Raw genomic sequence first — 850,817 nt, 5'->3', positions numbered from 1 at the left:
TCAGAATATACATAAGCATTTGGTTAAAATTTGCGAGGAGAGAAATTATAGTAAGTGTTTTTCAGATATGGCAAATGCTTTATGGAGAATGCAGTGACTAAATCTAGTTTTATCAAGAAAAATGTATACAGGTACTAATAGAATAAACGAAGGAGAAATACAGTGATACCAAATTGTCTTTACAAGGAAACATAGTACCGAAGGACACAAAAACTAAGCGTAAAAGGTAAATATGCTCTCTAATCATCAGGCCTTCAGGGGATACAACTACAAACAAGCCTGGAACTCTAACACATAGATGGCGTGGAAAAGATTTCAATATAAATATAATGAAACACAACCCTACCCTACATCTTCAAACTATTATAACCACTTACTTGTCATTTTAAGATCTTCGATAATGCATATATTTATTATCAGGTTTACTATTATATAGTAATTATTATAATTATTATATTTATTAAATGTTAAAATAGATTATATTTGTTAACAGTATTTTTGTCTAATTATTTTATTTAGATTATAATTTTATTGTATGTTAAAGCCAAACTAAACTAAAACTCAGAGTTGATGCAGTAACATTGCGACGATTTGACGTCACAAATTTAGATGACGTATAGTTAATTACTTATGTGATATTTACCAGTACCAGACAGTACCACCGTACTACGGTCATAAAAAAGTCACATTTAAAAAGGCTCGGTTGTTTTAAATCACAATCCTCCTTGTTTGAAGGCAGTTTGATGTCAGTGGCTTTTTTTCTTGAAAAGGGTATCACTGGAAAACATTAGAGTATTTGGTCAGGTTCAAAGCAAAAACGACCGTTTTTGGCGAAGAAAAATATGTTGTTCCATAAAGGCAATGCACGTGTATAGTGTCCATTGCAAAAATCCATAAATTGGACTAAGCACTGCTATCCCATCCAGCATTTTTTTCGGATTTAGCCCCCTGCGATTATTTTCTGTTTCTAAACCTGAAGAAAATGGCTGGGTGGTAAGAGACTATTATTTTTATTTCATACTTTTAAGGAATATTCGACCTCTAACACATCAAAGTAATAAATCATCATCATCCTCTAACTTGAAATAAAACAATTGGAAATCATTTCAAAAAAGTTGTTTCTCATAATTTGATACGTTTACCCTCATTTAAATAACCATTCATTCACAAGTTTTACACTATTGTTCATACAAAATTTGTAAGATTTGCAAGCATGTATGCAAATATTACCATTGTTGTCAATATAATGAGATCTTATATATAATATAGTTATTGATATGATACTGTAATATATAGTAATCACTGCCATCTATGCAGTAATAAAATAACTATAAATTTCACTGGTTAATGCTATTTATATTTATTGAACAGATAATTTTAATAACGCTTTCATACTTATTTGTCATGTAAATATATAAATTGGATTTATTCTAATAGTATATAAATAAAAACTATACACTGTATATCGATTAGGGGCCACTAAAAAATAAACAAGTCCTAAACCACCAGGTTTCTGTATCATTTTATTATCGATTTATTTACAAAATAATATAGGCGTTATTTACATGTTATAGAGAAAACAACATCACAATTATCTAAAAATTTAAAGTTTTTACATAGATATCAATGATCGAACTAGAATATAAAATATATAAAATCAATAGAGAGCTGTCGCTCGCCGATATGATAACGTAACTATACTATCTATTATTATTTATAATAGCGTTGCGAATAAACAGTCAGTCGGTAAGTAAAATTAGATACTTTATTATCACTAGAACAATGTTCATACTGATGTACTGTTAAAGATCTTATGAAAGAAGTTATTACCGTTTTATTAAAGACATAAGATATAATGAAATAAATAAAACTTCAAACATACCTAATATATATAAAATTATTTTTATATTTGTATGAAACAGAAGACAGTTGATAAAACATTTGACAAATTAACATGGACGTTTTTATAATTGGTTTAAATCAGAATATAATAAATATATCCAACTAAGTTAGCACTTTCAGAAGAATGAAGAAATAGATTTACAAATCCAATTTTGGATCAATATAGGAGATTTATACTTGTTTTTATACCTTTGGTAGTAAATATAAATTAAAGTAATTAATTATTTCCTATGTGAAATATGATATTCTTTTATGCTTATAGATCATTTTAAAGCATAGTTTAAATTAAACATTATATGATTTAGGTTTCCTCAGTAATATGTTTTTCATCATAATTTAAGGGTATATGAAACCCCTTTGTTTGAAGTTATCTAAAATTTGAATGAATATATATATATATATATATATATATATATATATATATATATATATATATATATTTCATTATATAAAGAAATATAATCATAAATAATTTTTAAATCTATAAAAATAAAAATTCATCAATGTTTTAGATTCTAAAATCTATCTATATCTATTTGAAATATATCAAGTAAATATTTTTATAGTAATATTATAGTAATAACTTAAATTTTATTCTCATCTTTAACAGTACTCAATTCACATGGAAAATTAATTAATGTGTAGATATAATTCGAAGTCTCCCTTTGATAGCTATACAAAATTCAGTTCACTTCATTATTTCGTAACTATTGGTTCTATAAACTGTAATAAAATTAGTCAGTATACCACTGTACTCGAATGTCAAATAGAAATAAACTATAAGCTTCTTATCCAGTGCCTTATGTCTTACCTTCGAACGGTTTTAAGACCTTTACATTGTCTAATTGCTACCTGACTTTGAAATCAATATATAAAATTAATGTCCACCTACGTCTATATAATTTTTTTACATACGGGATTCCTAAAGGTTACTCTAGAGATAAAAACGTACATTATATTTTGATTATCTACGTTATATGGAAAATGTTGTTTATAAAAAGATAGTTACAATTATGTTTACGCAGTTTTACAGCTTTAAATATTGTGTTTAGTATGTTACATAGTTAATACAGCTAATTGGCATTAAATTAATCCGAATGAAAGAAAATATATAGTGTCATTAAATTCGTTGAACCTCTTTTGTTATTACTGTTTATAATACGGTGGTATTATATTCTGAAAATAATTAGTTATTTTGAAATGGCAGTGATGTTTTGTGTGATTTTTTGGAGAAATAAGTTAACAGTTTAGTGAAAAGCTAAAATTATAATGCAAGTTTATTAACTTGGTTTTTTAATTTGTCGCATATGAAAGAAAATTTAGTTCTCAATATATAGTTTTAATGAAATGATTATTGATAAGAATACTTTATCTTCTACTTATAATGAGCATTTTACTTTTCTCTTAAGTGGATTGGCGTTTCGGTAATTTAGGCTCCAACAATTCTCTCTTCTCTTTATCTAAGTTCATTACTCTTTTATGTCACTTCCGTTTGTTTGATCAGTTAGTTCAGAAATAGATATGTTTACAATTTATATGTCAAATTTATTACACTGAATGTTAACTTTTATGTTTCTTTTAACATATCCCTAAAATATTGATTTTCCCATTACATAGTAGGGTTTTGTTTTTTGTTTCTTGAGCTGTGCTGTAGTGGAAATGTGGAGGTACACTCAAAATTATATGTTAAGATTATTTTGTATATATTTTCAATCCGAAATCCCTAGGCAGATCCTTTCTAATAGTCATTCTGACCATGTATTTTGTTTTATTTATATTTTATATTTATTTCCACCTGACAAGCCTGACATAATTAATTGTAATTACTATAATAAATGTAATTACAAACAGTGCTATTGTCAATTCTTTTGTTTGTATTTGTACAATGCACAACATTAGGCAACATCAAACCATATGGTCCATACATAATAATCTTGTTTTTATCGATTTTCTTTTATTGATACCTTCCTAATGGATATGTTTAAATGTCGTAGATATGGTTCCATGCTACGATATATGCTGAGGATTATGCAAAATATCTTTTTGCGTGAATTTGACCGTCAAAGTGTTGCATTTGAATATAAAATCACCAGTATTTGTTAATAAAATAGTACATCATTACTATTTCCTCGGAATCATAAGTACTTTTGACATTTTTGATAATATTTCATCACTTAAACTATATTTTTTAATTCTTGTACTCTTCATAAGTTATATACATGTCATTTAAAGGGGTGGTGAGTTTTTCGTTATCTGACGCTTATATCAAAACAAATTATTTACGTCAACCTTAACGTATTCCTCATTTTATGATTTATATCAATATTGATGTTACGCCTTAACGTCGGTTTCCTGTAATTCGGAAACATCAAGCGGAAAAAGAGAAAAAATATAACCAATTTCCTCTTTTTTTATCAATTCCAATCAAAGCCGCTTTTTTTTGCCCTGTCGATTGAAATGAAAGAAATTTCAATTAGTGTTTGATTTTTTCTCTACGTTCTTTTTTCTGCGGCAGTTTTTTACTGCGTGTACGGAATTAGTTTTGGAATATCCCCGGAATTTATTTTAGTTTTTAGTTTTTGGATTAATGTCTCATGTATAGTTTTGATAAATTTACTGACAGGTAATGGTCGACGAATTTAATGACGTTATTTGTTTTGACATCAACATTCAACAATAAAAACATGCATATTCAGTTTTAGTTATTCATATATGAATATTGTAATCGGATAATTTAGTTTTCCTGGAGCATTTCTTGATCTTTTACGATTTATTTTAAATTTAACTTAATTCTTAATTTGGAAGAATATGAGATATTAATCATTTTCAGTTATCGAAATATTAACTGTTTTTATTTTTGTTGTAATCGAGAAACAACAAAAGCAAGTTTTTTTAAACAAAATGTTGATTTCATCAGTTAATACTTGTTCCTATATCACTAGGTTTGATACTACATCGATCTACATTTTATACACATGAAATTTAATTAAAACATTTATACATATTTATAAGAAAATTGTCGTTTAAAAAAGTTTTAAAGATCATCGGTATAATTTCGTGGTTAAAGCTGGACGAAACTGAAGTTTTATAGCTTTTTCGGTGGATAATTCGGCCATACTTGGCAGTATTAAGTTATATACAAATAACAATTATTGGTATTCGTTTTATTAGTTAGAGTGATAGAAGAAACTTTAAACCAAAATAGACATTATTTATACTTAAAAAACAGCTACTGGTATTATTAAAAAATGAATCTTGTTATTGTGTCAGTTACTCCATGATAACTTGTCGATATTTATTGATTGATTGATATATATTATTGGTTTAGATAGTCAATACAATGATGCAAAATTTATTAGTAGTTATAATGCTTAAAACTTAAAAATAATTAAATAAATCAATAATCAAATTTATGCAATAAATATCATAAAAAATTAATATCTAGGCAAATAAACAAATAGTAAGATTGTGTAAAGATAAAAGTCATATTAAACTGAACCTTTGTACATTTAGATTTTAAAATAAAAACAGATTTCCCATCCCTGAATGAATGAATATTTAGGAGACTGACATTAGTTCCTCACAATTGGAATACCGTCTCTCTGTTTGATGCCTTAAGAGGGAATGGGTAAATAGGCAGTGACCATCAGCAGTCCGTTAGTTTTAATTGTAAATATATCATTTTTGAAGAGATAAATGAGAAAATAAGTGCCTGTTAATGAGCCAAAGCTCGTTTTCTCTATCCCACCATGGCTGCACTACATAATCATACTATATAATCCAAGAATTGGCACCCCTAGTGTATGTAAGAAGTATATATAGTCTATCCAAAGTAGCAGTGAACTCACACCATCTCAATTTAAGATGCCAAAATGTTACGTCGCAATGTTGCCGCATTTAATTTTACTTATATTTTATTTGAGCTTTTACATATTACAATATTCTAACGCAAATAAAATAGTAAAACAAAAATATCATAAAATATTATATATTTTAATATTATGGTTCACTGTTCACTGCTACTCTGGATAGACTATATTATTAATAGATTGCAGTTGGTTCAACGAGCCAGAGCATGTAAGTCAGGTTTTACCATGGCTATTGAGTGAGATTCTAAGGTTCGGATCTCTTTAATTGTGTACCTTTCAGCTTAACAATAGTAGAAAGTAGTTCACTGCCTATTCCTATAGAGGACTTACCTATAGAGGCTACTCCTATAGAGGAGGAGGAGTAATATAAATCAACAACCTCACAATTTAGGTACTCTGATAATGAATGTCCAATTTATATTGTAATGGGCAAAGTCCATGGCGACTCAGATGCGAAATATGTTGAACACAAGATACATGTATTTTAGTTGAAGGATTTTAAAATAAGGTGGTTTCAAGTGATAGTTAATACTGTAGAAGCTTCTATCACTCCAAGAAACACTTTATAATATGTGTACATATTATTTAAGTAATAATAATGACAGTGTAGCTAAATTAGTCTGATATTTTTTTTATATACAAATGATTCTAGACTTAATTAGTGAAAAACTTGACGAATCTGCAATATTTACCCTCAATATCTTTCCCGTCGTTTCCCTATCGGACACAAAAATAATTTTTGATTATTCCCGTCTCACTCCATCACTACAACGATGACACTGTCCTCCTTGGCGTCTGTTTGTTATAACTGCACGCTCACTAGGTCGCACTGGTCCAACGAGACTACGTCTGCATCCGGGGTGACGTCCGGCTTGGACGGTTTGGTCGCGCTGTCAAAGTAACAAGACCTGTCGAACTTGATGTGACGGCCCTTGTCAGTCTGGCAGGTCGACTCGTCCTTATGCTATACGGATATCTCCTGGATTTGGACGCGTTTCTTTACGGTGCCCGTGCCCGTGGGATTGCTGGAGGTGCGGATCGGAGGCGGTGGCTTTTCTTTTTTGAGCGTGTTGCTGGCCGAGGCGGGTCCGGCAGATTGGAAGTCGTGCTGGTGCTGGGTCCTGGGCAACTGAAAAAGTGAACATCAATTTTCGTATTTAAATTTATAATTTAATTATAAACTAATTAATTTATAATTTCATTTTTTTTTCGTATTATTTGAATAAAATTTAAAGGTATAATTAGGAAATATAGATATGCTTTAACCAAATAAATAATCTCTAAGAGAAGATGTATTTCTAAGGTCTCATGTTAATGCTTTAACGACAGTAAATCTGTGCATGTGCAGTTCATCTACAATCAGACCGTAGAAGCACCAATAACATTAAATAATATTATCATTCCATGTAGCAACAACGTTAAATATCTCGGAATGAATCTTGATGCAAAACTTCGCTGGAAGGAACATATAAAGTAGAAATAAAAAGAACTGTAAGTGAAATATAGGAAAATATACTGACTAATTGGAAGAAAATCACAATTATCAGTACATAATAAATTGCTATTATATAAGCAAATACTGAAACCTATATGGACATACGGAGTTCAATTATGGGGATGTTCTGCAAAGAGTAACATAAACAAAATGCAAATTTTGCAGAACAAAGTCCCTAGGGACATCGTGCGACTGATTACCTACATCGAGAACTTCAGATACTCACAGTAAGTTAAGAAACCAAGATAATTTTAATGGGGTATGAGGAAAGACTCCATTCTCATGAGAATATTGATGTATTGCAGCTGTTGATTTGCGAACAGGACACAGACTCAAAAGAATCAAACCATCTGATATATAGTGTTGTATAGTGAGGTATATTTAAAAAAAATATAGCAGCGACATGAATAAACATTATTTCACCAGAGACTGAGATAGGGCCTATAGGTTCTCCTAGTTATATACCTAGATTTAAATTATCATAAAGACAAATTGTAGATTAGTTGGAAAAGATTAGTAACATTGTCATAATTAAATAATAAATATAATAAAAACGTTAATGCTAATCTGAGAACTTTGAAAATGAAGAATGGAAATGCCGTGTTTATTATTTTCGATTTTTTTAAACACATTTTTCTAGACAAAAATAATGTTAATATAAATACATTCGATTTGGGTTGGTGTTTTCTGTTGGTGGGGCTATTGGGTTTCTGTGGCTATGGGGCCAAATAACTGCAAAAATATTCAAAAATATTAGAGTTTATAGACTGGCAACGCTGTAAATCAAAAATCAAATTTGATGCGGCAACATTGCGACTTGCTGGCGTCGTAAGACTTGATGATGTACAACTGGCTGTTTTATTGGACGGCTTATAGTTTAGGATACGCATACGCGCAATTGCGATATAATTCTTTTTATTTTCTTATACATAAATTTAGTTTTCTCAAGCAAAATATAGACAGATAATAACAGAAGAAACTAAGGAGAAATACAGTAATAACAGAATGATTTCACAAGAAAACACTGTTCTTTAATGAAAATAAAATATATTTTTGTGGTATATAATTATTAATTAGGTCGATTGAACCTCCAGGGGATACCAAAAGTGTTTTAGAAAAGAGTTCGATGTAAACATAACGTATAAACTATCGTGTCTGTTTAATTAACGGTAGGTAATATATGCACAAAATGTGCTACAATGTGAAAATAAATGATATTTTATAAGAATTTTGTTTCACCATTTTATTGATATTAGAATATTCTTATATATCAATATTGCTACATTTTCCCGTCATAGATTGAGATGGCGTAAGTTGAGTGTAGCTTTGGATAGACTAAACATTTTGGTAAATAACAGATGGGGCAAAAGTTTCGCCACCACTTTGATTACGCGCCATCTTGGTTATGTGACGGTTAGCTCAGTTTCGCTTTAACCATTGTGTTGTGTAGAAGCCCAAATTTTATTACAGATAGATATAAGTCACAAGGACGAAGAGAAAATGATAATATTTATTATATATAATTGTTCCATTATTGCCACTCAGCGAAAATAGCGTCAAAAATATTCTAATCGTCCAGTACTCCACAACACCACAATTTATCATTTACATGTGAATTTTCGATATTACGGTACGACAGCAGATAGGCCTCTCATTCTGGAAGACCACAGACGTCTCGTAATGCTGAAAGTGTGGCTCTGGTGCTTGATAGTGTAGCAGAGTCTCCAGAAACATCAATTCGGAGACGTGGTTCCCAGTTACACATTTCTGCATGCAGTTTAAAGCGAATTTTGAAAACTGTTTTGAAAATGTTCCGGTACAAAATTCAATTAGTGCAAGAATTGCTATCGAGAGATCCTGATCAACGAGTTGAGTACAGTTATGTAATCCTAAGGTCTCCGGTGAGATTCAAGATTTTTCGTCTAAATTGATATGGAGCAATGAAGACCATTTTCTTTTCCGTAGCCATGTCAATAAACAGAACAGTCGGTTTTGGGGAACACAGAATCCTCAATTAATTCATGAGACATCTTTATATCCACTGCAAACATCGGCATGGTGTGGCATTCGTGCTGGAAACATCATTGGTCCTTATTTTATTTAAAATGGTCAAGGTGTTTCAGCTACTGCTACTACTGAACGGTACCAAGACATGATTCGAAATTATCTTGTGCCTGAAATGGAAGAGCCAGGACTAGAGAACATGTGGTTTCAGCAAGATGGGGTCATAGCATACACAGTTCGTTCAACAATTCAATTATTGAATGATGTTTCTCCACAAAGACTAATTTGGCGAAGTGGCGATTTAGCATGGCCAGCCACATCTCAAGATTTAACAGCACCAGACATTTTCTTATGGGGTTATTTAAAATCAAAAGTTTATGTGAATAAGCCACAAACGATTCAAAATCTCAAAGACAATATTCGTCACAAAACTGAAAAAAACCAGCTTGAGATGTTGCAGGATGTAATAAAAAATGGCTTAAAAAGATTCGAAAGATGCATAGCGTGTTACCAATTAGCCCATATAATTTTTCAATCATAACGAAAAAAAAAATGTAAAGACCAAATAAACTTCTTATGAAAACCAACCTTACTTATCTTTTCTTTGAGCAGAGTTATAGGCAATCAAAATGGTAGAGTGATTTTGCCCCACCTTGTAAATGAAAACTAAATGTTTTATTTAATAACTCCGGATACCTCCGCGACAGAACACGCCCCAGAAACGGGAAATAAAGATTTACCTGATTGTTCGTGTACTTACTGTATTGTAACAAGGCGGTATTTCCATCAGTTCGGGTTCCCTTCGTCCCAACAAAGGCGATTGTCTGGCGCTACTGCCGGGCGTACTAGGTCTTTGAGACATCGGAATTGTTTCTTCCGTTGATGGCGTCGAATTAGTGCTGTGCCGGTTTGAATGGTGGCCTCTGTTTTGACGCCGCCTATCTCGATCCCTCTGAAATATTAATGCATAACTGTTGACGTTCGATTCGGGATATTATAATTGGGATGCTATTGAATTATGTATATCATTGGATTTGTAACAAACAAATATATTGTACGATGTACCAGGTGTACCGGAAAGCCTAAGTATAGGATATTATGACTTGACACATATGACATTTTATTCTACAGCATAGAAAAAATAGAAAGAAATCATTTTATAGTAGAGGAATTATATATTTAAATTTGATTGCCTTGTTAAGGAAATATTTGTTATGGTGGCATCAATTAAAAATTTAATCGCTACTTTTAGGGGATTTATTACCTTAAAGAAATCTATTTTGTCTAAATTTACAAATAACTACATCTGTTTAACAAATCTTAACCAAGATTGCTTAAAGAATTTTGTTGGATCTATTAGAGGTCATGGAGGTAGAAACAGCATCCTTCCCCTAGTATGTTCGAGAAATTTTTAAAAGGTCTCATCACTTCAATTTTTTCACATCATTCGCCCGGCGAAAATTGTGAAGAAGATGAACATGTTAGATAATTTATATTCTTTTTTAACGGGAGATCTAGTACCACTTGAGGTTGTTAAATCATCAGTTGAGTCTATATTTTCAGTTCCAGAGAATTTTGCACTGAGGAAAACAAGAGTATAATATTGTATTTTAGTCTTATTTCAGGCTATTTAACAAAACTTCTGAAAAAGAGACAACATGCAATATTTGTCTATATTCTATATTAAGTAGTTCCACAGATTAAATACTCTAAAATCTAAATATCTTTAAAAAACATACATTTTTAGTGTTTCAACTGTCCAATCCATAATGATTTTTAAGACCAAATTTTAAGTTATTATGAGGTGTGATTTTATTTTTGGTTTAATTTTTACTTTAAGTTTACCTTCAATATATCAAGATAAGTTAGAACTCTAATAGATCCCATAAAATTGATGGCACTAAACATATATGGGAAGGCGTTATGGAAGAATTATAGATATTTTAATATTGCCTAGAATAGAGTTCATAATTGTTTTTTTTGCTTTTTGTTTATATATATTTATATTATTTACACTTATGTATATTTGTATAGGATTTTATTTTAATAAATTAATTTTAAAAATTAAATTTGATTTTCATTTAAATACTATTGGCCAATAAATGTGACGTCACAAAATAATCAGGGGAAATGGCAGACCAATCAAAGCAAAGTATTTTCCTTACAGATTTCTACATAACTATTTTAAACTAACCAAGCAAATTCGCGTTGTCAGCGCGGCCAATGATTGGAATAAGCGAAACTTTGCCCCACTACTTACCATTGCAGTTGCACACCCCTGTTCTACAGACGTCAAGCTTCAAAACTATCTATCAGAGTATATATAGAGGTTTCACTTAAATAGGCGAAACCGAGGATTTGTTTTGCGTGGTCCATTCAATGCTCTCTCTCTGAGACCACTTTTTTGAATGGTTCATTTGAACTGGCCTACAAAGGCATTTGATTGGCTCATTTCTATAATGCGATTGTTTGTTTAAGTCGCCATTTGTATCGGACAAAATACAATTAACACTTTTGTATCTTAAATATAATCACTATTATTTGATTATAATGTGTCTTCATCATCAAAAGTGTTGTGCATCCAGTGAATGTGCGGAAATAAAATCTAGAACTAGTTTTCTTTTAAAGAAACACCCCAAGTTATCTAGATTAAGGATGTGAGTGTGACTTAGCATTGTTATTACCTGGTACGTATCAATTATTTATATAAAGCGTTTGTGTTGATATATATTAATATATACAGGAATACAACAGAAGAAATCATGAAAATATTGCCCACAGTTTGATATGAAGGTAAATGTGATTATACAACATGAAAAGGTTTTGTTATCCTTTGAAAAGTTATTTGTAAAGTGCCATTAATTAAAAACCTAATTATTATAAAGGGGTTAATTTACTTGACACAAAAATATATTGGTCAAGATACTGATAATTAATATTTTGGCTTAAGGCTCCTTAATCTAGATAACCTTTTCAACAAGAATGTTAATAAAATACATTAACACAAAATGATATAATACAATTTGTAGAGCAACAAAATAAGCTTGATTTTATAGACAAGATATTATCATGGCTCTTTTATTATATTGTTAATAATAGATGCTTAAGATGTCGTTGGAACTCTTCGATTTTACCATCATAAGAGCACAACAATCCTTTTGATATATATCATACATTTTAATTTTTTCTTGCTAGGTCTGCTTTTTGGTATGGTTTCTCCATTTTGACGTATATTGATTGAACTGTTTTAATTATCAATTTTCACAATAACATTGTAGTAATAATTATATCATGTCTCAATACATTTTGTGTTGAACGAGTAAGTAAAATATTAACAGACACAGACTTTCAGCTGTGCTGTTCTGTTTTCAGTATGAGGCAACAAAAAGATTGAAACTTCAATTCATCTTATTTGAATTGATAGCACTAAAGAAATATGAAATATGGAAAAAGTTAATAAAAAAGGTATGAAAATAACATGTGTTTCTGGAATGATATCAAAGTTTTTTTTATAATGGAGTATATAGGTCATGAATACAACTTTTAACTTTTTTAAACAATATTTCTGAAGGCCAATGGATCAACAATATAATTTAATTAAGAATGGATTTTATCAAACTTGGCAACTTTTGAATTATATTCAGGCGAACATTATTTAAATTCTAGCAAATCCATACTCTCTGGATATTTACGGCTTATCTTCTTGCGACAGACGAGCTTGTTGAAATTTCCCGACATTGAGGGACATTTTAAATATGAACGTCTGTCCCACTAAAAAATGAAAGTGGGTTATATTTTCAGGTATAAAGGTTTAGCGATGTCTGCTAAAAATAATATTGTTTAAATTGCTATTTAGAATATGTGATATGATGTTGAGAAGGTCCGGCTACAATTATTTATGACATAAATGGAGAACAGATACAATTCCGGAAAATTTCTATTACATCCATTCTCTTTTTCCAATGCGTTCGACTGATTTAACCTTTTACAAGCATTAACAAAAATTTGTTGGTAAAATCGAGCCTTTTTTGTTGGCCCTCTTATGAAATTCACTTGTCCCCTAATAATTTTTTTCTCCAAAGCGTAACAACGGTTGAACCAAGATCGGATTCAGGTTTTTTCGCGTACAACTGAGTTCTAGTTTTGTTAAAATTCCTTACGCCAACTTATAAACTATATTTAATGATGATTCGAGATAGTCAAAGATTTATTTAACTATAATCGTGCTAGTATACGTTACGTTTATGTTATTTGTCTATCTGTACTCCCTGCTATATAGTAAATAATCGTTATATTCTTATTTATATCAGTCGTAGCCTAAACTTCGTATTATACATTTAAGAAATATTTTTCAACAATATTATTACTGATTAAGAGATATTTGGTGAATAATAATTACCTGATAATATATTCCAGCAAAAATAAGCATATTGAGAACCAGAAGTAAGCAACCAACACCAACAGTAACTCCTAGAGCTGCTGTGTAACTGTAATAATGCCTAGTTGCCAAACGCTCTAGAAGTTCTTCACTTTCTTCATCGTCATCTAAAAAAATGAAACAGATTAATTCGACTATTCTTTAATAGTAATCGTTGATATAATAAGAATTAAGGTTTATCAGTTATCAACTATTGTAACTTGGTTCTTTGAATCCATTCCACGACTGGCTATTTGACGACTACTATTGGCTATTAAATTTTCATTGGATAAATTTCATTTCATTTTATTTCATTTCATCATTACATTTCATTTCATGTACTTCTGTGATGGATAATGCCTATTGATATAATTTGGATTTATAATTGCTATTGAAATGCATTGCATACGATACACACTCAACATTCACCAACTAATGAAAGCCTTATATACAATGTACACCTGAATATCTCCAGAGGTCCTTTACTCTAGAATGGAAGAGCTAGAGTATCGTTGCTATTTATTATAGTATATTTTTCGAATATCTTAATTCCTTCTTTGATTATTCATTGAATTGAAATAGAATTTTTTCAATTGATTGAAAATATATTTCGTTTGATGTATTGTCTTGGATCTGCAGTGCTTCTCAGAATTTCTGAGTAAGTAGAACTTCTAGAATAAGTATAAAAACTCTGCTCAGCTTTATTCTTGGACGTAGTTTAATTCTTCGGGAAGATATGGAAGGGGGTATTTAAGAACAAACTGTAGAAAATGTTATCGACGCTTAAACTCTTAAACTCTTACGTCAACTCTTCAACTTGAACCTTTAGTGTCAAACAAAAAAAGCCGGACCAATAATGAAAATTGAGTGTTGCAAACAATTGAGTAGTTCTGTTTAGTCAGTGAAATGTTATATTGAGTTTACTTTAAAAAAATGTTGAAGTGAGTCATTAAATAATATAAAATAGTTATTCTTCCTCTGTTGAGGTCCCTCTGTTGACTGTTTAATTAGCTAGAATGGATGCTATCGACTAATTCGAAACAATTTTCAGATAGAGACAGGCTTAAAACCTAACGAGGGCTTCACAAAATGCGTGTATTGTTATCTCCCTATATCTCTGTCGCAGAAAAAACACATCCTATTTGTCTGCGACATTATATAACGCCAGTCGCAGCATGCCGCCGCTCTTCATAATTCAAAGATGAGACAATGTCGACTTTTGTTTCGAAATACTTCTGGCTGAACTAACGGGGATGCTCGAATGGGGCCCATTGTTATCGTTCGTATAGATTTATTTTTGCCTCAACGACGAAACAAAATTAACTGCTCAACTGTTTTTAATCGTAAAATCTAACCTCTGTTCGATTCCAGCTGTCGTTACTCTTCCGTATCTGCGTTTTTCACTCGAAATGTACTCAAAATTGTTGAAAAAAGAACAGTAAATTTTCGTTCACTTATTGAAATGTATTAGGTAGTCGAATGAATATTCATCAGCGAAAAAAAAAAGCGAAATATTAACAAGCTTAATTAAAAAAAATATTTTAAAGTCTCCTTTTTACCAATGAGAGTTTTTCTGCATTAGGAGTACCGACTGGCCAGTGACCAGAAACATATTGCTTGCGACTGTAATCAGTTACTTCAAACAGGAACCAGATAATGGAGCCCCCTTCTTACCAGCAAATTGCGTTAGAAAGATATGCATTTATGCTGTTAAAAATGAATTTTATTGACAATATTTTTAGCGTCTTGCAGCTGCACTAAACTAACTCAAAAAATAGAAAGAAATATAACCTTGGATTCACCAAAAAGAAACCCTCTTCACACGAAGCGTGTGATGAAGTGATTAAACCTTGATGTTAGCTCTATTAGATATCAAATATATGAAAGGTATAAAAACAGTGAATAGTTTTTTCAAGATTAATTTAATTTAATACAATTATTTCACACGAAACTGCTCGTTTGGAAAGTATCTATAGAAAACTTAGAGATATGCAGTCCTTTTAGAGATGTACTCCTGAGTCTCTCTATATACTCTTGAGTAATATAGGATTTAAATACTGTAAATATAACCCACGAAGAGGTCTAATGGAACTTGTAGACATTGCTTTTAAAGTAATACAATTTTGAAAGCATATAATAAAATCACCTTTAATAAATCGCATTTAAAAAATAAACCAACATATGTCTCAGCCTGTAGATGTTCTTAAATTCATCTGAAATTTATAATATTTTTGATATAAAACACATAAAATATGGTGGGTCGAAATTTGTCTCGGACATAACCGTAAAATAAAAAATAACAGTATCAATATGTTTTATGTTATGGTATTATATCCTATTCTGCTTATGGTGGCAGATACATGGCAAGGAGTTCATAATAAATTTACAATAAATATCCCTATAAAAATATATGTATGTCTATTTTTTACAAAATAAGCAGAACATTTCGTTTGAAGTGGTTCTGTATCTTTTATATTACGGGATTATATTAAACTGGCGTTTCTTTGTGACAACTGATGTTTCTATTGTAAAATTTGAGATATTTGATCTTATACATCCGAAATATAAGGTATGTAATCTAATAATCTAAATAATATAGATCAAAATCCTAGAAATGTGAGGAGATTTGTGAGAAGATGGATATGAGATCTAGATTGGAGATAGCTTGCAGATGATTTTTCAATCAGCAATTTACTAATCCTTGTGAATGTCTCATACTTTTTCCTATAATAGGAAAGTTTAAGTTCTACTAAAACGAGAAAGTAGAATCTGTATTTTTATTAGTTTAGCGAAAACATATAAGCAGCTGTCGTTTCCCGGTCAACATTGTAAACCTGTTAAGGATACCTTCCTGCGTCGAGCCTTTATCAAACTTACCCGCGTCAACGTCGTCTCCGATGTCTGAGCCCTCGTCAGTGGTGGTTTGCGGGACGCATTCCGTGTTGACTGATCCGCCGCCGATAATTTGCGAGTCGGTCATTGATGCCGGGTGCATTACGGGCGGCAGCCTGGTGAAGGACTCGGCCCTGACCGCACCTGAAACACGACATCTGATGAGACGATTTGATCGGCACGGATTCGAGGGAAATACTCGAATTCGTTTGTTACGTTTGGCCATTTACCCAGTTTAGCGAGTAACGTTCTGTTAATATGATGATCTGTTAATGTAAATGGTGAATATTTAATCACATTTTTAATTCTATAGTCCATTGAAAGTTTTTTTAGTAATGCGTCATGGATATTTGTGACGTCGAAACATAGCAATATTTCCACATCAACTCTGAATTTTAGCAAAAGTTTGGCTTTGACTTACAAGAAAATTCTAATCTAAATAAAATAATTGAACAAAAATGTTATTATAGTACATCTAATACATATATTATCGAAGGACTTAAAACTACAATTAAGAAGACAGGTATAATAGTTTGTATGTTAGATTTGTTTTGTTTACATTTAACTGTTTTCCATGTCACCCATGAAGTAGAGTTTCTATATATATATATATATATATATATATATATATATATATATATATATAAAATCACTTCATAAAATATTCTCCTGTGTGAAATATTACCTTAAGTAGTTAAATCTATACCAAATGTTATTATAAAAGTCCATATATATCCAATAACTCTACTCTATATAAAGTAGTAGTGAACTTACATCATCAAGATGTATAATGTATTGCATATTGCAGTTAATAACAGACAATATTGTCCTTCTGGGTTAAAAAGAGATACACAGTAGTTCAGATGTCTGAATAATTTGGCCATAGATGGATCTACATCTTCCTGCCTATTACTGCATGTTAAAACAAATTCAAATTGTTATTGGATATGACAGAGAAGAACAGACTTATAGTGTGTGGAAATATAGATATATTTTATAGATATGTGGAAAGGATTGTTTTCGGTTTGGATGAACTCGATAGAAGAAGAAATTGGTGAAATTGTGAACTAATGTTATATTGGAAATTAACACAGTGGCTCAGAATATCACAGTCAGCGAATGAAACTTTCTGGATGTAGGATTATAATCCAATGCTGAAAATACCAAGACAGGGTAATGAGAGTGGAAACAACTAATGGTGATTATGTAATTATTATAGCTAACTGTAACTCCGTACTTCAGTATCACATCGCATATTTAGTTGATTAGCGAGCACATTGAGGTATACTAACGCTCTTTGAAATTGCTTATCACGGATATTTTGTGTTGCAAAATGTATTCTAGAGTGATACCACGTTGTATCACTTTAATAGAGACATAATACGGAGCATCGACAAGGGCACGCAACAGTTTGTTTTGAAACTAAAACACAAAAAAGGTTTAAATTATAATTTATACATTTGATGATGGATGTTTGATTTTCATAGACTCTTAAGAGCTCAGTTTTGTATCAAATTACTTAGAATATTTGCACGTGCAAGTCACCAAATACCTCAATAAGACTATGTGATAACATTTGGGTTGATTGTCTGTACGTAAGTAACAGGACGATTGAAATGTCCCCGGCCTGACACATAGATGGCTCTACTACAATTAAATACATACGTTTTTTAGTTAGTCCTAACCCTCAAAAGATGCGTGTATAAATTTGACAGCTGTCCTGCTGTGTACAGCTGTGTTAGTTTGTAAATTATAGCATTTTAAGTAAAGCAACTTCTGTTGATAAACTATTGCTTTTTGAAGGGAAAAAATACAGTTGATTGACAAAAACTTGGCTTGATGTCGAGTTTCCAGACACTGCCTCATAAAAATCAACCATCAAGGTACAATCATTAGTATGTAGTGGACGCCCAAAAGAGGTTGTTACCGCCGAAAACATTAAAAAAATTGACAAAATGGTTTTGAATGACCGTAAATTGACAGATAGACAAGATATCAATTGAACATGTACATCATATCATTCACAAATATTTGGGTATGAGAATGCTCTGTGCAAACTGGGTGCCGCGCGAGCTTACTTTTGATGAAAAAAAACGGCGAGTTGATGATTCGGAGCAGTGTTTGAAGATGATCGAGCGTAATAAACCCGTGTTTTTGCGTCGATATGTGACAATGGATGAAATATGACTGCAGCATTTCCCTCCGAAGTCCAATCGACAGTCATCCGAGTGGACTGTACTGTCTGTATTTTGGGATGCGTATGGGATAATTTTTATTGATTACCTTGAAAAAGAAAGGACCATCAACAGTGACTATTATATAGCGTTATTGGATCGTTTGAAGGACGAAATCGCCGTAAAACGGCAGCATTTGAAGTCAATAAAAACGATGGCAAAAATCCACGAATTGGGCTTCGAATTGCTTCCTCATCCAGCGTATGCCCCAGATCTGGCCCTCAGCGACTATTTCTTGTTCTCAGATCTCAAAAGAATGCTCGCTGGGCCTATTTTGAAGCAAAGGACAAATCGTACTACCAAAATGGTATCGAAAAGCTGGAGGGCCGCTATAATCAGTGTATCACCTGTACGACCTTTGAAAAGAATTATGTTGAAAAAAATAATAATTCTGCCAAAAAAATGTTTTACTATGTTTAGTGTAGTGTTTGACTTTTCAATTGACCTGTTATTGTTCGAAATATTTGAAACTTCATATTAATATAATTGACACATACCAGGCTGTAAAAACTTGATAAAATCACACCTTTCAATCAAATATGTTACCCTTAACCTGGTGAGGTATTACTAATCGAAATATTTGATGTAGTAGAATATTGTATAGTAGTTGTATGATATAAATATAGTATAGTATGAAATATATTTGATATTGGCTTTTTGTAATCTAACCGTGATAGTTTTTGAGTGACGATTGTTAATAATTAATACTTGTTAAACGCTTAATCAATATTTTTCTTTGCATCTTGAGAATATATGTTCATTCAGTAGTGAAAGGTAGTGAATATTCAGTGAGTTCAGTTCAGGAGTTTATTTTCTTCCACCCGGTTAGCATTCGAATCTCAAAAAATTAATGGTAGATCAACATATTTTTTATAAATACTTATTATGTGTGTGTCAGGTGTTCATATTATTTTATATATCCCCTGTAGATCATCAATCTCGTTCGAAATATAAAAATAGATACTACATGATTATCGATTGCTGTCGTTTTCTTTCCAATAAATGAATTATTCCCGGTTAGACTCTCTATATGAGTAATATTTCGTAAAAAACACACGAATACATCTTAATTTAAACTGGGTTACCATCCGATGACACGAACCCCTCGCATATTAACGTCGTTGCCGCCTCTCACGTGCTAATTCTTTTCTAATATCGCTAATCGTACATCATCTAATACCCCGGGCAAATGCACTCTAGCTAATTGCCAACTTGTAAATTCTCCTGATTCCCCGTAAAGCACCAAACGCGCTGCCGAAACTTCCATTTCCGATGTTCCCGCTCTGTCGAATAAATCAAGAACCGGTGGATAATTAAGCCGGTACGTTTTAATTTGACTCGATCCAATGCCCAAATATTTATCCGTTTCATTGTAGATACTTCGATATAACGTCTTATTGGCAAAGTTCGGCTCCATATCAGGAGACGTTAAATATCCGGAAGAAAAGTCGTCGCCGAAGTTTGTTTCGGTAAATTTAGTCAATTCCGGAATATTGAGTACAAATACCCTTTGTATTACGAGTTTTAACCGTAAATATAGACAGGGAATGGCCTAAATACTATGAATACATCACATAGCCGATGTCATTACCGGTTTAATTCAGAAAAAACACATAATTTTCAAGAAAATGGAAAAATTTAATTATCTACAGCATTGGCCATTTGATTCTATACATATTGTCCATCTTTCAGGCAATTTATGGATGCCGTCCCAAAAAAACTGGTTTTCCTTTGAGCAAAACCATTCATCAAGCCATTTTGTAATTTCTTCGAAATTGGCGAAGTGCTTCTTTGCAAGCGCGCGTCCCATTTATGCGAAAAGTTGATAGTCGGACGGGGCAAGGTCTAGAGAATAAGGCGGGTGCAGTAATATGTCCCATCCAAGTGCTTTCGTGGCGCTTTATTGTACTGTAAAATCACTTTGCCGTGATTTTCGATCTTTTTGGACGTGTTTTAGTTAACGGATGCTTCAAATTGATCATTTGTTATCAGTAGTAATCACTATTAACTGTGTAATATACCATGGTCCCGCCAAACACAAACCATTTTCTTACGATCAAAATGACTTGGCCTTGGAGTCGATAGGCGGGCTTCACCATGATATTTTGCGCTTAATTTTTATCACTAGCTCTAGTCTATGCAGAAATGGCATTCCACCATACCTTTGTAGCAGCATGTCACAGATATCATTTGAATTTTCCTGATCCTGGAAGTTTTAATTGTTTTTTGGACCACATTTAACATTTCTGTCAATTGTGTTTTTTGTTTTGGTTCTGTCTTTATCTAATAATTCTTGCGATTTCACACCTTAAAACATTTTCGGTCTATTATTATAACGTTCTTGGTCTTGCATATCATAGCATATGTCGATCCCCTGTATTTACTTGTTTTTGAACTGATTTTGTAAAAAGTGACTATTGATGAATGGCTCTAATCTGTGTTATTCCTAAAGATATCTGTCCATAACATATTTATTATAGCAATAATCTTATATTGCACCAAACCATATACCACAATACAGCAATAAAGGTTTCTCAAACGTAATTATATATCTCTTTACATCATATATACGTATGTTGGGAATAAAAATCATCATGGGAATGATTAAAAAACTCTTGTTTATAACGATCAATTTCTTGCTGGAAAAATAGCAATTTGTAACTGCTACACATCAGATTTCAGTCAAATAAGATAATTATAGATTATAAACTTAATTTATGTGCTTGTGACTGTTGTGTTTGAATTTAACCTTATTTAAGTATACATCTCTAATGAGCACGTCTGTCTATAGCATTGTGTACCCTGGACTGATCTCTTACAATTACAATTGCAATTGGGTCTACCTTCAGTGACGCATTACTCATCAGTACTCGGTTAACTTCGCCAGTTTTCGTCTCATTGTGCAATGTTGCCATTTTACAAGAGACTAGCTGAGCGCCACCATTTTTGTTTAATACTCAGTTTGTCGCTACTATACGTATAGAGTTATATATAATATCTGATTTATTTAACATTGATACTTTTTTTTGTACCGTCCGGATTTTAGTTTTATTTAGTAGGCAAGAATGATTGTAAATTGGATTCAACTCTATGACCGATGGTCTTTCGCGAAGAAATTTGGAAATATACTATTGAAACAAAAGGGTTATGGTTTCCCATGTTGGGAAAAATTGAAGTACATAGGCTTTTTGCTTGCCATTAGGTAGATTCTTATAAAATAATATCAAATTATATAACATAAAAAACACTTAAAGCTCCTCACTAATGCCTCTTATATAAAATTTTGATTTTATTATTGCCGTTTTTACATATTGAAAAATAAATTATCTGTTATCCAATATTTTGTTTTCTTATGTTATTTATATTACTTTTGGCTAAGTGTTTGGCTAAGTTTTAATTAGGATTTCTTTTAATTATAAAATGTTTAAAAGCTTTGTTTTTTTGACTATGATTTTTACGTTTTTAAACATAAACTTGTTATTTCACGAATGGTACTTAAGGCCAATTTATATATAAAGCATTTAATTAGTGTTAAACAAAAATAAAAATCAAACTTGACTCGAACTCCTAAAGTTGGCAAAAACTATAAACAACGAAATTTTGTTTACATTTATCTGAAAATATCTAATTAGACGTTGTAAATGACAATGTAACAAAAATAAACAAAGAATGAACGTTGCAAATAATCCACTGAGCATTCGAAAAATAAAACACTATAAATTCATGTTTGTTTCGCTCTGAACAACTTTTGAGGTATATATAAGAATTAATGATGGTTCCACGAGCTGTATCACATCAATAGTGATGGCGATAGTGATAGGCGAATAGTGACGTTAATTTGTCAGTGACACATTAGGCTTATAAAAAACAAAATAGATGATTTAATCTAATCATAGATGATGATGATGATATGAAAGAAGAAGTTTAATACATATTTTCGAATAAGTGCATTTTTTTAATATTTTTTTTTATGAGCAGCATTAACAATACTTAAGTTTATATAATCATTTTTCATCACTTCTTACAATTTATTCCTCTCTTCCATACATAAGGTAACCAACATATTACTATACCCATATATTCTCGGTTATTGAAATACCCAGTCCTTTCTATACGAAGAAAGTTTGTCGCCATTTAGTTTAGTTTATAATTAATATTGAGACACCTTTAAATTATGTATTACTATGGAAATGTCAAATTTCAATGTAAATAGACACGGTAGTTTCTAATCAGTCTAGCCTGCACAATGTCTTATTGTGTGCTATACATCTCTACAGAATGCCTGATTGTAATTTTAATCAAGTTACGAACTTTCGGTATCTAAATGAATTTGATACTAATTATAAGGCAAGCAAAACAGTTATGTTTCGTGGGTTCAGTAAAACAGTTTGGGGTTTAGCTATAAATACATTTTCGAGATAAATGTAACTTGTCTTTTAATTATCTGAATTGTATAAAATTTCCTTTAATAAGTTTTTAAACAATACTGGAAATTATAGCACTGCAGACTGTCAAAAAATGAAAAAAGTGCGGACAAATCAATAAATATACATACTACATACATACTACAACCATAGTCTATCCAAAATAGCAGTGAACTAGTATTCAAGATGTATAAACAAATGTTAAAAACAGTAGGTATTTTTTAATATAGACATCAAGCAACCCTTCATAAACTGTTAGAGAACATAAGATTTAAATGGTGTAAAGGTAACCCATGAAGAAGTCTAATGGATCTTCCAGGTATTTCAATTTGTGTATATACATAGATATTTCGTTGAGCACTAGCTCATCCTTGGCAAGAAAATATTGTAAAGACAACAAAACTTGAAGGAAAAAGCTAGAATTTAGAATAATTTTTGATTAGCCTTTGTTAATAATTGCAATACTTTACAATAATTCCTTGCAGATATTTATTCATGGTGGAAACAAGAATGGTTTTATCCCTGGTGCAGAATTAGTGTTTTCCTCTAGGTCCAAGAGCAACTCCCAGGGAAATATGAACCATGTGTTATTGCTCTGATTTGAAGATCAGCTTCTAATGAACTAGAAGGAAGCATCAGTTATAATTATGGATAATGCACCATACCGTAACACGCTGGTGGAAAAGTTCCCAACCAGGTTTTGAAAATACTATGTTAAAGAGTGAAATATTTCAAATTGTTACTTGGTAGATATAAATGACACCTTTAAGTGCATTTTATGTTATTTATCAGCTAGCTGAAAAATATGGCTAGCGAGTGTAACATCTTCCTCTCTAATGTGATAAAGAATTACTGCAATAGGCATGTGGAAAAGAGGGTTGTCTACAATAACACCTTTCGTTTGACTTGAAAATGACAAATGATGGAATTGTGAACTAGTGTTCGATTGGAAATTAACAGTATAGTTATTGCTGAGAGATGATTCAGAAAGTGATAGTGACTGAATGAAACTTTCTTGGTGTGGTATTATAAGTCAATGCTGACAATTACCAAGACAGGGTTATGAGGGTGTAAACAACTAAAGATGAGTATATAATTAATATAGGATAAGATAACAGGCCAATTGAACACCCGGCCTGACACATCACTAAAAATCTAGTTAGCCCTAACTCTCAAAAGATTCGTGTATAAATTTGACAGCTGTCGGATCATTAGTTTGTGAATTATAGCATTTTGAGTGAAGTAACTTTTATTATTGTGAAAAAAATGGATAAAAAGGAATTTCGCGTGTTGATAAAATATCGCTTTTTGAAGGGAAAAAATACAATTGAATCAAAAACTTGGCTTTATGTCGAGTTTCTGGACACTGCCCCAGGAAAATCAACCATCAACGATTGGTATGCTAAGTTTAGACGTGGTGAAATGAGCACCGAAGACGGTGAACGCAGTGGACGCCCAAAAGAGGTTGTTACCAATGAAAACATTTAAAAAATCCACAAAATGATTTTTTATGACCGTAAATTGAAATTGAATGAAATAGCAGAAACTCTAAAGATATCAACTGAACATGTACTGATGTATGATATATGGTATGATACCATTGACGAATATTTGGGTATGAGAAAACTCTGTGCAAAGCGGGTGTCGCGCGAGTTCACTTTTGACCAAAAACAACGATGATTCGGAGCAGTGTTTGAAGATGATCAAGCGTAATAAACCTGAGTTTTTGCATCGATATGTGACAATGTATGAAACATGGCTCCATCGTTTCATTCCGAAGTCCAATCGATAGTCATCCGAGTGGACTGCACATGATGAACCCGCTCCAAAGCGTGGGAAAATGCAACAGTCGGCTGGCAAGGTTAAGGCGTCTGTATTTTGGGATGCGCATGGACTAGTTTTCATTGACTACCTTGAAAAAGCAAGTACCATCAACAGCGACTATTACGTAGCATTATTGGACTTGTTCAGACAGCTTCTATTCAATATGACCTTTACAATTGAGCTTAGCATTCAGTGTCAGACCATAGTATCACTCGTAATTATGTAAATAAGTTTAAATCATATTTTCTGAACGACATGCTGAACAATACTTGCACGTTTTCGATTAAAATCGAGTTAATATAAAATTGAATGTATTTTTAAAAGTAATTTCTAGATTGCAAATAGAATATGACCGTCTGGAAATAAGAAAAATGCAGAAGCTGGGAATCTCCTTGTTAAGGAACTCTAGTTTTAATTAAGCTTCGCTTTATCTCGAGGAAATTGAGACTTCTTAAGCGCGCCGTGGAGTTAATTACGATTTATGCATTACACGCCATGCTTTATCAATATTTTCCTTTCCAACTGGAGGATAATTGTTAATTATATTATGATTTTTTAATTAAATTTTCCGGAACGGTCCTTTTTAATAATATAATAGAATGGGGAGTTTAATAACACGGCGTAATATAATATATAATTAGTTGAAAATTCCACGGTTCGTCTGGTAGGTTAGGTTAAGTGGCGAAACAGTTTAAAAAATGATTGTTTTTTCTTTTTCTTTGTCGTTTTTACGGGTGTCGTCATTTCGCGACTATACAATAATACGGTATTGATATAAAGGGGATGGGGACAGAGATAAGGTGTGTGTGTGTGTGTGTGTTAGCATATAAATAGTGTATATACAATTTAAAAATGGACACAATTATAAGACTACAAGTACAACCACAACGAAGTAGAGGTTCTGTCCAGACATCGCACATCAGCAACCATACCGAACTAGTAATGGTTCTTTGGTCAGTGACATTTAGCATAGGCTAGATTCTATGGAGAAAATCGATTTCTCCTAGAAATCAGATGAGTGTATCTGTATTTTTTCCTGTTAAAGCATCTCTAAGATTTTGCAGCCCATACATAGCTCTAATCTGGGTGTGTGTGGTACATGGGGGGTATACTGAAATAAGGGCATGGTGACAAAACTCATAGTGAACAGGCGGGATCAAAATCATCAAGTGACCCTGCGAGAAACGGCAATGGCCCAATCTCAGTCAATTCGGAACTACGGCATGGCGACGAAGGGAGGGATGCGAGAAAGAAGGAGAGAGGAGAAACAATCAGCTTTAATCTCAAATAGCTTGTTGTGGTTCGCCTCCTGAGCCCAACGATGTTGTGCCTCGTTCTTGGTGAACCAAGAAACGAATGGAATAAGGTCAGTATGGATAATATTTTCTATTGTTAATTTTTCATATATTTGATAAATTGGATAATAATAAAATTTATTTGTATACATTAAGACGTGTATTCATTTTAATAAGGATAATATGTGTTAATTCAAACGAAGAGAATATAAACAGAAATAAATACGCATAAATATATTTAGTTTTAAACTGTTCAAAAGAGTTAATGCATATTTATTATATATACCGCTTTTCAGTTGAGCTCTGTTGTGTATATCTAGAGGGAGTTAAAAGATAATGAGAAGTAGGGGAGGAGGAATCGAACATACACTTTTTGGTACTTCTACATTAAATTGTATTAAATTATTTTCTCGATTAAAAAATCGGTATATTAAACAAGAAATATATAAAGTTTCGATCACCATCGTGAAAACCTATCAGTATTTTATAGCAGTTTTTGTAATAATACATTTTATACTATAATATTATTTGAAAATAGAATAATATTCTTAGAGCTTCAGATCCAAAAACTGCCTTAGCATTCGAATAGAACAGTTGTAACTTTGAAACATTTAAAATAAGGAAGAAATTATTGCAACATTAATCTTATTCAGGTGATTTTACTTTTTTTTGCGCCTTATAAATTATATAAATATGTTATATAGATGTAGAACATATAGAAGATGACCAAAAAATCAACGAGAGTTTAAGGAAGCTATATTGAGAAGTAAAATGATTTGTAATGTTATGGGTTAAGGAAAGGATCATTTTGTTTTTTTTAAATTTTTATTTGACGTTCTTTTGCTTTTATGATAAAAACTGTTAATATTTGGAGATTTCTGGGCAAAAAATTGAACTAAATTACTTTAACAAGCTTTCTTGAGATCTTTATGGGAGTTCTGCAGAGATAAGATACTAAGAAATTATAGAGGAGAGCGGCAAGTTTTGGACTATAGGGTGGGTTAATCAAAACCTCATAGACTATCTCAACATATGCGAGTTCAAAGTTGTCTATTAGGAAGAATTTTTAATATAGTGTAGAAGATGGCTGGAACAAGTCGATATTAATACAGGAAAATTATAGAAAAATATAATGGTAATAAAAAATGAAATCAAAAACCTTTAAAATTCTCGGACTAAGACGGTTTAAGTTTTATCATATTATAATATTAATGGAAGATATATTATAGAAATCTTCAACAGATCAGGACTAGATATAAGGTATAAAGTAGAACAAAAAAAGAAATGTCGATGACAATAACAACTGATAAGCTAGAACACTTACAGAACCTCTTAAACAGATATAATATGATACTAAGACAGTATGGAATGATAATAAATAAAAGCAAAATGAGAGTCATGGTTACGGAAGAGTTAGAAGTATAAATAGGAATTTGCTATAAATAGCAAATTCATCAAAAACATGGAAATATCGAGCAAAACTAGAATGCAACTGTAGAAAGCAATTCCCAAACTCAGTCCAAACTTAACATTCGGTTGCGAGACGTGAATATGGTTAAAAATAGATAAATATAAAACGCAATCAGCAGAAATAAAACAACTGAGAAGAGCTGGGGGTCTACCAGTGATGGACAAGATGAAATGTAGATAAATAAGAAACTACCTCAATATTAAATCACACCATACAGTTATGTGGTTAAAGGTAGATAAGTTAAAATATGCGAAAGTGTTTAGAAAACCAAAAATTATTAATTTGCTTGAAAATATGAAAAATTTTATTAAAATTAATTAATAATAAAGTTTATTAAATTAATTAATATGAAAATATTATTTTGTTTAACGGAAGAAGAGGCGACTTCTGCGGGTAAAAATAGACCAACTATTTACTCGATCATCATTCAGTTCATCTTTACATATTTTATGAATAATCTTTATATTTAGTTTTATCTTTTACATCTATTTTTTAGTAATTTTACTTTCATTTTGATAATTTTATACATAAGGTAAGTAGTATGAATTGGTAAAAATATATGTCGGAACACTGCAGAGTTGTAGATTCAGGAAACTCTTGTATCTTAATGATAAATAAGCGCGGATAAGTTTGTTCTGCAACAACTTTTTAACAAGACCGACGAGGCAAGAACGAGAACATCTCGGAAAAGAAACTTGCCCGTAAAATCTGATTACTTTATAATTTCATTTTCTCGCGTGTACTTTTAGTTTTTTCCCGATATTTCATTGTGCAAGTTACGCCCTAGCCTATCAAAATATTTACGAAACTGCGCCCGAGTATCGCGTTTAGATGTTTTTTTAATCCGAAAACTCTTATTACGTTTATTATCGTAATTTGTACTCACTTCCTGGAGGAAGGGGCTCATTTATTATCTGGATAAACTTGAAAGAAACGAGAGAGAAACAAGGAAACTGAGCAGTGTTTTAAGTTTTTAATATATAAGCTCGGGATTGGTACTATATTTAATCTAATAAAGTTTCTTCATTTTTGTTTAGTATAACAACAATCTTCTTCGGAATACGTAGTAAAATTTAGAAACGAAGTTCTTTATACTTTTTTTGTACTATCTAATAATATTTTTTTTTATTCCATTTTTTTAATTAAATTTATACAACGTGGGGCAAAAGTCCTGCTATCGTTTGATTGCCTATAACGTTGCTCAAAGAAAAAAATAAGTTTGGTTTTCGTAAAAAGTTTATTTGGTCTTTAAGTTTATTTTTCGTTATGATTGAAAAATTATACTGTGTCATAACATGCTCATATTTAATGTTTGATTTGCCAAAAACAGTCAGTTCTTTTTGGCAAATCTTTAGCTTTATAGTGGATTTCGGTGTCTCCACTATCCCACAAACACAGAAAACAACAATATTTCGTGAAACTTCACTGTAATCCAAGCAATATGGCAACAAATTTTAAAATAACACACATTTTCCAGGTATATTCTTTGTATTTGATGAAGTCTAATATTAGTTGAATGTTTTCATACACTAAATAGTATTCACACTATTACTAAGGAACGTAACGTGTTGGACAACCATATCAACAGACCATGTTTTTAGTAATGGAATAAGGAATTCGAAACACGTAATATTATTTATGTTAGAAACATTATGTCACATAGTGTTATTAGTGACAATTATTTTGTTTTTCTTGATAAGAGAGAATTGCGTTTTTATTTAAATACTACTCACCTGAGGTTCAAATACTGAACTTAGATTTTAGATCTAGATTTAGATTTAGATTTTGGCAAATCTTTAGCTTTATAGTGGATTTAGGTGTCTCTACTATCCCACAAACACAGAAAACGACAATATTTCGTGAAACTTGGCTGTAATCCAAGCAATATAGCAACACATTTTAAAACAACACAAATTTTCCAGGTATATTCTTTGTATTTGATGAAGTCTAATATTAGTTGAATGTTTTCATACACTAAATAGTATTCACACTATTACTAAGGAACGTAACGTGTTGGACAACCAACAGACCATGTTTTTAGTAATGGAATAAGGAATTCAAAACACGTAATATTATTTATGTTAGAAACATTATGTCACATAGTGTTATTAGTGACAATTATTCTGTTTTTCTTGATAAGAGAGAATTGCGTTTTTATTAAATACTACTCACCTGAGGTTCAAATACTGAACTTAGATGTTAGATATAAAACTATTTGTATTCCATGGTTAACTAGATAATTTCTATATTATAGTTGTAGCATGACCCGGATAAATTTTACGAATCTGTTGGGTTTGTAATTAAATTTGTTGCTAGTCTTCGTAATGGATCTTCAAATAAAGGTGTCGATGATTCGAGCGCGCCATTGTTCGAGAACGGACCTTAAAATGACAAGTGACAACGATTGTCCGTATCAATCAATTTACACTTCAAACTTTGATTGAGATATTCGTGTTTCGGACGTTAATGCATTGGATATGATTATATCACTTTCAGAAAATTACTTTCCGAATGCCAATAATTGCTAACCGGGCACAGACGTAATTTGTTATATATGTGTCATAATGGGTACAGATAATTGATATCTAAATTTAATATGGTGATATTTATGGGGTGGATTTGTGAGTTCGCTGGCACTTTACCACCCCATTGGTGGCATATTTCGATCTCAGAATTATTTGTTATTACAGTGATGTAATTGAGCTATACCTCAACTACTCTTTATAATAAAGCAATATTTAAGTATTTATGTTACTTATTTTAGCGTTGGGAACTCTCGGCTGTTTAACAGTTTACTTTTTAAAAAGCAACTACTTTTCTATCGATCGTTTCAGTCGCTATTTTCGGTCCGACTGATTGTACTACTTTTTATTATCGACTGTTTCAACCGTGGACCTTCAGTTACTATTTTCGGACATACTAGTTTCATTGGACTGATTTTTAACGTTCAAGTTTTTCAATCATAGCCACGACCTTGAAAATAATGTGCCAAATTTATGCTTACATAGATTTATATGTAATATATATTGTTTTAAATGTTTTTTGTAGTACGATTTTAATAATAACATATTGTACATTAATACAGCAGCAGTTTGAAACTCTATTTTTCAAGATATTTAATAAGATTATGTAATAAGTAAAAAAGAACAACAATTTGATTGATAAATAGAAAAATATTTTTTATTGTATTTCTGTGATCTTGATTCTTTTTCGTTTTTCTAAGTTTTTCGATGTTTGTTCAAGCCTTTTGAATGTTAAAACTTCTTTCATTCAAGTTAATAATTCAAGGCAAATAGTAATCTTAAAGCATTTTTTCAAATTAAATAGGTATCATGTAAAAATAATTTTCAGGATATCAAGAAACTAATGCCCTAAAGTATCCTATGATATTATGATATTAGGTACTCGATTTTATTTGTACCTTCTCATATAAAATATAATTTAAATTTAAATTTATAATATATATATATATATATATATATATATATATATATATATATATATATATATATATATATATATATATATATATATATATATATATATATATATATATATATAAGCGCAGTCGCAATAATTTTCTCACTCACTATGAATCACCAAAAGATTCGAGGTAAAATCGAGTGTTGTTTTATTTCTATTTTAGTGTATAATTCTAAGGAAATTTGTTGTTATGATGCCATTTTTATAACACTAGAGGTAAATATGATTTGTTCAAAAGCAAAAACAGAACACTATCGATTTACTGAATGGGACGGTTGAAATAGAATGAATAGAGGAAGGTTTGCTCTTTGCATTTCAGTCCAAGATGAAACTGTTTATTGTCATTTAACTAGTATGTCATTCACTAAAGTCCGTATCAAAAATTTAATTCAAATAACATACATAATATTTGTATATTCATCGATCCTTTGCCTTAATCTATCGAAAAGAAAAATATTACTATTGCAATCAGCGGTTATTCAGCCGACATTAGAATATTAAAAGAAAAGTAGATACAAATATTATTTCTGAAAACTGAAAACTCTAACATATGTTTATCAACATTATTTCGAAACCAAAAATATAATATCAAAAATACTAGGAATTTAAATTTTAAGGAAGTTAAATTTATTTGTATATGTGGCAATATTGTAAGCAAGACAGAAAGTTATGTTATGTTATCTAAATATTATTTAACAATCTAGTTAGGAATACATTTTAATTCGTTTGTTAATAATGCTATATCTTGAATTTTTATTAACTACCAAAATAACGCATTATGCTTAATTTTATTAAAACGCTTAATCATATTTAATGTCAGTAAATACTAATGTATTTAAAATGTAATTTGTAGGGCCATTTTAGATATATTTTCATATTAGATATGCATTAAAAAAATTCTCATTAATGATGGAAATTAAAGTGATAAGTTTAAATATATTATATTTAATATTTTAACGAATAAAGATTTCACTATATTACTATTAAAATTTGTATTATTGCTTTATTTTGTTGTTTATTAAATATAATATTTGGCAGATTATACAATGTTTTTATTTGTGTTTCGAAAATATTTCTTTAAACTTTTACCTAATATTTAACAGGCCAATTGAAAATTCTTCGGTCTATCATAGTAAAACACATATTTTTGGCAATTTTTCTTATTTTATTCAACATAATTCTTCAACTTCAATTGATTATCGCGACCATCCAACTATTTTATATTACAATTTTTTATACCACTTTTGTAGTCATTTGCTTCAAAATAGGCCTCAGTTTCGGCGATCACCTCTTAATTAGATAAAAATTTCTTCCCACCGACCATTCTTTTGATATTTAAGAATAGGAAGTAGTCGCTGGGGGCCAGATTTGGAGAATACGGTGAATGAGGAAGCAATTCGAAGCTCAGTTCATGGATTATTGCTATCGTTTTCACTGACTTCTGACACGGTGCATTGTATTGGTGAAGTAGCACTTTCTTTTTTTTTATTGCGGTCGTTTTTCGGCGTTTTCGTCCTTCAAACGGCCCTATAACGCTATGAAATAGCCGCTGCTGATGGTCCTTCCTTTTTCAAGGTGGTCAATGAAAATTATTCTATGCGAATCCCAAAATGCAGACGCCATAATCTTTTCAGCCGACTATTGCGTTTTCCCACGGTTTGATGCGGGTTCATCGTGTGCAGTCTACTCGGGCGTCTGTCGATTGGACTTCGGAGTGAAACGATGCAGCCATGTTTCATCCATTGTTACATATCGACGCAAAAACTCTGGTTTATTACGCTCGATTATCTTCAGACACTGCTCTGCATCATCTACTCGTCGTTGCTTTTGGTTAAAAGTGAGCTCGTGTGGCGCCCACTTTACACAGAACTTTCTCATACCCAAATATTCGTGAATGATATGATGTATACGTTCAGTTGATATCTTTAGAGTGTCTAATATTTCATTCAATTTCAATTTACGGTAATTTAAAATCATTTTGTGGATTTTTTTAATGTTTTCGTCGGTAACAACCTCTGTTGGGAATCCACTGCGTTCACCGCCTTCGGTGCCCATTACACCACGTCTAAACTTAGTATACCAATCCTTGATGGTTGATTTTCCTGGGGCAGTGTCCGGAAACTCGGCATCAAGTCAAGATTTTGCTTCAACTGTATTTTTCCCTTAAAAAATCGATTTTTTATTAACACGCGAAATTCCTTTTTATCCATTTTTTTCACAATAACAAAAGTTGCTTCACTCACGATGCTGTAATTCACAAACTAATGATCCGACAGATGTCAAATTTATACAGGCATCTTTTGAGGGTTAGGGCTAACTAAAAAATATATGTATTTAATTCTAGTAGCGCCATCTATGCGTCAGGCCGGGGACTTTTTAATTGACCTGTTAAATAAAATATTTTATTAAAATACTATTTTGTAACTTCTGGCTGCAATTATTGCAGTTGTTACAATTGCAGCTTTATATATGGCATATTGTATTTTATTCGTATGTCTCTTTGTTTTGTAGTACAGACATTCAAGCAAGTTCTTTCCGTTTCCGTTTAAATGAAATAGTTTTCAAATAAATTAAAAGCTTTGTTTTGACTCTTATACGTTTCATAATTAGTTGCTTGTAAAAAATATAATAATGGAATGTATATGATAAAAAGTTATGACATAAAAACATCCGAGGGACGCAATATATATTAAAATTAAACCTATCCCGGAGGACTGTATTGAAATTCCCCGTTATTTATACTAAAACACCGCTTTATAAGAATAGAGTTAGCGAGAACATTATTCTTTAAATATGAAAATTTGGAGTTTAGGATAAACCATCTAATCCGTGATTTCGCATTTTTCACTCCCTTTTCCATAAGCGCGAGTTTTTTCTCCTGTAATAAAATTATGCCGACTGGTCGTTTATAAATTCACCAGATCATTTTTAAACTAATATCGTCAGGGTTTTGATATTTTATCACGAAAACGCTGTTATATTAAGTTTTCGTTTTGGGCTAAATTGAATTCGCTTTATGACCCGAAACAATTTTCGATTAATGGGATATAAATTTTATTATACATTCTTCCTAATATAATTTTGAAACATAACGTTATTATGGAATTCGACGCGAATTATTTCAACATAAATTTGAAAACTCCCGTAATTATTTTGTACAATGCTACTCTAATAATTACTGTTATAATTCAATATGTTTCTTTTTATCAGGGTTTCTAATATTAGGTGTGCAAAATTAACGAATGAATGGATGAATAATTGACTTTCTGAATGCCTTGGCGAGAATTAGTCTACTTTCCGTTTAGTTTAGATTTGATTGTTTGATAACTTTTATTTTCTAGCTCTTCACATCCTATGTTATTTCTTTCATTCTTTTCTGCATTTTTTCTCTGACTTTCAACTTATATTTCAGGTGTTTATTGTGATTATTTTGTCCTCCTTTTATAATTTTTATGTTTGTAATTATTGTTATCATGTATTATAGTTTTTTTAAGTTCATTCTTGTATCTTTTTTTGGTTTCTGTTAAAAATATATTGTTCCTTTACTATTACAGTTTTCTTGATTCTTCCTTCATTTACTTTATCTTGTGCATTAGTTGGTATTATGAAGATAGAATGATATATAGAAAGGCACGATAAGCTATATTCTTAGATGTAGCACAAGCCTTCGATTTCTGATGGGTTCTACTAGATATATACCTAGATTTAAGCTATAGTGAAGACAAATTGTAGGTTAGTCGGCAATGACTAGTAATAATGTAGTAAATATATAAATCAAAATTTCTTAATTTTCTATGCTTTTGTCGTAGTTTTCTGCCCTTTTTCTGTATTTTCTTCTTCCTCTATCTTCCTCTGATTGTTTTATTTTTTGGAGATCTTGTTCTTATTAGATATTTTCTTTCCTTTATGTCTTTCTTTCTTATCTTCTCTTATCTTTTTGTCTTTGCGCTACTTCCTTTTTCTATTCTATTTTATTCCTTTATTTTCCAGTTGAGGCTTTATGCTATCTGTTTTTTGTTGTTGGTGTGTTCTGTTTTCTTATTATGCTGAATGTTGTTCATATTCTAAATGAGGTAAAAATATTTGAAAATAATGAAATGATAAATTCTACTCCATTCGCAGTATTCATAGAAAAAGCGAAGAGTTAATAAATATGTTTGTTACACAATAAATATTCCTGAAGATACAAGAAATAATAATGATGTAAAACTTGCTTTTTCACCTGATATTCGTTTATTTATTGAAATTTGGACCTTTCCACAATATGTTAACCGTTCTTCACATGGTTGTGAATATTACAATATTAATCTAAAGGCATAATGTCTCCCAAATACGGTGTGTATTGTTTATCACTTTGGTTTTTTAATTACACATTGAACCAGCTGAGTAATGTTTAGTCTGGTATGGTTGCATACAATTTTACAAGCCGAGCTTGTTTTTTCTATGATATTTTTATAGTTTTGTCATTTTATTTTCGGCATTATTATTTCTTTGATATATTGGAGGTCTGATTTGTCTGTTAACTACTTACATGATTTTGTTTCATTTATTTAGGACAATTCTATATTATCAGCTTATATTATATCTTGATAATTGCAGGCTTGTTTAAACATTTTTATGGCCTACTGATTGGTCTGCGCTAATGTTACCTTTTTAAAATAAGTTTTTTAATAAAGCAACAAACAATTTCTTGATTAAGAACGCTTGAGGAACTAAAGTTTGATTATTTAACACACAATGTTCGGTATATTAATTACTAATGAAATGTTGTGTGGAATTCACCTAAACATACTTTTTTATATAGAAAGTTGAACTAGTTGTAGAAATAGTCATAAAATATTATAAATTGGTTTCGTCTAGTTCTATTTTTAACTCACCAGCATAGTAGTGAGGTTCTCTCTCGTAAAAATGATGATGTCGCATGTTGACGTCCTCATCGCCTGGCTGATGGAGTTGCGGAATCAGATTTAACCAAACAGCCATCTTGTGGCCTCGGTAGTGGCTTTTCATTTTTGGTTTTAGAGCTGAAATTAAAATAAATAGATATAAATATATATACATAATAGTACAAATAAAAGTTGTAATTGTATATATTATACAGATAACGTTCAGGGTCAGTAGTATAAAGCGTTTGAAGTAGAAAATGAATGTCAAATCTTTATGTTCTGGAAGAAACAATAAACAAACTTTAAATTAAAGTAATTATATATATATATATATGTATAGCTTTATTAAAATATGTTGTTTACCATCAAAAACCAGAGAACTGGTATGGTATAACTCTAGTGAAGATAATGGATTTACTGGAAGTTGTTTGTTAGTTTCACTCATTGCAAAACAGAGAAAGAACTACCCTTATATATATATATATATATATATATATATATATATATATATATATATATACTTCAGCGTCTGTAATGGATATTTCTCAGCTAGTATAGAATAGTTTCACTATGAAAATATCTTTAGTGAATAAATTTAGAAAAAAATACTCTCTCTATAATTGTGGAGACAATACATTAATGTGTCTGCTTTATCGGGGCTAGTTTCATACAGCTGTGAAAGAAAAACCCGATATATGTAAAAATGTCATCTAAACATAGATTATATATATATCATATCATACTTTTCATACTTTGTGAGGGATATATTCCATCAAGAATAGAATAGTATCACTTTGAAAACATTTTTAGTAAATAAACTCAGAAAAATGTATTCTCTCTGTAGTCGTTTTATGTGACGTACGTAACTGAAATGCAATTTCGCGTGTAGATCTTCCGCGGCAATAAAGTGCAACTCGATTTTGATCTGGCCGAAGCTTTCGCAATTTACAATTTCGTTTCCCATTCTCTCTCTGTCTCTCTCTCCCTCCCCGCTCGGTTCGATCACGTATGAAGTTACCGCAGGACTTCAAAAGCAGTTATGTAACAATATAAGAATTGAGATAGATCAAATTTCATTGAAAACTTTCGCCCCGGTATGAACTAATTTGTTCGAATTTGTTCGTATTTCAAAGCCGACTTTCTGACAGCGGCGTGAGTAAAAAAAAAAGAAAAAGTCGGAGTTTCATAACACCCGCGTAGGCATTATATATAAATTGGAAAAATGTTTTTTTCTACTCTATAATGATACAGCTTGATTTTTTTTAGTTCATAAATTTTAGAATTTATAAATATATGTATGTTAGGATTTAAATCCAATATCCAATCCCTGTACAACAATCAGATACTAAGACAGCATAACTAAGCGATGTCAACACCATCGAATGGTTCCAGAACAGTTTCTCTTGGATTGACATTGACACACGACCTTGTCTTGCCTATCGGAAGAATAAACCAGTATTTTTGTCGAATAGAGGCATTTATTTAAACAAATAAGGCTTTTATTTGTAATTGCTAACATGTTTGCGACCTCTAATAATTACCAGTAATGTTTTAAAGAATTTTGTAGACATTTGACAATAGTGTCGACCAATACCAACACAAATCAAATTTTATCGACTGATTCACCCACTGATGTCACCGATGACGTGCACTGACTGTTTTATTAGAAAGACTATATGTCGTTGAGTTGACCTTATATGCAAATATGTATTAATTAATGTATCTATCTTGTAATTTCTCATTTTCTATGTGTGTTATTAGTCCTAATGTGGGAAATGAGACAAAGTAGGAAGAAGTAGATTTAAAAAAGTCATAGATTGGTGAGATTCCAGAATATTACATAAAATCATAGCTAACATAAAATAAATTAAGTTTTTATCAAATAAGCCTGTTTTTTTTTTAATTTATTGTCTTTCAGTATATATTTTAGGTGATAAATAGGTAGAAAAGATAAAAAATAATATTAATATTAATATATATGAAAATATACAGATAAAGTGAAAATACCTACATAATTTGCCTAGACGGAACACGTAGGATAAATGGAAGAAAGGAAAAGATTTTTAACAGTAATTTGGTAAATATTTTAATCAGCTGATAAATATTAAGATGTTTAACGATTAATGTAATAAAATATGTATATGACAATTTATTTTTTGAATCTTTTACCAATTATTTTAATTATTCACTTTATAGGCATTTAAGTTTTGAGAAGTCAGTAGTTTATTTAATGATTATAAATATATTACTTTAATATAATTTCTATATTGTAAAAAACGAAATGTGTTGGTTGTTTATTTAACTAATATTCCAATATGTATCACTTCATTTAATATTATATATTTATGGTTAATGAGTACTTATATCTGATGCGCTGAATTTATTGCAGTTCTGAAAATACACTTGTTCAAGATACTTTTGTTATAACATTCAGTGATGAATGAATGTTATAATAAAAGGTTGTGAAGTAAAATCTAATTATATACCATTTAAAAAAGGTTAGTGTGTGTTAGTACTTGCGATATATTTTAATATACAGACATTTGTGACAGTAATTAATGTTATATATCAAATTTATTTCTGATCTCATATTGAAAATATTGTCAATACAAGTTTTTGTAATATTAACGCATTGTTTTTAAGTTATTCTCTTTACTATATTACGAGAGAAACATTTTTTTTTATTACTCTTCGTGAGTCCACAATCTGCCCTATTGGCAATAAGTATTTCTTCTGTTTATATTATATATACATGGCATGTAGAAAATCACTTCATTAAGCAATCTTCTGTATAAAATATTATCTTAATTAATTATGTCCAGTAATCAGATCAGGTGGTGTTAAACGTTTTAGTCTACGCACTTCACTATCACGTCGCATATTTAGTTGATTAGCGAGTACATTGGGATGCACTGACACTCTTTCGAAGTACTTCACACAAACACGTTGGATTACACTCGTTATAGGTTCTAGAGGAATATCGCGTTGTATCACTTTATTTGAAATATAGTACGGAGCATCAACAATGGCACGCAACACCTTATTTTGGAACCGTTGAATGATGGATATATTAGATTTGCTAGCGGTAACCCATAGTTGAATCCCATATGTCCAAATGGGCTTGAGTATAGACTCATACAGCAATACCTTGTTATCTAATGATAACTTGGATTTGCGCCCAATGAGCCAATACATTTGATATAATTTTAGTCCTAGTTGTCTCCGTTTAGAGAGTATGTGCTTCTTCCAGGTTAGGCGTCGATCTAAATGCATACCAAGGTATTTAACATGCTCTGCTTGGAGGAGTTGACGATGATTGATGTTCACTGGAGGACATGTTCTTCTACGCAGGGTAAACGTTATATGCGTGGATTTTGATTCATTGGCTTTAATGCGCCATGTCTTCAACCATAATTGTATTTGCTCCAGGTGGGTTTGTAGGTTTATTGATGCTGTGACTGGATCTTCATGGGATGCTAAGATTGCTGTATCATCTGCATATGTTGCCACAGTAGTTATTTTTGTGGTGGACAGATCAGCCGTATACAGAAGATACAGTACTGGACCCAGTACACTACCTTGCGGAACTCCTGAATATATGGGATTTAATTCGGTATGTTCATCGCCTTGATTTACAATAAAATGTCTGTCAGTGAGATAGAGAAACATAATTAACTTTATAAATTGTGGTCAAATTTCTACTACAAGGATATCACTAGTACTTAAAAATTGTCTATATCTACGTTTAAATGTTCCCCAGCATTGAATAGGACAATTTTAAGTTTTTTTTGTTAGTTAATGATTACATTGCTACTAGTTGTTTAGGATTAAACAACAATTTGTCTTTATGATAATTTAAATCTAGATATATAACTAGGAGGACTGAAATGATATATATATATATATATATATATATATATATATATATATATATATATATATATATATATATATATATATATATATATATCTCACTGCACTACACAAGATCAGATGGTTTGATTGTTTTGAGTCAGTGTCCTGCTCTGGTGTTATCCATAAGTTGCAATACTTCAATATTCTCATAAGAATGGAGTATTTCCTCATGCCTCCTTGCAATTCTTTTCATTTCTTGACTGACTGTGGGTATGTGAAGGTCTGGATATAGGTAGCCAGTCCTGTACCATTTGGGTGAGCCCACAATACTTCTCAGGACTTTGTTATGAAAATTTGTATTTTGTTTACATTACTCTTTGCAGAACATTCCCATTCAGTATTAGGTTATATAATAGCAATTTATTATGTATTGATAATCGTGATTTTCTTTCAATTAGCCAATACATTTTCATTTGAATTCCAGATCTTTTTTTTTCTTTATATGTTCCTTCCAGCGAAGTTATTTCATTTAATGAAGATATTTCGTGTTGTTACTATATGGAATGATAACATTATTTAATGTTATTGGTGTTTGTAAGGTCTGATTGTAGGCGAACGGCACATGTACAGGTTTACTTTCGTTAAACCAATGTTAACTGAAAATGATGCTACACCTTCACAGAATATCTCTGGGCCTCATGAAACTCGAACGCAAAGAAAAACGGTGACGTGTTTCCGTGGCGTGTCGGTCCGGTGCCAACCATCTTTAATTGAATTAAGATGGAGTACGTGCCCCTCTGCCAGACTAACAAAATGACGTCGCTTGCTATTCGGGTCTCGCTCCTGTTTCATTTAGTAACTTATTGCACCCGTTCTTTTTCTAATTTAATTGTTCGATCGTTGTTGCTTTTTATTTAAATAGATGTCGCGCTAGATTAGAAATAAGATGCGACCGGACTGTAAACCGTTTCATTCCGGACGAAATAAGTTCCGCTGCAGTGTTTATAATGAATAAAATAAATTCGGCAAAGCTGGGGCATTGCTTTAATTGGTGAAGCAATTGTACTAAGACTAGGAGTTCATTTTGAGGTATTTCTGAAAGTTTCTCTGGAGTTTACAGAAAGTAGGAAGTTTACAGTTTTATTTGGCCTTTTCGTTGGGGTATATATAAACTACTAATTTGTTCAATAAGCTCGTGGAGCACAAAATATTCGAATAATACCTATTAAAGAAGAGTCAAGTGTTTGTGCTCTAGAAGAAACAAATTGTCTATAAATACAACTAATTATTACAGCGTATAGCTTAAAGTATTAACACAAAACTATACTCAATGATTTAAGTAGAGTGTGAACCAATTTATTTCTATTTAAACTCTATTTGTAATTTTTGGGATGTTATTTCATCCAACAAGATCAGAACGTTAAAACAATTGTACGAGGTTATTGGTTTTCCAGCAGTATATTTCAAGAATACTAATGCTAATATTATTTTGGGTGGATATAACTGCATATTCGAATATGAAGTAAATTTTACAAAGGATTTTATTTTGGAAAGTATTCATACATTTTAGTCACAGAATAACTGTAATTTTGAATAAATATTATTAGATATAAGAAATATGGTGAAGAAATATTTCAATATGTGAAGTATCAAGTCATTATACAAAGACCATCAGTTAACTTTGAGATATATCTGAAAGTTTCTCTGAAGTTTACAGAAAGTAGGAAGTTTACAGTTTTATTTTTCGTAAACTGTTAGAGGTGGCCCTTTCGTTGGGGTTTATATAAACTACTAATTTGTTCAATAAGCTCGTGGAGCACAAAATATTCGACAATAAGAATATCTAATAAAGAAGGGTCAAGGGTTTGTGCTCTAGAAGAAATGAATTGTCTATAAATATAACTAATTATATCAGCGTATAGTTTAAAGTATTAGCACAAAACTATACTCAATGAGTTAAGTAGAGTGTGAAACAATTTGTTTCTATTTTAAGTCTATTTGTAATTTTTGGATGTTATTTCATCCAACCAGATCAGAACGTTAAAACAATTGTACGAGGTTATTGATTTTCCGACATTATATTCCAAGAATATTAATGCTGACATTATTTTGGGTGGATATAACTGCATATTCGTATATGAAGTAAATTTTACAAACGATTTTTTTTTTGGAAAGTATTCATATATTTTAGTCACAGAATAACCGTAATTTTGAATAAATATTATTAGATAGAAGAAATATGGTGAAGAAATATTTCAATATGTGAAGTGTGAAGTCATTATATAAAGACCATTAGTTAACTTTGAGATATATCTGAAATATTTTCTGGAAGTTACAGAAAGTGAGAAGTTCGTAGTTTTGTTTTTTACAAATTTCACAAACTGTTAGAGGTGGTCCTACTGATGCTGGGGCTTAAATAAATTACTGGGTTATTTAATAATTTAGTAGGATACAGTCTATTAAATAGCAGTAGCCCTAACAATTAGGCATTATTTTAATACGAAGTTGTTTCATGAAAACTTAACGAACATTTAAGAAGTAAATTTAAGTTAAAATTTTTAAAGGCATAGTAAGTTGTCTGCGCATTGCAAATACTCTGAAAATATGCAAGCAGACGTATGTCATGGAAGTAAGATAATCACATTAGGGTAAGAACTTCCTATCGCAAAAATATTAATGAATCAGACTGTATAAAGCACTGTTTAGTATTTCTGAATGACCATAAATAACTTAAGAGAAGAGAGATAGGGACAAAAACAATATATCTGTTTTACCAAATACAGACTTTTATACAAATAATAGTCAAACATGATTTGTAATTAATGTAATGTAATTAATAAAATTCTTGTTAACAATCGTCATACAATAGAGTGCAAAGTTTTCGTCTTTTGTGTAAACCTTGTTTATAATCGCTATGAAAGGAAGCTTCACAAATGGAAACACAGATTTATTTTAAAACAAATTTTAAATAAATAATCTATATATTACAGTTACATACTTCGGAGAAGTAAACAATAAAGAACATTAAATTATACGTCGCAATAAATAGGATAAAAATATACTTGAGTGCTACTTTAAAAATTATTAAAAGGATTTTTGGCTTCATTTGAAGAAAAAAGAAGCAATTAAGAAAACATCTCAAATTTACCTTACTAGAAATCGATATACTTTACAGAAATGTTCTTTCTAGGCAGATACTCATTTCATGAATATTTTTATATATGACTCCATATTACTCAGGAGTGAAAATGACCAGAATTATTATATGAGCATTTTAATAAGCAACAGTTTAAACAAGCGATCAGTGAAATGTCTGATCTCCCAGATTTTTTTTTAGCTTTTCACGAGAGACCGAATCCACAGCAACAGTACTGTAGCGATATTAAAAGAACTGTAGCGAGACAACATAGAACTGCCACGGTAAACACAATTTAGAACCGATTTAATGTAAGAACTCTAATAATGTAAAAGGACCATACTATCCGATCTGCTTGCTACTTATAGCCGGGTATAGGGAAATTTCTTTATGATTTGGCTGGTAATATCATTGTATTCTGCTGATCCTCTCATTCACATCATTGGCCGAATTACTGCGAATGGATATCTTGACTAGCACATTGTTGGTGAACATTGCCATTTGCCAAGAAGATAATGCACCGACATACACAGCCAAAAACTTAGTCTTGGATTGAGGAACATCAGAATATTATCAAATATTTTTTAACATAATTGAACTGTTTTTGGCGAATGTTTTTGATACAAGAATGGGACAACAGTTCGTTGGAAATTAGTTAAGTACTATATGAATATATTTCGTGAAAAACTACAGCTGCTGCACCAAACTTATTTTGTTCATATCTTTTTAATAATTACCTGTCAAATAAATGTTTTGTAATTGTACTCAGCATAGATGATATTTGGTCTAGTATCATTCAAAGATTAAAACTGAAAAGTTGTCATAATGTATCCAATTATGATAACCACGTTCGACATAATTTTTTTTATCACGAAATAACTTAAATTTTCATTAAAACTATGAGTAATTTTAATGTTGTTTTTGTTAAAATAAATGTTTTTAAGTGGTTCTCAGCATAGATAATACTTAGTCTAGTAACATTTCAGTTTGTTGGAAACTAGTCAGTCACTCAATGAATATATTTCATGAGAAACTGCAGCTGTTTAAAAGGAAATATTGGCACAATAAATAAATATTGTGTATATGGAAAATGTTCATCTTATTTTGTCCATCCCCTGTATATACTTTATTCCACTTCTCAACGCTACTATCCGAAATAGCTTGACAAATTCCTTCCAAGTTCGCTTACGCACTTTTTCATATTAGTCGACGACACGAAACAAAAAAAAGAGATAAAACACTTTTTGTTTCCTTCAAGATAGATAATGAAAGACGAAACTTTCCTTAAACCTCGAATCTCGAATCTGGCGGATTTTCCAAACATAACACTATCTCACAAGAGAATAATTCGGTATGCATGGGGGGCAACGGAACTGTTCGAGCGATACCCACCCCAGTGTATAATTTATTATTGTGTGTCGGAAACAAATTTACGTACGTTAATTAAAGTTAAAGCTGAAGCTTTTCTGCCGGATAAAAGATTATATCTCGAGCCTGCGTGGACCTTTAATTTATTATTGTTAGAAGATTTATTTAAATATTATCATTACACGTATGAACAATGTGTCGTAAATGTACGTATATTTGATTTGTCCCTTGTCTCAGATGACTTATAATATGGAATTTGAAATGAGCCATGGAAATGTTTAAATATTTATCATAGAAATAGAAGAATTTTAATTAAAAATGTTTTTAGAAAGGCGAATCATCTTGGTTAAAATTTTGTAGTCTATGTTTCTCTGATTAAGTTATGCAGTTGTGGATAACGGTCAGATAATTATATACTGTATGTATATGTTATATGTTATATATGTAATACTGCATTAGACTATATTATAAATAGTAATTTTAATACAAATGACTAAAGTATATTTTCGAATTATCGAAAAAATATCTAAAAATGAATATACACATTTGAAGCTTTATAAAAAGAATTATAAAATTTTATAATTTATTAATTATTTCCAGTCGACGTTTGATTTTTACAGAATAAAACGTGTCGGGAAAGACGAATGAAGCGAAACAAAAAGTACAACATCTATGTCACAAATGCGGCGTTAAAAAAACTCTAACGATAAGACTTTAAAGGCTGTTTTTAAAATAAAAAATGAAAGTGCGATCGGGAAAAAGGTCAGTACAGTAGAAAATAAATGCAAAATGCCATATAACGTTAAGGGTGTATATAGCAGCAACGCTAAATATCTCGGAATGAATCTTGATACAAAATTTCGCTGGAAGGAACATATAAAGAAGAATAGAAAATGAATTAAATTGAAATATAGGAAAATGTATTGGCTAGTTGGAAGAAAATCACAATTATCAGTACATAATAAATTGTTATTATATAAGCAAATACTGAAACCTACATGGACATATGGATGTTCTGCAAAGAGTAACATAAACAAAATACAAATTTTTCAGAACAAAGTCCTAAGAAGTATTGTGGGCGCACCTAAATACCACAGGACTGACTACCTATTTCGAGACCTTCAGATACTCACAGTCAGTCAAGAAATCAAGGGAATTGCAAGGGGGCATAAGGAGAGGCTCCATTCTCATGAGAATATTGAAGTATTGCAACTTTTGGATACCACCAGAGCAGGACACAGCCTTAAAATAATAAAACCATCTGATCTAAATTATATCTAAAATTAAAATTAAATAAAATTATATTTTTCCAACCATTGAACAACCGTTGCATTTAATCACCTTAGAGTATAATATATTTAATTATATCATTAGCCCGCCATTTAAATTTCTCAAAATTTATCGAATTACGATAACCGTATTCTGCGCAATTTTACTATAAAATTCAAATCTTTATTAGATAATTTTTATTTTGTGGTACAACATTGTTTAATATATCACAAGTTCCAATTTAATAAAATGTACTAATATCATTGATTTATATAATTTATAGGGCTGCCGTAGAATAAAATTTTCTAATCGTTTGAATAATGAACGGATATATGGTGCCGTATCAGTCCATATCGTAGCATTGGCACAGCACACCATTCCGATATTTCAGCCGTTATATTTAAGAGATTTCGATGGATAATCCCTAATAGACCGGGCAGCCTACCGCAGCCAAATTCCCCCACTTTGTCTATCGCCCCGAAAGCGGTTTCACGACCTTTTCACATCGCCATCGGCACCGTCCAAGTCCGTCCCACTGACGGAACGACATTTTTGCGCCCGAAGTAAGAAATTAATTGCTCCAGGTCGGGAGATGAGAAATAGTTTCGGAGATGCGGCGCGGTCAGACTAGGAAAACCTACATTAGGGAATGAAATAGGGCGTGGAATAACCCTTTCGACTATATCACGCGGCTTAATTTCGGACCACGGTTTATCAATGTTCCGAGCGAACGGTTTGTCTTAAGAGGATTGAGAAATTTACTATAATTTGATTTATACGATCCGTATTATACGCCGACGTAGTCGCTCTAATTTGATTTAACCTGTTCCAGATCTTCTAATCGCGGGATCTGCCCAAGAGTGCTAACTTGTAATCCAAGAACCTTCGGGGATTTCTGAAGTTGCCGAATCGCTACACTCAATTACCATTCTTGTTGACTTAAATACTTCGCCTAATCGATTCTTAAATTCGACCACTGTTAATTGCGAGGACCGATTTGTCCGTGTAGCTTCATCAAAATATCGCTTCGGCAGGATTCTCGACTACTAGTATTATGACTGGACCTTTAACTGGTTACAAATTGATTATGAAGTCTCTTGACACATTTTCTATCATCAGAATTTAACAAAAAGTCTTCAGGTCAATATAATAATCATTTTCACTGGCAACGATTTCTTGTAACATCGCTAGTTACACGTTACTATATTCGGCAAGTATGGCCGCAAGTTAACTATTAAATAGAAACAGTACCCATAATAGATACGTAGTCTAGTACTCCTTCACGATATACACTAAAAATGTGTCATAATTTATCCTGTTATGATGAAAAGTGCTATTCAATTTTTTTGTGTTATTGCAAAAGTCAAATCTTGAGTTCTAATAAATAAATGAGTAAGTTTAATTATCATTTGTTATGTTAAATATGTGAAATAGTACTCAGCGTAAATTATACTTACTCTATTATCATTCAACATTTGAAAATTAAAATTTGGCATAATTTATCCAATTAGGATAACCATGTTCTATGGAAATTTTCATATGATATAAAACCTCAAATTTTCATTAAATATGTTCTGATTATGTAAATTAATTTTTTTTCTGTAAAATAAATGTTTTGAAATAGTACCTAGCTTATAAATTTAATCTAGTTCCATCCAACCATTAAATCTGAATATTTGTCATAATTTATTCAGTTATGATAACCATATTCTATGTACTTTTTTATGATGGTAAAACTAAAATCTTCATTAAATAGAATCTGAATAAGTAATTTTGATTGAGTTTTCATTGAGATCATTTTCTAATACGTATGCTTGTAATTTCTAATATGTGTAACTGTGTGCAATAACATTAGCATATATTTTGATACTAGCACAATCACACATAACATAAAGGAGGAAAAGAAAAACTCCTCTGTCAATTTTAGTGTTATATCAAAGTCAGAATAAGTAAAGTTTTCTAATGTAAGAATTGTAAGTTTTATATCTATCTTAGTTTTAGTGAAATAGAGATATGAATGAAATTATTAATAAATACAACAAATAATTTAAATATGAAAATTCAATGATGAACAACCACAAATAATTAAAAATGAAGCCCTAATTACAATTTTCCCACGTTTATTTTTTTATTATCAACGATTTAGATATATTTGTAGTAATAATCCTCTCAAAAATCGAATAAAATGCCCACTCAAGATCTCGCGAGCTGTTTAAAACGTTTTTAAATGGAAGCCAAGCGTGTTGCGGTCCAGCTTATGACAACACATCGACCCAACCGGTCTATATTTTAGTTGTGCACAATATAGGTAGTACATCTGTGGCGCGACCTGCAACCAACACGTCATATATTGCAATAATCGCTTTTAATGAGACCAGTTCCGACGTGTTTGTCCGTTTTATATACCCGTTTCCGTTTACTGCGTTTGACGTAGTTTGTTTGCTTTAGACGAGACCGTTGTTGGATCAAGAGAATGCGGTAATAAGACCGGCGAACAGTTTTGTGTAATTTGAGTCCGTTTGCCTCGGTACTATTTACGTATGATATCAAATATATAGCGTCGAATCGTATTGGTTTTTTTTTATTGGCTGGGTATGTCAACTTTTATAATGCAGTTTGTTTTTTGGTATCTAATTCTACACTAAAACTGGTCTCTTAGACAAACCGTTTAAAATTAATGCTAGAAATTCTCAAAATTTGTTCATCCAGCAACTATTTTTAGTTCGGTTTTGCAATGTACAGTTTAAATTCCGAAGCTTAAGTCTGGTAGTAGTAGTATGTAGTAGCTTTAGAGGCTTTGGATTTGTAAGCTGTATTCGCGTTTCCTGAAGAATCTTTGAGTTTCTTGGTATGAATAACTTGCTTACAAACTTTTGAAGATTATTACTGCTTAGAAATAGGTTAAGGAAAATTTAAGAGGTGAAATATTTGAATCCAGATATTGAACAGATGACAAGTAAACAGAGTGTTCATTTTGGAAAGCCATTATAAATTCCACAAGCTTAACTCCACCAGTCATCACAAAAAGCTGAAGCCATCAATCAACTAGAACAAACCTTTTTCAACATATTTTATTGATCAGTAATAGTGAAAATCTTAGGATCAAATTTGTTACAGCAAGAGTCTCCAAAATTATAGGAAGTGATATTAATAAAAAAAAAACTAGGCTATGAATTAACCGAATAAGTTCTGAAAAATCTACCAATAAATACAATTTTAATACTCACTAACTTTTAACGCAGCTTTACAATTAAAACATCTCCCAGATGTTTATAAAACGACTGAAGTTATTGGCTCAAATAATAACAGACATTATTGAGAAAGCATATGAAGAGAAAAAAGTTGGCTCAGATACACTCCTGGACATAACGCAAGCCTTCAATAAAGTTTGGCATAAGGTACTCATATATAAACACCATAAAAAACCGAAGCAATACGTTGAACCCTTATACCATCTCCGAGACCGAATTTTGAAAGTTAAGCAAGATGAAGCTTACCTAACAATGAAAGAAGCAAAAGCAAAGAAAAGCAACCTCTGCAAGATAGTCTTTTGTGTCCTTGACTTACCCTATACATGTGATATAATAAAAATAGAAAATGTTAATAGGGCTACAATTGTTGTTGACACTGCAATACGTTTTATTGGATACTATATCAAAGAAGCAACGTGAAAACTGGAATGCGCCAGTAATAATATAAATAAGTAGACGCAGAGGAAGGAGAATAAATGTCAACGAGTGTAACACATTGCATATTGATGCTATCAATGATATGATAAGTTAATGCTATCTGGTCTAATTACGTAGTATTAAATTCAATAGAAGTATGTAAGAAGGCTATCTAATTTTTGGCTAAATTTTCTGATATTCATAAATTCTGATTTATCATTAAATGGTAAAAACTGAAAAATTTATTATAATATATTGAACTATGATAGCCACGTTATATTATATGTACTTTTTGTTTGATAGCTAAACTTTATTCATAGCTTAGGAGCCTTATATACTATTTTTAAGTATTGGCCATCGATGATCGATGCCTTTCTTGTACCCCTTGGAATTTAAATTCAAACAATGTGTCTTTTAAGGCTAACTAATTTTTTGGTAATTTTTTGATATACATGAATTCTGAAATACTTTTAAAACGATGGAAATTACAAACTTTTATTATAATATATCCAATTATGATAACCATATTTTGTTCTGTGTACATTTTTCTATGATAACAAAACTCATATGTTTAATATATATATTTTGAGTGAGTAATTTAATTTAGAATTGTTGTGTACACTTTGTAGGTGTTGGGTGTCGGTGTTCAGAATTTTTTTGAATGTGTTCTTTAATTTGGTTATATAAATTTGAAATGTTTAAACTTTTTCAATCTGCAAACAGTCCCACATGTATTGATAAAAGGTACATTAAGTTGATTAAAAAAAAATCTGCTTTATAATATAAGTACCACGACTAATCTATATGTGAAATCATATATATAGTTTCATTTCTTTTATTTCAGAGATCTAGTGTACCTTTAAACTAATTTAACTTCTGCAGCAAGCTGAGGTATTTGATCGATATGGAATAAGACCCGGTGGAAACGAGGACACCACTGATGAATTTTGACAAACTTATAGAAGTTTATAACGGGCCGCAGCTAAAATAGATGCCTTAAGGGCACAAAGACGATAATTATAATTTTCAATCAAGCCGGGATCTGATAAAAGCAAGTTTTGAGTGATTAAGCAGGCTACCGAAGTTTTACGAATAATAGTTCGGATCCAATTTTCACACCTGCCTGTTACACGACCCAGGCCCGGCGAAGATCTTAATTTATTGTTTTTGTTCTCCGAGGGAATTCTTCAAGTCTCTCTCTCTTTTAATTCGTGCTTACCACGATTACCATGTAACCGGAGCATGGAAACTTTTAATTATCTGATTGAAGAGTTTTTATTCTGGTGTTGTATGTTTCGCAATCATTAGATATAGCATCTTCAGGGAGGGAGCTATGATACTGAAGTTCTCCAATGTTATATATATTTGTAATATATTATTTTAGCTATATTGAGATAATTTTGTGGATTCTCATCTGAATCGTTTTCTCAGAAAAAACTGTAATTTTGACACAATGTCTCGACCGAATCTCATCTGGCCTGTTTTGTTTTTTCTATTTCTGCTTTTCGTTCTAATAGCTAAGCGGTAATTTTTTCCACTTTTAGTTAACGTTAACAATTTAAAGTGTTGTTTTCCAAAATTAAGTATTCCATGCAAACGTTGATTTTATTTATTGTTATTGATCATTTGGTTGCATGTATATATTAATGTACCAGGTGTTTTTATTTTTATTTTCTAAAAAATCTTTAAAGGAATAGTTTTATTCCTCGAGCCATTTTCTAACATTTTCGAAACTGACGAGGTGTTGCTCTACGAGTGCGCGTCCAATTGATGCGAAAAGTTGATAGATGGATGGACAATGGTCTGGAGACTATGACAGGGTGATAATATGTCCCATCCAAGTGCTTTACAATGGCGCAATGTCATGATGTAAAATCACAGTGTCTTCGGGCATATACTGGACGTTTTTCGATCAATGCAATTTAGAAACCATTGATCATTTGTTGTCGGTAGGGATCACCATTAAGTATTTCGTCAGATTTTCGTCAGAAACAGTTTATACTATATCAGGCCATTCCGGTTCCATTTTCCATGCATTTCTTATAACCAGTTACTATTCGATGGAGGTATGGCTTCCAATTCTACTTTTGAAATACTATTTTTCGATAAGATTCTTCGAAATTACATTTGCCTGTCACTTAGTTGATGGGGCACTCATCTTCTCGTTTTTCAAAATCAGTAGAAGTATGTCCAGGTGGTTGGGTTGGACCAGTTGCTCTAGTGACATTGGCATCCCGAAGCTGCTATCTTAGTATTTCAAGTTTTTTACAGACCAGAAAGATGTACATGACGCTCTGTTATATTTGATATTGATCACATAGTGGAGACTCTCTCATTTTTAAGAAATGCTCATGGGTTAGTCTGCTATGTCCTATTCGCAGCAGAGCAAATATGCTCATTTTGAAAGTTATTAATATTGGGAGATTGATGGAAGACCATTTTGATCTCCCACAACTTGTTATTTTCCATAAAGAGATTCCAATTTAGTTGATCCATATTTTTGTATAGAGTCTTTATGTGTGTTTTAGCCTCCACCTTGCTAAATAGCACGTTTAGTTTAATTGAATCTTCATTTCTGCTCGCCAGATAGTTAGCTGTTTCGCTACCAGATATTCCTCTATGAGAGGGAATCCATAAATCATTTAACCTTACTCCCCTCCACCCTAGAGCTGTATGTAGTTCTCTGATTAACTAGAGGGTGGACTGTCTTTAGTTAAATCAGACTCTCCAAAGAACTGATTGCGTCTAATATTATAAGTATTGGCCCCCCTATTAATGACCTATCCAGGACAGAAATGGCCATAAGCTCCGCAGAAAAAATGCTGATAATAGTAGGAAGCCAAAAGTGCTCATCTAGTAGACTTGATCTGTATGCAGCACCCACGAAATCTTCCTGGTTAGAACCATCCGTATAAATGGTGAGGTGATTCGGGAAATTCTCCTCAAGTGTCTGGGCAAAGAGTTGTTTTCCTATGGAGAGGCTAATATAGTATTTATTTAGTAGCTTCATGGACAGGTCTATGGATATATTAGAGTACTGCCATAAATAATGATGAGGGACTCGTATGCTTTATTACTGTAGCATTGTTGTCTAAGTTGTTAGAGAAGAAATAGATGAATTGGCTCAGCTCTGAATGAAATTGGAGGGGGCTTCCATAATTCATGAGAAGGAGATCTCGCCTTGATCCAAGTGATGGAATATCTGCCGCACATTGAAGGGTGTTATGCTACCAGTATAATTCTCAAGGCAGCATTCTGGACTGGGTTACGTCTCCTCACATAGGAGGGAGCTGCAGTGATGTAGCATTGATTTCAATAATCCAGCTTACTTCCAATTAGTGTCTTATATATATATATATATATATATATATATATATATATATATATATATATATATATATATATATATATATATGTGGAATTACTAAAGCTGATAGAGAAATTGATGTAGGAAAATGAGGCAAAATTCACTAAATACTAAACGAATTAAGGTAGACGAGGCGTAGCTCGATGGACAAAACGGAGAAAAAATACCTCCGCTCGCATTTAACACTCTTCAGGCATTTCGTTTAATGTCAGCGTTCTAAAGAATTCGCCTCTTTTGTGTTCACCCTTTTGAGTGTACCGTCAAAAATATTTGCGTCACCCTCTGCGAACTTATTTACATAAAAACCTTCTATAAGTCTTTTTAACGGTGCCGACAAAGAAATATAATGTTTTTAGCAACGGTTAATACTACCGGGCGGAAAAATTTGCGGAGATGCATAAAACGCCACCGAGGATTTTCATTCTCCCGGAAATTTATAAGAAAATCTTGTAATCACAATTCCAAAAAGGCGAAAATAACGTTTTTAATAAAAATTTCCTGTTCAAAAATCAACAAATCACTTTTAGATGGAACGCCTCGAATATTTTCAGTTGTTACTCGTGATGCTGCAATCAGAAGGGCGATTTTCCAGATTGTATTTTGCAATTAAATTGTTCTGCCGACTCTTGCGATAATAAGCCTTTATTTATTTTGTGAATATTTCATAAATTTTCTGATTTCCGTACGATTGCTTTTTTAGCTTATTATATATTATTCTAGAGGACCCAACAGATGTTGTCCTATCTGAATATTGGCTTTTGACGAATAAATAAAATCACTACAAATTTGACTAATTTCATTGAGGTGTCCCTCGTTCTGAATCTATTAGCCACCCTCCACTTTAATTTATAGTTGCGTTTGCAAACTGATCTCTTAAATTCAGGTTATCCATTCAATATTCTTGTGTTGTTCAATTTATCCGATAGTTTCGGACTATTTCTTCATTATATGTATGTTGGTCAATATTAACAGGAATGTAGACGAAATTTCCCTAACATTGTTATAGGTATTAAGGACTCTTTAGTAATTAATTACTTCTTACTATTGACTGTTTCAGTCGTGTACTTTTAGTTACTATTTTTGGTTCTATTAGTTTCATTCGATTGATTTTTAACGTACTGGTCGTCCTAGACATTGACAAAAATGTACCCAATTTATTCTTACATAGATTTACATGTAATATATATAGATTTACGATTTTTTTGTGGTAGTTTGCTTGTAAATAACAATATATTTTATATTAATATAGCAGCATTTTGGAATGACATTTAAAGTTGTTAATGTAATAGGGTAAAAATATTAAAATTGTGAATGATAAATAGTAAAATACCTGTGACTGCTTTAGTGGCAATAATAGGTAATATTTCGATTACTCTCTCGATTTTTTAAAAAAATATTTCCATTCGATAATAAATAAAGCATTTACATTATTTAAAAAGCTCTAGTAGTTATTGTGGGATCATTTTTAATTATGTCATGAAGTATGTTAGTTTTTTTTTTCTATGATTAGATATATATTTAAGTTCTGTTGTATTGTCTATATTTATAATAATATATTACATAAAAATATTCGTTTTTACAGATCTACAGAACATTTAAATATAAAAGTTCAAATATCAAATATAAAATACTTAAAATGAAATTATTAATTGCATGTTAATAGTATTCAGTACTTTTTTTCCTTTTCTTTTCTAAAGTTAGTACGTGAAGGAATATGTACACTTCCATCTCGCTTATACTACCGTTGGAAAATATAACCACATATAAAATTAACTGATCCAACCAATTATCTCCGTCCTTTCCTCTCTTACAATTTATATAGGAAAGGCTTTGTACATCTTCGTCTGACATCACGAATTGAACAAAACAGTCGAACCGTGCATTTAACTGAAAATAGTAATTACAATTTTCAGTCGCTAGTTTTCTATCCACTGTTTTGCGACCATCGACTGTTTCGACTGTTTTCAGTCGATAGTTCTCAACGCTACTATATAGCTTACCTAATTTACGCTTTAGTAATTCCGATATAGATGATTCGATGCTCGAGTGTTCGGATTCGATGGTTTATGGGGAGGGGTGGAAACGAGTGTGGCTAGCAGCTGTTCTCGGTTCTTTCTGCGGCACAGCCATAACTGAGGGCGAGTTACCTTCTTCTATTGCACAACGCATCATCATAAGGTTTTTAATCAATAAAGGCGTTAATTCATGGGAAATTTTCACTCGTTTGAATACAATGTTTGGGGATGCTACACTGCTTCAAAATCCAGTGTTTATGTGGGTCAGATAATTCAGAGATGGGCGAGAACAAGTCGAACAAGTTATTGAAGGTGATCGCCAGTTAAGGATATAAAAATCTCACCAGAGTCGGATGTCAGATTTGGAAGTGTTCAATTCATGATCACTAATCAATTTGGCTTTAGAAAAATTAGTGTTCTTTGGGTTCCAAGATGTTGACCAAAAATCAAAAACAGGTCAGGTCGGAGATCACTGAAAGATATTTGAATCGATTTTGACAAGAAGGGCAAGTTTTTGGGGTGTATTGTCACTCGTAATAAGACGTGGGTTCATCATTACCCTCCCGAATCATAAATGGCGAGTAAGGAATAGCGAAGGAAGGATGTAGGCTACCCAGTGAAAACCTAAAACCGTTCCTCAGTCGAAAAAGTGCACTAAATTGTTTTCTTTGACTCAAGGGCGTTTTACTAACTGATTTTATTCAAAAGGAATTAATCGATTTTGACAAGTAAGGGAAGTTTTTGGGGTGTATTGTCACTTGTAATAAGACGTGGGTTCATCATTACCCTTCCGAATCATAAATGGCGAGTAAGGAATAGCGAAGGAAGGATGTAGGCTACCCAGTGAAAACCTAAAACCGTTCCTCAGTCGAAAAAGTGCACTAAATTGTTTTCTTTGACTCAAGGGCGTTTTACTAACTGATTTTATTCAAAAGGAATTAATCGATTTTGACAAGTAAGGGAAGTTTTTGGGGTGTATTGTCACTTGTAATAAGACGTGGGTTCATCATTACCCTCCCGAATCATAAATGGCGAGTAAGGAATAGCGAAGGAAGGATGTAGGCTACCCAGTGAAAACCTAAAACCGTTCCTCAGTCGAAAAAGTGCACTAAATTGTTTTCTTTGACTCAAGGGCGTTTTACTAACTGATTTTATTCAAAAGGAATTAATCGATTTTGACAAGTAAGGGAAGTTTTTGGGGTGTATTGTCACTTGTAATAAGACGTGGGTTCATCATTACCCTTCCGAATCATAAATGGCGAGTAAGGAATAGCGAAGGAAGGATATAGGCTACCCAGTCAAAACCTAAATCTGTTCCTCAGTCGAAAAAGTGCTTTCAACTGTTTTCTTTGACTCAAGGGGTTTTACTAACTGATTTTCTTCAAAAAGAATGAATCGATTTTGACAAGTAGGGGAAGTTTTTGGGGTGTATTGTCACTTGTAATAAGACGTGGGTTCATCATTACCCTCCCGAATCATAAATGGCGAGTAAGGAATAGCGAAGGAAGGATGTAGGCTACCCAGTCAAAACCTAAAACCATTCCTCAGTCGAAAAAGTGCTTTAAACTGTTTTTTTTTCTGACAAAATCGCGTGTAAAAGTAAACGTCTATTCCAATTCCGACGGTATGTCCATTCGAGACATCATCATCCTTCCTGACAGCGCTAGGCTGCACAACGTAGTTTTGAAAAGGAATACATTGGAAGAGATGCACTGGTAAACCCTCGAATATCCTCCTTATAGCCCTGTCTTATCACTTGGCGATTATTTTTTGTTTGTGTCATTGAAAGGATCACTCGGAGGTGAAAGATTTGAAAACAATGAAGAAGTAAAATGAGCGCTATTGGCTGACAACTTGCCCTCAAACTTTTTCTGAAGATGGAATATTCAAGCTTCCAGATGGGTGGCAAAAGTGTGTAGAGCGCGCAGGTGATTACATTGAAAAATGTAAAGTGTTTAGTTTATGTATACTTTTATCAGTACATTTATTTTACAGAATTATCGTTTATATTTGGTTCCCAATCAACCTCTTCAACATTGGTTCGTCGCAAATGTACCTTATGAGACTTAATATACAATAACACTTAACACAATTATCTTTGTTAGTAATTTATAATAAGAATACACTAATACTACATTTTTTCGATACTGCTGCCTTAGAATGTGATAGATTGAATTATTTTATGATTGTTTAACATTAAATTACTAAAAAATATTGGAAAAATATTCTCAAATCTGATTTGTGAAATCATTTGGGTAACATTCCAGTTGTTGGAGAAGTCATCGCTCATTATTAAGTTGTTAATTTAATTAATTAAAGTAGTAATTTAATAAACCCATTAAATCAACGCAGCAACATTAAGCGAACGTCGTCTAATTCACATTATTCAACAACAGCTCTCCGTTTCGAACTAAATAAGGAATTAAATATATAACACGAGTCGTTTAAATGGGGGCATTTTAAAACGAACCCTCGCGAAACTCGAATAACCATAAAACTTGTGTTTTTTAATCGCCAGGGGCGGCCCTTATATAATTAATAAAAATGCCGCTTACCTTTTTCGGTTTTGTGGATTTTTTTTATAAAACGGACCCGAACAGCCGATTCTCAGACCTACTGAACATGCATAAAAATTTCCTAAGAATCGGTCAAGTCGTTAAATAAATATAAATATATATATATATATATATATATATATATATATATATATATATATATATATAATAGTAATAATATTGAAATAGTACTGCGTCAAACTATTACTTAAAAGTATACATACTTGCCTCTCTAAAGCATTTTACTCGTCAGAGGAGGCCCCCATTACATCGTTCCTGTTCTGTTCCAAGTAAGTAGTAACTAAATAGTCACCAAAATACAACCGGAAATAAATAAATATATATATATATATATATATATATATATATATATATATGTATATATATATATTATATATATTAGAGAAGGTCTTCAAGTACGGCTTGTTCTAAAAAAACCTACACTAGAATTTTATGCTGATGGAATAATACGTCAATCCGCAAAATGACAAAAGCTAATCTATCAAAACACTTCATGGCGAACTCTATATTGAGCTTTAGAAAAATCCGTATTGGTCATTGTTCACTATACCTTTAAATATTTATTGACTAATTGTAAAATGGAAATAAAATATTTATATTTCCAGATATTCGACCAATTCAGTTTGGTTTTATTTTAGTGAAATATTATTGTAGCATTTCGTTTTATATATTTTAGCATATTTTTAATGGAACACATAAAAAGGAGCAATATATTTTTATTACCTCCGAATATTTTAATATTGACTTTTAATAATTTAGCAAATATGAACATGTGAGAAATATAAAAAACGATGATCTATATTATTATTTAATATATATATAGCAACTATTGAAAGAAGAATTCAAATACTGAAATGGTTGTTTATACAATGAGGTTGTTCATGTATTGGCTGAAAAGTTCCCAGATTAACTAATAAGAAGGATTGGTTGAGAATTTGTTTGCGCTTTTGGATGGGTAATATTTTTTATTAACTCAGAATAGTCTAATATTGACTTTTAATAATTTGGGGCTAGTTATGATACAGCGTATGCGTAGAAAGTATAAAGAACGATGATATACATTCTTCATTAAATATAAAAATATAGTAACAATTCCAAGAACTTTTAATTTACTATTATTTGTTATTATTATTTTGTTATATCCTATTGTCTTCAATTTCATGGATGTGGAAATATTAATCTAGTTTTAGTAAATTAATAAAAATAGTAATAATTTTGAAATAGTAATTATTCAATATTCACAATCTGTTCTGAGTTAGCTGTTGTTGTCTGCAGATTAAAATGTGATGACTTTAGATCTCAATGTGTTTCATACTGCATTATCTATCAAAATGGATTTAGGGTACGTTCAACTGACGAAGGATCAAATTAATTTTTAGTATATTAATTAAATATTACTTGACATAACTACATTCTTCAGATTCAGAACTGCTATAACTTAAAATATACTTGTTAAAAATATTTCCATAAATCTTATACATATCATCTAAAGATAAAACACATATGAAATAAAATTGTACTTGGAAGTGTTTCTCAAAAGTTAGTTTTATGACATAATTAAATACATTTTGCAGAGATTTTAAATAATAACTAATACTAAAATAAAATAATTACGTATCTAATCGACAGAATATTGGAACAGGGAACACTTAAATTGTCAATAAGTTACCATTAGAAATTACTTACCGTACATTTCCATCTGGATTATATTGATTTTAATATTCAATGTTTATTTTCATCCTCTACCTTGTTCAATTTTTCTCCATATTATTTATATTCCTCCTTTATTTTCTTTCTATTCAATAATGGCAAAGAGCACATAGCATCAAGCAATCGATATTTTTTCGTTTTCGTTTAGCAGCCTTTATAAACTCCTCTACATTTTCTTTTTACCTTTATCATTCAATTTTCGCTTGAATATCGCGGTTTTTCTATTATATCATTTATTTAGATACTCAGAATCAAAATTACAGCTTGTTGCTGATACGCAGTTATTCCATAATCTTGAAATTGAAAGAGAAATGTTGAAATTTGATTGTATTGAATATTTCGAGATTTGGAAAATTAATAATGAAAAACTAGGAAATGCCCCGTCTATCTAAGATAGCGATAGTTATGTTTATTAAAAAACTGTATGTCTAGATTTGGATGTCATCGATTAGTTAATTATTATATAAATGGTGAAAACCATTCAAAATTACAACTTGCTGTTAAAAACCTAACATAATTGGAAAGATAATAAAGGGAAATTAGTTAGACAAGGTTTTATCAGATAGAAATGTGATTGCATATATATTAGCAGTTAAAAGAAGATGAAGTTAGAGTTAATATAGACAGTAGTTATTTGGAAAAAATTAGATTTATCAAGTTAAGTAATATTGGTTTAACCAAAATTAAAAAAATACATTTAAATCTTATATCATCAAAATACTATAATCCTTGTATTGAGTGAATGAAGATATAAACATTTATATCAATATTGTTAAATTTTCTCACACTTTCTTCGATTTTTTATGGAAAATATTAAAATCACAGAACCTAGTAAGAGCGCTAATTTAATAGAATCAGTGGTAAACGCAAAATCTTCAGAGCGACTAAGCTTTAAAATTAGGCAAAATATTCACAAATTCAACTTCAATACAACTAAATGAAAATATGGTAGAGGGAAGCACATTAATACATCGAATTCCAACTTGACAATTGGATATGAATAGGAAAATAATTTTGATTAAATTTTTCGATTCAAATGAGCGTTTAAGAAGTTGTTTGAAGTCGTCTGAAGCATATATGACTGAAAGTGAGGATATATTAAGTTTAATGTAATATACCTATAATATTTATAAATGTTTTATATAGTATTTGGATTATAAAGTGCCGTAATAATATATAGTGGATATCGTAGATTTAATCCTAAACTGTTGGTAGAAGGTAAACACAGTGAATGCTTAATACGCAGGATAGTGTAAACAAAACCACAGCGGCTGTTAAAATGCTTGTATGCTTTTATGCTGCCTCTCGTTGGAAAGTTGGGTTTGTAGCGGCGATTGTGAAAAACGACCGCCTAAAACTCGAACTGTAATTTGTCTCTGTTCCAATAATCTGTCGACTAGATACGTAATTGTTCTGTATTTGTTGGTACGAGGTAGGCGACCCGACAACTTTCAAATAACAGAGGGCGTTATTTTTCGCTGTTGGGTCCAGCTTGGCTTCAATCGAGACAATGTGTTATTTAAAATCTTTGCAAAATGTATTTAATTATGTCTTAAAACTAAATTTTAAAAAGTATTCCAAGGACAAGTTTAATTAATAAGTGTTTTATCTGTAGACGATATGTATAAGATTGGTGGAAATTTTTTTAACCAGTATATTTTATGTTACAGCAGTTTTTGAGTCAAAAATTATATTAACATCAACTGTAGTGCATAAAAATCAATCATTAGTGATTTATTTACGTTGAGTTCTGAATCTGAAGAATGTAGTTATGTCAAGTAATATTTAAGAAATATACTAAAAACTAATTTGATCCTTCGTCAGTTGAAGGTACCCTAAATCATTTTTGATAGATAATGCAGTATGAAACACATTGAGATCTAAAGTCATCACATTTTAATCTGCAGACAACAACAGCTAACTCAGAACAGATTGTGAATATTGAATAATTACTATTTCAAAATTATTACTATTTTTATTAATTTACTAAAACTAGATTAATATTTCCACATCCATGAAATTGAAGACAATAGGATATAACAAAATAATAATAACAAATAATAGTAAGTAATTAAAAGTTCTTGGAACTGTTACTATATTTTTATATTTAATGAACAATGTATATCATCGTTCTTTATATTTTCTACACATACGCTGTATCATAACTAGCCCTAAATAATTAAAAGTCAATATTAAACTATTCTGAGGTTAAAAAAATATTACCCATCCAAAAGCGCAAAGAAATTCTCAAACAATCCTTCTTATTAGTTAAACTGGGAACTTTTCAGCCAATACATGAACAACCTCATTATATAAACAACTATTTCAGTATTTGAATTCTTCTTTCAATAGTTGCTATACATCTGTATTAAATAATAATATAGATCATCGTTTTTTATAATTCCCACATGTTCACATTCGCTAAATTATTAAAAGTCAATATTAAAGTATTCGGAGGTAATAAAAATATATTGCTCCTTTTTACGTGTTCCATTAAAAATATGCTAAAATATATAAAACGAAATACTACAATAATATTTCACTAAAATAAAACCAAACTGAATAGGTCGAATATTTGGAAATATAAATATTTTATTTCCATTTTACAATTAGTCAATAAATATTTAAAGGTATAGTGAACAATGACCAACACGGATTTTTCTGAAGCTCAATATAGAGTTCGCCATGAAGTGTTTTGATAGATTAGCTTTTGTTATTTTGCGGATTGACGTATTATTCTATCAGTATAAAATTCTGGTGTAGGTTTTTTTAGAACAAGGAATACTTGAAGACCTTCTCTAATATATTTATATATTTATTATGAGAGAGCTCTATGCCGCGCGAGCTCACTTTTGACCAAAAACAACGACGAGTTGATGATGTGGAGCAGTGTTTGAAGATGATCAGGCATAATAAATCCGACTTTTTGCGTCAATCACCGAAAAACGGCCGCATTTGAAGAAAAAGAAAGTGCTGCTTGACCAAGACAATGCACCGTGTCATGAATCCATGAATTTAGCTTCAAATTGCTTCCTCATCCATCGTATTCTCTAGATCTGGCCTCCAGTGGCTATTTCCTGTTCTCAGATCTCAAAAGAATGCTCACTGGGAAGACATTTTCGTCGAATGAGGAGATTATTTTGAAGCAAAGGACAAATCGCACTACAAAAATGGTATCGAATAGTTGGAAGGTCGCTATAATCAGTGTAACACCCTTGAAGGGAATTATGTTGAAAGAAAAAACCAATTTTGCCAAAAAAATATGTTTTATTCTGGGAGACCGGGGAATTTTCAATTGACCTGTTACTATAATAGTTTTAGAATACTGTAGAGAAAAATGTTGAGTTAGTCAGCAACGGCTAATAGTAATATATTAATAAATTTAGAAACAAAGTGTATATCGATGATAAATTATGTAAAAAAATATTGATAGCCTATTAAATTTATCACGTAATATCGGGGCCGATAAAATTTGATTGAAGGTCGATAAATAAAGCGAAACCCGATGTATACTTACTGATGCTCAAGTAATATTGCGTCCCTATTTCGTATGGATCCCACGTCAATCCGCGGTACCTGGTTTTCTCTCTCGGCGTGCCGTAGTCGGGAACCTCCTTGTGGATGCCCGGCACATTCGGATCGCCCGTCTTCGCAAAGTTACTCACGAAATTCAGCAGCGCCTCCGACACACCCATATCTTGCCTCGAATAGTTTTGGGGAAAAAACGGCAGGCCGCCGACCAGGGGCTGGCCGAGGATGTACGTCAAGTCTTCGCCTCTCACGCTACCCAGTCTCTATAAAAGAAAAAAGAAACAGCAATTAATTTAACCAATTAATATTAATCGACTGTTTGAGTTTTTTATTAACTATTATCATATTGTGCTTGGATATATATTTTTATGGAAAGTGTTTTTATTATTTATTCATCTATTTAAAGTTGCTTCAACATATATAGTCAATTCAAAGTTTATTTGTATACGTGGCATCAAGATGTTTAATCTATTGCCTGTCGCAGTTTATAAATTCGTTTTAGAATAGGATATTTTACTTCTCATTTTATTCTTGTTAAAAAGAGACACAATGCTGTTTGATTAGTTCGAACATGTAAACGAATGAACCTGTCAAAGTCGTCCATTTGTCAGACGTATGCAAAATTCTTGAAAGCAATAGTAGTAAGAGGTTGTAACACTAACCTATAAATTATTGTGGATATATACTGGAACTGTAGTTCTTAGATATACTATGATGTTAAAATAAATTATATTTGATACCATTTTTGTTCAATTATTTTATTTAGATTAGCATTTTGTTGTATGTCATAGCCAAACTGAACTAAAACTCAGAGTTGATGCGGCAACGTCACACATTTCGATGACATATACAAATAAACTTTGAATATACTATATACCTTTTTATATATTTTTTAATCTCCTTTTGGTTAACTAAAGTTTACCTGAACTGGACCTACTGTTTAACGTGGGCTCCGAACCACGGTCGCATCCCAGAAGGCATCCGATCTCACCCACCCATTATATCATTTCCCTTTTCGGATTTTACATTATTATCCATGGACAATCACAAATGTTGAACAATTACAGACCTACATTTATATGATATTGCCCCGGTAAGATTGGAACCCGCGATTATGTTAACAGCAGGACCGTTTTGGCGTCCTTACCACTACGCCAACCAAGCCAGCTTGACATATAGTCTATTAAAAATAATAGTGAACTCATGTCATCAAGATCTTTAATGTATTGCCTGCCACAATTTGCAAAATCGGTTTAGAACAAAAGGTGATGGAAAAGAATGAATGTTGTAATAAGAATTGGTTAAGTTTTACTAGTCATAACAATTATTAATAATTCATTGCAGATATACGAGAGTCACTATTTATGTTTCGGGAATAAGAAGAAAAACAAATAGTTAAGCTGCGAATATATTTTTATTGTTTTTTAAAGTACTCTCCACGATGATCGATATACTTTTGCATATGTTTAAATCAATTTCCAAAGCATTTATTCCATTCTGAATGAGATATCTTCAAAACGCGATTTTTGAACGCTTCAATAGCTTTTGCGGGAGATCAAAATCGTTGACCACGAAGTTTATTCTTGAGAGATAGGAACAAAAATAAGTCATTGGGTGCCAAATCAGGGCTGTACGGCGGATGACCCATCAATTCGATGTTTTGAGTGCTCAAATAATCCCTTGTTTGACAGCTCGCATTCTCATGATGAAGAACAATCCGGTGTCTCTTGTTTATTTTCCTTATTTCACTGAAGACTTCTGGCAAACAAATGGTTGTGTACCAATCAGACTTTACTGTTCTACAATCCTCTAGCGGCACTGCTGCAATGTGACCAGTTTTTCCGAAGAAACAGGCCACTATTTTCGTTGAAGCGGTTCGTTTGTTAACAACTTTTGTTGGATTTGGTTCATCTTAGAACACCCATACTGTCGACTGCTGCTTACTTTCGGGCTCATACGAATGTATCCATGATTAGTCATCTGTCACGATTTTATAAACGTCTTTCGAAGTACCGCGACTGAATTTTTTGTGCATTTCTTTGCACCAATCGACACGAATCTTTTTTTGAGCGATTGTCAAATTGTGTGGGATCTAACGCGAACATAACTTTCGCACAGCTAAGTGTTCATGTAAAATCGTATATATGCTGGTGGAACTAATGCTTAGGGATGCCCCAATCTTACACTAAGTGACATGATGATCTTTCTTAATCATTTCGCACACTGCTTCGATGTTTTCTGGTACAACAGGCGATTTTGGACGACCTTCAAGAAACTCGTCGGGCAGCGAACTAGGACCCCGATTAAATTTTACTAAACCAGCGATACAAAGTGGTTTTTGATGGAGCTTCATCACCAAAAGTCAAATTACGTTGATTGATGCACTCTTGTGATAATCCACGTCGAACATCGTAAAAAATCATCGCACGAAAATGTTCGCGATTCAGTTCTATTTTTTGCCGAGACGAAACTTTCAACTAAATATAAAATAAACAAATAGCGTCCGTGCGACAAAATGTTCCGAGTATGTATATCGTTAAAAATGTCAAACTTTAGGACGAAACCATCAGATGGACTCACATGACAACAGTGTTGCTCATTCCAGATATATAGTGACCCTCGTATTGTTTATGATGGAAACAGGAGTGGTTAATAAAACCTTTTGTTGAAAACTAATCAATTCAAACTAATTCAAGTTTCTAACTTGAACTTGACGAAGTCATACAAGCGCGTGTATCATTGATGAAAAAGGTTTATAATCAAATGGGGCAAGGTCTAGAGAACGACGCGTAAACGCGGTAACACGTCCCATCCAATTGCTTTCAACACTTTTTTGTGAACCTGTTTGGTTTATGTAAAATTTTGTTTCCGTGTCTTCGGGCTTACTTTATATGTTTCTCGTTTAATGTATGGTTCAAATTCATCATTTGTTGTCGGTAGCGATTACTATTACCTGTTTCACACCGGATTTTAAGAGTACGTAATACATCGCGTCACTTTGATATCACTTTTGATGAGTCGATCGGCCGACTTCGTGAGGTGATAATCTTGTTTTTTTGCACTCTGTGTTTTTTAAAATAAATCCGATTATCACCCGTTAGTATTCGATACAGAAATGTCTTCCGTCATAATTTTGAAGCCGCATTTCATAGACGATTTTTCATTTGCTTATCTTCAAGTGACATGTTCACCATTGAACGTAATTAATCGCTAGTGGATTCTTAGGCCACATGTAAGGTTTCTTCCAATTGTTTTGAGTTTAGGGTGGATCTTCATCCAATAACTCTTATAGTTTTTCGGTCTACCACAACGTTATTTGTCTTGCACATCGACATCACTAGTTTTGAATTTTCGAAAACACTCCTCGCATGTTTTTAAACGAAGACTTCCTGTGGATTTTTTATTGATGAAATAAGAAAAGTAATGTGTTGCGCAAATGCACGTTTCCAAGCACGAAACTTGATATTTTCAAATAGGTATATATTTAAGACCACCGTCTTCTACATCTATGTCTACATTCGTGACATATAACATATTTGGCTTTGGAGCTTGATGTTAGTTGCATATTTAAGCATAGCGACATCTGTTAGAAAAACCGATAATAACATTTCGGTCATCTGGTGTATCATCATTTCATCTGGTGTGTCAGGTGTTCATATTATTTTGGTCATGCCCTGTATATGTTAGATTGGAGAGGTATTATATCTATTATGGAAAGAGTAAATGATATAACTTAACTAAGCATTTAAAGAATATTATAAGAAACTGAACCTTTCGTGATAAAACCGAAAATGTTGATTTTAATTTGGAACACGTTACCTGTGGATAATCGCTTTCTTTTGTCTGGTAGCCGAAATGAAAAAAGTAAGTCTTCGCGCCGCGCCTCGCGTGCAAATACGCGACCCGAACCAGCGGCGCCACCGTATGCCCGTCACTTAACGCCTCCATCGTCGAGTCCCGGATATTAATCGGGTGCGGGATGGGTTTGTCCCAGTCCGTGTACTCGTTCCTGACGGCACTGAATATCTCGTTCAAGTGATACACGTAAGTGTTCCTAATGTAAGTCCTTAATATGCGGTTGCGTTGGTCCTCCTCGAATCCGTACTGGATATCGTTGGCGTTGAAGTCCCCGTAGCTCTCCGTGGTGGTTATTCCCAGCATCACCTCGCAGGTGATGAAGTTCTCGCTGGCGTGCTCCATGGCGTAGGTCGGGTCCGTGGATTCTCCGTCGATTGGCAGTGATGGCGCGATCCGAGGCATGAATCGGACGCTTTCCAGGTTGACATCCAGTAGTGCTTGCAACGGCCTGGAACATAGATACACGATTCAAGATAAAAACTATTAGGTATATATTAGCATTGGGAACTATCGACTGAAAACGACTGTCGACTGTTTAGTATATTTTAAATTAATTACATCTTATATTAGATATGCTTGGTCAATCTTAATTTACAAATTAATTTATTATAATAGTTCTGATGTACTTGCATTAACATACAGGCAAGGCGAGTAAGGGTTTAATACATTATGTATTTCAGTATGTATTTCAAAAAATATTAAATACAAATACACTAAGTTAGTGTGGTATAGTTCGCTTCAATCTTCTGATTTCTTGCGTGTTGTCCCGTAGCTGTATTCTCTTCAACATTGTTGTGATTTAGCAACATTATTTCATGTCTTAGGCCGAAATTTTGGATCAGCTCGCACATACATTTGATTTCGAACTCATCGTGTGGATATAAGTATTGGTAATCAATCGTAGAACTTTGTTTTACATGCGTTAGATTACTAGTTGGTTTGATGTTCTAGTGCGACTCCATATTTGCACCTCTCCAGGTCCAAATTTGCTGTATAATTGACTGATGAATGAATCTCTTTGAGTATAGGTCAAGGTGTAAATATCTTTCGTGTGAATTATTCCTATTTATCCTTTTCTAATAACGGGTACAATTGTTTGGCTTTGCGTGTAATCTGCTCTGGTTTTTGTCATGATATTTCCAGTTTAACCTACCATCAATGTATTTGGCTCATTCTGCTTGAGAATTTGGACATCTGTCAAGAGATAAAATTAGATATTACCTATTAAGCAGTATTTTTCAGTCTCTAGTACATTTGTAGATTTTGTCGACCGCTACCTCTCCTTTTTCTATAGTCTTAGAGAGAAATACATCTTTTGCCGTAGCGGTGTCGTCGGAAATTATTAAAGGTACTATTTCTTTCGCTGTAGGGATATCAGCAGTATAGCGCAGATACAGGAGAGGTTCCAGGCTACTACCCAGTGGATGTTTGGTAAATTACTAGTTATTACAACCTGTTTGAGTCGCTATTTTTAGTCCGACTGATGTGACTAATTCCTACTATAGATTATTTCCCTGTCGGACCTATTTGTTTCATTTAATTGATTTATATATATTATATATATATATATATATATATATATATATATATATATATATATATATATATATATATATATATATATATATATATAGTTATTGAAATCGTTATTTTCTAAACTCCTAAATTGTTTTGAAAAATTTATAAAAAAAACTTCAAAACTAATTTGTAAATTTTACTTTTATTTTTTATTATATATATTTTTAATGTTACTAAAATTAAAATCTAGACAGGACGTTCTTCAATAAGTATTCAACATTCTTCCGTCCTAAATTACTGCAAATTTAAAAAAAAAGCAGATTTTCTCACTACCTGAGCTCAAAACGTTGATCATCTTGAGTTCTTGTCCTAGATCTGCATTGTAAACAGATTGAGTTATCTCGACAGTGATATAACAAAGAAGTCTTTTGTTATGGGCTTAAGGATTTGTTTGTATAGGAGTACTTTTGTTTGTGTGACAGGGTTTTCAAAGTTTCGTATCTATAGTCAGTCAAAAATTACAGTAAATTCACGGCATTAAAATGTATGTTTGTTCCTTATTGGCATTTTCAATCAGAGTAATCTCAAATATCAAGTAGCAATTTGATAAGGGGTTATTCAGTTACATAGTCGAATGCATGAGTCAGTACTTTATCCCTTATTATCTACATATTAGAAGGAAAATGTACGGTCTGATCTTAAAACGAATTTATAAATTGTAATTGGCAACAAATTCGAGGTTATTCGTTTTTATTTACCTAAGCATTCTGATGTATCATTTCCAAGTATTTTGCTGGCATTTGGTTATTATTTTTTCAATAGGGATATATGGATTTCTTTTATCTGTTCAAGTTATAGTTATAGTCGAGTACACGTTAATATTAGAGCAAAATAGGTTTATGGACCTTAAGACAAATTAATAACATGTCAATTGAACAGTCTCCGCCCTACCATATTAAAACATATGTTTTTGGCAAAATTAGTTTTTTTTTATTCAACATAAGTCCCTTCGAGTGTGATACACTGATTATAGCGACCCTCCAACTTTTTGATACCATTTTTGTAGTACGATTGGTCCTTTGCTTCAAAATAGGCCTCAGATTCGGCGATCAATTTTTCATTCGAGGAAAATTTCTTCCCAGCGAGCATTCTTTTGAGATCCGAGAACAGAAAATAGTCGCTGGGGGCCAGATCTAGAGAATACGGTGGATGAGGAAGAAATTCGAAGCCCAATTCATGGATTTTTGCCATCGTTTTCACTGATTTGTGACTCGGTGCGTTGTCTTGGTGAAGCAGTACTTTCCTTTTCTATAAATGCGACCATTTTTCCGTGATTTCGTCCTTCAAACGGTTCAAAAACGCTAATTAATAGTGGCTGTTGATGGTCGTTCCTTTTACAAGGTAGTCAATGAAAATTATTCTATTAATCCGAATAATCAACCCGTCGTAATTTTTGGTTAAAAGTGATCTCGCGCGGCACCGACTTTATACAGAGCTTTCTCATACCCAAATATTCGTGAATGATATGATATAGACATTTACTTGATATCTTTAGAGTGTCCGCTATTTCATTAAATTTCAATTTACGGCCTTTCAATATCATTTTGTGGATTTTTTAAATGTTTTCGTCGATAATAACCTGTTTTGGGCTCAACATGCGAAATTCCTTTTTATCCATTTTTTCACAATAACAAATGTTCCTTCACTCAAAATATCATAATTCACAAACTAATGATTCGACAGCTGTCAAATTTATACCGGCGTCTTTAAGGGTTAGGGCTAACTAAAAATATATGGATATAGTTCTAGTAGCCCCATCTATGTGTCAGACAGGGGACTTTTCAATTGATCTGTTACGTAAAGGTTTATTTTTTGTAAGCAATTTAGGATTGTATAATATTGATTGTTAAACAAGTATTGTCCTAATTATATTATTTAAGTAATATTATTGAAACATTATTTAATAATAACCGAGTTGCGTAAACAAAAGGCTCACCGTACCTACGCATACATAATCCATTTCAGTTTGTAACAAAAACAATTTTAAACGTAAAAATAAATAACATTTAAACGGGACTTAAATTTTAATCAATGCGTCGATATCAAATCAAGTTAAGACACCGGATTACCATACACACGGAATTTCAGATTATCGAGCAATTTCGACTCCCCAATAACTGGACGGAACCCCTTTTTTCCCTTGCGGTCATGTCATGGCGACCCCGTCGGATAATGCCTTAACAAGCGAAACCCTTCCAGTTTAATTATTCCAGACAATACAAATAAAAAAGTGCAAATTAAATTAAACCACTACGCAAATGTCTATCTGGTGCCGGTCCATTTAAAAAGGATGGAAATCCTTTTTATTCTCCACAGTCTCTATTTATCTGATAAATACTGGTTCCACGTTAGAATGCAAAACTAAACCGGACTTTTTGTTGCGCGTTTCGTTTAAAAGCAATTCTGCTCTAAATAATTTTTTCGAATTTGTAGTTGGGAACAAACGAATGAACTAAAAATGTCGTGTTTTTTTTCTCGTTAGTAGGGCGATTGGGTTTGTGAAAATTGTACGTGGAAATTTCCGCTTTATACTATTAAAAAGTTTATGCAATTAATTCTGGATTTTAATTTAAAAATTTTGAGTGAAAACATAATTCAGTTATTACGTAATTGTTTTAGCCTTTCGGGCACATTTGTTTTTATTAATATATTATCACGTGTTATCAATACCAAATATGTCTAAGCCATAGCAATTTTAGTTTCAGGATCTGACCTCCAACTATGCTATGCTTGTCGCATTTTAATTGAATAGTCTCGTTAGTAATCTCGTTAGCTCTACAAAATAAGCGTAAGTTGTATTGATAAACCAGCCTTGCAATTATTGCCTCTTATCCACACACGCCATCTTAGAGAACGAAAACTTATGTAGCACAACCCATTCGGCTTATTACTTCGGCCGCAGTTGCCATTGCCTGTTCTAATTGGGTTGTATGGAAGACGAATGTCATGAAGAATTCCAAAAGCCTAAATATCCGTCATCAGTGAACATAAGATCAGTCAAGCAATTTACAGCATCATTCCATATTCCATCCACTACTTGAAAAGCAGTGGAGAAACATCATCTTCTTGGCCAACATCAACTCAAATTTCCAATGAGCTCAACAAATCCTTTGACCTCTCGCACAGATTAATGAAAACATCGACTGAAGAGGCCTGAAGAAGTTTAATACTTTTTGGTCGGACACATTCAGCTTCTAAAACTACTCTAAATAAGAAACAAATCTCTTATCTAATTTGAATAATTGTCATAAAAATATTTTTAATAATTTAAACTAGAATTGTCAACTGGTAGATATTACAATAGAAAATAAGTATATAAGAGGAAGAAAATATACAGAAAAAAATATAAGGCTTGGCTACAAATGCTAATCCAATTATTATTTGTCACTAATAATGGATTGATGTTGAATAACCTAGATGATCTAGACAATGCCAAAAAATTGATAAATTTTAGATTTTTTGATATTTTGATAGACAAGTGGATACTATAGCGAGATTATTGAATCGAAATAGTATGGAATTTTGTCGCAATTTATAGAACTTCCAAAAAAAATTTCGAAGTGAACATTACTGATGTAGGTATATCAATAATCTAAATATGCCTTATTGGTTTTTGCTGTAAAAAATATTTTTTTTGTATAGAGTCGTTGCAATATATTTCATGTAGTCTAAATATGTCTCTTTTGTACAATTTTTTTATCGATTAAGTCATAGGAATTAAGAGGTAAAACTGAAGAGTATTTTTTCTTAATTACCTATAAGATATTAGACAAAAAAATTCTTTTCTGTGGTAACTAAAATATTGAATAAGAGTCGGCTTGAAGAAATTTTTCATTTTCTTAAATAAGTCAAAAAAACAATTGATAATTTCTAAATATCGTTACTGTTGTTTTATACTTTAAGCTATATATATATATATATATATATATATATATATATATATATATATATATATATATATATATAAATATATATAAATATAAATATATAAATATAAATATAGAAATATATATAATATATATATATATATATATATATATATATATATATATATATATATAATATTTTTATATTTACTATTGAAAACTTTTGTTATACTAAGTTATTCATTATATGTGGCCACAAAATATTTTGCATTAGTAAGGATAATATAGAACTAATATAGAACTCAATTTAATTACTATAAACATTATAAATACTGCTCTTTCGTTAAACTGTTGTGAGTAAATGTAGTACCAAAAAGAAACTAGCTAGTAATATAAATTTAGTTCAGGTATTTATGGAAATGACAGAAGTTAATTGGGGAGCTCATACCTTTTCAATACTTTTCGCTATTTTTTCATAATATTAAATCAAGTTTGTATCCGAAAATTATATTTTTAAACAAAAATATATATTATCCATTATTGTTTTTTGGTTGTTTTTCGTTACAAATGCTGTCCTAATTTTTTTTGTATTTAGGCATCTAAATTAAGATTCTTCTTATATATTTCTTTTGTAATTCAATAGTATTTTTCTAAATGTAACTTTATATAGTACCGTAACTTTGTTTCCATGTAAAATGCTGCAGAAAACTTTTGAAATTATTTTCTTATCATAATGATGTATCTAAACGCTGTTGTTTGTTTGTAGGTTATATAAATTCACCAAGTAATCTCGTATACCCTAGTCTCTTCGAACAATTTATTGTCGGATATATTCAAGGGATTATTTTGCGGTTAATCCTGATCTTCAATTTAAGACAGAAACATTAGCTATTAATGGATGCTGTTCGAATACTTTGAAGTTATTAAAAGTGCGAATATATCTTGAAAGAATTGGAAAATAATTTACTAAAAAACGTACTCTATTTGAAAATAAATAATAAAAAATGTGCAATACATTACAATAAAGGATGTTTTATCATAAATAGGCAGTATATATTTTAATTATGATCTTTCCAATAAAACAGTTAATGCATAAAATCTCTTTAGAGTGGGAGTAAAATAACTCTAACCTATAACAATTGCGGATGTTTAACTAACTGTTGTTTACTCCTTCAATAACATAATATATAATATATAAATCGATGACCCTAAACGCAAATAAGAATATTATTTAACGAACTTTACGTTACATGCATTTATTTATTTACTAATTTATATATTGCTACTTTTTAAACTTCAGTTACTAAGTTTATGCGTGGTGAAAAGAGGTTGTTAACGACGAAAACATTTAAAAAATCCAAAAAATGATTTTGAATGACCGTAAATTGTAATTGAATGATATAGCAGACACTCTAAAGATATCAACTGAACGTGTACATCATGTCATTCATGAATATTTGGGTATGAGAAACTTCTGTGCAAAGTGGGTGCTGTGCCAGCTCACTTTTGACCAAAAACAACGACGAGTTGATGATTCGGAGCCGTGTTTGAAGATGATCAATCGTAGTAAGACCGAGTTTTTGCGTCGATATATGACAATGTGTGAAATATAGCTCCATCATTTGACTCCGAAGTCCAATCGACAATTATCCGAGTAGACTGCACACTATAAACCCGCCCCAAAGCGTGGGAAAACGCAACAGTCGGCTGGCAAGGTTATGGCGTCTGTATTTTGGGATGCGCATAGAATAACTTTCATTGACTCCCTTGAAAAAACAAGGACCATTAACAGCGATTATTACATAGCATTATTGAACCGTTTAAGGGAGGAAAACGCCTGAAACCGACCGCATTTGAAGAAAAAAAAGTGACGCTTCACCAAGACAACGCACCGACTCACAAATCAGTGAAAATGATGGGAAAAATCCATGAATTGGGCTTCGAATTGCTTCCTCATTCACGGTACTCTCCAGATCTGGCGCCAGCGACTATTTCCTGTTCTCAGATCTCATAAGAATGCTCGCTGGGAAAAAATTATATATATATATATATATATATATATATATATATATATATATATATATATATATAGTTTACGTACATGTAACATATACTAACAGAAGTATCTAGTTCATCCAACAAATTACATTCACGTCGTTTATCTGCATGTCTTACGAAACTCGTATCGTTCTCGCGAACCCGAGGCCTCAACCTACTTTTCCTGCAAGATATTCATGGAGCAGATGCATGTGCACATCAAGTTCCACGACGGAGTTGTGTGTTTCGCAGCGGGGAAAATTGCTTCCTTGTAGTTGATTATAATAGCTGTTAAAACCGCGCATTTACCGAAATTCCAGCGGAGCTTTTCAGGCGGCTCCCGATAGATCGCTGATTATATATTCGGAACTGGGATAATGAGAATTTCCATGTCTGATTATCGATTTTGCTCTGATGTGGGTAGATCAGTGCTAAAATGTAAGATTGTAATGATTTATTATCCTCATTAATTACGATTGTAATTATGCAGACGACTTTTGTTGGTTATATTAGGCAAGAAGTTAGTGCAAGATTTTAAATTTAACGTGAAATATTACTGCCATAGAAATAGAAATAGTTTAACTGGTCGTTTATTGAATTACTCTTCTGGAATTGTCTTATTGCCTTGAATTTTATTAGAATTTTATTGATATAATTTATAATATTAATATAGTTTATCTAATATATCCATCTATCTCCTAGTAAATTAACACTAGTAGCTAGTTGCTTCTATCTTAATTTGCAATGGTTTTTAACTCAAAGAGTACTTATTCTATGATAGATACTGTGGCCTTACTTAAAATATCACAAAATAAAATCAAATGGTTTCATTCTTTTTAATTTTCTAACCAAGCCATCATTATCTAGAAGTCGAGGGAAACCTTAGTATTTATGTTATATCTTTACGCATAGTCCTTGATAAGGTTATCGACAGTTTCTATTTTTAGGCCCTTATACAGATTGTTATTATGAATGTATCATGGAGCATCAACAATGTCTTCTTTTGAAATATTTGTATGATATTCATTCGCTTCTATTTTCTAAAAGTTGTATTTATAATTGCTATTATTTTTTTACCTGTCGTATATATAAATTGCGAAAAGTGTAAGGTTTAGCACGAAACCTTTAATATGCTTAATACTATACAAAATATGTTATGAAATGTTCATTCTGAAAAAAATTCCATTCCAACATTTTCACCACCACCACACTAGATTCCTTGATGGGGATCCTTTTAAGTCCTCCTCATTAATCTTCAAAAAATGTCTAAGTAACATTGACATTTTTGGAATTTTATATATATATATATATATATATATATATATATCTATATATAAGATTAGAATAGTAAGATTCCAAGATATTCTGAGATTAGAATAGCCTTTTAAACTTGAAGATATGTAGCTACAATAGTCGAGGTAATACGAAAATTCGGTGGAAATGGTTTACAAAAAATGACCAAAAAAGATGTTATACTACTGTGATATGATATACGCAAAAAATAATATATTGTGGGCGCTTCCAGATATAAGCTTACAATATAAAGCTAACATGTATTGCAGCAGGTAATAACCATTGAAATCTTAATAATATAAATCCATTTCACCAAATTAATCACAATTTTGTATATTTTTTAAAAATATTTATTCTAGCAACAACATTATTTTCTCTTGCTCTAGTTTTTATACTAGAATATTAGCTACATTTTAATCAGACATAAAATAGTTAAAATTCACTTGTTCACTTATATGGATATAATATATTGATATTTTGATTCCTTTTTCTTATTACACTGTAATATTTTTTAATACTCACGATATAAAATATAGGTAGTACTACATGGATCACGTTTTCTTTCAACGATAATAAAAATGCAATTATGATAAGTTATGTCACACTTGTAGTAAATGAAATATAGTTTTGTAATTATTTGAAGACTTAAATAAATAAGATATTTTCTAATCTATATGTTTATATATAATATACACTTTTTTTAAATGAATAATCATAAAAATGTAACACTGTAGCGGTATTTTATATCTATATTTCTTTGGCTATATGCAAATAGAGATACGTTTATTTTGTAGAGTATAGTTTTAGGAAATAAGAAGGTATATTCTTCACATTCCAGACAAGATGATTATGGATCCAAAAGAGCATTCATTAACTAAGATGCAATTCCTAATTTGAATTTCAATAGTTCTCTAATAGGTCAATAATTCTAATAGTTCTCTCAATAGTTCTCTTCAATAGTAGTCTTTCGTTAAAACTACATCAATTTGAAATCGTAAATATATCTATATTCGCAGATCTCTTGCCTCAACTTATAGAAAAGGACAACTTCAACATTGGAAAAGCAGTTGTTCATCCCAACAAATATAAATTGTTTTCAAACAAACTAAAGCGGGATTTATGAAAATTATAACGTGTGTTTCTCTGCAGATAGTTTAACAGATTTAGCAGATAGAAGGACAGAGGTTTTATAAATAAAAATACGAATATTTAATACATTTTAATATGTATTTTCAAATATATTTTGGACATATTGCTTTTTTTTAATATTTGTATTTATAGAAGTAATCTTTATTGTATTGTGTTATATTTTTTAAAGCAATGACAATTTATAATTAGAAAATAGGTTATCAGCTGTTAGATCCGATAGTTGTTATATGTATTTTATAAATATTCTTTTGACTCAGATGCTTGAAACTTGGTTATAACTTTATTATCCCATTCTATATCTTTTTTGTTTTGATGATCTTTACATAACAATCACAACAAGAATACTGTAGTTAGCACAAGTTAATGAGATATTTCATTCTTTCCATTTCATTTTATTTTGTTAAAGATTTCATAAAATAAGTTGTCAGTTTTTAAATTCGATAGTATTTTTACATATATACGTATTTAAAACAATATTTCATTAAAATATTATTATATTTATTTCCCCCCCATGGCAAATATTCTAAATTGGAGCGTCCTATGGTTATTCAGACGTCCGAAACTTGCCTCTTTATTTTATGATATATAAAAATTTAGTGATAACAAGTTAGTGAAAGATTTCTGCATAATAATATTATATTGTTCTCTATTTGTGAATATATTAGTTTACAAAAGGAATTGTTATACAAAAATGGCATCAGGTTTCTACGACCAATTTAATCCCAACTAATAAAAGACCCGGATATACATTCAGAATTCTTCTATAATTTAAATAAAGTATCATTAATTAAACTAGAACGTTCATGGCTACCCTTGTCATGGCTCATTAGTTCGAATGGTCCTAGTTGTTAATTACTGGTATCGTTCGTTGATTAATGGTTTATATAAAATGCGAATCGTCGCCAGGCGCAAATATAATACATTACTGGTACGCTAACCTTGATCTTAGACAACTGGCTATATCTTCGCGGTCGTCTCCTTTGGAGTCCTGCGGTAAACAACCCATTTGTTTCCCGACGCTCAACCGAAGGCTGTCGGCGTTATGGATAGTGGCCCAGGGACTGAGGGCCGTCCCACTAAGAAGAATTATTCTTCTAAAGAGACCTGCAAAAAGAAAACAAATCAACATAACGATACAAGATTATATAAATGTTTTATAAATTCCGCTGTCATATTTTACATTTTGGGTTATTGTTTTTGTCTCAAAAATAATAAAAATATACGTCCCATATCTGGATGGGGTTATAATCGCTCATTCAAGTAATTTGATTGGTCAGTTTAGATCTCCATTATGAGCACCTGTAATTTATAAAATATGAGCGGGTTTAATAATCAAAAATTATTAATTTACTTTTAATTTAACATAAAGACGGGGTTACTGCCATATATTCTCAAACACACAAAGAAAAATATTAACAAAAATCTAACTTTCAACAAGTGTCAATATCAAATCTCATCATGGTTAGAGTACAAATACATCAAATATATGGTTTCTTGTAAATATAAATAGTTCGGTGGCCTACATTTCACTAAGTTACAGTTATAGTGGGTAACAGGTTAATTGAAAAGTCCCCTGCCTGACAGATAGATGGCGCTACTAGAATTAAATTCATATGTCTTTTTAGTTAGCCCTAACTCTCCAAAGATGCGTGTATAAATTTAACAGCTGTCAGATAAATAGTTTGCCAATTATAGCATTTTGAGTGAAGCAACTTTTGTTATAGTGAAAAAATGGATAAAAATAATTTCGCGTGTTGATAAAATATTGCTTTTTGAAGGGATAAAACACAGTTGAAGCAAAAACTTGGCTTAATGCCGAGTGTCTGGATACTGCCACAAGAAAATTATATTAAAATACATTAGAATTTTTTTTATTAATTATTGGAAATATCTTAATAATCAATCATCAACGAGTAAGTTAGCAATCATTGTTTGTCATTTACTAGTGAATGAATAGAGCTTTTAAAAGATCGTAGTAACTATTTTCAATGTATGATTCAGGATTAACTACCCGTTTTTCTACTTTTGAAACATACAGTGCAATTTTATACTAAATTATAAATACAATTATTTAAATATATTGTAAACAACGAGGAAAAAGTTCTGTAAATTCAGTAATTGAGTAAGTTTGTATATGTTATTGTGTAAATAACTCTATATTTTTGAAATCAAACATTAATTACATATAAAAATTATTAATTGTTTTGTGCTATAACTTTAATTGATTAAATGATAATTTTAAATAATTAAATTTCAAGATGATGTTCCTACTAGTTGAGCTAATTAAAGGAAAACACAGTTCAAGGAAATAGTAATTCAGGCTTTATGGCTTGAAACTAATTACCTATGTTTATTATGAACACAATTTTAGTGCTATAACTTTTCTACTTATATATACGTTTCTATTTATAGCTGTTGTTTCAAGAAATACTGTCAAATATTATTGTTGTTCATTATGTTGAAATGCTGTTAATCATGTTTATTAGTTTTGTGAACAACATGTTGTTTTTAAAGCATATATTCTTATTATTCCTCCCGCATATAATTCTGATCTTTTGGAGGCTATATCATTAATATAGAAAAATTTGCAGCCATTATATTTCCTGAAATATTGTTGTTAAGTAATACAAAATAATAAATATATATATATATATATATATATATATATATATATATATATATATATGTATATATATATATATATATATATATATATATATATGTATATATATATATATATATATATATATATATATATATATATGTATATATATATATATATATATATATATATATATATATATATATATATATTCATAAAAAGTACGAATCTGATATCGAACATTTAACTTATTAAACAACATGTTACTAATATCTCGCCTTAACATACTCAAATATAATCAATTTATATTACGTTCTCATTTATTTATTTTATTATAGAATATATTTAAATTAATCGTCTATATTAAGGCTATTATGTCTCGTAAATTGTTACGTTATATTATTTAATAATGGCTTTTCTAGATTTTTCCTTGCCGTCTGAATAAATAGCAAAACTTTTGTAAAACTAATTTTCTCGTTTAAATGCAAGCGTCTAATACTTGACTAAGCTCTGCATAAACAAAGAATAATGAAACTTAAAATGATTCCTTTGTGTAACAGATCTTTCAGTTATATAGTTCTTTATCTATAAGATGTTTGCCTAATATAAACGTTACATTGATGGAATTCTTTGTAATATAAAATTATCGTATAATGTAGTGAATAGAAATGATTTTACGTAAATGCATTTGCGACATTAATTATTTTTATTGTTTGGCTTGAAAACTGTCTGAAACTGGTCAAAATATTCTAGAAAATTATTATGATGTTGCTATATTATATACCAATTTTTTGTTTCATTCATTGGTTGACAGAGAAAGGTCTGGAGGACCAAAAAGGTTCGAAAACAAGGAATTGCAGGACTTATTGGACGAAATCTAGCCCAGGCCTCTCAGACAGTTTGTTAGTTTCATGAATAAGAGATACGAATGTTTTCTGAGGTTCATACGCGTTGAGAGAGAAAGAAACTGTCATACCAATGGCTTTAAAATTATATTACATGCTACATTCTGTGTCATTTAAATTGCTTATTTAGTTGTATCTTGTTATGTTTGATGTATATCTAGTAAAAATATTAAAAGATTTTTAAGGAATATTCAATTTAGTAAAACATCAACTAATCTTTTGTATTTCTTTTATTTATTAGCTTTATTTAAACTATATAATATAGATAGCGTATATTTTAAATAGTGGAATTTATTGGGGAATATTTGAATTATCAAGAAAACAACTTTTAAATTGGATGGTTTTGTCATTTTTTGAAGCTCATTAAATGCTGCTAAAAACTTATGGTTATATTGCTCCATCATCTTCCAATGACGGTTTAAATGTCAACCATTCAGGAGCAATGATTTTAACATCAGTAATAAAACATTTTGCTGCACTGAACAGTTTTGAAGATAAAGGTTTACAAGACTTATTGAACGAAAATGCAGCGCAAAGTCTCAAAAAGACCTTCATATATATTAGTTGGTTATGAATTTACAATTCCCATGTGCTAACATGCTGTACTGTAGATCTGAAAGGACGGAAAATGGCTACAATATAATTTACTGAAAATTCAATTCAACAAATGAAAATTCAACATAGCGTTATTCATTGCTTGTCTGACAAAAAAGAAAAACTTTCGGTGGCGTATTACCATTGACAAAGAAAATTGTATCTACAGAAGAAATACTCATGGGTATAAAGTTTTGCTGTACATATTGTGGGATCAACAAAACATAGTTATATAACGAGCTGCTAAAATCGAACGAAAATTGAAAAAAAAACACGTCAATTTAATTGAATTGAAACATTCGATTGGTACTAAAATGACCAATGTGTTGCTGTTTCTGCTGAACGGTACCAAGATATGATTGGAAAAGTCTTTGTGCCTGAAATGGAAGAGCAAGGACTAGTGACAGGACTAGTGACAGACATTCAACAATTCAAAAATTGAATGATGCTTTTCCACGAAGACAAATTTCGCGAAGTGGCGATTTAGCATGGCCAGCCAGATCTTCGGATTTAACAGCACCAGACTTTTGTTATAAGTCTTCTTAAAATAAAAAGTTCATATGAATAAGTCCGAACAATCTTAAAGGAAATATTCGTCATGAAATTGAAGAAATTCAGCCTCAGATGTTGCAGGATGTCATGAAAAATTCCTTAAAATGAGCCGAAAGATGCATAGCGAATCGCTGTCACCATTTAGCTGACATAATTTTTCATAACAATTCATCATAACGAGGAAAAAACGTAAAGACTACATAATCTTGTTATGAAACCAAACTTACTTATCCTTTCTTTCAGCAAAGTTTTATGCAATCAAAATGGTAGCCGGACTTTTACCCCACATTGTACAAGAACCTAACATTTAATAAATTATAGGTCTATTAATTTATAGATTTGCCAATATTTGCTCAAAAGTCAATGTCGTCCCAACATTTTTAATATCCCGCAATTTAATATTTGCAATTGAATATCTTGTTTGTCAGAACGGAAAAAGCAATTTCTATTAATTTTCCGGGGCATTAGTCTTCAATCCGCCAAATTATTTCCTGAAAGTTTCTTGGGAAACTTTTATTTTGTTAACAGGAATCGGACGGATTTATATGTGCACTTATCTAACTCAGTGTGACGAAAGGACAATCTTGTTTACTTTACCAGTAGTTCGCCGCTGACAGTCGGAGATACCGTTCAGCTGATTAATTATTGGTCAGAAACATTTATTACTAGAATGGAGCTTCGATACGCGACTGAGATGGATATATAATTAATTGTGGTTAAAAACTTCGACTGGCGATATTAGATGAAACACACAGTACTCATCCTAATTAGATATAAAATTTAGAATATTGTGGTTCCAGCATTTTTTAGTAAGTACGTTTTTAGTGAAGTGCATTAATTTTGTCTGTATAAAATGTGAATGAAGCAGTTTCTTAAATATAGTTTAGAGTCTTTTTTTAACCAACTAGGGTTCATTTGGAACTAGGGCATTAAGTTTCGTTGGCCAGTGATCAACTCGAGGATCATCCCAGAAAACATCTGGTTTTTCCCAGCCTGGTTACTGGCATGATTGGGATCATTTTCCTTGTTTTAAACATTCACAAATATAAATTTACTATCGCAACAGTACGAGGACTGTCTTATGATCTTTACCATTATTCCAACTAAGTCGGTGAAGCATTTTTTGTTATAGTTGTTGGTCAATCCGAACTCAGAAGAAAAAAGCATTTAACAAATAATCCAATGAACTCAAAAACCATGTCCAGGCAAATTTATTGATTATTTGGGTGAAATTCTGAGTTATCAATTGGCAACAAGCTTATTTTTTTATAAGTACGGGAATAAAACAACTAGTAAAGGTCAGTACGTTCTATTTTGAGTAATATATTGTTGCAGTTCTTTTGCCGACTGATCTATTTTGTTGTCAGATAATATTGAGTTTCTATAAAGTGTTTATTTTCAATGCATCTTTCCTTTCATTCATAACAATATTAAACAATGCTGGTGGTTGACATTTTTCACACAAAACAAGACAAAAACACTAGATTTTTCATATTAAACTTTAGTTATATATTGAAATTATTAGTCGTTATGTGTTATATTATTATATATTAATTTAATAAATGAATTATAAATTTTAAGATTATTATTCCTACTAGTGGAACTATATACCTCCGGAACCGAACACAATAACAACTAGAATTCAAAATTGGTGAACATCAAGCTGGTTTCAGGACTGACGGTTCTTGACCAGAACAAATATTAGTTTGAAAAGGGACAGAAAGTAGAGCAAAAAATAGGAAAAGAAAATAAATTCTTGAATATTAGTACGCGAACTTGATAGTAATGGAATCAAAACAAAAAGGCCATTCCTTCTTCCTGAATGTTTATACCTTCACAAGACCATTACGTTAGTTATTTTGAAACATGCATTTTCCAAAATGTTACCTTGCTGCAGTTCCAAATTATCCATTTTAATTGAGTGTGAGGATTTATCTCAAACTTCCTCAGTTGCAAACAAAGGATTAAATGTATTTCGTATCAGTTGTTGTTTGGAAGTTATATTCCGGGCCCCAATCTTAAGTAAATAGAGCTTTTACGTCTGGCGGAATTCAATCTATTTGTAATTAGATATTTTACCTTGTAAGGACAAAATTAATTACTTATATACTGGCGGAGGATTACAATATAAGACAAAAATAAATTCGATTTAATAGTTTAGCGATATACAAGCAACAAAATATTTGTTAGTATGATTGATGCATCTAAGATACCCTATATTCAGATCGGGGCCGGAGATCATAGTCTTCTTCTTAACCATTTCCAAAGACTTCATTTAGAATTTCTACCTACTAGTTTATAGAATAAGATTAAAATGCTTCTCGATTCCTCTCCGTCAATATTTAAACACTTTAAAGTCATTCATACGACCGATACTTCAGAGTCAAAGAAGATTCTTATTCAGATGTTAGAAAAATCTAAACAGGTGTGCCACAGGGAAGTATCTTCGGACCAGTCCTTTATCTGCTGTACATTCAGAACTTTCCTACATTCTATGAAAATGTTGTTGCTACGTTTGCAGATAATACTGTAATCGTAGCCATTGAAGATAACAATACATAATCAACCAAAAAGCTACAAATAGCTATTAGCGAAATATAATGGTGGACAGAAAAAGGGCGCATTAAATTTGCAAAAAAATAGATATCAACAAAAGGATCAAGCATAAACCGTCAGTTTATAATAAGCTTTTGCTTTACTCACAAGCTTTGAAGCCAATGTGGACTTAAGATATATTTAACTCTGGGGTTGTACTAGCCACATCAATATAAATATCGTATAAAGAATTCCAAATCAAGATAATGCGATGTATTGTTGATGATTCATGGTACATTCGCAATAGCAATATGGATAATGATTTTAACTGGTAGAAACTCTCGATAATTTTATCAAGGACTATGTTCAAAGTCATGATAGAGGCTCAATGATTACATCAGTTGTTGAGGTTCTTCAGTTCCTCGATAATGATGCAATTTGATCCAGTTCAGAGAAGTTATAAGTAAAACGCAAAAACAGTGACATAGATGTTAAGCCGAAAATCTGTCGTATTTATACAAACATTTAGTCACTCTTGAAGATTATTTGCAATTCTGACTTCAGATACTGTTTGCATCATTTTTTAAATTGGACTATATGGTTTACCAACTACGCTTCATAGAAATGCATGCATGCATGCATCTTTCCTCGATCGAAAAATTAATTTCGATACAGACATCTGCCGATACAAGAATCTGACGATTTTAATCGACGGCTGTGGGTTTGTTCCTCACCTATTCATTGATTGTCACATCTTGACCGAATAACTTTATTTTTAATATGAGCTCAGAGAGAAATATGTAGACTTTCTCTTAAGCATCATGTCTGAAATACATTAAGCTTATAGGGACACTAACATACAGAGGGGCCATTGAAGAAACCTGCAAGATAATTCCATATACAGAGGAAATATCAAAAACAGATCAGCCAAATTAAAACAAATCCATTAATATTCCGAGAAAAACCTGTTCCATCCATATGTTATATATAAACTATTGGTATATACAAAAATATGACCAAGTTACATTACTCACCTGATACGACTAAGTAAACTCAGATTGTTAATTTGACATAAGCCTCAATATAAAATTAGTTAGATTATAAAATGATATGATAATATTATAAAAATGAAATTTAAACATTTCAAAAAACATTGTACATCGAAGCATAGCTGATTCTTAATGGTTAAACTAATAGTGACTTGCCCAGCCACACAATTATTCCAGCGCCGCTCTAACATTTCAATACAAATTTTTAGAACGATTTATCTTTTGTTTCAAAATAGGTCTGTCACCAGTTGCTTTCGATAGATCCATGTTTCATTCGTTGTCACATATCGAGGCAAAAATTACGATTTGTTATGTTTAAAAATGGACAAACATTGCTCAGAATCATCAACACGTTCTTGTTTTTGGTTAACAGTGAGCACAGTAGTCAAATGCTCATGCAATATAAAACCAACACGTTCTTTTAATATGTTTACGATATTAGCTAACTCACGCAACTTCAGTTCTCAATCATTTAAAACGATTTTGTATACTTTTTGGTGTTTTCTGGTGTTACCATCTCATTTGGAAGTCCACTGCGTTCTGCATCATCGGTATCTCTACGACCGCGTTTAAAGTCAGCAAACCAACGTTTCATTGTTATTGCTAATGGTGCCATTGTTTCACTTGAACGGTATTTTTTTTAATCAACAAACAGTGTAAAACTATAACACGAAATTGTTTTAAATCCATTGCCTTGAAGATAACAAATGTAGTAGCACTCTTAGAACAACAATTCACACACTTATCAGTACATTATTTTGAAGTTTTAACAGCTTTCTTTTGGAGGTTAACCTAGCGCCATCTATATATTAGGCCCGGCACTTTCAGCCCATGTGTTATCAGGTCCTAATTTAAAATAAATTAATTAAAAAATATAATTAACAGGTAATGAGTTCTAAAGAATTGTAATAGGTCCAACTTATAATAATGAATTCCCTTCTAATATTAATGCCTATTAAAATTACCTTTTGATGTAGGAGACAGGAACAAGTAATTGGCTATAGCTGCACCATTGTCGTGGCCAATTAACGTAACTCTTGTAGGATCGCCTCCAAAAGCCCCTATATTAACTTTAACCCAACGTAGTGCAGCCGCAACGTCTTTGATACCCAAATTTCCACTGTCGACACTGCTCGGGTCAGCACTAGATTTTGTCCTTAGGAAACCTGAAAATGTATGGAAATATATAATTATTTAATATAAATATTTAAAAATATAATAATTTATATAACGAGACATAGGTTATTGTAATGTTTTTGTTAGTAGTAATAACTTGAAATATTGAAACACTTAATACAATTTTTTATTAAAGCCCTCAACATTTTAATTTGAATTAATATAACTTATATTGTGTGATGGAAATTGCAGTATTCTGAAGGCACACCTGCCATCTGAGCTTCTCCTTCAATTCCCTGGCACAATCCTCAAACTGCGATCTGCAATATATATATATATATATATATATATATATATATATATATATATATATATATATATATATATATATATATATATATGCACCCACAAAATGGTCTCTAGATATAACAGCTGCAACTATGCCCTATCAAAGCATAACTTAAATATAAATTATAAATAAAATGACTCTAAATGAATAATTATTTTGATATTTTTATAAACATCAATCATACAAACAAAATTAAATTGTGTTGGGTTATTTTTTAAGTTATATTTTATACGTTGATTTTATTAATAACTAAAACTGAAATTATGATATTATTTATAATCGAAATAAAAATGGCATTAGTTATAAATATCAGTAATGTGAAACGGAAATATATCTTCTTTAATGACGTCGTTGTAATTTAGCAAATTGGCTTTATGATTTAATAGGATATATTAATTAGTTCTAGTTACATTTTATTCAAGGTGTTGTTGAGTATATAGCAGCAAATGTAAATATTATAAGATAATTTTGATTACTTAATTTTTCAATATATATATATATATATATATATATATATATATATATATATATATATATATATATATATATATCACTACATAGTATAAAACAAAGTCGCCTTTTCTGTCCCTATATCCCTATGTGCGCTTAAATCTTTAAAACTACGCAACGGATTTTGATGCGGTTTTTTTCAATAGATAGAGTGATTCAAGAGGAAGGTTTGTATGTATAATACATGCATAATATACTAAGGCAACATTGCTAATTTTAGAGGTTTCTAACGTGATGTCGTAAATTAACCTATTTTTTTAGGCTTATTTAGAAATTAGCAAAAACGCTGCCTAACCCTACGAGTTAGATCAAATTAATGTACTACAGTATTGTACACCATAAAAAGGTCTACAAAAAAGTCTGCGATGGTATATGTTTATCTTTTAGGGATAACCCACATTAACCATTTTTATTGTTTACTTTTTACGTGAGAAAATGGCTTATTTACGAAGCTATTTTAAGCAATACGGCATTAATCCTTATCGAATTAAGTACCTTAAATACAGTGTGCAATTAATATAGATCAATATGGTTCCTTACACCATGTAAATTAAACAAATATTTTCGGAGATATTGCAAATTTAAAATTTGCGTTTAAAAATGTGTAATGTAATAAAAATTGTACGAATTTAGATATTCTAAAGATAGCAGGAAATCTTCATAGTAAGTATAGGGGAAGAGGAATTGTTTTACTCCAAATTTAATGCGTGCAGACCAAGGGCAGTAATGAATGAACCAAAAATACTGGATCGATTTTAATCATGTTTTCATTGAGTGACATAGGCATATATATTTTATGCCCGTGCAAAGTCGGAGCGGGCCGCTATGTTTTTATATACAACGTTCATATTTTTTCTGTAGTGTATTTAATTTAGTATCAGCATTGCACCCGTGCGAAGCCGGAAAACTTATTATAACATGATAAACCCTATAGCAGTGCCACCAACCGGGCCCGTTTGTGAATTTATACCATTCCCGAATCCACATAAGCACACCGATACAAACTCATGAATATCGTATTATCAATTATATATGTAAAAGTACTGGAATTCAAAAGTGTGCCAATAAAAGGTGAATTACAACATTTCTTCGAAGTTCTTCAATAAATTCGCATTTTCGTAAATAGTTGTCTCTGACAGTCAGTTATATTCTAATCGGTTTGAGACTGGACTACGTTCCGGAACGTCTTAAGGTTGCTCGAATAATTATGATTAAAAGACCTCACAAACAGGCAGAACATGTTGGATCTTACAGGTCTATTTCGCTGCTAACTGAGATATCAAAATCATTTAAGAAATTGCTGTTAAAATGCATTAAACCGTTTATATAAATACCAAATTTCCAGCTTGAATTTCGGAATCACCATCCGACAATCGACCAAGTGCACAGAGTAACAGCGGTTGTTGAAAGGGTATTCGAAGAAAAGAAATACTGTCCTACAATATTCGCGGATCTCTTACAAGCTTTTGACCGTGTATGACATTTGGGATTAATCTACAAAATTAGTAAATTGTTACCGCGGAATTACTGTCGACTGCTTGAATCATATATTTTAGAAATTTAAAATTTGGTATGAAGGGGCATTCTCAACACTTAAATCTATTTCGGCTGGAATTCCACAAGGTAATGTCTTGGGACTACTTCTATATCTGATCTATACTCCTGATATTGCAACAACAAAAGAAACAGTACTTGGAATATATGAATAGCAAAAATCTCTGTCCAAGGCTACAGAACAAGTACAAGTAGCGGTCAACAAGATCTACAAATGGACTAGAAACTGGAAAATACAGCTTAATATTAATGGGGTTGCACTAAAACATCAAAATAAATTAGTAAAGATTATCTTGTTTAGAAAAAATGACTACCATGTCATGGCATTCTTTTCACATATACATTTCTTTCCGTAATTCTATAATTCTATTATTACCTAAATAATTATTGCAGTACTTCCTTAATATAATTTTCGGGAGTAAACTTTGTCGAGATAAATCGGACACAGCAATAATTATTTCTTGTCAGCCTTCCTTTCCTTGGGCTTTCTCTGCTCCACGGACAAAAACTGCGTACCGTACAAGTATATCTGTAACATTTTTTCATTATACGGACGTGTGAAAGGCGAACCCGAAAGAAAGGAAAGTGTTTTTTCGTGTTTCTAATTTAGGGCCTGATCACAAAGAGATATAAAAACCTAAACGTTCCTGATTTTACTGGTTTAATATATATATATATATATATATATATATATATATATATATATATATATATATATATATATATATATATATAGTTATATATATATATATATATATATATATATATATATATATATATATATATATATATATATATATATATATATAGCGACACGTGTTGATTGGTTTTTTAAAAGTATTTTAATTAAAAATAATCATTTTGTTACTATTGTCTTGCTTACATTTTTAAATTCAAAATTTTCTAGTTATGTTTAATAAATCGAGATAAAATTTGCTTTGCAATATCTTGTTGTGATATAATATTATTTTATTTATAATGTTAAATTTATTTTTTTTGTAATTCTTTCTAAATATGTTTATAGATGGAGACAGTTCAATTTATGACTTTAATTATACAATCTTTAAAGGATTTATTAAGTGTGAAACGAAAATATATCTTCTTTAATCACGTCGTTGTGATTTAGCAAATTGGCTTTATGATTGACTGATAAACCAATCGATTTGATTTAAGGTCTAGTTGAGAGTATCTCCCGACTAATCAGTAGAATTTCTCACCTTTGGTTCTAATCTGCTTTTTGTCTAGCATGATTTTTCCAATTTAACCTATGATCGACATATTTTCCGAGGTATTTAGCTGATTCTGATTGAGGAATCAGGAATGTGTCAAATGATATAATTAGGATTTTGTCAGCCCGCTGCAACGTAAAATGGTCATGAACAGATTTGGAGCTACTTAGCTGTACTTTCGAGCCCCTAGCCCATTTGTAGATCTTGTTGACCACCACTTGTACTTTCTCTAAAGCCTTAGTCAGAGATACATATTTTCCCATGATAACTGTGTCGTCGGCAAATGTTTCAAGTGATTTTTCTTTTATTGTTGGTATATCAGCAGTATAAAGCGAATACACTAATGGTCCCAAGACACTATCATGTGGAACTCCAGTCAAAATAGGTTAGAGTGTTGAGAATGTGAGATCTTCGAAAATATCTAAGTGTCCGGTAACAATTTGCTCATTTTGTAGAGTAATCCCAAATACCATACCCGGTCAAAAGTTTGTGAGACGTCTATAGATATTGCGGGGCAGTTTTTTTCTTCTAATGCTTTTTCAACAACCCCTGTTACTCTGTGCACTTCGATTGTGTGGTCGATTGTCGAGCGGTGATTTAGAAATCCACATTGGAAATTTGGTATTTGTATAGATTCTTTAATATGTTTTAACAGCAGTAAAAGAATATTTTAAATAATTTTGATATTTCACGTAGGTCAGGTTTTGTCAGGTTTTTAAGCATAATTATTGCAGTAAACTTAAAACACTCCGGAATGTAGTTCAGTCTCAAACTGGTGGCAGCTCTTTCAATAACCCCTATGTAATATCATCAATTCCAGAAGTTTTTTTAGGATTGTGGTTGTTTTCAATCTCTGTGGCAACTTTTATCGGAGAAATCAGATTTATAACTACATCGGCCGATTAATAGGATTTTTATCTACTATAAATTCTATGTCATTCGGTTGAAATACGTAGGTTAGATGTGCTGCGAATAAATCAGTTCTTTCGTCGTTGCGTCGAACCTATTCTATTAGTTAAATTCGTCTAATAGAAAAACAATGATCTATATAATAGGTCTAATATATATGCATTCAGGTAAATTTATAGGCATTGTTTTTTGCGTCCTGTGTCAAACAAGTTATCCTGAAATTGTTCCCTGTCAACGTCGAGTTCCTAAATAACTTTTAAAATGTCCAAATAACAGCTGACATGTTTTTAAAGTTAGAGTATACTCATCGTAAGTATGCTACAAGCCAGCTATTATATTCAGGGGTTTGTTTCATTTGATTAAGTAAGAAAAGTAAATGTGTGTCGCAAATGCAAGTTTTCATGCACAAAACTTGACTTTTTAAGAGGTATAATCACAAAGCAAAGAAATATAGAATGGGAGCTTAAATGAGCACACCCGTAACCATGTTCTCAGTGAACCGCCACACTGCCAGAGTGCCGTCGATAAAAAGATTACATATTTCGTTCTTTGAATTGAATTTGATTTGAATTATAAATGTCATAAAATATAACATGCACGTTTGTTATGTGAAGGTTCTAACCACAAAATATGAAGACTCGATTTCAATGTTTTAATTCTTATGTCAATGTTTTCATATTTCAATGTTTTGTGGTTCTAACAGAATGCATCCTTTTCTCAAGAGTTTTGCTGTAAGCCAGAAATGGCTTGATAAGGTAAACAATGATAAACTTAAGGGGCTCTCTCAGCAGTATTTAGACATGCCTATAAATGTTTGCTCTTTGCATTTTACAGCAGAATATTATATACCCAAATGTGGGTTAAACTACTGTTTAACAAAGATGCAGTTGCCAGTTGCAACTTAAATAGTCTTATTTCTGTGGCAACTTCTATTGTAGAAATCAGATTTATAACTATATCGGCCGATTAATAGGATTTTTATCTACTATAAATTCTATGTCATTCGGTCGAAATACGTAAGTTAGATGTGCTGCGAATAATTCAGTTCTTTCGTCGTTGCGTCGAACCTATTCTATTAATTAAATTCGTCTAATAGAAAAATAATGGTCTATATAATAGGTCTATTATATAGTTTTTTGTTTTTTGCATCCTGTGTCAAAAAAGATCCTAAAATCCTTCCCTGTCAAAGTCGAGTTCCTAAATAAATATTAATAAATGGGAACCCTCTCAATACGAAGCGGGTTCCCTCTAATTTCGTTTCGACAACGTACGTTGCCATCCGCACAAAGCGAAACACAACAGTTTGCGTAGAATTATATTTAAATAAAAGCGAAGGATAATAAAAAAATGGCCAAAAAGGAAATTTAGCATTCGTTGTGTACGTGCCAATTTAAATTTAAAAAAAAGGGAGAAAAAACCAAGTCTCGGCTAAAACGTTTTTTGTTTCTCTTGCCTCTCTATTTTTTCCGAATAAAATTTAATTTAATGACTCGGAGGTTTCCTTTCCGGGGACTGTGCGCTATAATTTTTAAGAGATACTCGAGAGAAGTTCAAAGTTGTACAAGGAACGGCCGGGAATTGAATATAAAGGATTGAAATGATATATTGGGTTGCGCTTTGCATGATGTACAAGGGACGACCTTACCAACAGTATAGTGCTTTATAATTTGGTATAAAATATATTGGGTCGGTGTACAATTCATTATTCGTAAATTCTTCGTTAAAGAGAACAAATTCTTTGAAAGAATAATCCACATTTTTCAAATTACATATAATTTTAACATAATTCAATAAAATATGATTGTCATCTTATTTTTTATCGCAGGAATCGCTTTTTTAAAGTTTTAAAATTAATATTCATTTATAATAAAAATGAAGCGCCATATCCTCAATAAAAGTAATCCACATTTTCCATTTTATATATAATTTCAACATAATTCAATAAAGTATGATTGTCATTTTCTCTATAATTTTTATCTATTTAATGAAAATGAAGCACCATATATTAGTTGTGTGTAGTAGTAGTAATAGTGTTTATAGACAGAGTTTATACAATCTAAATATGTACTGGCCCGTCAGGCGTTATCATAAAGTAGAGAAAGTTTAGGAAAATTGGTTGGTTGGTTGAAAAGTTAACTCAGAAATTTATATTTTACAATAGTTTCAAGTCAAATTGTGTTTTTTTTACGAGAAGACAAGAATTCGAATAGAAAATTCGAAATAATAAATTAGCAGATTGCAATGTTATAGTACTAAAACTTTCGTGTTCATTAAAATGTATTAAAATATATTTTAGAGTGTTCTTTCACAATATGTCTTTATTTCCATTTGATGTATTTTTTTAATTTGTTCTTCAAGATAAGATCCAATCTAAGCCTACTGAAGACATTAGGATTTTTCCATCTTCATGACAAGCATAAATTAGATGATCTTTAAATAGTCGTGCACGAGCAGAATATGAATTTGGAATTATTTCCTCAGTAAACAAAAATATACTTTTCGATACTTTGCTCTAAACTAACTGACTTGATACTCAACACCAAGAAAATGGCCTTTAAGAAACTTAGATTGCTGCTTGAATATTACAATAATTATATAAAAATTAATGGATATTTAAAAGTTGCAAAAATCGTGCCTTTTTTTAACTAATTAAAACTTAATTGAAATATTATTATGTTAGAAGAAACTCGATTCCAAATTGGCAATTCTAAACGATCTAAACAGCAACTTCGAGCAACATAAAAATGTTTTATTTTATTTACAATATTAACTCTCGCGAATTAGGAGAACTCAATAAAAGCGAAAATAAAGTTGGACGAGGCATCGTAGATTAAGTTAGACCGTGCTCAATGAAAATTCATCCCATAAATTATAAGCCAAATTAAACAACTCCGTTGTTTCAATTTTCACTTTATTTAAAATAGAAAGTTAAACGGTGTAGTTGTATAATTTGACTTGTATATTTTGTTTCGTAAAATAATTCCCCTATTCGTTCGAAAATTAGGAACAGTATTGCGAAGATAAACATTTGTTGGTCGGATCAACTTTTTATTCTTGTTGATTGTACTTTGGTGTTTTGCTGGCTTGTAATTCAATCTAATTAATTTTGCCTTGTTATTGAGATTATGAGTCAAATTAGAAGCATTAATAATATACATTATGAATATTAAATTTTGCTAACAAGAATTTCTTTTGTTACATAAATATGTACGGAAATTTGTTGAATTTTTAATAGCAAGCAAATTGATATATTTACCAATAGATTCTTTAATTTACATTAAATATATTACCAACAACTCCCAATAAATATATCAGTTTTACAAATATTAATTGTACTTTTTGATCATTTTGAAATATACTTTACTGGTTTTTCCGGAAAAAAATACATAATTTTCAGGAATATTGAAAATTTTATTTATTTAAAACATCGGCTATTTCAGTACATACATCTTGTTAATCTTTTATGCAATTTATGTATGCCACCAAAACTGTTTGTCCTTTGAGCAGAAGCTCTTATCGATCCATTTTGCCTCACTGCAAGAGACTGTCTCATTGATGCGAAAAGGCGACAGTGGGACGGTCAAGAGTATGGCGAGTGCGATAATATGTTGCATACAAGTGCTTCGACCTTTCCTTCTCTTCAGGCCCATTCTGGAATTTTTTTCGATCAATGCATGGTTTATGTTTATCATTTAAATATTTACATAATTGTTTCTTCAAATAGTGATCCAATAACTCTTGCAGTTTCACATCTTCAAACTTATTCGGTCTACCAGAATGTTCTTTGTCTTGCACATCAAAATCACCACTTTTAAAATGTCGAAATAACAGCTGACATGTTTTTAAAGTTAGAGCACAATCATCTTAAGTTTGCTACAAACAAGCGATTATTTCCAGCGGTTTTTCTCATTTGATTAAATAAGAAAAGTAAATGTGTGTCGCAAATGCACGTTTTCACGCACAAAACTTGACTTTTTTAAGAGGTATAATCACAAAACATAGAAATATAGAATAGGAGCTTAAACGGGCTTAAACGGGCACACCCGTAACCATGTTCTCAGTGTACTGCCACACCGCCAGAGGGCCGCCGATAAAAAGACTAGATATTTCGTTCTTTCGATTTGAATTATAAATGCCATAAAATATAACGCGAGCGTTTGGCATGTGAAGGTTCTAACCACAAAATATAAAGACTCGATTTCAATGTTTTAATCTTTATGTAAATGTTTTAATATTTCAATGCTTTGTGGTTCCAACAGAATGCATCCTTTTCCCAAGAGTTTTGCTGTAAGCCAGAAATAGCTTGACAAGGTAAACAATGATAAACTTAAGGGGCTCTCTCAGCGGTATTTATATATGCCTATAACTGTTTGCTCTTTGCATTTTACAGCAGAATATTATAGACCCAAATGTGTGAGACCACTGTTCAACAAAGATACAGTTGCCAGTTGCAACTTAAATAGTGTTAAAAGTAAGTACAATTTTTTTCGAAATTCGAAATACACTTAAAATTATATTATGTCTCTATACAGATCATATAGAAATAGATAAACATGTGTTTTTAACTACAAGTCTCTGTCAAGAGCCAGACCATACAATACCAGAAAGTATAAGTAAGGGTGTGTAATATATTTTTATTATATTGTTGATTTTTATAATTCTTATTTTATAGGATCTAGAGGTCTGATACTGTTAATGCTACTCGATGACTTATCTTAACACACTTATGTTACATAGTACTACAGAAGAGAAAATTCCTAATGATTAGGCTGTTTCAGCAGGATTTCATTTTAGTATTATTTCAGCAGTTTGGAATATTTTTGGAAATATTAGAAACTATGGGCTTAGAGAAGTTTCCCCGATACCTGGTCATCGAGAAAGCGATACAGACACATAATTTATTAAATCTCGCCAGTATGACAAATATTATATTACGGTACCAGGAAATTATTTCAATTCATATGTTTTTGAAGCCATCTCTAGATTTTTTATGTATTGCCCAAAGTATGTGCCAAAGCAAATGTAAAGGAAATCCTTGATAAAATATTATGCCAGCAAATGTCACTATTTTTTAAAACCATTACTTGTTTTCAACATTTAGAGGAGGGAAATTTAATAAGAAAAGTAATAATTTGGTGTTGCTTGTTGTGGGGTATGAAAAAAGTAAACAGGAGAGTAAAACAAAAAAATGAAAAATTTTGCATGGCTATACATATCTTGTAGATAGAGCTCAACTTAGCACCTATAAAAAATACATAAAAGAGAAGAGAAGGTTTCGTAATCAAAATTGTAACATGAACTACTATATATTTTTTATTTTATACATATTTATGTTATAATAATTTACAATAATAATTAATGTACAATTACGAACAGTTGTCATATTATATGTTATTTTTTATGTATTTATAAAATATATTAAACAAATGTTAACTAGTATTTCAATAAAATATTTTATTAAAATTATAGTTTTTAATTTCCCTCTGTAATGCAAATAAATTATATTCTTATTTCTTAATCCCTCCCGTATTAAATAAACCAGCTTTGCCCGACCTCTGTTGGCGTGGCAGAGCATAATTTGGTCACAGTCTTATACAGGGAAGATCGCATTCTGTATATTTTGTGTATATAATCCATGACGGTATTACTTTCGCAAAATATAACATGTATAGCTTTGAATGTCAAATAATAACATTGTATACTTTACCCAGCAACATCTATTAGGAAAAACGGTAGTGGCTTTCTAGCACACCTGGTATATACATTAATTATGCTATAACAAATCTATGAAATACTTTATTAATATTTAAAATACAGCTATATATAAAACATCGCAAGACTTATAGAAATAGATAAATACATATCCATGAAAATCTTAGATAAAAAGAAATATTGCAAGTATTTCAAAAGGATCTGTATGCAATAGCATCAAACGGATACAAAACCAATTTCAACTTTTTAAATTCACCTTGTGAAGTACCCGGGAAGGCTATAATGTTTAAGTGAAGCAGGGACGTAGGAGTAATAACTTTTCGTAATCTGTTCCAAAAATATCCAGTAAAGATATAGAAAATCTTCTAATATAAATTATTTTCCATGTACACAAATTACATTACATTACTTATAGATCATTCATTTAATAAAATTTTTAAAATATATATTAAAAATATTTTAATTTTCTACGTTGTACTCTCCAATAGCACTATTGTCGACAATGTCAAAATCATTTTTAAACATCTATTGAAAATGATAAAGTCAATAATTAAGGAAATGCATCTTATTCTGCATCATCAATTTAATTTCAGAAAACAACACTCTATGATCGATCATGTTCACAGAATCACTAATGTCACAGAAAAATCAGTAGAAGGGAATAAAGTTTGTTATGCAATATTTATACGTTACTAAGGCTTTCGATAAAGTGGCATGAAATTTTAACCAGTAACATTAAAATGCTTCAGAGACAGACGAGAATATACTTATTCCTACCGATTCTAATGATGGCTTAGTCAGAAGATTAAAAATAGTAAAAGTATTTGATCCAATTCATTGAAGATATAAGTAAAACTCTGTGCACATTAAAAACATTGACTCAGATGTTAAGCCCAAAGTGTCTTTCGTAGAATAGGTAATTTGTAATTTTAAAATTGTCAAACATCAAAATAAAAATAAATAACTTGTTAGTGTTAATCTATTAGATAATCAAAATAAAAGTAATGAAAAAATAACTATGTGGAAATTTTTCCTGTCTTTCTGGCAACATGTCAATACTGTGTTGAACTGAATGTTACTACTAGTGCTCATAATATACGCTTTGCTGATACCTCAGAAATGCCTTATGGTGAATGTTCTACTTCATTGTCAATACAAATGACTCTCTTAGACTAATACAACTAGGGATCGTCGTAGTACACCCAGTTTTCATCGCTGGTTACCCGACTCCAGAGAAAAATCCTTCATGAATGAATGTTTTACCCTTCAAGTGATAAACTAGATCAACCGTTTTTCTCTATTGGTTAATATAGAGTCGAGTAAATCAACTATTGGTGTTTTCTTTGATATCGAGTCTTCTACAAATGTCGAACCATATGAAATTGTTGTAGTCGATGTTTATTTCCGTATCAATGTCTGAAGGTGAGACATAAGTAAGCTGATGATACTATTTTCTTATCTACAATGTTGTATCGATTATTACTCTTCAAACAATCTATATTATAACTTCATTGAACCAGACTTTGTTCTTGACCGAGACACGTAACTTTAAAGTCTATATGTTTATGAAAATTGAATTTTCTTTCTTTTAACCCTACATTCTGAATAATTTCCTTTCTAGCCATGAATATTATAATATGTTACTTGGAAAGCCCTATATTAATGCAGAAATAAGTTGACACAGGAAAGAATGAAAATATGAACATTGAATTTAAATATTGAATTTAAGTCACTCTTTACGTTGCTATTTATCATACTAATAAATATATAGACGTACTGATGCATTTTAATTTAAATATATCTGTAATTGACCATTAATGCACAGAAATAACAACAATTTTGTATGTTTTTGATGGCTGATTAATAGTATTTGATAAATAGGTGTCACATTATGGCTAGTCTAATGACTGCTGGTCTCTGAAAGGTATCTTCTAACTATGTACTAGACGCTCAGATATGTAGGAGAATCGTTAGATGGAAAACATTTCTCATCCAGGCCCGCTGACCATACTTAAATGTTGAGAAAATCCCTATGACAGTTAAGTCCTACGTGATTGAATTACTTTCGAATTTATAGTAAAACATCATGAGAAAATTAACACAAGACATATAACTATCTATTATCTGAACATACAATTACTAATCATATAGATATATAATTTTGATATTACCTCTGGTAATGAAATAGAAACGCTGGAGAATGTCAACAACAGTCTAGGCTTCATTTCCTGCCAACTAAATATCCATTAAATTATTGCGATTATGAATTATTTTGTTGCGTATTATAAGAGATAGCTTAGACAATTGTGTCGAGCATGATTTACGAGACTTACATGTTTTCTATCTATTAAAGTTAAAAAAATCTTTTTTTGTCAAATTACGGCCACAAATCCTTTTATAAATTTTTTTTTGACATTTCCGATTTTTTTAAATAGTAATAATCTAATTACAGTTATAGTTTTACCTTGATACAATGGAAGAATGTAGAGAGAAGATTCACATTTAATTTCAAATAAGCTGGTTTAGTAGAACTACGGATTATATCATGTCCCAAAAAAGTAGTTTCTACAAAAATGCCTTATTTCCGAAAATAATCTATATTTTGAAAAACGCTAAACAATTACAATCCAGCGCGTTATATGTGCGGTTGTCTTTCTAAGCCTTGCACCTAGTTCGACATAAGCAGTGTGTCCGTATAGTTATATGGGCAGTTTCTGAAAACTATAGGTGAGTCATTTACATGCTAGGTTTCGGTCTTTCCTTTTTGATTCATATTTATTACAAAATTGCGTTTGGTGGGAGAAATATCGATATGTCAGGGCCTTCACGTCCTAAAAGTGGAAAAATAGATATGTAACGTACCCTAACTTTACAACAAATATACAGGCAATCGTATTCCAATTTACGACTTCCATTTCTCTATCATAAAAAAGTTACTATGGGCTCCACCCAAACTTACTTCCAGAGCGGTTATCAGCGAATATATTTTGACAATACGAGAACAGAATAAAGCAGGAAAGGTAATGAGAAAGCAATTTAAAAATTGTTATTTACAAAAGAAAAAGACTCTATTTATGTATACAGTATATGTTCTGGATATACTGGTTATGGTTTAGATTGCGTAGTCATGAGTGACCTCTTATGATTTATCTGAATAGGATTTTTATTTATTTTATGAGTTTTAGTGAAAATTTATATGGGCTTGTGGTCGTTCATTTATTTCTTGGCTTCTCAATTTACTTGAATCGATATTTTGTTTGTTTTTAATAACATTTACTTAGTAATTTTTTTCTCCTTTCCTGCCGAATATTTTTTTATCTTATTTGAGTAGTTCTTTCATTCCCATTATATATATAATTTTGTTATGGTATATTAAATTATATCTTCTTATCAACAATATATTTTCCTATCCATCTGTCTATTTAAAGTCGCCACGTGCTCGCGCCATCGGCAATAAATTTTGACACAAAAATGTTTTTTGTTAAAAAACCTAGACCGGATGCACGATTAAAAGATACAGAGTTATTAGGGATATTTTATTGTTGTAATCAGAGAACAGGTAGTCGGCTTCTAGGGTAAGTATTTTATCCCAGATCGGTATTGAAAGTGTTAAGCGTATATTTTGAAATGACCAAGCCTTAAAAATAAGAAAAATAACGATGTTCTCAAATTCCTAGAATGTACATACCCCTTCAAACGTAAAATATTTTTACAGCACAACTATCCTAAGCTTGGAAAATTATGGGTTAAACCCAGAGTACTACCAACATCGACTGTAAATCCTATCTGAATTAATTCCCACCCTCAAGATGTGTATAATAAATGGATCAGTTCGAAGCAGGATACTGCACGCCACTGTTCCCGGCTCGTCCAGACGCTCGCATTCCCGAATTCGCAAAATAAAATATCTCTTTGTTTATGGAAGGGTATTATAAATTGGAAATCGTTCAGGAATAAAACTCGCTACGGATCGATGGATCCGAATTCCATTTTGCATTCTTATATTTTACACATCCCGTTCCTCCTCCGGGGTCGCTTCCCTTTATGGAGAGAGCGAGGAATATATTCGGTGAGCGTGCAAAATTTGCGATGGACGCCCGGTTCGGATTGAACATTTTTTCTCCCTCTCGAGCACCGAATAGTAGTTGAAAGGTAGCTGCCGTTCGGACGAATCGAAAGGAAATATCTCGAAAATGTATATCAATAGAAACTTTGTTCCGTATAAACATCCGGTCGTCGTTAGGAAGAACACAAACAAACATTTTTGGAGCGAAGTTTAATTTTATGGAAAGAGCGGGATTATTCTCGGGCCATTTATGTAAAATACTAAGAAGCGCATTTTCTGAGAAAGTGGGGGAAATATTTGAGTATTTTGCGTTTGTTGAAAATATATGTAATCCATGAAATGCAAATATTTTTATCATCAGAATTATTCATCTCCTCTATCTGAATAGTTACTTTACAGTCTAGTCTATCCAAAATAACAGTGAACTCACCTCATCAATGTGTATAATGTATTGCCTATTGCAGTAGTACCTTAATCGAATTTATTTGGGTTGTGACTAATCATTACTCGAGAATGACTTACAAGCAAGAACTCTTATATAAATATGTGGATAGAAGCATTGTCTTCATTAACACGTTCAGTCTGGATGACCTTCATCAGACACACAAAAGAAGAAATTGGCAAATGGTGGAATCGTGAATAAGTACTAGATTGGAAATTAACAGTTTCGTTATTGGTATAATAATCTTAGAAAGTAACAGTGTTGATTTGAGTCATATTTGTATTTGACAGTGTTGATTATGTGGCTTAAGCCTACAACTATACTTAAATAAGTATCAGTGTTTTATTGGATATACTATGCGTTTAATAATCTCCTCAATAAAACTGTTTTTTGCTCAAATTTCGATGATTTAGCCTAATGACTAACTGAACTATTCCAATCTCTATTTAGTAGTCATACATCTTGAATTGTAACTTGAGTTTGCCTTGGGGGTCTTAAAGCCTTATCAACGATATTTGCACCAAAAATCGACGATCTAGGAATATTTTGTATCTTAACTTACATACAGCACTGTTGTACAGCACGAGATTAGTGAATATTTCAAAATATGAGTGCAATAGAAAGAGGTCACAAAGATATATTGTTATAGAATTTGCTGTTTGGGAAGATGTATCTAAATAATATTTGGTTAAATTTGTATCTTAGGTTTATGGTGATTGGAACTTAAACTGGTCTTCAGAATTCTATATTAATCTCATTATATATATATATTTCCATTCAGACAGTTCATCATATAATCTAAAGAAGCAATTTAAAAGAAATTAGTTTGAAATTGATCCTGAAATCAGAATAGGATTAATTTTAGTACATGTAAATAAAGAAATATAAAAAAAATGCTCCTACTAGACGGTTCTAAATAAAACGGTTTAATATAAATTCTTCGAAGGGATTAAAGTTGCAGGTCATCAATGCACAGAGAGCGAAAAGTGGTAAACAGTGTTCGAAAAACTTCGCGAAAGAATATTAATTGAAAAACAATGGCTAATTAAAACTTCAAAATTAAATATAGGGCTTGCAAAGTTTTAATCTGTTAAAAAAATTTCGAACAGCAAATCAAGCCGTAAATCGAGCTTTTGTTCGTTTAATTTAATTTTTTTATAGTGCGTCCTTTTTGTCCGTCAATAGGGACTCTTTTTTATCATTTTAAAAGCAAGACACTTTGCCTATAGCTTTTAATTAGGTATGAATCAAAGTATAAACTGATGACGTAATATTAGTCATAAGAATTGTTAACTATTACTCAAATTATTAGGGACAATATTGAGAATATTTAATTTCTTAGTTTAATTGAATTTCTATAAATTATGAATTATATGGATAATGAATGTTTATTTGTATCTGTAATGTATTGCGTTCATAAAACCAATAAAAATAAATAGAAAAAATAAAATTAGATTAAATATAATTTCATCAAGAAAAATGTACATAGGTAGTAGCAGAAGAAACTAAAAAGAAATACAGTGATATCAGAACGTTTTGACGAGAATACACAGCAAGAATAAAGGAAATAACTAAAAATAAAATGGTAAATAATCTAATGAACATAATATACATAACTTGGATGTACTATCATTTGTTATGTGGATTAAGCCTCCAGGAGATGCTTTAGGCAGTTTAGAAAGAGTTCAATGTAAATACAGTAAAGTAATTAGAACCTACAAACTATTGTGGCTGTTTCATTAACTGTTGTTTAAGTCATTCGATAATATATGCATTAGATGTACTATAATTTTAAATTAAAATATAGTGTGTACATTTTTTATTGCATTATTTCATGTATATTAGTATGTTGTTATATACTGAAGCTAAAATAAACTTAAATTTGTAACATTGCACCGATTTGACGCCATAAATTAATGTGAGTTTCTTGCTATTTTGCACTTGAGTGAATTACGGTTGCATTTGGGCCGGTGCCTGATTACCAGTAATATTAAAAAATTATTTAAGCTCAGAACAAAATAATTATTTAAGATGATCCACTACTTCAATTAATCCAAAAAACAAAAAAAGGAAAGAAATGAAGAAACAGAGCTCTCTGTGGATTTCCGTACAGTGTTCGCGAAAATGAAGGAGCCGAAAGATGGAGTGTTAACGTCATTTTCTAAAAATAACCACTTTTCACGCCATAATGTAGCCCGTGAGAGAAATTCCTGCCGCGAACGGTCTCCGCCGTGCTCCAAATTTCACAGGCCGCGTCGGATTATGTAAAACAGGCCGGGAAAGGAGCATCTTGAATTGTTAAGGCTCCCTGACTCACTAAAGCTTTTCGCCGAACGGCGAATTATTTGAACGTTCCAGGTATCGGCAACACTTATTTCATTATAACAGTATTCTTGGTTGCATATCAATTAGCTAACTACACATATTAAGCTATTTTGTTTTAAATGATTTATACTAAATTGTATTAGACGGGCTTAAGTCATGCGTAGACTGATCAAAAATGACATTCTGTATTTATGGAAACTATAAACACGTTTTTCGCTCGACGATCTGTTTTAACAAATTACAGCAAGCCATGTCTCAGTGTTTTAGTTCAAGAGAAAATAAGAATAAGTATTTCTAATATGAATTCTATAACACGTATATTGGAAAATACAACGCAGAGACATATAAGTTCATGGCATATTTACTACAGTCTAAACACGATACCTAAATAAGAACTAAAGAGAGATTAATATCGGTATTAAAAGAAGAATTGGAGATGATACCTGAGGTTAGATATAATTAATTTAATTTTTAGAAATAAATGATATTTTCTACACAAACTACTTATACAGTGGACATTCTATAATTCAGAGCTAGTCTGTTTATCTGAATTTTATTTTTGCTAGTAAAATATTATTAGGACATTTTATGGGAAATAAGAATAATTTAATAAATCATTTAATAATAATTTTAAAATGAGATAACTTTAAAAAAAATCATTAATTAATACAATAAAATATATGATAATATAACTTATTGTTTCAGTTTTTTATTTGACAATCATAATTATTGTGAATTTAACGGTTCACAATTTATTCATTCATAATTTTCATTGGTATGATTCGCACTTATTAATAAATTCGTGATTATTGTGATTCAATACAACTTTAAGTAGTAAAAGCTATTTTTTATATAAAAGAAACTCTTTATATATTGAACATTATATACAAAGCTATCTATTTATCTAAATTTAATGTTTGATACAAAAGGATTATAAGATGGAACTATTCAATAAATCATTTGATAATTAATTTAAAAATAGATGACTTTAAAAAATTTATTTATTAAAGCAATTATGTATATCAATTTTTTCATCTGTTCGTTTAAGATTGTATTAATTGTTCAACATACGTTAATTGTTATGAATTTAGTGGTATTCATAATTTTTATTTGTATGGTTCCCACTTATTTATATTTTCATGATAACTGGGATTTTATAGACCTTCTTATATATAAAACTATTTAACTCAATTTTATTCTTACTATGAAAATATTATAATATGGAAGGAAATTATGCAAATCGAAAATGACTGCCGTTACCAGAAGCGACTTCCACTACCGACAAAACGGACAAAAGTTGTTAGGGTACATTGAAATTCCGAGACATTATTACAAGAAACAATTCCCATCGATGGCAGTTGATCATTTTCCTCGAATGCCGTCCGCATAAAACTACTTCTATTTTGTGAATAAAATCACCGAAACCAGGGGATAAAAGCTCGGTAAAATCTACACGTTCCTGAAAAGTAGCTCTGGAGCGTTTGCTATTTGCGTTTAAATTGATTCCCAACCGGAGAGTTAAGGCAATTCCTTTCTCGTATTCCAATTGTGTCATCGGTTCGCGCCGTGAAACAGTTGCTTTTATTTATACTGATTTGGGATCGATTTTCGGGTGAAAATAATATACTTAATAGTATTTTTTTTATGAATTACCCTACATAGACACATAATATAATAGTTATAACTATATCTAACTATATAAAGGTATTCCGTGTGAATACAAGCGAATTTCTGATTTACAATTATTACAAAGGTGTTTCTAATGAATGAATGATAGAAAGCATAATGTTGGCAACCTGATTAAATTATTTAATATGATGGCTTCAACATTTGTTTACATAATATTATGGTATTATTGAATTATTTAATGTATTTAAACCTAATTTGTTCTTTGATCCGAAGAATTCTGCTGCCGAGGCACATTAAACACTTAAAATATGTATAATGATGATGCTCCATCATATCCCAGTTGCTGGTTTTGATTACGATGACGATGAACAATAGTGCTTTTGATGTCTATGACAAAAAACCGCTTGAATGATAAAAAAAATAAAGACAATGAATTGCAAGACTTATTTGATGAAAACTCAGCTTAAACTCGCAAAGAACTTTCAGAAAGCCATATATATTGACTCGAAGCAAATATTCGTGGCAATAAAGTCGCGCTTCCTTAAAGCTTAGCTGAAGTGAGTCGAGAACAAGGCAAAAACAAAATGCAGGGTATATTTTTCAGTTACGATACATTTCACGTATTTTAACAGGAGAAGAAAAGCGAATCTATTACGACAATCCCAAGAAGAAAAAAATGATGGCTTAGCCCAATACACATTGACACCGAAGCAGAATGACATGATAATAAAGTCTGTGCATATGATGGCATTACCAGTTGTTGAAACCGAAGCAAACTAATAGAGCAGATGTCTCCTGATGCCTACTGAACAAATTGAATTAGGTCTTGTTACCGAATAAACCAACTATAAGGTGTAATAGGCGAAAAGTCATTCACTTACATAATAATGCATCAATCATACAAGATTTGTGCAGGATATATAGAAAGTTATACCACACTCAATAAACTCACCAAACATACTGCTGATCATTGTTTGTTCAGAGAGATGCAGCATGATTGGAAAACATGGTTCTTTTGATACGATATAAGCCTGTTTCCAGGAAGATGGGAAAAATGAGGGAATATATTATACTTATTATAACAGGTTAATGGAAAAGTCCCCGGCCTGACACATAGATGGCGCTACTAGAATTAAATCCATATGGTTTATGGTGGTGTATATATTTGACAGCTGTCGGATCATTAGCTTGTGAATTATAGTGAAGCAACTTTTGTTATTGTGAAAACCATGGTTAAAAAGGAATTTCGCGTGTTGACAAAATATTGTTTTTTGAAAGGAAAAAATACAGTTAAAGCAAAAAGTTGGCTTGATGCCGAATTTCCGGTCACTTCCCCAGGAAAACTAAGGATTTGTATGTTAAGTTTAGGCATGGTGAAATGAGCACCGAAGACGGTGAACGCAGTGGACACCCAAAAGAGGTTGTTATCGACGAAAACATTAAAAAATCCACAAAATGATATTGAATGACCGTAGATTGAAATTGAATGAAAGAGCAGACACTCTAATGATATCAACTGACTTTTGATCAAAAACAACAACGAGTTGATGATTTGGAGCAGTGCTTGGAGATGATCAAGAGCAATAAACCCGAGTTTTTGCGTCGATATTGGGCAATGGGGGAAACATGACTTCACTATTGCACTCCGAAGTCCAATCGGTAGTTATACGAGTGGACTGCACACGATGAATCCGCTCCAAAGCGTGCGAAAACGCAACAGTCGGTTGGCAAGGTTATGGCGTCTGTATTTTGGGATGCACATGGAATAATTTTTATTGACCATCTTAAAAATGGAAGGACCATCAAGAGCGACTATTACATAGGGTTATGGAACCGTTTGAAAGACGAAATCGCCGAAAAACGGCCGCATTTGAAGAAAAAGAGTGTGCTGCTTCACCAAGACAATGCACCGTGTCAAAAATCCATGAATTGGGCTTCGAATTGCTTCTTCGTCTACCATAATCTCCAAGTTTGACCCTTAGCAACTATTTCCTGCTCTCAGATCTCAAAAAAATGCTCGCTGGGAAGAAATTTTCGTCGAATGAAGAGGTGGTCGACGAAACCGAGGCCTATTATGACGCAAAGGACAAATTGTACTACAAAAATGGTATCGAAAAGTTGGATGGTCGCTATAATCAGTGTATCACCCTTGAAGGGAATTATATTGAATAAAAAAAAATTGCCAAAAATAATGTGTGTTACTATGGTAGGTAGTGGACAGGACAGGACTTTCAGTTGCCTGGTTATTACAATTTCCATAAACTTGAAACCTTTGAAACCTGAAACCTCCTAAAAATTAATTAGCACCACATTTTTAAGTAGCATTCAATCTACATATAATTTTATAGATCTTGTTGCGCTAATATGAAAGCCAACTACAAAAGTCTTGGTAACATGATGAGCTCTATTGTTCTCAGTTCTTGTTAATTCATAGGGAATTTTTTCCTTAAAATTTACCTGCAGTGAGAACAAGACAAAATCTGTATTATCACAGCATCAGGAGAAGCAGATACAAAAAAGTATATTTTTGCAAATTGCAATAAATTTACACAACTAATCTTTAAAATTATATCAGCACTTATATAGTATATGAAACTCTGTCGCAGGTTTTTTTTAAAGCATTTTATCCGAATATAACTCTGTTGATGTTCTTTACCATCACAATTTCTCACTATATATTCGAGCACATTATAAAACGCTCTAGATTCCCAAATAAATATCCCGTATTAACATAATAATCATACGGAAAATGTGAGGTTATAAATTGCGGGGTCCCGGAATAATTCGGTATATGAAGGAGAGAATATGCGTCAGTGGAAGTGACTTAAAAAATTCAAAACGCCTTTTTCAGCGCCGCCTGTTTTGCATAATCCGTCGAGGGCTGAGAACTCTGGAGTGCGATCGAGGTCGGCCGAGTCGAGGATTCGTCTTCGCGCCCTTTATTACGACCTGGCCGTGGAGAAAAAAAGTTATTTAAAAAAACAGCCGCCTCCTTTTTTATTCCTCCGTTTTAATTTTCGCGAATAAAATAAATTCATGGATTTTCATTTCGATTCGGCGACGAAAAGTTACGGGAATGTAATTACGAAGTTACCTAACCTAATAACGCTCCTTTTCCGTTGATTTATTGGAGCGTTGAATGCTAAAATCGCCGAAAAAACGTCACAGATACTATTTCTCGATAGATTACGTTCAACGAAATATTTCATATACGTATTAGTTATCCTTGCGAGTAAAAATAATAATCTCACACTACAACAGAATATAAAGCTCGTAGTAGGATTCATTATCTTCTACAGTCTGTTAAAAATTATTTTCATAGAAAAAATAGAAATTTCACGGTATAGGCGACCTTGGGGAAATGTTTTGTCTAGTTCAATCAACTGTAGCGCTGCGATCGCAAATTGTGATTGGCAGTTTAAATTCCAGGTGCCGCCACTAACATGAAATGTGATTGGTCGATCAAATTGTGTGAAATCAGCATTTTCTATGGGCGTCCATTTTTATGTTTGTTATTTGTAGGTTATGGTTTTTGTTTAGATCACGAAATTTTCGTTTTACGTTGTGCATATTTTATGTTTTACATTAATTATTATGGGGTAATAATATAAAAATTGATGACAATACGTCAGTGTAGTAAAAGATGTAGTGTACCGGGGTAAAATTCTACTACGGAAATTAGACATCGTTTCCCAAAGAATGATCTCGCTGCTTTCCAAAAATGGGTTGATCAAGTAAATAGTAGTATGTAAACAATGCAAATATATCAACGTCATGGTGTTTGTTATGGACATATTAGTGAAAAATTTAGAATTATCCTTCCTTCACGAACAGGTATTTGGGTAAATGCATATCCATAATCTACCAAGTTGTGCGTATGTTGTCAGTGTGATGTCTCTACATAAAGAAGTCTTACAAGAAGGTAATAATTAATATAACTGGATAATTAGTAGTAATAAATACTACTTTTAATTGTAAAATATCCCTAAAATATTTGCAATACTTTAACTTTTTAGAACAATCAGTGTTCAATCATTTTATAGTAGAGGAATTATATATTTAAATTTGATTGCCTTGTTAAGAAAATATTTGTTATGGTGCCATCAATTAAAAATTTAATTGCTACTTTTAGGGGATTTATTAACTTAAAGAAATCTATTTTGTCTAATTTTACAAATAACTACATTTGTTTAACAAATCTTAACCAAGATTGCTTAAAGATTTTTGTTGGATCTATTAGAGGTCATAGAGGTAGAAACAGCATCCTTCCCCTAGTATGTTCGAGAAATTTTTAAAAGGGCTCATTTCAATTTTTTCACATCATTCTCCCGGAGAAAATTGTGAAGAAGATGAACATGTTAGATAACTTATATTCTTTTTTAACGGGAGGTCTAGTACCATTTGAGGTTGTTAAATCACCAGTTGAGTGTATATTTTCAGTTCCAGAGAACTTTGCTCTGAGAAAAACAAGAGTATAATATTGTATTTTAGTCTTATTTCAGGCTATTTAACAAAACTTCTGAAAAAGAGACAACATGCAATATTTGTCTATATTCTATATTAAGTAGTTCCACAGATTAGATACTCTAAAATCTAAATATTTTTAAAAAACACATAAATTTTTAGTGTTTTGACTGTCCAATCCGTAATGATTTTCAAGACAAAATTTTAAGTTATTCTGAGGTTTGATTGTATTTTTGGTTTAATGAAGTTAATGTAATATCAACAGGAAAGGATTTAAAGTTTACCTTCAATATATCAAGATAAGTTAGAACTCTAACAGATCCCATAAAATTAATGGCACTAAACATATATGGGAAGGCCTTATAGAAGAATTATAGATATTTTAATATTGCCTAGAATAGAGTTCATAATTGTTTTTTTTTAAATGTTTGTTTATATTATTTGCGCTTATGTATATTTGTATAGGATTTTATTTTAATAAATTAATTTTAAAATTTAAATTTGATTTTTATTTAAATACTATTGGCCAATAAATGTGACGTCACAAAATAATCAGGGGAAATGGCAGACCAATCAAAGCAAAGTATTTTCCTTACAGGTTTCTACATAACTATTTTAAACTAACCGATCAAATTCGCGTTGTCAGCGCCGCCAATGATTGGACTAAGCGAAACTTTGCCCCACTACTTACCATTGCAGTTGCACACCCCTGATTATTTTGTACATACGTCGTTTAAATTTGTAACGTAAAAAGGTCACAATGTTGCCGCATCAATTCTGAGATTTAGTTCAGTTTGGCTTTAACATACAACAAAATTCTAATCTATATAAAATAATTGAGGAAAAATGTTACCAAATATAATTTATTTTAACATTATAGAACACCTTAAAATTACAATTAATTATACAGCTTCAATAGTTTATAGTTTAGAGTTATAACCTCTTGTCGTTATAGCTTTCAAGAATTTGGCATACGTCTGACAACCGGATGACTTTGACAGGCTCATTCGTTTACATGTTCGAACTAATCAGACAGTGTCTCTTTTTAACTAGAACAAAATGGGAAGGAAAATATTGTCTGATTCAAAAACGAATTTAAAAATTGCGGTAGGCAATACATTAAACTCTAAAATTATATGTTGCAAAAGCAATTTTTAATCGGTGTAGTGGAAGTCCTTAAGTTTTCTATTTGAATCGATATTAACATGGTGAGTTAAGATATTACTGAATGAATTTATTTAATTTTAATTTCAGTTGTTTAATAATTTTCGTTTGCACTACCTGTGGTTATTCATGCATTTTTAAAACTATTAAAGAGTTATAGTAGTTACGATTTAACGGTTAAACGTTCATATAAAGTTACATTTTACATTATTTCTATGTACAACAAATGAATGTCTTCATTTTATCGAAAGATATAATCAGCTGTGAAAGAAAAACACAATAACATATAAATTAATAAACATATACTTTTATAATATTTCAGAATAACAAAAATCGTCTATGATTTGTTTAAAAGTTATTTAGATTTTAGTAAGCAGCTTCTTCAGATTCATAATGATAATCAGATTCATTCATTCTTAATGTATTCATGAATAAATTTATTTTTAATTTTATGAATTTAAATTGATTTGATATCAGGTGATCTCAGAAGATCTCAGAAAAATTGTCCTTGTTTAAGAACTGTTAGCAATGGATAAGATTCTGGAGACATAGCATATCATTTTATTAGAAGTAATTGTAAAATTTAATAAGATTTCTGACTTGTTAATGAGTTTTTAGTCCTCGAGTGGAACACACATGAAATTAATAAATTTATTGGCAGGCAAGAATTTGATAGCTACTCTTATAAAGATTGTGTAGTGAAATAACTAACTATGGTTCTTTATAATGCAATTCTATTTAAAGTGTATGTAAATTAATTATTATTTTATCAAATAAGCGTGTTTTAGTCAATATATATTTTTGGTGAGAAATATGTACAAAATATAAAAATCATATTACCACACAAACCAAGTAATGAAAATATGTAGATAAAGTAAAACTAACTACATAATTTGTTTCACTTGATGATAAATATGAATAGGTTTAACGATTAAAACAATAAAATATTTAAGCAAATTATAATTTATTCTTTAGAATGTCTTATCAGTTATTTTATTTATATACTTTAGAGACGTCTTCAGAAGTCACTTAATGGTTATAAATACGTTACACTGTAAAAAACAAAGTGCTTAATTGTGTCCGTTATTATTTAAATTAATATACAGATATGTAGTACTTCATTTAATATTTCATGTTTATGACTATAATATAAAAGTAAATAAAAATAATATTTACTTATATTTGATGCTCTGAAGTTGTTGCAGTTGTGAAATTAATCTTAATCTTGATACTGTTGTTATAGTGTCTAGTGATGTAGTAAACTAAAATTATTAATAATTTGTTCAACTCAACCATCAGAATTTTTGCGTTATCGTAATATCGAATTTAGACTATATCAGACCTCGTATGTTCATCGTATGTAGCTACATACTTTTCTGTTCTTGCCATGCTACACCAAATTACGAGGTTAACGAGGTTACGGTTTTGTTATTGAATTGGTCACATAATTCAAGATATCGTTGGCTATTGATGGCAATTTGGAAAATATAAATAAAAATAATAACATAAACGATGTTATTAATATAATATAATCCTTCAATCCAATTTTCGAAATCATATCTTTACATAATTTCATCAACACTCGGACGCAGTTTACCAGACGACTCTAAAAGTAAACATTAGGACAGACAAAAAAGTTTAATTTTCATAAATTGGAGAAGTTCGAACTTTCAGTAACCGAATTATCGTATTCCTTAAAACTTGGCACCGGGAGAGGAAGAAGAAGAAGCGATGCTTTTAGAGCCGTCTCCGTCGTAGTTTTATTTATCTGCGTTCGTATTTTCGGAAATAAACGAGCAGACGGCTGGCTATATCGACAGTTCGGCAGCAAAAATATTCTGTAATTTGATTTGTATGCTATGCAGCAATTTGCTACTAGAAAGGTGCGGAAAATGCAGAGCAGATGAAAAACAATACGCTATATAACATAGGAAATATTTTATAAGTTTAAAATTAAATGAGCGAACAGTGTGAGATATTAGATATTGTGTAAATCTATGACTCATAACTATACATAATACTATGTCCCACTTTTTTTAATATAATATGTTTTGTTAGATACTACTAGAACAGTATTAATTATAATTACTTCATTTATTACTAATTCTCAATTGTATTATGCAAAGTACATGGATTATTATTTATATTTAGAGTCAAGTAAAGGAAAGAAAGCTTTATTGTTTTTCGAGGTATTATTCATGATGATCACTTTTGCATGTGATTAAACCAATCGTTGTAACACTTTTTCCACTTTGATTGATGTACCTTCAATAAGAATAAGAAGAAGCCATTGATACACTAAAAAAATTGTGTATCTTATTGTAGGTGCCTCATTCAAAGTGAAAATAGTGTTACAAAGAACGGTTCAAACGTATGCGATAGTATATATATATATATACATATATATATATATATATATATATATATATATATATATATATATATATATATATATATATATATATATATATATATATAAATTAAATGAGCGAACAGTGTGAGATATTAGATATTGTGTAAATCTATGACTCATAACTATACATAATACTATGTCCCACTTTTTTTAATATAATATGCTTTATTAGATACTGCTAGAACACTATTAATTATAAGTACTTCATTTATTACTAATTATCAATTGAATTATGCAAAGTACATAGATTATTATTTATATTTAGAGTCAAGTAAAGGAAAGAAAGCTTTATTGTTTTTCGAGGTATTATTCATGATGATCAATATACTTTTGCATGTGATTAAACCAATCATTCTAACACTTTTTCCACTTTGATTGATGTACCTCCAATAAGAATAAGAAGAAGCCATTGATACACTAAAAAAATTGGGTATCTTATTGTAGGTGCCTCATTCAGAGTGGAAATAGTGTTACAAAGAATGGTTCAAGAGTATGCGATAGTGTATTGATATATATTGAAATAATAATACCATTTTCGTTAATAAATTGCTGTTGTTTCATTATTAGGCTCGCAATATAAATAATAACCTTATTAGATATACTATATATTAGAAAAATAATGTTGGTTAGAATAGTACATATATTGTAAAAAAGAGCCTTGTATTTAGACATACACAGACGACATTATATCAAATACATGTTTAATTAAGTTTTCAGTTATAATCACAATGTCTATAGGACTAGGGTCAAGGGCTCTTGCAAAGGGGGAGTCAACAGTCAACATAAACTGCGTGGAGTTATGTTATGCACTCGCTGTGTCAAAAGGCTTTGGCGATCTAGGGGCGGGATAACCCGATAGAACGGATATCAGGACTAAATCCTCGGTACCGGATGCCAGGAAGGGTCCTATCTTCAGTACGGCCTCACCGAAATCTCGAAGAACCAAATTAAAGGGAACGGTCACTTTAAAAGGGTTTTTTTTATTTAATAGTGGATGAAAATGGAGGACGTAAATAATAAATTGTGGAAATAGAATTAGTTGAAATAAAATTTTTAGGATACAAATGGGCTGAAGAAGTCGAGGTGTGAGATAAGGGCAGCTACCACATGCGATCGCATGCGAGGACTAAACCTCGGGTCCAGTAATCTGGAAACAAGCTAGCTTGCTAGCTCGACAAAAAAATCTGTCCGTGAGCGGTGATCAGTGCAAGTAGTAGATGATGAGGAACACCTCGTTGACATTCAAGGTGGTTAAAAGAGATTTGGGGAGTGTCCTTAGGCACTTGGCCGAACATATGCTAGGGTAGTTAGTTGGAAGACACGAGGGTATGACGAAGAGGGAGCTTATCTAGTTTTATTAATGTGGTAAAATTTAGGGATAAGGTAAGCTAAAGTGAACACAAATATGTAAGACCAATATGTAAGTAAAAACTATTTTCTAGAGTAAAAATAGTTTAAAATAAAATGAGACTCATATAAATTATTTTGAAAGTCAAATAGATATTTGTTTATAATAAATATATAATAAGTATATTTATTTTTAAACTCAATAGTGACCAATAATTCCTTCGGTATGATAGGGTACATTAGATGAGGTTTAGTAGTAAAGTTTTTTAAAATTTGAGAATTCTGTTTGTATACAGAAACTTTTAAACAAAAATAACAGAAAAATAAAGATAAAATTTAAAACACGCTTAACATTCACTATTCAGAGCATTCCAAACTTTTAAATTATATAGTGATGAAAATGTACGTATTTGTTATACTAAATATAAAGTTATGACCTTTATATTTAAGAAAAATGATCAGATGAGTCTCATTTTTAAAGGCAATAATAACCGATGACAATATTGAAGAATCATATTAATAGGTAGGAGCGTCCTCACCAAACACTCCTTGTTTCCCTTTCCTGTTTCTTTTATTCGCATTTGCCAATTGCACGATCACGCGACGGCTTATATCGACGTTGAAAACATTTGTTTAATTTGATTTACGTAACTGCAATTTATTATTACAGAGACAAGTGTAATGTGCAGAGAAATAGCACGCCAACTAAGACGGAAAACGTTCTAAAATCCATAAATTTATGCTTTAAATTGCCTGGGCATTGAATCAAAGTAAAGTTTCGTGGAAATATTTATAGTTTTCTATTATACTCTAAACAAAAACTGCATGATTTTACTGTACTTTAAAAGTAATTTAGTTGTTGGTGCATTAATACAATATAAATGATTAATATGCCTTGGAAATATATGTCTAAGTTAAGAAAATATCCTAATTAAATCATCAACTATATTAGTTGAAGAATATGTTAGAGTGGATGATTTCGACATGCTTCTATTTTATACAATGGCGATTGTTAATATTTAGCGCCATTGAGTTATTCAGCGTATACAGATTTTAATAGTGGAACGCTCAATATTATATTTTCTACCAAAAAGTATTTCTTCCTGTCTGTAAAATGGCAGGGGAAATATTTTTTGTCCAGGGAAGATGTAGAAACGTCAGACTAAGAACTTTTAAGATCAACATGTCAATAATCCTCGTGTAATTTCGTCAATATACATTTTTAATTTTTAAATTATCTCGCACAGTTAACTAGAGTATAATACATCTTTTACAGAATATGACAGTAGGAAAAAGAAATGAAAAGTGAAGAACGCCTAGGAAAAAAAACGCGCAGAAGAAATATTAAAAAGAAATTGTTATAATTGTGAACTAGAAATACACTTTATGTAGATACCCCAATACCATATCTGTATTCAAGAAGACGAATGGGAACGATTACGTAAACTAAAGAATCATTATATAAACTACAATTTGCTAAACACAGCAAACAACAAAGCAAGGAGCAAATATATAAGCTTCCCAGCACGCAAATATTCTCCAAACAATTGAGAAATATAATTTCGGAACAGTAGCAAAATCGTCACATGTTAGAATATTAAATTTACTCCCGAGCCCATTTACAGCAAGAAATATTACCATATCTTTACCGAATTAAACCCCTCGTAAATGGTATTAGTGTCTTAATATATGGAGATAACTTAAAGTAGTTACATTTGACATATAACCCTTAAGACACCACATAGTCGATGCCATTATTACTGAGGTTAATTGGCTGAAGTAATCCGATACGAAGAACTATTAATTTTAAGAGAAAAATTATATATGGAGTTGACTTTTCTGTGACGTGCGTTTGGAAAGTACAGGGATTGACTTTTATATTTAGGAATTATTCTAAATTAGTCTTTAAATTGTTTGTTAATCCATGTTTTGAACATTATTTAGCTTGCAAATTATAGTAGTGTTGCGAATAATGTTGGTTACTTGGAAGATACGCTTCCGTGTGGATTAACGAGGAAACACCACCGAAGATTACTCCACGTCGCTGGTCCATTAACTGCAATCGAAGTTTTATAACACACTTTGTGACAGTCAGGAATACGTTTGGAATATACGAAGGTTGTCTTTTATATTTCGCGATTTTTTCATACTAGTGTATAAATCAAGTAACAACCCATAGTTGGTCAACTTCATTTGTAGTTTAATGACCAACTTTCTGACAGACAGGAGTGTATTTGGAAAGTACGAGGGTTGTCTTTTATATTTCGGGATTTGAGTAAATATTATTCTAGTCAAAAGTTTTCCTGGCTCCTCAATTTTGTATAACAAAGTGTTCAGATATGTTAGCATTCAAAGCATAGCCTTCAAATATAACTCACAGATATATAATGCAATATATAACGTTAGCTAAATAAGACATGGTATAAAACAATTTTAATTAAAATTTATGTCGAGACTTTACTGAATTTGCTTTTATAATATTTTCGCGCGATTTTCTCATTAGTGTGAAAATGCGTACAGAATTTTAAGAAACAGATATTGTTTCCCCCACCAGTCTCCTTCCTGTTTAATTCCTTAAATTTCCCATTTATTTAGGAGGAGTTTTTAAGGAGACAGTGTCTTTATCCGGATTTTGCTTAATTGCTACATTTACATCAGCTATATGATGTGCCAGTTCCTATATCAATCTGACCTGGGCTGAATTTTCTCGTGAAATATTTTCTTTTGTAAGGGGGACTAATAGAAGAGATGAAAAAATTATTATTGAAAATTATTTCATTATCTGGGAAAACCGTCAGTATCTTGATGGTTCCAGAGCAGCATACCAGAGGAAACAATAAATAATAGTTTCTGCAAACGGTGTAACAATAATAATGAAATCGAATAAGGGATTGGAGAATAAATACTGTAAAAGGAAAAAAAAGAAGAAAATAACTGCAGATTACACATCAAATAAAGAAAAATATTTAGTTCTGAAGCAACACACGAAAGAAGATCCAAAAGAAGACTACTTGGTTTCGAAGTTTCGAAGAATCGAAGTGGATATGGAAACATAGTTCAATACTCAATTCAATACAGGATGATACAAGATTCAAGAATATTCATTAAAATATCAGAGTACAGATATACCTGTAGTAAATATGTTGTTAATAGACGATTATTTTGACTATTGCAGATCTCGGTGCGAGATACTGGACAACACCTTTATAAAATAGACCTCAATGGAAAACAAAAACAACAAAGTTTAAATTACAATAAATACTTAAATAAACAATCATAAAATATCTATATATTTATATATTAGAATTCCTCGTGTCCGTTTATATGTCACTGAACTACTCCTAAATGGTTGGACAGATTTCGAAGACATTTTTTGTGAGTATTTATGTAGATTCGAGAATAGTTTAGATTCACAACTTGTGATTTGTGATTGTTAGGGGGCACTGCGATAGGGCTCCAGAATTTTTTATATCTCAGATATTTTTTACTTACTAATTGGATGTTATAATGATCATCTTATTCATTCCAAATCAAAAGCCAATATTCGAACTACGTTTGTTGTCTCAATTAGTATTCCATGATATTTATGTAAAAAAATAGTTTTTGTTATATCCATATATATTTTCAGGTTGCAAATAAAATATTTTTGTAGAAATAAACAAACACATTTGAGCAAAATATTTTTCAACTGTACAAAGCCAAACCATTCAAAAATATGTTAGGTAAAATGAACAAATATGAAGGCGACACACTAGGGAAAAGGCATGCAATATTGTGGCTTTGGTAGAATTGTAGGCTTTATATCTTCATTGAATTTATATTGCAATGACATGATTGTTCAGCTGAAATAAACATTTTAGGTGAAAAATACATTCATAAAAATATTACACATTTGTTGATAATTTTTAATATTCATTTTAACTCATTTTTCCAAAAAAACTCATTTCGTCTTCTATTTTCATCATAATGTATAGTTCTAAATTGACAATATGGGCTGCAATACCTAGTAGAAGAGCTATCAGGTAGACAGAGTTCGAACAATCAAGAATAATGATTTCAAACATGTTTCTAACAAAATGTAGCTATTGAATGTAGCCTATATAACCATTTTGAGATAAATAATCACTGAAAAACTCAAAAAGATGGGGCAGTTGAAGTACTTGTTACTTGACAATATGAAGAAAATCAGCTTAAAACGTATATATCTATTAAAATTATAGCAACTACCATAATAATTTAGACTATATAATTTTTGTACATTATTATGAGCAGCAGTTAATAGATTTATAGCATTAGGTTGCATCTTTCTTCTGTATTATACAGAAATATAGTTCGGACAAAAATTAATAAGTAGAAATGGTGATTGATTGTTTTATTAGACATTGCTACTAATGCTTACAAGAATATTTTATGTTGTTTTGACGTGTTTCTTATATTCTATAAACCTTTTATAACGAAAAAAGTTTTTGCTTTAGTACTTTAACCATTTACCATTTTTGCTAAAACTTACTATATGTTGGTCGAAGCTTAATGTGAAGAAATTTGGATAATTTCAATTTCATATCAATATTCAAGGAACGAAGTAAGTGACTATTTCAATATGGAGGATATATTTAGCAAATAATGATGACTTTATTTATTGTAAATGACTATAATTTACCCAAAAATTAGTGAATTTATTTATAAAACAAGTGTATTTTTAGCAAATTTAGTTTAAATGCTTTAAAATTGATACTAATCAGATTCAGAATAAATCTAAAGTATTAATTGAATTTTATCCTGTAATAGTTTTCCCTCAAAAACAAACACAGAGAGTCAGAACATTTGTCATTATTTTGCCATTGAAATTCGTTTGATATTAGAAAAATATCAGTAAAACCTATGAACAGTAATGTGTACTAGTTTGGTATGTTTTATAGTTTTAATAGCATGGATTTTCTATTTATAGGTAACAACTATTATCAACAGAGATATATAAAATGAAAAATCTATATATAAATAAAAAATTAATTGTAAATACTTTTCAACTTGTTTCGAAATACTTTTATTTATAGCAAATATTTGTCCCACTCTCATTTAAAAATTCATATAAAAAACCAAATAATTAAGCCGAAACAAGAACAGCGATTTATAAAATTGTTTTAATATTGATGGAACCTTTTACGCCAAATGTTTCAAGCCCTTTTGGCTACGAAATAAATAGCCGGCGTACGACTGCTGCAACATGGAAAAAATTGGAACCCCCACACACAAAGGGAATATTTAACCATAAATGAAAAATGAAAGTCATTTTGGGGCAGATGTCCATTAAGCCAATATATGTCAAATAAACCTGCTACCCTGAGTATTGGACAATGTATTTGTGTTACTGCAGAGCTATATTGAATAGAGACATTTCATGGTCAAACAAAAAATGTACATACATCGAACTAATGTAATTTTTTTGTTATTTTTATTTGATATGAATTTCTGGTTACTTTTTGATTACGAGTTGATTAATAACATTTTATTATTTATCTTAAGTTAACAAGCGTCATAAGAATTATTAATTTTTAGTTAAAAAGCACACGGCGCGCATATTGTTACTACTTCTTAAAGTAGTGGCTATTTCTGGAAAATCCTAATTCGTATTAGGTACTCTTCCGTAGTATCCGCTAGATTTTGTTACGTTGCCTTCTAGTAGTAATCGAGAGATAGACTTCAACGAAGTACAACAGCTGTTTTGGATTTCATTCTAGAAAAGAGCTTTGTCAATTTTGTACTGTTTATATTTTAATTATAAATGGTAGGCAGTAAAAGTAAAGCTATTATAACACTTCTAGTCTGAACAGACATATGACGAACAGACATACGATAGTTGAAACACATTCCATCCAGGTGCTAATCCATTCAATTTTTATTTTAATATTGCAGACTGGATTCAATGTGATACCAGGTTCATTATATTTTAGGGATAGTTGACCCGGCGAAAGTAAAAGTACAGATAAATATGACTAGATATCCTTTATATGAATATATCTTATCAAAATCACGGCACGTGAACTTTATAGTCAATTTTGCAGCATTTAAACTGAACAAGCAACATTGCCGTTTGGCACGTTTAAAGACATTCAAGTTTGGGATTTCTTATTTTGATAAAATTACCGCTTCTAAATTTGAGCGTAATCGATCAGGAATTTATAAGTGTGAATCATTAAAAGTGAGTTATGTAAAAGTGAGTGAGCGAGTTGTTAAAATCAGATAAAAATATAATTGCAGTTAAACAAACTGCTAAAATTTTATGGATGCTCTATTGGATGAAACCTGTGCTAATTTAAATAGTGGCAATTTGAATATATATATATATATATATATATATATATATATATATATATTATATCAAAAATCACAAAATAAATAATAATTTCTCAATAAATTAACATATAAAAATCTTACAATCTTAATTATTTTGAATATAGCATTTTATTTTAAATATTGAATAGAATTCTGTTTAGTACATGGCTGGGTGACTACATCTCCGTTTCAGTCGTTCGATTTGGTCGGTATTAAATCCCCAGAAGAGATCGGTCGCATAATCGAGCTGCATTATAAGCAGATACGCGGTTCCACATGACGAAGCCGCGTTACAAATCTCCAACCTATCCGGCGAACAATTGCGCCAAATTGCTTTCTCTTCGTATGCCAGATCCGTGTGCCGTCGAACAGTGACGATACAAAGATCCCAGAGATATTTTTATTTACACCACTTCACCGATATCTCGACCATACGTAGACACGCTTGATAATATATTAACTGCATACTGATTGTTTACATTAAACCAATAAACTGCAATTTTTTTAAAATACTTTATAGCCGAAGAATAAACAAGAAACTCAAAAATAATCGGAACGTGCTTTGGTTTGAGGTGAAGACCAAACAGAACTCAATAAATTGGCAAAACTTTAGAATAATTGCTACAAATTATCAAATAAATTAGTTATAGCTTATTATGCTTGCCATATTTTACCGCCAGCACTGATATCTGAGATAATTTTTTACTAATAATTCTTTATATAAAAATCACTCAAATCAAATCACCATCCCTATACATTCCTTTATGCATGTAAAGGGATGTACAATTTATATACAGAAAGATCTGTGAATCTTTTCGATGAATATCCTTGTTGGATACCTCCATGAAACTGTATAATCGCCTAATAAAACAACCAATAATCAACAGTATCATAATAAGTCAGTAGCAACAGAGATTTCGTCCGTCAACGGTCGACTCAGTGCTTGTTGTCAAGCAAGTTATGGAGAAGGAAATAGAATACAGCAAGCCAACATACATCTGGTTTCTAGACTTAACGACAGAATTCGACAGAGTACGTCTAATGCTGCGCACAGGCCGGTCCCAGGAAAGACAACGAATGGGTTTGTTAGGATATTTTAAGTTCTGTTTGGACGGTTTGACGACGACCAACGAAGGTTTGTTGGCATTCCCTTGCAATCCGTAGAGTGTCGGTAACATCTAAAGTAATGTTCGGTATCCAATGCTGAATTTCATTCCTTGCCCTTCGTTGGCCCGGTCTGTATGTAGCATAACAGACGCTGTAAACGAAGTAACACGGAAAATGTAAGGCAGCGCTGTAGCTTTAGTCCACTACTCTTTAAAATCATGATGGATACTAGAACAAATGTGTAAAGACCACGGATATGGGATGAGAAACCACCTCCAAATCATTTATTATACTGATGAAACAATATTATTCGCAGGGACAGGAGACGGATTACTATAGGTTTTTAAAAAGGCGCTGAAAGTGTCCGTTTGGATAACACTAACAATTTGGACAAAAAAATACATGTCAACGGCAATCAATGTACGAAATTATGTTATAAGGCCACGTGAAGACGTAAGGTACATTAAGACATATCGAAACCGTATCTATGGTAAACCTGAAAATGTTACATACTACTAGGTTAATTTTTCATAGATGATGGTAACACAAAAGAGTTTCATTACCGTAAACTTTTAGCACATATATCCAAAGAAAAAGAAAAATCTAGTATTGTGCTAACATACCTTATAATATTTGTGTAAATAAAATGCAGAAATCGCAATTTTCGTAACAATCGTAAGTTTATTGAATAATAGCCCTGTGAATTTATAAGTGTAGCGAATTGAGGCATGTCGAATTTTACATCGTGGAATAACGGTCTACAAAATACCCAGAAATATAATCCCAGATGTTGAACACGGGCGGGGTGCCAATTGGAACCCGACACCGAATAGCTGGCGGCAACCCCGAGACGTTTATCTGGGATATTACTGAAGGGTATTTCGGTCATTCAGTGCTCAACCCTCGTTCGGTTAAGACGTGCCACCATCGACTGCCCAAGCCTCGTCAACAGGTAACTCCGCTGCCATTCGTTTTATTTATTTGTATTTTCACATTTTTTTTATATTGCCAATAAATAACGATCACATTATGTAAACACCACTGTTTTATTTCGATTTACCTCCATTCACCGAGCCACATCATTTTACCCTATCGTGGTGACCCCGACGTGATCTTTCGCAAAATTGGGTTTGGACTCGTGAATGGAGGGTACGTAGAAAATGGTGTATTTTACGTGACCGTTATATTTTTTTTTGTTTCAAAATATTAAATATTTTTTAATTCGATTCCTTTTCAATTGTACCTTCAAGATTCATTTTCATTTTATTCCGATTAATTTCATTATTTCCAATTCATTTTTTTTAAATTTTTTTTTGTCAAAATTTTTATTTCACAATCTTTTGGAATATTTTTACATCACTGCTTAATCATCAGCGTCTCGGCTAAACATTTCTTTCGGCGCTATGTTTAAATCATAATGTCTTCCTTCGCTCGCCGTCTCCGTCATAATGGCAGATATTTTGATTTAAAAGGCTTTGGGCAGCTTCGGTCGGATACCGTCGTTATTTGTTTTTTCTGAATTAACCTAACGTATGTGACTACAAATTAGTCACAGAGCAGCTCCAGAAGCTAGGTACCGATTGCAGTCACCGTAGACTCGTTATGTCTTCGCCGAAGTACCAGAATTGCTAACGTCTCGTCGTCGAAGAAAATAAGCTACCACGTCGTCGAACAGTCGATCCTCCCACAGCGTCGATTACGGGAGCCCTGTCTGAAGAATAGCTTGTTTTCAACGTCGTCGATGGACCACATTCAAGTGCCAAAGCGACGATGATGCAACGGTATCTGTAGGACCGGAAGATATCAACAGCCGTACCAGATCGCAACCGTACCAACCACAACCGTTTCGAACTATCATATTTTTTCAAAGCCCATTTTACACAGCACATTTTGTTTGGTATATGTTTTTTTTTGTATTTGATATTTTTTGCAAACATTTTTGTATTTTTGTTGAAGTAATTTTATGTAAAATTCTGGCAGGGGAGTATTGTAGCGAATTGAGGCATGTCGAATTTTACATCGTGGAATAACGGTCTACAAAATACCCAGAAATATAATCCCAGATGTTGAACATGGGCGGGGTGCCAATTGGAACCCGACACCGAATAGCTGGCGGCAACCCCGAGACGTTTATCTGGGATATTACTGAAGGGTATTTCGGTCATTCAGTGCTCAACCCTCGTTCGGTTAAGACGTGCCACCATCGACTGCCCAAGCCTCGTCAACAGGTAACTCCGCTGCCATCCGTTTTATTTATTTGTATTTTCACATTTTTTATATTGCCAATAAATAACGGTCACATCATGTAAACACCACTGTTTCATTTCGATTTACCTCCATTCACCGAGCCACATCATTTTACCCTAAATAAGAATATGTACAAGAACATATACTAGCAAATACAATACATTATCAAGCACTATTACAAAATATGTCTTTTGATATACTTTAATATACTGTAGCGACCTTGAGGCATGTCGAATTTTACATCGTGGAATAAGGGTCTACAAAATACCCAGAAATATAATCCCAGATGTTGAACACGGGCGGGGTGCCAGCAGCGTAAACTAGAACCCGATAACGAATAGCGGGCGGCAACCCCGAGACGTTTATCTGGGATGTTATTGAAGGCTATCTCGATTCATTCAGTACTCGACTATCGTTTGGTTTAAACGTGTCACCATCGACTGCCCAAGCCTCGTCTCCAGGTAACACCGCTGCCATCCGTTTTATCTAATTCTATTTTTCTCATTTTTCTCTAAAGCCAATAAATAACTGTCACATAATGTAAACACCACTGTTTCATTTCGTTTTACCTCCATTCACCGAGCCACATCATTTACCCTAAAATACAAAATTGTCTTAGTGTCCATGTAACATAATGGTAACATTTTAAAGTATAGTTTGATTATATTCACATGGCATTATCTTTTACGATATGTAAACCATATTACTTCTTTTGATCCATGAACTATGAATAGTGGTGTGTTTTATTTTAGTACCAATGATAGATAAGTCTATATAGTTACTGAAAACCAATTTAACGCAATTGTTCGCTAAATTGCTCCGAGATCTGTACCGCGATAATATCGTCAGATGTAATTACATGTCTGCCATAATGATTTTCGCTTTTGCGATATAAACCGAGATAATTTAATGTCAAATCAGACGTGTAACAAGTAATCTAGAGTAAGATTTGAGGTTACGTCTAGTAGCGAAAATAAGTTAATTTCTTTTATGCTTTTTTATAATTCTTGTTATCTCACATCTCTCTCATATCATCTGACCTGTCGCCTGTACTCTTTGTTTAGAAGATCTTTAGACTTTCGGAATCAGATTCTGATTTCGAATGATGTCTGATGAACAGAGAACAGCTATGAAAAATATTTTTGTTTAAAGACTGATAGTAATGGATATGGTTCTGAAGTATATGAGACGATACAGATGGTATATCGTTGAACTGGACTTAATATTAAAGGTTATTAAAATACTTATGTCAATTTTAATGTTATTTACTTTCAGGTTACATGTGTAGAAGTATTTCTTAACAGATCATTAACCGAATATTGCAGTTAATAAATTTTTACATCAATGTTGCAGAGAATTTCAATAATTATCAAATGGTTCCACAGAATTTTAATTCGTCATTTGTTGGTGAGTTGTTGGCTCCCACGTGGGACATAAAAGGATTAATTATACCGTGATAGGGAGGAAGACGTAATACTCTGTGGCCATAACGTTCAGCAATCTGATCTACTATGTATCATTTATCTTTTTTATATCTTTCCTCAGGCTTATTTATAAAAAAAGTAAATTACATAAAATGAAATTAAATACTTCATTTATATCTTCCGAGTAACAATTTGAAATAGTTTATTCTTTATAATTGTTTCTCCAAAATTTATTTTATGTACTTTAAACCATTAATTAATTGCAAACTTTGTTGGTGCACTTGTTGGAATCTTCTCCACCTAGTTACTATGATATAGTGAATTGTCTATAACAATAACCGATGGTTCCTCATGATGAAGTTCTTTAAAAGTTATGGTTCATTTCTGCATGGTAGTCACCCTTGGACTGGAGGAAAACAGTAGTCCTGCACCAGGAATAAAGCCATTCCTGTTTCCAGCATGAAGAACTATATGTCTGCAATGAATTCTTAATAGATTAATACAATGAATTATTAATTTAAACTGACAAAACTTAATCGATAGTTATTCCAACATTTATCGTCATCCATCAACTATTGTTGTCTTTAAACGATATTTATTATAATCTTGCCATGAGTGATCCATTGTACCATTCTGAAATTTCTATATCTCATCTAAATATACAAAGTGATATAATAGTTCTTCCTTGATTTTGTTATATGTTTTTAAAAATTATAATGCCTGAAAACTCCATTAAACCTCTTTGTGGGCTACACCACTTGAATACTATATTATCCAATTTTCTCGGAAAGAATTGTACTAAATTATGTTTCGATGAAAAACCTACTTACTGTTTTTATACGTTTCGTATATTTGATGTGTGATCAAAACTGATCTTTATTCGTCACCCGTTTCACATAAAGACGGTTTCTTTTTGGTGAACTTAAGATTATATTTTTTAATTTTTGGGATATTCTACTGACCGTGCCGGTACTAATATTCAGTGCGACTGCAAAACACTAAAAAATATTTCCACCAAAATCCGCGGCGGTTTGCAATTGATTAAAACAAAGCGTTAAAACCACATTTGCCGGTTTATAACCCGTAATTATAATATTTTGAAGAATTTTGCAGACGTTCGACAAACGAACAACTTTTGCCGGCTCATTCGGTTACATATTCGCATCTCTTTTTAAATAAAACATTATGAGATGAAAAATATTGTCTGACCGCAAAACGAATTATTTTGTAATGTAATATTATTATTTGTAATTGTACAATTGATGACGTGAGTTCACTGCTGTTTTGAATTGACTATATATTTGATTCTTTGAAATTGTTGCAGTTCTGAAAATAATATCACTTATCATACTTTGTTACAATGTTGAGAGGTGTAGTAATTTAAATTTATCAATACTTTGTCTAGTTAAATGCCATTTAAAAAATGTTAGTCAGCGATAGTCCTTGAAATGGTCTGCTTAAATTTTAATATATTTTAATATACAGTTTATTGTTCTAAACAATGTTATATATCAAACACATTTCTGATGTTATGCTGAAAACTATAATAAATTGAAAATTGCAGTATTTTATTAGCCTATGATGATGAGCGAGACCCTTAAATTTACAGCGGTGGATGCGACGTTTCACTGCATTCGATATAGATGCGTTATTTTGTTATGAAGGTAAGACAATTGGTTCAAAGATATCACTTTTCCGTTTTAAAACATTCCCAATAATATTTAGATCCGAGATAGGTCTCGCGACATCAACATCTATTAAAACGGCGGTACCTTCCGTCACGAAACGCAGAGAAAATCGTTCTCGGCGAACGCGGTTTAATATGACGACGAAATCGCGTTACAAATCTTGGAGCAATCTAGCAGACAATCGGGCCAAATTGGGTTTTTTCTCGCGGCAGATCCACCCACTGCCCAACAAAAACGGGCAATCCCGCGCCACGATACCTTTATCCACATAATGTGATGTTAGTCGAAGTTTTTGCGGCGAAATTCAATTAAATCGAAAATATAGTTTATTTTTTGTCCGACCTAAACTTTAATCTATTTTATTATGATACGGAGTTTGATGGATTACACGACGATCTATAGAGGTACAAGTGAAATAGAATTTAACTTTATATTCAGCATACAAGAGGTAATTCGTAGTGACAGAACTTTGAATATGATTAACCATCATCATAGAGAAATAGAGTGTTAACTTTATAGGAAATTTTTGGGAAATGTGTCGCGATGTCCAATATGTAGGTGTCACTACTTTTAACTTATTACTTGTTTTAATCTACTAAGGAGCAGTGCAGATTTCTATAAAGTTTACAGATTAAAATATTAATCCGTTAGTGTTTGTATAACTGTAATATAATAAGTAAAGTGAATTCTCGATCTAGAAACTCTTGTCTACACCGATGCATAGATAATAAAGAAATCTACAATTGATTTACTTCCAGGGAGTATTTAACTGTCTTTTAACAATGTTTGATAACGTTGAAAGTCCCATACTAAATGTATTAACCATCAAAGAAATTTATAATCGTTACAGCGTGTTTTGTTGCAAATTGATGTACGTTTATTTATTAATAATCGTATTAAATATCAAATATTTATTTTATAATTTTAGAAATCAATCCCGTTATTTCTGAAAGAATCTACACAAACCGCCATATACTTTTATTCTTGGATCAATTATTTGATAGTTGAAACTCAACTAAACTAATAGCTTTTGAATGTAAATATTTTAAGAGACGATTAATCTAAGTTCAATAAACCAGTAATTTTGGTACTAAGCGATTAAGGTTTTAAATAGTGCTTAAATTTTTTTGCCCAAGTAAGAACAAATTTACATTACAGTTACATTTACATTACAGTACATCCAAAAACTACAGTTAATTATACAGCCATAATAGTTTATAGGTCAGAGTTATAACCTCTTATCACCATTGCTTTTGGAAATTTTGCATACGTCAACTGGACAACTTTGACAGGCTCATTCGTTTAGGTTTTCGAACTAGTCAGACAACATTGTGTCTCCTTTTAACCAGAATAATAGGAGAGGGAAAATATTATATATATATATATATATATATATATATATATATAGTAATAAAAGTAATAAGTACTTTATATTTGTATAAATGAAAGCTATCGCCAAGTTCTGTTCTGTTAAGTTTTTTACAGTTTAAAGATATTTAGCCAAATTTTTATAAATTTCAGGATTTTAAATTTTCTTCGAGTTTTAAAAAAAGTCCATATTTTTTTTATCTGCGAATGATACAATAAATAAAATGATTAATAGACATTTGGTTGGAAACTCCAAACGGTCAGTCAACTACGAAAACGTTTGAAAGATAAAATAATAATTTTAGTAAGGATTTTTGGGTTAAGAATGGCCACTAAATATGAGAAAGTATGTCGTTCGCGGCTTTTAGTAATTTACAGGAAACACTACCATCAGATATAGACCAACCTAATTTCAGTTTATATCGGACAGGAAGACCTCGGTTTCTTTTCGAAGAGGCTTCGATTAAAACAAAAAAAAAACAGCAGACTTAGGGGACCTTAGATGTCTTTTCAAGAACACAGAACACCAAGAAAATCATTTGTGCGACCTTCCGGCTGCTGAACCCTTTAGCGAACATTAAACAAACTGCAAATAATTTCCAGGTTTTTCTTTTGGCCGATTTAGATATATTAACTTCTTTCTGGATAATTTAGAACTAATATATTCTTTTAAATATGACCGCTTCATATCATTACTCGGGCACCTTGAATATTAAGTAAAAAATACTAAATATATTGTAGTATATTGTTAGATCGTGCTTAGTAGTTATAAAAAATCGTTAAAATCTTGTGCTTTAATTTTTAAAATATTAAATTTCGTCTTTATACCGTACAACACATTGTGCACGTCACAGTGTTTCGAATATATATTTTTAAATATATTTTAAAGTCTCCTTTTTACCAACGAGAGTTTATCTGGTCCTCGACGTTAAGCCTACCGACTAGCGAGCAACTTAGAAATCATCTCAGAAGACATCCGGTCTTACCCAGCCTGGTTACTGGCGTGACTGGGGTCCTTTTCCTTGTCGGATTTTACACAGAAATTCCAGAAGGATTCCTTCCCACGACTATCTCAACAGTAGGTGGACCGTCCTGTCACCTATACCACTGCGCCAACCAAGCCGGCCCGTTTTGAATGTTATTTTATGAATTACACTAAGATATTCAACAATATATCCCATATACCTAATATTGAATGGATGTAGAAGGACTCTATCGAAGATATTTCATTAAAAATCCAGTTATGTCAACCATAGGTATATCTAGCTTTTGCAAACATTTTAGGACAAATTAATCGGTATCAAATTGATAAGAGTTTTGCCGAAAATGTGTAGCACCGCGGCATCGTCACGCGAAACCACATCTCTGCTTATAATGCCTTCCAGTTTGTGTTCGTCGAGATATTTTCTGGTAATTTAACCCCGGCTAAATCGAACGTCTCGAGCCGAGAGATATAGTCATATGGTTCTGTTCTAATGGAAATCGATCGAGAACTTCCGAGGACTCAAACAACGGTTAATAGAAAATGAAACGGAATAGGTCTGTGTTGCAACGAGCGCGGGAATTCTTCTAGAGAAATCCAGCGATAAATCAAATATTTGTATTTCGTATTGGTGGTGGGGAATAGACGATATTTCTTTCGCTTGTTACAAGTATTAAAATGAGACGTAAATTTATATCCAGCAAGGAATGAGAGACAGTTGCTTTAATTCATCGAATAGAATCGACGCCAAGTTTTTCTTGAGTTTTCTTTGTTAACTGCATAGAAAAAAATCGTATCGTTTAATGGAATATCTCTTAACACTCGATTACAATTGACAAGATTTTTCTTTGATGCTATATCAAGTGTTTAGGTAATTACTTACCGGTTTAGCAACATATTTCACTAGTCATAAGTATGCAATTTTATGATTTGTCAAATCAATAACAACGTTGTGAACTTTTCTTTTTTCAACAAAATAAAAAAGCCTCTAAAAGTGTTCATGTTCAGGTAGATTTACGGTGGAAATACTCCTACTATAAGAACATGTTTCACATGGTGTCGACAATTTAAATGTGGTAATTTTAACGTTAAAGACAAATAATGTCGTGATAATCTAAACACACCTTTGAAGTCATTGGATGACGACCGAAACAAAATCAAAGAAAAAATAGGTAGAAAGTTTAAATGTGGAAAAGATTGAAAACATGTGTATATAAGATACGAGATTAGAAATTTGTTTCATGTTCAAAATTTTAGTGGAGGTATGTGTTGGGTGCCTATAGCTTATTTGATAAACAAATGGAATTGAATGGAAATAAACGAAATGTGACTTACAAAGTTTCACGATCATCTTTGACAAATAAACTGAATATATTCAAAAAATAAATAATTAATACTATGCTAGGAAACAAAACAATGAATTTTACAATTAAAATCTTTGATTATCAAGTACTTTACTTTTCATCAAGTTGTTAAATCATTAGAGATTATATAAGACTGTTGTAGTGAAACTAGTGCTGCTTACTAACAACGTGTATCTACCATAATATCGGGATACTTCTCCATGTATTATATCTTATTTTTATCTAGCTTGTTGGTGAGTAAAGTACATTTCGGCACCGAAGAGATTAGGATTAATATTGCTTTTCATATTTCCTGATTGTTGATATCTCCTTCTGGTTATATGGATTGTTATTATTTTATTATAAAGGTTGACAAAGTGTTTCTATAATGAAGTTAGAGTACACAGTAATGTCAGGTAGAGATTTACTATATATACTCCTACTAGAAGAACATGTTTCACATGGTTTCAACAATTCAAATGTAGTTAGTTTGAAGTTAATGACAAATAAGGTCGTGATAACCTAAAAACCTTAGAAGATGTGGAATAGCAGAAGTTATCGGATGAAGACCCAACCAAAATAAAAAAAAATATTAGATAAGTTGAATGTGGGAAAGATTCAAAACATGGGATTATGGAAGAAAAAACGGTTATCTGTCAAATGCTTGTATCAGACACAAGGTTGATGTCGTATATTACGAAGCATTGAAACCTAAAAAAAATGTTAACATATACCACTACCGACAACAAACCATCAATTTGTACTCTGCATAGGTCGAGAAACACGAACAATTCATCTTTATCATAACATTAAACTCAAATCACATGTAATTACACAAATATAACTTTTTTTGTCACTTTGATGAATATTGTCATTTCGTGACTATATAAAAGTACGGTGTTGATACAAAGACAAAGAGACCATAAAGACAGACATCAAGAGTATATATAAAAAATAGATTAATAAATAAATAAATAAAAGCGGGCTCAAAGACATTAAGTGACCGTGCAAGAAATGACAGTGGCCCAATATCAGTCGATTCAGAGCTACGGCATGGTGACGAAGGAAAGGAACAAGCCTATTTTGGTTGGCCTTCTAGACCCAACAACGTTGTATTTCGTTCTTTGTGAAACGAGAAACGAATGGGATAAGGTCAGTATGTTACAAATATTTGTTGGGAAGGGAAGAGGAGACTGCCTATTTAGCTGCACTATCCGCGCGCTCTTTTCCCGGTATACCAACGTAAGAAGTGATCCACAGTAAACTTGTCCTGATCCCATTTAGATAGAGGGTACAAATTATTGACAGTAAGTTGGTGACCAAGGGATGGTTGAACTTCTGTTGCAAGAAACATTCCAGAGTATTTCCGGAGTTGGTGAGGATTAGCCGTTCTTTGAAGGATTATGTTGTGATATAGGATAAAGTTTTGAATATCGCGAAGAATTCAGGCAACTTGAAATGGAATCCGCCAAAGGAAGGCTGTAATCGCCAAACCCGCTGCCAAAAGTTATTGTTTTCTTGTTTTATAGTGATATTTGGATAAAGAATTGTAAGTTATAAAATAAAATGTTATTTCGCAGACTAACATCAAGAATAGATTAATTGATTTTTTAGTTTTTATGAATAAAACTGTACTTGCTTCTGATCACATTTAAAGCTTAAAATATAATATGTCGAAATCACTTCTCTATATATCATCTTATTGGCTCACTGCAATTTGTTCCTTTGTATAATCTATAATAAACATATACATATACAAAATTATAAACATATATTATTTGCTATGTTTATTCCTTCGATAAGATTCTTTTATGAGATCAGAATTCAGTAAATTTGTTTTCGTTAGTGTGAATATGTTAAAATTTTGTGATCTAATGATTCAATTGGTTGCATATATAGGAACTATAAAATTTAGAAAAACGAAGCACGTATCGAAGTAAATCAACCATTCGTCTTCTACGTTTAACGAGGTTTGTCTATATTTCTTTCCTATGTACATGCTTACTCTTAGCGATGTACTCTTGGTGAAGTTTTTGCGTCATCTTGGATTTCTGTAGCTCTATTTTCTCATATTAATGATTATACTCGAACAATACATGAAATGAGAGATGAAGTGAGATAACCTAACGGTTTCTACACCATAACATCTGGTGTAAGTTGTATAATTTTTGCATATTTTATCTGTTGAATAGCAGATCAAACTCTGTATTCTAATTTTTTCAATGTTAAATGCCTTTTAAAATAATCTGTCATAATGACATATAACTTAATAAAGGAAAGGGTTTTTAATTAGGGATAGGGAGTTAATAGGAATAGCAATCTAATCTCTAAAAACTAAAAAATGATTAACTGGATTATTGCATCATTTAATTTTTATAACATTTTAAGAGATTAACAAGATAATCAGCCTCATTTTCATGACAAAAGCTCGTTGGTGACATAGGACTGTATTAGTATTCTTACAGCGTTCCATAACTGAGTGTTGTTTTACATCATCGCGATATCATATAGTGATCTCCTATAGATATCGGTAATTATCGACCGAAATCTATTATTCCAGTCACAGCAAATATTTATTGGAAAAAATGAAGACAAGCTTATACAACCCTTAACAAGAGTTCTTTGATGTCTATTTAATTAAAAATACCTTTTACTGTTTGTGTGATAATCGATAAAATTAATAAAAAAATTCGTTAGATTTCTTTGTTTTTTATTAATTGCTTAAACATGATATTATGCTCTTTTAGATCTTTGTTTGTCATCCTTTTTAGAAGCATTTTATGTTTTGTTCTTAGTAACACTTTTGCTTCCTTGGATAAAATCGAAAGACCATTTAAAAAGCGTTAAATATACAGAAAAAAAAACGTCTGAATTCTCGTCTTTCGTGTTTATTCTTGTATATACCTCAATACAATATATATAGCATAACCAATTGGATTTTGTTTTATGAATGTAGATATAGTTATATAATATGATGAAACGAAACTAACTGGATACAGAATTGAATATTAGAGACATATATTTTTACCATTAATATTAATTAATATTTCTCTAAAGAATTAGCAGTAGCATAATATAATGGGTTATGCAATACTACAAATGGAAGACAATGGAATATTATACTTGGAGCAAGAATTAACAATTGAAGCTCGGTTTCACGAGAACATTCGTGATTTGGAATGAGACGATCTCATTGATATTGTGTAGGACTGACTGTCTGTGTTTGTGTAGGGCTTCTCTCTATTATTCTAATTACCAGCACATAGAATATGTAATTTAAAGGTACGTGTAATAAGTTTCAACTCAATAAAAGTGTATACGAATATTAGATTCGTGTTTAGAATATTAGTTTTATGGTCGAAATCTTAGTTAGTGAAAGTATGTGTTAGTTGCCTATAGTTTATCTGATGAACAAATAAAATTGAATTGAAATAAACGAAATGTCACTTACAAAGTTTCATGATCATTTTTGACAAATAAATAATAATAAATAATTTTACAATTCTAATATATTTGATTATCAAGTATTTTACCTTCCACCAAGTTCTTAAATCATTAGAGAGTATATAAGGTTGTTGTAGTGAAATTAGTGCTGCTTACTAAAAATTTCTATTTATCATAAGGTCCCGATACTTTTCCATGTGATTATATCTTATTTTTATCTAGCTCGTTGGCGAGTAAAGTGAATTTCGCCACCGAAGAGATAAAGATTAATATTACTTTGATTGCTAATATCTCTTTCTGGTTCTATGGGGTGTTATTATTTTGGTATAAGCGTTGATAAAGTGTTACTATAATGAAGGTTGAGGACATAGTAATTTCTGTGTTCCTAAACACGCGGATCTAAAGCCGCATATCTGTAATAATTCTTACACAATGAGGTCGTATTACTTCATTTGAAAGATAGCGTTGCTTAGAATATGTTAAGTATAAATTATCTGTCAAAAAAGTTAATAAATAATTAAACAAAATGTTCTATTATTTAATCCGTAGCTACTTCGTTTAGAAAATGGATTGTATAAAGTAATTTACATCGTAATCCGCTCTTCCACTTTCGAAAAGAGCAGAAGAGTGTTTAAGGCTGTGCTCTAGCTTAGAAATTTGAAACAATCTATATCTTTAAGAATATGCCCTTAAGAGGATTTTAGAACTTTTTGAGTTTCAGTGTTGCGGCATGTAAAACATTTTAACGCTCATTTCTAGAAACCACTGTTTGTAGTAACGTATATATTAAGTTGTACTGAATCACTGACATAATTTGATACAATTATTTCAGAGGAAATCGTTAATATGTCAAGTAATCTCTCCGGACTATCAGCTACTAAAATCGTATCTCACTGACAGACATTTTATTGTAAATCAAGGCGATGAACATACCGAATTAAATCCCTTATATTCAGGAGTTCCGCAAGGTAGTGTACTGGGTCCAGTACTGTATCTTCTGTATACGACTGATCTGCCCACCACAAAAATAACTACTGTGGCAACATATGCAGACGATACAGCAATCTTAGCATCCCATAAAGATCCAGTCACAGCATCAATAAACCTAAAAACCCACCTGGAGCAAATACAATTATGGTTGAAGACATGGCGTATTAAAGCCAATGAATCAAAATCCACGCATATAACGTTTACTCTGCGTAGAAGAACATGTCCACCAGTGAACATCAATCATCGTCAACTCCCCCAAGCAGAGCATGTTAAATATCTTGGTATGCATTTAGATCGACGCCTAACCTGGAAGAAGCACATACTCTCTAAACGGAAACAACTGGGACTAAAATTATATCAAATGTATTGGCTCATTGGGCGCAAATCCAAGTTATCATTAGATAACAAGGTATTGCTGTATGAGTCTATACTCAAGCCCATTTGGACATATGGAATTCAACTATGGGGTACCGCTAGCAAATCTAATATATCCATCATTCAACGGTTCCAAAATAAGATGTTGCGTGCCATTATTGATGCTCCGTACTATATTTCAAATAAAGTGATACAACGCGATATTCCTCTAGAACCTATAACGAGTGTAATTCAACGTGTTTGTGTGAAGTACTTCGAAAGAGTGTCAGTGCATCCCAATGTACTCGCTAACCAGCTAAATATGCGACCTGATAGTGAAGTGCGTAGACTAAAACGTTTAACACCACTTGATCTGATTACTGGATATATGTAGACTTTAGAATAAGCATTAGAATAAGACTAATTAATTAAGATAATATTTTATACAGAAGATTACTTAATGAAGTGATTTTCTACATGCCCTGTATATATAATATAGACAGAAGAAATACTTATTGCCAATAGGGCAGATTGTGGACTCACCAAGAGCAATAAAAAAAAAGTAATCTCAGAGAAGTCAGGAACATACCGCTCATGATGCCAGTAATTCTAATAGTGAAAAAATTACAGTGACTGAATCAAACTTCTCTGATGAGGGTTGTGGCTTAATGATGACAATTGCCAAGAGAGTGTAAAAAACAGAAAATATTAAAGATGAATACATAATTAATATAAGATAATTGTAGGGTGTGTATTATGTATAAGATTGTGTGTAATAGTTCAGAATATACATGGCAATTTGGTTGGAATGTAATATAGAATGCATTCTAATTGTTTTACAGATTATATAGCAAATTAATTAGGGCGAATGTAGGAATTAAACCAGAAAATGTGGAAGAAATCGGTAGAAGTTTGTTAGAAAAATGTACATAGATACTAAAAGAAGAAAATAAGGAAAAATATACTCATATCGAAATTATTTGATACGAAAATAGGAGACGGAAACAGAGCAAAGCGATAAAAATAAAATACATTACTTGGATATACAATTGTTAATTAGATGGATGTACATAAAAATGAGCTTAGAAATCATTATTTCTTAATAGGTGGCGTGAAACTAATGTTATTCTAGAGATTATTATACATTACTATATGAGTCTTTTAATCAGTTCGTATGTTAGTTTACGTTTGAGCCTTTGCACTTCATTTTCAGAATATGTCACACACTTTGAATCACAATCGTTATGGGATCTAATGTGATATCGCGCTGAATAAGTTTGTTGGGCATGAAATATGGGCCATCGACGATGACTCCCAACATATTATTCCGGAACTTCTGGAGGATATCTATTTTAGATTTGCAAGTAGTACCCCACAGTTCAATACCATAGGTCCTAATCAAATGGGCCTAAGTACTGACTAATACAGCAAAATCTTATCTAAGGATAATTTAGATTTACACATCAGCCAATGCATTTTATTTAGTTTAAGCCCAAGCTGTTTGCGTTTTGCTACTATATGCTTTTTCCATGTTAAACATCGATCAAAATGCATTCCCAGATATTTAAATTTGTCTGCTTGCGGGAGTTTATAATTATTTATTTTTACCAAGGGAAAAGTTCTTCTACAAAGGGTGAATGTCACATGGGTAGATTTTGTTTTATTTGCTCTGATACGCCATGTTTTCAACCACTTTTTTCAGATGAAGTTGGAGGTTTATTGTGGCTGATATTGGATCCTTGTGTGATAATAAAAGTGCTGTATCGTCTGTCGCTGTATGGTTGTATAATTCATTGTAGTTAGATGCTAAAATAAATCATATTTGATAAGATTACTTTTGTTTCATTATTTTATTTGCATTAGGCTTTTGTTATATGCCAAAGCCAAAATAAATTAAAAGTCAAACTATGTTGTGACGTCATAAATGTTGATAATGTGACTTCAGTGTGATTTTAGAGGGACAATATACTATTGTTTAGTAGTCGAAAAATATATGAATGAATTCAGATTAACAAAACACCAAAAAAAAATAGAAATTAATAGTCACCAGAAAATTTCGTGATTCGTATTTTAAAAAAGAATATTTTATACATTCTAAAAGCTTAACAGTGGAAAGACGATGGCTACGTAATACGTAATGAACCTTAATTAAAAAAATCTCCAGGACGACGCTACTCTTCATCCGAAAAAGTCGTTTTAAATAATTCCACAAAGAAAGAAACAAGTTTGCAGTGTAACGAATAAAGCAAAACAATAAAGGGCCGGATGTTTTCGCAGGGAAAAAAGTTTTAATGACTTTTGTGGCGAAAAAAAAAAACACGAGAGAGAGAGAAAGAAACGACAACCCGGCCAAGAAATGTGTAATTCCACAACCGGCATATTTAAAGTCTATTAAGCAAATCGGGTGATTTTTTCTTTTTAGGAAGTAAGTTTAATGACAAAATAAAAATTCGGAGACCGGAATACGCTGCAGCAATTATTCGGCAGGTTCTTCTTGGGGATTTAATGATACTTTTGTTTGGTGGTTCGTGTATATTGTTTTCTCGAATTAGAAGGAAAATTCATGGGACTAAAGTGTTTATTCCAATAGCGAGGTTTCTGCGAGTTTCACAGATAATATAATTGGTTTGATTTGTCTTATCTTTAATACTAGACTTATTAGTATTGACTATTATCTATTTGTAGATCACATAAGAGAGTTTCTATTTATATTTGGTATCTAACAATGAAAAATCAGTTATTTATTAACGAAAATATATAAAAAATAAGCCAATATTCGCAATACCTTTGCAACTGTGACTAGTACCCCCGAAACGTGCTATTTGGATGCGTTAATAGCTTCTTCAGGCGCACAAAAGCGTTGACCACTCTTATTCATGATATTCAGGAGTAAAAAAGTCACACATCAATTCTTATTTTTGGTCAGTGAAACAGATTATTATTTCAGCCGATGTGAGAGAGCTTGCCTTCTCTCGATAATGAATGATACTTTATTGGTCATTATTTTTTTGATATTTTACGAAACACTTCTGCTTAACAAATAGTTGTGTATGATTTAGAATTAGTGGTCCCATGTTGTTGTAAAGTCACATGGCGATCTTCGAAGCCAACAGTCGAAATATGATCAATACATTTTTGTCTAGATAATCCACAAAAACCAGTTAAGTGTTAACCAATTAATCCCATTTTTTGTTGCGTTCAAATGACTAAACGGATTCAAGTTGGACACCTCAGATAGTATCTAACAATACTTAGTATTGCCAAGGCTCAAGAAATGAATAGCACACCTCATATAATTTACAATCCTGAGGTTATTTCAATTTCTCCGGATAGATGACTTTAAAATCCCGCATATCCAGTAATATTTATTTAATGAAGTTCATACTGGATAACGATTCGGTAGAAAGGTAAGGAAGGGTAAGGCGGCGTCAGTCAGATACTTCCGAGACTTTTTACTTTCTAGAAGAGAAAAAACCACTGAAGGTGCAACCAAAGCTCTGCTTAATAGTATGCCAGTGTCAGAATTAATTTTGTTTTTGTTTCCTTTTTTATATTAGCTGCTGTTCAGGTAATCAGCAAAATGTTTAACTCTTAATTTTTCAATATGAACAGTAGTTGTATAAAATACATATGGATGATCTCCTTTTACCAACTGTGGGTTTATCTGGACTGGAATCACGATCCTCAGCATTAAGTCTATCGACTGGCTAAAGACCAACTTTAGGCGTGGCTGGGATAATTTTCCTTGTAGGATTTTGTATTCTTGCCTAGAACATTCACAAATTTTAAACAATCACAAACATAAATTTACGACCATGTCCCAGCAGGATTCGAACCCGCGGCTATCGCAATAGTAGGGGGACCGTCCCATCGCCTTTACCACCAAGCCGGCAATATTTAAGTTAGGATGTTTAATATATGTTTGCATTGACACTTTTCAATTTCACCATTAGATATCGTTGATCAAAATACATACAAGTACCTAATAATATTGTGTATGAATTACAGAGTTCATTACAGTATGGTAGTAATACATAAACAACAGTAGTGTACGTTAAGAATTTGAAAGTCTCCATTGATATTAATGGCAATAAAGACTTCTAAACATGGAGTGATGACAAAAAGAGCTATACCAAAACCTTCAAAATTATTTATGCCGAATATAAACCTCCGTTTTATTGTGAACGGCTCTCGAAAACTTCGGACGGCGGAAAAAAAGGAAGGAAATTTCATTAAAACGACAAAAACTTTAATCCTTTCGCAATCTCTCAACAAACAAAATTAAAATTAAAGATTTAAAGGATTACTCGACACAGTCTACGGGATAAAGTAGATTGTTTAGTCCGTTTCAGGTTTTAATAAATCTTTATGTTTTCGGAAAGACCTCATTTTAATAATGTATTTTTTGCTTCCCGAGAACTTTCTTTTTCTGCTCGGAAAGCCAACTGAAAAGGGAATAAACAATGCTGATATTTTCGAATATTTTCCGCTTATCATTGTCCCGATTTGTTTCGTCGAGTTTTGTTAAAGCCAAAGAGCGAGAAGAGTTTCAGTTGGAACATAAAATCATTCTAAAAACAATATAAAAAATCATAAAAAATTAGGACTAATAACACAAGCATAAACGGTTTGTATCTGGTCAACCAGATATCCAAATCCAAATCTACAGCCTGTTGTTTAAGTTGGTTAAAAAGCAGTGGAATGAGTCGAATCAAAAATAGCAACGGAAAGTAATTGACTGAAACAGTCGATGGTTAAAAAGTAGTGAAATCAGTCGATAGTAAAAAGTAGTCAATTATTTTACAGTCGATAGTTCCCAATCCTAGAACATCTCTTAATTTTTGGAACCTAAATTATGTAATAATAAATAAAGGCAAGCTTGTTAGTGAGTTATATAAACACTTGTAAAATATGAAGACCGGTGCTTGCAATCTTGATGGATTTTACATATTTACAAAATGTTACGAAAAAAGAAAAAATAAATATTTGAGCCTTTTTCGATAGGCGTGTTTTTCATCAAGTATTGTTAGGAATATGGATAAAATCAGTCGACACTGTACTTAATAATATAACTCGTATTTAAATATAATTACCGTACGTTTTTTCCGTATTACTCCAAGCCAAAATATAGGGTGACACCATTACTCTTATTAACATTCGAATAACGTGAGAGTAAATTTGAAATATTTCACGACGTCAAACTCGACATGTTCAACTTTTGACAATTCGGATATCTGCGCCGCGAGACAAAGCAACCTAACTTGGCTGGATTTATCATACGTGATTCCTGTGTATCTGCGTATCTAAACATGCACATTTCCACATCCGAAACAGGGGGAGGCCGAGCGTTCGGGGACCTGAAGTTGAGATCTGAATCATAAATTACTTGGCAGTTTAGAAGTACAACTCGCCGAGATAAGTTGCAGAAGCTCGAGGGCACACATAACTTGCATTAATAACTGCTGCCGCTTGTTCCTTCCAATGTACCAGTAGTTTTTAAGCCCCCAACTATTCGACGGGCCGTATTTACTTGAAAAAGTAAGGCGTGGGTTTAAAATGAGTTTCAAACACGTTTAATATTTATAATTAGTGTTGGGAACTATCGACTGAAATAGACTATCGACTGTTTAGTAACTGACTACTTTTTACTATCGATTGTTTCAGTCGCTATTTTGGTTCGACTGATTTTACTACCTTTTACCAGTGACTGTTTTCAGTCGCTATTTTGGGTCCGACTGATTTTGTTACTATTTACTATCGACTATTTGTGGTTCTGCTAGTTTCATTCGACCGATTTTTAATGTTCTGGCTCTGTCGTCCTAGCCGAGAGCTTGACAAAAATGTACCCGATTAATATATAATATATATAGTTTAATAATTTATATATAATAACGAATTTATATATAATATATATAGTTTAATGACTCTTTTGGTAGTTTGCTTGTAAATAGTAATATAGTATATATTAATATAGCAGCATTTTGGAACGATATTTTTCGAGATTGTTAATGTAATAAGGTAGAAAGATTAAAATTGTGAATGATAAATACTAGATACTTTTGACTGCTTTTATGACAATAATAGGTAATATTTCGATTACTCTCTCGATTTCTGTTAAAAATATTTATAATAAATGAAACAGTTACTTTATTTATAAAAGCTCTAGTAGTTATTGTGCGATTATTTTTAATAATGTCTTGAATTAGTTTTTTTCTATGATTAGGTATATGTTTAATTTTTGTTTAGTATTTATGATTATCGTACATATTGAGTTTTTAGGTTTTGTTTAAGTTCTATTGTATTGTCTATATTTATTATAGTATATTATACGAAACTTCCATTCCTTTTCACACATCCACTTAACTTTCGAATATAAAAGTAATTCTACTTCGTTTAAAATGAAATTATTAATTGCATGTTAATAGTATTCAGTACATCTCCGTATAGTTTAATCCGTTGGAAAATATAAGCACCGTGCATTTAACGAAAATAATAATTACTATTTTCAGTAGCTAGTTTTTTGGCTATCGACTGTTATACGACTATCGACTGTTTCGATTGTTTTCAGTCGATAGTTCCCAACGTTACTTATAATATAAATAGTGCATAAACGTAAACACCAATACAGCGATATCTATTGGCGAAAGTGTGAGGTATCAATATCAGTTGGTTCTATTTAATTATCTAGCCAAGTTTTAAAATTTCTCTCTACAAAAAATGGTTTAACATTTAGTATTATTGAGTAATTATGTGTATATATCTATAAACAGAAATGCAAAGTATCAATGTCAGTTTTTAGATTAAATATTCTGGCTTAATTGTTAAAGCACATGCTGTTGGTATTTCTCCGTATAAAGTAATAGTTTTACATTTAGTATTGAGTTGCCATATTCTGCGTAAAATCTATTGACGAAGAAGGGAAATATCGGGGGCTGTAATTTAAATTAAACAAATTAGCCAAAGTGTTAAAATCGACGATTTAAACATTTCTCTGCATAAAAAAAGGTAGTAAATGTAAATGAAATGTAAATGTAATTGAAGATTATAAATACGCCCGAAAAAAGATATATATTAGATCAGATGGCTTAACAATATAGTCACATATTATTATGACTTCGTCCATATCACTGCATATTCAACCAAATCGAGTTAATATGGGAGGTAGCAACTACTTATTATAATAGACATGGTCTTTGAGAAAGATATTATATAAAGAACTGTTTGAATATGTGGAAGGAGTCATTGTTGACCATAACATCTTCGGTTTGGATGAACTCGATAAAAGATTCAGAGGAAGTAATTGATGGTAGAATAGTAAACATATTTTAGACAGATTGGAAAATAACAGATTAGTGATTGAAGTAGACAGTGACACGGAATGTGAAAGTGACAAAAAGAAACTTTCAGGACATGTGATAATGCTATGCAATGCTGGAAATCCCTGAGACAGAGTGATGAGAGTAGAAACAACTAAAATTATGGCCATAATCAATTTAATATAACTGTATAAAGTGGTATTGTAGGGCATGAAAGATTTGTGTATACAGATATGATTGTAATTGTTGAAGAAGAATGCACACTAACTGTTTTGTAGATATGGTAAATACATTCGGCACAATTCATTGATTAATTTAATAAAAAATGGTGTACACAGGTAGTAGCCGAAGAAAAGACGTAAAGTAAAATACATTACTTTGATATATAATTGTTATTTAGGTCGATTATGCCTTCAAAAGGATATCACTACATAAAAAAGGTGTCTAGAACTCTACCTCATGGGTGATGTGTAAAAGAGTTCAATGTAAATGTAATACAAGTAGTAGTAGTAGTAGTAGTAGTAGTAGTTCAATGTAAAACAACTCCAACCTACAAATCTATTATACCTGTGTTCTTAATTGTAGTTTTAAGTCGATAATATATGCATTAGATGTTCTATAATGTTAAAATAAACTAAATATGTTTGATAATATTTTTGCAATTATTTTATTTAGATTTAGAATTTTGTTGTATATCAAAGCCATACTGAACTAAAACTCAGAGTGCGGCAATAATGCGGCGTTTTGACGTCACAAATTTCGATGACGTATATACATATAAATATATACATATATATATATATATATATATATGTATATATAGACATATACCTATATATATATATATATATATATATATATATATATATATATATACATATATATATATATATATATATATATATATATATATATATATATATATATATATATATATAATCACATTCCATCGGACCGCAAAAATATCTCGTACCAAAGACTCTTTTAATACGACCGCGCTACACTTTCGAAAAAGGTCTAACGTAGCGTAAACTTCAGTATGATTCACGAGGAATATTAAGATGTTGCGGCTTCGCGTTCTGTCGTTGCCACGGAATATATTCCAGTGGTTTATTTTGTATTTTCCAGGCAGAAAATAAAAGGGGAGACGTGCGAAAGTCCGAGTGTTTTGAGGCGATCTATCTCAACTGCAGCTACGCCGTTGTTTCTGAATATAATAGGTGTACAAGCATGCTTCCGCCAATTTCCTATAAATTATTTTAGTGATTGAGATAAATATATTATAGATATGTAATTAACCGACTTCAGACATACAGATTCTATGTTCCATTGTATATTTTTTAAGTATATTCACCGATTTTTCCGTCAATTTTTAACCGATTTTCGAAATTCTGTTTTTTTTTTATTCGAAAGAGTGCACTTCCGAAGGGTTCTATTGGAAACAAGGCGGATTTTGATGGTGGAATCCGGGGAAATCCATGGAAACCGTCAAATTTCATAGTCACGTGGGATATTTCTATAAAAATTATGGGGACGTACTACCAACTAATTCTGTACTTTGAATATATTATATTTAAATAAGCTGATGATGAAAGCAGCGACCGGACTTCTATACATTTCGGGGATTTTGCGGAGTTTTTAGAAAGGGTCTGCTTAACTGTTCTTAATTATACCTAAAACACTTTATAATCATAATATCGAGGTAAATAACACTGCTGAATAATTTGAGGTTGGACTTCATTTGTTAGTACTTTTGTTCTTTTTGCAGTTGCCAAATAATATCGACTCGAATATTTGTTGTTCGTAGAAAATTCGACTACCAACCAGACCGAATAACATGAGCTCCTAACTAACCTCATTAAACATTTACTACTGTTCACTACTAAGCGACTATATATATCCTCCAAATACATATAAAATGTATCAATCAAAAATATCCATTCAAACACTGTCAGTCAGTCAAATCCCATCATCACAAAATCTAAGTGGCAAAAGTGCCGCTACCATTTTGATTGCATGTCATCTTGGTTATGTGGCTTTTTGCTCAGTTTCGCTTTAACAGTTGTGTTGTGTAGACGTTCAGATTTTTTTATGGATCATTATGGTATCAATATGGCCACAGGAACAAGCAGAAACAGTAAAAATGTTTATTGAAAATATTCGTTCTATTATTGCAATTCAGCGGAAATTGCGTCAGTGGTAGCGGGACTCCAAGACTAGCCATTCGTTGTACAATGAGCTATAATTCATAAGTGAAACATATTTTATTGAACAATGTTATTTTATCAAGTTTTTACAGCCTGATATGTGCGTGCTATGACAGACAGAAGTGTCAAACATTTCGTGCAATACCTCAATGGTGATAAGAGGCACGATTTTAGCATATACATCTTTCGTTGCTATGCTATTTCCTTTTTTTCATTTTTTAACATTCTTATATTCAACGTACTTGCTCCCTATTTTGTTATTCATGTTTCAATTCATCTTGGTATTTGTCTTAGGTGTCCGTTATAATATTTACTGTAGACTCTTTACTCTTCACTATTCTTATGTTATTATCTCTATTCCTTTCTGTTTTATTTATATTTTCTTACATCTTTCAACATATGCTTCTTGCACACGGTTTTAGTCACTTAAGAGGCAAAAAGGTATATTTTTATAAGCTGTACTGTGAATGCCGATGAAAAGTGACTTTACTACTACAATTTCAAGTGTAAGAAGATTAAGAAGTTCTATTAACTATTTTTATTAAACAACAGTGTTTTGCTTAACACTTCTTCGTGAAAATTCAGCAAGGTTCGACTAGCAAACGGTTTCCAAATACTGAAGAAGTGAAGAAATGGATTAATAATTGGAGCACTGTTAAACCATCATCAATCTTTGAACAGGATATTATCGCGATGTTACCAAAAATATAGGCTAAAAGCTGCAATGAAACTTGGAAAATATTTCGATGTATATATACAGCATCATTTTTGCAAAATAATCACAATACATGTAATTAACACAAAAAACTAAATACACACCTAATAGAACCAATCATAATATTCCAACTTTATTAGAAATCTGTATATTTGGTTTAAAAAAAATTGAGTAACTCTTTCACTCAATATTAAGGGACGACGCCCCCCGATACGCTTTCAAAGAAATTTCAAAGGCCGAAACTTTTCGGGCGACTTAATGGAATTTTATTTATAAAATTGTCGCGACGCCCTCTGAGGTTACGGTCGGGGGGAGAAAGGGTTTCGGATTAAAATAAAAAATTGCGATCATGTCGTGCCTAAATTATAATTTGGGAAATTAAAGGAGGCGGTTACCCTTTAATGTTTGTCTCGTCGGAAAAGAATTTACGAAGGAAATATCAGCGGGAATTTAGATTTGCTATCAAGTTCTTGTTATAAATGAATATACATTTATTTCGATTTGAGGGGTGACATATTTTCTAAAGTTTACTTAAACATCATTCTTTTTATTACCAAAGTACTTTGGTTGACTATCTAGTAAAAAAAGTAACGTTATGACAAAGTCGAATGTATTGCCTATTATACTTTCTAAATTATTTTTAAAATCAGACCGTAATATATTCCCATTTTATTCTAATTAAAAGGTAATACAATGCTGTCTGGTGTTTCCGAACATTTAACCGAATCAGCCCATCAAAGTCGTCCGGTTGTCGAACTTTTGCAAAATTCTACAAAACATTAATGACAAGAATTGGAGGTGGTAAACCGAATTGTCGTTCGAGATTTGCTTGTTATGATCAAATACATATCGCTGTTTAATATTTATGATTGCTTTGGTTGAAAATGCAGTAGCTAATAAATAGTAAGCACAGGCAGAAACAGATGGCGTCTCTAGTCAGTTGCTGTAGAAATGTTCGTCTGGTCGGTCGGTCAGAATGTGAGGCTGTCGATGCGATTGTTTGTCCGAAAATTCACTACTGTTTGTGGAAGGAATTTGCACGAGAACTGAAAACTGAACTGAATTTAAAGAAATACTTGTTTATTTCGATTTAAATTGATACATGTGTTCGTCGGGATAATGGACAATTATTAGGTTAGGTAAAGTAAGTACGGCAGCATTGTGGAAGTGGTACTGTTACAAGGGGGTAGAGAAAAGAAAACAGAGCGAGACGTCGTCGTGGTGGTCTTTTATATCCGGGAACCGCATGGTATCAATCCGCCAGCGTTACCAACCTTTGAACTTATAGCAGTCGCTACATTACTTCGAACAGGGATGAGATAATGGCAGGCTCTTGCCAATGAAATGATTGCTGGAAGGATAAGGATTCATAATATTCAATATTAAGCTGTGACAGTTGTACAGGAATTATTTTTAACGTGATGCAGCTGCACTGAAAACTTTTCAAGAAATTAAGAGTAATATAATATTAGAATCACCGAAAAGAAACCATGTGACGAATCTAGATCACTTTGATGTTAGCGCTATTTCAGCTCAAAGTCGTGAAATGTTTAAATACAAGCAGTAGTTAACATAACTTAATACAATTATTTCAGAGACAATCGTTCAGTTTGAAATTTCCTTCATACATTCAAACGATTTAAACGGCGCAAAGATAGAACATTGGGCAACTTTTAGTGCAATGTCAATAAAAAGACTGTAAAGACAACGATAGTTGGCAGAAAAATAGTATTGTTAGGCATAATATTTTTAATATTTTAATTTAGATATATGTTCTTCATGCTGGAAATAGGAATGGTTTTATTCTTGGAGAAGAGCTACCGCTTCCCTCCAAGTTCAAGGACAACTACCATGGAGAAATAAACCACAACATGTTTTTGTCCAGGCCCGAAAACCAGTTATTAAAGGATTCCGATAAATTTTCAATCATTGTTATGGATAATTTATCAGACAATAGTACCTAGTAGAACAGAGTCCAACAAGCGTATGGACAAAGTCTGTAATTAAGGAATGACTTGCAAAAAAATATAGGTTTTGAAAAGAGCTAATGTTAAAGACTGAATTATTTCAAATTGTTACTCGATAAATATAAATAAAATGTTTAATTATATTTTATGTAATTTACTTTTTTTAAAACAAGCCTAAAAAAGATCTACTGTAGATCAAAGGGCTAATTTTTCACTTTGGATTTGATTTTTCCTTTAAAATAAGGAGAAAGGAATATGCACCAAAGTAACACTATAATTATACATTTTTGATAGAAAAATTGCATATTACCGTTAGCGGATATATTAATATCCCTATTAGTAAATAATGTAAACGTCTAAAATAATGTAAACAGCCAAAGAAATATTTCTTAAGATCACTGGTCCGAAAGTGTTAAGTCTTCCTTCTTATCACTACATATTTATTTCAATTGAATGGGTATGGTGCATGGCAAATAAATGCTAAAATGAACATTCAAGGAGAATGATAATCAAATAAGAATTTTTCATATATGTGGAAAGAAAAACTATTTACAATAATATCTTTAGTTTGGATGAACTCCGTCAGATATAGAGAAAATGGCAGTGACTGAATGAAACGTTCGTGATGTTGGATTGTGCTGATAATTACTGAGATAAAAACTAATAGAATCTCTTAACGGATATCTTTGTCACATATGCCCTATTCGCAGGAAACCTTTCCGTGTGACGAATGATTATTTTGACCCTTATAGGTTGGCTGAGCCATATCTGGTGACTAAATTTGATATCAAAAACAGTTTGTCTTTTTTCAAGTCACATTTTGATCACGTTTTATCAAATGTCATGTAATTAATATTAATATTAATAGATCATAGCGTGAAGTTCAGCAAGCTGCAGTATTCAGTTTGTTTTACAATGCCATTGATCACAGACTTGTAACAAAAATTGACAGAAATGACTTTCGTACGCTGACTGAGTATTATTTCTATACAAAACAGATTTGCTATTGATTTTAAGCAAAAACAGCAGCATTTTCAACCGTATCAAGAGCTTTCAAATTGATTTAAAGGCAAAACAATCACATTTGACGAAGAAATACGTGTAGTTTCATCAAGAAAAAGTGCGAGTTTATACGTGCGCAGTCATCATAGGAAAAATCCATAAATCGACTCAGGAAATGTTACCCCATCCAACATAATCCGCAGATTTAGCCCCCTGTGACTATTTCCTGTTTCGAAACCTGAGGAAATAGCTAAGTGGTACGGGATTTTGGTTGAATAAAAAGTCATCACTGAAAAAAAGTTGATAAATCCTATTATTTGAAAGGAACATAAAAATTTTAATCAAAAGATTATGTGGAGAAATAAAACAAAATGTGACAATCATATTTCCGATAGCACAAACGTTATTTTCTCGAGGAATCCATGAGAACCGGAACAATTTTTAACTTCCTGCAAGTTCCAGAATTTTGTTCAAATATTGGCGGCGGTTAGTTGCCGTTTAAGTAGTTATTCGGCGAAGGATCCGCGAGTCAACTTATCGCGCCGGATTCATTTGTTTGCCTTAACTAAACTAATCGGGTTTAAATTTATTTTAATTTGAATTTTTAATGAACTCCGAGCCGAGACGAATTGTGGGAAGTTGTTGAAGGAGTTTCGGGAATTATGCCTAAATGCTTGGCAACGAGGAGATTGTTTTAATTTGTGTGGATTATAAATTAGGCGGGTGGCGCGTAAGGAGACTGGCCGCGTCTCTTCGTTTTTAATATACATTGCCGCCGTCCTAATTAATTATATTTCTGGTAATTTATGGCGTTTTTCGGCAACTTTTTAATTAATGGCCTCCGAGAAAACTCCCACCGTCGTCATGACAAGTTACTCGAAAGGAACGTCATCATGTACTGAAGCTAATTCATGATATTCAGTCTGCTCACGAATCACTATGTAGATTGCTCGATGCACGATGCACTCCCGATACTGGAGACAAGAGTGAGGCGAACAGAGGATGCAAGGTCAGGAAGGCCGTCTCGACCTGGCGAGCGATAAAATGGAACTCATTTCTCGCAAACCTGGCTTTATGGTTCCCATTCTTTCAGGCGTGTCTCCAAATACCTCGTAGGGAAGAAGCACAATGGCATAGCCTCCTGAAGCCAGCGGATACAGGAAATTTCAGAGTTACTAACCAAAAAAAGCTGAGCTACCCCAGAGACCTACGAGACCCGGGTAAAATGCCTCCTTCCCACAGAAAATACCAAACCTAAACACAACGACACTGTCATTAGTGTCATCAACGAATCCAACTCCATTAAAAGGCCAGGAACCCCACTCTTTCTTCTCAACCATCTCGTGTCTCCAAAGGCTCTACAGACTATGATCGGCAAACTTCAAACCAAAAACTTCCAGGTTTCGACGGAACATCGATTACCCAGTTAAAAAAGCGCCCGCATAAGCAGCTCGCCCAACTAGAAAACATCATTAATTATTTCATGAGACTGCAATATTTCCCGGCGTTTTGAAAACACGCACACATAGTAGTTATTCCTAAGAAAGGAGGAAAAGTTATCTCCATCTGATTACAAGCCTATAAGCCTTCTCAGTGTCATTTTGAAGCTTTCTGAGAGAGCATTACTTTACGCTCTCAACTCTTTCACAAAGCAAAACAACATCATTCTTGACGAACAATTCGGCTTTCGCGCTCACCATTCATACATCCATCAAGCTACCCGTCTACCCGTAACGTAGAAAGCTTGGAACGGTCCTCCTGGACCTAACCAAAGCTTTCGATAAGGTCTGACATGACCGTTTGATGGAAAAATTCATGCGGTTAAGCCTTCCCGTAGACCTAACCTCTCTTATCAAGTGCTACCTATCGGACAGATCTTTCCAAGTCAAGATCAGGAAAACACTTTGCAGTCGAAAAAAATCGACGCTCGCGTACCTCAAGGTTCCCCGCTGACCCCAGCCTTATTCACCTTTTTATTTCAGATCTGCCGAGAAAAGAGCACATTGACACTGCTTTCTTCACGGACTCCAGATTCTATGTTACAATTCAAGAAGTTTTATAGAGGAAGCTCGATTATGCGGTCAAGTCATTCATATTCTGGAAGTTGCAAACCAACCTCCTGAAAAGCCCGGCCATCATTACCCATAAGAAGTGTTACGCACTGCGCGTCTTGCTACTTAAGATCGATATCGCAAGAATTCTAGGGCTGGATAACGTCACGTGTCCAGGTCTCCACTTCGACGGATGGTTTGAAATTCCCAAATCCAGAAAGCAATCCAGAAACTTTCAGAGGATAGCAAACTTTCCATCTTCGCTGATCTGCCATTCTAGCAGACTTCCAATCTTCATCAAATGCTTATTTTACAAGATGTTAGCTTGGTCCGTACTCCTCTACGGATCTAATGTCTACTTCAAGTTTGTTACAGCCAAGCAGGTGAAACGGCTTCAAGTTATCCAAAATAAGCTCCTCAGGAAAATTTTAAACGCCCCATGGTTTGTCAGAAAAAAATCAAATTCATAGGGAAACTGACACTCCAGAAATCAAGCACTTCATATCTCAATCATTCCATAAACAACAACTGAGCTCAAGTTCTTCTGAAAACGCGCTTGTTCGCGAACTTGTCGACATATTGGGAGCTTAGTACCGCGTCACCATTAAGCTCCCGCCCCTTTTTTTCCAGGCTGAAACGAACTCATCTATCGCTACAGTCATAACTTTTCCCCCCATACAACAGTATCCAGTTGTGCGTTAACTCAGGTTCGCGAATCAATAGAATCGCCGGGTCCTCGTGCTCAATAACGGTTGCCTGATCAGCAGGTACCATATCGCTAAATTTAATGCAGCAGCAGTAGCGATCCACAGGGGTCAACTGTGAGACGGTTTCGGTTTAATGTATTGGTAAGCTCGAAGGCAGTCCCACATAACCCGGTCCAACTTGTCACTCCAGGGCAAGTCTCCGCGACCAGGTGTGCGTCATGCATTCCACCGCCTGGTTTTAGGCCAGAACAAAAAATGTCATCATGTGTTGGGTTACTACTCGAATTATTGTTGGATTATCCATCTTTGTGTTTCTAATTGGATATATGCTGTTTTCGCTACCGGAGACATTATTTTGATTCAACAATAACATAAATTTATGTGTTCTTGAAAATAGTTTCCATCAGAAGCTTAAATACTGCCAAGAATGATACCTGAGCATACATAACACTGGATGGCTAACACGGGCTCTAGAAGCTCTAACTATACAAACTGTTAAGCATAATGGTGGAAGTGTGATGGTTTGAGGATGATTTGGTAATAATAACCTCGAATACTTGATTAAAACTAATGAAAAACTGAATGAAGAAGATGGCCAACGTATTCTTATGATCGTTTCCATCGTTCTCCAACCTTCATATCAGGCTCAGGTCCCAAAAATATCAGTTTGATTTGATCACATCGCATATCTATATAAAAATAGTTATCGAATAAGCCTGTGGTTCAAATTCGACAACAATTTGTTAAGTTAATCGTGTTTCTCTGAAACATATTAAAAGAAATCTTTTAAATATGATTTATTACTAACACTCGTTTTCATATTTCAATAAATTATCAAAAATGTATTTGATATATAACATTAATTAATATAACAAATATCTATATGATAAGATAATTATCTCAAGGACTCACTCTCACTAGCTATTTTTAAATGCCATTTAATAAAATTTAGTTTCCATTAAGTTTGAATCATCACCAGAGTATTGCTAAGTTTAAGTTACTATATCACTGAATATTATAACAAAATAACATAAGTGAGATTAATTTCAGAGGTGTAATAACTTCAGAGTATCAAATATAAGTATTACGCGGTTTTTAATTACTTTTATGTTAAGAAAATAAATATGCAATTGTAAACGAAACAGTACATGTTTGTATAGTGAAACAGAGAATATATGAATAAAATAACTTTGAAATTTATTTTTGACTTTAGCATATATATAAAAATAACAACGAACACAAGGTAAGTATATTATTTGAAAATAAAAACAAAGGATAAAACATTTGTGGGGTATTATTCCATTCCATAGAAAAATTCGATTCCTTTTTACAGACCCACAGAATATTCAAATATAAAGTCAATTCTACTTCGTTTAAAATTAATTTATCAATTGCATGTTAAAAGTATTCAGTAATTCTTTTTTTTTCTTTTCTTTTTTAAAGTTAGTACGTGTAGGGATACGTACATCTACGTCTCGCTTATACTACCGTTGGAAAATAGAAGCACATATAAAATTAACTGCTTCAAGCAATTATCTCCGTCCTTTCCCCTCTCCAATTTATACAGGAAAGTATTCGTACATCTTCGTCTGACATCACGAATTAAACAAAACAGTCGAACCGTGCAAATTACTATGTTGAGTCGTTAGTTTTTTGTTATATATTGATTGTTTCAACTGTTTTGCGACTATCGACTGTTTCGACTGTTTTCAGTCGATAGTTCCCAATGCTACTTGAAGAAATACATGCATCTAATGACAGGAAAAAATACAGCTAATGATCTGGAATAAGATGCATTTCCTCGATGACTAATATTATCATTTTCAATAAAAGTTTTTGAAATAATTTCTACATTATAGGCAATAGTGATCTGGTTTAGAAATCATAAATCCTTCTACTATTGTGGCTTCATCCACTGTATGAAATTGAAACCTTATCTGAAGTTGCTCTGTAAATCTTCAAGCCTTCTCCTGATTACCTTTGGCCCATTCTCATTTTTCATCGGATACAAGATATATTTAAATAAATAGAGAAAACATATTTTACATATATTCATATATTTTCATAGAAACAATTATGTTTTACAATAAAGTTATTACTTCTAATTTAATCAACACAATATTTAAAACTAATTCGAAATTGTTAAATTGTTAGTTATATTCAGGTGCCAATGATAAAAAACCCTCACTGCTAGTATAATTATTAGTAAATTACTGCAAACTGAGCACCGAAATCGAATAGAATCATTTCCCAAGGCATATTCGCAATATTGCCGCCAGCCAACAATGCATTAGGTATAAAACGAGGCTTCCATCACCCTTTCAAAAACCATCAAATATCCATCGACAGCATAATGGAATGGTCTAAGTGACAAGCCGATTTTTTTTTGGGGCGTGAAAGCGTAACATCTTCGTCCGAAAAAAGAGGGAGATGAGCGTGCAGAAATAAAAGCCATAATAATGACGAAAATGAACACAATAACGACGAAGGAAGTCTGTCTCATGCCATCTTAAAGTATGCAAAATCGCATCACAGGATTTTTTATTGTTGATACCGTAGATATTTTATATATTTCATATATTACATATTTGTATGACGATCTTGGTCCGTTACTTTCTGGTAAATATTTTGGTAAATTTGATGTCAGTAAGAAAGTAGGGCCAAGAAAGATCTAAAAAAATTAGCAGTAAGATTTATTGGATGAAAACCTAGCTCAAACTCTCAGAGAACTTCCAAGCAGCTTAATCAACCGCTACATGTGATGGATAAGAACCAAAAGAAGAAAAAAAGGGAAAATACGAATTGACTACAAATGAATTTCAAAGATTTTCAGCATCGTTATTTTATTGCTTTCAAGGCAAAAAAAGCTTTCTATGGTGTACTATGACTGGTGATGTAAAAACAATGTATAAGGTGGGGTAAAAGTCCCGCTACCGTTTCGCTTTAACCACTGTGTTGTGTAGACGTCCAAATTTTATTATGTATAAATATACGCTACAAGAACCAGCAGAATTAGTGACAATATTTATTGAAAATAATCGTTCTACTATTATTACTCAGTCGAAATTGCGTTGATGGTAGCGGGGCTTTTGCCTCACGTTGCTTGCTAATTCCAAGTGCAAAAGGTCATAAGTTAGGCCAGAGAGCCATGCACATCGACATCAACGTATTCGTATTACTGTTAGAATAGGGGATAGGAAGCTTTACCATATCCATAATGCATTTAGTTCATTATACGAGATCTTAAAACCCAAATTAATATTTTCTCTATTACAAACGTCCAAGTTTAATGTAGCAGAGTTAGATTTACTTTTTTAACTTTTACAAAGTTGGAAAAACTATGTCTGCTCATAGCCAGGGCACTAAATTAGTAAATGTAATATACCATTTAACCAACGGGACAAAATTAATATAGTTGTCAATTATATTGTTTGTTATAACTGCCAATATCCGCCAACCTTATCACAGGATAAATATTGAATAATTTATTCCAGATCCTAAACATACAATTTTAGTAATGTATATCAAAATGCATTAACCTGTTACTCGACCAGCTGATAACAGTAACATATACATTTCAAATAATTATCAAAAACCACCTACCTACACGTTTTGGAAATATAGTATAAATAATGATGTAAAAGTATAGTAAAGATTTAACTGTTGCTAGTAAATTCAATTTCAAATATTACCTATAAAAAACTAAAATTTATAGAGAAATTTTGTAGAAAGACAATGCTCTACGCGTCCACTAAATTACTAGATTTTTTGACTTATAGGTACTAGAAGTGAGATCAACACGACATTGTTATTGTATTGTTATGATCCATTTAATAGGTCAATTGAAAAGTCACCGGCTTGACACATAGATAGCGCTACTAGAATTAAATCCATATATTTTTTAGTTAGCACTAACCCTCAAAAGATGTGTATATAAATTTGACAGCTGTCGGATCATTAGTTTGCGAATTATAATATTTTGAGTGAAACAACTTTTTTTATTGTGAAAAAAATGGATAAAAAGGAATATCGCATGTTGATAAAATATTGCTTTTTGAAGGGAAAAAATACAGTTGAAGCAAAAACTTGGCTTGATGCCGAGTTTCCAAACACTGCCCAGGAAAATCAACCATCAGGGATTGGTACGCTAAGTTTAGAAGTGGTGAAATGAGCACCGAAGACGGTGAACGCAGTGGACGCCCAAAAAAGGTTGTTACTGACGAAAACATTTCAAAAATCCACAAAATGATTTTGAATGACCGTAAATTGAAATTGAATGAAATAGCAGACACTCTAAAGATATCAACTGAACGTGTACATCTTATCATTCACGAATATTTGGATATGAGAAAGCTCTGTGTAAAGCAGATGCCGCGCGAGCTCACTTTTGACCAAAAACAATGACGAGTTGATGATTCGAAGTAGTGCCTGAAGATGATCAAGCGTAATAAACCCGAGTTTTTGGGTCGAGATGTGACACGGAATGAAACATGGCTCTACCATTTCACTCCGAAGTCCAATCGACAGTCATCCGAGTGGACTGCACACGATAAACCCGCTCCAGATCGTGGAAAAACGCAACAGTCGGCTGGCAAGGTTATGGATGGCGTATGCATTTTGTGATGCGCGTGGGAAATTCGAAGACTGTGAATTACAAGACTTATTGAACGAAAATTCAGCCTAAAGCTTCAATGAATGTTTACTCTACTTAATACTTGATTAGTCAACTATTTTGAAACATTTAGGTGCCATGAAAAAGATTTAAGAGGAGGGAAACTGTTACAAAATCCCTTGCCAGATAAAAAAGTCTTCACTAGTGTATTAGAACTAGCGATGAAAAGAGGTTCTACTACAAGAATTTTAAGTGCACGATGCCCTGGGTGAGGGTATCGTGCACGTGAAGTGGATAGTTCCCTTGGATATACCCATTGAGTATTATTTTCAAAATCCCACTATTTTTTAATGAAATTTTAACTGGAGAAGCAATTAAATGACTGGATGGATTAAATGTTGAACTGAAGATAATATATTGACCATAAAATTACTAATTTAAGTTAATTACTAAGGTCAAATCTGAATATCGTCATACCTGAAAATTTCCTATAAATGTCGAAACCTCATTAATAACATTTAACTAAAAAATGTTTGTATTCGAAGTTTTGTGCAATATCCCATGCTGATATAAATAATTAATTACTAAGTTAAATAAAAAAATGTTTGAAATATGCCAGTTAAACGTACAACAATTAAACACTATTGAAAAATCACTTTGATGCCATGACGACGAAAAATATTTAATGCAATTTATGAGCCCAAACAAAAGCTCTAATTACTACAATAAATTCGAAGTAATTAGACACGTCTGCTGTAAAATATTACCCGAAATTTTACAATTATATTTAAATTATCTGAGCACTTTTTTATGTATATATCACTGCCGTTTTAAATGTATTTCCCCTAATGATCAAAGTAATTTTATGTAAATAACACGAAGTTTGAAAATTAATTAAAATTATTTTATAATTTCGTGTTGAGAACAGTTACAAGCAATTACCCTAAAAAACAATCAATGCGTGAATATATAACGTTAGCACTAAACTATATATTGAAGCATGTTGTTATTACATTGTTGTTGTTATACCTAAAGATTTTTTAAATATTTTCATCGGTAACAACCTCTTTTGGGCGTCCACTGCGTTCACCTGCTTCAGTGCTCATTTCACCACGTCTAAACTTAGCATACCAATCATTGATAGTTGATTTTCCTGGGGCTGTGTCCAGAAACTCGGCATCAAGCCAAGTTTTTGCTTCAACTGTATTTCTTTCCTTCAAAAAGTAATATTTTATCAATACGCCAAATTCCTTTTTATCCATTTTTTTCACAATAACAAAAGTTGCTTCACTGAAAATGCTATAATTCACAAACTAATGATCCGATAGCTGTCAAAATTATAAACGCCCCTTTTGAGGGTCAGGGCTAACTAAAAAACATATGGATTTAATTCTAGTAGCGCCATCTATTTGTCAAGTTTGGGACCTGTTTTCAATTGACCTGTTATGATGTTGATAGTTACAGCTGACCTTATCTATAAAACGCTTTTAAATTAAGAGGTTTTACATTATATGTATATAGTTCAAATTTTTTTTATAATTAAAGAAATCATGATATTCTTAATATTTTTATATTCACCATTTCCAGATAAAAAGGCAGCCACTATGGGTAGTTATTTATGTCTTAAATAATATGATTAACACTGTTACTTTTAGCAGATCAACAAAAACAATTAATAGGAATTCCGAAAAATTAACTTAATAACCTTAATATATAATATAAAATATGTTAAATTTAGTAATTAAATGTTATAATATAATTAGTCGATTATGGCTTATAAATTGACGTACAATATCAATTATGAAGGGAATTTTTTGCGGTGTTGAAATTATATAATGTAGTGATAAAATATAAATAATATATTTTTTATATTGTATACGATTATAATTGCCATAACAAAATTGGGTAAAATATTTTACTCAATCAATGCGTTCCTTATAACTGGGACTTAAAGAACACTAAGTATAGTCTATTCAAAGTTTTCTTGTACATACTTCATCAATATGCTTAATGTATTGCCTGTCGCAGTTTGTAAATTCGTTTTAGAATCGGACAATATTTTCCTTCTCATACTACTCGTATTCTCGTTAAAAAGAGACACAATGCTGTCTGGTTAGTTCGAACACGTAAACCAAGAAGCCTGTCAAATTCATCCAGTTGTCAGACGTATGCAAAATTCTTGTAAGCAATAGTGATAAGGGGTTATAGCCCTAACCTATAAACTATTGTGGCTGTATAATCAACTGTAGTTTTTAGATGAACTTTAATGTTAAAATAAATTATATTTGATAACATTTTCGTACAACTGATGTACAGAGTTGATGCAGCAACATTGCGACGTTTTGATGTCACAAACTTCGATGGTGCATATACATATAAACTTTGAATTTGTATTATTTATGTCGTGATGTAAATTAATCATTGGTTGTTAATTAGTTATAAATATAGAGCGTAGAAGAAATCAAATATAGTATTTTCGATTTCGGTACTTTTTTTAACGGTCTTTAGTTGTGGGGGTCAAAATATTTTGCAACAAGATATCGATATTTTTTTCCGATATATCGATGTATCGATATTTTTCTCGCTGGCCAACACCCCTGAATCAAAGGTTAAAAGCACTATGTTCTACATTTACTTACCCAGCACTCCTAATCTGAAGTTCAACGTTACGACAATCACATGGCCGTAAGAAGCCAGCACACTACCGTCATATGGATGACCTGCTCCCCACTCGAAGCTCTCCCCGTGAACAAACACGAGCACGGCGTAGGGTGCCTCCAAGCCTCGATTACCTGAAAATAGAAGTGGAATATTTAATTCAAGACTTGATTAATGCTACTGATTGAGTTTTTGTTGGTACACGTTCGATGTTCGGAAACAACGCACGTAAATTTCGCATCGCCAAATTATATTACGGGACGTAAATAATTAAAATCCGGGGTTTTATGATAAAGCGCGCAACCAGAGATTGTTTCATAATAAAAATTCCCGTAAACAGAAGGCATTGTCTGAAATATTTTTTTGAAAATACGAAAATAATTTTTATTTTTAATATATTTCAGGTTGTTCAGTATGTTTTGATTTAAAAACCTATTCAAAACAGAAGTGAAGCTACGTCATCTGAATTGATGACTCAATGTTGCCGCATCAACTCTGCGTTATCTCAATATAACAATTAAACAAAAACATTAAAATCAATGTTTTAAAATCCTATTAAACCCCTTCGTGGATTATCTTCACATGACTCAGATCCAAAATTACCCAACAGTGTAGGTAGGGTTGTTCTACATCCCTGAAATAGCTGCAAATCTTTCAACTTTTTATGGATACCGTCAAGACCAACAATTCTCTCTAAAATAATTGTGTTAAATTATGTTTCGATTGAAAAATTTCATATATCTGAGCTTTGATACAACTAATATCAAGCTGATTTTGATTCGTCACCTGTTTCGCATAAAGACGGTTTATTTTTGGTGAAATTTTGGTGAAAGTTATATTGTTTTTTATTTTTTGAGATATTTTAGTAACTCTTCTAGTATTAATATTTAGTGGAGCTGCAATACATTAAAATTCTTTCAATAAAAACCTAGTTAAAAGCTAATAAAATAAAAACTCCATTATCTCCTTCCTGTTCGAAATAATTTATTACGGACGCAATCAGTTTTTGTCTCTTGACTGTGTAACGGCTTCGGCATTTTAAACCAGAGTAATAATAAGCGAGGATTTGACATTTATTAAAACAAAGTGTTCAAAAACTGTTTATTACTGTCAATTATAATACTTCGAAGAATTTTGCAGACGTTTGACAAACGGACGACTTCTGCTGGCTCATTCGGTTATATGTTTGAACTTGTCAAACACCATGATATCACTTTTTAAATAGAATAAAATGAGAAGGAAGATATTGTCCGAATGTAAAACGAATTTAAAACTTTCGACAGCCACTTATTGATGGCGTACCTCACTATTGATTTTTATAGACTGTAGCTACCCGCATACTACATACAGTCTTTCCAATTAAACAGCCAATGCACGTCATCGATGTCGTCGGAGGTACCGTCAAATTCAGTTGAATGCTTCCTTCTAATTTTTTTTATAATAATTAATTAGCATGATGTTTGATGCGTTCGAACATGTGACTGAATCGATCTATAAAACTAATTTTATGTTGGTGCTAGTCGACATTCAAAACATCAGTGATAATAACCAAAGGTTATAAACTAGTAAACATTCCTTTTGCGATTGTTTTGATACATCTCTAAATGTTTCTTAACATTTGTGATAATTGTGACTGAAAGCACCAAAGACATTAAATAGCCAGAGTCAGCAACTGATTGCATGTCTAATGAATTACTTCGAATCCAAATGAGATAATATAATATTGAGTCGCTACAGCTTTATTGCTTTCTCAACGTGTTGTAGCAACACTTAATATTAGTATAAGCACTATGGATAAAATTTAGCAACAAATAAAAGACACTTTAACGCTGGACTTACTGAAAAGAAAGCGTCCACATGTGTAACAGGTGTCAAATCAAAGTTACCTGGATCTCTATTAGAGATCAAATTTGCGAAATGTTAGAAACAGTGAGTACAATAGTTGATAGTTTTTCAATAAAAAATAAAAACATAAGTTAATACAATTATTTCGGAGAAAACTGTTAGCCTGGGAGGTACCATAAAAGCTTTCTGTATAGTATACGCAGCTTTTTGGGGATGACACTAATCTCTTCATACAGTGCTCAGAGATATCGGACTTAAATGACATTTAAAAGACCCCCTACGTAGAAGACTTAAAATAATGTTTAATGCATATTTCAAGTTCAAATATTTAAACGTTTTTTTTTAAGTATATGATCAAATTATGGAAGATTCTTTGTATAATGTCTTATTAATTGATGCAGCAGTGCCACTAGTGGTAAAAAAGAACAACAAAAGTTGATGGAAAAAGATAAAAGTTACGATGATGTTTGATTAGGTGTTGTTAGTCACAATATTATTTAATAATTAATTACGGATATATTGTCCTTGATACAGTAAATGGGAATGATTTTATTCATAGAAAAATTAGTGATTTCTCCAAATCTAAGAGCGACTACAATAGAGAAATAAAAAATATCATGTCTTGCTCAGGATCTAAAATCATCTATTAGAGAACTTTGAGTATGTTCATTCTTCGAGACGTGAGATGTATTACATATTTCTGTGAGATGTATTGATCTAATGAAAAATTATTTTTTCTCTTGCAATTACACCTAATTTCGCACCAAAATGTTTATATCCAGCTGTTCTAAAAAAATTAAAATATAATCTACAATATACAATGTACAATGAAAAAGGTGTTTTCAAGAGATGAGTTAATTTATGTTTATGCCTACATATCTAAAATATAATCCAAAAGAATTTAACATTACATAACATAACATTTAACATAACATATATATATATATATATATATATATATATATATATATATATATATATATATATATATATATATATATATGAAAATTTTTCCATTTTTCTGTTCCAGAATAAAGTGTTGCGAGTCATAGTCGTTGCCCCATATTACGTGTGTATTAAACTGATTCATCGCGATATCCCCATAGAATTCATAAGCAGTGTGATTCGGAATGTTAGTGCGAAATACTCTGAAAGACTATTCGTGCATCCCAATGCACTCGCCAAACAGTTAAATGTGCGCGATAACAGTGAAGTGAGTAGGTTTAAACGCAAACTACCATACCAACTGATTAATAGACAAATATAGTGAGGTTTAATAATCTCTAGAATAAGCTAGAATACTATTAAGAATAATTTAGGATAGACTTCAAAATAAGTTAGAATAGTGTTTGGAATAAGATTTAGATTATAAGTTGCAGTACAGTAGATCACTAACTGAAGTGATTTTCTACATGACAGGATAGTTGTATTATATAACTGAAATCATATAATAATACTTAGTGCCTATGAGAAGATTGACGTTCTAGGAGATTAATTAAAAAGAAATTGTTGTCCACCAAAATCCTCAACTAAAGCTAACATGGCTAAAATAATATAAATGGTGATTGAAAAGCAAAATTATCGAATAAGACTTAATTGCTGGACAGAAAGCTTTTGGATTTTGCATTCTCGTAGTGCATCATTATATACGGAACGACTTTCTGAACAAAAAAACATCATCGAACAACCATCTGTTCATGTTTTGTCTTTGTGGATCTCGAATTGTGGCTTAAAGGCAATGTTTTCAGTCGTTGTAAAAGGTGTTTTTGCAATTGGATTAATAGTTTGCACAGTGTGTTATTTTGAAACACTCTTACTTAGACCGAATATAAACAAATAACAAACATTTTATATTTTCTTGAACAATATTCAGTGCCTTCTTGACAATATCAAATGATATCAAGTTCATAGTAGTTGTTCCATATAAGTAGTCATAGATAACTGGTACTGCATAATAGAACATCATCATTAGCATCTATCAATTATCCGAATTGGTTATTATCCCAAAAAAAGAGACACAATAAAGAGATTTGTCACCGAATAGGAAACTGCCATAATTTCAGCGATTCAACCAGCAGGACCGGTCGCGTTTTGCAGCCAATAACAAAAGAACACAAAATCTGAACTCGTAATGGCCTTTCCAGTCGCAATCAATAATGGCGTTCCGGCGGGCAAAGCGTCGCTTGTTAATGGGCGCGAAATAATTAATATCTGCTATTTTTGAAATGGAATTGCGTCCGCGCCACACTGAAATGTGATAACTCAGCCTGTGTGGGCCGCCGCCAATTCATCCTTATTATTCTGGCTTGTCAAAGGGACTAAGAAAACGGCGCGATAAGGATCAGGAAGGACCCCGAATAATTTTGTATCAACCGCTAAAAGACAATACGTGTTTTGTTGGATATATATTTTGCTGCGACGATAAGTCAGCTAACGATAATAAATAGTTACTAAATGCGCCATATTAGAAGAAATTAAGCAGGATTTTGCTAAGATGCAAGACTAGTGTAATAAATAGTTGCTAAATGTGCCATATTAGAAGGAATTAGACAGGATTTTGCTAGGATGCAAGAACTGTGAAATAAATAGTTATTAAATGCACCATATTAGAAGGAATTAGACAGGATTTTGCTAAGATGCAAGACTAGTGTAATAAATAGTTGCTAAATGTGCCATATTAGAAGGAATTAGACAGGATTTTGCTAAGATGCAAGACTAGTGTAATAAATAGTTGCTAAATGTGCCATATTAGAAGGAATTAGACAGGATTTTGCTAAGATGCAAGAACTGTGAAATAAATAGTTATTAAATGCACCATATTAGAATAAATTAGACAGGATTTTGCTAGGATGCAAGAACTGTGAAATAAATAGTTACTAAATGCACCATATTAGAAGAAATTAGACAGGATTTTGCTAGGATACAAGAACTGTGAAATAAATAGTTATTAAATGCACCATATTAGAATAAATTAGACAGGATTTTGCTAGTATGCAAGACTAGTGTAATAAATAGTTGCTAAATGTGCCATATTAGAAGAAATTAGACAGGATTTTGCTATGATGCAAGAACTGTGATACAAGAAACTGAACAAAGTATGGTGTGAAACTATGATATAATTAAATTTGCTAACAAAAGTAGAGCTAGATAAAAAAAAACGAAATATGAAACTGTCAGCGACACCCTTATAATCTAATGACAAGGAAAATATAATGCATTATTACCGTTTTAGGCTGATAAATGTATTTATTAGTAATTATGTTATATGTATGTAATTATGAAATTATGTGTCATGTAAATTTTAACCGAAAGCTCGTGATAGTCTATTCATTAATGGGGTTGTGGATCAAATTCAAATTATCATGATGTCCGTCTATGGAATGGTTTTCCAAGCTTTGGTGACTCCACATTCCTATAAGCTACGGCTAAGAAACTGAGTTACTACAATCCGCCTCTGGTAGCCGATGCAAGTGTCGATAATCCAGAGACTAGGGGTGTTTTTCGAAGTTGAATGTTTCTTACTTGGAATAGTTTATAGCTAGGGGTCTTTGAGTATCTTCAGTAAAGCTATTGCGGCCTAACAGCTTCAGCTGCGATACTTTTGCCCGAACTCCACTGAACTACATCAAGAAATGCTTCGAGTAAATGCAGAACGATTGCCAAGCCAACGTCAACCTGCCTTTTTATCTTGATAATAATATTGATCTCCACGGAAGCCTATCGACTGTTATAAGTTATAAAATGTGAAATGGGTTTAACTAAAAAAATATTAGTTTACAAAAATATGGTTTTATTTTACGTTGAGAGGAGACCGACTTGTTGTACGGCGATACAAAGCAAAACTGAGTGTTGTTATTTATTAGAAAACAGACCAACCTCTCTCAGTCGTTCACTATTGAAGTAATTTTTCGAACAAATAAACATTAAACAATATACCAGTGTATTTTTTAAAAATATTATTTTATTTTCTTACCAAGATGAATCGGAAAAGCAAAGTAGGAACAATATTCTTAAACTTTTAAAATAAGTTCTTTAAAATGTATTTTTCCTATAATTTCCGGACGACATTACAAATATCCGGTAACACCAAATCGACAGAAAGCCGATTGATGTAATTTGTTTTCTTCAAATCTAATTTGAATTTAATATTGAAAATAAAAAAAACAAACCGAGAGATGTCAGACGGTGGATTTATTACAAAGCCGTGATTAATGAAATTCAAAGAAATTAGAGGAGTTTTCCAAAACAAGGTTCAGCGTTCTATGGGGGGAGGGATTGCAATCAAAATGTGTATTGTACGAAATTTAATAAGAAGAAACAGAAACGAAATATATTTGTAATTTTTCATTTAGAATCTTGTATAAAAATAAATAACACCAAGTGTCAAAATGGTAAAAGTAATAAAGATCTTGATTCGAATGCTGAAATAAAAGAAACACTCGAAGTAATTATACTGTGCTATAGAAGGTTAATAGTGATATTATTTGTGAATCTATGGAGAGGAACTGTATTCCCACTGCTTTGATAGTTGTATTTTCGAATTCTTGAGCATCGAAGCCCGCATATGTTTGCGATTGTTTATAATTGTGATTGTTCCATAAGGTAACAGGTCATTTGAAGAGTCCCCGGCCTACCATAGTAAAACACATTTTTTTGGTAAAATTATTTTTTTTATTCATCATAATTCCTTTCAAGGGTAATACACTGATTATAGCTACCCTTCAAATTTTTCGATATAATTTCTGTAGTACGATTTGTCCTTTGCTTCAAAATAGGCGTCAGTTTCGGCGATCGCTGAAAACAGGAAATAGTCGCTAGACAGATTTCGAGAATGCGGTGGATGAGGAAGTAATTCGAGGCTTAATTCATGGATTTTTGACACGGTGCATTGTCTTGGTGAAGCAGCACTTTCTTTTTCTTCAAATGCGGCCGTTTTTGGACGATTTCGTCTTTCAAACAGCCCAATACCGCTATGTAATAGTCGCTGTTAATGGTTCTTCCTTTTTCAAGCTAGTCAATGAAAATTATTACATGCGCATCCCAAATATAGTCGCCATAACCTTGCTAGCTGACTGTTGCGTTTTCACACGCTTTGGAGCGGGTTCATCGTTTGCAGTCCACTCGGATGTCGATTGGACTTCGGAGTGAAATGATAGTGCCATGTTTCATCCATTATTGCATATCGACGCAAAAAATCGGGTTTATTAAGCTTGATCATCTTCAAACACAGCTCCGAATCATCAACTCGTCGTTGCTTTTGGTCAAAAGTGAACTCGAAACCCACTTTGCACAGAGCTTTCTCATACCCAAATATTCGTGAATGATATGAAGTACACGTTCAGCTGATATCCTTAGAGTGTCTGCTATTTCATTCAATTTCAATTTACGGTTATTCAAAATCATTTTGCGGATTTTTTAAATGTTTTCGTCGGTAATAACCTCTTTTGGCCGTCTACTGCGTTCACCGTCTTCGGTGCTCATTTCACCAGGTGTAAACTTAGCATACCAATCCTTGATGGTTAATTTTCCTGGGCAGTCTCGGGAAACTCGGCATCAAGCCAAGTTTTTACTTCAACTGTAGTTTTTCCCTTCAAACTGCAATATTTTATCAACACGCGATATTCCTCTTTATCCATTTTCTTCACAATAACAAAAGTTGCTTCACTCAAAATGCTATAATTCACAAACAAATGATCCGAAAGATGTCAAATCCATACACGCATCTTTTTAGGTTTAGGACTAACTAAAAAACATATGGATTTAATTATAATAGCGTCATCTATGCTATGCGTCAGGCCGGGGACTTTTCAATTCACCTGTTAAACCAGAAAACATCTTCTGGAACATTTTGTGCATGGAAAAATTATAAAAATTGATATTTCTGTTATATTGTGTCATTAATAAAGACAACCACTGTTAAAACTGGACAATTTTTATGTTAAAATTAACATTTACATCAAAAATCAAATTAGCTAGTGAATTTTTAATAACTACTTCTTTATAATTTTCAAATCAAATTCCGAATTTTCTTAGAATTTCCCATAGCAATTGCACATATTTGAAATATTCATTAGTCTCATCATTCGAATCAAACATTTGAAAAGAGAATATATTTTATGAAGATGTTTTTGTAAACTTGTGAACACTTACAAGATAAACACAGTTCTCAAAAAGTGCAAAAGAGAAACATTACTCAATATAATAGTTTTGCTAGTTCAATGAGATTATAATTTACAATATCATAGAACAAAATGAGGTTGAGGTTGATCTTTCAATCTTAGAAACTAAATGAGCAATGCTACCATTCTAATTACCATGACTGGGTATCCACATTGTTGGGAATCGTTTCTTTATATTTCAATTTTACTTATCCTTTGCTATCTTTTTTTTTGAGAATGGAGAAGCTTACAAATGATATCCAAATCTTTTATTCTTATTTAGATGTATGATGATTATATGATGCCTGATTCAGACTATCGTAGCCACCTGTTTTCAAACTATCTGAAAAGTGAAAGAGTAAGACGGTTTGGTCTGTTTTCTAATAGATAAGAATCCTCAGTGTGACTTTTTATCGCTGTTGAACAAGTTGTCTCTTCTTTGCGAAACATAAAACAGTTTTTAAGTAAAATAATAGTTCTTTTTGTTTAAAACCCTAAATCCCTAAATATTATTAGTTATATTTTATAGGCCAGAACTTTATAAATAAAAAAACTGAATAGTTTGGGGAATTCAGTTCCTTTATTACTTCATTAAAAAATCACTTTATTCCAAATCGAACGCCTTCGATATAAAATCCCTTACACGTCCAAAAAGAACCTATTTTAAATCTTCGCGAACATCAAATATGGTTTTTCCTTCGAGACCTAAAGTGTACGAAAACCGACTATATACATGCCCTTTGATGCTCCGCAGGATACAAGGTGGCCATTAAGTTAAAAGGTTTGTAGTTCAAATAACATTATCGGAGCCATTTTTTAAAAAGACGTTCGTTATTCACTTTTCTTTTTCTTTTTTCGGAGGAGAGGTGAGATATCGACCAAAGTGCTGTATAATATTTAAAATATACCACGTTCAAATAAAAATATACATTAAAAAATATTCTACCTACTTTATTGTGTTTATAGAAATTGAATCACCTTAAAAGTATTCAGAAAGACAAAAGATATATTAAAAAAATGTGATGGGAACTATTGACTTGAAAGTAAAAAAACTAACAACTGAAAATAGTCTTTACTGTTCAGTCAAATGTACACTTCGACTTTTTTCTATTCATAATAACAGTCGGAGATTTACGAATCCCTTTCAGTGCTAATGTTGAGAGAGAAAAGGACGGAGATGACAATATAATAATGAGAACGTAATAAAGGTAATTGGTTTATTTATATTTCTAATTAGTGCTTTTTCTTAACCGTTCTATAAGTGAGAGAGGGATAATTGTTGTGCCTTATTATATTCAAAATAAAGAGAAATGAATAATGACCACTAAATACTTGTCTCGTATTTTCTCAGTCAATCTTTATCAACTATTTAAAAATCACACTCTTTTAAATATAATGATTTTACCTATCGTTAATAGGGAATATTATTCGGAATATTATTATTCATTGGTACTTGAATGAAGGTGAAGTTTTAACATTCCAAAGGCTTGAACTGACATTGAGAGACTTCGGAAAAGGCAATAAAAAGAACCAATAGTTGCCAAGATAACATAAATGCAGTCAAAATTATTTTTATATGCATCAAACACAATGTTTGTTGTTAATTGAGTTCCAAAATTCTGCTATACTAATGTACAATGCATTATAGTTTACAATCATATTACAAACAAAACAATAAATTCGTCCATTATATTCAAGGTTGCGGCTAGGACACGACAGAGCCAGAAGGTTAATAATCAGTCCGAAAATAATAACTGAAAGTACTCCAGTGAAATAGTCGATATTAAAAAATAGTTAATAGCGACTGAAACAGTCGATAGTTCTCGATAGTTCCCAACGCTAATAGTAAATATAATTCGAGGACAATTTAATAAGTCAGTGATTTGTTGAATAAAGATTTCTCTTTCGGCAAAAAGTTATAATTACAGCGTTATTTAATTTTTTTATTCCTTACAAGTAATAAGTTCCCTCAAGGCACTCAAAATATGTTTTTCTTTTGGGGAAACCTTCTTCATTCAACCCTAATATTTTACCACCCATCCATTGCTTTACGGTTAGAAACTGTCGCAGGAAGCTAAATCAGGAGGTTATGTGGGATGGGGTAGTAGTCAACAAAATAAACTCTAGAAAACACTTAATATATATAGGATAACTGTAGAAAGTCATATTATAGAGTGTAAAATATTTATGTTTTACGAGAAAATACATTTATGTTTGTGATTGTTTAATATCTGTGAATGTCCTAGGCAAGAGTGCAAAATCTGACAAGGTAAATTAAAGGTTTAAGGCCGAGGACCGTGGTTCGGAGCACACGTTAAACAGTAGGTCTAGATAAACCCATAGTCAGACAATATTTTCCTTCCCATTTTATTCTATTTAAAAAGATCTAGAATGAAATTAGAGAAGTTCGAACAAGTAACAGAAAGAAGTTGCAAAAGTTGTTCGCTTGTCAAACGTCTGCAAAATTCTCTAAAATATTATAATTACGAGTTCCTGCTGTAGAATTAGTGTTTTCCTCTAATTCACGGCTGACTTCCTTGGAGAAATGAACCATGATTTGTTTTTGCACTAGTTTAAAAATCAGCTTTTAAAGAACTTCGAGAAACTATGAGTTATGTACGATGCAGCATATCTACCATATGCATAATACACTGGTAGAGAAAATCCCAACAAATGCATCAACAAAGGTTAAGGAATGGCATAAAGTACATAAAATCGAGGAAACCATGTTAAAGAATGAACTATGTCAAATTGTTAGTCGGTAAATATAAATGAAATATTTAATTGCATTTTATGTAATTTACTTTTTTAGAAATAAGCCTAAGGAAAAATACATGGTAGGTCAGATTACTGAACGTTATAGCCACAGAATATTACGTCTTCCTCTCTATCACATTTTATATATTCTATAATGTTATGCCGGCTTGGTTGGAGCAGTGGTAAAGGCGACAGGACGGTCCACCTACTGTTGCGATAGTCGCGGGTTCGAATCCTGCTGGGACATGGTCGTAAATTTATGTTTGTGATTGTTTAATATCTGTGAATGTCCTAGGCAAGAATGCAAAATCTGACAAGGTAAATTAAAGGTTTAAGGCCGAGGACCGTGGTTCGGAGCACACGTTAAACAGTAGGTCTAGATAAACCCATAGTTGGTTGTTTTATTTATAGTAGTATTTTGTTATATATATATATATATATATATATATATATATATATATATATATATATATATATATATAATTTTCATCATCACAGTAATATTGGAATTGCTTCTTTTTTAATATTAGAACAACTATTGCCTTTTTTCATGCTAATGGTAGTCATGCCCTCTCTAATCAGCAAAATTGCCTAATGGCAGATATTATGGAAAATACATACCGCCGCATACTGAAATAATCCTTAAATTAAATAGTTATTAATTAGTGTACAACGTTGCAACGATATAATCCATAAATCTATTCAAATTAGAGGGGATTTCGAATTAAAATCCTAATTTCTATGTACCGAATAATATTTTATCTAGTTTATAACGCCACAACAAAAGGTCGTTTTAATGAGTCTGCTCTTTCAATGCCGCCGATTTAATTAATGACCGTAAAGACCAAAACAATTAATTATTTTCTAGGCAATTTGTTTATAAATAATTATCGGTCATTATTTATTTCTGTCGAATTTCTATTATAGCCCTAATGAACTGCTCATTCGTAAGTGTTCGCTAATAAATTATAAACGTAAAAAATTAATGTGGTTGTGGTCGGGCTAGTCATTTTAATTAGTGCAGTGTAGGGTTCCTAGCAAAAAGTGAAACAACTTCGAACTGATTGGTTCAATATTTCTAGTATTTTTTATAATTCTAATTAAACAAACGAGGAAGTAGTAATGACAATGCAAATGTCAGTAAACAAAATTAACTGTTAACATACAACAAAAAATGCTTTATGGACTAAGCCTTATTAACCGACTTCAAAATACGAGGAGGTTATATGTTGTATGTTCTATGTTGTTCTATTTAATGTATGTTCACCGATTTCTCCGACAATTATGGATGGACATTCAAAATTCTTTTTTCTATTCGAAATAGGTTTAGGTAGGTGTTAAGCTAATTAAGTGTTTATATAGTAGGATATAAAGTACGTAGCTGTAGAATATACTGCAGTTGCTATATGGAATAATAGTATTACTTAATGTTATTGGTGTTTGTACGGTCTGATCGTAGGTGAACTGCACCTGCACAGATTTACTTTCGTTAATTTTTATTTTCCAACTTTGTGTCCAATTGTTTATATTGTCACTTGCCTGTTGTAATTTTCGGCTTCTTCACACTTGCCTCCGACAGCTATAATCGCAGTATCATCAGCAAATATAACCATCGTAATATTCTCCATTCCATTTGTGATATATCACAAGTATAGACTAGATAAAGCATTTGCCAAAGTACACTTCCTTGTGGTACACCTGCTTTAGCTTCTTTTAATGTAGAGTAAGAAGCTCTCTTGTTTAACTCTAAATATTCTGACTGTAATGTACAATTTTATATGTTCGGTGTGTTGTTTTGGCAATATTTTCTCTAGTTTATGAATAAGGCCAAACTTTATCGAATGCTTACATCTAAGAATATAGCTGAACATACTTTTTTACCTTCGTAGGCTTTTTAAATAACGTCTGTTATTCTGTGGACCTTGTCAGTTGTTGAACGGTTGTTAATAAATCCAAACTGGTGTGTTGGTATAAGTTTTTTCTCTCTATGATGGATTTTTATTGTTTTCAACAGGAGTTTTTCATATACCTTGGATATTACTGGCATCAGTGATATAGGTCTATAGGCTTTTATTTCGTTTGGTGACTCTCCAGGTTTTGTGATCATTATAATTTCCGCCATCTTCCAAATGCCTGGGATATGTTTTACACTAAATCCTGTATTGTTTAAGTTGGTGAGATTTATAATTCACTTTCTCGATAGTTTTGCAGTAATTCTTCTTTATTAAATCATAGCCTGGTGATTTCCCGGGATTAATGTTAGTTATAATAACTTTCGTTAGCTTTTTCGGCGTGACTATTTCAATCATCGAATTTTCAGCGTCCGGTAAATTATATTCAATATTAATTTTGTCTGGTTTGAAAGTTTTTTCTAGATATTCAGCAAATTCTTCTGCTTTTTGGTTTATAGGTAGACTATGTAGATATGAGCGTTTTAGATATTTCGTGTTAAAAAAGAGTATAATGAAAATAAGCAACAGATACATATTCGTCTGTAGCATAATGTCGAGAGACTGTACTGATTGAGGAAAACATTACAAACCGAGCAAATAAATATAAAATACAAAATTTATTTATCCAAATAATGTTGGTAATACAAAAACATAAAAACGACACCAGGCAAGGTTACATGATTGTTAACAAAAAGCGTTGAGGGCATCGCACATAGATAACTGATGAAACTAAAGGAAAATTTCAATGAACAAGAATATAGTACATGATTTTTATACTAACAATAACGTACCTACATCACATACTAGCACAAAAGGCTTTTTCCTGTATTATATTTTAAAATAATATTATTTGATTAATAATTTAATAATATTAATATCAATAAAATATTTCTCTAGAAAACTAATAAAATGATCACACAAGCGACAGATAATGCATTTCATAATATTTAAAGGTCCATATACATGAAGCGTGAATTGTCTTAGGGTACGATATTCGTGTTAATATCGTGAAATTGTTAGCTGGCAGTTGACGGCAGATTAATTGGGCTACCGTCAGTTATTTGAACAAGATAATTAGTTACTTCGTCGTCAGTAGATACAATTAATTCCGAAGAATTTATACTAAACAGCATGTTATCGAGTATATCGTATTAATAGATTTAGGCCATTCTCCTCATTTGATTGCATTTCAAGTTTGACAATAGCACTTAAATTACAGAATTATGTTAGTGCCTTTAGTCCTTCTAGTTTTTTAAGTGTATTTTTGTAGATGGAAGAGTATTGATAAACAAAAATATATTTGCTATTATAAGTTCGTTTTCCATTTTTTTTGCTGAATATTCCTCTTTCATATCCACACATTTATTAAACACCTTAGTATACTGTAGCATATTTTATGTAGGAGTCATTTAATTCTATATAAATAAGAAAAGGAAAAAAACTCCCGCCAAGTACTCAGTTTATTTCAAAGACACGAACGAATTAATAATAAAACTTTCCGTTTAATCATGTTGTAATAAAACTTCCTTTTAAGTTCGTTATACCGAATTTAATATTTCCTCAAGCAAATTTCTATGCCGAAATATAGTATTTCAACGTCCGGAACATCGCCCGCCTAATTAAGAAACAAAAGTTTGTCGAATATCCGTTTGAAGTTTTTAAATTTAATATTGTTATGCCGAACGTGAAACAAAATGTGATTCGCTTCCTTCCATAATACATAATTATAACCGACATGTTATAGAAAAGAAAACAGAATAAACGGTTATTGTTAATTTAGTCGATCTACTACCTTGAATAACTACAACTTTCACAGAACTAAGTCGGGGGAATAGGGCGGCTGCGGATTGACGAGCTGAATTTGTGCTGAAAACGGCGTGAAGAGCCAATGCTGTGCCAATGCCAAGCCATTCATGCTATTAGAACCAACATACAAAGAACCAAATTATATTATATATACGAGGGTGGTTCACATATGTATGTTTTAAAGGACGTGACTTAAGTGTGTGATAGCTGAGTTCCTTATGAACACTGTGGCATATTTTTCGTGCTATGCCCATGAGTGGAAGTTAATTGCAGACCGCCGTAGCGCAACGTATTATCATTTGTTTTTCAGTGTGGGAAGGCGTTAAAACGACGGAAATTTTTCTGCATATACGAAATCAGTTCGGTAGTGAGTGCCTGACTAGGGCTGCCGTGTTTAAATAGGCTAAAGCATTCAAGGAGTCGAGTTTGAGCCGCATGATCGTCGACCGCGAACCAGCATCACACCAGACAACATTCGCCGCGTAGAACAACATTTGGAGGACCGTAGGATGAACGTTCGATACATTTCAGCTGAACTCAGCATCAGTATTGGTAGTGTGGAGTCATTCACCACGTCATCATCCACGAACATCTTTAATATCGTAAAATAAAGACGCTATGGGTTCCCAAACTCTTGAACATCGAGCAAAAATTTACACGGTTGACTACAGATGAGTTTTGTTCACTAGAGACGAGACATGGGTACACCATTACACTCCCACACATTTCACAGCAATATGTCGTCTAAAAAAAATGTATATATATATATATATATATATATATATATATAAGCTGATTTCACGTATGTTTTCCGAAGGTTAGTTATATAGAACTTTACCTACGGACCTGGTCGTCTTTCCTTTGACTGATATATATATATATATATATATATATATATATATATATATATATATATTCTACAAAAATACACTTAAAAAACTAGAAGGACTAAAGGTACTAACATAATAGTGTAATTTAAGTGCTATTGTCAAACTTGAAATGCAATCAAATGAGGAGAATGGCCTAAATCTATTAATACGATATACTCGATAACATGCTGTTTAGTATAAATTCTTCGAAATTAATTGTATCTACTGACGACGAAGTAACTAATTATCTTGTTAAGTTTTATTATTAATTCATTCGTGTCTTTGAAATAAACTGAGTACTTGGTGGGAGTTTTTTTTCCTTTTCTTATTTATATAGAATTAAATGACTCCTACATAAAATATGCTACAGTATACTAAGCTGTTTAATAAATGTGTGGATATGAAAGAGGAATATTCAGCAAAAAAAATGGAAAACGAACTTATAATAGCAAATATATTTTTGTTTATCAATACTCTTCCATCTACAAAAATACACTTAAAAAACTAGAAGGCCTAAAGGTACTAATATAACAGTGTAATTAGAGTGCTATTGTCAAACTTGAAATGCAATCAAATGAAGAGAATGGCCTAAATCTATTAATACGATATACTCGATAACATGCTGTTTAGTATAAATTCTTCGAAATTAATTGTATCTACTGACGACGAAGTAACTAATTATCTTGTTCAAATAACTGACGGTAGCCCAATTAATCTGCCGTCAACTGCCAGCTAACAATTTTACGATATTAACACGAAAATCGTACCCTAAGACAATTCACGCTTCATGTATATGGACCTTTAAATATTATGAAATGCATTACCTGTCGCTTGTGTGATCATTTTATTAGTTTTCTAGAGAAATAAGTTATTGATATTAATATTCAAATGCACATATCTGCAAATAATATTATTTTACAATATAATATAGGAAAAAGCCTTTTGTGCCAGTATGTAATGTAGGTACGTTATTGTTAGTATAAAAATCATGTACTATATTCATGTTCATTGAGATTTTCCTATAGTCTCATCAGTTATCTATGTGTGATGCCCTAAACACTTTTTGTTAACAATCGTGTGACCTTGCCTGGAAATTTTTCTGCATATACGAAATCAGTTCGGTAGTGAGTGCCTGACTAGGGCTGCCGTGTTTAAATAGGCTAAAGCATTCAAGGAGTCGACAATGAGCCGCATGATCGTCGACCGCGAACCAGCATCACACCAGACAACATTCGCCGCGTAGAACAACATTTGGAGGATCGTAGGATGCATGTTCGATACATTTCAGTTGAACTCAGCATCAGTATTGGTAGTATGGAGTCATGCACCACGTCATCATCCACGAACATCTTCAATATCGCAAAATAAAGGCGCGATGGGTTCCCAAACTCTTGAACTTCGAGCAAAAATTTACACGGTTGACTACAGATGAGTTTTGTTCACTAGAGACGAGACATGGGTACACCATTACACTCCCACACATTACACAGCAATATGTCGTCTAAAAAGTGGTGGAAGAAGGAGGAAGGGACGCCAGTCAAAGGAAAGACGACCAGGTCCGTAGGTAAGGTTCTATATAACTAGCCTTCGGAAAACATACGTGAAATCAGCTTATATATATATATATATATATATATATATATATATATATATATATATATATATATATATATATATATATATATATATAGCACCTTACATATTTAGATGTACAATAATTTAAGTACGGTAAATTAAACATTTTTTTATATTCGTAAAATAACCATTTCTCATCTATGTCAAGACGTTAATCATAGAACGCTCAAAATGACATTTTCAATATTCACTGCATTTAATTTGTTTAAACAACAATAAAGAGGTGATTATAAGGGACTTGAGTTGATTAAACGACAGTGAAATGCAAGGCTTATTGAATGATAACCCAACTTAAACTCACATAAATTTTCTCGTAATGGTAGAGATTTAAAATGACGAAAAATGGCTACTATAAAAATTATTTTAAGACGTCATTTGCAAATGTTTTAACCTAGCTGTCTTATTGCTTTCCAAGTAAGAAAACTGCTATGGCATATTCTGTCGGGTGATGAATAGTAGATATACTATATCAACCTAAGGGCAAAATGTAATTAATTAATTGAAAAGGTATCCAACTAGTATGCTAGAAGGATGGAAAAGTTATATGCAGAAAATGTAAAAGAAATAAACAACGAAATATAATTAAAAAATAAATACTGTGAATAAAAAAAACTGTGAATAATTTTCAGGCAGAATTACTACAAAGTTACTTTTAACAAAAATATCCCAAAAATAATTGCCATATCTAACGTATTCTCATATAAATATATTATTGTTTGAAACGTGTAAAAATGAATAATACAGTTTACTATGGCAAATTTTTCACATTCATTCGCTTCCAAGCAATGTTATAAATATTTATGAAAACGCAGTTTGTTTTCGTATAATTAAATAAAACCCGTTATTCTAAAATAAATACAAAAAGTACAAAACATTTTATGAATATTAAAATTCACCAAAAAATATCTAAAAGAATATTATGGAATTGGATTTATTTATTATTCAAGTATGCGTTTACTGTTTGTTTGAATTAATTTTAATTTTTAAATTCGCGAAAACGGCACGAAAAATTAATTTTATATGATGATCTAACGGTGAAATCGTCCAGTTACAATGTTTATTTATTCTTTATTATAAAAAATACAAAAATTAAAGAACAATAATGCATGTTTTCAAGAGGAAATCAGATAAATTTACATAATCTTAATCCTTATTTTTTTTTGCAAATAACACTACGTTATATCAGCACGCAGAAATTTTCTGGAGATGACCTAACAAGGTTCTTATTATTCAGTTCAAAGCAGATGAAAAAAATACCCCAGAAATATCAAAGAAAGCACAAAGCCCTTCAAGTTGTTTGGCAAACAAGCAATTAGAGTTCTATTTACAGAATAAGTGCGGATTGTCTGAAAAATGGAACGAACTGGACCGTTTCATCTAACTTTTAAGTTAGGAAGTATCTGGATTATATGCCAGCGGACTTCAAATTAAGTTTATGATGCTTGTACAATTACTATGAAGCAGTAATAACAGTTTCTATACTCATTTTGTTATAATATTATGGATATTTTTATTTGAATCAAAACGACGGCTTTAATTATTCTCAACGTTAGTTGTTAGGCTGACTTGTCTTGTTTTTGTTTTGAAATATTTACAGAAGTGAGCAGAAGAAACTTCTCAGAAAATAGTGATTGTAATCAAACATTGTGGCAAAAATGCTGTCAATTAGGGAGGTTCCCATTTTTCCCTATGGTGTACTTGACAAATCAACTTCAGTTTTCTTATAATGTATTAGACTAGTTCATTATTACTTTTTATACGTCTTCCGAAGAAATTCGCCAGTAGAAGATATAAGATAATAATGTACTAATACTTAATGTATTTTTTTCTGGATATTTCAGTTGATATAGGATAAACTATAACATATATTCTATTCAGAACACACGTGATCAATATGTGTCTGTCGAAAATTGTAAATTCATTTTACAATTAGACAATATTTTCCTTCCTATTTTATTCTTTCTAAAAAGATCTAAAATGAAGTTAGAGAAGTTCAAACAAATAATAGAAAGAGCCTGCAAAAGTCGTTCGCTTGTCAAACGTCTGCAAAATTCTTTAAAATATTATAATTATGAGTTCCTGCTGTAGAATTAGTGTTTTCCTCTAATTCAAGGCTGACTTCCATGGAGAAATGAACCGTGATTTGTTTTTGCCCTAGTTTAAAAATCAGGTTTTAAAGAACTTCGAGAAACTATGAGTTATGTACGATGCAGCATATCTACCATATGCATAGTACACTGGTGGAGAAAATCTCAACAAGTGCATCAACAAAGGTTAAGAAAGGGCATAAAGTACATAAAATAAGTTTCGAGGAAACCATGTTAAATAATGAACTATTTCAAATTGTTACTCGGTAAACAATATTAGGTCCTTACATCATATTTAGATGTTCGATAATTTAAGTACGGTAAATTAAACATTTTTTTATATTCTTAAAACAACCATTTCTCATCTATGTCAAGACGTTAAACATAGAACTCTCAAAACGACATTTTCAATATTCACTGCATTTAATTCGTTTAAACAACAATAGAGAGGTGATTATAAGTGACTTGAGTTGAATAATTAATTCAACGACAGTGAAATGCAAGACTTATTGAATGATAACCCAACTTAAACTCACATAAATTTTCTCGCAATGGTAGAGATTTAAAGAGTAGTGTCGGGTGATGAATAGTAAATATACTAAATCAACCTAAGTGTAAACCTAAATAAACCAAAATGTAATTAATTAATTGAAAAGGTATCAATAGTTGTATGCTAGAAGGATGGAAAAGTTATATGTATAAAATGTAAAAGAAATTAATAATAAAATATAATTAAAAAATAAATACTGTGAATAACGAAACTGTGAATAATTTTCAGGGGGAATAAGTACAAAGTTACTTTTAACAAAAATATTCTAAAAATAATTGCCATATCTAACGTATTCTCGTATAAACATATTATTGTTTGAAACGTGTAAAAATGAATAATACAGTTTACTATGGCAAATTTTTCACATTCATTGCTTGGAAGCCAATGTTATAAATATTTATGAAAACGCAGTTTGTTTTCGTATAATTAAATAAAACCCGTTATTCTAAAATAAATACAAAAAGTACAAAACATTTTATGAATATTAAAATTCACCAAAAATATCTAAAAGAATATTATGGAATTGGATTTATTTATTATTCAAGTGTGCGTTTACTGTTTGTTTGAATTAATTTTAATTTTTAAATTCGCGAAAACAGCACGAAAAATTAATTTTATATGATGATCTAACGGTGAAATCATCCAGTTACAATGTTTATTTATTCTTTATTATAAAAAATACAAAAATTAAAGAACAATAATGCATATTTTCATGAGGAAATCAGATAAATTTACATAATCTTAATACTGATTTTTTTTTTGCAAATAACACTACGTTATATCAGCACGCAGACATTTTCTGGAAATGACCTAACAAGGTTCTTATTATTCAGTTCAAAGCAGATAAAAAAAATACCCCAGAAATATCAAAGAAAGCACAAAGCCCTTCAAGTTGTTTGGCAAACAAGCAATTTGAGTTCTATTTACAGAATAAGTGCGGATTGTCTGAAAAATGGAACGAACTGGACCGTTTCATCTAACTTTTAAGTTAGGAAGTATCTGGATTATATGCCAGAGGACTTCAAATTAAGTTTATGATGCTTGTACAATTACTATGAAGCAGTAATAACAGTTTCTATACTCATTTTGTTATAATATTATGGATATTTTTATTTGAATCAAAACGACGGCTTTAATTATTCTCAACGTTAGTTGTTAGGCTGACTTGTCTTGTTTTTGTTTTGAAATATTTACAGAAGTGAGCAGAAGAAACTTCTCAGAAAATAGTGATTGTAATCAAACATTGTGGCAAAAATGCTGTCAATTAGGAAGGTTCCCATTTTTCCCTGTGGTGTACTTGACAAATCAACTTCAGTTTTCTTATAATGTATTAGACTAGTTCATTATAACCTTTTATACGTCTTCCGAACAAATTGGCCAGTGTAGGAAATAAGATAATAATGTAATAATACTTAATGTTTTTTTTCCTGAATATTTCAGTTGATATAGGATAAACTATAACATATATTCTATTCAGAACACACGTGATCAATATGTGTCTGTCGAAAATTGTAAATTCATTTTACAATTAGACAATATTTTCCTTCCTATTTTATTCTTTCTAAAAAGATCTAAAATGAAGTTAGAGAAGTTCAAACAAATAATAGAAAGAGCCTGCAAAAGTCGTTCGCTTGTCAAACGTCTGCAAAATTCTTTAAAATATTATAATTACGAGTTCCTGCTGTAGAATTAGTGTTTTCCTCTAATTCACGGCTGACTTCCATGGAGAAATGTACCGTGATTTGTTTTTGCCCTAGTTTAAAAATCAGGTTTTAAAGAACTTCGAGGAACTATGAGTTATGTACGATGCAGTATATCTACCATATGCATAGTACACTGGTGGAGAAAATCTCAACAAGTGCATCAACAAAGGTTAAGAAAGGGCATAAAGTACATAAAATAAGTTTCGAGGAAACCATGTTAAATAATGAACTATTTCAAATTGTTACTCGGTAAATATAAATGAAATATTTAATTGCATTTTATGTAATTTACTTTTTTAGAAATAAGCCTAAGAAAAGATACATGATAGGTCAGATTACTGAACGTTATAGCCACAGAATTTTACGTAACAGTTTATTTAATCCAATTCAGTTGATATGGACTACAGCAAAGAAATATTACAATAAACATTCAGGTCGAGGAGGATATTCAAACCAGAACTGTCTGGATTTATGGAAAGAGGCATTGTCGAAAATATCAGCTTCGGTTTGTGCGAGCTCGATGAGGCCCATTGAAGAAGAAATTGACAAATGGTAGAATCTTGAGTAAGTTTTTGATATATTGGAAATAAACAGTTTAGTTATTAACATGATTAGTGTTTCTGAAAGTAACAGTGATTGAATAAAACTTTTGAATGTTGGTTTATGATTCAGTCAGTATATGTTAGAATTAATATACTTTAATTGCAGGGATATGTATTATAGAGATTATAGGAGAGAAATAATAGTAACATTTTGCAGATATATCAAATGGATTAAGGAGACTGCCGTGAATAAATGTAGATTAATCAAGAAATATGTATACAGGTAGTAACAGGCCAAACTAAGGAGATGACTTTACAAGCAAATAGATATATAATTATTAGTTAGGTGGGTTAGGCCTTTGGGGAATACCACAATATATAAAAACGTGCCTGGAACTCTACCTATACTAGTGTGGAAAAAAGGTAAATGTATATATTATAAAACTACTCTAACCTATAGTTTATTGTGGCTGTATAATTAATTGTAGTTTTAACTTCTTCGATAATATATGCATGTACTATAGTGTTAAAGTAAATATTAACACATAATACTTTTTTTCATTATTTTGTTTAGATTAGAATTTTGTTATATGTCAGAGCCAAAATGTATTAAAACTCCGACTTGCTGTGGCAAAATTGCGACGTTTTGACAGGTCACGTGTGTCACTACTGTCTCGAATAGGCTATAAAAATATAATATTAATACAGAATATAAGATCAACACTACGAAATCTGTGCTGCTATTTTAAATGTTAGCAACATAATGACACAATATAAACGAAGTATATTTTCACATGGCCTGTTGGAGAGGAGACTTTCGTCTATCGTCGTATCTCTAATTTTTCCTCAAGGCAAAACTTTAATTAAATTTGTATAAATCTAATAAATTTGCAAGACAATGTAAATGCGTGACGCAAATTCTATGTTCTCGGCTTATATTAAACCAATATATTATCCTCGTTTTAAAACAAAGCCTTTCTGATTCCCGTTAAAGAGCCATTCTCCCCTCTTCGGTTCGTTTATATTAAGAGGCAACAATGTTAAATATTAAACGTCTTATTATAAAACTTCCGCCAAAGAATATCGGACCATTGCTAATTAACCTTCCGAAAATTGATTGAAGGCAGCGGGCTCAAACTCAGCACAGTGTTTCTCCGGAAATATTTTTTTATTATTTATAATAATATTAATTACTTATAACGAAGTTGTCTCGAAGAAATTATATGTTGACATTTACCGAATCTTGTTAAATTAGTTACTTATTACATTGTTAGCAGTCGTTGTTACTTGTGACACTTAAAACATTAAAATTCCAGAATGTCCTTTCGGTCATATTTTGTCTTTTGTTTCCAAAAAGTAAATATAAAAAGAAAATGCATAAACATATTGATATTTCTGGTGGTTTTATGCTGATTTGTTTGTAAAATTTTCACTAGATTGTGCGTAGAGAATGAGCTGTATTTTGTTAAAGATTGGAAAGTCCCCACAAATTGGCAACACTGCATATGATAATCATGCAACATTTATTTAGATCAACTCCGATCTTACTGCTCTCCTATCTATGTATGTATCTAAAAAAATAAAAAATAAAAATAGAAATAAAAATTTGAACCGACTTCAAAAAGTAAACAAGGAATTCACTATAAATTAAAAAATAATCAAACTTTGATTTTTAACACAAAAATATCGTTTTAAAATAAACTATGTACATAATAATCTTTGTAATAACTAAATAAATATAATCAAAAACCTTATTTAACCTATCTACCACACGTATTTTATATTCTACTATATACACACACTTTAGCTTAATACCCACCTAAATCTATTTATTCACAATATTTTTGAAGTATGTGCCGAAATGTGAAAGCTTGAAGGGAAGTGAAACGTGAAGTCGTGGGAAAATCTCCTTATCCATCAAGATCTGCTTTCAAAACATTTTATCTCTACGATTTCTTTTTTAAACTCCACGTTTTGAAGCCAGAAGTAACACTATATTTATGTTTCGTCCAGCTAAATAGGCACCAGCCATGTTACATATAGTCAGTATACTGAAATTTTAAATTTATCTGGACCACTACACAAAATTGGATCATTATTTTATGTGGTGTTCGATATTATCTGGACAATGTTCTCTCGTAATATTAAAATATATAGGGATATGACGAGAGTGACTCAGAAGACAATTGACAAATCATTGAATTTTTTTTTAATTCGTTTAAAACAAAATAGTTACGATTATATGCGACTAAATTATTATATTCAGTCTAGAGCGAAAAAAGTAAGAAAATATTTACCAGTTCAATTAGGTATGATCAATTAAAACAAGGTATACCATATAGAGTAATCATGAAGTACATAGAGAAGCCCCCGGAAACTATAGTTAAAATAGTCTTGATCTACATAGACAATTTATTGGTTAGATTAAAATAGAAGGACTGGTGGTTTTATGCTGATTTGTTTGTAAAATTTTCACTAGCTTGTGCGTAGAGAATGAGCTGTATTTTGTTAAAGATTGGAAAGTCCCCACAAATTGGCAACACTGCATATGCTAATCATGCAACACTTCTTTAGATCAGCTCCGATCTTACTGCTCTTCTATCTATGTATGTATCTAAAAAAATAAAAAATAAAAATAGAAATAAAAATGTGAACCGACTTCAAAAAGTAAACAAGGAAATCACTAAAAATTAAAAAATAATCAAAATTTGATTTTTAACACAAAAATATCGTTTTAAAATAAACTATGTACATAATAATCTTTGTAATATCTAAATAAATATAATCAAAAACCTTATTTAACCTATCTACCACACGTATTTTATATTCTACTATATACACACACTTTAGCTTAATACCCACCTAAATCTATTTATTCACAATATTTTTGAAGTATGTGCCGAAATGTGAAAGCTTGAAGTGAAGTGAAACGTGAAGTCGTGGGAAAACGCAATAGTCGACTGGCAAGGTTATGGCCTCTGAATTTTGTGATGCGCATGGAATAATTTTCATTGACTACCTTCAAAAAGGGAGGACCATCGACAGCGAGTATTACATAGCATTATTGGACCGTTTGAAGGACTAAATCCCCGAAAACAGCTGTATTTGTAGAAAAAGAAAGTGCTGCTACACCAAGACAATGCACCGTGTCATATGTCAGTGAAAACGATGGCAAAAATCCATGAATGGGGCTTCGAATTGCTTTCTCTTCCACCGTGTTCTGCAGATCTGGCCTCCAGCGACTATTACCTGTTCTCAGATCTCAAAGAATGCGCGCTGGGAAGAAATTTTCGTTGAATAAAGAGGTGATCGCCGAAACTGAGGCTTATTTTGAAGCAAGGGACAAATCGTACTACAAAAATGGTATCGAAAAGTTGCAGGTTCGCTATAATCAGTGTATCACCCTTTAAAGGAATTATGTTGATTAAAAAAACTAATTTTGCCAACAAATGTGGTTTACTATGATAGGCCGGGGACTTTTCAATTGACCTGTTAGAACCTCCTCCTTTTTCGAAGTCGGTTAAAAACACTATAGTGTCGCTGTGTTGATATCGAAACATTGAGCAGTACAGAAACGGTCGTCAATGAATTAGCATCCGAATAATCACTCGAAACATAATAGTTTAAATTTAAATGAGCAACCCACCGACGCGTATTTACATACATATCCTCGTTTGCATTCAGAACGAGTCTCAAATTGAGGCCCCTCCTCCGTTGATCTACGGGTCTTAAGAACTTGACTCGACGTTTTAGAACGTTAAGATTTCGGTCATTATTATATTAAGATGTCGGGGAGCCGTTACGAGGCTACTTTAACAGCCAGTGTCGTTTAAAATACGATAATAAACATATTTGGTATATTAATATATATATATATATATATATATATATATATATAACTTGTCATTATATATAATCATGTATATTAAAGTCCTAAAATTGAAGCTCCAACATAGTTTACCAATATTAGTTAAACAACTAGACCATTTCTGGTTTGCAAAATATTCTGTTTGTCATTCATGTATCCATTATATATGATAAAATCTTGTGAACAAAAGTAAATTATTTTCTTAATAACAGCTCAATTTAAAAGTCCCCGGCCTACCATAGTAAAGCACATTTTTTTGGCAAAATTATTTTTTTATTTAACCTAATTTCCTTCAAGGGTGATACACTGATAATAGAGACCCTCCAACTTTTCGATACCATTTTTGTAGTACGATTTGTCTTTTGCTTCCAAATGGGCCTCAGTTTCGGCGATCGCCTCTTTATTCGACGAGAATTTCTTCCCAGCCAGCACTTTTTGAGAACTGAGCACAGGAAGTAGTCGCTGAGGGGCCAGATCTGGGGAATACGATGGATGAGGAAGCAATTCAAAGGCCAGTTCATGGATTTTTGGAATCGTTTTCACTGACCTGTGACACGGTGCATTGTTTTTCGGCGATTTCGTCCTTCAAACGGTCCAATAACGCTATGTAATAATCGCTGTTGATAGTCCTTCCGTTTTCAAAGTAATCAATGGAAATTATTCCATGTGCATCCCAAAATATAGACGCCATAACCCTGCCAGCCGACTGTTGCGTTTTCCCAGACTTTGGAGAGGGTTCATCGTGTGCAGACCACTCGGATGACTGTCTATTGGGCTTCGGAGTGAAATGATGGAGCCACGTTTCATCCATTGTCACATATCGACGCAAAAACTGGGGTTTATTACGCTTGATCATCTTCAACACTGTACCTGTCCTATATAATATATAGAGATATGAAGAGAGTAACTCAGAAGACAGTTGACAAGTCATTGATTTTTTGAACTATAATTAAAATTATCAAATTAGTTACGTCTTATTATCATCTATAAAATTATCAGTCCAGAGAAAAAAGAATCAAAATATTTACCAGTTATTGTGGTGTTCGTTATTAGCTGGACAATGTTCTCTCGTAATATCAAAATATATAGAGATATGAAGAGAGTGACTCAGAATACAGTTGACAAATCATTGAATTTTTTAAAAATTCGTTTAAATCAAAATAGTTACGATTATGTGCGACTAAATTAATATATTCAGTCTAGAGCAAAAAAAGTATGAAAATATTTACCAGTTCAATTAGGTATGATCAATTAAAACAAGGTATACCATAAAGAGTCATCATGAAGTACATAGAGAAGCCCCCAGAAACTATAGTTAAAATAGTTTTGATTTACATAGACAAATTATTGGTTAACTTAAAATAGAAGGACTAACATTTATAAATGTGCTATCCTGGCGGTTAAGCTTCTATTTTTGAGCCATATTCTGAACCTTTAACTTATCTCCTTATCCATCAAGATCTGCTTTCAAAACATTTTCTCTCTATGATTTATTTTTTAAACTCCACGTTTTGAAGCCAGAAGTAACACTATATTTATGTTTCGTCCAGCTAAATAGCCACCAGCCATGTTACATATAGTCAGTATACTGAAATTTTAAATTTATCTGGACCACTACACAAAATTGGATCATTCTTTTTTGTGGTGTTCGTTATTATCTCGACAATGTTCTCTCGTAATATTAAAATATATAGAGACATGACGAGAGTGACTCTTAAGACAGTTGACAAATCATTGAATTTTTTTTTTAATTCGTTTAAATCAAAATAGTTAAGATTATGTGCGACTAAATTAATATATTCAGTCTAGAGCGAAAAAAGTAAGAAATATTTACCAGTTCAATTAGGTATGATCAATTAAAACAAGGTATACCATATAGAGTCATCATGAAGTACATAGAGAAGCCCCCAGAAACTATAGTTAAAATAGTTTTAATCTACATAGACAAATTATTGGTTAGCTTAAAATAGAAGGACTAACCTTTATAAATGTGCTATCCTGGCGGTTAAGCTTCTATTATTGAGCCATATTCTGAACCTTTAAGTTATCTCCTTATCCATCAAGATCTGCTTTCAAAACATTTTCTCTCTACGATTTCTTTTTTAAACTCCACGCTTTGAACTCAGAAGTAACATTATATTTATGTTTCGTCCAGCTAAATAGGCACCAGCCATGTTACATATAGTCAGTATATTGAAATTTTAAATTTATCTGGACCACTACACAAAATTGGATAATTCTTTTTTGAGGTGTTCGTTATTAGCTGGACAATGTTCTCTCGTAATATCAAAATATATAGGGATATGACGAGAGTGACTCAGAAGACAGTTGACAAATCATTGAATTTTTTTTTAATTCGTTTAAATCAAAATAGTTACGATTATGTGCGACTAAATTAATATATTCAGTCTAGAGCGAAAAAAGTAAGAAAATATTTACCAGTTCAATTAGGTATGATCAATTAAAACAAGGTATACCATATAGAGTCATCATGAAGTACATAGAGAAGCTTCCGGAAACTATAGTTAAAATAGTCTTGATCTACATAGACAAATTATTGGTTAGCTTCAAATAGAAGAATTAACATTTATAAATGTACTATCCTGGCGGTTAAGCTTCTATTATTGAGCCATATTCTGAACCTTTAAGTTATCTCCTTATCCATCAAGATCTGCTTTCAAAACATTTTCTCTCTACGATTTATATTTTAAACTCCACGCTTTGAACTCAGAAGTAACATTATATTTATGTTTCATCCAGCTAAATAGGCACCAGCCATGTTACATATAGTCAGTATATTGAAATTTTAATTTTCTCTTAATTATTGTTTTGAAACTAAGGATTTTGTTTATATTTTACAAATAGATTCTATAATCAACCTACGAATGGTAATTTGTAATAAGATAAAAACTACAGTTTACATAAATGTTTAATGTCTTTGAAGTTTCCCTGAGTGAAATCCAACTTATTTTTATTAAAATGTCGTACGTCGTAACTCTAGCGTACAATTAACAATTTTAAAACCTTTCTGCTGGTTAATTGCTAGCGAGAATAAAATTGCTTTGGCGTAATTAACAACTCGACTGACCCAGTTAAAAAAGTTGTAGGAAATGCAATTATACTATTGCGGTGCAATTTTAGAAAATGGTTTATTAATAGGCAGTATATCACTTAAAATGGGCGTCTCCTCGCGTGGGGGCGACCGCTAGAAATATTATTTATGGCGTGGGGACTTTTTATTCTTGAACTTCCTACGATTAGTATTTCTTTGGAATGGGACTTTTTACATGTAAATGACGCCGTTTGGTATTTACCTATTATGGTTATTAAAAATAATTGGTGCGATTTATATAAAGCACAAGGCAGACATAATAAATCATTCAAAATAAATTTCATATAGTAAAGAACTTAGTTTTTTATTATCGCTCTCTCTCTAATGCAGTAAATTTAATAGAGTAACAGTGGGCCAGATTTGCTGACGATATTGCACTACTGGTAATAAGCAAAATATTAATGCAACTACATAGAGAACTAAATAGACAACAGTTAAATTATAATAATAGTACTAGGTGGACAAAAGTTTTACATATAATCCGTTCAATAAAATGGTCAAAACATCGCTTCATTGACTCTGAGTTTAGTTCATTTTAGCTCTGATATAACAAAATTCTAATCTCAATAAAATAATGAAACATTTTTTTTAATATAATTTTAACATTATAATATATCCAATGTATATATAATCCAACGACTTAAACTACAATTCATTCTAAAATCATAATAGTTTGTAGGTTAGAGTTGTGTTTTCGAAGTAATATGTTTTACTTTCCTTAGAGAGCATATTCACTTTTTACGTTTAGTTCTTGTTTCCTTCAGTATACTGTTTCCTTGTGAAGTCATTTTGAACTCACTGCATTTCTTTTTAGTTTGTTTTGTTATCACCTGTATACATCTTTATTGATAAAACTAGATTTACTCACAGCATTCTCTATAATGTATTGCAATATCTCCAAAATACTTATTATTATTTCTCTTCTCATCACTACATAGTATAAAACAAAGTCGCCTTTTCTGTCCCTATATCCCTATGTGCGCTTAAATCTTTAAAACTACGCAACGGATTTTGATGCGGTTTTTTTCAATAGATAGAGTAATTCAAGAGGAAGGTTTATATATATAATACATGCATAATATACTAAGGCAACATTGCTAATTTTAGAGGTTTCTAACGTGATGTCGTAAATTAACCTATTTTTTTAGGCTTATTTAGCAATTAGCAAAAACGCTGCCTAACCCTACGAGTTAGATCAAATTAATGTACTACAGTATTGTACACCATAAAAAGGTCTACAAAAAAGTCCGCGATGGTATATGTTTATCTTTTAGGGATAACCCACATTAACCATTTTTATTGTTTACTTTTTACGTGAGAAAATGGCTTATTTATGAAACTATTTTAAGCAATACGGCATTAATCCTTATCGAATTAAGTACCTTAAATACAGTGTGCAATTAATATAGATCAATATGGTTCCTTACAGCATGTAAATTAAACAAATATTTTCAAATGTTTAAAAATGTGTAATGTAATAAAAATTGTATGAATTTAGATATTCCAAAGATAGCAGGAAATCTTCATAGTAAGTATAGGGGAAGAGGAATTGTTTTACTCCAAATTTAATGCGTGCAGGCCAAGGGCAGTAATGAATGAACCAAAAATACTGGATCGATTTTAATCATGTTTTCATTGAGTGACATAGGCATATATATTTTATGCCGGTGCAAAGTCGGAGCGGGCCGCTATGTTTTTATATACAACGTTCATATTTTTTTTATAGTGTATTTAATTTAGTATCAGCATTGCACCCGTGCGAAGCCGGGGCGGGTCGCTAGTATATCATAAACAAACAAAAGCTCACGTATATGAAGTAGCCACTCTCATTGTAGCGGTAGATTCTCATTCATCAACAGTTCAACAGTCATTAAATCATTCACAATGATAATCTTCACCTGTATTTCATATTATCTAAAATCTAGTGTAATTAACTTATTAAGTTATTTAATATTATATATAGACCTATAAATTGGTTTTGAATTAAATATTTATTGTGAAAAATCGAAAATATTGCCACTTTTACCCATCTTTCAGGCAATTTACGGATTTCATCTCGAAAGAACGATTTACCTTTTAAGGGTATCCACAATCGACCCATTTTTTGATACCTTCATAACAAGTGAAGCGCTGCTCAGATGGTAAGGATTAATATGTCGGATTAAGTAGTAATCAGAAGGGTAGAGGTCTGGAGAATACGGATGATGGGGTACCACTTCTCATTTTAATGTTTGCATGATGTTTTAACTGGTTATTGCAATATGTGGTCGTGCATTGTCATACTGAGTAATAATATTGCTGTATCTTTGGTCGTGCTGTGGTTGCAATTCGCGCAGTGCTCAGCATAAACGCATTAATTATAATCGAGAGCGATCCCCATTGATGGGGATTGTCTTTTAATCCTCGTTTTCTTACTTCCTCTAAATTCCCTGTAAATGTCTTCGGATGTACAGGATCTTTTTTTGCTTGGTGTCAAAAATCTACTTTTAATACGTCGACATCAGTACTCACATGTTGAAATCGATAGAGCTTGGTTGCCGTAAACTTTACACATCATTCTACTACCTTTAGTCGCCTTTTTTTTAACTGAGGTAAAAAAACTGATATTTTTAATGCAATAAGAAAAAATTATTCACTCTTCGACGAAATGACACAAAATGAAAGGTGAGACTTGAACATAAAGTTGGTTACAAATGTACCATCGTAAATTCGTTAAAGTTAATTTATCCGCCTGATAACTTCATTTAAGTTGTTCTCTAAATAAATGTTTAAACAATTTACCCCTTTGCGGATTAATTTTTGTAAGGAAAATACAAACACACTTGCGTATTTTAATAAATTGCATATTCCTCTCCTATTGTTCTATAGCTGGTTTATACCCTTATTTAGGCAGATCTAATGTGTGATGCTGATAGCAAAAGCGCTAATAATATAATTTCTACACTGTTAAAGCCTTCGTTTGTTGAATAAAGAGATTTATTCACACGCCTGCTTTACACTACTTTGAGATTCGTTTGTGATGTTCAACACAATCCTCAAACCCTGACCAAAACAAACGAATTACTTCCTCCCGCTAGGTGGCACGATGGAAAAAAACCCGAATCCACCAAACAAAAAGCCTCGCCACCGTTTCGCATTATTTACGAAGGTGTTTGCCACGATTTGCATTTTAATTTTCAATTTTATGTCCGACTTACGAGAGAGAGAGAAAGAGTACAAGAGAGAAAGAGAGAGAGATAGCGTCGCACAAAAGGGATGACCGTCGTCCCGCCACCGACAAACAAACGCAACTCCGACGGGTAGCTTTTTCTGACAAATCGTCGGCTTGTGTAATTAAATTACGTCACTGTTTATTGCAGGCCGCATTGTTCCATGCAATTACGCTTCTGGGGAACGAATCGTCCGCCCGCGACGACTCACGATGCAGCAGCAGCAACGCTACAGGAAAATAATTTCGTTAACCGTCGGATTGATTGTCCACCGGGTCACTTACCGATGCTCTAACGGCTGATACGGCTCCGGAGTTGTACGTATTAAATCGACTTGAGGTCAGTTTTTGCGTAAACTGATCTACATTTGCTGAAATATAAAAGTCCATGTGGAAAAAATAAAATTTATTCGGAGAAATCGATTTGGAGCCATTTTTGAAAAGAATGATTGCGAGCAATGATAAATGGACAACATACAACAATGTTTTATAGTCAATTTATTTATTAAAAGTAGATATTAATGATATCGGATGGTTTAGTGACATTATGCACACGTAGAAGTCCGGACGCTTCCGTGTTGATGTGGTTTTGGAGTCTTCTTTGACGAAAAACAGCAAATCTTCTGTACCATGACGGTTTCTAATACCATACCAGGGTATTCACATTATATTTCGAACCTTTGAATCACTGGAATAGTGCAGCTCCATAGCCGAATTACATAGCACCTCACTGGTGTTAATATTTGTTTATATAAAAGCTTCTTCTAAATTTGCCCAAGCAATCAATACATTTTCCAGAACTTAACGTTGGGTTCGTCGCGTTTCTTTTTATATCATCTTTCCATCTTAGCTTGGCATCCCGAGTCATGCCAAGGTATTTTGTCTTAGGATATGAAATTTGAATGCTGTTTATAAAGATACGTTGTGGCGTTATCCTTTTATTTGTGACATTGACAATTTTTAAGCTCAGATAAACACATTAATCTGTTAGAACTTCAACTACCTGCCCGTGGGCTATAATTATTTTTATATGATTTCCGTTATATAATATAACTATCCTGTCATGTAGAAGATCGTTTCACTAAGTGATTTGCTGTACAAACTTATAATCGCAGTTTTATTCTTCATACTATTCTAAGTTAATCTAAAGTCTGTGCTAACTTATTCTAAAGAATATTCTAATTTATTCTAGAAAGTATTATATCTCACTCTATGTGTCTATTAATCAGTTCTTCGTATAGTACTTTGCGTTTGAGCCTATGCACTTCACTCACATCGCGCACATTAAACTGTTTGGCGAGTACATTGTGATGCACTAACAGTCTTTCAGAGTACTTTGCACTAAGACATCGAATCACACTCGTTTTAAGGGGATATCGCGCTGAAATAGTTTGTAGGAGAGGTAATATGTGGCATCGACGATGACTCCCAATACTTTATTCTGGAACCTCTGAAGAATAGCAATAACCATAGATCCTAATGGGCCTTACATTAACAACTATTGACTTATACAACAAAACCTTGTTATCTAAGGATAATTTTAATCAGCCAATATATCTGGTTTAGTGTAAGCCCAAGCTGTTTACGGTTTGTTATTATATGCTTTTTCCATGTTAAATGTGAATCAGAATTCATTCCCAGATATTAAACGTTGCCTGTTTGCGGGAGTTCATAATTATTTATTTTTACGAGGGGCAAGTTCTTCTACAAAGGGGAATGTCACATGGGTAGATTTTGTCTCATTTGCTTTGATACGCCATGTTTTCAACCATAATTCGATTTTGTTAAGATGAAGAGGAGGTTTCTTAACTGATATTGGATCCCCGTGTGACGACAAAATCGCTGTATCGTCAGCGTATGTTCAGCTAAAGCATAGTGACGAAGGGAGGAGAAAATCAGCTTTAACCTAAAGAGCCTGTAATGATTGGCCTCGATTGATCGGCCAAATATTATTTCTTTGTCGAGCAAGAAACGAATAGGATGAGGTCAGAATAGATACAACTATTTGTGATGGGGGTGGGAATCCAAGGGAGAAAATTGGGATAGTGAACAAAGAAGGGACGCAACAAGCCAACTTCAGTCTTGAAAAGAAGACCAGCAATCATATGAGAGGTACAAGTGGAGTAGTTAGGGATAAGACGGTCCGTGACGTGGTAGGGCAAGATATCTCACAGTGAACTTCAGTGAAAACAAATGCTTACGATAACAGGTGGGGTGGATGTAAGACTGCACAAGTTAAGTGCAGGGGATGATCGAAAGACACCCAGCGATTTTTTTAAATGTGTTATTCACATTATACAGATCTTTATTTCCCTTGCTGATTTTGTCAAGCTCTTCCTTATATTCTCTCTGTTGCTCTATAACTCCTTTCATGCATGATGATGTTCCTTTTTAAAACATTCAATGATGACAGCGAATATATCGAATCACTTTTAAACTGTTTTTAGTTTTGAACTGTTCTTAAGTGCGTTCTCGCATTCACTAGTTGACTTTCCAACAAAGCTGGAACTTAGCACCAACCTCATTCCTTTAAACTTCTCTTTTACTATTTCCTCTAATATAATATCAGACAAAAACCCTATTGAGTGATATGTTATAAATCTTAATTTACACTATGACTCGTTAAAGTGAAATATTTTTATTACATCCATTCATCTTCATACTCGATCGATATTTATTTATGGCATTCCGTTTTTTTCCTACGAAATATCCACGGGTCTTCGACACGGTAGAGAAAAACGTTATAAACGACGGGGTCATTTTTCAGAATGTATCGGCCGAAACGCGTTACACATTTTCCACCGCCATTATTCAAAACCAGGAACATCGCCCGACCCGAACACGTCGGGGGGGCACGAGCAAAAACGTCTCCCCCATGCGACAACCTCGGGAACAGCTGTTCCTTGGTTTATTATCTAAACTACGGTCAGCGAAATTATCTGAGGAGAACGCCGGTGCTTTTGTTTTGCGCGAGCTTGCGGTTATATTTAATCCGGTATCTGGGCTCTAGTAAACAATTTACGGAAAATCTAACGGAGAATTAATTGCTATTTGTAGATTAAAATATTTATTGCTTTGCTGTGAACTCACGTCATCAAGATGTATAATGTATTGCCTATTGCAGTTTGTAAATTCTATTTAATTTATATATATATATATATATATATATATATATATATATATATATATATATATTTACGTATATATATATATATATATATATATATATATATATATATATATATATATATATGTACATTTATTGAAAATTTCAATAATAATTGCAGAAATAACCATCGATTAACTGTTTATGTTACTGCGAAAGCTACAAGAAATTTAAACTGTGATAAATATGTCAACAATTTTCATAATCAAACACATATTGCAAGTTGCCTGACTGGCATCATATGGCTTTTATCTGTTAATTAGTTTAGTTGCCATCGTCATTAAAAATGGAAAACAATGTAGTTTATTTTATGCAATATAAAACACTTAATATGTTTTATTTTTTATTTTGTAAATAATATATCAATATAATATAATAGTAATATCTTATATCTTATAATATAATATTAGATATCCTACAATACATCCTGAAATCATACCTATATATCTAAGACGTTTATCCAAAATAGCAGTAAACTCTAGTCATCTAAATTTATGACGTCAAAACGTCGCAATGTTGACGCCTTTAACTTTGAGTATTAATTATGCAGCTGCAATAGTTTTTAAGTTCGAGTTGTTTTATTATATTTCATTAAACTCTTTTTCAAATCACTTATAGTACCACTGGACTCCTATTATAAAGATGTGAAAAAGTAGCGACTTATATTATATATATATATATATATATATATATATATATATATATATATATATATATATATATATATATATATATATATATATATATATCGCGGGTTTAACCAACGGGTTTATCTGGACTGGATTTACAGTTTAACGTGGGTTCCGAACCATGGTACTCGTGACCGTCTGGTGAGTGACCAACTTAGAAATAATCCCAGAAAACCTTCGGTCTTAGCCAGCCTGGTTATTGGCGTGAATCATTTTCCTTGTCGGATTTTGCACTCTTGTCTAAAGACTATCACAGATGTTAAACAATCACAAACATAAATTAACCTCAGTCGAATCCGCGACTATCGAAACAGTATAAGGACCGTCCTGTCGCCTTTACTACTGCGCCGACCAAGCCGGCATGGTTTAAGATTTAAATTTAAATAGATATTAATTGTTTTTATAAATAATAGTATAATTAAAAAATTATATTATGTCGATATATTATCTATAATATTAAAACTTAAACGAACTATATTGTCCTACTATTCTAAAGACGATAGGTTTTTTTTCGAATTTAACGAACACAATCTAGAATATTTAGATTTTGTGCCACATTACTAGGAATTATATAGGAAAAATAAATTAAATTAGGAATACAATTTTTGTGTTATTTTTGTTAGTTTTACATACATTGGATTTAAAATATGAAAGAACAGAGAGTGCAGAATGTAAAGTAATATCCTTAAAAGTTATAAAAAGCAAAACAGTATCAATTTTGTTTATAGTGGGAATGTTAGGTACCAAATCTATAACAAAACATTCTTAACATGTTGCATTCATGTTGGTCTAAAACACAAAAACTATTAATTTACTTTAAAAACTGTGTTACTTAAGAAAATAAAAGGTGATTTATGGAACGGCGATACAACACGACACTCATCACTTGTTGTACAACGTAGCAAAAGTCCCGTCACATTTGGATTGGTTCTATTTTTGCTCAAAGAAAAGATCAGTAAGTTTGGTTTTCTTAAAATATTTATTTGGTCTTTTTGGTATGATTGAAACATTCGGCTCTTTTTAAGGCATTTTTCATGACATCATTTCAGTCATTTCAGCAACATTTGAGGCTGCATTTCTTCAATTTCATGACGATTATTCTCTTTAAGATGTTAAAACCTTTGGGGCTTATTCAAATAAAGTTTTGATTTTAAAAAATTCCGTACGAAAAAGGGTGGTGCTGTAAAATCCGAAGATCTGGCTGGCTATGCTATATCGCCACTTCGAGAAATTAGTCTTCGTGGAGAAACGTCATTCAATGATAGAATAGTTAAAGAAGCTGTGTGTGTAGTGATGTTTCATGAGGTTTCAGTGGGGTTTCATTATTGAGGATTCTGTGTTCCCCAAAACCGACCGATCTATTAATGTGGACACTGAGAAGAAAATAAGCTTCACCGCTCGTTATCAATTTGGACGAAAAATCTTCAATTTCACCAGACAACTTTAGGATTGCAGTACTGCACTCAACTCGTTGATCAGGATCTCACGGTAGCAATTTTTGGACTAATTGAATTTTATACGGGAACATTTTCAAACCAGTTTTCAAAATTCACCTTAAGCTTGTGAGTAAATGTGTAACTGGGAACCACGTCACCGAATTGATGTTTCTGAAGACTCTGCAACACTATCGCGCACCAGAGCCACATTTTCAGCATTCACGAGACGTTCGTTGTCTTCCGGTACGAGGCCTGTCTGCTGTCGTACCGTACTGTCGGAAATTTACATGTAAATGATAAATTGTGGTTTTGCGAGCCACTGGACGATTAGGATATTTTTGATGCAGTATCGGCTGGGTGGCTGTAATGGAACGATTATTTTCAATAAATATTATCATTATCTCTGCTCGTTCTTGTGGCATATATTTACCCATTTAATAAATATTTACCATTTTTAATAAAATGTGGACGGCCACACAACACAATGTTTGAAGCAAGTCTGAGCTAGACGTCAAATAACTAAGATAGCTCGCAATCCAAATGGTTGCATTACCGGTTACATTACGAAGGAGATATAAAAAAAACCTTTCGTCTATTTTTAAATAGCTTACTCTCTCATACACACACACACACACACACACACACACACACATATATATATATATATATATATATATATATATATATATATATACATAGAAAGTTATTAATCATATTAAACAATTAAAACAACTTATTTGAAGATATTCTCGAGAAAGAATCTTATTAAGAGCAAAATTCGTAAATATATTGTTAAAGTTCTCCTGCTGTGAAATCCTACTTTTGCAATTTTATAACTTTGCGAAACTGATTTTAATTCTCGAAACGCCATGAAAAGTTTGATCCCGAAGAAAAAAAAATAGTTGGCAAAGTATTTAAGTGGCTTTTGCGTTTCCCCATCACTTAGTCGAAATTTCTTATCAAATTTTCAGGAATAATTTACTATTCGTTATCTTTTTCGTTGGATGGAAGACCCTGGAGCGGGTTCGTGATTTAAATATTCCATAAATTGAATTAACAGTGTCGAAGTTATTTAATATAAACACGTTATTAAGTAATTCATTCCGATGCGTTGATTTTATTGTTGTATTAGGAGTATAAATTAGTTTTAAATTATTTATTTTAATTGCAAGCTTTAGAGTGAACAATTTAATATATTTTATTCAAAATATTCTCCAGAGAAAGTCGCTACTTTTTCACATCTTTGTATTAGAAGTACAGTGGTACTATAAGTGGTTTGGAAAAGAGTTTAATGAAATATAATAAAACAACTCGAACTTAAAAACTATTGCAGCTGCATAATTAATACTCAAAGTTAAAGGCGTCAACATTGCGACGTTTTGACGTCATAAATTTAGATGACTAGAGTTTACTGCTATTTTGGATAAACATCCTAGATATATAGGTATGGTTTCAGGATGTATTGTAGGATATCTAATATTATATTATAAGATAAAAGATATTACTATTATATTATATTGATATATTATTTACAAAATAAAAAATAAAACATATTAAGTGTTTTATATTGCATAAAATAAACTACATTGTTTTCCATTTTTGATGACAATGGAAACTAAACTAATTAACAGATAAAAGCCATATGATGCCAGTCAGGCAAACTTGCAATATGTGTTTGATTATGAAAATTGTTGACATATTTATCACAGTTTAAATTTCTTGTAGCTTTCGCAGTAACATAAACAGTTAGTCGATGGTTATTTCTGGAATTGTTATTGAAATTTTCAATAAATGTATTATTTATATACTATTAATTTTATGCATTTCATACTATAATGCTTTATATTTATTTTAGGAGGTAAAAAATTGGTATATTAATTTCAGATAATTTTATCAAAAGAAGTTACTATATATCCATTTTTTATATGTAAATTATTATTATTAATTAATATACAGTGGGTATCCAGATTATTACGGACAGTACTCGTACTGTAGTTTATAGTTTAATATATTTGGTTGAATAAATCATGTTGTTATAAAGAGGGTTGTAAAGATTATGTCATTTTAAATATGTACTAAAATCATTACAAATAGTTTTTCTGAAGTGTTTCTGTTGTATTGTGTAGATATTATAATTTCTTTACTTATAACCGACCTTCGTTTCTATAGCAATTAAAAAGTAAGTAGTCCTTCGTATAGTAACACATTTCTTATGTATTGTCTACGAATTTACATTTTATTAATGGTTCGACACGATTACCAAAAATTCTCCACTTTTTAGATCCAAGAAAATGCAGGAGGGCGCAAATGTTGTTACTGCACTCTAACATCAAAATAAGATTGCTTCCTGTCAAATAAGTATAATTTTAGTACAATAGAGTTGGTCATTCATCACAATAGTTCACAATTTATGCTATTAATTTGCAGGTGTGCTTTTCCAATGAATCAATCTCCCAAATTTTAACTAATAGAAGTTCTTTTGTAAGACGACGCCCTGGTGAACAATTCCACGCCTATTGCCCTGTAGCGAGGGTTAAACGCCCGGTTAGTACCATGGAGTGGTCTGATGAAGGACAATGAAACTAGACCAATACAAGCGAGTACCAGAAATCAGGTTACTACCGCAGAACAATAAATAGTACCCTGGCGACGACAACTACTTTTTTATGATACAGAACCATGTCATGAATTCAGAAGTGTTACTGCATATTTGTTGGAAAGAATCATTGCTTTGCATCCGCCAGCGAATTCACAAGACATGAATCTCATTGAAAACATGTGGGAACTTATCAAACGGTGATTAAAAAAGAAGTGATTACGACCAAGCAGCTGTTAATTGAAACTCTCATGACAGAATGGCATCACAACTCGAGGAAGAAGCTCGAGGAAGATGCGAAAACATGTATTGAGAGCATTTACCGACACATAGAAGCTTTTGGCATCACTAAATATTAAAATTATACAAATAGGTACCCTTCAATAATATCCCAGATATACGTCTCGGGGTTGCTATTCGTTATCGTGCTCCTGTTGGCGCTGCTGACACCCCGCCCTTGTTCAACATCTGGGATTATATTTCTGGGTATTTTGCAGACAGTTATTCCAAGATTTAAAATTCGACATGCCTCAAGATCGCTACACAAGTAAAAAATATATAAGAGAACCCAAATAAGTTGTTAGAGAAATCCAATTAAACTAAAAAATTAAATAATCTTAATATTGTCCGTAATAATGTATACACACACCGTATATATTAAGTAAAAATGCTGATAAAATAAACTTACCACTTCCTGGTACGTAGATATTTAAAAACAGGCAATCTTCCGACTGATTTACCAATAGCGGTATCAACTTCTTCAAGTACTGGAAACGGCCCTTGGGCATAAATTGCAGTGCCGCCGTTCTGTTGCCTATATCCGGATATTTTTGCGGACACACGGCTCCGAACGTATCAGCAAGCCTTGTACCGGGCCAAGAAAGCGGAGCTTGCGGCGGCTGGAATCTTAATGGCCCCACTGGTGGAGCAGCGTAAGGTACACCACGGAAAACCTAATATAATTTAAAAATGTATACATATTAGTATAAAAACCTATATATATTCCTGTCTATAGTACAGGAATTATGTGTACTAAGCAATGATGTATGAGATTAGTTATTTCAAAATTCATACCATCAGTTTTTGTTAAATTCATGTGAGAAGCGTGAGAAGAAGTAGCGATGTTTTTTAGTATGAATAATATCGGATAAATATTGAGACGAATATACTAGTCAGAAATATCTTTTAGCAAAATATGCTTTTTGTAGTGCGCCACCGTGTTATACATACACACACATATATATATATATATATATATATATATATATATATATATATATATATATATATATATATATATATATATATGTGTAAGAAATATGAGTACTAAAGTATGATGTATGAGGGAAGTTACATCAAAATTCATATCATCTGTTTTTAGTTAAATTCATGTTAGATGATATTGTAAGGATAGACAAATACAATGATACCGGAGAAATATTTAGACTAATATAATAGTTAGAAGTATCAATTAATAAAACACAACTTATAAATGCATGGATTACTTTTTCTATAATTTTAAGGAAGCCAAACTGCTATATATTCCCTAATTATTTCAAGAGTACGACACAGCTATAGATAGCCTAATTATTTTAAACTTAAAATTGTTTTATTACAAACTCTATTACCTCGACTGGTTCCAAATGTCTCGAATTCAATTCCAATATGATGCCTCTAATTGCTCCCGTTTGGATTTCCACTATCCGGGAACTGTACCTCGGCGGTCCGGCTCTTGTCTCCTGTCCGGCGGTCAGTATGATCAAGAGAAACACTATCGGCACGATCTGGCAACGGTGCACCGACTGGCAGATATTACGATGGCTGCCTGTGGCGGCGCATCGAGGAAGCATGGTCTGGGACGCGGAGGAGGAAGCCCGGCATCACTAAGGCTCAACGCGCCCGCCAGTAGTCCAGGCGCGAAGTGAGAAGGCTGCAAAGCAAAGAAAACCGAACGTTCAATGGGGTTTAAATCGATTCCATTCAATTAAGAGGTGTACTAGAAAGTTATTGCCAGTTTTTCTATAACAGACGTAGCCACCTTCTTAAGTAAAAAATGTTATGATCTGATACATCATTTTATTCCACTACCATCAAGCTTCAAACCTATACATAGTTTACCCAAAATAGTAGTGAAACACATGACCTGTCAAAATGTCGCAATATTGTCGCAGGAACTCTGAGTTTTAGTACATTTTGGCTTTGACATTTAACAAAAGTTTAGTATACATGAAATAATGAAACAAAAATGTTATGTATTATAATTTATTTTAACGTTATAGTACATCTAACACATATATTATCGAAAAACTTTTTTAGTTAGCCCTAACCCTCAAAAGATGCGTGTATAAATTTGACAGCCGTCGGATCATTAGTTTGTGAATTATAGCATTTTGAGTGAAGCAACTTTGTTATTGTGGAAAAAATGGATAAAAAGGAATTTCGCGTGTTGATAAAATATTGCTTTTTGAAAGGAAAAAAAAATTGAAGCAAAAACATGACTTGATGCCGAGTTTCCGGACACCGCGCCAAGAAAATCAACCATCAACGATTGGTATGCTAAGTTTAGAGGTGGTGAAATAAGCACCGAAATTGGCGAACGCTGTGGGCGCCCAAAAGTTGTTACCGCCGACAATACTAAGAAAATCCACAAAATAATTTTGAATGTCCGTAAATATAAATTGAATGAAATAGCAGACACCACAAAGATATCAACTGAACGTGTACATCATATCATTCACAAATATTTGGGCATGAGAAAGCTCTGTGCAAAGAGGATGCCGCGCGAGCTCACTTTTGACTAAACGACGAGTTGGTTCTTCGGAGCAGTGTTTGAAGATGATCAAGCATAATACGCCCGAGTTTTTGCGTCGATATGTGACAATGGATGAAACATGGCTCCATCAATTCACTCCGAATTCCAATCTACAGTCATCCGAGTGGACTGTACACGATGAACCTACTCCAAAGCGTGGTAAAACGCAACAGCCGGCTGGCAAGGTTATGGTGTCTGTATTTTAGGATGCGCATGAAATAATTTTCATTGACTACCTTGAAAAGGGAAACACCATCAACAGCGACTGTTTCATAGCGTTATTGAACCGTTTGAAGGACGAAATCACCCAAAAACAGCCGCTTTTGAAGAAAAAGAACGCACTGCTTCACCAAGACAGTGCACCTTGTCATAAGTCAGTGGAAACGGTGGCAACAATCCATGAATTGGTCTTTTATTGCTTCCTCGTCCACCGTATTCTCCAGATGTGGCCACCAGCGACTATTTCCTGTTCTCAGATCGCAAAAGAATGCTCGATGGGAAGAAATTTTCGTCGAATGAAGAGTTGATCGCCAAAACTGAGTTATATTTTGACGCAAATGAGAAACCGTACTACAAAAATGGGATCGAAGTTGGAGGGTCGCTATAATCAGTATGTGACCCCTGAAGGGAATTATTTTGAATAAAAAAACTAATTTTGCCAAAAAAATGTGTTTTACTATGGTAAGCCGGGGACTTTTCAATTGACCTCTTATATCTTTGAAAATATTTCAGATTAGAAAAGACCTTTTTAAGGACATATTCTTAGAAGATTAAACTTTGAAAATTTAAAAACGGTTTTTCAAATTTCTCGGCTAGAATACCGTCTCTTAAGTTTAAAGAACCAATTGATGATGATTTGGGTGAGTCCAAACTAACGGCACGGACAGGTTTTTTAATAATAAAGCCCTGAATCGAAGCAGATTGTAGCAAAAAGATAACCGTTTTTTTAATTATCCTACGAAACTAGATCAGTATCAAAGAAACCAATACAGTTAAGGATAGAAACTTAATTGAAATTTACCGGCATGTTATTAAATTACCAATTACGGCAGAAACAGATAAAATTGATCAAAGGAAGTCGGGATGGAGGAAATTGAATCTTGAAAAACGTCCCCGTTGACAGTTGAAACTTACGTCGGAAACAAAGGCGAAAATAAACGCAATTTTTCTCTAGAGCTTTCCGACTCTCGCGCGAGACTGTTTCCTTCTGAGAAACCTTCGGATATTTTATTGCAAATTTAATGGTTGCACTATATGGTTTTACGATGTTATAGTTAGAAAGCAGTAACGGTTATTAATAAATGTTTAAAGCATTTTATTTATTGTTATTTAGTCTTAATTTTTGAAGTGGTCGAGAAAGGCCACCATTGTATTTCATTTCTTCATAAGGCTAACGCGTTGATTACTTATCCAAATGATTAATTTTAGTTCAAACAAATGGTAGTAGATAGAAAGTAATGTCGGAAAAGTAGACAAAGAGGTCTTACCCCTTTGTCTGCTTTCTCCATATTTTTGTTTCTTCATCTATGAGTTGTTATGATGCCACAGAGGTCTATAATAAGTCAAAATTATGCTTATTTTTGTTGTACAGTAGACTTTCTCTTATTTGCCACTAAATATTTTTACTGTAACGTAGGATTTCAATAGTTCAACTTGTTTATATATTTTTAATACATGTAACGTAAAAATAAATCGTCCAATTTTAGAAAAAATATAATTTTCATTCTATAACTTAAAATCTAAATTTTTTACCTTACAATCCTGGTAGTTTCCATAGACCTGCTGATATTTTAACAACAATTAAAGCATAAATATTGAAAATAACAAACATCAGAAAATTTGACGAATTAAATTTTATAGAGTTCTCAAAATGTGTGCAATGGCGAAATAGAAGAGAATCATAATTAAACTGATTTAGAACATGTACTTGTTCAAATATGTGACGTTAATAAGAAAACCTTAGAATCTGTTTAATGTTCCTTACCCTTCAGTTATTCGAAAGAATTTTTTTAATAACATCTTTATTAGATACGCTTAGTATAATCTTAATTTATATTTTATTTATTACTAGTCTTCCTATGTACTTGGATTAATTCACAAGCAAGAAGAGAAAGTACATCAATATGTATTCCTCAATTATAAAATTATAACAACTTATAGCTATAGTTTACACTAAAGGTATACACTTTCGTTCGTATGGTTTTGTTCGCTTCAATCTCCTGACATCCTGCGCGCTGTCCAGTAGTTGTATTGCTTCCACGTTAGTATAATTTAGTAATCATCTTTCGTGTTTCAAGGCGAAATCTTGGGTCACTTTGCAAATCCATTTGATTACTAGGTCACCGTGCAGTTGATCGTCGTTCGTTGGTTGCGTAGCGATAGGCATTAGTAATCCATCGAAGAACCTTCTTTTGACAGCGTTGTAGGTCTAGTTGATTTGAATTTTTAGTGCAACCCCATATTTCCACCCCATAGGTAATTCGAACGCAAATGACAGCAAAAATATAAAAAAGCTAAAATTCGTCAACTCCTATGACTATATGGAAAAAGTGATAAGTTTCTTTACCTTATTGACAAAATATATGTATTTGGGTAAAATAAACGATACGAAAACAAAGCCTATGTTAAACTGCTTTAGAATGAATTATTTTGAAGATATAGAAAAAATTACTAATTTTGTGAAAAAAACTTTTCATTGTACATCTTAGAAACAAAAATCACTTTTTAATTCAGCGTACTAGTTAAGTTAAATATAACTATTATATTATCATGTATAAAACATGGTAAAAAAACACAATTTTTGATGGAAAATCATGGATTTGCATGACTATATATATGGAAAATCTGGCTGAGTCTCAGGTTACACTAAAGGAAAATATCTCTAACGCATTTAGGGATGAAGTAAACATGAAAATACGTTAGATCGCTCTAAAATTGATAATTTTCAAGATATGTGATGCGATTTTCTGAGCATATACTTTTCATAATAAAATTCAGAGTTTAAATTAAACTATTATACTACCTGCTCTTAGTAAAAACGTGGAAAATTACTAAATATCACCAATATATATAAGTATATTATAATTACCTCAAAATATATAATTTTTAAGACAGAAGAAATCAACGAAATTTTTGTAAATACATTTCATTTCCTAATTCGAAAATCGAATATTGTCTAATTTTTATTAACTTTCTATTATATGAACAAAAAAGACAGCAATAAAATTGATAATGGATAAAAATCGTCAATGATATACATAGAATATTAATATACACTTCATATCCCTCGGATAAAAACGAAGCTTTCCAGAAGTAGTTTGTGGCAAAAGAAACGAAAATATGTATTAAAATTCCTTAAAACTTTGAGATAAGATATCTATGTATATTTAAAACATGCACTTCATTGTTCATTGAAATGAATACTGTTACAATATAATTCTCTCTGGTATTTCCAATTCTAGGATGGTAATAATATAGAATATTCTATTTTAATAGTTATATAAACATTGGCACCTGCTGTATATACAGGATAGGTCCAAGATTTTTTAACCAATGCCATACGTATATGTAAGGTAACACAGTTAAACTATCATTGACGATTCTTCCTGAAAACCTAAGATAAATACTTTAGCTTTAAATTTCTTAACTTATTCAAGTTTAAATTTCTGTTTCGAACTTTCCGGATTCGTTTCCATTGCTTTTGTTCATATCGTGATAGTCGAGCCGAGTTTGTATCGGTGAAATCCAACACGTACAAAACTTGATATAAAGTTTCGTTATATCCTTGACAGATTCGCCAATAAATATGGCTCTGAGCTGGTTAATATCTATAAATGTTACAGCGGAAAGTATAGGAGAACTAAAAGTTGAATCTCTTATTATATGGATATACACAATATATTTCGTTACTAACATATTATAGAAATATATTAAAAATCAAGTCATATAACCATCAGGGCTTGTTATTAGAAAGCGAAATTTAATGATTTGCGAATATTGTTTGACCGTGTGAACTTTCTTTTCTTAGCGGACTAACAAATTTTACCATTAGTTTCAAATTTTGGTGCCTCATCTTCTAGATTTTTGTGGAAATTAATGAAATATAAACGTATATAGAACCTCTGTGCTAAGAGAAATAATGAAATAACAAACAGAATATGTTAAAAAACAAAATACAAAAATGTAACAAACATAAATCATTGCATGAACATATCAATATACGAAAATAAAATAAGCAGAAAGTGTTTGCATGTAATAGCTAAAGTAGTTGATCGACATATTTCTGCTAATTTCAGAATGAGATGGCACACTAGTGATGACTGGAGAGTGTTTGGAAACTTAGAGAATGAAGCAGACGTCTAGAGTTTAGAAGGTGAAGAGATTCAAATGCATTTACTTTATCTTAGTGGTCTATATTCTGAAAGAAAATGAAAGGAGATAAAATTTGGTGGTAAAATTCTTACTTTTAACATATCACTCTACCTCACAGACAGACATTTTATTTCCAAATAGGGTAACAAATACACTGACCCAATATATTCGGGTGTTCTGCAGGGCAGTGTTCTTGGCCCATTGTTATATATTGTATGCAGCTGATCTACCGACCTCAAGAAACACTACGGTTGCAACATATGCTGACGATACAGCGGTTTTATCATCTTAACAAAGACGAATTGTGGTTGAAAACGTTACGTATTAAAGCAAATGAGATAAAATCTACCCATGTGACATTCACCCTTTGTAGAAAAACGTGTGACTCAGTAAAATTGAATAATCATGAACTTCCGCAAGCAGACAACGATACATATCTGGAAAAAATGTATTGGCTGATAGGGCGTACATCTAAATTATCATTAGATAACAAGGTTTTACTGTATAAGTCAATACTCAGGCCCATCTGGACCTATGGTATTGAACTATGGGGTCCTACCAGCAAAACATAGATATCCTCGAGAGATTCCAGAATAAATTGTTGCGAGTCATCGTCAATGCCTCATATTACGTGTCCAACAAAATAATTCAGCGCGATATCCTTATAGAACCCATAAAGAGTGTTAGTGTGAAGTACCCTGAAAGACTATTAGTGCATTCCAATGCATTCGCCGAACAGTTAAATGTGCGCGATTACAGTGAATTGCGTAGGCTCAAACGTAAACTGCCATACGAACTGATTAATAGACACATAGAGTGAGATGTAATAATCTCTAGAATAAGCTAGAATAGTATTCAGAATAAGATTTAGAATATAAGTTATACAGTAAAACACTTACTGAAGTAATCTTCGACATGTCAGGATTGTTATATTATATAACTGAAATCATATAATAATACTTATTACGCACGAGCAGATTCTTGACGTTCTAGGAGATTAATCAACAAAAAAAACATATCACTCAACAATTCTGAGGTTTGACATTTACCTATTTCTAGATCCAAACAATCTTTTAGCAGAGTAGAATTTAGAATAAAAATCTCATAAGATTTTACCCTCTAGTGTCTGTTCGCAGAGATCAAAACAATGTTTCAAGGTTTTAGCTCAAATGAGTAGAGAATTTCGAATGAGAATTACCATAATCAACAATAATTATAATGAGCTCTAAATTAGGTATAAGGTATAAGGCCGTTATATATTTTAGTAAAGTTACTTAAAACATATTTTGATTCATACTCTTTGTAAATTAAACAAACGAAATATTTTAAAATATATTCTAAGACTGTCTCAAGTGTCCTGATATTATCCCTGGCGGACCTTGTTAATTTTAATTCAAATTAATATATGCATAGGTAAAATTTCTAAACTCAGTTGCCGGGAAATTTGTATTCTAGCATATGCAAACAGCCACAAGAAGAACTTGTGGCAAGTTCTATTTAAAGAACAAATTTACATTTCGTTTGCATTTGCACTTTCGCACAGCACATTCAGTTTTATTAAATTCCTCTTAATCTGCTCGTGTAAATGATATTTACGGCATGAAATAGAAAAGGCAAATATTTAAAACACTTTCTGTATTTTGAGAAAATATACACTCAAACCATTATTGGAATAGTTTAATGTTAAATATTACCAGTTTGTTGCCGCGGAAAACCATTATTTGTTGTATTAATCACCATTATTTTTGGTATTTATTACAAGTTAAAAGTTAAAAGCTATAAAAAATAGTAATAGTAGCATGCAGGTCTTTTACATAAGCGGAAGCCATAGAAGGCAAATTAAAGATAAGCTATATAAAACGATTGGATTGAACAGTGAAAATAAATAAGCAAAGAAAGATGCAAACTTTAGTTAAAGAAATTCTTTTTGATAAAGTTTTAAAATAGCCCTTTTACCCTATTCCAATAGAATCATGGTTAATTTAATAAGATATCCCTTCATACACTGTTGGGTAATATAGGATTTAAGTGGTGTAAAGATAACCTACGAAAGCACTATACTTTAGTGGAACTTCCAGCGATTGCCTTTAAAATAATACAATTTTTGAAAACATATAACAAAATCAAGGAGGAATTATTATATCAATTTATATATTTAAATGAGACATAAATATTTCAGAATGGTACAAAGGGTCGCTTATGGCAAGATGATAATAAATATAGGGTAAGATAACAAAAGTTGATTGAAAAAGGTATACATTGAAATAACTATCGATTAGGTTTTGTTAGTCATAACATTTATTAATAATTCATTGCAGACATAGTACTTCATACTGGAGACAGGAATATTTTTATTCCTGGTGCAGAATTAGTCCAAAGGTGACAACCATGGAGAAATGAACCATAACTTGTTTTTGCAGTAGTTTGAAAATCAGCTTTTAAAGTACTTGGAGTAACCATCAGTTATTGTTATGTACAATGCACCATATCTACCATATATACAGTATACTGATATAAATATATTACACTAACGAATGTTCGTTTATGATCCAATGCTAAATATTACAAATAATCACCATGTCTTTCTCCCCACCATCTCTTTCATCAGAAAGAGGAAACAACTAAAGGTCAGCTGTATACTGTATTAATATACTTTAATTGTTGGAATAGGGCGTGAAAATTATATTTAGAGCATGTGTGTTATTGTTCCAAATATACATAAACATTTGGTTAATATAAGAAAAATAATAACTCTTCTGGCAAATGCATTAAGGAGAATGCAGTGATTAAGAAAGATATGTCTAGGTATACACCTAGTGTACACACTGTATGTAATGAATTTACAAGGATTCATTGCATCGAAAGCAACATGACCTAACCGTAAAACATAAATATGTCTCTAATGAAAGTAAAATACATTACTCAGATATAAAGAATTGTTAATTAGGTGGAATAGGCCTTTTGGGGTTACCTGAAAAAACGCGTCTGGAGCCCTACCTATACTATTATGGAAAAAGTTTAATGTATATATAATGAAACATAAATTATTGCGACTGTATAAGTAATTGCAGTTTTAAGTTCTTCGATAATATATGCATTAGATGTACTATAATATTAGATATATTATATTTGCTAATATTTTTGTTTCATTATTTTATTTGTATTATAATTTTGTTATATGTGCAACATTGCGACGTTTTGACAGGTCTCCGGTGTCACTGCTGTTTTGAATAGACTATAAATTGTTGCAGATCTGTGTATTTTTTTTTTAATAAAATTAAAAAAAAAAGATATACCCACGCTGGCGTCCAACTGAAACTTACCTTTTAAAAGATTGTCCTTCGATACCCATTAGTCCTTGCGGATGGCTTATTTATCAGCGATCGTGTTCTACCTCCAGCATTTTTCTCTGGACATATCGCGAAGCCAATGTCCCCTTGCGGTCCAATATTTTCCATTCTGACGTTTCTCCTACCTTTCCCCCAGGGCGGGCCAGTATTTTATAGGAGGTAGTTAGTCGGTTTGCCAAGAATTAAATTCGGTCTCGGTTTCATAACTCATGGGGTTTGTTTAATCAGGTGGGTTTGCCCCGAACGCCTGGAAATATATGGAAAAAGAGGCGAGTTAGTGAAAGCGGTCAAGAAAAATGGCAAAAAGGTTCTTAGTAAAATTGTTTTCGACTGCGTTAACCTAGTAAAATGGTTTGTTTATTAGCTCTAGTAACCCGGTAAGTAAAATTTAATCTACTGTAATCATACTATTGTATACTATGGATTAACTCGTTGTTTTTTCAGATTCAAGAAAAGGCCATTGAATGCTGTACATTCAATGTACAAAAACAGATTTGAGTACAAAGATTTATAGGCATTACTCTATCGATGGGGCTCTTGATCAACGGACAATACTTTGAATAAAATACATTATAACAAGTCAATTGAAAAATAATCGGGCTAGCATAGTAAAACATATTTTTTTAACAAAAATTAGTTTTTTTTATTCGAGATAATTCCCTTCAAGCGTATGTATATACTATATGACTTAATTTATGTAGAAGATGAGAAGCACGAGAAGAAGGAGATAGAGAGAAACCAGTTATTCGGAATGAAAACGCAAATACTCGATATACAAAGACACTGTGAAATTCCCCGTTACAAGAATGTTATCACGGTTTATAGTCTTTGTTAATTTATTTAATTAGAACTAGTATATAACTAACAATAAAATACAATTTGATTTAACCTGCTAACACACATCTAAAACTAAGAAATTCCGAGGAATCATTTAGTGCTCTAACACTTGCAAAATCAGGTTTCTTTAATTTGCTGGGTCTCGATAGAGGTCACAAAGGCTTATATTACCAAGGTGCATCCACAATACAGTAAACCACCTTATCTTAGACCCTCTGGATCATTAGGATATTCAAATCACTGACTGAATTCTCTGATTTCCATAAATTTACACTGGTCTCAGTATCTGATGATATAATATAAGTTTGTTGTAAGTTGATATATATGGGAGTTTCGTCCAAGCAACCAAAATTTTTTTCTTAATCTGATTTTTAGTTCATTGCGTTTCTTTTTTATATGCTCGTTCCATCTGAGCTTTGCATCCAGGGTCATGCCATTAACAAAGGTATGTTGTGGCGTGACCTCCTTATTTGTAAATTCAATATGTATAGATTTTGCTTCATTTAATTTGATTCGTCATTTCATAGTTCAGCTAGCGACTTTAACAAGAGATTAATGGATTTTCCGGGTTGAAATCTTCACAGTATACATATTTTACTATTTAGACATAAGTTGCTTTATTTTATATGCAAGGCCATCATGCCGTACTCTTTCAAAAGCCTGTGCAACGTCATAAAGGACAGCAAAGCGCATACCGTTATTTTCTAGAGATATTTCAGCCACATCTCTGATTCGATGCACTTGGTCACATATTGAATGAGCATTCCTGAAACCAAGCTGGTGAGATGATATCAGCTTTATTTGCCCGAGAAAGTCAGTTACCCAAAGAGGCATAATCGGAAATCAAGAAGTCGGGTGCTACGACTTAACTTGGCTTAGATTTTTACAAGGTTTTGGTATCACTATGACTTCAGCAGTTTTCTATGCATCTGGTACATATATATATATTTGCTTATTTATATGTTATAGCCCAGAGCCTTCCGGACTATTTAGGGTCTCTTTACAGATGTCCAGTATACAACAAATTTACATCAGTTAAAGTAAGTACAATGTTATTATAAGTATAGAATGCTAAGAACATTAAATATACAAAAAATGTAAACGACCATGCATGATATTACATAGTTGCATACTATTATATATCTTGTAGTGGTGCTATTACGGTTATAAAAATAATCAGCTTGTCTAGCTTCTCGAGCCAATCGTCTCCCCCAAGTTGACCAACCCCCTCTGCGAATCGTATATTCGGTATTTAGTTAGTATGTGATTAATAGAGCGAGGAACCGCATTTGACGCATAGTGGTGGACTTCCTATCTTAATGAGAAACCCATGGGTTAGTTTGCGGTTACCAACTCCGAGACAAGAGGATAAGGTTAAGTTGATGGTGCTGCTGATGTTGGTGGTGTTAAGGCCCTGATAATACTATTATTTCACCTGCCAAATCTTACTGTTTTCTGTTAGATCCCATCTACGTTGGTCTAGTTGTCTAAAGATCCTAGTATATACATCATATCTCTACTCCAGAAGAGGACGTTCTCCGTAAGTGACCCTGCCCATTTTTTGGCTAAGTAATCCGCTCTTTCATTTTCAATGATCCCATAATGAGAAGGAAGCCACATAAAAGTGATGGTTTTACCACTTCTTTCCAATTTAGAAGTTAGTTCACCGATAAGCAATCCTAGCGGATGTAGAGGTAGATATCGTTGGAGGCACTTTAAGGAGCTCATTGAGATTGCTCTTGGAACCGTGCGAGAATATGAAAAGGTGTTCAGAATACATCTCAGTTTTATTTTGATTGAATTGTGGGTACTGATATTACTAGAGTCAGAATTATCCCTTGGTAAAATTCTCACGGGGAGATCGACAGACTCCTGCGACAGTCGTCATGGAGGCAATCTATTCTCGTAGGTATATATCGGTGGGAAAACCAGCCATAAGCGACTACAAACTGCATGAGATCAATATCAAGAGCCCCTGTATTGCTCTCTAGATAGGTTGAGTTTAGTGCTCGATAGGAAGAAAAATGTGGAACGCTTGCGCCCTTGCGCAGGAGCCATACTAATCTTCTCTGTATTGTTCCAATTTTGGTATGTAATGAAGCCCTGAAGGTTAGAGTCTTTTAGGAGTATCTCCCGTAACAAGCTCATAGCCTGGCGCTTTTTTCAAAATAAACTAGTGTTTATATATCTTCCGAAAGTTCCCTAGGAATCCTTTCAGAACAGTTATTGGGATTGAGACATGGTAGAACAATTTCCCCTTGGCTTGTATGGAATATTTCTTCCAGATGTTCTGCAAATATATTTGCTTTTATAATAAAAAATATAAAATGTCAATATATCTCCACAACAATAGATAATGGGAAGTTTTATGGGATTTATTTTAATTTACCGGATGATAGTACATTGAAATAAACTATTTTCGATTACGAATCAACGAGCAGTCTAATCTACTTAATTTTAAAATAAACAACGACATAAAAACACGCCAAATCCATTTGCGTCCGCGTACAGTTATATCATAACGCTACTTTATCCGATCCGAGCGAACAAAGGTGGGATATTACTTCTGGGGACGTTGTTAACTATCGATTTCTACTTAGAGCCACATAACAATGTTCCTGCATCTAATTGAATTGAAAAGGGCCGTGGACCCGTTCACTTACAACCCCAATTAATTGGGCCATAGTTGCGACTCGAAATCGTCTTATCGGCCATCCTATTAGCAATTTGCTTCAACACAAGCCCAGTGGCAGTCCGGAAAAACGAGACAAGATTACGACCGCCAAAGATCGTTATTAACGGGCCACTCGGAGGCCGAGTTAAATTCCGAAATTAGATAAAGTGATTGTAAATACAGATTAGAGTTAATAATAAAATCTGGATGGTATGTTTAACCTCGAACTTTGCTTTATGATGGTTTTATGTCGGCATAAATTTTTGTTGGTTTATTACGATAATGATGGATAATATCAAACTATTATGTTGTGAGATGGTCTTTAACAAAGGGATATTAAATGATTATCGCCCACTTAACTGTGTATTTCGTAAAATAATATATTCAGTTGTCGACATAGCTAATAAATACTCGCTATCTCCAAGACTTTTTACGACCTGACGCAATCTAACCGATCAACTGAAATGTCCCCGGCCTGACACATAGATGACGCTACTATAATTAAATCCATACATTTTTTAGTTAGCCTTAGCCCTCAAAAGATGCGTGTATAAATTTGACAGCTGTGGGATCAGTAGTTTGTGAATTATAGCATTTTGAGTGAAGTAACTTTTGTTATTGTGAAAAAAAGGATAAAAAGGAATTATTAATACAGTTGAAGCAAACACTTGGCTTGATTCGAGTTTCAGATACTGCCCCAAGAAAATCAATCATCAGGGATTGGTATGCCAAGTTTAGACGTGGTGAAATAAGCACCGAAGACGGTGAACACAGTGGACGCCCAAAAAGGGTCGTTACCGACAAAAACATTCAAAAAATTCACAAAATGATTTTGAATGATCGTAAATTGAAATAATATAGCGGACACTCTAAGAATATCAACTGAACGTATACATCATATCATTCAGGAATATTTGGGTATGAGAAAACTCTGTGCAAAGTGGGTGCCGCGCGAACTCACTTTTGATCAAAAACAACGACGAGTTGGTAATTCGGTGCAGCGCTGCAGTGTTGGCAAGGTTATGGCGTCTGTATTTTGAGATGCGCATGGAATAATTTTCATTGACTACTTTGAGAAATGAAGGACCATCAACAGCGATTATTACATAGAGTTATTGGACCGTTAGAAGCATGAAATCGCCGAAAAACTGCCGCATTTGAAGAAAAAGAAAGTGCTGCTTCACCAAGATAATGCATCATGTCACAAGTCAGTAAAAACGATGGCAAAAATCCATGAATTAGGTTTCGAATTGCTCCCTGATCCACCGTATTCTCCAGATCTGGCCCCAGCGACTATTTTCTGTTCTCAGATCTCAAAAGAATGCTCGCTGGTAGGTAATTTTCGTCGAATGAAGAGGTGATCGCAGAAACTGAGGCCTATTTTTTAGCAAAGGAAAAATCTTACTACAGAAATGGTATCGAATAATTGGAGGGTCACTATAATCAGTTGATACACTGAAGGGAATTATGTTGAATAGAAAAGGACTAATTCTGCAAAAAAATATTTTTTACTATGGTAGGCCGGGGATTTTTCAATTGACCTATTACCCTGCTCATTCCTGGATCACAGAAGAACTGCGTCGGCGTAATTGTTATATGAAATGATTTTAAATCACTTACTGTGACTGTAATCACTGTCTATTACTTACTTAATTGCATTTGTTTCTCTTTACACTTTCTTGGAGACTTGCCCAAACCCTTATCCGTCTTGAAAACTTCAAAATTTGAGGTAATCGCGTCAAACCATTAATAAAATGTAAAATCGTAAATGAAATGTAGCAAAAGTATTATTATACAAAGTATTATTTACGGACACAAAAGTCGCTTAAAAAAGTAGTAAAATTATAATATTTGGGCAATATAACAACAATTCTTCAAATCGCACGTTTGGAGGTCAATGATGGAATTATAAGAAACGTCACACAATTGACAAATGACGCGTGTATAATGCGTTGTCACTTCACAAAAACCATAATAATGATACCAGTACCTATGTGAATTAAAATTACCTAAATTACATGAATACGGGCACCGTCTTTCATAATTTGACCACCTGTTGATGCTTGTATCAAAAAAATATCCATATTTTTATGAAATACAAATCATGGAAAATATTAGAAAAGTCAGTGTCGCGAAATTATCCTCAATGTTCAATTTATTAGAGATAAATTAAATCTTTAAGAGATTATAATATGTTAAGGCACATCTAATGGATGAAAATATAGCAACTGTATATGCGAACTAATTCTGTAAGATTCTAATAATAAAATAAAACCATCAAATTACAATTTATGCAATTTATTTGCATAAATATTACAAGATATTTTAGTACAAAATTGGATATATATTTCTCTTACCCACCCCTACTAAAAGTTTAAGAAAACCAAATATACATCATCATATAAATATCATTTTTATTTTTTTAAATTGTATACATTCTGTAAAATCTCAAAAATATAACCGCTCTATATTTTGCCAGGTCTGTCATCAAAAATACTATTTTAATACGTCTTAGCACTTGTGAGATACTCGATTTCAACAACACTATTTTTATATTTCCAATTTGGTGATTTTACTATTACTGAGTACCATTTAGACAGTATCACATTGAGAAAGAACTTGGTAGAACTTTGTAGAATAGAGTAGTAGAATTTTGGTACTAAAGAAGTAGTAAATATTTGAGCAAAAGTTGGCAAAGTAACATTAAAGGAAATATAAAAATAAACAACGAAAAAAACAGTAATAAAAAATAATTAAAAAAATGGATTAACAAGCAACAATTTGAGAGAAAAATGATCTTAAAAAAACAAAAAATAAAGAGTGAAGGAGAAGAAGTCGAAAGATATGTAATGAAAAAATATGGAACATAAAACATTAGACTGAAACTGAAAATTCATATAAAATAAATATGTTAAGATATGTTTAGTTTGATAGTTTCTTCATAAAAAAGTAAACAGTGTTGATGAAGAAATACATTAATGTAACCTAATACAAAATGGTTTTTGTTTATATCAATATATCTAGTGAATATAGGGATTTTTTTCGATTATGTATACCTTTGTAATTTTCCTAATATTTAATCTATTAATCTAAAAATCAATCTCGTTTCTATTACATGGATGAAAACTAAATTTAGTCGACAAATTTACTATATTACTGGCCTATTTCACAGACACATACACGCATTTTCCCAATTCCATTAAACTATAAATACTAGACCCAACAAATTGAATTTATAGTTTTGATAAAACAAAGAACGGGCCCAGATATATTCCGCTAAATTGAAGTGTTGAGATTTATGTCAAATAGGGGATTTCCTTTGGTCTATAAGGGTAGAGAACATGCCAGAGATATATCGATACAAGCGGTAACATGGCGGCACCAATTGATGCGAGTGTAGAGTTTGCATATCGAGAAAATTTATCACTCATTTGCGTTTTATCTTTTGCGGTTGTTCGGTTTGGGTAAAGGAAATTTATATTTTCTTTTTTTTTTCTTATAGTACTACAATTATTTTATATACTCAAGATATTTGTAATGGACTTCCATTTCGGAGTTAGCATTATTTAAAATTATTGATATTTTCTCTGAAATTCAACTAGAATAAAGGAACTATATATAGCTATCTAGCTGTAAAAAATGCAAGTAAATATTAATAACTGTTTCAATAATGTCTAGAATATTTAGTTTAATCGTTGTTTCATAATAATGCTTGGAAGGTCATTACTATTCAACATTTTTAGGCACAAAATACAGTTCCAAACGCAATTACAACATAAATATTTGACAACCAAGCAAAACGTTGATCTCGTATGACAGTGACACTTCTTATAAAGAAACAAAACTGTCCATTTTACTATATTCCTTACAATTATTCCATATTTTCTCACCATACCAACCTTCCCTGTACATCCACAAATATATCAACACCAAAATCAGCCATATAGGTCCAGATGTACTAGAGATTTAGCGAGATTAACGAACATTAATTCATTTTTTATATATAAAGCTGAGAAGGATGGATAACAATATTTAGTTCTCAACGTAGTTCATTCATGAGTTAACGTTGTTAAAAAATGGTGCTAAAATTATTGATATTTTCGCTGATATTCAACTAGTACAATTGAGCTATATATAGCTCCCCTGGTTTTTCAAAGAAGTTTGATTAAGTCTTGATTTATTTCAGAATATACATGAACATTTGGTTAACATGTATGAGGAGAGAAATATTATTAACTGTTTTGCAGATATGACAAATGCATTAAAGAGAATACATTGTTAAATGTAGTTTTATCAAGAAAGATGTATAGAGGTAGTAACAGGACAAACTAAAGAGAAATATAGTAACAATAACTAAGCGTAAAACATAAATAACCTCTCTAATGAAAGTAAAATACACTACTAAGATATACAATTGTTAATTATGTGGATTAGGTCTTCGGGGATACCACTACAAGAAAAAACGCGCCTAGAACCGTACCTATACTAGTGTGGAAAGAAGTTCAATATATATATAATAAAACTACTCTAACCTATAAATTATTGTGACTGTGTAATTAATTGTAGTTTTGACTTCTTCGATAATATATGCACTGAATGTACTATAATGTTAAAATAAATTATAATACATAACATTTTTGTTTCATAATTTTATTTATATAAAAACTTTGTTATATGTGAGAGCCAAAATTTGCTGCGGCAACATTGCGAAGTTTTGACAGGTCGCCCGTGTCACTACTGTTTTGAATATACTATATATAGAGCAAGAATAAAGACGTGATTTTTTTCAAGAAATCAGTAAGTACGTCTAGTAAAAGTAAATAAAAGTAAACTACAAGAAACACTCGATGAAGGAACAGCAGCGAAAAAATCGAAAACCTCCGGCATCGAGTTTATTCTTTTTTCTCTTAGCCGACACTTAACGGGCCCTCAACCGTTATTTTTACAAGGTTGCGTTTACGCCGTCTCAAGTAGGATGAGGTCGTCCGGAACCAGATTGTCAATTTCCAGAGACTTTGTAATCTCCAGCGGGAGGCGTACCTGCTCGCTCGGCCTCGGTCCTAGATAAATAATTGAGTCCCGGGACATAACTCGTATTACCGCAACCCGATTGCAAGAACAAAATGGCCCCGTAATCAGCTTAACGAGTGAACTGTTGTGTGGCCCACGCGCAGCGCCAAGCATTAATTTCAAGATTATGCCAGAAAGTTTCAACGATGGATCATATTAATAATTAGAGGGGCTTAGGGCAATCGATAATGCTTATCGCGAAAATCTACACGTGGACAAAATGTAGCACATAATAACACCGAGTATGTATCATGTTAAACTAAATTTTATAGAGGCGATTCTTTGATATTCCATAAATATGTTTAAAAAAAAGTAAATTCCATTTTTAGAGGGATAATAAAGAAATTACTAGCATAATTAACAAGAATTGATATATTGAGTAATTAAATAAACCAAGAGATAGTATGTAACACACATTGATTGAAAAGTCCCGGCCAAACCGCATAGACGGCGCTAGATTTATTGCATTCACCGGTTTTTCAGTTAGTACTAACCTTCAAAAGAAATCTGCTAAAATTTAATGATATTCTACTCAGAAGTTTGAGATTTTTTGTTTTTGTGCTAAAAGGGACACTAATTTTGTTATTTCCAAAACAATGGATTAGAAATAATTTCGTGCTCTACTTTTACACAGCTTCTTGATTGACGTCTTGCTACCATCCTAGTTACATATTGCCTTGGTTGCCATAAAGAATCACAATAGATGAGAAGAAAATAATTCAAAATATTACAGTCTATGCCTTACAGACAAAAAATGATGCCTGGGAGTAACAATAGTAGCATTAGTAGCAAAGAATATGACGGGTTTAGTGTTTTTGCGAACAGAGACAGTAATAAACCACTGCGAAAAAAATTGATTTAGGGTTAGAGTTTAGAGTGTCCTAAACAGCAAAAAAAATCCTACAATTCTTGAAGTAAATTGGATTGAAAATATTATATACATGTGGGGATTGAAGGTGGGTAAGTGGCATCTGTAATAAAACTAAATAAATGATTAATGATTTATTATAATGAGTGATGTTAATTGATTATTGACATGGATCAGAAGCTTCCCTAATATATATACATATATATATATATATATATATATATATATATTTTCGTTTGAAGGATCATAATGGTTTGAGGCTAAGTTTAGATTTAGTTCTGATAAAAGGTTTAAGCTCATATATCAATAATTAGAGGGCACTTACAGCAATCAACAATGCTTATCGCGAAAATCTACAGGTGTACAAAATGTAGTACATAATAATACCGATTATTTATCATGTTAAATCAAAAAAACTAAATTTTATAGAAGCGATTTCTTGAAATTCCATAAATATTTCAAAAAAAAGTAAGTTCCATTTTTAGAGTGATAATAAATAGATTACTAGCATAATTAACAAAAATTGACATATTGACATAATTAAATAAATCAGAAATAGTATGTAACCTATTGGCTGAAAATTTCCGGGCCAAACCACATAGATGGCGTTAGTTTTATTGCATTCACTGCTTTTTCAGCTAGTATTAACCTTCAAAAGAAAGCTGTTAAAATTTCATGATATTCTACTCATAAATTTGCGATTTATTGTGCTAAAAGTGACACTACTTTTGTTATTTTCAAAACAAAGGATTAGACACAGTTTTGTGTTCTAATCTTACATGCTTCCTGATGGAAAATATATGCATATATACAAATATATATGATTTTATATATATATATATATATATATATATATATATTTCTTTCCAAGTGGAATGGCCACCATTAAATATGTAAATCTGAGTTGGCAACACTGCACCTGCAAGTGTCAATATTAACGTCGTGCTACCACCCTAGGTACATAATGCGTTTTTGCCAGAAAGGATCACAACAGATGAGAAGAAAGTAATTCAAAATCTTACAATTCGTGCCTTAGAGACAAAAACATAATTAATGAAATGAAATAATGCCTGCGAAATAATTTCATACAATATAACAATACAAGCACGTTGTCCTAACATGTAAAAAGATGGTTTTGTTCAGCAAGTTTTATTCATTTCAAAGTAACAGGCTGTTTGATTTAATTACTCAATATTTTGAAAAATAATTTTGACTGACATTTGCGTTATCTTGGCGAAATTTTGTTTTTGTTTTATTAACTTTTTCGATTTTTTAAGGATTTTTGAATGTTAAAACTCTTTTTATTCAAGTTTAAGTGAATAATATCTGAAAATATCGCTTATTAACGATAAATAAAATTTGTGTTGTCGTTAAATAGGCGGCGATGTTTAATTAGTTGATAAAGATTAATCGTGAAAATACGATAGAAATATATGGTGGTCATTACTCCATTCCTCTTTACAATCAAGTTATATGTGTGAAATATAAAAAAAATTACATCATTCTAAATGAAGCTGTTGTTTGAATGATAATAATAATTCAAAACAGTTATCTCTCTCCTTTTCTATCCCGTAGATGATTCTAATAGGAATATGTATCTCCGCCACACTTATGTCACCCTTAAAAAAAATAAGTAAGCACATTTTGAAATGAAATAGAATTTTTTTATAATATCTTTATTAGATACGCTTAGTACAATCTTAATTTACATTTAATTTATTACTACTCTTCCTATGTACTTGGATTAATTAACAAGCAAATACATCAGTATGTATTCCTCAATTATAAAATTATAATTATTTATTAATTATTAACTTATAGCTTTAGTTTACACTAAATGTATACACTTTATATAAGTTCGTATGGTTTTGTTCGTTTCAATCTCCTGACATCCTGTGCGCTGTCCAGCAGTTGTATTGCTTCCACGTTAGAATGATTTAGTAATCTTCTTTCGTGTTTCAAGCCGAAATTTAGGATAACTTCGCAAATCCATTTGATTTACAAGTCATCGTGCAGTCCTTCATTAGTTACATAGCGATAGGCATTGGTAATCGAAGAAACTTGTTTTGAAAGCGTTTTATGACTAGTTGACTTGAATTTTTAGTGCAACCCCATATTTGCACCCCATAGGTCCAAATTGGCTTTATAATTTGATTAACAACCTCTTTGATTTTAGGTCAAGTTTAACCGGTGTAGTTGTTTTATCTTGGTTCTAATGTGTTTTGCTTTTTGTCTAACGTGTTGCTTCCATAAGATAGAAATAAACCAATTACTTTTTATATTATGTCATTGTGTTTTCCCGAATATTAAAATACGATTTAATATATTTGGGATCATTATTCCATTGCTTAGTTCACACTGCCATTTCTAAATTAGTACAGCAAGGAATTCGTACATCTTTGTCTGTTATCACGAATAGAAAAATAGTCGAAGCCTGCATTTAACTAAATTAATATTCACTATTTTCAGTCGCTAGTTTGTTTATTATTGACTAGATCAACTGGTTTCCTGTCGCTATTCACTAATGTGATACGTCCATCTCTGATAAATTTGAACGACAACAAACTAAAACAATATTATCAACCCAAAAAAAAGCCAGAATTTTTAAATGTGTTTAACTTAAAGCACTGTGGAATTTGAGAAAAATTAAATTTACTTCTAAATAACAAAATACGTGTTCCCGTTATTATTGTAATTCAAGAAAGTACCCTACAAATTAGAGATAATATAATTTCGAAATAATTGTTATACGTTTTCCCGGCTTATTATCTTGTTATTTCAAAGTTAATTGGTTCGAAAGGTTTTACTGTTATTACAACAATTACAAATAATACGGGGCCTGATATTTCGGCCCACTGACGAAACGATAAACTCGAAAGTAATTTGTTTGTATAACATATAACTTTACGGCTACGACGGCCTCGTCATTTTCAACCGTGGAGGGTAACGGTTTCGGCAATCTCTCTTGTAGGAAGCCGATTTTCAATTGTAAATGTCGTCGGAAGGCTCTCTCGAAAGTTCTCCTCTCCTGATCCGGCGTCCGTGGCACTTTTTGGTTGTTGGCCTCGACGATGTGCGTCAAAACAAATGGCACGAGGCCCAAAAACCGCGCATAATTCCGACTAGTAATGGGGCCGGCCTTTCGAGAACTGGAAATTAAAGCAACCCCAGCTTTTTTGCGGCTTGGGGTTCGCGAGTGATTAAGCTCGAGGTGAATTAGGGCAGATGCTGTCGAATGGGAGTTTTTGTGTATCGTATCCCATAGAGATATTGGCCAAGAATAAAATGTAAAGTAAAATATTGTATAATCAACAAATATAAGCAAAAACGTTATTTAGAAACATCAAAAGCGTGAACTAATTTTGACAAAATTAAAGCAAAATTGGATTTCTCTGTAAATTCATATATAGTATGTCCAAAATAACAATGAATTCAAGTCATGGTAGAGTTATAATGCATTGCCTATTTCATGGATTTTTGCTATCGTTTTCACTGACCTGAGACACGGTGCATTGTTTTGGTGAAGCAGCACCTTCTTTTTCTTCAAATGCGGTCGTTTTGGGCGATTTCCTCCTTCAAATGGTCCAATAACGCTATGTAATAGTCGCTGTTAATGGTCCTTCCGTTTTCAAGGTAGTCAATGATAGTTATTGTATGCGCATACCAAAATACAGAAGCCATAACCTTGCCAGCCGACTGTTGCGTTTTCACACACTTTGGAGCTAGTTCATTATGTGCAATCCACTCGGATAACTGTCGATTGTTTGTTGTTTCATCCACTGTCACATACTGATGCAAAAACTCGAGTTTATTACGCTTGTTCATCTTCAAATACTGTTCCAAATCATTAACTCGTCGTTGTTTTTGGTCAAAAGTGAGCTCGCGCGATGGTATGATTTGCACGTTCAGTTGTTATCTTTAGTGTCTGCTATTTCATTCAATTTCAATTTACGATCATTCAAAATCATTTTGTGTATTTGTTAAATGTTTTCGTCCGCAACAACCGATTTTGGCCGTCCACTACATCCTCAGTTCGTTCACCACGTTTAAACTCAGCAATAACCTCTTGATGGTTGATTTTCCTAGGGCACTGTCCAGAAACTCGGCGTCAAGCAAAGTTTTTGCTTTAACTGTATTTTGTCCCTTCGAAAAATAATATTTTGTGAAGACGCGAAACTCCTTTTTATCCATTTTTTCACAATAACAAAAGTTGCTTCACCCAAAATGCTATAATTCACAAACTAATAATCCGACAGCTGGCAAATTTATAGACGCATCCTTTGAGGGTTAGGGCTAACTCAAAAACTTATGTATTTAATTCTAGTAGCGCCATCTATGAGTCAGGCCGGGGACTTTTCAATTGATCTGTTATATTAAAAGTCAAAGTTTTGACATCATAAATCGAGATGACCTGAGTTCATTACTAATGTAAATGCGGTTATATTATAAAACGAAGCAAATACTTTCCAAGCGCCTTCATAAATGTTTCTGAAAGACGTTTGTTAGTAATTTTTGGATAATGTAAATATTTGCTATCGAACACATAATGTTAAAAATTTTAGCACTTATTTGTACTGGGCATACTGTAGCAAAAACTCATCAAATAAATATTATCTAGAGATTTGCTATTCTCTATGTAATACAAGAGACGTTAGAATTTAGTGAATATCTCTGTTATAACTAATCTGGCGTTTCTCTAAATTGTACAGCCGTTACAAGACGAGGAAATGTGATCTTCAAGACTCCTTGAAATTAGAAAAATCCCCGCATCTTTATAAATAAAACACGCAATACCTTTACGCGTGGCGAACAATTTCATTCTATTTTATTAGCTGTATCTACTTGTTAAGGCCCGTCGGCTCTACGATGCCCCCGTCCTTCCTCGCCGCGCGGGCTCTAAAACCGTCCGAAACGAGTGGGACGGCGAAAAAATTAGAACGAAACAAAAACCGGCGGCTTTAATCCCGTTTATGGCGGAGGCGAAAGGCCTCCCTACATATCTGATCGGGGTAATTCGATCCGAGAGGAAATTGCCCCCATTTCTGTGTCTTTGGATTTCCGCAGAGGTGCGCCCCGGATGAGCTCCGATTTTTCGGCTTTATTAAATTCCAAACGCAACGCTGTTTTCGGGTGCCATTAATTTCGGCGCGTTCAAAATTTAATTTGTTTTAAGTTGCCTACCGTGACGCGTTAGGTTCTGTTCATTTTTTTGCTCTACATTTTCGCATTGGTACTATTTAATCGGAATGATAAAATAAATATGACGAGAATCAGCTTATACACATTTTATGTCAATTACCAATCTGAAATAATTCTAATTTCTAACCGATGTTTCAATGTGTATTTTTTTAATGTATGTTCACCGATATCTCCATCAATTGTGAACAGATTCCCATAATTATTTGTTATTCGAAAGAGTGCACTTCCGATGTGGTCCTATTGAAAACAAGTCGAGATCTGACGGTGGAATTCGGAGAAATCGAGGAAAACACTCAAATATCAAAGGCACCTACAATGTTTTCACGTATTTTTTATCATCTAAAATAATCAGATATTTGGGTGTAGTATTACTGCTGAGCTGATGTGACGGAAGACACAACTCCTCAACGGTTAGGAGCTAGAGGATATTTCTGCAAATATATTAGGGGGACGTACAGAAAACTAATTGTATACCTTGAAGTTATTTAGGCAAGCCGGTGATGAAATTCAGGAGTTTTTGATGGTTTTTTAGTAAGGGTTTGATTACCAAAGTCTTTCAATGCAAGATCCATTCAGTTTGCTTTTTAAGCACCAACTCTACCATATGAGAAGCCGTAGAAACATTGCAGACAACACCTCCATGATGTATCGGTTAAATAATTCACCTCGGACGTGGGGTCGCGGGTTCGATTCCCGGCGGGGTCAAAGACTTTTTGTTATTGTTCTAGTTCTGTTAGAGCATTCGTCAAATCAACTAGGCTAGGTGGCGGACCACGGGCCCTGAAGCGTTCCTTATTTTCAATCAATCTTCCTTTACACCCATTGTAATACTTAATAAAATAACTGCGTAATTTAATGAGTAAATATCTAACATTAAAATAAGAAAAATAAAACATTTAAAAAAATTTAACGGTCTTCAAATGATAATTAAGGAACTCATTAAAAAGTAAAAATTAACAAAAACTAAGAGACATCGAAGCGGAATATTCATTGCAGTAGTCCAGCGGCCCTAACTGTAACTTTAATAATAAATTAGTACAAGAAAAAACCAGCCATAATGAGTAAGAGACGTAAATTCGTCTTATTGCATAACAACGTTTTGCCCCACGGTGCAAGGGTTATGAAGGGTACTTTGTTACACCAGACATAACGCCTTCCGACTATTACTTATTGAGGTGAACGTACATACCATGGTTTGGAATATGGCAAATAGTGGAAAATATGAAATTTTCTCAATAGATGCCCTTTTTAACGTAAAAAAATGACTAAAGTACATGCGAATATCTAATAACACTTAATATATAACTCCATAAAGATCCTTTGATATCTCACGGATAATCGATATCAATAAGATAATATAATAATCGATTTTGCTGTTTCAATATAATATTAATAAACCTGAAACATACTTTTAAAGGTAATCTCACTGAATTATTAAAACTAGTAATGTACATATTACTGAGAATATATTATTACGCTATTTGCATATTATTGCCAATTCAAAATATCAAATACATCGTAGACTGGACGTATTATACCTAAAAGCCCCTATACAGAAATAATTAAATAGTGACTATTTTCAGGTAATGTGACCATTAAACTCAAGTGATAACGACGTATGTTTTGTTTTATGTGATAAATATCATCAATTTATAATTTTTTCTGTTTAACCCCAAGAATTACAACCTGCAGTGTATTAATATACGTAATAAATGTACAAAGAGAATTAGTGACGTTATATATATATATATATATATATATATATATATATATATATATATATATATATATGTATATTTGTAACGTTATGTATGTTATATATTGGAAGGAATAATGTTCCTATACTGTTTTGAGGTTGTTGAGGAAGTTAGGTTTCGTAGCTATATCACGAGATGAAAAATCTCAATTTACCTTGAGGTGCTTAGAATTTCTTGAACCTCTTCGATCACGATCATCGTTATGCTCAGCATGTTTAATGAGTCTGTGCTGCATGTTCCACTTTTTGAAGGAGAAAACAAGATATATTGAAAATAACTTCGATTCTTCATTTTCGAAGGTATGAAAGTGAAATACTGACACGCTAAGTATAAAGAATATATAGCCTATTCAAAGTTTTCTTAGTAGTGCGTCATGAATATTAGTGACGTCGAAATATTGCAATGTTGCCGCACCTCTGAGTTTTAGTTCAGTGTGTCTTTGACATACCAGAAAATTCTAATCTAATAAAAATATTATTAAATATAATTTATTTTAATATTATAGTACATCTAATACATATATTATCGAAGGACTTAAAACTACAATTAAGAACACAGGTATAATAGTTTGTAGGTTAGATTTGTTTTGTTTACATTGAACTCTTTTCCACACCATCCATGGGGTAGAGATTCTAGGCGCGTTTTTTATGTTGTGGTATCCCCCTGGAGTCCTGATACGCCAAATTAACTATTGTATATCTGGGAAACGTATATTACTTTCATTCGAGAGCATACTTACCTTTTAACGTTTAGTTCTTGTTGCCTTCGATGGTGTGTTTACTTGGCAAGTAATCTTGGTATCACTGTATATTTTATTTCTTCTGCTACTATCTGTGTACACCATTCTTCATAAAAATAATCGCTGAATTCCGTCTAATGCATTTACCATTTCTACAAACAGTTAGTTTTGTATTCATTCTCTCCTCATGCGTTGTAACCTAATGCTCATGTTTAATTTTGAACAATTAACAATCATATCTATGCACACAAATATTTAACACCTTACAATACCATTTCATAGAGTTATAATCAATTAATTATGTGCATAGTTGTTTCCACGCACATCACTCTGTCTCAGGAATTTCCAGCACTGCACATCATTATCACATATCCTGTGAATTTCCTTCCGTCACTTTCACTTTCCGACTCACTGTCCAATTAAATCACTAGAGTGTTAATTTCTAATCTGTCTAAAACATGTTTACGATTCCACCATTTATCAATGACTTTCTGTATGTCTTATCGAGTTCATCCAAACCGAAGGTGTTATGGTTGACAATGCTTCCTTCCACATATCCAACCATTATAACCTGCACTAATTATAGGTAATATTTTGAATAAATTAGCGTACATATGACAACCGTACGGCGACCAGCTATCAGTGTACGTATGTAAAATTCTTGAAAGCAATAGTGATAAGAAGTTTTAACTGTAATGCTAAAATAAACATTGTTTAATTATTTTATTTAGATAAGAATTTTCTTGTATGTCAAAGCCAAATTGAACTAAAACTCAGAGTTGATGCGGCAACATTGTAATGTTTCGACGTCACAAATACTCATGACGCATTACGAAAAAATTTTTTAATAGACTACATGGTGTTGCTGAAGACTTGCGGCCGTAAAGCTGTCTAAAACTTTTTCATCCATGTAAAATAAAGAAGTGTTTACGTACACATTCTGTAATATAAAATATTTGGTACGGTAGCTCCAAGATCCTAAAATGAGCGTCCAAATAAGCAAACCTTAAAACATCATACCGATAATCCTTGAACCTTCAATTTCGTCCTTTTTCCGTGAAGCTATATTGAAACATTAAGCTGCACGTGCTTTTTTGTTTTCATTTATCCGAAGGTTTAGTCGCGTACCAATAAACAGGGAACAAAACGGGGTTTCCTCTATGCTAATTTAATAAAAACTCACTTAAATTGGTTTCTGTCGTGACAAACAAAGCAGACTTTAAATAGGCAATTTTCGGAGCGGAATTTTCAAAGGCCATTCGGTGAGAGGGCAGGGCGGTAAACGTGCCAGTCACGGGACAAAAAATAACATCGGAAACGTTTTAAGAACAATTTTGCTTAATTGAAAGCCGATCGGTAGCGACTCAATTTAAATGAAAAAATAATGTCGAACGGTTCCGGCATTTTTTCTGCCTCGGTCTACGGGTTTCGTTCGATAACTTAATATACATGTTTCGTTCGCTTTTAATTAAAATGTTGCCCCGGAAAATATTAATTAAGAGTTGAGAAACTCCAAGAGGTATTAAATGCTTGCACATATATATATATATATATATATATATATATATATATATATATATATATGTGTGTGTGTGTGTGTGTGTGTGTGTGTGTGTGCAAATCATGTAAGTAACGTGGACTAGAGGAATAACCCACCGTCAGTACGAAACCGACTCAGGCTATCGTCATTATTTATCTGGGCCACACCTCCATCAACCACTCGGGCGGTACTCCGCCATCCCCGTGTCCTTCAACATACCGTCTAAAACAAGGGCAGAGTGGAGATTTGCTGCATTTAGTCAGGACCGTATGGATTGGTTATCTGTATCGGAATTTTACGCGACTTTCGGCCAGTTATATATATATATATATATATATATATATATATATATATATATATATATATATCCCGGCCGATAGTCCCCGGCCTACCATAGTAAAACACATTCAACATAATTACCTTCAAGGATGATACATTGATTATAGCGACGCTTCAGCTTTTCGATACCATTTTTGTAGTACGATTTGTCCTTTGCTTCAAAATAGGCTTCAGTTTCGGCGATCACCTCCTCATTCGACGAAACTTTTTTCCTAGCGAGCATTCTTTTGAGATCTGTGAATAGGAAATAGTCGCTGGGGGCCAGATATGGAGAATACGCTGGATGAGGAAGCAATTCGAAGCCCAATTCATGGATTTTTGCCATCGTTTTCACAGACTTGTGACACGGTGCATTGTTTTGGTGAAACAGCGATTTCGTCCTTCAAACGTCCAATAACACTATGTAATAGTCGCTGTTGATGGTCTTTCCTTTTTCAAGGTAGTCAATGAAAATTATTTCATGCGCATCCCAAAATACATACGCCATTACCTTGCCGACTATTGCGTTTTCCCACGCTTTGGAGTGGGTTCATGGTATGCAGTCCACTCGGATTATTGTCGATTGCTCTTCATGTTGCATATCGATGCAAGAACTCGAGTTTATTGATCATCTTCAAATACAGCTCCAAATCATCAACTCGTCACCAAGCTTTCTCATACTCAAATATTCGTGTATGATAGGATGTACACATTCAGTTGATATCTTTAGAGTGTCCGCTACTTCATTCAATTTCATTTTACGGTCATTTTACGGATTTTTTAAATGTTTTCCTCGTTAACAACCTCTTTTTGGCGTCCACTGCGTTCACCGTCTTCGGTGCTCATTTCACCACGTCTAAACTTAGCCTACCAATCTTTGATGGTTGATTTTTCTGGGACAGTGTCCAAAAACTCGGCATCAGGCCAAGTTTTTGCTTCAACTGTATTTTTCCCTTCAAATAGCAATATTTTATCAACACGCGAAATTCCTTTTCATCCATTTTTTTCACAATAACCGAAGTTGCTTCAGTTAAAATGCTATAATTCACAAACTAATGATCCGATACCTGTCAAATTTATACACGCATCTTTTGACGGTTAGGGCTAACTAATAAACGGGTGAATTTATTTTAGTAGCGTCAACAATGTATCAGGCCCGGGACTTTTCAATGAACCTGTTAGTTGCCTGTACGTCCCCATAACACTTAAGGAAATCTCTCTCTAACTCCTAATCGCTGAAGATCTTTGTCTTTCATTACGTCAGCTCAGCAATAACTTTATACACAACTATCTGATTATTTTAGATAAAAAATAGATGAAAACATTATACGTGCTTTTGAAATTTGAGGTTTTCCCTTAATATCACCGGATGTCACCATCAGGTCCTGATTTGGTTCCAATGGTACCATCTCGGAAGTGCACCCTTTCGAATAAAAGAAGAACTTTGAAAATCTGTCCACAATAGATCGATATATCGGTTTTGATCATATATAAAAAAGTATATACGAACATAGAACCTCCCCCCTTTTTGAAATCGATGAAGAATAAGATATTAAGCATTCAAACTTAAAAAAATTAGTACGAACTTAAGACTTTAATCCATAAAAATGTAGGAAGCGTATAAATAATAAATTAAGTTCGTTAACCCTAGTTTTCGACGGCCGTATAAAAAATATGATTTACATTTCCAATATGTTTTAAAAGTTTTCGTGTATATAATTCAATCTAAAGTATTTTTATTTACTTAAATTATTTTGTTATTTATTTTATTTTTAATTTATTTTGTACAGCATTTATATTCAAAGCCGTTGAGTGTAAAACTTGAAAAATATTATATAAAACATGCCACTTACAACCGCCATATCCCTGCATATAATTTTTCAATTTTCTATAAGATTGATTGGATTTCTGCCGACAGACTGGAAAAACCATTTCAAACTTTGGTTAAATAATGACAGGAACCTCGTTTTCCTTCATGATAGAAAGACGCGCTTTCAACTTTCATATCCGTATTTTTCTTAACGGAATGAATCAGCAGGAAGGAAGTGAATGCTTTAATTTTTTTCTCAGTAAAGAATGATGGATTCTGTCGATACATAATACAAGGATTTATTATTATTTTTCAGTTTTTTTTTCTTTTCGTATATACATTTACAATTTTGCTTGTACAGTCTCAAATATATCAAAATAAATATACAAAGAACAAAACCAAATGAACAATTTTCAACATTCTTGGTAATTAAATATTTTTTCCTTGAAACTTGAAGTTTCCCGACGATAATTAGTTGAAAAGTTTGATATTAAAATGTTAAACTACTATCAACTTTCATATTTGTCAGCGTTAAAGTGACTCTGGAAAATGTTAAGTAATAATCGACATTTTTTAATTTGAACAAACTTCCACCTCGTGAGTTGTTTTGAAAGCTTCGAAAGTAGAAACCATTGTGTTAAAAAGAAAATATACATAAGGAAGTCCGAGAAGACAGACAATAAATTAGAAGCACAATCTGAAGAAAATTATCACGAGTTTTCTCTATAAAAACAATTAAACTTATAGTATTGATATAGTCGTCATTAAAGGTCTCAAATTGTTTTACAAGAAGAAAACTTTGAATTCTACATAATAAGATCACGGAAAATTAATATGAAAATACGTATGATTAGTGTAATAAAGTTTTATAAAAGCTATACTCAGTCTATCGTCATACTATATCTTTATAAAATGTAATTAAATATAAACAATTTGGAAAATCAACTAAAGAAAAACGTGCTTTGTAAAAATAAACACATTATAGTTATAGATAGATTTTCCTTACTAATACACAAGTACATATAACAAAACACAAGTAACTGTAAAACTATTATATAACGCTCAAAAATCTAAAGGAACAATGATTTACTTATTTTATAGCAGTAAACTCTCGAAAGAACCATGAGAAACCTCTGATGACTACCCTTCTTCTCAGTTCCTGTAATAATGCAGCATCTCGTTATTTGGTTGAGTGATTGAAAAGAGATATGGGATCCAGTAAAATGCTATAATATACCAAATCATCTGATATTGGCCGATAATAGTGCATTATTCGCTGATAAAGTTTTTGAAAAATGAAATTGAAAAATGATGGAATTGTGATCAAATATTAGACAGATTAGAAATTAACAGCTTAGTTACTCATTTGAATGAAATTTTCTCAATATGATATAATATGGCAGCATTGAGTATATTTCTAAGACAGGTGTGATGAGAGGGGAAATAAATAAAGGTGGGTATACTATTAATATATGATACTGTAGAGTGTAACAGATTTATGTGCACAAATATGTGTGTAGTTGTTCAGAATATACATAAGCATTTGATTAAAATGTGTCAGAAGACAAAGAATAGTAACTGTTTTGCACATGTGGAAAATACATTAAGGAGAATGCTGTAATTAAATATAGTCAAGAAATATATATACACGTATTAACAGAATAAACAAAGGAGAAATGCGGTGATTTCAGAATGTTTTTACAAGGAAACACTGTACCGAAGGGCACAAGAACTAAGCATAAATGGTAAGTATGCTCTCTAATAAGAATAAGACATACAATTGTTAATTAGGTGCATTAGGCCTCGAGGGAATATAAACGCACCTAGAACTTCAACTCATAGGCACAATCCTAACCTACAAACTACTATAATATTTACTTAATTGCAGTTTTAAATCCATAGAAAATATATGCATTAGATTTACTATAATGTTAAAGTATATTATATTTGATAACAGTATTTTCGTTTAATTATTTTATTTAGATTAGAATTTTGTTTGATGTCAAAGCCAAACTGAAGTAAAATTCAGAGTTTATACGACAACATTGCCACGTTTTGACGTCACAAATTTAGATGAGGTATGTATAAAACTTCTTTGGATGTACTGTACATATATTATCAATTCTAAGCAAATGAATTTGATGATAGAAACTGACCTTAACAAATTATACAATTTCAAGAACGTGAATAATTGAATTTGTCTTTCTAATATAGCAGATTTAAGATGATATGGGAATTGAAACCGAAATTCTAAAGTATTATTCCTCATCTATTACCAGACATCTTTTTTATATTATTCGGACCTGTTACGCCGCCATCCCTATAAATCATTCTTCATTTTTCGCCCTTTTTTTTTCTCCATCTCCCGGCCCCAAGGCCAGACTAAATAACGCCAACTTGTTCATCCTACTTTAAAAATGAAAAACCATTTCAACTGAGCAGGGTCGGATCGCACAATCTACAAATACTATTCTAATAATCTCTTCGATACTTTCAATTTTCAGTAATAAAAAAATGGTACTGTTGGATTATGTGCCAGAGAGAAATTATTCAAATAGTTTTCCATATTTCGTATAAAGGGTGGTTTACGTGCTCTGTTCTTGACCTGGATGGATATCTGAATGATCTAAAGACTCTGAAAGGAATGATTAAAGTTACGGTTATAAACTTGCAACTTGCAACACTGTTGTTTATCGAAGTATGTAGTAGTAAATTAATTTAAGATCGATCAATGCGTATTTTCATCTTGCTTATATAACATCAATGGTGCCTACTTCTCTCCAGAGGCATGTCATTGATTTTGTGTACTATATTATTGAAAATTCTTGATCGACTTACATTGAGGTCCTATCATATTTTAACCATCCAAAATCACTTCTTCAATATATTAGTGATAATTAAAGAAAAAATAATTTATCTATCACAAAATTTCCTTGTTGACTAAAATAGCAAATTTATTTAAGAATATTTCTGGATAGTAAATCTAGATGAAAAATAAATGAAAGATATAATAAAATACCATATAAAATATAGATACAAAAATTCAGATGTATTTCGATGGCTCATTGAAGTTGTTTCATGGATAATTAAAAGAATATTATATGGAAAAGAAATAGTACAGTTATCAATGACAGCAAATATTGTATAATCAAAATATCAAAGAAAATATTTTCTACAGTTCACTGATAAAAACAAAAATTAATCATATCCGATTGCATAACGGTTAATAATGCTGTTGAGTACCATACTGGGTACCTTCAATGACATATTCTGCCTTGTTTTATTAATTGATTAATTTAAAGATGCAATTCTCAGTTTGCATTCCTAACTTATCTATTGTTTTAAAAATAACAGGTCATAGTTGCTAAGCCTTTGGATGTAAAAAGTCTCTATATTTTGTTTGTTATGTTAGACGTGAATTTACAATTTTTTATTTCGCTAGAAAGGCTTGCAAACTAAATTTTAGTCTCAACATACCTGATGATGATTGTCTTTGGAGTAGAAGAACTAGATTATCAAGATTATGTAATCTCTTGTTGCTGTTAAAAATCTTGGTGATAAACTCAAGCCCGTTCATAATAGTGAAACAACGAAAGAGTTTTTGCAGATTAAATACTTATAACAACTTCTGGACCAGATTATCTACTGCGAGAGCATTTCAAATGATAAATGAGATATGATAATCAGAACTAGAATAAATAAATATTCGACTTGAAAATCTAAAAGAAGAACAAGTAAATGCCTTTAAACATAGATATAGAAATCGAAGGTGTTGAAAACCAAATAAAGAACATGAATACCAAAATACAGGGAAGACAAGGAATTTGTATTTCGATATAAACAGATAGTAACTTTATTAAGAAAACATAAAACAAAAATGGAAGTATACAAAATAATATTTAAATGTGTTCTATATTCGGTTTCGAAAGAAAGATATTATCGAATATTGATAAAATAAAGTTACAAGCAATAGAAATAAGATATAAGGATAAAAGAAGACTCCAGTTTTTAATCAAATTAAGAGTATGTGAAAGGAGACAAATCAGTTGGATGAGGGTGACCTAAGAGAACTTGATGTATATATCAGGTAGATATCAAAATAATTCAGGCAAAAGGGAGAAGAAATCCCGGTCGCAGCAGGAAGATTGACCAGAGACACCAGAAAATGTACGGAACTTGTATATGTAGCAAGAAACAATTTTCTTATGAAAGATATAGTAATAAAATGTCGAAATGCCGTTTATTATTGTCGAATAGAAGATGATCAATAAGATAATGAACTGAGTAGTTAATTTTTAACTAATCTAAATAGTTTAATCCTTTAAAATTATGCATCTTAACGTGACTTAACATATATAAATCAAGTTGAAGGCTTGGAGTAATAACTGCGAACAAATAACTTTATTTTAATGCAAAATATATGGTAAATACGCAGGATTCTTCAATTTTTTAAATAAAATATAAAATTAAAATGTGGAATATTTTTTACTATAGGGAAATATATGATGTTCCACAAGATAATGAATGAATGAACTTACACACATTTGAATTGAGTCGTGCACTTGGAATAACAACAGGAAAGAAATAATTTCACCTTAACACCACATCGAAGAGGGATACACAAGATTTGTCCAAATTTTCTTATAAAAAATGAAATATCAAAACGTCGAGATTTCGTTTTATTATTGGCGACAAGATAATGAACAATATATTTAAATTTTAGAGATCCTTTAAAATTAAGGATTTTGGGTGACCTACACATATTTAAATCAAGTCGAAGACTTAGACTAACGTCGGAGAAAAAAATATGTTAAAAAGTACCCTATTACGTCTCTGTAAATTTGACTCTACAAGCTCTCATATGGCAGCGCCGAAAAAAAAGGCAGGCAAAAGAGGAATTCGCAAGGGTCCCCGGGGTGTCTTAGTGAATATGAGTGACCACTTATGCTAAGGCCCGAGGCGGGGTAATGTTTTTTCTATTTATAAAGCCCCGACCTAAAAGAAAAATATTAGCATTCTTATTTGGTTTGGATTGAAAATAGAGAAAAGAGATCCGGACGGAATTCTTGATTGGCACGAAAATATTTGCACATGAATTATTTTGATATAATTTGGGAAAAATCGGGGAAGGAAGTTGATTTATAGTTTATACTTTTTCTTCGAAGTGTTTGTTTAACAAAGTATCTTTATACAATATCCATATTTTGTCCAGAGAGGTAAAATATAGAAATAATGTCGATACACATTGGTTTTTGCCACGTCAACCTATTCTATTTCTTTTTTTAATTTATTATTATATTATCACTAGTCGTTGATAAATAACTTACAATTACAACAACTAAATAGGAAGATCCATTGTTCACTGCATAATATCTAGTACAATAAAATAAAAGATAGTAACACTTTTTGGTATTTTATCATTTAAATCACGTTTCAGCACAATTACACAAGATCTCAATGCTTATTACTCTTGAATCAGCGTCTTAGCTCAGTGTTGTCTAAGAGTTGCAGAACTTCAGTATTTATATAGTTTTTCTTCTTATCCTGTTGAGAATCATTATTTTCCTCTGTGACAGTTGGAATCCTAAGATCTAGGTGTTAGAAACTATTCCTGTAGTATCTGTTGTAGATTTTATTTTGAAATTATGTTACCTCTCGCAGAATAACCTCCATAACTATATCTGGATCTGGAAAACTTACTATAAGAGTCCATATATTCTTAAAATACAAAGAAAATATTAATTAAATTGAAGCCTCCAACAAGTGTTAATCAAATCCCATCATGGTTAGATTACAAAAAGCCAGTGTTAAATATCTGTTTTCTTGTATAGTAATAGCTCGATTGGTTATACTTTACCAGGTTAAGGGTAACATAGATATTTTCCAAACGAGGGTTTATCTGGACTGGATCTACTGTTTAACATGTGGAGCCCACGGTCCTCGGTATTAAGACTGGCGAGCGACCAACTTAGAAATCATCCCGAAAACCAGCTGGTCTTCTCTAGCCCGGATAGTGGTGGGATTGAGGATTACACTCTTGTCTAGGAAAATCGCAAATATTAAACAATCACAATGCCACAGCAGCATTCGAACCCGCAGCTATCGCAACAGTACATGGACCGTCCGGTCCCCTTTAACACTACGCCAACCAAATCGGCAAATGATGGATATTTTATCGAACAATGTGATTCTATTTCTATTCAACTATTTCGAGGAAATGTTTGTTATTACATAGTTACATAATCCTGTAAAATTGCTGCGAGAACTTTCGGAATATTAATAAAAGTATGCGGAAATACGAAATAAATACTGTTCAAATATTATAGTAACTGAGCATTATTTAGTAACAAGATCATCCGCTAGACGACACCTGTAATTGGTCTTTTAAAGGACGGACAGTTACCCTCTGAAATACGACAATAAAGTGCTTATTCCTTGTTCACTCTCCCGGCAAAAACTCTTTAGAACGCAACAGCTCAGGCGTACCTTTTTTTCATTATTCGTTCTTCCTTCGTGTTTTTAGCACCTCAAAGTCTTAACGCGGGCCCCGGAGGCGCCGAAAAATATTTCGCCCCTCTTGTTCGGACCTTCGTCGAAGCACATTTCGCTTTTGATAAAACGACCGGGTCGGTATTTCTAGGGTTGGCTACAAAATATAAAGGGGCTATCGATATAGGGCGATCTTGTAAAAATAGATTTACAAGATCCCGGGATGGGGTCTAATTTTTTTTGTCGTTTAAGCTCTTGTTTCAAAATATCGTTTCTGAACAGATTTCAATCTTGTGCCAATGTGGTTAAATGTTTTGTATTACTAATAAAATGTTATGTATTAGAAATTCGGTCGAATTAAAATTTCCTTGACTATTTTGCTAAATAGTCAAGGAATACTATTTTGCATAATTTTTATTTTATTGAGTATAAATGCTAGAGTGTTTCTGGTGAGATGATATCGTTATAGTGAATTGTGACATAATAGCTCGTAAAAGTTATTTGGCCTGGTTATTTAGATAACAATAGTTGGAAATGATAAAATTCTATTTCGAAATTTAGTATAATCGTATATCAATATAATGTAATAGGAATGACATGCTTATCACTTTAAGAATTATATTTATATAGAATTTAAGAGTAATATTTCGTTGCTTTTCTGTTTTTTGCTTTAGTTTGAATGGTAAACTTTTAGTGACATGCATTTACATTATAATAATAGCGATTCAACAGCTGACAAAAATGTTTAGCTTCGATATTTCTGGCTCATCTTGAAATTATGGTTGAGAGTTAAACGCTGAAGTCGCAACAATTGTTAAAAATTATATAAATCCATTTGGAAAATTAGTACCCTATTTGGAAAAATATAGGCGTATTGCTGTTATATTGCAATATTTCAATAATTTACACTCAAAACGATATCCAGAAAGATCTCTAATTCGGATGTGGATTAAAAATCGTAGAAACGTGCGATCATTTGTTCAAAATTAAAGTTGACTACTAGAATCTTGTTCCTTTAACAGTATTTTTTTATTATTTAATATATATATTGGTACCAGTCATTTCCGTCTAACCTACAATTTGTCTTTATGCTAATTTAAATCTAGGTATGTAACTAGGAGAACCCATCGGTCCTAACTCAGTCTATGGTGAAATAATGTTTATACAACACTACACAAAATCAGATGGTTTGATTCTTTTGAGTGTGTGTCGTGTTCTGGTCTTATTCTGGTCTTATCCAATAGCTGTAATATGTCAATATTAGTATGAGAATGGAGTCTTTCCTCATGCCCCCTTGCAATTCTCTTGATTTCTTGACTGACTGTGGCTATCTGAAGGTCTCGATGTAGGTAATCAGTCCTATAGTATTTGGGTGTACCCACAATACCTCTCAGGACTTCTGCAAAATTTGTATTTTATTAATGTTACTCTTTGCAGAACATCCCCATAATTGAACTCCGTATGTCCATAGAGGTTTCAATATTTGCTTATATAATAGCAATTTATTATGTACTGATAATTGTGATTTTCTTCCAATTAGCCAGTACATTTTCCTATATTTCAATTCCAGTTGTTTTCTTTTCTTCTTTATATGTTTCTTCCAGCGAAGTTTTGCATCAAGATTCATTCCGAGATATTTAGCATTGTTGCTATATGGAATGATGGTGTTATTGAATGTAATTGGTGCTTGTACGGTGTGTTTATAGGTGAACTGCACATGTACAGATTTACTTTCATTAATTCTTATTTTCCAAGCTTGTGTCCAATTATTTATATTGTCACTTACCTGTTGTAATTTTCGTGAGGCTTCTTCACTATTGTCTCCGACAGCTTTAATCGTAGTATCATCAGCAAATGTAGCCATCGTGATATTTTCCATTTGTGGTATATCACAAGTGTAAAGTAGATAAAGCATTGGTCCCAGTACACTTCCTTGTAGTACACCTGCTTTAGCTTCTTTTATTGTAGAGTAAGCTTCTTCTTGCTTGACTCTAAACATTTTGGTTGTAATGTATGATTTTAATAGTGCGGTGTATTGTTTTGGTAGTATTTTCTGTAATTTATGAACAAGGCCTTCATGCCAAACCTTATCGAAGGCTTGTGCTACATCTAAAAATATAGTCGAGCATACTTTTTAACTTTCGTAGGTATATAATATCTGTTATTTTGTAAGCCTGGTCAATTGTTGAGTGTTTGTTAATAAACCCAAACTGGTGTGTTAGTATTAGGTTTTTTCTCTCTATGATCGGTTTTATTCTTTTTAACAGAAGTTTTTCAGAAATCTTAGATATTACTGGTACCAGTGATATAGGTCTATAGGATTTTATTTCGTTTGGTGACTTCCCAGGTTTTAGGATCATTAAAATTTCTGCCATCTTCCAAATGTCTGGGACATATTTTAATCTAAATGCTGTATTGATCAAGTTTCGGCGTAACTAATTCAATCATCGAATTTTCAGCTTCTATTCAGCAAATGCTTCTGCTTTTTGGCGATTGTCACATGCCCAATTCCCACATAGGTCTCTTATAGGTGGACTGTGTATACAGATATTTATTTAGATATTTTGTGGCTTTCCAGAGTGAGTAATCAGTTTCTTTATCATCTGTTAAATTTCTGAGATAGTCATTTATGGTTTTGTTTTTTATTTCCAGTACTTCTCAGTCTTCGGGTTATATTGTTTAAACTATTTTTATTTTCAGGTGTTCTGTTTTGTTGCCATCTTTTTCGTAATTTACGTTTTTCAGCTACCATTTCCTTCACTTCTTTTATATAATGAATTCCTTTAGTTTTACTCTTAATTTCTCGAGTATTATTCCAAGCAGCTTGTTGAACATCTACTACGAAATTTTCTGCTTCAAGATTTAATTGTTCAGTTGTCTTGAGGGGTACATTTAGTTGAATTCGTTTGTTCAATTCTTCAGCAAATCCTTCCCAGTCTGTTCTCTTGTTTGTTTACGTTGGGTTTCTTTCTTTTCTTATTTTATTTTCGCTCAACGTTAGAATCACTGGCGTATGATCTGAACTTAGCTCAAAATTTTCTTCCATATTATATAGTTGGATCTTTTATATAGTTGGATGTCATGTTTCTTACTATGAAGAAATCTAACAGGTCTGGGGTTTTCTCTTGAACAGTCGGCCAATAAGTTGGTTTTCCAGTTGACATGTAACTACATCTTAGTTCGGCAGCTGCTTTATGCAGTTCGTTGCCTTTAGTTGTTGTCATTCTGGATCTCCATTTAGAATTTTTTGCATTGAAATCACCTGCAATTATAAATTTTTCTCCCAGGTTGCTTAAGACATTCAAATAATTTTCCTTTTTTGATTGTATCTTGGAGGACAATAAATTGCGGCTATTGTAACCTTGTATCTGCTTGATTTAATAGTTACTGCGGTTACCTGATTTTCTGTTTTCCTGAACCCGAATTCTTGATGATGGGAAAAATTCTTTTTTATTATTATTGCACTTCCTACTCTTGTGGCCTTTAACAGTCATGACATACATATTCCTTAAAAAAATTCAACATATAAATCATATAATATTTTATTTTCAAGGAAGAACAAGATATTTGACTTGAAATTATATAAGTTTTATTTTAGTTAATACTAGGAAAATAGTCCTGAAAATTTTACAATTTGGTTCGCCATTTATTTTTAAATAATCGGTACTACAGAGGCCAAGATTTCACAGTAGGATATATTTTATACAAATATTAATTTTACAGTTAAACAAAGAAATGACTACTTTTAAAAAAGTAATAAATCTATGTATATTAGAAACATTATAAAACATTTTATGCTCAATGGAATTATAATACAACAATTTTCATAAAAGATCTAATTAAAAAGTTATGAATATGATATTCTAAAATTAATCAGAATTAACCCGTTGATATTTAGTAACATACAGAGTTAGTTTTCAGTCAGTCAGTCAGTTTTATAGATTATATTTATTTCATTCATTGAATTTTATTTAATAAATTTATTTCAGAAATTAAATTGTTTTTATTTACATTTTATTGGTCAATTAAACGTGATGTCAGTGCAGTCACATACCAAGCTTTATAAAAAAGCCTTTTTTTCCTTACAGGTGCCTATAATGGAGATTAAATTGACCAATCACGTTACTTGAATGGCCTATTTAGCCCCATCTGGATGTGGGGCAAAGCAAAACTTCTCTCCAGAATCTCCTATTGAGTGGTCTTTCTATTACTCTATGGATATAGCTAATATTGACATTTCCATTAAAATAATATTCACCTGAATTTGTTTTGCATAGCAAACTAGATCGATCTTGATTTATTTAGTGTTATTACATGCGATTCAAATTTATTTATTTATGCAATATAATAATAGTTTCCGGCTATCTAGTTTAAATGCCTAATATTGATGCAAAATCAGAATTCAATAGCTAAATGCATCGAACTAAGTAGATCGGTAATTATTATAAGCTTATTGAGCTCCAAATCGTGTTAAACATAATAAGATTAATTCAGCTTAAGACCAGTTTAGCGAAGTTACGGTTTCGATTTTAAGCAACCGCATACCAATTAGTTTCGGTAAATGCATTAAGGATGTCCTACGGAATAAAAATGCTACGTAACATGATTGATGCTTGATAACTCGAAGTTAATTGCTGAACGTATTATATAGATGATATACAGACAGATGTCAGCTTTCCTAGTAACAGGTCAATTGAAAGTCCCCGGCCTGACACATAGATGGCGCTACTAGAATTAAATATATATGTTTTTAGTTAGCCCTAACCATAAAAAAATGCGTATATAAACTTGACAGCTGCCGGATCATTAGTTTGTGTATTATGGCCTTGTGGGTGAAACAACTTTTGTTATTGTGAAAAAAAAATGGATAAAAGGTAATTTAGCATGTTGATAAAATATTGCCTTTTGAAGGGAATATATTTAAATATAGTTGAAGCAAAAACTTGGCTTGACGCCGAGTTTCTGGACACTGCTCTAGGCAAATCAACCATCAAGTATTGATATGCTAAGTTTGGACGTGGTGAAATAAGCTCCGAAAGCGATGAACGCACTGGATATCCAAAAGAGGTTTTTATCGACAAAAACATAAAAAAATCCGTAAAATGATTTTGAATGACAGTAAACTGACACTGAATGAAATAGCAGACACTCCCAAGATATTAACTGAACATGTGTATCATATCATTCGTGAATATTTCGGTATGAGAAAGATCTGTGCAAAGTGGGTGCCGCTCGATCTCACTTTTGACCAAAAACAACGACGAGTTGATGATTCGGAGCAGTCTTTGAAGATGATCAAGCGCCATAAACCCGAATTTTTGCGTCGATAAGTGACAATGGATGAAACACGGCTCCATTATTTCACTATGAAGTCCAATCGACAGTCATCCGGGTGGACTGCACATGATGAACCCGCTCCAAAGCGTGGGAAAACGCAACAGTCGGCGGGCAAGAATAATTTTCATTGACTACCTTGAAAAACGGAGGTCAATCAATAACAACTATTACATAGCGTTATTGGACCGAGCGAAAAAGAGCCGCATTTGAAGAAAAAGGAAGTGCGGCTTCACCAAGACAGTGCACCGTGTCACAAGTCAGTGAAAACGATGGTAAAAATAGTTTCAGGAGGTAAATAAAAATGGTACAATTTTGGAGATAACACATTTTATTCAGAAATATATTGAATAAAATGAAATAATATAAATATAATTAACATGCGTCCAGCGATTCTATCTATATATTTTGTTTATTTGACCAAGGTCTACTTTTGTTAGCCAACTTAATTATTTCATAGTATCACTGTACACTGTTTCTATATCAAATGCTGTTTAATTTCTTCTTCTCTGAATTTCATATTCTTCGACTTTCACTCTTAACAAATTATAGCTATATCTTGTCTATAAAATAATACTTAAATCGTTACTAAAATTTATTATGTCGAAAATAAATGACTAATTATTACCAGTTACTAAAATGTTTGCTACTATTCTTGATGGATAAACCTCATTACTGACTTGACTACTTCGAACACAACAAGAATCATTTTCTTCTGTGTTCTTCACAAATTCAACACGCGAAATTCCTTTTTATCCATTTTTTCACAATAACAAAAGTTACTTCATTTAAAATGCTATAACACACAAACTAATGATTCGACAGCTGTCAAATCTATACACGCATATTTTGAGGGTTAGGGCTAACTAAAAAACATATGGATTTAATTCTAGTAGCGACATCTATGTGTAAGTCCGGGGCTCTTCAATTGACCTGTTATTCTAGTATTATATTCCAGAAATTAAAACTAATAAACTATTTATTTTATCGTAATTTATTACGAATTTGAAACTACAGAGTACCTATTGTAATGGGTTTAACATCTACATCACTTAGTAGTATAATATATCTATTATGGCGACCGCCACAACCCTTTAGGCCACTACGAATTCACCAACAAGAAGTACAAAGGTTGTCAACGTCAGTGAATGGGCACTATGCAGTTCCAGGCTATAAAAGACCATCACGACGACGTCTCGTTCTTTTTTCTTTTCTCCATCCCCTGGTAACAGTACCACTTCCACAGCGCTACCGTACTTCCTCTACCTAACCTAACATCCTGTCAATTCTCCCATCGAACACATGTATAATTTAGTATTAAAATAAACAATATTTCCTCCACCAGTGTTTTCTGTTCTCGTGCAAATTCCTTCTAAAAATATTAGTGAGTGTTCGGACAAATAATCGCAGCGGCAGCCACACATTTCGACCGACTGACCGACCCGACGAACATTCCTACACTATTATTTTAGCTAGTATAATGACAAAAGTCCACAATTATTTTAAGACTTGTTGATAAACAAAGCTTATGATGCATATAATTAAACATAACAATAATACTAATATAACAATATTTATAAAGAGGTTCTAACTAGGGGTTCTATTAATGGGCGCCAGATATTACTGGCGGATATCAAACGACCATCGAGCTTAAGGCCATTCTCAGTCTCAAGACGTCTGAGGAAATGTTATCGGGGAAGTAGTTACTAATTAACCATTTTAACTGTACCACTAGGCCGACACCGATCGCACCCAACGTCCCCATAAGAGGGTATCTCTCATTTTCTACTTATCTTGACCCCCATAATTGATACCATTAGTTCAGTCGGATAGAATTGCCTATAAAGAACAGAAAGGTCATCTTAAGGGTCGAATGGTCATTGGGAGAAATTTCGATTTAATACAATTTAACGTTATATCGGGATCTGCGTAATCATCTAAATTGTTTAATTAATTAAGCAATTAAGAAATGGGTATGTGGTAACTGTAATAATTTTTATATATTTGTACTTCAATTTTCCTTAAGAAATCTAGTAATTATAATGGTAGTAAAGTAATTTTGAGAATCTTTCTAGTAAAGGGTTTTTGTGTAAAATATTTGGTATACTACTGAGGTATTTCATTTTATCAGCTACGTCAAATCAGCACAATGAAGTAGAAAGAACAAAATTTGTTAAATACGACGAGACAATAGGACTTTCAATTATAGCATTTATTATTATATTTTCATGGATTTTGCATGGTATAACCGAATTTGCCATATTGAAAACTGCATTATTACTTCAGTAGTAACAAATTGATATAGAGTGTGCCAAATAATTACTACAATGAACTCAGTTACTGAAAATGATAGTGACTGAATGAGATATGAATGAGAATGAGAATGAGACATTATGATATATTATATTTGGATATACTATATATATATATATATATATATATATATATATATATATATATATATATATATATATATATATATATATATATATATATATATATATATATATATATATATATATATATATATATATTAGAATTTTGTTATATGTCAAAGCCAAAATAATCTAAAAATCAAACTTGATGCGACAACATTGCGGCATTGTGACGTCATACATTTTGATGATGCGAGTTCATTTTTATTTTCTACCACATATAGTATAAACATAACCAGTCATAGCTTAGACTGCATATAGCTTAGATTAGTTCATCCACTGAATATATCTCAGAGTGAATTCACAATCCCAACATAATTAAAAATAAATATCGTCAGTACAGTTTTTTGAAAAATAGGAAGGACAAATCAGATGTTATTATTAGTAATGAGTATTGTTGAACATCTATAAGCTTGTTTTAATATCATTATTCATTTAGCTTTTTTAATTTTTGAAAGAAAGTTAGTTCTATATAAATAATTACTACCAGCTAAGCTAAACCGGCCATAGGAAAAGTAGTATCTAGACCCATTTGCATCATTTAGGTGAAAATTTATATCCAGCAAATTGTAAAAGCAGCTAAATCAATCTGTAGCAAGTCAATTGAAAAGTCCCCGGCCTACCACAGTAAAACACATTTTTTTAGTAAAACCCTCCAACTTTTCGATACCATTTTGTAGTACGATTTGCCCTTTGTTTCAAAATAGGCCTCAGTTTCGGCGATTACCCCTTCATTCGACGAACATTTCTTCCCAGCGAGCATTCTTTTGAGACCTGAGAACCGAATAGAGTCGCTGGAGGCAGATCTGGAGAATACGATGGATGAAGAAGCAATTCGAAGCCCAATTCATAGATTTTTGCCATCGTTTTCACTAACTTGTGACAACGTGCGTTGTTTTGGTGAAGCAGCACTTTCTTTTTCTTCAAAAACGGCCGTTTTTCGGCAATTACCTCCTTCAAACGGTCCAATAATGCTATGTAATACTCACTGTTGATGGTCTTTCCCTTCTCAAGGTAGTCAATGAAAATTATTCCATGCGCATCCCAAAATACAGACGTCATAACCTTGCTAGCCGACTGTTGCGTTTTCTCACGCTTTGGTTTACGCTTGATCATCTTCAGACACTGGTCCGAATCGTCAACTCGTCGTTGTTTTTGGTCAAAAGTGAGCTCGAGCGGCATCTACTTTTCACAGAGCTTTCTCATTTCCAATTATTCGTGAATGATATGATATACGCGTTCAGTTGATATATTTAGAGTGTCTACTATTTCACTCAATTTCAGTTTACGCCCATTCAAAATCATTTGGTGGATTTTTAATGTTTTTATCAGCAACAACCTCATTCGGACGCCCACTGTGCTCACCGTCTTTGGTGCTCATTTCACTAGGTCTAAACTTAGCATACCAATCCTATGGTTGATTTTCCTGGGGCTATGTCAGGAAACTCGACATCAAGCCAAGTTTTTACTTCAACTGTATTTTTCCCTTCAGAAATCAATAACTTGTCAACACGCGAAATTCCTTTGTTAAAAAGGAACTTTTTGTTTTTTCATAATAACAAAAGTTGCTTCACTCAAAATGCTATAATTCAGAAACTAATGATCCGACAGCTGTCAAATATATACACGCATCTTTTTAGGCTTATGGCTAACTAAAAACGTATGGATTTAATTGTAGTAGCGCCATCTATGTGTAAGGCCAGGAACTTTTAATTAAGTTATTACATTGGGGCAATATAATTTGTTTAAAACAGTTTGCGATTCCAAATTGATACGTAAACTGACTAGTAGTTTTTATTTATTTACGTTTACAAAATAGATACATATACTGAAAAGCCTTGCTAATTTAGATCTTATTCAGCTACATTAAACATTATTTGTTTTTGAAAGGACACTGTATTTGAGAATTTTGTATATAAACTAGAACTAGTAATATTTTATAGCTTCTTCAAGGTGTTGTTTTGAACCATATACTTTTCAGGTAGAAGGATACAAAGTAAGTGTTTCACCATAATTATATTTCTTCAATAACAGCAAAAAAACAAAGTAATTATATATTTTAAAAACGACGAATATCCCAACCTAATTTAACAAAAACCCGGATCAAATTTATAAAAAAACCGTAAAAAAATGTGGATGGGAAACCAGATAATAAATCAGCGGAAACCCGAGCGAAGCAAAAGGATTTACTCTTTGGCAAAAGGAAAGTTTTTGTAATAAACTAAAGTATCAAATATTTAGGCGGTTGTTTTTAAAGTACCCTAAATGGTTTCTTCCTAAAATAATTTTTTATTTATATATTTTATAAATTAATACCCTTTAATTAAAAGTCTTTTTAACATTTTCTTAAACAGATTAGATGTTTATATTTTGGGATGATATTAAACTAATGTAGCTCCAGTTAAATATCACAATTTTGTTTAGCTATACAAAAACTAAGTTGGTAAAGTTATAATAGAATTAACAACACGAGTGAGTTGACTTGTGCTACTTGTTTAAAGCAGTAAGAAACATAATGATGTAAAAAATTTCCTTAATTTATCTTTAAACATTTTACATCATCTCTACTTAATTCCTTTAGCAACATATATATGTATATAAAAAACAGTAAATTAACTAACCGTTCTTCAGATTACCTTGAGACCAACAACCGCATAAATTGTAAAGTAAAAGTAACTGAGTATACGTCGTCGTCATCTTTAATTAATCCGAACGCAGAAAGGGGTCGTGAAAGGGCAAAGAAAAAAATGACCGAAAAACTAGGATATAAATCAGTGGAAGACGGGCGTAAAGAAAATGGATGTATGCCTTAATAAAAAAGAAAAGGAAATTCCTACTAATAAAATAGAGCTTTAACTAAGCACGTGTTTGTTCCGGAAGAAATGCCTCAGATGACTCCGACAAAAACGTTTTTTCCCTCTAAACAGTAAGACCCTTGAAATAAAACTGTAACAAAATTTTTCATCAGTGTTTCTACTTTCAATAATTATAGCCAGGTTAGAACCTCGAGGTGTTATGAGTTAGAACGGAACGGAACTGAACAGTTATTGACCTGAAATAATTCCATATAAACTCAGAACTCTGTTCTCAGAGCTATCTCCTTGTGTATTAAGTTGATCCTACAGACAATTAGCAGAATACTTACAATCCATGAAAGATAAATTTTTTAGCTATTATTTTAAATAGAAGTTGCCATAGCTAGTGCTTCGATGTAGTGTCTGCTTCACAAGCAATACACTCAAAAGCTATCTAAAATGTGAGTCTATGTTGAATCTAGAGCGAGAATGATCAATAATATCTCCATCAGATTTTGATGCCTGCTCTTCCCAGCTATTCTCCTTGCGGTCTCCTTCTTATTATCTTCAGAAACTACTTCTAAGCAATCTGATGGTACACTCTCCGAATGCCAAATCTGTGCGAGCAGCACATGAATCCATTGGGACATCTTTTCTCAACATGCCTTGATCTTTTCTATCGTAACTTGGTTGATTTCAGAGGTTCCACCACACTGTTGGCTAGTCACCATGAAATAACGTTGCTGGAATGTAAATTATTGGCAGGGTTGCTAAACCCTCTATCTAAATAATTTTAGTTTCTATGATGTGATCGTCAAGTAGAACCAACTTCAGGAAAAATACTATATTGTTCTACTGTAGAAGTTTTCAACCTAATACTTTTACAAATAATTTAATGAACAACACGAGTCAGGAATACAGATACAAAAATTAAGACGTTAAAATCATAATGTTATTCTTTACAAATTCTAGATTATATATGATTTTATGAATTAGGCGAAATAAATTTGCGAAGAAAAACCTGTTAGTATTTTATATTAGGAGCCTTAGTATTTTTTGACCAAGGCAGTATAAGATGAGTGTTGATTTTAATGTCATATACTCTATTCGAAATAACAGTTAACATGTAACCCAAGCAACCTACAAAAATAGTCTAGTTGTTAAAGATCTTCAGGATTATTTAAAATTATGATAATTACTTGCAAAAATTGAAACCGATGTTTTCGTGCATTGCTTTTTTCGATTAATATATCGTTGCTTATTATTACTCTGATTGATATTCCTGAAACCATTAGGGGGTCTCTAATCAGTAGTTTTTCAGACATGGAACTTGCATTGGGGATAATGCAGTAATTAAATTTAATTTATCAAGAAAAATGTATACAGGTAGTAACAGAAGAAACTAATGAGAATCAATGGAGGAAACAAGAACATAACATAAAAAGATTAACTATGAAGAATAGAAAGTCAATATGCTTTCTAATGAAAGTAAAATATATTATTTGGATATCCATTATGTATATTAGATAACATTAGATATAATTTATAAATTAGTTTCAGAAGATAAATAAATATATGCGGAATGTACGGCAGATTAACAATTCATTTTAAAATCAGACAGTAACTTCTCTCTCATTCTATTCTAGTTAAAAAGAGGTACAACGTAGGCAAGAGACCCCCTACCATTTTGATAAAAAGTTAGTTATAAAGTTAGTTCTAAATAATTACTATCGGCTAGGCTAAACCTCTCTCTAAGGCTCTAGACAGATTAACAGCATTTAGATAGAAATTTATATTCAGCAAATTGTAAAGAGCTGCTAAATCAATCTGTAGCATGTCAATTGAAAAGTCCTCGGCCTACCATAGTAAAACACATTTTTTGGCGTAATTGTTTTTTTATTCAACACAATTTCCTTCAAGGGTGATACACTGATTATAGCAACCCTCCAACTTTTTGATACCACTTTTGTGGTACGATTTGCCTTTAGCTTCAAAATAGTTCTCAGTTTAGACGAACATTTCTTCCCAGCGAGCATTCTTTTGAGGCCTGAGACCAGGAAATAGTCGCTGAGGACAGATCTGGAGAATACGGTGGATGAAGAAGCAATTCGAAGCCCAATTAATGGATTTTTGCCATAGTCTTTACTAACTTGTGATACGATGCAATGTTTTGATGAAGTAGCACTTTCTTTTCCTTCAAATGCGGCTGTTTTTCGTCGGTCGAATAACGCTATGTAACAGTCGCTGTTGATGGTGGTTGATGATTGGACTTCGGAGTGAAACGATGAAGCCATGTCTCATCCATTGTCACATATCTTTGACATATATTTGCACAGAGCTTTCTCATAGCCAAATATTTCTGAATGACATGATGTACACGTTCAGTTGATGTATTTAGAGTGTTATTTGGATATCAATTATGTACATTAGATAACATAATGTTTATTTTAGGACCACCATGACGACGTCTCTCCCTCTTTTCTTTTTTTTCCTACCCCTTGTAACAGTATCAGTTCCATAGCGCTTCCGTACTTCCTTTACCTAACCTAATATCCTGTCCATCCACCCGTCGAACATATGTAGTATTTAACACATTAAAAAAACAAGTTTTTATTCAACCAGTATCTATTCCGATGCGAATTTCTTCCTCAGAAATAGTAGTGAGTGCTCCAATAAACCATCATGTCGACAGCCATACATTACAACTTTAGGTATAAATCAAGAGTTCTCTCATAATTTCTCCATGTATGATACTCCATTGTTATCACGCCCAGCCACTGTATAAAAATAACCGATAAAACCGTGAACCCTTTATTCGAAAATGCGTTATCGAAGCCATAGTTGAAAAGTTTTACAGCATCTTGGCGGCATGATCTAATAAAGATAACTCGTCGACGACTCGACGAAGATTACGAAAAGTTTAAACTGTAATAAAGGTATCTTACCTTTTGGATTTACGGTTATTGCAACCCGGGGAGGGGCCCCGGGCACTAAAGTCGCCTAATATATTGCATTCTCTTTGAGGGTGACGGCTACAGAGGCGTGGGAGCCGTAGTCTATATCGAGAAACTACCCCCGTTTTATGTGTACTCCACCTCGCTCAAGATGCAATTTTCGAAAAGTTAATTTTCTGATATTACCTTGTAAGTAACAGTCCTCAGTAAGCAATAATGTAGATCAAAAGCTTTCCATAGTTTCGAGCTAAATTATTAAAGAGTTTCAGAAAATAAATATATAATCGTAAAAAGAACACGGTAAATATATTACAGGAGAATGTACGGCAGATTCACAATTCATCATGAAATCAGACAGTAACTTCCCTCTCATTCTATTCTAGTTAAAAAGAGGTACAACGTAGGGCCGGAGACCCACTACCATTTTGATTGATGATAACTTTGCTCAAAAAAAAGATGAGCAAGTTTGGTTTTTCGTAAAAAGTGTATTTGGCCTTTACGTTTTTCTTGTTAGGATTCTAAAATTAGATCGGCTAAACGCTATTCGCTATACAACTTTCGGCTCTTTTTAAAGCATTTTTCATGACATCCCGCAAGATCTAAGGCTAAATTTCTTCAATTTCGTGACAAATATTGTCTTTAAGACGTTCCATCGTTTGTGGCTTATTCACATTAACTTTTAGTTAAAAAAAAACCCATAAGAAAAAGGCTGGTGTTGTTAAATCCGGAGATCTGGCTTTGCGGAAAAACGTCATTCAATAATTTAAATATTGAACGAGTTCTGTGTGCTGTGGCCCCATCATACTGAAACCACATGTCCTCTAGTCTTTGTTCTTCTCTTTCGGGCACAAAAAATTCGAATCATGTCTTGGTACCACTTGGTTATGTTTATTGATATGGCCAATGAGAAGAAAATGGGTTCATCGCTCATAATTAATTTAGACGAAAAATCTTCAATTTCACCAGACAGACTTACGATTGCACAACTGTACCCAACTCGTTGATTGGTTCTCTGGGAACATTTTCTAATCAGTTTTCAAAATTCGCCTTAAACTGCATGCAGAAATGTGTAACTCGCAACCACGTCTCCGAATTGATGTTTCTGGAGACTCTGCAACACTATCGCGCACCAGAGCCACATTTTCAGTATTATGAGACGTCCGTTATCTTCCAATTTAATTTTGTGTATATATCATGAAATTATATTGTTATTTTTGTATTGTTTAGTCTTGCCACCGACATAAAACTTCTTTGTAAAGGGTTTCCCTTGATTTCCCCCTCTTCCCTCCAAGAGATGCTAATTTGGTTCCAATCAGACCACCTCGGATGTACAGTTTTTCGAATGAAAAAGGAATTTTGAAAATCGGTCCATAATTGATGGAGAAATGGGCGAACATACATTAAAAAATACATATATATAACCGAACATAGAACCTCCTCCTTTTTCGAAATCAGTTTAAAATATATCTATCGTTTTTGACCTTATCAATTCACTGTTTAAATTGGTCTTGAGTGAAACAACAATAATTTTTTCTCTATGTTTTCTTCTCTCCATCTGTCTTTCCATTGTAAAATATAAATATTCAAATATAAATTGATGTCTCGTAATTTTTTAAAACAAATATGAGTGTCTCTGGATAGTCATTCTGCAGTAGAGGAGTCCGCAAAACTGAGAAAATTGAGATGGAGAGATTACAGTATGGTCTCATAAATATTTCAAATATTGGCTACCCTGTATAAGGAATAATTTGTAGACAATTATAAACGTTTTATTCTCTAAACCTTGACTATCATATTCTTCTGTATTAGCAAACCTAAAAGAATAAAATTCACAGACGCGACTGTACATTTTCAATGAAAACAAAGCGGGCGTATCGAAAATAAACACGGAGAATTTTTCACTTAAATTGAGCTTATTAATGATCTCTCTGAAACACTATACACACGGCGAAAATAATGACCTCACCCGTGAGAAACGCAGGTATATTTATCTTTTGAACCAACATCTGATATCTATATAAATCACACGAAACATGGATTTAATGAATGTGGACGGTGATAAATCTATATCGAAAAAATGGCGGCCAATTTTCTCCCGCCTAATCGGAAAATTCTTTGAATTATTGGATCCATTAGGAATTAAGCTTTTCTCGGTTTTATTGCAATTGGATAGAGTTTTATTTTTTTATGTGTTTGAAATATAGCGGCCGATACGATAGGAAAGGAAACTAAAGTTAATCGATACGGGACGTCTAGCTTTGATCGAATAAATCTAAATTATGGGTTTTGTAAAAATATAGTTATTATATAGCAGAAGTAATTAACACTTTCTAAAAATGGGTTGAAAAAAAATGAATTTCAGTTTTTTCATGTTTTTGGAACCAACCAAAGATATATATATATATATATATATATATATATATATATATATATATATATATATATATATATATATATATATATATATATATATAAGGATGGACAAAATAATAGATATTTTTAAATTTAATATAATTAATAATTAATATAATTTTAAATTTTATATTTTTTAATTTAAAGTTTGGTAATTTGCGTTTGAGCCTATACACTACACTGTCATCGCATACAATTTGACTGTTTAGCGAGTGCATTAGGATGCACTAATAGTCTTTCAGAGTACTTCGCACCAAATCACACTCGTTATGGGTTCTAAGGAGTTATCGCGCTGAATCAGTTTGTTGAGCTTAAGTATTGATTTATACAGCAAAAGCTTGTTACCTAATGATATATTAGATTTACGCCCTAACTGCTATTATATTTGGTTTAGTTTAACACCAAGCTGTTTGCGTTTTGTCACTATATGTTTCTTCAATGTCAAACGTCGATCGAAATGCATTCCCAGATATTTAACGTTGTCTGATGAATTTTATTTTACATTGTATCCTACAAAAAACCAAGTTTATGTAAAGAGAATCCCAAAAAAGTTCGTTAGTTCGTATGGTAGCTTGGTTTGACCCATTGCTATATCTATTGTATACAGTTAACCTACCAGTTAATTCAAAACAGTAGTACCACGTGTGTCAATATGTGTCTGTCTAAAGTTGTAAAATCGTTTTACAGTCAGACAATATTATCCTTCTCATTTTATTCTGTTTAAAAAGAGACAGAATGCTGTTAGAAATGTTCGATTATGTAACCGAAAGAGCCTGTAAAAGTTGTCCCTTTGTAAAATTCCTCAAAATATTACAATTACGGGTTATAAACCGACAAACTTTGTTTTAACGCTTTTTTTAATAAATTGTAAATCGCCGGTGTTTTTATTGAAAATAACTTTACGCGTTGCAACTGCACTAAATATTAGAACGGGCGCGGACACCAAAAATATCTCAAAAAATAAAAAACAATATAACTTTAAATTCACTAAAAGAAACCGTGTGTATGAGAAACAGCTGACGAATCAAGATCAGCTTGTTGTTAGCTGTTTCAGAGATCAAATATACGAAATGTAAAAAACAGTAATTAGTTTTTTCAATAGAAACATAATTTAATACAATTATTTCAGAGAAAATTGTTAGTCTGGAAAGTATCCATAAAATGAGAAAACATATACAGCTATTTGAGGGATGTAGAACATCCCTTCAAACACTCTTAGGTAATATAGGATCTAAGTGGTGTAAAGGTAAAAAAGAATACAATTTTTTAAAATATATGACAAAATCAAGGAAGAATTATTATATCAATTTATATATTTAAATAATATATACATATTTTAGAATGGTACATTGGGTTGCTTATGGTAAGATGATAATAAATATGGTGTAAAGACAACAAAAGTAGATGGAAAAAGGTAAATATTGGAATAACTATCGATTAGGTTTTGTTAGTCATAACTTATATTAATAATTCATTGCAGATTATAGTTTTTCATGCTGTAAACAGGAATGCTTTTATTCCTGATGAGAAATTAGTGTTTTCTTCTAAGTCCAAGGGTGACTACCATGGAGATATTAGCCATAATTTGTTTTTGCAGTAGTCTGGAAATCAGCGTTTAAAGAATTTGAAGGAGCCATCTGTTATTCTTATGTACAATGCACCATATCTACCATATATATATATATAGTACACTGGTGGGGAAAATCCCAACAAGTGCATCAATAAGAGGTGCAATTAAGGAATGGCTTAAAGTACATAAAATAAGTTTCGAAGAAATCATGTCAATGAATGAACTAATTCAAATTGTTACTCAGTAAATATATATGAAATTTTGAATTGGATTATGTAATTTACTTTTTTAGAAATAAGGCTAAGAAAAGAAACATGGTAGATCAGATTACTGAATGCTACGGCTACAGAGTATTATGCCTTCCTCCCCGTCATAGCATATTTAATCCAACTGAGTTGGGGTATTGCAGTATTGCAATAGATATTCAGGTCGAGAAGGATATTCAAACCAGAAGTGTCTGGATTTATAAAAAGAGGTATTATCGAAAATAACACCTTCGATTTATGTGAGTTCGATCAGACACATTGAAGAAGTAATTGAAAAATGGTAGAATATTGAACAAATTTTTGATAGATTAGAAATAAACAGCTTAGTTATTAATTTAACTAGTGTTTTTGAAAATGACAGTGATTGAACAAATGTTTATGAATGTTAGTTTATGACTCAATGCTGACAATTACCAAGACAAGGTAATGAAAGAGGAATCAACTAAAGGGCAGTATACGATTAATATACTTTAATTGTACGAAATTGTATTATAGAGTGTGAAAGATTAATGAGCATGTGTGTTATTGTTCAAAATATACATGAGCGTTTGGTTAAAATGTATGAGGAGAGAAATAACACTAACTGTTTCACAGATATGGCAAATGCATTAAAGAGATTAAATGCAGTGATTAAATGTAGTTTTATCAAGAAAGGTGTATATAGGTAGTAACATAACAAAATAAAAGAAAATATAAGCGTAAAACATAAATATATTCTCTAGTGAAAGTAAAATGTATTACTCAGATATACAATTGTTAATTAGGTGCATTAGGCCTTCAGGGATACCACTACATAATAAAACGCGTCTAGAACCCTACCTATACTAGTGTGGAAAAAAGTTCAATGTATATATAATAAAACAATTCTAACCTATAAATTATTGTGGCTGTATAAGTAATTGTAGTTTTTAGTTCTTCGTTAATATATCCATTAGATGTACTATAATGTTAAAATAAATTATAATACATAACATTTTTGTTTCATTATTTTATTTATATTAAAATGTTGTTATATATCACAGCCAAAATGTACTAAAACTCAGAGTTACAGTGGCAGCATTGCGTTGTTTTGACAAGTCATCCATGTCTCTACTGTTATGAATTGACCATACTTCCTACTATTAACTATTCAGGTTTTATGATCGTTACACAATTTCTTTCTCAGGCTAGCGCTTTCTTCTATTATAGCGGTTTTACAAATAGCAACCCTTCCATAAATATTAGCATTGTGGAACTCCCGTGTTACTCAAGTGAGGGCTGAATTCTGCTGTCATTTTTTTGCCACAATAGTTTTCTCTTGTCGCATCACAATCCCTTTAAGTGTTCGTCGGTCTTTGTCGGTTAACATTTATAGCGTTTCTCTCACCATCTTCTTCAGTATATGTGATCATCGATGATTTGTCCTCAACATATGTTGTAATATTTCCAATATCCTAAAACTGATGCTTCTACTTGTTATCTTATTTATTTGATTTAAGAAAATAAAGTTCAACTGTCAAAAATAAATATTACAATATAATTTTTTTCCTGGCCGCCCTGTATCTTGTCAGAAATATATTAATTCAGATATAGTGAACCTGTTAACCATGTCCATCCATTAACAAACGAATCCATCATTTAATGAACGAAGGTATCCAAAACTGGGAAATTTAAGAGTGGGTGAGATCCAAATATGGATTTAAAAGTATTACACTGTTGATTTAACTACCAAATTTAATTTTCTCTAAAAATTCCATCGATTGTGTTTATCTTCGATAGCGCGATATTTTCAAGCGATTAATAATGAAGCCTTCCCCGGAGATCAGGCTTGTCACGGAGCCAGGCATTTATCTTAATAAAACGCGAATATTTTAAATGTCGAATTTATTGTTTCAGTTTTGCGGCAACATTTTTTACGTTACAAACGAACTGAATAATAAATAGCATCGAGAGCAGAATGCAACATTAAAATTCACTGTAGATATTTTTTGTTTTTGAGAAGAAAAGTGGGGATTTATGGGAACGCTTTTAAAATTTATATTGGCTGATTTTTGGAGTTACTTTCCTGATGTAGAGAGTACGAAGTTGCTGTTAAAGTATAGTAAGTGCACTAGTATTTTGTAGGATCTATTTTTCTCTATGCTGTGTGATAAGAGAACTTATAGTTATTAAGAAAACAAAAAATTGAATGTATGCACAAATGATTTTAAAACAAATCTCGCTAAATGTTATTTGTCATCAGATATTGTATAAGTTATAATTCAGTTTTAAGTGCTTTAGAGATATCAGAATTATTAGAGCGAAATTTAGTTCTATATTAAAAGTGACTTTTAAGAGCAATTGTTAATATCTTTATATGAATTTTAAATTAGTTCTAATTCACTACAGGCTATCAAAAGATGTATTGTAGTTTTGTTCTCTCAATATACACCGTTTCCAATTGTCATAATAAAATTAAATTATAGTTTGGAGTATCGACTTTTTGGATTTTCTTCCAACTTCTTTTGTTCTATATTTTATTTCAGCTTATATTTAGTTTAACACGGTCCATCCATTTCCCAAGAGATATTATTGCTTATTTTTTGGTATTATTATATTTTCGTATGATATAGTATCACTTAGATTCAAGACAGGTGTTTCCCAGGTTCTTGTAAATAAATGTATCTGATTAAAATATACTTGGTCTCAGCTTTGTTTACTATCATTTGATAGAGTATATTATTTTATCACTATTTGAAGTATATTAATGATTTTTTCTTGACTCTAGTTACCTCTAAAAGTGCTGTGTCCATATTTACTGATATAAAAGCAGTAAACTAATGTTCTTGTTTAATTCTGAGGATTTTGTTGAAGATAATAATGATTAATGTTTACCTGCTAATCTGTTTTCAGAACCATATGATTCCAATTTGAAGAAACTAGCTTTCTATTAACCATAGTTAAACATTTCAGTCTGTATCTACGCACCATGTAATATATGAACGTAAAATTTCCTTTTAATTTTTGTATATTTTCATCATTTGTGAAAGTGGGCCAGTTCGTTGAAAATTAACTTTAATTTTCAATGAACAATTTTTCAATTAAATATTTAATATTATTTAAAATTCAACAAGAAGGTATGTTATTCTATATTCGCAAACTGTATTTATTCAGTGTTAATAGATGCAGCTATAACTATTTGTATAAAATACTCTTTAGGTAGAAAGACCCTGAAGATTCATTAAAAAGCCAGTATATTTTTTAGAAAAATTGTATGTCTTATTAACTGCATCTCTCCTTATGAACCCCTGTTTTGAAGAACCTTAACGCTGCTATTTTGTGATTGTATCATATGGTTAAAAAAACACAAATGCATGGAAATTTTCTACATTAGGCGTCATAATGTCATTAGGAAACCATATTATCTAGATATATTAAAATAAATTTGGCTCTCTCAACTTCTTGAACAGCCTTATTAGTTTTATATGAAAAAGTGGGAAGGAAGCAAGGGAATGAGTGTTTCTCGAATGGAACAGAAGTTTTCACCAAACAGTTTGTATAAGTAACCGTGAATAAACTCTACATTATATAAAAGTACACATTATATAAAACAATATTCTACAAGTTTTTACAGCATTTCCCCCATTTTATAGAAATTCGTATTAAATAATAAAACCAATATGCATAGTAGTAGTACTAAAATATTAGTAGGAATAGTAGGGAAGCTGATGTATCATGTAAGATTAAATATTTGGAATACATTTTTGAGTTGCAGCATTATTGGTACCTATACAAATACCGTCACAATAATTGGAGTGTATAATATATATATATATATATATATATATATATATATATATATATATATATATATATATATATCAATAGAAGAGTACAAAGAAATGAAACTACTTAGTTGATGGGGACACTTACAGCGTGTGGAGAAGAAGTAATGACAGAAAGGGTAAAACAGCCACAGGGTGACCAGGGATGAATGTACTACTGCCGAAGAGTGAAATAATCCTCACCGAAGCAGAGAGAAAATAATAATGAAGGAATTTATAACACTTATTGGAACAAAAAGGTGTTTTTTGATATATATATATATATATATATATATATATATATATATATATATATATATATATATATATATATATATATATAACGAAAATTATATGAATAGAATATGTAAATGTTATTCCATTCAGAGTAAAATTAATTAATGGGCACGACGAAAGTTTAATTAATTTCCCGATAGTATTCCTGCGCGATATTATTCGCATTCAATCGCAACTTTTTAACAATGAGCGTCCGGTTTCGAGCGAAAAAGTTGGTGCACATTGTGTGTAACTTTTACGAGTCGGCAAAAATTCCAGCAATTCCGTCATTCTCGCCAGTCGTAAGTGCAGGACAGCACAACAGCGAAAATGTAACATTTCCCTCATTTTACTGTCGAGCAGAGAAAATGTTTTTAAGCCACGCTGAATGGGCAATAACCTACTTTTTTAAAAAGCACCAGAGGGAAAATTTAATTTAGCAAAATGAGTCTGTTTCTCTTCAGCGTTTCAGACGTAATACTTTTAATATATAACGATGAATCTCGGAGAACCATCTGTTAATCTCTCTTTGGCTTGTCCCTTTTTCATCATTTTTATAATATTATTCGATATAGTTTTTAATTAACAGAGTTGACATTATATGTTTTACGAGACTACACACAAATGCATTAGATTAACAAAATATAGAGTAGTAATGCAAGGTTGTTGTGTTACATGGTAAAGTTAAAACTACTTTATTTACGATTAAATTTACTAATCACAAAGATTAGAAGGGTATAAACGATTTGAGAATATGATATGCAGAAGGAAATCGGCTATTTTGCTCTCTATTTTTGCACGTACAGTATATATAATCGAACATTTTAAAATTTAAGAATACCCTGTGACCATAATGTTCACTAATCTGATCTACCATGTATGTTTTCTCAGGCTTATTTCTAAAAAAGTAAATTACATAACATACAATGAAATATTTCACATGTATTTACCGAGTAGCAATTTAAAATAGTTCATTCTTTAACATGATTTCCTCTAAACTTATTTTATGTGCTTTATGCTACTCTTTAAATGCAGCCTTTGTTGATGCACATTTTGGGATTTTTCCCACGAGTGTACTATATATATCGTAGATATGGTGCATTGTATATAACAATAATATTTTCATGTTCTTTCAAAGCTGATTTTCAAACAACTGCAAAAATAAGTTATGGCACATTTCTCCATGGTAGTCATATTTGGACTTAGAGAAAAACACTAATTATGCACCAGATAAAAAAGAATTCCTGTTTCTGTATGTCTATAAATAAGAACTATATGTCTGAAATGAATTATTAATAACTATTATTACTAAAAAAACCTAAACAAAAACCTAAAAAGATAGTAATTCCAAAGTTTACATTTTTCGATCAACATTTGTTGTCTTTAGATTATATTTATTATTATCTTGTCATGAACGACCCAATGTACCATTCTGAAATATTTATGTCTCATTTAAATATATAAATTGATGTAATGATTCTTCCTTGATATTGTTATATGTTTTTAAAAATTGTTTTCTTTTGAAAGCAATCTCTGGAAGTTCCATTAAACATCTTCGTGGGTTTTCTATACATCATTTAACTCCTCTATTACCCAAAAGTTTATGAAGGAATGTTTTACATCCCTCAAATAGCTGTATAAGTTTAGGCTTTTTATGGATACTAACAATTTTCTTTGAAATAACTGTATTAAATTATATTTCGATTGAAAAAACTAGTTACTGTTTTTTACATTTCGCATATTTGATCTCCGATACAGCTAACAACAAGCTGATCTTGATTCATCACCTGTTTCGCATAAAGACGGTTTCTTTCTGGTGAATTTAAGGTTATATTGTATGTTATTTTTTGAGATATTTTAGTGAACACGATTTTCAATTCATTAAAACAAGGCGTTAAAAAACAATGTTGTATATATATATATATATATATATATATATATATATATATATATATATATATATATATATATATATATATATATATATATATATATATATATAAGCCATGCTGTTAGTAACAAAGACAATTTCTAACATGTAAGTTACATTTTATCCGAAATATTTCTTAATAAAATAATAAAGAAGCTGTTACAACCCGGGCGATTCTCAAAAAAATAATATCTCTCGCCCTGGCTTCACACACGCACACACACATAGCGAAATAATAGATCAGATATTGGGCGAAATCAAATATGGTCTGCGGAAATATGGGCGCCGATTTATAAAATCGTCTTCGGCAATCAGTTCGACCAACTGTTTCCTCGAATGAATACGTCTAGCGACCCGAAAGAAAACCGGCCGAGAAGGGGGTGAATGGTGGGGAATTGGTGGTGGTCCATCCGTTAGAGCCGATATCGGGTGCAGCTCGTGGCCCGCCCCGCCGGCCAGTGATGGACGCCCTTTATGTTACGTTCCGACTGAAAACATGTCATTTGTTAACTGAGCAATGGCCCTGCGAATGAAGGATAAAGAGATGAGCGCTGATGAATGGACGGTGCTGTAGGCCATATTTTCGACGCGATTTAATAACGGACTATTAGATCGGATGCAGGAAATTTCAGCCGCGCGGTAGTACGTACTGGCGTTTAAATATCGAGCTTCGTTTTCGATTCATTAATGAATCGCTTTTTGATGTCAATACATGGCTTCTAATGTACTTGTCTTTACTGAGTTTTAGACGTAAACTTACAATATACCTTCGATAAAACTACCTCCTATATGACCAATGTTCACTAAGTTCTGGCAAAAATGTATTACGACAAAAATGATGAATTTAATGACATTTATTGAATATTTTTGCTAGCTAAATTTAGATATCTTTCAGGGGCTTATAGATGTACTGGTGGATAAATATTTATCTTCGTTTCTGATTCATTAATGAATCGCTTTCGATGTCAGTATATCGCTTCTAATTTACTTGCCTTTACTGAGTTTTATAGTGACATAAACTTACAATAAACCTTCAATAAAACTACCTCCTATATGACCAATGTTCACTAAGTTCTGGCAAAAATGTATTACGACAAAAATAATGAATTTAATGACATTTATTGAATATTTTTGCTAGCTAAATTTAGATATCTCTCAGGGGCTTATAGATGTACTGGTGGATAAATATTTATCTTCGTTTCTGATTCATTAATGAATCGCTTTCGATGTCAGTATATCGCTTCTAATTTACTTGCCTTTACTGAGTTTTATAGTGACATAAACTTACAATAAACCTTCAATAAAACTACCTCCTATATGACCAATCTTTACTAAGTTCTGGCAAAAATGTATTACGACAAAAATAATGAATTTAATGACATTTATTGAATATTTTTGCTAGCTAAATTTAGATATCTCTCAGGGGCTTATAGATGTACTGGTGGATAAATATTTAGCTTCGTTTTTGATTCATTAATGAGTCGCTTTTGATGCCAATACATCGCTTCTAATGTACTTGCCTTTACTGAGTTTTATAGTGACGTAAACTTACAATATACCTTCGATAAAACTACCTCCTATATGACCAATGTTCACTAAGTTCTGGCAAAAATGTATTACGACAAAAATAATGAATTTGATGATATTTATTGAATAATTTTGCTAGCTAAATTTAGATATCTCTCAGGGGCTTATAGATATACTGGTGGATAAATATTTAGCTTCGTTTCTGATTCATTAATGAGTCGCTTTCGATGTCAGTATATCGCTTCTAATTTACTTGTCTTTACTGAGTTTTAGAGTGACGTAAACTTACAATATACCTTCGATAAAACTACCTCCTATATGACCAATGTTCACTAAGTTCTGGCAAAAATGTATTACGACAAAAATAATGAATTTAATGACATTTATTGAATATTTTTGCTAGCTAAATTTAGATATCTCTCAGGGGCTTATAGATGTACTGGTGGATAAATATTTAGCTTCGTTTCTGATTCATTAATGAGTCGCTTTCGATGTCAGTATATCGCTTCTAATTTACTTGCCTTTACTGAGTTTTATAGTGACATAAACTTACAATAAACCTTCGATAAAACTACCTCCTATATGACCAATCTTTACTAAGTTCTGGCAAAAATGTATTACGACAAAAATAATGAATTTGATGACATTTATTGAATATTTTTGCTAGCTAAATTTAGATATCTCTCAGGGGCTTATAGATGTACTGGTGGATAAATATTTAGCTTGGTTTCTGATTCATTAATGAGTCGCTTTCGATGTCAGTATATCGCTTCTAATTTACTTGCCTTTACTGAATTTTATAGTGACGTAAACTTACTATGAACCTTCGATAAACATAATAAGCACCACAAAACACACAATAGGTAAGCAGCACCAACCAGATCACGATAACGAATATATGGCAACCCCGAGACGTTTATCCAGGAGATTATTGAAGGGTACTTTCGATCATTCACGTACTTTTTTATATAACCTCAATAAATAATGGTCACATAATGTAAACAACCATTGTTTCATTTCGTTTTCACACACCGAGCCATTTAATAAACTCTAAAATCTTATTAGAAAAAATAATGTAAAGATTATATTGAGAGAAGATTCAATAGGGCTTTATTTTATGATGAATGTTCAGTGATGGCCATCCTGCTAATTATAGGGGATACCTGGTCGGTAAAGAGTTGCCAAAAGAGCCTATACCGTCTATTTACATAATGCACCAATAAAACATCTTCAGATGTTTTATCTTAAAATATTCTTAAAATCTATCTTAAAATATTCTCATATGAACAAAATATTGACAGTATGATGGTATCCGAAACACATTACGCAAAGGGTACTGTCCAAAAAATGAGTGAATTTCTGTGTATGCCATATATCTTGAAATATATAAATCGTAAAGCAATTTAACATAAATTTTAATTTTTTGTTCATCTGCAAGTTTTATCATTATCCAAAAGGTAAATAATTTTGACACTTTTCTCATATAAATAGTCATATAAACATTTGGGATTCTTGGGCATTTTAAAATAATTTCTTGTTATTTTTACTAAAATAGTCATAGATTACTGGAGTATTCAGAATCTTATGTTGAATCTAACGTTAGTATAATAATTTTTGAACAGCTTTAGTTTTGAAGTTATATAATGAAAAGTGTCATTTCTAAAAATATAATGGATTTCTCTTTGTCACAATAAAAGTGAGACTAACAGAGTTTTTTAAAAAAGATTTTCGTCCTTTCATCCCCAAAATATTTTGAAAGCTTTATCTTAATCTGAGGGGTAAACTAGGGGATATATATATATATATATATATATATATATATATATATATATATATATATATATATATATATATGATCTTGAATAGGAATATTCATATTTTGTGCTAAAAATTTTTTTATGAGACGCAGTAACAGAATTTAAAATGATTTTAATAAAATGATGGTATAACAATTTGTATACAATGCTTGTTTTTTAAATTATACAATAAAAAGTATAGTTTGAAATAGAATAAATTCTTAATTAATTAAATATTATTAAAATCAAAATCAATTTACAGCAATGCAATTTACCTTTGGCCTTGGCCTCTAGTACATAACTTCTTAAAATACTTAAATATATACATATACTTTAATTGAAAATAAAGTTATACCAGTTCTTGTTCGAATCGTACTGTATATTATTCAGCTGTTTAAATTGCGAACATACAGTGTAGACAAATAATCATCAAACATCCCATATTTCGAAACAGGATCAAAATAACCAACCCCTTTCAAAGAATTCAAGGCATTCGAGCGATTCATTTTTCTTTTTTTGTAAATGAAATTTATGTACCTTATTTTTATACAATAAAAAGTATAGTTTGAAATAGAATAAATTCTCAATTAATTAAATATTATTAAAATCAAAACCAATTTACAGCAATGCAATTTACCCTTGGCCTTGGCCTCTAGTACATAACTTCTTAAAATACTTAAATATATACATATACTTTAATTGAAAATAAAGTTATACCAGTTCTTGTTCGAATCGTACTGTATATTATTCAGCTGTTTAAATTGCGAACATACAGTGTAGACAAATAATCATCAAACATCCCATATTTCGAAACAGGATCAAAATAACCAACCCCTTTCAAAGAATTCAAGGCATTCGAGCGATTCATTTTTCTTTTTTTGTAAATGAAATTTATGTACCTTATTTTTATACAATAAAAAGTATAGTTTGAAATAGAATAAATTCTCAATTAATTAAATATTATTAAAATCAAAACCAATTTACAGCAATGCAATTTACCCTTGGCCTTGGCCTCTAGTACATAACTTCTTAAAATACTTAAATATATACATATACTTTAATTGAAAATAAAGTTATACCAGTTCTTGTTCGAATCGTACTGTATATTATTCAGCTGTTTAAATTGCGAACATACAGTGTAGACAAATAATCATCAAACATCCCATATTTCGAAACAGGATCAAAATAACCAACCCCTTTCAAAGAATTCAAGGCATTCGAGCGATTCATTTTTCTTTTTTTGTAAATGAAATTTATGTACCTTATTTTTATACAATAAAAAGTATAGTTTGAAATAGAATAAATTCTCAATTAATTAAATATTATTAAAATCAAAACCAATTTACAGCAATGCAATTTACCTTTGGCCTTGGCCTCTAGTACATAACTTCTTAAAATACTTAAATATATACATATACTTTAATTGAAAATAAAGTTATACCAGTTCTTGTTCGAATCGTACTGTATATTATTCAGCTGTTTAAATTGCGAACATACAGTGTAGACAAATAATCATCAAACATCCCATATTTCGAAACAGGATCAAAATAACCAACCCCTTTCAAAGAATTCAAGGCATTCGAGCGATTCATTTTTCTTTTTTTGTAAATGAAATTTATGTACCTTATTTTTATACAATAAAAAGTATAGTTTGAAATAGAATAAATTCTCAATTAATTAAATATTATTAAAATCAAAACCAATTTACAGCAATGCAATTTACCTTTGGCCTTGGCCTCTAGTACATAACTTCTTAAAATACTTAAATATATACATATACTTTAATTGAAAATAAAGTTATACCAGTTCTTGTTCGAATCGTACTGTATATTATTCAGCTGTTTAAATTGCGAACATACAGTGTAGACAAATAATCATCAAACATCCCATATTTCGAAACAGGATCAAAATAACAAACCCCTTTCAAAGAATTCAAGGCATTCGAGCGATTCATTTTTCTTTTTTTGTAAATGAAATTTATGTACCTTATTTTTATACAATAAAAAGTATAGTTTGAAATAGAATAAATTCTCAATTAATTAAATATTATTAAAATCAAAACCAATTTACAGCAATGCAATTTACCTTTGGCCTTGGCCTCTAGTACATAACTTCTTAAAATACTTAAATATATACATATACTTTAATTGAAAATAAAGTTATACCAGTTCTTGTTCGAATCGTACTGTATATTATTCAGCTGTTTAAATTGCGAACATACAGTGTAGACAAATAATCATCAAACATCCCATATTTCGAAACAGGATCAAAATAACCAACCCCTTTCAAAGAATTCAAGGCATTCGAGCGATTCATTTTTCTCTTTTTGTAAATGAAATTTATGTACCTTATTTTTATACAATAAAAAGTATAGTTTGAAATAGAATAAATTCTCAATTAATTAAATATTATTAAAATCAAAACCAATTTACAGCAATGCAATTTACCTTTGGCCTTGGCCTCTAGTACATAACTTCTTAAAATACTTAAATATATACATATACTTTAATTGAAAATAAAGTTATACCAGTTCTTGTTCGAATCGTACTGTATATTATTCAGCTGTTTAAATTGCGAACATACAGTGTAGACAAATAATCATCAAACATCCCATATTTCGAAACAGGATCAAAATAACAAACCCCTTTCAAAGAATTCAAGGCATTCGAGCGATTCATTTTTCTTTTTTTGTAAATGAAATTTATGTACCTTATTTTTATACAATAAAAAGTATAGTTTGAAATAGAATAAATTCTCAATTAATTAAATATTATTAAAATCAAAACCAATTTACAGCAATGCAATTTACCTTTGGCCTTGGCCTCTAGTACATAACTTCTTAAAATACTTAAATATATACATATACTTTAATTGAAAATAAAGTTATACCAGTTCTTGTTCGAATCGTACTGTATATTATTCAGCTGTTTAAATTGCGAACATACAGTGTAGACAAATAATCATCAAACATCCCATATTTCGAAACAGGATCAAAATAACCAACCCCTTTCAAAGAATTCAAGGCATTCGAGCGATTCATTTTTCTCTTTTTGTAAATGAAATTTATGTACCTTATTTTTATACAATAAAAAGTATAGTTTGAAATAGAATAAATTCTCAATTAATTAAATAGTATTAAAATCAAAACCAATTTACAGCAATGCAATTTACCTTTGGCCTTGGCCTCTAGTACATAACTTCTTAAAATACTTAAATATATACATATACTTTAATTGAAAATAAAGTTATACCAGTTCTTGTTCGAATCGTACTGTATATTATTCAGCTGTTTAAATTGCGAACATAAAGTGTAGACATATAATCATCAAACATCCCATATTTCGAAACAGGATCAAAATAACAAACCCCTTTCAAAGAATTCAAGGCATTCGAGCGATTCATTTTTCTTTTTTTGTAAATGAAATTTATGTACCTTAGTTAAGGAGGGAATTTATTAAATTAAAGGCAATTTTTATGGAATTTTTCTCGAGCGTAACTCGAACCAGGGTTATTAATTTTAATGATCATAATTTATGTTGGGCTTAACGGGATCAACTTCCAAGATACATCACTTATTTATATCCTTTTGCTAGTATATATTATATATCTTTATAGTACAATTAAATTGCTATACATATATATATATATATATATATATATATATATATATATATATATATTTAAAAATAATTTTTAAAAATTTATTTAATAATTTTCTGGATTTATTTCATAATTGTTCTTTAATTACTTACCTTCACCATTTCCTCTAATCTCATATTTTCCTATTATTTCAATTCATTATTGGTTTTGTTTGCATGCCGTTATATATTACATTTTGACTTATTTGTTGTTATTCATAGTGAACAACCATATAAGTACTCTATTTTTATAATAAAATTATATACAAAATAATAAGTCACAGTAGTGTTACTGTTATTGAAATGAGAACACTCATCTGCACACGTGCAACTTACATATACGTGTATTTGTACAGACACATCATTCCAGCCTGGCATGTCGTTGTTTCACTATTTCGCTTAGCACCAATACGAGCTATTTTGTATGTTGTGTAAGTATACTCTGATATTTTATATTTTATGCTATGCTGACTTACTTACCTGCTTCACTGTTCTCATATTGAGATCTAGATACTACTCTGGATTCTGTTTAATACTTCAACGTTGCTGTTACTTACTATACTTCACATTTTAATGTCGTATTTACAAATTAGCTTTATGATGGCTTTGTATACTGTCATTTTACTCTGGTTGGGTACGTGAAAGTGGCGACCTATTAACTAATGAGCACTTGGGGCTCCCTGTCGGGTTGTTTATGCATTGTTCAGATCTATGAAGTTAATTTAGGATCCAAATAAAGCCTCAAGTATTTTTCATGTTCTTCTTGTGGGATGTTTTTATTAAATAATATTACTAACGAATAGGTTGCTCTCCTCGGTGTGTTATTTATGCGAGTGGATTTTGTTTGCCTTTAGTCTCTGGTTAAACCATTCCTCTATTACATCTAGATGGTATTGAAGTTGGAATGACGCCATTGGGGTATCATTCATAATTTATTAATCCATTATATATATATATATATATATATATATATATATATATATATATATATAATGGCCAAGTTTAAATACCTGTTGTTAGATCACAAAGAAGAACTTTAGCAATTTTTATTTTTCAACGAAATACGGATACGTATATAATGAAAGTATAAAACATAATAAAATCAAATTGAACTATCATTTATTTTATTTAAGTTACTTGCGATCAACTAGCCAATCATATGCTACATCTTGTTTTAAAAGGTATTAAAAAAAAACTAATATGGCTCTGCATTATTCCAGGACGTCTCACGAGCTTTTTGATAGGCTATGGCAATTGGGACTAAGATATAAACTGAACAAATTGTTACCGCGGAATACTGTCAACTATTGGAGAAACAAATCAAATTTCATGAAGTCTCGCATTAATTAAGAAGAATTTTCAACGATTAAATCAATTAGAATTCCCCAGGGTAGTGTCTTTAGATCACTCCTGTATCTGGTCTACATTTTCAATGGCCCTACTGCAATAGGAAAGTATTTAGAATATTTCCCGATGACACAGTTATCATTGCAAACCACGTATCGCTCCCTAAATCTGTAGAAAAAGTACAAATGGCAGTCAACAAGATCTACAAATGGGTTAGAGTCTGGAGAATATAGCTAACAGAACCAATTATGACCATGTTAATTTTAGGTTGAAGCTAATTGATAGAAACCCAATCATATCACTTGACGATACACCCAATTTCTCAAGCAAAATCAGTTAAATACGTCAGCATCATTCTCGATCGAAACATCATATTTGATCATGACAAAAAGTAGAGCAGATCAGATTCAAAATCAAATAACTCTAATGGTTAGTAAGAAGATAGCCTCAACAAGATCTAGGGATTGGTTTATCAGTGAACGAGAATGATAATGTTGACGTGTAGGGGTGCAATTACAAGGTTGCTCTAAAATATCAAACCAACTAATAATTAAAAGCTGAAACTTCACAGGCCTCGTTCTGGAAGACAAATGACGTCTCGTAACTCTGAAAATGTGACTCTGGTGTGCGATACTGTTGCAGAGTCTTCACTTGAATTCGGAAACGTTGTTCCCAGTTACACATATTTGCAAGCAGTTTAAGGCGAATTTTGAAAACTGATTTTAAAATGTTCCCGTACTAAATTCAATTATTTAAAAATAGCTACCGAGATATCCTGATCATTCAATTAGTGATTGACGTTTTTCCCTGAAGGCCAATTTCGCAAAGTGGCGGTTTAGCATGGCCAGCCAGATCTCCGGATTTAACAGTATCAGATTTTTTCATATGCGTTTTTTTTAAAATCGAAAGTTTATATGAATAAGCCCAAAACGAGTCAACATCTTAAAGACAACATTTGTCACGAAACTGAAGAAATGCAGTCTCGGATGTTGCAGAATGTCGTTAAAAATGTCTTAAGAAGAGTCTAAAGTTGCATAGCGAATCGCGGTCACCATTTGGTCGTTACAACTTTTCACAGTTCACAGCGTAAAAGGATGTAAAGACCCAATAAAATTTTTATGAAAATCAAACTTACTTATCTTTTCTTTGAGCAATATTAGAGGCAATCAAAATGGTAGCGTCCTTTTTCCGGACGTTATCTATTAATTAATGTACAAGCATATCAACAAGCATATAAAGATTGTACTAAGCATATCTAATATAAAATGTAATAAATAAAAATTCAGTTATCACTGGATATTTTTGATTTAACAGAAAGTACGTTTATCATATCAGTTATCACTAAACCAATACGTCAATATTTAAAAATATGTCAAATTCGTAATATTTCAACAGCTTATCACAATGTAATTTTTCATTTCCGCACAATAGTATAAGTTTAACCGTAATATATACTTCTCGCTACCAAATTACACGTTGATATGTAGCATTTATCCCAACTAATTTGCCTAATTTATTTACAAAACCAAAATTTGTCGGATACGTCGTAATTTCTCCAACTTATGAACTGCGTCACAACTATAAATGATAATTTTACTCTCAATTACCCGTGCATTGAACGTGTAGAGCCTAAAAGCGAATTCATCAGATGTCGTGATTAATTGACGGTCCATATTTTGAATCTCCTAGTTTCGAGCGGATTTCTCCCGCGCTCCGTAGGGTAGTAAATATTCGTCTAATGATTAATTTCGTTTTAATTTATTCGCGGGCCGTAGTTTGGCGCCGCCCGACATTCAATTGAATTGAAATTCATCTCATTAACAATTTAATAATCGACGGCGGTGAAATGTTATTGTGCCGGTTCTGGATGGCTTTGGCTCGAACGCGAATTGTTTATTTTTCGAAAAATATACCATTCAAACTGCAGGACGACGCATAAATCGCAGAATGTTCACTCCTAAATATTAAATATGCAGGACTACATTTAAACCACTTTTATTTGTTAATATTTTCTCAATATATTTTTCCCTTAAAACACAAAGACGTGTACCATTCAAGGGAATCATAAATCGTTCCTAATATCTATGGCACTCAGAGTAGTCCATCTGGTAGTTCGATATTATAGACCTTTCAATTTTGGGTCGTTTATGTATTTTTAAAAAAGTTCGAACGATCAAGTAAAGAAACTAGGCTGGATTGAAACTTCTTTTTGATTGTGGAACTTATTGCCCTTGCAAATACTTAGCAACAGAAATAAGGATGAATTGCAACATTGTTGATGTTTCTTGGGTAGTTGAATTTTCCAGATGTAATATCTTAACATCTACAAGTGAGAATTTCATAAAAATTAATTTGTCACTTTCCAGTCGAAAACAAACCGACGCTGGAGTACTTCTAGGTTCCTCGCTCTTTATTTCAGATCTGCCGATAAAAAAGCACATTGACGTCGCATTCTGCTTTCTTTACGGCCTCCAGACTCTATGTTACCATTCAAGAACCTTTACAGAAGCAGCTCAATCATGCGGTCAAGTGGTTCAAATTTTGGAGGTTGGAAATCAACCCACTGCAAACTCAGGCCATCATTTTCCCTAAGAAGCGTTACGCACTGCGCCTTTGGCAACTAAATATTTAGACCGCAACAATTCCTTGGCTGGATAACGTCCCATACCTAGGTCTCCACTTCGACCCACTGTTCGGTTGGCATTCCCAAGTCCAGAAAGCAATCCAGAGATATTCGGGGATAGCAAACCTGCTATCTAATTTGATCTACCCTTCTAGCAGACTTCCTATCTCCATCAAATGCTTATTTTGCAACTTGTTAATTCCGTCCGTACTCTCCTACGGAGCTAATGTCTACTTAGAGGAGAATCTTAAGCGCTCAATGGTTTTTAATACAATATTATCATTTTATAAACCAAAAACTAACGCCAAAGTGACCAAAGTTACTGATATGTAGTCATAATCTATGGATAACTTGAAGCAAACTTAAACGCCACTTAAAATTGTTTCTGCTATCTCTTGATGACAGCGTCTCTAGTGTGATACTTTTGGCCTTTTTCCTTGTAACCATTGCAAGTTCGTCATAGCTGAAGCTGACGAACTGAGTCCACAATAGCAACAGAGTATTACTTATTTATTTGTTTGAGTTTTTATCTTAATTCTAGCGAGTATTACTAGCCCTAATGGCAGGATATTGCATTTATGGTTCCGTTGATTTCTTTGCACGTTTATTAGTATTAGCATTAGCATATAAGCTGGTACGTTATGATTTATTTTCCCTTCACGTGAATTATAAGAACAAACAATTACGAAGGATAAAAAAAATCGAAGATACTGAATTGAAAAATATATAAGACCACAGTCCACACGTGATGTGAATGTTCCAAAAGGAAGTGTGAAATGGCTACTATACCAATTAGTCGAAAATTACTTGGATTTATTTCAGTGTCGTATTTTCAGTACATTGCATGCGAAAAGTAGACTTCTGTTGTCTATTGTGCATGTCGATGTCGGTCAGTCCAGTAGAACTATTTATGCGGAAACTGAAACTTGCTATGGATATGGTGGGTAATAATCCCCAGGTATAGAGGATTTAGAATTGCTAAAACCGAACTAAACTGCTACTTCAGGTATTTACCGGAGTAAACTGAATAAATCTAGTAACGTATTGTTGCAAAACAATCCATTAATGATGAGTAATAGACATAAAGTTATATCAGCTGCTATTAGTTTAGCACCGAAGGTATCCATCAGACGCAACAATTTTTAAAAATAATTTCCATAGAACGATGCAGCTTGGCTTTCCTGGTATACGGTTATAATGAAATAATTGTGAAAATGGATCAGAAAAACAGGAAAAGGTTGCAGAGAGGGATGGAAACTTATAGAAATGCATACATTTCAACAAGCAAGATGGTCTTGATAGGAAAATATTTTGACACCGAATAATTCTGTTACAGGCCGTTAATTTGGATCCAATTTTCAACAATAACATTACAGCAGTATAAGTAATTCCTGAGGTTACACCCTAAATACGTAGATAAACTTATTATATCTCCATATTCCACGTATATATCCATTAAACATAATACATAACAACCCAAAATATTTTCGAAAGTTTTAACCGGAATATAATGCGATAGAAATGAGCCCTAAATAGACTACCCAAATTCTATAGTAATAATCAGATCCCCGTAGCACTATGCCCGTAAATTCCTTTAAAATAGGCCAGGAGGGGGCCCTCCCTTTTCCTGGATACCGTTGGGTAGGTGTATTTTCCACGGAACGCACCTGGATATTACAGACATCCGCATATTTAACCCTAATACTTAATCTAATAAATGCCCTAAGTAAATAGTTAAAGGCAGGCCATTAATGATGACCCTGGACTAAAGTAATATCCAAAATTTATTGTTGTTGGACTTCCATCACATAGTTGTATTTTAAGTTTGCTTTTTTTGTTCTCTGATTGGTGTGAAAATTGAAAATGAACTGAATCCGGCGAACATTCGTGATGAACAGGTTTCAAAATTGGTTCGAAGTCGTAGTGCGCATGCACTTTGATTAGTTCCAGTGTTCGCCACAATGACTTTCAGTGTCTGTCCTGTGTGGATCTGTCAAATAAATTTGAGCGAACGTGGGAAGGATTAGCAGGAATATGAATGACATATGTTTTAGTTTCGAAAAAATAACCCTGTTTTTCCTTGTAATTTAATTGTTAATACAAAAATGTCTTTGAACGATAAATATGTGTTTTATGTCTATTAATGATTAATAATAATACATATAATTATATAAAAATCTCACTAAAAACACACAAAATATGTTTAATAATAATCCCATATAAAATAATTATTAACAAAATGGAAATATTAAGTTTGTCCACTAATTTTTTTTAATCCATAGAATAATTCCAACATTTTAAAATGTGACGTACATATTAACATGTAAATATAACCACCCATTAAACGCACTACACTCAACAATCACTTCTTAGCTTCTTTAAAAATAACTACCATATCTTCAAGCTAAAATATAAAGTAAAATTTATTAAACACAGTAGTTTTAGAGAAAAGAGTCAGTTATCTATGTTATTCTTTACACAGCAGATATATCACTAGTTTCAAGGTGTCACTCCTTCATTTTATCCCAAGATATGTCTCAAATATGCTTGTTGGCAAGTTTATTTTTTACTTCATAATTTGAAAAGATACTAGCTTAATATCCTCTTAACATAAGGACTGTGGCTCTTTCAACCAAATCATCTTGCGCTTGTCAGCCTTTATTTTTACATTTCATACTTTTACATCACCTTCAAAATAGTAATAGAATATATTCAAAATACATCATGCAGTAAATACAAATTCATACCTGTTTATATAATTTCTGCCTCTGTTATTGACGGATGAATTGCCTGATACTCTATTTACAAATTTTGTGCCAACAAAGGACGGTAATATTTTTAATTTAAGGTTTTATTATGCCTACCTCATAGTGAAATTGACACATATGCATTCTTTTCTTTTGGGACTGGATATATCTTTTGGTGATTTTGGATCATTTCGTAATTGATACAGAAATGTAAATGTTTAAAATCTCTTCGTGAATCTATAACTAGAATACTAAAGCCGTATAAAATAAGAGTTATGTGTTATATTTTTACCATAAACTTCAAAAGAGTTCAGTTCCAATATTATTCGTATTTTCTTCCTTATTATAACTTTGTTTATTATGTTACCAGCCACACTTACAATAATTTGATACTGTTTTAAAAAACAGTTAGACGGTACGTATTATTTTAGCAATAAACATTGATTTTTAGGAAAATAATACTTCACGTACCATCGAAAAATGATTCACAAGACATTTTATTTTGGCATGCCATTGTGAAAAGTATGGTTATAATCATAAGAATACAGGTTTCCAAACCAAACGATAAAACTGTTAAATGATTTTTGGAGACCGAAACTTTTCGAGAAAAACCGAACGCCCCATGAATTGATTTCGATCACCCCGAACGGAAAGATTTTCGCCGAATCCATGCCGAATCCATCTTCATCAACCACTTAGATACTGAAATCAAAAATAGAGTCCCTAAATGTTCCTATAATAATGGGCAATTGCTATTTACAATCATATTACAAACAAGATATAAAACCAATAAACTAGTCGGTATAAAAATAATCATAAACGTTTGAATGAAGTAATCACGACTGGAAATAGTAACGAATGCAACATTTGATTATTGAGATGAATAGCAAAATGTTTCTCTCATAATAGAATATTTTTTACAAACCTGCAGAACAAGTCGAATCTTACAGGACTATTTCGCTGATACCTGCAATATCAAAACTATTTGAGAAACTAATATTTAAACGTGTTAAAAAGTTTGTAATAATTCCAGATTTCCAGTTTGGTTTTCGATATCGGCATTCAACAATCGATCAAGTGCACAGCATGTGAGGAAAAGAAATACTGCCCTGAAATATTCCTGGATGTCTCACAAGCTTTAGATCAAGTTTGGCATTTGGAATTAGTCTGTAAGATAAGCAAATGGTTACCGCCTAACTATTATCAATTGCTGGAGTCATATCTTCTCGGAAGAAAATGTAGAGTATGGCGTTCTCAACATTAAAAACTATTTCGGCTGGAGTTCCACAAGGTAGCGTCTTAGGACCTCTCCTATATCTGCTCTACACTGCTGACATTCCAACAACAAAAGAAAGACTACTTGGAACCTTTGCTGACGACACAATTATTATGGCAAACGACATATCTCTGCCTAGGGCAGTAGAAAAAGTACAAGTGGCAGTCAACAAAATCTACAAATGGACGAAAGATTAGAAAATTCAACGTAATAGCTCCAAATCTGACCAAGTTAATTTTGCATTGCGGCGAAATAATAAAAACTTAATTGTATCACTCAATGGATGCCCGATTTCTCAAGCAGAATCAGTTTAATACCTCGGAATACATCTCGACGGTAGATGAAATTGGAAACATCACGTTAGACAAAAAGCAAAATACATTAGAACCAAAAAAAGAACAACTATACTGGTTAGTCGGAAGATACTCTCAAGTTAATCCAAAATCAAATAGGTTGATTTATAAGACAATTATAAAGCCAATTATCAAAACAATTTGAACCATGGAGTGCAAATATGAGTGTTGCACTAAAATTTCAAATCAACAAGTCATCCAACGCTGTCAAAACAAGGTTCTTCGATTGATCAATGCCTATGGCTATGTAACCAACGAAGAACTACACGATGACCTGGAAACCAAATGGATTTGTGAAGTTATCCAAGATTTCGCCTTGAAACACGAAAGAAGATTACTAAATCATACTAACGTGGATTTCAGAAAATTGAAGCGAACCAAACCATACGAACTTATATAAAGTCTCCTTTATGTAAACTATAGCTGTAACTTATTCTAATTTTGCAATTGACGAATACATACTGATGTATTTTCTCGCAGTCGTCTTGCTTGTGAATTAATCCAAGTACAAATGAAATGTAGTAATAAATTAATTTATAATTAAGATTTTATTAATCATATCTAATAAAGATGTTATAAAGACACATAATACAATATAAAGTATAACCTAAAAATGATACATAACTAAAACTTGAATAAAAATAAAAATACATATTGAAATGAATATGAAAAATTCATTTCAATATGTATTTTTATTTTCTATTTAAACCTATTAAAATATATGCAAGCTATCTTAAGAACTAACAATCGTAGTACACCAATTATTGAAATATTACATAAATAAATTAAAACATACTGTACAAGAATTCAATTCAACTTTCGATCACGTAACGTAATCTGTCTCCTTCCCTAAACAACTTAAATGTTGTCAAATACATCGAGATATTAACATAGGGAACGTCTGGCAAGTTTGACCAATAACATGTTTTGAAATTCCCGTTATGCAATTCCCGCTAGATTTATTACAACTTCGATAGTAATATCCCTCTATCACTACGGTTCTGTTTGGGATCTGCCAATAGATAGTTGTTGTTCAGTTAACTCGGAAGTAGTTACGATATAATATATGCATGAAAAGCCACCGATTTATTTAAATTATTCTTGTAACAAATCTAGATTCTATTTTTATTTCGTATTTTTACTAAATTTAGTTCAGAAGAGAGTGGAGAAATTGCTACAATATTTTCTATGAATTAATTATATCTTACATTATATATGCTTAGTACACTCGCATTTTACAATAATATATTACTACTGTTCTATTATTTTACGGGTTTAATACATGAGTTATGTGTTTCCTAAACTAAAATAAAACTGATCTACTAAAACTACTTAAGCTAAAGTTAAAAATACACTTATACACTAAACAAGCTAGTGTGGTTTGATTCGCTTCAATCTTCTGATTTCCTGCGTGTTTTCCAGCAGCTCTATTGCATCAACGTTGCTCTGATTTAGCAATCTTATTTCATGTTTAAAGGCCAAATATTGAACCACTTCGTGTATCTATTTCATTTTGAAGTCATTCATCGGTGACTACTTAGGGATAAACTTTGGTAATTAATCATAGGCTACAATATATATGAATAAACATATTCTTCCTATCAACATGACGATACAGAGGCGAAAGAACGATGTTGGTACGTCAGCAGTCTAATAGTAGATTCATTTTCGCATTTCTTCAGCAATACGAAACCGTGTACCAACCAAAGGATTGTTGTATACAAGTAGAAATTAAAAGTTATTGCAACGTGTTCCACGGCATTGTTATGTATTTTTAGTCTTTTTTCATCAGAACTAGAACTAGAATATTTATTCACTAGAACCCGATGATCATTCCTATTCATCGTTGGTGCGAATGGAAAGTGTACTAACTTGTATAAAATATGAATATAGGACTATATAATACATCTATGGTCCAAGGTTACGAAGTTCTTCGAAATACTAACTGTAGAGCAATTATTAATAAAATGAAACGCCGCGCCTGATTTTATTATTTTTAAAATAGAATGAAATAAATTCGGAAATAAAAAACATAGCGAAAAAAACCAAATGAGTACGACGATATAAAATCAGAAGAACAAAACTACATCAACCATCCATGTGTACCGTAACTGATCAATTGTTAATTAAATAAAGGCATTTTTACAAGTTTAAGACACTAATCAATGATAGACATGTCGTTTCCTTTAATGATTTTTTACATCTTTTGCCATTCTAGTAGAGTCTCAATTATATCACTATAGAATTCATGAAACTGAAACCCTGACCCAGTAATCTTCACAAGTTTGTTAGGAAGCCTGCTTTACGCCACTAGAGAGCTTGGTAGAAAATTGTGGCCAAAGAGAGCAAGTTTCAGTCTACAAGACGAGTGCTTTACAGCATCCTAGACAATTTGTCATAATTTTCGCTTACTTACTAAATTTGTGTGTAGTCCAGCATTGCAATGATGCAAGACCTATGAAGGGTTAATAGTTGAGAGAGGAAACAGTAATTTGGTTAATGACTTGATTAACTGGTCCTTTCAAATTTCACTAAATACCTAGATTCATTTGCAACATCGAAATTTGGGAACTGATAATAAGTAAACCAATTCTGATACCAGCGTTCATCCTTTTCAGAAGTAAATTTTAATCAGAAGTAAATGTTTTTTTTTATTAATATTAGTCTATATGTTATATCTCCAATAATCAGACCCGATGGTGTTATGCGTTTTTGTATACGCACTTCACTGTCACTTCGCATAATTATCTGATTAGCTGACACATTGGGATGCACTGACACTCTTTCGAAGTACTTCACACAAACACATGGAATTACACCCGTTATTGGTTCTAAAAGAAAATCGCGTTGTATCACTTCATTTGAAACATAGTACGGAGCATCGACAATGGCACGCAACATTTTATTTTGGAACTGTTTTATGATGGATATATTAGAATTTCTAGCGGTCCCCCATAGTTGGATTCGATATGACCAATTAGGCTTGAGTGTTGCTTTCTACAGTAATACTTTGTTATGATATGATAACTTGGATTTATACCCCATAAGTCAATACATTTGGTAAAGTTTAAGTCCAAGTTGTTTCCGTTTGATGATGAATAAATAAGCGACGCTACTTTTAAATCTAGATTGTTATATAGACTTTAACCTTTCACACGCACATTAATATGGCATTATTGAGAATATACTATAACAGATGCAACTTTAATACTTCCTCATCTCTATAAATGACATAATTTTACAGTAAAGCTGAAAATTCCTGAAGAACCAATTACAAAATCTTACTGGATCAATTAACGCACTGTTCTTATGTACAACAGCACTCAATAATAATCAGGATTTGATAAACACCTTGACAAACCCATAATAGCGTCGTGGAAACTTGCAAACAACTAAATCGAACTATTGAAATGTTAAATGCATTTTGATCCGAGCCAGAGCCGATCCAATTAAGGTTATTCGCGATAATAATTATCGAAAACTGCAGGACAATGAAGCACAAATGGATGCTGAAATTCTAATTCCGATTTCAGGGTAATCCTTCAAGCCTCCTTCCTAGTCCACTTGAGCAATATTAATCTTGAAAATGGTAAATTTCCAACTATAACCAGAGCGAGTTGATATATATTTATTGGATCAGTTAAATTCGTTAGTCACAATTTTGAAATATGGCAAGTATTTTTACGAAATGGTTATTTTAATGATTTCAAGTTTTTCAATATCAATTTGTTCATCAATATAAATTTTAAACAAATACAAGATTCGTTGTTAGTATAAAGTAGAAATTATATCTCTTTTATAAACCAGAACAACTGTTTTGAGTTTCCTGCTGACTCTTGTTGACAACGTGTTTCATTAAATATACATGGCATGTTAAAAATCTCTTCATTGTGTAACCTCCTATATAAAATACTATTTTAATTAATTTGTCTTATTCTAGAGCTTATTCTAAAGTCTATATATGTCCAATAATCAGACCCGATGGTGTTATGAGTATTACTCTACGTACTTCACTGTCACTTCGTATATTTAGCTGATTAGCAAGTACATTAGGATGCACTGACACTCTTTCGGTGTACTTCAAACAAACACGTTGAACTATATTCTCTATTGGTTCTAGAGGGATATCTCGTTGTATCACTTCATTTGAAACATAGTACGGAGCTTCGACAATGGAACGAAATACTTTTTTCTCGAACCATTTTATAATGAATATATTTTTTATATTATTTAGCATCCTCTACTTGCGGGGGTTGTCAATTATTGATATAGATTGCTGGACATGTTCTTCTGCGGAGAAAGTTTTATTACAAATGTTTTAATTCAGAATCAGAATTCGAATCGAACATTGTTTGAACTACCAGAAATCGAAATAAAGTAATTTTGATTTTTTGCAGCTCTTACCCTACGTTATTATCCTAAAAATGACGTTGAACCTCTGGTTACTTGTTTTATGTCTAATGATTCCCCACGGATCTGTACCGACATCTATTTTTTATCACTCGACTGGGAACGGTCCTATGAAAATAACATCAACTATTGCAATAAAGGTCTCGTTTAATTCCACAGTGAGATAAAATAAAATGGGGATTGCTGGTTGTATAATCTTGCAATTTGAAAGGTCTCAAATTCCCCGAAGATATGTCCGTTGTTATGGTGGTACGTAGCCGGTGATTATTTGCGCTCCCTTTATTAGATACTCGGTATTATTGACTTGTATTTTTTTCGTTAAAAGTAAGCTATATTGGCTACAATTTTAGGTGCTTGCATGTATTCTTATAAGCGATATCTATTAGCGAAAATGTGGACTATCAATATCGAGTTATTTAGTGTATACAGACGTATAGATAGAGAATCATGGGAGGCTAAAACTGACAATTTCAATATTAACTATTTTTATTGCTTCAATTGAAGAAATCTGTTGCCCAAGCCCATCAAATATTTTATTTGCAGTTAATATTTCACTTTATTACTAGTTTAGCTTCTCTGATAGTCATTTTCTCATGAGGTATGCCCATTTAAAATAGGAAATTTAGGAAATTGATAACTTTATTACCTTCATCTTTAGATGGTGCAGGTGGGAAGGGCTTAAATACATTTTTAGGTGAATAGGAAAAATCTCACACCTTCAAACAGACCTACCCTCAAATACTTTGTTGTTTTTGTCATGAATTCACTCATTTAATCGTCTTATCGCTTAATTGCATTTCCTTTGGTATTTTTCAGTTTTTAGTTGTTGCAAGTTCCTTCGTGGCTTCCTTTTTTCCACTGAATTATACATGATATGTAGTTTTCTCTTAGCCATGCCCCTTCTAACCTCTCCCTTGATACTTCTTCGAAATTTTCTACTATGTTTATTGCTGCTCTTTCAACTGTATCCTTATTAAGAAGATTACTAAATATTTATCCGATGACTGTAATTACATCTGTATTATTTAGTAAAAATAAATTATGCGAAAGGCCCTTTTTAAATTATCTGATTAAATGAAGTTAGCTATATATATCTAGCAAAATGAAATAGTAAACTACGAAGGGTTGATGCAATTATATATTTTCAACAAATTCTTCATATTCACAGATGTGTCCAGTTCTCTTGACACAAATTGATTGGTATTAAACGTTCCCTATAAGATGAAAATATAGCTATATAACTATAGTCGATTCAAAGTTATTTCGCAGGCACGTCATCTAAATTTCCAACGTCAAAATGTCGCAATGTTGCCGCATCAACTCTGAGTTTTAGTTCACTTTGGCTTTGAGATACAAAAAAATCCTAATCTAAATAAAATATTTGAACAAAGATGTTATCAAATATAATTTATTTTAACATTAGAGTATATCTAAAAACTACAGTTAATTTTACAGGCACAATACTCTATAGAATAGAGTTATAACCTCTTATCATTGTTGCTTTCAAGAATATTGCATACGTCTGACAACCGGACGAATTTGACAGGCTCATTCGTTTACGCGTTTGAACATCGGACAATATTCTGTCTCTTTTTAAGTAGAATAAAATAAGAAGGAAAATATTGTCTGACTCTAAAGCGAATTTAGAAATTTTGACAGGCAATATATTAAATATTTTCATGAGGTGTGTACAAAAATCTTTGAACAGATTAAATATATTCCGTCATATTCGTTATATTTATTTCAGTTGTAACTTGGGCCTCCGTCAGACTATTTGCAGAGAGTTATTATTTTGTAATTGCATCGTTATTGCTTTCTATTTTTATATTAATTTATTGAAACGATTCTGGCCGATATATTATAAATAGTTAACAAGATCTAATAATTAAAATTATGTAATATTACTTAAATTTATGGCTAATGTATCCAACCTAAATTTGCAGTGCCCTTGCAATATAATTAAACAAATTCAAAAGTACTTTTTGTCTCAAACTTCTGAGTAATTTAACTGTTATCGAATAATTGTAACACCTCAATATTTTTATGTTAACACCATGTTACTTAGAGTTTCTTTGCAAACCATCTAATTTCGGCGCTCATAGGTCTTTGTAGATGTCCTCCTTTCTAACTTATCATAAAGCGTTGACAATATTCCAATGGATCTTCTTTGAACATAATAATACATAGTAGTCATATTTTTCTTGATTAACTATTGCTTCAATAAGTATATTAAAGGCTGGTAAACTTAAGCCTCCAAAACAATTAAAGAAATTATTCATTCAGCTATACAATACACTCTATAATGCACAAAAAGATTAAAGATATACGTACCTAAAGTACTTTCCTTGAAGTGAAACAGGTTCCTGAAACAAAGAAAATTTCATTAATTAATATTCATGCTTTCGAATATATTATAAAAAACTTATTATATTATTATAAACTATTATATAAATGTATTATATAAATGTATTATTATAAGCGTATTTATATATCTATGGCAATTCAACGTATTGAAGCATTTTAAACAAAACGTTTCTATCGATGTGCTACATTTATTTGAAAGCATGCAATATATAAAACAGGTAAAACAGTAGATAACACTGACAGTGCATTACCACAACGCTCTTACATTTTCTTAGTTCCAAGATGTCGTCAACTGTTGAACACGGAACATTTGAAATTTAGATATTCGCTTTTATTTCTTTTCGATAGACAATTTCCATACAAGACTACGTTCCGGGGCCATTTCTTATTACATTTTTGCTTCTACGGAAAAGTATTTTCGAAGTTCTTAAAGTAATTGGCCCAGTGTTGTGAAGTAAAACTATAAAACATTATTTTTAATGTACAAGTAATTGATATTCATTTTTTGTGACTTCTTAAACTCCGTGCCTCTTATATTTCAGATTTTTATGGAACCTTTAATGAGTGAAGAATAATTTGGTAAAATATTAAGATCTAAAAAAGCTTATTCAATATGGGTGGTACAATACTCAGTCATTGCTCACTGCTCCTTACTTCATCTCTAATAAAACAAAATAAAGATTAGTAGCACTTTCCGGTGTTTCATTTGGTGAGTTTCTCTTGAGTCTCCATGCCAGCACAGTGTTGTCCAATAATTGAAGCACTTAGGTGATTACATGGGAGTGAAATCTTTCCTCATATCTTGTTACAAATCTCCTAATTTTATTTATGTAGATCTTCCCAATAATCAATATATTCAGTTTGAATCTTAGTTCTTTTATTTATGATATACGCCTTCCAAAAAAGTTTTGCTCCAGGATTGTTCCCCAGATTGTTAGCAGGCTTTTTCTTGTTTAAATCTCGATATTCTGGGTATGATGTAAGACATAGAAGTTACACAGAATAGATATAGAAGGGTTTAATGTATTACTTCGGAGTATATGGACATTATATTTTACATTTTATGCAGTTTAAACGTGAGTAATTATGCCAGTCAGACGCCTTTGGTCTAAGAATATGGCATAGAAGAGAAACCTTTTCGTGAGCTCTTTCCTGCGATTTTATGTATCTGTTCGATTGTTGATTGTTTCTTCATAAAACCAAACCGATATACAGGTTTTAGACGTTATTTATTTATGTATTTATATATTATGGCTTGAAATGTAAATATAAAGCTATTCATTGCCTGTGTAAAGTCGAAGGCAAAGAAAATTTTCAATTTCCTAACTCATTCCTTTATAATTTGTGGCGGTTCTGAAAATATTACTAAAAATATACGTAATTGTCCATCAGTAAAAAACCATTGTATATATATATATATATATATATATATATATATATATATATATATATATATATATATATATATATATATATATATATATATATATTGATTTTCCACCAAGTTCATTTTTTTCTCTGTGAAAAAAACCTGATATAATGTTGACAATTGTTTAAGGTTATTGCCCTGTTGAAAAACGGAACTTTGGCCATTTAGATCCACTTCGGAAGAAATTAGATATACCCGAAATATTTTCAGCTTTCCTTATTCAGTGTTTCATCAGTTTTAATCCTATGACCGAGATTATTATTAATAAAACATCCTCAATGCTATCACCACAATGCTTAACAGTCTCCACAGCGCATGCTTCTGAAACCCTCTCACCTTTTGGCCTACTATACTTTATTTATCTTATAAGTACTCGTACTAGTTAGTTTCAGTTTTTTGACTGCAACACATCCTCTCAGTTCAACAAACATATCTTTGCTGTTGTAGATGTAATTGTCTTTTCTTGTATTTTATTTAAATTCGCGGCAATTTAACGTCAATTTTGTTTCGATAACACTACAGTAATCTTATCTTCCAGCTTTGTTGCAGATTTGAAACCCCAGTACCTCGTCTTGTTGTAAGAGTATATTGTATATATTTACATGAAACTCCAACCTCTTCTGCAATTAAGCGTATAGTATATCCTTTCTAACTCAAAGTACACTTGGCACTCATCTATTAAAGAGAAATCTGTTTCCTTTTGGATTTATTTCTAATCATAATCAGTTAATCTTTTAAAAATGGATAATAGAGCAGCTAAACCGAATTTACTAAAAGATAAACACATTATAAATTTCGAACAAATGATCGACGTAACGAAACCACCTTCGTGCAAAGTTTTAACCAGTCCGACCCCCATCCCCGTTCCCCGCGGGATGAATATTGAACAAGGTTTAGAAAGAAAATTTTTAGCCTATTGATTTTATGGAGGAGGTTCCTAACTGAAAGGGCCCTTTATGTATTGTTGAAGTGGCTTTTGTCTTCAGATATCGGATCTTGCTACTTGTAAAATCCTTTATTGTTTTCGTAATACTACTTCAAAGACGAGGGGTAGGTACGAAAGCGTACTCTCGTAGCGTCTTTTTTCTTTCGTGCGCCCATGGCGGAGTGGAGCTTTTATTAACTTAACAAGAATTTCGGCGAGTTTATTAGATGTGTGTTCGATCGTTTGGCGTTGTAATTTTCTTTGGTTATCGGGGAGGTTTACTCACTTTATTATTGTATTTTATTTTAATAGCGGTAAAGCTTCCTAATAATTATTTTTGTGGTTTTTAAAGTCATTAGGGGCTCCAATTAAAGTATATCTCTCTTAATAAAAGTCGACATATAATAAAATATTGAAAGTTGTTTGTTGAGACGTAATTACATATATTTATATTTAAGAATATTGTTTAATTTTAATGGTAAAGGCGATGGGACGGTCCTCCTACTGTTGCGATAGCCGCGGGTTCGAATCCTGCTGGGGAATGGTCGTAAATTTATGTTTGTAATTGTTTAAAATTTGTGAATATTCTAAGCAAGAGCGTAAAATTCGACAAGGAAAATGATCCCAGTCACGCCAGTAATCAGACTGGGTAAGACCAGATGTCGGTAGTCTTAATGCTGAAGACCGTGGTTCGAAGCCCACGTTAAACTTTAGGCCCAGTCCAGATAAACCCATGGTTGGTAAAAGGAGACTTTAAAATATATCAAAAAAATTTTTCAAAATTTATGCTTTTTCTTTGTATAGTTTAGAGGTCTAGTTTATCAGATCAAGTGATTCAACAATCAACTGCTTCTTGTAATACTTGTGACATGGGGAAGGAATTATGACTTGAGATAAGATAAGGAAGGTAACGAGCAAACAGAAAACACGTTACTATTAAAAAGCAAGTCTCATCGGCTCGTTTTTTTGTACAGAAGATCACCTAATGAAGTGATTTTCTACATGCCATGTATGTATGATATAAACATAACAAATATTTATTGCCCTTTGGGCAGATTGAGTCACTAAGACTAATAATTTAAAAAATCGGCTAGTTGTTGAGCATTCCCGATAATACGAGTTCAGGTACCGAGGCTAGACGAAGTATGTAAGAAATTGGACCTGGTAAAGGGCCCCTTATGGTAGAATTTTTGAGTATTACTTAGAAGACCGTAATGCACGTGTTCTATCGGCTCAGGAAGTTCCTAGCTAGATAAGTCTTTCCCCGAAATTCTGAACGAATCCGGATACAGAAAAAGGTTTCTATCTTGCTACTCTATCTCTCTGTCTCTTATCCCTCTCTGCTACCACCAGGAACCCGACGGAGGGGCTTCAGCAATAAAACATGATGTATCAAGAATGATAATAACAGAATTTGCCAAAGAATTAAAGAACTACAGATGTAAGAAAAGAACAAGGATTAACAATAGTCGGAACAGAATTACAGAATGAGTCAGAATGGCCAAGTGTCGAGTGTGAGAACAAAAACAAAGAAGCAAGAAAGAGACAACAATAATACACTAGCTAAACCAGAACATAAACTAAACCATTTAGTAAGCCATTTCTTAATGCCTAATTCTTTTCACCATTACGTGTCTATGTACATCTTCCGTTATCATATATATATATATATATATATATATATATATATATATATATATATATATATATATATATATATATATATATATATATATATATATCTATATATATATATCTATATATATATCTATATATATATATATATATATATATATATATATATATATATATATATATATATCTATATATATATATCTATATATATATCTATATATATATATATATATATATATATATATATATATATATATATATATATATATATATGTTCTTACCTTAAACCTTACTTACAGCCTCTTACCTTACGTACAGTCTACCGGTTCATCAGTGACCAACAGAAACAATCTCAGAAGAGATCTGGTCTTACTCAGGTTGATTTTAAACTGTTACCTAGAGATATTTTGTAAATATATTAAGAAACATAAAGTACGTTAATTTAACAATTATATTGGATTGCTAATAGTTGTTTAAATGTATACTTCTAATTTCCACCACTGATCAAATGCTTCAGAGGTATGATTTGAAGTCATTGCTCTATCGAATATCGACGGCTGATCAAAAGCGGAGATATTTTGAAAACCCTAAACGCAAAAAATCATAGTTACAACCTGCCGAAGCCGGCCGATCGACTCCAAGGCCAAATCGTTTTTGGTTGCCAGACAATGTTCTGTGTTTGGGGGGACCAGAGTGGCTACCGACAATAAGTGATCAATTTGAAACATGCATTGATCTAAATACGTCCAGAATGAGCCCAAAGAGACAGTAAAGTGACTGTACAGCAAGATAACGGGTAGTCTCACAGAGCAAAACCGGTCAAGGAAGCGTTGAAAGCATTTGAATGGGATATAGTATCGCACCCGTCCTACTCTCCTGACCTTGCCTCGTCCGACTACCGACTCTTCGCAGCAATGAGACATACGCTTGTAGACCAGCACTTCGCTAATTCCGAAGAAGTTAGAAAATTGTTAGATACATGGTTTTGTTCAAGGATAAATAGTTTTTATGGGGTGGCATCCATAAACTTCCTGGAAAATGGACAAGATGTATAGAATTAAATGACCAATACTTAGAGTAAATAAATTTTTCCATATGCTTGAAAATTATGTAGTTTTAGTTTTGGAAAAAAGCCTGTAATTTTCCGGTACACCTGGAATTGCCAATGTCATCTATTGTAGATCCATCAAAATTAATCTAGGTGTCTATTTGTTGATAATATATTGGCTGCTTCCTATCAGTATGATTCCTATAATTTTGATTTTAAGTTAATAACAATGCTAATATTAAAAAATAACCTCAATAGCCTCACAAAACTTCAGTTTCGGAATAAGATACAAAAAGTTTCTTGTAGAGAATCTCTCGAAATACCAGCGCAATATGCCTCTTTTATGCAGTGACTAATGAAATGTTAAATGGAGACCCAAAACGACGATACAGACAAAGATGGAAAATTAAAGACTATTTGGTAAAGCCTCAGCGATTAGTCGAATAATAGAGGTTTCGAAGGACGAGAAAGTCGACATTGTAATGGAGAGTTCGGGCTAAATGATATCGAGTATTCGTCTCTGTAAAAACTTAAAAGTATTTAAACGGTTGCTTGTATATAAAAGGAAAATTGGCGCTATATAAAAGAATCGGCATAAAATATAATAAATTTAAAACTGATGGGGAGCTGTTAAAACAGATGTAATTTGTTATACCAAGTGGTGTGTAATCAAGCTTATCAACGAAAGGTAAATGATAATTCACGCTAAAATCTAGGTTTATGGGTACTAATAGGTCAATTGAAAAGTACCTGGTCTAACACATAGACGGCACTACTAGAATTAAATCCAAATTTTTTTGAGTTAGCTCTAACTCTCAAATGATGCGTATATAAATTTTACAACTGTCAGATCATTAGTTTGAGTGAAACAGCTTTTATTATTGTGAAAAAATGGATAAAAAGGAATTTCGCGTGGTAATAAAATATTGCTTTTTGAAGAAAAATAATACAGTTGAAGCAAAAACTTGAGTTCATGTCGAGTTTCCAGACGCTGCCTCAGGAAAATCTACCAATCCTTGGTGTGCTAAGTTTAGACGTGGTGAAATGAGCACCGAAGACGGTGAATGCAGTGGGCGCCCAAAAGAGGTTTGTTACCGACGAAAACATCTAAAAAATTCAAAAAATTATTTTTACTGTAAATTGAAATAAAATGAAATAAGGACATGAGAAAGCTCTGTGCAAAGTGGTTGCCGCGGGAGCTCACTTTTGACCAAAACAACGACGAGTTGTTGATTCGGAGCAGTGCTTGAAGATGGTCAAGCGTAATAAACCCGTGTTTTTGCATCGATATATGACAACGGATGAAACATGGCTCTATCATTTCACTCCGAAGTCCAATCGACAGTCATCCGAGTGGACTGCACACGATGAACCCCCTCCAAAGCGTGGGAAAATGAAACAGTCGCCTGGCAAGGTTATGGCGTCTGTATTTTGGAATGCACATTGAATAATTTTACCTCGAAAAGGAAGGGCCATCAAGAGCAACTATTACATAGCATTTGATACTTGAAATCGCCGAAAAATGGCCGCATTTAAACAAAAAGTGCTGCTTCACCAAGATAATGCACCGAGTCACAAATCGGTAAAATCAATGGCAATTTTCGTCGAATGAAGAGGTGATCGCCGAAACTGAGGCCTATTTTGAAGAAAAGGACAAATCGTAGTACAAAAATGATACCGAAAAGTTGGAGGGTCGCTATAATCGGTGTATCACCCTTAAAGGGAATTATGTTGAATAAAAAATCTAATTTTGGCAAAAAAATTTGTTCTACTCTGGTAGACCAGCGACTTTTCAATTGACCTGTTATTCATCATCCACTATGATATTCGCATGATACATAAGGGCATAAAGAATAATGGATATTGCTAAAGCACTGCAAATATTACATCATGAAACCTCATAAATTCAATTCCTCCTTTTCATTGCAATTTTCATTTTCATTTCATTTCAATGTTAATTCTGGTGCGTAAATTATCTATCACTAAAAAGCATTTTTCTCCTATTCTTATTAGCAAAGAAAATTCTTAGTTATCTGCAAATTAATAGCAACAAAATAGTGACGACAAAGCCTCTTAAATTAAAACACTTATCAATTATGAAAACGAACATTTAACACTGTACGCCATTTTACCGAACTCAGTAAATATTCATATACAGTTGGCCACATTTACAACTCAACTTCAAATAAAACACAAAATATTTAAGCTCAGAAACGACTCCCTCGGAATTCCAAGAGAATATGTCCCTTTTATGGTGGGAATAATGGAAATCCAGGCCCAGTGGAGGCCTGAAAACGAAAAAGACAAAGATGCCACACTAAAGGGTGTTTCGTGGCAACGGCGCCTATTCGTCAAATAATGGGGATTTCCTGGACTAAAACCACTTCTAATGGACCATTCCAACGAAATGGTACTGAATCATTCATTATTCCCTTCCATTATCATTTCCATCACAATAAAGAACAGCCAATCAGAAAGTTTAAGATCAATATACAAAAGTAATGGTTATAAAGTTTATAACAACTGAAACCAGAATGTTTGCTTTATTTTACTTGGTGTCGTTATAATGTTCAATTAGTTATTTGTACGTTACTTTAATAAATTTATGTTATAGTTAGGCATTCTATATGTTGCAATGGTGTGAGCCTTAGTAATGAACTTATACATTAGTAAAAACTGCAAAGAGGTTGTATATTTTCGTTTCAAGGCAGAAAAGGTCTGTTGTGATGTCTAGTCACTTTAAATATGTAGACATAATATTACTCTATATATTTATATATTAGTAGTAGGTAAAAAAGAGGTAAATAACAATGTTGATAAACTTTCATGTAAGGCCACAATTGTCTTTTTTTATTGTATATATGAGCCACTAATAAATTTATTCTTTTTTCAGTTACCTAATAATATGGCAGACTATTTTTATATAACGTGATGGGTTCAGTTCTACAAGTGGATATGAGGTCTGCATATATATCTGAAAGGTTTTAATACCAACCAGATAGAAGAAAATGGGCGCCTAGCGACCATGTATTTTGAAAAACATAAATAAAAATATTAACTAAATACAAGTCTTCAACAAGCATCAATCCAGTCCCATTATTGTTAGATAACAAAAAGTTAATAACAATTATCTGCTTTCTAAATCAAGTAGTAATATGAACTACACTTCATCGAGCTAAGGGTAACTGATGCATATTTAATTGTAATTTTAACTAATTTTTACAACTTGTTATGTGGGTGTTAGAGCAAACAAAAGTATTAATCATTTCAATATATGAATCCACATGTTTTTACTGAGATCAAGTAAAGTAAAAGAAATTACGTAGAGCTCTACCTTAGAAATTCATAGGAAAATATAGTACCGAAACATTTCTAAACATATATGTTGCAAAGTATTTGGTGTCGTATTGTGGTTATATGTGCTTATATAAATTTATAAGGCTATTATTAGAATAAACCTAAAAGTTACAACAACATGTCATACAACTTGTACATTTCATTTACCCGAATATTACAAGATAATTTCATAGACCAACTATCAAGGATACATAATTTAAACATGTTTAAAATTATCAACACAAAAGTTTTCAATGGATTTACCACCGATAAAATGTATCTTCTGGAGAGCTTGATTTCAATTATATTATTACCACGGTTCTCAAGTAGTGATTGTGCTAATATTGGACACTCTTTAGAATTCTTATCTGCACTTATTAATCGCCTTACCAACTCTTATACTGAAAATATGTTTAGTTTAATGGCATTTCATTGCTAGTGAATACTCACTTATTTTAACTCTATGAAAGTTACAGTATTCTTTTAAAACTGTTTTTCAGTCATACAGTATAATTACAATTGATCTGAATTTGGAGATAATTATTTTATTTACCATGGCTTTTTCATTTGTCTTTTCTTTCCGTTGGTTGCTTGAAACAATTTTTTTTAACTATCAAACTGGCAAATATTTCTGACATTGGAATGAGGAAATTATGATTATACCATCTCATTTTATCGTAATAGTTTTTTTTTAAGATTCTGCTTTTATTTTACTAAAAATCTTAATAATCAAAATTATCAATACACGTTCTCAAAGTAGTTCTTACTAAATCGAAATACCTCTGTAACTTTTTACGACTAGGTACAAGATATCTTTGTCTAAAGTAATTCGCAGCCCCGAGTCGAATATACTTGTTCACCAACTTGTACAGAAATTATTGGTGGGGAAGTTATTTCTACAAGTATGCGACCATTGCAGCACACGTTCATATCGAATCGATATCGATGCCCTCCAGACGCAGATTAACACGGTTGGCAATTAGAAACGATGTCGGTTAAGATGGTAATGGGCGGGTAACAAATAGGACAACATATCAGGAGGCCGCTATGTAAATTTGTTTATTCAGAAGCCGACACAAATTAGATTTACGTCTGCGAGCGTAAATAGGTTCGAACATGTTCCCCATTTACAATGATAATCTGAGACAGGCCTATCGGTTGTCTGTCTCTCGAAAAGTTATAAATTCACTTCCGCATTTTTCGTCATTAATAACAGTCGACAATAGCAATTACTATTTTTAAAAAGTCGAATTTTATATTTGAATGTTCTGTGGATTTGTGAAAAGCAATAGAATTTTACTACGGAATGGAAAAATACCCCACAAATGTTTTATCGTATTTTAATATGTTAATTGCTAATATTGATCCAAAATACTACTATATTAATATAAAATATATTGTTGTTTACAAGCAAACTACCAAAAAAAATCATAAATCTATATATATCACTACATAGTATAAAACAAAGTCGCCTTTTCTGTCCCTATATCCCTATGTGCGCTTAAATCTTTAAAACTACGCAACGGATTTTGATGCGGTTTTTTTCAATAGATAGAGTGATTCAAGAGGAAGGTTCATATGTATAATACATGCATAATATACTAAGGCAACATTGCTAATTTTAGAGGTTTCTAACGTGATGTCGTAAATTAACCTATTTTTTTAGGCTTATTTAGCAATTAGCAAAAACGCTGCCTAACCCTACGAGTTAGATCAAATTAATGTACTACAGTATTGTACACCATAAAAAGGTCTACAAAAAAGTCCGCCATGGTATATGTTTATCTTTTAGGGATAACCCACATTAACCATTTTTATTGTTTACTTTTTACGTGAGAAAATGGCTTATTTACTAAGCTATTTTAAGCAATACGGCATTAATCCTTATCGAATTAAGTACCTTAAATACAGTGTGCAATTAATATAGATCAATATGGTTCCTTACAGCATGTAAATTAAACAAATATTTTCGGAGATATTACAAATTTAAAATTTGCGTTTAAAAATGTGTAATGTAATAAAAATTGTATGAATTTAGATATTCCAAAGATAGCAGGAAATCTTCATAGTAAGTATAGGGGAAGAGGAATTGTTTTACTCCAAATTTAATGCGTATCTTTATATAAGCTTTGGGAAGTAGTGACTTGAAACAGGCGACAATAGTAATTACTATTTTTAAAAAGTCGAATTTTATATTTGAATGTTGTGTGGATCTGTGAAAAGGAATAGAATTTTACTATGAAATGGAAAAATACCCCACAAATGTTTTATCGTATTTTAGTATGTTAATTGCTATTTTCAAATATTATACTATAATAAATATAGATAATACAATATAACTTAAACAAAACCTAAAAACTAAAGATACTACAATAACCATAAATACTAAATAAATATTAAACAAATACTAAAGATTCTTTTCAATAAAGTAAACATTTTTTTGATTACTGAACGGAAATATTTTTTAACAAAAATAGAGAATAAACGAAATATTAACTATTATTGCCATAAAAACAGTCAAAATTGTTTTACTATTTATCATTTACAATTTTAATCTTTTTACATGTAGTAGCATTAACAATCTTAAAAAACATTGTTCCAAAATACTACTATATTAATATACAATATATTGTTATTTACAAGCAAACTACCAAAAAAATCATAAATCTATATATATTACATATAAATTTATGTAAGCATAAATTGGGTACATTCTTGTCAAGGTCGCGGCTAGGACAACAGAGTCAGAACTTTAAAAATCAATCAAACGAAACTAGTAGAGCCAAAAATAGTAACTAAAAGTACACGACTGAAACAATCAATAGTAAATAGCAACAAAATCAGTCAGACCAAAAATAGCAACTGAAACTGGTCGATAGTAAAAAGTAGTCAATTACCAAATAGTCGATAGTTTCTGTCGATAGTTCGCAGCGCTACTTTTTAACTTGTCAATGATTTCAACTGGCTCTGTCAATAATAGCAATAAAACCGCTATGTTGAACGTTTCGGCATGCTATTTGTGGTCATTTGCTGTAACAGACATTTTCCCTCCGTTGAATCATTTCCATCAAATGTAAACAACTGTGACAAAGCTATCTGTAATTTTTTTTTGCAAGGTTGAGCTGTATTTTCGAACTTCTTGTCACTTTCAGACAGTTGTTTATCAATGACATCAAAATAACCACATCTAAATCGTTGAAACCTAAACCAAAAAATGGAACATGATAGAACAGCTTCACTTTCAAAGTTATTTCATACGCTCGGCAACAGATATCGTTAAGTTAAGCAACAAAACTAATGAATGCCACTATTTAGATGTGTATTCCAGCAGACACAGGCTTTTTTTTTGTACGACAATGCTCGATTATAAATTGCAAGAGTTGCGAACGATTATATGTGACAACTTTCAAGGAAAGTTTCCTCACCAAATTTCTGATCGCTACTGGTTCAGATAACTCTAGGCTCTCTGATGAGGCTTCAAGCCCACTTTTTGCATAAATACAATTTTTTTTTACCCAGTGATGATATGATTGAGAAGTATGGCGATTGGTGTCTTACACATAAAAGTACATAAAACAGGTAGAGAAGGAATAATAATTTTTCAAAAAAAGTGAACATTGGATCGTCGATTAACTTGGCTGAAGCACATTTGATTAGCCGTAAACAACTTAACAGCGGACTCCGTAGTGTGAGTTGGTTACCACGTTACTACACCTATTTAAGCAATGGCAAGCAAGATAATGGTAACCAAATACTTCATCAAGCCAATCTGGATATATGACAATCAATTATGAGGCACAGCTAGCATTAGATAAATATTGAAAAGGTTCCAGGGCAACTTTAGGAACAGCTTTTAGGAACATGCTCAATATTCCTCTTAGCATGAGCAGCAAATATGTGGTTCCGAATGTTGGTGTGTGAACAGTATATCAATAAATAATATATTATAGCATAAAGTACGAGACAGGCGTTGCGCAACATACAAATGAGCTATCATTGGTTCTGAGTGGTACAGGACGCCAACACCACGTGAGCTTCAAGAGATACGACATCCCCAGTCTCAGCAACATATTCATGCAGAAGAATATGGTCTGCGTCTCTCTTTGAAAGTTCCTTATCAAAAAAAATAACACCAAACAATTTAAAAGATGGACAACATATGGTCTATTCAAACTTTATTTATATATGCGTCATCGAAATTAGTGACGTCCGGTTGTCAGATGTACGCAAAATTATTCAAAACATTAATTATAATTACTATAGGTTATAAACCGGTAAACGTTATTTTAGCCCTTTGATTATTTTCATAAATTTTAAGTCGCTCGGTAATATATCATATCACTTTGTTTGAAAATGCCGAAAACAATAGATATTCAGGGTCACAAATTGATTGCGGTTTTGATAAGTAATTTCGAAAAGAAACGATATAATTAAGGCCCCTTTTAATCTGTATTTTCTATTAGAGAGCTAATTATTGATGATAGTAAATAATATAAGTTGCTACAAATTTATTGAAAATGTTTTTGTTACTGAGCTGAGAGTGATTTGTGTAGATACTGTAAATAACATCGCTTACAAAATGAAGAACAATACGTCAGATTCAACCAAGAAAACATGACCATCTTGATATTGGCTCTATTCGAGATCAAATATACGAAATGTATTATAACAGTGAGTACCCAAACTATTTTATCGATATAAGAATAATTTAATAAGAGTAAGAATGGTGCACACAGATAGTAGGAGAAGAAATAAAACATACAGGAATATCAAGATGACTTGACAAGTAAACACAGCATCGAAGGAAACAAGAACTAAAAGTAAAAAGCTCTGGAATTAAAGTAAAATATATTTACTTTGATATATAGTTGTTAATCAGCAGAATTAGGCCTCCAGGGGGATACCACTACTTAAAAATGTATGCCTAAAAGTCTACGTCATGGATGGTGTGGAAAAGAGTTTAATATAAATATAATAAAACAACTCTAATCTACAAACTATTATACATGGGTTCTTAATTGTAGTTTCGATATTATATACAATACATGTATTATAAAATTTGAAAATAGTATTTTTGTTTAATTATTTTATTTATATTAGAACTTTGTTGTATGTCAAAGCCAAACTGAACTAAAATTCTGAGTTGATTTCGGCAACATTGCGACGTTTTTAATATATAAATAAACTTTCAATGGACTATAATACGCTAATTGTTGAATATTAATATTTTATGGTAAGAAAATATTGAAAAATCATTACCCTGGAGCTTTTAAGTTACAAATTTACGATACTTTTTCCACAAAACGAATTACTAACCAATTGAAAACGTAAACGTTATTTAGATGAAATTTTCCATTAGAATTGCGACTTTCCCCATTTCGGGGGGATCCCTATTATTTGACTAATCGACATCGTTTCCACTAAGCACGTTTTGGTTTCGCATCTTTGTCGTTTTCCACTTCGGTCTCTATTGAGCGTGGGGTTTCCAGCCAGCCAGCCAGCCAGAGCACTTCGACCATAAAAGGGACAAATTCGACCGAAATATCAGAGGGCGATTTCGTTCGGCTAAAATATTTTGTGTTTTATTTTGCGTCGGGTGTAAATGCCGGGGGAGTAATATGAAAATTCGCTGATTTAACGTTAAGAATGCACGGTATTATGTTGTTATTTTTAGGCCGGCGCGCTGTTTTGTTTTTTAGCTTTCGGTGAGAGACCGGTAACATGTTTATTCGCATTTTTTTCGAAAATGTTTTAATGTAGGGGGAATGGCGTTACGAAAATATTCCTGTGATCTTGTAAATTAAAACAAAATAAAGAGAATTAGTATGAAACCGTTGGAAGTGTGTTTAACAAACAAATAGCAGGAATATAACACTTTTCTTGAACCGTCCGATATTTTCTTCAGTATGTTGGCAGCATCGCAATATAATCGTTCTATTTATTAACTATATTACTCCAAAAGCCGACAGAACAACAAAGGTCTGCAAATATTAGAAGATCTGTTTAGGACTTAATATATATTTTAGGCACTCATATAACCTTTATCTTTTATCCACACTTCTATCCTAAAATATGTATTGCCAAAACAATTAATACGCCAGACTATAGCTTTCGTTTATCTACTGCTTTCTACTTTGTCTTATTTCGTAAATAGGAACCAACAAATCACTAAGAAATTTGGAATTAAAATTCTATGACTTTATTTTAAAATTATTAATATTCTGTGAATCATTCATTTCAACTCTTTGTTAGCTTTGTTATGAAATGCATTTGCTAAAGAAACCTGAAATGAATCAGAAGTTAATATCACCAAAATATAGAGAATAATCTTAATAACCGTTAAAACTACCTCTCGTAATATGATATGCTATGTCTCTAGATTCATATCAATTACTATTAGTCCTTAAGGTAGAACAATTTTTCCTAGCTGTTCTCTATTTACCAGAAACCAAATTAAGTCAATAGGTCATTTCGAAATTATAAATATCTTGTAAAGAAAGAGGACAGAAACTTCTTGTTATTCTCGATGTTTATTTATCTATGTTGGGATACCTTCCGATAAACCGGGCAGAATAATGTGTTGTTTCGTTTGTTATTATTTGGTTCTTAATCCTTTTTCATCCAAACTTGCCACCACTCTTTAATAGCTCCAACCATAATGAAATAAACGAAAATAACACAAACTCTTAAATAACACTAGTTGAAACTAAATCACGCCTTTTAAAAATATTTTGACACATTCATTTTCCCTTTCAATATCGTTACAGATACTTAATGCCAGTGTCCTCGGCATTAAGCCATTAGCGTCTGGCGAGCGACCAACTTAGAAATAATCCCAGAAGACATCCGGTCTTACCCAGCCTGGTTACTAGCGTGACTGGGATCATTTTGCTTGTCAGATTTTACACACTTGCCTAATGACAATCACAAATATTAAACAATCACAAACATAAATTTTCGACCAAGTCACAGCAGGATTCAAACCCGCAACTATCACAACAGTAGTTGTGACGTCCTGTCCCCTTTACCACTGCACCAACCAAGCCGTCGGCCAGAAGTTAAAATATTCTTGATATATCTTGTGTCGCCCATCCACAGCTGATTCCTGTTCGCTTAATTTGGACGTATTTCTTTTTATTGGTATTTATTTATTTGTAGCGCATATTACACTAAAATTTTGAGCTTAAAAACTCACTTTAACCGTGCCAAATTTCACGTCTCCACTTGCCACCATTTTCCTCAAAAAGAGAGACAACATTTTGCATAAACCGATTACTATATAGACAGTTCGTATTTTATCGCAATTAGAGTTATCGAAAATAAAAATGTTATTATTAATTTTATAAACATTTATCACACAATACGCGAAAACGCCATAAAACGACAATCACATTTTTAACGCCAATTTTCATCAGAACCGAACACATAACATCGAATGATGAGCGGCTTGTTGCTTGAGCAATAACAACTCGTAATTTAATGATCTAATTTAACCAGTGTTAAAGTCGATGTGAGTCTAAACGACATTGTTTAGTTTCCGGCTTCGTTCGAAGGAAGTATAGTTATAAAATTTTAAGCGCAACATAAGAGATCATAAAAAGGAAATTGGTTTTGAGAGTTGATACTTTAAATAATTGAACAAGCGCCGGCTACGCCAGCTCTGACGTCCTGGAGAAAACAAGACGGGGTAATATTGATTTTTTAATTAATAAATTATGGATCCTTTATTTTCGAGATAGTCAGTTTGTTTAATGTTAAAGCACTCTGCTATATATAATATAAAAACAGAGTTATAAAAAATAATTATCAGTATTTCCAATAAAAAGGGAAAAATATATTTATTCAAAGTACTGACCATTTCTATGTATCTTGTCTCTCTTTCAGGCAATTTATGGATATGGCCTTAAGAGGATTTTTCAAAATTTAAATTATTTTCAGAGATATAACTGTTTCAGTGTTGCGGCAATTAATCCGGTACGTATTTTAATACTTTCTCTAAGTCTTCTAGTAGTCTTTCTTTCTTTCATGATTTTAAAGCTTCGGCTTTCAAGAATATACCCTTAAGAAAGTGTTTTAAAAATGCAATGATTTTCGGAGATAATCATTTTAATGACGGATCTAAAAACGAAACTTCAAACGAGACGGTGGACATGATTTCTCAAGATATACAAAACTGATTTACTTGAAATTTGTTTTGAGACTTCATTATACGTTCTTCTAAAAGTGCAAGTTAAGATTGTGACTTGATAAGCGTTAGCACCTGACTATAGAGCGTGTAAAATAGCCAAGGAGTTATAATATTCAACTTTTAACTCAATATGAGACAGAGGGAATGGAAAAATAGAACATTCATCAAAATGAATGTACAAAAAACTAAAAATAATAATCAGCTGACATATTAGCTGTTATTTTAAATTAGAATCAATATATCGCTACTTCAATATCGACACAATTTTTTATGATTTATGATAAATTATTTTTCCCAAATACAATCCCAACAAATCAAAAATATATAAGCTTTATTTATTAATATCTGGCTCAATTGTAATAAGAAAGTAATAAAAATAATGAATATAAATAAAATTTCTAGCATACATTGAAAAGCGCCCTCATTTTTCAAATTTTAAAGTATTGCTACCGAAAAACTACTGTAAATGTTATACCTAATATTTAAAACAGAGTTGTCATATTATCATTTAATCTAAAAGTCACAATAGGAACCATGCCTATTAAGTAATTGACAGAAGGGTGTATGTCTATCTTTTTCCAGGCATGTCTTTCCCTCCTTGTTATTTGGATGTATGCGTACAGTATTATATATACGTATGTGAATACATTTTTGTTTTAATAAATTGCATATTAATCTTGGAGTGGAAACTAGTAAGTTGCTTCTCAGTGGTAATCATCTTGGGTTTAATACCTAAAGATGTATAAACCAGAACTTCAATAAAGATAATTAAATAAAACTATATAATTAAATAACTTCCATTAGAATATAACGAATGAAATGGGTTTGGACTGTTTACTAATAGATCTTCTTTCATTGCCCTTTTTCTTTAAATAAAACAGTTTCTTAAGTAAGCGTAAGTTGTAAGCTATCACTTACATAACAGGTGGGGCAAAAGTCCCGCTACTATTTTGATTGCGTGCCATCTGAGTTATGTGAGGTTCTGCTCAGTTTCGCTTTAACCATTGTATTGTGTAGATGCCTAAATTTTATGGATATAATACGCCACAAGAACGAGCAGAAATAGTGACAATATTTATTTAAAATAAATTTCGTAAAAAAAAAACTAATCGTCCAATGTCTCACAAAACCGCAATTTATCGTTCACATGCGGATTTCGGACATTAATGTACGACAGTAGACAGGCGTCGTTCTGGAAGACCACAGACATCTCGTAACGTAGAAAATGTAACTTTGGTGCGCGATAGTATATCAGGGTCTCCACAAACATCAATTCGGAGACGTGGTTCGCAGTTACAAAATTCTGTTAGTCCAAAAATTGCTACAGAGAAATCCTAATCAACGAGTTGAGTACAGTATTGCAATCTTAAGGATGTCTGGTGAAATTGAAGATTTTCGGTCTAAATTGTCGTCGCGAAAATAATTATTGTCGTAAATATTCGTCACGAAATTTAGCCTCAGATGTTGCAGGATATCATGAAAAATGCCTTAAAAAGAGCTAAAATTTGCATAACGAATCGCGGTCATAATTTAGCCGATATAATTTTTCAACCATAACGAAAAAAAAGTGAAGACCGAAATGGTAGCGGTACTTTTGCCCCACGTTGTACATATTCCTATTATTCATCTACCCCGTTCATATATAGATTTGCTTCTATTATCACCTTTTATGTTGACTGACCCCTATAATGACTTTATGATACGTCAAATGGCGATAGACCGAATTCTAGTTGAAATTAGCTCTCGTTCCATCACATCTACTTATCAACTCCATATAAATTACTACCTTTTAGCCGTCGTCCGATTTAAACAATTTCGCTCGTAAAATGGAAGGTGATCAAAAGACTATCTATCTGGTAAATGCACCAAATGCAGTAAATACACGTTAACTTCCTGTCAGAGCAGACCAGATTACTTTGATTTATCGCGGTTTAATGGCCAAAGTTTTACTCTATTGTCAGCGTCGTCAGCAAATCGGTAAGGCGGTGACGTTTTTGACTAATGAGCCGAAAACCTTTGAATGACCATTTATTCGTCCTCCGAACAGTTTTAATTTATTGGCCACTTATTTCTCATTTTTTGCGGCTTCTATATACGAAATTTGCGAATCTGTTCAGAAGAATTGCTGTTTTCGACCTAGGTTAGTATAAATATTATATTAGTTTACATGTAGAGTGGATTCTTCCTTTAGTGAAAGATATCAATGTCTATTAAAGTGCTAATCCGGTGTGGCTACAGTCATTCTCAGATCTAAATGTAATTATGGGTTATTGATTTAAAAATCATTTTATTCTTTGCTTTTTGCTACCGATCGCTAATAGTACTTAGTTACTAATTAAATTTAATTAAATTGCTAAACTAATTTAATAAGCAATACATGAAATACATATTTTATTACATTATTATATAATATGAAAAACAGTGACTAGATTCTAATATATAGTATATTTTGAACAGCAGTGAAACCACGTGATCTAAATTGATGGCATCAAAATGTTACAATGTTGACGCTGAGTCAACTCTGAGTTTTAGTGAGACTTTGACATATAACAAAATCCTAATCTAAATAAAATAATGAAACAAAAATATTAACCAATATAATATATCTAACATTATAATACATCTAATGCATATATTAACGATGAACTTAAAACAATAATTAATTACACAGCGGCTATAATTTATGGGTTAAATTTGTTTTATTATATTTACATTAAAGTTTTTCCACATTAGTATAGATAGAGCTTTACGAGCATTCTTTTATGTATTGTTATCCCCTAAAGGCCTAAGCCACCTAATTGACCATTGTATATTTGAGTAATGCATTTTATTTTCATTGCAAAGCATATCTACCTTTTGGGCTGAGTTATTGTTTCCTTCAATGCAATGTTTCCTCGTAAAGTCATTCTGATATTACTGCCTTTCTCGTTAGTTTGTTCTGTCACTACCTGTTTACATCTTTCTTGATAAAGCTACATTTAATCACCACATTATCCTTAACGCACTTACCAAATCTGCGAAACAGCAAGCATTATTTCTCTCCTCATACATTTTAAACAAACGTTCATGTATATATTATAAAACTAGTTCACGATTCCATTATTTGTCAATTTCTTTTTCAATGAGTCTGATTGAGCTCATCCAAACCGAAGATGTTATTGTTGACAGTGCTTCTTTCCATAAATCCAGGCAGTTCTGGTTTTAATATCCTTCTCGACCTGAATGTTTATTGTAATAATTATTTGCAATACCCCATATCAACTCAATTGAATTAAAAATACAGCGATAAGGAGGAAGACAATATGGAGGAAGATATGGTTTAGCAATCTGATCAACTATGTATATTTGCACTTATTGGGATCTTTTCCACCAGTGTACTATCATATGCTAAATTGCTAATTACAATAAGTGACGGTTTATCCAAGTTCTTTAAAAGCTGATTTTCAAACCGCTGCAAAAAGAAATTATAGTTCGTTTCTTCATTGTAGTCACCCCCCTGAGACTTAGAGGAAAACACTGATTCTGCACCAGGAATAAAACTATTGCTGTTTCCAGCCTGAAGAACTCTATGTCTGCGATGAATTATTATTAAATGTTATAACTAAAAGAACCTACTCCATAGCTATTCCAACGCTAACCTTTTTCCAGAAACTTTTGTTGTCTTTACACTATATTTATTATGATCTTGCCACGAGTGACCCACCCAATGTACCATTCTGAAATATCCGTGTTTCATCTAACTGTACCATTTAATATAATAATTCATATAATTCAGCTGTGCCCGTTCTAGACCCCAATACAACAGAGAAAACAATCGTCAGAACACAACCAAATTGAATCGTTATGAGGAGTTTTAGAATAAACAGTGAGGAGTAGATTTCCATCTGCAGCATCAATGAAGCAATTTATCATGGTTTATGATTTGGTGCAAGAATGAGAGAACATTCGGTTGGAAACTAAATGTTTTATAAGCAAATGGTGGCTTATTAATAAATACATTTTGTGTATATGCCATGTGTTCATAATATTTTATCAGTACCCTGTATATTATATTTATATTTGTAAACATTATAAAATAACCGATATCTTTGACAGGAAACATCTGATTCATCAATCAGATTGCAAAATTATAAGCAATTTTTAAATAAAACAATATAATTCCTAATAAACTTACTAGTTTACTTTATTCAATCGATTCCACATTTCCAGCAATAATTTACATAGAAATGCTAAATATACAGTATTTCTTTTACCTATTTCCTGAATATAAATCATTTCTGAGAACCCTTTTCACAATATCCGCTAGAAACCTAGCGCCAATCAGGCCGCGCGAATAAAAACGCACCATAAAATCTCGTTCTCATTAGAAAACTTAATAAAAAATTTAAAATTCAATACACGAATTCCGGCAGCAGATTGAATGAAGTCAAGCAAAAATTATTTAGTCGCGAAATTTGATTACCGCAAAAAATCGGGAGGAAATTCTGTTTTGCTGCAGTTTTATTAGCGCAGAAACGTTATTTGTATATTAAAATTTTTCATGGTCTTCGTATAACACGGAAGGAAAATAGACAGATATTGATTTACGATAAAATTGCTATATGGAGAAATTATTCCTAATATAACTTCTTTTTATTGAACTAAAATCGATATAATTATTTTAATATCTGCTAAACACAGCACATAGCTTGCTTAGCAATGGTAATATTTAATCCCGGTCTTCTATATATTCGAACAAATAGGACAACATGAGGTTTTAATCATTTTCTGATCCAACCAAAACATAACAGATTTGAGAGAAAAATATGTCGTTTCATAGCAATAAAACTGTCTGAAATAGCACAATATAAATTGTATGTATACAGCATCTATAGGCATGATGACTGAAAGAAATATTCACAAAACTATTAAATATATTTATAATATTTATATATCATAGACATATTCTAAAAAAAAGTTTATTTTTAAATTACAAGTGGAATTACTAAGATTTTAATAAAAATAAATCGCCGTATATTAAAAAATTCAAGTCAAATGCCAGTCTGAAGAGCTATCAAACAATGACGTTAGTTGCAACCAAGGCGAATAAATGATAAACGATTTGCTAAGCATTTGATAAACGAAATTTGTACTCGAACTTGTCAAGGAAAATAATCTGAAATTGGCCAGAAACGTCCGTCTATAATGGCTATATGGTGTGAATTTAATTGAAATAATATTTTTAAAAAGAATACTAAAACTAGAACTTTTAGAGAATTCAGGTGAGTTAGTATTTCAAACACAGTAACCATGAAATCATACAGAATACTGAAGAATATTAAGTAAAAGTAGTATCAGGCGGCGGGTAGTTAAGGCGACAGGACTTAACTTGGGTAATTGTAAATGTCCTCATAGGCAATAGTCAAAAATCCAACAAGGAATAGTCATCCCAGTCATGTCAGGATATCTTCTGGGATGGTCTCTAAATTGGTCACTAGGTAGGCTTAATGCCGAGGACCGTGGTTTGAACACTATATTAAGTAGTAGGTCCAATCCAGATAAACCCCCGTTGATAAAAAGGAGACTTTAATATATTTTTAGAATATAGTGTCAGTATAACATTTGGCAAGAAAATTAATAATAGCAGATAATAAATCTAAAGAGTACCCAATAATATTATAATCACATAGCGAGAACTGAAAGAAGAATATTAATTAAATTAAGTGCCCTATATTGGCTAAGACAAATCAAAATTATATCGACAACAAATCTACTGGAATATACTATGATGATAATATTAAGATACAAATGTAAAGGTGTTTGACAAGGCTACCAAAATATTCATTTTACAGAGTTGCTAGTAACTACAACACAAGAAAAAGTTTGGATTTATATACATTTGATAATCGTTTGTACCTAAATGTTGTTCGAAATATTTGAAATTTCTTTACCACAACACAGATATACCGGGTTAAAAAACTTGATAAAATCACATTGTTCAATCAAATATTTATCAGCTACCCTTAACTAACTTAACCTTAACTACCTCTAATAAATGAAATATCAGACATTGGCTTTTTGTAATCTAACATTGATGGGACTAACAAACTTTTATTGGCACTTATATACGGCACACACATATTGTTCTTTGTGTTTTGCCAATATTTGTTATATATATATATATATATATATATATATATATATATATATATATATATATATCCGTCCTTTCCTCTCTCACAATTTATACAGGAAAGGGTTCATACATCCTTGTCTGACATCACGAATTAAACAGTCGAACCGTTCATTTGACTGAAAATAGTAATTCCCAATAATTACATTATATGAAACTTGAATTTTTTTTATATCCATTTTTAAAAAAAAATAATTTTTATCCCGAGCGAACTAAATAGGTAGAATTGTCATAAAGTAAGTTTTCATATTCAGTCATCTAGCCTATTGCGAATCCTTTAAAATTAATTAAAAGTCCAGGTATATACTTATAAACAAATATTTAATATACCCCCCCGCCTTGCTAATTTTTTTTCATCCTACCCAAATAACTTTTTGCTTTTTTTGCAATTTTTTCATGCCGATACTTTATTTACCTTTATGTTCTGATGGAATGATAGCGATATAAAATGTCAAACCCAAATAAGGTTAATTAAAATAAATACCTATATAGAAATATACCATCTTACATTATGAAGCGAAAAAAAATGTTAATAGCATTACGTCCTGTTCGTTATATGGAACCTTTTTAGGGACCGCTTTATAATAAAATTTTCATAATCAGAACCGAAGCCTACTGACGTGAGGGTAGGACTAAACTTAAGTGCCTTAAGTTTGAAAAGCCAAAAAAAAATCATTAAATATGTACTATCTTTATGCTTTCTTCAAATATGTTTCGAGATCACGTTCATGAGCTTCGTTAATTGGCAACGATTTTGATGACAAGTTTTATTATTATCAACATCTTTTGATTGAATAATGTAATGAATATATATGTAAATTTCGTCTCTTAAAATAATGCATTAACGGAAACGTTGCAATGAAGATTAAGATATCTTTTCTCGCTCTTCTGGCCGTTCATTTTTTCATTTTCTATCGGCATTAGTAATCAGAAACACCGATATGGATACAAGTTCAATGTGGCATGAGTAAGTCCTTGTATCTACTTTAATAAGACAGAAATCCGTAAAAAGAACAAGAAGTGAAAGTGAGAAGAAGAACGTGAAGTTGCACAACAACAAACATGTTTTTAAATACAGCTTCTTTCGAAACACTCCAGATAGTTTAACATCAGTGACAAGGGTTAATGAATTTATTTAAATTCACCACTATGACAGTAGCCAGACAAATATGGGTACATATTTTAATTTATTAGTGCATGAAGTAATATGTTTTTATGATAATGAAGATAATTAACATATTTTGAAAATAGAAATTGTAAGATTAGACGGTTTTTGAATTTTTCTTTCCTGCTTAGTTAAGTTATTAATATGCCAATATACTAAATCTCATTAAAAAAAATTCTATAAGTTCCCAATTAAAAGGATTTATGGTTGTAACGAACAATTTTGTAAATCTATATCGTATATCAATTTGTTGATATACATGAGTTTTTGTGAAATACATGGGCGAAAATACATGTATTTTTTAAAATATTTATTTTGAATTTTAATCACTCTTAAATAATATATATTTTATTACTTTTTTTTTAAATAATTTTTTCAATTATCTGGTGTTAATATTTGACGACTACGGTACTCTATATTTTATAATTCTGATGATAAACATATTGTCATCTGTCACTGTCATGTCAATGTTATATTTCATATGAATCTGCCAATCGCTGATTCCACAAAATGTCAAAGCTTCCAACTAATTTTTCATTTAATGATAAAAAAGAACAAACGGTGAAGATAAGGGTTAATGAAGAGTTCTCTTTAACAACTGTGTTGGCAGGTATTACAATACATCATTTAACAAAAATTAACAGCCCCATTACAAAACAGATTTTCAGCAACAGTGGGCTTGACTATATTGGTCATTTGCTGCTGCTGTTCTGGAACTAGGAGAAGAGATTAAAGATATCTAACCCGAATGTGATTTATGGTATCTAATTAAATACGACGTTAGTTTTATATTACTTTATTTAATGAGAAAATGCAGAAGTTTAGAAAAGTATATTATTTTCATAGAAAGAAATTACAAGTTATTCAGAGTGGTTTGATAGATATTTTAAACCGTTAATATATTTCAAGGTGTTTAATGCTTAACACAATAAAATATATAACTACAAAATTTTCTATTTATTGAATTGTTCATCAATTATTTTCTGTACTTTATAGGCCTAAGTATTGAGAAGTCAAGAGTTCATATAATTATTCCAAAAGAACCAAACACAAGCCGGTATATATATATATATATATATATATATATATATATATATATATATATATATATATATATATATATATATATAGCAAAAATGTTTAACTACTACGCTTGATGCATAAACACTAATAATAGCCTAAAACTATAGAGGGAGTGAGAGAATGCTTATTGTTTGAGAGAAATGGGAGACCATCTTCGTTGTCATCTCTACTCCGTGCTGTTTACTGGGTGAGAAGCGACACCGGTAGACACATGGAGAGGATAACTTACCAAGTGATAATAATTGATGTTATCGAGAGGGATAAAAAATTATGAAATTATTAAAATAACTATTAAAAAGCAGGGGTTGGTGATAGAAAACTGAAAATTTAGGGTTTTATGTATTTTAATGCCACATAATAAAAAAACAATAAAAAAAATTATCCAAAAAACATTTTTTTGGGGTGGGGATAAGGGTTTTTTTTTCAAACCCCTTATCAATTAGGGGTTTGAAAAAGAGATAGTAGCCGATTCTCAGACCTACTGAATATGTATAATAAGTTTCATAAGAATCAGTCGAGCCATTTCGGAGCAGTATAGGAGCGAACATTATGGCATGAGAATTTTATATATAAAATTAGCAGACTTTGAAACCTGTTCAATTTTCTGGTTTACAAAATAAAATATTATTTGTTCTTGTATGTTGAAGTCCTTTTTCCTTCCTTACACCTTCTTAATGAATGCAGTTTTAGGTTTTTGTTTTGAATTCTCAGGAGCGAGGCTACCAATTAATACACCTTCACGTCTTTTGAATTTGATGCGTTCGCATATTCATGCAAATGTGTTTTAAAACATAACAGTTGCAGTTCAGCAACATGCATTTTCTCACAAAGTCTCCACATTAGTGTGAAGGTGGTTGACATTTTAATATTATCGCAATTGGACGTGTAATACCATATTAATGCGGTCAAATCGAATAAATCGCATGTGGTTCGCTTCGTAGGAAGAAAATGCGGCCGCAAGAGACGATGAGAATTCCGTGAAAATCGCAGTTTCCGCAGATTGTCGAACGGTCTCGTCGAGTCCGTGGGGATGGCATAAGGTTCTCCGGTCGCGGAGCTACGGAACGGCTCGCAGGTCTCCTGCGGCCGCTTTCCGTTCGATACGTGGCGAACGCGGCGGCTGGCAATCCGGAATCCCTGAAAAATTTAACAAGGCAGCGCTTCATGTTTATTTTAGTTTCCTGTTCGATAAAATTCATAACGGGGGTGTTTTAAAAGATTATGGTTACAACATCGGTTTATTTCACTATAGCCTTTCCAATAAAACAGACAATGCACATTATATATGGAATCGAATAGGCTACTAGTCTCAGATTTGCTGATCTAACATCTGATCACACTCCAGTATTGTTAACACTGGGCGCGACAATCCTAAGAAAAACAAAAAGCCTAATCTTACCAACAAATATACTGACTGGGATAAATTCAGTTTAATACTGCAGGACCAAATCAGTTTAAAAGTAAGACTTAAAAATATAGATGATCTTGCGGCCAGCTGCAAAATATACTACCCCAATAACAAGAGATAAATCAGAATATGAAGTAATTTACCCCCTCGAAATCAGAGAAATGAAAAGAGAAGGCGAAAAGCTAGAAGACCATGGCACAGAACTAGACATTCTTTAGACATAACTACCTTTAATAGAACTAGTAATCAGACGAATCAAAATATCAAAGAATATAAACATAAACAGAAATAATTTGCATGCTCAAAAAACATGACAAATTCTCTGCTACCTACGATATCAAGACTATTTGAGAAACTAACAATCGATCAAGTGCACAGAGTAACTTCGGCTATTGAAAAGGCGTTTGAGAAAAAAAATACTACCCTGCAATATTCCTGGATATCTCACAATCCATTGATCGGGTTTGGCATTTGGGATTAATCTGTAAGATGAGCAAATTGTTACCGTGTAACTCTTGTCAATTGCTGGAGTCATATCTTTTCGGAAGAAAATTTAGAGTATCGCACGAAATGGCGTTCTCGACATTTAAAACTATTTCGGCTGGAGTTCCGCAAGGTAGCGTCTTAAGACCTCTCCTGTGTCTGCTCTACAATTCCGATATCCCAACAACTAAAGGAATACTACTAGGAACCTTTGCTGACGATACAATTATTATAGCAAATAACTAGCCTAGAGCAGTAGAGAAAGTACAAGTGGCAGTCAACAAAATCTACAAATGGACGAAAGAATGGAAAATTTAAATTATTAGGTCCAAATCTGTTTATGTTAATTTTGCATTGCGGTCAAATAATAAAGAGATACTTATGATACTCAGGCAGTATTAACTAATTACCTCGGCATCCTTCTTGACTATAGATTAAATTGCAAACACCATGTTAGACAAAAAGCAAAACACATTAGAACCAAAACAAAACAACTATACTGGTTAGTCGTAAGATACTCTCGACTTGATCTAAATTCAAAGAGGTTGATCTATAATGCCTATCGCTACGTAACCAACGAAGAAATGCATGATGACCTGGAAATCAAATGGATTTACTATAAAGTTATCAAAGATTTGCCTAAAAACACAAAAGAAGTTTACTAAATCATACTAACGTGGAAGCAATACAACTATTGGACAACGCCCAGGATATCCGAAGATTGAAGCGAACCAAACCATACGAACTTATATAAAGTGTATACCTTTAGTGTAAACTATAGCTTAAGTCATTATAATGTTATAATTGAGGAATACATATTGATGTATTTATCTCGCACTCATCTTGCTCGTGAACTAATCCAAGTACAAATGAAATGTAGTAATAAATGAATGTATAATTAAGATTGTACTGTCTACAAAATTATTCAAAACATGAAAACTATAACAATTGGTTGTTATAGACTTCAAACCTAGTCGTTGAGAGACGGATAATACAGAACACAGTGGACGTCTTCATGAAAACCTCATTGTCGACCATAACACTTTCGGTTTGGATGAACTCGATAAGACATGCAGAAGAAGTAATTGATAAATGGTGGATCGTGAACATGTTTTAGACAGATTGAAAATTAACAGTTTAGTGATTCACTTGGAGAGTGACTCTGAAAGTGAAGGTGACTAAAGGAAACATTCATTATATGTGATAATGCTGGAAATTACTGAGACATAGTGATGAGAGTGGAAACAACTAAAGGTATGCACATAATTAATAGAATATAACTGTAGAAAATGGAATTGTAGGGCGTGAAATATTTGTGTGCACAGATATGATTGTAATTATTCAGTGTGGAATAGTTCAATCTAAATATAATCAAACACAAACCTAACCTACATACAAATTATAATATTTGTGTGCTTGATTGCAGTCCTTCGATAATATATGCATTAGATGTACTACAATGTTAAAATAAATTATATGATTCGGCAACATTGCGACGTTTTGACATCACAAATTTCGACGTCGCATCACTACATAGTATAAAACAAAGTCGCCTTTTCTGTCCCTATATCCCTATGTGCGCTTAAATCTTTAAAACTACGCAACGGATTTTGATGCGGTTTTTTTCAATAGATAGAGTGATTCAAGAGGAAGGTTTATATGTATAATACATGCATAATATACTAAGGCAACATTGCTAATTTTAGAGGTTTCTAACGTGATGTCGTAAATTAACATATTTTTTTAGGCTTATTTAGCAATTAGCAAAAACGCTGCCTAACCCTACGAGTTAGATCAAATTAATGTACTACAGTATTGTACACCATAAAAAGGTCTACAAAAAAGTCCGCGATGGTATATATTTATCTTTTAGGGATAACCCACATTAACCATTTTTATTGTTTACTTTTTACGTGAGAAAACGTGCAATACGGCATTAATCCTTATCGAATTAAGTACCTTAAATACAGTGTGCAATTGATATAGATCAATATGGTTCCTTACAGCATGTAAATTAAACAAATATTTTCGGAGACATTACAAATTTAAAATTTGCGTTTAAAAATGTGTAATGTAATAAAAATTTTATGAATTTAGATATTCCAAAGATAGCAGGAAATCTTCATAGTAAGCATAGGGGAAGAGGAATTGTTTTACTCCAAATTTAATGCGTGCAGGCCAAGGGCAGTAATGAATGAACCAGAAATACTGGGTCGATTTTAATCATGTTTTCATTGAGTGACATAGGCATATATGGCGATGGTATATGTTTATCTTTTAGGGATAACCCACATTAACCATTTTTATTGTTTACTTTTTACGTGAGAAAACGTGCAATACGGCATTAATCCTTATCGAATTAAGTACCTTAAATACAGTGTGCAATTGATATAGATCAATATGGTTCCTTACAGCATGTAAATTAAACAGATATTTTCGGAGACATTACAAATTTAAAATTTGCGTTTAAAAATGTGTAATGTAATAAAAATTGTATGAATTTAGATATTCCAAAGATAGCAGGAAATCTTCATAGTAAGCATAGGAGGAGAGGAATTGTTTTACTCCAAATTTAATGCGTGCAGGCCAAGGGCAGTAATGAATGAACCAGAAATACTGGGTCGATTTTAATCATGTTTTCATTGAGTGACATAGGCATATATATTTTATGCCCGTGCAAAGTCGGAGCGGACCGCTATGTTTTTATATACAACGTTCATATTTTTTCTGTAGTGTATTTAATTTAGTATCAGCATTGCACCCGTGCGAAGCCGGGGCGGGTCGCTAGTATATAAATAAACTTGGGATAGACTATATATAGGGAAACCCCGATTCTTTCCTCTTAATTTACTCTCATTAATATGATTCATTTAAGAATCCTAATATATCAACAAGTTCCTTTAAAATCTAATATAAATTCAGCGAAGACTTCCGCCTTTGTAACGTAAAATCATCAATTCAGAACGGCGACAGATTTGGTTACGGCCCGTCCGAAAAGTTCGCATTAAAAGAAAATCCGATAACCGGCTAATTTTAAATTATCGACCGCCGCGCCCTCTCACCGCCGTCGACTTTTCTCTGTTTTTAAATTAGATTTACACTTTTATTATTCACGTCTCTCTCGTCTCGATGGCTCAACTGAAATGATAATAGAATTATGGCCGCTGTTATTTCTGACGGTACGCGCGCTCACTTCTGGCGACGGGGACACATTTTGTAATTCCAAACAGGTTAGTACAGAGTCGCTGCGTTCAAAAATATCTTACGTTCGAATTAGGAACGTCGACAGCAAATAAAAATATAACATAATTTTCACGACAATGGAAACATTTATTTATTCTAAGTAGTGACCAGATCATTCTGTAAGATATACAGAGTACAAGTTCATCTTTCAGGCAATTTATGGATGTCTTCCCAAGAAACTGTTTGTCCTTTAAACTAAACCATTCATCGGCCATTTTCTAACTTCTTCGAAAAGGACGAAGTGCTACCAGGTGAAATCCAAGTGTTTTCAACATTTCCCGTGCACTTGTCGTGCTGTAAAATCACTTTACCATGTCTTGGGGTCCATTCTGGATGTTTTTCAATTAATGCATGGTTTTAATTAATTATTTGTTGTCGGTAACGATCACTGTTAACTGTTTCATCAGGTTTTAACAACTTGTAATTCACCACGTCACTCTCGTGCCATCAAACACAGAGTATTGTCTTGCGACCGAAACGATTTGGGCTTGGAATCGATCGGCCGGCTTCGTGTGATGATAACCGTGATTTTTTGGGCTTAGGTTCAAAATAAATCCACTTTTCATCACCCGTCACTATTCGATGCAGAAATGACTTCCAATCATACCTTTTAGCAGCATTTCACAGACTATTTTTTCTATTTTCCATTTGCGTCATTAAACTGATGTGACACCGATCTTCCCATATTTTGGATTCTCCCGTTGTCAGTAGTCGGTCACTAATTCTTTCTTGGGCTTCACATTTTACGCCTCTGCCAATCGTATTTGAGTTTGGGTTTTGTCTTCACTCTATAACTCTGGCAGTATGGCATCTTCAAAATGTGTTGGTCTACCAGTAATTTCTTTACCTTGCATATCGAAATTGCCACTTTTGATTTTTTATAAAACCTCATTAGTTTTTATGGCTAGAGTATGCTCATCGTAAGATTCAAGCAGCAAACGATGACTTTCAGTCAGTCAAAGAGTTAGAAGTTTGAAGAGACATAAATCTATGACAGTGTTACTTTTACAAAATATAACATATGTAGCGTTGAAGCTTGATGTCAGTAGAATAAAATGCAATCTCTATCCTGGTCACATGTGTTAGAAAAACCGGTACATGACTTTCCGGTACATCTGGACTTATCCAAATATTATGCTGTAGTACAGCGATGGTTTTTTAAAATCAGTAAGAATGATAAGTTTTAGGAAGCCTCTTATGATATCCTACATCAAGCTTCCAAACAGGAAGCTTTATTTTTTTGCATTGCAAACCAACCAGACGATTATGCCCCCGAAAGTGATATATCACTACTTAACATAACCAAGATGCAATTGCTAGTTTTTACTGTACAATCAGAAAATACGTTATTAGATATAAAATTAGATTTTATGTATTTTGAAAATATTTTATACAGATGTTATCGAGTCAAATTTAGATTTCAAATATAGAATTTCCTGCTGTTACATAAATAAAATATTTAAACCTGTTTGGATACAAAACTAAAAATCCCGATTACAACTTTATGTATGGGATCGCATTATAAATCGATCTATTATGTGCGTCAAAGAGGTATTAGACCAAATAATCAAATTTATAATAAGGGAAAGAGTTTAGAACACAAAAAATATCTTTAAAACTGTTTTATTCAAGGAACGGTCGGTAACAGGTATGTAAGTGGCCATTGTCCCATCTGGACAGTTTATAATAGAAGTAAAATTGTTTTTGAACATCGTCTGTACCTTCTATTGCCAGTTTGCCGCTGAAGATTTTTGAAATGGCACTATTGTACCCAAATTTCCACGGTTTCCGTCTATGGAATGGTTTTCCAAGTCTTACTGGCTCCAGATTCTAATAGTCTATAGCTATATTATATACTATATAATGAATGTAGGACTACTCCCAATACCTGTGACACACTTGCTTGTATTTTACTAAAGTCAAAATTGGCATCTACTAGTTTGACTTTTGTTGTATCTATTAGGTAAATATGACTCTAAGATTTTTTGAATATTGGTGAGGGACAAGCATCTTAATCTTATGCTATAAATACTTATGCCAAACTTCATCGAGAGCTTGAGCAACATTTAAAAATACTGGAGAACAAATTTTATTTTCTTCTAGTGATTTTTGATTGATGTGATTCAATGAACCTGATCATTTGCAGAATATTGTTTCCTCAAACCAAATTGCTGAACTCGAATAAGATGCTTTTCTTCAATGGTTGGTTTTATTCTTTTTCAATAAAATTTTGTTAAATAGTAGTGCTTAGAGTAACTGTGGAACTATTTCTAATCCAACGTCAACCTGTTTTCTTTTCTTGATAATTTGTTAATTTGAATCCATTCAATTGAATTAATTCAAAGGATAACAGTCTTATTATCCTTCAGAATCTACAAATATACAAGAAAAACTGGTACGTTCAGAGGTCTCATTCTATTCACAACTATTCAGTTATATAAGCCGCAATAAACTGCTGCATGATGTAACATATGTAGCTCCTCTCTATTCTCTTTAACATAAGCTCGTCAAGAAAACCTGACATCTGGAGCTAGATCAAGACAAAACAAACCGGTAGATTAAAATTAGTCTTTTTCTAAATGAAAATTTCTTCTCCCTTCTTAACAGGCAGTGTTAAAATTAAAACCAAACGTTCAATAACAAATTTTAAACCATTGTAACCTATCGTTGTTCCAGTTTAACATATTCACCATGCTGTTTATAGATATTTTGCGTTCTCCAGTGAATCCTCGAATCTCCTTAGGAACTGCATCGATATATAACACGATTTAATCCAGTGTATATAACCTTCGCGATGATTGAACAGATCGTACTTGATAATTCGTGGAAACTGCTGTTTCCACTAAATTTCATTTGTGGTCAGAATTCCGATTTATATCTGCAAAGGGGAGAATATGCGCGCTACCCGCATGCTCCGTTTGACCTGAATAATAATTATATCGGGGGCCTCTCCAGCCTTTGACAGTATGAATGGGTTTCTTAACTGGACTGGAGGAATCGTCGTTTATCACCTGTAAGATATCGGCTTCATTTAAATTGCGTTACGCCTAATTAACTTGAAATTTAATTATAGTGCATTGTTATATTGGTTGAATTGCCACATATAGTTACAAAAATATCATTTTAATAAATAAAATTAAATAATAAGTTTTAATAATAATAAAAAAATTAACGTAAATCGAATTTAAAAAAAAATTAGAAATTTTTTAACGATTCAGCGCTTAGTTATACTTCATTATTTGTTTAATTTTATAAAATAATATACTCTACATGACTTCTGCAGTTGATTTGCCGCCACGTTTTTATTGTAATAACTACCGTTGGGAACTATCGACTGAAAACAGTCGAAACAGTACATAGTCAAAAAACTAGCAACTGAAATCTTTCTAAAACCACTGAAATAGTAATTACGGTTCGACTGTATTTTCCAATTCGTGATGTCAGACGAAGATGTACGAATCCTTTCCTGTATAAATTGCGAGAGAGAAAAGGACAGAGATAATTGCTTGGGGTAGTTAATTTTGTATGTGGTTATATTTTCCAACGGTAGTATAAACTAGACGGAGATGTATAAATTCCTTCACAAACTTTAAAAAATAAAAGGAAAAAAATAATTACTGATATAATAATAATAATACATAACATGCAATTTATAATTTAATTTTAAATGCAGTAGAATTACTTTTATATTTGAATGTTCAACGGTTCCAAAATAAGGTGTTGCGTGCCATTGTTGATGCTCCGTACTATATTTCTAATAAAGTGATACAACGCGATATTCCTCTAGAACCTATAACGAGTGTAATTCAACGTGTTTGTGTGAACTACTTCGAAAGAGTGTCAGTGCATCCCAATGTACTCGCTAATCAGCTAAATATGCGACGTGATAGTGAAGTGCGTAGACTAAAACGTTTAACACCATCTGATCTGATTACTGGACATATGTAGACTTTAGAATAAGCTTTAGAATAAGACTAATTAATTAAGATAATATTTTATACAGAAGATTGCTTAATGAAGTGATTTTCTACATGCCATGTATATATAATATAGACAGAAGAAATACTTATTGCCAATTGGGCAGATTGTGGACTCACGAAGAGTAATAAAAAAAATATATATTTGAATGTTCTGTGTATCTGTAAAAAGGAATGGTATTTTTCTATGTAATGGAATTTATATCCCACAAATGTTTTATTGTATTTTAGTATGTTAACTGCTGTTTTTAAATAGTATACTATAATAAATATAAACGATACAATAGAACTTAAACAAAACCTAAAAACTAAAGATAAACATAGAAAAAAAACTAATCCATGGCATAATTAAATATAACCTGAATGAAATGATGAAAATGCTTTAATTATTATTGAAAAGTCGAGGGAGTAATCGAAATATTACCTATTATTGATATAAAAACAGTCAAAAATCATAAAACTACATATATTACATATAAATCTACGTAAGCTTAAATTGGATACATTTTTATCAAGGTCGCAGCTATGACGACAGAGCCAGGACGTTCATCAGTTGAATGAAACAATATTCATGTGGTGATGGAGCCTCTGTTCATGTCTTTGGGCATAGTCTGATAACGTTATCGATAGTTTCTAACTTCAGGTCTTTATGCAAATTGTTGTTACAAATATATCATAGAGCATCAACAATACCTCGCAGTAACTTGTTTTGAAATCTTTGTATGATATTTACATTGCCTTGGCTGGTACAACACCAGAGTTGAACTTCTGAGTCCACACTGGTTGCAAGATTTATTGGTAGAGCAAAAGCTTATTATATATTGAGAGTCCTGAATATCTACCCAATAAGCCGTACATTTTTTGTACCTCAGCTTGAGTCCTTCACACCTTTTCCTTACATGTGGTTTCCAGTTGAGTTTAACTCCAAGTTAATTATTTTGCTTTTGAAATCATTGTGGATAAACTTGTTTTTATTCCTATTGATGCTATTTTTCTATCCAGCATTGTATTTCGGAAAAAGCTGTGTGTAAATTTTTGGCTGTTTTAGTGTTGTGATATACGACAACGTTGTTGAAAACGTAGTAAAAATATTTTTATTGAATGTAGGACTGGTCCCAATACCTGTGACACACTTGCTTGTATTGTACTAAAGTCAAAATTGGCATCTACTAGTTTGACTTTTGTTGTATCTGTTAGGTAAATATGATTCTAAGGTTTTTTGAATATTAGTGAGGGAGAAGCATCTTAATCTTATGCTATAAATACTCATGCCAAACTTTATTGAGAGCTTAAGCAACATTTAAAATTATTGGACAACAAATTTTATTTTCTTCCAGTGATTTTTCTGTGACTCTATGATTGATGTGATTCAATCATAGAGTCAAAATATCTTTCGCAATCCCATAGTTGCACACTATAGATTCACATTGGCTAATGTTTCATTTCTCCTTATCCGTACTCATTGAGTAATAACAAAATACCAACCACCAGTAACACCATTGTTGAATAGTGTAATTCAGTAAGTAATATTAAGAACGCTGGCTCAAGTCAATAAGCAAGTCGTTCTTAAAGATGTCAGTGACTCACGAAATTCGGGTTCGGGGTAGAGAAGTGTTTTGCAAGCAACAGAGACCCTGTGGTACGATTGGGATAGTCGTAGTCATCTACCGGGGTTTGTGGATGGGTAGGGATTTTATCAAGTTGTTATCGTGTTCTAAGGCACCTGGAGAGAACCTTACACTGAACGTGAGAACACGCCATTGCCTTTGCAGATGGAGTGCTCCATTTGGGCTGACCATTGCAACTTGCAGTCGAACTGGAGACCGAGGTATACTACTTTCTGGAACCAGGGTATAGGACTTTATTGATTTGGAGGCGATAAGCGTGGAACTCGTGGGCGCTGGCTAGTGGAACATCTTGCGGAAATCTGTTTACGAGAGGAGACTGCGTCACCGATCCTCAGTTGGAAGAACCTACCGTTCAAGTATGAATCACTCAGGGAGATTAGGTGATTCAGTAGACCAAGTTGGTTCGCTTTGAAGATCAGACCGTTGTACCATACTTGATCGAAAGCTTTGGAAACATTTAAAAGATATCTACAGCTATGTGACCTTTCCTTAATGCCTGGTGGATGGTTGCTGCTACGCGATCAGCTTGATGAAGGCTTAACTATTTGGCACGGAAACTGAATTGTTCATGTCGTGTTTAACCTCAGGATGGATTTGCTAAAGTTGACACGCTCTCAAAGTTGCTTGCTGGTGAGGTTTTTCAGATGGTTTACTGTGATACCATCTGGACCTGAAGCATTTTTCGAAGACAGACGTTTTATTGACAGCTGAAGGTATCTGGGAGAGGCTATGCTCTTCGGAAGATGCACTGATTGGAAGTTCTTCCTCTTCAGGGAGGGGATAGTGTCGTTTATGTTGGATAAAGTCTGTTGAAGTGGACCAGGAAGTCATTTGGTTCTCAAATGAATTAGCGAGGAGCTCGGCTTTTTCCAGATTTGTTAGATCGAAGTCCGTGGAGGAACCGACCTTTAGAGAGGGGATTGGGTTCGAAGTTTTCCGCATGATGCTTTGGTAGCACGCCAGAGGTCATAAACAGAAGTGGGGTTGCCTAGATTTTTAAGAAATGATTCCGTTTTCCTCTCGTTCCAGGGCAGGGGAACATCTGTACTGTATCTGATGATCAGCTTTTCTTGGAACCAATAATCTACCTATAAGAGTTTCTTCCATTTCCAAATAAACTATAGCTTAGACAGCTGCAATAAATATGTCAGAGAGGCCAAAAATATCCGCATAAATCTGTAACAAGGCAGATATTTTAAAAATGGTATTTCGGGAAACAAATATAAGATATTAATAACTATATTTAATAAATGTACTAATTTATCTCACCACCATCCCGAACAGTCATATTCTAGAAATCACCCACTATATTTAATCTTCTAAACTTAAAAATTTTTGACTCCGGTCCATTATTAATTATATTGATGCCGTACCAGACCGACACTAATTAATTTAAAACGTAACAAAAACCTTTTAAAATTCCGCAGGTCGATCGGCTTCCAAAGGACGTAACCGCTTCTGGCGGATTTATTCGAGCGACAGGGTCTCCTCGCCCGTGTATTTTCCTGCGAGAGAATTACCGTCTAGCTTTAGATACTTAATATTGTGCTGAGCTGATCTGGGCCTGCGACGGACGGTCTTTGCCCTATAGATCGGACCCTCCACACCTGGTAACAACGTTATAAATTTGAATCGTTCCCAAATTGTAATGCTTTTTGCTTAATAGAGAACGAAATTTCCCACTAAAATAATATAATAAGTCCGGCGAGCTAAAGGTTTGCTCAAGGGCATTTAGCAAATACCTATTGACAGGTTATTCAGGTGGTTAGGAGCTTCAAACCCTTCAAAAATACTTATGTATAGATAAGGAATGATGTCACTGAAGTCATGTGATATAAAATGTTAATGGTGAATGATGAAGGTAAATTTAATATGTTAAAACATGACAAACAGATTTTGTAAAGTGCTTGACGAAGTATTGCAGTTTTATGTGCGTATAAGTTTTTTTTTGTTTCATATACCTAATTATCACAAAGAAATTCAGTGCGAAGCTGAATACATTTTTTCGCTCTACACAGATTCTAAAAGTAGAAAATCAAAAATTCGTCATCAAAATATATATATAATTTATAGCTTTTATCCTATACTTACTCTGCACTATATAAAATTTAGTAGCCATACCAAATACATCTGATCGATGTATAATTTTCAATAAGGTTTTGATGTGTTTTACGAAATATGGGACACCTGATTGCAATTGTTCCATTATCACACTTCCGAACCCTGGTGAGTTGATACACTAATTTTGACGACCCTCCCACTTTTCCCCATCATTTTTGTAGTACGATTTGTCCTTTGCTTCAAATAGTTTTTTTAAGGATACAGAAATAACAAAATAATACGTAGCTATTCATTTTAGTTTAAAAAGTCTCTATATCAACGATAAAACGTGTTAAATTATATCAGTGGTAAAATGTATTTTTTTTGTTTCATATCAAATCATCGTTAATAGAACCATACAAGTTAGAAATTACAGCACCCAAATATTTAATTAAACTATTCATTACGTTGTTAATTATAAACAATGTTCTGTATAGGAACATATATATACGGATAATATTCATATTAATATTTTAAACTAACTGATATAATCATACAATAATATTTTTTGCATAATTGATAACAATTGAAAACTGGTTGCAATACCACGAAAATTATCCTTTATATTAATAATTAAATATTGAGCCGGCTTGGTTGGCGCAGTGGTTAAGGCAACAGGATGTTCCTCCTACTGTTACGGTAGATGGGGTTTCGATCTCTGCTGCAGTTTATGGAGTTGATGCAGTTTTATTGGATATATTTTAATATAAACATTAAGAGTAGGTGAATACAAAGAATAGCACTAAACAAACCAGGTGACGAATCAAGATCACCTTGACGTCTATTCGAGGAATAATCCTTATTCACTGTTAGGAAATATAGAATTTAAGTAATGTAAATATAACCCACGTATAGGTCTAATGGTGCTTGTGCAAGACAATGCTATCAATGAATACAACAAATGTATTCAGATAGAATAATCTCAAGTGTTTAAAAGTTTTAAAAAACTTTATTAAAAACGATACTTTATAGTAAAGAGACTTATTTCAAGTAAGATTCCTTAGGGATGCGCAGTTTATCCATAAGTATAAATAATAATTTAGAATACTACACAAACATGATTCCCCCCTCTCGGTTCCCGATGTCCCGAATGGCGTAAAACATTGTCATTGCCACTGCGTAATCGTCGCGAAAACGACAAGAATAATAAAAAGCGAAAGCCCAATTCCGGTGCCCCGGGAACATGGGGAACGGGGGAGGGAGAGGCTCGTCGCCCAGTCGTCGATAATTTAAAATTATCCGGTTATCAGATTTTCTTTTAATGCAAAGTAATCGGACACCGAGTAATAAAATCCTTCGCCGTTCCAATTTTGGCGAATTCGACTGCGGTCTGGCTATAAAGAAATTTCGCATTACAAAAGGACGATCGCTTTCCCTGAATTTTTATTAAAACTTTTTTTATCGGGTTTCATATTCTAGAAAATTGGCGGCGTATAATATAAAATATCGGTTCTTCTCGTAAATTTTCATCATGCGAAAGTAATCCAATAATATATAAATATATATATATATATATATATATATATATATATATATATATATATATATATATATATATATATATATATATATATATATATATATATATATATATATATATATATATATATATATATATATATATATATTATTTATTGAAACGTATGCTGAATACTGTCGAAACGATGGTAGTTTAACAGTAGTTTGTAAAGAAAAGTTTTGGTGTTTTTAAAATCGTCCTGAAGTTTAAACCAGGAAATGCAAACTGCACACTGCATCCAAGAAGAGAACTGAAAACGCAAGAGCTGGGTCATCGAGGCGAATTCCGACAATAAATTGTCTGGGTAAAGCAGAGCCATTTGTAAACTCGGTCTAAATTGTTTAAAAGGCGAGGCAGATAGTACCGGATACAAGAGAAATCGCCTAGATTCTTTTTCCCTCGAAAGTTGTTGATGATTTAGAAAAAAAACTGGTAGCTAAATATATTCGATATTGAATTTGTATTGATAAATACAGAGTTTACAGGCTCATAAAAATGAGAAACAATAATAGAAATATATTTTTCTTACTAGTAACAGCGATCTGAACCGTAAATAATCCATGGCATTCGGGAAAATGTATATCAATTTTGTGAATGCAGAATTATATGCATTTAACTACAAAATTATATTGAAAAACCAATGCAATAATTTCAAATATTTTATATTGGGTCAAAATAATCGGTTGAAACAACAAATTTGGTCTATAATTACTAATATATTTCCGCATTAGCTCAATGTTAATTAACGATTAGTATTTATAGGCAAATTAAAATTTCAATAAACAAATATGGCAGAATTTATATATTAGTTGTTGATAAATCTGGTTGATTTTATTTTATATTTATATTTTATATTTACTTTTGTGGTTTAATATTAATGATAACTATCAAGTAAATATTTTCATTATATTATTGATAAACGAAGTTATGATAAGAATAACTTTAAAATTTTAGCAGAAGAAAGAAAAAAAGTTTCGTAGGCCCCGGCGAGATTCGAACTCACGATCTCCTGTTTACTAGACAGGCGCTTTAACCAACTAAGCCACGGCGCCTTCGGTCTCAAAATTTTCATTACTGTAAATTAACCGGATGATTAAAATATTGCTTTTATTTAAACTTTTAATAGTTTGTTGTAATTTTTAATATATACATAAATATAAATAATACAAGTGGTCCAAACAATGTTATATTATTATCTATTATTATTATTAAAATAATTTACATTACATTCATTTAATATCGTGCAGTCTGTTAGGGCTGAACAATGTTGTAAACTGCTAACAGATGGGTTTATGTTTTTACCAGTAAATGTGCTTGAAATGGCCTTGAAGTATAGTATTCAGTTTTTACTTAACTAAATCGTTTATTTATTTAAATATGTGCTATTTAAGAATCGGTGTTATGGATCAAAAACAATTAGGAATACGATAACGATTATTTTCACATACTTTTAAACAGAAAACAGTGCGAATATAACAAAATTCGAGAATAAAAATAATCGGATTGATAACTTATCGGCTTAAGGACTGATAATAATTCATATGATATCTAAATGTTATTAAGATTTTTCTGCAAAAGTTGTATTAACTTTTAACTCATTTCAGATTTTGTAAGTAAATGAATTTCTTAAGAAACTACGAACCGAATATTATAAGAGTTAAGAGTTAAAGTCAAGAGTTAAAATGTTGTTAGGAATGTTCAAAATTATAAAATAGCTTTATAGAATTTTAATTCTTTATTGGTTGGTGAGTTGTTCGTTCCCACTTGGGGCATCAGTCATAGAAAACAAATTAAATTTGAGTTATCTGCAAGGGTGAAATCGAAGTGTGTAGTAAATAAGCAAAAAACGACGCAATTCTATTTAAAAATGTAAATGTTTTTATTGTTTTTGCAATATATATTTTAGATGAGAAATGCGGACCAAATATGTGGACTATACGAATGCGTAATTGAAGTAATGAAAATATGTAGTAGTTGCAATGAAACCAACTACATAATTTGCATGAATGGAACGTGCCGAACCAATAGAAGAAGTTATTAATTACTACTAGTAAATTTGTAAACATTTTCAAGCATTTAAAAACATGAAGATGTTTAACGAGTAATGTTATAAGATATATGACAATGTTGACTGATTTATTGTTTAAATTTTGTACCATTTATCTAATCAATAGTTAACTTAATAATTCTAAATAGATTTCTTTAACATACACTTCTAAATTGATTTTTTACAACCTAATTGGGTTCGTTATTATTTTAATGTACTAAAATATAATAAATACCAATTTCAAAATTGTTTTACTTATACATTCTCTTTCTTGATTATTGAAATTGAATGAAAATTAGATTTAGTTAAATGCCATTTAAAACAGATTGGTGAGTGTTAGGTTTGGACAAAAGGGGTTACTTGAAAAGTCCCCGGCCTGGCACATAGATGGCGCTACTAGAATTAAATCCATATATTTTTTAGTTAGCCCTAACCCTCAAAAGATGCATGTATAAATTTGACAGTTATCGGACCATTAGTTTGTGAATTATGGCATTTTTAGTGAAGCACCTTTTTTTGCGTGTGATGATAAAATATTACTTTTTGAAGGGAAAAATACAGTTGAAACAAAAACTTGGCTTGATGCCGAGTTTCCGGACACTGCCACAGGAAAATCAACCATCAAGGATTGGTATGCTAAGTTTAGTATACAAAAATGGTATCGAAAAGTTGGAGGGTCGCTATAATCAGTGTATCACTCTTGAAGCGAATTATGTTGAATAAAAAAAACTAATTTCGAAAAAGAAATTGTGTTTTACTATGGTAGGCAGGGGACTTTTCAATTGACCTGTTAGTTATTTCAATCTGTGCAACATTTATTAATTTAATTAATGTTAATACATCAAATACATTTCTGATCTTATATTTAAAATGCTGCGGAAACAAGTTTTAGTAACATATAATTTTTAAATTATTTTCTTTCTGTAATTTTGACCAAAGTATGGTCACTAGTACCAATATATAACGTTTAACTTTTGTGTCGGCCGTCAAATATACCTGTCACCCTCGTTACAGACCTGTCGCGTTATCGATTGTTCGTTATCGGAATTTTTACCTAGAAAGGCAAAAAATGGGAGCCGAAAATCCGAAACACCTTATCGCAGGTCGTGCCCGACCTAGGGTTCGGCTTAATTGACGCGAAACGGAGAATAGAGACAGTTATTCTTGACAAGTCATAAATGGAAAAGGCTTTTAATGCGAAAATTTACCTGTTTTCGCCCTTAGAATTCCTCGGAAGGGGCTAAATGTATTTTGCTTGTACCTATATTACGAGCTTCTCTTCAACAGTTCTGAACAGTATTCTCCAGAACTTCGAAGTGTTGTTCGTTACCATAACGTTCAAAATGTAAGTCTATTTTATTATTCATTTTCGTTAAATATTTAACTACCCGCCTTAACGTTAACTACACTTTGGTTGGCGGATTTCTTGCAGGCATTTACCTCGATTTCTTAATTTTTTTGTAAGTTATATTTTTTACTCTATTCTGTTTTCTTAGGAACTAAGAAATTATAATCAGAAAGATTAAATCCTTTCAGAGGAATTATTAATTATTCCCATTTTTTTTAAATTTAGGATTTGTCAATTTTTAATTAACAGTAATTATTTTAAATATTTCCATCTGTTTCGAGTCATTTTAATATTTGCAAAATATCTTCAAACTTATTCATAAATTTGTTTGTACACTTTGATTATGTTATATTATATATTATGTTATATTTCTAACTGCAGTATTTTTGTTAAGAATTTTAAAAATAACCAAAACATTTAAATAGTCTCAAGAAAATTATTAATTATTCCTAATGTTTTTTTTATTAGGATTTGTTTTCTCATTAAGAATAATATAATAATAATTTTAAATATATTCAGTTGATATATTCATAAAATATCTTCAAGCTTCCTTACAAATTTGTTAAATATTTAAACATTCACTTTAAAATTATCTATACTTGGTTTTTGGAATTGTTTTAGATATTTATATCAATTATTTTTGATCCCTACATTATTCTAACATATTCAACTAGAAAGGTTAAATATTTTTAAGTTATATTTTTTACTCTATTCAGTTTTCTTAACAATTAAGAAATTATAACCAGAAAGATTAAATCCTTTCAGAGGAATTATTAATTATTCCCATTTTTTTAATTTAGGATTTGTCAATTTTTAATTAACAGTAATTATTTTAAATATTTCCATCTGTTTCGAGTCATTTTAATATTTGCAAAATATCTTCAAACTTATTCATAAATTTGTTTGTACACTTTGATTATGTTATATTATATATTATGTTATATTTCTAACTGCAGTATTTTTGTTAAGAATTTTAAAAATAACCAAAACATTTAAATAGTCTCAAGAAAATTATTAATTATTCCTAATGTTTTTTTTATTAGGATTTGTTTTCTCATTAAGAATAATATAATAATAATTTTAAATATATTCAGTTGATATATTCATAAAATATCTTCAAGCTTCCTTACAAATTTGTTAAATATTTAAACATTCACTTTAAAATTATCTATACTTGGTTTTTGGAATTGTTTTAGATATTTATATCAATTATTTTTGATCCCTACATTATTCTAACATATTCAACTAGAAAGGTTAAATATTTTTAAGTTATATTTTTTACTCTATTCAGTTTTCTTAACAATTAAGAAATTATAACCAGAAAGATTAAATCCTTTCAGAGGAATTATTAATTATTCCCATTTTTTTTTAATTTAGGATTTGTCAATTTTTAATTAACAGTAATTATTTTAAATATTTCCATCTGTTTCGAGTCATTTTAATATTTGCAAAATATCTTCAAACTTATTCATAAATTTGTTTGTACACTTTGATTATGTTATATTATATATTATGTTATATTTCTAACTGCAGTATTTTTGTTAAGAATTTTAAAAATAACCAAAACATTTAAATAGTCTCAAGAAAATTATTAATTATTCCTAATTTTTTTTTTTATTAGGATTTGTTTTCTCATTAAGAATAATATAATAATAATTTTAAATATATTCAGTTGATATATTCATAAAATATCTTCAAGCTTCCTTACAAATTTGTTAAATATCTAAACATTCACTTTAAAATTATCTATACTTGGTTTTTGAAATTGTTTTAGATATTTATATGAATTATTTTCAATATCTACATTATTCTAACATATTCAGCTAGAAAAGTTAAATATTTTTAAGTTATATTTTTTACTCTATTCTGTTTTCTTAACAATTAAGAAATTATAACCAGAAAGATTAAATCCTTTCAGAGGAATTATTAATTATTCCCATTTTTTTTTAATTTAGGATTTGTCAATTTTTAATTAACAGTAATTATTTTAAATATTTCCATCTGTTTCGAGTCATTTTAATATTTGCAAAATATCTTCAAACTTATTCATAAATTTGTTTGTACACTTTGATTATGTTATATTATATATTATGTTATATTTCTAACTGCAGTATTTTTGTTAAGAATTTTAAAAATAACCAAAACATTTAAATAGTCTCAAGAAAATTATTAATTATTCCTAATGTTTTTTTTATTAGGATTTGTTTTCTCATTAAGAATAATATAATAATAATTTTAAATATATTCAGTTGATATATTCATAAAATATCTTCAAGCTTCCTTACAAATTTGTTAAATATTTAAACATTCACTTTAAAATTATCTATACTTGGTTTTTGGAATTGTTTTAGATATTTATATCAATTATTTTTGATCCCTACATTATTCTAACATATTCAACTAGAAAGGTTAAATATTTTTAAGTTATATTTTTTACTCTATTCTGTTTTCTTAACAATTAAGAAATTATAACCAGAAAGATTAAATCCTTTCAGAGGAATTATTAATTATTCCCATTTTTTTTTAAATTTAGGATTTGTAAATTTTCTAATTAGCAGTGGTTATTTTAAATATTTCCTGCTGTTTCGAGTCATTCTAATATTTGTAAAATCTCTTCAAACTTATTCATAAATTTGTTAAATATTGGCCTTGGAGTTAATTATACTTTGGTTATATTATATTATATATTATGTTATATTTCTAACTGCAGTATTTTTGTTAAGAATTTTAAAAATAACCAAAGCATTTAAATAGTCTCAAGAAAATATTAATTATTCCTAATGTTTTTTATTAGGATTTGTTTTCTCATTAAGAATAATATAATAATAATTTTAAATATATTCAGTTGATATATTCATAAAATATCTTCAAGCTTCCTTACAAATTTGTTAAATATTTAAACATTCACTTTAAAATTATCTATACTTGGTTTTTGGAATTGTTTTAGATATTTATATGAATTATTTTCAATATCTACATTATTCTAACATATTCAGCTAGAAAAGTTAAATATTTTTAAGTTATATTTTTTACTCTATTCTGTTTTCTTAACAATTAAGAAATTATAACCAGAAAGATTAAATCCTTTCAGAGGAATTATTAATTATTCCCATTTTTTTAAACTTAGGAATTATAAATTTTCTAATTAGCAGTGGTTATTTTAAATATTTCCTGCTGTTTCGAGTCATTCTAATATTTGTAAAATCTCTTCAAACTTATTCGTAAATTTGTCAAATATTGGCCTTGGAGTTAATTATACTTTGGTTATGTTACATTATATATTATATTATTTTTCTAACTGAAGTATTTTTCGTCAAGAATTTTAAAAATAACCAAAACATTTAAATAGTCTCAAGAAAATTATTAATTATTCCTAATGTTTTTTTATTAGGATTTGTTTTTTTATTAAGAATAATATAATTATAATTTTAAATATGTTCAGTTGATATATTTACAAAATATCTTCAAGCTTCCTCATAAATTTGCTAAATATTTAAACATTCACTTTAAAATTATCTATACTTGGTTTTTGGAATTGTTTTAGATATTTATATCAATTATTTTTAATCCCTTCATTATTCTAACATATTCAACTAGAAAGGTTAAATATTTTTAAGTTATATTTTTTACTCTATTCTGTTTTCTTAACAATTAAGAAATTATAACCAGAAAGATTAAATTCTTTCAGAGGAATTTTTAATTATTCCCATTTTTTTTTTAAATTTAGGATTCGTAAATTTTCTAATTAGCAGTGGTTATTTTAAATATTTCCTGCTGTTTCGAATCATTCTAATATTTGTAAAATCTCTTCAAACTTATTCGTAAATTTGTTAAATATTGGCCTTGGAGTTAATTATACTTTGATTATGTTATATTATATATTATCTTATATTTCTAACTGCAGTATTTTTGTTAAGAATTTTAAAAATAACCAAAACATTTAAATAGTCTCAAGAAAATTATTAATTATTCCTAATGTTTTTTTATTAGGATTTGTTTTTTTATTAAGAATAATATAATTATAATTTTAAATATGTTCAATTGATATATTTACAAAATATCTTCAAGCTTCCTCATAAATTTGCTAAATATTTAAACATTCACTTTAAAATTATCTATACTTGGTTTTTGGAATTGTTTTAGATATTTATATCAATTATTTTTAATCCCTTCATTATTCTAACATATTCAACTAGAAAGGTTAAATATTTTTAAGTTATATTTTTTACTCTATTCTGTTTTCTTAACAATTAAGAAATTATAACCAGAAAGATTAAATCCTTTCAGAGGAATTATTAATTATTCCCATTTTTTTAAACTTAGGAATTATAAATTTTCTAATTAGCAGTGGTTATTTTAAATATTTCCTGCTGTTTCGAGTCATTCTAATATTTGTAAAATCTCTTCAAACTTATTCATAAATTTGTTAAATATTGGCCTTGGAGTTAATTATACTTTGGTTATGTTACATTATATATTATATTATTTTTCTAACTGAAGTATTTTTCGTCAAGAATTTTAAAAATAACCAAAACATTTAAATAGTCTCAAGAAAATTATTAATTATTCCTAATTTTTTTTTTTATTAGGATTTGTTTTCTCATTAAGAATAATATAATAATAATTTTAAATATATTCAGTTGATATATTCATAAAATATCTTCAAGCTTCCTTACAAATTTGTTAAATATCTAAACATTCACTTTAAAATTATCTATACTTGGTTTTTGAAATTGTTTTAGATATTTATATGAATTATTTTCAATATCTACATTATTCTAACATATTCAGCTAGAAAAGTTAAATATTTTTAAGTTATATTTTTTACTCTATTCTGTTTTCTTAACAATTAAGAAATTATAACCAGAAAGATTAAATCCTTTCAGAGGAATTATTAATTATTCCCATTTTTTTAAACTTAGGAATTATAAATTTTCTAATTAGCAGTGGTTATTTTAAATATTTCCTGCTGTTTCGAGTCATTCTAATATTTGTAAAATCTCTTCAAACTTATTCATAAATTTGTTAAATATTGGCCTTGGAGTTAATTATACTTTGGTTATGTTACATTATATATTATATTATTTTTCTAACTGAAGTATTTTTCGTCAAGAATTTTAAAAATAACCAAAACATTTAAATAGTCTCAAGAAAATTATTAATTATTCCTAATGTTTTTTTATTAGGATTTGTTTTTTTATTAAGAATAATATAATTATATTTTTAAATATGTTCAGTTGATATATTTACAAAATATCTTCAAGCTTCCTTACAAATTTCTTAAATATTTAAACATTCACTTCAAAATTATCTATACTTGGTTTTTGGAATTGTTTTAGATATTTATATCAATTATTTTTGATCCCTACATTATTCTAACATATTCAACTAGAAAGGTTAAATATTTTTAAGTTATATTTTTTACTCTATTCAGTTTTCTTAACAATTGAGAAATTATAACCAGAAAGATTAAATTCTTTCAGAGGAATTATTAGTTATTCCCATTTTTTAAATTTAGGATTTGTAAATTTTCTAATTAGCAGTGGTTATTTTAAATATTTCCTGCTGTTTCGAATCATTCTAATATTTGTAAAATCTCTTCAAACTTATTCGTAAATTTGTTAAATATTGGCCTTGGAGTTAATTATACTTTGATTATGTTATATTATATATTATGTTATATTTCTAACTGCAGTATTTTTGTTAAGAATTTTAAAAATAACCAAAGCATTTAAATAGTCTCAAGAAAATATTAATTATTCCTAATGTTTTTTATTAGGATTTATTTTCTTATTAAGAATAATATAATGATAATTTTAAATATATTCAGTTGATATATTCATAAAATATCTTCAAGCTTCCTCATAAATTTGTTAAATATTTAAACATTCACTCTAAAATTATCTATATTTTGGTTTTTGGAATTGTTTTAGATATTTATATCAATTATTTTTAATCCCTTCATTATTCTAACATATTCAACTAGAAAGGTTAAATATTTTTAAGTTATATTTTTTACTCTATTCTGTTTTCTTAACAATTAAGAAATTATAACCAGAAAGATTAAATTCTTTCAGAGGAATTATTAATTATTCCCATTTTTTTTTAAATTTAGGATTTGTAAATTTTCTAATTAGCAGTGGTTATTTTAAATATTTCCTGCTGTTTCGAGTCATTCTAATATTTGTAAGATCTCTTCAAACTTATTCATAAATTTGTTAAATATTGGCCTTGGAGTTAATTATAAGAATTATTATTAAGAATTTTAAAAATAACCAATACATTTAAATAGTCTCAAGAAAATTATTAATTATTCCTAATGTTTTTTTATTAGGATTTGTTTTCTCATTAAGAATAATATAATTATAAATTTAAATATGTTCAGTTGATACATTTACAAAATATCTTCAAGCTTCCTCATAAATTTGCTAAATATTAAACATTCACTCTAAAGTTATCTATATTTTGGTTTTTGGAATTGTTTTAGTTATTTATATCAATTATTTTTAATCTCTACATTATTCTAACATATTGAACTAGAAAGGTTAAATATTTTTAAGAAGATTGTTAATTATTCCCAAGGATATTATTCAAACATTTATTTTAAAAGTTTTTCTGTTCTAATTTATTTAAGTGTTCCTAAAATCTCTTCAATATTTTTCATAAATTCGTTAAATATTCAAACATTTGCCTTAAAGTTAGCTACACTTTAGTTACAGTTTTGTTTTAGAATTTTTCGCAATTTATTAGTGATTTACGTTATATTTTTTCTTAATTCTGATGTTAAATACTGTATGTGGATATATTAATTTTCTTATTTACATCATTGCAGTGAATCATTTTTATATTTTCTACAATTCTAATGTATCTGAAATATTAAAAAATACAAAACTTGTATATCATCCATTTTTTTAAGTTCGATTCGCTTCTTTCACTATTATTTTATTGTCTACATTTGATAATTATTAATGAGTTTAGAGAGTTATTTGTTTGAATTACTAAAAGGTTTAATGATAGTTTTATTAAAAGAGCAGTATGTCAATTAATTTAACTCATAATAATGACTGTTTAATTTTCTGTCACACATCTATGATCGCCATCGTTAGGACCAAATCAAGTTGACATCCAGTGAAGTAGAATGTAATCTGAATGCTCCCAAAGATTCTTTAATCGCATTTTCAATATATTGACGATTTTATTCAAAGAATTTTTACTTCAGTTCTTGACTGAATGGTTATATGGTAATAGTTTATCACTAGACATTCGTATTTACTAGAAAAAAGTACCGATTTCATCACAATATGCAAAATATCGTGAACCTTGACAAGTTTTTCCATTTGATCTGTACGTATTCTTGTTTAACAATCCTTCAGATTCCGTACGTGTGCTCGCCCATTATCCTAATGGAATTTTCATGTAGAGATATTCTCTATTTTCTCCGGTTTTTTTTATCTTGCTCTGGAAACTTTGCTTTCGGCCGCACGTTGCTAACGCCGTTATTTATTTTTGTTCTTCACCGGGTCCCAATGTTCCTCTATACGCGTCTAATATGGAACTGAGAAAGTATAAAACATATAACATAAGTCGGATTCCTGATGTTTGTATTGTTGTTTCATCCGCAGGCACTTCGGAGAAATATGTAACGGCGACATAACAATTATGTTTAGTGTTTGTTAGAAAATACTTTTTATGTATTGCCTTTTCTCGACTATTCTTTTTCGATAATTTTCTACAGTGATATTACGTTGATGCTTATTAGCTTAGTTGTATAGTATGTTGATGTTCGATTTTTTGAACTATTCATAAATGTTGTGAGAGATTTGTTCAAAACTTTTTGGTTCTAGCTCATTCAATACAATACAGTGATAGTTTGACTATATTTTTTTGCCAGTTTGGGGATATTTATACATAAGAAAAACTATTACTACTCTTTTAGTTAGTAGTAAAATAAATATAATCAAATTAGTACCATTTTTTGTACCAGATAGAGGTTTGCTTTATAAAATTCTAACTCTAATGGTTTAAATAATTGACCCCATAAAAACGAACGACTCGATCTCTCCTCCTTTTGGTCTCCATAATAAAAGCAATCGAAGAAGAAGTTCACCCACCAAAATCGTATCCGGGAAATTGTCCGGTTATTGGCTATGAAATACATTCACGAGATTGGGGTCATCCTAATACATAAACAATGACAAATGGACTTTTCCTGTGGGGAAAAAAGGAGGATTAGCAAAAATGGGACCGGTATTCGTATATGTTGTTTGTTCTAGATAAAGCGACGCTCTAAACTTAATGGAGATTATCGGGTTTTGATTTTTCCGCCATTAATAATCATTCAAACATTTTATCTGTGGTTGGGTCGTCATATATTAGGTGCCGGTATGTACTTTGATCATTTTTTAAATCTAAAAAGGCATTTATTTATTGTTGACAACGATTTGTGTTAATCATGTTTCTCAAATAATAGAGGAAACAGAATATTTATAAAATAATATGTTTTGCTACTAAAACTAGTTTTGACAATATTTTAAATATAAGATCTGAAGTATATTCCATATATAATATTAATTAAAACAATTTTTTAAATTGTATTTAATTAAATCTAATTTCCATTATGTTTCAATAACCAAGAAAGTATTGACAAGTTTAAATAACTACGCCACTAAACTTTATAACAAAGTATCATAGATATTTAGTGTAATTTATAGAAGTAAGTAAGAATATTATCAGAACTATAACAACTTCAGAGCTTCAAAGATATAGTATTCTGAGTTTTAGGACATTTAGGCTCTCACATATAACAAAATTTTAATACAATTGTTAAACATCTTAGTACTTGTCAAAACTTTAAAATGTTTACAAAATTACTGTGAATAATTCATAATTTCTTCTATTTGTCCTATGTGTTCCATCTTTGTAAATTATATTGTTAGTTTAATTTTGTCAACGGTTCGAAATGCACATCCAGTCAGCTTGTGTGGTAGGCATTTGTCCTCGTTTTGGATTATTAATAACGCACGTAAATATCTGGAAATAGTTTATTCATAAAATTAAGCACAGCTTTCGTCCCATAACTCTTGCCAATCTTTTTTTTTTCGATTTTTTGGCGGTCTAGATCGTTCTTTGTCATTACCATCAGAACCACCGCTTTTGTATCATTGGATTAAATGGTATATGATGAATCAACAATTTTAAACGTGTTCAGTGGGTTTTGGTAGCAGATTTCCTCAAATTAAACAACAAAAATGTCGAAATATCAATATTGAGTGTCCGAATAACTCAATTGTACTAATTGGAAAAATGTTGTTTTATGTAAGAAAATAAGAAAATCGTCAGATTTAACAATTAGGTTAGGTTGTTTGAAAATTGTAGGCATTTATATTTTGTATTTTTAACAATAAATATCACCAAACAAAGTAAATAGTTTGACACGTGCCCAAATTATTTGTCTTGTTAGTTACCATATATGCTAACTTCATAATGTGAATGTAATTCCTAAGTTGAAACAACTGTCTTTTCTTAGGAATTTTGTTAAAATTAAAATTTAAAATTATATTACAATATTGTAAAAGATTTCTCAATTCAATTAGTTATCATCACAATTTAACGATTGGATATTTTAATGGGAACACATTGGGGAACTCATTTATCATAAATTAAACCCTGATATCGGCTTAGATAGAGGTAAGTTTAAAAATCTATTATGTATTTAGAACAATCAATTAGCAATCAATTTAAATTTTATTGAAGAAATAAGTATATAACATTATAAACTAAATCTAACTACAATAACAACCACTGAAAACTTACAGAGAAATAGTTTCCAATGTCTCCAACAAATCTCATTAAAAGAAAATAATTTTTAAAAGTATCGAGACAACTAACGTATAAAATATAATTTTGGTAAAACATATTTTAGAATCTGGATCGTAAATTCTCTTATAAAGTCCAATAAATCATATAAAAGGCATGTTGCTATGTCAGCGGTGGCTTTTTAAAAGAAACAATTCCTTTAAAGTTTAAAAGCACTGGAAAAAGTTCCCAGCTGCAGAATCTGCGGGGTATAGTTTTTCGAAATATACGTATTTGATTGTGTTCTAATTTCGTATTATTTTGCTAGTCGATTACTTTACAGCACTGAGTACAATTCGGAAAATTAATATTTGTTCTTATTAATTACATATTACTTTAGACATGCTTAATACAAACTTAATTTACAAATTAATATATTACTACTGTTCCCTTGTCCTTCCATTAATACACAAGCAAGGCGAGTAATTAAAAGAAAACTACACTATTTAAGCTAAATTTAAGTATATACCTATAGATTATATAAGTTCGTGTGGTTTGGTTTGCTTCAATCTTCTACGTTGCTGTGATTGAGCAACCTTTTTATATGTTTGAAGGCGAAATCTTGGATAAATTCGTAAATGATTTCGAGGTAAATTTGTTTTGGCTACGATGAATTACAAGTTGGTAGGATGTTTTAGTGCAACCCCATATTTGCACGCCATAGGTCCAAAGTGGCTTTATGATTGACTGATAAACTAATTTTATTGATATTGGGTCAGGTTATGAGTACCTTTAGACTAACCGGAAAAGTTGAGTTTGCGTCTAATCTGTCTCTAGTCTAGTTGTATATCATGTTGACTGATATTTGTACATTTCTACAGATTCAGGTACGAATTTTTCTTTTGCCATGATAACGGTATCGTCGGCAAATGCTTCAACTACTGTGCCTTTTGTTGTTGTGATATCAACAGTATTGCGCAGATTACAAAAGTGGTATCAAGACACTATCCTCCAGCCGAAATAGATTTCGGTGTTGAGAATGCCCCTTTATGCGAATCTCTAAATTTTCTTTTGAATATATATGATTCCAACAGTCAACAATAATTCCGCGGTAGCAATTTGCTCATTAAGTAGATCAATCCTAAATGCCATAGCCGATCAAATACTGGTAAAGCGTCCAGGAATATTGCAAGGAAGTATTTCCTTTCTTCGAAAGATTTCCCAACAACCGCTGTTACTCTGTAAACTTGGTCGATTTTCGAGTGGCGATTTGGAATAATACTAATGATATTATTTTTTGTGTATTCCAGGTGCAACAAAATGTTTGTCTACTTTATGTTGATCATTATCTCTATGTCGGAAGCTTTACCGGCAAGTACTGAAGAAGTAGATGGTAAGATGGAAGAAAAGGCATTGTCCACAGGATTTCAATGGGCAAGCTATAAAGTTGCGGCAATAAGTACAGGTAAAATATTATTTCAATCTTACAGTGTTTTTATCATATACATAGATATTTAAATATAAAACAGAAGTTCCTGGAATCACAAACTTACATGAATAGTTAGAGTCTGTCAAATCTCGGAGACATTTTGAATGTTACACATGCTACACTTTTTACTACACACCGTTTTCGAAAAGTTCACGTAATGTTTAATTTAATTTAATTGTAAAATTTAAGAAGAACAAGTTTGCTGGTCTCTATGGTTGGACCTTTGATAAAGTTTAGTATATTACACCCATAAACTCCATAACATTTCTTTCGATTAATATATCCAACCCTTAAACATTTCAGCCAACTTTGCTATTGTAAACAATAGTAAAGAACCATCCAGAAAACTGCAACACGCATGTAACAATATAAATAAGTATATCCAGAGATGGACAATAAAAGTCAACGAAAGTAAAACCGTACAAATTGAATTTACATACAACCAAAATGTTTATATAGAGATAAATACGAATAACGCTATTATCCCATACAGTAACAACTCTAAGTACTTTGAGATTAATTTTGACTTCATTGAAAGAGCATAGCAAATAGAAAAGAAAATCACAAATTGTAAGTTGCTATTGACTAGCAATAATATATAATTTTAAAGATTATGAAATTATCCCTAGATAGTGGGTTGGCCATCATAACAAAAACATCAATTGAAATATTTCCACCAACAAATTTATTTCGAAAGTAACAAATTCCATACATAAACTGACACATATTTATACAGCGTTCTATTTGTTTCCCCAGCAATTATAGTGGTCGGGGCGAGTTTGGCTACCCTAACGGCTTTGTTTTTCCCAATATTTGCTTACAAAATCTGCTACGCCCTGGGCGGATGCCAGAACATGCTGGACAGTTATGTCGACCGTTTTATCGGCGTGGAGGGACAGACGAGGAGGATCAAGAGAGATCTGAAGGAATCGGACGACCTGAAGTTGTTATTCAACATATTACAAATGGCCACTCGCGAATACAAGAACATAGGTGATTCGAACGAAATATCACAGGTAAATGCATATTTTTTAAAATTAAAATATTTTCTATAAATATTATTTACATTCATTATTTTAGTTATATATATATATAAATATAAATATTGGGCATTCGGCCCATATTGCTTTCGTTGTTTCGGAATAGGCACTGTTTCGTTCATCTGACCACTTGGTTTCAGGGGTTCCTTGGGTTTCTCCGTCTAGTCCAGCACCTAGTCGCAAACTTTCCTTCTAAAGAATTTCTATCTTGTATATCTTATTGTGCTATTTTGGCTTCCTAATTGCAGTGGTTTACTTTGCAGCATCGTAATATTTTTTATAGTTTTTCTTTCTTTCTTCTAGATTTTTGCAATTAATTTCTGTCTGTTAAGATAAAAGCATCTATATAAATATACATATAGTAATGCTGGAGATAGATTTATTTTATATTCCAATTATATCGAAAATATCCTTAAAAACAGGTATATATATACAGATGAATAAAACTATATAGGATGAAAAAAATTGCCTTTAGAATGTATTCAATTTTAGTTAAGTTTTAACAAATACACTAGACCTTATACAAAGACCTTATATATTAAATTTCTCTATTTAGTTTTAAATTTGCTAAGCGTTTTTGATGTTCACTAGTGGAATAATTGAAATAAAGAGAGTAAATTAGCTTTCAATACATGTTTTTAATATTTGGTTTATAAATAATTATTAATAATAATATTTGACTAAAATTTCTTCAATAAGCTTTAAACTTGAAGCGACAAAAATAAAGCAAAAGTAAATAATTAAACTATGAGCTATAAAATTAAATATCAAAAAAATTAAATTTTAAGCTACAAAAGTGTTTCTTAAATGTCAATGTCACTTGTTTAGAAACTTGCGTGAAGAAGTAGGAAGTGTTAGTGAAAACACAGTAAATTAACATGATTTTGAGTCTTATCATAATTATAAATTAATAGAGATGAATATTTATGGACCATGAATAGCACTTAACAAATATTGAATTTGAATTTTGACATCTGAAAGAGATCGAAGACTCACTTATGACTTTTATTATTGTATAATGGGCTAAAGAAGAAGATCCTAGTATTTGGTTGTAAATATTAAAAGAACAGCAACATTTTAAAACCAGAAATTTTCTTTTTTTTGTGTCCCTATTTATATACTACGCGTTTTTTAACATTAGAAGACTTCAGACTTTGTTATTGTGTTATCGGACTCTTATTAGTATATTCTCCTTAAACATTTAAAAATTAAATTTACATTAACAATAGCAAAATTCAAATACGCAAGGTATTTTTTTAGGAACTTATTATATCTTAGAGTGTTTTCTTTTTAAATAAAAATGTATGAGATTCTAAAAGCAAGCTGCTTAACAATGACGCAAAACAATTGATACAATCGAATAACTATGTTTTTCTTCCCCCAGACCGAGACAACCTCAACCACCACCGTCAAACCGGCGGACCATCAAATTGAAAAACGATCTCCCATCGATTACATCGAACCTATACTGTCGCTGGCCTCGAAAGCCTACAACGAATACATGGATCCCGGGCTAAAAAAAAACTTCGAGAAACCGCCCTCCATAAGATAGCGACACTGTTACAAATAATCCCGATATTCCTCGGCACGGTAAAGAAAATGTTCCATCTCTACGAGGTGATTGTTGATCTGATGGGGACCATCTGGAAATTCCACACTATGTGGAGCGAGTTTTATCTGTGACATAGTTTATTCGACGTTATGAGAATGTTTATCACGTAGATTTATTTTTACATGGTTTATAGTTTGGGTTAGTATTGTAATTATTATTAGAATACGAATGTAATTTTGATCAATAAATATACATTACCATTTACGTTAAATTTTACATTATTTATTGTTGTGCTGTCTTGTTTGGATTAATATTGCAATTATTATTGGTATACGTAAGTAATTTTGGTTAATAAATGTGTATTTTCCCCATGTTTAAATGTGTTTTGTTTAGTAAATACAGTCCTTCCAATAAAATAGCCAAGGCACCGCTTGAAAATTTATGATGCAAAGTTGCCGGACAAAATTTCAGTTTAGGTTTATTTTGACTCTGACATAACAGGTCAATTGAGAAGTCCCCGGCCTACCATAGTAAAATATATTTTTTAGGCAAAATTAGTTTTTTTTATTCAACATAATTCCTTTGTTTGGTGAAGCAGCACATTTTTTCTTCAGTTTCGGTGAAAACGGTCCAATAACTCTATGTAATAGTCGCTGTTGATGGTCCTTCCTTTTTTTTTGTAGTGAATGAAAATTATTCGATGCGCATCCAAAAATACAGACGTCATAACCTTGCCAGCCGACTGTTGCGTTTTCCCACGATTTGGAGCGGGTTCATCGTGTGTAGTCCACTCGGATGACTGTCGATTCATCTTCAAACACTGTTCCGAGTCATCAACTCATCGGTGTTTTTGGTCAAAAATGAGCTCGCGCGGCACCCACTTTGCACAGAGTTTTCTTATACCCAAATATTATATAGGTATGACATGATGTACACGTTCAGTTCTCTGCTATTTCATTCAATTTCAATCTACGGTTATTCAAAATCATTTTGTGGATTTTTAAATGTTTTCTTCGGTAACAATCACTTTTGGGCGTCCACTGTGTTCACCGTCTTCGGTACTCATTTCCCCACGTCTAAACTTAGCATTCCTGGGGCAGTGTCCGCAAACTCGGCATCAAGCCACGGTTTTGCTTCAGCTGGAATTTTTTTTTCTTCAAAAATCAATATTTTATCAACACGCAAAAATCCTTTTTATCAAATTTTTTTCACAATAACAAAAGTTGCTTCACTCAAAATCCTATAATTCCGATTCTAAATGCTATAACTAATGATTTGAAAAAACATTTTGTGAATTTTTTAAATGTTTTAATCGGTAACAACCTCTTTTGGGCGTCCACTGCATTCACCGTCTTCGATGCTCATTTCACCACGTCTAAACTTAGCATACTAATCCTTGATGGTTGATTTTCCTGGGGCAGTGTCCAGAAACTCGGCATTAAGCCAAGTTTTTTGCTTCAACTGTTTTTTTCCCGTCAAAAAGCAATATTTTATCAACACGCGAAATTCCTTTTTATCCATTTTTTCACAATTACAAAAGTCGCTTCACTCAAAATGCTATAAATCACAAATTAATGATCCGACAGCTGTCAAATTTATACACGCATATTTTGAGGGTCTGGGCTAACTAAAAATTATATGGGTTTAATTCTAGTGGTGCGATCAATGTGTTAGGCTGGGGACTTTTCAATAGACCTATTAACATAACATTTTAACATAGTAGTACAGTTGTAGTTTAATGCATATTTATTGAAGGACTTAAACTACAGTTAATTGACTAGCCACAATAGTTTTTAGGTTGTGTATATGTTTTAATATATTTGCATTTAATTATTTTTCCAGGGCATCAATGAGGTAGCATTCTAGGTACATTTTTTATCTAGTGGTATTTCCTGTAGGTCTAATCAACCTAAGTAAAAATTGTATAAACAAGTAAAGTATGTTATTTTCATTGGAGAGCATATTAACCTTCTCATGCTTAATTCTTGTATATTTCGTTCTTGCGTTTCATTGTTAAATCATTTTGATATCACCGAAGTTTCTTCTGTTACTTCTTGTGTACATTTTCCTTTACAAAATTAGAATTAATCACTGCATTCTAAATTAGTATTAAATATCCCCCTAATCTAATGCTTATGTATGTTCTAAACACTTACTCAAATATTTTTGTATATGTAAATTATATACTCGTCTTTAGTTTTTTTGCTTTTATCACTCTGTGTTGAAAATCACTTTTTAATAATTTCAAAATCTATTGCTGTATGTCTAATGGAGCTAAAGTGAAAGTGTTGATGTAGACAATGTTTCTTTATACAGTGTGTTCAGGCGTATTTCTAAAAAAATATATTACATAAAACCCAAACCTCTAGTTTATATTAGAAATAACAAAACCTATGTTATTCTAACTTTTTCCATCGAATTTTGTTGCCTTTACACTCTCTATTAGCATATTGTCAAGATTGGCCTAATACTCCATTTTGAATTATCCATTCCTCATTTTCATACATAACTGGAAATAAATATTTCTTAATTTTATTATGTGCTTTTAAAAATGATATTATTTTAAAAACAATATCTCCAACAAGCTATATTAGCCCTCTGTATCAACTCCATAAACTGCAGCAGGATTCGAAAACCCATCTATCGTAACAGTAGGAGGAACATCCTCTTGCCTTAACCACAGCTTATATGGTTTTATTTACGATTATTTGATATGGAACAAAAAATAATACATTCTACAACTTATATAATTTTGCACGTTTTATCTTTGTTATAGAGGCTTTTTAAACTGAAATAAATAGCTTAGCTACCTACAATTTAGTTATTTTAGAATTTATTCAATAAAAAAGAATTTTGTTTATTGATCCGTTTACATTTTTGATTCTGTTTTTTTAAACTTAATACATTATTGTAAAAAAATTGAATAAATAATTATAGCTCGAATCTTTCTCCTATTTTCAGGTAGCATTTCAATCACATGCTTATAAACGACACCTATTGACATTAGTGATAATTAGAAAGAGAAATATTTGATAGATATTGAAAGTATTAAATAATGGTTATTAAATAAATATTAATTAAATACTTGATGAGGTTGAATCCCTTCAAACAAGTAGTTATATGTTGTCAAGTGTTGTTATAATGCAAAAGTTTGTTCATTTCTATTACCACAAAGAACCTACATATTTTTATTTTTATTTTAGCTGCATGAGTTGCTATCTATAACGATGTTCCATATTTTGTTATCACTCTCACTTTGTTTACGCTCTCTATTAGCGTCTCAACTAGAATGGCCTAAAGTTCCATTTTGAATTATCCATGCCTCATTTATATACATAACTGGAAATAAATATTCCTTAATTTTATTATATGCTTTTAAAAATGATATTATTTTAAAAACATTGTCTCCAACAAGCACCATTAGACCTATTCGTGGGTTATATTTACATTACTTAAATTCTATATTTCCTAACAGTGAATGAAGGAATAATCTATATGGCTCATAGAGCTGCATATCCGTAGGTTTTCTATGGATTCTTCCTCGAATAGACATCAAGGTGATCTTGATTCCTCACCTGCTTTGGTTAGTGCTATTCTTTGTATTCACCTACTCTTAATGCTTATATTAATATTAAGTACCGCTGCAATATGAAAAAAAATCCAATATAACTGCACCAACTCCACAAACTGCAGCAGAGATCGAAACCCTATCTACCGTAACAGTAGGAGGAACATCCTGTTGCCTTAGCCACAGCGCCAACCAAGCCGGCACAATATGTAATTATTAATATGAATGATAATTTTCGTGGTATTGCAACCAGTTTTCAATTGCTATCAATTATGCAAAAAATATTATTGTATGATTATATCAGTTAGTTTAAAATATTAATATTAATGTACGGATAGTCCTATACGGATTATTGTTTATAATTAACAACGTAGTGGATAGGTTAATTAAATATTTGGATGCTGTAATTTCTAGCTGATACGGTTTTATTACCGAATATTTGAAACGGAACAAAAAATAATATATTCTACAACTGATATAATTTTGCACGTTTTATCGTTGATATAGAGATTTTTTAAACTAAAATGAGTAGCTACGTATTATTTAGTTATTTCAGATTTTTTTTAATAAAGGATAATTTTGTTTATTGATCAGTTTACACTTTTGATTCTGCTGTTTTTTCAAACTTGATACGTTATTGTGAAAAAATTGACTAAATAATTATAGTTCGAAACTGTCTCCTATTTTCAGGTAGCATTTCAATCACATGCTTATAAATGACACCAATTGACATTAGTGATAATTAGAAAGAGAAATATTTGATAAATACTGAAAGTATTAAATAATGGTTATTAAATAAATATTAATTAAATACTTGATGAGGTTGAATCCCTTCAAACAAGTAGTTATATGTTGTCAAGTGTTGTTATAATGCAAAAGTTTGTTCATTTTTATTACCACAAAGAACCCACATATTTTTATTTTTATTTTAGCTGCATGAGTTGCTATCTATAAGGATATCACATGTTTTGCTTGATTTTAATTTGAGCCCATATTCCTTGTATTATTGATTCCCTGATTTCTTCCATATTCCACTTGGACTTCAACGTCCTTCAAACTACTAATATTTAGGAACATGAAAATAGCCAGGTTTCTTCATATGAGTTCGAATATTAAAACCAAAAAAATGTTCTTATAGAAAAACCTTCGTAAATATGCGACGCAATGTGACTCATATGGAACTGAGCAATATTTAAATTAATGATAATCCAAACACAGGACCATATCATATTTTCCATGTTTTACAGTATGATTGATGACACAGAATAAACAATTTTGGTGAATATAAAAGCACGTCAGAGACCAGGAAAAAAGCGGAAATTCGCCGAAACTGATATTGTATTTTGGTTCATTAAAAATAAAACTCCATCAAAACATATGAACAGGTTTTAAGAATATAATACAGTTTCATTTCATGGACTGGTTGTTTTTTATTTTATTTTAACATTTAAAAATGTTCATCAAACTGTAATTGTCAGTTTTGAAACCAATATGGGAACATTGAAATAAAAAATATTCGTTGTATTATGTAACACAATAAGCAATTAATAAAAAAAGTATTCTTTAGAGATAATAAATAAACAAATAATTTGAATTGGTAGGAAACTAATTTAATAAAGTTTAATTTAGTAAGGTTTTTGTTCATTTTCATGTAGTTATTACGATTATTACGTACATATCTTATTTCAAAACGTTCTTGTTTTGTCTCAAAAATCTCTGTTTGATTAGTTTTTAATTTTAGTGAGTTACTTATTCATTTTTTTGAAGTCGGTTCAATTTTGTTGTTAAAAATATTTTATATAACAGGTCAATTGAAAAGTCGCCGGCCCGACACATATATGGCGCTACTAAAATTAAATCCATATGTTTTTTAGTTTGCTCTAACTCTCAAAAGATGCGTGTATAAATGTGACGCCTGTCGGATCATTAGTTTATGAATTATAGCATTTTGGGTGAACTAACTTTTGTTATTGTGGGGAAAATGTATAAAAAGGAATTTCGGAAGGAAAAAATACACTTGAAGCAAAAACTTGGCTTGATGCAGAGTTTCTGGACACTGCCCCAGGAAAGTCGACCATCAAGGATTGGTATGCTAAGTTTAGACGTGGTGAAATGAACACCGAAGACGGTGAACGCAGTGGACACCAAAAGAGGTTGTTACCGACGAAAACATTTAAAAAATAGCATAATAGCAGATACTCTAAAGATATCAACTGAACGTGTACGTTATGCCATTCCCGAATATTTAGGTATAAGAAAGCTCGAAAAACAGCGACGAATTGATGATTTGGAGCACTGTTTGAAATGATCAAGCGTAAAAGAGTTTTTGCGTCGATATATGGCAATGGATGAAACATGGCTTCATCATTTCACTCCGAAGTCTAATCGACAGTCATCTGAGTGGATGTGGCATACAATGAACCCGCTCCAAAGCGTGGGAAAACGCAACAGTCGGCAGGCAAGTTTGTGGCCTCTGTATTTCGGGATACGAATGGAATAATTTTCATTGACTACCTTTAAAAAGAAAGGACCATGAACAGCGACTATTACATAGCTTTATTGGACCGTTTGAGGGACGTAATCGCGGAAAGACGGCCGCTTTTGAAGAAAAAGAAAGTGCTGCTTCACCAAGATAATGCACCGTGTCAAACGTCCATGAATTCTGTTTCGAATTGCTTCCTCATCCACCGTATTCTCCAGATCTGTTCCCCGGCATCAATTTCCTCTTTTTGGATCTCAAAAAAATGCTCGCTGGGAAGAAATTTTCGTCGAATGAAGAGGTGATCGCCGAAACTGAGGCCTATTTTGAAGCAAAGTACAAATCGTTCTACAAAAATGGTGTCGAAAACTTGGAGGGTCGCTATAATCAGTGTATCACCCTTGAATGGAATTATATTAAATAAAAAAATCTACTTTTCTTAAAAAAAATTTTTAATATGGTAGGCGAGGGACTTTTCAATTGACATGTTAGTGTGTTTTATCGCCTTATATTATGTGACAGATATACTTTATGTCAGATTAGTTAAGTGTTCGGTTTTTAATTCATCTCCGAAAAGAATCCGTTTAATTTTACAAACATCGGTGTGTTTATAAAACATAAATATTTATGACGCGCACATAACGATTTACCCGTCAGTTCTTTCCAATTATCGGGGTATTGGGAACCGGTATAGAATTTCTCTAGAACTCAATGTCAACAAGGGTATAGATAAAGTCACATCGACAAGTCGTTTATATATAGATTTACGCAATAAAAACTTTATTGAATCTGAATAGCCTGCTTGAGGAGATGTGTGATCTGTCGCCCTCGTGCCCCTTGGCAAAATAGGGGACTTGATTCTTTTATATTCTTTCTGTTGGGATCGAACAGGACCAACGATGGCGAAAGTAAGAATGCTCCCTATGAAAACGATCAATGACATTTATATTTTGTATTTAGAATTAGTCAGATTGCATCTTGAAACTAATGTCATTGTGAATTAATTTTGAGGATTTATGATATATTTTTTAACTGAGATAATATCATATTCAACTAATAGTGCTGCTAAAACTAAAAATCATGGAGTGTTGTTCAAAGTGTTCAATGATGAAGACCTGAAGCTGTAAATGATTGTAATTGAAGTACTATATAACTTTAATCTTAGTTGAAATATTTATAACAAAGATGAAATCATATTTAAAACAAACTCGATGACTGATCCAAATGCCCCATGTTTACTATGGTAAAGTGGATGAATGATATCTTCAGAATCGCATGCCTCTACAGCAGCTGGTATCAGTTATTTCACAAATACTAATGAAGGACGGCAATATATAACTTGGACTGAAAGAGTTGCTTAAATAGTTGGAAACATTATCTTGTCAGAAGAATGAAACCTTCTAAGAGGTGAAAGAATTTCTTGTATGAACCACTACACATGAGTGCTATGTTCTACGTATCGCAATACAACTTACAGTCATCTTACACATAACTCTCAAAATTGTATCATGGAGGAAGCCCTTCAATTTTTCGTATATTTTTCCAATGAATCTTCGTCATAACTATTGGATTAAGAGTTTTTTTAAAACTAATTCATATATTATTAGTTATTGTAACTAATTTACAATTTATCTTTATATAGCAATATAAAACTTATCTTTACTCATTTTTACACAACTACTGAGGGATGAGGGGATGCATAATTAAAGGCATGCAATATATTAATTATAAGAGGATAACTGTAGACCATTGCATTGTAGACTGTGGAAGCTTTGTGCTCCAAATATATGTGTATTTGTTCAGGATTACACATGAGCATTAGGCTAGAATGTACAAGGAAAGGACACTAACAGCTTTGTAGCTCCGCTAAATGTATTAGAGATAATGTAGTGATTAAATCTAATTTTATCAAGAATATTATACTCAGCTAGTATCAGAACAAGCTAAGGATAAATACCAAAATTACTTAAGGAAACACAGAAATGAACAAAACAAGAACTAAATATAAAAGGGTTATAATCTTTAAAGACATTAAAATACATAAGGTAAAATGCATAAAATACACGTGGTTGAAGGACAAGTGGTGGAAAGTGGTGGAATAAAACAACTTTAACCTACAGTTTGTCATTATAAATGTATTATAAATCAATCATATATGTATTAGATGTACCATAACGATAAAATAAAATAATCACGTGCAGTGTCTATTTTATTACACACTATAGTAATATACAAAGTAATGTCATAGGCTGCTACAGAATTTGCATCAAGTATATATTTCTTAGTCATGCAGAATGAGATAAAAATATTTAGCAAAAGACGAAAATTTGGTCATAAACTGACCTTTTCAATCTATCTATCGATAGGATAATTGTAGAAACAAAATTGTGGTCTCATATTCGTTCATCACCAAACGAAATAAAAGCCTATAGACCTATATTACCACTGCCAGTAATATCTAAGGTTTTGAAAAACTCCTGTTAAGAAGAATAAAACCGATCATAGAGAGAAAAAATCTAATACCAACACACAAATTTAGGTTTATTTACAAGCATTCAACAATTGACCAGGTCCATAGAATAACAAATATTATTGAAAAAACATACGAAATTAAAAAAGTATACTCAGCTATATTCTTAGATATAGCACAAGCCTTAGGTAAGGTTTGGCATGAAGGCCCTGTTCATAAACTATAGAAAATGTTACCAAAACAGCACACCGAACTATTGAAATCGTACATTGCAACCAGAATGTTTAGAGTCAGAAACTAACTCTACAATAAAAGAAGCTAAAGCAGGTGTACCATAGGAAGCGTATTGGGACCAATGCTTTATCTACTTGTGATATATGACAAATGTAGAATATTACGATGGCTACATTTGCTGATGACACTGCGATTATAGCTGTCGGAGACAATAGTAAAAAAGCTTCAAGAAAATTACAACAGGCAAGTGACAACATAAATAATTGGACACAAGCTTGGAAAATACGAATTAATGAAAGTAGATCTGTATATATGCAGTTCAACTAGAAACAGACCGTACAAGCACCAATAACATTAAATAACACTATCATTTCATATAACAACAACGCTATATATCTCAGAATGCATCTTGACGTAAAACTTCGCTGGAAGGAACCTATAAATAAGAAAAGAAAAGAACTGGCATTGAAATATAGAAAATTCTAGTGGCTAATTGGAAGTAAATCACAATTATCAGTACATTATAAATTGCTATTATATAAGCCAATACTTAAACCTATATGAACATACGGAGTTCAATTATGGAGATGTTCTGAAAAGCGTAACGTAAATAAAATACGAAATTTTCAGAACAAAGTGCTGAGAGGTATAGTGGGCGCACCCAAATACTATAAGACTGATTACCTACATCGAGACCTTCAAATAACTACAATCAGTCAAGAAATCAAGACAATTGCGAGTGGGTATGAGGAAAGACTCCATTCTCATGAGAATATTGAAGTATTGCAGCTTTCGGATATGACCAGAACAGGGCACAGACTCAAAAGAATCAAACCATCTGATCTTGTGTAGTGTTGTGTGGTGAAGTGCATATAAAAAAAATACAGCAGTGACATGTATAAACATTATTTTACCAGAGATAGTGTCCTCCTAGATATCTAGGTATATATATTTAAGTTATATTTAAGTCATAGAGACAAATTGTAGGTTAGACGGAAACGACTAGTAACAATGTAATAATTAAATTTAAAAAAAATTCCCCCAATTATCTATAAATTCAAATATAACACAAATATGGTGTGCGCAATAAAAGATTATTGACAAAACCGCCAAAGAGTTTGAACACGCCACATTAAACCAGTAAAATCGTATATCGAATTCCTGGATATACTCGGTCCGCATCAAAATACGACTCCATTTCTTCCCGCTTTGTATTAATGGCAATCCACACGTAGGATGTTGTAATATTTTCTTTGTGTCCAACGGAACAATTGATGACAGACGCAGAAATCAATTTCCGCGAAGATAAAAACGTCGGAGAAAAAATGGTCGATGCCGAAAAAGCCGAAATGATATTTGTGTTCGTATTATCTTCCACAGATTCTGTTGGAAATAGAAACTCGCCTCAGAAATAAGCAAATATTTGTGTTTGTGTTCGTATATGTCGCTGTATTAGAATCTAGCGACTTATTTTTACATTATATATGTATGAGCACACTTTGTTATTCATGTATTAAAATTGTTTGTTCTTCTCGTCTAGACAATTTCTCATCCAAACACTAAATAAGTAATATTTTATGTGCAATGACAAATATTGCGGCAAAAGATCAAAATTACCTTCAATATTGATTCAAGTATTAATAGCGTAGAAATTTGTAATGTAAATTCAAGGCAGAACTAATCCTTTAACAATTACTTAATAAAGATTAATAACGCTTTCAAAATATTTCTCGATATTCTGTTACTAATAGCATCAATTAAATATGACGACTAATAATAATAATATATAAACATTACGTAGATATAAAACAAGTACATGGGCAAATACAATATTTAGCAGGTGCATTGTAACAACTTTTTCACCGTAAAAAAGTATATATTGGGAAAAATTGGTATAATTTTCATAATTTTCTACACCTTTCTCCTACAAATACTACATTTCTGATAAGTTGGAGTTACATACTGTATCGAATATTTGGTGGTCGGCGAAGGCTGTAATTAGATATTGGCTTGCAAATCATAAAATAAAATTAGATGATAGCATGTTAAAGAATGATTCATTTTAAATTGTCACTTGCGACATATAAATGAAATGTTTAATTGTGTATTATGCAATTTATTTTTTTAGAAATAAGCCTGTAAAAAACATTATAGGAGGTGGTTGAATAATATGGCCAAAGAGTGTAACGTCGTCCTCCCTATCACTGCATACTTAATGAAATTCAATTATTATGAGGTAAGATAAAGAATCAATGAAGCAAGAGGCAGGTCGAAAAGATATAAAAGCAAGAACTGTTTGGATATAAGGAAAGCAATACACTCTCTATAATAGGTTTCCATGAACCCCATAAGACACAGAAAAGGAAACATTGACAAAAGGTAGAATTATAAAGTGGTGCTAGATTGGAAATTAACAGATTAGTGATTGACTTGAATAGTGCTTTAGAATATGAGAGTGAGTGACTCAATCTTTCTGGATGTGGGATTGTGATTCAATGTTGATAATACAGTGGAAACAACTACAGGTGTGTATATAATTAATAAAGGATAACTACAGAAAATTATAAAGCAGGGTGTGAAATATTTAAGTTCGTAGATATGTGTGTATTTGTTCAGAGTATATATGAGCATTTGGTTAAAATGTTACTACTAGAATGAATACTAACTGTTTTACAGATATGGTAAATGTATTAGAGAAAATGGGTTCTTAATCAAAATAAAATGCATTACTTGGATATACAATTATTAGTTAAGTGGATAAGCCTCCAGGAGATGCCATAGAAGGTTTAGAAAAGAGTTCGGTGTAATCATAAAATGTCTTTCGATAACATATGCATTAGATGTATTATAATATTTCAATAAATTCTATTATATAAAAACTTTTTTCATTATTTTATTTATACTAAAATGTTACTATATATAACCGTTTGATTAGATCGTTTTGACGTCATTTCTTTTCTTTAATTACTACATTATTACTAGCCGTTCCCGTCTAACCCACAATTTGTCTTTATGATAACTTAAATCTAGGTATATAACTAGGAGGACCCATCGGCCCTAACTTAGTATGTGGTGAGATAATGTTTATACATGTCATTGTTGTATTTTTTATTATATGCACCTCACTATTATATGCACACAACACTACACAAGATCAGATGGTTTGATCCTTTTGTGTCTGTACCCTGTTCTGCTCGTACCCAAAAGCTACAATATTTCAATATTCTCATGGAGAATGGAGTCTTTCCTCATGCCCCCTTGCAATTCTCTTGATTTCTTGACTGACTGTGGATATCTGAAGATCTCGATGTAAGTAATCAGTTCTATAGTATTTGGGTGCGCCCACAATACCTCTCAGGACTTTGTTCTGAAAAAATTGTATTTCATTTATGTTATTCCTTACAGAACATCCCCGTAATTGAACGTATGTCCATATGAGTTTCAGTATTTGCTTATATAATAGCAATTTATTATGTACTGATAATTATGATTTTCTTCCAATTAGCCCATATTTCCAATTGGTATTTTCCTATATTTCAGTTCCAGTTCTTTTATTTTCTTCTTTGTATGTTCCTTCCAGCGAAGTTTTGCATCAAGATTCATTCCGAGATATTTAGCGTTGTTGCTCTATGAAATGATGGTATTGTTTAATGTTATTGGTATTTGTACGGTGTATTTATAGGTGAACTGCATATGTACAGATCTACTTTCATTAATTCTTATTTTCCTATCTTGTGTCCAATTAGTTATATTGTTACTTGCCTGTTGTCATTTGAGGCTTCTTCACTATTGTCCCCGACAGCTATAGTCGCAGTATCATCAGATAATGTAGCCATCGTAATATCTTCCATTTGTGGTATATCATAAGTGTAGAGTAGATAAAGCATTGATCCCAGTACACTTCCTTGTGGTATACCTGCTTTAGCTTCTTTTATTGTAAAGTAAGCTTCTTCTTGTTTGACTCTAAGCATTCTGGTTGTAATGTATGATTTTAATAGTTCGGTGTGTTATTTTGGTAACATTTTCTGTAGTCTAGGAGACGTCATAAATAGTTCATCGACGTGAGATCATTGCTGCTTTAGATAGACTATAGATTCGATTATATTTCTAGTCAGAATTCAGACGCTATTATAAAAAATATAACTTCATGAAAACCCGCGAATGGTATTATTGATTAATGATTTTTTTCCCTCTGTCGCGTGATATATCGGCCCGCAAAACAATATTTCAAACCGAGAAAAATCCTGCCTATCTTCCGGATGACATATCATCGTCCCGTCACGGATATCCACGCAGCGCGCAGGGAAAAAAAACCGCCGACCGGAATGAAGTATTCGATCCTCAGATCGACAGCCTGCACGGGAACATTTAAAATCATCGTCTGGCTGCACCGCGCGCCAAGATTAAACGCCGCGCAGTTTCCACAAATTTTCCGAGAGCGCTAGCGGGGCCAGCGCCAACCTAAAAGCGATCGCATCGGCAGATCGGCAAATCAACCATCTCTGAAATATGGGGGAGTTGTCAGCGTAAATTGCTTTGTTGCCTGTCCGCCGCGCTCATCAATTCTCCCTTTACAGAAGGACTGATTTGTGTTGTAGATTGGAAACGATAGAAAAAACGGTCGTGTATCGAGGAGAAGGGAATATGTAAATATGCATGAGCTTTTTCAACATCTATCGGTTCGGAGAGTGATTCTTTGTTTTTATTATCGGTTTTATTTATGGTTCTTCCCGATGATTTATCGCTCTTTATGTGTCTTAATGGGGAACGCATCGCTTGCCCTAATAACTCCTTAATTTTCATTACCAAATATACGGTTAGAAAGTAGGGCAAAGCTGGGTCACTTGATAAGGATTTTGTTCAAATAAAAAATGACGAACTTTGACTACGAAAGTTAATTTGGGTAGGAATGTGTTATGATCAGACAGAACGAGCACCAAAGCACCAATAACAGTATATAATGGAATAATTTCATATAGCAAATCGAAGTGAATCTTGTTGCTAAACTTCGTTGGAGGGAACATATAAAAAAGAAAAGGAAAGATATTGAGTACTGATAATATGGGAAAATGTATTAGTTAATTGGCAGAAAATCGCAATTATCAATATATACTAACTAATGTTGTAGAAACAAACGTTGAAACTAGCGTTGGGAACTATTTAGTCAAAAAAATAGCGACTGAAAATAGTAATGACTATTTTCAGTCAAATTCACGGATCGACTGTTTTTTTCCGTTCGTGATATCAGACGAAGATGTACGAATTTATGTCCATATAAAATGTGAGATAGGAAAGGACGGAAATCAATGCTTGGAGCAGTTATTATTAAATGTATTTATATTTATATTCCAAGGGTAGTATAAGGGAGACAGAGATGTATATATATTCATTCACCTGAAGAAAAGGAAAAAAATACTAATTTCTATTAACATGTAGTAAATAATATAATTTTAAAAGAAGTAGGATTACTTTTATACTGAATATTCTCTGGATTTGTAAAAAGAAATGGAATAATAACACCACAAATGTTTTATCGTGTTTTAATATATTAATTGCTGTTTTTAAATAACATAGTATAATAAATATAAATAGTACAACACAACTTAAATAAAACCTAAAAACTAAAGATATTTAATAACCATAACTACTAAATAAAATGTAAACGTATACCTAATTATTGAAAAATCTAATACATGACGAACCTAAAAATGATCGTACAATAATTACCAGACCCTTTTTATATAAAAGTTTTGTTTATTTTCGAACGGAGATATTTTTAAATTACTGTTCAGGAATATTATCATGTTCAACTTTTCTCCCGTGAGGCCATTTCTTCGATCGTTAGTTACTTGTCCAGATTTTGAAAAAACCCTTTCTGGGGGGACATATGTAGCGGGTATCGAGGAATATTTTACGCGTAATAGATATAATTCAGGTAGTGTCATTTTATGGGCTTGTCAAAAATCCAATGGGTTTCCTAAACGCATAATAAATGGAATTTCGAAATGCTGCTTAATCTGTAAAGTTGTTGCAGTACTTGGAGTAGTTTTTTCATTCTAGTCATTTGTTATCAAAATATCTCCAGATGCTAATACATTCCTCATTAGTAATTATGTCTTGATTTTCGAGTTGTGGAACTATATTTGAATTTTTTGAAGTTAGAATGGAAAATACCTCTATTATGATAACTTTTCGTATCTCCTCAGCATTATTCGCAATACCAAATCCTGCTTTTTTTAACCTAGGATCTAAAAATGTGGATTTCCTGCATATCGTGTTCACTTTCAAATTAGACTTTCTAATAGACAATTTTGTAATTTTTTTGTCTATTCACTTGTTGAAATCCTGGATTTGATGGAATGTTGCAGTCCTCCTATAAATATAACTAAAGACTAACTAAGGTATAACTAAAGACATCGTGGGATATCTTTCACCAAATAACTCGGTGGTGATTATTTTAGTGGGCTTAAAAAGTTGAACACATTCTGTTAAGATAGTCCATTCGTCAACAAATGAAAACTGTGGTGCTCTTCTTAATAGCCATCAAAATAAATTGTTGAATATTAAAGTAGAGTTTCCCTATCAGAAAATTTATTTATTACAAATATTTAATATATTTTATTCACCTCTTTACCGTCAATATTTTTAAAAGAGGTTTAACAACTGCTACTGCAAAAGCTTCTTCAAAACTTTTGGAATCGATGCAATTTCTGAAACCTTTGAAACTTAATTTTAATTTTCAATATTTTAGGAAAAAAGTTATGAGAAACAAAAGGCTTGGACAAAAATCGTAGAAGTTTATCATAAAGGTATTACCTATTATACCAGCCCAAAGTATTACCTATTATGCCAGTCAAAAGTATTTTGCTATTTATCGTTTACAATTTTTTTGCCCTCGAAAACTAGCGTTCCAAAATGCTGTTATATTAATTTAAAGTACATAGTTATTCACAAGCAAACTACGAAATAACATAAAAGCACATATATTACATATAAATCTATATAAATATAAAATAAGCGCATTACTTTCAAGGTCGCGGCTAGGACAAAGCCAGAATGTTAAAAATCTGTCGAAAGTAGTAGAACAGAAAATTTTAACTAAAATTACAAGACTGAAACAGTCCATAGTAAATAGTAATAAAATCGGTCGGACTGAAAATAGCGACTGAAAACAGTCACTAGCAAAAACAGTCGAACCAAAAATAGCAACAGAAGCAGTCGACAGTAAAAAGTAGTCAATTACTAATCACGATACAAAGTCGATAGTTGATTTCAGTCGATAGTTCCTAACACTAGTTGAAACCAATATGGACATACAAAATTCAATGATAGGTAAGTTCCGCAATATAGTTTGTGTTATTGTGACTGATATGATTCGATACGAAGGATATAACTCGGCAAAAGTACTTCATTTTGTCACATAAACAAAGGAGATTTGATCATTCTAAAGCGTAGATAACACCCACTATAGTTTACGTGTTGAATTGACGTGTTGAAAAACCATCAAATAATCACAGGTATCTTTGATAGCAAACCTTCTAACTGGATAACGTAAAGTTTATGACATAAATTCAATACATGTAAAATAATTGTTTTTCCATGAAGCAAAACCAAAAACAAATTGGAGCGAAGCCTAACTGTAAAATATACATAATATTTTTAAAACTTTCTTTGTTTCGGCGCTGTTGTTTTTGCGGAAATTTTACGCGGAAGTACGAAATTCACAATATTCCTGCGGATCATTTGCATTTAGATGAGTTCCAATGTTAAACTATCTTTAAGGTATGTGCTGAATTTCCGGTTTCGTGGAGAAAATGGCTTACGGCGCTTCGAATAGTATTAGAAAAACATTGTCAGGTTTAGCTTAACACTAATTTGCTTTAAATAAAATATATGTCATCTCAATATATTTATATATATATATATATATATATATATATATATATATATATATATATAAACACCATAAAATTTTAGAAACTAACTTGAAGAAAGACATTTTTGTTAGATTTGATATTCGTAAAGTGATGTTTTTGTCCAACCTTGAGTATCAAGGAAATGGATTCTTAGATAGCATTTAAATAAATTACATTTTCGAGGAATGCGAATGCCCCTAACTATAAAATTATCGTATGTAATATGATAAACAAATAGGACGCTCTTGGTGGTCTCGTAAGTCTTAGTCCACAACCAACTTGCCTTTTTATTTTCCCGCAAATTTGATGTGATGAAGTAAATGAAAACCAAGAAGGATTTCATCAAGGTGTAAGAGGTATGGAGTAACGATAATAGCAAAGATGTAATATCAACATAATGAAGGATTATTGTTGGTCACTACACAGAGAACAACAAAATACTATTTTGAGATATATATACTCCAAAGATATGTAATATTGTGAGAGAATTATTTATATCAACAAAAACTAATAACAGGTACGACGTAAGAGCCAAAAATATATATTACAACAAGCCTATTTTATTTTTAATCACGTCTTGAAACATTTACATCGGCAAAATTGTTGATATTAATTAAAACGCAGATTTACAACTAAGTACCAAAAATCAATTGAAATGAAAATCATATCAAATGACAAAAAATAGTTATTATGAGACACATTTTCATGGTGATTTTAAAGGAAGTGATGTTATTTGGCGTTCAAGATAACCAGGAACTGATACCACTTGACTATTTTATGGGGTTAAAAGAGTACTACATTTGATACTTTCAAAAATATTGATTGGTGTGAAGAGAATATCCAAAAAAAAAATTAACTTATCTTCGAAAAACTAGCTATCTGCGATAATATATTCAGTTCTTAATATTATCACTAATTTAATATTATTATCTATGTAAAGAATGTATCATCAAAGCTCAGGGATAAGATTGTTTATTTAGGTGACTAAACATGCATTTTTATAGAAGAATCTAGCATATTATCTAACTTATATAAAGATAAAAATACATTTAAACTTTCTTTTACGATTAATTGTCCTTTTTAAATTTCATTATAGTACTATTATTATTTTCACAACAACAATTTTTACCAATAACATTGCTTTCAGAGCTTTTTTGGTTTTACCTGCAACAAAAATATAGTTATTTCTATTACTATTACTAGTTTCATCAGTTAACGCTAGTTTCAAGTCAGACGTCATTATTTAGTAGAGCAGTACTTTTACTTTAATAACAATAAACATATTTGTAATAAAGCAGAGAACACATTTAGTCATAGACTAACACCAAATCACATTTATTTGTATTGAAATCAACAAATTTATCATAAAATAAAGATGATTCTGATTAAACATACAGAAAAATGTCATACAAAAAACACAGAACTTAGAGTTTACGAAATAAATATTCAAAATCGCTTCATAACTTTTGTATTAATGGTTCTGTTTTTAAATGTAGAATGTTGATAAAAGTAACTTATCAAATAATTATGCTCTGACGACGTGATGGTGTCTTCTATGAAGTCAACTTATTCTAAATAGCTACTCCAGAGTTACTCCAGCATCATTGTTATAACGCGAAATCTGCCGTCCTTGTCTTGACACATATCAGAATTTCTCATAGTTTCCTAATTACATTGTCGATGATGGTCAGTCATCAATATTTAATTACAGCTAGGCATAATTTACTGTTAACACATGAACGGTTTACTTATTCTAACGGAACTGCTTTGTCTGTCAAAGAATACTCTCTGTGGTCATCGTTTGATTGTATTCCAGTCAATACCTGTAACCAATTAATTGCTTCTTCTCGCACCAGAAGATGAAATTTTTACAGCCCAAACGATACAACACAAAGCACTCGAGCATCGAGCACGACGGTTCCTGCAATAATTATTAATTGTGCAGGATCCTCTCCTACTCGCCACATCATTAAGCTCTAATATATTAAAGCTGAATTTTAGTTTACAAGACAGATAAATCCGGGCGAGGTTTCCGCAGCTCAGTTGCCAACCCCAACGACAACAAGCAAGAGGGTTATTACCTGAAATTTACTGCGGATCCCTTTGTCTCCGCTTCCTATATAATAATATTGTCGTTATAATGATAATTTGTGCAATTGTATATAAAAGCCATCGCCATTGTTACGTAATTTTATATTGTTATATATGTTATACGGGTGCAGGCTTGTTTGCTTGGAACATGTTAACTCCCTCGACAAAGGACGGTCTTTTAGTTTCATCCGCAATGGCAATAAACCGGCATAAATTAATTTGGAGTATTTGAGTGCTGTTTTTAAAACATAATGCCTATTCAAAACAGTAGCGACATGGGCGACATGTCAAAATGTCGCAATGTTGCCCCAGCAGCTCTCAGTTTTATTATATTTTGGCTCTGACATATAACAAATTTCTAATATAAATAAAATAATCAAACAAAAATATTATCACTACATAGTACAAAACAAAGTCGCCTTTTCTGTCCCTATATCCCTATGTGCGCTTAAACCTTTAAAACTACGCAACGGATTTTGATGGGGTTTTTTCCAATAGATAGAGTGATTCAAGAGGAAAGTTTATATGTATAATACATGCATAATATACTAAGGCAACATTGCTAATTTTAGAGGTTTCTAACGTGATGTCGAAAATTAACCTATTTTTTAGGCTTATTTAGCAATTAGCAAAACGCTGCCTAACCCTACGAGTTAGATCAAATTAATGTACTACAGTATTGTACACCATAAAAAGGTCTACAAAAAAGTCCGCGATGGTATATGTTTATCTTTTAGGGATAACCCACATTAACCATTTTTATTGTTTACTTTTTACGTGAGAAAATGGCTTATTTACGAAGCTATTTTAAGCAATACGGCATTAATCCTTATCGAATTAAGTACCTTAAATACAGTGTGCAATTAATATAGATCAATATGGTTCCTTACAGCATGTAAATTAAACAAATATTTTCGGAGATATTACAAATTTAAAATTTGCTTTTAAAAATGTGTAATGTAATAAAAATTGTATGAATTTAGATATTACAAAGATAGCAGGAAATCTTCATAGTAAGTATAGGGGAAGAGCAATTGTTTTACTCCAACTTTAATGCGTGCAGGCCAAGGGCAGTAATGAATGAACCAAAAATACTGGATCGATTTTAATCATGTTTTCATTGAGTGACATAGGCATATATATTTTATGCCCGTGCAAAGTCGGAGCGGGCCGCTATGTTTTTATATACAACGTTCATATTTTTTCTGTAGTGTATTTAATTTAGTATCAGCATTGCACCCGTGCGAAGCCGGGACGGGTCGCTAGCAAATTATATTTCATAACATTTTGTGTCACTATTGATTTATATCATAAAGTTTATATATCGAAGAAAAAACTAAACTTGAATGCGGCAACATAGCACCGTTTTGACGTCATACGAAATTCAGATGATGTGAGTTCACTGCTACTTTGGATATACTATATATTAAAACTAAATTTCGTTTCACTACCTTATTAATAAATAAATATTGTGTATATATCGATTATTGATATTATTTTGCCCATTCCCTGAAAACTATTTTGCTTTAAACATTATCATAAGATATTTTGCCCTAATGGCATGCGGTTACGAAATAGCACCCCACTTCTCCAAGATATATATAAAAAAAATGGTGGGCGATAATCCTATACGGCCTGAATATTTCCTAACGGACGAAATCGTTACCTAGAATTTATTATATAATATTCGAGGCGTCCTAAAAATAAGCCGTAAGTTCTCGTCGACATTTTCGCAAATCGTCTTCTCCTAAAGGCCGGGCCGACCTAATAAGCGGGGCTCGTCGACCGCGGCTAGAGGGCGCGCGTTCTCGGCCGGGCATCTGTTGGCGACGCGAAAGGCATTCCGGACGACGGTGATAAATTTGCGGCGCTGTTGCTTTGCTTTGTCATTGGCTCCTGCGACGAGATCGCCACACGAAGTATGGAACATATTAAACTCAGGAGAATTTACTCCCTTCTTTTGTTGGTCGGTTCGGCTGCCGGTGTAAAACCGTTCGAACCGACACGAAACTGTTTGGAAACGAGACGATGTACTTTGTGATCCGAATCGACTTCTTTATGCCCGAGAAGAAGATATATAATGATCTAAATGATACAGTCTATTTGTTCCTAACCTGTCAGCTTAATTGAAAAGTCCCTGGCCTGACACATAGATGGCGCTACTAGAATTAAATCCATATGGTTTTTGGTTAGCCCTAACCCTCAAAAGATGCGTCTATAAATTTGACAGCTGTCGGATCATTAGTTGTGAATTATAGCATTTTGAGTGAAGCAACTTTTGTTATTGTGAAAAAAATGGATAAAATAGAATTTCGCGTGTCGATAAAATATTGCTTTTTGAAGCGAAAAAGTACAGTTGAAGCTTGATGCCTAGTTTCCGGATACTGCCCCAGGAAAATCAACCATCAAGGATTGGTATGCTAAGTTTAGACGTGGTGAAATGAGCACAATAATAAAAAAATCCACAAAATGATTTTGAATGACCGTAAATTGAAATTGAATGAAATAGCAGACACTCTAAAGATAAACTGAACGTGTACATCATATCATTCGCGAATATTTGCACGCAATGAATCGCCCAGAGATTGCTTATGAGATGGGGATCCCAACCTGAGCGAGGAGTTTTACGCGATCAGCTACCATCCAAGGAGTAGCAGGACTTTGTTCGTCTTGGGGCTTTCCGATATATTTTAGGGTACCTATAAGTGTGGTACCTTACGAGTCCTGTTTTGTGATGCAAGCATGATGGGCTTTTGTGGTCTTCGTCCATTGCGTTAATCTCGTGGGATGACGCCGACCATGTGATTTTCATTGGGTTCCTCGTCCTATCCTTCCATGGACATGTCGAGCACTTGTCGAGTAGCTTCTGATGGGCTGGTTTATCTGTTAGGCATTTCGATCACGTCGTGGTCACCAATTGTTGGTGTGTTCATCTGGTCGGTCGGAATGTGTGGTTGTCGATACGATTGTTTGTCCTAACACTCACTGATATTTTGTGGAAGGAATTCGCACAGGAACTGAGAACTGGTTGAATAAAAACTTATTGATTTCCATGTTAAACGATACATGTGGTCGACGGGAGAATGGACAAATATTAGGTTAGGTTACAAAGGGGTAGAGAAAAGAAAAACTAGCGAGACGTCGTCGTGGTGGTCTTTTATTACCGGGAACCGCATGGTACCCATCCATCAGCGCTGCCAACCTTTGAACTTGATGTAGGTGAATACGTCGTGGCCTAAAGTGTCGTAGCGGTCGCTACGTTTTTTATAGTTAAATAAATGATGCTTTAAAATATGTTATAAAACATCATATAAAATCTTCTCCGCAAAAAACCACGGCCCCACGGAGAAAAATAGCGAATAAATTCCTAGGGTTTAAGACGCACTATAAATTGTAGAACGGTCCTGCCGGCGACAAAGCAAAACAACACCTGAAATTTACGGCCATCGTCTGGAATGCGAGAGTCGTGTCGCCAGCAGACGGTGACACGGTCGCGGAACGTATGGCACGGCCCTATTTCGCGGTTGGCCATGTCCCGTTATTAACTCCGACAAACGTAAACACGGCACACGCGAGGCAATCGAACTGATATCGAAGAAGGCTGCGGTTTGTCGAACGTAACGTAACCGAACGCGAGTTTGTCTTTTATGTAGTTCCTATTTTTGTTGGTTGAAAACAATTTAAGTATTAGCCTTTTGTAGGAAAATACAGAACAGCATTGTTGACGAATTACGTAGATGGCACCTGATGACTCATTTACTGGACGAGGCGGACGTGGTATCGGGACCGGGTGAGAAGAATGCTGACAAATAATTAACTTATTGGAAGTGTATAAGTATGTGATATATGGGTGAAAAAGGCATGGAGAGCTGTGAACAACGAGGGAATATAAAAATAATAAAACACCAAACATATTTTTTTTTATCGATTATAATTTATTTTAAGTAATAATTATTTATATCATTAATTCATTAAATAATATTAATATCTCAATGCTACAGCGTGAACAATATTTTTTGTTAGTCCGTCTTTAGCTAATACAAGCAAACTTGATGGTTTACCCACTCGAGAGCATGCAACGTTAAATTATCCGTATGAAAAACATGGTATGCTCAAATCTAAGGCCCAAACAGACATGGTTTGACCTTGGGATTTATTAATAGTCATTCAAAATGCCAATTTAATCGGAAATTGAATACGCTTAAATTGCATTGGTACATCTGTGGGTATAATAGGTATTCGTAGTATTAATATATTTTCACCTCAAAACTTACCATTTAAAATGCTTGCTTCGATAACGTTTTTCATTAATTTTTCAATGACTAACCGCGTACCGTTGCATAGACGTGGCGGGTTCAAATTACGAAGTAAAATAACTGGACGTCCAACCTACAATTGGAAGTGATGTGGTGGCATGCCTGGTAAATCCAGTGAGTTCAAAATCTCTGTTGGAAAATTTACAGATTCAGTGGCATCGCAAACTATATCAATAGATTTATATGATACCAAGTCCTCTGGCAATAACTATTGTATCTTCAAATTCGAAACGTCATTGCTCTTTCCGCCAGTAGACACATGGAGGGGATAACTTACCAAGTGATAATAATTGATGTTATCGAGAGAGATAAACAATGATAAAATGATTAAAATAACTATTCAAGAGGAGTGGTTGGTGATATAAAAGTGAAAATTTAGGATTGTATGTATTTTCAGTGTCACATAGTGAAATTTATTTTACACTTACTGCGAAATTCGCATAATAAGTACAATTCAAATAAGTCAATCTCTTTCTGCAAGCCACTCGAGATTTATGTAATTCGTGTGTACATCGGGAAATATTTATTCAATGAGAGCATCTTGCGATTCAGTGATTGTGCAGAAATGAAATAATTAACTGATCATGTCAATTACACTCAATATTAATAATTCTATTAGTTATTAATAAATAAATAATAAAGTTACTTGAGAATATATTTGATATGAGAGTTACACTGAGATGGCAAAATTGATTAACGCTTGATAGTTTACCGAAATACTAATAATAGCCGAAAACTGTAGAGGGAGTGAGAGAAGGCTTAATGTTTGAGAGAAATAGGAGACCATCTTCGTTGTCATCTCTACTTCGTGCTGTTTACTGGGTGTAAAGTGACACCGATAGATACATGGAGGGTATAACTTACCAAGTGATAATAATTGATGTTATCGAGTGGGTTAAACAATGATAAAATGATTAAAATAACTATTCAAAAGGAGTGGTTGGTGATATGAAAGTGAAAATTTAGGGTTGTATGTATTTTCAGTGTCACATAATTTATTTTACACTTACTGCGAACTTCGCATAATAAGTACAATTCAAATAAGTCATTCTCTTTCTACAAGCCACTCGAGATTTATGTAATTCGAGTGTACATCGGGAAATATTTCTTCAATAAGAGCATCTTGCGATTCAATGATTGTGCAGAAATGAAATAATTAACTGATCATGCGAATTACACTCAATATTAATAATTCTATTAGTTATTAATAAATAAATAATAAAGTTACTTGAGAATATATTTGACATGAGAGTTACACTGAGATAGCAAAAATAATTAACTACTACGCCTGATGCATAAACACTAATAATAGCCGAAAACTGTAGGGGGAGTGAGAGAAGGCTTAATGTTTGAGAGAAATAGGAGACCATCTTCGTTGTCATCTCTACTCCGTGCTGTTTACTGGGTGTAAAGTGACACCGATAGATACATGGAGGGTATAACTTACCAAGTGATAATAATTGATGTTATCGAGCGGGATAAACAATGAAAAAATGATTAAAATAACTATTCAAAAGGAGTGGTTGGTGATATGAAAGTGAAAATTTAGGGTTGTATGTATTGTCAGTGTCACATAATTTATTTTACACTTACTGCGAACTTCGCGTAATAAGTACAATTCAAATAAGTCATTCTCTTTCTGCAAGCCACTCGAGATTTATGTAATTCGTGTGTACATCGGGAAATATTTATTCAATGAGAGCATCTTGCGATTCAATGATTGTGCAGAAATGAAGTAATTAACTGATCATGCCAATTACACTCAATATTAATAATTCTATTAGTTATTAATAAATAAATAATAAAGTTACTTCAGAATATATTTGACATGAGAGTTACACTGAGATAGCAAAAATGATTAATTACTACGCTTGATGCATAAACACTAATAATAGGCGAAAACTGTAGAGGGAGTGAGAGAAGGCTGATTGTTTGAGAGAAATAGGAGATCATCTTCGTTGTCATCTCTACTCCGTGCTGTTTAGTGGGTGAAAAGTGACACCGGTAGACACATGGAGGGGATAACTTACCAAGTGATAATAATTGATGTTATCGAGTAAGATAAACAATGATAAAATGATTAAAATAACTATTCAAGAGGAGTGGTTGGTGATATGAAAGTGAAAATTTAGGGTTGTATGTATTTTCAGTGTCACATAGTGAAATTTATTTTACACTTACTGCGAAATTCGCATAATAAGTACAATTCAAATAAGTCAATCTCTTTCTGCAAGCCACTCGAGATTTATGTAATTCGTGTGTATATCGGGAAATATTTGTTCAATGAGAACATCTTGCGATTCAATGCTTGAGCAGAAATGAAATAATTAACTGATCATGCGAATTACACTCATAATTAACAATTCTCTTAGTTACTAACAAATAAATACTACAGTTACTTGAGAATATATTTGATATGAGAGTTACACTGAGATAGCAAAAATGATTAACTACTACGCTTGATGCATAAATACTAATAATAGCCGAAAACTGTAGAGGGAGTGAGGGAAGGCTGATTGTTTGAGAGAAATAGGAGACCATCTTCCTTGTCATCTCTACTCCGTGCTGTTTAGTGTGTGAAAAGTGACACCGATAGATATATGTAGGGGATAACTTACCAAGTGATAATAATTGATGTTATCGACTGGGATAAACAATGATAAAATGATTAAAATAACTGAAAATTTAGGGTTGTATGTATTTTTAGTGCCACATAGTGAAATTTATTTTACACTTACTGCGAAATTTGCATAATAAGTACAATTCAAATAAAATGTAAATTAGTACATTTCAGCAGAGCCTCTCACTGAACCCTACTCACCAAACCGACCATAAATTATTTATGTATCCGTGTTGCCTATTAAAAAGCCCTAAATAAATATATTATACGTAAATATCCCGAATTCGGGATCCGCTCGTTAAATAGTTAAATTTAAATAAAACTATTAATTGGCGATGATTCACTGTTTTGGGGGGAAACTGAACTGAACTTCCCCGGTTAGATTTATCTTTCACCGTTAAGCGGCCTCTACGAGCGTTGCGTTATCTAATATCGCCGATATATGCAAATCTTAATCTAACGATAACTGATACAGAAATTATAAATTCAATCAGGTAGCTTAAATAGGCTTTATCCGCGCCATCGACAATTTATGCAAGGAGAGTCGTATTAATTGTAAATTTAATTATGCGGCTAACACCAAGAGATAGATGGCTTTAGATAAGCAGATTCTGAAAGTAAATATAATCTATACTGTAAAATTATTAGGATTCCGATGCCATTTTTGTAGCGATCACTCTGCATTCGACGAAAATTTCTCCCAATGTGCATTTTTTTTCAGATCTGAGAACAGGAAAGGGTCGCTGGTGGCCAGATCTGGAGAATACGGTGGATGAGGAGGTAATTCGAAGCCCAGTTCATGGATTCTTGCCATTGTTTTTACTGACTTGTGACACGATGCATTGTCTTGGTGAAGCAGCACTTTCTTTTTCCTCAAATGCAGCCCGTTTTCGACAATTTCGTCTTTCAAACATTCCAATAACGCTCTGTAGTAGTTGCTGTTGATGATCCTTCCTTTTTTAAGGTAGTCAATGTTTTCCCACGCTTTGGAGTGGGTTCATCGTGTGCCACATCCACTCGGATGACTGTCGATTGGACTTCGGAGTGAAATGATGGAGCCATGTTTCATCCATTGTCACATATCGATGCAAAAACTTCAAACACTGCTTCGAATCATCAACTCCTCGTTGTTTTTGGTTAAAAATGAGCTCGCGCTGCACCCACTTTGCACAGAGCTTTCGTGAATGGTACGATCTACACATTCAGTTGATATCTCTGATGTTGTTTGATGTTAGGTGTTGGTTGATATCTGTCTGTTATTTTATTCAATTTCAATTTGCGCTTATTCAAAATCATTTTGTAGATTTTTCAATGTTTTCATCGGTAACAACGACTTTTGGGCGTCCACTGCTTTCACCGTTTTCGGTGCTCATTTCACCACGTCTAAACTTACCATACCAATGCTTGATGGTTTATTTTCCTGGGGCAGTGTCCAGAAACTCGGCATCAAGCCAAGTTTTTGCTTCAACTGTATTTTTTCCCTTCAAAAAGCAATATATTATCAACACGCGAAATTCCTTTTTATCCATTTTTTTATATTAACAAAAGTTGCCTCACTCAAAATGCTATAATTCACGAACTAATGATCTGACGGCTGTCAAGTTTATATATACGTATATATTTATATTACGTATCTTTTGAGGGTCAGGGCTAAGTAAAAAATATATGGATTTTGTAGCGCCATCTATTTATCAGGCCGGCGATTTTTAAATGGACCTGTTAATTAAATCGAAAACATGAACAAAAACTACGACTATAAATAATGTTTAAAGAATCCGCCAGCAGAAATTCTACACTCGATTTTATTCTCCAATGTTTTAGGGTTACGATCTCCGGCTTATCTAGTGCTTGGTAAAATGACGAACTTTTTTTCGCTATCAAAAATGTCACAAATGAATGATGACCTTCTTCGAATTAATGTTCTGAATAATACGATAAAAATGTTATAATAGCAAAACTATAAAAGATAGATTTGTTTGTAACAGCGGATATTATCTGTTTTAATTCAATGTAATATAAATTAAAATGATGAAATATAAAAGTCAACTCGTGCATAACTAAAACGTGAGGTTTATGAAAGAAGTTAAAAAAACTGCTTTAGAAACAATATTGCAGCTATGAATAAATAAAACAGGATATAAACATGAAATGCGAAAAGCATTCAACATTTATTATTAATGATTACAGTTACACCATATCTGTTGTAAGCTCTAAAATATAATTTTATGGCCTTGTTACTGTCATCTCAAAAGTGATATTTATGATTCCAAGTGTATTTTTATGCTGATATAAATGTTTAATATAAAATACTTAAAATATTGCATACAATAAAAATCAATTTTTCACTAAATATATAAAGTATTGTTTATATATCTTAAACAAATTACATTAAGAACAGTAAATTTGTTTTAACAATTATATCAGTATGTAACAATGTTATTAAATTATTGTTATAAAACCGACAAATACCGATCAAGTTTCCTAATTTAACTGTTATAGTGTTATTCAAATAACATTTTCATATTTCTTTCAGATCTGTCGAATTTTATCAGCAATAACAGGCAATAACGGAAATATATCATGAAAGATTAAATAGTTTTATAATTAAAATAAAACATTTAAAAAATATATAAACAAACAAAAAATATTTTGGTTCGGAAACTAGAGAAACAATAATTAAAAAATATATAGGCTGTAGTTTCCTTTTGTTCTTTTTCGAAAAAGAAAGTGATATCGTTGTCTGTATTTAATTTATAGTACTACAATGCAGAAGAGTTAGATGTGATGTTAGTTCTAGATATTACACTTTAACTTGCGACAAATCAGGATCTCGAATGACATCATTCAACTCTGATTAGTTCAATCTATTAGGAATCAGGGTTATGGAAATTCAGTGCTTGTTGAGTTCATATTCTCTCATAATGTTCTCATATTATTCTTCCAATTAATCAGTTTGGAATGGAGTGGGAATAGAGAAACTGTCAGAATATGGAATAAAGTGTGGTTTCATTACTTTAGCAAATCGATATAACAAGGCTAACAAGTTATTTTAGACATTTCCCTAAGATATCCTGTATTAATTACAATAATTGTTACCGTTTATAACGTTTATGCAGGTAGATCAGTTATATTTTGTATCAGGTGAACCAATATCTAAAAGTGAGTTTCCCAAAATTACTGAAAATTTGAAAAATAGAAAATACATAAGTCACTTTCGTCTACTAGACGATAGAGATAATATCAGTTCTTTTATGGTGATTTTTGAACGTAGGGAACTAAAACATATGAGTATGTGAAAGATATGAAAAAGATGTTACTACTATAAAATCCCTTGAAATATACAAAGTAATTATGCTATTTTGTATAGACATAGATAAACCAATTTCCAATAAGTAGCAAAATTATTGTGTTAAACTCTTTAAATGTTGAAATTACATGAGTAAGTTCTTTAATTGGAAATATTGGAGTTTTCTAGTTATCTTGCTGCTTTTTTATTTGCTGTGAAGCTTGTTTCTTTTATTACATTTTACTTTGGATATTCTTAGTAAGCTCCTACCTTAAAAATTAATTTATTACCATTTTTCTGTTGTATTTACATTAATGCAGTAAAAATGTGTGAGATATAGATTCGAGTACTTTAGATTGTATATTCCACTTATATACTATGCAAGTTCGTGTGGTTTGATTCGCCTCAATCTTATTTCTTGAGCCTTGCCCCGTAACTATATTGCTTCCACGTTGCTATGATTTAGTAACTTTATTCCATATTTTAAGGCGAAATCTTGGATAACTTCATATGCGAATTTGATTTCGTGGTCATAGTGCAATTTTTGGTATTTTATTGGTCACGTAGCAATAAGCATTCTTAATAAACCAAATAAACTTTGTTTTGGCAGCGTTCGATTACTAGTCGCTTTATGCTTTAGTGAAACCCAATATTTGCACACCATACGTTTAAATATACAATATAATTAACTGATAAATTAATATATTTGAACTTAGGCCAATTTGCGAATGTTTTTTCAAGCAACCAGTATTGTGTTTAATTTTGAACTTGGTCTGCTCTAAACTTAAACCAGGTGATGTTTTCTATTATTCCATTTTAATTTTATCATTCTGCACATTTGTCTATCTTGTCCACTTCCACTTGAGTCCTTTCTATAGCCCTTAACAGAGATATGCCCTTTGTCATAATAACTTTTTCGCTGGTAAAAACTTTTTAATTAAGAGTGTAGCTAGCCTGTATCTAAATATATAAACAAAACGTAGTGCCTAGGGGTAACGTTGTTTTTATTGGTCAACAAAGGAGCAATGAAATATAAGTATTTATTGCTCCATTAGGTGACATGAAAGGTGAGAAATTGGTGAGGTATATTTTATGATCAACAACTAAAATGTTGCATTTTTTCACTCATCTAATATCATTTAATCAATTGCTCTTGTTGTTATCTTTATGAAAGATAATAGTTCAATATATAGCTAGTTCCTGTTGCTAAAGCTTCCAATACGCGCTTTCAAAAAGTTAAAAATTGCGCCTTTAATATATTTGTTCGATCATTGCGTGATATTTGATTAAAACAAATGAAAATACATGGAAAATGTTACTACTCATCTAAGTATTTTTTCTTATTCTATTCGCTACATGTATAAACATATATATAAATAAATTGGCATATTAAATGGATACAAACTGATTGCCGATATAAGTTTTCTCATGATGATATCATTTTCATCATTTTCAAAATCAGTACTTCGGTTTGCTAACACAGTAGACGAAAGTGCGTGTAAATCCATCTCTCTTCAACGTTTATTGAAATGCATTAATGATGATGGTAAGTATAGCAAATCAATGAACAAAATACGATATTATTGAAAATATGTTTTCATTTTTCGTGATTTTTTAATTTTGCCTCTGTCCAACTAATAGCTTAGCACGTTATGTGGTTTAATCAATTTGTGTTGTTGTTAACTTTATGGAAGAGAACTTCACTTCGATATATTTATAAAATCCCGTGTTTCCTAAATAGAATAAAATATCGTCCATAATTTATTTGTAATCATTGTTTTAGATCAAATAACGTGAAAATTCTAATCTCTTTGGTAGTATGATTTATTATTTTTAATGAAATGGTAGATAAAACATCATTAAACAATTCCCAAGGATTTTACATTAAAACAACTACGAAACCGAGTAAACCGCGGTTTCACCGTTAATATAATTGTATACTTCGCATGTTTAACAACAATTAATTAACCCTAATTCGAAACCATACCGATAACAATTAAACGAAACTACCGAAGTTTTACGGTTCGTTATATATATTTTTAAAATCATTATCCGATGGGCTTTAATGTTCAAAATCTATTATCTTTCCGAACAACTCGTTTAGTTTATAATTTAAACAACACGGGCAACAATAAAAAGTCCGTTTACCGGGAACCGACGCATAATGGGAAATTGATTTTGCTTTGTGGGCCTTTTTATTCTATATAATATTTACAATCGATTATTTAATATTAGATATTTACATCGGTAGTTCGGGATAAATTCGATTAAAATGAGACTTTTAAATTAAGTAAAATAAATTATCCTTTTATGGAATAACGATATTACTCAGTCTCTGGTCTGATATAAAATCAGTGTGTCATTTCGATAACACGGTATTAAACCAGAGTAACCGAAAGCTATTTATAAGGTAACTCAGAGGCTGAATCCAAATCAGCAGCCCGTTTGTTAAACTTAGTTTTAGTTTTCATAATATTCAACAAATTAATTATTTTTCTATTTCTTACTATCAACGACCATTTATTGAATTAAAAGATATAAATCAGAGCTACACAGAGGTTGAACTGAGTAGTTTATACTGCTGGTGATCTGTTTCACGTATTAGGGTCCAATAATAAGAGCTCAATTATACAAGTATCATTAAAACAAGAAATATAATGTTTTATATAGTATGTTAAAAGTTTTTTTGTACATACATCATCAAGATATCTCTTGTACTGCCTCCCGCAGTTTATAAATTAGTTTTAGAAGCGGACAATATTTTTCTTCTCATTTTATTCTAGTTAAAAGAGACACAATGCTGTCTGATTAGTTCTAACGCGTAAACGAATGAGCCTGTCAAAGTCGTTCAGTTGTCAGGCAAAGTCGTCCAGTTGTCAGACGTACGTAAAATTCTTGAAAACTATAGTGCCGAGAGGTTATTACTCTAACCTATAAACTATTGTGGCTGTATAATGAATTGTGGTTTTTAGATATACTATAATTTTAAAATAAATCATATTTGATAACATTTTGGTGCAATAAATTTATTTACATTAGAATTTTGTTGTGTGTCAAAGCCAAACTGAACCAAAACTCAGAGCTGATGAGGCAAGATTGCGACGTTTTGGGGTCAAAAATTTAGATGACGAATGTACAAAATAACTTTGAACAGACTATATATTTTTAGCATATATAGCTAACAAATAAATCCATTTCATACTATAAAGTGTTATGGGATCAAACGTTTTCTTTGTCCTATCAATTTTCCTTCGCCAAAAATTGTAAATATTTCTTTTTTTTTGTGAAAGTATCATTACCGTTAACTCTTCGTGACATTTTCTTACTCCATAAACTAAAATTATTACTTGAGGAAGGCATTTTCGGAATAAATGGAAGTTATAACACAAAACTAGTCGAGAAACCAGCCATCATTAAACTGCAACCTCCGATTGTATAAATATTCCTACGTCTTACTCGACGTATTATATTTATATGAATCCCTACAGTATAAATATGGGGAAAGGTAGTGTAAGAAGATGCGAAAGTCATTACTAGACAGCCACGACGACATGCAAAAGACGCTAGAAATACCTCTACTCAAAGGAAATCGCTGAAAACCGAAGAAGGAAGCTAAAGGGAGTTGTTATCGTTAAGTAGAAGATTCTGAAAGTAAAATACGACATCGTGAACACAAAACGTCTCATAGTTTCCATCTTTGTGCCGGCAGAAATGTTCGTTATCGTTGACTGTTTCTTTTTGTTCAACAGAAAATTTACGTGCTGTAAGACAATATCACGAGCTCGTGGTGAGAGTAGCGTTTTCGCTCGTTGTTTTAACAAAAATAAAGTTGTATTTCGTACACACGTACAATATGGAGTTGCATACAATATTTATTTAATATCAAGAGAAATTAATATATTCAGTTTAGGGTTTTCAAAGTTATAGATTGTTGAACCTCATATTCGTATATGAATAAATTGTTGTTTGTTAGTCCCAGAAAAACTCTTTTTTTGATTTTTCTTTGCCTGAAACCAGGAAGGGGAATCCTGTTACGGCTACCTGGTCGGGGATATTCGCAGGAATAAGCGAGTTGGATTGGTATTGTGGAGACTGCCTCTGGGCTGGTTGATGACGCACATTGGCTGTTTTATTATAAATACTAAAATATTACAACCATACAATATACACAATATATTTTTCATTATAAAAAACATGAAAATTTAAATTATTTTCGTTACATAAAAAAAGATAGTATTGGACACGTCATAATTTGTTTTGAATGCCAAAGAAGGAAAAATTAATCAATACATATATATGGAATAAAGCCCTAAAGTGTTGAAAACAGAACTAGATTAATCAAGATGATCAAACCTCTAAGTATGTGAAAGAAATTATCAAGAAACTCAACACTAACAAATTAACAATAAATAAAGACTTATTACGTTTTTACGACTATATGTCATCCAAAAACTTAAAGTTTTTAAATCTTTATATCATTATCTATTACAATATAAAGAGAAAAAGTTACGTTAATTTTTGTTTTAACTGGATGAATTAAAAAAATCCTTTTTATTATTTAGAACATCGGTATTATCAAAGTGGATACATGAAAAACCCCAGTGCTGTAATACTGAGACTAAATAGCATGACACAAATGACAATTGAATAATAAATAAGAACAATTTAACACTCTAAATTAAAAGTTCGTATAAAATTATAACTAGTAATAAATTGCTTAGAAATACTTATACCTCTGAATTAGAGGCTGATTTTTATATACAAATTTCGACTTATAGTAAAAACTTAGAGTAACCAAACTTGCATGGTATAAAGTGGATTACAAATTACTTAAGCAATCTTAAATGTCCCTCTAATGGCTTTTGTGTTTAAGACATAATCCTAGTCGGAACTTTGAGGTAATTGGCGGAATTGGCTTTAAAGTGTCATTAAAAGAACTTTCTTAATTAAAAGAACTTAAAAAGAAACATTCTGCTACGGTGAGATGCCCTAGCTAGGATAGTTTCGTAAAAGAAGTAGCTGTTAGCGGTTAAAAAGAATTTTTAATTTCTTTAAAACGCAAATATATACCGTATATATTTGGTATAATTATTTAAATGAAGAACACCACAAATTATTTTCAAGTATTGTCTCTTGGTAAATTTTAACAATTTAGTGACAATATATTTTTCAATCCCTCGGTAATATTTCAAGTTTTTAGACTAGAAATTCTAGATATTAGTAGAGAAAATATGAACGTAATATATATATGGTAAATTTGACGATGATAGACAGAATAATCTTGTGTAGATACGTACAATCGAATATGTGGCCCAATATTAAAATACAACATAAAACATATTTTGTTGTTTTTGATATACTATACATAAGAAGAGGCATTGTAAACTCTGCAAGTAAAAATTAGAGAACCGAGCAAGGAAAAACTCGGAGAAAAATAAGGAATTAAATACTTTAGCAAGACAAAGAATTCATTACAGCTCAAATATGTATGGAAAACAGAAGGTAAGAAAAATTATAGATATAAGTAAATTAAGTACGCAGTACACTAACAAAAATAAGGAATCAGATATAAACAAATCGGTTAAAAAATATAACAATAGATTACAGAAGATAAAATAGTGATCTGCACTTTCTGGCATTATGTAACCAATAATAGTATGAATCTTAATAGTAGTAAGTAAGAATCAACATACACTATATGATACTTATTATTTATTACATTAATTTATTCTATCAAATAAAATTCTGAACAATTTTTAGTGCGCTTTCTTCACCTGTAACTTAAGTTCCCTTCGAAGATGGCGAGAACACGGGAAAGAAGGACGGAAAACTCATTACACGGCTAGAGAGGTGACGTGCAAAAGACGCTCCAAATACACTTCAAAAGAGAATGAACAAAAAATAACAGGCCTGTAAAAGGGGTAGTTGCCGTTAAGAGGTATATTCTAAAGGGAAAATATGGCATCGTGAAAACAGATGTCTGTTAGTTCTCGTCTTTTGTTTTTTGAGGAAGTATCTTGTTATAGCCGAGCGTACATTCAAGATCTCTATGACTAAACGCAATTTATTTTATACGTGTATAAGTTTCCACTTTGCAGTTATTGGATTGTTTGTTCCGTAAATAACAATATAAATAATAGTGGTATAAATATAATAGTATTGTGTTTCTATATCAGTCAAATATTATTAAATTTTGACATAAAAACACTTAATAAATAACACTTCATAAAACCCTCTCTTATAATGTTAACTAATAATAAATATCTAGCTAACATTTTATATTGTTATTATATTTTTTACCATTTTTCATATACATAGATGGACAAAACACTATGAACACCTGATATTTATTTTTTATTTTTGATTATAGTACTCTAGTAAATTAACACTAATAAGATTTTCGTTTTTATCGTATTCTGTTACGGTTTTGAATTTAGAAATTACATAATCTAGGATAGTCACGTTGGGCTTCTACATCTATGTCACAATTTTTAGTGCGAATTTTACTTATAACTTCACCAAGCTAGGCTAAATAATTTTATTATCATCTGGAGCATACATTATGTAGCAGTTAGAGAACCTCAGCATGAGCATATCATCATGGAACCTTCAATTCCTACCTTCAGGCCTTTACGCAGATTCTCGGTACGAATTTACTATGAAGCATCAGCAATACCTCCCCAGTATCTTGTTTTGGGATGTGTATGATTTTTCTACTGCTCTAGCTTGTATAAGCTCAGGGTTGAACCCCAGGAGTCGCGCAATGGTTTCAAGGCTTACTGTGGCAATAAAATGTTATATACTGACAGGACTGAATATTTACCCAATAACCAGTACATATATGTGTACTTCACCTGCCAATCGTGTAGTTTTCTCCTGACTATCTCTGGTCCAGCTCCCATCCGATTGATATCACTTTTGATTTGTTTAATTTCATATCCCAGTTGGGATGTAAGATCTAGTTCTAGCTTACTGAGGCTTAGGATAATGCTATTCATTCTAGAATTTCTAGAATTCTAGAATTAGAAGTGTAATTATTACCCTTTAGTTTATATATTATATATAAACTGAATAGCTTTATAATAATTTAAAACGCAATGTTGTCCCTTTTTCTACCAGAATGCCCACCAATTGCTTCGATAATATTGCTAATATTGCTAATTATATCCATATCGGTCATTGTAGCTACAAAAGATATTTGATGATATTTTGATGCTCTTCCAACCAAGACTGGAACCTTCCCCACGAATGGCTGTGGAGGCTGGTGGTCCAGATCGTTTTATGTTGTCTGCCCCAAATCCTTTTTAATATTTGTCGGTCTTTGTGTGACAACACCTGACGTGTTAGCGTTATATAGCTTATTTTAACTGGAATATAAGAAATCAATATAAATTCTGGGTGTCTATAGCATGCTGATATTAAGATGTTATACAAATTTGAATGTCTAATCCATTAACTTCATTGAAATTACTACCGAAAAATCTGTTATTGTTACTCTAAATTTAAACGATTCATCCGCTCGAATACCCGAGCATAAACTTGTCGGAATTACGAATATTATAAAACCCGTAAAACAAGAAAGGAATAATTTAGGGAAGGTTTGTCCCCGTCTTCAATCTACCATCTTAAAATAGCATTCTTATTCCAAAACGGCGATATTGCTTTTGTTTCCCCCGACAGAAACAAAGGAGGTTTTCTATTCCCTTAAGATATTGAGATACACGCTGAGACATGATGTTCCAGGACAGTTTCCCGGTACGATACCCCTTGCCGTTCTTTTATCGATATAATCCAGTCAAAGCAGGACGCTCGTAAAAGAAACATATTGACAAAAGGAAAGTGTTGAATTTTAATTCATATATATATATATATATATATGTATATATATATATATATATATATATATATATATATATATATATATATATATATATATATATATATATATATATATATATATTATATATATATATATATATATACACATATATTTTATATATTATATATATAATATAATAATGTATCAAATGTAAATTCCGATGTTGCCAGATTTCTCCAAAAATACAAATGGCAACTATACACAATGTCAACAATAAAATGTGAAAAATGGATTACACCACCACATTATTTCTTACAAGTGGTAAATATATTTATCATCAAGTAAATGTTGTTTTATTTAAAGTTGAAAATCATCCTAAGACAATCCGCGCATGTCTATTGTTTCAACTCTTATGTTACCTGAACAACAAATGAGTATCTTGGCTCATATTAGATAAGAATATATGTTAGACAACTTAATTACAAGAACTTGTTATATAATGTTGATTGTTATTAGTTATTTTATTTAGTTATAAAATAACTTTACGCCGGCTTGATTGGCGCAGTGGTGAAGGTGACAAGACGGTCCACCTACTATTGCGATAGTCACGGGTTTGCATCCTGCTGGGGCATGGTCGTATATTTATCTTTGTGATTGTTTAATATTTGTGATTGTCCTAGGTAAGAGTGCATAATACGATAAGGAAAATGATCGCAGAAACGCCAGTAACCAGGCTGGCTAAGACCGGATGTCTTCTGGGATTATTTCTAAGTTGGTTACTCGCCAGTCGGTTGGCTTAATTCCGAGGACTGTGGTTTGGAGTCCACGATAAACTGTAAGTTTAGTCCAGATAAACCCTGTTTGGTAAAAGGAGACTTTAAAATATTAAAAAAAAAACTTTATAGAAGTTAATCTAACAGCAACTATTTTTGGCCCTAAGAAAGAAAAGAAAGAAAAACTTAAGCTTACTTAAGATTACACAGGTTTTGCAAAAAATCTAGTGGCCGTTTAAGTTTGGCGAGGTGTTCTTTATGTTAGGTAAGGTGGACTGAAATTGACGTCATGTTTCTTAATAATTTGAGTCACTATGTTAAAGGAGCTATTAGCGTGAAATAAAAGAGTTTCTGGTGGGACTTTTTGTATCTTCATTAGTAGTGAAGCGCTAATCAGTCAGGTCACGACTCGACTGACACTATATGTCAGAACAAATAGTAATAGGTAAGCAGTAATTCTTCGCACCAATTCATCAATAGTAATCGACACAATTGATGGTTTCATTAGGCTTTATCAGCTCATGGAGCCTTTGTTATTGATGTTGATGTTGTTGTGCATGTGGACATTGACCATGAACAGGTGGTATCCATTAGGTTTTCGCCTTGTATTATCCTAATGGATCAACTCTTCATCACCAGTACATATGGTCCTAAAAAATATTTGTCCGATTTTGCCTTTGAAGCGTTTCAATGTCTCTTGGCTTCAAATCATACGGTACAATATATCGAAGCCTTTGGAGCACTCAAATATACTTCAAATGACTCTCAACAATTTTGTATATTCGTTTTCAGTTTTGCATGGACTATCATTGAGTAATGCTCTAAAATTAAGGCTCGTTTGATTAAAATGTTAAAATTTGATTAAAATGTAAAACCTTCCGCAAATTCGATTTATTCGGTACAAAATCATACAACACATTCTATAACATATAGGAAAAAGGTTTTCTTCATACTTCGGTAAAATGAAGCATATCAATGAAGTTTCACCATAAAGTTGTTTACGAATATACCCGATACGAATAGAGTATACGAATGTACTGGCACTGATATGTAAATCTGTGAAAATTCACTTTTAACAATAAACGATGATAAATAAACAATTATTTTATTTAGTATTGCCTGTACAAAACGAACATCGTTGTTGACTCCATATCCGATTGATCAGGTTGAATTAGTGCGTCGTCTGACGTGTCAGCCCCTCTTTATTCAAAGAAAATTTTCGTCTTTGCTCCACGGCCTCCTCTAATAGGAGATAAATCGTGCGTGTCGGAATTTTTAAGAGAATAGTGTCTGCTTGGGGTGAGGCCTACTGCGATTTTACGTAGATCCCGCAGTAACAAAGCTTATTATCCGAATACGGTCTGATATAAAATGACACCGAAAATGGAACGTACAGCGTATTGGAAAATCCGTACGTTCCATAGAAAATCCCATAAAAATTGTGAAATATGAGATTAAACTGTTTGGAGAAAATTTAAATGTAAAAGAAGAACTGTGGAAACAAGGGGATGAACGTAAATTTGTTGATTATTTTATAAATATAGGTTATGAGGTAGTTATCAATATATAGCAAAAAAAAATGTGAATCCCCTATCGGATATTTGAATAATGTAATAATATATATGGTTTATCTCTTCTTTTTATTTTAAATAACTTTTTTATGTTTTACAGGTAATTTATACCTGAATATCTATTTTAATTCTAGTAACTATGATTAAGGATTCTTTGTATATTTTATAGTCTCACTTTTACCAATTAGGTCAACTGGCAAGTAGCTGTACAGAAGATCCTACATCCGATCTTACTCAACATTGTTACTGATACGATTATGATGAGTTTTATTATTAGATTTAATAGTATTCGCGTAAGGATATGTTTAGAAATGATCACAAAGATAAATTTACAGTCATGCCCCAGCAGGATTCAAACCGCCAGCATAGATTACATTATATATCGCAATAGTAGAAGGACCATCCTATAGCCTTGAATATTAAAGCTTTGTAAATATATTAAAACTATTAACATCAACAGAATCTCTACAGATATTTTACACTAAAGGTGGATGAAACATTTAACCGAAAAAACCTATTTAATATTACTTTTGCTTGAAAATTAATTCTAATTGAACTAAGAACTACTTTTGGATGAACTAATATTAATATAAAAAAGTTTAACAAAATTATTTACTTTATATCATAAGGCACATATTAAATTATAAGAATATTGCATTTCAATACAATATAATGGTTTATAAATTGGTGTTAAAGGTTAGAAGGGACAAAGTATTTAATTTAAAATATTGTCCATCGATAGACCCTAATTTTTCCCATCTTTCAGGCAATTTACGGATAACATCTCGAAAGGACGATGTATTTTTCCAGGTTATCTGGATATTCTTGGGAATCGACCCATAATTTAGTATCTCCATAAGAAGCGCTGCTCAGACAGGTCACGACTCATATATCGGAACCAATAGTACTCAGAAGGAACAAAGCCTGAACAATACGACGGGTAGGTGTAGTACTTCAATGTCTACTGTATGTTTTCACTGATTTTGCTAGGTGCGGTCGAGTGTTCTCATGCAGAAGAATAAAACTGTGTTGTCTTTGCTAATATTCCGGCCACTTTTGTCGGAGTATCAGGATCAAATGCATTAATTTTAGTCGATAGCAATCCACATTGATGGTTTCATCGAGTATTGCCTTGAAAACTTAAACTGCAATTTAAAAGTTGTTTTGGCTATCCAGACCGCTCTTTCTCTTCGGTATCAAAATTACCACTTTTGAAACGTCGAAGCCAGTATTGGCATGTTGAAATCAATTGAGCATGCTTGCCATAAGTTTCACATATTTCAGTCGCCTTTTTTACAAACTGAATAAAACTTCCCGAAAATGCTATTTACTCAATGCAAATTCAGATATATTCAAAACATCAATAACATGTTTTATTCGGACTTCATTTATATACATAAGTGTATGCTAAATATTCTCAATATAAGGCAGAAAGACATGTCACTGGGAAAGAAAATGGTCATGCGTCAGCTCAGTAAGTAACATTCAATTCTACAAAAAAATTAAAATTGGCACAAAACCAGCTAGAAAACTCGATTTCTTGGATAATCTGTGTTTCATTATTTTCGAAAACAAAGACCTATGAGTTTAATGAGTCTTAAATGGACCCAATAGAAGACGATGTTGAAGAATTTATCTGTTGTTCATTAGAAATCTCTATGTTTTGCTGATTGTAGGAATTGTCTTAATATCACATTATATTTCGTGTCTTTATTCTGATCTATCAGTTGTTACTATTACATCATCTCCAAAAACTCTTATCAATAATGTTTTAAGCTTCTTTATTCTTTCAAGAATTCTTTCTTTTTCATATTTAGTATCCTATGTAGTAAAATACAATACATTTTATTCTAACAATTTTCTTTTATTACTCTTAATAGTTCCAGAAACTGCCCGGGGCAGTAAGTAGTTAAGTTCTGGTATACAATAAGTATTAGTTCTAGAAGAATATCACTTCATTTGGAACATAGCACGGCTTCAAAGCTTCAACAATAGTACGCAACACTTTATTTTGGAACCGTTGTATAATGGATATGTTAGACTGACTAGCGGTTCCCCATAGTTGGATTCCATATGACCAAAAAGGCTTGACCATAGATTTATACAATAATATCTTTTTATCTAATGATAACTTGAATTTGCGTTTGATAAGCCAATACATTTGGTAGAGTTTAATTCCAAGTTATTTCCGCTTGGCGAATAGTTGGGCATCGATATAAGCGCATACCAAGAGATTTAGCATCTTCTGCTTGCGGGAGTTGACCATTATTGACATAAACTGGTCAACTGGTGGACATGTTATTCTATGGAGCGTAATAGATATATGACTAAATTTTGTTTCGTTGGCTTTTATACGCCACATCCATTCAGCCACATTTGTATTTGATTTAGGTGTGTTTGTAGGTTTATTGATGATATGACTGGATATTCATTGGAAGCTGAGACTGTCGTGTCGTCTGCGTATGTTGCCACAGTGGTTATTTTTGTTGTAGGTAGATCGGATGTCTATAGAAGATATAGTACTAGACACACTACATTACCTTGCTTATATATATATATATATATATATATATATATATATATATATATATATAGTCTCTGTTTGTACAGTATGTCAAGAACTTTTCAGATTATCATTAATAAACCTATTGGCCGTTTCTATGTGACATCTTCAGGAGTTTTCTCTGGCTTGAGAATCATTATTATTTAAGTTACTCAGATATTAAGAAAATAGCTAACACGTAATATAGCATTCAATATAATTGTTAATACTTGCACAATAAATAAATGTTATTAGAAATCTTCGCCCGAATAATATCGAATATTTTCAGAGATCATCATTCATCTCATGGAAAAATATTGTATTACATACAAAATCATTATAACGTTCCCTTTATCAGTTTTCCTTTTCAAAAGAGATGTACTTTTAAGATGGTTTTATTAAAAACATAATATTATTGCTAGGAAATTTCAACAGCATATCAATTCTTCTCAAACTGTCCTCGCAATACGATTCAACGTCCCATTTGGATTAAAGCTTGCAACTTAATATAATAAAAGATTTATTATTAGAGCTCTCGTACGAATTCCCCGGGTATTGTGTGTATTTCAATAAATCTTGTTGGATCAACCTAGTGCAGGTTATCGCGTTGTTGGCTGGATTTACTTTTTAGCTGCAGCTTCTGATAAAATATGATACAAAAGCAACGATTTTAAAAGAGTTCGAAGCTCTCGTACGGTATAATATTGCAATATATAACAATAATAAATAACAGTAAATATTGACATATAATATATAAAGGGTGTCTGTTCAAAGTCCTAGGTTGTTAGTTTTCTAAATATTCCCTTATTTAGTGAATAAAACCATTATCCTATATATTCTTACTCTTGATACTGATTAGTAAAAAGAAACTAGTTTCCTCTATAAAAAGATATCGGTCTCTATTAACAAAAGTATCTCTATTTACATAAATACATTTACTACTACTTGTACTTGTACTTTCTAGTCTTTATTTGTTATAATTACTATGGTTTGTTATACAATCATACATCATGTCGAAATACATGACTTAATTTTGAAATAAAGTTTTTAAATTTTACTAAATTTAAATATTGCTACTCCATGTTAATTCCTTATATGCTCTATTATACAAACAGTAAATATATAGGCCTAAAAATTACTAGTTTTTTAATTAATAGACATTTTAATATCAATAATAATACCAAAAATGTATCTGAGAGAAAAACGATTTTCTTAATATTAATAATAAATAATTTCTGATCTCATACTTTCAAAGTTTTTATATTATCAAATATATACTACATTGTTAAATAAAACATGTCATTTATAGTTTTGAAATGACCTTGCTATTCAATAATTGAGAATATCCAAAGGTCACTGGAAGCTAAATTTGGAACATAAGGCGGATGATAGAACAGTTCGTAGTTGATTTTTCTCTACTGTTAATTAACCCAAAAAGTTTCTACAATAACCTTAGTCTAATGTCTTATGAGTTATCAGATTTCAGAAAATCCAAATTCAGTAATACTTTTTCATATAAAAAATTATTATAGAAAGAAAAAATCAAACACCAGTTTGGCTGTATTATCAAACATTCAACAAGAGATCTGGTGCATAGAATAACAAGTGTGAGTGAAAATATCTATGAAGATGAAATTATATTCTGCTCTATTCTTAGATGTAAAGCACAAGGCTTCGATAGGGTTAGCTAAAGAAAATGTGACCGAAATAACACACTGAACTACGCCAGAATTTAGAAAGCCAAACAAAAGAAGCCTATACTCCAAAAAATGGGGCTAAACCAGGTGTAGCACAAGTAGTGTATTGATGCCTATTATTTACTGAGTACCTATTAATTACTACCTATTATTTTACTACTAAATATTACAATAATCCAATAACAATATAAATAATTCAACTCTAGCCTGGAAAATAAAAATTAGGCAAAGTAAATCTGTGCATGTGTTGTTCATGTATAACTAGACCGCACAAACACTAATGAAAATAAAAATACTATTATTTCATATAGCTACAATGCTGAATACTTCGGAATGACTCTTGATACAAAACTTTACTAGAAGGAACACGTTAAAAAGAAAAAGAAAGATCTGGAGTTGAAATATAGGAAAACATATTGGTTAAATGGAATAAAAACACAATTATGAGTACATAATAAAGTTCTATTATACAAGCTAATGCTAAAACCTATATCGAACTACAAAATTAAATTATTGAGATGTTCCTAGTTTTCCAGAACAACGTTCTAGAAAATGTAGAAGGGCATCGAGATACTAGAGGAGTGATTACTTATATCGAGACCTTTAGATACCGACTCGTCACAAGGAGATATGATATAATATGTCACAGTTCTTTCAACCCTTGTGTTTAATTAATAAAAATAACAATAATGTTGAAGCCTAACTATAACTATTCTAGAGAATAATTTGTTTTATTGTTAACGAACATGTTAGTCGTATTCCAACTCCATTATTTAAGCTCTTTAGCTACCATGAACATCTCGTTAAAATCACTTTCCCACAAACCATAAATAGTAAAGATATAATAAACAGATGGTAAAAAACTGTTCCATTTTTAATAGAATCATTCCGTGGTCGATGTCTGACGCCATCATAAAGGCACCCAACCAAAATGTATTGTCAATATTTTATTACCCTATTTTTAGGAACCTGTCCCCCCGGACTCCTTAACTTATATAAAAATCCACATAAAGACCCCAAGAAAAAACAAAAAGTACCTCTTTATACATTTAAAATTTTATTACGAATGAAAACCTTCGGGCGCTTACGTTCATAAATAAGGCCGGGAAAGTTGCGGTCTTTCCTCCCTCTTGCCTTTTTTTTAAAGGTTTTTGACGGTGTGGGTCCGTTAGAAAATAACACACTCCACAGATTCTGTCACAATGTAAACATATTTCGGTAAATGGACGGAATTATTTAAAACACGACCTAATTTAAGTATACAGGAATCTTTGCCAGTTCCGTAATATTGCGCATGCTTATATATTTCCCGAAGAGACAAGAAATATGGAATTGCATGCTGACGTTAAATAGACGAAATTGAAGAAATATTTCGCATGGTTCCCATAATACAGGCACTGAAGCCACTTCAAATGAAAGGAATATATATTGGAGCTCGTTCATGATAAATGATTCAAATCAACGTTTTATTTAAAAAGTTGTTAATATTTATTTATATATTTATAAGAAACTAAAATATTTCAAGAGCGATAGTCAATTTTTAGTTAGGAGAAAAATAATCTGCAATCTTAGTCAGCTTTAATTGGCAAATATGCGAAATTTGATTTTATATTACAATATTTTCCTGATGTAACGAGTATTTACGTTATGCAGCGTCTGCTGTACATATTTTGTTATCCCATACTATTTCGTTTATAGAAAAATTCTAAACCTAAGCAGCCCATAATGTATGGGATATAATTATCTCAATATCTGTATATTTGTTAATTTTGTTCAAGTACTAGGCCTAAAAATCATAATATAATATAATTTTTGTTAGGAAATCTAAGGTACACCAGTAAGAGTTTGTTAAAATTGTACCATTTCTTGCAAATGAGTACTAAAAGGCTCATCCCATACTATTTTGTTTATTGAATTTTAGCTAGACTAACGAACATGAATTCACATTTATATATATAGATTTCAGATTTTGGTACAAACCATTGATTTTATAACCATTATTGCTTTTGACGGAGACCCCACGTGCAATTTAATACAACAATATTTTTTGGGTGTTTTATCCCATCGGTTTTTATATTTTCTGTTGCAAACAAAAGCTTCCTGAAAATCCTTTGTTTTGTTTATTCGTCTCTTTTAATTGGAACGGAGGCTTTGTTTTGAATGGGTTTGTTTTTTTTTTCGACAAATCCCACGTTTTTCAGCGAACTTTGTGGCAACGTAAATCGAAGGTTGTTTGAATTTCGTTTATTATCGAAGTTTTTTCGAACGCTCCCAATTACAATGCAACGTCAAAGGGTAGAAACGATTACTGCAGGTAGCGACAATAATTATTCTAATGCTAGGAATTTTATTTGTATTTATGGTTGTTATTTTGTCATTGCCGTTTCATATTGTCTCATACAATGTTGACCACCCGTCAATTAGTGATCACCCGTAGTCGAAATTCGACAACTTATTAACTTATTTCTCTCACAACAGAGTAAAGGGAATTATTTAAAAATGATATACTACTAACTTGTTTCACGTTATTTTCAATATAAGATCGGAAATTTATTTACTATATAATATTAATTAAAATAATAAACGACTGCATATTAATACTGCATATTAAAATAACTGTATCAAGAATTAACACTAACTAACTTTTTTAAATGGTATTTAATTAAATCTATTATCTATATCTATATTTTAAATCAATTAAGTTCAAATAATCAACAAAATATCATGAGATGATTATTTTCAGAGCTGCAGCAACATCAGAACATCAAACACAAATATATTTGATATTTCATTTCTTTTGTGCTATAAACATAAATATGTAATGATAAATAAAGTAATACATCTTTGTCTATTAAAACAGGCAATATATTAAGCAATTTTCTAATTGTTATTTAACTTTAGCTTGTATATTAAAGCAATAATAATAATTGGGTAATTTATATTTTACAATTTAGAAATGCGTTAAAAGAAAATATTTAGAGTCATTAAGTTAACTATTGATTTATTTTGATTACATATTGCTTATCTGAAATATATATTGCAGCAACAATAAATGCACCAGGCTTATTAATAAATAATTCATTCACCTACATTTTTAAATAAAATTGCTTCGTTCTTTCCTTATTTATTCTGCTTAAATGCACAAATTAATGTACTATTTATCCACAATACTCGGTTAGTATTTTGTTAAGAAATCCATTTACTAAAGAAACATGAAATGAATCAGAAATAAAAGGCTATTCCTCCTTGCTTGATTGGGCAAATATCATTTTATTGTAATGTAGCGCATATTATACAAAAATTCTTCTCGATATAAGCTTTAACAGTGCCAAATTTCAAGACTTTTGGTGGCCCCGTTTACCTCAAAAAGAGAACCAACATTTTCGCTAAGCCGATTAATATATACAAGAAGAAGATTCCTGTTTAGATCAAAACAGATATTAGCGTCAGATTTTAAAATTTAAATAGAATTTTAGTGGCTGATGACCTCCATACCTGAAAAATAATGAATACAGATTATTATTGTAGCCTTTTGATCCAACTGAGCAAAGAAATCGCGAAAAAGTCCGGTTTATAGGCATATATTCTCAATTTCATTTTCAACATCAATTTCGATTAACAGATTTAACTCATTTTCTATAAAATAAATATTTGTTGGATAATAATTTTCAGTTAAAGTCCTAGGTCATTAGATTTTCTTAGATTTTCGATAAAATCTCATTATTGGTATTAGAGTTACCAATATGGACAATCTGAGAATGGCTTTAAAAAAGTTATCAGTATCTACCCCAAAATCAAAACAAGATAAATACAAAAGGTATCGATTGCCTAATAATAAAACATAACTATAAGAAGAATTGTATAACTTAGTGTCATGCCATATCTTGTCTGGCAGTTTAATTTTAGTACTCCTCTAGCTTTTTTATATATTGTTTTGTATAATGATTCGATTTTGATTATTGTGAGCTTAATTTAGTGGCTTTCTTGAACTATACTGGCGTTAATAATTCGTTTTATTTCACTTGAACAACTTCAAGCAGTATTATCATACACTATTCGACTCCACACATCCACGTTTCTGCTATATTTAATGCACCTTTTCAGCTTATCTAAAACTATTCGATGAAAATCAACTCATCAAATTATTTTGCTCAGAAGCTGTGCTCTAAAAAAACAACAGTAGTTACAAAATTAATACTTTTAGTGAAGAGAAATTAACGCCATCCATGTAATATGTGTTTTCTCCTAGCGCGATAGAATCTGATCTAGAATTTTGAGAAGAACTTTGGGGCCTCAATATTCTACGACTTTTTGATATATAAAAAGGCACGCTCAAGCTTAAAGTATTCACACAGTTCAATACTAATCGATTAATTATTGAGCGACATATTTGTTGATTTTTTTGGTGCTATAAATCATCTTGATTATGGAATATGTATGTTGTGTCGAAAAGAAAAACCCAGCGTACTCCATCTCTTAATATCAATATTATTTCCGAAATATTACTAACTACAAAATAAACAACATACATTTTAATGATTTTGATCTATTAGGTATTTTATGCAATTACAAACTATATACAAGAAGAGTCTATAAGATAAGACACATATATTGTACGCAGCTATAACCAATAAGTTTCTTGGTAAACCTTTAAGAGTCCACATATTATTTATATGCTGAGATTGTATAAACTGAAACGGCCCTTTGATATAAATAATAAATGAGTACCATCCGATCATTTTATGATGTCATCGGACATTTTATTTCACCATATAAGAACAATATCGAAATAAAAATGGAACGTTGCAGCTTTTTTTATGGCTGTTGGCGTTTGTTCTGGTTATAATAGGCAATAACATGAACTATAATAGAATATAACGTATATTTTGTTCATCTATGTTTCATACAAGTGACAATATATTTTGTTAAAGGTTATAGTGTACTCTTAGTAAAGAATAATTAATTTTTCTACAACTTTCCCCTTATCTACTTGATTTTTGACAAACAATATTTGAAATTGATGAAAATCGGTTGTTAATAATAAAAAGTTTAATGATACAACGGTGAATCTACTGAGCTATGTTGTATATATATACAAGAAAAGAGTCTATATATATATATATATATATATATATATATATATATATATATATATATATATGTATATATATATATATATATATATATATATTGCTGATTGGCGTTATAATGATACTCGAACGAGGAAAGTGAGTAGTGAACTATTGTCCAAAAACTATGAAGGTTTTGTCATTAGAGCAACTATTTGGTAGAATTGATCAATATTATATTGAATGCCATCTGACTCGTATACAAGTTCATATTTTTTCACAGCATTATAAAAATCCCATTATTGTGAAAAAATATGTATGATTATCTCTATGAACACCTCTATAAAAACCTAAAAGTTGCCTCAATTTAAACTTGGACCATTCTCCAATATATCTAACCATCAGTGTTAAATAATGACCAAAGATCAAAATCCAATTCTGGTTAATAAGCACATGGGATTGGGAATATTTTAATTACCTAGTACAGTAGGATATTAATTTGAATACACCTCATAATACAACCAACCAAGTGGAAGAGGAAGCAGTTACTTCTGCCATTGCCATTCAAAAAGCTGCTTAAAGAAATATCCCTTTTATTGACGTTACGTTACCTCACGGTCGCTGTATTCCTTTCAAAGATTCTGATAATATCCAATTTGCCGAGTATTCACTTTAGAAAAAAAAGCACCAAGCTGTGACCTTGTCAGTGCAGGGATTTTTAAAATACTGTAAAGAGATTTTTAAAATACTGTAAAGGGATTTTAAAGAACGCCCAATACCATTCTGGAGCAAAAAAAGTTGATATCATTTTACCAATTTGGTTTCAGGAATGCCCATTCAATAATTGACCAAGTACATCGTCTGAAAGATATAATTGAAAAACCTCTAAAAAAGATATGTGCGCTGATGCCCTTCTCGATGTTATATATGCTTCTGACAGAGCATGGCATGAAGGCCTTCTATAAAAAATAAATTCACTTATCCCTAAGTATTTCCATCTGCTATTAAAATCTTCTTTGATTAATCGATACGTCTGTGTTAAATATGAAAGAACATTCTCTGATCTCAAACTGATAAGGGCTGGCGTATCTCAAGGAAGTAGGTTGGGACCAGCGCTTCTCCTTTACATCATAGTTCTCTCCATAACATTATATAGCACAACTTCTACCTTTGATGATGATAACATAATATTAGCAGTAGCAGAAACTGTAGAGAGCTCAACTCTATCTGTAGTAAAAATGCAAAAGGACAACCTACACACTTTTAAGTGTACACACAAATAGGGAGAGCCACACCCCAGCGGTTCTTTAATAACGGTATTCAAGCTCAGATGGAAGGAGTAACGCGATGAACTCAACATTACTTTCGGTAAAATGTAGTGGTTGCTTGGCCAAAAGTCCCAGCTCTTAATTTACAACAAGCGTATTTTATATCGGCAGATACTGAGACCAGTATGGATTGATGGAAGTCAGCTGTGGAGCTGCGCCAGTGACTCCAATATCTAAGTGATTCAGTGACCCCGAAAAAAGGTGATGAAGTATATTGGGAATATGCCTTGGTATGTATGTGTTTTTGACCTTCATGGCGGCCTAGAAATTGATATGGTTAAGGATATTATCAGAAGATTTTCCGATTCCCATCAAAGAATACTCCAGAACAACATAAACACGGAAGGCATCCAGACTTCTAAATGCGGATAATGACATTAGACGTCTTAAACGGAAAAAAAACTTTTGATCTTGCAAATGTTTGAACACTAAATTATTCAGTTTGTTAAGAAGTTAAATAAGATTAGAGTTAATTGTCAGTGCTATTACTAGCTGCAATATATAAAAAAATTAGGAAGATACAAAAATTAACCTAATCTGTTTAGCATAACAAACAACACGTATCAACGTTGCAATGAGAAATAAAAATTTCTAGCTTTATTTCAGGTGAAAAATATTCAAAAATGCATGTATTACATTATTTAAACTCGTACGCCAGTTTGTTCTTTTCACGGCGTTGCAAAAATTTCATTATTCTGAAAAAATATGTGATTCCCTCCATGAACACCTTTAAAAGAGACCCTACGGTACTAATATAATCAATGAATATTTAATGAGAGTATTTATTCGTGAATGTCATTTAGCGAGATACAAAAAAGAACCTAATCTGCTTAGCATAACAAACAATACGTTTCAGCGTTGCAATGGGGAAGAAAGAAATTGTTAAAAATTCATTAAGTTGTTTGTTTTCGGCAAGTTTGCGAGTGAAATTGTGCTGCAATTGCTTGGGGACAGTCCTTTGTTTAGCCCGGCACCATTCGAGCTCATAAAATGTAAATTTGCAATGTTTCCTTTTGAAATCTGATTCTTCTCGAGGACAAAGCGTCGCCGAGAATATTTTATGGATCCACAAATTAACACTCCACATATATTTATTAGCGAATTTGCCTTATTAGCGTCACGTATATAATTAAATAAATGACTTACTCAAAAATAAACGACCGGTAACTAACTACTAATAAAACAATTGTTTCTCCTATGTCATGGGATGAATAGGGGGATATTTTCACAATTTCCATCTAAACACATTTCTATAATTTCTCTAATTTCTTTGTATCGGTTTTAGGATATATCGTTTTGATAAAAACACTTTTTGCTTTTGTATTGTTATTATGTTTTCTTAAGGATACAGTCAATCCACATAGTGTGTTTTAAATGTATAACTGTATGATGTAATCTGTAGGTAATCCAAGTGTTATTTCACAAGCAAAATAATACAAACACATTCTGGTTGTATTCTGTGTTCTAACACTCTAACAATAACCATTACACATTATTTTTAAATACATTATATAGAACACATTATACTAAAACTTGATATATTACTAGGTCAAACTTCAAGCTCAGTGGCAAAACAATCTGTAAAATTGCTTACATAGAAGTCTTTTGTTGTTGGTTTTGAGACAATTTGTTTTACAAGTAGTTTATATATTTCTTATAATTTTACTAAATATGATACACACTTCTTTTTAATTTCGTCTTTTTCTTTTTCTATTACCTGGACTTTACAGCGCAGCCTTGTGTTCCAAGTGATGACAAATAATTTCCAGTATCGGTTTACAGTTCTTGTATAATATTTATACTTACCGGGACATGCTAAATGGTCTGGATATTTTTGTTTACAGTGGTTCTCAAGGATACAATCTCGATCTGATTTTATAAAGGTAGAAGACCATCGAAATATGTTTTCACATATGAAAATGTGTTTAGTTCTATGAATTTTAGAAAGTGGCAATCAAATGAGACTACGTAGAGCCAACAAGATGGATATTTTCACAATTCATACCTTAATTCATTAAATAGCGCTATAATTTCTTTATCCCAAATGTTGCCAAAGCGTTTCCCATAATTTCACTAAGCATGATACCCAGTTATTATTTTTACGTTCTCATATCCTACCTAATAAAACAGTCAAATACAATTTGGATACAATTTATAGTGACACGGATTGCTGCTTCCTCTTGTTTGTTAGGTTGGGTAGTTTTGTTTCTTTAATTTTATTTACTGGCCCTTGGAAATTTCATTATCGTTGTATCATCAGCAGAGACTATTACATTATGTTCTACGTAAGGAATACTGTTCATTATTTTTTTTTAAATTTTTATTTTTTTTAAATTAATATTGTGTTCTTATTCTTGTAGAAGGTTTCATTATATATATATATATATATATATATATATATATATATATATATATATATATATATATATATATATATATATATATATATATATATATATATATATATATATATACATATGAGACTATAATAATACATTAAGCATACAATATTAGCATTATATTTGGATTAAGGTTAACAGTTATATCACAGGTAACGTAACGATAGTTAGTTAAACAAAATATTAATTTAAAACAAAGATGGTATAAAACTAATAAATGTATAGACACGCACGTTGATGTAAAGTAAAAAATTCAGCAGACATCGATTGTAACAGACATTTATTTAAAATCAATCTAATTGTATTGGGGCCTAAAGACCATTTCATCATTCCTAACGGCTGGCCTTTACAGACAATACGGTGACGTGTTAATACAAACCAACTAAATGGGACAATAGTGCAACTGTTGCCTATTTACCGCAGATACAAACTGTCCCGTAATTAAGCTCCAACAAATTTTTATTTAGAAAGCAATATCCCCACGCTATATTACAAATGTAATGAAACACTCGTACAGCCAATGTATATATTTACTGGTTTTTTGGAATTGTTTGGTAGGGTATGAGACCCTATGAGGAATTCTGAACAATATATGGCATGATACTGTACATATAAAGTGTTACATGTGTCAAATATCTATTAGTTGACCCAAAAGTTTCTACTGACTGAATTTCTACAATGACTGAATTATGGTTTTATCAGAAATGTGACAAAATCGCATATCTGACTGAAACTATATTATATTTATTTGAATGAATATGTTTTGAAAAATATGAAAAATCTAAAATTATGGTCAATACATTATATTTAAAGGGTTTTTTAAAATTTGAAGCTCAAGATATCCAAGATTTTGGACTACTCACATGTTCTTCAAGGTACTTCTTGCGTTTTGTATACGGAACATCATCGAGTGAAAGCTTCAAATCCCTCCTGTTCAAATGTTTTAGGCTATACAAAACGCATCTTGTCTCCGACAGTCAGGTAAAATATAATAAAATATTTTCAATATTCGAAATCGTTTAGTGCTATCAATTTATAAAAGATGTATTAAATTAAATTAATCTGTTTGTTCCTTCCTATTGAAAGCAGACCAAGTATGTATCTGTTAATATTTTATTAACACAAAATGTGTTATTTAGGCAGGTTATAAGTCTTTTACAATATTATTGTGAAAATTGTGGAACAGTTAATTAAAAGGGTTAAATTTTATGCATCGAAACAGAGGAAACATACTCAAAAGTTATACTTTAAACAGCAACAAAACTTAGAATATATGATATGTATAAAAATTACTGTTGTGCTCTTATTACGGTAAAATCGAGGAGTTAAAGAGACAGCTTAAGGATCTATTACCAATATAGTAAAAGAATCATTAGATACTATTTTGTCTCTAAAATAACTCCCAAATTGTTGGTCTACGAATCGTGTTATTTTATTTAGTATTTAGACATTTTAACTTTTTTGAACATGCTTATAGAAAAATTAATTTTTTCTGAAACCAAGCGTATACCCTAAAAAATCTCACCTATCTTGATTAAGCCGTATGCCAAAATATCATAAGTATCTTGACCAACATACATTTGTTTATGTAAATAAACCCCTTCAAAATAATTAAGTTTCTAGTTAACGGCACTTTACAAAAAACCTTTTAAAGGGCAAAAAAATTGGCTCTATATACATTTTATGGCTTTACACTAAATCTATTTATGTAGTATAATCATATTTGGTTTCTATGTCGTTATAATCATCGCCCCTTTTGGATATATTTTGTGTTTAAACTGCTGGTAATATTTTCACGATTTTTTCTATTATATTGCCGTAAAAACAATACTCATATTCATATGAATATAGGTTGCCTCTATAAATAACGCTATAAGTTTTAAGTTTAAGTATAAGTCTAAAAGCTAAGTCACACACACACATTCTTAATCTAGCTAATTTAAGGTATTTCCTCCAACGAAAATGACATCTGGTTCTTTTATTTCTACACATATATTGGATGCACAACACGTATGAGATCGAAGATATATTATAATGAAATAGTGGTGATTGTAATTATGTCACAAAAATGCTGAACGTACACAAATCGGGCACACAAAAATGGCGTCATGAACAAACTAAAACAAACCCTAGAAATAAGCAATCGCTTTATAGAAACGATCCAACCAAACGCCTTTGTAGCGCAGTTTGAACGAACCAATCATAAAATTGGTCCCAGTGACTGCATTGATGGGGCTACGCAAAATATTTTCTCGGTTTCGCCTATTTAAGTTAAAAATCGATATAATACTCTATGGTTACTAATATTGAAACAACGTGCGTTATATTAGAAAACCGAGAGTTGTTTTATCCTGTCAAAATAGAACAATAAAGTTTAAGGAAATAAGACACGAATTTCGTTACAATTTTAGCACCCGTACGCACCCGAATAAGCAGACACAATTTGCAAAATGACAGTTCAATGGAGCCCGGAAACCATATTAAAACTGTTACCCAAGTTTGTCGAAATGCGACAACGCGGAGATTTTCATTTCTGATGTGAGAAGAGATATCCAACCAAATGATACAAACATATAATACTTTACAAATGAATAAAATAATATTATGTATTTTTTCATCATTGAGGGTAGGACCTGTTATAACTAGCATATTGGATCGGTATTACTTATAAAATGGTAAAACAAAAAAAATTAAGATTATGATTGTAACCTTTTGATTATGATACTTTTATTTCTGATGTGAGAAGAGATATCCAATCAAATGATTTAGACACGTCTCTGTTAATTTCAGCTTTATATTTTAAAGAGTGTTTTGTAGACACAGGTACAGATAGTGTCAGACGTCAGTATCCAGACGGGACTATATCAATAGCAGTACCAATTCTTTGACACTAAAGATGTTTTTAATCTACTATAGTTATGGTAGAAAGCAACTCTTTTGCTATTGGTATGTTATGGTCGTTTTTTAAATTCGTTTGCTTCGGTCAGTTTAGTTCAACACATGTATCATCTACTTGGCATCATCTGAGTTGGTGTTAATGCGTTAAAAATAATTGTGAGGCTTCCATGGACTTTAACTTGGATCTTTTCGATAATATATTGTCATATATTATCTACTTTCCATAGTCCACAATCACTCCTTCCATAAATGACTCGATTTGTTGCTTCCGATATGGACTACTTCGTTGAACTCAAAGTTAAATCGTCGTGTATGAACACAGATAAAACAAAATCGATTACATCTATACTTTTAATAATTTTTCATCTCGGTTGGCGCAAATTTTGCATATCAACGGAACAATAAAACAAAAAGAAAAATCCACAATAAAGCTTTTATTTTAGTATGTTTTTATTTTTATTACTAATATTAGAACAACGTGCGTTATATTAGAAAACCGAGAGTTGTTTTATCCTGTCAAAATAGAACAATAAAGTTTGATGAAATAAGACACGAATTTCGTTACAATTTTAGCACCCGTAAGTACCCGAATAAGCAGACACAATTTGCAAAATGACAGTTCAATGGAGCCCGGAAACCATATTAAAACTGTAACCCAAGTTTGTCGAAATGCGACAACGCGGATGTGCCCGAGGTGCAAATTGATCGAATTACTTGCGCTTGTTCCCGTAACAGCTGTTTCCTTTCTTTGATTGAAATCAAATTGGGAGTACTCGCATTTCCGCCACGCATAAATCTAACACGCCTACTAAATCCACGCAGTTTGATTAGAAAGGGGATTCGCTTTTCCGGTCCATCACGCATTGATTCGGGTGGCGTCCTTTGAGACTTCCATTCCCCCGGGCTGGAATTCGAACAGTTTCGGTTCGTACCTTATAGAACAACAACGTTTTGGGTCAGCGTGCCCATTACGTATTATCTGTAGATTTATATTTATCACCCTTAGATATAACGACTGTGTAAAAACTATCGCGCTGTTTAATAAGTGCCGAAATTTCAGCTGGTCTACTGTAGAACTTGAAACTTTTTGTTTCTTTTTTATGTTCTTTTGATGACTAATCGTTTCCTTTCATAAAAACATCTGAATGATGATATTAAATGAAATCTGAACATAATTGATGCTATACTGATAATGGATGTCGAATTTGCAACAAATCACCAAACTCGGGAAATCAAACGAAGAATTATTTCAACGTTCAATTTACTGCTGCACATTAAAGAATGCAGGTGCTATCTAGAATAACGCAAGATTAATCAGCCGTTAAGATTATTTGTTCTTGATGGATCTGATAGTACTAAACAAATAACAATATTATTGTTATATAACATTTATTGTTGTTGAAAGGAGTTGTTGATAGTTGAAAATATCACAAAACATAAAAAACGGTTCAATAAATCTTTCAAAAACAAACCAAACTATACAGCTGAAATTCATTCTCTAAAATCCGGGTTTGTCATTAGGGATTAATCTGTAAGATGAGCAAATTTCTACCTCCAAGAAAATTTAGAGTCTCTCCTATATCTGCTTTACACTGCTGACATTCCAAAAACAAACACTACTTGGAACCTTTTCTGACGACACAATTATTATGGCAAACGATATATCTCTGCCTAGAGTAGTAGAAAAAGTACAAGTGACAGTCAAGTAATGGACGAAAGATTGTAAAATTCAACTTAATAGCTCCAAATCTGTCTGCGTTAATCTTGCATTCTGGCGAAACAATCAAAACTTAATTATGTGACTCAGTAGATGCCCGATTCCTGAAGCAGAATCAGTAAATACCTCGGAATCCATGTTGACGGTACATTAAATTGGAAACATCATATTAGACAAAAAGCAAAACACATTAGAACCAAAATAAAACAACTATACAGGTTAGTCGAAAGATTCTCTCACTTTGATCTAAAATCAAAGAGGTTGATTTATAAGACAATCATAAAGCCAATTTGGACATATGGGGTGGAAATATGGGATTGCACTGGAAATATGGGATTGCACTAAAAATTCAAATCAACTAGTCATTCAACGCTGTCAAAACAAGGTTTTTAGATTGATTCCCAATGTCTATCGCTACGTAACTAACGAAGAACTGCACGATGACCTAGAAATCAAATGAATTTGCAAAATTACCCAAGATTTTGCCTTGAAACAGAAAAGAATTTTACTAAATCATACTAAAGTGGAAGCAATACCATACGAACTTATATAAAGTGTATACCTTTAGTGTAAACTATAGCTATAAGTTATTATAATTTTATAATTGAGGAATACATATTGATGTATTTTCTCGCACTCGTCTTGCTTGCGAATTAATCCAAGTACAAAAGTAATGTAGCAATAAATTAATTTACAATTAAGGTTGTACTAAGTATATCTAATAAAGATATAAAAAATTCTCTAAAGCATTGGAACACCTAAAAACTGCTTTTCATTCAGCTATAGTCTCATCGAAAGAATTTTAAAGTACACGTTAATAATTATCAAGCAATACTACAAATGTTAATGTGAGGTGGCTTTGTTTTCAAATAAACATTAGCCATATTTTTAATTTCACTACATCTCGTTAACTCGGGTATAGTTTCATACAATTAATCCCATTAAAGGAATAAATTATGAGAGGTTATTACACGAGAATATTTTTTGCGAATAACGCCAACGGACGTAACTGTTAGGCTCGCGTATCCATTATTTTTGCAGGAAATGACTGAACGTAGCCGAAAAATATTTCAGGAGCACGCCTGTTTTTCCGAGGTCGATATAAATTATGAGCGCGACACATTTATTTCTGCGACACACACGCAACAGTTGCACAATTGGTGGCATTTAGCGGTTTTCAATTAACATGGCAGTCCATTGTCCACAGCTTGGTCATTAATAACGCTCGTATGGTCCTTAGGTTCGAACGCTATTCGATTGATTTTAAATAAATACGCGTTACATCTGTCATTGTAATTAATCAACGGTTTTTTTGTACCGTTTCATTAATTATTACTAAAGTTGAACTATAACTAGTTAGTAAACTTCAAGAAAACATATAAAGCCTTCAATAAATATTTTAACATACAATAATGTCCAATTATATGGAGTAGCAACATCTCTAATAATGTGAGTGAAGACACAAAAACCTCATTTTCGGACAACAGAATATAAATTAACGAATTCAGAATATTAAAAGAATTATTGGAGTATCGCGGAGTACATTTACAGAAGTTTTTCATAATCTTGGTAAATATGATACCCAATTCTTCATGTTTTCGTATCACGGGCTTCATAGTTTAGTTTCATATCCTGTGTCTTTGTATTAAGTATTTTTCAGTAATGGCAAATAGCCGTAGATATCTTTGAAGAAGGAACGAAAGAACATGCCAATGTTATATAAGAAATTGTCCAATTGTTACAAAAGATTTCATCAAAAAGAGATGGTATTACAGAGATCTAGCAAATAAACAAATATTAACTGGTTATTGGTCCATACATTGGACAGCTTTTGGACTTTTGTGATTGTTCTCCCTGCTATATTCTATCAGATATGAATTGGTATTTCCTAAGGGTTTTACAATTGGCGCTTTTACATTTATAAAATTAGATCAATTAATATATACGTTTGAAGAGAATATTGGAGAATCGCAATACAACTTGGTAAGAACAACTGATATTATTTAATTCACGTTCGATTCCAACCTGCTTATAAAGCAAAAGGAGACTGAATATCATTTCAAGACATTGTAAACAAGTTTTTTTACAACAAGAAATAAATAAATGAAAATTATTATATTAAAACTTTTTATTTTCTGATGAACCTTAAAGTCTTATTTTTTCTGATATAACCATCTAGACTTCTTTAAAAAAGTTTAACATTTTCATTAAAACGATTAACATACGTTATTGGCAGTAGTTACAGAACTGTATATGTTACAAAATCTAATTTAAATCGTTTACCATTTATTATCGATGAATTCTAATGATCTATTATAAATTCACACTCCGTTGATTCATTTCTTTATGCTGAAGTAAAATCAGATATCCGGAATATATATTACATCGTTTATACCATCGACAAACACGTATTTGTTTAGTAGATCAAACACGAATTTTCTTTTATCAGCGATGCTTTCAAAACCCTTTGACAATAACAATCGAAAAGCGACTGCAACTGTATATAAATATTAATCGAAAATTTAAAAAAACCGCGTTAGACCGAAAAATAACGAGATTTTCCTTAATTTATGGAATTTTATTTTGTGTAAGCTTTTTGATTCTAATTTTTTGAATATATTTTACATATATTTTGACCGATTTTTTGCTTCAGCCGACGCAATGTAGATAAAATACGGACTCGTATGTAAATTTTAAAAGTTTTACATAAAATAAGCTTATATTATTAATGTTTTCCCTAAACCATTAGTTTTTTTAAATAATTATCAAATTATCTTGATTTCTTTCCATGTTTTTTTTAACTGGTCTTGCACATATACATTTGATATACTAATCAATAATTTGTATCCATTTCGATCGATAACCTTTTTAATATTTTCTAGTAAACTCTAATCCCGTAGTTGTAGAATTACTGAGATTTTGATTTCTGATGTAAAAAGAGATATCCAACCAAATGGTTTACACAAATCTCTGTTGATTTCATATTTATATTATTAAGAGTGTTTTGTAGACACAGGAACACAGATAGTGGTCAGACGGGGCTATATCTGGTCTGTATGGTGGGAGCATCAAAATTCCTAAACAATATGTCTGAATTCTTTGACACTAAAGATATTTGTGATCTACTATAGTCATGGTAGACAGCAACTTCTATTGCTAATGGTAAGTTCTGGCCCTTTTTTAAATCGTTTTTGCTTTAGTCAGTTTAGTTCAGAACATAAATCATCTACTTGGCATCATCTTACCTGGTGTTAATGCGTTAAAATAATTGTGAGGCTTCCATGGACTTTAACTTGGATCTTTTCGATAATATATTGTCAAATATTATCTACTTTCCATAGCCCATAATCACTCCTTCCATAAATGACTCAATCTTGTTTTATTTCAGTAGCGATGCACCATTTTTAAAATTTATTTATTATATCTTTACTAGTCCTTTATATTAACTTAAATGTGCGACAATATGTATTGTATAGTAATGTTTATATATTAAAAAAACTATTTTTTTTAAATGCACCTCAGTAATACGCAAGATCAAATGGTTTGGTTCTTTTTGGGTCCTGTTCTGGATTCAAGAATTATAGTATTTCGATATTTACATGAGAATGAAGTCTATCTCCATGTCTCCTTGTAATTATCTTGATTTCCTAGGTGACAGTTGGTCTCTGGTCTCGGTGGATTTATGATACTTCTCAGAGCTTTGTTTCTCGAAAAAATTTTTTGTATTTATGTATTATTTTTTGTATTTTTTGTATTCGAACCTCGATTAAATGTATATAAATCGATTCTGTGGTATCTTTAGTTAACTGTTTATATTGTTTATAAAAATAAACTCTATCACAATCTGTGTCCGAACACAGATAAAACCAAATCGATTACATCTATAGTTTTAATAATTTTTCATCTCGGTTGGCGCAAATTTTGCATATCAAAGGAACAATAAAACAAAAATAAAAATCCACAATAAAGCTTTTATTTTAGTATGTTTTTATTTTTATGACAAGCCGGAAAAAACCGATAAAAGAATTTCATGGAGCTTTTGTTGGAAAAATAAATATAAAAAACGCGACATAATATAAGGTTAGAGTTGAGACCGATGTGCCAGATCGAATTCTGTGGGTAAGCAAAAATAAAAACGCTATAAGTCTAGTTACACCATCCACGAAAATTTTGTGTTAAATTTTGTTATATCCAGTTGTAGTTTTAGACCCACATTACTATCTTTAGTGATATTTACTTGTAATTCCTGCTAAATACGCCAGCTATAATACTGTTTTCATTTGTTGCATTTTATCAATATAAAAATTAATTTTTTCGATTTCGCAGATCCAAAGAGCAATCTCTCAATTTATTTTACCTGGCTACGTCGGAAAAATGCAGAGAAAACAGTAAACATAAAAATGTTCACAAAAAGGTTTTTTTGGGATAAATAGCTCCCAATCAATCCAAAAAAGACATGGATTGAGATAATTGATCAAGAAATCCGAAAAACAGGTGACTAAAATTGTGTCCAGAATATTTTTGGCGTAGAGCCAATTCTCAATAACTCTAATATAGCTCAATTCAAGTCATGCATCAGTAACACATTGGTTGTAGCAGTATGTTCAAACTGATCATTTGGGAGTAATTAAAGTAATATTGTAGATAGATAAAACAAGAACCAAATGAAGAAATTATGTTATTAAAGCTATTATAAAGGAGAAGTTTAAAACTTTTGATTTTCCGATGAACTTTAAAGTCTTATATCTGCTGATATAACCATCCTAACTGCTTTCCAAAAGTCAAACAACATTTGCATTATAGCCATTACGTTGTTGGTAGTGGTTACAAAACTGCATATGCTACAAAATCTAATGTTTTTCTGTGTTAAAAAACTAAGTTTGATTATGTTTGAATTTCTAGTGATCTCCTTATCTATTTTTTGATATGGGTTCAAATTTTTTGTTAAAAATATTTTGTTTTCCTCTTTTTAGCCTTCGCTATTTACATAATAAATTATGCAGTTATTTTATTTAATGTTCCAATGGGTAGACCAACTAAAGGTGCAGCCCGTATGAGGAAATATAGGAATAAAGAAACAGTAATTTTTCAATCACTAGTTGATTTGACAAATGTTCTAACTAAACAACAACAAAAATTTATTGTCTCTGCTGAAAATCGAATCCTCGATCTCCGTTTGGAGCTAAACGCTTTAACCATTACACCATAGAAGCAGTTGTATACATTATTTCTACTAGCGCTGATATGCTATAGTTAGTGCATAAAAGGCAAACTGAATGGCTTTTGAACTGAACGACTTTCGATTATCCGTCACCTCAGCTCGGCAATAATATTATACACAAATATCTGATCATTTTAGATAAAAAATATGTGAAAACTTTGTACGCGCCTTTGAAATTTGAGCGTTTCCCTCAATTTCCCCCATTCCTACAACAGATCCTGATTTGCTTCCAATGGAACCTCATCGGAAGTGCACTATTTCGAATAAAACAAGAATTTTGAAAATCGACCCACAATTGACGGAGAAATCTAGAACACAGAACCTCCTCGTTTTTCGAAGTCGGTTAAAAATAATTCAATTTTAGCTGGAATGACTGGCGCGGTGGTAAGAGCACCAGGACGGTCCTCCTACTTTTGCGATAGCTGCGGGTTTGAATCCTGCTGTGGCTTGGAGGTACTTTATGCTTGTGATGGTAGTTGTAAAGGTCTTTATAGGCAATAGTGGAAAATCCGGAATTGGTCAGTCGGTAGGCTTAATGTCGAAGACCGCGGTTCGGAGCTCACGTTAAAGTGTAGGTCCAGTCCAGATAAACTCTCGCTGTTAATAAGGAAACATTAAATGAACCAACAATTTTTTTAATAGTAAGCTAAAATAATTCACTTTTATAAACAAAAAATAAAGAAGTGTAACTTGTTTTTTAGTTATAGAAAGTTTAGATACGAAAACATTCGTAACCGTGGAAACGATATCCGTTTACACTATGCTTTTGCAAACTGGTATTGTATTAAACAAAACGGTACGTAAAAGGTCCGGGCAAAGATTATTCCCAATTAGGAAACAAAATAAATATCCACCCGGCCATGTGCTTGAAATTAAGACTACTAAAACAGCAAAATTTAATATGTATCCTAATAAAATAAACGTTGTCGGATATTATAATAGAATTAAATTAACGTTTCAGTCATCTAGATAAACACGACCGACGTAGGGAGACTCATCCTCACCCGCAGAAATATTCAGAAGAGAATTATACACAGTTTATCGAATTTAAAGTTGCCCGTGTTTATTTTAACGGCCACAACAAAAACGAACGAACGAATTTCGAATAAATTCCGATGCGATTGGTATAATTTCAATTAAATCGCTCAACCGAAATAATTTGAATTTATAATTACGGTATAATCAAATTTATTTGTGCAATTAGTACTCTTGCCGATTACCCGTCTGCTTGTATTAATTAATCATTGATGTGTTGAAACAATGTTGCAGTTTATTTTCCAGTTTTCGTAGTAATTGTAACATTTATCTTAATACTAACTTGCTTTGAGTAAAATTCAAATCGATATACCAGTTGAATCAGTGTACCAGTTATGAAATAAAAGAAAACTGTCTTAGATAACTCTTTCTTTATTTGACATGCCCCAATTTATTCTAATTCCCATCTGATTTGGTATACATAAATAGTGTTTATCCCGGTGAGGGTATATATGTCGTAAAGTTTACAAAAGTTAACAAATTCGGAACAAATTTTGGATCCTAGTGACAAAACGCAAGCAGCTTGGGCTTAAACTAAATAAAATATATTGGTTGATAAGGCGTAAATCTAAATTATATTTATATAACAAGGTTTTGTTGTACAAGGCAATACTTAGGCCCATTTGGACCTATGGTATTGAGCTGTGGGGTACCACTAGCAAATATAACATATATATCCTCCAGAGGTTCCGAAATAAAGTGTTGCGAGTCATCGTCGATGCCCCATATTACATGTCCAACAAACTGATTCAGCGCGATATCCCCTTAGAACTCATGACGAATGTGATTTGTGCTAGTGCAAAGAATTCTGAAATTCTGTTGGTTCATCCCAATGCACCCGCCAAACAGTTAAATGTTCGCTATGGCAGTGAAGTGTGTAGGCTCAAACGTAAATTATCATACGAACTGATTCACAAACACATAGTCAGTATAATATAATAATAATATAATAACATAGAAATATAATAATATAATAATATCTAAAATAAGTTAGAATGGTCTTTAGAATAAGTTAGGCTAAAGTATAGAATAAGTTAGAGTACTATTTAGAATAAGATTTAGATTATAAGTTATACAGCAGATCACTTACTGAAGCGATCTTCTACATATCAGTAGATTGATATTGCATAAAAGAAATTATATTATGATACTTATTTCCAGCAGGCATATTGTCGAAAATCTAAGAGAAAGAAAAAATTTTGTATCCGGGCATATGAGAACGATTTTCAACTTTATTTGACACTTTGTACTCAGATCTTCTATCCGTATATCAAAATTGGTTCTAGTTTTCAAGTGCGCGCATAGTGGTATTGCTGCGTAGTTATAGCGACCGTCAACTGACTATGTTTCTTTAAAAATCATTGTGGTTTTGCTTCAGAACGTGTGAAAATTCAGAGGAAACGTTGTAAAGTCGATTGAAATTGTTTTTGTTACTTGTCTGGATGTTATATGTCTGATAAACGTGAAAAAAAATTAACAATTGCGCTCAAATATGCATATTTACGGTATCATGGTTTTTCTGTAGTAAACACTGACAAGCCATGTATACTGAAATTATTTTGTAACGCTTGCAGAACATGGGCGTACAAGTGGTGATTTAGCGAAAGTGTATACTTTTCGTTTTCTGTCTATATAAATGGAAAAAGGCACAACATAAATATGTTTTTGCACCTTCAGTAGTGAAACCATTTCAACGTACAGACAGTGATCGATTGCCAATTAGTCCATGAACAAGTGTAAAAGATCCCTAAGAACTTCGTCTTCAAGTAGATTGGCTGCACCAAGATATAGATAAAATCCAAAGGAGATACCAAGGATTTTTGGACGAAAACATTATGAGTGACTACTGTTGAATTCTGTTGCATCAAATAGATCGCAAGCAATTCAAAATACTTTAATATCTATTCACTTCTTTTTTATAATTTTAATTCAATAAATACCTGTCAAAGGTCAAGAATAGTAATATAATGAATTTATTGAATACTTTGTGCAAACAGATATTAAAAAACGGGTTGCTGACTTCGATTAAGCAATACTTTTGGCTTTATTTTTTGGTTTTTCAGGTCAAAAATTGGGTATACTTACTATAAGAGATAGATCATATCGCAATCAGGCTTTCTATATAATTCTGCCTAATTTTTTGAAATATAAACTCTTTGGTCTTATTAGAAGCTTGAACATATTTTTAATAGCGAGAACTATTGGTGAAGATATGAAGAATTAATGTAGTCAGATTTTAAATTCGTCGGATCTGACATTTACCTACATAAAATACAGACAATAATCATGGAAAACTCGATATTACTGGTGCCAAAGCCCATCAAATTATGTTAAAAACCCATGGTTATATTACTCCAATATATCACAATTGTACATTTCGAATATAATTTTTCAAAAGTGCTCATTTTGCTATCAATGTCAAAAATATATCAAGAGGATCAAAAATTTTCAAAATGATGAATTGAAGCACTTGCTGAACTAAATCTCGAAAGCATATAAAAGAAGCTAATATTATAAGTTTCTAATTCTTTTACAAATACATTCATAATGAATTGTTTTTTGCTAATTTTGGAAGTCAATGTCAATCTTACACCAACTCTCTACAGATCTCTACGGACCTCGTCACAGAAAACATCAGACCTAACTTAAAATAATTAACTGTGACTAATTCTTAGCACATTTTATAATTTTAACACTTTTATGTATAAACACTGCACTTAGTATGAATTTATTCTATTAGGTAGAGAAACATATTTAATAGAAATCGTGCATGTAAAAGCTAACTACGGATTTAGATAGCACATTTAAAGATAATCAATACTATTACGAGCTGTATAACGATACCTTGATTTGAGAGCGCTATAATTAATTATAGAAATAATGATGGTTGTTGTAGAAACAGGCTTAAATCAAATAATTTTGTAAGTAACACTGTTAAGTCAAATGTTCTGGAAAGTAAAATGATAGTAGTCCAAATAATGACTTATCTAAATCACGCTTTAAGTGAAGTAAATTTCAAGTGATAACATACTATAAAATCTACCATATTTTATTCTAAACTCAATAACTTACTAATTACACTCAACTGTCAAGCGAACTTGTTATTTCACTGTCCATGAACTGTGTAATAATAGTAAATGCATTCAAATGAAAAAGAAAACGTTAATAGACAACAGAAACTATCGTCTTAAGCTAACCGAGGCCCAATAACTAAGATGCTTTAAAAGTTTCAACACCCAAAACAATCACACGAGTTACCAGTGGGATTCCGGCTTTTTCTTAGGAAATGTTTCGGCCTCTCCCTGAATATATTCATGGTTCAAACTTTCTTCATATAGCAGATATAAAGTACTAAGCAAACACTTCGGATATAAAGCTTTTATGAAAATACGAAAAAAAAAACAGAAAGAGTGCCAAAAGCTTCAAACAAACTTCTTTGAGGATTATATAAAATGAACTTTGTGGAAACTACTTCTTATACAGTGATATATAAACTAATCACCCATTCAGAATAATAATTTATTGTTAAAACAAAAGGTGCTTGTATTTGCTTATAAGATTTTCTAAATGTTTTTTATATTAATGGCAAAATGGCGATATCGTGTCGAAAGAACGATGTTGGATTGGTAGCGATCCAATCATAGATATAATTTAGCATTTTATCAGGATCTCTAAATCACGTGCCAGTGAAGCCATGACCTGAAGCATCGATTTGGATAAGTGGTAAGCAGAAGAAGCAGTGTATATTTCAAAACCTTTGCATTAGTTCTATTATCAATTGCAATATATTATATAAAACTCTTTTTACTTTAACACAAACGGCAAGCACCAAAACCAAGATCTTGAAACCCCTCGAAAATACATTCTCAGTGAATTCGGTGTTTGGATATTTCCCAGCTTATGTAAAAGCCTAGAAACAGTTAATTCATCTTTCGGTCATCACATTACTAAGTTGTGTGAAAGCTTTTATTCAATAAGCCTTAAGAACTATTGCATTCAAACTGTTTCGATTCTTCTGGCAGCTCCTTTTAATTGATATTAATATCACCATTTTTAAATTTTTGAAACCAAAACTCATGTGGAAAACGGCAACATATTTATTCGAATCAAATAACAAAAGTAACGAATATTATAAAATATAATTCAGAGTATTCCATAATAGTTCTCTGTGTATATTGAATAACTTAAAAAAAAACTAAACAAAAAATACAGACCCTATACAGAAACGATAAAACTATCGAATTTATCATATTTTTATGTTGGTACTTATTTTTATTAAGACATTGTCGATCAAAATACATCCAAGCATATAGTAGCATGAAAATCGTGTTAAATACTGATTTCAATTTCCCTAATAAAATAGAGGGTAAAACTAATTGAATTTAACGACTAATGGTTATTCCATAATAGCTCCTAAAGGAGCGTATTGATTTTAATTGATAGGGGAGCAGTGACATTATCTTAAATGGATTTGAATAAATACATGATTTAAAATAATATTATTGATTACGTTTAATAAAACTTTAATAATATATTCGTTTATTGGGCAAAATAGGAATGACACATCTTCTCATCCTTTACTTTCTTGAATATGTCCGTCCTTGCGTTCTTTCTGACGCAGGTAGGTCAACTCTTAATACTTTACGTAGCGTTACATGAGTTTATCATTCTTTTGTTTTGTAAATCAAAATCATCATCAAGATATGCAATCGAATTCTATCACTGTAATATTTTATTTTCTTGGCTGTCTAGATTATTTAGGGACATTTATAACTTGTTTAGTCTAAGGTATAGCAGTGGCAGCCAAAAAAACCACAAATTTGTTATAGACTGGAAAATACAGCTAAATATCTTGAAATTTGGTCATGTTAATTTTTCATTGCAGCAAGACAACGAAACATTTAAATCACCTGAGGGTTGCCAAATTACCCAACCAATATCAGCTAAATACATTCGCATCCATCTCCATGACGTTAGACAGAAAGTTTAATATATTATACTCAAAGTTAAACAAAATTGTACTGGTTACTAAGAAGATACTCTAACTCGACCTAATATCAAAGGGATTCACTCAAAAGTCAATGAACGCCCTATACGAACTTATGAACTTAATTTTAAGACCCCGATGCAACAAGGTTTGTCGAATAATAATCAATACTTATCGCTATGTAAACAACGAAAAATTGCACGGTTGTTTTATGTAATTTAGTTTAATTTATATACAATTTGTTTTATATAATTTTACATGTTTTTAAGTTACAACAGAAATTATAGTGTATTCGAAAATATTAATTCGAAACCCTTTCTGGGAACATTTAGCTTATAACTCATATTTGATCTATAGAATACTAGAATATAAAACTGTTGTTATATATATATATATATATATATATATATATATATATATATATATAAAAATAAAGAGGTAATAATGTTCCTGATTCGATATTTCTATGTATAGCATTAAGAAAAGCAAAAACAAAGCTTCAACGTGATATTAATCTTCGTGACCCTCGAAGGTCCAGTAAATCAAAAACCTTCGGTTCTTCGCCATTTCCCTCAGACCGATGAATTATGAAGCGTTTATTTGCGAATAGGCACTAAATTATCTTCTGTAAGGTCGTCATAAAAACATCATTTCTTAAATGTCTCGTTTAATTTCATTTTGATGTTGACACTTTTGAGATATCCCATAAATATTTCCGCATTGGTTGGGTCAGTAATAAATCTTTCGTCAATTAATTAACATGTTTCACATTGTAGAGCATTGTACTCAATTTGAATAGAATCTACTGCAGATTCTTCTATAAAAACATAAAATCTGATATTTCTTTGGCTAATATTGACTCACCTTCATTTTGAGTAAAATTTATTTGTTTATTTTGTAAATATAAATATATTTTGTTTTTTCTTAACTTTAGAAAAACTGTAGTTGACCAACATACCATAGTTACGAGATTTTTACTACCATATTGTTTGTATACATTATACTTACAATTAAGAGGCAGTTTCACATGTTCTTCAAGATTTTTGTTTCCTTTATAAACATGTTAAGAAAAAAAATGTTAGCTCATATTCTCGGATCAACGCCAATCACCACTAAACCTGTAAGTGTTATTAGTAAATTAGATAAAATGATGGGTAAACTGATGGAGCAAATCAGTACAATGATTAATTTACTAACCATCGTCGTTAGCAAGATAGCCTAATGACTGATAGTCATAACAGCAAATAGAAAATAGCCGTCTGGAATGCTAATTGTCTCCAGCAACATGCCAGCGAGCTTAGAATGTTCTTATATGAACAAAATATTGATATCATGATACCATCAATTCGAAATACATGTCATCGATAGAAATTCATTCGAAGTGTTAGTGCGAAGTACTCTGAATGTGCGTGATGACAGTGAAGTGCGTAGTACTATACGAAAATAGACATATGCAGTGAGATATAATTATCTCTAGAATACATTAGAATATTCTTTAGAATAAGTTAGGATAGACTTTATAATAAGCTAGCAGAATATCTAGAATAATATCTAGATTTTAAGTTGTACAGCAGATCACTTACTGAAGTGATCTTCTACATGTCAGGATAGTTATATTATATAACGGAAAACATATGATAGTACTCATTGCCCGCGGGAAAATTGTTGAACTCCTAAGAGATTAATAAAAAAATATTCTAAGATTTCTATTTTAAAATGTGCTTGACTGAAAACAATTACAATTTCTTTACAAATTTGTAAATTAGCAAGTATCCAATTAGAATATGACTAATTTCATTTTTGTACTACTCGTACTTTTAGTTATTTACAAATTTCATTCAGCATTGACCTTGAAAAATTGCATTAAAAATAACCAAAAATTGTTAAAATATATATTAATATTATATATTACATTATATGATCAAAGACAATATGTCTTTGATTGAAATTCATTTCTCTTTTTTTATAAATAATAAATAACAAAGTAAAGAATTGTAATCATATACGAAATATATTATATGTTTCTTTTATTTTTAAACCCAAGTTTTTATATTCTTTCTAAGCATATGTATTAGTGACAAATTTTGTTTGAAATATCTAGCTTAATTCTAAATAGGTTAAGCTTATATTCTTTATAGGAATTGAATTTTAACTACTATTAAGTAATATTTGATAGGTGGTTGGAGCCAACTAATTCTGATATTCCTTGATATATCAGTTCAAAATTTATTTATGTTACTTTTATATAAATCCAAAACTTCTACCACTCTAAAATTACACTGCTATATCTTATAAATGCTTCTAGACCAATATATTCCTAATTACTACATCTGTGCCTTTTTCTAATGAAAAAACTTTTCATCCCTCTTCATCCACAGGAAAAACAATCCCATAAATCAGGACATTAGAGCTGAGTTTAATCAATATAATTGCCGTATAAACTGATAAAACTGTTATTAGGGAGACTTATCAACTTTTATTTCGCATCTATTCAAACGTATTTTAGTACAACTTACCTAAGTGAAATTTCTTCTTGTAGATAGATCACTGTTAAAATTGTAGTTCAGGATCTAAAACAGAAATAATATAGAAATATGTGAAATTAATATATTACCATATATTTATTGCATTTTTCAGTTGTAAATAATTTTGTTTGTAATAGTTTTTCTTCTTTTTAATGGGCCGTTTATTAAGCTTTATTATTAGAATTGTTGAGTCCTTAATTGGTATTAACAGAGTGAAATATTGTGCTCAATATTATATAAGTTTCTGATTTTAGTAAGCTGTATGCTTAATCCGTGCGTAAAATATGAATTGAATTCGACTAAAAATTATCTTGTGCATTCTTTTATTCATATGCAAAATGCTGCATCGATATTTTTGAAATGAAAATAAAATCTAATATTTAGGTCTGGTGGAAACAAAATGTTGTCATTAACTCACGCAGCTTCGAAGAACAGTCTCTAAAGTTAAAAAGGACTTAAATTGCAAATCTTTGCTGCCATCAGATTCACCAGGTTTAACTTAGAAGATAAAACTATAACTAACAAGACAATATTCAGAAACATCGATCTACATTGCTTGAAAATTCTTATATTTATCTATGATAAGTGATATTTTGCCATCGATTTTTTTGTACCTAAATTATAAATAAAATGGATTCCGCAAAATTTGTGTTTTTTGAAAATTTACCAATTTTCCTGCCTAGTATGAAGATATAGATATTCACCAAATGTTTATATAAACATATAGTGATACTACTAATCAAATACACATGGTTGAGTTAAGCTTTAGTGATATAAAAACGGTGATTAGGATGTTAATGATAAATAACGACCCTGCAATCAAAAAACTTCGAAATATTTTGAGAATAATTGGTTATAAACTCAGCTTAGACAGAAGCTGAAAATAATCAGATTACCTGTACTCCGGTTACTGAAAACATCAAGTCGTATTTAACTTAATTATTTTTATGGCCGTTTTGATGTAAATATTCCAAGAAGATAATTAACAGCATAGATAAAGGAATAGCTGATTAAGACATAGCCGATAAGGACCTTTCCTGTTAAGTTAAATATCTTAGCAAAACTGAAAGCGTTATCTTCAGACTAAACCTTTTCGGTCCTTAGTTGTCTGCGTTTGCACCATTATCTGAAAGGTATACGCTGGTGGGTTGTAATTGGATAAGCGTATCTTTCATAGAGCCGTATACAGTCCGTCAGTTGTTACAGTATAATAAACGATTACAATAGGAACACAAAGTGTATGTAGTGTATGTCTCACATAAGAATATTAGTTTATTCATAACATTATTTTTACTCATTTTTCAATCCAATCTACAGTTTTAGAGTAGTTCTAGTGACTTCCCTTTAAATATTTTCACATTTATGAATAGCAAATGCTCGAGTCTGTCGATTAGATAACTTTAGGCAAAAGTATTAATAAAACTAAAAATCCTTTAATGAAATTCGTGGAGATTTTGCAGCAATAATTAATTTTTATGAAGAATTTTAATATTATTGACAAACATTGATGAACATTGATTAAGAAGACAAACATTGATGGTGCGAATGCTCTGGTGCCACAAATGCTTTTTAAGGAAAACATATTAAGTTACTCTCGCAGTGAGTGGCCTTTTTGTTCATTAATGACCAAAAACAGCCATTAGTCAACTCTTGAACTCTTGAAATTCTTGAAAAAATTTACGTGGATATTAGTAGTCAGGTTATTTTCTTGTAAAATATATCGTGGAATAAAAGTCCCGCTACCATTTTATTTACTATAATTAAAATAAAGCATAAGTAAGTTTGGTTTTCATATAAAGTTTATATATGGTCTTTGACCGCAATTCGCTATAAAACTATTGACGATTACTGTCTTTAAGATGTTGAATCGTTTGGGGTTTATTCCAAAAAACTTGTGATTTGAAAAAGCCCCATAAGTTAAATGCTGCTAAAACCAGAGATCTGGCTGACCACGTTAATTCTCGAAATTAGTCTTCGTGGAGAAACGTCATTCGATAATTGAATTGTTGAAGGAGCTGTGTGTGCTGTAGCCCCATATTGCTGAAACCACAGATCTACTAGTCCTTGTTCTTCCATTTCAGGTACAAGAAAATTTCGAATCAAGTCTTGGTACCGTTCATCAGTAACGGTAACTGCAACATCTTCGTCATTTTCAAAAAAAAATAGGGACAAATGATGTTTCCAGCATGAGTGCCACACCATACAGTTGCTTTTAATAGATACTATGATCTTTCATGAAATAACTGAGGATTCTTAGTTCTCCAAAACCGACTATTCTTTTTATAAACGTTGTCACTGAGAAGGAAATGGCCTTCATGGCTGAGTATCAATTTAGAAGAAAAATCATCAAATTCACCAGACAGCCTTAGGATTGCATTATTGTACTCAGCCCGTTAATCAGGATATCTCGGTATCAATTTTTGGATTAATTGAATTTTGTGTGGGAACATCTTCAAATCAGTTTTGAAAATTCGCCTTAAACTGCGTGTAGAAATGTGTAACTGGGAACCACCGTTTCCGAATTGACACTTCTGGAGACTCTGCAACACTATCGCGCACCAAAGCCAAATTGTCAGCATTACCAAACGTCCGTTAACTTCCAGAACAAGGCCTGTCTGCTGTCGTACCCTACTGTCGAAAATTCGTATGTAAACAATGAAATTGTGGTTTTGTGAGGCACTGGACGTTAGGATATTTTTGACATAATTTCCGCTGAGTGTCAATAACGGAACGATTACTTTCAATAAATATTTTCTATATTTCCACTCGTTCTTGTGGCATATATTTATCGATAATAAAATTTGAGCCAAACGTTACATAAGTAAGATGGCGCGCAATCAAAATTGTAGTATACTATGAATAACTATTAGGAGCTTACGTGAATTTTCATCACTTTTTCACCCTAAAAAATTTTTTATTTAAAAAAAGTATGTTCTTAATATTCTAAAACTTTTTCTGATCCTACAATATGTGAAAATAATAAGGTTGGTTTGTTAGAGGTCCAATAATCGCTCTATATTTGTGCTTCATTTAAATTGATACTTCGTAGTTTTGTCAACAGATATCGCCGATCAATATACGTGCAAGCACCTAACATTTATATTCAACATATTTCAAGATCTGAAACCTTGATTGTTTCGTTCTGCCTTATCGGAGTATACCCGTTTTTCTTCACTAGTTACCATGTACCAAGAAAAAATATCCTTTTAAACCGGGGGTCAAAGGAAATATGATTCTAAATGGATTTGAAATGATGCTATTTTAAGGGAATAATATTAGGATTATGATTATAAAGACTCACTAAAAATATTAACAAAGTATCGATCTAAATATGATGTAAATCGGTTCAGTATAATCTGAAATATCATATTGATGACCCCGAAAAAAGCAATTTTCTAAAAAAACCTTCTAAAAATGTTCGTCTTCAGATAAAAGTTCGCTAAAACAGCTAAATGTTAGTAAAATATAATTCGTTGCGGAAACACCTAACTTTCAAATTATGTCCTCTAATGTGGCTCGATGATGGAACCAGCTATTGGAAAACGGGTCATCCAAGTAATCCAACTAAAAACATAATTCCACCATTCAGGCGACATTAAAACAGTACTAATTCCCATAAACTTAAAATTAAATACTCAATTAAGGGCCAACGGTACCTAATACACAGCCCCGGCGCCCTTAAACTGGAAAACCTAGCTAACCATTAGGGTCGCCTCATTATCTTCGAATTCCCGCTCGCAATGACCGTCATTAAATAAAAAAATCTTCGTTGTCGCCGGAAAAAATGACGAAATACAATTCGACGTGAAAAGCGCGTAGCGTCGGGTCCCAAACGAAAATTTCGGCCCAATTTACGCGACCAGTCATGCCTGTCATTTTTCATTCGATATCTGTGAAAATTCCAAAAAATAATGGACCCTTTCGGAGTGCCCCAGAAGAATTACAAGTGGGGGTTATCAAAGAATTTATTTAGCTTGGAAAATGTTTTGATATAAGTTGACGTTTATCACTTATTTTCCCGGGGTTTGGTTTGATACGCGCGAAAAAATTACATTGGCGCTTCTTAATGTTATTCTTCTCTTTTTATCTAATAGTTCAATATATCTGGGATGCTTTTGAAAAGACTCGACGGAGCTCATCATAGTTAAATCTTGAAAAAAACTTTTGGAAAATATTTTATCATTATTATATATATATACTAGCGACCCGCCCCGGCTTCGCACGGGTGCAATGCTGATACTAAATTAAATACACTACAGAAAAAATATGAACGTTGTATATAAAAACATAGCGGCCCGCTCCGACTTTGCACGGGTATAAAATATATATGCCTATGTCACTCAATGAAAACATGATTAAAATCGATCCAGTATATTTGGTTCATTCATTACTGCCCTTGGCCTGCACGCATTAAATTTGGAGTAAAACAATTCCTCTTCCCCTATACTTACTATGAAGATTTCCTGCTATCTTTGGAATATCTAAATTCATACAATTTTTATTACATTACATATTTTTAAACGCAAATTTTAAATTTGTAATATCTCCGAAAATATTTGTTTAATTTACATGCTGTAAGGAACCATATTGATCTATATTAATTGCACACTGTATTTAAGGTACTTAATTCGATAAGGATTAATGCCGTATTGCTTAAAATAGCTTCGTAAATATGCAATTTTCTCAGGTAAAAAGTAAACAATAAAAATCGTTAATGTGGGTTATCCCTAAAAGATAAACATATACCATCGCGGACTTTTTGTAGACCTTTTTATGGTGTACAATACTGTAGTACATTAATTTGATCTAACTCGTAGGGTTAGGCAGCGTTTTTGCTAATTGCTAAATAAGCCTAAAAAAATAGGTTAATTTAGGACATCACGTTAGAAACTTCTAAAATTAGCAATGTTGCCTTAGTATATTATGCATGTATTATACATATATACCTTCCTCTTGAACCGCTCTATCTATTGAAAAAAACCGCATCAAAATCCGTTGCGTAGTTTTAAAGATTTAAGCGCACATAGGGATATAGGGACAGAAAAGGCGACTTTGTTTTATACTATGTAGTGATATATATATATAAATATATATATATATATATATATATATATATATATATATATATATATATATATATATATATATATATCACGTAAAACCAGTTTGAGTTCCAACCATAGGTTTACGGTGGTTCTTGTGAATCTTCTTTAAATACTTTCAAATGTATGAGTAGAAAAAGCTTGAGACAATTGATTAAATATTTTTGTCTTTTTTAATCGATTTATATGGACATTTAAAAAAAAAATGGACCCTTTAGGAGTGCTCCAGAAGAATTACAAGTGCGGATTATCAAAAAATGTTTTTAGCTTGGAAATTGTATATATAATTACAAATTATTAGGGACGGTACTCGTATTTACGTAATTTATAATTTATTATGTGTGCCTGAATAAATCATGCTAATTGTGAAGTGTTATTTTATCTTAAATATATACTGGCATAATTGTTATCCTTTTTTTAAGGAAGGAACACAGTATAAGCGCGTTATTGGTCAATTGTGTGACGTGTGTGAGCGAATGAGAAGTAACTGTTTTTTTTTTTTAAGACTGAACAGCCAACGTCCAATATTCATCACCAAAATTTTTGATTTGATGACCGGCTTAGAACCTCTAATTATCACTAATATCTTAAAGAATTTTGCAGACATTTCAAGTTTCAGACGTCAGACAGCAAACTATATCTTTTTAACTGGCATAGAGTTATACTCAAAAGTCTGGTCCGAGTTTAAAGAGAATTTTACATTTTTACAAACTGCTATTGGCAATATATTCGACGACATCTATGATGTGTATTGGCTGTATTATTGAAAGAGTTATACATATGACTGCGTATTATTTTGGAAATCAAGAAACCATATAACACATGAATTAGTTAAAATGATTAACAATATGTTCGCATCTTTGGCCTGGAGAAATTTTTTCCAATAAATCCGTTATAAGTTCTAAACTAATAGATCGAATAACTTTAAATTTAGACACATGTTGTCTGAGGACCGGAAATGGAACAAAACTGCAAATGAAATTATCGAAACGTGGGGTTAGGTATGTATTGATAGATCTTTTAAAATCCATAGCGCATTCCAAACTAAATACCATTATTTGTGCTTGTTGGCTTCATTGTTTATGGACAAAGCAAATTATTTCGACTGGCGGGTATTTGCAAAATTGTCCGTTATTTGTGTAGGTTTAAATTTTACGGATCTGTTAGTATAACGATAACAGCACCGGTTATCATAAACAAGGTTCCGCATAAGTTCGGATATTTGCAAATAAAATATTTAGAAATGGAAACAAAACTGCTCGCAGATCAATATTGGGTATTTTAATGTAAACAAAATAGGATTGAAGTTTCGGTTCATACTAAATGAATCTCGTAAATATAATTTTATTATTCGGTATGTAACTTATGAAATGGGAAGGGTTTAAAACAGAAAAATACTTTTAATTTGATTTAGAAACTGTTTTATTTTATGAAAAGGAGCGACGACATATTCAACGGCGATACACTACGATACTGAGGGTTTTTATCTATATTTTTGTATACAAGCACTTGAATATGCAGTGTAGTACCATACCATAATAAAACAAATTTTTTTGACAACATTAGTTTTCTATTCAACATAATTCCATTCAAGGATGATAATATATTTTCAAATATTCGTGAATAATATGATGTACCCGTTCACTTGATATCTTTAGATTGGCTGCTATTTAATTCAAAATCATTTTGTGGATTTTTTAGTGTTTTCTTCGGTAACAACCTATTTCAGGCTTCCACTGCGTTCACCGTATTCAGTGCTCATTTCACATCGTTTAAACTTAGCGTACCAATCCCTGATGGTTGATTTTGCTGGGGCAGTGTCCGAAAACTCGGCATCAAGCCACGTTTTTGCTTCAACTGTATTTTTTCCCTTCAAAAATCAATATTTTATCAACACGCGAAATTCCTTTTTATCCATTTTTTCACAATAACAAAAGTTGCTTCACTCAAAATACTATAGTTCATAACCTAATTATCCCACAGCTGTCAAATTTATACACGCTTCTTTTGCGGGTTAGGGCTAACTAAAAAACATATGGATTTAATTCTAGTAGCGCCATCTATGTGCCAGGCCGGAGTCTTTTCAATTGACCTGTTAGATAGATACGCAATGTAAATCATACCTTAGCTTAAAGATGTTCAAAAATGGGCAAAATAAAAAGGTAAATTTGGGTGAGAATCGTAATTTTATTTGCACTTGTTTAAGTTTAAATATGGCAATAAAATTATGGTGAATCCGCTACTGTTACCACTAGAAACAATTGATTCGTCAGCTGAGTAGACAGAAGTCCATGTACTGCTGAATTAAGACTACTTGACATCTTATGTAACCCACCGTTAGGCCATATACTTATACGTTAAATAAACAGACCTGACTGTCTACAGGTTATTTGCGTTCGATATAAACATCACCATTCCTGATGCGACGGTTCAATCTTCATAGCAAAACAACTAGGTCTACCGGATGACTTAATTTCCCTAATACACTCGTACTTAGAGAATAGTTCCATTCAAGTAAAGATCGGCGATGCAGTCTCCTCTCGGAAACAAATATCTGCAGGAGCCCCGTAAGGTGCTCCATTGCCTCAGCCCTGTTCCACTTGTAAATGGCTGATTTCCCACTTCCCAAGCATTCAAACGCATCATTTTATGCAGACGACATAGCTTTCTTCACCACTGGTTGCGACACTTTAGGCCTAACTCAACCGAGCGATTGGCGTGGTACAAATTCTGGTGACTACACGTTAACTCGAGCAAAATTCAGGCCGGAGGTTTTGACGGTCAGCACAAATTCAGCACGCTGCAGAGGCAATGGCGTATGTAGCCTATTATACACACTCCTCTGCAGAAAAAGCAAACTCTTAGTTCCCCAGACTCGATATAAAATACTGGTCCGTAAAATATGTCTCTAAGGAACATAGATGTGGTACAGGTACTTTCTCGAGAGACAATTTGCACTACTCCAAGTGTTCCAATGCAAAAATGACCTCGCGTTACTAATTGCCCCATGGTTTGTGAGGAAAGTTAAGACCCATCTAGAATCAGGCATCTTGTTCAGGTGAGTACTGGATCTGGTCAGTGTGACGTACTCCCTATACGCCTTACCACATGAAAATCAGTTGATAAAATGTCGACCCATCTACCAATCCCGGTAGTTAAACCAAATACGGCAATCTTAATCGCCAATTATCCTGAATAAGCCAATATTGAGTACCACATTTGTACATATATATTTAATTCAATTTTCATTATACATATTTTTTGATGGTTAATCTTTTTTAAGAAATGTTTTTGTTTTGAAAAAAGTTAACATTTTTAGAAATTTTAGACATAGTGCTAAATTAAGGAAACGATGCGAAAATCGTTTGAATCTTTCCTTGAATATTATTTTGGAATAACAATGATTTAGCTAATAGTTAAAATATAAGAATAATTTAAAAGAATTAATTGACTTCCAGCATAACTTTAGTTATATTAGGACATCTATATTTTAAACGTTTAAACCATTTTAAGCCAATAAATCTTGTAAACATACATATGACATGCTTCAAATGATTTTTTTACCATACCCAGCCTGGTTACTGCCGTGACTGGGATCATTTTCTTTGTCGGATTTTACACTCTTGCCTACGATAATCATAAATATTAAACAATCACAAACGTAGATTCACGACCAAGCCCCAGCAGGATTCGGACCCGCGACTATCGACTATCGCAGCAGTAGTTGGACCGTTCTGTCGCCTTTACCACTGCGCCACCTACTGTGTCTCTTTTAATTCGAGAACCACCTTGTATCAAACACTCAATATATTTTTATTCAAAATTCAGTATATAATTGTGGCCAAATAACAAATTGTTAAATAACTTTAGAATGTTTTAGAAAAACTGGTTTAAATTGTATAATTAGAAATAATAACCGCTTTATAACAATATTTCTATAGTCTCTGACTATACAATACTTTGACATAGTAACTGATTTCCAGTACTAACTGGTTAAGTAGCATATTTCGATCAAGCTTTAAACAAATATGTTTTACAATTAGGCGGTTATATAAAGGACAACTTTTATCAGTAACAGAATCATAAAAACCTATAAAAATGGCTGATGTAGGCAAATTAATAAAAGATCTGTACAAAAAGCACTTGAACGGAATCAACTCAACGTTGCTAAATTGCAACGTTAAAATTGGAAGTAAAAAAGTTTAAGCGAAAAAGTTCTTGAGACGCTTATTGTTAGTTTCTCACGTTACAACCGAGCAAAGATAGGCAATTTGCATCGCTCTAAATGCAAAGAACCGCAGACTATCGCTCGAGAAACATCCCGAAAATATACCGGCATTTTAAAACTAATTTTACCGAAATTACTTAATTAATTAATTTCGAGGATACCTAATTGGTTGGATCGATATTAAAAAGCACTTTTTTCTAGTGCAGAATTGTGTGTACATTTTCTGGTAATATTCTGGGAATGGTCTTAAGGAATCTAACGACTCTGGGTGAAAAAGTATTTCACATTTTTAAATTGTTTTTTGTGGAATCTTGGAATTAGTTTAAAATTCCTATAGCGATAATCAACATCAGAGAAATATTTTTATATTCTATATGTCTAACATCTGATAATAATAAAATTATTATACTATAAATAGAATATATATCTAATGGTAATGAAAAGCTTTGATCTGCGACAATTTTACATTAACCAAAATATGAAACAAATCGGCTTGCAGTTGTATTTTTATTATTTTATTATCTGTTTCCATGTATTTTAATTTGCAGTATCTATTGATAGGAAGGATCAAAAAATAAAAAATATGGCTTCTACACGAATTGCCTGAAAATTTCACTTCGAACTGTTTGAACATTGCGCTTACGTTGCTTGTCAGGCAAAAAGAAATATCTTCTGAAGCGTATTGCAACTGGAAATGAAAAATTAATTCACTACGATAATTACAAGCCCAAAAAGTAATGAGTTAATACAGGAAAGCTGTCCAAATAGACACCGAAACCGATTGTCAAGGTGTAGAGCTACTAAAACCGAATTAAACTATTACTGTAAATGTTTAGTGGTATCAGGTGAACAAGTTGACCGAAGTATTGTTGCAAACAAACAACAATAGGGACTAACAGATGCAAGGTAATTATATTGCATGACTACGTTCGATAATCCATTGAAATAGTTGTGAAGGATGAAGGATGTTGTAGCTACACTAAGAAGTTTTGTCACATATAGCGTACTCACCAGACATAGCTCCTTCTGAATACTGCTTCAGATCGGTTCGGAATTTCCTTAGGTTTGAGCTTTTTAAATTTTAGAGGTAATTTGTTTCCCTACAAAGCAATTCACTCTAGGTACCTACAATGACTTTATGCCAAAATGTTGTACAGTATTCTAAAAAAAATGTTTGATTTCTGAATAGGACGCCATCTTAACCCTTAATCGGCTTTTGAAAGATCAAGATTTCAACGAATCTAAATCGGGTGAGTAAAAAAACCGTTCTAACCCAATATTGTATAAATATTAACGTCACCCTAATATAAACGAAATTACTTCCTTGTTCCCAAAAATACTATAGGATCTCCAATGTTTTTAAGAATAATAACATTGCTGTAAGGGCTTATTGTAGAAATTATTTAATATTTTCGAGCTCAGTATATTATATTACATTGAAAGAATTTTTGAGATCAAAGCCAATGCTGTTAAAGAAACATGAATGTAAAGTTAACATTCCTACAAAGTAGAAAGCTAGCATCAAAGAATTTACAGCATTTATACGATAAGCCAATAACAAAAATGTACTCAAATATCCGCAATAACATAACAAATACGTATATATTAAAGGAAATGGAAGGGGTTCGGGTATACATACTATCGATTTAATATCGGGCATATTTTTCATGTAACATAAAAAGAAAATTCCACATTTTCGTTTTTTCTCCTCTAGATTGTATTAAATGTATTCTTTCCCGTATTTCCATAATAAATTGCCTTTTGTATAATTCAAGCGAGATGCTCCAAAGAATATCCTGTAATGGTATAAAATCCGAAATAATTTCCTTGATTTAGTAAGCGATGTAAAAGCTGTGTTTTATGATTGTTATAAAATGCTTTGTAATTTTAGAGAGCACTAAAAAATTAGATGAACTGAAAAGCCATCATTTTTTATTCGATATAACATATTATTTATGAACTTATTACGGATTTATTACTATCACAAATAGTCAAATAGTAGCCTGAAAACTCGCGAAAAGATAGAGGAAGAGGTTTAGTGGATAATTTCTATATAATAAGTTGTACACAAAATATCATTATCAAATGTCAATATTGATGCTGAAACTTCTGTTAAAAAAAAATTGACAATTTTTACCAGAAAACAGTCTTAGAAAACCATCAAGAGAAACTTGATCTATAATGAATGAATTATAAAATGATACGAAACTTGGTACACAAAGATGATTTTGAAACCGAAATTTTTATAGTTGATATTTCAAAACAATAATCAAAAGCCAATTATGTTATCTCGAAGAAAACGTCCATCATAATCTAATTAATTATGAAGAAATTATGACAAATTCTATATATAAAAAAACTGCTGATTTTTATTACACAAAATGTTAATATATTTATCAAACAACACAAAAATAAAAGAAACTAGTATATATGTTGTTATATTGTTATTTCTGTTTTACTACTTTTATTATATTATACCATTATAATTCAATAGTTTCAGAATGGATTGGAGCAAAAAGGAATGACTTGTTAATAATTACAGAGAATCTACATCAAGAAAATTAAATATCATTATCAAATGTCAATATTGATACTCAAAGTTTTGTTAAACAAAAATTGATTATTTTTACCAGAAAAGAGTCTTAGAAAACCATCAAGAGAAATTTGATCTATGATGAATGAATTTTAATTATACGGAACTTGATACACAAAGACGTCTTTGAAACCGAAATTTTTATAATTGATATTGCAAAACAATAATCAAAAGCCAATTATGTTATCTCGAAGAAAACGTCCATCGTAATCTAATAAATTATGAAGAAATTATGACACATCCTATATATAAAAAAAATTTTGATTTTTATTACATAAAATGTTAATATATTTATCAAACAACACAAAAATAAAAGAAACTATTATATATGTTGTTATATTGTTATTTCTGTCATACCTTTAGAATTCTAATTAAAATGGGATAGTATCGAAATCAAAGTAATGTATTTTAGCTATTTATTTATTGAATATTTATACAATTCCAGTATATTGTAATTAATTATTTTTCAATGCATATAAAATTGTTTTAACTTTCAAATGTATTACAACGCAAAGGGATATAGATTTATTTTATTACAAATTCCGTTGTTAATGAACTGCAGTTTTTTAAATTTAATTTTTCACTTTAGTATTTGATATTAATGATCTAAATTGAAGAGCTAATAAATTAATTGACATTTTTCTTTACCATCTTCAATTCCTCTCCATTAATGTAGGAATTGTTCTACACGATAGTAAGTTTCATACTCTAACTTTTTTTGACCAAATATTAAATAATTCTTATTTATGTTCTTTTTATTTTTTGCTTCTCAGTATTTCTGTTTGTTTTGCTTCGGCATTTAGTAGTACAATAAATGGCCCACCGTTTTTCAACCATGGTACCTTCTATTCTAATAATTTCCATGAATCTGTGTTTTCGATACCTAACTACCACACTCCAAATATTATGAGGTCTCTTCTTCTTTCTCATTCTGGTTGTTATATGTTTCGGTTTTCTTTTTGCATTATTTGTTTAAACTTTTCTTCTTCATTACGTTGTTTAATATGTTGATACTTTTTATATCTATTTATTTTAATTTTATTTCTCCAGCTTTGTTTCTCCTTCTGGATTTGCAATCGTACTTTAAAATTGTACTTTTATAAATTTATATTATTATCCACTATATTTCTATTATAATATTTGCTACGATGCCTTCCCCTTCAAAATATAGCTAAACAAATCTTATTCTACACCTGATTATTGTTGGCGCTACTTGATTTTCTCCCAGAACCAGACATTTCTATCCAATAAATAAAATCTTGTGTACAGCATAATTTACTTATAAATACAATATATCTAATCACAGCTTGTTTATGCAATAAAAAGTGTAGATGGTCTAAATTATTCAGCGTCTATTTTTTATTGACTTGTAAGGAAGTTATTGTGCGTTCGGTCCCATTTCCAGAAAAAAATATGAAAACAGAGAAAGGACAAATGAATATATAAGCATCATTCCAGACCAACAAGCAATGAATTTTTAATTATTATTATTAAATTATTTAAGGACATTAATATCTGCTGCAGTAAGAACCTTGAATATAAAACCGTGCAGATCGATAAATAAAACGACCATCATTTACCCCCTAGCATATACACAATCAAATGACTAATGATCTTATTTTAAGCGTTCGCTTCTCCTTGACACTAAATTATGGACAGAGGAAAAAAAGCCCCCGATAATATCATTCATTATAAATTTACTTAATTGACTCGAACTAGGTCGTCCGATAATTGAAGTTTCCGAAATGATGGTGACTGGGGGCTTTCGTCAGTGAAATTTAAACGAGGCCATTTTTTCATCCGTTTTTCCCGATCATGTCGATGCAATTCCAGTACGAATTCAACACAGCGCGTCCCAGCGCTCGCTGGCTAGAAAAACTAACGCAATTTTAATCCGTTGCAACAGCAAGATAATTTAGGAAACGGTGTCATGCTAAACTTAATTACGACGAGCGACAAAGGTATCAGCGGACATGATTGATTTCAATTGTTTTAACGGTCGGTCGGGTACAATATTTCAGTATTTTAATGAAATGGCGAAGGCGCGATAATTGTTGAGTGCGCCTTCGCCAAATAATATTACATCGATTTTAAAATGGGACAAGAAAAAACATAGTAATAAAATAACTGGAATCTATTGTTATTGCATTAATACGCTATTAATAAATATGCAGAAAACGTTGATTCGATATTGTTAACATTTAATTTAAACTACATTGTTCGAAAGATATAATTTTATAAAGTTTTCTAAAAACAAAACGGCTCGCACCCTATATTTTGCGATGAGATAATAAAATTAATAAAACGCATATTTGAAGTTTTTTTATAATTATATGTGTTGCGTTTAATTATTTTTAAGTGGTTATAATGAGTGTAAAATGAATCGACATATTTTTATTCGCAGTTTTATTACATTTTATTATTCAATGTTCCTTTTAAATCCTAATATTAATTAATAATAAAAACTGGTATGTGTATGACTTTTAAGTCTACTTTACGCATCTAAACACTCCACTTCCACTAAAAAGGAATACTCTACTGAAGTATTAAAACATATTGGCTACGCTTGAAGATCATTCTCTTCTCCAAGATGATGTGTCTAAAAAAGGAGAAATATTCCAATATATATTAATATTTTTCTCTTCCAAACTGATATCTGCAAAAATCTGAATTTTGAGTTAAATTTTGTGCCTTTGTTTCAACACTTTCTCATATCAGAACTGAAGCCATTCGACTATTCATAGAATATTCAGAGAATAAATAGGAGACAAAAGCTATTTGAGACCAAAACTATTTTTGATATAGATGTATTAGTTTAAATTAGCGAGGAAATTTATGCACAATGAAAAAAAAAAGTAAAGTACCTTTAATAGGTCAGAGGTTTTTTGGCGTTTTCTCTATATTGTCCAAAATAAAGTTATATAAAAAATATGAAGGCAATGTTTTGAGATTATTGAACAAGATATTGAAGAATCTTCCTAAAACGAATTATTAAGTGTTCAAAAATAACCCCCTCCCCCCTAAAAATATAGTACAGGGTATTTTAAAATATTAACGATAAGAGCTAAAATTGACTCGATATTCCATGAAGAAAATGTTTCTAGTTTAAAGGAAAAGCGTTATAGTTCTGTAAAACCATGTTATCCATACTATCACGGGAAATATATCCAACACATGATGCGAAAATAAAACAGATGCAAAAGAACCCATCACCTTCATAGACGGCCAGGCCAGGCCCCCCTCTTTATTCATCATAAACCAACAAATTGTTTTTCGCACTTTACAACTTTGACGTAACGCCTATCTCTATTCAGACGGTGTAGGGGACGTGCTCGGCCTACCTAAGGGCGGAGCCCTGTCCGACGCCGAGTTTTACATACATATTTTACTTTTACGACTTTACGGGTTTTGTGTTACGGTCTTCACTGAATTTCTCTGATTTATTTTGACCGGTAAATAGAAATGTAGCCATTTATGTTAACTTATTACGTTTCGCAGGGGTTGTTCCGGACCGGGCCCTCGTATAAATTGTACCTCCTAGCTTAACCCCCAGGAGTAGTTATGTTTTACTACCCTTATTAATGAAATTAATATATGTATATATTAATAGAATGCTAGAACTTTTATAGAATTTATACAAGCGCATATTCTATACGGATTAACTATGAAATGTATCAGAGCAATGAAGAACATGAAGTAAAAATACCGTTAGTATAAAGCTTGGCATGAAAATTAACAAGTGCAAATAATAACTTTAAAATCTAACCAAATCGCTATTTTAAAAGTGTAAGAATAGTATTAGGACTACCAAACTATTCATTTTACATAGTTTATTTGAGTTGTGTTTCCATAAATCAAAAAAAGTTTGTGTTATATGCAACTGATAATAGATGCTTGATTTTCTTAAACTTTAGCAGTTCCGTGGACCAAAAAAAGTTTATTCGGTTTTATATCAAGTTACCTTGTAATGTTTGGCTAGGTAAAAAAGGGCAAATAAAAGACAATATAATAAAACTTGCTGGACTGTCTACTATGCAAGTTTTTTCATGTTTTAAAGTCTCCTCTGGACTGGACCTACTAATTAATTTATTAACTATTGAACACGGTCCCCGCATTAAGTCAACCGACTGACGAGTGACCAATTTAGAAATCATCTGAGAGGATATCCGGTCTTACCCAGCCATTTTACTGGCGTGACTGGGATTATTTTCCTTTTGGAATTTTACACTGTTGCCTAGGACAATCACAAATAGTAAGCAATCATAGGAAAATAAATTTACAACCATGCACCGGCAGGATAGAACCCGCGAATATCTCAATAGAAAACAGAGCGTCCTGCTGCTTTTACCACTGTGCTTACCAAGCCGGCACTATGCAGCTTTGATTTGCACTTTCCACATCTCAAGAGGAATAGAATATGGTGAAATATTTCTTGGATAACACCAGAGGGAACATTATGTTATTGAATAGTTTCTATTCAAAACTGTTACTCCAACTTGTGCACTCACTATGAAAGTATAAAGTGATAAATATGTCAAAAGTATACTCTATTCAAAACAGTAGAGATACACGTCACCTGTCAAAACGTCGCAATGTTGCCGCAGCAAATCTGAGTCATATAACAAAATTCTAATCTAAATAAAATAATGAAATAGAAATATTATGCATTATAATTAATTTTAACATTACAGTATATCTAATGCATATATTATCGAAGAACTTAAAAGTACAATTAATTATATAGCCACGACAATTTATAGGTTAGAGTTGTTTAATTATATATAATTGTTTTCTATATATAAGTTTTTTATATATTAATGATATCCCCCGAAGGCCTAATCTCTCTAATTAACAATTGTATCTGAGTAATGTATTTTTCTTTCATCAAAGAGCATATATATATGTTTTATGCTTAGTTCTTATTTCCTTCGATGCAATGTTTCCTTGCAAAGTCATTTTGATATTGCTGTATATCTCCTTAGTTTGTTCTGTTTCTATCTGTATAACATACAAATTTCTTGATAAAAATGTATCTATCACTGCATTCTCCTCTATGCACTTGCCATTGTTATTGGCCATATCCACAAAATATACATTTCAGCCAAACTTTAATGTATATTCTGAACAATAACACACATGCTCATAAATCTTTAACACTCAATAATACAATTTCCTAAAATTAAAGTATATTAATTGTATATTGAGCACTAGTTGTTTCCTCTCCTGCGTTGGTAATTGTCAGGATTGAATCATAAACCAACATTCATAAAGTTTTATTCAATCACTGTCGCTTTCAGAAACACTAATCAAGTTAACAACTGAGCTGCTTATTACCAATCTATTAAAAACTTGCTCAAGATTCTACCATTTATTAATTTCTTATTCAATATGTCTGATCGAGCCGGATAAATCCAGACAGTTCTGGTTTGAATATCCTCCCTTACCTGAATGTCTATTCTAATAATTTGCAATACCCCATATCAGCTCAATTGGATTAAATATACAGTTATAGGGAGGAAGACGTAATACTCTGTGGCCATAACGTTCAGTAATCTGATCTACCATGTATCTTTTCTCAGGCTTATTTCTAAAAAGGTACATGCAATTAAATATTTCATTTATATTTACCGAGTAACAGTTTGAAATAGTTCCTTCTTTAACATGATTTTCTCGAAACTTATTTTATGTACTTCAAGACATCCCTTTTGTTGATGCACTTGTTGGGATTTCCTCCACCAAAATGATATGTTGGTATAATATGATATTGTGCATTGTACATAACAATAACTGATGGTTCCTCCAAGTACTTTAAAACCTGATTTTTACACTACTGCGAAAAAGAGTTAGGGTTCATTTCACCATGGACGCCACCCCTGAAATTAGAGGAAAACACTAGTTCTGCACCACGAATAAAACAATTCCTGTTTCCAGCATTAAGAACCATATGGCTGCAATGAATTATTAATAAATGTTATAACTAATAAAACCTAATCGATAGTTATTCCAACGTTTTTCCATCAACTTTTGTTATCTTTACACTATATTTATTATCATCTTACCATGAGCTACCCAATGTATGAATTGAGAAGGATAATATTGTCTCACTGTAAAACATATTTACAACTCCCGACAGACATATATTGATCACGCATGTCACTACTGTTTTGAATAGACTATATAAACCGTATATTAAATCTATTTTAATTATAAAACATTGTTGAAACAACCAATACACTAATATATTTCAAATATATATATTTTATTCTCTTTAACAAACACATTTTTTTATTGTACACCGATTTCGATGTATAAAATATTTGCTCGATTTCCGTATATAAACAAAATCGTCGAACAATAGCGAAAATGTTCCATAAATTTGTATCCCGTAGAACAAGGTATAAATACCATAAATTTGTGTAAACATCGGCAATGGACCTGGCGATGATGTTATTGGTAATATTGTATTTTTGTATTGAATCGGCGAGTGCATATATAGAATAATAAATAAATCAAATAACATAAATATGTTAATTTTATAAAACAAAATTTTATATTATTAATTATAATGAATGGGTGGATATATTGTACGACAATGCTATACATAAAATTAAAATGTTTTGTTATATAGAACAAATTGTTGATATTTTTAGGGTTGTAACCAGCATTATATAATACTTCCCTCCTAAGGAAACGGCCACAGGGATGTAAATGGTGGCTATCCCATCTAGACAGCTTATATTTGTCCTAAGAATTGAAAAAAAAATTGTTTTTAACTATCGATTTTACCTTCGTTCATCAGTTTTTCTGCCCCTCTGTGGAGTTGTTCTTACACCTAGAACTGTGATTCATGTACCAAGAATACATGAACTAGGGTTGTTTTTCAAAGCTTCATCACAAGCTTATCTATTATAGAACAGATCAACCCGTCTCATTCGCTAACCATTAAGGAAGCCTTAAAACAGATGACTGCGATAGTCAGAGCCGATGAAAAAAAATTACGAATGACAAAATGACAAAATATTAGTATTCCCTGAGCATCATCAAACAAAACAGCATATATATCATTGAGTATCAATTAAAATATATATGGGCACATTTGTCTTGATAAACACGAAGAATAATGAAAGTATTTTCTCCTAACGAGTCAATTAAGTTCCCGGCCTACCATAGTAAAATACAATTTCTTGGCAAATCTATTTTTTTCTATTCCACATAATTCCCTTCAAGGGTGATTATAGCGACCCCCCAACTTTGCTTCAAGATAGGCCTCAGTTTCGGCGATCACCTATTTATGCGACGAAAATTTCTTCCCAGCATTTCTCTCGAGATCTGAGAACTAGAACTAGTCGCTGGGGGCCAGATCTGGAGAATACTGTGGATGAGCAAGCAATTCGAAGGCCAATTCATGGATTTTGCCATAGTTTTCACTGACTTATGACACGGTGCATTGTTTTGGTAAAGCAGCACTTTCTTTTTCTTCAAATGCGGCTGTTTTTTTCGGCGATTTCGACTCTCAAACGTTCCAATAACGCTATGTAATAGTCGGTGTTGATGATCATTCCTTTTTCAAGGTAGTCAATGAAAATTCTTCCATGCACATTCCAAAATACAGACGCCATATCCGTGCCAGCCAACTCTTGTATTTTCCCACGCTTTGGAGAGGGTTCATCGCGTGCAGTCACTCGGAATATGTCGATTGATGACGAATGAAGTGAAATGATGGAGCCATGAAGCATGTCACATACTGTCACATATCGCCGCAAAAACTCGGATATATTACGCTTGATCATCTTCACACACAGCTCCGAATCATCAACTCGTCGTTGTTTTTGGTCAAAAGTGAGCTCACGCGGCACCCATTTTGCACAGAGCAACTGCTCTACTGCGTTCACATTCTTTGGTGCTAATTTCATCACGTCTAAACTTAGCATACCAATCCTTCATGGTTGATTTTCCTGGTGCAGTGTCCGGAAACTCGACATCAGGCCAAGTTTTTGCTTCAACTGTTTTTTTCCCTTCAAAAAGCAATATTTCATCAACACGGAAAATTACATTTCATCCATTTTTTTCACAATAACAAAAGTTGCTTCACTCAAAATGCTATAATTCACAAACAAATGATCCGACAGCTGTCAAATTTATACACGCATCTTTTAAGGGTTAGGGCTTACTAAAAACATATGGATTTAATTCTAGTAGCGCCATCTATGTGTCAGGCAGGGGACTTTTCAACTGACCTGTTATATCCTTATATGATAAAGTGAAGTCTTGACTTACAAATACTTAAAGTGGTCGAAATTTACACACAGGAGGGACGAGAGCTGACCCCAGTATGTTCAAAAAAAAAATAATGTGTACTACATTTCATGATTATTAATTATTATTAGCTTAATCCTTCACAATAATCGAAAATTAGTTAGCATCCCTTTTATATAAGAACTACAAAATCCAGCTGATGCCACATCATCTGACTACAGTGCTATTGCTGACCATCTAATGGCTAATGGCCGTGTCCATAACTGCAGTCAAAAAAAAAGAAAACAATACGGGTCCGCCAGCGGCAGCTTAACTCTAGCTTATTTATCCCCAATTTGGAACTGAACACTAAATCAGCCGGGCTCCATTAAGAACCGGTGAGAGGGTGGGCTTTTTTACGATTCTAGCCGAGCCGGCAACGCCGCCGTGCAGTTCAAGACGCGGCATTACGCCAGATTAAAATAAAACCCTGCCGGGGTATTTATCTTCGTTGCTCTCGGATCTCTAAAATATGAGTTCCGTCGAGAAAAACGCGAAATGTTGGTCTGGTTGTGTGTAAAATATTAAGTGCGCGGTCGGAGGGGTCTCAGAGGGGGGAGAGGTCGGCCGCGGGCCCGGCTGTTCGGGAGGGGGACGAGAGGTGTCGACATCAGGTGGAGGGCTGTAGACTTTTCGAGTGGAGAGGCGAAAAGAAAAAGGGAGAGCGGCTGTTTAAGGAAATTAAATTATGGAGTTGGATACAAATCATCATTATGCCTGTCGCTTGAGGAAAGCTGCTCTTTTTATCTTGTTTCGGGCGCATTTCCCACTAAATTATTATCCGTTTTTTGACTCGGAGTCGGTTTAAGTTGTTAAGTTGGATCAGATATTTCACATTATAATAACAGTCATTAGATTTTCATAGATTTTGGACTAAAAAATCACAAAATTAATTGGAAAAGTATGGTTTGAAAAGAGACATTAAATAAGCGTTAATATTACTTCTTCCCGTTCTTAGTAAAGGCTGGGAAACTCGGACTAAAACACCTTTTTCTGCATCTTTATTCATTAACATTTTTATAGAGGGCTCATTGAATTAACACTTTGTTATTTCGGCAAAAAAATGGCTCCATGTAAATTTCCACAAATGACTGATTTTCATGTTCGATCAATCTAAATTCGTAATATCGACGAAACATAACTGAGAAAGTTCGTAAGCATTTTAAAATGGTGGAGTTAGTTTCAGAGATGTTAACTCATTCTTGCTATTAAATAATTTTCAACTTTGGATCTAGATTTAAATACATTTTAAAGGGATAATAATCAGTGTAATAATGAGTCTTAATCAATTTATGCACTGAAAGAAGAATATCAATTGAGTTATTTTAGAAATACAGTCACGAATAAGTAAAGATATAGTATCGAAAATTCAAAACAACATATATTTTTAAATTTATGTCGGACTCGTTATATTTTAAATTAAATTTAAATTTTTAACCTCAGTTTAAAATGCTCAAACGCTCAATCAATTGAGTTTAACATTTTTTGACAGAGAAAAAATAATTAAACTTTTTCATAATTCGTCTTTCAAGTAGTTTATAAATACGGTTCATATAAACTCTGGAGTATAAAAATGTATCAAGACTCATCCTCATTCTCAATATTCAATGAGTTAGAAATTCTCATCCACTAATAATAATAATTTCTCATATCTTTTTCACGAGCAGATTGTTGACGTTCTAGTTGATTAATAAAAAAAAATACTAATACAATTCTCAAGTTTGCTTTGTAAGGAGCTGTTAGTGATACATCATTTTGAAATAATTTTGTTGAGTAATTTAACCTTCCGAATAATAAATTACACCCAGTGTCATTAATTGTTCATGAACAAACATCATTAGGCGAGACTAAAGTCACTAGAAATTATCCATTTACACATGAAACTTCCTGTTCAGTAGAAAATATCCCTTTACCGTCAATACATTTATTAACACACCAGGTGTACCAGAAAATCACTAACGGTTTTTTATGAAAGTAATACGTAATTCTCAAGAAAATGGAATAATTTATTTAAGATTTTGCCATTACTATGCCATCTCAAAAAAAAACAATTTTCCATTTCATTTTCACTTGCAAAACCATTTATCGAGCCATTTTCTAATTCTTCGAATTTGGTGAAACTCTGCAAGCGTATGAGGGTGAGATAATATGTCCCATCCAAGTGCTTTCAATGCTTCCTTAACTGGAATTGTATAATGAGACGGCGGGTTATCGAGCTGGAAAATCACTTTGCCGTGTCTTCGGGCCCATTCTTAACGTTTTTTGAAAAATGCAGAGTTGAATCGACCATTTGCTGTCAATAACGATTACTTTTTACTGTTTTACCAAGTTCCCACAGGTCGGATTTGCCAGGATTTCTTGTGGTTAGAGTTCTCAAAATAAAACCACTTCACTGATCGCTGTTCGATGCAGAAATATTTCCCGATCGTACCTGTGAATCAGCATTTCACTGTCATTCAATTGATGTGAGACCAATCTTTTGGATTTTCCCCGTTAATCCTAATGAGTCGCTAATCATTTCTTTGGCAACATTTAATACTTCTGCTTATTGATCTTAGGTTTGGATTGGGTCATCGTTCAATAACTCTTTCAGATTAACATTTTCAATGTTTTTCGATCTACCAGAATATTATTTCTTTCAAATTGATATCACCACGTCAGTAGAATATAATGAAAATGACATATGTATAAAATTAAAGCCACAATCATACTTAAGCCTCTACATCATCTACACCATTCGACCGTTTTATGTCATATTTGGGGCTTCCGTGGGTTTTAAATATTAGCGTAGCATTTTTGGTTTCTATCCGCGTATGTTTCGGAAAGAATCTTTAATGTTTTGACGAGGTTCTCGTTGAACTCTAACATTTTCAGTAATTTCGCGAAGTGACGATTTGGCATGGCCAGCTAGATCTCCGGATTTAACAGCACCTGAATTGGTTTCATAAAATTAAAAGTTTATGTGAATAAGCGCCAAATGATTCAACATCTTAAAGGCAATATTCGTCACGAAATTGAAGAAATTGTGCTTCAGATGTAGCAGAATGTTATGAAAATTGCCTTAAAAAGATCCGAAAATTATATACCAAATCGCGATCACCCTTTAGCTAATATATGTTTACATTTACCACGAAAAAAAAAACGCAAAGACAAAATAAAGTTTCTGTGGAAACCAAACTTAGTTATCTGTTGTTTTAGCAAAGTTATAGGCAATCAAAATGGTAGCAGGACATATAGATTTTGGTTGAGGTTGGTTGGTTCCTTGAGCAAAATCTGAGATATATGAAAAACTAAGGAGATGAAAAAATATTTTCTTTGTGCTTCCTTATTATATCATCCATTCAGATAGTTTTCAAACGAGGATAATTGTCGAATCGTATCGAACCGAGTCTGTCGCCGGTGCAATGAATATTGCGAGCACGTGAAACGGAAACCAAACCAAATCGCCTTTTAGCCGAAATTTTATTGAAACAATTTATGGTCTGGCAAGGTGGAAAGTTTTATTCCATTCCACAGCATCACGTCCCTCGCTGATTCGAAATTGTTGCGAGAAAATCTCGACGAAAGTCACGATTTTACTTTTGTTAAAGTTAGTTCTCATGGCATTATATGGTTCGTGTAATAGTGAGGTAGCTCCGGATTATATCCGAATAATGGAAATTTTCTCCCGAAAGCTTAAGGCGTTCCCTTAACTCCCAATAAGTTGCGATTTGTGTAACGGAAAGTCTGTCAAATGACTTTTTTAATTGTTCGCAAATATTGGGCGTAATTTTTCTTATTTTTACGCATTATTTATTAAGTACAAGAACACACTGATCCTCTGGTGACAAATAACTATGATTTACTATGTATGGTATTCTTTAGTTAATAAATTTTATTAATAGAAAAAGGTTCTTTTCGAAAGGTAGGATTTTTTAGATTTAGGCATGAAAAAAAAATTTAGACAGAAAAATTAATTATTCTCTAAGTATGTTGAAACAGTATATATTAAAAAAATAAAATAACATCTTTCGTAGACTAACTACTTGAGGGTGATTCTATAGACAAGACAGTAGCTTAAGATTGTTTTTTTATGAGAGCAAGGAAGTAATTTTGATAATTGTAATTTGAATATGAATCATTTGAATAGTTTCAATAATCCGTTCGAAAATTTTCAAAATAACATCGTAAAAATAATGATAACTTGCCTCAATATATGTTTGTGTTCAATAAGTAAAAAAAATATTAACAGACTAACAGGACTAATCTCTTTTCAGTATGAAGGAACAAAATGTTAAGAATATTTTATTTAAATTGTTTGCACTAAAGAAAATTTTTTATAAGAAATATTTTTTTAAGAGAAATAGAAACAGCCCTATAGATAATTTTGATGATAGATATTTGCCAGATATATATATATATATATATATATATATATATATATAATGAAAACTCTATATATACATGTTTATTATATTATTATTATATTTATGATTAAGATGCGAATGTAATCCTCAACAATTGAAATGCCTTCCTAATAAAATTACTTATAATTTTCTTTACACAGGTTACATTTCATAATGTTTTAATATAATATAATGTAATTAATGCAAAAAACTTAACATTTTCTAGAATTATAAATTAATAACGCTGTCATTTTAACGGAACAAAACTTGTGCAGTTTTTAGATTAACATTACTGAAATAAACTGACATATATATCAAATTATAATATTTCATACCTATTACTTGTGAAACATTTTACAAAAACCGAATATTACTACCGAGACATCGGTGATTATTTCATTAAAACATAGTTACTTTGGGAAAATGTCTAGTGTTTTACATTTTACACATTTGGGACCTGAAGGACTTGTGTTGCCAAGTGCACAGAATTTATCGATGTAAAAGTGCTACCTGTCATGTCCCACATTATCTGCGTAGGTGATAATTCTTTGATTACAACCGAAACGAAATCCGAAGTGACAAAAACTGATTTTGCTCGTGGCATGTTCCCGTTATGAGCGGTGAAACAAATGCGCGCCGTTTGTTTTTAATGGACAGGAACATAGCATAAATTCGAAAATAACAAGTTAAAATTGGTCGACTTTTACAATAACTCAAATAACGGACCCCCGATGAGACATCGATAATAACGCACGGCCGCCTATAAAATTAATCAGGCTTTTTTTTGTTCCGTACAATTGGATTTTTCGGGGCCTGGAATAAACAAAAAACCGGACGTATTGTTTCAAAGGTACGGAAGTAATTGGTCGGGTTATAATGTCGGTTGTTGCGACAAAGTGACAATTAAATTAAATATTGTTGTCATTTTAACGGTGACGCAGTGATAATTTAACACGTAAATATTTTTTTGTGTGATAATATGTCAAAATCATCGAAAATCAATAAGTTTTCAGTATTGGTGACGCAGGTAAGAAAATGTTTTATATATTGGTTAGCGCAGTGATAAAGGCGACAGGACGGTCCACTTACTGTTGCGGTAGTCGCGCGTTCGAATCCTGCTAGGGCATGGTCGTAAATTTATGTTCTCAGTCACGCCAGTTATCAGACTGGGTAAGACCGGATGTCTTCTGAGATGATTTCTAACTGGATCTAATGCCGAGGACCGTGATTCGGAGCTCACGTTAAACTGTACGCCCAGTCAAGATACCAGAGAAACCTATAATTAGTAACAGGACACTTATACACACACACACACAAATATATATATATATATATATATATATATATATATATATATATATATATATATATATATATATATGTATATATATATATATATATATATATATATATGGATATATATATATATATATATACATACATATATGTATATATATATATATATATATATATATATATATATATATGTATATATATATATATATATATATATATATATATATATTTCATTCCAATTTGTGCTGTCAGAACATCGCAATGTTGCCACGTCAATCAATGCATTTAACTTTGACTTTTAGTTAATTAATAATCATATTTTAATGTAAATAAAGTAATTAAACAAAAATGTTACAAAATATCATTTATTCTAACGTTATAGTACATCTAATGCTTTTATTTTCGAATTACATAAACTACAGTTAACTATATAACCACAATAGTTTGTAGGTTAAAGTTATTTTATTATATTTATGTTGAACTCTTTTCTGGACCGCCTATAATATACCCTGGATGCCCACTCTACCTGATTAACAATTGAATGTTCATGTAATGTATCTTATTTTTATTACGGAACATTTTTAACATTTTATGTTTAATTCTTGCTACCTGTGTATATTTATGTTGATAAAATTATATTTAATCACTGAATTTTCCTCTATGCATTTGCTATATCTACAAAAAAGTTAGTATTCATAATCTCTTTGCATATTTTAACCTTATGCTCATATATATATATATATATATATATATATATATATATATATTAGATACCTTTTTATGCACATAAATCTTTCACACTCTACAATTCGATTTTCTACAGTTATTTATTTTATATTAATTATATACTCACCTTTAGTTGTTTCCACTTTTATCACTCTGTGTTAGTATTATCAGCGTTGAGTCATAATCTCACACCCAAAAAGTTTTTTTATATATATTTTAAAGTCTCCATTTACGATCTATGGATGCATCTGGACTGGGCCTAAGTTTAACGTGGGCTCCGAACCACAGCCTTCAGCATTAAGCCCACTGACTAGCGAGTGACTAACTTTAGAAATCATCCCAGAAAACCAGTCTTACCCAGCCTGGTTACTGGCGTGACTAATCACATATTTTAAACAGTCACAAATATAAATTTACCACCATGCCCCAGCAGGATTTGGACCCGCGGCTATCGCGACAGTACAAGAACCGTTCTATCGCCTTTACCACTGCGCCACCAAGCCGGCTTCCAAAAAGTTTTATTCAGTAATCGTCACTTTCTATATCACTATTCGACTCAACCTTTCATTTCTATTTACCAAGTAACCATTTAAATTAACATGATTTCTTCAAAACTTCATTCATGTTTTTCAAGCCATTCTTAATTATAGCCTTTTCTGATCAACTGATGGAATCTATTTGTTAGTTAAGTTCAATATGTCTGCAATAAGTTTCAACTTCTGTTGTGCTTACACTCTTATTATTATGGTGTTGCCAAGGGTGGTGTAAGATTTGAAATTTCTACATCTATACACAAATTGACGTTGATTGAAATTGATTTTTTTTTACTGGCCTATAAACTCTTATTATCATTGATCTTTGCAGGAATTTTACAGACATTTGACAACCGGACGACTTGCAGGCTGATTCTGTTATATGTTCGAACGTATCAAACAACATTGCATCTCTTTCTAACTTGAATAATATACAGACAGATTTTTCAAAAACTAAATAACTACATGGTTGGATAACTTATTATCACGGTTTTGATAAAGTGATCTTGAGCATGTTGCTTAACATTACGAATTACCAAAGAACTTCTCACACTCTGAACCAACATTAAGAAATAGGATCGATTTATACAGCACATAAAGTTAACCTTTAATTTATTTTGTTATTTCCTGATAATATCTCTAAGCAATTAAAGAAAATACTTTTGGGTTTTAATTTAACAAGGCGTCCATTACAGTAGAATAAGACTAACAAGTGTTAAGATATAGTGAAACCTTGTAAGTGTAGTCTTATATACGTAACATTTCCGAAATTATTCTCATGTTAAATCTTAAGACATTAATTTATCAGTCCATAATAAAACCTATTAGGGTTTATGGCTCATCGAAAGGACTTTGATAATTTACCGATGCTTAATGCTCAGGATGCAACATGGATAAATTAGTCCAATTGTTAAATATGTTTATAAAATTCTTATATTTGTTTCCAAAAATACTGTTTTTGTAATATTTGCTTTATTATAGCTTTATGACGGGATTTTGCTTCTCCGCAGGTCAGAGTTTCACATTTTATTACCACTGCCTGGCTTCTAGCTTACTGGGAAAAGGAAACAATCCTTATAAGTGACTATTGGTTCCAAGGAAAGGTGAGATAATTTCAGAATGGGTGTGACATGCACATGATCTTTAAAAGGGCAAACAAAGAGGTTTGCAGTATTCCCGATTAATTATAATTCAAGTTAAGGTTATAAAATGAGATATATTAGTAGGATCGAATATAGTTCGAGTATTTTACAGTATTGTATTGTATTGTAACTGTAAACATAACAATAATATACGTAATTAAGAACCAGATTAGTTTTATTCAAAGAAAAATAAAAGAAGATACCCAGGAGATAATTGATGACAGTTGCGTGAATCATCTTTAAGAACGGCTTATTTATTAACTTGAACCAGCGTTCCGACAGTTATTTACTGAATTTGGCCAAGTAATCCAACACTTGTCACTACGTAGCAATAGGAAAGCCTGATGAAAACAACTACTACACAATGCACAGGTAGTTTAATTTATAGATTTACCATAGTACTGTTCAATTTTTGTATCAGTAATTATTACAAAATTAAAACAACTGAAGGCTCAGGATGAATATTTTAATTTCTTCCAGTAAAAAGGCGACAATATAAAATATTTAACAACATGACAATATAAAACAAGAAATTTCCCCACACTAAATGACGATTTAAAATAATATCCCACGAAGCGTAACGTTGGTGGAGTTCATATCTTGAAAACGAGCTTGTAAAATATTTTTGTAATAAAGCGTATATGTTGTTTAAAGTGTCACGCAACTACGACTACTAGCGATTTCATTTCAGTTAGGAGCATGTTTTGATATTTTGATTATTTGTTTTGCGGAAATATATAAGCTGCGGCAGCAAATAACACTGCCACCAGAGACTGGTTTTGCCCGAAAATTGTACTAATTGGTGTACTTTAGACTGTTATGTTTTTGTTCTCGTTGGTTTGCAATGTTTATGGGTATAATTTATTTTAAAATGTTACCTTTATATAATAATAGTATAAATTTATATGACCAGTGCCAAAGTACATAGAACTTTTTGAAATAATAACACGTGTTGCCTTGAAAAAACATATCTGGCATTAATATACTGTTAAATATTGCCTATCAAAAGTACAGCGATATAGTTATTAGTATAACATTACATAGTAGAACTATTCTCTTGTTATTAGAGAAAGAAAAATATTCTCTGGGTTTGAAAGGAATTTACGAGCGAGCCGTTCGAATTCGTGATGATATGAGTTCATTGCTATTTCGGATAGACTATTGTATTAAATTAAAACAGTGATTTATAAACTTAATGTTGAAAATTTTGAAAACTCAGATTTCATAAACTAGCTCTCGCAAAAACCAAGCCGAGAGCTTTGTCTGAATCAAAACGACAATGAACTCAACCAAAATACTGTCTTCATATGTACCTTCATTTGCTATTCGATTATTTGGCAATATTATCTCGCTTAAAACATGGCGTATTCAAGTAAATTAACCAAGATATTTCCTTGTATTCACTCTGCGTAGAAAAACATTCTCACCAGTGAATATCAATAACTGTCAACCTCACAAAGCCGATGATGCTAAATCTTGGTATGCATCCAGGTTAGACACCTGGGAAAAGCACATACATGCTAAACGAAATCAACTTGGGACTATATAAAATGTATTGACGTATCGGGCGCTAATATAATATATCATTAGGTAACAGGGTATTGTTATACGATTCTAATACACAGTGTTGCGTACCATTGACGGTATTTCATACCATGTCTCTAATGAAGTGATACAACGCGATGATCCATCTCCAAACGTGTGTAATTCAATGATAGTAATGTACGTAAATTAAGACGTATAATATCATCTGAGGTGGTTATAGGACATATATAGTATTTAGAATAACATTTAGAATAATTAAGATAATATTTTACATAGATCACTCAATGAAGTGATTGTCTACATGTCATATATAATTATAATTTTAAAAGTGCTTATTGCCTGTTAATCAGATTGTGAAACAAACCAAAAATATTTTTTATATATAAAACATATCATAAATTACATAAAATTGGTATATAGCATTTTACAGGTAATAGGCCGGATGACTGTAATAAAGAATCACAGACAGATTATTAAACATACATATTATATATTATATATAATGTATATATATATATATATATATATATATATATATATATATCACAAACATGTAAGCATCACATAATTCAAACAAATATGTATCACTTATCCTTAACCTAGTGAAGTGTAGCCCATGGATGCGCTATATTTTATGTACAAGCAATTCTAAATAACAGTGAATGTTCAGTGAGATATATATATATGTATATATATATATATATATATATATATATATATATATATATATATATATATATATATATATATATATATATTATATATATAATGATATTACATTCATTATTTATTTTATATTTCACGGCTTTGATGATTTTTGCAACCAACGGAAATAAAAGCTAAATGAAAAAATTGAACAATTTGTAATGTTGGAATTCATTTTAGCAATAGCCTAATAATCTTATAAGCATCCGCAACTACAATACTCCATTTAGCTCTGCTTAGTTTCCTTTACTTTACTTGACTTTAGTGACATTTAGTTCATACATTGTTTGTGCAGAAGTATTACTGAAAATATTTTGTAAATATGTTGCACGAAAATTTTATTTGCAACCATCAAGTACTTTACAAAATCTGTGTGTAGATATATTTCAACATATCAGATTTTTCTATGAATTCTTCACGTAGGTATCTGCTTAGTTTCCTCATTTAGTTCATACATTTTTTGTGCGCAAGTATTACTAAAAATGTTTTGTAAAAATGTCGAATGAAAATTTTGTTTGCCACAACAGATATGCCAGACCGTAAAAACATGTAAGCATCACATAATTTAAACAAATATGTATCACTTATCCTTAACCTAATGAAGTGTAGCCCATGGATGCGCTATATTTTATGTACAAGCAATTCTAAATAACAGTGAATGTTCAGTGAGTTCAGTTAGAAGACCATTTCGTTCTGTCCAGTTGGCATTCGTATCTTGTAGAAACATATACTGACTTCTTGCATACTTGTACGACTAAGCCAATCACATTATATTGAATCTAATTTTGTATATTATATAGCAAATGAAAAAAGATCAGAATTATAAGGACTCATATACAAAATAAATAAAGCAAATGAGGCCTAACCTCAAATGTAACCAACAGTGTTATTTACCTCGATATTACGTTAATTATACTTCAGACATTCATCATTAAAGGTACTTAAAATAGTAAATACTTACATTTGAATGATGCTATAGCTATAACTGAACTACCGATATTCAAACTATACTCAAATCGATTTTTGTGCGGAAATAACTTGAAGAATATTTAATAAGTAAAGTAAATTCGTAGAATTGTCATAATTTGGCTATCAAAAAAAGTTATCTAGCCTATTTATAAAATAATTAACATGGTATTGTAATTATAGTGAGTGTATCTCAATAAATAGGGAGTTCTTGTTTGTATTTAGATAAACTGTATTTAGAAATGGGACTTATCTCTAGTAGTCCTCAGCATATTGTAAGGGATTGGGGGACTTTTTGATCCGATTAGAGGGGATTCGAAGCGAGCCCTTCCCCGGCGCATTTACAGATATTACGCTCATTTTTCTCGAAATGCCGGCGCTCAACCCATTTCCTGATGGTCATAACTTATCTGAAACATTTGTCTTTCCTCGCATGACCCGGAATTATTTTAATGGTGCGGGCGGCTGACTAATCACTCGACATAAACTGTTTTTATAAGTCAATTATGTATCATAAATTTTATTTTTTACGTTTGAGTTTAAAACCCTCACAAATTCTCTTCAGTGTTATATAAAATATTAATCACATATTAAAGCAATTTAAAGAATCTGTTTTTCTTGCTGTTACTTGATCGATATCAAAATCGCATGGTTTTTTTTTTGAATGAAAGTAAAGCAGTTGAGAATCAAAATTGATTTTCGTCATAAATCATAAAGTTACTGTTGTAAATTGTTTATGTTTTAGTAGCACGTAAACAAATTTACTTTAAAAATGCCTCATAGTATAAATGTTTTGATACTACCGACTTATTATAGTCAAATGTATGAAGGTACTGAGGCCAAATTACCCAGCTAAAATCGTTGGGAATCCTTAGCAGTAGAAATAGTCCCTGAAGGATCTAAGAACATAACTATTTTCACTGATGAAACTAACCAGATGGTAGTAAAAACGTTGTTTATGTTATGTTGATAACAATTTCTGTTAGATCGATTGCAAATTACTTATATGAATCGAAATAAGTTAAGAGAATCAATATTAGTACGCAAATTCAAACTAGTAACATCTGCCTTATACACAATATTTATTTATTGATTGGGTTATTGTTAAACAGGATGACGAATACACTGACTTACACCAAAAATATTCGGGTATTCCGCAGGGCAGTGTTCTTGGTCCACTGTTACTATTGTATACAGCTCAAGAAACACTACTGTTGTAACATATGCTGACGACACAGCGGTTTTATCATGACACGAAGATCCAATATCAGCCGTAAGAAACCTCCAACTTCATCTTAACTAATTCGAATTGTGATTGAAAACGTGGCGTATCAAAGCAAATAAGACAAAATCTACCCATGTAACACTCACTTTTTGTATAAGAACTGATCCCTCAATAAAATTGAATAATCATGAAATTCCGTAAGCAGATAACGGTAAATATCTGGTAATGCATTTTGATCGATGTATAACGAGGAAAGACATATAGTGACGAAACGCAAACAGCTTGGGTTTAAACTAAACCAAATATATTGGCTGATAGGGCTTAAATCTATCTTATCATTATATAACAAGGTTTTGCTCCATAAGTCAATACTTAATCCCATTTGTACCTATGTACAAATTGAACTGTGAGGTACAACAAGCAAATCTCACATAGTCACAGGTGAGTCATTGTCGATCCCCGTATTACGTCTCCAACAAACTGATTCGGCGCGATATCACCTTAGAACCCATAACGAGTGTGATTCGAACTGTTAGTGCGAGGTACTCTGAAAAACTATTAGTGCATCTCAATGCACTCGCCAAACAGTTAAATGTGCGCGATGCCAGTGAAGTGCGTAGGCTCAAACGTAAACTACCATACGAACTGTGTAATAGATACATAGAGTGAGATTTAATAATCTCTAGAATAAGTTAGAGTAGACTTTAAAATAAATTAAAATACTATCTAGAATGAGAATTAGATCATAAGTTGTACATCAGATCACTTACTGAAGCGATATTCTACATGTCAGGATAGTTATGTAATATAAGGGATATCATATGATAATACTTATCACCCACGATCAGATTTTTGAAGTTGTAAGAGATTAATAAAAAGGAAATTGGTTGGGTGATGAGCCACCAGTTTCTTTTAAAATAGCTGCATCTCTTCGCAGAATAGTGCCTGAATATTTTCAATCGATTCGTCGATAATGATTGATGTATTCCGTAACAGAAACTGAAATAATAATTTTAAAAAAATATTAGACATTTAAACAGTTCAAGGGAGAATAGAATTGAAATTGAGTACTCCTGTTCAGACAGACTAACTATGAAATATTGTGGAATATTGAAGAATGTTAAGCAAAAAGTAGGTTACTGGGTAACAGTGGTAATGGCATTGTTGAAATGCAAGTGCTCTATGGAGAAAATTAAAATTGTTTATGATGATACAGATGCAAATGGAAAAGTATTTGATAGAATTACAAAGATATTCATTTCGCATAATTGAAGAAAATTATTAGAGACTCGTATACACAATGAGGCCCAACCTCAAACGATACCAACAATGTTATTTGCCTTGATATTACGTTAATAACATTTTAGGCATAATTAAAGATACATATGATGATATTATTGATTTAAATAAATTACCTGTATTCAAACTCTTCTGGCTGGTTCCAGTCTTTCAGTTCCAGTCGAAAATACGTACTATTTTGGGGTTTCTAGCAATGTATAATTACATTTCGGAGCCCTGGCACCATAAAAACCAATGTATATATAAAACCAGTACGCACACGAACTGTATATTGCAACTAGAACAACTACTTTACTCGCAGATTTTGAGCGTCCTCGCGCGGATTTCAAATTTCATTATTTTAAACGTCAATTTTTCCTTCAAATTGACATTCAATGAGCAGAATTGTCATAAAGTGGTTTTTCAAAAATATTCATCCAGCCTGTTCAAGTGTTTAAGCAGTTAGTGCTCAGGAATCTCTTATAAAAACAGCAAAACTATTCATCAAATCTAAAAACCTGTATAATAGAAATTGTTTTATTTGCAAAATGAACTGTTGAAGGTATATTCAGAACGGATCAAATATCGAAGGCTTACCCTGCCCAAATCTCCCTAAAAAAAGAGGATTGAACGCTTTTGTCCGGTAAAACTCCAACACATGTTCGAGCTAGATTTTCCATTACACGGCAGTGCAAAATCCACCGTTCGTATCCCCTTCCCCACCGCATCGTACGCGGCACAACAACCGGGCGCAATAAAAACTCGAATCCCCCAAAGTGACCTTTAAAGTCGATTTTTTGTTTTGATTCCGTCCGGCGTTTATTACAATTCGTCGCGTCGTCGGTACTGCGAGCGACCGAGAAAAAAAGAGCGTCGTCGATTCGTTCGGAACCCGCCTCGTCGGACAAATAAAATTTCATAAATTTTCCCTACCCTCGTCTCCTTTTCCAGTTAATCTACGCCCATATTTCAGCCAAAACGAAGGTTTTCGGGAAAAACGAAAGATTGGTGAGCCAGAAATAATTAGCGGAATCGCTCGCGGACGAGTGATCACGAAAAGAGAATTAGGGGGACGCGGGGGCGGGTGGTCGATATCGAACAGGGGCTTCGATCGACTCGGGGCCTCGGTGGCGGATGGGCGGCGGTGGTAATGAAGCTAAGCGAGCTTTTTGCGGTCCGGGCCGGGGGTTAATTTGGGGCTTTTAAAAACAGTCCGGAATTTTTGGAATTTTGTAATAAAAACAAACCGGACGGGCCGCCAGCTATCGGGGGAAGCTTTGTCTTCGCGATACCGTCGACATCGGCCTAACGAGTGATGGCTTGTCGATGAAAGGCATCTTGAAACAATGTCTTGAGGAGGGAGCCGTTAATTATTTAAGAATCTTCTAACAGGAATCAACGAAAATAATGGTAATGCTTTTATACAAGACACTGAACAAATCTTTAAATAAATTAATAAATAGGATGACGCTGTCTAAAATAACAATTAACGAAATGGGATTAATAGATTAAGAATATCCTCCATATTTATGTAGTTAAGTCAAAATAACTTATATAATAACTAATATATAGTCTATTCAAAGTTTTTTTTGCGTCATGGAAATTTGTGATGTCAAAACATCGCAATGTTGTCGCACCAAATCTGAGTTTTACTTCACTCTGGCTTTGGCATAAAACAAAATTCTAATTTAAACAAAATAATTGACAAAAATGTTATCAAACATAATTTATTTTAACATTACAGTATATCTGAAAAGTACAGTTAATTATACAGCCAAAATAATGTATAGGTAATAGTTAGAACCTCTTAACACTTTTGTATTAAGGAATTTTTCATATGTGTGACAAACGAACGGCGGCCGGTTGTTAGACGTACGCAACATTATTCAAAATATTAATTATTATTACTACAGACTAAAAACTAACTAACTAACTATTTGACTAATTTGATAAATTTTAAATCACTCCGTAATATATGATATCATTTCATTTGAAAGTACCGAAAACAATAAATAGTCAGGGTCACAAATTGATTGCGGCTTTACTAAGATAATGGAGATAATGGAGGCGCCCTTTTGCCTATAATTTCCGCTAGAGAGGTAACGATTGATGATACTAAATAATGTAAGTCCCTACAATTATATTGACTGACTGACAATTGATGTAAACAACTTGGCTTTACCGAAATTAAAGCAAAGGTATTGGCTTGTCAAACGCAAGTCGAAATAGTTATTGAACAACAAGATATTGCTGTGCTTGTAGGCCAATTTGGACCTACGTGTATTTGTTTCAAACCTAATATAGCAACTATTCATGTATTACATTCTTTGAAAGAACGTCAGTGTACCCCAATTCATAAAAGTCAACTGCATCAATTAAAACGTGTACTACCATCCAATCTGATTAAAAGTCACATATAGACTAACACAGTTACTTAGATTTTGATTTTTTTAAATTTACTTCTTTCATGACTTCGTATGGAATCCATCGCACGACATTATTAACTGTATAAATTGTAGTCAAGTTTCGACCATAGGGCGATCTGAAGTATATTTTCAAACTTGTAGATTATTTTTAGAGTTCGGTTTCTCAGTTTCAATTTAAACTTACATCTTATTAATCCACACAAAATCTACTCTTTGCTCTATTCGATTTTACCATCGTGGGTTGTCTGGACAATTAACTAAAATGTCTAGGTTAAAACCGGGACCGTGACATATAAATAAAAGGCGTCGCTATCAGCGTGGACCAGCCGCTGGGGATTTACTTTTTGCGGGCTAATTCGGGTCGGCGTTCTGGCTTTACGACCAAAAATAAAAACAACACTCGTAAGTTTCGACGTCCCAAACATATTTCCAAGATTCGAAGGGCTTTCGGAGGCGGATCTATGGAAATCCGAAGAAACACACCCCGGAGGATATGCGTTTATCGCCGCCATTCTTCGCCGCGTAACGGTCACTGGACCACTGTGTCAAAATTTATTGAAACATTCTCAAACATTGTTTGAATTTCGTTGGGCAATTTTCTTTCTTTGATGTTAAATATGTCCGTAAATACTCTATCTGCTATATTTGACACTAACTTGGATTAATTTTCCATAATTTTTTCGGCTGTTAAAATTAGACAGAGATATTTGGAAATTTCTAACAGGATCGTAAGCATATGGCAACTCTGCTATCAATTTTTGTTGTAAAAACTATGCTATATTCTCTTAAAATAAATAAAGATTATGTTAGTAAATACTATAGAATATATAGAAAGCCGGAATAACTTCTAAGCTGATGCTAAACACTTAGGAAGCAGTGTGACGTATAAATCCAGATTATTTCGTAATATCGGTGTTTTTCTAGTATCTCTTTTGCGTCAAAATAATTGAGGAAGTATACAATATGACATAAAAGAAGTATACAAAATTGAAGGAATCAACAATAGCAATACAATAAACATGTAGTTCTGAAACTACACTGTGAAAGCAAAGAAGTGATAATTACATATAAAACAACTTGGAATGATATATAAAAACTATGAACGATCTCTGAATCTATATTTTTCAAACAATATGTCATAGTTTGTTTAATTCTCATCAGGTTAACTAATAAGATATAGATATATAAATTAACAAAAAATGGAATATTTCTCAGTGTGTTTTTAAATGTCCGAAAAATAAACAAAAAATATTTTCAAAAGCACTTTTCTATATCTATATCTCTAACACGTAATAGTTAAAACAAACAAAAATAAAATCTAGCTGCGCTCACTACAGATTATTCTGGCTTAATTTGAAATGAAAGAGAAAGACAGAACATCTCCATTATATTCACAGTTAGTAATTTCGGTACATTATACCCATTTTTGTTTGGTTTGATGATGGGATATTCATATGAAAAATAATACGTATCGAGATTTAAAGCCCATAATTCTAGATTAATTTAACCTTTCTATAAATTAAAATAAAATCATGAAATGGAATTGAATTATTATAAATATTTTTAAAAGAATCTGTTAATATTATTGTTTTTAAAATATTGTTCATTATTTATATTATTAACAGTATATCTATTAGAAAATTTATCTAAAACAGTTAATGGGTCCATTTGTTTTCGCGGAAATATCATATGGTTTCATATATAATATTTGAATACTGGAAAAATAGTTTCAACAAAATTATGTTTTACCAAAAGTTTTCCAAATTGTAAAATCTGTATCACAATAAAATAAATGCTGATCTCAGGCTAACACATGCCATTTGTTTCTAATTTTTCAACAATTGCAAGCAAAGCAAGGCCGTGATCAAAGTCCGTGAAGAATTTCTTTTAATTCAGCAAACATGCCCAAACTATTGCAAAATATTTCCAAGAATAGCATGTGAAAAACTTACTGTAACAACGTCCAAGTTTCAGAACTACACAGAAGGATAAACAAATTCAACGTTCGAAAAAGCCGGATTTTAGTCTCAATTGTAACATTTCCTCTCTTCTACATACACCATGTTACCACACTTCCATAGAATAGAAGAACACGCCCTTACAGCGGGGCAAATTTGGCTTTTTACTTCAGCAGTTTCAAAACCTGGAAAGTCACCTAACGAAATAAAAGCCTAGAGACCCATAGCACTGCCGCTAGTAAGATTTTTGAAAAACTCTGATTGAAAAGAATAAAACCGATGATAGAGAGAATAAACCTAATACCAAAACAGCAGTTTGAATTTATTAACAAGCAGTTATTGAAAAAGGCTAAAACGAAAGTAAAAAAGTATACTCAACCATACACTTAGATGTAGCACAAACCTTCGATAAGGTTTGGCATGAAGGCCTTGTTCATAAACTACAGAAAATGTATATTACAGCCAAAATACTTAGAGTTAAACAAGAGGAAGCTTACTCTATAATAAAAGAAGCGAAAGCGGTTGTACCAGAAGGAAGTGTACTGAAGCCAATGTTTTATCTACTCTACCCTTATGATATACCTCATATGGAGAGATTCATATGGAAAATCACAATTATCAGTATAGTTCGTCAGCAATTGACTCGTCAGCAGAAAATGACCTTCCGAAGTCCTAATTAAAGAATTTTTACATTATTTTAACATAACTATCATTTCTTAGCATCTCTTCAGTAAATTGCTTGATACTCTACAATTGTAAACATAAAATTTATATGTTGCTTAACACAGACAATTCCAACCGAAGTTAAGACATATATTAAAACCGGGTGAACTATGACCGTTACTTTATTCTCTCCATAAACCACAACTTTGGCCAGAATTAAGCAGCGTGACGCAAATGTCAACTGTTTCGGCCGTTATAGTATCCTTTGACCTTTATTTTATATGTTTCAGTTAAAATTACAGTTCAAGTCTAGACGAACTACCGAATTCTGTGCCGAATTTCATTGACTGTAACAACGACCAGAAGTTAAATAGTTTTATTTCAACTGAAATTCGCTATTATTTCGTTACATTTAGTTTGTTTTCGTTTGGTTATTATTTCAGTATAGATGTTTAGCATTCTGACATTCAAAAAGATATCAACCATAAATTTGGGGTAAAACTACAATTATTGGGTTATATTTAGCACTGTCGGTATATAATAAGCTTTTGCACTACCATCTAGTCTTGAAACCAGTGTGGACTTATGCTGTCCAATTTTGGGGTTGTACGACAATGTGCATAAGGACGTGATGGTAGGAACTGTCGATAAAATTATCAAGAACTATGCCCAAAGATATAAACAGAGACTACATCTGCACATCAATGTTCTCTCCGTCAATGAGTTCTCCAACTCCTAGATAATGATGCATTAGTCAGAATATTAAACACAGTAAAACTACTTGATGTAGTTCGTTGAAGATACAATTCAAATAAAATCAGTGAACATCAGGAACAGTGACATAAATATTGTGCTATACTATCTATAGTGCAATAAGTACTTCGTAGTTTTAAAATCCTAGCAAATAAGACTAAAAACAGAATATTGAGTGTCTATCATATAACTATGATATGTTTAGTGTAAGGACCTACACATTCCCCAAAAATATAGCAACAGCTTCTTTAAATAAACAAGTATATTTTTCCTAGGTACTTATGGTTGATTAGAAGTTTGGATCGACTATACATTTGCAAATATTTCAACGAAAATGTCTTGATATTATCTTGAGACAAAGTTTTCTCAAATTATTGAACTCAGTTTCGGTGTACCATGGTTATAAACAAAATGTGGTTTTTGTCGGATACCAAAGCTTTTAACATCAATCCGTTATTCTATTGTCCCATTCGCATATAAAATATTGAAACTTTGTAAGAAACAACTTCTAAATGCCCACTCAATGTTTTCATTACTTTTCTCCAACGGACTAAATGAGCAATAGCCAATTAAACAAGAACTTCCTTTATATATCAATTTTATACTCATTTCTTATATAAATATATTAATATGCAAGGTTTCTTCATTAATATTTTGTGAATCAAAACAACAAATAACATGAAAATAAGATAAAATTTTTGAAACGGATGTTCAATCCTTGGTCAATGCAATATAGGATTATATTAACGACTGAACTCGGGATACAGTTGGAGAATATTGAAAGAAAAATAAAATAGCTATGTAATACAATTTAGTAACAACTGCGCGAAAATACCAAGTCAGGGAAAAAAATAATAGTGAGATTTGGTAGTAGTGAAGGTAGTAGCATGTAGTAATCCAAACGGGCAAATAGCAACAATCAGTTTTCTGATGTATAGGGAAATTGTCAACTGATACGGCAAGATGTTGAACTGCAATCCTCAATCTTCGGGAATCCACATTCCCAATTTAATTTTTGAGGATTGACTTAAGTATTGAAATTAAAATATTTTTATTCAAACTCAATCGATAAAAAACAACAGCAGTAAACAGACTGAATACGACAATTAAAAGGTCTTTAGGCCCTCTAGGAAGGTCACCAATTTGGTCATTGGTCAACTCTAGTGTCTAGAAAGAATGCTCCATAAACCATAAGCACAACTAAACCCCATTTTACAATATTTGTGTTAACCTGCAAAGAAAACCTTAATATCTGTTTTACAAATAATGATATTTACCAAACATTCCAATCTCTACATCTTGGAAAATATTGATCAATGCCATATAATTCACAAAAACTGAAACATAATGGACCCAAGAGTTTTCCATACCAGAATGACTATATGCCACCAGAAATTACTAATTACTACTAAAAAGTAATACTCAGAAAATTAAAAATATCCCCAGTGTTAATCAATATGACATTGAACTCACATGAAACTCGATCTAATCTCTCCTGGGAATATAATTATATTGTTAACACAAAATAAGCGATAACATTATCAGAAAATAAACAGTTCCATTCAACAGAACAGATAGCTACAGATCTTTTAATACAAAAAGTGAAAAATGTAACGGCAAATATATCTATCTTGAGCTTAAAAAAGAATCTTCTAAATGATGGAGCGCAAAATCCCATTTATTTTCTGCGCGCTATAAATAATGGTCTTCCATATGTGTGGCATTTAATCTAGAAACTTTGCTCTTGACCATATTGTTTTTAGAGATAGCCCATTACTCAAAAAGGCCGAACACATAGAAGACCTCAATCTAATTTATATTCGTGAAGGGGGATTTCAAAAGCCACGGACCATAATATTGGGAACTTAACGGCGATTAGAGGCTCCATAAATATTATGCGATTAAAAATATATTATTCCGCTTAAAATATCATCTGGACATTAAAAGAGTTGATAATTTGTCCGAATTATAACTTGTATTGTTTCTGTTTGATATTATTTTGTAATGTAGACCTGTAAATAATTTTTAATTTAAATATAAATTATTTATTTATGGAAAAGTTGATACAATGTATTTTATTCAAAGCATTATCCATCTTGAAGAAAGATGTATCTTTTGAGGCTATCGACCGATTTTTTCAGTATTTACATAAGTGAACCTGCTCGGATATGTCACGATGTCAAAAAAAGTAGTGATCAGAAGGACAATACGACGGTTGGCGTAGCCCTTCCCATTTTAGCGTTTCCAAGTATATCTTCACCGGGTTTACAACATGCGGCCAAGCTTTTTTATGCTGAAGAATAACATTGTTGTGTCATTTATTGTATTCCAACTATGTTTCGAACAGTACTCGGCTCAAGCAGTACCAATTGAAGTCGACAACGGTCCCTATTGGTATGTTCATAGAGTGGCACCCTCAAATCCTCGTCTTCAGATTTTGTTGGCTCTCCAGAAGGTCCTTCGTCTTCAGTGAGAAAATATCTAATTTTCAAATGCCGAAACCACTATTCACATGTTGATATCGATGGAGCATAGTTACCATAAGCTTCACACAGCATTCGATTACATTCTGTTTCCTTTTCCTGCTAATTGAAGTAAAAAGGTAAAATTTCTCGCAAGTGCGCTTTAATGGCATCAATGAACACCAAATTTTTAACTCAATGAAAAAATGTTTTGTACACTAATCTTCACCAATTCCATTCACATTTTTGCTGTTATGTATGTATGTAGTAGTTTGATATTATTTTTAGAGCACTGGCAATTATATAAATTTAAAAATATTTATCATTTGTACAGTACCCTACTCGCCATTTTTTTGTGTATTCACTTTTTTTTTCTTCCATTGCGTCATATTTCTCAGTGTTTTCATATAATTCACCATAAATAAACTTTTGTTCCTTAGCAATCTACAAAATTAGTACTACTGCATTATAACCTTTAAGCTTAACCATATAACTTTTACAGTTCATACATTCTCCGCTTATATTTGTGTATTTTTTGTTGCTAATTTTCTATGTTATGTAATAAATAAATATATAAAGTAGTCCAAGAATAATGAAATAAACATAATTTGACATAATGGTTCTATAGCCAACAAATTCTCCAGGTATTATTTAATTTACTGATTGGTTATTGGCAGTCTAGAGCACATATACATAGAGACTATTCCGAAGAGTTTTAGTCAAATTTGGTGTTGAGAAAATGTCGGTAATGAAAAAATTAATTTGTTATATAGACCAAAAATGACAATAATTCTTTAAAAATCTTCTCGCCGTGGCCAGTATATCATATGACATAATCAAAACAATGATCTGTATTCAAATGCTAATTAATTAATAATAGAAATCTTTTCTCTTCTCTAATAGAAGAAAAATTGATGAGTATTGATTTTGATTAATATAATCTAACGAAATAACTTTGAAATGGCTCTCTCTCTCTCTCTCTCTCCCTCCTACAACTTTTAAAATATCTTTTTAATATTTTATTCTAATCCATATAACTCCAAAAAAGCATATAATTAGCATTTTTACTTGGTCGAAAAGTATAGTAAAAATAATTCTCAAACTAGACGCTGAAATATGTGATACAAAGAAAAGATAAGTCAAGGAGAAGGAATCTAATAAGAAAATAAACTCCTAAAAGGTGAATTGAAAAGTTCCTGTCCTACCATAATTAAAAAATTTGTTGAAATTTTTTTTTATTCAACATAATTCCCTTCAGTTTCGGCGATCACACCTATTCATTCGACGAAAATTTCTTCCCAACGAGCATTCTTTTGAAATCTGAGAATAGGAAATAGTCGCTGGGGGACAGATTTGAGGAATACGATGGATGAGGAAGCAATTCTAAGGCCAATTCATGGATTTTTGCCATCGTTTTCACTAACTTGTGATACGGTGTATTGTCTTGGTGAAGCAGCTCGTTCTTTTTCTTCAAATGCGGCCGTTTTTCGACGATTTTGACCTTCTAATGGTCGAGTAACGTTATGTAATAGTCCCTGTTGATGGTGTTTCCTTTTTCAAGGTAGCCAATGAAAATTGTTCCATGCCCATCCCAAAATACAGACACCATAACAGACGCCGACTGTTGCGTTTTCCCACGCCACTTGGATGACTGTCGATTGGACTTCAGAGTGAAATGATGGGACCATGTTTCATCCATTGTCACATATCGATGCAAAATATTTCGATTTATTACGCTTGATTATCTTCAAACACTGCTCCGAATCATCAAGTCGTCGCTGTAATTTGTCAAAAGTGACCTCGCGCGGCATCCACTTTGCACAGAGCTTTCTCACACCCAAATGTTCATGAATGATATGATGTACACATTCAGTTGATATCTGTAGAGTGTCTGCTATTTCACTGAATTTCAATTTACGATTTCCTGGAGCAGTGTCCGGAAACTCGGCATCAAGCTAAACTAAAAATCTAACTAAAAATATATGAATTTAATTCTAGTAGCGCCATCTATGTGTCAAGCCGAGAACTTTTCAATTGAACGGTTAAGGCAAGTTGTGAAAAGACAACTGTATGTTAGTAGGAAACGACTGGTAACTATGTAATCAATAAATTTAGAAGAAATATATCGAATTAACTTTATCAAAGATCAAAATCCTTATAAAACACCATTCCTTGATCAATCTCATGTTCGCTGATAGAGACTATGAGGCCACTTATGATATAGCTCACGCTGCAGAGCCATATTGCTTGAAAATTAAAAATGAAAAGGCCAGAGTTTGATAACTGAGAATTACCAATTATTTGTTGACACATTATTGACCAATTGTTTTCCTATATTTGATAGCCGCAATTCTGTAGCACACTTTAAAATGAAATTAAAATTTTTAACACCCACTGTTTACAAATTAAGATGCATTCACTTTTGATTCCTAATAACCGAAGATGAGCGAGGGAAACGGAATAGGATATGAAAACGACAACCGATTAATTAGCATCTCCATCGTAAAAGCCCTTTACGAAACGCGAGCAACCCCCTCGCCGCGCCAATAAAAATATTATTCATGTAAAACAAGGTGTTAAGTTTATTAGTTTTCATTAAGCATTTACGTGTTCTCTTTGTTGTTTTTTCCGTGAAGTTCGCCGGATTAAAGGAAGTCTCTCTGATGGAATTACCTACTTAATTAAGTTTTCTTTACGAGTCGAAAGCCCTTAAATGAGAATTGGATTATATTTTAATTCAACGAAATGAAGTTTAAGAAGGCGCGTTAAATTATTTGTTTTTTCGAGTTTTTACCAGCTCACCGTTCGAACTTCGAGTTGCCTGCTCTTACTCTCTCTCTCTCTCTTTCCACTTAGATAAAGTCTAATCAGAGTTCGGAGGTTATTTCCATTTTGAACAACTTTTAAAATTGGATGCTTGTTTCTCAAAAACTCCCGAGAAATGTATAATACTGAGAATATTATTTTGTCTAGTTCGGAGAATATTGGAGCATAGAACGTCAAGTATTTCTTGCCATCTTTCTGTGTGACAGTAAGCAAAATTAGGTAAATTTTATTTAAAAAATATATTTCTGGCACTTGCTGATTATAATACAAAACTATACAGAAATATATAAATTTTATTTTAAACTTTTCTGGCCTAACATTGGTATAAAGTGGCTTCTATAAGATAGCAACAGGTGATATTACGAAGTATGTTATTCACGAGAATCAGAAACGTCCGACTAATTAGCTTCAAATTGGTAAAAATTTGTTAATAAGTTAACAAGGTTAACAAACTATGTTGTTACCTTTGAGTAGCCGGTTTAAACATCATACGTTTAAAAAATTTAAAATGTTCTCACTGACAAGAATTCCATAAATATTTATAATAAAGCCCATGGATTATTATTTGAAGCACCTTATTCCAGACGGTACTATTATCTTGCAGTTAAATAAATATGTGTGCGAACACATTAGTAATACTTTACATAATTGAAAAACATAGTCTTATTGATGCTATTAAAAGAAGCAGATGTGACAAAACAGATGAAAATCTGCAAATTAACATAATTAATGTTAACATAATATTCACAATTATGACAAAAAATATTTAGAAATGAAGTATGTAAGTACGATGTAGGATTGTAATTAAAAGCCCCATGTCAGAAACTAAACAAAATTAAATTTGAATAATATATATCTACAATACAAGTATATTTCTAGTATAGCACAGAATTGTTGTAAAGAACAATATACAAAAATTTAGCAGCGCCACATCACTAGATAAAGACAATTAGGCTAAAAACAATTTTTTTATATTAAATTTTCTAACTCATAATATATTTTTTCTTAATTCCAACAATTTTCGTTCAGCTACACGATGTAAGTAACAATTTAGAGCAAATTACGCCCTTATATATAGCAAACCATTTGAAACAAAAACGGAAGTTTAAAGTACGCCAATTAGTATAATTTTCGTGCAAAACTAGCTTCCAGTAGGGCGGTTAGTTGCTTCGGTAGCTCATACGTTTTCGCAAACCAAATAATCAAAATATCAAAACAGATTCCCAACTGAAATGAAATCGCGCGGTAGTTCCAGTTATGTGATACTTTGAAAATTATCTAAACTTTATTACAAATGTAATTTTACAGTTAGAATTGAAGATGTGGAATTAGCAAATGTTAAGGTTTATTTTATGAAGTTAAAATCAAATTTTTAGCTTATATTTTCTATAAGAGAGCAAGACATATACGAATTATATTTTTTTATGTATGTTCACATGAAAACATAAACGTTTACATTTTTCAAAATAATAGAGTGTACCATAACTATTTAAACGGTACCAGTCATAATCTCAATTTTTCTAATTCTCTACATCGTGCTCTACAGCTACATAAAATTATATCATATGATATATATGATATATATGATATATATTATTTATATTATTTATATGATATATATGATATATATGATATATATGATATATATGATATATATGATATATATGATATATATGATATATATGATATATATGATATATATGATATATATGATATATATGATATATATTAATATGATATATATGATATATATTAATATGATATATGATGATGTAAGTAATAATTTAAAGCAAATTACGCCCTTATATATAGCAAACCATTTGAAACAAAAACGGAAGTTTAAAGTGCGCCAATTAGTATAATTTTCGTGCAAAACTAGCTTCCTGTAGGGTTAGTTGCTTCGGTAGCTCATACGTTTTAATAAAAATATCAAAACAGATTCCCAACTGAAATGAAATCGCGCGGTAGTTCCAGTTATGTGATACTTTGAAAATTATCTAAACTTTATTACAAATGTAATTTTACAGTCAGATTTGAAGATGTGGAATTAACAAATGTTAAGGTTTATTTTACGAAGTTAAAATCAAATTTTTAGCTTATATTTTCTATAAGAGAGCAAGACATATACGAATTATATTTTTTTATGTATGTTCACATGAAAACACAAATGTTTACATTTTTCAAAATAATAGAGTGTACCATAACTATTTAAGCGGTACCAGTCATAATCTCAATTTTTCTAATTCTCTACATCGTGCTCTACAGCTACATAGAATTATATGATATATATGATATATATGATATCTATGATATATATGACATATATATATATATATATATATATATATATATATATATATATATATGTATGATATATATATATATATATATATATATATATATATATATATATATGATATATATGATATATATATATATATATATATATATATATATATATATGATACATATGATATATGTGATATATATGATATATATGATTTATATGATATATATGATATAAATATGACAAAGAATACTTAGATATGAAGTATATAAGTATGATGTAGGATTGTAATTAAAAACCCCATGTCAGAAACTAAACAAAACTAAATTTGAATTATATATATCTACAATACAAGTATATTTCTAGTATAACACAGAATTGTTTTAAAGAACAATATACATAAATTTAGCAGTACCACATCACTAGATAAAGACAATTAGGCTAAAAACATTTTTTATATTAAATTTACTAACTCATAATATATTTTTTCTTAATTCCAACAATTTTCGTTCAGCTACACGATGTAAGTAACAATTTAGAGCAAATTACGCCCTTATATATAGCAAACCATTTGAAACAAAAACGGAAGTTTAAAGTACGCCAATTAGTATAATTTTCGTGCAAAACTAGCTTCCAGTAGGGCGGTTAGTTGCTTCGGTAGCTCATACGTTTTCGCAAACCAAATAATCAAAATATCAAAACAGATTCCCAACTGAAATGAAATCGCGCGGTAGTTCCAGTTATGTGATACTTTGAAATTTATCTAAACTTTATTACAAATGTAATTTTACAGTCAGATTTGAAGATGTGGAATTAGCAAATGTTAAGGTTTATTTCACGAAGTTAAAATCAAATTTTTAGCTTATATTTTCTATAAGAGAGCAAGACATATACGAATTATATTTTTTTATGTATATTTACATGAAAACACAAATGTTTACATTTTTCAAAATAATAGAGTGTACCATAACTATTTAAAAGCGGTAGAATTATATGATGTATATGATGTATATGATGTATATGATGTATATGATGTATATGATGTATATGATGTATATGATGTATATGATGTATATGATGTATATGATGTATATGATGTATATGATGTATATGATGTATATGATGTATATGATGTATATGATGTATATGATGTATATGATGTATATGATGTATATGATGTATATGATGTATATGATGTATATGATGTATATGATGTATATGATGTATATTATGTATATATGATATATATGATATATGATATATATGATGAATACGATGAATATGATGTATATGATATACAGAAAACATAAAACACTTTTCCTTAAATTAAAATTATTCGATTGCTGCTAAACTAAATTCGCCCCGAACTAGACCAGAGTTGATATTACGGCCGATAGTCAATATCTGGATAACCCGACTCTATTGAAACGAAGTGACATTAAAGGAAAGATAATAATTGAGAACGGGCCCGTTCGGTGACTTGTTTATCTTATCCCGGGGACAAATTGCTCCCCTGTTTGATGTCTCTTATCAGCCGCATAAACTCGATAAGAGTCTACTGAAATATCAATTTCATAAATTGGTCCTGACATTGCTTATAATATGTTCGGAGGGCCGATACACAAAATAAAGGCAGGAAAACAGACCGCGCGAGGATTATACGTCCTGCCAGGGAAAATCAATGAATCCGAATTGTGGAATATAAAATGGAAATACGCATTTATGTTTTCGATTACGGCGCTGTCAGCAAAACTCCATATACACGTTAAAAATAAATAAACTGGATGAAGTTATATTTTATTTATCCATTTTTATGTTCCACCTTTCGCGGGCTATTCGGGAAAATAAAACGATAGACGGAGAATGTTTGAAACCGCCAAAAAAATCCGACATCAATCTGGAATAAATTATAAACTGTACAAATATGATTCCACCTTTTTTTTTGATAAAAGAAATATGTTCGTTTGCTGCTACTATGAAATATATAATATATTTATTCAAACTATAGGATTTAAGATAAACGCACTTGACTCATCCAACATACAATTGAGGGATTTCCTCCGAGTTTGTTACAAAGTGGTCTAGTCTTCATATGGAACTCACTGCAATAATAGGAACAAACAATTACTTGAAGGTAAAATGTCTGGCGAATGTGGATAGTTGTATATTATTGAATGTATATTTATCAGCAAATAACAAACATTCAACATAATTTACAACAGCCACAATTCGATGGAATTTATATTTCCCTGTCAAAAATCATACCATTCATACCTTGCCATTAAATATTATTGATATGCTCAGGATATACGGACGGTAATGAAACTCTCAAGGTTGCATTTTTCGCCGATGTTTATTACCTTTATAGTTTGGCATGATATTTTTAGAAACATATAGTGATGCTGCTTCGTCAAACCCAGTCATTGTCAGTTTGGGTTTCAAGGATTTGAAAGAGGTGATTTTGATGTCGATGACTATGAATGATCTAGAGAAACGTAAATGTCGATAGAGGATTATTAAAAATAGTTATTTGACGAAAACAAGGTTAAAACTCTTAATGAGCTTTTAGACAGTTTAGAGTTATATGAATCAAATATTGGTCACTGGGTCACATATTACAGAAGATGTGAATTATACTCAGTTTTAGCTTCAATATAAAGTTTTGCCGCCAGTGTACATACCTGACTACTTCTTAAGATTATTGTATCATGCGTTGGCTTGCGCACAGCCCAATATACTGAAACAATAACCTGAAAAATGTCAAAAATGTATTGATAGAAAAGGTCTGCCAAAAGTATCTAAGAACATTTTAGATTTTGTAAAGTACTATTTAAGTTTTTAAACCTGCTGAATCAGAAAATGACATTCTTTATTATAAATAAATAAATAAATACATACATATATATATATATATATATATATATATATATATATATATATATATATATATATATATATATATATATATATATATATATATGTGATATATATGATGTTCTGTTAAAAGTATTTAGGAACTTTTTAGGTTTTATGACGTACTACTTATCTTCTTGAAGGTGCTGAGTCATAGAATCATTTTCTTTATCATAGAATGACGATGTTGTACAAGTTATTGCATTAAAATAAAAGAGAATACGCTTAAAAAATAATATTTGGTCATTGGAAACTTCATAAATCCCAATTTTTTGTGCAACGGTGGTAAAAGAACTTCGTCGATATACGCAAGAACAGCATTTCTTAGAGGACGTATTTTACAATAAATTTAAGCTTCATTAATCATTTCCGGATTTTATATCCTTTTTGGTTGGCTGCATAGTAAAATGGATAGAAATTATATGAAAATATTTAAGCATTTTTTTTCTTGTAGACCTGTAAATTGTTATATTAGTAACATGTTACTACAAGGAAGGTTGTAGAAAATTACGAAAAATAATATATTTAATATACATAGTAACAATATTTCTCGATAAATTACTTTCTAAAGTGAAAAGTGACCAGAGAACATAAAAAAAGGTTTAATAAATAGACGAATCTTGGATAATGCAGTATAAGTTACATAAGAATTTATAAAACAGCATAATTTACGTTATCTATTTTAATTCCTTCGAAATTAATTCATATTTCTGTTGTAAAAACAGCACGGAATGGTACATCACCGCGTGGTACATCATCAACTTTAACAGTTTTAAGCAAATTACTAAATAATGCAAAAACTACGACACCAAATGAATGACGAAAATAAAACCGCCATTTATTACCCAAGGAAAAAGTTTGTTTCGCAAGCCAATAAATCCTAATGGAATTCCTCGATTAATAAAAAATCGCTACACTTCACCAGATTATCAGCATCATGTACCGCTGACAGCTCGTTCATTAATAATAAAAGTGATAAGGAAAAACGGACCGATCCGTCGTACGCACACACCCCCAGGACCCCCCACGGCCCTCGTAAAAACCGTGTTCTATTTCGCATTATATCACGATGTACTGCTCATTTTTATATTTTCTAAAATATAGTTTAGGTGGAGGAGCTCTCGTTTAATCTTGACAAGAGCTTTATGGTTTTTATTTGGATGCGTCGTTTTTCAGCGTGTTTCCCCAGACATGATGGATAGCGACGCGAGGTTAGATCGCTTCATAAAAATGAAGACGGCTTGTGGTCGTCGCGACGGTGAAATATCACGGTATATTTCGGTACTCGACGAGCATTGTCTTCGAATCTGGGGCGGTTATGAGTGGGTACGTGTCAATTTCGCTTTATGGCAGATAATACTGTCAAGCGTTCGTGTATATTTGATGTTTGACCGTAAAAATAATTGAGCAAATTAGATCTTGAGGCAACCAAAATAAACTGGCGAATTCGCTCGCCTTCACCATTTTATCATTTTTTCTTGATGTATTGATTTGTACCAATCTTTATTACTGTGCCACAGAATAAATATAGATTATTTAATCGCAATATTTTGGAACTTCCTTGTAGTTTTATTGAAATTAAAAAGTTTCTTCATAGGCTGCAAATAAACGAATTTAAATTAAAATGTGTTTCAAAGTTTATTTAAATTGCCATTGTCAGAAACAGTGTCTGTTCATATGGTTGTCTAACATGTTTTAAGAGCTGTATTACTCCACAATAATAGCCGATATCCTTTCATACCTATTGCATATTCAGTGATTTTAAAAGAAACATATTAAAAATAAAATGAAACTGATTTGAAACCTAATCAAATATAAAGAAAACAACTGGAAAATTTGTGCCGATTAAAAATGTGTTGCTGTATTACTTGAAGTTTTCTCTGTTTGTGGGACAATAGAGACTCTAAAAACTACTATGCAGTTAAAGATTGGCCAAAAAAACTGACAGTGTTTGTGGTAAAATAAACGTTAAATATGAACCTCTTACTTCACAAGGAAATGTGATTCTTCTACTTTTACATATAAAACTTGATTTAAGAAAAGAATTTATCACGGCCATGCATAAGAATGGTAAAGAATTTTTGACTCTGAAAAATATTTTCCCTAAACTAAGTGATACTAAATTAAAATAACAACATTTAAAGAACAATATTGAAAAAATAATCAGCACAGTTGAATGACTGATGTAGCTCAGCTTTTTCTAATAAATTTTCTAATAAATTATGTCTTCTTCTAGCGTTTACAGCGGCACTGCCTGCATTTTTTGGTGGTAATCTGACAAAATCGAATGTCAATCTCATTCATTAGTTATTTCTTCATTAACCAAGAATCATCTTAGAGCATATAGGTTTTGTACGAGGCTCAAAATTGCCGTATATATATATATATATATATATATATATATATATACATATATATATATATATATATATATATATATATACACATATATATATATATATATATATATATATATATATATATATATACACATATATATATATATATATATATATATATATATATATATATATATATATATATATACATTATAAACGATTTAAATATAATCTTAAAAATTACGTATGTGGTTCAACATAAATGCGAATAACATTTCTCAAAATCATATAGTTTAATACCTAAAATTCAGGCTGAAATCAACGGCTCTAATTTAAAGGAAAATCGTTCTCAGCTGAAGTATGTCCTATTGGATGAGTGGCCTAATTTGCGTGAAATGGAATACTTTGCTTAATTGGTAGGTAGCATCTGAATCCTATAAGTGATTCAGAACTGCATTTCGATAAATATGTAACCAAGTTATAATTAAATATCATCTTCAAAGGTTATTTAATTGTAACTGCTATTGATTATAATGATTTATTAATTATAAAAAATTAATAATATAAAAAATGATCTAATGACATCAAATCAGCACTACCATTTATTATAATACAAAGTACTAATACTACTGGAGGTACTTCCTCTTATATTCTTAGTCGATGCTTCAATACTTTTGTTTTAGCTGGTCAGAATCTTACTACTCATGTTTAGATCATGCATCTTGCAATTTCTTTGCAACTAATAATTCAACATTTTTATTTAACTATATGTCAACTGACTTGAAAGGTTTGGGGTTAAAACATAAACCAAAATATTTAGTTACCCAATTAATAATACTGTATTAAGGACAAATGAATTGGGGCAATCAAATTAACATATTATAAAATTTAGACTAAATTTTGGTAACATCAATTTGGGTTCATAAATGCCTTTAATAATTTTTTTCATTTTACTTCTAAACATCTTTAAAATGACGGCTTTAATTTCTGAGTGGATACAAATTAATTTTTTTTAAGTTAAATGTTCTGTAAATTGCCGACGAACATCTGTTTTCTGATAACTAAAATTGAACTAAATCTTATTTTTCTCAGAAACGTGATTTGTAGTATTTACCTAATATTGGGATTGATATTTATTTATATTCGATATTAAACATAATTATCTATTAACATTAATTCTATATCAAAATAACTTTACTTCTTTCTAAATGTTTTTGATAATGCTGCACTGCAAGTGCTATTATGTGTTATATTAATTTAACACAATTTTCTCAATAACGAATGTATTTAATGATACCAGTCTCGAAAATAACACTAATAATAAAGTCAATTCTCTTTTTAGTGTTTTTTGTTATCAAAATCTTAGAATTATCAAAGTTAACGGCATTTTTTAAATGAGGTAAGATGATGACATGTCACGTACACCTCATGTGACAACCCGTATAAAATCAGGGACCATATCAAAAGAAGAACTCGAATTAAAATTCAAGAAATGTATTAGTTATTTTTAAAAATATCTCAATTATCCTCACATAACAAGTTTCTGCTGTATAAGTATACATTAAATCTATATGGACCTACCGAAGACAGTTATGGAGATGTTCTTAAAGACGTAATGTCAACAAAATACAAATATTTCAGAATAAAGCGCAGAGAAATATTATGGATGCCTCAACTTCTACAGGAACAATGAATGGGTCCTCCTAGCTCTCCTATCGACAATTTATAAATTATAATCTGTACAACGACAATACACAGTTCCGTTTTCACACTTTACACTTCTTCAAACACACACAATCATAAAAGCTCCCAGGGTTTAGTCTTCTTCAGTAAGCGAAGAAAGTATCGTCTATGCAGTAGCTGAAACGCCTCTGGGTATTTATGAAAGCTTCAGATGTCCCAGAGAACCTTTTCAGGATAAAAATCTTCATTGTCTACATACCAAAGTAACAAATTCAAGGTCAAATATTTCACACTATTTCGATATGGTATTATAGCAACATTCAATTTCAAGACTGTTTAGTTTCTAATTGCTAAAGTTAATTGGAACAGATTTTAGCTCTAATTTTATACGTCATTGTTTGGTCCAGTTTATTAGTTTAACGCTAGCTGCTAATCTCTTTGTGCATGCTTTTTGTTTTTGGCAATTGCTAACAGTGCTGTATTATCCGAAAATGTAGCTATAATAATTCTCTCGAGTTTTGGTAAGTCACTAGTATAAAACAGATTAAGAAGACAGTTAGAGCGCATGTTTAAGCAGCCATTCTTTTATTTTTTAGTTCAGAATATCCTTCTTCTTGTTTAATTCTGAAGAATCCATTGGAAATTTATGGTGTTAATATATCGGCATATTGCCTTGGCAGCATTTTTGAACATTTGTATATCAAGCCCTGTCATCAAACTTTTTGGAAGTCTTGTAATAGTGGGAAAGTTTTAAGAGGATATTTGACTAGTACTAATGTGCTATAATAAATTGAAAACAAATGTAAACTCATCAGTATTGAGTCCAGAGCACTTTCTAATTTTCTTACCTTGTTATTTACCTCGCTTCTTACATTTTTAATCACAGATTTTAAAATGACAAAGGTAACCACCTGCGTTTTTTCCTCCGCGGGACTTTCACGGTTCAAAGTAAAGTTTTTTAATTACGGTGGAAATTCGCGCGTTTCAAACTAAACTTTCCTTATTAATATTGAATGAATTACTTATTGCGAATAATGCCCCTAAATAAAAGTTCAACCAAGCAAAGAGTGGTCCTAATTACACAGGCCAACTGGAGACTAAAACGAAATTAACAGCGAATACGCAATTTCTCCAGTCAAGGGTTCGTAAATATTCAGATTTGGTATAAATAAAATAAAGCGTTCGCCATTTATCAGGATAGCCGGGCCGGTCGCCATTAACCGTTTCGGCAGAATTGAACAAAAAAGTCCCCCCCGGATTATTTGACACCGTCATCTGGAATTCTGATACATATATCTTGGATGTGAGGGAAGTCGTCATTTATAACGGGAAAGGGCATGCCCCGACAATGTGTCATTTGCTATATAAAAATTGTATGTTTATGATGGTGAAATAAATCTCGAACCTACTGACTAAATTCCTTCAAGATTATCTTAGATACTTTCATCGTTTGAGCCAAACCGTACTTTTGGACCATTGTTTAGTGGCATGCATCTAGACAATACTTGTCTTGACAGATTTTACGTTATGTTTCGTTAAATGTTCTTTACTATATAGAAATCGGAAGTTAATAATAATAATTTCTGTAACTTAAATAATATATTGACCCCCGATGATTTTAATCCACTTTTTTTGGTATTAACAGTTACGTGTTTCATCTGAACGTTCAACTTTGCTACAGAGGGTGTTATATTATTTGATAGAAACTATTGATTTTTAAAACTTTCACAAATATAAGACTCCTAAATAATTTTTTCAACTATAACTAATCAAAATTAATCAAATGTTCCTAGCAAACGGTATAGCTCGTTGATATATAAATTTCAAGATCATATTATTCCAGATATGGCGCTACCACCCACACAGAACATAAAACAATGATCCTTCTCAACTTCCAAAACTCTATAAAAAACCCGTATATATATAGAGGCTGAAAGAAGTCGATTATTCCCCATGTATAGAAATAATAAAAGTCTTTGTAATATTTTTTAAGTGTACAGCCAAAGACGTAACGAAAGAAAAAACAAATTACCATAATAAATGTTGCGAACTATAACATTTTCGTCTCGGAATAAAAACGCCTACGATATTTCTCTGCCCTTGAAATATTTCAGGTAAAAAAATGAAATAAATTTACCGACATTCGAATATATAAAAAATTAATAAAGGACTACCGTTTTCCCAAAAGAAAATGTAGAGCTACAGCATAATTAGCGATACGATACGGACCAAATTTATTAATTAAGGCCTTAATAAATATAAAATTGTACGAGGGCTATCCTAATTACCCAGGGCAACTACACAGAAATTAATACGATAGGTCCCAGCCAAGGACAAAGTAAATATTGAGATTAGGCATAAATAAAATAAAGCGTCCGACATTTATGTGGATCAAAGGAGAGTAGCAACTATTAACAATTCAAGCGATATTGAGCAAAAAATCGAGTTCAACTTTGTGGATCAAAAGAGGTATACATTGGTTTTTTGTTAGTAAATAAGCCTTTGTAATGAAATGATGGAAAATCGTCCCTTTGGCCTCACATGGTCAAAATGTTGAAAAAATATTCTATCGTTAGAGGTTTGATCCAAATTGATGAATTTTTGGCAAACGTTGCATCCATTATTCTTTTAAATAAGCAATACTGGAATAGACAATGTTAATTTAAAGGTTTTCATATGGATTTTTCCATAGGTCCCGATATATGATCGAACATATCCAAATTGTAGATATACACAAACTTTAGTTACATTAGTTACATTGTTCTGTGAACTTATAACGATATGTGATCAAAATTCGAAGTATCCATATAAGCAACAACTAAATTTGACGGTTTTGACATTTCTCTATATAAAACAAAACATTTCTGTTTGGGGTTATTAAAATATTTAGTGTATTTAGACTTTAATCGTGGAAATCTATGTTGCATTTTCGGCATTCATTATTATTCGATTAATATGAAGGCATCTGCTGGTGACACTTATCACTTTCTGAAATTTGTGATAATGCTGCTCTATCATATTCCAAACGTCGGTTTTGGTTTGAATGGTTTAAAAGTGTTTGGAAATTTTGACTGGAAACTCCGATCCCAAGAGCAAAGAACCATCAGTTAGTCCGGGAGTGTCATACAGATCGACACCGAAGCCGAATGTTTATAGTTAATGTGGGATCGGCCAGATGTAGTGTATTATGAGATGCTGTAATGTAGTAAAAGCAATGAAATAGCAATTCATCTCAATAAACACCTTTTTGTAGTAAAACAATAACCCGAATATATGCAAGTATTTAATGTATTTCAAATGATGATCAAGATTTTGTTTCCGTACGGCATCATCAACATTTCAACCTAAACATAGAAGTAGTGACAATTTTCGTTCATCTTAAAGATAGGTTATTAGAACTAGCCGTCAACTAATTGAATACTGTACCAATTTCTAGGTAATACACTAAGAAATATTCGTTTATATATCAAAACAAATCATGCCAAACCATTCGTAACTGATTTTTTGGCCACTAGCTCAATCAAACCACCGACTTCGGACAATTCAGACGCATATTCTGTGACAATATATTTAGTTACATAGATTATATTTTGCTCTGGCATTTAAACAAATTAAATGAAAAATAAAACGACAGTAGCGCCATCTCTTATTGAAGCCGTAACTGATTAACTTACAATTGGACATTTGACATTTTCACATTCAAACTTATAATAACATATGTTATATGAGGACTGTAAAAAAGAATCCCAAAAATATTTGGCTCTAATTATAATAAAAAATCGACATATTCAAAAAGCAGGTTTTATTGAAATTGCAAATCTGATTACTAAGATTTTAATAAAAATAAGAAAATAAAATTTAGAACTTTGCCATATTAAGTAAAACACCAAACGTTACGAAATATTGACGTCACTTAACCTGTCCTCATTCCAACGTTCCAACTTTGTAGCATCTATAATAATAATAATTTTAAAAGGAATGCTAGAACTCTTGCATAATTGCACTGATTGAATATTCTAGAAACCCTAGACACGCTAGACTGGCTAGACATAACAGGTGGCAGAATATTGACCAATGATGTGACAGCTGTTTTAGTGGATACAATGATGTTTAATGAATTAATTGAGGATTATGTGTTCCAGAACCGACTAATGGAATAATTATTTTCAATAAATATTGTCACTATTTCTGCTCGTTCTTATGGCGTATACTTATCTATAATAAAATTTGGACATCTACACAACACAATGGTTAAAGCGAAGATGAGCTAAATATCACAAAAACAAAATGACGCGCAATCTAAATAGTAGTAGCGGGAATTTAATCCCACCAAATATATATAATCAGATATAAAAATGAAAATATAATATATAATATAATATACTATACAAATATAATTCTCCATAATATTTGGTAAGTAAGAAAAGAAGAAAATTATTAGGGACACGTACAAAATAAATAGGGTTATTTACCTCGACATTACGTTTATAAGATATTAGAATTAACATTAGAAATGAAGTGTCTTCCGGACTATTTAAAATAAAGTCCATTTTTCAGTATATTTCTGCATTATTTCGGTTGAAGCAAATATATAGAATTGTGATAAAAAAAATTAATCGTGATGCCTATTTAGAATCCAATAAACCCATCCAAAAATATAACTCAAATAATTTATCGTAAATATAAACAAAATTAAAACGTGTAAATATAAATATCACTTCAGCTCCGAAAATATTTAGGCCGCAATATTTTCCGAAGGTATTTAGATCGATTCGGTTTTTTTTCTACTATAAATGAATTTATTCAATATTTCAAAAAGCCGCCGTACGCCTCCGAACCTTTCAAATACCAAAATGTCTTCGGTTATTATCGGCTCCAATTTTAGTACCCTCCCAAAATTCGGAATCCGGGATCCAGATGTATAAAAACTTATAAAAGATTAATTCTCCCTACCGACATCGATGTTTTAGTCAAAGCCGGGCCATATTAGAGGCCCGGCCCCCACCCTCTCTCGCTAATAAATCATCGAAAATTCTAAACGAATTAGTATGCCGCCGGCGACATGTTACGTCTACCCTTAAGAAAACTTTCGGGTTTTGCGGAAGGCACGAGGATGAAACTATGCTTAAGCTTAGCGGGTGGAAACCGCGTAAACTCGTAACTTACTTACGTTTGGTATTGTACTGCTTTTTCTGGGTATTAGCGCGGATAGTCCGTTGTACCGCGCCATCTAACCGTTTATATTTATTCCGGCTTGAATCCCACTGTACACTAAATTATTCATAAATTACACGGATCATTACATAATTTGAGTTTGACTTTAAATCATTAAATTCCAATTCTATAGGCCGTAATTAGACGAAAAAAATTCAGCAGCGTTGCACATTTTTCATCGGCGAAAATCTATCTGATTTGCGGACCAATAGCCTTAACCTTTGCTTCTGATAATTTAGGAAAAAATTTCTTCAAATATTCAAACGCTTCTGAACTTTGATTCACTTTATTAACAAACTATTTCATCAACCCTAACTTAATGTGCAGAGGCGGCATTAACACTTTCTCTGCTTCAACAATTGGCTCAAATTTTACGTTTTCTTTCCCGACAGAAAGTTCTATACTTACAGGCCATGACGGTTGAGTATAATGCTTAGCATCCGCTATGTTATCACATAAACCAATCAGCTGCCAGTTACATAAGAAAAATCAGAATAATTGAACAGTCACAAATATACATTAAGATAATTCCGCAACAGAATTCGAACCCACAACTATAATAATAGCAGAAAGATCGTCTTGGCGCCTTTACCACTACACGAACCATACCGGCATATTCGTATCTAATAGCACTAATTCAATAACTCTTTATTAAACTCTAAACACTCTTAGGTAGACGACTACCGTAATAGTTTTCACAGAAAAACAATTGAGTTCTAATTAACACAGCAATTTTTTTTACCTGAAAAATCCACAGAACGCTTGTCATAACCTCACATCATTAGCAAATAAAAAACGAATAAAATGATGATTGAAACTTGTCACATAATAGTTTGTAAAGCTATTACTAATGAGATGTATACATTTTTTAAATGATAATCTACTTGTCCTGTCAAATAATTATATACGTTGTATAAATATATTAAATAAATACTGTAAGACATAATTCATTTGTTATGTCATCTACACTATTATAAACCACAAATAAAAAGCAATAACAAATGAACAATAAAAAGCAATAAAACCCATGACATGTGTTGAGAGATTTAACGGTATATTTTAATGTACAAATATTCACATCAGTATATTGTACACCCACCATTATGATGCTAAAACGAATATATGAATACATCAAAATCCACACAGGAAATATTGAAAAGAAACTGTTGAATCCGACGCATAATGGAGTATTATATGCGAACCGGCAACATATGCTTTTTCGCAAGTATTTCGAACGATCAACTAAGCGGATTATTTTAGGAAATCAATGGAATATATGTGGAGCACTTATATATTATTTATGTACATTAAATTTTGTTATATAGAGAGGTATATAATCCCTTTAAAATATGTTACTATATAATTTAGTCAAATAAACATTTATCTTGTTATAATTTCAACAGGTTTTAATTTTAATAATTCTGAAACCGTTTTAAAAATTTTCATTGTCTCAATACCAATGAGGTAATGGCAGAATTCACTAATGTTTGTTGAGTTCTAATTGAGAACTAACCTTAAAAAATTAATTCATTAAATTTAAATTAAATAAACGTAAAAATTCACTGGCTCCTGTAGTTTATATAATAAATATACTTTGGAATACTTTTTTTAGTTGTATCTATACATATAGCCGGTCAATTGAAAAGTACCCGGCCTGACAGATGGGTGGCGCTACTAGAATTAAATCCATATGTTAGTTAGCCCTAAGCCTCAAAAGTTGCGTGTATAAATTTGACACCTGTCGGATCATTAGTTTGTGAGTTACAGCATTTTGAGTGAAGCAACTTTTGTTATTGTGAAAAAAATCGATAAAAAGTAATTTCGCGTGTTGATAAAATATTGCTTTTTCAAGGGAAGAAACAAGGTTAAAGCAAAAAGTTGGCTTGATGCTGAGTTTCCGGACACTGCCTCAGGGAAATAAACCATTAAAAGAGGTCGCTACCGACGAAAAAATCCACAAAATGATATTGAATAATCGTGAATTGAAACTGAATGAAATCACAGACACTCTAAAGATATCAACTGAACGTCTGCATCATATCATTCACGAATATTTGGGTATGAGAAATACTTTGTGTAAAGTTGATGAAGAGGTGATCGCCGAAACTGAGGCCTGTTTTGAAGGACTATCGTCAAAATCGAATCGAATCGAAAAAAATTGCTAAAAAATATGTTTTACTATGGTAGGCTGGAAACTTTTCAGTTGACCTGTTATGACTATATTCGATATTTTTCTATGTAATATTCCTTTCAATCGCTCTGTTAAATGCGACTTTTTAAAGTTTTTTCTTGACTTGGAAGCACTTCTGTATTTTTTCATGGTAAATACCTTTACGATACTGACAATTTATGTTGTGAAAACCAACATGATTGGTAAATAGATGCTCCAAAACGTGTGGGCCTCTTTTGTAGTGTTGATCTTGGCTTTTTCATCTGTTCTCTCTTTCTTCTTCAGTAGAATTATGATATTTGGTTCGGATTTGAGAAATCTGGTTCATTTATCAGCAGGAATTCTAGTGTCAATCTATTTATCTGGATATTGTTTTACTGTCCTTTTAACAGCAAAGTGAGTTATTTATTTGTTCTTTGTAGCATTTGGTGCTGTCCTATATAAATAGGTAAGGATTTCAAGATCGGGCTGTGCGATTCTTAACTTCTCCGTTTGTTTTATCAGCTCACAGGCCAGCGTTCCAGGATCCCATTTTCTCTTCGTTTGTTTAAATAATTCTCATGATATCTCCATTATTTTACCATAAACCATTGGAGTTATTGAAAATCTCTCATCTTTCCTAATTGCAGCTTTTACTACCAAAAATACTGTGGGCAATGATTCAGTTGACCTCATAAAATTATGGGCAATGACGTTTCCATTGATATGTGCAACCTCTCAATCTTGCTATTTGCCTATGATGGGTAATACTGCAAAATTTAAATGGTATTATAAGATCTCAGTTGCCGAAAAAGACGAGTAGAAAATAGTTGTTATCATACCTTTCGGATTATTTGAGTTCAATAACGACACATATCCTCAACTTTTCAATGCTTTATAAAGAATGTTTTCCAAGGACTTGAATTTGGATTCAACTGGAAAAATATAGTATTCCAAGAAAATAAATATTTTCGTGTTAAAATTATCCTATGGAGTTTGTTCTTTCTGTTCAGAACATTTTTATATTAAACCATGGGTATGTACATTTATTGTGTTTTAAATAATTTATGGTGGCGCGAAACATGATTCAATTATGCATAGGTTAGTCCTTATTATGTTATAATAAATTTTTTCAAGTTGAGAATTAAATATTTCAGACCATACATTATACTTGTCCTATATAAATAATAAATCAGCGATTTTTTATTAATTTACTTTAACTACCTTAACAATTGTTAATGTTAGATCTAAGTTGACCAAATGTTAATTGACGGTGGTATTATGTTAAACATAAATAAAAATTATTGTAATTAAGACCCTACTATTTCTTTAAATACCACATTCAGCGTTCTGCCCAGCTGCCAAAAACGCCGGGGGGCTGGCACAATCACAATCAATCGCACAACACAAATTAACGTAAAATATAACGATAAATCCCTAATGATAATACCCGTTGGCCTGTAACAAGTTGTTTATTTGATTAGATTGAATTACATCCCACAAAATCACCAACTAAACAGGCAAATCTCTAAACCGTTTAATCAGGTTGGTTCGGTTTTGGGAAACTACAATGGACACATTTATTTCGCTAATTTAGACTGTATTACGATAGGATATTTAATTTGGAACGATTTTTTCAATAATGAAGCTGTTCATAATTAACATATATACATAACAGAAATCTTTGTTAAATTGACTAATATATGGAATATTATTATATAGTCAATTCAAAATAGCAGTAACACGGCAATGTTGTCCTCAGCTACTCTGAGTTTTAGTACATTTAGGCTCTGACATGTAACAAAATTTTAATATAAATAAAATAATTGAACAAATATTCTATTAAATATAATTTATTTTAACATTATAGTACATCAAATGCATTTATTATCGAAGAACTTAAAACTACATTTAATTTTACAGGCACAATAATTTATAAGTTACAGTTGTTTTATTATATATACATACAGCCGAAGGCCTTATCCACTTAATTAACAATTATATATCGGAGTAATGTATTTTACTTTCATTAGAGAGCATATTAATGTTTTACGATTAGTTCTTATTTCTTTCGATGCAATATATCCTTATAAACTCATTATGATATTACTACATTTCTCTTTAGTTTGTCCTGTTACTATCTGTATACATCTTTATTGATAAAACTACATTTAATCACTGCACCCTCCTTAACGCATTTGCCGTATCTGCCGTATATTTCTCTACTCATATATGTTAACCAAACGTTCATGTATATTGTGAACAATAACACACCTGCTCATAAAGCTTTCACACTCTATAATACAATTCCCTACAATTAAAAGTATATTAATTGTATACTGACCTTTAATGGTTTCCTCTTTCATCACCCTGCCTTGTTAATCGTCAGCATTGAATCTTAAACAAACATTCATAAAGTTTTATTCATTCACAGTCACTCTCAAAAATACTAGTCAAGTTAATAACAAAGCTGTTTATTTCCAATCTATTAAAAACTTGCTCAAGATTCTATCATTTGTGAATTTCTTCTTCAGTGTGTCTGATCGAGCTCATACAAACCGAAGGTGTTATTTTCGACAATGTCTCTTTCCATAAATCCAGACAGTTCTGGTTTGTATATCCTCATCGACCTGAATATCTATTGTAATAATTCTTTGCAATACCCCATATCAACTCAATTGATTTAAAAATGCAGTGACAAGGATGGAGACATTCTGATAATCTGATCTACTATGTATTTTTTTCTCAGCATTAATTCTAAAACAGTTAATTACATAAAATGCTATTAAATATTTCATTTATATTTACTGAGTAATAATTTGAAATAGTTTATTCATTAACATAATTTCCTCGCAACTTATTTTATATATTATTGCTTATTCCCTAATTGCAGCCTTTGTTGATGAACTTGTTAGGATTTTCTCTATATTTTCTCTATATTTTCTCTATATTCTCTATATTTCTCTATATATCCTATATATATATATATATATATATATATATATATATATATATATATAGCATATATGGTGCATTATACATATCAGTAACTGATGGTTCCTCCAAGTCCTTTAAAAGATGATTTTAAAACTACTACAAAGACAAGTTATAGTTAATTTCTTCATGGTAGTCACCCTTGGTCATAGAAAAACACTAATTCTGCCCCAGGAATTAAACCATTCCTGTTTCCAGCATGAAGAACTATATGTCTGCAATCAATAAATGCTATATGTTATAAATGTTGTAAATGTTTACCTTTTTCCATGAACCTTTCTTGGCTTTATACTATATTTATTATCATCTTGCCATGACCAACCCAATGTACCATTCTGAAATATTCATGGTTCTTTTAAATATATAAATGGATATAATTCTTCCCTGATTTTGTTATATGTTTTTAAAAACAATCTCTGGAAGTTCCATTAAATCCCTTCGTGGGTTATCCTTACACCACTTAAATCTTAGATTATCCAACAATGTATCAACAGATGTTCTACATCTCTCAAATAGCTGTATACCTTTTGGATCTTTGTCGATACGTTCCAGCCTAACAATTTTCCCTTAAATAATTGATTAAATTATGTTTCGATTGAAGAAACTACTTACTGTTTTATACATTTCGTATATTTGATCTCTGAAACACCAAGATTGATCTTGATTCGTCACCTGTGCCGCATAAACACGGTTTCTTTTTGGCGAATTTAGGGTTATATTGTTTTTTAATTTTTGAGATCAGCTGCAAAGCGCAAGAAAAATATATTCAATAAAAACAGAAGTGAAAAGAAAGAAAGCGTTAAAACAACATTTGTCGGTTTATAAACCGTAATTATAATATAATATTATTTTCAGAAGTTTGGCAAACGGACAACTTTTGCAGGATCATTCCGTTATATATTCGAACTTATAGAAAGAGATGAAGTAACAGCATTCTATCTCTTTTTAAATAGAATAAAATGACAAGTATAACATTGTCTCTCTGTAAAACGCATTTACAACTTTAGACAGATTTATATTAACACTCATGTCAGTGCTATTTTGAATAGACTATATATTGATTTGCCTGACTATATATGTATATGGACATATATGTATTTCAAGATAAAAAAGAGACTTAGAAATCCACTAATGTTTTTAAAATACATTTTTTATTGTATAACTTTAAAACTGATGATTAGTTGCAGATAAATTACAATATTATTACTCAATTAACCATAAAATTCTTTATCATCCGTGATATTTTCATGAACCTGAGATTATTTGTATGGAAACAAGAACAAACTTAACAAAACTTGAAAATCGAAAAAAGGTGGTATTAAACCAAAACATCATAACAGCAGTCCACTATTTTTTAAATTACGTTTTTCTTTGAATAACTTTGAAAATAAAAGTTGTTGATAGATCTTGAGGTAAATGAAATGAGAATCCATGCTGTTTTTTTTTTCAGAATTTATAGTTTTTCTAGATATGTATCAGAGAGACAGGCGACTTCTTCGTATATATTTTTTACGTATGTTCGGCGATTTCCCCGTCAATTATGAATCGATTTTCAAAATTCTTCTCTTATTCGAAAGCGTACACTTCCGAGCTGGTAACGTTGCAACCAAGTCAGGATGTTGTCTGGGAAGAGGGAGAAATCGAGATAAATCCTCAAATTTCGAAAGCACATACATAATTTTTACATATTATATTTTTGTCTAAACTAATCAGATATTTGGGTATAATGTTGTTGCTGAAATGATTTAACAGAAGACCGGAAGTGCAGACAACATCTCCTATGGTGTAGTGACTACAGCGTTCAGCATTCAGGCGGAAGTCGGGGGGTTCAATTCCCGGCGGGTGCCACGACTTCTTGTTGTTGTTCTAGTTCTACAGATTAGGTAGCAGACCCCGGGGCTTGAAGCGTTCCTTATTTTCAATCATTGTTTCTTTGTTCCTATTTTTCCTCATGCGGGCTGCACCTTTCCATGGCTTACCTATTGTAATACTTAATAAAATCGGCGCCCATACAATACAAAAATAATAATATATCTTTTTAATTACAAACAAAACAAATCTAATTTATTGCTCGTACTGACTTCAAACTGATCAGTAGGTAGAAGTTAAAATAATATTGTAAATGGATAAATAGGTTTAGGTAAGTATTAAGCTAAATTGTGTGTATATAGTAGAATATAAAATATGCGTAGTATATAGGTTAAATATGGTTTTTCTTTATTTTTATTTAGTTTTTACAACGATTACTATGTACATATGTTATTTTAAAACGATTTTTTGGCGTTCGAAATCTCAGTTTGATTATTTCTTTAATTTAGTGAGTTCCTCTTTTATCTTTTGAAGTCGATTCGGTTAAAAATATTTTATTTTTTGCTTTTTTAGGAAATACACTTTTCATAGTATAACTTATTATAAATTATTACAAATATCTATATCTATTATCTATTATAAATTACTTTAAAATATATGGTTCTCAAAATGCATGGTATAATAGAAATATACTTGTTTAAAATCATTTGTTTGTAAATAGACATTCATTATATATCTTGAAAACCAGAACTACTTTTTCTTATATATTTACCTTATTCTTATATATATATATATATATTATAAGACCATTTGATTTCTATTGTCTTAAATCCCTTGAATATTCCATACTTGATGTTATAACACGCTAACTAATACCCTTTAATCATATTTTGTATAATATGTCTTACATTACTTCACATGCTGATACAATGAGTTCAGAATTATAAAATAACTACAAGTAATATATAACATATATATTCGTTTCTATTGCACGTAATCTGCTAAAATGTAGAACGCCGTATATGGCGCTCCTTCGTCATGATATAAATAACTTTTATTTCACATTTTGCGAATGCACAACTTAACACGCGATTATCGCTGCACTGGAATGAAATTGAATAGTTTAAAAGAGATTTAAATTCGTATATACGAACTGAAAACGACTATGTAAACCGTTCCAAGAAAGCCATTGGGAGAAATGAGAGCTATTTTCTTTTAATATATGGTCGTACTTACTCTGATTTCATATACATATTTTCATTTCCCATTAGACTTATAGCAAAATAAAACGTTTCACGTATACGGTATTTATTTTTGCCAACAAGACCGTGAAATCATCAAGAAATTCAGATTCAGTTCCTTTTTCGATATACTGATATGTATTTATTGAGTAGTGAATTTTTTACGGTCTACTATGATTCCAACTTGCTACTGTTCTTCAAAATATTATGGATAGGCTTCCATCTAGTTGTAGAGTGCTAATTCTTTACAATTAAGCATCGCATCTGGAATACTTCAAGTTTTAATTTCAAGTTTCGGAACTATACAAAACAAGAATTGGCCAAAAACGCTTTCTGAAGATATTGTTTTAATTATATCAGTTTTTTCTTACTCAATGCCCACCAAATGAAAAAAACCAGAGTTTCAGCAGTTTGAAAAATGCTATTTATTATTTCAGCCCTAAAAAATCACACTCGTCTCTGGTTTTCTTGGTACTAATTGTCAAAATTACTACACTTATTCATTGCACCAATTTTAATTAATCAATGTCAAACTAGACGAGGGATTCGGAATTCAGGTTTTATCAAACTAGATTCAGAGCGTCCGGGTCCTCTTTATTCAACTTCAACTTATCAAGCAACTTATCGAACTTACAGGTTTTGGATTAATGAATTCGAATCACTATTACCTTCTAACAATACTCAAGATCCATCAAAAACATAAACGTGAGTAATAAAATAGGAACTTCAGATGGTAGTTCTACATATCTAAAGTAATTTAGATGCCACAATAGTCTCAATGGTGATTAAAACGAAAGCCATAGAGGACAAATTAATGATGAGCTATCTGCAAGAGTGAAATAAATAAGCAAAACATGATGCAATTTTATTTAAAAAAATTAGATAAATGAATTATTCTTTGTGTATTTATTGTTTTTGCAATATATATTTTAGGTGAAAAATATATAAATGATAAAGACTATATAAATACTTAAACGAAGTAATGAAAATATTAAGCCGTTCAAATGAACCACTACATAATTTGCATAGATGGAATACATAGGATAAATAGAAGAAATTATCAACTAACAGTAAAATTGAAAACATTTAAAGCATTTTAAATATTAAAGTTTTTAACGATTAATGTTAATAGGAATGCGGTTGTATTATATTTTATTGTTTGAACTTTGTTTTGATTCATCATTAATTTGTTGATTATAGAAAGTTAACGGAAATTAGATTTAATTAAATACCATTTAAAAAAGTTAGTGAGTGTTAATTCTTGAGATAGTTATTTTAATATGATTTAATATAGACATTTATTATTTTAATTAATGTTACATATCCAATACATTTCTAATATTATATTGAAACTATAATGGAAACAATATTAAGTGGCATATTGTTTTAAAATTATTCCCTTTACTCTGTTAATTTAAATAATTAACTTAATAAGTTGTGATCGAATTTTGGCAGGGCGATCACTAGTTTATAATATTAGCCAAATTACTGTGTATATTACTGTATATAAAATTCATAATTTCTTCCTAGATGACCTAGACATTTTATTTATTTTTTCTGCACTTTTCAATTACTTCCTTAGTGTATTAATTATAATATTTATAATTTTGTCCGTAATTCTCACCTGATATATAACATACATTGAAAAACAACAAATATATCTAGCTTATTTGATGGATTAGTAATTTCTTTACTTTACCTATGTGTTTAAATACATTTTATTGTTCTTATTTATTCCCCCTTTAGACCTTTAAAACAATGGCTATCATAGTTTATTATCGCATTTTTTATTATTTCCTATCAGTACATTTGTTTATTTTATTTATTATTCAAGAACCTCGCCGTGGCGAAAAGATTGTCTTTAATCGCCATGTTTACAGAAAAAAAGCGAAAAATTGTAGCTAATTAATACGTTAATTACTACAAATGGCATCAATTTTTCTAAATAAACACCTGTTTGAAACTGATAAATAATAAAAATACATACAAATATATAAATATATGCAATAGAATCATTTACAAAATAATTCACCATTGCGAAAATACTACAAAATAAAATATCTTTACCTTTATTACAAAATAATTATCTTATATTAATTATCTATATATATATATATATATATATATATATATATATATATATATATATATATATATATATATATATATATATATATATATATATATATATATATATATATGTGATAAGATATTAACTGTGATTATATTTTTAATTTTTAGTGAGTTTCTTGCTTATTTTTTGAATTTTTGAAGTCAGTTCAATTTTTTTGTTAAAGATATTTTATTTTGTAGTATTTTCGCAAAGGTGAATTACTCGGGATCTAGAAATCATTTTGTAAATTATTCTATTGCATATATTTGTGTGTATTTTAACTACTTCCATGTTGAAGTCGGTGCCGAACCCAAACAGTTATATTAATTTAGATTTCTTTTGTTGTTAATTCAATTTTTTGTATACGTATCAAAATTGTATTATTATTTTTATATTTTTTGGGCTCGCTTATTGCTGATTATTTTAAATATAAAATATGTGAAAACTTTTTACGTACCTTTGAAATTTGAGCGTTTCCCTCGATCCCCCCCCCCTTTTCCCCCCAACAGATCCCGATTTGGTTCCAACAGGACTACCTCGGAAGTGCACTCTTTCGAATAAAAAAAGAATTTGGAAAATCGGCACACAAATGACGGAAAAATCGGCGAACATACATTAAAGAATATATAACCGAACATAGAACCTCGTCCTTATTAGATGTCGGTTAAAAAGGAAAGTAGTAGCAAGCTTTTATAAGATTAACTTTCACCACGAACTCGTTTCCCTCTAAAATTAATCAAACCATATAACTGATGATGGAAAAAATATCGAGACCAATTACGGTGATGTGTAAAAATGATTATTGGAACATAACCCGCAAAAAGCCTTCATAAATCCTGGAATTCATATATGCCACAAGAGGTTAACGTATCCCTCATAGCTGCGTTGTTCTTCAGATATAAAAAAAGTTCGAAAGCAGCTCGGAAAGTGTATACAAGCCTCTAATAACTAAATAATGATAAGGGATGGGAGACCCAGTGGCAGAAAACTTCTGACAAGAATTATTGTATGCTTTTAAGGCGGGAGTTATATTTTTACAGTTTTGTGCCGAAGCCAGCCGTATCGAAAACTTATTGTGATCTATAATAATAAGGCCCGCGAGTTGTGTTATAAAAAATACCCCTCCCCCTTCCCTATATAAAGTTAAGTAACTTTAGTCAATATAAAGTTTTAATAAGGTGCCATTTCGCGAAACTTTCGACGACTAAAGCGTAAAAATAAAAGTGGAAAAAAGTATATTAGAGCTATTGACGTGTATACAAATTTTGCTCCGAAGTTTTTTGAAACTGCAATACTTGGGGAAGAGGAAAATGTATTAAAAAATAACAACTGTTATATAAATAACCCCCGTATAGCAAGTTTGATAATAATAAGTTATTGATATGAGAAGTTTTGAGGTTTCTAATAAATACTAGTATAAAATTAACCATGTTTCCCTCATAATAGAGTATAGAGAACATTTTAAAATGATAACTTATGATCTGAAGCTTGTCTTGACAATATATTTGATACATAAAATTAATTAAAGTAATATATATATGTCCTTATTCTCTGATTATCTACTTATTATTTACTAAAATTGAATGACAATCGCCGAGTGTTAAGAGCTATGTTCTTAACTAAGATATTTTCAAAATTTTACAAATAGGGATGAACCGTTCAAAGAGTCGATTGACGCGTATACAAATTTTGCTACGAAGTTTTTGGAAACTGAAATATTTATGGAAGAAGAAAATGTATTAAAAAAGAACAACTATTATATAAATAACCTCCATATAGCTAAGTTTAATAATAATAATTAGTTATTGATATGAGTTCTGGGCTTTTTAATAAATACTAGTATAAAGCTAACCATGTTTTTCCCATAATAGAGTATAGAGAATAATTTAAAATGATAAGATGATCTGAAGCTTATCTTGACATTATATTCAACATAATATCGGAAATATATATGATTGAAAAGTTAATTAAAGTAATATATGTCTGCATATTAATACATATAAAGGTATATACAAACTCTCTCAAAAACTAACATTCATTACATTAACAACAAAAACAAAGGTTTTTTTAATATATGTACAATTAAAACTAGTTTGCAATAATATATAAACTACTACACCACTAAACATAACAAAAGAAGTATATGAGAGATTATTTTAAGAAGTGTAACTTCACAGAAGAAAGAAATGTATTTAGATTAATTAAATGAACTATTGACTTTTCTATATTTAGCTCAGATAAAAGATAAAGGATCCAAAGAACAAAATATCTTGTAGCTTCACATTTTATTTATAGCTCTATTTTTTAATTAAATTCATGAATTCATTAATGTACTTATCATGCTTATCTTTTTGTCCATATTTATCACTCATAATATATTCACTGTCGTCCATAACACTAGACTTATTTGATAAAAGAACAATTTATTTACCTATATTTTTAGAAAAAGTTTATTGTTCTCATCCATTATTGTACTCTTCAATCTTTAAGAAAGTTGAAGACATATTTTGTTGTTATATGATACTCCTGTCAGTAGAAAGTATTTAGTTTAATCCAATATTTGATATAATAATCTGGATGGTTAGTAATTTCTAATTGGTTTTGTGTCTCATATGAGAAATAACAACTTTAATATAGTTAATATTCTTTACAAAATTATTACTTGCTATATTCAGGGTTAAAAGTTATCGAAATATCATAATAAACCATATCAGTTACTATCACTTCATATTCAGATATCTGTTAAGAGGGTACCATCGTCAGTGAACTGCCTTCAAATTCTTAATACATTTTCCCATTATGTACAAATTTTCTCTAAATAATGAAATAATAAATGCTGACAGAAAATAATTTTAGAGGTTTTCCAGCCAATAACTATAAGTTCAAAAATGTTAAACTGTATGAATATTTTTTCATCTTTTGAAGATATCTAATTCTGATATAAATAGTGATCATTTGCAGGTACTTTTGATTTCTTTTAGAAATTTGAAAAAAGTCTTCGGAAATATAAGTCTTGTTGACCTAATTAGATAAGGATATTAATTAGCAATTTTCAGAATTTAAGAATGCTGCTATTCGATAGCAATGGATGTAACGGAAAAAAAATTATAAAATAGTTCAGGCATGTGCAAGAACTACATTTAAAAGTTGTAAAGATTGGGTTATAATCTATTGAGTCCGAGTATGTCATTGGTTTATTAAATAAGGATAAAAATTGATAATTTTCAGAAATTAAGAATGCTGCTTTTCAATAGCAAAAGATATAATGATAAAACCAAAATTATATAAAGCAGTTTGGTCATAGTCAAAAAGAAAATTTAAAAAGTTAGTTCAATTACAAATATCCTACCAAAACTACACAAACTAAGTTGCGCTATAAAATTATTATAAATTAAGTAAAAAAATATTATTGATTATTCATTATTATTCAGTTTTGATTACTAAAAATATTATTTTATAATACTTGCATTGTCGAGTAAAATTATGCTATTCAAATAAAAAACCAATTACCGAATTTATAAACTGCTGAGCCTACTTCGACAATAATTTTTGCGTGTATCTGAGTGGGTCTCGGGATAGTTTATAATCAGAAATTGACCTGGTAGGTGGCACTGCAATAGACCTCTGAGAATACTACTTAATAGTTCGATTATTTAAAGAAATATTAACAAATATACAAAATATTGCAATAAAAATCTGTGCCCATTCTCTGATCATCTACTCATTATTTACCATAATTTAATGATATCCGCCGAGTGTTAAGAGTTATGTCCTTAACTAAAATATTTTCAAAATTTTACAAATAAGGATAAACCGTTCAAAGAAATCGATCCGGAACATATCAGAAGATTTCAATGGTTATTTGATGATATTTAACGAGTATCTGATCAAACATTTATGTATAAAGATAACTGCGTTCTATGAAAATAACTTTTCTCTACACAATTTAAATAAAATTATTATTTGATTTGCTTTAGTAATGTTAACTGAACAGATAAAGACGTTGATAGTTGATCAGAGCGAAGAGAATATCCATTGACAGACGAAGCTCAGACATCTCTTCAGCATAGAGGGCAGTTTTACCAACTTAGCGAAAAAAATAATACAATATTATTAAGTGGGTTTTCGATTTTTTTTTAAGTATTTTAAAGTCTCCTTTTACCCACTAGGGATTTATCTGGTCTACAGTTTAACGTGGGCTACGAAACACTGTCCTCGGCATTAAACCTAGCGACTGACGAGTGACCAACCTAAAAACCATCCCAGAAGACATCCGGTCTTACCCAGCCTGGTTACTAGCGTGATCGTGATCATTTTCCTTGTCGGATTTTGCACTCTTGCCTGGGACAATCACAAACAATCACAAACCTAAATTCACCACCATACCCCAGCATCATTCGAGCCCGCGACTATCGCAACATTAGGTGGACCGTCCTGTCACCTTAGTCACTGCGTCAACCAATCCGGCGTTCCTAAATGTTGATTTCCCAGTACCCTCTTGATAGAATATATATTGAACACAAAATCGGGAAGTTCCGCTAAGACAAACAATTTTGTTTTCACAAAAATGCCCTGTTTACATTGAAACGCACCCTGTATACTGGAAAATAAACTATCCAAACTTATAAAAAGTAATCTACGTACTTAAAAATTTCTGCAAATCATATTATACGGTATATAATTATCATAAAAATCTGAGGTCCTTTTTCATAATACTATTTCCGTTTATGTGGAATCCTTGGTTAATTATGGTACACATTTTTGCCTGTTTTTTTCCTCCTTATCTCGAAGAAAACTAATAGGCCATTCAACTGGTACGCTCGAAAAAAGACGCCTTTGTATCCAGGAAGAAATAAAGGCGGCTGGAACAAGATATACTAGCTTATTTGAAGAAGGGACATATCAGAACGAGGGGAACAATGATTTCTTTGGAAATTTTTGACGTTTTATTTCGCCCGAAGCCGTAAAATGACAACGCGAGAGAATATTTCTTTAATCGCCAAAGCCAACAATGGTATTTTCTTGGCCTTTGTGTGCGGATAATGTGACCGTAAAGAACACAAAAGTGTATAATTACTTGTAGTTAATGTGTTGATAGTATTTTAAAAAATTTTTCGTTTATAAATTAATAAACGTTCGTTTACTAATTACCTACTTTTAAGAGTTTTCACCTAGTTTTAACAATAATGTAATGTAATAAAAATAATTTGTTTATTTCTGTTTCATTCCAACATGTTCTAATTAATTTTCTTGCAATTCTGTCATGACTGAAATGGAGATGTAAGTAATCCTTATCGAACTGCCTGTGAGAGAAAAAAAGGAAAAAGATAATTACAAATTGATAAAAGAAAGAGCAACAAATTAGATTTGTTTTTTTTATAATTTAGTTTTTTGTCTTTATCTCAAAACAATATTATTATTTTTGTATTTTTTGGGCTCGACACCAATTGCAAACTGATCAGCTGGTAGTAGATAAAATAATATTGTAAATAGAAAAATAGGTTTAGGTAGGTATTAAGCTAAATTTTATGTATATAGTGAAATATAAAATACGTGTAGTAGATCGGTTAAATAAGGTTTTTGTTTATTTTTATTTAGTTATTATAACAATTATTTTGTACATATTATATTTCAAAGCCTTTTTTTGGTGTTAAAAATCTAAGTTTGATTATTTTTTACTTTTTATTGAGTTCCTTAATTATATTAAGTCTGTTCAATTTTTTTGTTAAAAATATTTTATTTTCGCTATTTAGTGTTAGATACTTACTTAATAAATTACTTATTATTTAGCATTTCAATGGGTAGGCTAAGTAAAGATGAAGACAGTATGAGGAAAAATCGGAATAAAGAAACAATGTTAGAAAATAGGGAACGTTTCAGGCCCCGGGGTCCACTACCTAGCCTAAGACAGTTGAGAAGGGTTCTAACCAATCTAAATCAAAAAGTTATTGTCCCCGCCGGGAATCAAACCCGCGACCTCCGTTTGCAAGCTGAACGCTCGAACAATTGAACTCTAGAAACAGTTGTCTACTATATTTCTACGAGATTTAATACACTAAGGTTAGTATTTAAAAAGAAAACTGAATGGTTTTTGCACTGAATGACTTCCGATTTTCCGTCGCATCAACTTAACAAATACAGTTTACACAAATATCTGATTATTTTATATAAAAAAATAAATGAAAATTTTATACGTGCCTTAGAAATTTGAGAATTACCCTCGGGAAGAGGGATATTCCCCCCACCAGATGCTGATTTATTTCCAACAGAACTACCCCTGATGTGCACTCTTTTCAATAAAAAAATGATTTTGAAAATCGGTCCACAATTGACGGAGAAATCGGCGAACGTACATTTAAAAAAATATACAGACAAACATAGAAATTCTTCCTTTTTCGAAGTCGGTTAAAAATCTAGTAATATGGGTCGATAGCGTCTGTATTTTTGGATCAAAACTATATAAAATTATTTCTACATATACGAGATAAATAGTGCTGAACGTTGACTAAAAGATAACGCTAAAACTTTATTTTAACACTATCGCTATTAACGGTATACAACAGCATTAAAACATATGTAAATAGCGCATAAAAACTTCCCGTAAAATAGAAATATATGTATAATAAATATGTATAACGTAACAGGGGGCCTTTTAAATGTCTCCCTGTTCCTCGCGTTAGGTAAACATTCTGCCATACTTGCGAAAAAGTAGGTTAAAAGGGGGAAGAACTAACTTAATAATCATATAAAAAGTCGTGTGCCTAAAATATATAGAGGTTATTGTTGTGAGACTGTTTGGTTCCTTTTTATTATCATAATATATTATTGGTATATTTTTAATAGATTTGTATTCAAATTAGTATAAAAATATATTTTTTAGATATTTAGTTTCGATTTTTCAATAAAATCGTTTACTATTTTTTGTTATTTCTTTTAAAATAATGTAGTTCTATAATGCAGCACCTTTACTTGTCTCTTTCTCTCTTTACTTGTCTCTCGTCACTATTTGTTTAAAATATAGAAATGTTTGTTTTTTTTTTCTATATCTTAAAGTCTCGTTTTACCAACCCGCGGTTTATCTGGACTGGACCTACAGTTTAACGTGGGCTCCGAGCCACGGTCTTCGGCATTAAGCCTAACGACTGCCTTGTCATTTTTCTTGTCATATTTTGCGCTCTTGCTCAGGAAAATAACAAATATTAAACAATCACAAACATAAATTTATAACCATGACCCAGCAGGATTCGAACCCGCGACTAAAAATGGATAAAAAGGAATTTCGCGTGTACAGAATATCGCTTTTTGAAGGGAAAAATACAGTTAGACAAAAACTTGGCTTGATGCCGAGTTTCTACTGCCACAGTAAAATCGACCATCAAGGATTGGTATGCTAAGTTTAGATGCGGTAAAATGAGCACCGAAGACGATGAACGCAGTGGGCGCCCAAAAGAGTTTCTTACAGTTAGAGTTACTTAAATCCACAAAATGATTTTGAATGAAATATCAGATATTCTAAAGATATAAACTGAACGTGTACATCATATCATTCACGAATATTTGGGTATGATAAAGCGCTCTGCAAAGTGGTTACCGCGCCAGCTCACTTTTGACCAAAAACAACGACGAGTTGATGATTCGAAGCAGTGTTTGAAGATGATCAAGCTTAATAAACTCGAGCTTTTGCGTCGATATGTGATAAAGGATGAAACATGGCTCCATCATTTCACTCCGAAGTATAATCGACAGTCATCCGAGTGAACTGCATACGATGAACCCACTCCAAAGCGTGGGAAAACGCAACAGTTGACTGGCTGTATGGTATGATGACGGATGGCGTCTGTATTTTTGGATGCGCATAGAATAATTTTCATTGACTACCTTGAAAAAGGAAGGACTATCAACAGCGTCTATTACATAGCGTTATTGGGCCGTTTGGTGAGCGCAATTGCCGCATTTGAAAAAAAAGAAAGTGCTGCTTCACCAAGACAACGCACCGTGTCACAAGCCAGTGAAATCGATGATAAAAATCCATGAATTGGGCTTCGAATTGCTTCCTCATCCATCGTATTCTCCAAATCTGGCCCCCCGCGAATACCTCCTGTTCTCAGATCCCAAAAAAAATGCTCGCTGGGAAGAAATTTCGTCAAATGAAAAGGCGATCGCCGAAACTGAGATATTTTAAAGCAAAGGACAAATCGTACTACAAAAATGGTGTTGAAAAGTTGGAGGGTCGCTATAATCAGTGAATGATCCTTGAAGGGAATTATGTTGAATAAAAAAAAACTAATTTTGCCAAAAAAAATATTTTACTATGGTAGGCTGGGGACTTTTCAATTGAAAAGTTTTGATAGCAAAATATATCCTTTTCAAATGATCGTCTCTTTTCTATTAACATGATTAAGAAAAACATGATTGACATGAATATAATTTAATAAATCGTGATCGACTTTCGGCCAGTGGACTAAAAATAGACCTGCTAACTCTTAAAATTTCAAGCAGATATTTGGTATTGTCCCCGACGGAATCTCTACGTTCATAACCTCCATAAAACACACAGTAGAGCGAAAATACAATAGACCTATTGAATTTCGATTGGCAATCAACTACCGGCAATGCGAGTTCACTTAAGTCCCGACTAGGGCCATATATAATTAAACAACTTTCAGAAGACCATTGAAGGCGCAGCGTTCCTGAAAGTTCGCTTTAAATAATGGGCCGTAACTTGGTGCAAAACGTGCACCCCGCGCAATTGTTTGGATTTCAACGGGCGGTCCCGCTACCCGAGGAGATATTCGTTTTTATTTTTCCCAGACTTTATTTAGTTTGGCAAAAGTTTCGATAAAGTGGAATATCCTTAGTCGATGGGGAAGGCAACCTATCGAATGGATTATCGGAGGCTTTTGTCTATAAAGATAAAATATAGAGAGATTGGGGCTTTTATATGATTTTGATATCTGCATATCGTAGATTTGTCTTTTTATAAATACGTATTATATTATATTGGTTTTTCTGTGGTCGTTTTTGTTCGATTTTATATCAGACTTACTATGCTAAACTGTATTTTGTTTTATATATTCTAAAATACAAAATATGATTCATCAACATCATAATCTCCATTAATCCAAAGTCGGTGCTTGGAGAGAGTCTCTACTTCAGGAGCAATAATGCTGCCGTTGGTGCCGTAATATTATATTTCGAATATTCTAATATTAAATTCTAATATATATACTGTTGTCTCTATTCAGATCGCTTTCCATGATACTTTTCTCGAAAAATTGGCAAAAAAAACAGGTCGAATATTAGTCTTTATTGAATTTTTCCCCCCACATAGCAACTAACACCCCAACATAGCAATTTCGGCGTCTGTTCATTAATTATCAACACATATAACTCTGTAATGCTAACTATATCGTGAAGAATATCAATGGAGACTAACAGTGCTCTAAGTGCTCTGCTAGTGTCCAGAATAGCTTTTAGTGAAAAATCTTGCAAGTACTGCGGAACTAACTGCAGTGTAATTGTTGAGAAGTAGACACTCTCGTGATGAAGAATATCATCAGCTCGGCCAAAAAATATTGTAGCAATAGAGATTAACAGTCAATAGAGACTAACAGTGCTCTAGTCCAGAATAGCTGCGCATGATCGTCAACTGTGAGATTTAGTAAAAAATCTTGCAAGTCCTGCGGAACTATTTGCAGTGTAATGGTTGAGAAGTAGGCACTCTCATGATGAAGAATATCATCAGCTCGGCCAAACAATATTGTAGCATCATATTGGACACTATATTTTTTTCATTAAAAACGTTTCATATAAGTGCAGGCACTGATGCGTTGAAATTCAGCTTACAGAACTATTGTAATATTGCAAGCTATCTAGCTGAATGAGTTTAATAACTGAAAAAAATATTTTTAGCAAAAAAATTTAACCGACTTCAAAAAAGAAATAAGGTATTCACGAAAAATTAAAAAAGAATCAAACAGATTTTTAACACAAAAAAAATATTTTTAAATAAAATATAACAAATAAATAGATATAAATAAAACCCGTATTTAACTTATCTGCCACACGTATTTTACATTCTAATACAGACATACCATTTAGCTTAATACCTAGCTAAATCTATTTATATATTTACAATATTATTTTAACTACTACATATTGACTACTTTTATCAGATCCTGACTTGGTTCCAATTGAATCTCCTCCGAAGTAGACTCTTCGAATAAAGAAAGAATTTTGAAAATATACATTAAACAAAAAAATATACAGTCGAACATAGAAACTTCTTCTTTTTCGTTTATAAACAGGTCCCAAGTACAAACTATGGGAACTTAAATACTATTTTATAAAATCCCTTTATTTTCAAGCATCAGTAATTGTACCCTAATAATTTTGTGGCATCATATTGGACGCCATATCTCTTTTAAAACGTTGCGTATAAATGCATGTTCTGATATGGTGATGAGCAATAGAATGACATAAAATATATATCGTACTCACACAAAGCTTACAGATCTACTATAATTTTACGAGTGTAATAACTGAAATAAAGAGGGACCCGAGATATTTGATATGCCATTTGTATAGTTTCACCAAGGTCCCAAAAACAAGTCCTGAGAACTCAGGGAATATTTTATAAAAGCCCTCTATCATTAAGCATCACCAGACTTCAGTAAATACATAAAAACTTTGGACATAGCCTCAGATATTTCTTGAAGCTCGAAAATATGAATAAACTGACTTAATCAGTTAAGTAACTAAAGCATACTAGTTTTTAGTTTTTTTTATTATATTTTAGATAATCCCTTTCACCAACTAGAGTGCATGTCTACTGGACCTACTGTTTAACACAATCACAAACATACATTTACGATAATGTCCGGGTATGATTCGAACCCACGGCTATCGCAATAGTCGAAGGACCGTCCTGTCATCCTGACCACTGTACTGCATTTAGCCGGCACTACTACTTAGGTTCTACCATTATTCCATTTTGAATAGTATAATTTATACACGTCCTACATGTATGGTTTAAATTATTTGTGACATATTATATATTATTATTACATTTTCATAACTTAAGGACTGCAGGTTGTGAAAGGGTCTCAATAAATAAAAGAAAATTTAAACGAAAAAGACAAATAATAGGAAATGTTGGGGATGCTCATCTGTATCAGAAAGAAATTTAAATATATCGGAATACCTTATGATTCCAGTACAAATATTGATTAGTCCTAATCCCTCCAAATCAAGAGATGTGTAATGGACTCTTCTATGCAGATCTTTCCTCACCTGAAACTATAAAAATATATTTTCCATTAAATTCGTTCTAAAACAGTGAGACATAGTGATCCCAGAATGATAAGATAAGAATGTTAAGAAAACAGAGCAGCAAAGGAAATTAGAACTAAACATAAATAGACAAATATGTCCTCTAAAGAAAATATGATAAATTACTTAGCTGCACAGTTATTAGTTAAATAGATCAAGCTTCTAGGGGATACAGCAGGTAGTTTATAAAAGAGATCAATGTAAATATAATAAAATAAGTCTAACTTACAAACTATGATGGCTCTTTAATTAACTGTAGTAAGTCCTACAATATAGTCATTATATGTACTACAGTCTTAAAATACATTATTCTTTAGACAATATATGTACTCCCTCATTTCAGTTGATTTTCACGTTTTCGATCGACGCACCTATCAAAAAACACCTAATTTTGTATGAAATATGAATCGTTGTAAAGTATAAAAGGGTCAGTGCTTAGAAATTGTCTTCAATATTCAACGCCTTTTGTCACAACATAAATTTGTAAATGCAGCCATAAATATTTGATAAGACAGTTAGGTTATTAATATCAGTATCAGTATCAGTATAAGACAGAGACACTTTATAGGGGCAACAAAATTGTTTTGTTTATTAATTTCCTCCCAAATATTTCATATTTTTTCATCGTACAAACCTTCCCTGGCATATCACAAATATCTTAAAATAAAAATCGGCTTAGCCATTCTCGAATGTTCGCAAGACTAACGAACAGCAATTCATTGTTATACAAATAAACTATAAAAGTGTAAAATATAATTGGTACTCCCAATATTTCTATATTTATTCTCCTACTATTAGTCATATTAAATCATCTTTTAGAAAACATAAATTAAGCACATTTTTAAACAATCCCATCGCATATTCGATCCAATTATCGTCCAGGGCTCGAAATGGTCTATCGATTGACGTGATCATCAAGTGGGCAGCGGGGCCCTGGAACGGATTTAAGCGATGCTATTGCAAAACCATCGGCTTCCCGATTAAAGCTCCGATATTAGCGGGAGGACTTGAAAACAACGCAGAAAATATCCGTGATGGTGTAAGGTATTAAATTTAATTGCACGAGTTCGTGGAGTGTTTGTAATAATTTTCACACTATCGATAATTAATTGATTGTAGTTATCGAACTCGAAATGGTTACTATTTTAGCGGGTTATTGTTTTGTTTTAAATTATGTCTTAATATAAATTGAAAAAGTTTAGTAACAAGGAACAGTTTTCCAATTTGTTTTATGATGTAAGTTTTAATAATAATTACATCTTATATTAAATATGCTTAGTACAATTTTAATTTACATATTAATTAATTTTATTATTCGGGTATACGTGTGGTAGTAAATTTAATTATTTCATAGTATCACTGTCCACTGTTCTTGCATCTTAGCAAAATTGTTTAATCTCACCTATAAAATAAAAACTAAATCATTACTAAAATATATAAAGTTCAAAATTAATGTCTAAGTATTACCAGTTACTACAATTTTTGCTACTATGGACATGGACAAACACGGCGCTGAAAATATTGTATTATAAGCTTGGTAGCTAACATTTCCACTATAAATAAAATTGATGCTGTTAGAAAAGGAAGGCAATATAACTTATTATTTTCTATGATTTTCTATGCAGAATAGAGCGCATGTGCCAAATCTAGAGATATATGTTAGAAATGTATCCTTGGTTGGGCGCATTGAAGCAAAAGATGGCACCAGTAAATATTAAAATTAATGGTATACTTTTTAGTAATATTAAAATTACCAGGAAGAAATTTATTAAATTGTTTTGTAGTTTTTTTGATCCCAATAAAATGAAATATATAACTACAATCTTACACTTTGTCATGTGGCACCATCCGTGTGTTTCCTTGACTTGTATTTGAAAGTGTTCGTAGACTATTAAAAACCATACTAACGTAAATATTGTCCAAGACTGTTTTGACTGGTGAAACATATCTATATTCTTGGTTTGCCTTATTTAATGTGGCGTGTATGTCATACCAACTCTAAAAAACATACTGTATTGGCCAGTAACCTTCCCTTGTCAAAGATAAACTATTATAAGGGTTTTTTCACGTACTAAATATACTAGAGGCCAGTCGGCGTTAATGAAACGTGATCGTCAATTTGCCAGGCAGTCCAAAACCTACCATCATAAAGCTATAAAAGTGGTTAGAATAAAGACTAGAATAAAAACTATAATTTTCTAAACATAACTAACAATTTAACTAATTTATCTCTCTGACATCCTGAACGCGTACTTTGTACTCGCTGGTTGCCTTTCGATCCTCCACTGCAATTAACTTGTGCAGTCTCACATCCACCTCTTTCTTACCGCAAGGATCGCTTGATCTATCATCTTACTTAAATCTAGCCTCCACTTGGAGCCATCCACCCGTCCTGGACCGTCTTATCGCTAACTACTCCACTCGTGCCTCTCATATAAATGCTGATCATCTTTCCAGGGCCGGAATTGACTCGTTGCATCCCCTCTCTATCCACTACCCCCATTTCCCTCCTTGAACATTCACTACCCCCTTCATAAACATATCTTTATGCCAATTTTATAATAGATAACACTGTCCTTACCTTATTCAGTCCAAGTTCTGTAAACTTCACCACTCTTAACCTGGCCGCAAGCACATATATACCGATAGCTGCAAATCTTGCTACGGACTTGGCAGTGCATTTGTGATGGACAACCGGGCATTCCGTTTCAAGCTCCCTGAAGAGGGTTTAGTATTCACCGCTGAACTTTACGTAATATTCAAAGCATTATCTTACATACAACACAATCCTTCAAAGAATGGCTAATCTTGACCGACTCCCGAAATGCTTTCGAATGTGAGCAGAAGTGTCTCCTGGAACAGAAGTTGAACCATACCACCGACTTACTCTCAATTATCCGTACCCTCTATCTGAATGAGATCAGGACAAGTTTATTGTGGATCCCTTCTTACGTTGGTACACCGGGAAAGGACCGCGTCGATAGTGCGGCTAAATCGGCAGCACCTCTCCCATCCCCATCACGGATGTTTGTGTCCATACTGACCTTTTCTCATTCACTTCTTGTTTCACAAAGGACGAAGGACAATTTCATTTGGCCCAGGATGGCAACGACGACATGTTCTTTGATGTTAAAGCTGACCTTCTCTCCTCTCTTTGCGTTCCTTCCCATCGGTACCATGTCGTAGCTTTGAATCGACTGATATTAGGCCACTGTCGTTTCTCACACGGTCATGTGATGACTTCCAGCAACGCCTGTGAGTTTTGCTACCGAGCCCTTATTTAAATCTACTGCATACTGAACCACCTGCCACTGTTCACTCAGGTTAGAGCTAAGTATGGGCTGCAGAATTTTAGAAATGTCTCAAGAGTGAAAAATACAAACAGAGTTGGATTTATACGAGAAATTGATTTTCTCCATAGAACCTAGCCTACACTAAGGTTAGTGTTACTGACCAAATAACCATTACTACTTCGGTATGGGTGCTGATGTGTGATGTCTGGATAGAGCCTCTACTTTGTTATGGTTATGTTTGTAGTCCTGTATTTGTGTTCATTTTAAAATTTTATATCGATTATTTATACTTTTAGCCCCTGTCGTGTTATTGGCGATCATCAATATGGAATAAATATCATAGTTTTCTTGAGAAATATACGTGTTTTTATTAAAGTAGAAAATTTTTGAAAAGTCAGTGCTGTACCAGTCAATCTGTATGACAAAACCGACCACGTGATAAATCAGATACTTCATATTCAGAACGTTTGACCGTGATATATCCCGCGGCAAACGTATCGAACCGTAACCGGCAAAAATTTATGAATATTTAAAATTTCCAAATATAACATATCTTCCGATACATTTCGGTTTTTGTGCCCGCGCGGAAGGGTCAAAGTTTCCATTAAAATTTAAATCTCGGTTTATCCGGAAACATTTCCAGGCCAGAGCATATTTCAGGCTCGGCGTGATCCATAAAATCCGGATCATTTTTAAGATACTTTTTAATGATTTATGAGCAAATATTCTCTCGCGTCCGTCCCAGATGATGTGAATGAGCGGGCGGGAACTCCTTTTAAAATATAAATTAGGTGACGAGTCGTAAACGTAAAAATCGTCGGTAGCTTTCGATGCGGATTGACGCGAAGATATTATGTTGGATTCGGACGGATGAGGGTCGTTTAATTTATAGAGTCGTCTGCCATAAATTATTACAATTGTCCTGGATTTAATTTATTAGGTGTAATATTTAATTTTAATAAAATATTGCCTTTTAGTTGAGATAAAATAATATATTTTGAGAATAAGACAAACTATAGTTTATTGAAAGTGCCTACCGCAAATTGTAAATTCGTTTTAGAATCAGACAACATAGACATAGAAGGAAAATTATAGAAAAATAGATACAATGCTGTCTGATACGTTCGAACATGTAACCTATTCAGCCTACAAAAATTGTCCGGTTGTCCTAAAAAACGTCTGCAAGTTTCATCAAAAATTATAATTTTAATTACTACAGGTTATATAAAAATCGTGGCTTATCGTAGTCAGAGTCAAAAACAGACTGCGTCTCTAGTCAGTTACTTTGAACAGAAACGAGATAAGGGAGTCGCGTAATAGTCGCTGTTGATGGTCCTTCCTTTTTCAATATAGTCAATGAAAATTATTCTACGCGCATTCCAAAATACAGATGCCATAAACTTGCTGGCCGACTGTAGCGTTTTCCCACGTTTTGGAGCGGATTCATCGTGTGCAGTCCACTCGGATGACTGTCGATTGGACTTCGGAGTGAAATGATGGAGCCATGTTTCATATATTATGACATATCGACGCAAAAACTCGGATTAATTACGCTTAATAATCTTCAAACACTGCTCCGAATCATTAACTCGTCGTTGTTTTTGTGCAAAAGTGAGCTCGCGCGCCACTTTGCACAGAGCTTTCTCATACCCAAATATTCGTGAATGATATGATGTACACGTTCAGTTGACATCTTTAGAGTGTCTACTATTTCATTCAATTTACAGTAATTCAAAATCATTTTGTGTATTTTTTAAATGTTTTCGTCGGTGACAACCTCTCTTGGGCGTCCACTGCTTTCACCGTCTTCGGTGCTCATTTCACCACGTCTAAAGTTAGCATACCAATCATGTATGGTTGATTTTCCTGGGGCAGTCTCCGGACACTCGGAATCGAGCCAAGTTTTTACTTCAACTGTATTATTTCCTTCAAAAAGCAGTATTTTATCAACACGCGAAATTACTCTTTATACGTTTTTTTTTTCACAATAACAAAAGTTGCTTCACTCAAAATGCTGCAATTCACAAAATAATGATCTGACAGCTGTCGAATTTATACAAGCATCTTTTGTGGGTTAGGGCTAACTAAAAAACATATGTATTTAATTCTAATAGACTCATATCAGGTTTTCTAAGTAAATGCACCAGCCAAATATTGCAAAATATATCTCTATCTTAAATGTGAAAGAGTGAAATAAATAAAGAAAAAAACATTTCAAAATATAGCTAGTTTAGGTATATTTTACCAAGAAACGTTCACACATTGATTATACATTTTTAGATCGAAAATATGACGTACTAAAGCTTGAAGATTGCTTTTGAAATCTAAGAAACTATATAATTTGAACTGGTGTCCGTTAGGACAAAAAATTTGATTATTTTTTCGAGTTTAGATAAGCATTTAAGTGTTTTATTAATTTACGAAATATTATATGTAGCCGGTTTAGTTGGCGCAGTGGTAAAGGCGACAGGGCGGTCCGCCTACTATTGAGATAGTCACGGGTTCGAATGTTGGGCGGTGTTTTAAATTTATGTTTATGATTGCTTAACATTATATGAATAGTTCCACCAGATGTCCTTATGTATACTGATATATTAAAATTGTTCTAAATAACAATAATCTATAAAATATTATTATTAACTGTTTAGATATCTTTTTTCTTGTACATATTAAGTTAGAGGCATATTTACTTGAGACATATTCCTTTCGATATATTTTATACTTAGTGGTCTTTGCTAAAAGAAAACGTGTTCCATAGAATAGACATTAGGAATATGAATGTATTAAGCGAACATTGTAAAGGTCATTCTAGAACAGAGACAGTGATAGAATGAATTGTTGTTTTTACAATATTTCTTGCGATTATTCGAAATTTTCTCACCACATAATGCTTCCTGTCAGGTCTCGATTAAATACACACACTGAAACAACAAGTCTTCCTTGATTATAACAGGTTAATTGAAAAGTACCCGGCCTGACACATAGATGACGCTATTAAACAAAAAAAATCTTAACAAGCACTAGAATTACTTTGAACATCATTGGGATACTGGGTTTCCAGAATTATATCGATTTATCGATTGCTATATCGATATAATATGATGGGTTCATGTACTAGAACCTAGACTAGTAACGAAGACTAGTACTCTTCATGAAACTAGAAGATTACTACAAGATTTGAATACCAATCAAGCAGAAGAAAATAGCCTTGCAACACTACTGAATGCAGTCAGCAGTTTGTAAAATATTTTTTAGAATCCCTATCTGATATGCGATATTATTATTCCCAACCACTATTACAGTCATCATCTCCTTTGTAAAATTCGACAAGCCTCGATATAGCAACTACTCTATGACTTATTCTCCATATAAAGTTTAGCAACGCCGATTATAAAACTCCTTTAAACACACTTGATATTTAAAAAAAGACGGTTTGGCTTTGTGTGTAAATATACAATGCCAAAAGCATTAAAGAGGTAGTAAATTTTAAAAAAAAATAATAAACAAAGGCTGGCGCGAAATGAAGGCTTCTATTTTCGAATCGTAAACCTCAGAATAAGTTACCCTAAACCAGTTAAAATGCGCTATATATCGTAATATCAGAAGTGCAATCCGCACTAAAAAGCGATACAGTAAACCGCCAGACAGCATTATCCGCACTATACCGGTCATTAAAGGGGCTTTAAATAATTTTGAGAATAAAGACCGGAATGTAGACTTGTAGTTGCCAAGTTTGTATTTACTTTTAATTAGCTGGTCGGAATATTTCAGGATATAATGGCAACGTTTCGTGTTAACGGTCCCTCGGACCTGCCGGTAAATAGTTGTTGTTGGCGTGAACATAATGAAGCGGAAAGTGGTAAGTTCTTTTTAGTTTTCCATGGCGTGTCATGAAACATTTTACCCGCTTTGTTAGCTTAATTCCGACAGAGAAATAAGTTTACGAAGGCGAAGGCTAATAAAAATATCAAGTTTCACTGCTGGAGCTCCAAAATTGTTTGCAATTAAAGCAATTATTTAATTTGCCGTAATTGTAAAAGATTTATACGAGAATATATCGTATATATAGTCTATTCAAAATAGCAGTGAACTAACGTCATCAATATGTGCCTGTCGAAAGTTGTAAATTCGTTTTACATTCAGACAATATTTTTCTTCTCATTTTATTCTATTTACAAAAAGATAGAATGCTGTTTGGTAGGTTCGAATATGCAACCGAATGAGCCTGCAAAGGTCGTCCGTTTGTCAAGTTTTGTTTTGTTGTTTGTTTTGTTTTAATAATTTTCAAATAGCGGCTATTTTTATTGAACTAATTGAACTAAAATATCTCAAAAAATTAATAACAATATAACCATAAATACACCAAAAAGAAACCGTCTTTATGCGAAACGGGTAACGAATTACGGTCAGCTTGATGTTTGCTGTACCAGACATCAAATATACGAAATGTATAAAGACAGTAAGTAGTTTTTTTTTTACTCGAAACAAAATTTAAAACAATTTTATAATAGTTTTATTTATAGTTTTTATTGAAAAATTGTGTTGCAGCTGCACTGAATATTAATATAAAAATATATATAAAAAACAGAACAACAATATAATATTGCAAAGGAAATATATCAATATGTGGATATAGGTAATTGAAAACAACGAATATGTTTCTTAAAAACAAAACTGTTTTGTTCCTTTCGATACCATGAATGTTCTCCATACATCAGTTAAAGGCTTTTATTTATACTACTTTAAGTTATCTATTGAAGAAGAAACTACTATATTTTACCATACTATATTTTGATTTAGCAGTTTTGTTTGCATCTTGAAATTCGTTTGATTATCACTACATAGTATAAAACAAAGTCGCCTTTTCTGTCCCTATATCCCTATGTGCGCTTAAATCTTTAAAACTACGCAACGGATTTTGATGCGGTTTTTTTCAATAGATAGAGTGATTCAAGAGGAAGGTTTATATGTATAATACATGCATAATATATTAAGGCAACATTGCTAATTTTAGAGGTTTCCAACGTGATGTCGTAAATTAACCTATTTTTTTAGGCTTATTTGGCAATTGGCAAAAACGCTGCCTAACCCTACGAGTTAGATCAAATTAATGTACAGTATTGTACACCATAAAAAGGTCTACAAAAAAGTCCGCCATGGTATATGTTTATCTTTTAGGGATAACCCACATTAACCATTTTTATTGTTTACTTTTTACGTGAGAAAATGGCTTATTTACGAAGCTATTTTAAGCAATACGGCATTAATCCTTATCGAATTAAGTACCTTAAATACAGTGTGCAATTAATATAGATCAATATGGTTCCTTACAGCATGTAAATTAAACAAATATTTTCGGAGATATTACAAATTTAAAATTTGCGTTTAAAAATGTGTAATGTAATAAAAATTGTATGCATTTAGATATTCCAAAGATAGCAGGAAATCTTCATAGTAAGTATAGGGGAAGAGGAATTGTTTTACTCCAAATTTAATGCGTGCAGGCCAAGGGCAGTAATGAATGAACCAAAAATACTGGATCGATTTTAATCATGTTTTCATTGAGTGACATAGGCATATATATTTTATGCCCGTGCAAAGTCGGAGCGGGCCGCTATGTTTTTATATACAACGTTCATATTTTTTCTGTAGTGTATTTAATTTAGTATCAGCATTGCACCCGTGCGAAGCCGGGGCGGGTCGCTAGTTCTCTATAATTTGTAAAAGACTTGTGGTCTCTGAGAATTTACTGACAACAAAATAGCTGATGCTCAGAACCGATAAAGTTTCTTGCATCTATTATATGACTCTAACTTTCTCCTTTACCACACAAATATCTCTTAGTTTTTCGTTTGTGCTCCTACTTTCTACCTACAAAAAATTGGGGATACTATAAACCCCAATATCAACCAGTTACTGAATATCAAAAATATTTCAAAATTCTTTTAACCATAAAATCGTATTTTTCATCTATTTAACAACCTAGTATAGAGTAAACTCTGTTGTCGTGAGGGATTTTATCGAAATAAAAAAAAAAGATTGGCGAACAAAACAAGTTTCCATTTCACGCAAGCAATAACAGCGGTGAAGTAGCGTCCTATTACAACAAAAACCCGAAACCGACTATTCGGCTTCAAAGGCATTTTCAAGTGTTGGTTCTTTCGTCGAACTTTCGACCCAGTTCCTGACCAATTTAACCCCTCTTAAACCCGCCATTGTTGGAGCTCACACTCATTTAAACGAACTAACATTTTAAATTGTTACCTAATGAAAAGTTGGTTACGGCAGCTGTCTTTATAAATCGGACGCGAGAGCTTAGGGCTGAAAAGAAGGCGCGCGCTTGTAAAGGCTCGATTTGAATTTATGGGGTAAACTCTAATAGAAACGTCAGAAATGGGAGGCTTTTCTCGAATTTCTCCTGAAACCGACACTTATACTTTATCGCCTTCATAATGCTTTTATTTGCGCTCTATTAGGTCGCTGATACTGGCTCCGTTCGAAAATAAAGCTCGTGTAAAAAATTACGCTAAAAATCAGATCAAATTGCTTTATGACAGAGCGGTTTCATTTGGCGGAAAATATCTTAAAATCCCATTGATATTTTTCAAGATTCTTTTAAGATTTCTTTACTTATGCTTTAGCTAGACCTACAGACCTCAAGAAACAGTACTCTTGCAACATATCCTGAAAGAAGAAACCCCCAATTTCACCTTAACAAAGTCGAATTGTGGTTGAAAACGTAGCGTATCAAAGCAAATGAGATAAAATCTATGCATATGATATTCGTCCTTTGTAGAAGAACCTGTCCCTGCGGGGCCAAGAACACTGCACTGTGGAAGACCCCAATAAAATGTCTGTCTATGAGGTACGATTTCAGCAGTTGAAAGTGCGTATGGGGCAAAAGCTTTTTCAATTTAACATGCAGTCCAGTGTGCCACACCTTGTCGAAGGCCTGCGAAATATCTAGAAATGCAGCGGAGCAATATTTTTTATCATTTAAGTTTTTATTAATTTGGTTGACTAATCTAAGTATTTGTACTATTGTTCCGTGTTTATTATGGAAGCCAAATTGATGGTCTGGAATAATTCTCCCCTCTGCGATTATTTTGAGTCTCTTAATGTATAATTTTTCGACTGCTTTAGAGATCACAGGTAACAGGCTTATAGGACGATAAGAGGAGATGTCTTCTGATTTTTTCCCAGGTTTAAGAATCATAATGATTTGAGCCACTTTCAAAGTGCTAGGAAAGTAATGAAGTCTTAGCAGGGCATTAAATATAAATGTTATTCATTTGGACTATTTTCCTGAGAGCTCTTTTAAGATTCTTCCAGTATTAAGTCAAAATCAGGAGCTTTTTTAGAATTGATTTATTTCTGCATTGTTTATTTTTGTTCTTTAACATTAAATGTCTCATATAGTAGATCCATTTGAAACTGAGTGCTAAGAAAGTCAATTATGTAATTTTCTTCTCTTGCGGAGATTTCAGACGGGTATGGAATAAATACTGTCTTTAAACATTTAGAGAAAACTTCTGCTTTATCTTTATCATTCTTAGCCAAAGTATTGATGTCAATTTTGATGGTTGATTATTCAGGTTTTTAAATTTTTTTTGTTACTTTCCAGAGAGAATATTCCGTTGCATCAGTTGGCCCTAAATTTTCTAAATAGTTTTGTATTCCTTGGTTTTGTTCCTCATTTGCTCTTTCAGCTCTCTTGTGGCCTTGCTGAATTTTCTTTTGTTTTCTTCTGATTTGTTGCCAGATTTTTCGGCAATTTTTTGTTTAATTATAGATGAAATATAATTAAACCTTTCATATATCACGCTATAAGGTATTGCGTACCATGCGGTATGTTATATAGATTTTGTTATATATTTCCGCAGAAAATTAACTGACAAAAACTAAATCAAATTTTCCTGACAGCTCTTTCAAGATTCTTCCAGTATTAAATCAAAACTAGGAGCTTTTTTAGAATTGATTTCTTTATGCATTGTTTGTTTTGCTTGTTTAACAGTAAATGTCTCATATGGTAGATCCATTTGAAACTGAGTGCTAAGAAAGTCTACTATGTTATTTTCTTCTGTTGCGCAGATTTCAGACGGGTACGGAATAAATACTGTCTTTAAACATTTAGAGAAATCTTCTGCTGTATCTTTGTCATTCTTAGCCAAAGTATTGATGTCAATTTTGATGGGTGGATTATGTTATTGAGGTTTTTAATTTTTTTTTTGTTACTTTCCAGAGAGAATATTCCGTTGCATCAGTTGGCGTTAAATTTTCTAAATAGTTTTGTATTCCTTGGTTTTGTTCCTTATTAGCTCTTTCAGCTCTCTTGTGGCCTCGCTGAATTTTCTCTTGTTTTCTTCTGATTTGTTGCCAGATTTTTTGCAGTTTTTTCTTTTCGGCAATTTTTTGTTTAATTATAGATGAAATATAATTAAATTTTCAATATATCACGATATTAGGTATTGCGTACCGTGCAGCCTGTTGTATACATTTTGTTATATATTTCTGCAGAAAATGAACTGACAAAAACTAAATCAAATTTCGCGCACATATATATATATATATATATATATATATATATATATATATATACACATTTTTATCAGACATGCAAAACGGGTAAACACTCGCACGTATGCCGGGTGGTTTTTTTCCTTAAGAACCACCACCTGTACCCCCCACCCCATTCCCGAAAGTTCGAAATTAGATTTTCGATAAATTTCACATGACGCTCGGCAGCGAGAATAGAAACTCGGGACGGGATGCGGAAAGAATCCCCCGAATAAGAAATATATTTTAAAGTTGCGTATCCCTATGTTTGGGATAATCCCAATGGATCAATACCACTTACGATAGGTAACGGTAAAAAAGTTTTTACATCGGGTATTCCACGGTGTTATCTGGGGATTAAGGTTCCTTTTCATCAGTCCTCTCCTGCCCGCATCGGGCGTGAATTGAAAAGAAAAAAAAAGAAACATGTTGCCAACAGAACGGGAAGTTTCCGGATACAACAGTATATAAAATTTGTGTATTTTGGGAGGGTGCACGATAGTAATGGAAGTAGTTTAGAATAGGGAACAATAAAAAGGGCAATATGAATGAAATTATTATAGCGTTTTGGCAAAAATATCAGTTTAATAATCATCATTATTCTTATAGCTAAAACTTAGCTTAGCTTAGCTTAGTAAAAACATTTTGGTACCTAAAAAATAATATAAAATTGTATAATAACACAAGTAAAAACTGGATCAACTATTGGACCCTAGAACTATTCTTAAAATCATTTGATGCCCAGAACTCAGATATTCAATCCTTGTGTCAAAATTCGTTACACTGTTCGAGTTCTCGCATGGTGGCTGCACCAAGCTGACGACGTTACATGCAGTAATCTTCACCGATTCCATACTTTTGTGCAATCTCACATATTTCCAAATCTCCTGTATTCCACCCTCATCATTTCAGTGCCTAGTGCCCACAGGTTGTTATTTATGGCTGTAGGTCTTAGGCAATATATTTTTATTGATTTTATGATTGCCGGTTTCGTTGGTACAGTGTTAGGCGACTCCTGCTGGAACATGGACTTTATGTTTGTGATCATAATTGCAAATGTGTTTATTGCAAAAGTGGAAAATCCAACAAGGAATAATCATTCCAGTCACGCCAGTAACCAGCCTGGGTAAGACCCAGGATAAGATGCCAAGGACCGTGATTGGGAACCCACGTTAAATAGTCAGTCCAATCCAGATAAACATTCATTGGCAGAAAAGAGACCTTAAAATATTTAAAAAAAAAACTTTATGTTTCCATTATTCTTGAATTAATTAATATAAGTATGTATTACTTATCAGAGAAAAATAGCAGCAGGCAATACAGAAATACGCGCGTATATTTACAATCTTATATTTTACTAACACTAATATCGCAGATTGCTAAGGAATAAAATTTTATTTATGGTACATTCTATGAAGACACTGAGTTATATGACGCAGTTTCGGTATGTGTTATATACAAAAAGAATTGAGCCAGTGTACTACTAAAAATGAAAAATAAATTTATATTTATATAATTTCCAGTGCTCTGAAAATAACATTAAAGGTATTGTTAAGACGTCGGTGGAATTAGTGAAGATTTCTGTATGCTCAACACATTTGTTCAAGTTGTTTTTTGTGCGGTGAAACGTGTGCAAATTCAGACTGAACATTGCAAAGTCAATTCATAGTGTTTTGGGTACCGTTTGTGTTAGTGTTTATGAAAAAATCATGACAAATTCACTCAAAGACGCGTATTTTTAGTGGTTGTGCCGTAGTAAACACTGACAAGCCATAGGTACTGAAATTGTTTTATTAGGCGTGCGGAACAAAGTTGTACAAGTAGTCACTTGCTGAAAATGTATACTTTTACATATATGTGTCCACATTAGGGGAGAACAGAAAAATCATATCGATGATTGCTACTTTTTTTGATGAATGTTGTCGGTACAACTGCAAAAAAATATAGCACAGTGTCAATATACTGTCATATCATCTATGTCGAAGTCTGTTCCACGTACAGAGAGTGATCCATAGTCTGCCTCCTCATTACTGGAGGCAATTAAAGCGATTTATTTATTCGGATATTCGAGAAAAAATGGCTGATGCAAAGTTTATAAAATAGTTTATACCTGATAAAGCAGCAGCATGGGCAAAAACCATATTACGTACACGCAATCCTTAATTTATTATAAAATTGCCACAAAATTGGCAAATCTTGATTTTTCGTACGAAACTTGCGCGATACGAGTGACGAGTCAGAAGAGCGGCTACACCAAGATATAACGAAAATTGAAAGCCGATACCAAGGATTTTGAGACGAAGACATGATGAGCAATTAATATTTGATCCAAACGAGTGAAGCAATGCTCAGTTTCACACCTTTTTATTTGAAATTTTTATTTTTTTATTCAATAAATGACCGTTATTGGTCAAAAAATGGTAAAATAATGAATATATTGACTACTACGAAAATTAGAATGAATTTTAAAAATCCAATTCACCTTATAATCCCAAACAATAAGTTCCCAATTCACCTTATAAACAGCTTTTGGTAGCTCACTTCCAAAAACGTATATACTTGTGTAATCGTTATTATCACTGCCATACATTAATCAATTAGTGAAAAAACATAGTATCAATGAAAACGACTGTTGAAAACCCTAAATTTTCAGGCCAACAATTTAATAGTTAAATACTATTTCTGCCATTTTTCTACATGAAATAAATTTTTCATTTAGTATTATTATATTTATTTAGTATATACACATAATTAAATTTTCTAAATTCATTATTTTTGATATTTGATATTGATTGAAAGCCATTTCAAGACTTCAACAATTTGAATGTTCAATTCAAATGTGCTGATTTAGACTTTCAATAGCAAAAAAACGTCCCCCTGTTCCAAATACAAGCAATTTTAAGATTTATTGGATGAAACCCCAGCTCAAATTCTCAAATATGTTTCAGATAGTTTAGCAGTTGATAAAACAACAACTTACAAATGTTTATACGTGATAGGAAAGATTTTAAAGGACTAAAAACGGCTATCAAACCAACTGACTAAAAATGCTGTTTCATACGAAAAGAATAGTTTTCTATTGCATATTTTCACTAATATAAAAAGTAGATCTTCTATTGTGCGTTTCAAGGACAAAAGTCATTGGAATGTACAGGAGAGAAGAAATTGTTCTTAATATGCTGCTCGCACATTTTACATTTTAAAGAACTGATATTAAATGAAATGATTAAAGGAAAGTTTCATGTAAATAGCTCGGATATTTTGTCATTCGACTATCATTTGTTCAAATTTAAGCATCTCTTTTATACTGAAGTAAATGTGTCTTTTGAAGATCACTGGGTTTAATTTTAACAAATAACACAGAAACTCTACCCAGTCGTAACGTTGGTTTTATCAGAACACTTAAATCTATTTCATTTTCACGAAACTTCCTTTTTGAGTGATAAAGTTATGGTTTATTAAATAAAGTTAAGTATACTATTTATAGTTTATAAAGTGTATAAAGTTAAGTTAAATTTAGTACTTAATTATTGTCTCCTGGTAGCCCGAAATTTCTCCTTCCCATTATCCTATAATTAAATATAAATCCGCCCATATACACAGGCAAACAAACTGTTTTCATTTGAGGACCATCAGAACATCACCAAACATATTCTTAAGCTACCACTCTGCAGACCTCAACATAGAAGAACCGTTATGGGAAGTTTTAGTACACAGAGTGAGGAGTATATTTCCATTTCCTACATAAATGGGCCAATTTGTAAGTATTTTGAGATAAGAATGGTATATTATTCCTCGAAGATTTACAGCTTAGAAACAAATGGTGGCTCAACGCCTTGCTGATAAAAAAATATTGCGTACATGTCAGGTGTTCAAATTAGTTTGTCCTTATGTGTAGTGATAAATAAAAAATTTCAATACTTTTACATTTTATTCTCAATATCGGCATACTGAAATACTAATAAAGATTAGTTTCTTACCCTAATAATTAAATCAGCGTTGTGGAGCCTTTTTGTCCGCTACCACTCATTATTGTTTAAAAACAATTCGGGATGCTAATAGATTTCGTAGATAAAAATCGACCTTCCTCGAAAGCTTGCGGCCGTCGTACATTTTATTTTAGATCGTTAGGTGTCGGACAAAAAGAATTTTCTGGTTTCTGAAAACATTAAAGCTTTTCAGGGTGACATTTATCGCCCAAAGACACATTTATTACGCTGACCCAGCTTCTACACGACAGCAGTGAACCGAAATGGTTTTAGTGTAATTTCAACGAGGCGAGGGAAAAAATATAAGTTAAGATCGAAACACCCGCCATTAATTAAATATTATTTTAACATATTTAGCTTGTGTTTCAATATATGGTAGTTATATTAGCATTAATTACCATAATATATTTGCTGAATTCCGCCAGAAACCAAAAAATGTACAGGGACATAGTACGACAGAGTTTGGGTTCAGAGAGAGATTTTTATTTTATTTTGGACCATTCCTAAAAACTGATCATAAATTGCTCTTAGATAGACTTATGGGTGATTTATTTAGTTAGAACTGGTAGAGAGGCATTGGTAGATCAAAATATATATATCCCGCCAACCAGGCTGGGTAAAACCAGGTACGGGATTGGTAAATCAGTAGGCTTAATGCCAAGGACCAAGTTAGTTCATTCAAACCCTAGATGGTCAAATATATTCTAAAATACTAATAAAATATAATAATAAAACATGCTCTATAATAAATACTAGCGTTGGGAACTATCGACTGAAAAGAGTCGAAACAGTCGATAATTAAAAAACTGGCGACTGAAAATAGCAATTACTATTAGCCAAATTCACAGTTCGGAAATTTTTTTCAATTCGTGATGACGGACGAAGATATACGAATCTTTTCCTGTACAAATTGCGAAAGAGGAAAGGACGGAGATAATTGCTTGGATCAGTTAATTTTATATGTGCTTATATTTTCCAACGGTAGAATAAGCGAGGTAGAGATGTACGTATTCCTTCACGTACTAATTTGAAAAAAGAAAAGAAAAAAATATTACTGAATACTATTAACAAGTAATTAACAATTTCATTTTAAACGAAGAAGAATTACTTTTATAACTGAGTGATCTATGGATCTGTAAAAAGAATGGAATTTTTCTATGGAATGGAATAATACACCACAAAGGTTTTATGGTATTTTACTAATATACTAATATACTATAATATATATATATATATATATATATATATATATAAAATAATAGAGCTTAAACGCTTAAACAAAATCTAAAAACTAAAGATGTAGTACAATAACCATAAATACTAAATAAAAATTAAATATATATACCTAATCATATAAAAAAAAACTAATTCATGACATAATTAAAAATGATGGCAAAATAACTACTAGAGTTTTTAAAATAAAGTAAATGCTTTATTTAGTACTAAACATAAATATTTTGTAACAAAAATCGAGAGAGTAATCGAGATATTACCTAGTGTTGGCATAAAAATAGTCAGAAGTGTTTTACTATTTATCATTCACAATTTAAATCTTTTTAGGTCCCAAAATGCTTCTATATTAATATACAATATCTTGTTATTTAAGAGCAAATACACATTATATACAAAATTTCAAATAAATCTATGTGAGTATAAATTGGGTACATTTCTGTCAAGATCACTGCTAGGACGACAGAGCCAAAACGTTAAAAATCAATTAAATGAAACTAGTAGAACCAAAAATAGTAACTAAAAGTACACGACTGAAACAGTCGATAGTAAAAAGTAGTCAATTACTAAACAATCGATAGTTCCCAACACTAAGAAATACTATATATAATAAATACCATATAAAAATACTAATCATATAAAAAATTAATTCATGACATAATTAAAAATGATCGCACAATAACTACTAGAGCTTTTTAATTAAAGTAAATGCTTTATTTATTATTGAACATAAACCTAGTGTTGTCATAAAAATAGTCAGAAGTATTTTGCTATTTATCATTCAGAATTTAAATCTTTTTAGGTCACAAAATGCTTCTATATTAATATACAATATCTTGTTATTTAAAAGCAAACACACATTATATACAAAATTACATATAAATCTATATAAGCATAAATTGGGTATATTTCTGTCAATATCACTGCTAGGACGACAGAGCCAAAACATTAAAAATCAGTCAAATGAAACTAGTAGAACGAAAAATAGTGACTAAAAGTACACGACTGAAACAGTCGATAGTAAAAAGTAGTCAATTATTAAACAGTCGATAGTTCCCAACACTAAGAAATACTATATATAATAAATCTTATATATAAAAATGAATCGCAAAATATGTTCCTAAGCGCATAACTCAACAACGCCTGGACCAATTTGGCCAAATCTTTTTTTAAAATGTTCGTTGAAGTTCAGGGATGGTTTTTACGGCGAGAAAAATTAGAATTATTGCTGGAAAAACCCTAAAAATAGCCCTTTTTGTTTGAATTTGTTTCGTGTATCAGTTGACAATTCATCTGTCATCTGTCAAAAGTCATCTGTAACAGACAACTTTTTTTTTTTTAATTTGATATGACTTGAACTCAAACCCTTTTAATCCGTACGAATTGTTTTATTTATTTAAAATTTTTTATTTGTTTAAAATTTAATTCAAATTTTAAATAAATAAAACAATTTGTACGGCTTAAAAGGATTTGAGTTCAAGTCATATCAAATTTAAAAAAAAAAGTTGTCTGTTACAGATGACTTTTGACAGATGACAGATGAATTGTCAAGTGATACACGAAACAAATTCGTATATCGTGTTTTGTGCAGAGTGTTTAGTTAGTTAGTGTTTGTTTAGTTCGTGATTAGTGAAAAAATAATTTATATTTGATTCGCGTGAAGCGCGAGCGCGACATTCAACTAATAATCGCGCAAGTTTGAATCCAGCTGCTTTCAGTTACGATGTGTCAATTGACTACAGTAACTACCAATGTGTTGTTATTGGTTCTATGAACTTTGGTTTGCTCACACTGTAAGGCATTAAAATACAAAAACGAAGCCAATGGATTGTGTTGCGCAAATGGTAAAGTGAAATTGATACAATTGGATCCACCACCAGAACCATTGTACTCATTGGTTTCAGGAATAGGAACAGATTCTATACACTTTTTGACACATATTCAACAATATAACAATTGCTTTCAAATGACTTCATTTGGGGCAACAAATGCAGTTCGGGAAAATTTTATGCCAACTTTCAAGGTATGTATTATAGCAGTTACTCATAATTATTTTAGCGAACAAAATTTTCTGTCACCAAAGTTAAGATGTGTTACTAATCTTCAATTTCTTAATCATTACGAAATATATCACTTAGTCATCATATTATATGGTGATTCAGTTTCAGTGACACTTTTATTATATTTTATATTTGATAGATATTAGTTAAAACTAAATATATACTTTTTAAGATCAAATATTATTTAAGTTTGATCATTGACAATCCATTAATTTATACCACACCATAATATTTTTTTTATTTACAGATACAAGGGCAAATATATCACAGAGCAGGTTCACTGTTACCAGTGTCAGATAGCGACAACAAATTCCTGCAAATTTATTTTATGGGCAATTCACCACAAGAAATTGATCTGCGTTGTGCACATAACAATTTAGTAAAAAGGTCTATTGTAGAACAATTACAAACTTTATTTCATCAACACAATCAATTGATTATATTGTTTAAAACTGCCCTGGATCTGATGCCATCCGATAATCACAAAATTGTAATCAGAGCTGATAAAACACCTGCAGGTCAACATACAAGACGTTTTAATGCACCAACTATTGATGAAGTTGCTATCGTTGTAGTTGGAGAAAACTTGGAATCCCGTGATATTGTTTTACATCGTCGGAATTTTCAATTACAACCTATAAAGGAAACACACCGCTCATATGATGCACTGCAATATCCCATTATATTTTGGCAAGGTGAAGATGGCTACGATTTATCAATAAAAATGATAAATCCCATTACAGGTAACTAAAATATTAGTTTAGCTATGGCGATAATATCTCAGTCACTATATTATGTATTTTAATTTTATATTTGAATGTTATTAAAACAAAATCTGTTTACAGGTTCTGAAACCAACAAAAAAGTCAGTTCAATGAACTATTATTCATACCGCCTAATGATTCGGGAAAATGCAGATAATCGCATATTGAAATGTCGGCGATTATATCACAAATATGTTGATGACATGTATGTTAAAATTGAAACGGAGAGATTAACATTCATCAGGTTGAATCAAACCAAACTCCGATCTGAAGAGTATATTCACCTTCGAGATGCGATTAATACTGATGGAAATGCACAGAATGTCGGTCGGATGACTATTCTTCCAGCAACATACATCGGAAGCCCTCGGCATATGCACGAATATGCTCAAGATGCCATGTCGTATGTTCGTCATTATGGTACAGCAGATTTGTTCATCACATTTACATGCAATCCGCAATGGATACAAATTAAGCAGGAGTTATTACCTGGGAAATCATCCATTGATCGTCATGATATTACAGCCAGAGTCTTTAGACAAAAGTTGAAATCTTTAATGAATTTCATCGTAAAACATAATGTGTTTGGTGAGACACGCTGCTGGATGTATTCTGTGGAGTGGCAGAAACGAGGATTGCCACATGCACACATTTTGATTTGGTTGGTTGAAAAGATAAGGCCAAATGAAGTTGATGCAGTGATATCAGCTGAAATCCCTAATGTACAAGTAGATCCTGGATTGCATGAGGTAGTTATCAAAAACATGATACATGGTCCCTGTGGAACTCTTAATCAAAATTCACCGTGTATGATGGATGGTAAATGTTCAAAACGATATCCACGGACATTAATATCGGAAACAATTACTGGTAATGACGGTTATCCATTGTATCGTCGCAGATCGACAGCAGACAATGGAAAATCAACAATTGTCAAATTAAATCAACAAGATATTGAAATAGATAATCGTTGGATTGTTCCATATTCACCCATTTTATCAAAGACATTCAAAGCACACATCAACGTTGAATCTTGCCATTCAGTGAAATCGATTAAATACATTTGCAAATATGTAACCAAAGGGAGTGATATGGCTGTGATTGGAATTGGTGCAGAGAATTCTAATGATGAAGTTACCCAATACCAAATGGGCCGCTATGTCAGTAGTAATGAAGCAGTTTGGCGAATATTTTCTTTTCCTATTCATGAGAGACACCCTTCTGTTGTTCACTTAGCTGTGCATTTAGAAAATGGACAAAGAGTGTATTTTACAGCACAGAACGCAGTACAAAGAGCTGCTCAGCCACCATCTACTACATTAACCAGTTTTTTTGAGACATGCCAAAACGATGATTTCGCACAAACATTGCTATATTCTGAAATGCCAAAATATTATACCTGGAATCAATCCTCAAGGAGATTTATACGACGGAAACAAGGAAAACCAGTTCCAGGATATACAGATGTATATTCCACCGATGCGATTGGCCGGATTTATTCAGTACATCCAAGCAATGATGAATGTTTTTATTTACGACTGCTATTAGTCAATGTACGTGGCCCAACATCATTCCAACAGTTACGAACTGTTGATGGTGAATTGTGTGGATCCTACAGAGAAGCCTGTCAACGTTTGCAATTGCTTGAAAATGACGCTCATTGGGATCAAACTCTCAATGATGCTGTAATATCATCACACACTCATCAAATACGAACATTGTTTTCTATAATCATATCTACATGCTTCCCATCAAACCCAATTGATTTGTGGATCAAGTACAAAGATTATATGTGTGATGATATTTTGTATCAAATACGGAATAGAATGGGAAATCCAAATATACAAATCAGTGAAGAAATTTACAATGAAGCATTGATTTCAACTGAGGACATGTGCTTGATAATGTCAAACAAACTATTAATTCAATTAGGCCTGACCGCGCCCAATCGTCCAATGCATGACGCTTTTAACCAAGAGTTGCATCGAGAAAGACTGTATGATCTCAACGCTTTGAAAGAATAAATTCAAACAAATCTTCCACTGTTAAATGAACAACAGAAGTATGTATTTGAAACTCTTATGAAAGTAACAAATGATGAAACTGGAGGGATTTATTTCTTAGATGCACCTGGTGGTACAGGAAAAACTTTTTTTATTTCATTAATATTAGCAACAATTCGCTCACAAAATAAAATTGCACTTGCACTCGCTTCGTCGGGAATCGCAGCAACTTTGCTTGAAGGTGGTCGAACAGCCCATTCAGCACTAAAATTGCCATTAAATATGCAAAGCAATGAAACTCCAACCTGCAACGTTTCGAAGAACTCTGCAATGGCAAAGGTTTTGCAGCAATGTAAATTGATTGTTTGGGATGAATGCACGATGGCACATAAAAAATCTTTGGAGGCTTTAGACAGAACCTTAAAAGATCTACGTAGCAATAATAACCGATTTGGTGGTGCAATGATTTTATTAGCAGGAGATTTTCGTCAAACATTGCCAGTGATTCCACGATCAACGCCAGCTGATGAACTCAATGCATGTCTAAAGTCCTCCAATTTGTGGAAACATGTTAAAGTACTTCATTTAAGCAAGAATATGCGTGTCGAGTTGCAAAATGACCAATCTGGAAACATATTCTCTAAACAACTCATTGACATTGGTAATGGCAAATTTCCTATAGACATGTTGACGGCTTGCTTTTGCTATGACTATAAACAAGTCCCAGGGGCAATCATTAAGTGTTTGTGGTATTAATCTAGAAAACCCATGTTTCTCACATGGTCAATTGTATGTTGCCTGTTCCCGTGTTGGAAAACCATCAGATTTGTTTATCTATGCGCCAGGTAATCAAACAAAAAACATCGGATACCACAAAGCAATATAATGATAATAATAATAATAATTATGATTCACATGATTAACAATAAAGCGATTACTTACTTTTCAATCCTTATATATGTTTTATTTAATTATTTTTTATTCACAACGCCCTATCACCAGGGTGATGGTTCTGTTCAGGAGAATTTTTTAAAATACGTAGGCACAAAAACTGCCACATTACAAATCTTTTTGACAGGACGAAGTCTGTCGGGTCAGCTAGTACTATATAAAAATACTAATCATATAAAAAAATTAATTCATGAAATAATTAAAAATGATCGCACAATAACTACTAGAGCTTTTTTAAATAAAGTAAATACTTTATTTATTACTAAACGTAAATATTTTTTAACAAAAATCGAGAGAGTAATCGAAATATTACCTAGTGTTGTCATAAAAATAGTTAGAAGTATTTTACTATTTATCATTCACAATTTATATCTTTTTAGGTTCCAAAATGCTTCTATATTAATAACAAGAATCGAGAGAGTAATCGAAATATTACCTAGTATTGTCATAAAAATAGTCAGAAGTATTTTACTATTTATCATTCACAATTTAAATCTTTTTAGATCCCAAAATGCTTTTATATTAATACACAATATCTTGTTATTTAAAAGCAAATACACATTATATACAAAATTTCATATAAATCTATGTAAGCATAAATTGGGTACATTTCTGTCAAGATCACTGCTATTTATGTATATTTATGTATATATGTATAGTAGAACCAAAAATAGTAACTACAAGTACACGACTGAAACGGTCGGTAGTAAAAATTATAGTAGTAATTGACTACTTTTTACTATCGACCGTTTCAGTCGTGTACTTGTAGTTACAATTTTTGGTTGTACTAGCTGTTTGTTTGTTCTACTAGTTCTACTAGTTATATATATATATATATATATATATATATATATATATATATATATATATATATATATTAATTCAATCCCTTTACAACCCCTTAAAAAATTATAATCTTAAATTATTTGACGCTTTCTCCAACACGAAAAAAAATACTAAAAAATTCGCAATAAAATGAGTGGGAGCCGAAAATGGATTTATTTACGGTAAAACTTTTTCATTTTGAGTGAATTGTTAAATCTGAGTAAATATATCTATAAAGTTTGTCGGGTAATGTATATTTTATATTTAATTAATATTTATATACCCAGTAAAATTGCGTTATATGCAAAACAGGCAAAAAAGATTTAAACGCTTTTTACATTAAGCAGATATAAATTGCAGTGGATTTATTTATTTTTAAACGTAATATATTATATCTTCGGTAATTTATTTTATTTTGTTTTTTTTTTAAAGCGTATAAAAGCTTTTATCATCGGGAATATATCATGGGTTTTAGTAATATATTCATAGTGAAATCTTATGGAAGTGATTAACCAACTACAGTGTTTTTTTAAACTCACTTGACCACAATTAAACCTCTGTCATTATGAGCCACTTTCTCTATATTTGTGTGTAACTTTAAGAGCATTTGTTGTTTGAGCAAATTATTTGTAGCCGGCTTGGTGGCGCAGTGGTAAAGGCGATAGGATGGTCCTCCTACCGTTGCGATAGCCGCGGGTTCGTATCTTGCTGGATCATCGTCGTAAATTTATGTTTGTGATTGTTTAAAATTTGTGATTGTCCTAGGCAAAAGCATAAAATCCGACAAGGAGAATACAAGGAGTCACGCCAGTAACCAGGCTGAATAAGATCGAACGTCTTCTGTGATGAGCTCGGAGCCCACGTTAAACTGTAGGTCCAGTCCAGGTAAACCCCTATTTGGTTAAAGGAGACTCTGAAATATATTTTTAAAAGAATATTACTTTAAAAGCAATAACAGAACAAAACTGTGTCATTCCAGAATATGAAGGATACTGCCAACCATGATGTTATCCAACATATAAAATTTATATTTTAATTTATGAAGAACCAATTCCTGGTTCTTGTAGGTTTCTTTGATGTGTACGAAACCACCAGCAGTAATGGAAGCATAATTACTGGTGTTATGAGGCAGAACCGCTTTCTTTTTGAAGGTTCGGTAATTTCTTAAAGTCTACATTAGTTTAATATTGAAATCAGTTCAATCAATGATTCAGTTCACATTAGAATATACAAGAAGAATTAGAAGATTTGAAAAGAGAGGTTTGAAAACTGACAATTTTAAGATGTTTCTTCGCAGTTTCTTTCGAAACCAGCGAATATATTATTTCTATTTCATGGAGATAGGAACCGGATAATTCAAGACCAAGAGCTAAATGTATATGTGGAAAAAGGAATTTATATATATTTTTTATGACTCTACAAGAAACCTAATTTAATTTATTGATGAATTTATTACTGATACCTCCGTGCAAGGAATACAAATAAATACTTATCAAAGTGCCCTCGTATTTCAGAACTCTGATTCGACTTTTATGATACAAACAAGTACTTACTGTTATAAATTAGTCTAATTAAAGTTTTTTTTTCGACCAGACTTTCCACCAATAAATCATTTCTAATTATTTCTAATTAACTACAGCGTTTTAGAAATCTCAGCAAAGATATCTCCATTTAAATAATCTGGAAGTTTTCAGCTAACGATATCACTTGCTTCGCAACAATGATTGCATTGATTCGTAGTAAATTTCAGCGGGGTTATTAAAGTTAAGTTTGAATCAAATTACGAAAAATGTAGTAATGAAAAATAATAAGTAAACAAAAAAAATTCTGTCGATATTCCCCAGCACTTATTATTATTGAAACGGGTACTTTCTTGTCTCGATAAAAGATTTCGTTGTTTCTTTCGGTTTTCTAAATCAAATTTTATATGTTTTCTGTTCCAATCAGCGATATAACCAATAGAGTATATTTTTGTTCGGGAATTGGTTTATATCCGTAATGTAATTTCAGCGACGTAGACGTAAAAGCATTTACTGTGAAAATATGTATAATTAAAGTGACTTATTTTTAAAAAATGTTATTCATTCGCGACTATAAGTGGACACAATAATATTATTTTTACCATTAAAATACACTTTAATACCATAGAGTATATACAGGGGCTTTACTTAGATAGGCGAAACCGAGGAAATATTTTGGGTGGTCATTTGGATTGGCTTACAAAGGCAGTTGATTGGCTAATTTCTATAACCCGATTGTTTATTTCTATGGTTAGTTTATGACGCCGTTTTTCTATACCTGACATTGAGTACGATCACCTTTTTTGTGCCTTAATTATAATCGCTATTATTTGAGTATAATGTACCTTCATTCTCAAAAGTGTTATATATCCAGTATATGGGAGGAAATAATAAATCAGACATCGTTTTCCTTGGAAAAAACAACCCAAGTTATCTAGACTAAGGATGTGTGTGTGACTTAGTTTTGCTTTTACCTGGTACGTATACAATTGTTTATATAGAGGATTTGTATTCACATACACAACAGAAGAAGTCATGAAAACATTACCCAAATTTTAAAATCAAAATGTGTCGATATTGGACGAGTATTTTCGATTTTCTTGTCTGGATAAAAGATTACGTTGTTTTATTTGGTTTTCTAAATCAAATTTTATATATTTTCTGTTCCAATCAGCGATATAACCAATAGAGTATATTTTTGTTGGGAATTGATTTATATCCGTAATGTAATTTCAGCGACGTAGACGTAAAAGCATTTACTGTAAAAATATGTATAATTAAAGTGACTTATTTTAAAAAAATGTTATTTATACGCGACTATAAGTTGACACAATAATACTATGTCTACCTTTAAAATACATTTTAATACCATAGAATATATACAGAGGCTTTACTTGAATAGGCGAAACCGAGGAAATATTTTGGGTGGTCATTTGGATTGGCTTACAAAGGCAGTTGATTGGCTAATTTCTATAACCCGATTGTTTATTTCTATGGTTAGTTTATGACGCCGTTTTTCTATGCCTGACATTGAGTACGATCACCTTTTTTGTGCCTTAATTATAATCGCTATTATTTGAGTATAATGTACCTTCATTCTCAAAAGTGTTATATATCCAATATATGGGAGGAAATAAAAAATCAGACATCGTTTTCCTTGGAAAAAACAACCCAAATTATCTAGACTAAGGATGTGTGTGTGACTTAGTTTTGCTTTTACCTGGTACGTATACAATTGTTTATATAGAGGATTTGTATTCACATACACGACAGAAGAAGTCATGAAAACATTACCCAAATTTTAAAATCAAAATGTGTCGATATTGGACGAGTATTTTCGATTTTCTTGTCTGGATAAAAGATTACGTTGTTTTATTTGGTTTTCTAAATCAAATTTTATGTTTTCTGTTCCAATCAGCGACATAACCAATAGAATATATTTTTGTTCGGGAATTGGTTTATATCCGTAATGTAATTTCAGCGACGTAGACGTAAAAGTATTTACTGTAAAAATATGTATAATTAAAGTGACTTATTTAAAAAAATGTTATTTATACGCGTCTATAAGTTGACATAATAATACTATTTCTACCATTGAAATACACTTTAATACCATAGAGTATATACAGAGGTTTTACTTAAATAGGCGAAACCGAGGAAATATTTTGGGTGGTTATTTGGATTGGCTTACAAAGGCAGTTGATTGGCTAATTTCTATAACCCGATTGTTTATTTCTATGGTTAGTTTATGACGCCGTTTTTCTATACCTGAGATTGAGTACGATCACCTTTTTTGTGCCTTAATTATAATCGGTATTATTTGAGTATAATGTACCTTCATTCTCAAAAGTGTTATATATCCAATATATGGGAGGAAATAAAAAATCAGACATCGTTTTCCTTGGAAAAAACAACCCAAATTATCTAGACTAAGGATGTGTGTGTGACTTAGTTTTGCTTTTACCTGGTACGTATACAATTGTTTATATAGAGGATTTGTATTCACATACACGACAGAAGAAGTCATGAAAACATTACCCAAATTTTAAAATCAAAATGTGTCGATATTGGACGAGTATTTTCGATTTTCTTGTCTGGATAAAAGATAACTTTGTTTTATTTGGTTTTCTAAATCAAATTTTATATATTTTCTGTTCCAATCAGCGACATAACCAATAGAATATATTTTTGTTCGGGAATTGGTTTATATCCGTAATGTAATTTCAGCGACGTAGACGTAAAAGTATTTACTGTAAAAATATGTATAATTAAAGTGACTTATTTAAAAAAATGTTATTTATACGCGTCTATAAGTTGACATAATAATACTATTTCTACCATTGAAATACACTTTAATACCATAGAGTATATACAGAGGTTTTACTTAAATAGGCGAAACCGAGGAAATATTTTGGGTGGTTATTTGGATTGGCTTACAAAGGCAGTTGATTGGCTAATTTCTATAACCCGATTGTTTATTTCTATGGTTAGTTTATGACGCCGTTTTTCTATGCCTGACATTGAGTACGATCACCTTTTTTGTGCCTTAATTATAATCGGTATTATTTGAGTATAATGTACCTTCATTCTCAAAAGTGTTATATATCCAGTATATGGGAAGAAATAAAAAATCAGACATCATTTTCCTTGGAAGAAACAACCCAAGTTATCAAGACTAAACATGTGTGTGTGACTTAGTTTTGCTTTTCCCTGGTGCGCATACAATTATTTATATAGAGCTTTTGTAATCACATACACAACAGAAGAAGTCATGAAAATATTACCCGAACTTTCAAATCAAAATGTATCGATACTGGACGATGTAAATATGATTGAACTACATCAAAAGTATTTCTAACCCTTCAACAAGTTGTTTTTAAAGTGCTACCAATTAAAAACTTAATTATTTTGAAAGATTTCCTCTATTTGAAACAAATTTGGCTTAAGACCGAGATAAACTTTTCAACAAGGATGTTAAAAAAATGCATAACTTGTTGAAAAATTTTAAGACAGAAGACAAAAGAGACAGCTCAAAAATATGGAGACGAGGATTTGAAACCATTTGCTCGATGAAATAATTAATGGGTATAGCAAAAAAACAGCCGTAATCCGAGCAGAGACACACCAGTGCTTGGCACTACAGCGCTTGACCACATATTGCAAAACCGGTAAAAGCATATCTGGAAACATTAAAATGGGAAGAACTATCCCATCCGTCATAATCTCCAGACCTTGCTCATTCTGATTAGTTGTTCTACGTAAATATCAGCAGTGACTTGTCTTAGCAGTGTTTCATTTCTTATAAAGATATCAAAAAATGGGTCGAGACATGGATAACATCAAAAAACACATCTTTCATTCGAGGAAATCTATGTAACATAAGTAGTAGTAAACTAAGTGATATCATACTACTGTTGGGTCTTTCAAAGAGACTATAGGCTTCCCATAAGCGAAAATTGACAAAGAGGAGCCTGGCGTGGGAAAAACAACAGGATTTATTGAAGTTACTACTAGAGAACGTATATTAAATGTGAACATATATATCGATAGTAATAAATTAATATTTTTCAAGTCATTTTCATTTATTTTAATGTCATAACTTGTTTAATATAGTTAACTAGAGAGTTAAGAAAAGTATCTTTCTACGACAAGAAGGAAGTTCTTTTTAGATTCAGCACATCCAAAAACATAAAGAGCCCATCACAAGACCTAAGCAGCACTTAGACATTCTCAGATTTGTATTATTCAGCAGCAGCTCTAATATTTCAGACCCAAACTTTATTAGAGTTTGGTGGATATACATATTGGTGAGCTCTTGTATAAAATTGGGTTCTATATTGTATCTTGATTACAAGAAATAGCCAACATATATATGGATGTTTTAGCATTCGAAATGCAGTTTTCTCAACAATAACAAATCCATTCCTATCACATGTTTTAGCTATTTACCTTGATTCACCCTTATTCCTAGACTAACCTCTTCTTTTCGTAGTTTTGTAGGATAAAGCTAAGTTTATAGATGAATCTATCAAATTAACGATCTATCTAAAAGAGTAGAACAAGCTACCAAACTAATCGATACATCAGTTCATCCTGTACAAGTGTTTGTAAATTTCGTTTAACTTATTTTTTTACTATAAACTATCTATTTCTAAAGTTTCTGTAGAGTCCATGTGGGTTCTTGAATAGATATAGCAAATTTCATCTTCACTACATAGTATAAAACAAAGTCGCCTTTTCTGTCCCTATATCCTTATGTGCGCTTAAATCTTTAAAACTACGCAACGGATTTTGATGCGGTTTTTTTCAATAGATAGAGTGATTCAAGAGAAAGGTTTATATGTATAATACATGCATAATATACTAAGGCAACGTTGCTAATTTTAGAGGATTCTAACGTGATGTCGTAAATTAACCTATTTTTTAGGCTTATTTAGCAATTAGCAAAAACGCTGCCTAACCCTACGAGTTAGATCAAATTAATGTACTACAGTATTGTACACCATAAAAAGGTCTACAAAAAAGTCCGCGATGGTATATGTTTATCTTTTAGGATAACCCACATTAACCATTTTTATTGTTTACTTTTTACGTGAGAAAATGGCTTATTTACGAAGCTATTTTAAGCAATACAGCATTAATCCTTATCGAATTAAGTACCTTAAATACAGTGTGCAATTAATATAGATCAATATGGTTCCTTACAGCATGTAAATTAAACAAATATTTTCGAAGATATTACAAATTTAAAATTTGCGTTTAAAAATGTATAATGTAATAAAAATTGTATGAATTTAGATATTCCAAAGATAGCAGGAAATCTTCATAGTAAGTATAGGGGAAGAGGAATTGTTTTACTCCAAATTTAATGCGTGCAGGCCAAGGGCAGTAATGAATGAACCAAAAATACTGGATCGATTTTAATCATGTTTTCATTGAGTGACATAGGCATATATATTTTATGCCCGTGCAAAGTCGGAGCGGGCCGCTATTTTTATATACAATGTTCATATTTTTTCTGTAGTGTATTTAATTTAGTATCAACATTGCACCCGTGCGAAGCCGGGGCGGGTCGCTAGTTCATCACTAAATGCCAATTACATATAATTAAAGTAATGTCATAAAACAATTATTGAAAGTTACTATTAAACGTAGACAAGTCCAGATTACTGTTTAGTTGTGATTACTGTTTAGTGATTGACTCTAACATTTCCCTGAGATGTTAGTTTAAATAATCAGTAAATTTCTTCAGTACCATTTTATGATATCAATGGCTGAGTTCTTTATATCAAGAAACCGGCGAATTGTTCTTAGTTCAAATGTTTTTTTAGAAAACCAAACTGATGTATGATTTCTTATCATTTTAACAAAAAAATTTATAACATTAACAACAAAGTACCGATGGTTATAATAGTACTCTATCAGTCTTGTAAGAAAATCGAAATACGATGAGAAGAAAATGTAATGTGTTGAGTCTTCCATCTTTTGAATAAAAGATGATGGTAATGATGAACTCAAACAGTAACATAATTAGAGCGAACTTTCTCTATATTTAATAACATTTAGAGTATCTAATTTTAAGGGTAAAACTTAATTAAAACATTAAACTAGTTTGATCAATAATAATCAACTCTCTTGAGACATCCGAATTATGTAATTAACATGTTTAGCATAATATGACTTGGCAGTAGTTATATTCTAACGGGCTTCTAACGAACCTAGAGATAACTAGGCGGAATATTGTACTAAGCAACGAAAATTGAATTATAATACGTTTGCAGTGTACGCGAAAAACTTTTAATTTATGTCCGCGTATGCAAATAACACCTAAAAAGCTTCTCGAAGCAAAAGTTAAGTTTTTAACAGTTTACGGCGTAATGGAGAGCTGCAAACGTAACTGAGCGTACATGCGCTCGAAAAATATAAATATTCGCGAAAAGTCTCGGGAAATTCTGTTGCTTATTCATTAGGTTTTCAACCGAGGAAAAAGAGTGTTTTAATTAAAACATTCAAAAGGGTTAGATTCAGTTATTTTGGGAGCACACGTACATCAATCAGAAATATATTAATAAAATATTGACTAATGTACAGTTGACATTAGACACTAGACTAGACTACGCCACTGATCATTATAACATACTATCATAATTAGGATTAGTTTCAGAGCTGTAGCAACTTCAGAGTATTAAATATACGCATGCATGATCTTTCTTTATTTTTATGCTATAAATGTAAACATGGAAATAATAAATGAAGTAATATATGTTTGTATATTAAAACAGCGAATATATTAAAAATACAGTTTAACAATTGATGTTTCACTTTAGCGTGTATACTAAAACAATTAGGTAATTGATTTTTTTACGATTTAAAATGTATTTTAAACGAACATATTTACAATTAACTGAACTAGGAACCTTTCGAAATGTAGATCGATAAAGTAAATAATCAAAACAAGTCATACACAGTTTAAAGAATAAAGTGTCATATAAGTTACATAACGTATAGTAATAATTGTCAAACTAATTAAAAGAATAATTTATTTACATAAATTTTTAAATAAAGTTGTATCGTCCCCTGTATAGTTATTCCATATTTTCATCTTTGAACACTAGCTGTATTTTTTTCCTGTTAGTAGATGTATATATATATGTATATATATATATATATATATATATATATATATATATAGCAAAATACTTTTTTTTATAACAATAATAGGTTATATTTCAATTACTCTCTCGATTTTTGTTAAAAAATATTTCCGTTCAATAATAAATAACGCATTTATTTATTTAAAAAAGCTCTAGTAGTTATTATGCGATCATTTTTAATTATGTTATGAATTAGTTCTTTTTTCTATGATATTAAGCATATACCTAGCTCTATTGTGTTGTCTTAATTTGTTATTGTATTTATTATAGTATATTATTTGAAAATAGCAAATAGCATATTATACGATCAAATATTTGTGGGGTATTATTCCATTCCATCGAAAAATTACATTCCTTTTTACAGATCCACAGAACATTCAAATATAAAAGTAATCCTACCTCGTTTAAAATGAAATGGGCTTCGACTGTTTTTAGTCGATAATTCCCAAAAGAAATTATACTTATAATTTCTCTTAACCTGAATGATTTTCAATAATCCCAAGCCTACTGTAGCAATTTAGGGAAAAAAATTACCTCCCAGTTTAGTAAAAATTAGACGAAACTAAAGCTGGAAACTTATCAGGCTGTTGGAATATTTGGTGAATCAGACGATTCTTCGCGAATTTTTGCGTCTTATTGGTCCAAAAAACTATTTTGATAATCCAAGTTTGGTGTTCTGCCGGCTTAGAAATAATTCACTAGCAAAAACCTCTTATATTCCAAAGAGTGTCCTGTTATACTAAATGCATAACCTATTATATTATGTACGTAGCTTCTTGTGATTTTACGACACTAACATCAGTACTCCTAACGAAATTATTGAATAACTTAGTATTTTAGGGTTAAATATACGAAATGTATAAAAGAGTAAGTGTTTATTACAATCGAAACATAATTTAATACAATTATTTCAGAGAAAATTGTTAGTCTGGAAAGCATCCACAATGATCCAAAAGATATACAGCTATGTGAGAGATATAGAACATCTGCCCATACATTGTTGGATAATCTAGGATTTAAGTGTTGTAAAAATAACCCACGAAAGGGTTTAATGGAATTTCCAGAGATTGCTTTTAAAAGAATACAATCTTTAAAAACATATAACAAAATTAGGGTAGAATTATATCAATTTATTATTTAAAAGAGCCATGAATATTTCAGAATGGTACATACAAAAGTTCATGGAAAAAGGTAAACGTTGGAATAACTATCGATTAGATTTTTTCAGTCATAACATTTATTCATTGCAGATATAGTTCCTGAAACAGGAATGGTTTTATTCCTGGTACAGAATTAGAGTTTCTCTAAGTCGAAGGGTGACTACCATGTATATATATATATATATATATATATATATATATATATATATATATATATATATATATATATATATATATACATATATATATATATATATATATATATATATATATATATACATATATATATATATATATATATATATATATATATATATACATATATATATATATATATATATATATATATATATATATATATATATATATATAGTATTTGTATTATTATATTAGGATTTGTATCGATTTGTATATGTATTTGTATAACTGAAGTGTTTATACTTGCTTATTCAATTCATATGGAGCCAACCTAACAAAGTCTGGCCTGTTAAAAACAAACTAAAGTTATCCAACAAAACAACCTTTAAAAAAACGAATTTTTCAACATTTTATTTGTATCCGAACAAATCTCATCTCACAAATTGTGTCGGGATAAAGCTCCTGGTTTTCAAAATGTATTTTTAATTAATGGACAAATATACTTGTCACTCGAGCGAATAGAGAAATTATAACTGGAAAAAATCCACTTCATCGATGGCGGCCATATAGCGTATGATATTGTTTATTTTTAATTTTCGAATGGGTAAATATTTTTAAAGAATTCGAGTGGATTGCCTAGAGTACTCTCGGAATGATTTATACCGCGGAGATATTTATTTAAATATAAATGAATTTATCTGGGCGACAGAGTATATCGGTTAAATTATTAGTTCCAGGGAAACCTAATACTTTTATCATTCAATCATAGCTGTTCTTAATGTTATATGCTTATGTATGAACGGTGTATTGGTTCTTTTTTTACAGATTATTGTTATTATATTGAATGTTTTTTAATATCCACATATCGATTAGAATTTTGATATGGAAAGTTTTTCCTCCGATATGATGAATTTTGTTATTCTGTGTGAAGACTAACTTGATATTCTACAGCTTCTGGTAGTGTTCTCCAATCTCTATTAACTGCGCTGGCTCCTCCCACTAACATCACATCAATTTCTTAAGAAGATTATTTTGAAACTAATCAGGTAATCAAGAGTATTGAACTTGTCTATCATATTAACCAGCATAATTCAAGGTCTTTAATATTACACAATAAGTTAATCACAACTTCTTTATATGATATCCAAATCTCTTTCACCTTTATTTTATAACTTCTCAAAAGTTGAAGTCAAGATTCAAATTAAGAAAAACGGGCCTAACAAAAATCGCTTCTTACAGTTTAATATCTGATAAAACAGGAAATATTTTGTATAAATGGTTACAGCATTTAGAGCCAGCTTTGGGCAAAGTTTGTACAAATCAAGTAATTAATCTCATAATTATATATAGTGGTAAACTTTCATTGTTTTTTGACACAACCTTGCTGCTGTTTCAATAAATTTGAAACCTGGATCAGAACAATGAAATTTCTCTCACAGTTATTTTATCTAAGACTATATGTTATAAACGGAGACGATTAACATACAATTTAAATTTATTTTTGATAAGCCTATTAAAGTGTCCAAACACCCTTGTAATGCTAAATGTATTCTTGGATCTATCAATATCATGGCAATAAACCCCTTCTTGTCTAAACATTAGTTAATCAGTTCATATTTTGTCCTACCAAAACAGATATTTTCCGGATTCTAAAAAAATGTTCTCTTTTGGTCTGGTAGCTTTCTTCAGAGATTCAGTTGACTCAGATTAACTATACATCCTCTGGAGAATATACTCAACATCACTCAATATATCTTCATTACGCGCGGTACTGGATTTAAAATTGCATCAATATGTTTAAGTGGCATATATATAAGACGTTTTAGACAATATCTCGTTAGCCAACGAGCTGAATTTAAAATAGGACAAACAATTACTTTCTTGATTTTACAGTTATATCCAAATATATATATGCTGCGAAAATAACAATATTTTGTATACTTTTGTATTCGATGGTTTGGAATCATGAATTTTAAAATAACTTTTCTCCTTTATATACTATCTTTCAGTATTTCGACACAAGCACATCATACTTTGGAAGAAAATAAAGAATTGTCCTAATTATAGATTGTTATATTAAAATATATTGAGCATACTTTTTTTACAAAAGTGTAAATATTCCTTTGAAGTTTTATCATTAGGAAATCACCATGTATCTTTCAGAATAATCAGGCGATCCACAAAATCCTTCTAATTATTTTTAAATTCACATTCCAACAAATGTCATTAAAATTTTAATAAACATGGCGTCGTATATACAGTTTGCTATATCTATGTAATGTTCAGATTAAATCTAATATTAGGTGCTTGCATATATTTTGATCAGCAATATCTATTAATGAAAATGCATGGTATTGTAGGAATGTCTGATCGGTCGGTCGAAATGTGTAGGTGTCGGTGCCATTGTTTGTCCGAACACTCACTACTATTTTACTATCACTACTAGCACGAGAATTAAAAACACTATTTGAAAAAAACTTGTTTATTTCGTTATTAAATGATACATGTGGTCGACGGGAGAATTAACAGGATATTAGGATAAAGTGAAGGAAGTACGGTAGCGCTGTGGAAGTGGTACTGTTACAAGGAGTGGACAAACGAAAAAAGGGCGAGACGTCGTCGTGAGGGTCTTTTATAGCCTGGAACTGCATGGTACTAATTCACCGGCGTTGCCAACCCTTCAACATATTGTAGGTGAATGCGTGGTGGGCTAAAGGGTCGTCGGTAAGTCGTCGTCTTTTAGGAAAATATAGTGATGCTGCTCCATCATATCACTATATCATCTTTGGTTAGAATGATATTCATACATCACATAAAAGTACATCATATAAAAGTAACTATCTTAACATCAGTGACGAATAATAACTTGGAAGAACAACAATGTTCGGAAACTATTAATTTCAAGAATTATTGATCGAAAATCCAACTCTAACTCTCAAGGAACTTTCGTGCAGGTGAGCAGTTATTGACTCAACCGTTTCCAGTCGTATATCTGCAATATGAGAGTGGCAACCACTCAACCTGATGAGAAATATTTCCCATAGACGCCAGATCATCATTTTGCATGTCAATGCGCCCCCACAAATTGCAAGAGCTAGAATATCGAAATGTCTCCAGAAATATAAGAACAACTTTTACAAACTGGTAGAAAACATTTCCATTAACATAAATAAACTAATAAAATGATTATAATATATGCAAGTATTGAATAGAACTAGGAAATGTTGGTTATGTTCTTATGAAATATGAAGTATAAAAATGAAATTGAAATCCTCCACCTTATTGAACACTAAAGGTACGTTTCTGAGGATCACAGTAAAATTGTCTGGTGATTATTATTACGATACAAGCAATCATCTTATGTTTACATACGAAATTATAGCATCGCAATTTTTCAACGAAAACCGCGATGCCATAAATATTCGAGACGGTCGTTGTTTTCCATGGACCAATTCTCATTTCCTCCATAAATATTTAATATTTTCGGAATTATCAGCACCGAAAAGTACGAGACCGCATTTTTATTTTTCTTGTATGGGTTTAGATCTGGCTAGAAATATCTCGATACAAAACAGACAATCTTTTATAGAGAACGCTTATAATAAAATACGGTTGAAAAATCTAGGAAGCTATATTTCATCAGAGTTTGAATCATAAATAATCAGCTATAATGCCGTGTATCAGTCGGTAACTCATTAACTTAATAACAATATTTTTTAATTTTTTTATTTATTATTTAATTATTACATTGTTACTGGTCGTTTCCGACTAACCTACAATTTGTCTTTATGATAAGTTAAATCTAGATATATAAGTACGAGGACCCATCGGCCCTATCTCAGTCACTGGTGAAATAATGTTTATACATGTCGTTGCTGTATTTTTATTATATGCACCTCACTACACAACACTACACAAAATCAGATAGTTTGATTCTTTTGAGTCTATGTCCTATTTTGGTGGTATCCAAAAGCTGCAATACTTTAATATTCTCATGAGAATGGAGTCTTACTTACTGTGGGTATCTGAAGGTCTTGATGTAGGTAATCAGTCCTATAGTATTTGGGTGCGCCCACAATACCTCTCAGGACTTTGTTCTGAAATTTTTTATTTTGTTTATGTTACCTTTTGCAGAACATCCCCATAATTGAACACCATATGCCCATATAGGTTTCAGTATTTGCTTATATAATAACAATTTATGTTCTACTGATAATGGTAATTTTCTTCCAATTAGCCAGTATATTTTCCTATATTTCAATTCCAATTCTTTTATTTTCTTCTTTATATGTTCCTTCCAACGAAGTTTTGTATCAAGATTCATTCCGAGACATTTAGCGTTGTTGCTATATGGAATGATAGTATTATTTAATGTTATAGGTGCTTGTACGGTCTGATTTTAGGTGAACTGCACATGCACAGATTTACTTTCGTTAATTTTTATTTTCCAACCTTGTGTCCAATTCTTCATATTGTCATTTGCCTGTTGTATTCTCGTGAGGCTTCTTTACTATTGTCTCCGACAGCTACAATAATAGCAATATATCGCAAAATATTGAGGTCTATGTGACCGGAATCATTTCCTACTAATGCGATAGTTATTGGTTCGAATACAGCTACAGCTTGGATTTTTTTTATTTATCTTTAGAACATACAATTATACAAAATGAAGAACCGTCAGTCATGCCAAGAATTGGGCTGATAACTCGCCAGTCAGTAGATCTGACGCCCAACTAATAGATCCAGATTAGTAAACTTAATTAAAGTATGTTTTTTTATTAATTCTGATACACACATTTATTACACAATGAATTTTAGAATATTTCTGTTTCCAATTATTTTAATATTTTGACTAGAAATTTTGTACGATTCCAAAAGTATGTTTGTTGAAATTTTTTTTTATTATTTAATTAATATATTGTTACTAGTCGTTTCCGCCTAACCTACAATTTGTCTTTATGCTAGCTTAAATCTAGGTATATAGCTAGGAGGACCCATCGGCCCTAAATCAGTCTCTGGTGTAATAATGTTTATACATGTCACTGCTGAATTTTTTAATATATGCACCTCACTGCACAACACTATACAAGATCAGATGATTTGATTCTTTTGAGTCTGTGTCCTGTTCTGGTGGTATCCAAAAGTTGCAATATTTCAATATTAGTATGAGAATGGAGTATTTCCTCATGCTCCCTTGCAATTCTCTTGATTTCTTGACTGACTGTGGGTATCTGAGGGTCTCGATGTAGGTAATCAGTCCTATAGTATTTGGGTGCACCCACAATACCTCTCAGGACTTTGTTCTGAAAAATTTGTATTTTATTAATGTTACTCTTTGCAGAACATCCCCATAATTGAACTCTATATGTCCATATAGGTTTCAATATTTGCTTATATAATAACAATTTATTATGTACTGATAATTGTGATTTTCTTAGCCAGTACATTTTCCTATATTTCAATTGCAGTTCTTTTCTTTTCTTTTTTATATGTTCCTTCCAGCGAAGTTTTGCATCGAGATTCATTCCGAGATATTTAGCGTTGTTGCTATATGGAATGATAGTGTTATTAAATGTTATTGGTGCTTGTACGGTCTATTTATAGGTGAACTCCACATGTACAGATTTACTTTCATTAATTTTCAAATGTGATTAATCAAATTAAAGAGAATGGAGACATCAGTAACATTTGTACTTATTGTTCTGCTAACGACTTTATATTTTATTACATTTGAATATTGAATTTGCTCCGAAGTTCTTTAATATCTACAAAGCTGTTACACCTGCACTTGAAGCAGACAAATTGACGGAATATGAGGATGACGCTGCCTTCTTTCCAAAATGCTTGATCATCCACGCGTTCTGAAATCCAGGAGTAGATAAATATACTAGCCACAGAGATGTAATTTTAAAAGCTGCGAATTAATCTACAAAAAACACGAGCGACAATTTTCCATCATTATCTCACTGAAACCAATTTACTGGTTCAAAAAGTTCAATTTTGAAAAAGCACACCAATTACTAGTTGAGAAAACTTGTCCAGAAAGTAACAAACGCTTTTGACCTGTTCTTTGGATACAACAACCCTCACAAAAAAAAATAGTGCATTGGTATGATATTTTATGATTACTGTCGCATGTAGAATAAACCAATAAACCATTAAGAAAATTATGATACAGCATGTCGAAAACTCTTGATAATTCAGACAAAACTGGCCAAAAAATGGCCCCGTTTCTAACTATCTTAAGTTAAATCATATAAAATTAAGTACCATACAATATAAATAATACTATTATTTTCTTCATAACCATTAATCCTCAAAAACACTGTACGGTAATTTCACTGATTGAGGGTTGGGGTTACTCTAATGCACAACAAAAGTATATGTTACTTGATATGTTTGAATAGTGTATAATTTTGTAGATATATCACTTTGTTAACGGCATTAACATGTTACGAGTAAGCGAGATTTAATGCTAATGGGATAGATTCAGTTATACTATATTATGCATGGATTTGTAGAGTTTGTTGACTTATTTAGTTTTAGTACTGTAGTGAAATTAATTAACTAAATGTGTATTTAGTGTTGATTAGTTCATTTTATGTTACATTGATGATATATGATAAATTCGTTAAAATCATTGTTGGCACTGGAAATTTGCTTTATATTAATCAGCATATGGTCCATCTGATCAAGAGTAACTCATTTTGTTATTAAAAGTCGAAATAAACATAGCAACATTAGAGATTATTTGAGAAGTCCCTAAAAGAGACTAAGCATAGTTGATATTGCAAAAGTAAAAGTACATTTATATATGACTGGATCTCTTTTATGCGAGCATACGTCATCGAAATAATAGATCATCGATCACATAGAGTCATTTCACAACATTAAAATTAAATAAGAATGATTTAAGTTTGGCTCGCATGAATATTTTGAGGCCTAGGGATATTGCATTGAAATAACAACTAAATCGTTATTTCTTAAGGTTGGGTATTCCTATTTTGATAGAAATGTTACCTCTGAGTGTAATCGATCAGAAAAGTGTATCCAAGAGTGGTGAGGGTTATTAGAATCAGACAAAATTATAATTGCAATAAAATTAGCAGGTAAAATTCCAAAGGATGCTACATTGCATGAAACCCGAGATAATATATACGTTGGCAATTTGGAACAATTAGATTAATTGAGTCATAAAGATTTATATAATATTCAGGAAGCAAATCGATTGAATTCCACAGTTACAAAACACAAAAGTGACACAACAAGTGTTGAAGCATGGGTAAATGACGTCTAAAATGCAGGATGTGTGTTGTTATATAAGCCACAATCATTCGTCTGGGTTTGTGAACATATCCCCTATATTAAAGGAAGAATATTTTATGTTAGTCATAATGAACGAAGGCCAAAATAAAGCATTAAAAGAATATTTGCCATGTTTGTATACATGTAGCTCCTACACACGGACCTAATGCAAACGAAATTGAATTACATTCCTTAGAGAAGGGTTTCCATACCGCTTTTACATATCGAATACATCCGATGAAGAAGTAAGGTAGCTATTTTTTTAGTGCCTTTGAAGATACATTATTGGGTAATTTTAAAATCAAATGGATGCTAGTGTTTTTATATATTGATAAATAAATTAAATTTATTACCTCATATATTTTGTCCCTTTATTTAAAATATGTTTAAAAGGTTAAATAATTTAGACATAACAAATAGACTTAAGATATTAAACAGTAAACTTAGCTAAATTTTAACTTGATTATCAAGGGAAATTTTAGTTTAATTTGTCAATTAGTGTGTATATACTATACTTTTTAAGTATAGAAATAAATTACAAGAAATACAACTTTAGTTATTCATTGATAAACAATTACATATTGTTTTATTTTCTATTTTTTCTTTCCAAAATTATTTTAAAGTCATTAGTGTCATGGGAAATTTTTGGTTCATTTATGAACAAGGAAAGTATAGGAACAATTTACAATAAATATAACTCTGATTTGTTATCATAATGTTTATATATTGTTAAACAATAACATATTGTTTCATTTTCTCTTTTTATTTCCAAAATTATTTTAATATAAAAAAAATATTTACAATAGTTTCTTTATATAATAGTTCGATGTGCCAAGATTTTTTAACTTTAGTATCAATGGAAATATTAGATTAATTTTTGAACTGAAAAGAATGTGCTGTATATATATATATATATATATATATATATATATATATATATATATATATATATATATATATATATATATTATTCAAATGTGTATGTATAATTCTTAATAACAGGGAACGTCGCAAACTTAAATACTTGTGTGCGTGCTATTATTCTCCAGAATTATACTATTGTATAATTGTGTATACAGCTATGTAATTTGTACTTTTACGATGGCGTTTTTTTCATCATTCTGTCCTAAGATATAATATATTCAGAAAATATTTACCTTAAATAGTTTCAGTATTAATTGAAACTCATATAATACCTTTTCGCTCTGTACCGGAACATTAATATTGTCGCCGGGCGAAATTAAAAAAGTTCTTTGACAGATTTACTATACTCATACATTATTCCAGTCTAGAAAAATCTAAAGATTAATACTGTGGGAAATTATGAGAACGAAAATTACATTCGTAGGTCTTTCGTACGGTATTAATATTCGTAGCCGAGAAAGTTCCTCGACAAAGGCAAAGCGTTTCATATTTTCGGTCAACGGTTTTACCTAGTTCCATTAAAAACTGGTCTCAAAGAAAATGCAAATAGGCAAGCCTTTCTGACATTTTCCGAAGGCATAGGAGAATAGAAACAACGCCAAGTTCGCCCTTTCTCTCGCAATTCTAAATTTAAACATACTTCGTTTCGAATTCTTCGTCTAGTTTTTAATATCGATTCGCATAGGGTGTACGAATATACTTGTAACATTGAAGCATTACTCAGAGAACCTTATGGAGTAACAGAGAGAACACTCTATGGATCTCTGGAGAAATATTCGTCCAAAATACTTGTTATTTATAATTCGATTTGGAATAGCCCTTTCAAGTAATTTAATTGGTTAATATAATACCAGGGCTGAAGAAATTCCCGAGCGTAACAATGAAAACGTAACAAAGGGCATAACAAGATTTTGTTTTGTTCAAAATTGGTTATATATATCAACGTACTCTCCATCAAGAACCACACATTCCAGTCATTCCAGCACCACCCTAATATTTCAATACCACTTTTGTAGAAAGATTTATTTTTGCCTCCAAATAGGCATGTCACCAGTTGGAGTTCACTCAGATGACGATAGTTTTGATTTCTTACATATCGACGCAAAAAATCCGATTTGTTACGATTAAACGTGGCCAAGCTTTACTCAGAATCATCAGCACGTTCTTGTTTTTAGTCAACAGTGAGCAAACGCGGCCCTCACGGAGCTTTCTTATAGTAAAATGCTCAAGCAATATAAAACCAACACGTTGATATATTTACGACTAACTTCACTTCCGATCATTCAAAACGATTTCGTGGATTATTTTGTATCCTGTTGTTACCACCTCATTCGAACGTCCACCGCGTTCTGCATCATCGATGTCTCTACGACCACTTTGAAGTCAAGAAACCAAGGTTTTATTGTATTTTCTGATGAAGCGGAGTCCTTATAACGCTTTTCAAGCCAAGTTTCGTTTGAACGTATTCTTTCCCATCAAGAATCAAAGTAAATTGTATCAAGTAATTGTTTTTAAAATAACAATAATAGTGTCGCTCTTAGCACAATAACCCACAATATTATCAGTAAAATATCATGAAATTTTAACAGATTTCTTTTGAAGGTTAGTATGAACTGAAAAATCGGTCAACCCATGTGTTAAATCTCCATCATTGGGACTTGTCGGAAAAACATTTTGCCACGAAGACATTTGATTGGTTTCTTGATAATGTTTACTCTGACGTTTCCTTGACCAATGAAATTTAAATAATGAACATGAAAGTCATATATAAAAACTTTGGCGATGACAAGGATAATTCAAAATTCGCTATTCCATCTTTTCCATTTTTTCATAATCATTTAATACCAGTAATTGAACAGAATCTACTAAAATTCTATATTTTTGTTTTCTGATACTGAAAGCAAACTTTGTGTCTTGCCTTGTTATAATTCTATTTATTTGTATAATCCAAAAGTTCATGGCGCATCTTGTTATTTTTTATATTTAAGATGTTTTTATACTATGCATTTAAAAGGTTTTAAATTTGCTTTTTTATCTTCTCTTGCAAAAAACCTGTTATATTATGCGCGTGGCAATACAGCGAGATAAAATACAAGAGACAGCTCAAAGAACTATTGATAGTATAATAAAACAATTTTGTTAGAGTCTGAAGCATGAGATATTGTCTTGCTTCTATTCAATCAATCTCAATTTATCGGTCTACTAAGTTACTCATAACTAAAGGCAAACAAATATTACAATTAATTAATATTTTTCAAAAGTTTTACCAAGTGACCTGAAATTTCTACTATGGTACAACGGAAAATTTTGTTTGTTTGCATAGAAACATAAAATTTTCTTCAACAAACACTTTAGTAGATTAATAAAGGCCATAGAATGCGAATTAAAGATGATCTACCTGCAGAGGCAAAATTTACATATTTTATATAAATACATACAGTAATAGATTGAAATAAATATAACTAGTGATAGGAACATATTACAGATACTGTTTGAAAGATTGAATATGTATAACTATAATTGAATATATATATATATATATATATATATATATATATATATATATATATATATATATGTAAGGTTAACAATACATAGTTTTTTCTACGTATTCCATCTACGCAAATTATATTCAAAGTTTCATGTTAACTATGTATTGTTAATATTAACCTTTGTAAACATTTTAAAGCATTGATAAATATTAAAGTGCTTAACGATATATGACATTTTATTGGTTTATATTGCTATCTTTTGAAAAGTCATTAGTTCATTTAATGTTTGTAATTTCATTCGTCTAAAAGCATTTCTAAATTGCAAAAAATAAATTATCTAATTATATTTCTTATTGTTTTAATATACATGTTATGGTCATATATTAATTTCAAAGATGTTTTATTCAAATATTTCTTGTATATACATACTTCATGTATTATTAACAAAAAAAGAGTATTTTATACATATTTAATGTTTAAAGTTGTTTTTACAGTGAAGACAAATTACTTCACTGAAACTTTTGTAATAATGTTCAGTGGTGTAATAATACACTTACATTGTTGATGCAATTTAAAAGACAGTTTGGATACATTATAATATCTTTTAATATACAGACATATATTAAGGTAAATTATTAATATTATATATCAAATATATTTCTGACCTTAGCTTGAAAATGCTGCCAACAGACAAGAAAGTTTTATTAGTATAACTATATAACTATACATATACAACTGTTACATAATTTTTAAAATATTTTCTTTACTCTATTATGCCAGAAATGTGGTTGACTTAATAAATCGTGGTAGAATTTCGACCACTGTGCGATCATAGTTATGTAAAACCACTGAATTTGTATTGAAGGTATGCCGAACGATAATATTTGTGAACAAGTTGTCAATTGACGTTCGAGAGAAACAAGAAGAAGAATAAGAATTTTGTTTCTTATTAATCTCTTAGGACGTCAACAATCTGCCCGTAATAAACTGGGCAATAAGTATTATCGTTTGATTTCCGTTATATAATACAACTGTCCTAACATGTAGAAGATCATTGCAGTATGTAATCTGCTGTACAACTTATAATCTAAATCTTATTCTGGATTTATCTGTTCTAACTTATTCCAGAAATTATTAAATTTCACTCTGTGTCTATTAATCAGTTTGTACGGTAGTTTGCCTTTGATCCTACGCACTTCACTGTCATCGCGCACATTTAAGTGTTTGGCGTGTATATTGGGATGCACTAATAGTCTTTCAGAGTACTTCGTACTACCACTTCGAATCGGACTCGTTATGGGTTCTATGAGGATATCGCGTTAAATCAGTTTGTTGGGCACGTAATATGGGGCATCGACGATGACTCGCAACACTTTATTCTGGAACCTCTGGATGATATCTATGTTAGATTTGCTAGTAGTACCCCACAGTTCAATACCATAAGTACATTTGTACAGCAAAACCTTGTTATCTAATGATAATTTAGATTTACGCCCTACCAGCCAGTACATTTGGCGTAGTTTAAGCCCAAGCTGTTTGCGTTTTGTCACTATATATTTTTTCCAAGTCAAACGTCAGAATCAGAATAAGAAGTAAACGCGTTATTATTTCATGCTCAATTTGTACATAACTGTTAAGTGATAAATGTCATTTATACGTTGCCGTCACTTGCGCAAAAGATGGATAATTTAGGATATTTTATATTTGGTCCATGTTCCATTTAATCGAATTTCAATACAAAATGATGCTTCTACGAGAAAAGCATAACTTAAACCATAGTAATTGTCATCACATTCACCGAATTCTCATTGCGACAATCTAGATTTTTTCTTATTTTCCTGCGAGATAGTGTCATTTAATCCGATGGCTGCTACCCGCCGCGAATTACCTTATCCGATTCACCCCATTCAAATATGCCAGAGAGACAGAGGTGTGATGAAAACGTTCCGAAGTTTTCGTAATGGCGCCAGATAAGGCGAGCGGGAGACATTGAGTGATTGTCAGGTAGAAATTTGAAAAAATTTACCTGCCTTTTTATCAGCATCCGAGCGCAATATACTTTTTCCTGCGACTTAAGGAAAATACTATTAAACTTTAATTTGCCGTTTCCTCGTTCTCTCCTAGATGTTGATAAAGTTTCGTTGCGATAAATATAAGCGGATAGAGATCGGTTCAGTTAAAAGACATCGCGTAAAATCGCGTTTATTGTAAATAAAATGCCAGTTTTATATGTATGAATTAATATCAGCTATATAACAAGCAATATTGCCAAATTTACTACAATTGCAGTAGATCTACCGTAAGTTTTGGGTATATTTCTTTATAATATAATTAGTGAATACTAGGATTATGTGCATTATACAGACTGTTATAATGAGTTTTGTGTTATACCCATGAATCGTTATGAAATTATTTTTTATGAATTTAGTAGACCTATAAATGAATTTTAAAGGTTTTGTTTTAATTTGAAACGGTTATTGTGAAAAATCAGTAAAATGTATTTTATTCAAGGTACAGCTTTTGCTCTCTTTGGACAATTTATGCATTCCATCTTGAGAGAACCATGTATCTTTTGAGGTTATCCACGAAAAAGGCCTATTTCTTGTTATCTTCATATGAAGTGGACCGTTGCTCAGACAGGTGGCGACGCATATATCGGAACAAGTACCAATCAGAAGGAATAACGCCTGGAGAATACGGGGGGTTGGTTCGAACACGTAAACGAGCGAGCCTGTCGGTTGTCAGACGTATGCAAAATTCTTGAAAGCAATAGTGAAAAGAGATTATAACTCTAACCTATAAACTGCCGTGCCTTGTCTATAATTAACTGTGGGTTCTAGAAGTACTATAACGTTAAAATAAATCATATTTGATAACATTATTGTTCAATTAATTTGTATAGATTAGAATTGTGTTGTATATCAAAGCCAAACTGAACTAAAACTCAGAGTTGATGGGGCAACATTTTGACGTTTTGGCGTCACAAATTTAGATGGCGTATCTACAAAATAACTTTGAATAGACTATATATTGTCTAACATATATTATTCCCAGTTATCTTAAAGTATAAAGAATCTAATAACATGTTCCATGTAATATAACAATCATTTAAAATTAATTCACAATCATAGAAATTTTACGAGATCTATCATACTCAAATAATACGAGGCTTCCTAACATTTCCTACTACGAAAATATCCTTGAAGCCCTTTGAAAAATACCATATTAAATCCTCGACATTATCTATTCATATTCTTAAAACATGAACCCTATAAATCATACGAATTTGATTTCGAGGCCGAAGGAACGCGAACTTCTATTTCAAGTTACATGCAAAGGCTTTCGACAAGAATACCGTTAAATCAGAAATGCCTTTACGACCGACTCTCGTTTACGACTGAAGTTTCTAATACGACTTAAGAGCGAATATAAAGCGAGTCATATTCGACTTGACCCAATAAAAAGTGACGTTGGCACAGTGGTATTCTTAATCAAGATACTATGTAAACTGGCAGTTAATCTGGAAGTAGTTGTCGTGATAATAATAGTGTTGAACGCTTTACCAAGTTACGTGAAGATCGGAGTATTAAGCATGGTTATCGATTTTGTGTAGTTATTACTTGGTGAATCCAAATCTAGGTGTCTGTTATTGGTAAGAACGCAAAGTATCAATGTAATCAAGGATCAAGCGACATAACCTAACAGCTAAAAGTTGGTGATAGTGATAGTAATGTTTCTCCCATAACAGAAGAAAGAAAATAATGAAAAATGATATGTTATACTATTAAAACTTGTTTTGGTAATATTTTCAACATAATATTAGAAATATATTAGATAAATAGTATTAATATATATATATATATATATATATATATATATATATATATATATATATGCAATCTATTTCAAAAACTAACCGTTATTACAATTTTCAAAATTGTATTTAATTAAATCTTATATCCATTAAGTTTCAACAGCCAAGAAAGTATTGGTAAGTTTAAATTACTATACCACTAAACATTATAACAAACGTAGTAGCATAAATAAGATTATTTTCAGAACTATAACAACTTCAGAGCTTACAATTAAGTACGTATGATATTTCTTTACTTTTTGTTAAGCAGCAACTAACGCAGTCTCAAATTGATGTTTAGCATGTATTACGTATAAAACAAAGACAATTAGATAATCTGTTTTTTTACAATTTAGAAATGTGTATTAAAGAAATGTATTTAAAATCATTAAATTAAACTATTTACTTTAAAAATTTATAAGTGTATAAAGTAAATCATAACAATAGTTGCCTTAATCATTAAACACCTAAATATGTATCAATGATTTCAAATGTTTACTAAACGACTGTTAATAATCCACAATTTCTTTTACTTCCCCTAAGTGGACGATCCACGTAAATTATGTAATTAGTTTGTTTTTAACTGCTGTATATTTTCATTGAATACATAAATGAAGTATTGATATAATATTTATTTTTTAATCATATTTCTCGCCTAATATATATATACATATATATATATATATATATATATATATATATATATATATATATACATATATATAATTGAAAAATTGATTGAAATTGATATATTTTGGCTTCTGTCCATGTGAATGTTAACAACTGATCAACAAATGAAGTATTAATTGAATTATATGATGCTCTGTTATAATTCTTAATATTCTTAGCACCACTCATTTTAACCCTTGATGTACTAACGAAACCTGGATTCGTTTATTATATCTAAAGAACCCTATCAATTAGTATCAGTTCTTAAGCAAGAACTATTTTTCGTAGCTGTTATGTGTTCATCTGCTTGCCAAAATCTAAATAGTTTGTATCAGGGGGGAGTTGTAATTCTTCAGTTTGGTTAATTAAGAAATATGCTGTCATTCAGTCTGCGAGCCTTTCAAACATTTTTAGATACGTGTTGGTCTCAACTGCTTAGACTATACAATTCTGAACTCAATTAATAAAAAGTTTTAAAAAGTTGGAAGCAATAAATGCTTGCTTTACAATAAATGCAAAATGTATCATAAATACGTTTAGATCCCATGGAAATCCAATTGATAGAAAATTCAATTTCGAACCATTATTCAGTGAATTTTCCTTGTTTCTTCAGACAACAAACAAAGAGTTTTTTGTAGCTTATTGTGACTGGTAATCAAAAGGGGATATATTACAATAATTCACTAAACAAGCCATGGTTCAGGATAGATCTATCATCAATTTACGGCCATTCAAAATCATTTTGTGGTTTTTTCAATGTTTTTGTCGGTACCAATCTCTTTTGAGCGTCCACTGCGTTCACCGCATTCGGTACTCCTTTCACCACGTCTAAACTTAGCATACTAATCCTTAATGGTTGATTTTCCTGGAGCAGTCTCCCAAAACTCAGAATCAAGCCAAGTTTTTGCTTCAACTGTATTTTTTCCTTTCAAAAAACTATATTTCACAACAACACACGAAATTCCTTTTTATCCATTTTTTTTTCACAATAACAAAAGTTGTTTCACTCAAAATGCTATAATTCACAAACTTTGCTTTATACACGCATAATTGTTAGGGCTAACTAAAAAACATATGGATTTTCTTCTAGTAGCGCCATCTATGTGTCGGACCAGGGACTTTTCAATTGACCTGTTATTGTGGCAATATTTTATATCATCACCATTAGCAGCGTTAGAAAATTTTACGGTATAATTTTCCACCACCATTTAATTTGAAAATTTGAATTTGAAACGGTGAAATCTCTTTTCTCCAACCTTATATCCCACCTTATTTATACTTTCTTCAAATAGTCGGTTTAAATTTACTTCTGTACCATTAACAAATTATAAAAAGCAATTTAATTCTCGCAATCGGCGAATAGAAGAGAAATGTAGCGCGGCTAAAAATGCACTCGCCTCCAAAGTTTATACGGTCGATTGTGTTCGTAAACGAGATATGTTTGACCGGATATTGCAGCCGAGAATGGCAATAGTTGCCGCGACCAGTAAGAATTAACAATTAAATAAAATCGAGCTGGAACGGAATCTATTGTAATGGATGTAATAGTGTTTCGATAAGAATTTAATTTAGGTTTTTTCTGTATCGATTATGTCGGTATTTAACATTAATTTAATTTAAATTAACATGCATATTGAAAAATTAATCGAAATGTAAAAATATTCTACATATATTAGGTTTAAAACATCACTGAATAAGTTTTCAGTATGGCCCTTGAAATTATACAACTGTCAACATCAGTCATTCCTACGAGTATCTTCAAGTTTCTTTAATCCTAGTAGTTCAACAATCTGCCGATACAGGCTGCTGTGTGAAATATCTGTTGAGTTGTTATGGAGAGCATACAATGTTGTAAAAAAGTGCGATTTCTTTTCTCTCTTTACGTAAATTAATGCACGAATTTATCTATTTAAATGAATAATATAAAACATTTATGAAATGAAAGATGTAAATCGATACGTAATGCTGAAAAGAATTATGAAATGGATGGAAATGACTTACTAAATTGTATGACTAGTTTAGCTGATACTGATTCTCTCATCGGACCGAACCGACGGTTATTATACACACGACATACAAAAATTCTACTGCTTTTATAATTTAATATTCTTTTCTTGTCCTTCCGATTATCCTTATCCTTCTCTTTCCTCTTAGTTCTGACACTTTTCCTGCTCTCACTCTCGACACCTGACTGTTTTTTGGCTTATTCTTTTCTGACAGTTTTTGGGTAATTCTTATTCTGTTCTTAGTTCTGTAACTCCTTAATTCAACTTCTTTGAAAAATTCTATTATTCTTCTGCTCATTCTGATGTTCCGTTCTTAGTTCTTTAATTTTTTCTGTTGTTCTGTTCTTAGTTCTGTAATTCTTTAATTTTATCTAATGCTTAGGTAAATTCTGATTGAGCTTGGTTCAGATGTGTATTTGGCAAGGTAACCTATGATTCAAGTATTTTATTTTCATATTTTCATATTTTCATATTTTCATATTTTCATATTTTCATATTTTCATATTTTCATATTTTCATATTTTCATATTTTCATATTTTCATATTTTCATATTTTCATATTTTCATATTTTCATATTTTCATATTTTCATATTTTCATATTTTCATATTTTCATATTTTCATATTTTCATATTTTCATATTTTCATATTTTCATATTTTCATATTTTCATATTTTCATATTTTCATATTTTCATATTTTCATATTTTCATATTTTCATATTTTCATATTTTCATATTTTCATATTTTCATATTTTCATTCATATTGAAAGAAATTTTATACCATTTTCTAATAGTTGCTATGCTTAATTTCCCTCATAGTTAACAAGTGGTAGTGTGTTTTTTTTATAAAACAGCTTTTAATCTTTTCAATTAATTTCCTCTGTAAAGTCAATAATTACTAATTATCTTACTTAAGAAAACTGTATAATTTTCAGCCATGATCGTAAAACTACATCAAGAACCCGAGAACCCGTTTCCGCTATAAAATACAATGCACCCAGAGTGAACAAGACTTACAAGAAGAACAGTCAAAGTGTCAAGAGTAAGAAACAAAACCAGAATGGATTAAGATCAGAACAGTAGGATTATTATCCGTTGGATCTGCCAAATCTTACATACGAAATATTGAGTCGGTTCAATTCAATAAATTAAAAATATTTTAATATATATTAAATAAATAAATTGTATATTTTTACAATATTGTTTTCTCCTCTTCACAACTCAACAGTGTCCGGTTATCTCAAATAAGTAAAAAGATGCATAAAAATCTTAAAACTATAATCATGTTTCCTGTGGCCGTGACAATGTAAATATTCCCTAGTCCCGTGACATACGGCAGATTACAGCAGGCGTAAGTTGACGCATATAAAATCCACTTGGTATAACGAGGTTATTTGCATTCGCTAATTAAACCTACATATTTGTCCGCAGCGCTATTAATGCTACTCTCATGTTACATTGTTGATTTATGTCTTAGACGGAGACGCAGATTGGAGCGGAATTGATGATTAGTTATTGACATCAAGAAGTATACAGACGCTGTTCACTATAATCTAATGTCATATTATCCAATTATAATATCTTCATTGACATACATTATTCATAAGCAAAAAGATTCAAAAAAGTTATGGAGGCTTTTGTAAAATAAATATGCGTGTGCTAATAGCTCATTATTGTACATAATTATGTGTTTCATATGCAATATAAAAATGTATGTTAAGATTTATGTGTTTATGTTTAGTTTGTGTTAAAAAACACAGTGTTATGTGAGGCAATTTTATATCACACTTTTACTATTCATTCGCAGACAGAATATATTTGAAAAATTCTAAACATTTTAAGTTTTAATTCAAAATAGGAATTAACCAAAACTAAATGATTATGTGAATAACCTGATGATGAATGCTGCCTAAACATTACGGTACTGGCTAATTTAGTTGGATTGTTCGAAGCTATAAACGTAAATAAGCCAAGCAGAAGATTCATATAGTATGTTCAAAGTTATTTTGTACATACGTCATCTAAATTTGTGACGTCAGAAGGTCGCAATGTTGCCGCATCAACCCTGAGTTTTGAGTTGAGTTCAGTTTGGCATTGACAAAATAAAATCCTAATCTAAATAAAATAATTGAACAAAAATGTTATTAAATATAATTTATTTTAACGTTATAGTAAGCCACAATGGTTTATGGGTTAGTTAGGGTCATAGGATCAGCTGATAAGGTGGGATTTAGTGGGTAGGCCAGAGGCATTCTCCAGATAACCAGTCCAACTTGCTTATTCCTACGGGTCTTCCCGATTAGATATCCATAACAGGATTCCCCTTCTGGGTTTCAGTCAAAAGCAAAATTATAGGTTACAGTTATAACCTCTTTAGTTATATATATATATAGCTTTCAAGAATTTTGTATTGGTCTGACATCCGGACGACTTTGACAGACACATTCGTTTGCGTGTTCGAACTGATCAGACAGCGTTCTGTCTCATTTTAACTAGAACATAATGGAACGAAAATATTGTTTATTTCTAAAACGAATTTACAAATTTTGACAGGCAAGACATTAAACATTTTGATGATATATGAACAAAAAAAGTTTTAATTGGGATCAGTCTTGTTGTTCACATGACGCTCGGTTTAACTGAAGAGTTATCTGGAGAATGGCTGCATTGACCAAGTAAATGGCCACGATGTAAAAAAAACTAAGCAGAAATCTAGTTTAAGAATTCATTCGAGAATTTCTATCATACATTATTATTATAAATGAATATTTTTGTGATTTTCTATTATATTCATCTTACCTATTGAAAAAGATACCCGACAGGTAGCATCAACTAATAAAATGTAAGAAGAGTAGCAGGAAGATGAAATGGTGATGATAATGTCAATGAGTGGGAAGGATTAAGATATGTATTAGTCACTTATTTCATTAATAGCGGCAAGCAAACATATACAGTCTTTTCAAAGTTTTTTTGTACATACGTCATCAAGATATTTAATGTATTGCTTGCCACAATTTTCAAATTCGTTGCAGAATCAGACAATATTCGTTCTTAATTTATTCTAGTTAAAAAGAGATACAAAGTGTCTGATTAGTTTGAACGCGGAAACGAATGAGGCTGTCAAAGTCGTCCGCTTGTCAGGCGTATGCAAAATTCTTGAAAGCAATAATAATAAGAAGTTATAACTCTAACCTCTCTAACTCTAAACTATTGTGGCTGTATAATTAACTGTAGTTTTTTAATGTTCTATGATGTTAAAATAAACTATATTTGATAATATTTTTATTTAATTATGTTATTTAGATTAAAATTTTGTTGTATGTCAGAGTCAAACTGAACTAAAATCCAGAGTTGATGTGGCAACATTGCGGCGTTTCGACAGTCACAAATTTAGTTGACGTATGTACAAAATAACTTTGAAAAACTATATTTATGTGTTTAAAATTACACAAACGGATATTTTTTGAATGGAAGCCTTAGTTAGATTATCTACACTAGAACCAAGCATTGTAATATTGATATAAAAACCAAAATTTTATTGTTTCTTTCGTAGCAATAAAAACTTATAAGAAAATACGGTAGCGTTATTATCAGAAAAAAGGCATATGGTTATGTGATAGAGGATATTCAACATATTGTGGCAAGTTTTTTACCCTTTTCCAGCGAAAATTTTATATCACCACCATTAGCAGCGTTAGAAAATTTTACGGTATCATTTTCCACCACCATTTAATTTACATCCAACGTGAAAGTTCCGCTGCTTTATAAAACTTTCGACCATATCACTATACAAGTAACAAAGTTGTAAAAACCTCATAAAGCACTAAACTCTCATGTATAAAAGCTAGAACGGCTCAATAAAAACAGCTGCCTATTCCGTTTATGATAAGAGTAGTAAAACTTTTTTCCTTTTTTTCCTCGTCGCTGAAATTTTTAGTCAAAGACCGTGAAATATATGCGGGAAACTTCCTTCGCGTTTTATATCCATTCGGAAGAAAATTTCGATCGATCGATCGAAATACGCGATATTGAAAATTATTTTAGGAAAGGAACTTCGGGGTCTTTATTTTTTATAGACGGTATGAAGTTGGGTATTGATCTTGGCTAGAATATATTTCTTATTTTCTAATACTTCCTAATACTATCTAGTATTTTTCTAAAATTTAAATTTGTTATAACGAAGTAACTTAGAGAAACATATATGAAGTATAGTCAAAGCTTTTTCGTATATACGTCGCCAAGATTGTCAAGATAAAGAATATATTGCCTGCCGCTATTTGTAAATTCGTTTCAGAATCAGACAATATTTTCTTTCTCATTTTATTCTAGTTAAAAAGAGACGCAATGCTGTCTGATTAGTTCGAACGCGTAAACGAATGAACCCGTTAAAGTCGTCCGGTTGTCAGACGTATGCAAAATTCTTGAAAGGAATAGTGATAAGAGGTTATAACTCTAACATATAAACTATTGTGGCTGTATAACTAACTGTAGTTTTTAGATGTACAATGATGTAAAGGCAAATTATATTATATATGTATATATATATATATATATATATATATATATATATATATTAATTGAAAATGATAAAGCTATTTAATAGAGTCAGGAAGAGTTTGTGTCCCTAATGAGTTACTCCGAATAGGAGAAAATGATAAGATGGACGAGAAAATGAAGGTCACCTCTTGCCAAGTAAAATGCGTTAGAGAAGTATTTATACTATTAAATATTCAGTTGATGCAATTTTATTGGAAGTATAGTTTAGCATGTTGCAGCTTCACTTAATATTAATGTAAACATTGGGAGCAGGTGAACACAAAGAGGGGCACAAAACAAAAGGTAACGAATTTGGAGATTTTCCCCTTGAAAACAGTGAGTAGTTTCTTTCATACAAATATTATTTATATAATAGAAATATTTCAGAAAAAAATATTAGTCTGAGAAGTAACCATAGAAAGCTTAGCACCTCTCTGAGGCATGTAAGGCATACCTGCATACGCTGTTAGGAAACAGAGCATTTAAACGGTGTAAATATAACCGACGAAGACGTTGTTTTTAAAGGAATAGCATTTTTAAAAGTATATAATAAAATCAACGAAAATTTATCATTTCAATTTATGTATCTAGACGAGATATGGACGGGAGATATTCTCTTGGCAAAATACTAATAAAGGCAACAAAAGTTGATGGGGCCGCTTGGTGTCGCAGTGGTAAAGGCGGTAGGACGGTTCTCTTACTGTTGCGATAGCCGCGGATTGGGATCCTACTGGGGCATGGTTCTAAATTTATAATTGTGATTGTTCTAGGCAAGAGTGTAAAATCCCAGTCACGCTGGTCACCAAGCTGGGTAAGACCGGATGTCTTGTGGGATAATTTATAAAGTTGGTCACTCGCCAGTCGGTAGGCTTAATGCTGAAGACCGTGGTTCGGGGCCCATGTTAAAACTGTAGGTCCAGTCCAGATAAACCCCTAATTGGTAAAAGGGCACTCTAAAATATATATAAAAAAAGTTTATGGAAACGGTAAAAGTTAGAGTAAGGTCTCGTTACTCTTAGCATTTCTTAATAATTCATGGCAGATGTATTAGTGTTCATGGGTTTTTAAATGTATGTGTTTTATACAAGTTGCTTTTTTTAGAAAGAAGCCTGTAAAAAAGGACATAGTTTTCTGTAACACCTTCTATGTAACAACTTAGATATATTTCCTTTTGTTAAACAGTTCTTTTGGTTAGAAAATGTTAATTGATTTCACAGAAACAATAAATAATACTAAAGCAAAATAAATACAAACGCCACACAAAAATGAATTATATAAAACTGGCTTGGTTGGCGCAGTGATAAAATCAACAGGACGGACCACCTACTGTTGCGATAGTCGCGGGTTCGAATACTGCTGAGGCATGGTCGTCAATTTATGTTTGTGATTGTCCTAGGCAGGGGTGCAAAATCCAACAAGGGAAATTATTCCAGTCACCAGTAACCAGGCTGGGTAAGACCTCATGTCTTTTGGGATGAGTTCTAAGTCCGTCACTCGCCAGTCGGTAGGCTTAATGCTGAGGACAGTATTTCGAAGGCCACGTTAAACAATATATATATATATATATATATATATATATATATATATATATAAATAAATATATATATATATATATATATATATATATATATATATATTTATATATATATATAATATATAAATATATATATATATAAATAAATATATATATATATATATATATATATATATAATATATAAATATATATATATATATATATAAATAAATATATATATATATATATATATATATATATATAATATATATATATATATATATATATAAATATATATATATATATATATATATATATATATATATATAAATATATATATATATATATATATATATATATATATATATATATTAAATTAGAAGAAGCTATTTGATCCTTTTTTCTGTCATTTTATTTAGAACTAAGTAACGCAAAATAAATTGGAAATATTAGTTTCATCAATTAATTATATTGTAGATTAACCCTAGTTCTCAGGATAAATAATTAAAACCTATTTACATGAATCATATAGGACCGATTAAAGTCCGCTTAAAAGAAAGCGTCACACCAAACAGTAAAAATAATTTCATTAAGGCCTGGGCTAATAAAATTTTCGGGATCCAAACAAGCCTTATGAATTTATCTACGAGGGGAAGGCAGGTTGTAAATTAAATTTAATCCACAATTCTCCCTGCAGAAAATAAGACCAATTTTAGCAGCATTACCTTCGAGGGGAGAGAATTACCGAAAATAATATTTACCCAAGTAAACAGAGGCAAATATAATGCCATTTTATTTATTAATCGCTTATTTATTAAAAGATCGAGAGAGCGCTGTTGGTGAAGAAGAAACAAACGGTTTAGTGTGGAAAGTTATTATCCACTTGTTGGAATTATATTTTGATTTTAATTAAACTGATGGCCCAATTTGTAAAATTTCATATAAAACCTAATTTTGTACTGATGATCCCACTATATATTATTACCAGGCATGACTTTATAACCGGACAAGCTCTGAAATATCTACCAAGGTTAAAACAAAACACCACCAAATTAAGTAAAATCTTATCGGCCAATTTCACTGCCAATAATACTGTCCGAAGATATTTCAAAACCTCTTGTTAAAAAGGTTAAAGTCAATCATAAATAGAAAGAGCCTAACATCTGCACAACAGTTTAATTTTATCAATACATATCCAACAATTGGCAAGGTTCATAGACTCTTAGACATTTTTGGAAAGCCTACGAAGAAAACAAAGTTTACTCATCTTCGTTTTTCGATCTAGCGAAAGATTTTGTTAATGTCTGGCATAAAAGTATCATATATAAACTCGCTAAAATGTTACCGAGGCAACACGTTAAACTCTCAAGCTCCACATCTCTGCCTCAGATTTAAATAAAAAGAAGCTTACTTAACAACAAAAGTATCAAAAGCAGGTATACCGTTGGACAGTGGTTTTGGATCCTGTTCTTTACCTCCTCTATATGTGTGACATAACACAAATAGAAAATATTACTTAGGCTACATTTGCGGAGAATACTGCGACCCTTACTATTTAAACCTATTTCGGCTGGAGCTCCACAGAGTAGTGCCTTAGGACGACTCCTATATCTGCTCTATACCGCTTATATCCTAATAATATAAGAACCACTATGTGGAACATTTACCGACGACACAAGGCTGTAAAAAATACAAATAGCGGTCAACAAGATCCATATATGAAGTAGATAATGGAAAATACAGCTTAATAGTTCCAAATCTGTCCATGCCAATGCGTTGCGTCGAAATGACAAAAACCCAATTATATCACTTGACGAATGCCCGATTCCTCAATCAGAATCAGCTGAATAGCTTGGAATATATCTCGATGGTAGGTAAAATTGGAAACATTATGTTAGAGAGAAAGCAGATCATATTAGTCTCAAAGTCAAGCAGCTATACTGGTTAGTAGGACGATACTGTCAACTTGACCCAAAATCAAAGAGATTGGTTTATCAGTCACCCATAAAGATAATTTCTATGGGGTACTAATATGGGGAGGTATTAATACATGAAACCAACTAGTAATCCAACGCACCCAAAACAAAGCTCTACGATTTATTACCAATGCTTATAGTTACGTAATCTTTAATTTTAAGTAACTATAGAGAAAAATGGTAAGTTTTTTGGCAAGGACTAGTAATAACATATTAATAAATAAATAAAAAGTCTGTGAAAAGACAACCCCTGTATAAAGTTTCGTCAGTCGTCCCGTATTTTTGCATTCAGACCAAAAAGCACTTAATCTCATTAAGTTTTTTGCGATCGAAATTTGCATGCAGACGTTCCTAATAAGAATAGTTTTGTACTAAATACGCTCCGAGTTTAATTTACAGAGCGCGCTACTCACGGTCGAACAGTAAAACTTTTTGCCGGAGGTCGTTCTTATTTCTTTCGTCATTCACCTCGGCGCCATTTCGACGACTAACAAAAACTCACAAAAGCTACTAACTAATGTAACGCGGGCCAGCTTCGAGAAGGCGGCTGGCGCAACTGGAGGAAGGTTAACCGTGTCAGAGTACGACAATGTTTGCCAAGACACAAAACTTCTCGGCATAATGGCTCTTCATCGTTTCGGTTCTGTTTAACTTTGGCTGGCTGTCTGCCTTGTTAGGATAGTTTCTGTTAATAGGCGGTTAATTTTCCATATAGGAAACTGTAACGATGTTACTTTCGGCCTTTGTACGCTGCAGCCATATTTTCGTTTCGCATTCGAATCTGTTCGCCATGATATTAATGTTCTTTGGTAAGTAATAATGGTTAGATGTATTTCGCATGTCGATTAAAATATCTTCATAGTATGATTATAGGGAAAATAGTATTAAGAAAAAAAATAAATTAGTTTCTTTATATAGACGGCTTTAATAGTCTTTATGTACTGCGTTTAAATGCAGGAACTGATTCAAGACTTCGAACATAATCAAGTTTCATTCGTTTCCTCAACCAACCGTTATTGCGCTATAAAAATGAATATTTTGGAAGATAATTTTCGACATGTTTCACTTTTTATTTATTTGAACACCAGAAGGTTCTATAGAAAAATCAATTATTAAAAAAAAATCATCAAACATCTATCAAAATTGCAGGAATACCACAAAACTGCGAGAACGAGGCATGACGTGTATGGATGCATCTATGTCTGAAATATGATAAACATAGTATACGGAACCAGCGATAGCAAGAAAATGGCAAGAAAATTGCAGATATTCACAATTATATGCGTGCGAAGTTCTTCATCTTTGGGGTAAAAGTTAAACTATCAAAATATTAAATTAAGAAAATTATCAATCTTAAATTATCTCAACGTTAATATAAAACGAGAAATTACTATGTAATCCTTAATTAATATTAACTAGCGACCCGCCTCGGCTTCGCACGGGTGCAATGCTGATACTAAATTAAATACACTACAGAAAAAATATGAACGTTGTATATAAAAACATAGCGGCCCGCTCCGACTTTGCACGGGCATAAAATATATATGCCTATGTCACTCAATGAAAACATGATTAAAATCGATCCAGTATTTTTGGTTCATTCATTACTGCCCTTGGCCTGCACGCATTAAATTTGGAGTAAAACAATTCCTCTTCCCCTATACTTACTATGAAGATTTCCTGCTATCTTTGGAATATCTAAATTCATACAATTTTTATTACATTACACATTTTTAAACGCAAATTTTAAATTTGTAATATCTCCGAAAATATTTGTTTAATTTACATGCTGTAAGGAACCATATTGATCTATATTAATTGCACACTGTATTTAAGGTACTTAATTCGATAAGGATTAATGCCGTATTGCTTAAAATAACTTCGTAAATAAGCCATTTTCTCACGTAAAAAGTAAACAATAAAAATGGTTAATGTGGGTTATCCCTAAAAGATAAACATATACCATCGCGGACTTTTTTGTAGACCTTTTTATGGTGTACAATACTGTAGTACATTAATTTGATCTAACTCGTAGGGTTAGGCAGCGTTTTTGCTAATTGCTAAATAAGCCTAAAAAAATAGGTTAATTTACGACATCACGTTAGAAACCTCTAAAAATTAGCAATGTCGCCTTATTATGCATGTATTATACATATAAACCTTCCTCTTGAATCACTCTATCTATTGAAAAAAACCGCATCAAAATCCGTTGCGTAGTTTTAAAGATTTAACCGCACATAGGGATATAGGGACAGAAAAGGCGACTTTGTTTTATACTATGTAGTGATGTACAATATTACACGCACACTAAACAAACACAGCACAAATTGTCTCAATAAATAATACTTTCTTATCCTAATAACCATAAAAACGATCTAATCTGCTTGAGATATTTAAAAGTTTTCGAATAATATTCCAAAGAACTGTAAATTTTATATATATATATTGATAATAAAAACTACAAACCTTTAATCTCGAGTATACACAAAACTCGAACTAAATTTCATTAATCCTTTGGTGGTGTAGGTGTTTAGGGATTAAACGAAAACATAAACGTACTTTTACGTCTCGAAGGTGTCTGGAGCATTAGGTAGCAGATTAAAATATAAATGACTTTTATTATTACGCGAGAGTCAGGACATAAAATAGTTATAGGTATTAAGCTATTTTATTTTATTGTTTTTTTTTTGGTTTTTCTTGGGTTCGGTTTTATTTCTTTTGTTGTATTGTGAAAGTTAATATGTGGCTTGCTTTATTATCAGTTGTTGTAACAGCCGATAGTGGAGAAATTTCCTTATTTTTTTATTATCATTTTAGTAAATAAAAAAATACTGCTGTTGTGGATTAAAAAAATATGTACAGTTTGAACCATTAACATATTAAACGATCCTAATAAACATAAAATATATATAAAAAAAATTTAACCAACTTCAAAAAATAAATAAGGAATTCACTAAAAAGTATAAAATAATCAAATTTAGATTTTTAACACAAAACAATGTTTTGAAATAAAATATGGATTAACGAAACAAAATTCAACAAAAAACTTATTTAACCTATATACTACACCTATTTTATATTCTTCTATAGATATATTCACGAATATATGGATATGAGAAAGCTCTGTGTAAAGTTAGTGCCGCGCGAGCACACTTTTGACCAAAAACAACGACGAGGTGATGATTCGTAGTGTTTGAAAATGACCAAGAGTAACAAACCGAGTTTTTGCGTCGATATGTGACAATGGATAAAACCTGGCTCCATCATTTCATTCCGAAGTCCAATCGACAGTCATCCGAGTGGACTGCAGACGATGAACCCGCTCCAATGCGTGGGAAAACTCCACAGTCGGCTGGCAAATTTATGGCGTCTGTATTTTGAAATGCGCATGGAATAATTTTTACTGACTACCTTGGAAAAGGAAGGACCATCAACAGCGACTATTAGTGCTGCTTCACCAAGATAATGCACCGAACTGGGCTTCGAATTGCTTCGTCATCCACTATATTCTCCAGATCTGACCCCCAGCGATAATTTCCTGTTCTCAGATCTCAACATAATGATTGCTGGGAAGATATTTTCGTCGAATGAAGAGGTGATCGCCGAAACTGAGACCTCTTTTGAAGCAAAGAACAAATCGTACTACAAAAATGGTATCGAAAAGTTGGAGGGTCGCTATAATCAGTGTATCACCCCTGAAGGGAATTATGTTGAATGAAAAAAACTAATTTTGCCAAAAATATATGTTTTATTTTACTATGGTACGCCGGGGACTTTTCAATTGACCTGTTATACCTAGATTTAAGTTATTGTAAAGATAAATTTTGAATTATTCGGCAACAACTATTATCCATGTAATAGATAAATAATATAATAAAAACATATCCTCTCTATCCTCCCTTGAATAATTGTCAGTGAATTAATTTTAAGAAACGATCGTTTATGTTTCTATAATAATTAAGCGTTATTAAATATCAACCAAAATCAATTCTCAGTCCCAATACAATTACATTAGCGGCAGCACATATACAACAGCAACTAACTCATTCAAATTGGATATACCTGATCCGCACGCCTTCCTTTTATTCTCATCTTATTTTCCTTTAACCCCTAATAGATTACGCATTTTTACGACTCTATATGTACACCGTCCCCCCGGCCCCTCACTTCAGTTTTTCGCGAGATAAAAACCCGACTCCGGAGATAACAAAAGACCCTTTTTTATCTTAAAATGCAGAATACACAAAGCGACTTATAGAGCGGGGTGAGAGATAGGCGGGAGCGGCGGTTTTTGTATGTGTGTGCGCGTCTCCACTTCGCCAGAAATGTTTTTTCTCGTCGCCAAAGAAATCACCAAGACTTCTCGGTCCGGCCGGCAGCGGGATCTAGATTTATTTCCCCGGGCAATCATTTGCGAGCAGTAGTGTAAGCTGATAATAAACACCTCGTTCGGATCGATAAAGTATTTGGTTGGTACGGGGGTTGCCGTTGAGTTAACTCCCAAAATATACTCACTATAATTTCGGAAACGTTGGCTATTGTAAGGGTGAGCCACGAAATGTGACGAAAAAAAATTATATAATTTTTGAGAAGGTAACAAATTATTTATTCAAAAGTACAAGTAATAGTCAACAAGCAGCTAAATACGGATTAACACCTCCAAATCTGTCGATGTTAATTTTGCGTTACGGCGAAATGACAAAAATCTTTTGCTATCACTTGAGGGATGCTCGATTTCTCAAGCAGAATTGACTAAACACCTTGGCATATATCTCAATGATAGGTTAAATTGGAAACATCATGTTAGACAACAAGCAGATCAGATCAGAGTTAAGGACAAGTAACTCTAATGGTTACTTGGAAGATACTATCAAACCTGGCCTAAAATCAAAGACATTGGTTTATCGTTCAATTGTAAAACCAATTTTGATCTCTATGCAAATTTCTGTGGCCTTGAATGTGTCTACTTCGAGCTTACATACGGTTCCAATGATGGTTCCAGCATGGTTACACCATACAGCTGTTTTTAGTCATGATTTTGAGTGAACTCGTTAATCAGGAACTTTCGGTAGCAAGTTTTGGAATAATTGAATTTTGTACCGGGACATATTCAGATCAGTTTGCAAAACTCGCCTTGAACTGCATGCAGAAGTGCGTAACCGGGAACCACGTTTCCGCATTAATGTTTTTAGAGACTCTGTAACACTATCGCGCACCAGAACCATATTTTCAGCGTTACCTGACGTCCGTTGTATTCCAGAACAGGGCCTGTCTGCTGTCGTATCGTACAGTCAAAAATTCGCATGTAAACGATACATTGTTGTTTTGTGAGGCTCTGAACCAATAGGATATTTTTGACGTAATGCCCGTTAAGTGGCAATAAATAATTTCACTATTTCTGCTCGTTCTTGTGGCGCACATTTATCCGTAATAAAATTTGGACCTCTACACAACGCAACGGTTAAAGCGAAACTGAGTTAAACGTCACACAACTAAGACGGCACACAAGCAAAATAGTAACGAAACTTTTGCCTCACCTATTTCTATTATAGACTTAATAAAACTTTTTACAATAGAATATTTTCAATATATAGTAGTAGCTCGTAAAGTATTAAAGCTTATCATATGCACAGCAAGTCGTTATTATATATGACTTCGATGTCGATGCGGATCGATTTTCTAGACTAACGCATCGTTTTTTGCGCTTGCGATTGTCGTACTAGATGCGCCTTTCATTGGTTGTCACAATATGTCACAGAAAATCCCTCTTTTTCGTTTCAAAGCAATATAACTGCTCTGTTGAAATGGAAATCGCATCCTTAATGAATTCGTGCGGTAACAATTTTCTCTCCCTTCAGATTTTTCAATCGCATTTCGATCTCGTCCCAGACAACTTGATTTTAAACTTTTTTCATCATCCAGGCTGTTCAACTGTCCACAGATTACAACAGTTCCTTTCTCTTGTTTTACTGTGCATGTTTTTAATTAAAGAAAAACTTATATAGCCCAACAAATTCATTACGTATTTCAAATTAACTACTTTTACTTGCGTACGTTCGTAGTTTATCCAGAGAATCCCGACATTAATGTATTCTGATTAAGTCCCTTTACCGCTCTACATGTGCGTGTCTCCTACGTAACAATCTCACGAGATTAAAATCCAGTTCGCAGACAACAAAGAGAACCTTTTAGGTCTTAAAATGCAAGATACACAAAGCGAGATATAATTCCACTGAGATAAGTGGAAGTGTCAGTTTTTTGTGTGTGCGTGTCTCTCGTTCCCGGGAATGTTTTTATAGCAATAGGAGAGTGACAAACCCATTCCGATTCGACGAGAAAATGGAGTTATCTGGATTTGTTTTGGCAGAAGACGTTAACTTTTCGTTTGTTAATGTCTCTCGAAACTTGTAATGGATTATTCAATAAGGTCGCGGCGCACCCTCTATCCGTCAATTTTTGAACTAAAAATTGGCACGGTTAAAGCTTATACGATGAAAAAAAATTTAGGCCTAAAATGTTTGAGTAATTCTCGACAAATAAGTAAATTCCAATAAGGCGAAATAAGCCCGAATCGACCAACTAGGAATAACTGTCAGATCGAAGACATATAATATAAAAAACAAATAGTATAGTATCTAATTCCATTGGCCGCTGCGTGCTGTCAGCTCCACTTCTAATGCTGTAGATCATTTGCCATTTATTTTGTATCCCGACTCCTCAAGCAGAATTAGCTAAATACCTTAGAATCCATCTTTACGATATATTAAATTGGAAATATCATGTTAGGCAAAAAGAAAAAACACATTAAAATCAAAATAAAGCAACTATACTGGTTAGTCGGAAGATAATTTCAACTTGATCGAACATCAAAGAGGTTTATTTATAAGACAATCATAAAGCCAATTTCGATCTATGGGGTGCAAACATGGGGCTGCACTAAAAATTAGTCATCCAACGCTCTCAAAATAATCCCTACGTAACCAACGAAGAACTATACGATGACCTGGAAATCAAATGGATTTGCGAAGTTATCCAGGTTTCCGCATATATATATATATATATATATATATATATATATATATATATATATATATATATATATATATATTACGTTATTTGTAGAGACAACAAATTAATGAGTCCGTTTTATCGGAAGGTATATTCACCTGTGAAAACATAACATACCTGATATATGCGAAAATTACATTGTAACATAGATTATCAAAAATCCAAAATAACAAGAATCGTCTGTTATTTATTTACAAGGCATTTATATTTTCGCAAGAATCTTTTTCAGTTTCATAATATAAGCATCAATCAATCCATTTTTAGTTTTAAGAATTTCGATTAGTTTGGCATGTGTTGAAATCAGAAATCAGTTAAGAATAATTATTCTTGCTTAAGAACTTGTAGTAATTGATAAGGTTCTAGTATATCATTGTATTAGAGGTAATGTAAGTTTTATTGGTATTAACTTCTAACCCATTTTAGGTTTCATTAATAAATTAATTTTGTAATAAAGCCGTAACTATATATCGCAGCTAATAAATATTGAATATAATTTTAATATTATGAGGAGGGTGTATATTCCCTCAGAAGATATGAGTGCATAGCTTAGTAAGATACTGTAATTCCAGGATGAGCTGATTTAGGATGATCTGGCAGCATCTGCATCTGGAAAGGATAATAGAGGAGATAATTAGCTTTATTGGCCACATATTATTATTATATTCAAGTAGATCCCTGGTAACATATTTCAGCTTGGTTTCGATAAAAGGGAATAGGTCTTCGCTATAGTATTATGTGTTGATAGTAGAGAACATTTGAGATGGCACCGTTGTTCTCGAAAGCAACTATATCATTTCCCTTGATTCCCATGAAGCTGGGAAAGGAAATACTTCTGTTTAGTGCGGTCATATCGTGTAAAGTATTTACAATTATTAGTTGATTATGATTTTCTGATTCAGTAGCACTGAAAGATTTCATGCAGATTCACCCAATCTATTCAAAAACCGCTGAAGAGTTTGTATTTTCCATAAGGCAAACATCTCAGCAGTCAATATGGTAATATATTTGACGAGGCTAATGGATCGGCCCGCCAACATCATCGTTGCCCTTTGCACTATCTTTGAATCATCATATGATACACGGGTCTGAGACAAAGTCTTCCTTACGGTATATTAATAGTGAAGTTCTTATGATGAAAGACAGGGTATCCTGAAAGGAAAAGAATGTGCCTGAAGTATAAGGCATGAAGTATAAAGAGGCGTATAAGATTAGAGTATCTACCTATAAAGGATTTTTTCCGATGAAATTAAGACGAAAATTATACAGGCCCTGCAAACTGCAAACTGTCACATTTATCAGCAGTGGCAAGGAATGACGCAAAAACCCTCTTACGGTAATAAAATGAAGCAAAAAATATTTTGTTCGTAAATTATTTTCAATTTAACAAAGCTCATCAGCTCATATTATTCATGTTACCTTTTGAATTAGTTGGATTCAAAAAACTAGCTTCAATAACTAAAGCACAGACTTGTTGAGAGCTTATTTAACCAATTTAGCTCCTTTTGACTTCTGGCTTCCCATATAACTAGAATATCTAGTCTATGAAGGACCTGTATTTTTTACCATAAAGAAATAAAATTAATTTGTGTGAAGGTATTACTATATAAAAATATTCTATGGGCCATTATAGTAAAATAATAATTTGAGCCTTTTAATGTAAATTGTCCCTTTTATCGCCAATTTTTTAACAACCCAGCCTGACCTGAATATCGAACATATTGAAAATCGAGGGAAACTGAATTTCTACTCCCATATTTTTCCATATATGAATACATAACACATTTCGGTGAAAAGCGTGTACACCATTGGTGGACGTATTATTATTTTTCACACATCAGTATTATGAATTAAAAGCCACAATGAGCAGGAGGTTTCGATCACAAAGAGGGCACACATGTAGAAATTTTATTTGTTTCATCTTCGTTTAGGTGATATAAATGTAATTAATTAGGCTATGTGACAAAAACGTATTCCTTAAATATGTTTTTTTAATTAATACATACAGTTTGCATCTAAGCCTGTTGATCTGTAGTAATTAAAACATATAATAATGAGAAAAATATCATCTAGCATTTAATGAAACATATTCAAAAAAAATATAAGTAAATAAACATTATCTATATCCATATTAGTTCAAATTTAAGCGTTTTCTAACTTCTTTTAGCCTCATTCATTGCAACTAGTATTTATCTCTCTCCAAACTACGGACTTTGGTATTACGAGTGTCCAACTTGAAGATCATCCCATTAGACATATAGTCTTAATGGACCTGGTTACTGACGTGACTGAGATCATTTTCCTTGTCCCATTTTCCGCTCATGCCTTGTATACATTCACAAACATAAATTTACAGCCATCTCCCAGCAGGATTCGAACCCACGCCCGTTGAAACTGTAGGACGACCTTCCTGTCACCTTGGCAGGACCCAAGTTAATCATTTACAGCTTACACTTTGCTTCATAATGATTATTAATAAAGTTCAAGTTTAAGGCAGCGTTTGAAACCAGCTAATAAAGATTTGAAAAATGACTGCTATTCCCAGATGTCAGTTCAATTGAGCAGCTAATTGTTATGCAACCAGGAAGACGAACGAAATTTCTTCTATGCAGTGAAGTAACATGAAAAAGAAAGCGTATAAAATTTAATAATTAAGAGAAGAAAATTACTAAAAATGTGCTGTTACTTGTAAAAACTGTCACACATAAAAATCTCAGAATGTATTTATAAATAATTCAATTCAAAGTATTTGAATTTTTGTTAAAGAAAGTTATTAATAATGTCCTCACAAATATTTCATACAATTGGTAAAAAAGCTATATCACTTTTCCAATAAAATATCAATTACGTATATCAAAAAAACTAGAGACCATTTGATATATAAAAATAAAAAATCATGTGCAGTAATATTTATCTATCAAATTGTTTATTTATTCCGCCTTTTCTCGGTTTTCCTATTAAGTTTATTCTTGAATGAGTTCTATATATTGTGTCTTCTCAATCTTTATGCCTTGATGGAACCGTTATCCTTGATCTTTCCTCATATCATCAACGCATCAGCAGCACAAGCAAAAAGACATGATGTCTGTGTAAATGGACCTAATGCTCATTAGAATTTTGAGCTTTATTTCTGTTATATTTGCTACGACTTACTATTAACTATAAACTTAATCTACATATTAACCAAAAGCTTAGTCTTTTTCCTTTGTACTCACCGTCAGAATTTAAAGCAATCTATATATTTGGACAAAAGATTTCAAAAAATATAAAAAGGTTTCATTATGCACAACTTTACATAATACCAGATGTTATTGAAAAAGCCTACGACAGTAAAAACGTATGCTCAGCTATATTCTTACATATAGCACAAGCCTTCGATACGGTTTGGCATGAAGGCTTTGTTCATAACAAGAAGAAGCTTACTCTACAATAGAAGAAGCTAAAGCAGGTAAGCAGGTACCACAAGAAACTGGTGCCAACGCTTTATCTAATCTACACTTGTGATATACCAAAAACGGAGAATATTACGATGGCTACATTTGCTGATGATACTGTGATTACAGAGACAATAGTGAAGAAGCCACACGAAAAATACACCAAAATACAATATAAATAATTGGACACAAACTTGGAAGCATAAATAACATTAAATAATAATATCATTCCATATAGCAACAACGATGAATACCTCGGAATGAATCTTGATGCAAAACTTCGCTGGAAGGAACATATAAAGAAGAAGAGAAAACTAGAATTAAATATAGCAAAATGTACTCGTTAATTGGAAGAAAATCTCAATTATTATAACATAACAAATTGCTATTATATAAATAATTACTGAAACTTATACGGACATACTGAGTTCAATTATGGGGATGTTCTGCAAAGAGTAACTAACATAAACCAAACACAAATTTTTCAGAACAAAATCCTGAAAAGTATTGTCGGTGCACCCAAATACTACAGTACTAAATTCCTACATCGAGACCTTCAGATACCAGTCTGAAGTCAGTTGTCTAAACTTATCTTAACGGAGATTAGTGGTATAGTTAATTTTCATTAAAATTATTTAAATATTTTAACTGAAGTTTGCTACATATGGAATATTTCTTGGCAAGTGTACCTAAGCATATATTTTTAACGTATATTAACTCTTCACTCAGCTAATATTTGAAAAAACGACAAAAAATAATGAAATTGTCTTTCAGAAGCTTATTCCCGAAAATTAGTATCAATCCGAATTAATGTGCCCATTCTCTGAAGCCATAAAAAGGAAATCTTTTCGGTATTCCGAAACATTATCCCCATTCATTCGGTTTCAACTCATTCAAATTTTATATGGCTCTCCACGTGCGTTCGTTTTATATCTGCTTCCTTTTCTCTACGTCCCTAATAGATTAAGCGTCTTTGTGACGCTCGGTGTGGGTGTTTCCCATTCCAGGATGTGCGGAGATAAAAATCCCACTGGAAGACAATATAAAAGCTTTTTATGTAAAATGCAAGTTATGTAGAGAGATTTCGGCGTCTCAATTAGCCCTAGCCTTTCGCAAGCTTTGTGTGAATATTTTCGGTCAGATACGTCATATGGAATCCGTTTTTTTATACTGGGAATTTTTACGTTGGAATAATACAGGAATTTTAGGTTCAATGCTTAGACTTTAGTAAGACCTTAATTAACTTTAGGATACCTTAATAAATACTGCTCAATGGATTGATTTTAACAGGTTGGGTCAACCTGTGACGCATTTAATGCTAATTTGGAAGTAGAACAAGATCTTTTTTGGAAGTGACACCATTGAGTTGTCGTCACGGAATTATATCTGATTTCTTTCCAAAAGCATATTTCAAAGGACCTTAAAGGTAATTAATTCGAATTCAAATTATATTCTAAAATAGTATTTTATATAGGTACAACTACTTACACTGAGACCTGGGGGTTTCCAACCGTCATAGAGGAAATTAAAAGATTCGTAACAAGATATGAGCAAAGACTCTACTTTCATGTTAACGGTGAAGTGTCACAACTCTTGGACATCACTAAACTAGGACGTAGACACAAGTGAATCAAACCGTGTGATCATTTGTAGTTAAGTGCATCAAATGATAAATAAACTGAGTGCTACTAACTTTCATTTTATTAGATATTAAGGGGCAATATGTCTTTCTAAGCAAGTACTTAGTTTTAAGCCACTGTAGAGAGAAATTGTCAGATAGTCGTTAATGACTAGTAATAACGTATTAATACATTTAAAAAATTATTCGAAATTGTAGATTGGAGAACGTTTTTCAAAAAATTAGCGAAAAATGCATGATATCAAAAAGCTGCTCTTATAAACCAGTTACTGAACAAAAAGCAACTCATGCTGGTTGATCATTTTGTTTACATAGTATTACACACGTAAAAATTATTTGAAAAATAATTGATAAGCTGATATTAAAATTCAACGACCAAGCAATAACAGTTACCACTACTTGCTGTTAAGATAATTGGATCAACTGGCTAGTATACAGATAGTTGGAAAATATTTAGATTTAATGAATGATCAAAAAACTTAATTAAGATAATAACTGAGTCTTAGACGAAGACAACTCTTCATCCCACACAACTGCAATACTTCAAGAAAGGGTTGTCTCATACATTGCAATGCAGATATAAAAAATGCTTGTACTATCTTGTATATATATATATATATATATATATATATATATATATATATATATATATATATATATATATATATATACAATATCGATGTATAATAACATTGATGGAAAACATGATATTCTAAAGATATTCGTCCTAAGATTTCGTGTCCCCTGTCCTGCCAACTAAAAGTGTCCGCTTTTGTTCCTGTATCGAGACGATTACTTGGTTACTAAGCAACGAACCGTCGCCTCTGTAGGACTAGATTGCCGCTAAAGGCCGATACAGTTTATAGGTGTGATATGCCCGTCATAACAATACAATAAGGTATTTTATGCTGTTCCCTTAATAGAGATGTAGGTAACACGGAGTATAAATCGAAAAATAAAATTCATATCTTTATATTACTTCTTTCCGGAGATATCTACAGATGAACGGTATTAGACCAAATACCATACTTTATTCTCTGACAACTTGTGTTTATTTTTCTTTAAAAAAAATTATGTGAGGATACAATAGAAAGTCTATAATACTTTTAAAAAACTAACTGTTACTTACTAATTGATTTTAATGCTAACATAATAGGACGATCGAATATCTAGGACGAAAATACAGTAGGTGGCCAAAATTATTAGAGACAGTACTGGTAATTTATGCAATGTGTAGTATATTATCTTATATTTGTTTAAATAATCGATGTTACTTTTAAAGGTTTATTCTGGTATAAATAGGTATTGGTAACATTATTAGCGTTTTTGTGAAGTGGCAAGAAAGCACACGCGCGCATTAGCTGTTAAATGGTGCGTTTTGCATTATTATTGTATTGTCTAAATTTTACAGTTTCATTATTTTTAATGAATCTTATGTTTAAAACATTCGAATGGTAAGTAATGATTCCTATAATAATACTTTTTTTATGTTTTGTATCTAAAACACAGGAATGTTTTGTAGGAATGTTCGTCTGGTCGGTCGGAACGTGTGGCTATCGATGCGATTGTTTGTCCGAACACTCATTGCTATTTTGTGGAAGAAATTCGCACGGGAACTGAAAACAGTGGTTGCATAAAGACTTGTTTACTTCAATATTGAATGATACGTGTGGTTGATGGGAGAATGGAAAGGATATTAGGTTCGGTAAAGGAAGTACGGTAGCGCTGTGGAAGTGGTACTGTTACAAGGGGCTGGAGAATAAAAAAGAGAGCGAGACGTCGTCGTGTTGGTCTTTTACAGCCGGGAACCTCATGGTATCAATCCACCAGCGTTGGCAACCTTCGAACTTGCTGTAAGTGAATGCGTGGTGGCCTAAAGGGTCGTAGCAGTAGCTACAAATTCAATTCTTTTACAAGTATTTTATTCGGACGTACTAAAGCTCCAAATTTTAATTGAAAAAAGTTATTGTGTAAGACGACGCCCTGGTGAACAATTGCACGCCGGTTGTCTTTTAGAGAGCGCTAAACACCCGGTTAGTGTCTTGGTGTCGTCTGTTATCTCTGCCAAAGGCATGGAATGCCTATACATTGTAGAAGGGACAATGAAACACGACGAATACAAGCGAATACTAGAGAGCCAGTTATTACAACAGATTTATGACTGGTCCCCTGACGATGACAACTATATTTCTATGCATGATTCGGCACCGTGTCGTGAAGCTATAATTATTACTGCGTAATTGGTGGAAACAAATCACTACCTTGGTTAACGAATTCACCAGACATTAGGCCAATGGAAAACACGAGGAATCTACCAAATGGCCGATTGCAAAAAAAACGATTACCTTCAAGCAGCAATTAATTGGAGCTCTCATCAGAGAATGGCATCACAACTCCAAACTATAGCAAGAAGCGAGAACATGAATTGAAAGCATGACCCGATCGAAGATCTCATTGCAGCACTTTGTATTTTTATATAGTTCTTATGATCTTAATATATTAGATATAAATTGAAAATATATAAGAGACCTCCAACCAATAATGTATTAATAATTTAATTAAACTAGAAAATTAATTAATCTCAATATTATCCCTAATAATTAGGCCACAAAATTGAATAAGGTGATAACCTAAATACTCCTAAAATAACTTACAAGCATAAGTCCTATAAGTATAAGTCTTTATATATTCGATTAGGTTCCAGTTATGTTACTCTAAAAAATAGATAAATGATAGAAAACCGGTCTACAGTTTGCAGTTTACTATCTATTATTTAATCAACTATCTGTTAAAACAACCTGTTAACTAGGTAAAACAATTTTTTCTTTTAGTATTACTACAACAGGAAAGTTATTTAGTACATAATTATTTTTATTAGCGTTGGGAACTATCGACTAAAATGAACTATCGACTATTTAGTAATTGATTACTTTTTACTATCGACTGTTTCAGTGGTTATTTTCGTCCGACTGATTTTGTTACTATTTACCATCGACTGTTTCGAGTCGTGCTTTTAGCTACTATTTCTGGATCTACTAGTTTCATTCGACCGATTTTTAATGTCCTGGCTCGGTTGTTCTAGCCCCGACCTTGACATAAATGTACCCAATTTAAGCTTACATAGATTTATATGTAATATATGTAGTTTTTTTTTTTGGTAGTTTGCTTGTAAATACCAATATATTATATATTAATATTATAGTACTATGGTAAAAAGATTAAAACTGGGAATGCTAAGTAGTAAAATATTTTGACTGTTTTATGGCAATAATAGGAAATATTTCCATTACTCCCTCGATTTTTGTTAAAAAATATTTCCATTCAATAATAAATAAAGCATATCATTTCATTCAGATCATTTTTAATTATGTCATGGATTAGTTTTTTTTTCTATGATTAGGTATATGTATAATTTTTATATAGTATTTATAGTAATTGTACATCAATCATAAAAATCCATAGAAAAAATCCATTTCTTCTTACAGATCCACGGAATATTCAGATATAAAAGTAATTCTACTTCGTTTAAAATTAAATTATAAATTTAATGTTATGTATTATTATTATTATAGTATTCAGTAATTATATTTTTCCTTTTTAGTTCGTGAAGGAATTTAAACATCTCTTTATCGTCTCGCTTATAATACCGTTGGAAAATATAAGCACATATAAAATTAACTACCCAAGAACTTATCTGCGTCCTTTCCTCTCTCACAATTTATACAGGAAACGATTCGTACATCTTCGTCTGATATCACGAACTGAAAAAAAATAGAATCGTATAGTAATTACTATTTTCAGTCGCCAGTTTTTTGACTATCGACTATTTTGACTGTTTTGCGACTATCGACTGTTTCGACTGTTTTCAGTCGATAGTTCCCTACGCTAATTTTTATTATATAAGTTTTATTATCCTGATATCAAACTTTAAACCCATAGATGTTTTATTTTGTGAAAGTAACACCATCATAGATATATGATACTCTTCGAAAATCTTAAGGTTTGTGCCTGAAAATGTATTGTTTTTTTTTGTGATGGTATTCATAAATAGCCAGAATGATATATAGAATCAAGTGGCCAATACTTTGAATAAAAAAATTCCATTTTCTTGAAAATTATGTTTGTTTTTCGAAAAAAAAAGGCAATGACATCCCGGTACGCCTGGTAATAATATACCAATAGTCCAAGAAACAGGTTTGATATTATTGAAAAAAATTGTGATATCTATTTTCATTTTTTTTAAATCAGAATAATGCGGAACTATTTGAAATAATAATCTCGTAAGTCGGGTGATACCAATCAAGCCGTAACAACGTAGCCGCCCACGCTCGATATATCCGCCGTGTAACCAAATAAAGCATGTCAATTAAGATAATCCCGGGGCGAGTTTTTGCCCCCGGAAAAGGACCATATTTAGTTTACAAAGACAAATAGGAACAATTACCGACGAGTCAGGATCCAAATTAATGGCTTATCGTGTTCCGGTCCTCTTTCTGGCTTCGCGCGGTAGCGGGACGAGGCGGCCGCGGCCTGTTTTTAGCCGGGATGCCGTGCGGGGCCCTTTTGCCGGCCGTTCTTTTTTTTGCGCCGAAATTAAGAAAATTACAACGCCCCGAGAGATGATTTGTTTTAGCTGCTTACGAGATAATTGAAATCTATTATGTCGTCGGCAACGGGTAAAGGAGGACGGGATGAATTAAGTTAATTGCACGGGGCGGTACAATAGTCGGAAATTCATTAGCGCAGACCTAGCGGTGATGGGTTTCTAAACATGTTTAATTAAAACCAATTTTAGGCCTCTCTTAATTTTAATTTCCGTTAGCATTTTATGGCTCATATCAACTTATTGATGCCATTCACATATTCTACCTTCGCTTTCTTTCCATATGTATAGAAAGACGAAAGCAGCGTTGCCAGATCTACCATAATTACAATAGAATTGCTACTTTCACAATGAAGCTACACATTTGCCGTATATGTACCTGGAGGAAAAGCCTGATAATGCTCGGAAATTAATCAGCACAAACCAAGCGCTTGAGAACTTCTAAACATATTTAAATCAAATCAACTTTAGACCTCTGTTAGTTTTAATTTACGTTAGCATTTTATGGCTCATATCAACTTATTGATACCATTCACATATTCTACCTTTGCTTTCTTTCCGTATATATAGAAACACGAAAGCACCGTTGCCAGATCTACCATAATTACAATAGAATTGCTACTTTCACAATGAAGCTACACATTTGCCGTATATGTACCTGGAGGAAAAGCCTGATAATGCTCGGAAATTAATCAGCACAAACCTAGCGGTTGAGAACTTCTAAATATATTTAAATCAAATCAACTTTAGGCCTCTGTTAGTTTTAATTTACGTTAGCATTTTATGGCTCATATCAACTTATTGATACCATTCACATATTCTACCTTTGCTTTCTTTCCATATGTATAGAAACACGAAAGCACCGTTGCCAGATCTACCATAATTACAATAGAATTGCTACTTTCACAATGAAGCTACACATTTGCCGTATATGTACCTGGAGGAAAAGCCTGATAATGCTCGGAAATTAAACAGCACACACCTAGCCCTTGAGAACTTCTAAACATATTTAAATCAAATCAACTTTAGGCCTCTGTTAGTTTTAATTTACGTTAGTATTTTATGGCTCATCTCAACATAATGATGCCATTCACATCTTTTACTTTTGCTTTCAGTGTATATGTAAAGAAACATGAAAACACTGTTGCCAGTTCTACTATAATTACAGTAGAACCACCGTATTCAAAATGAATCTACATCGCTATCGTTTATGTACCCAAAGACAAATAATGAATTTGGTAATGGATTTTTAAACATTTTTATTGAAAATCAATTCTAGGTCTCTCTTTTTTAATTGTGGTTAGATTTCTATGACTGATATCCACTTATTGATGTCAATAAATTCTAATTTTTAATTGACTCTGCAGCTCTATCGTATATGTGCTTAAAGATAAATAAGAGGAAGGAAAAGTAGTTTATCCAGGCTGTTGCATGTTGTAGAAATGAGTTAATGATGTAATGATACCATAAATCCTTCTTTGAATTAGGAAGATATTTCAATAAGTGACAATTATCAAAAACTATAAGTCCATGATACAATTAAGAGGAACGAAATAAGAAACTACAGTTAAATATTTTTTATTTTAGGGACAAAGCCTATCTTCTTAATAGATTTAATGTTATATTTTAGATTGATGGGAAAATATGCCTTCCCTTTACTAGGAAAGTGAAAACAGTAGAATAGAGGAATGGTATTCAATATATTATTTTTTAGTTAATGTTCGCCGAAATTTCACAAAACACAATTCACAAGAGCAAATAATGTAATTATTAGTAAATAAAGTGATTATTTTATTCAAAATCGAAGATCTTATATAAATTTGGACACTGTAGACATACCAGGACTAGTCAATTAAGACAACTGAGGTGAAACTGAAAACTGACAGGTCGAAGTCCAACCAAAAGAACCAAGAACCAAAAGCTTAAATGATTTTAATAGTTTTCTTTAATTATTGCGATATTGTGAACTCAGAATTTGTATTAGACGATTAACAAAAAGGATTATCTGAGCAAAATCTACAAAAAATCCTTAATTTTGTTATACAAACATTTACCATCTCACAAAGCTACTATCATGAACTAATTTCTGGTCAAAAATTCAGCAAATACTATTCTATAATCACCGTACATTTTGTTTGTAACTATGTATATTAATACAATATTTCTGGATAAATAATAAACCTTTTATATTGTCATTACCAATCCCCGATAGTTTTTTGATAGAAAGTATGATATTTGTTTTGACTGAAACCCTAAACACAACTGTCTAATTTTGGAAATTATTACTAGTTTTACGCATATAATATATTTTCAAGAATTAATAATAGAGAAGTAGCCCCGGTGCAACATAAATATTTCAGAAGCAATTTCGGTAAATATATTTCATCTTTAATTTTCGTGAAGATCCTTATTCTGTTATAACTAGGCCCCTTTTGCGCTATAAAAACGTCCCATGGATCCCAAGAATAATAAAATGTGTACCCTTTAAACAGATACTGGGCATATAAAAAAACTATAAAAACCTTTTTTATCATTTTCCTACATAAAACGGTTTCATTTTGCGTAAAATTTGTTGTCCGAATAAAATCAGCGGTGCGTATTTTTCACTGGCATATACATGTATATATATATATATGAGGGTATTAACGTCAAAATAATTTTAATTCTATAGGTTATCTTTATAGGAGAAAAGTATTTTTGTCAAAATATACAGTAAGGATTTGATGACTCATTAAGTTCATAATGGGGAAAAACTATTCATTTACGACAACGTTTTCAATAAATTTAATAATTTATATAAATTACTTCCTCTCTCTAAGTTTAACAATGACTAAACTGTATCCTGGGACCTACTCCATGACATGTCAATGGGAAGACTCTCCAAGAATTACATAGCATCGTATTTTATCCCAGCTCTATTTTCGCAAATCCGAAGGAATTTCTTTAAACTATTAATTAAAGACGCGTCGGCCTCTTAGCCTTTTTAAAGTCATTGTAGCTTTAGAAAGGATTCAACACTATAGTAGTATTTATAATTCCAGGTAACTGATATAACTAAAGACACATAACAAAACTAAATAGCTGTTGGATACAAACATATGGAAGTAGAATTATATAGTGTAGTAAGCCGAGTCCTCGTATTTGATTGCTTGAGTGATAATATTTAGCTTTATTTAATCTTAAGATCAATTTATTTTAATAGTTTATATCTCCCTGTATAACCCAGAGTTTCTGATCAAGTTATCCAGATTTCCTATATCAAGAATGTGCTTTAGATTGTCCCCAACAGCATATTTTGTCTTAATTGTGATTATTTCCTAAATGATATCAGTATATACTTGAGTGTAGTTATTGAGTTGCACACAGTGCATATTGGGAGAGGTTCGTTCTTCAAGGGAGAACTATGTGTCAGGCTGCACTGTCCTATCTTTAGCAAGGAAAGTATCATATATATTTACCTCTTAATATATTAATTATTTTTTGACGTTGGTAATATATTTTTGATTTCCCACAATTTATTTTCGTCCAGTAGGTCCCCTCTTAGTTGGCCCTATTTTTGTGTATAATTCTACTGTGTGCGCATTAAGATCATTACACCAGAAGAGCATGTTCACTGACAGTCCGCTTGCTCATTTCTTTCGATTCAGTACTTACGTATGGGACTAAAGGTTATGGCCTCTTTTATCCAAGGGAGATCCAAATATCCAAGTATTAAAATAACATGAACTGACTTCACATGTTAATGGAATATTACACCTAAAGATTTTCGTTTCAAGTTTCTAGTAGTAGAAAACAGTGACTATATTAGTATGGCTTTCTTTCCATATATAAGGAACCAAGTTAACACTGTTGCCAGATATACTATAATTACAATAGTTCTACCATTTTCAAAATTAATAGTCATTATGTACTATAGTAATTGTCTTAACAATAATACTTAATAATGTTTTTTAAGTATCTCAATTTATATTTTTAGATATACTAATTTATAATTTTATTTATACATATAATTTTAAATGCATATATTTAGATTCTATTGTTCTATTATTTTTATAAATGTTGTCTGCACAAGGATTATGTCCTATATTTAAACAATAATGATCACCTAAACTTATAGCCAATCCTAGAGGTCCTACGTGACTCAAAGTAATCTCAAAGTATACAAATAAATATTATAGTCCGCAAGAAGCCACTTAAATGCAATTGTTCGTGATTAAAGTTCACTAATGTAATGTTAAATTTAAAATAACTTAAGGTTTCCTATAAAGGGACACAAAAAATACTACTCCATTGGATTTTACGTTTAGGATGCAGTAATATTTCAATAAAATGTATAAAACTAGGCGGGAATTTTTAAAGCGCCCGAACACAGCAAGTTTACATGCTAAATCCATTCTACCTGTCGCCGAATGGCTCCAGAACTATTCCACACGAACTACACCACCTCTGTCTTTGTCCCGCCCTTCACGCATCATTCCAGGCACGTTCCCTGCACAGAGTCCCCGGCAAATAGTAGGTCAATTCGGAATAAATGAGGTCTCTTACATATTGAAATCCAATATCTATCAGCGATGGTTTCGTAATTTTTCGGTTAAGATGCAAGCAACAAATCAGCATATATCAATTTTCGATATTTAATGCGATATAAAGTATATCCAAAGATGCAGTGAGCTCACGTCATCAATATGTATAACGTACTGCAAAAGTCGTTCGGTTGTCAATTATCTGCTAAATTCTTCAAAACATTAGTGTTAAGAGGATTAATAATGTTTTGTAATTGTTTTAATAAATTTCAAAACGCTGCTTAATCTTTTTGATTACTGTGATTGGAAATACCGAGGCCAAATTAATAGTCAGTCAAAAACAAATTAAGTTTTTAATCAACAACTTCTATGAGGAACGGGGTAATGGGAGCCCATTCCTATCAGTAAAATGGGTTAGAGAGGTAAGTATTGATTGTATTCAGCTGAACTGAATATTAGCATGGACACTATCACCAAACTAACTCATATTAAAAAAAACCAACCACATAATTTTGGATTCACCGAAAAAAAGAATCTAAATTTGTAACGTCAGAACGTCGCAATGTTGCCGCATCAACACTGAGTTGTGGTTCAGTTTAGCTCTGACGTACAGAAAAATTCTAATCTAAATAAAATAATCGAACAAAATTGTTATCAAATATAATTTATTTTAACACCATAGTAGATATAAAAATTACAGTTAATTATAGAGCCACAATAATTAGGTTAGAGTTATAACCTCTCATCACTATTGTTTTCAAAAATGTTGTATACTTGACAGGCTCATTCGTCTACGTGTTCGAACAAATCAGCCAGCATTGTGTTTCTTTTTAATTAAAATAAAATGAGAAGGAAAATATTGTCTGGTTCTAAAACGAATTTACAAATTTCGGCGGGAAATACATTAAACATCTAATGCAGAATAGAGATCTAATGCAACTACAACAACTACTAATGCGACTGTACTATTTGGTTGTTGGTATTTGGAATATTAGTTATTTCAATCTGTAGAAATAAGTATTTCAAAATGAAACATTAGGCCATCTTTGTCAAGACAATAAATAAAAATAATGCTAATAAAAATAAGGTAAAGGCAACAACATTTAATGGAAAAAGTTAAAAATTATAACAGATTAGAACATTTGATAACGTTTCGTATATCATAATATGGTTAATAATTAATGGCAGATAGGCTGTTCTTTATGCTAGAAATAGGAATCAAACAAAAAATCCCAACTGGTAGGCAAAGGTTGATATTAGGGATCGGCTTGCAAAACCTAAATTAAATTTTGAAGATACTACGTTAAAGAGTGTACTATTTAAAATTGTTACTTGGTAAATAAAAGTGAAATGTTGAGTTGTACATATACCTGTTTTATGTAATTTACTTACTTAGTAATACGCCTGAGAGAATATACGCAGTAGTTCAGGTGGTTGAACAATACGGCCACAGGGGTGACGTCTTTTTCCCTATCAATCCATATTCAATAAAATCGAATTATTATGAACTGTACTGCTAGCTTACTACACCCAGGCCCAGAAAGATATTCAAGCAAGAACAATTTGGATATTTGGAAAGGGTTTTCTACGATATAACCCTTCGGTTTGGATGAACTCCATCAAACATACAGAAGAAGGACGAATGGAAGAATTGACAAGTAGTGGAATTGTGAACTAGTGTTAGATTGTAACTTAAGAGCTTAGCTATTGACTTGAATAATGCATCAGAACGTGACAGCAGACACAATATCAAGACAGGGCGATGAGAATGGAAACAACTAAAGGAATCAAAAACTACACATAAAAACGTAAATATGTTCTCTGATAACAATAAAATACATTACTAGGATGCACAATTGTTAATTAGGTGGATAAGACCACCAGGAGCTACATTAAGAGGTTTAGAAAAGAGTTTAATTTAGTTGTGGCTATAATATATGCATAAAAATAATTATATTTTATAACATTTTTATCATAATTTTATTTGTATCAGATTTTTTTTATATATGAAAGCTAAATTAATCAAAAGTCCAAGTTATATGCGGCAACATTGCGATGTTTTGACGTCATAAATTGAGATGATGTGAGTTCGCTGCTATTTTAGATAGACAATATATACATTGATATTTTCTTTAAGAGATGTATTACAAGCGACTAGTCATGAAACTCTATTATTTAAATCATTAAATTTCAAAGAAAATATATTTTTTCACAGACTTTATCCTGTAATGCGATGTAAAAATCATTAGCTACCATTTAAGCGGACAGAGTTTTAAAACAGTACGATGAAAAATAAGTGCGATTTTAATAAATTGGAAGTGATTAATACGAAAATAATGGGCGGGACCTCTATATTGAATCTCTTAATGGGAAATTAATGGTCTGCATCGGAATAACGGTTATTAAATAACGCGGCTGACGCCCCCGAAAGAAACAGCCGAAATAATCGGTCTAAATCTACATATTCAATATTTTACTGGAAATAGTAACCCCAGTTTACTCTTTAAAAATTCATGCCGTAATTTGTATCTTCATTTAATATTTGTATCCTTTAAATATCGAATGTATTTTAAAATATTATCTCAATTTCGATATATATAGTTGATATAATTTTGTTTTATTTAATTATTACACTGTTACTAGTCGTTTTCGACTAACCTACAATTTGTCTTGATGATAACTTAAATTTAGATATATAACTAGGAAGACCCATCGGTCCTATCTCAATCTATGGTGAAATAATGTTTATACATGTTACTACTATATTTTTATTACATGAACCTCACTACACATCACTACATAAGATCAGACGGTTTGACTATTTTGAGTATGTGTCCTGCTCTGGTGGTATCCAAAAGTTGCAATACTTCAATATTCTCATGAGAATGGAGTCTTTCCTAATGCCCCCTTGCAATTCTTTTGATTTATTGACTGATTATTGGTATATGAAGGACTCGATGTAGGTTGTCAGACCTGTAGTATTTGGGTGCGCCCACAATACTTCTCAGGTCTTTGCTCTGAAAAATGTGTATTTTGTTTATATTACTCTTTGCAGAATATCCCCATAATTGAACTCCGTATGCCCATATAGGTTTCAGAAATTGGTTATATAATAGCAATTTACTATATACTGATAATTGTGGTCTTCTTCGAATTAGCCAATACATTTTCCTATATTTCAAGTCCACTTCTTTTCTTTTCTTCTTTATAAGTTTTGCATCAAGATTCATTCCGAGATATTTAGCGTTGTTGCTATATGGAATGACTGTGCGGTCTGATTGCAGGTGAACTGCACATGCACAGATTTACTTTCGTTAATTTTTATTTTCCAGGCTTGTGTCCAATTATTTATATTGTCATTTGCCTGTTGTAATTTTCGTGAGGCTTCCTCACTATTGTCTCCGACAGCTATAGTCGCAATATCATCAGCAAATGTAGCCATTGTAATATACTCCATTTGTGGTATATCACAAGTGTAGAGTAGATAAAGCATTGGTCCTAGTACACTTCCTTGTGGTACATCTGCTTTAGCTTGTTTTATTGTAGAGTAAGCTACTTCTTGTTAAACTCTAAACGTTCTGGCTGTAATGTACGGTTCTAGTAGTTCGCTGTGTTGTTTTAGTAATATTTTCTGTAGTTTATGAACAAGACCTTCATGTCAAACCTTATCGAAGCCTTGTGCTACATCTAAAAATACAGCTAAGCACGCTTTTTTAGTATTTTTCAATAATATCTGTTATTCTGTGGACCTGGTCAATTGTTGTATGCTTGTTAATAAACCCAAACTGGTGTGTTGGTATTAAGTTTTTTCTCTCTATGAATTTAATATAATTGATAATGATATTTAATAAAATTATTATTAACTAATTACTGCTTGTTATATTGTTTATAAAACAGGTCACATTCACATTTAAATGCTTGAACAAAAAACTATTGTCTTTAGATTTATGAAGTAGGTACAAGGATCGCGAAACTAAATCAGACTAATAAATACAAATAAAACCAAGGAGTAATAATCAGTCTTTCATTCTGTATTTTAAAGGCTTCTTTTAATAATGTCTGTATTGGATTAATATTTATTTGATTAAAAGGGACTATTTCTGTGCGTAGGTTGTATTTGTATTTCATAGTCCAAGGAATAGTGTTTAGTATATAGTATATAGTTGTCAATATTTCTAAAGGCATCATGTAAAATCTAATCTGGGTAAATGCATAGTAGATCTAATATATTAAAAAATTGTCACTGCGACACAGTTAAAAGAAGCGAATTGAAAACTGCCAGAAGAAAAATTTCCTATATTAACGGATATTATGAAAGCAAAAAATATTATATTTTGTTAGCAGTTTAGCTCAGTGAAAGAATTTCAAGATAATTTTAATATTTAGCTTTTTTCATCACAATACAATGTAAAAACAATACTAATGTTGAGGCTGACGTAATGACTTTTATACCTTTCTTTTACAACCAATATTATACTAGATTAGATATAATAACCGTTATATATTGATACAGTCACAGTATTAGTATTTTCGTTTTAAAGAAAGTAAAAGGGTAGGAACTCTATCATTACCAACCTCTCCTCTTTTTCAGAGCATAGTAAATGGATAATAGCTTCTCTGTCACTAAGTTCAGGTCTATCAAACTCAGCAATTGCTCTAGACGGTGGTCCCCATTAAAGGTTTCATCAGGTATGCCTTCAAGTCCTCATTCTCCCATTTTATGGGCTTTTCTGAACCCTCTTTGCCTTCGGAATCAAAATCCACTTTTAAAACCCCGTTACCGTTATTTCTATGGACATTGGTGGAGCATGGCTATCATAATATTCATGCAGTCATCACGTTCACTAAAATAGTAAATATGATCTGCAAATGCTTTTTACTCGGTACAAATTCAGACATTCTCAACGCTCTGAAACATATTGTTCAAACGTCGACAGAATGATTCATACTGAAAGGCGATTTAATACACGGTAATACTATCTGCCATCTTGGTTGGCGCAGAGGTAAAGACGTCGCAACGGTCCACTTACTGTTGCTATAGACACGGATTCGAATCCTGCTGGGCCATTGTCGTAAACTTATGTTAGGGTTTGTGATTGTTTAATATTTGTGATTGTCCTAGGCAAGAGTGCAAAATCCGACAACGAAAATGATCTCAGTCACGCCAGTAACAAGGCTGGGTAAGACCGGATGTTTCCGGGATGATTTCTAAGACTACTAGACAGTCGATATGTTTAATCCTGAGGACCGGAGTTCGGAGCCCACGTTAGACTAGAAAAGGAGACTTTAAAATATTTTAAGTGACAACAATTCTTTTAAATCCTTTATAATTAATGTAGAGATCTATATAAATGTATAAATATTGTATAAATGTTAAAACCTTTCTAATATATGACCAGCATTCTAAATTTACAGAAGACTTCACAACAGGTTACTTTTTAAATAATACAAATCACAGACGGTAAACCAAAATCCAAAACAACATAAAGGTTAAATATTTTTACCCACCAGCTTTCAAAAAACTAAACCATTCGCCATTACAAAACAGCACTTAACCTTAAAAATACCCAGACAATTCGGAGAATCCAAATTACCATAATTATACAATACAAATTAGAATATCTTCGAGAAAAGTTAAACATAAAGATGCGCCCCTTCTGATTTATCTACCTCGAAGGTAATTTTAAACTCTCATCGGGTCTGTTTTCTTTCCTTTCACATTTTAAACTAATTGAAGCCCGAGGTCTCATTTTAATTACGGCTTCGGTTTTGTGCTGCTTAATGCAGTTCATGACTCGAAGCTACGTTGCTATATATTTTTTCGCCATTTCATAATAAAATTTGTTTTTGTAGCGACAGGCTTTTTATTACACGGAACAGATCTTCCGAACGCTTAATGTGTTTCATTATTAAAGGGTGTTGCAATAATGAAGAGCTCGAACAATATAAGTTCAAGCCTGCGAATTATAAATGTTTTTTTCTGGAAATTATTATAAGACAAAAGCAAGAAGCCACTTGAAATTTACAATAGAAAAGTGACTATATAAATAATTAGACACAAAGACAAACCGAAAATAAATCTGTACATGTACAGTTCACGTATAATCAGAATGCAGGAGAACCTATAATAATAAATGATAATATCATTCCATATAGTAAAAAGGCTAAGTATTTTGGAATAAATGTTGATGCAAAAGTCCGCTGGAAGAACATGTAAAAAAAGGAAAAAATGAAGTTAAAACATAGGAAAAAGTATAAGTCAATTGGAAGAAAACCACAATAATTGTTGCATAATAAAATGCAATTATATAAGCAAATATTCAAACTTACATGAACATACGGAATACAATTATGGGGATGTTCTGCGCAAAACTAATATGAATACAAATCTTCCAAAACAAAGTCCTGAGAAGTATTGTAGCTGCACCGAAATACTACAGGACTGATTACTTAAACCGATACTTTCAGATACCGACTGTCACTCAAGAAATCACGAGAATTGCAAGGAGACATATGGACAGACCCCATTCTCATGTCAGTATCGTAGTATAACCAAGACCATAGTATATAGAATTAGCAATACTAGTAATAGCAGTGTTAATACATTAATACCTAGATTTAAGTTATTGTAAAGACAAATCTTAGGTTAGTCGGCAATGACTAGTAATAATATAACAAATAAATTTAAAAAAGTGAAAAATTACGTTCATTATAATACGTTAAGTATTATTCATAGCAACTATTCCTTGTCTTGCTGTTAAAAGATCTTTGGTATAATATTTCATAGAAAAGCTAAAATTAATATACTTGGTTTTGTTTAAAAATGGCTTTATTGTAAACTAGCGACCCGCCCCGGCTTCGCACGGGTGCAATGCTGATACTAAATTAAATACACTACAGAAAAAATATGAACGTTGTATATAAAAACATAGCGGCCCGCTCCGACTTTGCACGGGCATAAAATATATATGCCTATGTCACTCAATGAAAACATGATTAAAATCGATCCAGTATTTTTGGTTCATTCATTAGTGCCCTTGGCCTGCACGCATTAAATTTGGAGTAAAACAATTCCTCTTCCCCTATACTTACTATGAAGATTTCCTGCTATCTTTGGAATATCTAAATTCATACAATTTTTATTACATTACACATTTTTAAACGCAAATTTTAAATTTGTAATATCTCCGAAAATATTTGTTTGATTTACATGCTGTAAGGAACCATATTGATCTATATTAATTGCACACTGTATTTAAGGTACTTAATTCGATAAGGATTAATGCCGTATTGCTTAAAATAGCTTCGTAAATAAGCCATTTTCTCACGTAAAAAGTAAACAATAAAAATGGTTAATGTGGGTTATCCCTAAAAGATAAACATATACCATCGCGGACTTTTTTGTAGACCTTTTTATGGTGTACAATACTGTAGTACATTAATTTGATCTAACTCGTAGGGTTAGGCAGCCTTTTTGCTAATTGCTAAATAAGCCTAAAAAATAGGTTAATTTACGACATCACGTTAGAAACCTCTAAAATTAGCAATGTTGCCTTAGTATATTATGCATGTATTATACATATAAAACCTCCTCTTGAATCACTCTATCTATTGAAAAAAACCGCATCAAAATCCGTTGCGTAGTTTTAAAGATTTAAGCGCACATAGGGATATAGGGACAGAAAAGGCGACTTTGTTTTATACTATGTAGTGATTCTGGATCATTTTGAGGTTTACAGTAGCAGGAAATCCCTCATAATCAATACAACGAACTTTCTGGAATGTAAATTGATGGTGTAATTGCTAAACCTTCATATCACATCATAATAAAAATAATAATACATACTTATAAAATTCTGAATAGAGTACCTCATAGATAACACTCAGAAACTACTTTAAATGACGACAAAGTATTATATAAGAGAAACCCTGAACATTGGAAATATATCTTTATTTAGATCAGTAAACATCGTAATACGTTTTGCATCTCTTACACAAAGGACGCAATATTTAAGGTATGAAAAATTAGAATATAACCTCCAGTCTTCGTTATATACAACCAATTATTTCCAGTCTTTGAATCAGACATAGCCAGGGAGCAGAAAAACCTTTTTTGAATACCTTTGACTTGTCATTTACAGCTACTACCGTCTTCTTCGTTTTATTCTGAATTTCGCGATTCGTGCTTTTGTTTCCTTTGGTAACGTAGAGCGTACCAATTAATTACGGCCCATCAAATTCACCGTTTCGCCTTTAAAATTGTTTATTGAAAAGGCTATGGATCGGAAATATCAGTTTGAAATAAAAAAATTTAATTGTAATGATGTGACACAATTTTCTCTTAATATTACCTCTAATATATCTTAAAAAACATTATTTATTGTATTGTATCCTCTAAATTATTTAACTTTAACTAGTTTTGTTAATAATACTTATGCTTAGAAGAATTCTTTTTAGTCGTTTTTTTATCTGTCTGTGTATCTTGTTTTTTTTTATCTGGCAGTGAATTGAACCTCGATGTTAAAACAATTTGAAATGCGATTTTCAGTTAATGATATTTCATATCGGGTGTAAAGTTCTAGAAACGGTTGATTCGTCAATTGTTAAACTGTTTGAAAATTCTTGGAAATATTGAGCTACGCTTTCCTCCAATAAGCCTTGCTTCAACTCATCGCATTCGAACATTTTTGCATCTCCTAGTCGTTCTTTGATATTAACATTGACTTCAAAATCGCTACATTAAAACCATGAAACCGAAACACCAGAACAAACAATTGGGATATTATGGGTCCACCATAACCATAATTTGATACCATAAATAGCACGGTAAGTGCCTTCGATAGGACATTTCTTGATTAGCATCTGCTATCAACATTAGATAACTCAATAATAATAAATTATAAACGGTTATTTGAAGAAAATGTCAAAACTATTGGAATATAACAGTTATATGCATTGATTCTTCGCATTTTCACCGTTAGATATCTCTGATCAAAATGCATACAAGCATCTAATATCTTCAGAGTCGATTAAATGAGAAAAATTAATAAAAACTAAAAATAACTTAATAAAAAAAATCGGACTGTGTATCATATTTGATAGCACCAAGTAGCATTAGAGAATAGAGAATTTGTTAATGTTAAATGTATTCGTAACCAAAAACTACGTAGACAGTGAATGCCATGTTGTTTAATAATTAATCATTAAACTCATTCCTACGATGCAAACAGTAAAACTTGCTAATTATATAGTTTAAAAGCTCCTAAATGTGTAGTCAGATATAAAGATTAATTTTTTGTGATCTTCTATATTCATGGAACGGTCGCTGAAAACAATCGTAAAAAATTAATCATAAAATTGCTTTTAAAGTTTTTTTGTTCTAATAGGAAAAATAGCTAACATATGTAGGCAAGAAAATTCCTTTAGGACTCAGAGATAGTTAGAATTCGAAACTATTACTAAAATTGTAATGATATAAATATTGGAATGAATTGCAATAACAGCTAGTGATAGATTTCCAGCAGCTGTTGAGAAAATAATTACAAAAATATTATAAACAATGATGTAATTATATTTAAAATAAGGACCAATTGCAATAAAAGTTAAACAACAAAGAACAAAATAATAAATTAATAGAACCAATGGTCCTACATATTTATAGGTTTAATCATTTTGTCCATGTCTAGTTCAGGCCCAGGTACCCCATCAGTGGTTCTTCCTTTTCAAAGGCCGATGAGGAGCAACAAATAAACATAAACTATCTATATAACCACATAGATCAGATGGAGGAGGGAGAATTGTGACAACTTTGGTAACGCTTTTGCAAAATCATAACCAGTTAGACTAGTTCTAGTTTTAACGGCATTTATCCAATAGATTCCAAAACGACAGCTATGACAGCTACTATCATTAAACCAGACGAAGTATCATATTAAGAGCACATAGGAAGATACAATATACCTACTAATACTGAAGTAGCAAATGTTGCCTAGCTGGCGACAATTACAACCTCATAATATACGTATACAATATAGAGATAACATGATATTGATAATCCAAAACAATCACTGATATTTTGCAATGAAGTCACTGAAATGTAAAAGAAAGAAAGCCAGTGACAGGTAAAATATATACATTTTTTGAAAAAGTAATTTCATTGTATATTATTTACCTTTAGTTCAAGCGCAGGAAATAACAAAACAATAGAGTAATGATCAACACATATTTATTGATAATCCGTGCCAATAAAGATTAAAATTTTTATATAATAGCGTACATCGTCGATAGATGTGCGAACATTGAAAGTGAACGATTACGATACATTAAGTTTAATCAACCGAAGCTTCCTCGTGTGAACTACATAGATTATAGATATACTTTACTGACCGCTACGACTCTTTCAGCCACTACGCATTCACCTACAGCACGTTCAGAGGTTGGCAACGCCGGTGGGTTGTTACCATGCGGATTCCGGCTATAAAAGACCACCACGATGACATCTTGCTCTCTTTTTTTTTCTGTACCCTCTTGTAACAGTACCTTTTCCACAGTGTTACCGTACTTCATTTACCTAACCTAATATCCTTTCAATTCTCCCGTCGACCACATGTATTAACTTAAACTGAAATAAACAAGTATTTCTTCAAGCAGTGTTTTAGTTCTCAAGCAAATTCCTTCCACAAATAGTAGTGAGTGTTCGGACGATCAGACGAACATTCCTACAATAATATCGTCAATAATGCAAATAGAAGAACTAATAACGAAACATAGGTAAAAGATTATCATATGTAAGAACATATTTAAGAAACTATGATTTTTGTTCAGCCATGTATCTGTTCTTCACATCCACGCGCTGTCCAAACTGGGATGAAATGAACCCGATCAAACATCAATAAATTGCCTTGATGTCATTGCAAGTATATTCAAACAAAAATCAAAATACTTGATAAACTTGACTACACATTTCCTGGTATGAAAAATGACGTTTCAACAGGACGAAGTCTGTCGGATCTGCTAGTAATTAATATAAAATCATATTTAAATATTCAGAGCCTAATCTAATAGAACAAAACCCCTCTGATTGTGAAGCTCTACAAGTTCTACACGTTCTCGTTAACACGCCCTTAATGAACGTCATAAATATGATATTTTCTTATGAAATTCGTAAATTATAGGAAAAGTTGGGCGCCGCATTCAGTTTTAATCAACTTGATGGCACGACGTTAACAATTTGACAAGAATTTGAAGCAAAACAAACTTATCTTTATCACCATAATTCCACCTACGCTACGAAAACATTAATTTATATTGTATCGGAGCAGAAGGAAATTTGCGAAAATATTGTATTCCCGAGTCAGTAATTAGTTTATGAAGTTGAATTATATATATTAGACGGCAAAAGGGGATTAATTATTTTCCTAGCAAATCTTATTTCTATTAAAGGAAAGTAAAAATCTTATCGTAACAACAAAAATTGAGCTAGTTTAATAAAATAAAATTAAAATGCAAAAACGACATTTGGTCTAAAAAATTACGAATTAAATTAAACTAAATAAAATCTACACACGCAAACTTCACAATTAAGATCAGGCCACAACGTGTCCTAACTAACGGTATGCCTATTCACTATACCAGCACAAAAAATAGCTTGGCATGACCCTGGATATTAAAATAAATAAAATTTATTGTTTATTTAGAAGATCTACGTCACGATGTTCACGTTCCACGAAAAGTAATATCAAAAAAATGAGAAGTATTGTGACAGTACTGGAATACTACACGAAAAAAGATTTACACAGAAACCTCCGGATTGCCATAGTCACAGAAGAAGAAAAGACACCACTCCCAGGTAAACACCGAGGTGCTGCAACTAATGCTGATTTAAGAAACCTTGTAACCTTGGATAGTTGTGTGGCGAAATGCATTAAAGAGTAATTATTAAAGAAAAAAATTCAAGAAATGCATTAAAGAAAGGCAAACAAAGGGTTGTGTACCAATCAGAATCTATTGTTCTACGATCCTCTAGAGGCACGTGCACGAACAACTTTTGTTGGATTTGGTTCATCTTGGAACACCCATACGGTCGACTGCTGCTTACTTTCGGGTTCATATGAATATATCCATGATCCACCACCTATTGCGATTTTATAAACGTATTACGAAGCACCGCGATTGAATTTCTTAAGCATTCGATCTTTGCACCAATCGACACGAGCCCTTTTTTGAGCGATTGTCAAATTGTGTGGGATCCAACGCGAACATAACATTCGCACAGCTAAATGTTTATGTAAAATCGCATGCTGGTGAAACTAATGCTTAGGGATGCTTCAATCTCACAGTACATAAAGATCTAGCTTAATCTGATATTTTCTGGCACAACAGCCGATTTTGGACCACCTTCACGAAACACGTCGGACAGCGAACTATAACAATGACTGAATTCACTAAACCAGCGATACACCCTGGTTTTTGATGGAGCTTCATCGCCAAAAGTCAAATTAAGTTGATTGATAATCCACGTCGAAAATCGTAAAATATCATCGCGCGAAAATATTCACGATTCAGTTACATTTTTTAGCGTATTTGCGACAAAATGTTCTGAATACGTATATCGTCAAAAATGTCGCACTTTACGATGGAACCGTCAGATGGACTCACATGACAACAGTGTTGCCAATTCCCGAAATATAAATAGTGACCCTCGTATTATTAATACGGTTTCACAAAGGAAACATGACTAACTTGAACAAATTAGTAATGAATTTCCACCACTGCTCGCTATCACTAGTACCAATAATTATTCCTACCACGACATTTCATATTCCAAAACCAGAATCGATCCAACAAATTCAAAATCCGAATTAAAATTAATACAATATTTATACGTTCCTTGACGGAATCTGATATTTTATATGGTAGATCAAAAACGACACTGTCCAAATCTGTCCGAAATAACGAAGCAGGACTTAAAAGGGTTAACGATTCCGGGAGGACGTCAAAAATATTCTGCAAAATTAGCACTCGAAATGAAAACGCTACCGAAAATCTTTAAACGAGGGGTTGACGTCTAATTTAATTTAATTTAGTATTCTGTTTTCGGTTGTTTTTCGTTAATATTAAAATTTGTCGGGTCGACTGGTTGGGGTCGTTTTTGAACTATATATTTCAGGACGGCCTTTTTAATTATGTATGTTTTTAACATAGATATAGTCAATTAATTATAGAAATACTAACGCACGTAACAAATAATAGAACATAAATAATGTAAGAAAAATGTACAATACGCTGTTACAATATATATAAGCTTTACAACAATATAAAAAATTATATTACTATTATGCAACTATTGTATAGATTGTATAGATATGTTTTTTGCATTGCAATTGTATTATGTATATTATATATATATATATATATATATATATATATAATGGTCTACTATGCCCCATATATAATGGGGCATAGTAGGCATCATCTTATTTTTAATTCCTCTGGCACTGATAATATGTATTCGAAACTGTGCAACGTCCAAAATATAAAAAATTCCAACATCCTCTGTCCTTTTCACCATTGCTTCTTCTCATTGCCTACTAATGCATCCGATTCATGAATCAGCAGGCAGCCCTAAAACCCTTACGAAGAAGATTAAATACTCAAAACATATCGTCTTTCAAGGAAACGCTATAGATAAAAATGAACAATGGACATTGGTGCAAATACATTGAAAATACCAATTTTTCTTAATTAAGCTTTGATAAAAAAAAGTCCCTGAAAACTTATTTATATATCGTACTTCTATGGAGTACAGATAACCGAAAAGGTCAAAAATCTATAATTCATATAGGCAAAAATAAATTGCTATATATAAATGTAAACAACTTTTTGAATCCAAACGTAAGCAACCATCCAGTATTAATATTTGGTAAATATTTATCGAAATAATGAAATTATGGGAGAAAGTTTGTAAAATGATTTTACTCTGATATCAAGAAAAGCATTCATTCAGATTTCGTATGAATATGAAAAATGTTTGAAATCAGTACATGGAAATCTCAAGACATCAGAAAATTTTGTTGAACGGACAATATTTTTAAAGAATTGTAACTTCGTTAACGCCAAAAATGGAATAACTATGAAATAATCCAAACTCACGACTATCTATCACTATCCATATTGCAGAATTAAAAAATACTGTACTAGTCAGCAATTGAAACATTTATATTTCTCGCTGAGATTTGAACATAACGAAAAGAATATGAACCACATAAAGATTTACCAGGAAACAGCTAAATAACTAATATAATTGTGGTATTCACCAGACATTGGTTTATATAAAAGTTTAAGGCATGTCACGTTTGAGTTGGCATTCTATTGAAAAAATATTTTCAAATTCTATTTCAATTTCTATTCTAAGACACGGCTATTTTAAAGAAGAAGTATTACTATTGTAAAGAAATATGTATCTTATAACTAATACTTTAAATTCGATATAAAGCGAATAAAAAATTAAATGTTTTATAAAAAATTAGACAGGAAATCTGCAGACATATCATTTAACTAAGTTTAAGAATAAATTATATAGAATTTTAATAATTTTGCATATTAACTAATTCTTTAAATTTTTTATTCGTTCTATATCGTATTTATATAGTTATATGTATATAGTTAAATGTATAAATGTATAGTATTTTATATAGTTAAATGTTTAGTGAAATAACGTCAATATGAATGAAATATAAACTCAAATTATGAAAAATTACCAAATTTTAATGAATAAGGAACTAGAAATTAAAAACATCATTAAACGAAATTGTTAAAAACCTATTACAACATCTATTACTAGATATAAAGTTATTAATATTATTTAATAAAAAAATATTTTATACACTCTTAATTAACATTATATTGTTCAAAGAAAAAGAATGGGTTGTAGGAATGAATACACTTTAGAATAACTAAAGTTTGTTAAAATGGAAAATTCGGCAAAATATACATACTCCAAATCATACACATAGATAAGAATTGTTAGAAAAATTAATTAAACAATTAAGAAACTTAATAATATAAAAAAATAATATCATTATTAAACTATATTTTCATAAGACATATTGCGCCCTCTAGTATTATGCATAGTTGCGTATATTATATAATAATATTAAAGAATCACCTATATTTACGACACTAGCTTGAATCAGCTATTTATTGAAGATTATAAATTGTCCCATTGCACTAATTTGAATTGGAAAATGAATGAAGTTAAATTGTCATTATATTGTCTTAAGTTAAGTCAAGTTGAAATATTTTGGTAATATATGATATATTCCATATATTGATATACATTGACCGACTATACATAATGAATATAATGTTTAAGAACTCACTATATAGTTCAGAAATAATCATTATAATATATCATTATAATACACAGTAATTGTCCCATTATTACTCCAATTGTAGATAAAATACTTACTTATTAATATTTTTTGTTTTATATATTGATAATAAGCAAATTTTTTTATAAATCTTTAAAATTGTTGTTTCAGTAAACTGAGAACTAAATTATATATCACTAGCTTAAGCGTATATCATATAATAATACAATTGATGAAGTGTCATAATATACTTCATACCTGTTTTAATCGTAAATCACCAGCCAAAAGTTTACAAACTATCCAAACTTTCAACTCGACACTACCACAACATAACACTCAATTCGTTGTCACTCGAATATCCTGCTAAAATGTATCGTTGAACTGATTAATCAAGAACACTTTGAACTTTTTCGCGGTCAAAAAGGATTCCCAATCCATGTACGCGTGTTACGTATTGGTCTCGATTCACCGGCGATACGCAGAGCTGGAGCTGCTGCTGCTCTGGCCTCTGTCGCGCCACTGACAGCATAAGGGCGTCGAGAGCGCCACCGCATCGATCTCGCCGGCAGCAGAGGGGCGCAGGAAATCTGCAGGACCTGGTGAAGAGAGCTAAGAAGGTAATATGAAGAAAATCTAGTTATCGTTGCGTACAAATTATTGGAAATCATTCGATTTTTTTTTGTTAATTTTTTTTAACATTATTTAATTATGACACTGTTACTAGTCGTTACCGACTAACCTACAATTTGACTTTATGATAACTTAATTCTAATTCTTATTCTAATTAAACTAGGAGGACCCATCGGCCCTACCTCAGTCTCTGGTGAAATAATGTTTATACATGCCACTGCTGTAATTTTTAATATATGCACCTCATTACATAACACTACACAATATAAAATGGTTTGATTATTTTGAGTTTGAGTGTCCTGATCTGGTAATATCCAAAGGCTACAATACTTCAATATTCTCATCAGAATGAAGTCTTTCCTCATGCCCCCTTGCAATTCTCTTTATTTCTTGACTTACTGTGGGTATCTGAAGGTCTCGATAAAGGTAATCAGTCCTATAGTATTTAGGTACGCCCACAATACCTCTCAGGACTATATTCTGAAAAATTTGAATTTTGTGTATATTACTCTTTGCAGAGCATCCTCATAATTGAACTCCGTATGTCCATAAAGGTTTGAGGATTTGTTTATATGATAGCAATTTATTATGTACTGGTAATTGTGATTTTCTACAAATTAGCCAGTATATTTTCCTATATTTCAATTCCAGTTCTTTTCTATTCTTCTTTATATGTTCCTTCCAGCGAAGTTTTGCATCAAGATTCATTCCGTGCTATTTGGCGTTGTTGCTATATGGAATGATAGTATTATTTAATGTTATAGGTGCTTGTATGGTCTGATTGTAGGTGAACTGCACATGCACAGATTTAGTTTCGTTAATTTTTATATTACAATTATTTATATTGTCACTTGCCTGTTATAATTTTCGTGAGGCTTCTTTACTATTATCTCCGACATCTATAATCGCAGAATCATAAGCATATGTAGCCATCGTAATATTCTCCATTTGTGGTATATCATAAGTGTAGAGTAGATAAAGCATTGGCCCCAGTACACTTCCTTGTGGTACACCTGCTCTAGCTTTTTTATTGTAGAGTAAGCTTCTTCTTGTTTGACTCTAAATATTCTGGTTGTAATGTACGATTTTAATAGTTCGATGTGTTGCTTTAGTAATATTTTCTGTAGTTTATGAACAAGGCCTTCATACCAAACCTTATCAAAGGCTTGTGCTACATCTAAGAATAAAGTTGAGCATACTTTTTTACCTTCGTAGGCTTTCTCAATAACATCTGTTGTTCTGTGGACCTGGTCAATTGTTGAATACTTGTTAATAAACCCAAACTGATGTGTTTGTATTAGGTTTTATCTCTCTATGACCGGTCTTATTGTTTTCAACAAGAGTTTTTCAAAAACCTTAAATATTACTGACAGCAATGATATAGGTTTATAGGCTTTCGTTTCGTTTCGTGGCTTCCCAAGTTTTGGCATCATTATAATTTCCACTATCTTCCAAATGCCTGGGACATGTTCTAAATTTGTTCATCTAAATGCTGTATTGATCAAGTTGGTGAGTTTTATAATTCCTCTTCTTGGTAATTTTTGCAGTAATCCTCCTGTTATTAAATCGTAGCCTGGTGATTTCCAGGGTTAAATGTCAGTTTTAGTAATGTTGGTTAGCTCTTTCGGCATGACTAATTCAATCATCGAATTTTCAGCTTCTTTGTCCGGCAAAATATATTCAATATTAGTTTCGTTTTGTATGAAATTTTTTTAAAATATTCAGCAAATGCTTCTGCTTTTTGGTGATTGTCAGGTGCCCAATTCCCACATAGTTGAATATGAATTGTTAATATGAAATATACTTTCTTATATAATGTGTTGGAGAAAAAGCTATTTCGGTTATTTTTTTTTTCAAAAAGAATTAATTCATTTAATTTGCTATAAAATACTAATCAGCAATATATAGGTCGTTTAAATCGATGATCTGCTGGTTTTGTTGGTAATACATCTATTTCTTCGCTATCAGTGTATTGGAAATCATTCAAAACGATTTTTTTCAGATCAAGTACGTCGTTTTGACCGACGATATTTCGCCAGTTTTATGGTAAAAATACTATCTCAAAATACTGTCTCTATATTCCGCACAGAGTTCATGTTTTTTAACAAATATGAATGTTGATATTACATCACCGCGAATATGTATGTGTAAAAGAGTGTAATAGTAATATATCCAGAATATAAGGATAAACAACAAAATGGAAATTTTATTAACATCATCAAAATATTATGAGAATTAGAAGAATATTATATGACACTATAATTTATTATATACGAATTTAATGAATCTCCAAAACATTTTACTACTGTTTAGAAACTGTGGTTTCAACTTAACAAATTATTAGTATGGAACAAAAGCAATAATAGCCAACAAAAGCTGGATTATTGTAATCTAACAAATATTAGTTTTATCTCGTTGGCATTACGGTTTTATTACTACACATTGAAATAAACAAATCTGACAAAAACAGCAAAATCTAATGCCAGACCAACGAGGGATGTAATTTAAATTAAACGATCAAATATGTTTCTGCTGGTTTGATAAAACCCTCTCAGTTTGGACGCGAACAAATACACGTACATCAAAGCATAAAATATTAATAAATAAACGAGAATCTAACAGTTACAGGGTGATTGATAATCCAATTATTTGTATTTATTTTTTCCAGAGACGTATTAAAAATTAGACGATATAAGAGTTTGTGAATTTAATTAAGCTAGGTGCGTAAAACATTTACAATATTATGTATATTAACAGGCAGTTTTTAATGTTCATCATATCAAAAAGATTGACTTTAATATTAAAATGTTAAACAGTATTTAAAATCTTATTTTAATTAAAATAATTGAATTAATTTATAAATTTTAATATATTAATTGCAATAGAACTTAAACAAAGTCTAAAAAATAAAGAAATACAATAGCTATAAATGCTAAATAAAATACAAAAAAATAAATGCAAATAAAATGTCCTATTAATATACAATATATTGCTATTTACAAGCAAACAACCAAAAAAATCATAAAACTATATATATTACATATAAATCTATGTAGGCATAAATTGGGTACATTTTAGTTAAGGTCGCAGTCAGAACGTTAAAAATCAGTTGAATGAAACTAGTCGAACCAAAAATAGTAACTAAAATTACACGACTGAAACAGTCGGTTGTAAATAGTAATAAAATCAGTCGAACCGAAAATTGAGACTGAAAACAGTCACTGGTTAAAAGCAGTAAAATCAATCGAACCAAAAATAGCGACTGAAACAGTACATAGGAAAAAGTAGTCAATTACTGAACAATCGATAGTCGATTTCAGTCGATAGTTCCCAAAACTAAATTAAATTAAAAAACCTTTTGCTTCTAATAAATCTATAGTATGATATATATTTCTAATACATTTTACTGCACCACCCTGTTTTAATTGGACAAAAACGATTCCTATATAAGCGAAAACAAAACAATGAATAAATCTTATTAAATAAAATAGATTTTGTACGCGAAATAACGAGAATCAGGTAGCATGAAATTTGTCGGCGCGTATCCTGAATTCTTCCCATAAGCGTTCACTGTAGCAGGAAATAAGCTTCATACAGGCTGTTTTTAAAAATCACATTTAGAAACGTATGTTTGCGGAATTTGAAAAATATAGTCGTCTGGTAGCGACTTTTCATATCTAATATTTACACAGTTGTATGAGTTTTTTCCTCATTCTGCGACCACATGAAAAGGATTAAACGTCAAGCCCGCAAAGGATCTCGAATAGAGTGTAAAAACGCGTCCATACCGAAAAAAAAATTTCATTGGAAAAGTAATAAAGTCGCTTTTCGAGTGATGCTGGTCTAATATAGTTTCAAATGTCAATAAGTCGAAAGAAGATTAAAACCAGCAAACGTCATGTTCATTGTATGGACAGGATATGTCCTTTTCATTGATTGTACTTGTAAAAATTATTACTATAATCATTTAAATTAAGTTTCTTTCAATAATATAATAATTTCTTTCAATAATATAGTGCGGTTATACTTTTAAAAGATATAGCAGGACACGTGCAGTCTTTATTTCAATATCATCAAAACATTTTAGATCTATTTCTAAAACTGCAAATTACATAAAACGCCTTTGAACTTTTGATCATCGTGATTTAAACCCAAACGTCCTACACAATTAAAAGTGTGTTGGATGTCCAAGAATATTGCAGGAGAGTATTTATTTTCGTCAAATACCCTTTCAATAATATCTGTTACTCTATGTACTTGGACGTTTGTTGAATAATGAAAATGTATTACTGGTTTAAAATAGTAGATTTTAAACCAATTTGGACAGGACAGTTTTTCCAACAATCCAAGTGAAATATCATCAATTTCAGGAGCTTTTCTGTGATACTGTGTGACACAATTTATCTAAAATAAATAGGATTACGTATTTTGAATGTTTCCATATTCAGTGATTTTAAAAGAAACATATGAAAACATTAAAAGTGAAAATTCTGACTTTTTAGTAAATGATGTGTCATTCCCAGTTCGATTATTCCCGCCTAATTTTGAAATGGTGAGTGACGAACAAGGTGAACGCTTTCACCAGGATATAAAACACATTGAAGAGCGTTATGAAAGAAGATAGAATGCTAAGATGTTAACAGATTACTGCTGGTTTGTAATGAAAGAGGATTCTACTGTTCACTAGAGGAAAAGTTAATATTTCGTCATTTTATTTCAGAATATATGGTTCATTTTTTCTATTCGCCATTTAAAGCTTAACTATTTCGATTCATTCTCTGTTTGTGAATATATATTAGTATTTCTTTGTAAATTTAATAGTATAAATTAATAAATATGATATAATATTTTCGCACTGTCTTTAGTTATTTATAGTACTCTAATTAATCATAACTTAAAAATGTTACGTGCTATAAAAAATCAGTTTAAGTTTTTGTATTTGTACATTTTTTATATATATATTTTAAAGTCTCCTTTTACCAACTATGGGTTTATCTGGGCTGGACCTATAGTTTAACGTGGGCTCCGAACCACGGTCCTCGGCATTAAGCCTCCCGACTGGCGAGTGACCAACTTAGAAATCATCCCAGAAGACATCCGGTCTTACACAGCCCGGTTACTGGCGTGATTGGGATCATTTTCCTTTAAACAAATCATTTTCCTGTTAAACAATCACAAACATAAATTTGTGACCATGCACCAGCGGGATTCGAACCCAGAACTAACCCAACAGTAGGTGGACCGTCCTGTCGCCTTTACCACTACGCCACCAAACCAGCGTTTGTACAATTTGATAAAAAAACGCCGTTTTATTTAATGTTATAGAACAAGAAAATGTCAGAGAGTGTATCTGACTTCCACTGGAGAAAGAATCTTGATAGCAATTTAGGTTAATCAGCAGTTATATAGATTCTGTAATTGATAAAAACTGTAATTTAGTTTTTTTAACATGTAGTTGTAATATTTATTTCAATAAAAAATGTGCTAATATTAAATTCTCTGAATAATATAGAAGAATATATCTCTTTCTAAATTGTTATTGAAAAAAATTGTAATAAAATATATAAATCCTGGTAGTTTGACGTAGACGTAGAAAAAATTACGTATTTCTAAAAGGGATCTATTGAAATATCTTCATTATTTGGTATGCGAGCTCTGAGACATTTCTGAAGCAAATCTTCTAACTTGTTGGAAATTTTGTTATATTTACAAAACGAATTTCAAAAGTTAGAGCGAGAACTTTTTTAGGGACATTTCCCGAAGGGGCAATGTCGCCAATCTGATAAAACCTGAGAAAACTTCATTTGTAGTGTTTTTATCGCGGTCGACATTTGCCCCAAACTATTCCGTTCTCTTGAGCGCGGTGCATTGTGGCTCTAAAATGGCACTTCCGGGCGCATTCCGCCCTATCTGCGCGAAATGAAAACTATTACTGTTGTTCCCATAAAAACGCCGATGAAATTTTAACCGTTTTGATTATTTTCGGTGTTTTGCCAGTGATGGCAAGCTGGTGTTTCCAAATTCGTTATTACTAAAGGAATGTAGATTACGATAAGGATTATTTCCACCATTCCATATGGTGTAGAAGTAAATTCTGACGATTATTTATAATCCTTAAGCTTTATTCAGATCATAGAGTATTATATAGAGTGTTAACTCAATACAAATAATTTCAGAACTGTTTTGCGTGGTCTCAGCAGGAAGGCGCTGAGAATGCCATTTTGCTGAATTCCATTGGTTAGTTCAAATTACCATTACATGCACCTGTAATGAAAATACTTTAATAGAAGAGAATTTCATTGGTCGACGATTTCATACGCATCACGTAACTAACCTCTGACGTCACGTTCTACTGACCAATTCAATTTCAAATAAAACCAAAACGTAATTTTTTAAAACCATTTATTATTATAAAATTCTATATAAATACTAATATTATACAATATTAAAACACTAAAATCTAAATATATAATGAATGTTTAATGTAAACAAATAAATAAAAAATAATTAAATGTGGATACATAAATGGCGGCAATCCAATAGAAAACCTATCATATCTCGTGGCAAATATAATCAAAATCGTCTATAGCTCTTTTTCCCTATTCCATATTTCTTTAGTGTTGTCAATTCAAATAAGATTTTATAGTTTCTATCTTCTTGTTTCCTCATACTGAAAGCAGAGCAGCACAGCTGAAAGTCTGTGTTTTTTATTACTTTTTTGTTCAACAAATAAATGTATTGTGACAAAATATAACTATTTTTACAATGTTATTGTGAAAATTATGGAACGGATAATTAGAACAGTTCAGTTGTATGACATGCGTTAGAATGGAGAAAAGTAATAAAGTAACATAGCGAAAAGTAATACTTGTAAGTATTACCTTGTTGGGCTACAAATTGTATTATATTATTTTGTATTAATGTATTTTATTAACATCCTTGTTGAAAAGGTTATCTGGGTTATCATAATATTAAATAAGTAACTTCTCCAATATACTTTTGTTTCAAGTAAACGAACCACTTCAAATTAATTAGGTTTTTAATTGATGGCACTTCACAAACATTTTTTTAAACGGTAACAAAACTTTTCATGTAGTATAATTACATTTACCTTCAATGCAATTTTGTCATCGTCCCATTAGGACACATTTTGTGTTTAAACTGTGTGTAATATTCTCATGATTTCTCCTGTTGTACTCCTGCAAATAATAATATTTATGAACACAAATGCTTTATATAAATAATTGTATATGTACCAGGTAAAAGAAATGCTAAGTCACTCACACATCCTTAGTCTAGCTAACTTGAGTTGTTTCTAAGAAAACCACGTCTGGTTTTTTATTTCCGCACATACACTGGATTCGCCACACTTTTGGAGATAAAGATACCTCATAATTAATTAATAGTGATTATACTTAAGACACAAAAATGCTGATTACATTTTATGTCACACAATAATAGCGTCGTAAACAAACTGAAAAGTTATAGATAGATATAGTTAATGATCCAATAAAATGCCTTTGTAGGCCAATTCAAATGAACCAATCAAAAAAGTGTTTCATCTATTTAAGTAAATCCTCTATATATACTCTATCACACACTGTCATATTCAAACGTCATTATTCATACTAAATGATTTATAATCAAGTTTATCAACGATTTTAGTTTTTGTTTGAACACACGTGCAGTGATATCATGGTGATGCATTGATGTTTGACACGTCAACAACAAAATTTTTAATTCGTTCCGGTTTGGATTTCACGCCAATGTGATGAAACAGATCTAGTCGACAGTAGCTAGGTCTATCTGGAACAAATGATAGATGATTTGATACAAATAATACATAGCATTAGAGCCCTTTTATAAAGATAAAGCTGATATGAATACAGTTACAGAGGAATTATATATTATACTATCTAGAGTGAGTGAAAGATGTGAATTAAAACAAAGCAAATGTTAACAATGTATTGGTAAAATGAAAAATAAGGATGATACAATAAAAACGTAAATATTAAGAGAAATATGAGTGATGTAAAAGAGATTTGAACTATACGAAATTTTCTGGAGGAATCTGTCCTCGATATTCCAAAAGCATAATTTTATAATCCACTGCAAGGGTGAAATAGATAGATAGTTCGGCTAAGAAGAATCTTAAAAGAGCCCAAATAACACAACAAGGAATATAGGATACAGACGAAGTTTTTACAACGGAATGTTCGCGACTGGGGAGTGGACCAGACAGAGAAACCCCGGAAGCTGGAACCAAGCGGTCAGATGAACTACTTCCCATGGTCCAGTAGGTCCTAGCCGTGCTTAGTATATTAAAACTTAAAATAAGGGATTCATTTTTTCATATTATATCATATTCGAAACTGCATTCACATTCACATATTAATTTTGGTTACCTTGAAAATTAAATCCCCCCACTAAAAGACACCATATGACTAACGTATTTGATTAGATTAATCCAAACAAGCTGTTATATATTGTGTTGTTATTTCCGGGTTCAAATAATGAATATCCTGAACTAAAATAAAGCTCTATGCTATTGTGGGATTGTCGCAAGGTTGTTTATAATAATTTAAAGCAAATACCGGATACTGAAACGAGACGGTCTAATCATACTGTCACCGAAGCACAAATCGTATAGTTAAGAAGGGACCAAACAAAGTGTACACAACTAATTAAACTTGGAAATTATTCTACCAACTACCTAGTTGTTACATGACCTTTCAGTCAGTTCACTGGTTTGTAAATAGCCTATCTATTTCACGTATATCAATATCTAATTAATTCTCACTTAATACCAATAATACAAGGATTAGGAATTAGGACTGAGGGTTTGTTTCTTTATTTAAAATAATCCTTATTTGAATGACTTAAAACATTAGGAATATAATTAATTCATATACAAATTTGATATCTAATATATATAAAAATGAAAACTGTTTAACTGGTAATATCATATATTTGAGAAAGTCCATTATAGAGAATATATGGATAGAAAAAATGGAATAACTGCAAGGAAAATATTTTAAAAAATAATAATCAAGGGACTAATGGATTTTAATCATCACAGGTTAATTAAAAGTTCAGTGTTTATGTAATTTTCAGTTATTTATATCCCATATCTTAAGATATATAGCAATATAACTTGAACAGAAAAAGAAGTAGTCTGACAGAAAAAAAAATATTTACTACTTTTTCCATATTTTGTATATTACAAATCAAATTATATATATATATATATATATATATATATATATATATATATGAAATATACTAAATATACAAAATATTTGCTGTCATTGGATGTAAGTTATCTCTTTAACCACTGTTAGGAAACATTAGAACAATTTTAGGATTTATATAGTAAAAGAGGTCCAATGCAACTTCCAGATAGTGCTTTTAAAATAATACAACTTTTAAAAGCATATAATAAAATTAAGCAGGACTTATTTATTCAATTTCAATTTGTGTAAAGACGTAAATATTTTAAAATGGAACAATAGGCCACCAAAACCAGACGCTAAGAAATAGAGTGCACAGACAACAAAAGATGACGACAAAAGTTAAATATTAACATTTTTAAAGGTAAAGAATAAATTTAAATTATTTGTTGTAAATACAATATAAATCCCAATATTTCTTAATAATTAATTGAAAATATAAATATTCTTCTTCATCCTAGATACGGGAATCCAACAAAAGGCGATCGGTAAAGGCTGTAGTTAAGGAATTGTTGGCAAAACATGAATAAAACTCTAAATATATCACATTAAAGAGTGCAGAATTTCAAATTGTTACTTTATAAATTTAAATAAAATGTTTAATTGTTTCGTGTAATTTACCCTTATAGTAATAGGCCTGAAAAATATTCATAGTAGTTATGATGTCTGAACAACATGGCCACAGATGGTAACGGTTTCCACCCTATCACTGCATATTCAAATAAATCGAATTGCTGTGGCTTGTGGAAAATAATGACTACAATAAAGATGGCAGTTAAGAAAAATACACAAGTGAGAACTGCTTCGATATGTGTAAATAATTGTGTACAATAATATCCTTCATTTTGGATCAGACACGCAGAAGAAGAAATTGACAAATGTCGGAATTGTGAACTAAGGTTAAATTGAAAATTAACAGCTTAGTTTAGATTTTTGAATTGATTAGTAACTCAAAATGCGACAGTAAGTGAAAGAAACGTTCTGGATGTGAGATTACGATTCAATCCCGACAATATAAAGCCAGGGTGACGAGAGTGGAAACAACTAAACGTAAAGGTGAACTATATATTAAATGAGATAACAAATTCTATAAAATCGTATTATAGAGTATATGAAAGATGTATATGTGTTTCTAATTGTTATAGAATATATATAAACATTTCTTTGTTAAGATGTACGGAGTGATAATGAATACTAACTATTTAGGAGAAATTCAGTATCTAAATCTAATTGTAATAAAAATATACAGGGATACTAATAGCAAAAAAATGGAGAAACACAGTGATATCAGGATGACTTGACAAGATAACACTGCAACGAAATAAACAAAAACTAAACATAAAAAGGTAAATATATCCTCGAATGAACATAAAATACATTACTTCGATGTACATTTATCAATTAGGTAGATTAGGTGGATTAGGAAGCCTCCAGAGGATACCATAGATGGTTTAGAAAAGTGTTAAATGTAAATATAATAAAATAACTACTACAAATCTACAACCTGTTGTGGTTGTTTAATTAACTGTAGTTTAAGTGTTTCGACAATATAAACATAAGATGTCCTATAACGTTAAAATAAATTATAATTTAAAACATTTTCCTATCATTATTTTATTTATGCTGTTGTATATCGAAGCTAAAATAAACTAAAATGTGTTTTTGTCAGGGTCACATTCAGCAATATTGAGACCTTTGACGACATACATTGAGATGCCGAGAGTTCGCAGTGAATACGTCGGATAGATTATATCTTGGCACATCTATCACCAAATGGTCAACTGGAAAATAAAACGACAAAATAAATAATCATGTCAAGTCCAACCAAGGCTGACATAAAAGATTTAACATATTCGGTTTTAAAACCAATTTTTGTTTTGTCCTTCTTTATTGACTTTCCGATATAACAGAGAACACTGTGGTATTGATCGCGTAGTTCGTTGATAGTAGGCGGCCTTTTTATCCTCTGTAATAATAGATGTTTCCAAATGACTGATCGGAATCCGTCGGTATTCTGTTGTCGGTACTTATAACACGCCACCGCTCTAATACTATTTACGCCTAGTTTCCGATTTCGTGCACTACATTACGTTCGCAACGAAAGATTGTGTGCGCGATACATATTGACGTGGATACGTGTCGGGCCTTCGCTAATTAACGCTATCTGTCAAACCAGGTTGAAATAGAGTCGATTGGAATTCGCTAATTTCGGAGTCTCGCAGGTAGTTTATCAAATAACATTGTCGATAGGCCTCTACCCAATTGTCGATGGCTTATATATACGAAGCTATTTCGTTATTTACACTATGATTTCATTTTGCAAAAATTCACATATATATAATGAAAACGGTATTGTCCATCAGCGCCATATTGGTAACTTGAGAGGGTCATGCTGAAATATTTTATTTCAATGGATACTTTTATTTTAGTAGCTACACCTAATTCCTAAATTCAATAGTTTTGATATATATTTGCATTAAATAACTAAACAATTTTGAATTCATAACAGGTGGGGTAAAAGTCCCGCGCCATCTTGATAATATGATGTTCAGTTCATTTTCGCTTTAACCATTGTGTTGTGCAGATATCTGCATTTTACTACGAATAAATATACGCCACAAGAAGGAGCAGAAACAGTAGCAATATTTATTGAAAGTTATCGTTCCATTATTGCCACTCAGCAAAAATTGCGTCAAAAATATCTTAATCGTCCAGTACCTCACAAAACCACAATTTATTGTTTACATACCTCGTTCTGGAATATAACGGATGTCTCGTAACGCTGAAAATGTGACCCTGATGTGCGATAGTGTTGCAGAGTATAGTATAGTCTAGATAGAGTCTCCAGAAACAACAATTCGGAGACGTAGTCCCTAGTTACACATTTCTGCACGCAGTTTAAGGCGAATTTTGAAAACTGATTTGAAAATGTTCAGATACAAAATTCCTTTGGTCCAAAAATGTCTACCTAAAGATCCTGATCAACGAATTGAGTACAGTAATACAATTCTAATTCTCGTCTGGTGAAATTTACGATTTTTCGTCTAAACTGATCATGAGCGATGAAGACCATTTTCTTTTAAGTGGCCACGTCAATAAACAGAACTCTCACCTTTGGGAAACTCAGAATCCTCAATTAACTCATGAAACATCATTGCATCCACTAAAAACAACTCTATGGGGAGATATTCATGCTGTAAACATCACTGGTCCCTATTTTTTGAAAATAACCAAGGTGTTACAGTTACTGTTACTGCTGAATGGTACCAAGACATGATTTGTAATTTTCCTGTGCCGGGACATCTAGTATCAGCAAGATGGAGCCACAGTACATACACCTCGTTCAATAGTTCAATTATTGAATGATGTTTGACACTAATTTCGCGGGGTAGCGATTTAGCATAACCAACCCGATTTGACAGCATCAAACTTTTCTTATGGGTTTCTTAAATCAAGTTTTAAGTTTTTAGGTTTATGAATAAGCCCCAAAGGACTCAACATCTTAAAGACAATATTCGTCACGAAATTGAAGAAATTCATTCATTCAACGTTGCATCCTGCAATGAAAAGTGTTTTAAAAAGAACCGAAAGTTGCATAGCGAATCGCGGTCACAATTTAGACGATATAATTTTACTATCATATCAAAAAAAACGACAAAGACCGAATAAACTTCAAATGAAAATTGAATTTATTTATCTTTTCTTTGAGCAAAGTTATAGGCAATCAAAATATTAGCGAGACTTTTGGCCCACCCTGTATAATGATACTGATCCCTCCAATCTCAATTGTCGGTGTTTAGTTTCATCGATTCAAACGCGAGGATGTTAGTGTGATTGACAAGTAACACGCTAGAAAATTATAAAGTTCCAAAACAATAAATTGCGAGACTTATTGAAGAAAAACCGCTAAACTTGGTAAGATGATGAGTAAATTGCTTCCAGGCATTTATGTGAAATGATAAAGAGCCAAAAGGAAATAAAATGACTAAAACTATTATATATTACGATAATCTCAAAGGAAAAGAGTCATAATAGAGTCATCAACATCGACACAAAAGCCAAATATGCATGATCATAAAATCCTGCTACGCATATGGTGGGATCAGATATTTCTGCAGATGTTTACAATTATTAGTTGTATAAATTGAATTACGTATTGTTGCAAAAAGACCAACAATATACTCAAAGTTCCCCTCTAACGTGACAAAACTCGGCCAAAAGTTACAAAAGTTGTGAAGGATACATTATTGGAGGTAAATAGGAAGTTCAGCTGCATATATGCGCATGGTTTCAACCGCAACTTAAACGCGGTTTTGAAAAACTGAATAACCATATTTTAAAGTAAAAAAATTATCATAATACCAATTTTAGTGACAAAATTCTAAATTGTTTAAGAATAATTTCATTTCAAAAAGAAAAACCGCTTCAGAAGTATATTTTAAGAATAATATTTTAGAGTCATTAAAAATCGTTGATAAACAAAATAACTTAGTAATGAATAAAAGTGAAAACCTCAAATATAAATACCAACTGACCAGTGTCGCAAGGATGGTCTACTCTGCAATGCTGACTGGACACTTAAATACTTTAATAATATAAATTTCAAAAACAAGTTACAACTGCATAAATTTTACACACTTAAAGGTTCAAAATGCAGGTTTGAAAGGAATCTTCTATTCTAGTGGCCAACATTTTAGGGTTTTTTAAAAGTAGTATACAAAAATAGATATAGTTTTCGAAACATTTTTTTTTTAATAAAATAATTTTTTTCGAACAAAACAAATAATTTTTCCACAATACAAAAAAAAACATACAAACTAAAACAAAAATTCGGCTACAAGATAATGAAGTTAGGGACAATAAAATATGTTTTTAGTACTTAAAAAAATCCATTCTTATAGTGTTCGCCAAGTAAACATACTAGAATGGCAAAATGACGACGATTTGAGAAATAGCTTAACCATACCGAACTAACACTAAATCATAAGTAAATTATTTAAATAGAATTAAAAAGAGTATAAAGATTTAGACAAAATATCCGGCAGTATTACTCAGTTATTGGTATCTTTTTACACTTATATTTGGTTAATCGGTGGACCCTCAATAAGACATGAATTATTTTCTACTATACAGTTATTATAAGTTACTTTATGCTAACAATGGCTGTTTTTCAAAATTGGTGAAAAGCCTTCAGTAAACCAAATGATAGAAAATGATAGAAATATATATATATATATATATATATATATATATACAAATAAGTTGATATTTAAGTATAATCTTTTGAATTTGAATAACTATACTTTAATTAATACAATACATGTTACATATTAAAAAAGAGACATCCCTGGTATTTATTTATAAGATTCTGAATGCAAAACTTTCCTAAAAGACGAATTCAAAAGAAAAACGTTTAACTGCCGAATTTCAGCAGGCATTATTAATCCCAGTTCGCCGGATAGTTTAGCCGTAGATAACTTGAGTAATTTTATAGGTACAGAGGAAAATATTAGCCCGGAGCAGATAAGAACAATAAACGAAGTGGAACGCGGAACTTCCCTCACCATTCTTACACGCCTACCATAAATTTAAACTTTAACTCACGTACAGAACTAGCTCTAATCTCTATTAAGGCATTATAACCGCTATCAAAGGAAAAGATCTGCTTTTGTCCACAAGGAAAACGCCAACAGTTTATAAATAATTTCTGTGGGTACGCACCTTTCTAATGCTCCATTAATACTCAATTAGAAGGGTTCGGGACGCCGATGTTATCTAAAATTTAAGGATGCTAGATCTGGCTCAATGAATTTAGATTAGCGCGACAATCCATGTTTTCTCGCTAAATATATTCGAGGATTTAAGTCAACATAATATTTAATTAATTTCTTTCGTATTATTTTAAAGAGGGTTGTTTAAACCAAGATTCTTGATTATATTTTATTCACCGTTAATAACTGTGAATCTCACTGTAACCAGTAATGTCCAAGGAATTTAAAAATGTATGTTTAGCTATATGCTTAAGTGTAGCACAAGTTTTCAATTAGGTATAGTATGACGGCTTTCTGCATAAGCTAAATAGAAATAACACAATGAAATGTTAAAATCTTACATTACTACCAAAATGTTTAAAGTCAAACCTACTCTACAACAAAGAAACTAATTTGACTATATATGATAAATATTACGATGGGTACAAGTAAAAATATAAATAAATAGATCAAAACCTGGAAAATAAAAATTATCGATAGTAAATCTGTGAATGTGTAGTTCACTTATATTCACACCACACTAGTAACCATAACAGTAATTAATCACAGTAAATATAATAGTAACAGTAAATAAATCTAAGATTCTCGGAATATATCTTGAGGCAATACTTCGCTGGAAGGAACATATAAAAAAGAAAAGGAAAGGACTGGAGTTAAGATATAGAAAAATGATTGGAAGAATATATCAATTACCAGCACTTAAAGCTATTATACAGGGGAGTATTGAAACCTATATGGATATATGGAATTCAAATATGAGTATGTTAATTCAATAGAATAAGATCGACTACTTACACTGAGACCTTCAGATAACGACTGTCAATTAGGAAATCAAGAGAGTCGCAAGAAGACAAGAAGAGAGATTCCATTCTCAAATCAATATATTAAGTAATACAACTCTTGGACAAAACTGGAATAGGGCACAAACTCAAAGGACACAAACAAATGTATTTAACGGAGAAACTGCAGTACATAAGCATTATTACACCAGTGACAAGGGCCGTAGAAAATAGGCCAGCTTAATCAGTTCTGATATGTCGTTCAATTTATTCAATTTTAATTATATAATAGCGTGAATCTTAAAGAGATTATGAAAGACAAAAACTCTCAAAGAAGGAAAAATACCAAACTATAATCTTGTCGTTGAAAATGAAAAAAAAAGTTGACTTTTACCAAGTTATAATTAACAATTATCAAGTTACTACGGCCAATTACCAACTTATAATGGTACCCAAACTAGACAAACCAACAGAGGATATGACCTTCTAGCTATGAAAAGCTTATCTATGGGCTAAAAATATTTTTGTCATAATTAGTCAATATATGAAACACTTGTTACTTGCAAAAAAAATCAATTGCGTTTTTTCGGTAGTAAAGTTACATAATGGATATATACAATATATATGTTTCTACACTATTTTAGTTTTCTAGATTAATTTTAGGATATACTAATATTTCAGAATATTATCCAGCTTTCAAAAGTGATATAGCAAATTTCCTTTAGTCTTTCGTTCTCATAATATGTGTCTATGTAACATCAAATCAGAGAAAAAGTAGATTCAAATCGGTTCATTAATTAGTGTTTGAAATGCATATGAATATAATCCATCTGAAAAACAAAAAAACAGCAACCTAGTTTTGACCATCCCATTTAAAAATGCTAAACAAAAAAAAAACAATGTTTATTTATTGCACAAAACTTTCTCTAACATTGCTTATCAAAAATATGTTCGCAGTAGCGGAGTAGTAAGATAAATAGGGTTGCTGTCGAATACGGTTAGCGCCAGAGTTGTATTAATCCTATTAACGTGTAGCTACAGATCCTACACAGTACATTACTTACGGTAACGGGAGTAGATTGTGTGTGAGATACACGTCGACATACGAAGACGTGACAAGAATGCCCTAATTAATTTGATGAATGTTAAAGAGCACTACATTAGAGACCGCAGTCATTTCTCAATATTGCGACGCGCCATTATTCTTTTATCCTAAAAAATTCAATACTAGACGTATATGATATAATCAGTGTCAATCAGTTCAAGCGAGTCCCATTTTTTTTGGCCCTTCGAAGTAATTAACTTTGTATATAAAATAATTTTGCAAAATTTTTCCAGCTCTTCAAAAAGTTGTTCAATTCGATTTGTAGAATGATTTTAACTGTCTCAATAGTTTCTAAGTGTATCCACTGAAAGGGTTTCTAACATTAGACAGCAGCCAGAAGTTCAACGGGGCTAGATCGAGCGAATAGAGCGTATAAAGAATGATTTGAACTGATTGTGAGAAAAACTGAAGATGAGTTATCGTGATAAGGAAAACTAACACGACATTATTAATATTTTCATACAGATAATCTTTAGTCATTTAAATTTAATTCTGCACACTCACTATGAAAAACATTCCTCTTGCTATTTGTTATATTTCCGAGAAAAATGTTTAAAATTATCTTTGTCATAATTAGTCAATATATGATGCGCATTTCTTATTTGCGCATAAACTTTTAATTGCCCATTTTCACTAATAACGTCACATGATAAATCCAAGATATAATTTTCTTTACCTTTTTATAGCTCTTTAAATACATCTTAGACTCGAAAGCGAACTTCAAATTCTTATGTATAATTAAAATATTTATAATGTGGCATTAGTACTGCAGGGAATGAAGTATTATGTAAAAGTTATTTCATTAATTAGTAACATGAATCGTTAACTATATAAACATTCTTTAAATTTCAAATTTCTCTTCATAACCAGCTAACTTTCCTATTTGTTTTAGAATTTCGTAACGGATTATAGATTTAAGTTAATTATTACATAGTAATTGGTGAGTTTTCCACAGATATCCTATTCAGGAAACTCTGAAAAAACTGTGAAACAGTTTTGAGTCAATTCAATAAATATTTCAGAATAATAAACTATATTTAATGAATTTAAAAAATTTAACCCTAATTGAACAACGATAACTTATTGAAATTTTGTTCCAATTTAAAATTAACTTATACACTGTAGCCTTTGAACGTTATTCAATACAAAAGCGGTATACACCCTAAAAATAGTCAACACAACAAAATGATATATCCACACCATACTCACAAATGTATTCAAAAAATATTTAAAAATCTCCCCCACCACCAACTAGTTTACATTCAAAGTCTCAGCCTTAGGTAAACCGTTTCCTTGTAACAATCAGTTTTAAATAATTTAATTATTTTAAAAATTATCAAGGATATCACGAGATGCATGTCTCAAATGTGCAATGTCTAAAGATGCTATCAATCAAATATCTTAGCTAGACTAATTAAAGATTTAATTAGTTATATTTCCCTGCTGAAATTCGCTACTTCGCGGTATGTCACATATGCAATAAAGACATGTTATGCGCGAAATATCTTATGCTGATAGAGAAACCTGCTAGGTGTTTGCTAATTAAACCTGTCTATCACATAATGCAGAATTTGAAGAATATCTCATCTGGATGTCTAGATAATAAAATTCCTACATCGAAATTCGCAATATTAGCATTTGTGCAGTTACGCTTAAAATATTAATTAATATCAAGATATTTAACGCACAGATTTGTAAAAAAATATGTTATTCACATAGATACTCACCAATTTTTGTCTTATTTAGTCATATGATGACATGAAAATGGATTTATATTTTATTTATATTCTAGTCTCGGCTATATTAAAATTTCAATTATTTAATAGAATTTTTTGTCGATTTTTTAAGCGACTATGTTGTACATATGACAGTATTAGTTTAGTGCAATCCTGGTATATAAAATGCAGCATTTCGATCAAATACTTAGAGAAATATTCTGTATTCTTGTATAAATACCCAGTAGAAGTGAAAATAATACTTCAACTTACACAATTTTCTAGCTAAAATTTCATTGCAGGATTATCTAGAACAGCAGGGTGACGTTAATTTTAACTACGTCTAGCAGCAGGACCTATACAGAACATTACATGTACATATAACGCAGAAGCTACCATACGTGAGATACATATTGATAAATATCGATCGCAGGATGTGCATAATATATAATATATATTAAGGAAAAATAAGAAAACATTAAAATAATGGTTTAAATAAAACACTGACTGAAATATATAAGTAAATATCAAATAATATAGAAATCAAGAATACAATCACAGTATTATCACCCATACACTTCGAACATACGCACAAATTTTATTGTCCTCTTTATATCTGATTCATTCATAGAATCTGTAAATTCTATATAAATTCTATAAATAAATGCATAGATTCAAACGCAGCATCAATGAATATCCCAGTGACTATTCGCTCTATTTTTTATAAACAAAAAAAAATTGAATAATTTTCGCAATTCAATGAATCTTGGATTTTAAACAAACATGTTTTATGAGGTCAACCTAAAATATCTTGCAAAATTACTTCCTTTTTTAATTTTGCTTTTCTATATTAACTGAAATAATGTTAGCTCCAGATATTGAAAACTTACGGCGGTTATACCTAAAAATAAATTTTGAAAAAAAATTCATGAGAAACTATAAATATTACTGCATCTAATATGTATGAATTTACAACACTCAAAAATATTCCTTATATGCCGAAATAAGAGACCATAGTACATATATACGTCTTCAAATTTATCTATTTTTTAAAGTTACTTATTAGTGAAAACTTTTAATTATAATAATGGATTATTAATATTTATCTAGTAAATTAACACTAATAATGTATTGGCTTTTATCCTATTTTGCTAATATTACATTACATATGACTCTAAAATTTTTGAATATTAGTAAGGGAGGAATATTTTATTCTCGTGATTTAAAACGGCATAGCAAACTTTATCGAAAGTTTCAGAAAGATTTAAAAATATTGCAGAACAAGTTTTATTGCTGATTCTATAAACCTTTAAATAGTTGTTGAATACGATTTGTAGAATGACTTTAATTTCCTCAACATATTTTAAATGTATCGAATGAAAATATTTCTGAATTTAAACGGTAACTTTATCGGAGGAAGATCAGGTGAATAGGGCGTATAAAGAATGATTTGAGCTGATTGTACTCATAGTACTCAAATAATATTTCTCATTAATATTTTCACCAGACTAATCATTTAATCATTCAAATTTAATTCTGCAAACTCACCATGTAGAACATTCTTCTTGCTATTTGTTGTATTTCCTAATAAACCTAAAATTATTCTTAAAATTTTCTTTGTCATAATAATTAATTAGTTAACTGTTACTGCTGAACGGCAGCAAGACATGATTTGAAATTTTCTTGTGTCTGAAATGGAAGAGCAAGGACTAGAGAATATGTAGTTTCAACAAGATGAGACCATAGCACACACATCTCGTTTAACAATTAAATTATTGAATAGCGTTTTTCCATGAAGACTAATTCGCGAAGCGGCAATTTAGCTTGACCAACCAGATCTCCGGATTTAGCAGCATCAAAATTTTCTTATGGCGTTTTTTGAAATAAAAAGTTTATGCGAATAAGCCCCTAATGATTCAACAACTAAAAAACAATATTCGTCTCGAAATTGAAAAAATTCAGCCTCAGATGTTGTAGAATGTCATGAAAAATGCCTTATCAAGATCCGAAAGTTCCATAGCGAATTCAGCCTATATATATAAAAAAATAATGCGAAAACCAACTAAACTTTTCATGAAAACCAAACTTAGTTATCAAAGTTATAGGTAATCAAATGGTAGCGGGATTTTTACCTCTTTCTTTTATGTATTGGAGCCCTCCTCATACTTTTTTGTTGAGTGTTATTGAGTATTCTCTTGAATAGGGAATTCCCTCTCCAATAATATAAACCAATTTTGTAACTGTTACTAACTCTACCAAATCGCCCAATAAAAAGTCTAGGACGAAGGTCTTCAACACTTTATCCATAAATACAGCTTACTTTAATCTAATCTCATATTTCTCTAAAGACGTGAAATTTAATCTATCCATCATATCCCATATTCTTGCAAAAATGTTCAGCTGCAATATAATTCTCCACGTCCAGTTTTGCGCTTTCTGCGGTATATTTAACACTGCTTTCCTCATAACAATTATCACATTGACACAACACCCAATATACTTTAGAAACATATAGCAGTTATAGCATATAGAATTGTAAAACATATACGAACAGTAGTTCTTGCCTTGCAATATGTCGACTATTGAAACATTTCATTATTCTAGTCCTTATGGAGAGATATTTATGGGTAGTTATTTTCTAATATTTGAAACAATCTTGTATTCGTTTTATTTCTAACGATTCTCAATTTACTTTACTGTGGTATTTCTATGTCTCCCTCCTGTTACTAAAATTACTGTATCATTTGCGATCAATTTATTTTTTTTTAATTTATTATATTATTACTAGTCGTTGCTTACTAACATACAATTTGTCTTTACAATAACTTTTTACAATAGTTTTTTCTATTAAATACTTGTTTCAATTTTACTTGTGTTGAGATATCGATCTTATACTGAAGTATATCAAAACCAATTGAACACGTTCTTTTTTTATACCATAATATTCCATTTCCTTTACAATTCTCCTTCTATCACTTATTTTGAACGCCCTCTGGAGATCTTTTAATAGCACTACAACTATTTCGTGGTTAGTAATTACTAACTTCCATAGGTCTAGTACTATTTGAATTGATGTTTTTGTACTTTTTTTTCCTAATTATTTTGATTGTTCTGCACCCCTTAGAACCAGTGTATTGGATACTTATGGTATGGTTCCAGCAATTCATGTTTTCAGTTAGATTGTACATTAACTAATTAACACAGTAAATTAATTGAATTAATCGATGAATATTTAGGTCAACATTTAAAAAACAAGCAGAATGAAGCATAATATACAGAAAAAATAATACCAGCACTTATAGCAGGAAAACTAAATGAGAATAATGCAGTTTCTGCTCAATCTGTTCTAAATTAAATAATATTAATAATTTTTAGTGCTAACAGAAAAAAAAAGCGCATTAGTGTTGAATTTCTTGAAGAAATAACATTAATTTAACGTAACAATTCGAACATCGACTTTCGAAGTTCGATTTGTTGTTTTTTAGCATTAGCAATTAGAATAATATTTACGCCTTATGTTTTGTTTATATTTTACGTGTATACATTTATTGAAGCCAGACATCGATTCGCGATTATTATTCGATTCAAGATCCGGGCGTCAATCTTGAAAACCCATCTCTTGTCTAATTCTTATTTAAAGCAAATAAAAACTGCCAAATCTCAGGAGATCCTTCGGATTTATCTACCAGCAGTAAAAATGGAGGGCGTCTGTCAATTTATGAGACATTTCGTTAAGATTGATAAGATATATTTTTATTGCCTTCTTTCATTGCTTATTTTACCGCGTTTCTCCATCTTTCTCGATCATAGAGGTCTTCATATCGAACGGTTACATCGCGGTGTTATGTTATATACAGTCGTTTTTATATGTTTTCTTACTTTTTACTATTTCCATTGCCGCGGATTAATCATAACATCAACATTTATCCAACATTCGATCCTATTTCTCGGAATATACATCAATATATGTAGTATAATTAGCTCCAATTGTCCCATAAAATTATAAATTACAGTTCAATATAAATACGATTGCAATTTTGTTCTACTATCCTCCATGCAGAGATGTTTATAATTATTAACTAACCTGGTAACATTTAAATGCTAAAGACGTTTTGTTCATAAGTAATATTTATGAATAAAATTTTTAGGATATAAAATATTCAGACCAAGGACTTACAAATAATCCAACTGTACTCACATCACCTATACACCTTTTAACAATAAATTAGTACATCCTTCGACTAATGCAGAACGCTTGTACGAATTAAATTCAGGTCTACTGTTTCTCATGTTGTTCCTGAATCAGAACCTTACAAACTTCAAAAACTTTTTAATATATTCTATTGTAACGTATAAACATCACAAATGGTCAAAAATTTAGTTAAAACAAAACTTTCGTTCATTTATTTTCAAACAACGTCATGTTAAAGGGCTTGATTCCTTGATTAGCATATAAACCAAAAAAAAAATTACTACATATTAATACTGTTTGTTCGTTTAGTTCGTTCATATAACGATATATCGATATTTTCTTCAAAAAATTATCGACATTTTTGAGCGTTATTTTTTTGAATGATATATCGATAATTTTGGTTATTTTTTTTAATATTTAGGATATTTTTAAACAATTTGGAAATCCTTTCAATTAACTTTAATAAGCCTTTAAAATTATATTAATGGTACTTGTTATATTTTCCAGGATTTTTTAAAAGTTTAAGAGATATTAATATTGCTTGTTCTTCGTTATTATTAACAGAACAATAAATCATTGTCAAAATAGCCGTTTATTTTGTTAAGACTTATAATACAAGACTAGAATAGGATGGACAGAGAAACAATCCAATATTAACACTCTTACGACAGGTACATTGTTTCATGTCAAAGACGATTTTTTTTCTGTTTTGACGTATATGACGAAAAATACGAATATAAATTGGAGTGAGAAATAAAAGGACGTAAACATTACATTATTTTTTGTTCCGTTGGCGATGTGGGCGGGCCTTAATTCTCCAAACTTGTCCGAAATATCTTTTGTAAATGCACAATCCTCCGAGGGAAACTCTCGACTCCATAAAATATAAATTTCCTAAATACTTGTCAAATTATGCGCGGTCCTTTAAAACATAATGGTTAGACGGACTTGTTTACGACTGAAGCCGAAATACATTGTCTCGCATTCCTTTCACATTCGTAAGATCAACAATTACAATGGCGCGCACTTTACGGAGAGTTTTGTTTGGATAAATCTAAAATATATTAGTTTTTCTTTAAATTATTTATTGGACAAAGGTTCGTCTACCACAAGGCTCTTTTAGAATGTGCACAATAATATATTTCTAAGCCATTAGCTCTATATATTAATCTTATAAACAGGCGACATTGTACGCGTTTGTGACCTCCCTCACAACTTAAAAATTGTTACCCATTCTTATTAAAGTATACTTCTGAACCAAGTCAATACGAAAGCGTCCAAACTTCTAAATGTGTATAATGTCATGAAACATCTCAAACTAAAAAAATACCTCTGATCTTGCAAATGATCTCCTGAATGAATCCTCTGATAATAAAGTTTTTCTAGTTATTTTGTACAAACCTTGTCCTGACTATAAGAAACACAACAAAAATTCTGTTTACCGATAATATGCTTTATCCAGGTCGCAGTTTACAATATTGTAATTGTATGCATTGAATATAGGTATAGTCTATCCAAAGTTATTTTGTACATACGTCATCTAAATTTGTGACGTCAAAACGTCGTAATGTTGCCGTATCAACTCCGGGTTTTAGTGCAGTTTGTCTTAAACATACAACAATATTCTAATCTATATAAAATATTGGAGAATATTTTTTAAATATTTTTATATTCCCTACCACATACCACACGTGCGTTGAATAACAATATTTTTTATTCGGTTGCCAAATAATTCTAATTCTACTGTTTGAGATTAAATTCTGTTTAATTACTATTCTTAACAAGAATGGTGGAACGAACGCTTGATTAACACGGTAGTATGACCCTTCGTGCGTTGTAAGCAGTATCCAGTTTGATTCGGCCTCTTGGATCCCCATTTATAGCGTTTTATTCTTATATCCCGCAGTAAAAACACCTGTTTCGTATCGAACACGTTCCTCGAATTGTAAGAGACAATCGTAAAATTGAGGTTTAATTTTGCCTCGAGCTTTAAAACGGGACGGGAATAGACTAGTTTACGGCCGGGGCATGTGCAAATCCAATAAAACCAGTTGAACACGGACGCTCCTCTGTCAGTCGGTAACGAGATAGGTGAATGATAGTGCGTAGCTTGGGCTTTTGGAAGATTCTATCAAGTCCGTCCTTGAGGGGGATTGTTTATTTTAATACTGCCGGGCTCTCATTTCCTTTTATTTTTGATGGTGTTAAAACAGTTTTTTTGATCCCTTTAACGTGTGTCTTATTTTTGTACATTTGTTCCAGGCAGAGCTTGTCCGCGTTCAATTACCTGTAATTAAAATTTGTTGTTGTTACTTCTGGGATATGTAAATTCCAAAAACCTGACGCTTCAATTTATATAGTCTGTTCACTACATAGTATAAAACAAAGTCGCCTTTTCTGTCCCTATATCCCTATGTGCGCTTAAATCTTTAAAAATACGCAACGGATTTTGATGCGGTTTTTTTCAATAGATAGAGCGATTCAAGAGGAAGGTTTATAGGTATAATACATGCATAATATACTAAGGCAACATTGCTAATTTTAGAGGTTTCTAACGTGATGTCGTAAATTAACCTATTTTTTTAGGCTTATTTAGCAATTAACAAAAATACTGTACTACAGTATTGTTCACCATAAAAAGGTCTACAAAAAAGTCCGCGATTGTATATGTTTATCTTTTAGGGATAACCCACATTAACCATTTTTATTGTTTACTTTTTACGTGAGAAAATGGCTTATTTACGAAGCTATTTTAAGCAATACGGCATTAATCCTTATCGTATTAAGTACCTTAAATACAGTGTGCAATTAATATAGATCAATATGGTTCCTTACAGCATGTAAATTAAACAAATATTTTCGGAGATATTACAAATTTAAAATTTGCGTTTAAAAATGTGTAATGTAATAAAAATTGTATGAATTTAGATATTCCAAAAATAGCAGGAAATCTTCATAGTAAGTATATGGGAAGATGAATTGTTTTACTCCAAATTTAATGCGTGCAGGCCAAGGGCAGTAATGAATGAACCAAAAATACTGGATCGATTTTAATCATGTTTTCATTGAGTGACATAGGCATATATATTTTATGCCCGTGCAAAGTCGGAGCGGGCCGCTATGTTTTTATATACAACGTTCATATTTTTTCTGTAGTGTATTTAATTTAGTATCAGCATTGCACCCGTGCGAAGCCGGGGCGGGTCGCTAGTCAAATATAATGCTATCAAGTTTACTTTACGTTTACTTTACTTTAATATTAATATTGCATTAGCTGGCATATATTAGCGGAAGATTTAAATTTCAGTCAATGTCATACATACAACAAAATTCTAATGTAAATAAAATAGTGAATTATAAATATAGTCCCAATATATATATTTTTTGATATTATGGTATATTTATTGCATATATTATGGGAGAATTTAAATTGCAGATAATTTTACGGTCACCATGGTTTGAATTGTAGTATTATTTAAATATATTTACATTAAATTCTTTTCCCCAATAGTCCTATGAAGTAGAGATTTAGGCGCATTTTTTCTATATAGTTGTAACTCCTTGAGGCCTAATCCCTCTAACCGAGAAATAAATTATACTCGACAAATAAAAATCGTTGTTGTTAAACTGATATTCTGATTTCGCTTAGCCCTCGTAAACTTTCAAGTTTTTGAAAAGAAATAAGCTCAATCGCAGCAATAACATAAATACAAAATGCAACTCTATTGACTTTAATAACTCTATTTCTAGTTCTTCACTTGAAATTATATAAAATATTTCTTCGGGCACTCCCTATTTACGACCGAGCATAAATACGAGTCAATAGACGGCCCGTCGAAAATATTCAATCGAAGTAGGTCAGAAAATCAGCAGTCAACTTAATATATTTAATCGGCTTAGCTCAAAAATCGAGGAAATAAGAATGGAAAATTGGAAAGAAGCCTAGGAACTCGAAGAAATAGGTTGGTCATTATCGATACAAATCTTTGTGTGATCTGTTCAATTTCAGCTCACAATTTATTTCGGCGGTTTATTGAAACCGGCTCTAATTTAAAATTGTGCACTGCGTTGCTTCGTCAATACTATCAACCGACGGAATCGAATTTCCTCCGAAATATCTCTCGACTGATCGATAGTCGAAAGGAACGACTATTTCTATATGGCGTGAAAAAGTTTGATTTCTATTTAGGAAGCCGCTTGAACGATATTTTTCAATATTTGCGGTGTTAATTTTTAATTGAAAATGAAACCATTTAAATGAACATTTGGAATATTGTTATTAAATTTTTAAAAGTAGAATTAATTTAAAGATATATATATATATATATATATATATATATATATATAAACCCCACCCATCATCAAGCAAATTCCACTGTTTTAACTGAGAGCCTAAAAGCTCTGCTTTACTTTTTGGCCAATTGAAATCCCGTATTAAATAATTAAAATCTTCTATAGTAACAAGATGGTGTTTTGGTTATTCTGGTGGTTCTGCTGGTTATTCTAAGAGATTACATTCCGCGATAATTTTTTCGGTGGCTCAGGTACTGGTTATCTCAAATCACTGAAGCAGAAGAGGATTCCAGATCAGGATATTCGATAGATTTTGCATTTTTACCTCTACATCTTTTACTTGGATTCACAATGCAAAAGTAGCAGTCGTTAACGTGATCTTTTCTTACGCGTCAGACTTTTGGTGTGTCTCAACTCGATACCAACCTAAAATAGTGAAACAGAATTTAATATGTCCATTATATTTAACTCACCTTTTACTAAAATTTGCTAATCACCTTCCAAACTGAGATGTGAGATTTAGTTAATTCATATTTTACGTTTGGAACTTTAATAAATTGCCCACATATATAACAAAATGCATCAGCAACGTATTTACACTTTTGAGACAACATTTCAAGGTATTCTAGATTTGTACAAAATACTCGATCGTTGTTCATCACTATAGTTTCATGTATCAGCGCTGTGTGAACGTTTAAACCCCACTCTGATCGCGCGGTATTTTTAAATGTATTAAAAATAATTAAAATGTATAAACAATCCAAATATATTTATAAAAAAAAAGTATTTTCTTTTCGTTTTTGTTCATAACTAATAGGAAAATCATAAAATAAACTTTAAGACAAAGAACGAATTTTTTTTCGTAATTTCGTGTTATTTATTTTATAAAGAAGCAGTATTAATACCTATCTAGATAGAAATCAATCAAAATACGTATGTCCGCGCATAACCTCAAATGTTGCATCAAATTGTTTAATTATGATTTTGTTAGGCTCGATATTATCAGGGCAAGGTTTATAAAAAAAATGGAAAAAAAAACAGAAAAGTTATATTTAGCTTTATATTTGAATCATAAAATATCAAATATAGAATGGCAACTTAAATGGGCACTCTTGACATATTTACGACAGGTTATATTTGGTTTTTCTCTATTTTTGTGTATAATTATAAGGAAATTTATTGCTTTGACATTATTTTTGAAGCATTTAAGATAAATATTATCTATATAAATGATTTTGACCACAGAAAAGGGATTTTAATAATGTTTGGAGAATTCTGGATCTAGGAACTGTTGTGTACCAGGATGCACAGACAGTAAACAAATGCAGAATCGTTCTCCTTCGAAAAATACTTCGGCTATCTTTAACAAATGGTTGATAATATTAAAAATCCCAAACTGACTGGATTAAGCATCAACGAAATTTATGATCCTTGCAGCGTGTTTTGTTGTCATGAGTTGGGATAAGTTAATTCATAAAACATTAATTCATTATATTATATTATATTATATTTATTATATTAAACATTGTGTAATTATCCAAATAAATATATTTTCTTAAGGCTACCTAACCAAGAGTTTGGTTTTTTTTAATTAGAGCTCATGGCTCCAGGAATCATCCTTCGGCTAGTATGTTTGAGAAATAATTTTACAGGTGGTCACCATTTCATTTAATTCGCCTTTAGGAAATCGTAAAGCGGATGAACATGAGGGATCATTAGATAATTTACTTCTTTACTACCGGGGATGTATTTACAATATTACTAGGAGAATTGATTAAACAATAAACAGATATTAAACAATAAACAAGATATTAAACAATAAACAAGGTATTAAACAATAAACAAGATTACACTATAAGAATTTAAAAAGAAAGAAATGCATGTGGCAGGGTTACCTTCAGGTGTTACGAACAGTCTGATCACTCTCAGAGTCGGAAAGAACGTCGAGGCGTCGCGTCATTCCCTAGCTTCACCACCCGAGGTTGCCAGGTCGTACACTCTGTCAGTACCACTTGTTGTCACCTCACCGTGGGTGCTAACTTCAGATATGTGCAACGCCTCGAGTAGATCTGTGGGCTGCTGAGAATTGCGGGAATATTCGAAACATTTGAGGTCACTATATATATATATATATATATATATATATATATATATATATATATATATATATATATATATATATATATATATATATATATATATACCTTTCAAGTATTTGTCTTAGATCTGCTTTTCCCTTCTTTGATATTTTGGCAGATTACTCTTCATTATCAATCAATCATATAGCTGTAGCAAGTACAATACTCCCAAATAACCACCTTTTCAGAACTAATGGTATGCAATCTTTTCCAGCGCTTCTGCAATGCCTATACTTTGGACGATTAATTGATATTACTTAAATATATAATTTTCTATTACCGTGTGAATATTCACTGATAAGAGAGATTCTGAGATTCATATTGGGTACTTGTTAAAAAATATATTCATAATTTTATATAAACAGACTCAAATTTATGTTTTGCCCATAACTCATCTTTCCTTATCGTAGTCTACCTAAAATTCATTCGTAAAATAATAATCACATCGATACAATTATGGAAATTACTACCTTGACAATTACTCTTCATACAGTTGTATATTAAACTTCTTGATTTCTTCTTCCCTAAAAAATTCTTTAAGCAATATTTTTTTCTTTATCGTCTGTATTATGGATCCGACAAAGATGCTACCGAAATTCGGTATGTGTAGATAATAAAATCATTAAATTGCGGACACGGAGAAGGCAGTTGATCATTTTTGTCATCGACTTTCGTTGTGCAGCAAGCTCATTTTCTTTCTCTTGTTATTAAGTATGTCTTATTACAAACTTGACATATTAATTTACTTATACTACAAACTTTTTAAGTCATTTGATTGAAACTGAAAATAAACTTACCCTCCACTCTCCATTTTTGTAATTAAAATTCTACCTTACTTACCCTATTAAAATGCTACAATATTAAAGTAAAAGGCCTTCTTTTTAAGTAAAAAGCAACGTCAAAATATAACTTTATAACAAGCCATATCAAACGATTTAATAGTTATACAAATAAATGCCCAACGTTTAATCAGAGCAACACGGTACATCGCCATTTCTTTTGAGGAACGCTTGGCTTACAATACCATGCGGTGTTGCCAAATGTAAAGGCAAGAACGATATATTGTACTAAATTCTAAACAAGCGTATCTACTCTATTATTATTTTTTGTTTCAAAACAAAATATAAAAGTTAATGTTAAAAAGTCTTGTTAGATTTTTAGCATTTTGGATTGCGGCGAGTAAATTGCGCCGACGAATATACGAATAGTTACGAAAGTAGCCGAATCTCCGAACCACGATGATTTTTAATGTATACTGTTCTCGAATTCCAAGTGTTCGAACAATCTTTACGTTGTTTTATATATTAAGAAGGAATTAAAAATGAATGTTATAAATTAACAACATTAGCCTAATTATTCAATGTATATTTACAACATAACCACCTACCCTCCTCATCCCCCGCCCGCCATAAAACACGACGACAATAATAGTCTCCCCCCAACGGAAACTTTATTGTGACACGTCGTTTGGTATTCAAGGGTCACGGCCCCATCTGAAACATTAAAAACCGGCCTCGTCCCGTCGAACTAATCGGATCCCGGAGGGTAATAAATCGCGAACGTCACGGCCAGAACCCCGGAACAAGGAGATTTGTCAGGATAATGCAGGACACTAGGACCTGCTTATCGAAGGTCGGACGTTCCTCTGAACTTTTCTTTGGTCAGTTTTTTGCGCGCTCGCAGCTGAGGTATCGACGTCGATCAGAAACACGGTTTTTCACTCCGGCCCCCGCGTCCCATACGGAACAAATAAAATATCGACTTTTAACGATGCCGGTGTCATTTTTAAAAGCCACTCCGCGGTTATTCTTCGCCGGTATTTGGGTCAGTTTATTTTCCCAAAATATAATGTTCGTTCTGTATGAAAACTAAGATATCTTTTATATGTCCTCGTTATATAAGAAAACATATTTTTTATAACATCTTTATTAGATACGCTTAGTACAATCTTAATATACAATTAATTTATTACTACTTTTCATTTGTACTTGGACTAATTCACAAGCAACACGAGCGCGAGAAAATACATTAATAAGTATTCCTCAATTATAAAATTATAATAACTTACAGCTATAGTTTACACTAAAGGTATACACTTTATATAAGTTCGTATGGTTTGGTTCGCTTCAATCTCCTGACATCCTACGCGCTGTCCAGCAGTTGTATTGCTTCCACGTTAGTATGATTTAGTAATCTTCTTTCAGGTTTCAAGGCGAAATCTTGGATAAATTGCAAATCCTTTTAATTTCCAAGTCATCGTGCAGTTCTTCGTTGGTTACGTAGCGATAAGCATTGGTAATCAATCGAAGAACCTTGTTTTGGCAGCGTTGTATGACTAGTTGATTTAAATTTTTAGTGCAACCCCATATTTGCACCCCATAGTTCCAAATTGACTTTATAATTGTATTATAAATCAACCTTCTTCCGACTAACCAGTATTGTTGTTTTATTTTGGTTCTAATGTATTTAGCTTTTTTTCTAACGTGATGTTTCCAATTTAATCTACCGTCAAGATGGATTCTAAGGTATTTAGCTGATTCTGCTTGAGGAATCGGGCATCCATTGAGTGATATAATTAAGTTATATTATTTCGCCGAAATGCAAAATTAACGTGGACAGATTTGGAGCCATTAAGTTGAATTTTCGAATCTTTCGTCCATTTGTAGATTTTGTTGACTGCCACTTGCACTTTTTCTAATACCCTATGAAAAACATAAATAAAAATATAAAAGCATTCTAATATTTAGTTGGAAAACCTTTGTTAATTAGTAGGGTGAAGCCATTTCGGAAATATTTTCCTGTATAATTTTTTGTGACGGTTAACTTTTGGGATCAATCTCACTCCATAAGTTATTAATATAATAAATTTTACATTATACAATGAAACAGATAGTGCTAAACCAAGATATTATATATAGGCCTTTATTCGACAAAAATATTGGTTTTTTCGTCCGATATCTTATTGTTGCACAGGGATTGGATATTGGATTTAAATGCTAACATATATATGTATATATAAGGTGTTTTTAAAGGTCTGGTAACGATGTGGCCTGCAGATAGTATGGTATCCATTTGCTATTTACAACATTTTAATTAGAATGTTGTTCTGATGAAGAAACACTTGTTGTTCCTGAATAATTTTACCTTTTACTGTTGGATTGCCAGCACAATATCACCATCCGGGATGCATTCCAAATAAATTTGCATGAACTGATAATCTGCATCTGGTAGCTGTAACAGCGCTCTCAGGAAGTAATACCTTTGCCCTCGTATCTGCTATTGTTTAAGATTTTGTTACCTTAGTTTTGATAAAAATATCAAATATTTATGGTAAAATAACTTGTGTGGTACAAAGCCTTGAAAGGGATTTATCCTTATCTAACACCAGTTATTTCTTTTTCTTTTTTATATGCTTCTTCTAACTAAGGCTTCGTCTTGTTTGGCTCTAAGCATTCTGGCTGTAATATAACTTTAATACTTCTATGTCTTCTTTCGGTAACACTTTCTGTAATGTACAAAAGAATCCGTTATATCCAGATCTTCTACAACGTGAGGAGAAAGTCTCGCTACCATTTGGATTGCCTATAACTTTGCTCAAAGAAAAAATAAGTAAGTTTCGTTGTCATAAATAGTGTATATGCTCTTTAAATTTTATTTCGTTATCTATATATATTATTATATATTTTTTTGTTATGATTGAAAAATTATATAGGCTAAATGGTGACAGCAAATGCTATTCGCTATGCAACATTTTTCATGACATCCTGCAACATCTTTTCTTGAATTTCTTCAATTTCGTCAGGAATATTGTCTTTAAGATGTTGAATCATGTAGGGCTTATTCGAATAAATTTCTAAATGTAAAAAACTCCATAAGAAAAACTCTGGAGGTATATATGGCTAGTCATGCTAAATCACCATTTCGCGAAATTAGTCTTCGTGGAAAAACGTCATTCAATAATTGAATTGTTGAACGAGCTGTGTGTGCTGTGGTCCCGTCTTGTTGAAACCACATGTCCTGTAGTCCTTGCTCTTCAATTTCGGGAAGATTCAAAAATTTCGAATCTTGTCTTGGTACCGTTCAGGTTTCCAGCATGAAAACCACAGATGTTTTTAGTGGATGCAATGATGTTTCATTAATTAAATGAGGATTCTGTGTTCCCAAAAACCGACTGATCTGTTTAGTGACGTGGCCACTGAGAAAAAAATGGGCTTGTTCGCTCAATATCAATTTCCGCTGAGTGGCAATAATGGAACGATTACTTTCAATGAATATTGTCACTATTTCTGCTCGTTCTGCTCGTTCGCTCATATCGTGTAGTATTTATCCATAGTAAAATTTGGACGTCTACACAAGACAATGGTTAACGCGAAACTGAGCTAAACATCACATAACCAAGATGGCGCGTAATCAAAATGGTAACAGAACTTTTGCCGCACCCTATATAACGTCTAAGAATATGGCTAAATATACCTTTGTACCTTCATAGAATAGTCCAATTGCATCTGTTATTATATTCAACTGCTCAATTGCGACGCAAGTAGTACTCAATTAAATGAAGAAACACCATAACCGGTGTTATTCTATTGTCATGGTGCAGTTATGTCACCATAAAAATATGAAAAAACTAATAAAATCAACGCTGTATATTATAAAATTCATCCGTTTCCAAAACCCGAACAATTACATCGAAGGCAGCCATTAAACTGCCGACATACGCGCACCCCAAATACATTTAAAACAATTAAAATATCTTAAAACAGATACGGGACACGAACCGGCCACGCATCGATCAATCGCGGACGCAATTTCGTAAACAAATTGTAGGAAACCGGCCAGGAATGTAACATCGAGGCCCGACCAGCACGTTGTAATCTCCGAACCGCATTCGGATCGACGCCAATAAATTATGCTCTAATTTTTATTCAATAAAAATCATTGACCATTACCGAAAGGCCATCAATCACTGCCCTATAACCGGGCCCCTAATTGTTTATCTGCATAGGAATATGTTATTTAGAAGAGTGATTTTGGATTCGGCGCATGCGTAGATTGGACTGCATTTATTTTAGAAGAAACATTTATTATTTACCATTTATTATATATAAATACATATATATATATATATATATATATATATATATATATATATATATATATATATATATATATATGTATATATATATATATTATGGCAAAAGTTATAACAAGTTTGAATAAAAACGATTAAGAATGATTAAGTTAAATTATATTTTACGTTTTTTGTAGAGGGGACAGACTGTATTCAAGATATTTAGCAATTCGAAATCAGTTTTAGATTTAATTACATGGCTGGTGAACGGAAGACAGCTAAGAAAAATTGTTCTTGCGTAACTCCATGGACCAAAACAAGTAATAGGTTCAAAGTAGTGACATGACGAATGATTTCTCCAAAATTGCTTATAAAGTTGAATCTTTAGAACCTCTTTAAATATAGTTTATTTTATCTATTTCTAATCTATGCAATATAGCGCGCATGCGCATGCGCAGTGGCCAAAATCATTTTTTTCTAAATAACGTATTTATACCATAGAAAAAATTGAAATTTCACGGTATAGGCGACCTTGGGGAAATGTTTTGTTTAGTTCAATCAACTGTAGCGCTGCGATCGCAAATTGTGATTGGTAGTTTAAATTCCAGGTGCCGCCACTAACATGAAATGTGATTGGTCGATCAAATTTTGAGAAATCAGCATTTTCTATGGGCGTCCATTTTTATGTTTGTTGTTTGTAGGTTATGGTTTTTGTTTAGATCACGAAATTTTCGTTTTACGTTGTGCATATTTTCAGTTTTACATTAATTATTATGGAGAAATAATATAAAAATTGATGACAATACGTCAGTGTAGTAAAAGATGTAGTGTACCGGGGTAAAATTCTACTACGGAAATTAGACATCGTTTCCCAAAGAATGATCTCGCTCCTTTCCCAAAATGGGTTGATCAAGTAAATAGTAGTAAGTTACCTGGATAAACCGCAATGCAAATATATCAACGTCATGGTGTTTGTTATGGGCATTTTAGTGAAAAATTTAGAATTATCCTTCCTTCACGAACAGGTATTAGGGTAAATGCATATCCATCATTGGTTTTATCAGGTACATATAAAATTATCTATCTACTATATGTCTGTTTATATATTGTTTGTTTACAGAAATTCAAAAACTTATGAAGATGTTAGTAGTAATAAAATTCAATTAATCTACCAAGTTGTGCGTATGTTGTCAGTGTGATGTCTCTACGTAAAGAAGTCTTACAAGAAGGTAATAATTAATATAACTGGATAATTAGTAGTAATAAATACTACTTTTAATTGTAAAATATCCCTAAAATATTTGCAATATTTTAACTTTTTAGAACAATCAGTGTTCAATCATTTTATAGTAGAGGAATTATATATTTAAATTTGATTGCCTTGTTAACAAAATATTTGTTATGGTGCCATCAACTAAAAATCTAATTGCTACTTTTAGGGGATTTATTACCTTAAAGAAATCTATTTTGTCTAAATTTACAAATAACTACATTTGTTTAACAAATCTTAACCAAGATTGCTTAAAGATTTTTGTTGGATCTATTAGAGGTCATAGAGGTAGAAACAGCATCCTTCCCCTAGTATGTTCGAGAAATTTTTAAAAGGGCTCATCATTTCAATTTTTTCACATCATTCTCCCGGAGAAAATTGTGAAGAAGATGAACATATTAGATAACTTATATTATTTTTTAACGAGAGATCTAGTACCACTTGAGGTTGTTAAATCACCAGTTGAGTCTATATTTTCAGTTCCAGAGAATTTTGCTCTGAGGAAAACAAAAGTCTAATATTGTATTTTAGTCTTATTTCAGGCTATTTAACAAAACTTCTGAAAGAGAGACAACATGCAATATTTGTCTATATTCTATATTAAGTAGTTCCACAGATTAAATACTCTAAAATCTAAATATTTTTAAAAAACACAAATTTTTAGTGTTTCGACTGTCCAATCCATAATGATTTTCAAGACAAAATTTTAAGTTATTCTGAGGTTTGATTGTATATTTGGTTTAATGAAGTTAATGCAATATCAACAAGGAAGGATTTAAAGTTTACCTTCAATATATCAAGATAAGTTAGAACTCTAATAGATCCCATAAAATTGATCGCACTAAACATATATGGGAAGGCGTTATAGAAGAATTATAGATATTTTAATATTGCCTAGAATAGAGTTCATAATTGTTTTTTTTTGCTTTTTGTTTATATATATTTATATTATTTACACTTATGTATATTTGTATAGGATTTTATTTGAATAAATTAATTTTAAAATTTAAATTTGATTTTTATTTAAATACTATTGGCCAATAAGTGTGACGTCACAAAATAATCAGGGGAAATGGCAGACCAATCAAAGCAAATTATTTTCCTTACAGGTTTCTACATAACTATTTTAAACTAACCAATCAAATTCGCGTTGTCAGCGCCGCCAATGATTGGACTAAGCGAAACTTTGCCCCACTACTTACCATTGCAGTTGCACACCCCTGATTTATACTAATTGTTTATCTGCATCGGTGGCGCGAGAGAGACAGTGAATGGACGAGCGAGAGGGGTTGCGTGTGTGAGAGAGAAAGAGAGAGAGAGAGAGAGAGGGCGGAGATCAACCACTGCCGACGATAAATATAAATTAACAAATTAAAATATCTTGTCGCGTGCGGTCATTATTTTAAAAGCGGTGCGATTTCGGTCGGGTTTAATGAATTCCATTGTGTTCTCGATGAATATCGATGACCGAAACGATAAAACCGTTCCGATTGCGCCGTTTGATGTTTTCATTGGAGTTAGATTAACGGTTCGAGTGGGATTGTTCATTTTTCAAAGCCGCCGCGATGGCGGGGAAAGGGGAACGTTTGGTTAGTTCTCGGTTTCTAACGAAAAGTGTCACAATTAAACAGAAATCATGTCTATCAAATTAGTTTTGCTTCATTTTATAAAATCCTGTAAGAACAGATGTACAACAGATGGCTTTACCATTTACTAAGCCTCACCTTCAGGCTTACCTTCATGTTGATCGGCTTCACCTATCAGCATGTGTGATTTTCTCGAAGTAAGAACAATAAATTTCTTCACTGCATTGAACTCGTACCGAGTAAACCGTAAGTAAATCTATATATTAATTGGCTTGGCGAAAATTCTTCCTCACTTTTTTAGGAAAAGAGTAGCACCTGGAGGCGCGAGATTGGGCACCACTAAAGTTTATACCGAGGAAGAGCTTTTAGGCATTAAATTTTTGTATAATATGCCCTACAAATAAGTAAATTCCAATAAAACGAAATACGCCCAAATCAAGCAACCATGAATCACCGTCAGATCGGCGACACAAGATATTTCAAAAATATTTTATACGTCGGCTTGGTTGGCGCAGTGTTAAAGGTAAAAGGACGGTCCTCCTACTGTTGCGATAGTGGCGGCTTCGAATTCCGCTGGGATATGGTCGTAAGTTTATATTTGTGATTGTCCTTAGGCAAGGGTGCAATATCCGATAAGGAAAATGATCCCAGTCACGCCAGTAACCAGGCTGGGTAAGACCGGATGTCTTCTGGGATGATTTCCAAGTTGGTCACTCGCCAATCGGTAGGTTAATGCTGATGACCGTAGTTCGTAGATAAACCCTTTTATATAATCAACAGAAAAAAGCCACCGAAATTGGCTAAAAGGAGACTTTGCTGACCCACTGCCAACTGCAATTTAAATACAAGAGAATATTCGCCGTCTCTTGCACGCAAATCGACTACAAAAATGTGGTTTTACGTTTCGAAGTAAATTTGGCAGCGCTAACCGAAAAATGCCGGCAGAGCAATTTTAAATCAGAGTAAGTCATATTATTTAATTTAGGTAACGTTGTTTAATATTTTGTATTACTTTTCGTTATTTACGATGAAAGGGAATAAAACTCACCAACATGATCAATACAGCATTTAAATTAAAACATAATGATACCAAAACCGTAACGACAGTCGATAGTCCAAAACTAGCTAGAAAATAGTAATTGCTATTTTCAGTGAAATGCACGGTTTGGATAGAAAAAATAGAAATTTCACGGTATAGGCGACCTTGGGGAAAAGTTTTGTTTAGTTCAATCAACTGTAGCGCTGCGATCGCAAATTGTGATTGGTAGTTTAAATTCCAGGTGCCGCCACTAACATGAAATGTGATTGGTCGATCAAATTTTGAGAAATCAGCATTTTCTATGGGCGTCTATTTTTATGTTTGTTGTTTGTAGGTTATGGTTTTTGTTTAGATCACGAAATTTTCGTTTAACGTTGTGCATATTTTCAGTTTTACATTAATTATTATGGAGTAATAATATAAAAATTGATGACAATACGTCAGTGTAGTAAAAGATGTAGTGTACCGGGGTAAAATTCTACTACGGAAATTAGACATCGTATCCCAAAGAATAATCTCGCTACTTTCCAAAAATGGGTTGATCAAGTAAATAGTAGTTACCTGGATAAACCACAATGCAAATATATCAACGTCATGGTGTTTGTTATGGGCATTTTAGTGAAAAATTTAGAATTATCTTTCCTTCACGAACAGGTATTTGGGTAAATACATATCCATCATTGGTTTTATCAGGTACATATAAAATTATCTATCTACTACATGTCTGTTTATATATTATTTGTTTACAGAAATTCAAAACCTTATGAAGATGTTAGTAGTAATAAAATTCAATTAATCTACCAAGTTGTTCGTATGCTGTCAGTGTGATGTCTCTACATAAAGAAGTCTTACAATAAGGTAACAATTAATATAACTGAATAATTAGTAGTAATAAATACTACTTTTAATTGTAAAATATTCCTAAAATATTTGCAATACTTTAACTTTTTAGAACAATCACTGTTCAATCATTTTATAGTAGAGGAATTATATATTTAAATTTGATTGCCTTGTTAAGAAAATATTTGTTATGGTGCCATCAATTAAAAATTTAATTGCTACTTTTAGGGGATTTATTACCTTAACGAAATCTATTTTGTCTAAATTTACAAATAACTACATTTGTTTAACAATTCTTAACCAAGATTGCTTAAAGATTTTTGTTGGATCTATTAGAGGTCATGGAGGTAGAAACAGCATCCTTCCCCTAGTATGTTTAAATTTTTAAAAGGGCTCATCACTTCAATTTTTTCACATCCTTCTCCCGGAGAATATTGTGAAGAAGATGAACATGTTAGATAACTTATATTCTTTTTTAACGGGAGATCTAGTACCACTTGAGGTTGTTAAATCACCAGTTGAGTCTATATTTTCAGTTCCAGAGAATTTTGCTCTGAAGAAAACAAGAGTCTAATATTGTATTTTAGTCTTATTTCAGGCTATTTAACAAAACTTCTGAAAAAGAGATAACATGCAATATTTGTCTATATTCTATATTAAGTAGTTCCACAGATTAAATACTCAAATCTAAATACTAAAAATCTAAATATTTTTAAAAAACATATAAATTTTTAGTGTTTCGACTGTCCAATCCATAATGATTTTCAAGGCCAAATTTTAAGTTATTATGAGGTGGGATTATATTTTTGGTTTAATGAAGTTAATGCAATATCAACAGGGAAGGATTTAAAGTTTACCTTCAATACATCAAGATAAGTTAGAACTCTAATAGATCCCATAAAATTGATGGCACTAAACATATATGGGAAGGCGTTATAGAAGAATTATAGATATTTTAATATTGCCTAGAATAGAGTTCATAATTGTTTTTTTGCTATTTGTTTATATATATTGATGTTACTTACACTTATGTATATTTGTAAAGGATTTTGTTTTAATAAATTGATTTTAAAATTTAAATTTGACTATTGGCCAATAAATGTGACGTCACAAAGTAATCAGGTGAAATGGCAGACCAATCAAAGCAAAGTATTTTCCTTACAGCTTTCTACATAACTGTTTTAAACTAACCAATCAAATTCGCGTTGTCAGCGCCGCCAATGATTGGACTAAGCGAAACTTTGCCCCACTACTTACCATTGCAGTTGCACACCCCTGACGGTTTGCCTGTTTTGTAAAATTCGTGATGTCAGACGAAGATGTACGAACCCTTTCCTATATAAATTGTGAGAGAGAAAAGAACGGAGATAATTGCTTGGAGCCGTTAATTTTACATGTGCTTATATTTACCAACGGTAGTATAAGCGAGACAGAGATGTACATATTCCTTCACGTACTAACGTTAAAAACGAAAAGAAAAAAATAATTACTCAAATAATATATTATAATAAATATAAATAATACAATATATCTTAAACAAAACCTAAAAACTAAAGATGTACAATAACTGTAAGTGTGTACTATGTAATGTATCATAAAATAACTAATCCATGGCATAACTAAAAATGATCGCACAATAACTACTAGAGCTTTTTTAAATAAAGTTAATGCTTTATTTGTTATTGAACGAAAACATTTCTTAACAAAAATCGAGAGAGTAAATATTACCTATTATTGCCACAAAAACAGTGAAAAGTATTTTCCCATTTATGATTCACAATTTTAATCTTTTTACCCTATTACATAAACAATCTGGAAAATATAGTTCCAAAATGCTGCTCTATTAATATACAATATATTGTTGTTTACAAGCAAACTATCAAAAAAATCATATAACTATATATTACATATAAATCTATGTAAGCATAAATTGGATACATTTTTGTCAAGGTCACGGCTAGGACGACAAAGCTACGTTAAACGTTAAATATCAGTCAAATGGAACTAGTAGAACCAAAAATAGTAACTGAAAGTACACGACTGAAACAGTCGATAGTAAACAGTAACAAAATCAGTATTAAAACGGACCGAAAATAGCGACTGAAAACAGTCACTGGTAAAAAGTAGTAAAATCAGTCGAACCATAAATATCGACTGAAACAGTCGATAGTTCCCAACACACACATATATGTGATAGGCAGATTATATCGACAAAACCAGGCCATTGGTAACATTAAACGGATTTGCAGCTGCAACAATATTCCAAAGAAATAAAGACCGAGCCCAGACGGCTAATAGAAATTGAAGATATAAAAACGGCGATTCATCTCGCAGTTCGTACACGCAGGCCGAACCGGCCGTCGATCCGCTATTTTTATTCGAGAGGGCCTTAATCAAGCGGACACGTATCCGCCCGGGTTAATCCATAAACAAACAATTTCGAACAAGAACAAACCGTAGACCGACGGAGAGAAGATATGTTCGGTTTATTCACGTTTATTTGCTTTTGGGACTATCGCGTGGCACTAGCTATCCTGATTAACTTCCAAGCACATCAGCAAATATGGCATCCTACTAAGCTGGACAATGCTGGGGATAAATGAGCTCCCCGTGCTGCGGAGAGGTCCTTGTTTTGAATGGGTTTTAAGCTAGGTGTTACACTAGATGTTTAACGGTTTTTACGTTAATGATATATCCGAAAATATCTGCCCTAGTTTAAGTGTGTTATATAGGATGTGCCTTCTACTTTCAATAATATTGAAACCTGTATTTGAAATTATTACTCCTAGTGTGGGAACAAGTGAGAAAGAAATACTCTATTTATGGGAGAATGCAAAGGATCAGAATCACTAAAATATAAGACTCCTAAATATATTACTGACATCTTACATAAAAAGAACATAATTTTCAAGAAAACAGAAAAGTTTATTTACTCAAAGTTCTGGCCATTTGATTCTATACATCTATATAGTCATCCCAAAAAAAAAACTAATTATCCTTTAAGAAAACCTAGTCATCGAGCCATTTTCTAACTTCATTGATGCGACAAGATCAGGGTCAGACGGGACTAGGTCTGGAGAGTAATGAATGGTGGTATAATATGTCAACAAAACTTCCAACATTGTGCTTCCAACACTTACTTGACCGGTTTTGTTTTATGAGATAACGCGTTATCGTGCTATAAAATCAGCCTACCTTGTCTTCATGTCCATACTAGACTTTTTCAATCAATGAATGGTTCAAATTGATCATGTGCTGTCGGTAGCGATTACTATTAACTATTTTACCAGGTTTTAGCCGTTCATAGTACCCCACGCCACTCTGGTACCACCAAATACAGAGGATTATTTTGCGACTAAAATAATTCGGCCTTGATTTCGATCGGCCTGCCCTGCCAGGCAATAACCATGATTTTTTGGGCTTGGAGTTTTCAAAATAAATCATCTTTTCATCACACCTCATTTCACCTCTTTTCACGACTTGACCATACCTTTGAAGAAGTATTTCACAGACGATTTTTAGATTTTCCATTTTCCTTTCGCCCAACTGATGTGGCACCCCCTTCATATCTTTTGGATCTTCCCCATTGCTCATAATCTGTCACTAATCGTTTCTTGAGTCAAATTTAACAATTCTGCCAAATGGTTTTGAATTTGGGTCTTCTTAGGTCTTCCTCCAATAACTTTTGTTTTGCATCTTTAAAAGTTTTCGGTCTACCAGAAGGTTCTTTGTCTTTCACATCGAAATCACGATGTATGAAATTTCATTTCGAAACCACACCTCACATGCTCTTGAAGTTAGAGCATGCTCACCGTTAGTTTGTACCACCAAACGATGACTTTCCACGCCTTTTTTCTTTTCATTAAATAAGCAAGTTTTCAGGTACGGGCATTTTAAAATAATCATAAACCTAAAATCGTATCACTTTCGCAAAATATAACATGTATAGCTTTGAAGCTATTCAGTAAAAACAAATATCTGTCAACTCGTAATATTGCTTATATATACTTAGGTCTAACGACATCTGTTGGAGAAACCGGTAATGACTTTCCGGAACACTTAATACATTACAAATTTATTAATAGCTGTTACAACATATGAACTATGAATATTCTATTAAATCCGTTACCTTATCTTGAAAATTTGCTATACACAGTACCCTACTAACTATAAATCTCATAAATTTAATATTTATTATATAAGACAAATTATAAAGCATTTATTATATGAAGAAATATAATGCAACTGCAAGTAAACTACAAAACAATCCAAGACATTTGAGAAATATTAATTACGAGAAAAACATCAGACAAATCTGTAGGCTGTAAATATATGCCATAATGACGTCCAATCTTGACCTACATTTCAATCATCGATGAAAAAAGTTTACCTGTTAGTGTGAATATATTATAACGGGAACATCCCTTCTTGAACGGTCAGACAGTGGAGAGAGCAAAAGAAATATAATGCAACTGCAAGTAAACTACAAAACAATCCAAGACATTTGAGAAATATCAACTACGAGAAAAATATCAGACAAATCTGTAGGCTGTAAATATATGCCATAATGACGTCTAATCTTGACCTACATTTCAATCATCGATGAAAAAAAGTTTACCTGTTAGTGTGAATATATAATAACGGGAACATCCCTTCTTGAACGGTCAGGCAGTGGAGAGAGCAAAAGAAATATAAAGTAACTGCATTAAACTACAAAACAATCCAAGACATTTGAGAAATATCAATTACGAGAAAAATATCAGACAAATCTGTAGGCTATAAATATATGCCATAATGACGTGCAATCTTGACCTACATCTCAATCATCGATGAAAAAAGTTTACCTGTTCGTGTGAATATATTATAACGGGAACATCCCTTCTTGAACAGTCAGGCAGTGGAGAGGCAAAACAATATGAACACCATGTAATATAGTACATTTTGTTGCGTGCATGAATAGTTTATTCAATGTTTTTTTGTACATTCGTCATCAAGATATAACTTAATATGTTGCCTGTCGCAATGTGTGAATTCGTTTTAGAATCAGACAATATTTTCCTTCTCATTTTATTCTAGTTAAAAAGAGACACAATTCTGTCTGATTAGTTCGAACGCGTAAACGAATGTGCCTGTCAAGGTCGTCCGGTTATCAGACGTATGCAAAATTCTTGAAAGCAATAGTGATAAGAGGTTATAACTCTAACCTATAAACTCTTGTGGCTGTATGATCAACTGTAGTTTTTAGATGTACTATAATATTAAAATAAATTATATTTGATAACATTTTTGTTCAATTATTTTATTTAGATTAAAATTTTTTTGTATGTGAAGCCAAACTGAACTAAAACCCAAAGTTGATGCGGCAACATTACGACGTTTTAATGTCACAAATTTAGATGAGCTATGTTCAAAATAACTTTGAAGGGAACGAATTAAATCTCTATATTCAATGGGCCTAACATGCTACTTCCTATTCTTGAAATTAAATTGTTTTAGTAAAATAAAAATGCGTTTTCATCCCAACACAAATCAAAAACACGCACACATCCAATAAACTACATTTCCGTTGGCAAAATTATATTTCTTTTTTATATTTGGTGAAGTATAATTAAGTTTTTCTAACGCATTAATATAAAAAAGCCTAGAAACAGTTTACTTAGTTCATTTGCCCCGCTACCTGATTCATAAAAATACCCAGCCAGCTCCGCACCATACCAATATATTAATGCAGATGTAATTACATGTCGTATATTCCGAAGCTGTCAACTTCTCCGCTCTATCCGGCCATTAATTATCCATTTGTCATTTTTCTTGTGAAAGCTTTAACAATGTTCTTGTCGCGAATATATTAGCAAGCCAACAAAAACACTACATAATGCATACATAATTAATTTGATGGTTATAAGCGTGTTTCGCATTTACGCGTTTCAGCGAACACGGGGGCAAAGTTTCAGACACAGGCGAGCAAACGCCGAATTCGGAACAGAGCGTCCTAAATATTACGTATTCGAATTCTCCCATTTTTGGCAAAACAAAACAGCTTTAAGGTAGATCTCTCTGCATATGGGACAAGCTGATAGACGAGTCTTACCCTTTAGATCATTGCTTATTTATTTAGAGTGTCACAATTCACTCATTGAAATAACAGGTCAAGTGAAAAGTCCCGGGCCGGACACATAGATGGAGCTCAAAAGATTCCTGTATAAATTTGACAGCTGTCGGATCATTAGTTTGTGAGTTATAGCATTTTGAGTGAAGACACTTTTGTTAATTTCGCGTGTTCATAAAATATTGCTTTTTGAAGGGAAAAAATACAGTTTGAAGCAAAAACTTGGCTTAATGCCGAGTTTCTGGACACTGTCCTAGGAAAATCAACCATCACGATATGCTAAGTTAAGACTTGGTGAAATGAGCACCAATGACGGTGAACGCAATTGACGCCCAAAAGGGATAACTTCAAACATGTACGACGTAATGGTGTTCTCTCTTATCAGTAAAATACTATTAAATAATAAGTTGCTCGGGTTTTTATTTGAAATATTTGTATAGTGTTGTAGCTGTACTGAATATTACTATGAATAATCTGACTCTGCCAAAACAAAGAAAATCATTATATTTAGGATTATAAGATGAATACAGGATTAGCCGAAAGCCAGGCGAAAAAACAGCCAGTAGTTTTTTTTCGAAATAAATATGATTTAATACAATTACTTCAGAGATAACTATTAGTCTGGAAAGCATCCATAGATAACTTAGAAATATGCAGGTCTTTGGGTGATCGTCCTTTCACACACTGTTAAGAAACATAGGATTTCAATAGTTTAAAACTAATTCACAAAGAGGTCTATCAGAATATAGACTTACATATGTTAGGTATTTCAATGGAACACTAGGCCATCCTTGGCAAGACCCTAATAAAAAGAGTATAAAGACAACAAAAGTTGATGGAAGAAGGTAAAAATTAGAATAATATCTTATTAAGTTTTCTTAATCGTACTTTTTTTTAATAATGTATTAGAGATATATTTTTCTTCAAGCAAAGCACAGCAATGGTTTTGTCCCTTGAGCCAAATTTTAAAGAACCATGTCAAGTGAAGTATGACAATCTGTTAATTGGTAAATATAAAAAAAATATTTAACTGCGTTTATGTAAATTATTTTTCTAGAAATAGGCCTGGAAAATATACACAGTTGATCAGGTGACTATAATTACAGAGCGAACATTTTCCACTACCGCATAATCAATCAAATTAGGGGATGTTGAAGAATTACTATAATAGACGTACAGGACGAGGAAGATATACAGGCAAGAAGTATTTGTATATGTGGACAACACACAGAACAAGAAATTAGCAAATGGTGGAATTGTCAACCATTGTCGGATTGGAAACTAACAACTTATAGTATATCCAAAGTAGCAGTGAACTCATGTCATGTCAATTTAAGACGTTAAAATATCACAATGTTGCCTCATTTAACTTTGACTTTTAGTTTATTTTAACTTTTATACTGCTGAAATGGAATATTTTAGACGTTGGATTATAATTCCGTGTCAACAATTACTAAAACAGGGAATGAGATGACGATGGCGATGAACTATTTTGGAGATATGACAAATTCGTTATGCAGAATACATTGATTAAATCTACTTTTTTAAAAAGGAAAATATATACAGGTATTAATAGATGAAACTAAGAAGAAATACAGTGAAGTCAGAATAACTTGGCAATGAAACCAATGAAGGAATTAAGAACTAAATATAAAATGGTAAATACGCTCTCTAAAGGAAGTAAAATACATTACATCCATAAAGTTATGGTGCTACTTCTTTGTAAAATCCCCATTATCAGTTTTTGTATCAACGATTTGAATGTTGTGATTTTGAGGCCTATAACAAATAATTACTTGGAGGGTCAAAAAAAAATTGAAGACAATAGAGTGCAAGAAATACTGGAGGAAAACCCAGCTCATAAACTCAAATCAATTTCTGATAGCTTGACTATAGCTTATAACGTTGTTTCCAACAGCTTTCTAAAATATTTTTCGAGCCTTTTCAACATTGCGGTTTCATTGCTTGTCGGGCAAAATAGCACCTGTGATTCTGAAGAATGCTATTCTGTGTCTTTGCACGTATTCACATATTGAAATCGATAGAGCATGAGGTTTCAATATGAAGATAAATAGACAGTGACCCCATCTGTTATCAATTTTTCAATATAAATTTATACGTGTGTAGTAATAGCGAAAGCATTATATATTTAAAAATATTAAGACCCAACCATCCTTATATTACACATAAATACGATTTAGATAAATGTTGCTACTCTTTACAACAACACTTTATCAATTACATCAAACTATATCCATCATTCCATTTAATAGGAAGTAAATCAATAAACGCTGTTATAAAATAGCCGTAACACAATTTTCAGTTTCTATTTGATATGAAAATCCCCATCAAATATAAAAACCCTAGCCGTTAAAATATTCGCAATTAAAATGAGACAAATTTATGTATACCGCAGGACTAATTTAAGCAATATCCAAGCCCATTATCTCTGGCGGAACGTTTTAATTGAATGAAATCGTCGATTAGAATGGACCGATTCCCCAAGGACTTTAACTTTAGCCATTGTTGTATATTGAACGAGGAAGAAGTTCGGTTCGCGATGTATAGTAAATCGATATGAATTGCTCAATTCATAGAAGATAACGAAATTTAAAATATTGAAAGTTGATATTAACAGTTTTTTTTCATATTTTCAAGTAATTAACTTTCTTTAATTAGAATATGTCCTTATAATCCTTATCTAGTATAACTATATTTGTCAGACGTATGCAAAATTCTTTAATGCCATGGTGTTAAGAGGTTTTAACACTTGCCTATAAATTATTGGGGTTGTATAATTAACTGCAGTTTTCAGATATACTATAATGTTAAAACAAGTTATAATTGATAATATTTTTATTCATTATTTTATTTAGATTATAATTTTCTTATATGTCAAAGCCAAAGTGAACTAAAACCCAGTGTTAACGCGGTCACATTGCAATGTTTCAACGTCACAAATGTCCATGACGCTTTACAAAAAAACTTTGAATAAACTATAACTTAAAACTGAAGTCTCAAAGAAGTTTCAGGCAGTTTAGTCGTTGAGGAAACAATTGTTTCCAAACACTAATTATCTTTCGGAACATTTCGTCATTAATTGTTTGGCTAAAAAATTTTCTGTATCGTATTGTTGCATATTGTGACTGGCGATGAAAAGTGGATCTAGTATGACAATCCCAAATGCAAAAAGTATTGGTTTAACCTAGGAGAGACATCTAATGTTGCTCTTCTTATGGTGGCATTGCAGTAAACGTAGTGTATTACGAGTTGCTATCGATGGGAAACGAGCAAGTTAAACGACGTATTGGTATTACTAGTGAGCAACAGTAGGAAAAACGTTTTGCATGATTCGTTCGTTCGAATATATGTTGCAAGAGATGGGAAGGAAATAAGGTTGTGGTCGAAATGGGAAGCTCCGCCGTTGCCAGCGTACTCACCAGGTCTAGTACTCTCTGATGCTACTTATTTAGTTCGGTGCAGCATGGATTTGCTGGCATATGCTTCCAAATTCCGAAGAAAAGTTTCAAAAATTATTTTTGATTAATATTTGTTGTACCAAAATGTCTTCTTCCTCCTGTCTGCCTCTTTAAAGTGAATAGAGATAAAAGATGAAATATAAATCTACACATATATATCTAAATTAAAAGTGGCGTCAACTTAGTTAGTAGAAGTCATCCGAATGGTCAGAAGACAAATAGGCTTACAAAAAAGAAAGAATATATCATTTTTGAATAAAATTATATTAATACTAAAAGCAACTTCCACAGATTAGTTAAATCACTGACTTGTTGAATTTTTTTGTTCATTTAACAGGTTAATTGAAAAGTCTCCGGCCTGACACATAGATGGCGCAACTTTTGCTATTGTGAAAAAATGGATAAAAAGGAATTTCGAGTGTTAATAAAATATTACTTTATGAAGTGAAAAAATACAGTTGAAGCAAAACCTTGGCTTGATGCCGTCCTTCCGGACACTGCCCCAGGAAAATGAACCATTAAGGATTGGTATGCTAAGTTTAGACGTGGTGAAATGAGCACCGAAGTCCGTAAACTCAGTGGACGCCCAAAAGAGGCTTTTGCCGACGAAAACATCAAAAAATCCACAATATGACTTTGAATGACCATAAATTGAAACTGAATGAGATAGCAGACGTTCTAAAGATATCAACTAAACGTGTACATCATATCATTCACAAATATTTGGGTATGAGAAAGCTCTGTGCAAAGTGGGTGCCGCCATGATCAAGCGTCATAAACCCGAGTTTCTGCGTCGATATGTGACAGTGGATGAAACATGGCTCCATCATTTCACTCCGAAGTCCAATCGACAATCATCCGAGTGGACTGTACACGATGAACGCTCTCCAAAGCGTGGGAAAACGCCACAGTCGGCTGGCAAGGTTATAGCGTCTGTATTTTGGGATGCGCATGGACTAATTTCCATTGACTACTTTGAAAAAGGAAGGACCATCAACAGCGACTATTATATAGCTTTATTGGACCATTTGAAGGACGAAATTGCTGAAAAACTGTCGCATTTGATGAAAAAGAAAGTGCTGCTTCACCAAGACAATGCGCCGTGTCACAAGTCAGTGAAAACGATGGCAAAAATCCATACATCTACAGTATTCTATAGATCTGGGCCCTAGCCACTATTTCCTGTTCTCAGTTCTCAAAGGAATGCTCGCTGGGAAGAAATTTTCGTCAAATGAAGAGATAATCGCCGAAACTGAGGCCTATTTTGAAGCAAAAGACAAATTGTACTACAAAAATGGTATCGAAATAATCAGTCTATCACACTTGAAGGGAAATATGTTGCATAAAAAAACTAATTTTTCCAAAAAAAAAATGTGTTTTACTGTGGTAGGCCGGGTACTTTTAAATTGACCTGTTAGTTGGTCTGTAACTATTCTTTTCGATCACCATTAAAAACTGTCTGGAAGATTTTCAAAATGTAGATCCATTGTAAATAACGTGTTTCCTTTGGCGGAAAAAACGTCGTGTTAAATACGTCAGTATAACATAACCATTGGTATGTAACCGTAGATCTTCATAGACGATAAAAATAGGAAAAAGTGGCCCTCGGTCGGGAAAAACCTAATTCGAAATTTTCCCTTTTTAAATAGCAAAAAAGGAACAACCGCTTAACAATATCCTTTTTTTATTTGTTTTATCGGTGTACGCGTGGTGCTTTTAAATCTCGGCATTACCATATTCCGGGGGTCCCTGTTCCCTCGCAGGGGAAAAAACTGAAGCGCATAAAAAATTTATTATCCATAATTTAGTCCTTTCTCACCCGTTTTGGCTCAAAACAAGGCCGGAAGTCAACGTTAAAACTATAAAACATCCTCCAAAGTATATAATCTTTCTGGAGATTGCCGTTTTATTGATGACATTACAATTTGATAAAACTTTGCGAGAGATAATGTCTTTTTCGCAAACTTTCGACCGCAACAGTCGCGGCGCGACGAAAGTAAGAGTCAGAAGTTATGGCGAACAGATTATGGAACGGGAATTGTTTTCTTTATGGTGCCCGAAGTTTGCGAGAACATGTGGACTCTACGTAACGATGTAAATTCGTTCGATCTTTATGCAGCTTATTTCTGACGTTTTTAAAAATTGCATTTCTTTAAAGTAAAACGGCAATAAAGTGCTAAACCCCAATATTTTCTTAGAAAACCCAATAGAAAATACACGGGATGCATGATAAGTATCAAACCTTGAAAACACAATTTTTTATTATTTATTATAGCAATTCAGTAAAGTAACAATAATAAGCTATTTATTTTTATCCCGATTTGCTACAGTTTAAAATTATAAAGTACTTATTGTATGGTAGCCACTATTGTTAATGTTAACTGAGCTTTACTGTTAACGTTACTGGACTAGATCTATTAGTTTTACTCTATTTAATCTTCTGACTAAGCCATCACTATCTAGAAACTAACTTTCCTCAACATTGACGGAGCCTCTATTCATGCCTGGCCGTAGTCCTTGATAAAGTCATTGACAGTCAAATCCTTATACAAATTGTTGATACGAATACACTATAGGGCATCAAGAGTACCTCCCAGTACCTTGTTTTGAAATCTTTGTACAACCCCAGAGTTGAACACCATAAGTCCAAGCTAGTTTCAAGATTAATAGGTGGTAAAACAAGAGATTATTATATATTAACAAGGCTGAATATCTACCCAATAACCAGTACCTCTTTGCAATTTAACTTAAATACTTCACATATTTTCTTAAAATGTAGCATCTAAGTGTAATTAACCTCAAAAGTTATGCCAATATATTTAACTGAATTTCGATACGGGACTACTTGTTGATTTATATATACTTGCTTGTGATTGATATGTTGTTAGTGAAGACAATTTGCACACATTTATTTTGTTTTATTTTGATGGACTATTTTTCTATCGAGCATTGTAATTTGGTAATAGCTCTTTGTCACTTTTCGATTGATTCAGTGTTGTTATATCCAATGGCTAGGATAGTAGTGCCTTCTGTAAATAAAAGAACATTTTCACTGAATGTAGGCAAGGTCCAATACACTCCTCTATAGCAGTTATGGTCAGTTAAATATGACTCTATAATATTTGAATATTCGGCAGGGAGAAACATTTTAATCTTAAGCCTTAAATCCTCATGCCAAATCGAAAGCTCGAGCAACATCTAAAAACATTTCAGAATAAACTTTATTTTGTTGTAGTTTCTTTTCTATGACATTGGTGACTTTGTCAACCTAATCAATCATGGAATATTGTTTCTTGAAACCAAATATATGGTCCTGAATAAGACGATTCTTCTCAATTATTAGTTTTTTCCTTTTCCATAAAAGTTTTTCAAATAGTTTTTGCAACATCAGCAATAGTAAAATTATAAAAATGTCACTATTTCATGAGGTGGGTTCCCTGGTTTATGAACCAGAATCACTTCAGTCCCTTTGCTCAGATTTGGTACCTAGTAGTCTGAATGAAGCATATGTTAGGTTGATGATTAGTGCGTTTTCCGAAAGTTCCTTTAATGTTTTCCCAGTAATAAGGTTAAAACTAAGAGGCACTTTTTAGCACTAAAGAAGCACAGTTGAAGAATAAATAAAAATAATTTGAATAAAATTTTGGCTGGTTTTTTACATTAAATTATTTAAAGTACATAAATAGAAAAATATAATCTTCGAGTGTTAAATAATTGTAGTTTTTCTTAACAGTAAAAGAATATTTTGATATAACGATATACCCAAAGTTTTCATTGGGTTTATTCAATTAAACGTTACCACGCATTGCTTACGTCGTTAATTATAAATCATGAATAATTAAGTGTCATTAAAAACTAGCCTCTCATATAGTTTTATTATTCTCATTCTATTTTATATTTCTGTAATAATGAAAAAACTATTTCAGATCTTCAGATTAACAATATTAGTTAATTGGCGATATTGATGTCACTAATCAAGGGCGGTGTGGAGATTTTAAAAGCTTGAAGACAGTAAATTTCAAGAAGTATTGGAAAATAACTGTCGGACAGATTAGCAGTTGATGACTCAATCATTTTCAGACGTTTATATGCGATGAGATAGACCAAAAGGTGGGGAAATGTAGTGTAGGAATTGTTCGTCGTGGGTCGGTCGATCGGTCGAAATGTGTGGCTGCCGCTGCGATTATTTATCAGAACACTCACTACTATTTTTGGAAGGAATTTGCACGGGAACTAAAAACAATGGTTGAATCAAAGTTGTTTATTCTAACTTACGATTGATACATGTGGTCGATGGGAGAATTGACAGGATATTAGGTTAAGGTGAAGGAAGTACGGTAGCGCTGTGGAAGTGGTACTGTTACAGGGGGACGGTGATAAGAAAAGAGAGCGAGACGTCGTCGTGATGGTCTTTTATACCCTGGAACTTGCATGGTACCAATCCACCGGCGTTACCAACCTTTGTAGTTGTTGAGGGTGAATTGGTGGTGGCCTAAAGGGTCGTGGCGGTCGCCACAGTAGTATTTTCAATTCTTGTTATGTACAAAAAATTTTCTGTGTTGTATTGTGGATATAGTGCGATCATCCAATGCAAAATAGCATTAGTTAGTCTAGGAGAACTAACCTAATCGACACTAAATCCGAATGACCATGCATATTATGGCATCAGCAAGGAGTAGTACCTTACGAGCTACCAAAATTGAATGAAACCGACACTGATGATGTCTACCAACATCAATTAAAGGAAGTAAATGCCCTGTTAGTGCAGAAGATACTAGGAATATCTACTATATCTATTACTATACACACACAAAATCATCCTCTTGTAAGACAACGCTCGGCCAAACAAAAGAATTGTAAAGGAACTCTCACTCCTCCTTCTATTACGACCCGTTCAGCTTCAATACAGCAAAGACTGACTGGCACACGGTTTCGAAATGCTGAAGAAATGCTCAGAAAATACGTTGATTAAATTTTTCTCAATAATTATCCTTTTAAAACCAAAAAATGATCAGAATTAATGCAATCAACTGTTATTGTCCGTATAAACATTAACCCAGTTTTTGAAAATGGCCCATTTCTAATATGACCCTCTATTATTTATATAATACAAATTCTAAATGGTTATTTATTTATCAATAGAAAAATAAAATATACCCAGTTATTTGTGTGGATAATACCTGGTAACTTCAGTTGGTTTATGATTTATAGCATATTTATTTTAAATTAACCACTACTAGTCACGTCAACGATAAAACCTCCAACAATGAGATATAACATTTGCGTGTTGATATTATCTACGAACACGCGAGCATTTTAAATATTTTAAATGCAAAATCAGATTTGTTGTAATTCGAATTAGTTTACATAACTACAAATTAATAAAATATGATACAAATGTAGAAAAAATGGCAGCCGTGTAGATATTTCCCAGATTTATAATCGTTTAAACATTTATTTATATTTTAATATCACTATAAGTCTCTTTTGAAATAAGATATAATGGTGAAAACATATCGATCAAAATCAGAAACTATGATGATGCTGCTCCATCATAGCAGGGCTTGATCCCAATATTTATAGTTAATATTGCATGTTTCTGTCAATAAAACTGATTTTTTTATGTTTATTGAACATAAACCCAGCTTACATGCATATAGATTGCATATTGGATAGGAAATGCATATTGGAGTGGGCACGATATACATTAATGAATTAATATCTATTGAAGATTTTCACAGCTTGGTAAAAAGCCGAAACAAAGTAAAATTACTACCACACTGAATATTTATGGAAATATAGTTTGGGTAATAAGCAATGACATCTAGACAATCTCTAACAATAAGAATTACTGAAATAATGTCCATCAACTAATATTCGATCAAGTTCATATTTCACAACTGTCAAAGTCAGTTGAATAATTTGAACATTTCTGATGCCAGAAAACTGATTATCTGCAGTAATAAACATCAGTATGTAAGAGTTTTGAAGTTCAAATCAAGAAATATAGAAGGCAACACTTGAACGTTACTGTAGGCTCTACACTTAGCGCGCCTAATGCCACTAGCCGATTGTTGCGTTTTCCCACGCTTTGGAGCGGGTTCATCGTATGCAATCCACTCTGATGACTGTCGATTGGACTTCGGAGTGAAATGATGGAGCCATGTTTCATCCGTTGTCACACATCGATGCAAAAACTTGGGTTTATTACGCTTGACCATCTTCAAACACTGCTACGAATCATCAACTCGTCATTGTTTTTGGTCAAAAGAGAGCTCGCGCGATACCCACTTTACACAAAGCTTTCTCATACCCAAATATTCGTGAATGATATGATATACACGATCAGTTGATATCTTTAGAGTGTCTAACATTTCATTCAATTTCAATTTACGGTAATTCAAAATCATTTTGTGGATTTTTTTAAATGTCTTCGTCAGTAACAACCTCTTTTGGGCGTCCACTGCATTCACTGTCTTCGGTGCTCATTTCACCAGGTCCAAACGCGTACCAATCCTTGATTGTTAGTTTTCCTGGTACAGTGTTTGAAAATTTTGCATCAAGCCAAGTTTTTGCTTCAACTGTATTTTTCGCGCTTCAAAAAGCAATATTTTATAAACACGCGAAATTCCTTTTTATCCATTTTTTTCACGATAACAAAAGTTGCTTCACTCAAAATGCTATAATACACAAACTAATGATCCGACAGCTGTCAAATTTTTACAGGCATCTTTCAAGGATTAGGGTTAACTAAAAAACATATGAAATTAATCCTAGTAACGCCATCTATGTGTCAGGCCGGGGACTTTTCAATTGCCCTGAATTTCAATTAATTTATATTATTTTATATACCATATGCCGCATTTTAATACACATATTCATGAAATTATCCTATTCCATTCAGTGCATATAAATGTCCTTCATTGTATACGACATTATCCGTTTCGCTTGTACCTAAAGAGTTATTAATTAGTAAACAACCGCAATTTCGACGGGCATCATCATTACCATATAGCAGTGCATTATTTGTTAGATCCTTGGTTTATATCAAAGTAGTAATTGAAATACTGCAGAGCGCTGTATAATAGATAGAGACCATTTATTGCTTCTACTCAATGGCTCTGTCGGGATAATTGCATCAATATGACGAAAATCGATGGCTTATTGAAGTTATCGGAGATTTCATTGACGGAATTATAGGGAGTAATGGGGATTTATTTTATGGGAAATTCGTTCTTATTTACTGGTCATATTTAGTTCAGTTTATATGCATACTATACCAAATGTTGTCGGTTTCTAATCAACATAGATTATGTTTTAATATAGATTAAAGAGAAAACAAGATTGCTTTTAATTTTGTCATTTTTAAACGGAGATATTGGCAATAGTTCTGCAATAGCAAGGCATGTGCATTTAAATCATACACCAACAACCTTTAAATTTTAGTTTACACTATTTCATCGCAATCAAAAACAAAACAAATATTTACAGGAAACGCATTATACAGAAGGTACTAATCAAGAAAATATGATCAATTTCAAACTGCATAAGAAGCTAAAGGAGACTGAATACAAATACAAACAAGTTCCTAATCCAATATTGTTTTTTAATTAAATTTTAGTATCATCTTTACCAACGCTGGTTTATCTGGAATATTCCAATCTGACACATCACAGATAATATTGCTACACTACTCTATGGCACTAATCATCTTATACTAGACAAACAATCAACAAATTGGACAGGTGTAGATACCAAATACATAAACTCTTCCATGATAACAGAACACAATTGCAAATAAAGCAGGAGCAACAATATTCTGCTATCTGAAAAAATATGTTAAAGCCAATGGTTTAGATCGAAAACCTACGTAGCTATTCAAACTAATGGACCAACGGGCCTAACTACTCAAACTAATGAATGAAACAAATGAAAAAAAACTGGTCACTGGTCACTAAAGACTGATTAAATTTCATCTGACTGACTAGCATCAAACAAAGCAAATAGTTCATGGTGTAAAAATTATATAGACTTATTAAAATAACTGTATACGACAAAAATGGAAAAAGAGAAATCGTTTTTTTTTCAAGGACAAACTGCGGTTAAAATTAACAATGATATAAAACGTAGACGCCTAGGGCACATTGCAAGAAACAACAACAAACTACACTTGTAACCAAACATCTTAGAAAGAAAGATAAGAGGAAATAGACAACGTGTTAGAAAGAAAACAGCATTAATAAATAACATAAAAACCTGGCTTAACCTGGCAATATCACGAATTCTACACACAGTGCGATATAAAGGGAGATGCAAACAGATAGTCATAGACGACATATGGCAGCATCAAGAGAAAAAGATGGTACAGGTACAGCAGGATGTTCCTTCTATATTGTTTCCAGTAAAAATTATATAGCTATATATTTTTATAAAAACATCATATTACACACCATCATTATTTTTTATAAATAAATATACACAAATTTGATAAATAATTGATTTAATGTTGAAACTATATATAAGGAGGTAAATAAACATTGAAATTTTTTGAAATAACATGGGCTTTTGCAATTACATCTGTTATTCTATGTATCTGGTTAATAGTTGAATATTTGTTAATAAATCCAAACTGGTGTGTTGGTATTATGTGTTTTCTCTTTATAATGGGTGTTATTATTTAGATTTTATTTTTTAAAATTCCTTAGATATCGCTGGTAGCAATAATTTAATTTTCAGAATTACATAATTAGCGCCTCTTTACAGTTAATACTAACGTCAATAACACTAAACTAAAAACCGTTAATATTTTGAAGGAGAATGTCAGAAATATCGAATATAACAGTTAAGTTATGTTATTTAATAGTTGTTTATATTGATACTTCGCATTCTCACCATGTATTTATATATAATTATTATGTAGTAATATGTAAAGTACAGACATACTTGGAGATTGCCAAGTCAGATTCTTCCTGGGTTATTTAAGAATAATGAAATGGTGTATGGGTACTTTTAATGGTGGCTCGAAGACGCGGCTCACTTTCAACGCTTTTGTACGTGTTTAAAGAGGCAGCTTCTAAGAGGAATGTTCGAATCTTGTTACTATTGAAAGGAACAACAAATTACGAACGTTTTAAAAGTTGTAATATATTTTCGATTAATCAACTATAATTGTTTATAGCATATTGTAAATGTATATTTGTTGTTTAATGTATCTTGTTTAGGTTTAGTTATATGCTCACAAATAGCGCAAGGTTCATAACTGGTATCTTCTGGAGCACTCGTGAGCCATAAAAGTTAATACACAGATTTAGTTTTAAGGGTAAACATTGATAAGGGCTAAATTAATACGGGATTATCGCGGTTTAAATTTTATTACTTACTTTAGAGTTTTTATATTGTATATTCCGGTACATAATCTCGAAATTGTTGTCATAGAACATAGAAGTTTTTCAAAACAATGTCTTGTTGAACACAAAAGGCTAGTTATCATTTAAAAGAACAACAAAAGAATGTTTTAGAAGTAATTATATTGTTTGAAACTTTCAGTTAATCAACGGCTATTGTTGATGACATTTTGTAAATTTATTTTTATTGCTTAAAGCATTCTTTTTAGGTCTAGTTCTACGCAGGTCCTGGATAGTATATTCTGTGGCATTTACATAGTTCAAAATGAATAATAATTTTGAATATACATTTTCCTTGAATTACCACAATGTATAAATATAGTTGCAATAGGTATTAAATGTGTTAAGTTGTTGCAAATCTCTGGTATTATTGAAAATATATATATAAGAAGAAACCGTATATGTGTACATTTAATGGTGGCTCCAAGGCGCGGCTCGCTTTCAACGCTTTTGTACGTGTTTGAAGAAGCAGATTCTAAGAAGAATGTTCGAATCTATTATGTGACTTTATTAATTAAAATTTTCTTCTTTGTCATCGACAGATCTCCAAACAAAAAAGCGTATTCCATTTAAAGGTTAATTAATCGTGCAATTTAAAATAAAATAGTTTAAAACTATTTCGAGGCCAGTTTAAATTATCCCAAAGCGGATTTAGTCGGCGCAACGTCTAATAATTCACTTAACTTTGCCGGATATTAAAAAACTTCTGGATTGACTTAAGAGAATAATTCAGGAACAGCAAGGCTTTACAAATCCCTTCTCAATTTGCGCCAAAGTGCTATAAAATTGGCTTCGAATTACACTTTCCTCCAACTTTATTTCTTCTTTATTATTTAAGACTGACGCGATTGAAAGTAACTTTTGCTCGGATTTATCGAATTCGTTTTACAACGCGCGATGATGGGCTGTAAAATGTGATTTTTGCCTCGGAAAGATTTTTGGCAAGTCGGGGCTTTTTATTTTGATGGGCCAACTTTTCCGGATTACGGCATATTTCTGCAGTTTCGCATTATGAGGTCGTCAAAAATACTTTTATTCGAATAAATTATTCGCCCGGTTTCGTACTTTATGTCGGCATCCTGATTATCAGGTTCTTGCCCGGGAGTTTATCAATATTTCAATATTTTCGTCGTAAGGTCCTGAAATTTCTTCATAGCACGCAACAAAATTTACCATAATATACTATCAACAGTTAAACATGCGCTATAATATAATTCACCAAACTTCTTGATCAACATTGATCTGGTCGCTGATGAAAATATTAACATAGCTGTCTTCATGGCATAGATTCCATTCCATATTCTATAATTAAAATGAAGACCCATTATATATAAAAAAACATTTTAAAACATTATTTTTAGGTTTCTAATAGGCCAATAGCTATTCTTTTATTTGCTACTGATTGTTGCGTATGCTCTACTATAACAGATCAAATAAAAAGTGTCCGGCCTACCATAGTAAAACACATTTTTTGGCAAAATTAGTTTTTTATATTCAACATAATTCCCTTCAAGGGTGATACACTGATTATAGCGACCCTCCAAATTCCATACCATTTTTGTAGAAGGATTTGCCATTTGCTTCAAAATAGGCCTCAGTTTTGGCGATCACCTTTTCATTCGAGGAAAATTTCTTCCCAGCAAGCATTCTTTTGAGATCTGAGAACAGGAACTAGTCGCTGCGCGCCAGATCTGGAGAATACAGTGGATGAGGAAGCAATTCGAAGCCCAATTCATGGATTTTTGCCGTCGTTTTCACTGACTTGTGACACGGTGCATTATCTTGGTGAAGCAGCGCTATATTTTTCTTCAAATGCGGCCGTTTTTCGGCGATTTCGTCCTTCAAACGGTGCAGTAACGCCATGTAATAGTCGCTGTTGATGGTCCTTCCTTTTTCAAAGTAGTCAATGAAAATTATTCCATGCGCATCCCAAAATAGAGACGCCATAACCTTGCCAGCTGACTGTTGCCTTTTCCGATGCATTGGAGCGGGTTCATCGTGTGCAGTCTACTCGGATGACTGTCGATTGGACTTCGGAGTGAAATTATGAAGCCATGTTCCATCCATTGTCACATATCGACGTAGAAACTCGGGTTTATTACGCTTGATCATCTTTAAACACTGCACCGAATCATCAATCCGTCGTTGTTTTTGTTCAAAAGTAAGCTCGCACGGCACCCACTTTACACAGAGCTTTCTCATACTCTAATATTCATGAATGATATGATGTACATGTTCTGTGGATATCTGTAGAGTACCTGCTATTTCATTCAATTGCAATTTACGGCTATTCAAATTCATTTTGTGGATTTTTTAAATGTTTTCTTCGGTTACAATCTCGTTTGGGCATCCACTGCGTTTACCGTCTTCGGTACTCATTTCACCACGTCTAAATTTAGCATACCAATCTTTGATGGTTGATTTTGCTGAGGCAGTATCAGGAAACTCGGCATCAAGCCAAGTTTTTGCTTCAACTGTATTTTTTTCCTTCAAAAACCAATATAGTTTTAACACAGGAAATTCCTTTTTATCCATTTTTTCCACAATAACAAAAGTTGCTTCACTCATGCTGGCAAATTTATATACGCATCTTTTGCTAACTGAAAAACATATTCAACAATCAGCAAATATTCAACAATAATGTTTATTTCTATATTTTTATAATGCCAATGATATATTATTTCTCATTGTTATGACTTGAAGCTTATTTTTTTAATACTTTTTGGATACCATAACATCAAACTACGGAATGAATGAAGCAGCCCTCGACATATAAACATCGACTCGGATAATTTAAATGTTTTCGCATGTATATTGTAATAATCTCGAAGTGGTAATTAAATATAATTGAGTCGTAAACTTAACCAGATCCGAAAAACCTTAATGCCTTCCGGTAATTAACGGTAATGGGTCGTTTCCCCCGTGGAAACCGTCCACCGGGGCCCACGCAATAATCCAAATCTGATTTTTTTTTGCCTACGGAACTCGATTAATAAACGAAAAGATTGAGAGCACACTTTATCACGGCAACATAATAGACGCCGGAGAACTATTCGAGCTTTCCGCGACACGTAGCCCCGTGGATCTCAAATCCCGATCGAATTAATTATCGTTCTTGGGGCCCTGAACGAGACACTCGAGCGCATTCGAAGCCTTAATGCATTGCTTCTTGGTTTCCCACTTCTCAGGTTTGCTAAACCGTTGGGAAATTTTCAAGATACGAGGGACAGGCGACAACATGTATGAGGACTACATTCAAAAGAATTTATTTTTCTGCAAAAGAAATATGATTTTTTAATTTTTTTTCTATTAAGTCAATAAATTAGTTTGAAGCTTTATTATTAGATTTAATCTCCTAAATACACACACCAATTTACGAGTAACGACCACTTTATTCATGTTATAGTTAACACATTATAGCTTCATGAAGTACTACGTGATGGAATAAAATAAATTAGGATTTGTTCCTTCAAGATATAAATACTAGTTTCCCACTTCTCAGGTTTGCTAAACCGTTGGGAAATTTTCAAGATACGAGGGACAGGCGACAACATGTATGAGGACTACATTCAAAAGAATTTATTTTTCTGCAAAAGAAATATGATTTTTTAATTTTTTTTCTATTAAGTCAATAAATTGGTCTGAAGCTTTATTATTAGATTTGATCTCTTAAATACACACACCAATTTACGAATAACGACCACTTTATTCATGTTATAGTAAACAGATTACAGCTTTATGGAGTACTATGTGATGGAATAAAATAAATTAGGATTTATTCCTTCAAGATATAAATACTAGTTTCCCACTTCTTAGGTTTGCTAAACCGTTGGGAAATTTTCAAGATACGAGGGACAGGCGACAACATGTATGAGGACTACATTCAAAAGAATTTATTATTCTGCAAAAGAAATATGATTTTTAATTTTTTTTCTATTAAGTCAATAAATTAGTTTGAAGCTTTATTATTAGATTTAATCTCTTAAATACACACACCAATTTACGAGTAACGACCACTTTATTCATGTTATAGTTAACACATTATAGCTTCATAAAGTACTACGTGATGGAATAAAATAAATTAGGATTTGTTCCTTCAAGATATAAATACTAATCAGATAACAAAAATGAAGGTCAGGCAGCATAGAAACTTATTAATTGAAGAAAGTGAACTATCTAATGATACATAATATAAAAACTATAAAATAAATATTTATTATAAAATGAGTACTGTAAAATTAATTTTAATATTAAAAGCACTTTACACATGGACTGAAAATTCCCTGGCCTAACACATAGATGGCGCTGGATTTATTGTCGATTCTTCAGTTATTACTAACCTTCAAAAGAAAGCTGTTAGAATTTCATGATATTCCACTCATAGGTTTCTGAGGTATTGTGCTAAGAATGATATTACTTTTGTTATTTTCAAAACAATCGATCAAAAACAATTTCGTGTTTTACTTTTACGTTGCTTATTGATCGAAAAAATACCGTTGAAGCGAAGCAATGACTTGAAAAGTGTTATAAGGACTCCGCTCCATCAGAAACAACAATAAAACGTTGGTTTGCTGACTTCAAACGTGGTCGTAGAGACACCTATGATGCAGAACACAGGGGACGTCCAAATGAGATGGTGAGATCCAGAAAACATTTAAAAAATCCACAAAATCGTTTTGAATGATCGAAAAGTGAAGTTGCATGAGTTAGATAACATCATAAAGATATCAAAAGAACGTGGGGGCCTCAAAAGGACTTTTGAGTCCATGTATTTTATTGCCCATACTAAAGAAAACACTAACATTTTAATAGAAGCTTATGTATATTTGTCATCAAATGTCGTGCTTATTATGTCATTATTTCATCGGTGCAGAAATAACTTTTATGAACTTTGCTGAAGTTACTTTGTTTAAGTTACGTTCCATACAATTTTTCAGAAAAAATTGTTTTGGTCCATATATATGTAATACTAAACACCCGTAATAGTTATTTAATATACCATTTTGATTAGTGACATCTATCGGTGAAAACGCGAAGTACTGATCTAAAGAACTGTTAAAAGACTTGATACAATTGTTAAATTCAATAGTTTTAACATTTCTCCACATAAAATAACATTTTTCTATTTAGTATTTTTGAGGCTTTCAGTGTTTATATCGATTTTTTCGCTTGAAATTACTTTAAATTTGCTTTAACGCCTCCTTATTGCACGAAATAATTCTCGAATCGAACGTTATTTTCGCCATTGTACCCATTTAAAATACACCTATCTCTGCCGCAACAAGGACGGACGAGCTGCTTTCCGAACTTTTATCTCGATCGTCGTAACTCCAACGCCGACAATAACTTTTTGCGGACTTTGCGGGACTGTTCGGTGTTTTCTTTCTGATGCGGAAATTTAAGCTACATTAATACAGTGGCTGGAGCCAATCGCTGGCTACAATCTCACTTCTAGTATCGTGGGGTCGACTAACAATGACGAGGGGCGAGAGGGACGAGAAGGGAGAGTCAGATTTAATTGTTCGGAATTTCGATAATCAAGCGAGCTTAAGTAGGGAAATATGTAAATGAGTTTTTAAAATGTGCGGTACAATTAACACAAAACAAGTCGGTAATGAAAGCGGTCGTTTTCGAGGGCGAGCCATAAAAGTTAATGCGCAGGTACATTTTTAGGGGTAAATTGAAATGAAACATTGATTAGGGGTAAATTAATACGGGCTTATCCTGGTTTAAATGTTATTGCGTACTTTACACTTTTTATATTGTATATTCCGGTACATTATTGCGAAATTGTTATCATGACGATATTCTAAATTTATAATAAAATAATCTCAGACAAAATTAATTTTAGGAAAACTAAAATGAACGTTTTCTTTTCTAAGTTTCTTCAGAATAACGTCTTGTAGTACAAAACAGTAGTTATCATTGAAAGGAACAACAGTTAGTTATATAATTAATTTATCTTATCGCGGTTTAAAAGTTATTGCGTACTTTAGACTTTTTATATTGTATATTCCGGTACATTATTACGAAATTGTTATCATGACGATATTCTAAATTTATAATAAAATAATCTCAGACAAAATTAATTCCAGGAAAACTAAAATGAACGTTTTCTTTTCTAAGTTTCTTCAGAATAACGTTTTGTAGTACAAAACAGTAGTTACCATTGAAAGGAACAACAAATTACGAACGTTTTAAAGGTAATAATATTTTTTCAATTAATCAACTGTTACTGTTGATAGCATATTGTAAATTTATATTTGTTGTTTAATGTACCTTGTTTAGGTCGAGTTATACGCTCACAAATTGCGCAAGGTTCTTAACTAGTATCTTCTGGAGCCCACGTGAGCCTTAAAAGGGAATACACAGATTTACTTTTAAGCGTAAATTGAAATGAAACATTGATAAGAGCTAAATTAATAGGGCTTATCGCGGTTTAAATGTTATTGCGTACTTTAGACTTTTTATATTGTATATTCCGGTACATTATTACGAAATTGTTATCATGACGATATTCTAAATTTGTAATAAAATAATCTCAGACAAAATTAATTCCAGGAAAACTAAAATGAACGTTTTCTTTTCTAAGTTTCTTCAGAATAACGTTTTGCAGAACAAAACAGTAGTTATCATTGAAAGGAACAACAAATTACGAACGTTTTAAAAGTAATAATATTTTTTCAATTAATCAACTGTTATTGTTGATAGCATATTGTTAATTTATATTTGTTGTTTAATGTACCTTGTTTAGGTCGAGTTATACGCTCACAAATTGCGCAAGGTTCTTAACTAGTATCTTCTGGAGCACTCGTGAGCCATAAAAGGGAATACACAGATTTACTTTTAAGCGTAAATTGAAATGAAACATTGATAAGAGCTAAATTAATAGGGTTTATCGCGGTTTAAATGTTATTGCCTACTTTAGACTTTTTATATTGTATATTCCGGTACAATATCTCGAAAGTGTTGTCATGGCGATATTTAAATTTTATAATAATCTAATTTCAGAAAAAAATAAATTAATAATAGAAAAAATAATAGAAAAAAGAAGTTTTTCAAAACAGCGTTTTGTTGAACACAAACGCTAGATATCATTTAAAGGAACAACAACAAAAGAACGTTTTAAAAGTAATTATATCTTTTGGAACTTTCAATTAATCAACGACTATTGTGGATGACATTTTGTAAATTTATTTTTATTGCTTAAAGTATTTGTTTTAGGTCTAGCTCTACGCAGGTCCTGGATAGTATATTCTGTGGCATTTACATAGTTCGAGATGAATAATATTTTGGAATATACATTTTTCTTGAATTAATTATATGTATAAATATACTTGCAATAGGTATTTATCCATTAAATTTGTTAATTAGTGTGGGACTATTCATTACGCCGAAGTTGTTGCAAATCTCTGGTATTAATGAAAATATAAATAAGAAGACCCCAGTGGCAGTCTTCTTGACTACTGTTACTTATTATCGCAGAGGTTTGCCATAATTGTTAGGACAACATATTGTACACATACCACTATAATGAAAACATTAAGCCCTTAAGCCCTAGAATTAGAAAAAAGGACAGATATATGTAGTATTACATTTTATATCAAGGGTTTCATTTTTTGGCTATTATTGAAAGATATGTGTTAGTTTGGCATGCTATTTGTGTTAATAGAGCACTTTGTACTCGTGAAACCGACAATCTTCAACAAGTTCATAATTAATTACAAAACTTTAGTTAGAAAAAGTTTGTGAATTGAAGATTTAGTAAAAAGTTACTCATCTCCTCCTCTCTAGGAGGTACAGATTTAAAGAGATTGTTCGTAGTAAAATTAGATGACCAATGAAATTGAATGTAGTTCCGCACATATATTCTGATCAGGATGGAAGAAGTCGGTACTGCTGATGATATATCAAAATTCCTCCGACTTTATAAACTGTTAAGTTTGGATTCTTTGAAATATTTTTACTGACCCAATTTAAGCTCTCTTTTCATCAACCTGCTACAGATGTTTGGTCAGACTACGTAGTAAAATTATTATGTTGGTTTCTGCATATAACTAAAAAAGCACCCAAAAATCCAAAACACAATAAAGATCAGACCAGAAGAGAGAACAAAGAACCTTAATATGTAGATATGTGTCTATATAGTTTATTCTCACTCCTCAAAGGTCAAAAATTTCCTGTCCAATTACACATAAAATAAATATAATATAAACTAGAATTGTAAACTAAATTTCGTTTTAATTTTAAAGAGACATTATCAATTTTATAAATCGTCATGGTTGGAGCAGTGGTAAAGGCGACAGGACCGTCCACCCACTGTTGCGATAGTCGCGGGTTCGATTCCTGCTGAGGCATGATCGTAAATTTATATTCGTAATTGTTTAACATTTGTGATTGTTCTAGGTAAGAGTGTAAAATCCGACAAGGAAATTGATCACAGTCACGCCAGTAAACAGTCTGGGTTAGTCCGGATATCTTCTGGGATGATTTCTATAGTTGGTCACTCGCCAGTCCGTAGGCTTAATGCCTTCCGCGATTCGGAGCCCACGTTAACCTTTAGGTACAATCCAGTTAAACCCTTGTAGGTAAAAAGGACATTTCAATATATTTAAAAAAAGATAATATAAACGTTTTAAACAAAATATACTACAGATTAATACTAGTCATCACTAATTTGTTGTCTCAAAAGAACAATTTTAATTAACATATATTTATAGCGAATACGAAGGATTTAAATCAGTTTTCAATTAAGTCCCGTTCCTAAAACGATTTACTGATGTAGAACTTCCCTAATCTTACATTGGAATTTAATGTGAACGTGTATTTACGCCTTTACGGTTTACCGTATAATTGATGTCATGAAGTACGATATGATACTGAAGATTAATAAGAGAAAGTGAGGTGTTAGGGTCCTTTAAGCGGAATAAACTACAAATAGTTTATATTTAAGTAATTATTCGAGCGATACAAATTTCATTCCAGACGTATAAATTATTAAAATCGACATAACGAGTATAGCATTTATTAATAACTAATTTATAAGGTAACTAGCGACCCGCCCCGGCTTCGCACGGGTGCAATGCTGATACTAAATTAAATACACTACAGAAAAAATATGAACGTTGTATATAAAAACATAGCGGCCCGCTCCGACTTTGCACGGGCATAAAATATATATGCCTATGTCACTCAATGAAAACATGATTAAAATCGATCCAGTATTTTTGGTTCATTCATTACTGCCCTTGGCCTGCACGCATTAAATTTGGAGTAAAACAATTCCTCTTCCCCTATACTTACTATGAAGATTTCCTGCTATCTTTGGAATATCTAAATTCATACCATTTTTATTACATTACACATTTTTAAACGCAAATTTTAAATTTGTAATATCTCCAAAAATATTTGTTTAATTTACATGCTGTAAGGAGCCATATTGATCTATATTAATTGCACACTGTATTTAAGGTATTTAATTCGATAAGGATTAATGCCGTATTGCTTAAAATAGCTTCGTAAATAAGCCATTTTCTCACGTAAAAAGTAAACAATAAAAATGGTTAATGTGGGTTATCCCTAAAAGATAAACATATACCATCGCGGACTTTTTTGTAGACCTTTTTATGGTGTACAATACTGTAGTACATTAATTTGATCTAACTCGTAGGGTTAGGCAGCGTTTTTGCTAATTGCTAAATAAGCCTAAAAAAATAGGTTAATTTACGACATCACGTTAGAAACCTCTAAAATTAGCAATGTTGCCTTAGTATATTATGCATGTATTATACATATAAACCTTCCTCTTGAATCACTCTATCTATTGACAAAAACCGAATCAAAATCCGTTGCGTAGTTTTAAAGATTTAAGCGCACATAGGGATATAGGGACAGAAAAGGCGACTTTGTTTTATAATATGTAGTGATGTGATATTATACCCTATGTATATTTATTATTACAGGTCGTGAGACCTTAGCGCCAAATTTAGTGTATAAAAGGACTGAGAGGCCGAAGAAGTCCCTTCAATGCAACAAACTATTATACAGGAATACTATTAAGTAGCTTTAACTGATACCATATTGACTGATTACCAATATTGTTTATACCTCTATTGATAATGTGGGTAAAAATCTACTTTAAGGGTATAAAATTCACTACTGCCTTGAACGGTGAAAACGCCAAAAAGAATACGAAACAAATAAATAATTAAATATATCAATAATCTAATTAGAATTTTCTGAAAATTCACAATAATCTTATGTACGTTTCGTCCTGAAATTTTATATATAAGGCTTAATAACAAGAAGAACCAAACCTGAAAAAACACCAAACCGCTATATGTATATGTTTTTATTTTTATATTCAATAAAACCATATTATTTACGAACAATTCAAAGCCCTCCTCTGGGCTTTTTATAAAGAGACCTTCATGGAGAACAACGTAAATGTTTTTTTATTTGATTGGCCGTATAATGAAACCGATTTTTTTTTCGTGAAGTTTCGAATATTATATTCGCACTCATAAAAAGAAAATGATTGTTTCTATTGCAATTCTTTTCGGCTGAAGTGACGCTCAATTCGTTCTTTCGAATACGTTGAACATTTTATTTAGACAAAAGGGAAATAAGCAAAAATAAATTAGTAGTAAAAGTATGTGCATATAAACTAACGGGAAGATTGTATCTTTTCGTTTAGGAGCCAGCTTGGTAGCGCTGTGGTAAAGGCGACAGGGCGATGCTCCTACTGTTGCGATAGTCGCGCCTTCGAATCCTGCTGGGGCATGGTCGTATTATTATGTTTATGGTTGTTTAATATTTATGGTTGTCCTAAAAAAGAGTTTAAAATCCGTCAAGGAAAATGATCTCAATCACGCAAGTAACCAGGCTGGGTAAGACCGGATGACTTCTGGGATGATTTCTAAAGTTGATCACTCGCCAGGCGGTGGACTCAATGCCGAGAACCGTAGCTCTGAGCCCACGTTAAGCTGTAGGTCCAGTCATTATAAAATCCAAGAAGTTGCCGTGTAAAACAATATAACATTTAACATCTTTACATTTAGGATCGTATGATTATAAAGTCAAAATTAGAAAAAATATAAATGATGAATAATTCATATTAAAGTCTCCAAAAAGAATTTTCTCCACAGATTCTTTCAGCATGGCCTTCAAATTCAGACATTTAGGAAACAAGCAAAAAGATCAAGACCAAGACCAAGTGTATGTGCGGTATTTACTATAATTACTTATTGAATTTTGATTTATACATTGAATATATTTTAGTTGTGCCACGTTAATTTTATTTACATGCCTCTTTGTTATAACAATGTTATTACATTACCTAAATTTTATATAACACCAGGAATATATTTAAAATATATTCATTAGTGAATAATGCTTTATTTCAATTTTCTATTTATTACCTAAATTATGTAAAAGAACTAATTTAACTAAAATTTTCCATATGCCACTATGACAAAATAAATAAAAATAAAAAAGAAATAATGCTTCTGGTCTGTGACTTTCTTATTGGGCACTTAGTAATTAAGATAATCAACCTATTAAATCCTTCATTTGGAATACAATATGTACCACAACAAAATAAAGTCCAAAATGCTGCTATAATAATTTACAAAATATAGTTATTCACAAGCAAACTACAAAAAGAAACATTTTTTTTTATTACTCTTCGTGAGTCCACAATCTGCCCTATTGGCAATAAGTATTTCTTCTGTTTATATTATATATACATGGCATGTAGAAAATCACTTCGTTAAGCAATCTTCTGTATAAAATATTATCTTAATTAATTAGTCTTATTCTAATGCTTATTCTAAACTCTACATATGTCCAGTAATCAGATCAGGTGGTGTTAAACGTTTTAGTCTACGCACTTCACTATCACGTCGCATATTTATCTGGTTAGCGAGTACATTGGGATGCACTGACACTCTTTCGAAGTACTTCACACAAACACGTTGGATTACACTCGTTATAGGTTCTAGAGGAATATCGCGTTGTATCACTTTATTTGGAATATAGTACGGAGCATCAACAATGGCACGCAACACCTTATTTTGGAACCGTTGAATGATGGATATATTAGATTTGCTAGCGGTACCCCATAGTTGAATTCCATATGTCCAAATGGGCTTGAGTATAGACTCATACAGCAATACCTTGTTATCTAATGATAACTTGGATTTGCGCCCAATGAGCCAATACATTTAATATAATTTTAGTCCTAGTTGTTTCCGTTTAGAGAGTATGTGCTTCTTCCAGGTTAGGCGTCGATCTAAATGCATGCCAAGATATTTAACATGCTCTGCTTGGGGGAGTTGACGATGATTGATATTTACTGGTGGACATGTTCTTCTACGCAGGGTAAACGTTATATGCGTGGATTTTGATTCATTGGCTTTAATGCGCCATGTCTTCAACTATAATTGTATTTGCTCCAGGTGGGTAAAAAGAAACATAAAACCAAAAACATATTACATATAAATCTATATAAGCATAAATGCGGCGCATTACTTTCAAGGTCGCGGCTAGGACGGAAGGCCAGAACGTTAAAAATAAGTCGAATGAACTAGTAGAACCGAAAATACTAACTAAAAGTAAACGACTGAAACAGTCGATAGTAAATAGTAGCAAAATCAGTCGGACCGAAAATAGCGACTGAAAACAATTACTAGTAAAAACAGTCGAACCAAAAATAGCGACTAAAATAGTCGACAGTAAAAAAAAGTCAATTACTGAACAGTCGATAGTCGATTTCAGTCGATTGTTCCCAACACTAATATAAACCAATTTATTACTCTATAAATATGTTGCTGCATACTAACTGGCAATTATCCGAATTACAACTGGATTTCAACATGGCCACGTTGACGAAAAAAAAAACATCTAAAACGAAATGACCGCCCATTAATAATGTATACGGTACGAGCATTTCCTTCTTTGAGATGTGTTTCCTGACGTAGGAGAGAGATCTATTTGCAAGGGAAATCCTTCATTTCGCTTGCTAATTCTCCAGCGTTTAAAAGACGACCTGCATGTATGTTTTTGGAGGATTTCGGGGCTTTCGCCTTCCACATTAGCTTTGCGTGCCGCTCTGCTCTACGGTTAGGACGAGAGGTCAGTTAAAAATTAAAATTAATGCATACCTCATGCGAAATTAGTTACAAAACACTTTCGTACATAAATGTGTTTCCTTTCATCTAAACAAATTTTAATGTCTTAATTTCGTTATCCTCGGATCTAATGTTCTTTGATTTGTTATTCCGTTCTCTTTGAAGGCATGTTGCAAGAGGGAAAGTAATTTCTAATCTCTTCGCATTAATACTTATTCAGTGAAGCCATTGAGATGTGAGAACAGGAAATAGACGCTGGGGAGCAGATCTGGAGAATACGGTGGATAAGAAAGCAATTAGAAGCCCAATTCACAAATTTTTTTCATCGTTTTCACTGACTTATAAAACGGTGCATTGTCTTGGTGAAGCAGCACTTCGGCACAACAGTTTTTCGCCGATTTCGTCCTCCAAATGGACCAAACTGGTTGATGGTCCTCCCTTTTTTAAGATAGTCAATGGAAATTATTCCATGCGCATCCCAAAATACAGACTCCATAACCTTACCAAACGGTTGTTGCGTTTTCCCACGCTTTGTAGCGTGTTCATTGTGTGCAGTCCACTAGGATGACTGTCGATTGGACTTCGGAGTGAAATGATGGAGCCATATCATATATCGACGCAAAAACTCGGGTTTGTTACGCTTGACCATCTGCAAACACTGCTCCGAATCATCAACTTGTCGTTGTCTTTCTCATATCCAAATATTCGTGAATGATATAATGTACACGTTCAGTTGATATCTTTAGAGTGTCTACTATCTCATTCAGTTTCAATTTACAATAACAAGTAACAACCTCTTTAGATCTCTAACTAATGCTCCGATAGCTGCCAAATTTATACACGCATCTTTTGAGGTTTAGGGCTAACTAAAAAATGCATGGATTTAATTCTAGTAGCGCCATCTATGTGTCAGGCCGGAGACTTTTCAATAGCATGAAAGAAAGAAGAAAACATTATAGAAACTATAGACTATCTATAGACTAGACTCATAATTGTGTATCCAGATTAAATTAAATAACAAAATGATGGTATACATTTTGCTCTTATTGTTTAAATGGGAGTGGCAATTTGTTAGCCAATGCATACTATAAAAATATATTTACCATTTTATTTAGATGGCCTTGAAATTGTAATAAAGTTGTTTTTGAATCAGAATACACTGTCAGGACGACATAGTCGTCAGCGTTGCAGCCATTTTGTCCTCATTAGTTGGAAGATCCGCAGTGCAAATCAGGTATATCACCGGTCCCAGTACAGTCCTTGTGTAACAACCCAGCGTATTTCATGCAAAGCAATATATTCATCATTTCACTTAACTACGAAACTTGCTAGACTTTGTCAAATGCTTGATTTGTGTCCGAAAAGGCAGAAGAGCAGGACAGTCCATTTTCCAGAAATCTTCTGATGACATTTAGAGTGCAACGTATTTATTCGATTGTTTCCTTATTGATCCATAATGGTGCTTGAAGAGTTATGCTTTTAAAGATGTTCGTTCTTTCTGTTTAGAATTTTCTTTTAATTAGTTTACCAATTACTTGTGGGAGCTTATACGTCTATATAAAGTTTTTTCTTTCAGTAGCCAAACCAGGTATACCAATGCATAAAAAGCGGTTAGACCATTAAGACAGTTTTATAGAAAGAGGCACAAATAGTAGTCAGTAGATAGCGGCAAGGTCATCGTTAACAAAGTCCATTACAGCTAACAAGCTCTTAATCAAATGAAGATAGCTAAGATAGGAAGCTACGGAACTATCACTGACCACAAAATTGTTTTGAGCCATTACACTGAAGAATCATGTTGGATACTAAGAGGTATACTTTGATACCATATGATAAACAATTTAATGGGTCTAGTTTCAATAATTACTGGCATTTGTGACTGCTACAATAATTGGTGAACTAGATCTAAAGCTGAAGAAGTTCCACAATCGATTATAAAGCCCACATTGGTACCAAGGAGTGTGATGCTAAGTGTTTAGTAGGATTGGAAATAATTGTTTACCAACAGCTAATGCCATTGAAGCAGGTTGTTAAAGAACACGACCACAACTGATCAATTGAACATCTGATCAACAGTAGACCATACACATCTTAGATAACCCTTTTGTCGGCAAACAAAGTTTAACATGCCTGGCAAAACACTGACTAGAGAACCAAAACGAAAACTTAGCTCAAAGTCTGATATAACTCTCAGACAGTTTAGCAGTTGATGAATACGATAAGGAAGATCCAGATGGAGATAAAGGATCTACCACACGAATTGACTGAAAATATCATTTCAAAACGTCGAACAACGAACGTCGAAGTTTCATTCCTTGTCAGATTGAAAAATAATAGTTTTCTGTGGCATATTGTAAATGGTGATAAAAAGTGGATCTACTACGACAGTTTCAGATATCAAAGGATAGAATAGGATCATCACGTAGTATATTAATAGCTGATAAAAGCCAACGGTCACACAAGCATCAGCAACACCAAGCAATAATTGATAATCTGACTGACATTTGATCTGTGCAAATTCCCAAGATAATATCAAGATAAAAACAAATTGACTATCATAATTAAGAGCTTATTAGTAATTGTCATGATCGGATCGCTGCTTAATATCAACAGATGCCTATTTCGTTAAAAATCTATTAATTTATTATTACACATAATATTCCAATATGCTATATAACCTATTAATCATATTAGCAAATGTAATATAGTTCACCTGGTGTTAAATTGATCTATAAAACATATTTTGTGTCAATATAGCGTTGGTAGTGGTTTTGCGTGAAATGCTAGAACGTGTCCGGTGCACTTCCTTGACCATTTAAATTTAGAAACCATGTAATGTCCGCGATTACACCAGTTGCGATGTTAAATTTACCTTTCGACTGTGGTCGGGGGTTTTGAATTAATTATTATCGTTTCCCTTACAGCAAAATTGGTTTCCGGAGTTACTCCGTTTCAGATGTAATTTACTGTTTGGTCCTTTTGTAAACAATGCGGATTATATTTTAATTCGTTTTGACAATTCAGTTTCAGCACACACTTCTGCGGAATTCCTAGCAAGTAAAGCTACAGCAACCAAAAAATAATAAGAATGTCTAAATAATAAGCAAAATTAGTACTTTTACACATTTATATTGTTGTTTTCAAGGTACTTCACTACAGTATATGTATGGGAGTACATGAAGGATCTAACAAATCTAACTATTTAAGGTTAAAAAATGTAAATATAATAAAACACAATAAAAAATTGTAATCTTAAGTCCTTTGATAATATATGCATTAGATATGCCGTAAACTTACAACAAATTATATTTTATAATAGTAGTTTTTAGATAATTATAGCTTTTGACTTTATCATGCCTAATATTTCATTATCCTAAATGCTATTGAATTTAAGCGTTATGAATGAAAACATTCATTAAATTTCCACTCTCTACTCTAGAAGAGCTCTTCTAGGTTCTTTTTCATGTTCTTTATATCCCTTAAATCAGCACAAATATTATGTACAAATTATATATGTAATAGATTATATGTCCAGGGAAAACTAAACATTGACTTTATTAATTTTCTTCACGGTGTAAGAAATAAGCCGTATTTGAAAGAAGCACTATTACAAGAGAAAATGATGTGTTCAATGAGTTTCAGATATAGATTTGTTTAAAAATCAAATAATGTTAATTTAGCTTATAAATTGACATTTTTATTGACAACAACTCTGTATTCTGGCTGCTGATAATGTATGCTCAAGTCTAACGCATACTATCTATGGCTATGGCTATTCACCACTAAATTTATTTAAAACTCACTTGTATTAAAACTATGATATTTTCAAGCGAACAAAAGAAGAATGGTAATAAATAGAGTGGTTTTTCCGCGAACACAAACCTCCTAAGAAATTTATGGCAGAAACTGTTTATCTGTTTTTGCATTTTAGCCATCCTGGCCGGAAAGGGAATAAAAAAATAAAAACAGAACGAGAGGCAGTGGGACGCTGGCCAAATTTCGTCTACCTCTAAAAGGTTTCCGCCAGTTTCTACGTTCCACATTCCGCTTAAGCGGGTCATCGGTATACGGATATTCCCTAAGATGGTCTCTTCCTTTGCACGCACTTATATTATAGTTGTTCCCTAGAAAATGTATGAACTACCACGACATAGTCCCAAGGAAATATATACAATAAATTATTTATTATTTTGAATGGAAATATATACAGAAAAGTACGTCTAACATTATGAATATAAAGTTGTTCTGGAAAACAACGGACGTCTCGTAATGCTGAAAATGTGGCTCTAGTGCGTGATAGTGTTTCATAGTCTCCAGAAACATCAATTCGGAGGCGTGGTTACACATAGACCAGTTACACATTCCTGCACGCAGCTTAAGGCGAATTTTGAAAACTGATTTGAAAATGTTCCCGTACAAAATTCACTTAGTCCATGACTAGCTACCGAGGGATCCTGATCAACGAGTTGAGTTCAGTAATGCCATCCTAGAGCTGTCTGGTGAAATTGAAGATTTTTCGTCTAAATTGATAATGAGTGGCCACGCCAATAAACAGAACAGGCGGTTTTGGGGAAGACAGAATCCTCAATTAACCTGTACTTCCACTAGAAACAACTCTATGGTATGATATTCATGCTGGAAATATCATTGGTCCCTATTTTTCTTTTAAGTGACCAAGGTGTTGCTGTTACTGTTAATGCTGAACGGTACCAAGACATGATTCAAAATTTTCTTATGCCTGAAATAGAAGACCAAGGACTAGAGGACATGCGGTTTAAGCAAGATGGGGCCACAGTACACACAGCGCGTTCAACAATTCAATTATTGAATGACATTTTTCCTCGAAGACTAATTTCGCGAAGTGACGATTTAACATGTCCGGCCAAATCAAAATCATAAGCCCCAAACGGTTCAACACCTTAAAGACAATATTCGTCAACAAATTGAAGAAATCAATGTTGTAGGATGTCATGAAAAATGCTTTAAAAAGAGCCAAAAGTTGCATAGCAAATCGCGGTCACCATTTAGCTAATGTAATTTTTCAATTATAACGAAAAAAAAACGCAAAGACCAAATAAACTTTTTATGAAAACCGAACTCGGTTATTTTTTCTTTGAGCAAAGTTATAGGCAATCGAAATGGTAGCGGGAATTTTGCCCCACGTTGTATAATGGGGTCAGAATAAGAAAAATTCAATCTACTTTAATAACGGATTTACTTAAGAATAAAAATGTTAACTGTGACAATGAAGAACAACATTTATTCCCATCAAATCATTAAGAGAAACATAAATACACAATCTTCCTATTCAAAGTTATGTTAGTCACGCAATATATCATATTTACATCTGCTCTTTTGTAATTAATGAAAATAATATATTAATGGGTTTATTTTACCAATACCTTAATTTTCTACATGATCGAATAACGGCGGGTTCCGCCCCACGAAATGACAAAAGACAACGCTAAATACTGATAGGAAAATATTGCAATATAAAGGGAAACGTTTATACTTGATATAAAAATAAATTCAGATATTGAGCCTTGTTATTTCAGTCCCTTCTATTCACGACGAGATATTTTCATCTCTTACATTTATTTATAAGGTGGAAAAAGGTTGATAAGGATATTTTGATACGCAGGAAGAATGGGACATGTCTTATTTCCGCAACGCCATGAAATTCCGAATAAATTGCCAAGTGTCACTTCATTTTTTGTTATGCCTCAACTATACTTTAGCTTCCGGATTGCAAACAATCAATATTAAAGGTGGCTTTCCATGTTAGCTGCGAATCCAGTTAAATATAGATTATTCCTAGCAGTAGCTACCTTTTAAATTGATAATGTTAGTAACAAAAAAGGTGTCTTAATGTATAACTCTAAAATAATCCCTAATATATATCCATATATTAATCAACTAGACAAAAACTTTTCCTCCCTTTTTGATGATTAATAAGCCTAAATTTTTTATGTAATATGCGTTAGAAATAAATAAATTACAACAAAACAAGTAACTAGGAATAGCAAAAGGAAGACAAATACTTACATTTTGTATTTACGTATTTTTGTATAAAGAGAAAAGGGAGTTACCTAAAACATTACTAAACGCTTTTATTTAATTTTAAGTAGTTTGATTTCTATTAATATGATGTGTGGTTTATTGCAAGTTTTATTGTTACTAACTTCTAATCCATTTTAAGTTTAATTGGTAAATGCAACAAGTAGCTTAAAATAAATAAATATAGTGATAAGAAGAAAGTATTATTATATTATACGATAACTACTGTTTCTAATAAATAATAAATAAATAAGTAAAGAACAATCCAATTTTCTTTAACAATTTAGGTCAAGAACTTATTTTAATCAAAGAGGACTTGTTAACTGATCTGGATATAAGTTTTTAATGTATATTTTATGTGAGAATTGAATTTAAAAATAAAGATTATATGAACTTATGAATACATGAATGATTGGTGGATGAAGAAGCAATTCGAAGCCCAATTCATGGATTTTTGCCATCGTTTTCACTGACTTGTGACACGGTGCATTGTCTTGGTGAAGCAGCATTTTCTTTTTCTTCAATTGCGGCCGTTTTCGGCGATTTCATCTTTCAAACGGTCCAATAGCGCTGTATAATAGTCACTGTTAATGGTCCCCCCTTTTTCGAGGTAGTCAACGAAAATTATTCCATGCACAGCGAGTTCATCGTATGCAGTCTACTCGGATGACTATCGATTGGACTTCGAAGTGAAATGATGGGGCCATGTTTCCTCCATTGTCACATATCGACGCAAAAACTCGTGTTTATTACGCTTGATCATCTTCAAACAATGCTCCGAATCATCAACTCATCGTTGTTTTTGGTCAAAAGTGCAAAGCACGACACCCACTTTGCACAGAGCTTTCTCATACCCAAATATTCGTGAATGATATGATGTACACATTCAGTTAATATCTTTAGAGTGTCTGCTATTTCATTCAACTTCAATTTACGGTTATTCAAAATCATTTTGTGGATTTTTTTAATGTTTTCATCGGTAACAACCTTTTTTGGCCGTCCACTGCATTCACCGTCTTCGGTGCTCATTTCGCCACGTCTAAATTTCGCATACCAATCCTTGATGGTTGATTTTAGTGGAGCGGCGTCTGGAAACTCGGCATCAAGCCAAGTTTTTGCTTCAACTGTATTTTTTCCCTTCAAGAAGCAATTATCAACACGCGAAATTCCTTTTTATCCATTTTTTTTTCACAATAACAAAAGTTGCTTCGCTCAAAATGCTATAATTCACAAACTAATGATACGACAGCTGTCAAATTTATACACGCATTTTTTGAAGGACATATGGATTTAATACTATCCATCTATGTGTCAGGCCGGGGACCTTTCAATTGACCTGTAATGTGATTTACAATTCTCAAGGTAAAATAAAATAAATACTTATATATGAAAACAAAATTATGAAGACTTGATTTAATGTTAATTACATAATAAATAATTCACAGAATTGGCGTAATATTGATGGGGTTAGAAATGAATTATAGAAATGGTCCCTGTTAGCACACAAAGTTAAAATAAGATGTTAATGAACTTAATTTCTAAACTATTCTCGCAAACATGGCCGACGCTCTTGAATTAATTATTACTGTTTTCTTTTCGGTAACATTACCTTCCGGGCTTTTCTCTCTGCTTGACAAATAATTTGTAGTTTCATTCTGTCACGAGCGATATTTCTACATTTGTTTGACCTCTAGAATGCTAGTTAATTTTGAGGGGTTTTATATATTAATGTTCTGTTCAACACAGTTTTATAACATTATCTAGACAATTATATAGATATAAAAGAGATCAACAACTATTACGAACCCTGTTAAAACAGTATTATAAAAAATATAAAAACATCAGCATACTGACATGATATTCAAGGAGTTACGTCTAATGGGGCATGAAGTAACTTGAGTTAACTAAAAATATTGTAGATGGATAGGGAATTGGTGGAAATAGAGATAGAGATATTAATCGAACAGATGAGAAAATATCTTAAAAAATGATGGATTTTCCATTTGCTGGATATAAAACAAATCCTTGGATATCCAATCATCAACATTAATTAGTAGTAATTAGATACTATACATACTATATTCATTACAATATTCGCTGATACAGATGTTGAGGCTTCTAGCTATTCCTCGTGCTATAATTCTCATTGCAGAACTATATCGCTTGAAAATTGACGGAGAAATGAAAAATTCGAGAATTCTAAATTAGTATATGGGAGAAAAAAGTAGATGCGAGCGTTCAATTACTTGGAATAATTCAGTGAATAATAATAAGAACACTGGTTCAATTGGATTAATTAATAAGTCATCCTGAAAGTTACTAGACATACACGAGACTGTCATTAGACATTTAGATGTGTATATCATAATAAATATTCTTACAGTTACAATATAATATATAGACTTAAATACCCAAAATATCTTCAATCATACCGATCGATATCCATTGAGTTATAAATTGAATACTAATTTAGTTTGAATGCGTGAACTAAGATGTAAATGCATTAGAACCTCTTGGTTTGCTTCATTTAAAGAGGTGTGTATGTCACGCACATTCTGAAATTATAGTGTATCTGCCGACTATATTCTGTTCTTGCTAATAGACAGTTATATAGATTTTCCCTTATAACAAATAAGCTAGAAGCCAGACAGCGACAATGAAATGTGTCTTAACTGTTGATGAAATTATGAAATATGGTGGAAAATGGTTTAATTATGAAAACGCTAAAGCTTCTAGAAACTAAAGGCAAAAAAAGAAAGTTTTATATAGTGTCAAACCATATGTTTTATGTGTTATATACGTATTTTCAATGGTTTTACTAATACAAAGACATTACAAAGCTAAAAATAATTTTTTGTTATTTGAACAGAAATTGATTTTGGTGATTAAATAATTTGTTAATAATTTCAGGAGACTATTCTGTCCTGATATATCGGCTATTTCTATAACCCCTACCGATATTGAGGTGGATAAGATGGCAAATGAAAGGTTATTCCCAAGTCCAGTGGATTAAGATATGAAATTTTATGATTTTCCTAAAACAGAAGCACATTGTGATGACTGTTAACTCCAGCAAAGACCACCTAGAAGAGATTCTATCGACACTTACCACAGACGACGTTGGCTGAAATAATAACCATATTTTCCAAGATGATAATAGAAAGCATTATAGGTTTGGAGGACACTCTAAACAATTGGGGATCAAGTAAGTTTAATAAGTGATCCTGAGGAGGTGGCAGAGCAAACTTCACTGGTTTTGCTTATTATAATGAAAATAGAAATAGAGTATTTCGAATTAAGAATGAAATATATTTTTAGGTTACGTTGATATAAATGAAAAGAGGACTGAAGCTGTTGCCGCCACATCACTCATTCTTACGAAATCTGACAAGATAACCCTCCAGGTAGAAGACTATAGATTCTGAGCACATATTGAATACATTTTTCTTTTTAATTCCGCAGCTAGAAAGACGATTTTATTCTCATACAGATAGAGTTTCGAAAAATATATTAGATAGAGAAAACCGCATCAGTATGATAAAACTTGTTAAAATACCATCGCATTTAAGGAAGAGCGTCCAGTCCGAACGTAACCAGGAACTATTTACCTTAGAAATAGTTTATCCGCTGCCGCATTCCAACCGTTGTTCCGTGAAATGAACAAAACGCAAATTGAACTCGGCAACAGAATAAAAGCTAAATTTCCTCCCCTCTAAACTCGCTCTTTCTCTCTCCCTCTGCCTGCCCCCTCCCCTCCCAGGCCGTTTCCGCTTTTTGTTTTCCTCTTAAGTGGGTCACACAGGCGCGCGGATATCCTTAAAGATGCCTAGTTTTCGTGTACTTACATACTTTATAGTTGCGCGTTAGGGACTGTATTATGTACCACGCTCTGCGAGTAAACCTAGAGTCCAACTATAAAACAACAGTAGCTCACGAATAAAAATGATAAATAGAGTAATAAAGTCTACGTTTCGACGCTTTGTTTATTTTATTCTATTGTGTATTACGTTTGTATAACAAACCTAAATCCGTTCAAAAATATCTATATTAAAATAATGCTCAATTAAGACTTTTTTTATCAATATTTCATATTTTTTTAAACAAATTTCTCCCATTCTCATTTCATAGTTCATTTGAAGTATAATAATGACAATGAATGAATTACAATATTTTACCAACGCTGCAGAAAATATTTGTTCAGGATATCAGAGAGATAGCCCTGAATACCGTTTTTATTACATCGATGCTTTATATTATTATGACAGTATGTTTGGGTCTCTCTGGTAAACTTACGGTCATTGTGGAATCACGTTTTATTGTTGATGCCTAGCCTGTGGTTTATTTATCACATTGGAGAACCCTTATGGTTGGGAAAGAAGATTATCGGCAGGTACATAGTTATCAGAGAGGGGTGAAACAGAGAAAGAGGTTCCAGACTAGTATTTCATCAATCGTCTAGAGTCCACACAGTCTACAAGAATATGTCAAGATGCGATGCCAGATCAGGGAAGCGTACAGTTAGTGCTTCTGGACCGTGTTAAAGTTATTTTTCCTAACCATTTATTTTGTTATACTAATCTATTCTTTTGGCGATTAAGTTTATTTAAATAAAGCAGGTCAAACTTTTTGCTAATTTTTCTCTATACGGTCGAGAGGAACAAAACGGTCAGTTAAATTTATTTTTTTGTTTCTCTGAATAATTTTACAGAAGTATATTGTTATGGCCCTTTCTATAACGGGAGAAAATTGTTGATTTCAATGGCGTGAAGATGACTAAAATACAATTTATAATTGTAATTTAAATAGTTTTTCATAATAGTTAAAGTATATAATTGAACTGAAATGTATAATCAGCAATGTATATATCATACTATAACACATGTCCATTAAAATCCTTTTATTTATTATAAGTCACTCAAGATTGGTTAGAACTTTATATATAGACTGTGAAATAAAGCGCAATGCCAATCGACATATATTTAGATTATAAATATTTTTTTAACGACAGTTTCTATTAAATATATGATAAATAAAGAAAAGAAATGGAATTGTTGAATAAGCTTCAAATATTCAACCTGATTCCATATTTAGATTCTTTAGAGCTTCTCCTCTTAATATAACAAGAAGATGGTAACAAAATAAGAATCCTAGAGACAAACTCAAAAAAGACTAAATACCAATCAATCTACAAAAGTTACCAGCATAACTAGAATCCGACTGATGTCTACAATATGCAAAAAAATGTAGCTTTTTACAGAAAATGTATCATTATCTAGTAGGAGTAGGAATCATGCCAAAAATAATAGAGAGCACTTAAAATTCCTAAATATTAAAACTGTTATTTCAAAAAAACTAACTAAAGAAACTATGGTTTTTGTAGAAGGTTTGGTTTAAGGAGTTTTGTGTCTAATTCTAGCCATGTTCTGAAAGCTGACTAGCCGTGTGACCATTCCGGATTTATCGTTAATGCTCTCTTATCGATGTATTTGCTATTTTCCTACTTTTATCATAATATAGAGGACCTTACCAAATGATGAAATTATCTGTTTTATAGTAAATAAAATATTGAGCTGATTGAGCTAAAATGTATAATCAGCAACGTATATATCATACTATAACACATGTCCATTAAAATCCTTTTATTTATTATAAGTCACTCAAGATTGGTTACAACTTTATATATAGACTGTGAAATAAAGCGCAATGCCAATCAACTTATATTTAGATTATAAATAAATTTTTAACGACAATTTCTATTAAATATATGATAAATAAAGCAATGGAATTGTTGAATAAGCTTCAAATATTCAACCTGATTCCATATTTAGATTCTTTAGAGCTTCTCCTCTTAATATAACAAGAGGGTGGTAATAAAATAAGAATCCTAGAGACATATTTATATATAAAACTCAAAAAAGACTAAATACCAATCAATCTACAGAAGTTCCTGATTTATCGTTAATGCTCTCTTATCAATGTATTTGTTATTTTCCTACTTTTCTCATAATATAGAGGACCTTACCTAATGATGAAATTATATGTTTTATAGTAAATAAAATATTGAGCTGATTGAGCTAAAATGTATAATCAGCAACGTAAATATCATACTATAACACATGTCCATTAAAATCCTTTTATTTATTATAAGTCACTCAAGATTGGTTAGAACTTTATATATAGACTGTGAAATAAAGCGCAATGCCAATCAACTTATATTTAGATTATAAATAAATTTTTAACAATTTCTATTAAATATATGATAAATAAAGAAAAGCAATGGAATTGTTGAATAAGCTTCAAATATTCAACCTGATTCCATATTTAGATTCTTTAGAGCTTCTCTTAATATAACAAGAGGGTGGTAACAAAATAAGAATCCTAGAGACATATTTATATATAAAACTCAAAAAAGACTAAATACCAATCAATCTACAGAAGTTACCAGCATAACTAGAATCCGACTGATGTCTACAATATGTAAAAAAATTTATCATTATCTAGTAGGAGTAGGAATCATGCCAAAAATAATAGAGAGCACTTAAAATTCCTAAATATTAAAACTGTTATTTCAAAAAAACTAACTAAAGAAACTATGGTTTTTGTAGAAGGTTTGGTTTAAGGACTTTTGTGTCTAATTCTAGCCATGTTCTGAAAGCTGACTAGCCGTGCGACCATTCCTGATTTATCGGTAAAGCTCTCTTATCAATGTATTTGTTATTTTCCTACTTTTATCATAATATAGAGGACCTTACCAAATGATGAAATTATCTGTTTTATAGTAAATTAAATATTGAGCTGATTGAGCTAAAATATCGCCCATACAATAAGACCAGCCAGCTATCAGAAAACAAAGAATTATGATTACGATTTAAAATTGGCAGTTGGCGCGAATCTAAACCGAATATCATACACATAACCCGTACGCCAAAAGCCAATTTTCTGGAGAGGAATCGGGACTCTCAATAAAGTATTATCGATAAGTCACAACACTCGCTTTATAGCTCCCGAGGGAATATTTTCCATATTGAACACCATACTATTAAAATTTCCTCCTCGGGAACTTCCTTTATAGGGCCGAAGAATAAAAAGTGGGATTCTTGATCATGGCTTGTAAATTACCGTCTACGCCCATAAAACTGCTATAGTAGAATGTGCATGAAATATCACGGCATGGCTATTTCGAAATAAGTTTGTTCCGGATAATAGAATTCCATTTTAAAACCTGTATACAAAGATTAAAATCATGTCAGATTAAAATACAACAATGAAATAGTAAATTCAAAGAAAGGCACAATTAAATAAATTATCTAACCAGTATGTATATATAAAGCGGCTTAGCGAAAATTTTGCCTCCTTTTTTGAAGAAAATGTGGATACCTGAAGACGTGAAATTTGACACAGTTAAAGCTTCTATGGAAAAGAGAATTGTTATTTAAAAGAATTAAAAAGTTTGTTAAATATCCGGCACGAAGTACATTCTAATAAAGCGACTATTGCAAAGAATATTAACAATTATAAATTGGAATATAAAAGAAAAAAGCATAGAAAGCAAATTAAAGATGAGTTAACTGCAAGGGATTCCAGATTCGATCTGCGAGATTCCTGATTTTCATAAAATAATAATAAAATACAATAATTGAATTGAATATTATTTTAAACTTCCTAATGTATTCGTTCTTTTTAACCGACTCCGAAAAAGGAGGAGGTTCTATGTTCGACTGTTTATATATATTTTTTTAATATATATTCGCCGATTTCTCCGTCCATTATGGGTCTATTTTCAAAATTCCTTTTTTATTAGAAAGAGTGCACTTCCGAGGTGGTCCCACTGGAACCAAATCAGGTTCTGTTGTGGGGAAGGGGGGCGAGATCAATGAAAATGCTCAAATTTTAAAGACATATACACAATTTTCACATATTTTTTATCCAAACTAATCAGATATTTGTGTATAATGTTATTGCTGGCTGATGTGACGGAAATTCGGAAGCCGTTCAATGTAAAAGTAGTTTGCTCGTAGAAATATCGTAGGCAACTGCTTCTATGGAGTAATGGTTAAAGTTAATGTTGGGAACTATCGACTGAAATTGACTATCGACTAATGTTTCAATCGCTATTTTCGGTCCGACTGATTTTGTTACTATTTACTATCGGCTGTTTCAGTAGTACTTTTAGTTACTATTTTTGGTTCAACTTGTTTCATTCACTGATTTTTAACGTTCTGGCTCTGTTGTCTTAGCCGCGACCTTCACAAGAATGTACCCAATAAATGCTTACATAGATTTATATGTAATATATGTAGTTTTATGATTTTTCGGTAGTTTGCTTGTAAACAACAATGTATTGTATACCAATATTACAGCATTTTAATGTAATAGGGTAAAAAGATTAAAATTGGGAATGATAAATAGTAAAATATTTTGACTGTTTTTATGGCTATAATAGGTAATATTTCGATTACTCTCTCGATTTTTGTAAAAAATATTTCTGTTCAATAATAAATAAAGCATTGCATTCAGATCATTTTTAGTTATGTCACGGGTTAGTTTTTTTCTATGATTAGGTATATGTTTAATTTTTATATAGTATTTATGGTTATTGTACATCTTTAGTTCTTAGGTTTTATTAAGTTCTATTGTATTGTCTATATTTATTATAGTATATTATTTAAAAATAGCAACTAACACATTTAAATACAATAAAGCATTTGTGGGGTATTATTCCATTCTATAAAACAATTCCATTCTTTTTACAGATCCACAGAACATTCAAATATAACAGTAATTCTACATCGTTTACAACTAAATTATAAATTGCATGTTATGTATCATTTTTATAATCGTATTCAGTAATTATTTTTTAATTACCTTCAATCATTGTTTCTTTATACCTATTTTTCATCATACGAACTGCATCTTTACTTAGCCTACACATTGTAATATTAAACAAAATAATTGCGTAATTTATTTAGTAAATATCTAGCACTAAAAAGAGAAAAAATAAAATATTATTAACAAAAAAAATTGAACCGGCTACAAAAAATTAATAACAAATTCATTAAAAAGTAAAAAATAATCATACTAAGATTTTTAACACAAAAATAAATGTTTTAAAATAAAATATGTAAATAATATTCGTTGTAAATACTAAATAAAAATAAGAAATAAATATATTTTTTTTATATATTTTTGGACAGGACCTACAGTTTAACGTGGGCTCCGAACCACGGTCATCAGCATTAAGCCTACCAACTGGCGAGTGACCAACTTTATAAATCATCCCAGAAGATATCCGGTCTTACCCAGCCTGGTTACTGGCGTGACTGGGATCATTTTCCTTGTCGGATTTTACACTCTTGCCTAGGACAATCCCAAATTTCAAACAATCACAAACGTAAATTTACGACCATGACCCAGCAGGATTCGATCCCGCGGCTATCGCAACAGTAGGAGGGCCGTCCTATCGCCTTTACCACTGCGCCACCAAGCCGGCAACAAACGAAATTAAATTATATATTAAAGAAGAGACCAATTACCGCAGAATGCCGGTACAAACCAATATCGTTCACGCATACCTCTACCTTTGTACCCCCTATATTCATAAATAATCCCTTTTTCCGATGTTCGTATAAGCCTCCATTTGGAGTGTTCTCCTTTCGGCTTCCGTGTAATATATTTCAAATTATTTTGGCCCGCCTCACTTGCTACGCGGATGAAGTGAAGGGTGCAGAGACAAGTGCCTTCATCCAATTGGCTTTCTATCCTTTTACATTTACGTTTTTACTGAAAAAGTGGTTTTGTTGCCCGAATTCGAAATAAACTTTCGTTATTTATTCGGGCAAAAACTGCCTGAGGCCCATTTGATTTACGTTCGGTCTATTGTAAGTTTAATCTGAACATTCGATGTAGTCTGTCATAGTTTTCGAGTATTTGTTTGATCTATCGTATGTAATTTTGAGGTTTGTCTATATCATTTGGACCACTCCTTAATGATTATTCTTCAGATTATTCTCCATGATTTTTTTCTACGATTTTTTGCTACTGTATATGCAAATTTGTGAGGAAAATTTCACTGAATTTTCGGTATAAATAAAACTTATTGTTACTATTATATGTGCCTTTGTAGACTTTGAGCTAATAATTATTTTTAGGCCGGCTATTGCTGGTTGCATCATATATTTATTATTTAATTTTATTATATTATATATAAAAAAAACTACGTTTTCAGCTCGTTATATCTAATCTTTATAAGGTATTTGTAAGACACCTTGCTATCCACGTTTCCTTATTCTTTTATGATACAAAACAGTTAAACGTGAAATATTATATACAGATTCTCATTATCATTATCTCCTCATACATTCTAAAGAAATGCTCATGTAAATTTTGAACATCTATACACACACTTTTCACACTCTGTGAGACGATTTTCTGCAGTTATCCTATATTAAATATATACTCTCCGTTAGTTGTCTCCACTATCATCACCCTCTCTTAGTATTGTTAGCATAAAACCATAATTCCACATCCACAAAGTTTCATTCAGTCTCTGTCGTAAGATGTTAATTTCCAATCTATTACTGGTTCACAAACCATTGGTCAATTTCTTCTTTTATGTGTCTCATGAGGTTCATAAAAACTGAAAGATGTTATTGTAGACAATCCTTTCCACATACCCAAACAGTTCTTGCTTGTATATTTTTATCGATCTGCATGTCTATTGTAATTATTATTTGCCACATCCCATAGCAACTCGATTTAATTAACTATGCAATGATAGTGAGGAAGACGTAATCCTCTGTGGCCTTATTGTTCAGACATCTAAACTACTGTGTATATTTCTTCAGGCCTACTACTAAAAAAGTAAATTACATAAAACATAATTAAATATTTTGTTTATGTTTAGCAACTCTTTATGTATTGCAAATCATTCCTTAATTACAGCCTTTTCCGATCACCTGTGGGAATATTTTTGTTGGATATATACCAGCAATGAATTATTAAAAACATATGATTTACAAAACCCAATCAGATATTATTTTAAATTTTACATTTTTCCATCAACTTTTGTTGTCTTTATACTCTTTATATTTTTTATTAGAATCTTGTCAAGAACCACCCTTGTTTTGAAATACATGTATATGACTTTACACAAATTTAAATAACAAGTCCCCCTTACTTTTACTATATAATATATGCTTTTAAAAATTGTATTCTTTTAAAATAATGTTTGGAAATTCCACTAGACCTCTGCATGGATTATATATACAGTATTTAAATCATATTTTTCCTAACTTTGCAAGAAGAGATAAGTTCATCCTTCAACACACACACTTTCTAGAGTAACAGTTACATAAGTTAATATGTATTAAATTATATTTATATTGAAAAAATTGTTCTGTTTTGATACATTTCATAAATTTAATTTCTAGTAGAATTAGCCTCAAAGTATATAGACGCTTTCTTTTCAGTGAGTCCAGCAATATATTGTTTTCCTTTTTTGAGAGAATTTAGTACGACACAATAAAACTATTTTCACTAGAAAATCCAGTAACTTGATATTTAATAGTATTAATGCTTACCTCTCTAACGCATTTTAGTGGTAAGAAGGGGCCCCCATTGACCTCCACTGACCCTTCATCCTTCAACACACACACTTTCTAGAGTAACAGTTACATAAGTTAATATGTATTAAATTATATTTATATTGAAAAAATTGTTCATTTATATTGAAAAAATTGTTCTGTTTTGATACATTTCATAAATTTAATTTCTAGTAGAATTAACCTCAAAGTATATAGACGCTTTCTTTTCAGTGAGTCCAGCAATATATTGTTTTCCTTTTTTGAGAGAATTTAGTACGACACAATAAAACTATTTTCACTAGAAAATCCAGTAACTTGATATTTAATAGTATTAATGCTTACCTCTGTAACGGATTTTAGTGGTAAGAAGGGGCCCCCATTGACCTCCACTGACCCTTCATCCGTCAATACACACACTTTCTAAAGTAACAGTTACATAAGTTAATACGTATTAAATTATATTTATATTGAAAAAATTGTTCTGTTTTGATACATTTCATAAATTTAATTTCTAGTAAAATTAACCTCAAAGTATATAGAGGTTTTCTTTTCAGTGAGTCCAGCATTATATTGTTTTCCTTTTTTGAGAGAATTTAGTACGACACAATAAAACTATTTTCACTAGAAAATCCAGTAATTTGATATTTAATAGTATTAATGCTTACCTCTCTAACGCATTTTAGTGGTAAGAACACATTGTTATCTTGATTACGTGAGTTCACTGCGATTTTGGATAGACTATATATACGATTTAGCAGGCAAACTGAGCTGTATAATAATGTCGCAATGTTTACATGTAACCGGTGTTACCAGAATGCAACAAAATCCAACAAACGCCAGTGTATTTATTATCGCTAATGTTTCGAAGAATTTTGCAAAACATTTCACAACTGGACGACGTTTGTAGGCTGATTCGGTTGCAAGCTCAAATGCACAAGACAACATTCAGTCTCTGTCTTCTTTTAACTAGAAGAAAATGACAGGGAATATATTGTCTGGTATTAAAACGAGTTTACAAACTGCATTATTTTATAACATTATGTTATACATCTTGATGACGTGAGTTCACTGCGATTTTGGATAGACTATATATACGATTTTGAAGACAAAGTGAGCTGTATATTAATGTTGCAATGTTTACATGTAACCGGTATTACCAGAATGCAACAAAATCCAACAAACACCAGTATATTTATTATCACTAATGTTTTGAAGAATTTTACAAGACATTTTACAACTGGACGACGTTTGTAGGCTGATTCGGTTGCAAGCTCAAATGCACCAGACAACATTCTGTCTCTGTCTTCTTTTAACTAGAAGAAAATGACAGGGAATATATTATCTGGTATTAAAACGAGTTTACAAACTGCAATATTTTATAACATTATGTTATACATCTTGATGACGACATTTCACTGCGATTTTGGATAGACTATATATACGATTTTGAACACAAACTGAGCTGTATATTAATGTTGCAATGTTTACATGTAACCGGTATTACCAGAATGCAACAAAATCCAACAAACGCCAGTATATTTATTATCACTAATGTTTTGAAGAATTTTACAAGACATTTTACAACTGGACGACGTTTGTAGGCTGATTCGGTTGCAAGCTCAAATGCACCAGACAACATTCTGTCTCTGTCTTCTTTTAACTAGAAGAAAATGACAGGGAATATATTATCTGGTATTAAAACGAGTTTACAAACTGCAATATTTTATAACATTATGTTATACATCTTGATGACGACATTTCACTGCGATTTTGGATAGACTATATATACGATTTTGAACACAAACTGAGCTGTATATTAATGTTGCAATGTTTACATGTAACCGGTATTACCAGAATGCAACAAAATCCAACAAACGCCAGTATATTTATTATCACTAATGTTTTGAAGAATTTTACAAGACATTTTAAAACTGGACGACGTTTGTAGGCTGATTCGGTTGCAAGCTCAAATGCACCAGACAACATTCTGTCTCTGTCTTCTTTTAACTAGAAGAAAATGACAGGGAATATATTATCTGGTATTAAAACGAGTTTACAAACTGCAATATTTTATAACATTATGTTATACATCTTGATGACGACATTTCACTGCGATTTTGGATAGACTATATATACGATTTTGGACACAAACTGAGCTGTATATTAATGTTGCAATGTTTACATGTAACCGATGTTACCAGAATGCAACAAAGTCCAACAAACGCCAGTATATTTATTATCACTAATGTTTTGAAAAATTTTACAAGACATTTTACAACTGGACGACGTTTGTAGGCTGATTCGGTTGCAAGCTCAAATGCACCAGACAACATTCTGTCTCTGTCTTCTTTTAACTAGAAGAAAATGACAGGGAATATATTATCTGGTATTAAAACGAGTTTACAAACTGCAATATTTTATAACATTATGTTATACATCTTGATGACGACATTTCACTGCGATTTTGGATAGACTATATATACGATTTTGAACACAAACTGAGTTGTATATTAATGTTGCAATGTTTACATGTAACCGGTATTACCAGAATGCAACAAAATCCAACAAACGCCAGTATATTTATTATCACTAATGTTTTGAAGAATTTTACAAGACATTTTACAACTGGACGACGTTTGTAGGCTGATTCGGTTGCAAGCTCAAATGCACCAGACAACATTCTGTCTCTGTCTTCTTTTAACTAGAAGAAAATGACAGGGAATATATTATCTGGTATTAAAACGAGTTTACAAACTGCAATATTTTATAACATTATGTTATACATCTTGATGACGACATTTCACTGCGATTTTGGATAGACTATATATACGATTTTGAACACAAACTGAGCTGTATATTAATGTTGCAATGTTTACATGTAACCGATGTTACCAGAATGCAACAAAGTCCAACAAACGCCAGTATATTTATTATCACTAATGTTTTGAAGAATTTTACAAGACATTTTACAACTGGACGACGTTTGTAGGCTGATTCGGTTGCAAGCTCAAATGCACCAGACAACATTCTGTCTCTGTCTTCTTTTAACTAGAAGAAAATGACAGGGAATATATTATCTGGTATTAAAACGAGTTTACAAACTGCAATATTTTATAACATTATGTTATACATCTTGATGACGACATTTCACTGCGATTTTGGATAGACTATATATACGATTTTGGACACAAACTGAGCTGTATATTAATGTTGCAATGTTTACATGTAACCGATGTTACCAGAATGCAACAAAGTCCAACAAACGCCAGTATATTTATTATCACTAATGTTTTGAAGAATTTTACAAGACATTTTACAACTGGACGACGTTTGTAGGCTGATTCGGTTGCAAGCTCAAATGCACCAGACAACATTCTGTCTCTGTCTTCTTTTAACTAGAAGAAAATGACAGGGAATATATTATCTGGTATTAAAACGAGTTTACAAACTGCAATATTTTATAACATTATGTTATACATCTTGATGACGACATTTCACTGCGATTTTGGATAGACTATATATACGATTTTGAACACAAACTGAGCTGTATATTAATGTTGCAATGTTTACATGTAACCGATGTTACCAGAATGCAACAAAGTCCAACAAACGCCAGTATATTTATTATCACTAATGTGTTGAAGAATTTTACAAGACATTTTACAACTGGACGACGTTTGTAGGCTGATTCGGTTGCAAGCTCAAATGCACCAGACAACATTCTGTCTCTGTCTTCTTTTAACTAGAAGAAAATGACAGGGAATATATTATCTGGTATTAAAACGAGTTTACAAACTGCAATATTTTATAACATTATGTTATACATCTTGATGACGACATTTCACTGCGATTTTGGATAGACTATATATACGATTTTGAACACAAACTGAGCTGTATATTAATGTTGCAATGTTTACATGTAACCGGTATTACCAGAATGCAACAAAATCCAACAAACGCCAGTATATTTATTATCACTAATGTTTTGAAGAATTTTACAAGACATTTTACAACTGGACGACGTTTGTAGGCTGATTCGGTTGCAAGCTCAAATGCACCAGACAACATTCTGTCTCTGTCTTCTTTTAACTAGAAGAAAATGACAGGGAATATATTATCTGGTATTAAAACGAGTTTACAAACTGCAATATTTTATAACATTATGTTATACATCTTGATGACGACATTTCACTGCGATTTTGGATAGACTATATATACGATTTTGAACACAAACTGAGCTGTATATTAATGTTGCAATGTTTACATGTAACCGGTGTTACCAGAATGCAACAAAATCCAACAAACGCCAGTGTATTTATTATCGCTAATGTTTTGAAGAATTTTACAAAACATTTCACAACTGGACGACGTTTGTAGGCTGATTCGGTTGCATGCTCGAATGCACCAGACAACATTCAGTCTCTGTCTTCTTTTAACTAGAAGAAAATGACAAGGAATATATTGTCTGGTATTAAAACGAGTTTACAAACTGCATTATTTTATAACATTATGTTATACATCTTGATGACGTGAGTTCACTGCGATTTTGGATAGGCTGTATATACGATTTAGCAAGCAAACTGAGCTGTATATTAATGTTGCAATGTTTGCATGTAACCGGTGTTACCAGAATGCAACAAAATCCAACAAACACCAGTATATTTATTATCGCTAATGTTTTGAAGAATTTTACAAAACATTTCACAACTGGACGACGTTTGTAGGCTGATTCGGTTGCAAGCTCAAATGCACCAGACAACATTCAGTCTCTGTCTTCTTTTAACTAGAAGAAAATGACAAGGAATATATTGTCCGGTATTAAAACGAGTTTACAAACTGCAATATTTTATAACATTATGTTATACATCTTGATGACGTGAGTTCACTGCGATTTTGGATAGACTATATATACGATTTTGAAGATAAACTAAGCTGTATATTAATGTTGCAATGTTTGCATGTAACCGGTATTACCAGAATGCAACAAAATCCAACAAACGCCAGTATATTTATTATCGCTAATGTTTTGAAGAATTTTACAAAACATTTCATAACTGGACGACGTTTGTAGGCTGATTCGGTTACATGCTCGAATGCACCAGACAACATTCAGTCTCTGTCTTCTTTTAACTAGAAGAAAATTACAAGGAATATATTGTCCGGTAATAAAACGAGTTTAAAAACTGCAATATTTTATAACATTATGTTATACATCTTGATGACGTGAGTTCACTGCGATTTTGGATAGACTATATATACGATTTTGAAGATAAACTAAGCTGTATATTAATGTTGCAATGTTTACATGTAACCGGTATTACCAGAATGCAACAAAATCCAACAAACACCAGTATATTTATTATCGCTAATGTTTTGAAGAATTTTACAAAACATTTCACAACTGGACGACGTTTGTAGGCTGATTCGGTTGCAAGCTCAAATGCACCAGACAACATTCAGTCTCTGTCTTCTTTTAACTAGAAGAAAATGACAGGGAATATATTATCTGGTATTAAAACGAGTTTACAAACTGCATTATTTTATAACATTATGTTATACATCTTGATGACGTGAGTTCACTGCGATTTTGGATAGACTATATATACGATTTTGAAGATAAACTAAGCTGTATATTAATGTTGCAATGTTTACATGTAACCGGTATTACCAGAATGCAACAAAATCCAACAAACACCAGTATATTTATTATCGCTAATGTTTTGAAGAATTTTACAAAACATTTCACAACTGGACGACGTTTGTAGGCTGATTCGGTTGCAAGCTCGAATGCACCAGACAACATTCAGTCTCTGTCTTCTTTTAACTAGAAGAAAATGACAAGGAATATATTGTCTGGTATTAAAACGAGTTTACAAACTGCAATATTTTATAACATTATGTTATACATCTTGATGACGTGAGTTCACTGCGATTTTGGATAGGCTGTATATACGATTTAGCAGGCAAACTGAGCTGTATATTAATGTCGCAATGTTTACATGTAACCGATGTTACCAGAATGCAACAAAGTCCAACAAACGCCAGCTATTACGAATTGATCCAAATAAATTGACCAGAACTAAAAATATAATAAACAAACAGGAACACTTCGAGCCCGTGGAAGTATACCAACAACGACAGAGGCGAGGACGTTTTAAAATCCGTTAATTTTTTGATTAATTTCGCTGCGTCTGGCCGAGTCACGTTAAAATGGATCGTCGCGGAGCTCTCTCCTAAACAGTCACTAACAAACAAGACGGACTTGGAATTAATTCCGGAGCGGCATTTATTTAATCCGCCCGAGAAATAATCAGTCTGCCCGCGCCCGAGGGAAATAAAATTCCCGAATACTTTATCCCTCTCTCGGAAGCGAACCTGTCAAATTAAATTGATGGTCAGGAAGTTTCTCGTGTTTATTTGTTCTCCTTAAATTCTCGCATACATCAGACGATCCGTCTGAATATCAATTCGTTGCGTTTGCCTCGTTTACTGCGCCCTCTCGCGTCGTTCCAACCTCCCTCCTCGCCGACCAGGTCGGCCGGAGGCCGAGCCGTGCGCCGCAGTCTTTTGCGAACAGAATACGACGAAACGATCGTCCATAGGTCTTCTTGTTTTTAAATTATGTATCATTCTATGTGGAAAATAGTAAAATATACGCAACTGCGATGTATTATCCATCTAAGACGTGGGGCAAAAGCCCCGCTACCATTTTGATTGCGCACCAACTTTGCATTGGGTGGCGTTTAACTCAGTTTTGATTTAACCATTGTGTTGTGTAGACGTCCAAATTTTATTATCGATAAATATACGCTACAAGAACAAGCAGAACTAGTGACAATATTTATTGAAAATAATCGTTCCATTATTGCCATTCAGCAGAAATTCACCAACGCATTTTGTAACTAAGGTGGTAGTATGAAGCCAATATGGCTCTATATAATTCTGAATATTTCAGGATCATCAGTTTTTAAAAAATCACTCAGTATCTTAACCAAAATAGATTTATTCATGTAAATGAACCCAATAATAAAGTTTTTAATTAATTGCAGTTTACAAACATCTATTTAAATAATAATAAAGTTTGAGCTATATTGAATGGCTTTGCACTAAAAATGTCGTGTAGTGTGTAGATTTAGATTCAGTATGGGTTTAAACTTTAAGTAATATTTTCGTAATTTCTTTTGTTACTTCGTGTTTATGCGATTTCAATTTCTCCTTCTGACTGTAAGTCTGTAAAAAACAAGATATATATGTTCTAATACAATTGTATACATACCAGGTGAAAACAGTACTTAGTCACATACGCATGCTTAATTTACCTAACTATTAATAAGATTCCTAAATGTATTTTCGTTCGAATGTATTTTGAAGCCGTCAGTGTTTGAAATACAAATTACAATTTTAAGAGGTAATTGAATTACAAATACAAAATATGTATGTGTATCTGTCAACTACTTACAACTATATCAATTACAAACAATCAAAATAGTGCCCAATTCTACTTAGAGTAAGGAAGAAAGATTACTTTTTATAATTTTAGTAACAGAAACAGAAGTAATTTATGCTAATTTTTGATAATTATATAAAATAGCAATATTTAAAAAATATAAGGAAAGAGTGAGAATGAACATTAATATACGACAGGGAATGAGAAAGCTTTAAATATGATTATTGAACATACATTGAAATTTAGCGTATGAATTGGAAACTTTTCTAGGTAATTATAAACAAGTTGCAATACTTAGTAGCAAATATTGGGCATATAGTTACATTTTCGCCAAAATCGTCTGAATATATTTCCTGAGAATCTGAGAAATTATAGTGAGGAACAGAGTGATCGCTTTCACCAGCATCTCCAGCAGGACCAGGTGGGTGTTGTATATTATGAACTCTTAAACAACAGATTATCAATTTCAACTGTTCATTGACCGAAAAATGTCCACAATATGTTCAAAGGCACTTAAGATATATTTCCTGAGAATCTGAGAAAATATTATGAGAAACAGAGTGATCGTCTCCACTAGCACCTAAAAGTAATCCTGGTAGGCCTAATTTGTTTGAAGAAGCAGAATTTCAAGGGTTATTGAATGGAGACCCCACACAAACTTAAAAACAATGCGCACATAGGTATAAAATAGGGTTATCTCCGGCCTATCCAATTGCTTTGGTCGTAAAACCATACTCTATGTCTGGTGGGACCAGTTGATGTTGTACATTATGAAATTTAAAATCCTGAATAAATGTTAATACTGATCGCTACCACCAACAAGATTATCAATTTTAACTGTTCATTGATCGAAAAATGTCCAAAATACACTCAATGATATGATAAAGTGATTCTAAAAGATGCAACTAACGAATAAAATTTAAAACTAAACATCTACCTAGAACAAATGCATAAATTCAGTGTAGGTCTGCTGCGTTTTAAATGTTCGAGGCTTTTTCCAAACTTGAAGTCCGACATTTATAATTTTAAGTGGACGAATTAAGCGGGATCATTTGCATAAACGGTGCTCTATTTTTCTCATTAACCCCGAGCATTTCCTTGTAATTCCACTAAAAATTGAAAAAGGGTCATTCCATGGAGGCGAACGTGTTTCCATTATTCAAACGATGACCATTATGGCGAAAACTGCTCTAAAAATTATGCTCCACCCGAAAGCTGCAAATTTAGTTTTAGTTACTTAATTGAATTATTCTTTCGGCGAATATTTTCAACCCGTGAAAACGAAATTAGTGTTTATTTTTATAAGAGTATTTTTTTTAATTCCTTATAAATATAGTAACGAATAAGACCTGTTTAGAGTTTTGACGTAATCTTTATGTTTTTGGGTGTGCTGAACCCCAGAATAACTTCCTTTTTTCATAGGACCACACATTAGTTGTTTAAACATGGCCAAGCACTGCCCAGGATCATCAACACGTTATTATTTTTGCCCAACAGCGGCAAATACGGCACCTATTTTGAACAGAGTTTTCACACATTCATTTGATATCTTTACGATGTTGGCTAATTCACGCAACTTCACTTTACCATCATTCAAAACGATTTTGTGGATTTTTTTGATGGTTTTTGAAGCTTTGTCCAAACCACCTCGTTTGTACGCCACTGCGTTCTCGGTCATCGGTCTCTACGACTACGTTTGAAGTCAGCAAACCAATGTTTGGTTGTTGTCTCTGATGGAACGGTGTCCTTATAACACTTTTCAAGACAATGCATCGCCGGAATGGTACTTTTCCCCCTCAGAAAGCAGTGTAAAATGAAAACACGAACTTATTTTTGATCCATTGTTTTGAGAATAATAAAAGTAGCGTCACTTTTAGCATAATAACTCACTAACTTATGGGTTTAACAGCTTTCTTTTGAACGTTAGTACTATCTGAGAAAAACTGTGAATGCAATAAGATTAGAACTATCTAACATATGTGTTAGACCCGGGACTTTTGAGCCCATTTGTTATATCTTTTTATCTAATATACGTTAACTAGCATACACCAAAACTTTTTATTTTTCCATACAATGCAACCAATTTGCCTATCAGTCTGGTTTTTCTTTTCCTTTTCTTCACTGCTTAATATTTTAGTAAAATCGCTCACCTTGTTCTACACTGATATATCTCAAATTTTTCGACTTGTACTCAGTGGGGAACCTAAAACCTTTGAAAAGCTTCTAGTTTTTAATATATTCCTTGAACAAGTACAATTTTATTTTAATAATTTATCTATATTTTATAATATTATACTAATCTTTACTTATTCAAGTATTATTAAAACAACATAGCAAAATTGTTTGTAACCATTAGTGCTTTTTAGAAATGCAAAGTAACATATTAAAAGGACTTTTGCCCTGCTGCTTGCAACATAATTATTTAATATATATAATTGTTATATATATGCACAATATCTCATACCATATTTAGTAACTTCGAATTCTATAAAACTAAATTCACTAAAGAACAGTAAACTTTGCATATATCATATAAAAGTTTGAGATATCATATAAAAGTATATATATATATATATATATATATATATATATATATATATATATATATATATATATTGAAAAACATTTAAAATTTAAAAGACTTTTTCCCAACCTACTGTTGCTGAAAAATAAAGTGTATGTTAATAATTCGAAAAATACCGGTCAGCTTTAGAAACTTTACAGGATTTCAGAAATAATAGAGCAGATTCTGTGCAAATGAATGAAGATGTTAATTTCTCACATCCTGTTATCTTGAGTTCAAATCCATGCTACTCCGACTAAGAAATAATGAAACCTAAGTCCCAGGCTAAGGAAATGGAAATATCCCAAAGCCCGAAACATCGGGAATGGCGAAAAAAGATATCGGCTTCGCGAGAACGCCTATTTTTTTCTGTTAGAATGGATTAAACGTCTAAACGGATTAAATAATCTCTGGAGATTTTTTTCGTCCCATTTCTTTTGGCCCGTTTAAACGTTAGGGTTTGGAATTGATGTAGAGCTACTTTTTCTTTGTATATATTTCTTATTTTCGATTTTATTACAACGCTTTTACCCAGCTGACTCGATAATATTACCTATATTTGGTTTTATTCATTTCTATTTTGATATAAACGAAAATCGTTTGTCTACTCTATACATTCATCACATCTTCCAGTCTGGCATAAACACACCATTTTTTAACAACCATGGCTGTATCAGTCGCTATAATACTCTCCCCTTAAAAAAGTACCTAAGGGTTGTACTGGGTCGTCGTTCTGTGTGATCATCTTAGAGTTGTAAAATGATTTGTGAGTATCCCATCTACATTCGGCCGCCAGTTTACGTTTGTTGATCTTCCGAATAACACTGTTTCTATCCAAATTTCTACAGCAAATGCTAAATGAAATGGTTTCCCAAGTTTTGGTGACTCTAGATTCCAATAGGCAATGGCTGAGAAATTGAGCTACTAAAATCTGCCATTGGTTTGTTCACAGGAACTTCATTCCTTCTTACATGGCCTTACAAACTGAACTGTGATAATTGTGACTGAAATCGATGCTGTAGGACTGTTTTGTAAAGCATCGATGTTTCCCAATGTAACAGTTTAGGGCTAGGGGCCCTTGAGCATATTTAACCCATCTCTTGTGAACATGCTATTTTGTATGCGATACATTTACCCAAACTTCACTTAACTGTAAAAGAATGCTTCAAGTAAATACCAAGTGATCACCAATCCAGCGTCAGCCTGTCTTCTTCTCTTGATAAGTAAGTTGATTCTGATTAACAAAAACCTTTATCTTCCTTAATCGTACATGTTATAAGTATGTAGTGGCGAATAATATCAATATTGCAACAAAAAGTTACTTAATTTTACGCTGATTTTTAAATTGTATAAAAGTAGGCTTGGTTTTATGAAAATTTTTATTATTTTTTGTGTAATTCAGATCCTATCTCGATATTCTTTTATTTTTCCTTATCTAACTTTCGAATATATGTTGTTCCAGCTTCTTGAAATAAAAAAACTGTATACACATATGTTATTTCGTTCAGGTATTACTAATTCAGGTAATATAAAATTGTCACTATTTCTGCTCGTTCTTGTGGCGTATATTTATCCATAATAAAATTTAGACTTCTGCACAACACAATGGTTAAAGCGAAACTGAGATAAACGTCACATAACTAAGACGGCGCGCAAACGAAATGGTAGCGAATTTTTGGACCTGTTATATGAACTATGTGAATGATAATATAGAGTAATAAGCTTCAATAACTTTTACAATATTTCAAGAGAGAATAAGGTCGATATTGCAACATGAACCAACAATTTCTATGATGATTCTTTTAACTAACATATGTAAAAGCGCACTTTGGTTTGATGAAAATTTATCGATTCTTCAGGCAGCTAGCAGCTTTTTTGTTTATTTATTTTCGAAAACAGTGACTTCTAGACTGAAAAATTCGAGCGATATATTATAATATCGTTTCATTATTTCTTCATTCATCCACTCCAACTAAAATAAGAAAAATAAACAAGCGTATTCAACCAATAACCTCAGTATTATTTCCTTTATTACAAAAACACTATTAAAGCTTAGTTTATTTAAAGAATATTTGTGCATGAGATAACATTTACAGTAATATAGCATTTTTGTTTCAACCTATTATAGTTATTTCAGAAGCAGATAAAACCAATCCAAATGTTTATATTAAACCGTTTCGTATTTGTTTTGTTTCGGCTTATATATAATTAAATAATTACTGGAATATAGTTAATGTGTACATAATATCGGATAATTGTAATGCAATAACATTGTTATACAATACAAGGACATAATTAATAGGTGAGCTCATAATCATACATAATCATTAAAATTTTAGTTAAATGGTTGGAAAAGTTATTGTAACATAATGTTAATAATTGATATAATGGTAATGTAGGAGGAATAGGACCAACATTATTTACCTCTGATCAACATTGAATTGGAACATGCGATAGCTATGATTTAGAACATAATGTGTTGTCAGATTTAGTAAAATTTCTCATATACATAACAAATTTCATATCTGTCAAGAGTATGTGTAAAGAATTTGTTGTTTTAGGAAAAAATGCGTTGTGATGATAAAAAAATACTAGTAACTACTAGAAATGCGATGACACTAAAAAAACATTATGGGACACGTTTTACAGCTAAAAGTATTAGTTGATCAGTTAACAAACAAAGTTCCTGCGATGTTTCCAATAAAAATTACATTGTATACTAAGTGAACTGAAGCCCTAAATTATTTAAATTCTTAATCGGTTTCGGCTTTGGTAATTCGCTTTGTATTGTAAATGCTCTCAATATTTAAAAGTTATCCGTTTTGTTTTGTTAAATTGCATAGAAATAATTCAAAAGGAGCTTTAGGTGATTTTCATATAAAATCTTTTAATTTTGTTTAAATATCCAGAATGTATATTCATTTTATTTTTCACCCTTGAATTATATTTATAATTTAGTTATAGTGTTTGTATGCTGCAATATCACCTTCCGTATCAAAATCTTAATGAAAAATAAGTTCAGATTTTATCGTATTTCTCTCTCAAGCTATGATATATATATATATATATATATATATATATATATATATATATATATATATATATATATATATATATATATATATATATATATATATATATATATATGTATGTATATATATATATATATATATATATATAACAAACTTTTTGATTTTTCGAAAATTACATGAATATTTATATTTTTATTTTATTATTAGCTATATCTCTAGAAATAATTAAAATTTTACAGTGCTAGAAAGCCCTTTTATTATTTATATTTTTAAAACACAAAAATACAAAATTGTACATATATTTCTAAAATGTTATATAGGAATTACTATTTTTTAATTTTATTTTTCACTTAATAGATGTGAAAAATTGTATCAGTATGAACAAATATACTAAATACTTTATTTTTACGTTTTCTATGACATTAAATGTAACGCTATATAAATAAGTTATTATTTACATTTGCCGAGAATGAAAATATTTCCATTGCTACTTTAAAAATATTTTATATGAGAATATTATGCCAATTTGATACCGAAAAGTCTAAAATGGAAACTTATTTCATATATAAACTTTTCATGGTCTTATTTTCAATTCATTTGCTTTAAATACAACCTTTTTAATTGTATTTGCTCTTTTTGACGCTATATATCAAATTTATAGAATATGTTGAACTTTCTTCACTTACAGTGAAATTACCTGGTTCATTCTCCACTAGAAATGCTTATGACCTTCTTTCTAAAGAACAGTATTTTGTTTACCCATGACAATTTTTTTTTAACAATACTCAAATGTTCTTGTGCATTTCGATCTATAATCACACAGACGAAAATGAGAATCACGAAAAATCACAAAACACGAGAGACTGCCTAAAACCTACTATTTCTTTCCAAAATCCAGGTCTAGGTTAGAGTTAAACCTCTTGGAAAAGAATGATTTCTATAAAAATGTTCATGTTACTACAACAAAAATTATTTCCAAATATAGTTTCTAAAGAACCGTTATGTTCCCAAAGTAATATAATATTGTCAATAACGCACTAAAAAGCAACAATTTCTCAGTAAACTGTTCAGAAACTAAATCGGACTAACAAAATGTTCCAAAGGATGACACACACTGTACAGATGAGGATGTATCTTATAATATAATCCTGAAAATAATTAAATGTATTGTTTCTAACCACATACACAATACGGTCCAAACATTTCTCCATTTAGTCGTTTTTTTCTTAATTTGAGTTTTTAATGAATAAGCAATTAAAACATAAAAATTATAAATCAACGTCTTTAATAACTCAAATTATATCATTATATTTTAAATGTTGACAAATAATTTTGTTAAATCTAAAAATGGAAACGTATTTCATATATAAACTTTTCATGGTCTTATTTTCAATTCATTTGCTTTAAATACAACGTTTATAATTGTATTTGCTCTTTTTGACGCTATATATCAAATTTATAGAATATGTGGAACTTTTTTCACTTAAAGTGAAATTACCCGGATCATTCTCCACTAGAAATGCTTATGACCTTCTTTCTAAAGGACAGTACTTTGTTTACCCATTACAATTTTTTTTAACAATACTCAAATGTTCTTGTGCATTTCGATCTATAATCACACAGACGAAAATGAGAATCACGAAAAATCACAAAACACGAGAGACTGCCTAAAACCTACTATTTCTTTCCAAAATCCAGGTCTAGGTTAGAGTTAAACCTCTTGGAAAAGAATGATTTCTATAAAAATGTTCATGTTACTACAACAAAAATTATTTCCAAATATAGTTTCTAAAGAACCGTTGTGTTCCCAAAGTAATATAATATTGTCAATAACGCACTAAAAAGCAACAATTTCTCAGTAAACTGTTCAGAAACTAAATCGGACTAACGAAATGTTCCAAAGGATGACACACACTGTACAGATGAGGATGTATCTTGTAATATAATCCTGAAAATAATTAAATGTATTGTTTCTAACCACATACACAATACGGTCCAAACATTTCTCCATGTAGTCGTTTTTTTCTTAGTTTTAGTTTTTAATGAATAAGCAATTAAAACATAAAAATTTTAATCAACGTCTTTAATGACTCAATTTATATCATTACATTTTAAATGTTGACAAAATATTTTGTTAAATCTCTTTTTTGTTAAAACTAAATTGTTGAAAGAACTCTCATAATTTTTCTATTCACCCAATAAATTAATCCAATTTCGATTTGATATCGTGTTATCGGTAATCGTTTTATCCGTTCCCTTTCTTTTGTTTCCGGTCCGCGTAAACAATATTTTAAAAATAACGTAACAAGAAAGTTTAATTTTCTCCCTCAAATAAAAACATCACTCGGAAGCTTTGAAAAATTGGGAAGCGGGGAAATTCCGACTGGATTTTCGGCATAGAAAGTATTTCAGCTGCTAAAACAGATTAAGGGTTTAAACGGTTTTAACGGCCTCGGCAGGCTTTTTTCACCCTATTCGCCCTCATTTGTATGTTAAACGTTTATGTTAGTTTTACGGAAAGATCAGGCGGGGGAATGCCGAGGCAGGATTTTTAATTCCCACACTGGAAGTTAAGGAGACGGCCGGTCTGGGTATCGCGATTTATTCTATCTAGCCGACTGTGACCAGATTGTAGAATTTTGCTTTTGGTAATCGTAATATGTCGCTTTCTATTAAATTTTATAACAAAGAAATAAATAACAAGAACATTATTTCTTTTTTTGAGGGTGATACACTGATTATAGTGACTCTCCAAGTTTTCGATACCATTTTTGTAGTACGATTTGTTCTTTGCTTCAAAATAGGCCTCACTTCACAAGATAACCTCTTCATTCGACGAACATTTCTTCCCAGCGAGCATTCTTTTGAGGTCTGAGAACAGGAAATAGTCGCTGGGGGTCAGATCTGGAGAATACGGTGGATGGGGACGCAATTCGAAGCGCAATTCATGAATGTTGCCATCGTTTTCACTGACGTGATACAGTGCATTGTCTTAGCGAAGCAGCACTTTCTTTTTCTTCAAATGCGGCCGTTTTTCGGCGATTTCGTCCTACAAACGGTCCAATAACGCTAGTATGCTTTATAGCTGGTTCATCGTATGCGGTCCACTCGGATGACTGTCGACTGGACTTCGGAAGTGAAATGATGGAACCACGTTTCATCCACTGTCACATATCGATGCAAAATCTCGGGTATATTACGCTTGATCATCTTCAAGCATTGCTCCGAATCAACTCGTCGTTATTTTTGGCCAAAAGTGAGCTCGCGCGACACCCACTTTGCGTAGAGCTTTCTCATTACCAATTATTCGTGCTATGATATGATGTACACGTTCAGTTGATATCTTTAGAGTGTCTGCTATTTAATTCAGTTTCAATTTACGGTCATTCAAAATCATTTTGTGGATTTTTTTAATGTTTTCGTCTGTAACAACATCTTTTGGGCATCCGCTGCGTTCACTGTCTTCGGCACCTCTAAACTTAGCATACCAATCTTTGATGATTGATTTTCCTGTGGCAGTGTACGGAAACTGGGTATCAAGCCAAGTTTTTGCTTCAACTGTACTTTTCCCTTCCAAAAAACGATATTTATCAATACGCGAAATTCCTGTTTATCCATTTTTTTTCACAATAACAAAATTTATCTCGTCTCACTCAAAATGCTATAATTCACAAACTAATGATACAATACATCTTTTGAGGATTAGAGCTAACTAAAAAATATATTTAATTGTATTTAATTATAGTAGCGCCATCTATGGCCCAGCCCGGGGAACTCTTCAATTGACCTGTTAAATATATTATTAAACGATGACAACAGAATTTTTATAAACTAATTTTAATAGATATAATATAATTTAATAATAAGATATAATAAGATAATATATGACAGATTCTAATTAACAAATGCGATTCGTATTGGAAAACTTAACGTAAAGGAATTATAATGTTATATTTTAAAAAAAGCACAACAAAATTTTTAATATCGATGTCGTCACAATGCAGAGAAAATACCTTACAGATTTTTTGAATATCTAGTTTTAAATTTCAACAATAAAAGACAATGAATTGGAATACTTTATTTTTCAGTGACGAATATTACGTTATAACTAATGCTTAATTAATGATTACCATTACTAGTTATTCGAGATACATCAATAGTTTTTCAAAAGAGGTGATACTGATTTAGAAAACGCCACCTTAAATTCTTAACAGATACATAACCTGATAATGCTTAATATTTTAATAAATGTACGTAGAGCTTATTTGAAGATATTCAACTCTCAATTTCTCTTGTTCTTCTTACGTGAGAGTTCATTAATCACATTTTGATTAACCCCGGTTTCCGCCATTATATAACGTCAGTTTCGACAGTTACTTTTCGGTGGCGCGCTCTTAATTTATCTTTTGTCTTTTATCGAACCAAATTGCGAATTAATTAATCTTCCTACAGTGCCCTTAATACAATATTGAACCCCATATTAAATTTCGAAAGCTTAATTAGATTTCGAGTGTACAACTACTAATTGTTTCAAATATATATATATATATATATATATATATATATATATATATATATATATATATATATATATATATATATATATATATATATATATATATATATATATATATATAATTTTTTTGATAAAATCTTAAACCAAATTGAAGAGGATAACTTCTATAGTTACTGAAATAATACTCAATTACAAAATTATTAAAATAATTGACGATACCAAAAAGTTTCCCAACGGGCGAAATTCAAATAGGGGAAACCAGTGTAATATTATACAAAATTGGACAAGATTTCTTATAAAATTATGAAACGGAAAATGGATTCCTGTGTACAGAAATGGTAAACGAGTGAGATTTAAATAGGGGAAACCAGTGTAATATTATACAATAGTCGACAAGATTTGTTATAAAATAACAAAACGGAAAGTGGATTCCTGTGTACAGAAATGGTAAACGAGTGAGATTTAAATAGGGGAAACCAGTGTAATATTATACAATAGTCGACAAGGTTTGTTATAAAATAACAAAACGGAAAGTGGATTCCTGTGTACAGAAATGGTAAACGAGTGAGATTTAAATAGGGGAAACCAGTGTAATATTATACAATAGTCGACAAGATTTGTTATAAAATAACAAAACGGAAAGTGGATTCCTGTGTACAGAAATGGTAAACGAGTGAGATTTAAATAGGGGAAACCAGTGTAATATTATACAATAGTCGACAAGATTTGTTATAAAATAACAAAACGGAAAGTGGATTCCTGTGTACAGAAATGTTAAACGAGTGAGATTTAAATAGGGGAAACCAGTGTAATATTATGCAATAGTCGACAAGATTTGTTACAAAATAACAAAACGGAAAGTGGATTCCTGTGTACAGAAATGGTAAACGAGTGAGATTTAAATAGGGGAAACCAGTGTAATATTATACAATAGTCGACAAGAATATAAAATTACAAAATGAAAAGTAGATTACGGTGTGCAGTATTGGTGAATGGGTGAAATTTAAATAGGGGAAGCCAGTGTAATATTACACAATAATGGACAAAATTTGTTATAAAATTACAAAATGAAAACTGGGTTCCGGTGTACAGAAAAGATGAATGTGTGAAATATAATAGGGGAAGCCAGTGTAATATTATATAATATAATTGTGTTATTAATTATAATTTTAAATTACAGAAATCGAGAGTCTATGAAAACAAAGTAATATTAAGTATATTAAGTAAACATTGATATTTCAAAAAAATATCAATGTTTTTCACATCTATACAATATCAATAGCAAGGAAAAAGTGATGTAAGTTGGAAATTTCTTTCTAAATGTAAAAAACGTAACGTCAGCAAGGTTTTTTTTTAAATTTCAGATCCTGTGCATATAACGGTATTTATAGTTTACACCTGGAAAAGTATAAATATTCCTCAGTCGCCCGCAGTTCGCCCGGAAAAACGGCGTCGCATATTTTATCCGCTCACTGTCCAGCTAGATTGATAAATGGCCGCGGTAATCTCGCCATAAGCCAGTCGTAGGACGAACCAAGACCCCGTCTGACAGGCTACGAGTCTTTCAGGGTCGCCGTCGCTCCGTGAGGCTATTCATCACCAAGGCGGCCATATTTTGTTGCAGGATCTATAGCGACAACAGTACAATTCCACCTTAAGTGCGCTTCAATAAGGGAAATTTAAACAGAACAGATCAGCTACGAGATAAATGTCTAAATAAACTTCTTGTTGCTTATCGAATTTCAAAGTCGATTTACTTTTGGTTGTACATTTTTTTGTTGAATAATAATAAAGTACATAAATGATGCCCATAACATTTTTGATAGCAAATAAAACCTTTCGACCGACCGCTCCTTATCCAATTTTATTCGTGGGAAAACTAATGATAATGCATTTATTCATTTTTTTTTCAATAATAGCACATAGGCGGCTTGGTGGCGCAGTGGTAAAGGCTACAGGACAGTTCACCTACTGTTGCTATAGTAGCGGGTTCGAATCCTGCTTTGGTTTAGTCCAAGTAGTATAAAATTAGAACGTAAAATACAAATATATTCATCCTCCTAACAAACATTACACGCGTAAATGTTGATAATGCAGCTAATTCAACTTCACTGCTTAAACAATCGACCTCATCGCCATAGAGGTTTTTATTTGGGCCTTAATTTGGCATTATAGTCCCGGCAGAAGCGCGGAGAGCGTTTGATTAGTTACCCTTTGGTAAATTTTTCGGATTTTGCCTTTATCGAAAACGGGCGCCGGACAAAGAGTTTTAAAAACGCCGGCGAATTTAAAACAGCGCATCATTTGTATTCGGCATGACAAGCAAACAATAACACTTGCGGCATCCGATAGGTCTTTGATACCCGGTCTGATGCGGGCGTAATTTATTGGCGATCCTAATTTGTTCGCTGGAGTTGCGTAATTATTAATCAGATAGGCTAATTAACATCGTATTTACGTAGATGGAACTTTATAATATAATTTTAAAGTTTCACAATAAAATTGTAGGTCAAAAAATCATTGATGTTAAACCTACATAAATATTCTCTAACTTAGTTTCATTTTATTACATTTTCTAATAATAAAAATAAAATTAAGATACTAAGACCGCTTATACTTGAATATCAAACAATACAAAACCTCCTAAGCCCTCTCCAATAAGTCGAATAATTTAGTAATAAAATTTGTAGGTCAAAAATTTGAACTTATGTTTTTATTTTTCTCCAAATTGGACAGTTCCTTTAATTGTAATAACGTTTGGTAACAAAATTTGTAGGTCAAAAATTTGAACTTATGTTTTTATTTATTTATGTTATTTATGTTTTTCTCCAAATTGGACAGTTCCTTTAATTGTAATAAGGTTTGGTAACAAAATTTGTAGGTCAAAAATTTTAACTTATGTTTTTATTTATTTATGTTATTTATGTTTTTCTCCAAATTGGACAGTTCCTTTAATTGTAATAAGGTTTGGTAACAAAATTTGTAGGTCAAAAATTTGAAATTGTTTTTATTTATTTATGTTATTTATGTTTTTCTCCAAATTGGACAGTTCCTTTAATTGTAATAAGGTTTGGTAACAAAATTTGTAGGTCAAAAATTTTAACTTATGTTTTTATTTATTTATGTTATTTATGTTTTTCTCCAAATTGGACAGTTCCTTTAATTGTAATAAGGTTTGGTAACAAAATTTGTAGGTCAAAAATTTGAAATTGTTTTTATTTATTTATGTTATTTATGTTTTTCTCCAAATTGGACAGTTCCTTTAATTGTAATAAGGTTTGGTAACAAAATTTTTAGGTCAAAAATTTTAACTTATGTTTTTATTTATTTATGTTATTTATGTTTTTCTCCAAATTGGACAGTTCCTTTAATTGTAATAAGGTTTGGTAACAAAATTTGTAGGTCAAAAACTTGAAATTGTTTTTATTTATTTATGTTATTTCTGTTTTTCTCCAAATTGGACAGTTCCTTTAATTGTAATAAGGTTTGGTAACAAAATTTGTAGGTCAAAAATTTTAACTTATATTTTTATTTATTTATGTTATTTATGCTTTTCTCCAAATTGGACAGTTCCTTTAATTGTAATAAGGTTTGGTAACAAAATTTGTAGGTCAAAAATTTGAAATTGTTTTTATTTATTTATGTTATTTATGTTTTTCTCCAAATTGGACAGTTCCTTTAATTGTAATAAGGTTTGGTAACAAAATTTGTAGGTCAAAAATTTGAAATTGTTTTTATTTATTTATGTTATTTATGTTTTTCTCCAAATTGGACAGTTCCTTTAATTGTAATAAGGTTTGGTAACAAAATTTGTAGGTCAAAAATTTGAAATTGTTTTTATTTATTTATGTTATTTATGCTTTTCTCCAAATTGGACAGTTCCTTTAATTGTAATAAGGTTTGGTAACAAAATTTGTAGGTCAAAAATTTGAAATTGTTTTTATTTATTTATGTTATTTATGCTTTTCTCCAAATTGGACAGTTCCTTTAATTGTAATAAGGTTTGGTAACAAAATTTGTAGGTCAAAAATTTGAAATTGTTTTTATTTATTTATGTTATTTATGTTTTTCTCCAAATTGGACAGTTCCTTTAATTGTAATAAGGTTTGGTAACAAAATTTTTAGGTCAAAAATTTTAACTTATGTTTTTATTTATTTATGTTATTTATGTTTTTCTCCAAATTGGACAGTTCCTTTAATTGTAATAAGGTTTGGTAACAAAATTTGTAGGTCAAAAATTTGAAATTGTTTTTATTTATTTATGTTATTTATGTTTTTCTCCAAATTGGACAGTTCCTTTAATTGTAATAAGGTTTGGTAACAAAATTTGTAGGTCAAAAATTTGAAATTGTTTTTATTTATTTATGTTATTTGTTTTTCTCCAAATTGGACAGTTCCTTTAATTGTAATAAGGTTTGGTAACAAAATTTGCAGGTCAACAATTTGAACTTATGTTTTTATTTATTTATGTTATTTATGTTTTTCTCCAAATTGGACAGTTCCTTTAATTGTAATAAGGTTTGGTAACAAAATTTGTAGGTCAAAAATTTGAACTTATGTTTTTATTTATTTATGTTATTTATGTTTTTCTCCAAATTGGACAGTTCCTTTAATTGTAATAACGTTTGGTAACAAAATTTGTAGGTCAAAAACATTAAGCCTATAAATCCAACTCTCCTCCTTATGACTTTTAATTTACTAGTAATTATTTGATAAACTAAGGTTTATTCAATAAAGAATGGAGGTTTATTCAAAATATCATTTTAGGTTAAAATTCATTAAAATTACATTTATATTAAAATTATATTTCTTTATTTTGGATTCACTCAATATATTTTTTTATATTTTCGTCCATACTTAATAGTGAAAATTAATTTAAAATAATTATTATTACACTTAAATGTCTAAAACTATTGTTTTTTTTTAATTTCATTAACATTTCAAATACATTAAATATATTAGCATAAATAATTAAATAATAAAATGATTGCTAATTTTAGATTACAACTATTATATTTACAAAAACTGTTGAAGCTCAATAAATACTAAGTCCGACTAAGTACATCTAATCTTGAATTATTATTAATTTTGCTTTTATTTATTTAATACATCTTACATTGGATATACTTAGTACAATCTTTATTTACAATTAATTTATTACTACTGTTCTGTTGTGCTTTCATTGATACACAAGCAAGGCAGTATGTATTTCCCAAATTAAAATAAAACTAATATACTTAAGCTAAAGTTAAAAATACACTTATACAGTAAACAAATTCGTGTGGTTTGATTCGCTTCATTTTTCTGATTTATTGCGTGTTGTCCAGAAGCACTATTGTTTCAGCATTGCTATGATTTAGCAAACTTATTTCATGTTTTGAGGCGAAATCTTGGATCACTTCGTGTATCCATGTGATTTCGAGGTCATCGTGTAGATCTTCGTTGGTTACATAGCAATAATCATTAGTAATTAATCGTAGAACTTTGTTCTGAGTGCGCATGGTTACCAGTTGGTTTAATATCTCAGTGCAACCCCATGTCTGCACCCCATGCAGGTCCAAATTGGCTTCATGACTGACTAATAATCTAATCTCTTTGATTTTAAGTCAAGTTGAGAGTATTTTCCGACTAACCAGTACAGTTGCTTGACTTTGTGGCCTTAATTCTGCTCTGCTTTTTGTCTAACAGGATGTTTCCAGTTTAACCGACTATCGAAATATATTCCGAGGTATTTGGCTGCAACGCAAGTTTACTTATGTTATTACATTCTAGTCCTACGATCATGCATAAATTAAATTTTAGTCAAGTATTAATAAAATTTTGTTTCAATGATTCGTCAAGAGGATTTCTACATTTCCTAAAATGAGTTTTTTTGAAATTTAGCACGAAAATAACATTACACACTCTTATATCCATTAGAATTGTTCTTAATTTAAATTAAGTTATTATACAAATGATAGCTATAGTATATCACGACAATAATTACAATATTTTGAGGACTTGTCGGTCAAAATAAGAAATATATATCTAATTCCAGGTTATTGCTTCATTTCTATGGTACTATTTAAAAAATAATTAAAATTAAATGTGTTTAGTATCTTCCCGCGGCTAATTAATACTTAAAACTAAAGTTACCGTCATATATGGCGTAGTCTCTACCGAAAATAGTTTGTAGGTCAAAAACCACTAGATCCATTAGAATTCTCTCGAATTCCGGATTATTATAGTGGAAATCACCCATCATAGAACGCAAACTCAATTTGGACGGCAATTTTGCATATTCTCCGAATTTTCCGCGCCATCTACTTTATTTAATGCGCTAAAACAATAATGCATTTATTGCAAGTTATTATGTTAATATTAGCCGATCATGGCGCTGTCCTAATGACAATAAAGATCGATTAAATGAATCGGGTTCTTCACAGGCCACCAATTCCACGGCCGTTTCGTATAATTAGCCGACAACAAGTTAATGTGTCGCCATCATTCACCGGTAAATCGTAATTGTAAATTGTTCTGTAAATACGAGTACGGTTATAACATGATTTTCAATTGAGTATTTGTGCGTTCGGATTGTTTGTTGCGCCAAAATTGATTTGGTACCGTCGGTATAAAACTTCTCGTTTATTATTCGAATTGAATAAAAATCACCAACGAGTTCGTATGATATGGAGTCAGATTTTCATAATGGTTCTAGAAAGATTTTATAAGAATTAAGAGCTTTATTCTAATAGTATCACAGTGCTGATGTTAGTTTATTCTTGAATTGCGTAATAATTGTCAGCATTGTTAAAAGGTTATAAAATACGAAATCTATTAATATTTTTCCGAAACATTTATTTTGTAGGTCAAAAATAGTAAATTCATGGAAATCTATCCTAAAGTTTACGAATTTTTCTTACACATTATTCTTATTCTCTTTCACTAAAATAAATTGAAATCTGCGAAAACAATTTGTTCCATTTGTTCAAAAATCAATGCAGAAAATATGAAATCTGGTAAGATATTTCCAAAAGTCATATTTTGTAGGTAAAAACAATCAATTCATGAAAATGTTTCCTAAATTTTACAAATTTTACTCATACCTAGTATATTCTATTTCTCTAGTATGAATTGAAATTAAATTTGTTTTAATAATAATTGCAATATTTGCAAAAATAATTTGTAGGTCAAAACGAAAAACCATTGCGGAAAATATGAAATCTGAAAAGATCTTTCCGACACTCTTATTTTGTAGGTCAAAAATAATTGATTCGTGAAAATATTTCTTAACTTTTACAAATTTTACTTGCACATGGTACATTCTATTTCATAAATTTATTTATTAGTATGAATAATAGTCAAAATTTAATTTTGTATAATAATGATTATAATTTTTGCCTAAATAATATTTCATAAATAAATATTCCATAATTATTGCTGCAATATATACTATAATATTATTTCGGTCAAATTGTAATACAAGGTTTATCTTCCCTAACTTCACATAACTATTGTATATAAATATAATAGTTATTATATAGCCTTTATAGCGTAATTGATACGTCACGAAAAAGTTAAAACGACATTTTCTTTGCATATTTGCGAAAACAATTTGTAGGTCAAAATGAAAAACCACTGCAGAAAATATGAAATCTGGTAAGATCTTTCCGAAAGTCATATTTTGAAGGTAAATAATAATAATCAATTCATGAAAACGTTTCCTAAATTTTACTCACACCTAGTAGGTCACTTGTAGGTCAAAACGAAAAACCATTGCGGAAAATATGAAATCTGAAATAGATTCATGGAAATATTTCCTAACTTTTACAAATTTTACTTGCACATGGTACATTCTATTTCAGAAATTTATTTTTTAATATGAATAATAATCAAAATTTAATTTTGTATAATAATGATTATAACTTTTGCCTAAATGATATTTAGGTCAATATTTCATAAATAAATATTCCATAATTATTGCTGCAATATATACTATAATATTATTTCGGTCAAATTGTAATACAAGGTTTATCTTACTACCCCTAACTTCACATAACTATTGTATATAATAGTTATTATATATTCTTTATAGCGTAATTGATACGTTACGAAAAAGTTAAAACGACATTTTCATTGCAGATTTGCGAATAAATTTGTAGGTCAAATATACAATATAACTGTTATCAAATAATATATAGATCAATAATGCTGAATGGAATTTTTCCTTATTTCTGACTTCTAAAATGAAATAATTAATAGGTCAAAAACAGCAATTTCCCTTTTTAATGCATTTTAAGATAAATCTATGATTCTAAATGTCACACAAAGACTACAAGAAGTTGCATAGATATCGTATAATCCAAAAATGGCATAAAAGTATTAAAGACTTAAAATGATCTCTATAGTTAGTAATAGTAAACAGACAAAAACCGAATTTGTTCCACTACTGTTAATTTCAAAGCCAGTTTTGTAGGATCAGATATTTTGTAAATTGTAAAGGATTTCCATTCAGCTTATGCGATCCATTCTAATTGAACGCTGCATAGCGTAAAAGGCATTTTGAATGTTCCAGTTATTGAAGCTCGTTGAAAACAATGCCAATACAGAAGCCAATTGATTACGAACTTAATCAAGGATTATGTTTACCACTAATTAGCTACATATGTTACCAACAGTACGTTGATATCACATTTCTACTGTTCGGACTCTGTTCAATATTATTATTTATGTTATAATATTACCGTCTATATTAGAGAATCGGGCTTAATATTTCATAAGTATATAATATGCGCATTGTCCTGAATAATTAATTTATCTATTTAGAATTAGATTGGATAATAACTAATAATTTAGATTCAGTAACGCTTTTTGTCAAAATATATCTAATATATAGAAAAACTGAAATATAAATGTTAAATATATTGAAAAAGTATGAAATATAACATATTTTTTCGGTCAAATTTTTTGATTATATGGACTGTTTTTAACTAACCAACTTCAAATAACTATTGTATTTATGTATTTAGAGCATATTTGTAAGTCCAAATCTATTACAATCCACTATAATCTCAGTTTATTATTAATCTTAGTTTTTGTTATCTTTTATTTTATTACCAATAAAAATAATTGTTCATATACAAGTAACGAATAATTAAATCTTGTTTAATTATTTATTTGATTTATTGAGAGTAACTTGTAAGTCAAAAACAGCAAATCTAGAATCCCCCAAATATTGTTAGTAGTATATTTTACAAGAACAAGAAAAAAGTTGCAAGAATTACAACCATTGCAAGTTCAGAATTATATTGGATGATAACTAATAATTTTGATGCAGTAACACTTCTCGTTTAAATATATATAACATAATATATAGAAAAACTAAAATATAAATGTTAAATATATTGAAAAAGTATGAAATATAACATATTTTTTCGGTCAAATTTTTTGATTATATGGACTGTTTTTAACTAACCAACTTCAAATAACTATTGTATTTATGTATTTAGAGCATATTTGTAAGTCCAAATCTATTAGAATCCACTATAATCTCAGTTTATTATTAATCTTAGTTTTTGTTATCTTTTATTTTATTACCAATAAAAATAATTGTTCATATACAAGTAACGAATAATTAAATCTTGTTTAATTATTTATTTGATTTATTGAGAGTAACTTGTAAGTCAAAAACAGCAAATATAGAATCCCCCAAATATTGTTAGTAGTATATTTTACAAGAACAAGAAAAAAGTTGCAAGAATTACAACCATTGCAAGTTCAGAACTATATATCATATAATTATATGACAACTAATAATTTTGATGCAGTAACACTTCTCGTTTAAATAAATATAACATAATATATAGAAAAACTAAAATATACATGTTAAATATATTGAAAAAGTATGATATATAACATATTTTTTCGGTCAAATTGTTTGATTATATGGACTGTTTTTAACTAACCAACTTCAAATAACTATTTTATTTATGTATTTAGGGCATATTTGTAAGTCCAAATCTATTACAATCCACTATAATCTCAGTTTATTATTAATTTTAGTTTTTGTTATCTTTTATTTTATTACCAATAAAAATAATTGTTCATATACAAGTAACGAATAATTAAATCTTGTTTAATTATTTATTTGATTTATTGAGAGTAACTTGTAGAGTCAAAAACAGCAAATATAGAATCCCCCAAATATTGTTAGTAGTATATTTTACAAGAACAAGAAAAAAGTTGCACGAATTACAACCATTGCAAGTTCAGAATTATATTGGATGATAACTAATAATTTAGATGCAGTAACACTTCTCGTTTAAATATATATAACATAATATATAGAACTAAAATATAAATGTTAAATATATTGAAAATGTATGAAATATAACGGAACATTTTTTCGATCAAATTTGTTAATACATGGTTGTCTTTCCTAACTTCAAATAACCATTGTATTTATGTATTTATAACATATTTGTAGGTCAAAATCATAGAACCCTCCCTAATCTCCGTTTATATTAAAATTTACCCTTTCGTATTATTTTGCATCATTACTAATACATTACTAATAAATAAAAATTATTTTGTATATGTATGTTGTTATATATCTATCAAAATATGTATAGATAATGGTAAATGATATTTTTAATTCTCAAATTAGGAACTGTGACTTAATTTCAAAGGATTAATTATTTTTTTATAAATATGTCTAGAACTTAGTAACTGTATGTATATGGAGTAAATACGCTCATTTATCGTTAAAAAATAATTATTATCATTAGACACCTAAAATGATATTAAATATAATTAACTTAGAACTTCTACATAACACTGGGCGCCCTGAAAGTCGAACTTATACCCGAAAAAATTTCTATTGATTTTTTGCTCTACTTTCCATCATGCCATTAGTCGCAGGACATCTATATAGATCTGTCGGCTACTCCATCGGCTGACCTTCAACAAAACATCGTTCGGTGTTGGCTTGACCCAGCTGGCCACTAATGATCCCCTTTTTAGCACATTTCGGTCTTTTTATTTGTCTCTCGGTCGCCGAACTTGACAGCCGGATAACCAAATTTTTTCCCTTTGTTGTGGGATGAATTTGACGTGATTTTCTTTAATAACTTTTAGTTGGAGTGTTCAACACAATCACATTTCGTTATCTCACTTCCCATTTGAATGAATTAAAATCCCTTATGTATACTTATTCATAAAGGATTTTAATAAATAGTAACACAAATTATGTTACAATCTTATTAGGATCAAAGGATAATATTTCTAATCGAACATGTGGTACATTATTTAAATATACATTAGGTGTGCCACTAATTCAATAAAGCATTTCTAAGAAATGGCATTAAACTACATCTAGGCACTACACTTTTGGTAAAAACAAGGAATATGCTGGTTTATTAGTCTGCTAGAACTACTACTACTACTATTGAAGAAAACCTGTCATGAATATATAGAGTGATTTTAATAGAAACTTCCTCATTGCTATAGAAGCAATATTGTATTATCGACTTTCAAGCAACACATAAGTCTTTGTACAATTATAAGCTTTTAACTGTGTTTAATATCGTTTTCATGGATTTTTTTAAATTTACTCTATTATCTTTAACGTTTTCATTATTTATTCAACCTTATTTAGTTTTTTATTTTATTATATACGGTTCTTGTTTGTATTTTACTGTTTAATATATTAAATGAATGTTTGCTAAATTGTTTTGCTGGTCGTAATTTAGGAAAATTATGTAGGATTTTCTACATAACTAGTGATATTTATACATTAGTGACCTATGTAAAATATAACTGCGTTGTTCTGTTTTCCTCGTTTACTTCTTAGTTGTGATATAACTTGGACGGAAACAGGAATCACTGATCTGGAGCACTTAAATTTGAAAATAAAAAGACATGAAAACTCTAAAATCCATATTGATAATTGTCAGGAATTTGCATTACTAAAGTCAATTAGATTCTGTATATTGGATAAATTTGCAGAGACATAATGAAAATGTGTCAGAGAATAGGTACGTTTTTTTAAAAATTATAAATTGCATTAAATATTGTGGAACGTTTGAATCGGTTCTTCGGGGACATGATGAGAGCGATTCTCAGAAGTCGGGGATATTTCGTGGACTTATACAATGTTCGTCTGAAATAGATGTAACTCCAACTGAAATGATGAAGTGAGCAACAAAAGAATGTTTCAATACATAAACACACCTCCAAAGAAATACAGTGTATTCTTGAAGATTGTCACGAACTGAAGATTGTCACGACACGTCTGCAAACAGCTCTTTCTGTGCTATCTATTAAAAAACGCTCTACACTCCGAAATAGACAATTTTAATGACAAAAAGTGATTTTGCAAATTTATGAACAGAACAGAACGTAAGATAGACTTCATTTATAAAAATAAGTAGGTTTTTTTTGCAAAAATTGCAGAACATCTTAAGATATTTATCAGTAGCCGTCACTGGTAATAATACAAGAACTTAAAATAAACAACAAGGCATAATTTTACAATAAGACACTCATATGTTACTAAATCATGTTATTCACCTGTTTTTAATTTTAATATGTATAAGTTGGCCCTCATCTGTACACTTCATCTGACTTATTCGAAAGCCGTAATAGCCAACCGACAATATATAGGCTCGAACAACCCTTTTCCATTTATAATAGTTTTTTTTTCGCTGTGAATAAAAACCTTTTTGATATTTGTTACGGATGTTTATTCACGTAATGTGTCTTCTACGCAAATCCGACCGGCGATTTTTTCTTATTTCCCGAGATTTATGATGCCATTTGTAGAGCATTGTGCTCGGAGGTAAATTGCAAGATGGAATAATTTCTTTTATGGCCAGAAAGAAGTCGTACGTCAAATAAATTTGCAATCAGACCCGAGCCGAAGAAAGTTCTAATGTTCCATCTCTCAAATTGGGTTCTACATTTATGCAGACGCAATGACTTTGTAATTTAGGCACACTCTCTACAACATTTTTCATATGGGATTGTATAAATAAATATTAGTTTTTTGTATGAATATTTCAAAACTTTTAAGAGGTTTATATAATAAATATAAAGTTAAAAAAAACATTTTATTCTAGTCTGAATACAGTCCAGATACCATACTGGATGTTTACGTGTCAATGTATTTGTACTAAAAGAGCAGGTAAATCTAAAAAGATATCTCTTTTTTTATCTATTATCCGTAGCCCATTTGATTGAAAATGCCTGAAAAATTCGTAGCCTTGTTTGCCTTCATAACATTCTAAACATAAAGGTAGCGTCATTCATTTGCTCGATTAAATGTTATTATACATATAGTCTACCAAAGTTGCAGTGGACTCAAGTGATCTCAGTTTATGACGTCAAAATAGTGCAATGTTGCCGCATTTATCGTTGACATTTTACCTATTTTAGTTTTTTTATATAATAACATTCTAATATAAATTAAAAAACGAAAGTAGAATGTTATGAAACATAATTTCTTTAACATTATAGTATATCCAATACATATATTATTGGAGGACTTAAATTGAAATTAATTAAACAGCCAAAATAGTTTGTAGCTTGGAGTTATTTTATTATGTTTAGATTGAACTCTTTTCTAAACCACCTATTAAACCTGCGAAATATCTCCTGAAGCCTTTTTCGACCCAAGTGATAATTGTGCATATAAGAAATGTAATTTATTTTCATTAGAGAACATATTTTCCTCTTTATATTTAGTTCTTGCTTCCTTCGTTGCTGAGTTTCTTTGTCAAAACATTTTGATATCACGATATCATTAAAAGAATTTACAAATTTCAATAGGCAACACATTATACATCTTGATGACGCGAGTTCGTTGCTACTTCGGATAAACTATATATGATTCGGTCAGCTAAGAACATATCGAATTATGAACTTCTACATATTTGGTAAGTGTTTCTTATTAATTTAAAAGAATGACTACTAAAAAGTACCAATCACAAAGCTACCTGAAGACATGGTATTGTAATTGATGCGTTTAAACTAATCATTTCACGATAAAGCCAGTACCTTTGCTGATCATCTAAGTTATATATTTCAATCGTTTGAGTAATCTGACTAGGAACATGCAGCCATATTAAAAGTGCCTTAAAGCACCTCTGCAAATATGTCAACCGTGCATCCTCATAAGGTTCTGAGAGAAATAAGGGGTCTCAAGGAAGGAGATGTGCCAGGTTATTATCTCGTCGATGCATCTCTCGAATAGAGTCATTTATCAGTCAAAAGAATAATGAGCCTACACAAAATTTTCAATGTCTGCTTTAAGCTCAAACATTTTTCAGCCCAATGGAAACTTGCACACGTCGGAATGGTACATAAACCAGGCAAACTATCACAGAGTATAGTGAGATGATAATGTAAGAATCAAACAATAGACATCATCAGTCGATACCTGGAAAATAGATTGTACTGCTCTGCTAGTGAGGATACTATGACTGCGACCTAATATGACATCTCAATATGAATAACAATGAAGCAAGAAATAAGTCTAATTTTAGTATAATATGCTATTTTTAATTAATAAGTTTTAGGAAAAAATTATGCAAGGACTCTTTACATAACACCTTCTCTATTTTCCAGACATTGTTCTTTTTGATAATCTACTTCAATCCATCTCTAAACAATCCATATTTTTTCTTGGCTTCGAACAAAATGTTATTTCCTAACAAGCAATTCACAAAATAATAATATACTAAAAAAACTTTATAAATCAAATAATAACTGAAGCAGACACTGACAACAAAGCGATATACTTAATCCAAACTCTACCAACACATAATAATACCTTAATAAAGGATAATTTTGATAAAAGAAACCCGACTTAACTTAGGGATAAAAAAACTACGCTCTAGCCCGTGCTTCAACTGAAGTCAAAAGCCGTTCGGATATCACGTTGGGAATTTTTCACATACAATGTAGTGTGAGTGTTAAATTTTAAAATGGTGGTAACAAAGCGATTCTCGAACGAGTAATAAAACTTGTTAGCTGGTAAATCGAGTTAGAAAGAATAATGGGAGATGATTGTGACGCTTTAAGTCTTTATTCGAAGCGAAGATGCTATTAAAGGACAGATTGTTTTATAATGGCGTCGAAAATATGGAAATTGGGACCATTAAAATCTAGTTTTTAAGATTATTATGCGTTTTGTTTTAAATAGTTTTTGTGGGAGGAAGTAATCCACGTTTTAACATAATAATATCTTAGGTCCATACATAAATAAGTTTTTAGTATTAAATAAAGACAAGAATATATAATACCAGCGAGTAGGTAGTTTGAATCTACGTTGTAGAATCTCCACCGGTTGCTTGCCATGAAAGAAAACGAAAAAAGAAACCTACTTTTTCAAACCTCTATCTTTTCTTCAATTTTCTCTAATATAATAAAAGTTAGTAGTATTTTTCAGTGTTTCATTTATTTAGTTCAGTAGTTCAGTTTTTTTCGGTAGTTAGTAGTTTAGTTCAGTTCACCATTTAGTGCACTTCGCCATACAACTACATTAGATCATACGCTTGGGTTCCCTTGAATCTGTGTTCCAGTTCAGTACTTTGTTAATCTTTTAATTTCCTCTATGGTAACTGAAAAGTCTTGGTGTAAGTAATTATTCCTATTTCAAGACTTTATTCTGAAAAACTTATTAGGTATAATGTTGATATATAAATATCCTCATAACTAAATATTACAGGTTCATATATATTTTACTATCTGCTTATACAGCTCCAGCATATTATGTACGGATAATTTGTTTTTTTGTACAAAGTGGTGCAAAAGTCTCGCTACCATTTTGATTACCTATAACTTTGCTCAAAGAAAGAATAAGTAAGTTTGGTTTTCATAAAGAGTTTATTTGGTCTTTACTTTTGTTTTCGTTATGATTGAAATAGTATATGGGCTAAATGGTGACCGCGATTCAATAGGCAACTTTCGGCTCATTTTAAGGTATTTTTCATGACTTCCTGCAACATCTGATGCTGAATATCTTCAATTTCGCGACGAATATTGTCTTTAAGATGTTGAATCGTTTGAGGCTTATTCTTCGCTATATTGTCTCCAACAGCAAGTATCGCAGTATTATCAGCAAACGTAACCATAATAATATTTCTTATTTGTGGTGTGTTACATGTTTAGAGTAGGTAACCAACAGGATCTAAGACACTGTCTTGTGGTACAGCTGCTTTTTTTCTAAGAGTATGCCTCTAATTATTTAACTATAAACATCCTAGCTGAGATGAAAGAGTTTAAAAGTTGACCGTATTGCTTCGGCTAAATTTTATAAAGTTTATACATGGATCCCTTATGCCATATTTTACCAAAGACTTGTGCTACGTCCAATAATATAGCTGAGCAAACATCTTTGTCTTCGTAGGCTTTCTTAGTAATGTCTATGTTATACCGATCCATTGTTGAATGCTTCAATATAAAATCAAACTACTGCAGGTACTTTTTTTAGTTTAACGTGGACTCCGAACCACGGTTATCGGCATTATGCCTACTGACTGGCGAGTGACTAACTTAAAAATCATCCCAGAAGACATGCGGTCTTACCCAGCCTGGTTACTGGCGTGGCTGGAAACATACACTAGTAGGTGGACCGTCCTGTCGCCTTTACCACTGCGCCAACCATATATATGAATATATATGTATATATATGAATGATTTTAAAATTTTTAACAGCAATTTTTCAAATGCGTTGGATATTACTGATAACAATAATACTAGATAGATGGCACTGATAAAAATTAATTCCTGATGTCATGTTTCGAGCCGGTACATAAAAAGCAACAACCGGATATCGGATGAAGCCATTCTATACAGTCGACGAATTCTCGAAGGTTCTTATTTTACGATTTCCATAGCCGCAACTTATTAGTCTTATAAAAATTTATGACATGCTCAAGCAAGAGTGCCCATAAAAAGAGAAACTGCGCTTCGCACCACCAGCCACAGACTCTCACGGCACGATTATATTTTTATTTTACTCCTTGGATAATATAAAAGACATATGGGAATTACTGTTATGGTTTTTTCGGATTACTACTAACGCGTGGTGTTTCTGTTAAAGGAGGGACACCGTTTTTTTCTTACAGTTATGGGTTTAATTATCAGAAAACGTAATTAAACCGAAGCCAGGTAGCCATGTCAGCTCAAAGTTGTGTCATTAGTTCTCAAAAGTTGTCCAAAAACTGCAAATATTTTATTCTACACTTAAATATCGATATTGTGTAAAAGCAAAGTTTATTTGTTTATATTTTCTCGATATTTTATTTTCCAAAAACACAGACAGATACACGTACCATTCAAGGAAATCATAAACCGTTCCGAATATCTATAGTACTTAGAATTCCATCTCGCAGTTCGATATTTTAGACCTTTTAAATGTTGAATCATTTAATTGTATTTTAAAAAAGGTTTCAACGATAATGTGAAGAAATTAGACGGGATTGCCGCTTCTTTTTAGTTATATGATTTAGGTCCGTTGCGAATACTTAATCTTTCTTAGGGGCTTGTATTTGCCAGATGCAATCGAGTCTTAGGGATGTTAGAACTTAAAAAAATGCAACGGTCAGAGTCACTATGTTCTTCGTACTCAGCTTATTTGACCGTGTTTTGAGTTTCATCAAATATTGAGTTTGTTCAAGGAGTATTCCAGTTTTCTCTTTTTAATTATCAATTATTATTTATTAAATCTCCATTTATTATGTTCTAATTATTATTTTATATTTATTAGCGTTCAATTATCATATTCTATTTATTATTTTCCATTTATTATTCTTTATTTACAATTCTCTATTTATTATTTTATATTTATTATTCTCTATTCATTGTGCTTTACTTATTTATTTAGTTATCCATCTATCGTTATATATTTTATTATATTCTATTTTATTATTGTTTCGAATCGTCGTATATTGCCCATAATTCCTATATTATAGCAAATCAAAGATAATAGTTTTATGGTTGCACCTGTAAATATAAATCATAACTATTTTATAATCCAGAAAGTAACGTCAAAGTGACTAAATTTATTTATGCGTAGTTATGATCTATGGATAACTTGAAACATATATAAGCTAAACCGAAAGTGATTTCTGTAAGTTCTTGGTGGCAGCTTATCTAGCGTGTGGCCTTTGGTTTTCTCTATTGTGCGCATTGCACGTCCATCATAGCTGGAGCTGGAAGTGAGTGCACTAGCAACAGTACTGTTCATTTATTTATTTATTTATTTATTTTGTTTGAGAGTTTAGCTTAATCCTAAGGAGACCTACTAACGTTACTTACAGTAGATCTCGCGTGTTACCTCCCTTGATCTGATGTTAATTTGTTGTTGGTGATGATCTCATGTTAGGGTATAAGCTGATACATCATGCGTTATTTTCCCTTCGTACGGTGGGCATATACGGTGCTTTTTTATAATGATTGTTCATCAATTATTGACTACTCTGCTATACCATTGTCATCATTGACATTATCAATATCACCATTACCATTGTCTGTCAAGTTATCTATCTAAGTAACATTTCAATTATATTTAATTTCACCCTTGTTTTCACCACCGTTTACAGAATTATCACCCGACCACCTCGAGCATCAAGATCTCGCACAATTATTTGTATTTTTTTGTCATTTATTGAGCAAGTAGTTGTTATATCATTTATTTTGATCTCTGTTTTTATTTATTTAATATGTTAAATTATTTATGATTGTTTTATTAAATATTAACTTTATTTTACACCCTGAGTATAAAAACAACCCTACAATTGATCTATCTTTATCAGATGCGGAAGTTGATAAGCATTGTTCATAATCCAACAGTGAAGAGAACCATTGTCCAAGAATTACAAATGTTTCTTCATCTATTTGATGCCATCTGACAGCTATAATATTCATTCATTTCAGCTAGTACTAATATAAAATGAGACATTTATTGAGAAAATTTGGTAGTACCTGTTATTATATATTTACATTTGATTTGATAAGTGTTTTTATTTGTTTAAGATGCTATTGCAGAGTTGAAATCGTAATTTCTCTTTATATTTTTTCATAACACCATATTAAACATTCTCTTATATAACTTTTTTTAAATGTTCTTTTACAGGTTGCTGTAAGATATGAATTATTAGAGTGTTCATCCCTTAATAATGTATTATTTTTTGTGTCCGTTTATGTTTAATTAGCAATCAAAAATATCCGACAGCAATAATTCCACGTAAACAATATATCGTTGTTTACAAGCGAAATAAATCAAGCGCAAACATCGGATAAAGGCTTTCCTTAAGATTTACGCAACGTCAGCGGGGTGATTGAGAACCGACGTATAAAACGTTAATATCAAATTACGTCCAACACTGGCAAAAATAAATGATTGGTTCGATGCAATCAAATGCCCTGTTGATATATATATCTGGCGACTTTCGTCTACATTTTTTATGAGTTCCACAAAATGTCGATAAAACAATGCTTCTAGAATTTCTAGTATGAGAATTATTAGCTCCAATATGTTTTTTATAAAACATTTTTTGAAGTGATTTGTTTAAGGAGTTATACCACCTGTTGTTAGGAGGCTATACCACCTTAAACTTTTTCCTCCGTATTATTTTAAATACTTATCAGCTCGAAATTTGTCCATGTTATATTTACATTGCGTTGAAAAAATGTAAAACTAACAAGCATGGTGACTGCAGTAAAAAATCACAAAAATATTAATTATAATAATATGATTTACATATTCTAAAAAATATTTACTTTTCAATTACAAGTGTGATTACTAAGATTTTAAAATCGGATAATTTAAAAATGTAAACACTAATAAAAAGCTTTACGAAACATCGACGTCACTTAATGTAACTATCATTCCTGTATCATTCATGTATGTCCAACGTTTGATCTTTTTGACGCTCTTCGATTTTTTCCCTCTTTTTCTTTTTCTCGATCTTGCGCATAATTTTACGATATTATTCAAGTATGATTGACAAAAACTATAGTTTGTTATTGTAGTGTTTATATATGGATATATAATTACATATTGTTATACTTTCTCATTTTTCTTTTCAACATTTTTAATTATATTCTAGTATCAATGAAGTACTACAAAATAATAGTAATAAATTAATTGATAAATTAAAATTGTATTAAGCATATCTAATGTAATTTTTGTTCTTCATATTACATTTTTGTATTATAGGGAACGAAAAATATACTAAAACATTTTAATATGGATCTCAACAGAAGTACTCGTATTAGGCTAACTTGTGAATTCAAGATAATTTATTCTATAGTCTATTCAGTTTTTTGTACATACGTCATCAAGATGTTTAATATATTGCCTACCGCAATTTGTTAATTCGTTTTAAAATCAGAGTAAAGTTCCCTCCTCAATGTATTCTAGTTAAAAAGAGACAAAATGCTGTACGATTAGTTCAAAAACGTAAACGAATGAGCCTGTCAAAGTCGTCCAGTTGTCAGACGTATGCAAAATTCTTGAAATCAATAGTGAAAAGAGGTTATAACCCTAACCTATAAACCATTGTGGCTGTACAATTAACTGTAGTTTTTAGATGCACTATAATGTTAAAATAAATTATATTTCATAACATTTTTGTTCAATTATTTTATTTAGATTAGAATTTTGTTGTATGTCAAATCCAAACCGAACTAAAACTCAGAGTTGATGCGGCAACATTGCGACCTTTTTGTGTCACAAATTTAAATGACGTATGTACAAAATAACTTTGAACAGACTATATTTATGTTACATACAAATACACATATAGCAATAACTAGCAACGTGGCAAATTCAAATCCTTGTGGGCATGCTGGGATTATCCAGAACTAGACTCTTGTGTATTTCGTAGTTCAAAAATCGGATTTGTGCTACTAACGGGAAAAAAAGTTAAGGAAGAAATTGAAATTTGACCAGAATCGATTCATCCGGTTATTTGTCATCAAATAAACTACTAATTCAATGTTGCCAAAACAAAGTTTTTGTCTTTACATCGATTATTAACCAATACTGATCAGTAGGTAGTCAACAAAGAGTTGCGCGGTGACCTATATACCATATGAATCCTAGATATAGTCACAAAATATGAAAGAAAGTGACAAAATGTACACAATTTTTAAATATCCCTCGTTTATCTTAACAGTAACGAACCCAGAAGAAATAGTATAGCACCACATTCAGGTACAAGCTGGCGTGGTCCGACATTTTCGCATCGCTCGAGAGAGGAAGAGATTAAACAAAGTAATTTTCGCGGATTGAACCTATGGACGGTGGAAGATGGAGAGTCGATTGTCATCCCAATTTAAAAACTTTTAAGGGAAACTTTAAGGACCGAGAATACGGTCTTGCCTCCGTGCTGTTTTCGTTTACATTTATTTTATTCGCCGAGTTTCCGGCCGACGCCATTTTTCCTTAGTTAGGTTAATTTGCTTTAGTTTAGGAGGGAATGGAAAAAGTTCAAACAAAAACAATTTAAAATATAAATAAGTTCTGCTTTTTTTCTCTTTTCTCAAGATTACCATCATCGTTACGGTGCCAGTTCTAAATTATTATCTCATAATCTGGAAGGATAATCAGGACTGCGAATTAATTTTGAAGGTTTTTATTGTAATTTTCTATGACTCGTAAGTTCTTGGTATATATAGTCAATCGAAAGAAGTTTTGAACGTACGTCATCTAAATTTGTGAAGTCAAAACGTCGCGATGTTGCTCTGAGTTTTAGTTCAGTTTGGCTTTGACATACAACAAAATTCTAATCTAAATAAAATAATTATACAAATATACTGTTATCAAATATAATTTATTTTAACATTATAGTACATCTTATGCATATATTATCGAAGGAATTAAAACTACAATTAAGTACACAGTTACAATAGTTTGTAGGTTGGGGTTGTGTTTAATTATATTCACATTGAACTGTTTTCCATACCTAATTAACAATTTTATATCCAAGCAATATATTTTACTTTCATTAGAGAGCACACTTACCTTTTACGCTTATTTCTTGTATCCTTCGGCACAATGATTCCTTGTAAAGACAACTTAATATCACTGTATTTCTCCATGGCTTGATCTGTTAATACCTGTGTACATCTTTCTTCATAAAACTAGATTTAATTACTGTATTATCCTTAATGCATTTACTATATCTGCAAAACAGTTAGTATTCTTTCTCTCCTGACATATTTTGACAAAATGCTCATGTATATTCTGAACAATTACAAACATATCTGTGCACATAAGTCATTAACACTCTAAAATAACTAATTTCTTATAGTTATCATAACAGGTCAATTGAAAAGTCCGCGGCCTACTATAGTAAAACACATTTTTTTTGGCAAAATTAGTTTTTTTTATTCAACATATTTCTCTTCAAGGGTGACACACTGATTATAGCGACCCTCCGACTTTTCTATACCATTTTTGTAGTACTATTTGTCCTTTGCTTCAAAATAGGCCTCAGTTTCGGCGATCACCTCTTCATTCGGCGAACATTTTTCCCAGCAAGCATTTTTTGGGATCTGAGAACAGGAAATAGTCACTGGTAGCGAGATCTGGGGAATACGGTGGATGAGGAAGCAATTCGAAGCCCAATTCATGGATTTTTGACACGGTGCATTGCCTTGGTGAAGCAACACCTTCTTTTTCTTCAAATGCGGCCGTTTTTCGGCGAATTCGTTCCTCAAACGGTCCAATAACGCTATATAATAGTCGCTGTTGATGATCTTTCCTTTTTTAAGGTACTCAATGAAAATTGTTCCATGTCCATCCCAAAATACACGCTTTGGAGCGGGTTCATCGTGTGCCATATTTCACCCATTGTCACATATCGACGAAAGAACTCGGGTTTATCACGCTTGATCATCTTCAAACACTGCTTCGAATCATCAACTCGTCGTTGTTTTTGGTCAAAAGTGAGCTCGCGTGGCACCCACTGTGCAAAGAGATTTCTCATACCCAAATATTCGTGAATCATATGATGTACACGTTCAGTTGATATCTCTAGAGTGTCTGATATTTCATTAAATTTCAACTTACAGCCATTAAAATTTTTTAAATGTTTTCACCGGTAACAACCTCTTTTGGGCGTTTAAACTTAGCATACCAATCTTTGATGGTTGATTTTCCTGTGTCCGGAAACTCGGCATCAAGCCAAGTTTTTGCTTCAACTGTATTTTTTCCTTTCAAAAAGTAATATCTTATCAACACGCGAAATTCCTTTTTATCCATTTTTTTCTCACAATAACAAAAGTTGCTTCACTCATATTGCTATAATTCATACAAACTAATGATCCGATACCTGTCAAATTTATACACGCATCTTTCGAGGGTTAGGGCTAACTAAAATACATATGGATTTAATTCTAGTAGTATCATTTATGTGTCAGGCCGTGGACATTTAATTGACTTGTTATATTAACTATATACTGACCTTTACTTGTTTCCACTCTCATCACCCTGTAATATAAAGTTTCGCTCAAGTAAATAACTAAGCTGTTTATTTCCATTCTACCTAACACTTATTGACAGTTCCATCATTTGTCAATTTCTTCTTCAATGTGTGGGATCGAGTTCATCCAAGCCGAAAGTGTTATTAACCATTCCTGTTTTCAGCTTGAAGAACAATATATCTGCAATAAATTATCAATTGTTAATCCTACATTTACATTTTTCCATGAACTTTTGTTGTCAAAACATTATTTTTATTATTTTCTTGCCATGAGTGGTCATTGTGTATAGTAGAAATATTCTGAAATATCCATGTCTTATCTAAATCTTCCTTCCTCCATTTTATTAGTTTTTTTAAGCAATACCCGAAAGTTCCATTAGACCTCTGCAATATATTTCAGACCATCAGTTTCCTCCGAAATAATTGTATTAAATTATGTTTGTATCGAAAAACTACTCACTGTTTTTATACATTGTCATATATTTTATCGTTCAAATCTTCAACCAAAGTACCGTAGATATTCGGAACGCTTTATAATTTCCGTGAATGGTACATCTTTTTGTGTTTTAAGAAAAAAATATCCAGAACAGGATTTTACACTATACTATTGGTTTTACACAGTTTATTCTTTGAATATTCACCTCTGAATTACATTTCATACAATAAATTCGAAACCAAATTCATGTCAAACCAACGCATAGCGATTTATTAATAATAATATCTCATTAAATTCGTTCTGGATATGAACACGGCCAAATTCAATAAAATACCAAAATATTTAGGTTGAAATATTCGGAGAGATTATGATATTATTATATTAAAATTTCAACTAATTACTTATTCATATGATGGAAATGTTATATCATTCTGATACCGTCATTCGTATTAGCGGCAGAAAAACGAACGATTTCGGAAATTCCGTTTTGTATTAATAATGCGATTGTAAATTATCTTTGATGTAGCATAAACTATAAATGTTTCGCTGATGTTTCCACAAATTGAAAGCATATAATTACGAATATAATTAGATTTTTTATGATAAAATATATCGGATAGTAATCTAAAGATATGTTTGTAATGATCAAATTATTTAATATTGAAATAAATATCTCCGATTTACAAAATTAAGATATAAGCAATAAAATTATCATTTGTTTAGTACCCTGATATTTGCTTTTTGATGTTATCCATGAAGAAAAATATTACTGAATTAAGTTATATTTTACGAAAGGGATTTAAAGAAACAAAAAACTATTATTTTACTTAAAAATTTATTTATTCAAGAAAAGAAGAGGTGGCTGGTTGAACGGTGACACAAAACAACAGTGACGGTAAAAACAGACCAACCATTCTCACTCATTCTACGTTAAGTTAATTAAAAGAAATAGATTTCCCGATAGTTTGGGCCGTCTTACGTAATACCCACATCCTAAAAAACGACCACAGAGGTGTACGTGGTTCTCATTGAGACCGGGCAGCTTATAGTTATTCTAACATTATGTTTGCGTGTCTCCTGTACCATCATCCGCCAGTTTGCCTTTAAAATTCTTCGAAATGGCACTGTTTTCAACCCAATGTCTATGGTAGCCCTCTAGAGAATGGTTTTCCACTTTTGGTGATTCCAAATTCTAATACTCTACGACTAAGAAACTGAGCTAATGCAATTCGAACTTTATAACCGTTCACCCTAAACTGCAAGCTTCTGTTCAAATTCCAGTAAAGTATGTTAATTCCCAGCAACTTCCAGCAACTGAAGTGTGATGGATGTGATGAGAATCCATGGACTAGAAGTGTTTTTCAAGACTTGAATGTTTCTTGCTTGGAATAGTTTAGGCCGTTGAGCACCTTCAATGCATCTTTTCTGACATTACGAACTCCACTTAACTACACCAAGAAACGCTTCGAACACGTTTAACAGTTTGACGGTGACAGTTTGACAAATACCGCTTAATAGCTTTATCGGCCGGCATATATCGATCACAAAATGCATTTAGTAATTACTTAGTACACAGTTTATTCGATCTGAAAGTTTTACCAGGTTTACGTTTGTTGAGTAAGGTTTTTCTTATAGCAGTTAGTTCGTATTATATTACACCATATATTAAAAATGATATCGATAATAATATCGATTTTTAGTAGGTTTTGATAAACTAACAGGTGGTTTATATGGTTCTATAGATACTTTAAGTATTTATTAATTTCTTAATACACAGTTCATTCCATATGAACGTTTAACCAAGTTCGAGTTTGTTGAGTAAGTTTTTTCTTATAACAGTTGGTTGACCGCAATTACACCTTATATTAAAAATGTAACTTAATATGGATTTTTAGTAAGTTCTGATGGAGTAACAGATAGTTTACAAGGTTCTGCAGAAACTTTAAGGCAGTCTATTGTTTATTTTAATTTGAATTTGATTCTTCAAAATGCCGCGAATGAAAAGTACCAACTTAGGTCACATAACTCTCAATGCTGCAAACCAAATATATATACGAGTAAGTCAAACTGGCGAACAAAGTGAAGCGCATAATTCGCTTTATTGTTGTAATTCTGAAAAATATCCTGTTTTGATTTAAATTTGTAATGAAATGGAATAAAAAATATGAAGGTATGAGACTAGCATACGTCCACAGACTCTACATCTATGGTTAAACTCATATATTACTACATATACACTAATCTATATTATTAATTTTAACTAAATGAAATTTAAAAAACAGTAAACAAATGAATAGAGTGTGTGTTATCAGCCATCAACTCGTTCTTTGTAAATCCAAACACTTGGTAGGCATTTTTCAATAATATAGAATGTAAATTTTACTTAAAAAACAAAAGTCACAATTTAAGTACTGTTAGCATATGTAACAAATATTTAATAAATATTATTAATTATATTTAAATTAAGGATTATCATTTAAGGATAATTTTAACTTCCCACCTTTGGCAGTTTGACAAAAGTTGTTAGCTGTATTAATCACCATATATCAATCAAAAATGTATTTATAAATTTCTTAGTATACAGTTTATTCGATCTGAACGTTTAACCGGGTTTGAGTTTGTTGAGTAAGTTTTTTCTTATAGCTGTTAGTTGACAACAATCACGCGTTATATTAAAAGTGTAATTTAATATCGATAGTAATAATTAGTAAATCTCGATACCGTAACAGGTGGTTTACGTGATTTTACAGATACTTTTCGTGTTAATTTTTATTGTATTGATCTTGCGCCATCTTGATTATGTGACGTTTTAACCATGTGTTGTCCAAAATTTATTATTGGTATATATACGCCACAAGAACGGGCAAAAATAGTGACAATATTTATTGAAAATAATCATTTCATTATTGTCACTCAGCGAAAATTGCGTCAAAATTATCCTAATCGTCCAGTGCCTGACAAAACCACAATTTATCGTTTACTTGCGAATTTTCGCGAACACAGAATCCTCAATTCATGCTGGAAACATCATTGGTCCCTATTTTTTTGAAAATGATCAAGGTGTTGCAGTTACTGTACTGCTAGACGGTATCAAGACATGATTCGAAAGTTTCTTGTGCCTGAAATGGAAGAGCAAAGACTAGAGGACATGTGGTTTCAGCAAGATGGACCATAGCACATACAGTTCGTTTAGCAATTTAATTATTGAATGACGCTTTTTCCACGAAGATTAATTTCGCGAATTTGGCGATTTAGCATGGCCAGCCACATCAAACGATTCAACAATTTAAAGATAATATTCGTCACGAAATTGAAGAAATTCGCAGTCCAGATCCTCAGATGTTACAGGATGTCATGAAAAATGCCTGAAAAAAGCCGAAAGTTGCATAGCGAATCGCGGTCACTATTTAGCCGACATAATATTTCAATCATAACAGAAAAAATGTAAAGACCAAATAAACTTTTTATGAAAACCAAACTTATTTATCTTTTCTTTGAGCAAAGTTATAGGCAATCAAAATGGTAGCGGGACTTTGGCCCCACGCTATACAAGCAAGGCATCAGGCACATGTCAGGCCAGCTAGTACATAATGCTATATATTTTCAAAGACTAAATATTTTTTATATTATACTGAGCAACATATTTAAAATCCATATAAAACTGGTGACCGTAATATCACCTAATTGGACTGACCTGGAAATATCTATCCCGAAAAATTATTTGCGATCTCCCAAAGGCAATGTGATTACTCGATAAAAGCCCAAACAAGAGAATTACGTTAGCCTTCGTGGGACCTAAATGAGGGATGTCATTTTTGTTACAGTGTTCGTATTCTTCCGATAGAAAAACAGCAATTAGTGTTTTGGTGGAAGAGTTCTGAGTTTATATAATACTATTATTTGCTTTTTTATTTAATTAATATAATTATTAATACTATACATTTAAGAACAGCTAAATGTACATATAAATAATAAGGAGACGAAAATAAGTTAATTGTTGCACAAACAAATTGTTAAGAAAGCACTATTCGTCGTTTAAATATCATGCAGTGTTATTGTCAAGTGTGTATTTGTTGTTAAAATCTTTTGTGATATATTAATAAATGTGAAATCTACTTTTAACAACCCAAACATAGAATAATATTTTATTGCTAAGGTTTTTAGCTAAAGAACTAGGAAATCGCATTTTAACATTTAAATTAACTCATGAAATAAAACACGACAGTCAATGAAAAATTTTTAAACTTAACTGGACTATCTATCAAGTATTGTCGTCTGTTGACTTGAAAAATGACCATAAAAAATAGCAATTAGCTCCAGTTTTGGAGATATAAGTGACATTTTGTATGTTTTACAGTCTACAGTTTGTGAAAAATTCATTTTTAGATATTGGTACACCTACTAAATATCAAAGGACAAATAATCTAGCTGTTTAATGGTTACAAATGATGATACAATCGCCGAAATGGTGAATTCCACGTTATTGTGGCAATTGAAGCAAAATATCTTGTTTTGGGTACAATTTTTTAAAAATAGTGCGAACAATATGATGTGAGACTTGGATATGTCATAGACTCTACATCTATGTTTCGAGTCATATTTTACTACATATATACTCAAAAGTATTACTAATATTAACTAAAACAAGTTTTAAAAACTCTAAAAAATGTGTGACAGTGTGGAGGGAGAACTCAGCCAGTCCGATGACTCTGTGTCTGACGAAATCTCATATTCATTCTCACAGGAGTTGACTCATAACGTTCTGGTCACATTCAGGGTAATTCTTAGGCAAGGTAATCACCCTTTTCAAAATTGGAATATTTGTTTGCCAAAAACAATAATAAATAATACATGGATAAACATAAAAGTAAAAACATCCCAAACTTCTCACAATAAAATAATATTACAGTTGTTAATCGAGTTCAGACTCTCCAAGCTATGAACTCCATTAAGACTTTTTGAATGGAGAAATAGTAAAATATGCTATAACATCAAAAAGAACGCTCATTGAAAAGTTAATCCTCCATCTTCAAGAAACTATCCAGTCGTGAAAGGCATGATTCGGGTAGTTAAAGTCGTTTTGTAGCTAAAAAGCATTCATGAATTTGTTTGTTGAGTTTGATGAATTCATCATCAATCAGTGTCTGCTCCTCAAACAATAAAATTCTGTTAGTTTGAATGACTTCAAATATTATCAAGAAGTTTGTAACATCATATTGAACTCGATAAAGGAAACTGAAAGATTCACAATAAGACTTGACGAAATAGTTCACTCCGTATTATAAAGTGTCTGTTATCTAAGAATTATTTTTAAAATTATTGTTTGTTCTGTTCACCAATTTTTCATTCAAGTTGTTCTAGTGTCGGTCCAGGAGACATTGCGGGAAAATTTCATAGGTGACTAGCAAAAAGGAGACCCCTCTGTAAATATTTACGTCAGCTCTGCCTCCCTTCTTATGTAGTGGATAGACCAAGGCAGTTTTCCAATCATCAAGAACCCTTTCAGTTAGTCAAATATAATAATATATTCGTAAATAAAAAAACGCATGCCTTTTTTTATAAATGCATAAACTATTATGTTGAGAAACAATGGTTTGGCTCCATTTCCTTGGCGAATACAGGCTCGATGATTTTTCACCCTTACAGACAGCTTTTAGGGCCATTACAAAAAACCTGAAGAATAATTGCAGTTAATAATCTTCAAGAAAATATAATTTTTATTTAGTTAACTGAAGTTCCTAGTTCCAATGTGGATTTCTAGACAGTAGCATTAGTCCTAGTGTGGATTTCTTCCCAACAATAAAACACCTAATACATTTCTAAGAATCTGGGTATGAAGATCGAGCCATAGTATTAATTAACCTACAAACACACATAAATCAAATACAAATATGGCTGAAAAGAGCGTATAAAAGCCAACGAAACTAAATCCAGTCATATAACTTTTACGCTCCGTAGAAGAATATGTCCACCAGCCTATATCAATTTTTTTTGTTATTTAATTATTACATTATTACTAATCGTTTCTGGCTAACCTACAATTTGTCGTTAAGATAACGTAAATCTAGGTATATAACTAGAAGGACCAATCGGCCCTATCTCAGTCTCTGGTGAAATAATGTTTATGCATGTCACTGCCGTATTTTTTATTATATGCACTTCACTAAACAACACTACATAAGATGGTTTGATTCTTTTGAGTCGGTGTCCTACTCTGGTGGTATCCAAAAGTTACAATACTTCAATATTCTCATGAGAATGGCGTCTTTCCTCATGCCCCCTTGCAATTCTCTTGATTTCTTAACTGACTGTGGGTATCTGAAGGTCTCGATGTAGTTAGTTAGTCCTGTAGTATTTGGGTGCGCCCACAATATTTCTTAGGACTTTTTTCTGAAAAATTTGTATTTTGTTTATGTTGTTCTTTGCAGAACATCCCCATAATTGAACTCCGTATGTTCATATAGGTTTCAGTATTTGCTTATATAATAGCAATTTATTATGTACTGATGAGAAATTTATTATGTACTGAAAATTGTGATTTTCTTCCAATTCACCAATACATTTTCCTACAATTTAATTCCGGTTCTTTTCTTTTCTTCTTTATATGTTCCTTCCAGCGAAGCGTTTTGCATTGAGATTCATTCCGAGATATTTAGCGTTGTTGCTATATGGAATGACAGTATTATTTAATGTTATTGGTCCTTGTACGGTCTGATTGTAGGTGAACTGCACATGCACAGATTTACTTTCGTTGATTTTTATTTTTCAAGCTTGTGTCCAATTCTTTATATTGTCATTTGCCTGTTATAATTTTTGTGTGGCTTCTTCCTTATTTTCTCCGATAGCTATAATCACAGTAACATCAGCAAATGTAGCCATCATAATATTATCCATTTATAGTAAATCACAAGTGTAGAGTAGGTAAAGCCTTGCCCAGTACGCTTCCTCGTGGTACATCTGCTTTAGCTTCTTTTATTGTAGAGTAAGCTTCTTCTTGTTTAACTCTAAATATTCTGGCCGTAATGTACGATTTTAGTAGTTCAGTGTGTTGTTTTGGTAACATTTTCTGTAGTTTATGAACAAGGCCTTCATGCCAAACCTTATCGAAGTCTTGGGCTACATATAAGATTATGGCTGAGCATACTTTTTTACTTTCGTAGGCTTTTTCAATAACATCTATTATTTTGTGGACCTTGTCAAGTCATTAGATATCAAGATATTATTGTATAGATCTATACCCAACCCTATTTGGTCATATGGAATTCAACTATGGATAACTGCTACCAAGTTTAATATAACCATCAGACAACGGCTCCAAAATAAAAAGTTTCGTCGATACTAATGTCGATACCATACTATATTTTAAATGAAGTAATACAAAGCGATATTCTTCTATAACCAATAACAACTGTAATTAGAGTGTCAATGCATCCCAAAGTACTTGCTAATCAGTTATATATGCGAAGTGACGGAGAAGTGCGTAGACTAAAACGTCTAACACCATCCGATCTGATTATTTTACATTTATAGACATTATAATAAGTTTAATTGATTAAAATAGTATTTTATAAAGGAGATCATTTAATGAAATAGTTTTCTACATGCCATGTATATATAATATAAGCGTAAAAAATACGCTTATTGCCCTCTGGGCAGATAAAGAGAAAAAAATTCTGACCATTTATATTACATTTCTTGGTAAAATATTTTAAATGAAAATATAATAGAACAAAATACTTATGTTATATATTTATATAATACTTATGAAACAGATATATCAATCTAGCTGTTAATAATTGCATTCCTTTTACCATTTCATTCTGAACATCGCTTATCGCTCCATTGTTCTCACTATTGATATCAGAACTATTTGCACGCCGTTCTGCGATGCATACGTCATTTTTTCCTCAATAAAAATTAAACCTTGTACCTGCACTAACCCAAACACGTACACCTCGTATCAACCTTGTTCGTTTATTGGAATTTTCGTAGACAATTCACCTCGCATATGTATTAATCAAACTAGTAAGACAAAGACGGAAGATTTCCATGAGGTCTATATTTCAGCAAGTAACTCGGGAATTGAACCAGACCTGCAGAGTCAGCTAGTCAAAAGAAAGAGAGGGCCACGAATGTTGAGTATATAAAGGCTTTTTTTCATAGAGGCCTTCGTTGTAGTTGTCTCTCCCTGGCCAAGATGAGGGCAATGAAATGTGCCCTGGTGATTTTTGTGGGTTTCTACTTCTGCTGGTAAGATTGCCTCAAACTAACTTTTATTAAATATCTAGATTGTCTCCATTAATAACACATATAATCGTTATTAATTGTAATTCTAATTATTTTTTTTGTTATTGAATCTGAATTTAAATACAAATATGAAGCAGATAAATATATATTTGAAAGGAGTTAAACAAGATATGTAGTTCCATCTGACATAAATTATTAGACGTGTAATGAAAATTACGACAGAATTTTCTTGAATCTTTCGTGTCCATTCATATACCTATATCTTATAAGTGTTAAAGTATATGCAATATTCTCGATTATACAGAAACATTCTCCTATAAATTTTTTTTTAGTATTTCGGGAAAATTTTTGGTCAAGTCATCTTGAACTTTGCAAGATTTACAAGCACAAATATACAGAAACTGAGTTTTTATATACAAAAACTTACATCATAATTTAAATGATGATTTTTTTTTAATTTTAGCAATTATTGACGATAAACGCTTTTCATTTAAATATATTCACAAAATGATCAATGGACATCAAATTCGGTCTGAGTAGTGCAGTTTAACGAAATCATATTTTTAAATTTTTAAAATACTAAATTAAAAGATTTCTTCTCCATTTCTTGTCGGCTTCCTAATCGCAGGTGGTTCCATCAAAGCAGTATTATGTGCAAATATCTTATGTATAATCTGCTTCATTCTATTTCTGCCTTTAGTACTATGAGAGATAAAAAAACCTTTGAAAAAACTAAAAAATATGAAAACAAGGACTGGTTGGGTTTATTTGACGAAATTAATTTTAAATTTTTTTTTATAAAGTATCTTAAAAAGGTTAAAATTAAATATAGTTTTTAGAAATAGTTGGATATAGTTTATTATGAGGTACTACATCCACTTTTTTTATTATTTAACTATAACATTGTTACTAGTATGATAACTTAAATCTAGGTATATAACTAGGAGGACCCATCGTCCCTATCTCAGTCTCTGGTGAAATAATGTTATACATGACACTGCTGCATTTTTTATTAAATGTACCTCACTACACAACACCACACAATGTCAGATGATTTGATTCTTTTGAGTCTGTGTCCTGCTCTGGTGGTATCCAAAAGTTACAATGAGAATGGAGTCTTTCCTCATGCCCCTTTTCAGTTCTCTTGATTTCTTGACTGACTGTGGCAATCTGAAGGTCTCGATGTCTGTTAGGTAGTCAGTCCTGCAGTATTTGGATGCGCCCACAATACTTCTCAGGACTTTGTTCTGAAAAATTTGTATACTTTTTATGTTACTCTTTGCAGAATATCTTTATAATTGAACTCCGTAGTACGTCCATATAGGTTTCAGTATTTGCTCATATAGTTGCAATTTATTATGTACTGATAATTGTGATTTTCTTCCAATTAGCCCATACATTTTCCTAGATTTCAATTCCAGTTCTTTTCTTTTCTTCTTTATATGTTTTGCGAAGCTTTGCATCAAGATTCATTCCGTGATATTTAGCGTCGTTGCTATATAGAATGACAGTATTATTTAATGCTATTGGTACTTGTACGGTACGATCTACGATTGTAGGTGAACTGCAGATGCACCGATTTACTTTCGTTAATTTTTATTTTCCAAGCTTATGTACAATTATTTATATTGTCACTTGTAATCGTGACCTATTGTAATTTTCATGTGGCTTCTTCAATATTGTCTCCAACAGCTATAATATCAGTATCATCAGCAAATGCAGCCATCGTAATATTCTCCATTTGTAATGTATCACAAGTGTAGAGTAGATAGAGCATTGGCCCCAGTATACTTCCTTGTAGTATACCTGCTTTAGCTTCTTTTAATGTAGAGTAAGCTTCCTCTTGTTTAACTATAAACAATCTGGCTGTAATGTACGATTTTAGTGGTTCGGTGTGTTGTTTCGGTAACATTTTCTGTAGTTTATAAACAAGGCCTTCATGGCAAACCTTATCGAAGGCTTGTGCTATATCTAAGAATATAGCTGAGCATACTTTTTTTACTTTCGTAGACTTTTTCAATAACACCTGTTATACTAAGGACCTGGTCAATTGTTTAATGCTTGTTAATATACCCAAACTGGTGTGTTGGTATTAATGAAACATAACTAAATGTTCACAAAATTATAAAAACCTAATGGCTATTGATATATAATACTTCCATAACTATGCTTGCTTAGACAAAACATTATTCGTTCATTATTTGTATATTATTTATTTACTTAAAACAATTTCGTGTAAAAAGTAATATAATTTAACGAAAACATGCTAACACTCTATTCTATTATTTTAAAAGCAAAATATTCCCATTATTTATGTAAATAACAACAAAAATCTGACCAAAACATTATCACATCTCCAGTGTGATCACGCTAAATTCCAATTATTTAATTTATTAAGATTTTTACTAAACAAATATGCAATTAATCTTAATTAATTAGTCGAATTAATCAAGCTATTTTTATACGTTTAGATATTTAATCTGATATTTTGGTTAAATGTTTCCCTATAAAAATATTGTTTAACAAGTACCTAGAGTATAATATTGTTCGAAAATATAATCTTCAAGTCACTGTACGGTTCAGTTTGCGAATGGTAACCATTTAAACAAGGCAGCTTTTGTTATTTTATTATATATAACTTAGCTACAAATAAAAACATAAATAATAACTATAAGACAGACTGGCATTATTTTAAAAACCACTCACAGCGGCTTTCAATAGATAAGAGGTACTAAATAACAATGCAAAACTTATCAATACTTTTATGATGATAAAGCGTGGGTTTTTAATGTTGTGTACAGAGTCGGATAATACGTAGCCAACATGAAATTTGGGTAATTATATTAAACGAGCTATTACATTAAAATGAAACAGAATAAACTTGAAACATATTATTTTATTAACGATTAACCATTAGCGATAGATATTTTTTATCTAATATACATTCACTAGAAAACACGTTCACTTTGTTTCACTTGTTGGAAGAAATGTTTAAGATCTCTCTAAAGCATCCAACAGTAATCTGATATGCTTGAAATGCTCCATTATCCTTGGTATATTTTCTCTATTTCTTTAATCTCCTTATAAAATCATTCCCATTTATTTTCACTCAGATCTCTCTAATTTTCCAAAAAGCAACCTACGTGATAATGAAAAATATATACATTTAGAGTCATTAATCAACCTAACAGGTCAATTAAACAGTGCCTGGCCTACCAAAATAAAACATATTTTTTAGCAAAATTAGTTTTTTTATTCAACATAATTCCCTTCAAGGGTGATACACTCATTATAGCGACCCTCCAACTTTTCGATACCATTTTTGTAGTACGATTTGTCCTTTGCTTCAAAATAGGCCTCAGTTTCGGCGATTACCTCTTCATTCGACGAAAATTTCTTCCCAGTGAGCATTCTTTCGAAATCTGACAACAGGAAATAGTCGCTGAAGGCCAATTTACGGATTTTTTCCGTCGTTTTCACTGATTTGTGACACGGTGCATTGTCTTGGTGAAACAGCACTTTCTTTTTATTCAAATGCGGCCGTTTTTCGGGGATTTCGTACTTCAAACGGTCCAATAACGCTATGTAATAGCCGCTGTTGATGGTCCTTCCTTTTTCAAGGTAGTCAATGAAAATTATTCCGTCCTCATCCCAAAATACAGACGCCATAACCTTGCTAGCCGACTATTGCGTTTTCCCACGGTTCAGACAAGGTTCATCGTGTGCAGTTCACTCAAATGACTGTTAATTGGACTTCGGAGTGGAATGATGGAGCCATGTTTCATCCAATGTCATATCGATGCAAAAACTCGGGTTTATTACACTTGCTCATCTTTAAACACAGCTCCGAATCATCAACTCTTCGTTGTTTTTGATCAAAAGTGAAGCTTTCTCATACCCTAATATTCGTGAATGATATGATGTACACGTTGATGTACAGTTGATATCTTTAGAGTGTCTGCTATTTCATTCAATTTCAATTTACGGTCATTCAAAATCATTTTGTAGATTTTTTAAATGTTTTCGTCGGTAACAACCTCTTTTGGACGTCCACTGCATTCACCATATTCGGTGCTCATTTCACCATGTCTACGCTTAGCATACCAATCCTTGATGGTTGAGTTTCCTGGAACAGTGTCCGAAAACTCAGCATCAAGCCAAGTTTTTGCTTCAACTGTATTTTTTTCCTTCAAAAAGCAATATTTTATCAACACGCGAAATTCCTTTTTATCCATTTATTCACAATAACAAAAGTTGTTTCACTCAAAATGCTATAATTCACAAACTAATGATCCGACAGCTGTCAAATGTATACACGCATCTTTTGAGGGTTAGGGCTAACTAAGAAATAAACTGATTTAATTCTAGTAGTTAACCAAAAATTTTTCTATAACCTCCTGTAAAGCAAACCTTTCTTTTTCAAGATCTGCCACGGTCTTGTTGAATTGTTGATGTGCGTTGATACATCTTCCTTCACCTTTGTTTCTGAGAAGCCTGGAAACTTCCTTGACGGCCATTTATTTTTGGTCCAGTAATTTATTATAACTGCAATAATAATCGTATATAATAAAATAAAATCCCTTATTTTTATTATTGGAATCCTTTCTATGGAACCCAAATATATAGAAATCTGTTAACTCAAACAGTTTTTTAATTGCAATGTTATTATTTTTAAAGCTTATGTGGGTGCTATATTTTGAGGTAGTTTTCGGAGCTTCCATCCACGTTTGGTTCTTAGGTCTAATAGTTAATTAACATTAGTTTTGCGAGGACGATGAGTTTTAAGTTTCGGCAGAATCTCATCTGCCATCCTAAGGTCTTGTCGCTTTTTTCTACTTCTCATTACACGAGCTGAATGCAGTTGAGTAGTAAATATACGTATTTTCATAATACAAATTTTTCTTTCATTCTTTCTTTGTTAATATTTAACTCTTAAAGGCTACTGAATTTCCAGAAAACTAATTAACATAATTATTATACATAATTGTTAATAGAAAATGGATTCGTCAACTACATCCATACAGGCAAAAAAAGAATCCAAACAAAAGTGTTTTAAAAGCTGAACATATAACTGAGTATTCATTATTCAGTATACATATATTATCTACTTGTTCAACACAAAAATGTATTGATGCAAGTTATTATTATTTTTACAATGTTATGGCGAAAATTAAGGATAATGGATGGAATAATTAAAACAGTTAAATCGTATGATATACGTCAGAATGGAGAAAACATACCAAAAAGTAGTACTTTAAAAAACAGCAACAAAAAATTAAAACATTAGATATATTTCAAAATTACTGCTGTGCTTTTATTATGGTAATATCGAGGAGTTAAAAGGACAGCTTAAGCATTTATTAACAATATAATAAAACAAGCATGATAATCTCTTATTTATAAAATCACTAGCGACCCGCCCCGGCTTCGCACGGGTGCAATGCTGATACTAAATTAAATACACTACAGAAAAAATATGAACGTTGTATATAAAAACATAGCGGCCCGCTCCGACTTTGCACGGGCATAAAAAATATATGCCTATGTCACTCAGTGAAAACATGATTAAAATCGATCCAGTATTTTTGGTTCTTTCATTACTGCCCTTGGCCTGCACGCATTAAATTTGGAGTAAAACAATTCCTCTTTCCCTATACTTACTATGAAGATTTCCTGCTATCTTTGGAATATCTAAATTCATACAATTTTTATTACATTACACATTTTTAAACGCAAATTTTAAATTTGTAATATCTCCGAAAATATTTGTTTAATTTACATGCTGTAAGGAACCATATTGATCTATATTAATTGCACACTGTATTTAAGGTACTTAATTCGATAAGGATTAATGCCGTATTGCTTAAAATAGCTTCGTAAATAAGCCATTTTCTCACGTAAAAAGTAAACAATAAAAATGGTTAATGTGGGTTATCCCTAAAAGATAAACATATACCATCGCGGACTTTTTTGTAGACCTTTTTATGGTGTACAATACTGTAGTACATTAATTTGATCTAACTCGTAGGGTTAGGCAGCATTTTTGCTAATTGCTAAATAAGCCTAAAAAATAGGTTAATTTACGACATCACGTTAGAAACCTCTAAAATTAGCAATATTGCCTTAGTATATTATGCATGTATTATACATACAAACCTTCCTCTTGAATCACTCTATCTATTGAAAAAAAAAGCATCAAAATCCGTTGCGTAGTTTTTAAGATTTAAGCGCACATAGGGATATAGGGACAGAAAAGGCGACTTTGTTTTATACTATGTAGTGAAGCTCACCTTGTTGGGTTGCAAATTTTATTATATTATTTTATATTAATGTATTTTATTAACATCCTTGTTGAAAAACTTATCTCGGTTAAAGAGCCTTAAGCCAAAATATTAATTATAAGTATCTTGACCAATATACATTTGGTTCAAGTAAATGAACCCTTCAAAATAATTAAGTTTTAAATGAATGGCACTTTTTAAAGGGTAATAAAAACTTTTCATGTAGTATAAATATATGAGACCATTGCCTCATTTAAACACATTTTGGATTTAGAGTGTGGGTAATATGTTTATGATTTCTTCTGTTCTGTATCCTGTAAATAATAATATAAAAAAAAGCAATGATAAGTCACACACATCCTTATTCGTGCTAACTTGGAGTGTTTCTTCCAAGGAAAACTACGTCTGGTTTTTATTTCCGCACATACATTGGATGCACAACGCTTTTGAGATTTTTTTATTTTTTTTTATAACATCTTTATTAGATATACTTAGTACAATCTTAATTTACAATTAATTTATTACTACTTTTCCTATGTACTTGGATTAATTCACAAGCAAGACGAGTGCGAGAAAATACATCAATATGTATTCGTCAGTTATAAAATTATAATAACTTATAGCTATAGTTTACACTAAAGCTATACACTTTGTATAAGTTCGTATGGGTTTTTTCGCTTCATTCTCCTGACATCCTGCGCGCCGTCCAGCAGTTGTATTGCTTCCACGTTAGTATGATTTAGTAATCTTCTTTCGTGTTTCAAGGCGAAATCTTGGATAAATTGGCAAATCCATTTGATTTCCAGGTCATCGTGCAGTTCTTCGTTGGTTACGTAGCGATAGGCATTGGTAATTAATCGAAGAACCTTGTTTTGACAGCGTTGTGTGACTAGTTGATTTGAATTTTTAGTGCATTCCCATATTTGTACTCCATAGGTCCAAATTGGCTTTATAATTGTATTATAGATCAACCTCTTTGATTTTAGATCAAGTTGAGAGTATCTTCCGACTAACCAGTATAGTTGTTTTATTTTGGTTCTAATGTGTTTTGCTTTTTGTCCAACAAACTTTTGAGAATGAAGATACATTAAAATTGAATAATAGTGATTATATTTAAGACACAAGAATGCTGGTCGTACTTTATATCAGACACATAAAAATGGCATCGTAAACAAACTGAAACAAACAATCGCGTTATAGAAATGAACCAATCAAATGCCTTCGTAAGCTAATTCAAATGAACCAGTCAAAAAGTTTCACCTATTTAAGTAAAACCTCCATATTTACTCTATGCACCTACCATATTCTCCAGATATTGCTCCGCTTGACGACCACTGGTTATAATTAATCAATGGCACATGGGTAAAATACGAATCAAACAAGCACGATTTAATTAAAAACATGGATGAATTTTTCGCTCCCCCATTATATACTCAAGCCTAGTGGTTGTGTTTGATAAAATCGAAGAATAACTTTGATCGAAGACGCGGAAGCGGGTGCTGTTTGTCCGGAGAGGGCAATTAAAATAGCCGAACTAAGTACTCAAATATTTGCAGGAACTTTTTCGAGAAGTTCCCCGTCGGTTCTAGTTATTTCGCTTTATAATGGCCGCGGAAGCCGATAAAAATTTATCAAGAAGATAAACTTGGGAAGTTTTCAAATTCATACGAAAACATTTCGGTGTGGTTTTGTTGCGGTTTCGATGGGTTCGACTGTTGTTCTAAACAGATTTTTAATCGTGCAGCCTGTTAAACTTGAAACAACCTGCGAAGATATCTCATGTTCATTTGTTAAATATGACAAAAAATATTGTAAAAATTATTTTTTATTTTTTTAACTTAATTATTAGCTTTGTTTCCGACTAAACTATGGCCTACCCACTAAAAGAGTCAATGTACGTCATCAAAATGTATGACTTCAGCAGGTCGCATTATCTTAAAATTCTAGTTTACAAGGATGACTAATGATTTGGAGAATTTTATGGACATTTGGCAACAGTGTACCAATCGAATTATATCACTACAATTATAATCTAATGCAGTTACGTGTTCCGTTCATTAGTTGTATTAGACAGCACTCTGTCTCTTTTTAAATAAGGTAAAATGAGAAGGAAAGATCCGAATCGAATTTAAAAAGAATTTCGCATTTTTACAAACTGAAATTGACAGTACATTTGACGTCATCTATGACATGCATGGACTGTTTAATTGCAAGGAGTATATAATTGAATTCTATGAAAACCCGTCAGTGCTTACTTAATATTCTGTAGTAATAATGGTCACATTGCGGTTTTCTCATAAATACACTTCACTGATGCTAAATCAAATGGGTTAATCATTTTAACGCTTTGTTTTAATGTGCCCCTTCCAACGAAGATTTGATACCAAGGTACTTAGCCAACCAAGGCGTTGTTCTATATGGGTGGGATTGGACAATATTTTAATTATTTGTAATTCAAATACCTAATTCTAATCACTACATAGTATAAAACAAAGTCGCCTTTTCTGTCCCTATATCCCTATGTGCGCTTAAATCTTTAAAACTACGCAACAGATTTTGATGCGGTTTTTTTCAATAGATAGAGTGATTCAAGAGGAAGGTTTATATGTATAATACATGCATAATATACTAAGGCAACATTGCTAATTTTAGAGGTTTCTAACGTGATGTCGTAAATTAACCTATTTTTTTAGGCTTATTTAGCAATTAGCAAAAACGCTGCCTAACCCTACGAGTTAGATCAAATTAATGTACTACAGTATTGTACACCATAAAAAGGTCTACAAAAAAGTCCGCGATGGTATATGTTTATCTTTTAGGGATAACCCACATTAACCATTTTTATTGTTTACTTTTTACGTGAGAAAATGGCTTATTTACGAAGCTATTTTAAGCAATACGGCATTAATCCTTATCGAATTAAGTACCTTAAATACAGTGTGCAATTAATATAGATCAATATGGTTCCTTACAGCATGTAAATTAAACAAATATTTTCGGAGATATTACAAATTTAAAATTTGCGTTTAAAAATGTGTAATGTAATAAAAATTGTATGAATTTAGATATTCCAAAGATAGCAGGAAATCTTCATAGTAAGTATAGGGAAAGAGGAATTGTTTTACTCCAAATTTAATGCGTGCAGGCCAAGGGCAGTAATGAAAGAACCAAAAATACTGGATCGATTTTAATCATGTTTTCACTGAGTGACATAGGCATATATTTTTTATGCCCGTGCAAAGTCGGAGCGGGCCGCTATGTTTTTATATACAACGTTCATATTTTTTCTGTAGTGTATTTAATTTAGTATCAGCATTGCACCCGTGCGAAGCTGGGGCGGGTCGCTAGTATAAATATATATTAATATTTGCAAATCAATTACCTCTAAATATTTACTTTGTAAATGATATTTCAAATACCTGACGTTAATTGCGAATATTGTTTACTGCATCACAACTAAAAACAAAATGCATTGGTTGCCAGACAGTATCACAATAGGACACGAAACACAATAGTTGTTATTGTAAAAATTTGTCTACAGCACTGTTAAAAAATCAACCTACCGTTGTGGCCTTCATTGTTACCATTATTAATAATATTAATGGCAGATATTGATAGTATTTGAAACCCTCCGAACTATAGAATCTCCTAACTTAATATCAGAATATGAAAATTTTACTAATACTCTTAATACTATTCCCGTAATTGCTTTAACTGAAACCTGTACTTCTTTATTATAATTTACTTTTCAGCAGAATTTAATATATACTAACGTTATTTCAGTGAGTCATCAGCAACACACAACTGTACTGACATCGCTGCTAATGACACCGAACACCACCATCAATCCCGCAGTATCGAGGACACCATAATTCCAACCCAAAACTCATCAGGTCAACAAAAAAGAAGCTTCGACATTGGAAACGTTACCCAAGTCTTCAAGGAAAATTTCAAGTCGCTAAATAGCAAAATATTTGGGAAACGAGAAGGCTGTACAGGATGTAAATCATCAGATAGCCCAAACGTAGCTGTCGATCCTGACCAGATCGTAGCAGATATCCCCAAAAAGTCATGCTGTTCGAATTCTTCATCTAAACCACCACCCGAAGAACTCGAGGAAGTTAACGATAACTTTTCACCGATAAAAGAGAAGAGGACAATGCGGCTGATCATCGGACCCGGAGAAAACACGGTTTTTCACAACACAGCCAATGCGTCATCGATCAGGAATTTCCTAAATAAGACTCGAGACAAGGAGATGTTAGAGCAAATACAACCTCAGGTCTTGAAGGAATACATTCGAGCAAAACGGGAAGACAACGGTCGGAATGCTGGCAACGATAGCTTGAACAGAACGCAATTGTTTTTTATCGGAGAGAACAATGGGACGGAAATTGACAGGAATAACATCAAAGAAATGTCACAAAAATGTAAGGAAAGAATGAGGCGCGTCTTTTTCAACAACAATAAATCACAAAGTGGCTTTATTCGTCTGTTTGATTGTCTTTCTGTTATTAAAATCGCAGGTAAGTGATTCATTCAACTTCAATATTTATAATAATCTTAAAGACTGAAAAGTCCCCGTAATTTATTACTACCGTTCTGTTGTACTTGTATTAATATGCAAGCAAGACAATTTAAAATTAAACTAAACTACTTAACCAGTCAATTGAATAGTCCCCAGCCGGACACAGAGATGGCGCTACTAGAATTAAATCCATACGTTTTTTAGTTAGCCACAACCCTCAAAAGATGCGTGTATAAATCGCGTGTTTTGCATATTGCGTTTTGAAGGAAAAAAAATAGAGTTGAAGCAAAAACTTGGCTTGAACTGCCCTAGGAAAATCAACCAACAAGGATTGTTATGCTAAGTTTGAACGTTGTGAAATGAGCACCGAAAATGGTGAACGTAGTGGACGCCCAAAAGAGGTTGTTACCGACGAAAACATTTAAAAAATCCACAAAATGATTTTGAATGACCGTAAATTGAAACAGAATGAAATAGCAGACACTTCAAAGATATCAACTGAACGTGTACATCATATCATTCACGAATATTTGGGTATGAAAAAGCTCTGTGCAAAGTAGGTGCCGCGCGAGCTCACTTTTGACCAAAAACAACGAGGAGCTGATGATTTGGAGCAGTGTTTGTAGATGATCAAGCGTAATAATCCCGAATTTTGGCTCTGTCATTTTACTCCGAATCGACAGTCATTTGAGTGGACTGCATACGATGAACCCGCTCCAAGTCGGCGGAATAATATTCATTGACTACCTTGAAAAGGAAGGATCATCAACAGCAACTATTACATAGCGTTATTGGATCGTTTGAACGACGAAATAGCCGAAAAACGGCCGCATTTAAAAGAAAAGAAAGTGCTGCTTTGCCAAGACAATGCATCGTGTCAAAAATCCATTAATTGGGCTTCAAATTGCTTCCTCATCTACCGTATTTTCCAGATCTGGCCTCAGCGACTATTGCCTGTTCTCAGATCTCAAAAGAATTCTGACTGGGAAGAAATTTTGGTCGAATGAAGAGGTGATGGTCAAAACTGAGGCCTATTTTGAAGCAAAGGACAAATCGTACTACAAAAATGCTATCGAAAAGTTGGAGGGTTGCTATAATTAGTGTATCACCCTTGAAGGGAATTATGTTGAATAAAAAAACTGATTTTGCTAAAAAAATATGTTTAACTATGGTAGGCCGGGGACTTCTAAATTGACCTGTTACTTTATGATTTCAAAAAATATAATTTTGAATAAATAGCCGCGTTTTTTTACTTAATTCACATTCTATGTTTTAGGTAAACCAAAAGGTCCCACCAAATCAATTAAACTGTCAGCTGAAGTAGTACCAGAGATAAGCGGTCATGAAAAGCAGATAATAACGAAACATTCCATAATAGGTGAGAATTCCATAATAGATAATTTTTCAATTTTTATATTTCCTATTATTTTTATTTATTTTTATTTTAAACCAACAATTTGTCAATTATTTTTTTAATATATTTTTGCGAACAAAAGCAAAGCAATTAGATATTTTATACCACGAAAGCCCTGACTGCACAAGCACTCTGAAATATTTATATTTTTCAAACATCGCGGACTGAATATATAAAATAGAACTATTAAAAAGCAAAGTACCAATATTGTGAAGCAGAAATATAATATATTGTATATTTTTTTAATGAATAAAATCGCATAGTAACTCAATTTCCCAGAACCCAACCATATCCAAAAAAAAAAGTTTTATAGTAATATCTAATCATTAATTAATCATTTCATTAATATTGTTTATTTGTTTATTTCATTAATAAACTAATGAAACTTAAATTATTAACACAAAAAAAAACGTTTTAACGTATCTACTATATATATTATATACACATGTATTCTATATTCTATTCTATACATACAACTTATTATATTATATATATATATATATATATATATATATATATATATATATATATATATATATATATATATATATATATTAACCGACTTCAAAAAAGGAGGTTCTATGCTCGACTGTATATTTTTAATACTTTTCAGGGAATAAGAGTTATTATAATAATTAATATACAATCTTATAACGAAAATATAAAAGGCCACCCCCGAAATTCGAATTTCACGAATTTCTTTTTTTTTTAAGATATAACTGCAATCTATCCTTACAACGAAACGAAAGTAAAACATCTAAAGGATGATAAGCTAATGGTTCCTCCTGAAAGTGACAATGGTGTGCATGAAGCTGATGATATCTTAGAAGCTAAACTCAAAGCAAATCAAGCGCTTCGCCTTTTTTTAATGAAACTGAAGCTACCTGAGGTAAGTGCACATTATCCAATTGTAATACGTTCAGGTGCAAGAAAATAATTTTAGTTGTTGAAGCATAAATACCGTGATAATATTGCATACATGAATAACTTTTTTTATAACATCTTTATTAGAGACGCTTAGTACAATCTTAATTATTATTATTATTACAATTAATTTATTACTACTTTTCCTATGTGCTTGGATTAATTAGCAAGCAAGACGAGTACGAGAAAATACATCAGTATGTATTCCTCAATTATAAAATTATAATTATTTATTAATTATTAACTTATAGCTATAGTTTACACTAATAATACACACTAAATGTTGACACAAGTTCGTATGGTATTGTTCGTTTCAATCTCCTGACATCCTGTGCGCTGTCCAGCAGTTGTATTGCTTCCACGTTAGAATGATTTAGTAATCTTCTTTCGTGTTTCAAGGCGAAATCCTGCGCAACTTCGCAAATCCATTTGATTTCCAGGTCATCGTACAGTTCTTCATTGGTTACATAGCGATAGGCATTAGTAATCAATCGAAGAACCTTGTTTTGACAGCGCTGTATGACTAACTGATTTGAATATTTAGTGCAACCCCATATTTGCACCCCATAGGTCCAAATTGCCTTTATAATTGTATTATAGATCAACCTATTTGATTTTAGATCAAGTTGGGAGTATCTTCCGACTAACCAGTATAGTTGTTTTATTTTGGTTCTAATGTGTTTTGCTTTTTGTCTAACGTGATGCATACATGAATAAATATTGATGAATCGATTTTTTATATCTTCGTTGAATCCTCAACTTTATAGAACGAGATTACTTGTCTAAGCTTAGAAACAAACAGATCAAGATTTCCTTAACATTTTGGCTACTCGTGCTATAATGCCACTAACAATTGTTAGCTAAACTACCAATGCCAGAGGAAACGCCTCTTGCATTATTTCCTTTTCTCGAATAACCAAACATCACATCATCTCTTCTTAACATTTTCTCCGAGCAGCTCTTTTGTTTCATATTTTCTTACACATCTCTTCTCAAGTTTTCAAAATAGTGCTCTAATCATTCATCAAGTACCATCAAAATATTTCTCACAGGGACTGAATGTTTCATTAAATTATTTACGAGAAATATATGCATAGAATAGGTTACGAAATAAATTATTTTCCTATTTATCTAATAATTACTGTAACAATATAACAGGTCAATTAAAGAGACCCCGGCCTAAATAAATCCATATGTTTTTTAATTATCCCTAACCCTCAAAAGATGCTTGTATAAATTTGACAGCTGTCGGATCACTAGTTTGTGAATTATAGCATTTTGAGTGAAGCAACTTTTGTTATTGTGAAATAAATGAATAAAAAGGAATTTCGCGTGTTGATAAAATATTGCTTTTGGAAGGGAAAAAATACAGTTCAAGCAAAAACTTGGCTTGATGCCGAGTTTCCGGACACTGCCTCAGGAAAAGCAACCATCAAGGATTGGTATGCTAAGTTTAGACGTGGTGAAATGAGCACCAAAGTCGGTAAACGCAGTGGACGCCCAAAAGTGGTTGTTACCGACGAAAAAATTTTAAAAATCCACAAAATGATTTTGAATGACTGTAAATTGAAACTGATTGAAATAGCAGACACTCTAAAGATATCAAGTGAACGTGTACATCATATCATTCACGAATATTTGGGTACGAGATAGCTCTGTGCAAAGTGGGTGCCGCGCGAGCTCACTTTTAACACAAAAAATAAAAATTGATCATTCAGAACAGTGTTTGAAGATGATCAAGAGTAATAAACCCGAGTTTTTGCGTCGATATGTGACAATGGATGAAACATGGCTCCATCATTTCACTCTGATGTCCAATCGACAGTCACCCGAGTTGACTGCACACGATGAACCCGCTCCAAAGCGTGGGAAAACGCAACAGTCCGCTGGCAAGGTTATTGCGTCTGTATTTTGGGATGCGCATGAAATAATTTTCATTGACTACATTAAAAAAGGAAAGACCATCAACAGTAACTATTGCATAGCGTTATTGGACCATTTGAAGGACGGAATCGCCGAAAAACGGCCGCATTTGAAGAAAAATAAAGTGCTGCTTGACCAATACAATGCAACGTGTCACAAGTCAGTGAAAACGATGTCAAAAATCCATGAATTAGGCTTCTAACTGCTTCCTCATCCACCGCATTCTCCAGATCTGGCCCCCAGCAACTATTTCCTGTTCTCAGATCTCAAAAGAATGCTCACTGAGAAGAAATTTTCATCGAATGAAGAGGTGATCACCGAAACTGGGGCCTGTTTTGAAGCAAAAGACAAATCGTACAACCAAAATGATATCAAAAATTTGGATGATCGCTAAAATCAATGTATCACCCTTGAAAGGAATTTTAGAACAGGATACAAAATAAATTATTTTCTATTTTTGTCTATTTAATAATTATTATAACAATATATCAAAACAAAGTCATCCAAAGAACATTTGCAACAAACCGTAACTTAGTTTAAATGCTATGACAACAGGCCACAAATAACAAGATGGTTGTGGAATATTTAAAATTGTTTTAAAAACAAGGCTTATCTATTTTTAATAAAAAAAAGTACAGCAAAACTGGCAAAAAAAGTCGCATCTGACACCTGTTGAAGACATAACCTGAAAACATTGTATGGATTTTTTTGTACATTGATATCATTTTTTAAGTATGATCGAGCTAGATGTTTATAAACAATTTATATTGACTTAAAATATATTATTTGTTGCTCTGTTGCAGAAAATTATTGAAGATGATGAAGAGAATTTTGTTGATGGAATCGGTATTTTCTATTACACTATAAGAACCATAAAGGCAATCTATTATAGCGACTCTTTCTATTTGGAGATGGCAAGTTACTTGTTGGCAGTCGCCGCCTTCTTGTTGCTGCTGTTGTACTTGCTGCTTTGGCTGGGGAGAATGAACCTTATCCCTTCAACAATTGTGACCTACAGAGCCACCAGGAGATAAATTCCTATATCTTACGCATGACATAACATTCTTGATGATGATACAGCATGGAAATGGACATGATTTGTATGTTTAATATACTCCTATTTTTATCTCATTCTTATTAGTAGCATTAGTACTTACAGAGTTTATAATGATGATATAATGATGACATGGCATGTAAATGGTATATGTTAACGTTTAATATTGAATATATAATTTGTTAAGCAGCAGCAATGTTTGTTTTTTATTTACAATATCCTGAAATTATCGTTTTCAAATGGTAAAGAAAAAACAATAATAAACAATATAAGTATGTTTACTGGTTCTATACACTGTCAAAATTCTTGTGTGATCTAGTCAAATGTCAGATATAACCGAAATTATAATCTTCATAACAATTAACGCTACTCTGGTAACAGAAACCTTTTTTTCCCAATTTCTAATGCAATTATTAATAAAATTCTTTGGTTATTAATTAAACACTAGGGTACAAAAAATTGAAGAATCATCGCCCAAAAGTACCAGTGTTAAAATTGATTATTTATGTAAATCTGCTAACAAAGTTGTCTTTCTTAAAAAAAAATAGTAACCTTCATCAAAAATAAATAAAACAAAAGTGCATACATAAAGCACAATGAGTATAATAACCCCCCCCCCCTCAAACAAATGAGAGTAAACTTTTAAATCCATAAAAATTATAGTATCAACAAAAATATATTTAACATTAAGAAATCGACCTTTGGATAAGTCAAATTCAGTCAATTCAAATACTGGAAGTAAAATATTTAAAACCTAATATCATACGCAATTTCCTTTGTATCATCTTCATGGAAATGTCACTGAAGGAGAAAACCGAATCTAAGAAAAACATCAGCTTCTGAAATGTCTACAAATTCACAATTCCACCATACTTGTAAATGTCAAAAACTTGGATGCCAAACCTACAAAACTTCTGGCCTCATATCTCAAAAATTGAATCTTATATTGTTTACACGTACGAAAATTAAGCATAATAAAGTATATAATATCTAAAAATATTTACGACAACATATAGAGGAAGGTTTATTTCTCAACTGAAAATAAACCCTGGAATACAAAACTTTATGTCAACGAATATTAAGATTGATCACAAATTCGTTAATTAAATTTTGGTTCCTGATGCATGCTATTCATAATTTTGCGGATAAATACGACCCGAGAAACGTTGATAGCAAAATAAGGCAAATATAAATATATACGAACATTGTTTTTAATATTAGCACTGAAAAATATTCCATACCGCCCGTTTGCTTCTTGTACGAACTAAATGAACTAACAATATCTCTTGGCACCAGTTGCGAATGAATAATTACTACTGCAGGAATGCAGATGTTTCGTGGACCCGACGATATCCGTATCAAAATTAACTTTTAAATTAAAATACAGGAAACAATATCAGACAAAGAAGAGTTAAACATTATTTCAGTCAAAATTTTATTAAGCCCATTAAATAACACTGAAAAATATCAATGTCAAAATGTCAGATATTAATTATGTCAAAAATATTTTTGACATAATTAACAAAACATAAACCTTTAAGCAGTGAGTATAGTATAGTATATGATCATAGAGTATAGTTTCTCTGTAGTCATGATTTAGTTACAAATAACAAAGGTAATTCACTTAATTTTCCTTTACCCTATATGCACTTCCAGAAGACAAATTAAATGGTAATCCAGTATTCCTTCTAAATAATAGATTTTTCTGTAGATGTCTCCACTAGAAATAATTAACATTGTTACCTTTTAAATTTGTTGAATTTTTATTAGTTACCGATTTAGTTGATCTTAAAACAAAGATATTAATCAAAGATATGGGATATATCATCAATTAATTAAAAAATATAAAAGCTGTAGTTGATTCACCATTTATTACAATTAACCAGAGTTTAGTATTGCTAATTAAGCAACACATTTACAAGCTAGCTATTTATATTAATCTAATTCTCTAACCTGTTTAAAATAAAAAATTAGTCAACAAAAATTTTGTACATGTTTAAATAAAAATATATACTTTAATCAATAGTTTTAACAAAAAAAAACTATAACTAATGATAAAAATGTATTAAAATTTCATATATATTAAAAAACATATTTATATAAATCAAAAATTATCTGCCTGATATTATCTGAAAATGTTTGATGAGAAATTAAAATTATAATTCGGTATAACATTCAGTCTTGAAGAACAAAGGTTTGTTGCTACTGGCTCTATTTTTATTGTATTCCTTATAATTACATAGAAAAATGTACTTTTTCTAAATAAATTAAAAAAATATTACCAATTATCAAGAAAATCTAAACCAGTCTTTGGTAGTTTAAAATCTTGAGTGACCTGAGTTGATGTATGTGATATGTCTTCTAAATCTAAATCTTGAGCATAATGTGATATGGGTCTTGGCTAAAATATACATCATATTAGTATATAAATTAATTATAATATTACCAACTTACCTTGGGAGGAGGTGGAGCTGCTGATTTCTTTTTAGTCACATTAGACTTTTTCACAGGCTTAGTTTCAGTGAAAATAGCCAGGTTTTTTTGGCTTCTTGTGCGAAAACTAAATGGAGCAGAATGTTCATCTCTAAAAGAGTCATCCAACACTATATCTAAGTCATATTCATCTTGAACTTTAGAACTTTGAGCATGGTACTTAACTAATATTTCAGGCTTAATAATACTTTCATTCAAAATTTGATCTTTTTCCTCTTCTGAGAGATTAGTCCACAAATCCTCATAAGCTTCTTTGGTATCTTGCAAATCAGAATAAATTCGTGAAGCCATAGGGTTCAAGTCCTTAAAATACTGTTCGGCCACTTTTTCTAACGCCATTTTTCTATATTGTAACGTCAAATGAGGACAATATCTTTGGTAACGGGAACTCACATCTGACTAATTTATACATATCAACAAACTTCATCCGAAAGGGATGTGACATATTTATTAAATAATTGCTTGATGAGAGACATCTATAGAACAAGCTAGGAAACAGCTTAAATTTTAAAAAAGTACCAAAATTAACATTTATTAATAAATTGAAATAATTCAACTAATTATTTCACATTACTATGAAAATTAAATTTGAGTTAATATTAGTTATTTTGTAAATGCAGAATTTCCAGAATATTGTTGTAACACAGATTATGGATAAAATATGATGCAGTGAAGTTAGGCTTTAATATAATTTATTGAAAATAGAATAACAAATAATAAACAACACTCAATGCAAGTGTGTGAAATCTTTCTGTGGTGGGAAACAAAGAATTGTCGATATTCTTTTGTAGACTGCTAATCTTATCAGCTTCCATATGATAACAAAAATTTAGCAGCAAAAATCAGCGTGTAGTTATAAAAATTAGTTTCTGTGATTTTTATAAAAGCACTATATAGCCTCAAAATGATGTACAAAATATTAGTATTTATTAGTGCCTGTGTAAGTTTTGCATTAACTTACAAACCAGTGGTACTTTTACATGGGATATTGACGGGTTCACAAACTATGGAAATTATAAAGAATAGAATAGAAGAAGTATGCATATTATTTCACAAGTTATTGTTTATGTTTATATGTACATAATTTTGTAGAAACATCCAGGAACTATTATATATAATATAGATCGATTTGAGGGATGGTCTAGCTTAGATAATATGTGGTATCAAGTCAGTCAGTTAAGTGAGAATCTGAACAATATTACCAGCATACACCCATCTGGTGTCCATTTATTAGGTAACAAATTTAACCCGTTCTACAGTATTAATTTTTCTTATTCATTGTATTTTAGGTTACTCTCAAGGTGCTCTTTTAGCAAGAACAATGTTACAAGCAAATATTAATCATAGTGTTCACAATTTCATATCTCTGAGTGGGCCTCAGGCTGGCCAATATGGAAGTATGTACATACTTCTAAATAAGTAGATTAAAATACCACAAGACACAATGCCAATAATTATTAATGCTTTTTTAGCACAATTTTTACACTTATATTTCCCTGGGCTTGCTTTAGAAACAGCATTTGAACTATTTTATTCTAGAGTGGGGCAACATACATCAGTTGGAAATTATTGGAATGATCCGTATCATAACAAATTATATCTAAAATATTCCAACTATTTACCATATGTTAACAACGAGATATTGTCGAATAAAAGTGATGAATTTAAAGCCGCTTTATTAAAGTTGAAAAACATGGTCTTGATTGGAGGGCCTGATGATAATGTAATAACTCCATGGCAATCAAGGTAAAATCTTAGCAGACAACTGAAAAATTAACATTTAATACTACTTTAATTCTTTCAGCCAATTTGGATTTTTTGATAGCAACGGAACTGTAATTAATATGATGCAAAGAGATATATATACAGAAGATAAAATTGGACTAAAGACACTGTATGAAAAGAAGAAATTAAAAGTAGTTACTGTCCCTGGTATAAATCATTTTCAGTGGCATTTGAATGTTTCAATTGTAGATAATTATATACTACCATATTTGGATTAAATTAATTAGTTAAAAACATATTTTGTGTGATGGGCTGATAGAATGTTACCAAAGTACTCTTTTTTTAAATTATATTTTTATTCAAATTTATAATCTACTCTAATAATAAAATTAACTTAAACATAATAATGGGGTTTCTTTATAACAATGCCAAATTCTGCCAAAGCTGGTGTTAAATCTTCCATTGTAAGGCAGTATCTTTTATCCTTTATACCTTTTGAACTCTAAAAATAAACAGTCAATAAAAAACATCGAAAATATCTGAACGAAGACAAACTTACCTTGGTATTTCCACCATGACTGTTGGATGTATTAGTTGATCGCATTTTACAATGTTGTAAAGCATCATTAGCAATATCTGATATAAACTTTTGAGCCGCAATTGAAACCAATCTTAGTAGCCTTGGATCTTTTGGTTCAAAGCCCGAAGATCTTAAATAATAAGCTGTAACAGCGTCTGGTATCTGAAATACATTTAGAACGTAAACATAAGAAATGTACTCAAAAAAAATGTTTAAAAACTTACAGTAGGATTAAAATCTTCTAATTGCAGTAAAAAGTCACTTAAAGGTTGTCCCAGAGTAACAGGAGGGATATCTTCTTCCATTTTATCGTTCTGCATCTTGAATTTCTCTTTGTACTGAGTGCACCTAAACCTAACTTCCGCTACACCGCTCTAAAGAAAACTGAACGGGATTGTCAAAATGTCAAAATAATTGACATTTATAATACATAGCTGTATGTTCGGTTGTATAACTTTGACTGAAAAATGCCATTTAATCAAGTTATAATCATCATTTATATAATACAATATGATTCCTTCAGTAATTAAAAAAAAGAATGTTTGTTAATTTTTGAATTATTTCTCTGTTAATAAATTATTATAAAATATCATGAATTTGGGAACAATCACAGTTCAAGACAAAACTTTGACAGATCAAATAGGAAAGAAAATTTAAAAAATGCTAATTTATGGTTACTACACCAACATTTATTTATATATAACTTATTTAAAAAAAAAATCAATCTATACAACAATAAAAATCCACACCTTGATACCTATCATAGATGCTAATATATATTATCTAATTTTTTCTAGCCCAAAGACACCATGTGATTTCAGTATTAAAAACAATTGCCGTAACAAATCAAGTTTGTTTTGAATGAATTATCGCCTGAGCCTTGTTCATTATTTCTAAAGCACCCTTTTCAATCAGTTTTTTAGCCAAAGTCTCTCCAAGCAGTTTTGCCTTGTTCAAATTTTCGACAGTGATATTGTGATGTGATATCAAACCAGCAAACAAGTTGGTAGTAATATCCTCATTACCATTCAGTATTTCTGCAGGTATGGTATTGCTATTTAAAATTTCTAAAAGTAAGGACTATCGTTATTACACAAGCTGAAACAAAAAAATTAGGCTAGTACCTGCTTCATGCTTCAAAAATGGACACTTCTTGGCATTTTCCCGAATTTCTTCATCTGTAGATAATGAAAATTGACTGTGAATGGCCTGTGAACACCATAAAATCAATTATATGCAGTTATATATGGATATTGATAATTACATCAGTTTCCCCTTGTAAATAAGGGCACTGTCCCATAAAATCGGATCCGATGGGTATTTCCAAAGGGCATTTTTCATGAGGATCATTCTCCAGTACTTCATTAGGAACGGTACGCTTAATTTTTTTGGTTGGTGGTTCTTTCATTGAGGAATTAACATTGTTCATACAACATTCTGTAAGTATTTTCCAGTTAAATATAGTATCACATTAAATAGTCTCCAATTACCTATATCACTGATTCCATTTGTTCCATTATTGTAAGGACAAGATGCACATTTGATATCATCCAATATACTTAGAATAGACATAGCTTCATCTATAATTTCGTCTTTTCCATCTAGTGACCAAACAGCACCTTTTAGTGAAACTTCTACCTGAAGATTCGTTGATACAAAATTTATTACAAAGGAATAAAAAATCTGTATTACCTGTTTTTCTTTAATTATTTTTAAATTTGTACTAACAGCTACTGGAGCACTACAACCTCCACCTAACGTTTTCAGAAAACTCCTTTCCGACACTACTTTAATAGCAGTGGGTAGATCATACAAAGCCTCTAGCAATTTAATTGTTTGGGCATCATTTGCCCGACATTCAACTGCTAGGGCACCTTGACCTACAGCGTACAGAAAGTCATCTGAATTAAGCATCTAAAAAACAAAATGAAATTCAACAAATATAATTTAGTCATTAAATTAAAACACCTACCAAGCAAAATAACAAAAAACCTTACTCCAAAATACAAGAAACTTTACAGTATAAAGTGGCAATTCGAGTCAAGAATTTAAATACAACATTAACACCAACTCTGAAAAATCCCTTACCCATATTGACTGAATGAACTCATTAAGTTGAATGAAATAAATCTAACTAATATTGTATAACTCAATACAAAAATAATACAATGAGTAATGTTTGTATTTAACAAACGAACCTAAATACTTATGTATCTAGATTTGGAAAATAACACATAACACAAAACATAAAATCCTTACATCACATTTATAAACAAAACATTATGTTTAATATGTACCTCAGATATTCTGTCTTTCCAACCAATGCGAATCAGACCTGCCGATGCCAATACAATAGCCTGATATTTTCCTAAATCATCTAATTTCTTTAAGCGAGTGTTTAAATTCCCTCTTATATTTTCTACTTTCAAATGAGGATACTTTTTTGCCAATTGTGCAGTTCTACGTAAACTTGATGTCCCAATAACACTATCCTTTGGTAATGTTGAAAGGGAATAATTTTTTAAATCTTTTTGAAGAACCAATACATCTCTAGGATCTTCTCTATAATGTTATAAATACATGCACTACTCAATATTTGAGGTACGGATATCTATACCTTTTTAAGACAGCACCTATCGCAAGTCCACTTGGTAAAGAAGTTGGTAAATCTTTTAGAGAATGAACTACAAAATCAACACGTCCTGTTAATAAAGCACTTTCCAGCTCCTTGGTAAATAATGATTTTTCACCAATTTTTGGTAAGGGAATATCTAGGATTTTGTCACCTAAAGTATTCATTGTAACTAAAACAAAATATATAAAGTACAAATATAAAAAATATTAACTGTATACAAACCAATTTCAAATTTCTTATCAGGGCATATCTTTTGTAGCAATGATATTACATATCTGGTTTGAATTAAAGCCAACTAAAACATATTGGTTTTACATTTAATAATCTTATGAATTAATATATAGTTTTACTTCACTTTTCCGTGACCCGACATGTATAACTTGATCACCACTCATTTTGTTTGTATAGATTCAATTCTTGGATTCTCTAATTGACCTTTATATTTTTTTACCTAATTACTTAACAGAAAAAAGTGAGGTTAAAATAAGCACATAACCTTAAGGGAAAGTGAAAGTAATGCACTAATTTGAATATTATTTATTATTGTCAATATATCAGTGTATACTAGTATTTTTATGCAAATATTTTGTGTAAAATAATAATTAACGTCCATACGAACATCTAAAATAAAAATAGTACATACCCAATTCAAAATTTAAAAAATGAATAGAGAACTTTCTATATTTGATTGTTTTAAAAACAGTGAAAGTAGGCCTGTAAGTAAAATGTAACTATTATGTTTGCTTTGATGTAAATTTTTTTGGTATGAGTGCCACTCCAATATTTTTAACCACCTCCAATTTATTTGATAACATCCTTATTATGTTAGTTACCTTGAATATGGGTCTGTAATAATTTTAGGTTAAAATAAAGTGCCTTCATAAGGTCATAAATAAAACTACATAATATTGTTATTATCTATTATCAATATATAAATTCAGTGAGAAATATTTCATGGCAATTCAACATTTAATCAAAATAGACACTTTGTATCTGCTTAATTTATTATCTAAAATATTAAACCACATACAACAAACAACTATAAATAACTAGAAACCATAATGCGATATAAAAACATATTTACTACTAAACATGACACAAATTAATTGTGTTTGTAGGAAACACACTTTTAATCATGCTTTTTGTATTTGAAAATTAGATGGCATTTGTAACGATAAATAATTTTACATTATTATTTACTAATCTAATTAGAAGTGTATGACATAAGTAAGTGAAATATTGAATGTAATGAGGAATATAGCAGTAAGCAAAACAAATGAATGAAAAAAATGAAAATGCAATGGAAAAAAGCAAACTATAAATCTTTCAGATAATAGAAACAAGTCATAATAATTTCAGTTACCAATTAATAAATATAAATTATAATTTTCACTAACATTTTGACTAGATTTAATTAAGATGGCAGTTTTGGTGCACTCATTTAGTGTTTTTATAGGCACTGTTATTTCTACATACCACTTTGAGTTTCACACACTTTCACAACATATTGGGTATAAGGTATATCTGAGAATAAGTAAATGTAGTAATGCTGATATACAACAATTTATCATATTAACTGAAACTAATTAAATTTAATGATTTAATGAGAATTTATGGTCTTTCTTTGTATATAATGACTAACCAAGTACTACTTATAACCCCAATATATTATGTTAATTGACTCTCATTTAAATTCCATTATTTTGCAGAACTGATGGACATGTGTTTATATTTAAACCCTCAAACTTTGAGTATTCTGTTATTATAGCTCCAGCATTTGTTCCCAGAGAATCTAAACATCCTTCGAAATTGTTATGAAAGAGCCCTTTGGTTTCTGAATCAACACTGACATTTAAAGATAAACCACCAATGAAGATTTCCCCATTTAAGGCGTGAGATATCTCCCGGACTGCATCTTCATTACCTGAAAATAGAAAACATATTTAGTTTTGAATAATTCAGAGCAGATTAATTCTTACTGGTTTTAATAGTTTTCCCATCAATCTGCAATGAAAAAGGTACAAAATGTAAGTCTATCTTATGCCATAAACCGTCTGAAACTTTGTAATAAGGTGGGACTTCAATGATTTTCTTCTTGCCATCTTTGGAGGAATACACCAGTTTAAGAAAACCATTTTCGAAGCCCATTCCAAAATAATAATTAAGCTGAAATGGTAATGTTAGAGAGGCAATAAAATATATTGTGTACTATGCAAATACTTTTTTGGTCCACAGTAGTAATCCATCATTTTTGGCAGTGGTAAAGTTAAGATAAACATTTTTCAGGTCCAGGTCCTTTATATTTCGTTTCTTGTCCCTTAATTTCTTCACAATAATATAACTTTGTCCGGTGAATGCGGGTTTTTTGATCTGGAATTAGTCATGAATGAACAAATATCTTTTAAGTTGTTGTCGTCCTTACCTCTATTTTAGTTTCACATGTACCTCCTTCAAAACCAATATGACAATAGCATGTTGAATTTTGGCATATACCATTTTTACAAGATTTATCAGTACATTGTGAAACCATGTCGCATCTCTCTCCATAATAAGGTTCAATGCAGGAACAGTGTGGTTTTAAAAAAGAGTCTAACCTGCAGATTTATTGATAAGGATTTAAACTGAAATGTTTTAGAAATGCGAATCATTACCAACAGGTACCACCATTCAAGCACGATTCACCGCCACAAGGGGTTCCGTCACAGTCCCCAACGTTTCTAGCATCGAGAATGTTTTCAGGAATTAACAAAATAGTTTCCTGATCTAGTGATAAACGCCTAAGGCATCCAGTGAATGGTTCTGGCAGGTATGATGTCGAAGATATGGGTAACTGAGACATATCTGGTATACCTCCTGCAAGATATTTTCAGTGGATCTTGTCGGCGTTATTTAATAAGTTTATTATTACCTAGATAAATGTTATTGGATGATATGCTCATTAAAAACCCATGTTCCAAAATGCCCATATTGATAATGTGGTCAACGTACAGGTACACTTTTCGTCCGAAAATACCAAACTGGACTTTATGCCACACACCTTTCAGTAGCAATTTTGAGCTTCTCACCGTTAATGAGTCTTCCACATTTAAACGTGATTTTCCTTGAAAAAAGCAAATAATTTAGTGTTGTTTTAATTATTGGGTACCTTGTATTTTGTTTAAGTAAAGTTTTATTAATAGTTGAGTTGTTTTGGAAATAACTATCTACGTAAAATTAAAAATGTGTTTGGTAAAGGTACTGAATTGATGGGGTAGCTAAATTTTGGTATTTTGCAGACGGGAAGATGGGTTACAGGTTGTTCTGACGACCAACTAGGTAATCTCAAATCTTCTTGTGATACGTTAGCTTTAAGAAAATGTTTAATGGAAAAAAGAGACAAATGAGTTAATTAAATAAAATTATGTTCTGTCTTTTTCAAGAATTTCTTGAAGAAAAGTAGTTTTACGTCCGAATGTAAGAAACTATACTTTATGCCACATAGCTTTCAGTAGCAATTTTGTTCTTCTCACTGTTAAGAAGTCTTCCACATTTAGACGTTATTTTCCTTGAAATAAGCAAATAATTTAGTGTTGTTTGAATTATTGGATACCTTGTATTTTGTTTAAGTAAAATGTTATTAATAGTTGAGTTGTTTTGGAAGTAGCTATCTACGTTAAATAAAAAAATGTGTTTGGCAAAGATACTGCAATTGATGGGGTAGCTAAATTTAGGGTCTCTTGCAAACGGAACTTGGAAGATGGATTATAGGTTGTTGACCAGTTAAGTAATCTCAACTCTTTTAGTGAGGCGTTAGCTTTAAAAAATATTTGATGGAGATTAGTTAAACACAATTTTTCTGTACTTTTCAAGAATTTGGTAATTTTAACGTTTGTACTGTATTTACCTGAATGCAGTTTTAGTTCCAATAATCCATCCTGTAAACTTAAAGAGACGAAACCAGACTCTTTGTTGCCTACGTAGAATATCAAACCGTTGTCCTTCAACGCCCTTATCTCCAATTCTATATTGAACTTGGAATTATCTATATCTACGTAGCGTGTGCGTACGTATGATCGAATACCTGTAAAGCTGATGTCGGTGATGACTTCGTCTGGAACACTCTTTTTAATTAGTTGTGTCTCATAATTGCGTGCGTTAAATTGAATTACCTTTCTGACAGTACTTTCCGGTCTGTCCCAGGGGACAGTCGCATTCGTAATCGGTTAGTAACGGGACGCATCGGGATTCTTTGGAACATTTTGTAACATTTCTGTCGCAGAGGTTGGTCATCGAGGAGCACAGAGGTCCGTACCAGTTGTCTTGACACAGGCACCTATGGAAATAATGATTTGCTCCAGTTCTAATGGTCGAATCTCAATTATAAAGAACGTCGTACTTACATGAAAGTATTTCCATGATGGAGACACGCACCTCCGTTCTGACACGACCTGTCGTAGCATTCGGTGGTGCCGCATTGTCCCACCGATCGTCCTACTGCCTTCAGCGCCCCGTGGAGCGGTAGTATGATATTCCCGAGTTTGATTTCAAGCTCGAAGATGCAACCAGAGAAGCCGGTATGGAAAGGCAGATCGTGTGGTAAGTTCGAGAAATTTCGGGATTCGTGACCACCTAAAAATTGACTGGTATCGATAAGATGGACGAGGATGGTTCAAATATGATGGAGACAAACGCCGCATGTATTTATTGAAGGTCGTGGCTTGAGTATGTGATAGCTGGGCCCCTTACGAACAGTGTGGCATAGTTTTCGTCGGGAGCGCATGTTTCACGCGCGTGTTACTACCATGAGTTAACGTCAAGTGCCGACCGCCGTAGCGCAACGTATTGTCATTCGTTTTTAGTGTGGGAAGGCGTTCAAAAGACGGACATTTTTCGGCGTTTGCGAAATCAGTTCGGTAGTGAGTGTCTGAGTAGGGCTGACGTGTTTAAATAGGCCAAAACATTCAAGGATGGCCGCGAAACCGTTGAGAATGAGCCGCATGATCTTCGACCGCGAACGAGCATCACACCAGACATTCGCCGCGTAGAACAACCGTAGGATGAATGTTCGAGACATTTTCGCTGAATTTGGCATCAGTATTGGTAGTGTAGAGTCCGCGGTAATGTTCTGTGTACGGTGTTCTGGGACCGGCGGGACGTGCTGTACGTCGATTTCCTGCACATCCAACGTACCATTAATGATACATACAACTCTAACCTTCTGAAAACACACGTGAAATCCGCTTATCCCTCGAAACGGAGGAGCATTCCAGCACGAAGTGTGATTCTTCTCCAAGAGTCCGGATTTATCACCCTGCGACTACCACATGTTTGGACCACTGAAAGAAGTCCTGGGAGGCCAAAGATTCAACACCGATGACGAGGTAGAGGAGTTCATGCGCACATAGCTGTCCGAGTTGTCCAAAGAATTCTTACCGGCATCAAAAAACTTCGGGAAAGATGGACAAAATGCGTAACTAGTGAGATGGAAATACTTTAAAAAATTGTACATTTTTGTAAATTTTTTCAATAATAAATAAACGTGTCAGAGTATTTGTCATCATATTTGAACTACCCCCGTACTTATAAATTATATATGGTTTATATAGTTTATTATATACGTTAATTATATACGTTTTATGTCACAAATTTCGAAGACGCATATATGAATAAACTCTGAACAAATTATATGTTAGTTCATCGAAGTTTGAGCAAAACATTTTTTAATTAGTTGAAAATGTCTTCTGTTGCTTCAATTTGACGAAGAAGTCAGTTTGTAGGTCATCAAATGCTGTGTGAAGCTTATAGCAACTATGCTTCATCGATTTCAACATGCAAATACTGGTTTCGGCGTTTTAAAAATGGCGATTATGACATCAAAGATAAAGACGATGATTTGATGCCATTACTCGATGGTGGTCCATGTAACACGCAAGATTAATATGAAGAATGGTTGTGACTAGCAAGAAAATATTTCGTGCCATATGTATAAGCCAAAAAACCTTGAAAGGCGATTGTCATGTGGGAAATGCTTCTTCTACGACAAAATTAGAAAGGTTTTTTGCATTATATTGTCACTGATGATGAAAGTGGATCAATTACGTTAATCAAAAGCGAAAAAATCATGGGGATGGGGATCATATGGTCATGCATCAACAGCAAAGCCGAATATCCATGGCTTCAAAATAATTCTTTGTATATTGGGATCAGCTTGGCGTGGTATATTAAGAGCTACTCAAATCTAATGGAACTATCAGTGGGGAGCATTGCGCGAACAATGATCAGAATACGAGACACGACAATGTTTTCCTTCAACATGACAACGCTCGACCACCTGTGCCACCCCACCCGCCGTTTTCTCCAGATCTAGCTTCTTTTGATTACTACTTGTTCCGACATACGAGTTGTGCTCTTTGTGAGCAATGTTGCAAAAAGATACATCGTTCTTTAGAATTGAAATCCGTAAAGTGCCTGAAAAGTAGCGGCTATCGATGAAGAGTACTTTGAATAAAATACATTCTAGCGATTTTTCACGATAAAGCTTAAAATTTCAAATAATCCTTTAAATGAAATATATAGGTCTTATAACATACGTAAAATAACAAAAACTATCAATTTACGTAAAAATACTATTTGATTTTACGGAAAGAAAATGCAACTTGTTGAATGGCTACAAATAACCAATAGGAGTACTCATAGTAAAGATAGAACTCGATAAGTACGTTGAATAAAACAACGATATAACTTATATAACAACATACTCAAAATATTTGGTGCACAAAAACCATCATAATGTCTCATTTTGAGTAACATTATACTGTAACTATTAATATAGGAAAAAGAGAGAAGAAAATCACCCAGAGAAAAAACTCAACAAATAATTTTCTCAGTTGTAGCTAGAATTAAGATAGAAGATGAAGTTATAACTCGGCTAGGATTGGATAAAGATGTTCTTGCCAATGGAAGGAAGTTCTTACAAGTTTTCGTTGAAATTATTTAAATTCTATTCCTTGCTAAATATTCAGTATTCATTTAAAACCCCATTCAAAATTTTGCGAATATTTGTTTTAACATTTTCTTTTTATTATTGTGGATTACTTTTCGCTAATATTTTAACGGTACCTACCTAAGTATAAAAACGGCATAATATCAAGTTGAACGGAATTTCCGGGAGATCTGCCGGTGACATTTCCTAAATTATCCACGTAGAGCCACGCCCGTCTTCCAGAATATCCTAGTTGCACCAAATAATCACTGGCTCCCTTCTCTACCGGCTGAGACGTGAATATTCTCCGCGGTCCTTGAATTAGAATTAACTTGGTTAATGTTATTGAGGGATAAAAAGATTTAAAAACGCAGAGAAAATAGATATTTATCTTTACAGGCAATTGGAGAAATGTTTCGTGACATCTATATCTATATCTATGTCGCTACTTTGAATATATTACTTGTTTGAATCGCTGTACTAAGAGCCGCGAAGGCATTTGATTGGTTTATTTAAATTATCAGATGGCTTCTACGCACGGCCTGTGTTCGTTCAACTAGACGATGGCCATTTAGGATATTTATAGAAATTATTGATAGGGCTCCATTCAATGTCTATATCATTTACACCAAAAACTTTCCCAATGTGGCGATTCAAAAAAAATCCTAGAGATATTCAATATTGCGCAAATCGAAGATGCAGCTTTTGTGCCAGATCACGGGATAGAAAGACTAAAATAACGTGCAGTACATGTAAAAAATCCATTTGGAATGTCCACCGAGGTAAAACTAAAACATGTCCTGACTAAAAATAGCAATTTAAGCCCAAATAATAATAATGTGAAAATGAAAATATTTGTTTTATTTTATAATTTCCGCGAAAAGTCATGCATAATTTAGATAAGTTATCGAAGTGTTATGGTGGGGTATTATAGTTACCCCATAGGGTCTGAAACGTAATTTGGTAGCACGGTTCCGGAAAGGTTAAACCAACCAATCAAATTACCAGAATGATCACAATACCATCCGTATATTGGACATTACGAAACTTTTCTCCGGAGACACCTGCTGAGTTTTCTTTCTATTACTCTGTATTTAAAAATAACAGATCAATTGAAAAGTCCCCTGCCTGATACATAGATGGCGCTACTAGAATTAAATCCATATGTTTTTAGTTAGCCCTAACCTTCAAAAGATGCGTGTATTTGACAACTAGTTCACTAGTTTGTGAATTATAGCATTTTGAGTGAAGCAACTTTTGTTATTGTGAAAAAAATGGATAAAATGGAATTTCGCGTGTTGATAAAATATTGCTTTTTGAAGGCAAAAAATACAGTTGAAACAAAAACTTGGCTTGATGCCGAATTTCCAGACACTGCCCCAGGAAAATCAACCATCAAGGATTGGTATGCTAAGTTTAGACGTGGTGAAATGAGCATCGAATACGGTGAACGCAGTGGACGCCCAAAAAGGTTGTTACCGACGAAAACATTTAAAAAATCCACAAAATGATTTTGAATGACCATAAATTGAAATCTATTGATAACAACTGAGCGTATACATCACATCATTCACGAATATTTGGGTTAAAGAAAGCTCTGTGTAAAGTGGGTGCCGCGCGAGCTCACTTTTGACCAAAAACAAGGACGAGTTGATGATTCGGAGCAGGGTTTGAAGATGATCAAGATAAACCCGAGTTTTTGCATCGATGTGTGATGATGGATGAAACATGGCTCCATCATTTCACTCCGAGGTCCAATCGACAGTCATCCGAGTGGACTGCACACGATGAAGTCGCTCCAAGGCGTGGGAAAACGCAACAGTCGGTTGGCATTGACTACCTTGAAAAAGGAAGAACCATCAAAAGCGACTATTAAATAGCCTTTGAAGGAGGAAATCGCCGAAAAACGGTCGCATTTGAAAAAAAAGAAAAAGTGCTACTTCACCAAGACAATGCATCGTGCCACAAGTCAGTGAAAACGATGGCAGAAATCCATGAACTGGGCTTTGAATTGCTTCCTTATCTAACATATTCAGATCTGGCCCCCAGCGACTATTTCCTGTTCTCAGATCTCAAAAGAATGCTCACTGGGAAGAAATTTTCGTTGAATGAAGGGGTGATCGCCCGAACTGAGGTCTATTTTCAAGCAAAGAACAAATCGTACGGCAAAAATGGTATCGAAAAGTTGGAGAGTCGCTATAATCAGTGTATCACCCACCCTTAAGGGACTTAAGTTGAATAAAAAAAACTGATTTTGCCAAAAAAATGTGTTTTACTATGGTAGACCGAGCACTTTTCAATTGACCTGTTACCTGATCCCATGTTCCAAGTCAGCATTATGTATCCTTTGACGAAGCTGACGGCTAAATGATCGGAATAAAAGTCGTGCTGGCCATTTTGACCCATGAACAGAAGCAGAGCGATTTGTTCCAGTGTGGTTGGCACAAATCTGAACTTGATCTCCATGCTGTGAGATATACCCTCCGGTAAGGAGTATGCCACGAACGATGATAGTCCGCGAACTGTAGACGAGAAATATGGCTCCATGATCTTCAGATCTGCAACAAATTATTATTGTGATAATGTACTAGAATTTTCTGGTGAAGTGGTACCGTTTTCGCAGAAATGACCGTGTTTTCCATAGGGACAAAGACACAAGTAACCACTACTTGAGAACGGTATACATGTCCCACCATATAGACACGGATTATCATCACATATGGATATTTCACACATTTCACCTAAAAATCTGTAAAATCAACATACAGTATTAACATTTTTTTTGGTTGATGGTCGGCTAATTTATCTTTACCCATTTCTGCATCTACAATTCCACTTGTCACCTACGGAAATACAGGAAGCTCCATTCTGACATGGATTCGATAGGCAAGCCAGCGATGCACACTCGCTAATCTCATATCCGTTTTCGGCATCTTTATAAATGTACACCTTTTTTCCGTGAATCTACAAACATTGAGTCTCATACTAATGCCTTCAAAGATCAGAATTCATCAACACGAAAGTTTTTTAACATTTCCGAGTAACTTATAAGTGATAAGGAACTGGGGTTTTCTCTATAAACTATTTCAGTTTCATCAGTTTCTGGTGACATTCGACTTTTAAAAAAATTCCTATCCTTTGTAACTTTTTCGTGAAATTTTGAAAAAATGGGTTTCATTCATTTTCGCATATTTTGTACTGCAAAGTAAGCTGATTAAGAGAACGTTTTAATCCTCATTTTGAATTATGTATTAATGTGTTATATCTAAGGCTTTTGAAAAATTTGAAAAGAACAAAACCGATGCTAGAGAGAAAAAACCTAATACCAATTTGGGTTTATTAACAAGCATTCAAAAACTGAATATACTCAAACTAACAGATGTAATTGAAAAAAGCCTACGAAGGTAAAAAGGTATCTTCAGCAATATTCTTCCAGGTAGCACAAGCCTTCGATAAGATACGGCATGACGGTCTGGTTCATAACGAAAGAACTGGAGGTCATATTTAGGAAAATGTATTGGTTAATTCTAAGAAAATTAGAATTATCAGTACATAAGGAATTGCCATTATACAAGCAAATATTTAATTATATGGATATTCCTTGAAAAGTAATATAAAGTTTTCCAGAACAAAGGCCTTCAAGTGCACCCACATACTTCAGGATTGATTACTTACCCCGAGACCTTTATATACTTATTATTACTTACTCAGGAAACCAAAATAATTGCAAGAAGATATGAGGAGAGACACTATTCTCATGTCAGTATCGAAGTGATCAATCTCTCTCTGATTAAACTATTCGATCTTGTGCAGTGTAGTTTAGTGAGATGCATCGGACAGAAAGAGCAGCAGTGTTAATACATAAACATTATTATATCAGAGACCAAAATAGGATAGTAAGGACAGGTTATAGGTTAGTCGGCAACGATTAGTAACAATGTAATAAACAAATAATAATAATAAAAAATGTAAATGTTAAGAGCATGTAATACTATGTTTTTTTTAGGTTTTTACATGATGTACTTACGTGTAAATTCGACATACACCCTACGAATCCATTCATTGGAACATTAGGATTACCCAAGTTGCTTGGTACGCCACCTAAATGTAGCCAAGCGGATTGCGTTACAAACTGAGTTATTTTAGCCATCTGATCACCTCTCATCGACAGGGTGTCGTTGACTCTAACAGCTGCATCGCAATGCGTATAATTATTCGAGAATTCCAACCTAAAAACACACTGTAGTTTACAATACTGTACCAGGACTCAGGCTCAAGGGAATCAAACCCTGTGATATTGTGTAATTGTGTAGTGAAGTGCACTAAATGTTAAAAACACAGAGAAGTTCTACTAGGTTTTATTTTAATTTATTAGAAACTAAATAAGGATCAATGGGTCTTCCTAGATAAGTTACATAATAAAGGTAGTACGGCCTCCAGGTTCGAGGTTATAATTCAAGAACGTTTACAGAAGCAGTTCGATCATGCGATCAAGTGGTTCAAATTCTGGAGGTTGCAAAACAAGCCCCTGAAAACCCAGGACATCATTTTCCATAAGAAGCGTTACGCACTGCGCGTCTCCCATCTTAAGATCGACACCGCAAAAATTCCATGGCTGGATAACGTCACGTATCTAGTTCTCTACTTTGACCGACAGTTCGGTTGACATTTCCAAAAATCAATCCAGAAAGGTTCGGGGATAGAAAACCTGCGATCTTCTCTGATCTGCCCTTCTAGCAGACTTTTCATCTCCATAAAATGCTTATTTTACAAGATGTTAATTAGGTCCGTACTCCTCTACGGATTTAATGTCTACTTTAGATCTAATGTTTACATTGGTTACACCTAGCCAGGGGAAACGGCTTCAAGTTTTCTAAAATAAGCTCCTCACGAGAATCTTAAACGCTCCATTGTTTGTTAGAAATAATCAAATTTATAGGGGAACTAAAACTCCAGAAATCAAACAATTCATATGTCAATCATTCCACAAACAACAACTCAGCTCAAGTTCTTCTGAAAACGGGCGTGTTCGCCGGCTGGTCGACATGTTGGGGGCTAAGTACGGCGTCACCGCTAACCTACCCCTTTTCCAGGCTGAAACGACCTCATCCGCCGCTGCAATCATAACTTTTGGCCCCATATCCAGTCGTATGTTAACTCAAGTTCGCGAATCAATAGTTAGTTTTACTATCTGTTATTTCGCCGGATCCTCGTGCCCAATAACGGCTGCCCGATCAGCGAGTGCCATATCCCCAAATTTAATGCATTAGCAGTAGCGACCCATACCTTATATTTCTTTATTCTAGGACGATATCATAATAAATGAAAATGGACAGTTTCATGGATTATATTGGCCTATAAATTAGTTTTAAAGTATTTTGTTTATTTTAATTTTATTCAAAGTATTGTTCATCGAAATTCTTCTTGGTAACTTCTTGTCTTTAAACAGATTATATTATATTATAATTCTTGATTAGATCTAGTCCTTCAGATGTTATTGCCCTTAATTGATTTCATTTTCTTTGTCAATATCATTAAGATATTGAGCATATTTTTGTTCTTTCCGTCGTGGTCATTTTCACTCCCAGGTATGTAAAGTGATTCACCGACTCAATATTGTTTTCCACTATGATTCGGGTGTCTTCGTTACCTCTTTTCTGTATTATAATCTTTGTTTTACTCGATTTAATCTTAAGGCCGATGTTGTTGGCATGTAGTTTTAGTTCTGAATATGCTTGGCTTCCCGCTTTTGCTCTTCGGCTCATAAATTGATGACCTCTTGTTGGTTAACAGTTTTCGTGTTGTGTTCCATTGTTGCTTTTATCAATATCTGATACAGTTTGTTCTTATAGATCGAGTAATAAGTCTACACGGTCAATTGAAAAACATTTTTTGACAAAATTAGTTTTTTTTATTCAATATAATTCCATTCAAGGATGATACACTGATTATAGCGATTCTCCAACTTTTCGATACCATTTTTGTTGTACGATTTATCCTTTGCTTTAAAATAGACTTCAGTTTTGGCGATCACCTCTTAATTCGACGAAAATTTCTTCCCAGCAAGCATTCTCTTGAGATCTGAGGACAGGAAATAGTCGCTGGGGGCCAGATCTGGAGAATAAGCGTGGATGAGGAAGCAATTCGAAGCCCAATTCATGGATTTTTGCCATCGTTTTCACTGACTTGTGACACGGCGCATTGTATTGCTGAAGCAGCATTTTCTTTTTCTTCAAATGCGGCAGTTTTTCGGCGATTTTGTCCTTCAAACAATGACGCTATGTAATAGTCGCTGTTGATAGTGGTTCCTTTTTCAAGGTAGTCAATGAAAATTATTCTATGCGCATCCTAAAATACAGACGCCATAAACTTGCCAGCCGACTGTTGCGTTTTCGCGAAATGATGGAGCCATGTTTCATCCATTGTCACATATCGATGGAAAAACTCCGTTTTATTACGCTTGATAATCTTCAAACACTGCTCCGAATCCTCATTTCGTCGTTGGTTTTGGTGAAAAGTAAGCTCGCGCGGCAACCACTTTGCACAGAGATTTCTCATGCCCGAATATTCGTGAATGATATGATGTATATGTTCAGTTTTATATCTTTAGAGTGTCTGCTATTTGATTAAATTTCAATTTACGTTCATTAAAAATCATTTTGTGAATGTTTTTAATGGTTTCGTCGGTAACGACCTCTTTTGGGCGTCCACTGCCTTCGCCATCTTCGGCGTTCATTTAACCACGTCTAAGTTTAGCATACCAATCCTTGATGATTGATTTTCCTGTGACAGTGTCCGCAAACTCGGCATCAAGCCAAGTTTCTGCTTCATTTGTTTTTCCTTTCGAAAATCAATATTTTATCAACACGCAAAATTACTTTTTATCCATATTTTTCACAATAACAAAAGTTGCTTCACTCAAAATGCTATAATTCACAAACTAATTACCCGACAGCTGTCAAATTTACACGCACACCCTTTGAGGCTTAGGGTTAACTAAAAACATATGGATTTAATTCTAGTAGCGCCATCTATGTGTCAGGTCGCGGACTTTTCAATTAACCTGTTATTTAATATCCATAAGTATATTATATACATTAATGTCGTGTCCGCAAGCTTTTGGTAGTATTTGTTTTACTGTAAATAACTGATGCCTGAAACTCGATTAATATTCACCAATTATATTTTATGCAAGAGGTAGTAGGCGTTGGTTAATAATGCATGTGAGAATTTTGTACAGAGTGCATAGAAGATATATTCCATGATAGTTATCACATTTTGGTTTTCATATCTACGTTTTTATAAATAGGGCAAATAATACTTTTTCTTCAGTCCACGGGGATTGCTTCTACGGATTCTTGAATTCCAAATGCGATTTACTTGATACAAAATCAGATATTTTCAATGTATTAGAAAACATTTTGTTCACACTTCAACGAAATGACACATAGTGAAAAATGTAACTTACATTGCGTTTATTTTCATTTGAAATCCATTGTTAACTGGTACATTCAATTCGCTAAGTAACATCGTCTGATAACCGCAGGAGAATTTGAAAACCAGGTACCCGTTTTCGACGTACAGAACCATGTACGTTTTATCAAGGGTGGCATAAAACAAAATTCCGCTGGTGGACAAGGTCTTCGCGGTGACCTCCACCGAAACATTCTTGATGTTCGGTAGACGGTGCGTGAGGTAGCTGTTACCATTGAAGGCGGCGTTCTTGACGCCGAGTTTGATTTCGCAGTATAGACCCTCCGCGTCAAAAGGACACAAGCACTGAAACAATTATCGCTTAAATATATGTCTCTTTTCAATTTATGTTTCTCTACCTTGTGGATGTCGTCTATATAGATACAAGTCCCCCCATTTTGACAGCGTTTTTCTGGTAAAGTACAGTCGATGCTGATGATTGTGGTCGTATCGGGAGTAGTAAACATTGAATCTAAGAAATAATATGTACATACATCTATTTTTAGAATATAATTAATAACGCTTAACTCACATTGAGTCACGGTTTTATCGCTTCTTGGTTCTTCAGTGAAAAACGTCGAAATGGTGGTGGGTATTGTAGTTGTTGTTGTTTCCTTGGGAATAACTGTGGTAACCGTTTCTTCTGTTGTACTGTAGACAGGTGTTGTTTCACTAGATTCTAAAATATCAGTAATTCTATATTTAATTACATGTATTAAAAATAATAATATTTGATATTAAGACTTTAAGAGATTTTAATAAAGGACGCAAAAACATTAAAAAGGCCAGAAGTTGCCCCGATTTTTAAAATGTTAAAAACAATGTCAATGTGAATTTGTTGATAAAAATGTATGCAATATATATTAATTTTTCAAATATTTTCTCCATCTTTTTGGCAACATGATGGTACCGTATCGAAAGAATATGTTTTACTAGTCTCAAGATTTTTAGCTTCAACACTTTGAACTTAACATCTATGTCGCTATTCTTAGTATCCTGCGAGTTTTACTAATAGCTTCAATGAATTAGATCAAATGACTTTACTATCTTTGATCATCTGACTAAGATATCATTATCTAGGAGCTGGAGAATCTCTACATTGTCGTGCTGATGGAACTTCAATTTCTCATGTCTTTGGGCATAGTCCTTGATATTTCGACATTTTCTACCTCCGGATCATTCATTGTTATTATTTCCAATGGCTAGAATTGCAGTGTCATCTGCAAATGTAACAACATTTTTATTGAATTGAAGTTAGCCCAAGTGTATAGCAGATTATGAATTGGTCTCTATATACTTCCGTATGGCACACCTGCTTGTGTTTACCTCAAGTCAGAATAGACATCTTCTTGCTTGACTCTGAAGTATCGGTCAGGTGTGTATGACTCTAATTTTTTTTAATATTGGTTAGGGTCTCATTCCAAACATTATCAAAAACTTAGCAACATCCAAGACTACTGCGGAAGAAGCTTTATATTTTCTACTGGTTTTTTTATGACATTGATGATTCTGATAACCAAATGATAACCTGGATCTTGAATGGTTGTTTTTATCCTTTTCGATAGAAGTGTTTCAAATAATTTGAACATCAGCAATAATGATATTGGCCGATATGATGCTGTTTCATGATTTGGCTTTGTTAGTTTGGTTTGCACAATTCTAGTACATGTTGTCTGAATGAGGCATTTATTTGGTTGATGATCTTAATAAGTGCCTTTCTTCGAAGTTCCTTTAATATTTTCTTGGTAACAAAATCTAAACCAGGAGCCCTTTTTGCTTTAATATTACATCTTATTTCTTTTTAATTTTCGACCATTCCTGTCCAGTGGCACAGGGCAATGATTCAACGTCATTCTCTGTATGTGTGTGTTCGAAACATCTCTGGTCCAGCTTCCATCCTCATTTTTTATTGGACTCGTTTGTATTGTAGATTTGCTTAAGTTTCTGACGATAAACACCCATGGTGTCAGTTTTCAATTGTTTAATTTCATATCTCAGTTAGGATGTAAGATGAAATAGTGTAATTTTTTGCTCGATCTTCTTCTTTCTGATATTATCATGATATATTTTTATGATAGAGTAAAAAGTGGGATGTATTTTTCTGCATCGTTGCACCATTAGAGAAAACCATCACATATCAACAGAGTCTATATACCTGAAGCATTAAGGGAGTCTAAGACTATTGAACAAATAAAACGAACTTTATAAAACGATACTCACCTAAGGTGAACCATCTATCCGTCATAGCTGTTGTTTTGATTTCAATCGATGTCGATGAAGGTATCATAGTTGTTGGTGTTATGGTACTCAATGAGGTTGTTAAAGTGTCATTAAGGAAATACGAGTCTGTAGTACCAACAGTCGTTGTTGAATAAACATCTGCAGTTGTTGAAGTAATTGTGGTTTCACGTTTTTCTGTGGTTTCAAGTGCTTCAGTTGTCGAGGTACTTTCCGAAGATGTAGTAGTTGTAAATATTGTGGTTGTAGTCTGATTATTATAGGCTGAAGGTTTTGTAACATATATGGTTGCTAAAACATATAAATATATAAAAACATTACCAAGTTTATCAATTTTTGTACGTACTGGTTTCAGTACTGATGGGAAATTCTGTTGTGGAAGTATAGGGAGTCTCGGTAGTGACCGTTACTGTACTTTCGGTTGTACTTTGCATTGTAGTGGTGATGGTAGACGTTTGTCCTGTTTCTGTTGTAACTTGAGTGGTGGTGATCTGGGTAGTGGTTTCAGGATGAGTACTATACACGGCAGTTGTTAACCCAGCCTCAGACGTTGTCTTTGTGGTTTCATTAACAGGAGGAACACACCATGGGGTAGTTGTACTTTGTGGAGTAGTTACATTAATATTTGGCACCTGTGTTGTTGTTTCTGTTGACAATGACCTTGAAACTGAAATCAATTTAATTTTGACATATTTAGTGGTGCAGTTAACTGGATCACTTACTAGTGGTTACATCAAAAATGGGGGTCGTAGTGGTCGATATGTTCTGATACAAAATTGTTGTCGTAGGAGAAATATAGGTACAATCTAAATCGTTATCCGTTAATATAAGGCACTCGCAAAGAACTCCCGTTAAATTGGGTGGACAAGAACACGTAAAATTGTCAATACCGTCAATGCAGGTACCACCATTCAAACATCTGAAACATACATATTTCGTAACATATTATTTGCTAAGTGATTGAGAAAAAACCTTGGTCCCAGCTGGCATTCGTCGTACTGCAATTCGCACAGCTCTCCGTGGAAATCGGGCACGCAGTAACAAGTGTGATGATTGTCTTCGAAAAGGCATAGGGCACCGTTTTTGCAAGGATTTCGATCGCATATTTGCATAACTTCTTCGCAGTTTTGACCAGTATATCCTGAAGTGTTTGTATAAATGGGACTAAGTAACATTTTCTGATACATAACATACATATATATAGCGGCTGTACATGTTGGAGTAATATTTCGAGATTCCATCGTTTAGCTCGTGTAATGACAAGCAGAGCAAAAGGAAGGAAAACTTGAAGATGCCAGATGAGTTTCTGCTGAAACATCCTCAAGATATTAGAGGTTCTTTTGGTAACCAAAACGGATAAAAGGCCGAAATACTATTCCAACATTTACTATTCATTAATCAGCTTTAAAATAAATTAATAGTTTTTTTGTTCTAAACCCTTTCATATTTTCTTTGTTTCAGTTTGTTTACGACGACGTAAACGAATTAACAAATTGTGGCAGGCAATATGTTAAACATCTTGATGACGTATGTACAAAAAATCTTTGAATAGACTTTTTTATGTGATTACCGAATATTATTTCAATATTTACCAAATAGACAGGCGCACTCATAATCAGCGTGAAGATCGATACATATAGCACCATTTTGACACGGAGCCGACATGCATTCATCTATTTCTCTGTCACATATGAGACCATTCCAGCCTGAAACATTCCAGAGTCCTATATCGCTACAATACTTGACGTACTACACTAACCTGGTTGACATTTGCACGAAAACGTGTCTCCAGGTCCCTCCGTACAAATACCACCGTTCAGGCATCTAGTTTCCTCTGTCGTGTTACAAACGGCGATGTCTATTTGACAGTGACTTCCGGAATAGCCCGGCAGACACTGACAGACGTATCCGTTAGGCCCGTCGATACAAGTTCCGTTATTCCAACACGGATTACTTTCGCACTCGTTAAAATCTTCCTCACACAAGTCACCTACAATGATTAATTCAACATCAGCGTAATAAACTTTAGATTACTTTGGTTATCATCAATATATATCAAATTAACACTAATGAACTATTTGTTTTTATTCCAATTTGCTACGGTTTAAAAATTACAAAGTACTTATCCTACGATATACACTTTGGGCTTAACATCTATGTCACTATTTTTTAACGTTCACTGAGTTTTATTTATAACTCTACTGAGTTATATTAAATGGTATCATTATCTAGGGGAATCTCAACATTGATATGTTGTTAGAGTCTTTCTTGTCAACGTTTGCAGCTCTTTATGCAGATTATCGTTACGAATGTACCATGAAGCATTAACAATATTTCGCAGTATGTTGTTAAACCTAAGTTTAACATCAAGGGTCATGCCAAGATATTTTCCAATTCACTTTATCAAAACTTGTGATATCAGCACTTTTATCAGCACCGTTTATAACCTCCTATTATTATCACTAATGTTTTGTAGAATTTTGCAAGCATTTGGTAACATGGCCCACCTGTACAAACTCAAATACATATTCTGACGCAGCAAACAGTATTGTATCTCTTCTTAACTTAAGATAAAATGAATAGGAAAAATCGACTCCGGATTTAAAACGAATTTTGGGCAAATAAGTTTGACGTGCACTACAGCACCATCTAATGGCAACAATAAAATACATATTCGAAAATATTAAGACAAAGAAGAAGAAAGTATTATATCAGTTTTATATTCATATGAAATAATATGACAGAATATAAGGAGTAATAAAGAGAACATTCGAAGATAAAATGTTAACCTTTGTTACCCTAATGCCATCTATGGAAAAATATAAAAAACATGAAAATATGTTACGTAAAATTGAAATTATATAATTATTGTAAAAGTGCTGGTTAGTCTAGTTCTATGGCATAGATCAACTGAAACCATATCTAGAGAATATGACGGATGTTAAAACTACGCTTTATTTTATTTCACAATAACATTGCCATTGCGTGTTAAAATCACGTATTCTAGTTATTACTTTCGTTGAGAACTTAATTATGACTTTCAATGTCAATTTTAAACCCACCAGCCATAACCTATATTGCAGCTTTGATATGTGCACAAGTTCGACGCTCTTCTGCATATTTTGTCATGTATAAATATTCACAAACGTAGCCGTGAATATTCAAACTTCCATTCTTTTTTTCTCTTATTTCATGATAGTTGTTTATAAGTACACGTACTTTGTACTTATATGGTAGACAATTCAACAATGTTGAATGACTAAAACATGCTATATAAGATGAATAGAAAAAGTTAAAACAGTAATAAAAATTTAAAATACTGATTAATTGTTTACCTTTGTGTACTATAGTTTTGTAGTGTTGTTTAAGAGGCCTATTCAAAGTTTTCTTGTATATACGTCATCTAAATTTGTGACGTAAAAACGTCGCAACGTTGCCACATCAACTCTGAGTTTTAGTTCAGTTTGGCTTTGACATACAACAAAATTTTTATCTAAATATTATTTATTTTAACATTATAGTACATATAAAAACTACAGTTAATTTTACATCCACAATAGTTTATAGGTTGAAGTTATAACTTTTAATCATTATTGTTTTCAAGAATTTTGCATACGTCTGACAACTGGACGACGTTGATAGGCTCATTCGTTGACGCATTCGAAATTAATCATACAGAATTATATCTCTTTTTAATTAGAATAAAATGATCAAGAAGATATTGTTTGATTCTGAATAGAAATTTACAAAACAACAATTTGAATCTCGATGACGTATGTACAAAAGAACATTGAATAGCTATTTTTTTGTAATGTTTACATTAATAGCAAGACTAATATACCAAAAACTAAATGTTTTTATTAAGAGTTGTAATGAAAAATATATAGTGTGCATTGAAAAAAAAACGCAGAGTTAAAGTTATACAGCTCCTGCAGCAAAATAACAATGAAAATCAATGTCCAATTTCCTCACCTACATATCCTGCTGGGCACGTACAGTTGAACGAAGCAATTCCATCCACGCATACTCCGCCATTTTGGCAAGGCGATGACCAACAGTCATTCCAGTTCGTCTGGCATTGCAGCCCCGTGTAACCGTCGATGCAGTAGCAGAAATACGTGGAGTTTAGGTCGTCCAAACACACGCCATGAAGACAGGGGTTGCTGAGACAGGCGAATCCGTTGAAAACCGAACCGAATTTGATAACCAGTACCAGCCAGAACAATGGCCTGGTGCTATCTGATCGAGGCATAACGCATTCTTATAATTGAACCTGAAACCAAATGTTATTTACTAATAGTTTATTCTTCAATTTTTGTCTTAACAATCATATTTGGGCATCCAAGTATTGTCCATCAATCGCAGCTACTTTTTCCCGTCTTGCAGGCAATTTACAGATTTCATATCGAATGAACGATGTATCTCTTGAGGCAATCCATTAATCGACCAATCGATCAATATTTTGGTATCTTGTTAGTACTGTTAGTATTTTTAGGAAAGGATAAAAATTAAGAAGATCAAAAATCTGACCTTGTCAACTTTACTAGTAAAAGACCAAAAAAACAGTGAATCTAGAACGAACAAAATAAAATATGATATTGATAGTTTTCTTGGCTTCTTAAAAGAAAATCCAATATGCTAATACACAATAAGCTTTATTAATAATGTTAAGGTAATTCGAAAGAACAACGTGTTGAGTCGATTCAAATGTTGGTATCTTATATCATATATCGGCACAAGTAGAAATCTGAAGGAGCAAAGTTTGGAGAATAGGAAGGGGGGGGGGGGGTTGATGCCGCGTATTGAAGTAAGTATTGATCTTCTAGAAGTAGTTTTGAATTCCATTCAAATTACGACCTGTTTTACGTATAGGAGGTCTTATGTATTTCTATTTTGATTCGAAGTTACCTAGGCTTCTTGAAAAACAATATTGTGTCAGAACCATCTACACGATGATATTTTTATGTTACCAGGCATGATGATCTTCGCTGTTAATGTTGACAGTTTTGAGTTTAACGATATTTTATTTTTAATTTTTAAAGTTTTAGTTGTATAATTTGTACAATAACTTTTTCAAAGATTTTTTTGTAAAACTGAAGCTTTATTTACATAAATTGTTACTACAAGCTCTTAAGTCATCTCTTAAGGTCTCTAGAGTATCGATCCAGTTTTTGGCTTCGACTTTCTGCTGTTGCAACCACTTCCAAAAACCTGTAATGTATAGGGCAGTATTACTGTGTGCTTTCACCCACTACTAAATACAATATTCTAGATTCAAAAGCGTAAAGATGTTACGAAGGAGCTAGAACTTGATGAATGAGTTGGAGAAGGTTTGTGTAATGCAGGTGAAATTTAAAATTTTAGCCCAAAACATGCTATTGGAAATTAGTCCACCATAAGATTTTTCATGGGATTTCTTTGGTCAAACAACAAGCAGATATTTTTTTCAGTTAAAATCACGAGAGAGTCTTGAAGAATCATAGGCATCACAATTAAATGGTCAAGCTCACATGTCTTCCGTCGGCCAATACCGTTGGTACTTGATATCCATTTAAAAAATTCTGAATAAATATACTAATGAAATCTTCAAAGATTATCTTATATATATTTTTACTAACGCACAAAAGATGTATACCTAACCTTATAAAAGCAAAAAAATATGATAAAAATTTTTCGTTTAACCTTCATTCAAAATAAAAAGTCTCATTGTCTGACTAACACATTTCACGCTTATTTTAAAGTATCGATCAAATTGTCCCAAATAATGTATGTACGAAAAAACTGTACCGGATACAAACAAACCGATTTGGCTACTTCTTCTACCTAATTTAGAGCGTACTTACCTTTAATACGTTTAATTATTCACCGGCACTTATCAACAGGAAGTTTCCTATGGTTTTTTTCACTACATCGACCACCGAAAACTATCTTACCCTCCTTGAAACCCGGAACACTAGTTTCTGGTCAGCTGGTTACCATGGTGACATGTAAACAACAATAATACTTGCGGGAATGGGTGCCGGTGTTTGACGTTGCCAAACGTATGATGTTTTCTTTCATAATGATATATTTTTGTTATTTTTCGGGTTATAACTTTGCTACCTTGTATTTATTCATGAAAATATTAGAGAACGTAAAAATATCATCTAATTCTATCATACACTTATGCCAAAATCTTGACCGTCAGATAACCATGGCAATATATATACAACAGTAATTATGTCAAAAATGTGTACACTTTTATATCAGCAAATATTGTTAGTGATTTACAAGTTGGACTTGCAGGATGGAAGTTATATTTATGTTTGGGAAGTAATTATTTAGGTAACAGTGTTATTCATAATTAAATTTTTTTTAAATGTATAAGATAAGTTGGTGTAGTTGAATAAGTCTGACTATTCGGTCAGCAATAAGGAAATTCAATATAAACTTGTTTTCTATATATAGGTTAGACCTACAAGTTCGAGTCTGCCAAAACAATGTTAGTTATGACTAGTGTTGAATGCATTTCTTATTTTTCAATCGTTTTTATAAAAACTGAAACTAATAACGAAATTATTACTTTTCCATATAATTCCAGTAGGTATCGTTCTCTATTTCAATTCACATTGACCATTGAATGTTGAGATAATTTGGTTAAATTGAGTTGATAAAATAGTTGATCTTTATAATAAAATGGAATTAGTTATTTAGGTTAATAACAAAATCATATATTTCATTTTGGCGACTAAATAAAAAGAGAACGTTTTATCAACCTTCAAAATACAAACCCAAATATAAACCTTCCAATAAAAGAGCTAATGCACGTCATAAATGACGACGATTATACAACCGAATATATGTAGATTGTAAAAATACACAATTCAGTTTAAACTTGGACCACAATTTTCCCTCTCAATTTAATCTAGTTAAAAAGAGACAGAATATTGGCTGATGCGTCGCATGTAAACAAATCGACCTATAAAATTAGATCTGTATTAGTATGTATCGACCAAAACGTTAGTGATAATAATTAGAAGTTATAAACCGGCAAACGCTGTAAACCAAAAGTCCAATTCAATGCGGAAACATTGCGTCATAAATTTTGATGATGTACATTGGCTGTTTTATTCGGTAGACTACGGTTGATTCAACAAATACATACATATCTGATAAAAAATTCTAGACTTATTTGAAAAAAATACAAATCTGGCAACATTGTAGAACGGCATGAAAATTATGGAAATTGATCATTTATCGTTAGTTATTTGTCATATGACTCTGGTATATTTTAGGAGAAAAATGTCGGATGGAACCCTACTACGTCTTGTACTTTGTAACTTTTGTCACAGGTTATTTTGCTAGCAGGTTCTCTTTAGATTAAAGCAGGTAAATCTAATTCTGGAAATATTTATATCTTTATACATATTTAAGTAAATGTATGTGTTCATGGCTATACAAATCAAATTAACCGACCTTTATTATTCGAAAACATGAACTAATGTTCTACGTTGCCAAATGTATGATATATTCTTTAAACACAATATTTTTTTATAATGGGTGTAAAAATGAAAAGATATGGTTGTTTCAAATATATATTTCTATTAACCAATAATGTAGTTATATATATGTACTGATAAATGACCTATATTTGTTGTTAAGGCTATAAATAACGGAATCCTTACAAGATCGGATAGGAGACATAATTATTGATACCGCACATATTCTTTCCCATAATGAGTCGAAGGTATCCTTGTTCTCCCCAATTAGTTCCCCAGCTGTTCTTTATTTTCCAGTACGGCGTATGGCGTTGACTAACGTAACCAGTTATTAGAATGGCATGATTAGGTTTTTTGACACATTCTGTCGGGTTAAATATACCAGAATGGTAAAACTGTAGTAAACTAGCGTTTAATGTGGCTGATACCGGGCCCACGCTACCAACAGCGTATTGCATAGCGGCCTCACTGTTTGGCAACAACTGAAAGAAATATATTTTTTTTATTATTACGTGTTTAATAATAACTAATGGTGGGAACTATCGACTGTATAGTAATTGACTACTTTTTACTGTCGTTATTTTTGGATTTTGTTTAAGTTTTATTGTATTGTCTATATTTATTATAGTATATTTTTTAAAAATAGCAATTAACATATTAAAATACAATATTTGTGGGGTATTATTCCCTTTCATAGGAAAAATCCATTTCTTTTTACAGATCTACAGAACATTCAAATACTAAAGGTATTCTACCTTGTTTAAAATTAAATTATAAATTGCATTTTAGGTATAATTATTATAATAGTATTCAGTAATTATTTTTTGCCTTCTCTTTTTTAAAGTTAGTTGGTGAAGGAATTTATACATCTCCGTCTTATACCACCGTTGGAAAATATAACGTTGGAAATAAAACTTCGTCTAACCTCACGAACTGAACCAAATAGTCGAACCGAGCATTTGACTTGAAATAGTAATTACGATTTTCAGTCGCTCATTTTTTGACTATTGACTGTTTCGGCTGTTTTGCGACCATCGACTGTTCCGACTGTTTTCAGTCGATAGTTCCCAATGCTATTAATAACAAAACATGTTTTGCGTGCCCTTATACCGCACGAATCTTTATATCAAAACCTGGTAAACAACTAACTAAATTATGTTTAATTTTATGGATCTACTTTTTCACTAACAATTGTCTTGAAACATTATCGAAAATATCATATAATTAACAAGCTTTGGACCATTGTTCAGATCATATAAATAACAAATATTACTGAATGTTCACAAGAAGAAAACTCGAAAACAGCTGAACCGATTTATCTAATTTTGTATTCGAAATATTTCTGGATGCCCAGAGAAGGATTATATGGCGAAAAATATGGTATAATTATCAGGAAAATACAGCAGAAACAACACTTTTTATCCTCCCTTACAAACTGTCTTTGTCATGGTCGTTAATAGTTTCACTGTCATATTGGAAATGTGTTTAGCGACTAAAAATGACAATAAAAACCCAATGCACTTCAGCTACTAAATGAACAACTATTCGTTTCTAGTTAGAGAAGAACCAAACTCTGGGAACCAGTGGAATACTGTAGGAGCGAAAGAGAACAAAACTGCAGCTTATTATAAGATGAACTGTAGTGTATGAGAATTAGTTTAAAATATGTGATTCTGAATAATTCTTGATTTACAAAAAGTATTTGGTTTACCGATGTTAAATATAGAAGGTTGTATTTCACCAGCCATTAAGAACTAATCACATTACAAAAAAAAGCCCCGAGTGTAACAAAGAATACGCGTTTTTTTGCTTCGTTCATCGACGTAATCTCCATCAAGAGTCACACAATCATTCCAGCGCCGCATTAGCATTCCAATAGCACTTTTGTAGAACGATCTATCTTTTGACTAAAAATAGGACTGTCACCAGTTGCTGTCCACTCAGATGACGATCCTTTTGATTCCGGAGTGAAATGGTGGACATGTTTCATCCATTGCCACATATTGACGCAAAAATTCCAGTTTGTCACGTTTACACATGGCCAAACACTGCTCAGAATCATCAACACGTTCTTGTTTTTGTTCATAAGCGAGCAAACGCGGCATCCACTTTGAACAGAGTTTTCTTATAGTCAAATGTTCGCGAAATATAAAACCAACACGTTCTTTTACATGTTGGCTTATATTATTCGATATCTTTACGATGTTAGCTAACTCACGCAACTTCAATTATCGATATTTCAAAATGATTTTGTGGATTTTTTTATTTTTTCTGGTGTTATCATCTCATTTGGACAACCACTGCGTTCTGCAGCATCGGTATCTCTCCGACTACGTTTGAAGTCAACAAATCAACGTTTTATTGTCGTTTCTGATTGAAGTCACTACATCGTTTGAACGGTAATTTTTACCATCAAGAAGCAGTGTAAAATTAAAACATGAAATTGTTTTTGGTCCATTGTTTTGAAAATAACAGAAGTAGTATCCCAAATTATGAGTAGATATGTAACATGAATTTTTAATAGTTTTTGAAGGTTAATACTAACTGAAATAGCGGAGAATGTGAGGCGACCGCCACGACCCTTTAGGCCACCATGCATTCACCAACAACAACTTCAAAGGTTGGCAACGCCGGTAGATTGGTACCATGCTCCAGGTACCATGTTCCAGGCTATAAAAGACCATCACGACGACGTCGCGCTCTCTTCTCTTTTCTTTTCTCCGTCCCCTTGTAACAGTACCACTTCCACAGCGCTACCGTACTTCCTCTACCTAACCTAATATCCTGCCGATTCTCCCGTCGCCACATGTATAATTTAATATTAAAATAAACAGTATTTCTTCAACCAGTGTTTTCAGTTCTCGTGCAAATTCCTTTCAAAAATAGTAGTGAGTGTTCAGACAAGCTATCGCGTCGACAGCCATTTATTCCGACCGACCGACCCGACGAATATTCTTACAAATGCAATAAAACTAGCACTATCTATGTGTTAGCCCTGAAACTTTTCACCCCATGTGTTATATATGGAATAATATTAAATACCAAAACTTTTTGTAGAAAATGCAACTAAATTACGCTTAAAAGAAAATGTTATCTTACATTATAACCTCTAATCCTTAACCTTTCTTTATGCTGGCATTTAAATTGTCGTGCCCGATATGGATAGTCCTTTTCCAGAGCAATGCCATTATCATGAATATATCTACAACAAATTCAACAAAGGTTTTTATAAGTTATATGAACTGCTTGATTCAAACACTAACCGAAGCACTCCGTAAGGATCACCACCCGCACACGCTTTACAGTTATATTTCGTGCCCACACAGTCGATCATATTTTGTTCACTAAATTCTACTAGATTGTTGTATTTAATGGCAAATTGACTTTCGAGCGCTCCAACCTAGAATACAGATTACCTTATCATATATACTATTAACCAAAAGATCACTGACGCTTTTAAATAAACTCGCTATGTAAATCAAAACTGATTTGTTACATTTTAGGCAGTAGTCTATGGCTCATTATTCTAGGGCTCAGCGATATAAAAAAAGCTAAGTAATATCTTATATCTCAGACTAAGACATAAAATCACAATTAAAGTAGGAAAATTTTAAAAGAAACTTCCAAGAAAAGCACTAACATTATCATCTTAATATATGCTTCATTCTGATTATAATATGGACAAGAACTGTGGAAGATGGCTGAAGTAACTATGATTCCTAAACCAGTAAACCCATCTCAAGAAACAGTGTCATACCGGCCACTATCACTATTCCAACAATATTCAAATTATTTGAAAAACCTCTGTTGAAAAGGATAAAATCCTTAAGGAAAAATAACTTATTTCGCATCATCAATTTGGTGATGATACATTTCATGATTGATCAGGTTCACGGATTCACCAATGGTCATAGAAAAATCACTATAAGAAAATGAAATTTGTTGCTTAATATTTCGATAAAATCTTTTGATAATTTTTTTTTAATGCTTCTCTCTGACCAATCTGCTGATAATATTGTTTTATCAGATGTACACTCGGGATTTGCCTACATTCAATGATAATGTTGTTACTACATTTTCATATAACACTGTATCGTGCCAATGAAGCTGGACAAAAAATAGAGCATAAAAATTAAAACAAATCAGTACATATTGGTTTTACCAACAAGAGAACCAAGCACAGGTCACTATATATAAATAAGCAAGTAGTCCCCTATGGAAATACAGCTAAATTTCAGGGCATGACCTTGATGTTAAATAAGGTGGAAGCCACATGTTAAGAAATAATGTACAGAACTCAAGCCAAAGTATAAAAAATGTACTGATTATTGGTTAGATATATTGAGAGCCCTGTCAATATATAATAAACCAGTGCTTTACCAAAAAGCACTGAAACCAGAGTGGAAATGAAGGCAGAAACTGCCGATAACGTTAACAAGGAAGAATAAGTTCAAAAACACGAACAGATCCTAGATAATGATGCCTTAGTAGTCAGAAGACTAAATATAGTAAAGCCATTTGACCTAATTCAGTGAAGTTATATGTAAAATTCAGTGCACATTAAAAACAGTGACATAGATGTTAAGTCTAAAGTATTGTAGAATAAGTACTTTTTTATTATAAAACCACAGAAAATTATGATAAATAAAACAGCTTATTAGTGTTAATTTACTAGATTGCTGTAATAAATAATAAAAAATATATTTTAGATTAAATGGGGCTTTATTATTTGAATATAACATTAAATGTGAGTATGTATGCAACAAGTGGTTAACAATTTGTATTTAATTGTATTTATTTTCTGATTAACAACTGCAAGGTACGAAATATATAAAAAAGCAGAGCAATACTAAAACAAATTAACAAGCAAACTTTTGTAGAAAGTTTTAAAAGCTTGCCCAGACAACATGAAATCAAACACCTTCAAAAATCCTACAATTATCATGCCGATGGGACAGCTAAAAGTAATAAATGCCCAATTTGAGAGCGTACAAATAGAACAAGTAAATGAATTTAAGTACTCGGGTATAGAAATCGAAGATAATCTTCGAAAGGCCGAAGAAAGATCGAAGAAAAGGCCTTAGCATGAGCCAGTGGAAGAGTACATAGATTAGAATTTAATACAGATAAAAAGAATCTGAACCGAATGTGTCTTATATCAAATAAAATAATTTAACATATTGTTTTATTGTCATCCATTTCAAATTTCAGTAAGTATAAAAGCTAAGAACAGATGATTAACCATTTTGATGTATATTGGCGATAGCCCAAAGGAAATGGTGTTTGTTTTATTTTTATATCAAATGTAAAACCTTTATCTTGTATTCGTACGCTATATGTAGAATATAAAATATCTCCGAAAAATCATGGATGTCACAACTATGGCAGGATAAGAAGGAAATATATAAGAAAAGGCCTTAGCGTGAGCCAGTGGAAGAGTACATAGAATAGAATTTAACACAGATAAAAAGAATCTGAAACGAATGAGGCTTATATCAAATAAATTAATTTAACATATTATTTTATTGTCATCCATTTAAAATTTTGTACAAATAACAAAGAAAATGTTGTTGTTTTTCATAGTCATTAAATTAATCAACAAAAAGAATTTAATAATGATAACAACAGTAACCTAAACCGTAAATATCACACAACCTTTTGAAAAAATCGATATATAATTCTGGACCAGAAAATGTTAATATACTTACAGCACTAAATGCCCAGCAAGACCCACATTTTCCTTGTTTTTTAACAGGAGTTACTTTATTTTTGGCAGTCCAATCTACTGATAGAGGAATACTTTCATTTACACCTGAAAAAACTATTAATATATTAGGTTACGCTTTTTCTCTTAAACTGAATATATTTTGGATTGATGTAAAAGTTCTGCCGGTTCTTTATTGTTGACGATATAACTTTGTTGCAGCAACAACATAATTGAGTACATTATTTAAAGTATTGTTCATCGAAAACTATAATTGATATCTATATATAATCTTTTATGTTTATACCTATCGTTTCTGGAAACAATCATTTTCCAAATTCGCCTTTCGGTTACATGTCTTGAGGTACCCAATATCCTTTTCTTTTAATTATTTTAATGTTTTGAACGTATGTGTGTATCGATTAAACAATATTTAATGATTTGTCAAATTAGTCTTGTATTTTAAACAGATTTTCACACGGAAATATCATCAAAATATAAGTAGTTTCGAATAGAAGAAGTTCCCTAACTACTTACTAAAATAATAAGACTGTTTGCAGCACTTTTCTTCAAAAAATAATAATGAAGAACGTTATATATGCATAAAATAGAATGAAAACTAATAATACCTATTTGAACACGCTCATCATCATCATCAACGTCATCAAAATCGATATCTATTGGCGAAGAACAGGCCATTTTCTCACTAAACTCCTCTGGCGATAAATGCGTAAACTCATTAATAGTTTGGGTCCACGTTACCTCTCCCAGTTCATACAGCCTGTTGTGCTCTTCAATGGACCGTACATTATCGATAAAAGTGTTGAACCTGGTCCGTTCTTCGTCTAAATCGGGAAAATCCAAATCGAAATAGTTCTAGAAGAAGAAATATAACCACGCGCAACGTTCCAATTAAATATATTCACCTTATAGTCCAACCAGCGACTAACATCATCATTTACGAAGAATGTACCAGTAAGTATAAAAGATAAGAACAGAGGATTAACCATTTTAATGTATATTGGCGATAGCCCAAATGAAATGGTGTTTGTTTTATTTTTATATCAAATGTAAAACCTTTATCTTGGCTATTTATGTTAAATATTGCATATCTTCAAAAATATCTTTTTGTCAGTCATAAATTAATACATTTAATTTAATGGTTTTTAATAATCGCGCATATATTATTAATTGTATACATTTTGGTATTTTTCTTTGTTAAAATTGAATAATAATAGGATTAGAGTTAATGTGAACTTTGACACTTTATGGGTTATTTATAGGGACCTTAGACTCATTTATCTTGTTGTTAACGACACTGAAAACAGTTTTTGCGTAAAGATTGGCTTTTCAGCAACTGCTGACATCTCAAAAAATCTCGTTGAACGTCTGTACGCTTCAACTCATATGGTAGCAAATATTCTCCTTTTTTTAAACCATTCCCAAGGATCGTAAGCGATGGAAAAAGGTGCTTTGAGTAAATTATTACTGAATTTGACAACAACCTTTTCTTAGAAGTGCTTTCAACTTCTCTTCTTCAAACGTCTTTACTACACCTAGACGGTTTTTACCATTATTTTGCCTTTACCATTCAGAAACCACTTGATTTGATTTGATCTTTTGAAATAATGCCTGGCATGTAATTTCGCTAGTACACTTGTCAAAATACATATGAACTTAAGATGCTGGTTGAAAAGTAGAGGAAATAATATAATTTTAAATTCAGAGACCAGTTATTTCGAATTTCGACTTATTACCTGTAATATCAAAACTGTCTGAAAACACTGTACTGAAACCCGAAAACTGTCAATTTGTTTTTGGTGGAAATGACCACCATCTAAAAGATGCATTCAATCACTAACTTAACGGAACATTTATATACCCCTATGAGAATATGGCACATGCCCTTGATAACTTTGGGGCCTATTTTGTATGTCAGATAGTTAATTTTAAAAATCAAAAGAAATGAAATAAATATCAAGTATAAGAAAATGTACTAACACTGTATAGGAACTTCTAACAAAGTGTAAGCACTCATCGCTTATAGCAACAGCTGGGAATTACCTTGAGAGAATGTTTCAATGCTTTATTACCTGCAAGATATTAAATGAACTTCCGATGAAAGCACCAATCTTATTCCGGATTACCAGTTTGCTTTACCATAAATAATATTCCACTATTGATCAGGTTCATAGAATTACCAATGTCATGTAAAAATCACTAGAAAGAAACAGTATTCTAATATTTTATGGTTATATATAACTGACCGATACTTTAGAGTGAAACAAGATGACTATTCCGTCTTGACGAAAATATAAGCGGCTATGTCACAGTGACGCGTATTGGGACAGCCCTTCACCTGCAGTACTCTCGGCACTTGCCTACCTCCAACGAATATGTTGTTACTACATTTGCGGGTGACACTGAAAACCTAGCCACTGGAGATAACAACACTGAACCGAAAAGTTACAACATTATCAAAATGTAACAGGACAGATCAAAAATTCTGGAAAAATGGAGCATCAAAATAAATCAGTACATATTGATTCCACAAACAAAAGAATCAAGCACAAACCAGTATATATATCTCCTCAAGTAGCTCCGTATGGAAATACAGCCAAATATCATGGCATGACGTAAACTGAACTTAAGTTGGAGTACAAAAAATGTGCTGATTTTTGGGTAGATATTCAGCCCTGCTGTAACAAACTTTTGGTTTACCAAAAAGTCTTGAAACTAGTGTGAATTTATGGTGCTGAAATCTAGGGTTGTCTGCCAAACAAGCCAAAGCAATAGAAATATCATACAAAGATTTCAAAACAAGGTTCAGCGAGGTAATGTTGATGCTTCATGATACATTCGTAATGACAGTCCGCATAAGGACCTGAAGGTAGGAACTGTCGATAACGTTGTCAAGGACTATGCCCAAAGACATGAACACAGGCTCCATAAACACATCAATGTTCAGGTTCTCTAGATCCTAAGTAATAATCACTTAGTCAGAAGATTACTTTGAAATTACTGACTATGATTTGATTAATTAAAAGTACTTTGACATAATAAAACCATAGCAAATTACAGGGTAAAAACAGCTTATTAGTATTAATTTACCAGATTGCTATATCTATAAATAATCATCCTTTAAGTTTTATTTGTAATTTCCACCTGCCCCTCCTCTTCGCATATCCTTAAAGCTGTTAGGAGTAATATTATTCAAATCTAGGGTTGGAGAAACTAAGGTAATTTAGTTTCTTGGAAACACCAACAAAATAAGAAAACTAAAGAGAGTAACACCTTTTGGTTTATATAGTTACATTAGCTTAAAGCTTCAGTGTAAGCCTTAGTTGTATTAAATTCAGAAAAACAAATTAAATTGTTATAAAGTTACCTATTGATCAAGAGATATCTGCATCATGTGAATATTTAAAAATTAAACGTCAACCTACTGTTGCGATAGTTGCGGGTTCGAATCCGGCTTGGACATGGTCGTGAATTTGTGATTGTTTAACTTTTGTGATTGTCCTAGGGAAGAGTGCAAAATCCGACAAGGAAAATGATTCCAGGCACGCTAGTAAGCAGACTGGGTAAGACCGGATGATTTTTAAGTTATTCACTTGCCAGTCGGTCAGCTTAATGCCGAGGACCGTGGCTCGGAACCCACGCTAAACTGTAGGTCCAGTCCAGATAAATCCCTAGTTGGTAAAAGTAGGCTTTAAAATATTTAAAAAAAAAATTGAGGATTAACTCGGAAAAAGATCATTACTAATAATTATTTTTTATTAACGAGAATTATTATATGACAAATAATGATAAATAACATATACATAGTGTTAGTACTTTGAATAACGTTATATCTACAGAACTGGAAAGGTGACATAATTATTAATGCCGCACATATTTCGACCCGAAATCAGACGAAAATATCCTTGTTCTCCCCAGCCTCTTCCCCAACTGTTCTTTATTTTCCAGTATGGAACGCCGCCATAATTTCCGTAACCAGTTATGAGAATTGCATGATTGTTCTGACCATTGCACCTGTTCGAATTTACTATTCCAGAATGATAAAAGTGCAACGCGTCAGCGTTCATTGTAGCAGAAACGGGACCATATGTTCCAACTTTATTCTTTATAGCTACCTCGTTCCTTACCAATTTCTGAAATAAATATTAATATAAATATGATTATGCTTAGTTATATATTAACCATTATCAGTTAGTTCAAATTTATTTGAATAAGTTGGTGAAACTATCAATTATCAATGTAAGAAACTGTTAAATTTGATGATTTTGATACCTTTCTTCATGATAAAGTTACAGTTAGTACTTTTGAGTTATTCAGCAATCGAAAGTTGCGTTTCTGACATTTGTTGATTTAAGAAACTTATGGTAATATTAGCCCGTCCCATCCCAATTGCCGGTTCTGGTTGCGACGCCTTAAAACTTGGAAGGAGCTTGAAAATAAGGAATTCCATGATTTATTTAACGAAAAATCAACCCGAACTCTCTGTCGGACAGTTTAGCAAATAATTAGTCAAATGGTTTGGGACGTTTATATGTGATGAGTAAGATCCAAAATGGGAAGAAAACGGCGGCCGCACGAATTAATCGAAAGTGCACAAGTTCATCGCTTGCCGGACAAAAAAAAGTAACGGATTAGTACAAGAGAGTCATTCCATAAAGCCTTGCTGTGATATACAGATAGTGGAATAAATAAGGTATGAGTGCGTTACGGTCACTAAAACCTACTAAAAGCATTGAGGGGATACACTGTTACAGCGCGAGTTACATATTAATTGCCTCTATAACCAACGTGTTCAAAAAACAAAAAATACGAATAATACTATTATCCCATACAGTATCAATGCTAAGTATCTAATGATGAATGTTGGGACAAAACTTCGTGCTCCTTGTACAACAAAAATAGATGAACTCGAATTGAAATTCAAAAAAATCTATTTGGTATTTTGAAGAACCCATATGGACCCATATGGCGTACAAGTATTTCTGTATAGGGTGCTGAGAAGTATTGCGGATGCACCTAGATAGTACAGCAACATTTACTTTCACCTTCAGATTCCTACTGTCATAGACGAAATCAAGATGTTCGCAACAAGACATGAAGAAACAACTTCAACTCTTGGACAACACTGAACTAGGACCCACACTCAAGAGAACCAAACCGTGTGGTTTTGTGTAATTTTGTGTGAAGTGCACACACAAATGACGGAAACACTGAAAACTGCTACTACAAATCTTTATTTTATTTTGTTAGAGACTAGGTGAGGACCAATTGGTCTACCTAGACAAATACTTAATTTTAATCTACTGTGGGAAAGAATTCTAAGTCAGTTAACAAAAAAACTTTTAAAATATGGGTATACATTTTTGTTCTCATTGGCAACCGAGTTTAGTCTTATAATTGTTCTAATGTTTATTATCTTATCCTAGTAACAGCTGAGTCATAGACAGCTTGTCGCTGAAGCTGTAGAATTTCTAGCTTTGTTGGATAAAGAGTCAACATGTACGAAAACTAAATTGTGTCTTAGAATTGTTCCAAATGTTACAATTGTCTTCAGAGTCTTATCTTAGTAACAGCTGAGTCATAGACAGCTTGTCACTGAAGCTGTAGAATTGCCAGCTTTGTTGTATAAAGATTCAATACGTACGCAAAGCAAATTGAGTCTTATAATTGTTCAAAATGTTTCAGGATTGTCTTCAGAGACTTATCTTAGTATCAGCTGAGTCTTGGACAGCTTGTCGCTGAAGCTGTAGAATTGCTAGTTTTGTTGGATAAAGATTCAATATTTACGCAGACCAAGTAAGTGGTAAAATTGTTCCAAATGTTACAATTGTATTCAAAGTCTCATCTTAGTAACAGCTGAGTTATAGACAGCTTGTCACTGAAGCTGTGGAATTGCTAGCCTTGTTGGATAAAGATTCAACACGTACGCAACAGGAACTTTTAATTATCAGATACTGAAAGTATTTGTCTATAAAAAAAATAAAGTATGAGTCTTACACCAAAGCTCCTAATCTTGAAATGTCCTCTGTTCCACTGACATGAAAATTGTCGTCCATGGTATGGATAATTTCTTTCAAGAGCAATTCCAATATCACGTATATATCTGCCATAAATTATTGAGACGCGTTAAAGGCAAAATCCATTGTTTACACGGAATACTCACCGAAAAGCACTGTAAGGATCACCTCCATTGCAACCGTGGCAATTATATAATGAACCAGCACAGTCTAATAGATTTTGTTCACTAAATTGTACAAGTGCATTGTGTCTGATAGCATACTGACTTTCCAATGCTCCAACCTAAAATATATATATTCATATGTTTTATCTTCTTTTGGACTATTTTTTTTTAATTTATAGTAATAGAGGTTGTCATAAAATATTGCAAAACGTCACACAAACAAATAAAAGAAGATACTATAATAATATCAGCAAAATATATGCACAAAATGTTCGGAAGAATACGAATAAATCACGCAAGACCTACTATTCACATTCACGAAATTACTTGTTTGTACTCACGTCACTGAACGCCCAGCAGGAACCACATTGTCCTTGATTTTTAACTGGAGTTACTTTTCCTCTGATGGTCCAATCTATTGATAAAGGAGCACTAGCAACTGAAACAATAATAATTCAGTTTGATTATATATCAGATATTATCATTATTATCATTATTCTATATCAGAAATTCGGAATAAAATTAAACATAATTCAAACAAATTACGGCTACTTAATTACTTAATTATAATACTACTATTACTTAATATCATATGGAAATATGATTTTGAAAAACCTATGAATCAAATATTTTTTAGTTTGTCGAGTAAATATTAAAGGCACTTCCAAGAAAGGCTAATTAATTAAGTTATTCAATCTAAAAAATGCTTCATTCAGACTACTATGTGTACCACAATTGTGGAAGGTGGCTGAGGTAATATCACTATTGCCAACAATGTTTAAATTATTCGAAAAACTTCTGTTTAAAAGGATAAAAACAATTATTCACGAAAAATATCTTATTCCAAAAGGGACACAACATTCCACGACTGATCAGATTCACAGAATCACTAATGTCATAGAAAAATCACTAGAAGAAAATAAAATTTGTTCTGTAATACTTTTAGATGTTAAAGCTTCCCATAAAGACTGGCGCTAGGGTTATAGCATATAATTAAAACACTTTTCTCTGGCTATTCAAAACATTTAGAGACATATATAACTGACCGATACTTCAGACTCCTCAGTGCCACAGTACCGCTTCATAATTCAATGCCTTACTATAAATTACAAAAACTCATGAATAAATGAGATAATTTGGACCCTCTAGTAGGTCTTATTATTCATTGTTTGGTTCAAGTTCATGAAGTTTCTCTGCGCAGGGTGTTAAATTTACCATCTAGGGTGAAAAATAGTAATCCAGGCTTATTGTTTTATTGGTTTTGACGTAACTGGTGAATGATATTCCATTGATAGCTTAACGGACTAATTCAAACAACTTATTTGCCAACTTATATGTTCTAACACAGCTTAAAGTTGAAGTACTAGGTATAAATCACCCCTTAAACAAGATCGTTTTCATTCAAAATGATGATGGTCTCGTTTTGAACTGAAGACTCGTCCAGAACTATGAAGCGACAGATAAAAACCTTTTTTTTTATTCAAGTGAACAGCCCGATAATCAAAAGAATACAACAACCAACGTCAACTGTTAACACATGTTAACGATAATCGTTGTGTGAAAATATGGTAATGTGGATTACATCAACATTTTCTCGTATTTACCTATATCAACACGTTCCTCATCATCAACTTCTTCCATTAGCAAGGAACCAACTATTTGCTCACTAAACTCTTCTGTTGTTAAATGGGTATATTGGTTAATGGTTTGGTTCCATGTCACCTCACCTAGCTCATATAACATGTTATGTTCTTCAATGGATCGTATATTATCAACAAAAATATTAAACCTCGATCTCTCTTCCTCTAAATCGGAAAAATCTAAGTGATAATTGCTCTGAAAGATGATATATAAACACGGGCGATATCTTTGTTAAATATATTCACCTTATAGTCCAACCAGCGATTGACGTCATCGTTTATGACGAAACTACCGGTAAGTATAAAAGCCAGAAAAAGTGGGCTTACCATCTTGCTGCGTTTTTTTGCACTGGGAACTCGATCCAGCTAGTCCTGTATATATACGTAACTTTTATCATGATTATATGAATTAAATTTTGCATATTTTCTGGATTTTTGACGTTGCATGGTCTATTATAAAATCTTATATTTGCAGTAATAAATTGATAAACTTAATTTACTGGTTTACTAATCAGGCATATATTACTAGTTATATATAGTTTGGTCTATGTTAATCTAAACATATATATATTATCAAGAAATTTGTATAAATCATGTTAATATTCTGTGAAGCCACATATGTTAGTAACGTTAATACTGCGTTATATAGAACGAGAAAATGACTAATTAATAAAAATCTAAAAAAGAGAAAATTTACAAGTACAATATGTACATATGGTTTTTCCAATAAAACAGCCAATACACGTCATAGATGACACCGCATATACACCAAAGGAAGTTGGTAAAAACTATAGTTGGTAACAAAAAAATTAAAAAATTAATTTATTTCATTTATTATATTGTTAATAGTCTATTTACAGTTTTTTTTATTAAATGCACCTTACTACTCTACACTACACAAGATCAAATGGTTTGATTGTTTTGAGCCTGTGTCCTGTTCTGGTGTTACCCAAGAGTTGCATTACTTCGATATTGACATTAGAATGAAGTCTATTCTTGTGCTTCTTTGCAGTTGTCCAGGTTTCGTTAGTAACAATATCTGAAGGTCTCATTGTGTGGTCTCATAAGTGATCAGTCTTTTAGTATATGATTGCGCCTACAATATTTCTCAGAACTATGTTCTGGAAAACTCGTATTGTATTTATATTGTTATTTTGTAGTTAATACAACAGGCAAGACCAAAACTCCTAATTATCAGATGATATTCAAAAGACCACTTCTTGCACATCTGTCTTGACCTTTCTCTGGTATTATTAAGGCTATAAAATAAGTAAGTAAGAATATCGGCTAGAATATTTTGGAGATATGGAGTCACGAAGACGCAGATGAAAATTAAAAAGACTGGGAAAAAACTAGAGCTTTCTCTGCCGATATAAATATATAAAATATCTTGCATATGCCTTAAGAACTGACAAGAGAACAATTGCAAATATAATAACAAAAGGGGTATCAGTAAAAAAAGTGAGAAAGGAAAATTCAGTGGCAAGTAAGAGAAATATATAGTGTGAGTAAAGTTAGAGTAGTTAGTAAGTGAGAGTAAAATTGAAAATATATGTAGGCCGAAAATATGTATAAAGCTGCGTTAAAAGTGGCGAAACCTCTTCATTATTAAGACTTTTATTTGTATTAAATTCATGCAGTCCTCTAGATAATCTAAATTTAAGATAAGGCTCCTATAAAACCACATGGGTATCCAGCTATCATATTCTATATTTACATTTTAATACAAATTAGTTAGTTCGTATACTAAATTCCAACACTATAAAAATATCACGTTCAGATATATTTTTTTCTCTTCCAGAAATTTCAGTACATTTTATAGGTTATAATAAGTACTTTAACTTCACAGTGGTTGAATTTATCAAAATAATGATAATATAATATTGTCAGCATAGTAATTATATTCGAATATAATACTCATTTTTCATTTATATAACTGTATAAAAATTTTATAAACATTGGGGATATAGCTCAGTGGTAGAGCATTCGACTGCAGATCGAGAGGTCCCCGGTTCAAACCCGGGTGTCCCCTAGGTATACTTTTTTATTAAAGATATTCAAAATGTTTTATGAAAAAACTCGAAATTTTTTATCAATTAAGTTTCGTATATATTGAACCAATATTTCTTATAGATTAATACCTTAAGATAAGAATAACATTTAATAAAAAACGTATATTTTAGGGGACACCCGGGTTTGAACCGGGGACCTCTCGATCTGCAGTCGAATGCTCTACCACTGAGCTATATCCCCTCTGATCATCGTTGTCCAGTATTAATTGTCAAATCAAAACCATTTATAATATTCGGCATATTAAAAATTATATATATTAATAACGATAACAGAACAGTGGTGGCGCTTTGTTAGTATTTTTAACTTACTTATTCCAATTCGAATTAGTATCGACGGATTCTATTCAATTTTTATAAACACGGTTAGATATGGTCAACGTTAATATTCAATGGTGAATAGTAGGCTTTATTATTACATTCTTAGAAATATGTTTATTAAATATATTAGAGAAAGCATAATACAAGTTAAGCAAATTACTTTTCATGGATCTTTGTAACTTTCAAGATGTATTTTATCCATAATGTTACCCAATGTCTCAAAAAGATACGACTCTTCCCAATATTTCAGACAATCTATGAATTTCGAGATTAAAAGATATTCTTGGAAATATCATCATGTTATGTCTTGATACCTTGAAAAAGGAAGCTTTTATGCTGTAGATTTAAATAAATGTTTTATTACAATATAAATTAAAAAATACTATCTCCCATGTATTTAAAATATGAAATACAAAATACAGTCAGATGTTCAGGTGGGAAATCGATGTAGAACGCCGTTTTTATGAATTTTTTTAGCTAATTAAATAGAACAGAATGTACTCAAATGAGGAAATATATTTTGGAGAAAAGCGCAGTAATTAATTAATTTAAACAACTTACTAATTAATCAGCTATCCCAGCACCAGAATGCAAATGTTTTGGAGCCAATCGTCCAACTGTTGAATTGAAGCATTTATATGAATTTTGAGTATGACCATCTCAAGTATGACCAACAGTCTCTTGCTAGATATTCATTTTCTGCTCCTTCATTTTCTTTCTTTTCTTCTTCTTCTTCATTTTCACTATCTCCATTTGACTGTCGATTTGCCTACCGATTTCCGTGAAATGATCTTATACGAGTTCTAGTAATACGGCATGCTCGTTTTTCCAATACCGCACCATACTACGTCACGCGCTCCATCCATTAGACCGAAGGACGCTCAGTAACGTTCATCACTATTACATGATTTAGAAATTTACTTTGAAATTTTCACAGCATATTCTGCAATAGTTTACTACCTATTTATGAAACAAAAAAAGTTGAAGAGTGTTGAAAACAAGACACTATATTTCCTTACATCAGTGAAAGGGGTGGATATATAAAATAGTGTGGGGATATAGCTCAGTGGCAGAGCATTCGACTGCAGATCGAGAGGTCCCCGGTTCAAGCCCGGGTGTCCCCTAGGAAGAGTTTCTTTTTAAACAAAGTTGGTTGTTATTAAAGGCACAGTATCATTTCTGAAGTTCGTCAGTAGCACTATTCTAGCTTTTTAAATGTCTTTTTTTACGTTTTAAAATATAATTATAGACTCTTTTTCAGTGCCAATTACAATTTCAGTTGAGGGGGATTTCGCTTTTGATAAAAGTCACCATTTACATATTGTTAACCATCAGCTACATATCATGACAGACACTATATTTCCTTACATCAGTAAAAGGGGTGGATATACAAAATATTGTGGGGATATAGCTCAGTGGTAGAGCATTCGACTGCAGATCGAGAGGTCCCCGGTTCAAGCCCGGGTGTCCCCTAGGAAAAGTTTCTTTTTAAACAAAGTTGGTTCTTATTAAAGGCATAGTATAATTTCTAAAGTTCGTTAGTAGCACTATTCTAGCTTTTTTATTGTTTTTTTTACGTTTTAAAATATAATTATAGACTCTTTTTTAGTGCCAATTACAATTTCAGTTGAGGGGTATTTCGCTTTTGATAAAAGTCACCATTTACATTTTGTTAACCATCAGCTACATATCATGAGACACTATATGTCCTTACATCAGTAAAAGGGGTGGCTATACAAAATATTGTGGGGATATAGCTCAGTGGTAGAGCATTCGACTGCAGATCGAGAGGTCCCCGGTTCAAGCCCGGGTGTCCCCTAGGAAGAGTTTCTTTTTAAACAAAGTTGGTTGTTATTAAAGGCACAGTATAATTTCTAAAGTTCGTCAGTAGCACTATTCTAGCTTTTTAAATGTCTTTTTTTACGTTTTAAAATATAATTATAAATTCTTTTTCAGTGCCAATTACAATTTCAGTTGAGGGGGATTTAGCTTTTGATTGAAGTCACCATATACATATTGTTAACCATCATCTACATATCATCACAGACACTATATTTCCTTACATCAGTAAAAGGGGTGGATATACAAAATAATGTGGGGATATAGCTCAGTGGTAGAGCATTCGACTGCAGATCGAGAGGTCCCCGGTTCAAGCCCGGGTGTCCCCTAGGAAGAGCTTCTTTTTATTTAAAATAAATATCATTTTCGTAAAAATAATGGCCCTGAAACATTAATTGACGTTTTAAATAATATAATTTAAACTTCATCAAAAAAACCAAAATGCTCAGCCAGCTATCCTGGTTGGTGACGTCACAGTTTCATATACAAGTGACTTTCTTTTTATGCTTTTTTACATGTTTATTGTGAATCATTGTCTCAATAACTTTTGGAGATAGTCATGGATTAATATTGTTTAAAGTTAGGAACAAGTTATTTATAATGAAGGAAAACGTTAGAAATGTTGCTAAACCTTACAAGACGGGATATAGTTACTGGTAAACCTTCATATTCGACAATTTTGTTCTCTGAAAACAATTTATAATATTTGTGTGTGTATGAATCATAAATATTTTATTCTTATTCCATTTATTAAACGATATGACATGTTATATCAGTAAAATACTGTCAGTTTCACCAGGGTACTCCCACATGATCGATACTTATCGATTATCCGATATATTTTGAGTATTTTATTATAAGCAATAAAATCAATTTCAAACTGATTTGTTTTAATTTTCAACACCCCTACGTAGGATCTTCGATAGTTAAAGAACAAATAATACGTTATTCAGCACAATGTCTATCACCAATCGACACTAATAGCGTTTTCTGTTTTCTTTTTGCGTTTGAGAAATTTTAATTAGTGTATGATGCACGTTAATTACCGGTAGTATTGTTTGAAATGACGAAAGTTTCGCAACTAGCAATGTGTGGAAATCGGGGACTGTACTAGTGGCTGCTGTTGTCTTACAGCAAATACAGGGTATAAGGATTTTTTTCTGTGACATGATCTCTGATTAATATAAATAAATATTTACTCATAAATAGATAATTGTTTATTAATATTATTATTTGGGTCTATAAATTAATTTTAAAGGATTTTTAAAATTCCAAGCTTTATTGTAAAATTTAGGTACAATGTATTTTGTTGATGTACAAAGTCAGACAATTTACGGATTCTATCTCGAACGAACGATGTCGGAGCAAGTAGTAATCAGAAGGAGCATGGTCGGGAAAATACAGAGATGGGGCAGCACTTTCCATTTTAATGTTTCCAAGAATATTTTCACCGGTTTTGTATCATGTTGTCAAGCGTTGTCATGCTGAAGAATAAAGTTGTCGTTTTGGACGCACAGTGCTCAGCTCGAATCCATTAACTGTAGTCGATAGCGTCTCCCATTGATGGTTTCATTAGGTTTTACTAACTCATTGTATACCACACTAAGTTAATCCAATTAAATAAAGAGCATTAACTTGAAGCAATGAATATATGGCTTTGTCGTTGATGTTAATGCATGACGAGGTAGTCATGCCATGATTTTGTTCGTTTTGAATGATCGTAATTGTCAGTTTTGATCGTCAGTAACAATACAATGCGAGAAATATTTTCAATTTTCTCACTGAAGCAATATTTCGCACATAACCAAACGCCATTCAATGTGTCCTGGCTTCAATTAATAGGGTAAAAAATATCCAAGCTTTGGGATCATTCCCATATTCCTCAAGCAATTAGAAATAGTAGAAATTCGACATATTCATATTGCTTTTATACAAATTATCATCAAGTAATGGCTTTGAAAACCTCGTTTTAATTTTTTTGGCTGTCCAGAGAGCTTTTTGTTTTGAGTGGTATCGATATCACCATTTAAAAAATGTAGAAACAAGTATTCATATATTGAAATCCATAGAGTACGCTTATCGTAAGCTTCACACAGTATTCCACTACCTTCAACCGTCATTTTCTTTAAATTGTAGTTAAAAAATAAAACTTCCCGGAATTGGTATGTACTCGGTACAAATTCAAACATTTTCAACGCACTGAAAATTTTACTGAAAAGTGAAGTGAAGCTTCAACATGAAGTTAGTTACACATGTGCCCTGTGCTATTTAAAATAACTAGTTTATAGCCCTACACATATATTACTGCAATTTCATTTAGGCAAGGAAGGCACACAATAAATTTTTAAAAAATATCAATGGGCTTCGTCAATAGGTTTCTTTAAAAGCTGACTTTTATAACGAGAAATGTCGAAGTCATGGAATTTAAGCGTTAAATTAAGTTAAGGTAAGATTATTTACCAGGTCTTTATGAAGATTTTTCGTATTTTCACTGATCAAGAGGCAAATACCTAATATAAAGAAATAATCTGCGTATTTTAGTTTGTGTTTTGTTAATAGTAAGTAAAGTTTCAGTAACAATTTTCATTATTTTTTAAATTTAGAATGATTACAGTCATTATTAAGATAATGTGTTAGCCGTTAGGAAGAATAAATAAATTTGATCTATTTATTTAGATAATTGCTCCTAGAAATTGTGGAACGACTAAAAGGCCTGAATGTATGTTTCTTTTGTCGATCGATCGTCTTTGAAAACCATATTCTTAAGTTTAATAGCTTTTTTTGTTACAGTCTTTCACGCCCTTGTATCTAAAAATTCTGCGATACACAAACAATGTTTAAGATCACCCAACTTATACATTATACGATCCTAGCATAACATTCTATAGAATAGATATAGGTATAAGAATCTTGAAACGTATAACTTCAATATATTTTTTTCAGTTCTCAGAGTACTATAAGATTCTTATTTATTTATTTATTTATTTACATATTATAGGCCCATTAGCCTCCGGGACCATTTAGGGTCTATTTACAGATATACAATATACAACACATTTTCAGTATCAGTTATCAGTTGAAGTATACACGGTTGTTACAAATATGTTGCAAGATAACAAGTAAAATATGTGAAAGCATACAGATGCATGAATGTATGAATGCTACGGTATAATGGTCGCACAACCCATGATAGTGGGACCATGAAAAGGATACAAGATTTAAAAAATCAAACGAAAATGCACGATATTACATAGATGCACCCTATTATATTTCTAGTAGTAGTCCTGTAACAGTTAGAAAATTAATCAGCTTTTCCAGACTCTCCAGCTTCTAAGACAGTGGTCCATCGTCTCTCCCAGGTTGACCAACCGTATCTGCGAGTTGTATCTTCCGCACTCTGTTAGTATGTGTTTGATAGACAGTGAGGAACCACATCCGACGCACAGTGGTGGTCAGTTTGCAGTTACCAGTTCTGTATCACAAATCTGTTCAATACTCACATTTTTTCACCTCCCAAAGCTTGTTGTTCTCTGTTAGATCCCATTTGAGTTGGTCTAGATGTCTAAAGATTGTAGTAGAAGGGTGCTTCATATCTCTACTCCAGAAGAGCAAATTTTCAGTAAGTGATCCCTTTTCTTGGCTAAGTAATCTGATGTTTCATTTTTAATGATCCCAGAGTGAAAAGGGAGCCACATGAGGGATATTATTTTTTTTTAATGAATCGCAAATCAGTTATTTACATTTACAAATGGATTAAAGAAGGTATTGCGGTTGAAGGTTTTTCTCAAACAATCCTCACTCTAGACGAAATATTATCAGAAGAATCAAATGGAGCTAAATCAAGTGGATTAGGTGGCTGCAGAATAATATAAGCTGAATTGTTTTATTAAAACCTTAATAAGAAGCAAGCGATATGAGTTTGTAGAATATAAAGTAAATCAAACAACTAATAAATAATTATTGCACATACTGTCATAATGTAATTTAAATTTTATTAATACATTACGCATATATCGTTATTTTCGTTCTAGTGCAGTGGCCTGGATATTTATGTTATAATTACTGTCACACCGCAATATTTTAAATGCTAATTAATTTCCAACCGATATTGCTTATATATGTACATGTTAAATATTGCTAAACCTATAATATGTTATTTCATTTCGTTTCTTACATAGAAGAAATTTTTAAAAAAAGTTATGGAAATTAAATAAAATAAAATTATTCCACACAACTGGTCGATCAAATGTTATTAATGAGCATGTCAAGAACTACCCACCTTCGGATGTTTTAACATATATTAATTTAGTATTGATGTTTTAATCATGTCTTGTGTCATTTATAATTAGTATCATTCGTTGTCAAGCATATTCGTTAACATAAAACAAGTCACTTTTATAATGGCCTAAGGAAAATAATTTCGGCTTTCTTATACAACGGCTTTCATTGTTATTTTTGGTAAAACCATACTAACATATTTTTCAGTTAAGCTTGTATCTTTATGGTGATCATATCTCATAATGTACCATTTCAAAAAAGGAACAAAATTTGATGAATATTATCTCCTGCCGTTCAAACGCCCCATAATTTGGCTTCATTGAAATTCATATTTATAAGCCCATCTGTTAGGAAATATCAAAATAATTTTCCCCAACCTTATCTTCCGACCGAAAATTCATTTATGTATATTGAACTGGTGATGTATCAGATATATTTGAGAGATTGTATTGTTTGAAGAAAAATAAAAAATATATTAACTTATATATTTATTTATTAACAGAGTTAATAAGAAGAATTTTCTAGAGAACATTAAGATAATTTGTAGTATCAAGTCTTTAATCCTTCTTAATTCTAAGGACAGCAGCATTAGTGACATTTATTTGGAAATCCTTTCAATTCTTATGACCTTGTAATTTAAAAATTAATTTTCAAATGATTATAATCCAAAGTCGTCAAAATAAAATACTCCTCCAATATTACTAATGAAGAGTTTATTGTACCATAACTAGCGACCCGCCCCGGCTTCGCACGGGTGCAATGCTGATACTAAATTAAATACACTACAGAAAAAATATGAACGTTGTATATAAAAACATAGCGGCCCGCTCCGACTTTGCACGGGCATAAAATATATATGCCTATGTCACTCAATGAAAACATGATTAAAATCGATCCAGTATTTTTGGTTCATTCATTACTGCCCTTGGCCTGCACGCATTAAATTTGGAGTAAAACAATTCCTCTTCCCCTATACTTACTATGAAGATTTCCTGCTATCTTTGGAATATCTAAATTCATACAATTTTTATTACATTACACATTTTTAAACGCAAATTTTAAATTTGTAATATCTCCGAAAATATTTGTTTAATTTACATGCTGTAAGGAACCATATTGATCTATATTAATTGCACACTGTATTTAAGGTACTTAATTCGATAAGGATTAATGCCGTATTGCTTAAAATAGCTTCGTAAATAAGCCATTTTCTCACGTAAAAAGTGAACAATAAAAATGGTTAATGTGGGTTATCCCTAAAAGATAAACATATACCATCGCGGACTTTTTTGTAGACCTTTTTATGGTGTACAATACTGTAGTACATTAATTTGATCTAACTCGTAGGGTTAGGCAGCGTTTTTGCTAATTTCTAAATAAGCTTAAAAAAATAGGTTAATTTACGACATCACGTTAGAAACCTCTAAAATTAGCAATGTTGCCTTAGTATATTATGCATGTATTATACATATAAACCTTCCTCTTGAATCACTCTATCTATTGAAAAAAACCGCATCAAAATCCGTTGCGTAGTTTTAAAGATTTAAGCGCACATAGGGATATAGGGACAGAAAAGGCGACTTTGTTTTATACTATGTAGTGATGTATAAGATTTGATAAGTTAAGCTGGAATAAAATTGCCTATAGATTGATATAGTAATCAAATCGTAACTCTTTAAGGAGTGTTAAATATTAACACTAAACCGTTAAGCACTTACTTTCAATCAAATATTTCATTCTTAGGATTATTTCATATCTTAAGATAAATTGTTAAATGACTCACGAATGACTGGTAATCCGGAAGACAAAGGTTAAATCTGTTAATGATTACTTATATAGAACAACCTCCATCCTTTCACTTCTACAAAGTTCATTGCTTGTTGTTAGGAATTCAGAGTAATTAAATGTAAGTATGCAATTATGTTATTCTATTGATGATTAATAATGTTTATCTACATATGTAATTTAATTAACGAACTAATTAACCATGCTATAATAATGAATATTTCTGAGAAATTCACTGTGTTTAAAAAATGCGTTATTATTTACATTGATACAGTTTTTTTAAATCGTTTTGATTTATTGTCGATAAAGTTAAGCCTCATTAATATCAGATATGTATTTTGATGATTTTTCATTTTAAAAAGGCATTTATTGAGAATAATGTTGCAAAAATGTTGAAATGAACCACGGTCTTCAGCAATAAGCCTACTGACTGGCGAGTGACCAACTTAACAACAACCGCAACAGTAGGAGGACCGTCCTGCATTTACTACTGCGCCAACCAAGCCGGTTCCCATATTTTTGGTAATGTAATATAGAAGGTTTCTTCAGGAATTCGTAATCGTGAGCCACTTAAGCCATATTATCTCAGTCTGACATAGTAATCAAAAGGCGCTATGTCTGATGAGTAAGCTGGATGTGACAGAAATTGCCATTCGAGCTAAAAGAGTGTGTCCTTCACAAGTCTTGCAACATGTGACCAAAAGCTTCTAACATGCAAGAAGATGTCTGTTACTGGCTGTTGCTGATAATTTTTGTAACAATACGTCATTTAATTTGTTCAAACTATATCTATGAACATCTACAGTAATAGTTTCATTGACTTTTAGCAACTTCCAATAGATAACACCTATGATTTTTTGCGCTCAGTATTAACAAAATAGATCAAATTTTTAGTGTCAGTCGTAATACGTCAACGAAAATACTTCTTTATTGCCTGATGAAGAATGAAACCTGAAATATTGAAACGGTCCGAAATAAAATGTTCTATTAGAACATGTGGTAACCATTTTTCCTCCTTTTGGATGTATCCCGTCGCATTTAAAGGCCTGGAAATAGTTGATGGATCAACTTCTAATTTGTCTGAAAGTTCTTCGAGTGTTTGAGCTTCGTTTTTCATCCAGTAAGTCTTGCGGTTCATTCTCTACGAACTGTTTTGATCCTTCAGGCCGTTCTTTTAAAACTTTCCTTTAAACTTTTAAAACGTTGAAGTCGAAGCCGAGAAATAGGATATGACGCAGCATCATCGTCGTTATCTTCTAAATATATTTAAGGAGCTTGAGCTGCAAACTTTTCAAGCAATAGTACAACGAATGTCATAATTGCTTGCATATATTTAATAATTTATTAATACTAAATTAATATAGTAGCATACATTATTACTATTTACTGTTCTCAGATCTCAAAAGAATGCTCGCTGAGAAGAAATTCTCGTTGAATGAAGAGGTGATCGCCGAAACTGAGGCCTATTTTGAAGCAAAGGACACATCGTATTACAAAAGTGGTATCGAAAAGTTGGAGGGTCGCTATAATCAATGTATCGCCCTTGAAGGGAATTATGTTGAATAAAAAAAAACCTTTTCATTTATCAGTTCTCTTCCTGCATATTTAGAAAATCTCTTTAGAAATAGTTTAATTACATGTTTTGCCATGTCGGTCAGCAAAATTGAGAAGCAGAAGGAGTAAGATGGGAAAGTGGAAACCAAAGCTCCTGTAAATCAACTTAACGCTACTCCATTCATTTTGAATTTTAGAATACGTCTTTCATAACACTAGACCCATTTTCTATAAGGTCATTGATTGACATATACGCCGACCTTTACATCTATATTAATCTTATTTCGTAATTTCGCATAACGTTTCCGTTTAATCCGGTCGATTTCCATCCGCAACGACCGATGGTTATCGAAAAAAGTTGTTCCTCGATATCGGTCGACATAATCTCGCCCGTCCGTGGTCCGGAAGTCGACGTTCTGCTTCTTAGTTACCATGGAGACGTATCAACAACTTTGACGTCACCAATTTAAAACGAATGACCACTGACGAGCGGTAGTGAGGATGTTGCCAGATGTATCAAAATATCTGGGCTTCGTTGGTTATTTAATCTCCGCTTATTACCAGCTCTATATTTATACTATATTTGTGGTTTATTGTGTATATATCTGATATAATATATAATTTTTTATATAATTTATATAAAATAAAGCTGAATAAATAAACTTGTTGATACATTTGGTTGTAAATACATTTGCATGTCATAATTATAATTATTCCATTAAGTTTTCTTTCCATTAAGTTTATTAGCTACAAGAAAATGTCTTAAGATCTTTTTATCGGGCACAAAAATGCTGTGAGAGTGAAGTGGGGATCCCTAATCGAAATTCAACCCTTTAAATAATTAATGCACCCATTGATTTGTCAGAAATCATTAGGCGAGACTAAAATCAATTAAAACTATCCTATAACGTAGAAAATATGCCTTTTCGAAATGTTAGTTGAAGACTTCTAATGTCCATTGTATGCGATGGTCTAATATTTTATATAAAAATAAAGAAAAACATTTATAAAACTACAAATAAAGGAATAATTCTCATATAAAAATAGCTCGATTATGTGGAAGATTTTCAAAGAGTTTATATTAAACTCGTAATATACATTCTAAACAAATAGTACCACATTATCAAAGGAAGTCTTTCAGGAAACTATAAATAATTATAAAATTATAATATACATAAAATTTAGCATTCTGCACTTTTTCTTCGTACAGACTTTGTTATCTCCAATGGCAAGTAGCAACATTATTTTCATTAGTATGAAAGTAGGGAGTCCTCAACGTTGAGCAGATATAAGACTGGCCCCAATACACTTCCCTTTGGCACAACTGCTTTTGTTTTCTTCAAATTATAAATCAACAAGTAGCCCCGTATGATGACATGACCATTGACGTTAAACTCAGGTGGAAGCCACATTGTTAAAAAAATATGAAGATCTTAAGCTGAAGTATAAAAAATATACTAGCTATTGGATAACATATTCAGCCCTGTCAGCATATAATAAACTTTTTATTACCAACAAATCTTGAAACCAGTATGGACTTATGGAGTTCAACTCTTGAGTTGTACCAGCAGACTTGTAAGGTTTCAAAAAAGGTACTGTAAAGGTATTCTTGATGCTTCATGATACAGGCGTAATGACAGTCTGCGAGGACCTGAAGGTATAAACTGTCGATAACGTTATCAAGGAATCTCCATGTAGTAGATAATGGTAGAAGTCAGAATCAGAATATTAAAGAAAGTAAGACCATTTAATCTAGGTCAATGAAGTTATTAGAAAAACTGAATGCACATTAAAAACAATGACATAGATGTTAGCACTTAGTCTATCGTAGAATAAGTACTTTGTCATTTTAAAACCGTAGGAAATTAGGATAAGTAGTAAAAGAAAATAGTCGCTGGTGGCCAGATCTGGAGAATTCGGTGGATGAGGAAGTAATTCGAAGCCCAATTAATGGATTTTTGCCATCGTTTTCACAGAACTTCTGACACGGTGCATTGCCTTGGTGAAGCAACACTTCTGAGTGTCTGGATTTCAAAGTGAAACGATGGAGCCATTCATCCATTGTCACATATCCATGCAAAAACTCGTGTTTATTATTCTTGATCATCTTCAAACACTGCTCCGAAACATTAACTCGCCGTTGCTGAGTGAGTTAGTGCGGCAGCCACTTTGCACAGAGCTTTCTCAGACCTAAATATTCGTGAATGATATGATGTACACGTTCAGATATCTTTTTTATATCTTTAGAGTGTCTGCTATTTCATTCAATTTTATTTTACGGTCATTCAGAATCATTTTGTGGATTTTTTTAATGTTTTCGTCGGTGACAGCCTCTTTTGTGCGTCCATTGCGTACGTCGTCATCGATGCTCATTTCACCACGTCTAAACTTAGCATACCAATCCTTGATGGTTGACTCTCCTGGAGCAGTGTCCGGAAATTTGGCATCAATCCAAGTTTCTGTTTCAACTATATTTTTCCCTTCAAAAAGAAATATTTTATCAACACGCGAAATTCCTTTTTATTTTTATCATTTTTTTTTAGAATAACAAAAGTTGTTTTACTCAAAATGCTATAATTTACAAAGCAATGATCCGACAGCTGTCAAATTTATACACGCATCATTTGAGGGTTAGGGCTAATTAAAAATATATGGATGTAATTCTAGTAGCGCCATCTATGTATCAGGCAGAGGACTTTTCAATTGATCTGTGAGTTCAAGGGAGACAAACCAGGAATAATAGTAATAGCTTCACCTAAATAACAAAATAATTAAAACTTCCTTTTATATCAGTGCCAAAAAACTGGAATATTATTTAATATTGAAATATTGGTCATTTAAAGCCACCGCAAATTCTTAAAACAAGTTAAGTAAGTGTTAAAATTTCAATATTTGTTAATCATCAGCATTCCGTATTGATTTTTTCTCTAATTACGAACAGATTTCGCGATAATTAAAGAAGAAATGAGAACCTATCGACACGGAATAAAGTACAGGTACCCGATTTAATTTAATGGTACCGGCGAAACCCGGCAACGTTGCTGCACCAGCTATTCACAAGACCGCATTTCTTGATGGTAGATGGAAAGTTAAGTCAGTTTCTGTTGTTTATCTGTACAGGTAAAGTAGGTGCTAATGCTATTGTGTATTTATTTTAACAGTGACACGCTTAGTGGATGTTGTTTCATATAGTCCGCATATTAATTGGTAACGACATGAATTAAATATTGTTGTGGTAAGATATTTATGGAATTTTTATATCTTTATGGATTCGCGAAATTCAAAACATTATCAGACTTTGTGGTATTATTGATATATTTCGATAACATTATTTACAACGTGTTTATACAATTTCATATATAAAAACGTCTTTGATTCTTTTTTCTTTTAACATTATTTTATGTAAATTGTTTTTAAAAAGCATTCTATCCACAATTCCACGGTCTGGTTATCTAGTTTATTTTCTTTTCACGGCCTACTCAAACTACTACGTTGTTTTCAACGAATGTGTGTTATAAATACTGCTGATAATTTCTAGGGATCTGTTGTAAATGAAAAAAAATATTAGTGAAACTATAACTCAGTATGGCTATAAAAGAGAAAACTGTCGTGAAAAGATAGCGAGTTTGATCAGATTAATAGTTCTGATATTTTGATTTTTCCAACTACTAGCTGTTATCAATAGAAATAGTCCAGTCCTTAGCTTGTCCAACATTCCTTGGAAATGGATAGTATTATCGAATAACTTTTTTTGAGGATATAACATGTCAATTAAAAAGTCCCCAGCCTACCATAGTAAAACATATTTTTTTGGCAAAATTAGTTTTTTTATTCAATATAATTCCCTTCAAGGGTGACACAATGATTATAGCGACCCTCCAACTGTTCGATAATATTTTTGTATTACGAATTTCCCTTTGCATCAAAATAGGCCTCAGTTTCGTCGATCACCTCTTAATTCCACGAACATTTATTCCCAGCGAGCATTGTTTTGAGATCTGAGAACAGGAAATAGTCACTGGAGGCTAGATCCGGAGAATACGGTGGATGAGCAAGCAATTCGAAGCCCAAGCTGTTGATGGTCCTACCTTTTTCAAGATAGTCAATGAAAATCATTCCATACGTATCCCAAAATACAGACGCCATAACCTTGCCATCCGACCATTGCATTTTTCCACGCTTTGGAGCGAGTTCATCGTGTGCAGTCCACTCGGATGTCGATTGAACTTGGAAATGAAATGTTGGAGCCATGTTTCATCCATTGTCACATATTGACGCAAAAACTCGGGTTTATTACGCTTGATCATCTTTAAACACTGCTCAAAATCATGAACTCGTCGTTGTTTTTGGTCAAAAGTGAGCTTGCGGGGCACCCCCTTTTCACAAAGCTTTCTAATACCCAAATATTCGTGAATGATATGATGTACATGTTCAGTTAATATCTTTAGGGTGTCTGCTATTTCATTTAATTTAAATTTACGGTCTGTCAAAATCATTTTATGGATTTTTTTAAATGTTTTCGTCGGTAACAACCTCTTTTGGGCGTCCGCTGCATTCACCGTCTTCCGTGCTCATTTCGCCACGTCTAAACTTAGCATTACAATACTTGATGGTTGATTTTCCTGGGGCAGTGTCCGGAAACTTGGCATCAAGTCAGGTTTTTGCTTCGACGGTATTTTTTCCTGAAAAAAGCAATATTTTATCAACGCGAAATTTCTTTTTATCCATTTCTTCACAATAACAAAAGTTGCTTCAGCCAAAATGCTATAATTCACAAACTAATTATCCGACAGCTGTCAAAATTATACACGCATCTTTGGAGGCTTAGGGCCGAAATAAATTCTAGTAGCGCCATCTATGTGTCAATTTGGGGATTTTTCAATTCACCTGCTATTTTGTGATATAAATAAATATTATAATTATTGAGCGTATTATTAATGTAAAACAAATTGGTGACATTTTACACAGTGTATTAAATAACATTAGTAAAAACCATAGTGTTTCACGTCACTTAACAATAACATTTATTATTTGATTCAAATTTAAGACCGAAAACATTCAGTCCGATATGTTCTATATAAACCACCTTGAAAACCTTCTTACTTGAACATTTTCTAACTTCATTCATTATAATACCTGTTGATACATTTTCTTCTAAAGCCAATTTAATTATATAATATTTATATATTACTAATTTATATGTGCGCCTTTAATTGACGACATATTGTCACTTTTTGGTAAAACTATCATTCCATCACTACAGATATTTCAAACCACCTGAGACATTAAATCAAACCAAAGTCATAACCAAATTATTTCCACGAACCTCTTTTGAAACTAGTATGAAATCACTTATAGGACAAATGAAAGCGGTGCTATTTCATATGAAACTCAAATATGGAGCTCTTTTTGCTATCCAGTCTTAACTCAATCACCATAACACCTAAACATCATCATAAACGCCAAAGAAATTTAGATTTTCTCCTTTTAGAATCGTGAATTTAGAATTAGTGAATGAATAACGCTATCTATATCTGGATCGTTCTATGGAATGTTACCTTTAAAACGTACTATAATATGGCTTCTTTGGATGGATCTTGCTAAAGATATCCGACTTTAAATCAATCTCTTAGTAAACACCGAAATAACTTGTTCCCCAACATAATAAGTTCATAGCTCTGACACCAAGTTGACATTTAAACAACATATACTATGAAGCAACAAAAGAGAAGTACTGTTGAAGCTATTTTCTTAAGATTTAGAATCAGTGATATTGAAACAGTCCAAATAGAACACTTAGTTAATAAAAAAAGTATGAAAATGTAGAATAAAATTAACGAAACTACCTTGGCCAATTGTTATATGATTTATTTGAATAAACAACCGAATGAAAATCGATGTAGAAATAGAAAAGTGACTAAATGATTTCGTTTCACGCTAACTTGCATAGACCTAATGTTTTACCAACGTAGAACTCGGCTTGGTGGCGCAGTGGTAAAGGCGACAGGACACCTCCTGTTGCGATAGTCGCGGGTTCGAATACTGCTGGGACATGGTCACAAATTTATGTTTGTGATTGTCCTAGACAAGAGTATAAAATCTGACAAGGAAAATGACACCAGTCACGCCAGTAACCAGGCTGGGTAAGACCGGATGTCTTCTGGGATGATTTCTAAGTTAAGCTCACGTTAAACTGTAGGTTTAATCCAGATAAACTCCTAGTAAGTAAAAGGAGATTTCAATATATATACATATATATATATATATATATATATATATATATATATATATATATATATATATATATATATATATATATATATATATATATATATGACAGAAGCTACTCTACTAATGAACAATATTCTGAAAAATAATAATGGATAAATTTTTTTACAATATAAACTAAATTTTACAAAATAAAATGTACAATTATTCATTGACCTTATAATAAAGCAATCTCTGTGTATAGAAACATACATTTGTGCCATACATTTTTTCCTAGACGTACTATATTGTAACCTAACAGGTTTTAACAGATATCCAATAAAAATAACGGTACATTAATACGAAATTATAACGTTTTAACGAATATAATAAGATTTATACATATATTTACAAGTCATTAGCGGTAAATATAGGAATTTCGTCAAACCTCAATAAAAAATATGTTGAAAATTATTTCTGCAATATTAAATACAAAAAAATTGTTTATATATCGTGTTAATTTAAAATCTCTTTTAATGTAAAACGATTCTATGGGAATTTCTGTCTTTTGTTTTCGTCTACCACTAGTAAGCTGTCGTTACTTTATATTGTCTAGTATTTAATAAGTTTAATAGGACTTTCTTTGTACCAGAATACTACTTTCTCTGTTTATTTTCTATTATTATTATGCTGTTTTTTATAATAAATATCAGCATTAGTTTGACTTAGTCCATTACAATAATATATATTAATTTAAGACATAAACCACAACACTGATCTGTCCAATTTTCAATTTTGCTACTTCTTTTATTCACAATTAAAAAAAATCACTTGTTAATATTTACTATTTATTATATCTAATATAAATTAATATATAATCTGTATTTTACAACATTAATATAATAATTAAAAACTTATAATCTAGAGATATGAATTGTCAATTATTAATATGTATATACGGAAACCATTTTACAATATATTCCTGTCAAATACAATGAAAATGGATTTCAACATTTTCAAACTCACAATATTAACTACTTATTAACATTTGAAAATCGACATATGTCTCATCTGTCTTTACTATATACCATATATTCTTATTTTACTAACTTAAATCCACATCATTAGGCATTAGATTGTGTACATGAAATAATCTACTTGCAGCTTTTCTAACCTCAGAATAACAACAAAAAAGTTGACAGATAAAAATATGTCAGTTGTCAAGATATCAGATTTTTTACATTATAATATTAAAATAACAATACAGAAAGTTGATAAATACCATTTATTAAAGGCAAATACACTATTTTCTTTTTTTTAAATTTTAAACTTTAGGTTAAGTTTGTTATGAACTCTTGACACAGGTCATTTAAAGTTTACAACTACTAAGTTAGGTTAAGGATGATTAAAATGTGGTTATCTTTATGTCAGACTGATTAAGTGATGCGTTACTTTCTATCACATTTATAATGTTAGCTACGTCAAATTTTGTATTTTAGATAATTTTTAGTTTTTTTAACCTCAAAACCTTCAAAATCTACAATATTTTCAATTGTTAGTTGATCTATTACATTTATAAAATTAAAATATTAATTGGTAATATTTAAATGTAAGGATCAATTAAAAACTTATAATAACAAATCTTATATATTTTACGCTCTCTTGGTAATTGTTCCATTTCTAATTCCGTAAATTTAATTAATATTCTTTCTCTCCAGTTAAATAAGCTGTCAGTGATGGCTCTTTAAGAGATTCAGTGCATTAAAAAAGACGAGAAAAATTCTTATTAAACTATTTTATGTTGAACTATGGCGTAATTAACTATGTAACAAAAATTATTTTAGTTTTATTTAAGAAAATTATTTAAATTGAAATTATAATCATATAGCAAATTAATATTTCAGTATTTACCACATAAAATGAGCAAAATTAAAATGGATCCTGGTATCATATGTTTTCAACATTGCGGACCGAAGGTGTTTTGTTTCGTACTGCCAATTTGTTGTCCAGTATGCCATGAAGACTTAGAAAAAGCGAATTTTTCCTTGCTTCCGTTCAGGTGAGATCATTTGGTTAAATATCATCGGCTAACGTTTACCATATGCATTACCATATTCAATTGTCATGTATTTGTTAATTGTTGTACGTATATTGACGCAAAATACTTCGATTATTATGTAAAATATCATGTAAATTATCGGCATTGTTGTTATGTAGCTGTTTTGAAGCATTAACGCTAATTTTGATATTTTGTTTAATTTCAGGGTACCATATCCGTTTATTCGAGCTTCACAATATCCCTGCAGCGTTGTTATAAAGCCGACAACAGGAGATTTCCTAAAGTGAGACCAAATTCCTCTATTTTTGCAATAACGTAATTAAAACTTATACATTATGTAGAAAGTATCCGACACTATACCGAATTACAACTATTGTTTATTATATCAGGAGCACAAGTAAAACTCCGTCGTTTTTTCTTTCACAAAAATTGGCCAGTCACTAAGAAATAAAAATTATTCCCTATTGTTCTGGCAGTGTTTAACAAACAATTTGGTAGAAAAACAACTTACCTTATATATCATACATGGCATTTTATATCAATTAATGCAATCAGACAAGTTATAGTAACAATCAGAATTTCTCAACAAAATGTATGTTATCTTATTTTCGTAGAGACATTATTTATTTTCTGCGATATTTCACAATTTTAGATACTTTTTATTGGGAACACCTTAAGGACTGTGGTTCGAAGCCTACGTTAAACTGTAGGTCCAGTCTAAATAAACTCTAATTGGTAAAAAGGAGACTAAAATATAACAAATAACAAACAAGACAAACATTGTATAAGTTTAAAACGTTTTAGTTTAAAAAGTTTAAAATATTTTATTGAAACGAATAATATTTAAATTTAAAGGTTTTTTTAAATTTTCGATTCTTAATTCCATTTTCGACTTCTTCGTGTAGACAGGCCTTAACACAGTATAAAAAACCATTTGTTGTGACTTTTGGTATGTTGTTTAACCACATTTCAACAACTGATAAAAACTATGGACTCCTGGCCTTATCAAGCATCTTTGGAACACCTTTTTAATTGATCAAAAGTGAGCTCGCGCGGCACCCACTTTGCACAGAGCTTTCTCATACCCAAATATTCGTGAATGATATGATGTACCCGTTCACTTTATATCTTTAGAGTGTCCGCTATTTCATTCAATTTCAATTTACGGCCATTCTAAATCATTTTGTGTGTTTTTTTTAAATGTTTTCGTCAGTAATAACCTCTTTCGGTCGTCCATTGCGTTCACCGTCATCGGTGCCCATTTCACCACGTCTAAACTTAGCATACCAATCCTTGATGGTTGATTTTCCTGGGGCAGTGTTCGAAAACTCTGCATCAAGTCAAGTTTTTGCTTCAACTATATTTCTTCCCTTCAAAAATACATTTTTATTAATTTTTTTCACTATAATAAAAGTTGCTTCACTCAAAATTCACAAACTAAGGATTCGACAGCTGTCAAATTTATACACGCATCTTTTGTGGGTTAGGTCTAACTAAAAAACATATGGATTTAATTCTAGTAGCGCCATCTTTGACCCGTTATATTGTTTTAGCCTTAATTTTAATACAATTTAATAAGATTCTAATGATTAAATTGCTTTTAGTGACTATTACAATTCCAAGGATCTTCATATAGGAGTAACCACGTCGACAGGAACCATAGTGGAGTTCGATAAAAACGGTCTTAGGAAGCACAGGTCAATTCACTGGAACCAATGTCTACTCTTGGATCAAGTAAGTTCTTTTTTAATTTATGCAAATTATTTAACAAAATATCAGCATCCTTACTTATCTTTTAATAATAAACAATACTTGTTCGTAACAATAAAGCACGTTTACTCAAGTACTCGAGATAATAGATTGTAGTTAGACAACAATACTCACCGGTGAAAATATTATTAATGAATCTAGCGTCTAATATTACACAAAAAATTATATATAGTAATCAGTATTATCTAGAGCTAACAGGCAGTTTCGTAATACCGGCATCAAATATGATTTATTGATATATTATCTGAAAATAAGGAAAATATTTATTGTATGTACTATAAATAAAAATAGAAATAATATTAAGGTACACCCCAACTTCAACAGCTCGTTGTAACTTATAATACCAGTAGTTGTTGGATGTTTATAATCCATGAAACACTTTAAATCATTATGCTTTCTTCAGAGGGTTACGTACTCAAAAAGCAACTCATATTCGCCAGATATGGACCCGTGTGAATTTTTCTGTTATAAAATTTAAATAAAAAGACTTGAATGGAAACGATGAGATTAAAAGCTAATCGCTGAAGGAATTTAGGTCCACCCCAAAAACGTGCCTCAATAATGCTTTGCAGTCTGGTGGAAATACTGGCAATGACATCTAATGGAGACTACTTTGAAGGAAATAACGTTATTGTAGATGAATAAACAAAATCACCTGAAAAATCAAAATTCTCTTGGTATTTTTTGAACACACCTTGAATTTTTGTAATACAAAGTCCTATTTATCATGAGATCATAGTTGAAAATGTACTAATTAAAATTTCACTTCAAGCTTGCTATCCATTGAAGGCTCCTAAAGGCACTCTTTCGAGATTCTCATGGACTGGTTACCTCTCTATGAATAAAGTGTAATACATATATAGTCTATTCAAAGTTATTTTATACATAAGTCATCTAAATTTGTGACATCAAAACATCGCAATGTTGCCGCATCAACTCTACGAGTTTTAGTTCAGTTTGGCTTTGAAATACAACAAAATTCTAATTCAAATAATATAATTGAACAAAAATGTTATCAAATATAATTTATTTTAACATTATAGTACATCTAAAACAACAGTTAATTATATTGCCACAATAGTTTATAGGTTAGAGTTATAACTTCTTATCATTATTGCTTTCAAGAATGTTGCATACGTCTGTCAACCGGACGACTTTGACAGGCTCATTCGTTTACGTGTTCGAACTCATAAGACAGTATTGTATCTCTGTTTAACTGGAATAAAATGAGATGGACAATATTGTCTGATTTACAAATCGAGGGAGGCAATACATTAAATATCTCGATGACGTATCACTACATAGTATAAAACAAAGTCGCCTTTTCTGTCCCTATATCCCTATGTGCGCTTAAATCTTTAAAACTACGCAACGGATTTTGATGCGGTTTCTTTCAATAGATAGAGTGATTCAAGAGGAAGGTTTATATGTCTAATACATGCATAATATACTAAGGCAACATTGCTAATTTTAGAGGTTTCTAACGTGATGTCGTAAATTAACCTATTTTTAGGCTTATTTAGCAATTAGCAAAAACGCTGCCTAACCCTACGAGTTAGATCAAATTAATGTACTACAGTATTGTACACCATAAAAAGATCTACAAAAAAGTCCGCGATGGTATATGTTTATCTTTTAGGAATAACCCACATTAACCATTTTTATTGTTTACTTTTTACGTGAGAAAATGGCTTATTTACGAAGCTATTTTAAGCAATACGGCATTAATCCTTATCGAATTAAGTACCTTAAATACAGTGTGCAATTAATATAGATCAATATGGTTCCTTACAGCATGTAAATTAAACAAATATTTTCGGATATATTAAAAATTTAAAATTTGCGTTTAAAAATGTGTAATGTAATAAAAATTGTATGAATTTAGATATTCCAAAGATAGCAGGAAATCTTCATAGTAAGTATAGGGGAAGAGGAATTGTTTTACTCCAAATTTAATGCGTGCAGGCCAAGGGCAGTAATGAATGAACCAAAAATACTGGATTGATTTTAATCATGTTTTCATTGAGTGACATAGGCATATATATTTTATGCCCGTGCAAAGTCGGAGCGGGCCGCTATGTTTTTATATACAATGTTCATATTTTTTCTGTAGTGTATTTAATTTAGTATCAGCATTGCACCCGTGCGAAGCCGGGGCGGGTCGCTAGTGTGGAAAAAAACTTTAAATAGACTATATAATTCTTAAGATTTTAAAACATTTAGACATTCAATCATCAATGTTTCCTTATTACCCATATAATTATATTTTGTTTATGTTATATTTATCACAGATTTCAACAAAATACAATTATTTTTGTTCTTGTTATAGTAGTATATTGTGTCGTGTTGTCATAAGTGTTGTAAACATTTCCACCTTACACGACAGGTGATTTTCATTCTCGTTATTCTATTGTTCCACTAATTGTAAAATAGACGTTTACTTTATAGTGCTGAAAACAAAGGAAACCAGCTGACTCATATTGGCTATAATTAGTTGTAGTTCCAAGTTCATATATTTACTTTAAACAAGTCGCATTACGACATCGCTCATGAGCAGTAAAATATTGTTAAAATGTTCACAAATGATAAATAATATCATTCTAACAATTTCTTAAACTTATTACTGTTCAATATAAAACATTGTTAAATATGTCGGATCTTTGATACAAGAAAATATTTTTAACAAAAGAAATTGAACCGACTTCAAAAAATAAATAAGGAACTCACTGAAAAGTAAAAAATTATCAAACTTAGATTTTTAAAAAAAGTTTTAAAATAAAATAATTACATAATAATAGTTGTAGTAACTAAATAAAAATAAACAAAAAACTTATTTAACCTATCTACTACACGTATTTTATATTCTAATACTAGCGACCCGCCCCGGCTTCGCACGGGTGCAATGCTGATACTAAATTAAATACACTACAGAAAAAATATGAACGTTGTATATAAAAACATAGCGGCCCGCTCCGACTTTGCACGGGCATAAAATATATATGCCTATGTCACTCAATGAAAACATGATTAAAATCGATCCAGTATTTTTGGTTCATTCATTACTGCCCTTGGCCTGCACGCATTAAATTTGGAGTAAAACAATTCCTCTTCCCCTATACTTACTATGAAGATTTCCTGCTATCTTTGGAATATCTAAATTCATACAATTTTTACTACATTGCACATTTTTAAACGCAAATTTTAAATTTGTAATATCTCTATATTTCTTTAATTTACATGCTGTAAGGAACCATATTGATCTATATTAATTGCACACTGTATTTAAGGTACTTAATTCGATAAGGATTAATGCCGTATTGCTTAAAATAGCTTCGTAAATAAGCCATTTTCTCACGTAAAAAGTAAACAATAAAAATGGTTAATGTGGGTTATCCCTAAAAGATAAACATATACCATCGCGGACTTTTTTGTAGACCTTTTTATGGTGTACAATACTGTAATACATTAATTTGATTTAACTCGTAGGGTTAGGCAGCGTTTTTGCTAATTGCTAAATAAGCCTAAAAAATAGGTTAATTTACGACATCACGTTACAAACCTCTAAAATTAGCAACGTTGCCTTAGTATATTATGCATGTATTATACATATAAACCTTCCTCTTGAATCACTCTATCTATTGAAAAAAACCGCATCAAAATCCGTTGCGTAGTTTTAAAGATTTAAGCGCACATAGGGATATAGGGACAGAAAAGGCGACTTTGTTTTATACTATGTAGTGATATACACACAATTTAGCTTAATACCCACTAATAGCAATCATTACAATTTTAGCAGCTAGTTTGGCTGCAATCATATTTTTATCTGATTTGAATAACTCTCACTTCTCGTCCCTATACTCATATTTAGAAGCGGTAACATTTTTACCAATCTATCTCCAAGCGTGCCAAACTTCAATGTTTCTTCAAATAACTATATGATCAACAAGCTGTGATTTTGATGAGATATATTCAAATAAAAAACATCGAGTGATGTTAATCTGTACTTTTACTTTTGCAAGGTCAATTATGCCTAAACTATAATGAATTTCGTATAGAATAACAACAAAATTCTTAAATCTACAAAACACAGCTCTTACCAGTACCAGGATCAAATTCAAAATGGCCGTGGTAGTTCGTTGTATTCTACCTCTCGTTCTCTTCGTTGGATTGCTTGTAAATGGCAACGTCGCAAAATCAGGCGGAAACTACCGAAGTTTACCGAATACCGGCTATGTTTCTCCAGAAATAGCCTCTACTGATTTGTATTGGCACTACTCAACACTGTTGTCAAATGTTTACAAAATTATTTAAAAAATTAGTGATAAGAATTAGAGGTTACATAGTGGCAAACGTTGTAAACCAAGGTTCTTAGTTAATGCGGTAATATTGCGATGTGTTGACGTCATAAATTTTAATGACGTACATTGACTGTTTTATTCGATATACTACACATTTATCACTAGATCATAGGAAATGTTTCCTAGGATGTCTGCTTTTGTTGTGTGTAAAAACGTGTGAAGTATTGATTCCTCCTTTTTTTATCTGTACTTAGGAATTACTATTTTAAGTACTAATTAATATATGACATTACATACAAATACAAATATATATTTTAAGAAATTGTAAATTTTAACCGAATATTTCGGATTATTGGCTACCGTCCTACCTTCACTGACCTTCGAAAAAATGTGAAAAGTTAATGTCTCGATGAGTTAACATAATCTATGTTCAGATACATTTTAGAAATTTGATTTAGTGTTTTGCTGGGCTTTTGGCAACATTCCCTGGATAATTTTACGCCAACATGAATCATCTACGATAAAACGAAATCATTCAATTGCCCGATAACTATTGTGTTGGTATTTTTAGGTGGCGTCGCCCTGGGTCGAACATTGGGACACCACCTTGTGGCAAGTATGTAAACAGAAGTGCTGGTCATCGAAAACGTATAGCGAGGACAAGCACAACTGTTACACGTTCGTGCTGACGTTTCTAGTCACTCTCGGATACGGAAAACTGAGCGAGGCCGCAAGGAACAGGACTGTCTTTTGTGAAAAGTTTATAGTTCCAAGGACTACGTCGGCGGGAAAATACATTTCCCTCTATAGGAAATTGAAAGAGTACGATTTTTACATACATAGGAATAAGTAGTTGTGCAAGACGTAGGAAAAACGTTACCAATTTGTTTACACTGGGGTGTTTTTTAGTGACAGAACTTTAATTGAAACGAAACTAATCCAAATAAGGAACGAAGGAAAATGTCATGTTAAAAATTATGTTGGCATACCTGCACCACATGTTCCTTTGAGGGACAACATCATTAATTAAATTGGAATCGATGATGAAGTGTATTTTAAAGCATGGTCTTTTAAATTATTTATTACAGCAATCTAGTAGATGAACACTAACAAACTATTTGTTTTTATGAAATTACAAAGAACTTATTCGACGATAAACACATTAGGCTTAACATCTATGTCACTATTTTTAATGTTCATGCAGTTTTACTAAACAATTAACTGACCTGTATCAAATAATTTTACTATTTTTAATCTTCTGACTGAGCCATCATTATCTAGGAGCCGGAGAACCTCAACATTGATGTAGCGATGGAGCATCTGTCCATGTCTTTTAGCATAGTCCTTGATAACCTTATCGATAGTTTCTACCTTCAAATCCTTATGGTATGCAGATTATCATTACGAGTGTACCACAAAGGATCAACAATACCTCACAGTACATTGTCTTAAAACATTTGCATAATATTTATATTTCTTTAGTTGGCACGACCATAAAGTTGAACACCATAAACTCACACTGGTTTCAAGACTTGTTGATAAAGCGAAATTTCATTATGAACTGACAGCGCTGAATATTTACCCAATAACCAGTACAGTTTTTTGTACTTCAGCTTCTTCAGAGTTCTTCACTCTAGGTTCTTGTGCTTGATTCTTCTTTTAGTGAGATCAAGATGCACTAATTTATTTTAATTCATTTTGATACACCATTTGTAGGCATGGTGGTCTCCAAGGTACAGCAGATAAAGGACTGGTCTCAATACACTTCCTTGTGGCATACCTGCTAGTATTTTCATCAAGTTGCAATATGCGTCTTCTTTTTTGACTCTTGAAGTATCGGTAGTTATATATGACTCTAAAATTTGTTAATTTAATTTAATAGTAATCTTATTATTGAAACCCTCGTGCCAAATTTTGTCAAAAGCTTGAACAACATGTGAAAATATTGCTGAACAAATTGTATATCCTTCTAGTGATTTTTCTATGGCATGTTCCGTGTTGTGGACATTTTCGGCAATAGTGACATTGGCCGGTATGTCGCTGTTTCATGAGGTGGCTTTCCTTGTTTATTAATGATAATTACTTCAGCAACGTTCCACAGTTGTGGTACATATTGTAGTCCAAATGAAGCATTTATTAGATTTATAATCTTAATTAGTGCGGTTCTTGGAAATTCCTTTAATATTTTCCCGGTAATGTCAAAATATTTTTGCTTATATTATTATTAATATGGTTTCACATAGATTAAGGATATAATTTATTTATTGAGGATTATTCTTGCTTCATCTTTTTACACAAGTAATGAACCAAAAAAAAACATAAAGTTCACCAGCTCATTTTCCTATATTTATATGTCAGAGCCTATTTTAATAACAGAACATTGATATTTAAGATGAATATAAATACACCGTAATTATTATTATCATCATTATTATCTCCCTGTGACAATTGTCGCCATATTTATTTAACGAAAATATGAAAATAATTTAACATCCACTAAATATTAAATGGGATAAATACTATTTAAAGTTCTCTCACTAAAAAAACACTTTATACTTTATGGAAATATTTTCCTCTATGCTTACATGTTGATACTTTCAGAAGATATTATTCCGGACACTTTGAACTAAAATCTTATAATAAGCTTCAAATTAACTGTCTGCAACGTTCCAAAAATTTGAAAAAATATAAGAATACATCGTTAGATTTAAAAGTAGATCCAATGTACTGATCCGCAGTAGAATATATTATTTACACAGCATTCACCATTTTATCAAAATATTATTATAGAACTTCTGGATGCTTAATGTTTGAGCTTGATTTTAAATACTTGTTTTATTTTTATCAATTTTCTTATGTGCGCATTCGCCATATTTTTTTCTTAATTTTTATGTCTGCATAATCTTACCCGGTGTTGTGTTCTCTTGAGTAGAGTATAATGAAAGTTTCTATAGTAGTATTAGTTATGATGTATAGTGCCTCTCACATGGCTAGGAAGCAGATTAATAGTCTGTTCTTTTTAATGGTAGTAAATAATCTAATTTACTAGTCATCTGGTTGGCGATTAATCAACTATTTTAAAAAATATTATACGAGATACACCAAAATAGTATGTAGATGCTTCTGAGCAGTTTGTAGTTATATACCAAAGTTATTGTTACTTATATATTCAATTTATTTATTGTCATAAATATTGTTGTTTATATTTTAAAATAAATAACACTTGTATAAAGTGATAAATAGTTTTTTTGACTAACGAAAGGGTAATCATACTAATTATGACGTCTTTACATTCAAGCATTCCTGTTATATTCAATTTAAAAATAGCGATCTCATTAAATGTCCCTGTGCTATTAAGGTAATAATATATTTAGTCTATTCGATGTCATTTTGTACATACTTCATCTAAATTTGTTACGTCAAAACGTCGCAATGTCAACTCTCAGTTTTAGTTCAGGCTGGCTTTGACATACAACAAAATTCTAATCTAAATAAAATAATTGAACGAAAATGTTATCAAATATAATTTATTTTAACATTATAGTATATCTAAAAACTACAGTACTATAGTAATTATACAGCCACAATAGTTTATAAGTTAGAGTTATAACCTCTTATCACTATTGCTTTCAAGAATTTTGCATACGTCTGACAGACGAACGACTTTGACAGGCATTCGTTTACGCGTTCGAACTAATCAGACAGTATTGTGTCTCTTTTTAACTAGAATAAAATGAGAAGGAATATATTGTCTTATTCTGAAATGACATTTACAAATTGCAGCAGGCAATACTTTAAACATCTTGATGACGTATGTACAAAAAACTTTGAATTTATTATATATAGCCCGTCAATAAAACAGCGAATTCACATCATCTGAATTGAAACGTAGCAGTTTTGCCTCATCAACTCTGAGTTTTGGTTTTGGCTTAGACATACAACAAAATTCTATACAGAAATAAAAAGGAATAAAACAAATAAACATTATAATACATGTAATGCACATACTGTCGAAGGATATAACAGTTTTCGAACGCTGCCCTAAGAAAATCAATCATCAGGACTGGTATGCTAAGTTTATACGTGGTGAAATGAGCACCGAAGACGATAAACGTAGTGGACGCTCAAAAGAGGTTGCTATCGACGAAAACTTTAAAATATTCACAAAATCATTTTGAATGACCGTAAATTGAAACTCAATGATATAGCAAACACTAAAGATATCAATTGAACGTGTGTATCATATCATTCACGAATATTTGGTTATGAGAAAGCTCTTTGCAAAGTGCGCGCGAGTTTGACCAAAAAACAACGACGAGTTGATGATTCGGAGCAGTGTTTGAAAATGATCAAGAGTAATAAACCCGAGTTTTTGCGTCGATGTGTGAAAATGGATGAAACATGGCTCCATCATTTCACTCCGAAGTCCAATCCACAATCATCCGAATGGACCGCACACGATGAACCCGCTCCAAAGCGTGGGAAAACGTATGTATTTTGGGATGCATATGGAATAATTTTCATTGGCTACCTTGAAAAAGGAAGGACCATCAACAGCGACTATTACATAACGTTATTGGACCGTTTGAAGGACGAAATCGCCGCATTTGAAGAAAAAGAAAGTGCTGCTTCACCAAGACAATGCACCGTGTCACAAGTCAGTGTAAACGATGGCAAAAATCCATGAATTGGGCTTCGAATTGCTTCCTCATCCACCGTATTCTCCAGATCTGGCCACCAGCGACTATTTCTTGTTCTCAGATCTCAAAATAATGCTCGCTGGAAAGACATTTTCGTCGAATGAAGAGGTGATCGCCGAAACTGAGGCCTATTTTGAAGCAAAGCACAAATCGTACTACACAAATGGTATCGAAAAGTTGAGGGGTCGCTATAATCAGTGTACAATTGAAGGAAATTATGTTGAATAAAAAAAACTAATTTTGTCAAAAAAATGTGTTTTAAAATGGTAGGCCGGGGACTTTTCAATTGGCCTGTTATATTAATTATGTAGATTAGACCTCAAGAGGATACCACTACATAAAAAAATCAGCTTAGAACTCTATCTCATAGCTGATGCAGAAAAGCTAACCTACAAACTATCTGACTGTATATTTAATTATATTTAAGTCCTTAGGTGACATATCCATTATGTATACTATAATGTGAAAATAAGATATTTTTGATAACATTATATTTGTTTCATTATTTTATTTAGATTAGAATTTTGTTATATGTAAAGTTAAATGAAAATTTTTTGTTTTGGTTTAAAATGAACCAAAACTCAGAATTGATGCGGCAACATTGCGATGTTTTAACGTCATTAATTTAGATGACGTAAGTTCATTGTTTTATTGGACGCACTATTCCTGTGTATTTGACATTTATATGGATAAATTTACATCGAAAAACATGAAAAAATTTAAATTACTATAATAATATAAAGATTGTAATATTTTTGTAATGTTTTCGTCCTCGTTTCCTCAATGTTAATGAGGGTGACATATCATCAATTACCCTAATGTATATGTGCGTAATTTAATATACATTATACACACAGTTTATATACATTTTGAGTAATTTGATCACGCGTCACAAGTTGACGCACATCCTTCCTTCATACCACATTAAATAAGCAATTATTAACATCTCGGCGATCGCTTATCTCTCTTGTCTCACGCCGCTTGGCAGATCACCTGATAGAACCGAATAAGAAACAATAATTTTAAATAAATCACGTGCCGGGCATCCAGCCAACGAATCCCGATCACTCGGTCGCCTGATGATAAGTACAATTTAGAAAAAACCGCGAATGTCGTCCTCGTACAGTTCAAATTTACGGAAAATTATTAATCATATCTAGTAGGCGTGCCTTTCAGGGGTCAGTATTAATAATTGTTTGAGGGGGTGACGTCATCCGTGATATAAAACTGTAAAAAATCGAGATGGCTCCCGAGCAAGAGCAGCGACGTTAACTCGTGATGAAATAATTTATTCGTTTAAAGATACCTTTCGTGCATTAGTAATATTTGGTTTTTAAATTTTTTTATTGTTTAATTGGAACATTTTATAACTTGCTATTTAAAGAGAAGTAATAATTGACTGGGAAAAAAGTAATCGTTTAATTCTGATCATTATTTCACTTTAAAGGCATATTTATTGAGAAAAAAATCGTACAATATATATCAGTTAAATATTTTCCTCAATTTCTATCCATCTGACTAGCGATATTCGATATGGAAAACGAGGTTTTTGAGTTATCCAATCAACAAGAGTCCAGATCTGGGGTTTGCAACGTTGTCAGTTGTTGAAAATTATACATATATTTACAGAATATAATATAAATAGAATACATTATCTTGCATTCACCATATCATCATCCTAATATTTCTATTGAAGCCAAAGTTAAAATGTTTTTGTATATTTTTCGACCCTAATAATATAGAAAATGTAATATCTGAAATATTCTTTTTCTTTATATTATTCTAACATTTCATATTTTCCTTGATTTATTATGATTAACATAAAATCTTCTTCATTTAAAGTAGGGTAGTTGCTCAGAAGCTAAGATTGTGGCGTTTATAACACACATCCTGTATTTTTGACCTCATTTACCAGTGCTTCAGCACTTGTAGCATCACTTTTATGTTTTGTACTTACGGAATTCAATTGCTTTGCTTATTGAATGTTATATAAATCTATCAGACAATAAATGTAGTCTTTTCAATTGCCACTACGTAAATTAGTTCGTGTTTTATCCAATATAGTATCCATTTGATTTTTTTTTTGAATTTGAATTCAATTTGCAAAATTAAAATTAAAATTGAATGGACAGCCACCTAGGTGGAATATCCTCATATGTCAACATAATTCTTAACCTTAAAAAACAGAGTTCCTAACAGTACCAGGGTCAAATCCAAAATGGCTATTGTAGGACGTCGGATTCAACCTCTGGAATGGCCTCTTATAATTGGCAACATCGCATAATCAAGCGGAAACAGTTTAAGTTTACCGAATAGAGTTGGGATTCTCCAGAAGTAGACACTACTATCCAATCATCGAATAATTGTTAACACTTTCGAAACCATATGCCAACCAAGCCAAGCTGTATCAAATTAAACAACTTGGAATCAGTGGGCGCTATATCTTTTTATTTCGAATTGTCTCCAATAGATAACGCTGAACAAATACATGATATTAATTAGAGTTGAGAACTATCTACTGAAAACAGTCGAAACAGTCGATGGTCAAAAAACTGGCGACTGAAAATAGTAATTACTATTTTCAGTCAAATGCACGGTTCGACTATTTTTTTTTAATTCGTGATGTCAGACGAAGATGTACAAATCTTTTCCTGTATAAATTGTGAGTGAGGAAAGGAAGGAGATAACTGCTTGGAGCAGTTCATTTTATATATATTTATATCTTCCAACGGTTGTATAAACGAGACCGAGATGTATCACTTACTAACTTTAAAAAAGAAAAGGAAAAAAGTAATTACTGAATACTATTACATGAAATTAATAATTTCATTTTAAAGGAAGTAGAATCATTTTTATATTTGAATGTTCTGTGGATCTGTAAAAAGGAATGGAATTTTTCTATGGAATGGAATAATACCCCACAAATGTTTTATCGTATTATAATATGTTAATTGCTATTTTCAAATAATATACTATAATAAATATAGACAATATAATAGAACTTAAACAAAACCTAAAATCTAAAGATGTGCAATAACCATAAATTCTAAATAAAAATTAACCATATACCTAGAAAAGAAATCATAGAAAAAAAAACAAAGTAATTCATAACATAATTATAAATGGTGGCACAATAACTACTCGAGATTTTTTAAATACCGACTGAAACAGTCGATAGTTCCCAACACTAATATTAATGCACCTACAGTCAGTGCTGACTGCTGTTTTATAATGAATAAATAAATGAATTCTGGATAATAGAAAAACAAAACAAGGCCTAGGGATATTGGAATTGGTAAACAAAAGGGAAAATTAAGAAGGAGATAAAACAGACTCTTATAAATATCTTAGAGGTAAATGGAGAGGAGTTAGCCAATTTGGAACAATTTTAAACAATTTTAAACAATTTTATAATTTTGGATGAATATATTAAAAACTGTCCACACTTATAAAAGAACCTTTTCTCTCAAAATCTACATTTAATCACCATAAACGTAATACTATTCGGTTAAATAATACATATTAATACAGATTACGCAATAATAAAAAACATATTTGTTGGATAAATTCTGACCAAATTAATATAACGCCACTTTTGGGTACCGTAGAATGTTGAACCGTTCCTTTTGAAGGTTAAGGCGTTACGTCATCAATGTAAACACACCCACCTTTTGTTTGGGTGCTAAATTCTTATCTGGTAGGTGTGTTGTTTAAACCTGTTTGATGTCACGAAATCGCGATAGGTTCAATTATCGATAAAAACCGCAAAATCGTTGAGATAGTGCGTACATTATACTGAGAAATCCTTAAAAACATATTTTAAGCCGTCTGGCAAAGATAATGGAAAAATTAACAGATTAATATCACTGGCATAGCTTTTGAATAAAGAAAATAACATACAATGACAGTAGAGGTAGTCCAAATTTATTGTATTGTATTTTAATGCGTCTATTGTGAATCATTATAACAAAGATGCATTAAACTTAAACTTAATCAACAGTATGTATCATGTAAATTTTGTAAAAATAACATTCAAAAAACCATTGGGTACAAATTTTAATTATCAATTAATATCATTATAATGCAGTATCTATAAGTATTAATAAAACATAGTATAAAATAGGCCAAATTTATTAACAAGACTAACTTTCCACAAAGAGAAAAAAATAACAGTCAGAGATGACATGAGAGATACATATAAATAAAAAAAAGACCAAAACTTAATCCTATAATAGCAACAGTAGCGACAAGGTTAATAATTACATACATTTTCCTGACATTACTTATGCATATATGATACTAATAAATATTAAATTATTTTAACTTAAAAATTTATGTATGTTTTAGGATATCTCGAATTTAACACCAAACTTTATTCAGAAACCTAACAATACCAGAGACAGCAATAAAAATAAACATCCAAAACCTAGCTGCAAGATCAGTGCTATCATAAAGCATCGAAAAAATCTAATAATAGGATGCTAATATATACTCGTGTCAATATTCCACATCATTACATCTTACGCAACGGACCCTACGTAAAATTCGCTATAAAACTACTCGGAGAGTATCGATTTAACTAAAACGTGAAAGTTAGAAACATGTGAACCGAGCTCGTTTTGGCACGACTACGCACAACGCTGCCAATTCAGCTTTTCCTTACTTACAATCTCCAGGAAATTTTCAAACAGGTTTTTTTCACCCAAACATTATATAAGGATCTTCCGATTGTAGATAATTTAACGCAAATTAAAACATTAAAGCACATATTTATATGCATATTGAACGCTTGTTTAAAAAATAACCAAATTAATTAACAATAATCATATTACTTTTTAAAAAATACAGATAAGAATTAATATAAGGGGGGATTGAACACAATTTTGAAGATTTTACGAAAATTAGTTTCATATCCCATTTAAATAAGTAAAGATTTTTGTTGGTAAGCTTACGTTTTATTTATTATTATTTTTTAATTTATAATATGTTATAAATATCGTTTAAATCTAATAAAATGTTTGAAAAATTAGTATTGGTTATAAAAAAGGCAAAAACAAGAATTCTCTATTGTCTCCTTCTGAACGTACCAAAACTAATGTCAATTGTCTGTTTGACGTTATAAACAAAGCTGTCAAATTAAGTTTGTTTTCACAATAATTTACGTATTCTTTCTGTGTTCGTCAGCGAAATAAATGAAATTACAGTGATTTTAACCTAACATCTTAGCGAATATTGACAGTGACATTTGACGGACCCGTAAGTGCTAATAATCTCTTGTCGCAACACAAACGGCTCTATATAACTTAGACACAGTATCGTGATAATATTCTTTATCAGAAAACCTTATTCGATGACGCGCGAGTACCGTGATTGTTCTGTCCCGATTTTCGCGATTTTATCCGATAATAAGCAACAGCGTATTTCTGAACTTCACTCGCGACATTCATAAGGCATGCGGAGCGACGAGCGTATCCCAAATTAAATGTTCCGTTTTTACATAACTTGACGAGATGTGTGGTTGAATTGAGTGAACTATTTAAGTAGAAAAGTGAATTAAACCTGTAAGTATGACCACGTATTTTTGTTTTGTTAGTGTCGATGTTTGCAATTGTCGCATTTTCGAGGTCCTATTGTCGAATAAACATTGACTTTGACATTGAAAACTAAAATTCATTTACACAATTCGACGGGAAATACAACTAGTTTGTTTTAGAATAAACTGGCTGATAATTACGTTTATTTAGTTGTCAGGTTTTGTCATAAGTTAACTTGATTATATTTATAACCTTAAAACAATTGAAAATTATTGCTCAGGTGTTAGCATTGCGTTCATAATGTATTTTTACATTGTCTTTATAGGTATTCTGAGAATTTTCATTGTCTCTTTTTCATTTATATAGTACGTGTGGTTTAAAAATAGTTTTCAGTGAATTTTAAACTTTTTTGCCATTATCTTGTTACTACTAGTAACCGGCATTTTAAAACATTTTGGTGACACGACCTTCAGTCAACCCTTGAGTCGTTTTAATAGTTTAGTTTTAACTGTTTTAATACGTACTTAAATTTACATTAAAACATTTATGTTAGATATAAAAATAATTCCAATTTAATTATATTAAGTGGTTTATTAAACTAATCCATTTTCCTGTGATGGTTACTTATTATTTTAAATAAAACTACAATCAAAGCCTGGTTTAATTTTTTTATATAAACTCGACGATTTAAAAGATAATCCTTACCGAGATTAGTCGTTTTATTGATAGCTCTAATCGTTTATCTTCGAGGTTTAAATAAGGTTTATGGTATCGTGACAAGTAATCCGGATAATAATGTTTATCTTAAATAAAAATGAGTGTATATTTTAATTAGTTTGGCTGTCGATAATTGCACAAATCTCGACGACCTTGACAAGTAATTTAAATGTTTGCCAATAGGTTATTTACATGTCTGACCTTATTTTTTATATCTATTACTTCGGATATAATTTTTCTTTTATAGTTGGGGGTATTGGCAATAATAGAAATTAATGTTTTACGGTTCTATAAGGTAAATATTACTATTTTGTTTATAAAAATATTGTTGGATTATTTCGATATATTTGTATATTAATACCATATATGGAGAGACAGTAACTAGAATAGTTATAATAGATAATTAAATATGTTATTATGATCATCATTGATTATTTATTTATCACTTTATTCTGGTATTAAGTATTAATTTATAAATACTTACATCTCATGACCGTTGAACAGAGGTAATAATTTTTATTGTTTTTTTTTAATTTTTGTTTAAACCTTGCATGGCTCTATGTTGTGTTCAAATACTTCAAGTTAGACAATCGATTACAGTATATGCGCGCAATATACGCAAGTTTTATTTATATATAAAGAATATGGAGATTTAACTAAGAGTAAATGAAAAACGGATTTATCATTTATTTCGCTATACTGTTGACATGATATCGGTTGTCATGACAACATAGCGATGACAAATAACATCTAACAACCGTCAACAGTGTCATAACAACTGATAGGGCAAAATTCTAAATTGTCTTAATTCTCTTTTTCCAAGGACTATTTGTTTTGCCTTTCAAAATAGCGTTCAATTTCGACTATCATTCTTTTTTGAAGCAAACCTATTACATTCTGGAATTTTTTTACACTCTACAAATAATCAGTGGACATTGGAAAATAGATATGGACTAAACTGTGGGTAGTAAAGTAACAACTTGTTCAATTTGATCATTGTTTTCATCAACTTACGACTCGATGGATGATTCGATCTAAAACCACTGTGACTTTTAATTAAATACGAGATCTCCATGACACATGTCATTTGAAGGTTTTGTTTAGATAAGCAGCGTCATGTATATGTCAGGCACGGGACTTATTGGGTAATTTGTTTTATAATTTTTTATATGCACTATACAATACTGTCTATCCAAGGTAGAAGTAAACTCATGTCGTCTCAATTTTTGACGTCGCAATGTTGCCGCATTTAACTTTGACATTTTACGCATTTCAGTTTGTTTTAGCTTTGATATAAAAATAATGAAATAAAAATTTTATAAAATATAATTTAATTTAACATTATTGTACATCTATTGCATATATTATCGAAGCAATTAAACTTATAGTTAATTAAAGATACACGATAGTGTGTAGGTTAGATAATTTCGCAGACATTTGACAAGCGAAGGACTTTTTTAAGCTGATTCGGTTACATGCTCGAACGTATCAGACAGCATTGTATCTGTTTTTAACCGGAATAAATTTAGAAGGAAAATATTATATAGTGTTAATACGAATTTACTGCAATATATTATAATTCTTAACGTTTTTTTTTTGTACGTACGTCATCAAGATGTTTAATGTATTGCCTGCCGCAATTTGTAAATTCGTTTTAGACAATAAGTTCCTTCTCTTCTTCTAGTTAGTTATTTTATTCTAGTTAAAAAAAAGACACAATGCTGTCTTATTAGTTCGAACACGTAAACGAATTAGCCTGTCAAAGTTGTCCGGTTGTCAGACGTATGCAAAATTCTTGAAAGCAATAGTGATAAGAGATTATAACTCTAACCTATAAACTATTGTGACTCTGTAATTAACTATAATTTTTAGATGTACTATAATGTAAAAATAAATTATATTTGATAACAAAAAGTTCAATGATTTTATTTAGATTAGAATTTTGTTATCTGTCAAGACGTCACAAATTTATATGACGCATGTACAAAATAACTTTGAATAGGCTATATTTTATGTTACCTTATAGTTTTTGGTTAATTGGTTAATGTCACAAAAAATAATTAATGTTCTTTTTGAATTTTTAACATTATTTATTTCCTTTGGCATGTATTAACTAAAATTAGAATAAAAATCGATATAATGTACCAACTGTCGTCATATTTTTGAATCGATAATTCGATTATTTACCGGATTAAATGTTTTATTAGGTTGTAATACCTAACAAAAATTAATATATAACTTGCATCACATTAATTTTGATATTTAATTAAACTGAGTAATTATGTTAAAACAATAATTGTGTTATATATGATATGAACGTCCAATAATATGACTTACATCATAATTTTATGAGAATTTTTCGAATAAAACTGGCTAATGCAATGTGATTCAACAAGTCAATTAGCGAAAATAATAATTTTAAAGTTAATTGGTCAATATTAAGTGACATGTGGTATTGATTTTTACTAAATATTGCAATAAACTAGGTGTTCGTAATTTCAGATATATAAATTAGCATTTTTTAAAGTTTTGTATGTGTCATTGAATATATTAAGTTATTTAGATTGAGGGATCTACCTGCGTCACTCTTTCGTACGATGACCTTTTGTTTGTTAAATTAGTTTCGGCGCCCCAGAAAATGTTTAAAAATATTCTCAGCTTTGTTTTTTTTTAATTAAAATTGACGATACGATTAAAAATGTATATTAAATTTGTTGCTTTGTTTTTGAAGTACATATTGTTTAAAACATTGGCAACACTACTGCGTTTGATTGACTTACACCACAATTAAGATATGTTAGCGTTTTGGCACGTATCATTTAAAAGTTGCTACGTTAGATTTACGAACATAAGGAAATCGCGTTATCTTTTTGTCAACCCCCGGGCTAATTGAGCGGCGTGTCATTACTTGATTATTTAAGTTTGCCAAAAAAAGATACAGTGTAACAATACAATCGCTAACATTCATAGGCTGATTCATAAGTTGTTTATTTAGTGTGAACTCTGATATTAAATATAGATAGAGTATATTGTTAATTAACACTAACAACTACAACCTATCAGTACATATCTTTTAATGTTTTGCATGTACATATAACATCGTTTGCTGCCTTATTTATATTGTGATAAAATATATTTTAATTTAATAGAATTATCTTCTGAGCATTGATTTTTAATACTTTTCGGGTATTTTGTTGACTTCTTGCTGATGGCTATTTTTTCTAGTCTTTCTAAGCTGGTTCGGAATTTTTCTCTTGTTTTTTAGACTCACTTTTATTGAGAAACGTTAAAATCATTTTTATTTCCAAAACGTAGGGGCTTTTAAAGAACTCTGCTCTTTAACCAACACAGTACTTTTTTTTGTTAATAACTTCAAGTATTTCGACATTGGCTTTAATCAGTTTCTAATTCTAATCAGCTCTAATCAGAGAGTTTCACAATTGTTGATAATGCATTTATTATTAAAATGTTGTCCCCACCATTTTTTTATCATAATATGATATATATATATATATATATATATATATATATATATATATATATTGATATGAACTGATATTGGTTTAATTTGAACGTTTCAGAAAAAAGACAAGGAATCGTTATTTTTAAGAAATGGCATCGAGAGTTGGGAAAATCGTCGTTGGAAGCCTGACGGGTACAGTGGGCGCTGGTCTTGCCGCCTATTTCTTGTTAACGGAGAACAATGAAAATGTAAGTATTAATTTTAGAATAAACTGGTAATCGCCCGTGTTAAAGCTCGTTATTCCAGTACAAACCTGATATTTATTTCATTGGCTCGGCTATGCGATATGGAACCATTATCTTAAAGAGTATTTTTGAATTTTGCGTTAATTAAATGTTACAAATATCACTATTGGTATATAGGCCACGGAATGTTCGTTCCACTGCATAATCTTTTGCTAAAATTTTGTTTCGTGCTTTAATTATTAGCCAAACGACAAAATATCATACGTTTTTAAGAAGATACGAATCACAAGGGAAAATGTTTGGATTATATTGGGGCCAATTTTTAAAGTCTTCACTAAATATGAGCACTAGCATGTTTAAGTTGTAAATCAAACTTTACCAAGCCATAACGGAAAAATAAAAATTTGTTTTTCGTCGTTTTCTATGTCCTTGGATTCTGTCTTCCTCCTGTTTTCTCTTCGTTCTTTCTGTGGTTATCTATTCCTTTCTTCTATTTTTCTTTTTATATCTCTGGTCCTTTTAATTCCCATTCTTTTTCTCAATTTCTTATCTACCAGCGCTCGCTTTCTTATTCCTTTGCTCTCTTTTAGATAGTTTGAATAAATGATTCTTATACCATGCTAAAATAAAATAAATATCTCATTAACATTACAAAAAAAGCTTTCCAGTGGCCTATATCATTAGCATAGTAATTGATGACAGAATTCAACTTTACTTAGAACGTAGAATACTTTTTCGCACATCTGCATGGTGTACAAAATAGTATATTACACCACAAGGGTCGAAAGTTGAATTTTCGGCCCTGCTCGTCAGGACCGAGATTTCCAACTTTTATTCCGTGTGGTGTTTACGATTTTTTTTTCATAGCCGGTCGAAAGTACGTTATTAACAACATTGATGATTATTTTTAAGGTTAGAGGTAGCAACGTTAATGACAGCGGTAACAATTTGTTGTAGCGACAGAATAAATAGTCCCTAGTTACAAATATAAATATGCATAAGAAATTCTTTCCTCCCGCCGTTATAGAGGGCGCGGGTTTACTTCTCACAGGGAGTAATTGTTTAACTTTTTTCCCTGTTATTAGGGACGAAAGTACGTACTTTCGACCGAGGTATAAAAAAAAATAACAGGATTGATTGTGCATGTTTGTCAATTCATTTTTCATTTCTAATAAATAATTTTATTAGAATTATGGTCTTAAAAATAAAATCCTAAGCATTTTAAATATTGCTTTCGTCCAATCTGCTATGAATAAAAAAAAGAATTAACGACTTTCTATAAGTGTTTAAAAGTGTCTCTAAAAACAACTGACGAAAACGATAGAAAGTGATTGATTACAAATTATCGCCAAATCACAACATAAGGTGCTTTTAATCGTTGGCATATCAATTCAAGTTTTTTGCCACCTGCTCACACTTGTGATTTCATACTTTGACATGGAATAACATTTACCAGGTGTACCGGAAAGTCATTACCGGTTTTACTAACAGATATCGCTAGGCTTACGTATGCAATATTATGATTTGACACATGTCAATTTATATTACTGACATCAAGCTTCAAAACTATTGTGCGAAATGTAGAAACTTACAATGACCATGCTTCAACCCTAAAAACGTGTGAGGCGTGGTTTCGAAAATTCAAGACTGGTGATTTCGACGTGCCAAATAATATTTTGGTAGACCGAAAATGTTTGAAGATGCAAAATGTTGACGATCGACTCCAAGGCCAAATCGTTTTGATTGCAAGACAATCCTGTGTATTTGTGGGACTAGAGTAGCGTGGTGTATTACGAAAAGTTGAAACCTGGTGAAACAGTTAATAGTGATCGCTACCGATAACAAACGCCCAGAACGGACCTGAAGATAAGGTAAAAGCATTTGGATGGGATATATTATCGCGTCCCCCGTACTCTCCAAACCTTGCCCCGTCCGACTATCAATTTTTCGCATGAATGAGACACGCGCTTTCAGAGCAGCACTTCGCCAATTTGATCAAAGAACAAACAGCTTTTTTGGGACAACATCCGTAAATTGCCTGAAAGATAGCCAAAACGTATATAATCAAATGGCCAATACCTTGAATAAATTCTTTCCATTTTCTTGAAAAGTATGCAGTTTTTTTCCGAAAACCGGTACTGACTTTCCGGTACACCTGGTATGTAAATTAATAAATAATATTCTTTATAAAAAATAAAAAATCCCGTTATTATATAACACATCTCGTAAGTCACAAATTACGATAGTAATTTTGACCAAACTGTGTTTATTATTACAGTGGCCTGCGGTTAACGCACACCAAGTAGCTCACAGACCAAAGCGACCTCTACCTACGAGATCAGAACAAATCAAGTCCCTTCAAACCGATAACTTCGACGTGATCATCGTTGGCGGAGGCGCCACTGGCGCTGGATGTGCCTTAGACGCTTGTACGAGAGGCCTTAAGACGGCCCTGATTGAATCGGACGATTTCGCCAGCGGTACTAGTAGCAGAAGTACAAAACTCATCCATGGAGGAGTGAGGTACGCCAATGTCCAACCATCAAGAGAATTATTGCTATATATATAACAACTACTCATTGCAGGTATCTCCAGAAAGCCATTATGCAACTAGATTATGAACAGTACAGGATGGTGAAAGAAGCCTTACACGAACGAGCAGCTATGTTAGAACAGGCTCCACACTTAGCGCATCCTCTACCAATTATGCTTCCTGTATATAAGTATGTATTCGCATTATTACACACAACTCATGATTTTTATATGACAATATCCAAAAATGCTAAAAATTCACGCTTATATGACATCTATATCTATGCATAAACACCTCCATTCAGGAATACCCCAATTATAATTGAAAAAAAAGTAATCATTGTTTATATTGTAGCCCAGATCATTCAAATCCTCTTGTACATAGGCATTACATGTTTTGCCTCATTTCGGGTTTTGTTAACTTTATTTCCATGCCCAACAACTATAAAAAGGAAAATAATGTTTTGTACTATACTTAAAAAACACCTTTTTTGTATAAATACGTCATTTTTTATTTCAAGCTAGTGCACCTTTTTCAAACTATTATAGTTCAATCATTATAAATCAATCATTTACATTTATATCGATGGAATATGAATGTAATCAAATAATCAATAATTCTAGGCACATACATATGTGTTACCTGCATTTATTTGATATAACAATATGTAAAGTTTCCAACAAACAAAAACAATGTTATATTTAAATTGTATAAATGATGTAGACTAAAAGCGAATACATTTTTAGGACTGTTTCTTCTTGTGTACCCTTTTATGGATTATTTTTTCTTGTTCCTCAGGCGACAGCATATAATTAAAATAGAGGGCCCTAACTAACTGACATGTTTGAGTCAGGCTCATAAATAGGTTCACACTCAATAGGTTGTAATTGACTGGTGTAATCACTAATGAATATCTCGACCTAAAATAAATCAGTAGTTTCCCATTTATTTATAACGTTATATTTAACTAAACCTATTTTAATTTCAATTTTACCAAATAAATCCTGTTACTGCTAGAGATAGAGTTTGATCTAAGCTAACCTCGTCAGGAGGCCTAGTGAGATCCGCTATTCCTGCCAAAACGATGCCCCATTTAACTGTCGGCGCCCAGAAAAATATTGTTCTAGGACCGGCTTCGTGGTACCACAGCTTCTGGTACTGCGGGAACCTCGTGTCGACTTTGTTATCCATGAACCCTATAACTTTCTTATAAAGCCGCGATATATGTCTTTTTTGAATCCGGTTCATGGATATTGACACCAAATGCCAAAAAAAAAAAACAAACAGTAACATACCTGGATCAGTGTTAATCATTGTTTTCAGATGGTGGCAGGTTCCTTACTACTGGTTCGGTATAAAAATGTACGATGTCGTCGCTGGTTCTAAGACTCTGAAAAACTCATATTTCCTTTCGAAGAAAAGCGCTCTTGAACTATTTCCTATGTTGAAAGGAAACGCTCTTTGTGGTGGAATTGTTTACTATGATGGTAGGTCGTTATTATCTCACATACAGGAGCTGAAGATTTTTATTGCAGGTCAGCAGGATGATGCCAGGATGAATCTGGCTGTTGCTATCACGGCAGCTAGGATGGGCGCTACAGTGGCGAATCACGTTTCAGTGACTGGGTTATTAAAGGAAAAGAAAGACGGTAAGGAGGTTATATGCGGGGTTCAGTGCAGAGATGAGTTGTCAGGGAAAACATGGAGTGTGCCCGCAAAATGTGTTATAAACGCCACCGGGCCTTTTACCGATTCTATCCGAAAAATGGACAATCCGAAAGTGAAAGAAATCTGTTCACCTAGCAGTGGCGTTCACATTACTTTACCTGGTAAAAACACAGCTTTTTGAGCAGGTGTCGTGTTTTATGACAAACTATTACAGGTTATTACAGTCCGGAACAAATGGGTCTTCTCGATCCTTCAACCAGCGATGGTAGAGTTATTTTCTTCTTGCCCTGGCAAAAGCACACCATCGCAGGTACCACGGATTTGCCGTGTCAAGTGACCCATAACCCCAAACCCACGGAAGACGAGATTATGTTCATTCTGGAGGAAGTCAAAAACTATTTAAATCCCGATGTTGAAGGTATTCTTTAATATTAGTGGCTTATTAATAATATTAGTGCTTTGATAAGCATGTATCGACAGTATTCTATAAAATTAATGATATTCCATGATAATTAGAAGCATGTTTTCTTCAACCTCTTCTTGAAAACTTTAATAATTTTTTACAAAATTAAATAATTGCATGGAGAAACGTAATGAATATATGGTGAATGCGCTGAAACCTTCTATCAAACCCTTTCAATTTTTTAACTAATAATATGTCAAGAACTGTTTATATACTGATGTTGAAGGTATTAACATATATTTAATATTATGGTGGGAACATTCTTCAAAAACATTTTAATCAACTAAATAACTGTTATTGGAAAAACTATTTTCTGTGATAAACATATATCCGCAATATTCTATAGATGTAATGATATTCCACGATAATTAGAAATATCTCTTCTTGGACCTCCTCTTGAAAATTTTATAATATTTTACTCAATAATTAAATAATAATCCTATGGTGAAAGGTAATGACTATATGGTGAATGCGTGTAACCTTCCATTCTAAGACTAATTCGTTCTTAAGTTTCTTCGAAATAACTTTTTTTCGATAAAATAATCATCAGTAAGAGCTATATGCTTTTACCTTATTCTGTGTGTGTGCAAATAATTTATAAAAAATATTATATTCTACAATCGTTAGAAATATACTTTTTGGGCATATTCTTCAGAAATTGATCACTTATTTACTAAAATAATATACAGACATAAACAGCAAGTAATCGCGCCTATAAAAATAGTACTTTATGGTAAATGCGATAATGCGATATACTTCATGTGATATAATTCAATTTTAAGTTTTTTTACCCATAAATTACTGTGAATCAAAGTAGGTTTTAAGAGGATATCCTGGTCTTGAGATTTTTTTTTTCGAAATATATATTGAAAATAAGACAGTTTTTAATGAGTATACTATCTATGGTTTTAATACTATATCACTAAAGTGGTTGTATATGCGATAAAATTAATAATTCGGAAATAACCTTTTAAGAGCATATCCTTAAATGAAACATTTAAGATATAACAAATTTTAAAGCATCTAACACCTTTTCTCATCTTTGCCTACATTTAGTAAGACGTGGTGACGTGTTATCAGCTTGGAGTGGGATAAGACCTTTGGTATCGGACCCCAATAAACCCGATACTCAATCATTAGCTAGAAACCACATTGTTCACGTGAGTGACACAAATCTGGTTACTATCGCTGGTGGAAAATGGACGACCTACCGTGCCATGGCCGAAGAGACTATTGACGCAGCAGTTGCTGGTACCTATACCAGTTCACTATAAACGAGATTGAATATAAATCGGTTTAATTTTTACAGCTTGCGGCCTGGAATCGAAATGCAAATACCTGAAATCACAAACGGACGGGTTGTTGCTGGAAGGAGCTCACGAATGGACCCCCACCATGTACATCCGACTGGTACAAGATTTCGGTTTAGAGTGCGAAGTTGCACAACATTTAGCGAAGTCCTATGGCGACAGAGCTTTTACGGTAGCTAAGATGGCCAGTTTAACCGGTAAAAGATGGCCCATTATCGGCAAGAAGATTCATCCAGAATTTCCGTACATTGATGCTGAAGTAAGGTAATTAATTTAATTCCTTAATGTTCTTTAAGCACCTTCATTTAAAAAATGACGATTTTAGATATGGTTGCCGCGAATACGCTATGACTGCTATCGATATGATTGCTAGAAGAGTACGTTTGGCTTTCCTCAATGTTCAAGCAGCCCAAGAAGCACTCCCCGATATTGTTAACATCATGGCGGAGGAATTGGGATGGTCTGAAGGTAATTAGTTCAACTTCCTCCAAACGCATTTTATGCTAATAGTTACATTTCAGCCGAAAAAGAGAAACAGACCAAACTGGCTACTGAATTTTTACAGAATGAGATGGGTCAAAACGTAAACAGGGCCAGTCGTGACAAGATTCCCATTAATCTCAGCAAAGAAGAGATTCAGTTATACATCAAAAGATTCCAAATCATCGACAAAGATAGAAAAGGATATGTGTCGATTAACGACATTCGAAGGAGCTTAAAGGTACTTTAACCATTTTTTTCTTCGTCTATATTATTAAATTTATATCTATGGTCAGAACAATTTGTGACCTTGAAAAGTTTAATGAATTATAAATATTCAGCAATTTCTAGTAACATACGTTGTGAATAAACTTTCAAAACCTTCCAGCTTGCTGATTATATACAATAATCAAAAAGTTTTTGTCAGTCTTTAGGTATGAAATTATCTGATGAAGAAATTCACAATTTGCTTTCGGATATTAATGTCACGTTCAACGGACAACTGGAGATGGCCGATTATTTACAAGTGAGTACCAGATGAAACATACTAATTTCTTTGATGTCATTACAGCAACACGGCGAGAAAGAAGTGAAAGGTGAAGAATTGCACGATATTCTTCGCGAAATCGATACGAACATGAACGGACAAGTCGAACTCGATGAATACTTACAGGTTTGAAATAACATTCCCACTTCCTTTGGAACATTCTCTGCTAGCCTTTTTGGTTTTTTTTTGTTTGGAGTTAACCGCTAACTTGATTTATTTCCAGCCTATTTTTCGATTTGATTAATTGCATTTTTTGTTTGCCTATTTTATTTTCTCCACTTCTAATACACAAAATAACTTTCTAAAATTTTGACTAAACCAAGTCCACCATTAACAAAATCTTAACGAACATTATAACTTGCAGTTTGAATTGTGTCAATAATCACATTAGAAATACACTTTAATTTGTGTATAAGAAATTATAGTGTACAATTCTTTCATTATATCCAAATCATCATGACTTGGATGTAGAGGTGTGTACTACCACCATTTTTCTTTTATTCATATTCAATGAAGACTATTCTTTTATCAATCTCGGAGCTTTGTTTTTGTTTTTTATTTCATTTAAATTTTTTCGGCTAAAATATTAGCGTTATTCTGGGGAATATTACTTGATAACTGAAATCAAGGAGGCTGATGCTGGTTTTGTGTAGTGTTTTGTTGAACATAAATGTGACCAGTTTCTAGGGTGTTATTTTATGAGCATATTCGTCAAGGTTTTTAATTACGCCAGCTTTAAGGTTTTTTTTAAATCGATGTGACAATACATATATATTACGAGATTTGGTTGGATTGTTGTTTATATAAATGCAGTTTTCGTAAAATAAGGGTTGTGACTTTTGGAGTAGCACAATACTACAACACTCATGTTTGTATCGCCTTCTTTGCTTTAAAAACATTGGAATGATCTGTGCTTTTTAAAACTAGGCTGTTCAATAAGTTCTGTCGTTCGATAGGAATACCAAGATTTAACGGTTTGAAATACAATTTAATCCGCTATAATCATCATGAACTGTAAACTTATTCCAGTGATAGTAAAGAAATAAGAATATTTCTCTCTTTGTTGGGAGAAATCGTTTCAAACGCATGGATCTTTATTATTATCACTAAATCTGGTGAATAAACACACCTAATTTTATCAAAAGTGATGAAAAAATAGGAAAAATATTTCTCAGACAATGGGTGGCCAAATTATTAAATAATTTCTTTTTTACTATTTTCGATGCAGATGTTTCTGATTTTTTGATAGATAGGAAGTATGGTGATTCTGTTTCTACCACATTTGCCAATACGATTTGCCTCAAGCTTCTCCGCTGCAAGAGGCTTTTTGTTATCAATTTTAATTTTAATTAGTTTGACGACAGACTTTGAAACTCGAGCAATAGCTGCTATCTCTCTCTGCAGCACTACTTACCTTTTGATTTCTTTAAACATTAAAGTCACAGAGAAATATTAAAGTTACTCTATGATGAAAGCCAGCTAAAATATCTTCAAGAAAATACAATACTGCAGAGACTGAATGAGAAGAAACGTCACCCGATTGACAAACGACGCGCGTATGCTGTGTTGCCACTTCACAAAAACAATAATAATAAGACCAGTATCTATTTAAAATAACCTTTTAAAAACAACATAATTTATTCAAACAAATATAATAAACTAGAAATTACATAAATACGGACAGTGCCCGTGTCTCTAATAATTTGACCACCTACTGTATATTTAAAGATTATTTCCTATCGAGCATACTAACTTATTAGACAACCTATTATACATATTCATGATTCAATTATCTACATTACTTAGGGTACATACGTTAAGGTTTTCTGTTTATAGATGATGTCAGCTATCAAATCTGGTCACGTGACGTACTCCAGATTCGCGAGGATGGCCGAGCTTGAGGAACAGCAGCACGAGAAAGAGCTGCTGAAGAAGAAGATAAGCGTCGAACGAAGCGGCGGTGGTTTGTAGACGATTCCAAAATCTCAGTAACCGATTCACAATAAATTATTCTCAACACTTAAGTTTATTAAGTCGTAACAGTACAATCCATTTTGATTTTGCAACGTTAAAGACACAATCCCCTGAATTCCTTTACGTTTACTTCCATTTTAAAAAGTCAAAAAGTATTGTACGCTAGTCAATTTCATGTAAGTTTAATGGTGCGAATGCGAGACAAAAGTGTAAAGTATTTTCTTATAAGTACATTCTTAATAAAGCGCATACAATTAAGGAATAAACTCTCAAATTTTTAATCCTAATTATCCAAGCTTCCAACAAATAAAATTAAACTGAAACTATTTAGGATATACGCTTGAAAAGCAAAGGTATCGATCTTTATATCTTTGTACGTAAATACGTTAACGGAATACTGCCAAATCAAAACAACACTAATAATGTACATTGTAAAAAGTTAGTTTTTAAGCTTTTTGTTTTTGTGTTATATAAATAAATCATTTAAACATATTGTTAATTTATTCTTAGTAAAGATGTTGATGTTACATAATCGATGTTTTATTTAAATCACGATGCCGAAAAAATATCGATATTTTTTTAAGCCAATATTTTTTTTTTAAATTAAATATATTTCTGAAACATTATAGAAAACCATTTAATTATTTTTAATAAACTATTAATTTTAAAGGTCAAGTATATTTTTCTACTTAATAGTAAATATTTATTAAAAATATCAATATATATTCCAAAAAAAACATCGCTATATTTTTTTCCCGATATATCGATATTTTCTTAATAATAGCGAAAACAATATATCGATATTTTTTAAACTATCGAAATATAAATATCCGACACCCCTAGTTGGGTGTATGAAATATGATCTTATGGTTTCTCCGAACTAGAAACTGATATCTCATTTTGTGTGATGCAGAATTAGTTTTACTGATTGAGCTTACGTCTTTTTGTCGGACTGGTTAGAAGAAGCGGTATTGTGATGGTAAGGTTATAGTAGCATGCTACATTGAAGCTAAAGGAGAGGGAATGAACAGTATCTATAGTCCTTAAAAAACAGCCAATCAAACGTCATCAACACCGTCGAAGTCGGAGCATTTTTCATTCTCATTTTGTTGTTGGCGTTATTGACATTACAACGACACAGTTGTCATATGTCAATATAAATATAATAAAATAACTCTAACCTAAAATTGTGGCTGTTTAATTAAATGTAGTTTAAGTCGTTCAATAAATAGATATTTGATGTACCATAATGTTAAAATAAATTATATTTTATAATGTTATTTTTGTTTCAACATTTTATTTACATTAGTATTTTGTTGTCAGAGACAAAATAAACAAAGACTTAAATATGGTGCGGCAACGTTGCATTATAAATTTTGGTGACGTGAATTTGCTGTATTATTGGAAGGAATTTATTCCAAATAAAGTGGTTGAGGTTGCACCTGGAAAATTCGTATTTTAGACGAATCACGCCGCTATAGGAAGATTGTAACAATGCATTATTATTCAGCATGAATGAATGTACTGAATCTATTTACTATTAAATTATCCTTAGTAAACGTGTTGAGGTTACTATTTGATTTTTTAATTTGAATTACCATTTGTGTTTACTATTTGTGATATGCTACTGAGTTCGTTGATTGATGTACTATAATGTTATGGTTTTTACTGTTAAACAGTGTATATTTCATTTAGACTTAAGATACACATATTTAAAAATGAATATGTATCTTATTATTTGCATAAAGAATAGGTGTTACTGGAAGGCCATCATATTGCGGTACTATTAATTTTAAAGATGAATGAATAGTCTATTCAGGTTTATTTTGTGTAAGGTTATTGAGGTTCTTTTTTTATTTTAATTGAAATTATCATTTATGTTTACAATTTGTGGAATGCTAATGATTTATTGTTCTAAATCTATGTTTTATTGGAAAGTGAGATGTTGTGGTTGGAGTCGTGATAATGCATTACCGTAAGAAATAAAAGGTAGTGAATGAATTGTATCTGTTGTTAAATTATTCTAAGTTGTTCCGGTGAACATTTTTTGCAATTTCAACAACAAAGTGTTGCAATTTTTAGCATTTTCATATTTTTTATTTTCATTTCCACTAAAATAATCGCAGGTATGTGATAATTATAAAGAATTTGACCTAAAATTTACTGGCGATGTAATAGCTGTCATTCAACCTTTTGCTTTTAGTGTATAAAAAGCTTTTTCAAAAACTGGGTGATTTTCCATTATGTTGCATATTTTGAAAGTTATAAATTTTAGAGCAATTTAACGTAGATTTTCGTTTATTTCACCTCAAAACGCTCAAAATTTAGAGAATTTTATCTTTATCTGAGACGGAAAAAAATACAGTCGTAAAGGCGACAGGACGGTCCACCTACTGTTGCTATAGTCGCGGGTTCGAATCCTGCATGGTTGTCGTAAATTTATTTTTCTTATTGTTCAATATTTGTGATTGCGCAGTGCCTAAGACAAATGTGCAAGTTCAAAATCACGTCAGTAACCAGGCTGGGTAAGACCGGATGTCTTCTGGGATGATTTCTAAGTTAAAATCGGTAGGCTTAATTCCGATTACCGTGTTTCGAAGCCTACGTTAAACAGTAGGTCCAGTCCAGATAAACCCTGGTTGGCAAAAGGAGACTTGACTTTATGCTGCCGTTTCTGTTTCTGATAAATAAACAGTTTTTTTATGTTAAATAATTTTTGTTTTTTTTTGGAAAAGTTTCCTTTGATAGAAGTTCTAAAATAGGACCGAAAATATTGTTCTTTAAAATTTTAATTTATTTAGATAATTAAGAATAAACAATAGTACAAGGGCCTTGACTATATTAAGCAACAAAAAATAATTTTATATAGATAGGAAATATTTACATAAACTAATTTAAGTTAGTTTTGTAAATAGTTTTAGCGTTAGTAGTGACAAAATAATGTTTATAATTTAATCTTCTTAATATAATAAACCAAATATCAAAAGTCATAACGGTGAAAGAAGCTTGTAGAAAAATGCGTTATTTCAAAGCTCATCTCTCCTTAATAATATTGTAATTACTTTGTGACATGTTTCTATATTAATGTTAGAAAATACCAAATTTCTTTTAAGTAGTAAATAATGATCATTGTCACATTGTGTTGGTGTGATATCCCTTTCAAAAACAAAATCAATATTCTGCTAAGTATAGTTGTTACGATGGCATTGTCGTAGAAAACCTACTAACATTAACTGAGATGAGTTTAATGTAGCTTATATCATGAAATTAACTTATTATTTGTCAAATATACTTCTTACATTTGATTGTACCCTTGAATAATTGTAATTAAATTTGGAATAAATACCAAATTTAATGAAATGTATTAAAATAAAATATAATGAAGCAGCTTAAAGATCCCTTAACAAAATATTAAAACAATTATGAGATAGTATCTCGTCTGTGAAATCAGTCTAAACTTGTTGATCTACGAATTGTCTTATTTTATTTTGTATGAAATTAGACGTACTTGTTGAAGAATTAATTTTTCTGATTCCATGTGAAGACTCAAAAAATCCTACATATGTCGGTTAATTAGTCTTTAGCCAAGTATTAATTATCAGTACCTTAACCAATATACATTTGTTTATTTGTCAATAAAATTTTGATAATTGAATGGCTTTGCACTAAAACTTTTCATGTAGCAAAACCACATTTACCTTCAATGTAATTTTGCCATCACTGTATTTGGACACATTTTGGGTGTAAACCGTAGGTTTTTCATGATTTCTTCTGTTGTATTCCTGTAAAAATATATATATAACAAGTCAATTGAAAAGTCCCCGGCCTACCGTAGTAGAACACATTTTTTTGGATAAAATTAGTTTTTTTTATTCAGCATAATTCCCTTCAAGGGTGATACACTGATTATAGCGTTCCTCCAACTTTTCAATAACATTTTTGTAGTACGATTTGTCCTTTGCTTCAAAATAGGAATCAGTTTCGGTGATCACCTCTTCATTCGTCGAAAATGTCTTCCTAGCGAGCATTCTTTTGAGATCTGAGAACAGGAAATAGTCACTGGAGGCCAGATCTGGAGAATACAGTAGATGAGGAAGCAATTTGAAGCCCAATTCATGGAATTTTTGCCATCGTTTTCACTGACTTGTGACACGGTGCATTGCCTTGGTGAAGCAGCACTTTCATTTTCTTCAAATGCGGCCGTTTTTCGGCGATTTCGTCCTTCAAACGGTCCAATAACGCTATGTAATAGTCGCTGTTGATGGTCCTTCCTTTTTCAAGGCAGTCAATGAAAATTATTCCATGCGCATCCAAAAATACAGACGCCATAACATTGGTAGCCGACTGTTGCGTTTTCCCATGCTTTAGAGCGGGTTCATCGTATGCAGTCCACACGGATGACTGTCGATTGGACCACGGAGTGAAATGATGGAGCCATGTTTCATCCAATGTCACATATCGACTCAAAAACTCGGGTTTGTTTCGCTTGATCACCTTCAAACACTGCTCCAATCATCGACTCATCAACTCGTCACTGTTTTTGGTCAAAAGGGAGCCCGCGCGGCATCCACTTTGCACAGAGCTTTCTCATACCCAAATATTCATATTCAATGATTCACAAAGTAATGATCCGACAGCTGTCAAATTTATCGCGCATCTTTTAAGTGTTATGGCTAACTAAAAAACAACACACATGCTCTCTATAAACATTCTTAATCACATAAACAATCACATAAAGTCACATAAACATTCTTAATTTAGCTAACTTGGTCTATTTCTTCCAAGGAAAACGACATCCCGTTTTTTTATTTCCGCACCTACACTGGATACCCAACACTTTTGAAACTGAAGATACATTATAATCAGACAATATGATACCACATAACCTATAATGAACAAACTGTCAAATATATGACAGTGACAAAATATTTTTAAATTCTCTAGCGTAATATTTTGGTGCATGAAAATAAAGCATTTCTAGATAATAAATAGTGATTTATTTAACATGATTAGCAAATGATAAATTCCTTATTATAAATAAATGACAAATGACAAAGTATAAAAGATTACATTATAACTTACAATAAAAACAAACCGAGACAGTATAAAAGTTAATCTTATACTAAACATTTACATTTTAGAGTTTTTTCACATTTCATTGTGTAGTATACTGCTAAAGTATTTTTAATTCTAAAATATTTTAGCATAATCTAAGGCCGGGGACACATATCAAGAATATGTAATAACGCTCCAAAATCGAAGTTTTGTCACCATTCGACATAACTTATCCGATGGGTCATACGTTATTACTCACGCTTTCTACTAATTAACACTATTGTTTTACAATTGTCTAGAGTATCTATCATATCATCTTAATAAATACGTATTTTAACAAAAAAATATAACAGAACGACTAAGACACGATAGTTTCAAAAACCATGGTGTTTGAAACAACAGATATAACGATATATAACATAAATATGGATTAACAATTCGCCTAAAAACTATTCATCTAAAATGCTACTTTGACTAAAATGACTAAATTTAGACCGATACAGAAAATACAAAATAATAAAATATAAAAGCTGGTTGAATAGGAGGACATACTTGTGAATTCCTTATATTCTTCTCTTGCTACACGAGACTTATGCCTAGAACCTACAAAATTATTTTATTAATATATTGTTTCAACAAATTATATGCTTTAAAATTATCAATTTTGCTTTTCAGATGTTGTGACATTTGTCACTGTCAGTTTCATGACATTTGTATCACGAAACGTCAAGAGGCGAAATAGAATCGTGTTCGTTCAGTATCGTGTAAATTCGTACTTTTATTGATTTTGTCTGTATACCATATGTTTGTATGTCGTTTTGTCTTAAATTGTGTTCGTGTTTTTCATGCTTCTAAACTTCTAGAGTTTAGCCAAAGTAGTTTTGTACATACAACATCAAGATGTTTAATTTATTGCCTGTCGCAATTTGTAAATTTGTTTTATAATCAGACAATATTTTCCCTCTCACTTTATTCTAATTAAAAAGAGACACAATGCAGTCTGATAAGTTCGAACGTGTAACCGAACTAGCCTGCTGAAGTCGACCGGTTGTCAGACGTATGCAAAATTCTTCAAAACAATAGTTATAAGAGGTTGTAAACCGGCAAACGTTATTTTAATGCTTTGCTTGTTTTGATAAATTTCAAATCGCAGACAGAACAGATTGTGTCTCTAATCAGTTACTTTGAACAGGAACGAGATAATGCTGGCCCCCTCTTGCCAGTAAAATTCGTTAGAGAGGTCAGCATTTCCCTGTTAAATACTAATTTGCTGTGATTTTTATTGAAAATAGTTTTTAACGTCTTGCAGAAATACCTCAAAAAATATAATCTTGAATTCAGCGAAAAGAACCGCTCTCATACAAAGCGGGTGACGAATATAAAAGCAAAGGGTAGTTTTTCAATACAAACATAAATTAATACAATTATTTCAAAGAAAACTGTTAGTCTGAAAAGTATCGAAGAGTTCAAATGGAACTTGAACTTCCGGATATTGTTTTTAAAACGGCAGTTGATACGGCAACATCGCATTTTGACGTCACACATTTAGATGACGTATGTACAAAACTCTTTTGGATAGACTGTACATGGTATATACGCACTAAAAATTAATAAACCAAACCATATCTGTTTAGTGTTATTTGATTGCATGTTTAATATATATTAGTAGAATATTTTACACGACTATGAAGTTAAAATATCCAATTTAATTTATATATGATTTGTCAATATCAGTTTCATGGCGCTTATGTTTGTGAACATTTTTCGACTCCAATGATGTCCAGTGTGTGTCGAGTAGTATATATTAAAAATACAGTTTTTATATGTAATTTTAATATATATTTTAAATATAGTATTTCAATTGACAATGTTCTAAATATAAATAAGGATATGTCGTCCTTTAATAAAGGGTTGTTTATTTCTTGAACGAAGTTATATTGTATTCATGAATAAATTTAATATTTACGTCGTTGATATGTCGGTAAATAATAACTTCAAAGTGATATAAATATTCAAGTTAATATGTATTCATGAAATTAAGTATTCCGAGAAGCATTTTTCATTAAAATTCTGTTAGATTATTATGAACAATACGTGAAAAACATGCAAGGTTATTGTGGCGCATAAAATGCTACATTCTTTATAGATAAACATACTTCGGTAGGTCACTGATTGTTTATATGATTTAATAATTGGGTATTGTGTTGGTATATTCTTGTACTATATATTTTACTGTAGTGTAATATGGGAATGTAAAATGACTTTTTAGATTAATAAAAGCTTAATAAAAGCTGTCTACTTTAGTTTATGAATTGGTTAATGAACGTTACTCGGTGATACGTACTTGACAGGTGTATGTTGAGTTGAATTTCACTATTGGCTGTCACATCACACAGATCACAATGGAAGGTTTTACCTTTCCTCTCGGCTTTCGACTTATGCCTCCTGCCCTCCAAGTGCCTTTGTAGAATTTTCGCACTTGTAACTTTAATATTACAAATTTCACAACATAGCTAGAAATAAAAAAAAATAATGGTAAGGTTACGATGCCATAACAACATTTTTCGTTAGTATAGATACGAGGGTCACTATTTATATTTCGGGAATTGGCAACACTATTGTCATGTGAGTCCATCTGACGGTTCCATCGTAAAGTTTGAGATTTTTGACGATATACGTACTCAGAACATTTTGTAGCACGGACACTATATGTTTATTTTATATTTCGTTGAAAGTTTCGTCTCGCAAAAAATATAACTGAATCGCGAACATTTTCGTGCGATGATTTTTTATGGATTATCACAACAAGAGTGCGTCAATCAACTTAATTTGACTTTTGGCGATGAAGCTCCATCGTGTATCACCGATTTAGTGAATTTAATTGTGGTCGTAGTTCGCTGTCCGACGAGGTTCGTAAAGTACGTCCAAAATAGGCTGTTGTAACAGAAAACATCGATGTTATGTACGAAATTATTAAGTAAGATCGTCATGTCACCTATTGTGAGGTTGAGGCATCCCTAAGCATTAGTTCCACTAGCATATATGCGATTTTACATGAAGATTTAGCTGTGCGAAAGTTATGTTCGCGTTGTATCCCATACAATTTGACACTCGCTCAAAAAAAGGCTCGTATCGATTGGTGCAAAGAATTGCTTAAGACATAAAATGGTGACAGGTGACGAATCATGGATATATTCGTATGGGCCCAAAAGTAAGCAGCAGTCGACTATATGGACGTTCCAAGATGAAGCAAATCCAATAAAAGTTGTTCGCGCACGAAGCACTTCAAAGAAAATGACGGCCTGTTTCTTCTGTCGACTTCTGTCTTTCTGTCAACGGGCTTTGCTTTTATTGTGTGCCACTTTGCTAAATTATTCTTTCTGTTAAACAAAGGCAATCCCAGTTAACCAAGAAAGTTTGAAGATGAATTGAAGAATGAAGAATGAAGAGTACAAGTTGTAACTAAACGAGATCATCATGTAGTAATCGACAGTAATTAATATGTTTGTTATAAATCCCATATTTCTAGTAATACTTATTCTCTCAAGACATACAATAGTACGCCTGAAAGGTAATATTTCGAACATTAAATATATAAAAGTAGTGCGATTTATTGACTCAGTTAAGGAAAAGCTTCACAAGGGGTTGTAAAAGCTGTATTGATATTGAAGAACGTGCAAGAATACAACAAAACATTATAAAACAACTTTAGATCACACAGTAATATCAATCCAACATAACACTGCTATCCAAGATATAATAAGATATACGCAATATTGTATTAATACTATGCCTTGTTTGCGTGAACCCTTTTAAATAAGGAAGACGAACAAAGAAAAGAAGAATCTAACAGACATGGAGAAACATGTTTGCAGAAAACAATAACCCCAATAACTAGCAGAATTGTTGGTTAAAACTAAACCAATCTGATTTATGGTTAAACCAGGAAAGTGATAAAAGCTCGTAGATAAAAAGCCCTAAAAAAGTAAATCAGTTGTACAAAATAATATGAACACTATATTGGCAACATTGCTTATGCCTAAATTGTGCGACCCATATGTATTGCTCAGTTGAAATGTCAAGTTTTGTAAGATATATTTCAATGTATTATTACTGAAACATCATCGATGAAGAGGGATAGTGGGCGAAACACAAAAATAACTAACAGAAACTGATAACGGATTGTGGCCATACTACATATAGTCTGTTTGAAGTTATTTTCTACATACGTCATTTAAATTTGTGACATCAAAACGTCGCAATGTTGCCGCATCAACTCTGAGTTTTAGTTCAGTTTGGCTTTGACATACAACAAAATTCTAATCTAAATAAAATAATTGCACAAAACTGTTTTCAAATATAATTTATTTTAAGATTGTAGTACATTTAAAAACTACGGTTACTTATACAGCCACAATATTTTACAGGTCAGAGTTATAACCCCTTACCATTATTGCTATTATGAATTTTGCTATTATGACTTTGACAGCCTCATTCGTTAATGTGTTCGTACTAATCAGACAGCATTGTGTCTCTTTTTAACTAAAATAAAATGAGAAGGAAAATATTGTCTGGTTCTAAAACGAAAATACAAACTGGGGCAAGAAATACATTAAAAATCTTGATGACGTATGTACAAATAAACTTTGAGTGGACTATATATCTAATATAATAATAATAATAAACCTTCTGCGGCAAAAGTGATAGCAGAACTTAACACTCGGTGTGACCTTCACAAAGCTAACATTCATGGAAGGACTGCGATTGATAAAACTTTTATAATGGAAATCAACGGTAAATTGTGAAAGAATTGGGACAACGATCATAAAAACTGGAAATTTGATTGTAGTATGGTGCAAATGCTGAGTTTATATATAAACAACCACAAAAGAAACCTACACACAACCAAAAAGGTTCAGTCTTGGATTGAGGCGCATCAGTATGTCATCAAACATATACCTTGATCAACACAATGGCCAGACTTCAACATAATTAAATAATTATAGAGTATCAAAGCAGAAAATGAGAAACAGATTGAAATAAATTTTCTCTAACGTCATTCAAGTAATTGACGGATGTTTTGTTACAAGAATGGGACAATATTTCGTTGGAAACTACTAACACTCTATAAATCTATTCTGCGAGGAATTGCAGCTATACGAAAAGAAAATGGTGGCTTAACACATTATTTATGTATGAAACGAATGAATAACGTATGAAAGGACTTAAAAAACGAGTTATTTTTGTTTAGTACCTTAATTATTTTCATATTCTAAAAATGAAGTATCAAAAGACGTGACGTCCTTGCGATATGGTGTTAAAATGGTACTAGAAACATGGGAAAAAGTAATGGCCAATGATAAACAATACGACGAAAAAAATCAGGTACACTATTTACAATTACAAATCGAAAAAAATCGCTCGAAATTAATTCACAATCCTTATACGAAATAAGAAACGTGCAGAATAATTACCGAGACTTCACTACAAGCGTTTCCATTAGCCAACGTACTGATCGTACTGAAATGGCCCGTTTTCAACAAATCTTCAATGTCGTCTTCCTTAGTCAGATCATCGAACTTTTTCGTCGTTTCATTGGGACTCTGAGTCACTTCCTGCACCCCACTGTGAATATCCCCTGACATCGTGCTCTTGGTCGTGATAGGATAGAAATCGGGAATTATATCTTCATTATTCATGGAAATGGATTCCGTCTATTCACGTTTGCCGAATTGAATTAACTGCTGGCCGGTGGTTCGCAGAACAAAAACGCTGATATTCGGCGAGGATTGAAAAAAAATCCGTTCTGACTCCGACGTTTGTTTGTCGGTTTTGATATGGAATGGATATTCGTACGTGTAAAATTTTAAACCTGTTTTATTGGAAGGAAGCCTGTAAATATTTTACGTTTTTTAAATTTTGTTTTAATTTATGAAATTAACAGGTCAATTTAGAGTCTCCGGCCTACCATAGTAAAGTATATTTTTTTGGTAAAATTAGTTTTTTTCATTCAACATAATTCCCTTCAAGGGTGATACACTGATTAGAGCGACCCACCAACTTTTCGATACCATTTTTGTAGTACGATTTGTCCTTTGCTTCAAAATAGACCTCAGTTTCGGCGATCACCTCTTCATTTGAAGAAAATTTCTTTTCAGCGAGCATTCCTTTGAGATCTGCGAACAGGAAATAGTCGCTGGGGGCCAGATCTGCAGAATACTGTGAATGAGGAAGTGATTCGAAACCCAATTCATGGATTTTTGCCATCGTTTCCACTGACTTCCACTCGGATGACTGTTGATTCGACTTCGAAATGAAATGATGGGGCCATGTTTCATTCACTGTCACATATCGACGCAAAAACTCGGTTTTATTACGTTTGATCATCTTCAACCACTGCTCCGAATCATCAAATCGTCGTTGTTTTTGGTCAAAAGTGAGCTCGCGCGGCACCCACTTTGCACAGAGCTTTCTCATACCCAAATATTCGTGAATGATGTGATGTACACGTTCAGTTGTTATCTTTAGAGTATCTGATATTTCATCCAATTTCAATTTACGGTTATTTAAAATCATTTTGTGGATTTTTTAAATGTTTTCGTCGGTAACAACCTCTTTTGGGCGTCCACTGCGTTCACCGTCTTCGGTGCTCATTTCACCACGTCCAAACTTAGCATACCAATCCTTGATGGTTGAATTTCATAGAGCACTATCCGGAAACTCAGCATCAAGCCAAGTTTTTGCTTCATCTGTATTTTTTCCCTTCAAAAACAATATTTTAATAACTCGTGAAATTCCTTTTTATCCATTTTTTCACAATAACAAAAGTTGCTTCACTCAAAATGTTATAATTCAGAAACTAATCCGACAGCTGTCAAATTTATATACGCATCTTGAGAGTTAGGGGTAACTAAAAGACATATGGATTTATTTTTAGTAGCGCCATCTGTGTGTCAGGTCGGGGCTTTTCAGGTGACCTGTTATTTATTGACGTTGATAATTTATTCTTTTTGGGGCGTCTAATGACATAAGGCACATTTAGAAGTTTGGCTGGACAGTGTTGACGTGGTTTTGAAGTCTTCATATGTAATCGACAAATCTTTTGATAGTGTCCTCAACCATATAAATTTCTAATTGGCGATGAAGCTCATTCCCATCCAGCGTATTACAATGCACTTCAGCACCTTATTTTGCAACCTCTGTATTATATGGGCATTGGAGTCACTAGCGCAGCCTCCCAGTTGAATTCCGGAGCTCCACACTGGTCTCAGTATCTGCTGAATAAAATAAGTTTATTGTAAGTTAATAGCTCGGAGTTTCGGCCAAGCCAATTTTCCTGAACTTGATGTTGAATTCGTCGTGTTTCTTTTTATATGTTCCTTCCATCTCAGCTTAGCATCCATGGTCATTCTAAGGTATTTTGCTGACTTATAAAGGCACGTTGTGGCGTGATCCTCCTATTGGTTTCAATTTGTGTAGATTTTGCTTAATTTAGTTCGCCAATTTTTTAGTCCAGATAAGCAACTTCATCAAGAGAAGGTTGGAGTTTCCGGGTTGAGCTCTCTACAGTCTCTGCTTCTGACAATATTGCTGTATCAGCGGGAAAGGTAGCAGTTGTGCTATATAATATTGTGGCATCGAACTGGAACAAATTAAAAAATATATATTTTGGAAATATTGTGATTATTGTTGTGTTTTTTGATACACAACCTTGTTATTTTTGGTTTCTGATGCATAAATAAATAATGTTGATGGTTTTATGTCATTTGAAGGTAGAAATTCACAATGGAGCATTAATTTTAATTGAAAACATGGGCTTGATGTTTACCAACAAATGATTACTACAATTAGAAATGAACAAAGCTCAATGCACAACGCATTTGATCAAGAGTTGATACTTTCTTTTCCTAGATGCTTCCGGTGGGAATGAATTGAACATTTTTATCATTGATTTCTGCAATGATTAGATCGCAAAACAAAATTTTCAACACTCTTATTATTACGCTTATTCAGCACTAGTAGTCGTTCAAGTAGTCGTTCAACATGCAAATTAATGAAGCTGCAACTTGCAATGAATATACGAGGGCATACAAAAATGTTTTGGAGACATTACACATTTTAGTTAAATTCTATAACTATTTTGTTTAGAGTAAATTAATCTCTGCAACACTGTTTCTGCATTTTTACATGTTTCCAAGTATAATTAGCCGTCAAGAGCTCAGCGCTGCAACCAAATGCGAACTTGAAAACTAAAAGTAATCTTGACACACGGATTGAAGATCCGACTTCAGGACATTATATAAAGCTGAGAATCGTCTTCTTATGCAAGTCAAGTCTGTCAAAATTGAGTGAACAAGCTCTCCAAGAATTCGGAAAATAATTATTTTAAGTATTTGTTCATATAGTTCAAAAACATCCCTAATATCGGGTGAATGAAAATAGTAATTGTTTCAGTATACACCTTATTCGTCAGATGAAGCTGTTCTTGATCTCTGGCTTCGCTCATACTTAAAATAGTTCTTGAACAGCTGCAGAGGTTTTGCAAAGTCTTCCAAGTTTTGTTAAGCAGGTATTGTAACCTTCTGGAGAAACTGGGAAAACAATATTGCAAACAATTAAGGAAGATCCGGTGAATAATTATTTTTAGTACATGTTCATATAGCTCAAGAACATCTCTAATATAGGTGAATTAATATACTAATTATTTCAACAAAGATCTTCGCAATTCGTAATAGTAGCAGGGGTTTTGTCAAGTCTTCCAGAAAATCAATACAGTGATAGAATAGATAAGTTAGGGGCATAAATCCTTTTCTCATTTCAGTAAACTTCTTAGTATCGTAACATCTTAAAAGTATTGTTAAAGCACAAAAACTAGTACTGAATGGTAAATAAGTTAAGAAACAGTAAGCATTCATATCACACAGTATTACAGACGATACATTAACTTTTATATGGCGTTAATTAATTGCGACACAAGCGATTTAATTAGGTTACAGAAATTAAAAACATCTCGCACGTCATTTTCCGAAATTCCGTACAAAGAGCTGGCCATGTACGGACCGGTGTCTTACGTTGGCGGCCGACAAAGCCGGCATACCTAATTTTGAGGAAGAACGTCACGTATGATGACCCTACCTCGACGGAAGGAAAAAATCTCGACACAATTGGCTTTGACGTTCCGCAGCTATTTACAACGGCGACACACATACCGCGCAGTGTTATTTTTAAATATGCGATATGGATTGTATGCGCAAAAAAATCAACAAGACCTTGTATACTGAATGGATTGATAACAATTTTGGAATGCAGACACCAGGTTAATAAAATTAGGATCGCTTCCTTCAGTTGTAGAAGTCAACTGCTGAAGCTCATCTAATATTTTTAAATATTTATGAGGTCTATATGTCTATACCTATATTTATGAAAATAAAGAGCTTTGTGGAGAGCGAAAATAATTCGAAGACGAAGATTTGATGGCATTGCTTGATGATGATCCCTGTAAAACGTAAAAAGAATATGCAGAATTGTTGAAGGTAACACAAGAAATCTTAATA

The 850,817-nt window shown here is 31.7% G+C and overlaps 14 protein-coding genes, 3 long non-coding RNA genes, 7 other non-coding genes and 1 pseudogene across 33 annotated transcripts; 12 read left to right on the top strand and 13 right to left on the bottom strand.

The window, feature by feature from the left end:
* Positions 1-6,613: 6,613 nt before the first annotated feature.
* On the bottom strand, positions 6,614-209,071 carry LOC143192337 (neuroligin-4, X-linked). Its single transcript, XM_076397610.1, has 13 exons — positions 208,939-209,071; positions 200,061-200,362; positions 199,121-199,385; positions 158,435-158,587; positions 85,675-85,875; positions 77,411-77,576; positions 66,511-66,997; positions 62,678-62,954; positions 36,188-36,334; positions 16,565-16,723; positions 13,670-13,815; positions 10,031-10,222; positions 6,614-6,900 (listed from the first exon to the last, which is right to left on the bottom strand). The coding sequence occupies exons 2-13, from the start codon at positions 200,280-200,282 to the stop codon at positions 6,736-6,738; spliced, it is 2,580 nt and encodes an 859-aa protein (XP_076253725.1). The 5' UTR covers positions 200,283-200,362; positions 208,939-209,071; the 3' UTR covers positions 6,614-6,735.
* A 19-nt stretch (positions 209,072-209,090) lies between these two features.
* LOC143192342 (uncharacterized) lies at positions 209,091-409,333 on the bottom strand. The gene is made up of 3 exons (XR_013004755.1): positions 409,264-409,333; positions 282,069-282,100; positions 209,091-209,212 (listed from the first exon to the last, which is right to left on the bottom strand). It is a non-coding gene; the product is annotated as an uncharacterized LOC143192342 (long non-coding RNA).
* Positions 211,823-211,915, bottom strand: LOC143194540 (uncharacterized; annotated as a pseudogene).
* On the bottom strand, positions 322,419-322,492 carry TRNAT-AGU (transfer RNA threonine (anticodon AGU)). The gene has a single exon. It is a non-coding gene; the product is annotated as a tRNA-Thr (tRNA).
* On the top strand, positions 336,879-338,859 carry LOC143194080 (uncharacterized). The gene is made up of 2 exons (XM_076400645.1): positions 336,879-337,135; positions 338,544-338,859. The coding sequence occupies exons 1-2, from the start codon at positions 336,974-336,976 to the stop codon at positions 338,709-338,711; spliced, it is 330 nt and encodes a 109-aa protein (XP_076256760.1). The 5' UTR covers positions 336,879-336,973; the 3' UTR covers positions 338,712-338,859.
* LOC143192338 (uncharacterized) lies at positions 361,016-741,457 on the top strand. 3 transcript variants are annotated; one of them, XM_076397614.1, is made up of 6 exons: positions 361,016-361,118; positions 361,181-361,259; positions 735,206-735,948; positions 737,227-737,328; positions 738,078-738,253; positions 741,015-741,457. In XM_076397614.1, the coding sequence occupies exons 2-6, from the start codon at positions 361,207-361,209 to the stop codon at positions 741,243-741,245; spliced, it is 1,305 nt and encodes a 434-aa protein (XP_076253729.1). In that variant the 5' UTR covers positions 361,016-361,118; positions 361,181-361,206; the 3' UTR covers positions 741,246-741,457. The 3 variants fall into 3 exon arrangements, with proteins under 3 accessions (XP_076253729.1, XP_076253728.1, XP_076253727.1); XM_076397613.1 differs by having other exon boundaries at positions 361,060-361,118; positions 361,171-361,259; XM_076397612.1 differs by lacking the exons at positions 361,016-361,118; positions 361,181-361,259 and adding an exon at positions 725,006-725,144.
* LOC143193018 (uncharacterized) lies at positions 509,058-513,247 on the top strand. The gene is made up of 4 exons (XM_076398937.1): positions 509,058-509,543; positions 509,828-510,098; positions 510,156-510,323; positions 510,426-513,247. Exons 1-4 carry the CDS (start codon positions 509,487-509,489, stop codon positions 512,366-512,368), a joined length of 2,439 nt encoding a protein of 812 aa, XP_076255052.1. The 5' UTR covers positions 509,058-509,486; the 3' UTR covers positions 512,369-513,247.
* Positions 741,458-743,119: 1,662 nt separating the features above from the next.
* LOC143192340 (uncharacterized protein C1orf198 homolog) lies at positions 743,120-744,210 on the bottom strand. Its single transcript, XM_076397616.1, has 2 exons — positions 743,720-744,210; positions 743,120-743,666 (listed from the first exon to the last, which is right to left on the bottom strand). The coding sequence occupies exons 1-2, from the start codon at positions 744,095-744,097 to the stop codon at positions 743,544-743,546; spliced, it is 501 nt and encodes a 166-aa protein (XP_076253731.1). The 5' UTR covers positions 744,098-744,210; the 3' UTR covers positions 743,120-743,543.
* A 312-nt stretch (positions 744,211-744,522) lies between these two features.
* Positions 744,523-745,884, top strand: Ppt2 (Palmitoyl-protein Thioesterase 2). The gene is made up of 5 exons (XM_076397615.1): positions 744,523-744,794; positions 744,851-744,992; positions 745,048-745,155; positions 745,231-745,504; positions 745,563-745,884. The coding sequence occupies exons 1-5, from the start codon at positions 744,663-744,665 to the stop codon at positions 745,759-745,761; spliced, it is 855 nt and encodes a 284-aa protein (XP_076253730.1). The 5' UTR covers positions 744,523-744,662; the 3' UTR covers positions 745,762-745,884.
* On the bottom strand, positions 745,278-746,457 carry LOC143192341 (transcription initiation factor TFIID subunit 10). Its single transcript, XM_076397617.1, has 3 exons — positions 746,288-746,457; positions 746,043-746,225; positions 745,278-745,985 (listed from the first exon to the last, which is right to left on the bottom strand). Exons 1-3 carry the CDS (start codon positions 746,381-746,383, stop codon positions 745,878-745,880), a joined length of 387 nt encoding a protein of 128 aa, XP_076253732.1. The 5' UTR covers positions 746,384-746,457; the 3' UTR covers positions 745,278-745,877.
* A 273-nt stretch (positions 746,458-746,730) lies between these two features.
* On the bottom strand, positions 746,731-749,480 carry l(3)02640 (porphobilinogen deaminase-like protein l(3)02640). 2 transcript variants are annotated; one of them, XM_076397608.1, is made up of 10 exons: positions 749,342-749,480; positions 749,049-749,156; positions 748,921-748,993; positions 748,681-748,867; positions 748,361-748,625; positions 747,756-747,977; positions 747,554-747,701; positions 747,328-747,500; positions 747,188-747,272; positions 746,731-747,130 (listed from the first exon to the last, which is right to left on the bottom strand). In XM_076397608.1, the coding sequence occupies exons 2-10, from the start codon at positions 749,091-749,093 to the stop codon at positions 746,910-746,912; spliced, it is 1,419 nt and encodes a 472-aa protein (XP_076253723.1). In that variant the 5' UTR covers positions 749,094-749,156; positions 749,342-749,480; the 3' UTR covers positions 746,731-746,909. The 2 variants fall into 2 exon arrangements, with proteins under 2 accessions (XP_076253723.1, XP_076253724.1); XM_076397609.1 differs by having other exon boundaries at positions 749,054-749,156.
* Positions 749,188-754,227, top strand: LOC143192336 (uncharacterized). The gene is made up of 2 exons (XR_013004754.1): positions 749,188-753,811; positions 753,972-754,227. It is a non-coding gene; the product is annotated as an uncharacterized LOC143192336 (long non-coding RNA).
* eys (eyes shut) lies at positions 750,246-771,333 on the bottom strand. Its single transcript, XM_076397606.1, has 25 exons — positions 771,214-771,333; positions 769,343-769,643; positions 767,130-767,360; positions 766,963-767,076; positions 766,343-766,511; positions 766,093-766,289; positions 765,717-766,037; positions 765,353-765,661; positions 763,665-763,811; positions 763,492-763,604; positions 763,128-763,438; positions 759,687-759,888; positions 758,472-758,623; positions 758,272-758,408; positions 757,972-758,217; positions 755,801-755,974; positions 753,078-753,306; positions 752,847-753,010; positions 752,582-752,788; positions 751,607-751,798; positions 751,350-751,551; positions 751,121-751,292; positions 750,919-751,068; positions 750,678-750,864; positions 750,246-750,622 (listed from the first exon to the last, which is right to left on the bottom strand). Exons 2-25 carry the CDS (start codon positions 769,620-769,622, stop codon positions 750,387-750,389), a joined length of 4,842 nt encoding a protein of 1,613 aa, XP_076253721.1. The 5' UTR covers positions 769,623-769,643; positions 771,214-771,333; the 3' UTR covers positions 750,246-750,386.
* Positions 771,334-772,931: 1,598 nt separating this feature from the next.
* Positions 772,932-786,793, bottom strand: LOC143193704 (uncharacterized). The gene is made up of 14 exons (XM_076400019.1): positions 786,641-786,793; positions 786,359-786,590; positions 785,096-785,193; positions 784,737-784,873; positions 784,571-784,676; positions 782,409-782,706; positions 780,310-780,389; positions 780,124-780,237; positions 779,479-779,604; positions 779,182-779,428; positions 778,557-778,669; positions 776,112-776,248; positions 775,948-776,050; positions 772,932-773,330 (listed from the first exon to the last, which is right to left on the bottom strand). The coding sequence occupies exons 1-14, from the start codon at positions 786,722-786,724 to the stop codon at positions 773,031-773,033; spliced, it is 2,175 nt and encodes a 724-aa protein (XP_076256134.1). The 5' UTR covers positions 786,725-786,793; the 3' UTR covers positions 772,932-773,030.
* A 1,561-nt stretch (positions 786,794-788,354) lies between these two features.
* TRNAC-GCA (transfer RNA cysteine (anticodon GCA)) lies at positions 788,355-788,426 on the top strand. The gene has a single exon. It is a non-coding gene; the product is annotated as a tRNA-Cys (tRNA).
* Positions 788,427-788,575: 149 nt separating this feature from the next.
* Positions 788,576-788,647, bottom strand: TRNAC-GCA (transfer RNA cysteine (anticodon GCA)). The gene has a single exon. It is a non-coding gene; the product is annotated as a tRNA-Cys (tRNA).
* Positions 788,648-789,836: 1,189 nt separating this feature from the next.
* TRNAC-GCA (transfer RNA cysteine (anticodon GCA)) lies at positions 789,837-789,908 on the top strand. The gene has a single exon. It is a non-coding gene; the product is annotated as a tRNA-Cys (tRNA).
* A 277-nt stretch (positions 789,909-790,185) lies between these two features.
* Positions 790,186-790,257, top strand: TRNAC-GCA (transfer RNA cysteine (anticodon GCA)). The gene has a single exon. It is a non-coding gene; the product is annotated as a tRNA-Cys (tRNA).
* Positions 790,258-790,531: 274 nt separating this feature from the next.
* TRNAC-GCA (transfer RNA cysteine (anticodon GCA)) lies at positions 790,532-790,603 on the top strand. The gene has a single exon. It is a non-coding gene; the product is annotated as a tRNA-Cys (tRNA).
* A 277-nt stretch (positions 790,604-790,880) lies between these two features.
* TRNAC-GCA (transfer RNA cysteine (anticodon GCA)) lies at positions 790,881-790,952 on the top strand. Its single transcript has one exon. It is a non-coding gene; the product is annotated as a tRNA-Cys (tRNA).
* Positions 790,953-805,278: 14,326 nt separating this feature from the next.
* Positions 805,279-806,480, bottom strand: LOC143192333 (uncharacterized). Its single transcript, XR_013004753.1, has 2 exons — positions 806,359-806,480; positions 805,279-806,187 (listed from the first exon to the last, which is right to left on the bottom strand). It is a non-coding gene; the product is annotated as an uncharacterized LOC143192333 (long non-coding RNA).
* Positions 806,367-815,814, top strand: LOC143192332 (MKRN2 opposite strand protein). The gene is made up of 4 exons (XM_076397605.1): positions 806,367-806,506; positions 806,712-806,789; positions 808,111-808,240; positions 813,146-815,814. The coding sequence occupies exons 1-4, from the start codon at positions 806,367-806,369 to the stop codon at positions 813,425-813,427; spliced, it is 630 nt and encodes a 209-aa protein (XP_076253720.1). The 3' UTR covers positions 813,428-815,814.
* Positions 815,815-822,396: 6,582 nt separating this feature from the next.
* Positions 822,397-836,740, top strand: LOC143192330 (glycerol-3-phosphate dehydrogenase, mitochondrial). Of its 6 annotated transcripts, none has more exons than XM_076397597.1 (13): positions 822,397-822,835; positions 827,107-827,236; positions 829,512-829,756; positions 829,819-829,956; positions 831,090-831,253; positions 831,302-831,595; positions 831,649-831,852; positions 832,954-833,148; positions 833,207-833,471; positions 833,533-833,675; positions 833,729-833,928; positions 834,259-834,360; positions 836,071-836,740. In XM_076397597.1, the coding sequence occupies exons 2-13, from the start codon at positions 827,138-827,140 to the stop codon at positions 836,203-836,205; spliced, it is 2,184 nt and encodes a 727-aa protein (XP_076253712.1). In that variant the 5' UTR covers positions 822,397-822,835; positions 827,107-827,137; the 3' UTR covers positions 836,206-836,740. The 6 variants fall into 6 exon arrangements, 5 of the variants coding, with proteins under 5 accessions (XP_076253712.1, XP_076253715.1, XP_076253714.1 ...); XM_076397600.1 differs by lacking the exon at positions 834,259-834,360 and adding an exon at positions 834,115-834,213 and having other exon boundaries at positions 822,408-822,835; XM_076397599.1 differs by having other exon boundaries at positions 822,457-822,530.
* Positions 830,253-831,202, bottom strand: LOC143192331 (uncharacterized). Of its 2 annotated transcripts, XM_076397604.1 has the most exons (3): positions 831,062-831,202; positions 830,761-830,972; positions 830,399-830,686 (listed from the first exon to the last, which is right to left on the bottom strand). In XM_076397604.1, the coding sequence occupies exons 2-3, from the start codon at positions 830,955-830,957 to the stop codon at positions 830,509-830,511; spliced, it is 375 nt and encodes a 124-aa protein (XP_076253719.1). In that variant the 5' UTR covers positions 830,958-830,972; positions 831,062-831,202; the 3' UTR covers positions 830,399-830,508. The 2 variants fall into 2 exon arrangements, with proteins under 2 accessions (XP_076253717.1, XP_076253719.1); XM_076397602.1 differs by having other exon boundaries at positions 830,253-830,686; positions 830,761-831,090.
* A 4,874-nt stretch (positions 836,741-841,614) lies between the features above and the next one.
* LOC143192328 (uncharacterized) lies at positions 841,615-847,096 on the bottom strand. The gene is made up of 3 exons (XM_076397596.1): positions 846,738-847,096; positions 843,608-843,776; positions 841,615-841,866 (listed from the first exon to the last, which is right to left on the bottom strand). The coding sequence occupies exons 1-3, from the start codon at positions 846,960-846,962 to the stop codon at positions 841,721-841,723; spliced, it is 540 nt and encodes a 179-aa protein (XP_076253711.1). The 5' UTR covers positions 846,963-847,096; the 3' UTR covers positions 841,615-841,720.
* Positions 847,097-850,817: the final 3,721 nt, after the last annotated feature.

This window comes from Rhynchophorus ferrugineus, unplaced genomic scaffold (assembly GCF_030347505.1).
Source record: "Rhynchophorus ferrugineus isolate W39M unplaced genomic scaffold, kcgeb_rfMv2 rfM3, whole genome shotgun sequence".
NCBI classification, from domain to species: Eukaryota; Metazoa; Arthropoda; class Insecta; order Coleoptera; family Curculionidae; genus Rhynchophorus; species Rhynchophorus ferrugineus.
This window is presented reverse-complemented; position numbering and strand designations above follow the sequence as displayed.

Coding starts and splice junctions, on each gene's coding strand:
- LOC143192337 (XM_076397610.1), bottom strand. CDS start 200,282: ATGCTTCCTCGATGCGCCGCCACAGGCAGCCATCGTAATATCTGCCAG. Junction 85,876..158,434: donor CTTCAGATTAGGAGTGCTGG/GTAAGTAAATGT, acceptor ATACATTTTCAG/GTTTCCTAAGGACAAAATCT. Junction 6,901..10,030: donor TACCGCCTTGTTACAATACA/GTAAGTACACGA, acceptor TCACTTTTTCAG/TTGCCCAGGACCCAGCACCA.
- LOC143194080 (XM_076400645.1), top strand. CDS start 336,974: ATGCTGGACAGTTATGTCGACCGTTTTATCGGCGTGGAGGGACAGACG. Junction 337,136..338,543: donor ATTCGAACGAAATATCACAG/GTAAATGCATAT, acceptor TTCTTCCCCCAG/ACCGAGACAACCTCAACCAC.
- LOC143192338 (XM_076397614.1), top strand. CDS start 361,207: ATGGCACCTGATGACTCATTTACTGGACGAGGCGGACGTGGTATCGGG. Junction 735,949..737,226: donor TTCTGTTATTAAAATCGCAG/GTAAGTGATTCA, acceptor TCTATGTTTTAG/GTAAACCAAAAGGTCCCACC. Junction 737,329..738,077: donor AACGAAACATTCCATAATAG/GTGAGAATTCCA, acceptor TTTTTTTTTAAG/ATATAACTGCAATCTATCCT.
- LOC143193018 (XM_076398937.1), top strand. CDS start 509,487: ATGACTTCATTTGGGGCAACAAATGCAGTTCGGGAAAATTTTATGCCA. Junction 509,544..509,827: donor ATTTTATGCCAACTTTCAAG/GTATGTATTATA, acceptor TTTTATTTACAG/ATACAAGGGCAAATATATCA. Junction 510,324..510,425: donor AATGATAAATCCCATTACAG/GTAACTAAAATA, acceptor ATCTGTTTACAG/GTTCTGAAACCAACAAAAAA.
- LOC143192340 (XM_076397616.1), bottom strand. CDS start 744,097: ATGGCGTTAGAAAAAGTGGCCGAACAGTATTTTAAGGACTTGAACCCT. Junction 743,667..743,719: donor CAGCTCCACCTCCTCCCAAG/GTAAGTTGGTAA, acceptor TGTATATTTTAG/CCAAGACCCATATCACATTA.
- Ppt2 (XM_076397615.1), top strand. CDS start 744,663: ATGATGTACAAAATATTAGTATTTATTAGTGCCTGTGTAAGTTTTGCA. Junction 744,795..744,850: donor TAAAGAATAGAATAGAAGAA/GTATGCATATTA, acceptor ATAATTTTGTAG/AAACATCCAGGAACTATTAT. Junction 745,156..745,230: donor TCAGGCTGGCCAATATGGAA/GTATGTACATAC, acceptor ATGCTTTTTTAG/CACAATTTTTACACTTATAT.
- LOC143192341 (XM_076397617.1), bottom strand. CDS start 746,383: ATGCAGAACGATAAAATGGAAGAAGATATCCCTCCTGTTACTCTGGGA. Junction 746,226..746,287: donor TAGAAGATTTTAATCCTACT/GTAAGTTTTTAA, acceptor AATGTATTTCAG/ATACCAGACGCTGTTACAGC. Junction 745,986..746,042: donor GTCATGGTGGAAATACCAAG/GTAAGTTTGTCT, acceptor GTTTATTTTTAG/AGTTCAAAAGGTATAAAGGA.
- eys (XM_076397606.1), bottom strand. CDS start 769,622: ATGCCTCGATCAGATAGCACCAGGCCATTGTTCTGGCTGGTACTGGTT. Junction 755,975..757,971: donor GACTTGGAACATGGGATCAG/GTAACAGGTCAA, acceptor TTCTAATTCAAG/GACCGCGGAGAATATTCACG. Junction 750,865..750,918: donor TACTACTGTGGACCAAAAAA/GTATTTGCATAG, acceptor TTACCATTTCAG/CTTAATTATTATTTTGGAAT.
- LOC143193704 (XM_076400019.1), bottom strand. CDS start 786,724: ATGGTAAGCCCACTTTTTCTGGCTTTTATACTTACCGGTAGTTTCGTC. Junction 782,707..784,570: donor TCAAGATTAGGAGCTTTGGT/GTAAGACTCATA, acceptor TATTTATTTCAG/AAATTGGTAAGGAACGAGGT. Junction 779,605..780,123: donor ATGGTAAAGGCAAAATAATG/GTAAAAACCGTC, acceptor TATAAAAATAAA/ACAAACACCATTTCATTTGG.
- LOC143192332 (XM_076397605.1), top strand. CDS start 806,367: ATGAGCAAAATTAAAATGGATCCTGGTATCATATGTTTTCAACATTGC. Junction 806,507..806,711: donor TTTTCCTTGCTTCCGTTCAG/GTGAGATCATTT, acceptor GTTTAATTTCAG/GGTACCATATCCGTTTATTC. Junction 808,241..813,145: donor AATGTCTACTCTTGGATCAA/GTAAGTTCTTTT, acceptor TGGTATTTTTAG/GTGGCGTCGCCCTGGGTCGA.
- LOC143192330 (XM_076397597.1), top strand. CDS start 827,138: ATGGCATCGAGAGTTGGGAAAATCGTCGTTGGAAGCCTGACGGGTACA. Junction 827,237..829,511: donor TAACGGAGAACAATGAAAAT/GTAAGTATTAAT, acceptor TTATTATTACAG/TGGCCTGCGGTTAACGCACA. Junction 833,149..833,206: donor TATTGACGCAGCAGTTGCTG/GTACCTATACCA, acceptor TAATTTTTACAG/CTTGCGGCCTGGAATCGAAA.
- LOC143192331 (XM_076397602.1), bottom strand. CDS start 831,080: ATGATTAACACTGATCCAGGTATGTTACTGTTTGTTTTTTTTTTTTGG. Junction 830,687..830,760: donor GCAGTAACAGGATTTATTTG/GTAAAATTGAAA, acceptor GATTTATTTTAG/GTCGAGATATTCATTAGTGA.
- LOC143192328 (XM_076397596.1), bottom strand. CDS start 846,962: ATGAATAATGAAGATATAATTCCCGATTTCTATCCTATCACGACCAAG. Junction 843,777..846,737: donor ACGCTTGTAGTGAAGTCTCG/GTAATTATTCTG, acceptor TTTTATTTCTAG/CTATGTTGTGAAATTTGTAA. Junction 841,867..843,607: donor ACTCAACATACACCTGTCAA/GTACGTATCACC, acceptor ATAATTTTGTAG/GTTCTAGGCATAAGTCTCGT.